Source organism: Chroicocephalus ridibundus, chromosome 6, assembly GCF_963924245.1.
Source record: "Chroicocephalus ridibundus chromosome 6, bChrRid1.1, whole genome shotgun sequence".
Lineage (NCBI taxonomy): Eukaryota > Metazoa > Chordata > Aves > Charadriiformes > Laridae > Chroicocephalus > Chroicocephalus ridibundus.
In genome coordinates, this window is record NC_086289.1 from 25,722,942 (window position 1) to 26,876,374 (window position 1,153,433).

Genomic DNA, 1,153,433 nt, shown 5'->3' on the forward strand with positions numbered 1-1,153,433 from the left:
GAAAAATAAGTTGCCTAATGGACTGCTACCATTTTGGATGCACAAATATAGGCCTTTGAACATACAGGGAATAGGATCTTATTTTTGATTTTGTACATCTTGGTTTCTAAATAGCTGAACCCTCTATTGAGGAAAAGAAAATGGCATGTGCGCAGAAAGTACTATTGCATTTGAATCTTGTTCACAATTCTTCGTATTGCTTATGGTTAAAATCATTTGGCCACTCCATTTTGAGCTGCGTTTCTCTGAGGATTTAGGCTACTTAGCAGGATAGGATGCTTACGTGACCTTGGCTGCTGTCCTGGGGTTAGTGTTACTGAGCTGAATGAAGAGGACATGGGTGTCATCAGAAACGAAGTACTAATTCCCACATAGTGAATACATGTAGGAGCCTTCTTTAAAATGTGGGAGGGAGAGAAATTTCCTGTGCAGTCAGGAGGGCAGCCATCTGCATAACAGCAATGAGACTATTTTATCCCCTTGTGTGTTGGTTCTTTATAGCGCGCACATCTTGCTGTAACATGTACGTTTCTTCCAAACTACGAACAGCCAAAAAGATGCAGTGTATTTTGCATTTCTTTGTTCAGTGTGTGTGTGCTGTGCTGGGAGTGGGTGAAGGTTCCTTTCTTTAATTTTGCCTTCAGGAAGGAAAGGGGTATCTTTGTACAATTGCATTGTGTGTTCTTATGCAAGAAGAGAAAGCTGTCAACAATTTATAGGATATGAATATCTATATTCATGATCTAATGATATGTTTGCTGATCAAAGTTCCTTTCAGAGCTCTGCAAGCAAATGTTAAGTAGGTTGACAACTTCCCTTTTTTTCCTGTTTTGTGGTATTTTTGTGGTCTGTTAGTAGCCTCGGTACTAGAAAAGTAAATGATAGGAAGTACCATGACATCCTTCATTAGCTTTGTATGCCCTTAGGCAGAGGGATCATACCTGGGGAGAAGAAGGGGAGGAGATGGAGAGGTAACCAATAAGTATAAACAAGTGAAATTGGTTTGTGTCCCTTACCAAACAGAGAATGGTTGATCCTTTCTTTGTTGATATTCATTGTGTTGTCTTTTACAGTCTGAGAGATTTTGAAAGTTATTTCTATTTACTCAGAATTAAATTCTTTTACTGCATGATTGACAACGTTGGTATGTTTTGTAAGACCCTCTTAAGAAAGCTTGTCTATGACTCTAAAGTGCCTAGTAAACCTAGGCAACCACCTGAAAGACCCCCCACCTGTGGCTGCATAAAACTGAAATAAAGAATGGAAAATAACCCATTGAGTATGCACTTTCCCACCTACTGAGAGCAAAATGCAATGCCGTGCAATTTTAGTACTTGTGTGCCACTGGGGAAAATAGACTCCTAAAATCACATAGTGAAGCACTGGAAAAATTCAGCGAATTTGTACTAAGCGCTATGTTATAAAACCTAAGGAACCGTAAGCTTTGCTTCTCAAGTGAAACAGATTTGTATTGCAGTTCTGTTAGAATGCCTACCAAATGTAATGATGATATTTAGCACAGTAGGCTGAAAAAATGTAAGGCTGGCGAGTAAGAATCCTTTCATAGAGATGCAACACAGAGGGGGATGCAAGCAAACCTTGCGATGTCTACTTAAAGACCAAGCAAGACTGCAATCCCTGAATTTGTTTTCTTTTACTTTTGCTCAGTGTCAGGTCACGTACAAAGAGGTGGAAAGTGCATGTGGTCCAAGTTAGCTTTTTCAAAATCACTTGTAGTAATAGACATGGCTTCTTACGATTAATAGAGAACTAAATTAGTGTTCGTGTCTTGTCTGAGTGGAACTAGAGTATGTTTGTACCAAAATTACAGAGCTACCATACCAATGCGCTGGATTTCCCCACATTAGCTTAGCTTCCTCACTGCCAACTGCTGCAGTAGCAGCAGCTGTAGTAGCTTTAGCACTGGATTTAGTCAGAGATGTGCGTAGAAAAACTGCATCTATCCCATTTCTACCCCTTCCTCATAGGAGGGAGGCAACTCCCAGATGGTATTTTTTGCTGAACTGTGAGTGGGAGCAGCTTGTCTTAACAGTCATTTTTGTTTCTATGAAATAAAAGGAGCAGGCTCGGTGGAAATAATAATCCCTTGGGCCCTGATGGAAGAGCTGGAATCTATCTAAAAGCAAAAAGGTTGGCAAACTTTCCCCCCCACCAAATCAACAAAATGCACCCAGCTGCCCCTCCCAAACCCACCCAGTTAATTGAGTTGGCAGATTGTCTCCTTCCTCTTAAAGGCAGTGAATGATAAATTCCATGAGGGGAAAAAAGAGACCAATTTTGTAATAAATAGATTAAATATAAGCTGTTAGATCATTCAGAAGCAATTTGGTGCTGTCTAATGCCAACCATTACTGATGTAAAGTACATGACGTGTCAAAAAAAAGAAATACCAGGTGATATTAAAGTAAGGTAAAAAGGAGATACGTAGACATCCCCTCAGTTACTAACTGTGGATCTAAAGTTTGCCTCTGCCCTGTAATCTGATGCTAGATAACAATGACAGTAGAAATGTGGAGGATAGCTGAAGGAGTCCCTCTACTAACTGTTAATCATCACGCTGCTTTCTTTTCACTTTTGTTCCACTCTGTCATTATAAAAATTAATCCTTTTACCAAGGTGAGTTTAATAACAAAGTGAAAAAGAAGCTGTCAGCTAAATTATTTTTTTTTGCATTGAAAAATCTGTTTGCAATGAAGGAGTATAATGGTTTTATTCAGTGGTCCCATGAATGAACAGAATTAGAGCATCAGGAGATGCTGCAAAGGACCGAGTGCTTGAAATATTGTTAATGTCTGTAAATTCTCTTATTCTGCCAAGCCTTGTGTGCTTTTTTCTGCTGTCTGCATGTTTAGGGAAGATAGCTGTTCAGATCTGGAAAAGTGAACTAGTTAAAATAGATCGGAAGACTTGTAAATGGCATTCATTTGGGAGATACAGGAAACAATTCAGGCAGAAAAAGTTACCATGAGAAGCTAAAACACGAAGTGCAGTTTGGTGAATTAATAAAGAAAAAAACGTGAAATGCAGGTATGTCCTGCAGAGTACAAAGAAAATTTGAAAGACTTCTACTGGCGACTTGGTCAGTGAGAACAGATGCCAGCTTGCCGTGGCTGATACGGTAGCTAGAAACGCAGAGTGGGAGATCCAAGTAAAAAAGTCACAAGCAGGAAGGCACTTGCAACCTTAAATCGTCCATCCTGCATAGAGACAGTGTTTTCCTGGCAGGTTAATATTTAGGATCTAAAATCATTCCTTGCCAGCACACCCCCTAAAGAAGTTACAGTGTTTCACCAGGGAGTCGGATCTTGCTCTGTAATTTTTTTTCCCCACTATCACAGGCAGGAAAGGTGAAGCATTAATACCGCTACGGTAAAGTTCTGGAGATTTGGGGTTCTTGTGTATGTGTGAGACCAAAGATAGAGCTATTCTGCAGAAATTTTAGAAGGTGCCGGTTTCTAAGTTAGCTTAAAAAGCTGTGTACTACTTCAATGCTATGCAGACAGTATCAGGCAAACGGCATCTGATCCACAACATGAGGTCTTGACAGTAAGAAACCCAGTTTTAGAATCTATATAACTATTTTGGTTGATGTTATAGGAGTTATTTAAAATTCAGATGGAATTATTCTGATAACACTTACTTTTAACCAGTTCCTTCTTCAGAAAATACTTTTAAATAAATAAAGGCACAACAGCAAATTCTAATCATTTTGATCTGTGAAGTTCAAAATTGCTTTACCTTTCATCGTAAGTATTTTTAAATATGGTAATGGGACAAAGAGTGAAATGCAAAGCAAAAACCAAAATATGGATGGTTGCGGTAACACACTTTTTAAGTAAAAGAATGAGTGCATTCCTTATCTTAAGTTTCTACTTGTTTTGCTATTGTTTTATTCTTCAGGGCTTTGCAATATTTTTCTTGAGTTCCAAAGCAAACTCTTTAATACCAGTTTGTAGGTATTTTGAACTGCCCAAATTTATGGATTTTGAGATAAATCTTTTAGGTTTTTTTCCCAAATAGTATTCTATTATTTCCTAATAAAAAAAAGACATGATTTTTGTTTCTTGTTGACTCCCAGATTTTATAAGCTTAATACAAAAGATTTTTTCAATCAGTCTAGGGAATGGTTTCTCTGATCTGTAGGTTAGAAGCACTGTGTTGGAAGCAAATATGTTAGTACAAGAGGGGAATCTCTAGGCGGTTTCTCCCCCTGGCTGTAGTTAAACCTGCACAGATTACGGGGAGGAAATCCGTACATATGCTAGGCATCTCTATGCTTTAAAACAACTACCTGCAGGTGTTTTAGCCGTGCACATATGGCTGGATATATGATGAGACTTTTCAGATTTTCAGCCAAGTCTTTGCTTGCAGGGTAATGAAATGTTGAAGGAGGGGGGAAACAAGATACATATACATGTCAAGGGTGTGATGTCATATCTAGTGAGTTATTGCTGCATTGATACTTCTCATAAATTCATTCCAAATCAGTTGCTGAGCAACGCTTTTGTACTATTAATTTAAAAACTTTGAGGATGAGAGGCGCTATGTATGCATACATGCGATATGCTGTATCAGTCTGTCTGTATCAGTCAGCTATTGTCTGCTGAGCTTCTGAGGAAAGCAGCTTCATCTCTACAGAGCTTCCCTGCCTAGTCACTAAGCTCAGCTATATTCCTTACTACTAAGCTCAGGCATCTTGGGAGCAAATTGAGGTCAGTGTGGAAGCATCTAAATATTCCTTTCCCTATAGGTAAACTGTAGTCAGCTGGCCACAGATTTTTAACCATCACATCTAGACAGTATGTCAGTTTTGTATCACAGCCTAAAGTGTAACTCCATATAGCTTAAAAGCTTGTTGACAGCATATTAGGAGAGTAACTCAGAAGGAGAATCACTTCTTCGTAAGTGTGAATGTTTCCTGGAGTGCCTAGATAGATACTAGGAAGCCTTCATCCAAATATCGATCTTGGGTGTTTTGATCTTGTTTTCCAAGCTCTACATGACAACAGAATAAATGGAAGCTTATGGGTGAATTCTATCCAAGTCGTCTGCAAACTTTCTGCTCCTCTTTTAAAGTAGTTTAAATGTTTTGATTGATCATCATCAGTACTAATATTTTGGTGATTCTTGATTTGGAAATAGACTTGGAGACGCCTAAGAACAGCTTGACGAGATTTAACCTCTCTAATGAGAGCTTGATAGATAACATGTTTAAATTAGACGGGGGAGGGGGCCAGTGTGAAATAGATCATATTGTAATTTCAGTAATCAAATGCACTGAAATATGTCATTGAAAAGATACTTATGAATCTTAAATCTTAGGATGGCTGTCAGATTTCTTTTAGTGTATGAACAATGACAATCATAATTTGAAGATGAAATACGGTCAGAGCTTCTGTCTCCTTGACAATCACTTCAATATTTAGACAAAAAAGCGCTCTCTCACAGTTTCATTAGTCAACTCATGCTTTTTACCTTTTCCCTCATGTAACTCTAATACCCTGTGAGAAGCCTAGACAAGCAGAATTGAGTGTTATCTCATACAAACATAAAAGAAATTATATACGAGTATGTAAAGCCAGAGGAACTTTAAGGACAATCCCACAGACTGCTTGTATGACCCAGGAAGTAACAGGGTTGCATTTGATGTGTTTGGGTGTGCTTTTGAGCAATTACAGAACCTTCTCTAACTGATTTAAAGCCTCCTCCTACGTTGTCCTGTGCTTCTTGCATAGCTGAATTAAGTTTTTTAAGTTCATTTTTTTTCATATGTTGTTGCCTTGATGCTTAATAATGAAAAAAAAATTTAAAAAAACCCAAAACCTAGCAGCACTGGGAAAGGCTTGAAGGGCTGCTTTGGCTAACAAGCCAAAGAGAGCGAAGAGATTCTGATTAACAAAACAACCTGCATTTATGAAGTATCTTTTATGTGGAGTGTCTCCGTGCGCTTAAAATGCAATGATCTCTGGAGCTTGGCTAAGCAAGTCAAAAAGCTTGAAAGAATGGGAATTTTGAAAGCAGGGAAAGAAGGGAGCTTGATCTAGTGTCACAAGGCAGGGAGCTTTGGAGCCTTGGGGCACAATTAACAAAGGGTCTGGCACCTGCCGTCTCCAGTCTTCGTATTTGTTTAGAGAAAGATTTAGTAATTCTGCTCATGGGACGTGTTTCCTTTTCTTGACTTCAGCCCACAGTGGCTCAGAATCCATCTGAATACCTGTGTGGTAATAACACATCATATGCATCCTCGACTCCGTAAGAGTAATAGGGAAGGGTTACTTTCTGAAGCTCATGAGACAATTGCCTTCTTTTTTGTCCGCCCCACCCCCTGCCCCCTCCTTTTTTTTTTTTTAACATCAGAAAGGTGGTTCTAAGAGAAAACAAACAAAGGAATTTATGCTGCTTTTCACAGCAGAGTAATTGTGGAACTTACCAAGTTTAATTTTATTTATTTATTTTTATCTGCTACTGACATAAATGGCATGTCTAATGAAAGGTCAATGCTGGCCACTACTGTTTTTCACCGAAATACAGGAAGAATGTTAATGACGTATGTGCTGCTTTGGAGAAAAGTTGAAAGGTTTGGGTACTCCTATTTTCCTTTACTGTTCTTGAGGATATTATGCTTTCTCCTTTTGAATGTTTAAGTAAGAGCGATTTTCTCTCACAGGTATATTGTCACCTTATTTGAGTATCATGAAATTTTTTATGGATCCATTCTCAAGCATGTGTGTAGCAAGAAGTTATTCATGGCCAAGTGCATTTACTTAGTTAATGGACAAGATAGGCAGTGAATAAAGAAAGGAAGTACTGTTTTCCTTGCATTTACATTTGAGAAGGTGAAGCAGAAAGCACTGTGTACAGTGGTTAAGCCAAAATGTGGCACTGTATGAACTTAAGTATCCTAATTCTTGGTCCGTGGATTCAATAACTAGAACACCCCATCCAATACGAATGTTTACATCAAAGGCGTACATGCTTCTTAGCTAATATTAATGATATGTCCTTTATCACCACTGTCTACAAAGTGCTTGTTTTCATGATATCAAGAGTTAGTTCTTCTGTCTGGATCATTCTGACTTTCCCATGTCACTTCTATTTTTGCAATCTGGCAACATATTTGTACATCTTTTAAAACTTCCCACAGGATAAAATGAGCATATTAAACATGGTCCAAAGTACTGTATAGTCATTGCAGCCTGTGTGGTTCAATACATAGTTAATCCTGATGAATAAATCTCATCAAGTATAAAAATAAATAAGAGAAAAAGGTGAGAGGGGATGTAGACAGGCAGGTGAGAATTAACAATGCTGGGCATCTGACATCATTATCCTCCTGAACATGTCAAGGAGCCTTCAATGCAGGGAGGCTACAATTTTTGAAGTAGCCTATAGAGGTTATTTTCTTCTAAATCGTATAGATATTTCTAGGAGAATCTTATCTGTAGTGGGTTAGGTTTTGTCTTGGTTTTTTTGTTTGTTTGGTTGTTTTTTTTTTTTAAATGATGTATTTTACATTTTAGTAATGTGTGTACATTTAGTAATGTATTTATGTTAATGATGTATTTGCATTTTAGTAAATGGTTTTCATTTGCATATGTGATATAGTGCCCTTAAAACCTTAAAAAGATTTTTTTACTTTACTAAAGGAGCCTTCTTTTCCTAACAGCCTTTCTTTTCAGCAATTACAAAACACAGTTTCAGGAAAGGAGCAATACTGTATCATTTAGTCTTCTCTAAAGGTATTGTGAAGAGAGTGACAGCAGCCTAGCTCAGCTTTAATGGGGAGATGATGAGCAAGCCAAGGGCTTTTTCATCAAAGCACAAGTTTTTTCCTGTCCAGTAAACCCCAAAATCAAAATGATCCTCGCTAGACTTTTCTGAGTTGTTCACAAAAATAATTAAGTGTTATGTGATCGCTTCTGATGCTGTGTCGTTTCTTTGCTGAAGCTGATACTATTATGGCTATAAACTACTATAGCGTAACAGCTGTTTATCAAAATATTCATGAAAATTTTCTGTGACAGGAGAAATGGGCATACTTGTAATACTGTTTCCATGGAAAAAGATGCATGTGCTTAGATTTAGTCAAAATTATGGCATGCTGTTCTAAACTTGACAGAACTAGTTCAGCACATAATCCATAATAAAATAGGAACTGGGGTATTTAAACACTAATTCAGTGCATATCAGTTTGTATGCAAAGACTCTGTTTAAGATATTGCAAAACAGGTTTTCTTAGGAAATGCTACCCAAGCTATGGCATATATCCCAGTCCTGGAATATGAGTAAGGTCTTTATCTGGGGTCCAAGCTGTGGTTCCATGGTTTGCTGTCTCTGCCCAGTATAACAACTAGTGGATGTTACATTCGTTTTTGATTGATGAGGTATTGAGGAGGATTTGGAAATCTGAAAAACCATATTATTATAAAGATTACAGAACAGTGGGAAATGGAGCCAGGAATGTACCTATAATTTAGGGTAAAGAGTAATAATGAGTGCCCATAAAAATAAATAACCATGATGTTAAATAGACTGCAGATCATTTGCACCTAGAGGTTTTTCTCAGATTTTGTGCCAGTAAAGAAATGTGGTAATAAGCCCTCATTTTTTTTAGCCAAAAGAGTTTCTTATGCACAAATATTATTTGTTTTAAGTCATTTGAATAGTCCCAGAAATATTTAGGAGCATGAAGGAAAGGAGGAAGATGAAGTCAGAAGTCAGAAACAGCCTGCATTACTTTGAAGAACTTTATGTTCAGATTGTCCTTGATCATTTTTTATTTTTTATATTGCTTCTGACTCTTTCAGAGCTGATAATTCCATTCTGACCAGTTGTAATTATTTCAGTTCTATTCAATAAGAAGTCATTTTTGATTACTGTAGACAAGCAAAATTAATCTGTGTGATTGCTGGCCAATTCTTATAACAGTTCTGAAAGTTCTCTCTTACCTTGTCCTTTCAATGTGTCAGTCAATAAAAATGCTTTGTCTTTATTCCCTTAAAGACATGGTATTGCGTGTAGGTACTTTGGGCTGCAGAGTGAAGGTTGGCTTTTCTATGCTCGCAAGTGTAGGAGACAGTGTAAGATCAGTTTTCATAGTTGAGAAATTAAAAGCTTCTGTCCCACTGTGTGTCCTTCCTCGTTGTTTCTGCTTTATGACAGAATTTGTGCCACACTGCTGATTTTTAAATAACATTCGACCATGTCAATGTTTATTTACAACCCATGTTATAATCAGATTTGTTTATAATGTAGTACAGTCTATATGTGCTAGTCAACATTGTAACCACATATTACAGCTTCCCTTCTTTTCATTCGTGAAGTTTCATAGAATTTGTACATTAGCTACGTGTTTAACGTTGCTGATCAGTGATTTCCGTCTTCTGTACAGAATTCGGGCAGTTTACAAATCACTTGGTTGTCATACTGTTTTGTAGGAATTTCTGTGGACATCTTTCTCTCTGACTGAATTTATTGAGCCACACTGAAAGGAAATTTGGAAAGCAACATGTTTTTAGTTCAGGGAGAGGTGGAATGGTCAACAGCTTTCTCCATACTTCAAGTTCTCAAAGCAAAAAGGAAATTTATCCTCTCCATTGAGATGTAAACTAGTTTATTTTCAGTCATTTATCTGAAAAGTTGATGCTCACCATAATAATTCATCAAACATTTTTTCTGAAGTGTATCTGGCAGGGCTTCTTGGCATCAGCCTTTGAGATTCTAAGAGTTCTTGCATCCTCTGGGAACAGAGTGACTCTCTCTTCTTATTGCACATCTGGAAGGAATGTTGCTGCCTTTTTGTTTCAACAGGGAGAGATGGTTAGGATAATGATTTCACCTCTAAACTGTGTGTGCTGGTATCTTCAAATTTTTGAAGACAAAAAGGGAAAAATGCTATTATTTATAAAGTAGATTTGTATTGCCGTTTCAAATTGAAAACAATAAAATAATTATTGCGTAAGAATAACAATGGGAGATAAAAAATAGCAGGAAAAATTTATTGAGTGTTATTAAATTAAAGATTTCAATAACTATATTAGTACTTTACTGGGTCATTCATAAAGAATGAGAGTCTAAGTTCTATGGGTATATTTATTTTATGTAATGTGTGTTAACCCTATTGTGTTATTTAGCCTCATCAGGCACTCCAATTAAACAAAACAGAGATGCTTACTTTTGTTAAATTTAGTTGTCCTTCTTAATGATCTGGGAATCTTAGTAGCACTTCAGATGAAAAAAAAAAAATTCTTCATTGTAAATTTAAGATTTTTTTTTAACAGTGAATTTAGCTATTAGGAAAAGTTCCCACCTAGTAGTCGATTCTACAGCCTTGTCTGAATGTGAAGAAGTGTCTTAATTATATAATTGTTGAAAAAAAATCAGTTGTGAATGTTTATGCTCAATTATTTATTCCAATTAAAAAAAATCTGAATTCGCTTTACTAATGTAAACAAAATAATCTAAAAGCTGATCCTCTTTATTGTGAAGTGCCTTTTTTTTGTTTAATAGGATCAATTACATTACTTACTCTAATCCAACAATCTGAACAGTCACTTAAATTCCATTATGTGCTTTTGTCTTTTGCTGAATATGGATGGTTTTAAGCATATGCCTAAAAGACTTATTGAATGAGAGACTATTGGAACAGGGGTTAATGCTGTTTGCAAGCTTTATGTTACTAAAAATCTAGAAAAGATTGAATTTGGTTTAATATTTCAATGAAAAATGGTATAGGGCGGAATGCCAACAGGAGATGCATTAATAATCCATAAACCTGTGGTAGCCAACTAATTTGGGACATTATAGGAAATCTTGGCTTTATGCTGGCCAATATTTCTGACATGAGTTTCCATCAATAAGTGCAGGATATACTAAACTGGGTTATTAATCTGCAAGGAAGAAACTAAAATTCAGAGAGATCTGATTTCTCTTCAGGAAGAACTTTTATTTTAGGCATTAAATTTTAATCCAGTATATTAAAAAAAAAAAGTTCTATAATGTTATTGTAGACTCCAGCAGAATGTTTTCACATTACTAATTAGTGGCAAAATGTCAGTAATCTTTCATGAGAGAGTGTCTTTTTCCTTCCACTTCTGATTGTCTCCCACATCTCTCCGTTCCTGACTGGAAGCCTTTGCTTAATGATCTAATACTTATTTACTATTTCCACTAATAGTAAGTATCATAATATATGGACACACTGTATTATCAGTCCTTCTTGCCTCTGCACTACCATAATTAAGTGATCTATGGTACAAAGAATTGTGCAATCGAAAGTTTCAACAACATACTGAGAAGCAGAATCCAAATATAAATCAATTAGAAAAGATGGTGGACATTTACGATCTCACAATGTTCGCTGTCCTTGGCAGATACGTTTGTTTCCTTGTGGCTTGCCAACAGGGTTTCCTATATTGGCTGCTAAAATTTGAAGTATCTCATGTGGCTGGTATTTGGTGTTTGTTTTTAAATTAACACAATGAGGTTTTAGGCTGAATAATGGGTTAGAGTTGATTTCAAAATTCCATGTTTGTTTTTTTTTTAATTTACTCCAAAAAGTTTTTAATTTCACCTTTTTATTTGATGGGAAAGTCATATGTTCACCTTTTTCAGAAAATTTCCACAATATGAATCTGAATTGTCAAATGAACAACTTTTCCCATGTTCTATATCCATTCTGGAATATTCATATTCAGATAATTCATGTTACCCCACCTGTAGTCTTGCATGCTATTATTGTTTCCATAGTATGGAATTATCTTGGTTAAGGTATCTAGCTGCATGAAGATGCTGCTGCCTTACTAATATGAACCTTTAAAACGTAGCCCTTAGACTGTAGGAGATGAATATACCCACCTTCAATAAACACGCTTGAAAGGATAAATTTTATCTATGGTTTCACATTCCTTCTCCTTGAAATTGTATGAAACAGAATGAAGGTTTCCTCCCATTGTTCCACTTAATAAAGTGAATTAGTGCATTCCAACGGATCTGGGTTTTTTTTTTCTTCCGTCTTTGTTAGACCAAAGCTTAATGTTTGTGTGTCATCCCGTTGGGCTCCAACACTATCCTGGACTTTCCCTTCCATTTCAAATGACAGTGTTTTTCATCTAGGAAGATTTGGGAACAGCAACAGTGTGATATGCAACGTGGTCTGACAGTGTTCAGAAACTGTCCCTGTGGAATTGTATCCATTAGGCCATCCCTCTGAGACTTACATTCCCAGGCTCTTAGTCTCTCTCTGAACATTTTGCCTGAGCTGACTCATCTGAACTAACTTCTGAAGAACTTAATAAATCTGTCCTCAATATTAGTTTACTGTCAATGTGTCGATATGAAGAATATGGCCAATGTATTGACTGCTTTGAGAAGAATGTGGAAGTCAATAGAATCACAGAACAGTAGGGGTTGGAAGGGACCTCTGGAGGTCATCTGGTCGAAACCCCCTCCTTTTAGACTGTAAATTCTTATCCAGCAGCTTGGTCGCTATGGATTCCATGACTGCTGTTCTCTTACAAGAGACTAATAAGCCAGTACGGTTTCACGAAAGGCAAATCCTGCCTGGCTAACCTAGAAGCCTTCTGTGATGGAATGACTACATCAGTGGACAAGGAAAGAGCTACAGATGTTGTCTGTCTGGATTCTGTAAGGCCTTTGACATGGTCCCTGATAACATCCTTTTCTCTAAATTGGAGAGATATGGATTTGATGGATGGACTGTTTGATGGATGAGGAATTGGTTGGATGGGTGCATCCAGAGGGTAGTGGTCACCGGCTCCATGTCCAGATGGAGATCAGTGACAAGTGGTGTCCCTCAGGGGTCTGTACTGCAACCAGTACCATTTAACATCTTCATCAACGACATAGACAGTGGCATTGAGTCACCCTTAGCAAGTTTGCAGATGACACTGAGTGGTGCGGCTGATGCACCTGAGGGATGGGATTCCATCCAGAAGAACCTGGACAACCTTGAGAAACGGGCCCATGTGAACCTCATGAGGTTCAAGAAGGCTAAGTGCAAGGTCCTGCACCTGGGTCAGGGTAAGCCCCAGTATCAGTATAGGCTGGGGGATGAAGGGATTGAGGGCAGCCCTGCCAAGAAGGACTCGCGGGTACTGGTGGCTGAAAAGCTGGACGTGAGCTGACAATGTACGCTCGCAACACAGAAGGTCAACCGTATCATGGGCTGCATCAAAAGAAGGGTGGCCAGCAGGTCGAGGAAGGTGATTCTGCCCCTCTGCTCTGCTCTGGTGAGACCCCACCTGGAGTACTGCATCCAGCTCTGAAGCCTTCAGCACAGAAAAGACGTGAACCTGTTGGAGTGAGTTCAGAGGGAGGCCACAAAAATGATCAGAGGGCTGGAGCACCTCTCCTATGAAAACAGGCTGAGGGAGTTGGGGTTGTTAAGCCTGGAGAAGAGAAGGCTCCAGGGAGATCTTATTGTGGGAAAGATGGGGGCAGACTTTTTAGCAGGACAAGGGGTAATGGTTTTAAACTAAAAGAGAGTATATTTAGACTAGATAGAAGGAAGTTTTTTACAATGAGGGTGGTGAAACACAAACAGGTTGCCCAGAGAGGTGTAAGATGTGCTATCCCAAGCCTTCAGCACAGAAAAGACATGAACCTGTTGTACCGCGTGCAGAGGAGGGCAATGAAGCTGGTGAAGGGCCTGGAGAATAAATCTTATGAGGAGCGATTGAAGGAGCTGGGACTGTTTAGTTTGAGGAAGAGGAGGCTGAGGGAAGACCTTATCACTCTCTACAACTACTTGAAAGGACATTGTAGAGAGGTTGGTGCTGGTCTCTCCTCACAGGTAGTTAACGATAGAACAAGAGGGAATGGGTTCAAGCTGCAGCAGGGTAGGTTTAGGCTGGACATTAGGAAAAAATTCTTCACAGAAAGAGTGGTAAGACACTGGAATAGGCTGCCCAGGGAGGTGGTGGAGTCACCATCCCTTGATGTGTTTAAGACTTGTTTAGATGTGGTGTTAAGGGATATGGTTTAAGGGAGAACTTTGTAGAGTGGAGATGATGGTTGGACGCGATGATCCCAAGGGTCTTTTCCAACCTAAATGATTCTATGATCCCTGGAAACATTCAAGGTCAGGTTGGACAGGGCTCTCAGCAACCTGATCTAATTGAAGACATCCCTGCTAATTGCAGGGGGGTTGGACTAGATGACCTTTAAAAGGTTCCTTCCAATCTAAACTATTCTATGATTCTATGAATGTTTTTGCTCTATTCTGCATTACTGCAAATAACAGATTTTCGGAAAACGCTGCATCATTTGGTAGAAATTTTCCTTTTAGAAGCTTGCTGATAGGAAACATGTATTGGAGTAAAAATTTATGATTTAACAACATATTCCTATATGGTTTTATTAATTTTGTATTTGGGCTTTCCTCTTGCCATAGCAAAGTTTTTTAGTGGATTCTACAGTGCTAATCTCCTTGGAATTTAGTGATTATCACACCCAAAGTAGATATTAAGTGTGACATTCCAGAAAGGATTATTACCTTCTATCATCTAGCTAAGCAGGAGCTATGACTAGCACTTTTCTTTTTAAAGAGAGAATGTACAAATGAGGCATTTCTAGTTTCAAATCATACGGCAGCCACCAGCACTAGAAAGCAAAGGAGGAACTTACTGCAAACATCTGCAGGCAGCAGAACAAAGATACCTCCAGAGATGGATTGTGCTCTTTCCAGCATTCATACTTACAAGAAACAAATGGAAAAACAGTGTGATGAAGGATGATGTTTATTACTAGTTGTTTATGTTCTTGATCTGTATATAACTTATCAAAGAAATTATATATCTTTCCCTGCTTGATCTGAAATAGATAGCACCATCTAGGGCAAAGATAGTGTGATACATTCCCCTGGGAATGTAATAGTACTTATTCCATGAAGCTTACAGAGTTTATGGTTTCCAGCAGGGGTGCCCAAGTGATGCCTCCAGCCATATGTGGCCTGCTAGACCAATTTGTCCATCCTCTGTTCTCTTTCTGGCTGCTCCCTTTCTCAGGAGCCCCTCCAACACTGACATGGAGTGTGCTGTAGCCCTGATGAATTGTTCTGGCAGTGACAGCCCGTTCCTGGCTAGTCTTTTTCCCATGAGCCCTTCAGGAACGGGCAATGACTTAGCTGTGTAAATGTGCTATAAAGTTAACACTTATATTCTGGACCTGCTGCTCATGCACAGATCAACTTACCGTGCTGTGTTTGTGCTGTAGGTCTGGTCACTCAACAGAGAACATGATCAAGCTAGGGCTAACTGCTGCCACAGAAAAGCTGGATGAGTATGCCTGGTTTAAGGAGTGAATGAAAGCTGAACTTTCCAGGAATGCATTTGTCATCTTTTCCATCTTAAAATGAAAATTCTGATGTAATGTTTGAAATTCTAAAAACTATTTAAGATTTAATTATAGTAAGTCCTTAAAACATTAAATACAATTAAAATCAAGTTCAGTAGCATTAAAAATGTAAATAATGAAGATTTAAAACAATGACATTAATAAATGGTAAAAACTTAATTTGTTTTGGGAATTTTTTTTATGTTTTGAAAATTCTGATTTTTTGATTTTTCTATTTTTTGAAAATGTTTTAAAATTTATATGGGACTTCTTGAGATGTCACTTGCTAATGCTTTCTTGCAAAAATTCTAAGTTTATAATTCAAACTTTTGAAGACATCTTTCTCAACTTTGAATATACCCTAGGTATGTAAAGAGCTTCATCATACCCAGGCATCGTTTGAATCAAGAGAAAAGTTTTTGACTTTTTTCTGGCAGTCTTACAGTATTATCACAGTAAAAAAAACCAACAAAAAACCACAACAAATCCAACATCTTTTTAACCACCTTTTGGGGGTCACTCGGCTTTATGTTTTTGGTGTAAGGGCAATCTTAAAGTTATTTTTGACTTACAGTACCAGTGTTTACAATTTGCTTTGGCTTTTACCCCCTTAAGACTAAGGGTATTAAGCTAAGGACAATTTCAAATGTATTCTTCCTGTAGTAGTATAACGACTAGTTGGCTCTCCATCTTTTACAGTAGTCAGTACGCTCTGAAAAGAAATTATATTCATATGGGATTTTATAATAGATAATAAATATAAATAAATTTAGGTTTAAAACACTCAAGAAATTAGTAGTGCTGATGGTGTGTTTTGTAAAACAGAGAAGTGATGAAGTTTTACCTCTTATAGCTTCTCCAGCCACTGTGCGCAGTTCTAGTCCAGCAAAGACTTTGGTAAAGATCTTTTAGGTTGTGGTCAAACAAAAAGTGAAATTTAACCTTCATCTCTAGATGCTGAGCTGTTTGGTTTTTGTTTTGCTTTGGGGGTTTGTTGGTGAGGGTGGGTTTGAGTTTGTTTTTTGTTTTTTTTTTTTTGTTTGTTTGTTTTTTTCCCCCTAGGGATTTTTTTTAATCTCATTTTTGTGGTCTAACTATTATCATTGTTCTGTTGAGGAGTTAATTCTGTCATTCATTTTTCCTGGTTTTTAGAGAGCTGCTAGGGGGATTGATTGAACATGAAATGATCAAATATTTGTGAAAGTCTTACAGTGGCTATTTCAGTAAATGGAACTTGTTAGCTGCAAGTAGGAAAAAAAAATGTTCTATATTTCACTAATAATTTTTCCCACTTTCAAGTAATGATGCCTCTAAAAGATGCAATGTATTGAGCATTTCATAAGATATTTAGAAGCCTATCTGTAAAGTATAACATAGTTTGGATACTAAAAGTTTGATTGGATTCTGAAGCAAATGAAAAAGCACAGGTCTTTACAATAAGATAAAAATGTAAATTTTACAAAAGAGCATCAATACAAACATTGATCTCCTGTCTCTTTATAGTCTATTAATTGCTGAGGAAAAAGTGTCTTCCCATTTGGATAACAGCTTTCACGGGCATGCTGTAATCACTGGAACAGGGTAATGACTTAATCTCCCGAAGGAGTTATCCCACTGTAGTTTTCTGAGAGATGTTAGGTATTTACCCACGTGGCATACACCACGAAATTCAAATTGAGCAACGAATGAGATGTGATTCAATTCTCTACTACCTTCTGCTGGACACAATTCCCAAAATGACAGTAGATGTAAAGAAAGAAGTAAGATAATATCACAGTTTGACTGAAGTTATGTGTTTCCTGCTGGAATGCTTGGATATCATTCTGATGAACGTGAATTGAGTGTGAATTGCATGTTGATTTCTTCACTTGGATCCAAAGAAAAAGTAGAAATACATGATGGGAATGTGAATGGATCATCTTGTGAAATCCCAGATGCTGCCTAAATTTTCTGCGCGCTTGTCCTTTCCTGTATGCCTATTTCGGTATTTCTGTCTGCCATAGCAGTGCAGACTACCCTTTTCTAGTTATGGGCCATTTGGATTTGCCCCACAACCTTACATCTTGATGACATTTGCTTAGTCCAGTCCTGTAGCTCTGCTTCTCTGTTTGTCTCTGCCAGGCCCTTTACTACTTCCATCTCTTTTTATCCCTTAGCATCCTAATCCTTAGTGCAAGATTGGAGTGATGCTAGGAGCCTTTTATGATTTTTTTGTTGATGATGGGGAAAATTTTGAGGAAATAGGGGAACTAAACAGGCTAAAAGTAGAATTACTCCTGAAAACAACACAAGCTAAAATTTTAGGAGAAAGTGAATGGTTTAGATTCACAGAGACAAACCTAGAAAGTATATGTATGTGTCATGACAACCACTGATATATGTGAGTGAATAGGAAAATTAGAAGTTTATGATATGATAGGACTGGAAAATAAAGGCAGATGAATTGGGGACTGGACATGTGTAACCCCTATATTACCCTCCATAAGCGTCTCTGAGAGATCCAAATTTAGTAACTCGAGTAACTTGTTTGAAAGATATCTGTAGACTGTTAGGAGTTCAACATATGGTAATGAAAATGGTTAGATGTCTAGAAAAATTGCCTTTGCACAAAAAGAAGACTTAAATACAAGCTACTTGAAATGTTTTTGCTAAGCAAAAGGAAGAGCATGGGTTTGGTAGGAGACAATGCATTTGTGTGTCATTAAGTACTATTTCTATAAGCAAGGATATAAAAGAATCATCCATGTCTTTTGGTACTGATGAATAGCTGAACAGTAGAATGGAATGAGAAAAATCAAATTAATATCCAGAAACAGATGGGGAATAAGCAAAAAAGAAAATAATGCAGGGCCTACCAGAGAGAACTCTTGAAGGAAGGTGAAAATAATGTGTATCACTGGCCAAAAGAGAGTCTGTAACTGCCCAGTGAAAGGAGACAGAATTATCACTGGGGTGATTGGCTGTGGTATGTACAATGAGGAAATGGAAAGAAATCAAGTGAAGTAAAAGCAGAAGCTAAGTACTGGGGAAAACTGCAATGTTATTACCTGGAGAAAAGCCTTCTAAATTCAGTTACAGAACCTTTACATTGAAAGGACTTTATCCAGCAAAGGTCAATATGTAAGGGAGAGGGAATTCAGGGCTGACCACTTAACTGCCTGAGACATTAGAGAGAGTAGTTTTGAGAAGTTATTTATAGTTCCTATCTTGTTTGGCTACACAGTGAAAAGGAACAGGAATACCCTTTGAAATCCACCAGAATGCAATAAATGTTGTTGAAAATGTTCAAAGATTAAAAGATTTTATTCACCTTTGCTGCAGTTTAACAAACTTTGGATTATGTCCCCAGAAGATTTTTCTTTCAATTTTTTTCCTTTTTAAAGAAGTTAGCTAAAAGAACCCTCTGCTTGTTTGAGGTGCACTTGGCATTTTTAGGTGTCATTAATTGGAGTGACTACGAGGTTCATTATTAGAAACATAGGCATGAGAAAATTAATACAAATTTTATACAAAAACTTGATTTTGTACCTTTGGGTAAGTGTGGAAGTTTTATGCTCTGATACAGTGAAATTTATGTGACTTTTTATCTGCATAAAATTAGAGCTGTTTTTAGTATTGTTTTTGCCATTACCCCTCAGATTTTCCAGTCTAATTTAATCTATCCTTAATAATCATGACACACTGACAAAATATGAATTGAGTTATCAAAGGATGTCATAGTTTCTGTCATGCACATTTCAAGCTTTCTGCTTTGTCTGGATGAAGATGGAATTGCAGAGATAAAAACAAACCAACAAAAACATCAAACCCAAAAACAAACAACAAAAAAAATGGAAAATTCAAGACCTCTAGTTGCACTTGAACAAAATGATCTGAAGCTGTGTATCTGGTAAAATACAGTAAAGAAAGTTGTTATTATTTTTTTTTAAATGTCTCTTTCTCTGGAGAGAAATTCTGATGAGTCCAAACTTTTTTTTTCTTTCTTTCTTTTTTTTCCTTTTTTTTGGGGGGGTGGCGGTGGTTTTTTGTTTGTTTGGTTTTGTTGCAATCAGGTTTTCTCTGCAGGTTTTCTCTGCAATCAGGTTTTGGCCCTGCAGGTCAAAATGATTTACTTCTATATTTTGGACATCTGAGTTCTATTCTACTGTTGCCAGTGTGTTTTCAGCTGTGCCAAAACTGAGCAGGTTTGTGGTTCCTTTGTAACATCAAAACGAAGACATTTATCATTGAGATTTATCATGGGACAGCCAGCCAGATGGTTTGGTATTTTAAAGGTGAACTGTTTGGGTCTTGATTAGCTCATGTGATCTTTTAGCTAAAGACAACTATATCAGCTGCGCATTGGAAAGGTTTGGTTTTTTTTTCTTTTGTCTTTTTTTCTCCTTTTTAGTAATGCGGAAAACATTAACGTGATGGCAGATGTGGCATAGATTGTCATTTTAGAAAGGAAACCAAGTCATAACCAATTCTGCTGATTGCATTCCAATTATAACGTGATCTCCTGTTGCTTTGCATTGAAGCAGCATTCATTTCAGACACGTGCTGATAAACAACATGCACAATAAATGACCCTTTAGAGGGGCAATTGCAAGACTCAGGTTTGGAATTTTTGCTCATACCAAAGGCATTTCTTTTGCCAAGTCTGTAGTATTAGGCCAGAAAGAATGCATTTCATTATATAGAGACCAGACTTATTGGGAACAGAGCTCTGTGAGCTTTGAAATGCTTTCATTAAAACTATATTCAGATTTTAAGTCATTATCGATTAAGATATAGACTAGCCATCGTAAGGCACTGAGTAGAAAAATGAAAGATTAGAGTCCTGTCTATTTCCTTACTAAAGCTAGAAGATTCTTCAGCTGTTTGTGTGGTTTGGTACTTATTGCTTAAAAAAAAGAGAATGATTATTTGACCCTGAGTTGTAAATCAGTTTGGAAATCTCAAGAGAAGACTATTTCCCATGATGCTTCCTGGTGCTTGTCGAAGTGGAATTATCATGACAGGATCTTTTCCTGTAACGTTTTGGTACTTTGGATTCTGGTCTTTGCATGACTAAACAATGCAGAGACAAGAGGATAAGCAGGTATTTCTTCCCTTGCATCTGAATTACTTGACGGAATTTTGAGAGTTTGTGCAGGATGTGAAAAGGAACTGAGGCAAGGTTTACAACGATAGGTAGATACCTTTCATTAGAGCAACTGATGTAGAAGAAAGAAATGGTTAAATTTTTTGGACACATACCCTTCTTCAGGTCTGTTGTCAGGACACAAAACTTATCTGTTTGATCAACTGACAAAAATGAATGAAATGGACAAGGTCTGAGAGGAAGAGCAAGCCTGAAGAAGGGCATTTGTGCCCAAAAGTTTGTTTCTCTCTTTCCTCTACATCAGTTGCTCTAATAAAAGGGGCTACAAACGACGTCTTGCCTAAACCCTTACAGTCATATCTGCAACAACACTACTGTTACAACAGGCAATGGTGACATTGCAGTGAAAGACCAAATCTGGTTGTTTCTCCATGCTCCTCCCCCTGCCCTTAATTTCACCTGATTCGTTATTTCCTAATTTTCTATTCTAATTCTGGTGTTCTCAATACTCTGATGTATGCTATCTCTTAGCAGCCTTGCAATATCTCTCAGACACACTTCACAGTGGAAGTCGGACTGTTGGCTTGAGTGGCTTGTTGTATAGTGTGATCCCAGACTAGAAATCAAGGAAAGGAAGTATGAAGTCCCAACAAATGTCAAAGATGAGCTGTATGTGGCCTTCAGGGTATTGTTCTGTCTTTTTTTGTATCCAACCATTGGATTTACAGAATCTTGATAAATGGCGTCAGACAGATAGTGAAAATAATCTGTCCGCAAACAAACTTTTAGTGTCTTTATGGGTGATACTGCATATTTATTTTTATTTTTATTTTTTGCATTATTTGTCTTTAGAGTTGAGACTGTGTATTTCAATGAAAAACAATATTATTTCTGTAAAAAATAGAACAAAAGGGGCATGGTAGAGATATTAGAGTAATGGATATATTGTGACCTGGAAGTATGAAAGGGGAGTATCAAACTCCTTTTCCTTGCCACCTCCTCCACTTGGAAAGTAAAAGCAACAGCAGATTGATACAATCTGCAGTTGTTACCCTTTACTCAAAATTTCCAATCTTGGGTACCATGGGTGATATATAAATGCACAGATGTATTTTAGGCCTAAGACACCTGAGAAGTAGCCTTTCCACTTACTGTCTCATGCTTTGTTTGTCAAGTAGCTGAAGTCTGTGGGATTTGTCCTGCTCACTTTTGCATTTTTTCATTTCTTTCTTAGTTGGAAGCTTTTGCCATGCACAGTTGGACTGCATTCAAGTCAGAGTTTATGTTTATTCTAGGCATAGCACTCTTGGTCTCTTTTAAGGTTAGTTTAAGTAAATAGAAAAAATCTTGTTATTTTCACCTGTTATTAGAATCTTGAGTTTTAAATGATTAAATGTGTCTCTTTATTTCACCATCTCTTTTTGATAATATTTGTGCAGTTGCAGCCATACAGTCTTCAAAATCATTTGTTCCCCCAAACCCCGCTATTTTTTTTTCCTGATTTCACAAGAAATTTGTCACATGAACTGAGTCTCAACTAGTCTATGAGATTGCAAAATTGCACGCAGTCGTAGTCTGTATTGAACACAGTTGGCTGAAATTAAATCTGTTCTTAATCAAAATTACTTCATAGCTCTGCAAACTGCTTAGGCTTTCTTATAAAGTCTGCGGTCTTGAGCAGTAAAGTTAGACTGTATGTAAAATCTGTTGCTGGATCAGAACCAGTATTAGATTGATTATTCAGAAAATGCATGTTCCTTTTGTTGGAACGAATATGGAAGAAATGATAATACATTCCTATAGGTTGACTATGTATCTTTAAGTCGAAGCTTCCTTCAAACCTTAACATTCAAGGACCGATTTATTTATTTATTTTTACTCAGAATTTGACTCAGATTTGAGGACTTTTTATTTATCCCCCCCCCAAAGGCAGGTGTTGTTCTATGTGTCTATCAGTGGTATATAGTTAAATCTGTTTTGGGAATTGGAGAATGGAAAAATCAAATTATTTTCTGCTTAATAGCAAAAAATCCTTATTCAAAGAAAATAAGAAATGTGTTGATAAATTTCTGATACAGGGTTGGTTTTTCTTAAGTTATAACTTTCTGTCAGACTCCAAAACAAGAGACAGAAAGGAATGCTTTATTGGAGTAGTTTCTGCTGTTGATAAGTCAGAAGTAGAAAAGTTATTTTATTGACAGTTCCATACTGTTAACGTGTGTTAAGTCTCACAGGCTACCTCTTGGCTATCAATCCTGGTTAGTAGCAGATATTTCTTTTAGATGATGTTCAAATCATTTTATGCTTAAGACTAGGCTCTTTGTTCCACGTTACCAAAAAAAAGGGGGGGGGGGCAGAAATTTCTCAGATTTTTACATGTCCACTTCCTGTCAAGCATAATTGGAAAACTCTGCATTGTTGAGTCAAGATGGAGTACTATGGAGCACAGTACTGAAAAGTCTTTAAAGTGTATACTCCACCCTCTTTACTCATTTAAACCTTCTGTTTCCTTTCTCACATTAGTTCTTTAACGGGAGGAGTGGTGTCGTGTTTTTATGGAAAAGTCTTTCATTTAGAAAAGAATGACAGCCTCTTACTCCTAATTTCAGTAATTTAAGGCCCTGTTCTGTGCAATGTCGCAGCTCTCTATGTAGTTTGTAAAACTTGCGATGTTTGCTGATGTCAATAACTGATATAGGTATTCCTGTTATTTAGAAGTTATACAAGAATGTATTACGCACAACTTTGTCTTGTGATGATAGTGTGGCAGAGCAGGGATGCAGCAATGCCTCCTGCAATATATATTAGAGGTGAATTTAGCATGCAAATAGTAATCAGGAATATCACATTAGATAATCATGTCAGGTGTATATACACTTAATACATTTTAAGAAAGTATCAAGTAATATTTTATTTCCAGGGGTCTCTCAATTATTCCTTTGTGGCACTTTGTATCAGTATGTGTGTGTATAAATAACAGAAAAAGAGAAAATAAGTTAGAAGAGATGGAAAACTAATGATTCAAGAAATCACATAGCATCAGATAATTCTATTTTGAAATCACAGCAGTAGCACCCAGAGGCATAAACTCCCCAAATTGTTAGTAAAAACCCCCTTTGATAGATCCAGTGCTACAGAAGCCTGAAGGCACTCTTTTTTATTAGTGCCTAATGTTTCCTGAAAGAAACATTTAGCAGACATTAAAAAATATATATATACCTGTTTAATTTTATAATCCAGTTTCTTTGACACTTATTTACCGATGCTTCATCTTGCTACTTGGTTTTAATATTTGGTATTATCTTTACAGCTTTGCGTATTTCAGGATTCCCGAACAGATTAGTACGTCTAGCAGCCAATTTTTATCCTGTCTTTAAGACTGTCTTTTACCTTCACCTTTCGGTGCACCTTTTTAAGTGCCCCTTCCCTACCTACTGGGCTGTATGGCTCTCAGTAGAGCAAAGTGAAAGCCTGGGAAGTCCATAACCACATTTCTCAGCCAGTTCTCTAATATTTGCCGTGGGATTTCTCTTCAGCTGTAGCTGGTTATACTAAACTCCCTTCCCCCTCTCTCTTCCAGTCCCATGGCACAAAGATGGGTTAGTTTGTATTTCAACAAAACATTCCTCATATGCCTTTTCAGCCTTTTCTCTGCCATTGCATTTATGCAGAAATATGTAGTCTAGGATTGTTGTTTAGAAATGGAATAGGTCTTAAGAGTCTTAGACTCAAAACATTCTGGTCATCACAAAGTGAAAAGGTGGAGAAACAAATTAAATGGACAGACATTACTTAACGGCTCCTTTTGAAGAATTAGCTGCTGTTCCTAATGAATTGGGCCCTCCTCTAGCTTTGTCCGAAATAAGATTCATAAGTGGTAAGCTCTCCATACAGGAAAATATCTCTTCAGAAGCGATACATGAGCATATGCTTTCATCCTACTGAAGTGAGACTTCAGCACAGTTTTCTGGCAGACTGGATGGAGGGTTGGGATCTCACTTTTCAGAAAAGTTTTGTTTGGGCTGGGCTAACTGTCCTGAAGAAATGTTGCTGGGAATGGACCAGCATGCGGGTCTGTCATTCTGCTTACAGTAAAATCTCCATCAAAGAGAGAGTTTTGTAGCACTCTTCCTTAAAAAGGAAAGAATTTATTGCCTTGAAGTTGAATATGTGAGCATGACTGGGAACAAGGGAAGAAAGGAGGAGCTGCAGGGAGAGTGATTCCTGAGGTTTCAGAAATTGGCACGAGTTCCTCTTTGTTTCCCATCTGGTTTAAAAGGAAGACATCTTAGAACACAATAGAAATATTTTCACCTACTTTGTCGTTCACTCAAATTGTGTCAATTTGTCAAAGGGAATTTTGATTACATGCCCCCTTGCCCTTTGGAAGATTAAGGGATAAATACTTGGATTGTGATAAAGTTCCTGAAAATGAATTTGGTCCTGACAGAAAAGCACAATGCAACTTTTGTATGGAAAAATCGGGGTAAAGTATCATTTTAATTTGAGAGGACAACTCACTTCAGTTTAAGAATTTGATTGGCTGATGAGTTTTGACAAGCAATGTCACTTCAAGAAGATTCAGATGAATGAATTCCAGAGGTCAGACCTAACAGCTGACTCCAAAATACTGTAACTTTCCCTAGTAATGGGTTGATTTGAACCGGGGGGGGGGGGGGGAGGGGGGGAGGCGGGGGGAAGAAATAGTATGTAATTATGTGGTTAACCCTAGCACTTAGGGTTTTTTTTCCTGTCTTTGCAGCGCCAGTAATTTAAGAAGGTGATCAGAACAGCCAAAAGCCTCAGATTTTCCTTTTTTCATCCTTATAAAAACCCATCTGATTAATGATGGAACTCAGTAAATTACAACATAAAAAATCGAGCTGATGGACTTGGTTTACAGTCTCATGTGTTATTTATTTAAAAATTGGATTGGACTGGAAAACTCTTGACTCTGTGGGCAAAGAAAATATTGGTGGATGGTTCAGAAAAGGGGGAGATGCACATCCGTATACTTGTTTCTATTAATCTGATATATTGAAACAGAGAAAGTATCATTACGTTTTTGCAACTGGAGGCTGGAAAGGTAGGGAAGAAGCAGCTTGATTCCTAGCACACTTCCCGTAAACTGCTGCAGTAATTCTGTGTGTCAGTCTTTGGGCTTGCATATGTGAATTATGCATACTTTTGTGTTCATTCAAGCTTTAAATTTGTATAGAAAAGTTGTTTTACATGGATGTGGAACAGCATGATAAATGCTTCCCTTAGCATCTACTCCTGTTTAGATTTGACTTCGGATCTGTTTTGGTCAATCTGTGGCAGGGTAGATAGGTGTATTTTACACCAACCTGAGGAACAATCCACAAGCATTCTACATCTCCAGATTTTGGCAACAGGGAGTATAATCAGTTTCATTTTCAATATTTTCTTTTATACTGTTTGGTTATTTGTTTTTAAGATCACTTTCTTTTTCTGCCATATCTTTATTTGAATTTTGTTACACTTCCCTGCTAGTTTGCGTAAGGCAAACTCATGAAATAGGCACATGGCCCCCTGAAGCCATGACAAAAGGGATCATTAGAGTCCAAATCCTAAAAGGTTGACAATATTTGCTGGACAAACTTTTAATAGACTGTAGGTCACTAAAACAATGTTTCTATTTGTTATTTATTTCTTATGGCTTTTGGTTTCCCTACCCTTTTCCCAAAACATTATATCCTGGTTTAACATTCTCTCTAACAAGCTGTGACTTGGGAAATTGTTTAAAGGGAGGAGTTATTGCCAGAAGGGCTCCAAAAATACAAACTGGTGAAACTATTTGAAGTAATCATCATAGCTTGAAGCTTAGATTTTTCCCTTTAAAGTGCTTTCGAGATAGAATCAGCTGTCTTTGAAGTCAATGAAGAGTTTCGCTGTTGACCTCATTGATTAGTGATTTGGTCTGTGTTTCCACAGAATGGGGATAGCAAAAATGCATTTGTTACTGTTTTTAGTGTATTACAAAAATTAATAAAATTTTCAGTTTGATTTACTTGCAGCATTTCCTTGATAAGCTACAATTGGTGTTACTGCTTAACATACCAATTTTTCTTCTTTCTAGTAAAAGAACTTAATTCAGACAGCAACTTCGTGCCATTGTTGGGCCTTCAACATGTGACATGTCAAATACCCTTAGTTCCTCCTCCCTCCCCATGATATATTAGTAATTTTTCTCTTTGGAAGTCTGTATTTCCAGAGATCTGTCCAGCTGGCATGCAAGTTTTGGGTAAGATTTGGCTGAAAACTATTTTCAACAAATAATAACTCTTATTGGAAACTGTGTGTTTTCCACAGTGATGGTTTTAATATCTGTGTGTGTGAGGTGGGGTAGTTAAGGAGAGTTGGGTAGACGAAGATATACATTAAGGTGTGTTGGAAGAGTGCCACATGGAAATTGTAATTTGGTTCCCTCATGTCCTCATTTTCTTTGATGCTCTATGAGTCTCAGCTGGACTAGAAATCTATTTTATAGACACATTTCTCTCCTTTGCAAGTCAGTAATGTGTCAATAAAGTAACATGGTACATTTTCAGTTCATTGGCAATTAAAAATAATTGAACAACCTGTGAAACTTCAAAACTTCTTTAAACCAATATTGCAAATAGTTAAAATATAGTGATACAAAAAATGGGGGTTTTTTTTCAAGATTTGTTTCAGTGTGTTTCCTTCTTTTTACCAAGTTTAAATCAAACCAATGCATTCACAAAACCCTTTAGTGTCACTAAGTCTCCATTTTGTTGCCCAAGGAGTTTTGTGTCAAAAGTTTTGCTTGGCATTGAGCACTCTATCCCGGTGATAGTGACAACAATTAATTTTATAGAAAAGAAACATTAGGAAATGTATTGAAAAAAATAAGCTCTGCCTTACTTATCAATTATTTCAATACTAAAAGTTTCCTTTTAGTATTGAAAAGGAGAGAAAAAGGCCAACTTTTTTTTCTTTTCCACAGTACCCGTAAATTCTTTGTTCAGTACTTATGGTTTGTTGACCATCACTTGGTAGCCAATGTTACAGAAAAGTTTCATATCAAATGCTGAATTTTGCTATGGCCAAATTTTACATCCTGCATAGGAGTAGCTGATAATTTCTTTAGATCTAAAAGCTGAAAGATTATTTTTTTTTCCCCCACTGATCTTCTCCTTAAGGAGTTTAGAGAGTATCCACTATTCTCTAACTATATTTTGAAAATGCTTTTGTATTTTGCACAGTATCTCTGTATGTTCAGCTACACAAGGCATTATTTATTTACTTCTCTCCCCCCACTGTAGAGTAAACTTTAAGTTTTTTTGTAAGTGGGATAGGCTTATCCATTCTGTACCTAAGCAGTATGTCAAGTTTGTTTCTCATTGACGTGTTCTTCCCAACTTCCAAAACTTTCTTCTAAAGGTTATTTGTGTTACCAGAAGAACGTGATGAAGAGCTTTTGCTGCATGTTTATTCAGTATTCAATACTGAATATTTCATTCACTAATAGTATTTTATATTATCTAATGTTAGTGCTAAAAAATCCATGGAAGCAATTGTACCTTTTCTTGCCTTGTGTTCTTTATTTTACTGTAACAGTTCCCTGTCCATTTACTTGTCTTTCAGGTCATCCCCTTGTTATTCTTTGTCTTCGAGATTGGATGCGCAGTATGGGGATCCCATTTCCCCTTTTGGCTACTACTCTTAATTGTCACTCACTTTTTTTTTCTGGGCAGTGTCCCACTTCCATCTCTTCTGTGGTTGATATTGTCAATGTCATGTTGTCCACATTAATTACCACTAGGTGGAAAACACCTATCCTTGTGTACCTCATGTTTTGTTACTTGAATTAGGTGCCTTGCAATCCATAGCTCTGAAGTATATTGAGCTGATATCATGTGCCTGGCCCTGTTAGTTTCAAAGCAATTTTGGCAATAAAAATGTTTTGTGGTTTTGGGCATGACATTAACATTTGTTTTCCCTTAGTTCTTGTTCCATTTCCTTGATAAAAAGTCTTTGATGCCCAAGGGGGTGACCTTTTCCTTCATATTTCCATAAATTGAGTATTCGCATAGTTGCTTAAGAAATTGCACGTGTAGCCCGCCTGTTCACAATCTGTGTTTTGGTCTCTGTGCTTTGGCTGAGTTCCGGTGGCCCCGTTTTCCCTGTGTGCGTGTTAGGGGCTCTCCATGTCAGTCATATCTCAGTTACCAGAAGCTTGCAGGACAGTGGGAAGTTTTAAATTAACAACTCGCTTTAAGAGGCAGAATTTTACAGCTGTCGCACAAGACACTTTGCTTCTCTTTCATAGTTTAATGTCTCACTACCTGACTGGTTTCTCATCAGCTGAATAACTGCCAGTCTGCTAGTTATTGCTATACTATTCTGGGTTTGGTTTTTTTCTAGTGTATTTTTTTTTCCTCCTCTGGGTCTTGATTACTTCACTATCTCCTTTGTGCTGCTGGAATCTAACCTCAGAAAAAAATGCTTTTAACCAGGAATGTTACTCCTGGAGAAAGGCAGGGCCTAACATCTTCCTATTTGTATGCACAGTCACCTTCCAAGAACTTTTTTATACCCCTTTGCTGATACAGAGGTATCAAATTCTTTTGAAATATCACACTGTGGGAGGTCTTAAATATGAAATCATCTAAGCTTTCTACATGCTATCCAACTTCAGATGGGATTCTTTTAGAAGCAAAACACGGTAGACATAGTTAGCAAGATGTAAACTTATAAAAAGAATGGGCAGATTAAACTACTGTTAAAAGGATGGCATAATATCTGACACGTCATAGTTTGTAAAATTTACTACATTTTGAAAAAAGAAATTTTTAGGAGTGCACTTCACTTTTTTCTTTTTTTCTTTTTTTTTTCTTTTTTTTTACCAGAAAAGGTAGCCTGTAAAAATGTTATGAATAACATTTTTTTTTTTTTTTGACTGGAGAACAATTTCAGCAAATTAGATAACTGAAACCACTTAGATGTGAGGTCTCAGTCTGGCAATATCACTGAAGTTATATGTCTATGCACATGTGGAATCTCCCTGTAGTCAAACAATGGTACAAAGACTTGCTGAGAGCTAAGATGTTATTTGGAGTCAGGATAGCTTCTGCACCCTGCCTTCAAACAAGGAAAATGCAGATCCTTGTACAACATAATTTGCCACAGAATCATTATGTCATACTGATTAGTGTTTTTCTAATGTAAGAGATGCCCCCCATGACAAGTTTACAATATACAATTTTCTCTAGGGCACTAGTATCATATATTGCAATTATGAACCATTATAAGAGAGAAGTTTGTGTTTCCCACGTGAAAGGTAGACATGAATAAAACTTAACAAAGAGTTAAAAAGAAATTTAAAATAAATTTATAAGCTAGTTTAAAAAAAAAACAACAAAACACAAAGAACAACAACAACAAAACAACAAGAAGCCTGCTACTGATTCAGTGTAGTACTTCAGTAATTTATATTGATTGTTTCAAGACGCAACAGATGCATTGGTTTTTTGCTGTTTTCCCTTTTAATGTAAAGGACTGGCCAGCAAAGGATTAGGAGTTGCATTTGTACCAGTCATCCTAGAGCAGAAATGGACTATGTCTAATACCAGGTGGTGGAGGATTAGTAGACGGTACATAACGTAGGGAGGTATATTGGGAAAAGGAAGTTGCTACAGAGAAAAGTAAGATGAAAAAATGAGAGGCTTAGAACACTGTTCTAATGTACTTTGCTCCACGTTTCACTGGAGGCTTACATGGTTTTGGGTATCTAGAAAATACTGTGACAGTATGTATTAGGTGTATTCAAATTTTGGACATGTTTCGGTTTGCTGTGTATGTATATGTATAGATACACCTTTGGCGGGGGTGGGGGGCGGTGATGGAAGGGCAGGGAAAGTGTGAATTAAGTATCACAAGTTAAAAAAAAAGACTGCATTACTACAGATTAGCCTCTTGTTTCTTCAAGAGTTAAGTACTTCCAAATGGAAACTGAGTTGAGTTCAGAAATTCTCACTGCTTGCTTGTTTATGAGGAGTGTATGAATATAATATGTAGAAAACATTAAACAATAAAAGTAATAGCCTCTAAGGGAAAGGGAATTATTTTCTTTTGAAACCATGATGTCATGGTCTTACCTCACCTTTAGTTTCAGCCAAGCAAATAATGTGTACTGAGCTCTCTATCATGTACCATTATAATTAGCTCTGTCAGGTCTTAGCCCTGCAACCCTCATGCAGATAATATGATAATATGTCTTCATAACCAAGTGACCTTACATGCACAATATTTCTCCCCTTATGAAGATTGCATGTCAATAAAGTAATTGAGTCTCAGAGGCTGCAGCGAGCGAAGATTTAGATGATTGGACTTTCAGGGCAGTGATGTATGACCGTTATTATTCTACTTGTCAGAGAGCTGCGTACAAGCGAGGATGGTCAGAAGATGACAGGGATGAAAGGTTGTGTTTCATTAAAAAAAATATTGCTGTTAATCACCACTCTATTCTTTTCAAAGTCACGGAGGAAAGAAACTCCTTTTTCATTTTAGCTCTGGTTAAGAATTTAAACATGAACACGTAGCAGGCTTTCAGAGCCCAGTTATCCAGCTTCGTTATTGCTTAATTAGGGAAATAAATTATTATTTCAGTTAATAAAATACAACAAAATGCTAGACACTGAGACCACCTGTATACTTGTATTGCATTGTTTTAAATTAACATTAAATGCATCATGCTAAGCTTTAAATCACATTTTGCCTACAGCTTTAAGTAATTATAACAAGTGCTATGAAGCTGGTACAAAATCAAACCATACTGAATTCAACTATTTTTGCTTGTACTAATTTGTTTGGACAGTTGCAGTGCTTGAAACATTTATATTTCCATGCTTTGTAAAAGCAAATATTTTTTTTCTCACCAAGCTGTTTTGTAGCTGTAAATTTATCTTATGATATCATAACAGCTGGAAACTTGTTGCTTGACAAGGTTTTGTTTCATATTTAAACAGCTCAGAAATTATGTTTGAAACATAGTATATTTCTTTCTCTCTGTGAGACTTTTCTCATTTTGTTGCACATTATCTTGGAAGTATCTGCAATATATTTTAAAACAGATTATTTATGCAATCGTTTAGTTAATAATTCCTAATGATTTATATATGTAGCAGACCTTTCTTATATACATTAAAAAAAAAAAAGACCAAAACTAGCCCAAAATAGTATTTACTGGCGAGTGCTATATAATGAAATACGAATGTAGATTCTGGAAGGCTGATGAGCAAAGAAGCTTGACAGCGCTTTTTGTGAGTGGAAAATCCTAATAGAAGCACATCTTTTCTGAAGAACTAGTTTCAGAAGTCTTTAAATCTTCACAGTTAGGAAATTGACTGAGACATAGGAGCTCTGACAGAGAAAGAGCTTATCAGATGATTTTTGGCTATACGTAGTAAAGCAATAATTCGTTAACTAAAATTAGCTGCTGCATCTTTTCGGGATCGACTCTCATAAGCACAAACAACAGAAAAAGAGAATGAAATCCTCACGTGAAAAGTGAAAAAAATCAATCTCTTCTGTGCTTTGTCCTGAACACATTCTTAACCCAGCATGTAATTGTAAAGATGCAGACTCAAGTTTGTTTGCAAACTCTTCTTCCCTATTTTTAATGATTTGTCAACAGTAATGGTCCACGTGATATAGGCCCTGATGTTCTATGCACTGTGAGAAAAGCGATATTCTCTGTTCCAGGGTAAAATGGATATTTGAGTAAGAAAATAGAATCCAAAAAATTTACAAGTATTTAGTATCTGTATTATCATATTGGTTAGCGGCAGCCAGGAGCGCAAGCCTCAATCTCTTGAGTTCTCTGTTAGATAAACCGACCGCTGCCTCTCCTCGTCTTCCTGCATATATACATAGCATTAGGAATACAACTGTTGGTAAACCAAGCAAAATTCATGCTTAAAGTTGGTGTCTCTTGAGTCAAATCACTATACGGTAGTCAGCCACAGCATTAACAAGAACGTTAGTTGCTTTCACGGATGTGGCTGCAGAACAGTCTTTAAAGCACTGAAAGTCCTGAAGTGTTCAAAATACACAGAGACCACGAAGGAACTGGAGGTGAATGAAGAACGTGCCAAAACTAACTTAAATAGCAATGCAAAAGAAGAGTTAATAGCCTATTATATTTTTATATGTCCTTTTAGATAAGGGAAGAAGACTGATACCTTCCAGTCAAATGGAAGACTGACATGAGTGATCTGACTCCTCTATCAATGTGACATCTGACTCGCTGTTAACAGTTATTGGTGTTGATAGGCACAGCCCACACAGAGAGCCAAATGCAGTTGTTTTGATCCCTTGTTCTTTTATTTCTATCCCTTCTCCCTGTTTTCTGTCACAATGTCATGTTGAATCATTGTTTGGTGGCACATGCAGGACCTCTCAAGTACTGAGGTATCAGACTTCAGGAACCACATTGAAATGAATATAATAATGAGAACCAGAAGGCAGCGTGAACCCACTTCTCAGGGAAGGAGGAAGCTAATAAGTGTTGTTAGTGGATTCTGGGGAGAAGAACCAGAGGTACATCCTGTGGACAAGCAGGTGTAGACTGGCTTGTCTCAGGGTCCAGTTACGGGCACGCTGAGAAGATCAGTGCTGATGTCTGTCACTTTGTACACATCAAGATGCTTATTTGAGAAAACAGAATAGTCAGTGGTTATCTTGTAATCAACCCTGGTATAAAGAACAGCACTACATTAAAAAAAATAATAAAAAGACCATGCTTTTTAGATTTCAATATATGTCTTGCTAGCTCAGCTTTCTGTACTCTTTTTGAAGGGAATGGATCTATATTTTCCTCCTCTGTTGCTTTACTAGGCTTATTACCTTACGATGCCCAACTGTCTAGATCTGGGCACGTGTATTCAACATACATGCATAATGTGTGCTCTTTTCTCACACTGTTCAGGCATTTAGTTGGGACTCAGTTTTCAGATCAATTAATGGTGCTTTCTGTGTATGCCTGTTTGGGGGGTAGATTACAAATTTGCTTTCTGATTTTGTAAACTTGTAGCTGGAACTTTAGATACTTGTTCCATTTTATCTGAGTCAGAAAGTTTGACAATGATGAAGAGTTTGAATAATATTCCAGCTATAGCCTATTTTTGTATGTGTTGATGTGCATATATACATGCTCGCATGACAATAATTCTATTTACAGCAATAGCAACAGCAATGATTGATGTGGCCTAAGTGTTTCCATTTGCTTATAATTATATGTCATTTTTAGCTCTGTGAGATAATTTAGTGTCTCATTTCTGTCCAGAGGAGAAGGTTCTTTCAGCATTTTTTTTCCTTTTCTAATATTTAATCAGATAATCCCATTGTTTTGCACATGTTTATAGATTTATGCAGTCCAAAGCTATTCAGACTGGCTTGATGTTCTTGTACCTCACAGGCCTTGCATTTCTCATAGTTATCCCTTAACTGCATTCAGTAAGTTGTATTTGCTAATGCTTGTCTTACACAAAAGCACTGGCTTGATTAAAAAATGTAGACTCCACCGATTTACCTGATGGTCCGTTCAAATTGTTAATCACCATATGGGAAAAAAATGTGTCTAATTTTGTCTGGTTTCCACTTTCAGTCATGGGAACTACTTTTGTAACATTAATACTGAATATTAGCCCTTCAATATTTAGTATTTTGTCCTTGTGTAGCGTAGTTGTGCACTGTAATGAAATAGCCATTGTGCTGTTGAAACCCCTCACTCAGGTATTTTCTCCAACCCTTAAGTATGGATTGTGGCTCTTCACCTTTTCTAATTTTTCAACATGCTTTAAAAAATGCAGACATCAGAACGGTTTGTACTAATCTAGTCTCATGAATGAACAGAAGTATAATAATTTTCCACACCTACTGTGTTCCTCCATTCATTTCCTCCCTATATCTCTTTAACCCTCAAAGTCAAAGCAATTACTTTTACCCATCTTGTTTTAACATCATGTTAAGACTTTCTATTGAATTGCTTGCCCACCACGTTCCCTAAATTATTTTCAGAGGCTGTGCTTTGTGTTATACAGTCTCATATTTTATAGGTATGGCCAGTCCTTCCTCAATCCTGGATAAACACCCTTAGATGATGATGACACATTGATGACTGACATTTCAGCCAATTTCTAATGTATTTAACTTTTATTTTATTACTACTGTCTGGTATTAATTTAGTATCGGTTATTTATATATTTTATTTTTATATATATATATATAGTTATATATAAGCGCAAGGTCCTGCACATGGGTCAGGGCAATCCCAAGCACGAATACAGGCTGGGTGGAGGATGGATTGTGAGCACCCTGAGGAGAAGGACTTGGGGATGTTGGTTGATGAGATGACCTGGCAATGTGCACTTGCAGACAGAAAACCAACTGTATCCTGGGCTTCATCAAAAGAAGTGTGGCCAGCAGGTCAAGAGAGGTGATTCTGCCCTTCTACTCCACTGGAATACTGCATCCAGCTCTGGGACCCCCAACAGAACGAGGACATGGACCTGTTAGGAGCACTACAGAGGAGGGCCACAAAGATGATCAGAGGGCTGGAGCACCCCTCTTATGAGGACAGGCTGAGAGAGCTGGGGTTCTTCAGCATGGAGAAGAGAAGGCTCTGGGGAGACCTTGTAGCAGCCTTCCAGTTCTTAAAGTGGGGCTTACAGGAAAGATGGGGAGGCACTCTTTATCTCAGTGCATGTAGTGATAGGATGAGGGGTAACAGTTTTAAACTAAAAGGAGGTAAATTCAGATTAGGTATTGGGAGGAAATTCTTTACGGTGAGGGTGGTGAGGCATTGGAACAGGTTGCCCAGAGAAGTTGTGGGTGCCCCATCCCTGGAGGTGTTCAAGGCCTGGTCTAGAGGGAGGTGTCCCTGCCCATGGCAGGGGGTTGGAACTAGATGATCTTTAAGGTCCCTTCCAACCCAAACTGTTCCATGATTTGTTACAAAGTGAATTTGTATCTCCTTTTTGCATTTTCACCAAAACTGAAACCATCTTTTACTAATGAATTGGACAAGGATCCCTTTTGGTTGTAAATCAGTCTCTACCAGGTGCTTCCAAGACCATCAAAACCCGGGTGATTTTCTGTGCCTGGGCAGAAGTAGGAAAAAGTGAGAAGCTGGTGTAATGCCATCACAGTGCTCATTCACCCACCTTCCAGAAGTGCCAGGAGGCTAAATAGGTTATACTGGGGCAGAAAGTGAGAATGCTCTTAAAGCGATTTTTTTCTTCCTGCCTTCTCTTCATTTTGAGGTAGTGTACAATGAGAATTTGCCTTGCTTTGTCTCTAGCAGCGTGTATCTTTACATATAAGTATATATTGTACCATATTTAGTTAAATTATGAGTATATTTATGTTTTTTCCTTAATGAAACAGCTCGCTCTTCCAATCATTTCTTCTTCTTTTACCTTGAACTTGCAGCCTGCCTTGGGTTTAGTCTTTAATATAATTAGTTTGTAACAGAAATAAAAGTGATTGGTGGCTTACAAATGTTTTCTTCACACCCATCTGTTTTGTTTTCTGCCTTTTAGTACTGGGGAAAGAATACACTCTTTCATTAAATCTAGCACAACTCAAAGGTCACTTTTAATTTGCATTTTGAAAGAGAAACTGTATAAAAATTAATCAAACACTCTTGGCCTAGTTGCAAAGTCTAGGGACAAAATGTTTTAACTTTCTCGTATGTCTTTTCAAGATACAATCAATTTACTGATAAATGACTGCCTTGTAATCCCAATCTCAACACCACTGCCTTTCACATTTCAGGAGTTGTAATTACATGCAGAAATACCTGTAGTTTTCAAGATGGTGACAGGAAGTCTGCTTTATAGTTACTTAATATTAAAGAGAAATTATCTATGTGGTCCAAAAGTGTTCCACCTAGAGCTATCTTGTACACGCCCCTGCTAGAAGACAGCGGAGACCTTGCAAAACTGAACGACTTCTACATGATGATGATGATGACAATCTTGAATGGAAAAAAGACTAGCTGGGGAAGTTATTTACATTTCCATATTTATTTATTCCTCTAAGTTCTGCTAATTGTACTTTAAAATCTCTTCACAGCTATGATGGAGGTTACCAAGAGGATGATTTCCAAAACCAATGAAAGTGACATTTTACAAATCAGTAGTAGTTAAGCTATCTGAACTACAGAATGACATCCACAGGACAGGACAAGGCACTGAACAATTCTTTCTTCAGCAGGAGGATATTGGCTGCTGAGCATGAATCTGAATTCTTATTGTTGAGTATGTCTTTCATTTAAATATCCTCTTCTGTCCAGTTCTTAATATATGTGAAAAACAGCTGCTGAGAAGGTCATGCTGTACTCAAAGTACCTGCAGGAAAATTGTATATTTTATCAAAGAAAACTTGCAGATTTTTTCAGCTGGGTCAGCTTCACATAGGGCCAGTCACAATCTTTTTGTGTGACTCAGCATTAGAATTCAACCATTGACCAGGAGCATTGTTTTGGTGGCTATGACATATTTTGTCAATCCAAGCTATGCCCGTATAGTAACAGTTGTTGACCGGAATTCAGTACTATTTTCTTTATCAGGCTAAGTGCTATTTTTGAAGTATTTAACTGTGTTAAAATCTAGATAACATTTTAAAAAACTTAACAGTGGAGATACAATTCAGTTTCTTTAAGAAGTTATTTTTATTGGTGTTTTGTGTCCCTCCATGTGTTCTTTGTTCCTCACTTCCCAAGTACTTCTGTGGTTTAGAAAGAAATAAAACGCAAATGTTCCTACTCTGTTGGTTCCTTTTAAAATCTTAGTTTTTAACCAGTTTTTCACAGGTAGTCTTTGATATCTGCCGGAGTAGTTAGTCATCAGAAAATGGATTGTGTGAATATCTGGTTTAATGAAAACATATGCTAGAACCGTAAGCATCTGTGGCCTTCCAAGCATAACATTATCCAGATCTTGCTCATGTGTTTGCATTATTTGTCACATTCTTTGGTAATAGTCTTCCTTCACTCAAAAAGATATGCAGAGCCCCCAAAACTGCTTTAAGTGATAGCCAGCCGAAACCAGACCTTGAGCTGATGAATATTTTAAAACCTGAAAAGTACCAAGCCTGCGACTGGCCACAAAAATATGCTCCAAGTTTTTTCTCTTTGCCTGCTGTCCTGGGAGGAGGTGCTGGGGAGGATGTCCTCTGAAGATTCATATAAGAAAAGACATTCTGTCTATCTGCATCATAGTCAGAACAATATGTCTGTTCGTAGCAACTCCAGCCTTTAAGAGCTTCTGCTTTTCAAGGTGAGTTGGAGAAGCTCATGAGAATAAGTGTTACAATAGAAATACATGATTGTTTGGGGTGTGTTTGGCCTGATCAGTGAGGTGAATCAGTCCTGCTGATGTTTACAAATAAATAATTAGAAAAATATTTATCTGTAATATAGGAATATTTTAATGTAACATTTTTTCTTGGGTATGCACATCTGACAAATCTGGGGGGCTTCTTATTACACATTTTTAACATGTAGAACAGACTACTCACAACTTTTTTCAGTGTTTTCAAGGGCCTGTGTTAGGGCCCTTACATGGGCAAATAATGCTTTTCACTTGTAAGGCTGCTTTTATTTAGGGTTCTCAAAATACTTTACAATCTAGAAATAATCCCTCTCTATTTGATGTTAACTGGTGCTGCTTCTGGTAATTTTGTTTTAAAGCATATAGCATGGCAGCTCTGAGTCGATGCAAACTAAGAATTGTAGCATGAGTCCTGTACTGTGGACCTTTTGCAGAAGGTTACTTAACGTTATAGGAATAATGTATCTTATATTTTATGGAATAGAACCAACTAGTGTATCATCACGGTACCATAATATGTATGCACAGAAGTAGAAAATCCCTGCATTTTATGGGATATAATTGTTTTCTCTTTTCAGTGGAGTTCTGTTGCAACTATGACTATCAGGAAGAATGTTTGCAAAAGTGACTTGTGAAAGTGCTCTGCTTAAGCTTCGAAACTTGAGCTGAAACTTTTCCAATTGTTGTTTCATCAGCCTGTGCCCTGTGTTATACTCACTGTGGATATTCTAAACCATTCCATCTGAATTATTTTCTGTCTAGCAGCAAGTGCCCCTAAGAGGAGAGTGATTCTGTACTCTGTCACATGAAGATTAAAAAGCTTGCTCCAGCTAGAATCTTAGGCTTTCTGACCCAACCTCCAGCACAGCAGAACAAAGCACAAGTACAAAGACATTTTGACGTCTGAGTGCATGTAGCTTCTATATTAAATCAAAGGCAGGCAGTAGAGTATTCTGATAGCCAAAGCAAAAGTAGCCGGGTTGGGAGGGTGGGGGGAGAGTGTTTCTTCGCGAAGTTGATGTTATTTGCAAAAATAGCAGCTTAGATCCAGCCTGTTTCCTCCTTAAATCTAGAGATTTGAACAAAATTGCTGCTAATCAAATACAGTCAAACAGCGGGGTTGTCTTAGTTTATGAGGATTGTGGGTTTTGTTTCATTTATCAATACCTGAGCCTAGTGCAAATAAGCATAACAAGAGGATAAATATGACATTAAGTTGCATGTTTTAGGCAGATTAATTGCAAGTGGGAATCAGAAGAAAGACATCTTATTTTATGTGGTAATATCTTACAATACAGGGCTCTTTCAGACAAGAACAATAAAGCGCAAGATTTTGGAACGATAATTCAGAAATATGTGTCAGCAATCACCGTTTCCTCATTGGATTTATGTTACTTTTTGTTGTTCTTTACACCAATGAAAGTACCAATTTATTCAATAAAACACTAGTACATATTCAGTTAATTGTATGTGTAAAAAAAAAAAAAAAAAAACCAAACAAAAAAACCCAAGACGTGATAAAATTCAATGCTGCTTTACAATAAAGTAAAAAATGCAGTTCCTGAAAGTAGCCGAATTTCAGAATGTGGCTGGAATCTTAAACAGATTATCTTACAAATGTATAATATTTAATTAATTGTTTAAATGGGATTTGTGAAACAGGCTTCAAAGAAAGCGTAAATAAATAAACTCTGCTAAGGAAATCTGAAGGGATTAGTTTATAAGTGGAAATGGAGAGAAGGCCTCCTTTCAGGGTTGGAAAAAGGGGTCAGTCTCTAGACCAGAGCAGAATTTGACCAAGAAATTCAAATATAGTTTTGGTTGTGTTGGTATGTGTATAGAAACAGCACACCAAATAACTTTTTATTTAATCTTCTGGTGCTAAATTCAAACTAGTAAATACTTATTCCTTTAAAGTCAGTGATGTGAGTTGGATAAGATGATGACATTTTTCATTTTTTGGGTCGAGGCCAATGGTATGAGATTCAACAAGGCCAAGTGCCGGGTCCTGCACTTGGGTCACGACACCCCATGCAGCGCTCCAGGCTTGGGGAAGAGTGGCTGGAGAGCTGCCTGGTGGAAAAGGACCTGGGGGTGTTGGTTGGCTGCCGGCTGAATGTGAGCCAGCAGTGTGCCCAGGTGGCCAAGAAGGCCCACAGCATCCCGGCCTGTATCAGGAACAGTGTGGTGAGTAGGACTGGGGAAGTGATTGTGCGTCTGTACTCGGCACTGGTGAGGCCCCACCTCGAGTACCGTGTCCAGTTTTGGGCCCCTCGCTACAGGAAAGACAGTGAGGTGCTGGAGTGAGTCCAGAGAAGGGCAACGAAGCTGGTGTGAGGGGTCTGGAGAACAAGTCCTGTGAGGAGCAGCTGAGGGAACTGGGATTGTTTAGTCTGGAGAAAAGGAGGTTGAGGGGTGGTTGTAGCGAGGTGGGGGTTGGTCTCTTCTCCCAAGTAATAAGCAATAGGACATGAGGAAATGGCCTCAAGTTATGCCAGGGGAGGTTTAGATTGGATATTAGGAAAAATTTCTTCACTGAAAGGGTTATCAAGCGTTGGAACAGGCTGCCCAGGGAAGTGGTGGAATCGCCATCCCTGGAGGTATTTAAAAGACAGGTAGACGTAGTGCTTAGGGACACGGGTTTGTGGTGGTTTTGGCAGTGTTAGGCTGATGGTTGGACTTGATGATATTAAAGGCCCCTTCCAACCTAGACAGTTCTACGATTCATGATTTCTCTTTCTAGCTAGCGAGTCTCTTATAAGCTAATTTAAAGGATATCAATGTTTTTTCTTTGATGTGTATTTTGGATGTCCAAAAATGTAACATTTTATGGTCCTTTGTTCTACCTCCTTGCCCTATACTTTTTTTCCTTTCCATAATATTTCATTTGAAAAGTCATTAGTGGGAATGATTCGCAGCCAGGATAGGTGTGGCAAAGAGTTTTCTCAGACAGTATTCAGTCTCATAATATTGATTGTGGTATACTGTATAGGGATATTGCAGTTGATCCTCCTTACTATAGGATAAGCATATTAAGGTTTCTAGTAAAGATGAGAGCTCTTTCTGTATCTGTCGTTGTGTAAACAGAAGGAGAACATAACGTGGCAATGCATGTAACAGGTCTTGTAATTTATCTCGGGGATAATGCAGTATTTTTTCTGACGGTGACTTTACTTGCTATGGCAAATGTGTTGAAAACTGCAATTCTGAGCAAATGTAGTGTCTGGGAAACTAAATTTGGAAATTTGAATTTTGAAATGAAATGTGATGAATTCCATGTTTTTACTTATAAATATAAAAATATATTAATATTTAAGCAGAAGAGATAAAAACAAAAGCATGCTATCCCAACAAAACAATCCCTTGCAAAGGTGACTGCTTCCTTAGGTGTTTTCACTTCTTCATAAAGTGAAGTCTTGGACAAGAAGATTTAACTTTATAGCCCTTTCTTTCTGTCATAAATTGTAAATAGTGTTGCATTATTATTCATCTCTACTATGTAAAGAAGTACTAAAACCTGAGAAGCGAAAGATTTTCCATAAGGTAGAAAGAAACCTGACACCGCTTATTGTTCTCTAGCTACTGACAGGCTACTACCTTGTCAAAGAATTATATTAATAGATGTCTTCAACTAGGAAACTCGATCTGAGACAGCACGCTGAAAGGACCTGTAGGAAGGGCGGATATGAGCCAGGATTATCATCCAGAATTCAGAAAAGGAAAGAGAGGCCTAAAATGACCTGACATACCTCTCAAAGGGAAGCTGTATCACTCGAGGGCTGATGCTCCAGCCTCGGTGCCCCACACTCTTCTGCGCTCCACCTGCCTGGGATACAGACAGGGCTTTTCACAGAACCAGTCAGAGCATGACAAATGCTCGTTAGGTTTAGGTAGCTAATGGCTCTGATGCCTCATGGACTATTTCTATTCTTGTGTTTCAGCTAAGTCGTTCTGCATTCAGATGAACATCTGTGTAGACTGCTGTCATTCAGGATTTTAAAGGACACTACCTTTTTTTGATGGTTTGTTTCGGTGGCTGTGGAGCACTTTTTTTTTTGGGACCTATTTTCAGCAGCCTAAGGCTAGGAAGCTCAATTTTTCAACAAGATTGTTTACTGGAAATAAAAGCCTACATGATCTTGGTGACAACTTGAAGACCGTTGTCTCAATAACTAGTGATAGGACTCTGTTACAGACAGGGCAATGCTAGCAAGGAGCAGTTCTTTTTTTTTTTTTTTCTTTTTTTTTTTGAAATGTGATGCTGTGATAGCAAGCTTGTAAAACCAGGATTGCACTAGAGAAGAATAAAATGTATTAAAAAAATTATAAAGTCCAATCTTGTGTGCTACACCCTCTCTCATGTTATAAACTCTTTTTGAGAGTGCAAGAAATGTGATCTGTGCTTCACACTAAATGATTTTTAATGAGTTCTAGTCCTACTTTTGCCATCAAGATGTATGACTTAATCTCTCTGAGCCTTTGTTTACTCTTTTAAGTGAAGTTAAAACCTTCATATGGGAGGACTGAAATGGACATCTGTTTAGTAAACAGGTATGAAATACCTGAGAGGTGGTTCTAGAAAATGATAGGTCATTTTATTACTGTTGCTGGAGCTGTAAAACAAACAATAGTTTCAGGTGTAGTGAAAAGTTAAAAGGTATTTAGAGATTTCTATTATCTAATTCAGGTTCATCAAAATACTGACAAAAAATGCATGTTAATATCAACTTTCGTTAGTTTTTACCTAAATAAAATCCTAGCACCTAATAAAAATTTGGACATTTGGGTGTCTGTTTTATTATTCCTAATTGATCTTGGCTGATTAGAAGCATAGCATCCTTAGCCAAAGACGACAGCCTTCTATAAACTGCTTTTTATAACAGTGGAGTCAGGAGTTAATGCTATCATTTTATCTATTTCAGAGCACTGATTACTTCAGCAACTTGTGGAGAGATTTGCCTGACCTAGGACTTCCCTGTGTTTGATTAGCTGTTGTTACTTTCGCTGGCTTTCAATGTTTCTTTGCTTAAGAAAAATGTTGATTCGGTGACTGTTGTCTTGTGTATGCTTTCTGGGAAGCTGCAGCCAAAAAGATTAGTAGTACTGGCCTTCGTATAGGAAGAATAAGACAGTCATCATAATTATTGATATTTTTCTTTGGTTACATGAATCTTTCTAATTCTCGTGCTGTTGTTGCTTTTCTCAACTCCTTCCTTCTTCACATTCTGTCTTGAAGTCACTTTGATCTGATGACCGTACTGCCTGCCATTACTTCAACACTTTTTTCTTTTCTTTTTTTTTTTTTTTAATTTATTTCTCTCTTCTGAAACATTGCTCATGGTGCCACCCAAGACTGTCTTTAATCTTTCATGACCAGTGGCCATCCGGCTTCAGAGGTGAGCAAAACAGTGATGTCAAACGAGTGAAAGCACTGTGTTTGTCCAGTTCTTTGATTAGAAAAACCTCCAACACCTGAGTTCCCTATCAGAGAAAAAAATAACAATGTGTGTAGGTGGTATATATCACCCACGTATAGCACGAAGAAGCGTTTTCTAAAATTCTGTTGGAATTGCTAAATTGCTGTGTGCATCGTGTGGAGCACAAGTGGTTTTAAAAACCACCCCTGTACAACCCATGGTAAACCCCATCTTCTTTCAGCATAGTATTGCTGTCACTTTAGTCTGGCCTAAATGATTTTATTCATCATTTACCTTTAGCAGTAGGTTGCTACTTGTGCCTAATACTGCTGCTTGTGCATACTACTATAGTATTACAAAGACTCATGAATTAGTTTGTCCACTACATCAGTATCGTAATATCTACTAAGGATGTGTAAGTTCAAGGTCTATAGCAGCATTAACAACACTACAGGTAATGGAAGGTGATATCAAACTGAATATAGACCACAGCATAATAGGGGGTTGGCAAATTAGAATAACTACCTGAAATCTGATTCTGACACTATTACAAAATTGATGAAGAGATCTTTAACCCTGAGATCCTGAAATTACCCCTGAGACATTTAAAGCAAAATGATACCCTCTCCCACACACCCAAAAATCCTCTTATGTAGGTTTCTTTCTGAAATTGTGATACAAATTCTGGTGAATTTTCAGATTTTTTTAAAAGCAGGAAGGGTAAAATTTTGCACAGATACCTTACAAAAATCATGTCTTGATTCCAGCAGCTGGAGGTTAAAGACAAACACAGATTTGGAAAAAAGTAAGATTTACAGTGCTACCGTCTCAGATACACAGCCATATTACTGACTTAGAAACATTAATGCACGTGTTCATTGACACATTTTATAGAATTTTCTTATTCAAATATCAGGTTAAAAAAAAAAAAAAGCATCCATACCTACTTTGGGTAAATAAGGAAGTGGTTCATTTGGTTTTTTCCCCAGTAATGTGAGCTTAAATTAGTGGATATAAATAAAATAAAGCTTTTGAAAATCATAGCAATATAGCTGAGTTAAAAATAGTGGTATTGCAGTAATTAATTTTGTGTTTACCATATCTTGAAATAATCATCTTTGCCTTTTGTCTTTAGCTGAAATTTCTTAAGCATCCTATTTTTGCAGGAAACTAAAATCCCATCAGCTTCCAATAAGACTTAGGATGTACAGTGCATTGGAAAATGGGACGAGCGAAAAAATGCGTTGATAGTTTTAAATATTTTTTTCCTCACGCCCTCTGGAGGTTGGATGAAGTTTGATTTAATTTGTACATATATAATCAAAACCATTTTAGAATACAATAAATAGAAGAGTAAAGTAGGCGTACTGGAGATGATTACTGGTCTTGTGTTACTGACCTTCAGTATAACATTGGAGCTGCTTTTTTTTTAACCCTGAAAATAAGCTTGTCGAGATCAGGACTTCTACACTGCAGCTGCTTTTTGCTTTTTTTTTCTCCTAGGTAAGCAAGCAGCTGCAGAATTGAAATGTTGCAAAGAAATTTACTTGTGCAAATATTTTAGGAGATACTGACATTCTTACCAGCCACTGAGGCTCAGATAGACAAGCTCTTCTTACGCTGTCGAATACCAGAAGATTACCTGGCTGCTGACGATCATTTTAGGTTATGGCAGGAGGAGATTAGCTCAAATTTATAACAGCTCACATTTTCCATTTTTTCTCGGTTTTCAGAGTGGCATGGAAATTATATTTGTGAATCCCTGGGGACTCTCACATTGGTGTCAGTTTTCAGATTTTGCCAGATACATCTAAATGTGGACATAAAACGTAATGGAAAGAAATTGAAAAAAATATCTGTTTCTTGATTCTTTATTACTGAAGAGTTAAGAAAGCGATTCCTCAGGCTATTACACAAATCTGAAACTGGGAATAAATGTTAGGATGAAATCAGATTGCTTAACGTTCTTTTTCCTGTTCATCTCTCTAAAAAAAACCATATCTGAAATATAACAGGCACGTGTGCTTTGACCATTTTTGGAAAGGTTTTACCCCAATAAGATTTTGGATAAAATGTTTATTTTAAGATCAATTTTATAACAAAAGCTAAGTGTATTATGTGCTTATGGTGCCAAAGAATCTTTCATCACCTCCCTTACACTTTCAGCAACTCTTTTTCTACCTCAGTTGTAACAGCTGGTGGGCAGAATATATTGAAAAAACAGAAAAATGAGGAATTATAAAATAGTCATTTTAAATTGGCAGTATACAGGAATATGCTGAATTAAGCAAATAAATTACATAAAGTTTTTTCTGTGCTACATTATATATAAGAACTGTGCATTAAAATGGAGCTGGTTACCCTCCTTGGAAAGTACTGTGTAAGTAGTACATACTACAAAGCACACTAGGTACTTTCTCTAGCATTCTCGTCGTCTGTCTCTGTTGATGCTTACATTGTAAAGAACCTAGATAATGCTGCTGCCTATGAATTGACGCGATAAAAAGCATTACAAATGTTCAAAGTGAAGATTGATTCAAACTTCATTTTTCCAGTATTTGGAATCACTCGCAATGGAGAACTGGGTTTTTCCAAATCCTCCTGGTCTTTATGTTGAGCTACGTATGATCATGGCTGCTCCTGAACTTTGGAAAGTTTATCTTCAAATACTGATGTCACGGCTTCAATTCTTTCTTAGAAATTTTAATTCTTAGGACTTTTAATATCTGAAACTGTAAAAGGAGAGAGCTTTTGTCAGTCTTAAAATTGTCATTGGAATTTATATTGAACTCAATTTAAGATATGTTGGAGAAGCCCAGAGGGAAGGAAAAGGTTTTTTATAATTTCAGTGGTATTTCATTAGATTCCAGCTGGCCAAAATGTTGGAGAAGTGTTGGGAATTCTCCAGTACATATGGAAACTCAGAACAGATAAAGAAAATTTATTACCGTACAGCAATCTCTTAAAAAACACCAGAAACTTGCTGAAATGGAGACAAAAGGTGCCAACAAGGTAACATTATTATTTATGTATCTTTTCAGTGTCACTTGACAAAGAGAAATCTCTCCTATACAATTTAAATAGTTCCCAAGAAAAGTGTTTTGAGGAATGGCCAAGTTATTCTTTTACGAAGATAAGGCTGTTGGTGTATAGGTGAGGTCAAGCGGGGAGGATCCTGGGTGACCAGTCTAGTGCAGGTTAGAACCTTTCTCCTATCCTTTCTTTTCCTTGCTCTGCCTTTCAGTCAAAATTTGCTTTTATCCCTCTTGGAAGAGAAGGATATTCTTGTGATCAACTTCCTTCCCTCAATCTCTGCAATTTAGTCTTGCAATAGTGATCATAATTTAGTCCGTGTGTATACGCATGTATCTTTCATTTTTTATTTGGTAGTATCTTGTGCAATAAGCTGTGCAGTAAGTGATTGATTGTTCCTGGTACACTGTTACTGGGAAGTCTCGGCTAGTATTTGACAGCTGTAGCTTGGAAACGTGTCTGAACTTGCTGGCTTGTGCTATAGCTTAAAGATGATTTATTGCATTTGATTTTTGAAAGGTGCTACAAGAAATGGTTTGATAAATAGTTGCTCATAGCAGGGTAATTAAAAGAAGGTATTTTAAAATTCTACTAAATAGTGCTGTTACTATTCCAATTTAAAGATGCTGACTTTGTTTCTAAACTGTGTGAATGCCCTTCGGTGCCTATTTTAGTAGGATATATCAAATATTAAATCTCCATCGGTAGACAGGTGTGCGTTATTTACCTTTCTAGCTGTAAGAAACATAATTAACCAGTTCAATCCTTACAATATTTTCAAATGTGAAATGTGCCTGTTCTTCTAAAATTTAGATGTTACTTTATATACTAAATAAAAAAAAAATACTGATAAAGTTGTTGTTATTACTTAAATTCCGTGCTTTACAGTTACGCCACCATGATTAGTCTGTTGTGCCAGTGGAGACTTGAATCTGTGGAGACTTGTTTCGATACTTGCATAGCACAAAGTGGTGACACTAACTATAGTCCAGATTCCATTATATGTGGATTTTCAGTTGCTCATAACTAAAATATTTACAGGCCTGGGTGATTTTATTTCACTTATGTTTTCTCCAAAGGTGAGCGTTTTTTTAAATAAAAAAGTTCAATGTCATGGAGATGTAAAGAATTTGAGGTATAAAAAGAGAAGGAATGCAGGGTACAGAATGAAAGTCCATTTTCTGAAGGGGAACAACTTTGGAAGTTCTAAAGTTGGTTTGGATTTGATTTACTACAGACCGAAAATTATCATTTAAGTCTCGGAGCTTTGTGCTTGATTTCAAAAAGCATTTGTATGAAATCTTATGTCACAGAGGACTTAACCTGAGTTTACCTGCCTATGCCATTTCATGAGCTTGCTAGAAATTTGTGCTCAATCATCTACTGTATGTCACTTTGCACCTCTCTTTGGGTGTGGGGTAGGCCAGCTGTCTCTCCAAAGAGAAGAATTCTGGTAAGAGGAATTGGCTTGAATTTGAACCTTATCTTGATGGGGGTCAGGATGGAACATGGTTGACTTAAATCACATGGAACCGCACGCGCAAGCCCAGGCGTGGGTTCAATAAAAGGAGCGGATATGGATTAGTCTTTAGGACTATTTACATTTCTAAAAATGAACTTGCAGTTAAAACTATATTCAGGAGAAGACTGGAATTATTATTGTTATTTTAAAATTGCATTTGTGTGAAAACTTCCCTTTGGATTCCCAAACTCAGTAGTCATCTGTGCAAACAGACAGTAACCACTCAACAACGGACAGGTTTTGTAGCAGTCAGCTATGGATGTTTCAATTGCATTTTTCAGAAATCCTGTAAGTCTGTAACCCTTACAATAAGGATGTTAGCTGCATGTGCATACTTAACTACCTGGTAAAAATTATCCAAGAGATATTATAAGATGAGACAAGAGGCTTCTTCCTGTGATCCTCGCTCTTTGCCACACAGTTAACGTCTGCATTCTATCTAATCTAATGTGTTGGGCCAGGCACTCCTTTGACTTTTAGCCAAATATTTCAAAAGTGAGGTGTTGCAAAGTGAGCTTTTCTTATGAACCTGAAAAGCTTCAAGGTCTTGGAGAATGAAATTTATGTTTTGTTTTTTGAAAATAAACAGAATAAGAGGTTCCCTATCAAAAATATTTTAAAGACTGTGTTAATGTTCCACTTTTTATCTAAAAAAAAAAGGCTCTATAATTTAATTATGCAAGTAGGAAGAGCTATGTTAAAAAGAATATTTATTCTTAATTTTCTGCTTTTGCATATGCTCAATTATAGTATTTCAAACGTAACTTTTTCCCTGTAACTTCTCATTCAGACATGAAAGATCTTAGATTGTTCTACAATAGTTAGAGTCAAGGTAAAGTTATTTACTAAATAATTTGGAAAGCATTGTAAAAAGTACAGAGAAGTCCTTTCACTTAAAGGACTTAGTGACTTAAAGGTCTAAGGCCTAAGTCTTCTCACCTTGAAGGCCAGACTTATGTGATCTCCTGCACAGAGATTCTTTTCTGACATGTGCTAATAATTTTTATGACTTTTTTTCATAAATAATAAACAAAACAGATTATTGCTTTTGTAGCGTGAGTAGTAATGAGCTTTTATCGTATTTGTTACTTTAATGAATTCTTGATTTGTTCTTAAGATAGTGATCTACGTGGACTCTAGTAACAAAACTTAGTAGTTACTCACTTTCTTCTCTACGCAGTGTGTAAAGACATCACTGTTACCTGCCAGTAAGAAAAAATATTAAATAGTAGCAAATGCAAGTAGCAATTATTTACTTAGTATACTATTATTGTTAAATATTAATAAAACACATAATATTTATTTAAATACTAATAGTAAATAGTATTTAAGGTGTTAATAAAATAAAGAAAAAGTTTCCGTGAAATAGCTGGAAAAGTAACTTAGTATTCAGATGATGTACAGTGTTATTGGAGAAATAGTGCAATATCTTTTGACCAAGGTGTACGAAATCAATTGGCCTGAGCATACAAATTGGTATTAAAATTTCAGTCAGAGAGCATTAATTTGGATGTATACCTTTTAATATCTTCAGTGTATTCACTGTTTATGCAAACTGTCTACACACTGAACAAAGTGTAGAACTCCAGAAGTCCTCATTTGGAACTGACTCCAGTTTTCTTTGCCTTCCAACAGCTTTGTACTTCTTAGCCAGAAATAAAGAAAATGATAATATCTGCATGTAACTCTCAATTCTATGGTTTCTTGATATTTTTAAGACTTTAAGATGTGCACTTGCCAGTTATAAATCTGCAACTTGGATTAAGTCACTATTAATATGAAGGGACACATCTTGATGGACTGAACTAATTTAAGCATCTTGAAGTATTGATATCTGAAAGTAATTTTAAGTATCTGAAAATTCAAACAATGATCAAGTCTCTGGTGTATATCGTGTAATTTACTAGTGCGTATACTAAATATATGTACCGCTGTCTCAAGCTTTATGCTTGTTTTCCCATATCAATAATAGATGAGGCATGAAAAAACTTGGATCAAATTAACATTTTTGTCTGTTTAAGTGATTTTTTTCATATAGCTTCACTATCAGGATTCTGCTTGTTTCATTTCCATAGTAAACTGCCTTTCTCATCACAGCTAGTTTATTTAGGCTTTTTTTCAATCAATCCTTCTACTTATTTTATAAATGCTTCTTGTTTTAAATAATGAGATTTCTCCTCATTTTTTATATAACGTTGCCATGACTGTGGTGTAACTTTGTATAGTACTCTTATACAGAGTTTTGAATACCTGCTTTGATTACTTCCAAAACTGGTGATTTTGATGTTCTGTTTTCTAGTATCCACTGGAGATGCTTTCATCTAGGGCTATTCCCTTTAGGATCTTGCTGTCTGAACTATTCAGAAAAGCTAAAAATACTGAACACTGTACATCACCTTTAATATCAATTCTCTGCTTATCAGTTCATTTTAGAACTGAGTCAAAAGTGTTATTATTGCTACTTATTTCAGTAAATCCTTTGCATCATCTTATTTAGCTGAGTTGGTGGCTCCACCTTCCCCTCCAGCTCTACAGTTTTTGCTCCTTGTTCTCCTCTGGGTATCCGAACCTGCTCGAAGTCTCATAGCACCAAGAAGCTGATTTTTAAAATCTGAGTGAACATTACTATTTTGATATTTTTATGTATATTTTAGCTGTCTCTTTTATGCCATGTTGATTTGGTGTTTAAAGAGTGCATGTCGGCTTGGATCTTGAAAACAAACAGCAACTTATATAGGTGATTATAACTGTATGAATAATACTGTGCAATTCATATACTTCTAGTAAGCATAGATGCAAGGGCTCATAAGATTCATTTTAATGTGCTCACTAATAACTAAAAGCTGTATTCATGCAGCTGAAAGCTGATATGGACCCTGATAATTAATCTGCTACATATTCTTACTGCAGTGTCCATACCTTATTGCTAATACTACCTTTTATGGTGCATTTTCAGTCAACTAGCACACTTCTGGCTGATGGAGGTGGTTTTTGTACTGTGGGAATAAGAACTAACATATGCGTTGTCACCTCAGCATCAGCTGTACTGTAGTCGTTAGTACCCTGAACAACTGCCACAATAGTTTTTGCCGTTGGAGTTGGGGGGATGAAAAGAGCAGAGACAGTTTTGGGTGGGGAGGTGTTTTAATATAAAGGTCTCGTAGGTAACTTTCTATGACTCTGTTTCGTTTGTACCCATCTATATTTCAGCTCAAGACTCCTCCTTTCCCGTGAGGAATTCAAACAAACCTCGCACTTCAGTATTTACCATTTCTGTCAGTATTGGTAAATATATAAGCCCCCATGATTTGGAAAGTGCAATATCAAGTCTGCTTTATAGCTGTGTTAGAAACAACAGAAATAATTCTGTATAATTAGCTTTATATATAATGTGCACGAGGAGAAGAAAAGAGTTGCCTTAGCTAGATACTAATCTTTCATGCCTGGTCCTTAAAGCTTACTAGAGTGCTATTGCTACGATAGCACTTGGTTCTTTCCCCTTTCTTGCTGTTAGAGTTATGGGATGCTGTATCATGGAAGTGCTTTTTCCCCTTTCTCTGTCAGGTCATCTTCATCTACTGTGGTCATGTTAGAAAGCCTTTGCTGTCTCAAAGGACAATTACTTCTTTTCTCTTTATTTCAAGGCCTTTATCCAGCTCAGAGTGGTAAATTAGTACAAAGTGCTTGCTCAGAACAAAACTGGAATGATGTGATTTTATTAAATGGGGTTTGCAAAGGCTACCGTAAAAGTGAGGAATGATTTTCAGTCACTTCTTCTGGACCGTGTTCAAGTTCATGTTCCTGAGAGAGCTTGAAGGAGCTGCAAGCACTAATTGTTTGTTTAATGATTTGGCCACCTTTATAAAAACTGCAGAACTAAGTTTTCTCATTACTGCTTTGGGTCATTGCTCTAAAACTTCTGTGTTAAACAGTTAATCATAAATCTCAAGTCTTTATTTTTGATGGTATTTTTTGATACTTCCTAGTACTTTAACAGCCAGCCACAATTGCCATTAAAACAATGATTATACTGGTGGAGATGCAAGCCAAGAATAAAACATGACTGATGGGTGATTGCAAAGATTAATTTTATAGTCTTGTTTTTGATTAAAAGCATAGTATTTCGTATAATGCTAGTAAATATTCAAACTATTACCTACTGTATATTGCAATTTTTTAAACCTGTATCCGCAGGATTTCAAAAGTGGAACATCTGTTTTATTTTGAGAAAAATATGATAAGCATCTGTTTGCATGGAAGATGTGAATGAAACCAGACCACATTTGTTTGCAGCGTTATGGATTATCTGGTCTTACACTGTTTATGAATAAATCATGCAGGATGGATAGCGTTGGTAACCACCACAGTATGTTTTATACTTGGTTTAAAACATAAATTTATGTATTTGTGATTTTTCCTGTAGACACTCAAAAAATTTATGTTTTAAATAAAGAAGAAGCCTGTTGCATTTCTAGGCCAGTATTTAAGCTCATGGATGCCAGAAATTCTTTTAAGCCAAGCCATGCCTGCTGCTGTTAGTATGTATGAGAAAATAGGGTGAGACTTAAAAACAGAGCAAAAAAAAATTACTGTGATTCGAGGGAAAATGCTAGAATATATTTTATTATTTGAGAAATAGCATGCTCTCATGTAACTGGATTGTGACATAATGTACATGTGGATAGAGTTAAGTTTGCATGTGTAGCCTGGAAGATGCGTCTTGCAAACCCCAACTCCTAGTTCTGGTACTTACTGTCACGAATCCTTTGTATGGATTCCAATATTATTCCTATTCAAGGGAGTGGGTGGATGTACAAACATTTCTGTGTCCAAAACAGCGGGGAGATGCTCGGGTTTGAACAGGCCAGTAGTTTGTGCGAGTGTTTGCGAGTTGTGTCCACTTTGTCCAGCAGTGTCTGCGTTTGGTCATAGCTGTCAAACAAACAGGGTTTGTTGGTTCTGCAATAAGAAAAGATGTTCTACAGGACAGCTTATGGGCTGATTTCATGCTTAGTAGCCTGCCAATGTCATATGGCTACTTCTGATATTCCTTGCAGCCAGCACTGCTGGGATCAGTGCTTTCAGGACACCTTTACAAAGGCAACCCAGTGATGCCTTAAAATACCTTGTAAGAATATGTAAACCTTTTGGTGCATGTGTAGGCTGAAATCCAGCATGCATGAAGGATTCCAGTGGAGAAAGTAGATCAGGACTCTAGACTTAATACTAACCGCTGGCTTTGGGAAATGTGGGCATCAAGTTCAATGCTTAACTGTTAGCTTCACCCATCCAGCTACGAGGCGATTAAAGTCAACCACTGCCTCTCCGCAGTTAGATACTGTCTCTGCTTTGATGTGTTGCATGTGACTTTGTGTGGATGACATGGTACATATTAAGATGTCAAATGTTAGCACAAATTTGGTATGTTAATGTGAATGCTGGAATGCATTTGGGATTGAGTGAACTCTCCTAACCATGTATGCACACCCTTGATCTTAGCCACTGATTTATCTCTTTAGCTGCTTGGCTAGAACTGGAGATGGAACACATATTTCAATTAGGCGAGTGTGTCTATATTATGTATTAGTTAATTGAGTTTCTCTATCCAGCAGGAGTAATTTTTTTGGCAAGTTGAATCTTTAATCTTTCATCTTGTTTTGGGGTACTTTGGGTATCTTTCTTGTTATGATTCTGGCTTTGGGTTTGTGTTTTTTTTTTTTTGTTTTGTTTTTTTTTCCCCACTTCTTGTAGTTTATCTCCTCAGTCAATTCACCTTCCAAACAGACTGGGCAAAACCTAGTGCAGTATTCCTCTAACACAAATAGTAAGTTGGGTGCCAATTTCGTTATCCTGTCTTCCAGTGACATGAAAATACATTGCTCAGTCGTAGTCTGTTCCAGGTAGGCTAAATTTAAAAAGCCAAGTGAAATAATTTCTATGCACATACAGGAGATGGGAAAAGAGGTTTTGGACAGAAAATTGGTGAGGGGAGATACTGGATAACTTCGTATCATGTTCCCTGTTAGCTTTTTTAATCAGTTAAAACAAAGAGGACCTTCCTTCCCCCATAACTCCAGCTGTTAAAAGAAGCTGAATCCTTGCTGTAAAGGGCCAGTGGAGAATTCCTTTTATGGGAACACTTGTTGATGTAAAGTGGCTGGGGTCAATGTTCAGGGCAGCGGGATCTTTCCCTCTTCTGCCACGGCTTTCTAATAGCAGGAGGAAGGGGGGTAAGGTAGAATTTTACTGTGCTCTGTCAGTTCACAATTGATTTAAGGCTCCTAGAGGAACATGTGCTAGAGAAACAACATAGAAAATACTTATGTTCTGACAGCTTCTGCAGAAGCAGAATAAAAGCTCTCCATGCTGCATCTTTCCTGTGCAGCAGCCCAGCTCCGTTGCTCAGAGGATCGAGCCAGCTATTTTGAGCTTCTTTCTTAAAAGCTGCTGCTCAGATATAAACAAGTGCTTAAATTATATCAATTTAGGTAATACACAATAAATACTATATCGTGTAAGTCTTTATAAAGGTATCAAATATCTGTGATTTAAACTATATTTTTTGAAACGTTCCTGCATATGGGCTGTTTGGGAATAGAGATAGGAGCAAAGAAAGTAACGTAAGAAAACATTCCAGACTTTTTTGTTTACTCGTGTGTACCACTTCATTTAGCTGGATATTTTAAAATTTAGTATGATTTTATTACTGCTCTGTACTTACTATTTGACGATGCTGTTGCTTTTTGGCTAAGATAACTATAGACTATATGGGGGGATAGGTTATATCGGAGTTGATGGAGGAGTTCGCTATGAGTGATCTTCAAATCATTTTAGTCAAACTCTTGAAAATCATGGCTTTTAATTCCTGAGAGTTAAAACCAGTGCACTTGGAGTTACTTTTATTTGGTTACTGGGTTTTGATCTTTTGGGTTAACAGTCCTAAAACGTTTAGTCCTAAAGTATTTCTAGTGAAAGTAATTAATTCCTTGTTACCACATGACTCGAGAAGTTGAGGTTTAATGAGGAGCACTAAACTGAACAGGAATTGACAATATCAGAACTGCTTACTTCCCAAAGGAACTTTGGCAGCATGAAGTACAGAGGCTGTGTTACAGCAGACAGGAAGGATTATTGCCCATGGTTGAATACTGAACGGGACAGACTAATCATCCGCAAATCCCACTTTGCTAGAAAGGTCACATCTCTTTTCTCTGCCATGTTTTTTCATGGGTATTCCAAGTACTTTTTTTTTTTTTCCTAATGTGTGGGATAATTACATTTCCAGTACTTTAATTTAGGCCAAAAATAAAGTCCTGGAACAGGAAACTTCCCAAAACATACATCTACTCTTGGAAAAGTTATTTCATGAAAATCAAAGCTTTCAGTCAGCAGATCAAGTTTTTGCCTCATGATGCTTTGAAGTAGCAGAGGTGATGCCTTAAGCTCTTTAAGTGTGACTGCTAAAGCTATTATAGAGCAGCGTTAAAATGATGAGAAAAAAGATCCACTCTTAGTCAGGCCAATTTGGATGAATTGATAAGAATAAGGAAAATTCCATTAACAGTTTAATAATAAAAATTGTTGTTGAAGTAGTGATCAGTATTTGTGGTTTAGCCATCTATAGGTTTTATATTATGAATTTTATAAATGTTTAAAATATATTAGAATGTTTTAAAATATATTGTCATACATATTAACAATACATAAAAGGAAAATAAACCCATCTTAAAAAGTTCTTTTGTTAATGGAATGACTTCTTAATGAGGTTCACGTTACAGGTGCAAATGCATGGTGGAATACGATTTGAGACTGGGTAAAAGAAACACACACAGATGAGCTACTCTTTTCTGTTCCTGTAATGGTTCTTGTCAGTAATGATGGTTTGTGTTTTCAAGACCTTCTTTTGTTGTTGTGATCAATGACATTCTTCTCTCCTCTTGGATCTGTGGTTGTAACTGAGATGTTCAGCTGAAGGTGTTTGCTCAGTGCCCTGTGGAATGATGGAATTTTGACACTGTGAGAAGTGTACTTTTTACTCTTTTCAGAGTGAGTCTGTCTTCATTCTTGCCATTTCTATGGTTATTTTGTGATGGGACCAGTTTGCTTTTCCCTCTTATGTAGGCATAACTCTCCTAGCTGGTATGCACATAGAGAGGGAATGGAGTGATGACAAGGAGTTGTGTGTTATTCCAGTGCTGCTTGGCCTAATTTCTTGTTCTAATTCTTCCTTCCAGGAGTCTCTGGCAAATGTGCTGGAATAGAACAGTCCAGGCAGAAAATCTCTAGACTGAGGCTGTGAGTGCTTGAAAGTGTTTATTCACATGTTGGACAGAGTCTGACAGCTCATGATTATGTCTGTGATGCCTTAATTGCAGGCATAGAAGCCTTTATCCATAAAGTCAGTTAGCACCATATTAATCATAGACTTGCAAGTGTGGAGGTGCTTAGTCCAGACAGAGATAGTTATGGTTGGGTTGGTAATATCACCTGTGGTGGCACTCATCAGCACCATGAGGGAGGCACCGATGAGGCCTTTTACCTCAGAGAGGACGCAGAGCCCACTTACTGCTTCCACCTCTCCAGCCTGTTGTGCTGTGCCCCAGTGCGTCTGGAATAGGAGCCCAGAGGGTGCCAGGGTCCCTGCTTCTCGCTCAGGGCAGAGCACAGGGGGCCAAGGAGGTGCTGAGAGCTACATGCTGTAGGCAACCAGGGGGATCCATGGCCCAGTTTGGGGATTTATTGTAGGAAAAAGTGTAGGGGTAAGCTAGTGGAGTTATGTGATACAGTTTTCATAGTGGGAATGTACCTGTGCTGCGTGAAAAGAGGCCAAGCGGTTTTGGCAGAAGATAAACCCCCTTGCATTCTAACACTCCTCACTGAGATGGGAGGCTAGGTGCGGCTAGGTTTAAGTTCTGAGTGATGCCCAATTCAGGACTATCAGTCCAATCGCATTTAATATGTATTAAACTGTTATGATTTGGATACACTAATAGTGGACCACACCTTCAGTCTAGTCGTGCTCATGAACTAGCACGGCCACTCTCGAGTCTTTGGTTGCGTTCAGTGAGAAACCGAAACGACTAGCTACTTAAACAGAGCAGTTTATTTTAACAACAGATATATAGGTTCTTAGGATTGCCGGTGATAAATACACTGTCTGCAAAGCACGTGCAAATAAAGATATTGTTAAGTATACAAAACACGTGACAAAATTATAAATGATACAGCCTGGCTATAAATGTAGGGTAGAGATTCTATAGAGAAATTTCTAAGTCCCTGAGAAAGCACTCGGTATAATCGAAGTCTTACCAAAGGTGTCCCTATGTGGGGGAAGAAAGGCTCAGCCCGTCGACTGATCCTGGAAATCAGCAATGGAATTCTTTGCGATGGTGTCTTCCCTGGCATCCCCTCTCTCTTGGGCTATTTTTATACTATTTTTTATCTTCAAAGTGGAGTTTGAGTGACTTTAGTCATACGTACTTTTATTATGATTAATGTACTCAAGGAGGAGTGTTCGCACCTCAGGGGCAGATAGTCTCCGGGATGGAGGTGTGTTTTGGTACATTGTAGTGAGCAAAGTTCGCACAAAGGACAGCATTTCATCAACGTTTGACGAAATGTTGGCTCAGGTAGCGTGTAGGCCGCTTATCAGTTCGTAGTACCATCTCGTCCCCATATCTGCTATTTGTCACAAGGGAAGGCCACGGAACAAGCGCGTTCCATTCCATCCCTCGTGTAGTTTTGCAAACAGCCTTGTACAGGGAATCACAGATGTCACATTGTTTGCGTGCCAGCTGCGGCTGTATTCTACCTCAGAAGCCTCTTGATTTTATGACTTTCCTTAATGTGTGAACAATGCTGTATTTTTGTATTCTTGGCCAATTTAGTAATTATTCCACAACCTGGAAAGAGAAATGCAGGACTGCAGGAATGGGCGTGATTTTGGTGGCAATCAAAGCACCGAAGAGGGGAGAATATGATCTGTTTAGGATGTTCCAGCAGAGCACAGGTGGTTTGGGGTCCTGTTTTGAGTGGTACAGTGAGATGCTGGGAAATGAAGGTGGAAGCCTGTAACTCACAGTAAATGCCTGGCCAAGAACCAGAAGTTGTCATTGCTCCAGCTTGTTACCTGTGCTGCTAGTGGTGACAAGGTGAGTCTTGTGGGCTGTCCTCACTACAATTTCACTTCCTTTCTAAGCCAGTCTTACATATCTTTTTCTTAACCCAATGTTCTTGTCTCATTATGGACAGTTACATGTTTCTCAGCCAGGCTTTGGCTGTTTTTAGCAAGTAATGTGTGGGTTCAGCCTTTTCCCGCTCTTCTGCAGGCAAGCTAGTGCAATACAGTTGAAACAAGGTGAGTCAGCTTCTGTAGGCCTTGGCAGCCCCTTGCAAAACAGGGGAAAATGGGCACTCATACGAAAATACATATCAGAACAGGGGAGATTTTTACATGATCAACCTTCCTACCCCTTTTCTTAGCTTAGTGTGTTGCTTCCAAAACGCATTATTGTTCACGTCCAACACCCAGACCATGTTCAGGACAGATCTGAAACCTGAATGCCAGGAAAGGGTTATAAGAAGATAATATGGATTTTATTGAGGTCTAGGTTAAGGATTGGACTGCTGAAATAAATCTTAGGAGTCAAAGCCATTCAGTACTGTTTGCGTTTCCAGTACTATCAGTCTCGAGTCTCCACTGTGTTTTTTACTTACATGTAAACATTTAGATGAACATTAAGGAGCTTATTGATTTTCTATGCACAGAATGATTTATTGATACTTTTCTCAGATTTCATAATATTAATTTGCTAATAGCTCTATTGATTTTTGTTTTCAGCAAAGAGCCCCAACCAACAAAAAACCAAATCAAATAATCCAAAAACTGAGGAAACTGAAGATATTCTTTTTCCGTGTAATATAGCTGTGTGCTGAAACATGAGCTTAGAGATAATGGAAACATAGATGGTTGTAAACGGATGTAGTTGCTTCCGAATATGAACCCACAATCTCTGCGAGGTACATTCCTGCAAAGAGTCACCAGGAACATGTGCTGCTGTTGGTAACATTACCATAGGCTGCACTGATGCCTTTGCAATTTAATTGTTCATATTTGAAGGAACATTTAATCTCCTTTGGGACTGAATGCTTAAAGGAGACTGGTTTTAGTTTGGGGTTTGTTTTTTTTTTTTTTTTATTTGGGTTTTTTTTTGTGTGTAGGCAGGCTCACCTGCCTGTGCATAACTCTGTTATTGTCTGTGAGATTTTGGGCAAGTTCTGCCACCTCCCTTTCTGTAACAGTTTGCAGCAGCTTGTAGTATGTGTTCTCCCACTTCAAGGCAGCTGCCTCAACTTCAGGAAGTATGTGAAAGTTGTAACTTCCTAACCTTGTTTCATCTTTACTTAAAGACTCCCTTTTAAAACATTTTCATCCTGCATTTAATCTTTAGCATATTGAATAAAGAACACAACTCGTTTGTTACCTAAATCAGCATAGCAATGGCCTGTTGTTTGTTAGAGTGTCTTAGGAATATTTATTTAACATATGTTAAATTTCTGAACTTCCCTTTTTGTATTTACTTGGCAGATAAAACAATATAAGCATTTAAACATTCTCAAAACTTCATGAACGAGACAGTGGAGCTGCAGGCTCCAAAATGTTATGAAAGGTTTTAACCTCAAGTGCATGAGTTAACTCATCTGCGCTCACAGAATGCAATGAGTTCAAGGAGACGTAAAATTGAGCACGTACTTCACAGTTTTCAGAATTAAGGCTAAATTGTGTGCTGAAACAGCGTTTGTCCTTTAAAGGTAACACACTGGAGAAGAGAGATTCCACTGAGTGTTAAGTTCCTGCAAGTCAATATTTTGTTCCTAATATTAAAAAGAGTGTATGTGTTTTAATATTGGGACCAAAATAGTAGTAAAAAGCTCATTACTGTCTCTCGCAGAATGTAGTGACTTCTCTTATATTGTGTTGTGTGAGCAGGAGTAGCGTGGAACTTAACTAAGTGGAGCATTTTGCCCTTAGTACTGTATCACTCTGTCCCACAATACAAAACCTAATTAGTGCGTCCAAAGAAGCGTTAAATAGATTTCATGCTGTTTAATAAAGGCATTACGTGGTTTTGTCTATTGCAAAACATTAGAGGGAACGTTCATAGTGCATGTTTCTGCTGCCTCTTTCACAATTAAGGTGCAGTTTTACATTGTATCTGCCTCAGGAAGGCTCCGTAACATTTTTGCTCATCAAATCTTTCCTCTCATTGTTATGCTCTATTTGTTTTGGTGTTATTGCATAACGGTATTGAAATAGACTCTTAATGAACATCTTTGCTAGTCATTTCAAACTGGGGGGAACAGCTCTTGGCACCAGAATATCTCAGGCTGTCGTGACTTGAGGTTCAGTAATTCTTTTTTGGTGCTGATCTTTAACTAGTAACTGAGAAGGAAGAGTTTACTTTGTGACATCTGTAGCCTGAACCTTTTCATTCTTGTAAGTTCTCATTAAAAAGTGAGATTTCTTCCCGAGGGTCACCATTACTGTCAAGTTTACACAGCCCTAATGGTGACGTTTTGTTTCTGATTTCATCCCTTAGCTGGCCTTGTCTGGCCTAAAGTGTCTGAAGTGCAGACCTTCTAGACTATATATGCTGAAGTTCAAAAGGAGAAAAATACCACCTTAGGGAAAGGTAGAAAGGCTTCTTGAATTCTGCCAAATCTTGCCTTGTTGTACGTGAACCTGTAAAACTATCTAAGCAACTCATTAAGGTATATCTCATTGGGTCTAGCTAATCTATTGCCTGCCTCTTGGCACAGTCTCCATTTAATTTTTTTTTTTCTTTTTTTTTGGTTTTGTGGGTTTCTCTGGCTTTAGCTCAGTTTCTTCAGGTGTGTTTAAGTGATCTGGTTTGGGGTTTTTCTTAGAAGGTTTATGTGAAATGTTATACATTATTCATCTAATGTGCTTTGCAAAACATTTCTAAGACTTTTCAAATTGTACTGAATTAATCTTCATAACGTGTATTTTATCTAGCTTCATGGCAACGTGAATTGATGTGTAGCGCATCAGTGGTAGAGCTGTGAACTGACTCTAGAGCTTTGGTTTGCCCAAGCCCACTGTAGGCATTTGATCAGGATTTGGTGATACATGAACATAACTATTACAGCGTAACTTCTGCTTATTTTGAGAATGGGTACTTGCCAGCTCAACACTCACCTGGAAAGCAGCTAAAGCTGTACTATAGCACTTCAAGACCAAACACTGTGGGAACTGTTCCATCATTATGCTCTCAGCTGTTAATGTAACATATAAATTTATTCAGGCAGCATTTTTCTGCACTAATCAGCATAAAATAGGTCTGAATTTTGTAGCAGTCTTTGTTCCTAGCTAGCACAACTTCCCACCTTGGAGTCACCAGCTCTTTAAATGTATGTTGTTGCAGGAATACTAAAACAGCTAGCCGCTCCCGGAAACACTGAAAACATAATAAAGGGCAACATAAGAAAACACTTAATCAAGTCCAGAGACAACCTGTGTCCTTATGTTGTTACTTTGCGTGAGCCTACAAAACCACACAAGTAGGAGTGTGATCTGAAGGTCACTGAGTGCAGTGAATTTTCCAAATGTTATATAATTAAAGAAACACCTGTGTCCCAGCCAAATAACTTCATGCTGATCTGCTGTGAAAATGTTATGCTTAATAACCCTAAAAATGTCTAATTTCTTATGCCCGGTGGAGGTTGCAAACAGAGCAGCAGTATATAAAACATAAGAGACATTAGTTCAAGATGTCTTAAAGGGTCTCTTAAGATTGATTTACTAGTGTCCCAGTGTGTGTTTCTCAGTTTCTGCAATTACGTTTAGCACACTTCAGATGGGACAAAATGGGATTTAAGACTGCCAATGATTTATGAAGACTTAAATTCTACTCCTGAACTCCTGATGTTCTTAAGCCAACAGAGGTTTTAAAGGAGATCACAGGTCACATATCCTTTCCCAAGGAGAAAGCAAAAAAATCCATCTTGCTTGATGTTGGTCATGATATCAGTGTCCTCATTTTGCACCAGAGAGAGTGTTGTTGGTATGACATCTGAATGTTACAGGTTTGTATCAGGAAGGAAAAAAAATTGCTGCCAAACTTCAGAGTTTCTTGAGGGCATGTAAACTGTTCTATACAGAAGGAAGGGAAGAAGAGGAGGGAGGGATGACATTGTAAACATTTTAGGACTGTGAAGTCCTGTCTCTAAATTTTACATACACATTTCTTTGAAATCTATCCCACTGAGTGCCAAACTACTGACTCCTAGGATGTGCCACCAAGCATATGAGGGCATAACAGTGAACGGTGTGAGTGTTCTTTATTCGTAGTCATTTCATCACATATTTGTGCTTGTTATAGGTGTAGAGACTTATTTTGCTTTATGAACCACGTTCCAAATTTTAAAGCAGATTTGTATGGATACTTCTGATTTCACAACTGAGTTTTGCGCATGACTGATAACAGCACTGGTTGGAAGAGAAAAGCAGATCTACCTGCCTCCCTCCCCCAAATCTGGAGCATGTCCTTTCTGTTATTAAGTTCAGAACACACTGTTAACTATCTGCACAATTGTAAATGGCTAAATTATATTGAGTAGGCACTTCGTGGGAAGATTGATCTGGGCTAATTAAATGTTTTCATTTTGTTTCTAGTTGCTCTTGACAGTAACTGAAAGCCACAGTCATTTAATGCTTGCTAACTGGAATTTGTTAAATGAGTAAAAGCCAAAAGCCAGTGAGTAGTAGTGACATCCAGGTATTCTTATCTCTCAACCTGCACATCACCTTGTTAAGGAAAAAAAAAAAAAATCATCTTACGTTTGAGTAGTCAGAGGTTCAAATAGCTGCAAAGACAGTTTTGCAGTCATTTCTACTTCCTAAAATGTCTGGTATGTAATAAAAACCCATTGGAAGGTAAGTGGTGGTTGTATTGAATTGGGTATACAGAAACAAACAAAACAAAAGGCAGGTGGGTCCCAGATCCCTAGCAGTGAAGGTGCCTTTAAGATTCGCTGGTATTCTTTGTAGTAATTGTCACCTGTCTGCATAGATCACAAGTAGAACGAGGACCTGTAGGACAATCATTTGCCAAAATTGTGTTGAACTGCGGAGATGAAGGCAGCATCTTTGTTTGGACTGTAAAACATGTACCTGTACACGCTGTACTCTGCAAAGTGCAGTGATTCATTTGTGAAATTATTTATGAAATCAGTAATTACACAGGTAGCCTGCAGTCTGAAGTTTCTAGTGGGTCCTCTTGAGTAGCTCGTCAGAGGAGCGTGCTGAGGTATACACCTCTGAAGTTACAAAGGTAGAAATAACAGTGGTAAGTTCTGAGGACGCTGTCTGTGAGCAAAACAAAGATGAAGGCAGAACAAGGTTTTTGGATATCTAACAGAAAGCAAAAAAGCTGCAGGAATCCAATGCTGCATGTGCCATTAGTCACATTATAATAGCCCTTTAGGATAGGGAAATTCAGTACGTCCCCTACCCTCTCCAGACAATTTGCTAAATCGCCGGTGTGCTGCTCTTCCAATGATCTGCTTTTCTGTAAGTAAAGAAGACACAGAATCACAGTCTGAGTAACTGGCCCCTTTTAGCAGTTTTAAGTTTTTCTCTCACTATCATTTAGTTTTTATGCACTGTAGGAATTTGATATCAGAGTGTGTGTTCCTGCATTAAATTCGTAATGGTGCAGATTGTGTTTATGGTTTATCTGTTGATTTACAATTCTTCCTTTTATAATGCTGAAACTCTTTGGCATGGTTGGTTTGACAGTCTTCCTTATTTGAGTATGGAAACGTATGACCCTTCAATCCCCTACTGCTGTCGTCATGCTCTTACTTTTCTTTTTTCTTTCTTTTTTTTTTTAACTTTTTTTTTTCTTTTTCTGGCAACATGCTTCAATGTACATACCAAACGTGTGAGGTCATCAGGGATATCCATAATATGGATGTGTTACACACCTCATATGGCTTCCTTGTGTGGCCTCATCCTGAAATGAGGCCTCTTCTAGCCTGCTCTTGCAAATCAAGACATGAGATTTTTGTCCAAACCAGAGGATAGTTTAAATCAGTTTGATAGTTTCTTTTTATATTGCTCTCCTCTGACAGTTGATAGGCCACCACGTCTTGCCTGCATCTGGGTGATGCCACATCTGCTTCCTTCGATTTCGTTGTAATTTGTACCTACAAAAACTCGGCGTCTGATTGTGCAAGATGCTCTGTGACCATTGTGAAAGACTGCCACTTTTTCAGAGAAGTTGGAACCTAAACTGGCAAGAAATAGGAAGGATACAGTAAAGAAAGTGATTATATTGTTGCTCTGCTGAAGTGGTATAAAAGGGGATATTTTAAAAACCCAAACTGAGTTTGGATATTCAGACACCATTGTATCAATCCTTGGTCCATCGGAAAACTCTTCTACAAGTGATTTCTTAAGTGATAGAGGAAAAAATGACTCACTGGGATTCTGCTCTCAATTTTATTTGAAAGGTAGCTATTTTTTGCTCTCCAAGAAGTTTTTTTTCCTACCTTATCCCTCATGCTTATCAGTGTCTATATACAGATTGATCAGGGACAAACGATTTCCTTCCACACAGACGTGAATAACACAGCCACACTGATCTGAGTTCTTTTCAGTGCTGCACAATGAAATCTGACAAATTAATTGCTGGGTCATATGTGTACAGGCATGATTGTCTTCAAGCTGTATAACCGGATCTATATGTGCCATAGGTTGAAATTAGCTCATTAAAAACAAGCCCATACTTTGCCTTAGATTTTCACTGAATCAGGCCCTAGCAGATGAAACATGAGCGTTTATTTATAAAGTAGGTGATTACAGTTTATGCTCATTTTTAAGGAGTGTTGCATATTTAAGAAATCTTCATAAGTGATTTTACTTCAGAGAATTAAATTATTCCAAAGTTATGGTGCTTCGGAAGTTGGTTGTTTTACCTAGATTTATTTGCGGAGCAAACTGTTGAAGTTTCCTATTTTGGCATACTTTAAAAGCTAACTTTTTTTTTTTTTTTAAAGTGAAGCTTTGACTTTGACTTCTGTAATTAAAATCTTCTTTACAATGCTTATTATAGAAAGACGAAATTTAAAGAAGACCCAAATGGACCCAATGGATTTATTTTGGCATCTTCTCTCATGGAAGGTATCAATATTATAAGTCTTGTTCTCAGGTGGATCGAATACAGATCTTGGGATATTTAAATCCTTTCTACGACAGAGTTTTTGTCCTATACAGCCATAGTAAGTTTTTAATAGAGAAAGAGCCAACAAATGGTGTTCAGGAACAGGGGATATATTTCTGGGTTTTGTAGGGTGAATAAAATGGTTTCTGTATGCTAAATGCCTTCCTCCAGCAACAATATATGTCAGTTATTAACAGCTCCCAAATTCACCTGCCCCTTCTTTTGTTTTTTCCCCTTGTAGACACCTAAACAAGCAGGCTTATCTGCAAATATGAGATACCCAGCATCTCCTGGTCAGTTTGACTACGTCATTGAAAGTTGCTGGACACCAAAACAAGGATTTAATAGCTCAGTTTTAAGCACTCAGTTTTGCAACGTTGCCTAACAGAGAATAAATAAAATATTTGTAAATGAATAGTTATTCAAAAACCAAACAGCCTTCAAGAACATCAGGAATAATGGGAAACTGGACGCTCAGCAAAACTAATATGGTGACTAGTTTTAGTGTTTGAGAGCTCTTGGGTCCAAGCAGTGTCTGCAAAAACATCGTTTCTGCTGTGGTTGGAATAGGAAGTGATTTTGTGATGTTATACACCTTCATGTGATAACTCTGTGCATTTTTGCTTTTTAATGGAGGTGGCTGTAATCTACTTGACTAGTCCTTTTTAATAAAAAACAGTATAACCCTGGTTCTTCTGTATCCATTGAAGGAGTAGTTCTGGTTTTTGCATAGTGAATTCATGCATTTGACTTGTGTTCTGCAATATTCTGAAATGGACCTTGGATCCTGAGGTCTTGAAAGTTTTATTCAGCATGTATTTCTTAGATGATGTACTTGCTGGTTGGAGGACAGATATGATTTATGGCACCCAGAGATTTTGGTCTATTGTAACATTCATGTAGGAAGTAAAGGGCACTGGTAATAGTAACCGAAGTAAAAAAGTATTGGGGAGGGAAATATGAGAAAAAGGCATGATTTTCTAGTTCTGAGGCTGGGCTTTATTATTTCCAGTATCAGATATTAGCAAGTATGTTTTCAAAATTATGCCAAATTGTCTATTTAAGAAAGTGGTTATTAAAGAACAACGACTAATCAAACATCGGTGTTGCTTTATGCTTTTGGCTGAGATCCTGTGTGCTGATGCACAAAAGCAAATCTAAGACGCTACCGTGTTTTTGAATCAAGCAAGAATATGTGGTTTTCCTTGCAAAAAAACTTGATTTTTCCAACCTACAGAGTTATAGGCAGGACTGGTGCATGCACATGTACATCACTGTTATAGAAACCAGAATGTTGAAGCCATAAGGAAAACCATTTTTAATACCCTATAAATATGGAAAGATTGCTGTGTTTTCAATTCTATTATTAGCTTCTAAACTTAGGATAGATGATTAAAAATCCATATAATAAAATAATACACCGTACTCTTTTCTTTTTTTTTTCTCTAGGCATAGCATGTATTTTTGACACACATTCAGTAGCTTCTGTTTTAAGAATAACATGTTTATAAAAATTTGCTTTTCACCTACTGTAATTGAGGTTAGTAGTTAAAAATTCTGATAGATGCTAATATGGTCTACATTTTCTCTAATGGAGATTTTCTTACTGTTTCTTTGCTTTTATTTATTCATTTGAAAAAGAATATTGCCGTAATCTTGCACATTTTGCATTCTGTTTCAGACGATAGTGATAAGCTAGGGGTTTTTTTTTATCCAACCAAATAAATTGATAAATACAGCTGATTCAGAGCGTTTACATAATCTTTCCAATGTCAACAGCCATTTAAATTATCCTAACTTTATACTGAATCTCCAAAATCCAATTACCAGCTAATAATAATTGTCAGTTTTACTCTAAACCTTTAATGATAGGTCACAAGGGATGTTGTACCAAAAGGATTAAATCGTTATAGACTGTAGCTATGCCCAGCCTTAAATTACTAACCTCTTATCTCATGGTAACAGAGCTACTATATGTTTTGTCGCCATTTTTGCTAAATAGAATAAATGTCACCAAAATTAATTTCATCTTTCTTAAATTAGCTTCTTAGTGTGATTTCTCACTTCAGTCAAAATTTATTTCTTGAAGAATTTAATTTCCTTCTTAATCTATTTTATTTGAGAAAGAGGAGGAAGAACATTCAGGAACAAATGCCTTTTAAATCATTCTGTGGTTAATTTTGAAATTTACCCTTCATTAATAATTGCTGACCCCTGCAGGATTGAGTTTTTTAAGTCACTGTATACTTAAAATCAAACTGGTTCTGCCTAGTTCATCCTCGCTGTATTTGAGGCACTACAAGATAAAAAGGGGTAAATCCTGCTTGTAAGGAAAGGTAGCGCTTAATCATGTGAATACAACATTTCCCATGTGATGGATGATCCAAGGGAAAGTTGTAATTGGATGGCTTAGTTTAGTTGCATTTATTAGTTTTTAATCATATTAAGGACAGAAGTGAAGGAGAATATTGTAAGGAGTAGTATAGCTGGAAGAAATGCTGCCTTGAAAAGAAGGCATTGAGAGTTGGCATAGTTGTACAATACAGTGACAGCAATTTCTTTTTAAATTCTGGCATCCTTAAAAATATTTCCAATGACATGTGTACTTTAAAATAATTAAAAAAATGCAGCTATTGGCTTTCTATTACATTTCCTGCTCTTTCGGTTTTGATGAGCTCAGTCAAAAACTTTCTATAAAGTTACAATGTAATAGTTCTGTTAAAGAAAAGAAATTGAAAAGGTGGAGCAATTGAAAAGGGGAAGATTCAAAAGATAAAACTCAAGTGACAGGCTCTGTCTGAAATTATCACTCAGCTGTGTTAAGTAAAGAACACAGTAGAAGGCAAAACGGGGGTGGGGGAAGGAGTTTAAATGCTCGTAAGTAAAATCTATTTGAAAATATTGAAATCAGAGGGAGGATATTGACTGGAATAGTAAAATCTATTAAATGCCTATGTTTTCCTTTTGAAAACCTATTCCTGTTTAAGAATCTATAGCATAAAGAATAGGGATGACTAGAAAAAAAGAAGTAATTTCTTCTGTCAGCTGCACATGGTTATCAAGGTTTTGTAAACTCAATTAGTAGGGAAGAATATAACCAAAATTTGATTAAATATTAGTGCCAGCAGGGCAGAAAATTAAACAGAGCATACACATTAATAATCTATTAAATATTCTATCAACTTTGAACAGCTGTAGCAGTTGTAATCAGGCTTTTTTTTTTTTGTGGTGTTCTACAGATTTATATAGGACTAGGAAGCTACTATTAGATTATTGCAGAGGGTGGAAAGTCAGAAGCGTCTGTCACTCTTCTGACTGTGGCGAGGATCTGCGTATAGGGAAATATTGCTTTTGTGTTTAGCAGAGCTGTCATCTCCACTTTTAGTTGAGGTATTGATATTTATCTGTGTCATGGCACTGTATCTGTATCATGATACTTGTCTGTAACATGGCTGAAATATGACCTCAGACAAGGGCATTGGAAAAAAAGTAGAACCCTATGTAGAAGTGTGTCTACTGTTACTACCTTGCCACTTCTAAAAAACGAAAGCATACCAGTCAGGTTGGTAAAATGGTAGGTTGCTTTGCAAAGAGGAGGAAAAATATTCTGAGGAATTGTTTAATTCTTTAGTAGAAGATGTATGATACCCCCATAGCCAAAATAAGCGAAAACAGAAATGTGTATAGTCTCCAAAAGAATAGAATTAATCGTAACTTCTTGAGTTAAAGTGAGAGACCAAATGATTGGTAATCTCAATGCTTTTGAGAAAGCATTATGGGGACCGTAGTGGTGTGTTCATATCTGTAGTCAATCCTGTGCATGACAAAGACCTGCACCGAGAAAAAAGAAGTCAGCTGGCGAGGAGTAAGGGACCTTGATGATCACGTGCCTTCCCAAAGCATAACATAAGAACATGCAGAATGCCCTCCCTGATTCAGGGCAGCTGCCCAATTGGCCCAATATTCTCTCTTCAAGTGTGGTCAGAAGCAGATGTCTGGAGAGGAACTGAGCAAGTGCACATGATACTTCCACTTAGTACTCTTCCAGCATTTGACTTCGTTTCAGCTAAGTTTGTTTACTAACCTGTAATGGATCTCCAGGCTCACCTATATAAACTGGTATGCCCAGCAGCCTCAGGCAAGGAGTTTCACAGGTCGTCTATTTGTTGTGTAAAGAGCCTTTTGTTTTGAACCTGTTTTCCACTGCTTGCTCTTGATGAGCCCCAGTTCTTGAACTGGAAAGGACAGTTGAAACTTAATCTCTCCTAACCTTTTTAAAATCATCTGCAATTCTGTAGGCAGTAATGCTAAACCTAAATCTGGTATGGCAAGATTTCTGCATCTTAATGATTAAGCAAAACTGAACATGTGTATGCCTAGACTTCTGGCAAATTAAATATATGTGTCCTTGAACAATTTTTATATGAAATAACCGTATATGTACACTTCAGAAAAAAAAATAATAATTTTTTTTCATCTTTTATTTGTTTGTTGCTTGTTCTATTCCAGACTGGATTTACATAAAGAGGGCTGCGGTCCTAGAGTACCGTCTCCAGAATAAGTAATTGATCTGAATCAATCTCTGCAATGGCAGATACTGCACGTGATAGAAAGGAGGGCTCTTTCATTAGTCAGTCACTACTGGCTATCAAGTCCTTCTTCCCCTGCCTTTATATAAAAATAAAAATGTAAAAACTACCCCCAACGGATTCTGAAAATAGAAAGAGCTTTCTCCCTTTGTGAATGTCCTCTTTTATTTATTTTTGTTTTGTTTTTCTCTTGAGGGCATTGCTTTAGTGTTCTCTTGGAGTTTGTTTTTTGTTTGTTGAGTTTTTTTAATTTAAGATTTGTTTGCTTTGTTTCCACTTAATACAAGTGGAAGGAGACAGTATAACTTCAAAAAAATCAAAGTCTTTACCATTTATGAAACCACAGAAGTTGGTGTTAGAGTGAGAACCTAGGAAGGCTACACAAGTAAAGTTTGGGAGTGGAACAGCAGGTTGAAATTCTGACTTTAATTTACACCGGAGAACCAAGGTATGGCAAAGTTTTGCTAACAGTTTATGATAACTGACAATATGTTTCTTACATGTTCTAAAAAATACTCAAAAGAGCAATTTTCCGAAAAATATTTCTGTTCTAGCTTAGCGTGGCACATTTTGCTTTGTTAGAAAGTGTTTACTGTGCTCTCATGGTTGTAAATAATCATACTAATTTGGGCAATGCTAAATGTGTTCTTCCAAATTCTAATTGTAACTGGGTTTAGTTATAGTCACATCCAGTTAAAAAACATTTTTGTAAGATTTAAGTGCATATTTCTAACCTAGGAAATGTTCTGGATTGAGTTATGTGGCATCATTTCTAAAAATAGTTTTTACAGTGACCGTAAGTAATCCTTAGTACATTAGTCATCCGTCCTTTGTTCCTTTTTAGTCTTTTCGTCGAGTTGTTTTTCCGTTCATCCTCATACAGGCTAGATTATAAAGGAAAAAGATTGTTCTGTTTTGGCCTTAAAAATCCAAGGGTAAGTATTTCTTTCTCTCATATTTTCACTTAGCAGGAGTACAATTTACTGCACAATGGCACAATCCCAAATGTCTGCGCTGTGCAATGAACTCAAATTAGGATTAAAGATTGTCAATTTTATTCTGAAAAGCAATGCTACGATAATATTGGCCATCTACCAAAACTGTACAGGCTTGAAAAGTTTTGCTGAATGTGCACAGAACTCCATTCAAGCATGGGCAGTTCACACTGGCAAAGGTCAGCTCTCTTTCTTATTCTGTAAGGCCTCTAATTTTTCATCATTAGTGTCTTTAAAGATTGCTATGGGGGTTTCACAGGAGATAAGGGGTGAACACTGGTTTGTAGTATGATGGCACAAGTGCTGTTAAATATTTAGAGCTAGGTGTCAGCAAATACCTGGAGACTGAGGAGGGTGTGGCGAATGCTAAAAAATTGGAACGTTACTTTCTTGCCTATAGAAAACCAGGCTATTTCACAGAATAACATGTGTAAAGTCCATGCTGATATGATCATATAAGGACATTTTCTCTTTGTTTTGCTGTGTGAATATATGCAACAAACATAGGAGTTATTCAGTTTGGGGATGGGAAAGAAGGGAGATTAATTGTGCTGTAATGAGGCAATAAAATACGTGGTGGAACTTGAGCAAACAGGACCAAACCCAAGCACTCAAGAGTGAATGTTGCATCGCATGATGTTATGTAATACGCGTGTTGTAGCAAATAGCAATAACTGACTTGTTACTGCAAGTTTGCTGTTTTTCCTTCCCCCCAGCTGAAGTAGTGTTCCACCGTGTTGAGATGCTTTCTTGCTTTCAGGTGGGAGTTATTTCATATCACGCTGTGTTACGTTCTATTTGAGTTGACCTTTTCGTGGCAAGGCTGTAATGGAAACCTTTCCTGCATTATCTTTTATAGTGATATGGCTATGCAAACATGTATATATCTCTGTAGCGAACAGACAGCCTATGACAACACACAGGATTTTTCTAAATCGAGGCACAGCGTCTCCTTGAACAATATAAGCTTAAATCTGTGGTGTGACGGTCACCACAGAAACATCTGCACTGGTTTGCAATGTTACAAATTATGGGCAAAGTCAGAAGGTTAAAGTGGGTCACAGCTAAACTGGAAGAGGTTAGCTTAGCTCACCGTTGAAGATTTTGCAAATTCAGTCAGCTGACTTTGTAGTGGAGCAGATGATGGGTCTTGCACAGGCTATTCCACTAGCTCAGATGTAATGGTAGTGACCCTCAGCAAAGGATGTCAAAAGCAGTTAGAAACTGAAATGGGGATTAGCATCCTGAATAGGCACAGGCTTTTCTCTAGTGACCATTTGTCATGGCTTGCAGGATTGATAGATTCAGCCATGCCACTACATTGTAAAATTCAATATTGTCCTGAATGTGGAACATCATCAAATGGTCTGCTTCTGCGTGGATTCTTATCTGTGCCATGCATGCAGGGATAGCTATGAGCGTTTGTTTTTAACAATAGGCAAAATCTGAACTATTAGAGGAAAGGGCTTGTAGGGGATGTCTCAGTTGAGCCACTCACCAAACTTCACTAACAGCAGCTGGCTCAAATCTTAACATTCCAAGCCCATTGCCGTTATACATGGTGCTATTCAAGTGTGTCAAAATCTGCTCAACTTCTGAAAGCAGTTTAGCTGCATTCAAATGGAACTGCACCAAAGCTAAAAGCTTTTCTTCACTGGCAGATGGACTACTTTAGGTGTATGTCAAAACTGCTGCTGTTTCTGTAACAGCATAATGACCTCGATCTCCCTTGTAGTCTGTTGCAAGATGTAGCTATGCTTTCCCTTATTCCATTCGGTATCGTGTTATTGTTGTTTCCCGTTATATGGTGCTTATGGCTTCTCCAGGAAAAGGAAATGTGAAGAGATACAGTCACATTTTTTGAGTCTGCATTTGTGCCATTAATCAGAATATATTTCCTTCTGACCTGAGAACATTCAGGGTTATCCTGGGGCTTGGTGACTGCAGGTGATTCCTCACTCTCAAACTGCCTCCACAGATCTTATTTCCAGACATAACGAAGGAAACATGATATTCGTGGTGTATTCCCTTTCCTCCTTTGAATGTAGGTGAGTAGTCTATGGACAAGTCTTTGCTTCCTTCTCTGCTTGCTATTTCCAGCAGCAAAGAAATCTGCTAACCTGAAAGGCAGAAGGACATGATGCTTCCCCACCCTAGCAAGCAATAAACGGAACACTCCTCTCTGCGCCAGCCGTTCCCTGCGTGTGCTAATAAAATAGTTTCTACTGCTGTTAAATCATCCCACGAGGAATCAGGGGAGTAGAACTGTGCGCTTACCCTTTGTAAGGCCCCATACCTCATGTAAATGGTTCCCCGGCCTTAAGCCACTTCCAGTGTGGTTTCAGTCCACTTGTAGTTCTGTCCAGAGCCAGATCAATTATGCTCAGTGGAGATGTGATGTGTATTGCGTGAAAAATGAGAAACTGTGTGACAATAGACATCTCTTTCTTGCAGTGCTGAAAGTTTTTATTTGGTTTACAGAATTTTTCATACAAGTTTAACAGGCTTGGGTTGGGTAGGGTGTGTGTGTATCTTCACTGGATACAGTAATTAAACACAATACTGGCTGGCTGCTGAATTTGAAGAGGTTTAGCTAGTATGACAATGTCTTTTCAGTTCTTACATAGAAGAGATTTACTATGCGTGTATTATAAACCTGTGATTTATAAACCTCATTGACTTCATTAGTCCCCAGGGGCTTCATTCTTGTTAGCCTGGAAATGCCTGTTAAATTTTATTTTTTTTTATTTTTTTAAATTATGACCTCATTAGAGTGAAAACATGGCTCCAGATCCTTGCCTTGTGTAAATCAGACAAGTCTTGTGACTAACCCCAGCTGAAGATCCAGGCTGTAAATTGAAAGCCTTTCCTTTCCAGTTACCTCTTCTAATCCCAAAGGCTGTCCCTAGTGTTAGGAACATCCTCATACTAACATAAAAGGGCATTTCACTAACTTGTTTTGTGTGGCCTCTTACGGTTAATGCAGCAGCCCCTCAACGTGCCTAAGACCTAGGCAGACACATGTATGAGATGTGAGGTAGTAAATTTATTCAAATGAGGAATTAGAGATAGGATGTTTAAAAATAATATGCAAAGTGCTGAAGGCTGCGATTGCAGAATCTGTGAATGCCAAGTGAGATTAGGTTTCAGGCTCTCCCATTTTTTTGAACAGTAAGAGGAGCTTCATTTTCGTAGTTTTCTAAAGTACTGCAGTTAATCTGAAGAGCATCTCATAAAAGGTGCTCAAGGTAAAACAGAAAAATGGCTTCACTAAAGTTGTCAAATTCCACTTAACGAGTGTCTTTTTTTTTTAATGTTCCATTATTCAAATTCAAAACCATTTTGAGATTATTGTTGGATTGTGGCAGTTGCACAAGTTGTTGGGGGATTGCTCTTCATAATAGGTTTCTTTTTCTTTCTCTATTTTAAGATATTGAAAAACCCTTCTACCCTTCTACCTAATCTTTTACACTAAATCCCAAACAGTTTTATTTATAGTTGCCAGAAGTAAGTTCCTAATGTCATCTTAATTAGAAACATGTGGTGAAAAAAGAGGCAACTTTTAAGCTGACACTATTTTTGAGTTAAAATCTGGCATCCCCTTTCTACTGACAAGCCTGACAACTGCAGCAGCAATCACCTCATCAAATCTCTCCGTTGTGTCTCTCCTGGTTTTTGGCATCCTTCCTGTCTAAATTTTTATCAGATGAGTGCTTTTTTCTTGGCAAGTATTTTAAATACCTTCTTGTTGCTTTATCTCTGCACCGTCACCCTTTGCCCTTAATGTCATTTCTCACATGTAAGACTGTGGCAGAGTTCGAAACAAATTAGTTAGGAACGTAGATTCAAAGACCAGTTTTTCCTCTTGGCTCACCAGTATCTTCTCCCCCCACTTTTTAAACACCATCATGTTACAGATACCACAGGAACAGTCAGTCTTTAAGATGCATTTTTGGTGCTTTAAATCCTCAACGCTGCATCTACCTTCTTTCTGCTATGGTGTGTCTGGTATTGCTTTTCTTTGTCTTGCTTCTTCAAGCTATTGAAAGATTTTCAGCTGGTGATACCCAGATCTTTAATGCTGAGTTTTGGAAATACTCAGTAGGCTACGTCAGAATAAGAACGTTTAGGTATGGATGCTTTAGACCACAGCCAAACTAGATATCCTTTCCGCAGCTCTTCTCAAAGCTGGGCTGGAAGAGACTTTCTTGCAAGAATTCTGGTATTTCCTCTTCTAGTTGCTGTTGATTGCAAAGTTGATTCTGAACCTTGAAATTCAGATGAAACCAAGAATTTTTTTTTTGGGGGGGGGGGGGGGGGGAAGTTATCCAAATTGTTTCTTCAAACAAATACATAAATATTGGATGACATTTGCAAGCTGAATTCATAGGAATAAGGATAATTGTAGCATGTGTCCAAAGAAAATTCTTGTTTATCCTACAAGACTTCAGTTATGTCTTTGCTAAAGCTTAAAAAAGTGCTGAATCTCAGCTGACATTTGTAAGTAAGTAAGTAAAGGAATAGAAAAGTAGAATTCTGTCTTCCCCTTTATATATTGTTAAAAAATGAAAAATAAGTTTCATCGAAGCCGAATCCTATCGACCTTTTATTTCTTAGTTGAGGTGTATGGTTTGTCAGACTCTTAGAATTTTATGGCTCAACACTCAGCCTAAGTTGAGACTGCTTTTTGTAGCTTAGATGGAAAAAATGAAAGGGGGGAAAAAAAAGAAAGGCAAGAAAAAAAATTAACAGTTTTTGAGCCTAAAAGAATCTGTGGTTCCTGAAATAGTGTTACAGAGGCAGCCTTATTTTGTGTCAGCCTGACTTAAGAATTTTTACAGAGTTAACCTATCAGCAAAATAGACTTTGACTACAAGGAAATTGATAAGTAATGTGGGTTTTTGTGGTCTGAGCCTTAGATTCAAATATGCAGTCTGCAATGTAGATAAAACATCCTGTGTGAAAAACGCAATGCATGGACACAACTAGCAATCATTGCCCGCATATACTATGGACAGGACTCTAGAATAAAAAGCATTGTCGCTAAGACTTTTCTCTATATAGTACTAGAGAGATATTAAAAAACGTTTTGATACCTCTTTACCGTTTAACTTTTGTGACCAAAGGGCTATTAAGTGCTTGTTAAACAATCTGACTGTGCAAGTCTTAATTAAGTTCCAGTTGCTGCTCCACCATTTTTTTTTTTGTGACACTGTTTTATTAGTATAAAAAGCAAGATATCACTGCCTCAAAATGAGTTTTAACCCTGAATAGGTACAACAAAATTAGTGACAGTATAGACAGCTCCAGTTGCTGATGCCGAGGACAGCCTCTGTGGGCAAGGGTCCGTGTCCAGTAATTTCGGCCCAATAAGGAGAGTTGGTACCAATGGTTGTTGATGTGTCTGCAGAACTGAATCCCTTTCTCATAGAAACCATACCAACATTGCAAAAGCCTATTTAGAAGCTGCTGGATTGTCATTAGGTTTTAACGTAGTTATTTTTACATTACTAAACAGGCTGTATTTAAGCAATTGAATTCAGTGATGAAAGGTGCTGGCTCCAATTCCCAACTATTTCTGTATTGTTAAATTAGTCCTTCTTATGCACAGTTGTTTAGGAAAAAAATATTTCTCCTGTTTCAAAGGTAGCATTGAAATTAACATTTTGATTGAAAAGAGGAAATTTATTTATCAGATTCCATTGTGTTTGATTCTGGCATCTTCATTCTGTAGAAATACAGGAAATAATAATTGTTTGTTGTCTGGGGTGGGGTTTATTTTGGGTTGTACTCTGCTTTGAAATTAAATAAAGACGCTGTGTTACAATAGAGATTAGGCTTCTTTGCTTGTAAAAAGTAAAATGAAGTGTTCAAGTTGAAAAAAAAGGTATTCAAATTACTCAGCCACTATTCAAAAGGACTTTTAAAGCAAAAAGCTGTAAAATATAAGTTGTGCTGTTCTAAATCTACTTTCAGAGGGCACAGTACATCTGAACACCTCTTTGTAATTTGTGAATCTGTACTGCGGTGCTGTCATTTTATGGATGTTATTGAAGTGTGCAAAATGCTGCCTAAGAATGTGTCTTTTGTAGACCCCAGGCTGTCAGTTTGTCCCCTCCACTGCATGGGAAAGGAGTGCAGGAGAGGCTAACTGTGCTTTAAGATATAATCCATTCTATTGAAGCAAAGTATTCCCTCAGTGTACTTCGTTTCTGACCTGTGTCATACTTGAAGGTTAAAGTTTTTGAAATGTGAGCCTAAAATGAATTTTGCACAATTGTATTTTCAAAAATAAATTAATATAGTAGCTCTGACTGAGAACACTGTAAGCTGCCGAATGCTCAGCAAATGAAAACCCTCTTCAGGGTGCCATGAACAGGCAATAAACTTCAAATGGTTTTGAATTTGAGTAATGGAGCATTAAGGAAACATCCTAATTAAGGTAAATTTGGCATTTTTATTGGGGACAGTTTTCTGATTTCTTTAGTCAATGAAGAGCAGTGTAAGCTGCTGGACACAGAGCGTTTTGAGATGCTGGCTGCTTCTTTTCATTGCCTAATGGGAGTTAAGCTCTTCTGAATGTCCAACCACAGTTGTAGTGCTAAATTGTTTTGAAAACTCCAGCGGTAAATCCCAACTTAGGCAACTAATGAAGTGGGCTTATTTTCCAATGCTAGCACCACCCCCCTGTGAAGGCAGCAGAAGCAGCTAAGTACGCAGGCTTCATTTCTATAGACAGACATCTAAACTCTAGGGGCAGGTGTTTTTAAAGTGGCTAAGTGCTAGGCTCTAAGGGCAAGATCGGTGTGGTTCAAGCTTTTCAGAGCAAGAGAATGATGCATAAAATGTTGATCAGGTGCACAAGTGATTGAAAGTCTCTAACTGTCTACGATTTCGCTAGTAGAGTTGCCTATGCATTTTTTGTTATTTTTTGTTATTTGTATTGTTTGTGCAGCAAAGGCCGCACATGTCAGCAGAGGCTGCCATTTTGGATGTTCTGAGGCTTTGATGGTCGAGTCCTTCCTTGGCCTCTTGTGGCTTGCAAATTCCAAGTTCCTTGAGAGTAATAGTGCATGTCTGAGCGGGCGGCACGCAATTCAGTGCAGGTCATGGCATTCACAGACACATTCACTCCAAAACACCAGGCAGAAGGGTAACAGCACACTAGTCACGGGGTTGGAATGTATTCTGAATGTCTGGGAGAGAAACAGGATTTTTCCTCTACTTCTCCAGTGCTATCTGACAATTTATTTTCATCCTCCTCTCTCACACTACGGCCTCCGTTGAGAATCCTCTCGGTTAGTTCTCCCTTATGCTGTGGGTCACAGTGCTCAGTGATGTGCCCGGGTGCCCTGATTTCAGGGAGTGCCCACAGGCCATCCCCCAGGTGAGGCAACATGTTCCCTGTGGAGCACCATGGAGCTCAAGCTTGTCCCACCAGAGGCTGTGCAGCATCTTCTTGACCAGATGGTCAGGGAAATGGAGCAGAGACTTGTTTCTTCCCAGTGTAGAGATGAGTATGGGGGCCAGCATTGCGGTATATTGCAGAACACAGGTTCAGCCTCAGGTTATCTGTTTTTCTGTGCAGTCGCATTATAGGGATCTTAAGTGCTAGCTGTTAACTCAAAAAGGTGTAACGGTTCTCTTTGTTGCCAGTTTAATATCTTTGCAGATTTGGGCCTATGTGTGATTTTTTTCCTTAAGTACCTAAGTTAGTTAAAAACAGGATTTAGAGACTCTTGTAAATTTAATCATAAAATACTTTAAATTCATTTGAAAATATCATCATATGAACATTCATAAGATTTTCTTTGATACTCATAGTGTAATGTGCAATTCTTTTAGTAAATCGTGTTGCAGAAGAGTAATTGAAATGCATACAATCCTGCTTCGTAGTGTAGAGACTTCCTATGACTGCATCCCCAAAGGGTGGTTCAGTCACCACTTTGCATCACAGTGCCGTGTTGCTACTTAACAAACGAAAGTATTTTTGGATGCTTTGTATACGACAGCCAAGGCTTTAACTGACCTGTCCCATGGAAATGAAGATGAATGGTAACTCTCCAGTCTGCTACCAAATGTTATTCGTAGTTATTTTCCAGTCTTACATAGAACATGTGCTGCAAGGCAAAGGCCATGGCACAAACAGACAATCAGCCTTCCTTTGAATTTCTAACTCTGTCATTTCAAGGCCCAATTTTGACGTTGTTTAAAACAGCATGTAACTATGTGGAGAAGAGAAAGTTACAGTCTTATGTGTTAATAGAAGAAAGTATTAGGAATTGAGATGCTGATTTATTAAAAGATCTTGTGGAGTAGCAAACCAAAGCTCTTAAAGCCTTTGTTCAAAGGGGGTGCTTAATACGAGGATTTAAGACCAAGTACGCTTCTTTTTTAGTATAATGTAATGCTGATTTGTAGAATCAGTGCACAGAAAAAAATATTATAACAATAATGTTGTTGGAAGAAGGTTAAGCACATCTTTATGAAAAACCAACATCGTACGAGCAGTCTTATTGCCGGTATTGTTCTCTTATTGCAGTGTAGCATGTGCAACATCCAGGTCACTGCCAGTGCAAACCAGACAAGCTTAAGCTGCGATGAGTGATACTGAAGGGGGGCAGGGTAAGGGGGACTGTGCGTGTGGATCTGGATTGTCTCAAACTCAGACCCCAAGCAGAGATCCAGCGCTGGCAAATACAGCGAGAGTCTGTGGGGAAACTCTGCAACTGAAGTCTGCAGGGAATGGGAAAGAGTAGTTCCAGATAGGCCACCTTGACAAAGGTATTAGGTGTAGCAGGACATGCTGGTGTTCTGAACACATTGACAGTTATGAGCTTTTTAAGCAAATGTTTCTCATTTCTTTTTTCTCTTTGTTAGTTAAGTTGGATTGGGTGGCTGGTGCTGAAACAATTTAATCCTTGTCTACAAAGCAATTTATTGCAAGTTATTGCATCCTATTGCAATTGATTGCTTTATTGTTGTTGGCGTGTTCTGTGCTTTTTCTCTTAGAAATTTCATTTTGCAAATGTAGTAATAATATTTTACATGTGTAGAGTGCCTTTCATCACAAAATACTTCACAAACTAGATTGAGTTTTTGCAGTCAGTTGTTTGAAAGAGACTTACGCTGGTATCGGGACACATAGCCACCTTTGCCCATGTAGTCTGGCCAGGCCGAAGCTTTATCATGCTATGTACGTTCTTGTAACCTATATTGTCACCTGCGTAATAAATAGCCAACTTCCATTCCTGGCTCAGAAGCATTTACTGCTGTGACTCAAAAACTAAAGTACTCGCTGGGTAGGAAAAGAGTTTCAATTACACTGGCTGCCACCCTGTTTGCCTGATTGTCCACAAAACTAAGAAAAAAAAATTGTAAGGAAGGAACTTGAGACTTAAACAAATGTATTTTTAAGTCTTGTTATTTTCTTTTTGTGCATGGTTTTAGGCAGGTATGACTTTAAAAAGTGTTACTGATTCGGATCCTGTGTTTATTTGACCAACTTCTGTTGGTTTTAAAATTTGCATTTGTCTTACATTTATTTTATTGTGTGCTATAGCCTAAAGCTAAGACGCTGTTTAATAAAGTTGACCAGCTAGAGGTAAGGGCACAAGATTCTGTGCTCTGCGGTAAGCTGGCCTTAAATTGAGCAAATCCTTGGAAATTCTATGGCATTCAGTGAAAGAACTGAATTAATTTAAACTGAACTGCACACAACCTCTTAAAAATTAAATCCGCTACATATATGGATAATGCTACTCTTAAATATTCAGCCTCTGTTACTTACTTTAATTCAGTGGATTTTTCGCTGTCTCCACATAACTTCCGTATAAAAGGAAAGGCTAATCTACTGGTTCAGACAAAAGTCTTAAGCTCAGCTGATCTGCGTTCTGTTTCCTTTTTATCGTGTTCTTGCATTTTTTTTCTCCATCTGTAACAAGGAGATGACAGCACTTCACTGCCTCGTGATTGTGTAAGGATAAATACATTGATTGTGAGATGTTCAAAATGATTGAGCCAAGTATGTAACTAGGCCAATTTATATAGACAGATGCTTTCAAATTAGAAGTTGGGATGTTTTGTCTTGGAAAAGTGTGGAGGAACAGGTTACCTATCTTGCTCAAAGTATTTTGTAGTGAAATGGTTAACAAAATATATATACAGGCAATGTTTAGGTTTCAGAGTTAACACCCTATTGAGATGATTGAAAATAGTTCACATCTTGCTGAACTGTCATTTTGAGCTGTCTGCCAATTTAAGAACATATTGCTGCCTCAGTTAACATATGGTTCGAGTTGATACAGTTTTCTGTGCAACCATGAGAGCTAGACACATCATTATATGAAAATGAAAACAAATGGCTGAGTCCTGAGCTCGCTGCTTTAGGCCCCCCTGGTGTAAGCACGAGTTCAAAGCCACCTACTCTTCCCATTTGGAGATTCCTGCAGCATGAGAGCGTCCAGGCACGATGGTGAGCCACAATAGCCGGCTCCTGTGCCACAGAGCCGTGGCATGCAGCCTGTAAGGGACAGTCCCAGGAAAGGAGTTTTACAGCCTGGGCACGATGGCAAACGATCCCCTGGGCTGCTGTACCTAATTTGTCAAGATTTAATTAGATCCTGGGATTGGTGAGCCTGCCTTTGTGATTTCTACTCCTTTACTGTATCACTGGTGTTGCAGATATGTTATAATCAGCCCACTAAAGAACTGAACCCCAAGCTCTTGCTGCGCCTCAGCTTTGTGGTACTGTAAGTTGATGCTAGAAAATAGAAAAAATAAAGGTGAAAGTTTCTAAGGAAACACTCTCTTTTGAGAGCACTATGAGGTAGCTTTGGATATCTGCAGAAATGTTTTCCACAGAATTTATAATGGCTCCTTCTAGGACACCTGCAATTGTTTTGTGTATTATCTAAGATTTTTTTTTTTTCTGATGCAATAGAAACTCCATGATTGTGCTACAATTTGCTTTGTTTTTCTTAATTGAAGTTACAATTTTTGCACTGCATCTTTTTGTTACTTAGTCTAGGTAAATTTTGCAATATTTCCAACTCTCTTGTTATACGGGTATTGTCATTGCTGAAGTTCTTTGTATGTCTCCTGTCATAGTAGGGTATTAATTCACTACAAACAAATCATATTTAAACTATTCTGAAGGTCTAACTAGAGCTGACAAAACCAAAACCAAACAAAAAGTTTAAGGTGAGATTTCATCTTTTCCTTGTGCAGTGGGGCAAGATGCAGACTAGAGTGACTTAGGTTATGTGTACAGCATAAAACCATCCAGATTTGGATAAATGGACTTTTTTCCTTGTACATATGGCTTTTTAACTGGCTCATTTCCCAACATTCTTTTTGACTCGACTTTCAGATTCAAAGGAGTCCAAATATCTGACCAAAACTCATTTAATTTTCTCCTGCCTATTAGAAGTAAGTATTTGGGAAAAATGAAACCACAAATCAACTCGGGTTTGCTTGTGAGATTGATGAACCATAATGAATCTTTCGATGAACTCATTCTAAACTTCAAGCATGTAATAAAACACAAAAGCATTTTGAGTATATCCTTGTGTATCTAGTAATTCATTTTTAGGTCAATTATTTTGGGGCGTTTACAAGCCAGTCAACTGACAGAGAAATGCCGCTTAGCAATGCCACCTGCAGATGGCCTATATAGGCACTGGTATTGCAGAGGCATGCACCAAATGGCAGATTTTTGGCTGATAAGATAATGGCAGGGCAGCATTTATTTCTTTGGAGTTACACTGCTGGAGGACATAGGCCAAAATCTCTTGCTGCTTCACAGATCAGGTTACTCAGATACACCATCGCCTCCTGTGCGTTCCTTGGGCTTGATTAGAGCCTGCTGCTCCCCGCTGTGCCTTAGCAGAGAACGTTCTGCAGCGGGGTCACACCTCGCTGGGGGTGTCGGGAGCCCCGGCTAGGCTGCACAGGCAGGTGGACGTGGCATCAGCCTGACAGTTGTGAGGTTTGTAATAAACAGGACAACACGTTCACAACAGAAGCTTTGTCATTCACATACGTCATGTTTGCCTTTTCTAAATCTTTGTAGAAAATCTTTGTTTGGCCAAGTTGGCAAATCATCTCCCAGAGTTCCAGGGCCGTGTTTTTCATTGTCATCTTCAGTCCCACAAACTTGCTGAAGCAACGTCCTTCTGTAGCTTACTGTACTCGTTCTTTGCACCCATGCTATGGCTGGGATTCTGCCGGATTCAGGTGCTCTCTCCAGGGTTCTCTTCACCCAGGTTGATATTTAACACTGAGCTGATCACTGATAGTAGGAGCAATTCATTCTTCCTTGTTTTCAAATGTATGCATAAATCCGCGTTTTAAAATGGCAGCACAGTGACTGTTGCTGTAGGTAGAGATCATTACATCCTAAATGATGTATTAGGCCTATGTGGAGATTTCTCTGTTCGTTACAGGGTGCTGTTATGCTTATGTTCCTCTCTGCAACAGGGAACCTGTCGGTTTTGTCTTATGAGATCTTCATTTTTGGAATCTAGATTACTGCCATTACGCTCAATGAGTCTAATGCTCTACGACTATGCGTTTACCTAGCACAGTGACACTACTTTATTTATAGGTAGTGAAGAGGAAAGAAACCAGGATGCATTTCATTGATCTTTCCATGTTGTAAATGTAAAATTCATGTGCATTTTTGTTTGCTTTATAGCTGTTCTCTTTCCTTTTCCTTATTTAATATGCACTTCATACTGTGCCAAGGGGTCAGCAGGGCAAAGCAAGGAGCCAGATGGCTTACCTCTACCCTAAGGAAACATACCAATATTTAGCTGGGCATTTTACCAAATAAAGGCAGGACTGGAATCCACAATAAATGTGAGAGTTGGTTAAAACTGCATCCTTTTCTTAGATTCACAGCTACAACCTCCTTGAGGCATGAGCTTTTTATACTTCACTGCCGCTTTCTAGCTTTCTCCAAGTAACTGCATCTTAGAAGATATTAGAGGGGGGTGCAACTCATTTTATTTATGGCCTTTGCACAGAAACAAGTTTCAGTTATTTTAATCTGACTGAAATAAGAAACCATAATCCATGGATGAAAAGACAGTGGACAAACTCAGTTAAATCCCTAGTACCCCGAGGACGTATATTTTGTCCATTTCTGGTTTTTTATGTTCCCTTTTTTCAGCTGTTATTCCCAACTTTAACTTTTGAAAAGCCAAGCAGTTTAAGTGGCCGGGCCTGGGGAGCTTATTTGTATGCAGCACAAATTTCAGGATCTGTTCCCAAGCCTGTGCAGAGTGAAAAATGGCCTGCATTTTCTTGATAGCCCATGTGGTTGTAAAGAATAAATGGCTAATGAATTACAGATGAACATTGACGCAAATTAATCTTCCTGATGTCCCTGGGTTATATGGCAGCCATTTAAAAGTTTAATCAATACACTAAAGTTGAAAACATGCAGGCACTGCAGTTGTTTGGATGTAATAAACATCAGAGGGAAACGGGAGGCTTGTACCCAGTCCATGTATCATAATGACAGGTATTTATGTTTAATGGACTAAATATTTTTTATTGGAAGAGAGCAAATGTCAGCTTAACTTTGTAAGCCCTGCATTCAACTTTCCTTTGAGGTTGGTGAGAGACGGCTGACATGTCATTGAAAATGAAATGTAAAAAAACCAATTGAGACAAAGCGAGGATAAGGAGCTGTTTTGCCGACGAGATGTTGCTTTAATGCTCTGCAACTATTCATTAAATAAAATGTAAACTCTACCATTTCAAACGTTGCAGTAAAATGGTTTACTAGGGCAGACTTTTAATGGTTATTAGGGAAAACAAGAGCCAACCGCTGCCAAATATTCTTTTCTGGGAAACATTTTATTTGAAAAGTCTTTTCCTGAGTTACAATTTCAGAAGATTTATAATTATGGAGCAGTCGTGTCCCCCTCCCCCTTTCCTTTTTGAGACAAAGACAAACAGAAAAATAACTTTCAGAATAACCATTTGATGGCCCTTTTTTCCCCTTTGAACAGAGCAATAGCTTTGTATAAGCTTCCCAGAGGCTTGGATATTAATTGCACTTGAAGTCAATAAATTTTAGAGTCATGTGTGTCCAGGACTTACCCATCATTGCTATAAATGGGGAAGGAGGCTATACAAGACTGCCAGATTCACCAGGCCTGCACAGTGGCTTGGCTGTGTGAAAGACCACATGAATTTATTTTCTTTAGATAAAGAAAAATGTTGTTGTCGTATCATTTGGTCTTATAAGAAGACGAACTTCTTCCATGTTAAACCAAAAACTCTAATAAATGGAAGAAAAAGGGAAGATCGTGTTTTACCATCTTTCTGTAATCTGTTTTAGTGCTCCGTTTGTTGGCTGATCTTGCCTGAATGGACTCTTGATGGTCTAGAGTGGTCTCATAAGCTTCTGGTGATGTATACTGTGGAACTACTTCAGGGAGGGAGGGTGGAGGATGGTCTCAATCCTTCTTTGGTGATTGGTTGAACTGGTCCTTTCTTGACTTCATCATCTCTCTGGAATATTCCATTCAGTTAAATAATTGTTCTTAATAACAGTGCAGGGAGTCACCTGGTAGAGGTTTCATGCCTGACCTCCAACTTCATGATCTCTAAGCATATTATGGTGGCTTTACCAAAGACTGTTTAAAGCAGACAAGTGCACTGGGGGAGTGGGGAGTGGCAAAAATCTCATACCACTACAGAGGCACCCAACATGTCTGACTCCTGTTTGGCAGGCAGGCAATTTTATTTTAACCGCAATATCTACCTCAACATCTCCATGTTATGTGGCATCAGGGTCTACTTCAGATAAGGTTGCTACTAATATTGTGAATAAAGTCAGATTTTGCTAAATAATGTTGTAGATTGATAGTGTCATATTTATAAACATGTTGATAACAAAATAATTGTTGAAGAAGGATCTGAAAATGTTAATCTTGTCTACTCCCTGGATGATGAACTATGTACATTTTTGAGCAAACCCATAAATAAATATGTGTTTACATGATGAAAAGTAAAAGAATGAAATGAGTACATTGGCCAGGCAGTCTGTGAAGGCTGAGGAACTCAAAGTGCAGCACAAGATTGAAATAATACAAAAATGGTTCTTTTTTTTGCCTTCTTCTGCTGACCCTTGGTCACTTATCCCAAATAGAATGGCTTCTTAGTCTCAAGGACCCAGTATGGCCTAATCTGATGATGCTTCCAGACACGTTTCTTTCCCCTGATCTTACATCCTGCAGTGCGGAGTGGGTTGCTCCTTCCATTGACCACACCACGTAAATCCTATGGCTTTGCCTGGAACACAGTGCAAGGCAACTGAGCCATGACATACTGTTTTGTGGCCATTAGAAATGGTCTATTGACTAGTTCTGAGCTGGCTTCAATGGGACTGGTGAAGGGGAAGGTTGGAGCCTTATTATTGTCATAATGAAGCATCAAAGACTTAGAAGCAGGGTTGTGGTGTCCTGCTGAATTAAGTTACAGTTTGGTTCAGTTTCAAAAATTGTCTTCTGTTTCATAAAGATCAAAAGCAGTTTTCTAAAACTGCTCAAAAGCAGTAAGCTTTAGTGGCATGTGAAGTAAAACAGCAGGATTCTACAGCAAAACATTAACAAGATTGCACCAGACAGAGGTGGTGCTAGTAGAAAATTGGAGGTAAAGAGTGGGTGACGTTAGATTGATTCTCTCTGTCAGATGGAAAACTCTCTTTTCAGTAACTATTCACAGCAAAATATGAAGTCCTCTGTAAAATGGTACGTTGGGGAGTGCAAGCTGCCACTATCCAGCACACTACTCCCACAGCAGAAGACATAATAAGTTATTTTCTTGGTCAACCCATTATACCATTTGACTAAATTACTCCAAGTTAGATTTTTACAAGAAGCTTGAATTTCAGCCAAGGAATCCCTCTTACCGTGGTTTCTGAATATTTAAATTCTGTAGAGAAGCCGCTGCTATGTACTATAGGCTTATTGGATGAAATATAGAAGTAGTAATGATAAAAAAACTTCTGTAAAATATTTATTTTAAAGTAAAAAAGCAGAAAATGTGAGAACTTCAAGACCTTACATTTGAAGTGAGGTTCAACTTCATTGAGAGAAAGTATCTAAAGATGTATGGAAAAATATTGTCAAATGACAGAATTATTAGTGATTAAACATGGCTTTTTGAAAGCACGCTTCTTTGAGTTCAAAGTTACGTAGGTGTATATCTGTACTTAAGTACAGCAGCCTCATACAGCTGTCTTGAAGATTTACCAGCCCAGACACACAAATCTGCGTGCTCACCCTTTGCCTTAATAAGTGACGATGAAAAAATTTAATAGTGTTTTATCTGTCCATCAAAAAAATTGCCTCTGACTACTGGCTGGATAACGTTTGCAAGGCTGATATGTACCGTGCATTTAAGTACATATTTGTGTTTCAGTTTTTTTTCCTACATAGTACCAGAGCAACAAAGATACACAGTATGCCTGTCATATAGTCAAAATCTTTAAATAGTGGTACAAAACTATTAATCTAAAATAAATTTTAATCTAAGGGAAAAAGAAGATAGGGAACAGTGATTTGGCAAAGTACGTTTTTCTTTACCATGTTCATTTTGAATTCCTCAGGAATACGAATGTGATGTTAAAGGGTGAAAGCAGTTTGAGAATTATGCCAGTCGTAGCCTTCTTGAACTGGGACCCACAGCCCTGACAGCTGTTAAAACGTGAAGTTACTTTTGGTTCTGATTTTGTATAATGAGCGCATGACAAAAAAAGGGTTTACTTCTACATTATCTTGCAGGTGTAACTTGGCTGTCTGTCACTTTATCCCATATTTTATTTTGATGAAGAGAGAACATTAGGGAGAAAAAAAAAATCTCTTCATCAAAAAGCTGAACAGGAAAGAAAAAAAGTCTCGAGACAATGTCATGTATTGCTGGTTATTTGTGATGGTTAAAAGAATTATCTGAAAACAAAGAAGTCTTTCACAATGAATCTAAAACACAAAAGCTTTAATAACATTTACATCTGTGTATCATCCATGTCTCCAAATGCAAGTCATGAATAACACATAAACTAGAGTATATAGGGAACAGAAGTGCTAGCACATCATTTAAAATCCAACACACCCCATCGTCAGTGGAATCAAATACACAGCAGGAATGGTTCCAGTTGATAGACACACAATGAAGTCATTGAAAATGAAAACATATTAATTATGTTCCTAAAGGTTAAGATAGTAATGGCTGAATTCTCTAATTCTGCAGTAAGACTAATGCCTCAAATCCATGCAGGAAAAGTGTGTAACATCTCAAAAATTGTGGAAAATGTAGTTTGGAATCCACTTATTTGTGTCTCACCCATGACTGACTCCGCAGCATGGGGGGTAGCAGGAGGAAGAGCAGGAAGTGCAAGACAAAGAGAAAACCAGGGAGACTTATCAACAAAAAAAGATGTTCTTGGTCTAAACAAGCCACTTGCACTACGTGAGCTAATTGTAAGAATAGACCATTTCTAAACTGCAGCTGTTATGTGCTTAAGCAAACCCTGCTGGGAGAAATGCTTTGTAGGACACCTCTGCTAACACAGACACACAGAGTGCCCTTTAATAGAGGAATTCAAAGCGCGGTGTTTAAGGGAAACCTTTTCCGCTTCCAAATTTTCCTGAGCTTATTACAGGATGTGATCCTAGCTTGTCACTCTGACATAGGTTTTCCCTTAAATGTTTTCTGTTTTCATTATCTTTTTGCCCATGTTAAATGAAAACAACGGAGGCTGAAGGCTACGTGTGTGTGTGTGTGTTGGGAAATGAGTGAGGGGGGCTGAGGGGGAATGCTCAGGTTGTGTGATAGAAAATGATAGGTGTCAAAAAAACCCACTAAACACCTAGCTTGGTCGCGGTCATTTTCTTTGTATAACAACATTTTTTTCTGTTTGTCCCTGGGGACTAGTAAGATCAGTCATGTGGTAGTTAATTTTAGATGTATTCTTTCTCTACTCTTTTCTTCTCCCTCCCCCAAATCCTCATCCATGCATCTCTGACACAAGGCTATTGCACCTGGGTTCCTAACTATATTAACTCCATTGTGTTGGTGTGCTGAGTGCCCCTGATCCTTAACGTCTTTATGCTAAAACCCAAATCCTCCCAACAGCAAGGGGTTAATTGTCTGCTTTCAATGCACTTTAAAACTCTCAGCTCTTGGGAATGATGTTTCCGTGAGGGTTGAATGTAATTACAAAATAATATAGGCACTCTGTCTTATTTTCAGTGAGCGATACTTAGGTCCTTGCTGTTGTTGCTGCATGTATTTATATTGGGGCTCTTCCTTCAGTGTACTTGATGCAAGGTATTTGCAAATTTGAGCCTTTGGGCTTTAAGTGTTGTGCTGCTTCTTCTGTTCCTTATTCACTACAGATTATGTATAATTGATGACCTGCATTTACAGACATGGGTGGTATACAGATGTAAATGTTATTATAGCTTTTATATTTTATGTTCTCTCTGAAAGATCATTTTGTCTTTGAATAATACTCCTGTTCAGATTTTGGGGGGTTTATCTCTAAAAGAGAATATGAAATGGATATTGCACATCGTATATTTCTTAAAAGTAATTTGGAATTTTAGGGTATGGGATTGGTGGTGACTGATACACTGCCTGGATGAGATATATCCCTTTGAAAATAACAGCGCCAGTACATGCCTGCATCTGTCTAACCTCATAATTCACTTTCACATTGGGTTATGGATGTCTGCATTCAGTGAGTCTATCTTCCCTTTAGGTATTATTTCAGCCCTTTGAGATAATAAGGAAAGTTTAATTGCGTTGTTAATTGATTTTTTGCACAACATTATTACCTTGATTGATTGCAGAGTTGATGAAAATGTTAGACACAGGCAGTGTAAAGTATCAGCCCAGTAAGGAGTGGGAGCCTTGTGGAGAATAGATAACCTTGATGTTAAGAGCTATATCCTTCAGATATGTCTTCCCTTGACATATTGATGGCCCTTGAAAAGGGAAAAGCTGATTGTATGCAGAATGCAATCATTAAACCCACTTCAGCTGGCTGTTGATTAATTTGTTTTTTCCTGAAGGATCTAGTTAAAGAGAAGGCCTCACTAGTATCAACAGCAGCCATTTTCCAAGCTTCAGATTATTCTTAACCCTCTCCTAGAAGAAAGAAAAATGATACTGTCTTGGTTTAGACAGGCAAATTGTCTGAAAACATTCAGTCCAACTGCAATTTGGGGATTATAACACTCACTTTACCCCGTTAACTACTGCCTCCTCTGTGACCTCTCCTCCCTCTGCCTTCAGTATTCAGCTTCGCCACAGCTAGCAGAAAGTCACATTTGATGTTTTCTGAGTAAGGCCAGTGTCTCTTCTCAGCAGAGATGCCAACAGGGATGTCAAGCTTGTTTTGCCCAAAGACCGAAATAACTTCAGTAGCATGTAGCTGCTTCCCAGGAGCCTCTCTGAAAGGACCAGAGGGTTCACTGCACACACGTAAGTGGTCAAGCTTTACTTATCCCCGAAAAGATCTTTCGTGTATAATTTTTTTTGTTACTGCTTTTGAGATCTTTGAGGTCTTCAGTAGGACGGTTGTGCTGTGCGTTGCTTCTGTCGGAAAGCACAAAGGATGCTGTGGAAGTCAGTGTGCCCAGCACTTACTCCTTCAGGACAGAGACTGTTCAGTGCTGCCCCAGGCTTAACAGCAGCCACCACGTACCCCACTGTTGGGTATGTTTAAACAAATGGGGACTGTATGTGATGAGCTTTCCCACAGTGAATTCATGTGACGGTCTAATCCTGGACTACCTGCTACCTTCAGAGCACTTTCTGTTTTAATGGCACCTACTCTGAGAGCAAAGGTGAAGCGTATTACCTGTAAGAGCCATTGCCTAAATGGCATTCCTGTGGCAGATGGGGCTTCCTTGGCCAAAAAACATTCTCTGGATTGAGGGACAGCTTCTGTCTTAAGTGTTTCTTCCATTTGTCATTGCAAATGACCCAAGACATCTGAGATATTTATGCAGCTTTAACCAAGCAATTGAATGTCCCAGAAACAGAATGTGGTGGAGGTTTTATCGTTCAGTTAACCATTTAAAGGATATTTGGTAAAGTAGTAGGTAGCAGGTTATTGCTTCCTGCTTCGCTTGGTAGTCTCAAAGACAGTCGCTGTTAATTTGTGCTTGTGAGTGATACAGTGATCAGTGTTGCTTGATTGTTTGGCCAGATGTGTTTTATTAGGTCCAATGTGCACATTTGCCAGTTGGCTCTTTTTTAATATGGGGACATGTTAACTTACGACATAGTCAAGTCTGACAAATTTGAACCAGCCAAATAAGTGAGTAATATTTCAAGCTGTCAAAGCGGGTGAATACTGATTAACTGACACACTCCAAAAGCTCTCACCAATATCCGTGCTCCAGTGGAAAACGTTTGCTAAGCATAATACTTGTTAGAAAGTCTTTGGTGCTTTGACTAAACTTTAATGACTCTGACCCTAATGGAGGGGTTGTCATGTGCCTCTCTCGAGCTATTTCTTAGCCCCCTATCTTTTATCTTTAGCAAAAGCTTCCACGGAGGCTCAAAGTGCACTTGTAAACTATGTTCTGCTGTCCACTGTGATTTAACCTTCAGCCTCCCTCTCATTAGCATGTTTTTAATAGGAGGCAGAGGAAGGGGGAAAGGAGTTGAGGATAGGAAACAATGACAATGTTTTGGCATTCAGTACTGGAGGCAGTCGGGGTTTGGGAACTAGACTATGGCCAGCAAGTATTTAGCAATAGCAGATGGTGTTATATGCGATATAGCATAGAACAAAATTCTGCTAAAAGGCAAGCCCAGACTTAGTTCAGAGAACTAGAGATTTGCCGAACACTTTGGGTGTTTGGTTCCAGATGCATTTCTGATTTCATTTGGTGCATGCATAGCAACGGCTATAGAAATGAGAAAGGAGCTCACCAGTTCTGTGGGGTCCGGATGTGTCTTACAAAGTGCCAAATGCCTTCAGCTTCCACTGGAAATCAAGGGAGTCCAGGGCCTTGCAGTATCAGATTCTTAAAAGCGCTTGCTTTTGTATTAGGAAGAATCATAGCAATCCTATCATTAGCAATTAGTTAAATGTTTCGTTTGTTTCTGCGGAAGGGCGTGTGGAAAGGAGCGAGTAACGGCATGCAAAGAAGGTTCCCTTAACTGTATCATAATGTGACAGCAACACTATTTCATTATGCTCTTTAATTTTATTTGAGAGACTTTCTTTCCCAGCTTTAAAAATAAAAAGCAACTTGTCTTTATTTCAGATGACTCTCTTGAGAAATTTCAAACCAGTTGAGCCAGACTGAATTTTGTATGGCTTTTTTTTTTTCCTAATGTGAACTCCTCCAGCAGGAACACATTTGAGATCCAAAAGCAAGTTTTACTCATGAGATGAGCCAAATTTATGTCTAAACTCTCCAGAAGGGCCCTGCTGCTCAAATTTTTTTCACATAAGAATTTGTAATTTTATTGGAATGCTTGCAGACTTTCCGAACAATTATTCCAAAAGTTTGCTTTCTGCCCCATAAATCATGGTACGTTTGTTTAATTCTATCGTAGTTACTAAAAGAGCTTACTTCCCTCTTTTTTCCCCCGTCACATTTTACTGCTAATGCAATCTGTGCATGGTTAAAGTTTGGGAAGTACAATATAATTATACTCACTTTCTGTTTTTTTAATGACCCTGTCATTCTTTATGGTTTAACTCCATTGCTGATTAATGTAAGTATTATTAGTGGAGTGTGGCCCAAAATATAGAGCAGCCTACAGAAATGCCATTTTTGCATATGTTAGCCAAATTAACTGAAAATCATCTAAGTTAATGTGGTGAGTGTATACTGAACAGCTGAACTTTAATATATGGTAGGGATGGGATTTTACAACCTCCTTTTCCTCCACCATCCTGAATATATTAAAAGTGTCACTTCAGTGATCAGACTCTTGCATTACCAAAAGTAATAGAAACATCGTTTGAAACAGCGCTACAATTTAAGTTGTGAATGTGAGAGAATAACAAGTGCCACCCCAGCTGCAGTGGAAGCCGCTGGTGTAGACGGACGGTCACCTCCCCCCATACAACATTTTGAGCCTTTTGTTCAGACGACTACCCAGTGACATCCTTTTGTAGCCATCTGTATACACAAACTGATGCTCACTGAGATCGGTCCACCAGAAGTCAGGCTCCTGGGCAAAAGGCTGAAAGCAGGGGTTGTATAAATATAGGCTTTGATCATGACAGAACAAGAAATTGGCTGCAAAACTAACAAACAGTATTGCTTTAATTGTCATATCGGAATATTTAGTTTGCTGGTGTGGTCCGTTTTTTAGACAAATGCATGCTGCCCTCTAGTGCTGATGCTCCCGGCCTGACGCTGCCTGACAGAGGGAAGCGGGGAGACGGGGCTGTCCTGGCGGGGAATGGCTTTTTGCTGGTTACTGCAATTGCTAGTCCAGTTTGGGGTATTTGGTCATTAATAGAAGAAAAGTAAGCTCTTGTGACATTGGTTTAGAGATGAAGGGTATTTTAACAGATGAAATCTGACTTGCATTGGATATTTACAGTAATTCGTTCTGCCTTTACTACTGTTATTTAGACCACATATGAGAGAATGAGATACATGAAGTGTTTTAAAAGACTAAAAGAACTGTGAACCCATACTCCCTTTCCTCCATCCCCTTCAAGGGTATTCAATATATCCAAAGTTAAGCATCAGTTCACCCATAATATCTGGCATGCTGATGCTTTCTGTGCGCCTAAGTTTCTTTGACTGCACTACCCAGCTGATGATAAAATTTATGTGTCTGAGTAATTAAAAAAAAAAAAAACAACCTGTTTGAAAATTTCAACATATTCAACAAGAAATATTTCATCATGAGGTTGGCATTAATTCCATCCATGACATTATTTGAGAGTGCAAAAATGGTAAAGATGCACTGAAGAAACAAAAGCATTTAGGTTTTTTGTTTGGTGCTTTTTGCTTCATTTTCGCTAGAGCGAGACGTCTTCCCCCCACTAACATATTTCTCTGATGATGGTTACAATAAGCATGGAAAGATTCCAAAGAAATCCCAAGTGTAGGACCTTAAATTGTAACAATGATACCCGGAGGAGTACGGAACTGGTTAATGATTTAAAGTATTATGCCCTAAATGCTCCTATTTTAGCCAACAGTAGAGAATCTGTAGACAGCACATGCCCAGATCAAAGCTGATCGTGTCAATGTCATTCAAGGAGGGAGAGATACCCTCCTTTCCCCTTACTCTCCCCCCTACCCTTTTTTTAAACAAAGTATGACATCTGAGGAACAGTGTGTTGATTGTTCCACTGCCAGGATACGCATAATGGAAACATTAGCTCCAAGATAACTTTTAATCTGTCAGCCTAATGGCTCCTTAATGTGTGGAGGGCTTTAAATGTATGTCAGCCAGGGCTGTATAAAGTAATATAGTTTGTGGCCTGAATGGATCTAGATGACTCCGCACCATGACACAATATGGTTTATTATTAAGTATCAGCTCATCAGCTTATTCCCACGGACTTGGACAAGCTTCTCAATTTTCCAGTAACAGATTATGTGAGAAAAAGCTTGCAGTGCATTTTTTTCTTTCCTCTTTTTTCTTTTACGTTTTCTTTTTTCTTCCTTCACCCCCCCCCCGCCCCCTTCCAAATTACAAGTTTCATCCCCAGCTGCACTGGGAGCCCTGAAGTGTATTTACAGCAGGCTGCACTTTATCACACATCAGCTTGACTGCTAGTTTACACTGAACATTTATGCAGCTCCCTTGGCCCGGGACGCAAACTTCACATCTTTGTATTCCTATCACCTTCATTGCAAATTTTTCCAACATCCTCTCCCTGTTGACTGCTTCCCCTCCCCTCCTCTCGCTTCCCCACGTACTCCCCCTTTTCTTCCCCCCTTCCTACAAACAGGCCAGTGAGACTTGACATGTCGCAGTACTTGTCTGTGCAGGATACTTGCAATAATTCAGTGTCTTAGTTTGCCTGCTCTGATTCCTCTCAGCTGTAACTCTAGGTGTATAATTCCAACACCACTGCTGTAGACTGGGCTTGATTTTGTGCTTTTTGGTAATTCTTTCAGTCTGAAAGACTGCTTTGTGCCCCACGCTGTAGGGTGTCCAGAGGAAAATATTATCACTTTTTGGCATCCCTGTGCCGGGAGCAAACCAAGGAGGTAATTCATCTCCCCTGAATGTGAAGGTTACCTTCCTTCAGTGTGGCCCACAGAGACAGGGAGAATCAGGATCAGCAGTTTGCTACTGGAGGAACGTCCTTTTCCAGGACACGTACAATGGACCACATTCCCTAATCCCTGGGGACCTCTTTGGGAGTACTGGGGGACCACTCTGTGAGTATTGTGGCCATGGTGTGGGAATTCTGCTCTGTCCTCAGCCTTCTCGAGCACAACCCAATCCCTTTATGCACAGGCAGTTTTAGAGGCACTATGTGTTATTTTTGCTTACATTTAGTGTTTCTATCCTCTTAAAAATAAACTAATTACTTTATAACATAAGGGAATTTCGTATTTGTGCATTTGTTATTTGAGCACATGTAGGTGTATTATGATGCTATGTTAGAGAATTTTTGTTTGGTTTTGGTTTATTGTTATGATATTTCAGGTCTTTATAAGACCCTTCTACAGCATTCAGCTGTAGCACAACCAAAGGCATTCCCATCCTTATCTGTTGTATCCTCCTCTTTCTGTTGTTCCCTCAGCTCTGATTTAAGGAGTCTAGATCCTGAGTCTTGACTGCAGCTTGTAATCTGGCATTCTGGAAACTGTGGTTGCAACAAACAGATTTAATTGTAGTAGTCAGAGATCCCTTCACATTAGCGATGACAGCTGCAACTCTTCTGTTCTTTTCCTGTGTCACATTGCAATTACTGAGCTTCAGCTTCCTCATACTGACAGTGGTTTGTTTGCTGGGGCAGGGTGAAGAGTGGACCTCTCTGATTTACATACTTGGCTGCTTTTGGGAGTGACCCAAGTGATCCTTTACACCTTTTCTTATCTTCCAAGTGATCTTCTCAGATTCCTGTGTCAGAGAGGTCATAGGCTGGAGCATATTCAATAGAAACAATCTTTTTGTTCCACCAGTAGACAAGATGGAAGTACAAAAAGTCTGTCTATAATTTCCTCCCTTCTTGTCCTATAAGCTTAGAGCTTTAAATTTTTGATTAAATTTGGTCCATTTTACAGAACGTGGACCACCACCAACAAGCTGTTCTTTTATGTTATTGGCTCTAACAGATCCCCAAAAGCAAAGGATTTTTTGTTTCTAATTGCTCAAACTATTGTTCTTGTTTATAAAAATGTATTTCTACAACTATGAAGGCCCAACTATAAATAAATGAATGTCAGCAAGTTAAAGCAGATGAATGAACATAAGAAGACTCAGTGACTTGGACAAACACTCAATGTTTTTGGGGAAAAAAAAGTCCCCTTTTTTTTTTTTTTTTTTTTTTTTAACATTTGTGAATTATCTCCCTGATGTTACAGCCACAAGTCACAGCAGAACTAAAAGAGCTCTACTCCGGTCCAAGTCAACTTTCTGTTTATTCTTTCTTTTCTATCGCTGTTAGTTATTTAGCATCTCTTCTCTCCTCCCCTCCCAGGCCCCCACCGTAGTGTGCTGTGAAGCTTTACCTGTATCTGTGCTCCCCAGATTTCAAGCTGATTTTGGTAAATGTCAGGCTAATGTTTTTATAGTTTGGGGTTTCTTTTGTTGGTTTTTGTTTTGTTGTTAGAATTTCCATGAAGATAAATATAAACTGAAAAATTACTAAACTCCTGTACAAAGGGTTTGGGTTTTTTTTGTTGTTTCAAACCAGCTTTACTTATCCTTTAGATGAAAGGTTTTTAAGAGTTTTAAATTAATTCAACGGATAGAAGTGTTTTGCCTAAATCAGTAGCATTGTAGACTTGAAACTGTTTGTAGATGGGTATTTATTCTCCTCTAAATGTTGTAGGTAGGGAATTATTTTCATTTAAAGGAAGTTTATATTAATATTTAAGGGAATTTTGCAACTTCTGTTCATTAATTGTAGAAAATGCCCAAGTGCCTATGAAAAAAATGATAATGGTGTTGATATTTCATCCTGAAGGGTCTCAAAACAATTTACAGATTGGTAGTATAACCACACTGAAACGCACCCAGCTTCTTGGTGGAACATGGCAGCTGTTTAATAGCCCATAGCAAAACTATACAACAGCAGGTTGTGGAAAAAGACATGAATATGGATCAAATACAAATTGGCAGTGGAGGATTTAGTTGCTGTACTCAAATTAAAGTTAGGCAAAGTGGAATTCTGCTAGAATATTGAGTCTGCGTGTGAAGTGCTACACTTTATCTGACCACAGTTCCTAGCGTGAAGACCTGTGGTCAGACCATCTGAAAGACAGGCAGGGACTGTCGGATGAAATGTAATCCCTGATGTATGCTGTAGACCAATGTGTTTGGCAAACAAATTTAATTGTGAATACTTTGCTGTTTGCACTTGCAGAAGGGTTTATTAAAAACATTTGATGTTAAAATGGGTGCCTGAGGGGGGGATCTTGGGCAGATGTGGCAATAGATTTTGAAGGGGGTGGCAAAAGTTTTGGCTTGACTACTTAGTTTTAGTAATTACTTTTTGCAGAAAATGGAATGCTAGTGGAGAAGGCTGTGTTGCTAACAGCTGCCCCAGCTGTGATGGCTGAGAGGTGTTTGGGTTTTTGTAGATGAGCATTTCTTTGCTAGGAAAAAAAGCGAACCAAGAAAGGCAACAAGATGCTACCAGACAATAATTCCCTCGGGTCACCGTTGGCCTGAGCTGAATTTTGACCTGTGACCGAAGCTGTGGGATCTGTAAGTCTAGCACATCCCGTTTCAACTTCTTTTTACCATTTTCCATATAATACATGAAGATCTGCAAACTTTTTTTTGCTCTGGGAGAGTGTATGGAAGTCTGACTGCACCATAGCTCTCTGCAACACGTGCCCGATTTAAAAGGAGCAAACATGACTTGAACAATTTTTCATGTGCTTTAGTATGCATGTATGTATTTATTTATTTATTTGGATAATTGAGTTTTCCCTCAGCTAAGGAAAAGCTGGTGTTGCTGACATTACAATGTGTTTGTGAAGAAAGACTGATACCACAACACATGCAAGCAACTGCAAGGTCATTACTTACCCAGCATAATTAGAACATCCATTCCGAAGGGGGAAAACATTTAAAAGATAAAGAGTGAATTTAAAAATGATTCTTCCCAATGCATTTTTTTCATAATTATAGTTTTAACAGCTTGTGCTGATGGTAGGAGCAGCTACTTAAGAAAAATTAGAATCCTCATTCGGGGAAGATGATCCCTCAAGAGACCTTGTGTTGTCATTTCTCAAGAACCACGAGCAGAAACCTCATTCAGGATGCTGTGTGTTGTTTTGATGTATAGGGGGTATACTTAGCTTATTATGGCCAGTGCTGGGTATTTTAATTAAAAACCACCACAACAGCCACAGATGTATTGTTTCCCCCTTATTCCTCCCCTTGTCTGTGTGCAAAACCACAAGTGTACTCCTGCCCTGAACTGCAAGGAATGAATACCATAGCAGATAGGCAGGAGAGCGGCTGTAGGTTTCCTGAATTCATGTGTGACATACCTTAGCATCAAAATTCTCATTGCAGCACACAAGCCTTTTGTACTTCTCTGAGTTTTCTGCGGTTGCCAAAGGGAGGTGGGAAATGGAGAGGGAAAACAAAACCAAACAAAAAAACAACCAGTCACCGCATTTAATTTATGAGCAAGATTATTGTTTTACAAATAACCTTCATGATAAATAAAGTCTCATGGCAATGTTTTCAGCCGTGCTTTTATCAAGACTCTCTGAGCGGTGTGTGTAATATGCCTGGCAATCGAATCACAGCTGTGTGCCTGGGTAGGGAATCTCTGCGGAGACAACACTTCCTTAATTTAAACAATTGTAGGCTGCAGGAGTTCAAAAATTTCAGCTGACTTTAACTGTCACTAGCCCAAGCACCTTTATCCCCAGGCGAGCAGCAGCAGCTGGATTTCATTTCCTGCTGCCAGACTGTCCGACATCTTTGCTGAACATCCCGGGAACTGAGCGTCTTTACTTTAAGGATTTTATTCAAGGTGACAGCTCCTCACACTTTAGCGTTCAGATCACCTCAAGTAGCTGAGATATCAGTGAAAATGAGAGCACTTCTCCAGCAAACTCCAAATTTAGATTGACTGAGGTTATCCTTAGGCCTCTAGACCCAGCCTCCTCGACAGCACAGGCCTGCCAGTAACTTTAAAACTACAGCGGAGTTTGTAATGATGTCTGGGGAGAAATATTCTGCCGGAGCAGTGGAGGATACTATAAGCGATAGGAAATGATGTCAGATTTAGTTAGGGCTGGAGACAGTGTTAGAATATACTTGGCATAATATGGCACCGGTATCTCTGTCAGCATCTCTGTTTTCTGTCACCGCACACAATCCCAGGCCTGTCTGTAGCCCTGACAGTGTCTTTTCAGATCAGGTTATTGCCAACTCGGAGAGTGGCTCAGCGCAGCGCCATACAGCCCCCTTTGTTTGAAGTCTGCCCTTTTGTCATTAATGCACTTGATGTCTATTTAAATCTGACGGTGAATGCAGTATCTGTTTTCCTGTCAAGAGATCATTGACAATATTAATACCTCATGTCCTTGCCTCATTTTCTAAGCGCTGACACCTAGCTACAGTCTCCAGCATTCATCAAACAGCACTCTCTCACCAGCATCTCTATAAACAGTCTTGCTTCCAGTCCTTAAGAAATGCGGCAGACCTCAAACAAGACTTTTATCAATGCCAGTGAAAAAGGAGTCTGAAGAATGCCATTAATAAACTGTTCGTATCCTTTACATTTGGAGCTCTAAATGGCCTTGTTACCAACCTAATGCTGGCTTCAGTTTGACTCGGAATATCATCTCTTTAGGGGGAAAAAAACCCTTGCTTCTCATTAGGCGCTTCTTTAGGAATGAGGGTATCATCCCTTGAATGTGGAAATTGCTCCACTAGTGAAATTATTGAAATTGAAATTATTGAAGAAAGCTCCGTGGAGGAGGGGAAAGGGATCAGGCACTGCACCATATAGTCTCCATTTGCGTTATCCTGAAGAGAAATGTGTTTTTCACAACAAGTGACAGGCCTATCAATTTATTTTTTTTTTCAATAGGAATACGTTACTATCCCGATGTCTTGGAAAGAAGAGCATGGGTTAACATTAATCTTGTACAGCCCGTGCCTTCCAAGGCTTTAGTTGCTTATCTGATGCACGTTATACTGGGAAAATAGATGCAGAATATAAAAGCTTGCATACTTAATTCATACTGCAGGTGCGCACAGTATTTGCTGCGTGAGTCCTGGAAAGCCAAAACAGCGATGAATTGAGGATCTGCTCCTCTCCCATCTTTACCCTTTATGTAAGGTGGTGTTTGTCTCCTTTGGGCGAGGTTATGTTTGCCCTTACGGCGGTGAGTGAGCCAGGTTCTTCAGTGATTGCTGTGTTAAGACACTCCCGAGGTAGAGGAGACTCTTTCACCTTCCTTCCGTGCGTGGGAGATGACTTTAATTTGACTATACGTGCCTGGGGGCACAAAGAACAACTCTGCTAGTAAAATTTAACATCTTTGAGGATGTTCACAGGTGGGATGTGACTGTGAACTTACGCTTTCACATACCACTTAGTACCACCAGAGGGGATGCTTTTGAACAAGGTAGTGGGATCTACAGGTATGTGTGTCTCTCTCGCAGCACTTAAGGCTTCCTCAGGCATCTTGCTGCCTGTACCCGCTGAGGATAATGTGCCTCGTCTCCCAAAAGCAGCGTTCTGGCTAATTGTTGAAAGCATCCTCTACATACTGATATTTAGCATTATTTATAATTGCATCTTGCTCATGCGATGTTGTTTGGAGAGCTACTTTGGAAATGTTTTTGCTAAATGACTATTCGTATGGCTGGGAAAGGCGCTGGAGTCTGGAGGGCTAGCCATTAGGAAGGCCCTAGGTCTAGCTCACGTCTGTTGGTGACTTCCCCTCTGGATTTCAGCCAGTCACTTCAGTTCTCTGCAAAGCAGGGATGGCTTTAGGTGCTTGTAGGATGGCTCTGTGAAGGTTTGAAAAGTTTTTCCTGGATTCACATTAAACTGTAACTATTTGCCGTTTTTTTCTTTTTGGTTTTAATCATCGTGAACATGTAGCAGGGAGATTACAGAGAGTACAAAACATAACTTTGACCCTGACTTTCTGGTCTTCAAAAGCAGGAGAGAGACACTGTGATTTAAAATATAGTGTATGATGTTTCAGTGTTATGTTATTCCATTTTTTGAAGACACTCGTGGATGTATGTTTAGCGGGATAGGTCGTGCAGGTATTTGAACACATTTTCCCAGTGGATTCAAAACTGCCGATTGAAATGGTAATACTGAATATTTCAAATGCACAAACATTTTTAGCAGGACAAGAGAAAACTATTCCCTTCCCGCCTTCAAATTTCCCTAGTTATGTGCTTTATTTGCATATCATGCCACCGTTGTCCTAATGGTAATTCATTTCCTTTTTATTCTAGGCATTTTGGGAAAATGCCGCTACATTTACTATGGAAAACATTCCGAGGGCAACAGATTCATCCGAGACGACCAGCTATAAAACACAGCGTTGTTTCATGCGTCTTCAATGCCTCCACATACGAAGCACAAATTGCATCTAAATTTTAAGCGTGTAACTAAAGTCCTCCAGTGCCTTCTGCTGACTTTGCCAAACCTGTCAAGATCATCCTTCTATCTTAGTCTGAGTAGTCACACAGAGATTGACATGATTGCCTTTAAGCAGGTCCCATCCACCAGTGTGACAGACAGCTGCAGCCGAGCACCCGGCCTGACAGGAGGAGCACCGTGATGGATTGCCTGGTCCAATTGCCGCTCGCGGAAGAGCAGGGGTCACACCTGGGGCTTCAGTGAGCATGCTCCGTCGGCCGGCGCCTTAGCAAAAGCAGCGCGTTTATCTCTAGCTGGCCTGTTGAGCAAAAGTGGCTGGCGATATCAAAAGTGTTTATAAAAGAGAGAGGCTATAATTTCAGATGAAAAAGCCCTTATCTGTTCTTCTTTTTTGCCCTGTGAATTAAGTGCTTGTGTTTCTATCATCTCATACATGCTTACACAAATCCTTTCACAGTGGTATTTTTTTCTATTTGGTGTCCAGCCCCCCCACCCACAAATGAGCCTAGATGAATTATTTTTTGTCTTTCAACCGGGAAAAAAAATGTATCCTGAAAATATTTTGGCCATGCAAAGTATTTTCAATCTCTATAGCTGTTTATATGCAAAGGAAAAGGATTTAAGCAATTTTGCAGGCAAACAAAATTTGTGAATTCTCAAATTACCTCTCAACATTTACTAACTCTGACCTTCAGAAAAGTGATCATTTTTTTAATGCTGTAGAATAGTGGCACAGCTTAACTGTATGTATGTGGAAGAAGCCTTCAATTGTGATATTGACAGTGTGTATTATTCCTGGTTTATTGCACAAGATATTTTTAACTTGCACGGAGATTACATTTAGAATTAAATGCTTAAATTTGGAAAGAATAAAAGTGCTTAAAAGGAGTGATATAAAATAAAATTACCACCAGATGGGTTTGATTATTCAGAGGGGAGAAAAAGTCCATAAAAGTAACTGGTGGAATTAACAGCTTTACTAATATGTTATAGACACAAGTTCTGATTAATCCCTTTTGAGGTCTATGTAAGAAGGGCTACTGTCAAATTTTCAGTGGAAAAAATAAAATTGCATGGCATATTTCCTGCTTTTCTGATAAACAGGTTAGACATATTTAGAATCATGAACTTGTTACTGTGAAAAAAATTTCCAGTATGTCATGCATATACTAGATACAACGGGATTGGCCAAGGAATACGCAAAACCTCTGACCTCTGGGCTGTTCCAGGCCCGTGCATATTGGTCCCAGTTAAAAGCCATCACTCTCTGGCTGTTCTTGGCTTGTTTGAAGTTACTTGGTGGTCTTTATGCACTTTCCCGGTTGAAAAAGATGTCAGTTTTTAGAAGCTGCCTGCTTTTGGGGTCCATTATCAGCTACCGTTGCAGGTGGAAGTGAACTGGATATTGAAGGCAATCGTGAAATCAGGTTTGACCGATGAAAATGAATAAGACATTGGCAGAACGACAAAGGAAAACTGCTGCTGAACGTTTTAGGCCTTACTCGGTAAATGGAAGTCTTCACTCATTCTGGAAGTCTATAATAAATCCTTAACAGATACTTAGAATCAGTGATCAACGTAGAACTACCGTGTTCACACCACCTGTGGTTCAAATTGAGCTCTGAGCTGTTTGCCATACAAATTGTTGTCTGGAAAGCACGTTTTGGCCAGTTGTAACTCCTCTGCTAATGTCATAGATGGCTACAAATGAAATGCCAATTCACATTAGAAGTCCTAGGAGATATTAGATAAAGGAAAACTACGTGCCACCTTTTTTTTTTTTGTTTAAAAAAAAAAAAAATCATTAGAAATATTTAGGGCACTTGTCGTCTCTTGGTTACCAAAATAACAGCAATCCTAGTTTGTTCATATCATATCGTCTGTTTTGAATCCTCCACACATTTTGGCCATGGCATATTACAGGCAGCAGGGTTCCGAATCAGGGTGTTTAGGATAACCTAATGTCACTTTCAGTCTGGTTGCATATATGTTCTTGTCTTTATAAAAGGCTTTAACCCTGCCTCAAACAATAAACAGCACTTGCAAACTGACCGCATGATTTCTCCATCTTTATTTTGCTTGTTTACTTTTCCTAATGTCAAAACCATTTGTATCATTTTCAGGAGTGTTTTCTTCCCCGCAAAGCTTTGGAGGCAAAAATATTTTTGGAATGAGATGTGATCAAAGTCTCTTCCATTTTGGTTTTTGTTTTCACTTGGGGGATTATATACCTATAGTTAAATATGGTAAAGGCTTAATTAAAATTTGCTCAAAGGGAATTCACACTAAATGTCACTGAATCTGGAAAATCTAAAGGATAATCTATGAATACTTATTTTATATTACTAACATGTATTAGGATATTATTTAAAAACAAGCATGGATGTTTATTACTGTTTATGCTAACATAATTCTTTTTTTATATGCAGAGCACTTTATTTTCAGATGTCTTCTGCTGAAGTTCTGTTTTAAGAGATGGCAAGCTTTCCAAACCTGGGGCTGCTATCTACACTTCGTTCTTTCCTCAGTGGGAACTACGCCTGAATTTCTTAACTGAACTGAGTATCATTTAGGGTGAAAGTTGCAGTAAAGTAATCTAAGAGATTCCACTCTCTCTCCTTTACTCCCCCGTCTGCATACATGGCACATCTTTCCCTCTCAAGATTAACTAGGCTATTAAAAATAAAAGACTCGCCAACAAAGCTATAAGGATTTTAAAATGTGTATCTTTCCAAGGAACCACTGCATTCTTAATTCTTTGTGTTGTCACAAAAAAAGTTTTGGCCAGCCGTGTTTCTTGATGGTTAACCATGAGATCCGAGGTGTGCTTGAATAAGTAATATTAAAATACTACAATTTTTTTAAAAAAAAAATCCACACTCCAGTTTTATGTTCAGTTTTGTGATGACCAGTACTTTGGCTTTTGGCAGACATCACGTGCCTTCACAAATGAAGACTAGGAGGCGAATGGTTTTACTAGGAGCTGCCTGTAGTAGCTGTGCTTTGTTAGTGCGTTCCTAACTTTATGTATTGCAAATGTTAATTCCTAACCTTTTAATTAAAAATAAGAAAAAAATCCAAACGGCAATATTTAAGTGAAATTTTAAAGATAAATGACCTTCGGTGAAAATCCTACTGTTATGGATACACAGACCTAACTTGAGAGCAAACTGGCTCTAATTGCACGTGTTGCATGCGTAAGTGATTTATGGGATTGCTGAAACCATGTTACTATTGAAACCACTTTTTTTCTCCTTTGTTAGGGCTGAGTCTCACAATACTTATTCTAGTATTTTCTTCGCTCAAACCCCGAGTCCTTTTGAAGCTGATGTTATTATCCATGAGAGTCAGCGTTACTAGTATTGGAAGGCTGGTATTGCAGCTTCCTTTTTAATATATTTCGTTCTTTGAGCAGGGCATTACATGATTGCTAAACGTTCAATTCTCACATCTTCTTTGCAGATGAAAAATCACTGTATGTTGGTCTTCTGTTACTCCCATTTAAGTCGGAAGAAAGAAACAAACCTGTCTGTGCTTTTGAAAATTCTTTCTGTAAATTACAGGGTTCACTTGCTGCCAGTGGATGTATTAATATTTTTTATTCCTGCCAACAATATGAGTATGTTGGGAAATGTTTACCCCCCGCAGAACATTGCTAGATGCTGCCTTTGTGGTGAGGTTCTGAACCAGCCCATTTTATACTGACTCAGACCGAGTCTTACCACATATTTCTTCTTTATGTGGTGTGATAGTTGGCACATGAGTCTCTGCTTGCCCAGTTTGGGAAAGTTTATTCTCTTTACTCTGTGTGCAACTCTCTGTCTTTGTGCTTTGTTAAATGGTTGGCATATGTGAAAGAAAGAGATGAAATTCAGCTTTCCGGAGGTGTAACCGCATAGCCAAGATTGAGGCTGTGCAGGTTTCCAAGGATCCGTTTGCAGGTTCAGGCTGGGGAATGTGACAGTGAGTCAGGTGATATGAAGTCAGGGGTCTTGCACGGCTTGCGAGCTGCTGTCCTCTCTTCCCAAAGATCCCTAGCTGTGTCCTTGTCTGCTTCAATTGCCGTGTCATCGCTCTGCAAGCAAGTGATGGCACGAAATAAGTAAGCGCTCCCCTTTTGTTTTTAAAGTGAAAGTTCTGCTTCACTGCTTGTAGTATAACAATTGAAATGCGTAGTTTGCTTTTTAGTGTTTTTATGTATACATCTGGTAACCGTTACATCTCACTGGCTAGTCTTTTTCTGCGACTTAGTTAAAATCTGTTTTCTGCATTCCTTTCTACTCCTAGTAATGGGAATAAAACAAACGAGATATGATGGCGAGAAAACAACCATCTAAAGATGCTACTGTGGGACTGTGCCAATGCTGACAACCCTGAGTGACAGGTGAGCATTGTTGTACACAAACGCGTCTCAATGGCTTGAAGGAAAGAGATGTCTTATGCCTTCTGGTTTGGAGCCTTCTTGGAGTTAGTCTGTGGGTGTGAACAACTGATAGAGCCTTTGATTTCCTTATACCACTCCAGCAGTACTAGGTGGTTAAAGAATGTTGTCTTACCTACATTTAATGCTCATTTGACTTCTAATATTATCCAAATAACTTACCAAGGTCTTGGATTATATGAGCAGTAGGCCCAAGAAAAATGGCTTCTTCCAATCATTTTTAACTTAACGTTCTTAAGAAGTCTTAAGAGTATTTTTGTTGGCGTTTGTTATGTGAGAATGTGCAGGATATACCCAGCACTCCTACTTCGTCAAAACTGGTTGCATTAACGTATTTTCTGTATGCGGTAGTAAAGCAGCTGAATCTTTCTAAAAGTTACCTTTTAGGTTAGGTCTCTGATGGACTTGCCTCTGGTGGTGTTGTCAACCTGAAGGTGACCCTTTCTTAGAGTTGCTGACAATTAGATTAAGGTTTCAGATCAGGATTTTCACAAGCCTTCAAGGAGCAGATATTTTTAAGGACAAGCTAAGTCGTGGTCATGGCACGTTCACAAAATATCATCATCATCTCAGCATCCTCAGCGTATTAAGGAAACAGAATCTTGGAAAATATGTTTAGTTCTAGGTTAGTTGTGTTCATAGGTTTTAATGTAAAATATATTCTATGTTATCACATTACATGCAATGTTTGGGCTGTGACAGCAAGTTCTTAAATGTGTTCAAAGCAACCTACCAGCACAAGTTCAAAAATTTCTTGCAAATATTTTGCATTCTGCTTGAAAGTTTTGCTGCCAAATCAAAAACAAAACTGTAAAGTCAAGGGGTTTTTAAACCTAGCTTTATCTTATTCTAGAAGTTTTTAAACAGATCACCTCACCTCTCATCCATAATTCCATACATCCTATATATCATTATAGTATTGTAGTTTTATAATGAAATATATAGAAAGAAATCTTTTTGGATGCGTCAGTATTAAATGTAAGTTTTAATTCGGTATTATATTTGGAAGTAAAGAGGAGTTTCACAGGATCTCTTCAGATCATATTCTGGAGAAAACCAGTGGCAGAAGAGTGCAGCTTAAGAAATTCTCCATTACTTCTACATTTGAATGGGGAAAATCAAATAAAGAATACCAAGGTAACGGAAATTGATATTGCTAGCGTAATTTTTATCTGTAATTGCCCTTCTAGTTTTAAAGTAACACTATTTTTGTAATTAAATATTTAAGATTTAGTGTAGGGAAACAAAGAAAGGAGATTTCTGAAGACAACCTGCTTATTCATTTTGTAGGCTTCTCTGATTTTATAAGACCTTTGAAACAATGTGTGCACTCAATTATCTAGCATTCAGTCTATCTACTGAGTAAGCAGACAGTTGTGGACTTCAGGGAATTTTCAAACACACGTGCTGTTCAACCTTAGCAATTTTCTTTTACCTAGGAATTGTTTTCAGAAATTCCCATATAATGAAATTTCTGTTTAAGTTGATAGCTGTAAATGAGGGCATAGTTGCTTCATTTCCTTTTGACAATAAGCCAAATTCATCCCTGGTGGAACTCCATTGATTTAACTCCACTTGAGCTAAGCTACGCTGGGGATGAATTTGGACCAGCTTGAGATTTTTTTATTCATCTTTTCTTTAATTTCCTTTAGCTTAGTAGTCGATTTAGGGCTGGTCAGAGGATTACAATGCAAGAGAGGGGAAAAGCAAAACTTCTCTGCTCAAGAGTCATTTCCTTTTTAATACCCTACTGATTTAACCATGACTTGTAATGTGTTTCAGGTAGCCAAATTTCAACATCAATTTTGGAAGAAAGTTCACTATACTTTGAGTCTCCTTCCTTGGCTACTTCCCAAACCACCAAATCACCACCTACTATACAATGCACATATTATAGAAGGCAATGGAAATGTCAGTGCGCTGGGAAATTATGTGGATAAACTGCAGTTATCAACTGGTGCCTGATATGGTTAGCTGGAGCTCCACTGATTGCACACCTCTTTGGCCATTACTTCAGGTGATGGCGGAACTGCAAGATCTCGGCATCTGTAATGCCTAACGTACCTTCCCCCCAGCTACTGCTTGCTGTACTTGGGTTTCTGAGAGTCTTGGGTGGTTTCTGTCCATGAGGTGCTCTGCCAGTCTTTTTCCCTTTTTTTTTTTTTTTCTTTTTTGTAAGTTTTGGTTATTGTGGGTTCGCACCCAATAAGTTTTAAGTTTGAGCAAAAGCTGAAAGCATCATTCAGCCAAAACCACTACTGAGCTATATGTGGTTTTTATCTGAAACTGTAAATCAGCTGCGTTCACTGAGGGGTTAGCAAACCTGGCCTGAATGTCAAACCTCTAGCGACTCCCTCAAAACGGGTTAGTTCTGGGTTTCATTACGAAAGGTTTGCACGGCTCTAGCTAAGCCCTCATTTTCCACTTTCAGATAAATGCTTTTTCAGCTGTATTTATGAGGCTTAAGAGTAAAAAAACCCTACCAGCTGTTAATGTTAATCACAAGTTTATATCATAAGCACATTCTGAGTCTTATCCTCTTTCCGTTCATGTCAGTGGCAAAGCTTTCAACATCAATAGCAGTAGGAGCAAATATCACAAAACACAGGAATGCACACCCAGTTTAAAAGGAGAAAACAGAGCTCTGCCTTAAACTAACAGAGCCAGGAATAGGATGCTGTACTTACAAATGTTTTGCTGTTTTCACATTCACTTTTGCACCAAGAAGCACTTAGTGGCAATATAGAAGCAAGCACAAGTTTCAGCTTCATGCCGGAATGGTTTGCACTTTCTTATGGGGCATCAAAATACACGTTAGAACAGCATCTTTGATGTAAGGAATCGAAACATTATAAAAAAAATGAGCCTCTATCACCCGTGCTAAGAAAGAAGCCCAGATTTATTAGTTCTGAAGCAGCTGCTGGCTGATAAATTTCTGGAGCTTTACACAGTGGCAACATTCTGTTATCTATCAAAATGCAAATTAATATTTATTTTACAAAATTTTAATTATTCTGAAAGTAATTCTATTTATGAATTTAGTAAGGTCTGATGCATTTGGGTTGTGTTTTTTCTCAAATCAAAACGCGAGGGATTTAGTCTGTATGGCTTTCTGCTACGTTAGCTATTTGGGTTTTGAGGCTTAGCAGTTCTCATTGTACCTAACCGGAAGGCCAGCTTCACTGAAATTTTTGAAATCTGAACAAATGTCCTGGACCTGCAGATTGTGCTAATGAATGTTTTACAGGAAGGTAGAAGTGTAGATTTCAGGACTACGAGACAGGGTAGGTGGTTTCAGTTTGTGCCTATTTCAGTGGCTTGCTTTTAAGCGTCACTAAAATAAAAATACTTTTCCTAGTTTCTCTATTGAAATAATATAGCTTACCTGAGAGGATGCTGAGACTTAGTTAACTAAAAATATTCCCAGGTCTGTTGCAGTAACATACCAAAAGAATTGTGTTCTCACTCTGTTTATATTTCATACAAAATGCTATATTTAAAACCTTTTTTTTTTTTTTCTCTATTTTTAGTAAACCTAAGTCCTAAGTAAATGTCACTGTTAATGCCACTGGTAAAATTCATCCTTGAGGGCATTCCAACATAAATAGCAACGATAACAGTTGTATCGTTTTGGAGCAGTTTGAATTTGAGGCCACACTATGCCGTATTTCCTGAAAGTTATTTTCATGCATCCCTCCTGTGCATGTGTTTGAAAACACACCTGTAAGTGCAACAGAAGGCTGTGGCTATGCTTTGTTGTTTAACCCTGGCTCTGTCATACTGGCATAAATTGTAGTAGTTCTTGGCTAGAATGCAGAATGTTACCTTGTATGAGAAGTCTCATCCCCTGCTGGTAGGCTGCCTCTCCTCCTCCCCACAGAGAGCAAAGGTGGCATCATGAAAGGTTTGAGTCTTGTTTATCCTTAACTAACCATAGCTGCGTAACTGAGGGTAATAAATGTATTCTGGCCCTTCCCACCTTTCTCTGCTACTCACTCACTGATTACCTAATCGTATGGAATGCTAACGTAAATTCTTGACTGTGTGTAGCGATAGTTCTGGTTATATCATTCTATGTTTTGTTTTGTATTAACTTTTTCATTTAGCCTTCAGTGCAGCAAAGAAAAAGGAGACTGCAGAAGCATTTGCTTTTCTGGTAACTTACCTGGAGTTTAATAGACCTGGAGTTTAATAGAAGTTAATGAATTTTTGTTTGGAATTATGGTCTTTCACCTAGTAATGAAATAAACGGTGAAGCAGTGCCTCAGAGAAAAACCAAAACAAAAAAAACCGGGGCCCCTGAACATCAGGATTGAATGCACGGTGTGTTGGGTGCCCAGCAAAGGCTGGGCGCAGCACTGGGGACTGGAACGCTCATCCATCCAGAGGGAGAGTGGCTCTATTTTACTTGAAGATTTGGCAGTGCCCTCTGCAATGTCCCAGGTTACCCTCTGCTGAATGAGCATCTTCCGTCTGAGCCCAGCTTTCTCCACAGTCAGACGTAAATAGGCAGCATGCTTCCCCCAAAAAGCAATCAATCCCTCTAGGATCCCTCTAGGACAGTAGGGAAACGGGCATATATAGTAATTTTCAAAAAACAAGACTAAACTGCATGTTTGCATGTATGTGCAAGCTCATGTGCCATCGTTGTATTTCTCTTCTTATGTTTTTAAAAATAAGTTTAATCGGGAGCCCAAATAATTATTTTAAGAAGATAATATTTTTTTAAGTCCAACTGATGGTCAAATCTGAAAGCTGAAACATGGCCAGTTGAAATGGGCAAAGAGAGCCCCACAGTGAAATTACACAGTGTTTAACTGTGTGAAACATGTCTGGCTGCCCATACACAGTCACAAATAACTCTAGGAGAATCTGAAGGACTCAGGCTGCCCAGGGAAAAGGAAAAAAAAATGACTATTTATTATATCAATTAAGCCCAAGGGGAAAATGTCATAATGAAGGAGTCCAGAGTTTTAGGCTCTTATTTATTTTTTTTTCTAAATTTTGAAAGACAAAGAAATCCCGATCCGATCTTAAAAATGACATGTATTTATTTTAAATGAATGATAATGATACAAGACTGCTCTCTTCTTCTTCTGAATTGTGTTTTCAACTCCTGGAGTCCCGCCCTGAGACCCCTTAGCGTCCATTAGCAGATCCATTTTCTACCCTTAAACTATGTATTCTTATCAAAATGTTAATTCTTCCAAGCCTTGAAAAAAACACCCTGATACGCTGCGTATTTTATATGCCAAATTATTCCACTTTAATGGAAAAAGAACAGAAATGTTAAGGAATTCATGTGTATCTGAGTTGTGCACATCAATCTTCTAAGGCGGCACATAACAAAGGTCAGAAATAGCCTAGCGCTGTGTTTTGTGTAGCGCATCATTCTATGAGGAAAATGTGCCCAAGTTCCTCCTAAAACATTGTTTTCAAGCATGGTTACTACTGAATATATTTCTAAATGACAAGGTTTATTTGTCTGTATTTTGATATGTTTAGAGGAAACTCAGGCTGACAGTTAGAGGAGGCAGGAAGAGGGAACCACAACAAGTTCCACCCAAACACAAAATGTCATCTCTTCCCTAGCTAGGATCCAGAAGCATCCTGATGAAAAAAAGAGCAGACATTTAAAAGTTTCTGACATGTGTCACAGATGCAGCCATTGAGCCACTGTTGCTGATGTAGCTCGAAATGACAGCATCCAAGCCATTGGAACTGGCTGCGGGACATTCAAAGTTTGGTGTGTGTCGCATTTAATCCTTGTCATGGCACATCTAGAGAATAAAAAAGACAAATGGACACAGGGAGTAGTGATAGTTCAAAAAACTTAAAATAAAGCTTCCCAGTCTAATTGATATTATCAAGCTGTGCTAACATTTACCAGCCACCAAGCAGACAGACAGGAGGTCAGCACCCTTTTTTTCTGCAATTTTCCCCCAAGTCAGAAGGATAAGTCTTTCAAGCTTCCTCTAAGGGTGACCCAAATACATGAACTGTTTACTCAGAAATAGCACTGACTTGCCAAAGATACTCCTTAATAATCAAAACATATAAAGACAAAAGGGCTTCAACCACTGATGAAGCAACTTGTCGTGCATGGCCCATGTTATTTATTTACACTAGTTTAGGATCCAGCCAATAATGATGATTATTGCACCAAAGAGTTGACAGTTTATTGATTGTACTACCTCTGGATATTTTCATAACCTTCATTTCTGATTATATCGTTGTAAAGTTGAGGTGCAGGCAGCATAAAATAACATCCTTTTTGAGTTACCATGTTGGCATCTTCTTTCCAGTAGTGTGTGTTTTAATGCTGGCCCAAAATGTTTGTGTAAATAAAACTGATTTTCTGCAATGGCTCAAGGACTGCAGCACAGATCACTTGATTCAAGAGCTTCACATCTAGGTTTCCAGCGAATTTATAGTCAGCAGCCCATTAGCTTGTCATTGATTGTGGGGGATGAGTGCCTGCTCCTCATCTAACTTCCAGTTTAACGTAGGGGATACTTTTCCATTTAGCAGCCTGGGAGGTGAATACAGAGGATTCAATTTTCGCATTTTCCAAATACAATCAGCCTCTGATAATGCGAATCCCCTGGCAAGTTGAAGTTGAAAAAAAAAAAAATCTTTTGTATTAAAAAGTCAGTGGTACCTACAGGCTATTGGACTGGTTTCTACTTAAATCTTTTGGCTACCTAGGCATAGTGATAAATGAGGCATGGGTTTAACAGTGCTTCCTTCTCTATGTTAAAACAGACTCTTAAGACGTTCACAACATTATAGAGGTTATGGTGGTGGAAGGGAAGGTTCAACGAAGGAATGTGTTTAATATACACATTTTTTTATACAGTTTTATTAGAGGATTGAACAAACGTATTTGCTACTACCCATCTATCCACCACATGGTTGGGAAGGAATGTTTGTGTAGTTCTGTTGTCTGAAGTTCAAAAATATTTCTGAAACGGGCTTTTTGCTCTTTATCTTTGCATCCAACAGCAGAGCCAAAAGCTTGAAAATATTGTAAAAAACATATATGGGTATATTTCTACCCTAGACCGGAAATATGAAAACAATATATTGCAAAAGACCCCCTTTTTTTTTCCTCTCTTGTAAAACATAGCTTTAGGAGAAGTCAGGTTAGTGTGCTAACTGAGACTGGAACTCTGAATGTTTTGAGGTTCTCCCTCTGACAACCTCAATACTAACTAGTGTGATGTTCAGACTTGGTTGACTTGGTTGCCCCCTGGAAGAAAAGGATGCTGAGAACTGGACTTCTCCATTTCACATGATTTCTTATGTCTTAGAGGGTTAGGTTATGAGGTATTCGCCTGGTGAACCTCTTCCTGTGTCTAAATTAGAGGATGGTGAGGCTCATAGTTCAGCGGGGAGGTTGCAGCAGGCACCACTGCTGCTGAGGGACGGAGCAGGTAGCTGCTGGCTTGCCCACAGAGACTCTCTATGTGTAGGGCAGATGTTTCCCCACAGTACCAGTGCAGTGGATAACAGGTTGGCTTGAAGGTCTGTCCTTTTTGCATGTGACAGGTAAGATGAAGCTACCATGGAACATTGGGCTCGCCTCCAAAATTCTCCTCCTGGAAGATCTGCAGTCGAGGCCTGCAGGGATACCAGGGCAACACCCAGGTAACACATCTTTCTTAATGGCACCTCACAGAGGAAATAAGCCTCGGTCATGTTTCAGCTGGGCCTGACTAGCGGCATAACTGTAAATCAGTGCTGTTCCATGACAAGTCAAGTTGCACCTCAAGAGCAAACCACTCCCCTTTGTCCCTATTTACGGTGGCACAAGGTGGTTCCATTGCTGTCAGAGAATGACGTTTGAAATTGCTTTTGCCCAGGTGGTGGACCACTTCTGTGTCATGCGGATTGACGCACAAAAGACTTGGAATGGAAGAGTGTGGTGTAAGCTGGGATGGTGGATGCTTTGCTCTTTTTGGTGACACCGTAAAGGCCTCCTGTTAAGCTGCTTGGGTTTGTGGAAATGTTGTGGCTGTACATCCACCTCCTCCAGCAAAGGCTTTTGTATGTATTATGTTCCTACACACAGCGAAAGTAACAAATTTGAATGTAACAACAGGAATTTAAACTAGTAAGAAGAAAGGTGTAGAGGGCAAAAGGCATGGGCAATGCCTCATTCTTTTACAGTAATGACAATGGTGAATGGTATAAAAGGGATTAGTGGGTGGGAAAATATTTTTTAAAACAGTTTTTATAATAGTGGTGGCCATAGTTGACAATCTTCATACATCAGGTAGAAGTGTTTAATGCTCTTTGGTAATAACTGTGTTCCACGGGGCAGAGTTAAGATTGTGTCAGAAATCCCATTCCTAAATTTGTTTCTTCATTGTGCATCATCTTCCTGTCGAAGACAGGACGTGGTTATTCTTCCCTTCTATCAAAAATGAGCTGTCATCTCAAAGAAACTAGACTAAAGTGCAAAGAAACTAGACTCTTCATTCAAATTATCATGTTGGATTCCATCCACTCATTTTTGTGTCATTGCAGAACATGTTTGCATACCCAACAGCAACATAAGTTCATTATTTCTTTCTGCAACGGAAACTCAGTTTTCTTTTCTGCCAGATAATTCCAGAGGATTTATGTAAGCTAGGGATTTTCCATTTGCCTTAATGGGAGTTACCCCGCACTGCACAATAGATCGGTGGCACAGCAAAGGCAGATAAGTCAAAAGACCCCTAGAGAGCAATGTTGGTTTTAAATACTTCTCTTTTGCTATAATAACCTCCGTAGCATCCTATGCATTATGAAATGTCTGATTGAGTTAATTTGCTGCATTGTAAAATAAAGCCATAATTATCATTAAGTGTAATTAACTGTACATCTGATCACTGCGAAGAATAGAAAAAGACAAATATAGCATGAAAACACTTTACTATCATAATTGCTTGTCCGTTTGTATTGTCCTTGTTAAATATGCATACGCTAAATTCTTTGATTTAATGCATTGAGCTATGTTGCACTTTGCTTATCCTATGCTGATTACAAAGATCCAGTCTTTTCTAGGAACCTTTTTTTGGCTCATTTTTTTAATGGCAACCTGCGTGAAGGAATGAAAACAAGCAACCCTGTAAAGTTTTTTAGGGCTGCTCCATAATGTCCACCATTTCCTAGATGTGTACTTTCTAGTAAAAATTTTTTAAGTTACTTTATGTATTTAATCTTGTAGAGTCAAGACTTCCAATGGTAAATCTAGTTCGACAGAGATTCAGTTGGAAAACAGTCTTTGCTAGGGAAGAGGAAGGAAAATAAACCTGTGGTTTGCAGCAGTAAGTCACAACATTGTTGACCAGATTCTGTAGGTTAATGGAGCAGCCTTAACTGCGTGTCCAGAGTGGAGTTACTGGCGTTACTGGTGTGTTGAGGACCCTTGATACCAGCACTGGTTGTCTGGCTAGTGAAAGCAAGTAGAGTTCCAAAGTTTTTGTGGACTTCAAAATGTCAGCACTAGAAAAAGCTTTCCCCTTTAAGCCTCATAGATTAAGATGGGACAAAGCTTGAAAGACTTCCTAAAACTAGATAAAATGCCCTGGATCTTTTCTTCTTTTGGGAATTAAGCATTTTTGTCTTCATTGATTAAAGAGTCTACGTTCAATAAGATTGTTTGGGAAATGAGGTAATTAATGAGAAAAGATTTCAGGATTTGGCACTTTTGTAGGAATGTCACAGACTTAATGGGATTATTGACCAGAAGAAGAGGTTGCAGGACCTCACCATAGGCAGTTTATGTAAAAGAATACATTTAACTTGCCTCTGAAATGAAACCACTGTAATGATTTCTGAGATCTGCCTCTTGTTCTGGTCAGGCGCCATCTCTTTTTCTGCAGCACTGTTACAGCAGCATGATTTGTAGCATTTTCTGCTTGACTCAGAGTATCACTGATTCCCAGAAGCATCAAATTTCCAGTTTCCCTTGAGACCCAGTAGCGATGTAGCTGAGGTTTGGGGGTTGTTTTGGTTTATTTCTATAACACTCACTCCAGTAAGGGAAAGTCGCAGCTACAAACAGGTTTCAGAAGCGAGCATCTGGAGGGGCACTAGTGGGAAATTTGCCCGCAAATGGGTAAGCGACTTACTGTGGTGCTGGGCTTTTTCCTGTACTCTCTCACAGAGGTTGGTTACCTTTTTTAATATAATAAAGGATGAAATGGTTAAATACATCACAGTTTTGCCAATAGTAGGTGTTGGTGTATAAGTCTAACTGGCAGTCAGACTGCCCAGGTTATTGATTTTACTGTCTAATGGCTGAAAGAGATGTTATCTTGATTAATTAGAAGTCAAAAACAAATGCATCTTGCTTCTATTAGATCTCCTGGCATTTGCTTTCTTTTTTTCCTCCCTCACCAGTGTTGTTCTACATGTACCTTTAAAATGTTTTAAACTAAAAAGCTATCAAGGTCAGCAGTAGACAAGCCCTAGTGACTTTATTTCAGCTGTCAATGAGTCCTTAAAGCATACACTGATTTTGGTGGTGGAAGGTACACTTTTAAAGCATCAGGCTATTCATTTAACCTCAACAAATGAAAATCCAGTAGGCTATTATTCTTAGTGCTCTTGAAGTAACTTATCAACTCATTATGCTATCAGGCAGAAATGCTGACATGGTATCTGAGTATTACTTTTTATATATATATATTTATATACACACACACACACACTGATGTTTTTACAGGAAAATGTATTTTTCTCTTTTAGAGTAGTTACTGTTCTGCAAAGGTGTTTAGTGCTTAATGTGAATAAGCTTTATAAATACCACTGGAACAACAAAACATAAAAAAGTAGACAATTTTCTATCAGCTACTCTGAACTACAATCAGTAAGATGATAGATAAAATGATAGATGATACAGGAAAAAAAGTTTAGGGTTAGCCAGCAATAACAAAAATTGTGGAGTTATAATATATCATATTACTAATCACTTCCTGGTGGTTTACATGCTTTCAGAATGCCAAGCACTAAGGAAAAAAAAAGGAATCTCACTGCATTTATAAACAATTTACATCTCACAGAGTTTACTTCAAGCACATGAGTACTCGTTTGTTTTTACTGTAGTTTTATTTGTGTTTAATATGAGCATGAGCTAGAACTAAAATTACCTTACAAAGTATACAGACATATAATATATTGCACATGCTGTTGTGAATCAAAGTGAAATTGCCATGTTTGCATTTCAGAACTTTAGGAGCAATCCTTGTTGTCACAACTGGCCTGATTCTGAAAATTGTATAAAAATACCAGGGACACAGTTCTTATCTTTTAAAAATCTTGGGAATCCCATAGATGCAGTAGCTTTCTGCTCACCATAGTGTGTAATGTATAATAGAAAAACACAAAGCACTGACACAAACTTTGCTGCATCATCTACTAAGCAGACGGTTTCCATGACTTCTTGTCGTCTTACTTGCTCCACAGTATTTTAGCATACAGTTAATCTGTTTATCAGATTATCAATTCTCTCCTCTAGGTCTTGTCATGAAAGATAGCGTCTAAAGAAAGATGGCCTACAGCACTGCACAATTTATAGGCATAGCCTGGTTTAAGTAGCCAATTTGTAAAGTTTCAGACTCAATTTATGTTCTGTTTTTCCTGTGGACTTCACCTAGGCAAAGTGTAAAATGCACAAGGCTTCTACTCTACTACAGCCCCCCCTTGGCTTGGCAACTTGGTGTTCACAAAAAAAACCCGACCCAGGTAAGGAACTGCAAGTGCTTTCTGAAATAAGGATCTAGAAGGACAGGGTGTAAATCAAGGCAGCCCTGTGGTCACTTTAATCGGCATTCTTACCGTTTATGTAGGTCCACGCAACTTCTTACTGTGCTTTTGAATAAAATGAGAAGTTACCACAGCAACTGTAACATCCATGGCCGTTTCTGACTCTAGGCCTGCTGATAATAGTGACCTCAATTTTATTTATTTGAAATTCACAGTACAATTTCAGTAAATTTAGTGCTGCTGATAGCTGTCAGATTGAGTGCATTGGATAGCAGGTTTAGGTAGTGGTAAGATTAGCTATCTTTTGTTGTACTGCCACCAGCATCCCTTGTCTCTGATCTGAAAGAGCTTCAACTAGGCAGGGGTATAATTCTGTATCTGTTTTTTATTTGGAGACTACCTGTGAGGGGGTGCCTGCTAGTACCAATTGTAATGCTGAACCCTGTTCTGTAAAAACTGGACAGAAATTCACTCTATATCAGCTGTACATAGTATATATGGTATGTATATGGTTGTTTCCATCCAGAAAAGACGTTGACCCCCTGCCCTGTTACCAGCCATCACATCCATTTCGAATTCTTTGACACACAAGAGCTGAACTAACTGGAGAGCAAATTAATAGATACTGAGGAGTGCATACCTAGGTCAGTGTTGTGATCGTCATCATTTTTATTACTCTGGCCTCTATGTGAATGGGACCCAAACCTGTTAAGAATTGACAGGTTCTGTTGCAGTGTAGGTGTTCCAGGGTGTAATCTTAAAAAAAAAAAAAAAAAAAATGAGGAACCCCCCCCCCAAAATAACCCCCTGAGATGCTTAAACCCCTTATGGTTGTAAATAAAATATAAAATAAATATAACATATATATTTTTTATTATATATATTTTTTTTCTATATAGTTATTAAATATTGAAAAATGGTAAAGAGCAACTGGCTTTGCGTTAGGTGGTCCATAAGAGCTTGCACCAGCCCACATTATGGCACAACAAGACTGGGGCCTTGAACAGGTATGTATCCAGATCACCAGGCTGCTGTGACGTGATCCTGAGCTCCGATGGAGTTGAGTGTCATGTTGACCAGCTCCTTTCTTTTCCTCTGGCATTTCCCCTCACTTCCAGGATGACTCCGCTCTCACAGCAGTACTCCTGATTTCCTTGTTCCTAAGGAACATTTTTTTCTGAGCAATGTCGCCCTCCATTTGTGGAATAAAGGGAAATAAAAGCTGTAAAATATTGATTCTGGAAGTTTACATGAGGGAAATACAAAGTCTTTCTTCTGAGCCCTGGAATGGCTGTCAGAGGCCTGCCTCAGCTGTTGTGAGGGGCCCAGCTAATGCAGTCAGGTTTGCTCTGCCTGCCGCGGCTTTGAGTGACAGCTATGGCCCAGTGCACATCCACTGAAAACTAGCATCAGGGAATGACATACAGTTTGATAACATAAGATGCTTAGGTTTTTTGGCTCAAGTGAGATGTTCAGAGCTAATAGCCCTGTGAGCAGAGTTTCAGCTGTGATCTGTACCTTGAGATATCGGTTGTGTCTGGCTCAGGAAAAAGGGGAAAGAATGAAAGCTTATTTCTAGAAAGGTTTCCGATGAGCAGCATTTGTCATTGAAGGGGAAGATGGGTATAATTAGCTTGTCAGTCTAGTTTGGGCTGAGCTGGCTTTCTGTGGTAAGAAAGATGGACTAACTGCCAGAAGAGCTGACAGGCAGTCGATAATGCAGCAATTAATGTCATAAATAATTCTGGAACCAATTATATCAAAATGGACTCCAAGCTTTAAAAAGGAACAGAATTCCCTTATTCTTCCTGCTAACAGCAAGAAGCAGCTTTCATTTTTCTCTGTAATTACTTTTCATTGTATATAGCAATAAAGTAGGGCTTTTCTGTCCATATTTAAAACTTGTCTTCCTTGCCTTCCCCCACCTCCTAAACCCTCTTTACCCCGTAGGACAAGGTTGCTACAGCAGATCTTCACCGAGGTGAATGTATAATCTTTTCACGTGGCTGTTACATGATAATTTCTGCTGCACCTAAATGACTAAGAGCCAAGTTTTCTCAAATGTCATGGGCAATGACAGCAGAAAGCACCAAACAATGGCATTTGGAAATAAAGACATTTGTTAAATAAATTGATTTGTCTTATTTTTTTAAAGGTTGCTCTGACTTGCTTACACTGAACTTATTGATTTTTTTCCTCCCCCCTCCCTGTACAGTTACAGCTGTGGAATTTGAGCCAAGCTATTCCCTTTATGCTGCAAACACAATTCAGAACAGCCCTGCGAGTTAATGGGCATTCCCTTACAAAAGACACCGAGTTACAAACACTCTCTAGAGTGATATTCTCCTTAGCTGTTTCTCCATGTGCTGTAATACATATGTAGATAACACAAAGCCTGTACTGGCAAACCCCCTACAGTACTGCTTTTGCTAATGGCCTTTTCTGTAGTCTCATCCGCTGCTTTTTAAAAAAATGGACTGTAGAAGTAGTGAATTACTGTAGCATTCGTTCACAGCTTTGTTCAGAGCCTGACAAACGTTTCCAACTTTTCAACTATGGTGGCATTTACTCCTGGGAGGTTGGGGAAAACAGTTCATGAAGTTCCCACTGTTTTAAAACCAGAAACATCTGTTGGTGTCACATGCAGTTTGTTGGCTGGGTCCAGGAGTAAAGAAATCCTGCAGCTGATCCGCTCTCTCCTTAGCAGTAGGTGTCAGTATGGTGAGTGGTAATTACAACAGAGAGTTTTAGAGGACACACGATAATTAGGCTGGCTAACAAAAACATAAACACTGACTTTACCATACTTCAAACCAGAAACATGTCTGCTATGTCTGTACGTTGTTTCAGACCATAACAATAGAGCCATAACTAGTTTAATCAAGCTTTCAAGGAACAAAGGCTTTCAGAATTTGGATATACAGCTCACTGTTTTAGCAGGAAGAGTGCAAGAAAGAGTGAGAGCGATCTGTGGTGTGCAAAGCCCAGGCGTGCAGCCGTGCAGAGCTGGGAGAGCTGGGTTCCCTTCCAAGCCCTGCTGCAGGGATGCTGCTGAGTGACTGCCGGGAAATCGGCGTGTCTGTCATCGTGGCTCCCCCGCACCAGAGGGACAGGGAGCACTCACCTCGCAAAGGCGGTGTGCATATTAATGCATTTAAGGTCTTTTTAAGCACTTGGAGATCATCTGTAGGAAAGGGTGATGGAAATTCAGTATTATTGAGGGGAAAGACCATCTGTTTCACATCTCATTAAGAACTATATCCTGTTTCTACTCTGCAGCCCAGCAAGGCCTGAAAACAAGGAGCTGTGTTTAAACAATACTACCTTAGTTAAACTACAGCGTATATAAATTAAACTCAGTTTTGGTCGAAATGACCCACCTTTTACAGCTCACAGGAATTGTTACAAAAGGTAGCAGTAAGATTTTGGCAGAATCTTTGCGGGTCAGCTCTGTAGTCCTTCAGTGGTCTCGCTGTCATCGTTTTCATTGCTATGCTTCTGCATTTTTAGCAAAAGTACTTCACTGTCTTCACATCTCAGATGATTCAGTGCACTCTTTCACCTCAACAGAAAAGAGGTTTCAATGCGTTCCTTGTATTCATAAGAATGATTTCAAGCATAAAGGTAAAATCAATTTGATCTAGTCTGGAAAGAGTGGTCTAGCAGGTAGCGTCGCTATTTTGTCTGCAGAACTCCTATTGACCCCCATTCTGGGGAAATTCAGTTCCACGGTAAAGTGGACTTTATAAACAAGCCAAGTGATTTAGCATGAAATGGCAAATTAAATGAGCTTCATTTACACACCATCATCTGTGATGCTACCCTGATAATTCAGCTTTTCTAATCTAACTGCCAATATTATTGATGCTACTGTAGGAAACTTATGGCTAAGTGAGCAACTACTATGCTTGAAACAAGTAACAGATTTCCAGTACGTCGGGAAGGTGAGTTGTCAAAAATCAATTAATATTACCTAAGACTTCTAGTATCACCACTTGTACTTCTAACAAAAATACAGAAGGACGTTTTATTTTGTTCTTAAATAGTTTCAAATAATCATTTTTATTAGCTATATTTCAATGATTCCTAAAGGAAGAAGTGAAAATCCTATGAGATATTTAATAGTCCTGCAAGGCAAATACAGGATAAACTAATGGCACTACTTACTTAGATATTGCTGCTTCTTTATCCTCTAAATGCCTGAAAATAGCTCTTTGTAGAGGTGAAGTGCAGAATCCAATGACTTTAGCACCTTGGTTTAGCTCAAGATGGGAGATATTATCTAGCTTTATTCTGTGTGTGTCAGGGTGTTATGTGTTTTTATCTATTGCTTGAAGTTACACACTAAAATTCCAAGCTCTTATGGCTATTTACTACTGAGACCATTGAAATCATACATACTTGTTATAACTTAGTGAATTTGGGCTGATACAATAATGACCGGGTTTTCATCACGAACTCACAAAAGCATTCTTTTGGATTAACCTTGGGGTATTCAAAAAATACAGTGCCCTGTGTCTGAAGCACAAATGCAGCAGCAGTGGTGTTAGTGGAGTAACACAACACAAAGTGGGGAAGGGGCAAGAATTCAGCTTCAGTAGGTAGATGAAAGAGGCTCACAGACATCAATATAATTGATGTGATTTTCGGTTACTTTTTTTTTTTAATGGCTGACTGATTTACATAATCCCGTAAATTTTTAAACATACTCCTCCTCTTTCCTTTAGGTCTAATTAGCTGCCATTCACATCAGAGTTGGGTTTCCTCTGCCTTTTACCTCAGACCCTCTTTTGCTGCATCACTGTTTGCATTTCTTAGATCTAACTTGTCAGAAGGGCCCAACATGTCCAAACAACGACAGATTTTTCTGTATCTCAGTTCTCTATCATGCAGCTAATTAAGAAGACAAGCTGATGGTGAGCAGAGGATGGAAGGGAAGGGGGGGGCGGGGGAAGGATAGATGAAAAAAAGTCTTGCTAGTTCAGCATATCTAGATCCTTGAAATGTGGTTGTGCATATCACAGACATTGATTCTGGGGGTTTGAAAACCTGGCCTTCGTTAGGTACTTCGGTTGGAACTGAGATGCTAATATTGCTCTCTTTGGAGCATGAGCTCGGAGGGCACTGACTTTTCACGAGAGTTCGCACAGCACTATTTCTGAAGGGATTTTTCTGAATGACTTTAATAGAAACAGTAAATAATACAGCAGGAGTGCACAGGATATGAGCTTCTCCCTAGCATTTTTGTTGAGAGGAGTGTTTTATTTTCTATGGTGTCTCCAGCAGGCAGACTAACATACATTTAGTTTTAAAGCATCTATCGTACTTTATGGCTTTGGTAGATAGGCGTGCTTAAAAATGTTTTGGTTCTTGGTATATATTTTCTTTACTTTTCTAAATCTTTCTAGATCAGTTCTTGAAATTGCAGGAAACAGATCAAAGAAAAAAGGGAACGCAGAACAGGTTAGTTGAGAGCGCGCTTGTTACTCATAATAGCAAAACCTAGTATGTACCATAATGTAAGCAGGTTGATGAACCTATCTTTCTAAAAAGAGGAGGAAAATAAGTCTTGCTGAAGAAAAAGGAGGAGGAAATTGAGGCAGGTGTGTAGAGTCCTGTCTAACACAGCATATAGGGACTGTTGTCTACCAAAGTACCAGACCGTAACAGCTAAGTTCTGGGGGATGATGCTAGCACTTCTGTTGATCTGATGGTGTAGGCTCTGTAAAGAGCTAAAGGATTCATATTATTAAATGCTGCAATTTATTTTATTTTATACAATTCTTGACTAAAGAGGATGGACATCTAAATTGCTTTTATTACGGGATTACACATCCTCACCAAAACTCTGTTCTTGGAATTATTTTTAGCTCTGTAATAGCTTTGACTTTCTTGGTTGTTGAAGGAGAGTTTAAAAATTAATCAATTCTGTGCCCCTCCGCAAGATCCCTTCTACAGAAGCTGCTACAGAAGTTATAGATATTTAATGTTTTGATTTTTGAAGAGGAGTAACTCACCACAACTTGAATTCTTGGAATCAGCAGTCCTGCGTTTCTCTGGATGAGAAACAACGTCAGCTTGTATGAAAAAGATGTGGTCTTAGGGAAGTCTTCAGTCTCCTTATGGCAGAGGAATCTGCTACTCTGAGGTAAGACCCAAGTGTGAAGCTACACTGAGACAGAGAACTGAAAAAAAAAAAAAGCACAGTTAAAAGGTATACAAAGAAGTGCAAGAGAGTGATGGTGAGACTGTCTTATCTCATTAAAAGTAGAATCTGTTGATAATATATTGCTAGCTACCTTTCTCTCAGGAGATGTAACGCTTGCATGCTGTTCTTCTAAATGGAAGAATAGTAAAGTCACTAAAAGAATTAGGGCACCCTGAGAACATAATGATGTTATCTCATACAGTTCCTCTCCGGAGTGGAGGGTAGAAGGGTGTTAAGTTACTACCCAGAGTATTTTAACATTTTCCTTTCAGGGACTTTTACAGGATTAATGCAGATATCCAGTAATAAATTTGAAATTCACCCATGTTTTCTCCTGAGGTGCCTTTTTTTTCTTGGCAGACTCCAGGTGAGGTTAATTGCTCTTGATTCAACATTAGCAGGATTAAGTTTTCTCTCCTCCTGCTGATGGGGTTCAGTTTCTTTCCTTTGGTTTGTGCGTCAAACATCGATCCGCTTCCCTCTCCCCTTACCCTCCCCAGGAACTAACTGTTGAAATGCGTAAGACAATAAGAGAATACACTGTATAATCAAGAATGAAAAATAATATCATCTACCACAGTAAATCATAGCCAAACAACACAGTTATAATAGAAATACCTTTCCTATGTCTGATCCACTAACACATACTTAGTCAGATAACAAATAACTTATTCTTGGAGAGAGTGCCCTGGATTTGATTTATCTCTGAGTGTAAGTAAATATGAAAAGGCTGCCAAATCTGCCTATATAAATCTCAGCTATCTCAAAATGTCATGTATGGGGGAAGTGAAAAATTAAGAAGGTGTTTCTGTCCTAATAGGGTATGAAGGCAAAAGGTTCTGCTTTTAATTCTTCTTAGGGATGCTATTTCTCTGGTTGATACCTGAGAAGAATTAAAGCAGAGCTGGAAAATATACATATAGATATATATATATATCTTGTGCCAAATTCTGATCTTATTTTTGCTGATGTAAATCTGGAGTAGGTCCACTAAAGACTCTGGAATTAGTCTGGCTTTGTCCCAGCGTAGCTGACAGCAAACTGAGAGGCTTTCAAATTAAATAATGGTTAAATCTCAGCGTTGTTAAGATTTTTCATTTTGGTTATAGTGGCCATTGTTTGTTTGAACAAATGGAACAAAAAGAAATCATCTGAAGATACTTATATGCTGCTGCACAAGTGAGAATAGAAAGAAGACTGAGCCAATGTGAAAATCAAGGATAAGGAAATAGTTTCCGTAACCATTGTTTGCATATGTGTATTCTCGTCTGGCAACACACCACCGCACTTAAGGGTCCATTTAGACAGGAAAGAAAGAGGAGGCACGCAGGGCTGGATTATGCCACTTTAACTCAAATGCTAAGTAGTATCATAATCCAGGCATAAATCCTGCCAGTTTGTGAATTCTCACCCATGGGCTTTATATTTCTCTCACTTAATTCAGTGGACATCATTGGAGTTACTCCTGACTTGTACCAGGGTGGTGAATGTCAGAATTGGGCCCTCTGTCTCCTGTGTGGGTTGGTGAACCGGATGCTCTGTGTGACAAAGCGCGCCAATTAGCTTGAGGTACTTGCTGAGTCTCAGTCCATCTGGGATTCCAAGGTAGTTTGTTACCTCCGAGGTAGGGGGTTTTAGTTGAACGTGTCGTCCTACTCAAATTCATTAGATGAAAAGTGAGTATCATCTTACATTACATAAGTTCAGCTGGAATGTATACAATGTCAGCAGTATGGGAGAAGAAAACATGTGTTGAATACATCTAGTGTGTCTTGGGTCTCTGAAGGTCACTCCACTAAAGTAATATATAGTGCTAGTGCTAGTGGCTCAAGGTCAAGTCAGCTTGCTTTTCATAATGCATAAACCTGAAGCTTGCTCAGACACCAATCATCTGACCTAAACCTTGGAACAAATATTTTACTAAGTAAATCAGTGAGCATGCTGGCATTTCTATTAACCTTCAATGCACTGGTGACAGAAAATGAATAATGATAAATAATAACTCAGGCCTGTAAATCATGCTTAGCGTCAGAGGGAAAAAAAAAAAAAAGGGAAAAAGAAAGAAAAAAGAGGTCTGGTGTACTACCATCTGCAAAACTGGATGAGCCTGTAGGGAGAAACCCACAACAAAGGGAAATGTGCTCTCTCCCTCCCACAGCAGTTCCCTGGGCTTCAAAGTTGGGGGTGGGATGGAGGGGGCTTTGCAGAGACCAGTGAAGGAAACACATGAAAGTGAAAAGCTGAACGTACACAAACTGCAGGGAGTCAGAGTAAGAAGTGCTCAGTTACACAAGGTGGTAGGATTGTTTGGCAAGCCTTGATGTGGATGAACTCTTTTCTTGTCCTCCTCTCCCACTGTCTGACCGTCAGCGGCTCTCTGGTGGTAAATGGAAGATAACAGATGTACAGCAATTTACCAGGGCTGAGAAGCTGCTTGTTTTTCTTCCACAGAGCTCTTTCATTTCCTTTTCTTCTATTTTTCCTTTCAGTTATTCTGCTATTGGTTAGGGTCACTATTGCCACACAATGGCCTTAAAAAAATTAAGCCCATAAAATAGGAAGAACTGAAACACATTTAGCTACCTCTCCTACCCTGCGATACCTTCGAATGTTTCAGCTTCATTCAGAAGTACTCTGTTTCTCATATCCTTTGGATTTTTAGTCGGTCTAATTTTAGACAATACAAATCTGAACATTAATTTATTATAGAGTTTGTTACAAGGATAGTTTTTCCTATCCATGTTGTTTAAATCATTTGCACTTCACAGATTTGTTCAGAATCTACTTTTTTTTCCTTCTGAACTATTTTTGATGAAAATATGAGAAGTGCTGATGAATCAGTGGTTCAAACGACATGTTGTGTTGAGCTCACCTTTCTAGCTGGGAGTGCATTTGTAATGGATGGTCAGGTTGGAGACCCTGAGCACACTTTGTGCCCCAGCTACAAAGAAGGGAATGCAGCATGCATCACATCAGGTTGCCGCTGCCAAAAAACACACGGCTCTCATTGAGCAGTCTTGTCCTTTCACAAAAGGGTGTGCTCTGACCCTGGGATGGGAACAAATATGGGAGCAGAAGCATGGACTGATGTTTGCTTTCTGCAGGATCCCAGTAGGAGGTATACTCAGCACCTGTTAAGAGTTGGTAGGAAGAATTTAACAAATAGTCGCGGCCAGGCACAATGTGTTACTATGCTTTAGTCTGTTGTGGAATCACAAGAAAACAAACCAACCAAATCTAACCCAGATACGTGAGGAAAAGTGGAGTCTAACTCCTGAGAGGAGAGGATAAGCAGAGTTAGGGGACTGAGTTCATATCTGGAATTCATTTTTTGTCAGAAACGGGTGTAGAGCAGAGTTTGAACTTTTCAAAGACTAAAGGGCTTCAGTCTGAAATGCAGGCAAGAGCCAGCCATGACATTCAGATTCATATCTGAGTTCAGACTCCCTACTGGTCTTTGTCAGAAAAATCCCAGGTGCTTGAATCTAGCGTTCTTTTTGACCACTTCTCTCTTTTGACCAAAATAAAAATAAGTGTATTGTTCACCAGCTGGACTTGTGTTACTTCCAATGACTGTGCTTAAATGATATTCCCAATTGGATTACAGTAACATGATAACACCACTTACAATACAGTCACCATCTGGCATTATAAACAAAAAAATGAGCGAGTCTACACTGCTCTAAAAGTGTTTTGTATGTCTATGTAAAATCCTATCTTGGATGCAGCTCCTAGTAATTTGGGTTCTTTTCCCTTCACATGAATCTCCTTCCTGCATCTGACCTCCAGAAGGCTCCCTACACAAAAACTAATAATATATTAATAACATTTGTTGCAATACTGATGCAGGAATTCCAAATTAACTCTGTTGTACCTGTTGTATTCTTCAAACTTAAATGTACTTCTTGATTCACTGCTCTTTGAGTAAACTAAAGGTACATGCAACTACACACACTTTTAAATGATTCTTGACAAATTGAGCATATTAGTTTTAGTTCTCTGCACTTTGAAGCCTCTTCTCTCTCTTTGGTTACCAGCCAATTCTCATTCGAGGTCTGATGTTTAACGAAATGTGTGAATTATTGACTTAATGTACAAAATTATTAATAAGTGTACAAAAGAAGGAAAAATGACCTGCTCTACCAATATCTAGGACTAAATATAATCAAAGCCAAAATTTATAGAAGATACATGATATTTTACTAGTGTAATTAGACTGAATAATAGTCTTGAGATATTAGACCGCTAAGGGGAATCCAGCATTTTTACCATGTCAGATGATCACAAATAGAAGCTTTTTTAACTGAGTCATTAGAACTTCTCATCTGTTTTTCCTGTTATGGTTTAGGTATTGGGGAAAGCCAATGTCACTCCAGTCTTCAAAAAGGGCAAGAAGGAGGACCCAGGAAACTACAAGCCAGTCAGCCTCACCTCATTCTGAGAAAAAGTGATGGAACAGCTCATTCTGGATGTCATCTCTAAGCATGTAGAGGAAAAGAAGGGAGTGGTCAACATGGATTCACCAAGGGTAAATCATGCTCAACCAATCTGGTAGCCTTCGATGATGGCATGACTGTCTGGGTAGATGAGGGGAGAGCCGTGGGCGTTGTCTACCTTGACTTCAGCAAGGCTTTTGACACTGTCTCCCATAACACCCTCATAGGTAAGCTTAGGAAGTGTGGGTTAGATGAGTGGACAGTGAGGTGGATGGAGAGCTGGGTGAATGGCAGACCTCAGAGAGTTGTGATCAGCGGTGCAGAGTCTAGTTGGAGGCCTGTAACTGGTGGTGTTCTCCAGGGGCTGTACTGGGTCCAGTCTTAGTCAACATATTCATCAATGATCTGAACGAGGGGACAGAGTGTACAGATGATACAAAGCTGGGAGGAGTGGCTGACACACCAGAAGGCTGTGCCACCATTCAGGGAGACCTGGACAAGCTAGAGAGTTGGGTGGAGAGGAACTTAATGAAAATCAACAAGGGCAAGTGTAGGGTCACCCACCTAGGGAAGAATAACTCCATGCACCAGTACAGGTTAGGGGTTGACCTGCTGGAACACAGCTCTGCAGAGAGGGACGTGGGAGTTCTGGTGGCCAATAAGTTGACCATGAGTCAGCACTGTGCCCTTGAGGCCAAGAAGGCCAATGGTCTCCTGGGGTGCATTAAAAAGAGCATGGCCAGCAGGTCGAGGGAGACTACCCTCCCTCTCTACTCTGCCCTGGTGAGGCCACATCTAGAGTATTGTGTCCAGTTCTGGACTCCCCAGATCAAGAAGGACAGGGAACTACTGGAGAGAGTCCAGCGGAGGGCTACAAAGATGACCGAGGGACTGGAGCATCTCTCTTATGAGGAAAGGCTGAGAGGCCTCTGGGTCTGCTGAGCCTGGAGAAGAGAAGACTGAGAGGAGATCTCATCAATGCTTATAAATATCTAAAGGGTGGGTGTCAAGAGTATGGCGCCAGACTCTTTTCAGTGGAGTCCGGCAACAGGACAAGAGGCAACAGGCACAAACTGGAACATGGGAAATTCCATCTTAACAGATGTCCTGGTTTGAGGTAAAACAGAACCCATTTTCTGTGTAGTGATTTTACTTTTCAGCTAAGCCTCTTCTTACTCTGAAATTAACAGCATATTGTGCAAAACCCGTTCATTCTCAGAGTGATAAGACCTATGTGTATAGTTAATGCCGAGGAATGGTATGCAACAGAAGGAAAAATTTCTTTACTTTGAAGGTGACAGAGCACTGGAAATGGCTGCCCAGAGAGGTTGTGGAGTCTTCTCTGGAGATATTCAAAATCCACTTGGATGCGTTCCTGCCCAACCTGCTCTAGGTGAACCTGCTTTGGCAGTGGGGTTGGACGAGAAGGTCCCTTCGAACCTCTACCATTCTGTGATTCTGTGTAGTGCAATTCTGTCTTTTCTCTTTGGCCAATAATGCTGTAAAATATTCTACATGTTGAGTGGTGAACTGCAATATCAGGCCCCTAAAATATGTACATGATTTGCTAAATGCTCTATCTGTATTGAAAGAAATGCAAAACTACTTAAGCCTAATCTGGATAATTGGTGAACCATTTTATTCTCCTACTCAAGGATAACATGGACTGTCTACCTTGCTTCTGCACACCAGCTTTCGTTTCAGATTGGCTGCCCCTTGATCTCCATTAGCAGCAGGTATCTGCTGCTTCCCATCACTGTCTTTCCGAGCCTCCTAATATATTTCCTTATAACTTTGCCTATACTTTCTTGTTTGTGCTTCCTATGATAGTTACCTTCATAACAGCATATCACTTTCCAGACTGAAGTCTAAAACGATACATACACCATGATGTGAGTAAATCTGCTTTATTGAGAATGTATTAAGTAGCTCTATTATCTCTTTCTATAAACCTACTTTCCTGCCAAATATTGCTAATCATATAGATATCAGTTGCCAGAAGTAACTCTTGCTATCAGCATTTAAAATGTTTTATCTCTACCGCTTCTCTTGCATAACTGAGCTGCTGCTGAGTGAATTGCAAAAGTTGCTATTTACAATATTTGTTACATCATCTGTTTGTTCCTGAGAGAAATCCTATTTACTTACACAGATGAGATAATAATGTAGCCTAATTTCACATATGAATGAAAAAATTATTCAGTCATTGCCAGATTTGTTTGCTAGAAGTATTTTTAGATGTCTCATTTTAATTTTTTTCACCTGCATAGGTGATAATGCATGGAGGAAACAATGAATGTGGTTTTGTCGGTTTGCTTTTGTTTCTAACTATTTTGCTATCACAACATACTGTAGGCCACCTATGTTTTATTTTTTTTTTTGTAGATCAGTTTCTGCAAATCTGGAAATTTTGCATTGTAGCATTGAGACATGCTAAAAGACACCACTACCACTTCAGGTTAGGGATGGAAGCCAGGAAAGGTTGCAACAAAGGAAAGCAGTCACACACTAAATGAAGGTATATTCACCAACGATGATGGACATCAGTAGCAGTGACTAGAAGATGACTCCTGGCACGATGGAAAAGATAAAACGCTTTGTAGGTAAGACTGTATGCTCTACAGCTCCAGCTACATAGAGAAGGAAAGTGCCAGGTCCTGAGCATGCCATGTGTGAAAAGATACAACTTTAAGAACAATCTTTGTGTAACTGAAGCAAAACTGGTTCTGAAGCAGGTGCTGTAGGGGTCATATTGGCTATTTATAACATAGTCAGTTTATCTCCGTTGGCATACCTAAACCCTTACTTGATTCTCATGACTCATACGCTATGGAATACAAGAGAAAGTATGGAAAGCCTAGTGTTTCTGTCATTGCCAAACACCGGGTGTTTAAAACCAATTTGGAAAGAGGCCTTAACATAGGAAAATTACATGAAAAAGAATGCCATAAACCAACCTCCTCATGCCAAACTCCAAGCAAGTGAAATGAACAGTAGTCGATTTCTAAACTTTGGCTAAAGTCTTTGTTTTATTAAAGGTCTGTGTTGTGAAAAATGTTACAACCTCAGAAAAAGACATCAGCAAATTATTCCACTAAAATGGATGCATGGACACTACTTCCAGGATAAAACTTATTATCCTGAGAAATTACATAGAGTTAGCTGCTGCATTAATATACATGCATTTCGCGGATCTCTTCAGGAAAAATTAGCCTTATCCCAAAGGGATCATCACTAAACATAATTTATTCTGTCCTTTGCTACGTCATGACTTGCCCTTGAGAAGGCATGGCCCATTAAGCAACAGTAAGTTTAGTTTGTATGTGTTAGGTGTTTGATATTGACCATTCCCAGTAAAAGACTGACAAATTAATTTTCAAGCCTCAACGTTCTGTAACAGGATTGGTAATTAGCATCTCTAACTTCATATTTTTCTGAACAGAATAGAAATAATTTAACCAAGACTGAATAAGCTCTGAAAAAGGGTTATAAAGCAGGTTGTGAATAATAGTTTATATGATTTTGTTCATATTTAATTCAGCTATGTTATGCTTCTTTCCTGAGGTTGTTCACTACTTCGGGGATTTTTGTTTCAATTTTATTTTGTGCCTGAAATGAACTATGGCTGAAAATAATAATTCAGTTAATATACCATCAACAGTAAGTATCTTTATATTTGTCTTAATAGAAATACCTAAAATCCACAGAGATTTTTTGCCTATTAGTTCATTTCAAGTGGGGAAAAGAAATTAATGGAAATTATCTGCTTTTTACAAATTAAAAACTAAAATACCAAGAGTTCAAGTGGTTTGCCTAAGGTTTCACAGCAAATCCATACCAGAACCATAAATTATTCTTTGTATTAGCTGCAAACTATAATGAAGACATTGTAAAAGGGGAATCCCAGTTTGTTTAGCTGGGAAGTTCTTGGCCTGATATGCGTGGTATTTTTTTCTTTCTGACCCAGTTGTTGTCAGTCCTATGCATTTACACACACCCCCCTCAAAGAGAAAAGCCTCACATCAGTCAAAGTTGAAATAATCATGCACAAATGAGCACTCTGACCTTTGTTTTAAACTTTTGAGGAAATTGCCCCTAACCAGCTGTAACCAGAGATGGGGGAAAAAAAAAATTAGTAATTAGTATTTACTAACTACTTTACAATGGAGACTCTATCAATTTAAAAACGACGATCTGTAGTTAAGATCAGGTATGTACATTTAGCCATTTGCATTTCTATTGAAAGGAAGGACAGTGTGCTAAGTAGAGTTTTTTGGGGACATGGCGATTACTTACCCACCTTTACTGAAATCTTAACACAAAGCTTTAAAGTATATTTAACTGTAATCATGCATATAGCAGGGCTAGGGTGAGAGGCTGGAGCGTATATGGGAAAGCTTGCCTACATAAATATGACAGTCATAGAGGTAGTTGTGATTTGGTAGTGGACCCGTGCACAGTTATGTGCTCCTCATCACATAATTGGGGACCTAAATTTTATTGAGCATTGCTAATGGGAGAGACAAAACTGGTCCTTTAAATCTAGCCACTCCTTTTCCCAGTAAATTTGCCCTAGTGTGTGTACATGTGTGTAATGAAAGTTCTAATTATAATAGGGCACAGCATCTTTTGTCGTCTCATAAAAATCATGTTATATATGGAAAATCTTCTAATAACTAACCATTTTCATCTCTATAAGCAGACCTGCTTGCCAGTTCTGCTGAGTTCATAGAATGAGCCCAAAGATTTTGCTGGAAATACATTTTGAGTTGGAAGAGGAGTGAAAAAACCCTGGAGTTTCCAGGAGTTAAACTCCTAATTATAAAGGACCAGAGGACCAGCAGATTTTTTTCCTCTATTGTCACCTTTTCAAAAAATTATTTTCTGAAAAGAATGTATGTGTGAAGATGGTGCTACATAGAACTTTTTTTTTTCCCACATTGCCCCCTGTATCCAAATTTGGGTTTATAATTATAGCTGCTATTATGTTTTTTAACATGGATGTTCAAGCCCCCATTATAAGTTTCTTTGTGCATCAAACTGTTCAAAATACAATACACTTACAAGGAAGACAAATATTTGTTTCATAACTGAGACACGTTACAACTGGTTGGGAGTACATCTACCTCATGATTTAGATATTGACAAAAAGCATTCTTTTGTACATGGTATCTGTGCCTATCTCTCTTTAAAGAATTCAATAGTTTTGATGTTTGAATAATAATTGTTGTGCATAGTATCTGTCTCTGCACCCCAAAAAATGGATTTTTCCAAACATGAGAATCATAGACTGGGATTAATATTAGGATAGAAAAGAAAATAAGTCTCTTGTGATGTTGTGTCTAGTTAGCTTACATGTTTGAAAATTCCCAGGGTAATAATATACATTTCATCTTCTAGAACATTGAAGTGCTCCCTGAACTCTCAAAATAATACATCAAGTACCCAAGCCTCAATAGGCCCTGATCCACATGAATGTTAGCTGAAATTTTCTAAAAGTACTTTCATTAAAATTAAACAATTTAAAATTAGAATCTTTTGCATTGATGGGTCTGTAACTGATAGCTGCGAAATTCGCATCACAAATAAATGATTGGCCCTTCAACTATTTCACACGTCCTTAAAGACAGGCAAATGTGATGTATGGTATACATAGACATCTCAATGAACATAATCATGATATCACAATATATCATGTTACACTAGTATATGTTCAGATCACATAATTTACCGTCAGCGGTGTGAGGATTAACAGGGCTAAATTATATGGATGCTGCATAGAACAGTTTGGGTGCATTATGCTGGTGCTTTGGACTTTAAAATGTTAATATTGCAAATGAAAGGTACACTTTGCGTATCATAAATCTAAGTGTCTATTCTTCCTGTGTGCTCAATAAATACACTTCTCATCAACTTTTAATTATGCTGTTTGCATTATTCTGTCCTGAAGAGGATAACACTCTGTAAATCATCCACTTCTAATGTACACTACAGCATAAGTTTAGTTAATTAAACCATATATTTTATTAGTACTTGCACTTCCATCTTGTAAAACTGTGGGGAAAAAATAATATAGTGAGGTTTTTATTTATTGTAGCTGAATTTAAGGTGGCATTAGAAAAGTTTAACAGGGTTACATGTGCCTATTGCTGTTGCCTGGTTGCTTACTTAACAAATATCCAGTCTCAAAAACTTATTGTCTACCTATTGCTACAAAAGTGGGAAACTTCTTGAACAAGTTGACTTTCCCACAGAAACACTTGAGGTCAATATTCTCAGAACTGAATCAGGTATATGTTCATCCATTTACATAATTTGTTATGTTAATTCACCAAAGAAAGATTTCTCTTGTAATGAAATTCACGGTTAGTGGGATTAGGAAATCCTTTCTCTTCTTCTTACTTTTGAGTTTCCGCTTTTTTAGTAGACCCAGTGCCACCTCCTGTTTTTAAAAGTACAGTTTTCAGAGCAGACCCATTTTATGGTCCAATGTAGGTGCCAGTGCAGTGGGGAGTCATTCTCGTTTAAGGATCCCAGGAGATGCCATGATACATATGGAAAACAGTAATAAAATATTGTGTGACTATCATAATTTCATGAGAAGTGTAAACACTAGCCATAGCAGCTATAACTCTCTGAGGATTGAAGCTTTGGGTAAAGTCCCTAGTATTTTCTGTTCAGATGTAATAAATAAATAAATAATCTTTTGAACTTCTAGGTACAAGTGCCCAGAGAGAAGATTTGCCTTCAAGAGGCTGTTTCTGGTTGACATAAAGACACTATCATACTGCCAAAGACGATTCTGAACTAAATCCCCTGAATGACTTGGCACTTACCACCCCAGCGTAAATGTCTAAACAATTTTTTTTTTCAGAGAGATTTTTATCTGCAGAATAGTTTGAAATTAAATGTATATTCAGGATTCTTTTCCTTGAAGCCAAGTAAATTTTCTCCATCTACAGAGTCTACAGTTACATAGTGTGCTCAGTTGGAAGTACTGCCTGAATAAGAGGGAGGATGTTACATTTTGCTCTCTAGATGTTCTTTTCCTTATCTTGGAAGGGTATTAGAAAAAAAGTCTCAATAAAATGACAACTTCCTGACATCAAATTACAATAGTTTTAATTGCAAGAAAAAAAAAATTAAGAAGACCTTCCAAAGAACAGCAAACCCAAGAGTATGGTGTTCAAGAAACTAGTAAATGTGGTATGGAAATCACATGATTAAGATCAAGCTTATGGACTATTTTCTCGCTCTTTCTTTCAGGCTGTCCTTTCACATGATTTCAGGATCATTGATTGAATACAAAATAAGAGATAGAAGCTAAAATGTTATCCTTTTCTTACAAGTAGGAAGGAAAGGATGGGGCAATTTTCAGCCCTGTGTAATGAAGACTAAGGGATCAAGAGTGAGCAATTGCTTAAAATATGTTCATTTTGAGTGCTCCTGTCCTGCAGATTGAGGCAGTAGAGATGTTTCTCTTGTATAAACATAAGGCCACAGTCTTGTTAATAGAGTCCTTTTACCACTGGCTGGAATCACTAGGTCTTGGCTTACACGTGATATAATTACAACTCCTAGGTTACTTGCACTTGAATTTGAAAAGGATTTTGGTATTAAGCTGTTTGTCTATGTTTCTTGACTATTGTCTGTGTTGTTGTGTAGGATGGTTCAAATTAAGAATTAAGCCAAATGAGAGGCTCTTTTTCCACTCATAATTCTACAGCATCATTCCCTAAGGGTTAAAAAAAAAAAAAAAAGCTTATTCCTTGATATTATTTTGTAGTTGATATTGTATTGTTAGGTCAGCCTTTGTTTTTTTCTGTGTGTTTGACTTCCATATGTAGAAAAGAGGCAAGGTATTTGTGTAAGGTATACTAGAACAGGGAGCCATTTCTAAGCAATTTTTTCTCTTTTGACACAACTGCCTCAACATGCTTTGTTACATGGTAAGTCACAGCCTGGCACTCTTGGTTAAAACACAGTGACATTAGCTAGTTTCTTCCGTGTTTATTTGATTTTTGCACAAAAAATACGCATTTTTCATTCATATGGTGGCATGAAAGCACAAGGACATAAAAGGAAAAGCAAAAGTACGGTTGTTAGCCAGCAACAGCGCTTAGAAAACTGGTGAGTTTTAGGGGGGCTTTTAAATGCTCATAAGGAACCGCAGCTCCCTAGGAATACTGGCAGGATATATATTTGGTTCAGTCTAAAACAGCATAGGAAGGTTCTTTAGTTAAGAACAATAAAAGCTTCTTTTTCTCTTAACTACTGCTGAGGCAGTTAAGAACTCCGTATACTTCTTACACCCCTCAGGGTGCGTGTGTTTTATTGATGGAGTGGACTCTTCTCTAACCCCAGCATACACTGTGCTGTGGCTAACATCAGGCTGGCCTGGAGCTCTGAATCAGCATGCCTGACTTTAAACACAAACAGCAATGCTGCGGCTTGCTGCAGACTATGACATTTACTCACATTATTATCACCAGCCGGAGAGGGTCACAGGAGGGAGAAGCTGCTCTTTCTTTTGACTGCAGGGAGAGGGGGAACTGTGCCCCCTGAGGCAGACGTTGCCTCTGTAATGGATGCCAGCTGACTGGGGCTGCTCGGTGATATTCTCCAGTCACAGAGCACCTACAGCTTTGATTTTGTGCGTGTAGGGCCGGTGTGTTGGGGTCTGTGATCCTGAAGCGGCGGTTGCAGGCTGAAGGAAGCTGAGTGTGCTGGTGTTCGGAAACGAGCCGCTGCAAAGCCACTCCACTTCTCTCTCATCAATTTTTACAAGCCTCCATTCCATCTTCAGGGGTGTTTCAAATGTGTTTTCCTTCTACAGACTGCAATTAATTGAAATGCTTCAAGAGGAGTGATTTCTTTTCATAAAGTGACTGGGATGTCTCAAAATGTCAAGAGTTTCGCTCTGAGCGAGGACAGTCGGCAGCGTCTGACAGGGCCGTGCTCGCGCCATGTGGAGGGCTCGGTAGGCCCCACAGATCACCACATACAGGGAGCGCTGGGCTTCGCTCTGAATGCAAGTGCTCAGGGATACGTCTTAAACAGTGAGATTTTCTCTCTATCTGTCCTACACACACGTATGAGCACATTCATTATTCCTATCAGCAGAGCTGGGATTTGGGGAGCTGGGGAAAGTGAGACTGAGGAGTTAAATCCTAACGGGGATTGCAGGGCCTCAGCTGGAGAATCTCCACAAGCTTGGAGCAATCAAATGCAGCTGAGGCCAATTTAAAACAAAACAACAACAACAACAAAAAAATCTGCCTGTTCTCATGGCAGGGGGAAACGGGGATTTGCAGAGCTGTTCTCAGAACAATAGCCCTAATGGTATAAAAAGCGTGCTCGGAAGTTACCCCATTTTAAGCACACTAAGGTATGTGGTGAGTAGGATGTCTGCATGTGCAAGTGTGTGTGAGTAAAAGCTGGGTATTTGTTTGAATAAGAAACCCAGAAATAAACATGTAACATCAGAGGACTTTTTTTATTGTTTAATCAGAGTACCATCTGATATTTCTTACAGTGGTTATTTTCTGGCCCTGCCATAAAACCTGAAGGATGGGGGAAAAAGAACATTTGTCCTTTTCTTTTTCACAAAATATGTAGTTTCTCTGACCAGCGAAAGCCCTTTTGTTTTATATTATGTTTGTTCAAAATGTTGCAATTCAGATTTTATTTTTTTTAATTTGCCGATTAAATTTCCTACAAAATTTCACCAGTAATACAGAATTGCATTTACTAGCTTTCTTATGAACAGTTACTGTATTTAGGATTTGAGCTTTGGTAGGTTGAAATCAGTCATGCAAACCAATGGATATGAACTTTTTTTTTTCTATTAAGTATATCTACCAGAACTAGTGTACTGATATCAATATTTATAGCTAAGTGCTTTTTAATTCTCGGTGCTGTAGTTATTTAAAGTTTGCCATTTCTGCTTGCAATAATGTCAATAGACTGTTTTGTTAGTTTTATGTAAAGTGTGTAGTAAATCTTAACACTAAATTTTAACTTGTCCTTTCAGCAGTTTGAAAAAAGTTTCAACCTTTCTTTTTTGTGGGGGAGGGATTTAGGTTTTTTACATTTGATTCAGTTTTTCTCTGCTTCCAGGTAGGATAAGATAAGTCTAAAGTGATTAGATTACCAATCATATCACACCATCTTACGCTATCTTAAAATGCCCTGCATGTATCTGGTGTCATTGTAGAAGAGAATTTAAATTTGAATATCATGGTAATTGCACTCAACTGAAATCTACGTTCCTGATAAAATTATCCTGTATTCTATCTTTTTCTTTTCTTTTTCTTTTTTTTTTTTTTTTTTTTTGGTGTAAGGAAAACCTCAGCTATATTCATTCAAAGCTTTCTGAAGCTTTGTTTTTCCTTAGAAGATGCCCTAGATTTTATTCTTTAATGTTGTTCCTGATTTATTGAATGTCCATGTTTCCCTGGATAGTACCATCTTTTGAGTTATACATCATCGGAGTGACTCATTCCGATGATGTATTGCATTAATACATCATCAAAGCGCCTTGCTCTGCTGTTGCACTAATGATATGTTAGTATAATACATCATCAGAGTGAACTGCACTGATGATGTATTACTTAGATGGTGATGGCATTCTGTGAAGAAAAGGTTGAGGAGCAGGTTCAATACAGTCACAGGAGAAAAATTAGTCAATACACAGTATAACTGTTTCCCTGGTAGTGATGCTGATGCTAAATTAGCACCATAGCCCCTGATCTGTACCCTTGCAGAAACACTGAGACATGCATTATCCCCGAAAGAGGAATGAATTCAGAACACTCAGCTAAAGGATTTTACAGAAGAGAGGAGAGGTGTAACTATACATATCACTGGAAAGCTAAAGGTTATACATATAGCTATAATTACTGGCTACTGAGAGATCGAATGAATCAAACAGGGCCAAGATACGACCAAAGTCTACATATGTTCAGAAGCTACCTCTCTGTTGGAGAATGTGACGCACAAGAAGACAGAGATATGAGGGCTATAAATATGCTGTCTGAATTAAAATAGCTGCCATTTAGAAATCTCTAATGCCAATATTGAAATATTCTGAGGCATCTAGGAAGGCTACACCATAGTATTTTTTTGTAACTTTTAATTATGTACTTGTTTTGGTCTTGCCATGCCAGAATAACAGGCAGAACATGTCACTGCATCAGTGCTGTGTACCCTCTCATGAGCTCCATGTGCACTCAGCAATAGAAAAAATTTCCAAGTAGGTGTACATAGAAATTAAAAGGCATTAAAAATTTTGGTCTTTAAGTTGCTTAAAATTGTCCTTGTCATAGACTAGAAGGAGAAAATTTTGTATGTGTATGTATGGCTGGAAATCCTCCTGCAAAGTCAGACTGTATTATGTCAGTATATTTCTAAAAGTGACATTTTGTAGAAATCACACATATATATTTTTTTTTTTTTAATGTGTACGTATCTATCTCTTCAGGGTTTTGTTTTGGGTTTTTTTTGTGTGTTTTGTTTTTGGTTGATTTTTTTTTTTTAATACAAAATTGCATGCTCTCCTTATTCTTTCTGTTTAATTAGGAATAATGAGTTACTTGTGTTCTCACCGCTGGGGTTGTCTGACTTCAGAGAGGGCAGCTCCTTTTTTCCTAATCCTGGTAGTGTTAGATGGTTCCCAAAATGATCTCTGGAAAAAGATGCTGGAGCAGCTACTGTCTGAGTTCACTTTCCAGTGAGGTGGCAGTGAAAATAGTGTTAAAATGAAAGCTGTCAGGGTTGTAGACAACAGAGAGAAGATATACCTGCATTTATTTATTTAATAGGAGGGACAGGCTGTGGCATACTTTTCTTTTATAAATGAGAACAAAATATAATACAGGTACAAAAAGGGTTGTGGCATTGTGTTCACATCCCTGCAGACCTTGCTTTCCAATCTTCTCCCTCATTCTGCTAAGTCTGAATTCCCTCCTCTGTTTTTTTTTTTTTTTCACCTGCTTTGCCCCACTAGGGCTTTGTGCCCCACCATTCCCTGTGACCCGTTTCCCACCCTGAGCAGAGCCTGGGTGGGCCTTTCTCTGTGATGTGAGAGAGCATGCAGGGCCTGTAGGTAAGAGCAGCCTTCACAGGAGGGTCTGTGCACAGCGTAATGCTGCTCTTCTTGCCCCAGAACCATACTTTGGCTGGGCTGGCAACACATTCAGCTCCCAGGCTGGGTAACTTTCAGCTATGAAGCTGTGGAAGAAATTTTCTTTGTAATCATGGTTTCCTCTCTGTCATCATACAAGTGATTCCCACGCTTGCCATTGCCCTTATAGTCTCCTTCTTAATGCCAGACCAAACAGAAAGAAAATGGGCTAGCACTGCCTTTGCCTATCTAGGCAGCTTTGAAGAGTAGTAACGCAGTGCAGGTGGACAAGCATGCCATTGAGGTGCACAGCAGCGTGCAGCCATGCCTCCTGATAGCGCGAAGGGGAACACTCTTGCCTGTCTCAGCAGTTTCCTTACAAAACTGTTTGAGGGCTCCTTTTCTTGGCTGGTTCATACTGTGTAATATAAGCCTCCACACTAGCCCTTCTTTCTTCCATTTCCCTCCTGATCATCTATCTTGTACAAGTTGAAGAAAGACAGGGTAAGAGTAGCTTAAGATACTCTTTGTTCTCTCCCTCTCTCTTTTTTCCTTTTATTCTCCCCTTCCTTTCCTTCTATGTCATTTGTTTCCCACTTCTCCTCCAGCTCTTTCTTTGTATAGGTGATTGCTTTAAACTTGAATTATATGGTCAAGATACACTTTAGATATGAGTTAACTTTTAAAGTAAACCATATTGTACGAGTTCTTAAAAAGCCACAATACTTTGTGGCAATATTCCCAAGATATTTATCAATGCAGAAAGTCATTGTTTCTCATTACTTTCAAATATTGCTAGACTGCTCTCAGGGATTGAAATCACTATTTTAAGCTTTTATTTGGAAATGAATGCTTCAGAGCTACTCAATATTTCTATCACTACTGCAGGTATTTTCAGAACAGCTCTCTCTTCTGTTCCTTTACAGTCTCTTCATAAGAAACAGAACAATAGAAAGATTTTTAAAAAAAAAAATCAGGAAATTAATGAACTTATTTTGTGTCCACAGATTTCTGCTGTTACTGTTAGAAAAAATAAATGTGTTGGTGTTCCATAAAATGCAGCAGAAACAACTGAAATATTTTTAAAATTATGTTTTCAGTAATGTTTTCGTCATTCGGATTTAGTATCTGATTTCTCATGTTCCATTTGTGGAGTTGTACTAAAGTCAGATGGTGTTGCAAACACCGAGACTTATTTAGGAAAACTGCAAATGCCATGAAAAGTAATGGGGTTCCCACCAGATATGTATAAAATATTCTGAAACTTTTTCCTGAACCTGTTTGCTTCACTTCTGTATCCTAATTAGTGGTAATGACTTTTAATAATATAAGAACTAGAACATACCCTTTGGGTTTGGACAAATTAGGCCTTAGTTTTTAATGTGGCTCATACATATGTGTTTTGTATCATCTAAGACAATCTGCCATAACACAGGACAAAACAAGATGTTGTAATTTTTTATAAATAAAGCTTGCTTTCTTTAAGATAGAAACTGCCAATTGCAGAAATACACACATTGTTCATAATTTATAAACAATAAACACTCCTTTTGGCAGGCTGCCATGCAGTTCCTTTTCTGCTCAAGGTCTAAACTGTGAATGAGAAATGATGTGAAAGTTACAAATGGTATGGCTAAGGGATCTGGCAGGTTTTGAAGTGATATTGGTGCCAATCCAAATCCATGTTAGACTCAGTTAGGATAGGCCAGTTCAAAGATGTAATACAACTTACTGGAAGTGACTATATCAATGAAATGTAAAGTGAAATATATAGTAGTCTTATTGCCATGTGGTAATGACAGAACATCATCTATGGCTTTTCTCATTCCTGCCTTGAATGTTGTTGTGGAGATGCAGATAAGCAGTTATTTGTGCGTCTGGATTTCAAATGGTTCAAACTTCAGTTAGCTTTATGTTTTCAAGAGCAATGTTGCATAAAATGAAACTTGGGGGGAAAATTGTGGGCAGGTTTAGGCATCAGACACGCCCTATCTGGCAAACTGTCGGACACTCATTGCTTTGAACCTGCAACTGTCCCTTCTGAAGCAATTTCCTTCAAAGGGCCTCCTCTGCCCTGGTTTACTTGTGGCTGTAGCTTGGGATCACCTCTGGTGTTGTTTCCTTCCTCTCCTGCTTGCCCCGCCAGCATGAAGGGGATACCCTGTCTGAAATGGATACCCCAATCTGCCTTATGTCACATGAACATCACACTCAGGCTTTTTGTGTGAGTAGTGGGCTGGTTTTCCTGTGCCAGGAATCCCAACACTTATTTCCTCCCACTCCTTGGGGTGTGAGGAGGTGCTAACCATTCAGGCTTTTCTATTTGGCTTTTTCCATGTAGAAAGTAGTCAGATTTGGGGGGGGAGAAAACCTTCTTTTAAAAATGTTTTTGCTTCTTTCAAGTGGTCAGCATGTCATACTGCTCTCATAGCCTTCCTGCACCTGAATACTTGCAAGGCTACACTGTTAGAGGTCTGCTATAACAAGAACTAATGCTCTCAATTTTTACTGAGATGGTTGCTTTTAAGTAGGCTCTAGAATTTTCTTGCCTACTCTGAGAGTTTTCCTATAGCCTATCAAATATACCACTGGTATATTTGTTTGACCTGGCTTTCTGACACTGTACAAAATACGTTCGTCTCCTTAGAGAGAGTACTTACAGTTTAATGAAGTTCATTAATTTAGTGAATTATTTTTAAGTGTTGACTTTAAGTGAATTAAGAATCTGAACATTATTTTTATTCATTTGCAATTTACCATCTCTGTTCAGAATCAGTACATCTTTCAGATGCAGTGTTTGCTACTCTCCCACTTCTGTAACCTAATCTCCTCTTCCTGTATAATTTGTATACTGGAATTGTAATTCTCCATTGATTCAAAATCAAAAAGCCCATTGATTTTTGTCATTCCACTGTTTCAGGAATGGTTTGTTACATTGACTAAAGGCCTAAGCTGAAGCTCACTGAAGTCAATGGAAGTCTTTCAGCTGAGTCTTAACAAGCACTGGATCAAATTCTGAAAGGCAACTCTTTATACTAAAAAAACAACAGCAAAATTTTTTCAGATCATCAGTAGAGGAGTGCTGTAGGGAGAAGACTGAATTTGTGTGTACACACACATTTTCCCTCAGGAATGTTCCCCTAGAATTACAGACAGCAGTATAATAAATCAATTATCTGATTAAAACCAAAATAATTAATATGCAATTATGACAGATGTCAGGCCCATTAATATGTAAATATTCATAAAATACCTGATAAATTGCACATATGCAAGAAGAAATCTTTAAATATGAACATCCCACTCTGTTTGCTGAACATAAGGGCAGGAAGTTTCTAATTCAGTTGGGGAAAATAGCAACATGTATTTCAAAATGATTTTGTTTTCGTTTATCAAATACACATTCCCAAGAGTGAACAATGAGCTGTGATATGTATAAATAAATAAAGTCTTTACGTATCTCGGCACTCCAAAACTTAAAATGTTTACTTAAAATTGGCAGAACTAATATAAATCTAAGAGTCATTCAAGCTATGATAATGTGAAAAAAATTGCATATACTTGTTCAGTTAAGAAGCTGCAGTTCTTCACCAAGCTAACTAGTTTCACTAATTGATTACTCATTATTAGCTACTTGGGTTAATTGGTATTCCCCCATCAATTATTATTTTTTTCATTCATTGATTACTTTGCTAATTGTTAATACATTGCATGTTAACCACTCATAACCAGATTTATGCATTAACTACTTTTAAGGTAACCTACACAAATTAACTTATTTTCTGAGTTAATTATTAGTTAATTCCCTTGGTAATGATTCACTAGCTTAGTTATTATTCACTACCTTACAATCATTATCTAGTCTTCAGTTAATAATTGTATAAACTCATTTGTCTGTAAATTTTTAACTAGATATCTCTTATTAACCATTAAACAACCCCATCGCTAGCGTATCGGTTCCAAAACTCAGTTTACCTATGTCTGGGCTAGTCTCATTGCCATGTAACAGTAAATTAACCCTGCATTTGACAACTTTGTTAAATGTAACAGGCCAGTGTCTGAACTGGACTAAATTATGTCTCCTTTACTAATGAGTATCCTGCTGTCAAAATGAAAGTGCTGCTCAGGAATGAGTGATACTCTGTTTTCGGACGAAATGTGGATAGATATTGTGATTTCTGTGACACTTCTTGTCTGTTTTTCAAGAGGTTCAAGACTGAAATTTTCCCCTAGCTTTGCTATGGTTGCAGAGGAGATTTCAGATTTGTGGCTATTAAGTCCAAAAGGAGGAATTTTTTTCAGTCAGAGATAACTTGTTTAAACAAGTGTGTCAAGACAGATGACTAGGAGGAGCGTTGTGAAATCTCCCAGGAAAAAGAGTTTAATGACAACTCTTCTGTGGACATTTTTTTCAACATAGCAGAGAAGGGTAACTCTCATGAGTAATTAAATCCCTTTTTCTCCTGATTTGACAAATTTCATGATTGTATGACTGGAGATACAATGCTGCTTTGAGACATACTGGTGACAATTTCTTCATTTGCACACTATGGATCTCACATAAACAGATATAACTAGAACTGGATAGAGTTTCTCTATTAAAAAATTTCTCTAAGAATACAGAATCTTTTCCAAGAAAGTAGCTATAAAAATGTAGCTTTTACTTTATAGAAGATGTAGGCCATAGCAAAAGTAGTGCAAGTGCCCATAGAGAGAAAATAAATGCTAGGTACCTGTGAGGTACCTAATCTTGTGAAGCAATCAGTTGGATTGGTGCAATATAAAATGCATTGCTATTTTTAAATGGCTGTATTTTTCTTTAATAATTTTCCTCTCCACAAACACTTTCCTCGTGGAAAAGAATGTTGCAATTACATTTTCTCTAAAGAGATAGATGTTTTGAAGAGTCTAATGTTTTTCATCAAAGTCCAAGCACAGATTCAGACTGTTACTGGGAATATAGCTTAAATGTTTCCAGATATTAATATGATATTTTGAAATCCACTATTTAACATTTTATTTGAGACCTTTTAATCAAGCCTTTGAAAACTGTAAGTTACTCCATGGAGTATAAAAAAAGGTTTATCTGAGAAGAAAGCAAGTGGAACATAAGTCTGAGATCTTCCCATACCACAGACGGGTTGCACAATCTGTCTACCTGAAAAAAATGATGCATTTTAAATTTTCTTTTGGTGAGGTGAGCATTTGAAAATAGAAGTTAAGAAGCTGAGTTCTTCACAGTGACATTGCAGAGTCAGTGTAGTTTCAAAACACTGGTATTTATATTAAAGTTGGGGTTTTTTTCTAACTTTTTGGACAAGAGAATATGCTTCGAATGGACTAAATATAGAATGGTTTGAGTTGGAAGGGGCCTTAAAAATTACCCAGTTCCAACCCCCCTGCCATGGCCAGGGACAGCTCCCACTAGACGAGGCTGCTCAAAGCCCCATCCAGCCTGGGCTTGAACACCTCCAGGGATGGGGCATCCACCACCTCTCTGGGCAACCTGTTCCAGTGTCTAACCACCCTCACCGTAAAGAATTTCTTCCCAATATCTAATCTAAATCTATACTTTTTCAGTTTAAAATTGTTACCCCTTGTCCTACCACTTCTCTCCCTGATAAAGAGTGTCCGTCCCCGCCTCCAGTCTTTCCTGTAAGGCCCCCTTTAAAAACTGGAAGGCTGCTACGAGGTCTCCCTGGAGCCTTCTCTTCTCCAGGCTGAACAACCCCAGCTCTCTCAGCCTGTCTTCATAGGAGAGGTGCTTCAGACCTTGGATCATCTTTGTGGCCTTCCTCTGTACTCACTCCAACGGGTCCATGTCCTTCTTATGTTGGGGGTCTCAGAACTGGATGCAGTACTCCAGGTGGGGTCTCACCAGAGCAGAGCAGAGGGACAGAATCATCTCCCTTGACCTGCTGGTTGTGCTGCTTTTGATGCAGCCCAGGATACAGTTGGCTTTCTGTGCTGTGAGGGTATGTTGCTGGCTAATGTTGAGCTTCTCATCCACCAACATCCCCAAGTCCTTCTCCTCAGGGCTGTTCTCAGTCTGTTCTCTGCCCAGCCCATGTTTGTGCTTGGGATTGCCCCGTCTCATGTGCAGGACCTAGCACTTGTCTTTGTTGAACTTCATGAGGTTTGCACTGGCCCACCCCTCAAGCCTGTCCAGGTTCCTCTAGATGGCATCCCTTCCCTCCAGCGTGTTGGCTGCACTACACAGCCTGGTGTTGGTAAACTTGCTAGAGGGTGAACTCGCTGTCCATGTTGCCAACAAAGATGTTGAACAGCACTGGTCCCAGTACCAACATCTGAGGAGCGCTGCTTGTCACTGGTCGCCCCTTGGACATCAAGCCGTTGACTGCAATCCTTTGAGTGTAGCCATCCAGACAAATCCTTATCCACCGAGTGGTCCATCCATCAAATTAATGTCTCTCCAATTTAGGTACCAGGATGCCATGCGGGACAGTGTCAAATAAACGCTTTGCACAAGTCCAGATAGATAACATCAGTTGCTCTTTCCTTATCCACCAGTGCTTTAACACCATTGTAGAAGGCCACCAAATTTGTCAGGCACAATTTGCCCTTAGTGAAGCCATGTTGGCTGTCACCAATCACCTTCTTATTTTCCATGTGCCTTAGCAGAGTTTCTAGGAGGATCTGCTCCATGATCTTGTTGGGCACAGAGGTGAGCCTGACTGACGTGTAGTTTCCCAGGTCTTCCTTTTTTCCCTTTTTAAAAATGGGGGTTATGTTTCCCCTTTTCCAGTCAGCAGGAACTTTACCGGACTGCCACAACTTCTCAAATGTGATGGATAGTGGCTTAACAACTTCATGCACCAGTTCCCTCAGGACCTGCAGATGAATCTCATCAAGTCCCATGGACTTGTACGCCTTCAGGTTCCTTAGATGGTCTCAAACCTGGTCTTCTCCTACAGTGGGCAGTACCTCATTCTCCCAGTCCCTGCCTTTGCCTTTTGCTACTTGGGTGGTGTGGCTAGAGCAGTTGCTGGTGAAGACCGAGGCAAAAAAGTCATTAAGTACTTCAGCTGTCTCCGTATCCTGGGTGACCAGGTGTCCTGTTTCCTTCCGGAGAGGGCCTGCATTTTCCCTACTCTTCTTTTTATCGCTGACGTACCTATAGAGGTTTTCTTGTTGCCCTTGATTTCCCTGGCCAGATTTAAATCTATCAGGGCGTTAGCTTTCCTAACCTGATACCTGGCTGCTCGGACAATTTGTCTGTATTCCTCTCAGGCTACCTGTCCTTGCTTCCATCCTCTGTAGGCTTCCTTTTTGAGTTTGAGTTTCTCCAGGAGCAAGAAATTACTTCCATGGCCTTAAAGAAACTTCTTTTTGAAGGTAGAACAAACTATGAAATTAGATGATAAGAAGGTTGAGATTTATACATTTAATACCTTCCTGGCAAAGCTCTGGATGAATAACAGTCAGAAGAAACCTGTCTTAAGATAGCCAATATAGCTATCAGAATATATATTATTAAAAAAAAAAAAACAAAAAAACAAACCAAACAAAAAACCAAAACCCCACCAAAAAACCTAAACAAGTCAGAAGCTAATGAAACTACTTTATGAAAAATAAACCCATAAACACCCCTATGGGCAAAAAAGATTTTTGTAAAGGGAAATATAAACCGGGGAAGTGAATAAACAGATGAAAATTTGAAGAGGGAGGTGAATTCCATCTGTTGCCAAATACATCAAAAGGCAAACTAAAACCAATTTGTTAATATTAAAACCAGTTTGGTAGGGATGTAGCCAATAGTTTGTTGCATTTGTTTTTTGTTGTTTGCAAGTTGTCTGCAAGCAGCTCCTCAATATTTCACCATGCAATTTTTTATTTTCTAGTGAACCCAGTTTTCTTTCAAAAAAACTCTTGTTTCAGATTTTTTGTGACGCGTTTTTGATATTGTCAAGTTACCCGACTCCATGGAAAAAGCTTAGCACTTGGACAAGAAGATTGTACTCACGTGTCATAGAAGAAAATGCTATGAAACTTCATTCAAGGGGAACAGGAGCTACTCATTGTTAAGATAAGCATTTCTTGTTACTAGCTTAGCCTAGCTGATATTTCAGGACCTACTTGCTGTACCTACTGCTTTTTTACAACTCAAACTTATCTGCCACTATTTCAGTATCTTTCCTCTGGTAATGAATCTCCCCATGCCATCCTAAAATGTCATGCTTTGTACCAAGCTATGGCATTTCCAAGCAAACAAATCTCATCACAGCTTTGATGCCATAGATTGAGTGCCCATACCGTATTATTCTTTATGGATTCTTTTCCCTTACATGATGTAAGGCATTAAACAGTTTCCCCAATGTGTACTGGAAAATGTAGCCTTAATGTGTTGGTCTTGCTCTCTAAGTTCAAGGAGATGGACAAAGTGGCATTTCAGTATTGTCACAGGCAAGGACTGTACCTAAATGAGGAATTAGGCCTATCTAAGTTTTGTTATTCATACCTTTCTAAATGATGTTTGTTTCTGCAAACAGGTTTCTCTAGTATGCTATTGCACTAGATTATGTAATGTATATAACAATCTGCAGTTAAAATATCTAGCAATATTTTCAGCTCTTCATTTTAGTGTTATCTGCTAGGCTTTATACATAGCTTAGGAACCAATGATTTGTTTATCTCACTATTTATTGCTTTATTTAATGGTTGAAAAAAGAACTATATCAATCAAATCCAAGTGAAATGATTTTTGAGGCTACAATATCATGAGAGTTTAGTACTGAGTGTTGTTTTTACTGGTAATACAGAACTACCATTATTGATATCATTACTGACTGCAGAATGCTTTTTGTGAAAATTAAGACATTCGTATTATGACTTTTGAGTCCTTGGTTTCATATCTGATCTAACTGAAAAGTGTAACTTGCATGATGCATGCCTGTAAAAATAATAAGATGATAAAAACAATTCTGGACTATAATGTTTCTCCTATTCCTTTCATTTCAAGGAACAATAAGAGAAATATTATTTACTTTGTTACATAGGACGTTTATAGGAATAAAAACAAGATGAGGAATTATTATTTATATTATTTATGTGTATTACATGTAGATTTCTGTTGGCTGTACATTGAAGCAGGCTCAGAATTATACTTTTTTCATATTTGGTTTGTCTAAACTATTACAGCTACAATGGAAGAAAGAGCACTAAACTGAGTGGTATAACTGATGACATTTCCTTGTTAATTAGCTGCATCTGGAATGGTGGACTTTTATGAAACTGAGTGCATACAGCTGTTGTTAGCAAGTCTGAAAGTATTCAGCTTCTAAAAATGTATCACTTCAGTAAAAGTAAGAGAGGTTCGGGTCAATTAAGCTAGAAAGCTTTTGTATATCTAGTCGTAGTCAATTAGGTAAAACAAAGTGCCTGGCAGCAGTGGCTAGACATGAAAGTCAGAAAGAAAAGCCATTGTATATGACTATTCTGATTGAACTTTGTTGCAAACCAAACTGTAGAGAAATATATTTTTGTACTAAGTGGAATTATTTTGATAATTAGTCCATTATTCACTTTACTTTTTGGACATGTCTGCGAACTGATTAGACAAATATTGGTGATGATTGTTTAAAGATACTAAACGTAGAGATTGGTCTAATATATATGGCTGTAAGCTGCATTTATTGAAGACTGCTAAGACTACATTTTGTTATTATGAGATATGGAAGTAGAAGAGATAATATGTTCCATTTTGGATTGCAAGTCTGAGAGCCAGACTTGAACTAAAAGATGCTGTTAGTTAATCCAGTTGTAAATAGGTATCTGATATTTTGGGCTTAAGAGTTCAGCAAATATTTTTTTTTAATAAGATCCAAGCAATACTGAAATGGTTGGGTAGCATGAAATTATATAAATTTCCCAAATATTTCCCAAAAATATTTTCTTGGGGGGCGGGGCAAACATGTTCAATTAAATTGAGGTATGTTTTCATTTTATTCTTTGTAAGGTAGAACTCTTATTTACTACTTCAAATAAGTGGTAGTTTTCTAGATGCAACTCTTAAAAAATAACCAAACTAAAATTTTCCTTCATTTTTTATTTCTTATAATATAGAAAATTACGAATAATTTTATTAAAATTAAAGGATTTAAAAAATATAAACTGGAGTTCTACTTTTCAATATTCTTCTCACATACTTTATTACAACCTTTTCTTTTTTTCTTTTTTAGGGGGAAAAAAAAGTCTTTCTAACCTGAAACGGATCGTTTTGTCTGTATGGGATCTTGTGTAGATTTGATTAACACTACAGTGTCAAGTCTTTAGGGTCAGGGCAGATTGTATTAGAAGCATGACAAGTAGTTAATGAATTTGCATTGACTAATCCATACAAAGCTAAAGATTTTTCTGTCAGGATTAATGTCCAAAAAGAGTAGGACACACTATTTGATACATTATCTTACACTGAATCATACTGTTATTGGACACAAGATTAAGGAACTATGTTATTTTGTCTCCTTCCATAGATATACAACTGTTTTTTGGTATGACACTGATGTATAGTCATTGCATTAAAAATTCATTTAATCATCGGTAATGTCCCGTTGTAATTCCAGTGTATATGGTATGTGTACTTGCAATAACTGGGTAAGTACCGAGTCTTGCAAATGTTCACCTTACAATATTTCCTGCTGTGTGGCCATTCAGAATGCAGCATGGAGTCAGAGATGCATGTTCCAAATTTTGATGTATGCCTTCAGTTTGAACCGAACTGTCAGAAGACCTGGTGATGAAAAATATTTTAAGCTTTCAGATGCTGTCTAGATATATTGTGATCAAAAGAGTTGCTGTTTCTTAAAAATTTAGTGGCCTAAGTGAAATGAATACTCAGTGACCCTGTGATATTTCAGGAGGTGGAATTTGGTGAAAAGAGTTGCTGGAATGATTTTCCAGGGAAATTAGGCATGAGAGTCTTGTCAAAACGGTATGAAGAGATAGCGTAAACCTGTGTTCTGAAGGAGAGAAAGGGATTGAGAAAGATGTCTTATCAATTTTTGAATAAAATTCTGGAGAGTATGCAAAATAAGGGAGTGAAGAAGTGTAGCATCCTTCTCATAAGGGGTGTCCATGTAATGCTGGTAAAAAATTACAGTCCACAACAACAGCACAGGAAGGGAGAAATAGAGCAAGGTATTCCCTTTGAGCAGTTTTTTCTTTATTTTTAAAATGTGATTGTTTTGTTTAGGACTAAACCAGGTAAATGACAAACTGAGGCATTTGTGCTAGTTATGCTTCTGAGAGAACAGTGAAAAAAATTGTATCATGAATTTGCATTGAATAAGATTATTTTTAAAAAATGTCATGCAAATTCTTAGTTGACGTCTTCAGTAGATGCAGTTGTCTGTTTTACATATAGGAATGGCTACATAAACAAAGCAAAATTCCTCAAAAATGAAACAGTGAGTACTCTGTTCAAAATATGTTAAAATTAAATAGCAAGGGAAACTATCCATGGGGAAAAAAATAGCAAAACACATTTCTTAGCAAGGAAACGGGTGATTTGGTTATTTTTTTTGTTAAATTTAGAAGCTATTAGCTTGATCATTTAAAAAAAAGAAAGTCCTAAAGAGAAACATGAATTATATAGATTATGAAATAACTTAATATTCAGAATCAAGGCTTTAGGTTTATGATAGTTAAATGAAAAAGGTAGTTCAGAGAAGACTATGAAAAAAGCTTGTCAAATTATTCCAGACGTAGAAAGATGAGCAGTTATTCTTTCTTTCTTCAAATACGAAACCAAAGTTGCATCAAGTGGAAGTAGTGGGTATAAACAAAAATATTTTCTATTCACAAAGCAAACTTAAGTTGTGGAATTTCTTTCCCAGAAGCTGTTGTGACTGCTCAAACTACATACGGCTTTTAAAAACTACCTGCTAGCATGAAAGAAAAGTCCTTCAAATGCTGTGAGGTCCAAAGATGATACCTCTAGCTCAGGGATTTGTTGGAGGCTGGATGAATGTGATGGAAAGTTGTTTATGTGCTTTGCATTATTTCATGAGAACTGGTAGTAGACAGAAATTATTCAATTATGATTCCGGTTCTCTCTCCCTCTGACATCTAAAAGAGCAGGTTCAGATCCTATGAAAGAATATCTGTAATCAAGTCCTCTTGTTTTGTCTTGTTTTCCCCTTTTAGGAAATAGCTACATCTTTTAGCTCAACTATTTAAGTTGCTCTTTGGGAGATGTTTTGTTGTCTGAGGCCCAGGTCTAGTTTACTGCATATATGAAGTTGTCACACAGGAAACGTCTGGCAACACCTAAAAAGCTTGAGTAGACTCAGTGCTGCTTAAAAGTATCCAGAAGAATAATATGACAATATAAAGGCTAAAAATTAGTTCATGAATAATATTGGCCTATAAGATAAGAGCAACGGAAGGTTGTAAATTAATATTTAGGGCACATCCTTCAAAAGTGGAGAATACTAAATGTGATTTACCTTGCTAGTAAAGCTGTTGGCTGTGTGGATTACATTCATCATTAGCACTTATTATAGCCATCTCAAGATGAATGTCACAGGCTGACACCAACCATTCAGTTCCTGAGGTGAATATGATCATACACTTCTTGTAAATAGTACTCATTCATGTCTCCAGCCGCCTTATTTTTGATCAAGTCCCTGCTGTAAATACCAGTTGCCTGCTTCTGTACCACATGGTACATCACAGTGCATTTAAGTGTTGTATTTAAGTGCTTTCATAGCTGCTGCAGATTTTTTTTTATCTGCTTATCTCTGTAACATAGATAAATCAAATGGTAACTATCTCTTCAGAGAGAACTTCACCACTCCCACCGCTCAAGAGCCTCCTTAGGCTCCATTATATCTGTGTGCTCCTCAGTTTCCTATTTGAGACCTTGCAATTCATCCATGTCAAATGTTGTCTGTCTTTATATTATCTTAGGGAGCTGGGTTTTTTTTTTTAACTGTGTTTCTCCAGTATACATATACATTTTTTGTTTAAAACATGTTTACTCTGTCTCAGTCAATGTCTATTATGTGGCGCAGACTGTTTAACTATCATTTTGTATTAATAAACACATGAAAAGACTCTGGCTTTCCCACATGGAAGGCCATTATCACATGCTTTAAAGACAAATATGCATTCATACGGCTTACACTATTGTGGTTTTTGATGTGTTTTTGTATTTTTGTTTTCCCCTCTAGTTAATCAAGCAGTAAGAAAACAGGGAAGTCTGGCTTAGATATCATGATACTGCAAAAATGCAACTGAAAAACTCCTTTGTCACGTTACTTCCCACCACCAGGTATGGTGCAGCGGAAGGGAAGAGTCCAGCTTGCTTCACAGCTCTTGTCTGCAGCTGCTTTACTTCTCAAGGTAATCAGTATCTGTTTAGTCCCACAGATCAATGGTTATAACACAGTTGTAAACACAGGGACAGATGGCTACAGATATTTTAAGTTCTTCTTAGGACTAATTTAAATAGGGCAAGACAACGCAATTCTACCCCAAACTGCATTTGTTCTCTACTTTCAGCCGTTTGCAAACACTTGTTAGCTGGCCTATCAGTATGAGCCACGTTAAAAATGTAGCAATGCAGAATTCAATCAGCTGGGGTTCAATAAATAAAAAGCCCCACATTATCACATCTTGCGGCTTTGCAGGTTGCTTTTTCATTTGGAAAAAAATCTTTACTAGGAGCTTGGAGAATCTGCTTGGAGGCTTTTATCAATTGCCTAGACAAAGCTATAGCTGATGGAATCTACTGTTTGCCATAGTCTGCTTTGCAAAGAAGCACGGGCAGTTCTTATCATGGAAGCAGTGGTGTTCATCAACATAAAAATACTAGAAACCTTCCTAAAAAATGTTTCTTTGCTGTTCTAACTTACTAGTTGCACACTGTGCCAGATGAGCACTATAGAGGTTTAGGTCTGTTGTACATAGGAGGAAACTACAACTTGTTAGAACATGTAATGAGTTACAAAATGATTCATTACTGCAGCGTTACTCTGTTGCAAAGTTCTCATGAGGTCGTATGCGTGCATAGCAGCTCTCTGCGAGTTTTTGCAGAAGTATGCATTTGGCATTCGTGTGAAGATACGCATGCAAGAAAAAGTTTCAAGGTCCTTTAAAAGGTAATAGATGGGTTTTTTTCTGTTTTCAAACATATACCAAAATAATTTTCTCATCTTGTTAAAGAATAACTGATACTGCCTTGGTCAGTACAATACTGATCTCTTAAAACTTTTGCATTATAAGTGTCTGTGCACTTGTGGAAGTGCAAGCACACACACACTGCATGTGGTAAATGTACTGCAATATTTTCTGTCAAGATTCCCACCAGAAGAAAAGCGTTAGAGCTGGCATTGAATGGGAGGCTGGTCTGGATAACTTCCAGAGATTTCTTCCAGCCAGCATGTCTAAAATCAGTCTCTGGGTCACTCTTCAGGAAGCGCTAAATACTGTCAGACTAGAATTGATTTAAGACTGTCTTAAGGTCAGAGGCAGAGAATTCTGTGGGCATTTTAAACCATTCAAGCACATTAACAAGCAACAGTTTACACACTAAGAATTCTTGTCTTTCCTAGGTATTTATTTAGCTAATGGGTCTCCACAATGGCATCCAAGTGGCACTGCTCAATCAAGTGCGTGGCTGTCTACATTTCTGAGACTTGCTTTAAAGTTATGTAAGGACTTTGGGCTAGGCCCTACTGCTTAGGTTTTCATGGTCCACGATTAGTGTCTCACAGCACTGTTATTTTGCAAATGAAAGAATCCTGCATTTGCACAAATACAGAATCTTTGGAAAGCAAACTTTGTAATGCTGTGACTAAGGATCGAGGCAAAGGAGGGTGAAGGAGAGAGAATTATATCTTCATTGTGTGACAATAAAGCTACTGAGGATAAAATTCAAGAAATTTGCTTGATTCAAATGGGAATAGTGAAGGACTAATTCATATATTTATTTTTTTTTAATTATGGGTTGTGAGGCTGTTTTCATAGTTCAGTGAAGCTCTTATTTTGCAATTAAATAGCATCATTGTCAGTATAGTAATTCATTAATATCATCAAAGAGTGGGCTAAATTCTGTTGGCTCAAAACCTCTTAGAAGGATTTTAAGAGAACTAGTCTTGATTTCCTTTTTTTTGGTTTCACTTTGCTTCTAAGGAGTTTTATTTCTGGTTTTTATATAATGACTTGCTGAGGACGTTTGAATATAGCATACATTCACTAGCAGTGGTGTATGGTGTAGCATGGCAGACAGAATGCATGCAAAGATACTGGTAGAAAATAACTACATGGATTTCATCACTTGACATCAAACTATAATGAATCTAGCAAAAACTCCATTGTAGGTCTTAGTAGATTTTAGATACATCATAGCTTACGTTCACAAGAATAGAAGAGGATTGCATAATAATGCTGTATGAGGAGGCTGTTTTATTAGAAGAATGAGAAATTTTAAAGTGAATATTTATTTGTGGGGGCTTGCAGTATTATTTTACTGTATAAAACTAGGGGATTTTTTTTTCAGAGCTAACTGACCGTGCTTATTTATACATTTTAATTGTGTGCCCTTTCCTCTCCTTGCACATTGTGAAAATATAGTATTGCTAATTTAGGCTGAGAATATTTTGCTGTATATAACTTGCCATACTTAATGTGGATGAACCAATGCAAAAGAAAGCTGTTGTAATTGCGTGTTCCTTTCCTGTTGAGATTTCAGTTTCAGAATTGTATGAAAGTCATAATCCCAAATGCTTAAAATCACTGCCTCTCACTTTGTGTACTGTTCCATCATGTAACTATAGAATGAAGATTCCATTTTCTTTTGATTAGACTCAGGTTTTTAAACTCTAATTGACTTTGGGGGACGTTTGTAGAGATAGTACATAATGCAAACCAAAAAAAAAGTGAAAAGATTTATTTTCTAATGGAAGTCTATATTACTGATATGTATGTGAATTTATACTTTTATATACAAACATGTAACTCAGATTGGTTGTTCTGGTACTGTCTGAATAGTGATTCAAAAGGGGAATGCATTTCTCTTGGTCCATCGAGGGAGTTTGCTGCTGCTCTTCATCAGTTCACACAAACTGCCAAAGCCAATGTCTGCCTTGCCCTCCATACATCTAATGCACTTTCTCTCTAAACTCTGGGGATTACACCAAGCTTTTATAACTGGCAGCATGGCATAGCAAAGGAGGAAGGCAAGGGGAGAAAAAAAGATATTAAAGCTTACTAGGACACTGGAACCATCACTCATCATCAGAGCTGTCCTTGGGAAATGGTGATCCTTCTAACAGCCCTTGGAAAGTCATACTTTGCCACTAAATGGAAAACAACAATTATGCTCTGACGGATGTTCAAGATTACGGTATTTCTTATTCTCAATTTTTACAGTTTCAAATAAATGTCTCCCTTGTTTCCTGCTGTCTTACTGCTCCCAAAGATTACATTGACACGAGTGAAGTCCTTATGAATGCTCACAGATTTGCTAGACTAACTATCTGTGTTATGTCTTTTTCTACTACCATGAGAAGTCAATATTTCATTTACATCTCTTTACTCTGAAACCACAATCTCCTTCATTCTCTCCATTTTCTGAATTTTGGAATCAGGGTGGAGTTTTCCAGCGTGCTTATTTACCTGTGAACAAACTCCTTTGTCTTATCATAATGGTTTTTCTTTTTAAAGTTTCAGTCATGCTTATAAGCCACAATTGATGCTTCTGCTCTTGTTTCATGACTTAAGTCCTTCTTGGAAAAAGTAACATATCTCGACGATACTTTCCTCATAGAGACCAATTACTAAAGCTCCTTCTACACACCCACAGTTTCCTATTCTCTAGCCCATCCTATTCCTTTGACATTTCCCTGCCTAGAGTTTACTGACTGCTCAAGGGAAAAATTGTCAAGGTGTAGACATATGAATACTGTACGTTTAGTTTTCAGGTCCTGTATATATTTTTGAGGGACTAGACTAAAGTCATAGATGGGTATAGGCTGTGTGCTACAGTTATTTATTAATCCTTAGGTGCTTCCTTCTTAGACTGGTTTTAAGAGCCTTAATGAGATCTCTAAATTCTGTATTGAATGCATGGGAAATGTTAGGAATCTCATCATGGCACCTGTAGCAGATACCCTACAGAATGGGAACGTAAGGGTGTAGGAAATTTAGAAGACAGGAGTGCCTGATTTACATGGAGATATGCATCTCCATAAGGAGTATGCGTATCTTCATAAAGATACACATATCTCCATAATGAATGCAGAGTCTTAAATCCGTTCTGGGTTGTAGAGGAAGAGCATGCTTTTAAAATTATATGTATCCCAAGCAGAGGAGTTATAGGTTCAAACCTACTCTTTCCACCTCCACAGAGTTTACTGGTTCCTTACCAGAATGTCCCAGTCCTTGGTCCTGCATAGGATTTTCTAGCCTGTAGGTACCCTCCTGGCCTTAAGGATACACCATACATTTTGCATAAAAGAATTACAGATTCATTGGTGGACTAAGAGAACGTGATCCTTTGGCCCTGAGGCTTAATGGTCACTTGTGTCAGAAGGTGTTCCTGCCTCTCTTCAGGGACTATCCTGTACAGTGTGCAGGCAAAGAAGTTTTTCTTTGCTGATTGTTATGAAAAGTATTCAGTTGTGAAAAACTAAAACAACGCCATGGATGGAAGCCTTGGTGGTTCTCTTTTAATTAATTTGTTAAACTATGTAATTCCACAAACCAAAGAAACTGTGATACAACCAATGACTGTAAAAATGCATTTTTTTTTTCCCCTCAAGGAGATCCCCTTTGTAGGTGTGATCTACAGAGCAATCCAGCTATCAGATTTTGCATCTTAAATATTCCATGGGTTCAGATGAATTGGCTGTAGCTGCAATGGTGGTAGCTTGCAATTACTCTGTTTGCATTTATAAAATCATAGTGTACTGAAAAACAATATACTTACACCATATTTGAAGCTTTTTCTTGTTTTTTTGTTTTTTTTTTTAATTAGTATTTTTTAAAGGCCTCAGTTAACATCTCATTATAAACATTTAAACGAGGATCAAAAAAATATGTAATGACATAGAATTAGGGTCTCTGTGTGAGCAGGGTATGACTTTAAAATGTCAATGCTTATTCAGAACGAGTTTTGAGCACCATGCAGAACTGATTGCAGGACAGGAAAGACTGGTGGGACTTGCAGATCTGAAGTGTTGCAGTAATATGACAGGAAATAAGCACAAGTTAATATGAACTCTACCGATTTCTGTCAGGCAGGTGGTAATTTTTCTCTTTCAGTATTGTAACAACCTTTTGCAAGTCTAGATTTGATGGTGGTGATTTTCTTTTTATTCACTAGTTTTACATCAGTAAAACCAGGTTGGTTTCAATGGAATATCTCCCAATTTACATTAATGAAAGACAGAAGACTAATTTCTTACGTAAAATAAATTTCACACACTACTTTTCACTTTCCTGTTTTTGCTGTGTATTCCATGTGATATATTGTCTTTTTCAGTAATGTTTAAAACTTCTTGTTTTATCCTTACACGTGTATTTATCAATAGATGTCTCACTTGTTCAGAAGCACTGGGAAAATAGCTAGAAGATTTCTATTCCTAAAAGACCTTTCAGTTTCCCTTTCCCACAAATGATTAAAAACATAAGCAAGAATGAGTAAGAATAAAATGTTAAAAAAGATATGGTCTCTCAATATTTCCAACATGGAGCTGTTAGATCCACATCAGATCACGCTTCTTTATGAATAGCCAGTATAGTCTGTCTGCTGCCATGAGATCATGTATAGAGAATTTTTTAATACAGATTCTTTAAAAGTCTGTGTTGCTACACAGATTTCTATTTCTTCTTGCCTAGTAAACAGCATCCATTTTCTCCTTGTATTGCAGATCACTTTTGGTTACTTTATTGACTTCGTGCCTTTATCAGAATCAGCACAGCTTTTAATGTAACTAGTAAGCCTGTCATTAGGGACTTGATGGAAGCCTGCCTCAAATTGTAAATAAATTATACTTTATGTACGGCCATTATTGTCTTTCTCTAGGGGTTTCAATGGCTCCAAGCTTTTGTGGTATAGACCATATCCCTTTAGGCAAGATATCCCTTCAGGATATTTCCCTTCAGGCATGATATGCTGGTTGTAGTCATTACAATATTACTTTGATTATTCTCTAAATTACCCCTCATTACTGTACATTTTCTTTGCTTTTCTCATTACAGATGTAAATATTGTGTGTCTTGTGTTTTCAGTCATCCTTCCATTCAAGTCTTTAATATACAGCTTCTCTCAGTGTTTTTGCCTGGATTAAAAAAAAAAAAAAAAGCCATGTTTCTAGCTATGTATGTTAAGTTTAAAAATACAGGGAAATGGGAATATGGTTTGTTATTTAATTTAGTGTGCCTAAATAACTAATTAGCCAAAATAGCTTATTAAAAGGCATCTTTATGGCTCTGTTGGGAAGTATTATGAATGAGGCCTTGCTCTATATCTTGATTGTCAACTGACCTGGGCCCTGTCAAAGCTATAATAAGAGGAATGAATTCCAGAGGTGAAGGGCTTTTGCTGAGAATTTCCTGTCAACATCCCCTGACATTTTTGTTTAGAGACTCAAGTGTTCCAGCTGACCTCAGCTGTCGTGGTGGAACATAAGGGGAGAAGTAGGTTACTTAATTGCAGTCATTCAAAACCTTGCCGATGCTTAACAAGTTCTCTGTTATGATTCCCATTGGGTTATGTGATTTCATGGACATGAATGCTATTGTCTGTTACATCACGTCCTATGGGACCATATGAGGATTTATTATGGAGAGTAAAATTTGTACGACAGCATCTTAAGCTGACATATTCATAAAGTTCTTACGACCTTAATGACTTCATTTTTAGTTCTATTTAATGTAAGAGTTATGCCCCTAGTATACACATGTAACAGATACAATACATTTCTGTCAGTACCAGCCTGTAATTTCTCCACTGTTTTTAACAGAATTGAAGATTCACAGAAATTTGAGTCTCCATTTAAAAAGCTCTTCTTTCTTCAGTGCCTATAACAGTCCAAAGACCATTTATGACTGTCAAGTGTTGTTCTTGTCATCACTTTTCATAAGCCCATAGGTTAATCTTCATTTCCAGCAATCTTTTCACTCACTGTCCGCATATAGCTTATATTCGGTTTCCACAGAAGACATTACCCTTGCATTTGAATCCAAAGAACACATGAAAACAGGTTCTCTGGTAAATTTCCTCTTCCTTTGGAGTACTTCAGGTTTTATAAAATTCACTGGAACTACCATTTTTCTGTGAAACAAATTAATAAAATAGTTGCTCCAGTACATTTATTCCCCCCTGCAAAGCTTGATAGTGTTGAAATTTCTCAGGAGCATTAGCCATACTTTAAGAAAGAAACCTGGCACCGTTTGGAATTTCAACATTATCGTTGTAATGATGACTGACTCCCACCTTGGATGTCAGACCACGCAGCTCATAACATTTTAATAATAACAGCTATTTATTGAGATATATCTTTCCTTATCGTTGCACGGACAGTAAGTAAGCAGCAGTGGTGGTCCTGAAAACTGAGTCCCAGTTAATCCATGAGATAGTACCACAATTCTCCTTGAACCATTTCAGTAGCTGGTAGAGTTTCTGCTCTAAGCAAAGCTAGAAGCTGTGAAGGATGATGATATACTTTGATCATCAACAGAGATTTCTATATGTCATCCCTTTATTTTTTGTTTATTAGTTTATATTACCTTTATGTGGCTACATCCAGGATGTTGACAGGCTAAATTATGTCATCCTAAGAATGTCGGAATTGATCAGGTATGACTTTTCCACCCTCTTTCAGTGAAGCAACAAATCTTTCCTTTTGAACCTTAAGGTATATTCTGCCAGGACAAAGGAGATGCTTGCTTTAGTCCTCATGATTCTTAAAGAACAATTTTTTGAGGTGTTTGAAGTGGCTACATGTAGCATCTTACTACCTTTTATTAGACACTGTCTAGTTAGTATATCATTTAGGTCGAATATCAAGTTGAAGAGAGCCTTCAGTCTCTGTTTGCCTGGTGCTGTCACTACCAACTTGAGGAAATTTTATTTGCCACATGGACACACACTTGACAAGAAAATAAGGTCACTTACCATAAAGTGGTTCTTTGAGATGTTGCAGTACCTACAGCTCTTCAGTTCTGCCCACACTGTGCAGAAGCAAGGAGCTCTGAATTGAGACAGAACTGTGAAAAAGTAAAGAATAATAAAGTAAAGGCTCTTGATGCCTTCCTGTGGAACCTAATATCTTTAAGCAAATGTATAGTTCTGAAGAACACTATTAGTTTTAAAAACAGCATTTCTCCCAGTCAGGTCTTTTGTTCTCTTTGAGTCACAATTTTTGTGGAATTTGCAAGTACATTTGTGAGGTTTGTCAAATTTAATTTATGGGGCCAAAAAATTCAAATGTTACACTTGGGGGATTTTTTGCTAAGACTATTTAAACGTCCAAAGTTAGTTCAGGCTTTTAAAGAAAGCATATGCTAATATCCTCAAATCCTGCCTTCAAAATTAAGCACTTTTGCTTTACGCTGAACAACTAATTCTAGATTTAGACAACAGAGGTCTGCAGTTTTAGTATCCATGAGCTTTGTTTTTTGTAAAAGAGGATGTCACCCTTAAAGTGTCGGTTGTGGCTTTGGAGGAATTATGTACTACAGATTTTTTTATTATTATTTTTAAATAGCAGCACTGCTTGAAAAATAACTTTTAAATAGGCATATGTAAAGCATCATGCCAAAAGACATGTTCACAAGATTCTTCTCCAATAGGCATTCTTGAAAACTTCCTTTGTTTTTTAGTTTCTGTTAGATCTACAATGGGATAGTTCAGTAGTAATTGCAACCTTTATTTATACACAAATGTCAGGAAAGGTATATTTCTTTTCTCAATATTCTTCTAGTTGGTGAGGGCACCGTCTGAATTAAAATTAAAATATTGTCTCCTGATAGAGACAGTAATTGTCATCACTGATGATTATGAACTACCCAGAAAAGTTCCTGCTTAACAGTCAGGAAATGACTCAATTTTGATGTTATCTGTGCTTGTTAGAAACCTGAAAGAAATACCTCTTCTTTTTTGTCTTTCAAGATCTGTGTTGTATCACGAATACAAGTTTCTGTCTTCTTGGAGCTAATGGTTAATGGGAAAATATCACTTAATCACAAATCAGCTTTTTTTTTCACAGTTGTTGGAATTTTAGTTTGTTTGCCTTTTTATCCCCCCCCCCCCCCCCGTCCTTAGAATGGTCTGCCATCATGTCAGCTTTAATTTGCATGCAGAAATAGATCATTTTACCTCATTATTTTTTTGGCTAACTTGAAGTGGAGTTTCAATCATCATATAAAATGAGAGCGCTCTTAGTCACGTTTCGGAATTAATATATAAAATCCTGTCTTTCCCCAATGTTCTTTCTCATGCGTGCATGTACTGTCAGATTAGAAAGTAATTCAAGATTAGTGAAACATGGTCAGGTTGATTAACAACCAACAATTAAATCATTCCCCAGTGAAAGACCTTAATACTTTTTAATTCTTGCTATTGGGTTGTATAGATCTAGTACCTATTACACAGGCTGCCACCAGGGACAAAGGCAATACTGTTAGATGTACTTTGTCAAACTCCAGCAGAGCATGCTGGAACACCATGGACAGTATATCTGTAAATGTCTGTGATTCTATCCACAGAATTTACATTTATGTAAAATATATCAAAATAATAATAATTACGATTATTTATATCAATAGAAATTTCGTGCTACAATGGTAAATTTGTACTCAAATAGCAAATTTTTACTTTGCCTGTGATCAAATGGCATGGGTTTACTGATGTATGTGCTTTAGCCAATTATGTAAAATAATGAGCACCGATGTGAACCTTTTGTGTAACACAAACTAATCACGGTAAAGTGCAATTCTGAACTGATGTAGAGAAAGACACATGATAAAACCTAATGCTGAAAGAATTAAAGTAAGCACTGCACATATGACTACATATGATGCACCACTAATAAATTGCTTAGAGCACAGCATGAGAACTTCATGAGGAAGTCTAAGATTCTGTATATTTCCTCTCTAAGGCTTGCTCTCACTGCAAATGTTACTGGGAATTCACTCTTAAAATGTTGTCTTTTCCTATTTGAGGTTGTGTGAGTGAGCAACCATTTAAGATTTTCACTGCTTGTTGAATAAAACCTGAATCAAGTGCTGAAAAATTTAAATGTATTCTGTATTTTCTAACTTTTGCAGTTGCAGTTCAAAGCCTGCTAGATTTGAGACATAGCAATAAAAGTCTTCTGTCACACGCAGCATGGCCAGCATTGTGGCAGCACTGCAAACTTTCCTGTCTGATCTGTCAACCTCTGGAGGGCATGATGCTCAGCAGCTGATAAAGTGTTCTATGCTGAAACCAAAATTATGGGTTCTAATGAACCTCAGAAATGCTGCTGTCTTTGAAATGTGACTCCCTGTACAGCGAGAAGTGGGCTGTTTTCACAATATTGAACAGCCACTGGATGATAATGACCTTCAATAGCTACAGCTTGGGGCTAGATTTGAGTTTGATACTAAGAGGTGAAAAGCTTTCAAACTCAGTACCAGTCCCTTGAGCTATTTAGTCCTTCCAATGACTTATTTCTTGGTAAACATAAATCCCCTTTGTCCTCATCATGCTTGTTACTCTGCAGCAGGTTTTGTGCAGGCTTTGTATCATATCTTTATGGTAGATTTTCTGTAGATTTGAACCCTATTCTATTCACATTCACATAATCTGAAAAAGAAAAAATAGTGCTCTTGGAATGAGTATTTGTTTCAAAGCCCACCAATGTCAATTAACTCTGGCTTTGCTGGGCTTTGAGGCTTCAGTGAAAACACTTTGGGCAGCTACATATTTCTTCGTCCTTTTCCTCAGTGCAATCCACAGCTCAAGCTCAGTGCTGTGGTGCATATTTCTCAGAAATCTAACTGGTTAAAGTCAGTTCAACTCTGTTGCTAATGTTGTGGGTAAAATTATATCTTTGAAGCATTATGTTCGTGAGTGGAATAAAGAAGGATAATCTCTTAGTTTTACTAGCAGCTCAGATTTTCTCTTTAACATAGATAAAACATTCTGCTTGGGATTCTTCTCTTTTCCTCGTAACTTCTGTCTTCCTCTTGATTGAGTAGGTCAGTAATGTAAACTGATAAACTGCTGGGAAACATGATGCGAACATGAAGACTTTCATCAAGCTCATCAGTTTAGAATGGCCTCAGGTGAAAAGCATGTATACCTACATGCTTATACATTTGCTTTATATTGATTATTTGTTAGAGATTTTCATTATAGCTATAAAGTAATAAGGTACATACTGTGCCCATGTATTTTGGGGAACATACCATGACACTATGTATTCACACTAAAAGCTGCAGTCCTAAAGCATCTTTAAAGTAATGTTCATATTGAATATATCCTTTCCTTACCTGGAGCAGCACCCACACATGTAGGCTGGCAAGTATAGAATAGTTTTTTCCTTTGAACATTTCCTTCACTTTTTTTTTTTTTTTTTAAACCGTTGGCTGATTGTTACTGTATTTAGACCATACTTTGCCTCTGCGCATTTACTCACTTAAAATAGTGTCCTCTTACAAATAGATTAATTCAGATCCATTCAAACATAGCTTGGCTTGTTATACATATTTACATTGTATTTGGTTGTAAAGACCCTAGTAGATTGCAAGCATTATCAAACTAAGAATATAAGCCATAAAACCTTGAGTGCCTTTGCTGTTGTACTTTAATTCTGTTAATCGCCCTAGGTAAAGATTAGCTGCTGTTGTCAATTTAATTCAGCTTCAAACAAAGCAACAAGGTCACTTTTTTTTTTTTTTTTTTTTAAGCAAACAGGATTGAGTTGTCATGTAGTTCTAATAGGCAGCACAGGGAATCATTAGTCCACCTCAGCTCCCTGACTGATGGGCATTTCACTTCAGTCATCTGACTGAGCACTAGTGGCCCGGTACTATTGACACCGTGTCAGAGCTGAGAGAAGATGCCTTAATCGGCTCAGACACTCTCTGCATTGATTTGACAAGTTGCTGTAATGACCTTCTTGTTTTTCTGAAGGATTACTGTTTACCCAGGGAGGTGCTGCTGAGCGCATGTGCTGCATTGTCATGGAAACTATTATTGTTGCATCTTGATCCCATTAATGCTGTGGTGTGTGACACTGATATGAGACACTGAATATTTCAATGAAATACATTCCATCTCAATAATGCTAATCACTGACCATTCATTAGGCTCACAAAATTTGCAGCTAGTTCTGCATAGCTTTGCCAACAGGAATTTGCTGCTTACGGCACTTTCCTGCCTTGTTTGGGTATTTTGTGAGGCAGGGGTAGCTTCTTTGAAGAAAGAAAGTGCCACTGTTTACTTTGTTTATTTTCTTTTCTAGTTTTTGTTCTTTGACTTCGGTAGCTTGCCAGTAATTTAGGGTGCTTCTGGTTGAGGAAAGAAATAAGAAAATCAAGATGGGAAGAAAAAAACCCTCATACTTGAGACATGTAGATCCATCAAGGAAAAACAGTATTTTGGGGAGGAGAGGGTTAGGTGTTGTATGGAAGTTTTTCTGGATCATGCTGAAAGTGTAGCAGCCTATAACTAATATTTTTTCTCTATTTCTTTGTAGCTTTAAGATAATGGCAAGTGGAAGACTTATCTCACACCTTACAACTATAAATTCTCCCTTGTTCAGTACAAGCATATTTTTCTCAGCGGTTTCCTTCGTGCATTTGGTATGTGGATACATGATCTTTACTGTCTCTAGAAATTAGCTTCTTAGTACACCACATTTGGGAACAGACTGAAACAAGCACGGCTCCACCCATGATTTAGGTAAAAAAGCTTGAAAAAAAGCCACGGATATGAAGCAAATAATTCTAACAGGTTACTCTGTAAGACATGATAGCTGATTTCTTGGAAAAGGTAGTATGGCAGGCTGTCTTGCAGGCTAGATCTAATGATTAAGTTGGAACAGAAGTGGTTGTTCTGACAAATTTGAGCAATTTCCTGTACATCGATTTTTGATGAGAAGAAAAGAAAATCCCCAAAGTTTTTTTATGTGAAGAATCATCTTTCATACATGGCTTAGTAATTGGGAAATATTGTTTGAAAACATGTCGATAGAAGATGAGCTCTTAGCTAGTGGCCATGAGTTGCGAATGAAAGAATGATGCTATAGGAGTAGCACTTTAGGAAAAGGGTTTTTATTTGAAAATTAAGAATTATTTCAGTTTTATTCTTCACTCTTCATCTTACAACTTGCAAGGTTACCCAGGCTTGGGACCTGTTATATCTTAAGACATCTGACCGAATGAGATGTTGAAATCAGTGTCTAGCTGCAGTAACACCTACCATTTCTCTCCACTCAATCCAATAAACAATCACCCACTCATCAGCTAATAGTTTAGGTTATTGACAGATGTTTCTTATTGACTTCCTTGTTTAACCTAATGAATAATAAAATGCCTTTCACAATATTTGAGAAAGTACTGAGTAGTATTTCCCCCACCGTGCAATCAGTTTTCATCTCATCACACAATCATTACTATTTCTCCTTTGATTCTAAGTTTTCTCGGAAAGATATTGTCACAGTTTTTTACCAGTTTATTGCACGGTACAGTGTACTGAATGTTCTTCATGGCATTCTCCTTTGAGAAAGATGTGCAAAAATCATAGTTTTGGAAGGATTTATTTCTCTGAACACAAGCTAGGAAGGTTTTCCAGTAACATCATTTGGAACCAAAATTACAAACATCTAAGGTTTTTCCCATTGATTAATTATTTCAAATCATGTACTAAGGTCAAAGATGGTTATGCTTATATTTCCCTTTCTACGGAGAGGAATAAATCCTTCATAAGTATAGAATGTCCCAAAATCTTTTGAGAAGAGCTATTCTTGATAGACAGAAAATGTGTTCCTGTATTCACATTCATAGATATTTCTTGGTGGCCTCTGGGATCCTTCTTAATGTGCAAAATGTTCTCTTCACATTAAGAAAATTCTTTGGTTTAGGGTCTGCTCTTTACTTAAGCCAATCTAAGTTTATAAAATGAGTTCTGGCTTAGAAATAATTTGTCAGGTTCAGAGTCTGAGCTTTTGTTTGCTTGGAACTTCCTAGTCCTCCATTGCGACAATGAACATTTTGGATAGCAGTAGTTTAGAGTTACTTAGCAAATGCATCTTGCAGTCAGTAAGCTCTGGAACTAGTCAGGTCTGAGACTGTAAGGAAGTACTGTCTTCATTGCTTGGCTATCAAAGGTGCAGAAGTGTGCTTGGTTCCATTGCACAGAAGAAATTATCTGACTGGGATATAAAAATGGTTCCGTTATTTTCTGCATTCAGCCCAATACACAGCCAGTTGCTTGTTACATAAAACAGAAAATAGAATCCAGGAATTCTTTCTTCCCTAATCCAAAAAAACTTGCTATTCTCTTATGCCACACATGCTTACATTCTTAGAAAAAATACAGCCTTATGTTGTCAACATTAAATAATCAGGCATAAATAAATATAATTAGTAGTAGTCCATATTTTAAAATTCTTTAGGGGTTAAATGAATATAGTTAGTAGTATTCAGTATTTTAAAATTCTTTAGGGGTTACTCATGCATTTATGTATGCATTTATGTGTGAGATATATACATATTTCATGTACTAAATAAAAAGTGTTTCTATACAGTGAAGCCAGACAGAAAAACACAAGAATATGTACTATGCTGAAGCAGATTATGTGGAGTTCAATTAAATTAATATTGAAATTACAGACTCCAGAAAAGATTCACTGTAAAACTGCTAGTAGACAGTATGTTGCTCTCTGTATCCATATTGTGTTACCTGCAATTCAAATTAAAACCTCAGTGAATGTGGGATTATTATATCACTCTAAATTGAAACATATTTCAAAGCGATAGCTCACCAAATTTGAAGAATACCTATATGGCATCAGAATGTTGATTTAGCCAAGAAAGATACTGCATGCAGCTATAATAGCACTTAATGACATTGAAATAAGCAGTGTCATCAGCTGCTTTTTTTTTTTTTTTTCCCCCAAGACATAATCTTTTAGCCCTTTTGGCTAAAGCAGAATATTTAGGCTTAAATTTTTTTGCTTGCTTATCTAGTAAAATTTGCCTTGGTCTTGTTCAAGACCTGAAGTGGATGTTTTTACATTTGGAAGAAGCTTTTACTGAATGCTAATTTTGTGAGACTTCAAAAGTAAAGGCATTTTTGAGGCCTTTTCTATCTGTCAAGATTAAGCAGCCTGCCCCTAACACTAACTTGTTGTTTAACCACTCAATGTGTTTGTGTTTAATTTTAATAAAGATGCAAGATCTAGCGGACATTTCTCAATCTTTTTGATGCAGTCTTTTCAGAATTACTATTCACCTGCTAAGCATTTGATATCCTCTTAAAAGACTCCTCCCTAATCAAATCAAGTTCTTGGGTTTTACATGCCAAAAGTGAAAGCTGCTGGTGACTTATGCAAAATAGTTATATTTGGAGATTAATTTAAAAATCCAGATTGAAAATCAATAAAACTGTGTTCTATATCTTTAAACCATGCCTCAACCTTTTCCTGCTGGGCTTAAATGGTGATTCTTGTTAGAGCTTGATATGCAGAGGGGCAAGGAAAGGGGGTATCTTTCCCATTTAAAGCAGCCAGTAGAGTTGTATAACAGGCTGGCCCGGGGACTACTTTGAGGTGGCATGGTTCTGCTCTAGTATATTAAAGGACTTCGTCATAATCTAAACCGAGTTTAACCAACTAATGAGTAAGTTCTCTTGCTTTACTCATTGAGCTGCTTCTTCGAGAGTTGGTTCCTACATTTGACTAGAATACGTGGATTTGGAAGCACCAGATTTCTGCTGCAATTTTAAACCCAGTAGTTATATGACTAGTGTTGGGTGGAAAGACTAGGTTGTGACAGATAAGCGCTAATCTTTTAGAACTCCATACCTCATAAATTATCTCCAAAAGCTAACAACTGAAACTTCAGAATGGATCTGCTGAGAGGCAAGGTCTGGGAAAAGAGCAAGACAAAGTTGTCCATTAAGCTTTCTTATTCTATTGTGGTAATTCTGCCCTTCATACAATCTTGCTGTTATTACAGCTTTAAATACTACAGTTTAAAATAATATAAAAAAAGCACTAGTGAAGTATTTGATATTAGGTACAAAGCATGAACTTTAAGGCTAGGCTGACAAAAAAGATAACTTGACACTACACACAAAGTAAGACAAACTGCAAGTAGACCAGCTGCTGCCTTGCATCTGAATGAGTCTGGAAGATCAGAAGATGATTCTTCCTACAACCAAGCTGTGAACTTGTCTCCACTGAGCATGAATTGCAAATCTTTTTTTTTTTTTTTTCCTCCCCCAAAAAAGAGTTTGTGTGTTATAAAAAAAGTGAGATTTTTTTGAGGCATGAGTCAGTTCTATTGATTGTGTGTTTCACTTGCCATGTCTCAGCTGTTGTAAAGGTCTGCTCTACCTTAGAATAATGTTAGAAGACTGTTGTTATGCCATGTATTCATGGGGCTGTTCCATCTCCCCGGTGCCTTTTTAAAGCATGATCAGCCATAAGAATGCCATTTTTTGTGCCACTATAAAACTGGTGATAATGGAAACCAGACCACTAGATACTAAGATGTTTCTGTTTGTGATGAGATATCTTAGACTATATCTGCAGTCAGACTGTTAGAGTCTAGGTTTATACAATTAAAATCAGACTGACAAAGAACTTGTAAATGTACAATGATGAATATATTTTTACTGGTATGGCAGTGGGCTACTTACTGTCATTTCAGTGGCCATCTGAGATGATTATTTTTGTAACTTCACAGGGACAGAATATTCAACATGAAGCCAGAGAAGAGGCAATAGTGATTTTCCAAAATAAATCCTTCTTGCAGTATTTGCATTAACTGCAATGACGACTCCCAATTTTAACAACTGCTTGTTGCTGGCCAACCACTGTAGCAATTTTTTTCAGGTGAGAATTTAAAGCCACTAGATTTCCCCTTTCTCATGATGAGAATAAACTTGCTTGCTGAAACCAGTACCTCCACATTTTCAATTAGAAGTTTCAATTGCCAGTCTGGTAGCACTAAAGGATTGCTTATACCAAGATTAAAATTTTTAGCAATATTTCACAATATATGAGATATAAAGATCATTCCAGCTTCTGTTGCGCACAAAGTATCTAATTTAATTGGTTATGAATTTTCTTTTATGATGTTTCCTCTTGTTTCTCATAGCAGGATACCGGATAGTCTCAAATAGAAATTTGATCAGTTTTCATTTTGCTGTTTGCAATCAAGTATCCTGTAGCTATCCAACTTTTCCAAGTTGAATAACTACGAATTTTGCCAGTTTTCAATAGATGTATGTTCCATCATGCTTCTCAAAAGCTCTATTTCCCTTTTGTGCATCTTTTCAATTCCACTCTATTGTACTTCTGATGAGGCAAAACCATACAATACTTCATATGAGGGCATCCTATTGTGCAGCACAAAGAAGCCTCAGCTCTTCCAAATAATTTGTTTAGGCTTTTATTATTATTATTCTATATTAATTGCACTTCATTTAGTAGTCACAGAAAATAAAAATTTCCCAAAGACATTTCAGTTGAAGGCAATTCGGAAAGTATAAATCTGTTAGCAGTTAGGTGGAGCTCCTGGAGAGTAAGAATACAAGCAATTATTCCTCTGAATATTTCATTGAAAATATAACTTTTCTGGCACACTTAAAACATTTGTTTAACTAAGGGGAGTTGGACAGTGAATTTAGGTTTTTTTGTTTAGTTGATTGTTTTTTTTTAAGGAGAGGATATACATAAATTATTGTTTGTGGCTCTAGCAGATCTGCCATAATTAACATTGCAGTGGGAAATCACTTTAGGCAGCCAAAGGGAGCAGACCTAAGTCTCCCTGCGTCTTTTGGCAGCATACACTATCATTGCATAGCAATCCATAGCAATAAAAGAATTTTTACTTTACAGAGCATTATTTTTGCCTCTTTGTTTAAAATGATGCTCTTTTTTGTCCCCCAAGTATTTTTGATTCCTTTGTACACTTGATATATTCCCTTAATTGTGTTTTCCCCTTATGGAAAGGGACAGCACAAGCTGTATTTAATTGCAAAAGCTTACCCAAAACTTTGCATCCAGCATCTGGACTGTAGTTCAGCTCATACCTTTATGATAACTGCTCCTCAAAGTACTTTTCATATATCATTAGGGTGAATACACTCTTGTTCCTTTTTCATCAGGACACATCATGCACTCTTAAGTCTTTTCCTGCATTCGGTTATTTAAACCTAAGTTATGACCATGCCAACAGGTGTCCAGAACGTAAACACGAGCGCACTCATGAAACAGCAGTTGTGCTGTGGTAGTTACCAGCATACACGGTAGGTGTGGCATAGCCAGGGCCCTGGGTGTGATGGGGGCATGTGACAATGCATTTGAGGGTTAGCAGAATGTACGCAGCTGTGGATGTGGCTACACAGTAGGGAAGCACATGTGCTTCCTCACCTTAAGGTAACTCTTTTATATATGCTACCTTTGCTTCTTCATGCAGGAAGCCTGAAAGTATTCTTGGCAAATTAACCTTTCAGGTTGCCAAGGGTCTGCTGTTGCTCCTTTTGAAACCAAAAAGTTGGTATAATTATTGTGGCAGCATTTCTGGCTTGTGAACAACTAATAAGCACATCAAACTCAAGATCAAGTTTGGATTGTTTCAATCCACAGTTTTGTTACTATCTTTGCTTGCATGCTTTTGAGAAATTGCAAAATTTTTCATGTTTTGTTATTCCATTCTTTTGCAAGATTCCTTCTAAGGTTTTTAAGTGATGTTCTATATGCAGTGAGGATTTTGGGTGGGTTTCTTCCTTTAGTAATATGTCTAAATAATACTATTTTATTTATTAATTTAAATGTCTCATTACTACTTTGATCTGTTTCCCTTGCAACTTTTCCTTTTTTTTTTTCTTGTTGCTGTGTTTGCTATTGAATTGCCTCTTCTTTATAAGTTAGTAGAGCTTTGAGCAGAGTATGGTGTTTTCTGCTCTTTCTTTCAAAGTCTCATTTTGAGAATATTTTCAATGCCTTTTAATCTTCTAAATGTCTTAAGATAAAACTTCCTTAGATTAACTACTTGTAGTTTTACTAACACATTTTGGCAACACTTTGAATTTTTTTGTGGTGAGAGAATATATTTGGTGGCTTTTCTTTGGCTATGTCTATGTACCACACAATCTAGAGAACAGTCATTTTCTAATCATTTTGTGGTGGGCCTTTCACATTTGCTGTTGGGATGTGGCAGCCTTTAAAATTTTTCTGTGTATTCTACCACAGAGCAGAGTACACCTATCAGCAAGGAAAGGAAAAGAGCCTTTGCTGATACTGCGGCTTGCAGTTCGTCACATTGTGTCACGGAAAATGTTATTTATTGATTGTGCTGACAGTGGCAGTAAATAGAGCTAAGTCTGTTTTACATCACTGATGAGCGTGTGTATCTCATAGCTCTTGATGCACACTCTGACTTCAAATCACTTCTCCTTATCCCCTCCCCCCATTTAAACTGAACACAGGTTTTTCTATTTCATTATATGAACATGAATTAACACAGAGAGGAAATACAAGAAGTCATTTTTATTGCATATTTTTTCGACATGCAAGTCTTCTTTGACTTCTTAGTAAAAATTAACAACTACAAATTCCATTTCATCTGTGAACCCTGTTATAGGTTGCATTATTCACTCAATTGACTGTAACAGTTAAGACGATTACCATCTGTGATCTAAATATATGTTTATATTGGAATGCAGAAAGTATTTCATTATTAATGCCTCCTTATAAATCCAGCACTCATTTAGATGACAATCAGTTCACTTTATGACAACCAGAGTGTGTTCCAGTTCTTGCTTGTGTTTGATCATTGTGTGCAAGTTGCAGACTCATTTAAAATGTCTTTGACTAAGGCATACAGGTTTGCATTAATCTTGCATTTTCCTAGGTAAATCCCGTGTCTGCAATAGATGTAAAATCATACACTAACATATTCATGGCAAGTTTGTGGAAAGGACCATGAAATATTGTATTTTAATCAAGAGGAAAAAAATAATTTACTTTGCAGTAGTTGGAGTAACAGTTCATGAATGTCATTTCTCAAAGCTGTGGAGAACCCATTGTCATTTATTTAAACAAATATTCAGTTAAGCAGAATTCTTGGAGGTTTTTTGATATGTAAGGACCATCAAGTGGCCTCTAGTCTCAATCTCGTTTCATCTTTCTTTTCAATCAATTTACAAATGCATATTTGTAAATGCTAGATGGATTTTATACCACTATGTTTTCAGTTTCTGGGTGTCTGCCACGCTAATACATTGATTTGTTTAAAAAAAGTTAAGTAGAGTTAGTATGATTTACAGGACATTTCCTGGTCCCTTTTTCTGATGCCTTTGCATTATTGTAGAAAACTAAAGAAACTGGGAAACCACATATTTCTCATAGTGGTTGGAAGTCTCTCCAACTGGCAAGAGGTTGAGCCAGTGGTGTTATGATGCATTACCAACATCTCTGAAGCTCCCAGTGGTCAAAAGTGACGCAGGAAGAAAGAAGGTGCACTGATGGGATCATCATGCTCATGACTGAGTATCCCTTTTGGCGCGCAAACATCTAATAAATGTGAGTCCTCGGTGGTCCTAGGCTGTACTGGAGCTTGATATTGCACTTTCATTACTTTCAGAAGTTTGTTTCTGCTGTAAGTAATGAATCCATTCTTCATCATTCATCCCAAAAAGATTTGCCAGTTCTTTCTTTATTACAACTCCTGTAATCTCTCATGTTTAGAAAGATGCTGTAACTTGTGTGTTCTGTAGTGAGAAAACCCGCTGCCCTTTCCCCTCTAATGAATGCCAGAATTATCACAAAGCTACGCCCCATGAATAATTTATATAGACCAATTAAATGAAGCTGCTGTATTAGTTCTCATGGGACATATCTGGTGAAAACATAAATCTTGTAGGCAATGGCACTATGTTTTGACACCTGAAGCTAACCTCATGTAGCTACTTGTAACATTCTGAATTCTATGAATTTATACCTTTTGTTTTCATGCAAACATAATTATTGTAATTCTAAATTATGAGTGCCTGAATTTATTTCTTTGCATTCTCTGAGGCTGTAAAATAACTTACACTGCCAAATTTCAATGAAGTGTAGTGGGCCTGACTAATGTTGGATTTACTTAGGAGGTAGAAGTAAAAGTGTCCAACTGAAAGTTTCTGACTGTGAAAACACATAGTGATTTGATATCTCCATTTTAATAAAAGTAATGTATTGAAAACAATAGGCTCTTAAAAGTTTTCCTAAAGTTGCTGCAATCATGGTGGGTGGGGAAATCTATTCCTGTGTGAACGTGACTCCATTGCTGGTTGCAAAACACTGGAGATGTGTAAAGCTGCATCAGCTATATAACTGAAAGAGCAAAGTGAGCAGAAGTGCTGAGACACCCAGTTCACTGCAGCCTTGCCAGCTCTGCTCCAAAAACGGTACAGAAAGAAATCCCTGCTGGCATGGGTCTTCCAGTCCTGAGCAGGTAAGTCTGTTCAGCATAGCCTTACTTAACTGTTCAGATCTCTAAGCTGCTAGGAACCTATAACTATGCTCTTCATGAGTTTAAAACTGATAATCCACAAAATCAATTTGTTCTCTCAAAAAGACATCTTGAGATGAAAAGCTGAAATTCAGCTTGCTTAGAGTTATTAAACCACATATGGTGTTTTTTAGAACATCCAATGGACAGAATAGTCCAGGATGGGATTTTCAAAAATGCTTAAGGCATTTAGGAGCATAACTGACACTACAAGTCTATGGGATTTACGCTCCTACATGCCTCTGGCACTTGATTAAAAAAATACAATTTCAGCAGATAGTACTCTGGACTGTTACTGGGACTTAAATTCTGTTGATTCAGCTATGACCTGCTGTTCCGGACCTGCTGTTTCAGTGCTGTCTGCATCTCTCATCCGATATTGGCCTATTTAGGCAGGCATTTTCAATGATCTCTGGAGGTAAATAATGCAATGGAATGCCAGTATCTCCCTGGGTCTTTCTTTTGAAGAGATCGGCTTTGGGTTGCATGGTTTCATAAACTGAAGACTATGTCTTAGTCTTTTATTAAAATGGAGATATCAAATCACTATGTGTTTTCACAGTCAGAAACTTTCAGTTTCTGATGGTTTATGATGGATGTGACTTGGACCTCGGTTTTGTTTGTGGAATCTGAATAAAGCTACAATTCAAACAACAATATTGCCTTTCTTCATGAGATTAAGGTGCTTTGATTTCTCTGTGAATGTGAAGACTTTTATTTTCCTTTATGGAATAATTTTAATTGCAGCTAACAATGTTTTTTATCCTATCATTTTTTGTACTTTGTGTGCCATTACCATACTAATAGTCACACAGAGGAATAAATCTCATTTGAGCATTAATGCAATAGTAAACATATAATGGCATATAGAGTATTTCACCTATAGGTCACTACCTTGAATTTGGCTCCGAGATTATTGACAGAACCTAATTATGATCTAACAGTCCTGTGTTGGCCTATGTGAAAACTGGTGATTCCAGCTTACGTTGGCTTGTTGCAAAAAACCACCACCTCCTGTGCTGCTCTGAGAATACACTTAATCTTGAAGTAGAGATATATTAAGACACTTCTTTACATGTTTCCTTCACCGGCATTCACTTGTCTTTGCCTGTGCATTTTAAATGCCAAAGCCTTGAGTGGAAAGGTTCTCTCCCTCTGCCATGTTTGCACAGCATCTAGTGCAATAGCCGTTATTCCTATCTAATTTCTTCAATAATCTGAGAAGATGAAAATGGGTCTTTGATTTGCAGGCGTATTGTTCAAACTAACAAATAAATACGTTGAGGCATTGTTTCTGTCACTGCATAGCAATTTTAGCAGTCAGCAGATGATCAACATGCGTGTGACGTAATATACCTGTCATGTTAATTTTAGAAGAACTATCCAGGGACTACAGCTTGTCACCTGTTTTAGAACATTAACTGAGAACTCCTTTGTGGAATAATTAACTGAATGTAACCCAAATATTGGCTGAGAAACTAAAAAATGGAGGGAAAAAGAAAAAAACAAAAAACCCAACACACCAAAAGCAAACTTTGTCGATTTGTATACTTCCCTAATGGAAGTCTGTCATAGGAAACTGTTCAATCCAGCTGTGACCCACATATGTTACATGCCTTTATCCAGGTCTTCCATGAAACAGGGAAAATATTTGTGCATAATTTCAGCATATTAAAACAATAAGTAGGTTTTCTTTCTTCTCACAATAGCAAGAGATGTCATTACTTCACACAAATCTTAAGCATCCAGAAATCATCTGAAGCCCTGCTACACCTGATGTTTGGGGCTTAGCTATGTCTTGCACTTAAAAGCAGAAGAGCTGCATATGCAAAGGTTTTGCAAGTGGCTCAGGACTCTAGCTTATTTTTCTTCTTCACAGCACTCAGCTTTAAATTAAAAGCAGTTCTGTAAACACTAGCATTAAGAGAAGATTAAATATTTGAGCCTACTTGTTAATTGCAACTTTTGATTAAGCTTTTCCTTGAGGTTGGCACCTACATGATCAATTTTGTTTACATCTGGAGAAATTTAAAAGGGATATGAGCCAGTAACATCAATGACATTATTAGGAGAAGCTTGCTGGAACTGAGCATCAGGAAAGGGGAATTCTGGAATGTCTCTTTTTGTAGATACTTTCTTAAACAAAAGAGGCAAAGCAAACTAATCTCTCAACATTTAGATGAGTCACAGTGACACTGTCATCCTTTCAAGAAAAGAGAAATCGAAGGAATTCAGGTGAAGAACTACGTTTATTGATTCCTTCTTCAAAAAAACCACAAAGACTATATTATTCAAGGACTTAGAAGTTAACTTTATTTTTAAGTCGAGTTGCTATCAAATCATCAAGCACTCTGTTGTTTATTATCTTCTGTTTATGGCTTTTGTGTGGTTGAGCATAAGTCAATTTTTTCCCCCAATTTTCTTTACTGGCAAGGACAATAGAAGGGTGTTTATGTTTGTTTGTTTACTTTCAAATTATATACCGTATCATGAAGGATATACAGCCAAGTGCAAAGCACACGCTTTAGTGTATAAACTGTACCATTGCACTGTATATGCCTTGAACATCACACACTGACATTACTTTCCATTTTTTAAAGAAATGTATACTTTTATTCTATGTTGACAGTTCCTTTCACAGTCCATTTTGTCAAAGAGTTCTAATATGGCTTCAGTTCTGCCTATAGATTATTGTTAGTGATGTTACAGCTTTGCTAATCAGAAACAGTGAGTTATTTTTTTCCCACCAATTAACTTTTTTCAAAACTCAGAAAAGATAAATACAGTAATTACATGTAATAATTAGAAAGCCTATAATGAAGCAAGAATTTTAAGATTAATAAATAGCTGAACATGAGCCTGATAGCCTGCTTAATTAATCACTGAACTGTGGAACCACTGCAACTCATATGTCAATCCAGACTCTTTTATGGAAGTGATTTGAATCAATTGCTAATGAAATTGAGAAATTTAGAAGCAGCTTTCTGTCTTTCAAGTGACAGGGCTCATATTTAACTCAAGAAATGTGACAGTTAGTGACAACATAAAAGTACAGTGAATTATTTGCCAGATCATGTGAGAATTACAGCGTCAACCTATTGAAATAGCTCATAGCTGATCAGTGTGGAAATAAACAGTCATAATGACATATTTAGAAATCTATGATGCTGCTTAAAATATGAGAGAGTCTGCCTGAAATGAATGAAGGACATAATCCTACAAGTATAACAATAATATTTCAAGAATTCTCCTACTTTGCCACATAGACAAATTTACTCTTACTTCTGTTAAAACTGTAATCCATTAGAAATTATCATTATCTTTATTAAATCAATTACTTTAAACTGCCAAAATAGTTTCATGGCTAATTCTTCTTTTTTAATGTAATTAACATGCTTACTCTTACTCAGTTACTTGAATTTAAACGATTCTGCTGTTGAATTTGTTTCTTTAACTTTGCACTTCCAGCCGCACTTTAATTAATTAAAACTTCATCCAGATATAATGAGACAGTTATTGTGTGTTAATGAAATATCAACGGAAAATGCACTAATCAATAATTAATTTAATTAAGGTGTATATGAGACAATATTGCTATATAATTAACTGAAAATCACATAAGTAACACATGCATATTTAAATTTTCATTAATAAGTTTGTTAGGAATTTTAGATCATGCTGTTTTATGGATTCCCATGAGATATATAAAATTAAAGTGTTTGTCAAAGAGATTCTGAAATACGCATTAAATGCAGTCCTGAATCATTTTGACAGTCATGTAGCAAATAAAGGCATTTGAAGCCACACTAAGAATGAGAGTGCGCCTTCTTGGAAATGAGATAAAAATCTGCAGGAGATTTCTTTTAACCTTTGAGAGTCAGATATGTAAAAAACCCTATGAGATGAAGTTACATGTGAGAAAACATATTCTATACTTGAAAAACGTGCCTTAGAAAAGATTATGAATAATGGAAGTATTTTTTCAATTCAACAGCTAAAGCTGGATCATCCCACTAACATGCTGTTCAGGCACCCTCCTTATTAGGGACTATATTCTATTAAAATTGATGAAGCTATCTCATTTGCTCATTGTGAATGATTTTTTATGAGAATTTACCAACGAATCTGCTATTTAAAGGTGCTGCTTATATGATACATTTGCTAAACTTTTAAATTCCAAATGAATAATACTCTTCATGTTTCCTGTATGTTCAAAATTCATTACAGTTTGTGTTATTAATGATTGTTTGACCTTCTAGTAGCTATTATTAGCAAGGTATTTCAGATCCATAAAGTTTTATAATTAAAAAGACAATCTCTTCCTTGTATATCCTAATTATATTCCATCTACCACATGTTCAGCAGAAGAGTTTGACTTTATGGAGGATTTTTAAAATTGAGGTAAAAATCTGACTTTCAGACTGAGAGTCTCTAAGTTAAAACCTCATTAATGTATATTAACAATTTCTAATGAAGAGTTTTACAAGGTTAAGTAATTGTCATGAAGAATAGTGGTGTTTTTCATAACAGTCTGACCATAGTTAGCAGATGGAAGATTGAGAGATTCATGGTGATGAATGTCTTCTACAAAGTACAGTCCCTATTTTAGATCTAAGTCAAATTTTTAAGTTGAGTTAGTATGCATGTTTTTCCTCTCTTTAGGTGAAGCACATTGATAGCTGTTCTGTTTTTGTTTAGCAGGAGACCTTCAGCAATCTTGGGAGCATGCAGTCCTCCTTAGGCATAAACAAGAATACTATTTTATTTTATTTTATTTTATTTTATTTTATTTTATTTTATTTTATTTTATTTTATTTTATTTTATTTTATTTTTTCGGACTTCTATGCAAAAGAGTGTAGTAGGAAGGAATCTATTCAGTTCAAGTTGGTGGTGGCAGGTTCAGGCTATATGTCCTTTAAAAAAATGTGGATGTGGAAGGCCAGTGTTTCCTGCTGGAACAGATTACAGATGTCAGTGCATTCTATCTGTTGTTTCAAGGAGAGAGAGCATTTCTGAGTGGGAGTAGGCAGTATGTACTGATGTACTGTAAGACGTCTCATATTTTTATTTCATTGCTGTTACAATTTGTGCAGTGTGTTAGCTGGCAAGGCTACTGCACAAACAAAGGTCTTGACACTTCTTTTTCTACTTCAATTCAAATATCTCCAAATTTGTTTATTAGTTGCTTTGGGTTTTTTTTCTTTTTCTGTGTTAGAAGTTAAAAACTGTAGCCCAGTAAATACTGCGTTGGCATTGCTTGTTATAGGCCACAGGCTTTGTGTTAAGCTCACAACGGAGTTCTTGGGACTTGTCGGGACCTCTCTGGATTACTTTTTGACCTGCCTGGAAAATGTTTTTGCTTGTAACAGCTTATCTAAAAATTGGGTGATTATTTTTCTGATTTGTTTTAAAATTGGCCTTGCACAATACAGTTGATTTTTAGTTCTTATAATTGCATGTATTTTTGTAACTGATAGACAGCAATAGCAAGTAATTATTCTATGTAGGATGAACAATTTATGACCCTAGAATAAAATGCAGCATGCAAGAACCTTCACTCAGAAGGTGCATCTTGACCAGGAGACTGAGCATAGCAGGAGAGCACAGGTACCAGCCTGGAATGGTGCCAGGGCTGTAACTAACTCACCAGTTAGTTGTTGTCAAAAGAATGTACTTTTGGGAGAATGCAACCAATTTTAGGACTAATAAAGGGAACAAAGAACTACATAATCCAGATTCTCTCTATGTATAGTAAATTCAGATATAACGTGAAGTTTCTAGCCAACAAAGAAGAAGGTGTGAAAATATTTGGGGAAAAAAAACCACCTCCAAGTCAATCTTAGAATGAAGAGAAAAAAATTGTCAATATCAACATTGTGCCCCTCACAGCAAAGAGGAAAAAGAAACACCTACCATCAACATCTTAATTCTATTGAAGAGGCTGTTAACATCACAATCATGCTATAATACACCCTGCTTACATAAATCCTTGACTTTAGGATCTGGAAGAGTAAGTATGATAGCAGACAAAGGGGTACATACAGGGAACGCGTATAATAATTTTAACTCTATTATTATTATTAAGATTTATTCTGTAATACTAATGTTTATTTTCTTTCTTTTCCCCTGTCCTTTTCTGTAGTAGTTAGACTTGAGCTAACAGTAATTCTTTAATTAGACTGTTATTATTTTTAGTTACACTAACTATTAATTTCTGGCTTTATATGCAAAGTGAATTGCCTTCTTGCCGATAACAAGATTTTTCAGTGTAACAACTGGAAAAAAAAGGGCTATATCCAACACTGATAAAATAAAAATTCTCCTGAATGTCACTGATGTTTCCAACAAAATGGAATCTGTAGGAGATTTCATCCAGACTCTCCAAACTTCCATGAGGCTTCATGGCAACAGAAGTGGAAATAGGTTTATATTTGCACTGACCTGAGGCTAAATATTTTGTCTCAGTTCCATGAGCTGCAACACTTCAGCTTAGACCCATTTGATCCAAATTTAATGATTCTATTATAAATGTCAAGGTTTTGGTTTTAGGGTTTTTTTTGTTTGTTTGAGGGTGTTTTTTTGTTGGTTTGTTTTTTTTTTCATTTTGGATCATAAATACTTGCAGGGCTTTCAATTAAAAAGTTCATGTTTCAATGGAAAATTACATTTCAGTAAAATCTTTATTTTGCTTATTAAAAAAAATTCTGGTAGAAAATACTCCAGTCAGTTCTACTAACAGTATAACATACTTACATAAAACAAAACCATAATACAACATACAGAACACATACAAGTCCACATCAGCAAACAAGTGAACTGAAGTAGTTTTTAAAGAGGTATTTGGAGGTAACTTAAGTAGTTGTCCCAAGAATTAACTCAATCCTGCTTTGTAAGGAAAGCATGCCACAGCACGTTAAATTTACAGTATCAAACTAGAGTAAAATGATTTTTTAAAATAATTTCTATCAATGCAGAACAAAGGTGATGTTTATTTTCCTGCCTTATGGATCATATCTTTTGTCTCAGGAAGAGCTGCAAGCATATGGTAAGAAATAAAAAATTTTGACATATAGGCAGTTTAAAATGAAATTTTAATGATACCTGTTCGGTATTATGAAATAAGTGTATGCCACCCTTGTGCCATTTATTGTACAGGTGAGGTGCTTTTTTTAGCTGAGTTCAGGTTTCACCTGTAAGAAGGGAGAGTTTTTAAAAGTTAATTTATTTACCTCTTCCTGAAAGAGGAGTTTAAGATGTAGGGAGAATTAATTGTCCTCAGTAGCTCTCTCTATATCTCAGTTTTGGAAGGAGACTTGACAACTCGGTTATAGTTGCTGGCTGATTTTAAATGGCTTATATTAGGTAAGATGAATTTTCAGCTATATTGCTTGCATATTCAGTATATGGTTGGACGTGATTTAAGTTAATAACAGCTGGGATTATTTTTTTTAAAAAGTTATTTCATGTTGATACAATAGCTTGAACAATAGCTTTAAAAACTACTCACATTATTTCTCTGACTAACTGCTGTGAATCAGTATACCCTTTAATTATATGATTAATACTTTTACATGTTTAGAGATGCAGTTTTTTGGATTGGAGTCATAAGCCAATATTCAACATAAGCATTGATTAATAAGTGTTATAATATTTCAAATGGATGCAATTTACATAGAGATGTCATATAGCCACATGCTTATACGGTGAAAAAATGTACAGGCCCTCTTTTTTACACTTAGAAAGAGGAAAGATTGCAAGCTTTCTATTTCAAAATGGTGTATATTAATGATACATTATTTATACAGTATAGCTTATTTTAAAAAATAGTTGTGCAATTTCTCCCTCAACTTCTCTCCACTTTGGTAAATCACAGTTTTCAAACACTGATCAGTAAGTTTCCATGAAGCTGTTAGTCACGGTAGTACATAAGACTGATTTCTAAATTCATTTTCAGAATGTCAGATTCCTGTTCAGCTTTTAAGTTAGAACATACTAGTCCTCCCTTGGCATCTGAACCTGTTATTTAAAGTGGGAAGTAATACTGGAAACCGCAGCATTGCAAGATTTTAACTTCACAGCTGAAATTGAAGAACTGACCCAGAGAGCTGTGCCTGGCTAGTTTTCTGACCTCTGTTAGAGTTCACGTCATCTCCTGTAAAGCCAGAGTGGGATCTCACAGCATGGGACCATGAAGACTCCATCCAAAACTGAAAGCTTTCTCCTGCCGACAGGTCTGCTGAGCGACTGAGCCCCCAGCCACAGCCATCTCCTGGCATATGCAGAGACTCTGGTAAGCTCCCACCTCGGGGGGGAACTCTTCCCAGGGAGTTGCACTCCAAACTTAAAGAATCCCAATAGCCTAGATCCAGGGTTGTCCTTGATATCAAATACTTGATGCATTTTAAGAATGTAGTGCAGCTCTGTTAAACTCCAACTTGGCTATTTTCAGGTCTGCATTCAGTTATAATTGCATCTGCTTTACATATAGGTTGATTTTCCACCTGAAATACAGAGAGTTTCCCCTGCAATGTGTCTCAACATGCTACAAATACTGCCTTGGTACAAAAAAAAAGGTCTTCCTATCACTACAGAGACAGCAAGCTTTGAGCACTCATGGCTCTACAATGTCCCTCAGTGAGAGGGGGAACTCAGATGTCACCTGAAATTCATCTAATAGGGATTTCAGGGCTCTACCTGAGATGAATACTTAACGTGCCTGTCACTTTCTCAAAATCACATTTAGCACAGGGAAAAGGGATGTATACATGTGACTTCATTACTCCAGGAAGACTAACACATCCAGAGAGAACTGGGCAGTTCCTTTCGGAAGCAGGAATGTGGCAGACAGAGGCAAGCTACGTCCTCGCAGAATCCCTAAATGCATGGTATGGTTCAGTCCATTTCAGTGCCCATGAGTTAGCATTCTTTAACCACTGAGCATAGAGGCTTCCTCCATTCTGTTCTTGTGACTTCTTCCACCAGCACAGTTCAGACTCCCTTTTCTGGAGCCCTTAGCTGTTACGGCCTGTCAGTTATAAAAAAACTGCAGAGGTTTCATTTCCTCTGTCAGAAGCTTAACAGAACCCCAAAACCCATTATTTTGTGCAAAACCCAAGTTTATCCATAGTTGAAACCTCACTAATAGCAGTATCTCAAGAACCACATTAAAGAAAATAATTCTTATTCTTTTGCTAGGGAAATTACCTTTATAAGTTGTGATAGTAAAGTGCTTGAAGTAGATATGAGGGAATTGTGTTGGCCTCAGTTGAATGTGAAATAATAATACAGTACCTGCCACACAGAACAACTTATTTTATAATTGTAGTAATAAAACCAAGGACAACTCCTCTCCGCCTGCTCTCCCAGTATGTAAAATATGTAATATATCATGCATTTTTTTCCCTATGTGTTTTGCTGTAAATCTCAGGGGTTTATGCAGATTCTTTAACTTGGGATCTAGTATTGGGATAATATCTGTGGAGACGCAAACTTTTTTCCATTCTTTCATTGCTGATGAAAACCTAACGCTAGCATAATTTTTCTTCCATACCAAAGTAAACTAAATTTATTCTCTGAGAAGAAACAAGGCGGCAAATCTAGGGCAGCTTATTCTCGTGCCTTGTAGCAACTGGAGTGACATACTGCTTTTGTTGACCCATGTCAGAAAAGATGGGCTTTTGCCCATTCTTAAGCTCTGTGTTTACTTGTTTCCCATGAAGCTCATATTGTATAACTCAAATGCTATAAAAATAGTGACTGGTAGATCGTGTTTCTTGTTCTTGCTGCCAAAACAGCATCCCTGTTCATTTTCCTTTTTCAGGGCTTGATGGTCCACTTACTTAGGCTCTGTTTTTAAACCTGTCCTCTTCCATCCCAGGAAGAGACTCCTCCTCTTTAAAGTATCATGCATAAATATGAAAAAAAATGTTTAAAGGGGATAAAAACATTGCAAATGGTTCTCATAATGTCACAGATTCTTTTATATTTATCTCTTTATATGATAAATATTTTCGGGTAGAGAACTGTAACATACTTTGTCATACATAGAGCCTCATTAGACCCTGGTAAGGATAACTTTTTTAATGTTCATTGACAAAACACAAAAGGGCCTTCTCAATCAGGCCAGCCCATTTGGATAATACAAATAAATAAATGCCTTTTTGTAGCTCTAGCACATGAGAGCATGATGTGGCTTGCTCTGTCCAGGCTCCCCATTTAAAGTCCTAGTTCATACTACATCCTAGGCAGTTCTGAGGAGACAGGCATATTTCCCTTCCAGGTGACAAAGCAATATATCTTAACTGCTCTGTTGTGATGCTGTTTATAGTAAAGGTAGTATGAAACATAAATTACTACCCAGAAACAATTTAATTATAAGGGCTATAGGGAAAACAAGAAAAAAAAAAAAGAATTTTTTTTATTTTTCAAGCCTAAGGATGGTGGCATAATATTGGTCCAATTTACTGGGTGTAAAACTAAATTAAATCAATGCTTGAAGCTTTCCTTGAACATGCCTCAAATTCAGTTCATCTACCATTATTGAAAAGTATCACATTTAAGTCTTAATAATTCTTTACACTAGAGTGCTATTAATGTCATCATTATTATTATACTTCCCTATCTTCAATACGTTATAGCTGTTAGAATTCAAGTACAAAAATCAATGGGAGATTTGCATTTGATATAAAATATTCTAATCTATCACAATTAATTTCCTTCCCTGAATTATGTTAATTATCCTCTTCCCCACCTGGGAAGAAACCCCTGTTGCATTCTTGACTAGATTTAGATCTAAAGCTGGTTCCCTGGAGTGTAAATCTTTGATAAAAATTCTGTACTTACTCTCTCTTTTCTTCTGTCTTTTGTACACACAGCACTGTGAGAAATACTAAATGAAAGGTTTGGTCTGACCAACAGTTTTTGAACACAGAGGACATCTGGTCTTCCTTTAAATAACCAAAAAAACCCCCCTCACCCTCCCTCAGTTCTTGCCCATGGGCAATTAAGCTGTACATATGCAATTTCAAGATTAAAAGCAGCATTGAAAACCTACTCATGATTGACTGCTAGAACAGTTTATACACATCTAAAAAATACCTTTGACATGCAGTTTTCTTTCAGTTATTTCAAAAATTAACTTACCTCCTTCCTTCCTAGCTTGAGGAGAACTCTCCCCGAAAGTCCTAGAAACTATTCTTTATTGAGAAATTATTTTAGATAAATGATCAGTTTTTGCTTGAGGACCTACACTCCTTTCAGTGAAAAATTGGATGTTTGGTTTATCATAAGGACAATTCCTTTAATCTTTTCACAATCAACATCATGCTAATCATTGCTGACTTTTCCAGGCCTTTCGCCCAAAAGTAACAGAGTTTACATCAGTCACCACCAGTCACGCTGTTTTAGTTATCTCTGTTTTTTACTTTCCCCTGTGAATTTTGCTTTAGGAATCCCTCTTTCCATGCTGTTCCTCACATCTGACTGATGCCATGGTCATTTCGGTTTAAAACACACTTCCAAATTCACTGAAATCTTTATGGCCAACACTTTTTCTCTTGTCCAGTTTTGCTTGCACAGATGAATCTCATAGTGCCTGGTCATGAACCCTAGCCAGTCTGAGACCTTGAAAGAGGTGTATGTACCAAAGCAAAGTGATCCACCGAAAACAACAGTTCAGTGCCAGATCTGTAAGAATGGGGCTTTTGGCCTTCTGCCTCTTTGCCCGTTTTTAACAGCTTATTGACTTGACTATAATGTTACTCCCAACAACAGAAAAGAATTATTAATACCAACATCTTCTCAAATGCTAAGTTTCTCCTGAATTGACAGCTAGGAAATTTACATTATTTAATATTTTTTCCCACTGACTTGCAGTTAGTATATGAAAACTTTCTGGTGTAATTTGTTAGTTCTCCTTTGTACACTGGATCTGGGGAAATTTTATAAAAGACTGGTGAAATGTCACCACATCTCTCACTTTAGAATTTGATTTGCAGTTTGACTGAGGTTATGAAGACAAAATGCAGGACAAAGTGGCTCTTTTAATTGCAGCCATATGAAGAAAATCTAGTTCTTTAAACATATAGTTTTACTGGAATGTGTTATCTTGATATTTTTGCTTTGTAAAACTATCATTTGCACAGAGTCACCGGTTCAGAGGCTAGTTAACACAGGAACTCTTTTGGCAATGAAGATTCTGCTAGGTTCAAAGTGGCCCAGTGATATAGTATATAAATAGTTAGGTCATTGATTACAGTGATTATGTAGTTTTGTTCACTCCTCTGACCTCATTTAGTATTTTTTTTCCTTAGCAAATAGCAGATAACTACAGAATAATTAATATTCCTCTGGAATTCCTAGCAATTGCATTTTTGAACAAGGGAAATGATGGCTAGTAACCTACAGGGAATAGTTAGAAAATCCTGTGTACTTAACCTATACTTATGTACTTAAAAGGCAATCTATTAGACAAATAACAAAAATACATGGCTTTCCGTGAGTGGTTTTCCATGAGTATCCTTGCAGGTATCTGAAGTTCATTAAAATAAAAGATTATTCTGGTGGCAGCTTGATACAGTTCAAACAAACACTGCTGGGTTGGGTAAATGATATAAGGACTGGAGATTTCATCCTTGTTTGAGTAAGTTTGCATAGAATGAAAAGAGGTTTTGGGACTCTGCTCTTTCTTGAGCAAAACAGCCGCAGCCACAATTACACGCAGCGCACTGGTGTTTGCCCAGAGCTCCACGTGCTTGTGTTTGCAGCATGCTTAGCATGCTCAGAGTCATCCTTTGGGTTATCCTTTGGGTGTTCAAATGGCAATAGACTCTATTCAAACAGTACTCAGGAAAGAGCATGAGAAATGTGTAAGGTAAGCTGTGAAATATGAAAGTGATGGTGTGTTTTCAACCGTTTTGATAATGAGATTCAACTTCATTAAATACATTAAAATACAAAATACATTAAAGGGCTGTGAACAAGGGAAAACGAACTCCAAGCCACAGCACACTATCAGCACTAGGACTGCCTTGTTCTTGTGCAATTCTGAACTATTTTTAAAAAGATCTTACTGGCTGAAACAGAGTTTTCATAGACATGAAACTGGTTTGATAGTGAGGTTTAGTAGTATAGAGCTAGATTTGTTGTGTTTAGTCATATGGTTGTGGTAGATCAGAACAGTCTTCACAATCATGGTAGCATATCTGGTGAGTAACATGTTCATTAGAGTTGGATTTCAGTTGACTACTTTGCTTTGAAAGATATTCACTAGATGCATGACTGGAAAATTGCAGCAGTTGAAGCTTTTGCATTAAAGAATTTGAGACTTCAACTATATTTGCAATTCATGTTTTAAAGCATACAACTGCTGCTAACAAATGAGATGTGGCTTATTTTTACATATTCATGCTTTCAATCATCTTTTTACTTTTGGGTGGAAATGAAAGATACCTGTGATTTCTTTATTCCCGGGGGCATCAGAGTGGTTGTGAGAAGATGTGGTAACACTGGGGGAGGTGACCGAAGAAATATTTTAATCCAGAAATAGGAGCATGAATCTGGAAAGATTTCATTTGTGTTGGAAAAGTACCTCTGGAGATATCACACTCTGTCCCTGTTTCTTCTGTTGGTACCTAGCACACGTGGCAAAGGGCAATGAAATTGCATTGCTGCTTTGCTGTTAGTATATTCTTAAGCAGGTGGAACGCAAATATTAATCACCAAGATGATGAGGAACACACCTTATTCTGGTCTAAAGTCAGTGTTAATGGTCCCTTTTTCATGGCAGTAAGTTGATTTACAATCGGTTTCTATATGTGCATAATGTATGTATCACAAAAGATGTGGAAAATTTCTGTCTGCTGCCCAGTTTTTTAAAAAGAGCTAGCTAAGACCTCTGCACAATAAAGGTTGATTTTCAATAGGTTTTGAAACTGCGGAAGTTCCAGAGAGGTAGAAGAATGCTCGTCAGAAGAACGCGTGAGATCACCAGTATCCAGAAGTGTAAAAGTGTAAGGAAACTGAAACTGGCAGTATGCACTGGCTCACTTTAGAATTGCTTTTGCTCTCATCTAAACCCAAAATGAAACTGTTTGTGTTTTGGGATTATTCTTCCGTTCTCATGACCTCATCATCCCACGTTACCTGGATGGTTGGTAAGTTGTTTCTTGAGTTTTCCACTAGATTTTGTTATGTACAATGCATCCATGTATTAATTGTCTCAGATACTCAGGCAGCAAAAGTTTGAAGTGTGTGTCTGTTTCTGTACTACATACATGTGAACCAAATTCTGTGTGATATAGATCATGATCAATGCCTGTGCTTGGCTGTCCAAGCAGCAGCTGTTTTTGAATTGCCAATCTTATCTTGAAGAAACATGTCTTGTTCAGTTCAGAACCAGGTAGCTTATCTCACCTCTGAGACTGCACATCAACCTGAGGTCTGAAGTGAAATGGCTTCAGTGCTATCAGATCAATTTGCTGTGAGCAGCCCACATCACAATACCAGCACACATAATTCAGCTGGCTTTGGCAGTTTGCTCAGGAGAGAGCTAGGCCTACATTTGCAGGAGCACTGAATTATTTCTTTTCTCTGGAGATGGAGAGTCAGAAAAGATCCCTTCAGGTCAGGGTTGAGGACTCAAAAGGAAGCCAGCAATGAGGCAGCTAAATTTTACTTCAGTATGCTGGGCATTCAACACTTTTCAGAGCTAAAACAGTGAAGGTCAAGGGGCTAATCTTCTCAAAAACAGGTGATCATAGAAATTAATGTGACACATCCAAAGGTTGCAAGTGGCTTCCTGATTATACTACTTAATAATTGTTTTCTCTTAAATTAGAGTCCTTTTGTTTCTTAGCAAATACTAACATTTATTCTGTGATTATCCAGACATGTTGTTGATCAACTCACAAGTTTTGTTTTGTTTTTCCTTTTTAGACACAAATGTATTGCCCTTCACAAACTTATTTAATGATAGAGACATGCTTGACTATTTTTGACATTTAGCATGCATATAGCAATACAGGTAGTATGTTGTTTTCCTTTATTACTGACAATCAAGTTTTACTTTCCTTTCTGTAGCAATAAAAAGTAGCTTTAGCAGTACATCTGTCAAAATATTTACCTCCTATGCCACCAAATTTAGTGTCAGTATCTTCTTAGTATTTTAATTTCCATGTTATCAATACCAGAGGAAAGCAGATGACAGTAAGACAGTATATTAGGCATCTCAAAAGTTACAATAAAATAACAGTTTTGATTTGGGGCACATCTTGGGGTCTCTCATTAATGTGCATAAGTAATAAGTCATAGTGACAGTGATCTTAATGCTTACAGGACTAATGTATCTGAGTGCTATGTTTCTTTAAGGTAAACATTGGTGTTAGTGCAGCAATTTTCAATGACTGCTTTTAATTTTAATCAGTTTGGTAGGTATTGACAGTTGTCAGGTGGATTAATTTTGTTTGGTTTTTAACTCCAGGTACCATGAGTTGCTCTCAGACCATAAATAGGCACATAAAATAGCCCTCAAAATTGCTAGCGATTATCACTCTGTTATTCAAGCTCTACAGAGAGACTAAGGACTGAAAAAGTCCAGAGAAGTTAAACTTTTTTCTGTATCCCTCCTTTTTTTTAAGGTAAGCCTGAAAAGCTGGTGAAGGGGAATTTGTTTTATAGGTTTGTAAATTAATTTGTTAGCATCATCGTCTCTGCCCCCTACCGTGAACAAGAAGAGAACTGTCCTTTTGCACTGGAGTATATCTGGTATTTTTCTGGTGCTTTAAATGTAATTAAAATATGGGGTATGTCTATGTGGGATGGAGGAGGAAGGATGAAAAAGAAATCACAGTTTTTTCAATGCCAGAGATGTTGTATGAAGAAAACATTATGGATTAGAGATGGTAAGAATTATTTTGCTAAGCCCCCACCCTCCTCGTGCCCCTGCTCTTGTTATCAGCTCTAAGGCAGGTAATATCTATTCTCCTTTCACTTACCCACATTCTCTCTGACACCTTTCACTTACCCACATACATTGTGTTCCCCATGGAGTTTTTCATCTTGTTGTAAAAATGACACTTTCAGGGATATGACTGTAGAGGCTGAAATGTTGATTACCTATCATTAATCATTTCTGGAAATACCATTCTCTAAAGATGCTAGTCCTCCGGTGTGCATACAATATGCATGAGAAGGACAGACTGATAGGGTGTGTGGGACAGCAGAGAAAAAACAGTACAGATTTACTCTTGGCAATTTTGGCATTGATTTATCCTTTTTTGGTCACATTTGAAAAAATATTGTTGACTTCCCACTACTGTTAATTAATTAAAGGAGTCCTCCTCATTTGGTGGTGCTCTCCACTGGTTTCATTAATATGTAGTGAAATTTCCCCTTGTGCCTTTATTGTCAATGTTTGAAAGGGAAGGCTTTATACCATCAGTCTGGAATCCCACTTCCCTCTCAGCTGCTTCTCTCCATATTGATGGCATACAGGATAAACAGAACAAGTTAATTTGTAATCTTAGATAGAAAATGATAGCTGCACTGTTTCTGTCATTGAGCACTCTGCCAGTTTAAACAGCTGATTAGTCAGCTTCTGTGGAATCGATCTGAATCAGTTCCACCTGCGTGCACCCACCAGGAGCCACTTTATTGTAAATCAATCATTCTGAAAACATCTCACAAAGGGGCCAGTCCTCACTAACAAGCCATCAATTTAAACTGACTGTCTGGAGCACTCTAGAAATTAGAAGTGCAACAAACATTTATTCTAAAATTATGGAGAAGTTGTTATTTTTTAAAAATCACAGCCTGTAAGTATTTGGTGCTGATGGTGATTGTCTTACTTTTTTTTTATTTTATTCATATGCATCAGGTCACTTTTCAGACATCCCAAAAGTGTGGGTGCTTCCTCATAGGAAAAAAACAATAGGTTGGGAATTTTAACAACAATGGATGGAATGGATGGCCTTTATTACTAGAAGGCAACATTAACAGTAACTCAGAGACTTTATATCCTGCCCTTGTGCCCCTTGGGTGTTAAGATCGATCCCCAGAGTCAGAGAAGTTCTCCTTATTCTCTGACATGATGAATTGCTAAATTTTGCCTGTGCAGAGAGTGGGTCTTCCAGTTGGCAGTGGTTGGAGAAGCTGCCCCAGGGGGGAGATACAGATATACAGCTTGGTCTCCAAACTCTTCCTTTAAGACGCTTCATACTACCCTAAATAAAAGAGAGCAGAGAAGGTATATTCTACCTCCTTTTTTTTTTTTTTTTTTTTATTGGCCTGTCTGGGCATTTCACTTATGTCAACAAAAAAGCTGTGAGAATCATGTTTTCAGGTTGAGTGCATTGTTTAGAATCTCTGGAGTCTTATTCAGCTTGAGAAAAAAATATGGCAGCACTTAGATTTGCAACATGTAGTGCAAAATACTGCGTATGATGTTATGCTGTGTAATTACACGTTGCCACATGATTGCATTGTCAACACTGTGTCTGATTACAAGGTAATTGCTTAGTTACTAGTTTTGATGCAAAGCCTCTTAGAGACTTGCATATTAAACAAGTGTCCCACTATTGGAAATACAGTCAAAACAAAAGTTCAGTGAGACCTCATGTGATTTTATGGAAACTATTTTTATGCTTAGATTATGCTAGGTTGGATCTATCTCTGAACGACCTTAGCTGAAATCCTTTCATTTATTGTAGGATACTTTGGTGAGATACCTCTTATCAAATAGCATAGAGTATTCACAGCAAGTTTGGAGCTTTAGCTTCTCCCTCTTGCAGGGTTTGAATGTGAGAGGGTTTTGTGCATTTAGTATGGTGGTTGCCTGTCTCCTTATCTTCCAGCCCACAGGTGTGACTTCTGGAATTAGTCTCTTTAACCAGCTTTACTTATTTTTTAAAATAAGCTGGTAATCCATAATGTCTTTTGGCTCTTTGACTATTTCCCCCCAAAATGTACCTCATTACTATTAAAAAGTGGGGTGTCAGGAATTTGGGTGATGTCTCTCTTACATGTTCTTTGCTAATACCCATTTCTGTGTCAATCAGATGTCACTGAGGGGACAGGCTGTGCCTCTAGATTAAAGCTGCAGAACATGGCAATTCTGCCTTCCCCTTCCTGAGCGCAAATCCTGCCTTTCCTTGCCCACTGGTCTCATGGAGCTGGGGAAGCATCTTCCTTTTCTGTTGCAGAAATTCCCTTCAGCAATCTGTTAGAAGGGAGAAGAGTGAAAAGCTATGCATCTGCCTTCCCAGAGCCTTGTATCCCTCTGGTTTTTCGGCCACAAAGGGTAAAGCATAAGAAAATGCAGTAATCAAGTCTTTAGGTGTTGCACTCAAGATGCTCTTAAGATGCAGCAGGATTGGTATTCCTTAAATTTGGAAGCTATGCCAGAGCTCATTGGTTTCTAATCTAAGGTATCAAACAAGAGAAACTACTTTGGCAGGTAAGCGAGCTGTTTCTGGGCTGATGGAGGACAAGGTGCAGGGGGGATTCTCTTTCTTGTATAGAAAGTTTCCACATGACTTTTGTGTTGTTAAGGCTTTCTCACCTTTCTTCAAAGGAATTTAATCTCTCTTTCTGGGCTGGCTTCTTTTAAATGAGACTTATGCTCCTCAGCTGACTTCCAATGCTATTTTCAGGTAGAGCTGGTCCGGTTGTTTGCTGAGTCTGTAAAGGTGGTCTGTTTAAATGACTTCCTCTAGTATGAAAGGCTTCTGCTACACAAGCAAGATGACCACTGTTTGGTCTTATCAGTCAACTCAAATTTTCACACAAGTAATATTTTTTTCCCTGTTGTCCATGGTTTTGATTTAATTCATTTTGTACTATCTGAACATCAACAAAATCCCTGAGCTCATTTGTCATCATGGTATTTATAATGACAGGTTTTGAGCTGAGCACAAGTACCAGATATAAGCTGTGCAAGAATGGTTATGGTTTCCTGGAAGGGGAGCAATTTCAATCCAGACATGGAAAAAAATAATTCTCTTATACTTAGTTAGGAAAAATTATTTCTCTATGTGTATTATTTATTGTCTGCCCAGTCCCTTCACAGAATTATGCTATATATCCTCACCCCTGGCTCCTGAGATGATATCATGCTACAGACACCTGGTCTGTGACTAGGGCTCCTAGGATCTACGACAACAGAAATAATAACATGCTATTACCTGTGACTAAGTGTGGGGTTTTTTTTACCTCACAAAAGTAATGCTGCCAATAATCTTCCCAAATTCTGTGTTATCTCTCTATGATAATTGCCTACTGCCTGGCACTGAGTTCTGTGTCCTGTCTGGGCAGGACGATATGTCTTTAATTACCAATTTGGTTTATTGCTGTTATTTTAATATGACAATACTGATGATATTACAAGTGTGTAGTCACTTGATCCTGCATGTGGAATGCCTCACCATAGACAATAATAATCATGAAAGCTGTATCTTGGAGACATAGAGAAGAAGGGAATGTTACAAAGCAAGGACTTGTCTGCTTGTAGTAATCCCAGGGTAAAGGAAATAGGAAAAGTGTAGTCTGGGACAGTTATGCAGCTCAAATTCAGTACAGCAGAAACACATGCAAAGCAATTTTAAGCAGTGTAATTCTGATTCTGAAAGTGCAGTACAGGTTAAAGAAGGCTAAGCTATGTACACAAGCACAGGCTTAATAAGGGAATGGCATAAGCTAGTGGAAACAGTGATGTATTAATGAAACCCTGACACAGACTAGTCGGTCCAGCTCTGGTATTTTACTGGTCGTCTTATGAGATGACAATGTATTAATGGGCTGTTATTGGTAGTTCTGCAAATTATCTTTGGCATGTTGCATGAGTTATATAGTGAGTGCTGTGTGCTTACAAGGATCTTGTTTCTCTTTGTGCCCTTTACAATAAGGCAAATGCTTAAATAAACAATGCATTTCAGTATCTCTTTCCTGAGTTATTTTTGGCTAATTAAGACTTTTTTCCTCTGTGTCCTTTATTTGTTGGTGTTGAGTGCTTTGTACTACTTCGTAACTGTTAGTGTATTTTTTACTACTGTCTTGCTGCTAGTAAGCAAGAATATTATGCATTGATATTATTGGACTGAATGCTCAGGGGGTACAACAAGAGGGTACAAATATTTTATTTTTTTAATGAGAGCAATTTCTGGAATGTTTAAACTGGAAAATGAAGATGAGGAAAAGTGCAAACATGGTTACTTTCAGATTATTTCATTTCTTTATCACAGGACAGTGAGTTATAAACTACAGTTGTAATGCCTGCATTAGACTGATACTGAATTGTAAATGTAACAGTAAAAAATACAATGAAAATTACAACTATGATGAGGTGAAAAAATATTTTAATAGAAATAGATGTCATTAGGTTATTGAGGGAGATTGTTGATCTCTGTAGGCATCTAGCTCATCGTAGCTATTTCTGAAAATCTGATTTGCAAAATCTCTGGAGACTCTAGCCTGACCCTAGTGGATGTCTTACTGCCTGTTTTTCAGTGTATTTCAGGATGGAATGGGAAAAATGAACAGAGTGTAATATGCAGAGCCATCTATCTTCCCTTCACCATCAAATAGTTGATGCATTATGGATTTTTTTTTCATGCTTTTGATCAGGAAAAAAGTAAAGAGGTGACTAGCAAAGACAGAATAATGTGTGTGATGGGGCAGTGTGGTTTTATTGAGCATAATAAGTTGCATTTTCTTTGGGACCCTGGTATGCAAGACCCCACCACGGGATGTGTGTGTTGGCAGTCTGCAAGACTGTGGATCTCTCCTGAGATGTCAGAGTTCCCTGGCATGAGACGTTGACTTCTCTAATATAAAGCAAAGCCCTGGGCACATCTGCCATTCCAACAGCTGCCAGAATCTGGAAGAGCTGCATTAACCAAAGTAAAAAGCTCAGAAGTGCAAGGAGTTGCATTGCAGGTACAGTGAAAGTTATTAGCATGATGATAGCTTGTGCACAGAGGATCAAAAGGCTGAAAAATGAAAACAGCTCCATCTGTTCTTGCCAAAAGGAACCAAAGTAGAAAATTAAAAAATTCTTACTGTATTTAGTACGCAAAGTGTATATTCCCTTGGTTGGCTTGCTTAGATTTCCAATATAAAAAAAGACACGTTAGTAAAACAATGCAAAACTGCCATAATTTTAATCTATCCATATTTTTTCCCACTCCATCAGTGGTTAGAGCGCTTTCTGTTGTGGCTCACCCACACTCTAACTGCATATGTAGTATAGCATTGAAAGTGGCTCCATTATATGCCATTTGGGGCTTCATATTTATTATTTTGCAGCATCAATTGTGCTCAGTTTGCTAGTGAAATAAACTATATTTACTTTAAATGCCAGTTCTGCAAATTCAACTTGGGAACTGGGAATAACAGTTTCTTTTTGGAACTGCATTTTGACCCTGGCAATAAAAGTTGAGAACTGACAGAAATTTCCATAGCTCAGTTGAAGCAATTTTCTGGTCCAAAGTCTAAATAGAGAACATATTTCAAAATAGTATGGATTATGTGTGAACTAAAAAGGATTGTGCTCCAGTCACTATGGTATTTCAGAGCCAGTTGAGCAACAATAATAAAAAGTGCTAAAATGTATTTGTATCACTCAAGCGAGCAGATCTAATTTAGTATATGTGTACAAGAAGAGATAAGCAAATTCTGTTCTGTTAATTTGGTTTGTCTTTCATTATTCCATTGATTTAAACCGAATTTCTGTGGATTTAGCCAGTGTAACTGTGATCACATTCAAGTCTGTGAAGTAAAACTCAGCGTCAACATGAATTATGATTTAGATTACACTACTTGATCATTTATAATGTCTTTCTGATCAACCAACACTTGATGAACTTCTTATCAATGCCATTCACATCCTGACACATTTTTGACCCAGACTACTGTTTAGCATATGTAGCAATTTATTCTAGGCTGTATTTTAACAAATTTGACTTCAAGTGGGCCACTTCAACCTCCTTTTTGCACTGCACTCTAACAGTGTTGTGTGGTTTAACAGAATTTGGACTGAAGGCTGAAGGGCAGCGAGAATTAAAAAACATAGGATAAAGATGATAGGATAGGGCATAAGATAAAAAGACTCTGAAATCTGTTTAATTTTAAAAAGACACCTAATGGTGTCTTTAGAAGCTCTTCGGTCAAATCCTTTGTTTATATTAGAAATCTGAATGTAATATTTATCTCTGGTGGAGACTCTCATTGAAGCACATTGATTTGCTTATTTGAAAAGAGTTTGATTTTTTCTCAGGTCTCAGCCAGTATTTTTTTGGATGAGATTGACTGGTCTCTGAATTAAAAAGCAAAGAAACAGGACTGCTCTTGGGAAGCTTTGTATTTCTGTTATTTACTGATGTGATATTATTATTGGATTAAATGCAGAGCTGTGTGTAAAGAGGAATAGCTCTCTGCTTAGGCATCCAACATAGCACTCCACAAAAGACTACTCTATTAATTACAAAATATATTGGTCTCACTAGCAAGAGTAACAAGACTGATCAATCCTCCTCAGCAATGAAAAATCAGACAGTCTAAAACGCTAGTATGACAACAATGTATAGTTTGGGACCTAAGAAGTGCAATGACAATAACAATAAAAATCCCCATTTATGGGGCACTTTATCAAACAAACATCTCAAGGCACCACACAATAAAAACATAAGAAAATGAAATCAAACAGAGCTGTGGGCTTGATTGAGGGGAAATCATTGATCCTTATTCCTAAAAGCATAATGAAAAAAACCCTTCATCTCTTAAGGTCTAGCATAAAAATTAGAAATATTCTTTGGAGGCCTAGTACTAGTATCCTGGAGACAATTTCTTTTCTTACTGATTCTAGATTTGTTCTGGCATGGCACAGAATAGGGTTTCTGAAACAGTAGATTGAAACTGATTTAGAGAGTATGGTTACCACCTTCTAGTCCAAAAGGTTAATCATGATCATAGAAATAATGCTGTAAATTTGAGGAATAGTGCAAGAGTTTGGCTCAGATAATTTCTGATACTTTATCCATTTTCTCTCCTTTTTATGATGTGCCACCTTCTGTCTTTGCTTCAGATTCAGGCAGGTAGCTCTACTGTATGACTGCACCAAGTCACAAAACAGTTCTGTCCTTTTTGTGCTTTCACGGTCCCAAGTTCCTTTCTGTTGATACTGGGATTGCTGACCTGCATCCAGCTGCATGATGCAGTTATGTCTGTAAACCCAAGTACAAAAAAATGTAGTTTTCCCCTTCAGATATAAATTCCTATAATTTGATAGAGACATATCTTCAAAAATTAATTACTATAATATTGTGGGCCAAGCTGTGGAATAAAAGTCTACCAGTGATGATTCTAATTTGAATAGTTCTTCCTGCCCAGAAGAGTTGAAAGATTCTTTACAGAACACTTAAAGATGCATTTTGGAAAGGAAAAGGTGTTATCAGCGGGCTTTTTTGCTTGGGTATCTTTGGTTGGGTGTTCGGAGTTTTGGGGGGATTTGGGAGCTTTTTGGGGGAGAGGGGGATGTTTCGGTTTTCGGGCTTTGTTGTTCTTCCTTAAAAGCCTTTAAGGACTCTCTTAATCAAGGGGGTTTTGCCTGACAAAATGTCGAATTTTGAAGCCACAGCTACTCACGTATGCTAGCTGTTTATGGATACCCCTCATAAACCCAATGGGATAACAATAATAAGGATAATGAAATAATAAGGGTCATATTGTGACATAATAAGGATGACTGCATTTTTTATTTTTAATTTTTGGTTAGTTGTGATTTTAAAGTTGAAAGCTTATGCAAGTAAGCTAACAGATAGCAACCTACCACCAGTAGTGCTACAAGATATTATTGCTATTGGAGGAATCCTATGGGTTCCCTGCTGTAACTGCTAGAAAGTATACGCCAATGTCTGTTGTGAGAAAGAACCCTCCATGGAGTTCATTTTAATTATTTTATTATTTGGAATGTGAAGTCATGATTAATAAGTCTTCACTGAAAACAGAATGTGTTTGTGGTTTGTTTTTTTTTCCACATTTCTAAACGTGTAATACTTTGCACTGGTTTTACTTGTTCCATTGATAAGGAAATACTTGAACCATAAGGTCCTGAAAACTGTGTCAGATACCTCTTCTGAGTGTAAGTTAATATTTATTTTATTGCCTCTGATGTCTAGAATGAGCGGTTCTGTATTTAGACAGAAACTAATACAATTTCTGGACATCTAAATCTATCCCACTCATGCGTTTTGACAGCATGGACACAGTCTCACCTGGAGCTGATGCAGTGGGAACTCCAACCATATTCTCTATCCACGGCTCAGAACTCTGAAATAGAGATGCTGTAAGGAAAAGAGCTAGAATGAAGTTCTGATAAGTAGTATCTCCAGAATGGCAGAAGGAACAGTTATAGGACTTCCTGTGATAGCAAATTGAGACTAGTGAGAATACTGGTCTCTGTACTAGACACTGTAGGCAGACGAATTCAGTCAAGTTTTTAAACTTTACAAGAAAAGTATATGGAGTCCCTTGGCAATGACCCTGAAGAACTTCCATCTTCCCTTCAAGCAACTCAAAGCAAGTTTCCTTGACAGGTAGCAACTGCTGAAATAGCAATCAAAGCTTTCTTGGCTCAAAGCCTCTGCTTCATGAACTTCAGTACCATGAAACACAAAGAATAGGCCAGACAAAATTGGCAGGACACTGAGTCCAGAGACCACTACAGACTTTGTGCTAGATTTTATGGGTCCTGGTCACACAAAATCAAACAAACCAGAACCGAATTAAGTGCTTCCTGAAGTTGAAGGTCAGAAGATGTGGCTTTACATGTCATCTGTTATACCAGTGTAGCTGGATGTAGAAGCCTGTATGCTAATCAACTGCTATGTGCTTCCGCTGTGACATTCCCTCACATGTAGCATGAATTGGCAACCTAAGACCACCAACCTTTCAAATGGTTCAGGTGGCTGTCTCAGCCCTGAATTGATGAAGAAGTTGTGGAGTCTGCCAGTTCCCTAACAAAGTAACAAAGGCAATCCTCACTTCCATGCTCAGTGGGATGTCTATGTCAAATATCACGTGCAATGAATAAGCAATAAGCCCAATAGAGCTTTCCATCAATATCCTTTTCCTTGGTTCAGCACTCATTGACATTTCTCCCATGTTTACTTGAATAATCTGTTACCTTTGGTCATCTTTATTGGTATGAACCCAGACACCGTGCAGAGAAGATGCCAGGTGAAAAAAGACATCTGTAAAGACAACACCATTGACAAGTTTCATCAAACTGATCAGTCCAAACTGCATTAACTCTGTTGTGTGAATTCTGACTGAGCAGCACAGTTCAATCCTAGAAACCGTTCACTAGAAACAGAAGACAGATGACTATCCAGGCAAACAGTGCTTATGCCAGGTGGCAAACTAGAAGAAGAAGCTGGTGATCTGTGCAAGGAGTGCATTCTTTTGTTCAACAACAAACATTCATACAGAAAAGCCTATAAATAGGTTTGACCTTTCCAAATTTGAAAATAAATTTCAATTCTGTAGACATTAAATAGAGGCATTTGCATAGGAGCAAATCTGTTTTACTAAAGGTAATGAATAAACATGCTTTTTTTCATCATCAAGAGTATTTAATCTCTAAGATATTAATTTTTGAAAACAATTCTTTTTTTTTTACTCAAATCGTATTGTAGAATACCAATGCTTGTGGCTTTGGACAAGTTTATTATAAACTTCTGTAAAAAAGAACAAGAAAGAAACAGATTCCTGAATGTATTTTGCAGCAATTGCAAACATTTATTGTATTCATTAAACATTTATTAACATTCATTAAATACCCTTGCTGGAATATTAGTCACCATCAAGAAGTACTATGCTGACTGTGTGTACTGATAGTTGGAAATTTTACCTCTAGATAGATTATAGAGATTACAGTAGGTTTGCCTTATTTTTCTCATCAAAATACACTGATATGAATAAATTTTTATAACTCTGGTAACCTGTGAAAGGAAACTGCATTTCAGATCTCTGGGACCATTCTCTAGTTCTGCATCACTGCGAAAGTTTCATGGAGGATTTTTTAGGCTGATTGACAGGGCATACATAAGAACAGTAGCAAGTGTAATAAGAAGGGGTGCTCTCAGGTTCTTGCTGAGGCAGAATGATCATGAAGGAACAGATCTTGGTCCACCTGGATGTCTTCTTTGGCTTAGCAATGGTGGAGCCAAAATACTGACAAGCAACAGCCAGCCTGCATAGGCATAAAATGTCAGCTGTTTTAGATGATAATTCGCTTTTTCTAATTTGCACTGGAAAAAAAGCAATGCTTCACTGAGGGAAAATATATAATAAAATTCAGTTTGACAAGGGTCATCCTGGGGCAGAACCCCTACTCTAAACTTTCAGTCCTACTTTACATTCATTTCTTATATATCTACAATTAATACACCTTCTTGTGGCTCCCAGGTTACCACCTTGTAGGACTATCAAGAAAAAAGACTATTTTTGCCCCATTGGGTTTGATGTAACTGTGCAAATGTACAGTGTTTCTTTTTGCAGTCATTCATCTCCTGCCATAGCAGTCATATTGATCTGATCGGTTGGAGAAATCATCAAAAATTTTCTCTCCCTCCAGGAAACAAAAAATTTAACAGATCTAACATTGTTCCTATTTAGTGATGACATTGTCAGAGACCTTTTTGTTTTGGACTTGAAACAGAGCATATGCTACACAGTACATACAATGGCCTAATGACGAGTCTTTTCTATTAATGACAGCTTAAATATGAAAGAGTTGAAGGACTCTGGAGGGCTGGAGTATCTCTCCTGTGAAGATAGGCTGAGAGAGTTGGGGTTTTTCAGCCTGGAGAAGAGAGGCTCCAGGGAGACCTTGTAGCAGCCTTCCAGTTCTTAAAGAGGGGCTTACAGGAAAGATGGGGAGGCACTCTTTATCAGGGCATGTAGTGATAGGATAAGGGGTAACAGTTTTAAACTGAAAGGAGGTAAATTCAGATTAGATATTGGGAAGAAATTCTTTACTGTGACAGTGGTGAGGCATTGGAACAGGCTGCCCAGAGAAGCTGTGGATGCCCCATCCCTGGAAGTGTTCAAGGCCAGGCTGGGTGGGGCTTTGAGCAACCTGGTCTAGAGGGAGGTGTCCCTGCCCATGGCAGGGGGGTTGGAACTACATCATCTTTAAGGTCACTTTGAACTCTAACCGTTCTGTGGTTCTATGACTTTCTGACCCAAAAGAGGGCAGAAATTTTACAGTTTGAGAAATCTACATTTTAATAATCCTCTACTTTGAAAGGCAGAGGTCCTTTAATGGCTGATTTTAATTAAAAAAAGACTTCTACTTATAACTTTATTAATTTTCCCTTTTAACACACCTCCTTTTGCAGTATAAGATCTTTTTAATGACAATAAAACATATGCAATGTTTATGATCTGATTTAATGCCATTTTAAAATGAGAAAGTTATTAAAACATGAATCATGTTGCAGCTAATAAAAAAAGAGAGGAATCACAGGAGTAAAGGCCCAGTCAGAAAGTTGTGGATTTTTAATGAATTATTACTTTCTAATGAAGAAATATTTATTGTGTGATGCTATTAAAGGAACCATAGGAACTAATCTTTTAGTTCTTTACCATGGCCTATATGCAAGGAAAGAAATTCAGACTAGATGCATACAGTACATTGGACTCTGCATTTGAGTCTTACATAAAAACTGTATCTCAAAATGTTTCAAGGAACTGAATACAATTCAACTAATTGACTGCAATGCAATGAGTTGCCAATTAATAAATTGCCATTTGTGCATACAGTTGATAGAACATTTAATGAGGTGATATCTAAGCAGTAGGTGCAGTGATACACAGCACACCTGTGAGAGTAGCCACCCCTAGTCTGAGGTTTGAAAGCCATGGGGAGAGACTCTGGGGCATGTGGGTGGAGCAAGGAGGAGAGAAATATGGGAAGCTGAAGTAGCTAAGAATCCTTTGAACTAACTCTCATCATTTTTGTAGCTTTAGTTGATATCAGGAGGTGTCAGCATTGGCACCAGTACAGAAAAACTAATAAGGGGAAAGAAGGAAGGGTGTGTAACAAGAGGGAAAGAAGGAAATGGTTGTGGGTTTGTTGTTGGTTGGGTTTTTTTTGTTTGTTTATGTATAGGTCCATCAAAACCTGGCAGCCTGCAGTGATGGGAAAGATACATAATATGATAAAGCTTTGTAACCAACATGTGTGATTGAACAAACCAATGAAGAGATAACATTTGAAAGCTTTACAGCTTGGAAAGCTGTTAGCAAGCTGGTGTCCCCTTCATCATTTTTAATTTTACTTTTACTGCCCTTCATTTGCTTTGACGGGTTGATGTTGCCATGGTGCAGTTGAAATTCTCATAAAAGTGCTGTTACCCTTTCAAGATGGCTATTTTTTCCTAGGGTTTATACCACATTTTATAGTTATGTCAGAAGGTTTACTTGGTTTATGAATTCTCCAAGCTCTGAGACTGCTCTAAAAACTCTGGGTTGCAGTTCAGTTTTTGCCTTTTAATTTGTGAGATTTAACAACCACTACATCAGTGTGTTATATCCCTACATAATTATAAAACTCATTTTAAATGTATGCTTTTGTTAATAAGGGTAAATAAAATTTCAGCTTGTCCCTCACCTCTTTGATCTGTAGTTTCTTTAACGAAAAAAAGAAAGCAGCACATTTTTTCCAACTAAAGCTATGTGGTTCCTCTTTATACTAATCCCCCAACTTTTAAATGATTTATCTCATGTAGCAAAATAATTTTTAAAAGTCTTTCTACTCCCTATGAAATACCATACCCAGTGTTCATAGAGATACTCTCATGCTTGCAGTGGAAGTTGATTCATGTCAGATGTGAATTGGTCCCATGGCGCTTTTGCAATCACAATTAATTTCCCCTTTGCTTGCTCTGTAGCAATTCAGGTTGAGGATCTATGGAGTGAAGCTCTTGTCAATGGTGTTATGAGTTAAACTTTTTGCAAGCTGCTTTTTAAAATGAATGTACACGTTTTGATAAACCTGAAAGCCTGTTAGTCATTAAGAACAGTGCTACGTGACCCCTACTCAGTGTGAACGGCAGACAAACTTCACCACTTGAGTGGAATTTTGGGGTGGGAGAGGATGGAAAGGGCAAGAAGAGACTTTTCTAGACTTTACACTAAAGTCTAGAAAAGTTGTTCAGGAAAGATATGCCCTGTAAGGACAGCTGGTGAGATTAATTCATTAATTACCATCACTGTTATTGTTTTGGAGGAAAAATTTCATTTAATAAATGCACTGTAACTGGCTTTCATAACTGGTGCTAAAGGAAGGAAGGAAAGTTTCAAACACAACTCTGTTGAATTGGTATTTGTCACCTTCAACAGAATTAGAAGAAAAATCAGAAGCTCCCATTTTGCTGTCTCTTCCAAAAAGCCCTCCTGTAAGGCTCTGGGAAAGATATTAAGGATTGTCGTTAAAGGCAGCACAAACTAATCCAGAAATGAATGCAAGTTGCACCTGGACATAACTTTTGAATAATCAAAATTTTCAACCTGCTCAGACCTGGTTTAGTCCCATTTGTGGCACTACCATAAACTTAAATGAGCAAACAATGTTTAAGTGTCAAATAAGGGGCAACAAGCAAACAGAGTAAGACGCAGAACTGGCGTCTTACTACTACAGGTAGTATCAGATACATCAATTCTTACAAGTAAGTACCTTGCTGGAACAATGTGGTGAAAAGCAAAAATTAGGCATAATTTCACGATGCTGTGAAGAAAAACTAAATAAAATCTCAGATATTTACACGTCAGGAGACTTACACTCTCTAACGTGTAGTCCCGCTCTAATAGGAACAGCTATTATTAGTGCCTTTCACAGCTTTGCTTTTATTTCCTTCCATTTACTTGTTTTACGCTGTAGTGTGGTGACCGGTACTTTCATATATATACTGTATTTGTGCATAGCACAAGGAGTGTTTCCTGACATATGACTGAGTTATATCCTCTAAGCAATAGAAGAACTCAGCTAGTTTTTCTGGATTTATTATGCACTGAAGTAGCTTCCCCCAAATTTGAATGAACATTTAAAACTCTGGAATTTAGAAGAAAGCTTGTCTTTGAAAAACAGATTAGAAAAGTTGCATCTAGGTATATGAGTTCTCCAGCTATAAATTTGATCAGGTCATCTGAATAAGGAACTTTTATTTGCTCCTGTTTGCAGTTGTAATTTATGGATGACTGAAAGCGAAGTGAAAAACAAATGTTCTTGATTCAAAGGTATTGTTACAGCATGAAGTGGATTTTTTTTCTCCTAAGTTAATGGGTTTGTTTCCATCACCCTTGCCAAAGTCCCGTGCAGCTCTATATTGTTATTTTATTTTAGCTGAATGACAGTTTAAATGTCAATGTAATCATGATCTGTCCTTAAAACTGTATCATTTTGTTTTGGTCTCTTGTTAAATACTTTCCTCTTTAATTGCCTTTTCATTCAACCAGAAGACTTATAACGGCATCCACAGCACAGCTGAAAAACAATTCATTGTATCAGTCACAGACTCTCATAATGGAGTACCTTAATAAGAGCAAGTTCTGTACTTCTTGAAGGCACAAGATAAATTAGGTTCATAGTCCATTATTTGAACAAGGGTATCTGACTTATGGCAAATCTATCTGAAAGAGTATTGTAGAATTGTATTTTATCTTTAAGAAATGTGTTTTCTAAAAGTAAGATATTTACTTCTGTTGCAGTAAAGGCTTTAAACAGAAGAATTTCTCTCTAATGTTTGTTGAATCATACTAGAATGATGAGGTAGAACAGAGCCATACATCAAACAACCAATGTGAAAAACTTAGTGTTGTATTTTATTTCAGGAGGGAAGGCTGAGCACAGAATGCCCAATGGTTTTGCCAAGAGCACACTTTCTCTTCCTTATTTACCAAGCTATATATACAATGAAGAAGGTGTCAGCACTCTTAAACTTCTTCTACTGCTGAAATTTACGGATGAGTACATTTACTTTTTCTTTTGCAAAGAACATCACAACGCCAGTGCTGGAGACTGCATTTTTCTAGGTCTGTAGAACAGCTATAATGCAAAGAGAAACAAGGCCGTTGTTTGGTGGTTTTTGTTGTCTTTTTTTCTGTAGATGCCCTATCAGTTTGTCTTCTTCGTCAAGTAGACAGCTGAGAATGGGTGAAAAGAGAACTCTGGCTTCTTCCCAAACCTGTTTTTGGGGGCTTTATCTTGCTGTGTAGTAACAAGTACGACAGGTAGTATTTACTCCAGTGGCCATTTTCTAATGAAGAGTCTTCTACCTTATGCATTGACCTGACACTTCTTAGTGTGTCTGTCAGGCATCATCAGACAACCACTGGGTTTTATTATGACCTGGACAGGATTCAGACTTACAGTTTCACATCTGAGAAATGCTATAATGCACTGAAATTTCCTGTACAAGTTACTTTGGTTTTGGCTCAAATAACAGTCAGATTCAATCTCCTCATGTAAACACTTGCTCCTAATCTTTACCAGAAGTGTCAAGAAGTCAGCCAGTCCTTTCTTGATATATCTTGGTCCACAACTAGGATACAAATAAGATTTGAGGCAATCAGGTACTCATATACAAAGTTTTTTAAGGTACAAATGAAAGAGACTTGCTGTGTTTTTTGATCCTGTCCTACCAACCCCTTCATTCAACTGCCTCAATGTCCTTCATTGGCGTTTTGAACTCCTGTGTACATTTCACTTAGAATAAATAGATGAGATGTCAGGTAAAAAAATGTGTTTATTGTAAGCATGTAGCTCTCTATTCTTGCTATGTTATGTACCACTGTAATTCTGTGTACAATTTTACTATCTAAATACTGAGCCAATGAACTGTGCTCAGTCACTCATCATCTCCTTGGTCCTAGTGAGAAGGCATTCTGCAGACTGACTGCCAAGTCAGTGAGGTAAAGTGGAGATTTAGGAACAAAAGCAAGGTGAGTCAGTAAACCCTGGCTGCAAATGGGTCTGCTAGCAGTAGGATTTCATAACCATCACACTGTTAGCAGGAGTTAAGTTCGGTGGTGCAGTTTCTCCCTGTCATGGATACAGAGTGCCTACCTAACCAGGTGGAGATAATGGACCGTATGAGTCCTTCTGGTAAAGCAGCTTTGGTTCAGAGTAGCAGATATGTGATGTTGTAGGCATTTACAGTGATTATTGGAAAATCTGCAATAGAAATGGTATATGTGGAAGCAGGGAGTGGGAAGACTGAGAAAAACCTTACAGTTATTGGGTGCCTTTCTCCTCATTCTCTCTGGAATAAGGAAACAGAGTTCACCTCTTTCCTAAATACTGGTCCAGATGCTACGCTGCTATCACACCTGCAACTTTGTGCTCTGTTTCCTTTGAGTTGCAGATACAGACTTCTGGCTAAAGGATCTGTAAGTGAAATTAGGAGGGCTTTGAATCCATGTATAATTATTGCTGTTATTGCAAGACATCTGACATTTAAAACTTAAGTTTATGAAGCCACTTTGGGAACAGGCTTCCTGAGTTGTGAGAATAATTAACTCCTTCCTGTCTTGAGACTTTTGATTTGCATGTGGCACTCCTCCCTCTAGTATTCCTCTATGCTTTGAGTGCCTCCTGGGTCAATCTGTCTGTCTTATATGTGCTTTCCACTGGTTTAGGATGGCAATAACCAGCTAACACATCTCCTGGGTGTTGGTGCTTCAACGTGTGGGACTCTCCTGTAATGGAGGCTTTCAGTAAGTTCAGCTTTCTGGCTTCTAAAAATATATTTCTATCAACCAAGATTTCGAGTGAAGTTCTGGACTGTCCCATTTCCTGGGGAGAGAGATGCATCTTAGTCTGTACAAACTAAAATAAACATGGTATGTGCGGTGGAAAATGGCTTTCTGAAGAGATTTTGATGCCTGATGCATTGCAGCATGAGGAACAAACAGGTCTAGAACATAACTATTAGATACATCACGGTCTGTAGTTACAATAATGAGTTTGTCTGTAAGGTACATGGGAAATTTCATGGACAACCCTCTTGAATATGCCAGTAAAAACAGTTTCTAAGATGCGAGAGAGATCTCCATAAAGATTACCGCCTAATGTCTAGCACTTTGAGACATTCCAGTAGGAGTACTACTTTTATTAGACTTTCATTAAGTTTACTCATGGTGATAGAGACTCTTTCCATAATGTGGAAATTTTACCAGAACCTCTTACAATTTTGAGTGTTTATTGTTATTTTTTGAGTAACCCCTTTCTCAGAAGGGACTGAGAGGCCTGTTTTTTTAGCACATTTATATACTGACAAGTTTAGTGGATCTGTGATGTCTTTGACATGACATTACTTCTGCAACTGAATATTTTACAATACTAAAACTTCTACTGGCATCCAATATCAATCATGTGATTCAACATAGAAGAAAATATGTGGTATCATGATGGGAACAGAGGCAATATTATTGCTGGAAAAAATATTCTCTGGGAAAAAAAAATCACTAGTGTTGATTTTCCTTCAAAAACTTAACAAATAAAGCATTGTATTTGCCATATTGATGATATAGACCTCATCTTATGCTTTAATAGCATCCTGTTGACCTCAGTCATATTAATTGAATGCCTCTGTATCATAAATGGCAAGATTAGGATGACAGAACAGTTGAACATAGGGTCAGCTCTGCTGGATCTAGCCTTCTATTTCATGTGCACGTGGATGCTAATGTAGTGGGCCTGTGATCTGGAGGTTTATAAGCTGGAAATAACAATACTAGATAGTGTTTGCTTGTTTGCCTAAAATATATGCTTCACGGGGTTGGGGCAGTGATAGAGATTTTTGGGATGATCAGTGTTCAGAGTATGAATGTTTGTTTTGCACAATTTTGCTAGGCTGCTCTAAATGAAGGATAGGTTAGTCCAAACAGTAAATACAAGGAAATTGGCTTGTTTCATTTCTGAATCCAAAGTTATTACATTTCTGAATCCTGGGATAGTAATTTTGTTCTCAGCTTTTCCTCTCCAGCCTCTATTGTATTTTGAAGTGTCCATGCCTGGCTTTATATCCAGGGCTTCCTAAGATTGGAGTTTGGGGATCCTGGGAATGTGTTTCTGGTGAAGATTTTTTTCTTGAAGGAAATTTATCATGAATAGCTGGGTGGATTCTGGTGCAGCTGAAGTGTCTGATACCAAGGCAAATGACACTGCTTGAAAATGATGGCCATGAAATGCAAGTACATTGCAAATCACTCAGCTGCACAGTCCTGGAATAAGAGCACTGCAGAGCTGATGTATGGACTGATGTTGCCATTTAATGTGGTTTCCCAGCAAACCTTTCATAAAATTCATGACTGTAGCTGACCTCTGTTACTGTGTTCCTCTTAGGGGAAAAAAAAAAAGGCTATAACCCAGCTCTCTACGGCAGTGCACTGAAAAGTGATGTGTGATGTGAAGCAAGGTGAGGGGAATCATGTTCACTTCACCACAGACGCTAGAGGTGAGCCGGTAGTCAAACAGTTGATTAAATGTCACAGCATATTCGACAGTATTCCAGACTGACAAGGTCCTATTCTGACCAGCTTCAAACTAGGAGACTGATTCAAATCACATTTTCTACCAGCTTTACCCCACTGCCAATGCTGCTTTACACCTATGAAAGTAAAAGCAGAATCAGCCGTCAGCTGCCAGCAGGAAACACACGGCTTCTTTATGTTATTATTACCACAAAATACAAGACAAGACACTGCTTACAGTATTTTGCTCTTGTATTAGATATAGTTATTCAGCTTCTGATTTATGCATGGCTGTGAGTGCTGATGTTTCCTGAAATTAGCAATTCTGGTCTGTCCTAGAAAGTCTTGGCTTCTTGCGTAAAGGCTGGTGTACTGTTTATCAGTTCCACTATAGCTTACAGTCAAGGGACAGCTGCCGATCTTGTATGTTAAGTTAATGAATGACAAAGCAAGCTGAATCTGAGGCAAAAGGACTGGCTGACGTGGTATCGTGGTTTTACCCTAGCCAGCAGCTAGGACCACACAGCCACTTGCTCCCCTCACCGCCCCGCCCCCCCCCCCCAGGAAAGGTAGGGAGAAAAGCAGGGGGAAAAAAACCCTGATGGGTTGAGGTAAAGACAGTTTATGTAACAGTAACGGAGAAGAAGAAGAAGAATAGTAAAAGAATATGCAAAATAAAGTGATACAACACAAGTTGCTCTCACCACCCAATGATCAGTTGCCCAACCCGTCCCGAGCAGCAATCACAGATTCCTGTCCCCTAGCCAACCCTCATTTATATACTGACCATAACTTCTATGGTATGGAATATTCCTTTGGCTGGCTGGTCCTGTCTGTGCTCCGTCTCAGACTCTATGGTAAACTGAAAAAGTCCTTGACTAATGTAAACATTACTTAGCAACAACTAAAACGCTATGTGTTATCAACATTATTCTCGTACTAAATCCAAATGTAGCAGCTACTAGAAAGAAAATGAACTCAATCCAAGCTGAAACCAGGACGCTTAGTCATGTCTGATCCACCTCCAGAGAGCATGTAAAGCAGTGCAGATGGGGGAAAATGTAATAGCTAGAGGTGCTCAGGTTCCATGAAAATGCAAAAAGACGCAAAGAGTATCTAGTTAGACAGATGGCATATAGAAAGGGGAGGGGAGACAGATGCTGAAGAAGCACTTGTTTTCTTCCTTCCTCTGTGCAAAATGGTAAAGCAAAATCCACCTCTCATTCCTACTTTCCTGTCTCTCAACTTCCCACCCTCCTCAGTGTACATCTTTAAATTCTGAAAGCTGGGAAGGCATAGTCTTTCATATGTAAGGTGTTTCCCATATTTTGGGAAATGTAAAATTAACAGCTACCAGTGCACAACATTGTCACTATCATTGAATAAAAATAACTTAGCCATTCCATTCCCTCAGATCTAATTAATAAACAAATGTGAGCATAATGCTTTTGTCCGCATGTGAATCTCTACCCTCCTGATGAAAATGATTTGTGAATACAAATTGAAGATACTGTGCATCTCCTAATCACCTGTGTGATCTTGAGACCCACACTATCTATCAGCAGAGCATGCCATGTTGTATTTGCTTCTCTAGGAGGGTGATGTATTAGTCCTTAAAGGTCTGTGGCACAGTTGAGAGCAATTGCTTTCTTCTCCCTAACTCCACCTTGTCTCTTCCAGTGCGTGTGTGTGTGCATGATGAGGGAGGTAAGGTAGGAAGAAGATGTAGAAAAGAGAATGTTTCCTTAGAGGAAAGGAATATCTCCTGTTCTAGTTCAGTCATGAGGAGTTAATGATGTAGGGTTTGCTTATTGAACAATATGCACAAAGTTTTTTCAGAATAGTTACCAAAACTGTTCTCCCCAGTTGTGATTTGGTAATATGAGGTGGCAACTGCAAGTCAGAGCTTCCATTGCATTTCTGGCCCAAACAAGCTGTATGTATAGTAATACAGTGCAATAGTGTAAAAAAATTTACAATATAATTAATTTTTTTTATTCTACTTCTGTCTGGGCTATATAGTCCCTGTCTGTTGTTTTATTTACTCCATAGCTATTCTCGTTTTGTAGCTATTTCCTTTAGCTTGTAGCTCTAAGGTCAGTCTAAGGACAAGATGTTCCTTCCAGAGATGAGTTGTGAACAGTAACAAGTAGGCTGTGTAAATGCTTCTTTTTTTCTGTGTCATTCTGAAAACCTAGCTGGGGGGAAAAAAAAAAAATCCTTCAACTCAGGATTTAGGTCCTAAATTCAGATTTTGAGGTTCACATCATTCCTTTGATGCCTCTGAGTAAATGACAACAGAATAATTACAAGGTCATCCAAAGCCATGGCCACGTAAGTTATAATTCTCCAGGTTGAGACTGGGTTTTGTTGCCACTAAAATGTATGGGACAGAATTAATCATTTTTTTTTCTATTTTGCTAGATTTCTTTTTTTTTCAATTATTTCAGTCATTGTTTCTATTTTTAAAATAATGTCTTGATTCATAAACAATGCTACAGACATTGCATCATGCTGGAATCATCTGTACTCTTCTAGAACATTAATACAAGTGTAGTAGTTATGATTACCATTCTAAATATTTCCTCTGTGCGGGCAGAGGATTATAACATCCATCCAGAACAATTGATTAATAGAAATGGAAACAGTAGTGGCACCACACTCAGCTCCTCTTTCTATTTCTTCTTCCGGACAATATAAATGGGTTGGTAGTGCTAAATGCCTTCATTCATAAGTGAGTACAATAAAGATTAGTCTTTAATTATTTCTGGCATATGTCCTTTAAATTCAAAGCCTGTAAATCGCAATGGGCAAAGGGTAATACGTCTTAACAGGTTACACCTCCCAAAGGATTTGTTGATTGACATCAAAATTGTTTCCCCTCCCTCTCTTCTGACTGACAGAATGGCAGGTGTGAAGTGATGGCAGTGTGCTGTAATAATGTGTCAAAAGACCTTAAATCAAGACTAATGTGGCTTCAATGATAAGCTCCCAAACGTTTATATGGCAGAAAATGGAACTGTAGGGCAGATTCATCTTGGGACTATTATATCTTTGCACTTTCTAAAAGCGCTTTTTAGTTAGGGTCCTTGGATGATTACGGGGCAGAGGTTTTAGAAGTATTTCTTCTTACAAAGTCATAGTGAGGAGAAAAACGTTTCTATGCTTACTACTGTGAAGTGAAGGACTTGCATCTAGTGGGGTTTTTGCACAGTGATCTTTTAATATAAACGTAGTCCAGAACCTGAAATAGATAAAAATATACTTGTTTCAGCAGCTACTAATGGTCACTTCTTTGAACAAAACTCAACATTTAATGCTTGAAGAAACAGTAGAAAGGCAGTGACCATAAATAAGGGTGAATACACAGACAGACAGTTTAACGTAAGCCACTTCTTAACGTGCAGTTTGTACAGAAGCTCCTGATCTACAGGAAAACAGAACTCACAGTCAGAAGGATGGTTGGTCATTAAATCTCCATTTTATTCCACAAGAGTGAGTCTTCGCGTGCATAAATATAAAAATTGAACAAAATTGCACAGAAGCTGCTGAAGTCCAGTGAAAAGGTGATAGAAAAAACCCCAAAGACTCTGTGTACGGAGTCCAGCAATGGTCTGAATTCTGCCCTAAAGGGCAGACAGATGTTCTCTGACCTTCCCACAGTTTCAGATCAGGGCCTTTTTCTTCAATTTCTGTATTAAAAGCTACTTGAGTGGAGTACTTCAGAGTACCAAATTCGAATTTTTGTGTGCAAAAATGAAAATGCTTTTATGTGTTGTTACAATGTCTCTCAAGGCAAAAGATTTTGAAATTTTTTACACAAGTTTAGCCAGAATGTTATGAGTTTTAATGAGGAGAAAATGGCAGTCATGTTGATTATTTCTCTTCTTTGGAAAGCAATTTTTGTACATTAAAACTGTAGGGCATTTTAAGATAATCGTTATCCAGAGAACTTAATGCTGAAAATTTATACAAAAACTGCAATTGAATTTTTGGCATTGTCTATAGAAGTAAAAGCTTTTCTGTATTAAAAAAAGCAAAGGTATATATTATTTATATATATAAACAAACAGGAAAATTGTTTTATGATAGGTAAAAGGCATGGCCGTGGGAAGACAGAAATTTTTCCCTTTAAGTTTACTTCTCAGCATTTACACAGGATTCTAACGATGGATGGAAAACCACCACTGTTTAACAAATGGTGTGAGAGCTGATATTGAAATGTGCTGGCCAGCACAATCCAGTTTGAACTGAATGAGTAATACTGTACCAATGTGGGGAGTGTATGAAGGTTAGATTAGAAACTGAGTACGAACACCAAACAGAGGCAAATTATTGCTTTGCCTTAGATAATGTTCACTACGGGTAAGAGATGAACCATGTTGGCAGGGCGGGTGGGAGAAACTTCCAATAATTCCTCGTGTGCCATTCCTTACCTGTGAGAAAACAGAGGTTTTAGGTTATATCAAGGCTTTCTAAAGAAATTAACCTGAAGATAAAAAAATTTAAGATCTTTACTTAATGCCTTTATGTGTGGCCTCTTGTTTCAAGCTCAATCTGCTCGGTGACCATTAGCTAGGACGAGAGGTGCAGGAGGGCAAATCTTCATGGAGAATTCCAAGGAATTTTGTACTTCCTTGGAGACAGGATTGTTCAAGGGTGTTTCCCAGCAGGTCTGTATGTAAATCTTTTAATTAGTTCTCAGCATTATGATGACAGATACTGGAAAGAAAGAAGGCCTTGTATAATAACACTGCATTCTGTGTCAGAAAAAACCCTTGCCACTCTGTGTTTTCTGGAAATGCCCCGAAAAGACCTCTGTTGCAACTCCAACTGCCTGCTTTGGTACTTATTCCTGATGAAACAGGTATAAAAAAATCAGGATAGAAGGCAAGCCAACTTAGGGAAAAATGAAATAAATAAAATAAAGTAAAATAAAGTAATGAAACAAAAGGAAATACAAGACACTCTATTTACATTACAATTGCAGGTCAGTTTAAGGAAAAATATTACTCCCAAAAATTCTTGCTGACTGACTGCAAAGTAATGGTCATGACAACTTTGGGGAAACATGCTCTGTCCACCTTTCAGAGCACAACTGGGAGCTATTTCTGACAGAGGGGAGTCTATGCATAGGACGAGAAAAGAGCTGATTCCAACTTTTATGTGGTAACATGAATGCAATTGGACTTCTGGGAGGGGGAGGAGAGGGTCTGTGGTCATGGACATAAACTATCACAAAAGGTGTGAATTAAGCACAAGCAGAATGCAAAATTAAGACTTCATAAAAATTGTTGCATAAATAGGCTGGCTTGAAAACAGAAGTATTAAAAAAAAACCACCCCAAAGCATAATATGTCCTAGTGCTTCCTCAGTACAGCTGACGACTGGTCTAAAAAGTGAAGAAAGTGTTATGTTAACAAAGAACTAAATTTTTTCACTACTGCTGAAGAAGATACATGGAAGCATCTATTTATTTGAAGAAATAAATTGCTTACAAAGACTGAGAATGAAACAGGTGTTCATGTAGCACTAAGCCGTATCTGGCAAGATACAATAGAATACGCAAAAGTACTGCCAGATTGACCGCTCCATTTGCATCATCCATCCACAGTTTATCTCCAGTTTTCTTTTCATATTAAAGAAAGATTTAAAGATGACCTCACCCTAAGCTCACAGTGACTCTTCAAATCCCCAGGTTCCCAGCCACAGACTCCACATGTATTTAATTCTTATTTCTTAAAAAGACCAACCCAAAATTCCCTCCGCCTTATCCCAAAGCAAGGCGTAACAAGTGAGCTGCCATTGTTCCCTTCCTCCCTCCCTCCTCTACAATCACCCTTTACTAAACCCGCACCCTGAGCTTCATAACTTAAGCTGCTTGCATACCATCGTCCCTAACTTAGGTAACTACTACCGAAAGTGACTCTAACAGTCACAGATTTTAAAAGAATCCCAGTCCCTGCTCCAGGGGCCTGCAACTAACTTTTCACTCTATGTTGCTAGTTTCTGTTTTATCTCTTCTATATCAAGCAACTGAATTTCCTCACTTTTTGATAGCCTGTGTGAAATGACATACTAATTTCATTTCATATATCCATATACACACAGCTATATGTATATTTCCCACTGAACATATATATGGTCCACCTTGTTCTGGTTTACCCAGCAGTCAGGAAACAAGTACTGAATGCTGCTTGAAATTTGTTTCCATCGCTGATGAGGGTAAACAGGAACTGGAGGGGTGTCAATCATTCTGCTGTCTCCTACCTATGACAATTTTAAGATAAATAGTTTAAAAGAACCCAACAAATAAAAAGAACAATAGATAATCACTGCAGTTTGCAGTGCACTGTATTTAAATGTACACAGCCTCTTTGTTCCGCCATAAAATTCTTCACCCCAAGGCCCAGTTTCATGGAAGAATTACAGTCCCCTGGCCCATAATCGTGCTCTAGCAAAATCTGATTCACAGTACTGATTTTCAAGTTAGACTGCTCAAATATACCTACAATCAATGAATGACAAGGCCACCAGCACACAAAACAAAGCACACTAACATACGGTCAGCAATTTACATTATATACACTATTCACATGGCCGTACACTGTTATGTGTGTGGACCAGTGTGCTTGGCTGTGGAAGAACATTTCCTTTTCACCATCCAAACACTTAAACTGAAAAATGGGGTTTGAAAACTTTTTCTTGTTTTCAATTCCTTTCCTTTTCTTTATTGTTCTTTATAACTAAGTCCTCCTTACCATGTTTGTGGAATAGCAATAATAATGGGGGAAAAAAAAATCTGTTTAAAATAATTGGCCTTTCTTTTTCCCCAAAGAAGCTTTTTTTTTTCTTTTTTTTTTGCGCGTGTGTGTATGTGTTGTTATTGTCATTTTTTTTTTATATAAAACACTGCAAAAACATGCACTATGGTGAAGTCTCAACCTTCCACCCAAGCAGCCATTACAGGAAATGTTTCCATTGGAAACATTGGTAAAATACGACAATATTCCTAAGCCTCATTTTTCCTCTGAAGCATTACTTAACCCTCAGGCAATAAATTTAATCACTGAGGTGAGAAATGGACCCTTTTAATAAGGCTTTTAACTACACATCTTAATGAAACCTAAACAAATGATGTCCCCACCACTATGTTGGTTGCATATGTGTTTATGTATACTATGAAAGCAAAAGAAATATATTTCATACTTGCAGATTTATTGTTCTATGGTAATTTCAAAACAGCACTGGGATATAAACAGACAATTCTTTCTTTTTAAGAACTGCAGTTTGCCGGCTTTCTTCTTTATGTGACTAATGACCACCAGGAAGGGCTTCACAGCAGCTTGGTTTGTTACTAGATCCAGAAAATATGTGGGTTTGCCTACAAGGACAATGTGGGCATTTTAAGGTACGCTTATCTTTATTTGACTTGTTTATTTGTTTGTTTGTTTGTTTCTTTAAAGACAACTCACATCTCTGACCTCTGACGCTGTCTAACCCATGCTGTAGGCTGTGCAAACGGAAATGTCTTACATCCAGGCATTCACTTTGCATTAGTGAAATCCCTGCATGCTACTCTTGTCCACCCTCCTTTCTAATTCTAGTGAATTTTGTGCTTTATAAAATCAGTCTGTTTCAAATATGAATAAATCTGTATGTCAAACCCACCCTCTTCCCCACAAATGCAAATCTGAATATGAAAGTCAGGACCCGTGCACATGCCTAGTTTCTGTATGAGAGCATTCTGCCTATCTGGAGAAGTGATTTGACTTCTCTGTATTGTATTAGACCACTGTCATTAACGACAGAGGTGTCATTTTGATGTGATCTGTGAGGCAGTAGAAGCTTTGAAGTTGAAAGATAGAATAGACATGGATAAATTGTGCTCTGAGTATGCTGCTATTGCACCATTATTGCTGGCAATTATTTCACCAAGTGACATATCTGATAAAAAGTCATCCGCCTTGCTATGGAAAGAAACCACAATTCGCTGAAGGACATGGTAGATCTGTCGATTTTAGAGCCTGACAAAAAGCTCATTAGTTTTGGCCTGATCATTCTGCACCAATCTTGAACTCTTTTGCATCCCCCCCCCCCCCCCCCCCCCCCCCTTGTGTTTTCATTTGGTTTCCTTCCCTGAGATAGCACTTTTGCTTTTCTGTTTTAATGTTTGGCCATTTGCTTTCTCTTCTCCACACCACTTTGCCCACCACACCCCTTCTTAATGAAGTTCTTTATATGCCTCCGCCTTGCCTCACCCTTTCCTTAACTGTCTTGAACAAAGTTTATTTCTTTGTTGGTGTCATGAAATGGGGTTTTAACAAGATGGTTTTTTTTAATCTGCAGAGCATGTGAAATATAACTTCTCCAAATAAATAGCAACAGATTCCAGGTAATTAAATTTCAGGTTAGTTTTAAGTTAAACATGGAATACAATTTTGTTCCTTCAGCTACGCTCCGTGGGCTGAGTTCTCAAGTGGATTCATATTGTGGGGCTCCACCTAAGCAAAACAGGGGAAGCACGTAGAGCTACTGCCAAAATTCCCATTCAAATTTATATATATTGATTCCTTGGATGATGATATGTCTGTGATGAAGAAAAGGGAACAGGAGCGTGAAATCCTTTAAACAAACTGTGTGATCAAGAAAAAGGTAAATGAAAATACATTTTTAAGTGTGTAGCGTAACAGGGAGAGATAAAAGGACATAATTTATCATTAGATGTTTTTATCTGACTGGCAAAATAAAAAGCAAGGCAGTGGATGTATAGCAAGAGAACAATTACATGTTAGAGGATGAACCCTATGTACATTAGAAACAAGTTGCTTGTCACATTAAAGAATTCTGGGCAAATCACTCTAAAGCACAAGTTTTGAGGCACAGAGGCATGGAAAGTATAGCAGTATCATAGGTTTTAGAGGTTCTTCCTATTTCTAAGCTGAAGAACAATTTTGTTAGAACACAAGCTCACGTTCTGTGCTTCAATTATTATATTTTCCTGCATAGATGAGCTGTAAAAGAAGGTGGCCTCAAGCCATCCACCTTATGAAAAGGTCTTTAATCACAGTACATCAGAACTGGTCTTCCCTAAAGGGGTCACAGAGTATGTGGGATAGGTTCATCCACCTAAGTCAAGTGTCTCAGTTATCCAGTTACATTAGGCTCCCTTCATAGACAATCAAGACTGATAATCATCTTCAAAAGGCAGTTTATGTTAAATAACTGCAGTTTGCTGGGATGAGCATGGTGCCTATGCTTACTAAACATACTAAAGGTATTATGAAATGAGACAATGGTAGAGTCCATGGAAAGTAACCACAGCATGGTCTGTGAGACTTCGACAAGGCAATAGGTTACTGGCTGATAACATAAGCTTTGCCGAGATTGTGCTACTCAGTCTGAAGGATTTAAATTTTCAGAGTCTTACAGACAGTATTATTTTTGCTCTGAATGAATGGTCTCAGTCTAATCCCTGCCATTATGTCTTCACAGCATTTATAGCCAAGGAACAGGTGATTTAACTGGCTGGAGAGTCTCAGTTCCACTAGGAATAGACCTCTAGGTCAGAGGTGTATTAATGAGAGGACTGCTGGGGTGTGATGCTGATCCTGCAGCCTCCAACAGCACTGAATTGATTACAATGGACTCTATAGAAAAAAACTTCCAGATAATAACTGTGCAAATCATACTGCGGATGCAACTATTATCACGACTGCAAGCACTTTTGTTTCTTTTGGAGAGGGCTGGGGCAGTTGTATCAGAGCCCAGGCCACGTATAAGCTCTCCAGTGGTAACTGTAGAATATCACAATGTTTGAAAGGGACAATAGGAATAAAATTTATATCCATTTCTTCCAGGACTCATATACTGTGCCAGCTGAGGTGGCAAAGATCCTGTTTTGTAGAGGGCTTTTCTGACCAGTATTCCACAGATATATCATAGTGGTAGGAAGTAGTAATACAAGTATTAAAACTACCACATACAACTAAGCTACATGTTATTGGGGATAAAACTAGGCATGTTCTGCTGCTACTACTCGGTATTATTTGCATTAGAAAAGCATGTTGTAGTTAAGCATGTCATACCCCGACCCTTTTCGTTCCAAAAGGGATCTGCAGGCATATCTTGGATATTTGTAACAAAGGTGGATGAAAAGCACGGTTTATAACAAGTATAGATTTTCTTACTGTTTATGGAGACAGTTTTGATTTGTTAGTTGCAAGCAAAGGGTGTGAGGCTGATAATTGACTTGAACAAAGAATGTAAACTACAAAGGACAGCAATCCATTACTTAGAGCTTCTACTGCACCCTGCAAGCAGTTGGTTTCATCCTGGCAGAACAATGCTTTTCAGTGTGATTCGAGATGTCAAAGAAGCATTACAAAGCCCAGCCTGCTGATTTCCCTACAAAACACCCTGCAGGCATTCAAGCACACATTAACAGAACTGTTTCTTGAAAGTCCAGCTACAACAAATTGAATCAAATGGCTGTAAGGAGTTTCATTGCTTGGTGCTATGATCTTCCCTGCACAGTCTTTGGACTGAGTCCAAGTACAAGAAAGCATCTGCAGAACCTAAAGTGATGAAGTAATGCATCCTTGCAGAAACTGATCCAACACTGCAGGGGAGGATGACTGCTGAAGCAGTCAGTGAATTTAAAAGGGTTTCTTTGTCACACTTGCCATCCGTGCAAACAACTGAGTTACCCAGCTACCCAAACCTCTACCCAGCTCCAAATCCCCTCTCCAGCTCCACTGTCAGATGTAATTGTCTACATACCTAAACATTTCTTCTTCTTCTCCTTCCTGGTTTCCCAGTCAGTCCATGAGGTTTGAAATAATTTGATTAATTTAATAATATGCTTAGATTTGATTCTGTAAAATGCTGTTTCTCAAGAAGTAATTCATCAGCGTGGGAGACTATATGGTATCCTAACCTGATGACTTTATGGGTTTCCTTAAATTTCACTGTCTTGCACATTTCTATTATTTCTTCATTGCAGCTATGTCTATATACAGGATGATGAAAGGATGGGAGTTCGCATTATCTGACTAGAATATTGCAGAAGAAGCAATGAGGTTTGTGCATTATGAAAAGACAGAAGAGAGATGTCTGATCATGTGCAATTGGGGGATAGGAAATTAATTTTACAGCACACTTCAGAAAGTCTATGAAAAGGAGAAGTTATCTTTGAAGCGATCTCTTCCTCAGTGGGAAAGTATTATATATGTGCAAATCATGGCCTTTCTTGGCTTTAACTGGTATCACCAAAGCAGTGTTTTAAGTAAACCAGTCCTGTTTCCATCACTTCCAAGCATTAAACCACGATGGTATTGGCGTCCATTCAAGCTGTAAGCCTGGCGTGGAAGGCTACCTAATTCAACCTGCACACATGGATTATGCACCCTACATGTAAAGTCTTTGATCCGTGATAAAACCAATATTTGCTGATTTGTTCTGCACTGTCCATTGAAACAAATGCATTTCAAAATACATATTGTATTTTATCTGACATCTAACTAGAAGAGTTTGCTGGACAACACTTGAATGAGGGAAATGAAATAGATATGTTTACAGTTTCTCAATAATCAGAAGTTTCAAATACAATATACTATTTTACAAGTCTTTAATGTGGTTCGATTTGCAAGCCTCTGTGGAGAGTCTAAGAAGACAAAGATGTTGGAAATAAGAGTTTCTTCTTCCAAGCAGGAAAAAAAAGAAGCGGAACTGAGTAAGGTCACACAAAAAAAGGGCTCTGGGGTGTTTATCTCTCTCTAACACATCCACTGGGACACTTTGAACTCACTCTCCCACTGACTGCAAGGTCTTTTTGACAGAGACTGGAGGTGTCTGCTTACTGGACACTAGTCTCTGGTTGCTGGAAATAAATGAGAAAGTAAAAACCGGCAAACTGCACCCAGAGGTTGATGAATATTTTTGCATAACGGTTGTTCTGCAAATAAGTTATAATAATGTATATGCGTTTTCAGGCCTGGGGAGAGGGGAGGGAGAGTGTTTTTGAAGAGGTCAGTCAAGCACAAATAGCCAGAAATCATGCTTAGGACCTTAGCTGCAGAGACACTACATACTTCAAGTCCTCATAGATAAATAATTAAGGTTTTTTTCTGACTTAACCAAGACTGCACAAAATCTTTGCCGATGAAATCTGTTATGTTATTTCCCATTTTGTTAGGTTTGGACTTTGTTAAGTTATTTGCCCCTGCACTTATTTCCCTGTTTTCTTTCACAGCTAGAGTTTATTAGATACATAATGCCTATTTGGAAGGCTTAGGTCTTCGTGGTAGCTTATGAAGCAGCCAGGCACAGTGAACTCACTTTCTGTATAAAAGAGTAAAGATCACATAGAACCATTACAGAAGACAAAGAAAGTCTGAATATTAATTCAGAGTAATAAAGGCCGGTGTATGGCAGCACAGTTGTACTTTAAGAATAAGCACTGGCTTCAGAAATGGAGTTCCTTCTTAGAAGGAAGCTATGAGACAGATAAGCGACAGAGGGTAGACATGAGGCTATCACTTTCTATATTTTCTCCTTTTGATGGGGATAGTTGATAGATTTCAGTCCCTCGTCACCATTCTTGAAGAGGATGAGGAGGAAGGGAAGATCCAGGATCAAAACGTGCATAGTTTTATCAAATACCCACCATGAATGCACAACTTCTTTTCTTCTGATGATACACTGTAAAGATTTTCTCACTTGATTTCACTCACGCACATTTCTAATTAGCTAGCTCCTTAGGATGCAATTGCATGATAAAGTCCCTACAGTAGCAAATCCAGGCTAAGAAGGAGCAGGTCCCAGCCATGAAGCCTTTCCCCAGACTCTCCAGGTGTGGTTTTACACGAGAGTGCCAGCAAAGAGTGAGCCAGGTATCAGGCAAGCCCAGCAGAGGGCTCTGGAGGAGAAATCAAGCTGTTGATATGGGCCCCATGTCCACCCACCCTGTGCATGTAGGAAGCATACGGGTAAGTGCCTCACATCCCGCCTTGCTGGGGATAATTCTGGGGCAGCGTGGGTTTTTCCTTCTGTCCACGAGTAACTGTCTCTTGCACTGGAGGACAACAGAGTTCCCACTGGTTTCACTCGTGTCCTTTGTCTCCCTGGCACACAGCTTTTGAGGCAATAACATGTCAAGCTTTCTGAGGCTATTCAGATCCTTTATTGCAAGTTTTATCACAGCTCTTGTATACATCTACAAAAGAATAAGGTAGCAGGAGCTGCTGAAATGTCTTCCATTAGAATAGCTACATTGCTTCCATCTTCCTCCTTATTCCCTCCCCCCCGGCTTTTTTCTTTTTTTTTTTTTTTTAACCTCTTCAGGTCATAGAGTGACTTCATGTTCCTCTTTGGAATAGGATCTCCTTGCAGCCGAATACTGTGCCACTGGCAGTCAGTCCCAAGATACTGGAGTCCCTCACGCTCATCAGTTACCCTGCTTTTGCCTTCTGTTATGAATGTAGGACTTGCTGGCCTGGCTGTGCGTGACAGGGTACCTGTCACCACTAAAGGCCTCGCGGTTGCCTCACTGAGAGCAATGCTTCCTCACGGTGCCCTTCCCCAGCCCCAGCTACCTTCCCAAAGGGGAAAAATCCTTTAGTCAAGTTACAGATGTGGTAAACAGCCGTTTAGTTGAAAGATACACATAGTTCTTTTATGTATATTTATGTACATATAGATAGGCATGTATATGTATGTCTGTAAAAAAAAATACAATACTGCTCTTTAGTACAGAACAACTAAATAACCAAAATGCCCTTCAGTCATGTTTACAAAAAAGCGGAGTACAGGTTCTAATGCCCTCTACCAAAACCTTTTGCTACAAAAAGCTTAGTGCTGAGAGCCGTATAATGTATTGCAGAGGAAGAATGATCAAAAGTGTCGTTATGACAAGGCTTAACTTCATGATTAAGAAGGACTGTGTTAGCTCTCGGAGACTCTAGGAGGCAGTCAGCAGCCTAGAGTGCAGGTGGTGGGCTATCTGTCACTTACTATAATGCCCAATAATATCTTTTACATTATTATTGTTATATTCTTTGTATTTAAAGACATTTTTAGTGATATTCTCTATACTTAAGAGCTCAAGTCTGCAGGATTAAATTGATTTATGACTTTTTCAAAGAAGTTATGAAGCACAAACCTGTAGCTACTCCATGCAAGTCAATATTGATTAGAAGCAGGGGGTTTACATCTGTACTACTAACCCTCTGACGCATCCCTGTTTGTCTAACAGAGTTGCATATATCAATGATACAGCCCACTGTTGGCTTCTGCTGCTCAACAAACACGCCACCACCAAACAAAACAAAACAAAACGAAACAAAACAAATCCACAACCCTAAAAACTGCTCAGAAAGCTGAATTTTGGCTACTGGAGTGTGTATATATACACATTTCTCTTCTCACTTCAAGATGCCTTTTTGTTCTTTCTTCATTTATTTATTTATTTAAAATGCTATGTGTCAGTCCCATGTATTCAGGGAATGGGAAAATGAACTGATTTATATAAATCTGGTTTTCCAGTTTACGTTGTTCTCTCAGTGTGTAACATACAGGCCACCTGGTGTGACTGCACTATGATATGCTCTGGTTTAGTGCTGTTTTGTAATATGATGTGCCATCAACTACTCCCTGCAGCTGCATGGGCATGCACAACTCAAGTGGAGGTTAAAGGCCATAAACCCGGCACATACACTGCCCACACCTCTTCCGTTGTCATGTTTAGCAGATACGGTACAACCACAGTCTGGTGACAAGATTCACATTTTTCCTTTTTTGGATGTTAGCCCTGTCTAAAGTTCGTTAAGGTTCAGGGAGAGAGAGATTGCCAAACGTTAGCCTGCGGTTTTTTGCCTTTAAACTGTAAGCTCTAGGAAGGAAGCAGAGTTCTTCCATTGTCTAGGAAAAAAAATAATGTCGGTAAATTGTTTTTGAAAGCGGTGCATCATGTCTCTGGATTTTTATCCCTACTACTGTCATTAACTGGGTACTCTTTCACTGTGGCTGGCAAAACTTGTGAGCTTGCAAAGATGGAAGCTGGGATGGCTGTAATGCCCAATAACTGTTAATTGTTTAAGGACTCCCTTAATAAGCTCTTTGATGGCCCCTTCCGTAATACTTAGAAATAGGCCTGAACATCCTCTACCTTTGAAGTGAAAGATTAACAGTCTTTCTTAAATCAGTACTTTTTTTCTAGGGGCTGCAGGTGGAGCAAAGGGTGGGGTTGTGGTAAATGAGGGGGACTGGAAAGAGGCTCATTCTTTGTGTGTGTCTTTTTTATTTTTCTTGCTACAGAAGATTATGGCAAATGTTTGACCTTGCCTTTGGGCTGTGAGGCAAAGGTTTGTTTCACAGTTTCCCTGCCCTACAACAGTACTCCTTCAATGCCCAAAACCATGCTTACAAATCACATCATAACAAAATTCATATGTGTCATCATATACAGCAAGAGGCAATTGCATGCTAATGAAAGTGTTCTGAAAGAGTGTGAGGACTACCTCATAGCCCAGAAAAGGTGTGAGCAGTCATTCGCTGCAACCACTTGCTGACGAGAACTACACTACTGTTTCAGGGGAACTGCATAGGGTGCTGATGAGTAACAGGGCTTCTTACCTTAGCTATTCTATTGCCAGGTTTGATTTAAGTGTTTTTGACAGCAAGCTGTGCCATCTCAGAGTCAATACCCTAAAAAAAATAAGCAGGTAGTGACATATATGCATAGATATAAATATACACATCCAACCACACTTATATTCATGGATAACTACATATAGATAAAAACCTATTTTGCGGTATGGATTCTTGTGCAGGTAGCGGACACCTGATTAAACCTGTGATGAAGAATTATCTTCCCATCTTAAAATGGGTACCTGTTCGTAGGGACTTATATTGCTGTCCCTCGCTTCCTTGTTATCATTCCCCTTCAGTAATTAGAAACCAAACTTACTAGTCAGTGCTTGACACCATGAAGGGATCGGATCAGGTCGAGGAGTAACATTTAAAGGAGATCTAGTATATAACTCCGTGCAGATCTACGAACACAGAGTAGTCCTTTCGTTGAACTGTCCTAGATAGACATCACGGGCTTTATGGTGCATTAACTCCCTTTCCCAGTCAGAGTCTCTAAGGATGGTTTTGACAGGGGTACTCGGTGAGGTCTGGACCAGTTTGCTTCACTGATGTTGGTGCTGGGCCAGTTGTTACACAGTTCTCCATAGTCCTGCACAAATACTGTCATGCATTGATTATTTTTTGTCCCTGAAACACTCTATTTGCTTAGAAAACACCAGTGTAGCCATGTTATACCAGGTTCTTTACATTATTTACCTCCAAGTTAGGGCCAAATTAACTATTTGTACTTTTTTGGGGTTTTCTTGACCTTTAACTGCATCTTTTGCAGCGTTCTTCCCTTTCCTATCCATGATTCAGAATCAAACAAGGCTTATTATACTGTGCTGCATTACAAATCACTGTGGTGATGCTGCTGCACAGATTAATGATGTCAACTTTAATGACAAGGTTATTTTAAATAGCAGAATGCCAGCCACATGCACACAATCTTACAGATTCCAAAAGGCGTTAAATTTAAAAACACACAGTTGCATGTAGGATTGTACCTAGTTCCTGCCGCTGCAATAGAAGCAGCATAGTTCAAACCTTGCAAATAACTTTTAAATGCACTTGTCATGAGAGATGAGAAATTCTTTGGACTGCTTAGCAAAATTATCACTCCATCATAAACCTGACCTAACAAAGCTAAAAGAGCCATGAGCTGCCCTGTTCAACCACGTAAAGTAGTTAAATTATACCAGATTATAATTGTATTTAAGTACATAACTGGTGTTAGGGTGATGTTTGTTCTTACTGTAGAATTATTCACTTACAGCCCTCACAGCATCTTCCACGGCAGCTGATATTAATCATTATTAGGAAGGGGCTGACTCTGGAGGGCGAGGAAGAGAGAAAGGCAGCTGGGTTAGTCTTAGTTCAAAGTACTAATAGCATTGGTTTTGTGAATAAAGTATTACTCATGACTTGATGATGCATGTTGCATAACTTTATGGGCCACAGCCTGTCTCAAAGAGAAAAAGAAAACACAGCAATCTCTCCTTCTTTTAGAACACAAATACATAAATTTTAATCTGAGAAAAATACAAAATGAAACCATGTACAAGTTATGTACAAACCCTTTTTACAGGACAATATATTTATCACTGGATATTACATATGACAAAGTCAGGTAGATCATTTCTGAGCACCAGCATTTGTTCTCTCTCACCAACCCATAATGGTAAAAAGTAAAATGATGAAGTCATACTCCTTTTTCTTGATGAACTTCTAAGTTAAGATGATAGCTGGTTCTCAGTGTACCCCTCCATCCCCACTCCCAGATTATAACTGAATAGACACGTGTAGCCATCAAAATATATTGTATATATGTGTTTGCGTGTGTGTCTTTTTTCTGAAGGAAGAAAAAAACCATCAGCCTTGAATGCTACAGAAATGCGAAAATTAAAGTTATGTCAACTTTTCTTTTTTTTTTTTTGACAGAGGTTAGATTATTTGCATTGGCTAAGCGTGTGTGTTCCAACTTATGCCATCGCAGAAGCGGCATTTTTTTAACTGCTACTTAAGGAAAACTTGAGATAACTGACCTGCTGACCTTTTTATGTGGTTCCCGTTGACTATCATCCAGTCAACGAAGTGCTCATATGCCAAATGTTTGGTTTCTGAAAAAAGTCTATGATGTTTTCTATTACATGTATTCAACTGCCTATATGTTGTGTTGTGGGGTGGTCTGTTTTTTTGAAGTTATAAAGATCTCCTCTAAAATGTATTGACTGAAGCAGTAAGAAGCTTTCTCTCAACTTCACTAAGGTTCTAATTTGATGCAGCGTTACTGTGTTTAGCTTCTTAAGTTAGATAGTGTTCTAAATTAGACCCAAAAGTGATAAAAAAGTATTTTATAATTATATTCTCTTCTTTCCCCCTACCCCTTCTCATTTTAACAGTTTACAGTAGTACACCATTAGATAAAACAGATACGTTAGACCAGCAGTCCTATTTATTAACTTCCGTGGAATTTAATTGGTTATATAGACTACTGCACATTAAAGACTATACAGTTTCAATGTGGCTGAATGTTCTATAGCAGAGACTATCTGTGCAGAATAGATATATTACGTGTATAAATATAGCTCTGATAAATGCTGGGGCAGAATTGTCAATACTATAGGCCTGTGTACCATCCGAGGCAGTGGCCACAGCTGAACAGCTACTCCATTCCTTTCGCTATTTCAGATGGGGGCTGTACCCACACCTACTAGTATTGCTCAGTATAAAGTATACAAATATTACGCCTGCTAACTAAATATTAGTATACCTATCATATATAACGAATTTAAAAATATATATATATCCGCTAAGCCTGGGATTGTTCAAACACCCTTAGAATTAAGAAATAAAAATAAAAATCATAAAAGTCCTTGTTCATATATTGGGGATATTGGTAGTTCAGATGGCAAGGAGAGGAAAATAAAAGAAGGAATATAAAGAGCTCTCTTTTCCCCTGAATTTCGCTATGCCTCTGCCATTGACTTTGACAGATATTCCCAGGCCAATCCACTGTAAGACAGGGAAAGGATTTCTGTTTTCACTTTGTCCTGTTCATCACCTTTCACACACTTAGTTATTTTGTTTAAGCAGCTTTAGAACTAGATATGAAAAGTGAGACACACACTTCTTTTGGTGCTAAAGAAATTCACAATGAGAACAACAGCTTTAAAAAAAAAAACCAAAAACGAAAAAAAACCAACAAAACCAACACACACGCACACAGCCTGACCTCGCTATGTGTTCATTTCAAATACATTGGGAGCCACAAGCCCTTAGGAACCTGCTCCTTGATAAAACCATTTAAGCACCTGCTCTGTGTTAACTTTGAGCCCATGTGGGGCAGGTAGAACAGAGCAGTTGAGACCTTGTTTATGGATTTGCCCGTGAGTGACCAAGCAGTGAAAACATGCACCGTTACCCATGTTTAAATTATTGCTTTTTTTTGGTCATGCATTAGTTTATGCATCCAATTATTGCGGTAGTTGGTAGATGTAGTTTACACACACACAGACACACACCCCCCAACAAGAACAGTCCTCTCTGAATGAGAATGTGCTATTATACTTTCTCCTTCTTCTCCTACACTACGAAGAGTTTAAGAAATGCAAATTTTCCTTATACTGGCCAAAAAAATACAACCAGCTCACCCACCACCACGGAACAACTTATAATAAAAGGCTACAGATAATACTTTTGTCGTGTCTTTTGTACATTACATGCAAACTACTTTTTCCCTTTTCCACATTCAGCTGAGACCAATTAAGTCTTTTCACATCCATGCTGCGTGAGTCATTGGGTGGCCTTTAAAATTCAAAAATGGGGAAAAAGAAAAAAAGAAATCTTTAGCGTAGCTAAACCTGGCTTCTCGTACAGCCCCAGCTGCTACAACAGTCTGTAAGCTGCTGAAGACTCATCAACTCTTTCAAGACATCTGTGTGGCTTAATAAGGCTACACGGGCTCCTCATTATCCTGAAGCTCATGGCCTTCACCTTGTATAAGCAGCACTGACTTTCCCATCAACGATGAATTGGAAACAGCCACCTGCTTGAGGACCTGGATGTGTCGTGTCCCTCACGCCCCGCTTTCTCTGTCCCTACGGTTCTGGCTTTTGGACTTGCAGGGTCCCTTGGTGTTACAGGTGGAAAACAACATTGCCCGAGAGCCTTTAGCACTCTATAACTGATCATAACCCAGAGCAAGGGCGTTTGTACTTTCTGCCACATGTGCTTCCTACTGTTTGGCCATCGATGCTGATTTGAAAGAAGAAGAGCTGTTAAAATGGAGGCGGCAGTTTTAGAAAGTTTTTGAAAAGTACAAGGAAACATTTGCATTTTTTTTCCCCTATTAAGAAATACATCACATACCTATCGTCTTACAAGCAGTCACATTGAGGCCTTAAAAAAAAAGTCTCATTTAGATGCTGAATATCTTGCACTTGTCACCCAAACAACACCCCATCAGAGGACAGGTTGAGCCTTTCCTCTTAGTGCTCGTGGCCTTCAGGGGACAAATTAAAATAATAGCCACAAGACAGAGAGCGAGCAAGCGTTGCGGCCGTGTGGGAGCACGTGTGTGCACGGGTGAGAGGAGGCCCCAGGAGCACACGTGGCTTCAGCAGTGAGAGAGGTTTCTGCGGTCTCCTGTCTGCACAGTGAATATAACTAACAGGAACAGCTGCTTTTTGGGCAAACCAGGAGGAAACAGTAGATAGAATGCCTCCGTGCGCTAGCCTGTAAGCTAAAAAAAATTATGACCACCTTCTTGTGATGATTTTGTAGCAAATAAATATACACAACCCCTTTTTATACTCTCTATATACACCCACATGTATGTGTGGACATGCATATGTGCAAACACGCTCACGCACACAGACGCGCTTTCCAGCCAAAACATAAGTTACCAAAAAACCCAAAAATCGTTTAGCCTGGATTAATTGTGCATGCAGTTAATGAAAAAGCTGAAATTCCTTCTTTTTTTCCCCCTTTTGTTGTCTTCTGAGAAAGGAGTAAGAATTATTAATAAAGATCAAAAACTTATTTCTGCATCAGTCGCCATGGGGTCTGTCAGCTGTCACTTAGGCCACTTGCCTTGATGTAACTACATATAACCGAATAGTGGTGCTGGCCTTATGGTAGTCTTTAATGGCTGAATGTCAAAGATCTCCCACAGGTTTTCTACATATTCCTCCATCTAATTGCCAGAAGTCAGTCCTGCGTCTTTGATCATCAAAAAGAGGTGTAAGAAAAGATTAATGATGGCTGTTGGCTTTTCTATAAATGGGAAATGCAAAACAGTAACTATCCCTGTTTCTCTCCGTCTCGCTTGCTCTCCACAGGTGGTGTTCTGTCTATCTGTAGTTACATACGGAACTATCTGTGCTGGGAGACAGAATGAGTGTATATTCAGATCTTGTTCTTCATTTATGTACAGTTGGCAGCATGGGGTTTTTTTGGGTGTGACAGTTAAACTGGACAGAGAGACACATACAAACCTCAGCTACGTAGGAGTGTTGTATTTGAGTCATTACTATGTTTTAATCCAGTGAATGCTCACTTCTGAAGGAAGGACACTCAGAAATGGCACTGTATATGGTAAAGTGTAAGACATAATGTACAGTAAACAACAGTCTTCTAAGAAAAAAAAAATCACATGTACTTGGTGAAGTTGAACACGAATTTCAAACATTCTCTTGTACTCAGGACCAGCTTTTTTGACCCTGGTTATAATATGAACGCAGTTCATAAGTGAAAAAGGAGCAATGACTTCAAAGTAAAGGCTTAACGTGACCCAACGCAGAAACCAGATGCAGGTTATGACGTGTCACTAGCTGAAGCAGCATAGACCAGAAGAACTCACCAGAATCATCTTCTGTTTTGGGGACTGTGAGATGGGTTAAACATGGTTTAAATAATAATGGAAAAAACCGCTTAAATTGTTGTTTTACTTTGCAGGAGAGTGAAATATTTTAAACCATCCAATTTTACAGATACTGTATTAACAATTCTTGTTATTGTTTTTTAAATAGCTATTCTACAAAATGTAACATCAAAGTAGTCACAGTCCAAGAAGTCACTCCAGAATAAAGCCTATTAGGTGTTAGTATGGTTATAGTTGTACTGCAGCCAGTGGACAAACATTAAAGCTGAGATAGTTTAGCTTAAATGTTGGATTATATGGTGGACATCATTGTTTTCACAATAAATTCATCTGCTTTGTATTTGTTTGATTCACTGATATTTCTCTAATGATAGAAGTACCACAGTATGTTTTGTTGTGGTGTTTAACAATTCTGCAAAATTACAAAGCCTAAAGTTAACTTGCACAATGAAACCTGCCTTTCCTGATGACTGGGTCCTATAATTTTGTTTTAATCCTTATTAGCACAGCCTTTTGTGGTTGTTTTTCTTCACACAATTGTGTCAGATGTTGCTAATTTGAGATCGAGAGAGTTACTAAATCATTTAGAACATCAAATGCTTGGGTGGATAGATACTGCAGCACAGATATCAAACATCACATTTTTGTCTGATGGCGATAAAGCTTGTTGGTAACTTTGTGAAACTGCTGGCACAAAAGGCACCCATCAAAGGCCTTTTGTAAATTATCATAATAAATACATTCATTACTTTTATTTTGATTTGGTTATTACTGTACTTTTATGTGTGGAGTCCCAGCAAAGTGAAAATAAATTAAAGAAAAACAAAAAAAAGCAACTGCTAAAATAAGATGTTGCTTGGTGCAGGAATCAATTGAGAACTTCATGTTGTGAGATTATAGACCTGTGGCTAAACCAGTTTTTATCCTAATCTGAACTCACCGAAAGGAGATTCAGCGTGCCTTTTACCAAGGTATGAGCTATCACCAAAGTGCAAAGATCTGGAGCTAAACCTCTATCCATATCAGGAAGAATTTGAACCAAAGAAACAAGCCTGATGCGAGGCCATCAGCACTTCTGAAGTAAGGAACCAAGAAAATATGGTAGATGAGAAGGTTTATAACTCATGATTTCATGCAATATTTATGCACTCTGGATTAAAGCACTGTAATGCATGGCAAAAGAAGAGGAATTGCCAAGCTTGCCTTCCTGAAATTAGCAACTGCTGATGGCTAATGGGAAGCAAAGTGGAATTGCCAGATTTGCCATTTGTAGCAAGTGCCGCCTAGGAGCACCTTATCTGCTTGGCCCTCGGTTTAGGGTACTGATGTTCACCACGCCAGTGGTGCAGAAAGTTATCCAGGATGCCGGGCTCTTGTGTGTGTGTGTTTGTGTGTTCGTCTGTGTGTGTTCGTCTGTGTGCGTGTGCACGTGCGTGTCTTTGTCTATGTGTGTACACACGCATGTAGGGGGCGGGGGGGGACAACACAGCGTGTTTGCGTGTGTGGGAGTTATTGGACCTTAACATAACTGGCGACTAAGATGAGCTGTATATGGTAATAAAGCAAAGAATACTTCGGAAGAATGTTAAATGTAGAAAAATATGACTTTCAACTTTGAAAATAAATAAGTTCAGTTTATTAAGAGCTGGTGTCAATGCTGAACAAAATACACATCCTCCAGTAAAGAAACATTTTGGTGAACTGTTCTTTTTTTTTTTTTCTTCTGCTTTTTTTGATTTACTAAAATACAAGTTGGACCTTTTTTTTTTCTTTTTTGTAAATATATCATTTGCCTCCCTTAATTACATGTCCTTATAACTGTGACCATCATTCTCCTTGAAGCCAAAGACTGAGGTTTGTTTTTTTTTTAAAATTCAGAGGAGTCTGGCCACATATGCATGTTTGTCTTTTTTTAAGGGAAAATACTTGACAATGAAAAAAAAAGAAAAATATATTTTTTTTCTAATAAATAAAAATAATTTAAAATGCTAGAGGCTATACATGACTAGTTTTGATTATGTTCATTTATAAATGAAATATTTTCCAAAATACGTGGAAGCAATATTAAAGGCAGACAAACAAAGATCTGTCTATTTTATTTTCCCATTAGCTTGCCCTTCTTAACGTCTCCATCAGTGGTTCAGCATGTAAGAGGAATAAATGTCACATCACCATTCATGAAGTTTGTCAGGCTTTAAAAAAATAGTTCTGGCCTCGAAGGAGTCAACATTCATCTTCAACTTCTCTGATTGGTGGTATCAAGCTGCTTGTCGATTTATATTGATTGATCTGATTGGCCATGTGAGTGCTCATGGGCTTGATTTGAATGTTTCTGGGATAGGCATTATCCGGCTCATCTGTAAACCATTTCTTTTCTGCTAAGGAGCAAAACGGGTAGAGACAGAATAAGGAGGGGAAAATGAGAGTTTTAATTAGTGAAGCACATATACACAGAAACACACAAAAAAAATAAAAAGGAGCGGGGGGAGCAGTCAGTAAAGTTTATAGAGAAAAAGCAATCGATAGAAGGTGACTTTGACTAATTACAAGCAGTACAGTGCATTAGATTAATACCTCTGAAAATACTTTTCATGAAAGGAGGATGACATGTTTGCAGATTTGATAGTAGAAGCTAAAGAAAACTGTCAATATGCTAGTTTGTGTGTTGAATGCAAGACAGCTCTTTTTTTTATTTTTTTTTATGTTCAGGTGAACACCCTCTGAATCATTTATTGAAAAAATGATACAAGGGTGATGCAGAAAAGAGCATGTGAGTCCGTATACAGAGGAGCACCTAAAGAGTCGGAGGCTTCTCTGAACCACTTCAGCCCCAGGGCGGTCGCTGCCGCTGGCTCAGAAATCATGCAGGAGAATGTAAAGAAGAACTTTCCACAGTTGGTGCTAGAAGAAATATAGGGCTTGCAGTCATGCTGCCAGATGGCTGCATTCCTGCACGGGATGGCCACTATATTGCTACTTAGCAACCTGGCTGCTTGGGTGCTGCTGAACTCTCCTGTTTGGGAAGGGGTATAGAACGTACCCGATGCTCAGAGGACTGTGGTAGGGGCTCAAGTTAATCCTGAATGGGTTGGTAGCGATACGTGACAGCAAGGCAAAGGAAGCAAGGACTTAAAGGAAGACTGGGGGGGAGCTCTTCCTTTTGTACCTTTGGGCAGTGTCTGTTTCCATGATCATAGGAAGAACTTCATGGTACCGATATAAGGTGGGCTGGGAGCAATGTGGGAGGGAGTGAGGATGCTGAGCGGCTGCAGCATTGCAGCCGTTCCCCAGCTGCTTGTGGTTGTAACCACTGTATCGCATTGTTCATACGCAGATACGGACAAAAACTTCTTCAAATTCACAAAAGAAAAAAATAATCAAAAGAATTCTCTCTTTAGAGAGCAACAACTACTGTCATTTCTTAATTACAGGCGTGCCACTTTACAAGATAGCTCTATACAAAGACTTATAAACTCCTGGTCTTAGAGTGCCTTATGGCCATAAGGTGCTTCTGCTTTGACAGCATTTGTGAATGGGGTGTGGGGGGGGTGTCTCCATTTTCACCCTCTTTCCCCAAATTCCAGAAGTGGGTGTGCAGAGCAGTGGACACAAATGGTTCCGGGGATGGGATTCTGCAACTCGGGCATTTCCATTATTACATGCAAGGTTTAGTGTGTGGCACGTCAGAGCTGCTGCCCTTACATGTTTGTGCTACTTCTCACTCCAACGGGGAACCCAAAATGCTTCATAAGCTTTAGCGTCTCACTTGCACAATACAAACTGCCACTTTTGCTTACCACTGAAACGCTGCTGTATCTGGGCTGGAATCAGGGCAGGAGTGGAAGGAGTACTCATTTTAAATAAATAAATAATTTTTTTTTAAAAAAAGCAAAGCAAAATCCACCTTGGAAACCCAAGGATTGAGAACAAAAGCTCAGGAGGTGAAGCAGAGAATACAAACTGGAAGACCAGGAAGAATAAAGGACAAATACCTGGTCACAAACACGTAAGAATAAGCAACTAGCTTCGAAGTTAGGGCCTCTAAAGAAGTGGATCAATTTCCAGAATTACTAGACTTCTCAGTCTCTTTTGTGAGGACGAAATTTAAACACTTGATATGGATTTTAAGCATCTACATGCAACACCCCCACTCACCAACAACAAACCCCAAACTTAAGAGGGTTTAATCCATCTTTTTTTAGATACATATGTTACCCGTGCTTACGCTTTTAAAAAAAATTAAATTGAAAAAAAGAACCATATTAGTCATTAGTGGCCTATTACTGAAGGTAAACAGAACTACTGTATTGTTTTTCATGTCATTTTCTAAAATGTATTTTACTTCTTTTTAAAATATCCTACTCATTTGCGACCAGGGTAAATAGTTCCCTGCCCCCTTAAAGTTGCCTGAGTCTGAACAATGTTCAATCTCCCATCTCTCTCTCTCTCTCTCTCTTACCTATTATAATTAAGTTCCCTTTGATTTGAACAGATTGGACGTTAGGAATTCATAATGTTACATCCTGCACACTGAAGCTAACTGATTAAGTGCTTTAAATTATTCTTCCTGACAGAATGATAAAGTTACAATCTGTTCAGAGATGATCTACAGCTTGCCAGACTCCTACCGCTTCTTTCTACATTCATTTATCTTTTTGTCAAGCAGTTAAAAAAAAAAAAAAAAAGCCTCAATTCCATAGATCTTTTAAAGTCATCAGAACGTCTGAATTATTAATGAGACTTTAAGGGAATGGTTCCTGATGGGGGCTGGTTTAAGAAAGGTTGTAGGGAAAAAAAAAATCTGGGAATGCGTACACATCAAAATAATTTCAGCTCCATTTAAAAAACCATTTAGTTCAAGTGTGACACATGAACCATTATGCATTTGTGGAAACCAATTTTATGTGATCTACGATTAAACTAACCTTTCAGAGAGGTGTAAAGTGTGATGGTTATCATCTTTTAAAAGCCTTGCAAGATCACATAAACAATTTCAAACTAACAGTTTTCTAATGGTTTGTGTTTAAAATGATTTTGAGGCAAGTTAAGCACTGCGAACTTTTATCTCTACCTTCTTTTTTAACATATGGTGCACAAACTTTCCTTACAAACAGAACTTGGTGCCAGTTAATTCAACCTCGTAGCAAGAAAGGGGGAACAGCGTGATTGCTAAGGATCAGGGACGAGCTGCACTGTATTTCTCAGCAGCCAGTGTAAAGCTCTCCCATCTCCCCTGCCTTCCCTGGAATTTTCAAAACAAGGCAATTATTTCTATGTTAATCCTTACAATACCACTCATATCCAGGGAGCTGATCTTTAAAAAGACACCATCAAGTCTCTTTTTGCCTTTACCTGGCAAGTAATAAATACAGAAAATAAACAATAAATGCAGAAACTGGTAGACTCTAATTTCTTTTGCTGTTTAAATTTCTTGTTGCCAATGCGGAAACCTTGGTCTGGTTATTACCACCTCCAGCAGCAAATGCCTGGACCCAGCTTTATACCTTTCCTGTTCCTTCTCTGCACTTAAAATTGTCTTTGACCACATAGCGACGACTCTCCTGTGAAAATCCATCAACCTCTACACTTACCTTTGAAATGTGAGCTTGACACTCCTCATCTTTACTCTTGGCCACTAAGATATTCTGCTGCCAGTTACTAAATGTCCTTCTTGAATCCTTTATGCACTTTTCAGTCTTTTTTGTTATGACTTTGATATGTCTTCCATAGTCTTAGCACAGATTTATACATATCTTAAACAAACTACTTACTCTTCCCTTTAAATCTATCCAGAAAACCTTTTTTTAAAAAGTCTTTAGGTATTATATTCGCCAACTTTTTTTAAATCCTCTGTCATGTTCAGTCTGTTTCTCTCCCTTTTGGCATATGCATATTGATCCTTACCATATGTGTTTCTACGTTACCGTGAGAACAGGCACAGTTTTCTGCTGGTTTTGGTTTTTTTTTTAAGAGCTGTTCGAGAGTGTCCCTGATCTTCCTACAGTATTTGACGGGTTTGTTTTTGACAGCATCAGCTGAGAGATGTTGGAACAGCTAAGTAACTTCATGTATCAAAAAGCAGAAAACATTTACTTTCCTCTCGAGCACCTGTGTTTGCAGTGGGCTATTAGCAGCCCACTGCATCCATGGAGGTTCTAAAGGCTCCATGCTCTTATTGCAAATAAATAAAAATTAACATCTTGTGTAAGACTGTTCCCTGCCGCATAAAAAGATAGAAATAATTAAAGTAAAATGATCAAAATACAGATTTCTTCAGCTTGTGTAAGACTGCAGCAATTCTCTCCAACAGATTTATTGTTCTGGTGCTTTAAAATTTCTGTCATTAATTTTGGGCTGAGTAATCAAGGTTGAATAAATGTCACTGTGAAACACCCTTTTTTCTGAGCAGAGTCAAAGAAAGTACTAGCTAAACATGACACCAAGATTTACTAAATCTGTATTCTCACCAGAATCCCAGGTTACCTTACAATTGTTTCAAACGTGATTTTTTTTTTCTTTTGTGACACTTGCAGTTTCAAACGAGTCTGTATGTATGTGCTTGTGTGCCTCCCCCCCTCCACACAGGCAGCTTGTTTATAGCTAAGTTGAAAACTCTCCCGTGCAATTTCTTCCTGTATGAGAAAAAAGTAATGAAAGTTTCTCCTCCCACCTCCTGAGCAATTCTTTCCTTGGCAGATGAATATTTTACATGTGGCAGGCACTAAGTAATTTGCAGGAAGGGAGAGAAGAAACTCTTCTTACTTTCTGTGAAGTTCGTTATTTTGCTTCAAGGAAACCAAAGTTTTGGGACAAGAATGCTCTTTGGGACTGGCTCTTGTTGATTTTTTTATTTTTTAAACTAGCAAAAGTCTTACTTTTGACAATGGGCATTTCGCTGGAAAATGCATGACTCTGCCAGTTTAGGCTAGTGGGAACCCATGGTAAGAACATGCAGGTTTGCTAGATGTGATTTTGTGTCGACACTCAGGTCAATGAAGTTACTAATAACCAATAACCTGGTTTCCATTGTTGAAACCATGCTGGGACTGATATAAGTGGCAGGACCTCCATTTAAAGCTCTAAAATGTCATCTCTTGACATTAGTGTTGCTTTTCCACTTTCAAAAACTAACCAGGGTAGCTACTAAGAAAGTTTGACTTGAGATAGGTTTCTGAACAAACGGGAGATTTTCTGTTATTTTTCAAGATAAAAAATGTTGACAACATAACATAGTTGATTTAAACATTCCTCTACTTGTAAGGACAAACTTCCCAATTTCATTAGTATATCCGTATCAGAAAATCTTCATCACTGTAATAAACTATTTGATCAATTTGACTATAGTTAACAGTGAAAATGGCACATGGTAGAACTGAAAGTCAAAACTTTAAGCTTCTGACTTTAGGACAGAAGAAGGAGGAGAATTAGAATTCAATATGATTTGAAGAATTCAGATTTACATCCATATTAGTTATTTCTCTTCTGTTGCTCACAAAATAGACCAGTTGCTTCTCTAATGTACACTGTCTGTATTTTTTCTATTTGAGCTGCACAGTTATACAAATACTATTTTTTTGGATAAAATCATTATGTAGTATGTGACAAGTGGCTTCATATTAACACCCTGCCTTCCTCTGCTAAATGGAAAACAGATAAAACATTAATGGAAAAGCATTTTGGTGTCAAAGCCATTAACATTCTTCCAAAATGCATAACTGCTCTCGACTATCTTCAGTCAATATTGCCAACATAAAAAGATGCTCATGAACATACACAGGGGACAGGGGAATAGGGAGGGGAAGGGAGGAAAGGAACTGGAATGAGGAATGGGAAATTAAAGTAATGTCTGCACCAGGGTAGGCATCTTCATTGAGCAGGAACCTGGGTGTTTCCAAAAGGACACGTGCAATTAGAAAGGCAAGCAGATGAGAGGATAAAAAATAAAACAGGGTTGAGCAACAGCAGCAGCAGCAGCAGCAGCCAGTTTTACTTCTGGTTTGGAGGGAAAAAAAAAGGCAAAAGAAAACCAAAAAACAACCAACCAAACAAACAAACCAATAACTGAATAAAGTTTGTAACTAATTTTTTTTTAATTTCACAAGTTTTCACAAGGACAAAGTTATAGAAGGAAACCCACAGCAGTTGCTAGGTCATGCAGAACCATTAATTGTCATACCTTGGCCCATTCTATTCATCCTTGTTGCACTTTAGAAAAAGAAGTAAGCTATGTAAGTTTTACAATGCTTTTAAACTGTCATATTTCCTGTTGAGCACTTTAACTGGCACATCCTTGTAGTAATAAATATTCTTGGGGCAAAACACGATAACTTTCTTTCCAAAAAGAAACACATGAATTTGTCTTTATGGTGACGAGCAACTGTAAATAGACTCATTTGTAGGGGAGCATCCATAATTTGCAACGTATTTCACTGATAGGACTTACAGCTGCATTTGAATGCACACACACATATATACTGTATTCCAATCATTATGCTTAACACTGCACAGTGGTACTTTCTGTAGCCCACTTATATGGTTCCAGGTTTTGTCAGTAAAAGTGCTTGGCTTCATTGTCAATTCACACAGCAAGCAAATCTTCAAAATTATCATGCTCGGGGAAGGGAAAGGTAGAAAACAACACTAACCATAAAAGCACCTTGTCTGGGTTGGCAGTTACAATGCTAATCACTCCCACATCCAAATACTTATTTTCTGTCTGCATGCTTTCTTGCTGGGTAGCCAGGGAAGGTGGTATGTGTTTCTGGCCTCCCTACCCTGGAAAACTCTTCATATCACCTATAACTAGTACTATATTTCAAAAGGCTGGCATTTGAAATAAAAAAAAAAAAAAAGAACCAAAAAACCACAAGCTTGAAGTATCATTCCTATGGCTGTCTAGGATAGGCTCCTTTTCACTACTTTATTTAATTCCCTGCGACAATTTTTGTTTGGCAAGGCGTGCCATTGGTGAGAATCTGCAAGAACCGGACTCTGGCAAGCGCCTAGAAGATGATGCCTCAGCACAGTGAGTATTCCCACCCCAGCCTTCTTCTTCTGCTCATTAGCTGTCTAGGGCACGGCACCTTTTCTTCCCGAATGGGAGAGACCGTAAAGACACGCAGTTGTCTTCCCCTGTATTCCTGCGTACTGGCATGCACCTGTTGAAAAGAACCAGCTAGAACATGGAGCAGGATTTCTGGAGGATCTTTGCATATTAGGACTCTTGTTGGAAGATTTATACCACCACTCTAACTTGGAAAAGTTAAACTACCATCTGGGGAAAGGAACAAAGTCCCTCGAGATCTGATACTTAAGCATAGAAAAATGCTTGCTCTTTTCTGAACATTATTTATTCTGTACATAAGGTGACTAATTCACCTTTTAAAGACGTAAAAGTCCCAGGAAGGCAGTTTTTAATGACTTACATCCAATATTTATGATACATATGGCTTTTTATCCCAAATGTCAAAAGTGAAAGAAAATATAGCTATTCATGTGGCAGTATAAATAGACAGAATAATAATTTAATATGCAATTAGACTCTTTCTAAACTTAAATTAAACCATTGGAGTTTTACAACTCCATGCCCAGACAATTTCAGTGTTAAAGGGGAAAGACATTATCTCCAAAAGGCTAGTATTTTAGATAAAGTCCTTAAACAAGCAGAAAAGTCCCTGATGTTGCTTTGGTATAAAGCAGGTGCGCAGCAATAATCTATACAAAGAGTGTAAGCCCTATACAATATAAGCTTTGAGAGTGAAAAATCAGTAGGGATGTGTTGGTTTTTTTTTTTTTTTTTTTTTTTTGTTTTGTTTTGTTTTTAAATGGGTTAGTTTTATAAGCTTCAAATAAATGTAACAACTCTTGTAAATATGAATATAAAAAAACCTACCGCAACATACATCAACAATTCTGCACTAAATGACTTTCATTGTGTAAGTCTGACATCAAGAGCAAGTGTTCATGTTAAATATACTCTGTTTTCTGATATGTAGAGTAACTGCAGTGAGTTATTTATGTTTTCAGTGTGCCTATGGGTTTAGAATTTTTTTTCTCCCCTAGCATCATAAATAACTTTTGGTCCGTCTGCTTTGTTGCTGTTGTGCTTAAGGGTTTTATGGTGGTGAAATAAAAATGACAATCACATGCACACTGTCATACATATGCAAAATATGTGTACAAAAAGGGAGAACTCCATGGGAAAACAGGGAACATTACTGCTGGAAACATTAACTGGGGAGAATGGGTGGTGAATGCAAGTTTCACACACAGTGGGAGCAGGTACACATATCAAAGTCTATCTTCCTGCACGTACTTCTGTTTTTCCCGGGAATCCCTGGTCTTGGTGCGGTTCGGTCGGTTTGCTGTTGATGGGATGGAGTGAACTGATGAGCTCTTCTTACTGGAAGAATAGGAGGAATGGGAGGAATGAGAAAGACTGGCCCGGGACTGGCCAGCGTTGTGGTCAAACTGCATCAAACAGAAGATCAAGTCTGTCGGCACAAGCTCAAATTCATACGGTGGGTTTGTGATAACATAACTGGAAAGAAAGGAAGAAAGAAAGAGAAAGCAGGTTTAGACTTTTGCTTAAAAAAATCTTCTGCAGTTGTTATCTCCTAAACATTTGCCCAGATTTTTGCATTTATGTTTCCTTCAGTGTGTACCTAACTTTAGCTCACGTAATGCCCATTATAATTTAGGACCTTCTTACGTCAGATATCACTTTTTGTATCTTTTCTGTTGCACAGACATGCTGAGTGCGAGGTTCTTCAAGTGAATCACATCATGATTTTTCAGAGAAGACACCATACAAATCACCCTCCTTTCTCTAGCTGCACGGTAATGCAATGACTCTAGCAAACAGGTTTACGTATTGACAAAAAACAGTAACATACCCACCAGCAACGGTATTTAAACAATGGCTGAAAAGCAGGGAGAGGAGGATTTTAGGTGCAGTTATACTTAACTACATATTTACTCTATATTTATTAGATCTTTAAATACTGAAACCCCACCTTCAACTAACCCCCTTTCAGGGCAGGAAGGGCTTATGGACCCTGCTGCTAAATTTTTTCCTGCATGTGAAAAACATATGTGAGCAAGGCAATAGGGATTTTGTGTCCAAGCAAGAAATGAGTAAAAATTGATCACGAAGCTCACAACTTCTTTTCAAATTAATTCAGTGCTCATAACCAATCTGGCTTAGTTGCCTCAGGGACAGAGATCACTTATTTATCCAACAAATAATCTCAAGTATAGCAAGTACAGTGTAAATCTAAATGGAAAATAATTTTTTCTACCCAATTTGTCCAAATCCTTACAGAAGAAACCACTTTGGTGGGCTGCAGGGTTGTTTATTGCCATGTTCAACACAATAATGATGCTTTTTGTAGAGAATGAAACAGTAACAGATGGTAGATTTGTGATAGTTCTGGTATGGGTCTGTGTGTGTATTTCTAGTAGGCACTTAATTAAGACGCATTTCAAGTAAGCTGCTAAATGGCCTTCAGTTTGCAAAGATGGAACAGTGTCTGCTCTATTTAAAGCACTGAGGTCAGCCTTGGTGCTACTGGAGTAAAAATGCAGCCTACCAAGAGAACGGTTTCCATTAGCTGGAAGAAATGATTATTAGATACAGATAGTACCAGTGGGAGGCAGGAGTATTTTCTGAGCATTCAGAAAAAAGTCTAACTACTATAATCTAAATTGTTATCCAGTAACTTACAGCTGATTGATATAAGCAAACTGAAGTCCTTTCCTTGTATGCAAGCAGTGGATCATCATAAATCAAACAAGATAAAGATATGTTCTGAAAACTAACTTTAAAAATTTGTTATTAAAATTAGCTGAAAAATTATGCTATGATATCCAGCCTATGATTTAAACTCAGCGAAAGTCACCACGAAGTTTTCAAAGAATTAGTTTTTGTGGCAGTTATGTAAACAATAGAGCAAGCTCTCTCTTTTAGATTTATTACAGGCACCAGGATCTTCCTCACCGAGAAGACTGAAGAAGAGTGAAGCAGAGATGTTCTAAAAGGCTGGACTTACCGTTTAGTGCATTGGCTGGGAGTACTTAGATGTGCATCCCTTAATCGATAAATTCCAAAGCAAAGCATATTGTATGTTTTCAGTGCTTTACAAAATAGATCTCCATAACAACCTCCGTCCTAGGAGAAAGGAGAGGGGACAAAAAAAAAAAAAAGAAAAGAGAGATAACAGCACATTTTTTTTCCTTTCTTTTCTCTGTTAACACAATGTCAGGGAACGGGATTTTCAGTATGAGCCTGTACAAAAAAGGCGATGTAAAGACAGTCTGTTGTTTGTCACACATGAGGATCTTTTACCCAAGGAAATGAATAATCTAAATGTTTTATTTCAAATAAGTAATTATGTAAAGTGATCATTATTTTGGAGAGCCTTGGTCCATGAAATGATGGTAAATTGGAAAGAGTGAGTGATTTGCTTTAAGCTGGAAGTATAAATTTTGGTACCAAACAATGCATATTCTACAAATTACATTAACTGTGGTATTAAAATTGTTAGTATTTTTGACCCTTTTTTGGCAGTAGCCATACTGTTGTGTAGACACATAAATTCACTGGGGAGAACAACCACAATTAGAGTTATGATGGGTTAAAGGATAATAAAAGATCTCCCACTTTAAAATAATGACGAAATTATTTTTCATAAATAATATAAAATGTTTTGATTAGCAAAAAAAGTTTAGATTTTATAATTTGTATATCTAAAATATTGATTCTTAAGTAATGATGAGTGTTAATGCATTCTACCACCACTGATGTAGTGCAATCGAGGCTCTGGGGAAATAGCATTTGAAGGATTGGTATTGCTTGTTTTATTTGTGAAAATGTTACGCACATGCCCGAGTGTTTTGATGAGCTGGTAGTCTCAGCTATGAATGGACTTCTACGTGAACTGAAAGGCTGTTTACTTCTACCCATGTACTCTCATCACCCTTAACCTGGGATTCCCTGTCATTTCTGTGAAGAAGGTGGCTCCATTCGTTTTGAACAGAGCTGGTGAACACAAGGTTAATTTAAGACACATCAAATCCTACATCATCATCATCAAAGCGAGGTGGGTGCTTTGGGACTTGCCTCAAGATTACAAGATTTGGTCCAGAGAACATTGCTAGATACTTCTTTATTCAAATGCACCATTTTTTAAAGATGGCTTGTTTATTTGGTTTTGTTGTTGTTTTTTGGTTTTTTTTTACTTCACTCTTTGGCTAGTGGAGTCAAAATGTGAAAAAACTTAGGATTTCACAAGAATTTTAGTTCATCCAGAAACAGCATGAAACAAACCTTACAGCTTTGTTTTCAAGCTAATAAGCATATTTTAAGCAAGAACTGGAAACTCCACAGAAAGACTAAATAGGCTTATCAAAACCCAACAAAGGGTTGACCTAAAAATAGATATTGCTAATGTTTGCAATGGATTATTATTAGAATGGTTACATCATCCAAGTCAGCTCATCAATTTCTTTAGCTGACAACTAAGAAGGGCCACAGGATTTTCTGTATGGAATATGCAGGCAAGGAGCCTGGGAAGTCATATAGCTTCTTAAAAAGGGTAAGAGCAAACCTGGCACCCTGTGCTGTAAATTGTCAAATGATCCAAAAGGTCTATTAAATTAAACAATAGAAGTTATACGCTAATGAAGATAGATTTTTTAATTTGATCTGAGAGAAACCAAATAGATTACAGCCCAGCCCTGGTCCTACGTTTCCCTCATGATCTTACCCCTAGGTCTGCAAACGGCCCATCATACAAAGCCAACTGAGCAACTCGACACCTGTCCCTGTTTGCAAGTGTCTGGGGCGTGCTGTAACCTCCTCTCAATGCATTTTCCTCAGCAATCAGTGCTTCCAGCTCTGGTGTGGCTCCTCCTGTTACCAATGTCCGTATCAGTGTGAGGATATTGTCATTGAAGTATGTCTGCAGAGATAAAAGAAAGCTCTTTAAGCAAACACCATTAAAGTCACAACTGAAGACATCCAAATTACAACTTTTCTGGGTTTCTGCTGTTTAAAGTTCTTGGCTGTCTCTTCAAATAATTTTATATAGAAAGTGAAAAGACAGCAGCCTCCAATTACTCTATTTTCTTCTATCCCATTAGGCCCCTATACTAGATCCTTCCTTTTAAACACCAATTCAGGCTGATTTTTATTAAAGTACAAAAATTTGAATGATTTATGTTTCCTATAATTGGTGTTAGTAGTGATGCGATGACTGCTTTCCTTCTCATTGCCTTCATGTCTAATAATGGGCTTTAGGACATGTAATTGTAAAATTCAGACCACATTTAAAGCTTACACGGGCTAGATTGCCTTTTTACTCTTGTCACCAATTCGTTGGGGAGCTGCCTTTGTGCTGCAAATGTCATTACTTATTACTGTGGCTGGACTCTAGCAGTCTAACCGATGTATTGTACTAAACATCTTATTACGAGACTTGACAGTGTTCAGACATAAGCATGTATCAATTAAACATCTTGAGTTCATTCCAGATAAATGTATGATGAGTTTGGGATCCTGGTGGTCCTTTTAAAAAACTCTAGGGTATAGGGTAAGTGTGGTTTATTAGGGAAGATTTACTCCACACTGACATTTTGCCAGCATCTGTAGCATTGCTGGTCTGTCAGGCAAACAATGGGTATTTTAAATATTAATTTAATGCCAGATGAATGACTTTCAAGTTCACTTAAAAGTATACTGGTGTAGTTCAGAGATACTCAGTTAAATATCAGCCATGTAAAGTACTGGGCAAAAAATAATGCTGAACGAAAAAGGAGACACCATCACTTACAATGTCACTAACGTCTGTGTTTTCAGAAGCTTTGCAAGTGGGGGGGGCATACGAGAAGGAAATGAGCTCACTGTAGAGTGCACAGGACTGACATTATTGGATTTGTGGATTCCATTACTAGATTCACGACTTTTGTTGAATTTAGGATTTGGAACAAATGTCTGTAATCCAACCAAGTAAAAACGACAACTGAATTCTCAAACAGCGCTTGTTGTCCAAAGATAATACTTTTTAAATAATACTTTTCAATGAAATGCATTGCTCTAGCCATATAATGTAATTGTATTTAATACATGGGTAAACTGAGGTACAGGTTGAAATATTTTATCCTGACATCAAAAAGCAGAACTGGCTTCCCATCCATGTTACTTTGATATTCTATCTCTGTATAATGAAATTTCAGTTTTATTGTTCGCTTGAGATGACAGATAAAACAGGAGAAAATGAATTCTGCGCAGCAACGTTTTTCACCATTACATTGAAGTTTCGTAACTTCAAGCTTCTCTGCTTATTTACATAGGCATATACGCCATTCACCTGTTAACTAAATTAAAATGAGAGGAACATATTGTTATTGTTATACATGCCCTAAAGCAAATATTTGCATCTCATCAACTCCAATTATTTTAAATTAGCAGGGTAAGGCACTATGTATTTTAAATACAAAGTGTACTGTACAGAGTTGTCTGACATGAGCAGGGATTCAGGACAATTCAGTTAGTCTAAAACACCAGCTAATCTGAAATCGGCTCTTACATATGTGTAACAATTCAAGTGTAATACTCAAACCTTTCTTAACATATAGAAAGATCAATGTGATCCCTTGCAGGATTATAAATCTGGAGTGACGACATGACGTTTAATGGGAATTGCTGTGGTGAGAGAGAGAAGACATTCGGGCATGATTGTTTATCCTTCAATTACTTCTTTCTTGATGTCCCTGAGATGAGAATCAGAGTTGCCCTCTAACAACTCTTCCCACTGTGCTATACTTTTCCAACATGGAAGTACTCAGAATAAAAAAAAAAAACAAACAGCATTAAGTTTAACCTCTTTCCTTAGCCTTTGTCAGTGTATATTGTATACCCACTCAACTAAAATAATTAGCACAATTCCTTTGCGCCTGCAGTTAGGCAGCAATGTTACTGGAAACCAGTTTCATGGACATAAAGTCAAATTCTGACAGATCTAGAGGTTGGAGGCATTGCAATTGTAGAAGCTGGGAAAGCCCTTTCAGTAAAAATGTGCTCCAACAGATTCTATAGGGCACCTGAAGCGCACGTCTTCACAAAAGCATACTATTTTCTGCAACAGTATCTTTTCTCAAGCCTTTTATTCAGTATTTTTGATCCCTTTTTCTTCTCTAAGTAGTGATATTTAGTATTATTCAAAGAAGCTATTGTCCGTTTCACGTCTATAAATCAATATAAAAGAACATGAAACAAAAGTAAAGCATATCGTTACTGGTAGATGTTTCAAGTCTGGTTTACAATAAGGCCAACTATGGTAAGAAATGTTCACCTGCCCTAAGACCGATGGATGCTGGTTCGTGTAAAATAGCCTGGTTTTACAGACCGCTGGCTTGCAGTGATTGGTAAAATATGCAAAAGTCTAAGATTGTACTAATAATTTTATTACTCTTTAGGAGGTATCATTAGGCCAGCCTTCAATGGTTTCTAACTCTCTCTCTCTTTATTCTGTAATTCAAATTATAGCAACTGTAGCCAGAATCCAAGATTTAAACACATATACTCTTAGCTCATCTGAATTTTGTACTGTGCAAGTACACAATTATCCCTTATCGTAAATTCAGTTGTAGCTCACCAGAGCATGATCTACTAAGAAATTATACTGTGGCCATATCACTCATTTTACTGCAGATCTCATATTAGGCCAAGAAATGAAAGCAGCAGTAAAATAATGTATCAAGTCAGGCACCTGTCACAAATTCATTAATAGAAATAAAATAATATAGAATTAAATTAAATTAAATACCTCCCCCCCAAACCCCAGTACAATTAAGACATAATGGGCCCAATTCTGACTTATGTCATGTGTCAACCAGGAGTAACTCTGGGAGCTGCACACTACTATGAAACCGATGCAAATGAGAAAAGAATCAGATCTATTGTTGATGGAACAGAATGCTGTCACCGGAGAAAGGCATCCCACTGCTAGACAAATGTTAAGGCAAAGCTAAGACACTTATTAGCAAAGGAGGCAACATTTATCTTGGAACAATGGCTTAATTTGGGGTTCACACCATGACTGATGTGGATGTCACCATTTAACCAGATGGATGAGTGCAGCCAAATGATGGGGTTTGGTTTTTTGCCATCAATGAGTGAAAAAATTCCAGCTTTCAGCACGTTGCAACTGATCAGAAAATGCCCAACCATAAGCAAGAAAGGACGGGTGAATAGGAAGCTGTAACTTGTCACCTTCTGCTACATATGGTTGCTTCCTCCTGTACTAATATATTTAACACTCCTCAGGAAAATCCCTTCTGTCCATGCTTTCGATTGTCACAAAACCCAGACTCCTCTCATTACCTCTTGCCAGTCTGGAACTGGGGGACACCGAAAAGCTGAAGTAGCTGATATCCATTTCCTTTGGAATAATAATACACTGAAATTAATTTGAGAGTGATCTTCTACTTGCTCTGTGGGAGGGTACGTGGCCTGGATATGCCAGTACTTATAAGAACCCGATCTACAGAATGCCTTTGGAAAGGTGCTGCTGTACTTAAAGTAACAAGACACTTTCCAGTGATGGTAGTGAATCCCTTTCGTTGACTGTAAAATCGTAACTGAAGAAACACTTTTTTGCTACTGCCATTAACTGAACCCCACACTGGACATCTGTATGGCATCGCTATAATCGGCATCCGGAGTGAGAATATGAAATAGGTGTAGTCTAAGCAGAGAAAAAAGGAAATGCATCATAGACACCCAAACTGGGTAAATAGCAAGGAAATCCTGACACAGATATCTGAGCTAGCAGTGCCACCTAGCCTGTGCTCCGGAATCGTAGTGCAGCTCTCTCAAACGTTTTGGGGATGCTTTCCTGTTTGTTCAATCATTTTTTAAAGTATAATTACCAGAGTGCTTATGTTTTGCAGTTAACGCTGTCAAGCCTTTTAAACTAATTGGTCTTTCACAGAAAATTTTACTGAAAATTAGCACATCTTTTAATAACATTGCTTTAACTTTAATAGCACTTCGCCTTTCATTTATAATTACTCTAAAATTGTCATTTTCCAAGTCATATCTGCCATTTTTTTGTGTTTGGTAGTGGTTTTTTATGGATTTCTTTTAAGAAGACTCCTCCTCCACTGCATGCAGTTTTTAACATCACTTTCAAACAAATATTTTAACTTGTTTTTCTTTTTCAGTTGGAGGAATTCTGTTGAGTGAATAACATATATGCAAACCTGAGGAATGGCTGAGCTAACGTCAGTAACTTATACCAATAGTAAAAGGGCTTTTGAGACAGAATCAATAGCAGAAAATAAACAGCAGCATTTCACAGTTTGAAAATCTATTGATTCTCAAAATATTGTCCAAACTTAAAGAAGTTTGGGACACTTTAGGTTACAAGCTGCTGCTTGCTAATCCCCTGAACGGACTTGCACAAAAAATATTTTCAAAATGTATATATCATAGATTTGAACAGTTTCTTTTCTGTATAAATAAGACTGTGAAGATCCCTGAGGGAGAACTCTTGACTAAGGGATATAATGAAAAGTTATTTTTAACTATCGTCTTCTTTCTGCTCTTTCGGTTATACGAAGAAAAAGTAGGATTTAGTATTATAGAACAAAAATCAAGACCTAAAGTCCTAGCACAAGGAAATAAATTCTAGGATATCGAATGTTTAACAGTATAATCTGGCTCTGGAGATCCTTGCCTCTAACAGCACCGCTCCGACAGTATATCAAGTCTATTGTCAGCGTTATGTATGGGAGGGATGCCAACCTGCCAGAACTTCTGTGGTTCTCGTAGCTTCAGCGACAAATGGAATAACAAAGAAGCTTTGGCTCTCAGGTCAACTGTTCAAACCTTTGAAGGTACTGTGTGTTGATAAAACTGGTTTCCTTGCACGCACAGGATTTTCTGGAATAACTATCTCAACAAGACACAGAAAAGGAAAAAGTACGTCTCCTCCAAAATTTGCTTCTCTTAAGCTATTCAATATGATGTAACTTTTTTATAGCTGAAGATAACCTTTTTACAAAACATCCACATTATCTAAAAGACGCTTCCAATCCCATGGTTTTTCAGTCACATTCAATTTGGTGATGAGAACGTGCTTTGCTATTCGGGAGCAGCGCCACCTTGAGACTGACAGACTACGTGTATTCTTTCCCTGGGATTGCATACGCTATGACAAAACAAATATTAATATATCATTCAAGTCTCTGATGGCAGTAGATGTCTCTTCAAAGACATAATAATGATTAGCTGGCACGATTTAACAATAGCCACTGCCACACTTAAAACATGAACCGTGCCTACAGTCTTCACGCAGAGTACAATAATACACTTCACCCGAAGCCTGGAGAGACCACTGTTACCAGCTCATCAAAAAGACAATGCAGTTTTTGAGCTCGTTATTGTCTTCTGAGCAATGATCTTCGAACTACTACACTGTGAATCACGGGCTTGTGGAACATATTGCCCTTGCTGCAGAAGACAAACTGTGTGTAGATAGCCTGTAGATAGCATTTGGAAAAGTAAATTTCATTAAGCCTTTTATCTTTGAAATAAGAAAATAACAGACAATTTAAAATTTAAAATATCTAATACTGTCATCTGACAGGAAATAACACTAAACTAGCAGAACGCGATGATCTTCAGCATTCAGATTTGAATCAGAAAGTGATAACGCGTTTTTCTCATCTGTGATTCATGAGTAGGGTTTAGTCCACTACTTCTATATTAATAAAATTATATAAAAGAAAATAATGACTTAACACGGATTAATATTGTTGAATTATTATTATTCAATAAATAAATACTTTAGCAAATCATTTTAAAGATATTTTGTACCTCTTTTTCTATATACATACATTTCTGTGTATATGTTTCAAATTACCTGCAGATCAGAAAGAATACTGTATGTGTGGGTATTATTCCACTTTCTAACCTTTCTTACAGCTGTTTTATTACAAAACCCCACTACTGGGAGAAGAGATTCATTCTTAATGTAGCAGTTGATCCATTGTACGTTTGTATTGTAGCCCATATGAAGAATTTGCTTTCCAGAGATATCAACAGAGATCATAAACTGGAATTTTTCTATGAAAATTAAGCAATAAAACCCCCTGAATTACTAAGTGGATCGAACAATGAACTATAACCTTTTCTCAAAGTGAGCTGGCACAGGCCAGCACAGTGTAATTATTTCCTTCTTACAGAATTCCTGTGCAATTAATAGGATAAAAGCATGACTGCAGATCTCACAATGGAGTTAGGATTTTGGGTTCAGTTTGTGATCTTTTCCTTGGAAAAGAAGTGAAAGGAGCATGCATCCTTACTATGAGAATAGGGATAGTAAGGGAAAACATCTCCCACATCTTATACTTTCTGAAAGGTCAGGAAGAATTGTGCTTTTCCAAATCTTTACTAGGTCTTTGAGGAATAAAAGACGAAATAATGCTGCCACAGAACAGCAAAGTGGTGAAAGAAAAGACAGGATGGTGAACAATTCTAACTGACTGAATCCTTGGCTTGTCTTCTTGATTAGTATTTTTTCTAAGTTAGAATTTTCTACTCTTGTTATCACATTCACTTCTCTGGCTTCAGGCTGCACTGTCCCTGACATATAATATGACCACTTAGATGTGAAAATGTTTGAAAAAAAGGCTCTGTTGAAGAAAGAAATTGCAGAAATAGAGGGGCATGTTGTCAAAAAACTGAAAGTTAATAAAAGCTAGCAATGACTGAAAATATTGTGAGGCTTATATGATGAATTCCAAGTAAAACTTTCTGAACAGTCATGTTCCACATACTTCTTATTGCCTCACTATTAGCTACGTGATATACCTTTGCACAAGAAAGCAGTGGTGCCCACAACATTTCGCTCTTTTTTGTGGTGATGCCAGTGGCCATCAGAAGAATTGACCCTAGTTTTTCCAAGATTCTGGAAGTGCCCTACATTGGTACCTACAGGTACATTGATTTAGATAATAATGTGAGTACGTAAACAGGTCTCAGTATAACAATTTGTAACCATATTAAATTACTCCCATTTATAATGTGGAAATGCTAAATATTTTATACATAGAGATTTTAATTAGAGAAGGTACAGAGTTTAAGTGTGCTTGCTTAGGCTTTCTGAATTTGTCACGTCTGCAAAATATGGACAAGAACTATCCAAAAAAGTATTTTCTGAGTTTATTGCAAAGTCCTAGACTGCATTAGAATAAAATTTTATCAGTGTAGACTGATATTATTCATCTGTTGATGGAAAACATGAGGAATATAGCAGGGAATAAAAATATGAAATACAGATACATAAATATGAAATACGAATAAAATATCAAATAATAGAGCACTGTGATTTTTTCCTAAAAGCAAAAAGCTTCATTCTGAGTTTAGGTGAAGGTCAGACTTGGTTCCTTTAAGGAAATCTGTTTGCTCATTTCTAATATTACGTGTGGTTTACAACAGATGATTCCCAGTACTATGGAACTTTATTCCCTGGGGAGCTCAGAAAGCCTATACTCAGATTTTAAAAAGACTACGTCCCTGCTACATCTAGCAGAGCTTAAGGTCCCTCTGAAAAAGTGTATCTCTCACAGAGAAAGACTGGTCTGAAAACCTAACCGATATGAAGCAAGGGAGGATGAAAAGGAGTATGACCAAGGCGTTTGCTTCAAAAGTGTACTATGGCTGCAAACCAAAAACCCTGATGTGGACATAACTGAAGGCCACCATCTGTAGTTTCTGGCGTGCACTTATGTTTTGATTCACAAGACAACTCATGTGAAAAAGAGATGATGACCTCTCTTCACACAAGTAGAGTTCACGTGATGAGTACAATGGCTTTCGTACAGTTCTATCAGTGTCCCCCAGCACTCATACTCAGAGCATTGCTCGTGGCTACAGGAAATTAAAAGCTTAAAATACGGTTGATGCTGTCTAACATGAATGGTGAGCATAGGGACTGACACAATGAATTTGGGTCTGGGTTTCAGGAGGGAGGTAAAACATTTTTTGGAAAATATTACCCTTAAAGCCTGACATGAGACTGTTTGCTCTTAAAATTGTGGACTAATGGTAGTCCTAGATATCTCAGTTGTTTTAAGGTCTCTGTGTCCAACCAAAAAGTAACCTAGTTTAGGCTCTGAAATTCTTTTGACATCTAAGAGAAAAGCATCTTCTCCTGATTACCTGTGGAAAAGGGACTATACTTTCATATTCTTTCACAGTAAGTCTGATGGAAGGGAAAGAAAAAGGTTTTGTTTGCTTACTGCGCTCATGAGAGAGTCCAGCACACTGACAGCAAATGCAGTTCCACATGCAAAGGGCTGCGTGAGATACAGTTCTGTGTCTGGATCATCATCGTCATCTTGGTCCAAGAACTGAACATTTGAATCATTTACTGAAAATAATAATAATAATAATAATAATACAATCATAAGGTGCTTCTGGGCCACCAGCATGAGAACTTACACATTACACAGTCAGAAAGAAAAAGAAACAGCATATGTCTGGAAACACAGACTTGTGTCTTTGACGTCACTGAAAATGAAATCAAGATGGATGTGAAAATGTGCATTTAAAAAATCTGTCGATGATTTTCTTGCTCGTAAGAGGTGACTCTCTTGCTCTTGAGAGGTGACTATCCCTTTGCTGTAAAAGTAGCTTTGTGGAACGAAATGCCTGCACTCAAAATGAGGTGATGTTCTTTTATGTATTGAGACAACCTTGGCATTGGTCAGGTACAGTGGCTAAGGCTGTATGCGTGTACAGTGAAATGTTATCCCAAGATACCAAGACAGAACCCCGTTGTAAAATAAAGGCTGTCCATAAAACTCTGATATAGCCCACAGGCATCTGTTAGATGTGCTGCTGTGATTCTTACTGGAGTGGTGTTAATGCACTTATGGCTCAAAAGAGGATAAACTGTCCCTTTAACATGCATCTATCTGAATGAATGAGCAATACTCCAGCTATTCTCTTGCAGCACTGCCTTTTGTTCAAATATTTGTCTCCATAACTTCACTTCCTAAGCCACAAATCCTACATTAGCCAGTGTGAAAAAGAATCTACATCAGGCTGTTTTAAAGAAAAAGCCCAAATAAAGTAATTGTCATTTAGACTTTCTCTGGCATTTCATTGTCACAGTTTAGCTCTCTGCCTCCACCTCATTCCACTAAAAATAGTTGTTTCCTTGAGATCAGTGTATCAAGTGGATCATATTTCGTGCAATATTTCATTTCCATATTAGTCCTCCTCAGGCATGAAAGCACAGACTGCTTAGCTATGCCACCGAAATACCCTTTAACTTACTAAATGACAAATTAATTTCAGTTCCCATGCAAGGAAGGGAAATTAAAAACTTCTTCAGCATTTGAAACAGCACACATTGACTACGTGTCTATTCCCTATGCGAACACATCTCCCGAGACAACCCAGCGAGCTTTGAAAGCAACACGAGAGCTGCTGTTAACTTGATCCAGTTTCAGCTCTGGACTTCTTAGGTTGGAAATTCTTGTGCCTGCTATTTGGATCTTTTCCACCCACTCCTTTCCCAACCTGTATATGCTACTGGGCTTGCCATGCTTAGCTTACAAAACATGAATAACTGTAGATGAAGCCTCACAATTGCTGTCCTCCACTTAGAGCCCTGTTGAGCCAGTACTTGGCCATGATGATTCAGTCAGGACCTGAGCTGAAGTAGGATTTAAAATTCCTGCCTTCCCTGACATAACCATGAAAACATAACACCTCAGTGTTTTAAAAGGAGAAGTGTTCTGCCCTGGGAGTCAGAAGAATTTCATCTTAGCAAACAACAATATCCACAACACTCCTTTCTTTGTACAATGGCTATCAATTTATTCTCCAGATTCCTGAGCAAAATAGTATTTGAAAGGCTGACATATCGTTTCAAAATGTACTTTTTGAAGAGCTTGTGCCTTAGTTTAATTTGCTAGTTGAGAGTAGGCACTATTGAGAGTGGCATTCTTTTTCCACTTACATCTGGCAGACTAATACCTGACTTTGACACCAGCTTGCTAGCCGTGCGTGGTGTCAGTTTCCAAGGTACTACAAATCTAACGTGAATTCTGCAAGTGCGGTTTTATCCTCAATATTTTTATCTTCCCGGTGTGCTTAAATCCTTAGCACACTAGGATTTCTGCGAAAGGTCTCCAGGCTAGGGGAGGTAGGATCGAATGTGCGGTGCTACGCCATAGGAAACGCTCATCAAACGCTGCTCACAAAAGCTGGTGAGAGCTCTTTATATGGAGAGGAAGCAATGCAGGAGCTTGGCTGCTTTCTTACAGCTCCAGAACCTGAGCTTCTGAGAAAAGGCCTACCGCCCCAAAATAAACAAACAAATAGCTTAAGGGAAAGTATGATGCTGGGGTTTCTTTTCTGATATCTTTCACTTCTTCTTGGACTTCCTGTGAGGGCTGCTAAGGCATGTCCACCAAATTGACAATAGGCTGAAATAACAAAAAGGGAAAGAGAGAGAGAAAAGGAGAGAAAAATTGGTGGGGGGGAGGAAGGGCCCGGGAGGTGGGGACCCAGGCCAAAGAAAATGAATTGGTGAGAAGGTGCTATGAAAACAGCCGGCAGGTCAGACGAGTGTGATCAAAGGTTTACTGATGCTGCGTGAAAAAAAAAATCATTAAGAAAGGCCAGAACAAGACAGTCAATTTCAACCAGAACCACAAATAAAACACATTCAAAGCAGTGCCATGAGGGTAGCCCCTCTGATACAGCCAGATAAATAAAGAAAAAGCTGATGACAGTAAGAACAACAACAACAGAAAATAAGACAGTGATGTGAAGGAAAAAGGCACTTCTTACCCAGTTCAGTTATCATTAGAATGTGGGTTCCACTGTTTTTTTCCTGACTGATTGAAACCAAAGGCAGAAGTTTGCCAGGCTTAGCTAATAAGTAAAGTATTTAGGGGGAAAAGAAAGTACAGAAAGAGAATAAAGTAAGGGAAAAAGACAGGTAAGGCTCTAAAAAATAAAACTGAAAAGGAAAATAAAAGGACAAAGGACCACAAATCAAGTTTGTATTTGCCATGAAAAAAACAGAACAGCTTCTGCACTTCACATCACACCACTTGACAACATAAATACCCACAGCTAGAGTGGAAATCAGAGCCTGGTTACCTACCATCATCGCATTCTCAGGAGTAAAATGTCTCATACTATTATACAGAGTTTGGTTACACATGATTAAACAGTTCTGGACCATGAAGAAATAAACAAATGGCCTCTTACTATTGATTAAATGCACAGGAAATGTCTGCTCATACTTAGAGTGGTTTTTTGATTTTCTAACCTTAGCCCAAAGACCCCTGCTTATTTGTTACACTATGTAGAAAACATCTTGTCTGATAGAGTGTTTATTTAAGAAAATGGAGAAAACCCAAAGGGAAGAGAGAAATAAATTTCAGTTATTCAAATAAAGTGAAACAACTGTTACTAATCTTTCTTTAGAGGGAGTAATTCAAAACAGTTATCAGAAGAGAAAAGATAGCAGCAGATACAGTACAAATAATTTTCCTGAGACTGCATAACAAGGGGAGTTGCAAAAAGATATGGGAATGCACATGAAAGGATAAATGGAAGCCTTTCTTACCTAGCTCTGTTATAATAGGGATGTTGGCTCCTGTTGTAATGGATGGTTGACGTAACAAGCCGTGGACTGGACTGTTGTCTGGAGATGACCTATCCATCCCAGGGGGTGTAAAGCCTAAACCAAAACAAAACAAGAGAAAGTTTACACAGGACAAGCTATATTAAAAAAAAATCCCTACCAACAGGAAATTCCCTATCTATAATTATTTTTTTTCCAGAAAAATATGTTAAGAAAAATTATCATTTAAAAAAAAAAAAGACTTATTTTCAACAATTATTTCTTAAAAGCATAATCCTTCACAAATATACAGGTCATTTCTACTATAAGATATTTGGTAGCTAATGGAGAAACTGAAATTTATTTTGTTATCCTTGGTAGCCTTTGCATCAAAACATGCAAAATGGAAAGAGTAATGTTTACTTAAATATAAACTAAAAAATAAAGACTTCAGTGTTAGAGAGGCTTAATTTTGTCCTATTAGTATTTCAAATAATCCTGAAACAAACACTTTGCCTTAAACCCCAATTAACATTTTAAAGAGTATTGTTTGTAAACAGTAATACCATCACAAGGAACAAATTGCTTCCATTAGCAGGTTTTAGGTTTGATCAACATGCAGGATTTAAAATTTTCTAAATGTTTTCCAGGAGCAATACAACATACACAAAGTGCTTTTTTTTTTTTTTTTCTTTTTAGGTGTACCTTTCATAATATGTACTTTTACGAGTATTACAATTATACTGTGGTGGAAGGGCCCATTCTAACAAAAAAAAAAAGATAGGATGGAAGGAAAAAGAAACAGTTTTTCAAATGGTATGTAAGAGGAATGCTTGAAAAGAAACTAGAAAGAATTTTATACCTTTGGGGATGTAAAGGAAACAAAGGTGGGAAAGGAAACATATTGGCAGGCACTCAAATAAAAAGAAAGATCTAGAGAGCAGCAAGATTCACCTCTAAAAAAGATTGTGTTTTCAGCCTGATTCTCTACACAGTATGAAATGGAGTTCTTGACACTGAGCATTTTATAATCTTTTTTTTTTTTTTTTAAATAAAAAAATACCCAGGCAAAGCCTTTTGGAGTTTGATTGTAAGTACTGAAAAATAGACAGTTACACAAAAGTCCATGCAACAGCTGGACTGGAAATTCACTGTTGAAACAATGCATTCCATCTCCCCTGTCCACCAAAGCTGTGGAAAGCACGGGAATGTTCCTTTGGTGTCATTATTGCAGAAGTGACGGTGAAGCCAAAGTTTGAGTTTAGGATTTCATGTAGACCAATGTCAAGGCCGCATTTTTAAGCAAGTGTTTGTTTGCTAGGAATAGGATTGAGCCAAGCTCACTTTAAAGCACACACTTCTGAGAAAACATTCATATTTTTTGGCACATTATGGCTGAGTTCTTTGATTTCACACCTGACATCCAGGGACAGACTTTTGACCTTCTGTCATTACTGGTCTGAATTAGTTTTGAATTCCCCATATACTGATTCTAAATTCATCACAGCCAAATTAATTCATAAAGTAATTTCATTATCTTGCAGTGTGTAAACTTTCAGTGCCTTAAATTCATTGATACGTTCATCTGCTACTGAATTCAGAAGATGATATGATATTATCTACTATACCTTTCTTCAGTTTGGGGACTAATTTACAAACCAGAAAATCTGTAAACTAAACTGTAGTTGTTAACATGTGGTACTGGTTTTATATTGTCTTTCTGAGGGATTTATGGTTCTTTTCCAGTGATAATTACCATCACTCTTAAACTGTCCCTAAACCAGACAAACTATAAGGACCACTGGATCTGGACTTCTTGATTTAATGGGATTCAGGTTTTGATATTAAGTTCATTTCTCCCTGTTTTTTTTTTCTATATCTCATATAGAATATATAGGTAATAACACTAGAATCACTGAGAAAATAGTGATTCTTTTATCACTTATTCAGCTTATTCAGCTCTCCAGGAGGTACCAGTATGAATTTCCTTATGACTATGACATGAAAGTTAGACACAACATAAGGATTGTAAGGACAGGATAAGTAAAAAGGGAGTGAAAAGTCTGTGAAGAAATTCCTTATGAGAAAAGAAGTAGATGTAGTATCTTCAACAGGCTGGCAAGACAAAATCCTTGCCATAGGCAAGCCTAAGACAGCAAAGCAATCCTATTTCATATTACCAGCGCATACAAAATCTTTAGAAAGCAGATTTTTTAGAGACAATTGGAAATGCTGGCAACGTTAACAGTCGGTCATTTAATACTACTCATTGTGCTGAAACTAATTCAGTAAGACCGGCATGGTGACAGTGAGTTGTGTTCCCAACTGGTATTGGTTTGCAGATGTTTCCTCGTGTCTGGCACTGTGACTGATAGCCGTATTGGCTCTTTGAATGCTTACTGCTGCATGGCAGAGCCTGGGACTTCTCAGACTCACAAAGTGAGTCTAATGGAGTTCCTTCAGGCACCACCTCATGAGTTAGAGGTAACCCTGACACTCTCACAACAGCAGGGAAATCAAAGTGGGACTCCAAAGGGAGGGAATGCTATCTGAGGACAGGTGAGTATTAGTGTGACACCTCCTTCTGCAGCAGGCTCCAGTGTTTAAGTTTCACATTCTGTTACGCTACAGGAAAGGCAAGACATGGCTTTTGTCACACTACATTAAAAAAAGCTCAAGTAGCTGTAGACTCCTTGAGCTGATAAAGTGGCAGGCCCAGTTGGGTCCTCTGCAGAATTACAAGTCAAAATGGCAACAGCAAGACCCTCGCTTACCTGAGAGCAGAGAAAACTAATCTTCTTCCCATGTACCCTAGGGGTTCTACTGCTGGGAGCATCCCTAGAGGCCCTCGTTCTCCCTTTTTCCTGAAGCCTTTTCTCTCCCCTTCTCAGGATGCACTCCCTAAAACATCTTTCAGTGAATCAGGCTCTTCAGAAGGTAAGAGCACACCAGTATTTCCCTACCAGCTAAAAGCAAATTAAAGAAAGTTGGCATAACTGCATCTAAATGTGTGAGTCCTTCTTGCCCTCTCTCTACTGCAAAGTGCACACACACAGAGGCACGCACACACCCCTGTGCGCATCGAAGGCCATTTGTAGTCACCTCTTTAACCCTTCAAATATTTGTCTTCCTCGGATGGTGTTAGGAGATTGAAGCAAATGTGTCATTTCTGTTAGACGCAGACTGGCAGGAGCTCTGTAATTGCACACTGCACACACAGTGCATTCAGTCTGAAATGCAGGAAGCATGTAAAAGGGATTTTGTTTTCTCCTTGAATGAAAAATAGACTCCTGCCTTAATATTTTTTATCCTAGGGTCTTGGAAGATGTGACAAATATCTGCTACCTTAATTTAATTTCCCCGTCTGTCCTTAATTCAAACACTTCTAAAAAACCACTTTCCAAAAATATAACAATCTTGGAATATTTTCAGGAAAGGAAAATTGGAGTACTTGGGTTTTTTGTGTGCCTATGTTTGGAGTCACAAGGCATCATACACCTTCAGGCCACATTCCTGCTCCCAAGTAACAACGTAAATTCTATAGATAGGCTCTATCTTTTTAACTCCAGAAGAGAGAAAAAAAAAAAAGTGCAGGAAAACTAACCTGCTTTATCATAACTTTCATTTAAAGGCATGAAAAACTACAAGTGACAGCTGTGCAGATTCAGTGAATGTGACATTTCTGAATTTCTTCAACTTGACAAGTAAACACCTTAAATCGGTAATGCTATATGCATAATACATGACCTGTATTTTGACATCCATCATCAAATGCTGACTTGAGAAAATACAGGTTTGTACGTCAACGAATAGCACCCATAAAGAAGGGAGAAATTCAGGTCACAGGGTATTAGGAAAACTCTATTTCATTACAGAAGCTGAAACAAGCTAAGGCATCAGATTTAAGATCCATTTTCAGCCTTGAAAAGATTCAATTCCTCTGCACAGAGCATTCATTTAGAAATGACATGCTTTCCTCACAGCCCCTTTTCATTTTCCTTTTCATATTCCATTTTCTCCTTCAGTCCCCAAACCTTGTTCCATTAACGCTCATAAAAATCGTAAAACAGGGCTGATAGTTGTGATCTTCTTATAACCACAGTGTCTCCTTGTTCAACAAACAACCGAGGGAGCTGTGGCTACAATTGCTTAACAGCATCAACCTCTAGAAGTAAAATTCACATGTCCTGCGCAAGCCTGAGCACAGTCCCTGCGTAAGGAAATACAGCCACAGCGGGGGCTTCTGGAGAAGGGAATTCTCTTTGCCAACAGTTAGGAGGTAAGGTGCAGCACAATCATATCGGTTCCTGCATCCATTGCATCCGATGCTGAATTGCTGTACTGGGTGAGTGACTGCCTTTGCCTCACTTGATTTTTGGGGGTTTTTTTTGTGTTTTGTTTGGGTGGGGTTTTTTATTGTTTGGTTTTGTTTGTGTTTTTTTTTTTCCTTCACTCATTAAACTCTCTTTACATCAACCCATGAGGGTTTTTTCTCACTTTTGTCCTTCTGCTTCTCTCCCCCATCCCACTGGGGGGAAGTGAGCCAGAGACTGGGTAGGGGCTTAGTTGCCAGAGAGGTCAACCCACCACCTTTGGCTATCGTGATAACCACCACAACATCAAACTGAGGAAGTGGCTTGGACTTCAACAGGACATAGCAAGACTCTGTCCCTCTGTGAAACAAGGTGCTACCAGACGGTGGATTAAATATATCATACTTCAGAGGAACACAGGCCCTTGGCTCCTCATGTGCTTCAAATCAGTGAGGACTGGAAGTTGGGAGTTAGTCCTTCCCTCCCTCTTTGAGAGGCACAGAATCCTGTACCCTAACTCAGTTACCTGCCCTGAAGGAGTTTGAGCATCCTGCAGTTCTCTGCAGAAGGCAGCGGGTTCAACATCTTAATTCTGTGCAAAGAAATATTTTCCATCTCCCTCTGGGACACTACTGCTCACAAAAGTAGGTGAAACAACCGAACAATTGCATTAGAGGCAAGATCCTACCTCTTTAAGATGTTCTTATCTTTGTGGAAGGAGAACCTCAAGGGAACCTCCTCCCCACAAGGAGGCAAGCTCTTTTTCCCAAGACTTACTGGGGATTACCAAGAGTTACTGAGCCGTCCTGCTCAGAGCTCAGCAGGGCCAGTTGGCTACAAGCCCTCCTTGTCTCTTACAAAATCCCACCTACAAACTGATGAGCAATACTGGGCTTCCGTGAGACCTGTGACTCCTGAGCCAGACTGAGACATGGTCCTCTCAGGAACTCAGGGGGACACTAACTGTGGCTCAGCAGTAACATACAGGTATTCTGGGAGCCACAGTGGCACTCTGGTGAAGTTCAAAATTAAGGAATGCTAGCATGGCTTAACAGTGACTTCTGCCTACTGAAAGCACCAGCAATAATTATAGTTTGTCCTGCTTACGTGTTGTTTGGAGCAACCGGCCTGATGGCCAAGTGATCTGCCGGTTGTGCTGGCCATAAATCACTGGCTTTTGCTCCTGTGCAGTTCACTGGACTGAGTAATTTCCCCATGAAATGCAGGAAGGTTTGCTCTACATAGCAGTAAATATATCCTTTTGGTTTGCTGAGGGGCTGGGTATAGGTTTACTGGGGTTTTAATGGAGAAACAAATTTGTCTCCTGGATGTGCACTGCTTCTGTTCCACTGACTTCACTGAGACCCAGATGGGCATATTCTCAAACCAGAATTTTCTGTAACATTTATAAAGTGCCTTCTGTTCTAAAGGATTATAATGGATCCTTTATGATCCTCTTCCCCTTTCCTGCTGCGCCTTTCCTCCTCGCCTCCCTTCCCTTTCAGTATGTTTAGTATGTTTCACTAAACTGGAACTCCATGCAGGCAGAACGCAGTTTCCCAAACTGAAAATCCACTTGGCAGACCCAAAGGTTGTGGCCTTGTCATTAAAGTGCCATGTAAATTGATAGTGTCCTTTAAATAATGCCATTCTAGGGAAAGGTGCTGCGGGATTCACTGGGTAATGCATGTACTAAAGTCCTCAAAAATATAATTTTAAAAGCATACATACTATTAACTAGCTCTGGCTCATCTAAGAAGCATGAAACAGCAATCATATTTTGAGTGTATATGAATAACACACAGGTGGTGAACTGCCAAACACGCCCCCGACAAGTTATCATGCAGAATTATGGGATAAGGGTTTTCATTAAGCAGAGCCAGACAAAAAGAAATAATTCTCTTACAAAAGGACCTCACAGCTATATCCCTTTGCTACTGTTTGCTGACAATGTCCATTAATATTCCAGTGAATTCAATCGAATGATAGACTATACCTGTTATTCTCCAAAGTACAGCCACTTGGGTATACCTGGAAAGTTCAGCAGCAGTCATGCAGCTAAAGAGCTGCTGACATTCATGGGAATCTGTTACAGCCGTTCAATTTAGAAACAATTCTAGCTTCAATGTCCCATGTGGTCTGAGACAGAGAGTAGTAGTTTGGCCTCAGAACCTGGAAATCCTAAATTCCGGTTTCAGTTCTGACTTTTAATGTAATTTGTGCCTGAAAATCTAATAAATTTTTGGAGATTATCTTTAAAGCTCTGTAAAAGGAGAGCAATGTGACTGCATAAGCTCCCAGCTCTCTCAGAGACTGCAGCATCCTCAGAGATGACCTGGGCCCAGACATAGGCCAAGTTAAATCTACAGAGTGTGGAGGGTGAAGAAGGATAGCTTTCTCAATTGTAACAACTCTCCAATGCTTTGGGACTGGAACAACCCCTGGAGCACCAAACGCTGAGAGACACTTAAAGAGAACAAGCTGCCATTTTCCTCCCAAGGAAGTGCTCTTCTCTACCGCCTGCTCATTCCCATGCTGTTGAATTACAGAAACCTACAGTGAAAACATCCAAATGAAAGCTCTAATGAAAGCACAGTGTGATCAATGCTAGTTTCTGCTCCCCAAAGTGTGAGAACTGTTCCTGGGGGGGGAGGTTAGTGGTCCCATGTGCTGAAAGCGTAAAGGATTTATAGGTCTACTGTTCTTGTGCTGCTCTAGCAAGGCAAGATTAATCTGTAAAAAACAAAGATCAAGGTTTGGTGTTTCATGATCTTGAGGTCTACCTTTGAATGATACCACATTGTTTTCATTTTCATTGTTAACAGCACAATATGTTAGAAATCGCATTATATTTTAAGGATAGTGCAGAATCATGTATAACTTAGAGGGGTTTATTCACAGGTACTCGTACGAGTCTTTCCCCAGTTTAAGCGTGTCCTGGTTTGAGGTACCATGACAAAGTGTCATTTTGAGTTTCACTATCAAACACGTACAAAAAAAATCAAGTCCATCTGAAACTGCCTGTTGGTTTTTTTTTCCCAAAATCTCATGTGGTAGTTACCCAAACCATAGCTCTGCTGAGGTTCACCACAAGCTTACACAACCCAAAGCTACCAAAACAAACACGCTTTATTTACTGCTGCTTTGCAGAGCGCAGCCTTGATGTTCTCTCCTTGCCGTTTTGCTCACTTTAAGTGAGATAATACATAGTTGCTAGCCATAGCACTTCCATCATGTCTGCTAGAATAGAACCTTTATTTCTCTATACAGTAAATATTTCTGGCCAGTATTAGTCTGACGAGAACTTCTCACTCTCAGTGGAATCAAGAACAATTTTACTGAATTTATTTTTATATTGGGTAAAGGGTAAACAAAATTAAATTTCCTTTTTGGAGTCTTCTTCCTTTTTTTTTTTTTTCAGTGCTATATAGCAATTTTGTAAAGCTCTAGAGCAAGTTTTTGTCTAGGCTACTGATTTCTTTTGCCTGACATATCCTATTTGGGGTGGTTTTCTTCAGCCAATAAAGCCAAGGTTGAACTAGAACTCCTGTTATGCAATGCAGCCATCTTGTTTTATACTCGTCTGTCTCGGGAACGCAAAATGTGCTCTAGGAGTACATCACTGACTACTTCTTCAGTCTCTAGTGCATAAGCAAGCAATGCCAAAAGTATAAAACTTAGGAAAATAATTTCTTATTTTTAAAGCACTGCGTAGCACAGAGAAGACTAAATCACAGAACTCTATGAGGACCATGACGACAGGCATAATGGTCACAGCCAAGCAAACCAGGATAATTGCTTCGAGCTTTTAGGCTATCAAGAAGGGAAATTAAATATTAAACTGAGACACTCTGCAGGTTCTCCATTTTGCAAGAAGAAGGGACAGGCCATCAGGAATTTATTGCCTGATAGTTAGCACCATCTTGTAGCTGTCTTTAAGCATCTATTTTCTAAGCCATCTCCAGAAACAGAGGAATGATTGGGTAATTCTCTAATTGAAAACACCTAGGACAACACACAGCACAATACAAAGGACTTCTAGAATGCAGAGGACAACAGTTTCCAAACTACTTCACACCCTATTGCCGGGATGCGTTCACATTAATTTTATGCTATGTTTTTAGAAAATGGTCAGAGAATATTTTAACTCTTTCCAATATACCATGTGCTTTGGATTTTTTAAATCCTTGTTTTGTAATTGTAATGTCATCGTTGGTTTTCCATCTACTTTTCCCCGCTTCCTCTGTTGTCACGAACCCGCTTTTTCAAAGCCCACTCCTGTTGGGAAATTTAGTTGTCTCACATTGTTCTAGTGGAAATTTATCTCTCGGTGGCAAGTGACCATTCATTCTGGTGGATTGCACCTCTAGGTATAACACTTACTCCTAATACTACTGTCCAGATGCTAGAGAGTAGTTTGGCTACTTCTCACAGACTTTTTTTTTCCTTTGCTTTTTCTTATTTTGTTCAGAAAGAACCACTAGAATTATGCAAATATTTGGAAAGAGAGAGAAGAAATAGTAACATGTGTTCATTCACCAATTATTATGGAATACACTTTAGTTCATGATAACATAATAAATTAGAGTTCCTGTGTTTTTTAGCCACTTTCATTGAAAACTTAATCTTTGAATTGTCCCTACTCTCCATTTACCATTTAATAGCTTTCTACACTAGGTAATTCTAGGGCACAAAGTTGGCAGCATCTAAGTGTACCACAGCTTTGCAGTTAAAAGAATTCAGTATAAAATGATGCTAGATTCTTTTCAGTTTAATCATTAATCAGCTTTGCATATTTAGACCTCAGGCAAAAATAAATAAATATGCTGAATAAAACTTATCAAATAAATTAAGCTATATTACCTAGTTCAGAGAGACAGGTATTCAATAACTACAAATAAAATGGAAAGCTCCCTGTTAAAAATGATATATTGGCATGTTAAGCGAGACACTACATTATGTCATTATATCCTACATTCTATCAAATAAAGTAAATTTTTCCTTAGTGAAAAAGGAAGAGCAAAGCCAGATGTTATCGCAAGCAATCAATAAAAATATTTTGATAAATAAAATTAACAATGCTGTCCAACATATGATTGGCAACTGCTGAAACATAAATTAAAGAAATTTCCCATTGCTGCTTATGGGAAAATTATGCAGATTAGAATTTGATTAGGTTTATATCATGAGACTCAATTTGGACTTTTAATCTATTAAGCTCCAATAAATGAGGCATCTGAATAGCTCCCCTGAGCAGCAACAGTAATAACCACAGCAGTCATTTTTTGCAATATGTATTCCAACAATTTCTTTAGCAGATGATTCCACATCTTTAAGTACAATTACTTTGTAACTTCTACAAAAATTTCAGGTGTATGCAGTGAGGAAATGGATCCATACAAAACACTTAAACAGACATTTAGTGATAATCAACATCTGTCACTCTGTTCTAGCAATATTGTTTTTCCATCAACTTGGACTTACGGTCGACTTCATGGTCTGTGTGGGCTAAATAGTGCCAGCAGACTTGTAAATTACTCAAGCTGGAACTGAGCTGGAAACCTATGGTAAAATGTCATTAAGTTCTCTATAGGCTGGGTCAAAACCAAAATCCCACATTCAAGGCTGTCTTGGGGATCAAAGATTTAACTGTGAGGGCTAAAGCCTCATTTTATCAAAGAAATCTGAACTGGATTCCCAGAGCTGAGCTCTGAGACAGGTTGGATTCAGAACAAGACCACCTCTAATTTATCTGGCAGGTATGCTCCGTAGGCCTCCTGCACATTTCCTGCAGTCTAATCTTTTTACAAGTATCCAAAAGCTCTTCCTCCTGCCTTACTCCATATTGTAAAAAAGCAACTCCTGGCAAAGTCTGCCAACTAGAGAGCATATTGTGCCCATGTCTGATCCTGCCAGATTTCACCAAATCCAGTCACAACTTTTTAGTGGACAGGTTGTCATAAAAGCACACAGTCAAGTGACAGTATGCAGGTGATTCTCAAAGATTAAATTTGGAATTTATAAACGTCAGGGCTTGATTAGATGCTCAGAGTAAAGGAACGTGGATTTTGTGTTCATGTGTTGATATATTTTTTAAAGAGAGGCTTAAGACAATTTCCTTCTGGCATTCATGCTTTTAGCATACACTACAAAGATTCTCCGCAAGCCAAAATTTTTTACCAGAACTCCAAACTGAATATCATAAGTAGGGGGAAAAAAATCAGTGTCACGCTCTTTGTCACTCGAATACTGCCTTCTGTAACACACACAAATTCAGAGTAGCATGTCTGTTAAAGACGTCTTAGTAGGTATCATGTATAAAAATGAATATCAGGTTGTTTTGCGCTATGCCAGTCTGCGTAACACTAACTCAACCAACTTTTCCACAGAAAGCCCAACAAATCACTCGCATCCAGGTGCAGGTATCACTGTGGGGAATGATAATCACCTGGTAATTTGTGTACTTCTTTAAAGAAAACCCTCCTGATCCAAACAGGTAGCTTACTACATCCCTGCTGCAGTTTAATCTGAACCTTGCAAATAACGAATGGTGCCCATTTGAAATAGGAATAAGGAAACACCATCCAAGGGTTTGGAGTATATTTTCAAAACACGCACATCGTCCCATCAGCACAATTATTTGCACTTCAGAATTATCGGTATTATTGGCCAGTATGAAAACCATCCCTGTCATGCATGATAAAGTAATAGGAAGGTAAGTAGCTCCAGAAAGTAGTTCCATTAAAAGAAATGTCCACCCTCTGATACTGAAGTTCACAGGAATGGCTAACACATCAAATGAGCCTTATACTCTGTTCAGCTCATAATATTACCCATTTTATGTGTCACATGTACATCATGCCACATTCTGTTCCAGTTTTAATATAGGTCTACCAAATACTAAAACTGGCTAATTTATTGAAACTACTCGAGTGACTGGAAATATACAGACAATGAAGATTTCCTTTTCTTTCTACTCCTCTTTTTTCACATAAACAAATAAGACAAGTAGAAATTGCAGATAGGGAATCAGGATGAATCTGAAGTAGCTCTCTAATTGCATATTCTTGAATGATGTACCAGTAGCAATATAATAGCTACAAATAATACCTAAGGATGCGTAGACACAACTGCCTGAAGAACAGCAGTGATACTATTGGTAGTACCCAATCTGTAAAGTTTGGGAACCTCTGCTTCAATCGGTACAGGATCCAGAATCAAGAAGACAGAAAGCAACTCATGCCTCTGATGGCCATTCGGGGGCGGAAGAATACCCAAAGTATACAGTCACCAGTGTAAATAAAAAGATTAGTTGCTCAAATGTATCAAGGAAAAAGGAAAAGTATACACAAAACCAATGCGGTATAAGGCCTGCTCTTAAGAAAAAATAAACTTTCCATTGCTCAGTTTGCACTATTTTGGATCACAGTTTCTCCCCTCTTCAGTCAACATTAATCTTAGAAAGAAAAGTAATAGTATTATTTTACTATAGTTTTTCTTAAAATCTTCAAGGTTTTGCCTGCCTTGCTTAGTTCAAATGTTTTTATATTTAAAGAAGTACCAGCAGAAGTTTCTCTACACCAACTCCATGTTTATTTTATTTATATGGGATCCAAAACCCAATACACCAGCAACCGAGCTGGTAAAGACCATGATAACAGTAAAATGTTATGTGTTATTCTTTAAGTAGGGAAAATTAAGTGGCAACCATAAAATATATGCCGTGGTATCCAGTGCACAGTACAGTCATACTGAAAACTTCCAGCAAGCAGGTTTTTTTTCTAGGTTTCAGCATTATATTGAATATTTACTGTCATTCACACATCTGAATACTACTGCTGGTTTTTAAAATGGTATAACCTCTATAAACACTTAAACAACACATTAACTTTCCTATCCATTATTATTTACTGGAGAGTTAAGTGGGTTGATAAAAAATAAAATATTTACTTCCTTGTTTGAATTTCATTAGTACCAATATCAGTGGAAATAGCTGTCCTTCCAACTAGGGGTTTTGAATATTTATGAGAGTCTTTAGTCTATTTCTTGTTATTTGATAGGATTCTAAGAATAAATATTCAAGTTGCAATGTGGATTTCTGTAGGCAGTGAGGTAGTTTAAGAAGTTTGAATCTGTGGGTTTGGGCAGGGCCAATCTGAAATATAAATCTGCAGATAAATTTTAAGGCCTATTTACATTTGACACTGCAAAGCACATTGCCAAAAAGTACAAAAAAATCAAGATATATTCCAAATTTTAAGAAGCACCCTCTTTGTCTATCTAATTCAGTCTACAGCTGCCTCACTCAAATGGAAGATATGTCCAGACAGAGTTCATATTGCCACTCAAGAACTGAATTGAGGATTTAATTAAAGAGTTAATAATAATCAAATTCTCAAATGTTGAGAAACCTGGGAGACACAAAGGCAAGGTTGCACTTCTTGAGTAGGTAAGTGGAATCACTTCCCTCTCTTGCAAGGAGAGTATTTTGGAATGTGCATCACAAGATACTTTGCATAAGCACTTCCCCACCTGACAAACTTTCCATTGCTTATCAAAGGATTGCTCCTGCTTTGACTCACGTGAGGGAAGTCCTACGAAGAAATGAGTCAAGAGAGTACTAGCCTTGGAGGAAAAGCTTAGGAAGGCACTGCTGTCCCCTGCCTCCCTTCACTGATCAGCAAAGGAGAGCAGAGAGATCTTCAATCCCCAGCCCATCCTCTCATGAACACCTGGAAGGAAACACTCTAGGTCCTTTCCACATTCCTAGCTATCAACTTGGTCTCTACTGTTAGACAAGAAAAAAGATGAGGACATTTCTTCCCTTTCATGAATTTTAGGTCTCACAGTAGGCTCATCTACACCTAATAATGAAATTAAAAACCAAAAAGCCTGCAATTTTCATTAGTTTTTAGTAAAATTACTGGAGGTGCTAGACACTAAAAATAAACAAGAGGAGTTGAGAATGGAAATGTTACTTTACATGCCACACCTGGCTAAGAAAATGTTGTAAATAAGACTTCAAATCTGTGTTTAAAAGCACCGTGAATTTCATATTTCAAGGATCCTGTTCCAAGATTTTGTGGCAAAATTCCTTTTTTAATAACTCTAAAGAAGATCTGGTAGCAAGGGGCAGGCAATGAAATCAACTGGGATATAATAGAGTGTCTGAGATTTATCTGTTTGCTTAGCCACATTTATTAAACTGGAAACAGCAAGGTTGCTAAATTGGAGTTGGATGGAAAAATCTCTTTGATATTTGTCCTCTAAGAAAGAGCTCACTGAAATGTTATTTTAAGCAGCTTGTCAAACACTGATTTCAACCCAGGGTAGATTAGATAAATCAATTCAATAGGGACTTTTTTATATAGCTGAACTTATTTCTGAAAAGTTTGAAGTTACTCTTCTAGGAAGACATCTTCTTCATACATGAAAAGTTAGAAAGGGGACAATTCACAAATTATTGAGGATTTATAACAGATATAGTTTCTAAAATACACAGCTTAATATGCTAAATAAAATGGTTCAAGTACCTTTTCTGAATTTAATTTTGGTTACATCCTAAACTGTTTTTAAGCAAGCTCACACTTGTGACTAATGGAACATTTGTTCTTAAGAATATCTCCTATAACTGTAGCATTATTAATCCAATCCATCTGTCCTCAAACAAACAAGTCACAATTCCACCAATGTTTTCTCAGTCCCCACATGACATTGTCTGATTTCAGTGAAATCTATCTACTTCTTTTTTAGAGAAGGAGTCATTTCAAAATTGTCTAGCTATCTTTGCCCTCACTTGGAGAGTCATTCTAAGTAACAGAAAAAAAAGACTGACATGAACTTGGCAGAAATACGAAATCCCATGAGGACATCCAATCACATTTTCATCCTGCCTATGCATTTAAGCAAAAACTCTGTGAAGTCAAATTTACAGAAAATATATATGCTGTTACATTGTAGAGATACTTTGCCTCACACTACTAACTAGTAATCATGGTCTTGTATTACTATTAAGAGTATGTGGCATTTAAAGTTGAATACAAAATTTAAATGAGCAACCAAACCTCAAATCAACATGAAAGGTCCAATCTCAACTATACTTTCATAGGATCTACTTTAAAGCTCTAAGGAAAGTTTGTGAAAGACCAGGTATTCCTATGACATTACAGAAATTTTATATAATCTTAATCTTGTATCCAAATAAATCAGTACAAAAATTCTGCATAACCATAATATTACTGGTGTGTGTTGAATAACATTAAATCACAATAATTAGTCAAGAACAAAGTTTATACTTCTTCCTTCAATAAAAATTCCTACCATACCATCTGCAAAATTCATAGATTTATTTTTTCAGGTTTGGTTTGTTCAGATGTTAAAAAGAAAAGCGGCGAAAATACATTATTAGGAGCACAGCAGTATTGACTCTTAAATGGAGGCAGTGCCCCAGTTCACCCTGCGTATCCAACTCTGCAGATGGTAAAGGTTTGGAAGGTTCTTGATAACCCGAAGCTACCAAGTTTTTAGAGACTGCCTATTATGGGAAGTCTGTGCTACCTCAAATTTAATCATGTCAAATTTAAAAATTAAGAGGTCTGTCTTGATAAAAGAATGCCAAGTATTTTGTAAGTTTTACCCTAAAGTTGTCGAAGTTCTGCAGCTCACTAGCAGATGTTAGATTTTGCTTTTCTACAATGGATATCACAGACCAGGATTTAACTGGAAAGGACAAAACCCCAAATTCTAGCTTTCTCCTGTAGCGTTATTAGACTGGGGGAATCTGCTGGATATCGATGCTTTGTATCTCTTTCACACTAAAGCAAAACCAATGACATTGATCTCTGAATTCATGTATGTCCTTTAAAAAACCCGCAACCTTTGTGCATATAAATAACCATTTATTAAACAAACAATACGTACTGAAGCAAAGAAAGATACCAGAATTACGCTCATGAGGCTGCTTGCTATGGTATATAACTTTCAAACTATCTTGTAATCCTGTAATATATTATCTATATGTTCCATTTTCGTGAAGTTATCTTCATAATCAAGATGCTATCACAAGTATCGTGGGCATTGAAACTATTTTTAATTTTCATTTAAAGAGCAATTAAAGAAAGACAATGGATACACAAGATAATAAAGTAAGTGATTAGCAGCATGCAAATGACATAGGCTTAATGATAATACCCTGTTCTATTCTCCAAAGGGCCTGTCGGGAGAAACCCTTCCTACATGTGGTTGTGCAGCTAATGCGCCGCAGCCTACAATTACAACATTGCTGACACCATTAACCACTGAAACAACATCACTTCATGAAATCCTTGTTGTCTCATTAAAATGCAAAGGGTCAGGTAATTTACCAGCATTGTGTGTCTACTTTTGTTGTGGGTAATTAGCAAGCATTACCCAGCATGGACTCCTACTGGGAAACCAAGAAACTGTGAAATATTAAAAAGATTTTTTTTTAATTTCATGGGAATTTGAAAGATTCACAATTGTAACCCAAGCACACCTTTGTACTCAAGGAGCCACAAAATACAGACCTTTCATACATTTAATGTCAAATTATTTCATGGTTGGTTATTTTAGAAACTAAACATCAAATTTTAAGAAAATTTCTCTTGTATAATTGGATCTAGATATGTATCTCCTTCTGCAATCAAGAACTTTTAAAAAATACAGAGACAGAGAAACAAAACACCTTACAGTTTCTTAAAGACTTAAAAAACATATAGTTTCTTCAAAAATACTTTTTTAAAAAGTCAAAACACAGACACTGGTGTAGTACATTCTAATACCCATGTTCCCTTTCTTCTTGCTAATTGAAGTCCCATGTCATCATTTAAAGCAACCTTGGTAACATTCACTATTGGCTCACATCTTGTCAGGGAGCAGAATGGTCCCTTATTCTTTAAATGGAAGTTTTGGAACATAAAACACATTCCAATAAAAGTGAACAGAAAATTATGAATTCATTAAACTACTTTGGTATCTTGTGCTATATATAATATTTATATTCCAACTACTGTAAAATATGCTTTAATATCTTTAGGCAACTATAAGGACTTAAATATTTATAAAATGGCTAAAGATAAAGTATAGCTCTCTTATTCCTACATACAGATGATGTAAGGCATGCAATCAAAGACAATAACACTTTCAACCCATTTGTCATCTTAAAGGAGCCTTTCAACTTCAGATCCCTGGTGTGCAATCTACATAAGAGTTGTTGCCTACATAGGCAACTCCAGAGGAGTTTGCTCCTTAAAAACTACCAAGAGTGCTATACTTCACATAAAACAGGGTTTTCTGAAAATGGAGACAAAACTATAAATTTGCAGGCAAAACAGCTCCAAGTGGGGCTTCAAAATACTGCTGTATTTATCTCTGGGACATCTGGGAACAGGAAGCATTTTGATTTAATATTTCATAACATAGAGGCAATTGCTTCCTTGCCTGGTGTATAATTAATGCTCATAAAAAGAGCAGGGTTTTTTTATTCCTCAGCATCAGAAATGCACAAAATAGTACACCTTCATAATAGGGGGTTGCTTTCAAGATGTTGAACAGCAAATAATAATAAAATAGAGTCACCATGAATTTATAACAGTCTTGTCATGATTAAATATATTTATAGTTTAAGTGTGAAATCACGTGCTTGATGTACTGTACTATCTACCTCCTTTGCCCGGTTTTATCTTTCTCTTGCTGAGGCAGAAGTTGTCTTGAAAGCAGAGGAGAAAGAGGCAATTGTGAAAGCTTGAAGGTGTTTGGGCTAGGACCTTGCAGCGTTTCTCAAATACAGGGAAATTGTGTCAAAGACACGTGTCCCTCCAGCCGTTCCCCAAAACATTTTTAGTTTATAAGCAACAGAATTGAAAACCTCTTTTCTTAATATTTTTTCTCTCTTCCTGGGAAGACTTTGAGAGAGACAGGAAACTGCTCTCCGTGTGTGTAAGTTCTGGCAGCAAATGTTAGCATCCAGCTGCAAGGAAAACACAAGAACTGTGAACCGTGCTGGGGGGGAACTTGTCTCTGAAGGGTTTCTTGGGCAGGCTGGAAGGTTAGCAAGGTCCTATTTGACGGAAGGGAAGGACTCCTGACATAGACGGCTTCTATAGCACAGGAAACAAAGTTAAGTGAACAGCCTCTTTCCCACTCAGCCTCTTTATTTAAGTCCAAATCTTGCAAAGACTCGCACATAATCTAACTTTACACAGGTGGATAGTTTCATTGAAGTCAGAGAGATTTATTAACCTGTATAACATTGAGTACATAACTTAAGTTTTGGAACAAGCAAGGCATCAGATTGTAAACTTGCCAGGGCAAAGGCCGTATTTTATTCTTGTATATATCAGGACTATGACAACAAGCTCTTAATCCCATCTAGAGCTCCAGTGTGCTACCATAAAATAAATAACAGCCATCAGCTGATCCATCTGGTTCAGCAGGATAAGAAATTATGTGCATGTTGCAAAAAGGTAGTACTGAGTTATTTATCACAGTGACCTAATCTTCAAAAATTGGAGGGTTTTGTGAGCAAATGGTGATGTGGGACATGTGCTGGGAAGTTAGGATACCCTTATGTCATTTTTCAGTTAATAACTTCATTACCTAGGATGGTCAGCCTTTGTTTTGAAAAATAATAATGAACCTGAACTATAACAAACATTCCAAAATTCAGTTATTTAAACAATAACCAACTGAGTACAAAGTTTTGTTAACTGGATTATTATTTTTGTCATTTACAACAACTGATGCTAGCAAAAATACAAGGAGCATTCAGAAACACACAGCATAAAAACATCCTTAATCAGGTGTGACCCCCACACTAAACTATCAACCCTGACAAACCAATAACCCTGATGCCAATGCAAAGTGCTTGCCGTTTTCACAAATGTGACTGGTAGGAGTGATAGTGTCTAGGAGAAAATTTCTCAAAACATCTATGTGATTTAGGAAATTATGAGCTATCTTTAAGTATAACAAGCATTTTGCAGCCTAAATTACATTGATTTGCAAAGACACACAGGAATCTAAGTGCTTAAAAGATTAAAGTTAGTGTCATAGCTTACTTAGACACTTAAAAAAAATTAGCCCAAATCTTTCACTTTTAGCCAGCACTATTCATTTATTTATTTTTAACATTACATCTACATTTAATATTCCACATTTACTTATATGCTTTCCTAAGGAGGTCAAGTAACTCCTTAAACTCTGAAATTATTTAGCTGGCTTTAGTAGAGTTTGATTTTCTGTATTTGAAAGTAAGGCTCTTTATTCCTACATTTTCATGTAATATAACAATTTAAACATAGGGAACAGTGCTGGGGTTCCCACAGAATACTGAAACCATAACATCCTAAAAAGTAACCATGTCTATGACTATCAAACCCTATATTCTGAAATCTTCACTTAAAAACTTTATCTTATGACTATAAAATAAGAGAAATAAGATTCAACATTCACCACAAAACCCTCCTTCAGGAATAAAATTATTGTTTTGAATTTATAACAAACATCTCTAACAGCACTACGAATCACTTATCTCCGAAAGTGATACAAAACCTTTGCTAATCAAGCTTTTCAGACAGTTTTTATCCTTTCCCGTTGTTTAAGAATTTTCTCTCATTTCCAATCCTGATAATACTATTGTCGTTCTCTCTCTTTTGCTAACATTTCAGAGATAAAATAATCAAGAATTATTGATTGGTAGAGGTGAAAAAGAACGTATTACCTGCAAATATATTACCTTGCAGCAGATTGTGAGACTAAGTCCATGAAAAATTGCAATAATTTAAGAATTAATCTACAGTGGCTAACTGGTTTTGTCCTTTCCATAAAAGTTTAAGCCACCTTCAACAAAAAAATGATGCTGAAGCCACAAGTGATTTTTAAAGGAACTGGATCAAATGAAACTAAACTTGTACAAGGTTACTTTAGCTTGTGTAATCTGTTACACTGGAAAGTCAGTGTGTAAAATTCTGAGTATGTTTACTTGATTTTATAGGATTTTCCCCAGAAGAATCCTGCCATGATGTATGAGATGTATTACCCAGGAGTTCATCCCCTCTTTATTTTTTTCTCTTTATTCTTTCTTGTTGGAGGATCTATTACAAGAACTGTAAATGGAGGCCTTAAAAAGATCTCCCATGTGTTGAAATAGTGTTCCTAGGGAAAATTGTCATAAGTTGAAGTCATTCAGAAAACAGCTGCAATTGTTACTATGCTGAAATACATCTGCCCTGCTGTACTGTGATCTGTCTTGTAATGTCCATAGAAAGAATGTTACTATACAGCTTCCCCTTTCTGTACTTTAGACCTGCTTGGAGCCATGAGATCACTTTTCTTTATTGTTTAGTAAGTGTTTTTTAATGAAATGTACTGCTCTTATTATATAGGGCTCAAAATAAGATCTAAATCACTGTCCAATAAAAGAAAATTATTGAGTTGGATATCTAAAGTTACTGCCCAGAGGCTACTCTGGTACAGTATTTATAAATCTCTAAACAGTTAAGTATAATTGTCTGTCTGGTCTTTGGGAAGAAAGCCAAATAGCAGTCTTAGCTACAACTGAAGCAAAATATTTTGTGTTGGGCCCCGTTCATCTAGTGGGTAAAACAACAAGTAAAATTCCCACAACGTTAAGACTCTGTAAGAAAATACAAGAACATGAAAAACTAAATGGGAACAGTCACTAGATGCTACTTGAAGAAGAAAGGATGGAAAGGTCACCAGAATGAGGGAAAGGAGAATTACTGGAGCTGTCCCATCATAACTGCCAAGGCAGAGCCCATCTCAGAGTCAATCTTCCTGGGAGCTTTGGAAAAATCTTACGGCTAGGGAGCACAAATGCTTAAAATGTATCTGATATCCTTTGGTCTTCGCTCCAAAATACTTCTTGATAAAATAGTCTCATCTTATATTTGAGGAGGCAGAGTGAGAATCAGGAAGGGTCAAGGCACAATAAAAACAAATATCCAGTACACAAGGATGACTTTTTCTCCATCACAAACACACCTCTTTACAAACCTTTCTAGGAAGACAACCAGTCAACATCTATAAGAGGAACAGCAAGACAAAAACAGGGCTTCCCTTGTCACAAATACACATCTGACTGAGTTTATGAGTCATTTTGTGAAGAGGTGAGTCAAGCTCTGACGTTACAGCGTTTTGTATCTCAGAAGATGAGATATCTCAATGAAAGCAATAGTTTGATGCAGCTTCAGTGGGACACACTTTGGCCTTTCTATGCTTGGAATCTAGGTCTCCCAAAGGGCAAAAACTGCCCTGATGATTTCCAAAAGCTCATTTTCAGGACATCAGAGTCTGCACCCCTAACCTCCAGGAAGCCTAAGGAGTTGGCCAGTCAGGTTTGAAACATTCAATGCAGACAGCCATCAGAACGCTTTCAACATGAGATCTTTCAACAACACAGGTCCAATTTGAAAGAGTTTCTTGTTCTTTTCAAATAGAATTACACGTTTTATTGAAAGGAGACTAGCAAATCCTTCCAGAACAGTTAGAAAGCTTTTCCTTCTACGGAAGACACCTTGTTTCTATTCGCAGCTCTGTTTAGTCATGTGTTTGGTCATATGTTGCTAGACAGCTGATAATGAACATAGATTTGACAACTTAAGATAGTTTACTGTCATTCGCTACACGGTCCTCTGTAGCTCTGGTCCAGAATTTATATTTTTTTTTCTGTGCTTTGGAACTCTGAGCTATTTTTTCTTTCTTCAGGAGGTCAAGGCAGAGCACTCTGGTTGGTTAAGATGCAATTCTGGCAGGATGAGTTAGGACTCAAGGCAGGCAGACCAGAGGACAAAAGTGTTGTCACACTACTTATAAAAGGTCCAGATAATTAATGCTGCCTAGTCAAAAAGCCTGGGAATATTTTAACACTATAAGGAGACACTAGTAAATCTTTGATCCTGCATGAGAACTGCTGTGTGTGTATTAAGTTCATCTTGAACTAGTAATAAGAAAATCCTTTCTTGATGTAAACCAAATTCAGTAGACTTTCTTTCAGCAGTTAATTTAATCCATTGGGAATTGGTAGCCCTATTGTTACAGAACTTTCCCTATCAGGAAGCCTTGCTGTCATATGTCCACTCTCCTGTTCCTACTACAAGGCCTTTCCTCTCAGATTGCATCTGGGTTCAGTTGTTGGTGCAATGGTATGCCCCTGGTTGGAAAGGGCATGTTTGGATGGATACAGAAGGTTGGATAGTGATGGATGTTTATATGCCTAGGACTGGAAGTGACTTTGCTGTAAAAGTAGGTGACGAGGGTGAGGCTCTGGGGAAAAGGAAATGAAATCTCCAAATTTGTGGGTTCTTTTTCTGCTACCAATTTAGAACAAAGAAGTTATAGATATGGCCGTGTACTTCAGCACTGGACAATGATTATGGCTCATCTGATGATTAAATAATTTTGCATCCTGCTTTTTATAGTGCACTCCTTGTACTGGTGTCATCTTTTGTCTGACACTGGAGTGAAATAATCACAGATAAAAACCGGAAAGATGTTTGTGCATTCAATAACCTATCAATTAAATGGCTGTATTTTTTTTTTCCATTTCAGAGGCATAAAGATAAATTATAAATAAGGTTTCCATATGACTTTCCACTGCTTAGTGACTACAAAATTATACTAGCTTATTAGTTAAAACAGCAACGGTAAGATTACACTGTTAATTCCTCACCAAAAATCTTGCTGTTTAGTTCATACGTTTCTCAGGCTGTTCACATACTTTGTTCTCTTTTCAACACCCTGCCACAGGTCAACTAACATTATTCCACACACCCAGATTTTCTAATGTCAACATTTTCTATGATCAGTAATAGGAGTCACATAAAAGAACAGCATAGAACGCTCTTTCAAGGGGTGGTGTTGGTGAGAAACATCTTAATTCAAAATCATACATTCAGATCTAGAAAAATTCAGATTGGCAATACTTAAGGTTTGTACCAGCTAACGTGTTAAGGATAAGTAAATATGTCAAATAACGCACAAATATTTAACGAAAAGTAAAATGACAACTCGCCCTGTAAATAAAGGTACTTAATTGCCAGCAAGGAGCTGAGAGGTGGTTCTAGTGTGCTGCTTGTTGACCAGCAAAAGTTGAATCACTTGATTTATACAATTGTCACGGTAGTCGTGGCTACCATACGTTAGAGCTGCATTTCACAGACAAAAACGTCACATTGGATACAACTTCCAGTAAAGTTTGTGCTATCTATTGATCTAATTGCTTCTGACGGTCTAACCATTGTATTCAAGGTCTTTCAAGAAAATTTACTGTACTGAAAGCAATGCAAATCAAATCAGGAGTTGTGGATACCATAAGCAGAGAATTTACTGGGAAGATAATTATTTTTGGAAGCAATAGGTTTTGGAAGAACCCCTCAGTAGTCACTGCTTCCAACTAAAATAGGCTATTGGTTACCTGTCTTACACTATGCCCTGTTTCCCCAGAAAAATTACAGAAAGATTAACGTTTTTTTTTTTTAATGCACAGACTGATATTTATCTGAAGAAACGTCCAAATTCTAAGTATGTGCTAAACTATTATGCCTCTGCTATTCTGCATCAGCAGCATTGAATAGGGCTGAAGGGATTTGGACTATGGCCCCGGTCTACGCTTTCTGACCTATAGGGGCTACGCTGTAGCAGCAATCTGGATATTATAGAATTATAGAACAATTCAGGCTAGGAGGGACACCAGAGGGTCTCTAGTCTGACTTCCAGCTCAAAGCAGGGCCAGCTATGAGGTCAGATCAGGTTCTTCAGGGCTTTATGCGGTCAGATCTTGAACACCACCAAGGACGGAGAGTGAAAAATGAGAGGTGGTCATGTGGTGCACAAGACTGTTATATCGCTAGGTTTTTCCATCCTCATTCAGGGGTGGTCTAAGATCCAGTGTACTCCCAGGGGTAAAATAGGAAAGCCAAGCATGGGAAATATCACTAACCTCTGAGCAAAGGCAGAAGAAGGAAATTCTCTCAGACACTCCATGCTCAAGAACAGGAAGGGAGGAAAGGGGTGAGACAAAGAGATTCTATTTCTTGATGATTATGATTAGGTGTGTGACAGGAGACTGAGAGAGACCCACCAAAGAACAGCCAATAGCCTGGTAGTGAAAGTACATGTTTGGTTTTCAGACACCAAATTTCAAATCCCAGGTCTAAATCAGCAAAACAAGGAACATCCATGCCTGTCTTCCACTTCTGCAAGGAGTTTCCTCATCTTGACTATAAGTTATTGTAGTGGGAGTGTCCTGGTTTGAGTGAGCAAGTCAGTCTCACAAAATTTTAAGGGAAGAACTCTAAAATACTTGGGGGCCTATTGCTTCCAGGCCACAGATTTGAAACTTCAAACACCTGTGGTGAAAAAACACTTCCTTCCTCTTCTTCTCTAGATCTACTTGTTATCCAGAGAACTATCCAACCTGACTTTGAAAATTTCTAACTTTTAGTTTCCTGGTACACTTTAATTCCAGTATTAAATTCCACAGTTTTATTACTGACTATAGGAAAGAATTTTCCACATTCAAGAAGTTTCCATATTCAAAAGTTACCTCGCTGCCTCTGATTTTTGGCTCATAATTTCTCTTTCCTGATTAGAGTGTAAAGAGGTAAAACTGAACTTAATCTTAGTTCTCACAGTCCTTGAGGGAAAACTATCTCTAGGTCAGGCTCATGGGGAAATTGCAGACCAAAGCACTATCCTTTCTACACCTACATTTATAGCAGGGCTAGATCCAGAGGGAATATTTGCTGCAGCGCTTAATAGGTTTATCAAAGGTAGGACTTCAGCTGCATAAGCTGCAAGACCCTTCAGGGATAAGAAGATAAGATTGTTTTTACACTGATGGTCTTTGCCAGGGTGCTTATGACTGCTTTGCAGCTGCTTTGCACAGGCACAGTTGGTGTAAAATAGCCTTTGGCTACCTATGAATCAGTCCCCTACTCTCAGTAAGGTCTGAAGGATTCTGTTCAATGTCCTTAAATGGGATGAGTACATGTCAAACCATGGGAAGAAATCAGCTTTGAGTTCATTCTAAGTGGCTTTTTGAGCAAGAAGGCACAGGAACTCTAAAGACAATTTAAAATTCCTGTTCTTTTTATTTTACTTTTTAGCTTGTATTACTCAGTTCTTTTTCTCTGTGGTTGCAGTGTGCTTTACATAAAAAAGAAATCTTGTTAGACAGAGGCTTCAGGTATTCTGAAGTGAGTATGAGTTAGCTTTGGCTTTATAACAGCAACCGCCCTGGTAAGAAAGCCACAAAGCAGGGCAGGGCGAGAAAACAAGGATTTTATCTATATTTTTAGGAAAATTCAAAACTGTGGAAAAAATGCCAGTTTCACATTCATTCACTTTTCCTCTGCAAGATGTGCTTTGTGATGTAGCAGAGAAACTGCGTGACTGTCCCTTTAAAAGCCATCATACCAATCAGCAGGTTTAACTGTCAAGCAAGTTGATGTAGGGCTCTTTGAATTACTGAGTGAGGGATATTCTTCCTGCCAGGTCCTGTCCCCTGTAGGCACTGCAGAGAAGTATTATAGGGCAGTCCTTACCTTGGGAATTAGCCTGCAAGACCCCAATGCTGTCATCAAACTGCATAGATTTGATGTTGAGTGACGCCAAGATGCATTCCTTGTCCTGCAGCGAAGCATCATCAATATTATTCTGATTGGCTGACAGGATAACGCACATGTCGCAGAGGTTGATGTTGACAGCCCTTAAATCAGCCCGACTTAATGGCGTACCCTTCGGCACAGAGAAAAGGAGGGGGGGGGGGCAGGAGAGGAAAAAAAGAAAAACAAATTAAAGATTGAGAAGGAGCTTTGGGAAATTATTTAACAAGTATCTTTTTTATGCTCTGACATTAAGCTGGTCTAACTATGTGCCAGGGAATAGGAGATGTGTGCTAATCTAAAGGGTAGTTGGTGCTGATGGCAGCATTTTAGGCTCAGACTCAATACTCAGTCAAGCTATTACTAACAAACAAGAAACAGGAATAATGCCAGCATTCTACATCTCATCGGTGACTTCAAATTGTCTTGATTTAAGTTGCTATCATGTGGCAACCTCTGGCTCTCTGAATATAACAAGGGGTGTGTTTTAAATGTCTATTTATCTACTACCGAGTCACAATGGTCTTGGGCAAAAGAATAGCAATTTAGACAGGAAAGCATTATGTGTCCTACACATTTGAGATGCAATCAGGACAAAGCTATTTTTTTTCTACCTGAAGCAATGCAGAAAAAAGGTTAATCCTTTTCAATGCATGTTTTTGGTGCTTCTAGAAGGAAAGCACACTGATCTTCAAAGTTGTGAGATTAAACCCTTTGAAACAGAAACAAGGTTTTATCTTAATAGGCACAACTCGTGCAACATTCCCTGCTTTCACAATTCCCAATCAGAGACTGCAACAATTAAAATGAAATGTTGTGGTAGTCCGGGGGTTTTTTTTTCATAGTTAACACAAATGAGGCATGACGCTTAACCCATTCTGTTTTGTTTAGAGAGAACACTTGCTTTTCACATTCCAACAGTCCACATCTCTAGTTACAGAATATTAAATTTATGTCACAGGGTCTGAAAAGTCCAGGAAAAAAAAAAGATTTTTTTTTATGGAAACTAGATTCTGCTCTGCTGCCTCACATGGTTTGGTACCCAAAGACCCTAATGATGATGAGGAGACTAAGCTGTCCCCTTGTCACACAGCGACTTTCATAAAACCGAGTCAAGACCCTACTCTTCCATCTCCTGATCACTCATGGTGAACTCCTGAACTCCACTGAGAATATTCAATGCAAAAGTGAATTTAAAATGCACAAAGTGAAGGCAGAGCTCAATTCTTATTCAGTGATTGCCACCTAGTTTCAGATACCAGCCTCACTACTCCAGGTTACTTTCAATAATTTGAGGCATGAAACCTTGTGGAAATCAGTATATATCGAGCAGATATGATTTACTTATAAAGCACTCAAAAGTTAGGATATGATTATTCCTGTCACCTTAATTCTGCCCTTTGTATCTGTACTGTGCACCAAGTGAAGCAGGATTCCTGTGGGGAAAAATAATATGCAATCGTGTAATTAATTAAAGGCTTACTCCTAATGATTTTATGCAAAAGGACAGAATTAAGGCTGCCTGAGGATATTTAAAATTGGCATTTACCTACTTTTTAAGAGTTTACTCAGAAGCTTAAATGCCTCTTTTAATACAGACTTTAAATGAAATTTCCGTGGGGTTTTTTTAAACCAGAATAAATGTTTTTATATTCAGCTGTAACCACATCCCCATCAGGTATCAGCAGCAAGTTTTACCTCGTGAACCGAAGCACAGAGAAGTAGGAAATGAGTCTGAGTGGCCTCCCTTTAACACATGACTCCTATCAGTACGATCTCATAACCGTTAGCAGGCTTTTAAATTAGTACAATTAGATCAGAATAATGCTGATATTTTAAACTTTATATAATAATTTTGAAACAGATAGGCTGGAAAAAAAATAAGAGAAAAGGCAGTAATGAAGTCTGTGTGGTTTTCAGCACCCTTGATTGTAAGATACAATTCCCTTACATATTCTGTATTTTTAAAGGTGCCTTAACTATTTAAGTTTTTAACTTGAAATTAATCCAAAACTACTCTAAATTTGTGTGCAAACTGATTGGGGAATGTAAAGGTGGTGTACATTTCCTTAATGCCTCTTCAGAATTCTTAATCAGAACTTTACAAATACTCATTATAACAAAGGAAATACATTACATACTGGGCAGTTCAGAAGCAGTAGCTGGATTCTATTCTGCTCCACTGTTCAACAGGATTATTAATTTAATTCTGATTCCTTAGATTTTAGCCTTCACAGTGACTGGAATTAAAAGGGATTGGCAGGAAGAGGAGGATATTAACTGACCAAATTTGATACTGACACCATTTTTGTGACAGCAGAGAATCTTGTGACACCATCTGTTGGATCAGTTTATAGAAAAAAGCCAAGGGCTAACACTAAAGCTGCACTTACAGTAACAAAGACCTACAGCTTGAATTAATCAGAAAGTGAAGGCAGTCTTTCCATTCAATAGCTAAATATCCCAATTACTCAGTTTAGGTTACATCCATCATTCATTTATGTATTTTTAACTGCTGAAATGTAATTATTAAGAACTGGTAAATTCAGAACTTTTCATTCTGCTAAAAACATACAAACTTTACTCTGTAGCGTACAGAGCATTCTCTTTCGTACTTATCCCATGGGCTCGTTTCCCTCCTGCCTACATCTTTGTGGGTCATTTACAAGTATGATCACCTAAAATCACTAGCTTAGAGGGCTTCATTTGCTTGTCCTGGGGCTCACATTTCTAGATTTTGGGCACATGAGTGAATGATAGTGCTATATAGGAGAAAAAGGAGCTCTGAACTATGGTTTTAGTGGTTGTCCTTACTAAAATCAATAGGAGTTTTTCATTGATTTCAAAAGGGTCAGGGTTTTGCCATACTTCCATACGTGAGTATGTCAGGACTCTGAAATGCTATGGCAATGTTCCTTATAAAGTAGGCCAGCTTACAGAAAGTTTTTATGAATACAGGTAGATATTATGTAGACAGAGTACCAATAATTTTTTTCAAAGGATTTTTGGGTATAAATACATAAATAATGTCATAAATAACTACTGTCATTCTGTCAGGGAAATCACAACATCAGAACAGGCTACATGCAGTGCACTACAGTGAATGTTCAATATATAACACAGCTAATACATTTGATAGCAGCTGAAATTCATCCGATGAGGATGACGAGGAACCGAACACTGCGGCAAATATCTTCTAATAAGGTCTCACAGGGCTCTGTTTTCATAGACACAGTAAAGGGAAAATCTAAGTCCTCAGGCCTATAAGTAGACAAAAGTAAAAAAGCCTAAGATCAAAGTCAATATGAATCTGTCCAGTTGGTGTCCTAAATAACAAAGTATCAATAATATGGCTTTGGACTTACAGGCAAGATTGAAACCTTGGGGAAGTTATGCAGTGTCTCCCATTCCCTTCTCAGGTATTCAAGTGAACCCACAAACACAATGTGCTTGAGTTCATGGTAGTGAAAGTTGCTGGCTCGTAATGGCATCACTAAATTTCTTAATCCAATCAAAGCAGATTTAACATCCCCAAATATGCAAACGACTACATGCCCACTTAAAACTGTCATCGCTGCTTCACTTCGAGTCTAAAAACAAAAAACAAAACAAAACAAAACAAAAAGACAAGGGAGAAATGAAACAAAGGGAAGCTTAAATCATATATTGAGTTTTAAACTAGGAAAAACACAACTGTCAATATTGTTCATGCACAAAGAAGCGGTTTGATAATAGTTGTTCATTTTACCCTTATTTATCCTTCATTAAATGTGCTCAGCAGAAGAAAATTTTGTTCTTGTTTGCAAATTCTTCAGTGTTCAGGAAGACATTGTACTGGAACGAATTCTGGTCCTGTATATGTTTCTACACATGTGGATTAAAGCTCTGGTTACAATCAAAGTACTATGGGTTTAATTAAAAACAGAATTTGACCTACTATGCATTTAGCCATTTGAGGATTTTAGAAAAGAGATGCAAAACCATGCCTTAGCTGATGAATCACTAGTGGTTTTGTTTCAGGACCAAATTGAAAAGGAAAATGTGAGTGCCCGATGGTCTTAGTAGGGCTTTATGGTATCACACATCTTCTGAACTGAGGACCGTATTCTCTTTGAGTCAAAATTCTTACTTTAGGACAAGTGGCTACTACCCTGAGAAGCAATCAAAGAACACTCTACACTGCTCTTCTTTGCAATACATGCCCACCATACTCCACAGAGCTTCTCTCAGTAAGAAAAAACTAGTGTGCAAGACAGTCGCTAACTTTTCAGGCCCACTGAACTTCCAGAGTTCTTGAATAGATATAAGGAAAAAAGTCTCATGGAGAACATTTTAATGGTATTGAGAATTATCTTTTTGTCTCAGTGACAAGAATAAATTTTTGCACTAATTTCATCAGTGGTACTGTCAGTTGAGCAGGCAACTCAAACACCAAGATGATTAAATAAAGTCATTAGGAAAAAATGATCTTCATTTCTAGAGCCAGTCTTAGCATTATTGCACTCCATCAAGTAGCTGCAGATCCACTGATATCATATTGCCAAAAAGTTGTACACTCAGTATCATTACATAGAAGTTCTGCCAATGAATAAAACTATGACAATAGTGAACTGCAAAATTTTCCCCTCACTTACCCAGAGTATATGTCCTTTTTTACACTGATTACACTGATTTTCATACAACTCTATCAAGAGAGTGGTCTTGGCCCTTCAAAGAGCAGAAGACATGAGCAAATGCTCAAGTGAAGCATGTAAGTTTTCCCATGCCTCTGCCTATGGGTCTCAAACACTCAGACTTTACAAGACAGAGACCAAGTCTTGAAAGAAATTATGTCTAAAATGTCACTCTATAGTCATCGATCGGTATGTAGCCATGTACATTTGACTGTATATCAAAAAAAGTTCTTACTACCTGATACTGCTGGAATCTCACAGAGCCAAAACAGACCTTGGGCAGAAAAATGAGTTCTTTTCTGATTGAGGCATCATCACGTATCAATTAGAAGACAGCCTGGGAGACCCCATCATCTTCAAATTATGTACTAATTTGTACTTGCTTGGTCTCTAAGGACAGCGTTAAATTTGCATGGATATGAATGTAGACATCAGTTGTGGACTATGAGTTTGAAAAGGTGTAGGGAAGCATTGTGCTGGTAGTGTCTTTATTGGTGATGATGCATGAAGCAGAACGAACCTGGCTAGACTTACAGATTCATGGGCTGGTTGGGGAAAAGCTGATACGGCATCACCAAGAGACGATAAAAGAGGCACTTCACAGCACCATTTTTAGAGAAACATTTTTCAAAGTGGGACAACATGTAAAGGTTGTCTGCTAAAATGTGTTTAGAGCATGAAGGCAGAGCTGCCCCTCTTTGCCTGCTGAATACGTACAAATGCATACTATTTAAAGCTGTTCAGTCAAACTCCGTCTCACAGCTCAGTCCCCAGAATTTGGAATTTACTTGCTTGACTGTTTAAACACTGATATTGCAATTCCAGGCAACATCGCAGTTATTACAGAAACCCCTGAGGAGAAGTGGAGACAAGCTTTTAACCCCTGATTACTAGAATAAACCGGGGCTGTCACCATCGTCGGCTACACCACACCACAGTGCAGGAAAATCTGAGAGAGCAGACTCAGGAAAAGCTTTATGAAGTGCGACAAAGTGAAGATCCACCAGGGAGTTCATTTCAAATATGATCAGTTTTGCGTATGAGATCTGGAGTTAGTTACTTGTTACTCTTAGGTATGAGTACATGAACACAAGTGGCACAAACTTTCACCAAGCAAAATAGACTGTGATAGGCCTTCTAATTATTTTTAATGACTTGAGTCAGTTTGATGGTTTACCCAGTTAAACAAACGAAACAAACATAGACTAGGCTCACTGCAACATGCTGGAAAGGCAGAGTAGTAGTACTACTTACTCTGGCCTATTTGGGCATCTTGATATGTTGGAAATTGAGAGAGAAGTTCTAAGAGAGCAAAATTCACATAAATAAATAAGAGATAATGCAAAGCAACGGTTGCCTGTATTAGAATCATTACTGCCTTGTGTAAAGAGATAAATGGGGTGTGTAAACATTTAAATATTTCCAATCTTAATTCTCTATAGATTTAAACTCAATATGCAAATTTCAGCTTATGAAAAAGAAATTTTGGACTAGCTTTTGTTGTTGCACTTGGCATACAGATTTACATAATCATAAGCCTTTAACCAACATACTAGCTTTGATTTCAACACACCATGTTTCTGATTTCAATATGCTGGAGTTAATGACAGTAGAGATTAATTTATTAATCCATTAGATATCAGTTCTATGGTTCAAATAACCTCTTTTCAAACAACTTATCGCCGATACCTACCAAAATGACCTTTTCAATGTCCTTGGCTGGACACCAATGAAACATCCCTGTAGAGTCGTATTTTTTCACATTGGCATCCATATTGTCAATCTGCTCGTTGCCAGGAATTAACAAGGGGTCATGCCTGGGGAAATACAAGTTGAGGACAACATAAATGGAAAATATTATGAATTATGGATGGAAAGATATCCCAAGAGCTGTGTACAAAGAGGGATAAAAGTAAAAAAAATGAAATGTATTTACACTTTAACATGCTTTCAATGAGGGCACTTCTAAACAAAAGCTGAAAAGAAAACAAAATCAATTTTAAAATTTTGGGTGCAGTTTTCAAGATTTTCTATACTCTTTCTACATCAATGGCCATTTAATTTTAAACAAGGTTTTCTGACACCATCACATCCATAAAAGTTTTTCTCCTTTCCAGTCCCACCCTTCCAAAATAAATATCGGAGTTGCCATTAGCATCTGCAATGAAGTAGAAGGGACAGGAACAGAGCCCCATGCTGACTGACTGGCATAAGTATGGAAAGCCAATTACTTGCTTTTACCACATACAACTTCTGACGTGATGCTCTTCGCAGTAAAAGCTTTAACAGGCTGCACTTTAAATATTTTAGCAATTTGCCCAATCATATTTTGCTTTCCCAAACTGAAGCCCTTTAAAGATTCAACAGTATGTCATTTTAGAGCAGACTGACTAACAAATGCCCACATCTGGAATACTTGATTTTAATACCAAACAACAATGTCCACTTTCGTGGACAACTCTACCTGTGATAACCTTCTAAGTGTTTTTCCAGCAAGATCTTAAAGCACAAGGTTTCTCGAAGGAGAAGCAAATAAAAGACATTTTTATAAACCTGCCCTCCACCAAAATAGTTACATCTAGGCACAGACACATACAGTTCTTTAATTTATATGCTAAAATCAAACATTACGCTAAGTACTAAGTGACTCCAACACTCTCAGATGCTAGTGGGGACCCTGAAGTGATTGCATTATGCAATAGCATTAGAAGGAGAATCGTGTTTACAAGGCACAGGGTAAACCGGCCCTAAAATCTTAAATTTGAGGAGGGAACAGTGCTTTGTCTGGCAAAACTACAGTCTTTACTTAAGGTTTTTGTCATCAATGCTTGAAATATCCTGATACAGAATTGTAACATTTCAGCGGAGAAAACATTTGCAATGTAGGAATATGCTAAGTGCTCTGAGACAGGTAGCCAAATTTTAAAGCCTTTTGAAGCCTGTTAAAGAAATGCCCGTTTTGGCTGAACTCTCAAAACTGGAAAGTTTACTGCTTTTAAAGCATATGAGCCAGCAGACTGTGATAAGAGACGCTCTTCTGCATTGTCTACTAAAGCAGGCTTTGAACACTGCGTATGATACAGGTTAATTTACCCTGAATACAGTATGATAAGTTACCATCCTTAAAACAGTTATGCTTGCATACCTAAGAAAGGCGTAACCTCTAATTCCTTCAGGGTGATTAATTTGTGTAATTTTATAGCCACTGATTATATCTCCATTGAAATCGGTGGAAAATTCTCATTCCTTTCACTCAAACAGGGTCAACTCCATAGAAAGTGGCTTAAAAGAACTTGAGACACCATTAATGCAGTGTTCCTTTTAAACCAGAATCTTTTGACGCTTTAAGAAAAAGCAATGCGCTACATGGCAAAGGCGTAAGTCAGACTCCTCTGGAAAAAGAAACACTGTGTTTGCAAAGTTTTTTACATTCACTCAACAGAGGTACAGCTCAGCGCATTTCACCATCAACCCACTGGCAGCCGAGGAGTCTCTAGGGGACTACCTGGGCTCTCTGACCGTACTCCAGGTTTAGTAATGAAAGGCCTTGCATGAGCGTGCTCCTGCTTTTATGGGAAGCAGAGGTGGCTTCTTGGTGCAAAAGCTGTACCAAAGGGTTTTGTTGGGGGGTTGCTGTGTTTTATTGTTGGGGTTTTTTTAAGTTCTAGAAAAATATCTAGACCCTGCAGTCTCTTACTCTGTTCGTCAGCGAGCTGCAGCCATGGTAGTTTTGGCTGAGAGTTAACTGCGAGGCTGCTCATGGGGCGTTCCTTGCTGCGCAGAGTTCCACCTGGTACAGTAAGTTCTGCAAGCATGGATACAATTCCATTTGGAGGTTGTACTGACATTCAGACAACATCTAGTGGTACTCTGTCCTAGCTATTTTTTCTGATGGAGTGCGTTAGCTATGCATTTCAAAATAAGAAATTTTGCCAAAAGGTTAGGAATCGTCAGGAGCTTCCTCTGAACAGAAGTTTTTCTTTCCGTTTCATTTTTTTTCCCCCCTGAACTTACACAAGACATTTCTCCGCCAATCCTTTGTAGCACAGCACTGAAACAAAAGCAAAGTTCACTGATCAAATCACCTCCTTTTTCTTTCAGAAATCAGATGCATCTAGGAATGAATTTTCCTTTTCCCTTTCCCTTCCTCAGAGAAACTATAATAAATCAATTTGTAAAAAATTTCATATTCTAATTTTCTTATCAGTGTTTCTTTTCTGCTCTGAGATTTAAAACTAAATAGATCATTTGAAGCTTTCACACAAATTAGTATTTAGCAATACTCTAATCCCAGTCACAGGAATGATACAAATTGAAAGGAATTTTATAACAAAGCAGGTGATAACAGATACCTGACATCAAATTATGGTCAACTGCCTTGAAGTCTGAGGCAATTTTTAGTGTGTGTGTGTGTGCTTAAAGCCTAGCGTAGTTCTTTTTTAGGTATGAGCCTTGCATCCTAAAAGGGAACTTTCAAAGTAGCTTGTGCCAAAGATTTATTAGACTTTTACCTCAATACTATATTTTCTAGCTGTCTTAGGTTTAAATAGAAGTTTGCTATGGAAGGGGCAAAGAACGTGAATCATCAGATATAATTCCCTACTGAAGTTTGAGGTAACAAATTGTGATTTTAAAAAATAATATATATATATTTTTTTAAATCAATACATGCACTTATTTGCAATATGATAAACTGTTTGGATCTTCTGCTTCACTGCTTGGAGTACGGCAAGTGGGAGCCTTAAAAGAAGCAAACAGGATGGGTCACACAACAAGAAAATATGCTAATAGATACTCTTGTACTGCTTTTACTCTAGGAGAATGGATTATTGCCTGAGAAGGAAACCGTGGTAAGACTAGCCATGCTTTGTGTTTCAGAATCTGTGGGTTTTTACATATAAGTGTGCTTATTAAATTTAAATCTTCTGGGCTAAGCTATTATTTTAATCTCTCTTTAATCAATGATTTTTTCATTCTCAGTAAAGCGATCCCTGAAGATGTCCATGGATATTGAAAACTGTTTACTACTAAGGTCCAACTTTGTCCTCGGATGTTTGGACTAGATGATCTGAAAAGTCCCTTCCAATCTAGGCAATTCTATGGTTCTTTGTTAGAAGATATGCTGGTTTATGCACTTAAAAAATGAATTGATCTTTGGACTTTTTTTTTTTTTTAATCACCGTGGTCATTTTATGAAGTAATACAGTAAAAAAATAGTATTACTACTTTGGACATATACACTCTTGTTAATCTGATGATCTAAACCTGTTTTGCAAATACTAAAAATTAATTAAGACAGACGCACAGAGGCCAAGGCTGTCAAATCTGCCTAAGGGGTTTGGACACCCTCTTCCCATTAAAATTCATATTACACAAAGCATTACAGTTGTTGCCCTTAAAGCCAAATCACGGACTGAATGTTTCTAGAGCCTCCCTGCCCCCCTCACCCAGGAAGATGGCCCTGTCAAGCCATGCTTGAGTCACATTGGCAGGTTACTGTGGAAATGCTAGTATTAGTGCTGCAGCTATTGTGTTCTTCAGGGCCATACAGTCATCTGCTTGAAAAATTCAAATTATAGAAGAAAACCACCTTCTACCAATTAAAATCCACAGTGGTTGTTTTAATTGAGATGCTGGTTTTTATGGCTTGCAATGACCAAATCATTTGGTCATTCCAGCTAGGAAAAGACAGGCATGTATATCATGCATGGGAGAAAAGGAGCAAAAGTTAATTTTCCCTCATCCGTAACTCCGGTTTAAAAATAGCTTCTCTGGTTCTTATGGCAGATATTACATACGCATGACTTAAAATGAAGAGCAAAATACCATCTTTTCAAGGTTTTGAAAAGCATATAATGCCACTTATGATCAATTAAACTTGAAAATGACGCTAAATGCCATGCTACAGCTGCAACCCCAAAAAGCATGCCTGGGAGACAACAGCCTAAAGCAAAACCATAAATCCCACTTCCAGCAAACCTACTGCAAGGAAGGGAACATTACATTTTAAAGAGCACTGCTTTCGTAGCACACTTTCATAACTACTGCAAACTTATTTCCTTGGAGTTTTTGAGTCTGGAATTTCTGAGTAATGATTGGGGACGGACAGAACTGAAAAGACCACAGGGGCCAAAATGGCTGCCCAAATGGCTGCCTCATTAAATGACTGTTGTTTATCTTGTCTTTGGATTCTGTCACCTTTGTTTTAACCCTTTTGCTATCATTCATATCCAATTTTGACCATTAAAGCAACATACCCATATCGATCTGCAGTGGAACTGTACATATGTTGAGCACTGGGAAGGAGAATACTACATCACCAGTAAGGACCCTGGTATTGTTTGAAAATAAACAAGTCTTTGCACATCAGTAAATGTTGGGCTACTTTTTATTCGGCCCTACAATAAAATTTTCCTTATATAAAATCAATGGCAAAACACCTTTGGGAACAACACAACTCCTCTTTAACCTGTGTTTGTTAAAGTCTGCAATTATGCCTTTCTCAGTAGATATACTATATCTGGGTTTTGCCCGCAAATAGATGTCAGGGTCTTGAAACTCACCTTGTGTGCAGGCCAGGAATTTTGAGTTTTCCTACCTGACTTTGGACGTGGATGTGTGTTACCAGCGTATGCACACTCATACTTAATTTTCGGAGGAAGGAGTGGGTTTGCTGAAGGTAAGATAGGAGGTGAAGACACACTAGAGAATGTCTCATGCCTTTGAAATTTCTCCTCCAACTACCCTAACAAATTGTGGCAATTAACATGCTGTTAGTGTTAGATGTATGCAGCCAGTGCAGGTGCTAATAATTGAAAAAGCATTTAGAGCTTTTACACCCTGGTTGAATATTTCATGATGTGCTGCATGTTTCACTATTTACTCAGTGGGCCTCTGTCACTTCAATCTTCTCTGACTGCTTTGACTGGTGCTATAAAGCTCAACCAAGATAGAGTGACGGCTTGTCACAGGCAAACTCCACCGACTCCGGCAGCTCGCTGGGACTAGCTGCGAAGGTTGTCACGACATTCTGATGGAATTCAGCAAATGTTTTGTGACTAATACACCCAACATTTGTCGGCTACCATTAGCCATTCCCTGTGACCCTCTGCAGTCTGTGTGGATGGCATTAAGTTGTAATGAGAATTTGTTGCCTATGTGTGTTACACTAATGACACTCTCTTACTGATCTTTCCTTGCACAGGTTAATCAGCAATGGAATTCATAAGGATGCAGTGCCCAGATGCATGGAGCTTTAGAGAAGAAAACCTAGTGCGACAAGAGAAAGAAAACCTTCAGTTTACTGTTAAATGCTTTCGTTGTCATATTCAGAAGCTGTCCTAATATTGGCTGCAATCTCACACTGCGGGACTTTTTCCCTAAATCTACAAAGAAGTATATATTTAATAGAGTAGTTGGTACCTCCTGCACTGTGCAAGCTTTTGGGCTGAATTACAGTGCTAAGAACACTAACTAATTCTTCTTCCTTCCCTCTCACTCTGCCCAGGGTTTTTTTTATCCTGAGAAGCCTTTCTGAAGAGTTCATGTTAATTTATCAAGACTACTAAGGACACTGATATAGAGCTGTTTACTGTAAGAATCTTGCTCATTAAAGTATCTTGATACCTCAGGACTTGCTCAGAATATGTTTCAGAAGTATGAATCCTCTCACATAGAAAATTAACAAAATAGTTAACTTTTAGACTTTTATATGAGCAATTTAATAAGGGAGAGACAAGGCACACAGCTAATGTATCTTCTGGTTTTGATATTTCCCATTTAGATCTACTCAAGCTGCAGAACTAGCAATCTTTGAGGAGTAGGAGAACGTACCTGAAAAAATAATTTTTCATTTGTAAAAAAATAAACCCACAGTTAAGTGCCATAATAAAATATAGGAGTGTTTTTTGCCACTTAAATGAAGTGTATAGCCTTTATACCTTATGATAAAAGCTACCACTTTCTCAACTCAAAGTTTATAAGAATACGTTATTTCCTTTAAACCCAGTTTAAAGCTAAAGAGTTTTTTCTTTCCATTGCCTTGATCTGAGTGGATCTTCTGCTACCCTGAACTTGATAAAAAAAGCCTGTTGATTTTTTTCTGCTGGAAAATTCTCCTTTTCTTTCCTGTCACTGCGCTCTCATCTTAAAAACACTTGTGCAAGATTTCACAGTACTCAAAAAAAAAAAAATCTGATACTGTTCTTACTCCAATGGTTTATAGCACAACTACCAATGGTAGCAACAGTCAGAGGGCTAACGTATACCACCTCCTATCATTCAAACCTTTTCATTCTATAACCTTGTTAAAAACAGGTCTAAGATAACACAGTGATTACCGAGATACTCCTGTTGCTCACGTTGGTTTAGTGAACTTGTAAGACAGAATCAGGAAGTGAAATGTGCTATTAAATACCTGCAGTGTTGCTGCTTAGTTATCATTGAGTATTAGCACCTCATAAAGTTAGCCTTATAAATCCTTAAAAAAGGACATAAATTTTAGAGTACATGATGGAAATCTCCAAGGCTGAGGGACATAAATATAAACCATTATTATGGTTAATCAGTGAGCTTTCACCTCTTCAAACCTTGCCTTCGTGTCTGATTTAGAGGTGTCATGGAAAATGATCAGATTGAACTTTTTTTTTTCCAAGGTTTTGCTTGACAAATCTTCCCCTCTAGACCTCCCATCGCTTTTTTGGGGTCCCATGAGAAAGCTCACAGTTTCAGCTTGTGGAAGGGCAGCATTACAATGGCAGGGAACTACAAATTCATCCCAAGTGGCACTAGCAGAAATGTGTGCGTACATTTGAGTGTATGTAGCTGGGTGAGCAGATGAGGAGATAAATATGCATGGCCATTGTTCATAAACTCAGAATATTATACCCAACTTCAGGAAAAAAAGACAGGAGGTTTCCCCCCTCAACTTCAGATAAATAATCTCATTAGGTTCCCGGAAATGTATGCCAAAAAGCTCACTTTTTTCCATGTCACTTAGCTGGGTCTTGACAGTCTCTGAGCAAGTTTTATGGTTTGGTTGGGAATTATTTTAGATCCTCGATCAAGAAAAATCCTCAGGCTTATGAAATTCTCCGTGGCAACACACTGAAAACCCAGCGTCCTCTGATGCCTCCTTTGATTCTTATGTGATCAGGGACACTAATGATAATGACCCTTTGCTGAGTATGCTACTTGTCTAGAGGCCTATGTCAGCTACACCACTACGTTCAGAGTGGACAGGGACAAACTATTTGTTTGCTCTTCAGGCCCCTTGGGCCCTGTCATATGCTATTTGTTCTTGCATTAAGAGGTACTTTGACTCAGCTGGGCTGACATTTCCTTCAAGTCAGTGTATTCCACTCATGCAATAGCAGCTACCAAAGCATTAAGTGCGGACTTGAGCCCCAGCAACAATCCTTTTAAGTGGCTTTTTTGATTCATATCCAGGGCTTTTCACATTTTTACTGGTCATTCTGGAATCCAAAATGACACATTTTTTTTAAAACTAGCTTTGCTATTTGATGTTCGGGCAACATAGCCTCATATTTAACACGGCTGTTCATCAATAACTTGCAACAAAACTTGCGACTGTGAGATGATGAACAGGTGACTTGATATCACTGCATGACACCAGAGGCACCAAATGGTTCTACTTTTCTTCTCCGTTTCATGAAGGAGGAGACCCAATATGCGATTACCCTGCTACTCACAGCTTTCCTTCCTTTTCCTTCCACTTCCTATTTTAATTTTATTTTTTATTGCAATAGGATGTCCTTGTGTTCACATCTCCACAGAAGCGTCCATTTTTTCCTGTTTGTTGGAGTTTAAGTTATTTTTAAATAATACCCATGTTCTTGTGGGTTTAATGGGACAGACTTCTGTTGATGTAAACCAGACAGAAATAACCATGACAATACAGAGTATTTTTCTAGTTAATTTGCATTTGTAGCTATAGTCGGAATTTGAAGGATTTGTATCTGATTGATTAGATTCTTCCAGTATTGCATCAGTGTGATTCTGCTCATGTCATTTGATGTGATGCAGGACTCAGTTAGAACAGTGACTTTCTAAACGAGAATCTAGACCATTTGTGATCTGTACAAAGAACATTTGTATGCCTACTATCCATTTATTTCAGTTAGTAATTTATTGGCATTTAAAGAAAATTACATCAAAAAGATGACACTGAAAAGATGCCTTCCATCTATCTATCTGGATCATATTTGGTAATACAGCTTTCTACTTACGTGTGAGTAAACCTCAAAAAATCCCGCTTTCTGACCAGGTCTAAATAAGCACCTGTCAGACCTCTTGTCATGATGTCCCAGGGAATCCCTATGATATAGTTTCTGTCCTCTGTTCTGCTCCAGCGATAGTCATAGAGTTTTATCTCATGGCATAATACCTTCTTCCCTGATTTTCCCCAGCCACTGTGGAAATCTGAAATCTACTCAGCATTTTCAACATCATCTTAACCCCGGGGCTGCTCAGAAAGTCATTCTAAAGTCAGAACTCTGATTACAATTTATAAACGAACTTTTCTCATATTCCTCCTGCACATGCTCCAGACTTCTTGTCTTCCAGGCCCCCGCCAGATCCAGAACCCTAGCTGAGGCAAGGTCTGCCAAGCAGCCAGCTATTTCTGTGGGAGGGACAGGGGTGAAGCTGGCTTTAAAGGAGCTTTTAAAGTAAATTTAAAAACCAAAGATAAATATCAGCTACAGACATGACAGTGCTTTAGCTGATTTACCTCTTGTGTACTTTTAGCTGACATACACTAAAGATTTCTGGGCCAGAAAGCAAGTACCTGCCACTGTAGGTAATTTACGAGGATACAAAATAGCAGATAATACAGCCCACCTTTGTTTATCAGAAAGGAGAAAAGCGTTTGGCCATTACACACAAAGCTTAACAGAGTTCTCTTCTGATTCAATCCACTTTCTCTTATTTAGCACCTTGAACCCAAGTTAAGTCAGCGTAGATAAAGAGTAAGACAAAGAGACGGTTGGATCTGGGGAGAAGCTGAGGGTGCCGACGCAGGGCTGGTGCATAAATTTAGCAGCAAGGGCAAAGAGGAAGAAAACAATGTCTGGATTTGGAAGCCTGGCAAGTTCTCCACTCGCTGCTCGACCTGTGTTTAGCAATTCTGATGTGCTACTGAGCAGACAGCTCAGGCTCAGGATGACTACTCTCCCTCAGTCCCTCTTCAGCAGGCAATGAAAGCAGGCTCCACTTTGAAAATCTTCCCCCATCATGCAAACTGACACAGGCATGCTTTTCAAAAACCCACAGCCAATCTGTTGATCATTACTTATTTACAAAGGCCTTCGGGCAGAAAGTCCTGTAAAAACCATACTTGATACGGTATACACTAGCTTTTTCTGCTTGTGGAAAAAAGTACCCCTAAGGCTACCTCAAACCATCACTTTCTATTGCACATAAAATGTACCATGTAACACTAAAGTATTTAATATATATGGTATAATATATCTACAGGAAAGGCATTTGTGTAGAAGTATGTTACCCTGTATTTGGTAATTTGATGTTTTGCTGAAGGCTATGACTTGAAAAAGCCTGCACCTAGTACAGAGGACCTGTCATCTCAGTACCCAAGAGCCAATAGAATAAAGAAGTACCCTTAAGCAGCAAAACTTTGACACAGCTTTGAAGCATATGAAAACAGTATAACTCCCCAGAATTATTATTACTCAAGATCAAAGAAATGAGGCATACTTTACATAGCAAACAGGGACAGTGTGCTCAGCTCCAAATGTTTCAGCTCTTTCTCTCTCTCTCCCTCTCCTTCTTTTTATTTCTACTTCCCCAAAATTAGGATCTGGGGGGGGCCGAATCTCCCACATGTTTAAAACTTAAAGTGGTTAAAACTATTAGCACCAGATAAGAAGACTGTCCAAAGGTGAGTAAATTGAAAACGATGCTAGCATGACAACTGGCACTATAAAAATGAGAAGCTCGCCAGTATGTTCATTTTATTCTTCCTCATAAACTGTAAACAAGCATGTAAATCAGTGTCATGTGGGCAAGGCTGAGCTAACGGGAAGGCAGAGAACTTTTAATGATACATTTAACAGAAATAGATGGTCAATAGGAAAAAAAAGCCACAGCTGGGTGCATTTTCTTCTGTGAATCAATCTCACTTTTGGTTCTGTAGTCTAAACAGAGATGAAGAAGTTACGTCCTTGAATATGCCCTTTATTGCAGCAACAATAAACAAATATGGATGCTTCTGTAACTGGCCAAAGAAAATTCCAGTCTACTGACTGAAATACAAAGAGGAATATTACCTAGCTGTATCCAGAATTGTTAAAGGAACAAAATAATCGTCAACAATAAAAGACAAGTCATGAGTTATTTTATATACGGAAGGAAGTATATATTCATGTTAATCTTCTTCACTTAACCTCTGTGACTGCAGAGCAGTTACAGTTATACGTACATCCAAACCCCAAACTGCACCAATGTGCCTGTTTATATATGTAAATAAGTTTACATTTTTCTGTGTGTGTGTGTGTGTGTATATATGCAGTGGAAAATCTCTGCCATGATACTTAGTTCTGCATACAACTGTGGACTGAGGTTCCAGCCTGGCTACTTTAGATATACAAAATCAGAGCAGGAACAGCCTCCTTGTAGAAAACTCCGTGTCCACTATCTGATCCTGTTCCGACTGACTTGAGCAGGCAAAAGGCGAAGCACAGTGAGACAGAACGCAAATGCCATATTATTTTAATAGATCCCAATTTCTTGTTGCAGTTCTAGTTTTAACAAATCTCTTAGAGGTAATATGTCCTATGGAAGGAAAGTACATAGTTATACAAAGGCATACTGGTGTAAAATAACGTACACATAGCAACAGGGGAAAAATATCGCTAACAAGATGATGTTTTCATCACCCACTTTTAGAGTATATACTACCCTCTTAAAAATCCCTGTGTTTCATAATTAATGTGCTTTTAGCCTGAGTAAAACTGCATTAGTTTTGAACTTTGCTTTGGCAAGTACATAGATTATTAGACTTTTTTATCAGTCTAAATCAATTAACAGAAATTTGATTTCAATCGACAGGATAAAAGGAAGGTAATATTCAGGTTCATTTTTGATTGTGATGATACATCTCACATATGGCCTTAAGTACAGAAAACAGTACTCAGAGGGAATCCAACAAAAAGAGAATTGCCTGAGGCAAACTAACCACATGAGTTCCCCTGATTGGTTAGTGCTATCATTAGTGCCACTGCTGTTTAAGAACTACACACGGACAGGACAGGGTGACAGCTAAGACTTTAAAGCCTATGTATTTTTCAAACAGCTTTTCAAACTGTTTTTCATGACAGAATTTTTTTCAGCTCTATCATTAACTGCTGACAAGCTGACAGAATAAATACTTCAGCCTTTCAGAAACCATCTAACAATCTTTTTTTTCCACCTCCTCCCCTTATTTTTGAAGTGGGGGGAGGAGCAGAGGAAGGAAAGAAGAAAGAAGATGAAGATATGAGTTTCTTGCAGTCTTACCTCATCAGTTTGGGTGAGGAGTTGGGTGAATTTCGCATGCCTCCGTTTCGCTGCTTTTTTTTGGGTGATAGTGTCGACGGCTGCTCATCTTCAACTGGAAATATAAGGAACTCATGAGATTAAGTACTGCTCTAAGTGCAATACGAAATACAAGTGAAGTAGCAAAGAACACACACTCTATGTCCATTCACGCACTGATACTTCATTGCTAACATAGGCCCAACAGTAATAAAAATCAAATACATGTTAGTCGAAGAGATTGGTTTGAAGGAGAAGCAGGGAAGAATACCAGGGCTTTGAACACAGGCGTTCAAATTGGTTTCATACTTCAAAAACAAAGGGGGGGAACCACATTCGTGTTATTCTTAGAGTTATTTTCAGTTAATCTGTGCTACAGAAAAGTAGGATTAGTGCTCTGCTATATTCTCAGAAAGGTAAAGTACTATTTGCAATACCAACATAACAGCTGCCAGCCCGCTTTTGCTAATGAACTAGACACCAGTTGGTTCTTGCTCCTCACATGCCAAACAACAGAGTCTTCATGAAGAGATGTAAAATATTCAATGCCTTGATGTTCAATGATTCAGTTAGTCAGGAATGCGAACGCAGCCTGCCATTGTGCACAGATCTCCAGCACAAGTCAGACCTCATCGCTCTACCCTTCTCACAAAAGGGAGTTTTAACAGGAGTGAACAGAATGAGGTTGAATGGAAGTGGGGAGACAATACCTGTATAACAGAGGATGCATGTGTTATGCAATCTTTTAATGAGGATGAGCTGGATTTTCAATGACAGATCAATTTCCAGAGGTAAAATCACTTATGGTTTTGCCAATCATAAACTACTCTTGGATAAGCTATGTCACAGTATATATTGCTTAAACGTAGGAAGTTATCAGGAAGTGCAGTTTCCTAATAACTTCTCTCTAAGAATTAACCATCATCTTTACTGTTTCAAGATTGTTACTGCACTTGATAATCTGTGCATAAGGTTTACATGTGCTATCAAAGGGAATTATTTTATGCCTGCTTTCTCAAATTCACACTAATGATGAAGTATTCTAATATACAGAAGGAAAAATACACTTTCTTTTTTTCCCCATCCTATTGTTAACTAAAAAATTAACTAGAAGATAATATAACTGATGCCTAGGAAGCTGTTACTTTTAGCTTTAAAGAAAGGAGATTAGTAGCAGTAGTAGTAGCTATATTAAAGGAGCTTAATACACATTAGCAGTGCACAAGCAGAGGCTGGAAAAAAAAATCTATTTGCAACCAGCTACATAGGAACAACAACAAAACCTGGATATATGTCACCTGCCCTAGACTTCTCTGGGAAGAAATTAAGCGATATCCTCCTGCTATAACCCTCTTCTGATACTGTTTTATTAGAGATTCCATTCTGGCCTGTCACATCTGTCTGTTTGCCCAAGTCTGCTACGGAACTTCATTTCGCCTTGGTCAAGACCAAAGGACTGGGCCCAGAAAAGACAGATGTGCCGTCTTTAAATGACCTGGCATCAGACCTGTGACTAACACGTCAGGGGAATCAAAACAAGAGAAAGCATTGCAAAATAAAAATAAAAATTAAAAAAAGCTAACCCCAAAATAAATGCCCCAAAGAGTGCTGTAAAAGGTAATACTTAGATCAGAGCAATGACTGTCTAATAATCATTTATTTCACTAACATATCTTTCTTTTCTTCTCGGGCAGCATCCCCAACAACAAAGCCATTTCCTTCTCATTTGACTTTTCTGTTTTTCCAAGTCAGAGTCCTATAGTGGAAACGCCTACTGATGATTCGTCAAGTATCATTCTTTGTTTGGCTGGGAGATAAATAAGCCCACAGAAAATTCTCAAAAATATACAAATTGAAATTTTCTTTCTGTGACAGCTTGTTCAGATTAAACCAGATCACTTCAGTATTTAGCTATGTGTAACATGAAGTGAATATGCACAGGATTATTTTGTTAGTAATATCTTTCTTTTTCTGCTTATAACAAAGTGCAAGTATTTGTACATTTCGGAACACCCTCTGGAAATGGCCTAGTCTTGTTTTAAACTTGTCTATCAAAAAATTATTTGCATGCTATTCTACACAGACAATAGGTTGCTTTCAAGATATGCGCTGTGCTCTCTTGTTCTTTATAGGATATAAATATCCAGTTCCAGTCTGATTAATCCACCACTAAAAAAATCAAAGGAACAAGAATCATGCAAAACGTTCCTTCCAGAAATCAGCTACAACTGATATGCTTTGCTCTCTTGGTAGTAAAAATTGTAAATTTCACTTAATTTAATCTGCCACCATGGGGTTACAGAATGTTTGTCAAGAGATTCAGTATTTCACCATAATTACAGTATATTGTTATACTATTTTAACAGTTTAAGGAAGATATATAGCCATCAGGACCACGTGCAAAATCTTGTATTAACGCAAGTCAACTGTAGATCATATTATAGCCAGAAATATTTTTATGAACAGTAGAAAACACTACTAAAAAAGAGTACTTTTCAGATAGCTAACAAGACTCCTGGCTGATCCTTTCAAATACTGAAAGTTAGTACAATAAGGATCTATTGTACTATATGGTCCAATATTTGTGTTCTCCAGTGCTGCCAGGTGATGCTACCCATCCATCCAATTAAAAAACAAAGTCTTACTAGTAATCATCCCAAATAACTATTTCTAGAGCTAGACTTCTAGCAGTCTGCAGTTATTTCGGGTACTGCATCTACTATAAATAAGCTCCCTCTTTTGATATCTGCTTGTCATATTCAAACTATGTTACTGTCACCAATTGCCTGGAAAGTCCAAGGTTAACGTGGCTCACTAGTTAATACCTGTTAGCAAAGCCTTCTGAGGGATCTCAATGTGTTGCTAAAACAAAGCCTTGCTCAAGCAAGGAAGCCATTTATTCTCATTGCAGCAATGAAAGGTGATCTATCTTAATCATATCACATTCAAACAAGATTTTGTTTTTCAATAAAATCTGTGCGGAGAGTTCACAGGGCATCTGCAGTTTAGAAACGCAGCGCGATTAGAATGGGGAAGAGAATCCACGAAGCTGAAATATGTGAATGGTAAATAATGGACACCATTACCTATGGCTTGGTTCCCAAAAGTGATGCAATGATAACCCACAAGTGGCTTCTTAGTAGTAAGTAGGATATAAAACATACTTAATTATTATCCTTCAGATACTCTTATCAATTTCCTGCATATTTAAAGAAATAGATCTAGCAAAAGTTTTAGTAAAGCTATAAAATATCATTTTAGTTTCATAGTTCCTGTGTCTGCATTAATTTAAAAGGGAGTCTTAAATTTGCTTGTTCTTATGAAAGACAACCAGATTTGAATAATGGGCTATGATATATGACAACTCAACCCTGATGTTGTGTGTTTGACCTAGTGCTTTTGTTAATGAGAATGTGTCCCCATTTTTAGTATTTTTGATGTCTTTATGCTGCAGGATTTGTATTAAAATATAGTCATGTTATATTATGCAGACTTCCTTTACCAGCTTTCATGACAACTGCAAACAAGTTCAAGAACTGGACACAGAATTTTATAGAATTGGAACTCAATCCAGCCTCTGAGTTCTAATAAAATTCAAGAGCTTGTTTGCACGTCCCTAAGTATAACACTTAATGTAGTGTTGTAACAAGCCAGTGCTCACTTGTCTAATAGACAGAGAATCTAACAGTTTTGCAGTTCAGGAAGACTCAGTGCTAGAAAAATGTCAGGCAAGTCTAATGAGGCTTCAGATGCTCCGGTTTATGCTGGAGTTTAATTTAAAGTTACACTGATGTTTTAACATGTTTGCTTATTCTTGAGTAAAGAGGATTCATTATTTCAATGACATAACCTCCAGACAATGTTCACTGAATTGATTTAAGATGTGCTGGTAATTTTAACAGCCTTAATGTGGAGCTGAACATCTGTAACAACATATTACTTGACTTTTATCCTCATTTCATTTTTTAAGCAAAATAAAGGGAATGTCTTTCAGAAACAGTGGACAAGTTCGTAACTTTTTTCTTTGTTTTTTTTTTTTTTGTTACTATTTTTTAAATAAATCTGTCTCCTTCACTGCCTTTCCCAGGTCGCTAGCAGAACAGTTTACAGACACTTTTTTTAGACCCCAAAAGAGGTGGAATTTGAAATAACATCTTTGTTACTGAACATCACACGAACTGTAATACCTGGTAAACTCATTCTGCCTAGCATGTAAATGCTTCAGAGCAATAAACCATAGGAAAGGTAAAGCACAAACCACCCAGAAACATTAGTCGACTCGCTATCTTGATTAACTTATTAATCACCACATCTGGAGAAACCCACATCTGTAAGCACTTAACAGAGCATTAGTAATGTCATAGTCACATCGAAAACAGACTGCAAAACCATGCACAAACCAATCTGTATTGCCTTATACATCCAACTACGGGGCTACCTACGGAGATCTTGGTTCAACCCAGGCTTTTGGGAGTGGTAGCGGTATTTTACAGGCAAGCTGAGTGCCCTTTGCAATCTACAGTACGTAGATTTTCCTTGTTCAACAGAACTCAATAAGTTAAGGTGCAGCAGCGAGGGGTTGTTGGGTAGGAAGAGGCTCCCTTTACGGTTATTAACAAGTGGAACAGGTTCCGGGATTCCTTCAGTGGACTTGGCACCAACCAATGCATTAGTAGTTGCATTCTTGAATTGATATGAACATTTTGAGTAACTTGATCTAGCTGCCTTCTTTACTTCTAAATAATAAGAAAAAATTTAAATTAATGTCTTTTTATTGAAAATTATTTCAAACCACAGGCATGAATCAATTTTGATATTATGTGGAATTACAGACTTTAAAGCTTAAAGTATCAGTTTCTACAGCTGAAATAAAGGTTGATACCTGCAGCTTTCTTAGTTTTTTTCTAAAAATGGTTTTTTATAAAAGAATACTTATAAAAGGATTATTCCACAATATTATCATCTTTAAGCAATAATCCCGTCCTAGGGTAAATGTGTCTTTGGCAACACTTATTTCCCACATGTTGATAAAGGCTTTGAGATTTACTAGCTGTGGAAGATGTTTATTCCTTTGAATCTACCGAAAATAACAGGGGAGGTAGAGCACTCTGCTGCTATTAAAATAAATAAGGAATAATAGAAAAACGTAAGGTGAACACTTCAAAATTGTGCAAGCATACTTATGGAATTAAACTGATGTTGAAGAACCTACATAAAAGCTGTTGGGTATTCAGAAGTGCTGAATACCGTAAATTTCATGAGGTCATACACCGCACCTCTGAAAAGAAAGCTAATAAATTGAATTTCCTAAATATAGATCTAGCTTGAAACTGTGAGTCTTCTATTTCTAATACATCAAACCCCTATATTAATAGCTCTAACAAACGCCATCCTCTTTAAAAAACAATAAAAACATGTTTTTCTGGTAAAAACATGCAGAAATTATCTTCTCCAATGCTTGTTCCATTCTAAATGAGTATATTATAGAGAAGAAGGTACATTACTGAGCCACTAAAATCTTATATTCTGTTATGTGTTATGAGGCGAGGAGGTTAGGTAGGGAGTAGTTTACGGACTGGTAATCTTGCAGCTTTATTTCCATATGTTTCAATTGCCTTAAAGTTTCCATGGAGAACTTCGACTAGACAGTAGCTCCAAATTATTTGAGGAGGCCGGCATGTTTTTTGGCATCTTTGTCTAGTTTACTACCAGCTAGAAACACTATCTAGTAATGGGAAAGATACATAAATAGCATCCACATGCTTGCCACTTGTGTTCAAGCACAAAATCTGCCTCTCTCACAAACAAGGTGATTATATGCGAATTTGAACATAGGTTCGACTATTAACTAGGTTAAACTATTTCATGACAAAGTGGCCCTTCCCATTCAATGATGTCTGAATTGGTGGCTTGCTACTACTCTGACTAAGGTGAACAGAAAAATCAGTGAGAACAGAACTAGAGTCTAAGTCACAATGTTATTCTGCTCTTTGCTAACAGTAGTACCACTTAAAGTATAATGATAATAATGCATACTCATGAGAGTTCACATAGATTTTAGTCATTGGAGAATAGCATATATCTTTTATTATCAAAACTTCCACAAAAAAATGCCATGTATCATATTGGACACACTACTTGAAAATCATCAATCTTACCTCAGTTACTGGGTTTTTGTCAAATCTTGTACTTCTATCTCTGATATTTCTCCAGTGAAACAATTTTCAGATAGATGCTAAAATATACCTGCAGAGACCTATCTCCCTACACAAGTCACTGGTCAAGCATGCATTTTAACAGTTTGAAATGCATCAATTTGGTTCTATTTTTAAACTACAGACAGTAATATTGGAAATAATCTTTATAAATCTACACGCCTGCATCAAAGTATCTTCACATACAATAGAAGACAATCAAAATCTATTAATAATACTTATCCACCCTCCAATCAAGTTTAAGAAACATCATAATCATTTTACAGTCTCTTCTGGAGTTCAGTAAGTGACGGTTTCAGATAGCAGACCTGACTATTAAGTATTAAACTTCCATAACAGTGTATGTCTTATGGCATATTCCATGCAGACATAAGCAAGTTTTCCCAAGATTTTGTGCTTGCAGTGGCACAGCATGAGCCAGAACTAAAATACCTTGTCTTTTGGTATGGCTTAATAGTTTGAGCTTGGCCTCATGTTTAATAGCATCACATGATCTTGGTTCAGCATGAAGGCAGACTGAGCTGCTTAAAACATATCCTACTTTCCCTTATTTCCAACAGAGTGAATATGGAACTACCACTGAAAAGCAAAACATTAAACAATGGGGATAACAGAGTTGCCTTTTTTTTTTTTTTGTCAAATTATTCCAGATTTAAAAGTTCTAACTACCAGTTTCATCCCATGACCTCTAACCTCCTGCCTCTGACAAGAGCTCAGCTGCTTCAGATGAAAATGGAAGGAGCCCCACAGTGGATGACTATGAAATACCTTGTTCATAGTATAAGTTTCTTTCCCACTACAGCAGCCTATGGCTTATGTCTTTTTACTCCATCTTGAAAAGCAAAGATTACAGTATAATATCTGAATAACCTATTTTGGTAGAGATAATTATATCTTTCTCCATGCCTCTAATACAATTATATATTTTTTACCCTAGCAGAGGAAAACTGGTTATTTTTAGTCTAAATAGCTTGTCAAGTTGTATATGCACACTGTGCCACAAACACAAGCACGTCAAGAACTATATGTGCAAGTACAGAGGTGCAATTTTGAACACAAGATATTACTGTGCTTTCAGATTAGGCAGTATTGTACAACTAGGTGAGAAATACAGGCCAACGCTGTCACTTCTGCAGATACATACTATAATGTGCAGAACCTAAAACACTTAGGTTTTTATAGCACCCTGTTGTTCAGAAAAGGCAGTTTCTTATTATTAATAATTTCTTTAAAATCTGGTTGGGTGCTTGCACCACTACGTGGGCTGATTTCCATAGAAAACATATTTGGGAAACACAAATTGCTGTTAATCATACAGAACTAAATACATCCTTACATACTATCACTGCCTCACTAGGTTTGGCAACCAAACTGTCTGGATTGGGGTAATTTGTTGTACCACTGTGCAACGTTAAACCACAACCTCCAAATCCACAAGGGTTCCCCTTCCAAGGATGTGATGAGTTTAGCACCAGTGAGTCTACTAAAAGAGGACTATTTTCTAGTCACATTTAGATTAGTTTCTCTTTATCTAATATGACGTATGCCTTTATTTTCAATGCAAATAGTCACAGGACAAGTTTTCTGCTTGCATTCTGCCAAAATTCATTAGAACTATTCAGGACACTTGTCACGTATCCATAAGGCATTATTACTGTTAACTAAGAATAGAGCCACTGGTCATTTTGAGAGCAAATTCTGAATAGCTTTTTGAGAATGGCAAACAATAAAGAAGTGGATAAGAGTACAGTAAGAGTAAGAAATTCCATGTTTTCTGTAGTATTTCCTAATTGCACCCTGGGCGAACGCTACCTACTTTTGGTAAATGCTGTACAGAACTTGCCCAAGAAACCTGTCAACATTATGCGGATTAATAATAATGTCTATAAAACGTGAGATATTAATGTGATTTATGTAAAGGTATTTTGAAGCTGCATACATTCCTATTCCTTCCCCCCACCCTCAAGAACTCCCCTTCAAGCTCAATGAATATACACTTGCCTACAGACCACATTAGGGAATCATGCCCGTTTCTATTTCTATACATTTTATTTATTATAATGAAGATAATTTGAAATGCAATCTGCAACTCCCTGAACATTTTTAAAACAACCAATGTAGTTAATCTAATGCCTATGGCAATCTCTGTTTATTTTTTGTGAGCATACACTTGCCATAACTTAAAACCGGGCTGAGCTTTAATTTAAATGTAACAAGGCAGAATACCAGTACAGAGCTTTCAACAAAATGGCTGAAACTGGCTTCAGCATGATTTGCCTGGAAGGGAAGATGAAAATGTGTTTTAAAGGAGAAAAAAATATCCTGACCAAAACCAGACATTCTAAACAACCACCACTGATACCCACTGCTCCTTTCCTCCCCCGTCTCTATCAGCTGCTAGGCTTTCAGCGCCGTTTTTCACCAGACACTAGCACAGTGTTTTCCTTCATAGTCAGCCATCAGCCAGAGCTGTCACTTGCAGATACTTCATTTTTGTTTCAGTCTAATTCATACTGCACCCCCTTAATCTCTGTAGTGAGTAATGCCATGTCACTGCGCAGATATGCCAGATCCATCCCTAGAAGTACAGAGAGTGTTTTTAACAGTTAAACTATCGTGGTTTGAAAAAATATTTTATTTCTCCGCCCAGCTCAACTGCTCTCTTTCTCCTAAGCATCTTCCCAGCTGACCTCCAAAGGAGCAATCACCGTTCTGCAATCTGGCACGTCTTCCGTAAAGCTCAGCTTTCACATGGGGGATGGAAGACACGCTGCAGCTCTGTATTACTAAATGCAAATAATCAATATGTTGATTGAGCTTTTGGCTACCAGAGTTCTTTTGATGGGAGTGACAGCGAGCATGACTTCCCTCTTTCAATGACAAGCCTGTTTAGGCTTTGCTACCTACCACTTTGTGAATCAGGCAACTGAAAATACCCACAGCAATTCCTCCAAACTGTCAGCTATTGCTGTGATTCCACCCAGCACCCCCTGTACAAGACAACAGATTAACCATTAGGCTAGATACGTTGAAAATATACAGCTTCAACCTTTCCCCAGCTAGCTCAGAGCGATGTATAGATGATTATTTCAACCGTCAGCTGCCGCATAGACTTAAACCCCTGCACAATAACTCCTGGATTCATCTGCCCCTTGTCAAACTTGCACAGCTTTAGTTTGAGCATACGCAGTGTGGCAGTTTCACTGCGGATCTAGAATAATCCAGACGGCTGCTGTCTCTTTGTTAACAGGAAGCTAAACTGATGAGTTTGTAATGCATTTCTTATCAAAGGTAGTTTCAGGAAAGAAAATGTGCCCAATCAGTTGGGGTTGGAATTTAGCATAGTATCAAAATATGGGTTAATCATAACATTTGTTATTTCTTGGGAAAAAAATATTGTTCATCCCCTTTAAAAATCACTTATGCCAATGAACTATTTATTTTATAAATTTATAATTATTACTTGGTTTTTTGGTGGTAACAGATGTAATGAAATCATTGACTAGAAAACTACAATGCAATGGTGCTTGATGAGATACAAGAATGTTAATTTTAGAAACTGCAGAGCAGTGTTTGCTTGGTGTCTGAATGGTAACTCAAATGAAACAGGATTGCTGTTTTGGTTTCTACGTGCATTACAAACTCAGGGAAATGCATTTCATTGTTTTTTGTTTTTTTTTATACAAGGAGAAACAGATACGCTGCGTATCTCTACATACTAGTACCATTAGAAAAGCAGGTGAGGCTCACTGGCTTTTAGTTGCAGTGTGTGCCATCTGAAGCAGATAAGAAAACATCAAGATCCGAGAATGTCAAGAATGCATCATCTCAGAACATTTTACAAATACTGAATGGTGTTTATATGAGACATTCTCTTTGAAACACTGCAGCCCAAGAAACATCTTTTTCTTTTCTTTTTTATCTTTTTGTCCCAGGCTTGCACTTTTTGGCTAAAGGCACGTAAAATTGAATGACAAATGCATTGCTCAACTTTTTTTTTTTCTACTGGCATCCAATGCTGAAATTTTATATTAATAAGTCTTTCAGTTTTAATTCTCCTTACATATAAAGGACTGGAACTCAGGTATAGATATATTCCTCACCTTTGCTTTTCCCCGAATATTGTAAAAAGACAGTTAATAGAAAGTGTGGAAACTTGCTAGTCTGCATCCTGTTACGTATTCTAGATGGTTGCTCTGATGTTCTCTGAAACCATGATAAACTTTAAGTTCCAGCTTTTAGGGTTACAGGTGTACATAGGATGAAAGAGACTGCAAAGGTGTTTGGAAACCCAGCAAGCTTTTAACTGGAAATTTTTGGTAAAAAAGTCCAGGGTATGGTACTACACCAATTTTTTTTAGGGGTAGAGCAACCCCCTAAGGTTACAGTAGAACTTTGATCTTTTTTTCTTTGCTTCTACTGTTTAATTCAAGAGCATAATTATTACACATGCTTTCCAGAGATACCAGTTGTTATCACTTCTCTAGTACTACAACTCGAGCAAGCAAAGAAGTGGTTTAAGGCTGTTCAAATTGTGGCTGATCTAAAGTCCATTGAAGTCAGAGAAAACACTTACACTGACTCCAGCGGACTTTAGATCAGGAGCTGTTCACATCTCATGCTTCAGGGTGCAAGCTGATAAAATGAGGCAGGAAGAAAGCCTTTCTCATTTATACAGCACTTCACAATTGGCTTGCCCAATTCAGAGAAGCAAGGCTTCAGATGTCATGGACCTGGTTGCTTGTTCCAGAAAGTACAGAAGTATATACACAATGTGACACTACCTGTACGTAACAACTATCGGCCCTTTTCCGTGGGAAATGCGCACAGTAGAAAAAAAGCTACTTTATTCAATTTGCAATCAAATCCTAATTTATATTTAGACTAAGTCACAGGTCCATTGAACGTTGAACATCTTTTCTGATTCAGGTTTTAGTATTCCCTCACGCATTTTTCTTGATTTTTAGTCTCCATTCTCCGTTGCCTTCTCAATTTATGATTCACTCTGTAATTGTTTATTCAAGTCATTATATTGTTATTGGAAAACTGTCAAATGAAAAGTTCAAGAAAAAGCATCAGCGGACTTCTTTTCCCCTGTCCATTTAATTATCCAATTGACTTCTCCACATGTTGCACACATACAAAATACTATTTGGGTAAAGTAAAGTTTATTTTGGGAAAGAGTGGAGAAAGGGAGATGTGTCTAAATTGTAGAACTTAAAACAGAACATGGTCTGCGTTCATGGGGGTCTGTTCTCCAGACAAGCATCAAAGTGAAGGGAATTGACTTTGTCTTTTGAGAGTGTGTTCTGGAGAATAAGGAAACTCAAAGTCTTTCATCAGGTATGGCGAGTGAAAATATTCTCTGAGCTGAATTTTAAATTCTGTTATTTCATTATGACAAGCTGTTTTTCTGCCTGAACGCTGTGGAAGAGCAACAGCAAAATGTTGCCCCTGTGTGTCAGAAAAGAGCTGTTCAGTCCCTGTGTGTCCTACTGTGTCACAAGCAGCTATGAACTCCAATTTTAGAGCTCCAGCTGCTGCGTCTGGCAGAAGCAAAGTACAAAAGGATTGCTAAAAGCCACATGTTAACTTTTTAATAGACTACCTGATGATCCCTTGGCTACAAACAGAGGACTGGGAATCTCTCTTGACTGGGAATTTAGTCCCACCACTGATCTGTTAGGCAGCCTTGGGTTGCTCACTTCCAGTCAATTCCCTTTTCACAGAGTTCCTTACTTATAGCTTTTGCTAAGACTCTAGTGACCAAATTATCTAAAAATGTGTCTGCTAATCACTAATTTTCTGCGATCTACCAGCTGTAAGATGGTGAGGTTGTTACTGCTGTTTGGAAAGTACATTGGGAATACATTCCATAGAAACATATCACATGCATATGTAACAAGAATAAATTGCTATTACAGCATTTTGCTTTTTTAATTAGACATGAAAGTACCTCTTTAACATCATATAACTGTAACATCTTTTTTTATTTCTATGTTTCTTTTTTCTTTCCTTAAAAAAAATACAGTGTCAGTTAAAGGACACTGATTTCCTTATGAACAGTCCTTTGACAGTTCCCCAAGGCATGACACATCTTTGGGGGATTCTTTGAGAGTAGCGTCACACAGCAAATTGTAATATTTCCACACCCATAGTTCTAAATTCAGTGCATTGTCATAGACTACCCTTGTCTCAATACACAGCAATCCAAAGTGTATTTTCCTTTGTCCTATTGCCTCAGAGAGGATTTTGACACCAACTGTAAGGGACATGGAAGAGAAGCTGCAGCACTAGTGAGGGAAGACTGTAGTTGGGTAGCTCTGCCAAGCTGTAGGAGGAATCTGTCCTACTTTTACAAAGTAAAGGAAGTTTTCCCTTTGTGACTGAATACACTCACAATCTGATCAGTCACTGCTAAAAGCAGTAAAGTTCTCTATGTGGACAAAAGCTAAGCTCCTATTAAAAAAAAAAATTAAAATAAAAATTTGAAAAGCCACTCACTATTGTGCCTATGAACGGTTGCCGTTTACACTCCCTGAGCTCCACTAAATTCAGTGGGAAAATATACAATGTCTAGAAGCAACTAAGGGAAAAAGCAAGCACAAGAGTCCTTGGTGATTGCTCTGCTCCTCAGGATTAGAAATCTTGTATTTACTGCAGAGATTGTGCTCCTCACAGAGAGTATTTTAGTGCATAGGAAGGGGGCAGTTATATGCCAACTTCTTTGGAGCAGGACTCCACAATTTCAGATAGGTCTTCCTGCAACTGTTTCCTTCCTGAGAACATTGGGAAGTGAAGATTTCATCCTGCAGAAATCTAATTAGAATTATTACTTTGTTTTCCAGTTCAAAGTGCCGATTTATTCAACATAAAAATACGCATTTCCAGTGTAATTCCAACCTGCATACCCTGAAATTTTAAACTGAAATAACCTTTTCTCTATCCTGCTCATGACTAGTTTAAAAACAAATTTGTGATGAAGGTGTTTTCATTAACACATTTCCCATAGAAGACATACTACGTCCCCGTGCACATTTCCCTGCCAGTACAGCAGTGTTGAGTAAAGAAGAGGTTTACATAAAATTCTTATAAATTCTAAGACTTTTTTAATTATCCCTCTGCTTCCCAGTGAGTTCTCCTACGTCTGAAACACGCAATTTAGAGGACATTGCTCAATTGTTTTTTTTTACTAGGCGGTTAATACGCCACCAATAAATGGGATGGTTTTTTTACTTTTTAAATTTCACTACCATTGCATTTCTTTTTCCTTTTGGCTCTTGTTTTCCTTGTACAAAAGGGTGTAGCAGTGTCTGTGTCTCTGAACAAGAAGAATTGAAATCTTGACATTTAACTCTGGCGTTCTTATCGTCAGACTTCTCTGGCTTTCATCCACATCAGTGGAAAAACTTCCATTTATTAAATGTTAATAGGATCAGGCTCAGTGACCCCCAATATTCTTTCAGGTTCAGCTGTAATGTTCCTCTGAGATGGAGGTCTTCACACAACCATTACCTGTGAGGTCATAATATCATTTTCATATGTAAACTAAGTATAAAATGCTGTACATGTTTACATACATGCTGGTTTTATATACAAGTGCTTACACTGTATATACCTATTCGAGAACACTTCTATATAATTAAAACGAGCTATCTGAAATATTAATTATTATTTTTTTAAAATAAAATTGTTTCCTAACAAAAGCAATACATAATAAAAAAGTTCTTGGAGGCTTTTCAGTTGCTACTTATTTCTAAGCCAGCACTACCACCTGCTGGTTACATGGAGTTTCAAGCCCCAGTGCTGTTTTCTGTCTTCAAATCTATGCATACGTATAGAACAGTATTTCTCAGCTGCTCTTTGCTCTTATATATAGAAACATTATTGCCAGAAGACAGATTTTTAGCACATTGGTTGCAGTTTAACAATACTCTCTTACCTGAAGTACGGCTTTCATAAAAACAGGGGATGTTAATTGTTGACAAACCAATTCTCTTACGCAAAGTACTGTAAGTCACAGGCTAAATATCCAAATTAATCAAATAGATTGAACCTGCTGTATTAAAAAGCCTATTGTAACATATGCTGGTTTTTTCACTTACAGATATACGGTTAAATACACTTCATGACACTAAGAAATCAGTATTTTTTTCCTAAGTGCTCCCTACTTTAGTGAGTTCTACAATGCACTACATTCTTATAAAGCTCTGTTTTTCTCTGAACAAATGTATCCAAAAAACCAATATCACCTGGTAAATATATTAATATAGAAAACAACCAAGATATAAATAGCTAAGATTAAATCTATAAAATAATAGCAGAAATAGCAATAGCAAAAATAGAGACGGAACATTATTCATTTCTATTGAAAATTAGGTAAGTACAGTACATAATTTCTAGGTAAACAATGACAAAACAAAGGAAGTAACACAATAATCATCATCATAATAATATTTTTTAAAAAATAAATGGAAATGTGATGTCTACCTCTGAGTCTATCTGTAAAAGAACCCGCAAAAGAATTAATACTTACATCTCTGCCAAAGCATACAGGAGCTCGGCTGAAATCAATTGCTATGGGGAAGCAAGGGCTGGCAATTTCATAAGGGTGGAAAATAAAGCATAAGCTAAGAAATCCAGTGGCAATAATTAAAAATAATGTTACTTACAGCAGAGTTTTGATGTCTTACAGAAAGTGTACTCAAAAGGATGGATGTATATAGCAAGGATCATATTTTTCAAATAAAACCCAAATAGGATCCAAATACCTCCATACAAAATAAAAAAAAATAGACCATTATAAATTCTCCCTGATTATTTCTCTAATACTCAAAAATACTGCACTGATAACACTGAAATACATGCATAAGTTAGGGTTGAACTATTCAGAATTATTGTAAGAGGAAAGGCATGCCATCTCACATTCAGTTCATGTAAGAGAAACTGTAATGGTACAAAAGTGTGCAGACTAACAACTGAGAAAGAAAGAAAGTAATACTGAATCTACAAAACTAAGTTGATAGCCAGCTTTAAAAAAAAAAACACAAAGCAACATTAAATATGTTCGCCTTTTATTTTTCACTTTGTTACTGAAGCTACACAGAGCCATCAAGCTTGCTTAGTTCACGACAAGGATCAGGCAGATCACGCAAAGAGATCACAAGCCATGATGAGGAACAGCTTTAGAAAGAGAACTTCATCAAAGGTAAATGCATTGTGCTATGTACTTCTGGTTTCGTTAACCAAACCCTGATGAGAATACGGACATTAGTAGAGAAAGCGAAGGTAGCCTAACAGCAGCACCCTCACTGTTAGTACACAACGCGCTGAAACAAGAGGAACGGAAAGAAGGCGATAGAGAATTGTTGAGAGAGCGTTGTCAAAGTGTTGAATTAGCCGCTCAGGTTGCTCAGCTCTGTCCACCACAATGCTTGGTGGGCTAAGTGTTATACCAGGGAAATCACTTACACCCGGTGAGTATAAAATTAAATACAGATTATGTTCATTTTCAAAGCAGATAGCATGATAAGGAGGAAAGATGACTGATCAAAAAAAAAGAAAGAAAATTCTGCAAGAAACCACTAAACTGACAGTATTTCTGTTATAATTATCACACCAATTTCCCAACAAAGTCCACAATCACCTGGAGGAGGAGGAACTCTCTCCAACAAAGAGAGAATTGATATATAAGATTTCATAAGATTTACGAGTCAGTTACTACCCTGAAAGTAACTATATCAACCACAAATGCCACAGGATGTCAATATATTTGGAAATAGCGTTGCTGCCAGATGTTTTGAGAGTCAGATAGTGAAAGCATCCAGAAATCCAGCGCTCAGGGGACGCTGACAGCTGTCAAGAAAGTCATCTTCCAAAAGCGAATTGCTTGGAGCTCTACCTCTGAGGATTTTATTTTGTCCTGCTTGAGGAGAAAGAAGAGGGCAGACAAAAGACTCATATGCTAAAGGCAGATTAAAAACAAATGCATATTTTGACATATTTTCTCTTCCTCATGGGCAGAACTCAAAGATACTGAGGGATCCAAGGGACAACCTCAGGATAGTTCTTGAGGAGTATTTGAGGCTTGAGTATTGAGTCTAAATATATGAGCCTAAAGATACAATTCTTTCATTCATTCCCTCAAGCTACAATTTGAGATGTAAAACAAGAGCTTATCTATCTATTTAGCAGGAGAAAGCCCAGTAAAACTGTGGATGAATGAGCTGCAATCTTGATCTAGTAGCTTAATCAGCTACTAGGCATGATAACACTAGAAATTCTGAATCCAAAACCAGAGTATGCCTTTTCATTCAAGTAGGAGATAGTATTTTCAGGAATTATTCAGAATAGAAATAAAGAAAAAAAGAGTTCCACAGACCATGCTATAATAAAAAAGAACATGTAGCGGTGATCACAGGGGAGATCTGAAACAAAAATTAAAATAATTCCATGCTTGAGAAGAGGCAAATTTAGGTGTAGGGAGTTCTAAGCATGGCAGAATTATACAAGAATAGCATATTGAAATGCACAGATTGGCACAAAATTCATACTACATAAATCCACGCAGAAGGATCTGGTGTCAATGGGTTAAAAGAATATCAGCTCCTGCCCTTGCAGAATTTGACTGATGTAATATCAGACAAACCTAGACGACGCAATCACAGATCCTTCGCTTGAGTCTTCCCTGTCACTGCAAATTGCATGTTCATTTACTTCGCTTCCAAACGTAACAAAAGGCTTTTGCTGAGTCATATAACTCTCCAAAGTGTAAGATGCCTGTAAGTTGGACTCTTTGTATAAAAGGATCCTCTCAAATAGCCAGGATTACATTAATGATTCCAGTCTCTGCAGATCCTTGCATTACAACTATCACCGCAGAGTCTGTGCTGGGACTGACATCTGTCCCGAGTCTACTGTTCTCTCATCTTTTCTCCTCTGTCTGAATGAAGAAATCAATAAGGTGTATCTTGTTACCCAGGGCAGCGAGACTCTCGACAAGAAACAATCCGAATATACAGAAAGAAATGCTCTTAATGCATGTATATATATATACATGCGCATATATTCAGTTTTCCTTGGATAATTCTTCTATGGAAAACAAGCTCTTGGTGCAAAAAAATCCAGCTTTTAAGAACTACGGACAAATTTAGATCTTTACCAAATGAAAACTGATTTAATTTTCAGCATTTTTTTTAATGTAAAATGAAACAAAACCTACATTTTCATGTCTCAATTTACTCAAAATATAATTTAGCAATAATTAAAATTTAATTTGAATAGTACTCTGAAAACATGCAATCTCACTACAATAGGATAAATATTTTTCTGTGGAATATCAAAAGCAGTTCTCAGCATCTGAGGGTTACTAAACTGTATTTTGCTATTTTGTTGCTTACCCTGACATTGGAAAGCTTCTTGGCTTTGTTCAGAACCAAGTAAAAAAGCGGTATTTCATGTCAAAAACACGACAAGATGCAAGAATGACTGTAAGTCCAATTCCATTATTAGTGAGAAATATTAGCATGTCATCTGAAAATTTGGGAAATGTTTCCCATATGTTGTAAAGAACACTATGCAGTGGAAGCCAGAAAAGTACATCCTGTTCTGTTCAGCTGTGCATCTCACTTCTTTTCACCTTTCTGCTGCCTCATCATGTGAATTATATTCATTTTCACACCCCGCAATTCCAAATAAATACTGTATCTCTTCTTTGCTGCCACCCACCTCGCCACCCACTGATAACAGAGAACCTGACAATCCTTGCATGTTTTGGTAGATCAGGAATTAATTCTAATAGAGATAAAGAATGAACAAAAAAATCACTGGACAAATGCCTGTTAATGAAACACACTACCAGTTTGTGACTGTGGATTTTACCTCATGTTACTCAGAATCATAGAATAATTTGAATTGGAAGGGACCTTTAAAGGTCATCTAGTTCATCCCCCCTGCAATGGGCAGGGACATCTTCCACCATAACAGGTTGCTCAGAGCCCTGTCCAACCTGACCTTGAATGTTTCCAGGGATGGGGCATCTACCACCTCTCCGTGCAACTTGTTCCAGTGTTTCACCACCCTCGTAAAAAATTCCTTCCTTATATTTATTCTAAATCAATCCTCTTTCAGTTTAAAGCCATCACCCCTTGCCCTATCACAACTGGCCGTGCTAAAAAGTTGGTCTCCATCTTTCCTGTAGGCCACCTTTAAATACTGGAAGGCTGCAATAATGTCTCCCCGGAGTCCTCTCTTCTCCAGGCTGAACAGCCCCAACTCTCTCAGCCTGTCCTCATAGGAAAAGCGTTTCATCTCTCTGATCATTTTTGTGGCCCTCCTCATGGAACAAGAATAAGCATCATGTCTACATCAGGCTCAAAACTTTTAATTGTTTTTATTCTTTCCTAGAAGAATCTTAGTTCTATTAGCCGATGAAACTTTATCAGGTAGGCAATGTTTATCTTGACTTCTAAGTTGTTGTCCATATGTCACAACTTCAATTTTTACTAAAGGTCCAAGAAATATGTTCCATATGGAATCATGTAAGTACTATAGTAGAGGGGCTAGTTGTAGAATAAACCATCTCCATTGCTAGATGGTACACCTGCTAGATCATTCTGGCAAGAGTTTGCTCAAGAACAGAACCATTTCTTGTTGCCAGTCTTTCTCCACAGCATAGCTACGGTGATGTAAAATCTCTCTCCATATTGTAGTGCCGTGTCAGAAAACACATAACACCACTGAGTTAGAGAGTGAAGATAATAATGTCAGGAACATAGGAACGGAGAAAGCAACATGCTTAGTGCAAGCAAAATCTTTTATGCAAGAAGGAACAAAGGAAATTGCATGACAAAGATCAAAGACACTATAATGATTTTTTGGATTTCCTTCAGCAGTTCACAGTAAACAAAGTCTGCATTCCAATTAAAGTTCAGAAGCAGCTAAAAACTGCAGATGATTTTTAAAATATTTTTTCCCAGAAATCTAAGAAGAGATTCTTCCCTGCTGATGCAGATAAACAGAAGGTGTTCACACCCTCTTAGTATCCCCTTTCAAAACCTCCCCAAATTATGACAGCTGCAAGGCAGTTCTGGTAATTTCCCCATTCTTTCTTTCTGTCATGTACCCCATTTCACTTCCCTCTTCTCCTTGCTGTGTATCTATGACCTCCTTCAGCAAAGATCAGAAGACGTGAAAATTGGCCTCTGCAAGGGAATAGCTATGTCAAAAGGACACCCAGGCTTATATATATTCAAAATATAAGGATCTCAAAGCGCTTCTTAGCACAAAATGTGATATAATATACTGAGAATACAATATTCTGAGTCCCTGGGTGGAAAACAAACTATAGTCATGTAGTAAGTCAGTGGCACAGTCAAGATTGGGATCTTTGCCTTGTGCCACTTGCATAGGTAGAATTTCCAGTCAAACTAAAATGTCCATATGAATTTTTAACCAGATGACACTGGCCACTTCTTACACAGTAATAATGCTTTTTCTAACCTTCAGAATAATTGTACTGTGCTAACAAGATCTGATCAGTATCAGTGAAGCATGTGTCTGTGAGTTAGCACACAGTATATTTCCAGAAGTCATTGATAAAAATTGAATTACAGCATTACAGCATTCAGTAATATATAAAATATCACAAGAAAAGCCACATCATTACATTGTAAAGAAGTTTGCTAGCAGAAGCTGGTAAATAGTCTCAAACAGTAAAAGTACAACAACTGAACTTTAACCTATTTTAAAGTATACCATCAACATACTTAAGAAATTACACACTAGAAAAAATATAGCTATGATTTCTTAAAAATAAATTAAAAATTTTCCTCTTCTGATCGGCTCCCTCCTGTCTACTATAATCTCAATCAAAGCAACGATACAGGATGGGTGCTTGTCTTGTGGCACTTGAATAACCACATACACAGTTACATGACAAAAATCTCCTCTTTTCATGCAGCACATAAAAAAATCATGAGGTTATATATCCTGGCCTATTCAAATACCTGGAAAGGTTCTAGGTACTCAGTAGGAAATACGCTGACCCAAAAGAAATTGTCTTGCAAGCTGCTTCTGGCTTCCAGGCTGAGGGCTGGACCACTCTGCTGGACCTACACTGAACTCGACAAAAGCTGAAGATCTCTGGTTCGAATTCAATGGACTCTCCTAGCTTAGGTAACCACTAGGTTGGCTGCCTCTGGGTCCAATTCTAGAAATATGAATCATGTAGTATGCGCATTAGTGGTCATTCTACAGCTAATGCGACTACTTAGATTAAAGGCATGCATATGTAAAACATGCTAAGGGTCTTAATGGAATAACCAGATGGTAGAAACACCATACTTGATTTTTTCCTTCTTTCTTTACATCAAAAAGCATCAAAAGCAATAACATTGCCATACACGATGCAAGCCAAGCACATTTTAACTTGGTTTGGAGGGCTTTTATTCTAGGATTTTCTTATAATAAACTGCATACCACTTTCCACGTTGATACTATATCGTGATCTGTTGTGTGTTTCAATAAGCACCTCCTTCTATACATTACAATAACTTTAAATCACATGAAATGTAGAAGATCTAGGCTAGAGGACTTCTTTTTCTATGAATCTGAGGGACAATATTCCAAGTCAGTGAACATATTTTTCCCTGAATTATAAAAAGAGCCAACCAATAAGGATATCAAACAAAAGAAGTATTATAATACAAGACTATGAGAAGGACAGGCTTTATGAATCAACCGTTCATTTTAGTTTGGAAGCAATTTGAAAAGAACACAAATTACTCATCAAAGCATATCTGTGATTAGCGTGAGCTGAGAGCTTTCTGCTGCTATTGGTTCAATATTAATTTGAGACTTGCCCAATAACATCAACACAAATTAGCTAAGACTCAACATGGCAATCAACTTGGGGGACCTATCCTGAAAAGTGGTACTAACAACTTCCCAGCATCAATGAGCTTCTCAATCCTGCAGCTGTTTTTAAAAGCTTCCTCCCAAAGGCGCATTTAGAACTAAATTAAATGCAACTTTGACTTAATTAACGTTTTAAATGATAATGAATACAATGTAGATTCATAGAAGGCATTTACATTGTGTTATAAAACTGATAAAAATTTAATAACTCTTTGTTAATAAGTTATGTCTCTCCAGACCCATAAAGCCTAAGGCAGTCGGTGCTGTAGTCTAGGGTCTAATCTAGGCTCCTAATGCAGGTGGAATAAGGAAGCAGGAGACTGACTTGACACTTGACATTTGCTCTAAGCCTGCTCTGGATCAAGCCACTGCTTCTTCATAACTACTTTATTTCACATAGTAAAGGTCAGAATTTGGGCTCAAGGCAGGGCTATGACAGAAATGCTCAAGCTGAAACCGAGCCAGCTCTGGCATCTGTCGCTTGAAATAGCTTGGAAACAGTAGAGAAGGAGAGCTAACCGGCTAGCATCTGTCCCACACCAAGGAGGTAACAGGAAGAATCTGCTGCCTGGTGGTAAGAAACTGTCACGGTGAGTTTCATGACAACCAGCCACACTCAGAAACTAAAAATGCAAACATAATTTCCGTGTCACCTTGCATAAGACCCTCTGCTAAATTCACTCCACAGGATGCAGACAGCATCTTTTCTAGCTTGTCCCCATCAAAGCAAGCCACTCACTAGTCTCTTCCTTGTGACCCTGGTAAGAATAACTACTCAACATAGAGGCCTAAAGGAATTAAATGCAGACTTCTTGATCTCTTCCTCCCCTACCTTCCCAATTCTACAAAAGATTTGCTGCTAAACTTAGCAGTGCCTTCATCCCATGGTGATGTGAGAGTTCATCTCCTTGTTACAGATATCACAAACTGGGCAGAGCATCCTCTTATCAGCCTAGTGGTCTGTACTGCATCACAAAACTCATCTGAAAAGGCATGTGCTTCATTATTTATATTTTCTTGTCATGAGTAAAAAATTAGATTGCCTCACTTCTACCATTCTACCATTTGAAAAGGAACAGCTTGGTTTGAAGGGAGTGTTTTGTTTTTTCTACTCTTGCATTTCTACATCTACGTGTTCACCTATGTTCTCATATTACATCCAAAAGAAAGTTAAATAGTTTAGCATCACTCAGGTTTTATTAAGATATAGAACAATAAAAGGGATTAATTTTTTGATTGAGTCAAACCACATGAAGTCACCTATTGTAAAATACCTATCATTTCATGTTACTCCCTGCCCGCCTCCCCTCCCCCCCCCCCTTAATGTTGTCTATTCAGTATTTGAAAAGGAAATATAAAAGTTCCAGTGTATTCATCCACATGAAAAAATGATGGAATAGATGCTTGGAATCTCAGGAGGGCATATAGCAGCCCATTCTGATCACTGCTTCTATGTTAGCAATGCAGAAAAACAAACAGTTGCATCAAGGAGAGTATCACCTGAAGGTCTGCACGTCAAGAGTGAGAGAAAGGCAGACAAGTCAAAGGGTTGGTTCAGTGAAAGCACCGTTCCAGCAAGCAGTTCTGGAATGCTGGTTAAGATTGTGATTGCATATATTAAGTCAATTCATCCTAACTTCTTTAGTGGAAACACCTGCATGAACCTTTGTACAATTGTCACAAGAAGATGATGGAAAGAAAGTACATTAGGCAAAACTGCAAATAAAAAATACGCTTGAAAGTAGAAGAGTAATTTGTAGATTTTCATTCTCTGAAAAGCAGGTCTCACGGTGTCTGGCTTCTGATTTGCCAGTACCACAGGCTATTGAGCTGGCTGCAAATATGGCAAATCTATGGCAAGTACGAGCACTGACTTCATGTCAGTGGGTACACCATAAGAACCTCTATAGAACAGCACAGGAATCTCCCACATTGGTATTTTCTTTTTCAATTGTTCCACTGTCTGGTTTTATATGCTTCAAAACCGCACTGGCCAGTTTTAGGAACAGCAGCTTTCTTGACAGTAGTTCATTCTGAGAAGGCCACTAAGGAAGGTAAGCTGGTTTTCTTCATTACCTAGTAGCAATGCAGACACATTAAGATGTACATGCCTGACTTTTTTCCAGTTGTATTAGACTTGTATCTTAACTGAGTTATCTAAAATAATATTTCTCAGCAAAGTTGAACACTCTAAAATATACACAGGTGCCCATTTTTGCATTATTTTCAGTATTTTGAAAGGGGGCACATGCAGTCTTGTAGAGGTATTTAGAGCAAACGTCATAGCTGTGTCAGTTCTCAGGAACGCAACCCTGAATACACGGGAACTGATGTAACTGTAGTAAAATCTGTCACCCTAAAAGAAAGAACAATATTTGGAACTAGGTTTACGTAAATCAATCTATAACCCACAGATTGGTTCACAGGCTCATGATTTATATTCTCTGTAGCTTTGAATTAACGGGAATTTATTTGGCACTATGTCTCGTTCTAATGTCCCATTTTCATTAATCTCATTTTTAAAAAAACAAGCTACGCAAGATAATGCTATATCATTCTCTGGTATACAGAAGTGGGGTCATTCCATAAAAGTGAGGTGGAAAACCATAACAATCTGATTATAATCACTTTCTTACGGTGTTATGATGCCATCCCTGAGCAGCAACATCTGCCTTTGCTTTCCAAGCAGACCCAATCGCTTATTTACTCCTTCAGTTTCTTCCTCAAAACATTAAAGGTGTGCTATTGGCTTTTTGTGCAGGACAAAGGTGAGACAGTGTGGCCACACAGGGATCAGTGGGTTATATTACAGAGAAAGGTGTTTATGCAGCATATGTAAAAGTAAGAATTTCAGACCAAATGAGTCTCCATCCCTCCTGTGGCCACAACAGAATTCTCACAGCTCAGAAAAGGTGTGCAGTGGAAGAGCGCAGTAGTAGTACCCAACCTCCTCCTCTTCAGAGTCCTATAAATATAATGTAAACGGGATAATATTTATAGCTGGTTTGAGAATCTCAAAGTCTTTAGCCACCACAAGGTGCTATATGTATCCTGTAAAAAGGAAACCATTGCTGCTAAAGGGTGAAAAGATAATTCAAGCGCTGAAAGTTGTCCTTTGACAGGGCACACGGGTCCTTCCTGCACCTTAGCTCATCCACAAAAGCAAGTATTTCTTGTCTTGGCTACTTCTGCAGGACTAGGAGAAATAAAGACTATGCTGGTTTTTTTCAGACAGTAATTTAGGAATCCAGGACTCAATAGCCAACTCATTTAGAAAAGCCCAAGCACAGTTATACAACTGATGAGTTTCATATACACTGACCAATGTGTGTGTTATGCATTCTTCTCTCTGGCTAAATCAGTAAGTGACATGTCATTCCAACTCTCACTATAGAATTTGGACTTTTAAGTTTTATAGACACACAGGCAGGGTCTACACTGCCCTAAGAAGCACAGGTCACTGAAGCAGCTAGAGTGTTCCTTGATCTAACTTGCTAAACCACATTGCCAGACAACTTCAGCCCAGCGTACTAACCTTAGTTCAACAGCCATCCATATTCAAGCGACCCAACATGTTTCACCTAATCTTGCAGAATTAAATTTTAGGTTCTCTGAGAAAGACTCAGCAGATAACTTTTCTATTCAGCGTAAACCACGTGATGGCAGTAGAAGACCAGACAAGATATATGGCTCTAACCTGGGCTTGGCATACAGGTAGGTACATGCTTTGACTACTTTCAAAAGTTAGGCTTTCTCCAGCTTGTCTTATCACGGTCTTTCTCTCCAAAAAGGATAGCTGGCAGTTTGGGCTGAACCCTGAATTCAAAATATAGTGATAATTAGTCTTGTCTTCTGTCTCCAGAGATCCCTGATATTCACCGAAGTCAAAGTCTTCACATAAAGCTTCTCAGAACTATCAGAGCATGCCAAAGCATGTTTTCTCACAAGCTGAATTAGATATGCCTGGGCCTAGTATCAAGAATGTCCTTGGAAGTTTAGATTCCCATGGCAGTGGGCACAGTGACAAGTTTAGAAAAGGTTTCCTTTTGGAACGTGAACTTTTGATGTTCCTGAGAAGCACAGCCATATGGGTGATACAGAAACACAGAAATTAAATGGTTCAGGTTAAGATTCTGTCTGTATCAATTAATCATTTGAATGGCACTCCCCAAGATTTGGCACAGACCTAAGCAGAAACATCACACTTATTAGTAACATAATTTCATTGTATAAACCAGCCCAGGTTTTTCAGTGGCTAAGTGTCTCTCTTCATTGTAATTCACTTGAGTCTCCAGTACAAAAAATGCTTGGACCATTTGACTGCTGTTCATGTAGTAATCTATGAAAAGCAGATAAACCTGAAAAACTGTAAACACACAAAAAAATTTTAAAATTCTATTTCCTTACATTTAGAAATACCATATCCATTTTTTTTTCCACACAGCTGCCTATAAACTCAAAAGCTATTTTAATGTAATTATATTTAATCAAATTATGATTTTCATTTGCTGGAAGCACAGGAAATAATATAGTAACAAGAGAAACTGATTCTCAGTGGAAAACACACTACAAGTGTCACTTTCTCTACATATTACACAATTAGTACACTAAATTCTGTGTACATCATTGAATATGTAAATTGATATCTTCTACTTGACATCAAATTCTTACAAAAGCTACTCATTGTTTCAAGAGGTTTCATACAATGGCCTCTGATTTTATTTACCTTGAAAAAAAAAAAAGCCTGCTTTTAAAACCAAAAGGCAAAAAAAAAAAAAAAAAGGAAAGAAAGAAATGCATTAAGCAATTGTAGAAGCAAACCAACCCAACTGGGGCACCGCGACCAAAGCAAGCCTTGTAATAGTATAATGACCTTTAATGAGTGTCTGGGGAAACAATACAGTCCTAGCATAAAAGACAAAGGGCAAAACCCATCATGGCTCCACTGACACTAATTCAAAATGATTTTCAGAACAACTAAAGAATGTAAGAGAGGTAATCTGATCCACCAATCTGACCTCACTTTGATTCTGGGGCCCTGCTGCTGCCATTTCTAATTGTCAAACACTCTACATTTCACATCTGCTCATATTTAATGAAAAGCTGACTCTCACCGCCATTCTTTGAGTTAACTAGCTCTGTCAAGATGGGCATCATACGACCCCTGTGCACTGCAAAGAAAACACACTGATTTCTATTGAAGCCTTGCCAGCGAAACATTGCATGTGTGTGTATATATATATATTTTAATTGGAAAAGAAAGGCTTATGCTGCTTTGCAAAGAGTGTGAATTGGTATTGATTTTCATACTTATTATTAACAGTCAAAGGTGACTAGTCTCACAAGGGGAAGACTGAGATCTCTTTTGATTTGATGAAGTGATGAAGGGGGGAAAAGGCCCTTGGAAAGATAGGATGCTAAAAATCCTCAAAGCTGTCAATATCACTTATCCTTCAAAATGTAACATAGATCTAACATGTTTCCTAACAGTATTGGGGTTTTTTGCGGCAATAATACCATTATTGTGGAGGTTTTTGGCTCAGCAGGCAACACAATCAAAAATGTTTACTTTATCTGCCTCTGTAGAGTCTTAAGTGAACTTGAAAGCTATGGTAAACCTACAAATTATGGGTTTTCTTTTCCTTGCCAAGGAGTACTAATAGCAGAAATTTTACCCATTTGTAGGGGACATATTCATTGAGCCTGGTCTGGTTGCTGTTAACACCAGTGCTGGGACCCAACCATATACTCTCTGTACTAGCCTGTATTAATGCAACCTATACCAGGCACTGTGTTACTGAGTTGCAATCAAGTAAAAAAAAAGGACATTCGGAGCGCTTATACACAGAGAGAATATTTCTGGTAAAATCTCTAAGAAATCCTATTAGAATCAGTCTTCAGACCAAAAAAAACCACTAACAAAAATCACAGTATAGTTATATACTCCACATTGTGTCTGGAAAAATAGTACAAATGTCAAAAAAGTTTAAGCAAAGTCATTCAACCAATTGGACTATATACTGCAATACACATAAGGTATCAAAAGGCAACCAGATGCATAATCTAAGTACTTTATACTCTTAGTAGTGAAAGACATTTTTATCTGTGATGACTTATAATGTAAAGCGGACATGCTTCCTGATCAAAACTCCTAATACCCCTTATAGACATATCTGGATAATTTTATAGGCTTTCTTTGCCATTTGGGTAGGGAAAGGAAAACTGTTCCTGTCCCAAGACACAGTTTTGCTTTTATGGGTATCTAAAGAGGATAAGAAAATGAAAAAAAAAAAAAAAAATCACCATTTTATTTGACAATCTTCCTCAATTGTTGACATCACACTGATAAAGGAATCTTTGAAATCCCTACCACTTGCCCGAAGAACTAATGGCTACGCAGACTTCTTGTAACTTCTCTGTCTTCTCCTTCTCAACTCTGATCTTTCAAAAGAGCTTTTGGGGCATATTCCAGAATAATACTGTCCCACGGGACAGATTCTACAAGTTAATATCAAAAAGTTTGCATCAGGGAAAGTTTTCACCAGTCTAGCCCTTCTAAAAAAGCACTACAAAAAGTGCAACCATTTCTACTAAGATTTCTGCAGTTTCTGCATTAGATGGAAGGTCCTGCCTTATTGAGAATGGAGGTTTACAAACAAAAGTTATGGTAGTTTTAGTAGCAGTATAGAATACAATTCCAGCTACTAAGTTGTATCCTGTACATTTATTCACTGCCTATTTTATGCTGCTCTAGTGCCAGCACTATTAAAGCTGTCCGCTTAGCATCAGTCATAGATTTAGACACAGGCCTGTTCCTCCACTGAAGCACTTATTGTTTAATTAATGACAATTTATATTGTATGAATTAAATAAAAAAGATGTCACCAAATTGCACTACTAAGGTCCTGCATGCTATTGCAAGAGCATGCTTCATAAAGAGCACACAAAGCAAAATAATGAATTACGTTTTTTTGTATTAAAAATAAATTAAAACAGAAATATAAATACAGAGCTGTATTAAAACTTGGGTTTGACGTTTTTAAGAAGCATCAGCCCAGTAAAACTCACAGAACTACAATGTACGACACAAGACGGGGATGATACCACAGACACCACAGACATGGAACAGCATGTGTTGGTGTTAAAACTTACAGGCACGTAAACTGGTGGAGCAATCATTAACAGAGACAGAAGAAAGTGGGAAGGCTCTCTCAAGGGTGTCCATGTTACTATGTACACTGCCTGACATGCAAGAGCAGTCACGCTCAGAGCGTCCGCAATCAAAACAACATGCCAGTTTCATTCTCTTGTAGATGGACATCTTGGCTATAACCATGTGTTGGATGGGAGGAGAGGAAGAGCAGCAGGTTAATGGCAAGGTTATATATATAACAAGGCAGCTGGAAGGTAATTTAAGGGATTTAATACAGGCCTTAGTTTATGTTAACAGTCTTGACCCAGGAAAAAAAATGCAATGAGATTATTGATAACACTTTGGCTGTAGATTAAAAGCAGGGCAAAAGATAAATTGCTCTTTATTTCTGTTCAGTCTTATAGGGTGACCGCAGACATGGGGAAGAATTACTGTTTACAGTCAAGTGTTCGGATCAAAAAAGAACACAGTAAAAGCAGAGAATCCTAAGAATATATTTTTCCCTTGGCACAATTAATACTAGTGGGCTAAAATGAAAAGAAAAATCTGAAGTTGCTAATCCGTTAGACTTTTTTGGCCTACCCTGCTTCCTGCTAAATGAGACTTTTATATATCTCTATATATATGTATGTATACACACACAAAAACACACATACACGTGTATTCTTACATACACACACTCACACATACATATACATTATACACATACATGCATATATATACATATATATAAATATACTTATTCTTAAACATATGCTAATAATTTCTCTGTATTAAACTGTGCCAGGGAACTCCTTTATTGCTATAAATTACACATTACTAAAGAGTTACAAGATGTTCATAAAATTTTCTGAAAAAATTTACTTTGTTTACATTATATTTTCAGGAATTCAAATTAACTCTTGACAGAATACCAAAATTTGCCCATATAAGAGACACAACTAATAATGGTAAATATGCTTGACATTAAAATCAGTTCACAAATAAGGCATCACCAAAAGCACACAGAGCATTGGTCCATTGAAACATGCTGAACCAATCATTGGCATGTTTTCTGCTCTGCATTCAAAGGTAGATCGAGAACCAAATAACCGAACGCAGGATTAGGTGCTAATTCCAAAAGGAGTGCCAGGTTAGAACAGAACATTTATATCCTTCAGTCATGGGAATGTGTAAGTACCTTCGTGTAATTTTGTACGTTGCCCGAATCACAGGTACGTTTAAGTCTGAAGAAACGCAAAGGCCACTTCGATTGTTTCACATGTTGCACTGAACCAACACTTTTGGTAATGGTTTAGATTGAACTGACTCAATTATACTAAAAACAAAACAGAACACTGACAGGCAAAAACAAAACCTTAAAAGCATACGCAGAAAAAAGGTAATGTTTCTCAGGCCTGTACCTTCAGTTTAGGATGTCTTTTTTTTGCATTATGGTAAAGACATTAAATTTAAAATAATTCCTCTTATTTTTTTTCCAGTTTCTTAATGCCACAGTCACCAGGGAAGAGGGATTGAAATCGCTCAAATGGGTCAAGTCCTGTTCTAAGGCCTTGATGACTTGCCATACAGTATACTTGTCAAGCAAGGGTAACATTATGATTGTGAAAAACAGGCATTGAGGGAGATGAATGAGTGATCTCTTCAGCAGCGACTCCATTCCTCTAAAACTTTGCTCACATGACTAATGCCATGTTCTTTTAGCATCCTAGTAGAGTAATCTTACAGCTGTTCAGAAAGTCATCATGCAGCATCAGGCTTGTTCATTGCATGGTACATCATTCCTCAGAGCTTGGCTTTTAGTAAGAAGGTTTCCACTGCAGCTTTTGATGCATACACATTCAAACTACACAGAAAATTCAAAACAGCATTTTTTTTCCCCACGGTTTCCCTCCGTCTAACTCTTCCCAACGCATTCTTTAAAATTGAAAAGTTGGGCAGAAAAAGAAAAGTGAAATATGTTACCAAAAATGTGGAAGTCTTTCCATTATGCCTATTTTATTATTTGCACTTTAAGGAAATGAAAGAAAAATAAAGGGCATTTGTGAGACACACTAACAGTAGCTGAAGTAACAGGCAGGCCCATTTTCTTTTAATTGTAGCTGTTTTGAAGGACTTTTTCTAATCAAATGCTGTAGCAAAACACACTGCTCAGAAATTCTCAACTGCTGTGTCATTGGTTAGTAACAGTCCCTGGTTTTCATTTACTTGTAGCCGTATCTTGTCAACAGTCAATAACAGGATAGGACACATTTATGAAAATTAAAAGAAATCATCCTTAAGGGCAAAGAGGGTTGTGAAGGAAAACTTGTTGTACCATTTTCATCAGATTTAAACCAATGAAGTGGGAAATTTAAGCCCTTCTGTTCAATAGGAGAAGGACTCCATGGCGTTTCTCAAAAGCAATGCCCTTTCAGGGACTGTTTTTAACTATTATTATCAGTTGTTCTGGAGATCATGCATCATTTTAATATTTAACATCATTAACATGCAGGAAACAGGCTTGGACCTGGAAATATAAGTAGCAGAAAGGACTTGCTATAAGGGTTTCAACCAGTATATAAGCAACTGCATATCAGAGCAATACATTTCGGAAAGAAAACATGCTGTTACTCTTCATTCCTTTTATACAGTCATTGTTACATTCATACCAAATACAATACTTATTTTCTTTTAAATAAAACAAAACATGGATTATTAGTAGGGATGATTAGTGACAAGATCAAAGACAAGACAGAAATGATTTTAAATGGTTCAGCCACACACATACCATTTCCTATAAAACTTCCATAAACATTAACAAAAAATGGGAATTATCAGAGAGACAGGGGGACCTTAAGAACAGCCTCTGGGTGGGTGTTAAATTCATTTGACACCTGTAGCACCTGCATAAGAATCAACTCATTTCTATTCATAGAAATGTTATGGATGTTGAATAGAACTGTTATTTGCAACTACTGAAAATGTAAGTTGGGACATTTTCATTAAAGGAAATTACTTCCCTATTTTCAATTGAATAATCAATGGATGAAAAGGAAGAACAGATCCTTCTACTTAGTATGATGACAATCCCACAGCATTTGTAAAACGAATTAGTAAAAATTTCAGGGGAAGTTATCATGGACACGGAAATCAGACTACTTAAATAATTTACTGACAAAACAAGGCATATATGAACTAGTCATCTTATGATTTGTTAAGAGTAAAATGAAAGCAAAATTTCTGTCAATTATTTATAGAGTAAATAAATACTTTTAGAAACTTTTTTTGTTGCAATTTTTTGCAGAAGGCAATAGCCTTCCATTCTAACAAGGAAGGAATGTGCCTTAGACGTCTAAGCTTCTAGCAATACCTTGCTTTCTGACCTAAAAAACTCAAAAAGCCCAGTCAAAATTTCTAGATTGTCTGGATCTGAGGTGTTACTTAGAGTTCACAAACAGTAATGGGAAATATTTCCAGCTGCAAAAATAAGCAAAGGAAACTGCAGATTATTCTCTACCTAAGATGTCAAGGAACAGCTCCTTTTTTAAAAAAGCAAGCAGAACAAAGTATCTCTTCATCCTTGCTGATTTTTTATTATTTTTTTTAAACCATATAGTCTACCCAATCCTCTTATGCCACCCATCACTATAGCAGTTCTCCCTGTGACCTCAATGGTAACAAAAAGTAGATCTAGGAGGACATCTAGTGGATCTCTATGAGATAACAGCTGGTTAAGAAGATGAACTGGAGGTTTCTTGACCAGCAAATGGTAAGGTCCCACTACGCTTAAGAATTGAAATGCATACAACGTCATTTCAATTCATCGACTTCTCATGATCCACACTATGAGTAAAATAACAGCAGCATTAAAGGACGACCAGACTGGTTTGATCGCCTTTTAGCAATGCTGGTTAGCACCACCAGACTGAAATATTGAAAGGACTTTCCCCAGTCCTTTTCAGTTTCCTGAAACAATTTCAGTTTCCTGAAAAATACAGCAGCATATCTTAAACTGTTTGTGAGAATTTATTTTCCATTAACACAACAGGCAAAGCTATCTCTCCATCACTTAATTTTTACAGAACAACTTCAAGGCCCCCAAGTCAGCTTGTTCACTACCTTGCAATTGGTTAGTAGTTTGCCATAAGTCATACGGTGCTGTTCTTTGTCAAAACTGTAGAAACAGCTGGTGACCTGAGTGGACGTTTCGCCCTATTTTAGTAGCTATAAGAATGACTCGCAGGTTTTGAAGTAATGGCACATTTATAGACCAATTCATTTCACTTTTCAAATCTGATCATGACCTTTCATTACCTTAACGAAGACTCTCAGCCAGTGTACTCTCAAAGCTAACTGCACTGCTGAACAAACTGAAGCTATTGGGGAAATGGAAAAAAAACAAGTCAAAGCTACACGACCTTTTCTTTTTTAATACTCTCTCAGCATGAAGAACTCTTTTATTTGTTTATTTATTAATATTTGAACTAATTTATCTGGTTGCAAAAGGCCTCAACATAGAAACATATTTAAAATGAATACATTGCTTCAAATAAATCCAAATTACTTCCAGTATTTTGCCTCAAAGTCAATAGGATTCATCATTTTATCCATAGAAATGAGTTTCTTTCTGGTTTATTATGAAGTATTGATTCTTACCATGCTGACCTGTTTCACAATCTGCTTTTTTGTGCTGACCCATCTTTCTGCTGTGTAATTCTATCGTTTGAAAATAGATCTTTGGAGAAATTTCTGTTCTCTGCTTGAATGCTTTCTACCTGTCCTGGTTTCAGCTGGGAAAGAGTTAACTTACTTTCTGGTGATGCTGTGAAAGGAATGTCAATAATACCTTTTGTTTTTAGTTGTTGCTAAGTGATATTTACACTATTCAAGGACTTTTTTCAGCTTCCCATAGAAGTATAGATAAAATAATGGAATGGCCAATGAAATATTCCATACCATAGACATCATGTTCAGTATATAAACAGGCTTTAACTGGGGGGTGGGAATCCACAATCACTACTCCGGATGGTTCCAATTCACCAGGCGGTGAGATTGACCCCTGTCATCATCATTATTGTTCTTATTACTAATGTTATTTTTCCTTTTCTGTTACTGTTTCTATTAAACTGTCTTTATCTCAACCCATGAGTTTTTTTTCCCCTCCCTTTCCCCTCCTTTTTTTCCTTTTTTCCCCTGCCCCCATCCTTCCTGGGGGGGGAGAAAGGGAGAAGTGAGCGAGTGGCTGCGTGGTTCCAGTTGCCAGCTAGGGTTAAACCACGACACTACCACAGCAGGATCTCAATCCTTTAGTGTAGTTTTCAGGCACCACAATAAGATAAATAGTAAATAATGATAATCATAATGAGGGCTATCACAATTCCAAGATAGCTAGCATTTTATCATGCAGCTCCAAGAGTGTCAACTTTTCCTTGATTCTTTGCATGATCCTATGGTGGGTACAGCTGAGAGGGGAAAAATACCTCAAATCCTGATTAAGACCTGAAGCATTATCAAACAGTAAATTCAGAGTATCTGGTGAAATGTTCAAAAAGTCTCAAAGTCTCACTTATTTAGGATAGCTGCAGTTACACGGTATGGTTAGCAGCCTCAAGCTGGTACAGCAATGCCTCACTGCAGCTATTAAATATTTGATCCCTCTTGCTGTTTGAAAGAACAAGCCCAACACTGCCCTATAACCGGTACATTTCTTTCCAGTGCTTGTATTTCTAAGCAGCAAGTTCTTTCCATGTCCCAAATGCTGTGCTTATTTAAATTATCACAACTGTACACACTAAAAGTGGCTGATAAGAGCCTTCATGGATTCTGTACACTTTAAAGTGGTATGACTTATATTGACATGAAGTGGTCTATAAAGTTCGTATTCTATATATAATAATAATAATAATGTAAAACTTTACAGCTTAGGTTCTGCAAAGTCAGCGTGGCTCTACTCATGTAATTAATTTAAAAACAAGGAAGCTGGGGAAAATAATCACTGTAGCTTGTTTCCTGTTGAAAATACCTGTAGGTTTATACATTAAAAGTTAGCCACACATTTAATTCCTTGTCTGGCTTTACCCCCATCTCCTTTTTTTTTTTTTTGCTGATGGGGAGAAAGGAGTTGGGTAAGGACAGTAAAAGACTGCTGTGTTACTCTGTGTCAGCTATGCAATGGAAAAGACAAAGTACAAAAAAATTGAATGCCGGTTTGACAATGAATCGCACTTAACCAGGCAAACAGTGCTATAGGGGTAATTACCCCAGCCTGACCGATATCCCTAAAAATTCATGAGATATCTCTAGAATCATTTCAAGGAAATGCCACTGCCAAGATCTCATTTTCAATTAGGGATAAAAAATAAGGTTGTGGAAAAAAGGGGCAAAAAGGTGGAAGAGGGGCAAACTGCTGTATTTTCTTCAACGTCACCCTAATCTCCGTGGGTGTAAACGATGAGAAACTTGTGGGTATGACGTCACTGCTACATGCAACATAAATAAAGAAAAGAACCAAAATACTGAACAAAAATACTCTCTGCTAGAGAAAGACAGGTTGGACCGCACTCTGGGCTACAGGGAACCCATTTTTACTCACAATAGATCACTATCAGTGTGCAGTTAAATTATAGTAGGGGTCGTGTTCCAAGGCAGCAAGAGGAAAAATAAATCAAAAGTTTGTCAATTGTCATAGATTACAAGAAATTCCTTCAAACACATCAATGTACACATGATATGTCCCCTCGGGGGTTCAACCCCCACCGTTCACAGCAAGCACTGTCACTGGAAAAAATATATAGAGAATTAGACCATAGCTGTTGCACAAAATGAGAGAAACAGGAGGAGCAGGTCATCCAGTTTAGAGATTTAATCCCAACGTGGCTGCATTTTATATAAATATATACATGTATTTGGCCCCTTGCTGCAAAAACTACAGTTAAGTGGAATAGGAGAGAGATTGAAAACATTAAAAAAAAAATATTAACAATCTGTGAATAAAATATCCACACAAGCATTTCTCTGGATAATGTGACATCAGTATTCATATGTTAATCAGGGAGTGGGATGGGTAAGAAGAAAGGGATGGCAAAGAAACTGCAAAAGGAAAGCGAGGTTACTTTAATTATCCCTGGCCTTGTGGAAACGTGCTGATCTGCCCTGAATTATTAATATTAGGCCTAACAGGTTTGGACAAATGGCTATGTAGGTCAGACTCACGTTTAGACCCCAACAATACCACAAGCTAGTGTTCAGACAGCATCTAAATCGATGTGCAACTTCAGATGCATTATTAAAGAATGTGGTTTTCAAGTGTCACTGGAAGCTGCATTAATTAATGCCACCATAATTAAGTTTTCCATGTAAAGATATTCTTTCACATTTAATTCACCTGAATGTGTCAATATTTTTACACACAACCTTCCATTTCATCTTACACATTTTCCGCATTCGGCTGCCTCTAATTGCTATGTTACTTGCTAATTAAAATATATATTTATCATATAGCACTACATATACGCATGTGTGACTATTTGCAGTGTCTTTGAAAATCAAACTGACATATTAGCTGTTGACAGATGAGTTGACAGTTTCCTAATTCAATAGGAAAAGTGTTTTCTTAATTTATGCTTTGTTTTGGGTAGACTGCATTTTTAAGACCAATGATTTGTGTAGCTTACAGATGGATAACATACATAGTTAAGATTTTTCAAAAGTGATTAGTGATTTGAAAGCTAAAGCTAAGACATTTTATGTAAATAACAGACTGCACTAAAGACTTACCTTTAAGAAAAAAATCAGGTCCCATTAAAAGGGATCTCAAGATTGTCATCAAAATTTGAGAAACCAAAAATCACTAATTACTGTTGAAATTTTTCATTTATTTTTTTTGCTGATTGACAGAATTTTAAAAGCAAAGCCATTGCACTACTCCTAATAGTTGTGAGCGTGCTCCTAAGTGGAAGCTGTTCTCAGCTGTACTGGGAGCTGCCAGCTATCATGGTATCTGTCACCATACGTGTGTGTATGTAGGAAAGGAAAAGGGAAAGGGCAGATGAGGGGAGAGGGAGAGGTGAGACAACGAAAGGGAAATTTAAGATTTTACTCTCACTGACTATTTTGTTTTCTTTTTCACCTGACTCAGAGGATTCCCTCCTTAGTGTTCACTGCAGCAGCTCTGACAGCCGCCCCCTTCAGCGTCACTAACCCTATCATTTTGTTTCTTCATCTGTCCAACATCCTTTCATTTATTGGATGGATACGTGTGACCATGGCATTTGGAACACTTCCTAGTGCGATACACAGAAGTTGTCACTCTCACCTCTACATAGCCCTGCTGCTGGTGATATATCCATTTTGTTGGCTGCGTCACAGGATACTGTTTTCTCCCTGGTTTCCTAGTGCTGAGGAGGTTACATTGATTTTCACTAATGTATGATAAAGGGCTCTTGCCCTTTATGCTACTAGTTTCTGATTCCTGTCTTCTAACAGATTTCAATGAAAAGTGTAGATCTCACATTAAAATGACAGATCTTTGGGATTTTTATTTTTTTTGTAATCAGCATACGTGTGAAAAGCATACACTATGTGAAGGAGGAGCAGAGAAGAAAATACAAATAAAATATTGTCAGAATCAGATAAAATTAAACAGTTACCATATTTCTCTTTAACTGCTGGGTAATTTGGAAAAAAGATTGTGTTTGAGAGTTACAGACACCCCAAGGCATCTGTAAGTGGCTTTACCAGACTTACTCAGCAGCCTCATTGGCTTTGGCAGCAGTTCAAAGGTCACATTCTCACATGGATAAACTGTTCTTGAACAATTTTTTTCCAATATGTTAGGCAATGCATACATTCCTTCCACATCAGACATGCTTTTCCATGTGCTTTGCTCTCCTTGTGGCTACTGGGAGGATAAATACCATTTTCTGTCAGTGTTTCAGCTGCCTTCTCTCAATTATACTGCTTTGTTCCACACTGCTGTTTTTTTGCAGGGAGAGGAGTTTCTGTAAAAACTCCAGTAACATATTTTTTCTTTTTAAAATCATCTTCAAGAATTTATTCATTTCAGGCACCCCTTAAAGGCAGAGAAGGTCCAGTTTAGGCTTTCTTCCATCCTCTAAGGCAGTGCAGTGACAGCATTATGACTGGATCTATAAATAAGAGAGTTTTTCCCTTTGAAAAGTAATGGTAGAATAGACATGATCAAACTCTTCTGAGATCTTTCAATTTACCTAATTGGTACTTTTGAACTGAATGATCTTTTTCATGGCAGAATACTATGGAATGCACATAAATTTTCAGATACCCATTGAGAAATGGATCCCTAAATCCTTTTGATATCAGTATTAGAAATATGCATGGGTCAAACACATCTTTGGTCAAAATGCAGTTGTGACAGCTCCTGCAAAAAGTCCTTCCAAAGTATATATAGATAAAATGCTAACTTCTATATATTTATAAAAGTACAGATGCAAAGCCTGATCTCAATCCCAAAATTCAATTATTTCTTCATGCAAAATTTTCCAAATAATTTAAAGACCAGAACTAAGAATTTAACTAAACCAGATATTAGCATTACAGCTATGGAATCTTCTAAAAGGATATATGTAAGAGGCACTAATATTTAATTTCTTCCAGAAAATCCCTTCCTCCAGTAAAAACAATTGTTTATTTCAATAGTGATTTGTTTCAGTAGTTACATGATGGAATACTATTCCCTAGTTTCTTCTTTTACAGAATCATATTCAGAAAGATAGACGGCAGTTCTTCACTTTAGAGAAAACTATTGATATTACCAGATTTCTGCATGATACGAATGAGAGCAGAACTTCACTGTTAGCTCATTCTTAACTCAGAAACTTACACAATTAGATCTAACTTGATTTAATTCTTCAGGTTTTGTTAGCTTTAGATGCTAATGGACTTTTTAATGAAGAAACAGGTGAGCGGTGTGAAATGTAATAAAAACATATGCACTTCAGAAATGCAAATGGCACTTACTATGTTGCTGTGCATTTATTTCTTAACTTTTCTGTACCACTGTGTAAAACATGTAAATGCATGTACAGATATTCTTCGAGGCTGAACAGTTCATGAAAAGGAGAGGAAGGGAGTGATAGAAATATTACTTACGCCGTTTGCAGCCACATTTTTTTATTCTTTTGGGATCCGTGATGTCATCATGACAGGCCTTGCAGTAAAAAAATGCCCTAGAGAGAAAGAATGGAAAAACTGACACATTTCTTAATCCATACAAATGAAATTAGTCCCACATTTCCTCTTGTTGCAGTGCCAAATTAATGAAACATGCCAGCACTAATTTCCTTTAATCTTTGAAGAGGGTTAGACATTTAAAGTAGGAAATATTTGCTGCAAGAGCATTAATTTCAAACATAAGACTCCAAATTAGTGTTTCTTTCAATATACTTTTACTTGGAAAGAAACTGGGAGAAGGGATGATAATTATGACACCGTGTATCAGTTCATTTGTCTTTCATCTTAGAAAAAAGAGCATCTAATGAATTTTGTCATGAAAAAAAATATATAATGAATTCTGTGTTCTTATTGGATATACCAAATTTTTTATTTTTTTTTTTTAGTAGACTGTCTAGCACCCTTGGCCAATTTTTCAGACTGGTCACAAGTAGGACTTCATTTTGGACACAATGAGCGATTGCAATGAGATCAATGGGACAATAACATCACATATGCTATTTGAAAAAAAAAAAAAACAAACAACCTAAACCAGAAAGGGAAAATCCAGTTAAAATAAGTTCCTAAAGGAACATATAAATAAAAAAAAAACTGAAATAATTTTGATTCATACTGGTTTTTTGTCTTTTATATACAAATAGAGCAGAACCATTTTGGTTTTAAACAGACAAAAGCCAAAATTTCAAACAAAAATATGCAATTAACAAGGTGAACCATCTAGGTTCCCATGTATGGTTTTGGTTATGAACTTCTACTCTTGTGTCAAATGGCTCACCACTAGGTGAAGCACAAGGAGATCTAAGGAAGGGAGAAAGGGTAAACATTTGACTTTATGTAAGATTAAAACAAAATTTGAATTTAATAAATATGCATCAGACTGCCCACAGGAGAGTTTAATCATGCCTGTCAAGTCAACATGTCATGTAAGGCTGCTCTGACACGTTCACGAGGATCACGCAGTTGGCCTCTCGCTGAGCACTTACAGTTTACCAGGATTCTTGCTGGCATAAAAAATTAAACATACTTTTTAACCTGATGAAATTTCCCTGTAATTGTCCATACTCAGGATGTGTCAGCTCCATGCCTATCTTCCCAACCCTCTCTCACTGCATACTTCTCAATACAAAGGGCAGTAAAAAACAAAGGTGCCACATTGCAATCACCCATGGATTTTGCCGACAGTACTGTTCATAGATTTAGGATGTCTGGATTGTTACAACAGTATAGAGGACACTGGAACTGAACAATCTACAGTCCAAAATACAAAAAGAAAAATAAACAATATTAATACACAGCCTCTGAATAAACACAGCCTTTGGCAGTTCAACTAGGATGATTGCTACGAATTCTTTTTAGATTAATTAGACAGTGTCCACCATAGGTGGAACTATATTAAAGGAAATGTTCAGAAATACGAACTAGGTAACTAATTCAAATAGTTATTAATTTATCTAAGTTATTTTACACCTCTGAATAATGGCCCAGGTAAAGCGGCCCATCAGGAGAAAGGAAGCAGGTCTAGCTTATAAAATGCAGAACAAAGAATAGAAATTTAAATTTGCACTGAATGTTATTAACATTTCTAATATCAAGATAGCTACTGATGGAAGATATAAGTCCTAAATGTAACAGACTTAATTTCTCCAAGAAACTTCCAGGAAGATTACTCTAAGATTACTCTTTCAGACTATGAAATTGTCTGACTATTTCTAAGACAGTTTGCATTACTAAATGTAAAGTGAAAAAGCCTTCTCTGAGCATTTGTATACTTTGCTGCAGAAAGTTTCTGGTCTTCAAAATATTCACCTTCCAATGAAAAGAAAACAAACCATCTACAAGGAAATGAGAATAAAATATTTTTCAAACCCTAAATCGATGTCAGGGCAAGGAGGAGAAAACTGCCTCCAATTTTTACAGTTTCTCCCCCAATCCATCTGTAAGCCCTGTATTGAACAAGAATCCACTCTCACAAATACTCCCTCACAAAACTTCATGACAGCAATTGGACATTGGTCATTTCTACAGACTATGTTTCTGAAGACCACTGCAGTACAAATGTCCAAAAGAGTACCTTCAATCCTATGTGCAAAAGTCAAGAGCAAACACCTGAAGTGATTGCTGTAATAAAATTATCCTTCTATATAATTGGGTTGAATTAAGTGGATTTGAAGCATGTGGACTTCTGATTTTAGTACTAACATGTAAACGGATAAAGAATAATAAAGATGCAATTCATAAAGTTTCTATTATATTTAAACACAACATTTTACTTGAAGCTAATTACCTAGGTATAATTGTTTCTAATGTGAAACTATTGTTCTAAAAATGCAAAAGTAATTCTAGCAAGAAGAGTAATTTAACATTGCATGTAATATTTCATTATGAATATATATTTGATAAATATGAATAGCTTTAGCTTAAAGGAGCTGAAATTTCTCCATTAGCACGTAACACAAAACCAGAATAATTTAATCTGAATTTCAGGTAAACAACATCTTTAATTTTGCTTTATTAAAAAAATCCTTCTTCCTCTCCAAAACATCTTGAGTTTAGAAGATTTTTCTGACTCTGATTCATAGCTGAAAAGGGTGAAAACAATGTTTTACATAATTGGTTTTGATAGTTGAAACACATCTGATAATCATTTGCTTTGCACTGAACAGCTAAGAAATGTGGTAAGGGAGGCAGCATGTTTCTAAACAAAGCCGTCTGCAAAAAGCAAGGCAGAATTGGGACTTTTGTTTCAGCTTGCTATTAGCACATTAATAACAGTCAAGTTCTCCCTGTTAAAAATGCTATGCCAGGTAATTTTTACCTACAGTTTGAAATAATTTCATAGGAGAGTGTAAAATGTCTTATAAGTGGAAAAAAAAGCTAGCATCTCAGTAAAGGAGTCGAAGACAGTTCTGTATAGTCAAACGGAGAAAAGCACCAGAGAGGAAAAGAACTACATTCTGAAAGGCAGCACACCTGAGGCAGTGCTGGATGCAAATACTCCAAAGATGGTGCTAGAAATATGAGAGGACAGGAGCACTGCTGTGCTGTTCTGTATGCTTCACCCAGCCAAAAACTACCTTAGCTCTTTCAACGAAAATAAAATTCAAGTTCTCAGTTATTTCACTGTTTTCATGTTTTGACCTTCTTTAAATATTCGTGGCAAACATGCATTGCTTAAATATCATTTTCACTGGAATTTAATCATAACAACTTTAGAACTTAGTAAAGCTTATAATTTGAATATTTTATCATTCTAAGTATAGGATTTAGCTAAAATATCTAACTCAAGGAGATCACCAAGTAAAAATCAGATTCTTGATAGCATGACTTACAACAAGGACACAAATTAGGAGGAAGCACTCAGTTGCAAATACTAATTTTTTAATGTTTTTTTCTTAAATCTAACAGACATTGAATGAATATTTATTTTAAAAATTATTGTCTCACATTGCTCTCTTATTCCTTCCAAACATATTATACTCCTACCAAACAAGAGTACACGTTTGGTCCTAAACACAATACCATAAAATCTCTTCATTCAACCCAAATCTAATACAGCCAAGTACAACAAACCAGCAAGTTGTCTACGATTCTTGGAATATACTGCACTGTTGTAATTTGATTTATTATTATGAGGCCATACAGTATGTAGTTCCAGCAAAGAAAAATGACAAGAACATAAATATTATTCTGCTAATGCAATTACTGAATGAATACAGTAGCTTGCTCACATCAAATATTTGCTAGAGTCTATGTAAATAAGGACTACTCTAAGCCTGAAACAGACAAAACTCTAATCCCTGTTCTCTCAAAGTAATTCCACCGAGACAAATTAATTATAGAGAAATCAGATCAAAATATTTTAGATTTTCTAGTAAGACTCAGAAAAAAAAGCGTCTTCATTTCTTTTCACATCTGCTGTAAAATTATTTCATTTCCTTGATATTTAGGACTGTAGTTAAGAAAATGGCATGCACACACGGTTGATTCACTAGAGCACCACCTCAGTTCCCCCTGAGAATCTTTAAACAGATAATAATGAAAATTAGGCATGGTGTTTACATGTAAAGAAAAAACAGAAATACCGTATGTTTAAATTTAAAGAAAAAAAAATGAATTACCTTTTTACTTCTTTGGCATCACTTGCAATGAAGAATCCTAAAGTACCTTCTTGAATCTTGACATGGTTTCCAGGATTGATTAATATACTGCTCAGTGAAACAAGAACAAAAACAACAAAAGCATAAGTTTAAATTACTTCTAACTGTATGCTCCAGAATAGCTTTATTTGGTTCTGTTATAGGGGACCCACTAGTTAGGAAAGGCTGCAAGGAAATTTTAAGCCATTCTTCCTTGAAATTTCCAATCAAATAACAGTTTTGCATGCTTTTTACAAAGACTTAAGTTTGAGACAGTCACATGCCTCCGCCTATAATCACATCATTTAAGTGTTTACATCTGTTTTCTTATGTTTTTGCATTAAATACAGACTATACAAAATAACAAAGCCTCTCAGAAACATGATGTGTGAAGCTGAGCATTTCAGCTTTCTTGCTCTGTCATGCAAAGTGGTAAGAAACTCACAATATGGTGAAAAGGGAAGAACCAGCAACCACTACTCAGTAACAATAAAAAAATATCATTTACAAAGCTAAACCCTTTGATGCAAATTTTTGCCAATTTCTAGTGAAACAGAATGTTAATGGGACCCCTATCTGAACGTATAATGTTATTGTTTAAAATAATAAATACACACATACACTCAAGGGGAATGGTACAAGACAACCAGTCACGATAGCTGAAAAAACATAAAATGAATAGAAAATTTTTAAAAACACTGCTATGCAGCCATGAAAGAACAAAAGTAACTCAACCACACTGACAGAATAGCCTCAGCTAAATTTGATGAAGGAAATTATTAACTGCTATCAAGAAGTGAGATACTCCACGTCTCTCTACAAAATATGTTTTTTATTTTCACAAAAATTTAACACTAGATTTTAGGTAAGGCAATTTGCAAAGTACCAAGCTAAACATGAATATACAGACAGATATAGATGTAAATATAGTCTCCAGTAAGTTTTATTAACGTGTAATACAAATAAGCAGTTGACTTACTAAAACTTAAGCTTGTCACAATTCTCTCTTTTTTGTCTTTCACTAAAGCTTAGCCTTTGGAGGTCGAAATGTAGTAATGGCACACATGTGCAGTTTACAGTAAATAAAGACTACCAGAAATTTAAACACGTGGATTTAGCAAAAATCGATTTTGAGGAAGTGTATATATATATAAAAATAAATAAAGTATATTTCCGAACAGACAGACATTACTAAAATTTGAAGGCCAAAAATCTTTCATGTTATTGTCAGGAGTGAAAATGGATCTCAGCAGGTTTCTTATTCAAGATATTATTTATTATCTGTACATTAGTAATAAATTAGTGTGACAAACATATACCTGAAAGCTTTATAATGAGTGCATTATTTTGTGTGATTACACGTGCCCACGAGGCCCTATGAAAAGAATATGCAGGCTGCAAAATAAAGCACTCGTGAGTTAAGAATTAAAAGGTTGGTCATGCAGCCATAATTTAGCCCCTGTTACATAGCTGTTACGATACAATTCTTAATTTAATAGTCACAAACTACTTTTTTCTCACAATCTGGAACTTCATTCAGTGGTGTTTTACTGCCATTACTGCAGGCATGGATTCATGTAGTTTATCTTTCTTTAAAATCGGCATCATAAACATTTTTCTTATGTGTTTTTCTGCAGTGTTCATAGCTATAGCATTCAAAAGATTCACAAATACAAAATTTATTTCACAAGAAGAATGAAGATATAGTATTATCCCATTTTACAGGTGAGAGATCGAGTCACTGTGAGATATAGAAGCTATTAATTTGGGATGCCTACAGGCCATTTCTTGTAAGTATTTAGCATTGCATAGCTCCATGTACACCTTCTAGGGACTTTTGCTGTAAGAATGCTCGGCATTTTCAAAAGCCCAGCCTCTGGCTCCCAAAATAATAAATGATCAGAAGTAATCTGTAAAAGGTTTGGTTTAAGATATTCTGTGGCAGAGGCTGTAACAGGAATTAAATCCCAAAGAAAGCATTTACCCAGATATCTTTCCTTTTCCTTCATTCACAGTTTCAAGCTTTGCAACAAAAAGGAGAGGAGAACTACAGAAAATGGGAGTCATCACCACAGAAAGCAGCTTCATCTCCACAGCACACTTCGGCAGTATTGCAAAAAATGAAATGTGATGGTGTAAGTAACACCTACGTTATGCACGTAGATAAATGGGATGAATTAAAGTTGCACAGCTAAACTCCACAAGTGGTATGTCTTTTGTTAGCATATTGGGCTTATGGTTGTGCTTGCAACCAAAACATTTACCTAGTACAGTTTTAAAATGCAATTTCACAGGTTTTAAAATAGAATAAAACTGACAGGAAAAAAACCCAAACCACCACACAAGAATTCTTCATATACAACCAGTTGCTCAAGTCACATACAGGTTGTAAAATTTAGATTCCCTGCACAAACTTTTGTCACTTGAGCCAACAAAGCACTTAGTAGCTGTTACGGGGATACCTTAACAGGCCATTGCTAAGGGAGGTGAGACATATGCTCCACCAGTACACCCACAGAAAAAAATCAAGAATCAAGCCTGCGAGCGTATGTGAGCCTAGATAAGTCACTTCTCGAGAACAAGGAGTCTTTCTGCCACTAACTCTCCAAAGTCTTTCTGCCAAAACTTTCTGTCATGTCTGCTACTGTACCCATGTTTCAGTTTCCACCTTTCCTCCTCCCTGTCTGCTAACCCTTAATCTGCCATTGAGCTGAGAATTTAGCTGATAGAACTCAAAAATCTTCTACGGATGCTAGTCTCATTTATTTCTACTATACTGTTCCTTCTAAAATATGCAAAGACTCGTACTATGGTTAGGGTTGGCTATTTTTCTTAGGTACTGCTCTGTCAGAAAAATACTTTCTTTGCCCTTAATCATGGAAGTATTACAGCTTTTCAGTGAAAGCAGATGAACACATTTCTTTATGTAGAACCGGCTTTTTTTTTCCTCATCCCATTCTTAGAGATAGATGAACCCAAACAGTAAAAAATCCTACCAAAAGCACAACAATCCGAACTCCACAACCTGAAGTAACCACTAGATATGTAAATGTTCACTCACCCTCACAGAACTTAAAATTTGACAAAGTAATAAGCAAATGAAGCAGTTCTTTTAAGAGGTAGCAAACATAACCTTAAATCAGAAAGTGGCTTCATTTAGGAAGTAATATATTGTGAGCATGATTTTGTATCTCAAGGTTTTCTGAGACACATGAAATCAATTCAAATGGGTCAGTGTATAGACTTTATTTTTGTCAGATCTTATACTTTATTCACACATACTTATTTTCACTAATACAATGTATTTATAGCCACAAAATATAGATGTGATCACAGTCAATGCATTATGACCCCAACAGCAAAATCTTCTATTGGGAATAAAAATTAATTTGCCCCATCTCTGCTATTGGCAAAGAGTGACAGCAAAGGCTTATAAAGCTTTGGGTTTATATACACACTGATATTTAACGAGAACAAAATCATGAGCAGATTCTACTGAGTCTATATGGATTTATTAAATAAGCTGCTTATTAAAGCAACTGAATATATCTTATGCGACCTGTAGTGTCATTAGCTAAAGTTATGCTTTGATAAGCACTCACTACCTTATGTACAGCAATGGAAATGTTTTGAATGAATAGAATAGAGTATAGGGAACAAAGAGGACAGAGAAAAATAAAACAGGCTTATGAGCATTCCAAGAAGAATGCATCCATCAGTTATGTAGAGGTGCATATATCTGTTTAAGCAGCCCATGAAAATATGCATATATATTCCCCCACAGTTGAGAAGGTAAGTACGTGGCAACGTAAATTGGAGATTTAAGAGAGAAAGCTTCAGCTAATGTCTCATTTTTATGTATGTCCAAGGCTGGGGAGTTTTACAGGTACAGGAAGATGTGGAAAAAGGGACAAAAGGACAAAAACTCATTACATTCAATATCAATATGTATAGCTAATCCATATGCATTCTGTGCCATGCATTGGAAAAAAATGCTGTTGAAAATGACATCCCTGATTTTTCCAAATATACGTTCTTATCATAAAATATGATTTTATTTTTTATCTCCTAAATCAGTTCATGAAATCAAGGAAGGAATGCCAAATTCTTCAAAAGCTTCTTGATCTTGATCAAATTTTATAATTTTATAACCTTTCTAGTTTAGGTTACATCAGAAACTAATCAAGTAATAGCAAGCTCAAAAAACTTTAAGTCGTAATTTCCTTAACAATTCAAGTTCCAGAAATACATTCCTCAGGAAAAAGCTTTTCATGAGGGGGTCACATGTCACTGCAAAAACAAAGATTATCTTTTGACTTGCTTGCTCCTTCACACATGAACATTTAGAACACATGTCAATTTGAGTCATATAAATAGAATATGTGTAAATTAAATATGATTTAATGTGTTTAAGGGGAATTTAATGTACTTCACCAGCATGAACTTAGGAGAAGCCATTTCCATTACTCTATGATAATACAACAATTTGTAAGCCACTTGTGGAACAAAATATGATGTTAGGAAATCTTTGCTTTACAGTTATCTGATGTCTAGCAAAAGTTAGTCCATTTGCTAAACAAGAGTCACTTGGTGACTTGTTGCAAGATCGCGCATCTAAGAGCAATTACAATGTCACACATTTTAATCGCCCTTGAATCCAGGTGTATTCTCAGTAATCATAGAATGAATCATAAAATGGTTTGGGTGGGAAGGGACATTTAAAGATCATCTGGTTCCAACCACCCTGTCATGGTAAGGGATATTTTTCACTAAAACAGATTGCTGTAAGCCCCATCCAACCTGACATTGAACTCAAAGTTCAGGAAAGAATCAGGAATGATAGTAATTATACAGTCAAAACTGAGTTCCCGGAATAAGCAGGTGAAGCACAAATGGGAATAAGTGCACATTTGAGATGCACAGTTTAAAAAAAATGAAAAATTCAATGTGGTCAGAAAATTTCTAGACATATGCCTAGGGATGGACCACTTTACTTAAATTATTCAATTAAAAGTTAAGATAGATAGGACATGATGACTTTTTTATATGTCACAGGAGAATAGCTATCTGTTAGTAACTCGTGACAGTGTGTTAATTTTGATCAATTTACCCACTTGTTGGATTATATCTCTCTGATGTTTTAAGTATACACGCTATCTTCAGTAAAATACCTATTCATCCATTCTTATTTACCTGAAACTACTCCAGAACATGAGTATTGCTCAATACCTTTTTGGTAGTGCAGAGATGATTGGCTGCACAAGACATTATTTTGATCTAGATAAAGAATACTATATTATGTCTTCCCTTAAATCATTAAAATTGAGCTAAAGTTTCGATTACTAATTGCAAGTCTTCCATGTTTTGCTGAAAAAGATTTTTGACGAAGAACGTGATAGTTGGAGGTTTGAATTGCAGGACAGTCTGTGAACTGACACTTTGGGGCAGAACTAATTCCCTCCAACTATATATTTTTCACTCATTTCTGCTGTTGGGTGATTTTTATTTGTCTCCTGCTTTCAAATATCATACATGTTGGACTCAAATGATGTTTCTTGGGTTGAAACAGCATTAGGAAGTTTGATGGCTGATATCTTTTCATGGTACTAGAATATATAAAACATTATTTCTAATAAATTTGCAGTATACAAAAATTTGAGTAGAAGATGAAAAATATTTCCTGTAGCTTTCAATAATATTCAGCTATCTTCTGTGTGAACCACATGGAAAAAACAACCAACCAGCTTTAGATTCTGAACCATTGTTACACTGTATGTATTTATTGGTAGGCCACTTGCTAAGTGGCACGGCTCCACAATTTGCTTTGCACAGCTTGAAACTGGTCAGGCTTTCATTACTGCTGAAGTTGTAAATGGACATAACTTTGAACTCTTAATCTAGACTCTCGGATGACTCTCAGATTTGTTTAACTGTCTCTGAGAAAAAATCAGGGATCTTATTAAGATGGAAGAGGTGCAGTAAAGGTCTTAAAACTGAGCTGACAAAGGCATGTGAAGATGCTCAGCAAGAACAGCACAGAAAATAGGCAAGGGTAACAACATTTTAAGCGGCACTATATGAAAACTAAAAACTGGAAGACATAGATAAAGTCAGTCAGTAGAGACGTACACTGTAAGAGTTCTTTTAAGAAGTTTCCTAGTCAGCAGCCTCAGTTGTGTACTATTCTTGTTTGGTTTTGCTTTCAAGGTTACATTTTAGACAGCACTAAAGGTGAGATTCATCTCATCTGTCTTAGAACGGAAGCTGCTTTCAAGAATTGTCTCTCTCTTCCCTTGCAATCATGGGCTACAGCTGGATAACTAAAAGAAGATTACATATCTAACGTTTAGATAGATAGTTAGGTGAGATGAATCCCATTATCAGTGACCAATTGAACAGTTCATTCCCGCATCAAGGAGACTTGTCTAATTCAGTAAGGCGCCCTTTTTTTTTTCAGATGTATGGCTACCCTTGTAACTGCCATCATCCTTGTCTAAAAAAAGAAAAGATCAATTGTTGAATTAAATGAAACACAAACAGCAAAATTTTGACTAAACAAATGACAAGAGCTGTAACAACTCTGTTTTAAACCTTGTGGTAGATGTACTGTACCATTCCCCATGTGACTGAACAGTAGCAATATCATCTAGTAATCAGGAAGATATAATATTGTTTAAGTACTATTAACACAGTATCTAAAACAAGACTATGTGGTATTACTGGCTACAGCTACCACATTTTAAAATAAAATCAACTACTATTCTTGATTGTTTCATGCCATGCCCAGATGAAATGCACCACTATTACCATAATGGCCTTTTAAAATGTGCCATGTCATTCACACAACTATAGAATTAGAATTACAAAATTAGTTTGAGACAATATTTTTTTGTTTCAGGGTATGTTTTGAAGTGGAGTGTGAGGGTAGGTGCACAAATCCCACAGTGGGAGTTGCGTGCATACCAGCTTCACACTGCTTGTAACTCATAAGCATTGCTTCTTTCTTCTGGGCTCTATCATTGATGTTAATTCAGATCCATATTGCTCTACACAGAAAAATCCAGTAAGACACTAAAAAGAATACAAGGCAAAAGACACAGTGCACATTACATGCTACCGTATATTAAAGCTTAATTACTACAAGCATATAAAAGGTTGCTCCCAGGAGTTAAGTTCTTTACAATAGCAACTACTAAGTCATGGTCTACAGGATGTGCGTAAGGTATTTTATTGGGGCATAGTCCAAACTAGTTAAACAGTGCTGGTGAATTCAATACACTTTGAAACAATTAAATTATTCCTTCTGGTTCCAGAAGTGATTGATTATCAGTACAATGAAACAGCACAATATACTTTATTCTGGGAGCAAGCAACTTCACTTGGTACAACACTTCTTCATATTGCTCATCATGCCAGCGTTAACATGCCTTCACCACAAGATAATATATACTTAAAAGCAAGAAGCGAAGTAGAGGTGCAACAACTGCAGATCCTGGAAGATGCTAAGTGTTGCAGTAACTTCTCTGCAGTTGGATCATATCAATAATGCCAAACTGACAGGAAGCCACCTCTCTTTTCACACATCTACTCAGAAACCACAGGAGAATAAGACTAAAAATTAAATAAACATAACACATACAACACACGCAACAGAACAGACATGGAAAATAAAGTCTGGAGAGTATGATGAAGGAAACTAAAATGTCTGGACAATGAGAATAGGTCTCCAAAGAGCACCACTGACAGTCAGAGAGGCTGCTATAAGCCATTAGAAAAACAAAGATGGGAGGGGGAAGAGAGATGGGGAGAGGAGAAGATATGGAAGAGCGTGCCTTATTTACTTCATCCAAACCAACAGCAGCAAGATAGAATGTAGGCTAGACAGGGGCTCACAGCATGGTATACCAAAAGAAAATGCAAAACATGCCATCCCAAAGAAAAAACAAAACTGAGAAACAAATACATTCAGTAACATTTTCATAAATGAGCTTAATAAGTGTCATTAAAATGAATGTGACATATAGTACAAACTATCCATGAGACTTTCACTGGAACAGTACAATAGCTTTAATGAGTACTGTATTATGAATAACTGGACTCAAAACAGGACCAGCAATGCAAAGAATCAGGTGTTTGGTTGTTGTTAATGGAAGGTGAGACTACAAGAGAACACGAACTACTGTATTGTAAGACATGTTTTGAAGGAAGACTCTGGGGAAAGAAGGACATCAATGACGGTGTGAATATGGAGACAATATGGCAGCACAAGGGCTGGTAAAGACGAAATATACATCGTCACGATACAGTACAAATGAAAAAAGAGGAGGGGAGATGTTAACAATAAAGTCTGCTTTTCCAATGCAACAATCTGATACGCCGATGACTCCACAAGGGGGGAAAAAAAAAGCCTAAAAAACTTATATGGTTTTATTGTGTACTTCCTGCAAAGAAGTTAGTGCGTGAGTCACAAGAACCAATGGAGAGACAAAATGCTATTCTCTCTCCTCTTGGAGACTGGGGGCTTATATATAAATATACACACAGATATATATATATATATATATATACACACGCAGACAGATGAATATATATATATATACGTATATATGTGTGTGTATATACAGAGAAAGATAGACAAAGATGTTATCTTCCTGTGTTCTTGGCAAGGAATTAGTCCTGAAGTTAGAAGGAGTGGAGGTAGGATTGAGGTTGGAAGGAAAGGTAACGAAGAGGGCATACCGCTTTCGGCTTCTGCAAACGACAAGAAAAAAATTGCAAATCAAACACTTTGATAAGAAACCAATTGACACCAAAGCAAAAGCAAAAAAAACCTTTATTTAAAAGTCTTCAAGGCTCAAAGGTTTTTCTGCTGAGAATGAGAACAAACATATGGATAGACATAGAGAAAATTTAACAAGAGGAGTAAACACAGGGTGCAGGAGGGAAGAATCCTGGTTAGGCTTTCCTTCTTGCTTACTCATGTGGAAAAAAGAAAAAAATTAAGGGGAAAAAGGAAGGCAAAAGTGTCTCTAAAAGGGATTTCAGATGAGGAGTTTGAACGTCTGCATTTTGAACTGATATTTTTTGCTATCTATTCAGCAAGCTCTGCTGGGACATTTTCAGATTGATGTTCATGTTCCTTTAGCATTTTTTTCTACAGAAGAAACAAAACCTCTCTACAAATGAACTAAGAAAGACCAATTTTTAAGCTAAAGTATTTGGCTTGCAACAGGGACATGAAAACTTATTTGAGTGCTTCCTGCTCTTAATAACTAATTATAATATTTTCAGATACTAATTAGAGATGAAGGAATGGCTAACTCATTGTGACCTGGAACTACTAAAATGCAGACCTCAGTAGCCGGCCAGAAACCCAATAAATTCAGTCACGTTTTGTAAACTCCAAGGTTTCTTTGATAACTGAGCAGTAATTTAAACTTATTAAATATATAAATATAAATGTAAAAAAAAAAATCTAATCATAGTTATTTTAATTAATGTTTAAGAAATCCTAGGGAGAAACAGTTGCATAAAATGATAAACATAATATAGATACTTTACCCGTTATTTGAAAACAAGTTTGTATTTATCATATCTATGAATATATTACCTATATTTAGGCTTGAAAACTTTAAAATTCTGCCTTTAAGCAATCTTGTAAAATCATAAATTGTTTATAATTAACAGTCTAATACTGTCAAAACTTGTTATCAAGGTGTGCTTAGTGTTTTGTGTAGCTTTATTACGAGTGAGGAAAAAAGGAGAAAAAACCCCACTGCAAGCTGAAAACTCAGCTCCTGCTAATATGTACATTAATATTAGCTTGCATAGAGTTCTGATGATTTATGATCTCAAATCCCCTATGGTAGAGTTAACAGAATCCAAAAGCTTTAGAAAACCAACATTTAGGAGACTGCCTGGGGAAAAAAAAAAGTGCATAGGTAAATGAGTATTTCTGCCTTTCTACGTGTAATGAAGACATTAAAGTCAATGAAAATTCTGCCCACCTTCTTGAGGTGAAAATTTAGAGAGAGGATTAGGAAATCTAGAATGCCGTCACATCACCACTTTTGAGAGCTGCACACACTTCTGAATTCACTTTGCGTTGCCTTAGCTCTGAGTGCAAAGTAACAACGGCAGATGAAACTAATCTTAAAAGGAGACTCCCTGGGTAAGTAAAAAATCAGATATATAATTTACTTGTATAGATATTCTATTATGACTAGTAACAAAAATTGAACTGTTGGGAGTAAGATCTTCTCATCCCTTAGGCAGAGAGAATGCTTTGAAAATTTCCTCTGCTCCTGAAAATACTGGTCCTGGACCTCTCCCAGCTATAGCTGAAAATATTAGCTCTTAATAAAAGGGTGACACCTAGATAATATGGTAAATTTTTATTTACATTTATCATTGTTGCTCTAAATTGTAAACTATGTAAAGCTTCTCAATAGTTTTACAAAATATGAAGCTAAACTATTATCATAAAATAAATCAGCACATATCTACTGTTGGTCACTCTCATAAAGAGTGAAAGCTAAAAGGGTCCCATAATCAGTTCCCCCTTCACCTTTATGAATAGTTACCAATGAAGAACTTAAGATATGAAGTAGAACAAAAAAAACAACATCCCAAACATAATTGGCAAATGACAAATTTATCTCGTTCAAAGACAGCTTGCACTTGTAAACCATGTTATTCTAATTTTTATCTTAATTCCACACCTTTTCATTTAATAAGATGCAAGGAAATGCAAGTGAGAAATTGAAGTTTTGTTCCATTACCTTTCATGTTAGACTAAAAGGCTTCAGCTCAGAAAACCACAAATATGTACTCTAAAATAATTGGGTTGAAGAGCACAGGACCAAGTAGAACAATAAAAATATGCTACAGGTAGCTCTGTGATTCAACCAGCAGTGACAAAAAAATTATCACCAGTTAATAAAGTCAGCAGATATTACTGTGGATCAGGTTTATAAGAAAACGTGAATATCTAGCTTACGTGTCCTCCTCTTGTTACATACATATTCACAAAATCCAGCTGTTAGCATCCCTTTGTTAGTATTGTTTCCTGCAATTTTCAGGCTCTTTTTTACCAAATTAGTTGTGAACTGTTACCTGCATAGCTTTAAGTAAGAAGGAATATATGATTGTATCACATTGTGTTACTTTTTGTGGGATCCTCTGCATCACCTTGTGATTAAGAACTCAATCCAACTCCCACTGAAGTTAGTGCAAAGAATGATATGGAAGCCATGAATTATCTGTTATTACTGAAAAAGACTATAATATTAGCACTTATGTAAGTAAATGACAACTGAAGTAATGACATCCGAAAGTTGGCCAACAATTCTTAGGAGAACCAACAGAAAACAAATATTTTCTAATATTGGAAATTCAAAATCTGGTAAGTGGTTCTACTGCTACTACTACCATATTTTTTCTTTTTCCCAGGGAAAGATTAACTGTTCAGAGACAAAAGAATAATAAATCATATGCTTTATATTAGCTAATGCGGAATGAGATCATTCAATGGAAAAATACTTCAAGAGCCCATAGGAGCTGGAAACATTAAAAAAAATCCGATATTTCAAAAGAAAAAAGGATTTCTTAATCAGCATAGTGTGGAGAAAAATAATATCCAATAGCACATACACCACTTCACATATCACTTTATAACATAGGAAAGAATCAAGCAAAACCAACTATAAGGCACGAAAATAAAGAAAAATGACAACATAAAATAATAAACATTGAAATAAACTTTTAAACCCTCCAAAATTGTGCCATGAGTTCAAATGACATAATTGGTTCTCCTGTTAGGAGAACTCAAAAGTTTTTGTAATTAGAGGCCAAAAATAAGATTAACTAATTTGTGTCATTCCAGATTTACTATAGGAGTACATAATATAATTTTTGAGAGAGGAAAACAAAATTCAGCTCAGTCAGTATTGTCATATTTTTATTATATGCCCCTCCACATATTGCAGAGTACCTTTACAACATTTTTATTATACAAAAATAAATGTTGTGTAAAGCACTGATGGACAAGTTGATTGACTCCAACGTTCAGTTGGATTTTTATGAATTTTTGTACAAAAAAACCCACAGGAAACACTTCTTTTCCTGTCTGTGAATCTGTACTAAGAATAATGATTATTTTTTTCTTTTTGGTAAAGGACAGGGGTCAGCCAGTTGGTAATTTCAAGGCTAAATTAATCTTTTCCAGTTTCATGATGTTATTCATATATGCGAATTTTGTCAGAACAGATACCATATAAATACTATGTTCATCCTATATTTCTATTTATTCTGTATCCTATCTAAATAGGTCCTTCCAAACTCATTTAAATGCAATTATTATTTTGAGAATACACATAGCCATAATGAGTTTTGATATCACTTCTGTTTTCCACTTCTCCATTTTCAGTAAAATAATTTAAACTGAGAGACAATAAACATTGTAAGGGTTTTTTTTGAGTGAAAATGAATTGCACTTCTGGAGATGGGACATATGTATCACTGCCTCCCCAGCTTCTACTAAATGTTCTCACTTAAATTAATTTTAGAAAAGAAGAATAGGGCAGAAATAAAAGCCTTTCAGCGCTATGTGAAATGGTGTAATGTGATGGCATGTTAATTATCCTCTGAAATGTTTCAAAACTATAATAGCTATGTTCATTCTGGAAAAAAAAAAAACAGGCAGAATTCTTGACAGTGCATTCCAGAACTTCAACATTTGTAGGCATTGGACTTACCTGCTTTCTCGTTTTTCCGACTTGTATTCTATGGCTATCATTAAGAGCTTTAGTTTCGCAAACACCAGTCTGCAGGAAGCGAAGAAGCCAAGAGTTAGTCCTTTTTCACAACCAACATCACATAAGTAGAGACGGCTGCAAGGCATGTATTTTCTTACACTAAGAGAACTTACACTTAGATCTTTTCCCATTATTTCAGTTAGGTATACACAGAGCATATATTAAGGTCTATTTTGAAGAGAAAGAACACATTTTCCTAAAAATATAAACTGACAAATTGAGAACTGTAGTATAAGCACCAACATTATGTTACTAAGTCTACTTAATCAATAACAACAAAGGTCATGATACACAACATAAAATTGCATTTGGCTATAGTTGTGGATGTCTTAAGGAAATTTTTCAAATCTTTGCTGGAATTCAGCCATATGTTGATTGTAGTGTGCATTGCTTAGAAAATACGTATGTACTGAACTAAAATGAGAGTACATGATTAATAAGCCAGTATTTGCCAACTACTGACACAGAGGAACAGCATGACTGGAAGCAATTTCTGACCAATAGATGGGAAGTACATTCTGATACTGTAATACACATTTTTTTTTCAGTTGTATAAGTCTGTATAAATGGCTATTTATTAAAACAAGTCAAGGGTGATATTCATAGACTTGCAGAACTGTGAGCGTAACACCATTTGCTTCAAGCTAATAGGCTCTCTGAGAATAAACAAAGAAACCAACCATTTTTGTCTAATAACTAGAAACCATTTTCCAATTCTGTCATTGAAGCGTATGCAAATTCAATGCTACTTGCTTCCTGTTCTATGAATTTGTCACAAACTATTCTAGGGATCACTTTTCAATTAGATGAATGCCATCTTCTGTATCATATACTAACTTTTCCAGTGCTCAGTGCTTCTCTTCAAACTTCCTTCCTTCAGCGTTATTAATATTTTTGCATGTATTTTGAGAATATTTTTTTACGCAAATCTAAACAATATTCTGCATAGTTTTCATCAGTCACATTCTTAGCAGAAAACAAGGAAATGGCTGCTGAACTGACCATAACGTTTCTAGAATAAGTTTCAGAAATCACTGTGAGCAGTTAATTTCTGCTATTCGGGATAAGAGAATATTTACAGATTACCATGGATGTAGAGATTCTGACAATGCTGAGGCAATGTCCTGCATATCACATAAGGATATACGCAACAGAATTTACTTTGCATTGCTTCAGTTTTGCAATGCAAAAGTATTTTTTTTTTCTTCAAAAATTTTCCTTTTAAAAGAATCGTAACAGCACCTTTGTATTCTCCTTGTCTCGAGAGGCAGGTGATATTTCAGTATTGGGAATTAACCCAGAAAGACAGATAGGGCCAAGATTCATTTAAACTTTTGTCAAAATCAATTAAAACTCTTATTCTACCCACAGAATTCCAGCCAATGTCAGAAACGGGCAGGCAAAATCCTGATAGTTACCGAATTCTTGATTAGCTCATCACCTCCCACAATATTAACAGGTTAATGAAGCCTGACTATCAGCTTCCAAAAAAGAAAAATAAAATTAAAAATCCATTTTCAAACATATTAACGCTAAAGTACCCTATATGTTGTATTAAGGCTATTATGTATCTGTTTTAAAAAAGGTGATACAATAAAATACAACTTCATGAGCCATGAAAGTAAAGAGTTCTAAATCTATTTTTTTTTATTTTGACCATCTATATTCCTTTAGGAAACACACTTAACTTCTCTTCCTTGGTTTCCTAATATTTGACAAACTATCCATGTATGTATCTTCCTAAAAACAAAAACAAACAAACCAAACAACGCAACAAAAAGAGATAAGCACAATGCTACCCTAATACTTGGCATCAGTATCTCATTCTTATCTGTAGATTTACTAAAAACATTTAAGTGGTAAAATAAATAGGTTTACATGGGCTTGACCATGCAATTAAATGTCAGGATTAATAAGTCTCACCATTTAACTGTATTATGCAAATGTAGTTTGATATGACTAAAATGAGAAAGATCTTACACCTGCTTTTTTTCCTTAGATACAAAAAGAACCTTGTAATAAGAAGTTAGAACACTTTTTATCTAAAATTATTATGTAGACGTCCACAAAAATTGTCAATGACAGTACATGAGGCATTAATTTCTATTTTATTTTCAACTGTCAGCATCATCTGCTAACTACTGATGAACACACGGTCATGAACAAAGGCTCTTAAGAATTTGAATCTGACTGTTTTTATCTACCCAGAGAGAAATAAATTGCTTTTGACATTAAATCTTCCTTCTTTACTGGTAAGACTATCATTGGCATAAATTAACCATAGATACCTGCTGTATTATTTGCTTGTGAAAGTAGTGGGATATTTAGAATTTGAAGAAATTATCATTCTCCTTTCTGAGCAGCAAAACATGAAGATATAACCTTGATTAGTTCTTAATTATTTAACTTTGTACCAAACATTTAAAAAAGGATTTTAATTAGAAAATCTACCGGAAGGAAGATTTTCTTTTCAAAGAAATTTTTGATTGAAATCTTGTACACCATACTTTTTTTCTCGGGTTCAGTTATAATATTTTTAGCCGAATTACTTTTGACAAATGAACAGGCACTCTCCTCAGGAGAGAAAACGTCCTTTCAATCTACTTCCATACCTTGGCTCAGCTGCAGTTAGCAAAAGTATTTTCATAAAAAATTAGTATCTTCTGTAGCATCTTAAAATGAGCAAATTACTTACAATATCAGAATTCTTTCATAAATACATTATTTTTGTCTTCTTTTAAACTATTTTTTAAGCACATTGGCAACTGCTCCTTTATTTGGTACTTGCTAGTATGCTGCGTTCCTTAGAAGTTGGAAGTATGAGAATATCAGGTATTTCAATTTTATGGAGCAGCAGTGTCTACAACCAGTGCAGTCAATGAGGTTTGTATGTTAGAAGAGAGATTATCATAATATATATTTAATAACTCAAATATCCCTTGTAAAGTTTGTTAATTTCAGGCTCAGCTAAGTTCCAATCACATGAAACCGACAAAAGCACGGGCACCTTCTACTTTCAACCTACAGCTGGATACTCATATATTGCTTAGGCAAGGAAAAAAATTTAAGCTAATATTCCAATAGTAGAATTTCACAGAACTATTCAAAAATTTAAAAGTAAGCACTGATGTAAGCAGTTATGTGATCAAGTGTAAAATGATGTTTGTTGGCAAGATTTTTTGGTGGTCTTGGTAAAATATTTGAAGTATATTTTACAAGTGTCTTACTAGATCATTACATGCGCTTCTACTATTGCATTAGAATTGCTGGACCTTTTTAAGTATGCTATAGAAGAGTCCATGACAAGAGAAACTGGAGAAGAAATCAGAAATTAGAGATGCTAAGAAATGGAAAGCCACCGATTGACATCTATCACTTAGGAAATACAGAAGGCACTGGTGGTGTTCCAGTATTAGTTGCAACTCCCGTAGTTTTATATAAATTAGGAAGAATTAATTGACTATGAGTACTGCAAAATTTGCTCAAAAAGTAAGAGTAATTACCTACTATTACAATTATTACCACTTACAGTACTGTTTATCTTACATGACTGCTGACTTATTATTTACACCTCAGAAAGACAGCAAAATCTGTGAGCATTTTGCTAAAGGATAAGAAACCCTAACTGGCCAGTTCAGAAATACAGAAGAATGAAAAAAATAGAGCTGTGCCGTGTGTATGTGTAATCATATAGATGTTTCTGGATCTGTGACTGCTGTGTATCTTACATGTGGAGCAGAAGTAACTCCACTGAAATAATGGAATCATTAGCTTAATGAAAAGTGAACAATGCCAGTGAGGAGTTTAAGTTCATGAGACAGGCGTTAGTTAACCAGGCAGTTCCATGTCAGATTAGAATTTTAACCATAATCTCAGGTGTGAAGAGACACAAAAGACACTACATATTCAAGGTACGCTTTACAGTCTAATCCCATCTGACCAATAAAATGAAACACAATTAAATTTTATATTTTGCAAGTTATGAATCACTGGCTACAAAGTAATACTCATAGCCACGTTCAAAGCACGAAAAACATTGTTCGTGCTTACTGCCAAAGCAGCGAGGAATGCGCTTTTTAATTTCTTTAGTCACAGTCAGGAACCAATACATGTATCAGAGAGAGATTTGAAACGGATGAAACTGTATTACATACAAACAATGCCTAATGCACCTGCATGGCAATATTTTAATGTACTTTAGTACTTTGGTAAACATTTCCCTGATGTATCTGAATACAATATAAGAGTTTCAAACTCTTTTCTTTTGCTTTGTTAAATCACAATATGATGCACTTTTCTTTAGGAGATCAAGATCTTATGGGATCTTCCAAGACCAAACAGAAAACCCTTCTCTAGCCACGAAGATGACCAGAGGGCTGGAGTACCTCTCCTATAAGGACAGGCTGAGAGAGCTGGGGTTGTTCAGCCTGGAGAAGAGAAGGCTCCAGGAAGACCTTATTGCAGCCTTCCAGTACTCAAAGGAGGCCAACAGGAAGGATGGGGAGGGACTCTTTATCAGGAAGTGGAGTGGTAGGACAAGGGGAAATGGTTTCAAACTGAAAGAGGGTAGATTTAGATTAGATATTAGGAAGAAATTCTTTACTGTGAGGGTGGTGAGGCACTAGAACAGGTTACCCAGAGAAGCTGGCGATGTCCCATCCCTGGAGATGTCCAAGGCCAGGCTGGATGGGGCTTTGAGCAACCTGGTCTAGTGGGGGGTGTCCTCCTCTAAGAATGGAGCCTGCAGAAGTTTTTCTATATTATCTAGTTAGACATCAAATTCTTCAGAGTAGGGTCGACTTCTTTTTCAGCATATGAATAGTGCCTAGGAAAAGCTGTAGGCAATCTTTGTTGTGACCTTCTGGTACAGCTATAATGAAGAACAATGCCAACAGAAGAGGAAATATGACTATGCTGTACTACCCTGACTATGTTTATGGCCACAGTATTTATCACAGAAACCTTGTGCATACAAATCTCTCATTCACAGAATCATTCTTGGAAAATTATAAAGATTTTCAGACTGTAGAAATAAAGTTGTAGCATGGCTTATACTATGGTTATGTACTGCATGCTTCAAATACTCCTTTCTCATTACACAATAGACATATTTTTTTTTCTGACATATTTCACTTGTTAAAAGTGGTTTGCAACCACAGTTCCACAGAGCTTTGGATGGCACACTGCTTATATGAGTCCACTACATCTGTTTCAATTAATTAATAGTTTCCTTGGAATGGGACATAAGCCAAGAGGGTGATGCCGACAACCACTATTCAAAGAATGCGAATCATTAGAAGAAACAACAGGACAGCGCTTACAAATAAATAACTCTATTTAAGTGGATTGCTGATTAATTTGTTCATCACTGAAAACATTTATGCTTTCATTTACAATCACTTAATTCCAAATCTTTTCTGAAAAAAGACATTACAATGTTTGGAATATTCTATACAGTGATTGCTTTAATGTTTATTTTATTGGATTCCATCTGATGTAGCAACATTAGGACTGTAGCAGAGGGAAAAGGTCTCCTGCAGAAACCTTAGATTTCACTTGAGAGATGGCAAATAACTTATGTATATTAATATGTCTTTGTACTTACTCACAAACTGCAGGGAAGGACAAACCCACAAAGGCACTAGACAGATACTCTGTATACATTTCATTTGCAACTCCTTCCAGGTAGTACTTCTGCCACGTATCCTCCTCAATCTAAAACAAAGAAACACAGATGCAGAGTTCTGAGTAAAACCAAAAGCTTTCTTTAAAATTTACAAACAACTGCTTAAACATGAATCAGATTTTAACAAAAAAATTAGTAGACTTATTATTGCTTGTTTTTACAGGATTTCCTGAAATGCCAAAAAAAAAAAAAAAAAAAGGAGTCCACGTAGTCAGTAAATCGAATATTCTATGTAAAAATAATACACTTAATTCTTGGCAAACACTTTCAGTACTAGGTCAAATAAGGTTGTAGAGCTTGAGGAAAAAAGTTACTCAATTTCTCTTTCTGAAAATTCTCTAGTGAAATTGTTGCATTGTATTGTTATTTCAGTCTCTCTAACATTTCAATTATTTTCACCTTGTTTAGATGTTGATCAGCACTCAAAACTCATCATTTAAAACTACAATTTTTTTTTTTCTTCTCTGAATCTATGACTGACATGGAAATATGAGAAACATATATTGAAACAATTTCCTCAATGGTCGTCATTGCTTTAGGACAACAACTAAAGAAAACCTTTACTGTTAAATTCAGAGATCTTTTACTGTTGAAGGCATAAAGGAAAACAAGTCAGAGGTGCTACAGGACTACCATCAAAAGCTCAATATATTTGCCTGAACAGAAGTTTCTAGGGACATTTCATGCAATGCCACCTAGCTTCCAGCTGCTGCCCTGGGGTCTACGCATGCCATGTCATGTCTATAAATCTTATGTCTCAGACACTCTATAAGGTCTTTCAACTAGTGTCAAACACCCATATTAAGGTAACTAGATTGAGACACTTAGTATCTTTCAACAGGAATAGCACTGTAATTCAAGAGAGCAAGTACAAAGCTAGCTGATATTACTGGAAATATGGCATATGCAGAAGCTGTTCACTGATGAAATCCCAGTTCTCTATACTGTAGTTTGTGCCCTCATCCAAAGTTTGAGATTTGTCTGTCGTTCTCCATGAGACCTTCCTATGTAAACTAGGGAAACCACCACAAACATGCAGCCTGAAATACCTATGGCTTCACATCAAACAGTTGTTTCCCTATTTCTTACATTACATTAAAATACAGCAAAAATTTCAACCACAATGGGATATTCCTGCATGTAATTATCTCTTTGGCTTTATTCACTAATTGTGCTATATAAATTGTGTGAATAGAGAAATTCATATATGCAAGAATTATACACAGCACCAAAAATGTATGTATGATAATACAGTACATACAAAATTAGCAAGAAACATAAATTAAATCAGACTAGAAAAAATAATGTGATATATTTCTTTTTTTACATTTTACATTACCACGTTTTCATTAACCAGAGTCTATCTGACTAGCTAGTAAATAGGATACAAGTAAAAAGACAGAGATTGAGAGATCAGAGATTTTAATTTTCTTAAATAAGGCACATGACTTTACAGATCATGGAAATCATTATCTTGTAATTTCGTTCATGTCTAAAAAGCTATATTTTATTCTTTGCAAAAAAATAAAGAAGCTCTTAATTCCACTGTTTAGGTAACCCCACTATGGTCTTCATCTTACAGAGCAGAAAGCGAGACAGTATTGAGTTTAGATGCAAAGGACGAAAAATTGACATAATAAGAAAGTATTTTTTTAAAAAAACTATTGGTAGACATTTGCAAAGCTACCTGAAAGGATGAGGTACCAAATACCAACTGATTTGAGAAGGACTTGGATAACTCTATATCTCTTGAACATTTCACAATTTGTCTTTTTCTGTTATCCCCAGCTTTTCACGAAGATCAGTCTACATTGCATAAAGAGATGACGATACTAATCTTCCAGGAAACAGAGCTGTAACCAGGCCCAATGAAGTGGCAAAAAGAATGCTTCAGGAACACCAATCCTCAAAACTCACTGGAGGTAAGGCTCAAGTGCTTTAAGCTACACTGCTGATCTTGCTTGTCCCACAGCCAGTGTAATGGCAACCAGCTGAGTATGAGCTGTATCTTTTTTTTTATCCATTACATAGAGAACTCTCAGCATTTCAGAAATTCTTATCAAAGAATTCAGTCCAATAAGATAACTTATTACCGCTTTAAAATTTTGTGCAGCTACATTACTGTCCACTATGTTAAATGCCTTGGATCATATCCAGTCAGCTATTTTAATGGTATGAAAATACTTAGAGCAGCAAAACATAGGCCTATATATTCTTTATAGTAAAAGCATTATGGTATGTTAGGAGGAGTGCAGGGTTTGTTGTAAACATATACTTCAAACAGCAATATAAATGTACATCTCTGTCAGTATTTGAGAAAAGAAATTAATACATGAGATGTACGTGACTTGGGTAAAGGTGTCCAAATTAATTTTTCAGCTATTCATCAATAAATCAAATTGAGAAAAGCATCCTTAAGCAAGAATTTATCTTTGTCTGTTGTGTCAAACTACAGCTGTTTTAAAACAGCATTAAAGCAAGATGTTCTTGCATAACATACAGGGATTAAAGGAAATCTCACCATGTAAATTTAAAAAAGGACAAAAATTTAAGATGGGAAAAATTAAAGCACATGCTCTAACCACCGGACAAGTTCAGGTCTGTGACCAACAACATACTCTATGCATTTATAATGTATTCAGCAACTGGCTTTCTGCCTCTTAAATTTAACAATGAACTCATTCCTAAGTAGATATCATTCAAGACATTTACTGGATATTAATTCAGTTTTTCTTTTAAGTGGCTTGCTTATATTGCTGTTTCATTAGTTGTACTTTTTATTATTCTACTCTAAAAGGTATAGTCAGATGAAAACAGTAAGCGTTTAACAGAACTTTTAAGCTAAATAATTGATATTTTTAAATTTTAAATTAAATCTTTAGGAACTTTTAAAATCCTATATGCTTTAGGAAATAAAATTATATGAGCATAAGCTGTAAAAATAAACTACATGTTAAAAACAAAAGCTATAATGGTCACGGAGTCCTATTCATTCCCCAAGAGTCTAGAACACATTTCTCTTGTTTCTTCTTATACATTTCTATTAAACATTTAATATTTTCTAGAAGTTTTAAGTTTTATTTCTGGATTCCATATTCTTACTCCAGTTCCAAATCATGAAGCTCACAAAATCCCATAAAATAAGAATTCTATAGACATGCCGTGATGTTCCTCTTCCTACTCTTCCCCGCCCCTCTTTTGGAGACCTGTCTTCATCCCTGCTTCCCCTCTTTGCAGTTCCATAAATCTCTGCCCTTGACTCTGCCTCTTTGTTTCTCTACCATATCACCCACAATACCAATAGAACTGTTTCTCTAGGCTAATGTCCCGGATATCTTGTTTTCTATTTCCACCTTAACACCTTTATCCGAATGGAAATCTCAGACTCCTTAACTGGTGCGTACTAGAGGATATATAGCCACCAACCGACAGTGCTTTCACTGATAGAGTTATCTTACTTCCCCCTCAGCGGTGTTTCCATCTCCTCTTTTAGGCTCATAATTTGGTTATCTTCTTTGCCTGCTTCAACCCAGTCACTTATTCTATGCTAAAATCATACAGACCTCTTGCCTTCCCACTAGTCAGGATAATCTGTGAAAAAATGTCTAAATCACGTTAAGATACAGTAAAACCAATTCCACGTCAAACTAGCATTTTATGGATAGCAGTACCAAAAAAGTGAGGGATGCAGTACTGTGTCATACATACTAAGTTCAGTGAGCAAAACCAGGATTATATTATTTATTACCACGAAATAAAACAACAGCCACATTTAAAGGCTTCAGAAAGGGAATTACAGCTGAACATCTATGGTTGCAGAAGCACATGTTATTAGTGCAATGTCCTGGCAGCATATGCAGGAGCTACAGCTCTGCTCACTGTCTAACTTAAATAAGCATTTTCATACCACATCCACACATGGCTTGTATTGAAACGCTATAAGAATGCTGAGCTTTTCAAACTCTTTTACAACTTGAAAGGACCTCTTCCCTGTAATAGCCTGATCCACAGCTCGTTGAAACCACTCAAACCTTCTCTATCGATTCTGACGTGCTTAGGATCACTGTCTGAACAGCACAAAGCAGGAACAAGTGTGTTTTGATATAATGGTTTTACTTAGAAAAAATAAATCAAAATATTTCTCAGATTATATCGTTATCATGTTATAATATTATATCATCACATAAATTTATTATATTGTTATATTAAATTCTTAAATCTTACTGTTGCTTTTACATTGTATTATTATATATTATTTTATAGTATAATATAACTTTCATTGGAATTTGGTGTGACACTAATCTCTCTTGGATAAATAATTTTCCAATATTAAAAAAAAATCTGAATTCCACAGCTACTTTGATAGGACTTGTATAGTATTTTATATAAGAAGTTTGTATTTTTATCCTACAGGCTGAGCACTAGTGCACCCATGTTAAACTAGTCAAAAGGCACTCATTCAAAAGAATGTTTTAAAGAACAGAAGGATTGGAAACTTTTTAAGAAACCAGTGAAATATAAATTACAATGAATTTATTTCTTTTTAATTTTCTTCTCCTGTTGACAGGTTTCCAGGTAACCGGCTACTTTAGTTCTGGAGAAGTAAACAACTGCAAGAATAAATCACAACATGGAGATGTTCCAAACGATATACTCCCTGATACGTGGGCTGCCAGCAATCAAGAGAAATTTCTTCCGTAGAAATTGTTTCAGCATTCAGACATCACATGGGATGCTAAAAGGGATTTGCACTGTGTTATTCTCCACCACACACAGAGAAGTCACATCGCATTTTTTTATAACCCTTTGATTTATGTGAAGTTTGCAAATGTTGCTGATCAGCAACTCTGTATATACAGAAAACAGATAAAGTGCAGGCTTGGTAAAAAATAGGAGTAATGATAGCAAGGACATGTTTGCATCATGGTCTATTTTGTGGCTTTTTCTTAGATTGACACCATCTGGGGTTGGACAAAAATATACAAATACATTATGTGTTTCTCCTTTCTATTTTGTCCTATTGCTTTCTTTTCTTTAGGCAGATGGTTTTGATTTGGAGAAAGGAACTGCAGATCAGACCTATAGTTAAGTCCCCACCCTTAGTCAAGGAGCAAGAAAAGACTAAAAAAACCAAACTCATTTACAAAGCAGTGATAAAGCTTCAGATACTGGTTAGTGTTAAATTAACCTTCATGAAGTCGTTGGAATGTTTAAGACATATTCTGTTAGGAGAAATGGTCACCTGCTGGTCTGCTAGAAATTAAAAAATCTCCAGTATTAAGAACCTCCAGTGTTCAATACTTCTTTCCTAATTCCTTAAGTCTTGCAGTTACCCTGAATTTTAATAGAGTAAGGTTCCACTAATAAACATAGTCAGTTTCTCCCATAATCCATGTCTGTAAGATACTAATTTCAAAATCCTTAAAGCGAGAAAAAATACTTTAGGACTCATTATGTTCTTGACTAATTTAAGCCTTTGTGACGATATTTTAAAGCCTGCTACTGCAGTTAAACTCAAAAACTGAATCTCTAAACAAATCTAATTCTTCATAATATGTGTTTATTTTCCTTTTAAATACTTAACCAAAACTCGAGCGATCGTCATCCAGTCCATCTCTGGACTTACTGATGCTTATCTACTACTTACCCACACTTATCTATACATTAAAAGTTGCCAAAACTTAACTGTTAATGTAGAGATGAAAAAATCTGTCCCATATGCACTTAACAAAATGGATGTTTGACATGTCAGTTGCCTGAAAACAATAGGGAATTGTTAAAAGTTATGTAAACTTTTTAGAAGCAAAAAGAGCTGAATTTGGGGTGACTCTGGTTCAAGACGCTGCTAATCAAGGTTACCACAAATGTAATTCAGTAAAACTATGAAAGTTATTTATCTGGTTAGTGAAATTTATACCTTGATTTTAGCCTACCTGAAAATATTGCTGTGCTTACAAAGACAAAAACAATCATGATTTTAACTTGAAAAACAAAGAAAAACCTACAATAGTTTCAATTTTACAGTTATAAAGATAATTTTGTTAGAGCAAATAATTACTGGTGTATACTAATTCAGCTCCTGACAGCAGAATCTGGATACTTGTATTTTCTACCTTTGTACAGTACAGTCTAATAACAGTTGAGACAAAGAGAATAATTTTCATTTCAGTGAAAAGTTTTCCATGGTAAAGCTTTGGGTTTTGGCCAAACAAACACATTCCAGGAGAAATCTAATAAATCTAATAAAGCATAAATTAAGTATTGTGGATTCCAGGAAGCCAAATGTGCTAGTTTCATCCTGATATCACAGAGTGACAGCAGGCTTTATATCCTGTTCATTGTTACCTTTGTGGATAACTGCCAGTTTGAGAAGTTAGATCACAGAATCACAGAATGGTTTGGGTTGGAAGGGACCTTTGAAGGTCATCTAGTCCAACCTCCCTGCAATGGGCAGGGACATCTTTCACTGGATCAGGTTGTTCAAAGCTCCATCCAACCTGACCTTGAACGCTTCCAGGGACGGGGCATACCATCCCCAGATAAAACCTTTATTATTTATTGGAAACTACTGTCTCAGTAACAAAAATTGTGAATAATTAAGCAGTCAAATACCGCTTTGGAATGAGGGGATATGTCTTTGCTAGTAGAGTAATTAAAGCAGAAGTTAATGCCACCCAATATTTAGAATAGAATAAAATGTACAAAAGCTGCAATGAAGAACAACACGAGAACACCAAAAGGCATGAAGTACACAAACGCAATAGCAGTGAACTACTGCAGTGCAAGAAAAATAACCAACAAAACCCCTTGATATTACTGGGTCCTGCTATCATTTATTCTTTTCCCTTTTACCTCTTCCCATTTCTTGCATGTTATTTCTGTTTTCATTTAGTCTCATACATAGGCCTCTACAGATCTTACATAACTGTTGAATGAAGACACAGGAATTGATCAAGGACAATTCTATTCCTCCCTTTTTTTTTTCTTTTTTTTTAATTTGGACCTCCTCCTTTACTCATCAAATATTACACAACTCAAACATATCACCAAGCAACGACAAAAGGTACTTCTACATGCCTTTCCTTACAGAAAATGAGCATCTGTCTTTACGAAAGACCTTCCCGTGCATGATCCTAAGGAGGGGGCTTTGCAGGTCATTCTGTTACTTTTATCGCTGAAGTTAAATAACTAAGATACTTTAAGCTGATTACTACAGCAACATGAGTAAATGTAACATTCTAAAAAGACAGTACAATTAGTGGTTGATGCAGCTACAAGGTGACCACACCATAAATTATTTAGAATAAATACATATAACATTTTCTTTTGACTTTGATGTTAAATCATAGCAAAATGTTACCACAGGATGCTGTGTTGGTACAAACAGTAAGAAGAAGGTTTTCTTCTCACAAACTCAAGAGGGAATATTAACAAATAGCAACAAACATTTAATTTATTCCCATCACAGCTAGGAAGAAAGGTACAGAGAGTTTGAGTAACTGTTGGACCTCACACAGAATGTGCCATACCACCCCAGTAACTTGAATCTATACCTCCCAAGTTCCTCTATAGTACTGTAAGCACGTGATTATCTTCCCCTGACTACGTTACACTGCAGTTCTGTCTTCTGGATAGTCATAAAACAAATTACCCATTGTTTCAATAGCCTATATGAAGAATAGCTGGAAAATGACATAGTGTATCCTAAGAGAAGAAATCTAATTTTCATCTAATTTTTTAAGTCGCAGTGCTCCTCTGCTCTCCTCTATCTGTATATAGATACAATGTTGTTATCAGCAAATATATTTACATAATACAATCATTTCCTAGTGAGACATGGTGACAGAGAGATGAAAAAACGATGTACATCTTGCAAGCACAACCATTAGTATTGTCAGGAAAAAACCTAAACCCTTAATACACCCAGTCCTACCCCCGGCAGTGTAATTATCAGGAGCTCTGTAGCCCCAGCTGATCTATCTTGTTCACAGCATTTGCTTCTCCATGCAATGATGTAAATAGTTACATGAAAGAGATTGAGTATATCTGATAACGCTATATAATCTCCTCTGTCAAGACCTAAGTCTCGCTATCAAGACAGAGAACTAATGTCAGAATTGTTGTGTGACCTAGGATCTTTTATTGCATTTTGCAAGGAAAAACAGGGAGAGGATGGTGGGGTGTCTCTATAAATATTAAGGAAGTGACAAAATGAAAATTACTTTATAGCACAATGAAAGCAGCTGTAAAGTCTGCTCCCTAGCACTGAATAGGCTCAGCTCATCACCACCAAGGAAAGAGCACAACAGTACAAAGTCTTTGAGAATAATTTCAGATGTTTGGAAGAAGATCATCCATTTGATATTTTAAGACATATATTTACTTTTATAAACTACCCTATCTAAATGAATAATAATAAAAAAAAAACACAAAGTACAGTAAATTAATGAGTTAATTCTATTCATTATCTCTCTAGGATAGCACTTGAATATTTTAGTTCTGTTACAAAAGTGATATTGCCTTATTCTAATGGCCTAACTTTTTTGTTTGTCATACATGTCTCAGTATGCAGTACTTTGGCTAAGGGCATGCAATTCAGAAATTGTGAATTCCCAAAATTATAAGGTTTATATCAAAAAATTAAATAAAGTGTTGTGTAAGCAACACTTAAGTTGTTACTATTTCCTTTCTGAAATACATATAAGACTTTCTCTTCAAAGATGCCCAGAAGGCCATGTAAAGAAATGTTTTACAAAAAATGCCTAGAAAATAGCATCTTCACTGGGGCAAGTTTCTTGAGCCCTTGCCAAGCTGTTTTCATCTACATCCATTTAACACAGGGACCCCTTCCTCCCGCTAGGCTCAGAACACTTTCAGGACTTCCTGATGTTTAATTTTACAGTTCTCCTCTCCACAGCATTGTGGGGTTTGTCTAGCAACATAGATGAGAATAAAAAAAGTACACACAGAATATTCTTGATTCGCAGTTTAAAAGAAGCTGTACATTGAAAGCAGTGTATTTTAGACATTTCCTCACGATCACCTGTAATGCCCTTTCAATCCACTCACATTGCTTATGTAAATGTCTGGTTTTATTATGCCATTAGATAAGGACATCAAAATCTGACAGTTAAGTACTTGGCTGAAATCAGTTCACACATTCCTAGCAGAAAATGAAGCTTCTTTTATTTACAGTCTTATAATTGAATTTCTTTAAGTGTTATAAATTATCAAGTACCTCTTTACTCAATTCCATTGTCTGCTTAAATCAAAGCTAACAAGTATCCTCAGTGGTATAAAAATTTTACAACCTCAGCCAACTATTCACACAGTTCTTTCTATATGCAAGAATGTTTTTTAAAACTGGCATGAAAAGAGTATGTTTTATAAAATGTCAAATATGCTAATTAAGATTATCTCTAATTTCAAATGAGAAATATATGCACTTTTTCATCATTCATACTAACGTAAATTCTTGTAGTAGGTCAAAGCAGAGAGTATTCTTGAAATATTATGATACCTAATTCTTCTTTAGATGCTGGCCTTGAACTTGAAGGCATACAGGCTCTACTTTTAATACTTTCAAATTTACAAAACAGGGCAGTATTTCTATCCAATCATAATGCAAAGATAGATTGGTGTTGATGTATTCATATCATCGACTGAAAAATGCACTCCATGGTAGACCTCAGTTTAAGACAAATACATCACTTATCACAAGGACTGATAGTATTTGTAAATAGAAATGGTTTCAATCACAACAGTTTTTAATTTCTAGATCAATGATTAAAATATTTTATTCAGGCAGACCTTTAGAGAATAAATGTCTTTTGGAACAGGCTACAATAATATTTGTTCTAACACCTGTGAGGGAAGATCAGGTAATCAGTTCATTATGTGGCCTCCTGATGAACTTCACAGTAAGTTGAGAAGTTGCATTCTCTCACCATCTCCCTTTTAAAGTTATCCTTCATTTGAAGAAATTCACTCTGCATACCCTAGTCTCACACTTTAATACAATCCAAGGCTGCCTAGGTGTCCAAAAATAATAGCAAACCAGTTGATGTGTTTCATCAGTGTAGGTAAGCACCTGACTGATGTAAATCTGGGTGGTTTTATTACGTCTCTCTCTCAGCCTGGACTAGAAAGGAATGTAGTGGGAGAAGTGGGCATCGCATACATGTGGGTGTGAGCAACAGCTGCCAAAAGAGCCCAGAGAACATTCCTGCTCTCAAAATAGCTTAGAAGAGAATCGAGACTGCTCTAGATCATTTTTTCAGATCTGGAATGAGGTGTACTGTCTTACCAACAGAGCAACAAAAAAACTAATTTGTTTGTGGAGTTGTGTTACACTCAAGAACTACATTCCACATTTTATTATTTTACACAACAATACTAACTCATATTGGTTTGCATGATTGTCTAAAGGGACAAAATTTGACCACCTCTGCCTTTTATTCTATGCGCTTACTCTTTGCAATGTTTTTCACATGGGTAGACTTCTGGTATACATTTGCTAATCCAAACAATACAGAAATTGCAGTACATTAGAGTATTTCCATCTTTTTCTGAGACTATGCAAGTAATAAAGAGTGCCAATTCCTTTATTAATACAACAATGATAACATTGTGTGCTATAAAAAGAATGGACTATTGAAATACAGTTTACAGGTGTAAAGTTGGGGTTTGTTTTTTGTTTTTTTTTTTTTTTTTTTTTGCTTAACATATCATTTCTTGTGCAATCTATCTTTCTTCCTTTAAGTGTTTACAGAACCTTAATCTTTTTGAGCTGATTTTCTTTTTTTCAGTTTGGTGCCAAAGAGAACATAAAAGATTCCATATGAGATTGCATTGCTAAAACCAAAAGGAAAATATTAGGAACAAATATAATATTTTGAGGTTTCTTAGTTTGTTTTACCTCTAATACTGGGCAGACTGTTTACACAAATCATTTGCTGTAAAGTAACACATAATGAGTTAAATGTGTGCAATGTCACCATCAATTGTGTTCATTTGTGTTTGACTGACCAAACATTTATGGCACATTAAATCACTTTCTAATCACGTTATGAAGGAGGAGGAACAAACACACATTTCAAGCTTTCTTTTAAAAATACATAAGCTACAGTACATTTTCTTGGCAATCTCCTAACTTATGGGAGACTCCACTAATAACATTTGCCCAAGGAGTTTATGAAGGTCTCACAGTACTTAGATACAGTGCTCCAAATGAAAAGGGGTGGAAGTTTTTTTAGGGAATGGATGTCTTTCTTTTCAATAGAGTCCTCTAACAATTCTAATCAATGTAGCTGCTCTCCTACAATACACTGTTGATTCACAGCTACCATTTAAATAATAGTTTTCTCTTTCAAACACAGTTTTAGGAGTGAGACAGCTTGGAGAAAGAACATCCTTTCAGCTAAATAAACTCAAAAAACCTTTTGCTGTTGGCAATTGAGTTGGATTCCCATGAAGAAATATGTCACAGTTTTTGTACATTTATTTTGCTTTATATTTCTACATACTCAGAGATCTTTGGAAATTACCATATTCATTTTACTTGTCTAGACAGTTAATTCTTAGTTAAGTAGCAGGCATCTTTTTAACTAGTACTAAGAGTCTTACATTCTCCCAACGCGCTATTTGATGTCATTTTTCCTCTCAGTGCCATCCGAAGATGACATCTGAAGTAATACAAGTTAAGGCATGTCTGCATCCTATTCTATTTATAACAGTACATAATCACAGATACAAGAGCAAAACTGACATTGATAGCCTCCTCCAAATCAAAATCATTGCTATTTTTATGCTCATTTTGTGTATAGAGAAATACTCAGATGTAATCTGAAAAGTGCCATGCAAAGCTGAGACTTCAGCTTAAAACTGTTCATCAGTGAGATGGTACAATCTGTCACAGTACCGAAATTATTATAAGGATATCTTATAAAATAAGAAAATACAGGATTGAAGGTGGGTAAAATAACGGCATAAGCGGTTAGATATATTTTCTGGAGAAATGATACCTTTACATTTGCAGTTTGTGACTTGCCTAAACATTTTAACTACAAATCCAGGTCATAAATGTGTCTGTCTCTAGTGCAGTTCCCCCATATTCATATAGTTGTATAAATTACCACTTCTGAACTGAGAGGTTTCTCACTGCAAGTTTAAATTCAGTATTAAAATAAATTGCATTCCGACTGGGGCTTCTCAGGATACCTGTATATTTGGATGTCCTTGAGAGAAAATCAATCCCTTCTGAATTTGGAAAGACAGAAGTTGAGCAAAAGTTTCAGGCCTACTTTTGATTTCAAGAGCCAGTTCACAGAATGAGTTACCTCAGTAATTTGGATACATTTGGGTGACTGTTACAAATGTTTGAGACTCCTGAGAGTCTTGGGTTATACCACACCAGACAAGAGTGAGGCAGACCAAAATGACCAGCAAGAAGTTGTTCATAAGAGATATAGTTTTCTTTTGGGATGTAAGTAGAAAGGATTAATACCAAAGTGACCATATGCTGATGAGTCATAGACAGTTCCCAAGTTTGGCTTCACCGAAGTAAAACTGCCTTTTTTTTTTCAGAACATGAATAAAGATGGAAACATCGTAACTGCAGACCGTGAAGCGCAGAGCCCAGTCTTGTTTCCATACTGAAAACTGGCGGTTTTTTGACTATATATAATAGTCTGAAATATTTTTGACACACAATAGTCTGCTGTCTCCAGTTTTTGGAGGTCTCCAAAGGATACCTTAATAAGGATTTCAGGACTTCATAAGAGCTAAATAATGACTCACTGCCCTGCACTGATATGTGCACCTCCATGAGAACAGTCCTGTCTTTCTCATCTGAAGACATTAGGCTTTTTTTTTCTTTTTTGCCTACTTGCACAATGGACTTGCAGTGGACCATGGCCCGCCTTATACTCCAGTGTTTCCCATACCATTAATAACACTCATGGGATTGGAAACTGACCATCCTTTATGTTTGGAATCAGCGTCCCAGAAAGGCACGAAGAAGGAAACACCGATTGCTGCAATCAAGACCTTTGTCCAGTGACTTAGTACTGCTGCCATAGAAGTCCAGGAATAACTGGATTAAAATTTTACCACGTAAGCCCAAAAGAGCATTTTGCCTGAGGAGAAACATATACACAAATGATGTTGTAGGAAGATCAGGCTTCAGTTCCAACACATGCTCCTTATTTACTCTCACAGTCAGAGGTCCACTAGACATTTGAAGTAAAAGACCAAAATGATCAGTCCTTTTTTCTGGGTATTTTGTTGCTATATGGGATGTGTAAATCATATTTTTGTTTTAGCAGCAGGGGCTTTTCACATAGATAAACATGTGTTTTGTCTAAAAGAAAGCAAAACACAAAACACCAGAACTATCTCTCTAGAAATGGATGGTGCTTTGAGCAATGATTTAAAGGCCAAACACTTGCTGAATAAAAATAAAAACATAACTTGACAGAACCTGGCTCATCGCCAAATTTGCAGCAGAGAACTTTTGTATGTAAGTATGCGCTATTTTTTTTTTTTTTTTGTCTTACAGAATCTGTTAATGTGTTCCTATCTGTTTCGTATTTGAGCCATGTTCTCTACTTAGCTCTCTGACAAACTGAATTGTGGACTAATACATTCTAATGAGACAAGACATTACCTTTATGAATGACCTCATAGAAAAGAGGTTGGCTAACATTGTTGAAAGGCCCGGTGCCAGGCAGCTCTGGGCTATGAAACCCAGCTTGAGCTCAGCAAGACAGATTGCATCATCCCCTTCTTTCCAGTTCCAGCTTGGGATATTTAGCAGATGAGCCTGGAAAACAAACAAGCAAAAAAAAAACCCCACTGGTGAAGAACCAGAAGTACTTCCTCAAATACAGTACAGTATTGAAGAAGACAGCAGTGAATGATTTTCTTTGTTACTGACCTGACTTCTTTTGAGTACACAGAAGCACTCCAGGTATTTTAGAGTTTAAGTCTATGCTAAGAAATGTTCCAATCTTACCTATTCTAGACAAAATCTTACATTTCTCAAGCCACATTCTGGCTGTGACACTCTGCCAGGCTTATCCCCACACCTTAATGAACCACAAAATGTAAAGTTTTCCTTCCCTTCTGTGTACTCCTTTTACAGCACTTTGAACTACTCTCTGACTAATAAAGGACATAAATAAAATACAAGAATCTAATATAAATTAGATTGCAACTTGTGTGAAGCTTCAAACTTCTAAAGACATTGTCATTTAATAAGATATATGACATCATCTGTCTTTTCCCTGAAGAATTCGGTGAAAATCAAGACTTTTTCCTAAGACTACTATTTGTAAAGATAGACTAAAGAAAATAGCTGACCAAGACAGACCTGCAGTATTGACACTGGTCAGTTAGATAGGTATTAATATTGTTCAGCTATTGGCATAACTCTATCAGATTGTCTCTTCCATCTACTTTATACAAATGCATAAGGAATCACAGAGGCCTTCACACTTCTTTCCCTTCATAAGTTAGCATCACAGTTCAGTGCCTTGATAAAAACTGTTCTTGCAGACACCTTCATGGGAAATACAATAGAAAAATGCAGCATTTAAAAGATCCTCTGCACCTGTTTAAAGCAGAGAAACACTTTACTTTTATTCTACAAAAAGACAGACTCCTTCCATTCACGTAGAGAAAGAGGACATCACAAGCAACTGTAATTGCTCTTGTTCTAGGCAAAGATTACAGGTATAAGGAGCTGTTAGCAGTCAAACCTTCTGAGTACCAGGATTACTGTATTTCACTGAATGAAGGTCTACCCAGCCAACCTTTTTTGCCAACACTGGGCTCTAGTTGATACTTTTAGAAATAATAAAAGAAGCAGGTCACAGTCCGCCCTCTGATATATTCTTCCTAGCCCTGTTAATCAGCAGTTTATGGAACTTCTCATTTTAGGATTGAATGAATTGACTTCACTGCATTTAAAGGTCACAGATTTACCATCAAAAATTTGCCTAATTGCTTTCCAAAGCCGATTTATAATTTTGATCTCCACAATACTTTTAGGAACAAATTTCACAGCCGAACTCTGTTTTATATGAAAAACCACTTAATTTTATTTATTTTCTACCTGCTACTTGGCAAATTCAGGTCTACATTGTCATGCAAGAAACACAAAATCATGCTAAATCTCCAATAAGACAATAATTCTATACTTTTTTTTTAAAGTATCCACAAAGAACTGACTTCAGATGATCTGCCTAGAGGCCACCAATTCATCTTGGGTAGCTCCGGTGTAATAAAATGAGCAAAACTTACAGAAGCTGAGTGGTTAAAAACTCATCTGGAATCAACAGGAACTATGAACTGTAGCTTTGCAAATTAGACCCTAGGCAGTTAACAAATGTCAGAGGATTTTGATAAGGTCCCTTGCATATATAAATAAAACTGAATTACCTTGTAACTGGATTACATGACAAAGCTTATTAGGAGATTTTTGTTTGGAAAGAAAAATGCTTACTGTTAGTGGGGATAGAAAAATTGTTTATGAGTGAAGGCAATGTAGCAAAACAACTCTGGGGAGAGACACTGTTCGTTGCCACGTTACCTTATTGTGATACTGCAACATCTGAGTGATAATTCTTATCTTCGGATGATAATTCTTTATTGAAATAACTCTAGAAAATACAAGAAAAAACAAAATAACTTTTAGCTGAGGGATATTTGGATAATGTATCCCAATACCTTTACTGTGTTGTCAAGTCCCACAATTAAAACCTCTCACTCATTTGGCTGTAAAGCATACCGATTGAAGTCAGACCGATGCAATATTTACATCTAGTCAAATTCTGTTAATAACCATCAGCTAATTCTACAGAACATCAAACTTCAGGAATTATTCAGTTGAATGTTTTACTCTTATGGAATTTGCAGAAGAAGAGTCTTATTTTAGCAGCTCTGTTCAGATACCGTACTCATTCTGTTAAGCAAATAATACACTTGCAATTATTATGTCATCTTTGGTGATTATCTTCATGTCTTTGAATCAACATAGTTGATCAAGTGTTCCAATGATGTCTGAAAAGAATCCCTTTCTTTCTGCCCCATCACACATTATTTATTTATAGTTGCTAGACATTCATCATATTTAAACACCTAAAATGATGATTTTGTTTGACATAAATCCACATGCAAATTCATCTTAATTTTTATGGATTATTCCAAAACTCAATATTGAAACTGATATCTGAACTCTGAATTTATAAAATAGGGGGCCTACTTCCATAATCTGCAGCTTGACTGCATCCTTAATTATTTAATGAGCCTAATATATACTCAACTGTGTACAGATTTAAGGTGGCTGGAAAAAAAGATGTTTGAGAAATGAGTGGACTGATAACATTTTATGAAGAGATGAACAGACAGTTCAATAATTAAAAAAGCACTGAGCAAAACTAAAGAAAGAAACAGGCCAAAAAATCGGTTCTGTATATACAAACTAAAGGTAGAAAAAGAAGATAAAACAATCAAAACAAAAAATACTTTGAATTATTATGGAATCACCAGTTTCATAAAACTCTGAATGCTATAACTGTTTACATTGGTGTTTTGTAGGAAGTATCTTGGAAACTGCTGGTCTGCTTGAGCTTGATCAAAGTTAAATCATGAAACATATAAAAAAAGCTGTATGCACGATTTTAATTTGTGTTATCTTTTGAAAAGAGAAAACAAGCCTTCCTTCTAATTTTCCATTTCTTAATTAATTATTTAATTTAACATTTCATTTTGTTGAATTAAATTCATTTAAATGTGAGAAAACACAAGAGAATTCCACTATCAAAATAACACTTTTGCATTTTATTACATTAAATGTATTAAATCTATTAAGAATGCACTAATCTGCAACTGGAATATTTTTAATGTATTTATGCAAACAATGTCAAAATAAAGTTTCTTGCATTGAAACGCAAAAGCATGTTTGGAAAATGAAATTAGGCATATTTATGTCCTGCATCATCCACAGACAGCCAGTTCTCTTGCACTCCGTGAACTTCTTCCAGAGAAGAAATTTTATTAATTATTTTTTTTATTTCTCCCCTTCCTTCCATTCACAACATGCGAACATTTGACAGGCCAGTAAAATCGGTCTCTAACACTGGCCAATCTATGTTCCAGATCTTTTAACAAATCATTGACATTTTAACTTTACAAAGGAGGGACTGGTCTCATTAAAACTAGGGTTGTGTGAACAAAACACAAAAAATGGAATAGCTTAGCTTTGTTGTAACTGTAGCTGTCATCTACTGACTGACTCTTTCATCTTCTTCCTTCAGGGAATACAAGGAGGAAAGTAGGACAAGAACTGGTGGTCCCTAATGTGTTAAGTGCCTTGTAAATCAAAATAAGCAATGTTTGGTCTTCAGTGTAAAAAAGGAGGATGGAGCTAAGAGAACACTGTATTGACACCATCATGTAGTGTATACCTTGCTTTCCCCCAAGCAGCGTAATTACTTGTAGAAGCAGATATACCAAGGAGCAATGAGGTATGAAGTTATTAAGGGTCCTTCTGTCCCATCATTAACACCAGCTGACACAGTACATGCACCCACGTAATATTGTTGCAACAACATAACTGCATTCCCTTTCCTCTCATTTCTATTGGGACTGTGTTCAGCTATGAATACTTTACTTAAACCCTAGGTTCTGCAAAATGATGAAGAGTACCAAAGCTTGTGTGCCAAGCGTCTCTTCTCACACGGTCTTTCTAAAGCTGCTAAATTAAAACAGTTCAGGCAGAATTTCGGGTATGCTCATCTCTGAACGTCTGAGAAAATCTTGTAATTTGTCCCCTAAAAATAATCCCTCAATATTCTTCAAGTGCAACAGCTCAGCAATAAAGCTGTGTGTGGCTATAGCATAGCTGGACACCAGAAGTTAGCTAATCAGAGGTAAGAACCAAAAACCTATTAAAAACTAATGAGTTTACCTCATAATATTGGAGGCATCTTCAGCATCTGGGTCAGCGCAGTATTTATTGGCAAGGATTAGGCATGCATCTGCTGACTCTATCTGAGACACCAAAGAAAAAGCAAACATAAATAGCAACCTCTCTTTCCAGCTCTTCTTTCATCATAAAGTATTATAGAATCCAACACTGCCATCACGAGTGTGAATGTCAGTCCTTAATACTGCTAATCAAAAACGGTACAAGACTAACGTGAGTTAATGTGATGATAACAGCTCTCATATACACATAGCAATTTCATGAAACTTGCTTACGATACTCAGACCAGGTCAGTAATTCAATTATTGGCTCTTGCATTATATCAGCTGAGGCATGAAGGTGTTAATGGAATACCTTTTGTAAACAGATACTGCAATTTAGAATCCTAAATACATCGGAAGTTTCTGTTATCAGTACAATGCTCCCACAAGTCCTGCAGCTTTGTTTGGGAATTTAAGTACCTTCCTATTAGGGACAGGACAAGGTGGCTGAACTGACAATTTAGAATCTCAGCACCATTTTTAGAAAGCACGAGGAGAACTGATCAGTTCACAGGACTTCCACGTTCACACAAATCTCAGCTCTATTTAACTCAAAGCAGATGACAAAAGTATTTTTCAGTGTATACAACCAAATACCAACACAAAGAAGGGTGGAATACAGAACACAAAATACCAACACACAATTTTATGGTCACAATTAGAACACTTTGTTCTGATAAACTGAAACAGTGTGTGTTGGGCTACAAAAGGTTAAGCAATTTCTACAGCCAAAATGGACCAAAGACATGATTAATACTCCAGAAGGTGTTAACCTTGCACTAAAATATTCTTGGCTTAAGTAGCCAGTTTACATCCCATTAAAAAAAAAAAAAAAACAAAACACAACATAAAAGAGTTAATGCTGTACCTGACAGCTTGCCATCTTTTTTTTTTTTCATTTAAGCTTTGTACTTTGCTTTAAGAGTACAAAATAATTTACCATAAAGAATTCTAGACAATAAAACAATCTCATTTTAGGTACCAAAAATCTTAATTTTTTTTTTTTTTTTTTGGGGGGGGGGGGGGGGTTTGTTTGGTTTTTTTTAGGATTCTAGACAATAGAAAAAGGGTTTGACAGGTGAAACCTTACTTTCCAATCGTTCTGATGAAGGTAAGACAATAGCATTTTAAGCAATTACTGTAAGACAATGTTCTATTATATCAAACATTAATGTAAAATAGACTCTTGAACTAAACCCCAATGAAAAATTCATAAAGAGTTCAATGGAACGGCAGACAATGTCTCTTAAGTCACAGCATTACTGAAACTTTGAAGATCTAAAGATATAGGGAAAACAAGGTTTATAAGGATAGATATTATAATTTATTAGGCAAGCTAATAGAGATGGAAAAACAATCTTTTGGGGTTACACAAAGAGCTTTACTGTTTCTTTTCCAAATAATGCAATGAGTACTTCAAAAAACGTCAAACAGCAGAACAGAACAACAGAGCTGTTACCTTCACTCTCGCCAGGTCATGGGGATTAAGGACTGAACCCTGATAAAATTCCACCTGAGTGAAGTGTCGTTTAAAAAGAGCTTCCAGCTCAAGGTTAGGGGAGATACTGCATTGGGAAGAGAAAGAAAACACAAGAGCAAATGATAAGTCAGCTTCCATAACTGCCCCATGTCCTTCAATTATAAACAAACCCATTTATTTATTTTAGGTATTCAGACTTCTGCTGATGCTTTTCCTGTGGTGTGGAAACAGTGTGCAGTACTTAAAAGTCAAATACTATACTGCTCTCCTTCCTTACTTCTGTCTGTGGAACTTCTGGCCCATTTCATTGTGCTACTCATAATTTTTCAGTTTCTCAGAGACATGAATCCAGAAGAATTGGTGCAAATAGTTGAAAACATCCTCATACAGTAATTGCCTAGTAAGACAATAATCCTCAGCCTGTCCCCACTGTTCTCAAAACAGCCGATTGCATCAGAGCGTGCGATGCAAAATCACTAAAAGCCAGAAAAGAAACCCTACAGGGACCTTGTGGCCTGTATGAAATATGATTAAAAGATACATAATTATGCTGTGACTTTCTGTCTCATTTCATTTTGCCACAAACAAAGAAAATTAAACGTATCACAATCTATTACATAATGTGGCACCAACCTTGTAAATAGCTTTTCTGATGCCACTCATTAAAATAGAAGGGATTTAATAGCTACATAGTAAGTACATGAGATCTTTGTCATGTCAGATGCTAAATTTAATAAGAAAATAAAACAGATACATGCAAAAATTTGTCTGTGAAGGTACAGAAAAAAGCAGGCACAAACAAGTAGCCAGGTGCAAAACTCCCTCCATGTGCATATGCAGTTTCCTGATTCCTATCACCATGTATTTTCACCATGGAAATCTGGATCTCTGCTTACCTCTCACAGTCAATTCTTATTACTTAGAGACGGGAAACAAGCAAACAAACAATGTAGTTGCTTGAGGTTGTCATCTTTAGTTCAAATTGGAAAGACTAGATATAAAAATTGTGCAAGTGCTGCGGATTCATAGTTTTTCAGCTTCCTTTGTTGAATGATCACAAATGATTCTTTATATTTTTAATCGTTTTCCTTGACAAGGAGAAAAATGCAGAACTTTCTGCTAAATGTGAAAATATTACTCATTCATAGCTTGCAACACTTCTAAAGAGATGCCATTCCAGAGCAGAAAAGACCTTTCACACTGTCTCTCTGCGTAGCACATGGCTACTTCTAGCAGCTTCTCCCATAAGCACACCTCTTGGATGTTGTATTACATGTAATGCAGAGCCTGCAAACCGCAATCACCTTAAGACACCTTTCCAAATCCCACATCAGAAATGCGCAAGCAACTGTATGTAGGTAGCCATATAAGGGTAAAAGAGCAGTACTAATTATCACCATGGCTAGAATTTCTTTTCTATCTTAGCTATCTCTGTAAAGAAATATATCTCATTTATGTTAAAACTACATCTGCACCTACGTTTTTCTTTTTATAAATAGTTTGCAGTATGAAATAAGCATTTTTTCCCTAGTGAAATCAAAGGTGAAAATATGTTTTCAGATAGCATAAGTTCATACTACATACAGTAATTTTCACTAATTTTACTGATTTTAGCAATTTTGGCAGTTTCACTAGAAATATTTGCCACTAAAGAAAATTCTCATATCTATTTATCAGCATTTCAATATCTTTACTTTCATAGTTCCATTTCCACTTCAACTATGTGTTTAGCTATCTACCTCACAATCGACAGGACTGGGTCTGAAGTCTTTCTGCTTGAAACACCCATACTTAGCAATGGGTTATAAAAAATTGCAGAAAACAATTCTATTTTCAAAATACATTGTTAACAAAAGTAATTGCAAACATTGCTTTTATGGCTGTTTGGAGCCTGAAAGATCCTCTGTCTTCCCCCCAAAAATACAGCTTAATTTAATGAATTTTAATAACAGATGATAAAACTAATCTGGAAAATTACTCACTTATGCAGAAAGACGATTTCTACGTTGACATCATCCCTATCCTTGTGCAGGAAGTCCTTCAGGAAGTTGGACACGCTTTCAAGTGTTATGTGACCACAGACAACTATGTGCCTGTTACAGAAAAATCAGAGTTAATCTTACAAAGAAGGTAAAACAAGCAAGCACGAGAGCAAAGAAGGAAATGATAATTTATTGGCCAAACAAAAAGAGTATTAGTCTCTTCTTGATGTTTCTCTAGATCCTATTCCATGAAGTCAGAGAACAAAAACATGATTTCCAAAAGGTGCCCTGCAATTGCAAATACATATACACTTTCATTTGCAAAGACTACTACTAACAAGCCATTTAGCCAAGTTGTATTACACATTTAACAATAAGTGGCATCACTTATATGTATGTTTACACGCTGTATTAACCAGTCCCTTTCAAAGTCATATTTCTTTATTTTACACATCATTCTCCACATCTCTACCTCCTATACTGAGATTTACTGTTTAAATTTTTGGTTTACGACGTAATGAGACAGCAGATCTCCCTAAAATGATTCGATATTTATCCATGGCTGAAACCAGACACTTATGCCAATGTAGGCAGAGCAAAGCTTGCCAATTATAGGCCATAAGCAGTAAAAAAGAAATCTTTTTCATACCATAACTCCTACAGGTAGAGTACTTCATAATAAGAAATAATTATTTATTGCAGCATTTCAAGATCACTTAGAAAATCAAAGTTTGTACAGATTGGGATGTCACAAACGTTCTACCTGCTCCACATTTCCTTAACATTTGTATCTGACCATGTAAGATGGAAGCATAATATATACCTACATACACATTCTTGAAAGCTACACATCTTAAATTAGGAGAGGCTGAAGAAAAGGCCTAGGAAATTGCACTTTTCCTGACTTAAGGGGTCTTTGCTGCTTTATTATTGTAAAGCAAAGTCCCAAAATTTGTGATTAGAATATCGTACATTGTCTCACAATTTCCTTCATAGAATAAACTCAACCCCAGCTCATTACTGTCGTGGGCTTAAGACAGACAGTGACTTTAGTATATAGTGACTTTAATATGCCTATTTCTAACACTTCCAATTGGCACCACATTATTCACAGAAGTCAGGAAGATGGACAAGGTAGCATAGATACAATTCCTGAACTAACAGTCAACTTCATTACAGTCAGATCGTCTATGCACAAATGCTACAAATGCACAATTTCGCAAACTTATTTGGCAGTTGAGCTGCCAAATGTGAAGCAAAGTAATTCCATGGGTAAGAAGCAGACCATCCAAATCTCACCTACTTCATAACTGGTTTGTGGAAAACTCAGTAAAGCAGAAGCCTCATTGGCTGGGAACAACAAATAATAGGTGGCAGCAATTATTACTTATGTAATGGGCTAATAGGAGTCTGGTCTTGCTTCATAATTTGATGCTTGATGAAACGTGCGTGAAAAACACATAGAACTCATTGGAAAAAGGATAATTATGCATAACAAAGAATAAATCAATTCATGATGCAGTGAATAATTCCATCATCATGTACTGTTACTTTTGCAGTAGTTCATATGGTCACTAGAAAAGCAAAACATAGCAAAGTATCATACCAGTCCAGCACACCTTATGATATTGATCTACTATTACCACTTTTACAAATAGCCTAGCACAGAATTTTCAAGCTTTATTTAGAAATATGATAAACACTCCTTTTGCATGAGTTCTTAGTGACATCACCAGGACTCAGATGTAATTTTAGAAATAGCAGTGGTCAAAAACTTAAACGGTTTCATCCTTTTTAACAGGTAAGGAATATGTTTATATGAGACTGATCGTGCTCTTTTGTATTTAACATAGGACTCAATACTACGAACTTCTGTTGCTAAACTAGCTATTCAGAGTGTCTGCTTTCGCTTCAGTTAAGATTTTGCTCAATTTCAACCAAAGTTTTTGGTGCAGTATATGGATAGAGCACTGAGTTCTTGGACTGTAAACACTTAAAAACACAAAAATCCCTGAGTTAAAGCTTTCCTGTTTTATGAGGTGGTAAGCACAATATCAGAAAACAAGACATAAAATATATTAGCTCATCCTTTTTTGGTGCAAGGGGTCCTTAAGAGGTTTCCTCTGGGATCCCTGCAGCTTGACAAAGTTTGCAGCAGCCTCTGTACTGGATAAAACCATGCCTATATTTTCCCCTACAGGAGCACACTTCCTCAGTTTCCCCAGTGATCAATTGCCTGAGCTGCCAGCACTGTGTGTGCATGTGTTATGGCACACACAGTTAGGTCAGGATAATAACTTTCATCACAGAAGGACAAAATATGATTTCAAACATTAGGATTCACTCTCCATCAAATAGATGAATCTCTATCCAATATACCAATGTAAATGGAAAACCTCAAGAAAGTTCAGATTATGAAGAGCTGTTTAAAATCTGAGTAGTTTACTAGATCTAAATTCTGAACAGACTGTGTTTGACACACAACGTTACACCCACATATTGGGAAGTTCTAACTGTCTAGTGGTACTCAGCACTTCTCCTGAGCGTAAACCCATCTAGCATCAAAAATTGCAAGGGCCCAAGAAAATTACAAAAAGCAGCAAAAAATATTCATTTGTATTCCTTATACTCTCTGTGCACATTTTCTAAGATGACTAATTTTAGACTATGGGTATTATTTTCTTCAAGTGTTTCCATCTATTACTAATTAAGAAATTGAACTTTCTATTTGCACAGTTGATGCATTATTTTTAATAATAGAAATAATTTCTTCTTGTAGGCAACTGCTTTGTACAGATCCTGTGCTGCTAGCTTCAGCAGAGCCTCTTCCTGGATGCTCTTGTCCTACGCTGCATTCCTGTGCGGAAAATTTACTTCTGTCCTGGGAGATTTCACTTCATATGGGTCTTTAATTAGAGTCCACATTTTAAAAATATGGGTAAACTGAAGTGAAAAAACTGCAAGCCAGATAGACTGTGCAACACAAATTACCCTATTATAGAAGAAATTTTCATAGGATTGTAAGATTACAAGACAATTGAGGTTGGAAAAGTCCTCCAGAGGTTATCTCCTCCAAAAACTTCCCGCTAAAAGCAGATGCATTTGGTACAATAATTCAATCCTGTTATGATTCTCTTTCAGTAGGGTTCCATTGCAATCTGCTTCAGTGAAAATAAAACATTTGCCTGTCAAATCTGGCCATAATCTTGCATTTGAGTTCAGGACTGATTCTTTTGGAAGTGTCACAAAGCATCTGTGCCATGGTTTCATTTTAGCACTCTGATCTGGGGCCAGGCATTATCTATTCTTCTCTTCTTTGCTGTTTGTATATAATGCAAGGCAGTGTCCTGAGCAGTGATTGCAACAAAATCTCCTCGTTTTCAAACAAGATTTTCTGATGACATACTTGCATTAATTTTTGGTTGAAAAATCCCACAAAAATATCTCCTTTTTAACGTAAATAATATTTTTGCTAAAAAGGAGAAGAAATTGAAAACAGATTTCCTGCTTGCCAAGAGAGAGTTATTAGGTACATTATTTAAGAAAACGTGGAGACTTTATATTGTTCCAGTCTGGCTTGTATATGATTTGAAGATTTATAACTTCCTCTGTTTGTTCCAATAACCATTCCCTTTCCATGCGCCACTCATTTTCATCCACGCACTGAGAGTTTAAGTAACGCCAACATACTGGGTACCTTTCGCTTCCAGATAGAGTTGGTTGGTAGGAAAATCCTGTATTAATAATTTTGGGTCAACAGAAATGTCTAACCTCTGTGTTAAGCTTTTGTTTATGAAAAATCTCAAAAGTAATACAGTATTCAGTTAAATTATTATGATTTGCCTTTTTTTTTTTCTTTCTTTAAAAATGAAATTTAGAAATTCCTTTAAAGTAGTGAAAATCACAATTCAGGAATTTAGACACTTTTATTGCTGATACGTATTCAGGAGGACTAAGGTTTCTGTTAAGTAATAGTTATCACTGGTATCATGTATCAGAGATGAAACTGGCATAATATACCAATGGGAATCCACATTATGTGACAGTGATGCTGCAAAAAGAATCTTTTTAGAGAGAATCAAAAGCCTACCAGGAGCCATATTCTATCAACCAATAAAGCCAGACTAATCCATTCTCTCCCTTATGTACTTACCATTCTCAAAATTAATTGCAGTGATGAAATATGAAAAATTATTACAGTTCTACACAGTTGATTTCAATTGTGATTCCAGAGTTGAAATGGATTCCAGAGTTGAAAATTACACTACGTAATTTTTTTCCACTCAAGTACTGAGATAATGATACACTTACTAAAAATACACTAGCTTCTTATAAACTAAACAAAAATGGTGATAAAAGGTCCAAAGCTACCACAGATACAAACGGTTTGAGGAAGAAAAAAAAAAAGTGAAACAAGCAAGAGCTAAAACATCTAGAATTCTGAGATGAGATAATTGAGAACATATACTTAATCCATGTAAATAGTACTGTAAATGAAAACAGATCCACTGTGAATAGGATTCTTCAAAAAATATCTTTGCGTGGTTCTTCCTTCAGAGGACACAATAGAAAAGGCAAATCTTTTGCCTGTTTATTTTGAAAGAAATTATATCCACTTTATTGGAACAAGTATAAAGAATTTGAAAAAACTCACTCTAACTAGTCTGTCATAATAAATCAAAGACAATAAATACAAAATTCTGTTCAGCATTCAGCTGAATACATGGTGTTTACTTGTGAAGTAACTAAATGAAGTGTGGCACATATTGATCTAGATGTCTCTATAAAACTATAATATTTATATGAAATACATATTCTCAAATCTCTTTATGGTCTTTCTACTTAGTGTTCTGATCATGCCTTCATCTATCAACCATCTAAATTCTTTCTTTGTATACCAGTAGCAGGCTGCTGTGGTTGAAGTAAACAGGTTCTTGTAAAGTCTAACTGGTTTTCCCCAAGAAAGGATGGGTCTCAGTCACTTTTTCTTATTAGGAAAAGCAAATAAACGTCAACAGAGACTGTACATATGATCTTCTTGTTTATCTATTAGTGGTATGCAGTCTTTAAATATACCAGTTTACGAAACATTTCTAGCTGCTTGTGCTTTTTATGATGTACCTAACATTATTCAAGATTCTATTAATTCAGGTCAATTAAGTGAAAACTTCATGCATCTGCTTATACGTGTGTCTCTTATTTTGTTAAAAACATGCTTTATTTTAATATAAACTCTGGTCTCTAATACAGATAGAGTAATAGGTGCTGTACATTCATGATTTCATGTTTTTCTTTTTTCACAGAAGACTTGAACCCAAAGATGGTCCTCTAAGGACCACTTATTTAGCCAATATGCATAGTGAACCAGAACAATATGTTATAATATTTTAAGCATTAAAAAAAAACTCGCTTATGTGTTGCATATATGACAAAACCAAAAACTGAGAACACTCATCTAGAGCAGACACTTGTGGACCAAACAAAGACACAGCAGGTTGGTCTTTAAAAAATACCTCCAACAAGTAACTAAAAAGTGTTAGTCCCAAACTTGCCTTTTTGCATTCGTCATTCATATCTGTGAACACAGCGCTCTGAAATCAAGACATGATATCTTTTTTAAAAATTCAACTGTAAGCTCTCTATTTTCTCACTCTGATTCTCACATCAGGCTCTAGAATTCTTCTAGCACAAAGGAGAGAAGTCAAAAATATTCAAAGATATACTAAATTGTCTGTCAAGTGTGCAACAACTTGGCAACTTTATTTTAATATTTGTCTGTTAAAAAGTAGATTTTCATTATTTTCTTTACTCCTGGAGGATTAAAAATTTCAAAAGGGTTGAAGTCACTGAGAAGCCAAAAGCACTGACTTTAAAGTATGTATCAACATTAAACGTATAAAAGAATACGACTACACTGTGACTGGAGAGGTGATTGCAGTATGTGAGAACATGTCTGAGGTACCTTTAATTTCTGTAAATTGGACCTGATAGCTTCAGCTGCCAACTATTTAGGAAGCAGAGTGAACTCATGCAGCCCATACTGAAGCTGCTGTGATTAATTCTGACAGAAACTATCTGTTCTTTCCAATATCTTCCATGCTCTTTGGAATCTCTCTAATATTGTGAGTAAAGAAAAAGGAATTAGTTAATACCAGAAAGCACTCAAAGAGCTACATTCAGTATACGCTATACAGTACACATCAGTCAAGCAGCACTGGATCATACATCGGATTAACATAAATGGGAAATCATTAATGTCAGATGTTTGAGTTACCTCTGATGCAGATATTACTTTACTTTGTGACCAATATAAGTATGTAAAATTAAGAATCAAGAAGGAATAATTTCAAATTCTCTTAAACATAAAATTGGTAATGTGTGACAAACATACAGTCACACACAAGACCCTAATTAGTTGTGAATTATTACAGCTATGAAGCTATATCAAGTGCATTTATACAAGCCCAGGTTTCAGTCTTGCTTAGTGAGTATTGGTGGTGTGTCACTGGCATCCTTTAAATATTAGAAATTTTTTCTGAAGCACACAGAAATAGTACAGAAGAATTCACTTACACAAGTCCTCAAATATTTTATGCCCACCTAAGTGAGATTTCTACTAGAGAACAGGCCAAGAGAGTGCATTTCAGATACTTTAATCCTGGATAAATAGCACACTCCTTTGTTTAAACTGCTTATCAGTGCTTGTATCTAGAGTCTGTTTGCAATAGCATGCTATCATAAGTGATTCATTGTGAGCTGCTTTGCTCTATTTCAACTTTCTTGCTCAGTTACAGCTAAATGAGTTTATCTTACATTTTTATGATGTAAGGAATTGCGCAATGCTTGTCCATAAAGCAAGTTAAGAAATAAAATTTAATATTCTTTGCTTGATGCACACCTCTGAAACTGCAATAATAAGAAGAAAGCACAGTGATTTGTTTCTCCCACAGTCTGGATAAGTTAAGAGGCTTCCACTGTAGCTTAAAGTAAAAGACGAATATTCATCCTTTCATTCAATCTTGATGGTAATATTATCCAGAGTATTTCTGCTTTCACATAAAATACCACAACATTTAGACACAACACAGCTCTATCACCACAAGAAATGTGACTTGATCTAGTGTCTCTGCCCATGGCAAGGGGCTTGGAACTACATGATCTTTAAGGTCCCTTCCAACCCAAACCATTCTATGATTCTCTGACTAATTTAATAGTATAAATAGAAGTAAAAACTGTTAAATGCTATGGCATGCACAAGGTGTCCATACCAGAAAGTTTAATGCAGGAATAAACCACATCTCTAGCTTTAGCATCTCAGTTGCAAACAGACCTTAATCTATTGCTCTAATCCCTCCAAACCCTGGGTTCCCTTCCTCCTACTATTTTGTGCAGCAGGTATCACACACAGAAGACACTCTCTTACTACTTTTGAAATAAATTGAAAATAATTTCCCTTAAATAAGTTGCTTTCTATCTTCCCTCCATTACTCGTTTTCAAATTGCCTTATACATTTTTTAAATGCTCAATGAGTCAAAAAAACCCTAAAGCCTTTGTAAGCAGTGCAGGAGTTAGCAAAGTCTTTAAGATTTTTGAGCATTTCATTCATGACCTGAGCCGATGCATTTCTTTCCATAGAAATCACTCCAAAACATCATGACTAATTTTCTGTAACAGAATCTGAGTGAAAACAAAAAGTCATAATTCACCAAAATTTGCCAATTAATTCACCACTTCTGCCATCTAACATTGCACTCCTTGGAATGTCCACACTTACATTCATGGCCTGTATGTTTTGTAGAATATAGTAGATCAGCAGATTTATAACCCACATTCAGTCCTTCTTGGGTCAAAATTTGGACAGCAACAACTGCTATTTTGATGCCAAACCCAAAAGTTTTTTTAAATTTTAGGCAGAGAGAAGGAAAAGTTGAATTTTTTATAATTTTAACTAGAAATATAAAATTAGTGCTACTATTGTAGGAATGGAACATGATTTGAGACCTAGAATACACATTTAAGTCATAATGTTATATGTCACTTCCCACATTTCCTTTCTTGCTTTCATAGGAATGGATATAGTTTAATAAGCATGCAAAACTGAAAAAAAAAAAGTTTGTCCTATTAGTTCTATCTGTCAGACTATTTAACACTCATCATATTTTCTTTATCACTAAGTGAGACTTCATTTGAAACAGTGGGATTAGAAGAATGGCTAGCAGATGGGAAATAGAGACACCCCTGGGGATCGTAATGCAATCCATGTCACATTCTCTTATTACATTCTCATCCCACTGGAAAATAATATCTTACATATTGTATCAAATTATTTAATATAATAATCTAATGTCACTTTCTTTGGAGCTATGCCTCTCATTACTGCAGCAAATGGACCTTTGCCAAAGTATCTGGGTAAGCCCTAAAAATTTTTTTCTAATTTTTAATCAAATTCAAATGTCTAATGAGTGCAAGATGGCCTGTCAACTTCAATTATCTGTTTGTCTTTCTGTTTACCATATCTATCTGTCTACAGTTTTTATTTTTCTCTGTGAAGTTTAGTTATTGAATCCCATGTTTCCTTCTGGAAGGAATCTCTAACAGATGATTCTTCCTGTTGATATGTTGATGATTTGCTAATTTATGGCTTGTAAATTTAAGAAATCTGAAGAAATCTCTGGGAAGCAAAGTAGATCACAAGAGAAGAGAAACAAGAGGTTTTACTGGGTTATACAGTAAAGAATTGTGATTTCATTAAAATACAATTTTAATCTTATATATTAACTACAGTAATGCCTCTGGATCTTTTTTTTTAAACTTTTAAATATTTAACAAAGTTTAGCATAATTATTTCCTATTGGGACAAGATAAGCAGTTTATATATACACATACATGTATATAAAATAATAATAATCCCTCTCCTTCCCAATATCTATTCATGTGAACCCACGTTCTGCTTGCTGCCCTCATAAAGAGTTTCCATTGGATTTGATAATGGTTTCGAAAAAGGCAAAAAGAATTTAGCTCATGAAATTAAAAATTAATTCAATGTAGAGGAAAGACTAAAAAAAAATAATTAAAAAAAAATCATTAAGTTATGCAGTCTCTCTTTCAGTCCATAAGTTTACAAATGGCCTTTCCATATGCTTTCTAGAGCTTTGTGCAAGCTGATTTACAGTATCCTAATGTCTTCAACTGGAAAATATTTCACAGAATTAAAATACAGTCTGATCATATGAACATACAGAAATGAAATAACTGAATAAAACCAATCTTGATTCTCAAGTAAATGAGTAAATGTAGAATAAAAGATTAATTATAAATTAGTAGAGGTAAAACAAATGCGGATCTTTAGCCAAATCTCAGACCAGACCTGAGTAATATGAATGTTATAAATAAACAGACCTTGCTTTTTTTTTTGGCGGTGGGAGGGCTTAAAAGAAACAACACAGATGATCTTTTAAGTCCTATTTTGGCTAGGACTGAATGTGTAAGTTCCAAATATCACAAAAAGAGTGTAACAGCAGAACTCTACTTATCTAAACCAAATAATTTCTTGAAGAAAACCTTTGTTTCATAAGATTTAAAGTGTACGCTTTATAGTTCAGAGGTTAGTTGCAGCGCTTCAGAAAGTCATCCAAAGACAACGTGATCACTGCCTGTTCCAGACTTCCAGAGGTAGGCATGCATGAACTTACCTGTAGGTTTATTGGTACATTCTAAAACAATAAATCAGTCTTATCAGCTATGGCGATAGAGTGGCAGATACCTTTTAATCCTTCTACAGTACTTCACTTTAAAAAATACCACTTTAAAATGATCCCTTGAATACTAATTCCTGAGTTCTACAGATAAGTTACAGGAACAGCCTAAACACAGCAAGTCAAATCAAAAGCCTTAAAAAGAAAGGACCTAAATGTAGATAGGGTGTAGGGAACCATCCGCTGGTCTCAAAATTATTAAGAAAAATGGCTAAGAGGAAATATCTTTAATACTCAAGCTATATATCACTTCAGTTTGTAACTGATGAAAAAAAATGTCAAACAAACAAAAAAAGAATGAAACTTCCCCTGCTTATGTATATAAAATTAGATGCTATTTTCTAAGCTAAAACCTAATCTATAGACTTTTTATAATACTGTAATAAAAGGTCAGATTTTTTTACTTGTCCACCCAATCACGTTACATCTAGCTTTTATGTCCAGTATTTTTATCCAGTATTTTGTCATTACAAACTACGTTATCTGTTCATAATGATACTAGTTCGTCACTAATTTAACTTTATAAAATTATGTGCAAATAACTTCTTGCAAGTGTATGTTTTCATTAGTTATTTCCTAGTGATCTAGTAAGTTTCACAATGTTTAGTGAGATACGTCCTATACAATATTGCTGATATTTTCTAGTGTGACAATATAATTCTTGGCAATGAAACAATTAATGAGTCAATCTTCATTATAAATTTGTCTACTTTGCATTTTAAAAGCATTTTTCATCTTCAGAAAGCATAAACTTGATTCTGTTAAATCTCACCAAAACTCTCTCAGGTAATTACTAGTTTATTAATAATAAAAATACGCCAACTGTTCTACAGAGAAAGTAAGTCACACTGTTACCTCCTTCTACAGGTCTCAGCAGAGCATTGGCTAATACGTAAAGAATGTTAGGTGCAATACCTGCTTTGCAAAAATTATTTCCCAAAACATAAAACCGTGTACTACAGAATTCATCCAGGGAAACACACAGGAAGGAGAAACAGTAGTAACTGAATTGTGCATGTGAAAGAACAGAAAAACTGTGTAGGACTCTATATCGAAAATACTGGAAACCATATCACTGTTATCCTAAGATACCTCTTAGCAGTATTAGAAAATAATATTTTTTACAGTTCTGATTGCTTCTCATGCTTGAATTTTATTTCCCAGTTACATCTTACGTGTGTGTATACATATATTTAATACCAACTATCTTCTGCCTTTGTAACTACAGTCTGGTTTTCTCTGTGACATTTGTATTTAGTGGTGATTATAACAAAAAACAATTATTTGTTTATTCTAACTAAACTAAGGAAGCCAGTTTTTTCTTGTCTACTGACCATCTGATTCTGGTGTATTGGGACACAGTATAAAAATTAGTTTTCTGATGAACTGGTCTGTAAACAGTAGCAGAACAGTTGTTTAGCATTAATCTCATCATCTAATAGAGCAGATCTCATTGCTTTCACATCTGAAATTCAAGACAAGGATTGTTACCTTTTTTGGTAACTTACTTTTTTTTTTGTTTTGCACTAGGTTGTAATTATGTCATTACCCTTCTTGTCTTTAAATGCGTATGTTTGGTTTCAGTCACATTTTGTATAGATATGTTGGTATGCATTTTGGTAGATATGCAACAGTGAGAACTCTTATTTATTTAACAGGTGAAATTCCAGTCAAAGACTATAATAACATTCCTGCTTTTTATTCTATGAGACTATAGACTTCTTATTACAGGAGTATATTACAAAGCAGAGATTATAATTTAAATTTAAATTTAACAATCCCAATGGACTTTTGTAACAAAACTACCTAGTATCTAGTAAATTTAACCAGTGATAATTGCATACTGCCTACAAACTACTTCTGGTTCTGAACTCTGTATGCGTGTGTCTCATCTAAGAGGGAAGTAAGCTTATTTATTGTGCAAAATGATTCCTATGTAGTTTATGAGTCCTTTGGGGACTTTATTGGCTGAAAAGGAAAATGAAATGTGAGATCAAACTCACTGGTGTGTTGGTTGTTTTTCTTCTTTAGTAAGTGGAGTTTTTAAGCGTACATTCTGGCTGCTTCAATAGTTACAGTTCTATAGCAAGGCTCTCCTCAGGCTAAAGCCACGTAGTGCAATCCTCAAAATATACATAATCTTATGTTACTTTTAACTTCCCAGCTAAACGTCTAATAGTCATATAGAAGCATGTTATTCCACAGACATAGTTCGTAAAGCAACATGTATAAACATATACATAAATGCTACAAAGCAGATTCTGTGTATTTATCTATTTAGGTGAAAGTTTAAAAGTATACACATTTGTTATTTTAAGAGTTGAAACTACATCTTGCAACAAAATTTAGCTGCTCTCGTTTTGTATGTACATGCATTTAATTTTATCTGGAAACTTTCTGACGTTAGGAATAGAACAACTGTAGTTTCTCATTATGTTTGCTGCCAGAATCTATGTTTGGTTGCTCAACCAAAGTTCTTATATTGCTAATTACTACCACATGCCCATATCTCAAGCAAAGGAAAACTTATTGGTTCTGACAACCCATTCTCTCAACACTGAATTCCAAATGAAAACTTAAATTTTGGCCAAACATAACATTTCATCAATCTTGTTCTACTGACTGCAAAAGCAACATCAAACAACGGGTGCTAATGGCTTTTTACTGTGCAGTTCCCAAGCTTAGATTCTCTGATGAAAGACCCAGATGAGCAAAGGACATCTTTAAACTACTTAGTAATTAATAATTGAACCAGAAAACAATGCATAAAGTAAATCGAACAGTTTTTATGCTGATGATAGAGTTGAGTTTGAAACGACAAGTTATACGGGCAGTAGAGAACAGTAGAGAAAGCACTGACAACATAGTGAGCTAAAACCAAACAGATAGTGCATATAAGCAAAGACAAAAAAGAAAAGGTGAAAAAAATAAAATTAAGCACGCCCCAAAGCTAGCAGAAGCCTGTAATCTGGAGTTGAGTTTTTCAGGATGCGGGGTTCTGTCTGAAGATCAGGTCCAAGTTTAGAGACATCTGAGCAATGCTGGGTACTAGTGACAATGTAGAAGGGGAGAGACTAAAACTCTGTATGTAAAATAGTTTTTAACCATATTTCCCTCTGCTATAACTCCTTTGGAGCCTCAAAAACAGAGGTGTAATTTCTGTGTTTGAAAAGCTTCTCTCTTTGAGAAACTAAGTATAAATACAAGTATGAAACTGAGTAGGACTCTGTCACAAATAAACATTTTGGAAAAGCAATCACACTAGTCCATCTCAGAAATAAATTAAGGCATTTTGTTAATATGGATAAGTGATTTACAATGCAAGTTTCCAACCTTAGTGTTTATACTAAAAAATAACTTTAGACATTTGACGGTATCTCAAAAAAATGCAAGTATTGAAGTTGTCAATTGTGTCATCTAATTGCTTGAGCATTATTGAACATACAATAGTATAAGCTATAACTAAAGAAAAAACTTGGATTTATCTACCCAGTGATGTAAAAAGTACTCTAGAATAAGCTCTGTTGGACATTTACAGTCTTTCTGCTCCACAGAGAGGAGAAACAACTTGATAAAACTATAATCCACATTTATAAAATGATGCATGGGTGATGAATTGAAGGAATAAAGTAAAAAAAACCACATCTTCTTAAAGTAAGGAGAGGAACGCTTAATTAGATGTGTTGTTTGTACTTGCGGTACCTTCTCTATGTTATATGGAAAGGATTCTACATGACTAGTCTTTTAGGGCAAACGTATCTCTACCAGTGAATGTCACAATGATTTGTGATGAAACAAAAGATGACAACACTAATGGTGATATAGAGGAGAAACTACTATATCACCAAGTACGTCTAGTTCATTAAAGGCTATATCCCAGCAGGTCTAGATGCTGGGAATGCCAGAAAGAGCTGGTTTTAACTTGGTCAAGAAAACAAGGAGGCTTTCAATAGAAATGTAATGAGCTAATGTGGTCCAATAAAATTTAACTTTTGCTAACAGGTAAAAATAATATTTTTTATACAGGTTTGGGGTTTTTTTTCCCAAACTATATTGATACTAAGGCTGCTACTTGCTTTTCTTAGGATAGGTTTTAGACCACTTGTGGAAGAGAATCACTTTAAAATTCCTGGTCATAGATCCTAAAATCACAAGTGTTTGCAATATTCATATGAAATCAATAGGAGCTGTATGAGATATGAATCTGCTGTTTGGACAATGAGAACCAGCACTATCAGACTTCTGACATAGTCAGCCTAATGGAATAACTGAATTGACATAAATCTCGTATTTTGCACTCCAGTAAACCCAAGTTTTCTAAAGAACTCAGTTGTTTGACAATCATGTGAATTATCATTGTCACTTAGTTAAGAGATGACCACACGGTAATTTGATGCCCAAAACTGTGAAGTGACAAGTGAACCTTGTTCCAGAAGCTAACTGTATGTAGAACTGCAGCAATTTTTACAAGGTATGTCAGTGTAGTCCTAGGGGTATCCAGGATCTCTTGAAGTAGAGACTAAATGTTGTGACTTGTACCATAGCATAGCCCAGGTCTCTAATTATAGTGTGACAACTCTCCAGTGGTAACATCTGATGTCAAGGAATACAGCCTTATAAGCTGTGAGTCAGCTATTACCACCTTCAGGGGCTCTTTAAAGTCACACAACCACACCTGGTCTTTTTTGACTTACTTTCTGCCTCTGGTTGAGTTAAAAGTCCCGCCGTATTTCTTCCGATTAAGGATGAGAGCAGCAATTTCTGGCACGTAGCGAGCAAACATTGCCTACATGCATGAAACAAAAACACAAAAAAAAGAAAATGGCATGCAGAGAGTGTTCTACTGCAGCAGAGGCAGCAGAGCCTCTTGGGATACTTACTTTCTTCCACTAACCGCACTATAGGAACCACCATATTTCTTGCGGTTTCCTATTAACTCTATGATTTCAGGGACGTAGCTGGCAAACATGGCCTAAGAAGAAGATAGGAGACAGAAGAAAAGACTAAAAAGAGAGGCCAAAGAAAGGGGGATGATGAATATTTTCAGAAGATATATATCTTTAAGATCTGAAAATGCAAAAGAATTAGATCTATGAAGTTGTTTAAAAAGAAAATTTTAAAAATGTAAAAGTTCTTATCAAACAAAACAAGAGGGCTAAATGTAAAAGTTGGTCTTGGAGAAGATGCATACCTTATAAATTAAGAAAATGGTCAAAAGAAGAAAAATAGGCACACAAAACAAAACAAGAACAAAATTAATTCAAACTGGTATCTAATCATAAAATACAGTTATATCTAATTCTTCCTGAAGTGGGGAGGGGAAAAAACCTATGCAAGGTCCACTGCAAAAACCAAAACCAAGTATTATCATTACCGTTACATTTCTATTTTAAAAGACAGACTTTTTTCCCCCATGATTAGGATTCAAAAGAAGACAAAAACAAGATGGAATCAGGGGTTATTCCCCCTGTCAAGAACAAAAAGATCACCCTCCCCACCCCGAAAAAAAAGTTTTCCAAAAGTTCATGTTTTTAAAAGGATTGGAATGACATGTGATAGATAAAAGGTTTTGAGGAGAAAATAAAAACTATTCTGCCATGTTTTGTCCAACAAACATCTTCCTTGTGGCTGGATACTTCAAAGAGCTACTGCCAGTTGACATGGTTTTTGTCTTTGTATGTCAATAAACGTAGATGGGAATGCATATATTTATGTTCATATATACTCATATATATGTATCTGTGTATCTCTTATATGCCATTCATAACATTAGTTATATACATATCATCTCTAAGATGAATGTATATGTGAAATCGATATATGAGAGTAAAGTAACAATATACACACATATGTATGTGCACAATATAGACTGTGAGTCATCCATAAAGTACTTACCTTGCACCGTGTAAATATTAAAATAAACCTTGCTGTTTTAGAGAATAACATTGCATCAGGTCCTATAATATCACTAACACTGATAAATAACAGAAAAGTTGACATAAGAATTAGTAACTTTGGTGCTATGCACATTCAGGACAAAACACGAGAATTTGCTGATACAAAGGCATACTGGTAATGGCCACGTGATAAATTGTGAGTTAAAGTTGTGCTACATGACATGAAAGGATGTTTGAAATTAAAGAGAATGTGGTTTGCCATCATCTGGATCAGGCAAGCTGCTCTTTAAGGCAGTCCAAAGCCACAGTGTTTGTTGGAATTCTGGGAAGGAACACAGAAGGGTGGGTAGGACGTCTGAAACCGCAAAGTGCCTTTAAGTATCAATAGCAGCCTCAAAAAAACTCACTACAATCAGTCACTAAAACGTAAAGGACTACAAATAACATTAATAAGTTGAAATATTAAGGCACGTCATGTATTCACATGCATTACTCATTTAAATGGATTAGAAAAGTTCTGACTCTACCAAATTGGACTAATTTGACAAGCTCTGCCAAAATATTTATCAATAATAAAAAAAAAAAGGTGTATTAAACATATATTAAAGTTTTATAATTAATTTTAATTCACAAAACCAGATATATTATTTCTCTAATTACAGCACTGAGATATACAGGATCAACTATTAAGGTAGCTGGAATAATAATAATAATAATAACAATAATAATAATAAATAATAATAAAAAGAGGTTTTACCAATCCCCCAAGGATGAAGAAGACCATGAAAAGGCGACCAAGGGTTGTTTTTGCATAAACATCTCCATAGCCAACAGTGGACATTGTAACCATCAGTAAATAAACACATTCCCAATATGTTAGCGGTTGATTATTTTGGAAATTTTCCCATGGATCCCCTGAGTTCTCCACCTAAAATGTACAAGAAAACATATAGTGAATTCACAGAACTGTACCACAAATTACTCTACTGATATATGCGTATGTGCACGTGTGTGTGTGTGTGTATATATATATATACGTAATTTGGCATATAATATAAACTCTGGATCCTTTCCTGTGATTAATGTTGAACAAATACAGAACCTAACCCTGTCCCACTTATAGCATTACAGTTCTTTTGCCAATATACATAGCCTTGCCACTCATACTTTTAATGGAAATTATGTTTTCCATTCACCACTAAATAATATAACTTACTAATGCACCTCGGTAAATTCATTTTATACCAATTTGTTCTGAACTTTTTCAGAGTGAATTTTATTTGCAATGCAATTATACTTCTTAAAGTTTTACTTTTGAAGTCTTATGTAGCGACATGTTAGGTTTCGTGATACACCATTACTTGTCCAAAAAGTCATCTACTGTATGTGACAAAGCTATAAATGTATCAGTGGGAAGGAGCATGTCTTCTAAAATTTGTTCCACAATAAGAAGTTTGAGGATTTCTACAGTACAATAGAGAAACTTATGCTGAAAAGCAAAAAAAAAAAAAAAAAAAAAAACAAACCAAAAAACCAAAACCCACCAAAATCCAAGTCCTAGAAAATAGCATTCCCCTCCTCTCCTGGTATAATAAAAAAAAAAAATTAAAAAAATGTTTTTAGTTCAAAACCAGGAAAAGCTAATGTTTCTATGATAAAAATGATACATTTGCCCAAAAGAGTGTAAAAAAATATGCTCATCTATGAATGCAAAGTATATCATAAATGAAAACATCCAAAATTTTGGTGCATCTTGGTAAGAGTGAAAATTAAATTACTATCTGGTGTAATGAGAAGATAAATATTCTGAATTTAATCTGAATTTAATCTTACATAGCTGGATGCAGCTCAAGGTAATTCAAGTGAAATCAATTAAATTGCTCTGGACTAACATTAATATCATTAAATTATAATATTAGTCCAAAAACCATCCCTAAATAATTTATTGCTATTAGCACCTTGAAAATTTCCTAAATTGATCATAAAATGTACTTAAAGGACAAACACTAAACCATATTTAATTATAGTTACCTAACTAAACAGTAAAAGCTATTGATTTAAAATGTTTAAAATAAATAATTGACATGACCTACCAAATATATGCATATTCACATTTATGAACTCATATGTACTTCTATACTAACTATCTTACACTTTTCAGGTGCTGTTAAGTGTGGAATTACAAAACTCCTATGTTATCAGTGTCTGAAAGCTATGCCAAGAAAATTGAAATTCAAAAATATAAGAGAAGGAAATAATCTCTAAAAATTGCTACCCGGAATGTTAGCAATCCCATTAATTCTCGTGGAAATACAGAGCTGCTCTTTTCTGGCACAACCATTGATTTCCCAGGACCTCAGTACCATTTCAGCTCTGCCAACCCCTTCCAGGAAGCGCTCGGCCTAGTTATTTAGGAAACATTGCCACCTACTGGTAAACTGTAATCATTCAAGAAGTTGCACCAGTTCAAGTCTCATATTTTTTTGCTGAGGTTGATGGTGTATTACTTACTACTCAGAATTAGTTTTGTGTAGAAGCCTAAAATTCAGGAAGCTGCGATGTCTTTTTTTTTTTTTTTATTGTACTCTATAGATATGTTAAGGGACTACTCAGAGCAAGGCAATTTCAGGTAATGAAGTAGCCCAGAGAGCAGATGATCCATGAGAAAAAGTCAATGAAGTATTTTCAAATATACTTACCAAATGTATGAACCCAGCTGCTGTCAGCCACGTGCTGATAAATATAGAGCACAGATTCACTAGCTTGATGGAGTTACTGAAAATAAACAAAACCCAACAACAAATAGGAACTTAGACTTGAATTTATCACATATTTTTAATATGTACCTGTATACAACTGCATACTTTAGACTGAAAGAGCTGAGTGATTATTTCTGAAGAGATGCAGGCTCCCTAAAAAAAAATTAATCAAAAGCCTATGCAAAATATGTATTATTTTGTCTTTGCAGAGTTCACATTTGAACAATTTAGATAAGTTGAAAGAAAAATTCCAATGCATTTAAGAGCAGAAAGAAAAATGGAAACCTTAGCTACATCTGTACTCATAATCAAACTAATAGAAAGAAATAATGATTTTTCACAAATAATTTGGTTGCCTCTCAGTACACTCACCTTCTCGTTTTTCATTGCTATACACCTCAGCAATTATTTACATGTAAATATTCTACTACCCTGGAATACCATCCAGGCAGTTCAAATAAGGATGTTTTTGTTGCATGCTCACCGAACGTTAACACTTGCATAGATGACCACAGGGCAAGACTACGTCCCTACAGTTATAGCAAACAATTAATTAACTATTGCAGCCAATCTGTAAATGTTACGCTGCTTTTGTGAAAAAAATTATAATTTGCAAATTAAATAACTTAGGTACACACTTTCTGTGTAAAGTCCTAAATAATTTTCATATTATTCTGCTTGCATGAACTCTTATGGACTTTGTGGAAATTCATACAGAGCTAGCGTATTTCATACTTCACATCCACATGTGAATCCATCAAACTCTGCAAACTCTTTTTATTCCCACTATGTTCCCTATTGTAGCCAGAGGTTATTTTGAAGCAAGGACCTCACTCAGTTCAGTGGGAAAATACCATACTTAAAAGTTTATGGAAAAAATGCTCAATCTCTTCTTACAAAAATCACTATGATTTCAAAAGCTAAGAAGGATATTCAACAAATACACAAGGAACTGAACTCTATGTTTTACTGCGTCTAAATAATCTCACCCATTCATGGAACTGCATTGGAAATAGCTCCCCCTTGTTTTTGAAAACATTTCTAAAAAAGAACAATGCCTTAGAAAAATCACTATTATTCCTAAAGCAATACATTCCAAAAGAATAAAAATTGGGAAAAATTCACTATCAGTGTTGGTAGTAGTAGTTTGCCGTAGAATTTCTTAATATTTCTGTTTATAACTACTTTAAGGACAATAAAAATGCGTTATTTTATAAACAAAGTTGAGAAATCAACCTGGAAAATTAATCTAGCCAGCTCCATTAAAAATATTTTTAAGAGTTACAGGTAGTGAAATGGGCAACTGTGGCTATTAGCAAAGAAATACAATTGTGTAATACGACAGATGCTGTAATGGATACTGCACTCAAAAATAAGATAATACACCAGCAGTTCTGCAATTAATTAGCTTTCACCTAATCAAGACACATTCCCTATTTCTCTCTTAAGGTATGATCACTTAAGGTTTATATTTTGGTGGTGATAACATTCAGTCACAGCACAGGACCCTAAACAACAGGTTCCTAGATTAAACAAGATGATAGAAATCATACTGTTGCCAAGTTCCATTATGGAAGACTAAATATCATCCTTCACCTGAACTTAGAACAGAAGGGGGTCCTGATACAATAATGCAGCAGTTGGTCTCCACATATTACTATGATACAAGTAAATGACAGCAGTCACTAAAAAATAACTACTACATGACTTGTTTGGTACATTTTATTTTTGCAGATTTATTAAACGTTGTGCCTTATCTCTCCTCTATGAAATACTCCTGTATTTCTGACAGAGTCTAAATATAGATGACGGATTAGTCACAAACATTTTCCTGCTCTTTAAGCTCTTTTCCAACATCTGTGCAAAATCCCTTACTGTGAGCCCTGCCTAAGCCTCTGGAGTTTTGTTGAAAACTATTAGAAAACAGTGAAGTGAAGGAGAGAAATTTTCATCTGAATGCCACACAACTCATTGTATTTCATAAAACACAGGAACAAAAAATATCGAGTAAAATACATTTAATTTCAAATTAGGGAAACAAACAGATCCTTGGCAGAGTACAGTCTTTTAATACGGAGCAGTAAAATTTTGCCTCGCCTTACTGGTTCTTTTAAAATATAATTAATAATTTTTAAGACATTCTAATAATTATCTAGCACCCCCACACTACTTTGCTAGTCTTCTCACTGCCTCTATTTTTGCATCGTTAGCTTCTTCCTTTGGATTCCAGTGTTTGGAATGGCCCTTCTGCACATTGTGTAAATAATCTATGTTCCTTTAATCCTCATATCTCAGTCACTAATTCCAGGAGTAATTTTAATTTACAAGTTAGAGTAAATCGTTTTCTTTACTTTACTAAGAGGAAAAGGAGGACAGAATTTCTTCTCTAATTGCACCAAATATTAAAAACACAGCCGTGCCATTTATACCCTATCAGTTTCTCATCTTGTCAGTAGTTACTTGCTATTAATGCCAAGCACACTAAAATGCCTCTAGTCAAAAACAATCATACAAGGAAGCTCTGCTTTACAGGCTTTCTAATAATCAACATTTGGCTTTCACAGTTATTTGGACATTCATATAAATAATCACAGAGATGATGATATCTAATCTAAGAGTAAATTTGCACCAGAGAAATGCTTTTTAAATGAACAGGTCAGTCTTGAATAAGCCAGCTCTAAATACACTGAATGTGATTAATGCAGTATCCCTTCATTTGTGGATCTGGAAGTTTACAAATCCACCTGCTCCTGAAGGGGCTTTTAGCCTTTATCCAAAAATCCTTTGAGTTTATGGGGCTTTTCCATTGACTGTCATTTCTTTTAGTGAGGTTGTTCTGTGTGTTAAATGCAAACTCATTGGATATTCCGAGCTCCTGTACAAATGATTCTCCTTTACCATACTGGCAGCATTCTAAGCTACTGGACTACGTTTTCAGTGCAGGTTCTTTGATTTCTTCATTTAAAAAAAAAATTGATTCCTTACAGTCACACAGTTAAAGACAGATAGCGTGAGAGATTTACAGCAAAGAGAATAGTTTTAAGGTTAAGTGTTGACGAAAACAGCTGTTTACCATGAGTGTGTACAAATCTCAAGGATCTATTTCCCCATCACTACTAATTAACATAGCAAATAAATGGAGTTACTCACATACAAAGCCTTCACACAGGCATCATCAACCAGTGGAGAGAACATAGGATTTCAGAATGAAACTGAGTTTACAGTAATTACTGGAAGCTGGGTTCAATACTTCAGCTGGGGCATTTTAGGGAATGATGAAAGGCAATGCATTTTCAACTGTGAGGCATGGGAAGGTTCCTTTTTTTTTTTTTTCCCCCTTCAAAGTGATCTTTTGTTTAAAGTTGTGCTTCTTCTGCACAACTTTCATGTATTAATAGCCTGAAGAATCAGTGCAAGCCAGAAGGTTACTTGGAATATTTTAAATATTCTTTGAAAGAAATGCTAATTACAATGAACATAATATAAAGATAGCTGAGTGTAAAATTAATTTTTAATATGTTTTTGATGTGAAAAGGGATGCTCAGTTAAAAAAAAAATAAAGTAGAGCCACAATGATTATTTCTTAAAATACATTTTATCTGTATTCTGTTCAGTGAATTGTGATTTCTGTTTTTCCAATGCAGCATAATATGGACTGATTTTGTGGAAAGAAGCAATATTTAATCAGTGCAGATCTCTGTAATTCACTCTGCTTTTAATTTATGAGCACTCAGTCTTGCTCAGATATTTCAAATGTAACAACACATCAAGTAAAATCTTCTGCTGATTATGTCAAAAGAGGCTGACACTGATAAATCATTCATCATCAGAAAAAGGTTTAAAAAACAGATAACAAGTGGGGCTTTTTTTCCAGAAAATAAAAAAATATATTACTAGGACCACAAACCTAAGACATTTATGTTCTATCACTAATGCAACTAACTCAGTATGTAAGGAAAGGTCTTACCTTGTTTTAAGGATATTCAGAAACTGCAAAATTTCTGAAAACTGTATCAGTCTAAGAGCTCTTAAAAATCTTAAACCTGCAGTAAAGAAAAAAAAAAAAAGCTCTAGTAAAGAATAATTCAAATTATAACAACATTTCACTTACAATGACAGTGATCAATGAAATCAGCATAGGTAGCGTACAAAATGTCAAATACCTTTGAAATGTTCTTCCATATTTAATGGTTCCAAGATCCTTACCACGTCTTTTTCAAATTTTTTTGAACTTATTTCCTTAATAGTTGAAGTATCCTCCCAGGAAACCTTAGTTTATGTAGGGAGCCATGGGAGGAGACACACAGGCTGAAAGCTCAGGGGGAGAAAAACCTCCCTGAGGTTCTCTTGGTCGCTCTAGTGCACATGTCCTTCTCTTACAGGCTGTCAAAGACACACACAGATCTAAAACTCCTCAGTCCCCCAAGCTCCCACATTGCTTAGTGAAAAATAAAAGATTATGGGCAAGAGATCTGATAACCTTGATAAAGTAGATTGTGTATATGCCTGATTAAATTGATAAACCTTAATGACGTAAAATCTTTTATGGTAATAATGCTCCTTATCTCCACCCTAATTTCCAAAAACTCAAGCAGGACAACAGAGGAACAACACATTCTCTCTTAAAAATGACAAATCTACTGCTATTCTTTCCACCAGACTATAGGAATAGATTACCCTTTGACTATTAAAGAAGTAACTATTTCTGTAAAGAAATAGCATTTTTGTGTTGAAATCATGTTGCATGAAAAGCAATTCCCAGGCAACTGCAAAGCCAGCGAGACATACACACAGAGTGTGTGCAAGAGAAAATACTATAGAAGATTAAGGGCTTAAATTATTAAAGGAGACTGATGCTGATAGTAAATAATTTGGCTGCAGATCTTTGGCATATGAATAAAAGTACATTGTGTATTATACACATGCACAGCTTATAAAATTAAAATAAGGCTTTGAGGATAATTTTTATTAGACAGTACAGCCAAGAGTTACATAAAAGTTGTGTAACATGGTATTGTGACTGTTACAATTAGGTCCAGGGCACCTTCTTTTCATACTTTCTCGTTATTGATATTTATTGTAGCCACTTCCAGTGCTATAAACCACTTTTTATTTCTAGAAACTTAAGGAAAGACTGGTCCTGGTAAACATATAAAGATTGTCACAACACTCATCATCTCAGTGGAGTTGAGAGTTTCCCCTCAAGAGCAAAGATGCGTATGGTGAGATGTGTCTAAATCAAGGCTCTACTCGCAGTATTCTTGGGAAGTTGTTAAATAAAATTTTTACTCTTGTTAAGTCTCATAAATAGCCCTATTAAGTAGCCTTATTTAGGCTCATAAGTAGCCTTAAAGTAGAAAATCACTCCTGTCTGTGTATTACATGGATGCAAAGTTTCTTTTTAATTACTGACGGTGGGGAATTCTGAAGATTAATTACAACTTGAAAGCTAGATTTGATGATCTAGATGAAAAGCAATAAAATGATGCTTAAAAATTCTAAACTTCATATCCATTTGCAATTACAGGATGATGATTTTGGATCATAGTGTTGAAACTGAGAGACATGTCCTTCTGCTCCCCTTGCAGTAACTCCAACAGTTGCTACTTCTATCCAAAGAGACGTGGCTGGCATGGAGAGGACCTTCACTAGCAGCCCTAAACTTCCTCACCTCTTTTCCATCCAGCAATCTCCCTCACTCAACTCCCTAGGCACTTTTTGAAAAATGGCTAGTGGGAGAAAAATCCTTCCTTTCAAATGCTTTGCTTTGCATCTGAAGCAAACAAGATGGCCAATTTACCCATTGCAATGTTTCAAAAAGAAGCCTGAGAAACGTCAATGTTAGCAATAAAACCTCTATCTCCAGACTCTTACAATGCTTCAAGATATATTTTAGTTGCTGAGACATCAAATGATAGAACACAAAGATTATGGCTTTGATGTAGTTTTTGCAGAAGAAGAAAATCATTATGGATTATGTTCTGCATTTGCTACAGCCTACACTATTTTAAAGAATTCCTTTCAGAGAATAGAATTTAAAAAAAAAAAAAAAAAAAAAAGAAATGGAGAGTTTGCTTGGACAGTTTACCTGAACTACAAATTAAAAGGTTCCAAGGACCTTGTAACCTCTGTATCTTGTGAAGGCCTTTACTTGTGGGGCTGTATTTTATAGCTAAAGGAATTATTACACAGAAAGGATCAAATTTTGATCTTCAGAAACCTCAGTGTATTACCAGCTTTGTGTGGTTCAAATATGAAGGACAAAAATGAAATGTAAATAATAGCTTTCCTTATCATTATGGCAAATGAATTCTTTTCAGTATTCTACTCTTTTCAAGACCCAAACAGTTCTGTTATTAGGTTCCTATACACATCATTTTATTTGATTTTCTGTACTTCCCGTCTTGCAAATAAATCTGAGTTTCATCATCCTAGCAAAAAAGCAAAAAAGGAAAACCCTTCATGACAATACACCTTTGAAGCCTATAAAAATTATGTATTTCAAATGTTTTCAATGCCCATTGAAATTATATTCTCAGTTTTGCTTCAAAGGACCTCTAAAGGTCTTTTTTTATAAAAACCTATTTGGAATATAATATTCTTTCCAGCTATATGAAGAGGCATCACCTCATATAAATTTCATCAGCAGAATGAATATTGCAGGAAAATGCTTTTGTTTGCCCTGACAGTCACTGTTCCTGAACAGGCGCTGAACAAGGAGTCCAGTCTGCCTCAGTGGGACAGAATGTTAGGGTACTGGATTTAGTAATGAATCTACTGGTTCACTTCTGAGCTTTATAGTCCCCTTCAGTAGAAAATTTAGCCAACTGAGGGCTTTAAAATCCATTTGACATTGGCTGATATCAGAGTCAAGGAGAACCTGGCTCGGGAGGAAACAAGCAGAGACTGGGAGTAGCGTTCTTAGCATAAACCACGGTGCAGACAGTTTGCAAATAGGGCTGAAAGGCTTATAGTTGAGCAAGGAGGAAGCCTATTTAAAGTAGGAAAATAAGGAATATTTGTAAGAGATGGCTATTCCAGAAAAGTGTAAAAGAGAACTCTGAAAAGTGATCTGAAGAAAACACATAAAAGGACCGGACAATGGTAGGGCTGCAGCTGGTAGGGTTGATTAACCTTGTTTCCAGGTACTCACAGTATCTTGCTCTCGGGGTCTTAGCGTACAAGTATGCTAAGTATGAGGTTAGTTCAGTGTTTGCAGGTGAAACCCACTATGCCTGTGGTGTTTACTCCACATAACATTGTTATCACAAAAAGTTGGCCAGCCAAAATGACTCTACACAGTAGGGACAAATTACACTGTACAATGCACCGGTGTGCACACCTCCCCAGTAGGTTACACCATGTGAAGACTTTGCGTGATCTATTAAAAACATCCACTAATACCAGCTGAAGTGAAGCAAGGGAGAAAGGGGGACCTCCCATTCTTGAGCAGTTATATCTACAGCTTGACTGTGAAAGAGATAAGAGGTGCTGTTTTTTAATTAATGTGTTTGGCACTCTAAAACATTTAATAGCATCGACTGCTTGACCTTGTAGTAAATTATGTGCATTTTCAAAGACTGCAGCTAATTCAGAAGTTTCAGCCTTATTCTTCAAATAGACTACAAAAAGCTGCTGCTAAGAATAAACTGTAAGCATAAAACTCAGATGAAATGAGCTTGCCCCCAAATGTATGATTACTTATATCACCTTGAACTTAGCAAGGGGACAATGAATCAACTGAATAATTCTCAGAGGGAAAGTCCACACAGCATTCTGGTGCTGGTATTAATGACATGAGAAAGTGTGATTGCAATCACATGTGCATCTTTAAACTGATGATACAGTAATCCTCACAGCAATAACCATGTTGCAACGAGACTGTTGTCAAACTAAAAATGGCCTAAATTATTCAGTAGGTAGCTTACTATGCATCCACACAAGATTAAAATTAAAACAAGTTAAATAGAAAAGATTTTGATGGGTCTAGCTCAAGAACAATTATTGACAAAGTGACTGTAAAAAACAGCCTGTCTGAAAACTAATCACATGTAATCAGTAACACAATGTCCCATGCTATGCTCTCTCACCTTCTTCAAATCAAACTTGACTCACAACTAAGATGTTATCTCGTTCAGGCCCACCAACTTGCCAAGAATATAAATTTTTCATGTTTGTTTATGCATCAAGAAAAGTAAGCAAAATTCTATAATAGGAGCACTAACAAAAATTCCCATTTCCCCAAAGCTGTCTCAGCTACTTAGACAAATGTGTACATCTCTCTTTCCTTAGCAATCTTTGGGAACGTACTTCGTACATGTGGGGAAGAATAATTTCTTTTAATATGAAAAAACTACAAAACTGTTTTACATTTAAATGATATAATCAATAGTTTGATAGGGTAAGTTTCTTGTGTATTACGGTAAAGTCTACTCTAATTTTGCACATTTAACAGGATCTCGACCGCTAAAGTTAATTAAGCAAACTGCTGAATGGAATGCTTAGGAAGTACTTGCTGTGTTGTCTCAATCATGTCACTCACGTTTTTCTTGGGAAGAGGAAATATATTGGAATTTTCTTATGGGATCTGACTGGAATAGGATATAATCTTCTATATTAAAAGTTATAAAAAAAGTAAGTATCAGAAGATTTAATTTACCTAGAAAATCTGTCTGACCACAGAAAAATATACATATAAAATGAAAGGCCTCTTCAGTTTGTCATTTGCTGCTAAATGGATGACTGAAGTGTGCTTCTGAGCTGGAGTTTCTCTGAGCTGCAATGCCCAGGATAAAGCTAAGAGGTTCATAGATTTCCAGACCAGAAAAAAAATTTATGATTATCAGACCAGATTCCTTTAGTAATATGAGACAAAGAATTTCAGTCAATAGTTTCTGCCTCTAGTACAATAATTTGAATTGTAGGTATGATGATCCAAATAAACCTCCAAGTAAACCACAGGATTATTTTCTTACTATGAAAATATTTGTTTAGCCACATGCTGCCTATACAGCTGACGGACCATTTCCAAAGTACAGTGAAAAGGTAAAATACATGTGTATTATGTTCTATTATTTCTACTGCGTAATTTCCTGGATAACATGTGTGGTGTGATTTTATTTCAGATTCTGAGTGTTCAAACTGGAATCTGAGGGGGAAAAAAAAAAAGACAACAACAAAAAACAACAACAACCCCTCCTGGATCTCAGAGATCAAATGCCTACCTCCTGAAATTATATACACTGAATTTAGATATGAAAAATTGACACATCCACAACTTTCAGGCCAATTTTGAAGGATCACCAAGACAGGCCAAATACAAATTGAAATCAGTCTTAAATATTACAGCAATCAATGATCTGTGCACCAGGAATCAATATGCTATGTTGAAATACTGGGCTAGATCTAGAGTACAACAGGAGTATTTGTATTCATTTCACTACATACTCTTTCAGTTCGGTGAGGTGCAAATACTCCCCGGCTATCGCTTTCTGAGTCTTTACTAAGGACACAGTAAAATGGATGCTTTAGACCAGAATAGTGATATAAACATGACCAATAAACTATGTGCCAGTAGCAATGTAATTACAGTAGAAAATTATTTTCTCTATAAAGTTTACAGCAAAACAAACTACATTATTTCCAGCTTTATTTGACTTTACAGTCTTAAAGGTGCTGAAATATGTAATTTTCCTGTCAGACAGTTTTACAGTCTGTTGGCTGAACTGATGCTTTCCACTGGATTAATATACAGCAGCAATCAGGATTACCCATAGGTTACAAACCGCAAAAAAAGGAAATTTACAATATTAAATCTGTAAAGGGGAACAGGAGGAAATCACAACACCTAAACCTATTTGTCTTTAAGGAGATTCTGAAAAATAGAAACAGGAATTGGGAAACTTGTTCATTCAACATGAGAGGTCAATCTACCAGACCACCATCAAGCATCACATTATTTCTCATCAATAAGACACATAATTCCCTTTCTTATTGCCATATGTTGCTTTTTCAGTCAATAGCACACCCAAAATCTTGGTATAAGGATTCAATCCACAGAGATTCCTTATACCATTTCTACACCTGACAAACCATCCACCCATTCATCAGAATATCTTCATCAAACCTATGAATAGCTACTTCTACCCTATATTTAATTAAAGCCATATGGTTTACTGAATACTGAAAAAAACCAGGATCCATATTTAGGAAATCAGAACCTTTTCTGAGATGCATATAATGGATGGGTAATTCTTAGGATGCAAAATAATCCTATCCTGAATGCCTTCACAAAACACAACAGAGCAACCTGAGATTCCACTCCCTGTAGATAGGTTTGAAAATGAAAGCACAAAGAACAAGACAAGAAGAAATAGCATAGGAGGAAAAGAATCTGTCATTTGTTGGAAGCAATACAGCCAAAATATTTTAATATGCTTCCCTGCATCTGTTATGCAAGTGTACAAGCAGGGAAGACAGCCCACAGCGTGAAAAAATCAATACCCTATGAACCAGGACAGCAAAACTGCATCAAGTTCAGAATCTACATAGCTTGTATACTTATTGCTTTCAAACAATGCTGTATCAAAGACATGTTAATAAATCTCTCTGCTGCACATTTCTTTAACTTTTACACCTGTTAAAATAATGACAGCAGTTTTAAAAATAATTTCTTAATAACTTCACCAGTGCAGGTTATTACTTTTCATCCTTCAATAAAGAGTGGATTAATTGATTCTAGGAGACCGCTGAACCCCTTGGATGAGGTATTGGAGATATGGGCACATTACGGCATGTGACTTTGGGAAGGAATTTTTCCTATAAAGCAACGGAAATCCTGTAGCATTATTTTGAAATTGAAAAATTAAATATAGTATCTTTTCAGAAAATAATAATGCTTGCACCACAGACAGAATCACAAACTACAGTTCTGAACAAAAAGTTTAGAGTTGGACCTTACCCCAGTATGAGCCGACCCTATAACAAGACACCAAGGAGTTTCGAAAAGTATGTTGTTCTTCCTTTTCAGGGATACTATGTCCAGCTTTGACACGATATCCGTTTTGGAACAATTCTCCAAGAGATTTTTTACGCCTTCTAGTACTTTTATAAGTTTCTGTACGCGTGCCCCCGGAAGGGTTGTGGTAGACTAAAATCTTGCTGGGAATCATGACTACGTATCTTCAGCTTCAGGAGCACTGCTCATAAGTATTGTGGTCCAATCTTCAGTCACAGCATCCACTAACAGCGAAGATAGTCAGATATTTACCCTTCTTTTTTCTAATTCAGTATCATCACGTAGAGACAGATCAGGGTTCTTTCTTTAACAGAACTTCTCTTTGGAAGCAGATTTACTTAACCAGACACAGGATAATGCAACATTCACCTTCACATGTTGTTACCAAAAGATAATTCAGTATAATCTAGTTCATTTTTGTTAGCATGAAACAAACAGAATTAATTCAAACACAAAACTCAGCCTCACAAAACAGACTAAGAGTATCACAAACTGGATGGACAAAACAAATCACAGAAGCAGGCAGGCAGTGCAGATGCTCCTCTGATCCATGATGTATTAGAGCTTAAAAGCCATCTTCCATCCGGATATTACCACATAAGCTCCTTTCAGATACACCAAAGAACCACACCCATCGATCCAAAACCCACAAACGTGATGCTGTTCACTTGGAATGAACAGGTACTCTAGTAAAGAATATAGTTGTAGTTCATGTACAGCAAGGGAATTGTTTACTGTGTATTATTTCCTTTGGCAACTTAAAATAGCTGTCTTCTGATTAAATCTAGTATGCAGAAGGCAGAGGTCACATAATCAGCCAACTCTTAAAGGATTTATCCCAGATGAAATAAAAAAAACCAAACACACACAACAACCCTGCATCTAATCCCAGTTAATGACTGCTATATTACTGAAGGAAAAAAAAAATCCAACAATTTAGACATCAAGCAAGAGCACAACAAATAGAGTGTGTTAGTTCTTTCAAGCAGGCTTGCTCTGTGAATATTCACAAAACTGGATTTTTGTTCAGTCAGCTACCATCTCATTCAATCAGAAAAAACTCTTTAAAATAAAATGTAAATGTAAGATACTACCTTCCATGATATATGAGATGCTTTCTTAGTCAAGTTTCCTGCTTTGAGGAAAACATACAAACTTCATCTTGAAAAGCTATCTTTATTTCGAGGAATATGCTTGTTTTTCCTATTTTTTGTCCCCGGAGGAACCACAAAGATATATATGCCAAAAATATATCAACGCCATCTGGAGTACAATGCAAAGCACACACAAAAATAGAATATACCATGTGCTTATAGGAAATATACAGGATCTCAAAGCACTTTGGAGATGTTGTGACAATGCCAAATATGGAAACAGGGAGAACAGTATATGCAAATTTCAAATTTCAAGCAATATGCAGTGAGTGAATCAGAGGTAAACAACTTATATGACTCCTTTTCATTGCAACCTTTACACTATGTTCTTACAAACAACCTGGTCATGTTCCCACCGGTCACAATAGTTGCACTGAGTCTAGTGGGAAGAGGTTTTGAATCTATACATATGTATGCAGACATAAATATAATATACCTGTGAGCATTTGAATCATTACTCTCAAATCAGAACAATTTGAACAAGGTAGTACTTATCTGTGTTACTAATAAAATCTTGTACAGCTCAAATGAAAGTAATGTCCTACTTACTTTTTACCATGTAAGGCATACTATTTTTCTTTTTCTTTTTTTTTCTTTTTTTGTATTTTGTCTTGAATAATATTATAATCTTGTTATTACCCAATTTCAATTTCAAACCTATCGTTAGTGTACTTTGTACTTAGTATAGCAAGTGTTTGGGTGTAGAATCCATTTACCTTGTGAGCCTGGAACATCTCTGAAGGAGAACAGAACCCTAGTAATAAATAGCAAGAGCCAAGCTGTTTAGTTTACATAACCTACATTTAACTCTCTCAACTACCTGGCATAGCCAGATTTTTATCAATTTCCTCCCTTTTTCTGTCAGTGCACTGCTAAATCTGTTGCATACATCAAAATCTGAAAACATGAATTAAATGACAAAAGCTGGAAATTAATCTAAAATAAACCTGTTGCACAAGTTAAAAATATGAATCTAAATTTCAGCAGCAGCATGATGATGACATATTGTGCTGAGAAGCACTATTCAGCATCACAGAGTCACACAAAGATGTTTGTATTACTTTCCTGTGCAAAAGTTTCTGCTTTCCAGTTGAATGGTTTTTAGCATTTTGTTCTACAATCTGGTTGTGCAAAACAACTTACTGTTATCAGCAAGAGTACAGTTCTCTACCATCTATATTTTCCACTTATTACTTGGCCAAATTTTTCATATTAGATATAAAATTAGATTACAAAACATTGTTCTCTGTAGGCTAAATCATTTTTTTTCAATTGTCAAGAAATCTACCTTTTAGATATCCTATCATCTAGCACAGATGAGCATTTGAGTGAAAGTCTAAAGTCCAAATAAGCAGATGAAGACATTAGGAAAATGTCACCATTTCCAGTGTTTCTGTACTTTTTCCTACCCCTGTGAAGGACATAATTGATAGTTCTTAAAAATCCTAAAACTCTGCATTATCATAAACACTGGAGATGCGTGCAGTCTGCTTTGAAGTATTTACTCCAAAATAATCAACATTCATTCTGTTCTAAAGAGCTCAAGGATGATTAAAACCTATTGTACCTTCAATCTATTTAAAAGTATGTTATGACTGAAATTTTCCATATTTTCAAAATAAGCATATCCTTGGACCATATCACTCCATGACCCTTTCTGAATTTACATAAAAATGGATTGAGATACTTACAGAGGCATTGCTACCATTAAATGACAACTTGCTTTCAAAGTCCATCCAAACGTGAAAACATTAATCTCAAATATGCAGAAGAAAGCAAGACTTCTCAGCAGCTCAGCTCTGCTTTACTTTTGTCTATGCAGGAACTAGGTGCTTGCTATACCATCTTGAAGGAGGGCAAGAGAAGGGCAGCTCTTTGGCATAAATAGTCAATGTACTGGGTAGAAGTATGTATGAAATTATTGTCCTCTAAAGCACAGGTTAGACAGGAATGACTGATTTGCTGTGCTTTTGTAGGATACTATCTGCTTACAGTTGTGCCCAAAAGCACATTCTAGAGAAAACATGAAACAAAGACACGTGCCAAGGAGAAACCTGCTGTAGAGAAAAAAAGCTTTGTTATATCCAGGGACCCTTCTCTTCTTGAAAATTACTTTTTAATTTATTTTACAGTAAGGCAACACAGAATGTTCCACATGTTATCTTACCTCTCTTTCAGGTTGCTAGTTCTGAAACTACAGTGTAAAAGCCATTGTTCTACATGAAATGGCCCTTAAAATTTTCATTGGTCCTACTTCAAAAAGGGTAAAAGTATTATTCATAGAAAAAAAAAATAACCTGGTGTGTTTGAGTATAGAAACTATACAGGTTGGCCAACAACTACTTTTTGGTACAGCTTTGTAGCATTGTCTATGGGTTATGACAAAACCAGAATAATCTAATGTCCATTCTGCCAAGCACCAAGCACTTACCACTCATTAATCTCACTAAATGATTTAAAAGGTAAATTTACAATCCAAACTTGAGTTCCTGAAGAAATGCATGTAGTTGCATTATGGGTTTTTTTTTTATGTCCAAGTCTCAAAGTCTTAAGATATTAAACCATTTTCAGAAAGCTTGGCGCTGGCAATACCAGAACCAGAGTCACTAGATAAGTAAACATTAGCTTTGCTGCTTTATACCACTTCAGGCAATGACTATGTCATATTCCATAAAACAAGTGGAGAAATACCCAGTAGTGTATGAATAGCAGATCTTTACATAAAATCAGAGCATATTATCTTGTAAGCATCATATTTTATAAAGGAAGTATTATGCCACCAAACTGATGGTGCCATTTTTAAAGAAAGGCTGAAAGCATGAAGGGAAAGACAAACAACATTCATACTTACACCTCACAGAGAAAAAGAGATAGGGAGAAAAAGAATTTATTCATTTCTCATTTTTCTAATTTTTTATATCTTACAGTTGTGTAATCCTTTCTAGATACTGAAGTTCATAGTCAAAAAGGATGCAAAATATGCTTTTTTTAATTCTTTGACTTTTGGAGAATAAGTTAATCGGACATTTCACTGATGATGCTACTGAAATCAAGATGACCCTTGAAATAAGGTTACACTTGAGCAAGCTAACCTTGCAAAGAGGTGGCACTGAAGTTTGGACATTTGGGGTTTGTTTTTTAAAGTGCCCATTACAATTCAATACAAAATAGTTTCACTTCCTGAAGAATGACAAGTTAGCATCTTGTATAATTTTCCCTGGCATTCAGCAGGAACAAATCGCACTAAACCCAGGAATATGCTATTCTCAGAGGCTGTAACTGTGGGTAGGACAAATGATAAGAGCAAAGGCAAAGGAAGGACAAAGGCCAGATCTAAAGCCTGACTCATGCTGCAGGACGTTGGTTTAAAAAAAGACTTGCAATTCTGCCTTTGCTCCTGTGAGTCACAAGGCACGGGCCATAACTGCCAAAGAAACAACGAGCATACTATGGAAGATGACTTGAAAAGGAGTCAGATATTTCAGTTCTAATCAACTGGTATGATATAATGCATCCTAGCCACTGAACCTTCTTTAGTCTTTGAATTGCACAAAGAAAATATGTAAAGAATAGATACAAGTAGATACAGATATATTAATTATGAAACATGGGTATGAAAATGATACACCACAAAATTTTATATGTGATTATGATACAAGTGCAATTTAAAAAAAATAAAATAAAAAATCAGGTTTTTGACCAAATGGGTGCCAAACTTCATAAAATACTCATGCCTGTCCAAGAGAAGTGATGCCCTTTTAACTCAGTGTAGACAATGATTCCTTGCACATGGTTTAAAATTTGTATTGTAATAACAACAAACAATATCGCATACCAGCTGAAGGATTAAGAATTTAGGCATGAAATTTCATAGAAATCAAAGATTATTGTGTTTCAACTGCTTTTTGGAAATGTAGCTGTCATGTAGGTCCATACACCACATATTGGTATCCCTTATTTCACCCCATGCCAGTACTAAAAAGTAGTATTGTATCATGTTTAAACATGAAGTCTGAGAACTGCAAGTGTCAATTCAGCACTAAGGCTGAATCAATAATAAATGCAGTAAAAGGAGTAGCATGTAAAACTCCTCTCTGACAAAAAAAAAAAAAAAAAGCAAATTCTCAGGGAGTTTCATATAATTAAAAAGTTAATTTCTAAATAATATCATACCTACTACCTACAGCAGCCTTTACATAACAGATCATTGGTAGAAAGAGGAAATGGCCTCAAGTTGTGCCAGGAGAGGTTTAGATTGGATATTAGGAAAAATTTCTTCACCAAAAGTGTTGTCAAGCATTGGAACAGGCTGCCCAGGGCAGTGGTTGACTCAAAATGCCTGAAGGTGTTTAAAAGACATGTAGATACAGTGCTGAGGGACATGGCTTAGTGGTGGACTTGGCAGTGTTAGGTTAACAGTTGGATTCTATGATCTTAAAGGTCTTTTCCCGTTTAAATGATTCTATGACTCTATGATGTTGGATGCTGAATAGAAAAGGGTTGCAAAGGTTGGATTTTGAAAAAAGAATTCATTCAAATGTTGTGAAAGGTATTCAAATCATATTAGGATTTCATATTTATCCCACTGGGACTATTTCTTCTTCTGTCACAAGGCTGAAGAGGTATAACATCCTTGAACGACCAAGGGGCTGCAGTGTGGATGCACGACATTGGTATTAACTGCTGGATGCACAATGATTGGAAATGACCCAGAATATCTCTGTCGCACAGCATGAGCACACCTGTACACAAAAACTCATAGAGTTCTGAAGGAAAATGTCCCACACAGTGAGGGGTTGATCAAAGAAAAACATAACCAGCAATTAGGAAGACAATAATGATTGATAATTTATACTGAGGAGCAGAGTAAGGAGGTGAGAATGGAGAAATAACCACTGGAGAGTTTTGAGTGCCTCAGAAATCTCATAATGCAGTAGACTAAACCATTTTGGTCTCAGTCATCTTTGCTTAGGAGGCACTACAGCACTCGCCTTTTGATTAGGCAGATTATCATCTCCAGATATCCTGACTTGAATGCAAAACCTCTTGAAATTGAAGGTGACTTTAATTGAATTTAAGATACTAAATGGTCGATCCTTTTCAGCTAAAATTCCACAGTGACCCTACAATATTATTTTTAATAAAAAAAGCACTCCTTACAGGATAATGACGAACAAAATGCAGTGTACTACACCTGCCCCTGTACGACACACTTCCATCTGCCTTATTTTATAAAAGCTGATTTAAAATGAAGGAAAAATAATTTCCCTTCATAAATCCCTTATAACTGAAATAAGAAAATGGCTTTAGAAAAAAAAAATTATTTTTATATTAGAAGTTTTACTTATATAGAAAAACTCATTTTTCTACGTTTAAATACTATTTTTTAAATTAAAAGATGCATTATTTTATTTTTGATCTTTATCTGCCATCTTTATCTTGATCTAGCTATACTTTTACCAGCAATAAACAAAAGAGCTGATAAAGTCAAATAGGCTGCTTTTCTAATATTTCAGCTTTTGACCTGAAGTAGCAACTAGGGAGATTTCATAAGGAAGCCTACTTATAAAATTGCCTGTACAATTTTGAAGACAAGATAAGCTTAGAGAGTTGGAACCTGAAATACCAAGAAAATTCTAATTCTTTGGCTTCATATCCCTTTATACCTATCAAATCAGAGAAGTAAGATCAGTAGATAGAGCAGAATGTTTTGTAACTAACATAAACCTATACAAAATTTGTGAACACAAAGTACTGATTTTTACAAAAAGAATCGGAAACTAAACGCCTGAATGAAAAAAGTGCACTCCAAAGTTTAGAAGCAGATAACACTGTTCCATATTAAAAAGTTCCCTGAGCAGAAGAACCTGGAAAAAGCAGCAGAAAGATCCAAAACCATGAACTTAATAAAGAGCAAGCAAATCCTGCCCTCAGAGCGTCATTAGCTTTATTGGCAAAGACTTTCTGGCAATCTATCAGGTATATCACTGCAGTGCAAGTAGTTATAGAGGAGTCAATAACTTCAGAAACGCTTCTGTGATGCAGAGAAATCTTCCATTTATGGACTGGATTTTCTCTGTTGTGTATCTATTTTTATTTTATTATTTAGAATTTGAGACAGTACGATACTAAACACTGCTAAAGGTGATAACAAGGTTAATGAACGCTAAATGTCTGGGGGTCAGCAGTGAATCAAGAATAAGCCCTGTGTAATGTAAGCATAGATACTATAAATACAGAAGTACTAGAGAACCTTAGGCGTTCCAAAACATTGATATGAAACAAGTAGCAAAAAGTGTCTTCTTGACTTAAGTCAATATTGCATGAAACTCTGCCAGATGGTATAAATATCCTGCAGTCTAAAACCTCAGAAAAAGCCTTAAATACTTTAGCTGGAAGAACACTTATCTCTATATAAGAAATTTTCCTTTTCTAGATGTCACCTGACTTTGTATGGCAAATTACTGCAACTGTAAAAATTGAATAGTGGATCAAGGAACAGACTGAGGAGGAATCTAGCATTGTTACAAACTATTATCCATCCAACTGTTACTTCTGAAATGTCACATAAGGTGAGAATTTTATTTGTATTGATATCTGAAGCACAGAAGCACAAGAAGTAGTTTCACCTAATCCCAAGGTTTTGGCCTATCAGGTGATGGTCAAGCAGTGCATCTAAATAAATGTATTAATGAAGTTTCCCCTTTTGAGTTTGTAATTATAAGGAGAGTGAAAAATTTTAATCAAATCCCCTCTCGACTTTTTTTTTTTTTTTTTTGAGTCATATATATAAAGTTGAGTGAAGGATTTGCCAAAAGATTATTGAAAGGAAGGAATGATCTGGTTTATATAAACCTCCAATCTCAGTTGAGTACACAAGTTCATTCAGAGCTCTCTGATATTCAGTAAGAATAGCCACTATATGAACTTTCTAAAGTCTCATGCGGAATTCCTAGCTGCTAATCTTTCTAGGAAGATCCCAACTATCTTTACATCAGTTTATATCTCAACAGGATTTGCTTATGACTAATTCAGTCTTGCAAAAAGGTCAGAAGGAACACGGCTATTTCCATTTATTTTTTTTTCAAATTAGTTAAACTCTATAATACATCTCTTAATTCCACATAAACCAAGCCTCACACACTACAGAGCACACTAGACAATCGGTGCTGAATTAACAAGAGCTACACAGACATCTCAGTACATTTAGTGCTTAGAAGATAAAAGAGATCCTTTAAGCTGTGTTACAGAAGTTAGACGCCTAGAAATACAAAATGAGTTAAAGCTCAAAAACAGTCACAAGAAATCATAAAACTTTATGTTAAAATTACCAGAATATAAACTCTCATGTTCTAGGTATAAGGACTTCTGGTTTGGGGCTTATGCAAATATTAATTATATTACTTAAAGTATAAAATAGTGTAAATAATAAGCATTGAAAATTCAAAGTTGAGAAGTGATCACGCTCTGCAACAGCATTACTCAGATTCAACAAATTAAAAAAAACCCAAGACCGAACAGTTACCAAGAAATCAGTGAAAGAAGATACCAGGGAAAAAACTACTGGGTAATGTGTAAAGAATAGACTGAATGCCTACAAGGTACTGTACAAGTTAACATACTATCTTGGAGCCAAAACGTGAAATTGTATTTTCAACTGGTCTTTCAGCCGACTTTTTAAAACTAAGAAACAATTAGTTAAATAAATAATATTAATTTTATCTCTCATATTACCATTCAGGAAAGTGTGCAGGTTGGTTACATGCTGTAGATAGCTCAGAAAAATTTGGAAAGTATCTGACTAATGATACGTAATGATCTTCTTGGACACCACAAGTAGCATTTTTAAACACCCTCATGCAAAGGAACACAAATGCCAGAAGATAAAGTGAATTATGGATTCCCTAATCAGTTTGAGGGAAAGCGTTTTCTTCTTCTAGAGAACTAGTCTACGTTCTATTAAAGACAAAACTGCACACTTTGGGTAGCCTTCATTTGAGCAGAAGGGACTTAATCACAGAGCCTAAAAGACCACTGAAACCACCAGGAGCAGTTGAAAGTAATTAAATTGATAATAAAAAGCAGAGTAAAAAGAAAAGACAGCGGTGGGCTTTTTTCACATAATATCCATTTTAAGAATACATTTTGATTAGACAAGAAGGCAAACGGAGAGAAGAAAACTATGTAACATCCTACCAAAAAAATGCAAAATGTTTGGCTATTAAGAAGAATTGCAGTGATTTATTTTTCAGCGTAAGTCCCATATACTTGATATTACCACATGACTGATTAGCATATGATATTACAGTTACACTGAATGAAATATGACTATAAAAGTTTAAATCAGTTATTATAAACTACTCGAATTTAGCAGTCCATCTATACCAAATTGACATTCTGATTTCCTGAATCGCAAAATTTGGTAGACTATGATCATGAATGTTTATAGATCAATGTCCAGAAAAAAACATGAAATAGAACATTAACTGATGATGACAATAAACAATTTGGGTGTATCAGATGATATAAATTCTAGCTGCTTAGATTCCTTTGTGTAATGCATGTGGACAAAAAAAAAGTTTGGTTTACACCATGGAAATGTCTATCTGAAAAACATGCTGAAGAATATTAACATACCTTTAGAAGTTCTAAATATTATAATCACAAAAGAATACTAAGAGTGTTTAACTGAAGTGAGGGTTGTCTATATGACTTCATCTTGGCAGATAAGGAAAAAATGATTATGGAATTCAAATTTTGGCTCTTTAAATGAAAATACTGATTACATTTACTGTTCATGAAAAAAGCCAAGAAAACAGAAATACAAAATAGTAATACGTATATTGTATTTTAAAACATCAAGTTTCAAAACGAAGAAAGTGTTTATAAACTATGTTAACCAACCACGGACTTACTGAATGGAAACTAAAAGCCACTTTAATTGTAGCATTCTAATACTAACAGCATGGCGGACATTTCTGTAATAATGGAGAAAAGGCAGAAGTGCCCCATATATATTTTATTTTATAACTGATAAAAAGCCAGTCGTGTAATGATGGCATACTTGCCTTCCTGACATGACTAACGAGAATGCTAATAAACACATCCATTAAGCCAGACGTTTTTAAGTCATCGTGTCTGGGTAACTCATGTCCAAAAGTTTTAAAAACTCACTCTGTGCACCACTTAATGTTGGTTTTCAGTGAGTCTGGCACATATAAGTTTACAGACATTCCCAGATATATTTAAGAAAGTTAATGTTATATAATGTTATTTTAAGTGGTCAAGATGAAGAATTATATTTATGTATACATTTTAGAAAAACATCCTATCCCATTAGCTTGTCCGTTAAATTTAATGTTTGAGTGATAAAGCTGTAAATACTGATGTAATTTACTCAGCATTGCCATGGCACTCATTAAACAGATCAAGAACCATTAAGTCTTGAAATGAATCTGGCATGTCTTCCTATGAGTCTTGTCAGTGATGCATTCTTGAACTTAAGTTATTTAATACTTCTATCAATATTCTGGAGGAAAAGTAATATCCACACTAATAAAATTAAACAATGATACAAGAGGATGTAATGCTTGGTAATGAAGAGAACAAGGTAGTGAGAAGCAGGGTTTGGGATTATGTGTAAAGCAGGATGGCAACAAACTATATGCATTTGTTTATAGATAACTATAAACTTAAGACTGGATTTTTTTTTCCACTAAAGATACATTCCTGTTCAATCAAGTTTTTCCTCTCAGAAGGGGACAGGATGAGAAAAGATGCAACAGGTCAAAGTAGTCCATCCATCCAGACAGATAAACTAGGAAGCACTTTTATCTAAAGCAATATAACTGGTATTAGCTATGATATTAACTTGCAATAGCTCCTCAGCATTCAGAGAGTATGACTACTTTTGGGCTAAGCCTGACACTCATTCACACGGCCAGGGGGGTGAGCGTGGGAATCTAGCCGTGTACCTATGGCCCCTCCCAATCAGAGTAGAATAGAAAAGAGAATTAATTTAGGGTCGATTTTTTATGCAGTGTTAAGTACCACTCACAGACAGCGATACACTGGGAACAGAAGATGACTTAAATTACCCGGTTTACTTTCAATTCAGAGTTGTAGGGTAGCAAGCACATAGTTTCTATGAATGTCAGCTAGATGGCAGGAACTAATGACACTTAAGGCTAGTACTGTCCTTGTGTTTCTCCTCTGCTCCAGTGTCTTTTGGCTAACTTGTTTGACTTCTCATCAGTGGAGAAGTGAGGAGAAGCACATTTTCACACTTGCGTGCAACAATATTCATACCAATTGGTTGTGGATGTTATGACAAATACATTTGTCACAAGGCTACCTTTTGCTACTAATATTGAACCAACTCAAAAGCCTGTTAAGAAGTACCACTTTAACTAGTACCCTCTCAAAACATACATGCTCTGTGAAGGCTGAACTGATTGAGGTATCTTGAGGAAAGCAAAAAATTGTTGTCTTCAGCATAGTATAAATATGATACAGTCCATTCATTGACATATTATTGACAAATCACCAAGCAGATTGAGCATTCAGAACTGTTTTCATTAAATTCATTCTAATACCTGTTTGAAGGCATTTGAAGCATATGAAGAAATGTTACTGCACAGAAAAGTAGCACATAAGCGCATATATATAAAATACAATATTCATAGGAAATTTTACAGAATTTAGCTTCTATTATATATAAAATAACTTGTAAGTAAAATGACACAAAATGCTTTAAAGCTGTATAAAATACACTAGCTTTGTAAGAAATACTGTAGAATTTGGACGTGTATTCAAAGTTTTTGCCAATAGATGGCAGAAATGCACAATACTTAACCAACAAAATCATTGCAAATGATAACAAATTTAAGGTGCTAAGAAAGGGATAGTTTTGAGACCTCTGGATGCGTCAAAAGACTGTAAATGATTATGAAGTTTTTGAGGTCGTAATTCCTCTCTTAGAATGATACCCTTACAATTCAGTTACAGAGCACTTCTTTGTGCCAGCATAACTAAGGTAATGCTCTAAGTTCCATTAAAATATATATGTTTTCCAAACGGAATAAAGTGTTCGGAAGATTCAAATGTGGTTTCAGGCTGCACTTTTCTGTAGAGGTTATGTCAAAAAAACTTTTCAGGGTATTGAAACAAATACTGTTTTCATGTCACAGATTTTTAACTAAAACTTGAAGCACACTTGATGGATGGCCAGGAGGCATTCACATCATCAGCTTAACTATCTTAACAAGACACAATATTTTTTTCCAAAGCCATCTATCTCTTTCCACAGAGGGAAACCAATTTAATTCTCCAATTCACAAAAATAGCTGAATGTCTAGCAGAGATGTTGGAACAGTCTTCTCACACCAGGAATTGATACTGAGACCACAAGCCTCATCCAAAATTACTTGAGATGAATTTGAGCAAGGACTGGAAAAAAAGATCTCCTCTTTTCTGTAACTATGCTAAACGCCACACAAGGAGATTCATTCTCTATGCTGTACATGTGTCTACCTTTGCATCTGCTGTCTGTCGTCTTTTCCCTGCTGTAAATCTTGAATTATTTTCTGAAAAAATAGCATGGCTTGAACAACAGCCTAGACTAAAGAGGATGTCAGAGAAGAAGGATGATGAAAAAAATCTTTCTATTAATAGAATCTATTAGAAATCAAATAGTTTCCATCAGTTGAAATTTTGTACAGTAGAATAGATGAAGCACTGAAAGCACATGGTGAGGAAAAGGAAATGGATTGTTTAATAGATCTTTTTCTACCTTTAATTTCTTTCATTTAATAATATGGAACACTACCAAGTCCATATATTAGGCCTTATTTAAATCACTGTAGTTCTAAGGCTGATTGTTCCTCATTCGCATGTCCTTGTAAATGTGAAGCCAAGATCATATTTTACATGTTTAATCTTCCTCTAACAATACCATCCTGTCAAAGCAATTTATTCCCATACAGTCTGCTCATAAAATCAATATTTCCTTTTTCATGAGCATACAAGTACATGATAAAAGGCATTTCAGGTTTTTGAAGTGCCTTTGCTATCATAGAAGATAGAATAACAGTTTTAAGTGGTGCGTAGAGTGTTTGTAAATCATTACTGAATACAATTGGAAGATGTTCATTTGTTGCATGGCTCTCCAACTTGGCAGACTGTGAGCTATCCAAAGAAACAAAGATCTGAATCTGAAACTTAGCTATGATGCTCAGATCATGGTGACCTTGTGTTTAAAGAAAATGAGTTTTACCATGGCATTATTTCTCCCGTTGCAAATTTTTTGTTTTCATCCAAAAATCTTTTTAGCCTACCTTCACTTAGACTGTAAAGACAGTATCCAGACTCAGGAACGCACTGAAATCATTTGGTTGAAATTGTCGAAATGACCTGTAAAATCTCAAGAGACAGAAACTCCACCCTTTCTTTTATCATTCTTCCGTTGAGAAGATTCTTTCCACTCCACAGAAGCCTGCACTTGAAGTGGAGAACTGTCCTTCTATCACTATCAGAAAGTTTCTTGTACAGTGTTATGCAAGAAATATTTATGATTTTACAAAGCATAGCTTTAATTTATATGTAAGTATCTACACAAATGCTACTGTTTGCAAACCAGTGTTAGAAAAATCTCAAGGGGATCTAGTTGCAAACGAACATCAGAAAACATACTGATGTTTGTATCTGTACAGTTTTAAGTAAAAGCCTAAGAAATTTTTATACCAACTGTCGAAGCAATGTATATCACTGAATTACAGATTCATTAAAATTTTCTTCCCTTTTTCTACTCCCCCCCAATCTTTCAATAGTATGTAGATCATTCCATGTGCCAGTTGTATTCTGCTCATATACTTCCTTTTCTTATGCTACCTTAAGCTAGCAAAAATGATATCCTAGAAATCCTTTCCTTTATCAAATCTAAAAATTTGATATTTTGCAGGTTTAAAGTGCTGTTGTGCCTTCATCTGCACATTAGACAGTGAATGCCCTACTGTGTCAAGAAATCTTTTGATGGAAAAGCGTAATCTGATCCATCTTGCATATTGAAATTTGTTGGCATACTGGAATCTAGGTGGAAGATTCATATATGAATTTCATTCATATACAGCATTTTGAGATACAAACCCAACATTTTACAAACAACTGAGCGCAAAAGAGCACAGGGAAAGTGGAAGGCTTCACGTACTATGAGTTACCTAATACCTGAATGGTGGCATTTCTGAACTAGCGTAAAAAAAGGGAAAAACCCACTGGCTTTCCACTCTAGTACATTAAAATATGATACATTCAGACGATGTGTCCTCTGCTATACTTCACATCTTTCTATGAGCATTTAGAGCTCTGAAGGCCGAGTTTATTTTTGATTTAGGATGGTTTGTGTTTTTTAAATACTGTTTAAACTGTGTGTTCGTACTTACTTTATTGTCAGATAGCTAAACCAGGATACTTCTTGTGAAATCGGGAATTCAGGGAGCCACATTCTGCTGACTTTCATTCTGTCTAGTACTTAAATGAATTCATCACAGATGACTGACTCGAATCAATAGTGAAATAAACTGGAAAGACCCTGATGCACAATACAATCCATACCACGTATTGTATTTGGTCTCCTAAATGATCTTGAAATTTAAGGTATATAAAGGAATCCTGTTTAATCAGCTAGATATTCTTAAAATATGCAAAGAATTACTGGAATACACTGAATTCTGAACCTGTTAAATGATTTTCGCATTGACTAAAATCAAGACCTCCCTATTTACTTGCCTCGCTAGAAGGCTAACGTCCCCGCAATTCCTAGTTCCACAGGGACACTTGGTGCAGAAACCAGAATTTATGTGTTCTAAATCACCCTCTGCGTAAGGATATATCTCTCAATTACAAAAATTATATAAAAGGAAAAGGAAAAGCAGGTATCTAACCTGAAATTGTAAATAATATGGTCCAAACACCCTCCTTTCCCCTCCACTCACAGTCCTGCCACTGCATTACCTACAAGTATCTCCGAAGTATTTAAGCTCCACAGAGTAAATTTTGCCATCTCTTTAAAAGGTGTAAAGGAATAAATAATCTTAATTAACACACATCAGTGCATTTGCTCAAAATCTTTCATCACAGCATCTCAAAATAATAATTTGCCGATCTAAATCACAGATATGTCAGGGACCCCAGCAATTCACATTTTTGAATTAGTGGATTATTTCACTAAGGATTATTTTCCTTAAAGTGAAAACACTGTTGGAATAAACACAGTGGAAGCAGGTGCAAAGCTCAAACATTATAAATAGGTCAGTCCTAAGATGACTACATAAAAAAAAAATAAAAATCTGTGCCTCAGCAGGTGATAAATGTCTCAGGAGGATTCCATGAGAAAACAGGTAAAGTGGGACTATAAACAAGGAATAAAGGAAAAGAGACACTGATGTAATTACGAATGATGGAAATCCTTTCAGCCCAATGAATAACTATAAGTACAATGCTTAACTCTGCTTACAAAACAACATAAATCTTGTAAAAACTACCCAGCAGAAACTGCTAAATGGGCAAAATCTCTCTCTCATTATTCCTGTTGGACTGCTAGTTAGATTGCTGTGTCACCATGAGTCAGTCAATTATGCAGTCACTTTCACAATGGCTATTCATCTCAAATAATTATCTCTCTGCCTCATTTTCCAAATTTTGCAGGTTTGCTATTTTCTTATTTCATATTCCTTTTCTATGGAGCCTGTGATTCCAGTTTTTGCTCTTAGATAGCCTTCATCTCCAATGATTTCAATCTCAAAGTCCTCGGAAATTCTCATATGTCGCAGTCAAGTGTGAAAATACATCCCTTTAATTCACATAATGCAAAGATTCTGGAACTGAGTTGCAGCTAGAGAAATCACCAATTTCCATTTAAGCATAAGTTTGTTTTTTATTTACTTACTTTCTTTTTTTTTTATTTGATTTCCTATCATAATATGGAACTGTATGACATTTTCTTCTTCAGAAAGCATTACTTTGTTTTACATACATGACAGAAGTATGTGAAGAAGACAGTAATCATATGAGGATCTGTAGTGATCTTTTCTGTCTGTTTTACTTTTTTTTTTCTTTGGTGTACTAATAACCACTGATATATGTAACATGAACTCTAACATGGTTATACATTTATTAATCTCTTTTCATACAACAGTAATTCATCAATAGTTTTTTCATCTTTGCACTTCTGTTTCAAGTTGAAAAATAAAATAATACTAAAAAGATCTGCTGTTTTATTTTCCTTTCCATGTGAAACATTTAAGATGATCACTCTTTTTAGTTTTCAGGGATAATGAGTGCCTGTATTTCTGGAGAAATGGATTGTCAAATTGTGAAGTTTCATATGTTGTCTAAAGACATGGCATTCACAAACCATGACGTTTTTCCCTGAATAAAAACTCCCAAATTTTGACTTCCATTTTACTTAACTAGAGACAATATGCAATTTGTACAAGAAACTTCATATGTCACATTATGGGTGTTCTTGAATTGATGCATTTTGTCTGCTTTGCTTCATTTTGTATTCCCTTTTACATGTGGCATATTCTTTTCTAATGCATTCCTAGCAGTTCTACACAAATGTTAAGCCCAGTAAGTGTCTAAACAAATCTTCCAAATCTCTTGCTTCAGTGGATTTAAAATTTAGCTATATTGGCTCAAAATGTGAAGAAAATTTGTTGATTTCATTGTTGACAATGATCCACTTCAGTGAATGAATGGTCTGGACGACCTGTTCAGGCTGTAAGCTGTGACAATTAAATCAAACTGATCTTTTTATTAAAAATGGCCTCATATTACACAGTACTTCCAAGCTGGAGTTCATGACCACTTATTGTAGATTATATCAATGAATCAAGAACAAAATGGACTTAGTAAGTGCTTTTTCTAACATAACCCACCGGTCTGCTGAAATGGCAAATTCACTGCAAAAACAACTTTGGTACCATTCTGCTGCTTACGAAGAAATTCTCCATCAAAATGTGCAAAGTTGAATTATTATTATAACAGCTATTAAAAGGAAAAAACTATTTTACTTACCAAGCCAACTTCTGTTTAAATATACTGACACAAACACTGGAGGGACCGTGAAGAAATCTACTACTGAGTTAACTTCTAGCCAAAACCATAGCTTGTCATTGGCTGCTATGAACTGAAAAAAAAAAAAAAAGATGGGGAGGGATGAAAGAATCAGATTATGCTGATGTTAGTTGCAAGTATGTGCAATATTTTCCATTCTACAATGTTAAACTCCAAAGTTAGTGGAGAAGTAACTGATGGTTTTGGTCAGGCTAGAGAAAACTACATGTCTCACTGGAAAGAAATCTGTATTGTGTATTGCTGGATAACCACATTGAGATTAAAATGAAAGGTCTAACTAAAGAGACAGATAATTTATATGATAAGTTGTAATGTCTGTGCTAAAAACATTTACTCCACATTTATTAACAATGTATCAGTAATATTAGAAAAATGTAGGTAGGTATAAAATATTTCAAAGTATATCACCTTTGCTATAGCACACCAAGTATGTTGGCTGTAGTCTCATCCGGTATTTTCTGTTCACAGGTTTCTAAATACATGATAGTTTCCAAAGAGTCCCATTATCATCCTATCCAGAGTTAATCACCAGGATGACTCGTATAAGGCATAACTCAGGACTGCGGTAGGACTTCAGTCCTTCCAATTGTGCCAGGGATGAGGTCATTTTTCTCTCCTGACTACGATATCAGTGCAGGGAAACTGGCAAACTTAGATGCCAAGGACATCATAGTTTAAACTTGCCTATTCATCTGTGTGCTTAAATAAGGTCAAACCACTATTCGCATTCAACTAAAAATTAAAACATATGCTTTATACAAATAAGAAATATAAATACACAAATATTAAATTTTAGTGCATCATGAAGATATTTAATGGAGTGGTTTTACTCATGTAAGTCTTAAAACCTGGACTAATATATTTCAAAACAGCGCTTGTATTTTTTGAATTACAGACAACATTCTTTCTCTTTCTTCCAAAGCAAATACTGATATTCTCTATTTCATTCACTTTACCTCCTTGCTTTAGAATTACTTTAAAACTTTAGCACAAAACATTTATGGTGCATACCAACTTTGCTGGAATCCCAGATAAAATACTGGAAAGGGGACTCTGCTGATGTTAAGAATGTTGAAATCATACTTAAAAAGAAGATGGACAACATGAGCTGCATTTGCCTCAGAGAATATTCAAAACCAAAAATAAATTGACATTTTGTTAGTCTGTATTACTCAATATCAATGCTCCAGCATGAAAACTGAACAAAAAAACCCAGTTTCCGCAAAAGCTTTCAATTGCCTTCTGTTGAATTTAGAAGTAGCCAGAATATTTGGAACTTAAAGCTCTTTAAGGTGTCAGATCAATATTTTCATAACCTGCAATATATGTTCTAATCAGCATTTTATCTTTCCACAGGGCACAACCTTTAGGCTTTCAAAAAGGTTAAAGTATGTTATTCAACTATGAAAACAAAGTCTGTTGACTGTAAAGGCCACTCATACTTTCCTATGGAAGTATTTAAACATTATTCATTTAGGTAATTAGCGATTAATAAAAGCCCATTTCATTACAGAAGCAATGCTACTATGCTTGAAGAGATAACGTGTTCTTCTAGAAGAACTAGCCTAATTCTGTCTCCTCCAACGAAGGATTACTTCCATACTTGCCATATCTCTGCCAGACCCTATTGCTTGATTACGTGCTAACTCATGTAATTTGGGCTTAGTCTTCATCAGCAGTTTCCAGACTTCACTTCTGAGTTCTCATAGTTGGATACTAGCCAACAAAGGTTTTAAAATGGATGTATGTGTGTTTGAACACAAATATCTTCTAGAACTGAAGATATGCTATTATTTATATGATTTTGAGTTGCAACATCATACTGGGGAGAACAGATGTAGAAGGATGAGATTTTAAAATACTTCTTCAAATACTTTAATTTGCCAGTGAGTGCCTCACAGGACATATTTATCAGAAAAAAAAACCAACCTGGACTAAAATAGCTAAAGTTTTGAGATGCTTATTACATAACTAGCAAATTCATTATTGATCAAATTCTTACATCCACACATCCAGCTATCACTTTGTCCTCAGGAACTCCTGTTTAGTTCAGCAGGACTTCTTGGACAACTGAAGTTACACCTGTACTAGCATTTTAACATAGATAAGGAGTATTAATCTGAAGAGAATCCTTATCATCCCCACTTACCATACTTCAGTTTGCATCACAAAGGAGTTTTGGATAACACAAAGACTTGTTTCGGTTGAAACTAAAACTGAAAGAGGTATTCTAGCAGTGCATCTCACATACTGTAACTGTTAAAGCATATTCACTCAACAGGACCAGAGTGGACTTTACAGTACTCTCTCTCCCTTCCAGAAAACACAGTGTGGATATGAAAGTATTAGCATCAACTCTCAGTGTGTTCTCTCTTACTGTGCTTTGCTTCTTGATAATGTAGCCTAAGTTACTGCTTTAAGTAAGTAGGAATGGCCCACAAGTAATTTTATTTCTTTTGGTAAGAACGTACAACATTATCACTACCACAAAATTTACAATGCATTTGGATACTTCTAAAAAAACGGTTCTTGGAACTTTGCGATTACTGTGCACTGAATCTGTTACGTCAAAAAGTTAACCTGTATTGCAGGCCTGGTGGATATCTACAAAAGCTTGTAAACTATTGGTCTCCTTAGTGATCTTAACTGCTTATTATTATTACGTAAATGTTGTCAATTGAATGCATTTTAGAAATGAGTTTAATTTTGTCCAGCCATTGTAAAGTCAGGCTGTCTTCAAAGACCCTCCTTATCTAATAGCTACATTGCCTCCCTGACTCATTCTATCAAAGACACATTACTTACACGCAAGCCGAAGTAGAGTAGGAAGAACACATTGAAAGCCATGTCGATCTGTAATGTGAAATCTTTGTAGAAATTCTGGCAGGATTCTATTGGGCTATTTGAAAGAAAAAAAAAAAAATCGGAATAAATTATCAGTATATGAGTTTCTACTCTGGTGAGATTTTTATGCATTTCATTAAGGACCTTGATTCAGAAATCATATATCTGTTCTCCAGTCATTTACAAGATACAAGCAAGCATTTCAAATTAATTATTTCATTCATTCAGTTAGTCATTCGTACAGTCTTTATCTTCACCTGGTTCAGGTAATATCTGAGAATTAACATGCAGATACCTCTAAGAAAGGACAAGCAGGAGAGTATCTCAGGATTCCTTAACCCCACATTAACCCTTAAAGAACTGACTTCTTTCTATAAGAGACATACCTGTGAAACTTTAGGAACAAACCTAACAAGCACACAGCTACAGTGAAATATTACACAGTATTAATTCATGTCAAAATATAAAACCTTAAAAAAAAAAAAAAAAGTAGTTGCTTCGGAATACATTACCCATTAGCAACCTGGGGTACTTAGTCTTGTAGAATGCCTTGTTTGTAAGAAGTCGGTTTTGGTTTGTTTTGGTTTTTTTTTTTTCCTTTTTCTCACTTCTTTTTTGTGTATGGCTATTTAATGTACTTTATGTACAGTACTATGAGCTGAGTAGAAAAGCAGCATAGCCCACTGGTAAAATTAAATAACAAAATAAATTGAGGAATTTGAAGCAGTACTCTAAGGGTTAATTTCTGCATGCAGGTTAATTAAAATACCTTTGTCTGTGTCAAGCAGCCATTGCAAATTCTAGCTTATTATGCTTTATTTAACGGTGGGACAGGTCCAAAGCATACTCTATACAAACTGGTACTTTATAGATATACTTTTTTCTAAGAAAGGAGATAACTTCCACGAATATGACTAGTGATTTATTTGTGAGATTTCCAAAATAGGTTGGTGAAGCCATAGAACAATGTTGAAGTCACAGAACAAAATGAAAGTCATGTCCCAATATATGCTGATGTATATACTATATATACATAATGTCCCACCATATATACATGTATATACACACATATATTGCAAATGATCATGTATTCATTGCAACTGTAATAAAGTGAAAAACTAGAACATAGATTGTTTGATCATTTGGAACCCTAGAAAACATCATTTTAGGAAAAAAAGAAATTCTTTGGCTTCCCGTGTCAAATAAATCACTGTACGTGAATGTAATACCAGTTAGTATAGCAGTCGCTCTGCAAATATAATGCTAGACTGCTCAACAAGCAAGATTCTATGCATTATGAATGTCAGTTACCTAATTTAAGGCATAAAGGAAATTACCTGGGCTACCAGGTCATTACACATGCAGCCAAATTTTCCATTCCTTGTATACATTACAGGTCAAACAAGTTAAGTACAGCATGCCCTATCCTGTCTGTAGATGCATGAATGTATACAGTAAAATTCTCCTTGATGTACAATAGCTTTATATTTTAAGAAGCTTCAGTGCTACAGGAAATGATATTAAAAGTTTTTTAAAATGCTATTTGCAAAGACATTGAAGTTACGAAACAGTTCTGTTGTATTTCAAATAAAATTGATTTACAAAAGCAGGCAGAAGGAAAGAGAAGCCAAATGCATATAGGACGGAAGACAGCCCCTCATACTTTACAAATATGGCTTTAGCGACAAGAAGAGTGGATGTAATATGAAAACCCAACAGGATCATTTTATGTATGGCATTATTGAGACCAAAGGATTTTGTCAAAATAATGTAGGCTGCACACCGGGTCACTATGCACCCTATCAACAGAAATCAAGGAATTACAGCAGAAGCAGAATGAATAATCCTGCACCAACACAGAGGCCTGGACCCTTAATTCCAGGTTAGGTTTCTGTAAAGCTGCAGAAATTCACTGAAGCTAATGGAATTGCACAGATTTATAAGTAGGATAGAGAGCTTCATTATCTTCCTTTCCACAGATACTTGGTACTTGTCATGATTGTTAGATAAGGTCAGCTAAGGTTGCAGCTAACGGCCGTACATTTGCACCACTGTCCTTTACAAGACCTACAAGATCTGGCAAATTAGCTAATGCATAATACATCTTCATCTTGTTCGCAAAACACTTAGCAGAGCAGCGACCACAATCCTGATTTGGGACTTTTGTTTACCTAATATCAGAGCTACTTTTTTCTGCCAGTCCTATCCCTAAAGCATCCTTCATTTCAAAGATCATCTTTCTCTTTCAATTTCTAAGTTATACATTTCAAAGACAACCAAAACGTCCTTTCCTTTTTGTTTTAAATGATGATTTTGTCAGAAAGGCCTGTCACTAAGGCTAAAGAAATCATTATTTATACTCACAGGACGGATTATACAAGATTTTAAATTTTCCAAATTAAATTTTTGTGATATCCTTCAGTTTGGATTTCTTCTTTCCATCTGCAGCTCACATTTGAGCTGAGAGAAGAATATGGCCACTAATCTTTATCATTGCACCACTAGCCTGCTGCAGAAAGGAAGCCAATTTGAAACTCCTCTTTATATCAAGTCTCCCCAAAACAGAAGTGTTGTAGCTCTTAAGAGTTCCAGACAGTTGTGTGCTGGAGTGTCCAGGACGAATAATGTATTCCCTGTTTTAAACTAAAATCAGATGGCTTGTCCTATGGGATTTCATGCCTTTAGATCAGCGAAGGTTTCGCTTTTGCAGGAGGCAACAGACTGGTAGAAATGCTTTTATTACTCTGCTGTGTAAGCATGCTTCACTGTGAGTGTGATCTCAGGCATTTATACTGATAAAAACCAGGAGAAACTACACTAAAATCAATAGAATAACATTATACTAACAATGATAGGAAACATTTAACATAACTGGATAAAAATTACAGTAATTACATAACTCTAAACTCAATATTTATGAGCACTTTGAAAGAGCATCTTTAATTTGCTACACAAAAACTGAAAAAAAAACCACTGTAGCCATGACTTCTTGTGTTTTGAAAAGAAAAACTCATAGCACCAATTTTATTTTACTTAACTGTAGGGATATCCTGCTGAGAATCTATCAAGAACTATAATTCCCCTTTGCCCTGACATCTATTTATGTAATAAACTAAATGCTACCAGCAACGCCTGGGCTACACAAGAAAGATTGGAGCGACTGATGGTTTTCTTCAGGTCAACATTTATATCAAGTTATTATTTGCTGCAAGTATGTGCTTTGTGCTACAATTTAATATAAAAATCACATCTAGAGCAACAACAGTGGGCTTAGTTTGCCTAATCTGCAGTAAAGACAGAACCTTATTTGATTTTTTAGGCATGGACTACATTGTTAATTCTCTTCCTTCCTCTCCTGCTCTTTAAACACTGCTATTCGTTTCAGTTTCACATTACCTCTATTTACTTGTTCTGTTTATTATTACAGCATTTTTATAGTAATACTAGCAGCTATAAAGCCCAGTTATAGAGGTATCATAGGCATAAACTAGTCTAGTGAGCAGAAGCGACTAGAAGAGAAGTAACAAAATTACTTTAGTTTAACTTTACACATGATAGGGCAAACTTTCAACAAGGTGTTCCCGGCGTCCTTAAAGCTTTTCCACAATCGACACCGAAGCAAACATTTTATATGACACTTTTACCACAGCTGAACACTTGTCACTTCAATTCAAAAGTGTTTAAATAACTACTTTTGTCACCAGAGTCCTGGTTTCAGCTGGGAAAGAGCTAATTTTCTTTCTAGTGATTGCTGTGAAAGGAATGTCAATGACCCATATTGTTTTAGTTGTTGCTAGGCGATATTTATACTTCCCATAGAAGCTGAGAAGGAGCATAGATAGAACAACAGAATGGCTAATGGAATATTCCATACCATAAATGGGGCTTGGCCGGGGCAGAAATCTGAGGCAATACCTGAGGAAGATACCAATTCACTAGGTAGTGAGAGTGACTTCGGTCATTGTTATTATTATTCCTTTTCTGTTACTGTTCTATGAAGCTGTCTTTATCTCAACTCACATTTTTCTTTTCCTTTCTCTTTCCCCTCTTCTCCCTATCTTCTGGGGGAAGAGAGGGAACTGTGTGAGCCACTGTGTGGTCCTAGCTGCCAGCTGGGGTTAAACCACAACAATAAATTTATTTCATGTATGTATTTATTATTGTCACTTATTTCTGGTTCATTTGAAATGCTTCTAATGCATTTGAAATCGTTCTACTGGGATAATTCTTTGAATAGTCATAAAATGAGTGGGAGAGAGCAAAATATAATATATATTTTAATGTTTTCTGAAATTCTTTGTTTCTGCAAGTATATTAATATCAAACTTCCCACAGAAGAAGCCTTCATAGAATATTTCTAGCATTATGCAGTTGCAACACAGTTGCAAATATCTTGAGTGTTTTTTTCCTGTATCATTTTACCTCTTGATAGGAGCTGCAAAGCCCATTTCCAACTTCAGATCAAAGCCTTGGCATGACATCGCAGTCTATGCCACAGTGCAATCACTGCCATTATGACCACACAGAAGTAAGGGGAAGAAATTCTGCATTCATTAAGACCATAGGCCAGCTTTGCAATCATAGTGACATCTATCTAGGTGATTTTACCTAAAATGTTCTCCAAAATAATGGGAAAGGTTGTGCATACCCAATTTGGCACTTGAAATAACTGTCCATCCTGCAACTTACAGTTCTCTATTCTTTCTGTACAAGGAAGTGGACTCTTGTATTTTTGGCACGTCACGTCAGTCTGCTCCTAATGATTTTTGGCCTTTTTTTTTTTATTCTTCTTTTTAATGACAAGGCCTGCACAGGCTAAGATGGATGACAATTTTTATCTATGTATAATTATATATGAAAATGCGGAAGGGTAGTTTTAAGATATATTAATCTAGTGACATTTTGCCAAGTGTTTTGAAGATAAATTCTATGTAAAACATTCATAAACCACCACAAAAGAAAAAAACTTCTCCTGCAACTTCAGGAAAGTACTGATGTTAATATTGTATCACAGCTGCTACATCTTTGGAACTTTAAGAAGTTACTGAAACTTTTAGAAATTCAGAGAATTATCCTAATTTACAATTTTAATTTTTGGAAGTAAAGTTGTCTTCTGAATGGTGGAGGAAAAGCATTGACATTATATGAAATATATTTTAATTCTTAATAATAATTAAATAAAATGTAAATTCAAAAAAGTTGGAACTAAAAAAAAAATGTTAAAAACTTAACGTGCCCAAGAAAGAAATACATCTAACTGATACTACAAAAAATTAGGAAGTTTTTAATTTTCTCTACTCATGACAGTTTTTAGACTGCACAATAGTACATTATCTGAATAGAAACTGCACATTTTCAATGGACATTCAGAAGGAATGTCCACTGATGACAAAGAATTTTAAAATCAAATTATATTTATGTACAGAAATACTGGTAGAGGCTGCTAAAATATAATCAACATGCATAAATAATTGAGAGAAACCACTTAATATTTAGAAGCTCTTTAGTATCTCATTATTTAAAGACATTCCATTCACTTCTCACTTTCAAATTGTATTTGAATGCAATTAATATGTATTAATTTAGGCACATAAGTCTTCTTTGTTCATAGAACTGTCTATAGTGGTCTTTTTTTTTCTAGTCTATCTTGTTTTACTGGAAGCTCCTCTGTAATACTGAATTCCCTCAAATTTATTTATAAAACAAATCCAATTTTATGAAGCATAGAGTAAAAAATAAGTTTGGCACAAATTTGACATAACAGTGTCCATCTATACTCCTTTAATACATATTTTTAACAGTACAGAAAAAAAAGGGAGGTTATGGTTAGGCTTTCCAACTGTGTTTCAGTGATGTAGTGCGAAAGTAAAACTAAGGGAAAAGCCATATGTATCATTTATAAAAGCAACATACATTCAATGAGAATACTTTCTGTTACTTTAACTATGGTTTAGTTGTACAGATCGGAAGGAAATTAGCAGTTAAGACCTTCGTTACTGAAACAGGCATGAACATGTAGCAAAATTATAAACACAGATGCCTATCTGCTGTCAACTTAGTGAAACAAATACCATAATTAAAATAAATCAGCAAGACTAAATAAGAATCAAAGGTGTCAAACATCTCACAGAGTGACAGAGAGCGTAACAAATTTTTTCTTACTTCAAATGGCTTTCATTTATTAACCTTTAGTCACACAGTAAGAAAAAAAATGTATTTTTTTGCAGTATGTGTACTGATCTTCTACATGCAAAATGCCTTGGTAAATGACTCTATTTAGAAGGCCTTTCTTTGAGTCATAACATCAATAAGCTCATTAATTTTTTGATGGCAAATGTCTTCTAAATTACTTCACTCTCACTTGACATGTTGTGGTCCGCCACTGGGGAAGTTCTGCTACTAGCATTTTCAGTTAGCACTGCAGGATATGCAGGAAGAGCTAAATTGGTTTCCTTCCAAAAAAGGAAGGGCAGCCAGCTGCATCAGAACAATGCCTCTGAGAAGGCGAGGGGAAGACCCACTTGGCTCACAGCAGAAGTGCAGTGTAATCTGCTGCCACAGCCTGAAGTCTTAGGATCCATGAAACTGCACGGGATCACTATGTCCCTAGTTACAGCTATTTTCTAAGAGGTTTTGTGTACCTGGAGCTAGTGAGTGAAGGAGGAACAATCCCTTTCACACTGAATTTTGCAGGTAGTTATGACCTGATAGCCAAGGATGATGCTGTGATCATTTCCTGTATCTTCTCGTCTTGTCATTGACAATGATACACTTAAATCCCTTTTGACCCCTCAACCTCCTACTCTAAATCCCTAGCTAAAAGTTTCTCCTGTGCACACACATATACACACACAGGGAACTTTCTGCTTACAACACGTTACAGTGTCAAATCCTGAAGCTTCTTTTTTGTACTCATAGCTAAGATGCTGAGCATGCTTGGTTATGTCTCTCTCACCTTTTTTTATTTTACCTTCCTCCTGTCTAGACTCCCTATTGCCTATTACTTTATCATTCTTTTCCTTCAAAAAGCTTCAGATAAATATTCCTGCATAACTACTTGGGACTTTGCCAAGTACCTTTTTTTAATTTTCTATTCTGACTCCTCTTTGTTTAATGAATTAAAACGGATTTGTCTTTCCAGTTGCAAAAACTTTTCAACTTCAGCATGCAATGTGATGCGGTTTTGGGTTACTCTATCTTACTGTCTTTATTTCCATCTCCATTCTGGCCTTGTCTACATGTGGAGTGGCCTCTCTTCCTCACTTAGATATGCATCTTTCTCTTTCACATTCCTTTTGGAAATGCATTGCTGACCTTAGGCTCATACACACTAAGCCCTTTGAATTACATCAACAATCAGTATCCTCTTTGTTCAATTTTAAAGTACATACCAAAACATAAATCTGATCAAAATAAAAGATGAACTTCCAAATAATGTGAAATAAAGCTGTCTTCCAGGATTTCTTAGACTACTGCCTAACCTACACCTTATAAATTGTAAGCACTTCAATGGAACTGCTTTTCAGAAAAAAGCAGAAACAATGCAAGTGCCTGTCCTTATTTCCCTTTTCTACTTTCTACCACGACATCTTCTGTTATTCTTTAAAGTCTGACAGATCAAAAGCTGGCATTAGAATATTACCTTTCTATTTCTAACCTAATTAAAAAATGCATCATGACTCATCTGTTCTGCAGACGCTTTCTACAACTAAGTACTTTTATATTATCTCCCCAGCACACTTGGGAACCTTGACAGGTTTTTAGACTAATTTCAGGTAAAATTAAAGGTTTTCTCATCCTGCTTCAGAAAAAATCCAATGTCAGAAGAAATAAGCAACAACAAAACCAGATCAGTCAGTAATAAATTAGTACAGCAGCATCATTTAGTAAAGATTTTTCTAAGAATCAGAGCCAGAGACAATGTTTTTCTTTCTGATTCTTTTTACTTTTCTGAATCATGTGATACAGACGGGGGCATAAAAGGTTTGGTGGTGGGTTTTTTTCTTTGAATGTTAACATGTTTTAAATGTAAAGATGTATTAACAAGCTGTGACTTGACAGTTTTTAATGCCAAATAATTCAGTTTAGAAACTGAGACAGAAAAGGGCTTCCTGTGAGAAAGAGAGAAGCTCTTACTTTTAATTTTTGTCACATCCATGTATGAAATTAAGAGCCAAATTAAGTTGTTACAACTGCAGAATAAGGGTATACTTTCCTGATGCCCATCTCGGATGCACAAGATTTTGCCTGGCATAACTCTACTGACTTTTACAGAGGTATTTACAATTGTCAATATACCAAGTGACAGAGTCAAGTAACATTGCTAGTACTTATTTTACCTAAATGAACTAATACAACTTGGTAAAATTCAGTGTAATGTTGTCAGTTTCTTTTTCAAGCCCTAGTAAAACCATAAGCCAACCTATCACAGAACTCAAGCAAAATTAAATTCTTACCTTCTTCAGCTCAAACACAAAAATGTATACAAGTATGATAACAAGAAACTTTTATTTACATTTTTATGTTGAATTGCCAGCATATACAGAAAATGCATTAGGAATGCCTACTCTGAAAACAGCGTATTTCTTAATTTCATCAGCGTGTATGTACATTCACTACTGCCTACAGCATGTATCTTCTCTAATTACTGACTTTCACAAACAAAAGCTGAAGGAAGATTCCAGCAGGACAGCTAAACAACCAGGAACTAAGAAACGCATAAATAAATGGCCCAGAGTCAACCTCCATAACTTTTCTTAGTTCTTTCAGTATTGTACAGAAGACAGAGCATGCACTTTCCTGCAAAACACACCATTAAGATCTTTGTCCTACCTAAGATAAATGCATTTGAAAAGGTTTGTTAAGAACCTTGTAGGTAAGTAGGAAGAGTATATTATTCTATTTTGCATTAGATTTTTTAATTGCTTACCATAAGCTGAGAACAGTGGCAGCTGCAAATAGTATTACATTACCTTGACAAACAATCTCCCTGATGACAAGCCAATTCTAAGAGAACGACAAAGCAACAATGCCAGGGATCACGTTTTTAATCAAAGGTTTTTATGTGAGACTACTAATATATTAAAGAGAAAAACAACAATATACTGTTTAAACTAACATTATATTATTACCTTTTTTTGACAACATTTAATAAGCCACTTCAGTTATATCTAGTATGCTGACTGCATTATGGAAAGGACCGTTAAACTGCATAACTCTATTTACTAAAGTTGACAATCTTGCATGTTTCTACTTCATAATAAAACCCCTTTCTATTAGTTCTCATCTGTTATTAATATAATTGTCCTTTAATATTCTTTATCAGAGTGTATCAAGGAGTAATAAGTTGTTGTAGCTGTTTACTCCAGAAAACAGAAAATAACTGTTGACATCAGAATGCAAACATGTCATATGATGCTGCAGAAAGAATACTAATCCTTTTTCCATGTTACATTGAATTGAACAAATAGAAATGGATCAAGTTAGTGACAACTATATCAGAAGCATGAAACCTTTCAGCCTGGGATATATGGATCACTTACAGTCCTTGCATTTGCGTATGTCAATAGAATGACCTACATGTGGTATTTCTAAAACTTCCACCTTCTGTAGTAGAGGGCCTAAAAATCATTGATCTCTTAGATAAGTGTCTGTTTGACTAAATTTATGTATAGCCACTCTTACATTGCAGCAGAAGGAAGACTGATTCCATTTTATGTGATTCTATTTTGCGGCTGCTGTCTTTTAAAATTACCCAAAGGTCTTTTTCACATTTGTTATCCACTTTCCTCAAAGTTCTCAACAGCCCATAATTACCATCATCAGTTTCCAGCTCCAAATACCCCTCCATCTCAGTGCCTTTTATTATCCTTCTATGCTGCTGATATTGCTGTCCAACTTTTTTTTTTTTGTCTCCCTCATCTGACCACATTCTTTGAAAAAAATGCATGCAATCTTCAAAAATGAGAATATCCCCGACCTATCCTATTTGACTACAAATTAAGATCATTAAGAAATTTTCTTTTGAATATCATAATAAAATTTAGCTCTGATTTTCTGCTTGATATGCATAACAAATAGATTCATCCAGATGATTTTGATTATTTTTTCCATACGTTTCTTGCTTGATTACATTCTGCAATTAAAAAACCAAATCTTGTCCTATGAAGTTTAGTCTAAATTCAACTATCCTAACCAAAAATGACAAGAGTACCAGATAAATTGGAGTATGAAAATACTTCCAGTTCATTCATCTGACTGTCTTTTCTGGAACTCCCTCCTGAGATACTTTAATGAAAATATCTAACTACTATCTAGTTTTCACTGAGTAGTAATAAACTTAAACCTAAGTAATATTATTACACTTTAATGTCAGTAAATAATGTAATAGAGCAATGAAAGCCAGAAGTACTGCAAAGCGGTAGAAACTTGACGTTACGTTACTGGATCAGCTTTTTTGTCATGCTTTGTAGTGCAGACACCCAAATGTATTATTATGCATAAAAAGCTATCTATATTGTATTAATGGCTATTCTACAGCAGTCCTAAGACACAGTTACACCAGGCAGGATATCTTGTTTTATATTTCAAACAAAGGCAAAACTGTAAACATGAACCACGTACACACCTTCAAAAAAATCTGCGTATAACTAGAAAATAAATTATCCCCAAACAAATTTTCCTAATTTCAGATTCTCTCTCTCATTCCTCATAAGAACATTTTAGCCTTACCTATCCCATCAGCATAAGGATCCTACTGAACACCTTAGTCTTTTAATACCTAAAATACATTTAGGATGCCATAGGTCACGCAACTCAACTACTCCCAATTTAAACTATTACACATCTAGTATCCTTGTAAATTGTCACCGGAAAGTCTGTGTTTTTATACTTGTTCCACTTTACTAGGAATAACGGACAGGTGAGTTGAAGTAAAAAAACCCCTTTCTACTACCAAGAGCAATTATCTGAAATCTCTGAATATATCCTGAGCATCACAGTATAGCTATCTAAATTCCTCTGCCTTAAACCAACTGCAGGCATAATCCAGGTAACATTCACTCCCAGCAATACATAAAAACTTATGACAGTCCTTTCTATCAGTTTCCCTTTTTCTTCCTCTGGACTCCTGGAGAGTCTTTATTGCACATACCTTTTTAAAGTAAAACACATGTAACACAGCTTCTCTACCCATACGCTCCTCTGCTGTGGCTTACTTTCCACATGCATATAACTACAATCACATAGATTTTCCTACTTAGAAATGTTCATGTCACAGCTGTTCCAGCTATGGGATCTGATTATTTACCAGGACTGTCTTAAGAGAAAATTACCATATTCTTAAGGCAAAATGCTGATTCTACAAAAGGCTCACTGAATAGCCACATTTTCTTTGCAAAAGAATAGAAACAGTTTAAAAACAAACACAGAATAAATAAATAAATAAATAAAACTTCAACTCCTTTCTAGTTCAACTTATCAGACACAAAAACTAGCCTGGAACCTGAGCGACAGTCTCAGTCACAGTGGCTTTTCTAAATGGGAAAGGCAAAGCCGTTTTTAGGCAGATTAATGATACTATGTCTATCTTTTAAAAAAGTCACTTTATCTCCATTAACAAATGGAATAAGGTATCACCAACACCTGTAGCAGTTGTTCAAATCAATTATCACAAGCCTGATATAAAACTACTTTACATCAATATAAAAAGAGTTTTATAACGATGTTAAAAATGAATATATAGTGGCCTTTTTTTTCTACCACCATCTCAACATGGGCTGCAAACATGCACTGTATCATACAACACCTTTTTATCCTGGCTGCTGTGCATGGGAAAACAGAAGTGTAGTTAGGCTTACACACTGGGCTACTGCAAAGTCAAGAGGACTGGTGTAATAATACATTTTGCACCGATTCCAGGAGGATGAACTTCATGTTGCTTTATAGATACATGTCTGATCAGTTTTACAGTCCTAAAAGAATTTTCTTTCATTATAAAAACAAAAAAAAACAACTAACTGTCATTATGTGGAATATAGGAATAGCATAAAAGAAACAAAAATCCTAAGTAAACCTAAATAACAAACATTCTCAGGGCAGTGCAATATCAGTAGACGGGTGGCATGACAACAGTTCTGGAAATTACTTCCCTTTTTTATTGTTTTGAATATATTGCATGTCGTCAGTTACCTGCTTAAAAGTACACACTAAGAGCGTATTTTGGCTTTATATATATCTGCTCACAATTATAATTTTTCAAACATCATAACATTTTATATAATAGGCCCTCAAAGTTAAATGTATAGGATAAATAATGCTTATTCACCAAGTTGATTATTAATTTGCAATCTGTAAATCTATTTTGACCCCAAAAAAGCGCACAAAATGTAACCTCTGAAGACACACCCAACACTTGCACTGATTGACAGCAGTACAAAATTGTGTTCAGACACAATGTTTCATCAAGTCACATTCCAAAGTGCTGTTTCATCATTTTATCAGGAAACAATACGATTAGCATCAAATTGTATCTTCTACTGTGCTGATGAAAGATTTATTTGATTACATTTAAGAACATATGAAAAACAGGTTTAGGATGGTCACAATGTCATTTGTAAAAGAAACTTAGAGCAGCGTTACAATTCTTCATACAAAATTTCATTTTAGTGGTGTTTTGTAAATCAATACATTTTAAATTATTTTGCAGGCATTTAATACTACAAAGAAAAAAACAATCCAAAACCCAAAAAACTGTTGCACTTCAACATTCTTCCCAAATTCTGACTTTTAATAAATTATTATCTATAATCTTACCTCTTTTCATTGTCACCTGCCGCTAAAATTGACAGCAGGAAAAGGTTTATCTTTCTGAACAGTACTGGCATCATTCAGCCATTGTGGCAACAGAATAGTTAGTGCACTCTTTCTTTCCCACATCTTGACCACCTTGCAACTGTCTATCTAGTCAATCAACTACTGTAATATGCTGGAAATTTTAAATATATAGACCTGATATATATCAAGTCCTATTCATTCTATAAAAGCTTAACTAAAGATATTGATAAACAGAATTTACATTTGCTCAAACTTTCTGATTTTATGGGTTCTTTTAATTCCAGTTCATGCACTTAATGCTTAGACTGCATTCAATGTATACACCATTATGGTAAGCACATTGGCATGCACAGGCAATACAAGAATAGATTATAATTAATCCCATAGACAACCAAAATAGGTGAAGTTGCATCATGCAATGAAACCACAGCTTGGCCTGGGCTGCCATGCAGAAAAAAACCTACATCAATGAGTCTGCTGTACGGCTCCTAGGTAAGAGTTGATATGAAAGAGGTGAGTTATTTCAGCAATGAAGTCACAGGCTGAAAATGTTTATACTACTGTAAACAAAATACTGTACAAAGCACCAGTATTACTCTGGGGGGAAAAAGATGCTTGTAGAGGAGGACAAAAAGGATGAGAAAGAGAAGGGGGAGGAGGAATTACAAATTACAGTAACAAGTCTGAAATCCAATCAGTCCTTTTTAATAAGCATTTTGTTATTTCATTCAAAATAATCTCATTTGAGCTTTCAAAGCAAACCTGAATTTTCAATGTATTTTGAAAAAAAAACCCATGGATGAAAATAATGAGATACAGGGTAATTTCAAAATGTGCATAGTGTTCAGTAACTGAGAAATAGCAAGATAATAAACACACAGATATGTAGAGGTGAATTTTTCAATGCAGTGCACAGGATGTAAACCACACAGCTTCCACTGATTGAATGCATAATGTATTGGACTGAATGAATACGGGTAACACAGGATGCAATGATATGAGTGATTTCTTCAGCCACCTTCTGCTGCTTTTCTAGTAAAAGACACCTTTCTGCTGAATAAAGCAGGGTTGGTTTTTTTGCAGAAATAGTGTTAATTCTTAATTGCCTTTACCTTACTCACCTTCAGTTGTTCTGAATGTAAAAATGTGACCTGAATAACCATCTACACTGTTCTAGGGCATGTACATTAGCCTCAGTACTTCATAGCCTGGTTCCAGTAAACTCAGAAAGAAACGGCTGACCAGGTAATTTATTTCAATGCAACACTCACATAAGAGATCCTATCCTGTGATGAAAAAAGTATGATTCTGTAACACGATAACATATTATGTATGTGTTCCATTACAAAAAGATTTGTTCCATTTTTTCAATAGGTATGTTTTTGAGCAATTTTTCTTAATTATACTTAATTGTAGGTGATCACTCTATTTTTATCACAGTTCCCAAATATATCAACTAATTATGCAGGGCAGCAATTCAGGGACCACCAAAAATAGTTTTATCAAAATTAAAATTTTGCTTACTGTATAATGTTTTTAATATAATCTATTGTTGTTCCAGCTGCAGAACAATTGCTTTTGGTATCTCTGGTTTTATTTGGTGATAACTTTTTGAAATATTAATCTTTTTATTTAGCAAATTGCCACAGAAATTTAAGTCAAAATAAAATCAGTTTAATTGACAGTAGAAATTATTTTCTGGCCTCTTGAAATTGCTCAGAAGATTTGCAGGAAAAAAAAAAATCTGTCAGCACCTTTTGAATTTGACAGGTTAAAAAAAATTACATATTCCACTTATAACACATCCAATTGCACTATTCTTAAATAGCAAAATACATATTATTTTTCCAGCCAAATGCTTCCATCCTTTTCACAGGGACAGAACAAACTTACAGTCATGACTTGTACCACTTTTGGCCACTATGTGCTTTTTAACAAGGCTAGTGGGGTGTTTCATTAATTGTATATTTAAAGATATGAACATGTGTATGTGCATGTACAGGTATGCACTTACAGACTGTTGCACTGTGCATGCAAATGTTGTCAAACAGGGAAAAGGTTACTGAGAGATTTAAGCACTGCTGACAAAGCCAGCAACCTAGTAAATTGCTTAAGGCAAGCAGATGTGAAGCCCAAAAAATTTAGAAACGGAACTTGCAGACTTCCGAAGTGTACCATCCAAATAGGTACTGTACAGTCAGTAATAGGAATTATGGCATACACAGTATCTACTGTAACATAGATGTATGTATCACAAGATAAATTATACATATTATGTATGTATGTATACTTTACCATTGTTGTGCTAAAATCTTTTCTTACTTGACAAACATTGAGATTTAGCAAAAGATTAAAAACAGTCCTCATATTTATTCTTAATAAAAACAATACACAGATAGTTTTTCATCTAGCCATGATAGAAAAGTCCTCAAGACACAGACAGAATGCAGAGCTGGCCTTAGTTCTACAATCTCATCACTCTGAATATGAGCATAATGTAAAAACAAAATGAGAAGACCCACCATATCCTTGGTATCTGCTACTAACACAGCAGAGGATGATAGAAGCTACAAATGTAAGGATCTCTGAATATCAGATTTAATTACAGTTTACCATACATTTCCACAGCAGTTTATTATCCTGTCAACAGTGATTTTTGCTATAAAAGCAGCTAGTCTTGAGAGATCAAATTATTAGGTTCAAGAAAAGATTGTCTTCTGTTTTTCAGACGGTTGCTACAAACCAATCTCACATTAGAAAAGTTTCTCTGCTTCAGCTAATCAAACTCATTAATTTCCTAACAAGCTAAAATGACAGAAGTTTCTTGCTTTTGGTATAGACAAAAGCCATAGCAAACTTTATGTAATTCATACAAGTCTGTTGCAAATTGCAAATTCTAATCACTGAGGGATGCCGTACTGTTGAAATTAAATGACCAGAGCTATCAAATTTAACTAAATTGCTGGAATATTTTTCCCAGGGGTTCAATTCTTTCCAATCCCTGAATATGAAATTCCTTTTAATAAATCAACTTTTGGCAAAGTTTAGTCTGGCAAAACAGGGCATCTGATTCTAGGTCTTTGTTTTCTCCTAAGCGTACTATGATGCACAGCAAAGTCATCAGATGGGTCAAACTACGGTCTCAACACTGTAAATACTTCTGCTTATACACACCATGGATTTCAGCTAGATTATTCACATATAGAGTTAAGTGCATTGGATGGAGCCCTTGTGTAAATAGTGACCAAAAATACCATAAAAATCTTCAGCTGGTAATAATATCATAAAATTAACTGATCCAACACACTCACTAAAGAAAGCTCAGTTGCATTCAGAGTCTTTTTGTCTAACCTGTCCAGAATACCTGCGCGAACACGATTTCAAATCTCTAGATAGATTGTTTCTATGCTTCATAACTCTTACAAATAAGGAAAAGCTTAATCACTATTAGTATCAATAATTAATAACAAGCTTTAATCTTTATTATTGTTATTGCTCTTGTCTGTATTGAGGAAAATGTTTATGGCAACAAGAATTTTTCCCTCTGACTTCAGAGGGAACTTTATAACATGTTGATGTCCTGGCCTTCACTTAATTTCATTACATCTAAGCTCCCAGAATCTAAAAAGAACACTGCATTAGTAAGCTGTTGTCGTTTTTTTGCTCAAGTTTGATAAAACTGAAGGTTGATATTTTTAAGAATTCTAATGATTGAAGCTCCTGAGTGCTTTTGAAAAATTCAATTCATTGCATACTCCATACTCTAGGAACCGTACATGAATGTATCAATATTTTTCTATACATTGCCCTTTTCTATGCACATTGTATTGACATTTTACTAATTCAGTTCCTTGTTCTTAGTCAGATATGCTGTTACAGTGAAACCACAATTCCACAAAGGTATAATAAAGACATAATTAAACATTCATCTCTACTTTCCTAAACCTAACAAAGAACAAAGACAAAACATTAAATGTCACTGCATTTAAAATTAAAGATTCCTATCAATGACAGTGATATATAGTCACTATGTAAGGTGGTACCTATTGCTTCAAGAAGGAATTTGACAAAACACACCTATACTTTTAATAAAAAGTATAAATTGCTAGGAAAAATAGTCAACTGACAATTTCATTCATATATCACTAGTATTCGCTGAAAATTATCTTATAAAATGATGTTAGAAAAAATAGCAGACTATGGATAATTGGATTTCCTTATGGTGGAAGAACTTACACCTGACAATTAAAATGAAGATTTGCAACAATGGTGCAATAAGCAACTTGTACTCTTAACATAAAAAACCATCCATGAACACCTATTATTGCATTTACATTATACCACTTGGTATAATAAAAATAAAATGACTGTAAAACATCACCGTCACAAGATTTTTTGCTTTGGAAAATAAGTAGCCAGCAAAGGAAGTCACTATCTGTTACCTCTATATTCCGTAATACAGAATAGATCTTTACTCTTCAATTAGAATGTATCAAATTACATCGAACTGTTTTAACTGCTTAATGGAAAGCTAAAAAGATTAAAGAATTATGAACATAATTTAAAATGACAGAGACTTAGTCCACAGTTTCTTTTCCAAATTACCAAGATTTAATTTTTATTCTGATATTCTACTATATCAGAATAAAATTCTGTATTATACAATTCTATTTCTATATATGTTATCTAATTCTATATCTATATATTCGGTATCTATAATCCAGTTCTCAGGCTGTGGAAATCATAATATGAAATTAAGAAAATAATTTATCCTTCAACAATATAGGAACTAATATTTAACACTAAAGTCAGAGGAATTAGTTACAATTATACACACTAGACTGAAGCTGGGAAAGAAGGAAAATGAAAAAAGAGAAAATATGAACTTACAGATATAGAAATCTCACATCACAGATCATGCACTAAAAAGATTACTGAGAACAATCTAGTCTCTGCCTCTCCAGATACAAAAATGATGGCAAACACAACAAAATAAAAAGAAAACAAGTGTAAAAACAGTCAAAGAGGCTGATTCAAGTGGAAACGCATAATTAGTTACCTAACTCTGATGCACAATGTACACTGAAGAAAACAATTGCAAAAAATCAGAATTAGGCACCTAGGAAGCCTTGATGACATGTGTTTAACGTACTGTTGCATTACAAAAACGTGAAGTCAGTAAAAAATCAGTAAATAAAATTGATATGAGAATTATTCTGCAAAGTTCTGTGCTAACGTAACTGTTACTGTCTGTATAACCCCTTTAAGTCTTTTGACTTGGTTTCACTTAACCAGGTAGCTGAGTTAATAAGTTTGAGTAACCATTCTGAATTACTTGACTGAAGATGGCCATAAGCAAGTCACTGGAACTACAGGGTGACTGGATTCATATCCATTAAACCACGGTGATTTGAACAATTAAATTGCCACTGCATTTTAGCTACAAAATCAAATGCACTGGAGTTTCCAATTTTCCCCAGGCAGCCGAGCTTATTCAATTCACATCAGGCATTCATGTTTATGACAGAGAACTGGTCTCGAGAAAAAGCTTTCTTTCCCATGAACTAACAGTGCCTTGAGAAAGGCCTTGAGATATCGTGCTAAAACAGTTCTCGGTAAGTGTACTTAGTAGTCATCTTTTCACGTACAAGGGTAGACTAACACCAGCCTGCCCTGATTGCTGTAGCTCTTTATCTAACCTCTTTCCCCCACCTCCATCAAGACCATTATGTTGCTCTTCCAGAACTCACCCTCCTCCCACCCAGTCTCTCTCACACAAAGGAAAAAAAAAAAATCAAAAAATATCTCCCTAATTCTCTAATTCTTCATATAAACACCATTTAAGGACCATACCACAGTTTGTCCCTGTCTGCCCAGGGTTTTCTCTGTAATGTGCTTCTATACCCTTTTGTAATTATTTCTGACAGGGCTTCTTTTTCCTCAGATCTGTAGAAGGTGAAAGGATTGATGTGCAAGTTAATTAAAGACAGATAGAAACACGAGACCTAGCTGCCTTCTGACCAGGAAACTGCCATTGCCTCTGATTAACTGAAATGAGTTACACCTGGTCAAGAGCACTGGGCTCTGAGATGAAAGGGCAGACTGTTCATCTTTGCTTCCTACAGGACAACTCTGTCTTTCTTCCCTGCATCCAATACTGGGCCTCACTCCTGCTCCAGTTGCCAAGTTGGACAGGAAAATACACGGATATATTAGTGTACTAAAAATTGGAAAAAAAACCCTAACTCCCAATTTGTAACACTTGCATCAGTGTTTCCGTGTAAGTGAAGTAGCACAACAAATATTACCAGTTGTTAAGTTAAAGAGCAGAAATCTCTGGTTCTGCAGAACGTATGTTTGGGATAAGATGCACAACCACTGCACAGGTGTTCAATTTTTAATTTATGAAAGACAGTACAGAAAAAAATAGATGATGAATAGTTTTCTCTAAGTCAACATTGCAAAAGAGAATTTAAAAAAAATAAGTAAAATAATTGTACATCCAATTGATGGAGTACATCTGCATAAACACACTTGGCGAGGTAGAGCACTGATATAACCTGGAAGCTTAGAGATACCAGAGGGAAAGGAAGGACGCAGCAAGTGACATCAGAACCCAATGTCTGAGCTTCCAAATTTTTTCTAGTCAATGGCTTAGGGAACCTTAGGAAAAAGAACAGATGAGAGCTGTAAGCTACAACTTATTCATGAAATAACATGAGTTTGTATTAGAACATGATTTAGTAGGGTTCTACATCGCTGACTGTGAATACTATAAAGACTATTACTTCAATATTCAAAACACCTTTAATCTCAAAGGCCTTGTCTAGACAGAAACAGGAAGAAACTAAGTCAAATCTATTGTAAAATTAGTAAGAGCAGTGTCCAGGACTTCTGTGAAACACAACTGTAGCATAGTAGTAGATAATGCAGTAAGTACCAAAATATACACTTACTAACCTATCTCTGATGATGGTTGTAAAGAACATGTTTCTATTCAATACCTGCTTATTTAAAAAAGCATACTGCAATGATCATTCCATGATTCTATGATTAGCCATTAAATGGACTAGTATGATGGAAGATTTATCAGGGTTCTGCTTTTTGGAAGAGTTGGATCCTCAATAATGCTTTCTAACGTAAAGCATTTATCACAGACTTTAAGTTACAAGCCATATATGACAAACTTTTGCACAGTATTATTGATTAGCATGTTAGCACACCCACCATCCCATCACTACTGGAAAATCCCAGACCTACTGGTCTACATGTAAAGCAGTTTTATGAAAATATGTGTGGGTAGAACTACTTTCATGATGACACTGCCAAAGGGTATTTTTTAACAAAGGTGTCAGATTGACAGACCTAAAATTCTGAGTTGAATAAGAGCTGGGGAGGAGCTGCAGTTAACTGAAAAACCTATTCACAATAGTTTTATTAAGAAACAAATATGCCAACAAAACCCCAAACAAAATTTCACTATTTAAAAGTATTTACAATTATTTTTACTAGAACTGCTGAAAACTAAAATTCTCATACTTATGTGAAGTCTAGACATTTGACTCCAAAGCAATATGATCTGTGGGCCTTCATATCCCACCATGTTCAGCACCAGTTCTGAGTGCTCAGTACTTCCGTAAATTAGAACACTAAAGCATTGGACTCAAATGTTTCTTTTTGGATACCAAACTTCAAAAATTTAGCATTGAAAATTACAATAGGTAACAATTATTTGTGCATTATATTTTGAGGGGCTTTTTACTTCTACGGCTGTAGAAAATTATGCAAGCATTTGAATCATTTCATCATATTGTCACAAGCAATAAAAAAAACATCACCTGGGAGAAAATATGCAAAGCCTGCTTTTTGTATGCAATACTAAAAGTCCTTTCTATTTGTGTAGCAAGAGAATCCATGCACCTACATTTAGTTCATGGTAATTCTTCCATTTATGACTCTATTAGTAATTCTCTGTTCTTTATTATCTCTTTGGCACATGCCACAGAAGACACTGTGGAAAGCTAGAAGAATTAGCATTTTGAATACTAAGGAAAATCAACTCCAAACTTTATTAACCACAAAATCATCAACCCATCAATACTGTAAATCTTGGCATTAGCTGAATAAAAGTAATTAGACTGGCCTTATAAATCCACAGGGGGCTTTCCTCCCTTCTTACTGCTTGTTTAGGTGCAACACGGACTACCAGAACTAATATTCTGTAATTCATCCAACCTCTTCTAGTAGTTCACATGCATCCCCGAGGCCCTACGATGGGTTATATTTATCATACACAATAGCAGTAACATATTGGAGGTTATAAATTATTGCAACTTCACTGACAGACATGCTTTTACACTCACACTAAGTCTGCTGGTGAAATCATGGCCTTAGGAAAAACAAGGAGTTGAAAGACATGTTCCTGACTGATTGTGACACTACTTCAGTTCCATACCACTAAATAAACATATGGAACAACCTCTGTGCTTCTGTAAGTATCAAAGTTTGCCGTCTCCTTTGAAAGTACTCCTTTGCAGTATACCTTTGAAAAGGTATACTAACTCTATTCAAGCAATATTTTTGTTTTGCATACATTTCTTTCATTTCCTAAAAGTTGTTAGTATTACTAATGTAGTTCTGGACCAAAAAAAAAGGTAAAATAAAGTATCTTAAACTCCCTCTGATTAATTTTTGAGAAAAACTGAGCAAAGTTTTCATGCCAGCATTACTACTCTGTACGTGCATCAAGGAACACTGCAGTTAAAAATGTCTAAGATTTAATACTATGGAAATACATAACTGAAGAGTGATAGATATTCAAATACATGCACAGCTAAAATAATCTGTGCACCTGCAAATTATGAAAACTTTTCCATTTACTAGAGTGGCATAATGATTTTGCTTTGATATAGACTGGCCATATGACATAATTGTTTATGCCTTTATTACTGATAACATGAGCAGTTATAATAAGCAGCGTAACAATTTTGTTATGTTAAAGTTTATATCGTGCAGCAATTAAGAATCAAAATATTTTTTGATTTTCATACAAATGTGTTACGCTACTTTCATTTTGGATGAATAGCAAAGACTAAACACTCCATAAGAAAGAAATTACTGTATTTTTTCACTGTAAAAAGGTCTCTGCCTTTAAGCTCATGCCTATTTAAAAATCTAATCCTTTTCTGCCTCGTCATTTTTCACTGCATATTGTGAGCATATAGGGACAGATGTAAACTTCATTTTAAGAGAAACAAATTAAAGACTTCAAATCATAGAATTCTAGAATAATGATTAAAGCCAACGTAGTTGGCAGGAGAATAAAAAGGCATAGGAGGTACTTAAAATTACTTAAAATATGTTTCAACTATTTTTTATATTAACTGCTTTTCAGGTTCATGATATTATAAATTACACTATAGAAATATGTATCACCCATGTTCTGAGTCCTGTGTTGCCTTTGAACTTACAGTAAGAAACTATACAAAATGTTTATGACATGTATTAACAGACTACCTTTTTTGATATCATGTTAATATAACATTATGAGATTATTAATCAAGATGATTGACAATTTTCACAGTATTTTCTGTGAGGGATTTATCTTTTTAATTTCTTCAATCCACTTGACAAAGTTCAAATCTGGAGCTGAAGGTACACACTGCAACTCAGTTTTCCTCATTTCTAGTTCTTTCACTTTGTGAGGAGGCAAATTGAAGTGTATATAGTCCTGCCTACATGCGCTCCCCTTGCATGATATTTACATGCCATAGAGTGGACACTTGAGAATCTAAACAAGAGGAAGAGCATTTTAGAAGCTAAATCAGAACAAGAAACAAAACATTATTTTGATCCTAGCTCTACACTTACTAGGCTACCCTACATATGCAAATAAGCAGGGCAGGTTGGGAGATAAAGTGTTCCCACTTTAATTTTTACTAGTGGAGTGTTAAAGAAAAACAACAAACCCACATTTTAGAAGGCACAGGCTCCACCTCTGTCCAGTTCCTGCCTTTTAATATTCTATATCCTGAGAAGGGAAGGGATCTTAGGTATCTAAGTTCCATGGAGATGTTTCCATGACATACAGATTGTCATTATTCTTTACATAGGTATAGCAAGAAAAGATAGTAGGATCCCAAGATAAATGTTCATAAGACTTAAGACTGGAAACTCTTAATGAATTTAGCTGGACGTCTTGTACACCCCAAGTCATTGAGCTTCACCTCAATGTTTACTTCTGAAGGGTGTAAAGTATTAGCATTTTAACTGAAGTGTAATTTATATTTTGATAAAGTGCATCTTTCAGGAAAAAACAATCATTCCCAACATGAAAAAAAAAAACACAGAGATGAAAACTCATTTTCTCCTGGTATTTCAGTGGGCAGTCACTCACACTATTAGCATTTTATGCCTTATATTCCATTTGAGTTTGTCCAGCATCAGTTTCAAGATATTGATTCTTGTGAAGCCTTTATTATATTGAACAACATTTTACTTTCTTCCACTAAGATACTTACTACAGTATAATAAAATCACACATCATAGAATCATAGAACCGTAGGGTTGGAAGGGACCTCTGGAGATCATCTAGTCTAACCCCCCTGCCAGACCAGGGTCACCTAGACCAGGTTGCACAGGAACGCGTCCAGGCGGGTTTTGAATGTCTCCAGAGACGGAGACTCCACCACTTCTCTGGGCAGCCTCTTCCAGTGCTCTGCCACCCTCAAAGTAAAGAAGTTCCTCCTCATGTTTAGGTGGAACTTCCTATGCTCAAGCTTGTGCCCATTACCTCTTGTCCCGTCCCCAGACACCACTGACAAGAGCCTGGCCCCATCCTCCTGACACCCACCCTTTAAGTATTTATAAGTGTTGATAAGGTCCCCCCTCAGCCGTCTTTTTTCCAGACTGAAGAGACCCAAATCCCTCAGCCTTTCCTCATAAGAGAGGTGTTCAATTTTCGATTCCCCTAATCATCTTGGTAGCTCTCTGCTGCACCCTCTCCAGCAGTTCCCTGTCCCTCTTGAACCGGGGAGACCAGAACTGGACACAGTACTCCAGGTGCGGCCTCGCCAAGGCAGAGTAGAGGGGGAGGATGACCTCCCTCGACCTGCTGGCCACACTCTTCTTGAGGCACCCCAGGATGCCATTGGCCTTCTTGGCCACAAGGGCACATTGCTGGCTCATGGTCATCCTGTTGTCCACCAGGACTCCCAGGTCTCTCTTTACAGAGCTGCTCTCCAGCAGGTCAGCCCCCAACCTGTACTGGTGCGTGGGGTTATTCCTCCCCAGGTGCAGCACCCTACACTTGCCCTTATTGAATTTCATAAGGTTCCTCTTTGCCCAGCTCTCCAACCTGTCCAGGTCTCTCTGGATGGCGGCACAGCCTTCCGGTGTGTCAGCCACCGCCCCAGCTGATCCTCTTCTCAATAAACCAAACTCTCAATCCTCTTCTCAATAAACCAAACTCATTTAAATCTGCTACTCTGACAAATTTTCTCCAGCCACCAAGTCTCCTGTGCTCCCCACCATTTGCTTTTTGTGTTCCCTACAGAGTGAGTATCTGCAGTCTCCAATATATATTTCCACAGAATAAAGCTAATTACCAAAGCTCTGCGATTCTTGGTTTATTTAGAACTATAAAGCACTAAACCCACTCTTCAGTGGCAGTTACTTTTTCAGTGGAAGATACTGCTGTCAACACTGATATCAATGGCATGCTTTAGACAGTGTGCATCTCAGCTTCTCATATGATTCAGGAAGCTGCAAACATTAGAAAATACTGTTGCAGATCCTCAGACATACATTTCAAATCACATGCTCCCAAGCCTTTCAAAAAAGCTTCCAGATACCTATGTAAGTTTAAACATTGCAGATTTCACACCATGAACCATTTTCCTAAAAAGTGAAGATAGGTTTAAAAAAAAGAACTCAGATATTCAATTATCTAGTATCAATGTACTCAGGGCCATGATAACCTCATACTTGATAGAATACTGCACACAATCAATCTCTTGTACAATTAGATCTCTTACCTGGCAGACCTACCTCAACCCCTGGAGCACAAATTAGATCGAAGCTGTTCTCTGCATTTTCTCTTTTCATGTCAGCAATGTCAACTTTTCATGTCAACTAACTACAAATATCCTCATTTGTTCTAGGAAAAAGCGTTATCTTTTCCCCTTTCATTACCTGGAGTTCAGACCAACTGTTCTTTTCTGTAGTGAAGTATAGGTGAAAAGCTGTGTGTAGCGTTATATTCAGGTGGCACTTCCTTTTCCCTTTAGAAGCGTATGAAAGTTCTCCTACGGAGTATGACTAGCACTTCAACAGCAGAACAGAGCTCATTCTATTTTAGTCCTTGATTCCATAAGCCTGACGGTAGTATTTTCATTTAGAATTAAATCTAAGCTTACCGGCAAATAATATCCATATGATATCAAGGCTTAAAACATAGGAAGGCACTTAATCACTTGCATAGCAATAAGAAATTTGTCTGACATTGTACTTTCTGAAGTTTGAAAGTAGTAATAAAGTATTTCCTCCTTCCTCCATAGAGCTAAAAATCTTTATCATTGCAACAAATTTTTAGTTTTCAATAAATAAAGGAACACTGGCTGTGTTTTATATTTGGTAGCTGATTTGACAACAATTCTGGCAAAATGTAGTCAATACAATTTCAGAAAGGAAAAAAAAAGTTGAGAAGAGAGTCAGTGAAGCAGGTCAGGATTCTGCAGCAGTTTGCTGCCATCGTCATGCTCTTTTAACCTAGAACGTTTTGTGTAAAGGCTGATCCCCAGTATGAACCGGGCACCTAAAAACTCACCCCAGCTTTTACCTGGTTGTCATTTTCTCAGAAACCCAATATGCATAAGAAAATCTGACCGCAATTTGCCATGTTTCATTTGTGAATAAGACACTGGTATAGAAACTAGTATGGAAATTCCATCACCCACATTTGCTTTTTTTGCTTTCTTTGAGCCATCTAAATGATGCGAAGGAACATCTCAATTTGTTACGGTCGCAACAACTTTAGATGAAGATGAGGTTGTTTCTAAGCTGTCTCTCTTCACATTGATTTCCTTCTTTAAAGAGTTCAGGGACACATTTTTGTGAGTCTTTCATGTGTTTCAAATCACTATTAGATTTATTTCATTCTAAACTAGATTATGTGACTCCTTGGAGGGGAAATGAGTGGCAGGAAGTTGGAGGGAAAATTAGGCTGTACAAAAACATCCTGATAGCTTTAAGGCCCCTACAGAAGTGCTTATTAAAGATAATAAAAACCTAGAGACTGTTGAAACCAATATTAAATCTTGTAATATCTGAACATTTTGATGCCTTTTTTTTTTTTTTAATTTGCCTTTGGAGATAGCATGAGGAAACGTGCTTGAATCATCTTTCTAAACGGTTTAAACATTTCCTGTGAATCTTAAATTCTTTTCTCTGATTTTTGCTCTGCTGGTTACAAATAGATAAGGCTGGCCGATAGTCACAGCAAGTCTTATAGAGGCCCAAATATAAAGCAGACTTTAGTCTTAGATGACTTTTCAATTAACGTGGCCCTCATTTCCAAGAACAGACACGGAAGTGAATAAGAAGCTTTAGAAAGACTTATAGCAAAGGTGCTAAGGATACCCCCAAATTCTATACACTTTTATTGCCACTTTCCCCACACCCCTTGCTTACTTCCCTTCACACGTGCGTGTTTCCACCAGAAAGCAGTTTGACAAATTCCCAGCTGGAACACAAGCTTCTTTGTGTCCATTGGGTATTAAAACCTAGCTGTATATGAACTTCGTTGAACTACTAGTTGTATTCAGATGGCAATGCACACAGTGAGAAACATGAAAGTGAGTTCTGTGTTCTCTTCAGCAGAATGGTGCTTTCCCCATCACTCAAACCAAATTGCTGGGGAGTGCATAAGCTATCTAGGGTCACAAGAGGGAGTAGATGAACATAGGTAAATGAGAGAAGTACCACAGACACCTTCCTACTCACAACAATATTTTCAAGGAATGATGAGAGTAAGGGCTGCATAGTTCTCTTCCTTTCCCCATTTTGTCAGACAAGATCCTACTCCAAAAGCCAGTGCCATGCTCTCCACAGTGACAGCTACTCCAAGAGTAATACTTCCCTTATTCCCTTCAGCAGAGCAACAACTCTTTAGAAAGTGGGGAGGTGCAGAGAGGGGAAGTCTGTCTATTAATAGTTCTGCTTGAGCTAGGATACCACTGAGTTTTCAAAACTCATCTTGTTAAACTGATATCCTGATCAATGTATCAGGATGGTGGTGCCAGTAATTAGTATTTCCCAACTCCAGGTTCCCACCTGCTGTTTTGCATTTGTTTATGAGCTTCAGTTTTTCACACCCTCACAGATAAATGCTCTTTTCATTACAACAAAAAGCTGAAAGCAGATTAATTTATTTACCTCTTCTCTATAGAACTGTCCTTTGCCATTGGATGTAAGTTGTTTCAAGGTACTAAAATCACAGTAGGGCAATAGCTTTGGCATCTAAATGTCTATTTATTGTAAGGAAGTAAACAGACTTTTATAAATCATGCATTTCTTCCTTCTAGTCAATTTGCTGTCGTCTTTTTCTCTTATCTCTCCCTGTTTTAGATCACTCATGAAAGGGTTGTATGAGACAAGACACATCCAGTAGGACACCATACAGAAGGATACTATGAATTCCACACCTGGAATAAAATACATTTGTGATGTCAGCAGCCCCAGAACGATCAATTCAAATTGCAACAAGTTACATAGTGAGCTACCAAAGTGACTGAGAAACAAGAAGGCCATTGAATGAGAGACATTTGAAAGCTTAGGTCACTTAACCTGGCAAAGTAAAGAGATTAGGTATGATTCCTCTCTATGTGCACACTGAAGACTAAGCACCGTGTAGGGACATAGAGTTTTAATCCAAATTATATAGTCAGAGGAAAATGGGTATTCACTGCCCAGGAATAAATTTTGCTTGGAAAGAAAAAGATTTCTAACTACTACAGTTGGATCGTTAGGAACAGCCTGTAAACAGGAAGGGTGGGGCAAAAGAACCCCTAAATCAGTAGCTTGGAAAAGGAATAAAGTTTATTTTATTTATTTTAAGAAACCACCAATCAACTCCTCTCCTCCTCTACTAAAATATCTTTTCAAGAATTCACTATTATCATGACAAAGATTTATATAAATAGATATGCACCTGCATGGAATTTTACTAGCCACCTGCTGCGAAGTTAATGCTCAGAATTTTAATTTGCTTAGCGGTTCTGCTGTCATGCTAAGGTCTGTTTTCATCGTGTGTTACCACATTTTGTTGCATGGAAATGTTTCCTGGGATAATTTTGTTTCTATGCAAGTAACTGTTCCTTCAGGAAAAGCTTTTTTTTTCACATGCATTTATAGGTACTTCACAGACTTTTCTTCATACTGTATCACCAACTTGCTACCTACCCTCTGTGAATACCAAAATGAATATAACTCCAAAGACTGCTTTTCAAAATGTTGAGAAAAAGCAACCTTCAGTATAATGTCTACAAACTTTAAGATCTAAAATTCAGAGAATGAAAAATCTGTCCTTAAATAAATGTTGTCAGCCTGCCAAATATAATATTTTTTTTCATTTTTGTGATATCTCTTTACTGTTAACCTGTAGCTGTCTTCTTGTTTACTAAAATTTTAGACTTAATTTTCTGTCCTCCCTGTCCCCTCTCTGTCCTGGAGGCATTCAACCTCGGGGTCTTTTTTGTTTGTTTTCATACAGAAAAGAGGAAAGCTTCAAATGTTCATCAGGTACTAGCCTTTGAGTGAGACACTTATAATATTAGATGAGTCTCAACAGACTTTGTTCTTGTGCAGGCAAGTCATTTATTTTCATTTATCTCCTGCCTGAGAGGTTATTCCACTGATTAATCTACACAGGCAGGTTCATTCCCATCTCTCCAAACCTGATAAAATTGGTAGTGACACTCCTAATCAATACAAAAGAATTCTGATATACTTTTCACTGTTAGTCACTTACATGCAAAAACCCTATTTCTCCATAAACCCAAGTTTTATGTATGTAGCAACCAGAGACAGAAAACTTCTTTCTGGAGTATTACTCAAACTCACCCACATATCAACCGTTATTGAGCTTTGGTGCAAAACTTCCAGAACGCTGTCAGTATCCTGTTCACTCTTGTACCATTGGGTGGCATCATCCCACCCCAACACTTCTTTTCCATTTATCAATAGATTGTTTGGTTGACAAGCACAGACTTTGTCTAAAATTCAAAAACATTTTGTACTTGACACCTGTATTAATTATGATGAATAAGGACAAATATTAAGAACAATCATCTCAACAATTATTTTAATACAGCTTGTCCCTGTCAATACTGACCATCAACGAGACAAACAAATTCCTAGCAATTGGTACAAGATTTTGCTTTCTGTTTTGGAAACTTTTTCCTGACTTTTCAACAAATATTTGAGGAAGACAATATTTAGAAGGGTAGACACTACTGGTCTTCACCCAACTTTATAAAATAATTAATACTTAAAAGGGAATTTTGCCTGACATCCGAGACAACAGCAGGAATTCACCCTCAACAACTTAATCCCACCAAAACTAATGCAGTTTGCAAAATTGCACGGGCAAGGCCATGGGGGTTTGGGGAAGGGGTGTGTGTCTTCTTCTGAACAAGAAAGTTATATGAAGAAACTCTTGTGACTGGAAGCAAAAAAATAAACCTATACAGTACTATGTATCAGTGATTAAAACCAGTCCATTAAACATATAAAGTCTCAAAGGAGAAAGATAATGGTTTTAATAATTTCTCAGCCTTCCTCAGGGTTTCTGAGAGAATTTTTCAAGACCAAGTAGAATAAAGGAAGATACAAAAAAAGCACCCTTGTTAATATATTAAGTCCAGCTGCCATGCTCTCAACTTTACATATACGTAGAATTACTGATTCTTTAAAAGTTCTTTTGAAACTCGGCTTCATAAACTGGGAGAGGGAGGGAGTAAGTATTTCCAATGCTCTGTGTGACCAGAATACCTTAGGCTGACATTCAATATAAGCACAACAAACAATATTTTTATAGTTCAAGCAATCTTCTTTAACAACTCATTGGCTCCATAATAGTTACAGGGTAGGTCTAATATTTAAGAGTTAGCAGGGCTCAGCCAAGTTAAACATTACAATTTTCTTTAAATATACTATAAACGTGTTTAAATGCCATTTATGGCACTAATTACAAATTTTGTGAGGGAACAGTCTATGTGGTGAAAGAACCTGTTGACCAGTCTGCTGCCAAATTTGTTCATATTTCCATCCCACAACATGATCCTTCCCCTCTCCTAAAATATTGGAAGATTATTATTTTAACTGAGTACCAAACAGCCATGACAGTGCTCTGTTGGCAGAGAAAATCATGGTTCTTGTGCCAGCTCCCAGAACATCATGCCTATTAGTCATGGCTTTGTAAATTCTCTCACATACAATATCTGAACATCTTGAGAAGAAATTCCCAGATTTCTCATCGCAGGCATGTACTACAAGCTGTACCTTAAAGTAACAACACTTAATACACAGATAAAAAAAAAAAGCACTGTCTCCTAATGGTAGATAAAAAAGCTACAGATTCTTGCAAAAGCTATACTCCTAATGTCATTCTGTAAACTCACTGGGATTCAGTTCTGCCTACATTTCCGCTTACCAAGATCCAGAATCTTGGAGAAAGCTGGTGTGCTGGTGTTGAGTACACAGAAAACAGACTCTAAGAATATTTAATCTTCATACTTTTACACTTACATGAACTGGAAACTGGGGTGCAATAACTTCCTACAGAGAAATGCACACCAAGTTAGCGGACACCTCAACTACCCTGTCTTTTCAGATATAACACCCGTTGTATTTACCATTTCCCTATCATACCTGCATCATGGGAATTTTTCACCTGTAGTTGCCAAAAGGGGATCTTTTGGAAGTTATCAGTCACATGGCCCAATTGGCACTGTTTCTTCATAGTCAAATTGCCTATGACGTCTACTTGCAAACGAACTACTCAAGCAAATACTAAAACAAAAATATTTAAATATTCAGGAAACTAAAGGTTACAGTCCGGGTTAGAAGATTCTGCAGTCCCAATGGCTCAGCAAGAGACAGTAGTCTGACCGTTGGTCAGGACTCACAGATCATAGCTTGCTGTCTTTAATGGGATTACCTTCTGAGCCAGACTTAAGCTCATATGGAACAATGAGCTACACGTGTGGGTTTTTTCTTGCACATCCAAAATATTACTATGAACGTCAAGGAATTTGTTTCCATTATCATCTAAAGTAATTAATATATCACTATTTCTTTATGTTGATTTTCAGTTAGGTATGAAGAGGGTCAGTTTTGCCAACTCAAGGAAAAGCAAAAACAGAGCAAAAGCAGGACTAGGGGATTCCCTTAAAAATCAAGGGATGATCTTCCTTAGCCTGTTTTCAAAATTTTGATTCCAAAACTGGCACCCACACCTTTGTCAATTTAAATCATGCATACTATCTTCTCACCTGTTTATCTGTCCTTCCCAACTCTGCTGTTGGCAGAAGCAGATGAAAAGAGCAAAGAGACAGATGAGCCAAGTCTACTAGCAAACACTAGTTAAATTTTGGGAGAAGATGGCTAGTGATATCGCTCCATTGTTCAATGGTCACTTCTGCCTTTGCTGGTGATAACTAATTGTTGTCTTGGCAAACTCCAATTTGCTTTTCCCTTCTGCACAAAAGAGGGGAAACTGAGTGAGTTGCTCTCAGGAAATACACAGAGAACAGAAGCTTCTGTTGGTGGCAGGTGAGGCCTGCAACCCACAATTACCAGCTGGAGCTGCAACTGCAATCTCACAAGAAAATCAGCCAGAAATTCCTGAGCTAACAACAGCTGTTCAAGAGATTGTGAGCAGCTGCCAAAAAGTGACATAAAATCATGGGAGTCCCAAATATTTTGAGAGATTTGGCAAGTAAGACAATAATCATTACATGTTAAGCCACTGCTCTTGATCCAAAAAGAAGATGTGGCACATTGCCTAAAATGAATAAGCTTAGTGATCTTAATTTATTTTGCATGGGTCAAATGATCACATCATTTAGGGAAGTGAAGAGACACATTTTATTTATTTCTTTTAATTTTTTTTCCTTCCCCTTTCTGTTTGTCTTTCTGTCTGTTCTGAACACCCATACACTTTTTTACTCTGCTTGTGGGTTTGGTAGAGAACAGATTACTTCCTCATTTTTTTATATAGCACATAGTACAGAGAGGTTCTAAAGGTTAAGATGCATAGGCCTTAGGCTTACCACTAACAATAACAACAAAAATCTTAAAATCCATTAAATACATTTTGTAATCACACCAACCATTGCTGGAATAATAACATGCTGCATGGACGCTGAAAATTTACTCTCTTTTCTACCAGAGATTGTTTTTACAAACACCATTAGGAAAAATTAGCTTGCAGTACTGCTGTTGTTTCACTATTCTTACAAAAGATTACATTTCCTATGTTTGTCATTCAAAAACCTCTCTCACACACATGTAATTAGAATTTGAACTATGAAGAATTATCTGAGCTACAATATTCAACCAAAACTGTAGTTTTGCTGTGGGACAGGATAAGACACCAGGGATAATGCACTTGAGTTTGCCTAGTACTAAAAATAAATACTGAGGATATGAAACCCTAAAATGGAGCACTGATCCTGTAGGTAAGGCAAATGACTAAAAATCAAATTAATACATTGGGTTCTCCTCTCCTCAAATCATTCTGCCTGCGCCTCTTTTCCTTTAGCTGTAAAATTTGGTTTATAGGTTTGAGGTTGTTTGTTTTTAGTTGTTTGGGTTTTTTTTCCGTCCATTTGTTATTCATATTACCTTATGCTGATATCATAATCTGTATTTTACCTTGCATTTGCTCAAAAGGCAAACAATTAGAACCTTGATTTTGCAGACTTACAGTGCCTATAGTAACATAAATACAGTACAGCAGGAAAACTATCAGTCTTCTCCCTGGATGCGCTAGAAAACTTTGAGGTTACATGAAAACCCTACTATGTTTTGATGTACAAGCCCACAATTTCCTGAGTTCACAATCTCAGCTTTTCCAATATAAATGCTGTCTTCGTGTTGAAGCAAGTTGTAGCTGACTACGGTTTATTCATACAGTTAATGTCACTGCACTACCTCTTAGTGAAAGTCTGAATTATTATATATTAGCAGGTATTCTGTTTGCATGAAATCACATTATTACGACATAGAATAGTACAACTATGTAATAATGTGGTAAAAAATGACTAGGGAGATTTGTGAGGATAAAAAAAAAAAAAACAAAAACATTATTCTTTGCCTGGTTAGTAGCCCACATAAAGAAAATGCCCAGGAAACTTAACATTTTTACCTACAACTTAAAGGTATGCTTATGCAAACTAGAGAAGAAGAAAGACCATAAAATTTAATACAAAGTTTGGATTAACTATTTCAAGGGAAGCACTTAATTATTTTAATTGAAGATCTCCTTGACTTGTGAATACTCCCAAAATTCATTTTTAACTGCTTTCAGCAATCAAGGCTCCACAGATTCTCTCGCAAATTTCAGGCAGAGTGCTCTGGTGCCTCTACACATGTTCAGCTTTAAACTGATCACCAGATTTTGAAACAGAAGGCTTTCCCCCCCGCTCCCTCAGCTAAGATGACTTGGAATTGTTGCCAAGCACTCTGGTTATTTCCTGGGATTGGGTGGGAATTTAATCTAATTTTCATTTATTTTTATTGAAAAGTGTCTAAACATTCAAAAATGCATGTTTGTGTCACTACCGCACTGCACAGAAGTGGAGGAATGCCTTACCTTAACACTGTTCTGTGAAACGCCAGGGTCCCGAGGGCACCAGTAGGCCTTCATGGCTTGGGCCAGCCTCGCAGGATGCCGTGGCCGGGTATCCCAGGAGCCCCATCCTGTGCTGACTATGGGGGAATGGCAAGGGCAACTGCTCCCTAGGGGTAACCAGTAGCCCAGGGTGGCTGTGACATAGGCCTGGCCGGGCCCTCACCCACAGCAGGTCGCTCCCGCAGTGCTACCTGTCCAGGCCAGCACAGCAAGGCGCTGCCAGAAATGGGTCCTGATCCCCAAGGGAAGGGGCCAAGGCAGGGAGGAGGGTCTGGGTGGCCCCGGGAGATCCCAGCTAAAGCCGGGGAAGCGGGGGGCTGGAGCAGCACCACTACAGCCTGGCTGCGGATGAGCGTCAGCCACCTCCCAGGCCATGTGCAGGGGGTGGGGGCCCACACAGCCTGTTGGGGCCTTTAAGGCCTGTTGATGCCAGAATGAAATTTCTTCTAGGCCAAAACCTAGCAAAGTGAATATTTAACCCTGTGGAAAAATTTTAATGGCTGAGATGCAAAGGAATTTTTTTGATGGAAATATTATCCCAGGCTTATATATGGGAGGTTGGCCAGGAGCCGCAAGATTATAAATTGCTGCTTTTACTGTTAAATAAAAGCTGCAAAGTATTATTTGTGAAATTGCTTTCTTAATCTGTCTTCCCCAGTAACTGCTCTCAAAATTGACTTCCGCACTAAAAATTAATTTACAGAGCTTTAAGCAGCGAAAAAAGGACAAAAAAATACAATCTTATGGCTGTTACGCTAAGGGCATAAATGAGATGGAGCAAACTCAAAATGAGCATTTATCTGCATTATTCTATTTTGTAATCACTACCTAGTGTTATTTTCTGTTAAAGGAAAAAAGTAATTACAAAAATGTGTATCATTAAGAAAATGCCATTCCTACAATATATCCTATGCATTCTGAAGGCACTGGCAAACATACAGCTCTACTTTGATCGCACATAAAAATGAACAGAAAAAAGGGGTTGCATTTTCCTGATCCATCTCGTAATGTAAAGCTCTGTTTCAGAGAGAGTCCGCAAATACAGGAATGCCATTCCCCTGTGGTTTAGATATGAGTGCATTTTTGCAAAACATATTTGTACAAATATTAGCAAAAGTTATTCTAACATTGAAAGGCAACAATAATATGAAAGAAAGGAAAGTCAAGGTAAGGTACTTTGATAACAGAGAAAAGCAACATGAATACATGTAGGAATGAAATATTCTGAACTCAGTTTACAAAAGTCCTGGAATGACTACCAGGCTACAGAAATTACGTCATGGCTTTCTTGGGAAAACACTGACAAAAGGTCTTAGTTCCACTGCTTGCTATACAGAAAAGAATGATATTTCGTAATTACATTGGCTCTACAGATTTAAATACTAGACTTAAACTTAAGAAAATGAAAATTTAACACCAATATTAACACAGGTGCAGAACGATGTACAGATTTTTAGCTTTTTTTTTTTTTGAAACATCTTAATTTGCAAATCTTGATAGAATCCTATCTAGGTTTAACTTCTAAATGGCAAATGCTGAAATGAAACCTACACCAATCAACTCCTCGGCTGTGTGTTTCCCAATGTGCTTACAGCTTTTTGCTCTCCAAACAGTCTGACCTTTAACTACCAAATTTTAGTAGCGCACTCCTACTTTTAGGGTCAAACACATGATTCTCAACACGTATTAATAGAAATCAATTACAAAGATTAACCAATGGTTGGGGCATCTTTCCTTTTCCATCAACTTTTTCTCTTTTTAACATTTTACGTACTAAGATTGCCTAAAAGCTCAGAAAGTGATGTAGCATCACAGTGACAGCTTACTGAAGTTGTGCTGAGTTCTGAATAACTGAGTTCTCTTAATAAAAAAGTTCTCGGTGTCAGTCAGGGAGCTACTGGAAGCCTGAAAGGTTCCCTGAGAATGAAAGGATGCACATCATATTATTACAGTAGACAGCTTTGCTATAAGTCCATAGCTTTGAAGTTCTCACTGCAAAACATCTCCCCTTAATTCAGCAGTCAAAAATCCTTCATCTCTCTACCCACAAACTCCTCAGTCAGCCTTGTCAAGTTACCTATATTTTGACACCCTACAGAGTCTAATAGAGATTTCCAAGCCTGCCATGTAATACAATCGGAGTTGCTGGCAGCCACAACTGCCTTCACATACCATGTCTTTCTGATCTCTGCTGTTAACGATACTTTAAGTGTCAACAGATGTCATGATGTGTAACATGTCAAAAAGAGCCAGCGCATGTGTGCTACAGTTGACAAGATTCCTTCTAAAGATATATGGCGCATACATTATGCAGACAGGTCGATTATAGCCATTCTGACACTGTAAGTGCCCTAGCTGCTTGGGAAGTTTGACTGAGTGTTCACTTTTAAAGTGAACTGATTCCCCTTGCTTTTGTTGGGATTTGATTAGAAAAAAAAGAAAAAAAAGCCCCTACACCAGACCACTGACAGTTCCTTCCTGCTTGCCCATGAATATATCACAGTTCTTTGGCAGCTGGAGATGGTGACCTCTTATGTCTCTGGCTAGACTCTTTGGTGGTTTAACCATAGTGTTAACGTTAAACCACCAAAGCTCATGGCAAACTGTGAAATCCACCATGTGCTACACCATAGCACTTGCACACATATAAGAAAATGTTCCATTATGATTTCCAGACCACAGACGTTGAACTTTGAGACACAGTGGGTGTTTGTAGATTAGAAACATCTGTGTGCCCTACCCAAATGCATGGAAATTCTGTTTCATTTAAACAAATGTGTTCATCTAATCCTGTTATGAATGGAACCAATAACTTCCAATTTATTTAATAATTTTCCAAATATACTTAGTACTAAATTTACATATATGCCAGACCACAAGTGATCAACAAAACAGTAATGTAAGAGATCAGTCCGAGGCACTTAAGCCAGGAAGCTAATACATTGAACCTGTAAAAAATTATAAGATGCCTTAGCCAGTATTCTTTTGAAATCTACACAGCTATTTGGTCAGTTGCATTCAGATCACTTAATATGGTCACCTCTTTTTTCTTTTCTTTTGAGAAAGCAGCAGTTCTCTGAAAACATTCTATTCACATAAAAGAAAGATATTCCCACCAGAGCAGAATTTTTCACTGTTCCCCTAAATTTAGAATGACTCTACTCTCCAATACAATGAAAAGATTAAATTTTTAGAGGCTACATCAGCCAAAGGAAAAGTTCACAAATAAACTCTAATCTATAGTGTGATACCCAATCAATTACTTGCCAGTTCTCTGATGTAAATTGTCAAAGGTTGTCTAACAAACAGTTTTGAGAAAATGAAGAATGGTGCTTAGTTTAAAATGGTAACCTTTTGACAAGTGCTTACATGACTAAAGGGTTTTCAGTCTTGACATTACTGGTCGATATTATTATGAATTATTTAACAATAGATGTTGATCTTATTTTAAATGATATACGCTTTACACACAAAGAATGCCATTGCACTACACTCAAATAAGAGGACTTAAGGAAATGATTACCACATTAAAAAATGATCCATTAATGTGCGCTTTAAGGAATTCAAGTTTCTACCAGCATTGCTTAAAACAGTGAAGCAAGAAAAAAAAACTCTAAGAAAATAGATATTTTTTACATATCAGATGACATTATAGAAATTAACCTGCATGGTACTTCAAGGGATAAAACATCATTTAAATGATGATATAAATCATCAGCATTTGGCCAAATATGGTTAACATTCGGAGGCCATTTGGTGGTGTCTTTGAAGCTAACCAAGAAGCTTTTATTTTCCTTTTTCGAAGGAAAATAAACTCAGCGAGTTCAGCAGCACCTTTGGCAGCATTGTAAATAAAATAAACGACTGGCTAGGTCATTATGATGCTTCTTTCTTACACTAGGGAGAGTCCATTAAGGTACGCATATGAACAGGTGGATCCACCTATATGTGCTGGAATGCATAATGTGCTTCTGTTATAGACATTCTGGCACTTTTCGTAAGTAGCAGACAGACCCAAGCATTTTCAACAACTAAAATTATTACACAATAACTGGACAGATAAATACATAGATATAATTCAACCTCTCTTTCAAGGATTAAATAGAGAAAATTGGAACATTTAGACAAAGTCCTGTAAAAATGGGAGTTACTTGCTGAATGTGTATGCGAATTCTTATTTCATGCATCTGTAAAATTAAAGTCATTCAAGTACTTTTGAAAAAAGGGACGTTTATCTCAGAGTCAGACAGCTACCACCTTAGTAAAAACAAGAAAGAGGCATTATAAGTAGAAAACCACTTGAAACTACACAACCTGTAAAATAATATTAAAAAATAAAAAGAACTCGCAAAACAGTTTAGCCAGCAAACAGATCTGCAGTACCATGTTTCTCCGTATGAATCTGTTCATTAAATACATATACAATTCCCTATGCCGTAAAAAACACTTTCGCATAGCAGATTTGACTGCCAACTATATTGTCACACTGCTTATATTAGGAAGGGAGAGATAAAAATTATTGCCATGAACTTTAAGGTTCTTACAGCTCTGAAGAATTTAGTTTCTATTCTTGCTATACATGTATTCACTTAAATTGTAACTGCCAAAGTGATTCCATCTTTTTACTGAATTGCTTTCAAGCAGCAATCATTAAAAAAAAAAAATCTCACACGTGTCAGAGTCCACTTAAGGTTCCCATCCTTTTTGCAAGTGACCACATCAAAGTTTTTGTCTATAACCAGGTCTTGATAGCCTGAAATGGTAAATATTCTTCACTATTAAAATGAGCTTTACAGAACTAACTGGATTACTAATACGTGTATATATTCTAGTCACCAATTAAATATCTTTCTACTGCTTCATACACTTCTTTGAAAAGCTTTAGACACCTTCAAATTAAACTTGACTGGGAGAAATAGATCACTTTCCTTCAGGTGGGAAGCCATTGGGAACAGTAGGAAATGCTGGGAAAACCAAAGAAATGTCAGAGTATAAGATCAGGGAAGTGGTCTGGGAAAGGCAGTTTGGGAATGGGAACTCTGTATTGGAAAACACTGGGAGGTACTGGACATTTTTGGCCATTTGAGATCCAACCTTGGCCACTACAGCCAGCTTCTCTTATAACATACTCTGATTTGGGGGCAAGGGAAGGGTTTTACCTCACTTCTTCACTCTTTTTTTTACTTTTTCTTTCCTTTTTCTTGTTAGAAGAGATGTAGACCTAGATAATAGGACACAACTGAAAGATGAAAAATCCAAAAGAAAAATGGTGCATTTCTGTTAAAGCCCTTTTCTCCTCACTCACCTCCTGATAGTACATCTTTCATAGTTCTAATGAAGGAAGTGAACACTATGTATTACTTAGTATAGTTTTTTGGAGGTGACAAGGCCTACCACATTAAGAAGAGAGACAGAGGAAAAAAGGGGATCTTCTTTAAGTAAAAAACAGGTCACATTTATTGAAATGTGAGAGCACAACTTTATAATTTGAATTGGCAGAAACCTGCAAATTCTTGTAACAGTCTAACGGCTTCGGAAAAAAATACAACACAAACTTCAATTGTTTGATATAAAGCCTCAAAGGAAATTGAAGGTTAAGTACTGTCAATCTCATGTAAGACTGGAACAAAATCAGTTTTTTTAATAACTTGCCATTCTCTTCACAAACTGTCAGTTAATTCTTTTTCTAAATCATGTTATAGAAGGTCTAACCATACATTTAATGCAGACTACCAACTAAGGAAGCTATCTATCAAGCACTTCTGCAAATTTTGTGCAAAGATCTTGTGGAAAAACAAAGTAATCAATTAATGAAATCATTCAGCAAAACAGTTTATAACTGTTTTATCAACAGCTTTAGAAATTCTAGTCTATATTATACCTACACAGGTTAAATTTCTCAATAAGAGAAATCTCTGCATTTTGGGAGGTTTTAAACTGTATTACTTATCAACTGGAAAAAAAAATCACAGTCCTTTTCAAACATGGAACAAAACTTTCCTCTAAAATACCTACAGATCCTTAGGGTCTGAACACTCTTAGCTCATAAAGACTGTAGATCAGACTTCCCCGCTCCTTCTGATGTCCCAGCACAATCTCTTTCCTTTGGGTTGCCACTAAGCCCATCCTGCCTGATGTCAGGTTCCATCAGTTTGGCTAGTGCACTCCAATAACTAAAGATGAGCCATAATCACAATTCTGGATCTGGATACTCCAAATCCATCAAGTGTATGCATTAAGATCAATAAAGGTGAACAATTAATTATTATTACACTTTTATAAATACGTATTTAGCATTTATATATCACAGCAGCACACTGTGGTGCACTAAGTAGCCCCATGGGACATGGTAACAACTCTGGGTAGTAAAAGAAAATTCCCATAGCTCACTTATCAGAGCTTACATAGATGCTGAAGGTCTGGCTACATTTTTTTTGTCTTCTGATGCTACTACTAACATAGGCGAGTTTTGTGTCATTTTGCTATACTGTAAATTCATCTTAATAAACATAAGGATAACACTGAAGAGAATAACACAAAATTGTTTACATTTAAAATTTACATTTTTAGCTCTGTTTAAAGGCACTTAGGACAGGAAAATAAGCAGCATGGATGTTGGCTTTGTAAAGAGGTCAACTGACTAGGAAAGAGCTGAAAATGCTGGTTTACATCCTTAATCAGTATAACTTTAAGAAAATACTTTAAAAAAGGTTTCTAAACCTCTGCTGAGGTAAATCATACCTATAACTTCTTGAAAAGCTCTTTTCTCTGTTCATAAAGTTTATGAAAAGTACTTGGTGGTTAGATTGAGCCGTGTCCTCTAATGTTTTAATGTGTAGAACAGGTACAGCATGACTGTAACATCAACAGGGTCTGTGAGGTCTAAAGTCAAAGGACCCTCTAGACTCTCTAGAGAACTGTGATAACTAACGAATACTAAAAATGTACCACAGAAAATATTATTTAGGGAAAAGCATACAGAAATGTATCTAATAAATTAACTTTATATATTAACATGCCAAATAACACAGACTTCCTCCCTGATCATAATAAAGAGTTTCAAGTTGTAGGTTGCCCCCTTTGTTTATATATAAAATTCAGTGGAATTTTACATATATATATATATATATGTAAACATATACCCAGTGGAAAGTCTAAGAGCTGCTGGGTAGGGGTTGCTACTCTTTCCTAGGCTAATGCAAAGAAGTAAAAGGATCCCCTTCTCCCACTACTGGCAATACACAAATTAACAGGCAATATGCAATCAACAACAGATCATCACTTATTCTTCTTAAACTGTGGCATTAATATTATATATATGCATCCCCATTTGAAACACATTTTCTTCTCTGACATTCTGGTTAAATTGTGGATCTATGCATTTGTCTGAATACAGTGGCCTGGATTTCTCCTTTTCCCCTCTCTGTTTCTGTTGGCTTCTGATAGCTTTGTATATCTTGTACAGAACGTGTCAGGGATTACCTTGTTTCTGTCGCATCTACCATACAATCTCTCCGTCCAACCTTCACCTCTCCTTGCAATGCCTTCTCACACACACACAGATTTTAAGCATTTATTTCTGTCTCTAATGTGTTTCTACATTAGTTACTTTGAACTGATTCTGAACTTATGTTAGAGAATCCCCTGTGAGTTACATCATGATCACGTCATGATTCCTTCCTCATGTTGGATGGGATCTATTTCAGACTCCACAATTTCAGGTGGTCTCCCTTTGTGTTAAAAAATGTAGGTCTCCTGAATCAGATTAAGGTCCACATAGAGTATATTCCATTCTATCAGCGTTTGATGTAAAAACCTACATCAGATGCCGAGTGGGGGCTGGAAAAGATCTGGCAGCTGGCATGAGTGGGAGTAAGCAGCCTAAGGACAGTGTGCAAAATGTAGCGATGAATGGCACTTCCATTTTTATCAGAAACTGAGCCTGGGCTTGCTAAAGAATCTGATCTGCTGCTTAAAATTATATTTCTAACCTGCAATTCTTTCTTATTGCTACTTCCAGCACTGATGTGAACTGAAATTCAGTACAAATGGGGCTCAGTAATATCTGGAAAAGGAAGGCAAGTTATCACCCTAAAGAGTTTTATTGTTCCTCCTCTTTTTGATTGAGACCTGAATCTGATTTGGACCTGCGAATCTTTTTTGCTTTACTTGTGTTCAGTGGCTATCTAGGGAATGCATAAGATTTTAAATATATACACATGTATGCGCACACACACATCTAGAGAAAAGAAAATATGACAGAATATCTCAATGTATCACATGCTGGAAAGCTTGGTTTAATATAACTCCCCAATGGAAAAAAATAATAGAAACATTAATATATATATTGTATTTCAGATGGTGAAACTTTAGGTAGTGTAACATATATATTGATATTAAAGACCTATTAAATGAACTTGCTGTAGGAGAAAAATTTGCTGGTAAGAAAGATCTGTTTATGCAGTATATAGCATCTGAGCCCCTAAGGTGCCAATAATCTTCAGTTCCTATTGATCTGAATAAAATCAGAACCATAAGATACTCCTTTTGTATTATTTGAGGGAGTGTTTGCAGAGAATGGTTCCGTGCCTGTGATTAATACAGATAACTAATTAAGGGAATAATAGTTTATAATTCAAAACATTAACACTGCATTATGGTAAGCAGACAACAAAATTATTTGCCTATTACTACAAGTGCTATTTCATTTTTCTTTAAAAAGATCTTTAGTTAATCTCTCTTAAAAACACGAAGAAACAAATACATTTGTAAAACACCTAAATGTAATTGAGTACAGATCTTTTTGTACACATGGATCTTATCCGAACAGTTTCCAGATATATTCATTGTCTTCTCATTATCTTCTATATGTAGCAGCCTCCTTAGCTGTTAAAATACACATTTCAGGACAGACCTGTGGCAATTTCATATTGAAAGTCATTTCCTAGTATGAAAATAATTTATCAAGAGTGCCCCATCTAAAATAATTCCACTTCTATCACTGTTAGGAGGAAAAGTGGTAACTGACAGCAGGTAATCTACAACATGACCACTGGGGGTCATTCATTTTACACAAAATGTTCCAGTGCAGTAAAGTATTTACTGTTTTTATTGAGTAGGAATAATATTTTTAATTGAATTAATTATTTCTAAAGAGGTATTAACCATCTGTGTTCTCTAATTTTAAATTGTAAGTGGGAAAAATGAATACTACATTGTTCAAAGAGCTAGCCAGAATAATATCAAGAAACTGAAAAAACAGGCACATCATTTAATATCTATCTAGAAACCTCCCACACACCTTTTCTAGACTTTTAATTATGTTTTTAAGGGGACACACAGGAAATTGTAACTGCTCTGACGCAGAGTATGAAAAATGAAACACTGTGAACTCTGATTTACCTTGTATGATTACTTGTGCTTTTATCAAACTGTCTGCAGTCATTCTAAGCACTATATAGAAGACTCAATGAAAACAGATCAGAACGCTAACATTCAGAGAAAAACAAGCATTTGATTCATGAACTTGTATATGTTAAATAAAAAACAATATAGTCCTTAGAAGCATAAATCCTATATACTTGTTTGCCAGTCAACTGTAGACATGACTTAAAAATCAATCTGCACTTTTAAAATAAAACAAATGTAATACACTCACCAAAGGTTCAAAAAATTTAAAGTAAGGAAAGAAACAGTAGGTATCTGCACCTAACATCTCACATCTAAACTTTTTGGAACTTCAGGAAGCAGCTCATCTTATGTATAATCTTTATTTATATACATATTTATATGTGCTCATAGTTAGGAAAATGAAGGATACAAAAACTCTGAGATTTTTTCAGTAAGAAAATACTAATCATACATTGACAACGAATGACTGATGTCACTTTTCCAGAGAAACACTAAGCTTAGTTTACCTACTTGTCTAAACAGTATCTGTACATGCAAACAGATCACTAGCCATACGTATTCAAATTTTAATTTTAAAACTTAAAAATTCTTTCCAGCATAATATTGACACTGGATATTTTGACTTCTAATTTCTGAGCAAGAAATCGTATGCTTACAAAGAAAGACCAGGCTTTCACTTTGGTTTATATTCTGACTCATTACTGGCTCCAATTCATTACTCCTCATTCTCTCCCAGGCATACCTACTCTCTTTTCTATAGGTACGCTCTTATTTCTATTAATAGGACATAAACAAATTCACATAATAATATGTTCAGAAAAGTTTCACATCTATAATATGATAGGGCTTATAAACTATTCTAACAGATTTATTACCACTTAAGCACAATAAACCTAATAAATAGTGACCCAAACCCCAGCCCAATCACCTATATAAATTCCACAGCTTTAAGACTACTTTTCTCTGCCATCTTCAGCATTCCAAAATGCCTTTTGCTACAGATTTTTAGTGTTTGAGTCATCTGCAGGCCCTGAAGTGTCATCAGGCATTTTAGACTTGGCAAAATAACTTTTTCCTTTGCCAAAAGATCATACAGCAATACACCCAGTAATCAAACATGAATATTGTATAGCAGGAAGAATCGCTCCCTGTCTTTCTTTACATTGTCTGGTGTGTTCATTGTCATTGTTTTAGTCAACTGAGTTGCTCATTTCAGAAGCAAAGATATCTTATTCGCTTTGGGAGCAAATAATTTCCCCTGGGGGGACACCAAACCTCTATACCTGTATAAGGTGTCCTCAAAAACAGAAATCATCCCAACAACCTGAATGCCTATGTTATGCTTTTTATTTAGTGACAACAATGAATACCTCAGCAACATTAACTCTTTCAATATTTTTATGTGAATGCACTAGAATCCCATAATGAAACATGATTTACATCCTTTTGTCCACCAAGTTATCACTGAGCCTTCTAAATAATTTGAATTCTTGTCCTAAAACTGTAGATCTGCCAATTTATTTAATTTTTGAAAAATCAAGGTTGTGAGGAACACGAATATTAACTGTGCTGAGAACGAGTGAAAAAGCAGCAATCTCCATAAAAAGAAATTGCACCTGCTAGGATATTCTTAATAAAGTGGAAACTACCTGAAGCGAAGTTTGATAAAGATATTAGAAAGGAAGAGCACCAGGTTGTTTACTCTCAGTGTTTAAATTAAATTAAATTAAATTAATTACACATTAAATAAACTTGCCCCCAAATTTATCATAGTGCAAATCTGGTTACATTTACAATGCTTCAGAAAGAACTGGAGCAACCTCAGAGTTCAGACAACTTCAAAATATTTTCCTCTGTGTAGTGCCAGTTTGCCACAGCTTAGAATTAAATTGAGTGTAAAAATATTTCATGCAATAAGGATCTAACTTAATGCTGTTGAGTAGCCAGTTAAATGAGGCCTACTATTGTGGGACCCGCTCAGTACACTGAACTGGCCTAGCCAATTCAATTTGTCAGCTATCTTAGGAATATCACCTTCAGTAAATGGCATCTTCTTTCCTCTTTTGCATAGGCCAACATATCAATCAGCAACAACAGAAGAAATTTCATTGCAAAAGTTTTGAGTTTTACAGTTACAAGAAAAAAAAAAGCTGAGTTTATTACTTAAGCATAGAGTTTAGATCAACAACTAATCTAATAATCCAACTCTCACAAGCACCAACTTTAAGGTGATCATAATCACCATCACAGATCACAGCATGAGACAACTCATCCGAGTGTTAGTACCATCATGGGCCACCTTTGTGGTACCTTGTTGCCAGTTCAAACAAGAATTTCTATTGCAGAGAAAAAGGACAAGCAGGAAAACATCACACCAAGCCAATAAAAGAAATTAAATTGCTATGAACTTTTTGATTTCTGTATCTAAAATATGGAATTTCTTACAAAACAGCAGTCTAGAGTGGCTAGATTCTGCTGTGATCAGCAACAGTTTCTACAAACCTAATACCAAGATGGGAATCCTGTCCAATGAACAGTAACCACAAGGTGTCTAATACTGCAGCTTGGACCAGCTGAAATTCCACAGAGGGATTCATATTACTGGAACTCAAAGCTCATCTTCAGCCATTTGAAAGAGACTTCCTACAACTAGGACTTTGAAATTTAGTATTGCTTGGCTTACTAAAAGCAAAGCACAAGGGAAAAGGAATGATTGTTCAGGTATTCTACAGGAATTCACCTGTTCCTAACCCACAGAAGATCCTGCCACTTCCCCTAAAATCACTAGTTTTGGCAAACTGAAGTAAGTACATTGCATTTTGATATTGAGTTACTCAAACAAGTTTGTAGACAGGCAAAGCTCATATGATACCTGATGTGGCAGGAAACCTGGATCCCGGACTGTCAGAGCCACAAAGGAGCACCACCACGAGCAGAGGCAGAGGCTAGCTAAGTTGCTAACGAGTTGCTGTATGCCTCTCCAGCACTGCCAACACGGTGGGGTCCCTATGCCATCCTTACTAAAAGTTAAATATGACTTTCCACAGGAAAACCTCCTGGGAAACACAGATGTGTAAACAACATCTGTCCCACCTTTTGAGTGAATCCAAGCTACTGCACACTCTCTTGGTGCCATGAATCTGGCAGCTAGCACCATAGGGATGTGAAGACTAAATCAAACCAATTTTTATTTAAGCATTTGGATGATTATGTATCTCAGTTCAAATGCAACGTACTGCTGAGCACAACATTTTTTCTTAACCAAACATTATAAATTCATTATTTTTCCCCATTCTTTTCAACCTGAACAATCTAGTGTCTGTGTATAAGAGATTGTACACTATACTTCAGGCACACAACAGAAAAACAGCACAATATAATATAAAAATAAACCACACAGAGACGAAGTTTCAAGTCTCTGCAAAATCAGCCATGAAGAATTCAGTGCGGTAAAGTCTCCCCATAAGATGATCTAGGAGATGTGGTTAATTTCTTAATTTCTGATAAAGAATTAATCATGAATATAAGATGTTAGAGATAACTTGTAAATACTTCATTTTCATGTCTTCACTGAGAAACTAATGCTGACATGAATACTTATCAGCATACTACATATGTCTGTAAATAAGATGTAAAAGCTGTATGTATATACCTAAATATTAGCCATATTTGGGATAGATAAGATTTTGATGAATTCTTATTCACTCTGCTCATCAATGTGCCTCATGTAAATTATATCTGTATGGAGAGTCAGTCTGTTATAGATTACTTACTTGAATTTTATTTTACCTAAATGAATTCTGCAGGTAACATACGCCTGACATTGCTGGACCCTGGAAAACTTAAGTCCCTTGCTACTTTATAGAAAAAAAGAGTAGCCATTACTCATTTTCCAAAAACCAAGCAGCTTTGGATAATCAAGGTCACATACTTATGTGATTATTCCAGGTATGGCAAGCAGTAGAGGATGATTAAGAAGATATCGTAAGGGGAAAAAAAATCCTATAAAAATTATGTCCAAACTCCTACTTTTAACAAGGAAATACAAAATGCAACAATATGGTTGAATAAGGGGGAAGAAGGGGGACACAGAGCAACATCTGGCAGAAACGAATAGACACCTCCATCCTTGAAGAGACGTATATGTTTGTCACAGAGATTTCTCTCAAGTCAGTCTTCAAGAGATCAGAAATATCTTTTTTATGTTCCCCTTCCTACCATATTATTATTCTTTTGTAATGCAATATCTCAGGTGGCAATGTAGCACTAGCGATAACTGCTGCCAACTGGTGCTATGTTATTACATGGTATTTGCAAGAAGATCTTAAATACTTTTACGCTTCTTTTCTGTATTAACTGTCTCAGAGACTGAAATCAAGGGGAGTTTCATATTACTACAAAAACAGAAAAGGAAGCAACCACGGATATGAATGCAGAGTCATGATGAGGAATATAAAATAAATTCCCTGTAGTTCTTTGGGAAGTCCCAGCGTGATTAGTGCCTGAGTAACCAGAGGAAAGGGAAACTTTGGCTTCACTGACTCATGTCAAGACTTTCCAGCAATTTTTTTTTTCTTTCGGTCTCATTTTTAATCTGAACATTATAAGATAACCCAAACACAATTATTTCTGTATTGATATCAATTTATTTCCTGACAATTTGTTTTCCTAAAAATTTCCTGTTTCCTACAATTACCTAATTGTTGCATACCTTTTTCCACATTGTGTCTTTCATTCAGCTACATCGACCTACAGGAATGAATAAATCTCATCTTAAGCTCCCACTCCATTTCAGGAACTAAGACACAGAAATTAGGTTTTCTTCAACTCTCAGATCACATATCAGGACTGAGCTAAAGAATTTAGATGTCCCACACTGAAGTCTCACAGTCTTATCCTATTTACCTTATCACCCAATTACAACATGAATAATATATATCATAAAAAATCCAGTAAAAAAAAAAAAGATAATCAGAACAAATAAAATAAAATAAAATAAAATAAAATAAAATAAAATAAAATAAAATAAAATAAAATAAAATAAAACAAAACCAACAAAAAAACACACACCAGGGCCGGAAGCTAGATTTTTCTAGCTTTTTTTCTAGCTTGTTTTTTTTTTTTCTAGATATTTTCTTTTCCAATAAAGTCAATAGAAGCTACAGATATTTGGCTCCTCTGAAAAACAGGCTGTAAGCAGCTTGCACATGGTAATAACAAGAGGTTGTGACAGAGCTAAAATATAGTCCAGATCTCAATGTTTTCTGTGACTAGGCTGGAAATAGTAAAATAGGATTGACAACACAAGTAATTCTACAACATCTCACTAAGCATATTCAACTAAGAGGTAAAAATAATTTTGGCAAAGGTGGCCTTAATTTCAAGTAATACAGTGTCGATTTCTGGGTCTGTGTTGAAACTATGTCATATGGTCTTAAAGTAAAAAAAAAAAAAAAGATGCTGAGAATTTGGATTCTTAAAAAATATAAACAAAAAAGTAATTCTATGAATCTTTCTTAAGATAAATTGTAGCTTTTTACAAGTGATTAATAGCTGTTCATCCTTCTGTCAAAGGTACAATTGTGAGAGTCAACAAGATTGTGTGGAAATTCTGAGTTCTGTGATGTTTAAGGGGAAAATGCTGGCAACAAAGTGCGCTCATTTTCACCATGCTAACAAGATATTAGAAATTATTCCTGCCAATATTTGTCTATTATGCAGTAGTTTCTGCTCACCTTACAACAGAAGGGCTCTGGAGGCTCTTAGAGCTCACATTTTACTTCAGATTGAAACCATGTTTTTGAAGTTAATCTCCTGACCGTGCCTGCCTACTGAATTTTAGTTTCTGTTGCAGAACAGTGTCAGGGCACACAAAGCAGATTCCTTTATGATGAAACTAGGTAGGAGGATATGCTCCGGGGACACACCTAATAGTCCTCAATTGCTAAGGAATCTTCACTCCCCGGGCGTCGACTAGAAGTAAACTCCCTTCAAGGTACAATGTGGATATAGGCTCCCTAGCACCAACTGTTTTTGTCAAAGAACAAGTACTACTTTTGGACGACTACTTGCTAACATAGATACAGCTTTTTTTTTCATGTTTGCAGTTTTCTTTTTTTTATTTATAGACAAGTGATTTCTTATTCTGACAAGCGTCACTTAAAAGGTCAAGCATTAGAATCTGATTCATTTGCCATTTATTCCAGATGTACACTCTGCAACTTTTTTGGCTTCAGTAAAGTTGCTCCAGACTTGCATAGGTACGAGAGAAGAATTAAACAGACTTTCTTCTAAATTCGCTGCTACCTTTAAAATCCTACTAATCCCTATGATGCTTATCCAGTACCATTGTTGTTCTCTGTGCTGATGAATCTGCCATACGCTTTTGTCTCTGAAGTGGATGATGTAAAGATTCTTTGAAGAAAGGGGATTTGCATTTGATACAGTTCTGGCTATCCTTACACAGATGCTACCAAATCCACTGACACAGAATATAGACCTGCTATGATGAGCCAGGAAAAAAAAAAAAAAAAAGAAAAGAAAAAAGCTTCAAAAAGTTCTCGTGTTAAGAATTTGCAAAAGTTCATTCCCAAATCATTTGAAACCGAAAAGAAATAACTGACTAGAGAAAATCAGAAAATCCATTTCATCCCTTGTTCATTTTTACCGACTTCTATAAATTAAACCAAAAAAAGAACCTGTTTTGTGAACAACCCATGTGCAATGTGATAAGGAAAAAAATGCACTAATAAATTAACTAACAGAAAAGCTGTTATGCAAAGACAGAACCTCTTCTACCTCAGTGTGTCTTCCAATACATGGTCTCACTAAATAGCACGTATTTCATAGAGAACATCATCAACACATATATAGGAGAATAAGTTTTTTTATTCTACAGTTCTGGCAGCATACCTCATCAAAATATCATTTAGAATTCATCTGTAAAAGCTTTAGTGTTAATGACGACTGCAAGAAAGACAGAATCCAGACTGATTTGCAAATCTTAGTTTCTAGATGGTCAGACAGTGAATGTACACTTTGTCTTTGAAAAAAAAAAAAAAGAAAAAAACAAACCCAAATTTAGGGGTTAAAGTCCATTACAGAAATGTATATGACATCAAATTGTCTTAATAATTACACTTACTAATCTGTTTTGAGAAACATTTATGCCATCTGCGTTTTATTAGTGTGTTTCAGTGCTGCCATACCTACCTAATAACAGCATCACTGCATTAAAAAAACCCCTTCAACTTTGTTTCAAAGCCAGCTAATCCCACGCATCTTTGTTTAAAATATTAGGTTGACAGAAAGCAGATACAAGTGCCTCCCCTCCTGCTTAAGGAATTCAGTAGTTTAAGTGGAATATAGACTCATTTCCATTTATGTCCTGGAAAATATATCCTGTCAGTGTTCACAACCCTGTGACTTAGCAACAGTGTTTGGAGGGGGGGCGGGGGGGAAGCCAACCCAACCCAACCAAAAAAGAAAAAAAAAAAAAAAAGACCCAAAACCAACAAATAACACAGACACCACCAGCACCCCCCCCGCCCCCCCCCCCCAAAAAAAGAGGAAAAAGCCATCCCCCACACCACACATATTCCAAACAATACTGTTTATATTCGCTGGTTTACATCCCATATTATATTCAGTGATTACTTGTATGATTGTATATTTATCTTTCTGAAGTTTAATAAAAAGACGATTTATTTACAGATTATACAGTCAAGCAGTATAAAATATCCGGAATACACCGATCATTTCTTATGATTACATGACTATGAACTTATTTTAAAAAAGGAAAATCCATACCCAAGAAGAATAAGGCCTCTTTCTAATGGTTTATAGAGTGTGTACTGCTATTCTGCTCCTTTCTCTTTTACAGGCTTTTACAAGCAGTCACAGATTAATGCTACTGTAGTGAAACTGTCCAGGAAGAACAGAAATAGAGTTTTTTTTATTCTTTTCATTAAAGTCTTTGTATGTTTTTAGCCATGTTTTGTACATCACAGGAGTTGTGAGGTGTCCTGGTTTGAGGTAAAACAGAACCAATTTTTTGTTTTGTAATTTTACTTTTTAGCTGGGCCTCTTCTAACTGACTGAACTCTGAAATTAACAGCATATTGTTCAGAAACTGTTCACTCTCAGAGTGATAAGACCTGGTTATACCAAGGAATGGGAGAACAAAGAGAATATATAAGCAGCTATGGCAAAGCATTGTGCTGAACTATGTGCACAGACTATTCAGATCAACTCAAGTTTTAGGAGCACATTGTCAGAAATGGGATTTCCATACTTACACACTGAAATAAAGTATTACGTAATATGTGATGGTTTTTGTCAGAGTTAGGCTGATGGTTGGACTAGATGATCTGAAAGGTCCCTTCCAACCTAGGCAATTCTATGATTCTATGTACTAACCTACACATATAATACATGAGCATGCATTTAGCTATCAATGAAGACAGGTTTCATCAGTTTGAAAGAAATTGAATCCAAGGCTTCCGTTCAAATAATTAACAGCTTCTACAATCCAAACTAAAGGAAAAGTTTTCTTCACAACTAAGAGCATGATATTGGTTTTGGTTTGGCTAAATGGGCAGAAGTAAAAACAGAAAGCACTACATTAACTTTGCCTTTCATAAGCTGCTATCCTGCCTTTCATAAGTAACCAGAGGAAAATAAGAAAACACAGAGTTTTCATTGAAATGAAGTACTCAAAAATCACTGAAATATTAATGTCCAGTAACATCCCATTTCGACTGTAAAATGCTTGAACCGAAATGTTAGAAATAAAATTGAAATGCCAAAGAGTTCAGAAAAAAAACTCTGCAACAATGATTCAGTCTAAAGACTTGTACTATTTTAAGAAACTGAAAATGAGCTTAGTAAATTCCAGTTAACAAAAAAAAAAAAAAGAGGGGATTAAAGTGTGATTTGCACATGCCTAGAGATATCGCTACAAATATTAGAGTGGAAAGATCACTAACAGCAAAAAGGAGGTAAGTGGGAGATGACTCCAAATGTTTAGATTGCAAGTTAACATACATTTTTAACAACAAGGTCAGTTAACCACTGCAATTAGTTCTCGAGGTAAATGGAAGACTCTGTATCACATCTCATCTTTAAAATGATGTCTGAGTATCCTTCTGATCAGAAGACAGTTGTTTAAAGCAAAATACTGTAGGAACTGCTATATTAAGAAATGTAACAAAAGGATCACAATAGGCCCTTTGGCTTAAATTCCAAACCCAATGGTATTTCACAATCTCATTTAGCCTTTTTCCCAGTCTACAACCCATAGCAATTTAAAAAAGCAAACCACTCTAAGAAATTCTTAACCTAAGATATCCCAATATCTTCATATGCATTTGAACAGGAAATGAAAAATGTGAAATATGCCATAATTTTATAATAGATAAGCAATCACCAATAGTTGTCGGGAAAAATTTAATTCTTAGCCTTATTTCTTCTTTGTAAAATTTTCAAAATCAGTAAACAATAAAATCCATTTCAACTGATGTTTCCTCCAGTTAAAGTTCACAGTTCGATGAATTTTCCTGGCACCCTGTTACAAATTAATTGTAATTAAGGCAAGCCAAGATAACCCTGAAGTTACTTTCACTCTTTTTTTTTTTATTTCCACTTTTATTCTACTCTCTTAATTTTATACAAAAGGTTTGCAACACTTTAGATCTACAGTAAAAGTGTAATACTGTAAAAGTGTTATAGGGCTTTAACAGAGTGACTGATAATCTGGATGATACCCAGAATAGGCAATTTTAAAATTTATTTTCTTTTTCACTCTGATACAAGTTTATGGATCCTAATTATTTCTCACTTGGATTTTATAATGGTAACATAATGCATGTCACTGAACACCGATTTCAAATATGAGGTGAGAAAAATTAAGGTTAAAATGAAGCTATCAAAGATTTTTTTTAAGCTTTAGTATCATTCAGAAAGTTTATGTGCAGTGAAGAATGGTTTTTCCGTAAGTAACAGTATACCAACTGTTGACTTCAGTACTGCCTTCAATTTTTTAAAATCTAAGTCACCTAAGAGTGTTTTGACGAATATGGCTGTGAATAGCAGAACTAGTTATCTGAGTTCAGTTAAATTAAGTGGACTTTTACTCAGAATGAATACTGTTTAATAGTATAAATAACATCAAACCATACTTCATACATTGAATATAATTTTATTCTTATTATTCCATTTTCTCATAGGGACAGAAACTGAGCCATCTTTGTTGAAAAATTATAATCTTTCTCAGTAGAGATGGAGTATCACTAATAGAAGTACAAATAATTAGATGTGAATAGAAAATTACTAGGTTTTGAGAAAACATTAAATTCAAAAGGGTAACAAGGACACCACATATGGCCAATGCAATATCTTTTAGGGCTATTAGCATCAGACTACTAAACTCACATTGTTTAATGAATCTTACAGGTACCACACTGTCTCTAGCAAACCTGGAGTTGTCTGAATTATAAAAATTAATTATTTTATGGATGTTGCAAAGAAACCACTGTTTCTAGTGCTTATCAAGGTGCAGATCCTGTGAGGAAAACAAGTCTGCAAATCTCCAGAAAAAACTTTGCACTGATATGATTTTATGCGCCATCAAACTGTTCCACATAAGTGGCTGGCCCTCATTTTTGAGGCCAAATAATTGCCATCAGTACCAGACAAATAAATATGCCACAAGCTAACAATTTCACTGAAGAACAGGCTGCTCCACTCCCTCTCTTGCGCTAGGTCTGGTAAGAGTAATAAAAACTTTATGAGTGCGTTGAAGTGAGCAAGATCTACTACAATGCAACAAATTGCCATTTTTAATATTAATCACATTTGTATTTTATGGTCTCTATCTTATTGAGGCTTGTACCCTATCACATGTACCTTGTGCCGAATACAGCTGATCACTTGATCCCTGTTCTCTTGCAGCACTCTTCCTGGGCGTATTTTAAGTGCCTCACAAATAAAAGGATAACAACATTGTTATGCTCCATTACAGCTTTTCTTCTGTACGCACTAATCAGATCTTAGAATTTCCTTTGTGAAGCTGGTGTCAGGTCTTTGAGGGTTTGAAAAAAGAAGGAAAGAAAAAAGAAAAGAAAAAAAAAAAGAGAAAGGTGGGATAGTGATGTTCACTAAATTGCACCAGCCATCTACGAAAGGCTCAAAATATCAGCAAAGTATGGGGAAGGGGCTGAAGCATGCAGGTATATGGGATTTCCTTTTTCTTTGATGTTGGATTCCAGCTCTGGTATTTACCGAAGAGAGAGCTCCCCACCACCACCCCCACCTCCGTGGCATAGTTGGCCCCGTGACTCTGTCAGAAACGACATATGCGTCAAAAGTGGAATGGGTGTCCTTGCTGCAAGGAATTCTATTTTTAAGCAGAAATGACTCAACAGCTACTAGGGTGTCCCAAAAGCTACAATTTGTCAAGCTGTCAGGAGAAAAGAGAGAGGAAAAAAGGAAAAGAGGTCACGTCTTTATTTGTATCTGTAGCTTGAAAAGCAGAGGGCGAGGCGCTGATTGTATGTTCAACTCAGCTCTGAAAGGCAATCTTCTATGCAAGCCATGTTTTGGGAACAGCTATATGGTATCTGGTATTTTTAAAACCCCATCTGAGTTATCTCCTCTTTTATATTAGATAGATTTGTAAATTTGTCCAGCGGTAAGGAAGAAGGCTGTTAATTCAGCGTGCATTACTAATCTGTCTACAGGGAAAGAAAGCACGGGATAAAATATTTGCAGATGCATTGTCAGATGCTCAGGGATGAAACAAAAAACGCAGAGATTCATTTAAAAAGAGAAAAGGATGAAAACTAAAGAAAGATTCCAACCTGTATATCAATTATAGAATGGTGTGGTTTTTAGAAGAATTTAAAATGTAATTTATGTTTGCACAGCATTACTGGAAACACACCAAGCAGCACAATATGAGTTTGTAAAAACAGAGAAGTAAAACCGAGCATGCCATAAATGTGATCTATACAGTTTCATTACACCAACTGACCTCCAAATTATTGCATACAGTAGGTGGTGAAAATAAACACAGGACAGATTTCCTGAGAACTTGTTCCCAGTGAAAGCTACTGGAATCTAAGATGCAATTAAATGCTAGTCTACCTTTTTTTTTAATGCGTATTTCTGAAGTTCAGATCGAAGTCATTATCAAAAGAATGTGTAAGTATAATGATGTCAAACTTATTATTTTATTGCTGCTGTATAGACAGTAAATTATTATTCAGAGAAACAACCATGATTAGTAAATTGTAACTTAAGCCACCAAGTAACAGTTTGTTCTTCAGATGCAGCATAACGTGGAGTGCTGTAACACAAATATTAAATAAAATTTTCAAAATAAACATAAATTTACAAGAGCAGCAAACAACAGGAATGAGAAACTGAGATCTATTGCAATCATTTTTTCATTCCTTAAAAACACCATACGATTATTCCCTGAAGCACATTGTTCAGACTAATTTCAAGTAGACAGGGGAGGAACATTTCATATTACTATCTATGGAAGACATGGAAAATACAAGCAGTAGCATCAGTCCCTGCCTCGGATCGGAAAAGAAATTATTAGACGTGGATAGAAATTTAAAAAGGACATTGGTTCTGGGGTTTTGAAATAACAGAGATACTGTTATCACTCTGGTTGCTCTGGCCTCACAGACCTATGAGTTCATGCAGAGATATGAATCAAGTATGGTATGAAAACTAATGCAAGATTTATGCAAGCAGGGCAGCAGAGGATCAACCGCAGAGCTTAAAACATATTTTAGAAGTATGGTTTTTCTAGACATGTCTGATTATGCCTGACATCTGCTCTGAACCTTCAAGTGAATGAAAGACTTTTCTTCTCGTACAAATCAAACTTTGAGATCCTGCCCTGCAAAAACTAATGGAATTTAGAGCAGATGGGGACAATCTTCCCAAAACAGAGCTAGAAAGCAACAAAGACTGCCAGGAATCAACTAGAAGCAGCTGTCAATTTGCAGTCCTTTTTCACCCTGATGTTTAACCTGATGCCTTTTGATTTCTCACTACACAAAAGCAGAAGCAATTCATTGGGAAAGAAAGATGCAGTTTGGTACACAGGAGTGTTGAATACCAGCCAGTGGCATTCAAATGCCCTCTATCAATGGTCACTTGCTTGGAGAAAAATTGCCAGGTGGGGCAACAATGTGCCAGGTCTTTGTCAAGCCACTGCCTCCCCCCCAGCCCTTTAAGGAGCCCAGGTATCCCACATAAAGCATGATCAAACCAAACCAAAAAACAACAAACAAAAAAAACACTATTTTTTTCACTTAAATACAGAAGAGATAAAAGCAGATTATATCATAGATGTGCAAATCTATGCTTTTAAATCTGCTTCTTACAAACAGATCCAGAACCACCAATATAAAGTTTCTTGCCATGAATGCCATTTGCCGTGAGATGACAGCACTGACTTGCAACCTGTAGTACCTGTTGGTACTACATACTTGTTGGATTTGTTATTCATTTTCAGACAAGCTATAAAATGCTAACATCTAACATTAAATCCTCAGAAGCATTCTTGTATGCCTATGCACAGCCTCTGGATTAAAAAAAAAAAAAAAGAATCAGTATTTCTCACTGATCAGCTACACTAAAAGACCAAACTCCTATCTGAGTAACTGTGACCTTGAAGAGAATCTGCCCTGGGCCAGAAAGGATGACCCATCTTCCTTGCACTTGTATCCATTTCAGTCCTTTAAGTGCCTCTGAGTTTGTCATCATAAATAATGAACTGTTTTATGAAAGGTGAGGGTGTTAAATGTTAACTTTTTCTCAAGAGTATTTTCTAGGCAAAAAATATTTTTGTAAGATTGAAATCCTATAGATACCCTCACTGCTCTGCAGGCTTAGATCCTCAGAACAACAAAGTGGTCTTCATTTCCTTTCAGTGTCCCAGGCCATACAGTCATCTTTACATTACAGAAGACGTAACAATGAGATAGTCCGACATCCTACCAACTGGAGTATCACCAATTATATGTACAATTGAGATACCAAGTATTTTACTTTCTTCAAAGCTCCTTTTGCAGGAAATTCCACAACCATTCTAGGTTATCTTTTCCAGTATTTCAGCACTGCCAGAGCTGTCAAACTTTCCCTAAGAACCAAACTAATTCGGCAAAGTTGTAAATTATACAGATTTTATAGTTTCTCCAGACACCATGGAGATGACCTTTGGTTACCTTTGCACTTACGTATTGGAATGGTGCCACGTCTGCCCTCCCTGTGTCACAAGGTGGAGGGGTTTTTCTTCCCCAGGCTGAACAAATCCTTTTCCAACAACCACTCCTCATTCCTTTAACTTATCTGTCACAAGAAGTTTCCTCAACTTTTCATCATTCCTGTTTTTCTCCAGACTCTCTCATTAGTTTGTCTACATATTTCTGATATGATGGTGCAGAAAAAGAAGCATGCTTTGAGGTCTTACTGAGGCTTAAGATATTCTACTGGTGTTAGTCTAGAAATTTCACTGCTGTGAAATTTTTCCTTTCCTCTCCACAAAAAATATGAAGCCAGGTTTTAGGTGTAAAATCTCACTCCTTTGAAAAAACCTTAGTATGTAAATATAGCTAACAGGCTATTCAGATTAGACAACCCTTAATTCAGAGTTGAATTTCCTCCATTCATCCTTAAAAGATATAAACCTGAGAGAGCAACATGTTGTGCCCTCCTGCAAACATGCCAGTGATAAAGATTTTTGTCCGTATCAACCCCAAATTTCTGGCTATTCATCACAAATCGGAGAAGGAAAAACTAATGGCAAAATGCTTCAAAAAAACATGAGCAAATTCCATCTAGCACTCAAAAAGAGATCTGATTCTTGAAATACGATACTCTCATTTGTTCAGCTAATATTCTAAGAGATGCTGAAATTTAAACCATCTAAGAATTGACTCATGAAAAATGAGAACTTAGCTTCTTGAAGATTAAACTCTTGAGCCTGCTATGTTCAGTATAAACACTATTAATTCAAGTGACAGATATTTACATAGAGTCCTATGTGGCAACATTTTCATACAAATAAAGTCACTAAATATCACTGCACGTATAAAGTTTTGTTATTTAAAATTACTGACTTATTTTTGTAGTAACAAAACAATACAAGCTTGAACTTCAGTGATTCCTTAGCGTGCAACTGGCTACAGCTGGAAAGCAGCTTTGCAGAAAAGGACCCGAGGGGCCTGGTGTACGTGTTAAATATAAGCCAGCAACGTGCCCTTGTAGTAAAGATGATCAGCAGCATCCTGGGCTGCATTAAGAAACATGTCTCGAGCATGGAGACATAGACATACAGGAGTGAGACCAGTGATGGGCCACAAAGATGATTAAGGGAGTAGAGCACTGTCATAAGGGCTGAGAGAATTGGGACTGTTTTGTCTGGAAAACAGAAGGCTCAGCAGGGTCTTACTAACGTGGATAAATACCTGATGGAGCCTCCTTTAGAAGTAAAGAAAACAGAGCCAGACTCTTCTCGGTGATACCCAATGACAGGACAAGAGGAAATTACACTAGCTGAAACACATGGAATTCCAGTTAAACATAAGGGGGGAAAAAAAAAAAAACGACCACATTTGACTGTGAGGGTGATGAAACACCAGAACAGGTTGCCAAGAGAGACTGTGAAATCTCCATCCTTGGAGATATTCAAAACCCCACTGGACACAGTCCTGAGCAATCTGCTCTAGGTAACCCTGCTTGAAGCAGAAGGGTTGGACTAAACAACCTCTTGAGGTCCCCTCCAATCTCAACAATTCAGAGATTCTGCATCAAGACAGCTCAAATGAAGTTACACGTTGAAATATAAGCTGGTTAGCAAAATACTGAAAACAAACCAAATAGAAGATAATAATCGTTTATTTCCAGAACTGCATATACAAAACAGACGTGATTTATGCCACAAAATTATTTATTAATTTCTCATTTTTAGTAGTTCAACAGAAATTTTGACCTTACTGAAATGTTTTACAAGGCCTAACACTTCAGAAAATTTATGCCATTGCAATTTATCATATCATCAAGGTTGTGTATCATGATTAATAAGAATTTCTGTATAATACCAAGGAGTAAAAACAGAATCAAAAACTTCCCCAGAGCTTGATTTGCCAATTATTATAAAAGGAAACTTTTTTTTCCTTTTTATCTGAAACTCATTCACAGTATTTCTCATTCAATTCATTTGAAACAATCAATTTTTACCATTGAGCAAACACATTCTTCTGACATTGATTAATAGGAACTTCATTGCATTGTTTTGTCTGGAGAAAACAGGATATTTCCATATTGCCTACCCAGTGATTATGTATAACTAGTGATAATCATTGTAATCTAATGTTGATTCATCAATACGACAAACATTATTTGTGATTATGATCTAGCTGAAGAATACTAGAAAGTTTTATGAAGGAGTTTTACAACTTTCCTCCTTTTCCTAAATAGACTGGAAGGGTTATTCAAGTAGTGTTTTACAAATTTTATCTGCATATAATTTACCAAACTTGAGCTCTCTGAGCACGTCAGGGAACAAATGCAAACACTGAGCTAAGAGATGGATAGCACATAAAAAAATGCATCTAATTGCTATAGGTATGCCTCACTATATCCAACTTTTTCAATAATTCAAGAAAGATAACACCTAGAATAACTGGTTTCTCCATCTCAGAAAACATACAATCATACCTAACTCCTGTGTCCTAGACAGCTAGGTGTATAGTAACACATAGAGGATAGTTACCTATTTTTTTTTCTCCCATTGCGGCTCATTTTTTTTTTTGCTTTTTGCTTTATAATAATATTATTGCTGGATTTCACTCATAAATAAGACCATCTGCACCTAAGAAAGGCCTTCTATCTTTCTGGTATTCAACTGTATGCAGAAGCCATACATTGTATTGCATACCCACCTGGCTTCAACTGTAGCACACCATTATGAAAGCAATGAATCTGAGCTATGGGCATTTTCCGTGAAACTTTGCAAAGCAATGAAGAAAAATTAATGTTCATTGCCACAAATTCTTCTGCAAATCACTTTTCAATTAAACCAACAATGGTTTACACTCCGTTATCTATTACAAACACAGTAAAGATAAAATTAGCCCTTACTTATGACTGAAAATGTTATTTAATGCTGTATCAGTTTAAAGGGTGCTGACAGAGTCTTTATAAACCATATATTTTATCATTTGCTGAGAACCAGCAGTAGGAACAGCTGAAGTTATATATAATAGTAAAAACAAAGTGACTTGAAAGTAATGACTCAAGAGAAATTCATTTACATATTTAACCTAAACTTTCTTTACATCAAAAAAATTACACTTATCATTCCCATTTGACTGTTGAGCAATTAGTAAAATTAAGTTTTTTTTAGGAACTCTTTCCCTCTTTTTGTAAAGGAGAGGTGGGGAGAACAAAACCAACTGGATTTACTTCATCACGGGACAAAATTTATCATCCCACAGGAAGAGTCAGAAATTGCCGCAGTATTAACAAAATTTAAATGAACAAAAAAATCAAAATTGACAAGGAGACTGGCTGCAGGTATTTGGATAGTCTATATTATTTCCCAAGAATTCTCATTATGGGGAGAATAATAATGTTTTAATCTACTTGCCAAGATACAGACCATTGTAACTTTAGCAATTTAAGCAATGGCAAATATCATCTAACGATATTCCTTTGAACCAGATCCCAGAATTTAAAGTCAGCTTCTTCATGCCTATTCATGCATCATGAACAAAATGTATATATATTAAGTCTAATGTGTACTTAAAGTAAGAAGGAATGCTCCAGTGATCACTTAGTGTGGTGATGTAGTAATGAGTGTAGTAAGACAAAGAAGAGTTTTACAAATATAATCAAAATATTTTTGCATGAGTAAATTTCACGATAAGTAGGAAGGGTTGACACAAAGCTTAGTGTTATTTAAGCCCTACTTACTTAATTTCTCAAATAGGAAGGCTGAAATGATATGTAGAATCTGTGCGCACGCGAAATACTGGTAAATGCAATACTTAAGCGCACAGGAGCCTGGACTGCAAGGGGTGTCCTCAGCAAAATGATATAGCATAGCTCTAAAACTGTTTACCAGAGCAGAAAAAAACCATTCTTTTAAAACTGACAGACACACAAATGTAAACGAAAAATACATTCACAACACTTAAAAAAAAAAAAAAAAGTAACCTGAAACTTATAATAAAATTTATTAGCAAATTCTGTGAACTAACAAAATCAAAGCTCAAAACACTGACCTTTTTTTAAGAAATGTATTTCTGATCATACTAGATACATCTTAATTTATTCATACATCAGGCCACTGGGATTCACTCGAGATTCAGATGTAGCAGCATTGAATTGTTTGATTTACAATTGAAATTTCAATTGCTTTTTTCCCTAAGGGCATGAAACCAAGAGTCATCAAAATGTTCTGCAGATTACTCCAGGTGATGTGGAAAAGCTAATTGATTTGTAACGATAATAAGAGATTGATATCTAAAAAGACTTGATTTTTGGCATTTACACGGACTTACTGAACTACTCAGTTAAACGTCATACCTCAGGCATATCTGTAAAAGGGGTAATACAGCCTAAACAAGTGAGAAAGATGTAAATTCTCTTGGGCAGTGATAGTCTGTATCTGTAATAGATTTAAGTAAATAAGCCTCATCGAGCTTGTAGTATTCCTACAGAACATTTTGCTGCACTAAATCAAATATCTTTCATAAGACAAAACGGTAGCAGGAGCAAACAAGCAGCAAAGCCAAACATGGTACACAATCACAATTTATCCTCAAATATTCCCACAGAATAGAAGAGTTCATAAGGACTTAAAATAAAACACCACTTAGGAAAAAAATATTTTGCCAGTAAAACATTCCAAGAGAACTTGCTAATGACACTTTTCTCCTTGTGCTGTCACACAGGAAATTCCTCAAATAGAATATTTATTTCCAATGCATCCTTCCTAATTTATTCCCGTACAATGGCAAAAAACAGTGTGACCCCTCCAAAACAATAAAGCAGACTTTTTATTTTGCATTTTTTTGTTAAGCAATTTCTAGTATAGCATCTCTGATTCTCCAGCTAATATGGCCACTAAGCAAGTAGGTAACAAAGACTTGCTTCACTCTAAATAGTAAAGACAAGCCCAAAAATCTGAACTGAAAGGCACCACAGGAGATAGATAAAGCTCAAGAAAACTGTATTCCAGAAAGGAATGACAGTCCTTTCTAAAAGTCATCCACATAAAGAACAGAACACATGAGTACAGTTAACGTGTCATTAGGTGAGAGCTTATTTTCATATGGTCAATATTTTTATATATGTTTTTAATAAAAGCTGGACAAAAGAATGAATAATGATGCACTAGTCAGAATGTCAGCAGTTAAGCAGCTTAACAATTAAAGATGTTTTCTTTTTCTTATAAAATTATTTGATTTTAATGTTTGGAATTAACTTTGTGGTTCACTGTCAAAGAACACTACCCCAATAAACTATATCCTAGAACAGAGCTGTAAAGGCAATTAATCTGATCAATTAAACCTGTGTTTTAAATTGCATTATCCCATACTCTTCAGGGATTAAGTTACAATTAATGCAATCCCAAATGGGCCAAGATCTCACACTCCCACAGAGTAGAGGAGGATCAGTATCAATCAAACCTTTGTTTGCGGTGGCTAAAAGTACATTTGTGTGCTCTCTCTCCTGTCATAGCATTGATGAAAGGGGCATGGAGACAAGGAGGGTATGTAGTGTATTTTCTGATAGTTTTAGAAACTTGGAAAGCTTTAAGGGAAGTCTAGAATAGACACATTTGCAAAAAGCACACGGCTCATTTAAAAAATGAGTTTAGAAATCAAGCTAAGAATCAGAATAAGGGCATTTTCCTTATGGTATACTTAAGACAAACTTGTTAGTTTTACATCTAGGCAGTATTCAGGTTGCCTGGATATCACATCTAGACAAATGGGATTTTATACAATCAGTATGCAAAAGGGGCAAGTACTTCTGAAATCTTCTCATATATATAGAACATAAAGAAATAGAGTTGTCTGTAAGTTTAACTTTTTTATTTTCCACATATAAAAAGAAATAAAGCTGTCTGATTAAGAAGGCAACAGTTGAGAACAAGCTCAGGGCCCAGCATGAACCTATATGCCCATGTGTATAGTTGTATAAATCTTCCCATTCACAATGCCACTGTTATTCTTGGATCCAGCTGTTTTACACTCATTGCCAGATGGCACTTTTATGTACAATTCTAATCAAGTACAATATGTATCACAGTATTGGGAAAAAAAAAGTAGCTCTTTAAGAATAACTACACTGGTGCGTCTGAAAATACAAACTCCAAAAACTGAAAAACACAGGTGAGTAAACATATAAAGCAAGTTGTTTTAATGTTTTCACCTTGGTAATGATGGGCTCTGTTAGTTCGACATTGATGTCAGGTTTTAGTGAAGGGACTGCAGTAAATGAGGTAAACTTCAAGAGACAAGACAACAATAACCGATCATTAGAAAGCAAGCTCTTTGGGAAAGAAAAAAAATTAAATTTCTGTGTGTCAAAAGCACAGCTTATATCCGTGGTTCCATATTACATTGTATTGCACCCCAGGAGGTAAAACAGAACTAAAGTAGAAAAGGATATTAACATCCTAAACAGTTTCCATGCTACTGCCATAACAAGAAATAGAAAATGGAAGCCCTGAGTTACCAGTTTAGAGGGAAATTGAGTTCTCTGCTAATGCTTTTACTGACCACACCTAAAGATGATCATGGCAAGCAAACGTTATTCTGAGTCACTAATTCAGTACAATATGCAGAGGTCAGGATGACAAATGGAAATGAAAATAGACAATAAATCTTTAATGCTGATGTAAATAAAACTCAGAGAATTGCTTCTACATGTATTTGTTAAAACACCTTTTACACGCAGAAAAATAATCAGAAGGGGACACAGGAAGGAGGAAGGCTGTGAAAACTACTTATAAAAAAGCATGGAAAATTAAAAAGTATTGGCAGGCATTAAGCTCTCTGTTCTACTGCAGCACGTTCAGCAGACTCTAGAGAACCATCTAAAGAGTGCACACCAGGTCAGATTTCCCTCTGAAGAATGAAGGATAATTCCATATTTCCTTACCTTGAAGAATTAAACGATGAAAAATTTTAAAGGAAATGTGAATTGGAAGAGAATGATCATTAGGATATATGATGCTATTCTGTACTAAAGTAGATCACTTTCTTAATCAAAACTCTTCTAACTAACTGCTTATGACTTCTTTGAATGTTCTGCTTTTATTGAAACTAAAAATAGAAGACAGGCATTAAAGTGAAGGAATCTCTAAAAAAAATATAATTATTTGGTTATTTGTTACCTAGAGATTAAAATAATTATGTGGGTGATATTTATAGTATCTCTTTGGCAAATGTTTCACGTTTAACTGCTATTTCCAGTATTGAAAAACACCATTGTCCAAGAAAACAGTATTTCACGAATGAGATTCCACAAATAAAGGAAGGAAGGAGTCTAGTCCTTAGTAATAAGTGAAACAGGATGTCTACCAGGATGTGACCAGATTTAATTGACAGGGATGCCAAGATAGTAATTTCTCTGCTAAAAAATCCCCCGTTTAAGGACTGAAATCTTCCAGTAGTTGCTACCATGCATCACTGGAAGTGTACATACTCACTTTAAAGACAAATATTCTATCTATATCTTGTGGTACTAGGAGACAGCGATTCAAGTTGGTGGCTTGTAAAAAGTAGAAGCGTTGAATAAGCAACAGAATAATCTTAATGAAATGTATTGGAATAATCCGTATAGTTTTCAAAATTAATAACCTTCATACTTTCCACCAAGAATGATTATTTTTGTGATTTTGTTTAGAACCTTTCTTAAAAGGTGAGTTAAGTACTGCTTTTTCCTAAGAAAAGTCAATACAGATTAAAGTAGACCTATTGGATCACAACTGTCCCTATATCTTATGGAGTATGGTGCAGAGCTCCCTAAGTTTGTGCCAGAATCAGAATTAACACAGACATATTGTATAGCAACACAAAGCTGCTTAATTGGCTTTGCTGAGATGTAGGACTAACTGGTATGGAGGGTACTATGTTGATGAAGCTGCACTATTTTCTGACCTCAGATCTCTCCAAATAGCATTGCACTGGACATACCATTTCATGTAGTACTAGTCTGAGACAGTGTCTGTTACAGTGATAACTGGGTAGAATAGAAATGCTTTTAGTTTACCCTCCCCTCACAGCTGTGATGGCATCCATTTTACCTCCAGTCACCTTCCCTATACCATGAACACAGCAGAGGGAGCAATGGGTAGTATCTTCACTATGAGCCGTATTGAATTCCTCAGTGTCTTCCACTAGAACTAATCATGACACACATCCTTGCCTGACAAAACTCAGTGGTCTTTCCGCTCTTTCCCCTTCCTTTATCATTCAAGAAAGTGGAGGTGTTATTCCCATCTTTCTTGATGTCTGTTATGTATGAAGTCATGCAGGATTCCTTTGTGGACATAGCTGCCGTTGCGTCTGCAAAACTACTGACAGATTAAGAGTCGTGGATGAATAGATCACCAGCATTTTGCTTTAGACAAATGCTTACATTAGTAATCTTCAGCTTCCGATTGAAAACACGACTTTTGTCACTCTACGCACAAAATCAAATGACAGCTAAGTGTCCGTGACACATGCGGAATACAACAGCCATAGAACACGTTGTCTAGGGGAAGCACACAATGTTATGTGTCACACTCTGTCTGGTGTGTGCACAAGATCCTGTTTGTCTTCACTGCTCCCAGCCAAGCTGTACTCTGTGTTGTTCCAGTTGTTTTGTTGAGGAGATCACAAGCCTCCCTCTCACCTTACCTAAATTATTTCCTGTTTGACCAAATTCTAATAGGAATTAGTTTTCCTAATCATGCACTGGGGGATCTTAAATAGATTGATATTTCACTACATTTGATTCTACATTGCTGAAATGTGTGTCAGGTCAGCTGCTAACAGAGAATAAAGCAAAATTTTTCACTTCAGGCATACATCTGGGGAGTTTCTAACCACAATTAAACTAATAATGAGTATTTACCCCAAAAAAACAGCCAAACCCAAAAACAAACAAACAAAAATCTCATATATGTGTGGGAAGGAAGTAAGGAAGGAGAGAAGGAGGAGAAAACAAAGGAGAAGTGTGCAAGTAGAGTATAGTAGCTTGGGGTTACTGAATTTAAACTGCAGCTGGGAGTTAAACGTTGGCTGAAAACCCAGAGAAACCTACAGTTAAAACACTTTTCTGTCTCCATTGACAGAGCAGCCAATAAGCTGGGTAGCAGTACATGGACGAGGTGGCCCACAGAAAGGTTAAGCACCCCAGAGAAATCTCCCATGTTGTCAGTTTTGCTCCCCTTGAGAAAAACAATCGAACAAAGGCATCTACAATGCAGCACCTAAAAATCATTATACAATCTATTAGTTTCACAAAAGACAATTAGCCCGACAAATAGCTGTATTTTGTTAGTCTGAAATTGAAACATAAGTGGAAACAGGTTTTATTCTATTTGACAGTTTTGACCAGGATATGTTGGGCACCCAGAAGCTTTGCCATTGTGCTTTAAAAAGTTTTAAATACGATCTTCAGAAAAATACCACCTCATGTTCTTCAGTGGTGACATATAAAAGAAAAATTTGCTAAAATTAATGAGAACACTCACCACAACGTTAAGAAGGAAAAACCATTGTCCTCGCTTCAAGGGAGGTGAAAACAGAACTTGAGTTTTCCCACCACTTGGCTACTCTCCACAAAGAAAATCTCTACCTTAGTTATTTGTGTATGCTTGACACATCTAGGCCACAAAGGTATGGTTTGAAACTCACGCAATATAGTGCTGATATCTCTGTATTCAAGAATGACTTTTGCTAGTGCTATCATCTACCTAAATATCAGTATGTACAGATGTCAACAGTGAAATGTCTGATATTCTGAGCCATTGGTTTAGAACATAACCACTGCCATTACAGACAGTTAGGCTGGCTCACATGGAGTGACTCCAGCATACTATCTTAATCTTGCAGTAATGGCAAGCCTAAAACTAGTTTGGAGAAAAGCAGCAAATAACGTCATCCTAGAGCTTTAAGATGCTTTTGATACTTCAGAATATCATCCTCCCAAAATAACTGGATTCAACAGCATAATATTATATTAAGTCTCTTTGTATTGGTTTCTTCAATGTTAGGCTACCAATTTGCCTGTTAACAACTGACAGCGTCCAAGTTGATATGAAACCAAGGGTGGAGTATGAATGATACCAAAGAGAGGGTATTTCTAGTTACACTGGTTTGTATCAAACTATCACATATCTCAAAAGGTCAGGATCAAACTTTCTGTTGCCTGGCCAAAACTATAACACTATATGATAATGTTGGTGTAAATCTAAAAAAAAGTACTGAGATGCTTTGCAGATTTTTACTGGCTCTCCTTATCTTGGGAGAAATCTATCAAACCCAGGAGCTGTAAATCTGAACAGATACGCAAGATATAACGGTCATACTAATTCATTCACAGTTTTTCACAAGTGTTCCTGTCAGTCTCCTAAAACACTTTTTTTCTCCTGCAAACTGTAATGTTTGGCAAATATACTTCCCCTGTATCTCTTATCCTACTCTCGAATTTGAAAGATTCTACATATGCCCAAAAAACATTAAAAACCAGTATCTATAATCTTAACACACAAAAGTAGTTTTCTTCTCTATTCATTCTACAGCTCCAACGTGACTGTGTTCAATCTAGTTTATATAAGATCTTTTTCCCATTCTTGAGTTATTTTGGTAGACCATGCACTATTATAAAGTTCTTCGCAATCAGGCAATGAGACCAAGCACTGATTTGAAGGAGATGAATGGAGCAATTTAAAGATGCATAATTGCTGCAGGAAAGGAGAATGTACCAGAATACTCACTTTGATGAATCTATGAAGTATATTACAAGAGCACCAATACTAAGAGCGAAGACTAAGACAACCTACAAGAGAAAAGAAAAGAGATTTAACAGTGTTAAAGTGAAACATTGACATGGAAAATTAATCATAAACAAGTATTTTTTTATTTCAGCTGCCATTTACTTTAGAAAGCTACTCTTACTTGAATTTCAAACACTATATATTATCATAGAATGCTTTCTTGCATTGAAAGAGAGACAAACAAGTTGAATCCTAGCTCAGGGAAGCCCAGTATACAACTAGGTCCTAGATCCGAACCTCTGCTAAACTATATTCTTCAATTTCAAATGGCAAGCAATCCAACTGCATGGCATTCAAATGACACTATAGCTTTATCAGGCCTGTCCTTCGAACTGCAGTAGGTTTCTGCTCATTGGTAGGCAAACAAAGAGCGATGACAGATTAGACTGAATTTCCATTTACCTAGTTGTGAAATCCACAGGATAAGCGTAAGGCTATGTAAAAATATGTATTTACTCTGCACTCCTGTCCACTGAGACTACAGTTAACTTTCAAACAGGTTAAAACATAGCTTAATGCAGCATGTCCTGACACAATGAATACTAATTTGTAGTCCCAACTTTTTCCCGCCTTTAAATCCGTTGAAGTTTTGAAACCAAATCATTTTGTTAGGTCTAGCATCCAGCCCTTATTAACAAGGTAGGACTTGCTTTCCTGGCTACTGCAGCAGTCACATCTCTATCTGTCTCTAATTTCTTTTTTCTGAACATAAAGCCAATACACTTGTCTGTTTTACTGGCTCCCAAAGAGTCTCCAACATTGTGGGAAGAATTTAGTTTCCCATCCTGTATGTATGCAAAACTACACCATTCCCCTACTGTAATATATATCTGATTTTAAATCTAGGCTTATTTTTTCGTCTATTGCCCCAAAACACATACCTAACATTACAATTCATAATGTCCCCAAATATCACAGGAAGAGCCTCAGAAGAGAACAGAATCTTAAACTCCACGTTTTATCCTGCTAGCAGAGAAACACATTTTTCCTTTGCTAACTGACAGAGGTATTGAGCTGAATGCACCAAGTGTGTGGAAAAAGCAGGGCCTAAACTAATCAGGTCAGAGTTATATTAAAATATAAAATAACAAAACTAAAACCCTTCCGTGTTATATAAACACATTTGATAGAGACTCAGATGCAGGTTTTTTCCTGTATTCCCATCTTAAAAAAAGCTGAATGCAACCTTGTTATTCAGACCCAGGAAGACAATTATTGAGTTTAGGTCTAGATTCAGATTAGAGTCTTTGCTAGATTGTCATGGGAGATAACACCTATTTTGGGAAACTTACAATGCTTGAAGACGGGTAAGAACACCGACAGACTGATACCCCAAAACTTACAGCAACTAGAATCTAAGGGAGGAATTACTGCCTTTTTTGTTAACCAGGCCATGGGGAGAGAAGCTTGCTTGCTGTGTTTATTATTCCAGTGCATTTGGCACAATATTGCAATTGCTACACATCTATTATAACTTCTCTCTGTCTGGAAGGAAAGAATGTTTTAATTTATAATAACTTACTGTTTGTTTAAGATTGAGAAATGTGAAGTCATATGCTAGCAGCTACACTGACTAAGCACTTAGTATCAAGTTAAAAATAAACAGTAATCTGATTAAAGGAAAGAGGGGGGGAAACATGGAATAGTTGCTGCATATCCTTAAATCTTTCCTAAAAAAAAATAATATTCAGACACAGAGTTCAACAAAAGTGTACAATGCCTTTTTGAGGCAGGAGTCTGAGAAACTGCAGATAAAATCCACTTAAAGAAAACTAAAAAAACCATTTTGCTTTCCACTGCTAGCAAGATGCTCCAGAAGAGCTTTGACTGCTCCGTTGCAGTCAAACTTTATGCATCCACATTAAGGACAGAAAAGAAAAAAAAAAAAAGAAAAAAATTAATAAGGGTGTAGCAACATAAGAAAAGTGCAGGGAATATACAGACATTGAGAAAATACTACCAGAATTAAGCCATGATAACCATAAAGGGCATCAGCACACCTATGTAACAAACAGGATGATACTGATAATCCAACGGGTGGCACTGTTTCCCTTACAACTGCATTGAACTAACGTCCTGGCGTTACTGAAGAAACATGGAAAACCGGAAAGGCTGTTCACATTAGGTAGGAGGGCTACGGTTAATACATCCACAACGATGAGTAACATAAGGACTGTAGTGCAGGAACTTCAATCTCCCGTTACCCTGTAACATCTGAACATTCTGTGGACCATGATACAGAACTCATCGAAGTTTCAAAGGCAAACTCTTGCTTATACAATATTGAACTATCCAAACATAATTACATTAATACAAAATAGCCTAGAACTCAAGAGGTAAAGCAAAAAATAAAAGCAGAATAGTTGTCTATTTTTATATTCCTCTCAACATCAAGTATTAAAATAAGAAGTTTGCAGCAAGAAGAAAAAACTTTCAGGAATCCTGTAACCCCTAACACTTCAGGGCACCAGAATGTCCTTATTTTGTTATCTGATGACAATCTGTTGTGTATTGTTCTTCAGAAATGTCTGCCTGAAACTCTTATTATTCTAATAATTTTAGTGAAAATTTACATAATTTAAATATAAAACCCACACTTCCTTTAACCATAAAAATGGAAATCAATTGCATTTCTTTTATAGACAAACAGAATTTACTTGTCTGGGTTTGTTAGGAACAAAATCCTGCATTTCTAAGGACACACCAGCTGCAAGTTACATTTCAGAAGTAGGAATTACTTAATCCTTGCATGGCACTCCCAGCATTAATTTGAAGACTCTAGGATATGCACCAGCACCTGTGCAATTATTGCAGTTTAACAAAAGTAAGACTTGAGCAAATCTAGACCACAGAAGAGCCAAAATGGCTTACTTAAATTGGCGTTTCATTAACTGATACCCTATATGCAAACAACAAAATTCAGAAAGCATTCCACGTAGGCAAAGCCATAAGTGGTAAGAAATTATGCACTGCAGCTGATATAAACAGCTGAGCAATTAATATCTCTTAGGTTACTATAAATACAAATTAAGTAAGTGCTATTTACTATAATGAAATATAGATTTTTGCTCTAAAAATCAGCGTTCTCCACGTTGGTTTTTTTTTGGTAGCACTTACTTCATTAAGATGTTTTTATTAATATTACCTTTGGACATATCACAGTGAACTAAAGCAGCTGCATCATGTGAAATTATACAATTCATATTAGCTCGTCCAACAAAACGGTCTTCAGAATTTCATTTGTCAAGATAAATAAAATGTTATATATAATTTTATAGCAATCAATAGTAAATTTCCATTTAGAGGCTTTTCTTTCACTATACCCTGATACCTAGGAGTAAAGCAGGAGTGAGGATGTCTAAAATCCATCAGACCTAGTACCATGCTCTGGATGGAGCCATACACTGACTTCTCTCTAGGCTTAAACACATTGCTCTGCCTCCAGTCTTTATGCCTCTGCTTCTTTATCTGGTCCCTCCCAGGACAATGTATAACTAACTATGAAAGTAAAAGTACAAAATAGCTACCATCTACTCTATGAGGTCATGAGTTTACAGAGGCCCTTAGAAGGTCATTCTACCTCATTCAGGTTTGCAAGATCATATTTCTTGTTGATGAAATGTGCTCTTAATATCTTCCAGAACAACTGTATACAATGCCAGCTTCTCTTTCAAGAAAACTATCTAACCATGCACCGGTAGTTGTGAGCCACCTTAAAAGAGTGAACTGGGAAATGCGAGCAAATGACGGCTGAAATGGGTGAATAGGAGGAGAAAGATAAAGTGATAAAATAATGAAAAGACAAAATAAGAATCTTTCTTGTTCCTACCAGCAAAAAATAATATATGAAAAGTTCAAACAAGGATTCTAAGAAACTGGGAAATTTCCTTTTGTTTACCTTTTATTTACAAATATAGGGACACAGATTTTGCAGTTAATATACTCCCTGCACAAGGGCCACGCTTGATGGAACATAACGCTATGAAGAAGCAGCAGTGCTATCTGCATTGGTTCTCACGTGAGTACAGCCAAAGTGCAAATTCTACAGGCAGCACCTGCTGTTGACAACAGGATACATGCTAACCGCTCTGAAGCTCAAGGGATGTATCTGCTGAGTAGTGTGCTAGCTAGTAAATCTATCTTGGTGACTTATTGATCCTGTCATTTTGCATGCAGAAGAGGCAGGTGGTGCAGGGGAGGGGGGGGAAAACAAACAACACCCCCCCCCCCCCCCCCCCCAAAACCAAAAAAAACACATTTCTGCTATTTCTTCTGCACTTTGAACGTCAGATAGAATTTAGCATCCAATTCTAGAAGGAACTAAGCACCTCCAAGCTAGACAGTGAGCAACCCCATCTTTCATGGAAGTCAGAAAAGGTTCAAGAGAATACAACTCTGAAGAATCTTTACTTCCTCTTAGTTTTGAGCCTTAAGCAATTAAAGTACTAAATCCAAACCCTGCAACTTTGATAGCCACATTAAAAATTTCTCAGAAACCCAAACACTTGAAAATGTTTGCATGTAAGTTATTTCCTTTCAATTACTTTTTCTGCTTTTTAATGTTGTTTACCTTTGTTGCACAACATGGATTTAACTAAAAAGTTAATTAGCTATTAAATTCTACTGTAAATAAATTAGTCACCAGCATGCATTAAAAAAAGTACTGAAAACTTTGGCAGCTTTTCGAGATTCTTTGCTATATAAATTTTCCCCTTCGGCAAAGCTCACATAGACTTACCATTTACCAAGAAAAGTCAAAATTTATCCAAAAGAAGAGGTGAAGGGGAGTGAGAAATAGCTATTAGATAAAGCAGTAGGCAGTAAGATCTCAGTGAACTTCTCCCGGAAAATTCACAGCAAGGATTTGATTTTAGAAATAAGAGGCAGCAGTAAGGTAGGTCAGCATGAGCTCTGGATGATGATCACAAGCAATCAGAAGACTTGGTTATTATCCCTAGTTCTGCCACTCATGTGGTGTGTGACCCAAAGCATGTAACTTGACCTATCCAGGCTTCCTATTCTTCCTCTTGCTTTCATCTGGCAAGGACAGTGCCTGTCAACTCGTTAGGGCAAGCACTGTCTTTCACCACGGGTGTTTGCAATGGATCTAGCACAGCTGAGACCTCTACTGCTGCCACAATAATAACAACAAGTCTGAGTAAGACACTATGTAACGTCGCCACTATCTAGGAGAGCAAAGGGACTTTATTTATTTATTAAAGGGTTTTATTTAAATAGGAAGTTGTCAATATCTCTAAGACAAACTTCTGGTTTATCTAGCTGGAATTAAATTTTTGGTTCTATTAAGCCACTACCCATCATAGCAGGGTTTTATTTTATTACTGAAAGGAAAATTTTGTATTTATTGTAAATATATCTTAAAAAATACAGTTCATATTTAATGCATCTCTTTTTACAGACTTTCGTCAGCATTAAGAAATATAGAAAGAAAATTGCTGGGAGAGGAAACAGATACAGCAGATACAGAAGAGTTACACCCCTCCCCCACCCCCCACCCCCCCCCCCAAAAAAAAATTACCTAAATATTCAACTTATATATTGAACTTATGCATCAGAACAGTAATTTGAGTATTATCTGAAAGGTACAGATAAAATGCACGGTAAAGGCCCAAATCACTGTGAGCTTGCTTAACTATTCGTAACTGTAGTAAGTAATTAAGATAACAGGTCACTCGGAGTAGGATACATCACAGCTCTGAATAAAACCACACAATACAGAATTAGCAAACTCAGCCTGTCTGCCATCAGCTGCATTTTATTCTCTCCCCAATAAAAGATTCAGCTTTCTTACATACAGTTTAACAGACTACCTCTCATTTGAGCAGACTGCTTGAAATTAAAGAGACTCTTCATTATTAAAGGGATACTATGGGATCAAAATTCAGGAACCACCCAGGAATATGAAAAATCAAAGGAGGAAATAAACCAAAGAAAATTAGTATCTTAACACACTTTTGTTTTCCTTACACATTCCCAATCTCATTTGAGGAAGAATTTTAAAAAAAGGAAATATCTTTGCTATGCTTTGTTCTGTACATGCTTCTAACACGTGTTAATATTTCAACTTTATTTTCCTTTCTTCCACAAAGTGATTTTTTTCTCAACGTTTCACTGACATATTGACAATAAAATGAAAATTTCTGTTCAATCCATAAATTTGAAAAGACTGAGATTTTCTAATTAGCGAAAAAATACAAGACAAAAAGTCCCATCTGTTAATGGTGCTCTGTAGCTTGAAGTTAATTAGGTTTGCTGGGAGAGTGCCTGGCAATATGACCAATTAAAGTGCATGCAACTTTTCCAATTCCGTATTTAATTTTGTTAGTCAAAAAATAGCAGTACTTTCTATCACAATGTGCCATTTTCTAGAGCTAAATGCATAGCGCTATATGTATATAAATATATGTGTGTGCATATATATGGGGTTTTTTTAACTCCAAACTAAAAGGTCCTTCCTTCTGATTACCTAGCAGTCATCCAAATCGCCTCCCTTTAAGGTCAACAAAAATAATTTTTTTTTTTTGGTATATTGGTAAAAGCGTAACTCACATTCAGTTCCAGTGGATGCATGACTGTCTCTACAGTCACACCAAGCAAAAGAGATATGTTGGTAACAGTTACATACAAACTATCCTCCAAGTTGTCGATGTTCTCATTTTCAAGTTCTTCACAGTTTGACTGTAGATAAGGGCCGTCACTGAGCCTACTGAAATATCATTTTAGAGAAATGATAGACCTGTCAAACAACCAAATTGTGCTAACTGAAAAGCAAACAAGTTCAACTGTAAAACTGCTCAAAGGCGAAAGAATCCAGCCCTAGAGGATGGTTGCCCAACCATACAACACAGCAGTAGGGTAGCACTCAATGGTGGTTGATTATTCACAGTCCCAACCCCAGTGCTAGGCCTGGCGAAAGCCTCTGCTTATTGTGTCACACCTTGAAATGTGGTACATGGTAATTAATTTTTTTATTTGCTTCTACGTTCCTAGGTTTCAATTGTGACAGAAGGCTTTTTATTTCCAGATGAAGAATTGGAACGAAATTACTTCAGCTGGAACTCTTTGTTCTAATAACAAACACCTCAAGCAATCGAGGTAAGTAAGATGAAGAAGGAAGCAAAGACTCTTGCACTTTCTGGTATGGTGCCTACACAAAAAGATCTCCACTCATGTATGGAACATCTTGAAAAACACAGAAGTGCACAAACTTATGGAAAGAATAGAAGAGACAAGAGATTGCCCCAAAATCATAACCAGAATCTGTATAATTAATTTAGAAAATAATCTAAGTACAATGGTTCAATATCAGGGAAATTAATCACCTGAAACAAAGAGGAAATCAAACAAGGTCTATATCAGTAAAAGTAGTAATTTGCCAACAGTTAACCTACACCTGTATCTGGAATACTACAATACAGAACTGAAAAGTAATAAACAAACATACAAAAATACATATATCTACTCACAAATGCTGTCTCTTTAAATTAAGCGATTTTCTATTTCTTAATTGGTATTTGTTTAAAACAAACAAAAACACAGCAAAACCCAAGCAAACAAATTTCACCGCTCTTCTCTTTACTTCAATATACTGTACTCCCCAGCAGTTCCCATCAGCAATTTGTTAACTGAACAGCCAGATAAGAGAACATCCAAGACACTGACAAGGAAAAAACACAATGGAAACCAAACAATGGTGGTAAAAACGACAGAAGATAATAGTATAATAGGGTAAGGAAAATGCCGTGTCTTTTAAATGTTGAAATCAGAAACATATTTCTAGAGATAAGGGTTTGGGGTAAAAAAAACCACGAGCAAGTGCTCTCAGGAATGAATAAAGTTGCAAATGTGGACCTTCTGAGAAGGTTGTTACAATATTATACATATTAATACTGCTGCTAAAGGAACTTCAACCTTTATTGTCATGTCATAAGAAATGACTAAAAGGAACTACATTTCTTTATGAATGGATCACTTCAAGGATTACATTTAATGGAATTATCTACCTTACACATTCAAATTAATGTCAGATTGTATCACAGACAAAAGGAATCCTCACATTCTTCAGTCATTTCAACATTAGAGTTTGACATGCAACCTACATGGCAGACGGTCGTGTCAATAAACGATGAAAGAGGAAGTACAGAAGCACTAACTAAAAGAGGTTACTTCCTCTTGCTAAGATTTTATGATTGAACGGGCTGGGTGAGTTCATTTTCTCAGATTTGCTGTTACTATTCCTAAATTTTCAAATAGCAGAACTCCACAAACGCAGAAACTATTACCTCCCTTTTTCAATTGTTTAGGTTCTTAGTCACATGAACTCACACATACAGCAAAAGGGGGTGCAGCTGTGGAAGTATTCTCTGAAAAAAAGGAAAGCTCGTGGCTTCAGTAAAGCCTAGGGAAGTTTCATTCAACGAAAAGACTGAATGAAGAAGAAATGGTCAAATCATTCAGCATACAAAAAAGCATCTGAATGCTTGTCAAGGAATGTGCTTTAAAAACACTATGAAAACAAGACAGTCTTCAAAAGAAAAAAGAATCACCGCTAAATGCATCTGGTTAACTGCAGAAACAGTTTTCTGCTGCAATACTCAACATTGCAGGTCTCATCTTCCATTTAACATTACCTAATGAGGTGGGTTTTTTCTTAAATCTTTTGTAATATAAAGATCATTTACAGAATTGTAATATTTCCATTTCCTTCCATTTCCAGAACAAACACAGAGTATAATGATTGCTGATAGCCGGAAACAAATGAAGCCTTGTATTCATTGGTCAAGTTCTATTATAAGTCTAAGAAAATCCATAGCTGTTTCATAGACTCCTAAAGACGGTTAGCCATCAACAATATGCCTTTTAATAAGGACCACTATACCTTCAGAGATTTGCGTGAGGATCTGCAAGAGCTCACCGTATCACAATTCACATTGTCTATTCAGTGATTAGGCAGTTTACTGTCAACTATATCAGAAGCTTTCTTGTGGCAATTAAATGAAATATCAAACACTGGACTTCAATGAAGAAAATCAACGCAAGGAAACCATGCTAAATAGGAGGGAGGAAAGCTATTGTTGATGGAGTTAACAACATAGTGCTTTTGAAAGTCACCCTTGTAAGCATGTTTTTTCTTCTTTTTCTCTGGCATTGTTTGTCCTTCAGTCATTTTGCCAAAATTGATAGCTTTGACTGATAGCCACAGGAAAACGTCTCTCATACCAATCTGCTTTGAAGACTGAAAAATTGACTTTTTTTGATCATTAGGAATAAATCTAAACCTACTTAATCACCCAGCTTTATAGGAGAATTTGTGAATAAAAAAGCTGCCTTTAATTAGCATACAAAAGAAAACTATAGGAAGAGCAAGCCTGAGCAGTGACTGTAAAATGTAGCACTGACTAAAATTTAGTCACTGCACAGACTTAATATGTATGATGATTCTATACAAGAGCATATACCTCAACTTATCTGAAAACAGAAAATAAAACCAGCATAATAGTTTTCCAGGGGCTATGTCAAAATATGATTCTCATCAGAACTCTCAATTTACCATGACAACATAAATATAAACAATGTGAGCTCTTTTGGTTTTAGACTAATTTGAAGTGAAAAGCCAGCCAATTAATTCTTTGACACAGTCATTAATCATGAGATATGAGATCTCTACGTAATTAGATAATAAAATCTAACAATTTCACTGGAGCAGCTAAATGTAAAGTAGACAAACATTCAGGGTTGTGGTGATCTTGGTTTATGAGGAAGCATTCACTCATGGTAAGAAAGACGTTTTTGATGGGCTTTGAAAGTAAACCGAGCAACTGTTCATATAGCGGTTCCTGCTCCTTTAAAAAACCATGAGCATAAACTTTCCTTTTATATTATGTAAAATCGGCAGAAATACAGTTATATGCTACTACAGGTGAAATCTTGATTCACAATTTGGTGCAAGGCTGCACTGCTATATGGAGGTTTCTTCACACTTTGTTATTTCAGAGAAAGGCATGGAAGCTTTTGATATCATCAATTACAGGCATTGATGATTTCCATACTGTGATCATTAAGGAAATGCTGATGGTATGTTGTAAGCATTGTTAATCTGGAATTATGATTCAACATTATGTACCAAATGATGAGAAATTCACATAAGGTATGAAATGGAATCGATGATTTGCAAGTGTCACTAAAGACCAATGCAAAAAAACAAACGATGTAGCAAGCAATGATGTAGACAATGATGTAGCTAACAAAGGTAAAAAGTTATTTTTACACAACAAACCTTTACTTGCAGTGAATATTTTTTCTATTTCTTGAGGGGTAGGATGAAAAGAGCAGTTTCTCTGTACGGATGCAAAGACTGATTTATTCAGCAAACTTGTTTTCTGCAGATGAGTTTTCCTGTGTTGCTATGTGATTGTAAATCGAAACCTGAAAGCTTTTTTATGAGCCTTTTTAATGCGGTCTAAAGATAAAACCATATAATCATATGATTAAAGGCTTGCAGAACCAACGTCCAGTGTAACTTTCTCTAATAGTCTTGTTTACTACCCTTGCTTTTAAAAAACATACAGCAGTGACCACTAAATCTGGCCTTAAAACCAACTGTTACCTCAGCTGACCTTTACTCTTGCTAGTGACAACACTACGCCAGGTCCTTCAACTTTCACCCTCTGGTGTCATGGATTTTGTTCTTTTTACATAACATGAAGAGTTTAATTGAAAGATAACTTTTCAAACTCACCCCTTCCTCTGGGTCCATAGTCTTTGCATCTTTACCTGGCTTTGCTAGCCTGTGGTATCTCCCACCAACTTCCTTATTCTTCTTACAGACGCCCTCTTGAGGATGGAGACCTAGAAAATTGCCTGTCTTCCTGCATGCTTTATATAGACCCTTGTGAAAGTCCAAGGCCCTCTAAGACTACCGAGTTTCATTCTGGAGTAGTCTTATTCGCAGACATAAAAAACAGAGGGTGGAGAATAAGGAACATACAACTTCATCTTATGTTCTGCCTCATAACTGTCACTTGGTACATAATTTTTCCCCTTTTCTGCATGCTTGCTTCAGCCTGCCTACATTCTCTTTCTGAGGAGCTACAAGAGCATTTATTCTGAAAACCACCAAAACCCAAAATTGGACAAACCACCACGTAACCTCATCCCTAGCCTAGACAAAGAGATTTATAAGAGGTATTGCTGTGACCCCATGTCTCTATGTTAGTATGCAGGTTTAGTTCACATTTTAAAATATTACCGAATGAGCAGAAATTGAAAGTACACACTGGGGTTTAAGGAATTTTTGGTTTTTTAGGTGTTGAAAGAAAAAAGTGTATCTTGCATAACTATACAAAATATAGCATCAAACTTTGTGACAGACAAATGTATTTTCCCTGAATGAGTAGTGCAGAATCTGGCTGAGATTCCGGCCAGGCAAATTATGCCACTGAAATAGAAATCCTCCTCCTTTCTTTTTTTTTTTTTTATGTGCCTTTTTTCCCTGCCTCATGAAACTCTACTTACTGTTGATCTCCTATACAGATTCAGTCCTATGTTGCTTTATTCAAAAAACGTTTTATTTTAAAATAGGTCACCATTCTAGAATCTACTCTAGAGCAGAAAATTTGAAAGTCAGATGTGGGGAAATTACCTTTTTAACACACGCTTTTCAGATGTAACAGCAGTTTAAGCCTTTAGTCTGGAATGAGAAGTTTCTTCCTCCCAGGTGTAGGCTCAGCCTCTTTCCTTCATTGCACCAAATCATCAGTGTCTCCCCTGAAGACACTGCTGTTCTCTTTAAGTGAAGGGTGAAGGAAATTGTAGCAGGTGAAAGAAAAGGAGCATCAGCAGTGGGTGGTCTACTTATTTTTGTATCAAACGAAAATCCTATCAGCCCCTGGGCTCTGCCAATGACCTTCGCTCTCCACTGAACCAGCTCACTGTACATACGCCCCCCCACACAACACCAAAAAGTGGAAAAAACAAGAATACAGTCCAACGACACTTAAAAAGTGCTCATACCAAATCTGCGGTTGAGAAATGTTTATACTATGGTGATGAGACTGCACAAGAACAAACACTATCAAGTCGTAATACTAACAAATAATTTGTTTTCTCAACAGCTTGGCTGATATGCTTCCTCTCTCACTCCCAGAGCTGGAAGACAGAGCTTTCAGCATTCATAATTTCAAACATTAAATTAAAATTCCTATTGCTGATTGCCTAAAACTTCAGAACCCCTCTTTGATCAAAGCAATCTTACAACAAAGACCTATGTAAAAGCGTGCCAAGGCAACTGAACACTGCTGACTCAGAAAGGAAGTCCACCTACTGATTCATTAACATGACTGCCAGCAGCACTGATGTATTCTTTGGAGATCTCTTGTTTAAGCAGTTTCTCAGTTCCTAGTTTGGTTTCTTACATGGTTCCAGGAAGACCAAACACACACCCAAATCTGCTTACATACCCAACTTTAAAGCTGCAGCTTTTTCATAACTACAAGAGCCCTAGCAGGATGTCACTAATAACAAGAACATGCTGCAGAGCTATTACACGATGTAAAACATGGCCAGGAGGACAGGCTTCTGTGAACGAGCAAAGCCTTTGCTAGAAGGGGTGACACACAGGGTTTGCAGTGACAAGGCAACCCTGAGACAGGTGCTCTGCCACTGACAGCGGAGTTATAAGCTGCACGTTCAGAGAGCAAGCTGTCTTATTTTTGTTCCAGTTCCTTGGTGGATTAGAAACAAATGACCACTGTACGGAATATATAGAGCACCTGCTTAGATTGTGTTAACTATGACTGTTTTACATATTTTCCCAGAACAAAGCCCTCTGTGTGATTCACACAAAGCTCAGCCCCTTTATTTGCAAAAACCAGTAGTCAATAATTCACCTTCCCAAATCTGCCAACCAAATCTGAAAAAAGGCAAGTCTGCGCAGCAAAGATTTTTGGATGATACTTGCACAGGCATGTTTGAACTATATGGAGTAAATTAATTATAGGAAAAAAAAAATTTAAACTAAACTAGTTGAATAATACCTTATTGATAATTTTAATTTCTGAAATATTTTAATGAAAAATGTAGAATACTAATTAAACAGATGCATAAAGATAACATAAACCCCTTCTTCCTCTCCCCTACATCCAAAAAAATGAAGGCTGAAAAAAAAAAAAAATCAAGTCCTCCAAGTCCTCAAGACGCTACCACTTGATGGTATTTTATCGTGAGTCTTCACAAATTGTATCGGTTTGCTCTGTCATTTCAGCTTATGTCCCGGATTCCAGAGACATGATAATATGAACTTCTCAGATTTCATTAAAAATACAGAATAAAAAAAGAAAAAAAAAAAACACCCAACCACAACCACATTTTTTTTCAGCTCATCTACGTCTAACCTAGAAGGTAATAAAATTTGACACAGTCAAATGCTTAAAATACCTGACTTTAACATGAAGAAACCCCACTGTTTTAAAAATTTATTATTTTGAAGATAACTTAAATGTAGACTAGGGTCTGGTAAATGCTTTGGAATCTGTGTTATTGACAATATTGTTTATTACATGTTACAAAGCTGGTGATCTTGAACATCACCACCTACTTTTACAAGATTGTTTAGTTTCACAGTGCAGCCTATGCAATAATTTAAAAACAAAAAAGAAATTTTGAAACTATAAAATCCTCTGGAAAAGTTACCACATTCAAAATTTACCACCAGGTGTACTGTGTGCTAAATTTATGGCAACAGCTTAAATCCTCCCATCACAGTAAATTATGGGCAAATGGCTGTAATTTTTTTGCAACTCTTGAATGAAGAATAACAATATATATACCACGGTGTAAGGTACAATGGAATTTAGAATACCTAAAAACTTACAATAATGTCAAACTCTTCAGGAGAAAAACAATTGTCAAAATATATTGCTTCACTTGATCCACGTCTTTCTAAAGCAGTAGATGACCCAAAAAAATGGAAAACAATGAGCACAAAGATATGTCAGGTTGCAATGATAAAATTGTACTTTTTCTTCTCATAAATACCAAGAAACGAAGAATGGTTTAATACCTATGATTTTATATGATGACTGAACCAACTTCTCCTGGAAATTTTCAGACAAAACAGGTTTATGTTTAACAGCATTATATTTTAAGAAATAAAAAAAATCAATTAAAAAACTCTTTAGTGGAAGTGTACATATAGGAATAAGAATTTGCTCAGAGATGGGAAGTCCATCCATTTCAGAACAGCCAATGATCAGTGGGAAGGGTATTCATCCAAGATGCATGAGATTATTCATTTTTATTTTTTTTTTAAATAAGGGTGTTAAATCTCAGTGTTTGAACAGGAGAACCTCCACTGCATCTCTCTCAATTCCTCTAGTCTGAGATGCTCCATTCTGTGTAAATAATTAAATATCCTGTGGAGGAGGAAGAACCCATATCTCCCACAAACAAGTTAAGTGCTATAATTAGTCTCCTCCTGAGAGTTCTTCTTACAGTCTCCTTTCTCTGCTCCTTTTAATTTTGAATGATTATTTTTTCAAGTAATATGGTTTATCCCAAAGCATATTGAAAATTTTAAAGAACTGGTCAACTTTTTACTACTGAGATTCAAGCTTCTTACATTTTAGTTTTGAGGTTGGTTTGTTTGTTGGGGTTTTTTTTGTTTTTTTGTTTTTTTTTTTTCCTCAGGACTATATAGACGACATTTAGATTAGAACATTTTTTACTTTACTACTGTTTAGAGTTACTATGAAACTGACTGTGGAAAGCTATATCGCTAGGGACAGTGCAGAGGTACCTTATTACAATTAGTCTCTATTATTAGATAGGGGGAGTTGCGTAATTCAGGTATAAAAGTAGGAACTCCTGTGAATTTTATATGTTGCAGCCTTGTGCAATACATGAGATTTATCAAGTCGTTTATATCTTTGGCCAAAAATATCTGCACATATTTGAGCATACCTGCTTCAAGGACTCAAGCTGCATTACAGGACAATTTTGTGTTAGGGAAGCTAATGCCGAGCCTTCAGTGTCCTGACTTTCAGGCCGAATCATGCATCTTAAAATGCCTCTGTGCACATACATGAAAGGAAAGATTATGTTTTGTTTCTCTGATAAATCTCTGAACTAACGTTACCAGTTTGTTCAAATTCAATTTCAAAATATATGTGTGTATTCATATATATTTCACATATGAGTATATGTGATCTACAATGTAGATCTTTACGCAAACACTTGTTTTGATGAAGTTAGATAATAACTAGCACCGAGTAACTTACGGGCACTATGTAAAAGGTTACAGAAAGAAACAGTTTTTGGGGTTTTTTTGTAGTTGCCCATTCTGCTCATTTTGGCAGTGAACCATATTAATTTTTACCAAAGAAAATACAAGCACTGACATTGTGCTGAGGCTAGCAAATTATGTAGGACTTCATTTCATCAAAGCAAATTGCAACAAAACTGCCAAAAAACCAACAGTGATCCATTACACATCAAAAGACAGGCAGCTTAAGCCCAGCTCCATTACTGTGCAACAAATTGAAGAGTCTAATGCCTTCAGCATAAAGCTTTGATAAGTCGTTGTCCATTTTAATCAGATTTGTGCAAACTGTATTATTTGGCTGGTTACAGGGTTTGAATTTTTGTGTTTCCTTTACACAGTCAAATTTATTGTATGATGTATCTCTCCCATCAAAAAAGATTTATTAAGCAAATCCAACCACTCCAGACAAGATTCTGGGAGTTTATAATTTAAAAAGTAGCATTAAGTTTTATAATTCATAGAATAGCATAGTTCCTTTACCACTAAATAACCTCCTTTTCTGACAGTCCAAAAGAGTTTCTACAAGGAAGGAAAATAAAATAAAATAATAAAAAAAAAAAGCAGAGGAGGAGGAGGGGGGGAGGAGAAAGGCAGTTTCACACCCAGAAAATCAAAATTAAACGGGAAAAAAGGAGGCTGTAGAGGTAGGACAAGGCATAATGATTTTAAACTGAAAGAGAGTAGGTTTAGGTTAGATATAAAGAAGAAATTCTTTACTATGATGGTTGTGAGACACTGACACAGGTTGCCCGAAGAAGTTGTGGATGCCCCATCCCTGGAAATGTTCAAGGTTAGGTTGGATGGGGCTTTGAGCTACCTGGTCTAATGAAAGAAGCCCCTGCCCACGGCAGGGGGGAGTTGAAACTAGATGATCTTTAAAGGTTCCTTCCAATCCAAACCATTCTGTGATTCTATGATTCTAAATGTTCATTTTTTTCAGCTAGTTACAAAGCCACAGTAATAAAAAAATGCTTTACTATTCCAGTGAACGACAGAATTTACTCCTCTCTCCGTTTTCTTTATCTGTATCCACCCAAGTGCTGAACACCCTGAGCTTCTGTCAGCCTCAGTGCAATCTAAATTTCTCAGTTTTCACTATACTACATTACAAGATTTTTCCAGACTGCAATAAGTCACATTAATAACTAATGCTTACATTCTAAACAAATGAAGTAAGTAATGTGGTATAAATATAAGCAAAGAAAAACAGAAGCTGACTATCAGCTAAACAATGAGTTCTATTGATTTGCACACAGAACCTAAAGGGAAGCAATGCTCCTGCCATCAAAAGTAACTTCAGTTTGAAACAAACTACTTTTGGCATATGTAAACTAGATACTTGCAGTCTAAATACTTTAGAGAAGTGGTATCAGTCAAAGAATCTGTATGTGTGGCAGTAGCGACATGATTAGCAAAAGCATGACTGACACCTGGCAAATAAAAGTTTTCCTTAATGGCCAAACGAATTAAAGGTACACCGAACTATTGCTCATTAATTCACGTGTCCTCCAGTAGTACGCTATTTTACATAGAACTTATGCTTTCTATTCTATTTGGTTTTCTTTTCATTTAACTCATAAAAATATTATAGATATTTTTATCTAGGAAATATATTTAATAAAGTATAAGCTTTATTTTAAAATACATATATGCAATTAAAATTGTCTCAACAAAGTACCTTAAAATAATATGCTACAGCTAAAGGTCCTGCAGTAATACAAAGGTAGACTAGAACAACCGAACTCTCTCTCTGGTGCTATAAGGCCAAATATTTGAAGTTAGTAACAAATTCAATTTAGGCTTTTTAAAAAGGGGGCAAGATTTTCATATGAATCATCTCCCATTTCATTAATCTTGACACTAAAAAATGCTTGGCAAAGTTAGTATCTGAGCACTTTTTAAAATCCAATCTTTAACAGCAATGATTCAGTTATAGGATTTTCTCATTTTGTCCAGAAGCTTTTAAACCCTGTGGCCAGATCAATGTCCATATATTTGATGCTCATTCTGTAGTCTCCTGATGCACGCACAAACTAAAGAAGAATGTACATTACACAAGTGCATTGCTATCCCTTTGTCACAGGAAAAAAATAATGAGAAATTGTTATTACTCTGTGACGCCAAAGTAGTGTTTTCAGTATACGAATAGCATTTTCTCATGTTGACATAGACAGAAAGTCTAAGGATTTTATAATCTTAGTTTTGTTTATTCTGTATTTGTTCATGTCCTCAAAATACTGCCTCTAGCAGACTGATGAAAAGCCCAGGCTTTCATCTTTTTTTACAATGATAGAAAACATTTTAATGGACAAAAGCTCCTGCCTTCAACTAAAGCAACTAAAGCTGCCTGACTGTGATGCAAAATTCAAAGGAGAATCTGAAATACTACTTTCAAGAACGCTCTGATACAGTATCGGAAAACAAGAACTCAGGGAGTTTTGCCGATGTCCAAGCTCAGACTGTACATGGCAGTTTAGGATCTAGATTGCTATAAAACTACACTGGGTTTGCGTGGCAAGGTTTTGGTACTGGGGGGGCTACAAGGGTGGCTTCTGTGAGAAGCTGCTAGAAGCTTCGCCTGCGTCCGATAGAGCTGCTGGCCAAGGCCAAGGCCAAGGCCAAGCACATCGGCAACGGTGGTAGCACCTCTGTGACAACACATTTAAGAAGGGGGAAAACTGCTGCATAACAGCATCCAGGAGAGAAAAGTGAGACTATGTGAGAGCAACAACACTGCAGACACCAAGGCCAGTGAAGGAGGAGGGGAGGAGGTGCTCCAGGTGCCAGAGCAGAGATTCTCCTGCAGCAGTGGTGAGGCAGGCTGTCCCCCTACAGCCTATAGAGGTTAATGGTGGAGCAGATAATCCACCTGCAACCTGTGTAGGACCCCACGCTGGAGCAGGTGGATGCCCAAAGGAGGCTGCGATCGCATGGAGAGCCTGCACTAGAGCAGGCTCCTGGCAGGACCTCTGGACCCTTGGAGAGAGGAGCCCACACTGGAACAGGTTTGCTGGTAGGACTTATGACCCTGCGGAGGACCCATGGTGGAGCAGTGTGTTCCTGAAGGACTGCAGCCCACAGGAAGGACCCACACTGGAGGAGTTCATGAAGAACTGCAGCCCATGGGAAGGACTCACATTGGAGAAGTTCGTGGAGGACTGTCTCATGGCTAAGGGACCCCATGCTGGAGCATGGGAAGAGTATGAGGAGTCCTCCCCCCTCTGAGGAGGAAGGAGCAGCAGAAATAACATTTGTTGAATTGACTACAACCCCCATTCCCCATCCCCCTGCACCACTGGAGGGGAGGAGGTAGAGAGGTTGGGAATAAAGGTAAGCCCATGAAAAAGGGAGGGGTGTGGGGAAGGTGTTTTAAGATTTTTTTATTTGTCATTACCTTATTCTGATTTGATTGGCAATAAACTAATTTAATTTCCCCAAGTTGAGCCTGTTTTGCCCATGACAGTAATTGCTGAGTGATGTCCCTGTCCTTATCTTGACCCGCGAGCCTTTTTTTATGTTTTTTCTCCCCTGTCCAGTTGAGGAGGCGGAATGATAGAGCAGCTTGGTGCGTACCTGGCATCCAGCCAGGGTCAACCCACTACAAAAACATGGAACAACTCCATTGTCTTGCATTTACCTCCATTTCTGTGAGATGGTGATCTTCCCCAGTATCTAGACCTCAGAATTCTCTAAGATGCTTCCTTGTATTTTAATTCTAGACATCTTTCTGTAGCACAAGGCAGAACATGCTCCCTAACGTATTATTCAGTTCTCCCTAAATAACAACCCTGATTAAATATTATATGTACTAGAGGTTCAGTATCACAAATAATTCCACAGTTTTGAGGCTAAATTTCTAACTGTGTAGTTAGGTGGCCCTATTAGAAGGAGATTGATTACTCTGTATTTTAGATCCACTGTCTTCTTTGTGGCACAGAAGGAGGAAGGCTGTGTCTGGAGAAAGGCAGGAAGCAAAGCACAGACAGAGCTAAACAAGAAGTAACGGAATATGCCCAATGTATACATTAACTTCTATTCAGCTTTAAAATCCCACACCTCTAAAATTTTTCTGTTTATAGCATGCACATTTTCTTCACACTATTTCTTTCACACCATGTGGGCTGACATAGTTGAAAAGTAGGCCATACAAGTTTTGCATGAATAGTGCGCTTCAAAAATTGTTCTGGCACTTTGTTTAAAGAGCCAGGTTGTTCTCTGCTGGTTCTGGTGCAGCAAGATGTGTTATGAATCTGTGACCTATTACATTTGAACTTCCTGTTGGAAGACCACAATTAACTTTGATTGTGTGAAAACTGAACTCATTTTAAAAATGTGCAAATATTTTCAAGAAAGATTAGCTTTATGCTTATTGTGAGTTTCTTCTGCCCATTGTATGTTCGTCTAAAATTCACATCCATTTCAATTTCCACTTCAAGTAATGAACTTGAGAGAATCTGGATTATCTTTCTCCCTATACCAAATCAAACTCCACTCGGAACCAACAACTCGCACTCATCCAGCTTCATTATCCTATTTTCCAGTGTATGAAAACTTCAAGCTCTTTAGTTTTAATGATCAACAGTGTAGCAGCATGCATTAGTCAGCTTTTTAATGTCACTGCAATAAAGTTGCATTAGCTGTGAGTTTGAGAGCTCCTTTAGTTGCAATTTCATGGACTCTAGTTCGTAACACATCCATGTGTATTTTTCTACACCATATGGAAGCAACTTGCCACTCATTAGCAATCAACCAAAAGTGAACTTCTTAATCAAATCCCTTCTTTTTCTCAGCTAAATTATATTGCATGCTGTCATTGATAGTTTTGTGTGATTTCTTAGAGGTATAATTTGGAGAGAGCTGTAAAGCTCAGTGATATGACAACAATAAAGGTAAAACAGATATAGACAAAAAGTTTCAAGTTTGGATACTGAAGATGATGGAAATTGTGCATGTTCAGCAGTGTCAAAACGAGACACTTGCTCAGATATCTTAATGGATTAAGCTCCCAAATATCTAAAAATCTGGTGCACACAGCAGAAAATAACATTCAACAACACTTAAAACACTTGAAAAATTAATTTTAAAATATTAATATTTATATGCTATTTTTTTCCACTTAGGAATAGACAGACAGGCTTATTGGCATCATTCAGTTCAGAAAGCTTATTTAAACCATGGTTAAAGGTAAACCTTACAGCCTGAATTATTGTCATTTGCATTCATCAACTGGATAAACTGTTTCTGTCCAATATTTTTTCTTCCAAAAAATACACATTTTGTGCAACCAAAGTTACGAAGACATGCATTTTTCTGTATTATTTGGAGTAGAAAAGAAAGTCACAGTTATTTCAACCACTTCAAAAATATATTCGTATTGGTTTTTTTATTTCAGAAATTATTCTATTCTAATAGATAAATGTTATTTGTAAGTTAGAAAATTATTTATTGTTTTGTGCAAAATCTAAAATAGTATCATATGCAAATTTAATTGCATCAACTCGTCAGATGTCACAAAAATAACCTGGCCTGTTATCTGTTTCCATCAGTCCAATTATTCTTTTACAGCCTCCACTTTGTTTCAAAGTGCAGCTGCTTATTACTGTTAAAGTACTATCCATCTGGAGATACATCTTCCTCTCCAGGGCCTTGCTGATTTACTAACTAGCAACAACAAACCTCCTCAGTGAGTTTCCAGTTTGGAAAGACACTCATTAAAATTCACGTTTTTAAGCATTTACTGCTTTGTTCCCAAAGCAAACACTGGAAAGTGCTGTTGGGGGAAGGAAAATAAATAAACCTTCCAAAGAATCTTATGAATAAGTAACAAAACAGAAAGTCCATTATCAGGTTTGGCTGATTGTTCTTAGCTCCAATATGGTGTCACAGCATAACAAGGCAATTAATGTATAATGCATTAGTAGTAAAAGGATCAGTTTCCATTATGTGAATGAAACCATATCTACACTCTGTCTCAGTGTATGCCTTTTTATGAGCTCTGCATAGCTGGCATGGGAGCAAAGAGAAACTAATTTTACTTGATTTTGTGAAGTTTGGAGTGATATTAAAGTTTCAATTCCTCCAAGAGATCCAACTTGAACTTAGGCTGAATAACCAACTGTATCTTTATTCTAATGTAATGCCCCTGTCAAGTAGTATCTAATCTAAGCATACACTAGCAAATATCTTCTAAACGTTTATGAAACTTTAAAAAGCAAAAATTTTACAGAATTTTACCCCATACAAACATAATTCACTTTTAGCAGCTTTCTTGTCATCCTAAATCACATTCCAGAAGCTAGAAAGAAGGGGCAGCCTATTCTCTATTGTCTCTTTCACTGATTTTTTTTCTATCAGATTCTATTCTTTCTTTTATGCTTTACATTCCTCCCCCAGTTTTTCCACAGGCATGTTTTCTTCATGAAAGATGTTCTTCAGACTTTTAGCTAAGAACGTTTTGTGCTGCATGTATATAGATCACTCTAAACAGGTATGCCTGGGCTATTCCGCATGCCCAGGACAGCATCTGACTCTGCCAGTGTGGAGATCCTTACTCAGCTGATTGCACACAAATAGATACTAGCCCTGAACTAAGAGGTGGCAAATTTCTGGAGCACGTGCATGGCCACCCCAAGTCTGCCTTTCTGATTTATTCTGCCTTCAGAATGACATCTGTGCTCTGCTAATGGACACATAACATAGATGTACAAGAAACATTCTATTGGTGTTATCCAAACAGAATAATGGCAATGTGTCTCAGTGAGTTTACAGGGTAAATGAAAAGCAGCAAAGACCATTACTGAAACACCTGCTGAAGACTGTCACCCTTCTTATTAAATACTACTTTTACATACCAAATTTGTCATTGAAACACAAAGAACTATTTGGAAGATATCACATAATAGTTGAATGGGGGTAGGTGTGTATGTGGTTTATTTCAACACACATGCATGAAGTTCACACAAAAAGCTACTCAACCTACATATATATCCTACATGGATGTTCACTGCAAAGTTGTACAGTTTTGTCACCCAAAACACATTAAAATAAGAATAATTTTATAGATGTGATAGCGAGAAATAAGATTGTTTTAGAAAAATGAAGATGTTACGGTGTTTTAAACTTTGTATTAGTGTGCCTTGATATATATCCATACCTCTAAGCACTGTAATGTGAATATGTCTTCCAATACCTCACTTCTAATCACACACTTGCCTCCAGCATTTCTGTCCTCTTGAAGAAGGGAATTTTTTCATCTATTAGTGGAAAAGGTGTTGGCCAGAACATAAATAAACTCACTAACACATTTGAAGGGCTTCTTGATTTGCATTACTTTGACTCCAGTTTTGGTAATCCATTTTACTGCTTTATGGGGAGCTGTGGATGTTCTGATTCAATGTGGTCTAATGACTTCCAGAGCAGAAAGAAAACAATTTTGATTCCAGAGATGACAATACAATTGATGACATACAGCTTTGAGTCATTCATGGTTTCCTATATATGTTGTTTCTCTCATTTTCAAATCTCATCTGTTTAAAAAAAATACCTCTTTATTGAGCTATTCATGTCACTGGAATGACATGAAAATTCATCATATGATTTTTATATTGAGTTTAGGAAAAAATTTTTAAAATCAAGTTTTTTAAAAATATATTGTACAATATTCCATAGCACAAAGGACATACTCAGAATCAGACCACATCGTGCGTAACTAAGAGATTAGCTAGCTAATGGGATTAACAAGGAGATTTACATTCTTTCTCTAGAAGACAAGAGACAATTTGACAATAAACAAAGTTATCACATAAGAGTTACTCAAGGAAGTATGACATTTCTTAATGAATATACATTCCTCATTTTATCTACTTGTAGCACAAGTATTGCCTTCCCTTTTGCTAAAATTTCTAAGCTGAATACGAGGACTGGAATGCTCTTGAAAAGCATTTCTCCTGTATATCTGGAGAAGCAGTAATCACATATCTTAAGTTACCTCCTCCGTTTCCAGGTGCTTCAATCTATTTCAATTTTTCAGCCTTAGAAGAAAAATTGATTTAAAAAAAATCTAATATACTTACAAGTATTATGGTTTAAATCTATTCTAAACAAAACTGTAGAATTTATTTTTGCATGAATTTCAAGAAAGAAGTGCTCTTCCAGACTGCTACAGATTGGTGAAACCAATTTGAGTTTTTAAGCCTTTGCTTCTCATCTTTATTGCTTTATTTTTGTTGAGATTCACAGCCAATTAAAAAAGTGCTTTCTTAATTGAGGTGAAGCTTGTGGTTTTATTCCTTTTTAGAGGGGTAGAAGAATCCTTGAAGAAGTCGTCTAAAAAGTATGTCCCTATGAACAATATGATGATGTTGATTCTGTGTTCACTTTAATTGGTATTTCTTTCCTTCTGTGTTCTTTCTTCAAAATCTCCTGTGGCTTTTTTCCATTCACCCTACTATGTTTTTCACTGATTTTTTTTTCCTCTGCCTCCAACCCACACTTCAACTTCAACTTCTGCCAAGAGAATTTTAAGCCATTAATTGCTGAATCAGATTTTCATACTGACAACATTTAACTGAATTCAACAACTCATTCATCCATATTACAGTAAAATAAACGAAGAAAAAATAGAACAACTACTTCAGAATAATGGAGTGCCTTAGCTTTCTAGAGATTGATAATTTCATTTGGTACATAAACATACTGAGAGGATAAAAGTGCATTAATCAGGATTGGAATTCCCATCTAATCGTGATTTTTTTTTGTCATGCTTTTTTAGACATTTACATTAAGAGGATCAAAATATATACAAGAAGAATGACACAACACTGGTAAAGCACTTATTGCATTGTGCTTACTTTTCAAACACTGAAATATTGTTTGAAATGAAAAATTTCACCAGGAAGTTGAATATCATCCTAACATGCCCACTGCCAGTCATTAAGAAAAAATTTTCCATAAGAGGTCAGTGCAACACTGAAAGAATTTTCCCAGAAAGATTATGGAATCTCTGTCCTTGGAGGCTTTCAAGACTCAGTTAAATAAAACCAGAGCTGACCTAATCTCTTTGGTAGTTTACCACTGCAAAAACTTTTACAAAGTTCTCTAATTTATATGGTAAAATAATCTGTTGGGGAGTCCCTAACTAAAGGGGTATGAACATTTCACAGTGGCCAAATTAATCTGTAGAGTAAACTAAAGTTCATTTTATTATGGAGTTGCAGTCTGCGTCTCTTTTATATCAGAACTATGACATTATTATATTTTACCAAAACTGCAAAATAAAAAGACATGAGAACCAAATTGCACAGTCAGTTAACTGCAGAATATAATACCCTTATTTTAGATATGATGAGAAAAAAGGTTAAAAACCATAAAAATTAATTAATTACTTATATGAAATAGTAAACAAATTCAGCATATATTTTACAACATTATTTTGAAACTTGAGACCAAGAGAATTATTGGTAAGGTACAAATAGAAACTGAAATGACTAGAAAACAAAGTAGAGCGAGTTCAATACACTACCCTATAGATGAACTACAAAATGAAACAAAAATATAACAGCTGAAAATTAAGATTATTTTTTTTTAATTGAAGTATTTTATTATATCCCCTTCAAGGTAATGATAGTAATATGGGTGGTTTGATATTTTCAAATTGTATGATGCTGCTTCTCCTAGTAATCTTCCCTTAAAATCAACGGTTTGGGTAGTTACAACGATCACAAATGTAAATCTATTTTTATTTTAAATAGTCTTTTCAGCTGGAGGCCCTAAGGTCTTTGTTGCAGTTCTTATAAATAGACCTTGACCTAAATACCCTGAGATTAGACAAGCCCTTAAAGAGTTACAGTTAAAAGCATTACCTGCAGAGGATTAGAGTAGACAAGTAGTCACGTTTTTTACCAAATGATAACCTTAATCTAACACAAATGTCACATTCACTTAGGGAAGGTATTGGTACAAAGAAAGCAGCACTCCTCTCAACCAGTTTTCTCTAAACCATGTGGCTCAGCATATTTGATTTCATTCAGTAAGTGCCATACATAACAGGGACCTGTATTATGAAACTTTGCAATCCTCCATTCCACTGAATGGAAAGCTAGACAAACACTCAGAACCGTATTCTCCCCTTAATGCATATGTAACTTGATTCATTGCTAATGAATCCCAATTACACTCATTAGTCCTATCCAACACTTTCTAGTCAAACTTATTGATTGCAATAGTACTTGTCCTTTAGTGTGCAGCACCAACTAAAGCCCACACAAAAGAAAACAATTGCCTTATCTCCATATTATTAGATTTTTGTTCATCTTCCAAACGTTGCTTTTTATTTAGAGGTTGGAGGATGGCAAATGTAATCTGATCTTAAAAAAAAATAATCAGAAAACGGATTTAAACTTAATAATATTTATTTAAATTCAATAATTCTGCCTCCTCTTTGTTGCCTATTGTATCCTGGTAAATGGAGTCGGGAAAATGCCACATGTATTTTTCCATGAATTAACTGCCTCATTTTAGAGCATCACTCTTCTGCTGGAAATGCACACAGAAGAGAAGCAGCATAATCACCTTGCTTCAAACCAAGTTAATTTATTGTGAAAAGGTGCAGAAAACAAAGAAATCCTTTGATGGATAGTAAGTTAAATAGGGCACAGGGACAAATAAATTATATTGCAAAGCACTGGTGAGATACGGAGGAAGAGGAGAACATAGCTTATGATGAGAAATGACTAAGCTTTAGCGAGGCTACAGGTTCCCTGATTGCATCACAGAAAAAATAAAAGCTACTACCATTATGAAATCACTTTAAAACTAAATTATTTTTTAAAATAAGCCTGTTTAAGGCTTGGCAATTTAAATATAGACTAAGTTAAACCTATTTTTTACTTGTAGGCTGTTCTACTTTATATTAATGAGGCCATAGCATTGAAAATACTTGCAAATTTATCAGCTATAACTAGGGTCTTAGCATTCCATGGCTTCCTAGCATCATCATTTGTTGCTGCACTGGCATCCAAACTCTGAGCTTTGTGTGTTTAACTATCACTGCGATTTCCTCTGGAAAGGTGAATTAATACAGCATTATCTGCCTTACACTGCAGAAAACATGAAATGATAGCCCGGAGAAATAAAAGCTGTCAAAACTATCTCAGCACTTTTAAACACTTTTATTCCACAAATATAGGGTTATGTATGTGGTTTTTTTATTAGAAGACAATAATTCACATCATGCTGAAGCCAAGTCCATCAACATTTTGTTTTCTGTTTCTTCTCTCTATTTCATCCAACTCTAACTTCCCAATAGTTACACACCAGTTCATACTTCTGGCATTAGCCCTTAGAGGTCAGCAGGAGGTTATCAAGGAGACAAAGCAAGAGTCATGGAAGCCAAAAGAATAATCTATCAAAAATAATAAATTTAGGAAATAATGTAGTCACTTAAGCACAGAGAGACAGAAAGTGGAGTAATAGAATGGAACCGTAAATTCCCTCCCCTTCTCCCTTTGTTCCAAGCGGAAATCAAGGATACCACTGCAAGAACTGAGGAATGACAGAATGATGAGCCGAGCTGAGATTCTTTGAAACTATTTTCCTGGGTAAATTTTTATTATACTTATAATGTGAACCACAGAGAAGGACACTGTATCACAATAAAATAAGGTAAAATAAATAGTCAGAGAAATTAGGGGTAACTGAGCAAATTCACCTTGTTAAATATCAGAGTTGCTATCTGTACATTATAAGATCATAGAAAATACTTGAGATGTCAACATTTTCATAAATTTAAAAACAAAATGTATAATCATTTAACAGCTTTTTCTGACTCAACTTCTGTCCAACTTTATAAACACCTCTATACACTTAAGAAGTACTTTCTGGGCTTGTTAAAACATTTACCACAGTCCCAAGGTCATGGTAAATCATCTAACTAAATAGGAATATATATGCCAAACCCAGAATTGGCATAAGCAGAAGAACCTCCATTAACACCAGTTATACTGTACCTACTTTCACTACAGTGCTTTGGGTCTTGGAACTGCAAAGCTTTAGGTATCTCCTATAATGAAAAACTCTTACAACACTTTGATAAATTACCAGCATTTTCTAACATTTAAAGAGCAAGCAGTGCTACAACTAACTATTTATCTTCTCCTCAGAACTCCAGGGACACTACAGTATAGGTGTTTTGAGCAAGAATGGGCTTTGTGTAGCACACATATACATCAGCACCGTCAGCGCGGTTGTTTCTTTCTGGCTTCGTCAGGCTTTCTGGCTTCCTGCCAAGATTTCTATAAATTGCCTGAATTTAGAATATTACTAGGAAAAAAGTATTTTTTTTCCTAGTAATACAGATTTCTATATTCATTTTTTAATGAATATGTATTTTTGGTATAATACATATTTTTTGTAATACTATATGGATGATATAGAAGTATTATTTTGCTTAGTTTTGTAATTGGTTAAAGGTAAAATATCACATACAGACTTGCAAAATTTTTGAAAAATAGCTTGGTGTGAGAGCTTTCTCAACCAGTTATCACAAACAGCAGGTGATTCTCAGTCCTGCTTCAGGAATGGGACTTAAAGCAACATGGCAGCACTGCCTGACCAGCTGAATATTACATACACCTCCTTCATCTTTGCTTTTTTTTTTTTGCAGTCTCAGACAATCTTAGTCTTGAATGAAACAGAGAAAACTCGTATCATTAATCTCAGAATGATGGTTGTTTTGAATGTACTCATTAAGTAAAAAGCACCAATTATTATAATTGACCAGAGGAAAAAGATAAATTTAAAGTAATGCCTAATTCTATAATCTGATTCCATTAAAATAACAAAATTAATTTGGGGGAGGTTGGATTATTTGCCATTCCCCACCTCCTTTTTTTTTAAAAAAGTACCACCAAGAGTACCACCATTTTTTTCTAGAGCAGCAAATTTTAATTATTTTCTCAAAAAATCAGGCTCATTTTGATTGTGGCCTCCAGAAACTCTACTCATGGGTTAGACTCCTAGGCTGTTAAAGCTGGTATTATTAGCCTACCAGGTTAAGGACAGCAAGACGTTAGTTAAGGGTGTACTGCATTGTCCACAATTCCTTTCATCTCGAATGCACATGCCCTGCTGTGGTCTTTGCCTGAGCTCGCTGTAGCTGAGCCTGTGCCTGACTATGCACCTCATGGACCCAGACCCTGATCCTGACCTGCAGACCTGACTTTTCCCAGCTTCACCTAAGACCCACTTCATAGCTGGTCTGGGAATCTGAACTCTTGGCTGAACATAGAGTTGCCCAACCTAATCTGTTGCTCTTGACGGGATACTGCAGGATGATGCCCTGATCGGTGAGGGCATGGCCCTGCACAACTGCCACCCTCAGCTTACTTTCCCTGCGGGGTGGCCAGCCCTGTTGCTCCCTGACACAAGCTATTGAGGTGTAACAGGCAGAATGGAAGGTAAAAGTTCTCCACCTAATGTTCACGTACAGGGGGGAAAAATAAGTGAGATATGCCTCTAATAATTCACAGCCCAACTCTGATTCAGACAACAAAAGATCTAATTCAACAGGATACTTAAAACACTCTAGAAGGTCATAACTACGATTTCCAACTACCTTGATCAGGTAAATTGTGAGTATGAAAGTATTTGTTCCTTCCTATCTATAAGATAAGGCATATCACTGAAGACTTTTTCTTGATTAATAATAGATTTTTCTTGATTAATAGGTATGATTCTAACCTGCAGAAAGAGTTACAAGGCATAGGCCTTCAAATTCTTTTTTTAAGCAGAGTTTTTTGAAACAAACTTTGCATATTCCCAGCCCCAAGAATAGGCTTGACAATGCAACTCAGCAGGAAAAATGCCAGAAGAAAATCAAAAGAAACAGCCTACAGACTCTGCCTAAGACACTGAGAAACTTGCCTGATTTCAGCTGGACTTCTAGGAACTTGGGAAGCCAAGTGAAACTTGTGCATACACAAAACACCACTTAGGGAGCCTTTCTATAAGTGAAGCCTTACTGGTTCTTGTACAGGTAAGCACTCTGTCATTTAAACAGAGCACAGTGAAGATTTTGGGTTGCCTCCTCGAACTATTTTGCTCTCTTTTATGTGAGTAAAAATAGAAACAACAACACTTTGCAGCCATAAACTGAGAATTTGTTAAGCAAGATTGACCATAGTAAGTACTTGAGAGAAACAAATATGCTTTAAAAATTTTAACAAAAAATACCCAAATTTTACACAGTACAAAGCTATTATTAATTTTCTTCAGACCATATCCCTTAGGGCACAGAAGAAAAAAACACTAATATTCTTAGACATACAATAAAATTGTCATATTTGTAACAGTTGTGGATGGCCTTTCCACAAATATGTATTTAAGTAAAGCTGCCTTCAGTAAAGCATTCTGAGATTAAAACAATCCATCATTCATATATCCTAAAAGATCAGGTCTTGAAAGGTGAATACAATTCTTTACTCTCATCAAAGACAATTTAAGGCTGACACGTAAAGCTCTAAAATGTAGGGAGACTATTAGAAGCCAATAAAGATGGATGAACTGACACACTCAATTTTTGGAGGCAACAGAAGAGCCAGAAACAGCCAAGCTATTTTAATATTAGTTAATAACAAAAATTGAGTAATCTTTAGTTTTGTTACCAGCAGCCAGCAAAACACTTAGGATATCGTTTTTTGAATTTATTCCGCAGTAAACTACTTAAAAGATATATGATGTGTCCTTCATTTTTAAAGGGTATGTTTTATAAAATCATTTTATTTCAAGACAAATTCATTAGCCCAGCTTCACTGAGTAACTTACCTTATTTCACTAATATCCGTTCACAGCCACATAGAGGTCAAGCACATGGATTATAAAAGAAATCATATCAAAACAAAATGCAACCAGCTAGCCAAAGTGTCATGCTCCCAATACTGCAAATTACAAGACTGGACATAAATATTTCAAGGGAAACATAGTTAACAGATAATTTGTTTTGTCTGTAGAAAAACAAATTACTATGGAGTGTGGACAAAACCAGATTTTTTTTTTCAGTGGATCATTCTATTCAGTTATTTCACAAGTATCCATAGGACTTTTTCAAATCTCAATATCTAGACTGAAAAAAAAGGATTCTTGTGATGGTATTTGTTCACTCATCTAATCTTTTTAGACAGCTGCAATAGAGAGCATGAGCTCTGCAGATAAAGGACCAATTTTTTCTATGGTATGTTTATACATTTTCTTTTGCAAAACGTGCAAAGCATAAAATATTCCTGTATTTTACTTGACAAAAAAATAGTGCCAGTTAGACTTGACAGTGGTGTGTCCATTTTCTCCCTATAACATTTCTGCCTTATAAGGTGCTTGGCTTCTGGCAAGGTATCTTCCACTGCACTGCATATTTGCGATGAAATGCTACCTTACTTTTTTCCATTGCTAACGCTTCCTTTCTGCCAATGAATCTAGGCTCATTATAATCTATTCAGCACTTTTGCTTTAACATTCATAAGGTAATTTGTCAACATGGTGACATGACTATATAAAAGAAACAGATGCAAGGTCCCAGACACCAGCCTGATTAATAAGGAGAATGAAGTGTAATGTGAATTTCTAGTGGCTAATGTAGTAGCAAGAAAGAATCAAAAATAAAGACTCTTCTCATACAGACTACTACATATTAGAACTGTGCAAAATATAAAAATACTTATCTAAATCTGTGAACCTGTCTAAACCAGTAACACTGAAATAGTTCTAAATAATATCAAAGTTATGTGATTAAAAACCAAACAAATAAACTTAAATACATACTTTGAATTGTGCTAACACAGTGCCAAACATTTGCGACTGTCCACCCAGAGTTTACACAGATGCTTGGGGTTTTTTATTGGCTTTTCCTTCTCAGTAGAATTAAATTGGGACTAGAAAAATCATTAAGCAGTGGACATCACTGAATAAGTGAAGCTCATTGTCTCTGAAGAATAGCCATGAGCAGGTTGAAAGCTTGTGGGTAAGAATTAGAGACCAAGGCAACAAAGGGAGCCTTGTGGTTGAGTGTCTACTACAGGCTGCTTGATCAAGGGGAGCCTATTGACTAAGCCTTCTTACTTCAGCTACTGGAGGCATCGTGCTCTCGTCCTGCTGGGGGACTTCATCCACCCTGACATCTACTGGAAAAATAGCATGGTAAACTGTAGATAATCCAGGAGACTCCTGGAGTGCACTGAGGATATCTTCTTAAGCCAGGTAATAGACAGCCCTACCAGAAGGGATGCAATACTGGACCTGTTAGTCACCAGTGCAAGTGAGTTAATCAGTGAGGTCAAGATTGGAGGCAGCCTGGGCTGCAGTGATCACACACTGGTGGAGTTCACAGTCCTGTGGAATGTGGGTCAGGCAAAGAGTAAAGTCAGAACCCTGAATTTTCAGAAAGCAAACTTCCAGGTCTTCAAGGAGTTTCTCAATAGGACCCCCTGGAAAACAGCCCCCAGGGACAAGAGAGCAGAACAGAGCTAGCAGATCTTTAAGGATGCTTTCCATAGAGCACAAGAACTCTTGATCCCCAGGTGTAAGAAATAGCAAAGGAAGTCAAGAGACAAGTATGGCTGAGTCGAGACCTGATGGTCAACATAAAGGACAAGAAAGAAATGCGCAGGCAGTGGAAGCAGGGACATGTACACTGGGAAGAGCACAGGGATGCTGCCCAGTTTTGTAGGGATGGGATCAGTAAGGCCAAGGTGCAGCTGGAGCTTGGCAAATATGACAGGACAGATGAGCACTGCAAAAAAGGAAAGGGTCACAAAAATTATCAGAGGGTGTGAGTGTCTCTCCTATGAAGACAGGCTGAGAGAGTTGGGGTGGTTCAGCGTGGAGAAGAGAAGGCTCCAGGGGCAAACCTTATTGCAGCCTTCCAGTACTTAAAGGGGGCCTACAGGAAAGATGGGGGAAAAACTTTAGCAGGGCCTATTGTGAGAGGACAAGGGGCAATGGCTTTAAACTAAAAGTGGGAAGATTTAGACTAGATAGAGGAAGAAATTTTTTTACAATGAGGACAGTGAGACACTGGAAAAGGTTGCCCAGAGAAGTGGTAGATGCCCCATCCCTGGAAACATTCAAGGTCAGGCTGGACGGGGCTCTGAGCAACCTGATCTAGTGGAAAATGTCCCTGGTCCTGGTCATTGCAGGGAGGTTGGACTAGATGACCTTTACAGGTCCCTTCCAACCCAAACCATTCTGTGATTAACCTTCCTTCCTGCATCTACTGGAGTTAACTAAGAACTGAAAACTGAGGATTAACTATTTGGGAAAATTTGCACACTGCATATGTCACAGAAGGTTGAATGCAGAAGTACAGAAGAAATTAGAGTAAAAAGGCAAGTCGTTCAATAGTAAAACTAATTAAGTGTATTTTAATACTCAATAGAGGTGACTCATAATCAGATGGGAGTAACCTATACTGAGTGACCTATTGGACTGTCAAGAGATTCTGACCTTTAGATTGCTTCTTACAGAAAAGGCTATATTGTTCCTGAAAAGCATAGCGTCTGGCTAGCTCATTATTTTGAAGAAAAAAGGTAATGATCTGCAACATACATTGATTTTGCTAAAGTAATTTTTTTCTTTTATCACCTGACTTACTGCCTAAGTTCAATGTTCAAGTTACTGGCCTAGTTCAATGTTCCGAACTGGGAAAAAAAGCATTACAAAATCATATATAGATCAAAGATACACATTTTTGTCTTTTACTAAGATGGTATATCCCCCTGATCAGGGCCAAAAGGTAAGCATTTGATGCCATTCTCACTTTGAACTAAAATTTCCAAACCTTTGACCTTAGGAACCTCTGTTGCTAAAGTTAATAATATATTTGTGGTTTTCAAATACTTTTATTTATTTAAGGCTCATATTTTTAAGATGTCTCATGTGACAAATTATAACGTCTAAACCAGGCTCTTGCTCTTAAATTACCGCTGGAGTGAGAAACTTAGTCTTGCTTTTTTCCTGTTTTTCTTACCCTCTCCCCACTGTGATGGTATTAGAAGGAGCAGTTTACCTATCCACGGAAGATTTCTCTTAGAATTAAATGAGCTAGGCATTGCCTTACCTATCTCCTTTTAAAATTCTTTCCAAACATATTATGTATCCATTAGGACTGCAGTCTTATTCATTGTTTTGGAAATTCTGGCTAATAAGCATAATCCAAGCTTTCATTCCTTCCCAATCTTAGTTTTAGTCCTGTTAGGAGTGGAATAAGACATTATGCTGACTATTGTATGGCCAGCTTATATTCTTCCAAAACTTTCTTCTTCTAAGTTCAACCAAATTTGACAAAGCAATTAAGATCTCAAAATTATTCATAGCTTGTATTTTTGATAATCAGCATCTAGAGAGAGTGTAGCAATCCTATTAGTGCTCCCTCTGAGGAAACAGCAGAGAGCTGACCCTTTAGCCGCTTTTATCCATCGGGCAATAGGCAGTGGCTAACTAGGCTATTAGCACATACCTAATTCCAGACCACCACAGTATGTCATCTATGGTGTTCCTGATAGGCCACACAACTGAATTAAACAAATTTAAGAGTGATTTTAGGGCGTGGGGGAAAGAGGGATAGGATGAGATAGCACCGAGACTAGTATATGGAATAGATAATATATGGAAGAAATAACTGCTGGGAAAGTTTCACTGACATGGAAAAAAATAAGTGTAAGTTTTGGGTCAAAAGGGGAGCAGGGAGGTCTTGAGGATATTGCAGTGAGAGGGGTATTACAGATGCACCACCGGAACTGTGTTTCACTAGATCCATTAGTTGCACAATGGATAATAATGAAATATTACTTTGAATGAATAACAGCAAACCTTACATAAGCACACAAACTGTACATTAGCCATAAAAACTCTGAGAAGCTGACCATTCACTCACACACTGAGGTGTCACAGGTGTTGGTTAATTAGGTGGATGAAAGGAGCTGAGAGTTCTTTCTAGAGCAAAATCAGTGCTAATAACTAAATTTTTCTGAGAGAAATCAAAGAGTAAGAAAACTTTAGCTTTGCCATTCACAAACTGTAAATATAGAGAGATATATGAAAGGTATTTCAGACTACATCTCCTTCAAGACTGAGAAAGCAAACACAAAATTAGATGAGGTAATCACGTCAGTGTCAGAGAAAACAAACAGCTGATCTTGAGAGGCACTGGTAACCTGGAAATTAAGCCTGTGCTTTTAAACTAGGATGGAAATCTCCACACCGGGTATGCCATCGGTCATCTGTATTAAAAAATACAGATTACTGAATAGCACAGATGTGGACATTTTGGCTTATCATCCTACTTAAAAAATAAAGTAGGGGATAGCTGCAGAAATCTTTATTGATACCTTGCCTAACATCATATTTCACAGAGATTCCCCAAGGCAAACAAGAACAGGTTGCCCTACTATGGCTCAGGCATCTTTTGAATCATACCTGTTACTATAAACTGGCCTGGAGAGCATCTTTATGTGTTGGGGGTTTTTTGTGGTTTTGGAATTAATATACATTTCTGCTTTCAAATTCCAGCACTCTGTCTCAAAAACTAAATCAAAATATGTTAAACAGTTACACTGTTCCACACATATGGAGATATGTGCTCTCTATGCATATAGGTACATATTTTCACATTTCAGAAAAATCAACTGAAGAAAACCCAAATTTCAGGAGAAAAATAAAACAGAATGTGGAGCAGTTCAACAGTTGCCTCACAAGGTAATCCTTATAAACAAAACAGAAGGAAATTCAAATGCCTATCTCTTGCAATAAACTGAACATCCATGTATTAGATATAAGCTCTAGTAAACAGATGCATATGTGTACATTTATTAAAAATGCGACACTGTTGGGTTGTAGCTTCTTCAGTTATTTAATTGCTCATTACAGAGCAACCTCATATATACACCACTCATAAAGAATCACTTAAAACTAACAGCATAGTCTTCATCCAAAATACATATTAATAGAGGTCCCTTAATGATAAACCTTATTTTAACATACTATTTTAAATACATTGTTTGAAGTCTTTTGATTTTTCTCTCTTTTAGTGGTCTAGAAGCAATTATCAATCATTTTCACAACCAAACCAGTAGATGTGTATGCATCTGCAAGAGGGAAGAGCAAGGTAAAATCCTTACTGACATACAGTCCTTCTCTGTTCATATTTCTTTGCTATACAACCAGAATTTGCACTATTGAAAGTGATGTGGTTGCCAGCAACATACTTTCCTTTTTTGCAGTGCTCATCTGTCTTATCATGCTTTGTTCTGAAATAACCTTAGTTCCATGAAAATTTTGCTTCCTCTCAAAATTCTTTCATTGATGCAGGCTGTGTACCACCCTCTTTTCTGTTTTCCTGATCTGCCCTGGAAGTTCCAAGGTACAGTCAGACAATGTGTTCAAAAGACAGCAAAAACTTTTAAAAGCCTGAAATTACAGCATAAAGTACGCTCCTCCCTCCCCACCATGCAACACCTGAGTTGGCTAACACACTGTTTACATATAAGAATTAAAGATCTGACTTAGAGCCCAATGAGCTCAACAGAAGTCTTTCCACTGATGTCATTTGGCTTTGGATCAGGTCCTAAACCAACAGAGGTCACTAACTTGTTCACTTGTTCCTTGTTTTTTCTCTGCCAGTCACTTCAATTCTGCTATGATGCCATACAAGCCATCATAGAAAATGGACTGACTTTTTACATAGTCACATTAACAAACCCTGACAGCCAACAGAAATATTCAAGTGTATAGCCAATAGAAATATTCAAGTGTATAGATATTCATTTTTCAGTACATTCCAGTTAGTGCCACATCTTGGTTTAGTTAGCTAGCAACAATGAGATCATTTTTTGGCTCTCCAGTTGCAGTTTAGTGTTTGGAAATTAACAGTTTTGAACTCCATTAAGAATTTCAAGACTGGAACAAGCCAGTTTTGCAACATCTCTTACCCATTCCAAAGATCTCTCAAGTCCTAGCTTATAAATGTCAAGTTTTATAATGTATAGTTCTATTTATATGCAAATTATGGCATAGAAAAGGGTGAATTCTTGAATTTTATTGACTTTCCTCTAAAGGATTTCCTTCTTTTATGCTTTTGTTCTTATCTTTCTGTGGTGGTTTTCTTTTTGCCTATCACACCCCGTTTATCTGGGTGCTAAAGGACAAAGCAATAGCAACAAAGTACTTCAGAGAATTTGGGAACAGTGAACGCAAACTGCACTCTCACTGACCCTCAGGGAAAAAGGTACCTTTAAAATGTATTTTATGTGGGAACAGAAATTATATAATGCCTTTAAATGACAGTAGTGATAACGTTTAAGAAGTTTCTAAAATCTATTCCACAAAAAAAGCACCCCAGTCATCCTGGAGGTTTGAATAAAATCACAAGCAATTAAAACTGGGGGTGAGGCAGATTGTAGATCTGTCTTCATTTCAAACCCCTGTAAGCTCAGCATTGGTCCTTCTAAGACTCTTTACATGATCCAGAAATAAATCCTCGTATATAGGTTAGAATGAAACATGAGAGCGACACTGGAAAAGAAACCACTTTCTGGGAAAGCAATGCCCAGAAGAGCTTCAGGCTTTAAAGAACTAATAAATCTGGCCTCCTGCAGATGCTATTCTACTAATTTACCATTTCTTCCCTTAGTGCATCTGTCTGGTTCACTATATACCAGGAAATATTTTAGGAAGTTCATTACATCTGGTTAGCTAAGCTAGTGCTGAATGGGAAATATTAGCAGCTAAAAAAAGAATAAGAGAGGGGGTGGAAAAAGCTCCCTGATTCTTTTGAAAGCATCCTATAATTCTGCTCTTTTTGTATTTTGTTTCTATTTCCCTTAGAGGTGACAAGAACTGAAGATAGTTATTGATTATCAGGATACTTTCAACATTGCAAAGAATTAAGCATGTGATTAAAGTCTAGTACAACAACAGTTCTTGATTTCTCCACGCACTAGAGAAAACAGCAACAACCTGTCTGATACTTCTTTTGAGTGACTGTGTGGTCGTTACACTGGATATTCAATTTGCTAAGAAAGAAGTGAAGCTACTTTAAAACAAAAAGAAAAAAAAAATATTTAAGCCCTTCAGGAAGACTTGTGGGGCATCACTGCAAAGTAAATCACTCAACAAACAATTTAGTCACAAAACAATGTGCCTGCACATGACACTGGCCTCAGGCTTATCTTGTAAGTACAGTAATAAGGTGTCTTATTTTGGGGAAGCTATTATACTAAAGAATGTGCATCTTTAGAAAGCACATATATATTTACTTTACTAAGAATATTGATCACAGACCAATGAGCTCCTTAAACTTAAGTAAATAAATACATATTTTGGTGTAGATTTCTTTTTACATTTAGCACAAAAAAGTTCAAGGCTGATTCTCCTTCCGGTCAGTTGGGCCTTCCAGGCTCCATGGAGTAGGACAACGCTGCTATAATGACCAATGCAGGAAAACTAAAGTGACTTTTAAAGCTAATCTTTCTGTTACTAATTACTATATTGTATTTTTAGGAAATTAATGAATGTGCATTTTAGTAAATTCAGCCCAAATGATTAAAAATAAAAAAGGATCCAATGCTATCCTTCTTACTGTGACAACTTGCCAGTAGTTCCTATAAAAACCCTCCTCTTTATGGTAATGAAAATGTAGTACCTTGACCGATACATGCTGTCTTCCTCAGTGCTAGTGTTATGTTCCACTTTGACAAGTTATTTTAGTCATTTGTGGCTTTTACTACTAAAAATCATCTCCACTGTACTCCTGAAGCATTTGATTTTTCAGATAAGTTTAATTATTCAATAAGTTTAATTATTAACTGATAACCAAACATTTATACACACACAAAAGCCTACACACATATATATGTACATATGCAATCGGACTTCAGTAGGAAAAGGACTAGGTTTTTCAGAAGCATTTAGCCTAACCCTGATAGAAATAAATAGATCTCAAATGCCTAAATACTTGTAAAAAAACAAACGAAAGACATTTTACCTTTCCATCTACAAGCTCATAAAGGACTTTTACCACGAATAAATATATAAATATTAAACAACAATCTATTTTACCAAAATAATGGCACCAAAAATTTCATAGAAGGATCTAATTCACTGTGCTGGTAGACTTATTCAAAGTCCAAGCAGGATGGCTTTTCTAATTAGATTATCCCCACCACGTATTGAGGAAAAACAAGGAAAAAGGCCGAGTCCCAAAGTACTAAGCTCTACACAAAGTGCTTGACAGCTGTCTTCATTGACAACAGCATTAGCAGAATATGAACTGAGGGAGAGCTGCAAATGCTAATCACATATGTACTTGGATACGAAAGAATTTCAGTATTTCAACAAGATGACCATAAACAAAGGTAGAAATAAAACCTCACAAATTAGTATTTTCACATTTAAAGACTTTAAAAATGTCTTCATTGTTTTTTCTAATACTTATGAGGAGGCTGGCCTTGCCAAGGGTGGTAACTCTACTGTTGCCAGCTCAAGGATTTTTAAAGCTCAAGGCAAGCTGCAATCTATGTCTAGCTGAAATCTAAAAATCATTCACACAATAAAAAGCCCAATAAACGCTTCTTTGCCTCTAGCAACCACCTGCTCTGCCCATATGTGGTCACTGAAAATCTAGTATAAAACCTACCTTCTTCACTAGTCATGATTCATAGATGAAAGACACGTGCTCTGTTGGGATGCACCTCCACGATTCAGGAAGTACAGACTGCAGCAATCTTTGATTGTTAAATTGCATGGCCAGTATATGGAGAAATCAAATTACATTAACTCTCATTCACTAAACCTGAGGCCTTCACCTGAGGCAGTGCTTTACCCTTCAGAGCACATTGTACAAATATTAGTATTGCATTGGACATATTTTTATTCTATAATCTGGATTCAAAAATCACTCAAACCTATTGTCAGTTTCTAGCAAACTGGAATAAAGGAGGGAGAAGAATGGAGCAATAACAAAGAGAAATGTTTCTCCATTGTCAATATATTACAACATCAAGGAGAATTTACTTTATAGTGCCAGCTCAGGCACCTCATGATTCCATGCACAGCAAGCTCCGACATGCAAATAATGACTTAGTGGGGGCTTTAAGAGCTGTCCATGGATAATTCAAATTACTTACATTCAGTGGATGCCTAATCCCTTAAATATCTCCTTACAATTCTATTTTGATATTAGTCCACAGAACATATCCAATTACAAAGTTTATTTTCACCAAGTTTCTGCCTCTTCATACTAGGCAGTATAATTCATTTTATGGCTTGTTACATTCATCTACCTACCACTATGCCATACAGTTCATTCAATATTTTAGGTTTTCCATTATATTAAGATGTTTTTTCAAGCATCAACAACTTGGATGTAATTAAAAGTCTGATAGAACATAACAGATGGATTCAATCCTTAAATGTAACAAAATCCAAGAAACAAGGAGAAGACAGAGTAAGTGGGGAGAGAAAGAAGTAAGCCTAACCCCTAGCAATAAATGTTCATGGTTTTGGAATTTGCGATCAATGGAAAAAGTGAATTGATCCAGTAAAGCCATGTTTAAAGACACTGGTCATTCCAAATGACCAGTTAGAAAAGTTAAAAGACATATAAAACAAAGTTATATGGAGAATTTTATTAATCTGATATTGTAAAAGGAATTTTGCCTCTACCACCAATTCAACAGCTCTGCAAAAAAAATAACATTGGGAAATTCCCACCTAGTAATTCCACCTTCAAAATTCAGTTCTGAAGAATGAAGGAAATGAATGATAGCTAATGAAGCTTTGCTGTTAGAACACAGTGCTCATCTGCATCTAATCTTTAATTAAGTATTAGTGTTCAATCTTTTTCTAGCATCCTCAGATCTCACAAATAATGACAATTAGCCAGAGCTGGTCAGATGCAGTTACTGAGCAGCATACACTGACAGCGTCCTTATCACATTTGTATTCTGATATGAGGCCTTCAGTCTTCTCAGCTGTCAATCTCATGCCCTTCTCTAGAATTACATTCATTTAACGAGGAAGAAAAAGGATGCGAAATAGTATGATGTCTGCATCTAGCTTCCTGACATCAAATATGTACATAATTATATACATCACTAAAGATCTTTGTCAATACAACACTATGAGTCAAAGTAAATATCTGTGAAGATTTCCTTTTTGTCACAAATTGAAATAAAATGCCCATGCTGTCCATGTGCAGAACAGAACAAGGAGCCCAGACTTATTCATGAGTTTTGAATGCCAAGTGTCTCTCTGCACATCATGCAAAGAACATCAGACCTATATAATGAAATGCATGATGTCAGCTGCTGTGTCTGGATGCTGTAAAAAGGATGCAAAACATCCTGATGCTGTATTTAAATTGACAGGGCTTACTATATTGGGAGTTTTTGCTGTCTCAGTGGGAGCCCGGGGACATTGCTGTCAAACCAAGAAGCAAAAATTGGCCTGTGAAGGGGGCCCTGTCAAGTTCTTTTGCATCTTCCACAGTAAATTTTTCTCCATTGTTCATACTTGGAGACTCCATGTGCCTACTTCAGTTTCAGATCCACATCTTTAAGTTGTCAGTCATTTGAAAAAAATCCCCCCTACCATTCCTTTCCATCAAATCAAAATGAAACTAAATAGTAATGGAATCACCTCAGTGCTACGTTTTCTCGTTAGAATCAGCGCCATCAGACCAACTAATTCCTATTTAATAAAAAACAAACAAAAGGAGTAGCTTCTGCCTTCTCAACATCAGGGAAACTACTGACCAATCCTCCTTACATGTAGCTGCACATTTATACTTAGTACATACTTTCTGCTTATCAAAAGCTCACTGACCTCACGCAATACAAACTAAAATACATTGTACAAGAAACACTAATACATTCAATATAGCAAACACACTCATTCTGACCCAGAAAAAAAATAATGCTTCTTGTGGCATATCACTAGACTTTGTAAAATCCACTTGCCAGCTTACTTTGGCTCAAGTAGATTGGGAAGGAAGGGAAATCAACATTGAAATCAAGATTTCTGCTAAGCTTGCATTCAGACATGATTTTACAACCATTCATTAAACTATCTTACCTGAATCCAACAGAAACGGAAGGACAGGCAGGCTGCCCTCCAGATTCACAAGAATCAAATACAAAAAATGTCACAAAAAAAATTACTAACGTCAATTGTATTCTTAGTCTCTTTGACTATTCACAAAAAAGAATGACATACAAATTTTTAGTAGTTTGCTATCCTAGCAAGTGTTTTGAGATTTTTGGATAAACGGGTAGAGTCATACATATTTTGTGAATTAATTTGTGAGCTAATTAAATCGAATTAAGAGGGTTTTTTTTTTTTCTGAATTTCATGCCTAGATCCATTAGGAATGACGATTAATATTCTTTATACATATCACTACCATTGGTCTCTAATAGATCCCTATTTTCTGTTTTTATTATTCTTAGATATCGGTTATACTACAGTATAAACATGAAAGTGGGTGGATATTTTATCTTGTAAACATAACACAATCAGAATACTCATAAGTGGATTTAGAAATCGACATTCAATTTACTTATTTTTGTATAAAGAAAACAGGTTTGTCAATTGGCTGCTGTTGGTGCTCTGCTTCACTAACTTCTAACAAGTAAAAATTGTAACTTATTATTACTATTGTCAATCAGAACAAAAACAGCTGAAGTTGTTGTTTGGGAGTTCTGGGTCCTTGGAAAATTAAGCTCCTGAGATTAAGATGAGTAAAGAAAAACTGGGGTACTACGCATTACCAGATGCTTTTAGTCTTTCTCACAAATTATATACCAGAAAAATACAGCTACAGCTAACTGTGTTACATTTAATTCACATTGTTGAGTTTCCAGATAGGTACTAAAAGCTCTTCCCAAGCAGTAAAAGTTAAGGTCTTTGGGGAAATTTTCTGCCAGTCTCCTGGCAGCTTGTCTTTGGAATGCTTAAATGCTTGTGAACCGCTTTGGATGTAGCTGTCTATCATTATTTACCAAACAGGTGGGAGTTCATTTCCTTTTTAAAAATATCAAAAAGCATAATTTTCCATTTCACGTCCACTTTTTAAGTTAAAAAATAAGGTGTTAAATCGAGCTTCATTAATGACGATATATATCCCGGGAATATATACATATTCCAGGAAATATCAAATTCACAGCTAGCCAGCTTTCAAAGTATAGATGAAACTCAGGACATCTCTGTTTAATTGACTTCTAACACAAATTTGTCTGACTGATCGACAGGTGACACTAATGTTGCCTTCCCTTGCAGTACTTCGACAAGATGAAAACAATTTAGACTTATTGTGACAGGTGCTGATGACAAACATTCAAGCTGAAAAATAAAGACAGGCATCTTAATCCTGCAGCTCAAGTCCTACAGAGGTGTTCATTTGGAATCCCTAGAAAACCCCATTACAGCGAGTTTAGTTATGCTTAATTTCTTAAGCAACATTTGTTCAAAGATTAGACTTCACATTAATCACCTGCAGACAGAACTTGCTTGTGCACCCAAGTATATTTCCGGGCACAATTATATGATTTGTGATTAACAAAAGGAGTAGGGTGACACTAGTTTTCAGTAGAGCAGAAGCTTCATTAAAGAAGAGCTAAAAGGTCTGGGGAAAGAAAAGTGACCAAAAGTATCTGAAGTCCCAAATCATCCTAAGTACTGGAAAAGGACCTGATAGCATATTGCAGAAAAGAAAGATGCTGTATTTGCCTGGAAAGGATATGAGAGTATTATTCTCATGCCAAAACCACATATTGATGACAAAAAATACAGCTTGATTTTGACAGTGAGGTTTAGTAAATGGAAACTGTCGGAATAGGCTATTTGGAAAACTCTTTATATGCTTAATATGGGAATACACTAAATATGGAATTGCCAGGACACCATAGAATACCTCAAGTTGGAAGGGACCCATAAGGATCATTGAGTCCAAGTCCCTGCTTCTCACAGGACTACCAAAAACTAAATGATGTGACTAAGAGCATCACCCAGAAGCTCCTTGAGCTCCGACAGGCTTGGTGCCATGACCACTTCCCCGGGGACCCTGTTCCAGTGACTGACCAACCTCTCGGTGAAGAAACTTTTCCTAGCGTGCAGTCTGAACTTCCCCTGATGCAGCTTCATTCCATTTCCTCGTGTCCTGTTGCTGGTCACCAGAGAGAGGAGATCAGCACCTTCCTTTCCGCTGCCTCCCTTGAGGAAGTTGTAGACTGTCATGAGGTCACCCCTCAGCCTTCTCTTCTCCAAGCTGAACAAACCAAGTCACCTCAACTGCTCCTCGTAAAGTGTAACACACAAGACTTTTTACCATCTTGGTTGCCCTTTTCTGAACACACTCTACTAGTTTGTTGCCCGTCTTGTACTGAGGTGCTCAAAACTGCACACAGTACTTGAGGCGGGGCTGCACCAGTGCAGTGTAGAGTGGGATGACCACCTCCCTCGACTGGCTGGCTATGCTGCACTCCAGAACGTGGTTGGCCCTTCTGACTGCCAGGGCATACTGTTGAGTCATATTCAACCTGACATCAACCCAAACTCCCAGATCTCTTTTCCACAGGACTGCTCTCCATCCTCTTGTTCCCCAGTTTGTATGTCTAACCAGGAGTGCCCCATCCCAGATGGAGAATCCTGCATTTGCTCTTTTTAAATTTCATACTGTTGGTGATTGCCTAGCTCTCTAGCCTATCCAGATCTCTCTGTAAGGCCTCCCCACCCTCGAGGGTCCAGAAGTTTAGATTCATTGGTAAACTCGATGAATGTGCATTCAATTCCTGCGCCCAGATAATTTATAAAGACATTAAAGAGCACTGGCCCTAAAATTGAGTCCTAGGGAACCCCACTGGTGACTGGCCACCACCCTGATGTAACCCCATTTACTATAACTCTTTGAGCCTGACCCGTCAAGCCAATCCTTCACGCAACGTATTATGGACTTGCCTAGTTGTATGCTACATATCTTGTCTAGAAGGATACTGTGAGGATACTGTATCAAAAGCTTTTCTAAAATTAAAAAAAAATTAAAAATTAACTTTAAAAATCAACATCCACTTTAGTAAGCCACTCAAAATCACCTCCACACCACTTCTTCCACATTTCAAGCTAAGATATTATTCTCTAAACAGGATAACATGAACAGGATGAAGAATACCAAGGAATCTTGCGAGTTTTATCTAAGTGCCTTCTTCATAGTATATGGAAAGTAAATCGCGAACCACAAGTTATGACAGCTCTGAGTAAGAAATGAGTTTGAAACCACTGCTCTACTTACAGAACCAGTGAAACACACTGGCAAAATCCATCTGCAAGGAGATTCAAGAAGAAGATACTGTCAAAGTAATTTAATGCATTAAACATTTAAAGCACTTCTCATATAATATTCAATAAACAGAAAGGTGAAATGTTTTCTTTTTATGCAGTCCTTTTGTTTCTCAGTAGATTAACTCTTCTTCTCAATGCAAACAAAACAAGAAAAACACCCTCTGTTACTCTGTGTGAATCATTACAATCAAAAACCTGGTAAAGAAGAATGAAAGAAAATGCATAAAAGACATTGTCACAATTCAAAGGCCATACTGTGTAACACTTACAAAACAATTGTTGATGACAAATAGATTTTAATTTCTAAAAGCTGCACATACTATTATGAAAAAGTTTTGAAATGGAGATAAAAAAAAAAAAGCCCCTGAGGAATTTTAACGATTCTGAAATATACCTCAGACTAAATTATGACTTTAAGAAAATGATAAGAATAAAAATACTTTAGGAGTACTTTTCGATGTATTTAAATGCCACTTCTGAAAACCTAAACTGAAAGAGAAGCATACATTTAAAGAAGGTTTTTATTTAATTCTGTTACTTATCAAAACCAGTACAATTTTAAGCTTCTTTACTTATATGAAGAGATAGTATTTTTTAAAAATTACAGAACACAAGAACAACAGCAGAACTACCCATATCTTGTAGGGTCTACACAATGAAAGAAATAAAATTGAAGAAAGGTAAATTGTGACTAATTAGCTATCTGAAATTATTTCCTAATATTGAGTTATAATAAGGCTGCAGAAACCTTGCAAATTCCTGATCTCTTACAGAGAAGTACTAAAAGATGTAGGGTGATGAACTGTTCGTAGCACTTACAAGGCTGCGTCTCTTCCAGTTGTAGACACAAAATTTATGAGAATAATCAGGGAACTTAATTTATTAATTTATGATACACAACAGTTATAAAAAATTATCTTGTTCCCCAAAACTCCATGAAGTAAGAAGTCATTAAAAATCACTTTTGCCATATCAATATGGCATTGGCAGCCCATTAGGACATGATCTGAACGCTTTCTACACACAGAACTGGAAAACTAACCCCTACTAAAACTAGTGTATGTTGATATGGATAAACAGAAGATTATCTGGAAAAGTCATTTAACACTTCAATAACATACATCATATTGACACGTAGGTGCCAGAAGGAAAATGTTATCAAGCAGAGTACCTCACCAACTTGCAAAACTTGAGGTTGCAGATTATCCATGTTACTACTCCTAGGGAACAAAATTTCTTTCTCAGAATTGTCTGGGTTATTACGTTTCACCCACGGCTAATTAAACCATCCTGTAAAAAGTGAAGGCATTCTTAAAAGCTTCCCAGCTTAGCAGATATATTTGTATACAGCCACTCCATCACGACTAGCAGGGGTTTTTCAAATTTTTCAATAATTCAATGCAAAACTACCTTTTTCGTAAATATTACTCTCTTTTTTCCCCCCTGTATTTTATAGGCAGAAAGATTCACTCCTTGGAAAGTTAAGGGAGCAAGAATAAAGTTTATTATAGATTATTTTTATAATTGTTTCTAGATTTCTTCACTGGATTTGCCTCTTAAGTACAAATAGCTCTTCTGCAGTTGAAAGAGAATTCCTTCCTTCTAAACTTTTAAGGTAGGTCCCTTCTTTCTAGAAAATTTTGTATGAAATACTTAATTTTCTTACAAAATTACTCAAAAACTATACACTAACTGGAGCACAAAACATAATCCAAGAAACAGTGAACCTGATATTTGTGTCTGTGATGAAGGGCACCTGCTTGCAAATCTAAACCACACAATCGGTCCTCCACAGCACAGGGAGTATTACTATATTGAAATCCCTATTGAAGAGCTTTTTGTTTTGAATTTAGCATGAATCCTGAGACTGCTTGTTGCCATGAAAGAGCTAATGCTATTTTCCATGTATATCAAGGTGTTGACAGGAATGTCCTGACAAATTTCCAGTGTGAATAACTGTATTCTTTCTTTTCCCATCCTTCACAGATACTTAGTATTGCCTAATGGACCTAGCAGCTGACAGAGACGGCTGCAAATCATTGACAACCTGAACATTAAGGGGAAGCTGCTTTTACATGCAAATGTTGTAATATTCACAAAACTGAAACACCAAGATACTTTTTCAGTGTAAAATGTTTATTCATGATCACACATAAATTGAAACACTACAAATTACATTTTTATAATAGCTTCCTAATTAACTTTGTGTTAATATATTCTTTTGGAAGCTCTTCTTTACTTCACTTTTTGTGAATAATTTTTCCTTTGAGAAAATCAAAGTAGAAGAAAAGTGTTTTTTAGGAATGTAGGACTTCGTATTGAACTCTTAGCTTCAAAACTATTTTATTTACAGAGGAGCAGCTTCCTCCCTTACCCCCAACAGAGAAAAACATACTCTACAAACATGGCTGTCAACTTCTGAGTGTCATTTAAGCCTGCTAGGTTAATTATTGTTTAGAAGTCACTCAGTCATGTAAAATTCCAAGCCAACTGAAGCATCAAATAAGCAATAGGACTGCCATTATATGACTCTTCAGACTGGAGTGAAACAACAGTGTAAGTGTAGGAAGTGAGCTAATACCTTTCAGACTACTGAATTCACTTAACTGTTTTACAGGGACTGCATCAATATTTCGGATACTGAGTACAATCTTACGTTATCTTGACTTTATTGCATTCCTGCTTGCAGAACAGACTTGAATTTAACTAGCACATGCCACTGAAACGATGAGAAGATTTAAGTGAATGCCAGTTAAAAAAGAAAGATAAATGATGAACTTTCTGAATTTATCACATAAAACTTGTTTAAACTTGATATCCTCCTTTCCCAAGGCAAAACTTGATACCGTAGTTTAGCATATTCAAAGATATTTAAATTTAATATTAATAAAAAACTAGAATAGTAAGATATAGGGATGAAACTGGTATCTAGATTAGATTAAAAGTAATTGTGTATTTTAGATTGCAAATATTGCAATTTGCAGACAACATCAAAAGGGTATTGTTTTCAACACTAAAATTGAGTGAGATTGAGGACAGATATGAGTGAAACCGTATAAAGTCATTCCAGCTAGGCTTATCATACAACCAAATATTCCTAAGTGTGTGTAGGTTTTTCACCCAACACTTATATGTGGGCGGATTTTCTTACATTTGATCATTTGTCTGGTATTTTAGATGTGCAGATAAAACAGAAAGAACCTACTCTGTCCACTCCTACTACATGATCAGATCAATGCTTTGCCTTGGGCTTTGAGCATGAGCAGGAACAAAAAGTGAGTCACACAAAAAGGTGTGGGCTTGGAGCACAGCAGGCTGCCAGCCTGCAGTGAGCTCTGCCTCCACCAGCTGCATTAGTTCCTTGAAGTTGCAGCACATTTGTCCAGATTGCCATCACTAAAAAAGGTTTTTTTCATGAACCAAGTTACTAGAGTGAATGTTCAGTTTTTATTCAATCCCAAAATAGCGCATCCATCTGCTGAAACAAGTGTATAATTAAAAGATTTATTGTTACATAAGCTATATATTCCTTACTGTTCTCTTGTCAATTTTGGAAGGTGTTCAGCCAAGTTCTCTTCTAGGGCTTCCCTTCAGTATAATTTAGATCAACTCATGATTCCGCCCATTATTTGGCTATTAACAAGCATAAGATACAGAGGGGACGCGACTAAATTATCATGGAGAAACAATTCAGCTGGAAAAGGGCCCAGTGATCACTATTTCCTGAACCATCCAATTTCAGTCATCCTTGTACGACTCCAAGCTAACACTCCAGCTTCTGTCTTTGCATTTTCAACAAGGATCTGAGGTTGAAGACAAGGCTGGTTCAAAAGGCTACAACCCTCAGTCCAGATGCCAAACTCCCTTCTGTATCAGGCTTCCTTGCTTCCTCCCCACTATTTTTAGTTTCCCAGTTCTTGAGCTTTTCTTCCATATTTTTTTTTCTTTGTCAGAAATATGGTAGTCCTAACTGCAGTGATAGAAGAACTGAGACAATATGGTTTTACACAGTCCTTGTTAGAACCTTTAAACTCACTTGATTGTTTATACTTAAATTTCAAGTTCATTATATGATTTTTTTCACAATACAGCTGGAGGTCAGCACCCCGGTATCATTATGCCTCCTAGCCCCAGTTCAAAACACAGATTCATCGAGTGCTGCTTACCCTCTTTCCAGTTTTTAACAGCATGCTGAAGTAATCACACTATTCATGCTCTACAGGCTCCAAATCAGATGTTAATGCAATATGAAATTACCAGTAACTGCTGAGAGAAGCCATCTCAGACCCGAGGAACAAATTTAAAATGAGTAGATGCTTATACTTTTATGGAATTCTAGACACATATAATGATGTTGTCTTCATATATGATCTTGTACTGCTGCACAGCTAAAGTAAACATTAACAAGAAAAAAAAAAAGCTACTTGGTTTAAAATGGTAACAGAAACTGTAATCCAGGACCCGGAAAAAGTTCAATTTATACACTTGTCCATTACAGGATTCTGAAAAAAGACTTATTGCAAAGGTTGTCATAATCTAGACGTGCAGACTACAAAAAAGGGAGATAATAGTATGCATTTTTTTGTGACATTGTATATTTTTAACTACCAAACACTCATTACATCAATGACATTAATTGATTTCATCTGTAATTTTTAATACAGTGTACTTCAAGCAAGGATATTGTTCAGAAAAAGAAGCTTTGTAGAAGCTTGCAGGGTACATAGCAAAACTTCAATATCTGAGGAGGCAACCAAGAGTTTGTTCTGATGACACAAAGCTATTAACTTGGACTTTCTTGGGATTACAGGGTTGAGGCTTAACAGCCTGGAGGACAGGCTGTTTCTATTTTTCTAAGCCATCTCAGAACTCTGGCTTACTCCTCTTTGAAACACAACAGAATTTATAAACTAAAAAAACCCCACCCTTAATCCAGATTAAAATGAATAATAAGGAAATATAGTGTAATGCTTATATTTTTGCCAACAACACGCTATAACAATGCATCCATTAATTTTCCCTGTTATCACCGATCATTAGAACAACCTGTATTCAAAACAGTCTTTTTGTAGTTTTAATATTTTATGCTTATGTTGGCCACAAGATAAAAGCTACTATGTTTGAACTAAAATTGATTTTAGAGAATAAGAGTTATGCTATTACTTAATAAAATTTATGGGTGTTTACATTCCCGGGATGGCTACACTTTTAGAGAAGGAGCTATGAACGTAACATAGAAGACTATACGGACTCAAATCTGCTAAACAGTGGAACAGTCCACATGCTGTTTCTTCAAGAATATGTATTTGCCTGAGGGTTTTCAATAACAGCAATCACTGAAGTACCTAATGAAGCAAAATTGTAAAAACAAGAACAGAAGCCTATCATTCTTCCTTCCTTCCAAAACAAATGCGTTACCATTTGACATCTATAAAGAATTCCACTATGCTTTACAAGCTAAGGGAAGCTTAGCCTTGCATCCAAATTTTCCAAGGGCAAAAGTAGAAATCCAGCAAGTATGTTCCTTCCTCCAGGTAACACAAGTGTTCCTATGACATTTGACAGAATTGACATTTATTATATAGCTCATAAAACTATACATTATTAATCAGCTTTTCACAGCCAAAATGCTGTGCCTTACATAAGAGTGATGCATAACATCTCTCCCTAAAGCCGCCACTGTTCTCAATAAATAAAGAATCCAGGGAATTCTGTAGCATTTTATAGATGTACAATATTACTATAAAAAAATATGTAAATATATTTTGATATTTTGAGTCATCAGATTAGGGTGGTTTTATTGACACAACTAAATTTATTTGAAACTATTCTGTAGGTCATCCACTTAGTAATTTTTTCTTTATTATTTAATGAGAAATGGTTGGCAATTTCTTGGTGCTAATTCCTTGACTGGCATAATGGCTGATGTAGTATTTTCGTGTATCACCCACTTACTAGCATATCAAGGGTTATCAATCAATATGTTAGTATAGCATAACTGGCGGGGGGCAGGGGAGAAATGAAAAATGTTGTCTTAACTATATTTTCTCCCAAATAAATTGATCCAACAGTAGATGCTAGGGATTTAAATTCTATGGATTTTATCTGTTTAACTCAACTCTCCCATTCTGAAATGAGGAGATGCAACTATTTTTCTTCTTTTACTCTCACACGGTGGGTATTACGTCAAATTCTCTTGGGAATTGAGGCATGCATTGCACATACATTTCCTAGGATTGGAACCAATGTCTAGCTCTTGCCCATTTTGCAACCATTGCAAAAAACATATCTCCTTCCAAATCATAATACACTCTTCTTATTAATATCACTTTTTACCCTTACCTATACTTTTCCACCGGAACCGTGTTTAAAAAGGGTTAAAACACAGTTCCTGTATCTAATTCAAAAGCTTTTATGCAAGTACGTATGCTTTAAATCCAAAAGTATCAGGATAATCAATGCAAGCTTCATCCTTAATACATTCCCATATACAACTTGCAGTTGCATTATAGAGTGTGACTGTGGACTCTTCTGTAACTAGGCAAGGTATTGGGTTTCACAAAAGCTACAGGAGCAGATGCTGGATCAGACAGAAACACAAAATAATTTGCTTGCTCTAGTCAATAGGCAGATGTTGCCATTGTAGTTAACTGCTATGTCTTAACAGCTTGAAATGGTGTGAATGAGAAGCAAATTGAAATAAATATAGAAATAAGTAAACCATTCATAAAGTTAGTTAAGTAAGGATCCTGTGGCAGGAATAACAATAGCACTGGTAAGGCTTGAATAAAAATTTGTTGTGTTTGGATACAGATATCCCAATGACAGTAGATCTGGTAGAAGAGCCTCTTGGCTCCCAGCTGATATTTTTTAAGTGCTTCCCTACCGGGAGAAATATTGCCATCATATCCCTGATCCTCATGATAGAGAACAGACAGATAAAAGACTAATCAAACTTACAAGCCAAGCTGAGAAACCCAATGATGCAGATCACACTTACATTACAATAAATATAAAGAGCATCCACATAAAATATCCATAGAAAGTCCTACTGTAAACCTTAAGAATTTAGCAAGCCAATAAAACATTAATCCTTGTCAAACTTAAATATGTTCTATTTTTAAGAGTTCATTTCGCTGCAAATGGCTGTCATCCCTAATCCAAGTACAGTGCTTGTAACAGATGTTGCTTTAATAAAGTGATCTGTGCTGGAGATGCTTATTTAAACTGCACACAACAGCACAGGATTTACTGCTCCAATGCTCATCCTCTTTGATTTCAGCTTCTGCTCCTCTCAATGGAAACTTTCTATTAGGCTGGCAAAAGCAGATTTCAAAACACATTGCAACAGGCTTTGGCAGACCATGAGGGAGTAGTTTAAAGGATAAAGCAGTGCAAGGCATGGACATCATAATGGGTAGGATCCCCAAAGCAGCTAGAATATACTGCTTTGAACACCTACTTCGTGACAGTTGTTCAGCTATCATGTCAATTAACAAGGACTAGCGACCTATTTTGGAACACTTCTTATAAATATATCCAAATTAACTGAAATTAATGAATACTTTCAGTGACACAGCAGACAGGAGGACATCTTTATTCTTTTCTTCAACCACCAGTTGCAATTGTTATTTGACAACTAGCAGAGGGGGTGGAAAAGCACATTTTGTAGCCCCAGTAGACCTAAGAACACAGCAGGGTTAAGCAATGAGACTGTACACACGGAAAACCCCGTATCTGTTCCTGGACAACTCAACCTCTGTTCTGGTCCTCTGAAAAGGCTTTATTTTTAATGGAATTTTAAAGCAAAGTAACTTACTACCCTTACAAAAAGAGCGGAGTACTTATTATTAGATCACGAGACAATTCACAGAAACTCCTGATCACACTGCTATCTCCTAACACAACCCTGTAAATACTTAGTTTGGTGAATTACTCTTTGAATATTCTCCCTTTTTTATTTAGGTGGCTTCAATATTCTGTGCAGATATAAGTTCTGAAATGGAAGCTCATTCTAGTGCTTTTTGGCAAAATGCTGTAAAACACATGCTCAGAGACCTGCACAACTAAAAGCTCAAAAAAAAAATATAAATAAATATCAGAAAACCCATTGGATTTACATCCGCTTCCCATCTAAAGTAGTTTACATTTTGATCTGATGCGTAGAAATTCTAACAATACCGAAGAAACAACAAATAACTACTGACATTCAAAAGAAATTAACCGACTTTCTGCCAAGATACCTTTTAATAGTTGAAGTTTTGGTTTAGGTTTGGTCTCCTTTAATTACTATCACTGCATAAAGCATCAGGAAGCTGAGGTAGTTTTCCTTTAGTATATAAACATAATACGCACACACCAAAACATATATGACTACAGAATCTTTAAGTTAATAATTTAGAGATGTTAAAATTATTATTTATTTGGAATTCCTGCATACTGTCTTTGCTTTCCAAATGTTATAGCTGTCCAGTTCACAAAACTGAGGTACAAATGAAGACTTCTTTTTCTCTTAAAAACACGCCTAGGTAAAAAAACAGGACATTTTGGTAACTGGAAGTGGCTCGACTGTGTGTTACCAAACATCAATGGTATTGAATTTAGAACCGTGTAAATTCAATAGCTTCAAACAGCTAACGTGGAAACAAAATTAATCAACTGAATCCCAGTTGAGACAGGAGTTGGACTTTTTGCATATTCAGATACAATTCTACAGATGACAACTATTCCTGTGCTGTTGTCAGTAACAGCTTCATGTGAGCCACTAGAAACATCAAACCTTGCAGGCCTCATCCAATTCATGCAACTACAGCAAAGCTTTAAAAAAAAAAAAATGTCAACTCGCAGCACACCTAGAATTTACCTTACATGTTTAATAATTGCTAACTTAGAAGAAAATGCGCGTACTTACTACAATACAGCAGCAATATTTGTTATTTACGGCACCACTACTTTCAAGTCTCTGGAGAAGCACTTTCATTGTTACTCCTAAATCAGGAACTTCTTTCTCTTTTTCTTTGACCTGCCAGTTACAATTAACACCACTCAAAGCACTTTTGCAAATATTTATGCAAACAGTTGCTAAACTGAAACCCCAACCGTAGGACTAGGATACAGGGGGTCAATACAGACTGTAAATAGGATTTAACAGTCCAGGTGCGGTGCTCTGCAGGGACCATTTAGAAACAAGGCATATTGTTTTTCCAAAAGGAAAGTGAAATGAGTTAGGACCATATTATTAAAAAACATAAGCACTACCACCTTCTTTCAATTGAACCAATTTGTAAAGGTGAAAGACAGACACTGTTAAGATACTTTGCTGGGTTTTTTGGACAGATTTCAGAACATGAGCACTGAAATAAGTGCTCTGTGTTTAGCTAACTGTTTTGTTAACTGCATTGTTCCTCAATTCTAGCTGCTAAATTGCAATGTAAAATAGACTAATATTAAAATATAATCTTTCCTTCTAATACTTTTAAGAGTTATCATGGATGACTAATGGAAGAAGTTCCACAGGTCCACAGTTGCTGAGGGATTTACAGGACAATGTTTGAAAATTGAGCCATACTAGGAAGTTTGAAAAAAACCAATCTATATAAATTTCGGTTTCCAAACAGCAAGCTTCAGCATCTGCATGAACTGTATTCCCTTTTATAGCATCAATGACAGCTTGCAATTCCCATTAAGCATTGTCTTCCACATCCTAAACCAATGCTCCAACCACCATGCTGTAAAAACAATACAAGCTGTCTCTCTCTTGTTAGACAAATCTTTTCCCAAAGTAAATTTATGTTCAGAAACGCGTATGGATCACACAAAACGTTGTGACCAGCTCTAACTCACATACCAATACCACGTAATTTTTTGTGCCTCTGATTTCCACCCTTAGGTTAAAGAAATCTTACAAGAACGTTAGAGAATTTTGCTCCTTACACTAGGAATGACACATTTCTTGAAGAGTTCCCAAACTGATTTATCATTTCTATGAACCAACATTTGCATTTTTTTTAGTTAGTCCCAGTACCACATTTTTTTGGTTTTACCTTTGGTGTGGGTTTTTTTTTAATCTGAACAATTTTTAAAAGTTACAATCAATGTATAACCAAGTTATAAAATAATTAACGAACAGGAAAATTTTAAATTACCAGAATTTCAAATAAGGAAAAATGGAAATAGACCTAACATTTTTTTCCTTGTTAATTATTTCCAGCTAATCATCCTATACCCTGTTTTTCACGTTTAGTTCCATTGCTATTTGGAAAATTTATTTTAAAAAAAGGAACTACAAAAAATAGAAAAAAACCCACATTTTTGCTTTCAGTTTAGTCATGATTATTGACACACACTGGTGAAACATTGTCTCAGCCTTCTCACAGTCAGAAGTCAGAAAACTCTCCTTCATTTTAGGTATAAACTTGCACAGAGTACTGTTACATCCCTATAGAAAATACAGCATCTAACCCAGTTTTATAGTTTGCGTATCAATTATCACAGAGGTAAAATGCTTTTTGTAGATAGACTGGCTTGCATTCTAGCTATAGGTATAACTGGAGAATCCAAAGACATTAAAGTTTAAACAGATCTTTTTCTACTTCTAGTGGGCCATTCAGCACAATACACACATGGCAAATGCCTGTTTGATAGGTTGCTTTTTTTTTTAAGCAACCTATTGCTTAATAGCAGTGATAACCTGCTGAGTTATCACTTCAGACTTCAATTTCACCCCCCCAATAAATTTCAGCACGCAACTTTTTTTTTTGTTTTGGTTTTTACTTTTTTAAAGCAATTATAGTGTTTGCATACATTTTTAACTGGAAAAGATTTAACAAAAGGGTAGATTATCACCAATACCACTTGTCACAAAACCTGGGCAGGCAACCTCATAGCCTTCTGCTCCTTCCCAGTTAGACCAAAGATGTTCACATTTGAAAGACATTTCAGTAACAGAACATGTAAACTCTGAAAGGTTTTCTTAATCTGGATATTGCTAGGAGGAATGAAACAATAGTCAAGGCTTCATGTTTTCAAACACTGGCTGTTGTAATGAGGCGAATGATTTCTGCAATTTTTAATGGCAGTTTGACTTCATATTTGAAAACAAAATTAAAACTACTAGATTTATTCTATTCGGACTTGAGAACTATCAGGACAGAGGACATAAACTGAGTGGGTGACTCAGGAGAAAAGTGAAAAGCAGGATGCGAAGAACTATGACTGCAAGTTTCCTAGGTTATGCAGTCTGACTGTCCAAACATGATCCAAATCAATCCAAAGCGATTTTACCTGCTTGAAAAACCTACCACTTGTATTTCCTAAATCTACCATATATTCTGGAAATGTACGTCATGCACTTAGCAAAGATGGGATTAGGTAACATTTCTACCTGTTGAGAAGCCTAAACTATCTATTCAGAGAACATTCTGGAAGTGCTCTGAAATTTGGATGCTTACATACAAACTAAAATAAACTAATAATTTCTGCAACATTGCATCTTTACATCCCAACAAAAATATAAACTGCATAAACAGCCAAGTTTGGCTAAATATCCAAATTTGGCTCAACTTTCTACAGAATATTGGAAAAAATTAAAGAACTGAAGAGTATTCTGCTTCACAACTAGTTAGGAAGAATGCTTGCAATCACCTGACATTTAAATTGAATTTCTGTTAGCACAACCCCCAATTCACAGTGAAAACTGAAGCTATTGAAAAGTCTATGCACAATATTAATTTAGAATACTATTTTATAAAATTTTAAAATAATCTAAGTTTCAGAGGTCTGTCATTTTTTAAACTTAACCAATTTTAAAGCATTTAACAGATCATACAGAATTCACAGAAAGTGCAGCTATAATTTCCTTTCAATACTGTATTGCTACAAGACAGAAACAAGGAAGCAAGGATATGAATTGGCAGTCAGGAGACAAATTAACTCTCAAAACACAAAGATGTCACCCTTGTAAATACTACTTACTTCCTAGGAATATAATAATTTGATGCAACAGCTTAGGTTGTTTGCCTTAGAATTTACATAATAAAATCCTTTATTTTCCACATCTATTTGAAGGGCTCAGTACTGTGTTGTGAACCCACTATTGAATTAGAGGGAAAATAAAATCTGAAAATGTTAAAAACTTTTGAATCTCCACCACGGAATCACGGAATCTTCAGAGTTGGAAGGGACCTCTAAAGATCATCTAGTCCAACTCCCCTGCGAGAGCAGGATTACCTAAAGCACATCCCTCAGGGCTGCATCCAGGCAGGTCTTGAAAATCTCCAGAGAAGGGGACTCCACAACCTCCCTGGGCAGCCTGTTCCAGTGCTCTGTCACCCTCACCGTAAAGAAGTTTTTCCGTGTATTTGAACGGAACTTCCTATGTTCTAGCTTGTGCCCATTGCCCCTTGTCCTGTCACTGGGAACCATTGAAAAGAGCCTGGCTCCGTTCTCCTTAAAGCCACCCTCCTTAAACCCACCACCAGAAGCATATGCTTATATTTGCTCTCAAAACTGCAGCACCCTTTGTTTTGCTAGCCCCTTCTCTGTATACTAAGCACTTTTAACATGACAAGCTAGGTGCATAAAATCATGTCTGTTTTGGCTTTATTTGGAGCTTTGCCTTGGTTTTAAGTTAAAAGTTACCTAGATAGCACTTACCTTGAGAAAGCTGATAAAAAAAACATAAACAGTTAAATTTCTGAATTATTATCTATAACAAAAAGATACTTAAGACCTTCTTAAAAAGGCTCTTCTCTACACTTGTGACACAGAATTGAAGGAAAAACAGGATAAGGGTAAAACAACTGGGATCCTTTTTTTCTAGACTTCACAAAATGTTTCATACATAACACCATCTGGAGGGATCTATTTCTTTCTTACCACAAGATTTTTCCAGTTTTCCCATCCTGTTGTGTGACGAATTGCAGTTATTCAGTAACCAGTAATATAAAAACTGATACAACAGGACTTCTGAGATGCTCTGCAAAAATTGAATAGAACTTGTCAAAAATGCCTGTTGTAACTAATGGTTCTTCTTCCATGCGAGTAATATCTTTCAGAGAGCAGTAACTCTACCTTTCGTCAACAACTTCTAGAGAATTTCAGATTTATTTCATAAGAATATATTGTAAGTGTAGAATTAGAGATTAAAAGGTAGAGGTAAAACTGCTACTAAAGATCTTCTCTGTTTACGTAATGTATGTTATGGTTAACAAAGTTACTCTTGCATTCATATGTTTTTGAAACTAAATGCATACAAGTGGTACAATCTCCCTTGCCAATTAGTCTGTTATTCTGAGTATATCTCTCTCCAAGACAGACACGGTTCTCAGGTGATTTTCCTCCCCCTCCTGTCAAGACTTGAGGCTTTTATCCTTTCACTATTGTTCGCTACCTTAACTTCTGAGATCATCCTCGGCTTTTCCCTTTACATCCCCAGGTGCTCAACCGCATTAGGGTTCAACAACGCTTTCCACCTCTCAAAACAATAAGCCATCACATATATTCACTTAATTAAGAGTCAGCAATGTCCACTCAGGATATTCAGGAAGAACTGCAATCAGAGTCCAGACATATGTATACTAAAACTAAATTGGGACTAAGAACACCCATGCTTGTATTCGAATATGTTAAAAAAATTATTAAAAAAAGAACCTTATCATGTTGTACTTATGAAGCTGTATCTAGTTTATGGTAGGATAAGGGGGGAAAGGAGATTGATTTCAAGGGTCAAATATGTTTCCAGTTTAAGAACTAAGTCTCCAGGTAATTAATTATCAATAGGAATTCATTACAGTTTGTAAGTGAATTCATCTATTCACTATGTTTTCAGTGACAAAGGTTCTTGATACACAGATTAAACTCTCAATTTAACCTCAGTTCCATCACCTTGTACTCTCACCTCTCCTCAAATTGAAAATAAGAGTCATTCATTTGGAAAACCTATTAGCTCCCTATTAATAGAACAATGACCACCTAGTCAAAATGACTGTCTTGCTACTCAGTAAAATTTTTTGTTCACTTGAATTCACAATAGAGAATTGTCACAGTTAACTCTTTGCTGACACTTTAAATATTATTAAACTACAATAACTTTACAGTTGCTTCACACAATTCACATACGCTGTTACGTTGGTTTAACTAACAGGTAAAATCAGAGATACATTAAATAAGAACAAGACCATGCCACTAATTAGATTATGTTAGTGGTCAGTTTCACATCTTCCCATTTATTATTTTATGTCTGACAACATCAAAGCCTTCAGGATAAATTTTAAAAACAAGAGAGGAATACCTAACCTTTAAAAATATTTCTATTTTATCCTCAGGCAGCTGGCAGTTGTTTTCTATGGCTGTTTTCTGTTTCTACATGCTTTACATCTCTGCTACATCTTTTTTCTTTCTTTCTTTTTTTTTTTTTTTTTTTGGTGACGTGATCAGAACTAATCATAGTACACTGAGACCACACCACTGATATGTATAGTATGCAGTCTGGCACAGTTTAACCAAGCTTTGGAAAAAGCTCTCACTTATGTTATACACAGAAAAGTTTTTTTGAAGGCTTCTTGATTGAATTGCTCTATTTTAAACTTGCTTCCTGCTTTCTACATTGAAATCAGTGCAGAAGAGGTCGCATGCGTCAAAACAGGTTTAATGACTCCATGGGCTCTAATCTTCATATGATCAGAGATAGGAGTTCAAAACCCACCCCAGTTTCTGAAAACTTTTATACACAAAAGCCTTCTTATCAAGGGTGGTTCTAAATTGTATACGTCACTATTCATTTTATTTTTTTGACATTTTTGTATGCTTCATAAGGGGTATTATCTAAAATTGCCAGCTCTTAACAGGACGTTGCCCTGATTGACTGTAATATTAATATCAAGGGTAAGGAAATGCTGCCCTGCAGCTATGTAATAATTCTTTACCATGTTACGTAATGCTAAGATGCTTGTTAGCATGTAGCTTAACAAAGATATTTGGCTTATCTGGCTGTCGGCAAGGAACACCACTCTTGCCTTAAATTAATGATGAAGATAGGAGTGCAAGACTGAATATTTGAGGAAACCTGCTTTAGTATCACAGAGGTTTTGATAAATCTTTTCTTACCAGTATGTTCAATGCTTTCCAGCATTCACTCCTAACACGACCTTTCAGCAATTAAATTTTTCTGCCCCTGCCCGAGATCTCCAGAAAGAATAGCAATATTAGCATTACCTAACCTTCCCCAAGTTTATGACATAAACTAAGGCTCTGCAAAATGGTGCTAGTTAAACTCTTTCTCTTTTTTCCTTTAATTGACAATTCATAAAATAAAATTCACTTACTTTCCAAGACACTTTATTTGCTTCTAATTTTTTTGTGTTCCAAGTTTATACACATACATAATATGAATATAAACGCATACCTAGCAATTGAGAAAAAAAAGAACCGTGAGGCTATTCTGTAGACATAAGAGAGTGAGTGTATCTTTGGGTAGTGCCAAAAGCATGATGTGATTAAATTCTCCCTGTGATGCTGACCTATTGGAACCAATGCTCCTTTCAGTAGCAAAACAATACTGTTGTAGAGAATGGAATTAATTTTCTTTGTCAAGATTAGTTATACAGTTTTTCTCCCCTTACTGTGTCTTCAAAGTTATATTACCGTCTTGCAAAGATTACATAGGTAAATCAGGCATTTTCAAGCTTAGAGATTTACTAAGTACTGGCACTATTTCTCAGATGTATAAATCACAAAATATTGTGAGGGTTAGAAAATGGTGGTAGAAGCACACAGCTCAAAAGTTTAATGCTTTTAGGTCTCAATCATGTCATTTATTTCTGTTTTGTTAAGCACAATGCTATGTGTCTGCATTAGTAATCTGGCATTCTCTCTAATGAAAGATTGCTTTGAGGCTGTATTTACAGAAACAAGGGATTTTACACCTCCAAAGTAACCTACCAAATAAGCTCTTGAAGCTTCTGCAAATAAATTTAAATGTTTAACTATAGAGATTTAGTTATTGTTCTTAAAAGGACTGAAATTCTAGCATTTCATTTCGTTAAAATTATGTGAGAATAAAAAAAATCAACGATGCCAACTAAATTATGACTGGTTATTAGAAGGTGACAGTTAAAATTTTCAGATTTTTGGGTGACACACACATTTTTGTAGTCTTAGATAATACCCAGACCATGCATTTTCCTCATTATACTAATGCAGGACTCAAAAAGCTAGTAAGAATAAAAGTGTAGGTACCGTACATATCCTATCTAGTTACCCTTCCCAGTATCAACTGTTGTTCTTAAGATAATTGAGAGCTAAAGTGACGAAAAAAGGTATAATGTTCATAACTTTAAAACTTCTACCTTCTTTCCACGCTAGGAATGTGAACTAGAACTTACAACAAATTATAGTTGCTGGATCTTCTAGTGAATATCAACTTATTGCTTTTAACTGAACAAATGCTAACCCTCAGCAGCAGTGGGGAAATTCAGGATTTCTGTATCAGTCTAACAAGAAACAGCATTTACTGGGATGATGCTTTATGCCAATGATAAAGTTTATTTGGAAAGACTGAGAAGAGCTCTTATCGAAAATCATTTTTGCAGGCTGACATAGGAAGTGAAGCAGGGTACAGTGATGTGTGAGAAAGCAATAAAACATTATTCAAGGGTGTTGAAAACAAGTGAAGAACTATGAACTCTTTTTAATTTCCTGACCTCCCAGCTGCCAAAAACAGACAGGATATAGTGTTTTTAAGGAACATAAAAAGGCCACAAAGCTGCATCCTGTGACCATCATGCTCACATGTATCCATCTCGAATGTAGTCTATATGTACATTTTAGAACATGAAAGAAATCAGGAAAGATGTAGGATTTCTTGTCTTTTGAAACATTGCACACTTTAATGCTCAATGCTTATGTAAAATGACAAGAAAGTTGTTTGTGTATTGTTTTGGGTGTGTTGGGTTGTTTTGGGCTTTTTTTTTTTTTGGAGGTGGAGGGAAGAGTGTTGTATTAAATGGAACTTCATATTTTGGAAACACGTATAAAAAGACATGTTCTGTTTCCCTACAAAGATCACAGCAAGCCATAGCAGAACAAATGCATCCTTAATTTTACAGGTTAAAAAACAAAAACAAACAAAAAAACCCCCAAAACAAACACACACATCTAAAACCTCACCAAAAGTCTCTGGGAGCCGATATTAATTTTCTATCACAGTCCACAATCACATCCTGATTGCTAGAAAGGTTGGTCTCACCTCTTGCACTAATCTGCATTGTTTATATTTTTTGTAGTTTTCTCTTCCACCACCTATTCCCTCATTTACTGGGCAAGTGTAATTAGGGTTACATATCTTTGGATAACAAAAGCGATCGCTGATACAATGATATCTATACATGACTATCTGTAACAGAAGTTCCAACAATCAGCATTAAATTCCAAACTGTTCTCTAGCTGCACCATTGCATTTCTTATTCAATTACAAAAAGTATTCAATAAAAACACAACACTAGCAATTCTGTGCAAACATTCAGTCTTAGCTTCCCCAAATTAATGTTATCATCTGCCAAATTTCTTGGCCTCTAAATCACATTTTCATATAAGTTGCCTACTGTAGATCAACCCTGGTTCAATATATCCAAGAAAGGGCTAAAGCAAATGAGCCACAGGTGATGTTCTGGTCAGCAAAGTAAGAAGATTCAGTTCCTCCGGAGCAAACTGATAAATATGTTTGGTTTCCTAAATTTCATATCTGAATTCAAGCCACAAGCCCTTTGTTCCGATGTGCTGCAGATATTGAACTTTTCTATATATATGGATCTTTTTATTTCATTATTTCAGTCATATTCTAATACTGACCTAGTTTTACACAGCTGGAACTCCACTGAAATCAATTATACTAATTTAGATTTACAGTGTCACAAGACATGAGGAAGAGCAGATCCTCATCTCTTGAAAGGATCATGAAATTAAAAATATCCATCCTAATACAGTAAATATATTCTGTATGATATAGATGGGTGTTTAGCAAATGCTGAGGTTTGAGTGCCTCTGATTGTTCTATAATGATGTGGTACTATTCACTTGAAAAACAGAGGATTCTTTAACAACCCATGTCACTTACATCATGAAAGACTGATGTGAATTTTAGCTGCAATAACTGGAAACCCAAATGTTTCTCTGTTTAATTAGTTTATGAGTCACCTTGGAATACCAGGCAACCATCTCCCAATCGTTGAAATTTTTTGTTCTGTGTTGCAACCCAACAGAAAATACAGGAATGACAGCAGTTACAGTAGGCCAACAGCAACTTACAGAGGTACACATGCACAGATTACTCATATGGGGACTAACGCAACTTTAGTTTTTTCATCAGCGACAGCTTTCTGTTCCCATGTCATGCCACTCACACATGGAAGTTGAACAGTGCTGTAGCTTCCTCATGGAACTCTAAAGCACTATGGTTTAGTGACTTGCAAAAAAAGATCAAATGCTGTTTTATACATAGTACATGAAAATACCAACTTCCAGGATGGTATTTCTAAAAATCCTTATTTCGTAAGAATTTAAGGTGCGATTTCCAAATCAACTTCACACCAATATATTCCTGCTATGCTGAAGTCATACTATAAAGTAGCTCAATTTCACTGGCTTTTATTAGCATTGAAAATAGGAAAAAACTAAGATTTTTCTTGCTTCTAGAAAAATGATTGCAGAATTATTTAATACAGTTTTCCCCGAGGGCCATGAGCAAACAAGCATCAAGAGAATGAGCAAATAGAAATAAAACAACAGCTACATACTATCACAGCAAGATAATGAGGCAACGATGTACACTCTCTGATAGTTACCAAGAGAGACTTCCCATAATTAAATTAAACTAAATGTCAAGTAAGTTAACTCAACATCAATTCCTTACATCCAGGGATATTAATTAAGATTTATTTCTATTTCATATCATTCATAACATTTTGAGGAAAGGAAAGGGGTGAACATGGCATTAGAGATACAAACAAAACTAATCAGACTACAGTCAAAATGAATTTAATAGGACTCCTGGATAAATCCCAGTATGAGTTGTACGGCTGGCTATACTTTCCCAGGCATCTTTGTTTTGTCTCACAAGGGTGATATTTTTTCATAAAAACTGGACAAAACCAGGATGTTTTTTGTACAGGAAAACTTCTCAGGATTTTTCCTCTTTCTTTGTTTGCCAGCTACCTCCAAAATGGTTAAATGAACTGAGCTAAACTACAGCTTAGTTGGAGTCACTCTGGCTTGATAAATGATACTTAACATGAACATAATGTATTGAAGACTAAAGATGAGGGATATTACCAGGTACCTCACAGACTAAGTCTGTCCCCTTTATATCATCACACCTTACACTTTGCTTGGAGTGAAATTAGATATATGTTGGTGTTCTTTCTGATGTACAGGAAAAAAAATCTAAAATAGTTTATATCACTTTGACAAGCTGAGATTCTTCTGAATATTTGGGCATGTTCAGACATGACTACAAAGTAAGGTGCGAATGAGTTTTGTCATGAGTCTATACTTCAAGGCACAAAGTCTCTTCAAAGATTTCAGACATTTTAGGCACATGATAACAGTAATAAATTCTTCTCAGTTTAACTTATTTAAAAGGGAATGGGAAAATGTCCAGTTCCCACGTAGCACCATGTGCAAACAGTGAACTTTGAAGTAAAACAGACTTTCAGCCATTAAATATACTCTTTCATACGGGAGATGCTTAGTTTTTATTCCTATCCAAGTAAGTTCTGCTAGCTAATGAAGAGACTAGGATGAAATATCCACGTCAGCCTACCCTTCTATACATTAGTCCATAATTTTTTAGGATAGAAGTTTCTTAGCATAGGTTGCATTATTTAGCCATCTGGAAGCCATACTTTTCTAGGTCCTACATTACATTAACCTTCCCCGCCCTAAACATTTTACAGCCTAGACAAGCAAGAAAACAAAGCTGAAGGTGGAAGTCAGCAATTCTTTGCACTTACAAACAGGAAACTATGGCCAAGGAAGATCAGTGTATGAAGTTGCACAGTACATCAGCAGCAGAGTTGGCCCCAATTTGCAGCCTTAAGCCACAGATATATTCCTTATGTATGTAATATATATATATATACACACACAGATATTCTTCTAATATATTTATATATACACACACATACATATTCTCTCAGTGAGTCACTAACACATCCTGTCTTGATGTTGTCATTTCCTACTCCCGAATATCAGTAGAGTACCTATTACTTGCATTTGCATCTTAAAGCAGTTACCTCAGCTTTGATAATCGAAAGAATCAAGCCCAATTTAGTTTCACCACAGCAAGCAGCAAGATCTAGATGAACTCAGCATAACAGGAAAACTTTCTGCCAACTCAGAAACATAATAAATTTTTAATGCTAATCAGGAATTGAAAACACAATGTGACAGTATAAGCTTTTAATTTTAAGAATCTTTTTAAGGGCTTACTTCTAATTCTGCCTTCCTCCTCTAATATTAAGAGTGCCAAGTAAACAGGATGAAAATATTTATACATTTGTCAAACTAGAAAAAAGGTGGAATACAGGAGCTGGAACTGTTATGATGTTCCAGCTGTTAACAAACTGGAAAATACATACACTGTAACATTTAAATGAATTCCATTGAAGATGTGAAATCAGACTGGAAAGGAAATAAAGCAGCATGTATATAAAACTTGAGCATGTTAGGGAGTGTTTTGATTGTCAAGAGCTTAATGATGGTGATGATAGGCTTGAGCATTCATTGGCAAGATTCGGGGGGGAAGGCCAACAAGGCAGATATCATGGTGGGAGTCTGTTACAGACCACCCAACCAGGATGAAGAGGCAGATGAAATCTACTATAGGCAGCTGGGAGAAGTCTCACAATCGCTAGCCCTTGTTCTCATGAGGGACTTCAACTTACCAGATGTCTGCTGGAAATACCATACAGCAGAAAGAAAACACTCTAGGAGGTTCCTGGAATGTGTGGAAGAACTTCCTGACACAGCTGGTGAGTGGACCTGTTGTTTGTGAACAGAGAAGGACTGGTGATGTGATGGTTGGAGGCTGTGTCTTGGGCACAGTGAACACAAAATGACACAGTTTTTGATTCTTGGAGAAATAAGGAGGGGGCTCAGCAGTACTGCTACCTTGAACTTCTGGAGGGGACTTTAGCCTGTTTAGGAGCCTGGTTGACAGAGTCCCTTGGGAGGCTGTCCTGAAGGGCAAAGGAGTCCAGGAAGGCTGGATGTTCTTCAAGAAAGAAATCATAAAGGCACAGGAGCAGGCTGTCCCCATGTGCCACAAAATGAGCCTGCAGAAAAGATGACCAGCCTGGCTGAACAGAGAGCTTTGGATGGAAGTCAGGGGAAAAAAGAGAGTTTATGATCTTTGGAAGAAGGGGCAGGCCACTCAGGAGGACTAAGAGGAGGTCATGAGGTTATACAGAGAGCAAATCAGAAGGGCCAAAGCCCAACTAGAACTTAATCTGGCTATTGCCATAAAAGGCAATTAAAAAAAAAATCTACTATAAGCAGCTGGGAGAAGTCTCACAATCGCTAGCCCTTGTTCTCATGAGGGACTTCAACTTACCAGATGTCTGCTGGAAATACAATACAGCAGAAAGATATGAACAACAAAAGGAGGGCTCGACATTTGATATTTTTGAGCCCAGTCACAACAACCCCATGCAACGCTACAGGCTTGGGGAAGAGTAGCTGGAAAGCTGCCCAGCAGAAAAAGACCTGAGGGTGTTGGTCAACTGCCAGCTGAATATGAGCCAGCAGTGTTCCCAGGTGGCCAAGAAGGCCCACAGCATCCTGGCCTGTATCAGAGACAGTGTAGCCAGCAGGACTAGCGAAGTGATTGTCCTCCTGTACTCAGCACTGCTGCAGCCCCACCTCAAATACTGTGTTCAGTTTTGGGACCCTCACTACAAGAAAGACATTGAGGTGCTGGAGTGCGTTCAGACAAGGGCAAAGCAGCTGGTGAGGGGTCTGGAGAACAAGTCTTATGAGGAACCTCTGAGGGAACTGGGGTTGTTTAGTCTGGAGAAAAGGAGGCCGAGGGGAGACCTTATCACTCTCTACAACTGCCTGAAAGGTGGTCGTAGCGAGGTGAGGGATTGGTATCTTCTCCCAAGTAACAAAATATAGGACAAGAGGAAACAGCCTCAAGTTGCACCAGGGAAGGTTTAGATTGGGTATTAGGAAAAATATCTTAATTGAAAGGGTTATCAAGCATTGGAACAGGCTGACCAGGGAAGTGGTTGAGTCACCATTCCTGGAGGTGTTTAAAAGACGTGGAGATGTGGTATTTAGGGACATAGTTTAGCGGCAACTTGGCAGTACTAGATTAATGGTTGGATTTGATGATCTTAAAGGTCTCTTCTAACCTATATGTTCTATGCTTCTAGCATATACTAGAAATTGCACAGGATTCTCTATATTAGTCCAAACAGGAAGAAATGCATGTGTGTTTCACATGCTTCCAGTATCACCTGCATGCAGTTAAAGAAAATAATCACAGAATTAGAACAGAGATTACATTTGTATGTTTTAATGAATTCCTTTCAGTTGTAAGGATCATTTTCCTTTTCCTTACCCCTGAGAAGTGGATGGGATCAAAAAGCAATAGGGGCCAAATGTGACAAGTGTTATTGTGCAATTGGCCACGCGCCTTGCAAAGGTCTCAGGATCTACAGGGCTCAGTGATGTGGGTGCAGCTCTGTCAGCAGAGCAAAATGAATGAGCACATGAACAACCCCAGAGGAATAAGCTTAGGCTTTTCCTCCTATAGGCATTACTTATTAGTCTTTACTAAGCCATCAAGAAGTTTGACTCTAGCAAGTCCAAACAGCCACCTTGCCTTCATGACATCTTCCCTTCTCATGACATTGACCCCATGTCCATATCCACTTAAGACAAGGAACAGTATTTCAAATGTTTACAAATGTTCAAACTTCTTTAAGCCTTCATGTGCAGTCTAGAACATGGACGAGAACTTTTAAAGTCATCCAGCTTCACAGCTGGCACTTTTTAGTGCATTTCAATACATATGCAATTTGAAAAAAAATAAGTTAAATGAAATTTTTTAAAGAGAAAAAGACATGAATGATAGAAGACAAACAACATAAAAATTGTGTTATGCAGCTTAAAAAAACATGACACTGAAGAAGATAAAATGTGACAAATATGGGGACTCACTTGACAGTAAAAAAATCATATGAAAAGTATGAATGGATAGAAACAAAAAAATGAAATGTTAGAACTACACTTCTTGCAGCCAAGTAAATGAGATGTTGGAAAACTTGGAAAGTATGACCAGGGAAGTATTGTCATTAGATATTTGATGGGAACTTAGATTAGTAGAGAGAGGATAACTTTGTGCTAACACAAGGCAGCAGAACTCGATGACTCAAGAATTTTTTTTGAGCATAAATCTGCAATACTTCTGGCAATGCAATATTTCTGTCAAAATTCTGATCATTTTGCTTTTAGAGCTTCTAACATAACTCTCTGAATACAGTGAAGTATTTGAATATGAGGTTAAAGCAAATAGTAGTGTCATAGTACTCATAGTACCAAGTACCATCATTAATTTCCCAATGCATAGGATTTACAATAGAGGGATTCTTCCAATTTCAATCGTCTGAATGGACTACCAACTAAATCAAACGTTGAGAAAAAGATCTAAGGACATAAAGAGTTATTAAATATCTAAGTTTTGTTCTAAAAATAACTTCAAATTTTTCAAGCCCCATCAATCAAAATTTATTCCGTACAATTGAAAATAACAGAACTCAAATAAAATAAATCACAGTGTAGGCAGACATGTTTTTCTAATTAGGGGTTGTCTTAAATATACTGATAAATTATTTAATAATTTTAATAATCCAAATACTACAGTTAAAATCGATTCTTTCTATTTCCTTGTTATTAAAGACTACATGACATTTAGTATTTGCACGTATATTACAAGTTTGACATATTTTGTTGTAATTTTTAGTCACTGAAATTTGGTAGAGATTTTTTTTATTCTTAACATTATCAGAATATATTAGGCACCCTTATTCAATTTCAGAGCAATAATCACTTTGCCTCACCACTCTAAGCTGAGTGCTACATGGAAGCAAACAAAGGTACTGATATTAAAAGAGCTCCTTGACCTAGCCCCTCCTCATAAAACCAGCGTATTCCTCCTAGTTGTTTTGTCAGTGTTTCAGACTAAGCACAGTGGATATCCTTTAGAGACAATATTAGACTGCTGAAAAACTAAGTGGCAAGTTGCCAAGATTTTTGGAAATTTCTATCACTTGTTTAGAGTAGACACCTTGTCAAAGATTTCTGCAAACTGCACAAATTATCATCCTGCCACACACAATGATAACAGCACTATTGTTGAACAATAGTTTAACATTAAACACAGTGAAAACTAGAAAAATAACACATAAATCTAGTGTTCCATAACATTTACTATTATATTATTGCTTTTACATCCGTAATTTGTCTTTTTGCACTTATGCATTAAAATATTCCACTTCATTAGAAAAATCACAGATTACCTTTTCCAAATTCTCTCCGAGTTCAGGAGATAAATAGTACACTGCTACTGCACCAAGACTATGTAATGAAAGCCATTTTAAAGACTCCATTCATGCTTCATCTGTTATTACAAATTTAAAGGTGGGTGGTAAACACAGCAGATGTTCCGCACAGAAAAACTCAGTTCAAACTGTCAGTGTCCCCCAGTTTTAAACAAATTGAAACTGACTTTTGTTTCAAAAAGTGATTTTAGAAGTTGCAACAATCTAAAGACTTTTAGTACATTTTTCCACACGTACTATTTGTGATGTAATCAATGCTTTAGCTTCATGATACAGTTAAACATAATAGAAAAAAATGTACAGATAAGCAGATGTAAAACCCCTAAATCTACCTTGTAACAAGGTATAAGTAATATATACATTTCTTAGCCAGCAGACAAAATTCAAAGTCTGAGGATTACAAGCCCATCCCTCTGCTGCAACCTATTAAATTAGAGAATTATCTCCCCTAAAGAAGTGCAGATGTTTGGTCGGCTGGGTGACGAACTCGACTAGACAAGCCAATGTGTAATCTGTATCGAGTATATATACAGGTAGGACAGCACCAAGCGATGCTATTATTGATATCTGTATATCAATATTGAAGAAGCAGATGAATGATTTAAGTGCCCTAAACAATCTCTGTCTTGTGGGGTTTTTTTGTGTTTTTCTTTACACATGGTAGCATTTTAACTGTGTCCAGAATTAAATCTGGTGTAATCTGTGTATCATTCCAACACAGGATGTCAAAAAACATTAAAAATGCCTTTTTATGATGAGAAAAGCCACTTAACATAGATTTTAACATACGAAGAGAAAAACCACACAATCCTCCTGCAATAAATGCCAACAAACTGGAAACCTGAATGAGGTCAAAACCCTGACAAGGGGCTAATGAGGAATTATACATCTGAATAACAGAGTTTTGCTACAATGCTAACCACTAGACTGCAGAAATAAATAGCTTTGTTTAATGATGAGATCAGTACAAAGACTTCTGCTGTAGAAAAAAAGAGACTAATTGAAGAAATCTACTTCACAAATTATTTAATTATCATGAAACTTTTCCAAGAAGGCCAGGATTTCTTCCAAAGGAACGATTACGTTATATCTACAGTTTTCAGGTACTACCCATTATTGCACTAAATAATTAGAGATAACTAAACAAATTCACATGCAACTTTATATATTAAAAGACATAAAAAGCTACTTAGTAATGATGTTCAGATGTAGAGTTCACAGAAAATACGTACTTTCAGAGAACAATTACAAGTCCTTATTGAAGTTGGTAAGTGGTTCCAACAGACAGAAGAGACCATTAATATTTCTGTCATTGTCTTCAATCACAGTATGTCAGCTAAACAATAACAGAAACACCAAGCATTAAGTCTCAGAATCTCCTTCTTTACCAGGTCAGGAGAAGTATCATCCTTAAATCATCCTTGATTCAGTTTTCCTTTTAAATACAGTCAGCAAAAGTCAAATGACATTGTTCTCACCCTTCTTCAAAACACACCTTGCAAGTCTTTCTAGGGCACCGTAATTGAATAAAATATTTTGTAGCTATTGAAGAGTGCTGATTTATCAAAAGAACATCTCTCTTCACGTTAAAACTAGATTGCAAGATAAAGTCCAGAAGCTGAAGTTTCCTGTTCTGGAATTCTAGGCAAGCGCACAGCCTCCACATTTGCATACATACATACAGGAGGCAAAAGCCATTTCTCTCCACTTCCACTATGTTTAATTCAGCATTAAAATATAATCTGCTAAAAAGTAAAATACAATAAGACAAATACAGGACTGTTACCATAACAAAAAACAGGGCAACACAAACAAGCTGACAAGTATTGCAAAGCAAACATTACAAAAATCCCGTTCTCCCATCATCACACTCAAACTCATTGTACAGCATCCCTGTCCATCCTATCATCGGCTTTTTTCAACACAGCACCACGATTAGTTCTGTGATGGTAAGTTTGAAAACCTGACAGATAATCTTGGAATTTCTACACTTCATGGTTATAATGACTACTGCTTACAAACCTTACCAAACAGCTACATTATTTACAAGCAGCACAAAGTTCACTTCAAGTTGTCAAAGACATAAGCATAGAAGGAGAGTAAAATTCTCAAAGCACTCAGCAGGATGATGTAAAGAAAGTCAGCTGTGAAAGTACATTCATATGGATTTGCTTTAATGGCTCAAATTACAAGGTTTTTTTGGAGTTTTCTGGTTTGGCATTGGGGTTTTGGGGGTTGCTTTGTTCTGGTTTTGGGTTGGGCTTTTTTGGGTGGGGGAGGTTTTACAACTTTTTATGTTACAATTCATTTTTATGTTTCAAAGTTTAAGAAATGACTAAGCAGCTAGAATAATAATATTTTTTCCTTATTCTAACCTTATCATTTTTTTCACACACACAAAAAAGGAAACACGTCTACTGTTATGCAATAATATCACTCTTCTCTTCCAAAAAAAGGTTAAACAAGAGTTTCTTGATACGATCTGACAGAACTGGCCAGGCATACTATTTAGAGGTAACGCTATTTGAAGGCAGGCTACCTTTTCTGGAAAGGCTAGGAAAAAAACCAAAAACTTTATGATAATGTGTCTGGGCTATAGATACCGAGATATTTCCTGTCGTCCAAGGCAGAGTCATGCCAAGTCAATCATACAGTAGCCACCTGGGATGCAAACTGAGCCAATATTAATTATTCCCAAGTTATCCTGCTGCCACGCAAAGCTGGAAAGGGCGTATAACAGCTTTTAAGTACTAGGTAGGTCTCCTTCAAAATGAAAAGAACTCGTAAGTCCTTTTTCCTTAGTACTGCAAGAACAACTAGGAGAATTTGAGATTTCTTCCAGTTAGCAAAATCGGCTAAGTAGTTTTACCAACTGACTTTGACCCTTATTATGGGCTAAATGACTAAATGCAGAGTCATGAGCTTCTCAAACTGGTGTAGTACAAGATCATAAAAAGGGGGATTTTAACTTTCTTTAATGATCAGGTAGAGTATTAAACTAATATTCACTTCTGAATTTTGGTACTGACTTCCTGGGTAAACTTTTAGTATAGAATCTGAGCTTGGGTCTCATAACCTATTTCCATATTAATCAAACTGAAAGCTCTCTAGGAAAGTATCTGTTCATGTGCTCGTGTCTTTGCAGTGCTTAGCAAAGCATAGCTCTGATTTATGAGACACTGAAAATCTTTTTTTACATATATGTTTCCTAAACCTAGACAAGGTTTCTTTTACTGACCTTTTTTGCCAACAGGGCATTAGTAAAACACTAAGAGCTTAAAACATTCTGTTGTATTTGAACCTCAACCCCATTCAACATTTGTTAAGACTGATATGACAAAAGAGCAGCTACATAAGTAATTTTTAAAATTATAGAAAAACATGAACAATACATAAAGCTTTTACATTCTGAGCACATATGAAAAGATATATTGGGGAAGAATTGACTTTATTGAGAACCTTTAGTCTTGGGTTTTTTTCATTTTCTTTCTTCTGCTGGTAAATATTTCTGCCTATTACATGAACTTTCAGACTGTGTATCATGATTTTGACACTATCTCTGTCTTTCAGGAAAAAGAAAAAGGGTTGGTGGTTTGGGTTTTTTTTTTTGCTGTTGTTGAACATCCTATGCTCCTTCAAACTAAAATCTAACCTGTTCATATGGCATGATTGGATGGATAGATGAGGGGAGGGCAGTAGATGTGGTCTACCTTGACTTAAGCAAGGCATTTGTCACGGTCTCCCACAGCATCCTCACAGGGAAGCTTAAGAAGAGTGGGCTTGATGAATGGATAGGAAGGTGGATAGATAACTGTTTGAAAAACAGAGCTCAGAGGGTAGTGATTAGGGGCACAGAGTCTAGTTGGAGGTCAGTGACGAGTGGTGTTCCCCAGGGGTCAGTACCGGCTCCAGTCCTCTTCAGTATATTCATCAATGACCTGGATGAGGGGACAGAGTGCTCCCTCAGCAAGTTTGCTGATGACACAAAGCTGGGGTGGTGGGGGGGTGGCTGACACCCCAGAAGGCTGTGCTGCCATCCAGAGAGACCTGGACAGGTTAGAGATCTGGGCAAAGAGGAACCTTATGAAATTCAATAAGGGCAAGTGTAGGGTGCTGCACCTGGGGAGGAATAACCCCATGCACCAGTACGGGTTGGGGGCTGACCTGCTGGAGAGCAGCTCTGTAGAGAGAGACCTGGGAGTCCTGGTGGACAACAGGATGACCATGAGCCAGCAATGTGCCCTTGTGGCCAAAAAGGCCAATGGCATCCTGGGGTGCCTCAAGAAGAGTGTGGCCAGCAGGTCGAGGGAGGTCATCCTCCCCCTCTACTCTGCCTTGGCGAGGCCGCACCTGGAGTACTGTGTCCAGTTCTGGGCTCCCCGGTTCAAGAGGGACAGGGAACTGCTGGAGAGGGTGCAGCAGAGAGCTACCAAGATGATTAGGGGAATCAAACACCTCTCTTATGAAGAAAGACTGAGGGATTTGGGTCTCTTCAGTCTGGAAAAAAGACGGCTGAGGGGGGACCTTATCAACACTTATAAATACTCAAAGGGTGGGTGTCAGGAGGATGGGGCCAGGATCTTTTCAGTGGTGCCCAGTGACAAGACAAGAGGTAATGGGCACAAACTTGAGCATAGGAAGTTCCACCTAAACATGAGGAGGAACTTCTTTACTTTGAGGGTGGCAGAGCCCTGGCACAGGCTGCCCAGAGAAGTGGTGGAGTCTCCGTCTCTGGAGACATTCAAAACCTGCCTGGACGCGTTCCTGTGCAACCTGCTCTAGGTGACCCTGCTCTGGCAGGGAGGTTGGACTAGATGATCTCCGGAGGTCCCTTCCAACCCCATAATTCTACGCTATTAAAACCGAAGAATGCAACAGAACTTTATCACTTGTTCCATGTTAATATCCAGAAGTTATGTAATGAATTATTCTTATTATAATGAACGAGTCATATTAGCATATCTTGCTAGTCAAAAAAAAAAGGGGGGAGGGATTTGCACTAGGTAACTGGTTTTGCTGTTTGAAATAGACTCTCCTGGGAAGACAACTTTGATGAAAGTAACTGCACTTGTAGCAGGACATCTGTAAGCACAGACATTTTAGCTATCATACTCTTGACTACTGTACTGAGGGACGGAAGGAAATGATAACAAAGTCAGTGATTCCAAAGTGACAGCTCAGTGCTCTGTGGTCATCATGCAACAGAACAATCTACAGTGGATAACTGTGTTCCATAAATGGTGGCATATAACTATAAAAACGTGGCTTTGAAAAGTCAAATGTTGCTGACTCCATCTAGAAGCAATATTCCAGGTTGTGTCTTACGTACATGTAAATCAGATGAAGCAGTGTTACATACCTGTCAAAATGTTAAGTTATGCCACTTCTGTAGCATTTTACATCAGTGCAAGTTAAATTTCCAATCACAGTTAATTGAAATCATTATGTTGTCAAGATATTTCATAATATTAACAATGGATTGATAGTCTTTTCATGTTGCTATTTCAAAATACTTCTCAAAAGAAATGTTTTGCAATTTACTAAGTTAATTAATGCATTACCAGATCTATTGATTTTAAAAGAAAATGTTGACACTAATATAATGTTTTCTTTATGAAATGTATTACCTTTCCCAGAAGACTTGTTCAACCTGGTTAAATACAAGGGACTCTAGCACAGTAGGACAAGAAACAAAACATAATTTTCATTTTGCTTTTCCAACTGCCATTAGTAATGCTGAAATATGCCTCCCACGCAAGAAACACTTTCTACTTCTAACTGATGTTTCTGTTCAGTGAAATACTATTAGACTTCATTGCTGCAATGGTCACATTAAAAACATTTTTTTGTATAACTACAAAAAAAAAATATTTTGAGGAAAGGGAAAAAACCCAAGCAATAAGCTTTGCATTACAACCTTCCTTGACCTTGTTTTATTAGACTAAAGTCTCTACATGGCTGTGCTAAAAAGTTTTCTGGAAAAAAATTATCTATAGGCCAATAGATAATACGCCATGCAGTAGTAGGAAAGGAGGCAATATTTCATACAAAACTTGCATTCTTTTAACAGTTCTCACAGAACACTGAATCTGTCAATAGACCTAACAATTTTTTGTCATTTAAATTGCAAGATTAAAATACATCTTTGTTTATTTATTATCTAATAAAATTGATTTATCTATGCCATTTTAAGGGTAAACAGTATGGCAATAAAGAGAAAAATCCTTAATGTCCTATGTCAACTCCTATAGGATATGCAACAAAAATTATGTGGAAGATGTCAATCATTAAAGTCATTCCAAAAGCACTTCCTTCCTGTGATTTCATGTCAATACTTCTAACAGTTTTAAATGAAAAGCAACACCCTGCTTTCAACTCATAATTCATAAATATAGAAGGAATTACTTTAAAATTCATTTGCTACAAAGTTTTCTAAAATGGAGAAACTTCAAAGTAATGTTTATTCATCCAAGTAAATTTGCCGTTGAGCATTTTATTATCAAATTATTAAGTGCACTACAGAAAGGCAGAAATATCATAATCTCTGCTTTATACATATATGATTAGGAAATGAAGAAATCTAGCAATTTCTGTAACATTTAGTAAGAGAAAGTCAAAAAAGAAATGAAATTATATTCTGCATTAAAAGCAGAGATCTTTGTCCCACTGTAGTGCAAATAAGGAAGTACTACTTCAGAACACTAAGCAAATCTAATCCTTATACTTTAAAACCTACACGTACAATTTTAATTGCTTAATATTACGGCTAAACCCTGCTCCCACTAAAATCAACAAAACACATAGAGAATCGTGAGGTTGCTTTTCCTTTGCTGTCTTTTGATAATATACTTACTGAAGTACTACATGCATATATACTTGTGTCCTCAGGAATAAAATAACTATGACACTGATCTATTTCCATATAAGCATATTTGTCCATTTCATGGACCTTCAGTTCAGCAGTCTATAGGCAGAAAGCACACTATTAGATAACTGTATGAATAATACTGTTTTTCTGAAACTTACTGGTTCGCCTTACCTTCCTACAAAAACAGGAAAGGAACAGTTCACTATTTATTTCATGTCATTTACTAAGAAAAAAAATATGGTAGGGCTTCCATAATGAGATACAATTAAAGCTTGGGAATGAAAGTATAATTCTGTAGTGACACACATGAGAAAACACCTCACTGATAAGTTTGGAAATGTTAAGTTTTCAGCATCAATTTCCCATCTTGAAACTCATACAAACTCAATCTACAAATAAGAGCACGGCATTCCAAAACTGAAAAGATGTCTAGAAACCTGGAATTGCTACAGAGAACCATATAAAAACCAGAATGTCTCTAAACCCATAAGAAGCTGCTTCAGCCAAATTTTTTGCTTACCATTAAATATGAATTGTATGTGCATGTCTGGTCCTGCCAAGGAGAAGGCTTGATGGGGGGAGTTTTGACAGAATTTCATTTCTATTCAATAGCATCTGACCTTGAGCCCAGAAAATTACCAAGAGGACTGTGGCAGGCAAGTTTTTTTGCTTTGTTTAGTTTTAATTCTAAAGCCTATTCATCTTCCTTCAAAAAACATCCCACAATTAGTTTTACATTAACGATATGCCTGCACATATATTAGTCTTTACATTTCTTGTAAGAAGGCAGGTGTCTCTAGTTCTGAGAAAGTTTCATTTGGCTCTCTGACAGGAACAGGCTCTTCCAAAGAAGTTATTTTCATCCTTGAAAACAGCGGACTACAGCTGCCCTCAATTAAACTAGTGTAAATGTGGATTGACTGCACAAACTTCAATTAAATGACACCGATACAGACGAGACCAAAATTTGACCCAGAAGCTAAAACAAATTTAACTTTTTCTTTTAAAATGCTTTAAATCTTACAATTTCTTAGACTATTTTTTTATCTTCTGACCTCTTTTTTGTCATTTTCATGATGAACCACACTACGCATTATTTAACCCAAAGCAGTAAGCAGGGAAAGGTAATTCAAACAACACATTTGTCACTAATTCTGTTAGCTAAATTATGCTTTTTAGACTTTTTTCTTTTTGCTAGCAAATAAAGACATGTATTTCATTTTTACAATACTTGACTGTGTTTCAACGGTATTTTGAACTGCTTATCATAACAGACATACTCCCGTCACCTTTTTCTACATGGACAGTTTAGAATTAAAATGGATTACTTCAAAATAAAAAAAAGAACCGTGAAACACTTCTAAGTTTTTTTAGTTACACTGAGCAAAATAGCTTTTATCCTACTTTCAGAATACTTGTCCTCTAGTGTAAAAAGTAGAAAACATTCGCAAATGGAGAAAATAAACAGCCAATCATACTCTGCTCCTGGTACAAGATGAAAGATAAAGCAGTAGAACTACTAATTATACACATTCATGTTTAATCAAGGTTTCACAAGCAAAACTCATGTTTTAGCTGAATTCTTTCTAGTCAGCTAGACTAGAACTATAGTCTAGCTAGCTAGATTATTCTTTCTAGCCATTTTTATGCAGTGTTAAATCACCTTTTTAACATGTCTTGAACTGAAACCGATCCAGCATCCAAAACCCGTAAAAGAGGGTCAGGAGGCACTTACTGTCTTCCTCTGTTATCGCTTGATTTAATGTCTAAACCAGAATTCTTGGACATAACTTCATACTTTGTTGGAGAAACTGAAGGACTTTATATCATCGACAAGAATAAAACTGTAGAAAATTCACTATATTAGGAAATAAAAGACACACACATAGCTTTCTGAAGGTGTAAGAGAAGCAAAGGTTCACTGCTTTCTTTTTAACCCAAGAGATGAGAGCAAGTCACAGTTCCTCAAAGTACACTTTTTATTCTTTTTTTCTACTTATGGGTATAGCACAAGAGATTCCAGCACATTTCAGACTAAGAAATCTCATAAATGCACTGCACCTTTAAGGCTAATAGTGCCTTTTGTTGTCCTTATATAGAGTCTGCCAGCACATAAAACAGCAGGTTTACTCCTTTGCCAGGCTCCCCCTGCTCCTACGGAGGACTTGGAAACAGTAACATAGGCACTATCCAGTTCCTGTATTTTACTGCCTTTCAGTTGAAGGCAACTCTGATTATCTTTAGTGGATTAGGAACCCCTACAAAAAGCTTCCTTGACAAACAGATCCCCTTCTCCTCTCTCAAATCAACTCTCCTAGAGTGGAGATAGCCTAGCATTTCTAGAAATCATGCTTTTGTGGAGTAGTGTTTAAAACACCAATCTCTGCCACTAATTTACCCCTCTTAACCAATTTAAATTTAAGATAAGAAAAAGCACGAAGTTAGAAGGCTAATTTTACAATAAAAGTGAAGTATTTGACACAAACACAGTTCTTCATCTGAAACAGAATCCTTGAACTGACTGTTGAAAGCTCCCAGTCTGGTACCATCTGACACATTCAATACAAAAAAGAAAACATGGCCAAGATCAGAGAACAAGAAGGACCAAACGTTTTGAAAGATGAAGAATAGAGGTGCTGAACCAGTAACAAAAAAACATTAAGTCCCTCATTTGCAATAAATGATATGACTAACCAGCAGAGAACTGGTCAGTTCATCTTACTGTATTTAAATTTGTATCAGGTGCTAACTATCCCATCAGAAGGACCAGAAGAGCATGTCTTACTTTAGTATCAAGAGCACTGGCTGAAATACTTATTAAGATAAGAACAATGCAAAAATGTAGACCAATATGGTATTACCAGAAGCAACCTCCAGAGTTCCCATAAAGTAAACACATGGCTTTGCAAATGCCTGTCAAAATTCTCTCTGTGGAGTGTTTTAATGGCAACTACATATTAAATCTTCATACAGTTCAGGCTGCCATTATTTGCTGAAGCAAGCTTAGGAATCCTAAAATCTGAATCCAACAACATGAAATGGTGATGCCTAATCAACTGCAAAGAGATCGTTGAATTAAAAAGAAACAAAATCACACAAAAACCCCATCTCCTCCGTCCTCCCCCCAGCCCCCAAAAATAAAAACCCCACACCACTTGAAAGTGATTACAGTATACATTTTTAAAATACTTCCCCTCAATTTCTCTTATGGGCAAGCAAGGCAGCATGAATGCATTCCACTATAATACATTACAGTAAGGAAAGTATTGAAAATTGCCAGTTTAACCTCACAATTGTCTCAAAATTCTATTGGTCAAAAAAATCTGCATTTCAGCAACGTCTTACACTGTTTCTTCTGTGCTTTCTGTGTAACTGATGGAATCACTGGAACCTCCCAACAATAATGGCATTACACTGAAGTCACAAAGGAACAAATGAGGTTCCTGAATTGTGTAACAAGTTGAGGCGGGGTTAAAAAAGTTCCTTCACACCAATAAACAAAAATGCAAACATTATTTAAACCTTCTAGTGGTTAGACACAGTTCATTTATTTACTCCATTGGTTTTTAGAATCATTTTCATACCTAACAGGTTGCTAGCAGGTCCTTCTTTTTTTTTTTTTTTCCAAGTCACAAGGGTTTACCCCAATGGGAATCTAAACACATTATCAGTAAAATAAAAACATTAACTATCTGATCTTTTTATACATAGGTCTATTTAATGAACTGTAATTTTATATCACACAGATATTGCTTGTTTAAAAAAAGCTTGCTATTCTTGATATCTTAACCTTGTAAACCATATCAAATTGTAATGCCTAAGTTGTTGTGAAGACACTTTATTCTAATTATATTTTCAATGTATTTGTATTCTATATATAAAGGTAAATGTATATAAACACCTAAATAACACTTAAACACCAATATTCATGCCAAGTCAGATGTTGTTGTAATATTAAAACTTATTTAAAACAAAATGGGAAAGAGGATTCCTACATACTCATCATTGTACCTGAAAATAAAACCTAATAGCAGGTAATAAAGCTGTTTGCAATTAGCATGCTAATTCTGAAAGTGCAACAAAAATAAAGAGTATTTTCCAAGCTTTTTCATACGTTCCTATTCCCCAAATAATCAGAACAATAAAGCAGGTAATTCCTTTGGAAGTGCAAGCATCTCATATCAGTATTCTTAACTATACTAGGTAAGAGAAAGCTGAAGTCTCTCTCAATCCGTTGCTTACTTTGTGGCAAAGCAAAGTTTTCAAACTTCAGCTTCTGCTTATTCCTGTAATTCCATATAAATGAATTAACTCATGCGACTAATTCTCAACTAGCAATATAACTTTAAGTGTTACAAAACCAGATTTAACATCTTTTTAACACAAGATACATTCTCTGAAGGGAAATAAGAAGAGATCTCCCATAGGCAAGCTTTTCATTTGTAGAAGTAAAACAGTGGTTTTGGATATGGAACAGAACTGCATCATTAAAAAATAGGTCTTTCATATCAAGAGCCATCAGCTATAAAGAGACCATAAGCAACTAGTGTTGATGCCCAAGGCTCTTTCCAAAAGAGAATACATAATGAGTCTAATGGGCTGAATAGCAAGGAAAAATTCAGATTATTTATCTGTCTGCACCTATCAGGCCCAGAAGAGATAAAAAAGCAGAAGTGCAGAACAAAACCACTAAGAAAAAGAGCCTATGTAGTAAAAAAACGTTTTGATACATTAATATGCCATCTTCAATTGCAAAATAGGGAAATAAAAATAATTCATATGTCGATCTAGAAATATAATATGTCTGCATATAGATATACATATTTATATAAAGACAACATAATATATATTTCATAGTACTAGAAGGATTTAACTGTACAGGACAGAAGTGTACTTTGGACCTGAAAATGTGCAGTGGAAAAGTGGTGAAAAAATTAACTAAAACTTCCTCGTTTCAGTACTTTTTAAAAGCTGACTTCAATACTTTTTACAAGCACAGGTATTTATTTTTAACCTTAGCTTGCATACAAACAAAGGGAGAATAGCAAGTTTAGTTACACGTTCAAAATCACCCAAGTTACTGTTACAGCTGTAAACAGAAACCCTGACAAACTTCAAGTCCTGTGCTGCATTTACTGAATCACGCTGCTGACATTATTTTCCTAGGTTGACAGAAAATACCTAGGAAATTAAGAGTTACCGTTATGGACTGTACCATCTATTGTACATCCTCCAGCTGATACTTCAAACAGAGTACAGTTTTCTGTCCAACTAACTCCTCCAACAAACTTAACCCAGTAGCTGACAATATTTTCCAGTCTGGAGACCCCTAAGAACTTTCAATTGTACTTACAAACACCAAACAGCAACTGTAAACCTATAAACTGTTGGCTTTGTTTTCTTAGTAACTTTTCACAGCCTTCTACAACAGCAAATTGAAAACTATCAAACAACTCACACAAAACAACTTTGCAATATTTACCACAAGAGAAAACAAAGCAAATCTGAAAAAGTAATCTATAGAGAACCTTCACTATAACAATTCCTAGAGTTCGATAGAAAAACTTCCACAGATTTCTCAAACATATTTCTGTGTGACATGCAGGCCTTTTATGTTCAATACACTGATTTATGTTGCTGTTTTGTAATATGGAAGAACTCTAATTTGCATGCACTTCATTATTTTTGATACTATTTTACAATTCTTTCAGTATAGCAAAAGACGACTTGAAAATCTAGTCTCACACAGTGCAGCTTGATCACATTCATTGAAACAAATCCTTAGGCATAAGCATCAATGACAAAATTTGCTCAGGCCTTCATTGAGAATAAAAAAAATTGCAGCCTTGAGAAAACATGAGTGAACTGATATCACAGTCAAGAAAGATGCTGCTGAATTCATCTTTTCATACCTGTGCTAGGTTTCTATACATAACATTATGCCAGACTTTGATGTGTAGGAGAATGTGACAGTTCAGCTTTGTTTACATTGCTTAGAGTAGAACATAGAATTCTCTGATTTAGCTAAAACAACAGAACTGACTGTGCCAGGTTCTGTTTACATATGCATGGCTGCTAAACTGTACCATGGAGTAAAAAAGGTAGCACGCAACACTGTCCAGGCAGTCTAATGGCACCCAAAACACATACAGATCAATTGCCCTAATGGCACACTCTGTTGATTCTTCTAGTTCAAAATTCTCCATGTAAGGTTTAACCTTACAGTATTTGGGTTGGATAGATTTTTAAAAAAAACAAAAACAAGGCACAGGCCAGAGTTGCCTCATTTTCCTGAGAAACAGATTAAAAAAGGACAAATAATAAAATTAAACGGCTCAAAGATGTTGCAAATATCTTGCATTGACACTAAAACATAGATGATACACTCTTGCTTGTTACCAAGATATACAGCTATACTTTCCAAGGTACATTCAGTATCTTCAGAACGCATTTTATGGGATTAAATATAGTGGTTGACAATAACAAAACAGTGCATTTCCATGCAAAAGCTTAGCATTCTGCTATCTTTTGCAGCAGGCTCATGACAGTATCACATTTTGTATATCACAACAATCAGATGTCTCACGAAATCTACTCATTTCTACAGAAGTAATTTTTGTAAGATTTTACCCTGACAGGCATACATTGTTTTTTTAACAGTATGTAGGAGTTACATGTTTTTCAATGAGAGGACTGTGGGCATCTGACAGAACTGGATGTCTTAGTTTGCATGCAGTAAAGAGTATCTGTCTACGCAAGGTAGGATCAGGTTCCACATTTCACCTTAGTTCCTAATGTGGTATCCCCAGTTCTAAGCAGTAACAATTACATTGTATTTGAAATCAATTTTTTTGAAATTTGAACTAGATTATGTTTTCTTTTCCATTCTATACCTACCCTGCCTCAATTACGTTAGTTTTGTGAGCCCCTCTCCGTGACCCCAGTAAGTTGCTCATTAGAACGCATGGAATTACATTGCAGAAATTGCCTTTTCACCTATCTACCCTAGCTAGCTATGCTGAATAGAAGCCAATGCTCACAAGATGGAAGAAGCAGCAGGAGCCCCCTTCAAACTTCTGAGAAATCCTGTCCCTTCCCCTTTTGAGAAAATATTAATAGTTCTCTCCTTTTCTCCCACCTTCCCTACTCAAAACATTTCTCCTATCCTCATCCTGAGATGAAGGGAAGTGTCTGCAGGACGAAGACTCTTTTACTAGGAAGGAGGGAGCAGGATCAGTCAAGAGCAGACATGGAAGCTTCCTCCTTAAACTTATGGCATTTTGCTGTAGACTTCTAGAAAATCCTGAGAACTTTCAGCTTCTAGGTGAAACACACGGAACAGGCAGTTAATATTCCCTGATTTTTGCTTTAAATTCACAACTTCTTCATCCTAGTTTCTACCATTAGATTTCTTGCTCTGTTTTCAGAAAGACAAGTAGGTTGTGTACTATTCCCTCAGATTGAATTAACCTTTCTGAACCTTACCAATGAGGAGAATCATTAAAAAATATATATAATTATGTAATCTAGGGAATATGCCAAATTATGCTTGTGAGTCCTGTATGTCAGTAGCTGGCATTTTAACTATTCTGGCTGAGTGGCATACTATTCTTCCAGCAGCAGGACAGACGTTAGACTTCAAAGGAAAAGTGGGACTTTCAGCAGCTTTAGTGGTAAACTGTGAAGTTGTCTGTGCTGGAGCATTTGAAGATGAAATAAAGCATTAATTACAACAAAGAGGAACCTCTTGTGCCAAAGCAATGGACATTTAAGGAGCCACATAAAACTACTGAAGCCAAGCAGAATATGCCGAGAATATTTCTCAGGAAACTTGTACATATTCAAATAACTATCAAACAACAGTTTAAAACAAAAAGCACTAAATATTCAAGAAGCAAAAGGAAACTGATTTTGATAGACAACATTTTGTATAGAAATTAACTGTTGGTTTTCACAAAACATAAAAATGGAGATTTTTAAAATTTTTTTTCAGCCACAAGCTTAGGGGTTTGTTCCATTTACCCCACACCTCAGAACAAACCGTTGACAGCAGAGTTACACAAAAGCGTATGCAGAATTATCTTTAAAAATATGCATTATCACATAATGTTTTGATTACAAGCACAATGTTATCAAATATACTAAATGCAAAGAGAAAAAATATTAAGTAAAGAATATTATCAACTGCATCATCAGAGCAGCCCTTTGCATGGGAATGGCGTAAATGCCTTAAGGGGAAGCCATCTGCCTCCTCTGGTGAGCTTTGCAAATATGCTTCATTTGCAACAGTTGTGTCCATACCTTTTGTTCACTGTCTGACTACTGTCAGTGGCCCATAGGTGGAAGGTAAATTTCCTCTGCACCACACTCTTATCATGAGGAAGCAATACAGCGTTATCAGAAGGAACACTTCTGTATTTATGTACTTTCCTTCTAGCTGTATCTAAGAAAGACATAGCATGGACTTTTCCTAAGTAATGTTTGACGTTAATATGGTGATACAGTCTTACAGATATTTTTCAACAATAAAGACTTGTATAACAGAAGTCACCCTCTACAATAGTGGTTTCCCTAAGCCAGTTTTGCTATAGCTATCTGACTACTAATCATGTTCTTGACTTTCCCCAAATAATCATACCATTCAAAACTTGACATGACATGATTTTCAAATGTGTTTGTTCCTCTTCATGTTAATGATAGAATACCACAGATCCTTTTTTTTCCTAAATTAAGGTAAGTGGTAGATGTCAGAGATGTTAGCAGAGTATATTTATTCCCACGGTAGGAAGTCACATGCTTTATGATAGTATCAGAATAGATTCTGCAAGAGTGACCATCTATCTAGAGGCCATGGAAGTCACCACGGCACAGCAGCGTTTCTGAAGATAACTTTACAGTAGGTAACTCCCATAGTAGCAGCTATAAGCTGGCAAACATCACGGAAATAGGTTAGACTACACTATTGGTAAGAGGTTTGGCTTACAAAAAGGCGGCTTCTAAAAATTAGCAATTTTAATTAAGATAAACATTTATGAATTGTATGTCTGATGCATACACTTAATTTTCTATTTCTCCACTTTCTGAGATGAAAATTCAAATGCAAGGTTTTAAGTCAAATTAAGTCCAGTTCTCATGTCATTCTTTTATGAAACATACTGTTTATCCTTTTCTTGATACAATTTTAGCATTAACATCTACTTTATGCTCACCTAAATTATATCCACATAGTAGTATTTAAAACTGGTAAAATTGAGGAGGAAAAAAATACTATTTATGTTTGATTAGCCACACACTTCTCAGGAGACTTAACAGAAGTTTAAGATTGGCATATATTAACACCAAAAACAAGCTGATGGAGAAAGAACTAAAGTCAGCAAAACTTTATTCCCATATTACAATGCCATAGCTGATAATAAAGTAACTTGATGATATCGTCTCATACTGAGGAATCAGCATGTTTGTTCTTGATTTTTTTAGTTTAACCACTTTTTTTATTATTATTATTTTTTTACCAGACAAGATCCACTGAAGTTACAGCAACTTCACAAAACACAAGGTGGCTATCTTAAAGATGTAGTGACAACCAGAAATGCTACAGCTACATTGCAGAATTGAATAGTCCAATGCTAAAGAAAGACGTACGGTAAAAGAACTTTCTCTCCCACAGGACTGTGGGCAGAAGCCCACCCTTTGATCCAAAGCAAAAACCCTGCAAAACATTCCTTGGTATTGTCAATAATAAATAAATATCCAGAAGAAAACGCATAAACGGAACTTAAACTAGCTGCAGTTTCCATAGAAACCAGCAAGACTACTCAACACTTCCTACTCCATTCCATTATCATTCAGTATCTCATGAACTCAAATGGAGAAGTATTGTTCTTATTCCTATGGAAACCCTGGAAATAGCCCACATCATTCTTAAAGCAATCTAGAACACGTCTCTTGGATTCATTTGTGTGCCACCAAGGCCTATCAAAGATTAAAAATAACTAAACAGAAAAAGTCCCTTTCTCAATATAGAGGAGCAGAAACAAAACTATTCCCTATGAACAGTGGGTAAGTAACAAACATTGGCAAGCAGTTTATAATCTGTGAACACTGTGAAGAACAGATCTGTACAGTTACACTAACACACTGAAAGGTACGTCCCTAAGCAGCTTTGTGTACCATCTTCATACAAATGCCCTAACTTGAGAAGACTACACCCTTTAGTCCTTATGACATTTCTCTTATTTGTTGAGCAGGGTGAAGGAAGAGGAACTTTTATGCTCTAAAAAGCATACATAACACATCTCAGAAGACCTACAAAAATCTGCTACACAGATTCAGAAAGACACATAATATTAAATAAACAAGATTCATGAATATTTGAATGACTATGTATTAAAGGTAAGATTCTTCCCCATCACTCCCTTCTGACTAGATAATGTTCTTTTTTCTCTGCTCTATTAATCTAAAAATGTAGAGTGAGTAAACTTTTGATCTAGTTATTAGAAGGTATGACTGCAAGCTGTAAAAAATGTCCCCCCAGAGCCAATTCAGTTGCCTATCGAGCACAGAGACAAATATCTGACCACGTTAATATGAAATGTTTTATAGGAAGAACAGGAAAGAATAATAATTTTCTGTAGACCATTCCACTCCGACATTTTTTGGAAGAGGTACATTAGAAGATCACCCCTTCCCATACTCCGTAATAGATGTTTGGTATCTGTTGCCCATTTGTCCAATCCATTTTTTTAATATGTTGACACTGTCTACACAGTCTCCCTTTACAAAAAAAAAAAAACCAAAAAACCATAATCCAGAAGTTCACTGATCCTCATATGAGAAAACCACTTTTTAAAAATTTCTCTTAAGTTGATCTCTAACAGCTTTCATAAATCACTCTTGGTTTAGCAACTGTTTAACAACACAGTTTGGCATAGGTTGTCTGCCAGCTTTCTTTGTGAAAGCTGACCATATCCCATACCAGACTTTTCTCCAAACTGAAAACTCCCAGCAATTTTTACCTAGTAAGGCAGCTGTTTTGCATCCTTATTGCTTTTGTTGCCTTTCTCTGTCCTTTATTCCATCACTCTTAAGATATAAAAATAAGGACTTCACACAGTACTCAAGATGTGAGTATAAAAATTTTTTAAGTAGCAAAATTATGTCATCTGTCTTGTTCTTGACGGTGCTGAGAGCCAGTCAATTAGTTCAGAGAACTATCTGTAACAACACCAAAAAACTTTCCTCTACCAAAAATCTACCAGTTCTGGCCTCAGAATCATGTAATTGTGGTTTAGATTTCTTTCCCCTTGATACATTGCCCTACTTTTACACACAAAGAAGTTGATCTGCCACATACTTGCTGCCATGGGTATGAGTGTGCTACACTTTGAGGTCATCATCAGCTCCTTTGTATTTTACTTTCTTCATCCATAAAATAAAAATAGTTATCTGCCTTAAGAGACAGTTGTATCCTTTATTTATTAAGAGCTACTTATTGTTCTGTCATCCTCAGGGACATGTAGAAAGGCAAATTAATGGTTAATGTGATTAGATAACTGATAATCATTATAATGTTCCTGAGATGTTTAGCAGTCCCAAATGGTCACGTAAAATCTCATTTTTATGCTAGGAATTGGAAAGCAGATTCAGTAAAGCAGAAAAAAAAAAGTATGCTCTCTCTCCTGAAACAGTATGACAGTAAACCTTGTACTGAAACTTTAGCGTATCTTTTGAAATCTTTCAAATCTTTCACATCCTGAGAAACCCCAATTTTTCTTTAGCTTTTATGAACTATTTTACTTGCTTATGAAAAGCACAAAGTCTTGGTATGGGTCTTGATTCAATGAACATACTAAAAAAACCCACTACAAAACAAAAACCCCAGACCATTGAGGACTTGGCACATCCTGTGGTTCCTGCCTGTGCAGTCAGACCTGGAGGCTGAGAAAGACCTCTTCCCACTCCTCTAGTTCAGAAACCTAGAGGACAATACAAGGGAAAATAGGGCACTAGTTATTTTTGCCTAACTAGGGGAATTTATAGGCCATACCAAATTTTCCTTAACCATCTAAGAAAAATTGTATCATCCTAACCAACAGACTGCAAAACAAATCCTGTTCTCTAAGAATGGATGTGTTTCACTACTGAAAAAATCATGTCATGTTTGGATTTGTTAAAGGTTTGGGATATTATGAGTATGAAAGACTAAATCACTGAAGAATACGTTCAATTTCTATTGTCAAGTCAATTAATACATTTTATTCTAAAATAAGTCTTACTCAGATTAACTGCATCCTAAGAACATTACAGGTGCTCAGAATAAAAATTCCACAAGAAGACCGGTTGCAAGACATCTCCAGGATGACAGGGTCCCACAATGGAAACAAAAAGAAAGACCAAAACTTATGAGAGCTTTGTTTATCCTTGAGAAAGCTCATTAAGCTCCATATTTAAATTCTGAGATGTTGCATATTCAAGGTTGCTCAAGGTTTCTCTTCGTGCTTTGCAAATCTAGTAAAATAGCTGATATTGTCAAGAACACTGTCAAAAATCTCTATGTATACCAAATGCACCTGCCCTCTCCAAATTCATTTCTGTCAGGGATACCAAATTATCCTTTGAGCATCTATTCTCATTACAGTCATGAGAGAACTGTTACTGCCTTTGGAAGCAGGAGAAACCCCACATAATTTCTGTGCTGCTAAATTTCACTTTGGCTGCTAGGCAACTGTAACTTATTGCAAGAGGTGGTGGGTTGTTTTTTTACCCCTTCAATGTTAAAAGAATTTGAGTTCCCTCTGGCAGGAAAAAAAAAAAAAAGGCAGCAAGAACAAATCAAGCTGAGAAAATATCCTATAAAAAAAAGCAGTATATAGTATATTTACACTTTTTCCCACAAAATCTACTATAACTACTTCATATTTAAAAATCCACCAGTTTTCCTTAGTTGTATTTTTTCAAAACACTCTACCAGCTCTCAAGCAACTCCTCTGAATACAAACTTTAAAAAAAAAAAAAAAAAAATCAACGAACGGTACTTTTAATTACGTTGCTTCACGTATGGTTTTTTGCCCTCTAGGGTACTCATATTTGATATCATTTTTAATGAGTCTCCTCTTTATGACATATTTATGGACAAAACCTATGTCTTCTCTAAGTAAAAATAACTGATTTACGCTTAAGAATGTTTGCTTGAGCAAGAGTTTTGCCAACTAGTTTCATATCAGTACCACAGGTATTTATAATCAAACTGCAATCATTATAAACAAATTAGAAAACCTGAAGGCTAACATTTTTATAGAGTGACAGACAGATGCCACTCTTCTCTTTCCCTGAATGAGCAGTGAGGCCTTCTAGCATTTTTAAGAATACTTCTGAAGTTCAGTCAAAGGTCTAAATCCTTCCATAGTAAACATTTAGTGCACTCTCTATTCACTGGATGGTCTTTGATTCAGACTTTTAACCACATTCGATGTGGTTTTGACACCAATTTCTCAGAAACTAATGTGCAGACTTTGCAAAATGAGACCCTCTGCCAAGCAGAGTCCCAAGTTTTACTAACCTCAAAACTCTGTTTGTAAAGACTTGCATTTTTCAACCTTTGGACATACAGGACAGTTAGAGCTAGGGAAAAAAAGAATTACTGCTGGATTTTCTGGAGAGATGAGGAGAATGTAGCAACAATTATACATTCCAAACTATGTTACAGAAAATTTCTATTTTATTTTAATCTATACTGGGGAACATAGAGTCACTTTTTAATTTAAGAAAATACCTTCATATACCACTTCCTCATCTTTAGGTTTTTAAATGTGGTTAGTAAGTATTAAGAAAGCAACCTAACTAATCTAATTAAATAGCTTAGTACTAAGCAACTTAAATAATTAATATACTACTGCCATTAATTGACATCTCCTCTCCCCCCCCCCAGCTTTTCTTCTCCTCTTTCTTTCAATGCTGCCCATCTAAAAGACATGTTCATCAAACAGTGATTAAAAAGCAAAGCCTTCTACACTCCATTTTAACACAAATTTGCCTGTTTGTGACTGTCTCTTTTAGGTACTGTGAGAGTCAAGGCAGTAGGTAAAACCACCACATAGTGCTTAGCACAAGCAAAGCTCTTATCTCTGCTATGCGTTTACAGGTCACGTGTTAAAAATGAAACAAAACAACAGTTTGCTCCACCATTTTATCTTTCGGATTTGCAATTGAAATAATGATTTTTCTTTCTTTGGCAATTTAAAGGAGAGTCCACATTCAACTGTGTCCTAGATTGAACTCAGGTAACTTCAACAATATACACATGACTTTCTCTTGTACATCAAGCATTTTACCTAATTAAGGAAGCCTTTTTCTTCTTACTCAAATGATTAAAAAAAAATTAATTTCAGGAAGCAAAATCAGTTCATAAACACCTTTAATTTCCTGCTGCTTCAGATTAATTATGAACGTGTCTGATTCTTCTTTGAGAAACCCACCTCAGGAATTTTTATCTGATACTTCCATCATCTACAGCATTATATAGCACTTCAAAGTAAATCAGTATTTCCCTGAACAGATTTTAAGTAAACTGTTGCCTTTTATTGTTATTTATGTTTATGCCACTCAACATCAACTGCAAACAGAACTGCATGGGTTCAGTTAGCATGTTCTTAAATCATGTGCATACGCAATTTAATATCGACACATACGCATGTCAAATTATTTGAGACCACAAGTCACATTTTCAAAGGCTGCATCACCAACAGCATTAAGTTCCAGTCACGCTTTTAAAACCTAAAGAATGAGGAGAAAAGGATATTCTGACCACACAACTGTAGGCACCATGCCTAGCCAGCTCAGTTTTCTGCACTACTTCAGAAAAGAAAAAGGAGTTCTATCTAAGGGATGTTCTGAAACACCCTTTACAATTGTCTTCTTCCAAAGCCTGCCCTTCAGGTGGAACTTGGTAGTGTGAATATTCCTTTGAGCATAAACCACTTCTGAAATGTCAAGTGTAGAATTTAGCTCCTAAAGAGGTAAGAATGCCTAGTTCTATTTCAGTAGTTTCTCTCTACAATATTCACATAAACTACAGAATCAACTGCAATATTAGCCACATCCCATGTACATGTCACTTTTTACATCTGTTCTGTCTAATCTTCCTGTCACTAACAGACAAGAAATACATGCTATGAGACACTAAATCGACAAAATGATAAAACAAGTGATGGTCAAATGTTTTGAAAATTTGCTGGTTTAATTATTTAACAAGTAAATTTCTCATTCTTGAAATGAAAAATGAAAAGCTACTCCTAGAGGATGGAAGAAAAGAAATCTGTTTCCTAATAGTTCTCTGTCAGAATTGATACAAAAACAATCTGAGGAGCAGGGAACAGAAGCAACTCCTACTTCATGTAACCAAGAGCTAAGGACACAAGTGGAGCTATTAACAGGATATATTTGAGACACCACCTTTTTCAATAAACCTGCTCTTAGATACTCACATGATACAGGAGTAGCATACTAAGAAATGACACAAGGCAAGAATTTTGTATTGAAGAACCAGCTGTGGAGCAACACATGAAACTGGCAGCACCAATTCTTCTGTTCTCCAAAAAAGTAATAAAGAGTAGGTACAAACAATAGTGAGTTTTACAGAGGAGCACCAGTATGACAAGCTTTTGTGCCAGGGAGACAGTTAATTCTGCCAGTCTTCAGAATCACTTCCACAGAGAACGTGTGAAAGTTTTTCTGTATATGGAGATTAATCTGCCCAATACCCAGATCTTTGGCTCCACCTAGTTAGCTCTAACACATACATGTAAAAAATACTGCCACAACTTAAATGACAAGCCTGTTTTTTTCCACAATGCAAAACAAACACTGCTGACAGGCCCATCACAAATAGGTTTTACAGAAAGTTTCAGATGCTTAAAGAGATTGATTTATTTTTATTTGAAACAGAACATTTAATTGAAGTCAAAAGCAAAATATTTCAAGGTTTGAGAAGGTTTTAATTTTTCTTTTCTTTAGTCTTTAAATTTAATTCTTCCTCTTTTACCAACAGAATTGGAGGGGAAGAGACTAAGAACATGTTTGGGCTTGATTGGGTTTTTTTGGCTTTTATTTCAGTTACAGAACTCTTCCCTCCCCCACAAACACCAAAATGAATTAAACGTTTTTAAGAAAAGCAGTGTGGAGGGGAATCATCTCTTTCAAAGACTTCAGAGCCAATGTGTTTGTCAGGAATGGATTAAATCATTTCACTGCCTGCAATGACTCAGATCATGAAAAACAAGCAACATCCCTTACTTTCCAGTAGATGTACTGAAAGGCACGATTTGGAAAATCTTTTTTCCAAAAAAAATTTCAAACCAAAAAAAAAATTCTTAAGTTTTTGAGTACTTCTAAAGCTACAAAGAAGGCCTTCTAGTCTGTATTTTAAAGGTTGACTACTAATTTGCATCTATTGTCTAAACAGAAATGTTTTATTTCACAACAGAATTGGGCAAATGATCCTGTGTTGATGTAAATGTCCAATTTTCTACTACAACTGCATGGATGTGAAGCTGTGACCTTTAAAAATAAATTTTGTCATGTATTTTCCACACTGTTGGCCTTTATTTTCTTCACCTGTGGGTAGCCATGAAGTTTAAATATTAAAGAGGTAATTACAGGAGCCGCCTATACAAATATTTGTTCCAACACTCACAAAGCACCTGGAGAAGCTGATTTGATAAAAAATTAGGAAGTTGTTTTGTAAGGTTACTGGGGAAGAAATAAAAGCTACACCAAACATGTCAAAGATATGGTGACAGACTCCGGTTTTGGTTCCACAAACAGCACAGAAAACTCTTGGAAATTAAGTATAATTTGACAAGGATATAAAATAATTATATTCAAATAAAATGAAAACTATAAAGTTTTCTCAATGGAACTTTAAACCACATATTATCAGTATCTGACTTGGGGCTCTATTTGATAAGTAACTGTTAATACCTTTGAAGAACTTCTTAAATTAATAAAGATCAAGAGAACATAAAATCATTACTAGTCTATTGAAAGTATCACAAATCCCATTGCATGGCCAATTCAAACTTGTCTTTGCTTCACAGTTCTGACTGCTATCTACATTTGTAACACTCTGCTTATTTTGCAAGTTGGCTTCCATTTTTGCTAGCACAACTTTACTTCCAGACAAAATAGGCCTATAGCTTTACCACATAATATGAAATTACTAAACTCAGTGTTTGTGGCACGGTTCAAAATCATGGTGCCAGAATACTGAAATAAGCTAGAAGTCCGTTTTTCTTACTTGCTGTCTCTGCTTCTTTCTTGCAGTAGGAATTAGTCTGCTATTTAAGCTCCGAAAGAGAAAATTGAGATTGTCTCAGTGCTGGTGCCTCCACTAATGCTAGGACACAGTGTTTGTTAAAAAAAATGTTCTTTAAAAGAAGAATATAGAAAATCATGGAAAACTTACAAGTACTCTGCCAGTTAATGTCTGGGCAGATATCATGACTCCTGCCCAGTCCTTCACAGAGGTCATCCATCCCACTTCTGCTGCCACATTCTCCTCTTTTTCATCTGTTGGCTTGCAGGCCCCATCTGCCTGTGTATCTCCACCACCATTGATCTTCTGGGCTTCCTGAAAAATAAGTATTTGGGTTAGCTAATGCTTAGCAATTTGACAGTGACAGTCAATGTATAGTTGTGGCTAAGAAATGCTATGAAAAGAAGAAAATCTGTCTTCCTGGATTCCTGCTGGGTGATATTAAGCATCTACTTGATCATATCTCTTTAGAAATATTCTTTGAGTTACCAGACTAGCAACTAAATAATAATACTTTCACTAATATTAAATCTTAAAAACACATATTTGACATCAAATATGCTATATGTTCTTTCCCTATAAGCAGCATAATTGCCAAGAGCTACGTATGCAATTATAGAGCTACATGCAAATGAGTTTGTCAGACATACACTGAAGGACCTTTTGATGTATTAGTTCAAAACAATGTGTACTAGGTGTGAATGTAATTTATCTATGATTTTAATTTACTATCACTAGAATTAATTATCCGAGTAAACCTTCACTGAGAAGCATGATGCAACAAGACAATAATTATCAAGCGTGAGGGGAACAAAATACACCATAGAGAATCTGCAGGGAGCTGCCATGCTATCAGTGAACCTGGTGTTCCAATAAAAGTGTTTAATATATTACAGGAATTCTTCCATTGGTAAGTGGCTCTTGTAGAACAGAGAGCTAGAATTTAAAGTGAAGCCTCAGCTGTACTAAGCTGACTGATGAGTCACATGCACTGGAATTCATATCAGTCTCTCACGGCTGCTGCAGCAAGGATGTTGTGCTCTGTAACTGCCTGCTATGTGCTACAGTCACGGACGCTGCACAAAAAATCAAGGGAAATGATAGGAAAAGCCAGCCTAGATTGTACAGTGTTTAAAACATATAATATGCAAAGTATCAGACTGTGCCATGAGCATGCCTTTGGTGACAGCATAATACTAATAACTTCCTGAATACTTGACAAGTTAAGCTAAAAAGGCATAAGGGAGGCAGCAAAATTCAGCGCTGAAGCAAGTACTGAGCACTTGAACTGCTCACACAGATCTACATTAGTGCTTCAAGTGCTCTACACAGACCAACAGTTTGAAAGATCTTGTTTATAGATGACTTGCCTATAGGCCACTAAGCAGGAAATCAATTGTCATTAATCCCCTTTGGGATATCTGTTATACAAGCAAAGATGTTTGACGCTGGTTCAGTGATAGTTACTACAGTAGGAATACTACACTATCATGGTGAAAACACATAGCTGTGAGATGGCCTTGAGGACACAGCTGGACATAAAGGTAAGGGCACTTCCTGAGAGAGTACTGAACTAATAAAACAGTTGCACTGAATCTGTCAGCAAACAACAGTACAGCAATACTAAAAATGTAATATGGAGACCAACAGTTGTTTTTAGGAAATCTCAGTTTTGCAACCTAATTAGCTAATCAGATTCTTCTCTGTCAGTCTCCCTCCTGCAACAAGGGCTCTATCTTCTCACTAGCAATTACAGCACAGTGCATGATATGGCTATATTGATAATAACAAATTATTCAGTTACAACAGTAATTCAAGTACTTCCTAAGCAAATAACCAGAAAGGAGATAAAAGCTACTTTGTATTTGCATAACCTCATTACTGGACAAATTTGTATACAGTGAATCAGATGTTTTCACTCAGCGTTGAGAGACATACAGGGCATCGCACGTGTGCAGAGCGCAACCCAGAGGAGCGAGCTCACTGCTCGGGACGGCGACGTAGGGCATGGCCCAGGCCCTTTCCAGGAGACTAACGCTTGGCTGGGGACAATGTGTGACCCATACCATCACCAAGCCACACAGATCAGTCCCAAAGATACGCTTTGACCACCACTTGCTATTTTGATTATAAACCAGGAAAGAGAAACCTAGCTTCATATTTATTTTTTATTATTATTTTGTTATGGCGTGGCTGTATATACCAGACATTGTAATAAAACTGAGAATTGAGGTTTAAGCAACGTAGACACACCTCCAAGGCCCTGGGGGCACTCACAGGCCTTGCTGGCCCTAACCGCTCTCCCCCCATCCTGCCTGTGGCCCAGGAGGCCATCCCAGGGCCACCAGCTCCCCACAGCCCTGTCCTACCCAGCCGTGGGCCCTGCTGAGCTGGGCCACGCCAGCCCAGCCAACCCACAGCTGTTCTTGACCCCAGTTCCCCTCCCCAGGCCTGATCCTTACCCTCACCCACAGGCTGACGCCCCAGGCCAGCCCCAGCCTGGCCCGGCCCCAAGGAGGTTCCTGGGGCTGCCCCCGGCCGACCCCACTCCCTGGCTGGGGCAGTGGGACAAGGCCCTGGCTGCCAGGCCTGGGCATCCACCACCCCCCCTGACAGCTACTGGCTTATTAAAAATTACATGTGCTATTTTCTCTGCCTTTTGTAACTGTTAGAGATTGTCTTTTGATTGCAAACTCTACACAACAGATTTTACCGCATGGTCCTCCTCTGGGATTTTACACTTTGTAGAAGTTTATACTGAACAAAAGTATTAATGTAGTTTTCAGAGTAAAGGAGCTGTTATTATCTCTTCCTCTCAGATAAGAAACTGAGGCAGCGATTAATTGCCTAACTCAACCACCAAAGAAGTCACCAGCAGAGCCAGGATGAAACCACAGACTTTCTTGATTTTTCCACCCAGCACCTCTATTTAAAATCTCAGGGATGCAAATCTTGCTAAAAACATTCATAATTATGGATTTTGGTATAGCTAGTTCCAGAACTACAGACCATTAAACAAAAAGACCTGAATGTAAAAGTCGATTTTATGGTAGTGAACTTGAAAATATTAAGGTTGGAACATTCTGTTACTGTTTACACACTCCTTCCTTACCCCCAACCTTTTTGTCACTATATCAAACTGAATTTTAAAGACGTGATTATTCATAAGATTATAAAAATAAAATTTCCTAACACTCAATAAAATAGTAGACAATTTACTTCATTGAAGGAGAAAGGTAGTTTTTATATTTTTCAAGAGGTCCTAATACCCTACAGTCCTTTTTGTTGTATTGACTTTTGGTTGCCAACAGAATAGAGCAGCAAGATGTGACAGACTATTCAGTATTTGATTCTCCAAAGGTACTAAAATCTGTAATACACTTGAATGGCTGCATTTCTGCAGTTACACCACTCATTTCACCTCTATTAAAAACTCCCACCCATATTATTTCTTAATTAAAACATAAGTAAAACAATCATGCCCTGCCAAGTACCATTTGGAGCGCAGTCTTGTGATCAGCTACATACCAAACTTAACTCTTGCCATTACTGTAGCTACAATTAATATGCAGATTAGATGCTGTTATGTAATATTTTTATTCAGTTGGGATATTTCATATTTTTCATTTACATGGCTAGCTTCTTAGCTTACTTAATCGGCAGTTAAGTATTAAGAAAAGTTTATTCCCAAGTCATTACGCGATTGTGGAGAGATCACTAAGGGAGATTTAAAGGCTGCTTTCATTTACACTGTGTACCAATCAGTCCTGTTGTTAACTGTATTAACTGTTCCATTGCTATTTCTTCACTTCGAAGCACTGAGTAAACAACACCACAACCTGAAAAAGGTGCTTAAAAAATAATCTGACAGTGATGATAATTGTTTAATTATTTACAGGCTCAGTAGCTACAAGTAAGATAATACCCTGTTTATCCACTCTGTTTACCTGTTGTTTCACAAAGTGTTTGTTATTTTAATTACTTGATGACTGCAACATTCAGGTAGGTTAAGTGAGAAGCAGCATATTTTGTGGAATATGTATTTCCTAAACTCGATGAAAATGGAAGAGAACGCATGATGAGAAGGGGTATACAGGAATTAGGACTCACTGCTCTATCAATGGTTTTACACAGACCTGGACCAGAAACTTCAAATGCTTTGTCTTATATTTTCAACAATAAATACTGATTTAGTGCTGGGATGCTTAAACGTAGCACTTAAGCAATCAGATTTCAAAAAGGGAAAAAAGACACTCAAAACCAGTTTTCATTTTTGGAAATGTAGTCCTGCCTGCTTCACTTTACCTCTCTGAAATATCTGTACAAACACAGAACTAATGCACAGACACTCCAATTCAACACAGGGCTGCACAAAATAAAATCAGAAAATGATTAACAACTTAAAACCATCATCTGATAATAATCTGCATTTTTAGAAGCCCTAAAGAACCTGGGCACTATAAAGACAACCTGTTAGGAACTCTCTGAATTACTGGTACTGAAAAAAACTTGGTCTCTCATTAAGGTTATGTTAGAAAACATGGGAAACAGGTAGGTAATGTGAGGAAAACAAACCGGGTTAAAGTCTGGTGAAACAAAGAAAAGGAATTCTGATATGCCTTCTGGTCTAACATTTAAGTAGTATGAATAGCACACAAAAATCATGAATTATCAACTGTAATGAGAATACAGGGCATTGAGTCATGCCCACATCACTCAAGAGGAAGCAGTATGCTCCATTTAGCAGATGTTTAAAAACAGTAACACCAATGGAGGAAGCCCATTGGTGTTACTGGCCTGGGAATTCCATCCTAGAGAACATGAGATGAGAAAGGGCCTGCCAGAGGGGCAGTTGCACCTGGTTTGAAGTACGCAGTAGTAAAATATAGTTTGGAGAAATTAGGGAAGGGCTGCTTTAGATAATGATGCCAGCAACTTGCAATTTTTTCTCTATTAACTGCCCCTCAATTAACAGCATTGCATTCCTAGAGCCTGCATTTTAAGAAGTATTTTATATCAGATCAACAACACTGTCATACTGGCCACTCTTATACTTTGGAAATCTGTTTTTAAGTTCCTTTCCTATTCATTCATCTGTTTCCCCAAAGTCACCAACAGATGCTATATGAAGAGGAATAACTTTGCATATAAAGCTATTTCTCCTTGCTGTTAGGCAGACCTCTAAAACACTGAATTTAAAATTATTAGACTTCTATCAGTAATTCATTTACATGCCCTTAGATATATACTCACACCATTTTGATAACTCTGAACAAGGGTGTTAAATTTATATAAAACCATAATATTATGCTGCATTCTCAGCAGCTGGGTAATGTACTGTGTATGTCAAGACATCAGGTTCCTACTGAATACATTGCGATGGCAGATGTTCTCCATCAGATATTGTTACCACCTGTAGCCTTCATCTTAATAGTACTAAGTACCGGTTCATCAAGTGCTAACAACAAGCAAACCAAAAAACCTGAAGCAGTTCACCTGTTCCACTGCAGTTTAGCAAACACAGGATTTCACTGGAACATTAATAAACAAAGCAGATGGGAATGTAAGAAATAAATAGCTGTATGGAGACCTACAAATCTCTTTGAATAGAGTCAATCTTGTAAGAAACAGAAAGCAAAGCTGAAGTAGCTAAATGTGAACTAAGAGATACTCCCTATAAATTGGACTATCCACAGCATTTCTTTGAATATTAAGTTGTTAGTCAATATTAGGTTACATTGACGTCAGTTATCATACTGTAGCTATGGTTTGGCTAGTTTCAAAGGATTAATTATTGATACCTAGAAAAACATTATTCCTTTCACTGAATAAAAGGAAACAGAATGATCTGTGGAAAACATGGCTGATGAGACAGCCAAGCATTTTTCTCTCATAAAATATTCACAAGCTATGTAATTTGGTGTTTGCAAATTTGGCAGGTTAAGAAAAATTAAGTCCAAAATAGATTCCAAAACTTTTCTTAGCATTTTAAGACTGAGATGACTGAGATGGTAAACTCCTGTGAGACAACTATTCATTTTGTTTTCTGCATTCCTGCAGAAATTCTGAGAAGCTCCTTGCCAGTCCTTACTTACAACCAGAACCTTACTTCTCTGTGCTGACAAAAAAAAACCCAAAGAAAACCAACCTTCAGTCTGAAAAGTCTAGGTTGCAAGACCAAATACATTTTTTCTTTTTCAAGTGACCAGCTTCTCTGTTGCATTTGTGCATACCTCCAGTAATCCTCACAGATTTCTTTTCTGTGCCCTTCATATTTCCAGGATGGGTTTCTTGTATAAAATCCCACTTTCATGTCATTGTTCTGACTGGCAAAAATTATTGCAGTAGAGGAATTAATTCTACAACCTTGGCCTGAGAGGCAAGGGAAACTTGATTAGTAAAACAGTGTCCCAGCCATGGTCCCACAAACAGCATAACAGTCTGTCAAATGAAGGGTTCCTCGGTATGGTTCTCAATTAAGAATACGAAACAGTAGACACCTACGTTATCACAAATCTGGAGAAAATACAAAAAAGATTCAGTTCAAAGTTTAAAAATTTCTACACGTTAATGGGGGTGTTATGATGTAACACCTCCACTGATGCACAACAGTATTTCTGAATAGCTGGGAAGCTGGCTGAGTGATTTCCTTAGCCTATGAATTGGGACACATGCTGAAGTCCCTGTTCTCCACCAAATTTTTTAAGTCCTCAGCCACTTTATCTAGTCTCTTCATGTCTTCACCCCACAGCTATAGACCAAGAGTAATGGCAGTTTCTGTTGCATGGGGATCTTATCAAGATAAATATATTCATGATTTTAAGTGTTTTGGTATTACACAAATGGCAAATGATGCAGGACAGTGTAGGGAATCATACAGTAAGAGACACTAAAAACATACTACTAAAGATTGTTAGACTAGTTATAGAAGGCAGTTAAACATAAGACGGAAGTGTAAAAGGGAAGCAATGAAGAACTCCAGGCACTATAGTGGAATGAAAAGGCGTAGTCTTAATAATGATACCAGGAAAGTAAAACTAGATGATAAAACCACTGCCCACTTATGTGGAACTTAGTGTGCCCACTAAGTTATGGAAGAGTAAACAGAGGAGGAATACATAAGGATTGCACAATATGACCATCTAATAACAATTTAAAAAAAAAAAAAAAAATCACACAATGAGATTGACAGGAGAGTATGATTCTCACAACTAAAAGTCTGTGGTGAAAACAAAGTCATTACAAACTTTCATGCATTCAAATGGACAAACAGGGTGTTTTTAAAAAGCTTGTAATTCTTGGTTCAAGCTAGCGATGGTTTATGGCAATGTTCCATAAGCTTTGACTATAATTTCAGAAGTTTGTGTGAATATTTTCATTCATATTTATTCGTAAAAATAAAACCAGAAGTTTTCCTTTTTTACTTCTGATTGTATAACAGAGCACGCTTGTAGAAATAAATAACTAGTGAACTTGTCATAAAGCTGCATAACAAGTTAAATTACTACCTGCAATACACAAATAAATAAATAAAAGCAGCAAAGTCAGTGATGTACAGGTTAGGAGTATTCACTAAAAATATTTCACAAATTTTCAAACTAACATCTAACACATATCCATGAATTTATTTTCCTTTTCTATAGCTAACAGAGTATTTCTTATTCATTTCCTTTATGAAGATCAAATTATTGTTGCATTAAAATATTTCCTAAACCCCCTCTTCAATTATAAAGTAGCGTACAAAAGGCAAAACAAGCACTTCACTTTGTTGGTGGGGACACTAAGTTTAAAACAAAGGAGACAGATCATTATTCTTTGGTCCCTACATACTGTAGAAATAGGTACCTTAGGCAGATTAGACAATTACTATGCAAGACAGAATATTAGTCTTTAACTGTCTGTTCTGTGTTCATAACATCAAGCACTATTCTGACTATACTGAGACCATTCTTTCAAAATGTATTTTAAAAAGAACTTTAGAGTAGCCACACCAGATCTCTAACCTTAAATACGATGGAAACTAAACTTGTAAAAATATATGAAGCAGTATCAAAACCACAGAAAGGGAGGAGATCCTTAACGGAAAAGCATAGAGAAGGGTAGAAAGGTACATGCATTTTTCTACCATTTTGTTTCCTCCCACCTAATAGCAGGCAAACCAAAGAAGGTATACAACTGAAAAGAAAATTGGTACAGATATTACCATGAAATGAACACTGTCAAATTACCTACACCCTATTGACTGATTAATCCAGGAGAAATTTCTTTGCCATAGATAAAACATTTTAAATATCAACAACTTAAAAAACCACCTTACTATAAGCAATGAAAACCACATTTCACTTACTGTCTTCAGACTTTACTCATGTTTGTGACACTATATGATTCATTGCAATCCAAAAGTCTCAAAGTACTTCATGAATGTGAGAAAAGGGTTGTAAAAATGAGGAAAAAAAAGTAATAAACAGTGGGGAAATTACCTAACTTGTTTATCTTGATTACAGGAAGTACTTTAGCTGATTGCTTATAATTTTGTTGTTGTTGTTCACGTTAAGCAATAACCAACTCCAAGTTCTTCAATCACCATTTCTTGGCACTTTTTTTACTACTGTGAAAGGATGAAAAATACATTGAAAAATAACACATTTGATTTTGCCCTCCTTTAAGACAAGAATTACTAGTAAATCTTTTACTATTTATATGATCTAAATTACGAGAGTATCTTTTACAAAATAATGTGGTAAAAGCTGAAATAAGAAAATTGCTGAAAAAACTATTCTCTGCCAGGAAAATTCAATATTAAGGTAGGTCATTAAAAGGTTCCAATAGTAGAAGGTTTATTTCACTAAAAGATATACAACTACTTGCTTCCTTGAACAACAGAACTCCCTAGAAAATTGGTGATAGGAATTTTAGGTCTTCATTTGATTCAAATCAAACAGTTTCACATGGAAGAAATGGATCTGTGGTTTCTATTTTACGTGAAATAGCAAATTATTTGTATTGTCTGGGATTATAGCAACCTTCCTCAGTGCTGAGCCTGTCAAACAGAATTTATTTATGTTTACATTTTTACAAAGAGATTGATGATTTTTCAAAGGGTTTTAGAGGTAACAGGATGAAAGTTGAATGAGGGAGGCAGTAGGACAAAAATAACTGACTCACAAATATAAATACTTGGTAATATCATAAAACACATGGATCAATGATGATTTGAAGAATGCCAGAGAACCATTCTATTATCTGCCAAACTGGACAAACCAGTCATCTCTCAGTCCTTTTTTTGATTCAGGGGTAGTATATAATATTTATGCTTATTGGATTAAAATTGTAAAGGAAAGCCCAATGAATTAAAGGCAGCTTTCTGTAGGATATAAAGCCATATTAAAGCCTTTTCTGACATAGGAAATTAAGTTCCAGTGGGCAGCACAAATATTGGAAGAGCAGAAGGTCAGCCAATAAGTAAATAAAAATATTTAATGGCCCACAACACTTCTCATCTCAGAGACTACAGGGTGTAATGCAGCTTTCAGACTGGAAGAACGTTATAGGAGTGAGAGAGCACACAAAAGTGCAGGAATCTGAAGGAAAGATACACAGCTAGAATCTTCAAAAATATTGAAAATGCAGATTTAGTTCTAAAGTGACAATTTTAATGATTACTTTGAAATAATTCTATTAAACTAAACGTTTTCCCCAAAGGACCAGTTATTTCACATCGCAAGGAATGTACAAGTGCTATTATTTAATCAAGTAGTTGTGACCTGATACATTACCCACTGCTATGGAAACAATTTCTTTTAATCTGAATCTCATGACTGCCTCGCATAAATGATTAAGTTGACAAAAGCTTTTAAACCTAAAAGAACAAAAAATCTTTATAGATAAATTTATTTTAGGTAACATACATTACTTCCGTTAACTTCCCAGACATGAAATATCATCATCCAAATTATCCAAAGTCAGTACTTGTAGACTACAAATACAGCAGCTGGTACATTTATGATGCAAAGAAACATACACAGTTCCTGCAAATTCATAGATACTGTCTGAAATTTAAGGCAGAGAAGGGAGGAAAGCTAAATTTTTGTTTGACTTGCATACCATTAATTTTTATTTATGCCATGTAGAATGAGAACAAGCCCAGGGAATTTTATTTGACTTTCTTAACCTCATCACTTTAAACAATGAATAATGTTAACTGGCATGGAGATCATCTTCTCCTTTGTGAGTGTACCGGTGATGCACTGCTAGGAATTGATGCATGACCATGACATTGAACAGAGCCTTTGTAAGCAGTCAGAAGTTGGACCACTGGAAAATAAAGATATATGGTGTCCATTCTTGGCTCTCATAACATAAAGAATTACAGCTAAGTCTTCTTGCTCATGGCAGGACTGAATCTGTCTGTACCAAAACTTGTAGATGAAGCTCCTACTCTGACAGGTCATTTTCTAAATGAGAACAACTCTTTGAAGTTGCTCAGAGGCCTGAATTATTAGAAGTAGCCCTGGCAGAGCTGCATTAGTAGCAGAGGGCAGGTGAGGTGCTTAAAGGCAGACATTGTTCTGTCTCATGAGTCTGCAGTTTTTGTCTTCAAGATTTATCAAACCAGCAAACATTGCATATGTCACAAAAACATGTTACCTCTGAACACTCACTCTGTCTATAAATTATGCATGAAACTGCAAGCAGTTATTGTCCACTGATCAGGAAAGATAATGAACAGAGGTGAGAGGACAGGTCAATTTACGCTTTTAGCTCTTTTTCCAAAATTAAATAATAGTAAGAAAGAAACTAAAGGACACCAATTTTAAAAGCATCAGAGTATTGAGTTTTAATTTGCTTAACCTTCAAGGGAGCAGAAGTTGACAATGATGAGTAATAAAGTTAATGCTACTACAGAAAATTTCAGTCTTGAAAAGAGGTGGAAATCAATCCTGCCCTTTGTTTACATCTTGCAATTTTGTGATACTCTGATAACTTTATTACAGAGCCTAGGAGTCCAGTTTTTTCTGTTAAATTGTATATAAATTATTCTGGTAAAAGAGTTTGCAGCAGCATAAAGATAAAACAGCTCATCAAAGCAGGCTGTCACTATCCTATTCACAAGCTGTGTTTTACAGAACCTACTCATCAGCTTGAAGCTTTAGTCTTTCTCCATTTACAGTGCTGCATGATTAACTCACACAGCTGCCCAAGATGCAGGTGCCCCCTGTAATTTATCTGTGAATGAGATTCATTGACAATCCCATCCAAATATCACATGAAGTTAAAAAAAATGTACCTTTACAACTTCCTAAAAGAAAAAGTGCTTAATTAAGCCCTGGTAAAGAAAAAAAAAACAAAAACAAACAAGTAACGATTCATACATCAGTTATTCACATGTTTCAAATATCCAACTCTAGTTTATTCGGTAACAAGACACTGAAGCGATACATATAACTAAATGACGCATTTAAGAAATAAATATATGTTTGTGTTTCAGATTCAGCTCATGGAAATCAGAAAAAAAAGAGGCATGAACTCTAAGACCAGCTTCATTTTTTAGCTTAAAAGCATGACTTTTATCCTCACAAACTAGTTTAGCAAGGGAAATGGGATCTACAGTTTACAAAGGCAGAAGTCATATGTAACATGATTCCATTTTGTCTGCAGATACACAGCTCTAAGAGTAGTATTCAAAGATATTTATTTTTCTGGTCACTCTCTAAATCCTCACTGTCACTATCAGTAATTCAAGTGCTTGATTTTACTAATGCTTGTAAAGTGCTCAATATATTAAAAGTGATATATATAATACTTAAGTAGTTTTACTTTCAATTACTGATGATGCCCCTACTGACAACCATTACTGCCTTGTTTTACTAAAGAGATCTAGTGGTCCTGACCGTAGGTTGCAAAAGATTTCTACTGAATAAAATTAACTTCCTGTGAAGATGGAAGCTTCTTCCTTAAGACTAAGTCATATATCAGATTTTTGTACTGTGTTGTTTTAGTAAAACTTGACTTCAAATCTATTTTAAAGGGCACTCTATGGAAATAAAGTCTCCTTGTTATTGACTGGATCAACAGAAAGAGCTGTAAAAATTCAAATGAAAATATATGTTACCTTAATTCAGTTTTCTTTTTTTTCCCACGATTAAAAAAATATAAAACAATTTTATTTCCTCTAAAAACCAACCACTATTGCCACATGAATTTAAGTTGGAATCACTCAGTTCCACAGAAATCTTTTCCTGTACTGATTTCTGCTCATGCAGATAACCACACAAGTAATAGAAAGCTATAAAACTAAACTTTCCAAACTCTACTTCCATTTTTATAAAGCAAAGAGTGTTTTGCGCAAAGTTCCAAGCAATTCTCCAAAACAGAGGCTAGTGAGAAAAAAAAAAACAAATCCCAAAACCCCAAAAAAACGACCCAGCAAATCAGTAATTGAACTATTTTCCTTTCTATCAACTTTTTTCTAAAGCAATTAGCTTTGTCCATCACATACACCAACAAACCTACAAATCTTTAATGCTTCTCCAGGTCAGAAAGTCATCTTTGTGAGCTGCTATTTAAGTACACACTACCTCATTAATTCTCCTGCTCTATGATCTCCAGCAACATCTTTGCAGGTATGGTGCTAAATGCAGTTTCCCTCTTGTCTCTCAACACATTTATGAAAACAGATACAATTCAAATAGAAAGGGGGAAAGAACCACTGGGACCTCACTCTCCCGCTGCTCAGAACTCTACTCTCACTAGAAAGGTCCTGAGCACATCTCCCATTATCACCTATAGCAGCTGTTAGCATATGAAAGCAAAACCTGTGAAAGTCTGTACTTTCTTTTTTTAAACATAATACCAGTCAGAAAAGAAAAAAAAAAAAAAAAAAAAGGAGCCTGAATTTTGCTAATAGCCATGTCTCTGGATACTACCATCTCTGTAGGGATCATAACCTAGAAAAAGAGATTGTCAAAGTTGTGAAGCAGCACGTGAAACTAAGTTCACAATGATACCATTTTGTCCAGAACTACAGAAATAAAGCTAGTAATTCCTCTGACTGGGTTTGGGTTGATGGCAACTTGAACATGAGTCAACAGCGTGCCCTGACAGCCAAAAGGGCCAACTATGTCCCAGGGTGCATCAAGCGCAGCATAGCCAGCCGGTTGAGGGAGGTGATTGTCCCACTCTACACTGCACTGGTGCAGCCCCGCCTCAAGTACTGTGTGCAATTTTGAGCACCTCAATACAAGACGGGCAACAAACTAGTAGAGTGTGTTCAGAAAAGGGCAACCAAGATGGTAAAAAGTCTTGTGTGTTACACTTTACGAGGAGCAGTTGAGGTGACTTGGTTTGTTCAGCTTGGAGAAGAGAAGGCTGAGGGGTGACCTCATGACAGTCTACAACTTCCTCAAGGGAGGCAGCGGAAAGGAAGGTGCTGATCTCCTCTCTCTGGTGACCAGCAACAGGACACGAGGAAATGGAATGAAGCTGCATCAGGGGAAGTTCAGACTGCACACTAGGAAAAGTTTCTTCACCGAGAGGTTGGTCAGTCACTGGAACAGGGTCCCCGGGGAAGTGGTCATGGCACCAAGCCTGTCGGAGCTCAAGGAGCTTCTGGGTGATGCTCTTAGTCACATCATTTAGTTTTTGGTAGTCCTGTGAGAAGCAGGGACTTGGACTCAATGATCCTTATGGGTCCCTTCCAACTTGAGGTATTCTACGATTCTATGACTAATCTAACCTTCAGTCTAAACCTGCCTTTTTCTAAACCTAACCTTTCTTAAACCTTTCTAATCCTGCTCTCCTTATACACCCATGACCCATGCTAAGAGACAAGATTTATCATCTAAGCCATTTATTCAGGAGATAGGGAGGTATCATCCTTCTTAATTTTGTACTATTTGCTTGATTTGGGGGTAGGATTTTTTTGAGGTTCTCTCCCTCCCGCCCCCCTCCCCCTGCACTTCAATACATAACAGTTTGTCATTTGGTGTCTGCAAGTTTGTTTCAGAGCCTCCACTCTCTTTCTGAGCATTTTCTGCTATTACCACTGGCTGTTGTGGCACTGAGTACTGAAAAGATGACCAACAGCAGCACACATCCTTCTGGATGAAACTTGGCCAGTCTCCTGGGGTGACAGCAGATGTTTTAGTTACTCCTCATGTCTTGTAGGAGCCAGTACTAACACAGGGAAGGAGCCAAAAACTGAAAGCAAGACTGACAGCAGGAATAATAATATGGTCCAACAAGCACTGAGGTCACCATTTAACTAAATAAGGCATTCATGGGAGGATACATGCCAAATTACCAAAATGGTTATACAGCCTTCACCTTGCTGGAAAGATTATTATTTTTTTTTTGCTAGAACAGAATAAAAATATAAGTGTAATAAAAAAATACCATTAGACAGGGTCTAAACCCAGTAGTGTGTTTGGCAAGGCTACTGCAACTGGGACACTGGAATAATAAAAGCTACCAGATACAGTAATAAGACTCTGGAGCAGGATGAAAACTGCACTGTTTTGACTGTTTAATTGTAAAAGCAAGCATATGGGAATTGCTGAAATGAACATGCAGGTACAGTTTACTGATGTACAGTTTATAAGAATTAGGGAGAAAACTGAATTTCTGAAAATGATATAAATTAAAATTTAGATTTTTATCAGTATGGAATTTGCTTGGAGTCTGCTTCATTATTACTTCTGAAAAAAATTATTTTTCTTACTAAATTTAGACATAAAATTTAAGAATTTCATAGTAAACTTGGACCTCATATTAACAGGCAAGATATCCCCTTGGTTAGTGAGGACAGAATTCAAATTCTGTCACACAAAAGGAAACTTGAACAGTAACAGGGATTCTCACAGGTTAATAGTCACATCTTTTTAGTTTATGTGGTGAAGTGATCTTTTTCTGAAGATATACTTACTATCATCACTGAACTTTTTTTTTTTTAATATTTTTTGAAATAATGACAGTTTCAGGAAGAAATAAAGCTTAAAATTAAAATCTTTTATGTACGCTTAATATAGTGACTATTTCCAGTTATACAGGAAATAAATTATACATCATTTTCTTAGTGGTTCTAAGGGATAAGTTGCAGAAAGTCTCACTCACTGTGACATTTTTTTAAAGCCACAAAAACTTCTGTGCAATAAGTTTCTAACAGGTAATCAAGCAATTTTATTCTTAAAGCAAACTGAAGCACGTCTACTGTTTGCATGGTTAGTGGTTTGTTGTTTGTTTTTTTTTTAAAAAAAAGGCCACGTACAGCTTTCATTTTCATACAGTGCTTTCCAAATATTCTATTCAGTTCAGCTCAACCTTCATTTTCAAAGGTACTTAAAAAAAAAAAAAAAAAAAATCTTTGAGAGGCTCAAATACGTCTAGAAAAATGGAGGGAAATAGAATTAATCAATCCCCACAAATTTACGTTAGGAGTCGGAAAGCTTCCCATCACAAGGGAGATTCCTAACTACATTACGTGACTCACTTCACCTTACAGGAAGAGTATCAGAGGTGTGAATGAAAATCTTGTTCCTGGCTACCGAATTAGCACAAAGGCCACATTAACAAGTAACTCATGTGAAGAAAAGGACCGATTTCTTGCAAAGAGTTTACAGACCTTTTAACAATTAATTCTAGGCTATTTGAATACAGCTTTGAGTCTGCTTCCTGACATCTTAGACACCCAGCATCCCAGTGATGGCGGCATCACTGGCTTGCTGTGCTCCAGACCCTGGAGCTCAGACGAAAGCTTTCATTACTCAGAGACCTAGCAACAGTGATATTTAGTAAAATGATCATCAGTCAGAAAAAAAAAATACATTTTTAAAAATGTATGATTTTCTGCTGTGCTCTTCACTCCCTGTAACCAGCAAGTTCTGCTGGAATCCAAGTGGGGGAAATTTTTCATCAACATAGGCATATCAATTATGAGAATGTCAGCCCTGCTGGAAGCCAGACTCAAACTGTTGTTAGGTAGGCTGTTTATGAAATGGCTAGAGCAAAACAGTAGAAAAGTATAAAAATAAATGGAATACTTAACAGAACAAGTAAGGTTAGAACTACATCCAACTTGCACGCAAGTCCCAGGTCACTGTAACAAAATTGTTCCCTCCCTCATTCCTTCAGTGAAGAGTTTGGGGTTGTGTCTCTGTTTTTACAATTAACTCGCTCACTCTCATACACACACTCTCTCCAGGTACTTTTTAAAATCCTGGTACATGTACAATGTTTGATAACCCTCTCAGCCACTGAAATGCAATCACCTTTGCTGCTAACCACAGATATAGCGCACAAAACTGACAAAAGAGAATCTAGTTGATGCTGTTACCAGTTGTATGGATCATGACAGACAATTACATCAACAGAAGTAAAACACTTGTACGAAAATCGCCTTGTGACTTATATTGAGTTTGAATTTAGTAAAACACCAGTTCTGCATTTGGTAACTGATGACTAAACAAATGTGAAGTGACTGATTTTGAGAAGGTACTCCTACTGAATCAACAAGTGCTTATACTAAAGTACTGGCTCCTCAAAATACCATGATACTCTCTCTGGGATGAAGAGAGGTTCTAGCATAGCCTTACTTAGACACTAGATACTAGAACCGAGTTCCTTGAGAGACCACATAAAGCTGTTTGAGGGTCTCTCCAATTACTGGCATACATTAATATCCATGTTGTGACAAAACTATCTCAGAAAACAGATTTGTTCATGTTATCAGTATTTTTGTCCAAATATATTCAGACATACAATGTTACCTCTGATAATTCTGAATCTTTCACAAACTCCTCTGAATCCATAAAATCTGCAGAGATCCCTGAAGAACTGAATACAGCTTTCATAAAAATGCTTAGCTTCTGTGCAAGCATGTGTACGTATCAATAGAGCATAGTGTCAATACTTCCTCCTCCTCCTAAGTCAAACGTAGCTTGTTAAAATACTGGCTTTCTTTACAATCTGATGATATAAGCATTGCCATCAGATGAGTTCCAGGTGGTCTAATCAAAGCTAAAACCCAGATTATTAGACTATACAGAGTAGCAACCTAGCTATTAGCACATGAAAAACAGGAGGCGTTTGGTTGGTTGGCTTGATTTTGCTTTGTTTTTCTTTTTTTTTAAACTAAAGATATTCCAAGTCAGTGACTTAGACAATAAAGGTACACCAATTCATAAGAACTGAGGATCTGGGTCAGCAAGTACAAAGACACATTCCCTGCAGTACAGGACAAAGCATATGGCTCTATAAATGACTCCATATGACTTCCAAACAGCTTTATAAATTATCTTTCCCTTACCTATGTTGTATTTTGATCCAACATCTGCTACCTTTCTTTTTACTATCCATATTTTATTATAGTGCAAAACCACTCATGACTAATATTTAATGGTACTATACGAGCATAACCTGAAGAGGATTTTCCTATGGGCTGCGTATAAAATTAGTAAAATTGTAGTCAGTCTTCAATAGCAGAAAGATATATGGGTACAATCTTACATGACTCATCCCAAGAGGTTCACTAGATTTAGAGATATACTAAGGGGAAAATATACACCTGAGCTCTACCACAGGAAAACCGGTAGGGGTCTGATTTACTTTGCACAGAAACCATTATACACATACGGTTGAATTTTGACTTCTTCCCCTGTGCTGTGAAGAGCAACCCAGAACTATTTACTCTGCTGACTGCTTGGCCCTTTTCACTGAATGCAAGGAACTGTCATCAAACCATATACGGTTTGCAATGCAAAGCTGCATTTAGTTTGTTCAGCTTTAATATTTCACAAAGGAACTGGCATATTCTTTCTCTAATGTTTTCAGAACAGAATTATTCAAATTAGTAAGTACCAACTGGTTTATGGCCGCAGATCAGTCATTAAGCTCACTTAGTTCTACAGATTCAGTCTGGGAACACAAATGTATCTACTAATTATAAAAGTAATCCCTGTAGTTCTGGCAATTAGTGCTATGCAATGACCACTAGCCTATGTTACTTCTGTAGGATGAATGCAAATGAAGTGTCTTTGGTTTTGTATACATGTATTTAAGATTTCTGTGACTCAATCCAGATCCAGAGAGAATTATTTTCCAAAGGATGAAAAAGAAAAAGATCACTGAAGACAGAGTTGTTGTTGTTCCACCTACCACCTATTTAAAATATTTAAATAACAATTTTATTACAAACTAGGTAAGACTTTCACAGAATGACAGGGATTGGAAGGGACCTCTGGAGATCATCTAGTCCAACCCCCCTGCCAGAGCAGGGTCACCCAGAGCAGGTTGCACAGGAACACATCCAGGCGGGTTTTGAATGTCTCCAGAGTTGGAGACTCCACCACCTCTCTGGGCAGCCTGTGCCAGTGCTCTGCCATCCTCAAAGTAAAGAAGTTCCTCCTCACGTTTAGGTGGAACTTCCTATGCTCAAGTTTGTGCCCATTAGCTCTTGTCCTGTCACTGGGCACCACTGAAAAGGGCCTGGCCCCATCCTCCTGACACCCACCCTTTAAGTATAAGAATTGATAAGATCCCCCCTCAGCTGTCTTTTTTACAGACTGAAAAGGCCCAAGTCCCTCAGCCTTTCTTCATGAGAGAGATGCTCCAGTCCCCTAATCATCTTTGTTGCCCTTTGCTGCACCCTCTCCAGCAGTGCCCTGTCCTTCTTGAACCAGGGAGCTTAACCCAGAGACTTTCACAAGTCTCACAACCAATTTTCATTAAACATAATTTGGCAGCTTTGTCGTTTCTCAATTCACGGGCTGACAGATTGCTATTACTGCAAATAAGAAAAAATAACTTGAGTTAACTCTTAGAGGGAAGACGTGCTGGGCCTTCCTAGGGCATTGGGGATTTTACTTTAAATAAAAGCCTTTACATACGTCACAAATGAAGCTGTAACAGTTCAACATGAATTACCACCTGTAACTAATAAAACAAAACTTAAATAAAGTTTAAAATATTTAAATTTATGTATCATAGCAAGATACTCCCACTTTGATAAAATGCAAACAACTTGGAGAATGTAGCCTCTATAACACACTACTTTGTATAAATATCCTTATTGCCTAATATGAACATTCTAAAATTTACAAACAGGATAAGCTGTTGACTACAGTATTTGCTTGGTCTTTCAAAACAAAGAAACTTTGAAAATTCAAATTCATAATTTAAGCCTGACTTTCAAATTGATTCTGCTGCTAATAGTCAAAACAGTCTTAGCAACCAACTGAAAACTTTATGGAAGGGTAAGGGCTAAAAATTGTTGCACTCAATTTCTCAGTGGAAGTACCAGTTTAGTTGCATGACTTCATTTTTGCCTGTGTATTCACCTTTACTCTCCCTTTACCCATCATGCACCAAGTTAGCCTCAGGAGAGAAACAATGGAATAAATGGAAAGAAAATTATCCATTTTTCTGCCCTTGAATTTTGCTGCCTACATCAGAGTCTTCAACATGTTAACAGGGAAGACCAAGAAAGATAACTTATTCAGTGTGGTAGTGCTTGTTCTGGGAATAAACCAACAACTTTATTCCACAAGGATGTTAATTCAACATTTGTTATAAGTACTAAAAGGCAAGTAATAGGAAATCTTTATAAACAATAACTTACTTGGTGCTCTCAGAATTCCTTGAGACATGGATTAATAGTGAAAATTACTTTTGTATGCTATGTTCAAGTATACCAAGAAATAATTTTGAAAAGTCAGTATCATTCTTCTACACAGCAACCTTAGATTGCAAGGAAACTATTAAACAGCTTCAGCAAATACCAAGATCTCTCCTGCAGCAAGGGAGGTTTTGGGTTTGGATCAGTTTAAATACAGGTTAATGCATGTGGAAGCCACCACTCATTTAAGGAGGTAGCGCTACCCTTTTAAAGTGCTATTGAAGTTTGAAACATTTATCTCAGTGTCTTCTAACAGAACTCTAAGATGGCATATAGCAAGACACCTGAGGAACCTGAATATACACAAGTCTATGGGACCTGATGAGATGCACCCTTGAGTCCTGAGGGAATTGTCTGATGTAGTTGCCAAGCCACTTCACTCCCTTCACTTCAGGGAGGTGATTCGAGACAGCCAGCGTGGCTTCACCAGGGGCAAGTCCTGCCCGACCAACCTAGTGGCTTTCTACAATGGAGTGACTGCATCAGTGGACAAGGGGAGAGCTACGGATATCATCTATCTGGATTTCTGTAAGGCCTTTGACACAGTCCCCCACAACATCCTTCTCTCTAAGTTGGAGAGATATGGATTTGATGGGTGGACTGTTCGGTGGATAAGGAACTGGCTGGATGGTCGCATCCAGAGGGTGATGGTCAATGGCTCGATGTCCAGATGGAGAGGGGTCACAAGTGGTGTCCCTCAGGGATCCATACTGGGACCAGCGTTGTTCAACATCTTCATCAATGACATAGACAGTGGGATCAAGTGCACCCTCAGCAAGTTTGCCAACGACACTAAGCTGAGTGGTGTGGTCGATGTGCCAGAGGGACGGGATGTCATCCAGAGGGACCTGGACGAGCTAGAGAGGTGGGCCCAAGAAGTTCAACAAGGCCAAGTGCAAGGTCCTACACTTGGGTCAGAACAACCCTCGTTATCAATACAGACTGGGGGATGATGCGATAGAGAGCAGCCTTGCGGAAAAGGTACTCGTGGATGAAAAGCTGGATATAAGCCAACAATGTGCGCTTGCAGCCCAGAAGGCCAATTGCATCCCAGGCTGCATTAAAAGAACCGTGGCCGGCAGATCCAGACAGGTGATTCTCCCCCTCTACTCTGCTCTCATGAGACCCCACCTGGAGTACTGTGTCCAGCTCTGGAGTCCCCAGCACAAGAAGGACATGGACCTGTTGGAGCGGGTCCAGAGGAGGGCCACGAAGATGATCAGAGGGCTGGAGCACCTCTCCTATGAAGACAGGCTGAGAGAGTTGGGGTTGTTCAGCCTGGAGAAGAGAAGGCTCTGGGAGACCTTACAGCAGCCTTCCAGTACTCAAAGGGGGCCTATAAAAAAGCTGGGGAGAGGCTGTTTGCAAGGGCATGTAGCGATAGGACGAGGGGCAATGGTTTTAAACTAGAGCAGGGTAGGTTTGGATTAGACATTAGGAAGAATGTCTACCTTCCTAAGGTAGGTCTACCATCTTCCTAAACGGAAGAACCCTTTACAATGAGGGTGGTGAAACACTGGCACAGGTTGCCCAGAGAGGTGGTGGAGGCCCCATTCCTGGAGACATTCAAGGCCAGGCTTGATGAGGCTCCGAGCAACCTGATCTAGTTGAAGATGTCCCTGCTTACTGCATGGGGGTTGGACTAGGTGACCTTTAAAGGTCCCTTCCAACCTAACAGATTCTATGATTCTAAAATTCAGCTACTTATAATTATTGAAAAAAACCCTATGGTTTTGCAATTGCAAGGAGTTAAGCATGCCACCGTTGTCAAATTCAAATGCAGAAATTTTTATTTTGCCTATTAAAATCCACTCAGCAATAAAGTGAACTGTTTATTCCCCAGAGCTATTTTGTCTTAAAAGTATAAATGCAGTGGTGCCTTCTGTAGGCTTCAAGTCACTGTGATTATTCTTAAGTTGTCTTCCTCTAGTAGAATTTACAGATTATTGCAAGTCCAAATATACTTAACAGAGAAACATCTACTGCTCTGGGGAGAGCAGAAGTCAGTGCACTGCAACAATACAATAAATTAGAGGTTAATTTCTGATTCAAAATACTACAAGTGTTTTCACACATTTTAACCAGAACCATTCACCTTATGTTATCTCTGACACACTCATTTTGACTGCGAGTTCTAGGGATGACATCAATAATTTTCACTTTTATCAGTATGCTGCATTTGCTGCTGCGTAAAAGTTAAAAACATTACAGTACATATGCAAATAATGTTTGATTACTATCTGGACTTCCCAGTGTGACTTTGTTTTTTGGATTTTGGTGTGGGTTTTTTTGTCGGTTTTTTTTTATTTGTTTGGTTGGGTGGGTTGTTTGTGTTTTGTTTTGTTGGTTTGTTGTTTTTTTAAGTCGGCAAAGTACAGTGAAAGGATAAGATCTATTTTATAGCATGCTTTCTGGGTACAAATGAACTTACAAAAGAATATCAGCATCATTAGGGGTTAAAGGAAAGATGAGTTAAGGATGGATACCTCTTCCTCTTTCTCTAGCAGAAGTAAAAGGAAACTTCTTTTTCATGGTTTAGGTTGATCAGTTCACCTCTCAACTCCAGTGCCCATGACTCCCCTTATATCTTGACTATTATGCTGTGACTTCTCCTTCCATTTTCCAGTAATCTAAAAATACAAGCTATGGTTCATTTATTGTATCAACTGAATTGCTAATTCACGCTTCAGAACCTTATAGACATTTTTTAACATGTAATATTAATGTCAAGTGATCAATTATGTAAGCATAATTTTTACACATCAGACCCTTTATGATTATTTCAGACAAAGATTTAAATGTTTTTACCATAAATATATATATTAAATTTAAAATGAAAAAAGAATAAAAAAACATATTCCCAAACCTCCCATCAGCTTCTAATTAGTAATGATCTATTATTAACAAGATTTACTTGTTTCACCGAAAAGTTCCTATTCGGTATAGCAGGACTGCAAATAGTGTAACTAGTTTTACCACTACAGGTTTTTTTGACAACACTGAGAAAATTACAATAGGTTTGCCTACTTATATTTGTTTCTAACATGAAAATACAGCTGGTTTGTGTTTAAAGAAGTGATGAACAAAATATTTCAGAAGAGAAATGATGGTGCAGTCAAAACATGTAACAATTTAATACTTAAGTTTCATTCAACAAGTCAGGAGCAGAGCAAACAAATCAGCCGGCACTAGCCAAAAAAATTAAATCCAAAGAAAAAGTTACTTGGAGCCAGTAGCAAAATTTACTTACAATAATGAATTAAAAATATCAAATCAAGTCTCTCTGGGCTTGGACAACTGTAAAACTTCTGCTATCGATATGCAGATATTTAAAAAATGAATTATCACATTCTCAGACACTTTCAGGTCTGAGTTAACAGGAGTGAATAAAGTTAACCAGCTAGTAGAAGTTCATCATATTGTAAGCAGAAGCCTTATTCATTACCTAGTTGCTGAGTATTCTCTTAAGATTGATAACATACACCATACCAGTAGACACATACCAATTCATAAGCACAAAAAACACCAAAAAAATACGTAGCCAATTAACGTGCAAAAATACTCAAATATAGATCAGGAGCATTTTTTTTTTCAAATCGGTCATGCTTTAGTTCTTTTTTAATTGAAGGAAAAAAATTTTTAAAAAATGACAGTGATAGCTAATTGTGACCTAAAACACGCACGGAATCTGTTATGTGACTTTGGTTTGGTTGGTTGAGTGGGGTTTAGGTTGTTCAAAGTGAAGTGGAAGAGGCTTAAAAAAATTGTATCAAAACAAAGAAGTCTTTAGCACAACAGATGCAACAAGTAAAAATTTTCTTTCATAACAGATAACAATTTTACTACCTACTATCGTCTAATTGTTTTTAAAGAAAGGTCAGATGCTAAAGCCTATTTAAGAATAAGGGACGACTTTTTACAGTTTTCAACAGTCTTCCAATTAGCCCTCTACTATGTATAAATCCCTTCCCTAGCCAGGAACAGGTAACCAGAAAAACTGAGCACTTTGCAGTGATAGATCTGACCTTTTGTTTGATTTTGGAATACTGGAAAGGAAAGCACTCATTCTTTCAGAACACAATTCTACGGCTACAGAAGAGTGCGTTCTCCTGGTAACATCAATGGACACTCGAAAGTGCTAACTAAATATCAGTGCCATACATTGTTACAGTACCACTCACCTCACCACTATTGCTTGCCATCAGCTAATGTATGATCAATTTTGGAAGAAGGATTTTATGTCCAGGGTAAGCAGCTGCCAAGAAGCTGACACTTTTGAAGCAGTTAGAACAAGCTAAAATCTGCCTAAGCAAGTAATGTGATCTTTTCTGCAAGATGGATGACAAAAACCAGGATTCTGAGGATTCTGTAATTTTATTAACAGAAATGGGAACAGTAGCCTTGGGATCCAGAAAACATACGTATTAACCAGTGTGCAGACTACTTTCTCCGACCTCTTAGGACAGTTCATTCTGTTCTGAGCTGCCTAATTTTGTACGTGCTCAATTCGTTTAACTTTTCTAAAAATAGATGACAGTACATCTGGACACAAAACAAGCTTAAAGACATACCATTGTGTTTCAACTAAACATTAGTTTTGGGTATGTGGGAAGATGTATTCGGTCTCTGTCAAGAGACCAAATAAAAGTCGTGAAGTTTGATAATTCACCGTAGGTCACATACCCCTACAATAGAAATAACATTACAATTTAATTTTTTCTTTCCTATAAAGGAAAAACAAAAAAAAGTTAACATAAGAAATACTTCTGAGCCTGACTTTATTTCCTAGGTAAATAAGTATGTACATATAACAAGCTTACCCTTACCTAGGAATAAAAACGTATTACAAATATTTCCTTGACACACACAAAAATCCAAATCATAATATCATATTATAAAACAGAAGAAAACACTACTGAAAATACCACAGAAATAGAAATAAAACTGACAACTTCCTTGTACATGCTGAACAAAGGCAATGCAAAGATATAGTACTATATAAGAAAAAAACAGATTTTTAAAAATAGTGTTTTACTTTTGCTACTATGTATTTGTCAAACTATTTTAAGTAGAGACGTTCTTTAATACCTAACTACCACACTCGAAACTAATGAGAGTTCACTTACAGAATCAGCTTTGGATGCTGTCAGACAAGTAATAAATATAAAAGTAGCAACACGTTATAGTATTCCCCCTCCAAAAGAAATCACTACACTAATCCTGTGAGTAAAGACGAACTACAATAACATCATTGATATCAACCAAATACCCCAAATCATTCCTTTTCACACAGTTGCTTCTCACAAAGCACTGGCTCTGTAAAATTGGAAATGCTTTTTGCACACAGCAATTTACTAGCACAATCTGGGAGTTTCACTCTAACCTACCACCAAGAGGCACTTGGAGAACAGAGCGCTAAACAGCTAAGGGACAGGATGGGGACTTTGGGGTCTGGCAAACTGCCTTCATTAGCAGTGAAGCAGAATTTTGGGGCGAACTTAAGATGGTAGTTGCCAGCCTCGGTTACACCGTTTGCGCACTTGAGATTGATTAGTTATATTGTCTGGAAGTGAAGAGTTTTCATACTATGATCACCATCAACATTTATAAAATATTTCAAGCAGGTAGGACTGAAAATAATATAAACACCTAGGTTTTACTTATATATGCCCCTACTATTACAATAGCATCAACACATCTCACAGACTTCAGGATTTACTCAGAATACAGATGGCGTGATTGCCTTCAGATTATTTAGACAAAGCAGGAAAGTGTTATTTGGCCCATTTTTCCAATTAAAAAAAAAAAAGCAGGTACAGAGAAACTGAAAGGCTTGAAGGAAGCCTTTAAGGAAATACAGATCTGAAATCAAGCGGTATGTCCTTGAGGTCATCTTTTCGAAATAACCTCATGTTACTCTGTGTATACATAAAATGCATTCCTTATAGTCTGGGTCCTTTGACAATTTCCTATTCTAATTAGTTTCCATTGGGCTAGAAAGCACAGTACTTCTCAGGACTGTAAATTTAGTCCATGTCCTCTTTTTCCGCCCCTGGCCCTCTCCTTACAGAGAAAGGGTCATCATAAAACGCAAGCTGGTTGCTAACCAAGTTTTGGCAGTGTTTTTGTAAGGCACTGTCTCATCATAAGAATCCCTGCAGCAAAGTTGCCATTGAGAAAACAGATTACCACTTTAATTCTTTGATTAATTCCTTGTGTCTGCTACCAGCAACTCAATCTTTGAATGTGATAAAGTAAGAGCAGATGGGCAGCTCCCAGACACAACAAAACTGCACAAAGCCAGGATGGTAGCTTCATCCACACACCAATCCTAGACTTCTAAACCCAAGAAAAAGGGAGGAGATTCATTTTCAGCTGAATAGCATTCTTCAGGGTAAGTGTATCTAAAAGTGTCCTCAGTCAGAAAAAAAAAGGAACTGCTACTTCAGTTCATGTTTAAGAAACTCCTGCGTACAGTGGTTAAAATCAATCTGGATTCCTGCCTGCCATGCCAAGGACTACACTTTATTCTTTTTCTATCCACAGAACTGTTACTACAGTCTGTGAAGAAAATAAATTCAGTCTTACAGATGAGAGAATAGAAACTTCTGCATTCCAAGCATGAATTTATTTTTCTATGCAGAGTTTAGAAAGCAGGAACTATTAATTTAGAATTAAATACTGCACACTTTTCTTCAGACTTGTGGTGTCTACAAAAGCAACATCCTCTCTTAGTTTAAAGAGATCAACTTACTGGCTGAGAACTGCACAAAAGCAGTTTGTGTTTTACTCTTTTTGACAGCCTAAAGAGTAGGAGGGGAACGCTTTAGACTGAAGATCATTAGGAGCAATAACTGTTTCCATCTGCTATGATTTCTTAATATTAAGGTCCCACCTAATACCTCAGCTTAGCTATTGTCCAGCATTCAATAAGCCGAACTACCACTGTATTAACCACTACTGCAATCAGTTAATCATGTTTAACCACTGAATTGCAAGCAGAAAGGTGATACGGCCAATCCTTAGTACCTGCCAAGGAATGCAATATTTAACCACGGAAAACATAAAGGTCTCCTTGAGCATTTCTGAAGCATTACTGTAGAGTTCAAATGGTACCAAGAAGTTCTTTAACAGCTACTAAGTTAACAGCAACAAATAAAAGGCTACAGGCTACACAGAAATTTCCAAACAGTCCTTTAATAGCAACTCATTTAATATTTAGCAGCAACACTTTTGAAAGGTATGTTTGTAAAACAGAGAAGGCTGTTCATGGAAGCTCTACTACTGAGTACTTTTACATTTCTTAAATCAACGTACCTTGGAGAACAGCCCTGTGAACATCAGATTACATATATCTTTAAATTCCTTTTGTGTTGATTAGTATTCAACTTCTTTTATTATATTCAAATATTCTTTATATTTCTTGCAGGGCTTTTTTGCTGCTAGATTGAATCACAATATTAAATTGGATTAAATACAACGCATCTACATCAGATTGAATTACAGATGCTGAGATTTGGTTCAATGAACTTAAATAGCACTCATGCAATATTTAGAAAGTTAATGAACAAAAGGATTTTATTTGGGGAATTTTGTTGGTTTTTTGTTTGTTTGTGGTTTGTTTTTTTTTTTTTTTGCAGCTAGCATAGCTGTTTCACTTAATGACAGCTCAAAAAAAAAAACCCCTATGGTCTGTAAAGGAGCAATAAAGAATGTCTTCATATGGAAAAACACCAAGGAGCCATTTCAATACATTTTTTAGACTACAACAACTTGTTTGAATTTCATTCTCTAAACTGACACTACAGGTTTCCACAGTGTAGAGAATTCTCTCCCAGATCAGTGTTATATTCTTGTAGCATTTTCAAAACACACTTCTGAGTTAAACTTCATCTCTCTTCTGTTGCCATTAAGGCAACAACGTGTAGCCCAGATCATAAAAATCAAGGAATATTAACCCTTCAGCCTTTTTCTTTTTTTTCTTTTCTTTTTTTTTTTAATGGAAAAAGAAATTATATAATTTGGAACCTATAAAATAGATAGAACAGTGACAGTGCTTCTACTTCATTTTCTCTCTGATGACTAAATCAGTGACTATTATGAAACAAACAAAAAAAACCCACCCAAGTGCATCTGTTCTTGAAAGTTCCCTCTTCTATAATGTGCTGTATCTTGACTTCTTTATGAATATATTTTCATATAGCTTACTATATAGTAAAATGCTGTAATAGTTGTCAACCTATCACTTAACTAAGTGCTTAAAAATTTACCAGAGCAATTCTAATCTCCATTAACAAAGTATGTTCAAAATTCAAATCAAAAGGAACAGAAGTTAAAGATCATAAGAAGCTTCACCTGAAAAATAGGAAACTGAAGTGAAAGTATACTACAGTGATGTGATAAATGCATTCATACATACTTACCTACCAGAAGAAAAATACTTAATTCTTATTTTTACAGAAAGAAAGTTTGAAACAGTCCTTGATAGAGTACGAGCAAAAACCCAAATACGAGAGCAGTTGTACTTCATCGATCAAGCAATAGCGTGTTTTCTGTCCAGTTTTCATTTGCTTAGATAACAGATGTTCTGTGATAACTGAATACTCATACGTGTGTAGAAAAGGGCAGGAAGGAAGTAATTTCCTACTCAGTCTGATTGCACCCTTGGGGATTTGGTTTGTGGAGTAAAGAAAATATTGATCTGAAAGTCTTAAGCAGTTGTGTATAAAGCTTCTGCATCTCCACAGCCTGAACAAGAGAAAAAGCAAGTATTTCTCCTCTCACCCATGAAAATGCAAGTGTCTATTAATCACCTATAAAATAGAAGTTTTTGAAAACAACCTTCAATTCACAGTTTTTAAATTTTGCTTTTAGAAATGTTAATACCAGTTATCTTTGTCCTGAACTTTATATTGCATAATTTTTGGATTTGTTATAAAAACTAAATGCTTTTGGTCACAGCACTCCATTCAGTTGAAAAACCTGAAGCTTGATGCTGTGTAGATGCTATGAATTTGTTTATGTTTAATAAGAAACTGGACAAACTTACGGAAATCAACCATGAGTTGTTTAATGCACACCAACTATATTAGGCTGAAAAAAAATCACTAAAGTTTCAAACAACAGAAGGTTTGGAGAAGAATAAGAGGGATGATTGATTATATATCCCAGCCTTACTTAGGTATTCTTCTATAGGCATCCATTTTGGGGTACTATTCGCAAAAGAATATTTGGCTATATGGATTTTTGATACAAACCGCTTCATTATGTTCTTAATCAATAAAAGGGAATTATTTACTATGATTATTGAAAATAACCTTTTGCTTTGGTTTAGCTAAATTCAAAAGGAAGAAATCAGGACAAACAAACCCTCATAAAGAAGCTAAAAGCTTAGAATCAGTAAAGTTAAAAGTGATCACAGTCACACGCCACAACACACACATACAAGGTTTGTGCCAAAAATTGCAAGTTATACACACGGCTGTACCAAGGAACATGCTCCTTGTATTTGCTAGCTTACAGGTAGAAACAAAAAGAGCTAAGAAAAGAGAGACGGACAAAGCATCCAAGAAACCTACTGACTTAAAGCCTACGAACAAAATCTAGCGTGTACACATTTGTGTTTTTGTTGTCTTAACATTTGCTTTGTTGTTAGGTCTTGGGAAAAAAGGTACAGAAAGGAAATTCCTACGCTTGATTACTTTAAAAAGACGTGTGAAGCATGTGCGTTGAACCTGATGCTTTTGGTTTTTTTCATTTGCCATTCTTCACATGCTCCTTTTTAAAATTGTCCTTAGACCAACATTAGCGGAAACGTTCTAATTAACTTTGGTTTAGAAATAGTGTTATTCAGTAATTGAGAACACAGCTGGCTGTTACTGTGATAATGATATGTCAAACGAAGATCTTTTCCACTGGAATACGTTGCTACCCCTGATTATAGGTTAAATTCCCAGAATTAAAACCCCATTCATAAGGATTTGAAAGCCTGAGCTTAAGGCTTGTCTTCCATATGTGCCTGTTCTCACAGAACAGTGGATGCTACTCCATAAATGCCCACATGAGCAAACAAACAGAACAAAACATGGCTACAGGGAACATCTTTAAACCATAAATGGTTATTAACTGAGTTACAGTGCATGCTGTGCACCTTATTACAGTCTAGCAAAATGACTGTGACTGGGAAAATGACAAAAGCCTTAAGATTTCCTTCCTTAATATATAACATTTGAGCAATACAATAATTTCTTAGGTGATTTTTATGCCACTGACCGTCATTTCTTTAAGTGTTACTGTGTAACAGCGTTTCTGCAATCAAAAATAAACATTGTTTTTACCCATCATTGTAATTTTCTCCTGATCTAATTTTAATAGGAGGCACAGACAGGAGAATGGACTCAAACTGGGTTTTTTTAACATAATTTGATACTTTATAAAACCCAATAGTGCATAAGAAGAATATATTTGTGCTTCACCATGTAAATGATCATTAACAATACTTTTCCTATGTCTAGAAGGCAGCAAGCTCCCATCCTGACCTAAATGCAGTTCACACCGAGTAACTGAACACCACAAGACAGCGCTGATGAGCTTTGGTCTCAAATACAGAACCAAATTTCTGAATGGTTTTCTCTAACACATACACAAATGAAGATCCATGTTGGAGTACAAGTTCCAACTGATTTTAACAGGATTTAATGTGTTTTAGTCTGCAGTACACAAACACCACATGTTTACCATTCACTACAGATGCCGCATGCATCATACTGCCCACTAAAGTTACAAGGCTGAGTCGCTGCTGCAGGCTAGAATAATACTTCTTTTTCAACAAATTAATTTTGTTTACTGCCTTTGCTGCTCAGTGAGTGAAAAACCATCAAGTTTGGAGCTGAAAACGCAATAGAATCAGTAGATAAAACTCTGTGGATCCGTGCAGCTAATTGTTTTGCTTTTGGCTATGGCATATGTATTACTTGACTGCTAATTTCACGCTCTGATACTGCTTCTTTATAGCAGCAGATGAAACTGAAGCTCTAGTGCCCCGTTCAAATAGGCTGATAAATATGTATTCCACCCCTTTGCAATATGTTTGACACACTCCTTACCCATTGTTATGCCTCCCTTTTATGAAACCTAAAACAGTCCCCTGTTTTAGCTCTTATCCTTGACATTGTCAAACCACAATTATGTATGCTACTGGCTTATTCAGTACGCAAAAAGGAATTCTAAATTTTCCTGTTTACAGAAATCCTCCTACAAATTTGTTGTGTCTGTAGAGTATTTAGGTTTGAGGTGGGGGGTACACACTGCTGCAACACTTCTAAAAAACCTCAAGAAAATAACAGCAGCATATTTCTCTGCAGATGGACAAATAAACACTGAAGAAATACTGTTCCACAGGCACAACTGAACTCAGCAACTCAAACTGAGCTTCAGATTCCTTCTAGGAATAGCAAGAATTGCTACTGTAGTTAATTCAGACCTACCTGGCTCTAAGGACCGTCTGAGATGAAGATACAGCAGTGTAGGACAGCCTAAGAGGGTGGCTGAAAAAACTAAAGCTTTGGCAGGTCCCCGCATTATTTGGACACCATGAAGTGAAAGCAATGTTTCTAACGTTACCTTTAAAAGAAGTAAAAGGAGACCAAGAATATTGAAATCTATTAAATCCATGATAATTACGTAATAGTGGATCGTACAAAAACGATAATAAAAACCGAATGGTTGTGAAACCAAAAGTAAATGGGATGAAACTGAAAAGCAAGTCTAAGGACACAAATCCTGCTGGTCTAATTCAAATACATATTTATTTTCACTGAAACACTACAGTAACATTATGTGTTCTTACACCACTGATATACTAGGACCTATCTATAATATTTCAGCTGTGAAAGAAGCCATAATTGTTGCAGTCCCATAATTATTAAGTGAAATACCTCCCCTTTTTTTTTTTTTTCCCTCGGGAGTTTTTTTTTGATTGATTGTTTTTTAAGTAGAAAGGATTTTTGCATAATTAAGGACAGAATCTAAAAGCCAGATAGTAAACTGGAGATGGAAAAAGAGAAACAAAAATTAGGAGAACCGAGGTGCCCCAGACTTGTCAAGAATGAGAGGACTTGGAATGAGTAAATCTTTGGTATACTCACATATGAGATCTAAGAAATGCAAAAAAAAAAAAACCCAAAGCCTAGTGTATGCAAACTTTCAAGTTCGTACTTATTTGTGAATTTAGCATATATATACACATGCATCTATCTATATAAAAATAAACATGCACGCACAACAGGCATACAATTTTAGATCCTGGGCAACACAAGTCTGGTTTCCTATAGAACAAATCTTCATCATTGCCTAGCAACCAGAGCTATTTTTAAGTCACACTGTAATAATTTAACATTTCAGCTGTCTTCACTGAGATTTGGGAGTGAGGGAGATCACTTAAATTCTGTCTCTTCCCATTTGCCCCTCCAACACTCTGACATTTGAACTTCTCAAAACCAAAAATCACTCCTTCACAGAAGCCAAGTTAGGACAATTTCAGCATATAAAGTGCAAGTCTGAGGAAAATTCTGAGTGACAGAAGAGAACACTATTCAGCAAACACTACTTTCATTCCATGTATGGGTATGGTTTACTGTAATTTATATTTCCTATTTTCAGAACCCTCTGTAGGTTCTGATGCAATAATGAAAGGTCTGTGCAGCTAATGCCATGTAATGATGCGTAGCACAACTGGTTCTTGCTTTAAGGGCTAAGTAAGTCGTAACAGTACAGTCTTGGACATAAAAGGCATTTTACTGAATAGTATAAACTGTTGTATTGCATTTTGATTACAAAATTCACTAGAAGAAATGCATATTTATTATCCAGGGATTTTGTACAAACAAGTTAACTGAAATTGAAATTCCTTTACAAGAATTATAACACAAATGTGATGGAGGAGAGGGGGGGAGTTTAAAGCCAAAAAACTGGTATAATGCTTTCCCAAATCCAAAGCCTGTTACTTTCAACCAAAAAAGACTAGATATGGTATGTGAGAATAACATCCCTCATGTATAAGGAAGATACGATATATGAAATATTAAAACACTTGGTCCTGCATATTCAAACTGCTTTGGCTATCTTGAAGACTATCTTCCATATATACCCGCGCACCTCAACTCAGAAATTCCTTTTTTTTTTTTTTTTTAACATGTTCTGTGGTTTACTTTTTGAAAAATCAGAATAAAAAAGACTAGAAACACACTTTTTATTTATAATGAAAGATTAAATTCTGATGCATTTGCATAGCACCAGAAGGTAAAAAGATGTGTCTGGCAAAATTCTAAGAGCTGTTAACATTACATAACCTGAAAATGCACAAGACTGAAAACCCTGAAGGAAGGACGAACCAAAATACAGCCTTTACCTACAATTTTCTACAAATAATACATATAGGCAAGAAACCTACAGAAACTCAGAAACTTACACAAAAGCATTCTCCTGGCAAGGTTAACACTTACAACCAAATAATATGCTTTGGCCGCAGCATACAACTGTCTTCTACACTATCTTCAGGTAAAAATATGAAAACTAGCACAACAAAAACTCAGATAAACTCCATTACTGTTTTGGAAACAAGGAAACTGGAACACAAGGAAGTTCAGACACTTCCCAATGACACTGATTTTAGCGTAACTGCGTTTTAGCGCTGGTTCCAAGAGTGGAAAGTACCCAACTGCTTTAAGATGTGCTACATTTCAAAAATTAGACTGGTTAGAAGATTGCACAGAACAGAATCAGGAGAACTTGGCTAATATTCATTTACCAATTAATGTAATTATTTTTTCCTTTTTTGGTAATTCCCATACATTTGGAGATAAATCAAATGGCAATTGCAATTGTTTCTTAACTATGAGACACACAAAATATTCACTATGTAAACACTGACCAACTCCAGATCTTTTCTTTTTTACCTACTATTGAGGTCTGTAAAGCTGTTTACTCTGTAGGGGTTTTTCCAGAAATAGGTTTAGGCAAGGCACCTTTTCTCCGCCGTTCCTTTTGGAATTTTAGTTCTTTCTATGGCACTTCCAGGAAAGCAGTTTTTGACGGAAAACACTGTTTAAACTTAAGAACCACATTCGGTCACGTTTCAGGAAATAAATTATAACTCCTTAGAAAAAAGTCTATGGATCTACATAAAACAAAACATGAGAGTATAATTTGAGTCTTTAAGTGTTGATTTTTCTCCTCAAGTATGCTGGGTCAGCGCTAGCCTCAATGCTTTTACTAAATATTAACACAGCATTCTCTAAAATAAGTAAAGGGTATTAAGACAGCATATTCCTGATGCTTATATAAAAATCACCCGTAAAAAACAGCATAGAAATACAATTCAGAGAGTAGGACAAGGAGCCAAAGAAGACACAGACAAATAAGCTCTAATTAGAATTTCAGTTGACATTGGCAAGACAAATTTCCTACGCTACACAGCAGGCAGTATTTGATTTTCTTCCCTAAATTGAAAACATATCAAACATTAGGTGTACCAACTGTGTTTTGGATCTCCAAGCGCAGTCAGGGCTTCTGAAAATGGAGGCACTGCAAAAGCCTATTACTACATCTAATACTTGCCTCTTCAGAACTTAGAACTTCAAAAACACAAAACAGACAAACAAGTGGGAGCCTCGGAAAATGTAAACCCCCTCAGAGAAGATAACTATCACAGCCAACAAATAATTCATATCTAAACATTCTCCATTCACTAGCCTAATGTTATTTCTTCCAGTTTTTGCTTTTCTATGCTGCTTATTAGAAAATTATGGTGGAAAGCTGGAACAACTTTTTTTTTAATTGAGCTATTATTACACCACTTGCTCTTTTTTTAAAGATACAACATAAAAGTCATGTCAAAAAGTTCAGATCTCTAAAATGTACCGTCCACGCAGGTGCATATATACGTGTATTGAAAACACTTAAAATATCATTTCCCACAACAAACAGGGGCAAAGAAGTCTAATGATACAACAAAGTTTGTTCCTGGCTCAGATACTCAGTAGTTATGTTTTAAGCTGCAAAAATTACTTTGAATACCTCCTAATGTAAAAGCTTCACTTTAGGAGCTTTGGGTATTATTATAGTTGCAAATTATTATCTCTTATGTTGGCTGTTCTTCCAACAGTCATTAGAAAAGATAAAATGTCCTCAAACTACCTAATTACTTGCCAAAGATATGTCCTAGTTTTCAGTTTATTCAAGTCTAGATTTCTATCATTACATACATTTTCTAGAACACTATTGTGTGTATGGTAATGGTAGCGTAAATGAGGAGTAACGCCAATAAAATTTTAGAAGAAATAAAGAATAAGCACATGCAGCAGCAGCCTGGTGTCTTTACAAGCCAAGTGCGTAAAATAAGTTCCAGCAGGTCTGTAAACCTCAGTAATCTTTATTTTAAAAAAATTATCTCATATCATCAGTAACAATTAATAACTGCATTAATGGTTTGGGGTTGGGGGTGTTGTGGTTTTGTTTTTTTTCTTTTACTCCTGTTTTCCACTTCGCAATACTGTCCATTCCAAGCCTCTCTAGGCAGTGAAATGATAATTTCATTCTTCACGGGTAATATCAAGGACTGTAAAGTCCTTGGGTACAGTATTGACCAACGGCTATAGTTATATATCATTCTTAAATGTGACTATAAAAAGAACACATAGATGTTCTTCAATGAAGCAACAGAGGACTATTTGATAAACAGGATATTAAAAATTAATAGCTTCAACATATAGTAAATAAACTGAACAAGATTATTTGATTATTGTATTTGATATCTTAAAAATAAAAAAAATAAATTTAAAAAAAATAGCATCCACACGTTTTAAACAAAATTTTTTAAAATGCTGTTACCTCAGTCATTCAGGTCTGTAGAGTCTATGAAAACTAGGTCAGGCCATGTAATTTCATTCATATAATTCTGTTTTTCTCTTTCCATTCAGTTTTTGTTTCAAGAAATAAAACAGAACTGTGCAGTTTGATGTTTGAAATTTTAACTCTGTACGATAATGGATTAAGAACAAATAAACTTAAGCCAAACAGAAGCAAGATGAGGTTTAGAGTAAACAGGGGGTTCTGAAGGAGAATAAGAATAAAACTATCAGGTTCTACTTACTAGCATTCTCTCCATATAAAAAAAAAGAAAGGATGCTAAGAAAGATTAGAGTACTTATCTCAACTGTGCAGTTAATGTTACAGCAGCAAGGGAAAAATCCCACATCTTCATAGTCAGAACTCTCCATCAGGAGGACTTTGCAATAAATAAGACCTGTCAATAAGAGTTTTAGGATTTGCTTCTTAAGTATTTGAAGGAAACTTAAAAAAAAAAACAACAACACAACACACACACCCCCCACACCAAAACCAACTTTCCTATGATGGACAGTTACAGCATGGCATCATCTTTTACAGATAGCTTTGCCCATGTTCTTGCTATTACCTTTTGAGTTTTTAACCTGTAAGGCCTTAAATGACCCAGTTTTCCAGAAACAGAAATAGCTAAGCCTATACCTTTCTGCGGAAAAAAAGTGTTCAAGCACCTTAGAAAATTGCTAATCATTTATTGGCTGGTTTTTATTTTCTTTAAGTTGCAGACGTTTCACCTCTCATGGGTGTTTCCTACACAGGGGCAAAAAAAGAAAGGACCTTCAGAGAAAAACATTCAACCATCAACTGGTTGAAAGTATTACTTAAGAAGCAAGATTAAGAGACCGCCAAGCTGTATTTGTAGTTGATTACTAAAGAAAGATCAAGGTATTTGTGTGACTTATTTAAAGATTGCTACTTACATAAATAGAAGTAAAAAGGGTGACAGAACAGTTGTGTAGCCATCGTGGCAGACCTTCTGACAATGTGATACAGGGTCTGAGATGAAACTGTCATCTTAGAGTTGATGAACAGAAAATTAAAAATCAAAATACAGAAAGAAACTTTCCAACATTTTTGCACCATGATAGAGACGGAAAAGTTTATTCTTGGCTACACCACAAAGAAAACACCTTCTTTTCTACAGTACTTACGCAGAATAAATGCGCACCGTAGCTGTTAAATAGCTAGAAATGTAATTGAGCTTTTAAAATCTTCTACTACTGTTCAAGCTTATAAAGTGATAAATGAAATGCACAGCTGAATTTCTAAGCATTGGCATTAACCTAGAATGGTAGGTTAAGTTCACATATTAAAAGTCACAGAAGAAATTGCTTTTAGCAGCAGTGAGAATGTGTTCGGGTTGAACAATGCAATCACAAATTGTATGGAAGTTAATTTCTGGTCACCTTACTCTGATACTTCTAATGACAGAATAATTCACATATGTTCCACAATAAATAAAATAACAGTGCTTATTCACCAAGCAGCATGTGTATCTGCATTGTCCACATAAACAAGGGCAAATGGCAAACAGGAAAGCTAGTCAGGAGAGATTTAATTGGCATCCCACTGAGATCTTGGCTTCTGTGATTCAGAAGCTCTAAAAACCATTTTTTCTTCCATATAAATATTTCAAGGGAGACAGGATCAAAGCCCTTTCCATTTTGCAGGTATCTCATAGCTTTCATTCTAACTAAATATAAAAATAGTTAGAAATGATCCTCTGAAATGGCAGCCAGAATAACTCTTCCTCAGAAAAGGGCTAAGAGGTGGAACTGTCTAATCCAATTAGAGGCACCTGGTGATACGACTGGCAAGCTCTGGAGAACAAAATCCAAAGTGGCAAACGTCCAGCAGAGACAAATTAGGGTGCAAGACAGGGCAATGTGAACTTTAGAGACTCAGATGTTGAAGACCTCAAATGGAAAATACTCACAACCTCAGTGTTCTCTCCCTGCCCCCTCAGCCTAAACACCTAATGTAGGAATTCTACGAAAACAGGTTCTCGCATAACTCTTGTCCTTCTTGCACAGGAACAAGAAAGGATGTGGAATATTGCCTTTCCACTGAGCGTACCACGTAGACATATCCATGGAGGATATCCATTTTTTGTGTTCCTTAGTTCATCAACAACTCATGTGTTCTATTTGTAGGTAATTCTTAGTCACAGAGTGCTTCTGTGATATACTGCCTGCCTGCTTAGCAAGTAGCTTCACTTGCTCATCAGAACTCTAGTACAAGATCTTTTTCAGAAAGTTAATTGAGAATCAATAATACAATCGGATGAATACAGACTTCCTGATTTAACGTGCATGCATTTAATTCAACTTCAGTTGAAACAGTAAGCTCCCTGCAGAAGTGCTAGAACAAGTTGTTTTTTGTTGAACCAAACATGATAGAAAATTATCATATTAGAAGCAATTTTTTTTTATTAAAAAGAGAAAAAAGAATTTCCCTTCTGTCACAGAAAAACAGATTGTCAAACTGGTTAGGAGGATCAAACTTTTCTGTGCCTTAGAACGGTGGTCAGGATCACACATATCCAAGCTTTTCCCTGCATTTCTTCTGTTGCCAGCATACGTAGATCAATACAGAATGCTGTGAAGCACTCCTTACTTTGTGATGAGGGGAATCACGCTATGGGTATTTCAAAACTACTTTTGTCTATGCCACCGCTACCTGTGGAATCATAAAAACCTTTTCTCTTGTCTGTTATATTTTTGTTTGTTTGCTTGCTTACATTGGAATAATTGCATTGATTACGTACAAGGAAAGAGTTGTTTTGATTTCTTCATCTCACAGTAAAATTCACATGGAACTGAGAAAAACTCAGTAAATCTGAACAAAATTAATAGTAGGGATAATTTACTACTACAGAAAGGCATAAACTCAGGCATTAAATGCTCAGTAATGGTAGGATTAACAGGTTTTCATGTCATGTTAGCGTGATATGCATCATTTACACAGATTAGCTGTATCTAATTAAAAAAATAATAATTATACATTGATTTGGAAATTACCTTTCAAATCAGTGAGCACAGAGGTAGTATACAACAGTATAGATTTTATGAGGGTTGAAGGAAGCAATGAAAGTTATAAACTAGAATGACAAAATAAAGCATCTAGAAGAACAGGATGAGCTCCCTGATGAGTCTCTCTAAATGGAACAATATTTGAAATTAATTCTGCTGTAAATAAGTAGTTAACATCCATAATTGTCATTTACATTGCCACAGAACTGTCACTTTGCATATAAAAACAGATTTATTTTATGGCATCTCCATGCAGGAATTGAAATGCTATATAACTTCGTAATAGCTCATGTTTCTAAAACAATTTCCTACAGAGATTAAGAATCCCTCTATTTATGTATATGTTTAGATCTTTTCTTATTGCTGAGCCATGTATGGACAGCAGAAGGGTAAAGTGTTCTCCAACAAAAGTCAATATTTTCAGGCAATAGCACTTAAAGATTGCTGATGCTTAATAATAAACTCCAGTAGTAATTTTGACTTGCAGGAGGACAATCATACAAAATAGACAGAACGATGGTTACCCTTAGTGTTTAGAAGTCACTTTCATTACCAAACTGAAAAGCATATGATAACAATCTTGTTCAAAAAGTTTAGTCATATCAAAGATGTCAAGGTGTTGAAGGATAAGTACTGAGAATCCCTTACACAGTGGCAACCTTAAACCACCAAGTTCAGCTTATTTTACCTACTGGCCCATGTCCCACTAGACACTCCCTTCTATATGAATGTCTGGAGACTGAGAGAGATCAAAGACAAATCTGACTTGTAATTTGCAATTGAGCAGATAGAAAAAGAAGAGATAACCTATTCTTTTTTGCCTGACAAGAGCCCAACCATTGCTATACTAAAGGAAGGCTTTTAACCAGCCTTGAAAAGAACAAAAACTGCATGTCTCAAGGGATGACAGTCTTTTAAGATACTTAATTCTCAAACCTTTTGAAAGTAAAGTGTCCACAGATAAGATCTTTTTTGTCTCTAGATTTCTTCTCATGCTGCCCATAAAGTGACCAGATTAAAAACCAAGTTCTAAGAGACTATGCAGACGAAGCATGTTCATGCTAGGTCTGCCACGAAACAGCGATGCTATTAGTAAGTTTAGTTTGACTGATATTAAGAGCAAGGTATTTTCCTCCCTAGAAATCAGATCTATTTTCCCAGCTTTCCTTTCTTCTCATTACCCTTTCTGTTCTCTTATTATCACTACAAATGACAATGACCTCAGTTTAGTACATCAACTCTTTAGGGACTGTAATTCTTTCCAGTTACTCATTAGCTGTTTTTTAGTAAAACTGCTTTAGACTTCTTTTCCTTAAGTTCCTTTAACTTTCCAGTAAGGAAAAAAAAAAAAAAAAAAAAAAAAAGCATTTCATTGTGGCTTGCTTTAACTTCACTTGGAATATTTAAAAATGTAGAAGTGACAAAATCATTGCTTCCACTTAGTAAAAAATGAGTTGCTATTCTTTTGATTTAACACGGTATTTCATGAGACAAAGTTGTAACATATATCCTGAAAACGTGTGATTAACATTGCATGCTGTGAGCATCCTGATCCAAAAAGGGAGTCAGAGTATGGAAATGAAACTGACTTGAAATAATAATTTGGAGGTCATAACATATCTTATTTTTCACATGTGAAAGTTTCACATTCTTTTAAGGAAAAGGGAAGGTTTTACCAAGTACTTTTTAATGTTACCAATCACTAAGGAAAGCAATTGCTTTAATATTGACTCAGGGGTATTATCACAGACTTGCTGAACAAGAAAATACTGATTCTTTGTCCCCACTTCACTTTGGAGATCTGGCACAGCATGAATGGCCACCAACTTGCTCCTGCGCTGATCTTCCTAAAATTATCCTTCACAAAACTTATCACGCTGTCATCATTACGGTACAGAGGCAGAAGAAAGAAAAAAAAAAAAAAAAAAGAGAGCGTTGGGAAATGAAATGAGACAAGGAAAAAGAGCAGGGCAATCAAAATATATTGGCAGCGCACCCCAGAAGGGCTGGCAGAGCGCGGTTGTACGCTGATAGCACCTGGAAATACCTGAACAGGAACGGCCACTGGCAGGCTGCCCCGCTACTGGCAGCCATCATCACCCCCTGTCACAAATGCAGTTCCTTCCTACAGTAACATCACATAAAGCGTCTCAGCGTTTTCTGAAACCGCACGGTGGAGGTGCAGAAAATGGTTTCCCTCCGAGGTTAAGAAACCGTTCGGGTATTGGGCCACTTTAACATGGGACTTGCCCTGTTGTGGAGCACTTAGTTAAAACCCGCATGCTAACGAAATAGAAACCACCACTACCGGTGCCTATACATTTTAATAAAGACAAGATGTGTTTACCGGTAATAAAATAAGAATGTAGTTTTCGATTCTTAGGCCAAGCCTAAGAATTAGGGTTTTTTCCTTTTCTGTAGTATATGAAATTCAAGTAGCCACAAAATAACGTATATTGACTGATCAATATTTTTACTCTCCTGGCAAGGACCTAGCTTTCAGAAACTTCTCTGCATTTGAGGATTTCGGAAACACTCATCATACTAGTTCTTGATTATAGCAGAGGAATTAAAAAATGCAAGGAAAATAAACTAACCTTAATCTACACGTTATTTACAATGTTTCCTTTTTTTTTTTTATGCTTGTTAGGAACCAATTCCACCACCACTCTTTTTTTTTTTTTTTTTTTTTTTTAAATGGATTTAGCTATGTCCAGATTTGGCAACAGCGAATCAGTGAGTGAACTGGGTTTCTTCCTCAGTTCTGGCTTCTGACAACCACAGCAATCACAACGTTCTTACTGCCAGACAGTCACTATCTCTCTCATCAATCTTATCTTTAGCTGCCTGTCAAGGAGAGAAAGGGAACATAAAGCATCACTTTGTAGAAACCCAGATAAAGCTTATCAGTGACTTAAATTAAAAAAAAAAAAAAAACCACCCAGGGAGATCTATCTCAAGAGGTCTATTGGTGGCAATTAACATCTTATTTTAAGCTTAGTAAAATCATTCTATAAGGATTTCCAAAGGACAGTCTACTGCTGCAAGCAGATGAAGAGTTTTATTCAAGTTTACCTTTTATGTCAGGGAGATAAAAATTCTCCTGCACGCATGCCATTCATGCAGTCTTAACTACAGTATATGCAAATTAACTTGTTCTAAGGAGTTGTTATCAGATAACTATTTGCAGGAGCAAATCGGAAGCAATGTTTCCACTATCAATTACTCGCCCAAATATCTGATAAATGCTATTTATTTTGGGCATTAGGAATTTGGTATGGTGTCCATTATGGTATGACACTACAGTTCTTCATAAACGTTTCTTCACAAACCTGCAGCAAGATCACAGTGTCACTCAATTGCAAATGAGCCACTGATCCACAGAGGCTTCCCCAGTGTCCACCAAGAAGCCTGTGACATGACAGAGGTTTGAACTGAGGTCTCCCGTGTCGATTCCTGTACTGCAACTACTAGACTTTCTCTTCTTTCATGTTTTGCTTTCGACAAGAACAAATAAAATTAAATACTACCAAATGTAGAATAACCACTTAAGTAGTGTAAGGAATAGGATATATGATTAGGGAAAAAGAATACTTTCTCGCTCCAGAGATATTAATCAACAGGGACTATTTCAAACACAATTCCCTCTCAAATGGCAGAGAGTTTTAAAATGTGCCCACTCTGCAAGCTCTAGCAAGTAGGAAAATCAAACAAGCAGGAAATACTGTAACCATGTTTCAGTCAAACACTATGCAGGTTGCACAGTTAAAGACACTAGCATTTTTCCAGGGAAAATGCTACTCAGTCTGAGCCAGCTTCCTCATTCTGGAGTTCCATTTATTTTTACCTCTTTACTCAATAGCCTCAAAGGTTTTTAAGTAATCCATGATGAGTTCTCTAGAACTACTACAAATTAGTTTAACTCAGTAAATACAGAATTTAATGTCCGCTTCATTGCTGACACCATTTTAAGTCAAACCAGCAATAAGCCGTTCTGAAATTTGTTTCATGCAGGTAAAAAAGGTAAACCTGCCACCCTTCCACCCTATCCTTTAAGATTCCCCCATGCAGTTCTTTAGCAGATGGTTTGTTTTCTAATAACAGAACAAGAAAATAAGCTTTCATCCTCTTGTACTAATTTTGCTCTATGTTCCACTGCGAGGGAAAAGCTCCGGAGCAGAGAGTTCAGTCAATGAGCTCTTTTAGTGCTTCCCTGCGGAGATGCCAGACCACCAGGGCTTTGATGACAACAACCTTTTCCAAATACACACCAGAACCCAATTGCTTCTATCCTTCATCCTTCTGTGTATGCTCATATTTATATATACACACACACCAAAGATCTCCACAGCTTTTCATGTGTTGAAGTTTCTTTTTCACGGGCACTAAACAAAATACAGAGCAAGCATATCGCCCTTATACAAGATGCAAACAGAGCTCCAAAATCTGAACTGTAAGTACCCTGTGGGAAACATTGCTGGAGCACAAACATTCATTCATTATAAAAACTGATTAAACTTTTCCTTCTTAGCCTTAAGGTTATCTTTGGATTCTTCCCTCCCAGAATTGTGTCACCTTTGCTTTTCATCCCCTGCCCCGAATACATCACTTACCAGCATTAATTACCTCTATTTAAAATAAATTCAAATAAGCAAAGCATGAGGAGAAGGATTCCAGCAATACAAGGACTGCCTCCAGAAACACCAAGAGGATCAGAATCAAGCAGGAGACTGAAACTAAGCTCCTCTTTCTTCTTAAATACCAAACAGAAACCTATATGGACTTTCAGGACAGAAAATACAGGCTGATTCTTATCTATACTTGCTACTTGCTTTATTAATAATCTCTGGCAAAAACAGTCTACAACATCAACTGTCCTGGAGCTTCCAGGAGGGAATCTTCTTTTGGTCCATTCCACACCCCAGTCTCCCAGCATAAACGTGACATTTCACATACACAATTCAGGATAACGTATCTGTGCATATGCATATTTTGATGCAGTCCTTGTCCTGAAGTCGGTTTATTCTAACAAGGGTGAACACTGGCAGCGTAGCTGTTCAGCACAGAAAGACACAGCCCCATCACTGATATCGCTCCTCAGTCTGTAACAACTATGCTGCTGCCACTTCTAACACACCGACAGAAGTTCCAGGCAGCACGCCACCCATTTAGATGAGATACATTTTGTTTTGACATAGTTTGACAGTACACAAGACGACAGTACACTGTGAACAAAAGATATTGTAAAAAGAAGCTGTTATGGTTTTAGACACAGCTCTTGAAGCAGGGGGTGAACAGCAGCCCATCCCATGCCCTCTCCCAGGATGACCAAGAATTACAAAGAGAAGGCACATGAGGCAGCCCCACCTGCAGAGAAGTAACACACAGGTTTGGGGCAAGGGGGGAAAGTTTATTTTGCCTGTTCACTTTGTAACCAAAATTGGGAACACAGGAGAGAATGAAGAAGTTGGTAAGAAAGAAAACAACTGCTGTGAGTTGAGGTCTTCCCCCCTCCTGCCAAAAAAAAAATAAATTATGCAGCCAACACAGCTAGAAGTTTCCTCACTTCCATTTGCCTGTAACTTCTGAGAAGGCAGCTGATGTAGATAGAGGAAAGAGAAAAGCAGAAAAGTGATAGTATTAAGGACTATGGAAAAATGGGAGTCAGTTCTACCAGTGATGAGCAATTAATAGAACAAGGGAGTGCAATCATACTAAAACTATTTCCTAATTAAAATAATTATATTAGCTGGCCTTTAAGGAGATATATTTATAGCAAGTGTGACAAGCTATTAAGGATTCAATTTAGATCAGAAGTCTCAAATTATGTCTTTAGGTATGGGGGGAAAGTAAGCTGCTGGCAAGCACAATAACTCATCTCACATTAGAGTAATTCATCTCTGGCAAGGCGCGTAACTGGAATTATTCTGCTAAAATCAGAATTCAAATAACTTCTGTGTATGTGGACACATGCAGGTTGAAAAGTGTGATACATTCAACAACCACTGAAGTAGTTGTCAAATGGTACTTGATTTGTAGTATTTAAGTCATAAGTTTTCTTCTACAAATACCAACTTTTAAAATTCTTCGTTTTTTATTTATTTGTTCATTTTTTAATAAGTTTCTATCCAGTATGTACTAAACCCTACAAAGTTCTCATGGTTGTGTTTTTCCCATATTTAAATATTGCTAAAGACATCTGGAGTCTCCATTATGGTTTCAGCTGGGATGAAGTTGACTTGCTAGCAGCTGGTATAGTGCTATGTTTTGGATTTGGGATGAGAATGGTGTTGATAGCACCCTGGTGGTTTTGGTTGCTGCTGAGCACTCAAGGCCTTTGCTGCTCCTCACACCTCCCTGCCAGCGAGCAGGCTGGGAGAGCACAAAAGCTGGGAGGAGACACAGCCGGGACAGCTGTCCCCAACCGACCAAAGGGATATTCCGTACCATATGATGTCATGCTCAGCATATAAAGCTGGGGGAAGAAAGAGGAAGGGTGGGGACACACTCGGAGTGATGACGTTTGTCTCCCCAAGTAGCCATTACACATGACAGCCCTGCTTTCCTGGAGATGGCTGAACACCTGCCTGCCAACGTGAATTCCTTGTTTTGCTTTGCTTGCATGACCAACTTTCGCTCTACCTATGAAGCCGTCTATCTTAACCCAGGAGTTTTTCCTCACTTCTGCTCTTCTAGTTCTCTCCCCCCATCTCAATTGGGGAGAGTGAGTGAGCGGCTGTGTGGTTCTAGCTGCCCAGCTGGGGGTAAACCACGACAGTCTCACCTCTGAGAAACTTAAACAAATCCTATGGGTTGTCAAAACGTCCAGAACCAGCATATTAAGAGTGAAACCTCGACAGTGATGTCTCTAAAAGGCATGGAGTCTTAGAGGTGAGTAAGGAACACAGGCAGGAACAAAAAATCATAAGAATATTACCTAAAATATTTCAAGTTCTTTATTTTCATTGCCAAATGTAGCAAAACTGTTGTTTTGAGCGAAAGGTCAAGATTAAGCAATAGGCATCCCAAGTCAGACTGTGAAACCAGTACTTTGGACTTGCTTCTCTCTAAACGCAAATATTCTATTAGTACAAAATCCTTCTCCTGCCATGCAGATTGCCCATCAGGTTAGTCTTAAAGGATAAATACACTTTGTGTTGTACAGAAATGTCTCTTGGAACTAGATCAAAGGTATTGAAGGTACACCAAGAGCTTATTGCCAGCAATGTTCAGCAGAAAAGCCAGTTTATGTCACTCAAACCTGGTAGACTATACATGTATATCGTAATTACCATAATCCATAGAAGACATCATTAATTTTTTTTTATTATTAATTTAATTACATGTCAAGAGGTACAGCAATAGGTAGAAAAATAATGTATATTATGAATTTGAGGAAAAATGACTTGACTGGTATTTTTAAACTCAGCTGTTGTCATCAGCATTTCTCATCCAGCAAAGGCTTTTTCTCATTAGGTTTCCAATGCTTGTCTGCTCCATAATCCTAAACCCTTGCCTGCAGACTACTGGAAGCAGTGGCAATTCACCTTTTTGATCCCATTTCATTCCCCAGACATCGCTGTTTCCCAGGAGTGAGCTTTTCCTCTGTAAGGCCTGATTATTATCCCTCTCCAAGTGCTGATGTACATTTTTCTTCTGCCCCAGCGCTACTGTTATCTACAGTGATTTATTGATTAAATTAATTTCATCCCCTGAGCACAGTAGCATATTAATAATCCAGAGATTACTTTAGGATGTCAGGGCTCCCTGTAGCAACGTGGGAAACTCATTTGCTACCATGGACAACAAAAGAGTTCTGCTGATAGCAGGACTAAATGGGATAATCTAGAATACTGAACTTGTTGCTATCAACTGGAGTGCAACACAGTGCTTAGTAAATTGGCAATTAATAGACATCATCCTCCTAAGGAGCCCAGCACCCAAGGCCACTAAAATTCAAGAGTCTGCTTTGCAGTTCAGCATGGAAAGGCCAGGTAGTGCTACAAGAATGTTTTTCTTCCTTTTACTTCCATTAGAAGCAATGAACATTCAGAAATCCTGATTTTTATTACAGAATAATAGAATGGACAGAGATGCCAATACCCCTAGGACTGCAAAAATTTCATTCTATGTTTCTTTGTGATCTTCATGAAAAAAATTAAAAACCCCAAAACACAATTTCAGTTAACTACTAAGTGGATGGAATTGATAACTTGACATATCTGACAAATTCACCACTGGATCCGGCAGTAGGAAAAAGTGCAGCAGTGCTGCTTCGAACAGCCCAAAGTTTCCTCTTCTTTCAATGGCCTGCACCACCTGTTCTTAAAACAGTACCAGCTTAATATCATCTGCTATCTTCTTTTAAAGCAATTGTGCATGTTACCTTAGCTTGATCTCTTAGGCGTTTGCTTCTTATCCCTTCTATGATGTAAGTAATTTCATAGTGATTAAAAATGCCAGTGTCACAGTCTTGTTCCCGCTAACATCTATACCAAAAAGCCAGCTCTACTTTCTTCACATTAGCTGCAGAACAGTTATCTAATAAGCCTATGGGTAACTTAGGTTTAGCTCTGAGCAGTTTTCAAATGCACCTTAGCCTATGAAAAACATGTATAGAAGGACTGAGAGAGAAAACCGTTTCTACTTCATCCCATTTTAGTGATGGCTTGTGGAGAACACAAACACAGACAGTTGTGGTTCTACTGGCTTTAATGTGGAAGTTCGTATATGAAGAACTCAATGAACAGCATCAAATCATTCCATACAAGTCATATCAAAAACATACAATAGGTTATATATATTCTTTGAACACCTATCTGCTAGGTTGAAATTAATGACGAAACCATTTAACACAACGCTTTAAAAATATCTATACTTAACTGTTTAAATTCATTATAAAGAAATTATCCTTTTAAAGTGTATGTATAATCAGCTTTATCTTTTCATGGCGCTGTTACACTTTAAAGATTTCACTATGCATTTGATACAACTATTAGTGCACCACAATCATGAAATTAACTCCACTTAAATGAGCTGTCTGCTAACGTAATAGTAAATACACATGCAGCAGTATAAGAAACAACTGCATCAGGAGTCCTTGAATTTTAAAGTATTGACTAATTCAATACCACATATTCTAAAACATTTTTAAATTGCATGTAATACCCCCTCCCCAATTAATGTCATTTAAACATTTTCCATATAGCTTTTCAAATACTATGCTGGAAACAAGAATAGTAACAATGACCTCTACTGACAGTATTTCAGCTCTACTTTAGATGGATCTGATCTAAGAAAGAGAGGAAGAACATGCATGTCCTCCATACGCTTGTATCAGAAAGACTGAGCGCTCTGAGGTTATTATGACAATCCAAAACCACTTTATTCTACAGTACTGGAATGAATTTTTAAGTCCCTCCATTTTATTTAATCAAAGCAAAGAATTCATTTTAGATTTGCACAATTCATTCATCAGACTGAATTAAATTTTTGATAAGCCATATTTAAATTTTTCATAACAATGATCTGCAGTATAATAGCCCTTTCACTTCTCCTACGCCTTCCCCATTTCCTTGCCATCAGCCAGACTGAAGGGCCTTGGCACTGGAGAAAAAGAAATACCAGCTACTTAAAAATACTCAATTAACAGAATATTCACAAAGCTTCAGGTTTAGCATGAATATTCACAAAGCAGTAAGTCAGCAAATACTCTATTCTTATTAGAATCAAAACAGTAGAATCCAGGAATCAAACTTTCTTGAAGGTATATCCAGATTTAATTTTGAAGGTCTATTCCAGATGCAAAAAATTATTCTTTTACCTAGAATCCTAACAAAAATAGTCCCAGAAGATCAAAAGAATGCCTTTTTACAGACATTTTTGGTCTCACATTTTTTGCATGAAATGCTTACTCCTAAATGTTTAGGAAAGCTATCTTGGTTTTTCTGAACTTTCTCCACAAAACAAGCTTCTAACTTGTCTTCCACAAGCTACTAACTTCACCTTCTACTGTTTCAGCTGTTTATCCTCTGAGAAGTTCTGCAGCCTTTATTCCTGACACACTCCATGGTCACACAGACTGCATTGGAACTAAGGGTTCCTGATACAGGGAACGTGAGAGTCTTGGTAGCCCTATCAACCAAACCTCTACTACAAAGCCAACTCTGCTTTAATTTATTACAAATAAGTTAATATGGTATGCAAAAATGCAAGTCTACTTGATGGAATGTATATGAATAAAAACAAATAAAAAGCAAATAGTCCTTCCAACTCAAACAGATTTCTTTTCTTGAATATGGTATTTGTTGCAGCTACTCCCAAAACAGACTTCTTATTTGGCACCAAGAAGAGGAAAGAGAGGTAAGTGTGTCTGATTTTTTCTGATGAGCTTCCAGTTTCACTAGTCTCCATTCAGCACTTACCTAATTAATTTGCCCAAGTGTTCAAAAGCACTTTTTTTTTTTTTTAAATTCAGGTAGCCAGCAGAAATTTACATTTTATTTTCTTTTAAATTGAATGCTGTGTTAATGATGCATCAGAAACAACTTTTAAATCCCAACTCCCCCAAAATCCTTCATAGATTCATTCAGGCTGGCAGGGACCTCAGAAGGTCACCTCGTCCAAACTCCTGCTCAAAACAGGGACAATACTGAATTCAAAACAGGTTGCTTTGGATTTTGTCCAATCAGGTCTTCAAACATCGCTCCCTGCCCTGGATGGGCCCCCCCTTCTCTATTTCTCCAGAAACTCTTGTCAGAATATACAGTAGAATACACAGTAGCTGCTAAGTGCTTTATGAAGTAGGCAAGTTAGCACAATCATTTTTTCATTCTGTCTCAATTTATCATGAAGCTAATGAAAAGACCCACTTATGTCTCAAGTTCATACACTTCTGGATTCATTTTAGTAATTAATAGGAAGAAAAATAGTATTTCATTGGCTTGTGCTGTTAATGGCATTTAAAATGTAGTCTCCTCAGTCTTCTCACTAAGCTAGCAACTGGTTTTTTTATTTTCTTAGTCAATAATAAAGCTAAAGGAAAAGAATCAAACAACTTTATGTGTCTGAATCTATGAACAATTAGGAGAATGTGCCAAGCTTCCCAATACAATAAAGATATACCATGCTAGTCTCCAATATGCAAGGCCTGCCATACTGGAGCAATATTTATATCTGAATATAGATATACTATGTTCTAGAGAAATAAAATGGAACCATTATTACAAGCAACTAGGAAGCAACTTTGGCACTGCTACTTCCTCAGCATTACCAGCAAAATACTACACATAAAACCAGAACTCTCAAAAAAGACTGTCTATCTGGTATTATGCAAATAAATATTTCATAGAGGAACATTTTTGCACCCCCTTTCAAAAAGGCAGTATTTACGTATAGCAGAATTACCATTGGCTGTAATTTTCTAATAAATCACACAGTTACACATTCTACCTTCAAAAATAGATGAGCATGCCTGTCGTTATCCAATCCAGCACTTTAAAAAAATACAACAGCGAATGACATTTGAAAAGTATAGTATGCCATATTATAGAAGTCACCACAGAGTTGTACGAGCAAACTTCACTCAAAACATGCAAATCCAGATCTGAAATCCATCTTTCCTTAAATTTGAAGTGTTTGGTTATAACTTTCTGATAACCGACACCTTTTGGAATTTGACCAAAGTTTAAGAGATATTTTCATGGATTCCAAGCTGGACAGATTTTTGAACTGATATATCCTGTGCTTCGGCCAGTTAGGAACAATTAGGTTGCCGACCTACTTAAAAGACAAACAGAAGATGCCTTTTAAAATACTGAGGAAAAAACATTTTAAATAAAACAAAACACTATGTTCAGATACAAGCACAATACTATGTGGGTTTTTCCCCCCACATGGGTAAGTCTGTATCAAAAAAGTGATGTGATTTTAGAGCTCTTCTGCATAAACCTGTGAATTCCAGCACAGGTATTGGGATAGAGTTCCAACAGAAATTTGATAAAAAATGTCATCCAGAATGAAGGAAAGACTGCTTGAGACAACAGCAACTAGAACTGCTCAGGGACGGTCTCAGAACTGTTAGATCTGGTTGGTTTTGAACAGAGATCAACTAAATCTATACACCTTATTTGGGCTAAGACAGAAAGCGAACAGGAGAAACATACAGAAAGAATTAAAGAGTGCCATTTCTTAGGACTCAAAAGGGAGAAACGCTTTCCTTGTGGTAATCACTGAACTCAAGCATCCACTGGAAACGTGCGCATCTATGAAGGAAACAAGTCTCTGTGATGGTCATCAGAAAGTATTAAGACATCAGATAAGATAAATGCACATTCCTTTAAAAATAATTAATCCTTAATGGATTTGTTTCTAGTAATGAGAATACTTGAGGAACATCTTATCACTAAGTATCAGTAAACATACACCTAGATGAAATAATTCCAGATGCTCAAATTCACCCAGGTCAGCAAGGCAAGGTGACCTGTCCACAGAGGAAAAACTGCAAGAAGTATACCCCAGACTAAAGCACAACATGCACCAAGACATTGTCCTTATATTTCAAATACAGGATGATGGTATTTTTCCTTCATTGACATAGCAACAACAAAAAACCCAAGGCCCCTAAAAAAAAAACCAAAACACCAAACAAAAGACAACATCCCCCCAACAAAAGAAAAAATCCAGATGCAACAACAACAGAAAACCAAAAAAACAGAACAGACCACCCATGGTTCAGCTATTCCTGCAAACTTCTTGCACCTTATAACAAAGTATTAAGGAAGACCTGTCTTATATTTATTTGAGGCTCAAGAAGAGAATCACAGAGTAAGGTAAAATAGATTTTGGTTTTTTTTTTGTTTTTTTTTTTTTCAAAAGACCCTGTAAAGGCATCTTACAATTTGCTATACACAGATTATTTCTACATATAATATTTCAACAGCCAGGCACATCTAAACCATGTCCTTCCTAACACTGCCTGCATCCATTGAAAGTGTCCCAGCAAATCTTTCTCCACACTCTCGAAGTGGGAAGTAGCAAAACATCCTCAGGTGCTGATGGAGCAGTTAAGCCTTGCAACGGTGGTTGAAATGACACTGTAAGACCCAGCAGCATTTTCAATGAGGCGGTACAGTCTGTGGTTTGCCTATCAGTGTCAGATAAGGCTGACACCGGTACATCCAGAGAAAACAGAAGAGCATTGCAATGGCTCAGATTTACACAGTTTTAATCCCATATAATTCCACAATAGGCCCCATGCCTGTTGGTTTTTATTGGTTGGCTCTGGGCTTCCAAAGGCATGTAGCCAGTAGGAAACATTAGACAAAAGGACTTAGGTGGAATTAGGTGGCATTTAGGCTGGGCGAATCTGGGCCATACTATGCTATCCCATTTCTGAAAGCCCTGAACAGTGCCAGTATATTTTGATCAACAAATAAGTAATGGATTACGGGAAAATAACTGCATCTGAGTAAGGCTTCATACCAAGATCTTAGGACATACAATCAATGCCTAGTTTTGGTATACATAGAAAGATAGATATCTTCAATTCAATTTCTGCAACAGCACTGGGTTTATAGAGCTTCAAGACCTGTAGTCCAGTGGAATATGGGGGAAACATCCAGTTCATGAACTGATTTTTTTTTCCCTCCTCACTGACTTTGCCTATGCGTAACAACACTAAAAAGGGCTGATCTGTGACATGCTCTGCTCGAGTTTCTGCCCTCTCCTTTTGCTTAACTAAAGGATTCAATCTATCTGAACTGTCATTGTTCAATTACTATAATAATAAAAAAAAAGCATCAAGTAGATAAAGAGTGAAGGAACATTAACGATGTATCTCCAAGAGCGCTAAGAGCAAAAACTATGTGCAATCCCATGTCACTATAATCAAGCGTTTATCTTGCCCCTATTTAAACCACTTAATATAAATCATTTTTAATATATATGTCCAAATATATTAGAAGATATGTGAGCTGTTAAAAGGAATTTGATTGAGTTTCATTATAATCCTTATATTACGCTCCCTTCTAGTTTTGCTTCTCTGCTTCCTAGCCAGGTTATGATCTGCAGTGATACACAGAGATACCAATTCTTTTTCAAATATGTCTAGGCATAAACCCAACTCCCAGTCACGAAATTGATTTTTCCATAATATTAATCAGAGCTGAAAAATGAGTCACAAAACCCTTCCAAAACTAACTCAAAACCACATGTGAAGTGCGATAAAGCCGTCTTTTAGGAATTTGCATGAGGAAAGGTTGGACATCTAACAGTAATGCCGTACCTCAGTGGCCTCCAAAGTGGGGTGTGCAAGACAACGCACTGGAGCGCAGGAAGAAAGTGCTAGAATTTCAGTAGTACCTGGACATACTTTATAAATAGGCACATATTGGGGACATATGCTCAGAAACTCTTTTACTGATAGGGGCACAGAAAGAAGTTTGGGGACTGCTACCCCTAGCTGATTCTCCAAGTGGTTTGCGGACTTGTTATTCAGATGCTCTTCCCCAAGTGACCCAGTGGCAAACTGAGCAGTAAATACGGATCTGCCTTGACACTCAGCATGGGCAGACCTTCTAAGGTGTCTGGGCAAAACACTTCACTAAAAAAAAAAAGGAGGCAAGTCTTCTTAATCCCCTAACTTGATGTTAACATGATAAAGTTCTACTGGAGACAGGCAGTTTTTCGAGCTGACACACAAGCTATGAGGACAGTTTAGATACAGGCTTCTCGGCTCTTTTCTGCTGCCAATACAACTGCTGGAGCCCGCCCCCAGGTAAGGCGGGGGTTGCTGGCCTGGTTTTTGGGTGGAACAGGACAGCTTCGCACCAAGGGCCTGCGCCGGGGTCGAGGCCCGGCCGGCCCCAGAGAACCCCGCGGTGGTTTTGGTTCAAAAGCCCCCAGCGGCGGGACGGGGCGGAGCCGGGAGAAAAAGGCAAAACTGGTGGGTTGAGACAAAAGCCGTTTAACCGGACGGCGAAGGAAGGAGGGACACAGGGACCCTAACGCTGGCAGAGGAGCGTACAACGCACGCCCGGGAAGCCCCCGGCCCGCTCTGAGCGGAGACTCCGGCCCCCTCCCCGGCTCTGCGGTGGCCACGGCGGCGCACGCTGGCCCATACCAGCTTGGCTAGTTTGGGTCAGACCAGCCTTCCCCCGCCTCGCTGTGTCCCAAAATTAACCCCGTCGCCGCCGGAACCGGGGCGGAGCCGGTGGGAGTCGCCCGAGTGACCCCAGGAGGAGTTTGTCCACCGCGGCCTCCAGCCAAAGGAGGCGGGTCGGTGCTGGCCCCAGCCTCCGCCATCCGTCAGCCTCCTCCGGCCGAGCGCTCCGAAGGAGTGAGGCAACCTGGCCTGAGCTGACAGGTCTGCTTCCAGCTCTCGGTCTGGGTATAAACCTAGTTTGTAGGCTTACACGCAAAATCTACATCCTGCCCGGTTTACTTGAGCTAATTGAAGTTAAAAGAATAGTTCTGCTGGGACGATGGGGATGCAGGATCAGACAGACAACACCTGGTTCTGATTAAAGCCTGGTTTATGTTTTAAAAGTCACGCTTAGCGGAGATGAAAGGAGAATGCACCTATATCGTCTCCTAGATAGTCAGCAGTTCACAGTGACCAAGGTTTCTCGCACAACTGCAGGGAGAAGAGAATCCTTACACTCATTTTGAATAGTTTCTGCTATCAGTTATAAGTGCTAGAAATAAAGGTGTGAAACCCCTCCTCTCTCCACCAACTTTACCTGTATCATTCTCACAGGAATTCATTAAAGCTCAATATGTGAACAGCATATGTGATTCTATGAGCTACATATATAAAAACTGATTGAGATTACAAGCGATTTCCCATTAAAATGCTTTCTATTATTACTAAGTAGGTAATAATTCAAGCATCCACACTACCTTTTTTTTCTTCTTCTTTTAAGGCAACACTTCCATTTGTTTTTGCCAAATTTGAAACCCATACAGGTTTACCACATTCAATAATAAATGTATTTTGACCTTGTATTTTGGTGAATTTCTTCCTAAGTCAAATCAGGTCCTTGAGAAAAATACAACAAATCTCAAAATTTTCTTAAGTATACTCAATAAAGTCTCTATAAAACTGTACATGATTATCATTCTTTGAATGAAGTTGGATGCTTCCAACTTAATTTATTAATGTTTCTAATATTTTAAGGCAATTCACTTAAGTACAATTAAGTATGTACCTACTTTAATTAACAAATGACCAAATCTGAATATGTGTACAAGGAGTGACTTTAGAATTTAATTCTATGCATTAAGACAGACGATCACTGACAGTAATGAGACCTTGAAAGACTTAGCAGAGAAACCATTGAAAAATGTAAATTCTTATTTTTGGGAAACCTCTGCCAGCACTCCATAGGAAAGACGCTGTTGTTCTGTATAGCGTTTTATACCAACTGAACTACAGGAAAGGATTTAGAATGGTAAGACTGAGAAGCCACATCACAGATAGCTGAAATATTTCTGTGACAATTTTATTGTGTTGCTTGCAGAGAAAGCATCAGCAGCCTTTGTTAATCTACTGCAACTCTGTTCGGGATTAGAACTATTTAAATCATAGCATCTATTAATGGGCACTGTTACCATTATGTCTGTACCATTTTGTACTTTTGCAGAGATTTATTTCCAAGTCAGAGAGAAGTTATCTGTTATTTTCCTCTATGCAGACTGTCCAATTTAAAAGTCAGGAACAGAAACAGCTTAAATTCCTTTAAGGGACATTAAAACAACCCTAAAAACAAAGTATATGTCTCTGAATAGACAGCACCATTATAAGAATTTTTCCGTAACTTACCCGTCTTTGATCCCCTGACAGAAACATCAAAGCAGCATTAGGGATATTGAATAATCCTTAACTACTCCGTAAGTGTCAATATCACACTTAAACCTTTAAATTATACAGCTACAAAAAAGAATAATTTCACTCCTTGAGATAAAATAAATTCAGAAAAAGGAAATCTTACCGTATGACAAAACTCCATAACCTCAACACTAATCTTCCAGCCTTAAAACCAACGCATGCTGAAATACAGTGCATTAAAAACCAGGAAATAAGATTAAAGTAAATATACGTTTCGAAGATATCTCAGCTGATCTCCCTACTACTTATTTCTTCAAAATAATTCTAGTTTTACAAGTTAAGAATTATATTCTCTCCTTTCCCCAAATTCCCTGTGTAGTGGAAAAGCAGATGAAGTTTCCAAAACCAATAGGTGACTTGAAAGGTTAGCAAATGAAAGAACACGGGCCATATGACAGAAACCTCATAAAAAACCTAGGGATTCGGGGAACAGTTAGAATTGTAAGTGAAGGGAAAGGGAATAGAGAAACTTCTGTATTTGACTGGTTTTAAGTTTAGATACCTGGTTTCTCTGCATCTTCCACAATAGACTGAACACAAGAGTCATTTGAAAGACACACTAGAAACTGGTCGAGACTGTAACCTTTCAGTCATCAGTGTGGCTCAAGTTAGCATCATCTGTTACCTATTTAGTAACTTGAGATATTTAATAAATCTCCATAGCTAATCAGTCTAGGCCATGGAGAACAATACGCACTTTTGCTGTAAACCTCAGTGGAAAGGCCAAGAACCAGAGGAATGCAGAAGCATAATGATTGTTGTAGAGCTTAAGGAGGTTTCTGCAGTACGGCTTGGCATGCATGGCCACATCTTCTCACAAAGGACAGGTTATGTTGCATTCCTCTTTGCAATATACATTTTTGCAGTCCAACAGAAGCTATTCCTTTTAGTGCTAAGTTGGACACCTTTCACAACAAATCGTGACAAGTCATTTAAACAAGAACAGGACATTTGAAGACAGAAGTCTTCACGGGGCAAGGAGCGTGACTCTGACTTCCCATTGACTAAGGAGGCTTGTTGGTCTCACCTTGCCCCATTCTGCCAGCTAATTATGCCTTGTGACAGCAGCAAGCAATTTCCTAAGTCTAAGTCACATTCACATTCCATTAGTCTCCATAGCAAGCAGCCGGTAGACAACATTCTAAATAACTGCACTAAATCTTACTCTCAAATACTTTCAAACAAAAGTGGAATCATTTGGAACACTATTTAACAAGTATTTCTTTGAATGTGTTAACAAGCAGACAGTAACCCAATAAGTGGCCTTTGATGACACTGCTTAATTTTCTAGGGATGAGGTAGGACACAGAGCGCGACAGGCTGTGCGCTTTGAGCTTACCAAGTAATGGATACCATCAATCAATACTGGATAAGTCTTTTACTTTTTTAATCAGTCCAACTCAGACATGACACAAAGTGAGTTACGGGTGGGAGAAGGATCACATTATCACTCACACTGTTGAAAACTTCTGCCTTTTTTTTTTTTTTTTTTTTTTTAGATCAAAACACTTGGTGTCTTCAACCCTCTTAACAGATAGTGCAAAAGAATCTGTTGCAAGCGTTCCCAGTGCATGCAATAGTGACTACCACAATCAAGACTTTTCTTGATTTTTCATTACTGGCAACGGAAGCAGTCAGACTGCACTTTCATTCTTCTGCCTTTGTCTCATTAGTTTAACAGTCTCCTTAATGAAGGGCTTAAAAATGTGCATCTCAGTGCATGATCCATACAACTGTTCAATGACACAAGAAATCAAAAAAGAACCAGTTAAACTTAAGATTCCAGTCAAGTATTTAACCATGACCATGACCTGAATTTTAGCACTCTGACAATCCTTCAGCTACAAGCAGAAGTACAGGAAGAGAGTATTGTACAGTTAGCACCTTAGCACATTCATCATCTGTGACTGAGGCATGGTGTGTTCTCACGCACACCAGCAGCAGCATTTCCAGTAAGACTATCTAAATAAAAAAAAAACAAACAACAAAACCAAACAAAACACAAAACATGCAGGTGAGAAATATATTTTCTACCTCTCCTTATCACTGAAATTCATATAACGTGTTTTTTCAAGGTGTTTCAAGTTTATATAGAGACCAAGACAAAACAAATGCAAAGATGAGAACCTTCTCAACCCTAGAGAATTAGCTACAGACTGAACAAACAGGTCATTGCATTTTAATTCTGGTTAGACTTGCTGTATTGTCTCAAACTACAGTTTAACATCTCTTACCCTGGGCATAGGAAACACTGCAGAAAAGCACAGCTGCAAATACAGCCATGGCTACAGCGCTGTTAGTTGCACCAGGAACTGCAGCTTGTGTCGGTCCTGCAACAAATTGATGCTGAGCCTTGTGAAGTTTGTTTTCTAATGGAAGGCTCATGGAAGGTTGTTCAAGTGTGGCTAAATTGCCTTAATTATTTGTAAATTGTATTTTTTCTATTGGTATTTTCAAGCAAAAATGCATTCTGAAGAAAAGCATGCTATAACTAAACTCTGGAAACTGGATTTTCAACCCGATTTCTGTTTTATGGTTCTTTTATGACACAGAACAGTGTTGGCTCACAGTAACTACTCAAGTTTACCCTGATTTGTGGAAATACAATAATCACAAAAAAAGATGACAGTAGTATATCAGAAACATTCTGTAATGGCATTTAAAAACATAGTATATACTGAAAAATTGTGCCTCATGGCACACTAGAACATGATCAACATTTTGCAGGGCTATGGTTCTCTGCAGACAGCTAGATGCAACTCGGACAAAGGTACTCAGTGTTAGACGTACTGCCTCTGCCTAAAACAGATATAGGTTAATACACAGCAAATTTAAGCAGCCAAGCAGAAATCATCCCAGAAGTTAAAATAAATCAGTAATTAAGTGACCCTTTTCAGAAATACAATTTTAGTTCTCATTTCCTTCTTTCTAAATACTTTGCTTGCTGTTATTTTGAGATGGCTATTAACCGCTAGGTTATTTTTAATGTCCTGCATGTGACAGATGTCTCCGAAATAAAAGGCAGCTGAAGGACAACAAACTCATTCTCCAGTATGGTTTTTATGTCCAGCATTACTGTGAGGATCAGCCCCAAATATCCTCTAATAAACTCAGAAATCACACTGACAACCTTCATACAAATAGCTGTTTAAGACCACTGCTCACTCTCTTACCAAAGCAAGCCTGTATTTGCAGGACGCTTAACCTTAGAGAAAGAAACATGGTGAACTAGGCTGGAAATGCACTAGAAGTGGGATCTCTGTTGAAATTGAGACAGGGGATAAGGAAACTGGAGTTAAAGGGTATCCTACAGACAGGAATCTGTAATTGCTTTTGCTGCTAGTGCCATTAAAACGACAAGAGGGACCACCATACAGGCTCTCAAGTCAGCAGTTCCTGAGCAAATTGCCAGATACCAAGTAATTGCTATGGAAAAAGTGAGAAAAAGGGCAGAGAGAGAAAAGCAGATACAGAAAAGACTCTGTAGTCGAAGATATCCTTAAAATAGTAGTAAATGCGTTACTCGTTACAGTCTGGGTCATTGTAAGAATTAAAAATTCTTCCATAATACAGTATCAAACCAGCTCTGCAAGATGTACACATTTCTGAAGACACCAGATAAATTTAGCACTGAAATAATGTGCTCAGACAGGAACAACGCAGCCCCTGTCTCTTCGATCCAGGGAAAATAAAAAAAACTTCAGACCACTACGGATTAAATAGTGGATTCTTTACTGAAATGCTTAAAAGAGAAGTAATAACCAGCCTCGTGGGGCTGAGACAGAAGATCCCTTTCTCTGAGTCAACATTTGGGCCTGGTATTAACTGAAGTTGAAATCTTCCATTACATACTAAGAAGTATGTTTGCACAACCGTGCAGAAGTTCATCCTTCTCTGAAAGGCTCTTCCCTGCATTGGCACTGTTACACTGGTACCACAGCCTTAGTCACATTTGGGTCGCAATGAAAGGATAGCTAAGATGTGATGAAAAACACAGTCCATCATTACTTTTTTTTCCAAGTAGGTTACATCAGTCCTTTCGGATGTGGCCGAGGCAGAATGTATAACAACAGGTGCCAGAGAAATCCATCTGTACTCCTTGGGAGTGCCAAAACACACAGAACTGGAAAATGTTGCTGCAGACACTCTCAGGTCAAAAATGACTGCAGAAGACAAAGTAAACCACCAGCCAAGGAATCTAGTAATTTATGGCAGCAGTTCTGTTCTTCTCCCAATTTGAAATAAAAGGCAAAGTTTCATAATATCAGTACTTAGTTGCCTGGTATTTGTTATTATACCAATATTTAAGAGATAAAAGTTACATATTAGTACAGTAGTTTCGCCCATGGATCTAGCACACAAAATCACAGTAGAGAAGAGACAGACAAGTCAGGCAAAAGTTCCAAATTTCCCTTGGATCCAGATACATTAAAGAGATCAGAGACTTACTATCAACATAAACATGAATGTGCAAATGCTACCTTAGAAACTGCTGCTGCTGCTTTCAATTCCAATCAGACAAAACTAACACCGGTTTTCTGTGGATCGCTTTCATTTATTTGGCTGTGACATACCATGGATTTCAAAAATCAGAGTATTTCTATATGTGAAACCCAAAGGGTCAGAAACCTTCCCACTGCACACATTGTGGATAATGGAAGGAGGACGGGAGGAGCCATCTACTGAGCCCTCAAGCTAGAGTTGCCATTAGTCTGCTAAACGGACTAGCGACTATTGGAAATTTAAGCCACTTAAGAGTTTAGCGACTAATTTCACCACTGACTTATTGGCCCTGATTCTTGTGGGCTTTGCACAGTAATCTTCCTTAATGAATTTTTTGAAGCAATTATCTTTAACTCACTATCTTTTATTCATTCATTCGTAATAAAAATCCAAACAAGAGTTGCTCAACTGCAGCAAATCGGCTCACATTCCAACGGGAGTACGGCTGCTGTACTTTACAATGCCTTCAACTTACAGAAAACAGTAAAAACAGAAACGTGTTAACACAGAGGCATTCCTAATACCACAAAATGACATTAAAGACTTCCTGTTATTCAATAAGAAAATCACTTTTGTTTACTCAATGGGTTATAAAACATGGCAAATATAAAACTGGAACTACAAGTCTTCTCAGTCTGAGATTAAGAACACTCAGTTTTTGCAGCTGTGTAGAGTATCCTAGAAAAGTATTTTTGTCTGTATTAATATGAAAACTTGAAGGTGGCAGCCATGTACATATTTCATCACACTACATAAACAATCTTACATGAATCCTAAGCTATAACAAGGCAGTCAGACCAAAGGCTGAGAAGTGTTGAAGAGCATTCTGGACAAAACTAGAGTTATATTTTTGCCTCAAGCAGACTACCTTATTTTTTCAGCACTTAAGTACTTCTATTGCTTTCTACTGATGATTAAAGTATAAATATTCTATGTGCAATTCACCTTAGTTTTGGAACCTCTAATTAGAATGTCAGTCACAGATGGAAGAACATGATTTAAATCCTAATGATTTAAATCCCAAAGTCAGTTCAGACTTTGGTTAGAACAATACTGCAGATGTATAAGAAGGTCCGGAAACCCTTTTATTCATGGAAAATAAAATATAAATATTGTTTTTCTACATCATTTTCTTTTTGAATGGAAGAGACAAATGAACATGCAACCACACATCAAGAATTTCTGAATTCCACTCCAGTCTGACATGATGTCCTTTAGTAAACTTAGTAGTCAAGACGCTATCTGCTTACTTGCAAATGTTTTATTTTTATAAAGCAGATTGACCTGGTTGAACTAAAAGAGAGTAAATCCTTGGTGAGCAAGCATAAATTCTCCATTTATACAACACTTTGAAGACAGAAATGGCTGAGGCAACGTGCCCTCAGATGAAAGTTTTAACGCAACAGGGAAAATAGCTTTCTTTGTAAGGATGTTCACGTGATGTAAAACTGCATAAGAGTCACAATGACTTACATTCCACCTTTTTAATTTTGGGAGAGCCTCAGGGATATGGCAAGAGAATTAAACAATTAACTGTTTCTGCTCTGCTCCCTGACGTACCTGTACTTTCTTCCTCTTGGTGTGAGAATATGAAGTTAATTGCTGCCACAGTTTTGATCTAGTAGGATTTGTATCTTTAGTTCAGCAGGACCTAAATATTATCTCCAGATCTCATAACGCTATAAATAGTTCTTGCTATTTTTTAAGTGCCATGCAAAACTACAGAGGACTCTGGGAATGTTTGTAGAGCCCTGGCTGCAGAGTCACTTCTCACTCTTTGCTGAAGTTCAGGCCCACAGGAACGGCTGTTCATACAGCAAAGCTTAGGACGGTATGAAGTTTTACATTTCCTTCTCTAGCTTTTCTTCTCTAGCAAAGCTTCCCCTTGCCTCTGCCCCCCTTCTCCCCCCCCCCTCCCCCCCCCCCAAAAAAAAATCACAAGTGATTTCTGCTTTTTCTGTCATTTCAGTAGCACATTGGGCCCTTCCTTCTTTAATTCTGCCTTTTCCACTTAATTTCGTTCTGTTAGGTCGATCTACACAGAAGTTTTCCGCTATTGACAAAAATTCAAAAGAGTCCATGATTATTCCCCAAGTCTTGAAGCTGAAATTTCCCTTAAGTTCGTTTTTATAGCTTTATAAACAAGACAGAGATTACGTTTAATAATATATCAAGCGAGTACAAAATATTTTGTATATACTTCCTTTACATTATGTAAATGTAATTCACATAATTACTAATTATGTACATACTTCCTTTACATAATTTCCTTCATATAACTGCCGCTACAATAATTGTTTTATTTTTAAAACCGACTTTGTGCAAGAGAAGGCTGCTTTATAATGCCTTAAACTTTTTTTTAAAAAAAACCCATTAAATAAATTACTTATTTGCTAATATGAGGGAACTCTATTATTTTTCCAACTCTTAAGATCCCAATAAAATATAGACCAATTAAATATAGTACCAAAGTGCATGCTCTTCAGGAAAAGGATAATACACTGAAAAAGCCCTGAAAGGGTTTTGTCTTAGTATTTCTGTTCATTAACACACGCCTTTGTTTTTCACTTCCAAACTGTGCTCTTGGTTTTGGGGTCAGGCGAATGTTTTATTTTATGGGACAAGGGAAGTAAGAGAAATGTAAAATTATCTAAGGCGTTAAAGCAGCTAAAGCAGCTTAAAAGCATCTAACGCCATAAGCTGCTTTCAATGCCTTCGATCTGTTTAAAGGAGGATGGGGGAAGGAAAAAAAAAATCACAAGAAAATAAAACATTGTGAAGGAAAACAAGAAGCCTTGGTGATACAGTGAATCAGGAGACATATTTGATATAAGTCTCCAAAGGGCACATTTGTAACACTTGGGGGCAAAGCTATGGAAACTCAAGATTAGCTTTCAGGAAGATACACACACTGGTGATCAGGAGTTGAAGTTATCAAGTGCATAATTTGCTCTTGGTGATGGATGGCTACAGCCCTGGACTAGCTCTGGGCAGCTGTTTCTAATAGCGTAGCTGAAAAGGGAGAGGCGAGGGGAAGTAGAACAGGCAACCAAATACAAGAACAGAATGGCTGCAAGCACAAGCATGTACAGCAAGGCACCTCAAAGCACAAATACAAAAATAAGGCTGCCCCATGGACCTTCCAGTGCAAGACCTTTCCACGTTGACATAAGTTGATCTTTTACCATAATGCTACTGAGCCTCCAAATGTAGTATTAAGCATAGACAAAGCTGCCCTTGGAAAGGCATTTGCTCGAGTTATCACATTTTATATTAAACTGTCTTCACTAACATTCTCAGTTGTACTGTTCTAGTTATTTTTCTCATATCTAGATATAACTGGTTAACCTTGGCAAAAATATCAAACAATATTAATACCTGTAAGTGGCGATTTAAGATTAGGAATAATGTATCTTGTGGTTATTTTCTAAACAATAAAGAGACTCCAGCCTTAGGAATCTGTTGGAGAGGAGCTACAATTGCACGTTGTAATAGAACTGCATTGACAGCCTCTATTTTATTTCCCCCCTTTTAGTGAAACACTGGCAGATTAAAACATTGAACAAATACTGTTAAGGTTTTGTAGAACAGGTTTTTCTTCAGTCATTGGGGAAAAAAACCCACACTCTTTTTTAATACCATTTAAAATTATATTTATTTCAAAGGGACATTCTCTTGTGTTGGTAGACCTGAGCAGAACTTCACTACTAAACAAGGATGCTACTCTCTGATCCAGTCTAACACAATATCCCACACTGGTGATCTTTCAAAAGCTACCACATACCAAAGATGAATGCTGGGAATTTCCTACTAGGAATCTAGATTGAAAGGCCTTGGACAGCTTTTGAAGTTGGGCCTTTAACTGCTCTCAAATATCCGTTCACTACTCATCACCTGTCTTGCATTACTGACAAGATTCTGGAGCTGAAGCATCCTCTGTACTGCCTACAGATCTATCAAATAAACCACATCATGTGTCAGGAATGGAGTTTGAAGCAACTAGTATTTCTAGTGCTTGTAACTGAATAACTAATGGACATTAGTTTGCGTAGACACTTACAAGAACAAATTGCCGAGCGAGGGGACAAAACAGAAGCTTGAAACATCAGAGGGGAAAAAAGGAACTGTTCAGATCATGTTATGTCCTTAAATGGCTTGAAACTGGTATCAAGCCAGAATGTTTAGTTTTGGCTGGGATGGAGTTAGTTTTCTTCATAGTAGCTAGTATGGGGCTATGTTTTGGATTTGAAAAATTTGAAAAGTTTCTTTCTGATACCTAATCTAAATCTACCCTCTTCCAGTTTGAAGTCGTTATGCCTCGTCCTATCACTACATGTCCTTGTAAAAAGTCTCTCTCCAGCTTTCTTGTAGGCCCTCTTTAAGTACTGGAAGACTGCTATAAGGCCTTGTATATATATAAGGACTGCAGCCTTCTCTTCTCCAGTCTGAGAAGGTATTCCATACCATATGACGTCATGCTCAACAATAAAAATCTGGGGGAAGAAGAAAAGGGGGGATGTGCAGAGTGATGGCATTCTGTCTTCCCAAGTAAGCGTTAGTTGTGATGGAACGCTGCTTTCCTGGAGATGGCCGATCACTTGCCTGCCAATAGGAAGCAGTGGATGAATTCCTTGTTTTACTTTGCTGGTGTGCATGGCTTTGACTTTACCTATTAAATTGTCTTTATCACAAGCCATGAGTTTTCGCACTTTTACTCTTCTGATTCTCTCCCCCATCCCACCCCACAAGTGAGTGGCTACATGGTGCTTAGTTGCCAGCTGGGGTTAAAATTACAACAGACATTTTGAAGACACTGCACAAGATTAGAATCCATACCATTGAGTGAAGTAGAGGAAATGCTCCCTCGTTCTCAGTGTACTTTAAGTGAACACATCCTGGTAATTTCCACGGGATTGCAGGACTGAAATCCATGCTTCCCCTGTTCCAACTCTGCTCACAAGGATTTGTGTACTTCTTGTTAAGTAACTATGTAAGAGCCAAATGACTTATATACCACCCTAGGTACAAGACTACAGCAGTTGTATATTGTCCAACACGCAGTGCAGCTGCAGATGACAGCCATCCTTCAGAATAAAATTTAAACTGATGTTTAAGTCTGAGTTCAGTGGAAACAATAATAGCTCTTCAGATGTTTTCCTGTGTCACTGTTAAGAGTTAGTCTAAACAAAGTCAAAGTGTTATTGGACAATTCCCATCAGTAAGCAGCATCAAAGCAACGCAGGACTGATGGGTCTACTCTCCACTTGGCAGGCAAGAACTCACCCTACTCTAACAGAATTTCACAAGAAAATAAGACAATTTCATTACATCTTTTTGGAATTTCAGCACAGTTAGCCCAGAAAGAACTAGTTTAATTTTCTTTTTTAAACACACTGCTTAACTTTTAAATTATACTGGAATGTTTTCCTACCTAAGTAAATCACCTTTTCCCTGTTATTGCATATTGTTCATTGACTATCTCCTCAGCGACCTTTTTTACTTATAACATTTCCAGAGTCAAAGTACTTCAGGATTATTTCAAAGTCAAACCAGTGAAATGTAAAGTTATTTTTATGCTTGTATTGAATTGTTCATTATCTATCTGACATTCTGAGAATAATTAAGGACACACAGCCAAGGTAATTTTTCCTAATTAGAACAATATCTGTACAGTTTGTGATGGCTTCTTACAAGCTTGAAACGAAAACTGCTTCATCAATGAAAAAGTTGTTTTCTCTACCTGAAACTAACAGACAAAATATAGTACTTCGGTAGACTGCTGAAATTGAATGCATTTATATTGATAAAACCAGCATGAAAGCATTTTGAAGTGAAAAGGAGAAGTGAAAGGTATTTTGATGACTCAGAAAAAAATGCTAGAAAAAGGGTATGCATACATTAGACAAGGTCAATGTTGGGCAACCTTCTTTTAAGTCTCTGGACACCTATATTTATATACCTCAACTATCAGAAGTGAAATCATTATTCATTATGATAAAGTAATTACTATGAAGAATTATCATTGTTACCACAAATATTTTTTTTCCCAGAAGGGTAGCTCCAATTCAAATAAGCCATTTCAACTCATCTTTGAATTGAGGAACATGTAAAAATGTTATCTGTTTACAGAGATATAGAAATGTTGAAGTTCATGTCAGCAGCATGACATTCACTGCATAGGTCTCAAGTTAGAAGAGTAAACAAATTTTACCCTTTTAAAACACCATCATAGCTTTATCTTTCTCTTTTTTCCCCCCAGGTGAAAAACATGGAAAGCAGGATAGCACCATCTTATTTATCCCCTTCCCATTGCAAACACCATTAAAATGACACAGTTTCTAAGCTGTTATTTTTCTTTTCCAGTAATTCTGAATTTTTCTCTGGTTAGACACTACTACCGTCCAATGCTACCCACTGATAAGAGACATCGTAACGTGGAAATCAATAGACAACGCTGGCTGAAGTAGTGGGGGTTCAGATGGATTTTACCATCGATAAACATTGTGCCCTAGAAAAGGGAAACCCTACCTTTACCCTGCCCTCACTGCAACTGTTCAACAGTTTCTACCAAAACATGTCAGTATTAACCAATCCTGGAACTACTCTTTGTGGTGAGGTCCCAGTTCACACCAGTGCTGAAGGCTCACAGCACCAGCCGTTCTGTTTGCCATCCTCTCATACAGTAATGATTTCTGGTTTGTGTGGTGTCACCTCACCCATTGTTTGGAAAGCTCTGCTTCTGAATATCAAAGAAACATTTGAGAAAATGGCTGCAATTACAACACAAAATTATTATAAAAATCTATTTTAAGAACCCCAGAGCTTTTAGCTTCATGTTTTTTCCTCACTCTGTACTGCTCAATCATTAGCATATTCATATTTTCTGGATCGTGCTATCAAAATCTACATAACAGAGATGAACTCCCTCACATAGCAAATACGTGTGAACATCTCTTAGCAACAACCGGTCATGAGCCAGCAAGGAAACTTAACAGTGATCCCACTTAAAACATCCCACTTATGCATACCAAATGATAATGCCATCAGTAAAAATCCAAACTGTTCACTAAAGCAGCATACTCTTGAATGCTTGAAATTAAATCTTCCCCACAGAAGCCAGACACCAGAAGGAGCTGTGCTTTGTCCTTGACAGCTATTCCAAGAACACTTGCAAGGGAACAGTAACGTGTGCTCCTGTCCCCAACTGTTTCAGTTCCAAAATCTTTCACGTTCAGGCACTGCTTAAAATTCACTATGCACATAATGTGCCTACATTACCATCGCCAGAGAAATAAAGGAAGAGAAAGAGGGAGACCATTAACAGTTTTCTGTGTTACTCAACCACATGGAAAGTAATTTTGCAAGACTAATATAGGTACCAACTACTGCAGCATTAAAAATCAGACTTCCCAACCGGCCTCCGTAAAGGCGCCTGAAAAATAAGAGCGAGCTTGATGTCAGCGGCATCCTAATTGCATGCGTAATAGCAATGGATAACTGTCACAATGATTTTAAGGTTTTTAAGTCAGGCCAACTTCATGCATTCCTCCAACTGAACAGGGGGCTCCAGAAAAAAAAGGAAATCTGATCTCCCTTTAAGAATGGTCTTCTCTCACACTTTTCTGCCCTTTAAGGGTAATCTTTCTGGCCTCTATGGGTAATCAGAGAAATACTCATAGGTGTAACTCCTCTCCTTTGCGTCATGAGGAGTTCATCACTATGATGGACACTCATGCTTCAAGGAAGGTGACCGTCTCAAAAGTCAGGTCACATTTATATACCTACAGTTGGATTTAGTGAATTATTTTATGCACACACTTTGTTTTCTGGTATTTAGCTTGGCCAGAAGGCTCAGCTGCTCATGGCACTGAATTTCACTTGCTTACATTGAATTTAAAAAAACCCCAAACCCTGAAACTTCTTTCATTTTACTGTAGGCTATAGAACCTTTAGCTTTATGTAGCGTACTTCTCAAAGGGCTGCTATATATTAGGTCAAAGGCAATTAAGTATTCACAAATCTATTTGCGGTAGGTGGGAAGATGAGTGAACTAGTTCAGAAAGCTGGATAAAAATAAAGCCTGACCTGACTCTGTGCAATATGCAGACCACACAAGAGAGGAGAGGGACCACAACTAACTTTCCAACAACTAACAACAGGAGTGAACTCTCCTCAAACAAGGTAATACATAAGACAATTGCCACCGATGCTGTGTTGAGAAAGGGAGACATGCAAATGTAACGGGGAAAACAGCAAAAACATAATGCCGTCATTAAATTCAGTCCAATTTCTTGAAATAATTCTTTAACACAGGTATCGTGTTTCAGGTGACTGGAATCAGAGTCATGAAAGAGGAATACAAACTGCTTGTCAATAAAAAAGAAAAACTAAGAAAGCTACTGAAAAATATTTTCAAAGTACTTTTGAGTAGAACTTTCAACTCAAAGAAATGTAGCTACACAATCTCAGGAAGAGAGAGAAACATCTTTACTCCAAATAGTGTTACAATATTTAGGAAAATGCACTACATAATTCCTTTAACATAGCAGTTAGTGCTTACATTAAGTGGAAAAACTAAAACCATCTCAGCTCATTACATGTTCTATAATATCTAACATCTTCTGAAGTATTCCTCTCTCCTTGTGTTTTTGTCAGCTTTTATTTGACCTTGTGTCAAAAACAGATATGCATTTTTCATCTTGAATTCTTCAATACACAAAGACTTGTTTGAATTACAATAGTTTCACTGAAAATTATGTCGCCATTCAGCTAGCTGTGACAGAAGTAACCGTCTGAATTACTATCTAGGGGAAGCAGCCCCCCACTAAAGTAAAAGCCATTATCACTGCCAGATACTTTATTCAAAATCATCCGGCTTCAGTGTGGGTTGTATAGCTTCATCACTTTTTTTGTACCAGCATATCTCATATTGAGTAAAAAGGAAGTTATTCTTAAATATTCAGCACAGAATGATCAAAATGTTTAGTAGCTCATCAGTTCAATCCTTTCATATTCATTCACCCACCTGGTCTAGTGGGAGGTGTCCCTGCCCATGGCAGGGGGGTTGGAACAAGATGATCTTTTAAGGTCCCTTCCAATCCAAACCATTCTATGATTGTATGATTTTAAGCATATACCATAAAAAGTCTCCAAAATTGTAAATACTAGTTTTAAAACTATTAGTTGGTAGGTTTTGATACCTGTTATCAGGCATTGAGCTGTTCAACAGAGAAGTTATAAACTGTTCTCCTCCATATAATGAAAGACCACTTGCACATTCCTCATACCTCAGGAACTCAGAAGTCCTTAGCTGATCTCTCATTGATAACTTAAGCAAAATTATTTGTTTGCTGGCTAGTTGAACAGGACAGTTATTGTCCAGATGTGATTCTGAAGCTATACATCAATATATATATTATACAGGAATCGTTTCGATGAAGTGGTGTAAGTAATAAAACTATGGGTATTAATGAGCTATGTGCAGTCTCTGTGAATAACTCAAGATAAAGCAATAACTGTATGTTGAATAGCAAGAAAGTACAATGTACAGCTACATATAAGATACATAAATTACTTCAACGACCTTAATCATCTTTTAAAAGAATTTATAAAGAAAAAGGAATTGAAACATGCTTCTTTCTGATCTGATTTTAAGATTTAGTTCTCAGAAGCAGCATTTTGCTGTCAGTTTCCAAGAGTCCTAACAAACAATTACAAAAACATTTTGAGATTAAGTATAGCATGAGGCTGAATTTTACTGCAATCCCAATTTCAACTTCATACACCTTGCCTGAAACTTTGCAAATTAAGTCTTTTGCCGTATTAAAGCAAGAGTATATTTTTACCTTTAAGCATGTCCCAGACTGAGAGTGACTTAAGTGAAGGCAGCATTCAAAGCACGCTACCAGTGTTTCCCAGTGATAATGAAGCCAGCTGAAGCATGGTGTCAGGCAATACCTTGGGGCACCAACGACCCAAATCAGGTTTTAAGAATTCAGGAAGCCTCCTGCCTAGGAGGCAAGAGCAAGTTAGAGGCTTGGTGTCACTAGGTGCTGGCTTCTGGGATGAGAGTGCCCCTGGCTGGGACTCAGCAGTGAAGAGAGTTCATAGTTCCAAACATCTCCCGGATCATCCCACAGTCAAAGTGGGACATTTGTTGTGAGAGAGGTCACCACTGAACAAACAAGGGGAATGAGTATCCTTACAAGTAAGTAAATAAAATAATAAACACTGACAGAATGGCATTGGGAATTTTCCATCTATATTGCATCTGGTGATTCATTTCATGTCCACACAAAATAGGGGAAATAGGCGTGTTGTTTTTCTGAATTATGGTGGCCCATTTTTGTGACATGAAGCTGCATTATTAGCAAACCTGTAAAGAGAGAAATTTGCATATAAGGCTGAGAGGGGACTTTCTATCCGTGAATCACCTGTCTGCTCATCAGATATTTTGGGGAGCACTGGAAACAAAAGATAGTGAACACCACCACAGGCTCAGGTTGGTCACCACCAGTACAGATTTCAAGACTTCAAAGAGCTTCTCACCTTAAGTCTGTCATAATGCCAAGAGCACTAAATGTTCACAAAGTGGATGAGAAAATATACAGAAGCAAATTGGGTTAAATCCCGAGGGATACTTTCAGATAAAAATCCCTTACCAATATTCTAAACTAATAAGTTTTTGCAATTAATTTATTCTGTCATAGACAATTAAAAACATTCAAGATGCATAATCTAATATAATGTAGTCAGAGAACAAGGCAGAAGCCACTCTCTTCTGATACAACTAGTAATTATGTATGCCATTTGTTGTTATGCAGCCAAACTGACTCAAAAGTTCTGCATTAGCCCTCATATTGCAGGCCCTTTCACACAGAAAATTGCCAGCTTGAGTATACTCCCACATTGCAACAAGCATGCCATGAAATGGCTGTGAATCACAGATGGTGCCAGCAGAGATCTATCCATTCTCATCTTTAGTCATTCTGCAGGCAGGGAAATGCATTGGCTGTGGAGCACCCACCTCCGGCAGCTTCAGCAGCAGCTCTGCTCTGCCACAGAATCCGCTCACCTGCCCGTGCCTGCCGCTTCCGTCTGAGGATGCATTCCACATTCGCTGCACACACAGTCCCTCCTGCATTGCTGACACTGCAGCGCTTTTTAAAACCTGCGTATTAAGCCACTTATCCCCTGCCTTGGTCTGCTAGCCAGTTCTCGCTCACAGGCGAGCTCTATGCAGACATCAAGGGCACGGTATGACCCTAACATTGCTCCAAACCTGGTAAAGCTTCAGGTTTTCTACCACGTAACTATTTCTGTAGGTGTTATCTTTGTGGAACACAGAAACCACTATATACCAAACAGAATCAGAAGTTTCATTTTCTAGAACTGGCAGAATGAAATATTTCAGCATATCTAACATTCAACATTTTTAAAGTAGCCATCCAACAATATGGAAGCAGAAGCTAATAACCACACTTGATACCATTAGCATATGGTTCCATCTCTATTTAAAAACTTTAGTATCCCCCAAAAGTTTGAAGTTAGTTCTATATCATGCTGGAGAAACAAAATTTATCAGTCTCTTGGCTGGCACCATTATAGCAAATGTCGATTCCTTCCTTCTCATGATTAGCTCCCTACATTTCCAAAGAAAATCAGAGGCTTTAGCCTAGACAACTAGAAATACCAGGCATCTCGCACAGAAATCAGGACAAATACTCCCATGGCACTGAGTAGCTGGAAAGCACTGGGTTAACGTAGTGGCTAAACCAGGGAGAAACAGAGAAAAAACTCCAAAGTACTTAACTAGTTCAGTGTAAGAGAGGCCTGGGACACATCGCCGAGACAACAGCAAGGTCTATATTACAGACCTCTGGCCACTGAAGTCAACATTGATATGAAGAAGTAGAGTTCCTAACGTGCTGCGCCAGGGAAGCCTCCGCTTGGAAGCCCAGCAGTACAGCAGCTTTGGCAGCGCAGCCGGTGGCCAGCACAGAGCGCAGCTGCGCAGCACAACTGCGCCTGCTCTACTGCTGTTTTGCCAGTAAAGCATACCCACATCCTAGAAGGCTAATGCGTTTCTGTTATACGTGTGGCCTAACATACAGAAATTGTGTCTTGCAGATCTTGTCAAAATACCAATATACATTAGCAGCAGCAGCACAGTCAAGTTTCCTAGTGTTCTCACAAAATTTGGGATGAACTGAGCAGCGGCTCTGTGCTTCCTCTCTTCACGTGTCCAAAATCACTGCTTACCCACATTAAAAGCTATCAAGGGTCTGGTACACGTCCACATAGAATAAACTAAATTTAGTTCAGACATGAAGCCAGTTCTGCTACACTTACCATTTAACAGTAGAAAAATAACACTGGTTCTGCCGAGGAGAAAACAACACGCTCATAAATTCTGCTTGCCTTCCTTGAAACTGGAAGAAAAGCCCCTCCACCATTACCTGTTTCCGCCCCTTAACTGCCAATGCCAAGGCTACAGTCCTCAGCAGTGGCGGGCAATGGTCTGCTGAACTGCGTATCTGAACTCACTATGAGTTTTGTCTAAGTCGAAACTCTGAATTTTGAATTTCACTTCATATATAGAACGTAGATATACATGCATACATACACAATATAGCATGTATATGCACACACAGATACGGTACAGAAAAAACACTGATTTGCTTTGAACAGTTGCTTGATGACTGGAAACAGTATTCCAAGGTTATTTGGAATGTATCATCCCTGTTAGAAACCGCAGAGTTTAAAATAAATATGAAGAACTTACTCCACCTTTACCTTCTGCCCTCCTCATCATGAAATATTTTAAGCTTCAGAGACAAAAATCACAGCAGATTAGAGGCTACAGTTCTAACGTCTTGTGCCGGCCACTTAACTGTTCACCATCATGAAACATGCTGACACTTCTGCATTTATAAGAATTTAACAGCCTAAGGACCATCTCCAAACAGAAATATGAAGGAGGAAGTATTTTTTACTGTCTTGTCAACATCAGAAAAAGTGGGAAAAACCCAACTATATGACACTAACAGTTACTATCTATTGAAAGTTTGTCTGGTAGCCATTACCACTGCTCCTAACCATTTTTCATCTTTTCAGTAATTCTCACAGACATAGTTTTTAATGTTTATGATCAGAGAACCATACAATTCATAAAACTGAAAATATACTGCATAAATTAAAGACAAACAAATAGTCATGAATCAGCTAAAAAAAATGCATAACGATTCTCTTCCGTTTGCACTTTTCTGAAGTTTGACTCTCTGAAGAAGTCTAGGGAGATCCTGTTTTTCCTTATTACTTATTTTCAACCTCAATAGCTTTTTATTTCTGTATAAACTGAAATAGCAGCCATCGTTACTGAGCAGTATTTTGTTAGCTGAAAGCCTAAAAGGTGTGTGAAAATAACTACAGAAAACTCTAGAGAGCTACATTTGGAAAGGAGTGCACGCAAAAGGCTGTTTGACAAGAGGCTGTCATTAGGGGCACTCACATTTATCACTTGGAAAGCAGATACACACTGGATAGTATCAAAGTGAGAATTGGCAATATTACAGTATTTTCAATATTCAAATTATAAATTAATGACCTGAATCCAATTCAGATCTAATTAGATCTAATTCAGATTCACCTGAGCACCACAGGTGACTGCAGTCTTGTGAGAGAATACATTGCCTTCTGCGATCCAACAGAAGGTTTGCACACCAACTGTTGTATTACGGCAAAAGGATATATTTTAAAAGAATATTTAAGTTCAAACACTATTTTTCCTCCAAGATACACTTCAACTAATTCACAGTGGTTCAGATTTAATGTGATACAGACGTGAATGTATGTCAACACAATTTTTCTTGAATAGGATACATTTCCCGTGGCAATTATCTGCAAAAACATAATTTTTTTCTACTAAAGGACTGGGGGTACATCTAGGAGCCATCCTTCTGCAAGTCTTGTTTGCAGTACAATGATATCATAGTTTCATTTATAAACAAAGTAAATGACTAACTCTAAACAGGAAGCAAAACAACCACGAACCCCAAGTTCAGGTTTCATGTATGAAGGCCTTGTGCAATATGCACTATCAGTACAGGAAAGCATCATGTCCATGACTATCTTCCCAAAGCCAAGTCGTAAATTGTAATTAACTTGTAAATTCTATGTGGATGTAACATGGTGCAATAATAGTGGTTGGGTTTTTTTTTTCTTGAAAGCCAGCAACCACAAATAAAATAAACTTGAAAACAAAGTCAGAACATAAGTAAATATTTTCTGTCTGGTTTCCCTTGTCCGAGAGAGAAACTGTGGGACAATTTCCCTACATACACAATTCTGGGATCAAAATTGGAGCAGCTCCACTTTTATCTAACTAGTGTGTGTATTGCACAATACTGCACACGTGGATCATGAAGCCTAAAATTTAATGAGCTAAAAATGACCTCTTGCTTTGCTTTCCAGTCTCTTTAACAACAGCCTACACTGGATAAGGTGAAGTCATCAGCATACAGTATCTCACCTTCAGCATCCCCTGACAAGCTGCTTCTGCAGTTTGCAAACCAACACAGAGGAAGAAAGATGAGAGAAAGGAAAGAGAATAGGTAGGCAGCAACTCGACATCAAGAGAGCTGTACTACGGTGCCATAAAACCAAGACAATGATATTTACTGCTGGAGCAGGCTCATGACGGCATCTACTGTCCATGACCACCGTCCACACAGCTTGTGGCCAGCTCATAATTGGCATCTATTCTCGGCCGCAGAGCAAATACCAAGTTATTTTGAGATAGTTGAAGCAAAAAGGCAGCAACTAAAAAAGTTTCACCATTTAACATTTTCCTATGTACCTTGGGATAATAAAACTGTTTACAATTTTTCTCTCCCTTTACTAAATATTTTCACAAATCTTCAGGCGAGGTCTATGCCTATCAAAATAGCACGCATGCTATTCCTTGTACTCTTTCCTGCTCTGCGGCCTAGAGCAAAGAAACGCCTTTTGTGCTGCTCTGCCTAGAGCCAGCAAAAGCGCGGCTGGAGGCAGAAATGCAGTCAGCTGCGGGAGCCAGTGTGTGGCCCAGCTCTAGGCATGATCTTCCCTGAGCAGCTAGAAGGCTTGGAAAAGCCACTACCAAATGGTTTTGGGAGGAATTTAGTGTTTACTAGTGACCTAATAAATCTAAATATTTTTCGCTTTTTTGTTGTTGTTGTTGTTTTTTATTTATTTTAAATTGAAGAGAAAGGATGAAAAGTGAAATATTATCTCATTCGCTACTGTTTGATCATAGGGTAAGCCAGGGCAAAATCCCTCCTTCAACAGAGCTGAGAAATAACTTTTCACTCTCCTTAAATCACGATTAGGCCTTTTATCCCGGATCTTTCACATTCTAAACCAGCACCTTAACAGAGTTTTGTTATAAACACAATATAGAAAAAACAGAAGATGCCAAAAAATCTGTCAGCCTCTGTCCATTCAATTTGTAACTGACAGGGTGTTAAAAAAAAAAAAAAGGTTCATACAGGTTTCAGTCTTCAAGCTACTAGTGAAGAATAACTGAGATCAAGCAAATAAGGAAAAATTCAAGAGTAGAATTTATATCGCTGAGCAGCGTGAAAGTTATGCAGCCCAACAGTCCACATCATTCATTTGGACGTTTGAAATACCCTGTGGAGAGGTTTGAATCTTAAAGTAGTTCTCTCAAAGTAAAGGATGAAATAGTGCATGATAAACCAACTTGTCAGGAATCCTTTTACAGCTATTCCAACTGGAAATAAGCAGCATTCTCAAGGAACAGCACAAGAAAAATAGTTGTGTCTGATATGCTTTGTCTCTAAGCCAAAAGAAAACTAGTCTGAAAAGCCTATTTACAGTCTTTAAGAGATGTATTAATACAAGGGGACAGGGAAAGATCCCTTGCAACTGCTGGGAACTAAATACACACAAGAGAAAAACAGATTATTATTTACAGGAGAAAAAGAAAGGCCAACAGTAAGAACTGATATAATTGACATTTTTAATCCCCTAAAGGGGGAAAAGATGTAATCTTTTCCTGAAGGGATTCAGAGCATGCTACATGATAAAACAGAAATAAAAATTCTGACACCTACACTTAATGGAACAAAATACATTCTAAAATTAACATGAACGTGAGAAAGATTTATTTTTTTTTTTATAGACCATAGCCTGTCTTTTCTATTATGTGAATAATCCACTGTTCAGCGTCGTATACATAATTAGCCTTTGCTGTAAGATACAACATTCTGGTATAGGTTTCCTGTTTCAGTTAAATTCAGTGGAATTACCCAGGTGAGGAATGATGGCTTAGTCTATGACTAAGGTTTTGACAAATCGTTTCTGTTGATAACAATAAGAAAAGAATAAACACTAGCAAGGAACTGAACATTTCAGCAAATTACTATACTTGCTAAACGCATGAGCTGGCAAAAAGCCAGCTTCTGGCCTTGAGTGTCTATAGCTCTCCCTCCGAAATCAGTATCAGCCACTTTTATGGATTTAAGGTGAAATCTGGCGTTGGCAGAAAACCACCCTTTAAGCTATCATCCATTTCTGTGAATTCTGTGCCTAGGAAAACTCTAGCTTAGAGCAGTTTTATAAATTAGGATAGAGCTTGTAACCAACGCTGAAGACTCCTCTTTTCTTAGTACCACAGTAATTGTATTTGATGAGGAGATTAACTCCACTCTGCCCTCCCAAAGTTCATTTAATTGGAGGAGCTGGGAAGAGAAGAGAATGAAGAGAAGAAACCGAGCACCAAGCCCCGGCGCTGGTTCTCACTCAGTCCCCCCCAGCTGCAAGCCCGTTGCTTGCGCAGGGTACAAGCCACAAACGCCACCATACCCCTGCACAGAATGCACGGGCAATTTTGTTAGGCCATTCTTGGTTTTACTCTCACTTCTGAAATCTATAACTGTCCTTTCTGCATCTTTCTGTGGACACTCAGCAGAGGTTTTAATCTGGAGAGGAAGATTTATGGCTTTTTCCCCTTTTTTTATTTTGAGCTGATCTCCACCTGCCTGCTTACAATGACTGGTTATACTGAACCGCGCTGGCATTCCAACTGCCAACACGTTGCATCTTCCCATGCTGAGGGCTGTCCCGCAGACAACCTGTATTATCTATAAACATTTCTTAAATCCTTTAGTTTAGCAGAGTACTTTTATTACACATTAAACATGCATCACATCTTATCAGCAGTACCTTCTGTAGCCATCTCTTGTTACCAGAGGAAGAGGAGCAGGAGAAAATATACCAAACCGTCAGCTAAAGCTGTGCAGACACAATACAAAGCTAAGTTAGATTTTTCTTCTTACCAACTAAAAGTGATTAAATAACAGTTGCTTACATTAAGAAACCTTTTCTTCCTTCAAGATGTTGACAAGTGAGATACATAATTCTTGTAAAAGCTAAGCAAAAGGCGTCCTCAGAAAAAGTAGTAGTTAATAAATAGTTGATGGAGCTGCTGACTGTAGACAGGACAGTCTGTAGAGACTATATGGTATGATAATGATACATATTAAAAGTGTTTATCATGGTTAAAAGCTGAGATACATATACTCTTCAAGGGTGAAAACTATTGAGGATTTCATCCTTATTCTTAGAACTTTTATTTTCAGTAGTAGTTCATTACAAATCTGGAAATCCTCATAGCTGTGAATTAAAATCTGACCTTACGTGGATACACACCATATAAAGGAAGAAATCTTGTGATGTAATTATTATATTATGAATATATTAATTTATGAAGTCAAACTTCCTCTCAGCCAACAATCCTGAAGTTCTGTAAACACGAAGAATTTTTTAAGCTTTAATACTAACAGGTTTCTCTTTATTGTGCTCTTCACAACTCAGAAGAGCAGCAAATTCTCCAAATGGTCGTACAGTGCAGGGTGAGGAAAAGACATCTGAAGTAACCAGGGCTCACGTTACTATATTCCACTGGAACAGTTCTCCCCAGTTTTGAATCCTGTCTTTTATCCGCGTGTGGGAAGCCAAAGAACTCTAGATTTGCTGGGTTTATTCCATCAATTGAAAAAAAGACCTTTCTGTACAAATCCCCCTACTTCTTCCTATTCTGGCCTCTCTGCTGAGAATTTTCTTCCATCCCATTTGTTACCCCATTCTATTTTTCTTCCCTGTTCTGCATCATGCCCTTTCTGTTCCAGTAATTTCCCTTCTGGAGGGCCACTGAGCAGCTGTATTTTTTCAGTCTCTTCGCTTCCTCCCCCCTCATCTTCCTGACAGCGACCCTACATTTTACTATTATAATTTAATGTCTGGACTGTTACGGCATGATTTATTGAAGCACAACTATAATTTTACTGTAATTCAGGGCTAAGGTGTACTTAAGCCTCTAACTTAGAATCCGTGCTTCTGGAGCTGTATCTCTTGCCACTCAAACCTGGTCTACGAGCTGTATGGCTAAAGAAAAAGAGACTGTACGAGAGAGCGCACAAAATAATATTTCACATAGACATTTGCGAGGTATCTTAAAGTACCCAACAGATAATAATAAAACCTGTTGCAGAAGACTTACAGAAACCAAAATTATTCTGCAGAAACGTCTACAGTAACCTACACACCCAAAAATAAATAAGATGCTGTATTCAACAGAAAATTAATTTAAAATCAGTTATTTGACTGGAGATTTCATGACTTCACAGGCACAAAGTTGCATGGAAGACATTAGAATGACCTCTGATGTGAAGCAATTATTTTTTTCAGTTTGATTATAGTGTTCATCCAGCCTATAAAAATAGGTCAGCCTCTGCCACCTGGATATGTCAACCAACAAGCCAGAAAAAAAGTGCAAGTCAGTCCAATCTGGTAGTCTTTACAGTTTTGTGTGTCACGTAAGATAGCTACAGCAGGAGGTAAATTCAGGGCTCTTTGCGGCACCTCCTCTCTTGGGCACTTTCCGTGACGCTTACTGAGATACTAACAATTCCTTTTTTACCTTTTTTTTTTTAAAAAAAAAATCTTTTCTCTATCTCTCAACACTTATTCTGATGTAGTCCATTACCATACAGAGACTTCTGGCAGGAGAGACAACCTGGCATAAAGTTTATTTCTCCATGCCAAACCTGCAATTGACTAAAGGGGCATGCTAAGTCTCCAGGAGGTTTGAAAGGACTAAGCCTTTTTTATTCCCCAGAGAGCATTACTAGGCAGCTGTGTTCTCTCCATTTGCCTCATATCTTATATTGCAAGGCCTACAAAATCTTTCTTAGTAATTTGCTAGTTAGCTAGGAATAACTAGCAAGTTTTAGCAATGGCGGAAAGAACACAAATGAAAACTAGATCAAAGATGAAAACCGATGTGCCATAGCATAGCAACTGATATGCAGAAAACAAAATATCAAACAAAAATAACTGATATGCTGACTACTAAGGAGTGAAGCCATCTCAGGGGTGTAGAAGCAGTTCAGAGTCTGCTCCCTGAAATCGGTCAGTACAAATCCAGACCAGATAACAAGAGTAATTCAAAGTTAGCTTTTTTCTGAATATGTCAGTGAAATAGTGCTGAAGTTGCAGTCACAGCTGGAAACTTTTATTAATGGCATCTTCAGAGAAACCCAGGTTTGAATAACCATGGAAATGGTTCAAAATCTTAAAATGTGCACTTTGAAGAGCATAAAGACACGTATGGGTGGGAGAGAAGATTACTACTGAATAGACCTGGAGAGTCAGGTCTCCAAGATGGCCAAAAGCGGTCCACTGCCAAACGAATAAACCGACTTAAGAAGGGATAAAATAAACTCAGTCTATCAGCATTTAATATAACTTGCAGCACCAAAACCGTGTAATACATCAAAGATTAAATAGCTCAATAAAAGCCTGTGGAGAAACATCACCCGCTATTGCTCAGCAAATGTTTGTACAGTGGGAAGGGCTTCTTTCATTTACGAGAAAAATGCGTTAATGGGGATAAATTTAAACACAATTTTTTCCTGTAGCAAGAGCAACAGGGGGCTTCAAAATAATTGCTTACTTATTAGTTAGAAGCTAACTAAAGATACACCCATCAAAACTAAACATACCTAATAAGAAACTAGAGAGAGGAAGGAAGCAGAATAAAATCCGCATGAGTCTGCATTAACATATTAGCACACTGACATTTACAACAAGCGTTTTCCTCACGTAGCAATAAAAATGCAAATGAAAAACAGGTTTCCCAGGAAGGCTCTGAATAGTAGCAAGTGAAAAGGAAGTATATTAAGTCTAAAAATAAATACACCAACTTTTCATGCAGTTTTTCATACAGAAAACAAAATTCTCTGAAAGATCTGGGTTTAGGCTAAAGAAAATTTGATTATTTTTTTAATAAGAAAACTTCTAGCAAGCATTTTTCTAAAATTAATTCTTTTGGGAATAAACAGATACATTAATATGATTTAAATAAAAATCAAAGTAGTTTTAATTTTTTAAATTTTGAGGATCTTCTCTTCAGAAAAAAAGCCTATTTTTTGGACTGAATTCCAATAACACACAATTAACATTTTGTGTCTGCTAAATAGTATGTTATTTGTGTCTCTCATTGGTTAAGAGCATAGTTCTTGACACAATCATAGCATTCCATTACAATTACTAATTTCATTTTATGACAAATCATTCCTACTACTTTAATTGAAACTTCAAAGTCAGATCAACATTTATGGAACAAGCTCTTGAGTTTGACTGGGTCTTTGACAATGTTGATGAATGGTGCCGTTTAATTACTGCAAGATTCCTTTCCACAAAGCGATTTTGTGGTTTTGCTAATGCTGGTTACATATTATATAGGCTTCCATTGTCAAGGCACTAAAAATGTGTAACTGCTGATATGGTTGTAAGAGAAGAATTCTAAATTACTAATGTTTATATTTGTAATTCTCTTCTAACAGACACATGCAATAAATGCTTATTGTGCTAGATTACTTTGAAGGTTTTTTTTCCTCTTTTTTTTTTTTTCTTGAAACTCTTTCACTTCTAAAAAATTACGTATCTACAAGACATTGGAAAGTTCCACACCTTTCCGTACCTGGAGATAACTGTTTGTGAAACAGGTCGGCCTTATCTCCATTTTGCAAACAGACACATGGAAACACAAAGAGATCAAAGCACTTATCTCAGAAATTCTTTGGAATGCAAATAAGGAAGCATAAGTCATCATAAGTATCTGTTTCAAAACCTCATACAAAAAGTTCATTATTAATTGCTTCCAGGGAAAAGTGTTGACGATTCCCAGGATTCTTAAGATGTGTCATTCAAATAGAGGAGCCTAGAGAGGTATTTTAACTCCTCTCTTCCCATATATCCCCATACTAATAATTAATTTAAAAAATAATCTTATATTTGTCTTACAGATGTTCAACATATTTTGCCAATCTACCCCAAACAGTTACTATTTTATTTTACACTTCTCTCTTTGTGGAACTCAAACTAGCATCCCGTTCACTCTAGTAAATCATCTCTTTGCATAATAAATGCTTTTATTTTCATACGTTTATAATGCTAATCAGAAGATGCATTGTATTTGTTTTCAGAAGGAAATACTTATGCAGTTTCAAAGTATTTCTGGAAGAAGGTTTGTTTGGGGGGGGGGTGTCGTTGGGGTTAGTTGGGGTTTTTTTGTTTGTTTTTTTGTTTGTTTTTTTTTTTTTAATTTCAATCACACTGTTTATAAAATAACAGTACAAAGGCAGAAAGGCCAAGCTTGAAAGTACATTGCTTAGATGTGCAGGCCTCAAAGTCAATTCTCTTCTGTTATCCAGGCCACGTATGGTTTGTTTACATATGTGTGCATACATAGGAGTACATAAATACAGTTGATGTATGCTGGCCAAAATACAAATTTGACATCTAACAGGTCTGAATAACAGCTGTTGTCACTATGAACTTTGTAAACTTAGTACACATCTCTTATCTTCTCTAATTTTTTATTTTTTTTTCATACATCCTAGGACCCTTTCTCAAGTCCTTAAATGGCATTTAAACCACCAGTCCAATATGTTGAGGACAAGTGTATATGTAATGCTTTTGCTAAAGTAAAAACATCATCCACACAAACTCCCGGAAACAACAAGGCCACTTAACTATAGGAATTTATTTTCTTTGTACAGAAAAGTAAAGTATCTGGTTTACTTACTATTGTTATCATAGCTGTAAAAAAAAAAAAAAAACAAAAAAAAAAACCACCACACAACAAAACCACAAACAGAGTGATCACTCTATAATGCTGAAATAGTATATATTTATTGCCAGCATCCTATTAGCTTCAAGAAAATAAAAGTTGTATCTGAGGAAAAAGTCATCTTTACCTATGGCGTTCGTACGTAGTAGTTCCGTGATTGTACCATACAAACCTTGGCAATGTCTCAGAGCTTTTTAATAATAAGGAAAACACATTATAAAACCTATGAAACCTTATCATGTAGCATGGAGGTAGAGAAAAAGCTGTGTTTACTGTCACTTCAGGAATGGATCTACCAGATGGATTAGGGAGGCTTCTGCCCTCTATGGCTAATCCCCAAACTCCCTCTTCTCTCCTACAGCAGGAGAGCAAGAGGGAGGACTGTAAGAGGGACAAATCTATTATGTCATATTTTTTCTTTTGTCTTTAAGACTGGCACATTTGGGGTCCTAGCAACACCGAGACAGTGCCTTCTGATAAACAGGGACTATAAAAATCAGGATTGGACACAGAAATGGAAAAGAGTAATTAGAAAATACTTGAAATTTCTGCAGAAGTAGGACTCTTGAAGTACTCAGCTTTGGCCCAATTCTGTTTTCTCATTGACATGAGAAAAATCCAAGTTGGGTCAATGCTGTAGAATTGGAAACATCACCACATATTTCTTTTAGTAAACATATCTCCATCTTTTACTAACTACTGTTATTTCTGTATTTTAAAAGTCTTCTCTATTCTCCTGACATATTGCTGCTGCTTCCTCCTTTGAGTGGATTACTGCAATTCTAGTGCTGACAGAGCAAGTTATCTGGGAGTTGCAACACACGTTCTCAACATTGATCAAATATTAACACAGGCCAGACCCTTTCCACGAGAAGTATTGACACACAGTTACCAAACCACTTGGTTTTGTTCTGGCAGCACACCCCGAAGGGCAGTACCTTTCAAGTCTCCTCTATTATACTTTATTTTTCAATTCCTGGCATACCAAGCATCTCAGAAGTGAAAACAAAAGAATACACGATACACTCTCATCATTTAGCAGTGGGTTATGCTAAAGCCACCATGAACGGAGGCTGAACTCCCTACAGCTACCAGGAACGCTCCTGGAGACTGGCCAAGGACACTCACTGCAGGGTTTGGTCTCTTATGGCAGCAGCAGTGAGAACTACGTTTCATTAACATCAGGGCACCTCTGTGGTATCATCATCATTCTTTAGTCCCAGTACGTATGTGTGTTTTCTATTCTAATGCGTTATTTATAACAGAATGAGAAATTTTTTCTTCCGTTGACATTATTTGCCTCTTGCAAGTTTTTCTTGATGACATTTACTCATTTTTAATTAGATACTTAAATGTTTGGCTGTGGTCTGTCTGGCACAACCACTGATAGGCAGTGGAAAAAAAAAAAAAGGAATGAGAGTAGTAAAGACAGCCCTTGTTTTTTCTTAACCTCATTTCAATTTTTTTCCATAACACTTTTCAATTAAAGAGTCAAACAGGAGCTCTAACCCTGAGCTAAGTCACTGTACGAGTCTGAGCGTTGCTCCTCACGGTGACATTTAGAATTGTGAAGGGAATGCTGTCTTTTAAAAAGGATCTTCTACTAGACTAACACAAATTTTTTTTTTAATTTACTTGTTTTTAAAACCAACTTGGTCAGACGAAAATAAATGGCTATTCCTCCAGCCTCACAGGCATCTTCCAGAAATCACTAACCACTGCTGCTATTAAGGAGCTAACAGAGAAAGCATTATCCAAGGTCAGGAGATTGCTCTAGCAGATTTAAAAACCTGAACGTACGTAAGCCCGGCAGTCAAATAAAGAATCGCTGCCTGCCCTAGATGTGTATTTGTGCAACTTTATTTCTCCAAGACAGATGTTTTTCTTATTATGATATATATGTGTCATTGTACACTTCTTACACAGATTGCTTTTCTCAAAATGCTTAAAACAGCACAGGAAGAATAAAGTTAATTCCAAGCCCATCGTGCTTTTATGCACCTGAAGTAATGTTTTATGCACCTAAAGTAATGTTTTATCACTGTAGATGACAGTTAACCATCTATTTGGATATCTTTTCATAACTTCCCTCTTAACTTTATTGATTCTGCCGAGACTCCAGCATTTCTGGTAACCTTTCAGCTAACACCTTCAGAGGGTAAGAGGTATCGCTTAAGGCTAAAATTTTGGTTTCTTGAAAGACATTCAAGACAGCTAGAGTCTCCATGTAGAATTTCTCACTCCAAGGTGGAGGAGACTCCATTCATAGTTTCTAGACCTTTCCCTGGAATATAGATTTTGCAAAACCTGTCTCAAAATTATTTCAGTGGTGATCACTAGAACTGCATTCCTGACATTACTTCAATAAATAAATTCACTGTTGTCATTATTCTTCCCCTCTCTCTTCACATGTGTATTACTCTCCTTTCAGATGTTTGCAAGATCCTTATTTCCAATAGTCCATTCGACAGCTGGAACGAAAGAAAACTCAACTCAAATTTAAGTTTTTCAGAAACACTGAAGTAAACATAAAATGCACCATAATATCAGCATCCAACTACATAATAGAAGGGAAAATGTTTTCCATCAGGACCTCCAAAAACAAAAGGCACAGGCTGGAATTATCTTTATCAACCTATCTACAATAGACACGAATCCCTAAAAGGTGACCTTGGTCAGACAGATGGGGCTTGACTTTTGTATTTCAAGATGGCAGGGCCCTACTTCACTGGACAAGAAAATCTCGTCTTACCACTGTATCAGTTGGCCCACTTTTCTCAGGTTTGTAAGTTAAATAAGTTAATTAAATATGGGTCTTTACATCACTTCATACAAACCTACACCTCAGTTTGCATTCATGAATGAAAGCGTTCCATGAAAATTAAATGGGAACATGCTGCATACGGAGGTATTGCTCTTCACCTGTTTTAAGTAACAGATCTTAAGCTTTTAACAGCAGGTTCCTTATTCACATTTAAACTTAAAGAATCTCTAACCTTGAACAAAATAGAGAGATTTTACAGTAGACAAGAGTTAGTTTTGGTATGATTCTTGAAAACATACAACAGACAGGATATTACAGAGATTATGAAAGAAAGATTATAAATATTGGATAAATATCAGGTATATACTTTAAGGTTACAAACAGTAAGAGGGGTAACAGCAATTCCAAATCACACTGATGTCTGTCAGAAATACACTGTTAGGATCTAATAAGTGAAAGCGTGGATGAACAACATGCACAAAATGCATCTTATGCACACTGTGTTGTCACTGAATTAGTCACCAGCAATTCCTCCTGCAACGCTTCTGAAGTTGCCCACACTGTGGAATATTTTCAGAGCTTTCTGAGTCATTGGGCCAGGAAGGAGACACTCCTGGGTACATTATCTCCCTGAAAAAATGTCAAGTCACACTAAACAGTATTTACCGTGATGAAGTACATGCTTCCCACTGGAACCCAAATACAGTTTCAGAGGGAGAAGTCAAGGAGGGGGGGTGGGGAGAGGGAAGGGAAAAAGCAGTCCCTCAACTCCAACCATAGCAAATTTAAATATGACTGCACAGATATTTGCATTACTATTTTGAAAACAGTTCAATCCATCCCTCTGTAGTGTATTTTCAGCAAATCCCAAAAGTACCAATTAAGCTATTTCATTTTTATTATTGTTCAGCTGATACAAACTGGAAACTGGCACTTGGACTAGATTATACCACCTTTGGCCATGCTAAGTAATATCTCATCCCCGAACAGTTTCATTTAATATAATTTGACTTAACGAGGGCTTAACAAGCATTAAAGTATCATTCAGTGAAACCAAGAGTATGAAATGAAACTTCTAATTCTTATTCATGCTTTTTTTGTGTGGCATTTGTAGATCTGCTCCAAGTCACATGAAAGTAGCCTCATTCTTCTGGAGGAAATCAAGTGCTCTGGTGAGACAGCTTATTAGATAGAGGTGCAACTTCCAGAGGAAAGAAGCGATGACCACTATAAGAGTGAAGTGGAAGGTGCACAAGGAACTTCCACCACTCAATATTATTCCCTACACACCTGACAAGTTCTTTGCTGGTATTCTGCAAACAGGTAAGAAAAACTGAAGAAGTAAGGTGGAGTTAATCACACATGCTGCAGAACCCAACCATGAATTCACACCGGCACAGTCAGAGAAAGCAGTCCCCGCATCCACACCTGGACATTTTACAGGTGTATACAAAATATACACAAGGTGAAAAGAGGCACAACTGCAAAGCTGTCCATTCAAAACCTTGAAGTATTTCTCATCGATCCCTAACCAAATAAAATTCTGTAAGTTCAGTTGCAATTTTACTTTTTATTAGTTTGATTTATTTTTTTGTTTCAGCTTGTTTATAGACACCGTTTTTGTTATTTACCACATTTAAAGACACCATTCTTTTGCTCTCAGGAAGAAATTGTGAGCTGGTTCTTTATAGAAGTGTGATATGTTAGTGCCTGAGACAAAGGTGATTCACTGCTCTTGCTTTCCCAAATATTAACTTTGTATACTATCAGAAAAAAAACATAATTCAGGTAACAGTCAAGATCACAGTTAAGTTTTAGTATTCTCATATAAGACAACAGATCTTCTCCTGAAAGATCAGCATTAATTTTTCTTGCAGCACCTCCATTCCCACCAGTTTACCACTCAAATACCAATTAAGTCTAAAACCAAAGACTTTTAAAGAAGAACCAAGTATCACTACAAACATATCTCTGAAGCACATCGTTTAATCTAACGGAGAATCTCTCCACTCACTGCTTTTCAGAGAGCAGCAGTCATTGCAGTGATGAGTCATGCTGCTTTATCAAACATGTTCCAGATCAGGCCATCTCATTTTTGGTAGGGCTTAAAGGATTTTGAGTAGGCATTGGAATGCTTCATAGCAAATATATGAACCTAAACTAGCTTAAACTAACATAAGTAAAGCTAAGCTGTCATGCTACTGGAAAACAGAACAGGAGAGAGTGATAAACAATGTGAAGGACTTTTCTATCAGTAGGCCAGCAAGACTGAATATAAATACATAAAATACATGCGTGTGTGTGTGTGTGTGTGTGTGTGTGTGTGTGTGTATTAGCAGCATCTATACTTCATAATAATAAAAACTTTCTGGGCTTTTGAACTTAGCTATAAGAGTCAGAAGAATTATACTGTATAGCTGTGTTTTGTTTATACATTATTTATATTCAATTAATTTTCTTACATAGGTTTTCATTAACAAGAGTTTACACTTAATTAATGGGGGAGAGGGGGCGGGGGAGGGAAAGGATGAGTTTCCTAAATTTTTCCTTTGTGTTTGAAGATCAAAACTGGAAATAAAAATAAGATTTTCCTCATGACATAAGGACAAAGTAAAACAAAAAAACCTTAAGAAGTTGCCAAGGTTAAAGAAACAAACAAAAGCCCAATCAGCAAGTCCAGCTCAGTGAGCGTTAGGATGACTCCAGGTCCCTTTCCACGACTAATTTCCTTTGACTGTGATTCCTATTTTTCTTTCCTGCTTATGACTCATTTACCTGGATGAGTCTGTGCACTATATAAGGCTTTGCTACTCTATGAATGCGTTCACCTCCTCCTTTCTAGAATTCTGCAGATATTGGTACAGTTTCTGCTCTATGTCCCGTCATTATTGAAGTCACACATGTTTCTAGCACTCAGAGGGATTTTTTTTTTTTAAGGTAATGCCATATAAAGCCTCAGTAGCATTCTGGACTGAGACAGAAGTCTTCATGGCACGTGCTAAAGAAGTAGGCTACCCAAAGCTTTATGTTAAATGACTCCAGTAAAATAACAGCTATTTTCTCTGCTGTACGCTACAACTTGTTCATTAAAATAAACAGCCCAAACCACATGAAGAAGAGGAAGCCCAGCTTTGCACATTATTGTGTAGTCAGGGGGAGCGTGGCAATAGCAACCTGGAAATGGGAGCACGCATGGATGACAGCCTCCCACCTCAAGAAAACCAGCACTGACCTTCAAGATGCTTTGAGTTATTGGTTTTACCTTTTGTAGTACTGTAACCTCTGAAAGGCTCCATGAATTTTATAATTATAAACTACTTGAAAAAGGAGTAAATTCATATTCATACTGTTGGAAGGGCAGACACACGTGCGTCTGGGATGCTTCCCAGCAAAGTGCTGCGAGCTGGTCTGTACATGCATCAACCAAATGATTTAGACTTGGACAATTATCCTGTTTATCAGTAGCAGTTACTGATGTCTGCCTGCAACACGTATAACGCTGAGAAAAAAAAAAAAGTCTGCTGATGACATGATGAGTAACAGCTGGCACACAAATCACACCACATCTTTTCAAACCATGTTCCATGGGCCATATCTACATAGGGAAAACACTGCAAACAGGTAACAAGGTCCTGATTATTTTTAAGGATTTGCCTTTCTACCTTACAACCATGATTTCTTGCACAAGCTGTGTATTTTTATATTAATCTAAAGTACACAAACCAATGTTGTTCTGATAAGGAAAGGAACAGAGTTGTAGATCACAAGGGGAGCAGCAGAGGTAAACGCTTCCACAGGTAAATGAGGAAAATAGGCTTCAGTGATAAATTTGCACAGACAGTGGGAGTAAAACCCTCATTATTGTATTCTCAGCAGCTGTCAATCCTTGTCAGTGATACAGTTTAACCTTACAAAAGAGATTTCAAAACAACGTATTCTGCTGACTATCACAGCATTAATCAAGCAGTGACAGTACGGCTCTAGACATATGTATTGTGATTATAGAAGGATAAAAGGCAGTAAAAAAACCAAAATAAAACAGTGCAAAACTGACCCCAGAAGCTAGAATTAAATCGTTCCAGATCACACGTTTTCTATAAAGGTTATTAGACTAATTAACAATTCAATACTTATGTATTCTTTAGCCCTATCTTTAAAAGCGCTCTTCTCCAGTCTAATTTGGACAGCATTATCTGCATTACCGATCTCTTTATATCTATTTTTATTACGAACTGCTATCCTAAGGTATCTTAGTCTATGCATTTTTTTTTAATGCACAGGTGCACTAAATATAAACAACAACCACCACACACTGTGTGAAAAATAGCATATTTTTTCTTCCATAGCAGTATGGCAGGACCTCTTATCCTGAGCTGCATCCTGGAGTTTCATTTCAATACCACTAAACCACAACATGTTCACAGAAGAATCTGTGTTTTCTTCATGCTTGCATAAAGTACCGCCTATATAATCAGTGTAATACAGAACATCAAAAGGTTGCTTTGGAAAATATAGCCTCTGCTAATACACATATCAAGTACAAAAAGATGGCAACAGAGTAAATACTCTTCCATATAGCATTCTAATAAAAAGTCTCTGCCCTGAACCAGAGGGAACAACTGCCCTGATACCATATTAGCATTTTATTTGCTTTCCTTCCCACGTCTACATACTGCTTTTGTAGCAACTAAGTCACATTAGGCCACCATTTGTTTAAATTGTTCCCAAAAGCAAAATATTCAAACTAGAATACCAACTCTTCAACACAGGCCTAAACACACTCTCTTCAAAACACGCAGCGTCTTGGTGCACTGTAATTCCCTGAAGCACTATATATTCTGCACTGCCCAAAGACTTACTAGATCGGGGTATCTGAAACTCAGAATTTCTATTCTATGTAAAGTTCTACATACTTTTTTAAAAACAAACAAACAAACAAAAAAAACCAAAACCACACACCAAGATTTTGTTTCATATCAAGAAGCTGGAAAGTAGACCTTAGAGCCCAGCAGGTTCTGGGTCTCCCAGCGCTGCGACAGGGACACGGGCAGGACTGGAGCGCTCAGCCCAGAGTAGCAGGTGCTGGAAACTTAAAATACTTCCGAGCCCTGAGGGGTTGACAAGTAAGAAGGTATGTGTTCCCAAAAGTCATCCCGTCTTCCAGGGAACGCTTATCAAGACAGACACATTTCATTTTTGACAAAATAGTGTTTTGTGACAAAAAGAAGAAATTCCATGGAGCACTTCTGGTGAGCTGGATTAAAAGATCCATCAGAAGTAGCTTAAAAAAAAACCCCAAACCAACAAGTACCATATTAATTGCACAGAGCCAGGCTAACACCTTGCTCATTCAGGTCCAGAAATACCAGTCATGTCAGTTTACTCTTAACAAGCAGTACAAGAAGGTCAGAAAAACCCTGTGCATGCCAATCGCTTGACAGAAGCCTTGCGTATGGCATGAGGAATACGATTACTCCCTCTGGAGTCACCATCATGCTTTCATGAAATGACTGGGTGCTTCACTGGCCCACTGAACAGCCGACTGTGCAAGGGGCCCCACGGCCTTCCATCAGCTACATTTGCTAGGCTTCACCCAGACACCACGGCGTCAGTCAGTCGCTGGGGGGTGTCCACCTCTGCCACGGTGGCTGGACAGCTCGGGCTGTCAGGCAGAGGACTTGCAAGGACAAAAATTAATATTTCTTTTTGTTGTGGGTTCATTGGGATTTTTTTTTTTTTTTTTGAGGGGAGGCGCTAACGTAACGTACATAAGGTATGACTTACCGACCTACAGGAATGTAGAAGTGTGGTAAACTGCAGCAGATTATTCCTGACTTTACACTAAAATTAGGTTTATACCAGAACCCAGTATCTGCCCTTGTCAAGTCTGCCAGACACCAAGTAAACCTCCCTGACAGATTTTTCCACAAATTTTTCCACAGCGGTGGCCTGCAGACATCAACCCACTTTAAGTTATTATTAATGGATTTAAAAACATGACATTGCAAAATAAAGCAACTATCTTTTCTAATGATTTCCATAAATTCAAGATGACCCCCTGACCTTTTCTTACTTTTCAAGCCAATGACTTTTTGTTTCATTGTCCGCCGGGATTTTATCCTGTGACAAGCAGCAATAAACATTATAAGTAAACTTATTTCTTATTATAAAGCATATTTGTATATGCTTTAATATTTCCCATTCTGATTACATTGTAAGACTGATGTTGTCTGCATTCTTCCCCTCTTGTTGCAGCTTTATGAAAAAAAGAAATTTTTCATATTGAATTTGCCTTTTTTTTTTTTGGTACACATCCTCACTAAGCAAGCCCTCACCTATTTCTCACCTGAAATTTAAGGTGTTATGTTCTATCTCCTTGTTTTGCCACCTAGCACTTTAGCCAGCAATCTATTTACATTATTTCTCATGCTTAAGAATTTTACTTACAGCAACACAAGTAATTAAACTTTTCTCTAATTTATAGGAGCTGATACCTACTGGGTTCTGAAATCTTAATGATAGTAAATAAACCTAAGGCCTTTTAGCACGCTAAAGCACATCAAAAGCATTAAACTGCGTGTGCCTTGCACAAAACAACAGGAGAACACAGGAGTTGCCTGGCGGGGCGACCCCACGATGCTGGCATTAGGAGAGCAGGGCACGCCTGCTTCTTCAGAGCGTCAGTCTTGCATCCACCCGCCCCTGCTGTACAGCAGGCATAGGCAGAAGCCAGCAGAGCCCCCTAACTTCATTTCTGCCTGAATTCTTTGCCAAGTAGATACGAAAATTGAATTTAACTGATTTCAAATCCCATAGACGGCTATGGAAAAAATAAATCCATGCAGAGTATTACATATTCAAGCCATAACTACAGCCAGGCATTTGCTTGAGTAGGAAGACTAAGAAGTTTGGAGGGGTTGAGGGGATGTCAAACTACTTCCCTTTATTAGAGAGAACTATTTAGTTCATACAGTGTCTGAATGGTTATGATTTCAAAATGTTGCCCAAGATGTCATATTCATTATTTATTTTCCGTAAGATTCAAATGCATCATTTTTAGACCTTGGTTGCTTATTGGGGTTTTTTGTTGTTGTGTTGTTTGGTGGGGAGGGTTCTGGGGGGACAGTTTTTTTGTTGGTTTTTTTTTTTTTAAAATCAGAACCAGCTGTTTAGAATATTTCAGTGCTTTAAATTTCTCTGTTGAAGTGAATTTAGACTACTGTGATAAACCCCTCTACTTTTTAAACCTGGCAAGGTACTAAACTGAGATATATATGCACACACACAGACAGAGTATCTATACATACGCAGTTCATGAAATTAAGTTTTTACAAGAGGAAAAAAAAATCTGGGTTCGTTTTCATGACTGTGCCTTCATTGAGACAGGCAATACAAAGGCTAACCTAACTTCTTCTGACCTGTTAATGAGAACTTTTTTTCCACGCACATTATGTATTCCACGCTAATTAAGAAAGAAAGTTAAGCTGCACTCTGTGTAAGGCAGTCTGCTTGGCTTGAGAACAGGAGCTGCACTTCATCTCCTCTCCAATCAATAATCCATAAACTGGGGTTGAATGTGCAGGCTGTTTGCCAGACAGCTGTAGCTGAGATCGCATCTTTTCTAAGCCTTGCCTTTTCTTTCATGGTTCAATCAGCTCTGCCCAAAGGAAACATTTCAAATGAATAAAACAAAAACCCATGGCTTTTAGTACTCTAGTTTGTCATTTATTCCCCTGCAGACCAACATTTTTCACATGTAGCAAATCCAGATTTTAATGAAACCCGGAAGAAACCTGCGTCAAGATGTTTGTTGTCCAGCCTTCCACTAGACAGGAAGAGGTCCGCTGTGAAATGTGGCGATATACATAGCACCTTGTGTGAACTTTTAGGTTTTAGTTTCAAAACTATTAAAGCTACGGAGGTTTACGTATTTGCAAACTTCCAACTTTACAAGTATTTGGTATGCAATGCACACACAAAAGATTGTCGTATACAAATTTCTGTGTCTTCAACTTTCCATTAAAATTTATTTTTACTTACTATAACTAGTTTACCACTGTACAGGTAAACTTTGACAGTTTCCTTTTAAAGCATCGCTTCAGCATGCTTGACTTTTAAACCCTGGTATCCCTGAAGCTGTTACAGTTGGCTTATAATTAACCACTCAGGCCAGTGAAACCTTTTCCAATGACCTCAGAATTTAAAGACAGGCATGCAGAAGCGATATTTCATTTTTTAGTAGTCAGTACAAAAAAACAGAAAAAGCAGAACAGTGTCATAAGGATGATGCCTACAGCCAAGAACAGAAGAGTGCAAGCTATTGGTCTGGCAGGTTATCAAATATCAAGCATGTAATTTTTTTCACATAAATTAGTTAATTCTCTAGTGTGCTTATTCTGTTGTTGCATTGTAATCGTTCAATTGTCTAATTTATGTATTTCACTTATGGGCACATGCTGCCATGTACTTATTTTAAATTTTTCAAGAATTCTTTCTAATTTTTCTCCCCTAAGAAGGTGAAAAATCACAATCTTGAATAGAAAAACACCTGTAACAGATTATTTTTTTCTCTCCTTACTATTTGGTATGGATATAACTGGAAACAAACCAGAAAACTACCATTAAAAGTGTAAGAAAAGTGTAAGGACACTGTAAAGTCAACACGTATATCCATACCTCCTATATAAGCAAATCTCTTCAATACAAGATTCCTTCGGGAGATGGAAGTGCTGTGTGTGTACACACAATGCATTAGCTAGTGATAGCCTGAATTGTAATTGATACTTGATCTTTTCAATTTACGCCAAGATAAGAAAAGGAGAGACGGGGGCAGGGAGCAGTCTTACAAGTCCTAGTTTTAAATTTTTAATTTTAAAAAGCGTTATATCAGCTGCAGTGACAAAACTAAAGCTACCTTTGAATTTAAATTACTTGTCAGTTCCTGTGCTATGATAAACATTACAGCTGAACAAGAAAATAATCGTTTCAGGGTTATAAATTCCCTCAGCATTTCAGTGAATAGTATTTCCATTGAAAAGCTGGGTTTTAGAAGGCTTGTTGCTTTCAGGTTTAGCCATGCACCCCAGTTAAGTAAAATATACACCCAGAAAGGCGGCTTCCGATTTGTGATCCACTGTAATAAGATCTGCACTTCAAGCAGAGTGGCAACGTGGCATAACTTAAAAATTTTAAATGTACCGTAGTACTAAGATCAAATTAACTTTTAAAAGAAAATACAATAAGGATATAAAAGGGGAGAGCCTAAGTATTCCTGTGCAGTACCAACTGGATTTATGAAACTTACCTTTTGCATGTAACTAGTTTGCCTACTGGTCTAGCATTCCTGCCTCTTAACAATAATTTTAGCTTAACTGTCATTACTCAAATTGTAACTTTGAAAATAAACTGTTGTTTAGTAAACACGTGTACATTATCATGCCTGTTTCTGTAAAAGTCCTGCTGTGGGTGGTTGGTTGTTTTCTTTGGTGGGGTTTTTATTTTCCTCTCCCTGCAGCCATGGCCTGAAACACAGTACTCTGAAGGAAGACAGAAGACATGCATCATTTCCATAACCTTGCACTGTTTCTCAAAAACTGCCACTTTCTACAAAGGTTTGGACTCGGCCATTAAGCTAATGAGGGACACAGAGGATGTCATACATTTGGAGGGCAACATTATTGCCTCACCATCCATATAGAGACAGATGACCCCCAAAATGGCATTAAAAGTATATGTATGTATATTTTATATTTTTTTTAATTGAGGCCAATTCCTGTTGTAATGGTGAAAAAAATTTTTAAAAATAATCAGTGTTTATCATATAAGGAAAATGGTAAAAGAAAATTTTCAATTAAAATAAATTTCATACAAGAAGAAATCTATACAAAAATATTTTTTTTCCTTTTTTTTTTTTTTGACAAAGAAAAAATATTTTAGGAGAAAGCCACACCTTCAGCCTGTCACAAGCTCAAGCTGTGACAGAATGTTCCCATTTTCAATGGAAACATTGGTGGGGTCAGAGGAACAGGGGATCTCCCCGTTTTCTCAGATCTCAGGACCCCCTTCTGATATTTAAAGCTGCACTGAGGATAGCATCCAGGAGGGATGTTTTGGATTGTAACACAAATGCATAGCGGGATGCACATCTCCATGGGGCAAACAGCTCAGTCTGTCAACATCTGCTGCAGAGAACCCGACTGTGGGTAAGAAGCTCCACAGATGCACTTGCCACAGGATGTAAATTGAAACTATTAAAATTCATAGGGCACAATACCAGAATGAAAATAAAGGAAGAGGGACAGTATTCAAGCTAGGAGAAGAGATCTGGTTTTACATTTTTCCAACTGAGTTCATGCTCACATAATTCTAAAACACTTGCCACCAAACAAGTCATACATATTGCTGGCAGACAGACATTGCCTTTGGGAGACTACTTCTATTTTTAATTTCTAGGGCATTGTTCTTTCCAGTGTGCAGGCAAGGAGGGGGAAATTCCTTAAATGAAAACTTGCTGAAGACTAAAGCCATTCAGCATTAAAGTGATTTCTGGTTGTAGCAAGAAGCAGACAATGCATTTTGTTGAGAAATAACTCAATCGCTTGCATTAGAGCTGGCAGTCGTCATCTGTTTTTACAAATCTACCCATCACACAAAACACAACTTGCTATATTTTACGTAGTGACATCAGGATGTAATTTTACTGCAGTGGCTGCATGGAGTGTAATGATATCCTGATTGTAATTATACACGATGCAGCACCTATTTGGATAACGTGGCCACAGTACTGGATGACGAAATATTGTACTACCTCCTCAAGATTACTTAAAACATGCCTGGCACAAGCATAGCTGGCAGGAGGGAGATCAATTCCCCTTTAAATTGATCCAAGGAGAATAACAGTATGGAAGACTTCTTTCAGTGATCAACAACTTATTTCAAAAGTAATCATTAAAGGGACCCCGTGCTGGGACAGCAAAACACTTGCTCTTTATTCCCCGCTCCCCAGCTCAGCCCTTACAGCTCTCCCTGTTACCATTTGTACTTTAGAAGAGATGCTGAAATCCAGTGCAAAGAGGAGGGGGGTGAAAAATCCCCAAACTTCCTAAGTAACACAGTTTTGTTGAAAAATAGATATCTAGCCTCTCACAAAAGGATGCCTCATGCACACAGAGAACATTCCCTTCTCCCGCGGGGGTGGGCACAGCCCCCTGCCTGGGTGACGGGCAGTGGCAGGCAAACAGGGAGCAGGTAACATCAGCAGCGTTCGGAAACAGCTCGCTCCGTGCAAGCTGGGTGCTGCTTCCGAGATCAGCAAGGGCGGCTTCACCTTACAGGAAGGCTCCTGCCATTCCCTTCAGCCCAATGATCCAAAAACTTCACGTGGTGAGAAGCACTTCTCGCCACAAGAAAGCTGTGAAATATTTTTGAAAGTTTCCCGTTCCAAGTGGCATTTCTGGAGCAGCCAGCTGCTGGGAGCAGCTATTTTGCTAGAGGAAAGCAACTGCACCTGTGACACAGATACAGCCAGAGTCCAGCGCAACTCCAAGGAAATCTGAAGTCCAAGCAGGCATTCTGTCATCCTGTTTTCACAGTTAAAACACCTCTAAAAGAAAAAAGCAATCTTAATTCATTTACCAAGTACAAAGAGTTTCTTTTAGCTTTATTTATTTTTTATTTATTGGAAGAGTATTTTATTTATATTGGGAGAGTATTTTTTCCTCTACCAACTTAAAGCCTTTATGTAACGAAGCTGCAAGTAATGTCATTATCTGCTGTAAATAACAAGTGATCTACTACCTCAGAGCCTTCACTGAACACTGGTCTACTAAAATCTCAGGCAGAGCGCCAAATTCTGGATTTGTGAATATGCATGTACCTCTCACCAACTTCAGTGTGAGCCACGTGAATGAATCTGAAAGCTGAAGTTGGCTCTAATTCATGTTTTAAGCCTAATGAACTGGTAATAATCAAATGATTTGCTCCATTTTTGTCTTGTATTTTTAATAAGATATATTAACAGCAAGATTAGGTAAAAGAAATAGAGCACAAACAGAATTTCCCAACACAGATGCTCACTGATCTTAAGTATCTCTGGTAAAGTCAAAGGACTAAACAAATTTTGGACAAAAAAAAGGTCAGAATTTAGGTTACTGACTTTTTCTTTTATATTGTCTGTTCTGTGACGGATGTAATTTAAAAATGTATATTTATTGTACATAAGAATAAGGTAAGCATAAGCAATACAAACCAATTCACTTGGCTTCAGCTGAGTTCAGTTTCACTTGCTGCATAGAAACGTCTATTAGTGGCCCATCAGCCAAAGGGATGGGGGCAGAACAGTGAGAGTGACTGACAGACAGAAAAATAGTCGGGAGAGGAGAAAAAAGCACATGAGGGTCAGATGGAACGAGAGCAATCCGGCCAGCGCAAGGGAGAGGCAGAATAGCAGGTACCAGACGCAACTCGGTTCTCTCAGCCAAGGACATGATCATATGGTTGCTACATCACAGTCTGACTCCCTTAACTGTGCTCCAGGTCTTTTATATACGTACACACACACACGCTCCCCTAACAAGACAACTACACTGCTAGAAACTGCCACAGAAACTAGTTATACGCATGGGATTGGGATTCCTGTGATACAAACTGTGGTCTGAATTAGGACTGCATGCTCTGTGTCCTGCAAGGACAAAAACCACACCTATATTCTTGTTAATGCAAATATCGCATCTGTATTTCATTAAACAGTTTCAGCAAAAGTCAATATTGTGCCTTATCAAACCTGTCCTGCCTGTTATTTGCTTGTTGTTTGTTAAACTAAATTCATAACATTTCTTTGATTTATTGCAACTTTTGTAATAAGTCTGACAAAGTGCTGCACTACTGTCATCCACATTCATCACTACGGGTAGCTTGAAATCACTGCCATTGATTTCTAAATAAATATATTTTAAATCACTCACCATTTATTGTTCCCTTGAGGAGGTTTTGGCGCGTATAAGCACAATTATTCCTGATTAATTTATAGAAACTAATTTAATTGAATAAGTAATGGGGGTTTCTTTTCCCAGTTGGGTAGGAAAAGTAAAACAAAATATGCATGTGTCCCTTGAGAAGATGCAATAAAATGAAAATATTTACAAGCTAGGGACTCCCCATTTTGGTGCATACAATGGAAAGGAATATTTCAAGAACAACTGCAAGTTTGCGTTTCTTGTGTAAAACTAGGACAACTCTGCAGATTGCACTACTATTACAAAAAATATTTAAATAAAGACCAGTAGGACAAGATCCAGACTCAGTCCAACCTTTGAGACAGAATGGCATCACCTTTACCTTGAAAGCGAAACAACAGCGTAAGATTGACCAAATGGCGTATTGCTTCCTTGCAGCACCAAAGGCAGCTGGGTTTCTTATCACCGGCCCAAAGCTCCCAAGACATTACAAATGTCTTTTCACAATTTTGTTCATAAGCAGTCTCTTCCTTGCTTTTAACAGTACTTCACAGCTGAGCCAAATATAACTGAACTGAGATTTGCCCGCTTCCATGGATTCTGCTTCATGACTATATTTACAAAAGTCAACTTGCTGGAAGTTGTTTAAAAAGATTAAAACCAGTAAAGCAATGTTTCAATATAACTAAAATGAAACTGGAAAAAGGTAGCCCTTTAAAATTATAGCTGGACATCTGGTGCACCAGATGGGAAAAAGGAAAGGACACGACCCATTTGTCAACCTTGTTTTCTAATTGATCCGTTCCTGGTTGTTTCTCAAGTTGAAACAAGCCTCCACATTCCCATTATGTGTCTTATAATTGGCTCCGAGGCTGCTTCTTTACAGGAAGGCAAGGTCCCTCTTTACCACAGTTTTTCCTGACTGGCCTTCCTGCTGTCAGCATCCCCAATTCCTGCCTCTCCAGCCGCCTCCCTGCCCCGCCTCGTACTCCTGAAGCTTCTACCTGAACAAGCTCATCGCTCCCAAGCTCAACAGTCTCCCCTTCCCTCCAGGGGGCTGTTTGATCTGACCCAGACTACCACAGGTTGGACTGGGCAAAGCAGCTGGCTGTCTTATTAGTTTGGTTGTCTATATTGGTTATAGACATAGCCAATATTTCTACCATCTATTACCAAAGACATTTACGTTTCTACAGTCAACTATCCTAATTTAACTCAGAATGACCTACTTAGATCCAACTGTTTTTAACTCTTCATGCGCTCTTCATGCGGGGAGAAACTACTCCCCATTCCCAATGAGAACTTTTTTTTTTTCCTTTGAATTTAACAGTTTTATAGAAAATACTAAGTTTTCCAATAACTAAGGCCAAATATTTTAGTCTGTAAAATAAAATATTCATTTTGGAGGAAATATCTAAGAAATATATCCAGAAATAACTATTTGCACTGTTTCCCCCCACCCACCTTTTCCCTCCTCCAACCTGGGGAGGGTTTTAATGGCAGTAGATCCTACGTGTTTTTACCAGCTTTACTAAACAATTCCAACATTTTTTTGCCCCTCCTCTTATCTCTTACTAAAACTCTTGACCTTCCTAACTGAATGATGACCCATCACCCGCCTCCTATCACCAGCCAGGGCTCCTGTCACCTCCAGTGATGCCCCCCTGCATCCTCCTTCCTGCCCCAACGTTGTAAGGCTGGTTCCTGCCCCAAGGGCTTGTCCGAAGGCACCAGCATCACACAGCTCTCCCTGAGCAAGTCTGACCACTCCCAAATGGTGGAGAAGACCTACATCCCCCCTCCACCACCACCCCCCTTAGGTGGATATGCATCTAGTTAGCTCAAAGTTATGTCTGCCAAGTACTGATGGGAGCACAACTATGACAGCCTGGAGTTCAACACTTGCCTAAAAGCAGTGGCTAGTCCAAGCAGAGCTGTGTGTTGCCATAGCTACACTGTTGTTATTCCTCAAACTATCTAGTTTAAAGTTAGCAACACTGTCCCCACCAGCTCCAGTCCCACCTATGGCTGCTGTGGAGACACGCAGTCTGATTATTTAGAACCCACAGGTCTCCCACAAGGAGGAAATTTTCACAGGGTCTACAGAAATACATAGCTCAGTTCCTCCTTTCCTCCCCACCCAACTGCCACAGCAGCAGACATTTCCTTAAAAACACCCTGCTGAGTTTCTGAAGATGGTGTGCGTGTATAAATAGAAGTACTTGGCATGATGAGATCCCAGGGAGTAAATTGGCTCACTTCAACGTGCAACACAGAAGAACAATAGTCAAACTGAAAAGCAGGACAGAGATCTATATTCAAAGTTACTTCCAAACTATGGAGGGGAGATATTCAAGAATGACAAACTTACAAAATAATTAGAAATCGTGAGACCTTTTTGCAAAAGCAGAGTGAGGCTATTCATTCCCAAGGGTCAAAAGAAGTTAGCTGCCTATCTTCCATAATGGAAAATTACCTGATCAGACTCAGGGCTATTTTTGTAACCTGTAACCTCCATTTAAAGTAATTATCTGGTCCATAGGTCTAGCTCCTTTTTCCTCTTATTGATTAATTCTACCCACCTTCAAAAATTCTATTTAAATTCTTAATTAAGAAAAAAGAGAAAGTGCTCCTCTGCAGGTGTTAATGATATCAGAGGACTTTCCTTGTTTTGAAGCATCCTATACTTGCACAGCATCTTCAGAATAAAAATTACTAACACCCGCTTTACAATTAAGTAGTGGCACAAACAGAATCTATTAGATCCATGTTTCCAAAGGCATCACTGTCTGTACCATTACGGTGCGTGAACCGCAGAAGCCCAGACAGCGACTAGTGCTGCTCAGAAACACTATCCCCAACATTGCAAAATCTATTAGGAAAACCAAATAAGGGGCTAAGGACAATGCTGAAACATTAACTTCCCAGTTCACTGATTTAGTAAGTTTATCTTTGATCCAATAGCTCAAAGTCCTCCCTGCAAGCTGCATTACAGCAAACAATCACACTCTCTAAAGAATACTATTGGGGGGTGTTTATATTTTAAGAAATTAAGAAGTGAGGAGGGACCCCTTCCCAGCGACAGGACAAGGGGCAATGGGCACAAGCTAGAACATAGGAAGTTCCGTTCAAATACACGGAAAAACTTCTTTACGGTGAGGGTGACAGAGCACTGGAGCAGGCTGCCCAGGGAGGTTGTGGGGTCCCCTTCTCTGGAGATTTTCAAGACCCGCCTGGATGCAGCCCTGAGGGATGTGCTTTAGGCAATCCTGCTCTAGCAGGGGAGTTGGACTAGATGATCTCTAGAGGTCCCTTCCAACTCTGAAGATTCCGTGATTCCGTGACTTATTTCTGAAAACAGAGCTAGACCTGGTGATCATTAGAAAGCTCAGAAGCTATATAAAAACCTGTACAGCACGAGCCGCGCAGGCTGAAGGGTGGGTGCCATGTCGCACTAGTAGGGATGGGAGCACCTCCCGGCTGGTACCTCTTAGAGCTGTGTCTCTCCCCTCAACCCTTTTGTGTTAAAACGTACCATCCCCTATTCGTTTTCCTTGTACGCATTTGTATGACACATTTTGTAATACAGGATGATGAAACACAGCCAATGTTTACAAGGTTTTTATTTCTGCCTCTGCAGAACACTAGCTGATAAGTTAGTTTTTGTTTCAGGATTTGTTACTTTTAATTTCACACAGTGCAGATAAAACTAATCTATATGCCGTGCAAGGAGCTAGGTCAGATAACAAGAAAAAACCCTTAGCTATTATAATGGCAGCATTATGTAAGTATCCAATGATGCATTTTATTGCCTCAGCTGGTCTCCTGCCAGGGTGATAATATTCCTGTTTCAGGTGATCTGCATAAAGGCACCAAAGATTTAGGGATGGATGTGCACGAGAAAGCATCAACTAATCACTGCTGTGGGTTTGCTGTACAAGGTGCACACTCACCTTGCTAGTCAAGGACATTTCTTCCTCAACAGGTAACTGTGATGCAACTGAGAAACTAGGAGCAGAAAAGGCAATACAATCTCTTATCCAGACTCTTCTACAAATTCAAGCGAAAGAAGGTACAGTCACCACGTTCTCAGCTCAGGTTCACTGTACCACAGTCAGTAACGCAGGGCAGGTCTTCAGATGGTAGAGAATAAATTTCTCCTTTTCTCTCACCGAGCCTGGATGTTCTAGCTTTGCCTCAAGAGAATTTTCTAGCTTGTCATAAAAGCCTGGAAGTAGAACACTATCGGAGGGAGTCTGATATCTAAGCAATCCCATTTCTGCCTCTTAAAAACCTTCCTACTTTGACTTCAAGACATCTGCACTTACAAGTCATATTCTTAACCTTTTTTAATACTTTTTAAATATTCATGTCTTTTTAGTCACACTACCGTCAGAACTCTGTGCTCAATTTCCAGCAGCAGCAACCACAGATTAGCCACACTACACACTCCCACCATTTTTTGCAAACAGAAGATTTCCCATTTTTATTGTCTTACAGCTTCTAGCAAAGGAGGGTCTCAAAACAGATCTCAATCTTTTATTATCAGTGGGGCTCCGGTAGTGTCTAAGGTAATTGGGACGGCATCCTCCTCCACCAGGGAGCCAATTCTAGACACAAAAAAATGCAGACAAACGGCTCTGGACAGCAAACACACGGTAGCAGGGAAACGGTGCTGCCTGCCTGCCCCTGCAGAGCCAGGCTGCTACGGCCGTCCATTGCTGTGGCAAAGAGGTTCAAGTACAGAGGGCCGCAGCTATTGCTGAGAAGGGCCATGAAGCAGGAGGCACTGCTTAATCCTGCTCTTTTGCCAGCACCAGCCTTTCCACCTCTCTTCTCTCCTCATCCCCAGCACAAACCACCGAGCACTGGCCCATCTCTGGGCTTTCATCCCAGGGAAAGCAAGCAAGAGTCCTGAACCAGAGCATCATGATGGCAGGATTCAGGTACTGTCTCTCTTCCCCAACCCAGTCTCTCAGACCTTTTATTTTCATCCTCTTTCTTTTTTCTTGCCTCTTCGCTTATTCTCTTCTAAACAACTTGCCCACTGTCCATCCTGCTGATGTGTTACATCTTTTTCTTTACACCCTGTCTGCCTATTCCAATTGGTCTGTGAGCCACTCGGGGCAGACTGACACGTTATATTAAGTTTTAGTGTGCTGCTTAGACTATCACTTCGTAACTCCCATAAAAACGCTGCTGCCATTAGATTTCATATAAGTATTTATTTATGTGTATATATATTTATTTTACCTTAAATAGAAAGAGACAATATAAGTAGAGATGTTTTTAAACCTATTTTCTTAATAGCAGCAGTTTTCGTTTTCCAAATTACCATCTTTCCTTTTTCTATTCAGACCAGCCTTTCCCACTTCCCCATAAATACGATCTTACCTTTGAGTTCAAGTGGCAATGATTCATAAGATGTACAGAGAATAGGCCCCTGGAAGTGATCTTCTCAAGAATGGTATTTCTGACTTCATTAATAGTCTCCTGATATTCAGGCATTAGCATTTATTTAAGTGTTCTTGTGCTAGAGGTTGCCGGTGGTTGTCAGCTCTTGAGAAGGCTGGCACTGCTGCTATGATAGGGTTATGCTAAAGCCGGCTGCATTTTTTGACAAGTTTTTGCTATTTCAAGCACTCTCATTACAATACATTAGCTAAAACCAAGCCCAGAGCAGTACTCTAACACTTACTAAATATTCCTTGATGAGGTACATTTCTGTAACGGTGTCATTTCAGATTATCTGTGTGTTTCTGTCCTGCCATACGTTATTATACGGGACTGATAATGCCAGCTGAATTCCTCAGCGGTGCCTGATGAGGAAAGGGCAGAGGCTGCCAAGGCAGTCTTTGACTGGCAGACAGCTACGTGAGGGAACCGAGCTCAGAACAAGCCCCAATTACTGCGATGGAGGCTTTCACTCTCAGAACACAATGAAACAGGACGAGCTTGACAGACAATTAAGAATCCCACTCTTCTAATCAATGCAAGAGCTGGGCCAAATCCGTCGACAAAATATGCCTGCTATCAACAGTTATATAGAAGAGACCAGCTTCGGACAGATAATCTGTCCCATTCTTAATAAAATGAAATGCTGTACAAATAACCCACAAGGACAATACAGAAGATCGCCGTACGCCTCTCCTGTTGGCTGCTCAGGCATGGTCTTTCAGAAATTACCTAGAGTTAGCCTTTTGCTGATCAGAGATAATCCACTTTCAGAGCAATCACACATGTAAAGAAATGCTATTTTCTTAAGAAAAAACTGAAGACAACCAGGACAGCACAAAGATTCTTCTAGGGCCACTATACTAGAGAGTAACTTCACAGCCACTCCATCAGTGATACTGGGCCTCTTACTCCTTTGCAGTAACTACAGAAAGTCAGAAGTTGCGAGGCAGTCACTCTAATTGTTTTTTATACTTGCATGTTATAATCTAGAGGAGCTTAATGATCTAGAGCATCCAGTCTGGCCATCTCACCTTGCTGCATTGGTGACATCTGGGTAATTTGCTTCAGTTCCCTTAAAGTCATGATTATACGAGTCTCTGGTTTCACTTAAATAAATAAATTTAAAAAAAACCAAGAAAAAAAATCAAGCCACTTCTACATCTTTATGACTTCAGGGGAAAAAAACCTAAAAGGCTTAAACACATGAAATAAACTATAATGTATTTTGGATCTTTGTATTTTAGAGAAGGAACTGTCAGCATTTCTGCACTCTGCTTCTCGAGGTAACCAGCAGACAGTCAGCCAAGTAACATTAACTGAACCTGATCCAACGTTTTAAACATATTAACCCGCACAATTTTCTCAAAGGCTGACAGTGACCAGTGCTGCAAGCATACAGCATTACCCTCATCCGTGACCAGTTCGTTGACAGCACAGCCATCAAACGAACAGCACTTCGCCTTCCCTAAAGCTGCAACCTGCTTTTCTCTGATTGATATTTACATAATTCATTTTGAGGTGATGAAATCCTGATCAAGTCTTCGTTTTACAAAGCATGCCTTCCCTTTTCTCACATTTCACATGAGACTCACATCCACACCTGGTTTTTCATAAGTATTCCACAAGTACAAGTTGTTTGTGTATTTTGTACTTCACAATGTTAGGAGTCTACAATAAAGGCTGCTCTTGACAACAGGGACTGTGTCGCATCACACTGTTTATATTGCTTTAAGTGCATTTGATCTGGACAGCTTCTTCGATCTATTGATTCTCGAATTCTTATATGCATGAGGCAGTTATACTGTGTAATTTCCTCCTCCTTAAACAGAGCCACATGCCAGTGTGGCCACAGGTTTCATTTCATGTTTTCTTTGTTGGGTTGGTGCGGGGTTTACTCATTCTGAATCATTATTTCATTCTTTTTTCACTGTCTTCATTACATCCCATGCTGAAATACTAGCTGGATGAATGCCAATGACCTGCATATACCCAAATATCTCCAAATGCATTCTTACGGTAGCTTTAATAAGTATTGTTACATCACATCTAAGGATGAAGAGAAGACATTTCATGGCAGCACCGGTAACTGAACTTACGATTCCTGACTTGCACTCCAGCACCAAGACGTGCTGAGAAAAAGCATCTCAAGTGGAAGGGAAGGGCCCTGCTGCACACAGACTTCTGTAGCATCAAAGCAGTATCCAAAGGACAGCCAGTTTGATCTGATACATGGACTCAAAGTGACTTAAAACACAATGAAATTAAAGCAGCTCATCTGCTAATTCAGCTCTGCCAGTGAGGGCATGCTGAACTACTTACGGAGTTTCTTTTTAAAAAGGCATTTTTTAGATGTATTTTTACTCAGAGTTCTGGCCGGTCACTGGCAGGAAACAAAAAATAACGGGGACTGTGGAGCAGCTCCTGTGTCCCAACTTACACTGTACCCTCAAGAAGTAAGTAAGTGGCATGAAAAGATGGCAATGGCATTTGCACTGGGGGCAAACATCTATTTATAGCATCCTAAATTATGATATTGGGGATAATGAGTTAAGATGTACTTTGAATAAAACTAAATTAAGCAAAACTGAACACTGCTGATTGAGATAAAATTCAAATCAACATTATACTATAAATTTTACCTGAAACTTCACCAAATTTGCTCATTCTTCTTTTAAATTGATAAAATCCTTCCAGTCTCTTGCACCATTCACTTTTTCAGGTCTGCAACACTAATGAAAAAGCACTCAAACTCCAGAAAAATATGATTTGTCATTTTGTAAATACGATCTGGACTAAATTATCTGTTCAAATCTAGCAGCAACAAATGTGAATCATTATCTGGCATCTGCCACTTTGTAGCCAGTGATATATGCCAGTAGTTTTACTGGGGTCCTAGATGGGAACGTGCCCACAAAGAAAATGCATCACATAAGTGGTGATACTTCTTGTTTTCAAATACTCTGGTCTTGCACCTGCACTGAAGCCCACAGAAGAACATGAAATTGCAAAATCCCTTTCCTGAAACAGACAACTCCCATCACTTCTCTTAAAGATAAATAAATGGTAATTTGAGTGAAGAGTTTGCAAGTGTCACTGAAAATGACCACCTGCCAGAGTTGTTAAAAAGCACATCAGTATTTTCCCCTTTCCCCTCTTTAAGAGCTTTTCATTTGACCTTCATTTATATGTGTGGTGCATGTATATAAAAATACATGTCATGGGTTTGGTTTTGGTTTTTTGGGGGGTTTTTTTGGTTTGTTTTTTTTTTTTTTTTTTACTAGAGTTTATGCAACAAGAATATAAATGTGAACTCACCAGTTGCTCATGATGAGTTTCAGCCTGCACTAACACTTTTAAAAAACACTTCCTATCAGCTTACCTGGGCAAAGAAACAAAGCTGGAAGTTTGTATGCTGCAATCCCAATTCACTGCAAAGTAGTGGGAAAAAAATAAAAGTCACTTAATAAAAATTAATGCCCTATGCTATTGAAAGCGTAAAGAAGTTACCTCCATTCTTCCATTCTCTATCTTGTCTCTTTTCAAATAAAGTTTTATTAGAAATATTACTTCCTTTTCAACTATACATACATATATATGTGAGAGAGATACATATAGTGATATCACTCGCCCATACCCCTCCTGTGATTTTTCCTTCCATTTCCAGAACAAAAATTAATTTTCTTCTGATATATAGAGCTGGAGATGTATTATGCTAGCCAGTCAAAAAGGCAGCAGGGATTTTAAACAAGTTCTTTAAAATTCAAAAAAAGTTGAGCTGTGATCACTGAAAAGTAGGATCAAAGAAAAAAGAGGCATTTGTGACTTTTCTCATTTGTTAGAGTTTGTTGTGTTGGTTTTTTTTTAAAGAAAAGACACAAATTGTCTTTATGCTGTACAACTATGCTTAAAAAAGCAAATAGAAATAATCTTTGGGGTTTTTTTCCAGCTTTCTCTTCCCAAAAGCATCTAAAAGATGTTATAGCATGGTGTCACAAAACCCCACTTCACAAGAAACCAAGCAAGCTTGATAGGATTAGCTCTTGCGTTTATGAAAAGGAATACCACATACATTACATTTTTATGTAAATAAAGTATATGAATACAGAGTAGTTCACATACATTTTATATATAAAGTCAGCACATACACATGAACATAAAGGGAGCGTATATGTTTGTGTGCTATGATACATGCTATGTTCATGTCGCCACCCTCATAGAAGCACTTAAGGGTCACTACTCCATTATTAAGAGCAGCAGAAACAAGAGTTCCCGGTGTGCAGAATCACCATAAGGAAGTGCACAGAGTAAAGGATCTCTGCCCATCGCCCATTCCCTCATTTTGTGACAGTTTCTGCCCCAGGGAGAGCTGGTCGACTTGTTCTAAAGCGTAACCCACTTGCCAGACACGAAAAAGAGCCAGAAACTCTCTACTAATTATTTTGGCTAAGTGTTTCAAACCGGAATCAGCTTACCCGAGCTCACAGGTGCTGAAAGAGCTGGAAGCATTACCTGGCTGCCTCTGAAACAGGTTACTTTCAAGATGAAAGGGGCTTCCATCCAAGTGATGCAAAGCAGTATTTGGCACGCTGCACACATACGAGAGAACCACCACGACTGTCCTCTAGAAATTGAGCTCGCTTTTATTAGAACATATGCCATATGTCTGGCTACGTTCTCAGTTCCCCACAGCTAAAAACCCAACAGCCTGCACACTCACGACAGCCCAAAGGTCACCACACCGAACTTCCCTTTGAACAGGGCAGGACATAGACACTAATTGTCCAAATGTCACACTACAAATCCCCTAAGAGTATCAGAAACCCTTCTGTGTAACAAGACGGACTCCTCGCTACCAGAGTCACTTGACTTAAAATGTCTGTTGGAGACTATTCTCCTCCATAATCCCTTCTTCCCCGTTTTTTCCTAAAGTCCTTGCATCCTCCACTGTGCTCTGACACTACCCAGGATCAATCAGAAAAACTCATCTTTCATAATGAGCACGTTTCTCTTGAAAGGCAATTTGGTCTGCCCATGCTGCAGCTGTTCCCTTTCTTGTTTGCTTGGTTTTGTTTTTAATTAAAAAACAGTATATAGACAGGTAAGCACAGCTTTATTAGAATTCATTTATTGCTGGAAAAGGTCTGTTAAAAAAAAAATCCCTATTTTAAGGACAATTCCAATTTCTTCTCATGAAGCAAATATTATATAGCATGCACAGGTTTTCTAGTAATTTCTAATCCTATAATTATTTCATTTAATAAGGCCTATTCAATTTTCAAAATAATTAATATATATATTTGATGTTTCACACATCCCAGTCCATAAGAGAAACCCCAAAACTCTATTAGTTTATTTACCTAAAGATGGTAACTTCCATCAGCATCCCATTTAACAAACTATAGGAAAGCTCCCTTGGAAACTGGAAAAAGTATCAGAGTTGCCACTCATTAAGCAGAAAGTCCAGCATATTCTTCAGATGACTCTCCTAGAAGTGTATCAAGGGAATGTCAATACAGATTTTTAGATATGCCTGAAAATTAAGAATTTTGAAACCACCATGAGGAAAGATTGCAGAAACAGGAAAAACGCTCTGGAAGAGTCCCACTGAATAGGACAGGGGAGAAGGGAAGCAACACTGCTGCCCTGTGAAGGAGAAAGGACAGATGAGCAAGTTGGGGGCATATATTTATCTGTCCCATCCTATCTTTACCTAAGGAATTCTTGTACCCAAGTCTGTTATTGATTTTTTGATACAGATTTATGTGAACATTATATCATCCTTTATATTTATCATCATTTTTATCAATCTTGTGCTAAAATTTCTTAGAGGAAAAAATTAGAATATCATCTTTGATTTACTCCACTAAATAAACAGATAAAACATAGAACTTGGCTTTTTCCTCCCCCCACCCTTCAAAAGGTCAGTAAGCCAGTCTCTTATATTTCAACAGCACCTTACACACCGAAATCTCAAACTACTTTACAAGCTTCAAGTGCCATCCATCTTGCAGCAAAGACCTCTACAGGCAGGAACCTGGCCAGATAGGTACTACATTTCTGTAGTAAGAGGAAAAAAAAAGAGAAAGTTTTAAGAATTAAAGATCAAAACTCGGTGCCTCTCCTAAGTACTTTTTTTTTTTTTGCAGCTGGACAGAAAAACATTGTCAGGTTTAAAACACTGGCCCAGAACCTTACAGTGTATTCTATAGAGGTGTTGATTTTTACTAGCTGAGGTTTTCATTACCAATACTCATCATTCCACAAACATTAAGACAGGCACACACAGACTTTTGGTGGAGTTCTTGGTGATTCACCACCACATACATACTTTCCACTCAGAAATGTTTGTTGGTGGGGCTCTTGTGACTCACCTCAAACGCGCTTTCTCCCCCATCATCATGGTCCCTTGGTGGAGTGTTGGTGATTCACTACTGCACGGCCAGTCATCTTAACTCAAGCACTTTGCCAGATGACTACATTGTGACTTCTGCTTCCCAAGTGAATTAGAAGTAGGTGAGCTCTGAAGACAGAACTGTTACACTGCTATTCCCATAAGACCGGCCCTTTCTAGGTTTGCCTTGTCCTACTATTTCTGGGGTCCAATGGAACACCTTTCCTTGGTATTTAATCCCTCATTTTCTATATGGTCAGGTAACTACCCAAAGGAACACTTCAGTAGAGTAACAGCACTATGAAACCACTTCCAGACAGCCCACTAGGCTGAATCCCAGCACCAGGAACCAAATATCTTAGCTGTATCATTACAAAGTTAACGATGCTAACCAGAAGCCCAGCAGTACACATTTTGTGCTTACCTCTAGCACAAATTATTCTTATCTGTCTACTAGGTAATAACGCTATTCTTAAAGAATAGGAAGGCATCTTAAGACACTGCCCAGGATCCTTTTTTTTTTTTTTTTTTTTCTTTTTAGAGAAAACAAAACAACGAACCCCCACACAGCAACTCCCTGGACAGTTCTGCAAAAACCTGGCCTGAAGGAAAATTAGGAATAACTCTGAAGAGGCAGAAGCACAGGGCATACATACAGAGTACTTGACAATGTTCAAATCCAGAAAGTGCTGCTCATACATTACCCCATACATATTTGCATATAATAAGATTTATGCTGTTTGTAACTAATATTTCTGTTATTATGGAAGGTGTTCCTCCCCACTCCTAAGATCCAAGACTTGTGATTGTACGTACTTTAAGCAACCAATTGAAAATATAGAAGGTGCCAAGAACTCCAGAATAGAAAAGGCCTGTAAACACAGTTACCAACATGTGTAGGGAAGATTTTGAGGACTCCAAATTATAAGTAGAGATCACTTCCGCCCCCCCGCCAGTGTCCTGTCACAACAAACTTTCCCATTGCCCTGTGTTTCCAAACAGCCTTCATATGGAATAAATAATTTAAACACATAGATATTAGCAATTTAAGTCCTTTCAAAAAAAATGCTTTTAGTTATGTTTATCTATGACATACTGTTTATTTTTATGTCAGTTGTCCAAGTGAGACTATAGATCTAATGTCCAACACCCCCACTCTACATTCAGCTGTACTTGAGGTTACCACCAGCCATCAGCACTCTTCTTGTTCCTTGCCCATCTATGCAATGAAAAGATCTCTAAACTTGTAGCACATTCTGCGCTGCTGTCAGGGGTGAAGACTTACAGCCCAGGTGTGTATTTAATAAAAGTCCCAAAAAAATAAATAGTTCTGTCATATGACTTTGGTTGTTGTCCTCCTTATGTACTTTAATGAGAAAGTGATGCTATTTAAGTAACTTAAAAATACTGTTTCTTTTCCATCATCTGCCAATCACTCACAGCTTAGATTAGCAATTACTTCTACACACATAAACAGATCTCTATGGGTCCAAAACACTACAACTCTTTCTCTTAAAAACCTTCCAGTTTGTTGCCAAAAAGTAGGCCAGCCTACAAAAGCAGATAGGAATGCACGCTGTCCACGAAAACTCCCATATCTGTTACTTCCATGACTTTTAGAAAGCTAATTTATTTAGTAGTTCACATTTTTCCTATTACTGTTAATTTATTTTGTCATTAAGTCTGCACCTATATATTCAAAATTACTGATCTACAAAGAAAGAAAAGAGGCACAGCAATAGCAAAGTGATTATTCTGTGTGCTGCAAATGACACTATCACTTTGAAACAAGACAATGCATAGATATATATGAAGGGAGGGCTTTTGTGTATGTTTTTGTATGCTTTACGTGTTGTGATTGTGGTGGTTTCTAGAGCGTAAAGCCTTATATGTCCATTAGTATCCCTGTAACCAAATTGCTCTTCCAAATCTCTGGAACCAACCATTACACCTTGGAGGGTGAATGTATCAGTGACTGCAGGCAGTAGAAGAGATGTCAGTGGCATCACCAGAAAGATGTATGACCACAGCTAAAAGAGCCCACCTCACACCCCCCTCTAACTACAATGGGCTGCAAATGGAAAAACATGCAAAAATAAATAGTCCATAAGAAATACAGAGCAAGAACCTGTACAGCCCACTGTCTCCAAATAAAACAAAATCATAGCTAGCATTTCTGTGCACACCCTCTGACTCAAACTGGGATCTAATGGAAAAGGATGAATACAAGTAGCCACCTCAAGCGTAATAAGGAAGCAAGCTACGAATTCTTGATCGATTACTCAAACCTCAGCAGGATGTGAGCCCATAGCTTCCCCAAACCATGCCAGAGTGGATGTGGTTTTCCAGTTGCGTAGAAGAGTAAAACCTTCAAATGCTGTTAGTCTGTCCCATACAAATACATTTTGTTGACATTGAGATCCAAGGGATAAGACTCAAGAGGCTGCATTCATACAGAAAACATTTGGGATAATTTAATCCCGACAGAGTTGGAGGCAGCATGGCTTTACCTTCAAGCCTGTCGAGAGGACTCCCTTCCACCCTCCTGCAACTATCTGGCACACTAACAGTCCACAGCAAGACAACATGAGTGGCGCCTTCTAACTCAACAGTGAGTACTCACAAACCAGTGGTAACACCGACAGAGTACCTGAACCCTGGCTGCTTGTGCCACTTCGGATGCTACAGCTTGCTCTTTCCAGCACACAACCGCTGCCTGATCAGCAAAAGAATTTACAGAGCGCCCTAGATGTGCGCAACACTGCACACAAGCAAATGCAAAAGCACGACAGAAAAACAAGAACACCCTCAGAACGCCACGTTTGTCCCTAGATGGTACTAAGCAAGTTGTGCTTCATCTGCATATATTCTAGTGCCAGATATGTACAGAAAAAGACAAAAAACTGTCTGTAATACCTGTATACTTACAGAAAAGACAGACATGACTATATACTGTAGCACACACGTATCCCACAAAGCAAGTCCAAGATCATTCAGCATCTGTTTTTCCTTCTTTCCCCTGCTATCCAGTTACTCAACTTCCACAGTCATACCTCACATGTGAAACCTGGTAAATTCTAACTGACATTTAAAAATAAAGCTTCTAATTATTGCTTTTGCAACTTTTATGAGATTACATTCTGACAGCAAAAATGAGACACAAATAAGAACACATTCAAGGAAAGATAAACTGTTTTCATGTGTTAATAATCAAACGCAGCTAAGTAGTCTTACTGGTGATTTATTGCACAGAAATTGAAGTGCTACAGAATTCTGACTTTCCTGAACACACAGTTACAAAAGCTTGAACAACTGCAGTATAAAATGCATTTATATACTTTTTAAGTGCTCCCCTTTGAATAAAACATTAGATTTTTTTTTAAATAAGTTTTATTCCATTTCTATTGAGTTATTTCTTCATGTTTTGTACTTAAGGAAACATCTTAGGCCTGAATTACACAAGAGCCTCCATGAAGCATATGAGAATTTACCTTTTAGTACACATAGAACCAAGCTATACAGGCACTACAAAAAAACCCCAGCCTTGCATTACCCGTTACTTTGTTTTCATAGCTTTACCCAGCATATCTTTTGTTATGACAGCTGCAAAATCACCCCATTACTCAGTCCTCTCCTCCCTGCTCAGCATTACATCCCCCTTTGGCTTTTGCACACATCCATTCACACATGCCCTGCTACACTGGCAAATTCCGAAGATCCGTATTAGCCATGGTGCTGGTATTTGTTTTTTCCTCCCCTCCCTCAGAATCAGGCTCACATCAGTCTGTCACTTCCCTCCTCAGCATTACCAGTACCAGCCTGCATCCTCCGTACCACCCTTGTTTCATCTACAGCACTTTCCTCTCAACTGCCTTCCATCGTCACATCCAGCCCATGTCAGTAAAACCTGCCTTCTCTTGCACTAGCAGAAGTCAGTGGTTGATCACACTCCCCTTATTTTACATCCATATATCGTCTTCGTACAGGTCTTTCCTCTTGCAATTGCCTTCAGCTGTTGGTTATTTTAAGGCATTAAAAGAACTGGCAACAGCACCTGCTATACGCTCTCACGACAGTATTATCTTTTCTCAATTTGGGGTTTAGCAGTAGGAGATGCTAAATTATTTCAAAATATGAAAGGATAAAAAGATTTTAGAGTACAAAACACAGAGTAACTGAAAAAGGGGACAGGGTGAAGAGATGAACCTTCGCATAAATAGCAGTTACTCACTCCCCTAATGCAACTGGGAAATGCAACTTCCAGTATTGTTTAACCTGCTTTGTAGGCAGAGACATTTATTTCCTCGCAACTGCATAAGCTAAATAGCTAATTTCAGAGCCACATTTTAAAATAACTCAACATGTTTTAGAATATTCATTAGGCAGCTGTGTAAATCCTGTGTCCTGCCATTCTTCTGATCACTCCAACAGGAAATGCCACTCCATTAGCTGACACTTCTGCAAAGCCAATGGGAAATCATATCAACAGCAGACTAGGCACTGCAAAACCTCTGACTCAGTGCTCTTTCCCAGTTTCAACAGCTCTCTCAGGAGTAAGGCAGTGAGGAATCAAACCAAAGGTAAAAAAAAAAAAAAATAAAAAATCATTCCTTCCTTTCCCTGCTCCAAGAAAACCAGGACTTAATCCTAAGAGTTTTCAAAGGTGGTCTGATATCCTTTGGTGCCTACAAAATTAAGATCTTCACGTGGATGCATGTATATCCAACACCATCATGAATGCAAGAACAAAGGAAGAATTCTCTTCCAAAACACAAACATCTACACATAATTATTTTTTTTGCCTGCCAGAATTTCATGATCATCGAGAAAAATGTACGGTATTATGTATACCTGAAGGTTTCTCTAAAATTTGATGCTTTACTTTCTTCTTTCCATGTCATTAGGTTTATCTTTTTTATTCTTTATGTCTGAGTTACTCCTCATTTGTCATATTACACTTTTTTTGCCTCTAACATAACTAAATAAATGTTTGAACCTCAAGATGCCAGAGAAAACTTAGTTTAGTATTTGCTTCTATATTGCACTGATTAAGTTCAGTCCCTATTGGGCAACATAAATGTTTACTGAACCTGCCCCGTAGATTGAGTCTCTATGGCCATAAGCATTTTTCTTGAATATAAGAAGTAGTGAGACATAGTGATCCCTAAACTTGCCCATCTGTTGTACTTCACTTGGTGTAGGTTTAATTTCTCTAGGACTCACTTTCAGTTTACTTAAGTAATAGTAAATAATACATAAAACATTTAAGTGAAAGGATAAAACTTAAATGAAAAGAAACTTAAGGAGGATCGTTATACACCACAGTTAATTATGCAGTCAACATGTACTGTAGCAGCTTTGCCAATGTTCAAAAAACAAACTATCTCTACATAGTGGCACTGCGCAAGTGCATGACATTTAGATAAATGGAAAGAAAGGGTATTTTACTTATTTAAAGTAAGACTTTTCAAGAAAACCCAGGAAGTAGTCATTTTGTGAGCCATCTCCCAGCGCTGGGTAGACCTTCCAAATACAGCTAATTCACTACATGCTAACAGAGGCAGCTTTAAGACTTGGAAAATACAGACAACAAAAAAAATCTGTAAAGCAGAGCTGGAAAGTTTTCACTTCCCTCTAAACAATTCATACTTAAGAAACAAATCTTAGTAGACGAGTTAAGCATTCACATAGCCCTTAAACATCTAGAAGATCTGGAAGCAGAGAGACTCATGTGAGCCTGCAGGCTGCAAGCGTTTCACATTGGAATTGACATGAACTTAAAATACAGTGCAAGTCAGTACATCCAAGTGGCAATCGCAAATAAGCCAGCTTTTCACGTCCCCTCTCTTGATGTTCACCGATTGCACTTCATCCCTGTTGTTAGTTACGATGAGTCCAGAATGTGCACATGGTTGGGAGCCAAGGAACATCCTTCTAAGTTCATGCAGGGAAGTCGTAAGCCTGGGTGTCCAAGATCATAAAAAGGTAAGTAACAGGAATAACACCTGTTCATTTATTGGACATTTTCTGTCATAAATCTTTATCTTCCTTAATAAAGCTGGCAAAAAGCCCAATTGAGATGCTATTAAAAGTATAGAAAGGAACATTGAACAATGCCAATAAAAGGTCAAACTCCACAGACCTTGGTTTTTTAAGTCTTGCTTGTGAAGCATTACGCTTCTATGCCTCTTGAAAGCCAGAAAAAGCTATCCTTCATAGCCAGGTTTACCAGAGTAAAATGACATTATTTAACATATTTTGTAGAACTTTGTTAGAAATTTTAAAGACACCTCCCCCTCAGAAAGTAGAAACTCTGAGGAAGTTAGAAAAATAGTTGAAAGAAAAATGTAAGAGGAGACAAAATAAACACAACGGCAATGACAGTGTCAGAATTGTTTGGATTCTATTTCAAAACCAGAAAGATTTCAAAATATGATCAGTAACATATACAATCCATGCTTATCTTGGATCACCAAGCATGGTCCCCAAATAGATGAAGTATTTTTGCTAGAGTTTAGATTACCAAACATCCTAGCGCACAATAACCCATGTACTGGATGACCTTCTCCATTACAGCCACACCTACATCCTGAAAGTCTTTAACGCTGAGACAGCACTTTCCCAGCTAGGGGGGTCCAGGCGGTTTTCCTTTCATCCATGCTTGACCACATGGGACCATTACAGTCGACAACACGCTTCATTTAGGCAGCACCGGTTGTCACACGGGTAGCATGTGACAGAGGACAACCCCACAAGCTGAACACAGCTACAGCAGAATCTGCTGCTCAACACACCACATTCACAGAGGGTAAAAAACAACAATAACACCCTACCCGTACCTTTAGGCTTTTTATTGTTAAGATATTCTTGCAGGAGTAGGAATTTCCTGCAACGATGAATGCTGGTCACCAGTAGACTGTGGTCAAAACACGCTTACCATCTTGAACCAGATTCATATTTGAGGTAGTTGCGTTTTGAACAAACTAAACACCCGTCCAGGCACTCAGACCTCTCATTTTCTCAATATAACTGTGTGTGGTCTCAGCTTCACTCATTTAAATGAGCCTCTTGTCCTCTCATTCCGTCAGCAGAAGAAGGAAAAAAGCAATGGCCAAATGTCTCAAGATAAGTTCTCAACTTGATCATATTCAGCTACTTAGTATTATCACCTCCTCTAATTAAGAGTGCATTTGCCCCCAAACTTAAGCAACATCAGTTTCCCATTGCACGACCATCTCAGCCTAACTGAATGCAGAAAAACCCATTCAAAGTTTCCCAGTAGAGATGGTTCGAGTTACATGGAGTGACACAACTTAACTCTGCCTCAGACTTGGTATGGTTTTTGCATGACCCAATAAATGAATTATTAGTTAAAGATAACAACTGTAGATTTAAAAGCTGATAATATCTCACACATTAATGACACAATAATATACCATTTTACTGACCCACTAAAACCAGTGCTAAAAGCTGTAACTGTTCATCCGTGAAGGCACACCGTGCTGTGAAAGATCTCAATGGAAGCATACATTTTCACGTCCTTTCATATATGCGAAGACTTTGTTATGTGGGGCTACAGATGTTACAACCACCAATATTTTATCTTTTGGTCTCCACAGACCAGCAGATGCCACCACATGAGAAGTATTACTATGGGAAATGAGGGGGGAATTATGTTAGTCAGCTATTTTGGGTGCGTAAGTATGCTGAATAGCCCAATTTCTGGAGGCTCAGAACACTTGAAGATCTACAGTTAAAGCTTTAGTTTCCATGCTTAGAGCCTTAAATGGACTTGAAGTGCTTCTGCCATCTGTGATTCACTTGGAGAAAGAGCTCAAGACTATTAAGGTGTAAATCTCATCTGTGTATTTTACGTCCTTCTACAGCTGCAGCATCTACCTCCACATTGTGACCCAAGAATTTCCATACAGTAGGACTCTACAAGGCAGGTTTTGTAACTGCCATTTCTGTACTGAATATTTTTCCAGGGCACCAGAATTCTTTCTTTCCCCCTCCCCTCTTTTTTTTTTTTTTCCTTTTTTTTTTTTTAAATATATCATCTACCTTTCATCTCTTAGACCATAATGATTTAAAGACTGTGCCTAAGTAAGGGTCAGGGCTTGATTTTCATTCACTCCGTGTTTATTTTGTTTAAGTGGTACTGGTGGTAGATTCACAGAAATAGATGGAAATCTCACATGGAAAAGTCTTTAAGTTATGTAGCTCTCCAACTTGGCAGTTGCCAGAAAATGTGATATTTGAATCAAAAGGCATACCAGACTTCCCAATTACCTTACTTTGAAGTAAAAGCAAGTAAGGCACTGACATTTATGATTAATAGAGGAAAAAAAGATACCGTGATGCTTGTATTTCAGTGTGGGATCACAGCTGTGCCAAGCTTATCTGCTTCTATTAAAACTCCAATCATCTAGAAAAGCTGAGATAGCTGCAAGCAGGAGCATCAATGTACTCTGGCATCCTACAGGTTTCTCTTCTTTCCACGATATACTATATTCTTACTTCCTTCCTAAAGCTTGAATAAAACCAAGCATTTTTCTTCACGCTTTTGTCTTGGAATTTACATAGGTCATTTGTATTTAGGAAGCCCTTTCATCAAAGGCAAACTAGAAAAATATCCTCCTTATACTGCTGCCCTTTCAAAGGTTATAAAAGTGTCATTTAAAAAGCCACATTTCCAAGAGACATACAATAATTACATAATTTCAGGTTCCATTTTTACAAAGTAAACCTCTGGTTCCCATGGCGGACTTGAATTATCCTCATTTACTACATATATTTGTTCCCTTTAGTATCCCAGGACTGTCTTAAGAAGTGGAGCTTTCACAGCAGTCCACTGGCCTTCAAACGCTCTAAAGAAACATAAATGGCAATCTATTTAAGGAACTGTTTTTCTAACACCAGAGAGAAGTATTTTGACTTTGGATAGGATGCAAAATTCCCACTAAAGTCAGTGAAAGAAGTGTTTGGATGATAAACTGAGACCAATAGTGACGTACCACAATCTTTTCCTATTTACACTGGATAAAGAGAGGGCACTGGACACTGACCAAGCAAATGTAAAAAGAGCTCTTTTTTTCTAGCGACAAGCTTCCTACAGTCTATCCAAGTCTCCCACCCTCTTTACTGCAATTAATCATCCTCAATTATGTGGTACCTGCTGGGTTTTTTTCCCCCTTCCTGCTCCTCATCTTTTAGAACAAACTCCTTTAATGAAAACACTCCGCCCCGTGAAGGTTCATAGCTGCTACTCTTCACTCTTTTTCTTCTGAAGTTTCAATCTCTTCCTTGCACGGGCAGCAAGAACAAAAGCTGCTGAATTTCTCTGTATATTGCAGTTTATCTTTTTATAAATCAGGCCCGTGACTTATTTTTGATATTGTTGGGTTTACTGAAACACAAAGAATATTTTCAGGCCATTCCTTGTGCCCATTAAGTACTCTGCTTTCCCTTTCCAAAGCTATGGCATTCTCCACCCTCCCACACAACTGCTGTATCCCTCTGTTTTCTGGGATGTGGGATATGCACATTCTTTTCCTGGGTGACTTTCGTACCCTGCTGCTACGGCGTAACCCCCAGGATCTCACTTTTCTGTAGGCAGGTTTTTGTTGTCCTCTCGACTCTTGAGCAAAATTGCGCAATACACATGTTCGCAGGAGCAGACCACAGGAAGGGTAACGAAGAAATGTGACCTTACTTGTGCAATATAGACATAGGAGACCTTCACAGAAGCTGAAGGGGCAGAATTTACGGGATACAAAGAGGATGTGAAATAGATACGGGGGTGGAAAAGCAAAGAATGTTTTGTGGGCTTTTATGTAGTCTGACATTTCTCATCTTTTTTTACTCTCCAAAATACAAAACTGGCCTGTTTTCTAGGTTCATTCACAACTCTCAGTAATTATGTATGTGCATTTACACTTGAGATTATTTTAATTTTGAGCTTCTTGCCAAATTTCATTTTGGGTAAACACCTTTGAGTACCTGAAGCCAAATTTGCATTAAGTATAATATTCCTTACTCCTCTTTCTTTCCTGGAGTGCTTCCATGTGCTCTTACACAGCTGCTACGCTCCACTTAACTGATGACTGATGTTTTTCACACCCAAACACATTTTTCCTGAGATGTATTGTTGCCCAGCTCTAACTTCCTATTCCTATGTAACACACCGGAATTTTAGCAACTGCTGTTGGGATATCTTATATCTATATTTTATAGTTATCCCAGAACAACTAATTAAACATGTACTGTTTGACATTTCTCAGCAGGAACTCTCCCAAACTAAAAAAAAAAAAAAAAAAAAAAGAGAGAGAGAGAATGAAAATATAGCTACTCAAAATTTTGTACATCTCTCCTAAACTTACAGAACACATTTTCTTGTTTCAGTAAGAATGTTCTTTAAAGTGAAATAAAAAAAAACCAGGAGATTATCAGAGCTCAATATGAAATCTCAAAAAAAAAAAGTTTCCTGCATCATATAATCCTCCATTACCCTCCAGGATCTGTATTGTAGCTAAAAACAAAATAGTGAGTTACAGTATTTCTGATACTATAGAATGCCAGACCCTGTAAGGCATATTTAGTACTTTTGTTTGTGGTTTGGGTGGTGGGGGGGGGGGGTGTTGTTTTTTTTTTTTTTCCCTCTTTCTTTAATTATTCATCTCAGTGGAAAATTTCAGTTAGTCCAAGATTCTCTTTAAAATAAGGAGACAATTTCATCTCTGGAAACAGACTACTCAGGGGATCGCAAAATCCCTGGCATTCTTGGGCTTTTAAACTCGTTAACCTCCTTACAACTGTTATCAGGGGACTTTTAATACGTAAAGAACTAAAGAGCCAACACTTTCAAATGCTGGAATGTCACTGATGACAATGAATGGCTTTGGACCTGAAGTGCTGGAAAGCTGCCAGCTCTGGCCAAAGATTTGCTGAGTTTACCTTGAATTCTTAGACAGGATTCTATATCCCTGTATTTGGATTTCAGGCTTTGGCACTGGCCCATTTGTATCCCTAACAGAAATAAATTATGCAGTTAAGAATTTCATCCTGATTTAAGAATCTGAACTGACAGTGGCTTAATATGAACCGAGAGCTCTCAGAACATCATGGAACAAGTGCTTCAGTCCTAAGCAGAAGACAGAAATTACTTAAGTATGAGTTCTGATTTGATTTCACTACTTGCTAGATGCATTTAAAAAAAATTAATTACCACAATAACACTTCTCAACCTACAGAACATTATTTCTCTTCAGGAATGAGGAAGATACCACTATTAACCTCTACCACCTCCAGCTCCCAGGAAAGACCTTCAGCCAGGCTGCCCAATGCAGAGGGCCTCTGCAGGACGCTCCTACTGAAACCTGCACAGAGCCAAACTTCAACTTCAGAACTGTTGGGGAAATTATTGTTATAGTAAGTGGACTTATTTTAAGTCTGCATTATAATAAGACTTCATACCAAAGTGTCAGGAGAACCCCTACTGAGTAATGAATGAAGAACTAAAAAAAATTAGAAACCCTACAACTCTTTAGACAAAGTAATATCCGGGCTGCCAAGGAAGATGCAGCCAAGGCTAGATGGATCTCCATAACCATACACTACAGTCCTGCAGGCAGATATCACTTTATCCCAATTCCTATACAACGCGTGCATTATCTGGAACTTCTTAGTTACCCCCACAAATAGTGGGGACTTTAAGCCTATGATCATAAAATCATAGAATAATTTGGGTTGGAAGGGACTTTTTAAAAGTCATCTAGTTTAACCCCTTGCAACAGGCAAGGACATCTTCCACTAGATCAGGTTGCGCAGAGCCCCATCAAACCTGACCTTGAATGTTTCCAGGGATGGGGCATCTACCACCTCTCTGGGCAACCTGTGACAGGTTTCACCACCCTCATTGTAAAAAATTTCTTCCTTCTGTCTAGTCTAAATCTTCCCTCTTTTAGTTTAAAGCCATTACCCCTCAATCAGGAGTACCCCTCAACAGACCCTGCTAAAAATTTGTCCCCATCTTTCCTGTAGGCCCCCTTTAAGTACTGAAAGGCCATTATAAGGTCTGCCCAGACCCTCCTCCTCTCCAGGCTGAAGAACCCCAACTCTCTCAGCGTGTCCTCATAGGAGAGGTGTTCCCTCCCTCTGATCATTTTTGTGGCCCTCCTCTGGACCCTCTCCAACAGATCCATGTCTTTCCTAATGCCACACGCAAAGATCCTAACTACGAGAGCACTAGGCTCTGCAGATAAAAATCTGAAAGAGTATCGAACAGTAAGAGTCACTCCAAGTAATACTACCAAAAGTTATGTTTTTCAGTGGCCTCTGACTATGTGGGCATTTTGTACAATTTTACTCTGGACGGATAGAAATAGCAGTTTCTAAGAAGCACGTACACAGCACATACTTAAGAACTATCATTAGCGGGCTGTGATAATATGTGATAAAATAGTACACTACTTTTTCTTCCATGCAACCACATGTAGGAGTTTTAAGAAATTAAATTGCTGTTTTATTAGAAATAAACAAAAACCTATTTGTTGATGCCTTCCAAAATCAATTTCTATCAGTAACCGCATTGAGAGAGAAAGCATTAGCTTTTTTCTCTTTGCTGCTACTACCAGTGTGTAAAATCATTATAAGAATTTGTTTCACCTCAATTTTTTACCAAGAAAGGACAAAGTAGAAAACTTCTGTTTTAACCATTATCCAGTTACCAAGCTATATTTTAAGTACCTACACAATGAATGTTTATTTCTTAAATTCTATAGTAACAGAATTTCTTCCAAACAGGATAAAAGGATCACCAAGGTAATCAGAAAGCCATCTGGATAAATTAAAAAACAGTTGAGCTGTAATTTCTCACTAAAACTGAGCACTCGCAGCTCCATCTGAAGTCAGACTGCAGACATCTCAGCACTGCTGGAAGCCTGAGACTTCAGAGCTCCTTCAGCCTGCAGGGCACTGGCTACTTCTAACACGCTGATCAACCGGTTCCAACCCGGAAGCTTCCTTCCCGGCCTAAATCTATTTCTGGTCTAGCTCAGCTCAGACCAAGAGGCTCTGTGAAGTACTCATAAGGCTTATAAAGAGGAAGAAACAGGGATATTTAATTTTCTTGTGGACAAAATACCTGAAGGCACATATCCTAGAAGACTGTCCTAGAAGACATTTCCAACTTGATTGACCAAACACCACGGAGTAGCAAAGTTTTGAGTATCATTAAGCATTAGCCTGTCACCTATATTGCAAATAACTATTTCGGACCTCTCTTTGCAACGTAGAATCTATCAATCTATTTCTTATGTAAACATACATAAACAGCATCAAACCTTCTCTGACTTCTGGTAATCAGTCTTGCAAAAAATTCTGCCACTCACCAGAAACCATGAATTACACTCAATATAGCAACAGACTCCCACATTCTCATGTTCACCTCTGGTGGGGGAGGGAAGGGGGAAACAAAACACCACAACAGTTTCCAAACATGGAATGAGAGTCTGTATGTAATATATTGCCATGAATACCCCATTCTGTGTTGAGAGCTTAAACTTCAGATGAGATGAAAGAAAACAGCGTTAAAAAGCTGAGTCCCCAAACATCGCACCGAAGGAATAAGTGAACTCTATAATACCCCAACAGGCCCACTGATAAAGAACAGCACAGGAATGGCCTAGAAAGGCACAAACGCACCAAGCACTTAAAAAAAATTATGCAATATTCAACATTTTCTTTTCACTGTCTTCTCATAGACCAACTACTTCTGTGATGTATATTTCTCTCATCTTGCCACTTTCTTTTTTCCATTCCAGTCTTGAAAAGCTGTGTTAAATTTCCCAAGGGCTCATCCTTCAGTAAGCACGTCTGTTACTACGTACTCACATGTCTCTGCTGTAATAGCTATCTTGAGGAATAAAACGCATAAAATTCCTAACAAAGCTAGAATTACACGAAAACAGAAGAATTATTAAAAGCCAATGCAACATACTAAATCACTGACCACAGCTTTTATAGTTATTTAGTTGCTAAACCCTTCCTTATTGAGATCTAATCAATTGATTTGAAGGGGGTTGTAGAATTTATCATATCTCCACAAGTGAGAAACATATTTAATTGCCTATTCCTGTATGCTTTCCACAACCTAGTATAGACATCAAACTGAACATAACACTTCCTCTAACAGAGCAGCATATTGTAAAAACAGCTAACTTTGGTGTAATTGTTCATAAAAGATTTGGTCACATTTATATACAGAAAAAAATACGTATTTCACACATAGATATTTATATAGCCATACCCTAGGAATGGAAACATTCAGAGAATACAGCTGGGCAGAGAGCTGAATTGATATATTGCATAAAATTTTAAGATAAATTTACTTCTAAAATGGAAAGAACTCCTGAAAACTATAAAGACTTGTCAAAATAAGAGCCCTGAAAGAATGTGAATCAAGGTATTAAATGGCTTTGTTTTTGACTTTACAATATGAAATAAAATATAAGACTAAAAAGTCAAATATTTATTTTCTGTCAAAAAAAAAAGGAAAGAAAGTTTCAGTATCATCTTTTCCCCTTTCCCCAGTCAATAAAGCCTAGTTAAACTGACAGTTTTGTAAGCATTCCAATTTTGGCAGAACTATATTTTTCTGAAAATTTATTTATTAAAAATAGAATTCAATCCTTTCCACTGTGAAAAGACAACCAACATTTATGCAATCTTACAAACCACCTAGAATCTTTCACTTGCCAGTCCGAAATTCGAGAGACACAAATGAGACAAGCTGCTTTCAGTCTCCATGTGAAATATTCTTGTTGAGGTTTGTCCAGTTTGCGGGTTTTTTTGTTTTTTTTTTTAAATTACAAAACAAAAAAAAAGTGAAATGTAAGCAGCAAGAAATAAAAGCACAGAGGATGCTGAAAAATTTGATAGACAAGGGTGGTATTTGACTTACAGGTAGGTAATGAGATTGATTTTTTTATTTTTTGATATACGGATAAAGATGTGGCTACCAAGCTCCTAAGTTCACAAATAGCTCTATGGCCGACTTTCTCCATTTGTTTTTAAGTCATGCCAAAAGGCCCAGACACCCACCCCGCCCTCCTGAAATACATTTCCCCAAAGATCGTGCATTAGAAGTCTTCTATCAGCAACATGCTCCATAACGAAGGCAATGACACAGAAATCGTGTCTAACTGGTGCCACAATAAAAACGGAATGCGTGCTAAGGAGCCTGCCAAACTACAAACCCTGGGCTGCAAACAGACACCATCCTTTCATTTCTTCATCGACGTTTCTTTTCTAATCTAATTCACTTCTTCCCAGCATTTATACTGTTTACGTTTTGCATGCCTCCCAAATCAGGTAATACAATTCAATTTTTACAGTCATTTTTACATTCCTATTCCCAGCGATGCAATGACTACATTGAAAGTATTGCAGAGAACTTAAAGAACAAGGTAATTTTGGCAACAGAAACGTCTGCATAGAGATTTTTGTATTCTTCTTACACAAATGTAAATTTGGGAGCAAGATTGGGTTGGCAGCTACCTTTCACATTTTTAGTGTGGATAATGTCTTTCCAAATTTTAAACAGGTATACTATTTTTCTGAAATAGCGACTTTGTTTCATTTTGTTTCAAACAATGTCAAGCCGTTTATTTTCAAGCAGACCCATATAGGGAACTGTATCTTGTTTATAGGGTGTACTAAATATATTTGTCTTATTAATAATGAAAAATATATAATGCAAGAGAATCAAAAAATAATGCAAGAGAAACAAGCATTCCAATCTATCACATTAAACCTTTGACTTAAAAACAACGCTACACAAAAAGTAAATAGTCTAACACCAAGATTAGTCTTCTGCTTGTGACGCGTCACCAATTACATTACGGGTTATATAATGCGTTATATGTTTATTCTGGCTCAGATTCTTTCACCTGTTCTCCCCTGGCATTGCTACCACTACCAGATGGGGCCATTTTAGATTTAATTAATTTACCCCATCTACTAGGATTTCGAAGAAGTAACACACGGACAAGAACCCCGGTTCTTTCCTTTCTTGGATGCAGAAAAAGAATCTAGACACAGAGAGATTTTCCTTTTAAGAGCAGAATACAGCATTCACAAATAAATATCTGGGGAGAACACGTGTTGTTCAAAGAAGCTAAAAATAGTACAATCAACAAGCGTATGTTTAACTAGAAACCTTCCTAGATTGTAAAAGTAACATTATTCTTGAAACCCAGTGTGGACACGAGTACATAAAAACTGCTTGGGTTTTTTTAATGGCAAGGGAGCAAGCATATTCAAAATGTCTGCATAGAGGTGAAGTGAATACCTTACACTGCTTACTGAACTACACAGATTCCCTTCTTCTTTGTCTTGTCTTCATTCCCTCCACCATGGTATTTTTCCTATTCTTACAAACTCCTAAACATTCTACAGCTAAAATTTCATTTCTTCCAACATAAAGATTTTATTGTTATTATTTATTATTATTATTATTATTCCTTTCATTCTCTGCTTATGTAAAAAATAAATCTTCAAGAAGGGAACATAGTATGGCACAGCAAGTTTTAACCACCTGTAGTTCTTTAAAAATAGCAACTGCTCTAATGTACTCGCAAAGCATGTTCCCTTCGTAAATCTAACAAACGGGGTGAGTGGATGTACATAAACGAAATCATCTGCTTATCCTCATCAGTAGGTCAGTTTGTATGGACTGAGGCAAACCAGTTCTTTCACAATCCTCCTCCTCCTCTCCTGGCTTTCTCCTTATTATCTGCTTCCAGATCATAAGATGCATGAGGCAGAGATCGTCCCTTTGTCAAAGCTGGTAATAGGATCTGGCATAACTAAGCCTGCAAAACCGTGTGGCCTCTGAATACTACCATAATAAAAATAGTTCAGATAGACCTTTTAAGTTGCTAAGTCCAATTTTGAATACGCAACGCTCCTTGTATAGAGTGGAACATTTTAAAACAATATCCTATAGCCCTAGAAATGAATTTTCCCACTTGCAGAAGATACTACGAAAACCACAAGCCCAGATTCAGCCCTCTTAATGGAAATTAAATGGTGCAGAAGCATTGACAAACAGTACAGGAATGAGTTTTATTTCAAATGTATCAATGTAAAACACAAATCAGCTTACAATGAGTGCTGCCACCTCTCCAAAGCCTGTTTCCATCATGGATACACTGTATCTCTCCCAATATTAAAACATTTTCATAAAGCTTTAGCTCCGAGTGTCACACAGCTACACAAGAATCTCAGGTTTTCACTGGCAGAAGTCTGCTGACACGCTTAAAGAGCATCAACTCAAGACTACGTAACTTAATCAGAAGCTTGAGGCCAGAGACAAATAGAAATAACTTATAATTAAATCCTGAAGAATGTAATGAATGTTTTTTTTACAAATACTTTACATCAATGTAGCATTTTCTAGAGGACCTGTACTGAATTAAACTAATATTTTAATTTAAAATCATTGAATTTTTTTAATAAAGGAATGATCTAACACTTTAATTTAACGTGATGTTCTTTTAAATTATTAGAATTATTATTAGCCCAAATAAGCTGATCATGTAAAAGCAGACATCCAGGAACCAACATCAATTTCATTACCGTGGTGAAGAACCTACTACTTGCACTGGCCATAACACTGCTGTGGTCTTAAGACACAGAATTTAGAGTATTTTACAAAGCAGTCTTACATTCACTACTGAAAACAATCCATTCCCCGGACCAAAACTATTTGTCCCAAGGAAGAGACAACTCAATCTGAGAAACACAGTTATGAAAAAAGCCCACATTTAAAATGGTTCCTCTACTTCTTGTCCATAAAGTTTTTTTACTGAGCTGAGAGAATATAAATAGATGAGACAATCTTTAGAAGTCTGTTTATATTGCCAGAAGCTTTTCTAGAAGGTCTACCTTTAACTTGAAGCTATCATTACCTTTCTTTCCACTTCTAATAAACATTTTGAAAACAAATGCTCCGGACCTCAAGTTCTCAGTGATAGGAAAAGCACCCTGAAAACAGTCTGGACACAAAGCTCTATCACCTGTTGTCTCAGACTAGACCAAATAGGCAACAATGGCTTTAAACAACCCATCCCAAATTCATTTTCTTCACTCTTAGTCATGACCAATAATAATATCTTTATCCACACAGACTTCATACTCTCACCAAAATTCTCAGAAGATCAATAACAATAATAAAAAAGTAACTTTGGCATAGTTACACTGAAATCAATCAATAGTTCTATCACACCTATCACATTTTAAGCCAGTAAAATATCATCCAAAATCACTCTTACCTTCATCTTTGCCAACCTGCTGGTTCACCCTCCCATCCCGAGCAGACATCCAGCCCAGGGCAACCTGCCAGGGCCAGCACAGCCCAGGCACACACAGCCACGAGCACAAGCTGAGTTACGGCATAATAAAAGAAAGAGCTCTCTGGAAGAACAGTTATAGGAATCTGTATATGCACTAGTTTAAAAAATTGTATGCTAGTTTAAAAAATAAATAAAAGGAAAATAAAGACAGAAGCTTATCAAAAAGCTCATCTGGGATTTACCCTAAAAACGTGCCTAACTTCACCTTTACAGGAGCAAGAGACAGTAAGAGAACATAAAAGCTCCATGTGCTTTGTAGTTCAGCATTTATACCCTCGAGGCTAACGTAGCCCAGCTGTGGGGACTACAGCCCATTAAGAGGTGCAGTAGATCAGGTGTGTGCTCCCAGAGCTCATCTTCCTACATCGTTTCACCTGAAGGGAATCCACTTCACCATGCTGGAAAAGTTAAGAGTTTACTTTCAAAAGTGCACTCCTCATACAGCTAAAACGTTGACGTGAACAAAACCATATTCACCAAAGGACATAATGGAATTAATATTTAGCATGCTAATAATCACAAAGTCATAGAATTGCCTAGGTTGGAAGGGACCTTTCAGATCATCTAGTCCAACTATCAACCTAGCTCTGACAAAAACCATCACTAAACCACTACGTCTACCTGCATTTAAATACCTCCAGGGATGGTGCCTCAACCACTCCCCTGGGCAGCTTGTTCCAATGCTTAATAACCCTTTCAGTGCAAAAATTTTTCCTAATATCCAGTCTAAACCTCACTTTTAAAACTTCAGTATTCAACTTCTACCTATGAAATCCTTTCTGCTCAGTAAAAATGCCTAAAAACACTTATGCCGGTTTAGGATCTGGAGCTCCACAGCTGCACCAGTCACAGCCTGTCCTCAGCGCAGCTCAGGTACCTCGCAGCAAGTCTCCTCTCAGGCTTTAAAGTTTGGATTTATTAGCGCTGTCAAACCATCACCTCAGGATGGTAACTCCAGTCTTAGAAGACTAAGTCACAAATACTGCTGCAAACAAATTGCTCTGATGGATTAAATTTGTTTTTTAGAAAGTGGTAAGCGCTGTAACTTAGCTTCAACAGGCATTAGGCCGGATCAGGTAGGGTTTACATCACCTTCACTTCATACCAAGTCATAAAGTACAGGTAAACCCTGCATAACATGGCTCAGACACCTTCACAGAAATAATCACGGGATCAGGCATGCTCTAAACCACAGCGGCGTTCCCCAGCCATCTCAGGCACCCACGGGTGCAGCACAGTCCAATGCTGAGGGACAGCCCTCAGCTCTCTCCACCACCACCCCATCCCGGCCCCTCACCCTCCAACACACACCCCCGCGCCCCGTAAATCAACTCCCTGTGTGATGAGCCTAGGGAAGGATTTCAACAATTAGTAACTCAGCAGGTTTATTCTCTTACTGCACCCTGTGCAAGGCTGGAGTCTCTTCTGTTGTACCCTGGAGCTGATGCAGGCAGAAATGTTAGTTATTTCAAAACTGAATGTTCCATTTCTCTGTGTGTAAAAACCAAACTGGCAAGCCTAAGAAATTCTGGATTCAGAATTTCATTTTCAGAAGTTCAGTTTATAAACTTTGTCATTTATAAAAGTAAGTAGACATTTCACCCCGGAGGTTGAATTATTTTCCTCCTCTACAAATTATGAATATACATTCTTTCATACGACCACTCTTTAATAGGAAAGAAAGGTCTCTAAATACAATTGTAAGCATACATTTTACTTCAGTACGCCACTGGCACAAGAGCAAGATTAAGATCTATTCACTTCAAGCCATTAGCATTTCTCACTTTAAAGAACACAAACTCAAAGACAAATAATCGCATGGACAGTCAATAAGGGCAAAAGTTTATATACAGCTTTATTAATGCAACTGTAGCCATAGGAATGATAAGATGTTCTGATTACCCCCTCCATTTCAATATGGGAGTATGAAAAATTTATTTTTTTAACTTATTTTTAATTAAAGTTATTTCTACGAGCAATCAACTTGAAATAAATATTTTTTATTAGGGGGTGTGTATTAACCTCTTAGGTAAAAGAAAATTTAAATTAGAGTATTTAATGTTAAAGCAAGAGACACTGCTGCTTTTAAAGAGCTTTAAAACGGTGTGTAACTTTACAAACACTGAGGTACCTTCTCCTATGTTTATATATACAGAGCAAAGAAGCCAGGGCGTTAGTTAAACCCCACTCAAGTCCACAATATGTGTTAACTCAACATAAAAAAAAAAAAGGTACCTGGGTTTTAGCTGTTATGTTTATTGACAAACACCTAAATAAAGAAACAAGTTTTCAAGAACAATACCTCTTTCTGAAACCATCTGAAATTATCCCCGACTCTGAAATCAAACTCCTTATTTAATACAAATATAATATTTATATATAACATATAATTTATATATATAAAATATAATATGTTTTATGTAATAAATAAATATATGTACATAAAATACATAAAAATACATAAAAATATGTAATATAATTTATATATAATATTTAATATAAATTTTGGTGTCTAAACAGCTGTTTTGTGCAAGTGTTGACTTAAATTCCACATGTAACCTAAACAACTGCCGTGTGAGTTTTCTTTAAAAATTATACATAACTTAATAACAAACATAACACTATCAATTGGAAAGCAGAAAAATCAAATGTTTTTTTCTTCTGCTCCTGGAATCACATCTTATCATTTAGCTGGCAACTCAAAGATACCAAGGTTTTCCTATAGTACATATCATTATAAGTTAATATTAAAATTTAATCACTTAAATCATACAGGCAGAGTCAAAGCTCCATAATTTGGGCAGCATATTCTACTTTTAGTAAATTAAAGCTTCATTATATCCTAGGGACACATTCCAGCAAAGCAACTAAAATTATTTTTGCAAATATCAAAACTGTGAAGTTTTTACCGTTGTTTTCTTTTAGGAACAACAGATCTATAATATGAATTCAGCTCTTCTGACTCACGAAAAGACAACACCATAACTTACACACATAAGGCAGAGTCAGGGGAGGAAAATCAGCATTTAGTCAGGTAAAATTTTGTATGGTCTTAAATCAAAAACCAGACCCTCTCTCAATCGAAGAAATCATTCCTTAAGCATATAATCCCTGTCTCTCTAAAGAAAGCTGAACATAACAAATGGTGACTATAACCTTAGCCTGCAAACGGCAGGAAAATAATATGACAGTAAAGGACGCAAGGAAACAAGTAGGCATTATTGCTGAGAGCCTTCAACGGTATAAGAACGTGAACTGAAAACCAGCAGTCCACCATTTCTGATGCTGAAGGCATCAGAAGCCTTTGGATATAAATGTATTGGCAATGGAAGAAAACTAACACAAAAAAAGCTGTTAAAAACTTCCCACATAAAATCAATTTATCAGAAGTGTATACTCAAAGCATTAAAAAAATCCCCTCGTGGGGAAAAATGTTTGCACCACTATAGACAGACCCTGCAATATTTTCTCCTAACTAGGCTGTTCTTGTGATTAAAAGGAAAAGGAAAAAGGAGTTGTTTTGTTTTTTTTTTAATTCAGCCCTTAAAACACAGGTAGAGTTTATCAGCTTCCTTATGAAACAATATTTATAGTACAACAACCTAGCAAATGTAAAAACGTCACACAACAGCTGCCTGTTGATCAGCAAAATCGCTTTCAAGAAAGTGATGTCAAATCACTTGTAACCAAAGGATTCTCCATGATATCTGACAGCATCTGAAGTGCCTGCGCCAACGATGACCATTACAGGTCAAAAAAGCTAGTAACCTGTTTCAAATAGTTTCTGTCCAGCAGAATACCTGTACATAATAATAACTAAAATGAGTTTAAGAGTTCGTATTAGAAAAAATTACAAGATGCTTAAGCAAAGAATCATAATCCAATATATTTCACTTTATTTTTGTAACATTAAGGTCACCATTTGCAAATAGTTTTTTAAAAAAGACATATCTATAATAATGTTTCCCCTATACTTAAAATAGAAGTATATCCAACACTAGTAGTGCTAATCTCATTAATAGTAGCAAATTTAGAGTGAGTCACCTTTTTAGTTTAACAAATAAGGGATAAACCATTACATAAAAATGTAAAAGATATAATGAAAAATGAATGAAATATTACAAGAAACGAAATGTCAAATATTTAGTCAGCATTTGCTTGGACAAAGGGGAACAAAACTGTATTGCAAATTTATTCCTGGGTATATAAAGAGCAATAAAAATGCAACACAGTAGACCCGTATCTAACAGTTACAGTGACAAGCCACTTAAATTCTACCCCAGCTGTTGTGTTATGCCGCAATTGTTGATGATGTTACAGTACTTCTCAACACTCCTCTGGCCTGCTGATAAGATTTGCATTTTTCCCTCCCCTGTATGTTGGCAGTTCTGGTATTTAAATGAGGTAGTGAAGCTAAGGACATGCAAAGGGATTTCCGGGACTCAGGGCTGCAGCCGCCCGCGCATCTCCATCCCGCAGACGATCCCTGGGGCAAGGGACCTGCGCCACGTCCACTAAATGTGCACTTACCGCGGCTCTAAAAAAAGAGCCAATATTTGCCATTCCCCATCAGCTTGCAGGAGAGATGCCATGACAGGACATCCTCAGTAGTTCAAGCACCCAAATTTTGATTTCCAAGGGGGCGCCCAGCTGAAGGTGTAAGCCTTAACTGGAATGGAAACATACCTTGTGTGATTTTTAAATATTATGTTTCTAACGTTGAAATCCCAGACATAACGGCCAGAAGCCAAATAAATACACCTCTCTACAATAAAAGAAAAAAAGCTTTTAAAAGCTTAAAATGTTAACATAAGAATCATTTGACAAAAATATCTGATTCATCTAGAACACTATGAACATCTAGGCCTGAGTCCAAAACCATTGAAGTTATTAGGATGGCCTCCCTCTATTTCAACAGGCTTTGGATAACACTCTCCGTTTCTCTAACTCTCAAACAGACAAATACATGCAATATATCATCTCAAGGCAAACTGAGCTCAACACATTTCAGTGGCAGCACATTCATTTAAACAGAGTTGTGCATACTATATATGGGAATAAAGTGTTCCTCTCAAAGATGCAAACCCGATGTATTCTCAGGCTATAAATACCCCCAGGATTCAAAACGGGCCCTTCCTGACCAGTACATCTCTGACAGGCATGGAAGATAGGTATCTTGTTTTCTTAGTTATTCATCCAGCTGTATCATTGGCAAAAGCGCTAAGGGACTTCTACTGGATGTCCACTTTCCCTTGTCACCCAAGATGACCTATGTGCCATACAGAGTACTCGCACTTACAGACCATGAAGTCTAATCCGCAACTTGTGTATTTAGCCCTGTGCAAAAATGGTATAAATGCCAGCCGAGTCTCATGGCCTAATGGCATTTTGCATTCACTTCACAGGGTGGGTGGAAGAGTCAGGCATTAAGCCTTGACCGTGTAGTAGCACATGAACTCATTACAGAAACACAGCATTTTTGGATAGCTTTTTTAAGTCTAGTCCCTTTCATTTTGTCACTGAAATGATATGTGGGGGAGAAAAATATTTTTTCACCATTAACACCCACACATAATATTTCAGCAACCTTTCCCTTAGAAAAACCCCACGAGTTGTATTCACTGTGTCCTTCTCAGAATCCCGGTAATTTGGTAATTTTCACACATGTAAAATATATAACGTGACAAGGTATGTTTAATAGAACCAAAAGGATACCCCATCCCCTAGTTGCATCCAGAGTTATTTTATGTTTACATCAGACTAGGTCCTCTGGAACTTCTGTCCTACAATCCCACACTACAGAATGCATCACTGCTGCTGAATTACAGCCAGATCTTGCCGAGGAATGATTACCAGCCAGCCCTGAAATTCACATAAACTTTTGTCAATTTGAGTTGGATTCCACAGGACAGCAGAGCCAGTCTCTCAAGGACCACTTACTATTGCTCTGTATTTTTTGCGCTGACTAGAGATTACTGCTTCTTTTTAAGATTTGTCCCAGTAAGGACATCAATGACTAAGATTCACAGTCCACTTCCTTGCAATAGTATCGGACAGACGTGGAACATCACTGCTTTTTAATCATAATCATTAGATCCTGTCCCTACCGATATCATACTTAGGGCTAGCACTCTAAATTTTCATTGTTTCTATCTCTGGGGCTGTAAACTGCCCTCATTCTGCATTCAGAAATCTCACCGCATCAAAACTCCGTATACAGATCATTGTTATTTAAAAGCTCGTCCTTCCCCATTACAGGCATTTCTGCTAAACTGGAAAAAATTGTGAAATCTAATGGTTTCCAACCGGCATTTACGGATTTGCAAATGTGTGAGAGTTGCAAATTCCTTCTGAGCACAGATTTTCTCCTTAAATGTATGCGTTGCAAAGCCTTGAAAATAAGTATGATACTGCATCAAAATAACATTTTGGTCGAGATTGTTTCATTTACAGCTCAAATCCTTGTCCATACATTTTCCTTTCTGCATGCATAACCCATTTTAGCATGTGTTTATAAAATGTGAAATCCATTACGAGCTCCAGAGAGCCGAAAGTGTTGTCCTTTTCACAGCGCAGAAAAGAGCAGCACGCGCCTCTCCGTATCAGTGCCTTTTTCGCTCGTAGAAACACCATCTGCAAAGAGCTGCGAGTACCTCTGCTTTCAGTCCTTGACCTCTCCACCATGTCCATCTCTCAACAGGCAACCTGTCCGGCAGGACGCTCGTGGAGTAATTACGCGCAGACCACCTGATAGCCATGAGACGGGAACGATTCAGTGCCTTGAGCCAGGCTGCGCATGTGACTAACAAGCGAAATGCATTCATTACAGTCCACTGCTAATCCCTTGAGCCTTCCAGTTGTTCATAGGCTTCTGCTCGGTACATCTTCGAGAGAGTCAAGGTGAGGTTTCCACACATGGATTTAAGTGAAGGGATCTCCTGCATTATGTGTCCATATGCGCCTTCCAATTTACTCTCATACTTTACTCAATGCATAGTGCCTTGCTTTGAGTTTCTTTCTTTAATTTTATTTGGAGAGGAGGTTTATGCAGGTATTGCCAGGAAATCAACAAGCCTAGCTGTATGAGAGCCAGTTTGGTAGAAACACTTCTTTTACGGAAACTGAATTTTTTCCACTTACAGATTTTCTCAGGCCTCAGAGATCTGGGTGAAAACTCTGAACTTGCCAAAGAAGACTTCTGCAAACGTACTTCCAGTAAAATTTTGATTTTTCTATTAAAAACAAATGGGTATGTTAGAATCATAGAATAGTCTGGGTTGGAAGGGACCTTTGAAGGTCATCTAGCTCAACCCCCTGCAATAAGCAGGGACATCTTCAACTAGATCAGGTTGCTCAGAGCCCCGTCCAGCCTGACCTTGAATGTTTCCAGGGATGGGGCATCTACCACCTCTCTGGGCAACGTGCCAGTGTCTCACCACTCTCATTGTAAAAAATTTCTTCCTTCTATCTAGTCTAAATCTTCCCTCTTTTAGTTTAAAGCCATTACCCCTCATCCTATCACAACAGGTCCTGCTGAAATGTTTGTCCCCCACTTTCCTGTAGGCCCCCTTTAGGCTGCCATAAGGTCTGCACAGACCCTCCTCCTCTCCGGGCTGAAGAACCCCAACTCTTTCAGCGTGTCCTCATAGGAGAGGCGTTCCATCCCTCTGATCATTTTTGCAGCCCTCCTCTGGACACTTTCCAACAGGTCCATGTCTTTTCAGTGCTGGGGACTCCAGAGCTGGACACAGTACTCCAAGTGGGGTCTCACCAGAGTGGAGTAGGGAGGCAGAATGCCAAATCTACCACTATAGACTTCATCAAGCTTCCAAAATATGTATACCAATATTAAAGAAGACTATTATGACTTGTCATTTCAGGTTAACAACTTTCATCTATAATCATAACGTAATTTCATTTTATATGTATATGAGTCCAGGGTTTTCGGGGAGGAAGCTCTCTATAACACTGAAATCATTCCAACAGGACCACAGCAATAACGATACATTCTACCTGCAGGTGCCCTGAAGGCACAAGGTACCACTCTTTGGGGAGACGAGGAGCAGTGAGTATCACACTCTTCAAAAAGGTACAAATTTCACTTCATTCTGCACTGGCCAGCTTCAAGTGTTGGCTGCGCCCCAAACCTGCTCTCCCTTTCCACTACTGCTCCTTATTCTTGCTTAAGTGTTTGTTCAAATCCAAAACATAGATAATGTCAGTAGAAAATGCAGTAGCAGGTCCATATAATCAAAACAACTGCATATTGTATAACGCATATTTAACCACTATGTGTACTGTGTACTTCACCATGCATATTTATTTTATTTTCCTGTTGTTTTCAGAAACGAGAGCAACTAATGGTGTCAGAGTCCAGCCCACCGAATTTCAATCTCCCGTTCTGCTTTTCGTATACAAACAGGAACGAGTTGGTCAAGGGACAGAGAAGGAGCAAAGAGAAGGCAACTTCTTTAACAAAAGCTAAGCACTCCTTTAAATGTAGATGTAAACAGTGAGGAGAAAAACAGCATTTGTTAAGTCTCTATAATATGACTGGAGCTAATTTTGGAAGAATTACATCTAAAATTATATACTGTATTAAATAAAGGAATAGAAGGGCTTCAATTGTAATGACTCACATTACATGAAACACTGGCAACACAGATCAAGACTTACATTTTTCTTTTGGCGGATTTTAAAAAAATGTCATCTCACAAAGAAAGCATGGAGCATAAAAATCCTAAAACTTCAGCAATCTTTTTAAATACGTGATATTAATGTTCTATTCGTATACAATGTCATAAATTGGATATGGAATTTTAAGGGGCAACATTTATCATTCTGTTACCAGAGGCTGTCATATTCTTGACTTATAGTATCTTGACTTTCTTATCTCCAAGGGGAAAAAAACAAAACAAAACAAAACAACTGCAGTGAAATTTCGTACCACAAAGTGTTAAACTTGTATCATGGTTTTAAATTCCAACCTTAAATTCAATGAGTTGGGGGTGGGGGGGAACAACAAAGACCAAACCACATTCTAAATCATTCTATGCAGCCATTAAAAAGTGTTACACCCCAAAATAAAGTTCTGAGTCCCTGACAAATCTGAGGAATACAATGTTGCACTTAGAATATAGCAGGAAAAAAAAATGAAACTTTTTGCAGTTCCTGGACACGGGTGTTAGCAGAGTAACTCTGAATTGTTCACATACATGTATAATTCACAGATATCTGTGAATTATTCAATAAGAAGGCACAGAAAGCAGACATAAGAAAGATTTCTTCTAGCTCACTCGCTGGAACCGCTCTTTATGTAGATGGCGAGACGATGTTGGATAACCCAACTCCGCTACAACCTGCGGGGCAGCAGGAGAGGCAGCACAGGGAAGGGAGGGTCCCAACATGCAGAAAACTTCTTCAGTCCCGCAGTAGGAGGAGCTACTTCTCCTAAAATTGCTTTTGCTAGCAGGTCCAATACAGTCAACGTAGCATATATATGCATTTACATTTTTCACCTGCCGCCTCTGCAGCCTTTCCCAAGTTACTATGCAGCACAAAGCACGCGTTTGATAACAGCAAAGTTTAAGACATTTCCAGTTGTTACTTCAGTTAGCCTTTATACCCTAAACGCTAGAAAAGTGTTTTGCAATAACTAGTTACTCCTTACACACACAGAACTCCCTCCAATTCCCCATTTTAGCATGTAAGGAATGCAGCCGAATCAGCCCTTGAAAGTTCTTCTTCACCAGAGACTTGAAACCCCTTACAAGTGGAACAAATACAATCTAAAAAGAGATGTATATCTCCCCCTACCTGCACAGTCCTTCATCCTCCCGCCCCAGGGAATGATATTCATGGGCATGTAGCTACTTCAGGTCTCAAACATGAAATAAATTCAAATCTTACAACCTGGCATAGCCGCAGCACGTCCAGTCGTTCAGACTGAAGTGTTGGAACCCCTCAATGATACCTGTTAATTATCCAACTGATACATTTAGCCTAAGAGATTTTAAAGACAATTTGGATATGCCTTTCTGTACTGGTTATGAAATGAATGATCTGCTTTAACTGACTATGTCCCAACAACAGGCTATGAAACCAACAATACCCACCAAGACACTATGCGTAAGTCTGTGTACAAGTCTCTAGCTTTTCATTCTCTCAAGGAAAGAAGCATGAGGTGATAACCTGTAGGATATCCTTTTTCATCAAGATCCCAAATAGCCCTCACAGATTTGTCTCATCATGTGGACAGGAAAATAGTAAATACACATAGAAGAAACCGATGGTAAGTCTTAGCTACCCACCCATTCTTGAAAATCACCTTTTACTTTTGTAGGAAATGGTATTTTACAAGACACATTTATTATCACAAATTCATTTGAGCTTTGTCATCATACCTGTCTAAGACCTCTCTAAGAAAGTTCAGGTTTGGTTCTGAACGAAATAAAAAATGCCTATAGAAAAGTGATATTGCCTGGTAGGTTTCCTAAAGCTTAAGGCTGAGTTAAAAGCTTTTATTTATTCCTCATCTCTAGCAATCCCTTCTTTCGTAGATAGGCCAAGTTCACTTTAACTGTTCTACTTCCAACTGGAATGTAGAGGTTCATTTCGGCAGTCCGAACTGGATGCCCACCTCGCTCAACCCAAACAAACAAGTCCCGTAACTTCTCACACTCTGACTTTGTTTCTGGTTTCCCCCAAGTGTTAGATCCTTTGTACAGCTGGGTTATGCGCTGTATCAAGTGTGTTTAGGGGGGAGGGGATGGGAGAAGGGGGAAGACAGCTCACTGTACGTCAAAGCAAGCCAGCAACCTAGCAACCATATATTAAAAGGTGTGTGTGTTTTTGTGGGTGTCTGTGTGCCAGGAATAACTGAAGCAGATATTATTCCATTTGTAATCCAAAAAATGTGAAAAGGGAAGGGGAGAAACTCCAGCTGCTGCTCTATTTTGGGGTCTGTCAAAATCCACTTTCACAAATACAGAGTCTTAACACTTACTATCCCATTTGTCTTAAACAAAAATGAGAGTCTGGACCTGAGGAAGTTCTTGGCTTTGGTTTGAAAGAGACTCTCCAAACCAGGAGCGGACCTTACTTCACGTATTACGCTTTCTTCCAACCGGTAATATGCAAAAATCAAAGGGGCAGAGAGGTCGCATCAAAGATTTCGTACCTAGATTAAAAGAATATTGATCTAGTGTATTACTTATGAATGCACCAAATACTTTTTGATATCTACATTTGATTTATCAAATAGAAGCGTCCAAGATTCTCGGGGAGTGAAACTAGCTTTAAAAAGATTTATTTGAGTGAGAAGTTTACCTTTTTAATTTTGCCAAAGTTTCTCATTCCACAAGAGAACTAAGAGTTCAGATTGGTAAATAAACACTCCCACCCTGCCATCATATGTGGTCCTGGGGGTGCATATCAACTTCAGAACCACACCATCCCACCATGCCAGCGTGTGCCTTGCTGAAAGGGCAAGCCGACACCAGGTGTAACTTTTATGCCACCAGATGAAAGTGTGGGTGGGATGGAGAGAGGGGGGACAGCGGGGCACATCTCAGGGCAGCACCCAACACCTCAGCCCTCTGGACACGCTCCCCACTTTGCGGCTCCCGACAGCCCGTGGCAACCCTACCGCAACAGCAGACAGCTCACTGCCATCCAACAACAGCCCTACGGCGTCTCCTCCAGTGCCACCTCGCCCAGGTGTCCTGGTCTATGAGGCTGGGCTCCTACTACTCCTCCTCACCACCACCACCACCACCGCACCAAACCATCACCGGCACCAGGAGGGGAAGGGGAGGGGGGGTTACCTTGTTTTTGACCCCGCAGTGGCAGCAGACAGTCCACAGGTACTTGAGGGTCCTCCACAGCAGGATGATAAACAGTCCCCCAAAGAAAGTGACCATGGATGAGGCGAGGAAAGCCCACCACATGCGCTGTCCGCGGTTATCGCAGGGCACCTCCATGGTCACCGGGATGATGAGCGCATCCATCTTGGGCACATTGACGGGGGAGGAGGACGAGTCTGTGTTGAGATTGTTGGCGTTGATATTGTTACTCATTCTAATGCCGCCGCCGCTGCCGCCCGGGTAGGAGCCGCCGCCGCCGCTGCCGCCCGGGTAGGAGCCGCCGCCGCTGCCATTTGCCATAGCTAACAGCGAGCCGGGCGCGCAGGGGCTTCCGAGAGCTCCTCCCGCCGCCAGCGCCCCCCAAAAAACCCATCACCAGCCATATTGCTGCCGCCGCCGCCGCTGCTCAGCGGAAAAAAAAAATAACAATAAAAATTTAGGAAGAAAAAAAAAAAAACAAATCAAAAAACCCAAACCAACCAACCAAACAAACAGAAAAAAAAAAAAATGAAGAAAAGCGACCGCACAATCCCCGGGTCCCTCTCGGGAGCCGACAGGCCGGTGAATTCCGAGCGTCCTCCTCGTACGGCGAAAATAATGTATTAAAAAAAAAAAAATTAAAATGATAATAAAAAGGTAGTCTCCTCCTCAGATTCCCACCCCTTCCTTCTCCCGCATACACAGCCCCCACCCCGCCCACCCCCAAAAAAAATCATCCACCACCACCACCACAAACTGATGCCTCGGAGCGTCTCTCCAAGATACCCAGCGCTGCAACCCCGCTGGCCGCCGCGGGGATCCCTCAGCCTCCGCCGCGGATCTTTCCCGGAGGTGGTCTGTTATTATTGTTATTAGTCTTTTAACTTGTTATTAGCGATATTCAGTCCCCCCCGCGCACCCTCCTCCTCCTCCTCCTCCTCTTCCAAGTCCAGCCCCTTCCTCTCCTCTTCCCCCCTCGGTGCCGGCAGCAGCCTCCTGTGGCTCCTAATTCATCCTCCGCTGGCCCGGCTGGGCGTGCGCTGCCGCCGCCTCCTCGCCCATCCTTCAGGAGCTCCCTCCAGGGCCGGGGCTGTCGCTCAGGCTGTTGCTCCCACACGCGTAGCGCCGCCGCCGCCTGCCCGCCCCTCCCTATCTGCCGCCGGGGGACGCCACGGCCCCGCAGCTGCGGCCCTCAGCGGGCCGCATGAAGGGCCCCGCGGGGAGGGAGGGAAGAGGGTCCCGGGCCGGCCCGGGACGCCGCGCTGCCGCCGGGGGTGGGGGGCGCCGACTCAGGCGGGCTCCCGGCCCCCCATGGGCAGCCGCGCTCCCGGCCCCGCCGCCGCTGGGTCCCGCTCAGCGGGGCCGCCCGAGCACCGAGCGACCGCTCCGGGGAGGGGGGGGGGCGGCGAGGTGGGAGGAAGCGGTGGAGCGGGGGTGGTGGTGGTGGTGGTGGGGAAGAGCGGGGGGGTGCCGAGGCGCTTCACAGGTGTCGGCGAGGCGGTGCCGGGCCGCGTCGGGGAGCTGCCGGTCCAACAAGTCCCGCCGGCCCGGGCGGGTCCATCGCCGCCGCCGCGCAGGGCTCTCCGCAGCCGCGGTGGGGCGGGGGCGGGCGGCAGCGGCCCCCCCTCCCTGCGCGGGGCCGGTGTGGCGGATGTCATGACGCAGCGGCTAACGCACGGCGCTGTCACGGCCCCGGCCCCCGCAGCCCCGCCGGTCCCCGTCCCCCCCGCACCTTCCCTCCCTCCCCGGTCCCCATCTTCCCCATCCCTCCCCCGCCGCCGAGCGCGGACCCCCCGCCGTGGGGCTGGGGCTTGGAGATGGGGGGCAGAGAGAGCGGGGTTGGGGGGGCGCTCGGGGCTCGCCGGAGGCAGTTGAGTTGCAGCAGCAGGTGCCCGGGGATGCGGGGGGGCCGGAGGGGGGGATGGATGCTGGGTTGGAAAGGCGGTGAGGGAGCGTGGAATAAATAAAGGGGGAACCGTGTGTGTGCGTGGGGGGGGGTGTCTTGGGGCTGAAGGCGGTCTTGGTTTGGCGTTAATCGACACGGGGAAATGCTGCAAACGCGCCGTGAATTGCTGCGCATCCCAAGAACATTCCTGAAATTAACCCTTGGAAATAGAAATGGCAATTTAATGCAACACACTACGGGGCGGGGGGGAGGAAATCCAGCCAGAAAATCTGGACAGTTGTCTCCTGCTTCTTTTTTTTTTTTTTTTTCAGGTTCCCACGGAAAAGCAGAGGAATTTTTATATATATGTATTTATATATTTATTTATATATATATAACTGAAAATCTCCATTTGGCACATGATCTGCTTACCCCGTTGTCTGCACAAAGTATTATGCAGATCCTCTTGTCGTCTTTCCAAGGGTGAAATACAACAGCCTATGTGTGCGTGACATTTCCCCATCTGATCTAGTCACTACACATGCACAGAGCCACCATTATGAAATAGTAATCCCTTAACCTCTACTAGTAGTAGTTCCTGTTTCTGCGTCTGCCATGGGTTTGTTTATTTTTGTTTACTTAAGTGACAGTAACAAGATTTTATGAGTTCTCAAAGCTTTTTATGGGGCTCTCTAACCCTCTCACCTCCACTTTTTTGCGCAATAACACCAACATTTGTCTAACTTGGTGAGTTTTTCATGGTGTCTCTTCCCAGTCTGTTCCTCCAGTCTGTTCCTTCAGGAGAGGGCTTCCTTTTTCAAGAAGGGATTAATAGAGGCCTCTGAATAGAGAAAGCATTAGACAATAATACACAGGTATAGACAAGTGAGAAAATACTGCTTTACTGTATCCCGGAGGAAAACTGATCGTCAGTTACATAGTGCACCTGAAGCAGCCCATTCCCAGGAGGCTGTTGTAAGAGGGAATAAAGCAGAGGATTTCTAGATGCAGAAAAAAAGTCAGGTTGAAAAGATACTGCATGCCACAGCTGCCGCATGCAACCCCAGAGCGCACTGCCATGGCGGCTACCCCCTCCCACATCTTTCATTACCACCCATGGCTAGAAAGCCACCTGGGCCACAAAGTGTTGTGGTGACAGGATCACACACCTTGGGACCTGGGCTCAGAACCTGGTCCTGATGATCATTTGCTCTGCGTGTCTGGGTCGGTGCTCAAGGAGCACCCTTTTCACAGCCACACACATACCTACGTGTCCTGTCATCCATCAGCAAACACCAGGAGCGGAACAAGGGCAGGAGCATCATAAAACAGCCACTTCATGTCTGATCTCCAGAACCGCCAGGTACTTCCAGATGCTCTTACAGCTAATGGAAACCAGTGCACCTTGAAAGACCTGGGCAATGAAGAGGAGTAGCACAGCGTACCCCAGGGAAGGCTTTTGCATGGTGGAGTTTCTGTTGTATTGGTAGATAGCAAGGGCTGCATCTCTGAAACCACCGATACGGCACATGTCTTCTCTTGCTGGTCTTTGAGAGGGCCCAGAAGATTTGACAGGGAGGCCGCAGTGTGAAAGTCAGTTTTCTCACTTTATACATTCCGAAGGTAGGAGTCAAAGAGTGTTTCTTGGCCCTGGGTACTGTTGCAGCAGAGAGCTGCAGGCATTGGTTTCACGAGCACTCCATGTGCAAACAGGACCATCAGGCACTTCTAATATAGAATCCCCACAACGCTGTACCTACAAGTATAAAGGAGGGTCATAAAGCAAAATTCAGACTAAAGCAAACCAAGTGCACTAAAGGATATAGACTGTACTTGAAAATAGTTTGCTTTGAACATATTTACACAACATTTGCACACAGATTTGGACAGGGGTAGGAGATTGATTGTGGTCGCTTGTAAAAAGCTGATTTAAAGTTCTGCTACTCAAAACCTATTCATAAGCCAATCAACACATACATTACAAGTTCTAGATTATAAAATTCACACTATATACCCCGGGGGAGGGAAAATTCTGTTATCTGTATAAACAGAACTCCTCCTATTTATACAAATAGGTGTCTGTTCTACAAATATTTGTGATGAAACTCACATACAAAGGTACATTCATTGATACCAACTGGTGGGATTAACATTACCAGTGAAAAGTTTGCTTAAGGGGAATTCTCTGCTAAAGACAAAGCACGTATAAAGTAGGTAATTTTGTCATTTTGTTCACCGATTTGCAGATCAGAGATAGAAATGATACTTGAATGAGTATCACTCAAGTTAAGGACCATTTGATTTTGCTTATTTCTGAAAGAAGGCAAGACCTCTTTCTAGTACAGGTTTTATAAAGTGGAGTTTGAAAAAGCACACAGGCGCTGCCTGCTTCATTTACTGCGCCAACAACTGCCTTTCACGTTGCCTTCAGACCAAATGAGGTTTTCCAGCTCTCTTTCCTGGAGAGATCTATTGCAAGCAAACACAAAAATTATGCAGATTACTTTTCAGAATAGTTTTCTATTTAATGTTTCAACACAGGAGCACAAAATTTACTTATTTAACTGAATAATATTTACAGAACATAACGAACTGCGTTTACTTGTGTTTTTCCTGTTGCTACCATATAGCATAGGCTGGGACACAATCATTCCAGCTTGACATAAATCCGGAAGGTTTGGTTCCAGAAAGCAGCATTTTAGCGGCAAGGGAATGACTCCTCTTTATGTAAAACAGTTCCCTCTTGTGGATATTCTGTGTACAGTATCACAGGCAAAGTATTTAAAATATTCATTGAACCTGGATCTTTGTAATTAAAAAACCCCTCCATTCAGCAATGATCTCAACACACAGGACAATCTTGGTTTTAGCAATTAAATACACAAGTAAGGAAGAATGAGCTATTGCATTTAATCAGATGTAATTTACCTGCAAAATTGCTCATTATCAATAAGAAATTATTTAAGTGCAGTAAACACAACAAAGCTAAATAAAAGTTGCATAACTGTACCTGTATGAGTCAAGTATAAATCACAGTGGCTTTTTTATTTTGCTTATAAAAGAAAACCTTCTGCACATTCCTATAAAGAAAACCACGATTAAAAGAAGAAGGAAAACATACACTACATAAAGAAAGGAGACAACAGCAGCAAACCAGTTAGGATTTCCAAGGGTCCTTGTACTAAGTACTGAAGACAGAGAAACCCTTGGGCATGACAAATCTTTCAATTAAAACTGAAGAGTCGGAGGAAGTAAGTGGCACAGCTTCACTGGTGACACAATGTTGCACCAGGGATTAATTTGGCATGACAGTTTAAAAACACGTATAAATGGAGTAACAGTGTAAGATTTATACATTCTCTAAATGATGACTACATTATACAAAGAATTTTTTTTTTCCCTTGAGAAATTAAATGTGAGCGAATAAATATGTACTTCCTGGTTTTGCCTGGGCTGACTGAGTCTGGGGAAATGACAGAAAACATTCGCATGTTATTATCTTGAGGGAAATTACATTTTTAAAAGGCTAAAAGCCCTTATAGACCAATGTACCTTAAACCTGTTTGCCACAACTTGTTTGTTTAATGGTTATATATAAAACCTTCCCATTTGAGTAAAGGTACAGAGTAAATGTTGAACAAGCAGCTTCAGGTTCTCTAAAGGTAAATACTCTCCCAAGGTAAAAAAGTCAAAGTGCCAACAATTAGGTATGTATTTATTCCCTGCAACACCAGGCTGCAGGTTGCTACGTGGACAATCCCTTACAGGATGCAAGGCTGTTACCTTACGTGATAGTTCAGCCAGCATAAATAATTACTAGTTGTGACCAACAGCCTCCTCCTCGACATTTTTGTTGTCACCATAGAAGGTGCTGTTAGCTTTTACGTAACTTCAGTAGCTGTGGCAGAGCAACAACTTACATGCAGAAGAACAATAAAAGTAGTAATAAAAATTGCTTACTAGTCAAAGGGGTAGATCTGTATTCCTGAGGCCGGTGGGTCTTGGCTTCAAGTGATGGAGATACAATACCAAGCAGACTTTACATATAATCACAGATGTCTTGCATAATTAACTCTGAGACTTGCTTTAATACTGCTCCTTACTAATCCTGCTTCGCCCTGGGAGAAAGGTGAAAAATAATACGTTTGTAGTTGTTAGACAGGTACAGGAAACAAAAGCTTATCATGAAATAATTCTGAGAGATTTTTGGTTTCATGCAAAGTGTTTGCTCCCTGAGACACTGGGGAAGATCCTGTGCTGATGTAAAACACACGTAAGCATGGATCCGCTGTCCTTGTCTTAAAGACTCTAAAGAGGAAATATTTGCAGGAGGTGATACTAATACACGTATAAGAGTAGCATGGCTGCCTATAACTATATATTTGCATATGACAAATGATTATTTTTAGTGCTTTTTTCTTTTCATAGACTTTAGTCAAACTATTTCAGTGCGTATTAATTGAAAATCCTGTTAAGCTTATTTTGCATCTACTCAATCCCTGATCAAAGACCAAAGTCCGTATTTAGCATGATAATATATCGCACTCTATAGCACCTTCTTATCGAAGCACTTTGCAAATACGAATACATTCGGCTTCATCACATCTCCCTGTAACAGTATACGTGAACACTATTCTTGGCAGCGAGGTTACGTAACGATTTCCTTGAATTAGTTAAAACTTTCGTATTGAGATCTATTTTGGCACTTAACCCTGGCAAAATCCTCCAGCTGGCAGGACAAAGACATACCTCAGCAGAATGCTTTAATGGGTCACCCAGTCATTCAGAGTGATCGTCTCCAGAGTACTGGAACCCTTGCGCTCAATCCAGCCAAATAAAATATTAAAGAAAATCCCTTGTTCATTTTAATCCATACAGTATGAATAGAATTTTAATACAAATTAGTATTGCAAACATAGAGTATTTTCCTTGGCCTTTTTTTTTTTTTTTATATAAGGCAACTCTTGGGTACCCTTGCATTTTATTGAATAGTTAGACCTAAGCGTACTTCCTTGTTCTCATTTTCCTCTTACCGAATGTCCTAAATCACACAGTATTTGGTTGGATGGGATATTTCTTGCCAGTAGGACCACTTCTTATTGGGAAATGAGTACGGTTTATGCATTAATGGAATGTTAAGAAGAGATGGCTAGCATCTGAAAAGAGGTGACAGCAGAAATGATGACTTCAGGAGCGATATTAATTAAGCCATATTATATCCTCTGAGGTCTGCAAGTGCATTTAATAAGTATCAATCCACACATTTAAAAGCACTCTTGACTCCTGCGAATCAGAGCCTGTTTATTACTGTTTGCACTAATGATTTTTCCTTCCAGTCAGGGATTTTGCCACGAGAGAGGAGAAAGTAGGAAGGTATCAGGGGATATTGTGAAGACAATATAGTAGCAACGACTTAAAATGCAGGTAGGCTAACAAAGGAGATACAGAAATGGCAGTTAAACAATGTATCAAAACAATACTCAAAAAAAATCAAATACAGAAAAAGACCTTTAAAATGTTGCTCTTAAACCATTAGTTTCCCTTTTTCTAAATGGGCCTTGATGTCCACCCAAGCCGTAGAGAGAAGCAGCAAACTCTTCAGCCTCTGCTGAATGAAAGAACAGCAGAGAAATACGCTATGTGAAATGGTGCACAAAGAGCCACCCCAGAAGCGGGGTAAAAGTCCTCTAACTGTGCTTTGTGTTGATTTTGCTGGGTAGTATCAAATCAGGAGGGCACTATCACCCTGCAAACATACCGGTGCAACGCCAGGACTTCCTTCTGCACCACCTTGCAACTTGGTTTGGTGGAAGCAGGTCTCCAGTTCTTTCTATAAATATTGTCATACTTTGGTCCTTCCAGATAGGCTCAGGAACTTCTAATGGAATAACACAGCAAATATTATAGTAGTACAGCAAATATTTAAGCAAATACTTAAGTCGTCTATGTGCCACCGTCATGAAAACACAAAGCAGTGTGAGTGTGTCTCCCACACCTTTGTGCAGTTTCCGACAGCGGCATTCCCACTGTGGCTACGACTACTAGCTACAAACAAAGCATTCCAGAACTAGTGATTTTTTTAAAGTGTAATTAATTTGGAAGACTAAATGGTTATTGTCTCATCTTTTAATATTTTCCCATTAATTTCACTTGATATCCTGCATACTGGAAGTGCCTAGCCCAGGTGGCTTTATTTAGTTGCTTCGAGCTTTGACGGCAGACCCTTCTAAGACATGACCAAAAGGGCAAGGAGGGAAAAGAAGTTTCGTTGTAAAATACAATAGGTCTACAGGTGCCTGTTTGCATTGGGCAATTCTCTTTTAAGCCCAGCAGCCAACTTTGCCACGTGGCACTCGCACGGAGAGGCTGCTGTGGGAGCCGGAGCCCCTGCAACAGCAGCACTGCCAGTCGCTCCTGAAACCAGCACCAGCCTTAGCGTACCGCAGGGCTCCAAAGCCTGTGGCGTACGACTTAAAAAAAAATTACTTGGGGGGCAAAGTAATAGTGGCAGGACTCTACTGCTGCTCTACTCCAATTAGGCCAGTGGAAATTTTCATAAAAGTCAGCTAATTGTGAAGATGAGAGAAAAATATGAAGACGTATGCGTACTGAAACCAGCCACTGAGAAAGCCAGCGCTGAAGACTAGCTAATTTAATGTCCACCAGGTGTAAATCTGCTTAACGCTGAAAAATCAGACATCACGCGTACTAAAACCAGGAAGGGGAGACATATGTTTACAAGCAGCCAGTCCATTTATTTGCAGCTTATTGTGACACTTACGCTTTGTTCTCCCCAGGATATATTCACATTCAGGAGCTTGGTGTTTATTTTTGACAGTAAACTCAATATAATTTCAGGAAGGCAGTATTTGCAGCGATCTGCTTTGCTTTCTTGTCTGTCACGCCTGTCTGTAACCGAAGAGGTGAGAACTGGAAATTTGCAACTGTAAATAAATTAGAACAGAAATAAATCAAGACCATTTTCATTACCAAACACCAGCCCGTACAGCACGGTTTGAAAAGCTGAATCTCACCAGAATCAGAAGACGCTCTGTCTCACCCCGCTACGTAAGTGTATATGCACCAAGGAGTTTTTCCAATAGGAGGAAGAGATAACGTCCAGTTAACGCGCAATCCTGCAAAATGCTGAGCATTCCTGCTTTGATCCAGCAAAGCATTTAAACAGGTGTCTAATGTTATGCACAAGCAATCTCACAGAATCCTGTAACCGAGTCACATGTTTAAAATTAAGCATGTGTTTTAGGTCCAGGGTGACAAGGCTCAGCACCTTGTATGATTAAGTGACTAGTAAGCTGAAGAGGTTGTGTAGGAGTCATGTCCTTAATTGCTTGCTGACTTCATCAGCACTTATATCCTACCGAGGCTGCATTTGCTAGCGTGCAATATAAAGGTGACCTTTAGTTCCAGAATGAATATAGCTTCAGGATTCCCTTTCCTCTTTGGAACTATATGTTCTTCAATTAACAAAATAATGAAAAAATAACACCCAACTTACTTAGTCACAATTTTGGAAGGATCAGTGATTAACTGATATTTTTTGTATTCCTGATAGAAGATGAAGCTCTGGAATACTATTCTAAAGATGTAGTATTCTGTTTTCTCGTTGATAAATCCAAATATGTCCTCTCACAAGTCAATGGTGCTGCTAAGGATCAAATATATACCAGTAGCCCCAGATACATGTCGAATGTCGGAGCTCTGCTAATGCAGCAGTCCTATATGCGGTACTCAGCCTGCAGCAGGCTGTAAAACAAAATACCTTCTGGCTGAAGTCAAACTAATTGAAGTCAAGGCCACGATGAATGGTTGCCTTAAAAAGGCAGTATTTTCCGCCAAAGCTTGTAACTTTTTTTCCTATGCTAAATTCAGTGGAATGTTGGGATATTTAATGGCAACCAACAAAATGAAAAGCCAGTTGTGACCTTCAGCTGCAGCCTCTGGGTGATATAATGATGGTGGAATGAAGCTTTATTAACTGAATAGTCTTATATGCTGCATCTACGCATATTCATGGCTTTAATTTAATCTGATCTGCGGGCACATGTTAATTTCTGTTTCCTGACATACGCTAATTGTAATTCAGCCTATGGTCAGGACTTAGCTAAGTTATTTGGGAAGAGGCATGGATTGTTTGTGTCTTATGCAGTGTGTGTCTTATGCAGTGGGTGCAGTTTTGCCTTTGAATACAGCTCTGTAGCCGCATCAATGAAAGATACATGTGGATATCTAATAATAATTTACATGTGCATATCTAATAATAGTTAGACACAGGCTAATTTGTAATCAGTGTAGCAATATCTTTGGGGAAAAGCATAATAAAGCATCTATTTTCATAAATGTTCACAGGTGGATATCCTGCAGATAATTTTTAATTATTAATTAACATCCAGTTTTAGGCAATGGAATGCTAAATTGTATTTAAGTTTGAGACATATTAATCACAAACCTTCCACCTAGTCACCATTTCAGTCAAGTCTCGTTCAAAGCCTCTGACAATAAACTCTTGTGTATTACATTACCTTATCTCACGTAACAGGTTTTCCCAGCGTCTCCAAACCATGACAGTCTCTTAGGATCAAGACAGGTGAAATGCAAAGATGTGTAAGGTGTTTATCACACACAATTAAAAAGACAACATTTTAAATGCTAGAGAACCCTCTGATTCTATAATATAATCAGTACTTCACTTGTCTGAGCGTGGTCCTGGAGGAGCTCTAGCAGTGTGATATTCATTCTAATTTAAAACAAGAAAAATTAAAATAGAATTTCAGGGATGCTTATACGCACTCCTATAGACAAAACAGGCGCACTACTAATGTGCTTTCCTAGAAGGAAGCTCACCTTCCTTATCTTAAAAAAAAAGTTCATAAAACACTTTCTCTTTTGTTTGCAGAAAGATTCAGCTGTTTAGAGAGAGGTAGTCATGAGCAAATTATTTACTAACTGCAACAGCGCAATAGGACAATGAATGTTTGTCAAGGGCAGGTCAACATTAATATAAATAAATACTGGTTTAATAGACAGTATTTAGACAATACATTTTGCTTATTGTGCATCAGCTTAGTGCCCTTTCAGTGGCAGGCACTGTCAACTAATTAGGACGAGTTTAAATCCTGATTGATGTGTCAACTCAACACATTTCTGTGTGCATTGCAAGAATCATAAAGCGATAGATTTAACCAGTTTTTTATCACTATCAATAAAGTGAAAGACATAACCTAGATTATGTTAAACTTTTTAAAAAGAGAGTTTTCACTGCCTTTTTCCCCCGGGATGGTACCGTAACTGCTCTCTAACATCAACTAAAACATGAGGCAACCTTCTGCGGTGGTTTACCTTCCCTTTTGTGAAAGAATTCCTGCCTTCCAGACTCTAACAAATTCTGTATTAGCCATTTTGAAACCTGGAATATCATCTCACCAGTTTTCTCTGAATTAATATCAGGCGCTAGGAAATACAAAAGACAGAGTTATTTCTTCTTCAGACAACCAGATCGGATTTGCTTTACCTTCTTCAGCTTGGTCCAATTTCTTCAAAACTCCCGTGTTACCTGGTTCTCGCCTTAGGCCGATACTTCTGGAGTACAGAAACATCTTTTCTTATCATCTAAGTCCAAGTATAATAAAAATATCCCAGTTCTCTACTTTGTTAGACCCTCCTAGATGAAGGATGAGATCCTTATGAACTCAAGATATTGAGGATAAAATGTCCCATACTGGGGCTAAGCTGTATGGTAGGAAACAGAGCTTTACCACGTTGCTGCAATGCGAGAGGAGACAGTTCTAGACGTGGCCCTACTGAGTGGGAGTACACCAGGCAACATCCAGACTGGGGCTCCACGATGGAAACAGAGACTGAAGGCAAAAAGTTGTTCAAGTCTGAGGTAAGTTTTTCGAGGAGCTGGTTACAAAGGAAATGCATGGTGCAGATTCAGTTATATCCAGATATTTTTTTTTCCAGTTAATGGTTTGAATATTCAGACTGGCTTCCTATTAAACTTAGATCTGTTGGATGTGGGTCAATGCACACACATTTCCTGTTATATTTTCCTCACGATGCCCAATATCTCTTGTATAATGTGTACGTGTTCTTGAAAACTAGACAGAGGCGTTTAAATCTCTTCTAAACAAGGCAATGTAACTATTACTAGAAAGTACTACAGATGGCTGACTAATTGAACCATGGAAAACATTATCACACCATTTCTCAATTTAGAGCTCATTATTCGAGTTCAGTCTCATTTCATTACTGTTATAATTCCATACAAAATTAAAGTGAGTTTCAAATTGACACACCTGCATGAGGTTATTTTGCAGTCTTCTGAACTACACCTCATTTCCAGCCAGTCCTACCAGACCATTGAAAAAGATTATTTATTTATTTGCTCATTTTCTGAGAGTTTGGGATTGCAGCATAGTTATTAGACCAGAAGCCCTAAAGCCAAGACGCGTGTGCAGCCTTGGGTGTGTGACCTTGAGCAAGTCACATGTACTCCATGGGTTTCATATTTACTTCTGTGCAAAGGGTATTGTGGGGGTTAATATTTCTACAGCACATTTAGAGCTTTAGATGAAAGGCCCTGTAAAAGCACGACATTAATTATAAATACACATATTTTCCGGTTTCCGTCTCAGGTAACCAGCATGGGGATTTGTATTTGTACAAAACTGTGGGTCTTTCTCCACTAAACAGACTATAGCAGCTACTTATTTAAAGTTCTTTTGCACCAGATTAACTGAATGCCTGAGAGAATGATACTAGGTCACCTTCTTAAAATGGCCTGAATACCAGCAGAAGATTAAGAAACGGTGGGAGCAACTATATTTTGTTACACTGAAAGCATTACAAGCAAAGTGTATATGAGCAAAGTGACATTCAGTGACAGATTGAATTGCATTATGATAAACTAAAAATGGCAGAGAGACTCAGTCCTTTGGAATAATAACTCTTGAAGATTTTCCATTTTGATAATCAGTTGATTGACAGAGGGGGGTTACAATAAGAAAATGGCTATGACTTAGTTTGGAAAAAAGCCGCCTTGTGATCTAACATAGCTTCACCCTTACGACAGTGGCGTTACGACCTGCAGCTCTGCTGGGTTTCATGAATCCTGGATCATTCTTTTAAAAATTATCTAATCTTTAGCTTTCCCAGCAGCGGCACAACAGCAGCTGTAACCAAATACTCATCATACCGGATCATACATGATATAGGAAAACGAGCTACCTTTCCTCTGGCCAGGATACTTACAGTGCCACCCTATAATTAACTGTTGCTGTGACTTTATTTAAGATCATGTGTGTTAAAATATAGTTGGAGTTCTGAGGTTCTCGAGGCCTCAATACCGTCCATTTATGCAGCTTGTCTTTCCTCCTGGAGTATTGTAATGTGGAACCTGAGTGCGTGGATTGCTTTAATAGCATTTATAGAAACGTGCATCAGAGAGCAGGCTTTTGTGCCGTACTAATACAGGTGAAACAAGGGGAGGAACAGAAAATACCCAGGAGCAGACAAAGCTGCTAGTGGCAGCTGTACAAGTAGAGAAACAAACAAGAGACAATTTAGTCCAAAGAGAGACAGGCGGAAAAGGCAAAAACTTCACCGAGTTTTTATGTTTGTACAGCAGGTTACTTTTCCATATTTTTTGGCTGGTTTCCTACAAGAACAAAAATGTTTGCGAAGTATAATCTCAAGGGTTTCTCTAGGCAAGGTTAAGCAAGTACCAGTTTGTTGATAATGTATCATTTTATTTGCGTGATGTGTCTAACTGATATAGCATAAATGGTATTACTGAACTATTAAGCATGAGAATTTGCACTCTATATTAAATTTCTAATATGCCTCTGTGTGTATTTTATGGGGGTTTTTTGATGAGAGACATGAATGCAATTAAATCTTCACTTAATGTGGTGTAGTTTTAATACATTATAGGATCAATTTCCAGCATTATATTTCACATCGAATGGCAGCTTTTTCTTTTTCTTTTTTTTTTTTTTTCAAATTTGGCTTTTGTGAAAGAAAGATGAGGGGCGAGAATAAAATTCCTGACTGGCCAATATCGACGTAGAAAGGGACATATTTTTCCTCCAGGCCTAGTAACATCCAGCTGAGAATGAAATCTACTTTGTCGGTACACCATGAGGTAAGTCAGTCAGTCACTTGCAGCTACAACCCCCGCACAGTGGTCTACAGCCATCCTGCTGCTGGATCGTACTCTCCACCGGAGAACGTACACAGACAAAGGTACCAAATTGCATCAGCAGCAACAGCTGGGTGAAAGAAGATTTAACTGCTTATTGGAACCAGATGGTGGGCTATTAGAAATAGTCTAAGTTGCCCTGGAGGAGCAGGAACAGGCTTGAGAGATGCTGCACCAGGCAGGAACTGAAAGCATTAGTGTAAAGACTTCGTAGGATGAGCATGTTGAGGCACTCATTCCTAATGCCTCCCTACCTCTATTATAAATTTTAAGGGCCGTGAGCAGAGGAGAAAGATACAAATTATAGAAACAGATGGTGAGTCAGTGAGGCATAGAAATACAGGTGCTATACGAACAGATGGAGTGAGGGGGAAAAAAGGAAAGGAAGAGTGCTAAGTCAGAGGCAGCGGACTCTGCCTATCTCTGGATGCACAAAATTCTGCAGGTGTATAACAGTTCAGTCTTGGAGGGGGATTCAGAAATCAATTAAATCACTTTTTTTGAGATAGCTCTCTCCTTCCCACTAGGGATGCTGGTTTCTTCCCTCCCGCATGTGCATTAAAACAAGTTGACTCGTCCTTGAAGACACCTGACTGTCAGAAGTTTTTAAAAAAGTTATCATCTTGTCACAAGGCAGAACTAAATCAATATAACTAACTAAGAGCCCTTATCTCCTTAATATTATGGCAGTGCCTTTTTTCCAACTCTAGACCACATTAGTTTATAGATCGATGTTAAACACAATGGCAAAGCTGGAACGCTCTTGCTTTCAATCCCAAGGCTGATAGTATCACTGTCCTAAAAGAGGGTGCCAGTAGAGGTATTCAATTTGGTTAACCATCTGATAAACATAGTCTGCATTCACTAAATGCCAAATTTAACATCACCTTCCCATTACACAGCAAAGCACAATCTCGTTGTCTGGCGTTAATTACATCAATTTCCCTTTTGTAGTAAAAGGACAAAAGACAGCTATTATTTATCCCCAAAAGAGTTGCTCGATAAGTTCGAAAACTGTGAGGTAACTCTTAAATTCAAAATTAGAATACATTTCCTCTCTACCTTTGCTGAATCAGCACAGGGAAATGAATGACAACATTCTGTAGCAGAACTGGCTCTGTGAGACCTGCAAAGTTTAGCCTCACAGGAGTCCTCGCTGGTAGGGGTCTGGGGTTGTGAACTAGGTTGGCTGGAAATCCTCTGATTGACAGATTCAGAAGTTATACCCACCACGGCCAAGCTTAGCTAGGGAGGCAGCCTCCCAGCAGCAGCTGGACGCAGGGTTGAGGCCTTTAAACGTCTGAGAACCAGCTCTGTGATTAACCATTCGACTCTGATTAAAATGCCCACATGCCTGCTATCCTGAGGGCTCACTTTTGAAATACCGTGTTTGGAGGAATTTACATCTGTAAGCGACGCATCACGTTTCCTTCCATTTATCATTGTGCTTTCTTCCATTACCTTTTGGAAAACAAGGACTTAGTATTCCAGGCATTACTTGCTGGATATCATTGATCACAAAGCTCTCAGCTTCTCTATATTTGAAGTGAGTCTCTGGTTCTTTCCTGCAGCAGCGTGTCTATTTGAAAAATAGGATTGCTAGGAAAGATTATTTATCATTTTCTCATTAAATCCAGAAGTTAGAAGGGAAAATATCAGTTAGGTCAACTAGTCTATCCTCTTTCAAGAACAAGACTTCTCCCTTTCACATATTTTACAATGCAAGCTTTGCAGGACATGCGTACTTTGGCTTGGTTGAGAGCACTCTCTGTGGGAGGAATGGCTCCATTTTCAAAGATTACTTCTAGTGATCCAACAGAGACACTGGAGTCTGGGTTCATAATTCCAACTTCCATGTCTTGTCCACAGCGACAGTTTCACGCAAACCCCATCTGCCACCCTAAACACTGACATTAAATAATGTCAATGCTCAAGGCTTTTCTGACACGTGATGGGAATGAATGGGCATGTACACAAATGCAGCAGAACAGACTGGGATCCCAAAGCGGCACCCCTCATGGGTGCCGTCACTCGTTTCCTGTGTGTTTTTTGTGTCACTCTGAATAACCTTTTGCTTGGCCTTCGATTCTGTGATTCAGTTTTGTTATCTCAGCTTAGTTAGCTTTAGTTATCACTGATTTACATCAGTGTTTCGTCATAAAATCAGAATGATATCACAAAGGTCTGCCAGCTGGCTGAGCAACAAAGTTGAATGTTTATTAGATTTTGGAGGCAATACGCAATAGACTACCGTTTTAGTAGATTTATGCAAGTCATGTAGCCCTACTACAACAAGATGTCTCATAAACTATTAGCTTTGGGAACGCTGCAGGATAAGGCATACATTAAGCAGATTAAAAACAAATAGGAGGTGGCAAAAGACAATAGCAGCCATTAAAGGAAGGATCACAAAATCTGTTGGACAGAGTCAACACTCTTAATGTGGAATCACTCTTGCACAAAATTGAGCAATTGAGCCTGCTGCAGTGATGCTCAGTGCAGTAGCGAGAAGAAAACTCTCACTGAGTACCTTGAGAACCAGTGAACAGTTCAATGCAAGCAACCAGCAGTACCTCAGAGCGCTCCTGTCCTGAAGAAGCCTGTCTAGCAAAGTACCTGAAAGTCATCTGTATACTGAGATAGTAAAACAACAGGTCCTGACAACCTGTACAATTACTGTTTTTACAGTTGCAAAATCTTTTTTTGCTTGGCTAATATATTTAAATGAATTTATTCTTTGACTTATCCAATACATGCAAGAGCTGCAATCTGTCACACAAAAAATTGTCTTTCAATATTAACTCAATTATCAGAAAAGGTTCCTGCAGATAGGAGGAAAGAGACTTTACCATTTAACCTGTTTTTAAAAGGTGTTTTGGCCTGATTCCAGATGCTTGTTCTTATAAGATCCAAGAAGCAAAGGGAGCAAACTCACAGAAACAAAATTATTCAGAAATTTTTTGCAGTCTCGCACAAATACACACAAGAAAATGTATCAAGGCTACAGTCACTAGCAAGACAGATGCACCCAAGGTCTTGCTGACATTGGCAGCCCTACAGGGGCAATCTGTATATAAGGACAACATGTTCTTCAGCAATTCCTCCTAATGAGGCAGGCGTGCAGATTAGTTCCTTTAATATCTCTGGCATGAAGTCTTGTCTAAGTCAGTTTATTTTGCTTATGAACTGAGCACTGCAGAATCATTGGAGGACAATACTGAATAATAATAATAATAATACAATTTGGTAGCAGGTTGATGACGGGCTCTGAAATAGATCCCTGGAATCTTCCTATCCATGTAATATAAAATTATTTTTTTCCCCAACTGTAGACAAAGCAGCTTAATAAAAGGCTTAAAAAAGCAGGTATCATAAGCATTTTACCATTTTCAATGAGCACGAAATTGGAAAGGGGAAACCATAGTATGGTTTTCTATTAGACTATGAAAAGTAGTCTAAAAAACTATTTTAATTTTAGCATGCCATATAAAACATTGAAACCTGCATCTATTACTTTTAGGAAGGGATGTTCACTAGAAAAACTGGTTTGATTCTTTACATATATAATCCAAGGAAATGTTGGGTTTCTTTCAGTAGGTAAAATTAATAATATATTGTAATACATGAAAACAAGGACACACCGAACATCCTTCATTCACTTAGGAACTGGTTGAATGCATCAAAGCTGATACATCATCAGAAACAATGCAATCCTGTGTTAAAGAATATGGGGCAAACAGCCTCTTTTATGATGCTATGACAGCAGTGGGAACTGTAAGTCTGTTGAATAACCCCAACAGGAAGAGCCATGCAATACGAAAGAAGTGGGTTTTGAATATCTCCCGTCCTGCTTACAGTAGTAGAACGAAGCAGGCTCATGTGAACCCCTGACTACAAATTCAAGGAAAGCTAGGGCAATGTTTTCCCCTGTAAAAAAAGGACTTAAAATACTCTCTGGGTCACAACTAACCCATCCTTCATCCCTAGGGTTCTTACACGTGTTTCTTATCTCTGGTTTTGTGAATGGAACAACTACCCAAGAAAATGACACCTACCTCTCTCTTCCCTTCCCTTCCCTTCCCTTCCCTTCCCTTCCCTTCCCTTCCCCTCAAAAGCTCCTATTAACCTTCACAATTCCTTATCCTATCAATACATAGCTGAAACCTTTCCAGATTGAGCACTGCATTCTTCCAGCACTACAGTTTTTTGGCCAAGTAAACTCATGAAGTGTGAATTGCTGGCATGGAAGGTGCTGTTTCATGCTTAATTGTACTAATTTCCTTTAAAACAAAAAGTGTTTTGCCTTTTGGGTTTTTTTTAAAGTCATTTAATACTTCTTTTATGTCCTCTGAGCGTGTACATCCCTGATACGCAAGGATATAGATGAGGATTTCTTCCTAGAATATTGATTGAAAAGATGCATTAAACATACCTATCTAAATAGTATAACTAGGTATGTTATCTATTTGTGTTATTATGGGACTTGGATGTCCTAATCGGAATCAGTCTCGATGAACTGGGTGCTCTATTTTGCATGTTGTCTTCTTTTTATGAGGTTACTTAATAAAGTGGATACCTTGAAAATAACACTTGATGGACCTGATGAAGTAGAGAAAAGTCACTTAGGTTTGTAACTGTATGTAAATTTTTCTGTGATGTTTGTTATTGTGGTATCTGAGTCTTTCATAAACATTCAGGTTTATGAAAGGTACAGGCTCCAATTCGTCTGCAGTGTTTGTAGTCATTTGTATACCGACAATGAGTTTAAAATGAACCTGATATGGTAGCATTATTTTCACTATTGGCAATAAAAGTGACACCTGAAAAGGTAGTTCTGCTTCATCTAGCCTTCTAAATAATTAATTGAATAAGGAAGAATAACCTTTCCCATTGTACAGACCAAGAATTCTGCCAGAGAGATGACGTTACATGTCCGAAGCCTCCCTGTAAAGGCAAAATTAAAACCAGAAACAGAACAAAGAGCTTACGTACAACTGCAATGCCTGTGCGATTCTATTCAAGCAGACTCTAGAGTCTGGAGATCAGCCGCAGAAGGAGAAGACTGGCAGGAGTATGTTGCCCAAAACCCTTATGGAACTTGCTTCCCCCTACCAAACACGTACTGTAGTAATGCAGTGGATCTTCTGTGTCTTGGCGCCAAAACAGGATGTGGGGACCGCAGGTCAGCGTTTTCATTTTCAAGCATCCTGTTTAGACCTGGGAAAGTGCAGCTCAATTATGAGTGAATTGATGGACAATTTTTTAGTTTTTGTTATTTTAGTAATTTTACTTGCTAATAACAGCAAAGAAAATGGTTATGTTTCAGCAGTATAGAGTAAAACTTGGCATTTCTTTTCATAATGTGCAGCAGAACCAGCTCAGCTGTACTAAGGTTATTCGTTCTACAACTCATGAATCGGCCATTCATGTTTTCATAACGTCATCAGGGCTGGAGCACCTCTGCTGTGAGGACAGGTTGAGAGAGTTGGGGCTGTTCAGCCTGGAGGAGAGAAGGCCCTGGGGAGACCTTATAGCAGCCTTCCAGTACCTAAAGGGGGCTACAGGAAGCATGGGGAGGGGCTTTTTACAAGGGCATGCAGTGATAGAATGAGGGGTAACGGCTTCAAACTGGAAGATGGTAGATATCAGGAAGAAATTTTTCACTGTGAGGGTGCTGAGGTACAGGAACAGTTTGCCCAGAGAAGTTTTGGAGGCCCCGTCCCTGGAAGTGTTCAAGGCCAGGCTGGATGGGGCTTTGAGCAACCTGGTCTAGTGGGAGGTGTCCCTGCCCAGGGCAGGGGGGTTGGAACTACATGACCTTTAAAGGTCCCTTCCAACCCAAACCATTCTATGATGCTATGATATGAATTAAGAGATCGTAATTTCAGTCATTATTTTTAGCAGTTATTTCCTTTTCAATACCCATTGCATCCATCTCAAAACTTCACTATGTTACAGATTATTTGAAGGCAGTTCTTCCGTGCATGTCTCCTTCCACTTAATAATAATCATTGGTTTAGTTCCATCCTTCAACCACTTTTCTGAATGAATGGGAGAAGCCCCACTGGGATGATCCATGTTAACACTACCATGATTTAAACTGTGCTATTCATATGCTTCTTGGCATTAAAAGAGGCATTACTATGTGCTTGGGGCAGTCATATGGGTAACAAGATCAACTAGGTACTTCAATCTATGTGACATGAATAGGCTTCACCAAAATGAGAGAAATGCCAGAGTTATAAAAGGCAGAGCATAGATGTCATGTTTATTTTGTGCTTCAGGCTCGTTAGCTTTAATTAGCTGTCAAGCCAATTAGCCTGAACAGACGTACCAAAATTCTCCCTGTAAGACTAGCTCAAGTACTTGAGCCAGGGACTGGAGAAGTCCATGTCTGTGCGGTGCTGCCAGTCCCTTTCACCCCCTCAGTGCAGCAGCAACAACAGGAACCTGAACACCCGTTTTTGCAAACCGATGTGGAAAGGATACAGTATATAGCAGCGACAACTTGAACTTCATGGAATACAGAGAGAGCCCTTGCCAAGTCAGCCTCAATGATCTGCAAATTGCTATATATTGCATTTCCTTTCATTACTTCCTATTTATTGCAAGACATCCCAGTAGCCAGAGGGAAGGGACAGAATTTGCCCTGCATTTATTCTTCAGTTGAGAATCAGCACAGGGTTTGTGTTTCCCTTAAACCCTCAAAACAAGGATTAAGTGTGACTTGACTGCTGTTGGCCCAGCCAGTTCTTTTACAGTGAGGTGTGAAATTCATCTAGTCTGATCATAGCAAAAATATTTCAGTCTCCTTTTCCAACTGGTACTAAAACTAACTTTTGCAGAATGAACCTTTTGCAGGAACAGCTGCAGTAGCAGTAGGTGGGGAGACAGGAGGAGAACCCTTGAATTTTACAAGCTGTTTTAAGCTCTCACGAGGCTTAGAACTGTTTTAGGGTGATTGTGTTTGTCCCATTTTTAAAGCTGCTCCAGTTTTTGGCCTTGATTAGATTTTTGTATTGTGCATTTTGTTACATTTATTTGTATTATGACTATATTTCAATTATATTCCCCTTCCTGAAAAACTGAAGTTCTAAAATTAAAATTATTATCTCTATACTATTAAGTATAACATCTTTCTAAATAAGGATGTTGTACTCAGTTATTTATCACATAATTGTAGAAGCAGCTAGTCATATCTTTTGCAGGGCACAAGCGTACAAATATGCTTTTTTAGATGAGGTTTGTTTATTCCCTAAAGCTAAGAAAACGTAGTTGGAGGCTAGGTGTTGAAGTCCTCATTTAGTATTTCAGGTAAAATCGGAAGAGTAACATGGATAGTCCTGAAGATGAAAAGTAACCACCTAAAGACAACTCAAGGGGAAGTTGCTATAACATGGCTTCTGAACAAAGTAAAAAAAAAATCAACCAACCAACCAAAAAAACAACAAACAAACCCCACTCACTTATCAGAAGGCAAGTATGGCACAGGACTTGAAGTCATTCTGAAATTATACTCCCTATATCAAAGTTTTCCATCAGACCTCCTGCACTAGAGGTTTCAGTAAAGCTCTAACAGAGCTTTTGTGAATCCAAGCCTCACTGGGACCCCCAACATCTGTAGGAAAGTATGAGAAATATTTTCTCGCTCACAGTTGGAAAACAACGAGGCAGCTGGGTAACCTACACAAAACGACAGAATGAAGCGCAAGCGAAGCAGTTAAGAACACCAATTCTCAATTCCATTCATAGATACTCAATTTGAACATCGCTCTATGTGCTGCATTGGCATCTTTTACTACGCAGAAGAGGTACACACGTGCTGTTCTACACCCTTTTCTGAAGCACGTCAACTTTCCATGTCAGGACTCCTCTAACATCTCATCAGCGTGACACGCCTGGTATGCACCACTTCGAGCATGTGAGCTGTTAATTGCCACAGCGCAAGATTTCCCTTGGAGGAGAATTCCCATGGTGAGATTTGTCCGCAGAGCCTGTTCTGTGCTACTTAAGAGACAGCTGTTACAGCAGATGACAAAATCTGAAAACGAATTGAGACAAGCAGGGCTTTGATATGTGGAACTGCTGTTTTAGAAATGCCAAGAGGTTTACATTACAGCATGGCTGTAGAGGTGGAGCTCCTCTGAGACTTCAGGGTCTGCATTTGGCACACACAATGTATACCGATTCAAGGAGATGCAGCTGGGAGGAAGTGGTTGTTTGGATGAACAACGTATGCAACATTTATATTTTTAATGAAGGTAAAGTTGTGTCACCAAAGATATCAGTGTATGAAGGTAAACAACATGCACCATCTGATGGGCACCATCTGAAACGGGGACAGAGACTCTACAGATTTAACATCAAAGATTACCACAAGGTTTCCCAGAGTGACTTTGGATGCCAAATCTGAGACACTGCTAGAGACGACTGTTCCTCCAGTAAATTCCTCTGAAATCGATTCAAGGGGTCTCATACTAAATGCCCAAAATAAGAAGCAGACCAACTGATTGGTCATTTGTAGATTTCTTGACTTTTATTATTACTGATTTGTGCATTTTCTTTTTGGGGTAAAAACAGTCAACACATCTCTACTGGAAAGAATATCCAGTTGAGGCACTGGGCCATCAACGTGTTCCCTACAGGCAGGATCTTCTGTCTGCTTCAGCCATACAGAATTCAATTTTGAAATAATAAGCATAAAGATGGCAATATATCTTAGCTGATTGAGTTTAAAAAAAAAAAAAAAAAGATTCTGAAATGACAACATGTTATTCCAAGAAAGCGAGAGTATCAAATTACAGCCTGTCTGCTGAAAAATATAAACTCATGTAGTGAAAGATAATATATTCTACCACATGAAAGCCATTTATAACTATTAAGTTATGATGTAGCATTTTTTCAATAAGAGTTATGCTTATGCTTAGTTTGTTATCAGTTCTTTGTTGCAACTTATCTTTAATGTTTTACAGAAGCTCAAATTAAGCCTAATGCAAAATTAAGATAAATATTCATATATTTTTAATATGTCATGAGATAACTAAAAATTATATTCAGCTACTGAAAGGTTCACTCTATCAACACTGTTTTTACCACCTTTTCGAGAAATTTAAAATGCCACGTGGTGAATATTGACCTCTGCACCGGTACCTTCTAACAACTGGAGAGTTTTTTAGACTTTTCTTTAGTGAGAAATTATAACATTTTTCTATTGTCATTTCTATAGAACAATTGATTTTTACATTTTTACAATTTTCCTTATTTTAGACAGTTTTCAGATCTTGATCCACGGATTTAATTTCCTTTAAACATTGATTAGTTTCATTATTTAATAGGAATGGAAATCACATCCTGGATTCTTCTGGCTTTCAAATTTTGCTATCCTAATGCTCCAGATCGTTGCTAAAAGATGGGTTTTGCTGTTGACTCAGCCTGTCCAGTTTCACAGTCAAGACAAAAAAAGCTTTTGATGAATTATACCTGGTGTATAACTTAAATTTAATCTGTGCAGGTTTAGGGATCGCGTTTCCCTGTTAGTCCTTGTGTGTTAAGTAGTGGGTGACAGATGGGCTGTTAACACACGGCGTAAGCGGTGGTGACAGGTCTGTTCGTAACACAGAACTGGGATGTCCCTCAACCTTTTTGATCCATTGCTCTCCACTTGTGCATCACTCTGCCCCGTGAGGGGAGCTGTGAGTGGGAACAGCAGGCCTCCTCGCCTGCTGCCATCATTTATTCTCCCTTCAGCTGCCGCACTTGGGGAAAAAAAAAAAATGTGGCTGTAGCATCGGCGCGTGGTACAATTGTGCGGGACAAAAGCAAAGGCAGCCCCAGCCCGGCCGTGGCTGGCCACAGTCACCGTGAGCCTTCAGGTGAAGATCTTGCCCCTGGCTACTTTATCCCTGACTCTTTGCAGCCTGCTCCCTGCGTGCCTCTAACCAAAGGAGAGACAGTATTTCTTCGCCAGGCAAGGCAATTACTGCTTTCCAGCTGCATGGCTTTCTCCCAGCTATCGACTGCATTATCTTCAAAACAAGATAGTGTCAGAAAATTTATGTCCCAAGTTTAGGCTCAGTCTTCCGTTCGCAACATAAGCCATAACAACCGGAGAGTGTGTCTCAGGTTAATGACAAAGAGCTCCACTTAGAGCAATTACTCAAAGTACTCTCCCAAGGACTTTATTTGATAGCCTATATCACAAAATTAGAGTATTTATCTCAATCACTGCCTAGAAAGAACGGTTCCCCATTGTAAATGTAAAGCATTTCCCTATTTGTTCAAGAGAATTTGTGAATTAATCCTCCCTTACCTCCTTTCCATCTGTAATCAATATTAGAAATAGTCTCGGAAGCAGACAAATTATATTTCTTGTGTTAATTTGCTCAAGTGATTGTCAAGAAAAGTTGTTCTCAGCTGGTAATGTAAATAAAATACTACTGTATCTATGCGACAGAAAACATGACCAGATAGCAGACAGAAGGTATTGCTTTTTAAAGGCGCCTGCTCCTCAAAAGACATTTGAATAGTTTAACGCTTTAAAAATCTCAGTAATGCAGTGACGTCTGACCTATGTGGTTCCCATTACTTGACACACCACAGCATAAAATATAACAGCATATGATGAAGTATAGTGCTGAGTAGAAAAGACAACCCATGTGCTGTAGGAAGAGTCTGGAGTATTTTGGCTCACTCAGTTAATTCCATTGCATTACGAGGTTTTTAATCAGGGATCAGGTGTTACAAAGGCAAAATACACACAGAATCTGATGGCCACTTTCTACTACCTGACCAAAACCCCAAACTTACAAACTTGAAGTGATTTCACATATAATAAATTCTCATACTGATCTCAATAGCGGTAACACTGCCCATCTACACAGATATTTTTTTTAAGAAAAACTTGGAAGCTGTTAGCATTGTTGGTATGAATGTTTTAATTTCTGCCTTCCTTATTATTTTAAATATTACTGCAATATAGGAAAAACTTCTGAAATACAGTTTTCAAGCAAATTTCTTTCTAAAGTGACTTGCAACAAATGCAAACATGCTGTTTGATATCTGTAGTAAATGCACTCTTTCACTTAACTATTGAAAAGATGCAGCACTGGTCGCCCTGGAGGGATATTCCTCACAAAAGGGACACTCCTCTAAGACCCTTTCACTCAAGGTCTTCTTTTGAGATAGGTGAAAAAGATATTTTCATTTTTTTTCTTTCATAGAATCATAGAATGGTTTAGGTTGGAAGGGACCTGAAAGAACATCTTGTTCCAACGCCTCTGCCCTGGGCAGGGACAACTCCCACTAGACCAGGTTGCTCAAAGCCCCATCCAGCCTGGCCTTGAACACTTCCAGGGATGCAGCCTCCCCAGCTTCTCTGGGCAACCTGTTCCACTGCCTCACCCACCCTCATAGGAAATAAACTTTCATTAGGAAATAAATTTTAACCACAAGATCATCTCACAAGCACCTCAGACTTTAAACTGCTGAGTCAGTGATGTCAAATCTTCAGAAACAACGGTTAGATCAGTGTTGATGCAATGATTGAGGGTGACAGTTTCTACATCCCATCACCAAATCCCCTCAGGTCAGCGATGTGAGCTTATGTCCTGAACCATCTGCTGTAGGAGAAAAGCCTACTCACTGTAGGCCTCACTTATTCTCCCGCTCCAAAGGGAGGGGACACCTGAAGATGGGTCTCGGCAGCCAGCACTGCTACTCCTATGGAAAAGCCACAAAAAACTCCATGTTCGTGTAAAAGGTGATGAGAGTGTAAAGCTGCCTGTTCAACTGCAGCAGTAGGAACCGTGTGCCATGGTCATACCCAGTCTTGAATTTTTACCGCATACTTGCAGAGGACAGTTCAGCTCTGGTGCACTGCTTGCTCTTCCAGAAGGGAAGGCTTTAATCCTATTATTCTGTGGAGCTGACTACTTTCTGGCAAGAGTCATTACAGTGTTATCTGTGATTAGCAATCTCCTCCTCCACTGAGCCTGCATGTCCTCCCTAAGGCAAAACAAAGACTTTCTCTCTCGGGGTTTCTTGTGTCATAAAAAATAGAGCTGAAAACACCCTACTCAGTCATTTTGTACATTTGGGTAGTGTTCTGTGCAGCATGTTTGAGCTCTTTGCACAATGCAACTTCAAACTCTAAGGCATCTGTTCCTCAAGTAATGGATCTAATTGAAAAAAAAGTTTCTCCTTTAATCTTTACAAGGACATATGAGTGCATTCCTCCCCTAGAAAATAAAAGTTAATAGTTTTCCCTTTTCAGAGGTACATTTGATTATTCCTTTTATATGTTTGAAAAGGGTTGTGTGCATAGTCTGGGATGTAATATTTGATTTCTAGGCCCCTGTCAGAAATAGCAGTTAAGATCATTAGACGTTTTCATTTAATAAAGAAGGCTAAAAAGGGATAGCCCTAATGGACACCCTGTCATATCTTATCCATCTTAAAAAAATAAGCCTCTCATAGCAAATGCAGAGCTTCTAAAATACAACAAGATGCCTCACTGCCCTTAGCTTTCCTTTCAGCTGAGCAAACCGAAGTCATTCAGATTCCACAGACACTATTCATGGTACCTTAAAAAGTGAAATCTCAGCCTTGGAACACCTGCCAAGAGACGAGAACAAAATAATACGCGGAAATACTGTGTAAAGGGATTCAAAAGCCTCAAATCCCTGAGAGAGCTATTATTAGCTGATAGATTTAGATTTCATTTCTGCTAGAAAAATTTCAGACATTAGGGACATCTCATCATTAGCAACAGAGCAGAAAATAAAATATAATGACTTTTACCATATATCCTATTTGAAACAAAATGGATACTTTAACCAAAAACTGTTCTGAAATTAGAAGTACAAATCAATATAGTCAAGACAGATTACTGGAGGGTTTGCCAATTTACGTCCCAGAGGAAAAGTAAAAATTTTAACCTTTCCTAATAATAGTCATTTCTCATGAAGAAGCTAGGTTGGGCCAGCAGGTCTCCCAGAGTTAAATGGTTGAACCATGAGAGGAGACAGACCACGGGATGACTAAAAGTTCTATAAATAACTGGAACATTTTGGGGGGAATACTTCAGTGAAAGCGGCAGAAAGTAAAAAATTAACTCTGGTGTTTTTTCTATTTCTTTTTATGTTTGGTTCCTGCTTCCCACCCCCTCACCCCACCCCCTTCAAAACAAGCACAGAGAAAAAGAAGTAAAACAGCTTTAAAAACCAAAGTGCCGAAAATATTTAAGTTCTAAATAGCTGGGGGGGGGGGGGGGGAAGGAGTGTGAAATAGGGTTTGAGAGAAATTGTGTCCCCTTTGTAGCTCTACTTATATGGAATCCAGCAATGTTTTCTAACAATTGCAGTGCTCCTGTGAAAACACCTACACCATGGGCTTCCTTTCTTGCTATTAAGCCATCTGAAGGGCGTTCACAGGCATAACAGGAGGAGGGTGAGGGTAGGGGAGTAGTTCCACGGGTAGCAGGACTAACACAGCTTTATCCTGCAGTCTCTCCTTCAGTCAGAGCACTAACAAGGTCTCCCCTCTCTTCCTAGGCCTGTATTTTCACTTGATCTGTACTAATTAAATTTTCTTAAAGATTTTTTTACTTCTGTCAAATGAGGATGAAATCAGGCAACTGTTTTAAAAATGCTTTGAGAGAGCAATTGCAGGAAACAGACACAGACAGAATAGTAAGTCTTCTTTCTTTAGGAGACCAGACTACAAAAAACCCTAGGTGGACAGTGAACGACAGCACATTTTCTGCAAACCAGAAGGCTGTGAGCCACCAATAACTGCTTGCGTGTGGAGCTTTGAAATGAAAATGCACACGGAAAAGTTTGCAGGCTAATGAAACATTTTCCAAAATATATCCAAAGAATTTTATGAGAGTTGACATTATTCTGATGCTCCATCTTGCTGACAGCAGCTTTAAATTGCATAGATGGGAAGAAGCAATTCCATTGTTTAACACCAACTATTCAGCAGGCAGAAGCAAGGAGGGCACACATGCAAGGGACTGAGCTACAAGGGTCATAGGCTCAAGCCTGTGTTCCCTTCCTGGCCTTGCCGTTGTCCTGTAGCAAAATCTTCAAAGGGCACTTTTCATGCCTCTTTCTCTGTCCCTTTAACCTTCTTGGCCATTTAGACTATGAAGTACCACGATGCTAAAGTTACAGGCACACTTCAGGATTTGTGCCCTATTTGCTGCCTCTCATACTTCCTTCTAACTGGGCAAGGCTTTTAACAGACAGTTACATCCCTGTCCTTAGATTTCCAAGTTTTAGTGGAAAAAAAAATATTAAAAGGCTTAAAGACTTTACAAATAGTTATTTTACTTGAAAGTAAAAGTGATGAATAATTCAAATGCAGAATTCAAGCAGTGGTCATATTCTGCTTGCGCTTAGTAAGCGCTAGGAATAACAGTAATCAGCAAGGGTCTTTGCAAATGCCTGTAGGGTTATTTTCCTTCAATCCTGTAAAACTTACATTCATATTTCATTTTCTGTTCTCTGCATTCTACTTCTTTGTTTTTCACATGCATCATTATACAACAAAGACATGTAAGAGATTTTTTATTTCTTCTTTTTCCTCTTCCACTAAAAATATGACAAAAGAGGGAGAAGGAAGGTTTTTTTATTTAGTTTGGTATTAGGCCAGAACACGATTCTCTGGCCTCCTGCTCAGGAGGTGCATCTTAAGGAAGTAACGAGATTGTCTGGTTCTTTTTCTTCATGTTTTAATTTCATTCCTCAAGCTTTACCTGCTATTCTCTTTTTCTGTCTAGTGCTTCCTTCCCTTCTCTGCCCTTCTCACAAAAAGAATGAAAGACACTGATTTATTCCGGAACAGTTATCAAACAGCTCCAAACCTAGGCATCAGTATGGTGAAGCTGAATAAAAAAAGCTACAGTGTGCTTTAAAAGGGAGACATTAGCTGAAAGGTAATGAAGGATACTTCATTGGTAATAAGACACCCACTCCTGGGACCTCATACATATAACAAAAGAACAGCTAAAGGATAGAGTGCCCTATAATGGATGGATATATAGGACAGGACTACAGCATAGCTCAGTCTCTGATGTGTCACTTTAATCAAACCTGACCTAAAGAAATAAAGTGCTTAAATGCCTGCACAAATGTTGCTGGCATCATGGAATAAAGAAAAGAGAGGATCTGAAAACGGAGGCCATAGAAGGAGCTGGTTGAGTGAAATAGCCAGGCCACAGGAATTCAAGGCAGGATGCCAAGATGGGTTGAGACCCTCCCCTATGAAGCTTTATAACAGTACAGTCATATCATCAGCTGTTAATAAAAAAAAAATAAAATTAAAAAAAAAAGAGAAAGGGGCAGTTTCTACAGCACAGGCCACTTCTGTGGCTAAGATCTTCTATAACATAATGCATTTCCTCTCCCTTTCAGCCTGATTTGCTACATAAATGAATAATTGGACTGTGAAACGTGGCAGAAGGATATCAAAGGCTATTAGCATGTGAAATGAGCTGTCTGCTCGTGTAGTTCTAACCCTGTGTAGTGAAAATCTATGTAATTCATGTGGGACTGATGGATAATTAGTCCTCAGTGCTGCCAGAAGTCTCTGGTGTGTGAAAAATTAGGCAAACTTTCAATAAGCTTTCTTCTGCCACTTCCTTCCCAGCCACATCAATATGTTCCAGTTATACACGTATAGATATATGTTGCAAAGTTAAAAGCTAGTCCGAAGGCAGACATAAGTACGGAGCAACCAAAACAGCTTCCTGTTATTAGCCTGGCTCTGGCCTGAGCTCCGCTTTCCACATTCTGCTGGGAAAAAGTCTGGAGACGCGCAGAGAGGTTGTGCTGCACACGGCTTATCCAGATCAAACGGAGAAAAGATACAGTTCTCACAAAGCCACCAAACGTGAATGAACTTTGTCTTTGAGGGCTGTCTGCTGCTTGGCAAAAGTCTCGCAAAGCTTACCCTTTCACACTGCCGCTGCAGCCCGGTTTAGTTTTGAGACCAAGCTGAGACTCACGCAATGAAGTAGGAGAAGAAACGTAATGGTAGGGCTCTGTGCTTCCACTTTGACAGCTCTGAATGCGGTGAGGCATGGGAGCCGTGCCTGGACTCAAGGGTGTCCAGACATGAAATCTCCTACCTGACTTGGTTCCTGGATACCAGGTTCCCCTTTTCCTCCTGTCATTCCAATGCCAAGGCAGGCAGGAAGCCAGCAGTGCTCCGCAAAATCTGGATAGCGCTTTGCACTTTTTTGTAACAACTGTTTTAGTGCTCCATAAGCTTCTCTACAGATTAAAAATAAAATGCAAAATGAGATTAGTGAATAAAATGGCTTTTTTTCTGTAGAATTATTTTCTTCCTAGCTTCTTTAGCCTGGGAATTGCTCTTTGCCAGACCTCACTCTTCAGCTCCAGTTCTGTATACTGTGAGGATAATACTCATTCAGACTAAACCAAAAGTTTACATTTTCTAGACTGTGGCAAAAGCTGTGTGAGAAGTGTTCCTGCTGATGGATTCTGTTGCTATGCCAGCAAAGGAGACCATGCTACAGCTCTTCACGTTCTACCATCTACCAACAATAGGCTCTTGGGTCTCTACAGAGTCAAGTCGATAAGAAGCCATCCAGATGTACGTGCTGTTCCAAAACTTTCCATTTGCCCTGCAATCCAAATATATAACCTAGCGCTCCCTGAAGCCCCTTGGAATCCATAAACCACTCGTGTATAGGCAGCGCTGTTCTACCTTTTTCTGGGTAGTACTTTGCATCCTACTTAAGTCTTTGAGAATTCACTGCATAAAAGCATCAAAACATAAACTGCTTACAGGGAAAACAGGGTGATAAATTCAAACAGAATACAAGTACAGATTTATGTGACCCAAAAGCACTTTACAAACTATTAATTGAGCAAGAAGGAGACCATGGTGAATTACAAAGGTTCTAGAAAAACTGAAAATCAAAGAGGAAGGCAGTTTACTCTGTGAAGTAAGCTAAAGAACTAGCAATACAGCTTGTTTTGCGCTAACCTCTCTGGTTTCCATTTCAAATTCTTTTTGTTTATATATACATACACACACATTGGTGAAGCAGCTGAGATTTTCCAGATTCAGCTGGACAATGTTTATTTATTTTATCATTCTAATCCCTTGCACTATGTAAACATTTGCTATTGGAATATCTGGAAGGAAAATTTCCAAAAAGACAGCAATATGTCAGTGACACCTGTCAACAAAACTTTGTAACGACTAACATTGATATACATTGTGTGGTATATCTAAGGAACAACAGGCATCAGAAAGGGTCCTTTCTCATCCTGCATGAACTTTTCACTTACCTGAATTTGAAGAAAATGAGAAGAAATAAGAGCACAACTGAGGAAAGAGGAAGATTTCAACTGAATTTACAGCCTGTTGGAGATTATAATTGCCCTAAGGGCTGCTTTAGCCCTTCCTCGTGGCATCAGTAAGCAAAAGGCTGCATGGGTCAGGTCTTGCATTCTATAATTTGTAGTAACATGGTGTATTAAATAGCTACCCATCACTGTGCTGCTACCATGCTGTAAGATTTATGGAGTCTATCACCATCTACAAGTTGCCCATTCATACATCTCTCTTGCTTATCCCTTTCCTTTTTATTAGGATGCACCGGGCTTTTTTTCCATTAGAGATGATATATTTTAACACTTGTGATAGCAGTAGGTAATTAAATATTTCTTTCTTCCTCTCTCCTGGAATACAGCTGCTTTGGGAGTTAGCTCCTTTGCCTGAAGTTGCAAGATTTAGTATAATTAACATTCTCAACATTTTGTTGGGGATAGAAGCTGTAAATCTTACCCTGTACATGACAGAAATACAGATGTGCTGACCTATAGAATCATCAGAGTAAATCAAAAGTTGCACCATTCCACCAACCTATCATATTGCTTTAGTCCATTTACTTTGGTCGAAAGTTACTCCTTCTAACTTTTTAACTCATAAGGCTAGTGTATGCAGTAATATATTGGAGAACACCTTATGGGAGGGATTATCCAAGAGCACCCAACACTCTTGTGCTCATGCCAGTCATCTCTGTTCTATATTCCCTGCAGCTGATTTGCAAGTATTAAGCTTGTACTGCAGGTTAATGCAAGCATTCACCCAGCTAAGTTCAGCTTCTGCTAGCCACGTAGCCACTGCAGACCGATTCAGCTAGAAAACTTGCCCAGGAAGATAAATAAATATTCGGGCAGCGAGCCCACATTGAGCTCCAGTCTGCCACAGCTATGTTGATAGCAGCATTTTATTTTTCTAGTTTAAAGCTTAGCTTCTTCATCTGTGTGTTAGATGCAGTCACGGTGGTGTTGATAATGTCCTCAGGTACATATGGAGCATAGAAGTACAGGATGGTAGGTCAGCGTGTGCGTGACCCAAGCCAGGACTCCCAGTTTCAGGCAACCATGAAATAGGTGTCTGTCTAGTTCAGAGACTCACACAACATCTATTCCACACCTAATGCACAGGTCACAGAACAGCGTTGTAAAGGCACCACAGTCAAAGAGGAAGCCTCCATCATAACGTGCCCCATGAAGGGAACAGGAGGGGTCAAGGGAAACCACAATCAGAGCTTAATAAATAAAACTCATAAATGACATTAGGTAGTGATTGTGCAGAGACAGAGGTGGAAACCTACAATTAAACTGATCAGCCAGATCTGGGCCCTCCCCACCTTGATTGAAGAAAATTACTTGAAGTAAAGCATGGATTCTTACCTACAAATGAAAGTGCAGGTTACTATGAAAGAAATTTGAGTTTGATGTCTAGCTTCTTAGCTCCTGGGGATGAAAGCGTTTGAGAATTCTCTGGGAAATTGCATCCACATCTCTCTGCCAAGATGATCTGGGATGGAACAGAACCTTGACGAGATTCAGGACTCCCCTTTATTTCAGTTTTGAATGTGGTTATATTTAGCATAGATACTCTATCTTAAAAATAAAAATAATTAAAAAAAAAATCTCTGAACTACTTATCAAAGACATTTTGTGCCCATTTATGTGATCCTGTGTCATAACAGCTCAGGCTCTGCTCTGAGTCTTAATGAAGCTCATGTGATACCAGTTATAAATGGGAACTGTGTAGAGCAAGTGACATAGTGTATCTGAGAGGAGATATAAAAAAATATGCTAATTCTGAAAATAAGATTCTTGGAAGGAAATATGAATATGTTGATGGAACTCTACAGAAAAGCAAGATATTCCTCCACAAAGACCTCGCTGTTGCCAAGAACCTCTTTTTACCCATCTTCAGTGATTACTTTATCTAAATGCAGAACCGGTATGTGTTTTTACAGAAGAAAGAAGATTCTTTCTTAGCAGTGTTCACATGCTCTTGGAGTTGCAGAATCTTTAATCAGCCTTTATGTTATACAGCTTTTCAGATGTCTCTATCTCCCAAATTCTGATGACTAAAACATGTTTAGAACAAGAACAGCTATAATTGTAAAGACTTGTGCCTTTTTGAAAAGTCATTGCTAATGATAGTTTTTTAAAATGAGCTTCTCAGTACTCTGTATCCTCTAGAGGGCTGGTGGGAGGAAGGGTTACATGCGTTCCTGGTTGCTCCCTTTAGTTCCTCATTGTACTGCTGAAATATTTTCTATACCTTGCTGAACTAGCTGTTGTGAAAAAAAAAAAAAAAAAAAAAAAAAAAGAGAGAGAACTGAAGCCCTTTGTGCATTTATCAGTTGCATCTTAACCCATTCGCAAAAATAGTATATTTTGGAAACCAGTCATCCAAATCGTTCCTGTGAACACAAATTCTGTCTATTTTTTTACTTCCTTTTTTCTCGGGTCTCTTTTCCCTGCCTTGGTTGAAAATAGAGGAATGGCTGAAATTTTTCAATTCAAACAGTTTTGTGCAGGAAATTTTAGCTAATCAGTTAAACAGAATTTTTTCAAGAATGCTGATTTTACATAGGTTGGTTTGGGTTTATATGAAAATGGAATACCTTTTATTATTAATTTGAATATCTTTCTAAGCATTGGTCCAGTGTTTCAAAATACCTACGGTTTGTGTTCTTCAACTTCTTTACTCCCCCTTGAGCTAGGATTCCTCACCAAACTATGTGTCTATGCTATGGCCAAGACTCTGTATGTAGAGGAGAGTATTGTGTGCAACCACAGATTTAATTTATCCCATACCAGCTGTACAAAAAACATATCCAATCAAGATGGAAACAGAGCTGTTTTTATTCAAAATATTACATGATTTATTTCCTGTGGTCTTCATTAACACTCACAATCTAAATTTTCTCATTGTTCATATGCCAAGTAAGACACAGTGTGGTAAATTCAGTATGGATGCTGTGATTTATAACCTTATTCAAGTGATATGATTTTGTTTCTTTGATAAACAAGTACAAACCTTTAAACACACTAAAGACCAATGACTAATCACTGTTAATGAATTAAAGCACAGGTCAAATTGATGTAGTAGTTAAAATTATGGTAGCATCTTATATCTCCTATATATTCTAGGGCTTCCAAATTTGCAGAACTGAATCAGGGTCAGTACTGTTGCCCTAGAGACCTTACATTATACAATGCTGAGAAAGTGGACTGTAAAATAATGAAAAAAAATCCAGAAATCGATTTAAAAAAAAAAAAACCTACAACCATCTTGTTAATTTCTTTAGTTGCTTTAGCAGCTAACATATTTCTGCCAGAAATGAAGCCTCCCCCGCTTTTTCCCCACGAAGATACTGATAATTAATGTCAGAGCAACACAGAGAATGTGCGTTTCTACTACCTAAAATATTTGACCAGAAATACTTCCTGCTCCTTTTTAACTCAATAAACATCAGAAAAAAAAAAATCTATTGGATTTCTTTCCTTCATACCATTCAAGTGAAAATGAAGAATAATATCACCTGCAAACACAGAGTGGGGAATAATCCCACCATGTCAATTAAATTGATAGCATATGGAAAAATGCTACTGAATTCACTATGTATTTCTTTTTACAACCATTTCAGCTTGAATAGTATATCTGAGAAAGCTTCTTAGGACTACAAGAGGTTTTTCCAGAAGAGAACATTTATTATAGTTGTCTTGGCAACATGAGCTCTGTGGAAATATAAATCAGGGCTTAAGAAGGTTTTGTTTTTAAACAGAGGAAAAATAAGACAACTAGGTGAGCAGAACTTTATGATCTGGTCTCTCTTAAATGCATGAAATGACCAGATCGGTTCCACATTAAAGTATGCCACCTTGCTTCGTGCTGATGATGCTTTGAGTGGAGTCTGGTCTTAAACAGGAGCCAGGACCAACGCACTGAGAAAGATGTAAGCAAACTGCATGGAGCCCACATTAAAACACCAAACGGGATAATAAAGGAACAGGACCCTTGACAAAGTTAGAAGGAATTCGGAGTAGAAAATAGAAGACTGAAGGGACTTATGATTGTGATTTTTCAAAACCTTAAATGTTGTTATGAAAAGAACAGTTATTAGCTGTTCCACACGGCCATCAGGATCCCAGCCTTGAGAATCAATGCAGGGAAAGACTAAAAAATTCAGCTTAAATGAAGCAAAAATTTAAGCTGTTAGTTAATCAATGTCTTTAAACAATGTAACAAGTTACCTAAAAAAACCTCTCTATATCAGTAATTTCTAAGCATAGAGTAAACAAGAGATATTTCGATTATTTGTTTTTATTCAGTTGTAAAGAAATTTCTTCAAAGGTTTGCAAAAATGTAAAACAGTCTATCCCACCACATTTGTTTACTGGAAAAACCATCAATCCCTTCCTCTCATACACTGACAGCCTAGCAGAAAGCTGGGTATTTACTGAGCTGCCACCCGTGTGACAGACGGGCTGGTACACAGCTCCACCTGAGCAGGCACACAGCCTGTCCTAGAGAAGTTGCTGCTGCCATCGTTGCCTTCACATTTAACATTTATTGAGAATCATGAACTTCAAATTGTGAACCAAGGTCTAATAACCTTTCTTCTCCTGCTGTTTCAACAAAAAGGCTTGTCTAGCGGCGATTGCAAAGGGAGAGCAGAGATGATGTGTGACCCTGAGAGCTGCGCCTGCTCCCATCATTAGTTTTGGTCCAACACCACAGCGGAAATACGTTGTGAAATGCAAAGAGGGAGCTGAAACATTTCTGGCTAAACAGCATGTAAACCTAATTTCAACAGGAGACAGAGAAGAAAGTACTGAGCTAGCTGAAAGACAAATTTACTAACCACTGATTTCAGCCTGGATCCAGATTTCAAGTAAATTTTGTCTGCATTTTCCCAAGAGCCCAGCCATGGCCTGTCATGTAAAGATCTTATTTTCTGCTCACCTTTCTGAATGGTAGCTGTAGTACATTTCTAGCTTGGCACCAGCCCAGCAAGGCCAAATACTTTTCTTTCTTCAGTCAGCAATCACTAGTAAAATGACATAGGAAATAATCAATTAAAACTAACCCGACACCAACCAGAAATCAACCGGATTGGGCAAGACAAATGCCATTTTTCGGATCTTATTGATGGTGTTACATTTAAAAATGTAACTTAAAAGGAACCAAGAGGGGCAGCCAGAGACTGAAGTTACTCTAGCTCTGTGTAAATTTCAAAAGTTTCACTAGCACTTTTTTCATAACTTTTGTCCTTTCTTAATCTCAGAAACTAATCTCATTATAGATAATGTTCTCAAAACACTCCCAAGGACATTCATAGATGAAACTTAACACAGAAGCAGTGTGCCTGGATAGAAACCACTCAATGTCTCGGTGAGACATTTCTGTTCTATATCAAAGGCTTAAAACCTTCTGATCTTCAGAAACTCTTACCTTTTTTCTGTAAAGGTAAAAAAAAAAATAAAAATCAGTGTCTCCCTACAATTTTCTTCACTGTTCTTTCTCTTTTACCATATGTTAACCTGGGATGTAATAAATGGCCTCTATGCAGTAGGGCAGACAGGCAATGCACACCCGTGATCTTGAGACTTCCTCCTGTCTTCATTTCAGATGTAGTGAGGGACGGTAACACCAGCTACAGGAAACGTTTTGAGTTTTCACTTGAGCTCCATATCACACGGTACCGCTGCATAAGGCAAAAACTGCTCCCGAGTGCAACCCACTCAGCAGAACAAAGTCAAAGTATAAAGGCACAAGTGACATAAGGGCACTTACTGAAGAGCTGTAAGTCAAGAAAAGGTTCTCCTACCTGAAAATATTTTTTCAGGAAGCTGGCATACTTTAAGGTCATCCACTGATGGAAGTCTGACTGTTGTCTGCTCACTGGTTAAGAATTTGCCTTGGCTAAACTTGTGAAATTTCGTCTTTCTTGAGGTAACTGTTATCTTGGATTCTTCTGTACTGCCCAGTACTAAAGTATCTGTGGAACTTAAAATCTGCAATGCACTTATCTTCAACGCAACCCAGTCAAACAAAAAAAGTACCATTTTCCCATTTTATTGATGGGTAAACAAAGACAAAAGGCACTTAAGTTTGCACCTAGAACCTCAGAAGAACTGGCAGAGTGAAGAAAAGAGCTCCACTCTTGCAAATTTCAATCTGCCATGTGAAACATCACTGCATAAAAAGCTTTTTCTCTCTTTTTTTCCCCCTATTTACTATGCCAATTTACAGTCCATGAGTAACTCTTGACAGCAACAGTAAAAGAGCAGGGGAAATGAAACCTAAGATGTGTTTATAGCTTCTTGATATATGAGAACCTTCCTCCTTATTTGTATGGGGATGGTTTGCAGTGGCAGCAGTTTCATTACGTTGAATCAAATTGGACTGCGTTCGAAGCAGGTGTTTTGACGAGCTTCAGTACCTTACCCAGGGTGCACCACTGGAATGATCCTACTTGACTCCCAACTAAGAAGGGCAAATTGGCTACTTGTGCCGGGAACATGCAGATATTCTCAAACAGGCTGCAAGGCTTTGTTTTGTTTCTCATTTCAAAGGTGGAAGAGAGTACACTTACATGATAGAAGCAAGAAGGAAAATGATGTTTAACTTTTAGTTGGAGAAGGCAGATGCTGAGTCTTCACAATTGCCTGAGATAATGTGCTTTCAGAAGATTCTAGTCTAAAAGCTGCTCTTTCACTGCCATATTGTCCTCAGACAGGTTTTGCTCATGTCAAGGTTGAGTGATCTCAATATATGAAACGGCAGCACAACGACAGGCACAGAAGAGAATGAGAAATAAAAGTACTTGCTCTCTATTTTCATTTGATGCTTGCTGCTGATGCCACTGTGGCTGAAAGCACTATATTTCTGGTGCAGAACCTCTGTCTAAAGACTCAGAACTCGTAGATTTAAGGAAAAAAAATAAAAGTGATGTTCACTATTCTTCTGATTGTCAAGAGACACTTTGGCTTTACTAATGGAATATGGCAACTATCAAAGGAACCTTAACTTTCTTTACTCCAAAATTGGTTTCCTGGCCTTTAGCTAATAAAAATGTGTATGTGTTATGGGGGATCAAAACAGTTGCAGGGGTATGAGACCAGATCCTATATTGATATTAAGGTTGTGAAGTAAGCATCAGCTAGCTATGAGAACATCTAAGATGAGGAAGAAGAAGATACCATGTGTTGTAACAAGATTGTTACAAACACTCTCTTCTTTGGCTGGCTGGGGTCTCTCCAATAATTATACCTCAGTTAATATTTTTTTCCTTTCAAAACCCATTTAAACACCACACTATAACAGACAATATAAAAACTCAGGTCTCTCAGCTAGAAAATGTCATTGAAAGTGCTGTTTTCATAATGCTCATTCCTATCATCAGGAGCAGAATAAAGGCTGTATTAGTTACTACGTGGAGTCAGTGCAGACACATTAGTTTGGAATCAAAGCAGTGTTTTCTAAAGGTTTTGTACTTTTACCAAGTGGCAACTCATTCTTGAAGGCATTAGCAAAGTATAGTGTGGCGTGACAGTTATAACCTGCTGGAATTAGAACGTAAAAGTGCGATGCTATACTCCAGCTGGGCAACCAGGTGTTTAAGTGATTTCTTCATTCTTTCTTTTTCTGATCGTTCTCTACAAAATTCTTGCCTTAGGTCTTAGAGATTCTATAAACCTCACTGATAGCATTTCAGAGTGTAGGCGTATTAAGAGATGTTTTTTAATTCTTTACATCTGCTGATTGACCTCCTCTCCAAGTGACTGCTCTAAAAGAAGGGGATATTTTAATCTAGAATTTAACGTATTGTGGTCTGAAGTTCAGATTTGATTTGTCTGCTATGTCAGCCTAGGAACTGCTACATAACATTAAGTGCACTGAAAAAAACCAACTCTCTTCCTGTATGTATAAAATGGATTGTCAGAACTAGAGAACAGCTGTATTTCTCAGGTCTTCACCTGTACATTATGAGCAATAGCATTCATTTTATCTCATAGTGACAGTAGTAAGAAAAATTAATATTAACACTTCATTGATATATTTTATGGATGAGTCCATAGAAAAGACCACGGATATGTCACTACTCGCCATCAGAATAAGGTCATGTCAAACTAAGTTCTTCAAACCTGTTGAAGGTACTTCTCAGAAATTATTTTTAATAGATGCCGCTCTCCCCCTTCCCCCCAAACACTATCAGAATTAGTCTTGCTCCACGTAGCTTATGGACTTCATGATCATACAGACTATAGTTCTGGCAAACAGCACTATAGTTTAATGCCCGAACCAGTTATTATGAAAAGTTGAAAAACCTTAACCGGATCTGGATCCTTCAGTAGTGGCATCTTATTACGCCACAACAAGACTTTCTCTTGATTTCTAAACACAGAATCCCACCTACTGGGACCAATACTGTCCCATGCATTATACTATGGTTTACATAGCATGATATGATGAATTAGAGGGCTTGTTAATGCTCTGTAAAACAACGGCATCTTTGAATGTGAAATGAACTCAAAATTAAAAATAAAATATTAATATCTTAACAGCATTCCGAAACTTCTAATATGTTCTAAATATACTGTAAACTACATAATATTTACACCACACACATTCTAATACATACTATATTCTGACACATTCTAAATACAATTAAGACATATCTATAGCTCATAAGGGGAAATTTTGCTCACCAGATATGATTCTGTCTTGATAAAAACACATATGCTACTATGCATAGAAACCTCCTGTTAAAATACTGTTGGAATAATAACGTACACAAAACCCCATTAACATTAGTGCTTTTCTCATTATAGCTGATGGCAAAACCTCATTGATTTCAACAGGAGCTCTTTTCAGTGAGCATTTCTGCTTACTTTTACCGCAGGCCAAATTATACCTCTGCAATCTCTGGAACCCTCAGTATTTTCCATTGCCACATCAACAGCTGCTCGCAAGTGCTCAGCCTTTTTTCAAGTGCACAAGTCTCTGACGATGTCCCCAGCCGGCTCGCTCCACGAGGTCACATCTGAAATACACATATTCCGCTGTTTGAAATGTCGTTTCCCTCCCATCTAATAACTGATCTCAGTACAGATGGATACCAACTCAAATGAAAGATGCACGTAACACGGCTATTTAGGTGTAAATCTCTCTGCATATACTCATTTTGGGGTAGTAGATCAATTTAATAAAGATCAGTGACAAGGCTATTTTAGCTAAATCGAGAATAATTACTGAAATACAAAATAATAATATAGTCACCACTTTAAACTAGACAACGTTTGTTTTAAACCGTGCTTTCTGTTCATTTGATGCATATCTGTTCTGATTAGGTATCATATAAGGGCATGGAAGGACAGCAGATGACTCTTTTCTACTTGTAGATAAACAATGCACGTTGTTTGCCATTTGTCATATTTTTTAAGTAAAGATGCTTAAATTATTGTCTTTTTTTTTTGGCTTTCTATGAGTATGAAGAATGGGATTTGGGGTTGATTCATGAGTAGATATTGAACTCCAAAACCTCCTATCTGTCAGCATCAGTTCCTTTCCAAAAGTGCAAATTTTCCCTTTTCACAGTCACTGACTCAGGGAAGATACCCACAACTTTATAGTTCATGTAAACAAACACAGCCATACATAAAATAGCATATATTTTTAAAACTGTAACAGATCCTGGATTAAAAAAAAAGTAAAAGGATTTTAAAAAAATTCCCCCCCTTAAGGTGTTCTTGAATCGAAAAGCTCCTCAGCTTCTAAATAAAAACATGCATCAAAGATTTACATAAGTTTACAGGGGAACTGCCATTTGGGATTTCATCCAAGCTGCCATCCGATGGATATAGATGCACCCAGACATCCTGTTTCAGATTGTGGCCTGGGTTAACTGCTTTAAAGGAAGATGCAAGGAGCTATCTACATACATGGGAAGCTGTGAAATAAAAAAAAAAAAAAAAAAAAAAAAAAAAAGCCTATAATGCTAATTACTTTCCAGGCTCTGACAAATTCTTGGTCATGAAGAGCAGCATTTTTCATTTAGTTAGTCCTGTCCCAGGAAGGCACTGATTGTGGCAAATTCCTCCCGCCCTCAAGTAAGTTATTTTCTCCATTTCTGGGCTAAAATTTCTGTACTCTTTTCAGAGTGAAAAGTGAGTGAAATAGCCAGAATTTTTCCTTTCACTGGCACTTTAGCTTCTTCCGTTTTTCTGTTGATGAAGACGACGTTGAGTTTGTTATTACAATGAAATGATAAAGTGTATGGTCCTTTTTCAGCCTGTGCCATCTGCAGACATGGATCAACATTCAGAATGATGCCAGCTACCAACGCCGAAGGTACCGTTAACCAAAGAGGGGAAAAACTCAATAAAGCTGTAAAACACAACCATAAAGATATGTTTATTATTATTATTCAGTCTCTCTTAATAAGGTATGTGTTCAGTGTGCCAAGCCAGAACAAGTAATATCAACAAACTTTGGCTACCTTGGAAAGAATCTACTGTCGTTAACAAAGACATTCAGAGCTTTACCAATGAAGTCTGCAATGACAATGTACATCATACAAAGATTTTTTTTACATTGTAACGGGATAAAGAGTTGAAGCTACTATCAAATCGACAAGGCTGCTGACATAAAGTATGCAGGCAATTATGTTAGTACATTGATGGCTATATTTTCTCACGCATAGTATTTAAACGCGATAGCTGCTCTTTTCTTTTTGATGCCCATGTGTAATTCTCATTATCATTAACTATGCAGAGCAGCATATAAACTTGTTGGATTCACTTTGCAAATGGCTGGGCTCACAGTGTTTTGTTATTACTAAGGGATATACTTTGTACAAACTCGCATTTACCTGCCTTGTTTTCTTCCCGTTCCATTAGGTGTTTCTGCCGAACCTAGAAAACTGTGGTCAAGTTATCTGCTGTCTCATTGAAATAAGAGCAAGAAGCCTTGAGGATACATGATACAGGAAGCCCACTTGTGAAGTTTACTAGTGCCACAGGGATGGCAGTAATCTTAGCACATACTGACGTGTATGTGTATGAAATTGGTAGAAGAATCCTGTGACCAGAACCAAAGTGGGATGAAAGTTTATCACAGAAGCAGTTTTCCTGTCAGAAATGTTGCTTTGAGAAGTGGTTAATGAGGTAAATCCACCTCAGTTTCTGACACAAAAAAACTTAAAAGAATTAAGTTACTCCAGGAAACAATGGTTAATGTCTTGTTTCACCGTGGAATGTGCATTTTAATTTCTAATATGTTCTAGTATTTTGTTATTTCATTATATTTGTTGCAGGCACATTAACCTGAGAATGGCTATACCGGATGAGGGCAGTAGCCAGACGGTATCCTCCCTCCCACAGGGGCAACTAGTGGGTGCTCGTGAAAGAACGCTGCCCAGAAAGGGGCCTCCTTCCACATAAATATCTTGCCAAGGATCAACAGCATAAGATCTGCTTAATTTGGAGGTGCACGCAGTTCACATTCAATAATCGCTGACGGACTCCTGCTCCAAAGAACCATTTGCAAAACCAAGCATGCTGTTCACCCCCACAAATCCTGTTGCAACGAATACATAAGTGTAACTTTTTGTTATATTAAAAAAATATTTTATTTTGTTTGCTTGAAACATAAAAATCTCTTAGGATGGCTCTTATCTCTTTTATCTTGAGAGACGGGATAATTTATTTCTATTCACCTTCTCTACATCATTCATGAACTGAGGAGCTCAGTATTCCCCTACAGATTTCTTTTGGCCATTTTGTGACTGAGTAGTTACGCGCCTCTGATCATCCTTATTAGAACTACAAAACTTTTATATATCCTTCCATGAGGCCGAGGGACTCTGACAAGGAACACAGTACTGAAGAATGTGTTGCATGGGCTTGTACAGTAAATGTTTTCTATTTTATTTCCTATTTATTTTCCAAGAATTCCCAACACCTTATTTACTTTTTTAGCTACAATAAACGTTACAGTGACTGTTCAAAAAAGTATTCAGAAAGGTGGTGATAGCTAATAAAGAGTCTACACACACAGTTAAACTGTTAGCTATTAATCACATTAGCTACACACACATACATTCCTTTTCCCTTTGTGTATTGCTTTGCATTTGTCTTTTATGGCTTCTTCAGATTAAGATTTCTGTGATTAACCCCTGGGTTAAAAAAAAAAAAAAAAAAAAAAAAAAAAGGTACTGGTGGAAGAACTTCTTTGGTCCCCTTCTCCCTGAATGCAATACATTTAGCTTCTCAGCAATGGCTTTTATCTTCCCTGACTGCTCCTTTCATACCTGGATCAACAGTCTACTCCAAACAGCTCTCTCAAAATCTTCCTGTGTTCTGATGTGATAAAATCACATTTTGTTACTAGTTTTCATATCTCTAACAGGACGCTCCACTTTTATCTTTAACTAGCAAAAGGTTAGGCTTATTCATGGTTGCTTGTTCAGAAAGAATATCTACTTTGGAAGCTTTTTTTTTTTTAATAATTACTTCCTTTACTGTACTTTGCTGTGCAATCATGTTGGCTTTTGAAGGTCATTAAAATAAAATAAAATGTTATTGCAGTGGATTTGTTTCAACATTTCTCCTTAAAAGAAATGCTGCTCTTTATAGAGTATCTCTGCTGCGGTGAGATCTTGAACTAGTACATCTCACTTCGAAATGGCAAGTCACAGCATAGCATGGAATGCCATATCCTGCATTATGGGCATCATGCCCTTTATGTATAACATGGCATGAAATAGTGCAATGTTTTGTTTTTAATATGTTAAACATTTTATTTTCTTAAAGAGGCTAAGACTAGCCATTATGTGATACAGGTTGACATCTCTTATCTGATTTATTGGATGGCTTGTGATACAAATGAATACCAAATACAAAGAAACCATTTAATACTAGGAAGAAGAAAAACAGATAAGCATTCAGCGTGCTAATTAGAGAAGCAGCTATTTTCTGGATATGTCTTTTAGCCTGGAATAATTTTTCTAGGATATTGAAAACAGATGCTCTTTTAATTAGAAGCAGAAAATCTGAGTTTCAGCTAGCAACACCCAAGAGTACGCTTGACTGTACTGGAGATAAAACACAAACTTTACATGAGTTCTAGCACCTTCTGTTATGTAAGTGTCTGCTTATGGATACATCTGCTAGATGGCATCAGATCGGTTAAAGCATGTGCATCTCCGTGTGGCTGTGACAGTCTCCCCTTCACGCAAGAGGGACTACTAGTCAATACTACTAGTCAATAAAATAGCATGAGCTGTTCTTCTTTAATATCAGTGGTCAAGACCTGTAGCTTTTTAAACAGAGGATCCTGGATTCTATCCTCAGTGCTGTCTATATGCAATTTAGTTGGCCGTTGCCGTCTATGACTATATATAGAGCCAGATTTATTATTACGGGTGTGTTACCAAGAGAGCAGATCCAGCCTGATAGAAGGAAAAATATTAATTCCCTTGAGTTCAAAAACATCTCCTGTAGTCTGCTTATCCTTCTCTCTCTTTTGTAGCCATGACAGCAGTGATAGATGCCTAAAAAATACCTAAGCCAGAATAAATCTCAGCAGAGAACAGAAAATGAAGAGTGACCTCTCAAAAATTTAAATTTTACAGCAACAAAAATACAATAGCACTGCATTGCAAATGACAACTTAATAGACACAAAGAAACCAAACCCGAGTGTTCACAACCGGCCATTCCATGTCTAAACGTGGACAGCAAGAATGACAAGGGAAAAGCACAGCCTTATTTACAATACCGTCTCCTGAGGTTCAGGCAGCCATCCCAAAAATAATAGCCAGCAAGTCACAACAAAAAGCGTGACCTGGACCTTAACTCCTCTTGGCTCTTCATAAGCTAAAACGTAACTATAGCATTTTTATTCCTTCACAGTACAGGGTTGTCCATGACAACACAGTTAAGACAGTTCTTATCTTCTACATTGTTTTGACTGCCCAAAGTTGCATCCTGTTTGCTAAGCATTTCTAAAGGTACAAATATCCTAACATTTTAACTTTTCCCTGGTTAAAGTCTCATCTGGAGGCTGAGAGAGAAGTGCGCAAGAGGTACCCTGTTGTCTTAAGATGACGCAATTAATCATGAGACTTGCCTAAGCTGAGACAAGGAGCTCGAATCTTAAATACTCTGAAAGCCCTAGAATCACTGATGTCTGTCAAAGACCGGTTAGCTCTTTGACAGCTTAGAAGGGAAAGACAACTCCTTCTTAAGCTCTTTTAGCTACTTTAAAGAATGAGAAGAGGAAAAAGAACCAATGGAATGGAGCTTTAATTGGCTCACCAGTGCTAAGGACACCTGCAGTAATTAGCTTACTCAATACACTTTCATTGGAGGTAAATAAAAAAGTGAGGGTGTTTAGATTACACTGCCATGTTGAACATAAGTACAGTACCCAGACCAGCTTGCAGACCTTGGCCCTAAGCAGACCACAGGACATCTGAATGCAGACTGTAGCTGCTTGTTACTATAGAGAGGACAGCGTGGGAGGCGAGCAGTAGAGTTTTAAATAGGCTTTAAGACCTAGAAAAAAAGCCTGAGTCAACTGCAGAGAATAGGGAGACTGAAGGGAAGGAAAACTGATATACTGAGATGCAAAAGCAGACTGGCAAGACTTCTGACAGTTGGTGTTTTCCTTAGAGCCTCAGCTTTTAGAATTAAGGGACTAAGGAGAGAGACTGATTTAATTTAATATTAAAATATTTCTGGCTCTTGATTAGGTCATTTCAACATTACATTTGTAACTGCCCCTCCTACTTTACACATCAATTCAATAAAAATAGTGAATTCTTTAAAGGGAGGAAAAACAGTTCGGGAAACGTGCAGTTTATGCAATTTAGCTATTGAAAGCTAAAACTTTCTCACTGTAAATATAGCTTTGTTTTGACAGTCAATACTACTTTGATGGAGTCATATGGAAGTATAAAGCAAACCAGCAAGGCTGTGGAGAGTAGAAGGTTAAAAGGGAAGAAGGGAAGAAAATACTGTGTTTTCCTTCCTTCAAAACTGATTGCTCCTGTTATAGTTCCCTTGATACACAGTATTTAAAAGCTAGCTTCAAATTACATAGCATCATCCAAAGCCAATCTAGAAATCAAGGTAACTAGGACTAGAGACTGGAGGGTGCACTGTAGCAGCTTCTTGACCTTGTATGCCAAGACAAGGTGTTCTTCTCAAGGAACGATTTGAACGTCTCCATTGTAAAACATCTTTTTCATTTAGAGTTCAGAAAAATGAGTATCGAATATATCTGTGGTCTCCTACTCATCGCTGCTACAGCCCTAAGGATCTTCAAGCACTCTGCAAATACCAATTCTTTCTTTCACACCCAGGAGCTGCAAATCCAGCCTTATACCTACATTACAGAAGAATAGATGGTGGTTTGGGCATACCATGCGACAAGCTCAAGGTCATACAGCAAAGGAGGAGCAGATCTTGGAATAAACCAGGACAAGCCTATAATTCCTCATCTCTCTTGGCTGGCATTCTTTCCTATTCCTATGCTCGCATCTGATGACTGTACAGCACTGTAAATACCAGCCAGTCCTTCAGCACAGAAGGACAGGGTTTGCTTTAATGCTATTTTTAGTTAAGTAGATCCCACTTTTAAATCTGCAACGCCTTCATTTTCAATATCGTGATTATGTTTAATGTTCCATAGGAAGATGAGGGGATTAGTATGAATCAGAAAGCACAATGCAGCGTAGGCAGTACCACGCTGCCTCCTGAAACACCAGCACAGAGCAAGCAGGAGCTTCAGTGGGGGCTTTACACGGGGAGGAGGCATTAGGCAGCTGGACGTGTCAGCTGGGTGCCTCATCAGGCAGCTGGTGCGAGTGGAAGGTCAAGAGCACATTTACTGTTTACTGAATTTGTAAATTACTAATTATTCAGCTCACTAAGCAAGGCAGGCTCATTGCCTGCGCGTGATACACCCCCCCCCCCCGTTAAGTCTAAGCGCATATGGAAGAGTAGAAATTCTCAGCTATATTTTGATAGATGGAAGTCATTAAAGTGCCATAATAAAGGACATAAAAAGCTATAATGAGTAGGTCACTAGGTAAGTCTAAGCACACTTCCATGTTTGTCAGAGAACAGGTGTAGAAAATAAAGTCTGCTGTGCGGTGAAAAAAGCAGCACTCTGTCCCTGCAGAGAGCCTGGGGGCAGCCTGGCTAACTGGGAGATGGTAAGATGCGGTACCTGTGTCCAGGGGAAGCGGTGGCCCAGGAGGAGTTATAGAAGAGCCTTCATTCACACGCACATCTTTCAGCTGGGGGTGTCAGAGACAGCAGCTGGAGAGGCCGTCGCTGAGCTGGGGAGATTTCAGAGGTACTAATCAACAGAGGCTGTGGCAGCTACAATGCCAGAAGAGACTGCCGAGAAAGGAGGCAAAGAAACAGTCCGCAATGTGAGGGTCAGGAAAAAAAATTATACACTGGGCTTTGAACAAAGCCCAAATGAAAGAAAAACCTGGGGAAAATATACCCAGCTCTTAGCTTGCAATCACTTACAGTAGCTAAGTGGCATCACCTCCAAAAGTGTGTCCTTTTATAAGGAAATCTCCACCACAAGAAGAATCAAAATGTAATACTTCTGGAATGAATAGGGTTAAAGGATGCAGTTACACCCTTCCCGAAGTCTTTGGTTGCTGCAATATCTACAAAGACCCTTTAGGATTGTCCTAGACTGAAGAAGAGATTAACCCCTCCCTGGACTTGACTGCTCAGACAACATTTGGGAATGAAGATTAACAAATTAGCAGATCTTCCCAGAATAAAGACAAGGAGGGCAGTATAGAAACATCAAGAAAAGAGGAATTATAGGTAAAGTCAATGTATGGCATAGAGGGATAGAAATAAGGGTCAACTGTAGCAGATGAATGAGACAGGGCATTTTCCAGAACACTGGAAAACTGGAAGCAAGCAATCCAGGTGGGAGGAATGGACTTAAAAACAAACACAGAAAACCTACTAAAATGCTTCAGTGGAAGAAATAACACAGTTATGAAAAGGAGCCATTAAATCCAACTGAGAGACTCTGAATAAACTCTGTTGTTTATATAGTTCTACCAAGGTGCGAAGACACCTCCAAGCAAGTCACTCAATCTATATGTATCACTAGAAGCCAGGCTTTATAGAGTGTTCAGACACCGGGAGCAGGGAAAGTGAAGCAATGCATTAGTGAGAGAGAGAGATAAAGAGCATTCTGCTAGATATGGCAAAAAGAGTTGTGTTTTGTGATGGCAACTTTCATTTTTTATTCTGGCTGCGCATCAGAAAGGGGATATATACCTGAGATGAGGTGGCTTTGAAATTACAACACTACGTAGCATTTTCCTTTTTTTTTTTCCTCACCTCCCTTATTTTTAGAGTTGGACTACTTTAATACAGGCTTCCATGGAAAGAGGCTTTCCATGGAAGGTCCATTCAAGACTTTTTCAATCACAGTTTGATTTGCAGTCCCTGCATCACCCTAAAATGCATGAAATTGCACCTGACACTTTGAAAGATGTGTTTCAAAAGTAAGAGGCACTCTCAGCTTTTCAAAGCATTTTATGCAGCTCAAGACCCAGTGGATAGATCCTTATGCCAAAGCTCTGCAAAAGAGTACTTCAGTCTTGCTGCTTATACATAATGCATATACATACATTGGTTTAGAGTATATGTGAAGCTGTTCCTCTAAGCCTTCTCAATGTAATTGATGACATTAATGTGCATCTTGGATTTTTTTGTAGGTGCTGTTGCAAGTTATGATCCCATGTCAATAGCTGGTTTCCTACCATGGCTCTATGGTAGGTAAGCCCAGAGAGGTTTGAACAGCTCTGGAGGACTGGAGCGTTTAAGAACACTTGAAAAACTCCCATCAGTCATGATGACGTGCTGAGTAGTGCATACACAGTACTTTGAAACTGTTGTTCATACTAAATGATAGCATACTCCAGGGGCAGCTGCACACAGGTCAGTGGGGCATTAACTCAGTAGGGGAGCTGGCTTTTAAGTGACTTGAAGAAAAAGAAGGGAGGGCAGTGGCTCACATTCTGTCTCATTATAGAAAAGTTTTCTTTTAACTGTTACTTTAAAAGCTGTCAGGTTATAAAAGAAATAGCATTCTCATGAATTGCCTAAGGAGACCTATGGGACAAATTTAACTGGCAGATCTACTGCGGAGAACTCTGCAAACAGCAGAGGCAGAAAGGCGGACAACTATATTCTATATGCAAATATGGCTAGAAACTGCTTCTCCTTTGTTTTCATCTTCTCTCAACCAGAAAAGGGCCATACAGAGATCCAGGGAAAATCTAGACAGAGATAAACACCACACTTACCATGTGGTTTCCATATAAACCCTGAGTTTGAGCAGTACCTTGACTCCCTTGTGCATTTCACCTTTGTTCCTTTCTGAAATAAATTTCATCTCAGTTTGCCTTTTGAGCTTAATAGAATAATCAAGAAGCAACACTTAAAAGTGAAAAGCAGATTAAGAGATCTTCAGGCTGTTGAATAACATGATTATGGATCTTCAGTTGTTGGAAGGAGCAGCAAAATGCGATGGGTTAAGTTGCAATGATTTTAGCACATCTTTTCAGCAAAATATAGATACGTGCTATAGTTTTGCTGTTTTCTACAGAGGAGCGTCAGGCACTTTCATCACCGACTGGAAGCTTCTTTTGGGAAAGAAGGACAACAGTGAGATTCAGAGTTTGCGTGTACTGCTAGTGACCCCCTTTGCCGTTTTGTCAGTGGTTCTACTGCGCTGCCTCTGAGCCTCACCCATTCCCAAGCCCGGCTTTCAAAGGTCTATTAGAAACCAACTGCAAAATAATCACTGCAGTGCTTGGCTCCAGATCTAACTTGGGAAGTGCTAAGTCATCAGCTCTACAAGCCATAAATTATCAGTTCTGGTCAGTCTCAGTGAAAAAATATGAAAGCCACAGCTTCTTGAATTCACATCTAGACATAGCTTAAATCCAGTCCAATTAAAATAAAAACACATGATAAAAACGCGTAATGCTCTCTCCAGCAGTCTGTGGTGCCCTTAGCACGAAAGGAGCAGCAGATAAGGGTGGCTCTGGGACTGAGCAGTGCTCATGCCACCCTGGGTATGTTGGTTATGGTCTAAACCTCGTCTGAAAAGCAGGGAAGACATTTTTAGTGGAACTTTTCCATATTCTTAAAGATAATCTTGAGCGCTTTCTTTTTCGGAGTTTCATTCCCTCTGTCTTTGTGCCTGAATACAAGGAAAAAGTAACATTTAGACATAGGACTAACGATCCAGGAGATAAACGTACTAGAAAAAATATTTTGTTTATGAATTGCCATTAAGCATTTTCTGATTCTCATATTTATTAATATTCTCTAAGTAAATCCTGCAATAAGTTTTTGGCCTAAAGACTCTGAGCAATTTAAACTTTTTTGAAACCCTTGCCTTGCAGGGCACTTGATAAATAGCTCATGTGAGCTGTTTCCATTACTTTGAGTGAAACCAGGCTCCTTTCGCAAATAGTTATGTCTTAGAGTTCAACATTTGCCTTCTTTAAATACTTTACTTTTATTTGTCTAAGATTAGCTGTTTCACAAACATTCTTTGCCACAGATTTCTTCAAACCTCTTTGCTAAAATGCCCTGTTAAGATGAGAATACTGCTCAGAGACAAAAATCTCCATTTTCTTAAAATAGAGACAAAATGTACTTTCAGTTATTTGCCCAGCTGTGGTAATAGGTTATTAATCAAAGAACTAACAAACATCTATCCCGTTACTGTGCAGACTCTGGTGCTGTTGCATTTAAGTACCTTGCAATCTTATCCAGAAAATTGAGGAAAGGATGGTCCTATTTCATAGCCTAAGAGCAAGGCCTGGAGAGGCCATACAGCCTTCTAGGGACCGCCCAGAGCTCTTGACACAAAGGAAGACACAATCATGGCCTCCTCTGGAATATCTCTTCTTTCCTGAGAAAAAAGGAAAACTGTTCTACTGATTGATCCTCTCTAAACAGCACCACTCAACTATTTCTTTTTTTTCTTGTGTTAAAAAATAACCATATAAATAGAGTGCAAATGGTAAACTATCAGTAGTGAGGCTGGTGTGGTACTTCAAAATTCACAGACTAAGAGGATACATACAATTCAAGTACTAAACAGGGAACCAGCCAGACCAAAATCTCAGGTCAAAATCGTCAGAATGGAAGTGACTAAAGAACCAGATTACGATGTCATACTCCGTATTTTAAAGTTGGGTCAAAACTGTTAAACACAGACTATAGTCTCCTGCATTCAATATATACAAATACTTGAACAGACTAATGGGAGTAGACAGGAACATCCTCCTGACACTTTGGAAGTCTGATGGCCAGATATAATCAGGCAGGGATGCTGTGGGCCTCTGGGTGACAATTGCCCAGAGTGGAAAACAAAACCTGGAGAGGCCACAGTGCTTTAGGAAAGGTGAGTGCTTCAAAGGGGGTGTTCAAACATGATGAAGGGAGCTGTTTAAAGCTAGTCAGTAAAAAAGAAAAAATGCTAAACGTCTGGGTGACTCCTTGCACTAAAATCCGTGTTGGAGTTAAGTCCCGTTCTGCAGGGTCCTGCTTACCCAGCCTCCGAGCAAGCCTGGAGTATCATGGTGTTGTTCCCCCAGGGGGGTGCTTTGAAAGAACTGAGCAGGCCTGGCTGTTTCCCCATTAAAACAAGGCTGCTAAGGTAGAAGAGGAAGTCGTGTTTCCTGTGCCACAGCAATTAAGGATTCTCATCCTGAAAACAGGAAAACTAGGTCCTGTAAGGATCCAACGGGGGAGTGTGTGGGGGTCTAAGCTGTGTCTCCCATTCCCTGGAAGGTTACAGGAAAGTAGCTGAGAAGGGTCTGCAGGAAGGAAGGGACAAGCAATAGCATTTTGAACGGCCCTCAGAGAGCACTGATGCTGTCAGAGTCTTTTAGGAATATTCCAGGCACGAGTCTTTGTTTTTAGTCTCTCTGACACTTTGTCTAGTTTCTGAATCCCAGTGGAACTGAGGTAGGATGTATTTTGGAGCACCACAAAAAGTCCCAAATTATTGTGAAAGATTTACTTAGATAACTTTCTGTTAAAAATGCTACAGTCTTTACAAGTACCCCATTTACTGCTAACTTTGAAGTTAACAAATCACAAATGCTTTAACTAGCTAAATATTTATAATAGCTTGCCTCATGCATGCAATGCATAACGCCTTCCAAGTACTTTAACAAGCTAGAAATAGAGAAACATTCAAAGCTGAAAGAGCCATATTTGGGGTGAAAAATGGAAATTGTTTAAAAACACCACCATCAGTTAGAAGAGAAATGACATATTTTAATGTATGGGCTATTTTAAATCAAGCAGGCTGTAAGGATTATAGTTAGAATTTGGCCAGAATATCATACATGCAGAAGAGAACAGCTGTCAGTAATACAAGTAAATAAGCCATAGGAGCCCTCCAAAGAAAGAGACATCTGCACCTATGGCCAGCCCAGAGCCAGAGCTCAGGAGCAACCTGTCTACAGCACTTTGCAGGAAGGAGCACCAAAAGTCCTGGGTTTCCTGGTGAGGAAGCACCCCCTGAAATAAATACCTACTGTCCAAAATTACATGCAAGATGCCCAAGGCATGCAGTGTAACTGCATTAATTTGTCATACCAAGTTCTTGTAACATGGATGGTCTTCCTTTACTGTAGGTTTTTCCTCACGCCAGCAGCAATGCTCACTTTTCTACTACCTGGATTTCTTCCCTGAACACCACAGCCCTTCGATAGCCAGACTTCTGCAGGCGAAGTGCCAGCACGATAGCGATGTCAACAGGTGAAAGCCCTGGGCTCTTTCCAGTGCATGCCTACATCTTCTGCAGATATAACACATCTTTGTGAGAAGTTCATGCTGCTGGCAGAAACAGCCAAAAGATGCGTATTCCAGGGATGCTACAGCTGTCAATACTGTCACTTGACAGCGGCTGGCAGGAAAGCTTACCACTGCAGACCTGACCTCAGCCTTTGCTGCTATGGGAACTCTTTGAAAATCAACTGCCACTTTCTCCCATGTCACAAAATGCTATTTTCTTTACTGAGGAAGACTGAAGGGGCACATATTTGCTCTGCATTCAATAAATTTCTCCTTAGAGGCAAAACCTGAGATAGACAGACACACAGCTAATTGCCGTAAGCGCTTGAAAATTTACACTAAATACCTATGTATATATATTCCATTAGCCAATTTTCTGCATCTTAACTATTTGAAATTGCTATGTGTGTCTGCAAAATGCAAAGTTTTATTCCATATAAATCAGAAATTGCATGGTGGCACTTGCACCCTTTGTTTTTCCCTGCTTTTAAAGTCTTTTTGCCAAAGGCAGTATTTTTATTCCTTGAAATTTCATGACAGATGGTGGGCGCAGACTCATAGTAAGGCATTTTCACAAGCGATGAAAATGCATTTGACCACTCTTACAGGCTCCCAAAGAACTCCCAAAGAACCAGCCAGGCAGGGCAGGGAGGAGAGCAGGGGAATGGCTGCTTCTCTCACGTCACTTTGCCCTTGAGACTCAGCTGGGTGCTGCAAAGCACCAAACATTCTGTGACCAACAAGTAACGCTCTCCATTTTGTGTCTCAATTGCTGTTTCAGCAGCTCCAGACCACCCCCTTTCACCACATAGAAATGCTATCTAAAAGCTGTTACACTGACATTTTCTTCCATGTACAGCAGTTCTATAAGTTTTCACATTTGGACTGCACAGGGGCCACAAATGAGATCACAGCCTCTTTCTACAAGGTGTTATACAAAATTAGAGATCAAAAGCCACAGGCCAAAGTCAACAAGACTGGCAAGGAAAAATAAGTGGTATTATTCTTCACCCAAGCGACACGGAGAATGATAACTCCTCTGGGGTGAGTCTACATAGTCTACATGGCCCATGAAGAAAATGCATGAAGAAGATAAAGATGTATACACCTTGGGGTTTCTCAAGTTGGGCTAGATTTATGCCAGTTCAACAATATTATGACTGTAATATTTTCCTCTTTTCCCTTCAAGTCTGTTGAGATTTTCATGCTATATCTAATGTTAAACCAGACTGACTTGCCTAGGATTATAAAAGAAAGTCATCATTTTCCAGAAACGGGAGACAGATTTCTGAGACCCCACCTAGTACCTTTCATCGTCACTTCCTTCCTTATTTCTACATCTTCCAACACCACGGCAGATTAAGCACAGCTTTGGCTTTGAATAGAAATATATCAGTTATATACAGAGGGAACAGTAGTCCATAAGCTACTATCCTTCCCCCTTCTAATCATGACACACATCAAGAACTTCGAAAAGGATGGAAGAAAAGTAACTATTTCAAAACCATATGACTGATAGGAGAATCTCCTATTATATAAATATGCTATATACGTACAGCTATAGGTGAGCGTTTCTTTGGAAGCATACACCTGACATCCCTTGCGATCTTCATCCTAAGCTAGGGTAGCTTCAGATGTACTTGTCCATGGAAGTCTCAGTACATTCACAGAATCTCACTTCGCTAAAATAGAAAGGCAGCTACTATGCCAAAAGGAGATGTTCTGAACTGCTCTCAGCTGGGAGTCTCATTTTATGCAGCTTACAGAAAGGCTTCTGAAAAGCAGCACATTAACAGAAAACACAAATGGTAACTGAACGGGATACAATGAGACTGTTCTCACAAATGTCTCATCAATAAACATCATAAAAAACTTGCGTCAAGAAATAGTACTCCATCCACCAGTACACGCAAACCATAGTAAATAATGAAAACATAAATAGGAGAGCAATAAGGAAGGCAGGCAGGGAGTACAAATGATATAACTGAAACACAAATAAAGCAGCAAGGTTACTGGTGAAAACAGAGGGTATTTTCTATAAGGGAAATTGTGCATATCTTTCTGCTAGAAGAGAGATTAGTACTGGGGCGAAGAGTAAAGTGCATGGATTCATTCTTTCATCAAGATGCTGGAGTTAAGAGAACCAAATCCTTCGTGTTTCCAAAGAGTCACTTGGGAAAAATAATTTCAATTTATTTTTAGTGGAAGTACTTGCACATCTCCCATTGCAATGTGAATGCCCTCATCAGAATTCAAGGAGCTTTTGTTTCTGCAGTGTAACTCACTTCAAAATGCCTCTGTTCCTGAACGAGCGTATCCATACTGTCCATTGTGGTTTGAGTAATCAACGTTAAATTCACCTGACTAGATTAACTTTCTGAAGCACATCCATACAGACAGGCAGTAAATGAGAAAAGGAAGAGAGATGCACCAAAGATGAAGAAAAAAAAGACAAGACTACAAGGCTCATTTTGTCTTGTGCTGCAGGCAAGGCTTGCCTCTAAAGGTATCAGGTAAGTACAAATGCAGCCTTAAATTCATCCAACAAATGCACAAACCACATTTGCACAGAAAATAAATAAGCGAGCATTCACATGAAAAAGGTATTAAGAAATTAAGTTAAAGATAAAAATGGGAATCTATTTATTCTTGAGTTCTCAAAGCACACGCGTTTTCTTTAATTAGAAGCAAGCATCCATATAAGAAATGCAACCTTGTAACTTTTAATAGCTGAAGCATAAGCATAATCAGTTGTGATGGAAACTCCAGATTACATGTTCTCATCTCTTGACCTTGGAGTCACCATGTTTCTCTCTAGCTGTAATTAATATCCTTGTATTAGGGGGGCAATGACTTCGTAGGGAATGTCACTAAGTACAGGCACTCTAACATCCTTCGTACTGTCACAAGAGCCACAGGTCAAGTCACAATGCACACCAGCATCTGGGCAGCTGGCACGTCTCTTTTCTAGACACAAGGATTGACCACAGAAGTTCAATGGGGTGCACATCCCATTTTCAATCACAGTGAGGACAGAACTGGACAGTTGACCCTACAGTGACCTGCACAGGGTGGTGCAGCTCCTAGTCATGGACTCCCTTCCATCATTAATGAAAGGGGTGGGATATTGCTGCTTAGTACTTGTTGCATATAAGGGCTCTAATTTCATGGCATTTCAGCTTTCCTCTTGCAAAACTAGAGCTACCAAGAGGCTGCGTAACAAAGACGAATCTTCTAATACCAAACTGTGGTAGATCAGAACAAACTCCGCTAACAAGCTAAGCACTCACATGGTCCAAGACCTTTCTCCTTCAAATTGCTCCATATGTTCTACAAGTTTCACAAAAGGAAAAAGCAAGCAGTCGAAAAGAAAAATGTTTACATCTTGCTGGAGAGGGGGATTCATGTCCATCTCTGCCCTTCTGTGACTGACAACACAAACTCTGGCTGGAGGCCATAGCGATATCCATGATGTGGACTGCCCAGCTTTATACTTGTATAAGCCCAGCTTTACCCCAAAATCAAAGAAAGCAAAAAAATAAAAACCACCACAAATGCAAAAGCACCAAAATTTATCACTGTCTCTACATTTAAAAAAAAAAAAATTATAAAAAGTTCATGTTTGTCCCCTACTTCCCCATTCCTCAAAGGGAAGAATTGTTGGACTGCTAAATAAGGACAAAAGGCAGCAACCAGTTTTGCCTCTGAGCTGCAGGAGAAACTCCATTGCCTTCAGTGGCACTAGAGCAAGAGCTCAAAGTCTGTTCTGGAAGACCAGAAGAAACAGGAACAGAATGACGTGAGGAATAAACTCAGCGAAATGTTGATTGTGTGATACTGCAAAGTTATTTCCTGGAGTAATTATGTGCCTCACTGAGTGCACTGAAACCAGCAACACTAAGGCAGTTTGACACTTTACACAGCATCCTGTAGCACGGTTCTCCCGTTAAGCTACATACTTAGAGAAAGATGCCTCTCCTCTTTGTGGCATCATTTAAAGTATTACATCAGTCGTTTGTTTAAAATCCCTTACAATTTCTTAAAAATTGGTCTCTCTCTATTTGCCTCTCAGCCCCCTATCTGTAAAAGAGGATACAGTTTCCTATCTGTAAGACATCTGCAAAAAGACATTAAGCTGCATAAAAAAGGCCTCTATAAACTTCTAGGATAAAACACAGGCTCTTCCAAGACCCAAAGTCACTCAGAAGAAAATTGCCCCTACAATCACATCTGGCACCGTGGTGCTCTGCCTCTCATAGATCACTTCCCTGTTGAAGGGTTTGTTTTAATTCTATTCCTGTTTGAAGTAACAGCTAACCATTCACTGATCTCCCCACCCCGTTCCCTCCCGATATTATACATAGATTTTGTACAAATACAAACAGGTAAAACACCTGTAAAATCGAGGTAATTAAAAGTTTTTACAGGTCTCAGAGCAAAATCAAAAAAATAAAACAGCAAAGAGGGCGTCTGGGCCTGCAGCAGGGTGAGGAGTGAAGGAAGAAACACAACCAGTGCCTCCGTCCCTTAAAAAACAGCAACCCGAACCGTAGAGAGTGAGCAGACGGCAGGCAGGGCTGGACCGCAGCCACGCTCCTACCCCTGCCAGCGCCAGACTCCTTCTTGTGCCCTTTGATGGTAGAGGTTAGCACTGGCGAGAGGGCACAGATCACATCAGAACCTGTACGCAGAGGTGTCTGTAACTTGAATAAAGAACTTTAGAAGCGAAAGGTCACGGCCCAAGGCATGGAATCGCAAAAGGAAAGACTTGTAGCAACTTCTCCTGAGGCACTGGGACAATTTGCATATGCTGCATACAAGACAGCAACACATGGCAGAGGAATTTGTTGACAAGTTAATGACTGTATTACTTACATTGGTGCCTAAACAAAAGAAAGATGCAAATCTCTATTATTTGGGTTTTTTTCAAGTATGAGAAAGTTTTGTATGTCTAACTTTGGAAGCCAGTACCTAAAAATGTGCATCCGTCAGTGGGAAAAAATGCTGGTCTAACAGAATTCTGGACCTTTAAAATTTAAAGCTCAAAGTCAACATAGCTAGACACTGGTATTTCAAATACTTGAAAGCATTAGAGGTCTTCCTCCACAAATTTGTAAGGATATGCCTTAAAGGACTGTAGAGAGCTCTGAATACGTCATAAAAGGAAAACGCTACTCAAGCTGTACATATGTTTCCATAATGAGAAAGGTGTTGTGTCTGTGATGGCTTATACAACAGTGACTTCTGCTGTGACAGCCTTGTCAAACCAGCATATCGGTTATTAAGGTTAAAACTTCCCGGTATTGCTCCAATTACTCAAAATACTTAATATGCTTTAAATAGAACTTAACAATACGCTTCTGGCAGAAGCTTTTATAGTATGAGAGGCCTCAATTCCTGTCCTTGTTCCTACAGCAAGGGCTAAAGTCTCTATTTTAGTGGGACAAGGATGGAGACTTAAAAATCAAACTCTTTATTCACTATTCCCAAAACAAGAAACTTTTTCATTGTTAGGAAATTCTGAACACTTAATTTTGGTGGATTCAAAAGAGTTTTCAGGACTTACGTCTGACGTCTTGATCTGATGCCACTGCATCTTACCTGAGTTAAAAGCAGAGGCGGTTTTAGTGAACTTCTATTATGCCTGCATCCTATAAACACTTCAGGATTTTTCTTCCAGACAAGAGTGCAACAACATGTTTAATAGCCTTTGTCTCTAAGAGAAAACAGAATATAATAAAGTAATAGGCTTTGGAGGTTTGAGGAAGTTGCTTCAGTTCTACTTTTTAATATAATCAAGTGGTTTCAGGAAAGAGCTTTACCTAGGATAAAAGAGACAATGAATCCTCACGAATTTTAATACAGTTATCTTCTGGAAAAACAATTGCTAATGAAGAAAAACCACCTGCTGCCCATAAATTAGAGCTAGTTAAAGGTCCACCAGAAAATATTTATTTGACTAAACAAAAGAACTGTCTGCACCCCTCTGTGTTTAAAACCAATTTCCTTGCTTGTGTATTCACAAATAGGTGGAAAATAACCCTCTGCGCAGGCTATACACATGGAGTTAGTCAGCGTAAACTGTCACAAAGGCTTTCCATTTTAAGTCATACCTTTTATAAGTATGACTTGACACTGAGCCAGTCAGCCTGATGCTCGCTCATGCTTTTTGCATACTTTAGAGACTAGATTATTATTGTCTGGACTCAACTAAAGGTCTGTGGCCATACAAGGCTTAGTATGCCTTCATCAATTTAGAGTGATTGTTACAAAATAGCCCATAGTGTTTGGATTTAACACACTAGAAATGTTGGATCTACGGATAACATATATGTAATGCTTTTCAATCTCTTTAGAACCACCATTATTTGAACCCCCATTGCATGTGCATTATAGACTGCAGCATACATTATTTTAAGATTCAGTCACTTTGGTTTTCATGCCACGCGTGGCAGCCATTGATCTACAGTCATTGCTAAGGCTGCAAGTTCTCATCATTGATTTTGCTAATACTTTCTGTCTTACGGAAGAAATTGTCATAGAATACATCTTCTTTTGCTTTCTTAAACCTAAGCATGACTGTCTGGTTTGGTTTTTTGGTTATTGAAGTACTTTATGGTTGACAAAAAAAACAAGAGAAGAATTTTCCAGCAGGCTTGTGACCTTGAGGATGACAGTTTAAAACTCTGCTCTTAATCTTGCAAGAAAAACAATCAGTGCTATATACAGCATAAAATGACTGTAAACGAGATGTTGTAGCTATAAAAATAAATAGAGTGTCAGAGATAATGTTTGATGTGTCAGTTTGCATCAAGGGATAGTTTCTCAAATTCTAAAAAAACAATTTGATAAATGCAATTCATCTTCCATGTATTATTGTTTCTGCTGAAGAAATAATTTTTAACATCTTTTTTTCATCTGTTGTAGATTTTGTACTAGCCATATTAACATACTGGGAAACGAAAGATTTAGTCTCTTGCACGTACCAGAAATATTTTTTTCTCTCTGGTCATTACATTCTGTACTACACACAGTAAAAATCCCCAAACAAAACTTTTAATAATGAGTAATTATATAGTATAACTCCTGTTTTGAGTAGGTGGCTTGAGGCACTTTTTAAAGGGTCCTTCCTTTTTCAGAAATTACTGAACAATTTCCTGAAAATAGTGAATACCAAGAAATCGGTTTAAACATAACAACAGCCTTCCTTTTGCTGAAACTTAATGCCTCATTTCAGTGTTTATCAAATGAAATATTCCAATTCATTTACATTTGCCAAATATAAATTTCAGACTCAAAATGCCTTTTTAAGGTAGGTATATTAAAAATCAAACACAAGGCTAAATAATTGAAAAGCAGGGTTGATTTTTTTTAGTGTTACCTGCCAGCTTCATTCTAAACAATTTTGCCATTTTTCTATTTCACATTGAATAACAAACCATATATTGGTCATTTACTTATCTGTAGTACCATTAATTTTCAGAAAGTGTTTTTGGTATGTGTGGTATTTGCGGAACTAGATTTAAAAAAAAACCAACACAACAACAACAAAAAAAATTAAAAAACAAACAAACAAAACACCAAAAAAAGAAAACAAAACCACACTCAAAGTGCAGGAATACATACTCAAAGGGGAAGCCCACGTTGGATAGGTTAGCTGACCTAACTTTTCCCCCCCACTGAGGAATAGGGCTCTTCTGCTTGGAGTGCCTATAGAACCATGAATTCACACCATCCAGCAGGACGACTCAATGGGTTATGATGGAACAAACTCTTATTTAAACAAAAAAAACATATCCGATAAGTAACAGGGGATAACAAAAAGCCATAAAACCCAAACCATTGAAATAGATCAGGTTTACATCTGGCATACCTCAAAATTGTCTCTGGATTAAAGACCTCCTTTAAGAATTCCATGGAAAAATAACAAACCATCTCTGTTTCAAAGGGCAAGATAAGACAGTGGCAGAGCTAGGAACTCTCTCTAAATAGACTCTTCCTTGCTCCAATAAATTTTATTGTTCTGTGCTAGGAGAAAGAAGCTCTGTTCCTTTACCAATGCTATTTTTAATGCTTGGAAAGCAACATTTCCTTTTGTTCATGTGATACAAAACTTTGGCTATTCAAAATAGCTTCACTCAATCTAGAAAAGGTGCAGGGAAGAGGCAGCAGGAAAGAAGAACCTACCATTTAAGAGTCTAAGAGGTAAGTTTGCTTAGCTTAGTAAAACAGAAGCTGAAAGTGCTTTGCACCATGAAGTACACATACTGAGGCAAAGAAGTTAAAATAATATTTTCACAAGAACAAGTATTAAGGTGCCTCACGTGCATTTGGTCTGGATATCAGATGATTTCTAAAAATAAGGAAGTTAGATTTTGAAAATGTCATTATTAGAGCACTGAGAGCAAGAAAGAAAATTACTTTCAAACTCTGGCTTAATTATTTCACTAAAGGATTTCTGTTTCTGAGTAGCTTTTGCTGCAGGTAAGAGAATTGAAAAGGATTTTAAGGGCCTGTGATTTCCAGCATCCAACAGTGGTTCGTTGCTGTTCTTGTTATTGCTGTCATATTGTGCGTTACAGACTGCCTACATCTTCAAAAGTAGAGAGGGTGTAAAATAAAAATTGGGCTTCAGTGCAAGAGTAGGGTGGGAAAAAAATAAGAGAAATATGGCTACTTCTGGTGAGTTCCAGCATTTCAGAACTCTTTTTATAAGATGCCCTCTTGTAACTTCAGTAACATCCTAAGTTATAGCAAAAAAGGTTAAAATTAGAAATCGTGATAGTTTATTTCTAGTGAAGGCCAAGCACCATTTGTTGGTCTCAGTAACTTGTAGGGAGTCAGTTCAGCTATACTTCTGCCTACCTTACCAGTGCTGTGTTATCACACAGTCAGAACAGTGCAGAGGGAAATACAAATTAATTCAAAGACAGCAGCCTCTGTAAACCAGCAGAGGTCACAAAATCCTAAGGCAGGCGTGTGGACTTTCTCAAGTCGTCTTCTGTTCCTTACCAAGTAGGTTCTTTTACAAATGTACTGCTGACACTGCTGGAAACATAGTAAGGCATCACTTTCAGAAACTGCAGACGTGGAATCCTTGCTAAAAGATTATCCGAAATTGCTGAAAGGCTGCTGAATGCTGGAGTGGATTGGCCGCCGCATTCACAAGATCATCAACAGCGAGTATAACAAGTATCTAGAACCAAATCAGTAATTGATACACAACCACATAGTATGCTTTATGAAACAAACAGACTTTATGTAATGTCCCAAAATACTTTACTATTAGATAACAGGGCGAGGAAGAGAGAGATTAGGTTGCATCAGCCATAGAAAAAAATATCTTTGAGAGTTTAGATGTGCAAGGAGTTGAGGAGCAATGATACAAGTGAAGCATGAAGCAAGGAAATGGGGCAAACAGGAAGGCTGCGCTCGATGGGAGACACACCTTGAAAGAAGATTTATCTACTAATGGTGGCAAGAGTATAAAGCAAAGGGAAACTAAAGCTGAATATAACAGTAAAAGAAGGGGAAGGCCTATGATGTATCCATAATATAGTTCTCACAAACTAGACGCTCACTCCTATTGTGAGAAAAATTTCATGGTGCACTTGCCAAAATTATACATCTGTGTATTGTTACATAGCAGAAAAGGGACAGCTGGAACGGAAAACGTGTCAGCAACCGCTGATCAGAAACCCCATTTCAGCTCTGGAAGGCACAGAACTGCCACTGTGGAGCCAGGACTGGAAGCACCTCACGAGGGTTAACTCATAGGAAGACTGAAGCGTTAATGAAGTATCCCATGGAGAAGCACAGCTGTGAAGGAAGCCACTGCAGCCCCAACGCTTCCCGACTCCACGCTGTCAGCAGACAGCTCTGATCACATCCTGCGCAGGACAACACAGTAGTGTCAGCATCAGATAGGAATTCAAGTGTCTCTTGGAGTTCAAGGTTTGCAGCTCTGAGGGAAACTCTGCCACGTTAAGGCCAGGAGGAAGGGAAGTACATGCAATTGATTTTTACAGCTTCATTTGAATTATTTTGCAGCTGTAAAATAGTCACTCTGGCAAAAATATGTGGTACCACCCTGAAAAATGAATTCTAAATCATTGAACCGCAAATCAGTCAGAGCAGGTCTGAACAGATCACGCTATAATTGCAGCTATTAAACACACATTTTTCACTCCAGCACAAGTCAGGGTTTGCAAGTATGAGTACTCATTTGAATGTTAGCAACACATTTGCAGCCAGCAGCTCTGCAAGGCCACACAGTACAGCCAACCCAGATATAAGTGATACACATTTGCCACCATGGGACCAACATAAAGGGTTGCTGAGGACAGGCAGCTTGTGTCACCGTCCTGGAATTCAGCTCCGTGTGTTTGGTTTACTTCAGTAATTGCACTTACTCATCTTTGCATCACAAACCTACTCGTTACTATAACGATACAAGCAATTGCTAGCAATCTCAAATCGTATCTTCACAGCAGAGAACAAGTTTCTACCTCTTACCTTGGGATCTTTTGGCTGACTCCACTGGAATTATCCTCTCAAAATGCTATAACTAACTTATTTTCATCACAGAACTGTAAGACTTAGATTTCTTACTTGCATTTAGACCCCTTGCACGTATTTAGATGAAGCAATGCATTTTCAGCCTTTTATTGCTTTCACTAGCCAAACACCAGACAAGCTCCTAACCTAAAACCTTAGGTTTGTTACAGGTGGGCCACAAATATTTGTCTTAATTAGGTTAAACAATTAGATTATTTGAGCATCTAAATGCTAAGCTCAAATGCTTTTGTGGAGCAGGCAGATGGAATGAAGGCATTATGATGATTCTAATTGATCGGCATTATTGCTAATGAGATAAGATGAATTTGCAGCAAAACCAGGTGCAAAAGTTGTGGGAAAAGGGTCACTTCCTCTGAAGATCAAAGTCACCATCTTCAGAAAGCCAATCATCCCCTGCCTTTGGAGGAAGGGCATAGGGAAGATCACGTAAGAAATGTCATTCACATTCGCACTGAAACATCCTGAAAAGAAAAAAGCCATTGCAAATATAAGTGAAATTTTATTGAGAAACAGGTGTTTTTTTCAAGCTGTTTAAAGTGCTTTATGTTTTGGCAGATTTGTTTCCAATTTTGGAAACATCAGTGTATTGTTAAACATGCAGTATGTACGTGGATTAAGTCAAGAGTAAACTGCTATCTCCATTTTCTGAACTTTTAATAGATCTTTAGGAAGATGGGAAGGACCCAAAATCATAAGAAAAGCCAAACAGGACACGTGGGAAGTGGGGTTTGGGGTGGAGGGGGTTGTTTTGTGTGTAGGGTTTGGGGGGGTGGTGGCTTTTCGGTTTTGGGTTGTTTGGGTTTTTATAGCGAGCAGAAACAGCATTCTAGCTCTTGGACATTCTCTTTATACTGTGAACAAGAAAAGGAAAGGGTCATAAATCAAGATACCGTTATCTCTGAAAGTTTCCTCCGCCACTGGTGTTATTTCCTTCAATATGACAGATGCAGAAAATAACCCAGTGAACACACACGTTTAGCATATAATGTACTGTTAGTAAAACATAGCAATGACAGATAATTCACCATACTATGAAGTGACTATGTTACATGGTACAAAGATTTTGGTGACTGACTTCTTAAAACAATGATTAGATCTCTGCCATTTTCCCTTCTACGTTTTCAGAAAAAAGACTAATATTTTTAAAAACTTGTGTGCGTTAAAAAAAAAAAAGTCATCTGGAATTTCATACTTTACACGTGGCAGAAAAACTCACTGCACCTTTAACAGGTGCATTTTGTAAAGGAAAATTAAGTACAAACACTTAGTTGTATGAGATCTACTGAAATCAGAATACCTTTAATATGCTGCTTCTGTTTTTAAACTAAGTTACAAGATGAAACAAATATAAAACATTAAAAAAAATTGAAAACATTTACCATACTGGAAGTCTACAAGATAACTTCCAGTACTGAATATGTTTTGACTTTTTTCAGTCACAGTATGCTTTTTGTGCACATTTTACTTCAAGAAAAGGATCCATCTAGAAAACTTCTAAATACAAACAATGTTCATCTAAAATTATTTATATTGTAATAAACAACTCCTCTTTATACTTAAGTAATAGGATCCCCTATTCACCTGGTTTTTGGATTCACACTCGCGTCATTTGGGTTGTGCTAGCAAAAGCATCTCTTTGAACACTAAGAGAGAAAGAAGTCAAATTGAATAGTTAAAAAGTTTGCTACCAAATGTTCATCAAAAACATACTTTTTCAGTGAAGAACACAGAGACATTTTCTAAGCAAAATTATAGAGAATTAAGGCTGAAAAAAAAAAAATCTCTTTAAAAGCAACCAAATTAATAAGAAACCCTTGCACCCACTGACACACCACTGTTAGAAAACGTAGAGGAAGAGGCCAAGCACCTTTTTCATACTGTTCAGTTTCTACTGCAGGTCTGGGACCTTTACTAGTTGTTGCGCACGACCAAAGTCAGCCTTGCTTGGGATCTGTATTTTTCACAGCAGTCTCTTTACCTTCGAAGCCAGTGCACATTTTTCCAATGTCAGCGTGTTTTAAAAGAAACTGCCCATTGTTAAACGGAGGCATAGAATCTTAGAAATTACATGGAGCCTTAAACATAAGTCTAGAAAAGATTACAAGACCGTACTTCAACCATGAATATACATTCATCTGAGATGCATCTAGGAAAGCCGTTCAAGACTGCTTAAGGCAACGTTTGCATTCGCTGAAAGGGATTACGATATGGCCTCCAAATTTATCAGACACTGAAAAAGGACCCATGTCTGAGGTGAAGAGGTTGGCAGCTGTCGGAGTGTAATTCTGGATCCGACAAACACTTGCCCTGCAATTCCAGGTCAATGTGAACAGGGTGTTTTTTAAAAACAAAGGTTTGAAAGTGAGTAGATGCTTGTCAACTTATTAACAACAGATCATACTTATGGGCTGCAGTATCTTCAGCCATTTTATCTCAGTTTAGCTATGGACAAATAAAGTTAAAAAAGATGGTGATTTCTAGCTAACTCCTTACCTGCAGCAATACATTCTACATAGTGGCTTATAAGCATGAGGGTGAAATTTTCAGACTTTTGTTGTCTAGCTATTAGTATTAATAGTATTAAACTATTTTTAAAACACCCACAGAACTACATTCTTTATTCAAACACCTGGACAAAGTTACTCTTTTTGGAAGGACGGCCAAATCTAGCTCCAGTATGTAGCATCATAAAATAAAATGGTGAATCAGGAAACTCTTGATCTGAACTAAAGGAATCTTTTCTAGTGTTTAACTGAGATGTCAATTCTACTTCCTCGTGATCAGAAGATATGCAAGGCATGGCTGTTACTGACCTGCCAGAACCTGCCTATTCTCATTTTCTTCGTCCTCTATTAGAAGATGGTACTGTGGTGTTTTTTTTCCAAGAGAAGCAGATAAGGTGCAAGTCCCATCTTATGACTGGAGGCTATTACTAGGTATGTAGATTAGAAGACGACTGACCACCCACCAGTCTGGTTCACGCTGAAGTTGACTGGCTGGCATCTGAGAACAAAGCAACTGACAAAGCAGAAAAGTTAATACATAATAATTACCTTCCCTAAGCTTTCAGGTAACTTAATGAACAGGAAAGGCTGGTCTGTCTAAAGTGTAAAAACCGAGGCACAGAATTCTACAATGTGCCTTTAAGATAATGTTTCATGTTTTTGCCTATTAGGTTTTCCCCGATTTCCGGTGACGCTCTCTTGAAAATAACAGTGATAGACTCGTTCTCCCGTTAACGCCTCCATCCAATCAAGTGCATTTCTGCTTGAAATCCGTAACACCACTGGGCCAGAATGTTAAAAATATGTTAATACAAAACAACATTTCACTTCCCGTATCCTGCAGTTGTTGAATGTCTTTGGTATTTACGTATCTAAGACTGGGAAACTTGTTCCTCTCAGGGTGGGCATTTGAACCTACATACGCCAATCTTAGAAAATAAAACCTTATATGAGGACTCAACTAGAGTCACAGAGAACATTAGCTATACGCACCTTTTACACACAAGTCAAGTTACAGAAATTGACCTTTATTTAGTAATCAGTTTCTTTAACTTTTTTTTTTGATACAAAGTGACATTTTCATTTTAGTACAGAAAATCCATGTCAGAACAGTACCTGTCTGTTTCAATTGTACCACTGGAGTCTACTCTGACCTCAAACTTTAAAAACAAACAAACAAAAAAAAGAGATAAACAAAAAACAACTGCTGTCCCTCACCATGAGAAGTACTTTGACTAGTAATTCACCCATATCATTTCCTATTTTTTAATTTATATATATACAGTATTATAATAGTACAGTATAATACTATATAAAATACTATATATATATTTTAAATGTATTCTAGTTCAAAATACTCTATATAGTATATAACTATATAAATACTATACTGAGTTTTTTGAACTATAAATAGTATCTGTAAAACAGAATTTAAATTTAGGACCAGATCTTTCTTTGAAGAACTGTGCAAGAAGAATCCCTTTTTTTTTTTTTTTTTTTTAATTAAAAAAGCTACAAACAGAAGCAAAACTACAGCCCGCAGTGTAAAACTAGAAACCCTAATGAAATGTTAGGAACAGTGACCGAGAAGCAGTTCTACTCAAATGACATTTTAAAAACAATTAAAATACAGTACCCAAGAAACATGGCACAAGAGAAGAAGAGACAGGTACAAAACCTGTGTTAGGAACACAGAGTCAGAAGTGCAAAAAAACAAAAAGGGAACTGATACAATGGAGTTTGGTACAATAGGTAAATAAGTATTGCAACCAAAACTAAACGATCACTTATTTTTGACAAGGAAAACACTAACAATTTAGTACCTTTCTAAAGGCTTTTAATCAAAGCCCTAAAACTGTGGCTGCTCTTAAATAAAAACAACCTATGTGAATGCTACACACTGAAGTACAAAGCTTAAGAATTACCCTGCAAAATTGCACCGACATAAGCTTTCCATATTTACAGTATCTAAAAGTGACAGAACACAGCATGCTAGGCCTAGCTTATGACTCTTCCCCACCAGTACTTAATCCAGGCCCAACAATTAAAAATTATTATTTCTCAACACACATTAAGCTTGGATTGTTCAGATATATTATGACGTTTAAATATTAGATTCATGCATAAAACAAGAAACGATATCTTTGACAGACAAGTGTTGACAGGATACAAACAGTGGTCTGCCCTGTAGAGGAGTGTACTTCCTTCTGAGCTTACTCCCAAGACGTACCGATTCGATCCCACGATATTACCTGGTTGTCAAGTCAACAATGTGCTTCACAATGGTCAAAATTGCAACTAGGAGTCACACTGCGCATAAACCATTTGCTCATATTCAGAAATTTCACTCCGTTTTGGAGAGTCACCTCATTAAGTGAAAGGACACAGAGTTAAAAAAACAAAATAAAAACAAAACGAAACAAGACATTCAAGTAAACAGCGACAACCAAATACTTTGAAAAAGTGTTTGTAAACTTGTCATTCTACAGGGTTTTGCAGCATTGTTAAGTTCATTATTCATGGACAAGTACACGCAGGTCGCAGCCCCTCATGCCAACCTGTCACGTGTACACGTACAACGTAAGAGACAAGATCGCTGAAGTGATCTACCCCTTCCCATGTGCCTCGTCAGGTCCTTGCGTGTTCAGTGTTATCATTCCCCTTTGCGAAACAGAAATCACTTACAGATATCTTTATAAAGACAGAAATGGACAGAGTCTGTTGGATAGAAAGTTAGTTGGTTATTTCCATCTGCAAAGGAGTTTCACAGCGAAATAAATCTACAGCGGGCCAGCGGGGATCCACAGGACTTTGTTTTGTTCTTGATCGACAGTTGTCATAATCTGAGTGCAAATGCTTGAAAGGGCTCCTCCCTGGACAATGCCTGGAGAAAAAGACACAAACCCCCACGAATGAGACTGGAACAAAGAGTCATGACTAATTACAAAGAGGAAACTTCTACATTTTTCTGCAAAGTGTTTAATCAACAGATCAGAATTAATCTACCCCATTCAATATTTGCCAGATGCATGACTCTATTAAAACAAGAAAAAGAACAGAGCAAAGAGGTCAAGTGTTCAATATACAGTTTCTTCTGCTAGCTCTTCAAACAGCCCAGGGAAGTTGCAGAACTGATGGCTATAATCAACTAAGACAACTGTTTTGTTAGAGGCCTCCATGTACTATTTTCAGAAGCATCAGGTGGCAAAGTTTAAGTCTAAAGATGGTCAGAACCTGCTATAATAAACCTCTGTTCAGCACGTGGTGTTAAGAGTTTTATATTTACGTAGTAATATACATAGAGACTACAGCTGTAGCAACTAGACACTATTTACAAATATTAGAAGTAAATTATGAGGCAGCTCGCAGATCACTGAGCTAAATAAAACAGCGGTGGTTGCCACTCCGATTCTTACTGTTAACTACATCCAATGAAAAAAAGGCCAACAGCAAGCAACTGCCTGAAAATCAATTCAAAAGATAAATGAACACCTTGCATTCTACCCTCGCTAAACACAACAGTCATAAAAAGTAAAATGCCAACACTGACACAGGAGAGGAGAACGTATTCGCTTTAAGACTTAAAAAGTGAGGAACTTCATGACTTGAGAAATATGTCAGCAAAGCCTCCGGCCTCAGCTACCACTAACACTGGAAAAACATGGAAAGTCTTATAAGGGTTAAGGTATAATTTCCATTTTTGAAAAGAGAGAATTTGATCTCACGTAAAATATCACTTGACTCTGCAGTATATACAATTCATGATCTCGGGTGAGTTTGAATACAGAACACAGTAACCAACAAGGTCCATGAAAGGTGACAAATGGCAGTGAGGGAGTGATTCAGATTATACACTGTGTTCACAACATGGTACAAGAAACAAAGCCAACTGAAAGAGTCACTAGCCAAAAAACCTATTTCATGAAATAGTCACAGAGCTCAGGTCTGCCATATAGCTTCATGAGGAACCTATCACGTCCAACACGCCTATCTACAGGCTTATTTTACACATAGCGTTATAATTTCAAGAAGTTTAAATGTCAATGAAGTTTGAACAGCAATCCTCTCTGACTACCAGCATCTGGCAATGTTGATGACAGCTGGAGTCCGCTGTATTTGGCACTAACAGAGGGAGGCCCGTCTCACACAGCATGTGAGAAGATACACATAGTGCTCTCTTGGACTGAGTGCTGCTTTCACTACCAGGGTGAAATTAAAATGCAACAAATAACTTAAGGAGCAGAAGATAACACACGGTGATGCAACCTGGCCACGTGCATGTCAAGTTCTGTGAAGGTTTAGTATGTACCATTTCAATTAACCATGTATGGCTATTACACGCCAGGTAACTGATTTTGTTGAGACTGTGCAGCTTCTTCTCAGGGTGCTCTAAGACAGCTCTATACTAAATACATCCCCCTTCCCTCCCCTGCACTTGGCAGGTATGCCTCAAAATATTTCTGCAAGAATCCCATTGTTCTGGGGATGAAAAGTTGGGGTTTGGATGGTTTAGTGGTATCTTGGGGGGGTTTGTTTTGTTTTTTTCTTTTTAAGTTTTGTTGCCATTCATATCCAGTTGGCTAAAATTTTGTCCCCTCAAGAATGTATGTGGAATCACAGAAATATACTTGGAAATACGCAGAGACAGTCTTGAAACTAATGTAAAAATACAGTATTAACTACAATCCAAGATTCATATAATATACTTTATGATGTTAAAAAGGCCTCTAAAGTTGAATTTCATGATTCCAAATTACAAAGCATGCTTAAGAAACCTTTGACAATTTTGTTCCTTTGTGAAAGATTTAAAGTATGTCTCACAAATCATTCATTAATTTACACTACAGGTTTTTGATGTTGTTTGGGTTTGGTTTGTTTTATTTTTACAATTACAAAACAACTTATATTCCTTACAGGGTACAAAAATGACAACACTGTGTCAAATTATCTTGACCATACTTCCAATACTACTGGCTTATAATTAAACGTTTTCAGAATTTATTTAGGTCATAAGACTCACCACATGCTGAAAACAAAAACATGTAAAAGCAAGGGACAGATAGTACTTATTATCTTGAGATTTCCTCACCCAGTAAAATAAACCACCAGAGCATGAGTCTGCCAAAAGGGAAGGCAGAATGAAAAAAACAGTGCTTTTTGAAGGAACATACATTACAATGTAAATGGATTAAATCATCACTGTGTTCCTACTGAAATGTTTATTAAATACTAACCTGTAAAGTACTTGCTATACTCTTGTTCTATTTTTTGAGCTGTCTCAAACTGTTCTTTGGAATGTTTTTGTGTAACTTTGTCCCTCAGGAAGATTGGGTCTTTTTGCTCTCTGAAAAAAAAAGAAAAAAAATTATATAAGAGTAATTTTTTTTTTAATGGCCTTGAAATTATTACCTCGAGTTGGGTGCAAGTGAAAGGCTAATTAATTTGCAAGCATAACTCTGTGCATTGAGTGCCATCTACTGTGTTTCAGCAGTACCAGCTTAGTCATCAGGATTATTTCAGTGCTAACAAATTTATTTGCTATTAGACCAAGCCAGTATTCCTTTAAAGTCTCAGAGACTGGGAGGGGGTTGAGGGAGAAAGAATATAATTTTTTCCAGTTCATATGAATTGGATCGTCATCTCATATACACTCCAGTACTCCCTACACAAAACTGGGCTCTAGTAGTGGTCATTTAAGACCTTGAAGTATCAAGCATTGAGTAAAACTTGAGTATTATAGAGACATAATATAATAGAGATGCATTTTTGAGATTACTGTTTTTCTATTATCCAAGCTGTTGGAAATAAAATAAGAAAAAAATAGAGAGAAATACAAGCGGTGAAAAATAAATTTTAATTCTTATCAAGGCTTGTAACACTCTCCTCCAAATCTGACTTGGGGTCCCAAGCAAGGGATTCTGTTTAAAAGGAAGCAGAATTTATAATCAACTAATAAGGTCATATAGATAGACACTAAACCAAAATAAGCATAGTTTCTTATAGCATTGAGAAAAGCAGCACAATTTTATTTTATAAATAAAAAGGTTCACTTCTGAATTAACCTATCACTGCTGCATAGCAGTTCAGAGAATGGCAACAGAACCTGTGCTATATCAAAAAGGCTGTTTGGAAAAACCTTTGATGCTCATAACAGGTAGAGACAATGCACTACTGCATCTTATTTTGATGACTGATAGAAATCCTTGCTTGTCTAGTTCAATCGCTGTCACTTTCCAAAAAAAGGAAACAGCTGTAATGGTCACCATTCCATTTCCAAAGGGGATCAAGACAAGACAGTTCCATTTATCATCCAAGTGCATGATCCTACAGTGGTAATGAAATACAGCACATTGCGTTACGTCTTGCTTCTACTTGAAAGGGGTAGTACTTATACTTTTTCTTAAATAGACAGTCATCAAACTTACCTACAGATCAAGAACATAAGAAGTCTTCAACTTTTAAAATGAAGATAGCACAAGCGTAAGATCTCTCAACAAAACTGTTTCTTAATACCTTTGTTGGGAGATTATGTCACTTCTTGCCAAATCGATTTATCAAAATGCGTAAATTTGAGCTATATTTGAGCAGGAAATTCCCAATTACTGAAAGCGCAAGGCCCGACAAGACCAGAGTATATACACTCCATGGCAAAAAAGGACTTCCCTTGCTGTTTTCACTGGAGAATGAACCTCACTGGGAAAGCAGAGGTTACGAATCAATTGGCACTGCATCCACACACTTGCCCCCACGGAGAAGATGAATAGCTCTTTGTCACAGTCACCACTTAATCCTCAGTGGATCTCACCCATACCTGTCTTAAGGTTTAATACAAAGGTGAGCAGGGAAGATCCGAGTGCGTCCTGGAGTACATACAGTTTAATCTACACTGTTTGATTTCTTTGAAAGATTCACTTAATTGTCATGCAACCAAAATGAAGTTAAGACCATTTACCTCACAGCGGTTTTTATGACGATTAATTTCCCCATTTTAAAGAGATTTAAGATGACTAGGATGAAAGAAACAATAACGGTAACGTGCTTTTTTTTTAAGCTAAAATCAACATCCCTGAACTATACCCCTCACAGACTTACTTGATTTGTTTAGCATTTTTGTAGCGAATAAAAATTACAATAGGGTAGATATGAACACTGTGGAGCCGTTCGATGGCATGAGGAGCGATGTCAAGCAGACAATGACAATCCTAAGATCAAATGTAAATGCAAAACACTCATTCAGTTAAAGAGCACAAGCACACGTGCAAATCCCACATTTCTTCCCCTACTTAAATCATAGCAACCCAACAGAATTTTGTACACACTTAGCATTTTGGGGCTACTGAGTGATTTGTAGCCACAGGTTTTATAACAAAAGACAGAAGATGAAAGACTGCAAGAAATTCCATTCATAGTACCAAAAGTATGAATTGATAGAAATAGAAGTATTTGAATAGCAACTGAAATGAAGACTCAAATTGAAATATTTGCAATATATTTTTCCCAAATTTAAATATTCATATTCATTTTCTCTTTCATAAGTCATAAGCAAACACAAGTGTTAAATTAACGAGACTTTCCGTGGGGTTTGACAGAAAACTGTAAGCAATGTACAGATTTCAATTAGCATCTGTCTCCAGGATTATTATGATGTTTATATTCTTTACCACTGCATTAAAGGGAATCGTTAAAAAACCTAAATCCTCGTTGGGCGGGATAGGGGGTGGAATCTATGGAGTCTAAGAAAATAATTTCTAACTTTATTTAATAATACTGTAAAAGAATATGGACATGCCTAGTTTCTACAAAGATGTGTTTGCATAAAATAATCTTTTAAAAGTTACATGCCAAAGTGAGGCAACTTATTTTACTCTGTAGCCTGGGGAACAATTCTCTGAATCCCTTAAAGGAGGACAATGCTAACATAATTTCCACCCCACACCCCCCCCAACATAGTATGACCATATATTGCAAATGGTACAAAGAACTACAGCATTAAAAGTGACTCACCTTTTCTGTTATCTCTTTTATTGAAGCTACGGTTGTCACATCAAAATGTCCACTCCTCCGTTTATAATCGATAAACAGACAATCCTTCACGCCCCGTTCAATGGCTTGTTGGGAAGCTTTCATAACCTCTGTTTCATAGAGCCAGAAGAGATCCCTTTTCATTACTATTCCTTAGGGATAGCACACGGCTAACAAAACAATGTCTGCAAATTCAGATTCTTGTGGTTTTTTCCATGTTTGTGCTACCATTTAGTTCACTTATATAGATGTTACTCTCACATATTCTAAGCAAGAAGAAATAGGTTATATTTGCATACTTACCAAGAGGACACCTGCAAAATTTTCCAGGGGATTCTTTCACCAACATGTCTTTCACAGCATCAAGTAAAGGTCCTAGAATAAGGACAGGCCTAGGAGAGGTACAGTCCACTTTCTGTACACGCTGATATGCCAGACTTGCAGAATCTATACACATGGAAGATATATTTATAAAAGTATAAATTATTTTCCTGGCATTCCTCAGATAAGCAGAAGCACCCTAACAGAAATCATGAAAAAAAACTCCCTTGCAAGAGGTAAGGCCCTTGACAAGAACAAAAAATGCTCACTAGCCATTATTACAACTTTCTCCACTTGACAGCTTAAAATAGACATTTTTTCTAATTAAACCTGGTGCTTCTCCCTCCCACCCTCACCTAAATTTTAAACCAAATCATTCCTATTTTTGTAAACAAGACACAATATTTGGTTTCTCCAACTTGGTTTGTTGAGCTCTTCCAAGGAAGTAATCATTGTAACCAACGAGATTTTTGTAGTGGAATGAAGAAATAGAAGTGTAGATTTTCGAGTGGTGCCCAGGATGCCTGTCTAGACTAAGCGAGCTGGACAGAAATTAAATAGTTGAAAGGAAGATCAAAACCATGCCTCAAAAAAGCAATCTCCCTCTGCAAATGAAATATTAATACTAATAGGTCTAGGAATAAGCTACCAAAAAAAAAATTAATTTCAAACACTCTGGCTTGTTATTTAATACCAAAAAAATTGCTATTAAAAGTAACGTATGTGATGGGACACATGATCACCATTTGTATTCAGACCAACCAGAAAGCAACATTACTCATCGTGTCATGCTGCAGCTGTTTAAAAATGAAAGAGAAGGAAAGGCAACCCCCTCCCAGGTATAACAAAGGTACTTGCCATCCAAGAAAGGAATTGAGTCTGTACTGATTGTATCCAGAGCCAGTAAATCCTTTCCATCTTTGGAACCACTTCGCTTGTGTTTATGCTTTCTTCTGAAGAATGACCTCCGTGCTGCTGCTGATAATGTCTTAGATGAACTGTTTTCATCTTTAGCCTCAGACATGCTGTGTCTCCTATAGAATTCCTGATCCATCCTATAATGAAACAGACAAAATGGCTGGTATTTAAACCTATCTTTTTAAATTTGTTCAACAAACAGTATCACCGCTGCTTCAGGAATGCACTGGAAACGCTCATCTCAAGCCTTAGCCTGCGTATCTTCACCACCAATAATTAATCAGAAACAAATGTTAATATAAATGAAATAATAAGCATCTGAAAACCTCACACTACCATAATTTCCTCAAGATTCTTATAATATTGTCATGGTTTTCACTGGGATAGAGTTGACTTTCTTACTAACAGCTGGTATAGTGTTATGTTTTGGATTTGGGATGAGAATGGTGTTGATAGCACCCTGGTGGTTTTGGTTGCTGCTGAGCACTCAAGGCCTTTGCTACTCCTCACACCTCCCTGCCAGCGAGCAGGTTGGGAGAGCACAAAAGCTGGGAGGAGACACAGCTGAGACAGCTGTCCCCAACCGACCAAAAGGATATTCCATACCATATGATGTCATGCTCAGTATATATAAAGCTGGGGCAAGAAGGAGTAAAGGGGTGATGGCGTTTTGTCTTCCCAAGTAACCATTACATGTGACGGAGCCCTCCTTTTCTGGAGATGGCTGAACACCTGCTGGCCAATGGGAAGCATTGAATGAATTCCTTGTTTTGCTTTACTTATTAAACTGTCGCTATCCCAACCTATGACTTTTCTCACTTTTACTCTCCTGATTCTCTCCTCCATCCCACCAGGCTGAGAGTGAGTGGGTGGCTGCGTGGTGCTTAGCTGCCAGCTAGGGTTAAACCACAGTAGTCCTTTTTGGCACCCAGTGTGGGGCACGACGGGTTGAGATAACGACAAACCTGATCAGAGCACGTTAGAACAAAATTGTCACGTCACGTCATGTGCATTCATTGTATTGGGTTGACAGTCATAATATTGTTTCTCTCGGGGTTGTGTTTTGTAATACCTTACCTGCTGCACGTGCTCCCTGTTGTGCTGCTTATCACCCCTGGGCAATGGGTCAAGATTACCCTTTTGCTGTGCTTTGTAGTGGGGGTTTATGATATGATGAAATCGTGTGTGCTGTGGCTGTATTTGTTCATGATTAAGAGCGATGAACACGGTGAAACGGCAGTGGAGGTTTCATCTCCTTTCTTCGGGAGCCGTCTAGCGGCAACTTTCAGTAATTACACTTTTTACCTTTTCTCCTCGAAGACCTAATCTGCGGAGGAGACACCTTCTTTCACCTCCCTCTCCTCCTTCCAGGCTAATTACAATGGCGTTCGAGAATTCTGAATACCCTTGGGATGCTCGAACCAGCGTGCTTTTATTGCCAGGTGCTTTGTTGCTTCTGAATACGTTTCAGGTCTTGCTTAGGGTTAAACCACAACAAATATAAATGGCAGCAAGGCACCGAGGGGGACCACGCTGGCAGGCAGGGCAAAATTCTCCAAGGCAGAAGCAGCAGCACGCACCTACTTGCCAGTAAAGTCAACCTCGCACAGAGTGAAGATCCCATTCTTTCTATGAAGCTGCATGTTACATTCATCCTTACAATTAACTTATCAGCAATCCAAAACAACAGTTTTATTTTATATGAGCACAAATATTTTGGCCACATGTAAAATGTAGGTGGTTTTACTATCCATCTCCCAGTAACAACACTCAATGACGTGTACGGGTCTGTACGTGTATATTGTACTTCTATACATTCCATGTAGTACCATTGTCCCACTGTCACGATGAATTTTGAGTTATGACATGGAGAGAAAACTATTAGAAGAAAAGGAAACCAGAAAACCAGGAATCTTAAAATGAAAAAAATATTTTAATCACTGAGTGATAACTAATGTGATTTCAGTAACAATGTAAAAATTTTAGTTCCTGCATACTCCTCTTAACTGCTCTATCAACATTGTGAGACTGTGGCGGATACACAGTCTTATAACATTGCTGTTCACAGATAACTAAAACCACTGATGCTTCCCAAGAACCACTGTGATAACCTTGGATTCAAGGATATTTTTGCTGTGGTTATTCTCACTTTGTTATTGAATTATCTATCACAAACTGGTCTATGTATTATTTCCATTTCTAGTTTACTACTTAGAGGCATTAAAAACAACTTGATAGAGTAACATATTTAATTCAATGTTATTAAAATATGCCACCCCTAAAATGACACGTCTAAGAATTAGAATCTCCTGGAAAGAATAGAAGCAAACCACATCTCACTTGTCAGACTTCTAAAGACTGAAAGATAAATACTGTAACTGAGGTCACTCACATATATTTGCTTGGAATCTGTCCTCTTTCCAGCTTCTGAGCATTCTCGTCTAGCTGCCAAGCCATCCAGCAACCAAAGTTTCCCTGTGGCAGAGTGTCATCAACATACAAAATGTCATCCTTCTTAAAGCTTAAATCCTGTTCCACCTCTGCCAGACGGTCATAAAGTGCTCTGGAAAGGAAGACATAAATAGGCTCTGCAACTGATCTCCATCAACTCAAGGGAAAGACACGCATACTTATTTTGAAAAAAGTTAATAAATTAGAGGAACACACTACATTTCAAGAGCGCACACAGTTTTACAGCAAAGCATGAAGACTTACTATGCTACAGATTGTGTACTCACTGTCAGAGAACAGCTGGGATGAATTTGTAAACTTTGAACTTAAAATAGTGGTAAGACTGATGTACTATCTCTCCCATGATGGTCAGCATATTATCCTAATGGCCTTATGCTGTCATTACCGGTCACGCTCTAATACCTGATATAGAATCCATCTCCAGGAAGCTCTTTTATCTTATTAAACTCTTCTATTCTGTATTGAGTCTTTATTTTGATGTTTTCTCCTGGCTTCAGCATTTCAAGATAAGCTTCCTCAGCTGTTTTATTTCGCATATCAATGGACCCATACTGCAAAACATAACAAAACAGAGAAACCCTTATGTGTGAAATTGTATCTTAATAGGCAATAGACTTAGGTGAGTTTGAAAAACATGCAAAATGTGTTTGTTTTTCCCACTGTCAGGCTCTATATACAAGTAAGTCTTGCCACTTAACTCTAATACAGCTTGTACTTTAAGATGTCTAGCAGGAGACCGAGACATGGGGGTAGAAAACAAAATACAAAAATGAACACAGCAGACATACACCATGAGAGAAACTCTGCACTTCTTTAAATAGTTTTTAAAGTGTAAGCTGAGAATCATAAAATTCAACTGGAAATAATTTAATATTTTTAGGAAAAGCAAGTGGTCTGACAGAAGTCAGAAACACAATTACAAAGCAAAAATCTCCATCTGGATACTAGAGGTGCAATGGGAGAATCTCAATGCTCAGCTGTATCTGAAAAGCTCATAAACACGTACGTGTTTATCACCTTAACAGTCCTGCCAAGTAGATAAATAGTCTCATTTCAGATATAGAAAGCAGAGTCAGAGACATATTGCATGGCTTTCCCTAAAGTCTCAGTAGAATTTCACAGTGATAAGATCAATATTGTTCCCTGTTTTGCAATATCTTTCATATCTTTGCCTTTCTCCTATGTCCAGCAATTGGATTCAAGGGTTCCTATTCAGATGAAGAGACCAGGTGTTTGTAATTCCAAGTGGGACATACATGAGTCCTTCAAACTTGGGGGCAACTTGTGCCCTCAACAGTGGTAGTCCTCCAGGTTCATCTCTTCACGCGCTGCAGTCAGAATGAAGGTTATGCATTCTCACCATTCTTACTTGGCTTTTGTGGCAGGAACTCAAGATTCACAGAACATCTCCCATTGTGAGACAGCATGATTCTTTGTACAGCTCCCTCTTTATACCATCCTAGACATTTTGTCAGTACGCTGCAGACTTTTCTTAATAGCTTACCTCAAGTATCATGTCACCCAAGACTAGTCCATCAGGTCCTTTTGCTGGGCTATCATCATCTACGTCTGAGACAAATATTCCATACAGGTTTCCACCACATATCTGAATCCCAAGATCCACTTGGGATTTTTTAACAACAACAGTTCTAGGTTCAGGGGTCCTTTTGTTTGTGTCCACAGGGCCCCTTTTGAGAGGGAGAAATAATACATGTACTTCAATTCAAAAACTTGCATTACATACAATCAACTAGACATCTGAAGAATATATATTTACATAATTATTATTCAAAATAGGTCACCTACAGATACAGTCTTCTAAGACAAACATCATGTTTCTTGCAGACCTTCTTAACTAAACCAATCTTGTAGTAAACTTTCTTCACTCCTTGCAGACCCCGTCTTTCAAAAACATTCTGCAAACATGTACTTTTATCCTGGGGTCCATTTAACTTGGCTGCTCATTTATTTCAACCAGACACAGCATTCACAGTAGTACACTTGTTTTCTAATACCCTTCGCATCCATCCTGACCATTTTTTTTTCCTTAAGCCAAAAATTTTACTCTCTACCTTAAGGAATTCCGGGGACTTGTAGTTGGTGTAGTTTGTTTGGACGGGGGTGTCATTGTTCCTTCATCCTGTTCACTCACAGTATCGATTACGGAATGATTGTCAGGCGTTGCAGCTCCACTGCCTTGAGGGGTGGAATGATTACTCACAGGTTCTAGGCGAGAACTAAGAGGGAAAAAAAAAAAGAATAAAAGACTGGTGAGACAGTGTTTCACCAATGCCAAGTATTTTCCACGCAGACAAAGTTTTTACTTTGGCCATAAATCAAGTATAAAGTAAGGAAACAGCATGCCAAATAACATATGTTCACCATAAGTCTAAGAGAAAGATAAAGCTCAGTTTCGAAGTGTGATCATTCATCAAAATGGGATGGACAGTTTCATGAAGTCATATGCCTTCTCTAATTAGTTTTGGAAACTCCAACTGTAAAAAAAAATTTAAAAACATTTTGAACTACCAGAATCTCATAATCCTAGGAAGAGGTCATCTTAGGTTTTAGTTTAATGTATCTAAGGATTATGCCCCAATAAGAAAGAAAATATAGTAGGTGCATCAGGCATTTTACTTTGCTTTTTGACAAGCGTGTATTCACACATTACTTTTCTAAGCAATCACACTTCTTATCAGCACAAACGTGCTGCTGTTTGCAAACACATTACCTGTACAGAAGTTATCTACTAGCTAAATAACTGCATGGACCACAGAGTAGTTTTTTCAAAGTCTAGCCAGCCTTACCTTGACCGTGAATGATTGCCAAGCTGATACATATGTGGGTTATACTGAGCCAGAATAGTAATGGTGTCACACTGCTGTCCAATAATTAGTCGAGCCTGTTGCTCTGTAGCATTTCTCAAATTTATTCCATTAAACTACGGAAAAAAATGCACAAACCAGATGTCAAATTTTCAAATGGAAACTAGCAAAATCATTCTTTCAGTTTCCTAATTAGTTTAATATCTAAGCACTGACTTATTTCCACTGGGGTAAATAGCAGGATGGAAATGCTGCTATACAAAGATTCCTAGGGTTTACTTCTTGGAAGGAATCACTGTAATTTTAAAATATTTGGTAACCTGACCATGAGTTTAAAAGTCTTTTTACTACTGAAAGACATATGTATTCTGAGCTGTGTTATGATTTGATATCACTGATTAAATACAAGTTGGTTCAGATCACCGATCTGAATAAATGCGGAATTTAAAGATAAATTCAGATCCATGATCCGTTCAAGGTCATAGAATCATAGCATCGTCTAGGCCCATTGTAGTATCATCCACACACTGTGCAGAGGATGCCTTAGCATATAGAAGCAGCTAACATTTACGAAGCAGTTCTGTACTTTACAAAACGCTCCTCCACATGTTTATCTAATACTGTAGGCAAAAATGTGACTGTAAGCTAATGTAAACCTACCCGAGTATTTTTTAAACCAGGTGTCTCAGGTTATGATATGGCACAGCAACAGCAGCATGAAACTCAGTAGAAGCCAGCTGCTTGAATATTTACTCAGCTTATCAGGCAGAGTATGGTGTTGGGACTATATTGTTTTAAGTACCAAAACTAGCTAGCTTAAAATTTAATTATATCGATATAAGATGCAATGCAAATCTACCATCAAAAGACATTATTTTATAATAAAGCCTGACAAAAAGTCACAACAATCCCAATTACTGGAATACTGCAACACAGAGTAACCTTTGCTACATCTCACAGCACACAAGCTTTCACAAGATACTCTTTTGGGGAAGGCAGTTATGGCTGGATTCATATGAACTGATTCATTAAGCCATAGGAATAGTAAGCAAACAATTACCTCTAGTAACTGATCACCATACTCAAGGCCAGCTTGATGGGCAATGCTCCCACCTGTTACTTTAGAGACAAATATTCCACCATTTTCTCCGCTCACAATGGAAATCCCTAGTGGCTCAGAACCCTTCTGCACTTTAACATGACGTGGCTCTTCCATGTAGGGCCTTTTAGAGGAGATAGTTAAAACTGATTTGGACAAAATTGCACTTGAACCATCACAATGTCAAAGTTACATGCAATACTTTATGTCTGTCTGAACTGTAATAATAATATAGGTTTAAACAGTTACTTTAAAAAAAATTACTCTCAACTGTCTTAAAAGCATTCCTTTAACACCATGCAATGTACAGTGGCAGAAGTAAATGTATACCAGGTACATGACTGCTCTAAAACATTATGGTAAATATGAATTATAAATAGTATGATGGTGAAGTTGGTAGGAAAGAAGCTTCCGGATGCATATTATATAAAAGTAATTGAACCACTGTATATAATATGTCATTTACAAACCATATTTCAGAAAGGTATGTTACAAGTATAAATGCTGGGAGTCTTTATTGCCAGTGAAAATAAACATCATAAATAATAAGGTGGTAAACCAAAGGACAGCAATGCACAAATATCAGATTTCATATTTGTATGCAGGGAAACATAAATTAGTAATGAAAATTAAGCAGTTGCAAACTCAAGCCATTAAGACAGCAGTTTGCATGGTAGCATTACAATTACCATGCAAATTCTCTTCAGGGCAATTATCCAAACATGTAAAATAGCACAAAGTGCGCAATACTGCTTGAGAAGGACAACCTTATATCAGGCCAACCTCAAACTCCTTAGTGATGAGAACCTAGGCCTAGGAGCCACAGGGATTCTCAGAAAAGACCTATTACGGAACAGATATCTGAAAGATGTAGAAGATTTGAGAAGAAGAGAACACTTAGAAAAAGACACACAGCAGTAAGACACTAGTAAGTACAACAGGAGAATGGCTTATACAAAAGCAAACCCTGATACGTTCCCTTTTCCTCCCCCCATAGTTAGGATGTCTCCACCTGTACAAACTGGGCTGGTCTATTCATGGTGTGTATAAACAAACAGAAGCCTCCGAAAAAGTGCTGCTTCATATTACTCTGAACTTAATAATGTCTACACAGCAAAAGGCATCACTAGATATTAACAGTTGAGCTCGTTGTGAATGCATCAGCTTGGGTACCAGGGATGGTGTGTTTTTTATTTTAATTGCATTTTACTACATTTGACATGCATTAATTTCAATGATTTCTTTTCTAACTTAATTATTATATAGCCATTCACTAAATTGTGCCAACTGCTTAAACGATTTTAATTGTGCTGTTCAGAGAGCAGATGAGTTAACTGGACTTCCCTTGCTACTACTCATGTAGGCCAGGCTGAGGAAAGGTATTTTTGGAAAGGGTAGTACTTGGGGCTGGGGGCAGAGGGAAGAGGACATCATTTCATAAATTATGCTTATTGCCACAGTCTTTGAAGGTAACTATTTGGTAGCCTTCTGCAGCAGGGGCATAATAAGTTTGCCAGCTTATTAGCACATAAATCATAAAAAACTGGCCGCTGATATGAATGCAACTCTGGAACGCAGTGCTCTTATAATATCAACATTCTGCAAACTCCCAGAAAACTGCCATTTATTAACTTTTTTTTTTCCCACAACTCATTATGAGCATGTAAACCAGGATGTTACATGAAGCTTCTTAAAATCATAAAATTTATCAAGGCATACTACCTCATTAAAACCTAAAAGTTCTTTCTGAACTTCATTTATTGTGCCTTTCTGCTTTACATCTACCACACGCATTTTAAAAGTTGTTTTATTTGTTTGTTTCTTACTGGAATAAGAAAGAATCAAACCCATACAAGTTGCACAGGATCATGTATTAGAATTTAGTAAATATAAAATGAAAGATAACTAGTAATGCATGTAGTAGAGAATCAATAATAAAGTAAACCAGAATGATAACATTAAAAAGGTGTCTTACTTGATAAGCAGAGTTATTAAAATCAAGTGAAGCGCACTCTTCTATAACATTCAGACTGCCTGCCAGAATCACTAAACACTGATTGGAAAAAAGTCTTAATTGATCGGATCTTTAAATTTTCATTTAAATTAAAATCAACAGAACAAACAGAAACATTGGTGGTTTTTTTTCATCTGTATTATTATTATTTTTGTTTGTGGAAAGGCCAAGTGATTTACTTGTATTTCATGGAGAACCATAAGAATTATACAACCAAATAACCATTTAAAAGGCTATCTAGGCATCTCCAAACATCTTCTCAGGCTAGACTGAAATGAGCTGCTTTCCTAAATTAAGAACTGTTTGCGTTTGTTAGTTTTTTGTTTTGCTTTCAAAAAACAAAACAACAAACCTTAGAATTATATTCTTTTTAGAAAGTCAGTTCAGACTCCAGTTTATATGTATGCACAGCAAGAGTGAAGGGGCTGGAACCTGGCTGAGCTTCAGTCGTCTGATCAGCAATAACAGAAATTGTTATTTCCCAGAGATCAGAACGTGTATCTTGTGCTCAGAGATACCAAGTTATAGGGGTGTCAAAAACCCAGCTTTATCAGCTGAACGTTATACGCAATTAGTCATGTGAAAGGGAAAAGAAATTCTGACTTTGAATTTGCAAGTGACAATTAGAAGAACATTTATATGAGAACACAAATTGAGTACACATAGTACAAAAGTCACACTGAAGTAAGAAAGAATGAAAATTCACAAAAAACTCTTTACATTCCCTTTCAAAGCACACAATATACACTCGAGAGTTACTACAATAACTTAGTTACCAATTTTTTAAACGAGAAAAAAGTTTCATATAACATTTTATGAGTAACTTTTTATTACTACCAGAAAACTTAGAATACAGAATATACTTATTACTTTATCATTCACATTTTTTATGGTCAGTTCTTTTACATAAATCAAGCAATACAAAGGGGGCTTGAAGTCCACATAAATATAATCTATTCCAACACATTATAGCTCCTTTACACTGCCAGAATGGCATTCAGCTGCCTTACTATAAGTAAAAGCCTGATTCAGATTTGCATCTTACTGTTCAATGCTTGGAATTCATGCAAACTTTTCCATATAGTCAGTCTAGCCAGATCATGATAAAATGAAATCAGATGTCCGAGACTGATACCATAAGCAACGTATCTTGAAAAATTCATCATGACATATAGGAAGTTGTTAAAACACAAAGCTCATGTTTTTAAGAAAGCTATCACATCAGGTTGAAATTCTGCAAGCAGCTACATGTATACTTAATGCTATTGCTAGTAGCGGTCCACGTACAGCCAAAGGGATCAGTCACAGTAGTAAAATTGCATCTGTACATATGGATAGGTTCTGGGCACAAGTTATGCCCTCAATTTTTCATGTTATCTGGCTAAATTGAATCAAGGCACAGTGGTTAGAGCACATATTCTACACAACTAAGGCACCTCATATTTAGCTATCAGATGTTACTGGGTCTTCATTTTGTATTTAGTTTTCCAGAGTACAGAACAAGCACTTGAGGTAGTTCAGCTGAAAAGGTGTATTCCAATTTAGACCACTCTTACTTGGTGTGGCCATTACTCTAACACAGAAGAAATAAAACCCTTATGAAATACCTTGATTTTCTAAACTGAAGAATCTGCTCTTCAGTTTTTAAGAAAAAAAGCACAAAGATCTCTTACATACTTTGTGAAGAAAATAAGAACAGATGAGATGCACCTCAGCGCCTACATAGTTGTCAATTAAATTAAATGTTCACATTCCTTCAGTCCGATAACAAACGTACAAAATTTGCTCAGACACGCTTGTATTAAAAGCAATAACGTGGGGACCTTACCTATCTTTTCTACGTTCTCCAATAGACACTGGGCTAATAGAAATCCTAGGTAATGTAGAAAGGGAGTTCTGAGACTGGCTGCTGGCGAAGGAAGATGTTTCCAAGTTAAGAGGTGACTGTGGAGGAGTTATCAAGCTGGGACTGCTACATTCAGAGTGTGACAAGGAGCCTGTGGAAAACGAGCAGTTGAGTTTTAGTATCCTGCATCTGTCAATAGTCTGGACATCTACACAGACATAGGGAAGGATACCGTACACATCTGAGACAAGAAAGAGGACCAACTGTTCCCTAGCACTCTATTAACCATGTAAGGAGCTCAGGAAGACCAGGGAACTACTTTCAGACAGTGCAAACTTAGAATCATAGAATCATAGAATTGTTGAGGTTGGAAGGGACCTTTAAGATCATCGAGTCCAACCTTTAGCCTACCCTGACAAGAGCCACTTCTAAACCATGTCCCTCAGCGCCCCACCTCCAGGGATGGTGAATCCACCACCTCCCTGGGCAGCCTATTCCAATGTTTAATAACCCTTTCAGTGAAAAAATGTCTCCTAATATCTAATCTAAACCTCCCCTGACGTAACTTGAACCCGTTTCCCCTCGTCCTATCACTTGTCACCAGGGAGAAGAGGTCAGCCCCCATCTCTCTACAACCTCCTTTCAGGTAGTTGTAGAGGGTGATAAGGTCTCCCCTCAGCCTCCTCTTCTCCAGGCTAAACAACCCCAGCTCCCTCAGTCGTTCTTCATAAGGTTTGTCCTCCAGGCCCCTCACCAGCTTTGTAGCCCTTCTCTGGACACGCTCCAACACCTCAATGTCCCTCTTGTAGCGAGGGGCCCAAAACTGAACGCAGTACTCGAGGTGGGGCCTCACCAGTGCCGAGTACAGGGGGACTTACTGTCCTTAATGACTGTATGCCAAATCTGTCCTCTGTAAGTGTGCATACAACTCCTGCCATTCTCAACAAGGAGAGAAGTTTACAGACAAGCTACACCATATGCATGTCTCCAAACACTTAGCAATGCAAAGTTAAAGAAAAATAATAAAAATCAGGGAAGGAGAAGTAAAATAAAAATCTAGTATGTGGGTTTATTTTCAAATTAAATATTTCTGTATAGCCCTTTCCTTTGGGCAGGAAATAGACTATGAAACACCTGAAAACACCAAAAAAACCCCAGCATGAATCGCATAGAGACAGGAAAGCTGTGCAATTTCAAACAAGCTTAACATGACGGAGTTTATGTCTCTTCCCTGGCTGTACCCTCCCTGAGCAATTTACTGAGCCAGTGCCCTGACAGAAACATTCAGTTTGCTGCCTCTGAAAAAACTACAGAAAATAAATCTCAAATTACTAATCACAAATGAAAGCTGTCTGTAAGAATTGCATTTGCCCACTTAGGAAAACCACTGCATACAATCCATTAAGGCTACAGAACGTTTAAGCAATGATGGCAGTGAAGAGTTGCTTTTTACTGCCATCAAACTCTGAATTCTACAGCTCTCCAGCACTCCAACTGGTATGTGTATCACGTCTTTAAATATCCTCCACCAAGCAATTCTGAGTGAAGTACTAAAATATTTTCACTGCATTTTCAAAATACAATTTACAATCAGTAATACTGTAATATGCAAAATAATGTACTTAAAGAATCATCTGTTAAAACTTCTAAGACATAATTCTATAAGAAAACTACAACTGTAAAACATACAGCAATGCTTATTCTTACTTTCTTTGTGCACTTTTTCTTAGTGTGTCACGTCCTAGAGTCAAGTAACAGAAAAATCAACTTTCATTAGAAAGTTTCTTTTTTTTTTTTTTACCTTTCCGCAGCAAAATGCAAATTTTGTAACCTTAATGAAACTGTCATATCTAGATTTTGGCGCATCCTGATTAACAACTGCAAAGGGTTTGGATTGGTAATACCGAAAATAGTACGATTAAAATTACTTATGAAATAATTCACCTCTGTCAGAGCCCATCATGGACCTTGGATATCTTGGAGTTAAAGGGATCTTAATTCGTTCTGTTCTGTATTGCAAGTTACTCGAAGAACCTATTTTTACAACAAGAAAACATTAAAATGACAAAAGTAAAAGCAACTACATTGAACAAAAAAGTACATTTAGATTCTGCTTCTTCAATGAGCATTAAAATGGCCTCTGAATTTATGCACAAGCCTTGACGATTACCGTCATAATATTGTGTAGATCATATTTCTAGTAAATTGTCTTGATTACACAGTCAGTATAAACAGAGCACAATGCAGCTATACAGTATATATGCACTGTTCATTCTTGTACGAAAACCATTTTGGATATTTTTCAATGAAACTTAACTTGAAGTCCAAGCGAGAATCTAACACCTCTGTTTACTAAGAATCCATGGGACTTTCCAAAAGGCATTTAAAATATTCTGATTACATTCTGCTTGGATGAATAGATATTTTTTTGACACCAAATGCAACTATCATGCATTTTTTGCTGTGTTTACAAAGCTACCATGCTCTATTCTGATGCAACTGCCAGTCATTGATGGAACACAGGAACACAAACATGCACAAAAAAGTTATTACATTATTTAAAATTTCAAAAATTCTAAAATGTCAAAATGTCATTACTACAAACCATGGATTTGCTTGGGTATTACTAGAATAAGCATAAACAATCTTACATGTCGATCAAGTAAACATTAAGTGTAACTTATCTTCCGACAATACAATTTACATCAGGCCATTAGTCATCCTTGAGTTTTTGTTCTGGGGGCTCTCTCCTTTTCTCTTCTCTCCACCTCACTGAACCTCAAAAATACTTTGGCTGGGCCTCCCATCTTTATAAGGGTACTTTCAAACAGTAACAGGCACGGAAAGGAGAATCATCACTCACACAGACACACACAGCATTTTAAAGAGACCGTAAAGAATGAATTAAACACAGCTACTTCCACAGAACACCTTTAGTCATAAAACCACAAAAAATGAAGCAAAGGAACACAGGGAGCCTTTAGGTTTTGCTAGCTATGACAATCCCACAACCCATGTACTTAAGGAATTTTCCATTTATCCTTTGTCTCCAATATACAGGAGTCCCACAGGAAATAAATCAGGGAAGCTAGTTACCAAGTCTTGCACTGGATGGTAACGAATTTGAGCCATGAGATGCTCTTGTACGTGAATTTTCAGAGTAGTCATTGGAGTGTTTATGACTTAGGTCCAAACTCAGGCGACCTTGGTGCTGGGAACTACATCAAAAGAAAAGGAGAATAGGGCAACTGTTAGAACTGGGTAAAGCACCTCAGCAAACAGAAAATTGGGCAACAAAACATTTTGGTTATCCCTGAGTTACTCGATAAAATGAATGCTCCTCTCCTTCCCACTTCCCACTTGTCCCATCATTTTATTAATCAAGATAAGTTAGAGGAAAAACAGCCAAAAGTGCTATAAAAAAAGGGGGAAGGCTTTATTTGTTTTGGCAAGGACAAGAAAAAAACATCAGAAATTAGTTCATTAAAAAAATTAATTTCCTTGTCAATATCAGCCAGTGGAGCAGAGGGAAATCTAATCCATCAGTTACTGAAAGACACGAAAGCAACTGGCACATCACTTCTATGCAATAATGGTTTTGAGAACCCTGGGTCAAAATAACACACAATAGCGGTGTGTTTCACTCTGCACTGTATAAACAACTACCAGAAGCAATTTCATCCTAATGAAAACAAAAATATAGAGAGATATAAATTTCAAAACACCTGGGATGCAGATGCTGATGGCATATTTGGCTGGCGACTGATGGGCAATTGCTGGTGTGAACTCTATGGCTCCAGGCAGTATAAATTGGATTTCTCATGACAGCAGTTACTGCAGGGCACGGTGCTAAGCTTCTTGGTACAGTACCTGCTTAAGATGATAAAACCACATTCTTACCAACATTATTAGCATATAAACTGCAGGTTTTAAATACTGATATAATTACGTATTATAACATTTGCATGTGTGAATGTGTATCTATAAATAAAAAATATTAGCATACAGATAAATACATTATTAAGCACCACGTGATACCTTTTAAGTAGTACATGCATGTTTAAAGTCTGGATTATAATTTTGTAATGATTCAGTAATAAAGTGCATTTAGATTACCAAAAAATGAATCCATTCATGGCACGTCACTTTAATATGTACTGGTAACTAAAGGATTTTCTGTTTTCAAGTATCAAACCTTTTTATACAGCAACAAAAATTCTGCATTTCTCTCTGAATAGTCATCCAACAGGAACACAAGCTTTTATTTGGTACTTGAACTGACTGCAGTTAAAATGATTCTTCTTCCTCTTCTGTTGCCTCAAAGACTCCCACTTCTAGCATGTCCTGTGGCTTTAAATTATAGTATTTCAATATTTATTTATTTATGAAACTCATTACTAAAGCTATTCTTTTAAGTATCCTCATCATCCAGTACTCAACCAATTGAGAGCAGCCCTGTGGAGAAGGACTTGGGGGTACTGCTGGATGAAAAGCTGGATGTGAGCCAGCAATGTGCACTTGCAGCCCAGAAAGGCAACCGTATGCTGGGCTGCATCAAAAGAAGGGTGGCCAGCAGGTCGAGAAGGATGATTCTGCCCCTCTACTCTGGTGAAATCCCACCTGGAGTACTGTGTCCAGCTCTGGAGTCCCCAGCACTGGAAAGACATGGACCTGTTGGAGCAAGTCCAGAGGAGGGCCACAAAAATTAACAGAGGGCTGGAGCACCTCTCCTATGAGGACACGCTGAGAGAGTTGGGGTTGCTCAGGCTGGAGAAGAAAAGGGCCCGGGGAGACCTTACAGCAGCCTTCCAGTACCTAAAGGGGGCCTACAGGAAAGATGGGGACAAAATTTTCAGTGGGGCTTACTGCAATAGGACAAGGGGTAATGGCTTTAACTAAAAGAAGGAAGATTTAGACTAGATACGAAGAAAACATTTTTTACAATGAGTGTGATGAAACCCTGGCACAGGTTGCCCAGAAAGGTGGTAGATGCCCCATCCCTGGAAATATTCAAGGTCACGTTGGACGGGGCTCTGAGCAACCTGATCTAGTTGAAAATGTCCCTGCTCATTGTAGGGGGGTTGGACTAGATGACCTTCAAAGGTCCCTTCCAACCCAAACCTATTCTACGATTCGACCAAAGTCTATTTGACCAATTTCCTCTTAAATGAGTTGGTAGCACAGAACACAATAGCAAAAACTTGTTCACATTTCAAGAGATAAAATCATATTGTTGAATGTAGGTTTGACTTGACTGGGTTATTATGCAAAGGTGTCATGATAGGATAAAGCTTTCAGTTAGGAATAATACCTTTCTCTCTCTTTTAATGATAGTAGAAGAAGTATTAAAAGAGGGAGAAAAGAGTAAAAGAAGTCAAAGAAGAGCAAAAGCTTCTTTGATCTGAGCTACTCTTGAGCACGTCTTTACATTTTGAAAATTGATTGGGACAACAGGGTTGCAAGCTGTTTGTTGTTTCAGATACACAAGTCATTACATCTTTCAGGGTCTCCAGTAAGAAGAAAATGTTCCGTAATTTCTAGAACATGCAGGAGTTTGGGGCTTTCCAAAGAATTGAGGGTAAACTCATAAAAGCCAACACTGTCTTAATTTGAAAATCAAGTTTCGTATGCAGCTGCTACACTAAAGACTGAACAATCCATCTGGGAACAAGTTTACCAGGTCTAAGTAAATGCTTCTTGACCAGTTAAAAGCAACTAGCGTACAGTAACCTAATTAGCTCCTGAAGCATCCCATTTAGTGTGTGCTGATTTAAAAGCCACTAACATGAACCTCAATACCAACACCTGTTTGATCAACTGAGACAACACACCAACCCTTTTCTGTTTTACCTGATTATACTGATTTCTGTGTGAGCTGCTTGTGAGTCCCCTCTTCAGCAGCTTAGTATCTCAAACACACTGGCATCTAATCTTTAATTTAGATTAAGATCACAACTAGCTTGGGCACTCAACTTGAGATACTCCAAGTATTTGATTTCCAACAGGCAAAACTTTCTGAAGATCAGATGTTTTTCCTTGGAATTATTTCTGAAGTTAAGCATCAAAAGCTTGGGACACCTCCATTTACTGTTTGCTATCAAAAATACTGGAAATCTTCCTTGTCTCCCTAATGTATAGGCTACATCTTGTTCACCACTTATGTATTCAAAACTCCTCTGCACAGAAACTGGTGAAACACAAATCCTTCATCCAGGAGTTGCTCAGTTTCCTTAATGGTTCTTAAACAGGTTTCACTTCTTCACAGCCCAAAAGCTGAGCAGCCCATGTTCAGATTCCAACAGACCATGGAAATGTGTTTTGTGAGTCATGTTTGTTCTGCACTTATCACAATCAATCCCAATACTGTCCAATATGGACAAATTCCTTGGGGCATTCCTACAAAGTAGGAGTTCTGTCACTCACCTGCTGACATGCTGCCAGCGTATAAGGCGGCAGGCACAAAGCCATCGCTGTGCCTAGCAGACCGTTTTGGTGAATACGGTGCCCATTCCTGTAGCTCTGCAGACAGATGCTCCTCACTAGCTGGAGCATACTTCTGCACCTACAAAAACACAGAAATTTAATTACAGGAAGTTGGAGACCCAGAAGAAAAAAAAATGAGAGAGAAATTTTGTAGGCAGTAAGCAACTTCAAACTTTCTAGTATCTATTCCAGAACGTGCTCGCCACCACAGTGCTTGTTACACCTTTATCTTTCAATGATGGTATTCACTTCTACCCTTTCCTTCCTCCATCTTGCTCCGTTATTTCTTTTTATCATTTTGTAATCTTTTTAGGCCAATGTTTGCAACTTAACTGGTATGTTTTCCTTCACAATAAAACACCCAGCATTTAGTTATGTTTCTCCTTTTAAATACTGCTTTCCCAGGACATTTCAACTGTTATGTCAGCCACTACTGCAAGCGTTTCCTAAAGAAGACCTGACTAACAAGACAGAAAACGTTTTATGCCTGTATTTTCAGATATGTGTGGAGCAACCTCTCTTCAACAGAGCAATTCAGATTTTGGAACCATCACAACTTCTGTTCTGTACATACTGAGTAGACACCCGTGGGTTAAGAAACACAAGAATAGCTCAGTTACCGACAGTGATTCTAGAGAGCTACAAGTTCAGGGCTCAGCATGCGGAGTTTACACACCTGAAATGTACCACACAAAACGTGACACTGAAGTATGTAATAAGTGAAAAAAAGTTACTGGAAAGGTTGAAAAGGTACTTACAGTTTTTATGACAGCAGTATTTTAATTAAACGAGCTGTTACTGCGAGCACAAAGACTATAAAATGCAGAGGTTCCTTCTTAGAACCAACACTTGATCACGACCACAGGTGTATTAGTAATTGCACCACCTACTCAGGGATGAAAGTTCTCTTAAATTTATCAACTTATCAAAGTACACAAACTTAACTGTGTAAATACACAATTAAGGAAATCGATACCACCCAATATGGCTATGAATTCAACTACACTGCATATTGTATATACATATTTTTGATATTATAAACACTGCTTCAGCAATGAATACATGCAGACTGGACACTACGGTTACACAACCTGATGTAGTTGTAGTGCACAAAGAGTTCCACCACAGAGAAATTTTCAGAGTGAATGGTGTCCGCTCTTTGAAGCAGAACATCACTTCTGCTCTCTAGTCAACAACAACTTTAGAGTTACCAGTTTCTGTGAGGGTGGGGGAGAAATTAAGGAAGATAAAAAAAAAATAATATAATAGTCACAGAACTTTGTCCTAATTTCAGCCTAGGAACGTAAATTAACTACTACATCAAATAACCTTAAAACCAATAAATTATGACTTTATAGTTCTTTTATACAGTTTTCTTCTTCGCTTCAAACCAATACCGATATGATATCTGCCATAATCACTTGCGCAATATGTAGAAACAACTGTAATATGCCTTTATCAATCCTTTCTGGTCTTTTAAACAGTGAATGCCAAAACCACGCCCTCTGTTCCAGCTAACAAATTTCTTATGTGTAAATCCCCACCTACATGTGTCCTTGTCACAGTTGGAAACTCTTCACTTACTATAGGAATATTACTACAGTCATAACCAGGACAACATAATCTGCTCGTGACGATGCACTATAATGTAGCATGGGAGTATCAGTGCTAATGGACCAACTTGATATTCTGTGTAAAGCAAACACCCCGTATCCAAATGTGTTCAATAGATTGATTTTGTTTTGTTGTTATATACATGCCAAAAACTGACATTAGAATATGCCTGCCTTTGCTTCTTGTGGTGCAATTTTTGATGAAAAACCATAACCTTTCTCCTAGCCATACTGCTCTTCAGACCTGTTCAGAATAAATCGTCTGATTTCAGATACAAAATTAAACCCTTATGCTTTTCTGTTATTGATAAGGCAGAATTTGATGGACACTTTTATAAAAAAGGCTTAAAGCTCTCTGTAACTACTTTTTCCCAATACAATGGAAGAAGCCAAAAAAAGACAAACAAAATTGCCAGTTGTTCTCTTATACCAGCATTTTTGCAGAACATGGCTTCAAACCTTCCACTACTTCCAATTCAGCTCTGCTATCTCTATTGCTTCTAAAGCTCCATGAAAAGTGTGGGATTATCCAGGCATAAACAAGTACAGGCAAAGAATATGATATTCTAAGTCATTATGATGTGATTATATACAAGCAAAAATAACACTTTTTGAAACTCCAGATTTTAGTTGGGGAAAAAAAATAAACCTGTATCTGCCACCGGAGGCAGTGGACCTGAAACTACACGATTGCTTATGCCACTTTATATAACGTACTCATCTAAGTAGGTTCGTCTTCCTAGACCACATAAAATGTTTTTTCCACCTACTCTGTTAAAACATGACCCACAATCTCCACAGAGGGTTTGTTTATTCTAACAAATTATATCCTCAGTTTGAACTGTATTATTAAACCACATTCTCATAAACAGTCCGTCTTTACAGTGTAATGTCCCTAACAGCCTACGAATTTCAGATTAGATTTACAAAATTATTTAGACACATAGAAAGACTTAGAAAAAACAACACTGCGAATGGTATACCTTTTTCCATTAAGTTGTGCAGTAAGCTGGGCAACCAATCTGATTTCTGGAAAACTTAGGAGGCCCTATTTTCAGCTTTTCTAAAACTGTTTCTTTGCATTTTTGTTTATTTATTTTTAATTTTTCTTCAGGTTGCCAAAAACATACAGGAAAGAGCCCTGATCTTCCATCAAGCAGCATTAAAACCCAAGATATGCCTACTAAGCCAAAGCCTATCATTCCGTTTGGTGGCCCCCACTGCCTGTTAAAAACTGCAACTCCAAGAATTGGTTTTGAATTTTGTTATACCGCAAAGTGACAACCGAGTCTGGGGTAGTTTGTCAGGGGACCTGGATTTTGAGAACAGGCTATGCTTCTCCTGTTACTGTATGTAACTGGGGACCCAAAACCACACTGAAAATAGACTTCAAGGTTTCTAGTTTTGTGCTTCAATATATGAAGTTTCTACCTGAAGCGCAGGATTAGGAATGGGCATAGGGGTCATTTTATGCCTCAGTGCAGGAGCCGATTTTGGCCTTGGTCTTTTAATTTCTGGCTCTTCAACTCTTTGAAAGCCAATGTCATCTTCACAGGATTTCCTTGAAGAGAGATGAGTGCAGTCAATACCCTCCTCCCGATAATAATGCCCAGTGTTCCTGCTGCGCCCCTTGAGAGTAGCAGAGTCCTGTTTAAGTGCCAAGGAAACTGGAGCTTGGGCAGTGGCTGGGCTGGTGGGTGGTGATCCAGTTGTTACCGTAGACTCTGATGCAGAGCTTGCCTGCTGTTTATGTTTAAACTTGATAGAGTCACTTCTCTTAGGAGGAGTTGGAGGAGTTGAAGCCACTTCAGCTTTTGATGGCTGAGGTGAATGGCCTGTCACCTGATTAGGGGAAAGGTACTCCAGCTTGGGAGGGGTTGGTGGTCTTTTGAAAGTATCAGGATCAAAAATAGATTTCCTTTGTTTTGGCTTTTTGTACACAGAGAACTTTTCTGTTTCTGTTGCTGAGATATTAACCATGACTTTTGGCCAGGTACCACCGCTATGCTTAGTTCCATGTCCTTTGTCGAACGCAGTCTCAACCATCATGCAGTCAGCTCCTGCAGGCTCATAAGGCAGCCTCCGGTTGTCCAAGTCAACAGCTCCAAAGCCTCGGTCCCCATATGTCTCTGGGCTGAATGAGCTGAGACTGTGTTCCGAATTACTGTGGCAACTGTGCACGGTGTTCCTATGAGAGTCTACTCGTAATGTGTTATTCGGGAAAGGTTTATGATCACAAAATGAACCGCTACCCTGATCACTCTGGTCCTTCTTGCCATCCATGATGTCTGGATTGAAAATGTCAGTCTGTGTTGAGCTGTTGAGTTTCAGATTTCTTTTATTTTGGGTTTGTATCTCTGATGCATGAACCCTACAGTTTGAAATTTTTTCTGAGTCCTTCAGATTTTCAAATATATTTTGACCGCTCCAGGATGAACTCTGAGGAAAAATCTAAAACAAAACAAAAAAAACCCAAACAAGTTATGGCCTTATTATTATGGCTGACTTCTGTTTAGTATGAGGCATATTCTAGCCTCCTTGTTTACCTATACCTGAATATACACTGACACATGCATAGATATGGTTGGGAAAGGTTTAATAAAGTCTTGCAGATGCAAAGCACAGAACATCATATAAAATGAAGTCAGAAAATTTTCTGAAACATTTTCAGAGCAATTCCACATCGTGGCAGAAGCACCATACTGACATTGAAGGGACCTGCATTCTACTTTTACCTCTGTTAAGTGATGCTATTAAGTCATCTTTCATTGCCCATTTTCCCTTGAACATTTTATCTTTTTACTTTCTTAAAACCTCAAGCTCTCTGGAGCTGAAATTATCACTCTCAAAGCCCGTGTGACAAGCCCACGATAACGGGATTCTAACCTCAATAAGCAAAACAGAATAATATTTTTATGGCAATACGCCTGAAAAAGAAAGCCTTGTACTTAATTCTCATGATAGCCAGAGTTCAGTTTTCTGCACAACTCCCTCCTGACTAAAAGCAAACCTTTCTGTAGTCAGGCGGGAGTTTATCTTTCATGTGCAGAACTGCTGAAGCTCTGAAGCAGAAACCAAGAAGAAAGAAGCAATTGTGCTGGAAGTCATTTCATGTGACCAGCAAACAAATGGGAAAGAAGTAAGAACAATAAATAAGTTTCATTTCCTACCAGATGCCACAATAGCCTTACTTTAGAAATAACTGTTGAGTGTACAACAGTGAAATGCATCCAGATAGTCTTATTTTTAACAGAGACTTTCCCATGATGATATATTCATTTTTTCATATACTCTTCCCTGAACAACTGAAATAATTCTGTAACAGTTCAAGAAAATTCTGCAAATTTAGTTTCTCCTACTCACCTTCATCAGTGACAGGGTAAGGGAATCCCTACAGTTTCGTAGCAAAGCTTCACATTCAGTAAGCGACTTATTATCTAGTGCAATGCCATTGATCTAAACACAAAAAAAAAAACAAAACAGACATCTGTAAATCAAAGGTAGCACGTGGGGAGCATCCTAAGGTAGCACCTCTGGCATCTCTGACAGGGAAAACACTAGTTTTTTATGTATCCATGACTGAAGTCTGGTTGACCTTGTCCTGTGTCTTTTTCCATTCTCCACTAAAAACACAAGCTGCTTAACTACAATTTTGCTATTCCTACTGGAAACACAGTGTAACAACACTTGTTTCACTACATTAGCCTCTCTCTATGCATTTGTACACGGACAGTAATGACCTTCCGCTTCGCAGGGGCTCATAAATCAGACAGGTTGTTTAAGGCTGCAAATGCACACAGGGAAAAACTTCCCCTCCAAAAGGATGACATCTGTGATATCATAATTTAAAAGACAAGAAACCTTTCATCCAGCCAAGGGATGTCTTTTTGGAACTGACCTTTCCTATTCAGTATAAAAAAAAAAATCACAAGTATCATTATCAAAAAGCCAAGTGTGAAGAGTAAGTCGGTGCCTGTGTCAAAAATTCTCATATGAACTAAGCGTAGCAAACAACCTGCACATTATATAAATCACTCAGCCTACAAACACATTAATTTATAATAAATATACAAAAAGGGTATAATATATCAAAAGTAAAAAAAATAATTGGAAAGTTTGGGATCTTAAAGAGTAACATTCAATGATAACACTTTAAAATAAATAAAAAATTAAAAGAGGAGAATGCATTCTTAAGACTTACAGCAATTATTCTATCTCCCACAGTAAGGGAACCCTCTTTGGCAGCTGGGCTTCCGGGCACAACAGCAGCAACAAATACTCCATTTTCTAGACTGACCCCACTATCTGAAATACACAAAATAAACACGAATTTACTCCTGTAATTCAGATACCTTGCTCAAACAGCATGTCTTAACTGCCTGCACAAAAAACCAATTGAATTTCAATTTCTGAAAACCCTTTTATAGAAATAAGAACACAATGGGGGATAATAGGGATATATCCCAAAATTTAATACAATCATACAAATAATCATACAAACGTGGGGTGACTGAAGGATTTAAGAGTCTTGTTTAGACTGTCAGTAACACTCCAGACAGGCAGCTAACCAGAACTAAGTATGAAAAAAGCTAAAACCAAAACCCACCCAAGAACAAAAAAGAAAACCTGTACTTACAGAATAAAGCCATCATCAACATGAGCATTCTTAGTTTGTTAGAAACAATTAATGCAAATCCCTATCTAAGAGGCAGTAACAGTTTTAGTGGGACTTAAGCAGAGGATCAGAACAGGTAACTTTATGCCAAGCCATTTTCGGCTGAACAAACGCGTACCATTTATATATGCAGCCTTTATAGCTGTTACCTTTATGTCCGGAAACATTGATGTGAAGAGGTGTTATCACTCGCCCACCTAAGGACTTCCTTCTTCGAACCACCATGTTAATTACACCTCCTCCATTTAAAACAGCTTTTATAACTTGCTTTTTATCCTTATTAGTAAGATCTACATCATTGATCTTCAGTAACCAATCATTCACTCTGGCAGATAAACAGAAATAATCAGATCAGTGTTACAAGCAAACTTAGCTGGACGCAGCACACGAATAACATTCATGAAAAGGGATGCAACAGAGCTGATCTCAATATGCTAATCCTTAATTATCTGGAGTTCTCCTTTCCTGAAAAAGTATTAAATAAAAATGCATTAAATGAAAAGCTAAATGAAAACCAGGACTTCTGGTTTGCACTTCCCTAGCAAAAGTACATCCTCAAATCAGTCATGACTGCTCCTTATTCAAAAGCAACTCTTTGGACAGAAGAGAGTGGTTAAAAACCTCCTATCAACACTAAGAACAGGAGCAGGTTTCAAATTATCCCTTGCTCTATTCCTTTCCCCCTGCCCTTCCACAAAATAACTCACCCTCAGGTCTTTCCCGAAATTTAAATAAATAGATCAAAGTTTGAGGAAATTAAATAAGTCGAGTGAGACACAGAGAAACAGAAGAACATTTCAAATCCTGGTGAGTTTTAAGAGATGAGTCAAATAGCATTTAATTTTTGTAATGCTTTTAGGCATTGGTCTTCTCAGTGTGTTTTTTCAACCAACATTAATAATATACGTGTGACCAATGATAAAAAAGAACTTTAAAAAAATGGGAAAAACTGAAGACTATTTACAATATGCTCATATTAGTTTATTATGATCAACAGAAGACAAGCATTTTGCAAATTCAAACCCTACCTTAATCGACCATCAGCGATACTTCCTTTGTCTACTTTGGTAACGAAGATCCCACAGTCTCCAGGGAGGTACGGTTCATTTACGCCTTCTGCCACATCAAAGCCGAGCGCTTTCAAGTCCATATCATCCTAATAAATGTTATTAACAAGTGACTCAACTGCCCTGGCAGCCCTTGTGCCGCTGTCTGTTAGCAAGAGGCATTACTGCATGTTTGTACTATGCACTTAATATTTACAGAGTACGTGTTTTAGACAAGTTTTTAAAATATTGTACTTCAATATATAAGCTCCCAATTCCATTAGTTACTAGGCATCCTCTAGCATTAGAACGATCCTTCTCTCTCTCACATTAAGGCTGAAATGATGCAGAAGGGGAATTTCACCAAAAAGGAATAGGAAAGCAGAAGATCATGCAGGAAAGCATGTTCAGACATGTATAACCTGGCTTAAGGAAGATGCTGGATGTGTAATGAGAGAACAAGGACACGTTCCCCAGGAACGGGCACTACCTAGGGAAAAAAACATTGTAAAAGTAAGGAAACATTACTCTGTCTTAGTGATGAACTCTGAAAGATGTCCGCTTTGATGTGGCTAAGACCAGAAAAAAAGACATTTCTAAATACAGATTAGAGGCGATATTCTACCAGCCCTGGTCCAAAACAGATCATCCTCTACGTGAAAAGTCATAAGCTTCTTGAATAAATCAGTCATTGAATCAAACAGGGAAATTTTAATTACTGTTTGCTTTGGTAAATGGCAAGGTCACTGTAAAAAAAAAAAAAAAGTTAAAGAAAAAACTGGGACCAACTGCTCAAACGCTGATTTATTATTACTACTTTCAGTGTTAAATAGTACACTTACAAAAATTAGAGAATTTGAAATTAACTGGACCAACCATCTCAGTATACTAAAGGGAGATGACACTTGAAATTTAAAATCTAACATACAAAAATTAAACAGAGCTTAAATCAGACATAAGGCACGGTTCTAGACATGGTTCAATGACTAATCCCCTTAAAATCAGAAGAGCAGAAAGTCTTCAGGGAAACTGAATACAATACATGTAAAAATATTAATATTTACCAGAAATAAAATTAAGCTAAGCCTGCCAAAAATATGCAAAAATCTTCCAAATGTTCCATGTAAGAAGAAAGTTCATACGGAAGAGCACAGGGCTGCCATAAACAAATATTGAGTAGATATTACAGTATCAATGCACAGCCTCAGAGCTGAAAAGCGAATATTATTGCTCTCAGTTTTGAGCTGAGTTTTTATGTAAAACACCAGCTTAAGCAGATAGGTGAAGCTGAAGCAAAAATAAAAGGATTTAAGTTTATTCAACTCTATAATCTCCACCCCGGAATTCAAATACTGGTAGGTCAGCAAGGATTTTCCCATACATCTAATCAAGGTTGGCAGAATATTATTACTATATTTTGATAGCAGCAATTGTAATCCCAGTTAAAGTGGAGAGGATGGCAACGCACAAAATTCGATGAGAAAGGAGCTGGTCAAAAGAGATGAAAAAGCATGGTGAAAGAGAAATTGTTATTCCAGGAAGAATTTACAGATGGTGGTCCTGACGGATTAGCATTGGTAGTCAGTTCATATAGTCTTTTCAATCTCTATATTTCAACATATAATAATACTAAATGATATTTTTAGTATCAGAAAAGGAATGTCTGAGTGGCTCTATTGGGATGCACTGTCAGAACACAGACAGATTGGCAGAGCATAAAAAAGATGACCCCGAATATTGCAGTAAAATAAAAGGGATTTAATTTGACAGCATTAAACCACAAACTTTGTCATTCAGGAATGACAAAGAAATTCTGGTATATGCAAAAGCTGTCATAAATGAAACACAATCTGGAAGACCACCTGTGTGTTCTATGTGGTTAAAAAAATTACTATTATCAAACAACGTGCTGTGCCAGACAAAAATTTCAAATAGAACTGCATTCAAGACTTGAATACAAAGCAGTGAAATGAAAATTCTAGACTACAATGAAGAAAAATAAAATTAAATGGAGAAAAGTACTGCTAGGATAATGAAAGGATGTAGAGGTTATCTGGTAAGCTAAACATAAGAACTTTATTTAATATTCCAAAATGGAAAAGGGATTTAACTCCCTCTACAGACAAGCAAGGGAGATCAGCATCTCCTTTCATCCCAGATTTTAAGCTGACGGCAATGTTGTCCTAAAATATAAGTTCATAATGAATAAATGTTTTTCATATTTTAAAATTTTGAACCACCAAATCTGAGCAAAAGTAGGAGAAATAACTTCATGTAAAAGCTTAACTGTTTTATGCATGGATTATAAGTGATGTTTCCCCTAAAAGTAGAGGGCTGGGCTCTCTAATGTTGTTGTTTCCATCACATCTTAAGTTTTGGCTCTCATAGAACTGCCATTTCTGCAATGAATCACTAACCTTAAGAACATTAAATGTTTAACTTAAAACATTTTTTATAGTACATGGACCCGGATACCCTGCAAGATCAGATGGAGGAACTATTTTTATTTATAATTCATATGAAGAAAAATACAAAGCTTGTGTAAGACAGCTTGGTTTTGTCAACTACTTTCATCCAGACGTTACCACACTTGCTGCATATGTGTGTGTGGTTCCTACCACAACAACAATAAAGAACTTAAAAAAAAAAAGTACAGATTAGAGTTATCTTTAATCATGCCTATTATCAAGATACTATAATTGACCTCAAAGCTATCCAATATATAAGACAGTGCAGTTCTTGTTTTTTACTTACTCTGTCTTTTTCAAATTCTACCACTTCTGTTTCCCATTCCAGAGAATCTGTGTCTATGGCTGAGTCATGGGAACTGTGGGCCATCAATTGGCGGAATCTGGCCTCCTTTTCCAACTGATTCTCCATCTTCTCCCTAGGTAAAGAAAAAAAAAATTATTTACAGACACAGACAACACTTAAATAAACTGATACATAATGTTATCATCATGAGATACCTTATAATTTGTTTCCTAAATCAAAACTCCAAGCTATGACAGAAATTTGTCTCGTGCTTCCATTTTTGCAATATTCTTGGGCAACTATTGAATTGACTTTCCTTTTCTATATACAGCCTATATAGTCTTACATTTTCTTTGCCTTTTTTTTTTTTTTTTACCACAATTGAAGTGCACAACTAGGTTTCTAACATCTCCTAAAATACATTTAATTTACTCTCAGATGAGCTGCATTAGTTATGCTCACAACAAGTGGGGCATGATAAATACCGACAGCAAAACCTCTTCCACAGCCCATCAAGATGATGTATGATGCGCATCTTCCTTGCATTCATAAACCAGAGAAAATACAATTGGGAGGAACTACATTGCAGTTAATCCAACTACAGTGAAAGAATTCTATATTGCTTAAGTATATCTCCACGAAGTCTGGAATATCTGTCTCATTAATAATAAAAAGATTAAGATAGTAAGACTTAGGATCAGGTCCATCACAATAATTTCCACGATAACTAAAAATACAGGCAGTGTTTCCACATACATTATCATGAACACCTGCTGCCCCACCACTATAACAGCACGATTCACTTGTGAACACTGCTAACAAACCAAAGTTTTTATCACGAACTTCCATGCAGTTTGATCATTTCTCTAACATACTTCAGTTCCTTCAGTTCACGCACGGCGTCATTTTTCTGCTTTCTCATGTCATCCAGATTGCGAAGAGCTTCAGCCAAGTCACTCACAGCCCGGTCTCTCTCCCTCCTTAAGTTGTCACACAAAGTCCTTCAAAAGCAAAGTAGCTTCCATTTAGTTACTTAAAACCCTATTTAAGTTTTAGACTAGTTCTACAACATTGCATAGCTAATGCAAAATTTTAAAAAAGCAGTTTCAAAAGATCTCCCTCAAAAAAAAAAGTATAAGGAAGAAAAAGATTACATATGCTAGGTCAAAAGTTTATTTCTACTTATCTTCTTTAGACTAGCAGAAAAAAATCCCGATTGAAGTATTCTCCCTTAGTTCCTTTGGGAAATGTCCATTGGGAAACGTGTTGGGTACTTTTTGTGAAATGTCCCCAAAGGTAAAGGATTATTTGCAGGACTATAGCTATAGCAGGATTAGGTATATCACGACAAAAAGAATGCATACTTTGTTGTTCTTACGTAGCAGTGCTGTTAGGCTCGCTGGCATTTACTAGAGACATATTATGGGTATGAATGTACAGACACAGCAAAGTATCTTTAAGGTTCCCTCTATTTTATAAAATTTCAATAAAAAAAAAATTAAAAAAAAATCACCCCGTGACAGCTAATGCAGAAGTTCCAACAAGTTGAAGAAAGTGCTAGCACAACCCAGCAAGTCCTAGAATTGCATCAACTGCACACAAGGTGTTACAAAGATCACTCATGTACCATCTAGCATGCGTTTACCGTATACTTTCCCTTTCTGCAACAATCTTATCCCGCTCTTGAAAGGCCCAGTCTCTCCTACACTTGGCTACTTCTGCTTCCTGGACAGCTTCCTTCAATTCTTGTGACATTGCCTCATACTGTTTCCGAAGCATTTCAATTTCTTTGTTTGCTCTTTCTATGTCTAGGGTAGCAGAATCTTGTATCTAGGAATTAAGAAATATAGATAAGTATTTTAAGCACAATTTTTAGATAAGGATGTACAAACAGCTTCCACTATATGCGTGTTACCTGATATATTCAATTCTCATGTTTTCATAAAAAACGTTCATTTGTCTTAATGGCAACTTTGGGGGAAAAAAAAAAAGAGATAAAAAACTGTTGTAATATATTTCATTCAGTGGCACACAAATTTGTGTGAATACAATCCACATGAATAAGAATCCTCCCTTCAAAATAACACCAGTGAACATTTTGTATTTCAGAGATGGCATTCCATGCTTCTATCTTGTTCTGCTCAGCAGACAGAAGAAAAATTCAAGGATATTTAGAAATCAGATACACTCCTATAAGCGGTTACAACACAGATTTCCTGCATTAATGTCTGTTATTTACCCTGGGACAACTAGATGTACACGTTCACAACACAGCCTTGTGATTCACACAGGTCCCTTAATCCCAAAGCAGAGCAACAGAATTCCAAAAAAGTTTTATTTGAATGTTTCTTGTTTTAAATAAGAATTACTTTCTTTAAAATTAACCTGTTACTCTAGCATTCTCTATTTCGAATGAGATGGTGACATTAGTATGAGAGATCCGTGGAGAATACTCCAAGCTTGCAGCACAAGCCAACTACAAGGCTACAGCCAACCACAAACACTGAAGGCCATGGGCTTGCAAACAACTGTGTGTGCTTAATTTCAAGAATATAAATAAGTGTAATGAATCTGACTAGACTTTTAATTTGATTAAAGATTACACTGCGGAGGAATATTTTTAAGACATGAGTGCATGTATATCAAAGAGAGACTACTAAGTCACGATTAATATTCTTTAAAGGCTCTTTTTTTTTTTCTAAACAAGTTATAATTATATTAAAAAAAAAAAGAGAGAGAGCACTGAACCTTAACCCCAGGTTTATTTTCTCACCTCAACATTAAAAAATAAAAATTGCAAGAAATAAGACCAAACAGAGGCTAAGAAGAGTCACGTCTGGCCTTTTGATTGTCTCTCTCATTTCCAAGAATCACTTTATTCTCTTCTAGTCCAATGGCAGGAAAAAGACAATCAAAAAACCCACTCAGATCAACAAATGGACATTTATGTTTGAAATATCAATTCTGATTTGGAATCTGTCAAAGGTGAGCATCTGAGCAGGTCCATGGCTAAGTCACAGCAAAGTTCAGCCAAGCTTAGCCGGCTTCCTTGAGAAAGGCACAAGTTTCCAAAATCCCACTAGTTTTGCCACGAAGAACCAATACACCTGAAAACGTAGTTTACCTGCTTCCCCCCACACTGTTAAAGGGTTGGTATTCAATGAGAAGAGAATACAGGTTTCATGAAAACAATCCCAAGTATCTAGTTTAATATTAAATAATCTCATATTTCTTAGTTATTTCATGAATATAAAAGTTATGATGCTATGCATTTTTATAGCACATTCTATGTAAGCATTTACAGTTGCACGTGGATTGATGTTTAGTATCGCACGCAAGACAAGAGCATCAGTAAGTGTGCAGAATTACAAGACTGTTACTACCCACACAGAGACATAAATTGTCAGAACTGCATATTTATACTAAGAACATGCCCAGATTAGAAAATTTACAATCACGCTTCAGTTAACTTCCTTTATGAAGTATTAGAAATAGTTAACATCCTGAGGTCACAGACACGAACAACACACATTATAGATGGTGGCAACAAGCCTACCAGCAGGTAATAAACTGCCTAGCCACCTGCGGGATCACAATATTTTATTTGCCATTTATTTTTACAAACAGAAAATTAGTATGAAGCATGACTATTTCTTTCAAATGAGTTCCGTCACTATGTCTCGAAGAACATATATGCGTTTATATACATGTATTTTAGAATGACTCAGGGAAAAGGGGGAAGACGCCCGGTGTGCCCAGACCTTTAACTAATCTCTTGAAAATTACTGTGAAGAAGTGCAGTACCTGACGGGCTTGATAATATTCCCTTAGTAGATGGTCTCTCTGGATGATAGCTTCTGTTCTCTCTTTTCTGGCAACATCTCTTTCTTCCTTCACCGTCTCTATATCCTTGCAAGCTTGGTCAAGTTCCTTCTGGGCCTCAGCTTTGTCCTTCACTTCATGACAGTATTTTTCCAGCAACTCATTTCTCTCACAAATTGCTCGATCTCTTTCCACTAGAGCTGAGTTTAGCTCCTAAAACAAGATTCATTGTTTGCAGTAGGTTAAGTACAGAAGGAAACAGTTCATCTTTACAACTGGATACACACTGACACCTTAAAAGCCTAAAGAGTTTACCTCTAATGTTCTGAAAAACAGGAGCAGAACAGACTGTGCCCACATTACATACAAGTACTGGCAAAGAATATTAAATGTGGTATTAAAGATATTACACCATCACATTGGCACAGTGCTGTCAGAAGTAAGCAAGAATCTGGGAGCACTTACAGTTTCGAGGAACCAGTCAGACTTGGTCTTTAAAAAAAAAGGTTTCAAATATGGCAAAGGATAAGACTAGATAGCAAGTAGCTTTAAGCAACTGCCTCAATTTTACAGGACTGAAATAATTTAGACAACACAGCTACGTAAGTATCTTATAGCTTCCTCATAAGTTAAAGTCACATGTCCTTCTACATACAGGCACTCCTGGCTGGAAACTATTGATGTTGTGATCTCAAAAACATTACCAGATACAACTGACATCTGAAAAGAAATGAAGGAAAGGATCCAAATACCTAAGGACAGAAAGACACTATGTCATAAACAGACTTCCATTTTATTTCCCTCTACAATTAACAAAGAGTAAGATCGAGTATTTAAAGCATGGCTGGCAATTGCATTTTGCTGTACTAACATGATTGTTTTTGAGATACGGCATCTAATTAAGGCTAGTCAGGCTGTTAAAACAGTTCTGTGATGGTATTAAAACAGATGTGTTTGCTGTAGAGTAACAGACAGCACTAGAATTAATGACTCACTCTGTGAACTTAAAACATATCAGTGGATCGCACTCAAGTATTTTCAACATCAGTAAGAGCTTCTGTTGCTCAGTACCTCAAACTCAAACTGTGAGCCACTACCAAAGGGGAAAAGGGCTTCACCTCTGAAGACAGAAATCCTTGACCCATCTCGTGGTGCAGACAAGTTTTAGTACTGGAAGCAACATTTTGTAGAGCGTAACTAAAGTCTGTATAAAATGTGCATTCAAATGTGCGTATAAAACTTACACAAAAGTATTAAGTCTTTTCCAGCATGCAGCACAGATGAAAGTCATCAAGTATCGAGGCAGAGGGAAAGTTCCCAGAAAGCCCTTCATTAAACAGGAATTTACAGTACTTTAAGGTGATTGGAAAAACTACACATTGCCACAGTTTATTCCAGCATGCTCAATATAAATGATCTGAATAAGAGCAGCCATTGCCTCTGGTGGTCAGTAGTAAAATTTCACCTCTGTTTTTTTCCTGTGACATTTGCAAAAAATTACAACATGACGACACAGGGCAATGTGCCATTTGGCGCCGATTAGAACAGCTTCTGTTTGGAAACATTAGAGTGGTTTGGTTTGAAGAACAATTCTGAATTTGTGAAGAATTCTTACGCTTGGAGGAAGTTCTCACATCTGAATATAGCGCAATAACCTTATACAGGATAAGCAGAGGGGAAAGCTGACTACCACTGAGATGAAACATGACATTCTAAGTATTTGCTGAAGCAAAAGATTATGCCAAACAAAAACACCACTGGGCAAGTAGAGGGGGAAATCTATAATATCTAATCCCTTGCTTTGAGTGGCCAAACGCATGAGAACTTAATCCAAAACAGTCCACAGTGCAAAACCCTGAGATTTCTTCTATCATCTATAAATGCCAGGCACCAGCAAACACAGAAGAAGTTTCTGCGTATAAGTTTCACAGAAGAAACAACACTTAAAACAACCTAAGTGGATCCAGCGCTGTTTCAATGGACGCTATGTAACAGGGCACCCAAGGCTGCTATACATCACCAGGAGCGCACAGAACATTAAGTTACGTTTTGGCAAGCACCACACCAACTATTCACTGGCAGGATAATCCCACTTAAGTAGGGGCATTTTTCAGGATACTACTTCAAGTGAATGTATCCCTTGATCAATAATTTTTTCAACCTTTCAAATATTTGCCTTGTCAGAAGTAGAAAATCCCTTATGAAAATACGCAGAACGCAGATGCAGCAAGAGCCAGCACTATGTGACACAGGAACATACCTGCCCACAAGCAGATGAGTTCACAGCTACAGGAAAGGAAAACAGGAACACAAAGAAAATTCACGGTACTGCTATTTTACACCTTTTAGTACATTACAGAAGCAGTTACTTCTGCTTTCTGATGGGCCAGTTCCGGGGGTGAAGAAAAATCACGTCTGTGCCCTGCCAGCCTCTCACTCCCCAGTCCCAGCCTCTTTCATTCAAACACCCCTTCAAGTCATCTAGGTAGGGGGGAACACCCACGTATTTTAAAATTTTAATTCCCTGCCCCTTAAAGCACTTTGGCAGATTACTCATAGTGCCACAACGACAGATAGAACAAACTGGAGCAGAACGACTAATCGTGGCTATTGCCATTAGCATTCCTTACCAACTACCCCGATTCCACTGACATCAACAACCGACATTTGCTATGGACATAATGGCTTTGATGAAAGTAGAACAGGTATGAAACATGTATTAAAATCTCACTCACTCTAGAAGCTAAATTACTTAGCAGGCAAATACGCAGGGTTGAAAACTATTCTTAAATTCTTAAAACCAGAAGTTAGTTATTTATTAAAGCTCTGATGCCGTATGTCACAATCCACATTATGTTCCTCAACAATGGTGTGGTTTAAAAAAAGCTCCACACCTTAATTTTTCATAAAGGACATTTTGTTCAGATGTAATGCTGTGAAGAAAGTAAAATGAGATTTATAGGCAATGGAATACATTTGCTTGTATCTACTTCGTGCTAAATTAAGTATTTGTAAACCAAAGGGTCAAGTCAATGCACGTCAGCTGAAATGAAACTGAGCAGTAAATTGTGTGTTGGAAATCTTAACAGCATCATTATAACATGGCTGTGATATAAGCATTTCAAGAATGTATCGCTTAAAAATACAAAGTTCTGGTTTCACACGCTTGAAGGCATGCCTGAGTTCTAGTGAAAAAAATCTTCAAAATGTCCTCTTTAGCTTAAAGGCAGAAGGAGGGCAAATGAGTAAGACCATGCATGTCAGCCCAGGCTTTGCATAAATATTTGAGACTACTTTATCGTGTACCGTTTTAAGTCATAGCAGATAGTATCCAGTGGTTCCTGTAGAGGTTAGAAGTCAAAAATAATGACTATTTAGAGCTATATTGTTACAGAGAGCATTACTTGAAAAGGCATAGAAGACTAACGCAGTAAAGGAAGGATTTATTATCAGCAGAATGAACGGAACTAAGTCAAGTGATCAGAAAATTTCAACTGACAGGTACTCTATTCAAACATGCAGTCTTAATTAATTGACAGTAAAAAGGACTGCTACAGGAAAACATCAGCACAGAATTTCCTCTTTGCAGTGCATTACTATTTCCCATTAATCAGTCACACACTTCTGATTCTAGCATCAACGATGTATACTCATTTCCCTTCCCCATCGAAACAACAGGCTAGTACCTGTCTTAAAGCTTCCATCTCTTCACTAGCCACTCGCTTCTCAGAAGAAGTGTTCTTCAGTTTGGACTCTGCAAGCTCCAGCTCCGTTTGAAGCTTATCAACCTCTTTAATGACTTGATCTCTCTCACTCATTATGAGGCGGTATTCATTGAAAACTGAATCCCTTTCTTCCTTGTATTTTTCTGCATCCTTTGCTGCTTTCAGCTGCATTGTTTTGAACCTTGTCACCTCCGACTGTAATCGCTCCATCTCTCTCTGCAACTCTTTGTTTTGTGCTGTGGCGTTGCTTAGTTCCTGCTGTACTGATTCAAATCTAAAAAGAAGCAGAAATGCCAATAAGATACTTGTTCCTCATTTTCCTTTTTCATACATTAAAAGATTTGGCTGGATAACCAAACGCATACATTGGTAAAGCACAACCGCAGAGGACATCTTAGACAATGTATTCTCAGTACTGCAAAAGAGAAGTATCCTTGCTTTAAGAATATTAGTAAACCTTTAGGAATATCAGAGAACCTCTTCAAGGAACTGAAACATAAAAATTGTTAGAAATAATTTAGAATTAGTTTAATTATTAAAAGTAAATTTTTAACAAATTATTCTAAGAGGAATGCAAAGCATTGCCATTATTTAATAGCACAAGTTTAACCTTATTTATTGTGTTGAGCTCTGTTCATCTTAGAATTTAATTCCCTCTGCCAACATACCCTCCCAGGCATGTGGGAAGAAGGAAAACAAATGCAGAAATTGGAAAAAAACAGAACAACTTCCAGATGCCCAAATATGCCACAAAGTTGGCAATGGATAATTTAAAGGAGAAAAGAGCGGGCTTACAGTAAAAATGCAGACAATGGAACTAAAAACAGGTAATTCAAACATTACTGTTTGCTTTCATCAACAGATCATCCAGGAAAACTGAAATGCAAAATATCTTAAATTGTCAAAAGTAATTTTTTAATATTTAACGCAGATGAAAACATACACATTTTAGCACTACAACCTACTGAAGTATGGCACAATCAAAAAAAGTTTAATTGAAAAGTAGTAACTTTTTTTTGTGTTGATTTTGACAAAGCATTCTTAAAAGTGGGACTATAATTCCACAGACAACCCACAATTAGGTTTGAAAAGGAACTTCCCCCAAGAGCAGTGTTTTACCACAACTGGACACTAAGATTTCCTTAAATGTTTTTTCCAAAACTCCCAGGTAAACGTCATTGGTGGAAACATTGTGCCTAACCTGACACTTTTAGGGTTATCCAAATTTCAGGTGCCCACAAACCTCTGGCAGACTTTGTTTTCCGTCTCTCACACACACATACATGCCTCACACCGTTTAAAAGTGCATTTTCTTGTCTAATCCAGCATGTTGCCTGACCTTTCCCAAGAGAGAGCTGTAAACCCAGTTTCAAATATTTCCTTGAAAGCCTCAGTGTATTCAAAGCATTGCCATAGCATTACTGAGGCATCTGCCAGTAATTTCAAAACCATCACCCTGCTCCTCTCAGGAAATTCTTCAGTTTAAGAGATCATTGGGCGGGCAGTACAGAAGACCTAACATATTAAAATCTGGATTTCTTTTGCCTTTTCAGAGCTGCGAGCATGAAGATAAGAAGAATATACTATAGGAAAAGTACAAGGCTGTATCAGAACGCTAAGACAGGCAGTACGCCAAACAACCTCACTGCCATGCAAGAGCCCACAGCACATTTAAAAACTATTTGGGTGTCAAATCAAGGACAGCACTGGGAAGATACAGGAGAGAGGGGAGGAGAAAAGATTTAAGGCAATGTTTGCCAAAAAAAAAAAAAAGAAAAGAAATCATTAAGGAAAGAAAAAGAAAACAAGAAAAAAAATCCCCCAAAACCCAACCAAGCCACAACAAGCATACTAGCACAAGGAATTGACCAAAAAGGAAAGTCCCTGACATAGAGGGACACTCATTAAATAGTGATAAAAACCTGCATAAAACCCTGAAAGCAAAGCTCCAGCTGAAACACCTTGGTCCTGCTTGACCTTGCATTGCCTCCTCAGGAGGAAATATAGGCAGCTGGATCCCATTTTCACAGATGCCTTCTGTAGAGAAAAGCCCATTTCTAACAACTGTTGTGAATGGCTTGCAAGTAGCAGGGTTAGATGGGTCAGTAGCAGTATGCACGGGTTTATAAGGAGCAACCAATACTGAAAAGAACCCTCACACGGTCTGCCTGCTTATCTTCAATGCAATTGCAAACTACGGGCAGTTTTATCCAAGTGCCACAGCCCACATTCAAAACGCAGACACACACGTAGGGTAAGCTTTAGCACATAGGAATTAGACAGCCATCGTAGTTAATTTGAAATCTGCAAACTATTTACTAACCAAATCATCTTGGTCGCATTCATATACTGTGTCTCATTGTGATAATGTTATAGATAAAAGAAAAAAGGCTGAACATTTCTCTGGTATTTTTTAAGGCCAAAGGTTCATTCAAAATGAGACCAGGGCCACCACTGGACTTCTGCTCTTTCTGCTCTCTTTAAAACCTATTTTGACTGTGGTTGCATTTCATAATAATTAGTGTTGCAATACAAAAAAAAAAAAAACAAAACCACAAAAAAAACCAATCAGTGCTGCAACTTATGACCCACTCATCCTCAAACTACAAGTTTGTTAAGTCTTATATTCTGAAAGCTATACCCACCTGAAATGCATTTTAAAAATTTTTGGTCAGTCACCCAGAGAAATATGGTTTTGGTTATGAAGAAAGGGTATAAACATAAGACAAATAAAGGCTTCTATAAATAGAAACAAGTAAAAAAAACGTCCAGACCCAAAGCCAACTGAATGAAAGGCAAAAATTCCTGAAGTTCAGTTATATTAATATAACTGGATCACTGGTTCACAGGAACATGAATATCTTTCATTAAATTCTTAAAACAAACCTCTGCTCAGTATAAAACCATACCTTCCTCTCAAGGAGACCTAAATCACAAGGCCCTAATACAAATATGTTGAGATTCTGCATGTATCAACGTGGTTGGAATGTTTTTTGTAGTATATATTAAGCTTTCCCTCACTTTCAGGATTCCATGGCAGTCTACATTACATAACTTATTCTCTTATTAGTCATGTTCTCCTATAACTTAATTAGATGTATCACTTAATTAGATGTACCTGCTATTCATGTGTACATTGTTATCTATGCTCAATCTCACCTTTTTGAAATGCTAAAAGTCTATGAATGTGGAAAACAACATTTTTGGGCATTAGTCTGTGGGAGTTGTGTATTATCCCTAACCTATGTCAGTGAAAACATTCTCAACACACCCACAGATGCTCTTTAGAGTCCTTTTGTATATTAGCATTTTTCCTACCCCACACGGCTATTTGTGTAGGCTTAGTATCAAGGAGGAGCAGAGAGAGGTTAAGCGTGGTGTGATATACTGACGGGGCCCTTCTGCTTCAGCACCTTCCCAGGGAAGCGAGACTCCCAGACATCTGCATCCAGTGAACTCTGTTGCCAGCCTGAAGCTCTGTCTCAGAGTCCCACATGGTCTGCAGTTCTAATGTCATGGAAAGTTAACTTATGCTTGAGAATACCTTCATTTGCTAAAAACCTTTTAGAAATTATATCCTCCTACTGACTTGGGGTTTTTTTCTATTTAAAAACAGATACATATGTTGCTAGACTCACCACCCATTGAGGAGTTTGTTTGGAACGCTAAATCTGAGGTTTAACATAACTTTGTTGTATTTGACTCCTCTGCCTACAACAGAACAAACACAGCCTGAAAGGCAGACTATCCCTTTCTCACACGAGCTAAACAATGGTTAAAATTCCTCATACAATCCCAAAACCCTAACTGGGAAATCTTTTTTCTCGAGAAAAGGCACCATTTCTCCAAATAAACATCACCCTCACACCTTCTAGGACTTTCCAGAAAATCTCATATAAAAACACACGCTTACTCATCACACCAAGATAACATACACTAGAGAGAAATTTTAGAAAAAAAAATAGAAAAATAATTGTGATTCAACCACAGAGAAAATAAGATGCTACATTAGAATTGTTACTGCTTTCACAGCGCATCTGAAGTGATCAAAACCTGATTATACCTTCTAAGAGAGGTCGAATATTGCTGCTGAAAATGTATTGCTGTGTCCCTTTGCTTCATTAACATGTCAATCTGTTTCTGAAGACGTCTGTTCTCCTCCTCAGCCTGTTCTAGGCGGCTCAGGTCTGTATTGTGACTTGCGATCTTCTCATTGTACCGTTTCCTTAGGGCATCATAATCTTTCTTCACACCCTCTAGCTTGTCCATTGCTGTATCGTAAAGTTTATTTAATATTTCTGATGACCCGTTTTGCTTCATAACCTAAAAAAAAAGGCAGAAACTGTATTAATAAACCCAGTTTTTAATCAGTCCAATACATTTGATTTAAAATATATATAAGAAACCATATTAGAACAAAAACGTATTAACTAATTTTAACAATTATTCTTTTTAATGACTAAGGAAACACTGAGCCTCTTCTAAGCATTGCTGTTATTCTAAGCATTACTGTATCTGCTTAATGTTAACTGGGGGGGGAAATATCTGTTTTATCACAAATTAGAGTACACAAGACTACGAAAAATCTCTCTCTATCGGTAACTGCTACCAACAGTTATTATACTCACGTTGTTTTCGAAGTCCTTTGTAGTTTTAGCAAGAGGTAATGGTTAGTTGGTAAGAGATGATAGCTGTAATTTAGGAAATGACCACGAGGTGGCATTCATGACAGGTTGCCTGTATCCTCCATGAACAAATTAAATAATTTAAAACTTAGAATGAAATCTACCCTAAATATGTTATACACATAGGCATATATTTTAATATTCATACAATATTTCATCTGAGAAATACCCACAGAGGTTTGTGCTTCAAAAGCTATCCATAAAATATGAACAGGAAAAGAAAAATCCATTTAAACATTAATAAAGTCTGACCTGGATCTTACTTTCAAATTAATTTCCACTGACATAAGAATCTTGTTGTAAATATGAATGTTGATGATAAATGACCAGCAACAACAACAGAAATGCCCTAATGAGCTTCAGCAAATCCAGTCCTTCTTCCTTCCCAAAAGGCAAAAAAAACGTGCCTGAAATGAGGCCTCACCTCCACACCCACACATTTATTATTTTTTTTTTTTAACAAAAAAACCCACCACACCATTATGCTCATTTTTTCTCTTTTTGTCTTTTAAACTGAAATTTGGCCTTGATAGAGTGGTGGGAAGAAAGAGAAATGCTCTATATAGAGAGGTGCTAGGATTTATATAATAGCATTAGTCTACAAAGGTATGTCCCTAACTACCTGAAAATAAGTATTAAAAAATTAGAAGGAAAAAAGAGACAGAAAACATGAGCCCTATAAAAAGCTGAAACCAAACACACAGCAACCACCCAATATGCACAAATTGGCTCCTTGTTTTCTTTTGAGTCTTATATCCAGAGTAAGGACCAGTTCCTGAACGTGGAAGAACCTGGATGCCTGCTGACCAAAGGAAGATCAAAAGGAACTGTCTGCTTTTCGCCTGATACTCACTGCCCAAGGCAGCGGATGACAACCATCACCGTCAGGAAACCACTTTTCTACACGAGCACGACAAAAGACACAAAGTTCTTCAGCTTGACACTGGTCTCTCCTTTAATTAACCAAGATACGTAAAATCAGCAAGTTACTGTTCATAAAGCAGTCCTGGAACAAGGCTGCAATTTGGCAAGAGTTTCATTGGCATGGCTATTGCCATATACATCCCTATCAGTGGACTCAGTACCATAACTCCCGGAGTTGGACCCATGATTAGCTAGCATGCTTCAGTGAACTATTTCACATATGCTAAACGTGATAAACTGTAGGCATATGTAAATACATGTTGATTTAAACCTGCTCAAGAGCGCCATTTTCCTGAAGACTACTTCCCAAAGCATTCTGAGAACAGGCTTGGGAACCAAGTATTTGAAAATCCAAACAGACACAAACCACTTCTCGCTGTCTAAAGCATATACGGTAAGTATTTTTGCTGAAAACACACTAAATAATCAAAGAAAAGAAGGATGAACAGAGTTGAAATTGCATGGAATTCAGCATAAACTTGCTAACAGAGATTTGATGGAGGAAGGCAGAAATGCCGTAAACAGGAAGGAGTGTAATAAGCAAGGTCTCCCATTCAAAATCCCAGTCTGAGAAAAAGTAAATAGTCCCAGCTGGACCGAGGAAAACAGCCATGGCACCAAGAAACTTCATATGGGAGCAGCAGAAACTTAAGCTGGTCAGCTGCTACACAGCAAATCCATGACAATCCCACGCGACGAATAACCCCATCAAAAGGTTTTGCTCTCTGAGGGCACCGAGATGATGTGTTTTGCTACGGCCTGACGACGAAACAACACGTCAGGGGGATCAACATAAACAGTGGTAGACTAATTCAGATGAGAAATGACACAGACAAGATAAGACTCTTGGCACCCCTTCAAGACACCATGATTCACTCTGACATGCTGAGAAACAGAGTTACACAACTTTCTCACTGAGAGCCACATACACAGTTTTCCTTTAAAGGTTTAATCATGATGCTGACATGAGACTGAATTTCTTTAAATAAATACTGACAACGATACTTTAGCCTCCTTCTGTGCTGCCAGATAATTTTAAACTTCAGGACAGAACCTGAAAACACAATAGCCTTCTCTTGGAGGTTTTGCATCCCTGCTTTGCAGCCTGGGAAACTGAGGCACAGAGCAATTAATCTATTTGCCCAGGTTTACACAGCAAACCGTTTCTGCTTCACAGAACATCAGCCATCTTCTGAACCAAGCCACTAAACCATTTCACAGCAGAACTCCCAGGATAACGTTAGAGGAAGGGAACAAAAGGAAATACAAATCTTCACTCCTCTTGGCACCAGCCCTCAAGCACCTCCTAAAGCGCCATTGAGCACATCCAGCTTGCTTTGACCTTTGCCCCTCCTACCCTAGCAAATAATTATTTTTGTTTGCATAGGTTTTGCTTCTGAAGCCTAATGTTTGACTTGCGAGTTTGCCCTGTGAATCAGCCTACACACAGTTAACCGAGATATTCTGTTTAACCATTCCACATGCTACTGTAGCTATTCCAACTAAAGGATCAGACTTTTCCACAGGTGAACCATGGACCTGATACGGCCAGTTGCTCCTCACTATCACTCTTCCTTTTCTTTCTTCAGAATATATTAAACATGTTATCCTAAGGACAGCCTGTTACATACAGCTCCGAAATGTCCGCTTCTTCCTGAGAAGCTTATCTTTTTCAAGTTCAAAAACACTAATCAGCCTGTAGCTTTGTTCTAACTGAATACTATCTGCAAACCTAAATAACCAAACTTAGCTCGATCACTCCCTCAAATCATTAAAGTGTCACTGGAATAACTAAAACAAAACAAAAAAAGCGCCCCAACCCATCACTCGTTTTTTTATTGTTATACTTTCCAAAAAACAAATATAACATGCATAGCATGTTTAAAGCTAGCCCTGTCCCATAAAATATCCTAGGAAAATAGTCATCTTTGTAATCACTTTGCAACTTCCAGCTACGATTTTGATGCATCTCCGCCTACTTAAAAAAATATCATGCATGTACAATCTTCTTCACGTACATTTTTCTTCACCTCTGCATCAAATTTTCTTAAAACCATCTAAAATTCTATACCCCTCATTCTTTTTCCCAGCTAAACACAGAAAACCAATTAGTATCCAAGATCTCATTTTCCACCCTAGTGCTGTAAAATGTAAAGCGGATGTTTTAGAATGAGTAAGATATATTCAGTTTTATTGCCTTTATTTATCAAAGGAGCAATTAATGATCTTTTCTAGCACTTAGGCTACGAGCTGTAGCTCACCTGCTGCTGCTGGCTGCGCAGGTCCGTTATCTCTTTCTGATCCTCATCGTGAAGTCTCTTCATTTCCTCACATGACTGCTGGAGATGATTATGTTCTCGCACCAACTGCGTGTTTTTCCTCTTCAAGGTATCCATGTCCTCCTTCAGCTGTGACTGGTCACTCAGCAGCCGACTGTGCAACGTGCTGGCATGGCACACAAAAAACCCTCTTAGAAGCCAACTTGCCAGGACAGAGTCCCGGACTAATTAATTTCAAGCAAGATTTTCCTACCAAGAAAGCAGGTCAAACTAACTCAATTCTGCATATTTGAGTGCTCCAAGCACCGGGGGGAGGGGGGGGGGGAGGGGGTGCAGTATCAGAAACCAACAGGGACATAAATACAAAAATACATGAAAGTACACAGTACTTTTTAAACAGCCTCAGAAGAGATGATGGATTTATGCCACCCAACACTGCCATTTCATAGCCATTTTAACAACAAGCAGGTAGACAAACAGAAATTGTGTAATGCGAGCATAACATGATCCTGGAGGTAACAGGAATTATCCCACGAATCACTTCACTTTCTCTTGGGCCCCTCAGCTGAGCTAACCAAAATACAGGTGAAAACTACAAAAATCTCCTTGTATGCTGTTGTTTTAAAAATAAACAAACAAAAAAACCCAGCCAAAAAAAACCCACAACGAACAATAATACACTATGTATGTTTCAACTACATTCAAGCAGGTAAAAAAAAGCTATCAGAGTTACACCAAACTTCATTATGCAAGCCATAATTATTGAAAGAAATACATCCTCACTTAGAAATTAAACAACTGAGAGCCACATGATGAGGCTATCATTCAGATTATAATTCAAGGTAAGAGTCCAAAATTAGACCAGACCCCTGCTGAAAAAGAGCAAAAAAAAAAAAAAAAATCAATTGAATGTATTTTACTACCACAGATCAAATAAAGAGTGACATTTGGATACTGACAAGCATTTTTGTTGTTGAAACAGAATGATTCGAACTGAACTCTCACACCTGCTGATAAAGTGTTTAAAGTCCATATTTATTAAAAAACCCACACATATAACACACAGCAATTTAAATTTTAAAACACTTTGTATTTGTACTTCCTTATGAAGTGAAATACCAACATCTCCTGCATGAAATGATCTAAAGCTTTTTTTTAAAAAAAAAGTCTTCCTTAAAATTAGGAAAACCTGATAAAAAAAGCCACACAATTAAATACACATAATCTTTACACGTAGGTTATTAATCTGTTATTCATATTTTTGTTGGAAATTATAAATTCTTTGGAATGGTAACTTACTTTCTTTTAAAAAAAAAAGTATGGGATTCTAAGTATTACTGCAGGAGAAAATAGCATTTGAATAGCATATTCTACTCAATCCCTTTCTTCACCCTGAGAATTACTCATAGACTCATCAGGAATTACATGCGTGGATTTCAACGTGTGTTGTCATGTTTTGGACACCTAAACTCCAACAGTGAGTTTCAGCCTCGCTAAAGTTTTAAGTAGGAAACTGAACTATTCAAATCCAAGTAAAAAAGTTCTTACAATAAAAAGAATTATCACTGAATCAATTAAAATATACTATACTTTCTTCTGACCGGATAATCTTGGTCTGTAGCAAGTGTAAATGTGAAAGCTTGTACTTGTATATATGCATCATTTTCCAGAAGCCAAAACTGTGGGTCTCTGTGGAATATGGCTATATTCTTGCTACACTTGAGTATTTCAATCACTTTTAAAACTCAGAGTTTTTCTTCTCATATAAGAGGGTAAATCCTTTTCTACTATCACGAAAATACTGAATAAACAAGAGTGCAACACAGTATGGTTTCAGGGACTACAGAACTCCAAAACAAGATAAGCAAACCACTCATTTTTTAGGATGAAGAATACAAGTGTTTCATGTCAGCATTGGAAAGACATAGGTAATTCAGCTTCAAAAAAAAAATAAATAAAAATCCATCTACAATGTACACTAACGCTTTGCACAGAATTCACCAGCAAATTAAAGTACTTGAAAATCCTCAAATGACTAGGAATGAAGTTCTTTGTGAAGAAGCCACACAACTTGCTAGATCTGTTGACAATCTTTAACACTATTTTCAGGTTTTTGAAAAAGAAAGAAACGAAGCCTGTCTTTAAAGGCTTAGAGAGTTGTGGGTAAAAGCACTAGGTAAGAACTAGCAGCTCCCAATGAAAACAAATGCTGTCATTAACTACTAGTCATATTTTATAGTGTAGATTTAAGTCAAATAAACTTAAACCAAGAATTTATCTGCATTTCTATTTCTGAGCTGTCTTCCCTTCCAGTGAAAAAAACATGTTCTTACTTGCATACATGACTGTTTTTTAAACAGAAATACAAGGTAGAAATATATGCCAGTTTCTCCCTATTTAATTGCATTTTCATAAATGCTTGCAATTGGTCTAAGCCTGTGTTAAAACTTACAGAAGTCAGCATGAGAGCTGACTAATAAAAAAAAAAAAAACAAAACAGTAACAAATAACATTCTCTCAAATTATATTCTGCTCTCCAGCCTGACAGTAAGACTATTGAATTGTAATTCAATTGCAAGTCAGTAAGTAGGCTTTCCTTGTCAGTGTCCCATCAAGACATCAGGGATTTCTATCTCTGATTCTTCAAAATAAAACAAGCAATCCATACTTCATCATTTCAAATAGGCCAGAAATGCTTTATCTGATGCATACAAACATTAATCTTGCGATTAAAGTGGAAAAACAGAATTAAAAAAAATATATTTGATTATCATGTTCTAATACTTTATGATCCAGCACAGACTGGTAAACTCTTACCTTACATAGCTTTACTAATACTTACTGATAAAAGTCTGCCTCTTTTGCTGCTTCTTCACACCTTTTTAGCGTCTTGGTGTGTTGATTCTGCAGAGACTGTAAGTCTGACATGGCCTTCATGCACTGAATCTTCAGTCTTTCATAGTCATGATTTGGTTTTGGACTAGGCCTAGCGTGGAAAAAGAATATGAAGTTGAACATCAGCTACTGAAGAGAATAAAAAAGCTGGGAAATTACTATCCAATAAATAAACAGTATCACACAACTGTTGATACTTATATTATGCTTTAATTTAAATGGACCACTTCACATTAAGATGCAACCACAAATAAAAATTCACTGACTTTAACCTGTATTAGTTTTGTACAGAGATGTAACAACTACTAATGAGATAATTCTGTCTAACACTAACACAGCCAAAAATAGTCCTGAGTGAGCAGGAACCTCCCTTCCCAGCAGCCGTATTATCACACAGCAGAACTGTCACTTGATACAAGAACAAGTCACTGACAGTACGCTTGGCTTTCCTGTGCTACTGTGTCCAAAGAAAAAGCCCAGAGCTGCAGGGAGAGCGGGGCCGAAAAGAAGATGCCAAAGCCAAGCGGGGGCTGCACGGAGACCTGGGCCAGGGAAAACTTCTCATCTAGGCAGCGGCTGGAGGACCTTGTCTACAGCTCCGTAGGAAAACCAGCACTGAGGCTGAGAGAAAGAATTTCAACAGGACACCAAAGGCATGCATCTGTGTCAGCAGAATTTGACCACTTTGACTAATCGAGCATTGAACTTAACTAATTTGACCAAGTCATTCTGCTGAATTACATATCTGATTGAGTGTTACCATGTTCTTTTAAACTACTATAAATGAATGAGAAAACACGTCAGGATCTATCTCACATTTCCATAAGACAACCCAAATTCTGTTCAAATAATTATTAAGAATATCCAAGACAATATAGTCTCCAAAAAGCAATTTTCAGTAAGCTGAATAAAGTGAAAGCCAAAGTCAATCAAAAGAAAATTTCAGGCTGAATTTTGTTTTTTGGTATATCTGGATCACTAGGAGGAGAAATTTTCTAGAATAATCTACCTTGTCAAACAATTGACCAACACAGATTATGTCTGGAATGTGTGGTCACTGCACGTGATACCTTTATTTATTAGAAAAATCAACAAATCATGCTAGAAGCTAAATTAGCAGGATTATGCCTTCTTGTTCTGAAGCACTAAGCTTCTAAAAGAGTCTCTACATTGAGCCGTTCCTCCTCTACACAGTCACAAAATTTTTGCACCACTGAGTTTTCTAGCTTCAAAATGAAGTTTCTGACAGCTGTCCCTGTGTCATCTCCTGGGTCTCTTATAACTCCACAGGCAATGAAAAAAAAAACCCAGAGACAAAAAGAAAACAATTGCTTTCTATTTAGACTCCATTTATTCTCATATCAGATTTGCCCCATTGCTGCACAGAACAGCCACCCTCCCTCCCTCCCACCTCACTCTCTCCCAAACAGCTTCGCTGGAAGCGCAGCCTGAAAAGCCATCAGAATCCTCTTTGCTCCATACAAAAACAGCAACGCAGATTCTGGAACTGAAGCGCAGCTGGCAATTGAATCGAAATGAAAATGGTTTCACACTGCTGCAGTGGTGAGAGTTTTAAAAAAAAAAAAAAAGAAAAGGCAGCCACATCTGACTCACAGACTTTTAGGGAACGTGTGTATGACACGAAGGTGCTTTTTAGTAACCCAGTTGCATCTGGGTTGCTGAGTAGGAAAGCCTTCAATTGTAATTCCTCTTTTTCTCCTTTCTCCAGAGAAGTGCTCCTGGGGAAAACAAAACCATAAACCCCTTCCTTGACTGGCAGACTTTAGTAACAATTAAAAGCCAAATTCATATAAGTAACAAAATATTCAAGTCACATCTACAGGGATGTTTTTTAGGTTTGTTTTTTAAATTCACTGTTTAGGGGTGCCAAAAGCAGTAGTAAGTATGTTATTCATACAATGCTAGAGACATATTATTGCAACTACTGCAGCGTTATTCTTTTAAAATACAACTCTAGTTAGCGTAAGTACAACTCAAATTGAAATGTTCACACCCTTGACAGAATCACTAAAAACCCAAGTATTGATTTAAATTAGACTTTAGGGTGAAATTATTGAAAGTAGACACCATCTGTCCACCACAGTTATTAAAATGACAACGTTAATTGAAGCACAGTTTAACTCTCAGTTGAAGCATTACACTTACTGAGACCCATTAACACATGTTCATATTAAGCTTGTAAACATAAATTCGTATTTCTGCAAAATATTTCAGTGTATGAATTTTTACTAAAGGATAACTATTAGATCAGTCTCAAAGCTATGGTGAGAATTTGTTCTGTAAGTCTAACATCAATCACATGTATTTCATATATTGCTGAAGTAACACTAGCATTATTCAAGAAAAAAAACCAACCAACCTATTAACAAATGGATATCATGTAGGTTAACTACAGAAGTTAGCCTTCCTACACTATGAGGAAGGAACAACAATGCCACCAGTATCATCCCGCATTCTAGCTCATCCACATGAAATAAAAACCACCAGGACAGCCAAGGCCATATGTTCCGCAGTGCTGTTCCAAGGGTTTGTGTCTCAGCAAGAAAAACAGGGATATGCACAGGAGGAATATTGGTCAGAAGTCAAAAATCAAAACGCAGTCCATTCAAATGCGTGTAGTGGCTGGCTCTTGTTTAAGTAAGACCACCACAGTTTTATGCTAAAATGCCTCACAAAATACAGAAAAGTCGATTTCAGTAAAGGAGAGGTGTCAGTTACTCTTTTGGAAGCATTGGTTCAAACGTTAACAAAATTTAAAATGCTAGCGTCAGAGGTCCAACTGTTTTTCTGATATTCATATAACAACTCTAAAACTCCTTTGTATTCCCGTGGAATTACCCTGAGCATAAATCAAGGCACAGTGAGACTGACATTTACGTGTATCTGATGCTGACATAAAAGCTAATGCCAACGGCAGATCCAATTTTGCGGGCAAAGCCTACCCAACAACTTGAAAATGTTTTCATTTCTATTGCAGAGTTCCAGCACTACCAACATCAATTACAGATTACACATCAAACCGTCTCTTCTCAAAGGTGGTTTTCAGGGGGTTTATTGTATTGCAGTTCTCTCCTACTTATACGTGAGCAGTAAGAATAGCAAGTGTGAGTCTACAAAGTGCACCTTGAGCACACTAAATTATTTGGTCAAATCTCAATCACCACAACACGTGCCCACATACAGTCACTGTCAAGTGACACAAGCGCAGCATGAGCAATCCTACTCCTGTCCAGCAGGATGACACATGTTTATCTGATTCAGCACATCGCAATCCACTCCTGTGCCTCCTCTTCCACTGCTCTCCACTTAGTCAACGCTTGCTTTGGAAACCAGCTCTGGGTTTTGCAGCTGCCAGCCTTCCCGGCCAGCGCAGCCCAGCCTACACCAGTGTGTTGTGAGCTGCAACTGTTTTGAAGCACGCCAGCGTGACCTGTCAAGATTTGCCTCTGCACCACCTGCGTTAGGTACAGCCATGGTTAAAGTGGCATACGCAGCCAGGAAAGCAAATGCCCTTGTTGGCTCGTAGAAGTCACCATCTAAATAATGATCTTTCAGCTTTCACCATTCAGCATAACAGTTTGCAGTCTCTGTGCTTTGACTCCTGGAAGTCTGAAGATTAGTTTTATATGAGGAAAGAATGCAAAACAAAGTAAAGAAAAAAAAAAAAAGGCACAACAAACCACCAGCAAGCTTTCAGAAACCATAGATATGGATGAGAGGAGGAGTAGTTGCTTTTATACCGAAGGAAAAAAATGTCAACTAATGATCTTTATTCGTTTCCCACTCTTCAAATATTTAATTGTTTGGAAGGCAGCATCCTCCATCTAAAATACACTGTCCAAGCACTGCCCAGATGCAATGTTTATTTTGATAAGTTGTTCTTTAAGCTGTAAACTTTTATATTTTCCACAATAGACAAACCCTACACTGCCAGCAGCAGATTGATTTAACAATTAAAGAGCAGAAACTAGGGCAGTCTATAGGACAGCTCATCAGAACTTTATTAATAGCATCCTGGATTATGGAGGGCATAAAAACTATAAAATCCTCAATGCCTAAGCTCTAGTGACTTCAAATAAGAAATCCCTCTGTATAAATAAGTAACTGGAAGCTGTGCAAAAGATACTGACATTTGACAACCTCTTTGTCTCCTGTCCCCACATCACTTGGAGGCCCTTAGATAGAACACAATTCTCTTAAAGTAGCCCTCAGAACTCATGATGGGAGGAAGGGGGCATTAAGATCGGCAGCTAAGAAGTAAACAAAATGCCCAGATTCTCTCAATTCCAGTTCACCATTTCAAATCTTGACCTTATCTCATAAGGACAAAAAGTTTAAAAAAAAACACCTGACCATGTACAGGTAGAGCTGACGAAATAACACATACAAGCAACAAATAAAACATTAAAGTTCGTAAAAGCTATGCATCATGACAACACCTCCCAGAAAATCCGTTCTTTGCTCTTATTTCAGATTCAGTGACAGACTATTTTTTTCAAGGTTCAAAAAATTTCTCTTCCCCGTGCTTACTGCAGGCAAAAAGTACCAGCTCAGTGTGCCCAAAGTCACATTTACAAACATTAGCAGATCTGTAACCCTCTAAAATAAACCAGTTCTGTTTCCTACCCAATAAAACCCTTATCTACAACTAACTCATATGCTCCCTGAGTACTATCTTCCTCATAACTTATCAACCCTCATATTAGAATGAGCTGCATAAGGCTGCTGGCCATTAACTGACTTTGAACACATGTTGTTTTAATTTGGCAGCACCCACAACTTCTCGGCAGAGGAAAGTTCCTTACTCTCAACATGTTAATGCTACACAGTCCCTCAATATATTTATACCAGAAAATGTATCTCCTAAAAAACACTTACTCCCCTCAACAGAAGTCCAAATGTCTCCCCCCTTGCAGAAGCACAGGAATAGCTATTTTTTTTCCCTCTCCTCATTTCTGTCCTCCAGCCAAGTACTCAGAGCTATTTCCCTTTTTTCTCTCTTGCTTTCAAAACAGCAAATGTTTCAGCCACTGTTCTTTCCCTGCTCGCAACATAACCCAGGAAACCTCAACAACTTGTTTGCTTTCTTCTCTCAACATAGAGATGAGCCTTACTCCCCTCATTCCCACAGCAAAATTGCTGGAGAAAGCAGGAATAGGCATTCAACAGGCAGCTCCAAAACCCGGATGCTACACATACACCACCACCAGGGTGCAGGTAGGTTACAAGCAACATATATATACACCATTGCAATATCCTTGCTGCTTTACGGGCAAGTGGGAATCAACACACTTGAAAACACTACTGAGGACTAAACTAAAATGTTACATTTCCTTTATTTTCACCTGCAGTCATCAAAAGTCGATCCAGGAGATGAAAGTGCAAGTCGCTTGCGCAGCTCATCCCTCTCACGAGTTACTTGACGGAGCTGATATAATATCGTCTCCAGCTTCTCACTCATCTGTCTCGTATCTATCACAGGTGGTGGAGATGATGCTTTACCAGTCGTACCTGACCAAGGAATAAATAATCGGCAGTCAGAGAACTCCTCAAAAGAACAACACAACTTCACTACAAAAGTTAACACTAGTTCAAAAAATCCTATATTTTTGGTTGCAGAATCCTGTTCAAAAATGAAACTAGTCATGGAAGTTTTCATCAGTGAGTTGACCCAAGAATAACTCCAATTCAGTCAGACCCCACGCTAGCCGAAAGGCCCTATCTGTGTTGCAAGTTAAGTTTGCATGAGTAGGTCCCTTGTTTTCTCACAAACTTACAAGTTGCCAAAAGGCAAGGCGAGTTTGCAGTCACAATTGTAAAGACCTCAGAAACTACCATAGTGACAGAGGCCATAGGTACAGAGTTATCTCCAATGAAGAACCATGTTCTTGCTTCCAAAAGAAAGTAAATTCCACCCACATCTACTCACCCCAGCGACAGCAGAGAAACTGTTACAGCACAGGGGCTCCTTTCCTGTTCCTTTATCTAGCAGTACAGACATATTATTCTACTATATTCTGCCAACATTTATTTTTAATGCAATTCTATGCTTTCACATGTCGTAGTTTATCAGTCCAGTATGCAAAGTTAAAGATTTGACTTGCCAACAAATCATGAGAAACGAGCTTCATTTTTAACAACTTTGGCTAAAACGAGCACATTACAATCACTGCAACTGGACTAACACATCAAATTTCCTCTAAGGGGCAGTCACACATTAAAGAGTTTCGTGGGATCTTTTAATTCTTACCTTTCTTAATATCAGAGATGAACAATGATGCCTACTGTCTTCTCAGAGAGCTACACCAACACAAAGAGGTCTTCTTCCACATGAGAGATGAGAGTGTGGTGTGTTATGTTTCACAATATGCTGACAATTAAGTCAACTGTAATTATAGTTCTGCCCATTTTAATCCCAGGCACATAAGAGCAAACTCAAAGATACAGGTCACAGACGAGAAAGTTAAAGGCCTAAATGTAGACAGGAGATTACTATTTTCTACCCAAACTAGAAATTCTAGAAATAGTTTACATAATTATACACTTGAAACAAGTTGCTAACATAAGTAGCAACTTGTTAGGATGTACCTTTATTATGCCTCTTTTTAAAATGAAGAAACAAAAGACACAACAGTAAAATAATCAAGTAAAGTAATTTCACCTGATCAAATGCTAACGAGTTGCAAGGATTGGCTTATCTCTAAACCCAGTTCAGGAAAGGTACTGCAGAATGCAAAAACTCCCTTCAACTTTTAAGTAGAATTACCTGTGCCTTAAAGTTCCCACACAAAAGTAACGGCAGGGTCGGGGCTATCATACATACAGCATCTAGAATAATAGGATCCTTGTTCTCATTCCTTTCAGCTGTTACTGTAATTCTATAATGAGAATTTATGAGCACAGACTGTTCTTTTAATCTAACTATTGCATAATAATGTATGTAAATGCTCTCATAGCAAACTGAAGAAATAAAAAAATGCAGGAACTGCCTGCATTCTGTGGAAAGACACAAACTCACATCATTCAAAAGAATTCCCAATGGAGGCTGCATCTGGGCCTTCTCCTACTACTTTGTTTCACTCCTCCATCCAGATGGAGTCCCTTCATCCATAAGGACTAAGGATCTCGCCCTTTTAAAGTGCGGCCATCCTTTCTTTTTCTAAAAATAGAACCATTCTACATAATTTTTAATGAAGATTATACAGAAATTAATAATAAAACAAATGCACTACCCTAGGCTCACTATACAGGGAATAAACAGGGGAAAAAAAAAAAAACCAAGTGGACAGATAAAAAAAAGTCAGAATATGTATTCATTTGGAATAGTTTGGACACATCAGTGAGCATGGAATTTCACAAACAAATTAAAAGGTAAGGACAGACAAACCTAATTCAGGCACTGACAGGCTGCATGGTCTTGGGTAAATTCCGTGGCAGCCCTCTCACTTCAGCTGACACATCAGAATATGCGTAACGCTGAAAAAGTCCCCTTTCTCACCCTTACATGGGAGTTCAAACCTTATCTGTCATCCCAGGGCCGCTTGCGAGCAAAACTGATGAACAGGATGCAAGGGGCAGAATAGGAAGGAGGAGATAAATCAGGAAGGCTGGTGTGCTTTACAGGGAGGAAAGGGCATTGGCTTAACAATAGTCCATCACTAGTATCAGTGTTAACCCCAGCAGCAGTCCCATGGACAAAGTCCACTACACAAGTCCTACACAAGCCTGCAACGGCTGCTCTGGGAATCTAAAACATAGTAAAAGGAGGTAAAGAGTTATACCTAGTCTCCTCCACCTCTTCCTCCCCTAGCTTTGACAACATCCCAGTGACAATCCTCTTCAGGCGAGAACACTTGCGCACACAGTCCCAAAACTGTGCCAAGCAAGACAAGACTGCTTTAAATAAAGACAGGCAAATTAGCCTTAGGAAAGAAGCTTTCTCGACTAACGTGAAGCCATTCATCTTAGTACCAGACAAGGTTATTTTTCATTAACTTGTCACTTTTTACAAGTACATCAACAAATACTTTCATCTCAAATGCAATGATATTGTTGTCAACGCATAATGCCAGCCAAGAGATGTACACCTTTTAAGTGCTGTAACAACACAGATCACTAGAATCCAGATATTCCCCCTCTTACCCTTAAAAGAAATCCAAAGAGCTTATCTTTGCTTGATTTACTAACAACCTTACATTTTCAATAGTTGTACAAAAGGTCTCATAAATGTTAAATCAGATTTGCAGATGCTCAAAAAAAAAAAAAACCAAAAACAAACCAACTAAAAACTTCAGTAAACTCTGCTTTCATCAGAAAAATTCAATACTCTATTTCCTTTAAAGGGGCTTTTATAGCTGAATGCTAAAAGCATTTTATTGCATTTGACATTCTGATGCAGTAGAAGGAAAGTGACCTGTGCTTCCAGCTTTGTATTCTTTTTCCATCTGATTGCGTATTTTACGCAACAGTACTTCCTTTCTGTACTTTAACCAGTCAAACAGGTCTTAAAACGTACAAGCCTAAAGGCTGAATCTCCATTATCCAAATTATGCCACCTTTCAGTAACTCACCTGCTTTCTCAGACAACCCGGATTTGTGAAAATGTATTTAGTGCAAGATCTGCCAAGTGCAACTCACCTGTGTGCTTCGGGAAAGCCTCACGACTCATTTTTCACGTGAGCTGCACTTGGGCTGTGAGAACCCAAGCGTATGGAAGTCACTTCCCCGGCCAGCCCCCACCTAAGCGCCATCCGCCAAGGCCTGAAACAGTCTGGCAGCAGCGACTCGTCCTGTGAGCAAAACGTATTTTGCCCATAACACAGCACATGCATTAAGTAGCGGATGTGCATTGACTAAAGCAAGACATTGCAGGATTTCCATCATACGTTGTATAAAAGAAAAGCCTTAAAAACCAGAAGCTGGAGCTATTGTATCTTCCCTAATTATACTCCAAATGTTGCACTTCACGGAAAGATCTTTTATTATTGTACATACCAAATACCCTTGGTATTGTAGTACATACCAAATACAATTCTTGATGATTAATCATCACTGATTGAAGAGATAATACAGCCACACAGAAACCACTGCTCAGCTTCATATTTGGGGATGGGGTAGCACACTTTTTGGGGGGGAAAAAAAAAAAAAAAAAAAAAGAAAAAAAAGAGAGAGAGAGAACATTTTAAGAGAAATGGGGCTGGGAAACTTGTTAAACTGACCAAGATGTACCATAATGCCGAATCAATATAATGTTGAGGTGGGAAAATGAACCAAAGCATAAACAGCTACTTTTAAGAAATACCATTAACGTATTTTGAATTATAATAAACTCACTACTCTGAGAAATACACTTGTATGACAGGTTGAACTAAACACAATCTGTCACAAGCTAACAGAATGCCTGAATTCTACAACAATTTTTTAAAACTCGTCTTATAGATTTGTGCCAATTCTTGCTTGCAAACAAATAGCAGACTATTCATTGTTCAGTCAAGCCTTTTTCATTGCCTGCTTTCATAAAAAAAAATAAAATCAACAGGGCATTCAGAATATTATTTCTTTATGGCCTTGCAAATCATGACACAAAACGTTAAAAAAGACTTGCAAGATATATTGCAAAGCAAGATCAACAGGGTTTCTCCCCAAGCTCAGGAAGGGGTGGGGAGTAAAGACTTACGCCTGCTGTAGGAAAATGCATGCTAAAATATTTACTTTCTTTCAGTAATTTACGAGGACTAGAACAGGATTACATAGCAAAAGTTACCATTTAGATACATTTCTTCAGATATATCTTTTGAAGTGGTCTTGAAATAGCGGTGAGCACAGAACAGAATTGTACGTAGGTGAAATAAAGTGTTAGTAAAAACAAGCATCAGTACATTGAGGAAAGGAAACTAAAAGGTACAATAATGAACTGTGGACACAGTTCCATCTGACAGACAGAAAACCTAATAGGTTATGAAAGCAGTGAGGATCATGTAACATGCAAAGACAAAAGAATGGGTATTTGTTTTAATGCAGAACATAACAAGCTAAACAAAACCACCAGCATATAAAACAAACTTTCAAATTCAGTAAGTTTAAGACTTTAGAAAGAACTGAACAGTGGTTCTAGGAAGACCAATATTAAAGAAAATCTACAACCTAATACTCAAAAATAGCAAGGAGGTGGAAAAAGAGGCAGATGTGTCAATTCAAGGAGTCCTTGCAGAACTTTGCTGAGCTAAAACACAATAGAGAGTAAAATCTGTTACCATGACCAAGGAAAATACAACTGAAGCTTCTGGGTTTGAACGTTGAGGAGCTGCCTGAAGGGAAAGCTCAAACCCTACATGTGTCAGGCTAATAACCGCACACTGAAAGCGTAACCTACACAAAAGTGTCTGAGCCAAACCCAAGGGGGACAACGACTAGGGTCAACCACTGCACACCGACCAAGGGGATGAGACTCCACCAGCCTTCATTCCTTCCTTCACATCTCCTGCAGAGGAGTTGTGAGCATCATCTCACCATACTGATCTCCTGAACGTATAGACTGATACAGGGCCTCAGGGAGTAGTGAAAGACACTGTGCGTGGAGTCACGCTGTCTGCAGTGCAGGAGACGGGTACTCACACACACTATATTTCCACTGAAATCATTACAGACCAACCAAATCCTCAGAAATTCCTCCAGGGAGCTGCTAAATGTTAGGAAGATATTATAGCAAACAAAATACCATGAAGTGGTCAGCTATTCACCAGTGGTTCTCAAATCCTGTCTACACAGGACCCTTAACAGACTAAGAATTACCTCAAACTGAGTTGTTACAGGAAATGTTAAAAAAAAAAAAAAAAACAACAACAAAAAACACCCCAAAGCCAAACACAACCACAACCAATCAAACAAAAAACCCCAAACAAAAACCAAAAAACCCCAACCCTCCTCCTCCAAGACTGCATCAGTATACACCAGCAAAGTTGACTTTTTTTGTTGTTACTATTGCTTTTTTCAAAACAGGACGTCACATCCACTGACTAATTCTTGGGTACGTCTGAAATGACAGAAGTTGAGAGAACACTGTGCATGACTACATGTCAAACCATACCTGCCTGGAAATGGACACCATAGAAGTCAATGATAATACAATAACACTATTTAAAGTGCTTATTACTTAAGAGAAGATGGTTATTAACAAACATACTGAAAATTATGTAAAGATATTAAGGATCAATCCTAGAGACATCTAGATGATTCACGAACAGAGTAAAATAGAAGGAGAGTGAAGTTACTTTAAGTTTGTGGAAGAGGGTGTTTATTTCCTAAGTTAAAAGTCTTGTTTGCAGTAAACTAAACAAGTACTCTTCAGAGCAAAGGACAAGTAAATTACATAGGAAATAGACCTATAAGAGGTTGAATTCTATCATTGAGGCCAAATTTTACAGGAAAATGACTTCCTAATAGAGAGACTGATTGGCGAGGAGGTGGAACAAAGGCAATCACTGCAGTCCAGAAAAGGATTCTGATGTGGTGTACCGGTAGTGATTCCAGCACCTTTCCTCATTCATTTGTGGCCATTAAGCAGGTGTAAGACTATGACTTGTTCCTTTGTCAGTATGTGTTAACTCTTGAGGTACCTTTACCAAATATAAATTTTGTATTTGTGTCAGTAAAAAAAAAACTAAGAAAAGCAATGAGAGATCCCTATAGGCTGTTGGGAGGGGAAACATATAAATCACTTTTTCAGACAAAGAACAAGTGTTTATCTTTGACTGAAAGAGTATCATAAACCACACCTGCAACTGAACACTTCCTATGAATAGTAAAAACAATTACTTTGTTATATACGGCTGTAGAAAGCGTGAAGCCATAAACTGAAATCACAACAACATAAAGGGACAGTTGTCAAAACAGCCAACATAGAAACTGGGAATGAATACACATTGTTAGGAAGAAATTATCATCTGACGGGGGTGGGGGGGTGGGGAGGGTAATGTTTGCTTTGGAGTAAGAAGGCTTTCAGATTAAGTAATTTGAAATGCAATTAGTGAAAAACTATCTGTAAATAGCCTGTCAGGCTGATAAGCTAACAAAGCGTTAAGCAAGGAAATACTGTCAGTTGGACAAGCTTGGTGGCGTCAGACATATGACCACCTGATGGCTGGCAAGAAAAAGTCATACAGTTGTAGTGCCAACGGCGGTGGTTTTTACAGACTGATACGTAAATTCCCATAGGAAAAGGTAGTACAGTGATACGAACAGTGAAGAACAAGAAAAAACACTTATGACTAAAAAAGCAAAACCATTTGCATAGAACTGAACAGCTGGAACAATAATAGTCTGTTGAAAGTTAAAAGATAAAGGTGATAATATGCAATGTGGAATGAAGAGGGCACAAGATTGACAGCTGTAATCACAACAATGCAAAAAGATCTGTCTGTGGAAAAAAGGAAATCATACATGTGGAAAGAGGAAAGGCCTTTTCCATTCCCAAAATGCTCTCATTAAGATCTCAGTATATTTTCAAAGAATGGAAGAATACGTAATGCCTTTCCGTTAAAAAACTCATCGTGAAAAAGCATAACACAGGCTATCCTCATAGCTATAGCCTGACTGCTGCATGTGAGCTGCTGGTTTCTTTGAAACAATATTTCTTAAAAAAGAAAAAAAAAAAAATCTGTTCATTGAGGAGGGGAAGAAGTATCATATTTTTAAAGCACTAAAGGAGCAAAACCCCCATATTTTTAAAGCACTTTGAAGTTTTATTATGATACTAGGTTAAGTAAAAAAACAGCTCAATTCCAGAAACTATAATGCTGTCATAGCATCATATTGCTCAGGTCAGTAATGTGTTACTGGAGGCTGTAAAAGTAGTGTTGGATATCAAAAGTCTTGAAACATACCCTTTAAAGTCAATTCACAGAGGCTTTTTTAGGTGACATGGGCCAGAACAAGAACTTACCTGGCTATTTTAAAAATAAAGAAAGGAGCCTGATTTGGGAAGAAAAGAGCAAGGAAAGTAAAAAATAAAAAAGATGGAAACTGGAAGTAGAGTAGATAATCAAGAGATGCACAGAAACTTAGGACACTGTGTAACTATCTCCCATAGCAAACAAACCTGGTGGTTTCAGGCTGGAGTATTGTATAAGTAGGGTGATATTTGGCTGATAGTTTATCATCTACAGATAATCTTTCAGAACACTGGCCTTCCATCTTTCCTTACAGGTCCAGAAAATTATCTGCTGGGATACATAAAGAACATTTGGTACAGCCCCTCCCTGTTCAAGCAGGACCACTTAGAGCCAGTTGTCCAGGACTAGGTCATTGAAGTTCAATTCAGTGCTTGGTGAGCATTTGTCTTCAAAATTATAAATGTCAAAAGACTGAGTGCACTACACAAACTGGTGCTCGTTTTTTCATGAAGGTCTTTATTCTGTGTTCTTTTCCTCTCCGTTATCATGACCAGTCAAGTGGGAGACCAGCCAGTGACTGTCACGTATAGCTCTGTTACTGGTTTCTATCCAATTCCTAAGTGACACTGTTGTTCCGTGCTTGGCACACCAGGCACTGGATCTCCATAAATAATTATTCTGATGTCAGAAATGCAGGATTGTAGCTTCATTCAGAGAGTCTGCTGGGCACGGGGAGTGGGCAGATGAAGGATGCTTCTATTTACACACAAAAATCTTTGTGATTAGCCAAGAGCAAAGAGAAAGGAAATACAGAGAGACCATGACAATTTGATGAGGATTTGTTCCTTTGGGGGGAAGAAGGCAGGACTGAAGCACAATAGTGTGATGCAGGGATTACAAGAGTTTATATCATACCTCTTTTGGAAAATAACAGTGAATATTTGCCCTCAGTTACATCAAAACTACCTATTTGACATGCACAGCACGAACTTTATTAATACACAGGAAAGAAAAGGAGGGAAGCATAGGAGAAAAAAAGAAAATATTGCCAACTAAACCAATTTTAAATGGCGAGGAAAATACACAAGAAAAACCCGTAAAGAGCAATGATCTGTCACTCTGTACTTTTACTTACATACCCATACAAAAGAAAAAAGGCAGATACACCTATGGTCAAGGCAGATAAACCTATGAAGAGAAGCTTCTTCCCCAAAGCTGCTACCTTGCTGCTACACGGGTGGGAAAACTGGCTTCCACTCAACTGCTTATTCTACCACACGCACATGAGGATGGCAGTTCATTCTTGCTGCATCCCTCAAACACCCCTCAAGCCCATCTAGGCAGGGAAAATGAAATAAAGCTTGGATGACAACACAGTATTCGGGATAGACTAGCCCTAAACTCTTCTCTGAGTCACATACAAGTTACATCACTCCTTGCTCTCTTCTTATATTATGACTGTGACATTACTGAAGACCAAGAGAACCCCATTGTATCCATTTGTTCCCCATACAGAAGCTGTTCCGTAACTGTTCATCCATGCTGCTGCTCTCCGTGCTTGCTGCCCTCTTCTATTTCAAGGGAGAATCAGAACTGCAAATTTATCCAAGACTCAGGTACACCATGGGTTTATACAGCGATAAAATTACGTTCTCTTATCTTTCCCTCTTCCTTTCCAAACCCTAAACACCATGTTCAATTTATTTGACCAAGAATAAGTCCATGTTTTCTTAGAACTACCTTTTAAGAACAGTCATCTAAGTGCTATTTAAGCTTAGTTCTTAGATCAGGGTCTCTTTCTGGAAAATAAGCCATATATAAAAAAGATTATATAAGATTATATAAGACAAAGAATTATCTCAATTTCACAACATCCTGGCTTATGTGGAAGTGTCTCAGAAAAAAAAAAAAAGATCATCTAATTAAGAATGCTGTCAGCAGAAACCACCTCTAACAATAGCTAGGTGATTAAGGTTGGGAAGAAAAGATGAAGCACATGGACATACTGTTCTCTAGTTACTTTTATGAACTATGGAGTCCAAGGACTACAAATGAAAGATTGTATTATCTCTCCTAATTAGAGGATGCTAAGATTCACTCTCTGCTTCTTTACCTGGGCTTCCTAGTGGCCCAAATACCTTTCTCATTTGTTCTGAAAGGTCAAATGTGTAAACGTGTTTCTGAGCTGCTTGACAAAAAAAAGCAAGGCAGACCAGAAATAAAAATTTGTTAAATAATAATGAAAACCAGCGTTTTGAACTCAGGAATAATAAAATAGATTCCTTTTCTGCCCCATGAGGAAGGCACATGTGAGTGGGGAAATTAAAACACTGCTTTACATGCATGTGTGTATACATATAACTATCAAACTGAACATATTCCAAAGTTTATATTGTCTCCAAACCATGAGCTGTTTACCTTTTTTCACCGATGCATTCATTTCACAGACAAAACTTGTAATTTCCACCACACAGAACTACCCGTGTAAAAACGTATTCCAGGGAGATGAGGGGCAGGGGGGGAAGATGTATGTAAAATTCCTGAAACACTATAGCAACTCAGTATTTGTTGGGATTCCATTCAAAGAAGTCATATGAAGCCTTTGGGGAGCTGGCATGCAAACAGTTTCAGTTATGATGGTTTGTCATTCAACAAATCAGTCAGTATTAAAATAATCTGACTGCAGCTTTGAAGTGGCTTGCAAACATGTCTATTAGAATATGTTGGTTATTAAGCAAAGAAATTTTGCTATTGATATTACATCACATTAAAAATATTATCCTTTGCATAACAAGATGTGAGGATTGGCAAAAAAATGATACTCATGAATAACAAGTCTATGACCAGACTATAAAACAACCATGACAGCTTAAAACAAAGAATTCCCCTAGCTGTTAATGTACTAAATATTAAACACCTAACTCACTTGAATCATTTGAATAATACAAAACTATGGAGAATACCAGAACACAACTTCTGTTTAATAGTGGGTCACTTAATTTTTAGGTTATTAATAACTTTGATCACTGCATACACCAAAGGCATAAAACACTCCTAAGGACAGCCCTTTAGGTAAAATACACAAATCAGGATTCAGCATTAATTTCAATGTTTTGAAACGTGAACAAAAGACAGTACAGAAAGAATTCAGTTCTGACTCACATATAGGAATAATGGATGTCTCAGAAGTAACATGCCAAATTCTAAATAAGTGCTCAGGAACAGGAATCACATAAGGTACTATGCCACAGAAAATTAATAAAATGGAAAATAGAGGCAAAACATCTGTATCTGGCAATTGGTCACTGTTAAAGCAGAAGTTCTCTTTGTGATGGCAAACACTAGCTGTTCATCTACCTACCCTTACTTCCAAAATTATAAAAGGTCAGGTACAAAGAACCGAGGATGTGCATTCACAAAGTTACAAAAATTAAAAAAAAAAAAAAAAGCTTTAAGTGTACCTTTCCTTTTTAAAATCAGGAAGACAAGACTAGAAAGGATCAGCTATATCTTCTATTTCAGGCACCAGTTCATCCAATTATTCCACAAACTTACTGAATTTCACCTTAGAATAAATTACTTTTTTTTTTTTTTTTTTTTTTTTTTTTTTTTGAGTCTGGTTGTTCGAAAAATTTATAAGCTTTTTTCTTCCTATTCCCGGCCCTAATTTACTCATAGCAAATCAAATCATACCCTTCCTTCAGGTAATAGAATACAAGTGTGATCTTGATAAAAATCAACCTAACGTGTCACAGCTTCCCGTATTTTCAGCAAATAGATAAGTCAACCCTAAAATCTTGTTCATGCATGCTGGAGTTAAAAGTTCAACTCAATGACGGCAACAGATGTCTACCCACATCCTTAAACAGACAACTGCCTTGCCTGCTGGTGTCAGGGAAGTCTACAGATGCCTGACACAACACTGGAACTTTAAATATGCAAGAGCCTGCATTCCCTACCCAAGGCAAGTGACTTTTACATAGATTTCACAATAAAAAGTATTTGTGTAATTAAAGAAGAGGCAAACTAACAGCTAATACAGCTATTCCAAGATCATCTTCTTGTTAGGGGTCTTTTGTCCACATTTCTTTCTCCTCTAGTTAGGCTGGTATTTAATATTTTGTCTTTCACAATGACATTTAAAACCAAGAAAATGAAGCAATTCATTGCATGCAGGGGAAAAAAGGGTTAAAGCTTGCAGCCACTTCCAAAAGTTTAAAAGGCTATGACCTTGGCTAATAATATTTTTAATTTCTATCATGCTTTTAACTCTGATTACAATTTTCACATCTACATAAATATACACATACATGCATGCCTATATATATTTTTACAGGCACAGACTTCTAAAAGCCTAACTTTGCCATTTTTACATCATTTTACTAAGTAACTCAAAGCGCAGATACATCATTTAATGTATCCAAACATAACATTTTTACTGGCAACACCTGCATACAGCCATGAAAAGGCTTAACTTGCACTACACAAAATGGATATACTTTTTCCTGGTGAAGACGCGTGGTTACATCTTATAGCTCAGCTTCTTTGATTTTATGACCGGAATCCCTCTACCATTCCCAAAGGCAACCTTAAAAACTTTTCTCCCAGCTCCCAAAGAGACGCCCATCAAGTTTTTAGATTAATACTTTACTCACCAACGCTACTCAGAGAACTGCTGCTTTCAGAATCTGAAGGCATTATGGACAGCACGCTGTAAGTAGACCCTAAAATTAGAAAAATAAAGACAGTATTACTTTTTTTTTTTCTTTTCCTCTCCCCAAACCAAGTTAACCATTCATTTTCTTCATACTGTAGATGCCAAATATACTAAATTAGAGAGAAGGCACATCACTAATGCATAAAAATCTAATAGGAAAAGTATAATTTGTAAAGGAACATTGCGCTGTGCGCATAGTAGGGAATCAGTTTGGATGAAATGTTAAAAATGAGTTCAGCAAAATATCAAATTAACACAATGGTTATTCCAGATGCAGTGAAAATAGAGAGTTCCATCTCTACATTATGAAGACTATGAGCAATACCGTGACAACACTCAAAATCTATTTTGGTTTCTTATCATTTTACATATACCGGTTCCTATTTCATTGTGTAACTGATTTGTATTCTTATCCTCAAACTTTACTTCAGACTTAGAAATTTCATTTCATTGGGAAATACATTTTGCTTGCATCCATCTGCAACTTTCAGTATCTAACGTTAAAAGCAAGGACCTACAAAGCTATCTGCTGTTACTGATGACAGCAACAGCAAGTTCTTTCACTTATTAATAGATCAATAGACAGAGGTGCCTTTTATTTTAGTTATTTTTTGAAGTATGCTAGATTTTACTTAACAGAATAACTAGTAAAACAGGTCCTTCTTCAACACCTTACAAACTAAACAGCTCCACCATCCCTCAAAAACAGGATAAACACGCTGCAGTAAAGACAGGGAGCAATTATGTGCAAAACCGACTTGAAATCTGGTCCATTTTGAGCACTAGCCAGAATGCGAGACCTGTCTTCACAACAGCCAAGCTCAAAGACTGTTTCAATACTTTCAGGAGCTGCCTTTCCTATAGTCCTCCCTCTCATGTTGCAATATTTGTTTCTTCCAATCTCTTTGAAATTAAGAAATAAAAACTGAGAAGCAGCATGAGATTAAACGCATGGATCTACCTTTAAAATAGATTAAAGGACAGGCTGGAAACTAAAAAAGAAATCCTAGTTTTTGCTCCTCTGCTTCTTACTAGGGGAAAGACATGACATCTGTAACTACCACGGTGCTAGATGAAGGAAAGACAAGATGTGATAAAATAAGTTTACTAACAACAGAAGCAACAACAGCAAAGTGAATTTTAAAAAAGCAAAGACACTTAGGGCCTGATCTTCAGCTAGCAAAAGGGACATGGACCCCAGCTTTCACAGGGTGTGTTTATTTATCTTTACAGAGAATGAGGCTCCTATATCTGATAAAAGAAGTGATGTCTAGGCAAAAGCAAACTTAAACAAGTATTTGAATGTAAGAAAAACTCCCTCCAAGCAAACCCTCTGGTTTTATTAGCAGACACTGCAGAAACTAACTACCAGAAAAAGAACTGAATCTTGAAGTAGACCCTTTAACCTGAAAAATCCCTGTGAAAAATTATTCAAAATATATTGGTTACAGATAGTTCTAGTTGATTGTACGGGATGCAAGTTTTTTTGTTTTGTTCTGATTTTTGAATAAAACACGTGACAAGCACGACACCGACACACTGGCTTCAGAAAAAAAAATAATCTGATGCATATTTTTGCTTCCATCTCAAATATTTTCACCTAACAATTAAAGCTGTCTTCCTATTTCATTAAAGCTTATTAAAAGCAAAGTAATTTCTGCATTAATTAAAATCAACCTCTCTGCGTATTCTATACTAGTATGACTTGCAGTATTTCTTGTAGTCTGAACTAGAAGGATTAGAATCGTAAGGGAAGCTAAAAAAAGCAGATCAATATATTAAACAAAGTAGTACATCTTTATGACAGACAACATGTACCGAGACTGTATCAAAGCTGCGTGGGACTCAAGCACAATAAAATCTCTTGTGCCAGAAAGTGACACTTCATTGTACTCAGCAATTTAAGGCAAAATTGCCCAGTTCCTCTAAAAGATTATATAGGGGTCCCATACCTAAACAAACTTTTACTGATTGTTAGCTGCTTTTGCTTCCTTTTAGGAGTGCAGAAAAAGAAAAAAGACTCAAAATCTCATCATCTGAGCTGATCTTGCTTTTATTTATCTTCAAGAAGCACTGTTACTCTCTGTCTTCTTTTCTCATGTTAAAAGCCAGAGCCAGGACTTAAAACGAGTTAAGTTCTGCTTTCTGGAACAGACAGAAAAGTTTTGTGAAGCTGACTTCATCAATGGAGACATATGACTCTCCCTAGCGATGTTCTTAAAACATTGGCTCAGATTTGTAAATGCAAGATCCGGTATGCATGGCATGTTATCACAAGAAAGTGTACAATTGTGAAGAGGGGAGGAATCGTCTGACCCATTCATAATTCCTCACTTCTAACAAAAAAAAAAAAAGAAAAAAAAAAAAAACCCAACCACAAAAAACTAGTGGCATTTGTTTGGCTTCCCAGGCTGTTCGTGGGTATGTTTGGGTTTGGTTTGGTTTTTAAACTACACAGGATACTAATCCATTATCTGCAGCATGTGTTACCTGTCACGAGAAGCAGTATTAGTAAGCATCAGAAACAACAATCAGAGGACCCTACATAGCTTTCACAATACTAACATTCATCTGTATCCAATCTATCCAATTCAGGCTAGAGTAGCATCGTACTTGACGTATTCTGCTCGATCAAACTAGTCATACCTCAGTAGTACCTGAAAACGCTCCAAGACAGCATTTCCCCTCTCTATAGGACGCCTCCTCACATAAATGAAAACACTCAAAATCACCCCAGCAAGAACTCAGATACAAGCAAAAAAGGCAAGGAAAAAGGCACAAGCTACTTTCTATAATGAAAGGCACTAGAACACTCTGTTTATTCATGAGCTACACAAACATGATATTTTAAGAAATTTGTTGCAAAACCACCACCGCCCTTGCTAAGCAATTTTCCACTTTATTGCAAATTCTTAAGTCTTTCTGACTGTCCATCTTGTCAAATTACACAAAAAAATAACATCAGAACACAAAACCGAATAAGAAGCCACGACTACTTTTTCAGGTTAATGTTGAAAGTGCTTCACACCTAGGGGTTCACATGCATTTCGCCCTACTTTTCCAAATATTTCTTTCATATTTTACCGCTCGTATTCACCTTACATGCCAAAGTTCCCCAGTACAAAAAATTCCTAGATCTGATTTCAATTCACTGACTCATAACAATCGCTGACACATTCTTTAAGTTCAAACCTACAACTTGAAATGACAGTGTTCTGAGAAACACCGTAGATACTACTCACACTTAATTTAAAAAAAATAAAGAAGTGACCTGTCTTTTGCAGATACACATTTGTACAGAGAAGAACAAGAGCATAAGCATCCTGTCTTTGCATGGCAGACTTGCTTTTCGGGTATTTTGCTTTTGCTCGTCCAGATTAAGCTTTGGATCAGCTCCTGGCTGTATTAAATAGCTTTGGCAGAGCAGGGGGATTTAAAACTGCTACGGTATATACTTGAGAATCTTAAGAATCCCATTTCCTTCTAGTTTCAACAATTAGAGCAAGTCAAATTTCCTTAAGTTATTACTGTCATTATTAGTCAGATGACAAGAAGGCCACTTAAAAACTGCAAATTCAGGAAAGGAACTGGTTGCTTAACTGTGGAAGCCACCTCTGGGGACAGCAGAGGAACTGTGTTCTAGTTTGCCTCCATCTTTCACACAATGTCCACAAAGAAACAGTGACATAAGTTTTCCTTGTTAAGAAAGACAATGACAGTGGAGGAAAAAAAAAAAAAAAACAAACAACACCCCCCAAAAAAAAAAAAGTTATATGTCCTAACAAGACATGACCTGTCTAACCAAGCGATTTCCTCATCACCAATGCCAAATCTAGACTGATGGAATTAATAGCACAAAATTAAAACAGAACATTTCCCTCTTCTGTCTTTCCAACCTTTGAATTATGAGACACCACATAACACTGGGCATCCCCTGTACTTCAAGGAACGACTAAGACAGACAAGCTAATCTAAAAGGGAAGCCTCCAAAACAAGCTTCCACTTGGTACCTTCTGTGAGAAAGGAGAACAAATGATCAAGTAAAACTTCTTCCAGAACTAAATGCTAAATTATTGAATGACTTATAAGAAAAACACACTCTGTTCAGAGTTCATTACGTGGAGATACGCTGAATGTCAGGATTGCCATGGCTGTGTAGAACCTTCTCATTCTCCTCCATAGGCACACGTACACAGGCTCTGTTCATGGCTCTAAAGCACAGCGATGCAAAGGGACTGTAGTGGCAAAATAAGATACAGGGGCTCGGCTCTCCAAAATTCATTACACATATGCTTTCAATTCATTAATTTATTTTTCCCAAAATATGTATTTTACTCTCGGATATTTATAAAATTATAATTCAACTGAAAGAAAGCTATTTCATCTTGCAAAATTTGCTATCTTAACTAAATGACTGTGTAGGAATAAGAATAATTATTCCCTCAGATACACACCTGCAGCAGAGGGCCAAAGAGGCAGGTACAACGAACGTGTTTCGGTGTGTGAAGCACCAGGATTGATTTCAAGGAGCTTTAGGTGTTTCATCTCACAAGATGGAGAATGCTCTGGTCTTAGCTGCGCAGCTCTTGGCACATCACCCATCTTTAAGGATCGCATTAAGATCTGCAGTATGGCTGACTCCTAAATTAAGCTTGTTTCCTGACTAGGAACACTTAGGTCATTGTAGGACTGAGCCTAGAAGGAGTGCTTTGCCAGCACAAATTTCTTTTGCGACACCTCTGCTTTTAAGGATGACATTAAACAACTCTCCACGGTCCCCTGCTGTGAATTTCCGTTGTTAATTAAACTCTGCTCTTCCTCCCCGCTCCCTTCCCGGCACCACGACTGCCAGCTGATTCAACTTCTCGTCAGCAAATGATTTTTCTGATGGAGGTCCCTCGCATCGGACGGGAGGGCAGTGTGACAAACATTTGTTTATCCACATCTCCGCGCACCAAACCAAACGGACTTTGGCAGGACTCCTACTTGCTCGGGGGGAGCGAAAAAGTTTGATTAAAACTGGGAACGACCCAGATTACAACGATCCCATTGCGTTTACATGAAACAAAACTGCCCAAGGAGCTTCAGCTCACATGGATCTGCCATGCTCTCTCTCTGAGGCTATTCTTTTCTAGGCAGCCTGTGCAGCCAGGTTTGTCAGAAACCATAAGACACAGTCATTTCTTGCAAGTTGTGTGATGTACAGACGCTAAAGCCTGACCTCATGCAAAACCTTCAATTGGATATTTGCTTCCATCCATGCCATCTTCCTTTCAAATGCTTCAGTCATTTACTTTTAAGGATGAGTAACTCCAAGTAAAAAGGTACAAACTCAGCAGTAAAGGTAAAACAGTGGTAGAGGTCATATCAGCAAAAGCTTGCTGTCTCTTCCCCCATCTGCTTTTAAACATGGCTTTACTACTTATTCTGCACACCTACAGTCCCATAATACTGTGCTCTGCAGCATAAAATTCTCTTATTTTTAGAACACTGTGAAAACTAAATGAACATTAAATGGCTTTTTAAATAATCAAGCCACTAAAAATTTACAATTTTTATTTCCCACATGCCTCGGTCTACAACAGTTTCACAGAGACAGTGAGGGTCAAAAAGTTTATTTTCCTTTTAGAATGCAGAAAACATTTTACGACAACACATTTATGAAATATTGAGATATTAATATTAAAAGTGTGGGTTTGGAAAAGATAGATCCTCTAGTGTCTAAGCCATCTTTCAGTTCTAAGCAATTAAGAATAAACTCTTGTTAAGGACAGGACACTTCACACATGAACAAGGACTTTGGCACCTTTCTCTGAAATATTTGGGAAAAAAACGGCACTGGTGACAGAGTAACAGGTCAGGCGGATTCTGATTTAATATGACAATTTCTGTGTAGGTTTTGATTCCGAAATGTTAAGTAACCTGCCGGAGGCCAGACACATCAGTAAAGAAACCCTGAGTTCAGATGCTGAAGTTTCTATTTGTCAGTCATACAGTCAAGTACAGCATTTGTTCTTCAGCTGTTAAAAACACTAGACATAAATATCTATAAAATTCCTATTTTCTTAGTAACACCTGTTCAAAACACTACATAGTAGAATAAACTCACAGACAGATACTTCTAAACATGTGTTCCCAACTGTACCCTCTCTAGCAACATCTACGCTCCTTGCTATAGATATTTTTTTTCTTTAGCCAGGAAGCAACAAAGTGAGTTATACTGAAAAGAATTTACAACATATACTTAAGAGAAGTCTAAGTCACCGGACTATTGTTGTGCGTCTTACTACAACGTGAATTATGAACGGAAGCAGATGTTGGTGCCTTCAATAAAAAAAAAAAGCGGAAAAGTGGCAGTGAGAAAGATAAGAGAAAAGGACAAGAGACAAGAAACTGAGGTAGTTCATTTTTCTACATTGTCACTTTATCATTAGGATACACTTGCAGCTGTTTACATACTTTATTAGTGTTATTTGTTCTTGTTTACTGCATTCTGAGCAGAGTCAAATCATCCTCTTCACACAAAAAAGTACAGAAAAGATTAAAAATCTTTACAGATCTGAATTGATTCACAAAACGCACATGATGCCAGTGCTTCAGTTGACAGCATTCAAGCTGTTTTGCCACGGGCATGATACTCTAATAATGCCTTACAGAAGTGGGATGGAAGCAATTTTTATGAGCCAAATTACCATGCAGCTTTATTAGCAGGATAGCAGCTATTACCAACTGGTAATTGGAAGCAAAGAGGTAAAAAAAAAAATTTACGACTGCTTAAAAAATTAACAAAACCACACCCAAGTATATCAGGTCAGCTAGAAATAACGTCCCTCACTACTTTCCAGTCCTTCATTTCTTTCTTCGCCATTTATAAAATGACTAATTTAATCTCTTGCACTCTGTGAAACGCCATCAGAAGTGATTAAGTATATCTGCTGGACGAGCAGGACCAAAGATGCAATCATAATTGCTACTGCTATTACTTATTCAAAAAGTCCTGCAGCTATTCAGGTTCTGAACCAGAAACAACTGCTTTAACCTTTGTCTTCTTGCTTTTTGACTGGGATGGCTTTTAACTCTGCTTTAGTGAGTGCATTTTGTCCTGACAAGTCATTTGTCTCCAACACTCCATTTCAGCTGAGAACTGCAGCAGCAAATGACCGTGCCTTCCTCTTACAGCCCTGAATTTCCATTAGGTAGTGCAGTGAGACGGGCGATGATTTTTCAACAGTTATTTTAAGGCTAACAGCAACATACCTAGCTACCGTGAAAATATCAGCATGCAAACTTGTATTACTCAGATTTTGGCAGAAGAACAACTTTCAGTTTGTAAAGCCGCACACACTGCCTTCACTGCTAACTTTCTTACAAGAGAAATGCATGTTTTTGTAGGCTGACACCCAAAAGGTGGAGAAAAGAATAACTGGCTCCAAATTCTTTAACCCTCAGCATTTAGTACACATATGAAAAAGCTGCATTTAAAGTCAAGTCAGTAAAATTGCAATATGGGCAGGTAAAACAAATTGTCACATATTTCAGCTCATGTGGATTATACAGGTGGTCCTTCCACTATTATCAATGCAGCAGTGCTGTCTTCTTTCTACAAACATGATGTGGTATTACAGCTGACTACCTTAGAAAACAAATACAGGAATCATTTTTATGACATATTTTTAATATAGCTGCTTTAACAATGCCAGTTAACCTATTCTGGGAAAACTCATCTCCATTCCAATGGTAAAAAGCCCAGTGTATCCATTAATTTTTTTCTTGCTCCTAGCCACCAGGAACATTACATTTGTTTGCTGGATTATGTATGATATGCCAAAACGAAAAAAAAAATAAAAAAAGGAGAGAAAACATAATAGCATTTTACATTTTTAACAAGCTTCTTGCAATCTCAAACTCTGTTTCTCTTAAAGTTATCTTCTTAATCTAGATTACTCCCTAAATTATACATAAGAGGATATAATTAATTTTGTTTATGAAGGTAGAGAGACGTAAATTTTCATTAAACCTCCCAGATGACTAAGATGCAGTAGAGGACGTTCACTGATTCCTTTCCCTCTAGGAAAGGAAATCGGATAACCTAAGGCCTATATCCACTTGGCAAGCATGAGCTCTGTCAGTACTCCACCTGCACAGTGTCCAGCAAAATGACATATCGCTGCATATTCCAGGTATTACTGAAGGGCCCAAGGCTTCTTCAGCTGGGCAGTGCTGTGACGGCAGTCACCGGAAAGCAGCGGGCCCTCATGGACGCACACAATCTTAAGCACAGTGCTGTTTGTACCTACAGCCATCGATGAGATGCCATCTCCGGCAGGGAGCAGCACGAGGGCATTAATCAGCATACCACCCACCTACCCAGCCAGGGAGCATCTGCAAACCTCACTGCTTTGTTCTCTCTCTCAGTGCGCAAAGCGCGTCCCAGTTCTGCACACCCTTACACCTAGCCCGGTCCCATTTCATCCCAGCTGCCTACTCCTCAACACTGTCCAAATAGATTGTGGTAACTCAGACCCGTCTATTTCTAAAAATTTCTCATCTGCCCTGTATCTAGATAATGATTGGTTTTCTTCTGTCAGACATTTAGAAAATGTCATTTTCAAGGGCACTACTTGGTTCTTCTGGTCCATTTTCTGAGTTTTATTGCAAAGTATTGGGCAGATGAGAAGTTAAGGCATCTCGGCAAATAAGTTAAGGAATTGTCCAAGTACACTGCTCTTGCTATGAATGGTCTCCATCCACAGGAACTCACATTTCAACCTGCTGAACGTGATACTGACTACTAGAGCTCTTCTGGGCCGTAAAGGCATGGTATGTGAAGAGCTAACTGGGCAGCTCCAGACACCAACACTGAAGAAGCAGAGGCACAATCTGGACTCCTCCTAGGAAATGTCTGAAGGGTGGTATTGCTAAATACAGCTGGAGAAAAAAAGGTGAACTGGGAAATATGACAAGTCATCCAGAAAAGTCCATCCCAAACTCCTGTAATTCTGGGGTACAAAAGTTTTAAGAACATCACCAAGTTGAGAGTTGAGTGACAATTCATAAAGGTAAGGAAACAGTGTACATCTGTTTCTATTCTGGAGGAAGAAAGGATAGACAGATGATGCATCAAGTCACATGTCATTATTTGGGCTGGGAATAGACACATCTTTAGAATATCCTTCCCTTTCATTAAGCTTTGACAGAAATAGTATTCCTGAATACCTTCAAATCTCCTTGATAGCTTCTTTTAACCCCAGATAATAATACATTCGCATCTATTTTTCCTAGCACCTAGTTCTTAACGTTTGAAGAAAGACTTGTTGGTTGTCCATTTTGTTGAGCAGCACTCCCCCCAGGGAAAGCTCATTTTGCAAAGTTATTTCCATATCTGGAGGCAATTCTTTACATCAAGTTATAGTCCAGAAACTTTGCAAGTAATCTGACTGAGAGTTCTGGAGGATCACACCATCTGCCATTTGCAACTGACTCCAGAAGGTTTAAGTGAAAGGAAATTATGTTCAGAAAGTACCCACAAGCTATGCAGTTAAAAGCAAGAAACTGTTGTGCTATGAAGGTGGTAAATACTAGATCCCTAAAAATGCATTCTCAATCAGCAACAGTTGCCTTACTAGATTTGCAATAGTGACAATTAGGAAATTCAAACTTCATTTAGTTTGCACAGATATACACAGAGCTTTGTAGCATATTATTTCATCAAATAATTGTACAGTCAGGTAATATGAATGGCAAAATAAAACTTAAGAAAACAGCATTAACAACTCTACAGCTAAATGCTATATTTAAAATTTAATTTAAATTTTGGAATTAAATCAAAGTAACCACCTGATTATGTTTGTAAAGAGACCATGCCATAAAAAAAACCTACCTGGAAGAACAAAGGAAAAAGCAACTAGAGATACGTAAAACTCCAGACACTGATATTCAAAAGACTAGAAAATCTACCAGGTAACAAGGAAAGCAAGCATTAATTCCTCAAGATTAGCCTCTTAACGCATCCAGTCCTTTCATTACCTTACTGTATCTCGCAACTGGGTATTTCCGCTGCAGAAGCAGCTGGGGGCACGCCTGGAACTGCGGGTGGCCAGAGCATCCATCACCTGCCGAACCTGAGATTTTTTTTCTAGCAATTCAAACTTTGCCCATAACAAACAAGTATTATGGTTCAAACTGTTTTTTTAGGACAAGTCATCAAGAACACACATGTACCTACACCCCTCCATAAACGTAGTCTAAATATGAGAGTTGATCTGCCTCAATGATAATGGTACAGTTAAAGCCACACAGCGTTCCTACTCTGCAGAGACTTTTAAACAAGGACAAAGGGGCTAAACATAGCTCTAGCTTACTCCTGTACAGCACAAGGAAGAACACACCTCAACACAACCACAATCACACCAAGGGGTTGTGCTAGTTACAGCTCAGAGAAAAAAAAAACAAACAAAAAACACAAAAGAAAACAAAAAAAGGCTGCATTAAGGCCAGTCCTTTGTGATTCCAAGCAGAGGAGTAACATATCAAAGTCCAAAGGCTTTTTTCCCCCTCCCCCCATACTATCTACCTTATCTAAACTCACCCATGTAAAATTTAATCTCATAAAGCTGTCTTCTCTGAATGTCCTTCTGAGTTCTACAGCCCTAGCATATTGACAGGGACCAAACTTCTCTTTGTAACAAAAAAATAGAGCAAAGTAGTTGGAACACTCTTCTCAAAAAGCAGCCTGTCACTATTCAAGAACTAAACCAGCAACTGATTGAAGAAGTTATGGTTTCACAGCAAGTCCTCATATGCTGTTCGCCATATTAAATGCTATAAATAATAACTAATTAGGAAAACTTATGAGCCTGTTTCTAGCCTGAATTCCCCAGTTTCCTACAACTTACAAACCAGCTCACATCTACTGCTCATAAGGATTGCAAGAGAGCTATCAATACCACCATCCAAACTCAGACCATGTGGGAGTCAATACTCAACACACCTCCTTTGAAATTCAGGTGGCATTATGAGATTAGACTTTTTCAAACCATGCACCTCTAGAAAAAGTGATTCATGATACTTGGTATGAAACCTGGCATAATGCTCAAGTAATCTCCTTTCAACCTTGAAAGGAGATGCATACTCCCCAGCTTAAGCCCTAAAAAATGAATTCTCCTTATATTGCTTTTTGTAGCGTGCTTCAATATTCAGCCCCTAAGTATCCCTCCTTCAGGAAAAACATCAGGAAAAAACATCCCAAGATGGTTTCATTAGGGTATGTCAGAGAAGGGCTTTAAATTCAAATTTGTCGTGTTGCTACAATGGAAAAAAAACTACACACACTCTCATACAGAAGAGGGCACTATCCAAGCTTCTTCTATCTTTCTGTTTACAGCGATCGTTACTTGAAATGGTAATAGAAAAGATATATCTAAGCTAAATCACCTAAGATTTCTTGTCTCCTTGGCAAGTTTATTTTTCCCTCAACACTCTACTTCATTTAAGAAAACAAAAGGAAGAATAAAACACACAGCTTTTTTCCGCCTCTTAGTGCTGTAGAGCAGGGAATCCTGGTGCCAGCAATAATTCCATATTAAATACTTATTTATTTATATACAATATTTATTCTGTAGGCACAGAGTCCAAGGCTCTGCTCAATAAAACAAATGTAAGTCCCTTTTACCTACAGACCTCAGGCCTAAGTCCTCTTCAGGACATCTGCAGTTTCAGGAAGGTCTTCAGAACTGCTTGAATGCTACTCGCACACAGCATGTGCTGCACACAAAAGAAATGTTGAATCCATGGCAAAGTGACCGAGACCCCTCTCTGAAACTGGACAAATTGGAGCAAATATTCTGTGTGAGTCTTTACAGGAAATTTGCAGAAATATACAAGTTTTCACAAAGGTAACAGCTTAACCAGACAACTTTTGAAAGTGCCGAGCATTGACATGACCTCAGAAGAGGGGGCGGAGAAGGTAATATCAATTAAGAATATATTTGAAACATAGATCGTACTTTTTCAGAAGACAAACATACAGATATACAAAAGAAACCGCACCTACGCCCTCATTTAAACAATGCAATTAAGTATGTCCTCAAGTGCTCTGCTGTACTGAGTGATTATTACAGAAGTCTATTACCTATGAGCTATTTACAAAAACAATTTGTTGCAGAAATCCCCAGGGGTAGACTTCATGCCTCTTCTGGTTACAGCTGCACCACCCACAGGAACTGCTCATCCCTCCCCAGAGGTAAACCTTCGGCTGTGATGAAGGCAGCAACAGGCCGACAACCTCCTCCGCTGGCACCGCCAGAGTGTGTGTGAGCAGACCTCTCCCTGACACGCAGAGGGAACAAATAACACAAGAAAAGGTTGCTTAAGCTTCCTAATGGCAAAAGGAACACGTGTAACTAAATATGACAAAAAGCCATCTTCCCCCATGTACCAGGGCGCTCACACATACAAATGCTCACTCTACCTGGGAGCTAAGAGCAGAGAATGCTGCAAAAAAAGGAACTCATCTGGAAGCAATTATGGCACGCATTCCTCTCTCCCCCGTTTTGCCTCTTCTCTGCAGGACACGAGTGCTGCTACTTTTCCTTCTCTCACAGTCACGGCAGGGCAAGGAGGAGAGCGTGTCCTCCGCATTTGCTGTGGCCTGACAGAGCAGCGAGGCAGCCTGGCATGGCCACATGGTGCCCTGCAGCACTGAAGGAGTTTGCTTGCTTAGACATAGATATTCCTAGGGGCTCCTTCTTCCAGCTTCATCTTTTACATAATTCCTTGGTGACAGACCCTGTTTGGAGACTAAATCAATTTTAGAGTCTAGAAAGAATTTTTCCTACATAGCAAGGGTATCAACATGCTTCATGGGCCTTTTAGCCTTTAGCTTATTATTTTGGCAGAAAGTAACTGCAACTGCTGCAACTCTAGCAAGTCACAGAGTGGCTAATGACTTTAAAATGGCTTAGCTATGACCTTTTAAGCCAATAGGTCTGGGTTACCAAGCAAGCAAATGCAGCGAACATACAAAGAATAACTGGGAACTGGAGGTACTAGCAACAGCCAGGCAGATCTTAGTAATGAGAGGATTTTTTATAAGCCAAGTATTCACCATAAGATCAATTGTAAGGAAGAAAACAAATGCCGGCAATACAGGCAGACAAATGTTATCAGCTCCATCAATTCTGGAAAAAGTTTTAAAGCTTCCTGCACTGACAATGTACCTACAGGAGACTGAAATCACACCCTTACGAAGAAGCGGTAGCATCAGCATTACACGACAGCGCACACTGATCCCAATGGAGTGCAGCAGACTGCCGTGCAGTCTGTGGGAGAGGCGCAGGCTAAAGATTCAGCAAATGCACTCAATGCCCAGCATGCTACTCCAAATGCAAATAAAATGCCCCAGTCCCCTAAAACAGTGACAGGAGAGAAGGCAACACAAAATAGGGCTACGACGCTGAAGAAGCAGAACATGGCATTTTGGACAGCACAAGTCAGAGCTGCTGAGGGGAGAACGAGTGGCTTCTCACCCAAGAAGGGTGACTGAGCCAATAAACAAGCCAAGACTTGTCCTGCTTGGAAAGTCACCTGCCAGTCACAGAGCTTTGGTTTCCCCTCGACCTTCACAATGCTCTAGTGGCAGAGGTTGTAGGGGTTTGGGGTTTTTTGTGTGTGTATGGTTGGACTCAATCTCAAAGGTCCTTTCCAACCATGAAGATTCTGTGATTCTCCATCTCTTGGAGCAGAGGACCAGATGAGGATGCTGCCTCCCCATCAGCACCACTTGTCAGGCATGAAGGTTGAGTGAGGACAGCTTTAACATTCAGGTTCAGCTACTGGTGCCAGCACAGACATGCCTTAAGTAAGTGTGCCAGGTAGTCTACAGTAGCAGATAGACTGTGTAACGCTTTGCAACCTCTTAATTTAACCATATAAACATCCACATTTTACTGTTCCCATATCAGCAACAGAAGAGGCAGTAAAAATTGTGCCTCAATAGGTAGCCTCAAAACAGGCTTTGTTTTGTAGGCTTAACGGCAGGCTTTGACACCTCTTCTCCACTAAGCCCACAGTGAACCAGCCTGCTTTACATCTTCCTCCTTGAACAGGTTCTGAAGATACTGGTGATGCTCCTAAAGGAGATGGTGTCACTGGGAGCAGCTGCCATCAGGATCAAGTATTTCACTTTGTTTCCCATTTCGGCAGGAGCCATGATAGCAGCAGCAAGGTTGAGGGCATGCAGGGGACAGAAACAGCAAGAGAAGAATGCCAGTGGGTTAAAAAAAAAAAGACAAAAAAACCATACACATTCATTGCATCCATTGTTTTTCTCGCATACACACTGCTTTCAGTCCGAAACACTGGCACACAGTTAAACACTGACTAAATAATAATCAAAACCATGCAATTTCTGTACAGCAAGAAATGGCTTCCCCCCCAGAAAAACCGAAAGACCCAAAATGAGATGAATTAGCATGCTACTGTACCCATAACAACCAAATGTTTGAAACACATTACAAGGAAGACCAAATTCAACTAGTCTGTAAAATGAAAAAGTGCTTAGGAAATGACTATATAAACACAGGTCAACACAGATCACTGTTTAGAAGCACAGAATTAAAATCTACCTTGTCATGATTTACAGCAATCTTTGATACTGCAACTCTTTTCTACAAGACACTTTCACCTTTTTTTTTTTATTTATTCTCACATAGTACCGCATCATCTCCTGTTGTTACAGAAGTATTTTTATTCTGTATTTCCATTAGACAAATCAAGAATATTCACGATATTTAAATTACAAACAACAGCGTTATATTCAACTACAATTTTTCCACATCCATCTGTTCTTATGTTGCTGTGGGATTTTACCATTAAGAATATGTGGTTGAAAAAAAAAAAAAAAAAAAAACACATTTAAGCACGTAAACTGAAATATATAAAAGTAAATAGACGATCAGAGCTCAAGTCAACAGTTCTGACTTTTCTAATTGTGCTGTAAACCACAAGTTCCTCAACGGAAACACCGTATCTTCTTTCTGCTTGGGTAATGCCTTCCAAAAAATTGGCATTTTGAGTACATTAGAAGTTTTGTCAGAAACAAGTGTGAACATTAGTTTTGACCCATTAGAAAGTGATTTACACTTAAAATCCACAATGCAACAAATCTCAAAAGGGTTTTAATTTGTATGAAAGCATATAACCATTTCCCCCCCCATAAACATCATCAGTGGAAAACCTCAGAGAAAGTTTTGCAGTAACTTAAACTCCTGGACTGAAAAGAAATTTGATAGCATGTAGCTCTTTAAATCATTGCTTTCCCTTCCTGCGCTACACTTTATCCTGCTGGGAAAACAAATTCTGCAAGTTTTCACTTGAAGGGCTGAATTTGATGTATAATTAGTGATGCTTATGGTGATTCTGTTTTACTTAATGCAGAGAACCTTCCAGAAATACTTAATAAATCTGTACTTTAAAAAAATGTAAATGCACAGAATGGAGATAATTTGGGAAAAAAATAGGGAAAAGAAATCCAAGCTACCGTAGAAATCCCTGAAAGCAAAAAATGGAAACTTGTTTCTAACTGGAGGAAATACTTAAAACTTTATAGACTTTTAGATAGGTCCAGTCTTTTTTGATGAAGTGCAAAATCAGATAACCTATGTGCTACTATCCTCAGTATGAAGACAATGGGATAAAATATTGAGATTTAACCCAGAGAGCACTTATTTTTCCAGCATTTTCTCTGTATGTATCCAGTAACATATCCTGACAGATGTGAGTTTGGAGGTTGGTCACATTCGTTTATTTTTCAGTTTCATAAAGCATGCTTTTCTCCATTCCCTTCACAAATTATCAGAGGGAAAGGATTCAATACACAAATGTAAATTAACCATTGGGAAAACAAACAAGCAAAACCCCACACAAACACTCTCCACCCACCTAACTAGAGTTGCCTATCACAATCTCTTTCACTATAAACAAGTACAAGCATCAGAGTCCTACAATATAATCAATAACACATTAAAGTTGCTATCTTCAGGTAGACTATTAGGAGAGGGAAGACTGTAAACTGAGGGCGAGTTGCTAATGTCTCTGCCCTGCCCAGGCAAACTCATTGTGCTACCCAACCCCTTCACCAGAAAACAAAGCTGGTGACTGGCCATCAGCTCCACACATGAAACACAGGAGCTGATTGTTCAGGCTTTGTAGCTATCCAAGATAAATTGAGCAGAAGCATCCTCCCAGGCACACAGAAGAGGCTTTACAATTCAACACTGAGCTCAAGTTGCATCCAAGATGATCTGGAACCTGTTTCATTTCAAAACATCAAAAGTTTCCCTATCAAACAGCACAGCCTCAAGTGCTTTTTGATGATGTCATCCGGAAGCAATTACCACATGGAAAGAGGAGCCATCAGGAAAGTTTTGAAAAATGAAACCTAGAATGTCTGAGCTACCACGGCCCTTTGGATAGGCAAGCAACATCCCTGTACCAGAAATCTGTATGAGGCAAGTAGGTTTTATTAAACAAGACAAAGAAAGTGTCCTGCCTGGTTACAGAACTTACCTCCCTCCTGCTACTTTTAGGCTGAACCCCTGTAAACATTCCTAATAGTAGTGGTTAGTATTTGCACTTTTAAGCACTTCATGTTTGGACATAGTAGATCAGCATCATCTTGTTTTCAAGATGGGAGGATTCCAGTCCCAACTTACATGCTTTTGAAATGTAATCTCCCTGGTTCCTCAGTTCACCATAAGAAGGCAGAATATTTACACTGATTAAATGATCGCCCACTGATTCGTGCCTGCGTGAACATTATGTGCCCTCTGGCCAGCGAGGTTCACAATTCATCAGAAACAACATGTTGGCAGATTGGGATTTGGGATGATTTCTCCCACAGACACGTAATTGCACGTTTATCACCTACACAAATTAACAGCAGATACAAATAAAAGCAACATCCAGCAAATAAGCAGCTGTGATAATGGGCAGCTAAACAGAACAGAAGACCCAATATTTCAAAGCAATGCTGAAGATACACTTTCAAACAGAAAGACTACAGATCAAACAGCTGGGCCATCGTGTTTTACTGACACGTGTAGAGAGGCACTGGAATTTGCGTTGTGTTTTCAAAAGTGCAGTGGATCTTACGAATCATTCCCCTCCCATCAGATAGGGAAGAAAAATAACTAGCAGAACTAGTAGAAACAGGATGAGGAAATCCACGCTGGCATCAGCAAAGTTATTCTTGGTCCATTAGGACATTGGAATACAACGGAAAGAGGCAACAACGGTCCTTCATGTTCCTCCACCAGTAGAAACCAGAGCCCTAAGGAACCTGCTGGCCCTGTACTGTTCTCATCCCTCCTAAGTGGTGGTGGCTTCTATGTCCTCCTTATATCTCACTGTAGAAACAGGTCTAAGTCCTAGTTCTTAATCATTATCTTTCATATGCTTCCCGAGACACTGACTATCTTCTTACTGAAGGCAACCTCTTTAATTTTCCTACTTTTTAATTTTTGCCTGTCTTAGCAAGAAAAAGGTAAGAATTTTCATCACTGTAGGGAGGGGTATCCCATGATAATCCTTCAAAATATCCATTATTTCATGAATATTCCTAACTGTTTCCTATCCAGAAATCTAGTATTCTGTTTCCAAAACTGGAGACCATGCCTATATCTTCTACTTCCCAAAAAATGAGGGAAGGAAAACACTTGCACACTTTTATTTTCTTTATAAATATAACACTATATATGGAGAATGTATGTTCATAAAGTTGAAAAATCTTTTTAAAAAGTCTTAAATGATAACAAGTGGCAACACATAAGTAGTAAGACAGGCAGATTGCTTATTTGATTCAATTTACCAAGGTGCTTATTGTGTTATGAGTTAAACAGATGTCATTTGGAACAAATGACATGATTCTTCTGTTGCAAGTCTTACCACAGGACAATAAGAGTGCCTGTATTAATTTCCTTTAAAAGTGAAATAAATTTTAAAAATAGTGTCACTACTGATCCACAGACGTAAGATTAGGTTTAGGCTTACCTTCACAAAACTATAAACTGACAAAAACCTGTAATTTCCCTATTCCAAATCTCTATAGTTGCAAGATCAACGGTACCTTAAGCCAAGCGCAGTAGCCTACGTTTAGAAGAACATGAACATGTGCCTAGTGATGACTGAAAGCATTATTACTGTTTTTAGAATTTCAGATGAGAAATTCTGTTAGAACACAGTATGTCTATTCATTGTACACTATACATCTATTGTTCTTCCCACAAACAATGAAAATAAAGATGATAGATAACTGATAGTTTTGGACAGCCAGAAGTTTTAACCAGCAGTATTCAACATGAAAAAAATAGAAATCAACCTTAAGAACTGTTAAATTACTGGGCATTTTACCCAAAATTAATGGGAAGCAGCAAGCTTTCTGAGAAACTGCCAGCACAGTAATTTCACTCAGAGCGGCTTGGAGTCTGTTCTCCAAGTAAACCTTTCAAAGACCAGAAATATCCATAAAACATTGCATTGTGAGCGATGCAGGCATGGAAGAAGAGGATAAAAAAAGATCAGGGAATAGACTATTTGCAATGCAGTATGCTAATTAACAGCAGGAACAGGTCTGGAGAAAATCCTGTGGTACGGTAGGAAATGCTCACCTATCGAGGAGCAATATCAATGCTAATGCATTCGTCAGCATTGTGTTCCTTGTGCCAAACTTCCATGGCACTTGAAGGAACCTCTTGTGTCCTTGTGACTAGAAGGTATAAGCACAGATAGCCTCAAGTGTCATGAAACTAGCGCAAAGAACAGGGCAGGAGGGAAAAGTGGTGAAGTTTTCTCGACTGTGCATTCTGAACCATGTTATGGCACAAGAGCTCTCCTGCCACTGTGACCACTGATCTCATCGTGGCAGCTCGGCCTGAAACACAGCTCTCTTAACTTCACGTATCCACAACAAGAAGCAGGTAGAGTACAAGAAAAATCCATAAAATAAATCACAGCCATGTAAGGCACAATACATCTCTAAATGGGGGACATCTTTTCTGTGCATTTTGGTATTATGCTAACACATACTAAGTTAAAACCTAGACAGTAAAACACCAATTTGAAAACCAAAAATTAATGTTAGCACGTGGACTTTTTCCACTAAAAAGACTTTCAGCAACCTCAAAGCAAAAAAAAAAAAAAAAAAAAAAAAATGCTGGATAGTACAGCCTACAATTGTAATTTAGCATGCACATGCTTACCACAGGTGTAGTCAAGCAACATTAAAGCTGTAAAAGCATGTTTTAAGAGGAATAAGATGCATGAACCAGAAGCCCTAAAGAATAAATAACAACTTCCATTTTTAAAAGTCCTGTTACCTCTGTGTTTAGCTGTGAATGCAGGAAAGCTGTCGGCATGGCTTGTATACACACATAGAAAAGAAAAATGGAATGATAAAACCCACTCTGCTACCAAGGCAGAAGCTCCAACACAGCACTGTTGTAGTTGTTAAAAAGGCAGGCCTAGAAAATCATGCTTATTCTCTGAATAAAAATACTGCAGAGGAATGGATATAGCAATAATTTTGTAAGAACGAGCTTTACGAGTGCTTTTAGATTGCTAGAGAAAAGGATGAAATTGAGAACTTGTAGAAACCTGAGCTACAGCTGGAGCCAATGTTAGTTTGTCTCGATATTCCTATGTCTACTCAGACAGCAAATGGTGCCACTGAAGGGGGTGCCAATTGCCATTTACTAGACTACAAGATAAATATATATTCTTAACATTTCATCTTTTACCAAATCCATGAACATGGTAATCTAAAACATAGCAAAAGCAAAGTTTATTTCCCCCCTAAGATGCATTTCTCACATAATCGAAGTCCAGTATCGGTGAAGCAAACAGCAAAGCCAAGCGTTCTTCACACTGTCCCAGGACTCTGTCCCTACGTTTGCCTACAGACTGAGCAAGAAGCTACTGGCCATTCAAATCTTAGTCTTCACACAAAGATGACTGTGGTTTTTCATTCTGCTTATTTTTCCTCAAAATAGCCAGATCTCTTTATGACCTGCAGGAAGCATACCACCATCTCAGCACAGCCCCAGCACAAGACAACTGCTGTGCACCACCTAACTCCTATTTTCATCCTTAGTGACTTCTCTTTTGTTTGTGTGGAGTAAGAAGCTGATACATAGGATGAAATGCTATTCATGTTTTCAAAACTTAGAACCATGTTAATTTATTCTAGTTTGCTCATTCTAAAATGCGTTCTCACTAATGAAATGTTACACTAATTATTGCACTAGTAAAAGGACTGTGAACGGGTATTATTTAGATTTCATACCTTCAGTAAATAATGCTTAGAAATAATCTCCTTCACCTGAATGTCTCGCAGTGGTATACATTACAGATGTGCCGTGGTATACATTACAGATGTGCCTAACAACCTGTGCATGTGTAAACACAAAAACGCTCTGGAAAGTGTTTCAGTATCAGCTACACATCTCACATTTCTCTTCAAAAGTATTTTTTTAAAATAAACAGTTATTAACGAGAGTTTCATAAAAAACAACAGCTCCAAACTACAGCCCTGCTTATGCCTTCAATCAACCAGGTCTTCTAGAACAGCCTGGCAAGCTTCAGAATTGATGTTTTCAGCTGTGGCCCATTCGACACACTGTAGAACCAACATTGTGACAATAAATTAACTTCTACAGGAAAAGCTATGCATTAACGCCCTCACTCCACCCGAAATATAGGCTGTGCCTTGTCCAAAACACAGCAATTTCCATTTGATTCTGCAGCTGCAGACACAAGACTTTCACCAATACAAACCCTCCCATGGGATTTCCAGGAAAAGTTCTGCAAGTTAAAAGAAAGAATGAAAGAAAAATGTTGTGGGATACAGAAATGAAAACACTATGTCTGAGGACAGTGACTAGCAAGACCTCCCTTTACATAGCAGTCACTTGTAGAAAGCCCTACTTGTCAAAAACCAGGTTTGTAATGCCTTGGTTTTTCAGGCTCAACAGCTAGTAAGGCTATATCCTCTATACGTGATTATAAACGGAAGAAGGTATAAATCGATACATCACACTTGCACATCCATAACTTCAACATCACACTTAGAAGGACCTTTCTTTTCTATTAAACTATGATTTCGGTATGAGATACATGCAGACTGATGACGTTCTTGAAAATTTTTCAAGGAGACGCTTTAGCTATTGGCAACCTGTCACCAGAAATCATTTAATAGTTTGTTTTCAGAAAAGCTGACTGTGTAGGTACCAATGTAAGATCTGAAAAGACATGTAACAGCATTGCCTGTTACAGGTTCTGTACAAAGCTAAAAAGGTAATATGGCTCAAGAAGAAATGACTCCACAGCACATATATGGCCATAACACATATATCCTACGTGTGGGTGAAATAAAAAAATACTTTTCTTTGAAGGAAAAAATAATTATTTTCACCCACGTGTGGCTTTTAATCAGTCTCCAAACCACCACAGGAAGCCCTGGTGGCTGGGACTTCAGCTGAAGAGCTTCCCATGCTACTGAACACTGAAAGAGGGAAGTGGGTTATGACACTGCCACAATCAAACCACCAGAAAAGCCTGCTTTTGGTCTCAGAATGTTTCACTTCTCCACACTGCACAATTCTTACCAGGAACTGTATAAGGTAATGGCTGGATTGGACACCACACTGTTTGATTTGTCAGTAAAAATGTTTTTCCTCCTTTAAAGGAATTTTGACAATTTATTTCAATTAGTTTTTTCTTGTAAACAGCAAACAGCCAAGTATTTTGTTTTTGGGTTTTTCTTACTGCCAAACTACTGCAAAGAATGGCTGAAATACATCAATCTGCTGTTCAAGATGCCGATCAATGCTATAATCAAATCCTTCAGAAAGACAGAAGAGTAGCATAAAGGAATTATAAAAGGGAAAAAGAAACCTTACTCCAAATTTCTCACATCCTTTTTCCATTTCCTTTCCAAAACGAAGCAGAAAGCCAAAAGAAGAGCCAACAAAGAGCCCAGAAAGCTACTCAGCACCGATGCAACCACTCAACTTTACAATACCTTTCAGTGCAGCTTTACAGTAATGCATTTCTGCTTCTGCTCTCTTCCAACTCATCTTCCACCTCAGCTCCAAAGATTACAGGTTGATTGTACAGACAGTATCTCATATATGCTGCTCCCAAGTCCTCCCAACCCACCAAAGCTTTGTCATTATCACGTTGCTATTGTCTTCCTCATCAAGTCTGTGTTCCACAAACAGGTCCCTGATTAAAGCCAGACAAGTTTGCTTAATAACCATAGTCATTATCACCTGGTTTCAGGTGCTGCCTGCATAACACTTGATTTTCATTATATTTACTATGTTATAGCAGTAATGCTGCACTCTTCAGCATTGCTTCTGGGATGAGTGAGACCAGCAGGCAAGTGCTTGTAAAATGTAATAAGCCTTAAGCTTGAGTTAATGCTAGCTTGAAAAGAAATCAGAATAACAAACTATCAAAAAAAAAAAAAAGCACAAGGGAAGTGTTATTAGAAGCAGCCATACTACTTTTCCAAGCACCGTACGTGGACCAACATATACTCTACGCATATGTATCAAACAAACTATTTAACTCAGTCCCTGTGATTTAAAAATACACGTTAATGCTGTAGGGAGAAAGGGGGAGGGAGCTAAAGAAATTATAGTTATGTACACCGAACAACCAAGTATTACTGGTACTCTATTAGACAAGCTGCAGAATGTATTTGTATTAAAGTGGCAAGAAGATATAAAATTAGCACTAACAATCCTAGGAGCAATGTCTGAATAAATGCAACACCAGTTCGTGTCTTGCATGCAAATCAGTTTAGATACAGTAGTTTCAAAATACTTCATATGCTTTCTGGCATGGCAATACTCTTATAAAGCAACACAGAATCATAGAATTGTCAGGGTTGGAAGGGAGCTTAAAGATCATCTAGTTCCAACCCCCCTGCCATGGGCAGGGACATCTCCCACTAGATCAGGTTGCTCAGAGCCTCATCCAGCCTGGCCTTAAAAAATTCCAGGGATGGGGCTTCCACCACCTCTCTGGGCAACCTGTGCCAGTGTCTCACCACACTCATGGTGAAGAACTTCTTCCTAACGTCCAGTCTGAATCGTCCCATCTCTAGTTTTAATCCATTCCCTCTAGTCCTACCATTACCTGACATGCTAAGAAGTCACTCACCAGCTTCTCCGTAACAAGTCAAATTATTGGTTTTCCAAAGGCTTGGAATTGTAAGACATTGTGCATGTATTCAACAGTTTTCTGTTTAAAATTTTATTCATGATACCAGGACATTTATCCACTCAGGTCTGGAGAAGGCATCCTAAAACTAGTTTTAACTATAAAACAGTATAAGTGTTTGTCCAAGAATTGCTGAAGAGAAGCAGTTTAAAAAAAAAATTAAAAAATCTCCATGAAACGCAAAACAAACCTCCTGGGAAGTATTTACAAGAAACATAACTAGTATAAGCTAAAACCTAAGCAGAATATCTGCGAGACTAGAGACTGACAAATCTGCCTGCTACCCCAGCCAGGAAGCACCGCCACACCTCAGGCACAAGAAACTGGGCACACAGCACAGGGCAGACACCTTCACAGCCAAAACCAAACAGAACACGCCGCAGATATCCCCTGAACTTTGTGCTACAAGTGGAAGCGCAACCCAGCCAGCAGGCTTTACTGGGGCACAAGCGAGGACGTGGCCGGCCGGCAGTGCCCTGGTCCTTATGCAGCCCAGCCAGCCCAGCCGGCAACAAAGGGCTCTTGTTCCAAGCCAGCAGCAGGGTGGCAGCTGAACCAGTTGGCCCAGTACCCTACCTTGGTCTGTGGGACAACAAAGGCGAGCTGTGACCTGAGCAGACAATTAGGATGTGTTGGTGTAGAGTTACAGAGTTCTAAGAGGTCACTCACGGATGAATTTTAGTACTGCAGCATAACCCCTTTATAGAGCAGTATTATTGGCTTCTTGGCAAAAATAACTTTCAGATTCCCCACAAATCTAGGGAAATAACTACCATACTGGGTTTTTTTCTGTATAAAGCTTACTGCAAAATTAAAGTGCAACTCCTGAGATGAGCTAAGTAGCTTTAACATACACATAATTTTAGTTTGCAAAGGATAGATACCAGGTAACCATGTTAACTGAGACACTGATAAGGAAGGTGGTGAGAAGCTATGGAGTAATTAGCAAAGACAAAAAAACAAAAAAAAAAACCAACACACCCTATTGCCAAAGACACTCAAGCTGCAGTAATAAAGTACAACATTCACTTCAGAAAGTACAATCAGCACAAAGTAAAGCTCTCAGTTTTGTACATATGCTATAAACAACAATTCAAGACATACCTCCTTACAAAGAAACCCATTTGTGCTCTCTTCTCTGTTAAAGACAGAGTATCTGCCAGTGTCACCACCACCTATCCCACCACACGGCACTGCCCTCCTCAGCAGCTCAAATCCCATGGTGCTGCCCCAGAAGGACAACGCTGCTCTCCAAGGCACAGCTTCCCCTTTTAACCACCAGTTCCAAACGTGCACGCAAAACTATTCAAGACAGACCTGAAGCAAGCAAAACTAGGGCCAAGTTGTCAAGACACTTCTATACCACACAAGTCTTTTAATTAAATAAAGAGAAAAATGTTCTTAGATGATCCAGTAGTAAGAAAATCAGATTTCTTACTTCTTCACTAACTCTTAGCGTGGCTCCAGTAAGGCTAAAGATCAGTCGCTAATCAGAGATTAGCCTGAGTCAGCTACTCTGAATAGTCACATAATAAAGTCACAGAGTCTCACGGCAGATCTTCACCTCACCCTGTACTGGGGGGTTCTCAGCGACCACCTCTGGCCAGCTGTAAAACACCCTGAACATCACAGTTACTTGGCTTTATTTTCCTTCTGTGCCAAAACATGGACCTGTGTAGACTGCTACCAAATGGAAAAATGCAGGAGAACTTGGTATTACGAATGGCATTAAAAAAAAAAAAAAAAAAAATAGGAAAACAGTTGTTAATTCTTACAATCAGTACACAAATCTGCATATTTTCAAAATCTACATTATGCCTTGGGTAAAAAGCAACTTCGTTTTCACAATTTTTAAGAGAATTTTAACAGAAAGTTTCAAATAAAAACACAGAAACCCTGAGGTGTGAAAAATATTTTTGTGCTTTTCCTTCAGTCCAGCATCTTCTTTCACATGTAAGATCATCCCCCTGCAGGATCTCCAACAGGAGCAAGGAAGCACCAAGCCAAGGCATTTAACTTCCAAATACTGCCAAACAAACTGGAATGCAACTCACACTATGAGAAAGCAAATTTTGTTTGCAAATTATCACATCAGGAACTCGGGCACTGGTTTAACAACATTAGGGTCATACTTAATCATCGTAACTCATGCAAGCAGCAAACCCAAACAGAGGAAGTGTTCTTTTGCTTAAAAGGAGCATGTGCTTATGCACCTTCTTAAACTGACCTGAACCTTTTAAGTGAGGCTGTTTATGGAAGGTCTTTAGGACTTCCCCCCTTATTTTTTCTTCCTTTTTTTTTTTTTTTTTTTTTAAACGAAGACATAAGAGGTTATCTTATTGAAACTCACTTCATCTGAAGAGAATCTCTTGGGCCCAAAACATTGTTTTGACGGAGTTAAAAAAAAAACAAACAAAAACCAAAAAACAAGCAAAACCACCCCAAAAAACAACAAACCCACACAGTTCTAAAGTCACATTGTAGCACTTGAGACTAAATTAACCCAAATAAAAGATAAGTGTATTTTTTCCTTCTTTTTCTCCTGTTATCCAGACTATTAGAACAGACAGAATTTCTCAATCAGTCTTCACAGGATTGCACTCTGAGAGTTCCCAGAATACGGTAAATGTTAACTCCTGCACATTTAATTAAATACTCCCAAATCACAGCTTTTAGAAACAGAGCCATTTCAGCCAGGACACCACCAGAACATAAGAATTAAATGCAACAATGCTACCATCATAGTTCAGCCTTATTATTGCAGTTCAAGAACAGAACTACTTATTTCTGAAAAAAAGCGATGTTTTCCAGAAAAAGTGTGATTTATTACACGAAGTAAAATATTATACACCCAACTCAGAGATTTGGTATATTCATATCAATATCAATATCAGAGCTACGTTCAACAGAAGTAAATCTCAAAACACAGAAAAGCACTACGTTTCGTAGCATTCAGTAATCTTTGAAATGTTACTGTGATCACAGGAAGTCATTTCTACTTGCTTTTTCCTGCTAATTAAAAAGGCAAAGAGCAATAAGCAAGATGACAGAAGCCAAGAGTAAGATGAAGAGAGAAATAAACCAGATGGCATAGGAATATATATTTATATATACTTAAGTTCTTCCCAAATTATGAAAAAAGAAAGATCAAAATGTTTTCATTTGCCCTATAATCAGTGTTCTTTTAGAAAAGAGTTTTCAGATATTTTTATGTAAAGTGGATTGTGAATTCTAATTAAGATAGAGCTGTAAGCCAGGATCCTCGTCATACAATTAATCTTAAATCCAACCTCTAGCCGAGCAGGGTACAGATGGAGTTAGACAGATGTAATTACAAAGTCCATCAGCAGTAAGCCACTGGGAGAGGCTGCAGGCTTTCCTGTATTTCTTCTTTGTACTGGGTAGTAGGCTATTTTTGTCAAAACATACCAGGAAGACACAGCTAATGCGATCCAGTCACAGCACTTTAATATTAGGTTTAGCTTGCATCGTGCATTTTAAGGCACCAATTTTGAAAATAACAACAATTGCACTCCTATTTCTGTGGGCTGCACTGCCTAACAGTGCTGGAGTAGGTACTGCACTCCCAGCTTCGTTCCTGTCCTTTGGGATGAACTCCTCCCTTCTCTGCGTCAAACCTCTTGAATTATAAAACTGCATTTTGCCATCGTTCTGAACCTGTAAAGTGAGATTAATTGTTGAAAAACCATAATTTTGAACATAAATTCTGAGAAAAATAAGATGCTTTCATAATGCATGATCTGCTCTCCCATAGCGTTCACGCTCACATGTTAGTTTCCTCTGAATGACAGAAATGCTTTCGAAAGAGTCTTCAATTCGTTACTGTCACTATAAGCCATGCATTCATGGAAATTAGCAATTGCTGCCAATTTTGAGAAGCGAGACAAAAATACCCTGTTCCACCCAAGAATCAACTTTTCACATGAAAGTGAACTGACATCTTTACACTTAAGAGGACAAATTTTGCAATCCCATGTCTAAACATGGTATAGCAACTAGTAACTCAACTATACTTCTACTATTCCCCATTTTCTTACAGCATCAGCATTGGAGAGGAATATCCAATAGCAAGGCATATCACACCTAGTTTGACATTTTCCACTAACTGCAAACCCACGAACACGCTTTCTGCTTAGTAGCTGAAAACAGGATTAAGATTGCACATTTTAAATGTTAATACGTTTCCATTTTAGACCTGCAAGTAGCATTTGAGCACAGAAAAAAAGAATATTATCTCCTTGTACAATGTAGTCAACTCACATCCCATCATCATATGTGAACCATTTGCATATCTGAAAGTAGCAGCAAAGATTATCAGTAAATGTGCATTGATTTGCACATTTGGTGCAAAAAAACCATTTTACCACAGTTATCCCACCCAAGCTGGGGAAATCGACCATATCTCCCATGAAAAGGGCTTTTTGTACAAGTTTTACATAGTAGTTACAGAAGTAATCACAAAATAGACTTGCGTAATGGAAGTCAAATGTGGTAAAACATTCAGAGGCAAGTTCTTAACTTTAGGGTCACAAACTGACAAATTTAAGAACACACTACAGTTAAGGGTATTCATACACATTTTCAATTATGGATCCCTGCATATCTGGCCATACCCAAGCCCCGGACTTCGGCTCAACAAACATCCTGACCTTTCATTTTGGTGTTCAAACTGGCATGCCAAAACCAGCCGTATTTTACTAGAGTGGCAACAACTATAACAGTATTGGTAAAAAAAAAAAGTTTTAAACATTTGTTATACATGGCAGGGAATTCTTCATGCAAACTCTAACCAGTAGTGAGGATAATCTCAACTAACTTAATTGACTTTGTGTCAAAGCAAACGGAGCGCTCACAATCGCCATTGCAGAGGAAGTTCAAGAAGTTTGCTCTTGCTTCTCTCAGCCACCCACTCCACCTCTCAGCCCTAAATCTCTTGTGAAGCTCATCATCCCTGTGGAGTGCTACGAAGCAGAGAGACCCCAAGCCCAGGCTGGCTGGCGCGCTCTCCTCTCACCCAGAGCTCCTGGAACACCCGAGTTGCAAGGCAGGTTGAAAACAGTGTTAAATCCTACCCCCAAGCCTATGAAAGATCACTAGCTCTGCAAACAAGCTCAGGGGTTAAGCAAGCACACATAATTGCCCGTGATCTATTTTTTCCCCTTACAGAACTCAACATGATTTTAGCCACGGAGTCCTCACGATAAGTTGCCTCATACTTTATTAACAATACATTATTCACATCCTTCTCTGAATACACAGCATTTTCCCCTCTTCTCCATGGCACAAGTCCTTGGGTCCTTTGGAGGTGGTCATTCCATTAACAGCATTCTCACACTTACCTCTGCAATGTTTATTCCAAATTTTTGCACTAGGAAAATAAGGCAGAGCAATTAACATCAGTAATGCTGGAGGTTCAGCTTAGACATACACAAAATGGCTGAAATTAAATTATACAGAAGGGGGTTTGCAAAGAAAGCTTCTCTCTAAAGGGCCATTTTTTAGGAGGATTACTTAAAGCTGAAATCGTTTTTTATACTAGCATGAAATGAGCGTTCTTAGCTTAAGCATTAGCAAGTTCACTCTTAATGAAGCTCTTAGCAAACACAGAGCTGTCTAGAAGATTCAGAATAACAGCTTTTCCCTTACATGCCACTTCCAGCTGAAAATGCAGATAGACACTGTATCTGATAGAGACAGCAGAATTAAACTTTCAAGGACTCAGAGTTACTTTATTTTAACTCTATTCTTGATCTGAGAAAGTTTATAGGGAATATTACTTATGTAAGTATTTCATTATGCTAATAAATCCATAAAAAACCCACAAAGCACCTGCTTTGAAGTAAGTTTTTTTTTTAAAAAAAAAAACCACATAATTTCAGTAAGACTTGTGATATGAATAAGCATTTTGACAAACCCGAATTTTATGTTCAGAAGGCTGCAGATGTACTTATTTATAATGCACTTATTTAAAAAAAAAAAAATCAAATCAACAACAACCACCAAAAAAACCCCATGAACTGTTGCAGCAGAAAGACTAACTTCCCTGAGTTACTTTTTTCCAACATAACAGAACTCAAGAACAAGTTCATTTCTTCAAGAATTTTCAAAAGTCTTTTCTGGAAAAGCCTAGCCTTGCAATCCAACAGCCAAAGACACAGATGCTTTGTTACAACTTTCCAACATGCCACACCTGTTTAGTACCTTTATTTACAAACGCTCAGAACAACTTTGCTATCCAGAATATCTTCAGGACATAAACATCAGACATCTGCATTTTATGTAATTTCTTCAAATCGGAATTTATTTAATTTTGAAAAAAGTATAACCGATCTTTATTATTTTTGAGTCTCACTGAAAAGGTCATTAACATAAGGATATCTCTTAAGGGAATGCAGAGTTATTTGTCCTACTAGCACTTTCTTACATGTTTATCTTCTACAAAGCAAAAGCTAAAGAACCCAGAAGCAGCTCCTGGGTTCTTTAGTTTACAACGTTATACAGTACCTTACCATAATTATAAACTGGATTTAATTCACACTGCTGAGAGGGGCGGGGAGAACAACACAAAAAAATACATTTAGATTAAAATTCTGTAGTATTAATAAGATTAAAGGAATCACTTAAAACAGCTTATTCCATCTCATTGCCTTTTAAGATGTGCAAGTTTGTGTGCGTGTGTGCAGTAGTGCATATACGTAAGAGGTCCCCTAACAGCATCATCATGAAAGGCACCAAGTGCTCAGTCGGGGAAGCCGAAAAGCCTGTCTTCACAGCACACCCCACGCAAACAGAAACACTCATGAGGACAGCAGAAAATAGAGAACAGAGATTAACCAGGCAAATGAGACTCCTCTCCACAAGCTAACAAAGCCTGGTTGAAAGCGTTAAGAAAATCAAGGACACTCTTAGTAATTTTCTAAAACAGATCTAGAAAAGAAAGTGGTTTTAATACTAAGAATACCCATAAAACGTGGATACTGTCCAATGTCTGATATTAGCTGGAATCAAATCAAAGGCCAAGGTCTCATGATCAGAAGGTCATGACCTACAAGATCAGAAATCCGAAAGCCCCAATGATCCCAGGTCACCTCCTCTCACTGTCATGAAGCCCAGGGAAGCTCTAGTCATGGCAATTTTATTATCTCTCACAGGCTATTATTTCACCACAATGTGCTATAAAATGGTTTTAATAATTACTGTGGGTTCATGTCTTACACAATAATGATAATATATGCAACCATACTTCAGCAAAACTTTAATTTTGGTCAGGGTTGGTTTTTTTTTCCTTTATTGTTCTCTTAAACACATTGTAGGAATAAGCTAAATCATTTTGATAAGAGAGGACAGGTCTTTAAGTCTTATCTACTTCCAATACAAAATTTTCTCTACCCAAAGTGTTTTTCATTACTACAGCAGCATGTATTAAAAATTTCCATGCCTAAGCATACACATATAAATGCATCTGATCAGATGAATCCACAGAACATTTCATGTGGATTCCCTACATCAGCTGCTACAACCCTCAGATACGATCTGGCTCACGTCTGTGAGAAAGCTAAACAGATCCAGAGCAAAACCAATAAACTCGACGCTGCATTGTTGCAATGCAGAGATGCAGAAGAATTAAAAAAGGACTTAACTTTCCAGAGATGCTGAGCAACAGGCAGTGTAGCACCCTGAAATCCCCTACACGGGAGCACATCATATAGCACAGTACGTGCAGTAAACTGCTCGTCACTGTAGCCAGGTAACAGCCACGCTGCAATCCTTACAGTTTCACCAGTCTGCACCCACCTTCTGGTTATCACTTGGAAAGGAGGAAATCAGGGCCCCCAAAGTGTTAAATTTCAATACCGAAACCATACTGGCTTTTTTGTTGCACGAAATGAATTTGCTATAATTAGTTCTAAAATTAGAGTGAGATTTGACATTCTAGACAATATAATGGGATGCTCCCTGACAAATGAAATTTTATGCAAGTCATGTATGCACAGCGTACCACTGAAGATCAACTCAGCCAAAGATAGAAAAACAGCTTAATATTTACACATTGTGTTTTCTTCCAGTCCAGCACACATTACACACAGGTTTCAGCCAAACAACATTGTACAGAACAGGACTGTCACCAGTCATGCCAGATGAAGATTTTTTTCACGTATTTACTGATTTTCGCATTAATACCAATACTCTTGATACCCTACCAAGTCCAAAAAGCCCGAGGCAGAAAGTATCTCTGACCTCAGTATCTGAAACTGCTTCTCAGTGTTATCAAGGAACATTCCCCTGCAGAGTCAAAACATTGCTCTGCCACTTGCAGCAATGCAGCTCATTAAATACTCCTGACCACTGCAAAGATACCAGGAAAAAAAAGAGAAAGGTTCACGAACCAGGGTAACAGATATTTAAGTAATGAGCTAGTGTAGTGTACTTTAAAGTGCTGGCCTACACACTTTCAAGGCCAGCAATTTGGAAAAATAACTCACTCAATATCTCAAAGTTCATGTCTGCAGTCTATACCTAAGTCAGACTCATGTTACTCAACGGGGTTTGGGGTTTTTTTAACCGATTAAGCCAGACTAATCGAACCCTTAACCTAAAGAAGTAGTCAACACACCTTACAGAAAGTGTCCTCTCCTAATAAGCCCTAATGGCAACTAGAAGCCTTGGAAACTGAAGTTTCTCCAGGAAAAAAAAAAAGCAAAGGCTGCCTGCACGCTGGCAGAGCATCAAAGGAAAGCTGTTGCAGCATATCTAACTAAGAAGGAAACTATCAGGCACTCTGAGCATCCTAAGGACCACTGCCACAGAGAGCAGGAAAAAGGCTGAACAAGGAAGTTATATTTTTAATACTCCTTTCTGTTAAAAGGCGGGGGGGGACACAAATACCAACACTTTCATGTGAAAACAATAAAAGTGAAAGTGGATTCTCTCTTGAGAATACCTATTTTTGAGGTGTTTTGAGTGGGTTTAGTATTGCTTTTTGTGATTTTATTATTTCTAAAATTCAGGTTGTACCTACATAGGTCATTCTGAGTCTAGCTCAACTCAAGAACTACATGATGGAGCAGCTGATGACAAGAAGCAGCCAGCTGATCAACTGCAAGGGAAAGCCCACTGTTGTTTAAGGCTTGTTTAGGTTTTCTTGTTTGATTTTGGTTTTGTTTAAGACTTAAGCTTTTTATATCCTTTTTAACCACACCTACTTAAGACAAATGGCCTTTAACAAACTGAAAGAGCAAATCTGTTAAAAATACAACACACCCCATCTTCAATTAAAGGTTAAGCGAGCTCTCAAATAACATCCCTCTTTCTCATAAAAGCATTCAGAAGGGAAAAAACAGACTGGACATTCATGATTATTTTAAAGATTAAGAAGTGAAGTTATACCTGAGTATTTTTATTGTGGTGATGCATACAGCCTCAAAGAAAACCTTTAGATAACCTGATTTCACCACCATTAACCACACACTCATTTGCACACCACCTAAAAATCAGGACATCATCATGACCTAAATGCAAAGTAGACCTTCTTAAAAGCCGTGGAAAATGTTCACAAGATCATGCACGAAGTGTTTAAGAGAACTTTAAAACTGCATAACAAGAAGCTTTCCTGAAAGAAAGACGTCACTAAAACCACATCTGTCAATCTCCTGTCGACTTCTAGTTGAAGAGCTCCCGACAACTCAATCAATCCCTCCTTCTACAAAAGCAGCATAAGCAATGAAGGCGACCCGAAATTACTAAAGTGCTCGAAAAGAGCAAGATCACGTGGTTACTCGAGTCTCAAAACTGTCTCTTCCTAGAGTAATTTTTCCACAAAAGCATGCAACAGGAGACAGCTATCCACAAGAAACACAAATACAAACAAGAAACAAACAAACAAAAAAAGAGATAAATATAATTTTACACTTGTTTAAAATAACACATGAACATCTACGTAGCAATTTAGAAGCTGCATTTGGTAATTTTGATATGGATATTTACCACACCAGCTTTATTTCCCCAATCCCAAAGTTTTGATGCTTTTAAAGAAAACCATACATACACACACCTGCCAACCTGTCTGTCTCAGAAAGAAAGAATACACTTGAAAAGCTAGGATTTTGGTGCACCAACATCAAGAGGACATAGCTCACTTGCACCAAGTCCAGAATTCCAACTACATTTTACATCAGTCCTCAAGGAAAAGACATCAACCTATGCTACAGCTACATTTTCCTACACAAACTCCATTTTGAGGACTACTGAGAATGAAACAGCCATCAGCCTCACTTTCTGAAGCCCAAGCCTCAGAAAAGGCTACTTTACTGAAGAGGTTGTCTAATCCAAAAAAGCTCAGTATGGAAGGTCTGGATCCTGCCAACACTTGCACATGCCTAACCTGATGCATATAAACGGGGATTACTCACATGCTGGAAGGTAAGTACATGAATAATGAGTGTGTTCATGAATCAGCAATTACATTCAGGTAGAACAAAAAGCCAAGGTGAAAGGAGAGGGGACACATGAGGCAAGAAAGTTGTCACAAGGCATATTAATAATTATAAGACTGAATGCTCCCTACTGGATTTTTAGGAAAGCTAACTTCAAAATATGTTTAAAGAACGTTGGCTTTTAGGGTTTGGGGGTAGGGAGGAAGATAATTTCTTGGTTTATCATTGTGAATACACAATAAATTGTAAATTATGTAAAAAGTCTGCCAAAAAAAAAAATCCTTAGATTGCTCATCTTTACACAATCCCCCCAGCTCCCCAGCTAAAACACTGGTTTTACATTCTCACTGGCTTGCTTTCTCCAGCTACAGGCCAGTTGTATGCCTGGAAAGCTTCTGAATTAGGCCTATTTAAAATTCAGTTCCTTTAGCAGCCAACTTGGAAAAAAAAAACTTTAAGATTTTTCTAAAATACAAACAGCAGGTCTCCAGAACAAACAAATTAATGCTGCGAACACGCAAACTGATGAGCAACTCAACCCAGGAACTGTGGGGCCTCCCAGATATTGGAGGCTTTAGGAGTTGTGAGGAAGAAGAGGGTGGGGGTTATATATGTAAAACGGCCTGCTCTCAACTTCCTCTGACACCAGTTTGGGTAAGAAGGGCCTTCCAGTTCTAGTAAGTTATTCTGTATTGCCCAGTAATCATACATTGTCGAGAAAAATATCCTTAAGTGATCACCCCAAGTGGCCTTCTATCAGCTTCTTCAAGATCCATCAATTCTAGGTACCCTGTCTGCTATTCACCAGCTTCTCAAGCCTGCAAAGGGTGCCCTGTGGAGAACAGACTCCTTTTGCACAATAGCTTACAACAGGAGTTCCCAAATTTAACCTTATGTGATAGCTACAACAGCAAGGGATGCTGGTATTACCATCTGTCACCATCAACACACCTGCCAGTGCACCACAACCTATGGAAGTATACCAGTTATACAGCAAACATTGTACGCTAGGTATTTTGAACTGGTTTCTAAGCTATAGTACTCTGGGCCTCCTTCAACATTTTAGTAATTGTATCTTGCATTGACAAGAATTAATATACCAGAGTAACACTGATGGCTCCAAAATACGTCCTTTTGGAAAAACCAGGCTCCAACATTCAAGATGCACTGACAGCACTCGTCTGTTCAGGCGCAAGCACTCTTCTTTCATGCTTTCTTTAGAGAAGTATTGGTTATCCTCAAGCCAAAGCTCAGTCGGTGTGACATTTCCATCTCCTACATCAGAATGATTCAGTTCTAAATTACCACCGTTCAAAAGCAGCCAACAACTTGCACCTTGAAGGTCACAAACGATGTTTCAGCATTGACTACTCAATATAATTTGGAGAGTCACAGAGGCCTAGATGTCTCAACTTCATTACTACAGCTCTTTTCGCACAATGTTATATGCATTAACAAGTTTTGCCATCTCGATCAATACTATGAAGACTTTACATAAGGAAATGTTTTCACTTTATTATACATACAGCATTTTAAGAATGTTTATATTAAAAAAACAACAACAAAAACCAACAGGAACTAATTGCCTCACACTGTAACACCCAAAACGTGTTGGGGACTGAACCGCTCTGAAAGATGGAACCTCTGTCCTTGAGATTGTAGAGCATAAGAATTGTTAGAAAAAAGTGAAAAGTAAAAGGAATTTACCAAGACTTACCGGTATCTTTCTAATGACCAGGGCTTTGAATAAGGAATTGTAATGCTATAAAATAATAACTGAAATAACAATTAGGACTAAAGGGAGAAGGATAAAGAGAGTTAACAGGAGCAAGGGAAGCTAGGAAGCAAATTAGAAACAAAGGGGGAAAGAAACAGAAAGTGGTAAAAGGAAACAGCAAAGAAGAAAAAAAAAAAAGAATACTTAGCTCAAATTGCAAGCTGCTAACAGAACTGGAGAACCCAAAGTCACTACCCATGTGGTGGCTGTGATCTTCACTAGCTAGACCAAAGGTCCAAAAAACTCACGGCAACCAACATTGGTTAAAGCTACAAGACAACAATGAGACTGAGAATGGTAGTTAAATCAACCTAAAGATCTGAAACCTCTGAGAAAGGCAACCTTCAGCTTTAACAAATGAATAAGGAGCTAGTTACAGAACGTTGTTGGGTTTTCTTACTGATCATGTCAGACAGTGAAATTTCTGCTTCTATTTCAGGATACTCATAGAAGTACTAAAAGAACCCTTCAAAAATGTATGTCTCTCCTCTTTTCCATAATTTTGTAAGAGCCCAAGTCCTGTGTGTGTCCAAAGCAGCTCGATAGCTGTATGCACTGATATCATAAAAATTATTATTATTCATTTTACACTGATGAAAACCGTGTCCCCATGAGTTTACTGCGGCCAGCTTTCTTTCCACCCCCTCCCTGAGCACAGCAAAAATTTAATTGAGACCTACCACCCTTGGGATTTGTGAACTACTAAAACACGCGTTTCCTTCTTTGGGATTGAGAGCCTGCTTCCATTCACTTGCTATTAGACATTTCATTTGGAATACCCCTCTGGACACTTGCCAGAAGCTTTCTGCATTTTTTTTAGCCTGGCAATTCCAAGAGATACCACAAATCTGAGATCATAAGATGACACAGGTACTACCAAACTAGCACTGGGTATTTTATCAAGTTTAATTACTGCTCAGCACTGCTGAAGACCTATACTTCTCCTAGTGTGACTTCTGGATGCTGCCTGCTTTTTCATCTTTCATCATCACCATTCATCTGCACAATTTAAGAAATCCTGTAACAAGGCTTGCGAAGCTACCCTGGGAACTAATAACAGGTCTGGAAAAACCCAGACATACTGCTCTACTTCTCCCACTCTTCAATTTTCAGCGACGGAAGGGAGTGTAAATTGTACTTAATTGCAAAATTGTCAGTTCAGTCCTTGAGTCAGTAAATTACGCTTTTACAATTTCTCTTCATTCTCCCCTCTCCTTTCCCAGAGAATGCACACTTACAGCATTATTTCTAATCGCCAAGCACTTCTACTGTCTTCTTCCCCTACCTCGCCCCTCAGCATCCCGAGCCCCCATTTCTTCTCACTCGCTCCTACAGGACACCACATGCCACCTCCACATCTCACACTCTTCCTCCGTGCAGTCTCTCAGCTCCTCGCTAGCTCACATTCTCACTCCTGCTCACGAGCTCCTCTCGCCAGTCACCAGTCAACATTTTGCGGGGACCGGTCAACACTTTGTGGGGGACCAACAAAGAGGGGGCACAAGGCAGCGGCCCCAGTGCCATCCCTGAGCAGCCACACTGCGTTTCTTATGGGTCTCCTTGGTGCTGCCAGCAAGAGAAGTGGGTGCCAGCTCTCCGTCTCCTAAACTCATACAGACAGAGCTTGCCTTTTGTCTTTGTTTTTAAATACGCTGGAAGACTTTTCCATATTTAAAAGTAAACTTTGTGACTTCAAATCAGATATTGCCTGAAACAACTTGCTCCTTTTTTATAAAGCAGAGGGAGGAAGTTGATATAATCCCTCTGAAAAGCTATAAAAGTTTGAATTCTAACTTTTTCCTACTCCTATAAATGCCCACATTTACTTTTTGGACTGGAAATTAACGCTTGATCTCGGACCAAACACAGTTGAAAAAATAAGTCTTATTAAATAATAGAAGGAAAACTTTCAAAGTCTATCTACAACCATCTTCCTTCTTTCCCCCTTAAAGATCTTTTTAAAAAGGCAATCAATTTGGAATTTTAAATTTTGAAGTTTTAAAATTTAAATTCTGATTTTAAAACTGTTAAATAAAACACCTGAAGCCTAACATGCTCTGCTTTTAAAATCCAAAATGGTGCTGAATCCTTACAGTGAAGAAGCCATTATGCTATGGTTAAGCTTACAGACACACATTCACTGACTGCAGCTGTGTGGCTACAGAAAAGCAGGAGACCAACTGCTAATATAAAAGGAAACTGCGAACCTTTTTAAGTTTAACAATCTACACGAGTTCATCTCAAAAACAAATTCCAAGTTTGACAACTAAACCTCACCTTTTCCCCACTTTTTTAAGATCAAAAAAAAAAAAATATAAGTACAAAGCTCTACATTACCTGACGCAGTCTAAAGCCTACATAGTCTCATTAGATTTCTATTTTAGCCCTTTAATTGCATTTAAAAGAAAACACATCTTTAATAGTACTTGTCACAATGAAGTATCTTCCACCATATTCTTGTCTTGGGCACATTTTATGCCACAAGATTCACATTGTATCAACTATAAAAATGAAATATCTGCACAGCAAGATATCTAAGAGATAACTGAATGCTGAGAAGTCATTTATTTCCACATTAGAAGGGACACATTATTCTCTCAGGATACAGGATTTGTCACATGCACAATGGAGGTAATTTGCTAAATCAAGTATCTAATAATAATAATCCATCAGTTCACCCCAAAATAAATAAATAAAAGCACTTGGCACACTACTTAAAGAATTAGTCCCTGTGCAAAGTACTGGGAGATTTTAAATCAGCCAAACAGTCACTTGCACGTGGGCAGAGCCAATTTCTCACAGAAACATTTACACAAAAGTGTAATGTAGTAATCAAAGGTTTTCCTCAAGGAAGGACTGGTGCCTCTAAGCATGAGTAAGTGAAACAGAGCAAATTGCACTTCGCTTAGCTTCTGCTTTGACAGAAGGTAGTTTCTTGTTAGAGTTTGTTTACTAACACTGTTAGACAGACTATTCTCAAATTAGAAACAAAACAAGCTTAAAAATATAGATTTTACTGGAGAAACTGTGATCCACAAACCACTATACAGGTTTAGGTTTAAAACAAGCAATTAGAAGCTACTATAGAAGAGAAATGTATTTAAACAGGAACTAAAATGGGGGAAATTCTACAAAGGAAAGAAACCTTCTAACATAAAGACAGAGTTATCTATACTGGAAGACTTTTGGCAGTTACTGGGACTCCAGTTCTTTCCCTGTAGGTGTCAGACCAGCTGTTTACTTCCCTCCGTGTTGTGCAGATAAATACTTATAGAAGTGTCAGCTCTACATTGTCCAGCCAGCCACAAGAACTGGTGGTATAAATACCAGCCTGAGCTTCCATCCCAGTTTACATATCACCTTTGAAGTCCAGTAAGAGGTGATATTTAAAATGAGAAGGAAGAAAACACAAAGTAAACCACAAAGTAATGGTACCTGTCATGTATGTTAAAATGGAAGGAGAATCACTCGTGCTAGTGTTGTGAGCAGACGGTATGCTGAATTCTGCAACTTTGAACAAAATTATGTTGCTGATTGCCTTCCCATTTCCCTCATGACAACAGCACACTGGAAAAAGGAATTAGCAAACAATACTACAAAAAGTTATTGGTTATAAATAATTTTCATCTCCAACAAGCATTTGGGGGATTATATTAGCCTCCTCTTCCAAACAATACTATAATTAAGTGTACCACTGTAAACTGTCATTTTTTCTTATACTAATTGTAATTTTTAAAATTATTACAGCTGGATACGTTCAAGTACAGGGATATTTAAGATATACATTTTTTGCCTTTAAGAATAGAGGCATTTTATGTAATATACGCTGAGGACCGCTTCCCTTAAGTATTTTAAATACAGAATACAACAGTTCTCCTTGCTACTGTGTTTACAGTTTGCTACTACACCCAAAGAACAAAAAACAACTTGACTCATCAGCCTTCAACACCCCCAGTGAAAAGGGGTAAAACTCCTAAATGGCAGAAGAGCAGATGGGTGGTCAGACTTCCTACAGGGAAATATTACAGTAAGTAAAACCCAACTACATCTGCATACAGGTTCAAACAAGAACCCTTCTACTGCAGTTACCCTCAAACATTAACTCTTTGCAGAACACATCCAGGACAGACTTGTGCACAGACCAGGATTTTCTGGAAGCGCTCAGTGGGCACAGAAGTGGCCTCATGACTAGTTACCATGAGACCTCCTCGGGGGGGTAAATTTGGAATATATACAAGAGGATTTGAAAGCTCAGATCCTTTACCTTCCCGTGTGCGTGATGGTTTATTCTTAAACTCACTGTTAGCAATCTCCTGTGTACTAACTTGTAAACATGTTTATCACAAGGGAAACAAAACCGTAACTCTCAAAGTTAGCTCTTTATTACCACTGATAACTGAAAGCAATAAAATTTTAAAACCCAACATGTCAGGGGAACATCCTTCCCCACACAGATGTTAATTTAACTTGGATTAGCCTCACGAATGCATTCAATCAAGGAGGATATAGTTCATTTTGCCAATCAAACTCCTTTTCCCTTGAGAGCTCAGTATTGCAAGACATTTTGCAATTCCAACTTGTATTTTAAAAATAAAGAGTATCACTATATCTTTGTCTACTTCTTTTTTTCCTGCCATCCGTGTTTTACGCCTTTGTTTTTAATGGTACTGGGAATGTTAGCAGCCCAGTACCATTAATGCGTCTTCTAAACAAGCCAAGACTGAGCATTAACCTAATCATACAAAAACATCATGGGTCCCATTCTGAAAGGCAGCGAGTGCCCTCATCTCCCATTGATGTCAGACCACATAATGTTAGAAGTGTTGAGGTCTATTGTTCAGTCCATTTTTCCCCATCCTGTGAGGTCCTGACATATATTCATTACAAAAGGCCATACACTATAAAACACTGATATAAAACAACACATAAGACCCCCCCACATTTTTCTTGTGTGTTTACAAAACTCCTAGCATCAACAGCATAATTCAAACAAGGACAGAGTACACAGTGCAACTGCACATGCAAGCACTATTTTCCAGACAGAAGCAGCTCTTAAAGGGTTTTTATTTTCTTAAAGAAATGGTATAGTTTATAAGAGCCAGGAAGCCCTCCCAATGCAGTTCCTTACGTAAACAGGTAGTCACCCTGCAATTCCCAAATCTGGTAACAAAACCAAAAAGAGACCCCACATTTCTGAATCAGTCAACTTAGACACACAGTGGAAGGGAATACCTACACATCACTTGGACAACTGCATATTCTTTAGCTGTAACCTATGATACAGAATAACCGTTTACTTCAATTGAAGTATTTCTCATCCAGAAACACAGCTGCACTTGCAAGGCCTTGTGTATCATCACCAAATTTTTGTTTTTTACTAATGCAAAGCCTGGTATTGTCCACACAAAACTAGACTGTGGATGGTGTTGGCGGGGGGAGAACAGGGGGAAGACCTGTGGGTCAAAGCTCAACTTAGTTAAGAGGGAGGTTTACGCCGAAGTTCTCCTCGCCTGGATTTGCAGTTAAATCAGTTGTTTTCCTGTTCTAACCACCGAGAAGAGTTACAATAACACAGCCTGAAACAAACATACGTTTGTCCGGGGGAAAATAGTTACAATATTTATTCAAACGCACATCTGCTGGCGCCCTGCCAGCTCCAGCAGACTGGCTCCGGGCGGGGGCAGAAGGGTGGCGGGGGGGGGGCTGAGTTTCACAGTTTTACCCGGTCTAGAAGCGACTGTTTAACACCACCGGCGGCCCCAGAGGAGCCGGTTGGATTGTCCCTACCCTTCCTACCCCACCCCCACCGGCACCCGGCTTCGGGGGGGTGGGAGCGGCAGCAAGAACCCGGTTGGGGCGACTGCCCCTGCGGGCACCGCGCAGCATCCGCGGCACCTCCTGGGGAGCAGAAGGGCAAGGAAAAGGGTCGGGAGCTCAAAACAAGAACTCAACCACAAACACGGGAGAGTTCCCCCCGCCCGCCCGGAAAAGAAGGACCCCCGCCCGCAGCCGCTCCGCTCTCTCCCCACCGCCGGGAGGGGGATCCCCGAGGGGCCCGCGCTGCCCCGCCGCTCCCCTACCCCGGCGGGGGTGGGCGGGAGCAGCCGCTGCCCTTCCTCCTCCTCCTCCGCCCCCGCACCCTCCCCGGGACCCGCAACCCCCAGCCCCCCACTCACCGGCCGTCTCGGCCGCCGCCGGCGCCCCCGCCACGCCGTTCAGGTAGAGGATGGAGAGCAGGTGGGGCTGCGTCTTCTCCAGGGCCACCCGCAGGTCCTGGAAGTGGTCCCGCTCCTTGGCCAGCAGCAGGGCGATGAGCAGCTCGGCCTTCCCGCCGCCCGCCGCCTCCAGGTCGCGCAGGTCGCGGGGGCCGAGGGCGCCGGCGGCCTCCAGCAGCTCCACCACCTTGTCCACCTCGGTCATGGCCTGCGCCAGGCTCTGGCGGCACTGGGCGAGCAGCTCCTTATGCTTCGGCTCCATGGCCGCGGCAGGCCGCCGCCGGCCAAACTTCGCCCGCCGGGGCCGCGCACCGCCGCCGCCCCCCGGCCCCGCCGCTCCGCCACCGCCGCCCTCGGGGAGGCGCGGGCCGAGGCGGGGCGCCGCCGGCCGCCCTCCTCCGGCAGCCGGCGCCCCCGCAGAGGCCCCCGGCGAAACTTCGTGCCGGGGAAGAGGCGCGGAGCTCCTGGGCCGAGGGCGGCTTTGCCTCCTCCTCCTCCGGGCCGGGAGCCGCCGCCGCGCTCCCCCTCAGGCAGGCGGGGGGCGAGCCGCCGTTAGGGGCTGCTGCTCCTCTTCCTCCTCCAGCTGGCGGCCCCCCTCGCCGCCTTCCCGCCCCCCCGGGCGGCGAAACAACTTCTTCTCCTCCTCCTCCTCCCCCCGGGAGGCGGACAGCCGGCGGCAGGAGCGGCGGGAAGGGCACCCCCCGCCCCCCCCGCGGGGCAGCCCGCAGAACTTCTCTCCCGCGCGGGCCGCGGGGCGAGCAGGGGGTGGGGGTGGTGGGTGGGGGGAGAGACGGCTTCAGCTCTAAGCGCCTCCTTTCATTCGCGGGCGCTCGCAGCCATATTGGTTGCACAAGGCTGCCGCCTGCGCCCAGACGGAGCTGCGGCAGCGCCTCTGCCCGTCCGCCCGCCCCGCTCCTCGCCTCCCGCCGGCGCCGCAGCCTCTCGCCCGGCCCGGCCGCCGCCCGCCTCCCGGCCGTCAGTCAGGGGCTCCCCGCCGGCCCCTGTGGGGCGCGGAGGCGGGGCGCCGGCAGCCGGCCGGGGCGGGGCGGTGGGGAAGAGACCCCCCCCGCCATGCCGTGTCCCCCCCACAGCGATGCGGGGCGGTCTGCGGGAGCTTCCCCTCCGGGGAAGCGGGGCTTCGGCGGGGCGGGAGGGGGCGAGCAGCCGCGGGTGTCTGGGCGGGCAGACAAAGGCTCGGCGGCGGCGGGGCGGCGCTCCGGGCCGGCGGCGGGGCCGGGGGCTGCCGGCCTCTCCCGCCCGGGGCGCCCGGGGGCGGCGGCGGGACCAGCCGGGGCCGGGGGCGGGGGCGGGAGCGGGCGGCGGCGGGTCCCGGGGTCTTCAGCGGGAGAGGCTTCGAGCGTCAAGATTTGTTTCGTCCTGAGCCGGTAAAAGGCAAAACATCCGAGTAACAGCAGGCCGTCCGCGGCTTTGTCCATTCGAGTTTGCAAAAATGAAAGTTTTCAAGCAAAAGACCTAAACATGAGCGTTACCTGCTGGCTCGTCTGCCCGCCAAATGGAGTTTCATCAGCATTTCGGGAATAGCCAGAGAGCAGGTAAATTACCAACAGGCACATCTATGCTCAGCAGCAGGAGCCTGTAATTGTTTTGCAAATAAAAAGAATAACAACTTTTCTGTCTGCAAGCAAACAGTCTGCCAGCCTCGCTTGCACCAAATGGTACCTTAATTTGCAAAGGGACTGCAGAATGACCACAAGCGATCACACGCTTCAATTTGCATCTCATGTGAGACTTGTAGGTATGTTCCTGAGATCCTGCAAAAATAATGGTGGCTGTAATGACACGGAAAGAGCATTACCAGTATTTCTGTTAACCCTGTTACATCTGGTAGCAACTGAAATTATCCAAAAGCCTCCTGTGCAAACATTTGTAGTCTTTAGTTAGTGTCCAGAGAGCTGGACTCACTGAGGTACAAGGGGAAGCAATTGCTCCCTAAAATTTTCTGTTAACACACCCATTTAGAGAATTCAGGTGCTGAAGCCGAGTTTCAAGTCACATTATGTAGTTGAACAGATGATGATGACGATGATGACGTCTCTCGTATGTGAAAACAGCCTTGGGTTATGTGCATAATCATGCTATGCATTCTACTGCTGTTAGTGGAGGCAGATACAGAATAAAGGGATTTAGGGATTTTTCTCAACATTACAAGTCATTATTTAAAACAGTACTTGAAAGCATGGCATGATTTTGAAAACAAGTTTTTTCATGTTCGGTCCATTGTTACTTACGTTCTTGTAGATTCATTTCTTCTAATTTTGCATCCATAGTTTTCCTAGCAACTTTATTCACTAGACAAAATACACAGAGATTAGCTTTGTTGGTTAATGCCTAACATTGTAAATCCCTGCAAACTGTGCTCTTTCTAATCTATTCAAATTTATCAGAAAATTTGCCTATTTCTCTCCAATAAGTTGGGCAAAGCTTAGCCAGTAAAGTGATCATACGTTCCAGAAATACTAGGTAACACCGGTACGCATTAATTGTTGTCTTCAACTCAGCAAAATGAAGTTGAGACAGAACAGAGTGAAAAACCACCGGTAAGAAGCAGAACCTGCCTCGTGTCACCTAGTGCACAGCCAAAGTGGACACCGCTCCCAGCCGGTGCCAGTCCCCTTCTCTGCCTGCCACAGAACGTAGGGCAAGAAATCGAGCAATTGAAAGCTTTCGTAAGGCAAATGCACAAGAAGACTGAACAAAGATTGCACAAGTTATTCAAGTATTTCCTAGTTTTTTAAGACTTTCTCATCTCAGCAGTCCTTTAACAATATTGCTTTTGTGGGTGCGTGTGTGTGCTTAGATAGTTTCCTGTAAAGAACGGGAAACAAACCAACAAATTTCATTACGGGGAATTATGGTAAGAGCTGTACTTTAGATCTATGCAGCAGTCCTCCGCTACTTGAAATATTAAAGGATGATCTTGGTTTTCATCCTCTGCCTGACTCAGCACTTGGATCCGCGCTCTGCGCCAGAGGCTGCAGGAACAACACGGATGGCATCGTTCGGGCAGGGCAAGGTCTAGAAGGAGGTGTGCCTCCGCAAGGGTTTGCTCTGGACTCAGTTTACTCCTGTCTTTCCCAAACGTGCATCCTAGTCCTTTGCCTTCTCTTCCAAATAAAACATCAGACTGACTTACCCTGCAGTGCCTGCCTCGCCTTTTGCTTGCAGCCCCACATCTCCCATTGCCATGGCTCAGATAGTGCCAGGGAGCAGGTAAATCCCTGTCGGATCAGGTTTCTTTCTCTCTGGCAAGGCAGTTTCTATCTTTTTGTGATACCTGAGTCTCTTACACTGCATTTTTTCTTGAAAACAGCAAGTCTTTGCTCTTATTCAGATACATTTCTCATTGCAGGGATAAATTCCTCCCTTTCGTGGGTCCAGCCGGCAGGCAGTTGCCTGTATAAGAGAGGGACCTTGCTCTTACCTCAGTTGCTTGACTTGGTGTAGACCCTCCCCAGGAAGTGCCAGGGAAGCCTTCATAAGGCTTAGCCATACATGCCATCTTTGAACACTCCAACTATGAAACACATGCAAATTTATTATGACAAAAGTTTATGAATTGACCAAAATTCAGATTGTCACGGTACCCCAGAATCTACAATCCTATTGCCAAAAGAAGAAGCAAAACCAATTGTCAACAAATTCCTTCCTCCCCCTGCTCCAAGAGAAAAAATAAGCAAAACTGTTTGGTTCCCCTGCCAACTTTTCAGAATAAGAATATATCCATGGAATAAATTTTCAGAACTAAAATCTAAGTTAATCAAAGACAGATCCCTGAAATGAATTAAAGCCTACAACTTGCACAGACTAAGCAAGAATCAACCAGGTGTTTATCAGAGTACCAAAGGGAAGGCAGTTTGTTTGTTTAGACCAAATAAAAGGAAGGATTTAAAAACATGTAATTAAATATGGAGCTCTCACACAGGCTGTCATGGGTGCTTGTGTAAAATTGGATTCTAACCACAACTTGACAAATTAACAGAAAAAGATCAGTAGATTATTCTAAGCTTTAGAAAGCTTTCCAATTTTTTTTTTTTTTTTTTTTTTTTCCAGATTTAGAAACTAGACTACTGTATGCTTTGGGCATTAGAAAAAAAAAAACATTGGGAATGATTTTCAAAAGCAGAAATTGGAATTCAAAAAATCAAGTTGGGTATCTGCTTGGTATATCAGCCTCTGAAAAACCTCCCTCCGTAGACCTAAGATGGGGGCAGAGAAGTGCTTTTAAGTCCTTGGTCTTTCAGAACTTTCTGTTGGGAGGACAGGATCACTCCCAGCACAAGCATTAGCTTTCAGCAAGACACAGTCTCGCAGCTGAAGACTATTTTTGTTCTAAGTCCATATAACTTTGTGCAGTATAGGAAATCCCAGCAAATTTCACAATAGTAACTACAGTATAAAAAAAATAAAAAGCAACCATGCAAGCCTTTGAAAATACTAAGATCAGAATCAAGAGCAGCAAGAGCAGGATTGTACAAGAAGATTTTGTTCCCGTAATTGCCAATACATCTTTTTTAGTATGCAATAATCATCATGCTTGTGTTTGCAGACTCAGCATGTTTCCTGAAATATAATGTTGTGTCATACATTTACATTAGAAGCTAAAAAGAGATTCAAATTCACGTAATCCAGCACATAGTTCTCCCTGTAAAAGTCTATCTTCCATGCAGATCGGAGAACTTGAGGCTGAAACCAAGATGATCCTGAACATCTGACAGTCAAGCGGGAAAGGGAAAGAGGAGAGCAGAGAAAGAAGAAGAAATAAAGTAGAGAAAAAGAAACAGAAAAGAAAATCCTACCTGCTTTCAAGATGGATTTCAGTAAGATAGTATAAAACTAAGCCCCCACAATGGCAGGGGCTGCCCCGAGTGACCATTCTTCTGTCTTGCAAAATCTTTGCTTCCAAAAGCCGTTAGGTGGTGAGCTTATATCCTCCACCCGTCACCCACATACCGACTGACACTATTGTATTATTTTAGCTTGGCATTTTCTGATAAGGCACCCTTTAGAAACATCCAGGCTTTAAAAAGGATTTCTTACACTCGCTGTGATAGGACTTTTAATAATACAATAGTCTTCTGTGCAAAAAATACCTGTCACTCCTTCTCAGATCCTTCCTCCTCCTCGGCACCTACCCGCTTACTGCTGCCCCACTCACAGCAGCAGCTCTGCGGCGGGAGCTTTACTGGTAAATCCCCCCCTCAATATCATCAATCCAGCCCAGTCAAAAATTCTAATGGCCAAAAGTAGATTTTCTTTAGGATGAGGAGGGTTTTTTTCTATTATTTTTAAATACACGGGAGACGTTTTCTTTGCTTTTTGGTTTTGGAGCCCTAAGGATACAGGTCTTCAAGCTTCATTGGCAGCCACGTGTGCTAGAAAGAGTTTTGTAACGAAAGCTAAGCTTCTCACGTAATCATATGATTCAAGCACCTAAGGGTTTAGAGAAAAATATTGAGAGATTTACAGGAAGTTACTGGAAGCTGACAACACGGTGTGGATCCTGGGAAGGAAGATTATACAATCTCCAAGACAGGTATACGAAAAATAGAAATGATCATCAAGTGCAGATATGAAGTAAACACCATCGAGATTTTGTAATAGGTGTTAGATGAAACACTAGCAGCTAAACAGTTCTCAACAGAAGCTTATTTTTTCAGATTGACATAACTGATAGACAATTAATTAGCATTTTCAGGATAGGAAGGTGCTGCTTTAGCGGGCCAGCAGATCAAAACATCTCATTTACCCATAAAAAAGGAAAAAAAAAAACAACCCAAACATAATGTGAGCAATCTCGGCACTGTCCAGGCAAAATCTTTCACCTGGCAGTATCGCTGCCAGCAATGGGCTGTGTCCGTAAGTCCAGAGGTCCTCAGCGCTCCTGCTGAAGCTGCGGCCGAGGGAGCTGCTGTCGGATTCTCACAGAAGCACAAGGATCATTTATCTTCCTAAAAACGTGTAACCATGACCTCCAGGACATGGTTTAGCTCTTTCTTAAGTGAGCTCCTGTGACATACAGTATGAAGGAAAGCAGACCAGAGGATTATATTGCTTTTTTTTTTTTCTTTTTTTCCTGTAGCCTCAAAACCTTCAGTCATTTCGTCTTGCACTGCATGAGGCAGTTTTCAGATAGTAAGTATTAATCTGGGCAGGGGCTGAACTGGTAATTCAAATTAAAATGAAAAAGATCAGACAGTTATTTCTGTCAGCTTCAATAGAAAGAAAACACCCTGTCTGCTGAAGGTTTTTAATTTCCCAGGGCTGTTGAAAAAGCAAATTAAAAAAAGAAATGTTTTACTTAAGCAACTAAAGATTTGCCTGTTGAAAGAGGAAGAAAAGGCCTTCCTCTGGGGCAGAGTACCTGGCAGAAAGGGGGTTGGTTTGTTTGGGGCGAGTAAGAAAAGGGTAAGCAAACTGGTTCCTCCTGGAGCTGTGAATACACACAATCACTTCTGTTTCTCACACAACTGCTTCCAAAAACAGGCAGCAAATGAAACCCAGCGATACTAGAGAGGCACATCAGTGGTGTCTAAGAACTAAAAATTAAGGGCTGTAAGAATTTCAGCTTTCGTAAGGAAGGCACCCTGCGAGCGCAGCCCGGGTACCCGTCTGCTTAGAACAGAACTGGGGGGTGATTTAATTTTCTTTGGGAGACTGGGCTGGCTTGTGATGTGGTTAACTTCTATAAGCGAGCAGATGTTAAACAGCCCCTTTTAAAGCTGTTGCTTGCAGTTTGTTATTGGTTTAGTTTCTAGGTCAGTTTTCAAGTCAAGCCAAGAGAGGCTGTTTATACCAATTGTTTGCGTTTAGCGCTAATGGGGAGATAAAAGCAAATGGGTGCCCTGAGCATCCCTGGGTAACTCCTACGAACAAGCCATGCGCAAAAGCTGGGAATTTGTAAGAAGAAAACCCAAGGTGCAGTTGAAGGCGGTAAACAAATATAATAGCAAGGACTCCAGAGTAACTCTCAGCACAGTTTCACCATCTTCATTTTTTTCTGTCAGCAATGAGCATTTTCAAACTGGATTTGAATCTAAAGGCTCTTGGAGAAGGAAAGGTATTTTCTTATGTTCCATTTCATATTTGAAGCCTCAGACCTGCTAAGAATTACATATGTACTTTTAATAGCGAGTAGCTCCCTCGCTCACTGACATGCAAGGGTTTAAGAGTTGAATACATTTCAGTTACAAGCTAAGTTTTTGAGGGTCTCCAAGTCAATGAAAGGACCTAGGGATAAATCCAAGACTCCTTGAAGATAATGGTGATCCTCCCATAGATTTTAAAGGGCTTTGGTTTGGATGGCTTGCTCACTACCTACCAAAATATACACATTTTATTCTACCATTAGAAAATACAGTATGTTAAAAAAAAAAAATGCAGCCAGAGAGAATGGGAATTTGTTTTGATAGAATATCATTCCTGTCAGACATTAGCCTGATGCGTGTAAAAAGAGAAAAAAAAATCATCTCATCCTGCCTAGCAGGCAGAAATGACAAAGCAGAGCTTTAGAAAGACTCGGGGGCAGAAAGCTTGCAGAGCCACAGGAGAGACTGCCTGAGACACACAAAACTGCACACTTTTACAGATGGTGAGCAAGGGGCAGTGCTTTAATCGTGGGACAGCTGGACTTGAAGAAAAGTGTTCCTGATACTAAATAGAAGCCAATAATCCTTGAAAGCTCCAGGGCAGTCCAGATATCTCTAGTCCAAGCCCAAAGAGCTCCCTGAGGAGACAGAGACAGGTACACATGCAACTGCGGTTCTCCGTGTTTCTCTAGATACTGTGTTTTTCACTTGTTTTTTTCATGCACACCTGCAGAGCTAGTCCCACAGCTTGTCTGTTTTGCAATACTTAAACTAAGGGGGGAACAGAAGCGGCAGCCCAGCTCCTGAAAAAATACAGTACCAAGCAGATCTGCGTACGAGAACAGAGCAATACTCAGATTTGGTTGGGCTTCAAAAGCTTATCATGCATGGAAGCAGATGAGCAGGATTGTGGGGAGCATCCAGCTGGAGGGGATTATTATTGCTTCATAATGAAATGCTGCTCTAGCATTCTGAATTCATTTGTTTTATGATAGAGGAGAAGCATTTCTAGTGTACTTTCATTAATTCTGTACCGTTTTACAAGCCTTTGTGAAAACCAGACAAATGTAGATGGCCAGGAGGTTGAAAAATATGCTGGTCTTTAAGCAGATCCCATGTGTCATGCCCGTAGCTAAGACTTTAACTGCTATTAGACAGCAATACATTGATTCCTGTTTACATAAATACTCCATAAATTCCATATGCTTCTCATTTGAGAAAGCATTTTTATTTTTAACATCGCAGGATGTTCCTTGGGTGGGAGGGGGAAATGATTTCTGTAGGAGGTAAACACAAGACTGGGATTACAGAGAGAATAAAGCCAAAGAGAAAGCCTTGTACAACTTGCTATAGTCAATTTGCGTAAGCAAAGCAGACTATGCGCCAAGACGAAACCAAAGACTGAGGAGTGTTTAACGTGACAAAAATACTGGACTTAACTGAAGTCAGTTCTGAAAACAGTAACCAACATGAAAAGAAGTAACTCCTAAGTTACACTCTAATTTAGAAGGCAAAAGGAATACAGTCTCGGTGCCAGTCTACATGTCTTGGCAGGGACGGGAAAGCCATCAGAGACTTCCAGAATGAAATCATGTCTCGGCTTGGCACAGTGGCAGCTGCATTACCAGCTTCCACAAGGTTTGGTCATCCAGTTTAAACTGAGCTACAAATCTTCAGCACATCTGTATTTTTTCCCCCTTGTAACACAAATGTAAAACTTAAACATTCAAGATGACTAGTATTTAAAAAAAAAAAACAAACAAAAAAAACATTTAGAACTTAAATTATTAGATGTGCCAAGATTGGTCAGAATTGAACAACAAATGAAAACACACCACCCAAAGCAAACAGAAAATCCCCACCTCCATAATAATCGGAAAAGAACATACTCAGCGCGGCCCGGAATGAGCAGAGACATCTGAGACAAAGTCCTGAGCAGCATGGAAGCCTTAAAAAGGACTTAGGTTAAAATGGCTCTTTCTGGATCAAGTCTGCAGCAATGATATTTATAGAAGTGTTGTGCAACTGTTTGAAACTTATAAAGATGCATTAACTGGTGGGAGTTTGATGGATAGAAATATTTAATATAATGCATATATCAAAGCTCATCCAGTTCTGCCGAGTTAAGAGTTCTCTAATTGGTTTCCAGGGGACTTGGATTAAGGCCCATTTTGCTAATAAAAATACTGTGCGAAAGAATAACTAAAATAAAAATTCTCCAAGACTGCTAGCGATATTCCAAGAAGGATAAACACGCTTCATCAGCAAGGCAAGCCAAATATTATCTTTTTGCCATGGTCTATTTGTACTGTTAGAATTTTTTTCCCTGAACTCATCTTCAGAGCTACCACCCTCCCCCTAAGAGAGTGTTAATGGCAGAGAAGAGCTTCCCTGCTTTGCCCTCTCCTTTTCCTGCTGAAGTCAGTCTCTGTTTTGCAGCTGACTTCAAGAGCAGCAGCTTCTAGCCATTTCCCACTTTCTTTGGCAGATGGAAGAATAAAAAGAACTATACACGGCAGATGCTAATCACATTGTTTAATCCACACATCCTGGCAATAAAAACCTAGGAAGACAAGTCCATGCCACTTTGATGATTCTATCGTCTACTCTCACAACCATGTTGCTAAGGAGAGACTATTATCATTTAATGGTCTTTAACAGACTGAATCTAAAGTACAGAGAGCCTAAAGATTTCCCCGGGGTATAAAAGTGTGCGGCAGCAACAGTTAACTGATTCTACATGTGCCAGCTACCGACCAAGCTGCTGTGCTGATCCTGGCTCCTCCTCGGTTTTGTTCTCAACAGAGCACACAGAAACACCAGGAAGGGAAATAGCAGCGGTGTCAGGTAAGGGTGAAGGACCAGAAGCAGGCGAAAGAGAAAGGCAAGGGGAGAATTAAAGAGCTGAATACAGTTTTCAGTGCTGACAAAGAGCCACACGAAGCAGGGATGCCTTTCATTTTGGTTTAGAGTACAAATCCATTCCCTTACATAAGAAGGTCATTTTTTCAAAAGCTGTTTGACCATAAGTGTAATTCTGATGGCAGTAAATTTCCACATCCAGATGTGCTGAGATATTTTTCCTTGAGTGGTTTAATTATCCTCCGGGCAAACCTTGCATGGCTGAGCTGAAGCCAGCCAGTGGCAGAGTGTGGGTGACACAGCGCTGCTGCGGGGAAGCGGTGTCACCACCAGTGACAGTCACTACGGGCCCAGAAGGGAGGAATCTGTGTGAGAAACAAGGACAAGGAGAAAGAAATAAACGTAAAGGGGAACTGGAAAACGCACGGCAGCGGCGTAAGTCAGAAGAGCTAAATATCTTCTTAAAAATGGAAGTTTAAAGGAAGCCACGGTGTAACTGGAAAATATCTGCATATCATCACTGTGTCCAGTTGTGGGCTCCCCGGTTCAAGGAGGACAGGGAACTGCTGCAGAGGGTGCAGCAAAGGGCTACCAAGATGATTAGGGGACTCGAACACCTCTCTCATGAAGGCAGACTGAGGGATTTGGGTCTCTTCAGTCTGGAAAAAAGACGGCTGAGGGGGGACCTTATCAACACTTATAAATACTCAAAGGGTGGGTGTCAGGAGGATGGGGCCAGGCTCTTGTCAGTGGTGCCTGGGGACAAGACAAGAGGTAATGGGCACAAACTTGAGCATAGGAAGTTCCACCTAAACATGAGGAGGAACTTCTTTACTTTGAGGGTGGCAGAGCACTGGAAGAGGCTGCCCAGAGAGGTGGTGGAGTCTCCAACTCTGGAGACATTCAAAACCTGCCTGGACACGTTCCTGTGCAACCTGCTCTAGGTGACCCTGCCTTGGCAGCAGGGTTGGACTAGATGATCTCCAGAGGTCCCTTCCAATCCCTGTCGTTCTGTGATTCTGTGATCTGCATGAGCTGAAAATCTGGAAGAATGGCATATGAGAAAGGGAATGAGTTGCTGTGTGGGCTTGCCAAGGTACCTACTCATACAGGAATCTTATTAGCATCATTGCTTTGGAAAAGTGCAGGGGTCAGGGTACGGTGTCTTTCCTTCCTTACAGCATGTGCATGAAAGAGTTCCCCTACCCACTGTGCCTTCAGCAATGGGTCACACAACATCACTGCTGGTGCGTCCAGCCTGCACCATGCTATGGCCGAGGCCATCCTCGTCACACCCCAGACAATCAGCAGTTTGCAATCGGGATGCTGTGAATCAGCCCGAGCTAAAGAGTCCCCTGTGTGTGACTGTGTATCGCCCGGGCTGAGGGACTTCACTCTGTAGAAAAGGGGACTTTAAGAAGCAACTCCTATATGAAGTAACAGAAGAGAAAATATCATCACAGGATTACAAACAGGGCTGAATCACACCACGCTGCTAACCAATTCTTCTCACAAACAAATCCCTGAATAATAAATCAAGTGAAATAATTTTTAAGTCTCACTTACACCTAATTCTGGCATTTTCTGGGACACCTAAAGTTTCCTGGCACAATCTCACTATTGCTTTTGCATTTCTTGGCAACTAGTTTTCTTTATTTTGCCTTTAAAAATCGGCACAGTTTAACACTTAAAAGGGATTCATGCAGATAAAATTGCCACACATATTGAAAGATTAGCTGACAAACACCCACTTTTACAAAAAGGAGAATAAAGTGCCCGTGGTTAATAATCCAAATACATGCTGCTTTCATAACAGCTTCATTTCTGGTCAACAGTGTCTCCAACTGACAAAACATAGCTATCCCAGAGGAGAAAGGCGCTTGGTAGGAAACCCTGTGTGGTACCCCAGCCTTCTGCGGGCCAAGAAAGCCACAGTCACAGAGGCACCCACACGTCCCCTTTTATCCAGGGACTAAAACTCCTCAGCACCATCCAGCTTTGAAATCAACAAGGCCATAGCACTGTGGTGGCAGACATTCATTGCAAATAGCCGTCTTTTTCTTTAATAACATAAAATAAACCCCAAAAACCTAAATAGAATAGCTACCTTTTTCAAACTTTAGTGAATTATCCATCTGACCTTCATGTATGTTGTAGCCTCTCTTGTAGTGGGAGACACAACACTAGGAATTTAATTGATGTAATTTCCGTACCTTGGCTGAGTAGCAGCATTTAGATATTATTAAAAACTCCTCAAATAAGGATTTTCCAGGAATGCTTTTGATCTAACTGCGGGCATCAACACTAAAAGACAGATTCCTGTTTGCCCCCCAATGATAGATACGCTCTTCCACGTGGACTGTACCAGAACCCAACACACAGAGCAGTTTTTACATGTAACTGTAGCACATCGCTGTAGTTGAGGAGCTGTAATTGTGTACAGCTCATTGAAAGAGTATTATATTCAAACAGATACAATAACTGAAGGAAATAACTCTGAGTTATTACTTGTTATTAATAGTCGTCTGATGAACAAAGGATGATTTAACTATCAGTTGTCACCGCCAGTGACAGTAATCTCCAGTACAATGATGAAATCTTAGTTCTCAGGAATACACATCTTTTTTTCCAGCTGTTTCCATCACTTGACTGGGACTCCTTGTAGCTACTATGAATATCTGTGTGTCACTTACCCAGCTGGCACCTTTCTGTTCCCCCCAACCAGATATGAACTTCCAACTCTGCTTCCCTACCTCCTTTCTTATCTTTGCATTCCCTGTCTTTTCAGCTGTCTCCCCTCTGCCCTCAACACCTGCAGAAACCACTGTATCCCAGTACAACGTCACTCACACCTACCATCATTGCTTCCACAAGGAACATGCAATTATGCCTGATCTTGCAGGTTTGGACTCACAAGACAGACTCTTCGGATTAAGAAACACCTTTTACCACGTGATACACACAGGGGCTCTACATGTAAGTAACAGAGACTGTTGTGGGGAAGACCAAACTGTATTCAAAGCGGCTCATGGCCAACAGAACCCCTAAGCACAGCCAGTCAGTACCGAGCTCTCGGCTCAAAAGACCACTGCCAATTGATTTACACAGATGATAGGAGCTAACAAAGCTACAGGCAACCCTGTAGCTGTCAGACATTAAAGTGGAAGTCATCTTTCATAAATCTTGCTGTTTTCGGCTGTCTGAACACAGAGAAGACCACCTGTTTCATATTATTGTCAGTCCTAAACAGTGGCCTCTTGCATCTCCCAGCATCACCTTCAAGTGTTTTTAATACAGCCTTGCTTTGGGGTTCTGCAGCAGCTGAAGAATGCGAGATGCTCCCCAGCGAGCTGCCAGAACTTCACGCTTCAGAGGAGCGGTGGGAGCTGTATTTCAGCCCTCGCTACAGAGAACGCACGCAGATTGCAACAATCACTGCTGCATGGAAAACGCTGCGACAAAAGACACGTCTCCTTTCACAGGACAGATACGCTGCTCTCCCAATTGCCAGGAGCAACTCCCTAGGCTCCCTTGGAAATGACTACAGCCTTCTACTTAAGTTACTTTTTTTTGTCTGGTTGGGTTTTTTTTAAGCCAGATAAGGCAAAGGATAAGCACGTCCTTACTAATTCACAAAAAAGCATGCCCGGAGTCTGTTTTCTCTTTCTTAAGAAAATTAGTGCCCTTAATCTCCTTCCTCATGTATATGATTTTAACAGGTAGCCTTCCTACTCATAGTTGTATTTCAGTCCTGATCTTGCAAAAACCATTTTTAATAGGAAAAAAATAAATAAAGAATTGCTACCCAAACGCCTCTTTTCCCAAAACAAAATGCTGCTCTCTAGTGGAAGATGGTGATATGATCTAATTTTAATAGTAGAAGTGTTTTACAATTGTCATTTTATCAGTTGCAGGAAACCTAGATTCATTTTCACAAGCACTGACATACAAGAGTAGTAGGGCTGGTTTGTTTTATCTCAGTCTTTCAGATTGCCCTGTGAGATTTTGGTGTTTATTCCTCAGGAAAAATTTGCTGTGCATTTATATCGATACTATAATCGCATCCAAATAACCTGCCAAGTATTTGTGAATTGAAATGTTAGTACATTTTCTAATTTGGTCCCTTTTAGTTTTTCTGTTCTTAGACAAACTAAAAAACACGGGCCAATTTTTCTTATTTCCTTATGTTTTTTCCATATATTTAATTACTGGCAGACTTTTCTAGGTCTGAATACATGGCTTTAGCTAACTGTTTTGAAGATACAACATTCATCAGTTACATTCACAGAGTTTAGGCAAATATGCAAATACTGTCAAAATCTTTAATCTTTTTGTTATGGTTTCTAAAGACATTCCTGGCTACTTCCTTCAGCTTATACCGAAACAGTGACAAACAGTCAGACATCAAGGAGTATTTGTCCTGAAGGAAGCAAATTCTATCGTACTTACGGCTAATTTATAAAACACAACATTCATTCGCTTTTTTTTTTTAAAAAAAAAAAAACAACCAAAAAAGCATAGATAAAGCAAAAAAAGGACTAGCCCTCCATACTAAATTTCTTCAAGTTATGGACCAAAGCAGCACAGTTCTAGATTAATTCCCAGCTTCCCACATTCACAGCAGGAAACCTTTATAGCACTGGCTTCTGTTTTCTTATCTCTCTGCAGATAAGAGACATGTGTAAAGTAGTTTCCTGATAAACATACTAAGAAAGTACTTTTTTTTTTTTTTATGATGTGCCTTTAGAAAAAAAAATGCTCTCTGCTTATTGGTTTACTAATTCGTTTTAACTACAATTTTTGCCTGCGTACTTCTTGCACCTGAAGCACTCTTCCCATCAAACAGAAATACTACGGGGAGGGAACATCTCATGTTGAGATGGAACTTCCTACGTTCAAGCTTGTGCCTGTTACCCCTTGTCCTGTCGCTGGACACCACCGAAAAGTCACACCGTAAAGCAGTATTTTCAGTGGACCTCACTGAGGGAAAAAAAAACCAAACCAAACCAAACCAAACCAAAAAAATCAAGCATCAGTTTGTAAATAATGACTTACCAAGGAGTTTCTAAGCCTGACAATTTTGGAAAACTTTACATCTGTTTTAGAACAGATGAAAAATATGGAGAAAAATCAGAAGTCAGGATACTCATAATTAACTTAATAAATTTTGGTAGCCAATTCTTTCTTTCTTAAGAATATGGCATCAGCAGTGCCGATAGGAATCGGGGTTCCCATCTCAGGCCTCCCACTTGCAGCTGGTTTTGCTGCCCGACTGCTGCACCATGGACCACGCAGCTCTTCCGTGAGATTCTTCAGCAGCCCCACTATTCTATCTTCAGTGCCCGTGTTCGACAGGAGCTGGAAGAAGGACGTTTAAAATTTTAGGGGCACCTGGTGATTAAATTTCAATGGTAGTACCTAATTGTTCCCATAACCTAATGGCCAGAGATTTTAGCATTACCTTCACAAGTGTTTTTACTTGTATAAGTACACAAACAACTCTGAGACATCATAAGTGAATCAGTGATACTTTTCCATGCAAAGACACGTTGGCCGTCTAGGATGTTCTGTTGTAGGGCTTCTGATGTTATCTAGTAGTTTTTCAGAAACTAAATTATTTCTTGAAAAATTACATTTAACATAGTAAATAATTTCAATTAGCACATTAATTAGAAAATAGAGGGAAATGTGCAAAATAGTATTTATTTTTAAAAGCAAAACCTGAACTAAAGATAAGAAGGTTAACAAAAATGTAACTTTTAAGAAATGTTCCAAAGTTTAATTTCTTTGACCATTAAAATTGATCCCTAAAAAAGCTGCTTATGAGTAAAATCATAGAATCATGGTTTGGGTTGGAACCACGCACATCCATGCACATAGAGGCTGACACCCCCTCCTCATCTCCCCTGCCGGTCCTTCCTAAATCCAACAGCTAATTTGTTTACTGACTGTACAGAAAGCCCAAGCAATAATTACTAATTCAGAATGCTCTTGTAAACAATCTATTTTGGGCTGAAATACCTATGAAGCACGTAGCCTGCTTGGAGGGCAAGATGTGTTTAGATTTACTTTAAGCTAGATAGGTTTTATATTACACATCCATTTAGGTTGTAAATACCTGAGATTTAAGCTCAATAATTCTCAACTGTCTTAATAACTAAGCGAATGAGGGATATGGAGGTTAGGCCATCCATAAATTATTTACACACAAACATAATGCACCAATAAACAAACACAAGGTTTACATTTTCTTTATCTCTGCCTCTTTTTATTGTCATATTAAAGACAAGATAATGGATGTAATTCACTGAATACTTTTAACATACAAGAGAGCAAAACCACCATTTAAATAGCTGCATTTCACTATATTTACAAAAAAAAAAAAAAAAAAGAAGTGGTTACTCATTCCAATACAAACTCCATCTGTTTACAGCTTTTGTTTATTCGCAAAAAATACCAAGCACTTTCAGTAGTATTTCCCATGATAAAGTGAAGTACTTTTGCACAGGAAAGTTTTATGGACTTCTCTACCTGTCTTATACTCACATCTTTAAAAAGAAGTAAAGCTAGACTTCTATACAGACAAATCAGTATGTGGCAGCTTCACTGAGATCACAAGGAAAATTTAAAATTATTCTGAAATTTCTATTGTTAAAAGGGAGATAGCAAAATATATATGGCTTTTAAAGCAGATACTAAATGCACTACATTCTCAATATTTACTCTGCCAAAATCTAGGCAGAAGTAGATCTTAGTGTCACATTGAAAATACAAAATAATTGGAGAATAGTTATAATTTCACATCAGGTCTTCTCTGCATGGAGGATGATTTAAAAATAAACACAGTGGCACCTTAGACTTAAAACAAGAGATTTACATTCTCTGAACGTAGCCTTACACTTTTCTTTCCATTGCTACATGAAGACAAACTGTAGCACAAACTCATTTGTTTTCAAATGCAAGAGTATTCAGCAACCTCCTTTTACTTCATTAGTGCATAACTTGAGCTTTTTTCTCTATTTTGTTTCTCTCCAACCTCAACTGATGTGAGCACACCGCATATCCAAACACTGCTGACAAGAGAACACTGAGATACTTTCCCTCCATAGCACCAGAGTGAATTTAAACATACTACACTGAAATAATTTAAAAACTTTTCTTCATTCTGAAAATGCTCTAGCAGGCTAAAGATTAAAATAGTTTCAAATTATTTCATGTCCATGCAGAGAAACGAGCTTCCTTTCTATTTCTACTTTATATGTTAAAATAAAGCTAGGTTGTTCAGATGACCTTACTCAATTATGAAACTTTCCCAGAACTAAGACTGCTGTAAATTACAGATTGGAGCAGTAAAACAGCTGCTATACATGAAAAACTATTTGTAATTTGTAATGTTCTAGTAACAGTCTCCTCAGAATTTAGTAACAGCTTTACAGTCTGCAGCTTTCTGTAGGTACAACCCAAAGCAAAATCCTGGAGAGAAAACCCATTTAATGGATAATACCTTGGGATAAATGAAAAGACAATAAAATTTCAAGCAAACATTTCAAACGATTTTAACAGCGCTCCTGGAGTTTAATCCAGTATGAATGAATCAGAGATTCAGTTAAAGCATTTTGAAGTCTCTGTTCTTAAGAGTAGACTGACCTCTGCAGCTCCTGGTGAAAAGCCATTTCCAGATGTACTCTGTGCAAGCCCACAGAACTCTTACGTGTTTCTGTGTTGCTTTTTTTTTTTTTTAAATCAAATCCAAATAGACACATCTAATACCGAGTTAATAACAACTTCCATATGTTAACACAAATATTTAATTCTAACACATGAAAAAGAAAATTTTGTCCGACGAAATCCACTTTAAATTTATTTCCACTCTCTGGTGCAGAGAAGCTGCTCTTTTTAGGGTCTGTACAAACAGCTGGTAAATAACTGGGCAATTCTTTCGATGGTATTTCACTTACCAATTCACAGTTATTGAGACAGACAGAACTGATAATGCATGTTTCTTAACTAAAATGATGTTTTCTTGCTATTTCTTGTTTTGCTATCGTGTATTATATCCAAGTGCTATGTAACAATGGGAATATGAAATTCATTATTATCAAATATCAGAGGCCTCCTAGGAGGGCTTGATTCTTTGTCCGCTTTGTGCAACAGTTTAAAGAGTCCTGTTCCAATATTCATCGGAATTCCCATGATGATGCACTCAGAAACACCTAGGAAAAAAAAAAATCAAAACATGTTGAACATCTACAGAGTACGGATTTACATAACTATTTTCATTTGCCCATTCTGTATGCATTGCCAATCAAATTTTAAACCTCACATGTAAACACCCAGGTCTCTTCACTAGATAAAATTAAGTGTTATGGTCATCACATCAGTGTGTTATTTAATCAGTGTTACTAAAACTCTAGACAGTTAGGAAAAATTCAACCTAACCTAAACACCTTCTTTAGCAATGAAAGAGCTTCAGAGGGTTTATTTTCGGAGAAGACATGTTCCACTCAGTGCCAACAGCAGACGATGTAAGGCAAACTTACTTCATGTTCAGTCTCTGACTCAGTGCTCAGACTTCAGTCAAATCTGGCCAGGTTTCCCGGAAACCCCCACAGCTTCCCAGCGAAAGAGGCACATTAGCTATACTACTTCTTGCATTTTCATAATTCAGAAAGTGCTTGTTCTGAATTTAAAGATTTAGTCTGTCCGAATTATTTTTTGATAGCTACAACATTTTCACAGCAATGTGTTGACACATTTATATTCCAGATCTACTGATGTATACTTTTCCAAAGAACATTCCACATTAAAAGCAAGCTATCAGATACCAGTGGTTTTATTCTTGGCATACTGTTATGATACAAATGATGCTTTTGCACATTCTCAGGAGTATAAGAATATTGTCCTTCACATAAATGTTTAAGAAAACAACAATAAATAGCTGTGTCTTTGAATGCACAAAGGATAAAAATCAATTTGCTTAAAATTCTGGCAAGATTTGATTGATAATTTGAATGTATACAAATGAAGATTCAGTATTTTTGCTCTCAGACCATTGCTACATTTCTACTACATATAGTAGAACATAGGGATGTCAAGTTCAACAGGAAGGGCTTCTACAACTATATTGGAAGCAAAAGGAAGACCAGAGAAGTTGTAGGCCCACTGTTGAATGAAACAGGAGCCATGGTGACGGAGGATGCGGAGAAGGCGGAGTTACTGAACACCTTCTTTGCTTAGGTCTTTACTGCTCGGCCCAACCCTCAGGAGTCCCAGGCATTGGGGGAAATAACAGGGAAAGATGACGACTCCCCTTGGGTTGAGAAGGATCGAGTGAGGGATCAATTAGACATTCACAAGTCCATGGGCCCCGATGGGATGCACCCGAGAGTGCTGAGGGAGCTGGCAGAAGTCATGGCTGGGCTGCTCTCCATCATCTTCGAAAGGTCCTGGAGAACAGGCGAGGTGCCTGAGGACTGGAGGAAAGCCAACGTCACTCCAGTCTTCAAAAAGGGCAAGAAGGAGGAGCCGGGGAACTACAGGCCTGTCAACCTCACCTCCATCCCTGGAAAGATGATGGAACAGCTCGTTCTGGGCATCATCTCAAGGCATGTGGAGGAAAAGAAAGCTATCAGAAGTACTCAACATGGATTGACCAAGGGGAAATCGTGTCTGACTAATCTGATAGCCTTCAATGATGGCATGACTGGATGGATAGATGAGGGGAGGGCAGTAGATGTGGTCTACCTTGACTTAAGCAAGGCGTTTGACACTGTCTCCCACAGCATCCTCACAGGGAAGCTTAGGAAAAGTGGGCTTGATGAATGGACAGGAAGGTGGATAGATAACTGTTTGAAAAACAGAGCTCAGAGGGTAGTGATTAGGGGCACAGAGTCTAGTTGGAAGTCAGTGACGAGTGGTGTTCCCCAGGGGTCAGTACCGGGTCCAGTCCTCTTCAGTATATTCATCAGTGACCTGGATGAGGGGACAGAGTGCACCCTCAGCAAGTTTGCTGATGACACAAAGCTGGGAGGGGTGGCTGACACCCCAGAAGGCTGTGCTGCCATCCAGAGAGACCTGGACAGGTTGGAGATCTGGGCAAAGAGGAACCTTATGAAATTCAATAAGGGCAAGTGTAGGGTGCTGCACCTGGGGAGGAATAACCCCATGCACCAGTACAGGTTGGCGGCTGACCTGCTGGAGAGCAGCTCTGTAGAGAGAGACCTGGGAGTCCTGGTGGACAACAGGATGACCATGAGCCAGCAATGTGCCCTTGTGGCCAAGAAGGCCAATGGCATCCTGGGGTGCATCAAGAAGAGTGTGGCCAGCAGGTCAAGGGAGGTCATCCTCCCCCTCTACTCTGCCTTGGCGAGGCCACACCTGGAGTACTGTGTCCAGTTCTGGGCTCCCCGGTTCAAGAGGGACGGGGAACTGCTGGAAAGGGTGCAGCAGAGAGCTACCAAGATGATTAGGGGAATCAAACACCTCTCTCATGAAGACAGACTGAGGGATTTGGGTCTCTTCAGTCTGGAAAAAAGACGGCTGAGGGGGGACCTTATCAACACTTATAAATACTCAAAGGGTGGGTGTCAGGAGGATGGGGCCAGGCTCTTATCAGTGGTGCCTGGGGACAGGACAAGAGGTAATGGGCACAAGCTTGAGCATAGGAAGTTCCACCTAAACATGAGGAGGAACTTCTTTACTTTGAGGGTGGCAGAGCACTGGAAGAGGCTGCCCAGAGAGGTGGTGGAGTCTCCAACTCTGGAGACATTCAAAACCCGCCTGGATGCGTTCCTGTGCAACCTGCTCTAGGTAACCCTGCTCTGGCAAGGGGGTTGGACTAGATGATCTCCAGAGGTCCCTTCCAACCCTATGATTCTATGATATATATAATGCAATATCATGCACTTAATCTCATGCAAAATAAAATTCTTAGGCGCTAGTTACTGTATATTTAGGCCCACTATCTTGTACAGCCCCTACAGCACACAGGTTACAATCGATAAAGGAAACACCTTTCTAACACCTAAGAAAATAAAACTTACCTGGTTTTGCACAATAACCTTTCAAGTTGAGACAACCTCTGAACCATGGAAACTGCATTTTGATTTTGGGAATCCTTCTTCCCTTGCAACACTTCCATGTGTACAACCAGGAGCCCTTCCTCCCCACCTCCCCTTCACCTCATGGACAAAGTAATAGTTTGCAGCATGTGAGAGCAATCATGTATAGCAGAAAACGTTTGGACGGAACATGCCACTGTTAAAAACCAAGTGTATGTCCTGTATCTGCTCAGATTAACGTATACTAGGTGCCAATGACAGTCATTGCGGATGGGTGAAGATAATGATGTTGATGGCAGAACAACTGGCTGGACAGCACACTCCACTCTAATGACCATCCAAGTCTCCTCCATTGCAATGTCTTGTAACACTACCAGTTAGAATCTATTGCAGATCTAATCATCCACTTGACAACTATGAATCGCTGCTCTCACTTTCAGCTGGAAGAAGCTTGGCAGATATGAAGCCAGTCGGACCACTCTTATTGCGGAGTATGTTCTTGACACTTCGCTTCCAGACCACCCCCTCATAAATGAATTTCACAGCAGTGATCTGTAGCTGTCAGTTCCCACTCTTATGTTAGAAATGAGAGTGCAGTTGGCTACTCCTTGGGAAGGGGATGGAAAGGTAAATTGACTACATCTCTAAGCAGTGGCTTGCAGATAGAAGGCAGATCAACAGATGGTGCTACTACAGTGGATGCTGCTGGAACGGGATGTACTCCTTCTGCTCTAGTTTCAACCCGCCCTCTGCCCACTGAAAGGTGGCATCGGCAATTCTCAGAAAAAAATGCTTGTCTTTGTGTAAAGCAGGAATCAGCTGCTCCGCATTTTGCCACAGGGAAAAAAGCATCTTACAAGACAAAAGGGAATCAAATGCCACATAGTCTAGAACTACACCCACACATTCAGGAGAAGCACTGATTTGAGATGCCATTCAGTTCAGCACCTATAGTTGATTTTGGGTACATACTCATTTTTCTTGGCAACGTTTATAATTTTTTTCCTGCTCTGGAGATGCAAATCCATAAGTGTGTAAGAGTCTTTTCATAGCAATTCAAAGAGATAACTAGTGATGGCCAGGTCTGGCAGTTGCACAGCACTTTTTCATACAAGCAAGCCAGTATCATCTCTTCAGTTTTGGAAGAGAGACAACAATTTTCTGTTTTGTCCATTCCATTTCCTTATTTGAACTAAAACATTTATACAGAAGGCAACATGAAAAGATAGTTGGTTTCCACATTATTCAAAACAAGATTTTACCAGCTCAGAGGGGACTTTGAGAAAACATTTTCTTTTCCTTACTGTCTAGGATGGAATCAGTCTCACATAGGATCTTTGCTTTAGTCATGGGCAAATAATTTAAAAAAAAAAAAAAAGAAAGAAAAAAGAAAATCCCACTCATGTGGAGTGCTGGACAGCCAGAAAGTGGCAGAGTTCTTAGAATACAAACTAGTAATACAAAGGTTTCTAACAGATTCCAGTCATTCAGGAAATACACTGTCCACAAAGCACTGTTTGAAATTGACTATGCTTTCTAAGACCACCTAGAAATACAGACAAACTAGTAAACCTTAACATAATACACTCATATTTTTATACTTCATTAGCACCCAGAAATTCCAAATGAGTGGTTAACAGCTTCAGGATGGTAGACCTTGCATAAACAGATGATGAAGAGGGTGAAAACAGCTTGACTTCTCCTTTTCTCTATTTAACCTACTAGATACAGACTTGTTAACAGATCATTCCAAAAAGTATGTAGCATAAAGGAGAATGAAATCTGGGAGAAATGGAGGCAAAGGAGTTTAAAAAAAGAAAAATAATCTCAATTCCAAATATTAGAGTACATGTCAGAAATGCAAAATTAAGAGAAAAATGGAATGCCAAAATTCCTCTATTTGAATTTTCTGTTTAGCTGTGTGTATGTGTGCATGAATGCACTTGTGTGCATGTATACTTATATTTTTAAACGCTTATCAGATTCTTTCATGAATTCAGTGAGAAGATGATTCAGTGGGTGTTATTGAACTTAACTTTAAAACTGAAGAACAGATATATTTAAAGAGAAATTCCTCAGGACAGGGATATTCTCTGTTCGGTTAATGAATGGAATACTGATAGACAAGGCTTCTAATTTAAAAAAAGAAAAAACAAACATACAATTTTTACCTAATTAGATCAGAAATAACTGAAGAAGACAAGAACTTTGCCTCTCCGTTTATTTCTAGGCACAACTGACAAATCACATAAGCAATCATTATGCACGATATGATATTCAACTACCCTATCTGAGATGTACGTCTTCCTACTTCTTAGTAGGAATGAAAACAAAACTTAAATACTGAATGGGGTACTAGGTTCCTTAATGAGCTCTACATGTTGAAGATACACAAACTTTCACAGTTGGAAAAAACAGAACTACTGATGGTAGAACAAATTTACTGGTATTTTACTGAGCTATGTGATGAAAAATAAAACCAAATTACTAAAAGTCTACTTTAAGAAACATACAACGAATTTCCAACTGACTTCAAGATCTCGGATTGAGATGAGAAACAGAGAAACACCCACCAAACTTCTAGGATCAAGAAGTATGGATCAGCCTCAGACTTGAGGTTTTGGACACGTAAGCTGAACAGAAAGCTTAACAAGGGTAAAAATCCAATGCTTTGAAGAGGTTTACAGATGCTGGGCAAGGACCACAAACTGCAAGAGAATTTGCAATACCTACCACAAACAGAATCCTTCTGTCCAAAGTAGGCAGCATCAAAGAGATGGTCTGCAGTCTTTTCAAAAGAAGCCAGCATCAACACACTTTCCTTCATTTTTGCTAGTCCAAACCTAGTAATGCCCAGCACTTCACCCTTGATTGATGGAAAAACCCAAGGAAAGATTATCACAAGAGTGGCCGGAGGCCAGTTACGTTTGCTAAAGAAGCCAATCAAGCGAACAAAAGAAATGTAGATTTTATTCTAACACACACATGAAACAAGTAGCAAGTAAAAAGGTTATAACCACAATAAAACATCGTCATCATATGCTGCTTCACAGTTAAACATCCTGAAGGTTAATAGTTTGGTAGTAATCAATATTTAAATAATACAGAAGTGATTATTCATACACAACAGAAGTTGTTATAAGTGGTTAGTAGATTTATGTTTTTAAAGCAAGAATATTGGAAAGATTGAAATAAACATGGCCGTGTTGCTGAGTTACAAACTTTAGTGCGGTCTGAAACTACTGCCTATTGTATAGTGATAAATCTGACTTTAGCTGCCCGGAGATTACAGATGATGTTAAACCTTCATTTTTTCACTCTCCAGAAAAAAAGTAATTAGCTTTTTAGACTAACTTGGTTTATTTCTGCCTCTGTTTCTAACAAACGTCCTGATTATAACAGACTGTACACAGAAGCACAAGTCAGAACTACAGACAAAAGAATGCATGGTAGGAGCCCAACAAGTGTAAAACACTGCACTCTGATGCCCTTTTCCACTATTGTGTTGCAGCTCCACACGGGCAGCCCTGGGGACTGCTGCAGCTCAGTACAACAAAGCCCTACAGTGTTGGAAGAAGTTAGAAATCCTTCAACCATTTCACCCAAATTAAACCCTTGCAGGCTGGCAGGCAAAGTGGAAACTCTCACTTCACTCAGTGTACTCAAATCTAAAAAAGATATCGAATGTGAAGGAGAGAAAGGCAATCAATAAGGAAAAAATAGGATTTTCTACTAACAAGTTCTGGAAGACTGTTCATACTTTATGTGTAATCTGATTCTATTTGTAACGGCTGTATCCTTTGACTCTCATATACAGTGCAGCTGCTATGAACCACACCCCATGTGGTTTTCTGCACAGCAAGCCTTAAATTGCATGCATGGTTACCCAAACAGTTGATTTTCATTCCACAATTTTTAGGATTCCTATTTCCAATATGAAATTATGATTCCCTACTCATTATATCAACTTGCTTTCAGTCAAAATAGACCTTCTCCCTGCCCCTGCCCTGCCCCCCAAGAATGAGATTAATTAAGCATTTCGTTTGATATACAAACAACAGTATTTTGTCAGTGCAACTTACAAGTCTTTACATCTATAACCGATTTTCATCTCCCTAGCTCATCTGTCCTTCTCAAACATGGTAAAATTAATTTGTATAAAGAGGCCAGTGAAACATTTAGGAAAAGCATGGTTACAAACCTTATAAGTCATTAGGTCAGACAGCAACATAACATGTCTCCTGTCAATGCTCATACCATGGTTCACCATTGTATACTGAATCTCATTGATAATGGTTGTCCGAGCAGCTTCAATTCCTAGTGTCTTCTCTACCTACACAAGAGATTCAGTTAGATGAATGCAGAACCAAATGCTTGGAGCAAGTATACTCCTGGAACAAATACCATCTGATATCAGATAATACTCCATTTCCATTACTACCCTTTTGCATTTCTCTGTTTTGAAAGTATTTATAGAAAAAGCTTCTTTGAAGAGAATAGTGCTGCCGGTTGAATTATTCTCTTGTGTTAATGCATTCTGACAACTATTAGTGAAATCAGGCTTGACTAGATATCAACTGCTGCATTTGAGTACAAACAAGCACTTGTAATAAAGATGCTACGGGGAAAAACCCCACGGTAACCATTTGAAAATTACCTCATAAGTGTTGTTAGAGGACGTTTTTGTTCCTTTCACTCCGTGAGTAGCCATAACAGCTCGCAGATTATCACCTTCAACTAGAAGTTTATATTTTTCCTTTCCACTTTGTTCATCAATATGAATGACAGCTCGGGAAACCTCTGGTATACCTTGCACTACAACCTTCACAAACAAAAAAACCCTAGTAACTTTGATGTGTACAGTAATTCAGTAAAAACCTGTAACCCTTATCAGCATTCAAACCGATTTAGAAGCTCCAGTCTTTGGAGTAAATGCTCAATTAAAATACATACAAAATAAGATTTCCTGCTCTTAAATACACTAGTGCAAATGTGACATTCACACTGTACTATAAACCTTACTCACTACCTGCTTTTTATATTTTATGCCAGATATCCTCCCAGCCAGACCTGAGTCTCTGAATGGTGGTAGATCCACACAACTGAAAGGACATCCTGCCAATAATAAGGTACACTTATCAACATTTTTAAAATCCAAAGTAGACAGGCTTCTCACAGAAAGCTGCAAAAATGCCAGATACTGTCACATGGTTCAATTCTAGATACAGCTGAAAGAAGATGTAACTATTTCATACAACTGCTGCACTCAGAACGCTTCAGTAAATGTTGTAAGCAATGTATGGAGGCTTCAGTTTTACTTATAAAGATTAGTAACAGAGGCTTTTTTTCAGCTGTAAAGCAGTAGCATTACAATCTAAGAATTATTTACTCAGGCTCTTTTCATTGTCGATACTGACAAAAATCATTTTCTCTTCCTGCCATAGAAGCCCAAATTATTATTACCAACTACTTCCCATAAAAGCATGAGACAGCCTTTGTTTTTACCTTTGGTAGCTCTTCCTTCAGGGACTGCAATACATAATACATTGAACTCTTGCTATTTTCCCGAGGGGTCACACATACAACTGCTTCTCCATGGACAGCAACATCCCCAGGCTTTACTCTGAGTTTAGATATGCAAATAGAGTAGCGCACAGTCTCTGCATTCACCTGTGGCAAAAGTCAGCCAGCAAACATCAGGGTATCTCTTTTAACATATATAAGTCTGCTCAAATAGATGCAGCAGTCTTTTAACAGAATATAAAAAATGTGTAATGTAGAAAAAGAAACAAAAATGGTTACTCTTATAAATTGCATTAAATACTACCCTATGCTGAGGGTACAGGCCTATATATTAACTAACAGACAGAAATGGCATCTCACTTCCAAATAAAGGAAAAATTATTCACTTCACAAGGGAAAAAAAATAATCACATGTATTGCAGCCGCAGGACATCCTTCATTCACTTTCTTTTTTTAACTTCCTCTGGTCTGACTTCTGTTTCTAAGACAGGATTAAGAGACCCTTCAGAACTTACCCAAGGCATATTCTGCATAAGAACTGAACAACTCACCTCTAATCTCAGTAGTCTAATGCGCTCTAAAGACAGCTTCACTAGGATGAAACAATCGTCTGGAAGAAACACTTCCTCAATATATTCTGAAATCTTTAAGAGATAAGGACAAAACAGTTAGCATGTGAAAATGGTTAAAATGCCCCATAGGAATTGGCTAATGTTTACATTTAAAGCATTAGCAATAATACAATTTTTCCTACCTCTCCTAATAAAGTTTTCTCAATTCTTCCTTTAACCAGGCGGGCAAAATCAGGATCATCGTCTTTGTCCAACTGTGCTGTTATAATAGGGGTACTACAAAGAATAAACATACAAAAAAAAAGTTAGGAAATTGCTCAGCTAAATTACAGATGGCAATTTGAATTACAGCTTGCCTTATGGAAACTATCCCATCATCTAGAGAAGTATTTAATAACATAAAGGAGACCTTCAGCTTCCTCAGGTATATTTAAGAAAATTATTGTTCATGTACTTCAGGCTGGTAAAAACAAGCCAACACAAGATAGATAACAACACAACAACTAGTGACTATTTTTATGGCGCACACTATTCTAGTATTATTTAAGTATGGCTTTATGGATACCTAGGTATAGTTCTGCTTCAACTACAACTAAGCACCAGAAAGTTTAACAACATATGAGAGACACCTAATGGAGTATTGAACTTGATAAGTAACCACCTTACCCCATTTGATTTTCAGAAAAATAAAATTTGTCTCTTCTCTGGCCCTAAGTATCACTTAGTTGGAAAGACATTAGATTTTTCTTGTTTGGGTATTCCATGGATTCAATGTTGTCTAGTGTATTACTGAAAACAGGGAAATGCTACTGCACATTGCAAATTTATCCATCAGATTTCACTTACACAAACGGAAAAAACAAAACAACGTTAGTACCTAATAGCCTTTGAAGCATTAATGATTTCTTTGATTCTTGGCACACCCAAAGTAATGTTCATTGAAGCAACGCCAGCAAAATGGAAAGTCTTCAGAGTCATCTGCGTGCCAGGCTCACCAATACTCTGTGCACAAAGAGCTCCTACTGCAGAACCAGGCTCCATCTGTGCCCTGATAAAGAAATTATCTCATAAAAAAAATACAGAAAAAGACATAGAATTCAAAAAGGCATAAAATCCTAAGCAAACTAAGACAGAAACTATTCTGGTAGATATATGAGAAATTTGTTAATTTATTTTTTTAATAAACTAGCAGGAGAGAGGTTAAAAGGTCACCAATACTGAAGACACTGATCTCACGCAAGGCAAGAAAATGTCTTGTCACACAGGGCATACAGATCCAGGATAACATCCATAACAGGAAACAAAATGTTCGTCCTCTTCCTCCTAAGCATCAAGCAGTAGATTCAGGATTCCCCATTCAGGGCAACTCCCCTTTACGTGTTTAAGCATGAGAGACCTTTATTAAGTCTTCTTAAAGAAAATTGTTATGCAGATTACTTTTTAATGAGAACAAAATCCAGATATTAATGCTTTCCTTTCAAGTTATGCATGTAATGGCCTCATTCCCACATCTGCCCCTTTCTAAAATTTACGTACTTTGAGAACTGGTTGTCCTTACAGGACAAAAAAAAAAAAAAAAAAAGAACACTACACTACACCATATGTTCTCAAAAAGAGACATGAAGGGTGGTTTACATTCTCCCCTACAATTTTATTGATCCTACAGTTAGCATTCTTCAGTGTGCACAAGAGTGCAATGCGACCTGCTTTTCTAGAGCAAATACAACCTCCAAACTTAAGGCACAATACTGCTTCTTAAATCAATCTAACTTGTAGCTGCTTCTTGCGTTTTCCTTGCTGAGCTCTTACCGAGTAAAAACCCTCTCTAATTGTGACTTAGCTTGTAACATCTAAAGGAATTACTTCTGGATGACTGTAAAACAAAATTATTTAAGGAGTGGTTATTGTCTTTGCTGTTATTTGCAGATCTCTCTACATTCATGTCATATCTACCCCAAAATTGCTGAAATCCCAGCTGAGAGATTTCTCCTGGCAAAATGACAATAGTCTATAAAACAAACAAAAAAATCATCATAGCAATTAGATCCTTTCCAAGGGTACCATCCTTCAGTTGTCAGATCAGCATAATATACTATGCTAAAACAACCTACTACAGTAAAAGAGGCAATTCAGGTTTAAGAACACTTAAGACAAATGTAAGCAAGCGATCCTAATAACTGAAAGCAGAAAACTGGTAATTGCTTTAAATAGTTATGTTAAGAATTTAACATATACATGAATATTCTAGAAAAAGAAATAATACTAGTGAAAAAGTGATGCAGGTGAGCATGGGGCCACAAAGCAGATGTCACCAATGGCTGCGTGCCAATGATGTAATCCAAGGAGTCTACGTAAATGAAACAACTCTCAATGGATAATAAAATGTGAAAACATCCACACGATCACTGTCTTGTTAGAGACCAAGAATAACAAACAAAAGTCTCCTACAAATGTTAACAGATTCAAGAACATGTTAGCACGAAGTGTGACATAGCTCTTCACAGACTGCATAGATCAAGAATAACCATCAAGATTCATATGAATTTGAAACTGATCTATTCAAATATTATTTTGCACAGACTCTTTAGAGGTTTGGAACAATCTCCTGCAAGAGGGGATGGACGGGAACATGTCTGCCTTAACAAACCCACTTGTAGATGGCAATGCTTTTTTTTTTTTTGGCATTCTACCTTTGTCTTGCAATGTTTATGTCATTTGGGCCAAGTGTTTCTTGTTCTTTAGTTGTATTGCATTCACAACAGAACTACCATTCATCCAGTAAAAATAGCAAAATACATTCCTAGATAGCAAACAAAGCAATAAATACTGAATTGGGGTTGAAAGTACCAGGCTAAACTCTTACCTCATGTATTTGTCCCTACAAGTCTCTAGAAACTTCTCTAGTTGTGTTGGAGTAATCCTATCCAACTGATACAAAACTCGTGGCTGAAAAGACAATAGAGCAGTTGGAAAAGCAATAGCTTGCAAAGATTTAAAATAACTACATAATTACCCACTCGAAACTATTTACCTCTGTTGTGCCATTGTCATTAATGCCATACTTGTCCCTAGTTTTTTTAATCTTCTCAGAAACACCCTTGATGAATTTTTTAATTTCCTGAAATTACATTAAAACAACAGTGAGCAAAGACATGGTCTTCATATTACAGTCTTCATCAGTAAGTTATCTGCTTAGAGCTCCAAACAGAATGTTTACAATAATAAATTAACAATGCACAATATGAAGAGAGGAACATCAAAACTTAGACACACACATACACTAGAATCTAGCAAACCAGATTCACTCTTGTGTGACTACAAATTAGTAGCGATACATGAGGAATATGGTCCACGCTAAGTAAAAGCATCCTTCCTGAGCACACACTGAAAATTTAAGAGATTTGACCTTGGCTAATCCTTCCTTCCTACCCACCACTTACTCAAAGTGATTCTACCAGCAAAAAAATTATAATTAAAAAAAATAATCTCAAAGTTCTCATCTTCTGTGTATGCTGACACAAACATATTCTCACTCATTTCTCAGTATTCAAAATAAGTCCAAGTGGAAAGTCTGTGTCAAGAGAAGAAGTATGTAAAGGACACCTGCTGGATAGATTTCAGAGATTCAAGACATACTTTACTTTTGGGGAAAAACCCCTCAAAATTGATACATACACGTCAGTCTCTACCTGACATAGTTCAAATAACTTCTCTATGCTGTGTCTATCTGTCTTGCAGATAACCGCATTTAACATGTCCTTAATACCTAAGCCTTTCACTCTCTTAGCAGGCTTACCCAAAAGTAGTTCTAGTAGTCTTTACTGGAACATAAATTGAAACAATACCGTTGGAAAAATACCCAACATTTCTATGAAATGTTATTCAGGCATTACACTTTGGATATAGATATTTACACTAGAATTCATGAAATAAGAGGTCCATGATTAAACTCTTCATAAACGTGGACTCAGTGTGAGGGCTATCAAAACCAAAATATAAACAAAAACCAAGAGGAAATTCTTCCCATCTACTTCAACAATGATTTAAGAGGAGTGAATATTTTGATTATTTTAGAGTTCTTTTAAACACTTTCCACCCCATTAGTCCTGCCTGACAACCAGGATGATAATTGTATAACATCACCTCTTCTTCACTCAGTACTGAACTCCCTGCAACCACCACAGCAGCCAGGCCCTGAAAATTACTTGTAAAATTGATTAAGTATACGAGTGACTGCCTTTTTATATTTTTTTTTTTAAACTGAATTCATAGATCATTATCAAAACACTTCTATTACTTCCTAACAGAATCCTCAGATTCTCAAAATAAAAACATTTTTACTGGTATTGAAGCTATTTTCAGACACTACGTTATTTTCTGTGACTACTAGAACAAATTTCAAATGCAAGAACCGAAAACAGAAGTGTGCTGCTAGAACGGATGCTTCAAGTTGTTTCCCCACTTGGATGACAACAGGATGTGTTCATACCTTTCTGCCCTTTTTGCCCTGCAGTAAGTCATATTAATTCACAAATAAAATATTTTGCCATTTTAAAGATTTTTGACCCTGAAATTTTTGCATAAAAATGATAATTTGATTTATTTCCTACATAAGTGTTAAGTAATAATGAGGTATTAGAAAAAATAATGTTTTTACTACAAATTAATAATGAAATTAAAAGAAATAATATTGCAGGATATTTCAAAAAAAAAAAAAAAAAGGACTTGCAGAAGATCACCTAAAACATTTGATTTAGAGGTAGAAAAAACATTAAGGAGAGACTTTAAAAATAACTCCATCTTGAAAGGTGTTTCTGTTGTGGAGGGGCAGAAAGGGAGGAGTGGAAGGGGAAGAAGGCAGAAGGTGTAAGACTAACTTCTCCCACCAGAATGCCGAAGAAACCCAAGGACAATAATAATAACCACACCACCACCAACTCCTCAAAAGAAGTTGTCATACTGGCTGAAGATTTAGTCATGTGGTCATATGGAGAAAGGCCACAACAGGGCAGACCTAAGACCAAAACGGCATCAGACTGCAAATAGCATTATGGCAAACTATTTATTGTCAGCTTTTCCTCTTTAACAGTCCCTAAATACCAGAGTACTTTTTTTAAAAAAATAAAAATCTCCAACACATTAAATCAATTGTTATGTATCATTCTGAATTGTGAAAACAAAGTACTCGAATGATATATTATTTCCATGTACTAAAGCCAAAAAAGAAAAGTGAGAAAGAAATCTCTGAAGAGATTTATTTTTCTTGGTCAAAAGTTTTATTCACGCACAAGAACTAGAAGAGGAAATTACCTATTCCTCTCAACTTTCAATTCTCTGTTGGCAGTTAATCCAAACTATGGATTCATTTATGCTACAAATAGAAAGAAACTGTACCTCACTGCCAAGCCTGTCTGTCTTTATGGAGTTATCATCTTCAGTGCGACACTGTTTCTAAAGATTTTTCCTAGTTTCACTAAGAAGAAAATGAAGATTTCCCTTCAACTGTATCTTAATATACTCAAATACATTAAAAATATTAACACAATTGAAGCTGTGCCAGCCAACAATCTGCTTTTCCATCAGTTGAACTCCCTCCAGCGAGGGCAGAATGAATGCTAGTCTGTTTGAAAAAGGCTATTTAGACATACTGTTTTCTAGACAAGAGCGGATAAGCTCATTATAGGAACCTCCTAGTAAAATAACAGCCGGAAGAAATGTCTCTGTTCTGGATGGGAAAGTGGAGGAAGGGATGGGAAAACATTAGAAAAAACATACTAATATCCCTAAAGGTTGAAAGAATGAGTTTTAGAAAGGAAAGTCATGTACTAAAAGAAAGCTTCTTCAAAACCTCAAATTTAACTATGGGTATTAATTCATGTGTCGTGGTTTGCACCATTAAAAAGGAATTGGGTAAATTATCGTGATGAACATCTACATTATAATTTAACAAGCAGTAATGTATATATGCTAATCAATTACTTCAGCACTATACACACACCTTTAGCTAAAAAGCACTAACATTAATGCTCACACAGTGCACACACATGCTACAATTACCTCATTATATTTTTCATAACCTGTCTCAGTTAATGCCTTCAAGGATGAACAGAAAAAAAAAAGAAAAGGAAAGAAGAAAATGTAACAGTATCTAAAACTTAAAAATCTTAATTTAAGCTAATTATCATTAAGGTGATGTAGCCACATCTGTGCTTCTGAAATTAATAGCAATTATTTAGATTTTCCTGATACGATTAGAGAGATGTACACCTCAAATAACAGCTTCATCTCCAAACTTTGATATTAGTGTATTGCATATTTTTTTCCTTCAGAGATGAAGTTAAGATTTACAGCATATTTTAAGTATGGATACACTTATTTTTTCAACTCTGCGTTAGCAACGGAATTGCAAATCAGGTTTATAAACAACTGCTTACTAGTTTTGTCACCTTCTGCTCTGAAGCACTCTGATCTATTAAACAGAAACCCTTCAAAAGCAGGCCATTAAATTCATGATGTTCTCATCACTGCCAGTAATCAGGAGGTTCATCAAGGTAACAGCTTCATGTGTCCACAGGCAGCTTAATTCTACAGTTTTTATCACTGTCTCCCAAAGTAGTCTTAAGCATGGCTGCTCTCATAAATATTAAAATTGCTTAATGCTCTTTCAAACAAATTGACTTTTACAATTCAAAGTGCAAGCAGTCACGTGAATATTCACTCATCCTTAAAAGATACGTAAGTACTCCCCAGAAGATAAGCCCAGTCCAGCAAAGCACTTTGTATGACAGAAGTTTTTTGCTGGGTTAGTATCATAGGAAAGCAAGGTAAAGAAGCATAAGCGTATAGCTGGCATTTCTATTACAGGAAAACAAGAAAATGAGTAAAAACAGTTATTCAGAAAGTTGATAATATGAAAACATACGTGTAACGGAGTATGGCACTCAGTCCTAGTGGTTTCTTACATAGAGTCAATAAACATTATTTCATTTATGATGTCCCAGAGGAAGCACATAACTACTATGCCATCTTGCTATGAAGAGAAATTCCAGCAAGGTATCTCAGATCAGTGGCACCTTCTGCTCGAAAATGACTAGATTTTTCTCTCATTTCTAAAGTTGCTGTGGTGAACATGAACAACTACCGTAGTAAGAATTATAATTACTAGTCCTACCTCCTCACCTTCTAGGTGCACAGAAATATATTACTGAACAAACTCCTGCTACTAATGCATAAAATTCAGCCATTGCTCCTACACAGCCTTTACTTAATTTCCTTGATTTATAAGGAAAAGTTAATCACAGTGCAATAAGGAAGTGAGATAATTACCTGCAGAAAACTGTCTCGGCAGCAAAGAAATTCATTCTTCTTCATGATGGACTCAGATGTTAACACCAATTCATTTTTACTAAGGGCTGGTTCACTTCGGCATGGATATACAGCCTTAAGAGAAAAAGAAATTACTTCTTCACGTAAAACATAGGCACAAAAACTGTATAGACACAAAATATAGACACATACCATTGCTTAACAGCTTTCTTTAGTTTGTGGTTTGTTTTTTGTTTGTTTTTTTGTTTGTTTGTGTTTTTTTTTTTACTATATAATACCAGACTATTGTGAAAAGAAACAAAGTCCATATATACTTCTATTTACTTATGTAAATCTGAAGGTATACACACTCACACATTTCTAATTCTATCAATTTATTACACTCACATTACAGAAATCTGAACAGTCATTTCAGTATTATGTCATGGGTGGGGGGGTTGGGGAAAACAACTAACCAACCAACAAACAAACCACAAAACCAAAGCCTAACAATACCATTCTCCAGACATCACAGTATGTCCAGAGTTATTCAACAACACATCAGGCCTCTGACCTAAGAAACAGTCCAACAGAAAGAATACGCGTGTCTTGATAGATTCTATGATTCTGTGATTTAATAAGGAATTACTTTGTGTGATAAGTTCAGTCCGGTACCCAACTAAGCCAGTAGTAATTTGTCTACTGAGCTGGGTATTAGGCCCTAGAACTATGTCTACGCACAGAAGAAAATTCTATTTTTCACAACTTATACACAGTTTGGTCCTAGCTGCTCTGTTCTAATGTAAAAAATATCTATAACTCCTAGCATACACATGCTGAAAGACTGATCAGGACCATTCAAAAAGGTAACTTAAAAATAAGTTCTTCAACTGAAACAATTCTCCCCATAATTTATTACTTCCTCCTACGTGCTTAATAGTCTTCACACTTCCAACAAAGATTTCAGCATTTCTTACTCTGATGTTGTCTAGAACTCGCTTGAATTCCAGTGGTTCATCCTTCCCTTCCATGGCTGCAGGATCCAAGCCATCACCTCCATAAATAAACTGTATAATATCACCAGTAGAACTTCTGACTGTCAAATCATACTGTGAGCAAAGATCTTCAAGGGACTTTACCAGCCGCCTCTGAAGGGAAAAAAAAACAAAAGTGCAAGGAAAGAAAATAGGATCCTTTTAAAAATAGCTATTGATTGGAATTACAAAAAGTATAAAAACCGGACTCAGGAAAAATATGACACAGTGATAAGCAGGCATGAAAACCTATTTTAAGTCATACATTATCCCTAGGGCTTTACTGTACATTCCCTAGAACATGAAAACCAACAATAATAAAATTTAAAGCAACACCACAATTCTCCATATTTAGAAATTCCATCATATAGGAAACTTAACGCTAAGCCACAAGAATCTATTATAGTCTGAGGAATTTGTTGTGGGTTTTTTTGTGTGTGGTGTTGGGTTTTTTTTTTTTTTTTTTTTTTTTTTTGACAGAATATTCATGTTCTTCCAATCAGGTTTATTTCTCAAGCAATACAACACTTTTCGCATATGGAAGCAAAATCAGTCAACGATTATCTTCATTGATAAAAACGAAAGAACTTATCCATTAAAACCAGTAGGTACTGGTGTTAGCTACTCGTCTTACGTTAATAAATTACATTGGGAAATTCCCTTACTACCATTTTCCTTCCTCTGCCTAAAAAAAAAAAAAAAAAAAAAAAAGCACATTATGAAGCATTGAAGCATTAGTGGTTGAAAACGTTTTAACTTGAAAGATGTTATTCTATGAAACTAAATTAGCTCACTAAAGAATATAAATTGGTAATTTTTTTTTCACTGAGGATGAAAATGATAGTGAAATATGTGTTAAGATTTTTTTCTTTTTTTTTTAAATTCCACAGTCCAAGTGCTATAATTTATTCATGTAGACTGAAAGTTGATAAGGAAAAATATTTTGCAGGTTGCTTATTATATTTACATATATTTGTATATACTTAACACATATGGAAACATTATTCTGTTAGTTTGGGAGACAAATGGTCTAATTAGTCACCCATTCCAACAAGAATTGATTTCTGTTTTTGTAGAGTAACTTGTATTATCTCTCAAAATGTCCCCAGCCCCAAATTAACTTCTCTACTGTTAAAATGCTACGTAAGTATTTTCACTGAAGCCTTAAGACTGCTTATAATAGCAAGAAGCTTTGTTGGAGGAAGCTTTGTTTTCACAGGAAATACAGACAAAGACACTAACACCTTACAGAAACTGAAGTCCAAGTTTATACGGCCAAGGGGTTTGCTACCTAAAGAGTACAGATACTGAAAGGGAGCTTTAGCCATATTTCTGTCATCCAGAAAAATCTATTTTTTAAGTAGCCCAAACTAGGGATTTGTGTTTTCTGTTTCTCATTCTTGAAACACCATATCTGAAAAAGCACTTACAACTCAACTCTATGTTATAATGTATGCACACAATTTCCATCATTTAGGTGGGTTTTTGGAACACACACTACATAGAAAGTAGTCCTCAATAATTCCATGTAACAAGGGCTTTTACCACCCATATTAAAGAGGAAAAAGCTTAATACAAGCATGTTATCGTACCACTGCCTGAGGTCTGTTTTATAAACCTCCTGTCTACTGGAGGGAAGTAATTTATTTCACGGTATAAATTACCCTGTTACATTAAAAACACACACACACACACATAACGTACACACTTCTCCCCCACCCCTCACCTTAACAAATATGTAAGAAATATCCTCCTTTTGCAAGGCTGATAAAACCCCCACTCCACTGACAGTTACCTGCATATATCCAGTTTCGGCTGTCTTTACAGCTGTGTCAACCAGACCTTCTCGACCAGCCATTGTATGAAAAAAAAATTCAGTGGGAGTCAAACCAGAATAGAAGCTATTAGCAACAAAGCCTTTTGCTGCTGGGAGCTACAGAGAAGAGTGGAGCAAAAAAGGTTAAAATGCATATGTATGCTCTGTAGTCACATTACAGAAAAACACATTGTATGTCATCTAAATCCTTTCAGACAGTTAGCCAATACATACACAAAGAGCAACCATCTCAGCTGCTTTTAGCTTTGAAGTTCAACGTTTGTATTTTAGATTTGAATAAAGGCTTGCCTAGTTCTCCCAAACTAAAACAACAGACTGACTTTCCTACAAGCCTTGTCATGCTTCTAGCCGTTCCTTGCAAACACTACACGCCTTATCATGCTTCTAGCTATTCCTTGCAAACGCTACACAACTTCTAACTCTTTGGCCTCCCTCAAAGTCACAAAAATTGAAAGGGCAATAAAAACGTTCACTTTGCAATAGTATAGCAAAAGGTATTTGCAGTGCTGAAGACTAAGGAATTCAGAAAAAGTATGACTGGAGGTATGGATGTAACATTCTTTTGAATGGTTTGCTCTCACCTCTGAAAGGAGTTCTTGCCAATGAACTTTATGCAGGTGTCCGTTTCAGTCAAGTAACACCAAACTGCCTCCATGATCACATAGAACAATGTATGGGCTACAAAGAGGTTCATCTTAGAAGACCCCTTTTTGCTGTTATTTAAGGGGCAGTGCTTTCTAAATCAGTAAGAAAGCTAGAGTTAAAATTCAACTTTTTCCTTCTTATCTAATCCATGAAGTATTTTTTCTTTAATTTATTCAGGAAAGAAATGATTTTATGTTACAGAACTCAGAAGTTGAAATTTGGACATTCAATGTCAAATGCAAATGGCATGACTACCATCTGACACTTGAATTATCTAACACACTAACAAGATTAATAGCTGGTACCTAGAAATTTCTCTACTGATCATTAGATTTCAGACAGCAGTTTAAAAAAATGAATCTCACTGACTTGTATTAACAACTTGTCCTGGTTTGAGCGACACAGGACTAATTTCTCTTCTAACGCTTGGGAAAACTGCACTTTTAGAAGACTCTGGCATCTGAATTTGTGAAAATATTTACTTTATAGCCAGCTGCGGTACGTGGGTTTCAAGGTCTTAGTGTTTTTGAGCCTAGCCAGGTGCAGGGATGAGGAGGAGTGAGACCTGGGGACTTGACCCAAGCTGGCCAACAGGATTATTTCATGCCACGTGAATTATTTCACATTCAATATAAATTAGCAAGTTTGCTGCGAAGCTCTCTCTCTCCCCCTTGATGGCAGTGATCCAGAAAACTTTTTGCCCCGGTGCCAGACCCCTGAGCCCTTCCCTTCCTCCTGAAGCTGCCGCGCTCGCAGTGTCTGACATTTGCTGTCCACTACCGGGAGCGCACAGCTTCATGCTGATACAATTGGCTGAGTATAACGCTCATATGTTTTATATTGGTACTGGGATCAATATCGGTTCTTTAGTGTTATTAATGTTAATTATCTAGTCTTATTCTATTAAATCTGTTTATATTTCAACCCTCAGGTTTCCTTGTTTTTTCCCCCGATTCCCCTTCTTAGGTGAGGGAGGGGTCAACAGATGATAAAATAATTCTCTAAGCAACAACAAATTGTGGGTTTCTCAAACCGTAACAGAAGACGACTCCTTACTGCTTCATGTTGAACAGAACTCAAACACAGAATGTTAAGAGTAGCCCATGATATCTGTCTGTCTTAGCAGAAAAAGAAAAATACCAACAGACTCCAGAACGGTTTATCTGGCATGTTTCACCTGTCTAAAGACACCAACACACTCCCAGCAGTTTTTCTGAAAAGTCTTAGTGCAGTGAAACAGAATGCAAGAGAGAAATTTAAAAAGTTATTTTTAGGACTCTGAAGAGAATCAAAAATGTATCATCAGACTTACTTTTATTTTACTAAATTAGAAAGGTCTAAGCAAGGCTTAGCCACAAAAATTCAAGCTAACTAGGCCATTCACAACACTACCGTTAACTCCCAAATCACATTCAAAACTTCTTACATTCACCATATGCAATTTTTTTCCTTCACCATGTCATGACAACACATCCTATCACGCATCCTTCTTAAAATGGTTTAAGGCAACTTGTTTCACTTTTCATTACAGTGTATTGTAATCATACAGAATTACCTTAGAATGTTTCTCAAAGTGAGGCAAAGATCTGTTCTCAAATCCATCAGGAACTCGGGACCCACTGATAGCCTGCTGACCTACACAAGCAATCATCTGGGATATATTAATAAAGGAGCCTGAAAAGAAAGAAAAAAGTAATCATCTCACTCATAAATGAGAAATATCAGTGCTCCTCTGATGAGCTATCTTCATTTCTACGAAGATGTATTATTTAGCTTCGTAATTTGCAAAAAACGCACTTAGAATTGCAACAGTTAAAGAAGCTTTTCTGTTACTTGGCCTGTAAATTTATGTTCAGCACTTAGGCTGACTTAGTTGTCAGTCCGCATATGATATAGAGCTAACAACTCCATTTAAAATTTTTTCTTTGGGTCATAGACATTCATGCCACCACTATTTGACTACAGTCCATATATTATCCTGTTTTGTATTATGGATTGCGTTTTATACAACCCATTATCCTAAACTACAGATTTTGCTTCACAATTTCTTCAATAAACTTTTTAACAATATTTTTTTTTTATGAAGGGTTCAGTGCCTACCAAGATTCCTAGAACAAATTAAATCCCACAGAATTAAGTCACTAACTCAGAAGTTGTATTTGCTGAACATGTTTGCAAACAATGCCTCCCCCCACTGCAAATTATACACTTAATATATCCTCCTTCTTCGATTTCAGTATTTCTTTAGGAATACAAAATGCCACTATGAGGCTTTCCACAATTTATTGGAGATGGATAAGTAAAGTTAAGGATTAAAGCGATTTCTTCAAATTCTCACAGAAAACAAAGGAAAGCTCAGATAAGAATTTAAGCATAAAACAAATATTTACTACACAGGTGGTCCTTCAGAAACAAAGCAGTGAAGATGGCTGAAATGTTAGTTCCAATTCTTAATATATTATTTCCAGTTGATTTTTGCATGTGATACAGATACTTGAGGTCAGAAATGCAACCAAAAACTTTTTGCTGATTAATTAATTCAGGTCTTAAGAACATCTAAAGTTCCTAGAGGATGTTTTTTCAACTTGTACTCAAAATTTAAAGACAGAAAAACTAGCACATCAGCTTGATTTTAATTAACTGTGCCCAACCTGTACTTACTGAGAGGAGGCACTTCAAATCTATCTGACATGAACTTAGTACTTGCACAACTGACTGTCTAAAATAAGCTGTAAAGACAGAACAAGTAATTTTGACAACAGTCATGGAGCAAACAATCTACTTCCAAAGCTGAGCTATGTCCCTACCTTTAGAACCACAGAGAGCCATGATAAGGGGACTGTTGCTCTTGTCCAGTTCTCTGAGACAAGCACTGCCAGCGTGGTCTCTGATAACAGACAGTTCTTTAAGGATTAAGGCCTGAAATCCAAGATTTCAAAGATTCAGCATTCATTAAAAATACCATGCACAAACAGTACTCTACCACTTGCCAGCAATACATTATTCAGTAGTCAAAGGGAATTCAAAGAGAAAGAAACCTAGACCTTGCTTTGGGTAAAAGAAGTTTAACTTTTAACTTACACAACTTTCCAGTTTGCTGTATAAAAGTCTTTATTGGGATAAGACAGAGGTAACCAGGGACAAGACAAACTCTTTTGTCAGCAGCACCAACTTAAGCTAAACCGAGCACTGAACTGAGGTCTAAGACTCCCTGTGCTACATAAAAAAAAAAAAGTAAGTATTTTTGGACTGCTTTCAGAGAGTACAATGCTAATACCTCCAATTGTTAAGAACATAACTGCATCAAAAAACCCAAAACATTCTAGGACATACACACGTGTCTGAAAAGAGGAAGAGTAGAAAAGACTGCAAGATACTTCTTTCATCCAGAGTGACACTTCAAACTGGACAACTGTGGCAGTACCTTATCACAGGGTGGGCTTTTCTGATTGTTTTTTGTTGCTATTGTGTTGGGTTTTTTCTCTTTGTTCTTTCTACTTTTTTTTTTTTAAAGGTAAAAACTAGACATTGACTAGCCAAAACAACGAATGTGTAAAACCATTAAAGACAATGAAGAGAGTGTTCTTCATAAAGTCCCTGTCCGTAAGATTTTGGGCAACATTTGCTGCTCTTCATCAAAATTTCTACAGAAAAAAGAAAAAACCCAGCATAACCAAAGTCCACTTAACTTCTGCCCCAGGAAGGGGCAAGAAAACACTTGCATATAAACAGATCTGTAACTAAAGGAATGTTTTGCTTCTTGGATTAAGTTTTCTGTTAACTGTTCTTTATTAACTTACAAATATTGATAAACGCAATTAATCCCATTTCAGTTACCTATGTAATTTTATTCTCTTATATGTCACCCCAACACATTGAGTCAGGAGGGAAGAAGGATCTCAGTTATTTAGTACTTAGCTAACATTTTTAAATGCATACAAGCATCTACATGTTAAGCCTAGACAGACTCAGCTAAAGCTGCGTACCTAGGGACCCTATTTGCTCATATTTTTAGGTTTCAGAAGACAACTTTGAACTTCAAAATTTACATGAATGTATTCATTAAGTCTCCATTCTAAATACATAATCATTTAAACTAAAAAATTTACCTCTAGTGTCTCTTCTGCAGTACAACCAGGCTGCTGCTGTAGCTTGCCAGTGTTCAGAGCTTCAATATACTCATCACACTTCTTATAGCCAGCATTCAGGAGCTCATACTTAGCTTTCAGCAGGCCCTGCCCAGGGGTTACATCACCAATTCCAATTGAAAAGCCACGATTAGCTATTATTGGGAAAAAAAACCCAAACAAAACCAGAAAAGATTATATTGATAGCTCAAACTCATATAGAGAAAACAAATTACAAATTAAACCGAAGAAATATTATCATCAGCAACTTTTATTTTTTCCTCCCATCATGTGACCATCATATGCACTTCATAAGCACAATCAGTTGTTTCACCGTTTCTATCAGCTTCACAGCTAGCTTACTTTTTTAAAACATAGTACATGATATTTGAAGCAAAAAATCTAGCTTGACTGGTCTGTATTTCTGCTTTAAGATGCTATTTTACACAGAAACATACTTCCCCTGTTACTTACAAAGATAGACAGGAGCAAGTCTGGCTAGTCGTGACATGGCATCTGCAGCTTCCACCTGTCCCCAGTCTCTCAGTAAGATGTAGAAGATATTGTTCTTGGATCCTGAACCTAAGGTTCCTTTGTCCATACTGCCACTCATCAACTCACTGTTTTGAATTGTGACATCTAGAAATAAAAAAGCAAAATGAATTAATTGATTAATTTCTAAAAAATTACTTAAACTCTAGTAATCAGTTATGGAGTAGGTTTTTAAATAAAAGATCTATTCATGAAAAGAACAAAACCAAAAGACATATAATATATCTGTAGAAGCGCATGAATAAGTCTGTAAGGGGAACAGGCTACAACCTGACCTTACCAACTTAAGTTAAAATGTGTTTCCCTTCCTCCTTAAAAAGGCAACTGTATCCAATTTAACACTTGTCTGAAACATTGTGAATAATCCTGTTTGTTGAAAATCTAAAAATAAACTTAATTAATCAGAATAAAGTCTTCAATCAATCTTATCTTGCCAGAAATAAAGTCCTCAATCATGCATGATAAACCAAAGTTATTTATTTGTTTATAAAGTAGAGCAACAAAATTTCAGAAGTGAAGTTACAGTTCTCTTAATCAAAGATTCTGCTATTCAATTCAACTCAATCACCTCTGGAGGCAGAGCTTAAATTCAGAAGACACACTGGACTCAGATGTCTCTTTAATTACAAGCACATGATAAAGACATCCATCTTGCCTGTAGGGCTGTACACACTGCCTCTTTTGGATGACTTCCTTTTGCTTCATTAGGAACCTTCCATTTAAGGCACTGAATCTTCAAGCAATTAAAAAGTATCTTCTGTACATGAACTTCAGACATATTTGCTATGACAGCAGTACAATATATGTTCACCCTCAACTTCATTATACATCTTTCAAAGAATAACTGGCATATTAGATGGATCCAACTTAAATCATTTTATGCAGAATGTTGTAGATGCTTGTACACTGTACTCTATGCTCAATATTTTCAATGTGAATTTAGGTAATCATCTACTTGAACCAGAATTCATTGCTCTATCACTTATTAAATACAAACAAAATATGACACCAGGATTTCTTGAGACTTTGGAGAATTTGCAGAGAAATTTCTGAAGAGAATTAGTGCTGCTTCAGAAATTAAGTTTTTTCAGAGACCTGAACAGAGCCACTAATGAAATCCAAGTTTTCTGTATCACTTGCTATTGTCGAACTCAGAAAATGGAAATTCTTCCCATACTTCCTAAAATGAAAAGACTGTGGAGCAAAGATGGCCTGTGTTCACATGGGTGTGAACAGGATTGCTTTGTTGCAATGTTCACCCCACATTCCTCAGAGGCTGAAAAAACTTGTGCCACCGTATTTATAACCAACTTCACAACCACTGAGTGGTCCCACCTTCTAAAGAAATCATTCAGTCTAGCGTAGAGTGGATTGTCCTAATTGGCAAATTCTTTCTCACACCAACATTACACGACAGAATTACTGTAAATCAATGGTTCTTCCCTTGGTTCCTTAACTCACACTTCTGAGCAGCAAGAGCCAAGCTAATCCTGCCTGCTCAAGTTCTCTCCCAGCTGTTACCACATGAATGTTAAATTAATAATAAGCAAAGCCTTGCTCATCTCCTACAGCCTCTTTAACCCTGATGCTTTGTATTCCATCTGCCACTCTGACTTCCCTAACTGGAAGGATACAGAAAGTTTGATATCCTAGGGATTCCTGTCTTCCCTACATATCCTAACTCCTTTCGCTGTTTGACTTTCAATCCCTGTATCACTATGCCCACTTAAGATACTAAATTTTTCCATTTGCCCTCTACACAACCACTTCCTAAGCTTCTTTGCTTTTATCGCTTTCTCGCCTTCAAGTACTACCTTAGTATCATGACAAGTCTAGCAACATACAAAAGAAACTTTATTACAAGAAAACACCCAAGTCTCTTCTTTGGTGTTCAGCATGACTTCAACTTTTGAGAAAAACTGCATAATTTTATTTTTCATTTCAGGAATACTTATGTGAAGTACTGCTTTACCTCCTACAGTGAGCTCAACAGCAACAAAATCAACAAAACAATAGCTACGATTTCTTTGAAGGCTTCTGAAACACATCTTCAGAAGCATCACTCACAAGAGTCATTGTAACACAGGTCTTCCCCTTTGCCACAATACTGTTTGCCCTTGGTTCGTAGATTGGCTTTTACGGGACAATCATCACTGGGTTTGAGAATCAGGCTGAAAACCTGTTTTCCTGTCCAGAGTGTTACAGGCTTAGAGAAAAAAAAAGGACAAGAATTAGGATTACAGAGTTTGTGCTACAACTACAGTAAAATAGCAAGCAAGAATTTAATTGTAAAATTGTTTTCTACACAGAACCTTTCTATGCTGAAGTATACTTGTAGAAGTGCATAGTAGCATTCCTTTGAATAGGGAACTACTATGCACTTTTATAGATATAACCATTCAGCCACCAGCCTTTTTATCTTTTACATAAGGGTATGTGCATGCATTTAGAGAAACATGCTCTATTGCTCCCTCTTACTGTCATGTTTCCCTTTCTGATTTAAAAAAAAAAAAAGGTCATTTCATTTCCCAAAGTGGTTGCAACATTTATAATTCCTTCTTTATATAGTGTCTTTGGTTTAAATTTTTAGGAGGTTAAAGATTCATGTAATTATGTACTTCCCTCAGCTGTAGTTAAATGTAAGTAACTGTTGCAGCTAGCACTAAAATTATTCACTTGGAGTGACAGAAGCAGTCAAAGAATCACTGCTCTTAGCTATTAGCAAAAGTTTCTATCTATTTACAAAATTCGCATTAGATATTGACTATAAATGCTCTGACCTTGCTTTAAATAAGTATTATTCATTGCCATTTCAATTTCACTTTTGGAATTTCCCTAATATTACAGTTATTGTTTTGAAATTAAATAAAGTGTATATATAAAAAAGAAAAGATGTATACATTTAGTGAGTATTTAACAAATTCGAAAATATACCAAACTCTCTTCAAACAATACTGTTTGCCTCAAATACAAAATTAATCACATACAGACACCCTTAAATGTATGTGAATTAATAACAGACCCTAATCTAATAAATGATTCTATAGCTCTCTTCAAAGTTTGTGACAAATACACAAATATTCTGCCCTTCATAATAAATATTTTGTGTACGTGATGTAACAGCAACAAAAAAAAAAACAACCCCCAAACAAAAACAAACAGACCAAATCACATAGCACTCATCCTCTTTAACACATTGCCAAGGTTAACAACTGAAGCATATTATTTCCCAGGTTTAATGTCTCTTTGATTTGGGATACTGAAACCTAGAACTGCTGAGACATTACTTGAGGGCACCCCAGGAATAAGTTTCTCCACTAGCCCCGTATTAGTCTGCACAGGCCATAACAGTGAGGTTACTAAGAACTTCTTATTTAAGTATCTTCTACTGACCACCAATAGCCAAGTGGCCTGTCTCACAGTAGCAGGATAGTAAGTAGCTGGATAGCTAAGTTTGAACCCTGAAGGAACCCTGCATATGGACTACACCATGCAAGGTTGACTGTTCAGCATCAGGAACCATCAAACAACTTCCACATAGCTTTGACCTGGAAATCTGATCCTTGCACTTTACAAATACAAAATTTCATACAAAACTAACATCAGAGAAAAAAAGAACTGTCTCTGCTGTGCATCACCGTGGGTCAAGAACACACAACAGAGAAAGTCTTAGTAACATTAAAAAAAAAAAAAATAGTTTGACACACCTTCAGAATTGCTGGAGGTGGAAGACGAACTTTAATCTTCTCATCCTTGCCAACCAGGATAGAAGCAATAATTTGACAGGCTTTGGCTCGATCAAAAAAGGTATCTTTTAATGTAAGAAGATAGGCACCTAGAGTGTAAAAAATTATTAATGTGACAGTCTAAAATGAGATAAACTTTACAAGCTATTGCATATTCAGTGTCAATTACTTCATTCTAATACTACTAGTTACCTACTTACTATGCAAAATTCCAACAGTTTAGACCACTTCAGTTGCAAATCCTTCCCAGATTATTTTTTTTAATTGCTCCAGACTCAAATTTCTGAAAATTAAAACCAGTGCATTTCTATAATCTATTCTTCCCATCAGACTCCATTCCATAGGTAAAAAGGCAGCCTCAGCATTAATTTTTGTACACTTTCTTCCTTATGTCCATCGGACATTTCCCAAAGAATTAAGGAAACTTGAAGGTACTTACTGTAGTTTAAAACTCATTTTTGAGTAATAAATTCAACTCCTCTACCGTAGTCATAAGCAGTTTACATTGTTTACCTAATGTATACAAAGATCCCAAACATTCATTTTCTCTGAGAGAGAAATACTACAATACATACACAAAGGTAATAATGATTGCACCTACAAAGGTAGACAGTATCAGAAGAGATTCTAAGGACATAATTATACTTCAGACTAACAATGGCCTTACTTTCCTAATGTCACTTTGACTTGTGAAAGGAGAAATTTTTTAATTAATATAGAAAAATTCTCAAAAATAGGGGAGGAAAAACTGTTAAATCACACAGCTCTAAAATAAGCTTATATACACACCTGTGAGGAAATCCTGAATAGCAGCAATGAGAGGTTCTCCATTTCTTGGTGTTACCAAGTTAGCTTTAGTCTGTATGATAACAAGAAACAAGAAAAATACACATTTGAAGACATTGCTATGTCAGTTGTTATTCAGAAAGAAACTTACAACTTAAGACAGTTATTTTAGCAAAAAAGGTTAAAGCTTATTCTAAATCAAAGTACAGCTGTCTTCAAGAAGATAGACAAAAGGAACTAGAAGTTTCAGTTTACCACAGTCCATGCAAATCTATTGACGGTTAAGGAATAATTTGAGAGTAGTTACTGGAAATTGGATATTCTATTTCCAAAGCAGAGGTTGCAATCAACTTGATGTGTTTGGTAAGTTACTGTTCAAACAGGGCAGGGAAAGGAAGACAAGCTAGCTTTTAGAATCTAAGAAGGTACAAAAGAGGTTGTGCTCACTACAGGGAGCTAGTGAAATATTGCAAGTTGTGTGGTCCCTACTGACATGTAATAATCAAGCTAGCCACTTCCACTAGCCCCACCTTCTTATGCCCTACTCAGACTACTGCTCTAGTAAATCATCCCCACCTGTGCAGCACAATTTTGCCTGAACTGTTCACAGGCCCACACATGGAGGGAGAAGTTTTCTTTTTAAGCTCCCAAACCATTTCAGCAAGCCAACACATGCTGCACCCAACAGTTGTGTTGGTACATCTGAAGTAGCACCGGCATTCAGTCACACAGAAGCAGCAATGTACTGGAAAATCCTCAGATTGTTGCTACTGACTCTACTTCCACACCACAGATGGATGCCTGCAACCATCAGATCCCTCTTTATCTACCCTCCCTTCTCCCTTTTTCCCCTGCCCTAAGAGCCTACTGTCTCCTGCCTTCTCCGGTAAACTGCCTTCTCCAGTACAAGCACGCTATTGCTGCCTCATTTCCAGTTGGCCTGACCGCCTGCAGTTGCTTGGCTGTCAGACCAGAAAGCAAAGCACAGATCTCTTTAGTAACAGAGCCACCCTATTTTGGCAGCAATCACTAAGGACAGTCAGGCAGAAGTGTTACTTATGACACCCACTTACTTAAAACCACTGAATTTTCCACGCATGTGAAATATAAGTTTATTAGACTACCATTGCGTAACAGTCCTAATTTATTCTAAATTCCCTTTTGCAGAGTTTTCAGGCAGCTTCACAGTTGCACATAATCCATACCCAACAATCTTGCTAATATTTCATATTTCAAGTTACTTCAAGTTCAAGTTTCTTAACGCAAGTTAAGAAATACAGGACTCAGCCTACCTGTCAAATCAACCCCAAAGTTATCTACATACCCCCATTAAAACAAGCGCTTCTGCTTTTGCTTCTTCTGTCTGAGGAAGGTGAAGGTTCATCTCATCTCCATCAAAGTCTGCATTGTATGGTGTACAGACACATTCATTAAATCTGAATGTCCTATGAGGTTTCACTCTAGCCTGCAAGAAAAAAAAAAAAAAAAAGAGAAAAGAAGTGATGCACATGCACTCAAGCACGCTAAAAGATGAAACGTCATGCCCGAGTGCTTCCTTGTAGGCTTTATCCTTTCTTTTTATTACAGGCATAAGTCAAAATTTCTGATTATAGGATTTAACACAACCAGGAACTGATAAAAATTGTACTCTGTTATATTACACAAGTGTAGCTAGTAACTTAAATTATTAAGAACTTACACAAAGCACAGAAAACAGCATGCTTTGTAGAGATCACATCAACTCTACAAAAATGAAATGCTTACACAAGAATAGATGCCGAGGTCAATTATGGCTATTAACAGAATTGTCCAGACAGCATACTGTCTAGTCACACATCAATTCCCATGCAAAGGCACAACTGCGCTGTATTCATGCTCATGCCCGTGCAGTGTTTCAGAAGCAGCTGTTTATTTTTGTGTGCGCAAGAGAAACATCAGCAAAGGTAAACCACCTAATATTCAGGGATGCGCTACCTGTATGTAAGGCTGTGTGCACACTTACAATGTGAGCCATGATGCTCAGCTTATGAAGAGAGGGCTGTCGATTGAACAGGACTATGTCACCATCTATAAGATGTCGCTCCACGATATCACCAAACTTCAGTTCCTGGGCCATTTTTTCTCGGTTTCCATATTTCAAAAACCTTATAGTAACATGTAACAATGGAGCCAGAAAAAACAAAGTCAGAGATGTAAAGACAACTGAAAATAAATTCTGTGTTTATACTGCAAGTACTTCCATTAAATCTTGGAGTATTCATATCACAATAACTATAAAACAAGAGTGGTGTGGATTACATCATTAAACATCATCCCTGCTGTTATTTTAAATAATGAAGTGACATTAGTTAAAGCTACAGCTATTAGTAAAACAAGTAAGAAAAAAGTATTTACAAAACCAAAGAATTTGCTTCAATTGTATCAGAGAGTATAGGAAATATATATATATACACCATATACCATCACTTCTTACTGCCCATAAACTGACTGCAGATTAGGTCTCCCATGAAAACAGTGAGTACAACATGCCCAAAAGTGTCTGTTTTCATTTATCTCTGTACTACACCCTCTATTCCAAATGAGAGATACTCAGTCATTAAAAAAATAAATACATATATCTCTAATTGCAGTTCACTATCATTCGTATGTACACTTAAGTTTAAATCCAACAGATTATCTAAAAAGAAATTGTACGCTAAACCTGAGGGGTTCATGACAATTTCTTTGTTGCTGCCCTTTATGAAAGATTCTAAAAATAAATTTTAATCCCTGTAAGGTGTAACTGTTTTTACACAGCAGTAAGAACAAGTTGATGGGGAGAGATAAGAAGTGAATGATTACAGATAAGCATGATACCTTTTCATCTGTGTGTGCCTTTGCTGTATGAAGTTGGCTCCAGGATGAACATCAGGACCGTTACGAACAAGTTTCCTCATAAAATCAATATTAGCTTTGTTCACCTGTTGCATAAAGACTTCAATCAGAAACAAATGGAACACATTTCAGGACCTCTTGTTTATGCTGGTGGCTTTTGTGTTTTCAAATTTTAGCCTCAACTGACAATCCCCCTCACAGCCTCCAGCTGCTAAAGGGAACAGGTAGGAAGGAACAGAGAAGGAAAATGCAAGCCACTCTTAGAGCACAACATCAGAGTGAAATTAAATTAAAAATCTGAGAAGTCAATTCAGAAATAAAAAGACCCAACCACTCCTTAGACAGATAGACCAACAAATAAAGCTATGTATGAATTAAAAAAAAAATAAAAAAAAAAAAAAAAAAAATCAAGCAAAACTCTCCTCTCTTGATATGTCAACTTCTTACACCATATGCCTTCCCAGTACTTGCATATGTCTGATAGTACACTGTTCATTTACCAGTAGCAACAGAACTGGCAAAGTATCACTGAATGACATTTTGAACATAAAAGCAATACATTCACTGTCTTTTACAGTAAGGCTATAAAGAAGGACAACACTGATATCTGGTAAAAAAAAAACAACAACCAAACACCAAACAACACAACATAGAAAAGGTTTTGGTTCTACACTACTTACCTTTTCAGGAAAAGTTAGTATTTTAGCAACATGAATAGGCACTGCTACTTCATCTATTCTTAAGTTAGGGTCAGGTGAAATGACTGTTCTGCCAGAGAAATCCACTCGTTTTCCAGACAGATTGCCTCTAAACCGACCTAGCGAAATAAGCAAGTGAAAACTCTGTTATATAAAAGTTGTTTTCAAAATGTTAAGACAGCACATTAGGAAATCTTTCCAGGTACATCACTGAAGCACAACACAACAGTAGCAGAGAGATGTTTTGGAACAGCAAATATCTGTGGCTTAATGAAAAAAAAATAATAATTAAAGACAGCTTTCTAGACAAACCTTGCTTTCCCTTAAGTCTCTGAACAAAACCTCTGGTCCATTTTTTAGGTGCCATGTTGAGAGGAATTCCTGAGAGCTCACTGTTAATGTACAGGGCACACTGCAGTTGAAGAAAGTCCCAGTCTTCCATAATCATCTGTGTTTTAGCTCCTGATATCCTATGCTAAACAAAATAGTCATCCAGTTCAGAAAATAAATATAACAACACATAATAAACTAGCAAAGAATTTTTCTGATACAAGTACTACTCTTTGAAAATAATATAAATAAAATAACTTTATAACAGGATGCATATTCCTATAGCATAAGACCATTCACAATAGAACCCAGAAAAAAAATTTCTTTTGACTAGCACTGGCTTTGGACAAATAGTCAGAACACTATGTATTTGTTTAAATTGTGTTTTTCCCAAGCCACTGAAGTGACGCTTCCTTCCTTGCAGCCAGGAAGACCATCAGTAGTTAACAATTTTTTAATCATGGGAGAGTCATCTCTCACTTGATTTTGTTTTCCTGACAAAAGACCAGTTTTGAAAAGCTTGAGAAGTATTAGTCTGGTAGAACTGTTCTTCTAAACAAATGATAAATTGTCAAATTTACTTCTAGTCTCCACTTGATAACCATGCTAGCCGAAGCCTGATTTCTTAAGAACAGATAGTGGAATAAAGAAAGGACAAAGATGTAGTAAAAAAAGAGGAACGTCTACATGAAAAGAAAATAAAAACAAACCCAAAAAACAATAGGTATAATGTTTTCGTTGTTAAGTGACCACTCAAAAAGTTTCATAGTCAGGGGTGGAGGGAGAAGAGTTTACAGACCAGAACAAACGAAAAATCATTTCCCATGATCCACCAGCAGAACTGCAGCAGATCCTATCCTGCAATCAGTCAGTCAGCCACCTCCACTTGAAGCAAGTTTCTCTATTTTTTTCAATAAAATTCCAAATGACGTAGCAGTACAGTACAGACCACTCGCTTGATTGTAAATAGTAAGACAAGTAAAACCATTTGCTATATTCAATCCTAACCAAATCTTTGTGAAGGCAACAGTCTCTGAGAGCTTAAAGGATAACTCACCTTTTTTATTACATCATTGAGGAAAATTATCTCTGTCAGTTTCATTGTTAAGTCATCTTCGTTGGTGCCAGACTTCAAGTCACTCACCACAGAGGGCCTGATACACAGTGGAGGCACTAAGAGTCGCCTGAGGATCAAATCTGAGGGTTTACCTGCTTCTGGGTTCATAAGCAGCAGAGGGATATCTTCTGCTGGGATTCTTTTGAAGAGGTTCAATACTACCAAAGGATTTAAGTTTTCCTACAAAAAACATTGGAGAAAGGCATAATGTAAAAGTTTCAGTGCTTCCCCTCTTCCCTCATTTACTGGTTGTTCAAAAATAAAGCATTTTAAAAAGACAAACAGATAAGAACTATGTATGCAAAACAAAACTACCCTATTTTATCCTGAACTAATACTTTCAGCATCTCAGGTACTAACTTGCTATTTTCCTCCCTTTCTTTTTTTTCCTTATACATTAGTGCATTAGTGTTTACTTCTCATCATGTTTTTTTTTTTTTTTTTTTTTTTTTTTTTTTAGAGTATTTCATAGTTACTTCTCAAAGCAACTCAATAAGCCTCTTACAACAAACTTATGGTACATTGCATTAATTTTCTTAGTAGGAATTAACATGAATTACAGTACTTTCTGAACTTTTTTTTAAAAATAATTTCTCTGTTCTTAGTACAGCTACTCCTGCAGTATAAGAAACTCCAGATATTTGTTACTTTTTCCATCTAAATGTGTACCCCAGGATCTCCCCAGCTTTCAAAGAGCAGAAGGAAACAAAACTGCACACAATGCAAAGCTGAATGACAAAAGATTTAAATAATTGTCTCCTCTTTCCTTCTCAACATTAAGTTCTTATGAAGAAAAAAAATTTCTGTGTATTGTAATAATTTCAGAGCTACAGTAAATCTACATGTACATGCAGAGCTTCTATGGGCTTGTCTATACAGACAGAGAGCTATGTATCAGAGCAGATCAATAAACAAAATTTCCCATTTTTGCAAACCTTTAAGGAGTTTTATTTCAAGCACAAAAACTAGCAGAAAAATTGAAGTCATAATAAAATTCACCTGAGCTCTTCCCAGCAAGGGTTCTACTTCTTTGTTGTGTTCTATGGCAGTTTCAAAGGACTGGAGAAAAGTAGATACTAATGGATCTACCACTTTCTTATTGGTCTTGTACTTTTCATGTATTATTTTCAACAAGCCACACTTCTTCACAGTTCCTGCAAGCAAATAAACATGGATTTTTTTTAAAACAACAAAACCACCAAACAACAACAAAAAAAACCCAATAAAAAACGAAGTTCAATCATAACTAAAGTCTACAAATACTTCTAAGTTAAGGTATTGATCACTGACCATAGCTCCCAATATTTTTAAAAACGTGTTAAATGGGGTTTTTTTGCCATTGTTCAAGTATCAAATATTGATTACTACCATGAATAGACACCACATGAAACAAAACAAGCAACTAAGACAATGTCTCTATCCACATAACTGAGATGTAAGCAAGCACATGCTTGGCATTAAGAATGCAATTGCCTGATTCTTAATAAAGGCCAGACAGAACACCCATTAGCTGTGGAACAAACAAGGATATTCAAGATTTTGATACCTATCACAGCCACCATATTAAAACCCATCACAGCAGATAACTACCGCTAACTGCCAACACTCACCATTAAAGGCACCACAGTAAGGACAAGTGTTTTTCTTTCGGCACTTTTCAGACACTTTCTTTTTTAGCCCTCTCTTCTGAAGATATGTAAGGCCAGGTCGCTTCAGGTAATCCAAGAACTGTTTTTTTTCTTCCACTGAGAGCATGATATGGCAACAGGTTTTACAGATCATCTAAAACATAAATGCATATAACCACAGTTGTTTAACAGACAGAGTTGTAACGTCTACTGTAACAGTTCTAACTACAGTTCTTCAAGAGAGGGCAGGTGTTTTGAATGAAATAAGATGGTATTGGTTGAAAGACCAATTCATATGCTGCAATACACAAAAGAAAGTATATGGAAAGAAAATTTACAGTTAGTGAAGCGAATCCTTATCAAAGGTCTGTAGAATCTTAAAATTCCAAATATAAAACAAATAGAGCTTTTGTTTACTGTGATGTCCTAAAAGGCAAGTCATACCACATACACTCAATTCAAACTATAACAGAAAAATAATGGATTACATTAATCAGTCAGAGATTACTTAAAATAAAACAGATGTATTTACATCACTAAGACTGGTATTTAAATACATTTATTTTACAAAACACACAAAGATAAAATTTATAATACAAGCTTATTTTGGTCTTCTCATTTACTCTTTCAAGCATAATCCTTTTGGATAATTTCCTTTTTACACACCAGAAAGTGACGACAAATCAAAAATGTGTTTACCTGTAAGATGCCTATCACAGCTTTAAAGTATCCAACATGAAAACAGGGCAGTTCTAAGTCAATATACCCATAATGTCCTAAACAATCAGCTAGGTTTTTTCCACAGGTTTCACAGGGGCGGTCTTTTTCACTGGTTCCCTTTAGGAGGAACAGAACACAGAAGGAAGTTTAGCTGTTACCAACTGAATACACAAAAAATACAACAGTTCTTAAGCTAGTCAGCTATCCTGACACACACCCACAGCACTTACTCCTTTTCCCCAGCATCAGAAGCATGTCAGTAGCACTACATTCATGCCAAAACTTAAGAAAAGTGTCTTTCACGCGCAGGCCTTGATGATACCAGTGACATTAACCCATATGGATTTTGCAGCTGATCTACGGCCCGCTAATCTACAACGTGGTATTTTGTAGATGGATGTCTCCGGGTCTCTCAACACCTAGGCAGAGAGAACTTATCTCCTGCCTCAAGAGAATACTTCCCTGAACCATCCAAAAGCACAAAGAAAGTAGTTGTCACTGCAAGTGACAGTCTATGCAATTCAACCAGAGATGCATTTGCATATATATTTTGTAAATTTCAGTCATCCCAACTTACCTTTAACTACTTCAAGTAATTCTACAAAGATAGTTTGGAAAGAAAAAAAATGGTTCTCACCATACGATGGTCAAGTACTCCATACTGCAGCGGAGAGTGATGATTGTCCTGACTGTACAAGTTTTTGCTAACCACTTGAATGTGAGCTTGCTGGCGCATCTCTTCTGGAGATTTCATGCCAAAACAGATGTGGCTTCTAGAACGGGAAATTTCACATGTATGTATGTGCACATATATATGCAGAAATGCTTATAAGGACAGGCATGCACACACATATGTATTTAAAAGCAACACAGAGGAGGCTAAGTTGATTCCCTACATAACTGGAGCAGGCTCTTTTGGGGTAACAATACAAAATAGAGTTGTTTTGTAGTAAGTTGGGGGCTGATATCTGGTAGATTTATCGATGTTCTCGGGCAGCCTTACAGGTGTTCACACGTCCAGCGGCCTGCCAGCAGCCTGGGCCTGGCGCTTCGAAAAGGGGAGAGCCGTAACGCTAGCCACCCTCATCCCCAGCGCACTAAGTTCCTTCCCGTTCGTTTCATAGCGCTTGTGCCACCCACTGGGATTTCTGTTGCTCGCCGCCACAGCCACCGGGCCCACCCCGCGACAACACCGGCTCCCTCGGCGGGGGACCGGCGCAGCAGCAGCCCAGGATCCAACCCCCCGCCGGGCAGGATGCCGCCCCAACCGCCACACTCACATCTTCTTGGCCACATCCGTCTCCCTGAACTGCTCCTTCACCATGGCGGCGGCGGGGGAGGAGGAGAGGGCCCAGGGGTAGCGGGGAGGAAAAGAGGGACCAAGCAGTAACCCCTCAGCGACCGGCCCTCAGTGACCAGCCAGGCTGCACGCGGCAGCGAATGGCCAACTATGCGCCTGCGCGCATAACCCACCCCTTCCGGCTCTGGGACAGACACCCCTCCACGCAACCCCGCCCCCTGCGCGAAGGACCCCTGCGCCGCCTTATGATTGGCTGCGGGGAGGTCCTCCTTCCTTTTCTCGCTCGCTGGCAGGGAGGCCGCCGCCAAGATGGTGAGTGACCAGGTTTGGCCGGCAGCAATCCGGGCCCTGCTGCCGCCATCCTGGCCCCCTGGGGCTCCTGAGCGGCTTGTCCCCTGCGGGCCGGCCTGCCCGTAGCGGGTTGTGGGGGTATGGTGGAAGCTGAGGGGGGAATGTTGTCCCGCTTGGGGCCGGGGCTCCCACGGCCTGGGCGCGGCGCGGCGGTGCCGGTTGGTAGAGGCGAGCTCCGGGGTGTGGGCCGGGGCCTGTGCTGGGCCTGCTGTGTGGCCTTGCTGCTGGCCAGTGAGAGCAGCACTGGGCTTTGACAGTAGTGCGGTATCGCGCTCCTTGGTTTAAGGTGCTAAAGGGCCGCTGTAGATGATGCTTGTTTGTTAGTGTTGTGGCTGTTATTGTCTGAAAGTGTTTAGGAAGTGATAACACGTGGGTTTGTTAATCACAGGATCATGGAACGGTTTGGTTAGAAGAGACCTTAAAAGATCATTTAGTTCCAGCCTGCTGCCCTGGGCAGGGACACCTCCCACTAGACCAGGTCGCTCAAAGCCCCATCCAGCGTGGCCTTGAACACTTCCAGGGATGGGGCATCCACAACTTCCTTGGGCAACCTGTGACAGTGTCTCACCACCTGCAGAGTAAAGAATTTCTTTTAGATATCTAATCTAAATTTTCCCTCTTTCAATTTAAAACTGCTATCCCTTATCCTAGTGCTACACTCACTGATAAAAGAGTTCCCCCCCATCTTTCCTGTAGGTCCCCTTTAAGTACTGGAAGGCTGCTATAAGGTCTCCCTGGAGCCTTCCCTTCTCCAGGCTGAACAATCCCAACTCTCTCAGCCTGTCCTTGTAGCATAGGTGCTCCAGCCTGCTGATTGTTTTCGTGGCCCTCCTGGCCCTACTTTATCTGTAGTCCAGGACTAGTCCACTTAAGTTATGAGTTCACTGTAAGCATCTGAGAGACTACTAACTGTTGCTGTACTGTGCGTTTATAAGTTTATTAAACTTGAATTGTATGTTTTGTTATTGTTTTGCTTTACTATTTTGTATCTTCTCTTACAGAATGACACAGTGACCATCAGAACCAGGAAGTTCATGACAAACAGGCTGCTTCAGCGGAAGCAGATGGTAAAAGAATACAGAAAATTGCCTTTAATTGCTTGTCGATTGGTTCTGGGCTGCAGGTGTTCTTTAGCCACTATAAGCAAGGGATCCTTAAAACCTCTTGCGTTCTTGTTGTAAGAGTTTGAAGATTTAAATGTGTTGATGCCTGCTGAAGGTAAATCTTGATGGTGAGGTAGTGAGTTGTTTTGCCTTTTGAAGCAGGAAACTTATGAACGCTTTTGTATCAAATTAATAATACTTTCTGCTCTTAATGTGGGTTAGCTTGAGTGTTAAGCTCATGGTGGGACTGTAGCACCTGGCTGTTGTACTGGATATTAACCTTCTCTTGCTTTTATGCAACTTGTAAAAATTCCTTCTTAGGTGATTGATGTTCTTCATCCTGGGAAGGCCACAGTCCCCAAAACAGAAATCAGGGAGAAGCTGGCAAAAATGTACAAGACGACCCCTGATGTAATTTTCGTCTTTGGCTTCAGAACTCACTTTGGTGGTGGCAAGACAACAGGTTTTGGCATGATCTATGATTCTCTGGACTATGCAAAGAAAAACGAACCAAAGCACAGGCTTGCCAGGGTAAGTTTTCTGGTAACTTGAAAACAATTAGGATGAAGTGTTTAGTGGTTCATGGTTTACATGTATAAAAGCTAAAGTTTTGTGAAAGTACCGTTGGTTTACTCAGAGTTATGTAAGAGGTATAGGCTAGCTTCTGTGTTTGCACAGTAGGGTTAAGGTTTTTTAATGTTTATTATAAGGGAATTGGGAGAGCAAAATTGATGGTACCAGTGATGTTTAGCAGTAATAGATAACTAACCACTATTAAAGGTCTTGAAGAAGCGTAAGAGATGAGACAGATACATACCCAACTTTGGTGCTTATATTCTGTGTTGAATCATTCATTAGCTAGTAACCTTATCTCACTCCTTAGCTAATATTTCAAATTTAAACAGTATTCGGAGAGTCCAGGAATAGTAAACTTCAATTCAGAGAAACAATATTAAATGCAACTTTGCTGGTTTTTTAATAGCATGGCTTGTATGAAAAGAAGAAGACTTCTAGGAAGCAGCGAAAGGAGCGCAAGAACAGAATGAAGAAAGTCAGGGGCACAGCCAAAGCAAATGTTGGTGCCGGCAAGAAGGTAGGATGAGAATATCTGTAAGCTAGAGTGGGCATGCTGCCTTTGAAATGTTGATAAAAAGTTGTTCAACAGAATAACATTGTTTTTCTTCCATTTCTTTTCACCTGTTCTACTGGATAACAGAAGGTAATCTGTGTGGTGTTGTATAGCTTCTTATCAGCTCAGTAGCTTAGTTTTGCTCCTCACTGCTGCAAGCTTAGCTGATACAATGTGAAATAATGCTTCTTAAAATGATTGTTTCCTACATGTCACTGGAATGAAAGTTAAAATTCCGTAAATCTAACAGTATTGCGCTAATCTCATAACTCAGCCTTGCAATGTACAAATTAGATTTTCTTAACACTTGTTACTCGGACTACCTAAATATCTAATACTTACTCCACCAAGTTACTGTTATTTATGGTGTTATTTGTAGAGGAGATTTTGTTAAGGATGTGTGGTGTTGTAGATAGTGAAGACAGTGTGTAAATAAGGTAGAATGCCTGCTTTATCCTGTCTTTGACTGATTCCCAAGACAGTGGGGGTTTTTCCCCTGGTGGGAGCTTCCTATGCTGTGGCTGAACTTGATGCAAGCTTTTCAGGTGAGCAGCTTGGAGAGAGACAGAGTTCTGTTATCATTAAATAAAAAAACCCCACCACAACTGAGGAGTAACCTGGGTGTGAAGATGGTTATATACCTTAGCAGTTTTTTATCCTCTGAAAAATACTGAGTAAGCTGTGCAGCTAAATGGGTTTTTCCAAGTGTTTTAACAAGGGAAGATAGGGCATTGAGATTTGACACTTAGCTCTCTAGCTGCTAAAGTGCTTTGACATCTTGAACTTTAGTAATCTTCACTTTTGCTTTTTTTCCTCCTTTCTTGGAATTCTCCATCAGAAATGAAGTATCTAGCAGGTACTGAAAATGGGTATGGATGTGATGACTGAATTAAAAAATCACTGAAACACGTGTTCATCTGTTTAATTGAAGCACTGTACTGCCTTGCATGCATGCTTGTTTGAAAATTACTTCTGTCCTGTAAGGATTCAGATAACTACATAATGAAATTTATTCTGTGCAACTTAGAAATAAAATTTGGCTAATAATGAACAAGATCTTTGAAACTAGTGAAACAACATTAAAACAAGGAATTCCAAATGAGAAGAAATCAAAGAAGCTCAATGCTATTCATCTGAGGCATTGGTTCAGAACACCCCAGGTTCTGATTCAAAGTAGTACAGTGCAATTGCATGTGTAAGTTGACCTTTGTGTGAAAGTAGTTGTGCATCTTTATGAAAACTAAGTCACATCACAGCTTTGTGCATTTGAGATGGTGGTTGGGAACGACACAGCTGTCAGCATTAAACTGCATTTAACTATTGGCCTACAGTATTCCAAGTTAAGACACAACCCACAGTGATTGCTATGTGAAATTAGATTCTTCACTTGCTGTATAAGTGAAGTTCTTGTTATCATTGGATGGAAATAAACCAATGTTGCTGTGAACTACTAGGTAAGATTTGGTGCCCTTGTCCTTTCTGCATTAATGCTGTTTTAATAATGAAGCCCTACAGTTGTTTACAGTATAACAGCACAACTGAGCATTTGGTGTAGTAGTAACACTAACATACACCCTCTCGTCAATGTCAAGGGAATCGTGTAGTGCTGCACTGATACCAGAAGTATGGAGGAACTTCTTGAATTTGGCACTTGAAGGTAGTTGAGTGTTAGTACAAAAAATGGTTAAGTGACTGTCACTTGAATTACTGAAGCTGTCCAGTTCATAGAAATTCTCTTAAAGCGTATAAACACTTCAGAAATCAAGACCAGGATCGTGTGCTGTGATAGTTATATAGCAGATGTGACTCTGCATCAAGTGCTTCTCAAATTAGCATGCAATCTCAGTAGTAGGTGAACTGCGTTTTGGATTAGAGGTTTTGTAATGTCTTTTAAAATTATATTTTAGTTGATAAGTATGCATGGGTTAGATCTTATTTGTTCATCAGTTTTGTTAATCTTTGTGTCCTCGCATTAGGCGTAAACTAAAGACAAATTAATTTACATGCTTTCTGGAAAACTTGGTTGAGAAGAGTTCTGTGCTGCATCACAGGAAAAAGCTTGCGGAATACGATCATATCTTAAAGATTTGGCTTGAAAAATGCATGTTTAAACATAATAGTGTGGCATGGTTCAACATTGTTACGGCTGTGTGGAGGAATTTTTAATAGGAGTCCTGTAATATGTTTTGGAGTCCACCTGCACAATCTGTGAAAACTGTTTATCTCAACGATGTGTAGGCATTTGATTCTGAGACATCTTCAGGCAAGTCTGTATTGTTCTAAGAGTTTTGTACCATGTAATCATGAAAAATACTGAAATGGGGAATCATTCTTGAATAGCTTTTCTTGATCTTTTAAGTCAGACATCAGCTGTACTGACATCTGACTGTTTTTCTTTGTTGTTTCCTTTCACTTCTCACTCCTTCAGAATTCCCAATCTGGTTTCCTTGCAGTTTCAAAAGTGTTTTAAAGTAGTTTGCTATTTATTACATTCTGTAGCTAGCTGAAATCACAAGAAAGTTTGCAACAAGCAGGTACAGACACCTCTCACCTAGTGTTTGCATTCAGATTCAGACTGTATGCAAAAAAGACTCTCGCTACCCCTTAATGTCACAACTATGTTGTTGTGACAGCCTTTGACACGTAAGCCTTCCAAACAGAAATGTGTTTGGTTTTTTTTAACAAACTTGATCGGAGGTGTGGGTGGATAGGCACTTCAAACCAGGGTAGCCTGCCTTAGGAATGCAACTGAACGTGCCGTTGCATTCTTAAGCTTTAAACAACTATTGTTGGGCCATTTTTGAGGGAATGCATGAAATTTAGGTCTTAAGCCTCTTCAGTAGTCAAAACTGAGGGCTTCCTATCACATTTCACGGTAGTAACTGAAAAAGCGTATTGTGTCAGTAAAAAGCCTCAAAGCTCCATCTTCTACGGTAATAGAACTTTCATAAAACTATTCTCTTATTAATTAATGCTTTTTCTTTTTCAGTAAATGAACATACTTCAGATGGAAAATGGATAACAGGTATGACTTTAGAATGCCTTGTAAGGCTAGACATTCAGTAGCCTGTAGTCATTACGACATAGGTGACATAGGATGTCACATAGGATGACATAGGTCTAACGCTGATTTATGCAAACACTGTGGTACTGCGCTCATATAGAACCCAGTGCAAGAGTTTAAGACTAAGACTGTTGTGCTTCCTGCTGAGTTGCTAATTGATGTGACATCCACTTACATGAAATACTTGATTAGTTTAAAGACTGAAATAATAAACGAGGCAGTTCAGATTTATTACTCGGTTGCTAAAACTGCTGTGAATTTAGTCTTACTGTAAACAAGACTTATATTTTTCCATTTGTAGGTATGATAAGGAACAAATATTTGTTGTTTTCTTATAGATACTTATTTCAAGTAAATTCCTTGTAAACAAACCTGATACTCTTTTAGACAAGTCCTAGACTATGTATCTTTGCTGCAGAAACATTAGTGAGTTGGATGTGTTGTGGACAGTAAGTGTTACAGACAAAACTCTGATTTTATTACTAATAGTCTGAATGACTCATTTTAAAGCAACTTAAACTGTCTTGGAAGCTGATGTAGCGAGTATAATGTCTTAAACAGAAAGCTGGTAAAGCAATTGTAGCTTTTCTACGGAAATGCTCTAATCTAGGCTCTCACTTATTCCCATGACAGCACTGTGAAATTTTGAACCTTAAGAAAAGCAGTGTGGTTCACCTGACTTGTTTGGGAACCAGTTTTTTAGGCTCTGTAAAGGTATGACTATAAAAATGGTTTTAATTGTGTGGCACTGATGTATCTTTTCCTTTACAGACTACATTATTCTATGGAGAAGCATAGAGAGAATTTCTCTGGAAAGAAGCTGCTCATCTGGCTTTAACATCAAATAAACTATGTCAATAAAATGCTGGCTTGCCCTTTAGTTTTGATTCAAAAGTTACCATTTTGTAAAGTTTGAGAAATTCAAAATTGGTGCACTGTTTGCACTGTATTAAAATCTTTTCATAATTAAACAACTCTTGTTTTGATTATCAATTTGAAGTGAATCAGAGCTTTGTATGGATATGACCTAATTCCAAGCAGGCAGCATTAGTTCATGGAGGTGGGCATGCTTTTGTCATCTGGTGTACAAACTGATTTGGAAAGTCTTTTTAAGATGTGCTTGTTGGACTGCCAGTATCATAAAGACCTATAGAATGTAGCTGAAGGGAGAATAAAACCTGTAGACAGAGATTCAGAGCTGCATACTTCGACAGTTAAAATTTCTGCTAATGGAGTGAGGCATGACTTCCCTGTGGTTCCTGAGTTGTCAGGACAGGCTCTGGGGTCTGTTTCTGGTCTGCAAACTGCAGTATATCCCTAATTTTTCATGTGGTGCTGTTAAAGGAGTCATTTAAGATTGGATCAGTGGCTGGATGAGGCATGCTCTGCACTAGAAGTGCAGGCATTCTGGTGCAGGTGTTTCGAGTAGCAAGCCAGGTAGAAGTTTTATACTTTAAATAGGACTGAAACAGACTGGGCAGCTCTAGCAGTTGTGCTGATGAAGGCTCTGACTTGATTCTTATCTAGTATTTTCAAATTGTACTGCCTTTGTACTGAGGCAGCATATTGTAACACAGGTAAGGCATTTTTAGTGTTTGGGGGGAAACCAACAACCCTAGAGTGGTTAAAATGTTTGGAAGGGGATACTATTGATCCTAATAACTTCCATACAACACCTGGTAAGTACAAATAAAGCACTTAATGCCTCTTCTAGTACCTTCAGTCTAAGTCTTGAACTAGTGGGGTTGCTGTTGTCTGCATTCAGCAGCATCATACTCTTGTGCAGTAGATTTTCTGTACCTTATGCTATACTGTTTGCCTTTTTTGAGGTTAGTAATGAGGATTAGTAGGCAATGGCCCTCGTGAAAGAATACATACTCCAGTTTCTTCTAAACATCGGTGAACTAGTGATGTTAGACTAAGGGGGTGATGAAAAGGAGTAATTGCTTCTAAAATAATAGTTTGGGTTCTGAAATCCTGTGGAAGTTAAAAGGCTTTTTTACTTGGCAGACAGACCTTCAAAGATAGGTACCTATTGGATGTTCTTTCCAAAGGCTGTGAGTATTGAATTCTGAAAAATTGCTAGAGGGGTATTAAAAGTGGGATTTGTGTGCTTAGATACAGTACAGAACTCTTGAGTCTGTAGATGTGTTTTGAGTACGTGACAGTAAATTTCTGACAACCATAAAGATTGTAAGGGATATGGAGCAAGCATTATGCGTGTGAGGCTTATAGAGTTAGAACCTAAACTTGTTTTAAAGGCAATACCTGCAGTAAACCCTTTCCATATATAATGTTTGACATCAAAGGCAAGAAGAGTCATGCTATTAAATATAATTGCTAGGGAGTGGTGTGAACACAGCAATACAAGTACAAGGAAGATTGATATAGCAATTTTTTTCATAAAATAGGCTGAAAGAAAGCCAAATTGTCCCCTGCCAAAGAGGTCAACTCCTTTGAAAATACGCATTAAAAATAGTTGTGTTTAGGATCTGAGGCTTTAAGTGATATTTTTGTTTCAGTGGTTCTTTTTTGAATTGAATGGAAACCATCTGTTTCAGTGAAGACGTACAACTGAAGAAGTGTTTTCCAAATGTTTACTACTTCAAAGCTCTAGAGTGCTGGCACAAATTCTAGTTGCTCTTTTCAGAAGCCTCCTTACCTTAGTTTTAAGCAATCAACAAAGGACCTATATATAAATGCTGGGATAAAGGCAGTATGTCTTGCACAGCCTTGATGTTTTAACTTCACATAGTGAACAGTACTGTTCTGGGGGCATGTACCTCTTGAAGCAGAACTTAGTTCTGGAATTGGAGTATGAATGGTTCCCTTCTTTAATTTTGCCATGCCTTACTTGCCTTTCATTACAAGCTCACTTATGAGGTACAGTAACTTTTTGAAGCAGATGGATTGAAATGGGCTATCTTATTGCTTGGTGCCATAATTTGGTGTTTGATGTCCCATTTTGATGATTTAAGATTGGCAGAAAAAAAATACCTAGTGAATCCATAGAACAGTTGACACTTTCCTTGTTGCACGGTTATAACCACATATCCAGAAGCTGTGCTCTTGCAACGTGAGGCATTAAGCACAAAAATTGGTGAAGGGGATAAAATGACGTTAAGTGATCTAGAACTAACTGATCAAGTCAGATCACCATTTCTGAGGTTTTTCAACTATTCTGCACTATCCTGTGTTGATGTGGCGATCCTTCTCTCCTGTCCTTCCACCTGGAAAACGGCAGGCAACTGAAGAGCTGTCATCTGAAATGTTGGTGCTCCCACAGCCTGCAGGCATAAGCAGCTCTTCCTGTGACTCCCTTCTGGCAACGTTTTTGCCTTCATACGCACCAGTGTAAGCCATGTGTAGCAGATGTTCTGTAATTCAGAAGTTTAACGCACGTGTCACGCTGTGAAGAGACTCTAGGTTAATCCCCTTTCCTGTGGGAGGTAAAACAATTAAGTGGAAAGCATTGATGAACAGGAATCTTCACTTCTTTCCCTACTGTGCCCTGGAGGTACCCTTTATTTCCTGCTGGTCTTGGCACACCCCGTCATCTATAGGTAGTAGTGTTTGTCACTGTTGCCTGCTCTTAGACTTTGGCCTGGCCCTTGTATTTTGTCACTTCAAGTGTTGTATCTATTTGATCAGTCTGGAGCCCAAAATAGGCTGTGAAGGATTTTTGGAGAAGGAACTTCTAAATTAAACTGATGAGTAATCTCAATTTGATATACATGGAAAGACTCACTGGTGCGTTACCATCTTTAATGGCCAGGACTTGAGTTGTGTGGTTTTTACAAGGGATATAGTTACCACGGGAATTGTTTGGGTTTGTGGGAAGGACTCAAAATTGTGTAGCTGGACTAGTAAGAGTAAGTGAAGTCATCTGTGAAATACTTGAAACGCTGTGCGGAAGCCTCAGGGCTTGGCTTAATCGAAACTGGATCAAGTAACCCAGCTTCTTGCTGAGGTTCCACCTCTGTGTTCGGTGAGATACGTATGTAAGCCAGGTAATGGTGACTCCTGTCTGAAGGAGATTGTGGTCTAGAAGGCAAAAGACAAACTACAGCAGATCAAAGACAGAACTACGAGGGAAGCAGAGTCTGTCTGGAGGAGCAGATTAGTGTCTTGGCATCATAGAAAAAGATAACAACTATGATACAGATGAAAGATGGTAAAAAATGGCATCACCTGGACAATGAGGTGGTTTTGTCTAGGGAGCAGCTTGTAACAGGCTTGAGAACAAATGGTGAGGGAAAGAAATGAAGTTATATTGTCAGTGGTTTGAAATAAATGAGGCATAATATGCTATGAGAGGACTGCAGTAGACGGATAAAAGGGTGGTGGGGGTTCTTGGTGTTTATAGAAAATGTGTAATTTAAGGCATAAATCATGCAGGTCACTAGCAAACCTATTTGCAACAGGCAGAAGAAATTAGCTTGTCCATATTATTCTGGTCAGTTCCTGTATAAAATTAATTAATTTGAATGTCATTAGTTTCCTACACAGAGGAAATAGAACGTCGTCTTGTAGTGGCTATTGATACTGCATTCGTACAGTAAGTTTGAAATTCTAGTTGTGAGCGCTCCCTGCTCACGTGCTTCTATTTGAGGGGAAACTACATATATTGAGGCTTTTTTTTTTTTGGATGGCTATTTTGGTGATGCTAAGAGACCAGATAAGAGTAGTTAATTTTTTTGCTCTGAATACTGGAAAAGTTTCATCTGAGCCAGAGAACTTTCCAATATGGGTGGAAAATGTTTCTTTTGTTCATTATATTCCTAACACAACAGCAATAAGACTATGTTATTTCTTTGAACACGTTTGTTACAGTGCCTCTGAGAGGCAAAAGGAAAAGTGTTAGTAAGCTTTGATAAGTCAATGTCGGGAGTAGGCACATCCTAGTACGTTAATGCTCTTGGACTCCTTTGCTCTAAAAGGATTAAATGGAAACTTAGTCTTACGTTTGTTGCTAACATTTGTGAACTCTACTTATGTCTTTAAAAAACAAAATCCCCTGTGGAATTTTATCCTCATCTGGAATTCAGTAAGCTTCCTCTTAATTTTAGTCTTTGCTCTGTGTAAGGGCCGCGGCTAATGAAACAGCTGCAGAAGTGGCTAAAAGGCATCCTGTGCGCTAGAAGAAAATTCTGGTTTTTTCCAAGAGCTGGCCATCGGCAACCAGTGCTACTAATAAAAAAACTCCATCTTCCTTTCCTGCTACTGTTGTTCGTACACAGAGATCCTACGTAAGGTCAAGTAGTGTGCTGAGGCAGAAGGATGTTTGGAGCATCTGTGCCTTCTCTTAACACCATGGATGTTTTACAACCTGCAAAAGACGGGAGAGCGCGGCGCTCCACTGGGGTGTGTGATAACTGTTTGTGCTTGTGTTCATTGGGTTAAAACGCACCTTGTTGTCTAATGAAGGTGGCCAGCCTGCAGGCTGACCCGCATTAGGGGAAACATGCTTCACCGCCTTCCGCGATGATCTGATTTGATTGTACCAGAGCTACTACCCTGCTATCATTTTCCGTCAATTTTTGCTAGCCCGTTTGTTAAGCCAGGCATCGTTTGTGTTGATTTGATAACAGGTTTCAATCACTGATGATAAAACTTTTCTGCAACAAATGACCTCAGATCCATATCTCCTGCACAGTGCTGGATGTAAGTAGAAAATTGAGACTGACAGTTTCCTTTTTCAATGTCTTCTGTCTGGTTTAACATCCAACGTAAAAATCACAATGGAAGTGGCTGAATATTTTTAAATTAAAAGGGTGGGAAAGGTTGATTTTGTTTCACTGTTTCCTTTATATTTTGATGGATCCTGCTACAAGCAGAAGTGGAATGAAGCCTCTTTTTTTAAGGCACATAGAGGGGTATCATAAAACTTAGGAGCTGCCAGAATTAATGTTTTAAGTATTTATTTTAATTGATCAGTTCTGGTTATTTAAGAAGGTCAGGTTGATCTAGGCACTGCTTCAGGGCTTTACAAAAGTAAAAACTAATGCAAGTTTGGGAGAAATTGCTAGGTTTGGGAGAAATTGCTTCATATTCACACACAAATATTAAACTTAATGGTTTTGAGGAGTTAATTAAAATGAGAGTATATTTTGCCTAGCATTGACCTCCATAGTGTTTAAACAAACACTGAAGCACTGTACTAATGCATAAACCACAGAAAACATGGCGAAATTGAATTGTCCAGAGTCAAACAAATGCTGAGAAGTAAAAAAAAAAAACTGGCATTAAACACAGAGTAAGTAAAACCTTGGCATCAAAATTTTTTTCTTATTTTTATTAAATGGGAAAATTTTCATGGGCATAAATGTCTGGTAGTTGCCTTTTGTGACTGACTTGAGCTTTTGGGAAAAAAAATAAAAAATCTTTGTGTGGTAAATGATTGCTTTAAAATACTTCCCTTTAGTTTAACGGTCTTCTTTTGGCTGCCGGCAGTACTTCATTGGTACGGCATCTCTGGCGGCCAGCAGGAAAGGCTCGGTGTCAAATACTTTTGCAGAAGCTCTGAGGGGGTGCTGCACAGACCAAACCTTGGAGCGTCTCCTTAGAAGAACCTACGAAGACAAGTGCAGGCACTCGTATGGTGCTGGCAGACACCCTTGCAATTCCCTGTGGGGCCAGATCCAGCTCCGCTCTGCCTCACAGGTTTTCTGCTCGGCAGTCTTTGGGTGCGTGGCTATGCAGCCCGTGCGCTTCAACCCAGCAACTAGTCCGTGTTCGGTGTCTTGGCCAGTACGGTCAGCCTGAGGCAATGCCCCTACCTAGGAACAGGTAATTCTTTCTGCTGGGCTCAGATAGCTCATGAGATAATTTTCTTTTCTTCCTATAAAAGCTCTCTTCAGAGTTGCTGAGCCTAGTTGGCAGTATTTTAACCAATTCTGCTACAGAAAAACTCCTGTGTATCAGACATCTTTAAAACAGATTCCCGTGACTTAGAAATGCATTTCCAGTGGCTCTTGTGGGCATTAATGTTTACTTTTGTCAGTGATGATAAATCAACGTAGTTTTCTACCCTTTCAGTCTTACAACTCAGCTGTTCCCATAACTGGCTGCTTAACTAGGGGCACTCTTCTGGGAATTACAACTCATTCAGAATGTATGTCCCTGTGGTCATTAGAGAAATTCATTAGTCTGTAGCATAAACAACTTATACTCTGTGCGATCACTACTGATCATAATGTTTGAAGAGGTAGAGGAAAGTAGTTCTTCAATCCACCATCTCTTGCTGTGCCCTTAAAGAAGCCTGAGGTTTGTTTAACCCAGAAGTCTCTGCTTAGCCAAGAGAGAGTATCTTGCATTCATTCCAGCTGCCTGTTGCATATGGACCATGCTTCTTTCGGAAACCTGTGTCAGTCCTTTCCACTGGCTTTTAGGAAATGCTCTGTGTGGCTCCACCGATACGTGTCTCAAGGCATATATTCTTAGTGATCTGTCTGTCCTTTTCTTGTGTTTTGATTTTGCATCCCTTCCCTTTCCCCATCCCAACGGTTCCTCTTTGTTTCTTAGGTTTGTTCTGCCGGCAGATGCTTTTTCTAGCTTTACTTTCCCATAGAGTGTGTAGGAATGAACAATAATCACATAGCTTATATAAGGCAATTTATCAATCTCTTTCCTAGTGTCTGATCAATGCTCTGCTGGCACCTTTGCGGGTACAAGCGCCAAAAAAACTGGAAGGCGCTGTCTCCAGAGTTGCGGGAAGATTGTAGAGCATTTTACATTGCTGCTGTCCTGTGGATGAAAGGAAATATTCTTCCAAGATAAATCAAGGTGCCATACTTCTTCAGTCCTATATTAACCCTCTTTTCTTAGCAAAGATACAAAATAATTTCTGGAGGCTTTCTCAACTAAAAAAACAAAAACCAAACAAACAACAAACCCAAACCAAAATTTAAAAAAACCCAACAAACAAAACAACAAAACAAATCTTTCAGTGCCCAACTTTAATTAGAATTAGTAAATGAAAATAGAAGAATGCTACAGCAGATACCGCATGCATAGCATTTACTTGATGGGTATTTCTGAGGTCTGTTTTTCAATAAATACTTCTCAATAACTTTAATGAGAGTTACAGCAACACTGCATAGAGAACAGATCCTCCGGTGTCAGATGTGGTGATGCTTCTTGTTTGCTTTTCAGCTTAGTTCTGCCAAGTACTTATCACTCCCAGTCTCTTTCTTATATTTTTTTTTTATTTGCTTTACCGCTTAAATAGCTGTCTTGGGATGTAAACTGCGGGACCGTGTGTAAAATACCCTTCATGGAGCTTGCTGAGTAATCAAAATGTTTTTATCTAGCCATTTTAAATCTACACAAACTTCAAGAGCAAATACCTTGCTTTTCATTGAAGGTGCATACAAGAAAACAGTTTAGATTCTCAAAGAGTTTGTGTAAGGTAACCCTTTGGCCAGCAGAGGACTGTAGAACCACATATCATGCAGTTAGTGATGCAAAAATGTTCAATCACAAAGAGTAAGGGGAAAACCCACATAGCAAACTATGTATTTCAGACGATCTCCTAAACATGGTAAAATACTGAGAAGGGAGGGCTCTCTTCTTTGTTTGTTTCTCATTAAAGAATTTAATTTGCCCCAGGTTCCCTTTGTTGATGAAGATCTATGGGAATTTTGTTTACATTTTGAAGCACGTTGCCAAGGAGAGTACTTCATATGGCAAGTATACGGAACCTTTTGGGGGAATGACAACACTACAGAAATGGTGGCGCATTCCCTAAAGGAAAACATACTTCATTTGTAATGAACGTTATGTCTGCAGAAACTAATGGCACAACCTCCTATTCAGTTTATGTAAAATAAAACAGGCCCATATGTTGCTGCTTTTAGAGTTTGGGTGTTTAAATTAAATGTTGTTTAATGAATATTCAAGTCCATTTGCTCAAAAGTTGTGCTCAGCGTAGGATCTTTTTCCTCTGTCTTTGGTCTTACCTAGAATATTAAGCCATTACAAGAGGGTGCTAAAGCTGAGGCATCTGTTTCTAACTAAAACTTGGATATTAAAATGCCAGAGCAGATGAGAGGGTAAATAAAGACATACAGTAAGAGGATCATATTATTTTTTGTTTTGTAATTAAGACTGAGAACGGTTCGATATGCATGACACCCTTTAAGAAACGGGAACACTCCCTGTGCTGTTACAGCAGCTGCAGTTTGGGTACGTGACAGTGGCATATTTGCTCCACTCGCCATTTCCTATAGGAATTAATTCAGCTTTTTCGGTACGCATGGGCCAGATGCCTGTGCTGGGATGCCTCCACAGGCTGCCTTCTTGAGACGCCTGCATCTGTGTGGGGCTACAGGCAGCCTCTCCATCTTCGTGGCTGGGTGCGGGCAGGTTGACCAAGAGGCACTCCGCAAAAGCTGGCATTCACATACTGCCGGTAACAAGGTTTTACCTTTTATCATCTCTCCCCAGCACAAAGTCAAGTAGAAATATTAGTAGGCTGGAAGAAGTTCTCTGGAAGCCAGATCTGGCCTATTGACCGCCCTATTGGATGGTCTACGCTGTTCAGACCTGAAATACGTTGGGCACTTGTCATCGAAGGTCAGTAACTTTGAGTTGGGAAGGAACCCACGGCTACAAATAGGTGGTTGAATTCAGTCTCATTGTGCATTTATTATTAAATCAATTTTTTAACTCATGAAGGCACTCTTGTCTATGTTTAAATCCATATTTTCTCAGGCAAATCTCCAAACAATAAGACAAAAGCTGAAATATGTACTTAAATGTTTTCACAAACTTTATCTCTGAGTCCAGAAATTGACAGCGCTATCGTCTTTTTTTTTTTTTTTAATGGCATGGAAAAAAAAAATCTCATTAGAAGACAGCTGGAATGTAAACACAAATCACAATAATTGGCTTTTACGTATTTTCATGAGGGTTCTTCAGATGCTTGTTTTTACTGCACAAGTGCAATATTGTAGATATACAGTGAAGCCCTCTTCAGAGAATAATTGATACATGGATAAAATACTTAAAAACATCCCCTGTATGCTGTAAATCTAAATGAAGGCCAAGACTATTACACGAGAAAAACAAATATACAAACCCTCAAATTCTTTGGAATTCTGTTATTTGCTAGAGCTTCCCTGGCCTAACTAACGCCCCTGTCTCTACTGAGCTAGGCTGTTAAGCATCTGTTAGTGCAAGAACAGAACAAGAAATTGCCTGCCCAACGAGGTGTCACGTTGAAGATAGTTAACCTGTTCTGGGCTTGTCTTAGACAAAAAAATTCACCATTTATCTGTCTCTTTTTAGAACATTTGTTAGGGATCTCCAATTTGAAAAAGAAATCTCTACATAGATAGAAAATTTAATGAAGTTAACAATACCATCGCTTGTCTGCAAAGTGAACTTCTGGGATGAACCACCCTTCAAATTCTTCTTGTACTTCAACAGGAAATTACACTGTTCTGGCTACTGTACAATAAGCACTGAGAGACGGTCCTACCCTGAAATACTGACTTTTGCATCTCAGTTCTGATCTCCTAAAACTTGCAATACATAGGAATATTATTTTTCCTTTTAAAAACTTGATATGATTGAGCGACTTAGTGGGATAATAATTTTATTTTTAAAACGTAGCTCTACGTTAAATTTATTTCCTTTGCAATCCTCTATGTATATTCCGTGAGTATATCCACTCTGTATAGTGAAACAATTCTTTCAGATCTTAGCATTTATTATTTCTGCGGCGCCAACCCACACGACAAAGGGAAATGAACTGTCCCTTGTTGTTTGTCATTAAGTGGGACTGTTCAGTGGTTGCCATCAGCTACTGTTGTCTAAACCCTCTGTGTGCACCGGGGCAACAAAAAACCCCTCAAAATGTTGGGATGATTTTGGATTCAAACTGCGCTGCAAGTGAGTATATACGTGCATGCTGAATTTGCAGATAATCTGCTCCTTTTAGCTATCGGATAAACACAATCTGAGCAATTTTACGTTATATTGGTAGGATGACTAAAGTATAGGTGGCTTGAAGTCACTGGCCAATGGCTTCCCAAGTTACCAGTGTACACTCGACTTCAAGTTCCTAGGGCTCTCTATCAGACAGCATCCTGGCCAGTTCAGCGTTCAGAATTTAACCCACAATTCCTATTTTGTTTCCCTACGTTTCCCTTCTACTGAAGGTCTCCCACCCTTCACCAGTTACAATCTGTTTAAATTGCAGAGCGCAAACTATTCTCCAAACACCAGGAAAATAGAAAAGACTATTTCCCCCCGCCCCTTTATGCTTTAAAACACACTAGCTCTTTCTTCCTCACCTTCTTCTTGTCAGCTATAACAAACACAAACTGTCCCTAAGGGGAAAACAAACGCTTTCTGTGGTATGCAAACACACTGTGGATTCATGACATCAGCGCTAGCCTGGCTTGTTTCAGCACCAATTTAAAACCCATTCTCCCGCACCTTATCTCATCTCTTCCTGGCTATCTATCTAGCTTCTTCCAGGTTCATCGTATTAATCTGGCATCCACCCTTTTGAATGCTAAAATGTGTTATCCCTGCTTTCTTCTGTAGCGGGCACGTTAAAACATCGAAATATTTTTGCATCCTCCTTAATGCTATATAGGAAAGACGAAAGAGGCCGTGGAGAACAATTGTACATCATGGATCTAGCCCTCAGGATAGGAATGATACTGATGACAACCTGTCGAAATGCTGAACTTGCGATGTTGTTTGGATGAAAGAGAGAATGCAAATGAGGGATAGGGAGAAAATAAAAGCTTCAGGATGGGCAAGGGGGATTTCCCAGCAACAGAATAGCAAACATTGTCAGAGCACTTGTGATTATAAGTCATATAGCCCGCCACTGTTGGGAGCCTGAAATGTCTCTACATCATTTACACTCCTTCCCAAAGACATTATAATGCCTGAAAGGAAATAAATCTAGACAGATTCCAAAAGATACAGAAGGAAGATTTGCTTTATTAAAGTCTTAGAAAGGACTCTTAGACTCTGCTTATGTATTATCTGCTAGGAGCTGTGTGAGTGTAGACCGTGAAAGTTAATGCATTTCCATGACGTTTTGGGTTTGTATATATGGCAAATTCACATCATTAAAAAACCTGATAAATTCGTTAAGAGGCATAACCCCTTCACGTAGATGTTCTCACCTGGTTTCGGTTCATCTTCTAACACGTTATCTCAGTTTGATTAGTTAAATCAGTGCTGTTTTCTGTTATAACTGAGACCTTTAGGACTGTATCTAACTGCTGATGTTAGTAGTAAGGCTGCAGTTGTCTACTTTGGGGGAATAAGAGAGATAACAATGCCTAAATTTGTGGGATGTATTTCCAAGCTTTACTGTAAACAAACAACCAATATGCTGTAAAGCCTGTATGTTTTTCTAGAAGGCAGCCAGTAATTATGCTATGTATGAAGAAACACATTCCCAGAGCTCACATGGGTGTTTTTAGGGAGGGAAGAATTCTGTTTTCCACCTAGCTTTTAGGCAATGCAGCGCAAATACAATCAAAAAAAGGGTCAGCAGCACTAGGTAGAATCACTACAAAGAGGAAAGCTGATTCTCTCCAGTCTTGTCTTTTTCTGTGCTCTCCCTCCCCCTCGCTTCCCCCCATTGCCTTGCAGGTAGGATGTTGAAAGAAGTTGTATACGAGGAACTGAGAGTAATCAGAGCACAGCAGTCTTTCTTGATTTATTACTTCATTCATTAATCCATATATAAAATGCAATTTAGGACAAGGCTCAGAAATCCTCACTCTGACATGTTCTCACATATTTGATAAATGATTCCACTGGAAGAGGCTTGAAGGGCATCTGCAGTAAATTCTGCCGAGATCTATTTCTCAAAACATTTTTACACTTTCATATCAAATTAGAGGATATCTCGTAGATAAGGGTAAGTGATGGGGTTTCTACCACTTGGATGCATGTCTCATAACTCACAAGGGTGGAGGAATACAAGCAACCAGCACCATAAGAAAGCCACAGCTTTAGGACAGTTCCTTGAAAATAATTCTCAAAATTGTTTCCTTTCAGCCCAAAGTTGTTAATAGTCATTGAGATGTTGGAAGACATTGATATAAGTGTTGTTTTCTCTAACTATCCAAAGGAAGAAGCACTGTGATATATGGATTACATTTGAGTTATTCCAGGCAGAACGTGGATTCTTAATATTAATTTGGGGGAGCTGAACAAAATCTTAATATGTCAGTCACACAATCTCCACGTACAGGACCAGGATACCAGCAAGACTCTGTGAACTTGGAAACTGCATTCCTTTGATTAGGCTTTGATTAGTGAAACAAAGAGTCTCAACCTTTCTTTGTCTCCAGATTGGCTCCAGAATACATACCCGCCACTGCACTGTCCTTAGGCTTTCCTCTACCCTTCCACTCTATTTTTGATACTCTTCTTTACTTTTTCTCATTTCTATATGTAATAGTCCCTTCTCCTAGCTTCTTCCATTCGTCTCTAAGGCTTTTGTCGGGCTATCTGTCCAGTTCATACCATGTAGGAAGTAGTGAAGAGAAGGAATGTCACTAGCAGGAATCTGTGGAAGCGACTAAGTGGGAAGGTGTTCGCTTCCCACATGCCTGTGTGTGAGAAGTACATGCACCCAGTCAAGGTAGCTACAGTCATCTTCCACCTGGCTTTATCAAACAAGGACGTAGTGTGGGAAATGAACCTTTGTGGACCTTTCTTCTTCTGCTACCTTGCTATGATTTGTGTGCTCATTGTATAGTAATATGCACATACACGTAGAGACACGTGTACAAGTGCACGCCCGTCCTCCTGCTGTTTGGATGGCAAGCAGGTCAGGCAATTCCCAAGCTCCCACTGATATATCAGAAAAAAGGGATATAAAGCGCGCATTCCCCTTCTGTTCTCTCCTGTGCTCTGATAAACTACTCCCACCAATTAGAGAACAGAATCGGAATAGAGGAAAAGACTATACTCAGAAACTGGTCATTTACAGCTACAGTAGAGACCTACTGTCGGTAATGGGATTTTGTGGCAGGGTGAATGAAGCTTTAATGCTTTATTTTTCAGAGAAAAAAAAGAATTCTAAATTAGCAAGATTTGGTCTTGAACAAACATTTTTAACTCAGAGCTAATGAGCTGAATTGATATCTATTTAAAATCTCAACATTAAAAAATAGAATTGCTTTGATCTTCTAGCTATATAAGACATAGAAGCTCGATTTTCTCCCCTTTCTTTGTGTTATATTTTGTTGAGACAGTAGTGAATAAGTTAGACTGTGAATCCTAATGACTGCTTCTTTCTCTCGTTCTTGCCAACCCTTTATTTCGAGCACCTTTTGTCCATTTCTCCAAAAATTTGGTACAAAATATTTTCCTGAAGACCAGACGTGAATTCAGGGATGCTGATTTCTAATAGAGACTTAGCTGTAACATTACCTCTACATCTGCAGCGAACATAATATGCTGCAGATCTCAATCATGTATTTAAATTCTCCGTGGATATATAGATTATTGCTGCTGTGTAAAGGAAATCTTTCTGCTACCCTTGAGTAATATCCTCTAGCCTTATTCAGCCTGAAAGTATTTATCAGAAAGTCATTACAGCTGTTTTGTTTGCATATAGCTTTCATTCCTCGTATTTTAATGTCTGGACAGCATTAGCTCAATTAGTCTAATGAATGAGTAGGTCTTCTAATATTTACTAGCTAATTAGTTTATTGGCCTAGATGTAATGTGCTAGGTCTAACTGTGCAATGTGTATAGCCAAGACTGTTCTGAAGAACTTTGTGCTCTATTTCTTTGATATTTTGGCCGAGTGCTTTTTGGAAGAGAAAGAATGAGCTAATTTCTGTATCTGCTTTCCTAAAGATTGTCAAAGCAATATGGCGTCCTAGAAAAGGTGATACTCTTGCTACGCTATACAATCGCGGCACCCAACCAGAGAACTCTGCATCCTTTCTATCTAGGGCAATCTGAATTGGATAGCATCTGAGAGAGAATCTAAAATAAAGGGCCATCTTTTGATTTCCAACTGACACCCAGTGTGCAACAACAGAAATGGAGGACAACGCAGTGGAACGTATATCAAGGATCATAAAATGGTCTATTATATGCTCTTCTCTCTCCCAAGGGAATAAAAGAATAAATGCGTAACAGGTGTTAGTTGTATTACTTACTAAGCTACTTGAAAGTGCTGAGATCTTACCAAGAGGAGCTCATATCAAAACATACAGACACACTATGGAGGGAAACAATTAGAACAAACAGCGTTATATATAACTAAAGTAGCTTAGACTGTGTCTTAAAAAGTAAACAACAAATTAAATTATACCTTTTTTTTCCTCCTTTATTCTCTGGAAAAAAGAGAGGTAATTTACCAAAGACTCCTGCTAGCAGGAGAACAGCCTTACAGGTTGATGGGCATTAGCCCTGACATGAAGGGCAGTATCTAAACCCAGCTGCAGGTACTGGTTCTGTAACAGGCCCAGCTGATGCTCATTTCTGAGGTGACGGTGGTGTAACACGGATGCTCTTCATCAGGGCTGAGTGAGACACGGGCTATTTCTACTGCCAGGCCAAGGGCCTGGGCTTACTGCCCTGGTGGGTCCTCAGAGTCTGAAAGCCCAGAGAGAGGAGGGTCAGGAGCGGATGGCTGAGCATTCGCAAGCTCGTTTCTTCTGGATAAGAAGGTGGGAGAGCAACTGCTTAACTGGGGTGTGTCTGGATGCTTTGGGGGGTCATCGGTTTAACCTGAAATTCAAGGAGAGCAGCTTTAAGAAATCTTGAACTCACATAAAGGTAAGAAAACTCTGAGATCTCTGTTTAAGACTGCTGGAGCTTTACTACTTTTATTCAGCAATTGGAAATGCTTAAAAGACAGAGCAAGAAGTTAAACGTGTGAGCGAAATAGTGCCTTTTTAAGTAAAGCTATCTTTTTATATGGAAAAAAACCCCAACAGTTTGACTTGTCTCTAAACTTCAAGTTGTTCTTTGCTGTCAAAAACAAACAAAAGAGAAGACAGGAAAATAAAAATAGCATGTGGTTAAATAGATAATGAAAATATATCATAAAGAAATACCTAGAAATAAGTGTTGTTTTAATATAATTACTTTCTCTTATTAGCCCCTTAGGTTTTAACCCAAAATGTGGCTTTATAAAAAGGTGTTCTCTAGTCCAATCGGTATTTCTAGCTAACCTAGAAACTGAAATTGGAGTATGCAAGCAAAATCTCTTCCTGTTTACTCAGTCTGTGTTTATTCTGTATGGAATATCCCACGATCTGGAGGCTGTGTAGCTTTGTTTCTTTTAAGTTGTGCTTTAACTTGGTGGCACCATGCACAGTTGTAGGGCATAAAATAAGGATGTGTAGGGCTATATAGCTCAGTGCATATGTGACTGTAAAGTTACTGGCTGCATCCCCTTTTCAGCTGTATTCTTCAGTGTTACAAGGAGGGTTGTGAATGCCGAGGTTTACTACAAGATATCTGTACTTCTGGTTGTAAGGAGTTTGCCTCAAAGGGAACTTATGCTGCTTTCTAGTCCCAGTTTATTCAAATGATAACAGATATCAAAGGCTTCTGAAGACTGGTATTAGATCGTCTCTTTAATGTAATATCATAGTCATAGGGGCTAAAGTTATGTTTAGGAGCTATAATGAATTCAGGAGTCTGTTCAGAGAGCTTGAAAGTGTGGTCTGAAAGGCAATCTGAGCATGGGATGCACCAGGCATTTTCCTTTTGGAGTACTTGCTGGGGCAATTCAGTGATCCACCCTTAAGAGGGAAAGGACACAATGGGCTATTCTAGCCTCAGGGCCTTTTTCTTCTGTACTGCAACATCACTGCTAATAACGCTGAATGGGACATCCCAAATAACTAACTACTGGAAGCTAAAGCAGTTTGTGAAGCATCTTAGAAAAGTTTGTTGGAAGCCTTGAGTAGATGTGGAAATAAATATGAAAATAGCTGCCTCTTACTATTTCATCTGTTATTTATGTTCATAATATATGAAACTGGCTAGTGTGGTGAAAGAATTACTTTTGCATGTCACATGTGTTAACTGAAAAAATGCAAGGGTGGCAGGTGGTCCTTGGGCAGCAGTTTTGCTTCCTGGCTCTTAGGAAGCTGTTTACATTTGGGCAGGAGAAAGGAGATAGACTTGGCCTTTCATATTACCAGGTTCGAGAAGTCTTGACATTAATTATTTTAGAGTAAGTCAGTTCTCTGATTCTCTAGTTTGCTAACTGCTGCTGTATTTCACAAAGATGAGTAGAACACATGCTGTTACTGACATTCACTGCTCTTTTTCAGGGTTAATAAACCATATTATGGTAAGTGGCTTAAAAAAGAAAAAACACTTTAGGCTGTCCTTGTAGGATTTCAGGGAACCAGTTCTGTCCTGATTTGATGTTGGAAGGTTCAACCAGTGAACTGAATCTTTGTAAACAGTTACGTATCAGAGGGAAGGTTTTGTCCTGATGACAAAACTTTCTGAATGTGTATGATTTCCTAAAGATGGTAGTCTGTATCATTAAGCACTTTTAATACCTTTAAAACTCTGGTGCCATATTTCATTGTTGTAGAAATATCCACTTGTATGGTGTAGCAGGGTGTCAGCATATCAGAAAGCTGTTCTGATGGCTGTACTGGTAGTATTGATTGACTGTGATCGATAACAGTACAATCAAAAATAGCACAAGCACTGCTTACCCTTCAGCTTTGGATGTGGCTTTTGGCAAAATGAGAATGTTTCCCTTTCTGAAACTGCCTTTTGGTCTCATCTGATGCTGCTGCTTTCCTTCTCAGTGGAGTTATATGTAAGTTATGATGATGCACCTCTAAAACAAGCTTGAATCCTGCTTTGCAAACACTTATATATGTTTATAAATCGGTCCCTACTTATCCTGTTATCTTATCTCTGAGCTCTGAGTGTTAATAGCATAATTTCTGATCCCTTCTACTTCATCAATATACATTCACATAAATTCATGTGGCAGTTTAGAGCCAATTAAAATTTATAAGCCACAAGCAGTGAGTGAAATTCTAAGGATTAATTTACTCACTGGAGTATTAATCTGTGTAATGTAGTAGGTTATCCTTCAGTAAACTTGGCTATATGGAGATAGGGAGATATATTTCCTTGCATGTTTTACTGTAAATGCAGTAATTGGTCCCACTGGGCTGTTGAGCTTGAACGGTTCCAGCCAGCAGTACCACCCCAGCCGTGGTATGAACCCTGGGAAAAAGAACCGAGTCAGCAATATGAAATCCAGTTGTGTTTATCTAGCAGGATCCATCTTGCTTTTCATTCCCTGCTCAGAGTTCGAGATCGGGAAAGAGAAAGTGAAATAAATAAAAATTAATCAAAATTGAAAACAAAAAGACAACCCTTGCTGTGAATATCAGAAAGTATAACCTATTCCTTCTACCTCCCTCAAACCTCTCCGTTTAAAGAAGCGATTGAGAAGGGATTGGAAAAGGGAGGCAGTGATCATAAATTACTTAATACATTCGGCGGAAGGAGCTTGCTCCATAAGGCTTGTGAGTTAGGATCTTTTTGCACTTGGAAAACCTAATTGATCAAGCCTAGTAAATCTGACTTTGCTTAATGGGTTTTTAACTATCATTTATTCAGCTAATGATCTTGCTGATATGGAGCAGGGACAGAAAGATATTGTGGCTCACGAAGGGCCACAGGAAAAGCTGGTGCCTGATCCAGTGTTTTAATTTAGGTCCTTTCCTCTCTGCTTCAAGATGTGCTTCCTTTCATTAACTTCTGCCTTTCTCTTAAGCTATTAACTGTGAGCTTGCTATGGTAAACCCACTAGAATTCACATGTGTTTAAAAAAAAAAATTAAGTAAATAAATCTGGTTAAAAAAAAAAAAAGAACCAAACAGGTGTCAAGGGAGACTGGGAAGATAAATTATTTTCAGGGCTTTCTCTGGAAAAACCCAGTCAGGACAAGTAAATAAATAAATATGCTGTAGAAAGTTGTATCTTGGGAGCACTGAGATTTCAGGATGAAGAGTTGCAGTAAGAATCCCCCTCCTAAAAGAGGCTAAGCCTGGTATTCAGCCCTAGTTTTTTCACTGTTGTTGCTGGCCATGGGTTGGAAAGCCAGCATCCTTGTTGTTATCTCACATTATTGGATTTATCTATCATATTCCCTCTGACAGGGATGATACTGAAAGGCCAAAACCTGCTGAATTGCCTTTATCTGGATGACATGTGAATTATCCGTGTCCAACCTCCTAGTTCTAACTCTTGTGTTTGTCAATCGATGTGGAGCAGAATTATGGGTGTAAGAAAAGTTAAAATGGCTTTCTGCAGGTAATTCCATGTCAGCTGGGAGAAGAACACAAGCTCTCTTCTGTGGTGAGCTCTGCCCTGTCTCCTAGGCTCTGCATCCTTCCCTGCCCCCAAACGCCAGGTCCTCAGGGAACTGTCTGTCCCTCGGACAGCTTTAATCCCAAAGCAGGCTGTGACCTTGCAGGCCGCTGCGTGGCAGTGGAAAGTAGGCAGGAATCATGGTATGGCTAGCAGGCTTACCAGCCGCTGATTGCCAGCTGCACGTTCTGCCAGGCCCTGGGTGAAGAAGCCATGTTAGTGATGTATTGCAAGAAAGGGGGGAAGAACTGGCTGGTTTCTGACCTCTTCATAGGACCAACGCTGGAACAGAGCCCAGAATAAAGGTGTAGGATTTAAATTTTTTTTTTCACTGGAAATCATGCCAGTGTGCACTCGCATACGCAATTAAGCTAAAAGGCCCTTATTAAGTCTGTCCAGCTCTAGAAACCTTTAAAAATTATTGAAATAGGGTCATATATAATACAGGTGCTGGGGAGGCGGGGGGAGGAAAAAAAAAACCAGCCTGAAAAGGTAAACCAAAGCTTCTGCTGTTAGGAGTAGAAATTACCTCTCGGGTTTCATGTACCTGGCAGAAAGAGCAACTTCTTTCTCAGTCAGATTCAAATGTGCATTATCTGGTTTTAAACGGTACGTTATTTCATACACAGGTATGTACTCTGAAGAAAACACAACAAAAACCTACGTGGTGCATTTTAAACTAATTCATGGGGGAACGCTACCTTGTTTCATACCGTATTATTTCTAAATTGCTATCACTAATTCTTTCTTCCACCTTGTCTCTCTCTCTCCAATTATTGAAGCTTGCATACATTCTATTTTTGTGTGCACTGTTTTCTAATTATCTTCTATGAGGTATTGCTACTATATCCCTACAGAGAATAACAGAAGTCGGTAAAGATTCGTGAAATGCATTTAAAACCCCTCTAATGGATATGTGAATGTGGGGGAAAACAGTGATTTTTCTTTTTGTTCTAGCTTTTTAGATGTCTGCCTCTACTGAAACAGTGGCACTCAGGAGAGACAGATTTGATTAATATAGTTTTTGTTCCATGGCATTATTTTCTGGGGAGGAGTCTGGTAAGAGTTGTCTTTCATAAAGGTCCCCATCATAAACACTAATGCTTGTCATTTGTTCTCACAATTCTTGATAATTTCTTCGTCCTTATTTTTTTGTTACTTAAACTCAGTCACTTTCATGGTGTTGTGTTTTGTTTTTTTTTTATATTGAGTATCCAAAGGAATCCTCACCTCCTGAAATAATGGAATGAAATTGCAAGTATCCAGTGTAATTGTGAATATTGTGGACTTTATAACACAACTTACTCTTGCAGTCACTATAGTCACTTTGTATTTGAATGAAGCATGGTTTTTTTTTTTTTCTCCGTGACCTGAACTGAAATGTTTTCTTGCCAAGGATTTACCAAGATTTTACTCTATATAAACAGAACTATAAAATAAACTGCCATGAAATGATGACTCTCGCACTTCTCACATGGGGCTTGAACAAGTGGCTGGGCCCTTCACTGGGGAAGCAGCTTGGTTTTTGTTGGGCTCAGACTTGAGAGGCTTTCACTTGGGTGTAGTAAGGCTGGGTTTGGGTAAGGGAGTGCTATTTTGAAAACCTTGGCTGGCCTTAAAGCCCTTTAAGAGGGCTGAACGGCACAGTCATGGCTGTAGCTGTATCCGGCCTGTCCCCGGCTGGCACCGGCCTGTCCCCATTCCCAGGAAGATGCCTGGGACTGGGCCTGCCCCGTTCCCTGGCTGGGGTGGTGGGACAGGCCATGCCCTGCCTGTGCTGGGGAGCCCTGGTGGTGCCTGGACCCAGTGTTCACTTGGGTTTGATGGTTGTAATAAAGGTGAATAAACCAATAAGCAACTTCTAGCTGAATGGGGAGAGCTCCACTGGCTTAATTGGGCTTTGGATCTGCACTTCAGGGAGTTGATTTTTTTTTTTTTTTTTTTGGCTATCACAAAAACTGAAGCCTTGACCCTGTTTGCCTAAATACTTAGTGGCGCAAACTGCTATAGCGTGGGGAGCTGATAGCATTGACTGTAAAACGCGTGCCAGCAGGCTCTGCTCCACTCCGATACAAAGAGTATCTAGAATGGTGCGTGTACTCAGCTGGGAGGGCAGATTTAAAACCTCTTCAAAGCACTGGGAGGATAGCTGGTTGGTTGGTTTGTTTGTTTTTGTTTTTTTCTTAGCCTCATGCTACGGTCCTTTTTGAGATTACATGTTGCGTTATGTGGTCTTTTTTGGTCCCTAAGTGACTTGTATACATTCATGTAAAACTGTTTGATTTAACTTCCTGTAATATACTTGAACTTCTCATAAATCACCACGGTGAGGCAGCACTCTTTCTTCCACCCCAATGTCACCCGTGTTTGCCTGCCTCTGCCACCATAACACCTCACATCCCACAATGCGCCCTGCTATTTCATGGAGAGAGTATCGAGTTCATTTATCTACAGATGCACCTTCCTGAACTTCTGCAGGGTCCCTCTGTCTTCTGTAGGTCTCTGGTTTGATCTTTCTCTCTGCCTGTTATAAGTTATTGCTGCAAGAGCTATTCTCTGCTGATTAAAACGCAGGATGAGCTGGCTGGCATTGCTCTTGGCAAACATTGCCCTAGTCACCAGGGTGGGGAACACCGTGGAATAATGAACTTTAATCCTTGTTAATAATACATACAAAACATGCAGGCCAGCCAGCGTCAGTTGTCAGGAGATCCTGATTTACCAAGCTTCACCTTTTTGGAAAGAAGCGATGAAGATTGATCACTGCTTTTTGTCCACTGATGTTTATTTCCCATTTATTTTGTTCTTGACCTTTGTTCCTTATGAGCTTCATCACATTTAGCAGACCCTTGTGTGGTCTCTTGCATGTCAAAGAACTGGCTTGTCAGGCAGTATTTTTCTTTCTTTTTGTGTGTGTGTGTCTTTTTTTTTAAGGTCGTAATTCCTGTTTGTGCACCAGCACTAAGTCTGTGCTTAAATTTGTGTAAGGAGACGTTTGGTGCAGGTGTCATTCTCTGGGTGTTTGTGAGTCAGTGCTTGGGGGGAAGTGACACAGCCAGTGCCCACAGCATGAGCCGTGTGCTCGCTCTGCACATGGGAAACCCCGAGATGCAGGGGCTTGCCTATAGCTGTTGGTCTGTGGAAGCTGTTATCCCAGCCTGAAAAGCCCCAGCTTGGAAGAAAGGGCATGGTTTACAAATTTCATATATGTTTTCTTCTTGACAAGAGGTAATGTGGGGGCCCTTTGCCTTGCCCCAGGCCCCATCCCAGCCAGCTCCTGCCTGCCAGATTCCAGCTGCAGGAATAGCGGAGCACACCCATGCCTCACACTGCGGCAGTAAATGATGCTCATGATGTTTTTGCTGCCACGTCTTCTGTTGGCCTGGGAGGGAGAAGATGCTGCGTGAACCAGCTGTTTGGGCTCCTCTGCTGTCCCCCTGGCTCTGTCTCGCTCAGCTGCCGCAGGATTGCTGTGGGGTGTGGGAGAGACTGTTGGGCTCTGCGTGGTTCTGTGTTCCTGCAATGGGGCTTTCTGCCATCCTGTGGTGGACGCGAATGTAGAGGTTCATACAGCCCTTTGCACTGTGATAACAAATGACTTCCAGTGTTTCATGTCTACCAAAGTGATTTAAGTGTGTATAACAGTATCCATATTGTTATCTTGACAAAAATATGCTTTTAAAGGCTTTTAAATTAGATTTTTCTAATAATTTCAAAGTAATCAAGCACAGTGGCCCTGGTCTCTTCCAAATGGACTGCACAAAACAATACACTTTAGTACCAAACTGGTAGTGAAGGGGAGGTCAGCTTAATTTTTAGTACTTTTCTCAAGCTAGAGCTGCTTCTATTTATATCCTCTGGAGGGTTTAAGGTGGTCTTATTTTACAGGCTGGGTCACAAACTCCTGTGCTAGGTAGACCCGTAGCTGCTACTATTAGTGACGTTCCCCAGGTCCTAGTTTCTTGTATCATAAAAAGATCTAGCCGCCTTCACACATTTCTTAATTGTCTAGTGATTTATATTATTAAAAAAAACCAACCAACAACAACCAACTAAACAAAATTAACCCAACAAAAAGCCCTAAAGGTGTTTTAGGAAAAAGAAAGAAGCATCAGAAAGAACGAACTCCTGAAGCTTCTCTTCTTGATAAATGACAATTGAATGGTATATTTAATGTGAATAAATGACTTGGATTTGCTGCTTTGAGTCTACATACAGTAAAGAAATGAATATATTGCTGTGGGACTACTTTAGAAGTTATGCTTCAAAAAACAAACAAACCAACCAAAAAAACTCTAAAAAAAAAAAAAACAACAGCAAAAAAAAAACCAAAAAACCAAAAAACCCTTGTATATACCAATGAGCGTACTATAACTTCTACCACAAGGCCCTATACATGGCTTTAAAAAAAATTAAAAAATAAATTGTTAACTTGTGTTAGATGCTGGCAGGATACACTGACTTTTTAAAAATTCTTGTACTGCATGTAAAGTCATAGTACAAATGATATGGCTATTATAGAATGGTAGAATTTGTCTTCTGGGGGGGCTCAGGTATATAGCCACTGTCAGCTTATATCCGTTGTTTAAGGAAACTGGTATGATGAGGGTCTAGCATCCAGATACATGCAGAATTCACAACTGCACATATAATAGCCTCAGGCTCAAATGTCTTGTAATTTTAACAGTTTATAAGTACATTTTATTTGGGGGGTGTGTGTCTGAGGGAGAAAGAAAAAAATTATTTACTTTTGACTCTTCTTAATGAGAAGATGTTGGAGGGGCAAAATGGCTAAGTGGTGAAAGCATTTTTCTGTGGCAAACCAGGCACAAATGTAGATCGTTTTCCAGGCTCCTTGTGAAGGCCAAACCCTGATGGCCACCAGCTAGCAACTCTAAATTGCCAGTGGGCTGCTGGCATGACATTTTCCTTTGTGTTGAAGGTTGCATGCTATGGCAAGCCTTAGCCATGCCAGCACTGTGATCTGGTTGGCTCAGGAGAAATCGCGTATTAGGTAAGATGAATACGTGTCGTGCTGTGGAGAGACCACAAACATGGACAGTGAAGTCTCTGGGACAGTTTAAGCTGGTGATTTTCAGCAGCTTTAAGCATCATTGGCCAGTAATGTCTATAATTGTCTGTCTATTTACATATATGAAGTGACATCATTGCACTTGATCAGGTCTTAGTCTTCATTTGTGTTATGAATACGCGTGAGCTATACTGGTGGGGGAAGCTATGAAGGATGTAGAGTTTCAAACAACTGTGAACCTTGTGCTCTTGACGTACTCTCCACAAATAGCAATGCATTTGGGTAATGTATGAAACTTTATATTGTTTATTGGTTACTACATGTGACCCTCAGAGTCACACGTGCAGCACGGGAGTGTGCAGCTTGCTCTGGGTGAACCTGCTCTGACAGGGGGGTTGGACTAGATGATCTCCAGAGGTCCCTTCCAACCCCTACCATTCTGTGAGTACTGTACCATTCTGAGTCCTTGCAGCTGAACTCTTGGTTGAGAAAAGGTCACAAAGATAATCTGGTGTTCAGCTCTCATTGTCTCCTTAAATGCCGAATGTTTAAGCCCTACACATCAAAATTGCTGTTCCCTGTGCATTGTAGTTATTGGCGAAGCTTGGGTGTGGTTTGAGCTTGAGAAGTGAGATACAGCCTTTCCTGTGCTGCCTGGTGTGTCTCCCAGTGCCAAACATGATTTCTTTGCTAGATCCTCTGTGGACAGAACCACAACCCCATCTGCTCTTCCAGCTGTTTCTTTATTTTTTAGGTTCATGCTGTACTTGGGCCCTTTCCCCTGCAGCAGCAACACACTTTGCCTCTCTGACAGAGGCTTAAAATATAAGAATGGTGATAGTGATTCAAACAAGGCAATGGTGACATCGCTCCTTTCCCTCACTACTCAGTATGTTCTGGTGGCCTGAAATGCTACCTTGCTCTGACAAAATAACTCTATGCTCACATAGATGAGAGTAAATGCTTTGTTTGGCCTTTATTCAGGGAAACCCAGATTCCCATCAGTCAGAAAGGTTTAGTTTTTGGTTTAACTTTTTTAAACCCTGTGTTGTTAGGAGACATCAGTGGGCAACTTGCAATCTATTAGAAAAATGAATTTGTATGGGTTTATTTTTGATACATTGACAAATTGCTGGACCACGTTTGTCTACCTGCTAAATTCACTTTTGTAAACAGTGAGCATAGTACACAGTTCTGATGCTCAGGCCATAGAGCATGTAACATAAAGAAATAAATAGGAATATTTTGAAGTATAAGGATTTGTAATCTTTAGGAGATAAGTGATTGTCCACTGTTTATCTCTGTGTGTATATATTGAAATATACGTAAAACTTCCATTGTCATAGTTCTTGGATTTATTACTATTGGCATTATTAAAGAGGGGCTAGCTCATTTTTTTTGGAACAACCTTAAGGAGTATGTGGTTTAAATGTTAATTGTTTTTAACTCCACATTACATGATTTGTTAACATTAATATTTAATTTAATGGAGTCAAAAGACTAATGCCAGTGTTTATTTCTAGAAAAGGCAAAGAAGCTGCAGGACAGCATTTAGCTTTGCTGTACTTTAGAAAATATTACCAAGGAAAATATTCATGCTGCAATAGTACAAATATTCCTTTCCCCTTGCCTCTCCTGAAATCTCTGCATTCTCTCATTCTTTATTCCTAAAAATAAGCCATGGGGTTCTAATGGGGACACTGATTAAATATTCTGCTCTGTAATTTATGCAAAAGCGAATCCCAACAGGAATCAGGGACTCTGAAAATCTGTTGTGAAATAATTATCCTGAATGACATTGTAGAAATGGTCCATGAGGATGTTGTCAATAATACATTACATAAAATCTGTTTGAAATAAACCTTGAAAATTACATGATATTCATGGGAACCTGAAAGAATTATCAGTAAACAAATTTAATCAGCTTGATGTTATGCATACCACTCAACCTCTTATTATCTGATCATCTAGGTTTTAGAATGCTATGGGGAATTGAATGACAATTAATACTAAGATAGAGCTGTAGGAGCTCATGTGGTGGCTGCAGGACTACCTGATTCTCTTAATTTTTGCTCGTCTCTCTTCATTTGCATTCATTTCTTGCTGCCACAGAGTCTTCAGTGACACCCACTGAGAGTGACCTGGCTGTTTGTTGTTGCAGCCATTTCCTTAACAAGAAAGCACTTGTTAACAAAGAATGAATCCGCTTGACAATGAAATCATTCTAATTCTTCCCACACACTGTGAAATGGTTATACCAATGTCTAGACGCTTCTGGTTGTGATATCCAAATGGAAGCCAAACTACAAAATCAAGTGCAGCACAAGCTGCATGCTAACTCTTATACTGATTTATTGATGCTTCTTGCGGTAAAAGGCAGGACTGTGATGAATTCCATTACAAGTAAGCTCAGAAGAGCTAGGACCTACTACTTCTTCACTGAAGCTGGTAGGAATTTGGCCATTGACCTCACAAGGAGCAATAAAGATTGGAATTTCATTCACCTGAAATCCATTTTTTCAGGCTATTAGTTACTAGGTATTCACTGAGAAAGTCTTATATAAGGCAAAAAATATGCAAGAAGACTTGATGGGATCTTTAAAACTTCCTTTTAGTAAATAGGAAAACAGTGCAGACTTCATTGATGTCTTTGTTATTGCTCACATGCATGTAAGTGTCTAGGACTTAACCTTGGTATACCCTTCCAGTTTTACACATGTATTGCTTACGGGGATATTCCGCTTTGCGAATGTATTTGGAGGAAATCATGTGATATTAGAACTGTGCAGTGATGTCCCTGTTCAAGAAAGTGCTTCACTTCATTCACTAGTTTTGAATATTCAAGTGAGAATGCTGCCAAGGAAAGCAGTGTCCTTTCACAGAGAAGCTGTAAGTTTCATTAAAAATTATTCCTTCAGGCTGGTTTATGTCAGGATGGCAGAAATGTAGCCAGATGCATTTTTAAAAAAGATCCTGGGTGGGGTGGGAAGGAAATCGGCTATAATGCAATAAGTTTATATCTTTGCCCAAAGACTCTGTCTAATCTCTAGGCAAGTCACAATATAAATGCAACTGTAAACGATGTATATATAATGATTTCTGAAATAAAGAGCAAATACTTAATTCTTGATATTAGCAAGTTGTGTTCTAATAACTTTTTTGGGCCTTGAAACACTTTTTTTTTTTTTTCTTGTCATTAAGATTGCCACAATGTACAGACTATCTTGTGCTTAGAAGAAGAGTGATGACAACCTTTTGAAAGAATATTTTTCTTGATGGTAGGGTTGTGTAGGAACTTAGAATGGAAAGATACATACCTTTTTCTGTCAGTTTAGTTGTGCTGAAGCAAGATTGTATTTGCCGAATGGGGCACCAGTCCATACTACATTTCAATGTGTACCAGTCCAGATGAATATTAATTGAAACAATATCTGCTTCACAAACTCTTTTCTTTCATATCTTTTATCCAGTTGTATTTTCTCATTTTCCAAGTTCAATGGTTTTACCTTTGCATCACCTTAGCTAAGCCATGGAATCTTAAATACTCAAGCAGAGTACCTATTTTCCTGTTATTATTATAAGAATGCTAAAAAAAAGTATGGCTTTTTATGAATTAAAAAAAATAAATTACTTCAGGCTGGAAATAAGAGTTATATTCTGCCTCACAACTTCACTTATTACCAAGGTAAAATGCTTTAACCCTTCTCTCTAAGGGAAGATGACAGAGGCCAACCAGCCGGTATCTGGAGGAGGTCTACTACCTGATTTAGGTCTACTATAGTTGTGTGTAGTTAAAGTGATGTCTTTGCTTAACTGAGTGAGATTCATATTAACAGAGACAGTATTTAGTGTAGCCCACTAAAGGTCTTGCTAATAAAACCTTCGTGTTGGTAAGCAGGAGTGGGGAGGGACAGGATGGAACTGCAAGAATTTAGGACTAGCCTATAATGAGCTATCATCAGAATAACTTGCTAGGTTTTAAGGGATTATTTTGGATTCTTTTAGTATGGAGAAGGGATTGAAAACACACTTAGAATCAAGAATGCTATATCTCACCTAAGCTTGGAAAACACAAATCGGAACATGACAAAAATCCTGGTTTTGATTATGAGGTTTTTACTTTACATAAACGTGTACTTAAACCAAGCAGCAAATTAATGCTTGACTGTTTTGATTCCAAGCTATGGGTGTTCTACACGCAAGGAGTTAACTAAATTTTCTGACAAAACCTAACAGCTATAAACATTTTGAATTGTTGCAGGTATGCTCACAGTAAGGAATTGCATGGAACTTGCCTTCAACTGATGCGTGAACTGCACCATCAAACGCTATACAGGAAGGGGAGTCTCCAACAACTCCTTTTTTTCAAGTCCTTTACTGAAACAATTGGTCAAGATCCTTTCTATGGTGACTGGGATTTAATTATAGGTCAGTACGTCTACAGATGATAAGGACAAAGTTTGTCCTTATCCATTTGTATGACTTGGAATATCTTTTTTTTTTTTTTTCCTGGCTGACCTAAAGTAGTGTGTACAGAAATAATGTGAAACAAGGTGCTCCTATCTTGCCACCATTCAGCTTTTGTTGTGTGCTGTTAAAATCCGAGCAGTTCCCTTGCCTAGGAAATAACTATGCTAAGACATCTAAATTAACTATGATGTCTCATGTATACTAAAATTAAAAAAACCCCAAACCTTATCTTGACAGAAAAAATAGATGAAGTTTCTTGCTTTGACACATGAATAGGAGAAGCTGTGATTTTAATTCCCAATAAGATCTGGGATGGACTGTTTAAATAAGACAAGCCATGTAAAGTGCTTGAAACTGAACCCCCACCTATTAGATACTGTTTAGACATGTCTTGTCCTGTGATTAACCTCTGTATTGTCTAGAATTGTTAGAACACACAAGTCTTAGACTAGGTATGTGGACTTCCTTCTCTCTGACATTACTTTACTTGTCAGAAATACTCTTTATTGCCTTATTAGCTTCATGAAGCTGACTAGACTTGGCAGCTCTGGCACAAGGGTGAATCAGTAGAACGTGCTTTGCAAGGTCACGGTTCACTACGACATGAAACCTGAGAACATGACGTCCTGTTGCGCTGCATGTTAAACGTACCTGGAACGTTGGGGTTTGGTATGGGAGAAATGTAGAATTACCATACTGTGCAGAAGAGTGTCATCTTCTAGTCTTTAAAATGAAACTTTTCTTTCCCAGTTATTCCTCCCTCCCTGCTTTTTTTTTCTTGTGTTAGGGATACCACCTTTCTCTTCCACTTTTATGCATGCTTCTTACATATGTGTTTCGTCATGCATTGAAAAGGGAACAGAAGAAATTCAGATACTCAGAAGTGTTCAGGTTAGTCTATTCTTCAGTTTTTCTGGACTTGACTAAGTCCTTTTGTCTCCCAGTCTTTGATGCCACTGTCAATTGGCCTTCCTGCTCTGTTACCTTCTATGTGACATCCTGAAGCTTCCTCTCCTTCAGACTGTCATTAGTCTTTCCTGTAATTTCTCTCTGACCTTCCCTTTGGGAAATAACTGAATCCAGCAATATGTCTTCTGAGCGAATGTCAGTTTTTCAAGGCATATCTGTCACTACCTCCAGTATCGTTCAAGTACAAGGCCTTTGGTCGTCCTGGATTTTTATTTCTCTCTTCTGTGACTTTTCTAATTACTGTTGTCAGGCTTGGACTCAGCTGAATAACTAGTAACCAGGTTTTGAGTGTCCTGGGTTGTGTTAGTCTCAGAAGGGCTGTTAGTTTGGTGTGCTCTGCCCACCAGTTACCAGCATGCCAACTCCTCACAGCCATGCTCATCTTTGGATCTGAGAGCTCACCAAAGTGAGCATCTAGTGATGCGGACTTGCTTGTTGTTTATCTAGTTCTACGTGTTTATCCATATGTTTGTTCTTGTTTTAATCTTATAAAATAATATATAAAATTGGAACTGCCTTCATGCTTTACGTCTTTATCACACCTATTTTATACGAGTTTTTAACTGATGAGCTGGAACCTATTGCTTTCACCATGACATAGCCAGGGAAAGCATTGTCCTTTTCACACAATTTACTTGAGAGTGCAAAATAAAAGTAATATTCAGGCAATAATAATTGGTCCATTCCAGGATAGCTGTGGCAATCAAGCTTATTGATGTAGGCCTAAACTATTAATCAAATCCTTTTTATTAGCAGACTTTTGAACAAAATGGCAAACCAAAATGTATGTAAACTTGTTGAAGAACTACCCACAATTACACAACCAGTTCTACAGCAGCCTGGAATGTTTCTCCAGCAATTGTCCATTGTTATTTCCTTTGTTCTCTAACACAAATGGTATTAAGTCATGGTATTGTCAGTCTGTCTTAAAATACCGATTGCAGTCCAGCTGTGAGATGACTATGTCTGAGCAAAGGGTAAAAAAAGAATTTTATGTATACATATCTGTGCATGCATACTGAATATGTGTGGTAAATTTGTATGTCTGAACATTAGTATACGTACACACATTTAGGAAATAAACATAAATATATGCACACTTGGACATAGTCATATGGAACATAGTCTTATAAGCACTTAGTAATGCTTCAGTTCATCGGGGAAATTAATGTAAGTAAAATCTCATGGTTGTAAAAAAACCAAGTTTTTTTTTTTATGAATGCTTCCAGCATCAGTCCATGAGTTTCCAGGAAATGCTCAATGGTTTTTAGGCATGACTGCTGAACAAGGGGAAGTCAATGCAGCCTGCAGTGGTAAGTGCAACAATTGGCCGTTGCCTCCATTATCTTTGAAACGAGGTTGTTTTTACCTTTCGAATATGTGTATCTGCAGTGAAAAGCAGACACAGATAGAGCAAGAATTAGCATCCCATTTCCTCCGCTTTAGTTTATGATGACTGTTGTCTGATAAATCAGAAGTAGATGCCTTGAGTGTTGAAGTCATCTGAATTTGTGGACCGCAGGAAGAATTAGTACAGCAAACCTGGCATATTTTACTCCACGTTCCCTTGGATCTTTTATAAAAACAATGCTTACTGTGTCAGCTGTACCATTTTGCATTTTAATAAGAGATGGCGAAAACACAGAAATGCTGCAACCAAATACACAAATCTCTAGCACTTTCATACTGGCACTGGCAGTAACTCTGTGAGAGCGCTTTGGGGATGAGAGGTAAGTTCTTGTTTGAAACTGAACTACTGTACATAGATTTATAGTCCTGTGTCAGAATGGAATGAAGAAAATGTTTTGCTCTGGGAGAACTGAATTTACTGGTCAATTCAAGTGTTACTTCAGCAAAATATGATAATATTGGATGTGGCAATATCATGATATTGTTTTATTGGCAATTAGATTCCAAACTGGCAGGGATGTATGAATATAAGCCTCAATTATAGGACTGTGGTGTTTTAATGCCATCTGTCAACAGTTTGCTCCTTATGCCGCAACATGTGTACCGTTGGAGAATAAATGATTGACTAGAAGAAGTGAAGAGGTAAAGCACATCAAACTGCACTCCCATTTTTAACAAATGCTGTCACTTACGGGGCTTGCAGTACAAACATTTACACTTGCAAAACCACACAAGCTGCAAGGTTTCCTGGTTCGTGCACTATGTTGTGAAGATAAGCAATACGTACTGCTTGAGATATTTTTGATCTAAGAACATTTATGAAATTGGATACAATACATGCATAAAAACATGTCCATGATTCCTCTGACTTATTGGCTGATGCAAATAATGTCTTGTAAATCATAGAATCATTTAGGCTGGAAGGTCCAACTGTAAACCTAACACTGCCAAGTCCACCACTAAACCATGTCCCAAAGTGTCGCATCTACTTTTTTTTAAATACCTCTAGGGATGGTGACTCAACCACTTCCCTGGGCAGCCTGTTCCAATGCTCGATAGCCCTTTCAGTGGAGAAATTTTCCCTAATATCCAATCTAAGCCTCCCCTGGCACAACTTGAGGCCATTTCCTTTTCTCCTATCGCTTGTTGAATGAATGGAATGAAGCAATCCTACCAGTATGGGGATTTTACAGATGGCTGTGGAACTCCTTGCAAGGGTTTGGCCAGTTGCCAGGTTAGATAATTATATTATGATTATTTATGATCCCTTTATTATATTCTTGACTATTATTTTAAGTACTTGAGAAATGTGCTGCCAACTGAACTTCCGGTAGTTGTTATTTTTCCTCTAATGTGTAGTACTTGGATTCCCAGCCAACTGTAGGACCCTCTTGGGCTACTGGCTATACAAAGACGATAGTGAATGTGCGAAGATGAGGTAAGTACAGGTGGAAACAGATACAACAGCTAAGAAGGTGAGGGCGGACACACAGGGTGTCTTGCCTCTAATTCCAGATCGCAGCACTGAGGTGAGGTCTCTACTGAGTTAAACATCAACTTCAATGCTTCTTGTAAATAGTGCTGATTTAAGATGTGTTTTAGCATGACACAATGAAAACGGAATTAATATTACCTAAAAATTAGGATACTCTGTGCTTAGGAGCAAAATAAATATGTTGGAAGAAGAACCTGTTGCAGGTTGGGTCAGGTTTTATACACAGTGAGGTAAAGCTAGCTTGTTAAAATAAGGTAATGGGATGGGGGGAGAGGAATCAACAACAACAAAAAGACAGCCCAACAGAGAGTATATAGGAAGTGCATGAAAATGGTATCAATGAAAGTATAAGAAAACCGGTGAGGCAGACAAATTGAGGAAAGTAAGTTATAAGTAAGGAAACCTATTGAGGAAGGGTGGGGGAGTATGAATAAAAAAAGGTTAATGATCAGATTAATTTTCTGTTTTCAAATTCAAAGCACAAATGTATTAATTGATGGGGGGAAGGGAGAATAAAAATGGCAAGTGCTGTCTTTGATTTCCAAAATAGCTTTGCACATTATTCTGTTTGCTTAACTTTGGTATTACATATTTTGAATATTTCTTAGAATACATCAGGCTCCTGACTAGGCAAGTAGGATGCTGATAAAAATATTTGAAGATTTCTTCTGTTTCCCACTGGGTATAAGAGCTTAGTATGTTTTTACCTTCATAATTGCTTAGAAACATTTGCTTTGTAAATAAAAATAATGTTCTCCACTTCTTGTGATTGGCTGTAGGGGAAAGCTGTTTATGAATGTAGCAGTCTTTTGAAAATCATGAGTGGGCCCCACCATAGCACATGCACATCTCCATGGACTTGAATGATATCACTGAAGTTGGCAAGATTATTCTGATGCTTAAAACTCTTTGGGTGTTTCAGTATCTTGTTCAGCATCTTGCTGACCTGGCATCCTGATATATTCCTACAGGTCATTCTGGTTCACTGAACAAAGAAAATTATAAGGTGAATAGTAGGGCAAAGTAGATAGTTGTCTCATATCTTGGAGTTGTTGTAAAGAACAGTGCTATGAGAAGAATAAATCCTTTATGAAAAGGATAGTAACATTGCTAAAGGGCCAGAAGTCTGTAATAATACTCGAGAAAATGAATTGGTTAAATAAGAAATGACAAAAGAGCTGGTAGTTGAAGTTAACTCTTGCCTCTGAAAGGTCAGGTTTGATGCTTACTACTACCAAGTGTTCTGGCTTTATTTTATGATCAAATCTATGCTTGGATATTTTTCTTCAGATTGGATTAAAAAAAGCTGAAAGTCTGAATTTTCCAGGTAAACATAAGCTCTCAGATTCTAATATTTCATAATAAAAGTGCAAAACCAGTGCATCTTAAAAGCTGAAATGTAAGCTGACAAATGAACCATAATGTTTTTAAAATCGGTCTTGCAAATTTTTTATTTTCATCTGGATTTATGGTTTTGAGCAGTGGGATCTTCCAATTAAACTGGCAGGGAAAACTTTTTATGCACCTGTGGCTTACTTACCAAATAAGAATCTTTTCAGTGAAAAGTGGTAGTTCTGATGCTTTGTTGGCAATGTTTCTCAGTAGAATCTTAATGAGAAAGTAACTGAGAATGACCGCTCTTGTCCCCCTCTCCATATACATGCATGCTTAGGGCAATTCTCTGGGTTGGAGCTTCAAGCCTTGCTGTCTTTGACTCAAATTATTGGCAGCCTGAGGAAGGATCTCTTTTGTCAACCCCAGTTGTGTTAAATAATTCAACAATCTTTGTGTAAAAAAAAAAAAAAAAAAAAAAAAAAAAAAAAAAAAAACAAACAAACAAAAAAAAAAAAAAAAAACAAAAAACCAAAACCAACAGACTGTAGTCTTGTGGCCAAGATCTTGCCTGGCGTATAGGAAGATCATGAATTCATCTCCAGAGTTGCTGTATGTATTACATCTTGATAGAAAACTCTTCAGTTGCTTGCCTACTCGTTAATCACAGATGGTTCTGTCTGTCCCTATTTCTGTTCTGCTTGCATCAACATGTCAAAAGGTCCTGGAGTTGACCTAAGACTGAAAAAATCAAATGGAAAAAGGCCCAGAATTTTTGGCAAAACACACCTTCTGTTTTCACAGCTAGCCTTTCTGGCAATACTGTATTTCCTGGTTTAGAACCATGCTGGACTTGCTGTCCCATCACTAATGATGAATACATTGTTCCTTAGGGCCAACAACTTGTGGTCTCTCATGATTATTACATTCCCCATAGAGTTTTCAGGGGTGATTTAGATATGGCATATGAATACTAGTAAGTCATTAATCTAAATATTTGCATTCCACTGTAAATTTCCTACACAAACTTTTACTGTGAAGGTAATATTGCTTGCCTATAAGCTATAAAACATCCCGCTGTCTCTGCTGCTAAGTTGCTGTGAGTGAAAAGTCAGATGATGTATAGATTTAAATAAAATGGGAAAAGGTGTTAAAATAGTGCAGAACAAGCTAACTTGATTTCCTCCATTTTGCAAATGTGCTACTGCGGAGGTTGGTTCTGTGCTACTGCCCAGCAGCCGTGTGGGACAGGGGGTAGCTGAGCTGCTGGCCCCATTGACGCCTTCGGGGCCGATCTCAGATTTGTTTGCTGTCTTGAAACTTGTACTCTAGCAGTGCTAAAAGAAGCTGCAAGTCTGTTGCTGACAAAGTGTCTCCTGCATCCAAGCCACACCTAATTGGAGCCTAATGTTGGCTTTCACCATAGTTCAATCTGTCCTGAAGTAACATTTTTTGGCCCTCAAGGGATCGAAGGCCAAGCGGTTTCTCTGTGAGCTCTAGAAGTTTTTGCCACTTGGTGTATAGCAAGTGAGATGGTAAAACCTGGGGGAGGGTATTAAGATAAAGAAAGAAAGAAAAAGCTCCAAGTAGCTCTTGACAGATGGTGCTCGAAAATGAGTATCTCTTTGGCATCATGAACGCTCCCTGAGGGGTTCTTCATTCTCCGACTCTTTCTCTTTCTTTTTTCCCTTCACTTGCTCCCTGACACTTCCCTTCATTTGCTGTAATTTAAATGAAAGAGCAGAAAAGGCATATTTGGTTTTAATATGTAAAGAGCTGCTCCTGGGTTCGAAGCAGCCATTTAACATGCAGGATGAGTGAAAAGAGAAATGGAGGCTGGGGCTGCTGGCTGTCAGTTCCTGCCACAGCAGTGGCTGCCATTGCTTGGCTGCTATCAAAGATTCATCAGGGGGGAAGTCGCTGCTTTGCAGACAAAAATAACAGATGGTCGTTCGTGTTTGCCTTACTCCGGGGGCCTTGCCACAATGCACGAGGTCCAAGAGAATTTGCATTACTGGGGCTGGTTGCTTTTTGTAAGTGTGTTCATGCATATTTGAACAGATTTTTTGGTTTTGGATTTTATAAACTTGCTAATGAATTTAATGATGAACGTATAGATTTCCTGAGATGCTTACAGGATGTGTTGGTTTTGAAGTGAGTTTTAATTAAATTTTCCAGTGCTCATCCACAATTTAGCACTGCTCTGTTGCAAAACAAGCTTCTTGCCACAGGTGGCAGGGCATGGATGTGACTCTGAAAAAAAGCTCTCCCTGCTGCCAACCCAAATAAACAGCGTTCGTTTTGGAAAAATACTGATCACGTTTTTTGTCTTCGACAAACTAAATACTGTGTAGGCAAAATAAATGCCTGTTTCAGTTGAAGATAAATAGAGCAGAATAAAATAATTAGTTTTTTGAAATATTTTATTTTTATATTTTTAAAGTTAAACTTACAACACTTATTTTTCTTGAAACTAATTGGCTTTATCTTTACAGAGAAGTTCTCTTACTTAAAACAGCATCAGACTCCCCAAAATCAGGTACCTCTCAAATACTGTGTAGGGCCAAGAAATGTGACCTTTAGCCATTTTGTCTTCATGTTTTTAATATTGTTTCTTGTTAACAATGTTTCATTTGGTGTTCAGACTTCTTATATAACTGCAAGTCATGGTCAGCTATCATTAAATGTGTCTCTGAAGAACTGGCATTGTGAAGAAGCAAAACTATTAATGTTTCTCAACCCCCCCCTTCTTTTCTCACTGTATTAACAGGTTTTTTTTTCTTTAGGTATTTTCAATTTCTTTTCATGTCATAGGAGAGTTACCACTTTAACAACTTGTGTTTCTTGCATAAAGAAAACTCCCGCTTACCAGGATGGTCTGTGGGTGCCTGTTAGAGCACACGGCCAGATCTTCCCCATGCTGGCAATGAAATCCTTTCCATAGGTTGATCCCAGGAGGTGGACAACAGCTCTGTAAAGCCATTCTGCTCCTTTGTCCCATTGGGCTCTTATTTTGTAAGCAGGTTTGGAGAAGATATGGGTTGATCTTTGCTTATGTTATGTTTGTGCTCTGTGAATGTTGCCTTTGTGGTTCGGAAAAGCACTGCTTCTTCTGTAATGTGCAATTTGGCTTCCAGTGCTTTTGCTCCAGCTCCTGAAGCCTGCAATTGGCCACAACTAGGGGGGCATGATACAAGCTCTCAAAAAAATCACCCAGGTCTGGGAATCGTCATGAGAAAGCTATATGGGTGACTGAGTCCAAAATACCATACCTTCTTATTGGAAGCGCTTAGTATGATGTGGCTTCCTTCTCTTCTCGAATGGTGAGTGTGGCCTCAACTGGCTGCCGCTTCTTTCTTACATGGCAGGAAAGAGATAAGATGTGCATTGATTACTGGGTGGTGGTCGGCTTGCTTGAATTTTGGAGTGAATTTCATGCTAATGCGGTGGCTAGTCAAGCATGACTGAAAATGCATGTAAATTGGGTTAAGTTCTTTAGTATGGCTGGCTGATTCTCAAGCGAATTTTGCTAGATGAACTGTGTAATCAAGTCATTGTATTGTAAAGCTACGAGACGTGTACTCTGTGTATAGATGTTTGGTAAATGAAAATTATTACTGTAATTTGAGATCAGTAGACCTTTTAATGTTAGAAGGAGAAAGAGGATGGCTCTCTGGTGGTCACTGGTGAAGGCAGAGATAATCTATCGGTAAAAGCCTTTGCGTTTCATTTGTAGATATGCAAAAGCATGGTCAACTGGTAAAATGTGTTTCTATTAACAGATTAATTAGTTGACAACACAAAATGATGTAGGTGGAGGCTTCTTTGCCCAGTGATCAAACTACTGAGAAAATTCTAAACATACCAGCATTAATGTTTCTCTAAACCTTGCTTCTGGCTCACACATAGCTATGACCAAATTTTAAAAACTATTATAAGTGTGACTAATAGTCAAACTGATAACTTGTAGCATCGGTGAGGGGCTACTGAGAGTTATATGTATTCGAGCAGAGATCTCAACTCCATTATCCTTTATTGCATGCAGTTGTTGTTGTTGTTACAAGTCAAGTATATATCCAAAACTTAAACATTTTAGAGTGTAAACAGCTAGACTCTGCAGTGCTTGGCTAAAAACATCAGAAGGAAAGAGTTTTTGAGAGAGCTATTTAAAGGCTTGATATTTCAGCAAGAATTTCCTGGAAAAATACTGTTTTCATTTTTGTTACTATTTAAAAACTTTCCAAAGTCTTATTCTGAGGAAAAGAATAATTACTGACAACCTGAATCCCAGGAAAATTCAAGTAATCTTTAGTGTCAGTGCTTGTTTGATACAAATATGAAGATTTAAAAAAAAAAAAAAGGCAAACAAAAACGTAGGAAAGCAGAGTTTCCAAACCACTTTTTTTCTTTTTAACAACTTGAGATCCCTTTGCTCCACAGCAGACAAGCACATGAGTATGGTTTAGAATGCAGACACCCAGTTCTCGCGCCTCTCCTTAAATAAGGGAAATTTTGCTCCCTTTTCTGGAAGCTTTCCAAAGAAATCGCTGTCTTCTAGAGGATTTTTTTGCCCCTAAAATACTGGGGTTGTAAAATTTCTTTTTCTTTCCATTCCAGTTGGAAAAGATAGTAAACCCATCTGCATGTAGATGATTCTTCATGCATTTTGTCTTCCTTATCAAAGTAGTGTTGGCTGTCTTAATGTTTGGAAGCTTGTAGAGTGTTTTGTGACTGAGATAAGAAGGATATTAAGTGTAGTTTGGTTTAATTTGGCTGTTTATAGTGTGGTCAAGAGGACAGTGCTTTGTGATATCCTGCAAGAGTCTACAGCCATTATTGGCTTACTTCCCCACCTCCCCCCCGCCCCCAGGTAGAAATCATTTTCTTAAAAATAAAAAACCTACCCAAACCCAAAAGAATCCCACCCAACCAACCAAAAACAAACAACCCCCCAAAATAAAGAAACACACACACACAGCTGTGAATACAGTTATCAAGCATGCAGATAACATTGTCTGAGTGATGTGTGTCCTCCCAAGTCTCCAGATACTAAAGGCCATGACCAGTGTTTGTAACCTTCCAGCAATGGTGTTGCTGTTGCAACATTTTTAGTTGCATTGTATTCTCTGTAGGAACCCATGTTTGACTAAACTTACTCACAGAGTATGAACCAAGACAGGTATGTGCTGTGGGAAGAGGTGGGAACAATCTAACAATGAGCTATAGAAAACAGATTTACTTGTGCTCAGGTCTGCCTGTAGCTGACCATACATCTATTTTAGTCAGTTTTTCATGAATGTTTGAATTGCTGCTGTGAGTTGGGTGAATGAGACTGCATTGTACCAAGATCACTTTGCCAGGCTTGTTAGTGACAAAGCAATACGAGCGCGCAGGAAAACAGACCCTGCTGCTTCTCCCTCATCCCAAGACTGCATCAGATCCTCAGGTGGTAGAAGCTGTGGTCTGGAAAGTTGGAGTCACAAATGAGTGGGTGGATGTTGAAGTCACAAGGTCTCACTACTGGGAAAGGCTGGTCAAACGGTAATAAGAGAGAAGGAAAATAAACAGTAACCACAATCATCTAGCAAACATTATAGGAGTAAACCTATTTACCACAGGAATAAAGTACCTCCTTTTTGGATAAGTGGTTGAAATTGCTTTGAACTAGATGTATGTTGCGTAGCGTGCTGTCACAAGGCTACGCAGAAGCTGCTGAAAATCACAAATTAGAAAATCAATGACAACAGGTAAATTCTAAAATCTCTACTAAATGCTAGAGCTCACTCCCACAAGTTCTGTGCGGTAAATCAAGACTGAAGCAACAAAGCATCAAATTCTTGTCAAACTGTCTTGATAAAATGGTTTTATCAAATCATTTTATGTTCACAGATGAACCTTGTAATAAAAGCTCCAGACAAGGGCTTGTCATCTTGTTTACTTCCTGACTGCACCATAAAGTTCCTGCGTGTCCTTGGGAGAGTTGCTCAGCATAACCTTCTTAGCTCTGTAGTAGGCGAAAATACGACTATACTTTTCCTTCTGTCCCCCATTTTGTCTGTTAAAGATTGCAGCTTTTTGAGTAGTCACTATTTCCATTCCTCCTGCAGCTTGTATGAAATGATGTAAAATAATTTTTTAAAAAATCATGTTATGAAATTACATTATTCACCTATCTGTTTTTATGAGGACTCTTTAAAAATATCTTGGTTTTCTATTTCCACCCCAGCTTTGTATATCATAGTTTAAAAAAAAAAATAATACAATGTGACAATGGATTTGTCACAATGGTGTTCTGTTGCAAGGAGCTAATTGTGTTCAGTCCAGCTCTTTAGGTAAACTGAAGAAATGTGTAATTAACTCGGTTTTCTCAAAGTGCTGCAGCTAGCAGGCCGCAGGGGTATGTGAATAGGTTGTAGAAAGCATGAACAAGTTGACCTGTTCACAGAACTCAAATTGGGGAAACCAAATGTTTGGCTGTAGGAAAAGCCTTTAGTCTCCCTGCATTTGCCTTCTCCAGCTCTGTCGTGCAATTATTTCTGAGGTGTTCAGGTGTTGCTTATAGACTTCTCCAGGTTCAGGTACCACTGAACGCTGTGTTTGCTCATGTAGATGGTTTTGAGATGATACTTGAGACAGTATATTCTGAGGAGTTCACTTCAATTTAGAATGTTTATAGTAGTGAATGGGTCTGGCAGGGCTAGAGTTAAAGGCTTTAACTTCTCTCTAGACCACCAGATGCTTTTCAATGTGCTAACAAGGATGGGTGGATTAGCAGGTGCTTCATGCAGGAAGGCTAATGAGGTTCATTGGCAACTGGGGATCTGAAACAGCAGGGGAGGAGCAGGAGAGATTGGGGTCTGGAAGAGAGTGATGGTGTGGTTTCTGGCTGAATAAGACTGCCTGATCTATGCTGCAGCTGCCTCTTCTTTTTTTGTGCTATGACTAATGTAAACTCCTTTTTTAAAAATATATATTTCATTTGTATTCCATTGGTGATGAATACTGTGGAGTTCTTTCTCCTTGCTTGTGAACACTGATGTCTGTGGATTAATTCTCTTATTGTCTCTGGATTGCAATTCTTGCAGCTTTGTGTAATTGTATTGCCTGTGTTCGTTCTGTGCACACACAGTATCTGAGGGTCCTGAGAGAAATTGTGCCCTAAACTGCCAGCTACTCACCTTAATGGGGTGGACCACAGATGGTGCAAGTTTCCCTTCCAAAGTTCCTCTGCTCCAGCTGGGCTGTCAGGGTGAGTTAACCAGATTAATTTTGCCAGTGCAGCTGAGTTGATTGTGATGGTACCAAAGTTAGTGGAAGGCACTAAACAGAATAGCTCTGCCGAATCGCTAACTGTTCAGAGTCTGCACATCCTCCCTCAAGAAAATAAAGTTTTAAAAACTCTTACTTTTCAGAGGCATGGGGGTTTTGAGTGTTTGGTTTTATTTTTTTCTGGAATCAAATGAAATTGCTTTCCCTCTCTTCCCCACCCATGTAAAAGCAGAAGTTCTTGCAAAGCATTGTGTATATGCAGGAGCTTTATGTGTAGGCAGTACAAAAAATTAAGTACATAAAATTTAAGTCATGATAGGATCCTAAGATATGCTGCTCTATCAAGCTGAAATGCAAACAGAAATATCTGACATCAAGAAAGACCCACTGTCCGCTTGATTTCTAGAATAAGCCTGGTATGGTTGCGTTTGTTAGATTACAAGAAATTCTGTCTGAAAAATCTTCTGATATGTAGGAGGAAGAACATGTTTTTAAACAGAAAATGGTAATAAAGATGCACAGTTTCTCTACTAACTCAGCCACACGTACTGGCCTTCTAATTAGGCTCAGCCTGCTGTACTAGGGACTAAATCAGTTACAGATTTCTACCTCCTCTAACCAATGTCAAAACTACTGTATCTGAATGGTTATATTTGGTTACAAATGAGCAGAACTTAGTGGAAATCTCAGGGCTTAGAAAATAGAAAGGATTAAATTGTCATTGCTAAAAGGCAAAGGAAAGTAGGTAAACCTAAAAGCAGAACTTGCCACAGCTTTGTCTGCAAATCACTAGCAGTGTGAACAACTAATGTGTGTATGTATATTCCCTTGTGGGGAGTGTGTGTGCATATATTCCCTTGATGGATAGAAACCTGCCTCGTGGTTCTGTGTTTCTCTGTTCAAAGTGTTGTGCCAATTGAGCAAATCTTGAGCAGCAATGGGCAATTAGCAAGTCTGTAGTATTCATAACTTTTTTTTCCAGTTTGGAATGTGTGAAATTTTTTCTTTTTGGTTCAGATAGACATTCAGGAAATCTTCTAGGAAAAATAATATATAGATCAAAGTTGGCTTTCAAATGGTTCCTCGGGCTCAGATCTAGGGGTGAGAAGCCTTATAGAGCTTCATGGTTATTGCTAAGATCCATAAGGTCCTCAGTTTAGCCTGAAGTCTCATTTCTTTCACTCTGGTCCAGTGATAGAGTTAGGGTGGGCAGTTATCTAGGCCAGGATTTGATTTAATATGGGTAGCTGCTTCTGGGCTAGAGTTTCCCAGGTTGTTCAGATTCCTGAGACGGCTCAAGAAGCTGGGAATTACCAACATGAGGGGAATAAAGATGACACATGTGACCCAGCTGGTTCATGTGACTTGCACCTCTGTGCTGCATGGCAAGAAATGCATGAATATAAAAACCATGTTGACAGACAAGGTTGATGATGCTAATGCAAAGCGGCAGTTCCACATCTCCAGTGCCAAGTGCATTACTGAATAATTCAGTCCCTTGTGCACTTCCATTCTTTTGGAAAGGGATTTATTAGTTGGCACAGTAATTCTATTACTGTCCTCCTCCCAGCTTGGCCACAAGAATGCAATAAGGTGTGCTTGGGAGCAGGAAAGACTTATAGGAGACAAAAGCTACCCTGTGCTCCATCTACTGTAGTTTCTATCATAGATCCTAGGAGCTATTCTAGTTTATAGCTGAAAAGGGAAAAAGTGAAATGCTTTTCCAAATCAACACCTCGCACAGAAGTACTTCTTAGTGCGTGTTACTCAGCATGTGCATTCTTATAAGGAGAAGGTTTTTTTTAGACTGTGACAATCCTCTATCCCCAAGAGTTTTTCTTGGCATTATGTATTGCCATGAGCTCAAAATTCTACCCAGCCAACTCATCCTGTAATCTTCAGATTTTACAGTAAATTTGGGCCAATTAACATGAGAACCCAGGTGTCTGAATACAAAAAAAAAACCCCAAACAAACAAAAAACCCCCAAACAACCCAAAACTGCTACTAATGCTTTTGGAGCACGGTTGACAGTTTACATTCAGTGGACTCCAGCTTTGGAAAAAGTACAGTAGCTCCCACAATGGAAAGCTTCCTCATGCAGGAACTCTTAAGACCTATCAAGTTGTCCTTCCAGATGCTAGGCATCTATTAGGTGTACACTGTGTGTGTGGTTGTTTTTTCCTCTCCTGTTCAAGGCAGCTTACTGAGATCCTTTGGTATCAAGGAAGAAAGCAGAGTTTGTGTCAAAGGTCTTGGCTTGGGTTCTTCCTCTGCTTCTGCCATGGACTCCTTAATATGCAGCAAATCATGGGACCATTTTTGTGCCATCTTGTATTTCACAGAGGGCTTTTGCAAGGAACGTGTTCACTTAACTGTATTACAAAAGTACAACCTGTTTCTTTTAGATGATGTTGGTATGTTGATGTTTTGCAAAGTAATCTCAAGCTATAGTCGAAATAGGTGGGAGGAGACTGGTCACAAAGCACCTTGAGCTGCTTCCCTGATCGTACTGAGATAATACAGTTTTACAGTATATCTGTAGACTTACCAAAAGTTATTCAGGTTATGGGTGTTTCTTTGTGCTTCAACACTTTGATAACATGGGAGCAGTGATCTCCACTCACCTGTGTGAAGGTCTGACTAATGCTTTCAAAGCACTTTGAGAGCCACAGAATGATGAGTAGATACTATGTTTACTTCCTGGTTTATCTCATTAAAAATAATACTCATGACCTCTCTTTTTTTTTTTTTCCCAGAAGTAATTTTTTTGTGTAGAATACTTTTGTTTTCTGTTAACACTTTAATTTTCTTCAGTACAAGAGGGGTGAGAGACTAAACTGTATGCAGTTGCCGTTTCCTTAAAAGAGAAAGGGGAGTGGGGGTGGGGGTGAACCTGAATTTACAATTATGAACCAGATTTGCAATGTTGATCTTGAAGTAAAGTGGTAGACTTGGTAAGGAAGGGGTTGGTTTTTCTCTTTAGGCTACATTGGAAAATATATACATTAAATCTTGCAGACTACTTGCAGAACGGAAGTAGTATTAGGTGGATTTGTACCCTGGGCAACAATATCATAGAATCTTCATGGTTGGAAAGGAACTTTGAGATCGAGTCCAACCAAACAACCTACAATCTCTGCCACTAGAGCATGCCCCGAAGTGCCACATCTAGATGTTTCTTAAATACCTCTAGGGATGGTGACTCAACCACCTCCCTGGGCAGGCTGTTCCAGTGCCTGACCACTCTTTCAGTAAAGTAATTCTTCCTAATATCTAATCTAAACCTCCCCTGCCCCAACTTCAGACCATTTCCTCTGGTCCTGTCATTATTCACCTGGGAGAAGAGGCCAACACCCACCTCTCTCCAACCTCCTTTCAGGTAGTTGTAGAGGGCAATGAGGTCTCCCCTCAGCCTCCTCTTCTCCAAGCTAAACATGCCCAGTTACCTCAGCCTCTCCTCATATGACCTGGTCTCCAGACCCCTCACCAGCCTGGTAGCTCTCCTCTGGACACGCTCCAGCGCCTCAATGTCCCTCTTGTACAGAGGGGCCCAGAACTGACCACAGTACTCGAGGTGAGGCCTCACCAGTGCCGAGTACAGAGGCACGATCACTTCCCTGCTCCTGCTGGCCACGCTATTCCTGATACAAGCCAGGATGCTGTTGGCCTTCTTGGCCACCTGGGCACACTGCTGGCTCCTGTTAAGCTGGCCGTCCACCAGCACCCCCAGGTCCTTTTCTGCCGGGCAGCTTTCCAGCCACTCTTCCCCAAGCCTGTAGCGTTGCTTGGGGTTGTTGTGACCGAAATGCAGGACCCGGCACTTGGCCTTATTAAACCTCATACAACTGGCCTTGGCCCATCGATCCAGCCTGTCCAGGCCCCTCTGTAGAGCCTTCCTACCCTCAAGCAGATCAACGATCCCACCCAGCTTGGCGTCCTCTGCAAACTTACTGAGGGTGCACTCAATCCCCTCATCCGGATCATCGATAAAGATATTAAACAAAACTGGCCCCAGAACTGAGCCCTGAGGGACACCACTGGTGACCGGCCACCAAGAGGATTTCACCCTATTAATCACAACTCTCTTGGCACGGCCATCCAGCCAGTTTTTAACCCAGCAAAGAGTATGCTTGTCTATGCCATGATTTGCCAGCTTCTCCAGGAGAATGCTGTGAGGGATGGTGTCAAAGGCCTTGCCAAAGTCCAGATAGACAATGTCCACAGCCTTCCCGGCATCCAGAAGGCGGGTCATGTTGTCATAGAAAGAGATCAGGTTGGTTAAGCAGGACCTCCCTTTCCTAAACCCATGCTGGCTGGCCCTGATCCCTTGGCTGCCCTGCACTTGCTGTGAGAGCTCACTCAAGATGATCCTCTCCATGATCTTTCCTGGTACCGAGGTCAGGCTGAGAGGCCTGTAGTTCCCCAGATCCTCCTTCAGACCCTTCTTGTAGAAGGGCGTCACATTAGCCACCCTCCAGTCATCTGGTACCTCCCCTGTTGACCAAGACTGTTGATAAATGATGGAGAGAGGCTTGGTGAGCTCTCCTGCCAGCTCCCTGAGTACTCTTGGGTGAATCCCATCTGGCTCCATAGACTTATGTGCGTCTAGGTGCAGAAACAGATCATTGTCTACTTCCTCCTGGATTATGGGTGGGTTGTTCAGCTCTCCATCCTTATCTTCCAGCTCAGGAAGCTGAACGCCCTGGGGATAGCTGGTCTGACAATCCTGTAGGCTTGTGTAGCCTGATGGGTAACTCAACAAGACCTCCTACTGCAATGCTATTCTAACTGGGTTAGTAGATCTACTGTTTTCTTTGTAAAATAGCGATAGACTATTACATGCAAGAGACAGCCTTGCGTTCTGCTACTGGCAGCATTTTATGTATCAGTATGTAAGTTCCTTCAGTTACTTTGATGGATTAATGACACCAGTGCCCAGATTTTCTCCAGCATTTTTTCCTATTCTTGCCTTTCTAGCTGGATCCATACATCCAAGTTTAAGGGTGTCATCCTCTGTTTGCTCAGTAAAGAAGTGAGGAGATTAAATTGAGTTACCCAGGGGTTGCATTCAGCCATCTGTTCAAGTGGATCCCTGGCTCACTGAGTTACTCTTGGATTATGAAAGATGTTGTGGATTTTTTTGCTTTGTGGTTTTTATTTACTTTTTTTTTCCACATAATGGGGCTTTTTACACCAGGCATTCTCATGTCTTTCCGTGTTATAGAACTCAGAGGGAAGTGTATTGTAACAGATAAAAGGGAGTTGAGGCAGCACATGAAATGCTGTAAGAACTTAAGAGATACAGAAGCATGGGGAAAAGTGAACAGGATTTCCCCCCAGGTAGATGGAAAATGACTGGGGAGAAGGGTTGTATTCCTCAGCTGGACTCCTTAAAACCAAGATTAAAGGAGTGCCCCTTATGCAGGAATGCACTTTAAGTCTCATTATATTCAATTGATGCTGGCTGCAGAGGAGAGCAGAGGTAACCTGCTAGCTTTGAATGAGAGCACTTGGGTATTAGAATCAATTGAGGCACAGAGCATCATCTGACCTGCTGAGAGCAACCTTGTTTCTGGTACTAAACTGGAACATAGCTTCTTAAATGCAAGCTTATGTGTTTCCCTAATCTAGGTCAGTCAGTAGTTTAGACTAATCCTCAGGTACATGCTTAAATACTTATCTACATGAAGGCCAAGCAGCACGACAAACAGTAAAGAAGAAAGGACAGCACTCTAGAGCAGTTGACATCATGTGGTGACCCACATCTGTTCAAATAACTGTGGGTTTTACACTGCTAGCAAGGTCAGATATCCAGGGTTAACTAATCCATGGCTACTGAACTGGGGGCTGTATCCTGTACAGCAGTGATTCTGCTGTCTCTGTAATGGATTAGTGACTTGGTATGAGCTCCAAGTGTGCTGCAATAGCAAAATGTCCAATGTGAACCTTGAACGGGTGAATAGAGGAGAACAGCAACGAGGGATGACATTATGTCTTTGTGCACAGTCTGGTACAAAATTCCAGGTCATACTGGAATGCTTTATGCTTGATCAGCATTTTCAATAGGATGCTGCAGGGGGGAAAGGTGTAGAAAAGAACCATGAGATGTATTTGAAGCCTGGTCTTTAGTGATGCATTTAAGGAGCATGATATGCTTGGGTGGTCAAGAGGATTAAGCAGTACCTTGGTAGCAATGTTGTGGTACCTTCACTTGGAAGAAATTCTAAAATAATACCTCTTTCATCTAACAGGAAAAACATAATAAGCACAGATGTCTGAAAGCTGAACTCAGGAAAATTCAAATTACACGTGAAACAAAAATTTTTGCTAGGTGAAGTTGATTAACTGTTGGATCAAAGTGTCAGGAGAATTGTGGAGTCTGTTTCCCTTAATTCCCTCAGGTTAAGACTAGAAAGTATAATTTGATCAAACAAGCTTCTGTCTTATACATATAGGTAATTGGTTAAAATTTTAAGTGCTATTTCAAGCAGGAAATTATATTACTCTGTAACGGCATTCTTTGGTTTTAATATGTCTGATCAGTTGCGTAAAAAAAAAAGAACATTTTTCTCTGTCACTAAAAAATTATATTTCATTAGAGTTTCATCTGGAGAATTAAAAACATTTTTGTTGGGTTTTATTTAGCTTTTTGTTGTTAAAGAAAAACTGAATTTATTTATGCAAAGATGTTCCTATTACATGAAAAGATAATGTCAAGAGAAAGTGTCTTGTGTGCGCATACATATTGTTTATTTTCTTTTGAAAATACATTTCAAGAAGCTATGTTATAGCAGTGGATTTTTGCATATCTGATAGCTCAAGATCAGGAAGAGAGGACTGAAGCTCCTTAGAGAAAGGTGTATGGTGTCTGTTTACCACCTACTGCTGTTCTTTTGAAACACATCTGTGAGCAGGATATTCTTGAGGGATGTTTATAAAATAAGCCAGGAGCCTGTCAGCCACTCAGCCTTTTCTCTGTATTCTAGTGAATAAGTTACAGTTCCTCTGTGTTTTCCTATCCCTCTTGTAAGATAAAAATAATCTTGAAATCCAAAGCAATGCAGACAATTATCTGGCAGCTGAGTACCTGGCAGCCCAAGTATCCTTTTATGAAGCGAATTGGCCCTGGCAAAAATCTTCACATGCTGGGGAACTCTGTTCATGCTGTCTTGCTTGGAATACTGGGAGTCTCTTACATGCTTTCATCAAGAAACTGCTAGATAACGTTTGCTTATTATTAGACACTCATTCCTTAAGTCCTCAGTTTTGTGCAGAGTTTTACAAAATGTTTTACTATGCTGGCCTGAAAGGATTTTGACTCTGACTTTAGGAAAGCTTGCAATGAGTAAACTACTTCTGCTTATGTATGATTCATTCTTCGCCAGTGCTTCATTCAGGAGCTTTTCCATTGCTGCTCCAAGAATAGTGCCTATTCTAATGGTATTTGTTCATCAGAAGTGAAAAAACACTCTCTAAAAAAAAAAAAAAAATCAGCCACCTGATACCAACAGTTAACTTTCATGGCACCTCCTGCCTGATTGAAATAACAACATTAAAACATGGCAGTGCATTTGAGCTTCAAAATATGAATTTGGAGATACTTTTTCAACACTGGGCTTAGATACACATAGGCTTTATACTGGATTCAATTTGAACTTCTTTTTGTTAGTAAACTTATAACTGAAAATTATAAATCGTTCAATAAAAAAGTTCTCTTGTAAAACTTGGCTCTGAACTTCTGAATGACTCAGATTCAAATATAGTTTTTCTGCCTTACTGTAACCCATATTATTGGAAGGTAACAGCAAAGGAAATGTTTCCTTCATGCTAAATAAAATGGAGTTAGGTACAATATTAACATTTAGTGCTCTCTTTAGGCAAATGGTAAGTTCCGTTTACTCATATTGCACCCCAGTGATATTTTGTAACTTGCTTCTGCGTGCTGCCATAGGCTTCAAAGGTGTGCATAAAAAAAAAAAAGCCCAAGCAATGCACCCCACTGCCCCCTCAGCAATGACAAAAAACAAACCAAAAATCCCTTGTTCTAAAGTAGAAACACTTAAATTTGCACGAAGTGGTGGTGGGGCAAAACAAAGGACCCAAACCAAGAGGAGCATAATTTCAGTTATTTGATGCCTAAGTCAGTAAATGGCCGATGTTTTAAAAACAAACAAAAAGAAAGAAACCTCAAAGCAAACAAAGAAAAACCCTACCACAACACAGCCACTGCCTGGTGACAGAGGCCAGCTGCGCTGCCCTGGAAGGGGCAGGAGGAGAGGGGACACTGCGGTCTCCCCACAGGCTGTGGGGGCAGCGGGTAGGCCAGGGGCCTGCCTGGGGCTGCTTCGCACCAGGCCGCGGCTCTGTAAGTTTGATCGTACTTCTGTTATGCTGTGTGTTAACGTGTTTTAAGTTTTGTGGAATAAGCATTTTGTTTTGGTTTAGGAAACAGACACAACGTGAGGAGGGTAGTTTGTCCAAATCCTCTGTTAGCATGTCCGGTGTCCCACTGCTGGGCAAATGAGGAGCATAAAGGCTGTAGGCCAAAGCCCTTCTTATGTATGTAATGAAAACCTGTGTCACTGTTTGCCTAACCTTGTTAGCACAGAAATGGTTCATGAAGCGTACACAAAGAATGAGGTCTCAAGCATTGCAGATGTAAAGCTAGTCTTTGCTGTCAGAAAATCAAGGAAAATGGGATCCTTAGAGTATTGCGGACAGTGTAGTGCTTCTAACTGATGTCTGAGCACTTCTGTGAGGGCATTTCTGCAAGGGTTTGGTGCGATACCACATGCATCGTGGCAGCTGTTGTGTGTAGCTTCATCCTGCACTTGCCCATGTGAATTTGTGTGTGATATTTAAGGCCACCCGTGCCAACTAGGTACCTATTGGACAATCAACAGTACCAGCCATTTACCAATGTAACCCTTCATGAAGCAGCTAATAACTGCATTCATATCATAGCTTTTCACTGTATTTGTCTTGTGATAACATATTAGCAGCAACAACTCAAATGGAGTAATTGAAATCTGCAAAAGTTCTGGGGCAAAAGCACAGTAACATGTCGTCTTTATCCTGTCACAAAAATCACACAGAATATTAAGCTCTTGCCCTGTTGCAGGACTGAATACAAGAGATCTGACTGAAGGGTCATGAAAAACAATTGATCAGAGGCTTTGTAATAAATGTTGGGTATAGTAACACACAAGGCTTTGGCTTTACTGCACCTCAGTTCTCTCATTTAGTCACCTGGGATCTTCATTTTGTGTAACTACATGAGAATTTCAGGGCTGTATTAAGATGGTGTATCTAAACTGTATGTGTTGAGCACAACGTTAAATTTTTTTGCAGGCTTACTAATTTTTACTAAGGGGAAGTATATAGTTTTCCCAAGGTTCAGTTGGAAGGAAGTAGTTCATCAGCCCCAGCTTTGCCAGATTAGCCAGGCTCTGATGCTTCTTTGCAGATAAGAACCCCATCAATACCTGTAGCTAGCCTGTGGTAGGGTGGATAGATGCATGACAGAGGTCTTCCGCTGGAGTGTGGGGAAACACTGTTTTTGGGACCTCAAAATGTTTGGGCAAAATGTACTTGTACTCCAGGCCTGTAACAATGAGACCCGTGATTTATGGTCTGTATGCGTAGTTGCTTGCAGGTCCTATTTGTATATGGAAGAACTCCAAACTGAGTAATTGCACAGGTGTGTACAGATGGTGATTTGTGAGAAAAATGAAGATCACAGACGTATTTTGCAGGAGAAAATTTGGTGCTTACATTGCGAAATTAAATATTAACTTAGCATTAGGAGCTTTCTCATGTGTAGGATTGAAAGAAAGATTTGGCATTCTGTGTAAGAAAAAGAGCATATGGTATTTTTTCCATTTGTAGATGCTACCTGAACTGATGAATCATGTAACAGTTGCATTTTCTGTTCATCATGCTTTGAACGTAAAGGTACTATGCAGTCTAAAAGTATCCTGGTGCCTCATTTTCTAGGGATCAGTCACTGTTTCAGTATGTAGTTTTAGCCTATTGTGTTGCTTTAGTTTAAGAATGCATTATATAATACCAAATATTTAAAGTTGCAGCTGGTTGTCAGTAACTTCTTCTCCTTTAGTTTGAAATGTCTGTAAAAATATTTTGATTTTATGTGGTTTTATTTCACTCATCGTGTAGGAACTTCTACTTTCTGTATAGGGAAAATTTATCAAAACAGCAAAAAAATTACAAGAAGGCAAGCTCTTTCAGGAGTTAATTTTGATGAGGAGTAATATTTTTTTTTTTGCTGGTACTTTGGCTGTAGTATGTCAAAATTGTGATCTTCATAAAGCTTAAGACTGGTCTTTCTGTTTCTGTAACTCATCTATCCACCTAAACCACGGTGGTATTGGAAAAGGCTACTATTCAACTTCAGTCCTTATCAAAAAAAGTGTGTCTCTTTTTGTAAGTTAGGTGCAACTACTATTGCTACTTGGGCAACAGTGTCTGTATCTAGTGACAGAATTAGCCTGGCATGAGAGATTCCACAGCCGCTAAAGCTCTCAGTACTTGATCTGCAAGTACAGTGGCAGTCTGGATCTGAAGGTATTAGAAGAAAGAAAACGTGGATCTGTCTGCCCTGCGTTGATGTCTGCCATCCTCCCCATGTTCACTACTGTCAAGAGCACCATATTTATCCCCACCCGCCAATCCCAGAAGAACCTCAATAGTACCATCCTCTCACGTTGTTCCTACTGTATTTAATCTGTGGTTTGCATCCATGTAATCTTTGCCTCTTTACATACAAGGCTGTTCAAGGTACATCCATGTAACTTTCAGTTTTGTTCCCAAAGAAATATTTTAATCCAAATACCTGATGATACATGATAACTTTTAGCTGCTGTCAGAGACATGGGAGGAGGTCTGCATTTGGGTGAAAGTGGTATGTGGTGATTAGTAATTCTTCCAAGGCTTCCTTTGGCGGGAGGGTGAATACTTTGACTTTGAACAGGCAGAATTTCATCTTGCCTATGGGCCCTGTATCTTTAACAGCGTTCCTGGCTACAGCACAGTCAGGCCACCAACTCTGAGGTTATCTGATTGTCCTGTTGGCTGGCAGAGAATAACATTCGAGCCCAGTGTCTGAAATGGCTTTGTAAATCAGAGCACAGACTTTCTTGCTTAGAATTGTTGCTCTTGCACTCAGTGGCAATCCCTAGGGTTCCCTGGAGCGGGTCCTCCTCCATATGTTCTCTCCGGCTGCAAAAGCCAGTGCTGCAGTGAGGGGGTTGTACTCATGCCTATAGACCCAGATGGAGGGCTGAGAGGTAGAAGCTATTGTTGCACTCAATGTCAGTTCAGATGGAAAGAACTTGGATCAATGGTTTTCCTGTTTTAAGACAATTCCAGCTGGTCATTTGTTGTAAATACAAGCTCTAAGAATCTTTGGAGTATAAAAATCTAGTGTTTTGGCATAAATGGTGATGGTGTGGAACAGAATGGACAGTGCTTATACTAGCCTGAGAACTTTCACACAAATGTTATGGTACCATGGAACTATTTTGATAGCTCATTTGAATTAAGGGAGTGAGAAACACTGCCTTTATAGCTCATTTGATTTAAAGGGGTGTGAATCACTGTCCGCTGTCTTTAATCGATCTCTGATTGGATAAGTGCTTCTGAGTACAGCGGAGATGGGAGCTGATTCTAGGAGGTGGAGCTAGGAAGCCAGGGTCATCTTCTGCATCACAGGTTCTGAGAATAAAGGCATGTTTCTGCATATCTGAATCAGGGTGACTTCTGAGCAACTTGGTACATAGAAAAGCTTTTATTCTTTTTTTTCCTGACTTGGCAGCATTCCTCAGTTGTCTGCATAGGTCAGTCTGTGTGAGTGAATTGAAAAAAGCAAACCAACAGCACTCCTCACCCATGTTACCACCTGTGTTTTAAAATATTGCTGCATAATCTATAATTACTTTATTAAATACCTCAAAACTTAACGTGGCGTCGGAATCTAAAATTGTACGTATTTTACAGTTAGGCAAGATGAGCCGGGGAGCATACCTGTTTCAAAAGTCTGATGCAACCTAGAGGTTTACCTCTCACTTTTAATTTGACTCCTGTTGACTTGTAAATGGATGAACTTCAACTTTGAAAGAAATTTGAATGAGAAATGTTATCTGTTTTTTCCCACTGTTCTATGGTCGTTCAGCAGTTCATGCTTCCCAAAGTAATCTGAAGTTCCTAAACTCGCCTCAAAGTCATGTTTGTAGTGGTCTTGCCTTGCTGAATCCTTCAGGAAGGAATCCCTGACTTCTGTCTCATTCCCATGCTCTAATCACTTGTTTGATAGATTGAGCTAAGGCATGTTGTTTGATAGTATCAGAACTTGAATAATATTGTAAGTAGTTATAGACTTATTGTTGTGTCCCTCATCTAGAATTTTTATATGCTTTGTATAGAGAAGAATGTGTCAATGTACAGTAGTGCCTTTGGCTGAGGGATGAGAAAGAATTACTGTACTGAGAAGAGATTTGTTACTACATCATTTAAATGCAATTTTGCTCATATTTTTTTCTTTGCAACTTTTTCACCATTGCTTTTATTTCCTGCTGATCCTTGAAAGCATCAAGTGAAACTGATGTTTGAATGCAGGCTGTGAACTGGCTTCTGACAGAAGAGACTTCATTAAGTAAATGACTTCTTAAGTGCCAGTAATGTGGTGTAACTGGGAAGATGTAAATGAAAGGTATTAGCCAACTCTTTTGTCCACCACTGCATGTAAAATGCAGGGAGCTTAGTCATTCTGTATATCTCAAGTTTCTTTCTGCTGTCCTTGGCATTGTGATTAGCCTATGTAGATTTATCATCTGCAACACCTTGAAATAAATGGTCCTTCTTACAGAAACATATAAAATAGATCTTGCATTACCCTTCAGTTTGCAGCTGTGTCTTGACTGAATGCACAAGGTATGAAGAACCAGCCCTGTCTGGCCCTTTATAAGCACATCCGCAGAATGGACTCCCAGATGCAAACCGGGAAACTGGACAGTGAATTTCAGTGGATGAAGTCTGTCATTACGTTAAAGAAAGTCCTCAAACCCGTAGGTTTGGAAAAGAAATCTCATCCTACTTTGTGTAAAGGCAGGCTTAAGTTTGAAAATAAGAGTTTGTTTTCGCTTTGTGCTGGTTTTGTGTGGATAAAATTCTAACTTTTGGACTGGAATGATCAGCAAGCCACTGTCAGCCTATTGTGTGTGCCTATTGATCCTGATGCTCTGCAATCTGTATGGCCTCTTTTCTTAGAAGTGAAAACTGGCGGAGCATCTTTCTAAGTTTGAGTGGTGGAAGATCTACTGTAAACTGGTCTCTAACATAAGTTTAAAAAAACCCCAAACTTATTCTCCCTGAGAAGAAAGCTTTTCCCTCTGAGGAGCAGCATTTTGCTCAGCGGGCTTCTACAGAATTACAAAAGGAAATAGATTTCAAACGTATTTTCCATAGAAGGGTGCTTATGGGAGATCATCTAATGTTGTCTGGGTTAACATGCTGGACTGAGAATGCCTCTGCCTTTGGAGTGAGAAGAACATCATCCCCTATACTCACCAATCCTGTCTATTGCATGGTGGTCCTAGGGCTAATCATTTGGCCAGAAGGATTGATATAACTGCCTTGTTGTTAGTGCCTGTCCTCCAGTGTCTGTGCTGGGTTCTCTGCCATGATTCAGGTATACGTGTTTGTTGAAGGTTTTGTAATTTCAATTAAAATAATTGTGATCAATATCTTGCTACTTAAAGCTTTAAGCGGAGGGAAAAAAATAATTGTTTATTCCTACAGAGGTCTGTTGTCCATCCTTACCTTATGAGATGTAAATATTTTGGTCCTGCACACCTGCCCTGCTGGGTGGTTCCTGTTAGAAGACTTGTGAATCAAATGTGTTAGATACCAGTAGTAGTGCCAGTGTTGCTGTGGCTGCTTTGGTGATGTGCTTTCTTCAAATTGACATGGTTATGTATGTATTTGTAGGGGCAAGTGAAGAAACTGCTGCATCTCACTAGCTGAGAAGGAAAAGAATGCATTACCTCTTGGTAAAGATGAACATTAAAATGTTAATGGTTTTAAATTATTTTAATGTTTTCCTCTATTTCTACCTCCTAATTTTTTCATGTTCAACTCAAACTTCATTTTTTTTTTTTTTTTTCTGGATGAAAAGAATGAAGATAAAAGCCAGAAAAGTTCTCTCTCAGGGGAAAAGAAATTAAAAGCTTACTTTTCTCTTTTATAAGAGAAATATATATACCAGTGCATATATTTCATCCCAAATTGTGTGAGAAACCTGGGCAAAACAAACTAAAGTGGTATAGGTGAAATTAAATAATTGTATTTTCCTGCTCAGTATTTGTAGTGAAGTGCAGTTTGACAATACCTTAAGTTGCTGCTGCTTCAATTTATTGTTTGTTCTGCTGAATGTATTGTTGGGGTGCCAGGACAACAAATAAAAATCACATGTAAACTTAGGAATGCATATTATTGTGGCTTACCTGTTTATTGCATTATTTGCAAGTTACACACACTTATACATAAAATCACGTAGTGAGACAACTGAACAGGAAAACCCCCCAGAAATGCCTGCTTAACATAATAGAAAGTTATTTATTTGATCAGTAATCAGTTTAAGCATGTCTGACTAACCTTTTCTTTATATTCAGTGCTTCAAGGCTATTAGACAAGTTTTCAGCCGGTGGCAAAGATAATGGGAAAACACATCACTTACAGTAAGAAATAGTGCCACAGCACTGAAAAGACGGTAGCAGCTTCGTGATTAAATTGTGTTTGTTTCCCCAGCCCCTGCTTCACAACACTCCCTTTTTTAAATGTCTTACACAGTGCCATTGCTCAGCCAGAGGCTAAGAGAGGGAATGTAGGTACACTGCATACTTGCAAGAGACTGGAATGTTCCATCTCGAAAACAGCATCTGTATTATAAAGACAAGATCCTATGTCTTCTGGCCCTGGTGTCCTTGTTATTTGCATCAAGGCACCAGCATGAATCAGTTCACTGCGGCAGCAGTCCAGCTGATGTGACTTGCATTATTATCAGGTACCTGATTGCAGTCTCTGGATGGATGGAGGGTTGGATGTGACTAGCATATCAATACGTGTGGCGCTGCTGCTGCTGTGTGATAGTAATCTGTGATGAGGACAGAAGCCTGCTCAGCCCTACAGAAAAGTTCTTTAAGGACACAATAAGAATTTCACTGTTTTGTGAAATCCTGATCATCACTATGATTATGCACTCTTTGACATAGTACCAGTTTGTCCAGAAGATGCTTTGACAAACATGTTTAGGCTGCGTAGAACCAAGAAGGTACAGAGCTTCAGTTCTGAAGCTGTAATGTTTTATTCTGACAGGGAATTAATTTGAAATTTGAGACAAATCTGTGTGGTTCCAAGACTAAACTAGTCAGTGTTGGATTCCAACATGGTATTTCACAATTTTTCTTTTCAAAACTTTTATTTCTTGTTAATGTAACTGTGTCGCTTAATAAAATTTTGGACAATGCATATGGCTTTTTATATGCTGTGATAAATGGTTCAAACAAAGGGCCTTGACTCTCTGTTTATTGATCCCAAATGTCCATGTTCTTACTGTCTCCCAGTGGAGCAATTCCTGACCTGTACTGGTTGCAGATTTTACAATGTGACGTTCAAAAATGCCTTTCCAAACTGAATCTGATTACCAAAACAAAAACTTTTCTTTTTAAATTACTGTGAGGGTTTAATAGAATAAAAATCCTGACGTATAAGGTCTTTCCCTTGATATTCCTTTCGGAAATGAAGACAACTTGATAACAAAAAGAAACTAAGAACATGCAAAAGAGAATGAAAAATATTCTGGTCTGAATATGAAGACAATAAAAAGCTTTTCAGATATGTACAGCAACAGATGGATGACTCAAACTCAGGAGCACAGAGACCCTCGCTGCAGTGGAGTACTGCACTTGCTCTATTGGCCCTGGGGAGCAGCCAGTGAAGGATATTCTGACTTCTAAGTCAGTCCCTCAATCACCTATTTAAATAAGAAATATCTCACTGAGCAAAGGCAGGGCAATAAAACAAAACAAAAAAACCCCAAAACAACAACCAACCACAAACAACTTGTGTTTACAAACCACTTGAAAACTTTGTGAGCTACTTGCTTAGCATTGAAAAAACCACTTGTATTTTTTTTTTGTATGAGCAGATCTGAGAAATATTAGATATTCAGTATGTGAAACAGTCATCTGATGGAAGGAAATACACCTTTTTCATTTTTACTGTCTTAGACTTCTGTGAATGCATCTTTCATAATTATGTGATCTAAGGCAGTTTGTACTGTTTTGAGTGCAACAAAAGATTGTTTGGTGGCAAGTTTTCATCCTCTTTGTAACTTGTGATTTAGGTTTTTTTTAAATATTGTGTTTAAGTGCTGTCTGGGCCAGCGTGCCCAAGAGTAGTGCCTCCTCTGCTCAGATAACAAGGAGAAACAGAATCGCTAATAAGGAGGATATGCAACCTATGGTGTGGATCACTTGTTTTGAGTGGTGGGTGGCAGACAGTTGTCTGACAGACAATAAGTGTTGCAAATACCAAATGGTAATAAACAAGATTCAGTCATGGCCCATATATTATATCAAGGTGAAAAGATTGGACTGGAACTGGGAAGTTAACATAGCAGTCATGTTACTAGTGTTCCTTGTTGGGCCAAAATCAAATTTCTTACTGTTGTTGTAATCAAGTTTTTTTTTCTCTGTTGACTCGGGTTTGCTCTCAAGTAATTTCAATTGTGTTATTTTTGTGAAGGCTTAGTAGTTGCCACTTGATGAACTTGACTGTGTTTGGCCTGCATTACAGCAGAAAGAAAACGATGATGTGAAGTTGTTTCTGGCATTGTTACTGAGGTCAGAGCAGTCTGCCACGATATCTAAATGACCATAGTTTGGTCTGCAATATAAAGTTTGCATATCCCTTTGAAGGTGTGTATTTAACTTCTTTTTTTCCCTCTGAAATAACTGGCTTTTTTACTTTGAGAGCTGAAGCAAAAGTGAGTACTTCTAAGGCTTTAGAGAAGAGGCTTTTCTCTAAGACCTGTAGTATGTTTTTGCAGAATTGCATCGGGTGTAGATTTGAGCCTGAATAAAACCCCACTAAATTTTGGAGGCATTAATTTTCAGACCTGTCTTCAAGTGGAAGTTCTGTAAGATCGTGGTGGCTATGTTTTTGAACTCTTGCAATTATTTGTACTATATTTCAAATAGTTTGGATAAAATCTAAAGTTGTGTTCTTTTGAACAGAAGCAGAACTATTGCACCTTTTCTACTGATAAATGTATGCTATGTTGCAATGAGCTCCCGCTATCATCCATTCTGTGAATTCTCCTTTGCTTAGCTGCTTTCTGATCCTTTCCCGAATTATCTATATCTTTATTTCAGCACATACCCCTTAGACGAGGCACTGGAAACTCCAGGATTTCTGCTATCACATGCACAGTAATAAAGTGCAAGATAAAACAAAGTGAAGCTTTCACAGTAAAATTCTAATTCAGAGTCCAGCAGGAAAAAGAGAAATGCATATCCATCAGGGATATGAAGGAAAAAATCACATTCAGGTGGAAGAAGTTGGTAGTTTCTATGTGTTGGACAGGACCTTATTGTATCTGTAAAAATCATCTAGCCTCTGAAGATGAGGAAGGTGTTTCAGCAGAACGTCTTATTCAGAAGTAGGCTTGCGCATTTAGATGTTCAAAACCTTACTAGTGCTTGCTCTTTACTTCCTCAGTTTTTACCTGATGAGTTATTTCTGATGACTCTCAACATCTCCCTCTAGGCTCATAAGGCAGTAGTTATTTGTTGTTGTTTTGTTTTTTGGTTTTTTTTCTTTGTTTTGTTTTTTTTTTTTTTTTTTTTTTTTTTTAAATAAATCTCTGCCTTCAAGGTGGATGAAAATACAACCAGGCCCAGTGAAGTTTCCAAAATAGGTGGTCCCAAGCTTAGGCGTGGACTTAACCTTGGATCTAACTTACACTGGTAATTGGGGGCTATGAAAGACAAAACAAGTCACCAATTCATCAGTAAAGAGGACGAAATTACATTAAAGCATCTGAGAGTGTCTATACTCTTATTCACCTATGACACTAACAAACCAGCCTCACAAAATTGCAAATTAATTGCTAGTTAAATTTAATGGCAATACAAACATTAATACTCATTTATCTAGAAACAGAATGCTGAAAAACCTAGGATGTTAGACGGAAAGTAAGAGAAATAACTTGAGGTATGGAAAACCTCTCCAACAGTGAGAAATGACTGGTCTTCTAAACAGCTTAGTAGAAGGAGGGTTTAGTAACAACTTGCTGACATTCTGTAGCTGTCTACACAGCAAGAAAAGATGGGATGCTGAACTTGCAGAAAAACATGTAACTAGTTTGTAGCAAGGCACTGGAAAACCATGAAGCCCAAACCATGAGCTAGACATAAATTTTTAACCATAGGTTATAAATAATGAGAGCAGGCTTTTGTGGGCATGGTAAATTTCATATTACTTTGGAGTAAGTACATAAATCAAAATAGCATTCCTTGGTAAAATAGGCATTTTTGACATATGTGTCCCTTTTGACATGCATTAGGCAGGAATGACTTCAGGAAATCATAGGAAGTGAAGGTTAATGTAAGAGACCGTAATTGTTTTTTATCACCTTTAATAGTTCAGCCATTTATGAATAAACTGGTTTTGACACACAAATTCATGCAAAAGGATATTCCCTCTCAAGTATCATAAGATATTTCTGGTAGGCCTCAAAATGTATTCACTATAAAGTATAAGGCCATGTTAGTTTTTCCTGGTTTCAGGAAGAGGAGAATCTTTCTAGAGTACCTTGGTATTGCTGGCATTCTGTAGATGAATTGTTATCAGTAAATACATCACGCTGACAGGTGATGAGAAATCAGAAGCAATTGATGGTTTTGACTTGCTGGTAGCACCCTCTGTACTTACATTGCATGTAAAGAAAAATTCTATCTATGGTTAGAAAAGTCTTATGTTTGGGCTACCTAAATATCGTGGTAATAGTAAAGCTTTGATCATTTGGGAATCCATACTGTGCTTGATCAGTGTTGGATAGACTTTTGAGCATGATAATCCTTATGTTGCACTGCAGTACTGTTATTTGCACAATTTTTAACTGTTATTTGTACATTACTTTCCTCTGTCTTTTTAAAAAAAATGATTACTGAAATTAATATGACTAGATAAATTTCTATTTATCTAGCTAACATGGTAAAAATACCTTCCTCTACCTCACTACTTTGGTTGACAGGCAAAGAGCAAGAATTCATGAAGTAACTGAAACATTTTCAGTTGGAAAATAATTTCCAATGACATACATTCCGTCTGCTAGGAAGAGGAGGAAGGAAAAATAGGAAGTGCAATATACAAAAACATCTTTGTGTTCCTATCATTAGCAGACACAAGAAGTTTGCAAAACAAAACTGAGTCTTGTCCAATGGAAGTGAAGCGCTTGTACAAAGAATACAACCAAGGATGAAATGGAAAGCAAAAGAAGTCAATCATGTAGTTAGGTTTATGCCTGCTAAAAATAAATACCTTCCCTTCAGAATTAGGAACAGGAGTAATCAAGCTGTAGGCTTAAAGGAATTAAGACTGAAATTATGTGGTCTGTTCGTATTGGGAAAACAAAGGGTGGAAAAGCGGCCTCCTCGGTACTCTTCGTAAAATCTCTGTGTTATTTGGGATGCCCTTTGATGCAGGGCAAGCAAAGTCACAGTGAAGCAAGCAATCGAAGACCAGTGGGGCTGGCTCGTTATAGAGATTCTGACAGATTTCTGTCTGCTGTCACACTGCAAGTACTCTTTAACAGCTGCAGCTTTGCTAAGGTGTAGATGTTTCTCCAGTGCCTTTGTGGTGTTCTTGACATAGCAGTGAACAAGGATTGTTCAGTGGTTTGGTGCATTACAGTTTCATTAGCTGGAAGTTTGAGATAAGAATGCATGTGCTTTGTTTGAAAAAACAGATTCAGATTTCTGCAAAAAAAGGGTCTCTTAAGTACTTGTTTTGTATCACTTACTTTTAGGCAATGTACTATAGATAGGCTACTCCTAAGTGTAGTCTTTTATTTTTCCCTTGGGTTGTGCAGGCCTTGTTTCTGCAGTAGTCAGTTAATTTGGGGGAGAGTATTCTGTCTTTCTATACGTGTGTAGCATTCATGCTTGGGCTTTTAGACGTTACTGGTCTCAATAGCAAATCTGTGTGACAGCATACACATTCTGTTTTATGAAGAGATAAGCCTATTAAATTTGCCTGTACCAGACTTAAATGTTTGCATTTCCTTTGGGCAGAAAAAAATGTTATTGGGTCAATTGAAATACCTACCTGTGGTTTAGACATTTATTTTTTTTTCCAAGTGCTTATTCTTTTCTTAATACAAGGTAAAGTTTTTGAAACAACTACAGTCATTGAGTCAAGCACTATCTGTGTAATCTGTTTTGGTATTTTCAGGTCTTCTGAGTCTCAGTTTTCTTGCGTAATATTTCTAGCAGTACTGACAAAGCTCAGAGAGTTCTTATTTTGGCACAACTGTATTTTCTTGGAATTTATTTTCTTAGCTCTAAATAGTAATAACATAGCAATTTGTATAGCATAAATAGATAGAGCCAGCACAGAACAATCTCTTCTGAATGCTATTTCCCTTTTCTTGTGTATTGTTGTTTTGCATGCTTTGTCTGCAGCTGCTAGCCTTTCCTTGAATCATGCATTTTAATTCCTCTTTGTGTTGCACAATGAACTATAATGCAGCCAGCCCTAGGTTCTTTAGCCAAGTCGCAAGAATGAGTAGGTTTTTTCAACAATTTTGTTCATATGCTTAACAGAAACCAAGTATGTCTTTTTTTGCCTTCTCTGTCTTTATTTCTCATTCTGCACTTGTGTTTCAGTGGTGCTGGATTTTTCTGGTGTGGGGGGTGGTTTGGTGGCTTGTTTTTTTTTTTTGTTTTTTTTTTTTTCTCATTCTAAAACTTATTCCATTGGGCAACGTCTGCAGTCCTGAGTGAGGACTAAACCTGGGTAGTCTCTCATATTGCTATATTTGTAAGTGATTAATTTTTACAAATGGCTTTGTTCAGAAAACAGCAGCAGGTTGCTGTGTCTCAGAACATTGGGGTCTGACTGCTGAGCTCAACTTCATCGAATTCAATACCAATATTAAAGCTTTCTGCAGCTGGGTTTGGACTGGGAGACAAACTCACGCGGATAAGCATTTAGTAGGAATCCCGGAGGGTAAGATTTGGCCACTAATGAATATTTGTGATGAATAAGAACAATCAAATAACAGATTGAAGTATTACCTTCTGTATCCCAGTATATTAAGCTAGGATATTCTATGATATGGATTACTAATCAAAACAAAAATTCTCTTTTATGCATCCACTTCCCTTACTGGCCTCTATGTCTAAACTGCTATTCACAGTATTGTTATGTGGCCTCTTAAGGCTTACTGGTGCTTGTGAACCAGGCTTTTAAATCCTGTGCCTTATGTTATAAATCGGGTTTCTTGAGGTTTGGATAGATGCTTAATAAACGAAGTTTTCTGTGTCACCTTAAAACAGGGTATCTAGATCTAGTTCCATCTTGTAGCTGGCCAATTAATGAAAAATTATTTTAGTACCCTCCTTTGAAAAGCCTTAGATCATTGGAGTTAGTTTTAGACAGTGAGCTAATATGGCAGTTGGATTCTTACCTTTTCAAGGGGTGTGAGAAAGTATCTCTAGATAATGCTTACAGCTTCTGGGTGGCGCAAAATAAAGTGCATACAGAACAGGAAAAATCCCTGAAGATTTTGGATTTTGCTGTAGATTAAAAACTTGATGTCCTCAACTGTGTCCATCTAATTCTACTCTATTGCGTTCCTTTTTTACGAACTGTAGAATGTTAGCTTAGACAGGAGCATTTTACAGCAAGTGAAGGTAAAGTCTCCAGGAGATAGGAGTGTGGAAGATGCAGGATTGTGAATGCATAAAAATGAACAGCCAACGCAGTGGATGAATATTTTAGAAAGTATTAAGGAAGTAATACAGAGTAGTATCTTAAAGCAGGAATAGTTTAAGGTTGTATTAAGAAGTATTGCCTAAACTGTGATATACTGAAAGAAAAGTGCCACCAAATATTTCCAGCAAACATCTTATTCAGGTTTTCCTTCTAACAGTCAGAGATGACTTTTAGCGTTCTTATTTTGAAGAGAAAAGGTTATCTTTTATGTCTTCATGCTGGATAGAAATTTTGTCTGAGATTTGGGCACCTTGCAGTAGGCGGTATGCATACCTTGAAGCAGAAGTAAATAACCGTCAATAGAATATAGAGGTGAGAGTAAATGATGCTGCTGTTGAGTGTCAGTCCAGTGCCTTTACCACAAGACCACAAAAATCCATCTTGCCTGGTGTAGATAGAACGGTTGAGCAATACGCTGGGCTCTTTGTGGACACACGCACAGCAGGCTGAACTGGAAAAAAAGAATACCTCAGAGCTGCTTTATTGTTTATCTTGGGGAACAAATAGTTCGCTGTAGAATAGAGTGAACTTCAGATAAGAGCTTTGACAGTGATCTAGTATGATATAGTGTATTGCCACTTTATTTTTATAGAATCTTTTGTAGAAATGATATCTTAAAGGCTTTACATGGTTAGATAATACAGATATAAAGTTAAATAGTAGCAAGGAGAGAGAGAAATTAAGACTTTTGAGGAAAGAGAGGACAATCTGTTTCTGGATGACATTTGGAAGATAGATGGTAAATCAGTATGGCAGAGACTCTTTAAAAAAGCTTTTTCTAGATGGCAGGAAGTGTGGAAAAGTATCTATTTAAAGAAAGGCAGGCAGAGAAGCGAATGTGTAAAATTACTGCTGAACTGAAGTTTCCTCTTGCTTTCCAGCATCTGCTTTGCAGTGCACAAGCTGACTTTGTGACAGTTGTTTTCATAAATACTTGCACTTAGTTGTAGATTCCATCGGGTTATATTTGTACTGCTTATAGTTAAATTATTCCTGACTTGTGCTGACTTAAGCGAAGTAAGAGTAAATTGTTAGAAGCTTCTATTAATGTGCATCACTGTTCATGGTGAGTTTTACCTTTTGCCTCCCTTTCTCAGCTTTTTGTTGGAATTCCCTACAAGACTGTCCGGGGCAAAATGGTCTTCACTTGCAGTTTTACTTGATTTGCTGCTGGTTAACACAAACTGCGGTTTAAACCTGATATACAGACTGTTCTATTCCTTACCTGTAGATTTTCCCCAGAAGCTTACGCTCAGAATGAAATTGCATGGAATTTGGAGAGTATCTTCAAAATTGAAGCTGGATTGAGTTGTGGGATCTGACTTGGAGAAAAGTGCGAACAGGTTAGAGAGAGGAATGAATTTACACTGCCATTTCTTGTCCATTTAAATTGATCCCAACTGAGTCAAGTACTCACAATTTCAAGGCTATGCTGAACAGGACAATGGCCTTTCAAGTTGTGCAAAGTAAATGCAATCTTTATATGTTTAGGATGTGTGGCATTCTGTGGTGTGGGCAACTGATGTGTGGCTGCAACTTTCCAGACACCTGTTGATAATTTTGCTACAGAGGTGAGGCTACGTGGAGGCTCTGTGTCATATGCCTGTACGAGAAATCCACTTCCCTTCTTGCACTGCGTAGGAGCTTCCCAAAGTGCCTCTGTTCATAAACTCTTATCTGGAAGATCACTGTAGGTTTCAAACAGCTTCTGAGCAAGAATACGGTGGTTTATGCATTCCTCCAGATGAAGAGGCTCTGACAGGCTGGTCAGTAGAGTATCTGTCTGAGTACCAGGCCTGAATCACTGACAAATTGCTGGCTAGCTGCAGGGAGTCCTGGTTGGAATGATTCTATGAGTCTCTGTAGTGATACTGTGAGCAAATATTGTGGATTCTTAACATTCAGAAATTAATGTTTGTTTCGTGTGTTCTTCACACTTGCAAAGTATATGTATGTGTAATTTATATATATACATGCACCTGACTCTTCCAATTCCTTGTGGGAAAAACCCCAAAACATAGCCTAGGAAAATATTTTAAATGCCTTACTTAATTCTGCTTCCTTACCTGTTCCTTGCAATTGCTGTGTCTCTTTTGACAGATACACCCTCAAAGATTTTCACCAAATATGTGTTTTGTTTATCATGTTACTGTGTTCTTTAGGTGACTAGGAATATAAACTGATTATGTTTTTCTCAGCATACATGCGGTGTAGACCAGTCACAAAATTCTGATTGGAAGGTTGTTTTTATGGCGGTATTTGCTGGTCACTTACAAATGATAATCATAAGTTTTAAAAAGAACTGATTTACTTGAAAAGGTTTTGTATGAAATTGGTTACATCAGAGGAACAGAACAAGTAATATATGCTACCAAAAGCTACAAGGAAGTGGTAAGGGACATAAATGAATACAAGGTAAAAGGATGGATAAAATTGAGAAACATTTACTCTGGAAATAGAAATTTAACTCAGATCTTTGACTCTTCTATGTTCTTAGCAATAACCATTATTTTCTCATGAAATTGGGGATACAAGTTTTGGGTCTCTTGATTGTTGCCTTTCCAGTTTTTCTTTGTTTATAGGAAAGTATTGTTCTTTTCAAAATATGCACTCCTTTCATTAAAATATTTGAAGAATATTTTTAGCAGTGTAATAAACACCCTCAGCTTATTGATTTCCAATATACTTTCTATCTTTGAAAAACACCATATCTGTGTTTACTTTTGAGTTTATATTTGTTTCATTGTTCACTTAGGAGTGCATTAAAACCTTCTGTCACTACCAGCTGGAGAATCACAGCTACCTTGTAAAATGCCTTTGTGTTTGAAAATAATTTTTGAAAAGATAGACTATTGAAGAATTAAAATATGCAAGGGATCTTGTTAAGGAAACTATTTCAGTGGGTTTTATTAATAGTTCTGTTGCTCAGTTCCCCCACCCCCTTGCCTCTGTATAGGAATGAGATTGAATTTTCTAGCTTTGGTTACTAAGCTTTCAGCTCCTGCAACTGCAGTTATTAATCAGCTGTCATGGCACACCATAAAGTGGTTTTAAAAACCATGTTTGCTTTTTAAGCTAATAGTACTAGGAGGTAACGCTGAGAGCGGTGCATAATGCATATATTTTACTGTGCCTGTGATAACGTTGCAGACTTTAGTTTGAGTGACTTGTATTAATTCTCAAAATAAATGTCCAAGAAAATTTGCCAACAAGGCTGATTCTCCCCTCCTCCATTTAGATGACTTAATTTGTGTGCCATAGCCTAATAGATTTGCCATGGCCTCATTTAAAGATTTATTTTATGCCTTTTGATCATTTGCTAATCAGTATTACGGAGTAACAGATAAGAACTCAAGGATTTGCTAGACATTAAAGAATAACTTTGATAAAAGTCCAAATAGAGGGGAAAAATCCATAGAAATTCCTCAAGTGTTGTCTGCCTGTGAATTTATGCTAGTACGATATTTCTAAGTGCATACAGGCAAAGTTGCTGCCCCTCATGCTTTGAATCAGTGGAGTTTCTCTCCTGCTTGAAGTTTGTGCTCTGCCCTAATGCCTGTTTATTCTAAGTAACATTAAAATACTAGTGGTTTTCCTTGACACTGAATTTATGACTTGTGTCAGGAGTCACAGGAAGCTAAGAAATGAAACAGAAAATTCTCTGTTCATCTACAGAGTAGTTTCTGGAAAAAGTGTAGCAGCCAAGCCCTGACATTGCGCCTCTATTGTCCTGCAATGAAAGCCAGTCCCCGACACTTGTGCCTCACATTTGTGCGATCAAAACAAGAGTGATCGTACTTTCTCACTGATTTGAGGTGTGTGGTTGTTTTTTTTTTCTGTTTGATGATGAGCTTTCTTAACTTTAGACTGCAAAAGAGACAAGTAAACATGTGTTGCTTACAACATACTAGGTCTTTGGAAGCTGCTTGCGTGAGTGCCAGTCTCTCTATTAACACACAATTTTTGGAATGAATGTTTAATTGAAAAAAAAAAAAGTCTCTTAAGAAAAGCTTTTCTACTCTGTACCTTACTGTCCCAGCTGCTCACTTCTTCAATGTGTTTTATGGGAATGAGGGCACTCTGTGTGCTTGAACACAGTGAGGCATTCTCATATGATTTAGTGGTAGGAAGAGTGAAGCACACTCAAAGCAAGGGTGTGTGAAAGACAATTGTCTCTGCTCTTTTGACTAGTTGAGCTATGATGCTGTGATATTTCAAAGCTGTAAATCACTGTTAAAAAGCCACGGACACACCTTTTTTAATGTGTAACTGTTTCTTGCTCATTGAAGGCTCATTTTGGGCAGTTAGGTGTCAAAAGATTCAGTGTATTGCTAATATAGAAATACAGCTCCTAAAAGAAGATTACTGTGTAACATTCTAATTTCTTTATTAGCTATATATCTTTCATTGCTTATGTTCATTTTCCTATACCTTCTCAATCCAATTCCTACTGAACACTCATGAAATTTCGTACTGTCAGTCTTGACGTTAAAACTTATTTAACAGGTTGTGTGTGTTCAAAAACGAATATCCCATTCACTCAAATTCAGATAATAGTGCTGTTGCTGCTTCAAAATGAATCCCAGGAGCCCAGCTGGCAAAAGATACCTAGGGGAGATTAAGTCAGGGTTAAGACTGGCTGATCTAACCACATCCATAGCCACTGAATGACATCCTAGCTCCCTAGCCCTTGGGAGATACTGACAAGTGGATGAGCATAGTACATGTTTTGTGCATGTGATTAAATCAAACCTTTTGATGAGGGTCTTAGCAAACGAATAATAGGAAGAAAAAAGGATCTCTTTCCTTTTACCTCTTGTGTTATTTTAAAATAAGAGTCTCTAGATCTGAAAAGTGTAGTGTAAAAATTAAATTATTATTAAAATGTTTTTTCTTTGGCAAGTTATTTCCAAGAATAAAAATTTAGGATAGAGGAGAGAATAATCTCTAATGACAAACGGATAAAAATGAGATCAAGGTCGTCTTATCATTTAAAAAAAAAAAAAAATCTATTTGGGGTCTAACTATTGATCTTCAGTGCTCCTAGGCTCTTTTTAGGAATTCAGCTGTTAATGCTACCTAAGCATCAGTGTTTCAGCAGTTCAGAAATGTAGAACCAGGCCTTAGAAATGAAGGTATCAAATGATTCTCAGCCAGGGAATGGGGGTTAAGAACCTGGTGACTGAGAAGCCATTAACAAACCATAACAATACCAGATTGCTGTGTATATTCTGTTGAATATTTTCTGATTTGATTAACACAAGAAATGGAGGTTTTGAGCGTTGTACCAAAATATGAGTGGACAGTTGAAGGGATATAACTTGCTTTGCTAGTGTCTGATTGGATCTACTTTGACTATATGGTTCCTTTTATACGTCTGCATATATTGGTAACATTCATACCTTGCAGTCTGGATCACCTTGAAAATTTTCAGATAATTTTCACCATTGTACTAGCTCCACTATAGCTTAACTGATGCTGGGATCACCATGAGAAGTGAACATATAAGCTGTTGACACTTTTTTAACTATCATGTTTCTTAGATCTATCTCCAAGTTTCAGTGTGGCACTAGAATTATCTTAACTAATGTACATTGCTTTATGAACTCTGCAGTTGCAGCAATAAAGTTAGTACAGCCTCAGGAGGTTTTTCTACAAAATGTCAGAGATTGAACATGTGTGGGTTTCATGTGTGCTACAGTAAGGGTTGCTTTTTTGTAAGTTCCACCCACAGGGGATTTTGCTATTGTTAATGCAGTTAATAATAATCTAATTAATATAGAAGAAACTCAGATGCTTCTTAGAGCAGAACATCTAGAGAAGATTAAAACATCTTTGTCGTTCATGCACCTTCAAACAATTTATTTGGGGATTTTCAAAAGCCTGTGTAAACTGAAGAATTCTTGATGTTTCGTTAGTTCTTTGCTCTAAATGCCTAGGTGTAATACTCTAAGTCTCAGAAAACATACTCCTATTAGCCACCTGTTTATCATCAGAGTGATGGAAGTTTACCTGAAATCATTGACTTCATATACAGAATGTTAAATAAGCCAATCCTGGCATAGTATATAAACACAAGCTACTTTAAATGTCCACCATACTAATAAGACCACGTTGAGGTTATTTCTGAAATGATTAACAGGTCGAATTCAGCAACTGTCTCTTTGAGGTGATGACACCTGTGCTCTGGAGAAAGTCACAATAATGAGTACGTAGATGGTGTCCTTGTGTTGGGATTATTCTTCTGTACAAAAACTCTATTCTTGGGGCTAATTGCAATGTGGCGATAAATTATTTCAGATGTCAAAGTAGGATCTAGATCAGAAAGTAATTACGGAATGTTCTCATTCCAGAGCCCTCTAAAGAGGGTGTCCGAAATGCTGGACTGTTTGCATTAGCAGAGTACAATGATTGGAAAACAGCTCAAAGTTGGTGTGTTGTAGCCCAGTGATGAAATATGTCATAGTGATAGAGGTTCATATTTATACCTAAATCTCTTTAGCACTTTTATTCCTACTCCTAAATGTTATTCAAATACTTATTCAAGTATTGCAATCAAAACTTTCCTCTGTAAATTCAGAGCGAAAAAAAAGGATACTCAAGGCAATAGTCAAAGGGCAGGCACTATTGATAAGGATAGGTAGCGAATGTTAAAATAGTTTTTGTGCATGTTACTGTGCATCGACTGGAAGGGTCTGTTCTGCTTCTCTTAAAATGGAAAGATTAGCACAATAATTATTTTTAAGGCTTACTAATTTGTCACTTAACTGTTACAATAGTTAAGTTACTGACTTAACTGTTGGTTCTCTGATATTCTTCATCAACTTATTGTTTAAAGAGTAAGTCAAGGATACTACAAAAAGTGTATTGTCCAGCTTGATGAACCATCATGCAGAGCTCCAGAAAAAGTATTTTTGTCAAGCTGACTTTATTGGTAACAAATCTTAGAATCAGATGCATGATCAGGAGGATGGGGCCAGGCTCTTTTCAGTGGTGCCCAGTGACAGGACAAGAGCTAATGGGCAAAAACTTGATCATAGGAAGTTCCACCTAAACGTGAGGAGGAACTTCTTTACCCTGAGGGTGGCAGAGCGCTGGAAGAGGCTGCCCAGAGAGGTGGTGGAGTGTCCAACTCTGGAGACATTCAAAACCCGCCTGGACGGATTCCTGTGTAACCTGCTCTAGGTGACCCTGCCTTGGCAGCAGGGTTGGACTTAGATGATCTCCAGAGGTCCCTTCCAACCCTATGGTTATATGATTCTATGATCTAGATAGAAAAAACAACTGTTGTTATAGTATGGTCCCCTTGTGTTGGGAAGGACACAAAATCTACTTCAAAGAAAGACGCACACTAGGGTCACATTGTTTCTCTTAAAGTTCTTAACTTTCTCCCAGATGTCATGCAAGCAAATGAATTGAACTTCTAAAGGCCGGAAAAGTACAAAATTCCAAGGAGGCACAGAAGAAAAGAAAACAAAGAGTTGGGGGGGTGACTCCTTGCAACAGAATGCAGAAGGAGATGTGCTAGGAGAAAAGAATGGCAAGTTTTGATCACAAGGAAGATAAGAAATAATAAAAGGACAACCCCACACCTGCATCTTAAGGGAGCCCAGAGGGAAAGAATAGCTTCCAGTAGAGAGGTACTGACTATAGAAAAGGTTTGCCTATAATAAGCAGATAGGGCATTGTCAGAGTAGCTTTGGCTATACGTTATTTCAATCATATTATTCACTGTTCCCCCTAATAAATTAAATTAATGATGGTTGGCTGACATAAGCCTTGCAGCCATAAAACTCAAGACCCCCCCTTAATAGTCAGATGAGGAACTTGCAAGCAGCATGCGGCTCATCTCCATTTTTGACCTTGTGCCTAAACAGAGACCTGCTAAAAGGAGGAGGGGAGTGGGCACTTTGGGACACTAATTCAACTTAATGCTGAGTATGATTGAAACTGTCTCTGTAGGCAGTAAAGTATACACTCCATAAGGTCTAGGAATAATGACATGTTGTAAATTCATTTAATTTTAAAAGCTTGCTCAAAGGTAGAATTACTAGAAGCACTTCAGCTTTAGTGTGGATCTTGGACCTGGATTTTTTTTGTTAAACCTACAGCCTTACCAGGCAGCAGTTACTTAATTACAGCTCTGGCTTTAAACATCCAATAACCTGGATACAGATTGTGTTACCATTGTGGGATCACTCAGAGCAAAAAGCCTGTGAATTGCTTTAGTGGTTTGTCAATTTCCTTTGTAATAAGCTTGGTTTAAGGGAAAAATACAAATTTTTAAAAAATGTACTGTCCTGTGTACTTGCGTCTCTATCGTGTGTAGTCTAAATTCTGCCCATACAAAGCGTGTGCAGGGCAGTAGCAGAAAAATGAAATGTGACCCCTTGTCATAGCGGGCATGTGCTTGCAGCCCTTGTAATTACCCATCTCTATCCAGGCTGAAAAAACCTGTAACCCCAGAGTGAACTCTAGCCCCAGACCTCTACACTAAGAGTAGAGAAATGGCATGCTCCAGGAGCCACTTCAAAGCAACACAGTATCAGAATATACTCTCATAGGCTGATTTCCTCCTTAAGGCATGGACATGGGTTCTTAGTTTGTATTGGAAATGTGATTTTCTACAGATTAATTGTCTTAAAGGGTTCCTCCAGGCTTTACATGGCATTATTATGCTATTTTTTAAAAAACATAACAGTATAATTTACTATTAAAGGCAATTATGTGATCTCTGTCTGAAAACAGTAATTCTTAGAGCCTTCTAGTGCCTTAGATATTGCTAATAATGCTGCATTTCCACTAACAGAACTCTTATCCCATTTCTGCTTTACTCCTGTCTTATGCAAGTCACTCTACACTGTTTTGATTCAGAAACATTAAAATATTTCCTAGTAACTTTGCTTGGGTTTTGGGGTCCGTTGTCTTTGTCCACCAGACTGAAGTGGTCATTAACTTTGACTAGTGATAAAAATCCGTTTTCCTCTATATGTGATTAAACCTGTCTGGTTTTTTGCACTTTTCCTAAGCTATTCTGTTCAGGAGTGAAGAGGTTAAGATGTAGCAGTACTGCAATCCTACTTTGGATTTTCTAGTACGATCAGATGTGTGAAATGACATGTTTGTTGCATGACACAGGGAGTGGCCTCACACTAAATATAAAAATCTGTGTAGCCTGGGCCAAAAGGGGCAGAGTTGCCCTCCTTCCACCAACGGCAGGTTTTTCACTTCCTTCCCTGTGACAGCGGTAACGCTGTTGAGGGTATGAATCTGCTTTTATCAGTACTTCTCTGCAATTCAATTAGGTATTTGCCCCAAGAGAGGTGATGGGACCCTGCAGTTTAAGATCATAGTGGTTTTGGATGGCTCCTTCTGGGGTCTGTTTGCACTTTGGCCTGATCCTTCAGTGAACCGCATTTGCTTGGACTCTTTTGTGATATCAGGGGGATGCAATTAACTGCTGAGTTTTCACGATTTTCTCTTTGTGATGATGTTATGAAGCAGCATTGTGTTAATTTCTTGCAAGCAATAATAGAATGACATGGGAAAGTATTTATTATTTACCTGATTTATTTCCGATGAGGCTTCTAATTGGTACTTGCAAAAGCTATTTTTGTTCTAAGAATGCAGAAAAACATAGCATGAATTTTCTTGCAGCCCTTCACAAGCAGGCTGTTTGCACTAAATCTGATGTACAGCTGTGATTACATTTCATTGTGAGCTCTTTTAAACAGTGAGCTATATAGTCCAAAGTTTTATGACTGATAAATACTGAAAGTAAAAATCATAGCAGAAAATTCATGGGCAAGCGATAGGTAACTGTACCTACTGTGGTGAGGCTGTGGAGATTAGATAACTCAGAATTATACTTATGTGCTTAACCTGTTTCCTGAACAGGGATTAATTTACTCATATACTTTTGCTTTCTAAACATTCGAAGGGAGTGGTATGTCACAATGAATGTAGTTTTAATGGTGGTGAATAAGCCTTTCTACTAAGGAAGGACAAGGAGGCAGCTGTCTTTTAAATGTAGGAGACTCTTCATTAAGGAAACATGGCTGAATGTAATCCAATAGTTCTTTTACTTCTAACACCAACCCCAGATATAAATGCACTGTAGGGAGGTAAGAGGGTACTTATATATTTTTTTTAAAAAAAATATTTATTTTTACAAAACAGATTAATTTGCTTTACACTAGGGTCTTGTTGTTATACTGATAAGTTTTCCTTAACATATTCTAAATGTAAGATAATTTTGCATGCATTAACAATCATAGAATTCTGAAAGCTGGTATAGAATAAATTCTGTTAGTCTCCTAAACAAAAACAGTGCCTTTCCAATAGCTCGGGAAGGTATTAAGTCCACTCTTGCATTTAAATGGGAGCTATGCTCCTATTCCGATTCATTCGTCTGTCCCTTGCCTGGAAAGAACAGTGTATTGGCTGCATCCTGGGGAAGGCAGTTCTCACCTGTGGAGATAGAGAAGCAATAAGAGATAGATAGGGAGGAGGGGAGCTGGTGTATGTGTCACTCTGTGTCTGCCAAGAAGTAGTTCTGCTTTTCATTAAAGGGTATTTGGAGATTTGCAAGTGTGTCTATTCTCAGCTTCAGAAAAAGAGGAAAAAAATCTTGTGCTCCTCTGTAGGACAAGGTTAACCTAGATTAACCAAGGTTAACCTCATTGCTAGATGAGCAATCTACCACACTCGCTTTGTCCTAAATGTCATAATTAATTGTGTGAATATGATTGCAAAGGTCTTCTAATATTTGGTTTGTTTCTTAAGCAGAATATCCTTGTTTATCTGTTAAAAATTGGTATCGGTCCCTGTTATTGAGGCCTAACAAGAGTCAATATTGAGCAAGTATTTTTTTGCTGCCTTACTCCTTTTTGGTTTTTTGGTAAGTACACCTACACCATTCCCACCGCATGTCTTTCATAGAAGTTACTCAGCAGGGATGTTCAATTCTCTGACCTCTGACAATCCCTTAAACTTGTGTAAAGGCAGAAAAATCTCCTAATATGAATGTTCTTGTGGTGGATTTTTATAGCTGCTACTCTACATGTTTCAAAATGTGGTAAGTTTGGCTCTTAATTCTAAGGAGAGGATAAAGTGACAAGAGAAGGGAACTCTGTACTTAACTCACAGCTACCTTCTGGAATAGTTTTTCCACAGCTTGACATTTCCCTTATTGTAAAGTATATCACTCCCCATGCATTAGGCTCTCTTAATTTTGGAAGCCTGCCGGGATTGACGTTTCGCAAATCCATCTACATGTGTAATCCTTTCCTATTACTGTGATAAATACTTTGACTCTCCTTCTCCAAACTAGAGAAAAATGGAACAATTCTTTTGTAGGGAAGGAAAAATTCTGTCCACAGTCAGAATCGGTCATCTCTTTCTAAACTTTTGAAACTGTGTGACTGAGTAATAGGCATTATATGCAGAACTGAGATAGAATGAGGACTTTTTTTCTTGGGGGGGAAAAAAGACCCAGCCTACAAAGTTACAACCCAGAGTATTTTGCTCCAGCTTAAAGGGATTTTAGATCAGGCCTCTAGCGCAACTCTAACATGCAGGCATTCTGGTCTGGGCATCCCATTGTTGCTACTGGATGTTACAAGTTTTCATCAAATAGTTGACAACATTTATATGTGCCTGGGCTTTTAAATTTGGACTTCAGAGTGGCTTTGATGTAGCTAAGCATGTACAAATTGCAAACTGGTGTACCACAGTTGTGTGGTAAACAAAGTCCTTACTGTCAGTGCTTACTAATTCATGTTCGTGTAAATATAAACCAAAACCAGTCCAATAGTGACTAGTTGTATATTTGTAAGACCATTTTGTTCAACTGTGCTTTATGCTTTGCATAATTAAAAAATAAAAATATTACAATAACAATTGTAATACTGTATGTTCTAAAACCTCTGTTTTTCTCAGTACTGCTTTCTATAGAGCACATGCTTACATGAACTCTGCCCTAGGCTAAAAATGGCAGAGACAAAGCAGACTACTCAATCACCTTTATAACATGATTGCACAGTTAGGATTTGTCCTTAAATAACTTTTCTTTTTGTAGTAAGACATAATAGAATAAAATCTTTAACTACTTAACATTATAAGCTTCTAATTCATGACTAGAGTTCCCAGTGGCTACGATGATATAAATAATAAAAAAAGTAAAGTGTCAAGATGTATGAGACTTGTTTCATTAGCCATGTTAGTTGTGATGTGGACATCAGAGGGACTAATTCCTAATTGAGGTTAGTGGGTTTTAAAAATACTTTTTGTTGGTGGGGTTTTTGTTTTAAGGCTTATATATCCATTTATGTCCAGATGGAGTTTATCTCAGGAACAATTATTTACTTTATTATTTGTGTAGTAGCAGGGGTGCAGCTGGCACCTCACTCTGCTAGGCTCTGGCCAAGCCTATGTTAGAAGAGGATTGGTACTGCAACTAGAGAAATTCACAATCAGAACTGTCAATCTAATTTTTTAAGTACAAGGTTCAGTTGGCCCCTTTCTCCTTGCTGTGTGGCACCAATACCTCATGTACTTGCAGTGTGACCTGTGGCATGCTAGTTGGGGAGAAGTAGATGGTTCCAGAAGGAAGGCCTTCCAAGCCAGCTAAGTTAGAGCTTTCTAGAGAACTCTAAAATGTAAAGGATCTCATTGCAGGACATGTTTGCTGGACGCAGTCTACCACCATGGTACCTCCACTGTCCTGGGACCTGGTTCAACCAGGTGTGTCTGTTTCCAGTTGCTTGCCCTTACATGGGAAGTCTTTTGTGTTGGAATTGATGTAGACGTGGAAGGCACCAGCACATGACAAGGAGTGATTCAGGTTTTGGGACACTAATCTAGCACGTATGACATTTAGATGCAATTCTTTGTGCTGTCACATATGTTATTAAGAATGTATTCAGGCTGTTAATGCCTCTGTTTCTCTGCTTACAATATTAGCAATGCCTTGCTTATATGGCTAGAGTGAAGTTAAGCAAATTAAATGGATCATATGTTTTGGATGTCCTTATGAGGACCATGTAAACAGCAAAAATGCAGATGATGTCCCAAATGTCTATGGAAAAAAGGGGCAATGTATTATTGCACAATTGCCAACATCTAGTGTCCTGTACACTTGAACAGTCTCCCTGTACTATAGAGTCTTCCCAGATTTTGCTTGTGTGCTGGTTTATATGAATGTGCAGCTGTAAAAATACAGATTACTTTTTTTTTTTAGATTTCTGTTTTTACCTGTATTAACATTTTATGAAACAAAATTTTAAATTTAGTAATTTGGGGGGGGGGATGCAAATTTTTGCTAGAAGATGAAACATTCCTTTTTTTTCTTAGGAGATGTTATAAACCAAAGAAAATATGAGATAAATGAAGATATAATTTTATACTTACAGTGTACAACGCTCTCACCAAAAGGTGACGCTTCTTTACTCAACCTCCTATGCCTCAAACTGACGGTAATTTGGATTACTGTAATAAAGGGGACCATGAAGAATATTAGAATGAAGCTTGTGCTAAAATATGCCTAAGCTTTATAGATCAGACCTAGCACTTTGAATACCCTTTTGGAATGAGAAGAGTCCTGTAATATATAAAACATCATCTTAAATGCCCTTTGGGGAGAGAATACGCTTGGATGTTTTGGTTTTGATTTTGATTTCTGTAAGGCAAAATACTATGGGCAAATACAGACTCTGAACTGGGAAATAAACTGGGAAACTGAACTCTGGGACATAAAACTGTACTACTTGGTCAAAAACTGGTTTTGCTTTTTGTATCCCCTTGCCCCCACATTACACTTTATCAGATTCTGGTGGGAATGTTCTCCTGAAACTTCTCTTGACTCATGAAGTGGGAAGTAAAGATTTCACAATCGAGATGTAGCTTTATCAAAAAATAATTATTCAACTCGAGGTTCCAGATGTTTTTCATGCAGGGGTTAAACTTTATAGTAAGTTTGGCTGTGAATTTGGGCACTGTAGACTAATGGGATTTCATTTCATGTGCACAGTGACATAGGCTGTAAGTGAGCCTGAAGCAGCCTAGCTGATGGATGACTTTTCTTCCTAAGGTGGCACATTGCCACTGGTGACAGATCTCCTTAGCGTGGTGGCAGGTGCGATGTTCTTACAAAAGGCCTTGTAATACCTTCTCTGTCTGGCTGAAAAGGGATGGGTATGTCCATGTTGTCAAGTCTTGCGATTTCTAGTATGAGTCCCATGACAGTTATGTTTTTTTAAACTATAATTTATACAATATAGAATTTTCTTTTTAACAGGCACTGGATTTCCTTCTAAAGTACAACTAATATCTGGAGCCATTTATTTCTCTGTATATTTTATTTGCTATTAGTGTTAGCCAATTGGCTGGCGCAGTCACAAAATAGGCAGGAAGACAGAGTAAAGCCAGGAAACAGTGGCCTAATTTTGCAATAGCCTGAATCCCTTGCCTCCATCCTTTTAGGACAACCCTGAACTTGCAGCATGGCGTCAAAAGGTATATTCATACTTTCTGAAAAATTATGCCCTTTTTAAAGGTGAAAAAATTAAATTTCTCTCTCCCTGGAGTTTGTTGGAAAGAGTGCTTCTAAAAGGACACTACTTAAAATGTCATGGCACTTTAAAAACAAAAACACACCCCTCTTCCCTGAAACCAAAACCAATCAGCCGAAAATCCCCCCAAACTTCTTGCCTTTTTGCTAATTTAGGCATGTTCACATTGGCCGTTTTCCCTGATAATAGCTATGGTTGCCAGTATTTTCTGGAATAAGGACGCTAAACTGTAAAAACTGCCACTAGCTTTACTACAGCAGGCAAATTCCAGCTTCCCATCTCTCTGTCTGTCTTTAATACTAGCTGCTGATAGCTGAATTTCCACTTGTGGTAGCTGGAGTAGTTTTGGCTTTTTATTAAAACACTGAGGCTCTAGATTTCATGGTGTGTCTGAGTAAACCTCTATCCAAACATAGAAAACGTAATCCTGGTTTTCACATTCTATTCTGTATTGAACACAAGGTAAACATAATTTTCCTTGTTGCTAACTATTGGGCGGAGAGAATACCAAACGTGATTAGTAATTTAAAGCTAATGTAGATGTATTAGTTGTAACTTCTAAGATGTGTAGCTGTACACATTCAGCTTGAAGATGCGCTAACACTTTTTCAAGGAGTGTTTTTTGCATGTCCTTAGATAATGTGATAGTGAGGGGTTCTACCCATTTGCTGATGTATTGGATTTGAGCCTTATGGATATCCCTGTGCATTTTCTGGGGCATTCTGCTGAGCAAAGGAGTGTGATCTGTATGTGGATTTCTATTTTTAGAGGCTACACAAACCTTGTTGCATGTAAAACATAAAGAAAATATGAAGAAAAAGTAGTTGGCATGGTTGAGAACAGAACAACTGGAGTAAAAGTTGAGATAAAGGTGTAATGTGAGAAAGCTTGGTATACGAAAAGGTAAAGGATGAGAAACTAAATTGAAATAGGAAGAGGAAGAGAAGAACTGAGATAAGAGTAGCAAAGGGACAACTAGGATATAGGAAAAAAGTTGTGGTAGAGAATGAACATCTAAAAGACCAAAATATCATGTTTGTGCCCAGCACTACTATTCATAGCCCTGAACAGAGAGCAGGCAGGACAGCAGCGTGGTGACATGAATTCAGTTGCAATATTTAAACAGTTGAGCCTTCTACTTCTCTGGTACAGGAACTGATCCACCCCATACACAATTTCTTAAAACTTGAATACTAGTGGTCCTAAAACTTATTAAGCAGAAAGAACAGGCTTTAGAATTCATACTTGGTGGGGTGCTATTGTTCCAGTTCATGCTCTTATAAAGTTGTTTTCTAAGTATAGTTTGGAGAAGCATAGAGCCATGCAAACTATATACAAATATTTGTATTTGTAAAAGATATATATAAATTTTTTTTTTTTTTTAGAAAACTGACTTCCTGCTTCACTCCTACTATTTTTCTCTTGCCTTTCTGATAAGCAGCTGTTTGAATATGTCTTCTCAAGCTGCTTTGTAAAGACTCAGGAATCAAACTAGTTACTTCTGTTATTTAAAATTAGTTCCTCTGACACACATAAGGCATTCGTCAGTGTTCGGTAAGTGTCGCTGTTGTAACAGAAAAGTAAAAATAAACAGTTCATTTGTAGTTTTAAGACCATACTCTGAGATACTGATCTGTAGTAACTGAATATGAGTTTGCAATTAAAATCAACTATTCTAACTCTGTATTTCTAGCTGGAAACAATCTGTCATGATTAAATTGATTTCTTTGAACTGCTATTTACAGTTAAGATGAAGATTTTTAACAATTACATTTACAGTGCAAATCATAAATGTGATTTATGGCTTAAATGGTTAATTTACTGCAGTTGATGGTGCGCCTTTACTGTCAATTACCCAACTGTAAATTTACAGGATTTCAAATTTGTTTTCATATTGCACCTCAGCACTGAGAGAAGGAAGCTCAGCCACAAACAAATCAAACAGGCAGATCTTGGGACAAAGACTGTGTTTCCTGCCATGAGAAATCTGGAGGCACTTTCCTAATTGAAGGCTTCAATTATTTCAGCCTGCTAGCCGCCTTTGATATTGCCTGCAAGGTGATTTCTCTACTAGACAGTGGACATCTTGTAGCAGTGTGCGCTCAAAAAGGAGCATGCTCCGTAACCACTCTTTTCTCATAAGCAGTCTACTGAATAAGAATATAGTATTGAGAAAGACTTTGATTGCCTCACCAACTAGACGCCTATTAATTTCAAGCAATTGTACAGTGGACAGTTAGTTGAGAGGAATCCATATAACTTGTGTACGTATATGTATATAAAATACACAGTTTCCATAAGACATGACATTACTGAATACTTTATAAAGATGTTAAATATGTATCTGTGTGTACAAGACATAGAAAGCCAACAGGATAGATCAGTGACCCTGTAGTGACAATGGATGTGTTAATGAACTTATTAGATGATTCTCTGGACTGTAGCACTAAAAAAGTAAGAATAAGCAAAAAAAAAAACCCCAACCAAACAAACAAAAAAACCCAACAAAACAAAAAAAAAAACCCACCCCCAAAACAAACAAAACATACCAATCCCCCAACCACCCCCCGCCCCAAACCAAACCCAAACAAAAAACCTCCAACACTGAAACCCAACTCACAAACCAGCTCTGCAGCAGTCTTTGCAAACCTAATCTGCACAAAGGATTTCAGCCAGAAACCTGGTGATAAGTTAAATTGTAGCCATAAGAGGAATATGCATCTGCAGCATGTTAGTGTCATTAAAAGCATTGGTACCCATATTGTTTCTCTTGAGCTGAATGCAATTTCCATTTGTTCACAGGAAGATGTTTTCTTCTGGTTTCTTTTACACAGAATCAAAATTATGTATTGACTGGGAAAAGCGTGTCCCCTCCAGGCTTCTGTAGGTAGCCAGTAATGTCCTGATGTACAGCATTCGTAAGTGCAATTCTCATGAAAAGAAACAGTGATCTAATTTCACTTTAGGCTCTCTCTATAGGAGGTCGCATCAGATACATGCAGATTCAAATATCAAGTTTCTGTCCGTGAAATTTTCCTGCACTTGTCACTTGGTCTCTCCTAAATTTATTGAGCTTCAACTTCAAAGTAATGTTAGATTTCTTGTACTAGTTACTCTGAAAGTGTCCTCTTGCAGGACTAGTTAGAATAAAATTCATGACTAAAGTATATCCATTTGTTCCTTAACCTGTCTTCAGCAGTTTTTATCCCTCCTTAATATTTATTTCTAAATAACTTCTGAAGTCAGATATTCTTTTTCAGCATTTATTTTGCTAGCAAAATAAAGGTGTCCTCTTCTAATATCTCTTTGCAGACATTCCATTTTTCTAATCGCTGTAATATATCCTGTTTGAATTTGTTCCCATTTAAATTCATTGTTCTTGCATATATATGATGAGAATTGTATATGGCATTTTAAGTAACATCTTACGGAAGATTTGTAAAATAGCTCTCATTTTATAGATCCTAAAGTTAGAGTATCAACCTGCACATCTCAGAGCCAACTTTATTCCCAGGTTGCAGCTAAATATATAACACAGGATCAATCCTAAAGTCTTAGGTAGCATCTAGTAATCTGTTGTGTTTAATTGTTGAATATGAATGGATATTCTTGGAAGTGGTGCAGAGATGGTGGCAATATAGATTACATGCAGCTGTATAGGCTTTAGGTCTCTGTTCTCTATGCTATGATGGATGGTGGCTTAGTGAAAATATTCAGAAATTTTAGCAGAGGTTTTTCTTGTTCTCAGTCTTGGATGTATCTGGCATACTTTTATAAAAAGGGGTCAGTCTGTCACTTTGTCTTTCAACTTTGGGGGCATGTAATAGTCAGGAGGGATCCCTGCTTATTTATTTTTGCCAATAGTATTTTTGTTTGAATATATGTTGCAAAATTTATTGTACTTGGGAACTGCTTCCCTGAAATCCAGTTGCCCAGCATAATAAGAATTCGTTTACCTTCAGTACAACCTGCAGACTTTGTCTACTTAGCTTTTCCATTTAAGTAACACTGTTTTCAAGACACCCATACAATGTCACTCCCTTCTACACACTGTAGAAAGCTGCCCTGTCTGTAAATATTTTCATTATTGTGGTACTATTGTTTTCTAGGTGGCTGGGTGGAGGTGACTTCTGTGTGAAAATGGAGGTACCAATAAACTTTTATCCCGGGGGTGAAACGCTGAGCAAGTTTTAAGAAGCAGATTTCTGTATTTGTTCTGTAAGGGTAAGGAATATCCACTTCAGCCCTATTGGCACACACAAGTATGTAGGTATACATAATCATATGTTATATACTCATGTACAACTGGTGGTCTATCTTCGGAATTTATAATAATTGCATTATATTACCCTTTCACACTCCTCAGAATGCGGTAGGCTGTGACAATTGTCAAGTGAGGGCTCTTTGGCTACCGCAGTGTCTGATTCATGGGTCACTGATACAGTCAAAAATAAAAACTAAAATTGATGTTTGCCTTTTTAAGATGACCTGAAAGCTAGAATTTTGGAACTCTGTTTTCTTTGGCTATTTCTTATGTTTTCTTTCATTTCATTGATGCTTCAGACAGAATGTTCGAATTGGGAATTCCTAACAGCACTGGGATTAGGAACTTCCATCAGTTCCTGAACTGTGAAGCCATATGCTCGGTCCCTTTTTAAAGGCAGCTGTTAAGTCAAATACATGAATTCTGGATTTGTTACCCCTTCCTATTACTCAAGCAAGGTTAAGAATGCTGCCATTAATGTTTTAGTGCCTCAGTTTATCCATCTGTAATAAGATACTAAAAGTTTCTGATTTAACAAGGATGTTGTCAGTTTTAATTCATTACTGTTTATAAAATATTTGTATCATCTTAAATGCAAGTAGCTAATCAGTGCTAAGTGTTAACAAGCATGAGCGCTCTGGAATGCTCTAGTACTGAACTCCAAGTATGAGCAATGCAGTCTTTTCATTACATGAATTTTGAAGGAAACAGTTTACCTGGAATTACAGCATGTTAAAATTTTTGAATGTTAGCGGAAAGACTAATTTCCTTGCAAACACAAAGTTTTGTTGTAACAGCATGAAGTTTTATACTCAGTCACAGGAGTAGAGCCTGAAAAGAATGCAAAGACATGGAAAGCCTGAAGGCTTAGATCTCACCTAGTGAAAAGATACAAGAGCTTAGAGCTTAGTTATTCAGAATATGAGTAACTGCGCAGGGGATAGTGTAGCAGCCTTCACTTCAGCATCTACCTGATTTGAAGTTCCTTTGCACAGTAAGGCAGCGTGAAGGGCTCCTTAGGGATATATGAGAATCTGGCCCTCCAGTACTTTCAGCAGATCTATCTTTTTGAGTGAAGTCATTTCATAACATAGAAAAGCAGTGTCTTTATTAAAAAAAAAAAAAGCTACATGATAAATGCACAAGTAATTAATATGGATACTTTTTCATTACTGTCATTGCTGCTGTGGCTTTTAACAGTTTTACCTGTGACAAGACACTTTTAAACTATAATTTCATCATGATTTAGAAAATGCAAATCAATCAGCACTTAATTAAACTATTTTTATAAATTAAAAGTCATGTAGAAATGTGATTCTATCCAGATGTGGAATGAACATGTAGTTTCAATGTATTTAGATAATTTCAGTTATGTCATGGTGAAATGGGCTGTATTGGCATGGATGTGAAGAAAACTAGCTTTGCCCTGGACTCGGTGTGTGTGACTTAAACTATACTGGTTCAATGGATTGTTATGCCTGTTGCTCAGGATCCTATGACAATAACAGGAAGACTTTTTTCAAAGCAATTGCTTTGAAAATTTCCTTCTGTCATCTGATCTGTGGCTCCTTTAAAAATGGATTGCATTGTCTTTTGGGCAGACCGTAGGTGTGTTCTGCAGATGCAATTTTTTAAAATGCTTCAGCTAATTATTTGTGTTGTTATCATCAGCACAGAATTGGAATGCACAAATTAAGGCTCCCTACCACCCTGACTATTTCAGAGTTTATGGTCGGGTTTATCTTAGTTGTTTTTAAGTCCTGTAGAAACATCTTGGGAGTTTTGCTATTGATTTCTGTGACACACAAGCTGTGGCTGTGCAATCTTTTTTCTATTTCTTCAACTGCAAAACCTTCAATCTGGAACCTGTAGGAGGTTCTTGTTAGAATCTCAGTAGTAACATATCACCCTTATTAACGAGCTGTTCATAAATTATATTCCTAAAGGCATTTACTTGTGAGCATATGTATCAATGTTCGGATAAGGATTTTCTTAGGCAGATTGCTGCCTATTCAGTGAATCAGGAGGCACTACAAAAGCAGATAGACGCTGGAACAATAGACTATTTATATCCCTCTGATTCCAGCAGAGCTCTGTTAAATGATGTTTGTTTGTTTCTTTGTTCCTTTCTTCTCTATATAGCTCTTTAGTCTCTTGTTTGAATGAAGGTGTTTGGCTGTGTAATATTTTATTCTGTGAATTTCAGGTGATGGAAAATAGGGACTGGGTGGCTGGCTGGCAGTATTAGACAGTTTACAGCAGGTGGCACTATTTGGTGACTTTTGCTTAAAGCAGTGTTTATTATTTCGATACATATGAATATGTTGATATATGATCACTTTTATATTGGCTTTTTATGGAAACATTAAATAAGGTATGTAATCTGAAGAAGTATATACATAAGTGTCCTTTCTTCTAATGAATAGTAACAACTCTAGTGTACTTTCCTAAACAGATTAAATGTGGCTGTTAAAGGCTGTTCTGTGGTGTTAATAATGAATGAGACTTATTTTACTAATTTTTGGAGTGATGCTTGGACTAGGTATGATCGACTAGTGTGAAAAATTCTGGAGGAGTAATATTTAACTCCTGTGTAGTGAGGATTAAGTATTTTTAAAGGGCTTTTTTAACATGCAGCTCTATTTTAACGTCCTCTTTACATTTCTCATCATGTCATAAGAGGTAAAGAAAAACCTGGTGTTGTTTATGTGATACCTCTGTTCATGGTGGAAGGGAGATTTGTTGTTGCTTTGCTCTTCCAGTGTAGTAACTTACACAATAAATGCATGTTCCATTAAACACACTGATTAAATAAATGTGTCTTAGGTGCATGCACATATGCACACGTTTTTAAAGTCACAGTCTACTCTTGCAGTAGTTTTGCAGTGGGGAGACTTCTTCAAGTCACCTGACTAACATGGGTGTCATTAAAACCAGAATTCAGCTGATTAGTTTTATGCAAGCAAAATATAAATACCCTTCTCAGCTTATTTCATATTTAGTGTGACTGTTTAACAGCTGTAGCTAGCCTAAACGTGTCTGAAATGCTACAGATAAATTGTTTCTCTCTTTTGGAAAAAAACGAAAACCACAACAAAACAACAACAAAAAAAACCCCAAAAAATCAAAATCACAAATGGGGGTGGGGGGAGAGGGACGGGCCGGGGGGGGGGGAGAAAGAAGTTTACCAGCAAGCACTGGTTTCTGCCACTGCTCCTTTCCCAATGTAACAGAGTTATTTTTAGCAGTGGAAAGTGCAAAACATGTTTAAGAGAAATAGGGTGGAAAATGCGACATGCATAACCCATCTTTGTGGGTGGATGAGGTTTCTCTATCAGGGTTGCTCTGTTCGGTCTCATTTGCATCCTCTTGCTGAGTGCCATGCTCTTTTGAATTACAGATGTGTTTTGTGGCTTAGAAACCTTATCCAAGCATATCTCCACATGACTGGAAAATATATTTAAATGATATAACATATAAGCTAGTGATGTTATTAAAATCAGTTCTGGGAAAAAATAGTTCTCGATGTTTTGACTCAATATTTGTACTTTCTGTTTATCAAACTTCAACTAATAGCAGAGTTAGAAGGATGCATTTAACATGGTCTTAAAATAACTTTGTATTTTGCAGGAGCAGGAAACAAGCAAGTACTTCATGCTTATTTCTAAGGATGAACAGTGTATTTCTGAACAGAACAGAGAAGGGGGGACTAGAGACTTGTATTTTCTTCCTGCCTCTCAGTTCTGCCACTGGCCTCTTGGGGCGTTTTCATTTCTGTGTGTATTGCTTGCCTTAACCTTTAAGATGAGGATAGCAATTATGAACTTTTTGTTTAAGCACTTATACATGTTTGGATGAAAAGCATTGTGTAATGCTGTATTAATTCTCATATGTTTTGCTTCTGCCATCTGCTTGTTTGCTGCTCTCCTTATTCAAACAGAAGGACCCATGCTACACCCTTAATTTTTTCCATCTTCTTTTCAGTGTGTTCAAAATTGAGAGCTTGGATAATGTCAATTAATTGGTGATTTGGTAAATTAACATTATGTGGAAGCAAATAGCTTCTCTGAGGACTACATATTTGCTAGTGGTCTGAAGACTGGAGAACACAGGGAAGGCCTCTACTTCTCCAGTCACATAGTAGAAAGTTGAGAGGAAAAATTCTTTCATGTATATGGGAATCTGCAGTTCTTATGGTCTTCTGGCCAGAAAGGGAGAATTTGCCTCTTGCAAATACAGATGTTTCCATCACCAAATTACTTATCCACACCCCAATCAGTTTGCCTGGGGGCCAGCTCGATGGGTATTCTTACCAGGTAGAAAATGGAGTCCTTGCTTAGGTGAGACAGTGGCAGTCTTTCTTTCTGTATCCAATCTTATGGTCACTATGATTCCTTTAGTTAATTTTTTTTTCTCCTCTAGGATTTCTTGAATTAAATATGCTTGAGCTCAGTAACCTTAATATAATTGAACACAATAGTAAACTATAACGTGTTTCCAGTCCTGTCACATCACTATCAGATGTCTTGTATAGAATATAATGCTGAAACAAAGATTTATTTTTTTCTATACTACTTTATTTGCATACAGCTTTCCTTTTTTTTAATCTTTTTTTGGGGGATGACAGAAAGGGTGGTAGTCTATTTGTCTACTGCAAAAGAGAATCAATACATATTTAGGGTATCTTCTCAAAAACAAAAATGGTATGGTGTCATCTTAATCTCAGGTAACTCTCAAGGGGATGGGAATTTTGTTGTGAAACTTATCAAACGCCAATTTTACTTTTCCTTGACAGAGTTCACAAATAGGAAGGTGACACTGAGCTTTGCTTTCCCTGATCAGCAATATAGATGGTTTACCATAATGGTATTTAAAAAACAACCAACAAAACTACATACATATATACACATGTATATGTGTGTGTATATACACAATATATATGTATATACAATATATACATAGTATATGTATGCAAAAAGCTTATCTGTTTGAAGTATTTGCTCAGGCTGTCTTTTTTCCCTGCTGGGTGAATGCAGGGATTCATAAAGATTTCTTTGATAGTTAAAATAAGCTCCAAAATTCACACCACACTCTACCAAGAAGCCTGTTGCTATTTTGCTCTTTAGATCTGATAGATGTCAAACTAGAATATAAACAGACATAGAAAATGTAAAGTATGTCACATTTCCGTAAACCATTGGTTCATATCCTATATCACCACACTAGTGTTAGCAGCTAAGACAAAAACATAACCTGGTGTCATGGTTTCAGCTGGGATAAAATTAACTTTCTTACTAGCAGCTGGTATAGTGCTATGTTTTGGATTTGGTCTAAAAGTGATGATAGCGCACTGATGTTTTTGTCTGTTGCTAAGCAGTCAAGGCATTTTTTGCTCCTTATACCACCTCACCAGCAAGTAGGCTGGGAGTGCACAAGAAGTTGGGAGTACACACAGCCAGGACAGCTGAACCCACTGACCAAAGGGCTATTCCATACCATGTGACATCATGCTCAGTACCTAAAGGAAGGGGGGGAAATTTGGAGTGATGGTGTCTTGTCTTCCCAAGTAACTGTAAAAGAGCCTTACTTTCCTGGAGATGGTTGAACACCTGCCTACTGGTAAGGAGCAGTGAATGAAATCCTTGGTTTGCTTTGCCTTGTGTGTGTGGCTTTTGTTTTACTTATTAAACTGTCTTTATCTCAACCCACAAGTTTTCTCATTTTTTTTGATTCTCTCCCCCATCCCAACTCAGGGGAGCAAGTGACTGGCTGCGTGGTCATAGCTACCGGCTGGGGTCAAACCACAACACCTGGTTTTGTGTGTGTTGGGTTCTTCATTGGTTGTACCACAAGATAAGCAGGCTGGTATTAGCGCTGAGGGTAGGCAACTTACCATATTAGAGAAGAAACGTGTAAGATTCTCCAGTAGATACAACATTGAATTAATAATAATAGTAGCCAACATTAGAAGCTTTTTTCTTTTCTTTTTTTCTTTTTTTTTTCTGGAAGTCTCATCTTTGGAACTAGGAATAAGAATGGAGTATAATTGTTTATTGGAAATGTTGGAAGCTACCACTCTCACTGGAGATGTTTCATAAATAGTTCTTGTCCTTAAAAAGGACTCAAGAAAAAACATCTATTTTATTGGCTTTTTAGTTTGTGTGACACCTTGGAGCCCAGTTTGCCTATTAACTAATGGAAGAACTGCATTGCACACGTACACTATTACATATAAAGTCTTACACAGCCATGTAAACTCAATCTGTTATATTTCTGTAAGTGCAACTTTTAGTACAGAACTGTTGAAAGCATTAGATTTTGATTCCAGGGTCTGTAGAGAAAGGAGAAATACTCTAAACTTCTTGGTTTTGTGTACAGAAGAATTACAATTACTTGAACCTTAATTATTTCAAACTTTGTTTACAAAACACCCGTTAACTGTGCTGTAACAATCCTTGAGTACCTGAAATCCTGATTATCTAAGCGTGTTCATTGGTCCCAATGGCTTTGAGATAATCAAGGTTGTAACCTTCATGCAAATTGGACACCTAATATTTGGGATAACTTCTTGTGATATCTCAAGGTCTGAGTCATAGAAAACGCGTTTAAGGTGTTGAAAGAGGTTATGACAATGAACATATATAGCACTGATTAGCAAGACTGTGGTTTTCAAATGTGGAAGTTGACAAAGCTATCTGAAAAGGTGAGGGTCTCTGGAGGAAGGGCCTCAGTGTGTTTTCCAGGCTGACTAGGTACCATTATCAGCTGTTGACATTCATGGAGAAGTGATGTTTTTGTTACCTTTCCATTAAGTAGTCTTGTCCAGACACTGCCTTGTATTTAGTGCAGTTAGATGAAAACCAGAAGAGAAATATCAGCAAGGAAGGGGGGGGGGGGAACATCAAACAAAACCCAAACCTTGGAGTTTATATGTATGTATTTAAATTCACACCATACCTCTTGTTCTAATATGCAGAATGTGTCTTTTTTAAAGTGTTTTGTTTTATCAGCTTTAGACGTCTTGATGTACATCCTTGCCTGTTTCTCAGGGACAGATGTTTAGATCTTACTGCCAAGTTAGTGTCTCCAGTTGGGTACTCAGAGATGCTCATAAAAGCATAGGCTATGTAACATTAACATAATACTGCATTGCTCACTGCCCCATATTCTGTTTCCTATTTTCACAGCTTTTATGAGAAAATATGAACGATTAATGTGCAAAAGGATATGCACAAGGCAAAAGACATGGCAGACGCTCATTATCTTAGAGCCATTTGTAAAGTGACTGCTTTGAGGTGGTTTACAGTTTACACAGTGTTGCGAATATTGGTATGAATTTCTCTTTGCTTCTCCAGGTGCTAGTTTCCAGAGACAAATATAACCTCCAATTCCCAGCACACTGATCTGTCTAAACACAATTTGACATGCGTTGCTATTAGCTTAGCACCTTATCAAATAATGTGCCCTGATAGAGATAAAAGGTTTTACAACCTTGCCGCCTTTGTTTCTGTGTGCGTTCACCCACAGAGACAGCTCTGCAGCAGCTAATAATTAACACAAAAGACAAAGACAAATCTATATGGCTCAGTGTTGGAGGCTCCAACGTGCATGTTAAGCAGTCAGGGAAGTGAAATCTACAGCAAGAGGGTCTAAAATGGGATCTTCAAACGAGGCTTTAAAATGAATTGAAGTTGGGCTTTGTAAAGTCTCGTTTTTACATGATGGAGCAGATGTCAAACCGTTGTCTGGAAATCAGCGCAGTTCTGTGTGTCAGAGCACTTACTCAAATCTTCAGAGAAGCTCTTGCTGCTTTGTTAGCAGTAACCCTGTGTCGCTTTGCATGCCAAGTGTAAGCAAAGTATCTGAGAAAGGAATTAACTGTGCTGAAAAAAATCAACCAGGGAGATGATATAAAATATTCACTGAACTGAAGCCTTCCTTTCTTCCTTCCTAACTTATTTAAATTTTGTGTCTTTATAGGTGTACACAGTTTTAAGTGGTAGCTTGGGGGACTAAGCCCAAGGCCATGCTGGCTTTCTCTGACTATTTTATTTCCATTACCACTTCAGAGGACAGTGAGGGCCGCTCTCATTACTTTCTTGATTCATCCAGCATCTTTAACCTACCTAGCATTGAAACGTGACTCCAGCCAGACTAAATACTCCAAAATGGGAGTTGTTCTGGCACATATGGCTAGGTGATCCAGCATTATACAGGACTGTGAAGCCATTTAGACCCCCCTCTCCTCCCTCCAAAAGCTAGTCAAGTTCTTCAAAAGTAAGAATCTTACTTTTAGACTGCTAAGGCACTATTTTATTGTCTGAATAAATCTACAGTCCCTGTTAATTGAGAACAGTGAGTTTTAAAAATTCGGTCAAAATTCTAGTTACATGTTTACATGTTCTATTTTTCATCTAAATCAATTAAAGCTGGACTTTTAGAGACTTTTGACAACCTAAGTACAAATAGATGCCTCGGGGGATTTTCAGAATTATGTCTTGGAGGTACTTTTAAAACTCACTGTCTATCTATGTTTTAAAGCCTATGAATGTCTCTCCACAGTCTGCATCTGGTTTCCTCTGAAAACTTTCTTGAGTATGAATTCAGTCATGTTATTCTTGTTCCAATTTTTAAATGTGGCCTCATATTAAAAAAAAGTGATCCTTAATAGAGTTCAAAGTTGTCCATAACACTGAAGTGAAAGTTTTAAGAGACATGAGAAACACTGAAAAATGTGACAGATTTCTAACAAAATGAATAGAATATACCTCAGTTCATTATCATTTGTATTGATACACTGACTTTTAATGTATCACCCTATTAAAATAATGAAATGAAGCTGGAAGATCTGAATGACTTAAAAGCTCCAAATACCCACTGAGACAGTAGGTAGAGTAAGCTAGAGAGCAAATGGTGATACTTTGAGGTCATCTATAGAATGGACGTTTCACTTTGAAACATTATGGTGTCACACTGATCCCAATATCCATGTCAGATTTGTATAATTATAATTTGGCTAAAATTTTTAAAAGGAGCCTAAGGAATTTTGATATCCAATTCCCACAGAGTTTCAGTAAGACTTTGTATTTGTTTGGAAGTCTTTCCTATTGGTTGGTATTTTTTCCTTGAAGTTTTTCTTCAATGCATCTCTCAATCTTGCTAAGATAAATTTGCATGCTGTCAGTCTTTTCCCTGACATAACTTTCCAAAGGGGTATTTTCTGCCTGACACTTAGTGTCTCATGTCTTGTGGACCTGATTAGAGACGTCTCATGTTATGGTCTGACTTCACTGGCAGTGGTGACAATTGGTTTTAATTCCACGAACCATCACACTTTCAAGCACATTCTGTGTGCTGTAGGAAGTGCAGGCCAAAAACCTAGTCTTCTCTGTGGGTCTGCCAAATGTGCAATGGGAGCAGATTGTGCTATTGCTTATGGCCTGATTAAATCTTTGATTTTTGTTGTGTGTGTTATGTGATAGCCTTAGTAGTAGTGCAAATCTGCCAAGCCTTATAAAATCACCATCCCACCAAGGGTAGTGGTCTGTGTTTATCAGCGGGACAAGAAAAAAAAGCTGAAAAAACGCTTCTTATCAAGTTCTTCATACCTTCTGAAATAAAATTGTGTGCCTCCTCAGTTTGCTTTCTAAACCACAGAATGAAATTCAAAAGATTACCCAGCTACCAGAACCTACAATTAGTCTTGCCTGAGTTGAAAAGAAAAATGGTAGAAGACCATATGGTCATGAGTAGCTGCTTTCCTTATGATGTCTGTGACTTGTGCATTCAGCAGCTGTTTCTTCTCAAGCACTAAACTGGTTGGAGTGGCCTTCTCTAGTTTTTGAAACAAATTTGAGTTTCATCCTTCCAGGATCTGTGTATTTTTCTCCTGGCTTTCATTGTTGGTCGCCCTTCCTCTTCTGCTTTTTTAGTCTCTGGAAGGGATGAATTCTTATCCAGTGCTTTGCTCTCATTCTGCTTCCTGGAAACATTTCTCCTCTGTTCTCTACTAGCTATACTTTCTTTCAGTTTCTTTGTCATGCTTTTTGTGATGCAATACTCTAATTATTCCTGTAGATTCATTAGTAAGTCTCTATCCAGTGAAGTCCAAAACCAAAGAGCAAATAATAGGAACTAAGGTGCAGCACAGAAAGCTGCCTTATGGTTCTATAATTGCAATGAAAAGCAACACTGAGAAGAAGCTGCAAAGGCTTCTTGGAGAAAATCTCGTAACAAATGCAGGATCCCCAGGGACAGATTTAGGCAAGGCAGTTACTTCACGATGTGGGGGTGAAGCTTGCACTAGGATTTTGTGACAGAAGATCTAGTTATAAAAGGCAAAATGATCTTAATAGGGAAAGCCCTAAGCAGAACATCCCAGATTTTACAACCTCTTTCCATAGGCTGATGATGTCTGTCTGTCTGGCAGCATCAAGGGAGCTTGTTTTACCGTCATGAAATTGTGCTGCTCGTTGTTGCCTTTAGGTAAAAATTGTAAAGACGACAGTGTAGGCACGAGTGAAAGCAGTACTGTGACTTTTGGAAGTGGAGATGAAGCTAAGTGGTCAAACAAAGGCGTATATCCCCTGAAATATTGCTATCAGTATTGATCTTCGTATCAATGACACTTCAAACAAGAAAATGTTGGCTTGGTGGTGGCTGGTATGTTATCAGTTAGTGAACTATCAAATCACATGGCATAAAGATAGAAGTTATTTCTATATTCCTGACCCTGTCAGTACACACCCAAGCAAATAACCACTTAAGCTGCTGTCAGTAAAGCAACTTGGTTTTCAGTATATGTAGGATAAAGGGGCAGAGTAAGTCTTTCCAGAGCTTGATTCTGCTCACTTTGAAGTCCGCTGGTAAAGTATTCTTATTAATGTTTTTGTTGAGAATTTGTGAAGGTCTGTTGGTGTATTATTTAACAAAAAAATAGTGTCATGGTCCAATGTAACAATGTGAGAGGGAAGGATGATCCTCTCATAAGACTGAGGTATAAAGCAGTCTGTACTCCTGTTGTTCAAGCATGTTGGTAAAACAGGGTAAGGGAAGAGGCTGGAAAACGGGAAGAGACCTGACAGGAAACTGGAGACAGTAAGAGCCACCCTGTGACGTGGTGAGACAATCTGCTTCCAGGACCAAGAGGGATTGATGAATCTGCCCCAGGAGCACACATGGGGAAGATAGTAATGTACTACTTTTACTCTGTACTGAACATAGACCTGTTACTTTTCTAGAGCATGTTCTGATATTGATGAATACAACATTTCTGAAATGATGGGGGAGATAAATCTGTACCTGTATGTCCTACTGACAAAAAGAGGTGGAAGAATTAGGTGGACGAGATCTCATTGGTCTGATCCTGAATGCTGTAAGAGAAGTGTCAGGCTGGGCTGATAACGGGCTACAGCCCTACACCTTCTCTATCTAATTTTCTTAGTGTTTTACTTCAACAACCACTAAAGTTTCCCAAATTTTACAAGAACTGAATAGAGACAAAGTGTCTGGAGCTTGAACTGCTATTATTTTCAGTCAGTTACTTTATTTGCAAGAAGAAAGCTTATAGACTAACATCTATTTTTTAATAATTTCATTAATATTCATTATAAAGAACATTAAACATCTAAAATAATTTTTTATTAATATGATATATTTGTGTGTTAATATTTTCTTTCCTATTAGCTGGTGACAAACTGTGAGATTTACCATTTGTGCCATGACCAACCTGAGAACCTCCTCATCTTTCTTCCTGATTTACAGCTCAGAAAAAGAGGACAGATTAGTCACTGAGTTATGATTTATCCTCTGACTGACCCTGCTCTAGCAACTTAGCTTTGTGTCAAGGCTTTTTATTTTGTATGTGAACCTTTTTGGGAAGGCTATTAGCAAGGTGTAGCATCACATTCTTATAACTCAAGCAGTTCATATAGTTGCACACTGCAGAGCAAGCTGTGCATTGGAGGCACTTGGTCCTGAGAAGAAGATTAATAAGATTAATTACAATTTTTTTTTTTTTTGCATTGTAACAACTTAGAACTTCTGTTCAAGTACCGGAACCCTGTTGTGCTAGGCACTGTACGTGTTGAGTAAAAGAATAACTCTGGCATCTGATTATACACTGAGGCCATAGATGAGTGCAAGAGCTAGAAGAAAAATGCAAGATAATACAGAATTGATAATGGCTAGTGTAATAGCAATGGTTAAAGAATGCACGTTGCCTGAAGAGTACTAAGAACAGAAATAGAGCTTCGTTACCTGGGAAGCTGCAAAAGGAAATCTGAAGCAACGGTAGAATCTTTCTATTGCTGTCTCTCATGGGAAGTAGAGGTGAGGACAGATACAGAGGAACATCGTGTACCTTTTGACATCAAGGCCATCTTGGCCAACAGCCAGAGCGAACACGTATGGGGCTGTGTCCTAAACTGGTCAGGTTCTTCAGGGACCTGAAAGCATATGCCTGGAGGATTATGTGGTTTTCTTACTCTGGAAAACCAAGGGAGGAAATCACATACACTATAGCTTTCTTCCTTGTTTAACACTCTTATTTGTTTTGGGTGTTTTCATGGTTTTTATCTAGTGAGCTTTATGGTGGATGCCCAGTGGTATTTTGAGCATCAAGCTTTTTGCCGTGTTAAAACTAACTGTATTCATCCAGTATGGAAGCAGAGGTGAAATAATAAGAACTAATGGTAACTCTAACCCGGATGTTCCTGTTAAGTTTTAAAAACTATAATGTTGAAAAAGAAAGCTTTTAATTAAATTATGAAAGGCATGATCTCAGTGCAATTTCAGATCAAGTTAACTCATTCCTATGAATGCCTCTCTCTTTAGTGTCTTGGAGTTTCACAGACATAGTGTTGTGACCATTTACATAATTATCTAAATGGGCAAGTCTTTGTCATCCATCCTACTTTTTCCCTCGGGACCTCTTGATTCTTTTTCTGCAATCTTTTGAAGTCCAGACCACGATTTCTGGGGTGTAGGTATCGGCTTGATTAACTTCAAAGAGACACACCACTGACTATCACATTAGCTTGTCAGTTGGCCTCCAGCAGACACTGTGATTGTGAATGGAATTGAGTAGCTTTACTGTAGGTATCTTTTTTTTTTCCCAGAGCAATGGAAAAATAATTAAAGATGAAGGTTAAACAATGTAATTCAAGTATATGTTTATTTGCTAGCTTATAGCTGTATCTGCTGTAGCTTTAAATGGAGAGAGGTATGGGATGCCAAAATATTTTTCATGTCTGTTATTCACTGTTTTGCTGCCCCAAGAAGAATCCAGAAGAATGTGGAGACGTGGCAGAATTCCAACCCAATCCTTTTCCCAGGACTTTGAAATAGCATAAGATGTAGAATGTTTTTTGGGGTACGTTTTTTTGTTAAATTAAAAATTGACTGCCATTTAAAACAACTCTTTGTGCTCCTGTTTTCCATACAGTACTAAAGATCCAAAGGTCAATGTAACATTTTTTTATGTTGATAAAACTATGAATCGTGTATCATGTATAATAGTTTGTATAAACTGCATCCTGTTAATGTCAGTTATGTGATACAATTATATTTCTTGCTGTACTAGTTTCCCTACCTTATTTTTCTAATAAGAGATCTAAAGATATCATCTGGCCATGGTAGTAGATTACCAGAACTATTTAATCATGAAGAGATATTTGTGGGATGTGAAAAAATGTCTTGACGTTTTGATAAAGATAGCTGAGGATTTTTAGGGAAGGAAGGAGGCATTTTCTTGATAGAGCCTGTCTCAGTATGTTGTTTGTGATGATATGGCTGCATCTTATTTTTCCTAATAACCTCCTTTTCTGCCTTTAATTTCTGTATGCAAATGACAGATAACCAAATATAAGCTCACTTAAACATGATGAGATTGAAAGTTAAGTATGTGCAGACCGTGAGAAAAGTTTGTTTTCCTGAGATACAAAGCAGAGTTATAGTGGGCACCACTGGAATTTAGATACTCTTCTTACTGTGATTTACATAAAGACAATATGAGAAAGCTTATCTAGAGCTCCAAGAAACTGCATATATACAGTGTATAGGAGATAGTGTGTTCATGTTGATGGTAAATACAGAAGCATTTAGACGAATTACCTATGTCAGATGAGAGACCATCCACAGGTCTTGTCAGAAGATTAGTTTCTTAACAATTAGAAATAAATGGAATATGAGTTATTTAGTTATAATAATAGGTTACAGATTATCTAATGATAACGAACAAATTAGTCTGAGTTTTTATAGGTGACTATTTTAGCTATTTTGGTGATACAGATATCCCATGACTGTATCTCTTGTCAGCCCTCTTACTCATTTGATATATCTCAGTTCTCTTAGAAACGCTGTCTCTTACAATGCAGTTCAATGCAGTGCAATCTCATATAGTCTTCTGTACAAATAAGACTGTACATATGCAATAAAACTCTGTAACTGACGTATGTAATGAAAGGAGAAATGAGGAATTAAGAATTCAGTTCAATGGAAGCACTTGCATGTCTCATTCCAGAAACCAGGGCTAACCATAAACTGCTCCAATTAATACTGAATACTAAATATTATTTGATTATAATTCAGAAAACTTTTTTGGTAGGCCACAGCAGGGTGACTTGATTTAAATCACCAATTTTAATCATGATTTAAGTCAGCAGGCAGGAAACTTGTATTTAAATAATTAATTTTAATTGGTATTTAATTATTTTCCTAAAGAAATTTTGTTCTATTGGTGGGTATAAACAATTAAAACACACTGATTTGCAAACAGATATAATCTTATGGTAATAATTGGTAGTATTTTCTGCTAACAAGGAAGGTATATTAAAAATATAGGTATGTAAGTAATTATTTCACTTAGCATACATTTATTCATATTATTAATTTTTGTATTTTATGATACTAGAGAATGATGAATGAATGATGTGTGTGTTGACTGCTTTGAGGATACTTTGTTACCTAGGATTTTTTCAAGAAGCATGCTTTGCTTCTTGAAATGAAAATTAAATGATTCAGTAAGTTACTTAAGGATAAAAACCTGTAATGAGAAGGATACGTAATTTTAAAAAGTACATTAAGAAGTGTGACTTGTATTTTTCAATAGAGTCACTGAACAAAAGAGGTATTAGCTGTAGTGAATTACCTAACCTCAGCACACACTGAATTTTCAAAAGTTTTCAGATACTTAAATGACACACAATTTCATTTTAGTTAAGCATTGTCTACCCAGTTTAAAATTGGATTTGGGCATTCAAATCCATCTTTAGATGTCCAAACCACTTTGAATGTCTTTCTCCATGTCTTTCAGAATTTTAGAGTTTGCAGATTTCGTAGTCTTCTGCACCTTTCTTATTCACAGATAGGAAGAGAACACTACCTCTCCATTTTCATCTTATAATTGGGCTTCTCAATAATGAATTTGTCCTAGTGAAGAAAATATTAATGCCATTTTTAGTAGATTCAGATGTTAAGAATAAATATTAGTTTAAGTAAAAATGGGGCTTACATATGTCGGGTAAGGAAGGTTAAAAATGATTTAACCTTCCTTATGAGAGAAAAATAAAAATCAGAGACACCAGGAAAACTTAGGTTTTCAGAAGGACAAAGCAAAGGAAACCAAAGGTTTCTTCAATACAGCTCTGTTTCTCATGGCAGTGGCTAAAAGGACATAATAAAAATGGTTCTAAGGAGCCATCACACCATATTATAGCAGTGACCTACGAAATAAAGACTCCTATTTGGAAGTGACAGAGTTGCATCTAGAAAGTCATCATGGACAGTTTGGTTAAAATAAATAAATACATGCTTTGCAGAAAATATTGTGATTGTGATTTAATGAGTGAAGAATACACTCTCTGTGAAGTCTGTAATTATGTATTTATCTCATCTGCAATTAAAGAAATTTCAAAATATGTATAATGTACTGTATAAAGCTTTAAAGAAAAAGGCCCTATGCTTATTTAATAGTGTTAGATTAGCAACCACTAGAGCAAGGAAATGAGTTAGATCTTAAAATCATTTTTTACTGTAGCTCAAACCTTTGAAGAAAAGCAATGGGAGAATCTGTGTTACAGGCAGATGTGCTGCTTTAGGTTGCATGTGGAACTGTGATGTCTGTGCTGAAATGCTTCCTTTTAAGCTTTCTAGATGGCATCGGAAGAAATAATTTCTTATTGAGTTTGCCTTGCTAACAGAACAATAATTGAATGCATTCTAGACATTGAGATGTGCTAGGTTCTAGAGAGGGTCCCACTGAAATGGCAGTAAGTTTACGGGAGTTGTGCGTTTCCTCTCCGGTGATTCACTCTGGGAGAAGTTCCCCCTGTGAGCACCCAGGAGGGAGGGTTTGCAGCAGGGCTTATTGCCATAAAATCATAGAATTGTCTAGGTTGGAAAGGACGTTTCAGATTGAGTCCAACCACCAACTTAACACTGACAAAAACTATCACTAAATCATATTGCTAAGCACCACACCTTTTAAATACCTCCAGGGATGATGATTCCACCACTGCCCTGGGCAGCCTGTTCCAATGCTTCATAACCTTTTCAGTGTAAAAATTTTCCCTAATATCTAATCTAAACCTCCCCTGGAGCAACTTGAGGCCGTTTCCTCTTGTCTTATCACTTCGTACTTGGGAGATGAGACCGACCCCCACCTGGTTACAACCTCCTTTCAGGTAGTTGTAGAGAGTGATAAGGTCTCCTCTCAGCTTCCTTTTCTCTAGGCTAAGAAACCCCAGCTCCCTAAGCTGCTCCTCATAAGACTTGTTCTCCAGAACCCTCACCAGCTTCTTTGCTCTTCTCTGGACTCGCTCTAGAATATCAATGTCTTTCTGGTAGCACGGGGCCCAAAACGGACATGGTACCCGAGATGGGACCTCACCAGGGCCAAGTACAGGGGGATGATCACTTCCCTAGTCCTGCCATCATCCATAATGTCTGTGTCTTCCATCTCATGATCACCTTGTTTCTCTGCAGTCTTTGCTGGCTGAAAGGAAGTGGATCCATGACACATCTAACCCTTAAAGTATCCTTCCTGCTACACAATTCAAATGACCTCTCCCTAACTCAGTTGTATACCTGTGTTAACCACAGAACAGGACTGCCTGGGGTTTTTGAGCAAAGCTGTGCAGCTTTACAATAAGGAATCTCTCTTCAGGTTGGTGGGATTTACCATTACAATAGGAAGAGTACCTTTTTCCTGTAGTAATGCACTTGAGGGGGGGAATGGGGGGAAATAAAATATTTTCTTCCTTCCCTGTAAAGACAGCTTCATGAGAAGCCTGTCCAGCTGGTGCTGATTTGAACAGCCCTGTGATACAGGGAGAAAGGCAGATCTGCATTCTCTGCAGTAAGACCCTGGGAATGATCTTGACTGTCGTGTCAGATGAAAATTCATGAGTCTATGCTGTCACCATGTGAGGCAGCATAATAGAATATGGTCTCACTCGTATAAATTTCTGTTTTCTTCCCCTGCCACTTGTCTTTTTAGCTATTAAACAGGGTTAAGGGCCCTCTTGTCACAGTTATTAATACATAGAATCTACATCAAGGAGGCTTTTGCCCTTCTATTCCATGGGAAGTTTCTCTCAATGCTAGAATTAGAAGTGAAGATGAAAGCTTGGGGGGAAAAAAAAGGAGACTGAGAAAAGGGTAGATATTCAGCAGATCTCTTTCAGGAAAGAAAACTGAAGGGAGATTATACATGTAATCGGATAGTTTAGAGACACTTCTCTTTCCTGCTGATTTAAAAGAGGGGAAACTAGATCTAAACAATAGATCTCTGCCCTCACCATGCAGCATGTTAGAACAGGCTACAGCCTAAATCTTTATCAAAAAATCTTGAATGTTAGGGGCTTGTTGTTGTTGATTTCAGCAGCTAAATGATTCCGGTTACTACAGGGATTTACTCTTTAGGTTTCTAGCTCGAGGAACTGAACTTTCCCTTCAGGAGGATTACCACTAGCTCCTATAGACCTAATCAACATAAACCTTCAGCCCAGCAGGCAGGTGTCACAGTAGTAGTTCGCTTACAAGGTAAGTATGTACAAGATGTGAGAAGTTCAGAATTAGTAATGCAAGTCTTCTGTCATTTTTATCATTGGACCCTGCAGGGAGGATCTGATTAAATGGATATTCAACTCTTTGCATTAATGTGCACCCAATTTTAATTTGCATATAATTAACAGCACAAAAAGTATAATTTTATTATTTGCTGTTGGAAAGCAGATCTCTGGTAGCAAGGAGCTACATGCAGTTGCTGAAGTGGGATATAAATGACGTTATCTCATACCTCTTCTTTCTTTCTTTTTCTGTTTCCTGCAGCATATTAATTTCAACATCTATTATGTTTGGTATAAAATGCAATATCCAGGTTGTTTCCTAAACTAAGTTGATTCATGTGCTGCTTTTTCTTGTAGGTCCTTTATGTAAAAATAATAACCTTGTAGACCTAGCAATCTCCAAATGCCCTGCATAGTTTCACTGAGACACATGTTAGGAGGTAAGACATGTGGTATAAATCTCAGCCTAGGGATCTGATTTGGATTTCAGAGGGTCTTAGTTCCATCTGCATCTTCTGATATCCACCTGGGAAGTAACGGAGAAAATCGGTTCACCTCTCTGCACCTCTGTTTCTCCTCTCAGTGTTGCCTACCTGGTCGATTAAGACTCTCTGGACTGGGATTAGAATAAGAAAGAATAACCCTGCTTGCATATTCACTTGGTGGGTCTATGGCTCTTGTTGAGCATAAATTGCCTCTGTAATAATTGAAAATAAAGTTCCATACAAAAAGGTTTTTTTAAATGTATTAATAAGTTATATTTGAATCTACATATTAAATATACAATTATTGGATTTTCTTTTTTACTCTAAACAAGAATTGCCGTCTCCTAGGATGAAATCTTGAACTTGTGTATTTCAGTAACATCCTGAACTACATCATTGGTATGGTGAGACTGCTGTTGGCAAACTACTAGTTTTCAGTGTTTACCCTTCTCAATCTCTTAACTGCTGCTTGCTGGAAGGTTAGTGGCTGTATCCAAAAGATTATCCTGTATTCTTTTTCTACAACATATGCTACTGTGGGTGTACTGGATAAAACAGATTTTTATTTCTATCTAGGATGGCAGTTCTCGTAATCTCATATTAACAGATGCAGGTCTGCTACCTGCTCACTCATGAGCATGACCTTTCTGCTCAAAAATCATGCCCCAGTAATACATACCATCAAGACTTCTTAAATGGACAGCTATAGTAGTGCTGTAGAGTATTGTATACTCTGCTCTTCCAGCAGTCTTAAATCTGTAACAGCACTAGAAATGCTGTATTTCATTAGATTGTACCATTTCATTACAGTAATGTAAAACCAGTTAGTAGAGGCTTATATGCTGATTACATGTGAAAAGCAGCACATCATGTACGTACCTCAAACCAACATATAAACCAATACATAACACTGGTTCATACAGTTAGAAGTGTTAGGAATCTGTTAACACATCTGACATATTATTGTGAAACTGTACTAGAAAATTAAGTTAATATGAATTACAAAACTCTTCCACCAAAGTTTATTGGAAATGATTTACACCAGAAGATAGAGTTAGTCAAAGGTTTACATGTTGAACGACATCTCTACCTGGATTGCATTGCAGTAGACCATCATTTGGAGAGTGCAATAATCACATGAATACATATAATAAATGCTAATTTCTAGACTACATAGCTTTCAGAAAAAGCTTACGTTTTTTTTTCTTAATCCATAGTTTGAACAGTGCTCATGGATGTGCATTTCCCTGGCATTCACTTTAAAGTTGTAGGTAAGGGAATAGATGTTAGTCCAGTAATTAGCAGTTATAAGAGCATTCAGAGTCTGGAATTGGGTCCTTTGATATCTTCTCTGTTGACTCTGTATCAGAATACAAGTACATAATGTTTCTTTACTTAGCTCCAATATTTTTTGACTATTTCCCTGATACAAACCATCAGCCATATGAATGCTGTACGATGAGATTTGGGTGCTTATAGCTGGCAAAACTTAAGTTTTGCAATGTATCGGAGGCTGAAAAGCCTTAACACACATCCAATTTGTAGTTAGAGTTAGACTAAAGAAGTTCTTTGAAGGGCTCAGAGGGTAGTTTAGCAGCTGTTGCTTTTATAATTGTAGCAGGAGGCTGAAGCAATTATGGCACTGTGGCGTGAAACTCTGTTCTAGTCTGGTTGCATTGATTATTTTCAGAAACATCTGTAACACTATGCAGAATTTTGTTTTAACCTATTGAGGCAATTGAAATCTTAATTTGAGCTGTCTCTTCCTGATTTGGATACCTAGCACATCTTTCATTCACTAGGATATAGTCTTTGTAACCTGTTTAGTGTATCTTTCCTTGGGCCTGTGTGTGCCAGGAGAAAAGTTTCTGCCTTTTGTGCATTCTATAAGCAGCAGCAGATCGCTGCTGGAAAGGAATTACGGTAATTGAGACTAGTGTGGTCACAAACGGTTAACTCTGTGGGAGAGGTGTTAGGGCTAAATGATGTTATAATGGCATTTCTCCTCAAATAAATGATACCAGCATAAGAAAATTTAGAAGTCGGTTTCCAAATGACCAAGAAATGGAAGTAAGCAAGTTATAAATTAACATGTTCATTCTCTTAGCAACAATCTGACTGTGTCATGTGCAGCCCATGGGGCTTCATCAGTGAGCAATAGGGATGAATTGACATAGGGGAAGCAAGTTTCAAGTTTATTGAGAAGTGACACAATGGGCATAAGCTGAATTTAGGATTTTCTTTTTCATTGGAAGAATGCCAAACACCAGTGTATGTTAGGGGCGGACATGCTGGGAAGCAGCTCTGAGGAGAAGGACCTGGGGGTCCTAGTAGACAGCAACTTATCCATAAGCCAGCGGTGTGCCCTTGTCGCCAAGAAGGCCAATGGCATCCTGGGCTGCATAGGGAAGACTGTGGCCAGTAGGTCGAGGGAGGTCATTCTCCCCCTCCACTCTGCACTGGTGAGGCCACAACTGGAGTACTGTGTCCAGTTTTGGGCTCCCCAGTTCAAGAGGGACAGGGAACTACTGGAGCGAGTCCAGCGTAGGGCAAACAAGATGATTATGGGACTGGAGCACTTCCCTTATGAGGAAAGGCTGAAAGAGCTGGGACTCTTTAGCCTGGAGAAGAGAAGGTTGAGGGGGGACCTGATTAATGTTTACAAGTATCTAAAGGGTGGGTTTAAGGAGGACGGAGCCAGGCTCTTTTCAATGGTTCCCAGCGACAGGACAAGGGGCAATGGGCACAAGCTAGAACATAGGAAGTTCCGTTCAAATACACGGAAAAACTTCTTTATGGTGAGGGTGACAGAGCACTGGAACAGGCTGCCCAGGGAGGTTGTGGAGTCCCCTTCTCTGGAGATTTTCAAGACCCGCCTGGATGCAGCCCTGAGGGATGTGCTTTAGGCAATCCTGCTCTAGCAGGGGAGTTGGACTAGATGATCTCTAGAGGTCCCTTCCAACTCTGAAGATTCCGTGATTCTTTAAACATGGAAGCTGAAAGCATTTATGGAAGACAGGATTCTTTCATGTGCTGTGTCCTTAAAATGGATTTGTCTTATCACAGGCAGGAGAGTTTTAGTGAGGCACTAAGGCCCAGATTATCTCAAGAATTTAGGCTCTTAGTTCTTATTTAAGTGTTTCTAATCTTACTGATGAGAAACCAGTAGGGGTGACACTGATTAGACTGACATCATACTGTTAGTACTGTTATTACTATGGCTTTTTCCAGAGGGAACATTCCTTACCTGGTCCCCAGCACTTTTTATCATTGGAATAACAAGGAATATTATAGACAGTGCTGGCTTTATATGTATCATAGTCTGATATATATGTGCCTTCTATCTACTGGTAGGAACCACAGGAAGTTTCTCCCACGTGGAAAGGAATGGAGTGTGACTCAAGCATGTTTCTTGCACAGTTATGGATGCTGTATTTTTTGGTCCAAACAATTGCCATGTATCTCTGTAAACTAAAGAAAGATTTCTAGTTCTGTCTATTGCTGCTCCTGTGTTGCAGCTGTGTATGGAACTTAAGGGTGGAATAGGCAGAGATTTTTATTTGCAGTTCCCAGTTGTCTTCACTAGCCTAATTCCTTGGTCTGATGTAACTCTAAGGGAAGCCATAACTGGACGTGGTAATCTTCTCTTTGTCTAGTTATGGTAGAACACCTGAAATTCACATACCTGAGGTGTGTCTGGTTCATGACTTCATAACCATCATTTTAATTGAAGTGATTAATAATTGGTAATAATTAGCATATTAGGACAGTATTTGGAAAGTATTTTTTTCCTGAGGCTCCTGGAAAGCTATAGGATGCAATGAACACAAATTATAATACAATAAACAAGGTAAAAATGTAAATTTGACAAAGTAAACTGCAGAACCCTCATATCCCTTTGTCCACCTGATAGTCAGGCTGGACATAATGTACCTCCTAATATACAGTTTTAAAGTATCTGAATGAGTGATAACTAAATAATGTGAGATTGTCATAGTGGCTGACCACACCTAATAAAAGCAAGATCATCATAAGTAATTTACGTCATTGAGACTGAAGCATTAATGCAAATTGATAGGTGTGCTTTGCATCTGAAAGATGAATTGTAAGCTCTGAATCTGCTCTAGGCAGTAGGAAACCTGCGTGGTCCTAGGAAGACGAGACTGGAAGAATAGGAATTTATTATCTTTGCTTATATGCATGGTGCAAAAATTGGGAGTGCTGTATTCTTCAGTGACGACTGGTCAAGTGTCAACTGTGTCCTTGAGGTTTCCTGCTCTCCTTCTGTCACATATTGAGCTGTGACTTTTGTTACACATCATAAATTAGTTAGCTTTTTTGGAAGTATTTTGTGTGGCTTGTAGCACATATAAAAAGAATGTTCTTTAGACTCCTCGAAGCAAAACAGGGGATGTTAGTTTGTGGCAAAGGGTGTCCTGGGGGAATGCTCCCAGGTATACATTCTGCAAAGCTATCTGTGATGCAGGATTTTCAGAAATAGCAAAGTGATTTGGGAACATGGAAATCCTTCGGTTGCAATTGTGTTCCTTGATTCATTAGGTGCTCTTTGAAAAGGCTATTCATGAGCGTTGCAAATACAGTTTTCTGAATATCAGGTTCTTACATGTACCTTTATGTTTGAAAGCTATGTGTTAAAATATTTTAAAATACGGTTTGTTTTACTTACCTTTGCAGTATATAGAATATCTGCAGTTGCAGACCATGATGGCAAACTCAGTCTATTCAAATATGTCTGCAGCTTTATTTGGGCAAGAAAAAAAAGTATTGAATTTGTAAATCAATAGAAATCAAACACTACAAAAGTGTTATGTATAAGAACTTGAAGGTACATGGAATTAAAGCAAGTGTAGTTTAACTGCAGAAACTCTAAGGTTCTGAAAATCTACAAATGAAACATAATAACTTATTTTCAGGATCTGACTGGAAAAAAACCCCATATTTTCTCCAATACTCACTATTCTAATTTAGTAGAAGGAAGCTTTTACACGGTGGTTGTTGCCAAGGTAACCACTTCCTTCATATCCATGTGTTCAGCATATGTGTATCACTTTATCTCTTAGCTCTCAGAGGCAATATCATGCATTGCATTTGGGAAATGATTTTTTTTTTTTTTAAAAGCGTATAAAACCTCTTAACATCTAGAAGATTCATTAAATGATCTCACTCAAGAGAGACTTAAATTATTCTTTTGTGGTTCTTTTATGCTAAAGTTCTGAATGTGACTGAGTCTTGTTATCTCTTCAAACTCAGTGCAGAAGTAAATTTAAAAAGTAAACAAGCCAGTGTCAGTATTTTATTTCAAATGAATGTGTACAATGATTTATGGTTTATACATACACACAGGCATATATAAAAATGGATTGTTTATATATGTACACAGCATGGATTGACAAAAGGAAACCTAAAGAGGTCTTGTGATCTTTATCTTCCTTGTGGTTGATATAGTTTGGCGCTAAATTCTATTAACTGCCCAGCTACCTGGACCCACTTGAGACTGGGTCACTTGAGCCATTGGTATCGAATAGAAATATTCACAACAGGAGTATTTGTGGTGCTGGTGACTTTAGATAAACTATTTCGGATTTATTCTTGTGAAGCTTGCATGGTGACTGGCAAAGATTGAGTGGTTTTGCCAATTTCAGTATTTGCTGATAATCACCAAAGTGCTTGACAACAGAGGTAATGTAGAGGTTAAAAAAAAAAAAAAAAAGGGTGGCGAATGGACAGACTTGCATGCCTCCTCTGAAGTACCAACAGTATCATTTTTAGTGAAGTTGAGCAACTCCAGTTTTTACGGATGTTAGTAGAACCAGGAGTATGCAGCTTTTGGAGTTTATCTTTCTAATCTCAAGTTAGTCTTGCAAAAAAACTTGATATATCTAAAACTAGCAAACAAATGGACGTTTTGTCTTGGGTAAAGTGTTTTGCACAAGATGGAAGAAAATCCTGAAGCAGCTGTGAGCTGTCTTCCTATTGGCATGTGTGCAAATTTTAAATAAATACATAAATTAAAAAGTGTGCTAATATATTTATGCAGATGTTTTAACTATATCTTGGATAAAATTCACCCTTTTTTTATAACACTAGATAGTTTTGATGTTTTTATTATTTTAAAGCTTCCATAAAGTACATTTTCCTTATTATTTGTGTTTTATTTTTAACATTAGTGCCTACAATAAATTTTGGCTTATCTGGTGTTCGTTAGAGAGGAAAAGATATTCTTTTAACAGACATTAGATAAGGTCCTTTGAATAAGGCATTGTTGTCGTTTAACCCAAGCTGACAACCAGGACTACACAGCCACTCGCTCGCCCACCCCATTTGAGATGGGGGAGAGAATCAGAGGAGTAAAAGTGAGAAACCATGACACTGTCCAATCCTGTAAAATCCCTTCGACTGGATGAACTTAATGGACATTTTGTGGACACTTATGGACATTTACAGACATTCCACAGGGGTGGTGTGTGGGCTAAGGGAATGATATTTGTGTATTATATCAAATGACGTGAAGGGTGAGGTGTTTAATAAGGTTATATTGGATAGTGTGGGACCTGAGCGCGATGTAAATAGTATCAGATAAGGGGTGGAGAATGTCGTGGTTTCAGTTGGGATACAGTTAACTCTCTTACTAGCAGCTGGTATAGTGCTATATTTTGGATTTGGGATGGGAATAGTGTGAGACCGCAGTGGTGGTTTTGGTTGTTGCTGAGCACTCGAGGCCTTTTCTGGTCCTCACAGTGCCCCACCAGTGAGTAGGCTTGGGGGGGGGGGGCAGGGCAGGGAGAACAAGAAGTTGCAGCAGACACAGCCAGGACAGCTGACCCCAACTGACCAAAGGGATATTCCATGCCATATGATGTCATGCTCAATACATAAAGGTGGGGGAAGAAGGAGGAGGAGTGGGGTGGACATGACACTCAGACTGATGGGTTTTGTCTTCCCAAGTAACCATTAGGCATGATGGAGCCTTGCTTTCCTGGAGATGGCTGAACACCTGCTTGCCCATGGGAAGCATTGAATGAATTCCTTGTTTTGCTTTGCTTGTGTGAACAGCTTTTGCTCGTGTGCACAGCTTTTGCTCAACCTGTCTTTAAAATGCCTGCTTAAACTGTCTTTATCTGAACCCATGAGTTTTTTTCCTCACTTTTGCTCTTCTGATTCTCTCCCCCATTGCAACTGCGGTGAGTGAGCAAGCGTCTGCATGTTCCTAGCTACCAGCTGGGGTTGAACCACGACAGGTATGAGTGAAAAACAGTTTAGTGTCCATAGTAGTTGAAATGCAAAACTTGGCATATTTCAAATCACACCTGTGCTCATTTTTAGCCCTCACTCTCAGCATGTGTCATTCTTATACTTAAAAATTTGGAGCTGAACCCAAAGAACATGGAAACAAATGGAAATGTTCTCGTTGGATCATACTTCTATATAATTTCATTGGTACCCTCTCAAGAAACTCTTTGTAAATACAAGTTTTATTAAATTCTGTGTGCAGGCTAACAGCTTGCTCAGTAGAGGCAGTGGAAATGACGTGCCTCTTGAATCTCTGTTTTCATAAGCCCACTAGATACGGTTCAGCTCTTGTGATTTACTGCTGCAGTGTCTTAAAACTGCAAAAACTTAAAATCACTTAAGACATTTTTCTTCCCACTTGCAGAATAAATGACCAGGTCAGTGGATGTTATACTTTCCAGAAGCCTCATTGAAAGATCATCCACTTATGCTGTGAAAGTGCAAGTGGCACTTGTAAGCCTATATAGATAAAGGAAAGTGTATTCATTCTCATCACTACTTCTTGTTAGCACTTGAATAAGTTGCCTAGTTTAGTTACACGAGTTTAAATGAAATAAAAATTGAACACACAATTTATACCAACATAACGTGGAAAAGGATTTAAACCTACATTTTTGCTATTCTTGTTTTTGCATATGAAGACACACTTTTTTCATAGTTTTAAGACTTGGATTATAGAATTTAGTACCTTTCATATAGTTTGACTTCTCTGTTTTCCCTTTTCTTACTCTGCATTAATATCTCCACACCTTTGTACACTTCAGACTTCCCCCTCTTAATTCCTTACCCACTCCCCTCTTTGTTTAATGTGCATGGGCTCATTAAACTCATCGTTCTGTACAGATAGATGCACCTTTCATTTAATCCGTATTTGATGTTTTTTACACTTCTTTTGACTGTTTTTATCTGTTTATATTGTGACACACAGTACCCATCTCAGTTTGACTGTCCTGTTCAGAGGGAGCTGAACTTCGCATGATGATCATCTATATCCCTGTTGGAGAGCAGATCATGCAGAAAATTATCTTACTAATAGTGTCTGAGGGTTCTCTTGCAGAAAAGACCTCTGAGGCAGATGCGCATTGTGGAGGGCCAGGGTGCCAAACTGTCCCCATAGGTACAGACTTGTAGGTACTTCACATGTTTCAGAACCTTATCATAAGAGTTACGTATCCCTTGGTGTGCTCTATTTTGTTAGGGTTATTTGAGTTGACCAAGTAATATGTAATAGTTTCACACTTAATTTTTGCTACTGGCTTCCATACTTGACTTTCTGGATCTAACAATTCAAGAGCTTGGGCAGAAAGGATTATAATTTTCTGACTATCACTCTGCTTTAAACCTATTAATTATCAACTTGTATGGCACTATAATTAAACCTAATCAAGATAATTGAATAAACAAAGGGCTTTTTTTATCCTTTTGCTACTGTGTAGTATACTGGCAAGACTAGGCCAGAAGTGGATGTAAATTTGTTCTTCTGTCATGTACCTCAACCTTATTTCTGATAGAAATGTCATTTACTTAGCATGACTTTTCTGTAAGACTGACTGTCTTGAGATCTACCACACATGCCAAAACCAAAATTGTGCATGTGTGGAAAGACCATGCAATGCTGTCTCCAGAGCATTTGATGCATTGATTCTTTTTTAATTTTCAATGTAATCTGCACTTCATCTTTTACATACTTGTAACTTGAAGATAATAATTTGTAATGAGCAAGTCCCCTTAAGCGAACCTGCAGTGTCAGTGCAGTGTCTGTAATGGAAATGCTTCCTTCTAGCTGTCAGTTTTGTTACCAAGTGCTACTGTGCACCAACATTAATTAGTAATGCGTGAGGGCTGGTTTAAAGACCAGGTGCTGAGCAAACTAAGAAGCATCAGTTCCCTGCAGTGAAGCCATAAGTCCCTAGAGTTTCTTTGTGTCCTTATGCCCATATTCCACTCAAGTTAAATATATACTTGTGTACTTGTTACTTAACAATGAAACTTGGATTGAACTATTTAATGCAACAGTGTGAAAAAGAACATGAAACTTTCCTTTGTGTCATTCCTGAGCACTTACAGGTTTTTATTTCTAAATTCCATTTAGTAGGGATTTTTTTCAGGTATGGCTTGCAGGTGTACTGTGTGGTTCGTTCCCTCCCTGCCCCCCTGCTTTCTCTAAAAGCATCAGGATCTCTCAAGCATTCCTACACTCCCCCCAGGTGTGTTAATTAGCAATGGCGGTGCTTCAGATCAGTTGCACATCATGCTATGGTAGGACAACAGAATCAAAGTCCAGATACTCATCCTGGTGGTCTACTTAATGGCTGACACTCTCTGTGGTTTTTGCTGTTCTCCAAGTGGATAACAGAAGTAAGGAAGCTGTGTGAATTTTTGCAGTACTAAAAACACTTGTGTAAAAGCTCAGAAAGGAACACTTATTATCTTTATACTAAATTTCCCATCCTCAACTAAGAATAGTCAGTTCTATCTGTGTTTCAGTAAAGAACCACCACATTATACTGTCTTTGAACTGAAGGTGGCCACTTGGCTTATGGTTGGCTGTATTACATGGGAAATCTCTCTGGGGTCACTAACCTCTTGCAGAGGGACAGGGAGGCAGTTGAGGGTGATAGCGTTAAACTGCTTCAGGTAGCTTTGCTGGAAGATGTCTGGCAGAGCCTCAAACTCTTATGATTTATCCTAAATGTAGAAGGATCTCAGGTCTTGCCACAATCTAAGAATGGACCCCATGTCAGTGAAATGTACTACCATCTACAATGAATTACTTCTGTTGAACAGAAAGCCAAGCTTTTGGCAAATTCCAATTTTGACTGTTTACAGGGAATTATTTGCTGGTTTTGGGTTACAGTTGGGTTTTGGGGGAGAAAAAATAAAATCCTTTTCTCATCAGAACTTCTTGCTGACCATCCACATATTGAAGGAAAATACTTTTCCATAAATGCTATCTGTGAATGTATTTCAACGATGTTTTTATATTTGGAATTTGTGCAATCGGAACTGTCTTTGAGCACTGAAAAGATCAACTGGAAGCAGATTTGCATGGAAATAGGGAAAGGTTAAAAATAAAGGGAAAACTTATTAAAAAACCCCATCTGGTTGCCCATCTTTTGTTTAAAGCAAACACTGGCGTTCACATTTATACCAAATTTAATGTAGAAGTTGGCTTGTACAGGTTTTGGCTTCAGAATTAGTGTAAATCTCTGGGCATGCATACACACTCAAAAAATGCAAAGACCAAACATAAAAAGCTTATTTCCAAAGAAAGATGAAAAAGGCCATCTGCTTGTTTTTTTTATTGTTTTTATTTTTATTTTTTATGAGATCTTTAGAGTTGCACATTTTTCCCAAAGCTGCCTCAGCATTATAAATTGTTACATATAGATGATTCTGTTCTTTTGTTTGTTTTTCTTCTATATTTCAAGATTTCTAGGCCATAATGTATGAGAGCAAAACCCCGTCTACTGGGAAATCCTAGACTTCTGTTCTAATACATTTACCTAAATAACTCAGTAATGATTTTGTACTTTTAATTACCTAAAATAGTAAGTGATTATTAACTTAAAACTTATACTATGTGGGATAAGGATTTTGAAAATGGGGATCCTTAAGGCCAATATGTAAATATATAACTCTTAGTCCCTAGCTATCTATCCCTACCTGCGACTTCATCACTGAGAAGTCCCAGAAGGCTCTCCAAGATCTCTAACTGGGTATCTGCACGGCTCTATCTACAGTACAAAAGATGATAATTAGGGTTAGGCAAACATTTTAGAAGTACCTTAGTGAATGCATTCCCCTTCTCTCGTTCTTTCCCGTTTTTTATGGCTTCTGTAATAACAGGCTGATTTCCATAACGTTTTATATTTAAGAACACTTTGCTCTGTGTTTCTGTGGATCAGTTTTATAATATAGTTAGAAGGCAAACTGTATTGAGTATTAATTTGAATATTTTTCTTTTAATTGGCAATTTAGCACTTTGGATGGAAAAATCTACTACTTCTGATGACATTAGTGGTAGTCTCTGATTTAATTTTTTTTACCGCTGGGAACCTGGGAACCAGGAGACTTGCAACAGTGCCTGACTAGTAGAAGAGTAGGAAGAATCATTTCATTTAAGCCTTAGGAAGGGTGTTTCAAGATAGCTATAGCTCTGCTTGTGCGGTGATTCTCTGTAAATAATAATGAAACTTTAGGTTTTCACCAACACTATAGAAAATTAAAACAGGTATGTTGATGACTAGTATTTGGAATACTGTCAGATCAGATTTGAGTGAAAAAAGAGCTCTTCAAATTTGCTGCTCCTTTAAGGAGTGATTATGAATTTCTGGTTTTTATTTTTTTGGCTGTGGACTTAAATTGTCAGCCAACATGTGAAAAATGTAGGGAGAAAGATTTACAACAGTGTTGAAGCAAATCAAAGTACAATTTAGCAGCAAAACAGCTGAGTAGAATGTGATGGAAATGAAGATCATGCTCTGATTTTTACTATGGTCTGCTGTTACACAGGATTTTTCCTCTTTCAAGTCAAGCTTTACAAACAACATGTGTTATAAACCGTAATTTTTTCCAAATACATAATTATACAGTAAATCAACTATTAACAGCGTTGTTCCAGATTTGGTTTATTGTATATGTAGTGTATCTTGCCTTGTTCATTTGTTAAGAAAGGATGCATTAGTTTTGTGAAAATAATGGCAGGCTTTCTGTTTGCATAAGCAGAACAAAAATTGTAAGGTTTTAGTACAAATATGCTCTACAATTGAGAGACTGGTATCTTCTGGGTTGGAAGAAATAATATGATTTTGGCAACAAAAATATTGATCTCTGGCTTTTTTCTGAATTTCTTTTTCTTAACAGCTTCCCTTTGAATATTATTTCAGTCTAAGAATCTTGTGCATTAATTGAAGAGGTTAGGTTAGTACCTGCTCACTTCATTAACAGCTGTTACTAATTAGTGGAGCTTAGTCATTAAGGAACCTGCTGGGGTTTGTGGAGAACAATTTGTATTTTTTCATGGCATTTAAGCACACAATACACTTGTGAGTGGAAAAGTTTCATTTGGTAGCACTTGGGTTTAGCAATATTAGCATATCTGTGGTGGGTTAAACTGGAGCTGCAGGCGAAATAGCCCCAGGACAGGAGGCTCAGGAGAGACCCAGACCTTGAGCAAGTGCTCCAGAAGGGGGATTCAGAGCAGCCTTTTGGGCTGTGCCTGCAGCCAGGAGAGCAGTGTGTGACCTTCTTCCTTTGTGCTTGGTGAAGTTGCACTGTTGCAAGCTCTAGCCTCAAACAGTCTTTGGGCAACTATTTCTATTAAGCCTCTGTATAGGGACAATGTGATGTCTCGGAAGAGTATGGGGGAAGAGAATTGTTTCTTCGTGGGTTGTTCAGGGCATGTCAGGCCGGGTACGTGCAGTGTAATCCATCTGAAGGGTGCGGGTTGGCTTCCTTAATTCATTATTTTTGTTCTGTGGAGCAGAACCATTTTCTCACCTTTTCTCATCTAGCCCCTGCTTCCCATAGGTAGTGGTATGCTTTGTGTTGGTTTCCAGATTAGATTTATTCTAATAAATCCCGTATTAATTCCAGAAGTTAGGAGGGGTTTTTTAGTGTGTGACTCTGTCGTGCTCTTTTGTACAAGCTCTGATGCAAGCTGCCCTGTGTAGTGTGAGGACAGCAGTTTTGATTAGTTTCTCTGCTGGGGAGAGAGGAAAGAGGAAGCCTTCCTGCTCCCTTTCCCTCTTGAGCAGCTGTGTAGAACAAGTCACACACTGTTGGGCTGACTTCAAGATTAATGTTAGCCTCTTACGAGGTTACTCTTTCTAATGGCATCTTCTTTTCATGTACTGGATTCGTTATTGGGTCATCCTTAGACTTTTTTGGCATATGGACTTCCAGATCTATCTGGTTACGTTAGATTTAAACTTTAAGCACAACCCTAATGTATGCTGTCACGTAGTTCTTCACTGATGTTATGGATGTAATAAGTTGGTTGAGTTCTTCCTCAGAACAGTTTTGTTACTTTAGAAGCCTCCTATACTTTAAGGTATGAAGTATTTAAACACCACAGAATAAGTGTGCCGCAGTTTGGCACACCTGCGGGAGAGAAAACTGACAGTCTTTCCAAGTAAAGGCAGTATTCATGTATCCAGTCCACATGGTTATACTTTATACACACAAATAAAAATCAAAATAACCAGAGGTGATCTAGTAATTGAATTCACCCAGTAACAAAAATAATTGAAAATGAGGAATTAATGCTTTGTGGATATGCCATTAATATCAACAACAGATGACGACAGATTCCTCTCTTGAGCTTCAAAACAACATGTTTGAAGGGATATGCCTACAGATGGGATGGGTGAAATAGAAGCATCTAGTAATTTATTTCAATGGTGAACTGAAGAGGATTTTCTATTCCATTAGTTCTTGCAATAAAACAATAGCAATCTGCAGACACTTCATGCAAAGGACAATCTCAAAGTGATTTATTTATACTTTGTTGTTGAGAACTATACTTAGTATATACTAACAGTACAGAATAGTTTTGAATTTATGTAATTACCAGTTGAAAGATGAGGAGGAGTCCCTCCCCTTGGGAAATATCTTAAGCACAACAAGCATTTGATGTAAGCAGTTTTTCTCCAAAAGCAACCCCCTATCTCCCTAAAATTGTTTCTTGGGTATAATTTATAAGCCTCAGAAGTAAGTGATCTTCAGGAGGGATGCTTCTTAGCACTATCAAGAAGGTGTCTAAGCTGCATCAGAAGCAGGGAAAACATTCCCGATACCTTGTCAGGACCTTGCTAATAATAATTAACAAATCTGCAATTCCCTTTTCTTTGGTGGCAGAATTTTAACAAATAAATCCTGGGAGTCCCTAAAAGGCCTGTCCAGCACATTGCTTCTGACAGCCTGGTGCTGTGTTGGGATAACTCATTCAAACGTACATTGGTGTGGTAAAACCTGGAAGAAACAGCAGCAGCAATGAAAACAAAAAATGGGAACTGGTGCTGGGTGGGGGATTTTCTTGCCTACAATGTGTCCAGTGTAGAAATAATCTTTCAAATTATCTGTTTCATTTTGGTTGACATTTGTTCCACAAATAGTTTGGGCACAACACACTTACATCGGTGCATATCAGGTGCACAGGTGTTTAACTGATTTTGGTTTTTCAAGGTACTTGAGCCAGAGTTACTTGTGGATCAAGCACAGATTATTTCATAGAGCAGTAATAAGACATGGGATCAGATTTTCTTCCTTATTCCAGTCCCTTTACAAGCCTGAAGGAGCTGAAAAGCTCCTGATTCTCCACTGATGGTGATTCCCCAGGCAGAAGCCCTCTCCATACAACTTGCAATCAGAGTAATCTCTTTCTAGATAAGTCTCTGTAGTTTGTAAGCATGTGTGAGTACTGTGGGAAGAAAGAGCTCGCTGCTGCTTCTTGGCTGGCATCGTGGCTGCTGGAGGCCACAACAAGCAGGTTTAGTCCAGTGTCATCCCATAAGCTGCAGAAGGACAGAGCTGAACAATGGAGAGCACTTACGTTTCAAGAAGCGTTGGAAGGCAAATTCTGTAACTGAAAACAGAAGGTTGTTGCTAACTGAAAAACTGACCTATTTTAATCTGGAAAATGTCAAAATATTTTGACAGTATGGGAAGATCCTCCCCCCTCCCAATGTGTTTAAAAAAAAAACCCCTTCTGGCTAAGGGGAATTGGCTTTGCCAATTACTTTAGTTCTTATGGGGAACCACAGAGGCTGTTTAAACTTCTGAAATCAGCTCTTCTGGGAAGTAAGTTGCAGCAGTGGAGCAAAAGCCTCAGGATAATAGGATTTACCAATGGTGAGGAGAAAATACGCGACTGTCCTCATTTTTTCATGTTTCTGAGTGTGCATCCTGTCATGTGAAACCCTAGCCCCTCGTCTCCAGCTACGCAGCCACTGCTTGGGCCGGGTACAGAAGCGATGGGCAACTTCTTTGCTGGGACCAGGACCTTACCTTCCATAACTACCCTCTCTTGCATCTCCTGATGAGGTACCTCATAGGTCTCATAGAGAACCTTCGTCTGTCAGGAGTTTCAGAATTTCTACGAACTGCAGGTTGGTGATTGTGATTGAGGGTTCCTTGGCATGAGTCTTTTCCTTGAGCATTAAACTCCTATGAGCATTAGAGTAAGAACTGAACTGGTTTCATGGGCTGTTAAACTTGGCTGTCAGATTGACTTTGAAATGAAATATGCAAAGGAACTATATTTATCTGTGGCATCGTTATGTTACTGAGTCCTTTTCACTCTTCTCTTGCTCCCATATCTTTAATCTTATTTAGGGGGAAAGTCAGATAAACTGACGTGCTTTCCGGAATATTATGGTCGTGGGTTTTTAGTATGTTTTTTTTTTATTATTTTTAAAAAAAAAGATGTATTTCAATACTAAAGAGCAAGAACAAACTGTTGACCTCATAGAAATCATTGGAAATATTGCCATTATGGGCAAACTTTCCCAGGAAGAATTTCTTCTCAAATAATCTGTTCAGTACTCAAAGATTTAGGCTCTGGAGGGTTATGCTAAGTTGCAAAGTACCCTTCCCACATGTTAAATACAACAACAACCAAACAAAAAACCTCAAAAAAAACTTTCATCGCAACTATCAACAACAATGCAAGCATGAATCCTTGACTGAAGTACTAGTACTTCCCCTGGTCTTTGTAGACTTGCTGCCGATATAGCAGCAGCTTGAGTTAACCTGGTGGATAAGAATGATGCACTCAGAGATGAGAGGTTCTTCACGTGCTGTATAGCACTTTAAAATGCTAAGTATTTCCTTATTTGGAAGTACTTATCTTTTCTTAATTTTTTAAAAAGCCTCAGAAATCATATTAGGTTCTTGTAAGTGTTTACTTTCATATTAATAAATCTTCAAGGAAAACACACAATTTTTCTGATTGATTTTATAATTTGACACCTGCTTCTTAAGAAGATATTTAAAATATTTAAAACCAGTGTTAAACAGTCTCATTCATTTCTGTTGGATGCTATCATGTGATAGTAACAAATACACCACTGCCTGCCAGTAATTTCATTAACGTTTCAAGTCAAAGCATACTACAGAATTAGGACACACACTTTATAACAGTACATTGTTTCTGGTATTCGTTTCTTCCCTTTCTTTGTAAGGCTACTGTAAAAATAATTCGTAAGTTATAATGATGCTGATCTTCCTGCTATGAGAGAGAGGGAACTTCCTTTTCAGGATTTTAGAAAGGAAATTAGCACTAATGAAATGTGTAAAAAAAAAAAAAAAAAAAAAAAAAAAAAAAAAAAAAAAAAACCACAGAAATGTGAATTAATCAAAGGCACTGGATGACAGAACAGACGAACCAGAGGAATGACAACTGCCGAGCTCCCCTTTAGCCTTGGCAAAGTTGCCTTGGTCTGAGCTGGTGGGGAAAAGAAGGCAGCTGAGCCTCCGCCCTGGTTCAGATTCCTGGCTGCTTGCTGAAGTCGAGAGTACAAAGATTACCTCTCAGCGATCTGTCAGTGGTTTGTATGCAGTGTGGCTCATGCTCACTTCAGTCACAGCCCTACACCCGCAGCCTACAGAGGCCTTCAGTCTTTGAGATCTAAAGTAGTCGCTCATAAATCTTACAGCTGTTCTTTGTGGCTAAGTAGTGTGGTACAGTAGTACATGTTACCCATTACAGATTATGAGTTTATTAAGGTTTAGGAACTACCAGATATGTGATACTGAACTTTGAGAAATCAGTTGAACACTTAAATAGAATGAGTGGGCATATTCAAATATCTGACCCGCACAATTCTGTCTGGAATCAATTGAGTTCTGCTGTTAACTTCAGTGCTCTGTAAGTTTGGGGGTTTTTTTGTGGTTTTTTTTTTTTTTTTTACATAGTGATATGGAATTAAAATATCTGAGTTTTACAGTTCTCCACAATCAGCATGTAGGACTGATGATGGATGGCAATGAAGGGCAGGTGATGAGGATGAGTGTGACGATGTTGTTTTTACAGTACCCAAGTACTATACAGGATGTCAGTCCTCCATAGTTACTTTTTCTACAAACAGAGGGGTATTCCTAAAGGTTAAATGTGGCTCTTGGTTTGAAATTATAAAAACAAATCAGGAAGCTTGTGAAATACGAAGTTTGACCATTTCTCAGTCTGTGTGGTGGACTTGGTAGACTTGCAAAACTGTTTGATCCGCAGCTATCCAAATTACAATTCAAATGAGGATTTTAACATTTGCAACCTAAATTCGTTTAATAAGCATGGCGATTCTTAGCGGAACAGTGCTGTTATATGGAAAGGCCAGATTGAGGCTACTTTTAAAGAGCCCCATGGTCAGAGCTACAAAGTTGCAACTTTATTGCAAAGGTTTGGTCTTATCTGACAAATATTTGATTTAGTCCCCTTCCCTGTGTCTACTGCCTGTGGCTTGTTTTACTATCACTTTGTCGTTATCTTATTATCATTATATACACTAGACTAGAAGGCTAGCCTACCTCATTGTTTTTTAAAGATGCAAGGGTTTTATTGCAAGGTTCACAAAGCAAAAGCATCTTTACTGAAGGAGTGACAGATTAGAGGACAGCACCAATACAGAGGTTTGCTATGAAAATGAAGTCTCTTCCGACAGGATCCTTGCATGTGTTTTCAGCTGCAACTACATTAAGAAGCAATATAATATGGTGGTGAGGTGGCTAAGGAAGGATATGATGAAAGCATGTAATGACAAAGATGGAGCAGAACCTGCTGTCGTCAGCAGTGATGTACAGTCCAATGGCAGAGAGCAGCAGTTCTGCCTCCTATCCTGAGTAAGAGACTGCAGACCTTCATTCTAGAATAACAATGCAAAAATATGTGCCTTATAAATACTCCATGTCTTGCCTTAAAGATAACGAATAATAAAAGAAATACTGCTTTTGTGGTGTGCTTGTCTTGTTTGTCTGTTGGGTCTTGTTTTGTTCGACTACGTTAAAGAATGCCTTAGCACCCAGTAGCAGGCAAGACCACAGAAATATACAGTACAGCAAGTGAAGAAGAAATATCCATTAGGATAGCATCATGATATTGTTCAAGAAACTTTGAATAATTTGTTGAGTTTTAAAGAGGTTTTTTGGAATTTTCCATGTGTGATGCTATTTGTTAATTGGACAATACTTTTCATAGTTGATTGCTACCCCCTGCTGTCTTGCTTCGTATTTTAATAAGATCCTTTTCGTAGTAAAATAAATGTTAGCTGAGTAGATGGGTGAGGGGGCAGTTGAAGAAGGTGATTAATTTCTTACTGTTTTTTACACTCTTCAAAAAAAAAAAAAAAAGGGCAGCAAGAGTCGACAGTCAGACTTATTGTTTGTTGAATGACTCTGGACATGCTAATATTTTGAACTTGAAACACGAGTACCTGGGGAGGTTGTAAAGATTGTACATTTGAGGAGGTACCTATCTCAGATTGTCACATGGAAATATTTTTCCCTTGGGGTGGTCTCATCTGTTCCAAAAGCACTGATTTTGGTAGCCGGCTTTTTATTTTTATACCTTTTACTTGGGAGCTGGTAAAAATCACTATAGTGTCTGAGGTCACAGGAGCTGTACTGGTTTGAATCAGCTGAGAGTTGACATGGTTGCTCTCTAGCTTTAAAATGAGCAAGGTTCTTCAAATCCAGAGTTTGAGCTCTCCTTTTCTTAGACTCTGCATTTCGTGCTGTCTTTACTCTAGGAAATTTGAGTAAAGACTTGCAAAATAAAAATCAGTGTATTCTAAACGTGGTTTTCTCAGACTTTATACATCAGACTTACAAATTACTTTGGCACGTTTAAAAAAAATAAAATCAAATCACCTTAAACATGCACTAAACATCACTGCTATGGAAAAGCACATCTGTTTTATTGACTGTGTTACTGCAAGCAGTATGTAGGAAAAGGGAAGCAAAAAAGAGCTAGGGTTAGTGCACTGCTGTTGTTCTATTAATTAATTGGACAAAGGCTTAGATTAAAAATAGACTCACTTTTTAAAAAAGAATGATGACTTTTAAAGTGTGTGGTATCATAAAGATCTTATTAACCAAATATAAATCACTCTTATGAACTCTTGAGCTGCGTGGGGCGGAAAAAAAAACCAAAACCAGATGTAGTCAAATTTCATGCCAAATGTTTGTCTTCAAAAAAAATTTTATCAAGCGTTTATTCTTTTTTGTTATGATAAAAGTATCCTTAACAACCATAGCCCAGTGAATACCCATTTATTCCAGCAGAACTGCAGATTTTTCTGACTTGCCTCTTGAAACACTTCGTCTAAGAGGACTTTTTTTTAATGGTACCTAGCTGCCCAGGTTTTCGTAATTTTGAGGATTACTTGTATATTTTCTGGTTTAAAAAAAAAAAAAAAGCAAGCTCTGGATTCAGATGAACAGTGACCAAATTCTTATTAATCCATTTAGAAGGAGTGAGATAATCCTGAGTTCAGACCACTGCTTTGATTGTAATTAACCTGGACCTAGTGTTTAACTAGAAAGCGAATGAAGTTTCTTACTTTTGTGCTAAACAAGGCCATGTTTACAGAATACTTTAAAATAAATAATTTTGATATAATTAAACACTTCTTTTTGTCATGAAGGCTCTTGATTTTATAAGGTTGCAAACTGAGATCTCTTAGCAATATGTAATGATATATTACATCAGTTTACCAAGTGACACCACTCAGGTCCCACTCTTTCTACCTTTAGCTTTAGTCCTGTCTAAATTCTTTAAATGTAAGTGATAGGCAGAAGTATGCCGGGAGCAGTCACTAATATCCTTGGAAAACACACTGTGATATCCCAGTAGTGCCAAGCATGAGGAGAAGCTATGTAATGTTTCCTCTGACACAAACAGATAAAGACTCCCAAGAGCTGGTTTCTCTGTGTTCTCTTTCTGGGTTTTCATTTCTGAGGCATTTACTGAAATAAACTAAGAATGAAATACCACCTGCTCTGACCAGATGGTAAGTTTGTGGGACTTTATCAGATGCTGAAGCTGCATGAGTGTTTTGTACAAACAGGGATGGAGATGATCACTTTTACTCCCAGTCTCATTCCTTCGGCATAAATATTGCAAAGTGGTTCAGGAGCTTATTAAGTACATACAAAGCTTATTAAGTTCTCTGGCTTCCATTCACTGAACCTAGACAATTGTACATCGGCACTGCTATTGGTCTATGTCGTCTGGTCTCTGTATGACATGTACTTTGTAAAATTCATGGAAAAGAGGATTTCATTCTACTTGGATACATTAACATTAAAACTTTAGAACCTCATACTGGTTTTGACTAATGGCATGTTTAGCCAGTCTATCTCATCTCTGACAGCAGCCAAAAGTGGATGCTCTGGGATGAGTCAGAACAAGACAGATAGATATGCTACTTCCCTATATTCTCTCTGATCATTCGACTGGTTCGGACACTACTGTTTGGATGTTCATGTTGTTTTGATAAATTTTGTTGGTTTTTTTTTTTTTTCTCTGAACTTGTGCCTGAGCTGGATCTCCCTGGCTCCTATTTGTCTAGGAGTCACAATTGCTACTGAGTAGTCTTCAGCTGTTATAATAGCTTTAAGCAAAATTGTTAGATGTTATTGTTAATAATTAAACCGTTTCCTCAATGAGTTCCTTTTGAATTCTTGTCTCAGTATAAGCTAGTCCTGGGAATTTGGTAGCTTGTCCAGTTTTCCCTTATGTTCCTCAGAATTGCTTTAATTTCAGAGAGATCCTTCAGGTTCTTCTAAAAATAAGGGCTAAGGTATGACAATCTCTCTAGTCTTTTCCAGTATCAACGCTGACGCAAATGATTTTGGTTTTCTGCTGCATCTTCGAGAACTTAATTTGTGTTCTGATCGTCAGCTGGCCTGCAGATCATCTGATAGTATTTGTCTTCCTACAGTTTATGCGAGAGCATTCATGTTCCTTATGTGTTTGAAGAAAGATTTATGAATAGTTCTGAGTCCTCCTGAGAATTTTTCCTTTAATTTTTTTTTTTTTGTATACCTTGGATTTAGTTGAGTTGCTTTTTTAATCCCGTGTGGTTCTTTTTTAATTAGTCGCTGCCCTAGCTTTCTGAGTGATTTCTTGCTTCGAAGAGGCTTCCTTACCGGTTCTGGTTAGCCAAGCTGGATTCATTCCACCATTCATGTTTGCTGATAGTGAGACTTCATCGGTAAGATTTTGAACCACATTCAGCATGTCAGTCTGTTGCAATGGAAGGTTGCAATTCTTTTTGTGGGACCTCTAACTAGCAGCCCCATGAAACATTTCTTGATAACACTTAAATTTTATCTCTGAATTCTGTCCTGATAAGTCATTTCCCTGACACAGTTTGCTGTTTTCCACAAAATGGATCAGTAGTATTCTAAGGGCAAAGAAATTTGATCCTATGCTATTCCCTTAGTGTGTACCAAATCACTGGAAAGATACCCAGGAGACAGTTAGCAATTAATTTTCTGCTGATTTATACCTCAGATTCTCAGCCATAAAGTTTCCCTTAGCTGTGCTTTCTATGAGAAAGGCATGATACATTTGGTGGGAGATGAACTCCACCATACAAACCACCTGCTAGTCATAGGATGCGTCTGCCTTTGGTCTTTAGTCTGTTTTTTCTTGAAGTGTCTTAGATGCAAAGGGTTGCTACAACCAGTCTTCTGATGTGCTCAGTTCCGCATTTCTAGTTATTTCTATACAGAGGAAGGAAAAGAAAATTACATGAGAAGACATGTAGCTGCAACACATAAAAGTACTCAGCATTTAGATAGGAATAATTTGCCTGTCAGTTATCCTAGTATTCTTATATAATTTTATAAACCAAGGATAATTTTAATAATTTTTTATTGGAATGCTCAATAGGGTATATAACTCATTTCTACCCTCTCAAGACATGACAGTCTCTCTACCTTCATCCTTAAGGAACTCCTTAAACCCTCAAAACTGGAAGTAAAATTACCTCATGGTGACCTCTTTTTTTCTTTTTTTTTTTTCCTAGGCATGAAGTTATGAAGTTGCTAATCCAGTCTTTTATCTTGTATTCACAATTATAATGTCAAGATTGAATAATCTGCCTTTATCTCCAGGGTTACAGCTATGTAGAAACTTCAAAAGGGACAGTTTTGCCAGCATCTAAAGACTCTTGTTAATTACTATATCTTGAAGTAAAGTGAAATAAAGCAGGATGAAAAATGATATTTCTCTTTGACAACCTTGTAAAAATATCAGTGATGAAGCAGTACATTTTAAGTACTTTAAGAATGCGTTTAACTGAGATCAAGACCATTCTGATTGTGGTGCAGGTTAATCTCTACAAGATACATTATAGAAAGACATGTGTGTGTGGCACTGATGGTTTAGAAAGCTCATTATTGGAAATTAAATATTTTGCTTCTATTTTCCTATTGAAATTGACTGAAATGAGTTAGTAATGGCATTGATTTACAGTGTGCAGAAGGGCTTTTATTATTATGTCTTCCAAATATAAATTAATTGTTTTCCTTCTGTTTTCATGAACTTCTTGTATTCCATATTCCAGTTCCATGCTGTTTTCATTACTGTTGGCCTTGCATGACCTAATTAGTGTAAAGCCAAGTTGTAGATATAAATATGACCTGTAGAAATCACTGTGTTAGCAGAGAATACTAATAGTGTGTTAACTATACATTTCTGCAGGATTGGGGTTTGAAGTCATATTTCTGCACTGAGCGTAGGTTTGTCTATGTGCTACTTCTGGAGAGTCAGAGGCCAAGTGAAGCTGTTCGGATCCATCAATGGAGTGATATTTGCTCCAGAGGTTATGGGTGCCATATAAAAGAAGTCCTTAAATCAAATCCATAGAACTTAGGCCAGTCAGCAAAAGCTGTGGATCCGTTCTTTCCTTTTAAAGGTCTGTTACGTTCGTTGTCTCTGAAAATCTGAGGAAGGTTAATGCAAGTAAGTAACCAATTAATCCCTTGTTAATACTAAGCTGAAAGTTAATACTTCGTATAGACTCATGATAAGTAAAATCAGACTCAGGTTTTCAGAAAAGATATAGTATTTTATATTTCTTTTTTGATTTGGTTTAATGTAATACATAACTACTTATATCATGAAATACATAGTATAAGCCACAGTGGGTAACTGAGTAAGCTGAACTGATGTTGGTGCTAGAATACCATTCATTTCATCACTTTTAACTACTTGTGGAATTGTAGCTTTGTGAATTTAATATTTCCTCAGTAATGGCTTTGAGTGGTACTTAGATAACAACTGCTGCACCAGAGTACTGGCCATTGCTCCCATATCCTTGCATTAGTAGTGGCCAAGAGATGATGTTCTGAAGGAAGGAGATCTTCATAATAGTACAAAGGGTTTAAGCGATTGTAGAGACTTCGGCTGGGTAAGGGGAAGAACCCCGGTCCTTGGTCACCCCAGTTCAGATTCCCAAAATAGTTTCCCTAACAGAGCTGTAATGTAACTGTACAGGAGGTGACAATTCTTACGATATGAGCCAGTCATTCCTGCTCGACACCCAATTTCAACAGTGCTGTTCACCACAAGTATTTGCCTATTTGTGCTGTATTTGTTTGTTGTGACATCTTAAAAACAAACAAACAAAAACTCTAAAAAATAAAAATAAGGAAAGCTGGAATATTCAAGTGAGATAATATTCCCATCTGGCAACACAAAATCAACAAATGGAACGTTCTTTTTTTTTTAGCACAATCTTGTAATGGTCTAATTTGTAAGAAAACTGCACTTATAAAATCTCTAGTCCAGGTTTTCAGTCTGATTTTCTCCCCATATAATAGAAGGGAGTGTGTCTCACTCCTCATTCCTTTTACTTGTGTAAGAGACTGACATCTGAAATGGAATTTCAGGAACTGGATAATTGTGGTTAGATGAGTGGCAAAATATACAAAGTTTCATTGCATGTTGTATACAATGTGATGTATGGGGTATGTTTCAGTTATATCTAAAACTGAGAATCTCATGCATTGCTTCAGGTTGAGATGACATTATTGTTTGGGTTTAAGGTGTTATTAGCAGGTTCTTTTTTAAAAATGCTGAGGAAGTTTAAACGTGGTACTAAAGCCCAGGGTTTTTAAGGTAGTTCTAGTGCCTGAATAGCTTTCAAAAGTACAACCTTGTACCTGCAGGACACCAGCTTTGTAGTGCAAATGCCCCATCTGAAAGTAGATGTGGAAAATTAAATCTGCAGTGGTGTCATTACACTGAGACTTTTGTAAAGCTACTCCTCAGACTAACTTGTATGAAATCAGTGCAAGTACGTCTGTGCCGACCTGCAGCCAAAACAGGGCCTGCAGTATTTCCAGGCATGTTTATGGGTGGAACCGTTTTAAGTGGAAGCATTTTAAGTTTTCTATTATGACAACGGTTGTTGTGATATGCATGGTAATATGTCAGTTACAAATCTAAAAAGACTGATCCATGAAATTTAGTGCATTCCAAACTGACTGAGGTGAAAGTTTTTGCTATTCCGTGGAGCTGGCAGGAAGACAGACCAGCATGCGATGAAGTGGGCACTACAGCTGGGACTCACAGTTCCATCCCAGGGGTGGAGGTGCAGTAGTGTTCTTGTATAGCTTTTTGTATTGCTGAACTAAAAACCCAAATAAAAATTGACTGCTGAATTCTTATAATAGTGGGCAGAAACTACAGCCCTGGCTTAATTGTTTTAAAACAACTAAGCTAAGTCATGTTCTTACTTGGCTGGTTCTGATAAGCAATGAAAACCACATTATATGCATTTGTGCTTTTAGAAATAATAGAGTATCACATAATTTGTTATTATGAGTATATCTAGGTTTGGATTTTCAGAATAACTGTAGTTTATGGTTAGAAACAAATGAAAATGGCTTCCAGTGGCAGTAAGTGAGGTTATGCTGTACAGTAATATTCTTGGTAGCAAAAGAAAAAAATTCCTTTTGCAGTGACTGAATTACACAGGCAAGGAGTATGGTGGTTATTATACAGACAGTTAATATTTCTCCGTGTGAATGTTTTCTTTTTTTATTTTTTAGTAGTAAAATGTACCATTAACATGTCTTCAATTAGTTTAACATTTTAAAATGTTTGGTATCCTTCAACTGCCTGAACCAGAACATAGCCCAGTTGTTGCTGAACGCTTCAGAGTATTACTGCTGCAAAACTTGCTGTAGTTACTTCACTAGATTTCTCTACACCCAACTTTTCTAGGATTTTTGAAACTGGTTTATCTTTTTTGAAACTACATTATCTAATTCTAGAGAGAAGGAAAACATATTCCAGTACCTTTTCTGGAATTTTATTCAGAACCTAAGTTAATGAGCAGAATATAACTAATTTCTGAGCATAAGTCTGAGAGGGATAGTGAGCGAAGCATGAGAAAAAAAAATCAAATAATAGGAATGGAAGTAATTCTTGGAGTACACATAAACAGTTGCAGTTAAGCTACGTTTCTAGAAAAAAATCTGTGGGTTTTCAGTTGCTGTGTGCTCAGGTCATCTGAAACAGGAGGCTGGTAACAGCACTGCACTGTCACTGTGCAGTGCTTCCGGGCCTGGGGCGGCTCAGCCGAAGTTTTTGGGGATGTATCTGCTTGTTGTGTGGTCCCGCGTAAAATTGTATCTGCTGTAAATATCCAGACACCTACTAAATCCAAAGAACAAGACTGCTTTTTTGTTCTCTTTTCTAGCCCTTCATCTGTGGGAATTGATTCATAGTTTTAATTAGCCTGCCTTCTTTCAAAAAAAAATAGTTTTCTAAGAAGCAAAAATTATAAATATTTTACAAGACGCTTTTTGCCAGGTGCTTCCTTTGGTTTCTAAATTTGTACTTGTAGTACTTTTGGAAATGTTAATTGTTAGCTCATTGAGAACTTTTAAATGTAAAATTAGTGAAAGTGCTTGTTTCTAGACTGTTGGGAGGGTGTGTATATACTCTGTCAGGGAAGCACAGATTCTTTCGTAACGGGCATCATTTCCTTTTTACTGTCTCAGGAAAAGGTCTGTGTAGAGGTCTCTGTATTTCAGACTCTAAATGCGTGGTAAACAGTTGTCAGCTTGTTTCTGCTCATCTACTATCAGAAAATCTGTTCCAGGATTATTGTCTGTCTTAAAACAGTTAAGCAAAAACTATCATACTGGCAAGTCTTAACCTGAATATTTAAATGCTGAAGTGTCTGTCATAGTAATTAACGCACAGTAATTAGATCAATTCAGCAATACTGGCTATATATTAATTTAGTCCATGAACACCCAAATCCAGCAGAACAGTTACAAGTAATCCCATTGAAGTCGATATAATTGAAGTTATATATATCCTTAAGTGCTTTTTTGGATTAAGGCCTAAATACTTTTTCTTTTCAAAGAAAATGCTGTTCAGTTCCTGGCTCTTAGACACTCTTGTTCATAAAAATAAATGTTGCAACCTGGATATGTAAATAATGAGGAGGTCCCTACTCCCAGCTATTTGTGAAGCTGTGTCTTTCCACCCTCCACTTGTCTAAGCACATATGACTGGGGTCAAGAAATACACGATGATAGAGAGCTGAGAGGCTGAGGAGAAGTTGGCTCCATGAGAGAGGTGCTGGTGGGAGAACAGACTGCATTACTTCAGAGGAAGAGAAGTACAGATGAACTGTGTGAGCACAAATTTTAGGTAAATACAAGTTATTGTAGAGTAACTCCTGTAATATAATTCCTTTCTTCAGATGCCTTGTTGCAGTTGAGTCAGCAAGTCTTTCTTTTAAATGCTTCCATTTCCTGAAAGAAAACACTTTCAATTTGCCCAGGAATAGCCATTCTAGAAACTATGCCCTGGAAACGTGAAATAAAAACATTTAAAAAAAACCCCCACAAACCTCTTTCTGGAAAGCTATACTGTAGGTGTGACGCTATCGGAGGTAGGGGTTAGTGTCCTACTCTGCAAAGGGGTTCCTGAATAAGGAAAGCGCTGAAAAGGGTGGATAGTAGCTGAGGACGCAATGTTGTTACGTGGATTATAGAGATTAGACAGCAACAAATTTGAGGGGGTTTTTTTGTGTTCTTACAGGTGTTGTTCTTGAGATTTTTTTCCTTTTCCTCCTCAACCTCTGCTTTTTTATGTTCATGACATAATTTAATGCGGATTCTAAAAAGAAAGTGCTTTGGAACTCTGGAAATTTCTTTTTAGAGCTTTATATTCTGTAACCTTTTGGTTGGTATGTACAAGGGCCTCTACCTAGATTGTTGTCACTGTAGATCATAGCACCTTGCAGGAGGATTAAAGTATAAGGACAACACATACAGTTGACTGTCCCAAGGTGTATCTCACCTCAAGCATGTTGCAAGTAATTCATTAAAAGTAGCTGCTTTACCTGCAAGACAGTGTATATAACACTCATCTCCTGTCCCCCTCCATCTTATTCAAGCTTATCGCTTTGGTTAAACTCAGAAATGTCTTCCACCTACATAGTATTCTATTAATCAGTTCTGTTTGTCTGCCAGCTCTGCTCCTGTCCTTGTCCTTTCTTTCATCTTTGCCTTATACATAAACAGCTTTATGATGAAGCTCTTCTGAATGGTTACTACTTTCCTCTTGGCTTGACATGTGACACAGTACCCTGCTCCAAGGGCAGGGATTTTGTCACCTGTAATGTTGTCTTTCTGAGTAGCACCCCTGAAAATTCCTAGATGTAGATGTAGAAACATTACGATTTTCTAATAAAATTTAGGATGAAGTGTATCTTGTCATTGAGGAAGTGCTAACTTGACTAAATCCAGATTTAAGAGCGTTCTGTAGCAGTGCTGGAATCAAAACAACTAATGGCTGGACTAAGCTTGGACTGGAGGCACAGCGCTGTCAGGATGTCGCTCCTGTGTTCATGATTCAGATGGCAACGCCTTGTCCTAAAGAGCTGGCACTACTGGATCTATGGCAGCTGTTGCAATGCATAATTAATGCGGCCCTGGGATACACTTTCAAACACTCTGTGTCAGTGCTTGCAGGGAGCCTGCAAAATGGGCAGTGTTTTCAATAGTCAAATATTTATGATTAACTAACTTTATAATGGCGAACACATTTCTGCAAAATTGGATGAAAAGAGGAAGGATTCCCAAATAGGTTGTAATTGAGAGATTCCAGTGGAAATTAATGTCACTTTCATTCTCTACAAACAGCAAGGAAAACAATGAATTAATGTTTGCTTAAGCAGTTTTGGGCAATGTACAGCACAAACAACAAAATGAGTAAAGAAAGAAACTTCTAGTTGGCTATTTCAGCTCTAAGTAGGTCAAAAAAAGATATAGGAGGAAGCAAAAGTTGTATCCATGTTTGAGCTATATGATTAGAGACATGGTTTTGAAGCAAACTGCTAGGTGAAGAAGGTTTCTCAGAAAAACCCTTTAGCCAGAACGGTACGCAATATTTATATTAAGATCTGCTTTCCTGACACATTGAGGAAAACAAAAATGGCTGTTTAGTATTACTTCCTTCTCTGTGTGCAGGTAGTCTCTGCCATGTAATAGGAAGAGGGTCTTGTCCTTTAGCTGTGGCTTGGCTCCCCCAAACTGAGACGTTACTGGAGTGTGCGCTTGGTGTCCAGTCATATCCAAACCCACATATTTTTGATCACTTGCAAGCAAGCTGCCATAATACAAAGTTGTCCAGGTGAAATTTTTGAAAAGAGTTACATAAAAGGAGAAAAGCCGATCTACAGAATTGTGCCGGTGGTGGTGTGTATTTGGCTTTCTGTAGCAGTGCTGTGCAGCAGTAGTAGAGGACCTCTGGGCAGGGTAGTAATTATGCTATGTAGATTTCTTTCTGGGTTTGTTTGGGTTTTTTTGTTGAAGTAGGAAAAATATAAAACACATCTGTGGGAAAGAAACAAATTTAAAAATCTACTCTCTCTGACCTTAAACTTCATTCCTGCAGTGCATGTGTTTTTACAAGACTATCCCTTGTCACATGTGAATTATGTAAATGACTTGAACTATATTCCCAATGCCCACAGTGGAAAACCTGCTTCATGTGTGAAATTTAACAGACGAGAAGTAGAAACTGATTTTGATATTTAGATCCTACTTTGCCAGTTTTAGCACTTGGATTAAATTAGTGAAGCTTTATGAATTTCAAGTAGCTGAAAACTTTAAGTAGTATCTATATTTATAAAGAGATCTAAATGTACTCTAAGTATAATGTAATTTCAGGACCTGTTTCTTGAAATGCTGTGGATTTAATTTGAAAATGAAAACAGATCATTACTAGGCTGAAAATAAAGAGGTTTTGACTGTGTCTAAAGTACATGCGATTTTTTAAAATTAGAGGCCTTTGAGAGATGTTAAGATCATTAAGCTTTATTTAATTTGTTTATGACTTAGAAGCCCATAGACTAGGGAGAGCAGCCCAAGCTTAAGTTAAATGACTTTCCCCAGAAGATGCTCTACTTGACAGTACTACCACAGGACATTTGGGTTTTCTTTTCAGTCATCTCTGTGCCACCCTACATTTAAAAAAACCCAAGCACACAGTGTTTCTGAAAACTTGAGTGAGTATCTGTAGGATGAAATCAGATAAGAAAACCATTGTGTGTTACAGTAAGCTTACATTCTTCCTGATGGCAACAATTCTTTCTACATTTTTGTAATTAGGTTGTTGGCGTCTTCAGAAGGTAGGCAGCCCAGTTCAGACAGAATCTTTTTTCTACAGGTATTTGTAACTTGTGGAATTAATAAGCAGACCTGTCAGCGAATCTTTAGTGCTACATTTAATTTCAACAAGCTCTGCAAGATCTGGAACAGTGAAGTATGAAGACTGGCTTTTCTAGTAGGTATCTTTTAAATAATCATTATGAAAAGCCTGCAGAAATGTTGTGAGGACTACAGAGGCTCTGGTAGACATCCTCCTCCCTCCCCCAGCCAGGGAATAATAGCTGTAATGGGCTTGCACTGAAATGTGGTATTCTGAATCTGGCTAATGCTTGCTGCTGTTTCACTCCCTCTGGATTGTGAAACAAAGAAATTATGCATCAAATCAAATAGCTGCAATTTTGCCACACAAAAAGACAAATATGTGTATTATATGTCTGCTGTAATTAATTTATGTATACATATCTAATTTGTTTATTAGTAGGTTGACATTTACACATTTAAACAAAACCTAATTTGATGTGGAAAGAATGAGAAGGGAGATGATGGACTGCATTTAAAGCACAACCCCTCCTCCCAAACAAGCCAAAACCAAAAAGAGGGGAGACCTGGATCAAAAGAAATTTTTTTCCTTTGCTTTACAAGGCAGTTTTGGGTAATTCTTTACTGTTTTCCATAACTCTTATTGACAAGTGTATAGTTCCTTTGCTTATGGAGTCTGTACACTGTTGAGCAGTATCTGCCTTATTTATAGGAGTAGACTTGTCTTAATTGATTACACTCGAGCTGGGTGTATAACAGATAACAGAGTGAAAAAAAAAAGTTGTTCTTCTGCAGAGAATAATTCCTAGTTAATAGATGGAATTTTATTAATAGTTATGAATGACTAATAATATGTATTTTTGGAGCTGCGGCGAAATATTACCTAGCCTAAGATTCACTTAAAATTTAAGTAAGGCACTCCCCACCAGAGGGGAAAAGTAAGGGCCTCTTGTCATGTTATATAGGCTTGGATGATGCTTAAATGAGCCAGAACAAAGGACTTATTTGGAAAGAAGTTACATTAGGATTTGGTCCAGTTACTTCATATGTGTCCCCTTTTGTTGTCTACCGTGGAAGGCTATCCCATAATGGGTGGCCTTGTCAAGGACCACTTAGGTATAACAGAGTCTCCTAGTAAAAATGCGAGTAAATTTTTCATCTACCTACAACAATGAGCTGAAATGCTTGCAGGGGGGAAAACCAGAGCAGTTTGTTTTATTTATATATTTTGTATAAAAGGCTTGGAACAATTCTGCAGTGTAGTTCTGACCTTTTCATATACAGAACTAAGTGGTAAGGGAAATTGGGTTTCCTGTCAGCTCTTACAATCCACTATTTCTCTCCTTTTTCTTGTGGTCAATACTTGGCTTTTCTCTAAAGCCTTGCTGGGGATATTGTTATTTCAGTTAGACCATAAAGACCCTCACCTGCCACTGCCAACATGTTTCCTAGCAGAAATAGATTAGCTGAAATGACAGCATCCAGGCAAAAGTTCAACTTTAATGTCTGGTGCCTTATAGAAAACTAGCAGCATGCAATACATGGCTTAGCTGCACTTCACCGTCAATGCATGTTTTATTCAAGGTTTGCTTTCTCCCTTTCTTAGAAACGGTTTTAAATGCAGAGATAGAATAGAATAGAACTTTTTTCTTGCAAAGAAAATATGTTTCTGGCTTGTTGTAGGATGAGATGACAGGAAAGGGCAGAAGAAAAGTATAGGATAATGACAGGGAAAATACTAGAAGTGAAAAAGATCATTTAAGCGCATCAGTCTGATTTGTGAAATTGATTAAATTAGGCAAATTTTTTAGTCAAAAGGGAATATTATTTATTGGGACTGGTTTGTGGGAACTGAGATAATGAGTAAGCTCATCTGTGCTGCCTTTTCCTAACTGGTAAAATTCTTAGAATTTGAAGTTTTAAAAGTCGAATTACTTTAAAATTCTGAAGAAAAGGGACTGTGTCATGTAAAATGCCCTACAGGTCTCATGGTCATTCCTTGGGGTGAAAACGAAGGCTTAGCTTCAAAACTGTTTAAAACTGTTTTCTAATGGGAAAAAAAAAAAAACCAAAACAAACCAAAACAAAAAGAAAAACTATATGCACAAAGAAGAATCCTTGAAAGTGTTGATTGTTTCTATGACTGTTGTGATCTGCAGCTCTCCTTCCCTGCATCTGTGACACTGTAATTAAGGAGAATTAATTACCATGGAGGCCTTGTTAAGACTAATGCTGGTAACAAAAGGGGCTAAATCGGATAGTCTTCCATATCCTGAGCTTATCCATGAATACCTTCTGGAAAATAAACAAGAGGAAAGATTTATGGGAGGCTGGAGTGTCAGGATATCAGAAGAGTTCATGTGAAGGAGAGGTTGAGAATTCTGGAATGATTTATGAAAAATGAAATCTGTAGGATGAAAAACTGATTATTTTTTTTGGTGTCTATAACTTAGGAAGAACATATTTTGTTATATGTGGGAAAGCTGCTTTACAGGAATCATGACTTGGGGGATGTGGACTTAGGAAAGGTTCTATGTAGACCAATTGTGAAGAAAATTTATTTTCTATAGAACATACTCAGACCGTAGATTTTGACAGGTAGAAGAGGATAAGAGATGGTGTTAAGATAAGGGATGGTGTGAAAACTGTCATAGTACGCTATTCTATGCAAAACTGCTATATTTAGCGCAAATCAAAAAAGCAGAGGTGAGAACGTAGAGGACAATGCATCTCTGTGGAAGCTGTGTTTTGGCAGAGCCTTGGTTCCAGGGGCAAATCTGAGAAACACTGCCAGTTTTAGTGAATAAAGTACAAGCCATGCAAGTTTAGTGGTTGAGGGAAGGGGTGTGAGAGCAGAAGAAAGAGCTGTGAGTGCAGTTGCATCAGGGACCTGCCTGAACTGTCTGTGTTGCTGAGGGAGGGAGGGGGGTGTTCATGTGACATTATTTCGTGATTATTGGTCAACATGACTTTGACTCCTCATTTTGGTTGATTTTGTTTGAGGCTTTTTTTCCTTAAAAACTGATTTAGATGAGAAAAATAAAAGGTTAAATAAAAAGACAGAACTGCAGATAAAAAGACATCTACTTGTGGTTAATAAAATATTTCTGATCAATCCAAAATAAATATCTGAAGACTTGAACTGACATAGCTTTCTTATACCCTACTAACTGATATGTATTTTTTCTTAATTTTACTGCAAAACTAGACACCCCTCTGTTCATCCAACTGTATAATTGACTTAAGGAGTGTCAATAGTCAATTTTTCTTTCCATTTGATTTTTCTACTTTATTTCTTGAATGAATGGTACAGATAGGTGGAAGCAAAAGCCTGATGTTTTGTAACACTTGCTTTTATGAATGGAGGCTCCATTTGCAGTTGACAACATCCCCTTTAATAAAACCCCTGTAATTCAGTTAGGCTTTTGCTATTATTTTTGACCAATTTCAACTGGAGAGTTGTAAGTTCAGTGAAGACAAGTAAGTCTAAAGCACCCCATGCCATCACAAGTGCTCCTGGTAAGCACACTGATGAGTTGGGATGGAGGAAATGTGGCTCTGAAGTTTATTCTGTGTGTGTGTTTATACATATATACGTATGTGTATATTTTTTTTCCTATATATGTAAAAAACAGCAGCCCCAGCAGAAGGTGTTGTAGTCTTTTAGGCTGTCAGTCAGGCACAGATCCTTAGCATTGTGTTCACAAAAGAAAAAAATCCACACACACACAATATGAGGGAAAAGTGGCTGGGAAGATTGAGAGCAACGGAAATTTTATGGCCCCTACTGCTGAATAGGTGCAGGTTTTTGGTAGGGAGAGGGATGAGAAGAGCTGCACCATTTCAAATGCTGCTCTCTTGTCTGGTGGAGGACTGACTGGTAGTTTCACAACATTTCCCGTCCCTGTCGTTTTCTTGTTGCACTGCTATAGTCATTAGTCACTGACAATATCCTGCAAGCTAGGAGGATCAGCGAGAGGCCAGGTCAAGGATACGACCAACAGACTACTCCACTGAGACAGGACAAAGAAGCTGAAAAGACCTGAGCACTTAGTGTGGAAAGATGTTGCAATGGAAAGTGATGCAGCAGCTAAGTACTCCGTAGTGAGTTTCGTTTAAAAGTAAAGACACAGCTTGTATTGTCCTGCACAAATTCCTCCAGGCCTTGCTGAATGGCTCGACTGCTTTTTCTAGAGTGAGCTGTCCTTGTGAAGAAAACTTCTTAAGAGAAGCAGCTCAGATCACGGTGTATTTGTTACACCAAAGGGCATGCAAAAGGCTGCAGTACTCAATGTTGCCTTTGCCTCAGTCTTTACTGGTGAGCTTAATGTTTAGGAATCCCAGGTCCATGAAACCAGTGGGGAAGTCTGGAGCAAGGTAGATTTTCCCTCGATGGAGGAGGATCATGTTATGGGACTCTAAAATATACTGGATTTACATAAATCCATGGGACTCGGTGGGATACAGCCACAATTGCTGAGGAAGCTGGCTGATGTCATTGCAAAGCCATTCTTGACTGTCTTCGAAAGGTCATGGCAGTCGGGGGAGGTTCCTGAGAACTGTGAGAAAGAAAACATCACTGCCTTGAGCAGGGGGTGCTTGGACTAGACAATATTCAAAGGTCCCCTTCAACTTCAACCGTTTTGTGATTCGATTATATTGAGCCTTTCCTCAAAGTGAATGAAACTGCTTCTACCACAGCAGTACCTGGGGCCTCTACTGCTGTAGGGATGCACGAAGTAAGATGTTACCGGAATGATAAGGCTCTTACTGACAAGGACATACAAGATCTTTGTTTGAAAACCTGTCTACAGGGCTTCTTTTTAGATTACGTAGAGATGAGATGCTCTGTGGCTGATCCTGTACTTCATAAAATCGGTGATTAAATTTCCACTGGGAATAGGATGTAACTGGTGAGCTCAGGGAGGGCTACAATATCATAAATATAGTTGTTGTCTTCTCAGGAATGCCTGAGGGAGCAGGGTACTTAAAGGAAAAATCTGGTTTCTGCTTGTCCTCTGTGTTGTAGCTCCACCTGAAAGCTGCTGGACTTTGTTGATCCTTGAGGGGCAGCTGATGAAATTGCAGTGGAAAGCCCACAGATGAGAGACTATTGTGGCAAAAAGAGAAGGTTGTTCCAAATTCCTGCATTCTTTTATTTTTTATTTTTTTTTGTACTGAGTCACTTGAATACGTAGGGATACCTTGTGCTGTCTGTCAGATATTTTGTTCATGTTGTTTTGTGTTCACATTGGCTAAATAGATGTTTCCTTCCAAATTTCACTTGTTCTGACACAGATATTAAAGAAATCTCTACACCCTTACTGTATCACTGAAGAAATTTATTTCTGACCCCCTGCTTGTCTAGCTCAGTTAAATTGTAAGATATCAAAGACACTAGCTTTCTTATGTATGCATGTGGGTTCCTAAAAACTAGTTGTGGCCTCTACAAGCTGTTGTAAGAAAATAAAGAAATGACATGAAGACTTCAATAGTACCTGTTAGTTGATGTATAGTTGATGACACTTCCATAACATGTGACTGAGGGAAGTGCTATGGAATGGCATCAGATCAGTCTCCTGTGTTGCGATTAGTTACTCTGTTAGTAGAGCTACACTTTGATGAGCCAACTGATGCATGCTTTTTCATCCTGGCTTATATTTTATCTCATATGCTAAATAGCCTATGCTGTCTCTGGCCAAAATTTACTGGGAGTGAAGGAAGGGTTTTTCAGGGACTTAAAAATCAGTGAGACTATGGGGTTGTGGTTTTTTTGGTTTTTTTTTTTGTTTTTTTTTTGTTTTTTTTGCTGATTATGACAAGATTCAGTAGAAGTTCACGTTCTATTTTTTACTTGTAAGGGAGATGTCTATAAATGTGTCCTTTGGTGAGTGTGTGTTTGGTTAGAACTGTTTGTTCAATTTGATTTTTCCCCTCATTTTCATGAGTTTAGTTGTGGTATAATGACAGGATCCTTTTGATATTTCAGTGACACAAAATTGATATTAGAAGGCTTTTTAACGAGACAGCACCCTGTGTATTAGCTGACTTCTGTATTTTGTCTGATACCACCATTACTATTAAAACAAAAATCGCCTAGTCTTCAATAGCTGTTAGAGAGAAGAGTGGACTTATTTCTAACTCCTGTAGACAGAAAGGGTTTTCATAGCAAAGACATCACATTCATGCTCAGACCTTACTTACTATTCTTAATGAGCATGAACGTTTGTATTCCTGTTCTTAGTCAGTTTGCTCATTCTAAATTTGTTTATGAAGTGGCAGGACTGAATGTTCTGCAGCATCTGTGAAATATTAACAATTACTTCCCAATTACCTCACTACTAAATAGCATGCAGGTTTTATTGTTGAGATATCTGTGAATCACTGATAAAAGGAAAAGTTTTTTCTTAGTATTTTTAACGTATCACCCTTTGCACACAGACAGTTTTAATACTCCTTTATTATAATGTTAAATAATTGCTTTATCTTCTTGAAATCTCTACAACTGCATATCCTTAATTTATGTAGCCGTTTCCTAGCCTCTCTGGGCGTACAGAAGTCTGGGTAAGCCAGAACTGCATAGTATCGGTGCAGAGAGGCACTGAGAAGTTTCGTTTGGCTGCGAATTTCAGAGCAGCCCACGAGATGAATTTTCTATTTGACATAAAGGGGTCAGGTTGTTACCGTGCAATCTCACGCCGGCCACAGCGGTGCTACCCAAGGAGTACAGGAAATCAATGGTGACTGACAGATTCTAGTTGTGGGTACAATTTGCTGCTTGTCTCATTCATTGCTTTCACATGAAAGGAACCTGCATCAGTTCTTCTGCTAGGATAAAATTGCTTCTCTCTGTGTGTCAGTTATGGTGCTTGGTTTAGCTTACAAAGGACACAGCAAACTGCTATTTCCCCCCCATAATGGCTCATGCCCCATATGTGTTCAGAGAGGAGGAGTGTGGCAATTTCGTGATGGTTTCTTTTCCCATTGTTAGTTTTCGTGATACACGTAGTCTGTGTACAGAAATTAAGCTTGAGTTTATTGCAGGTCACATAGCCAAGCTCAAGACTACAAATAATGACAAATATATCCCAAGGTGTTTGAGAAACACACACACTTTGGGAGGAGCACTGACAGTGGTGGGCTGCTTTGCTGGATAAAATGTCTGTGATGGTGCTGCTAACCTCGTCGCTGCATTTAGGCAAGTGGGTTACAGGAATGATGGAAATAGACATGGGTGAAACTTACTCGTTCTCTTTCAGAGCTGTAATGTTGCCAGAAACAAACTTTCAGAAAATTAAGTTCTCCTAATTAAGGACTCTGTTGTGTCATTGTAGGTGGTGAAATGGACAAGTCCTTTTGGCAAGTCCTTTCCATTACTTAGTTGATAGTTAAATACAAAAGGAAATGTTGTGGTTTACTGAATCAAGAGATAAGTTTGGTTGGTGGTGTTTGTTTTTTTTTCTGTCTGAGACACTGAAGCACGTAAGTTGGTTGGAAAATAAAACCTTCTAAGTCTTAGGCTTTTTGCATTCTAATACTGGAGATATGAATATATGGGTTCATTTACTATTACATATGTGTGGAAAAGTGAATCTTATGCAATGAACCCACCAAGAATTTGGCTATTAACATTACATTTGCTTTTGTTTTGTGTCTGTCTTGTTTTCTTTTTCTTTACTGTTACTGGTTTCTAAGAGAACACAGTGAAGGGCTAATAACAGAAGGAGATTCTATTCTCTCTGTTCATAGAAATTTATTTTCTGTTGCTGAGGCCATGAGCTGGAAATGGCAGAGGAAGAGAAAGACTTGCATGTTAGTCAATCGCTTCAGAATACAGCCAGCTGTGGGGGGGAGCGAGCACGCAGTCCTGGAGTTTGGCAAATGAAGTATTTCCACTTGACACGGAATAGTGTTAGTTCAGTAGTGTAACATAATGGTGAGACTTCATCTCAAACACAGGCTACAAGTTTGTTCACCCATGTTCAAGAAAGATGAACTCAAAATGAAACAGGTACACAGAATTGCTATGAGGTTAATGAAAATCCTGTTTTATGAGAAGAGACCGAAAAGAGATTGCTCATTTAACTTAGGAAAACGAGGCTAAGTGGGATCAGAGTGCTGTCTGTGAATACATCAAAGAACACGGAGGTAGGTAAAACAGGGAGGGAAAAGAGATGAGCTACTTAATCTAAAGGACAGGCACAAGAACAAATGGGTATAAACTGGTCATGAATAAATTTTAGGTTGGAAATTAGAAGAAGGTTCCTTGCCATTGAAGGAGTCAGACTTTGGAATAGCCTTTTAATTAGAGCAGCAGGGGCAAGAAATCACCAAGGAGATTATATGATATGGTGCTGCTGATAGTAGGGGACTGGAATTGGTGAATAAGGAGGCCCATTTCAGGCTCGCTTCCTACATGCTCTGTGTTCTTTTCTGGGAAGATAAGTATAAGCTCGTTTCCCTTTCAAAAGACAGAATTGAAAATCGTGGCATTACTCAAAGCCATCTCACAGTACTTTCATACTGCAAAAGGTATTCTGAGGAAACCGATCATGTATATCACTATTAAGCTGTTGGCATAGCGGTATAGCTAGATCCAATATATAGAAAGAAGAGCAAGAAAAGCAACAAAAAGTAGAGCAAAAAAATACCTTTGGACTAAACAGATTTTTCAGCAAAAAAAATGTAAAGATGAAACTAATATGTTTTATTGTGGCCAAAACATAAATGAGAATATTTAGTAGTAAACCTCACCAAACTGTAGGAATCAAAGGGTGGGGGGAAAAAGACATTATTTAAATTACTTAATAATATCTCAGGGGATATATTAAAAGGTGTAATGATACCTTGCCATTCTTTTTTCTTCAGCCTTTTCTAATACTACTTTTATAGAAGATGTAGCAAAATATAACAGGTTTGAGACATACCATTGAGAGAGCAGACTGGTCTTGAGGATGAGAGTAGCACTTAATTATCTCACTGCCTGCCTGTGTCCTTTTACATCTAAATGACTGCTACGCTATTGCAAATGGATAATTCGGTTATACTTTTTTTTTTTTATGAGAACTAACAAGAAAGCTGCAAAAAATAAACATTGTGTGTATTTATACGATGTCACGATGTCATTAAAACTAGTTCATGCTTCCATTTTAAATATTGATTCTGTTACTTTATCTGATACAAAGACTATGCCACTTAGTCTAGTAATGGAGGCTGCATAAGTGTTCAGGGTAGGATGAGTTTGTAAAGTAATAAATATTTATACTCTTCTTCAGGGCTTGCTGTTAGATTGGCCTGATGTGAGCTCAAGCTTTGACCTTATGTGACCCAGTGAGGCTACAGAGGCCCTCACTCTCTGTAGTCAGACCCTTCTGACACTAGCAGGAATCCAGGATAGCCAATGTCAGCAGAGTCAGGCAACACAGCTGAGGAATTCAGAAAACCTCTTTTGACCCCCACCTAGTTACTGCCTTTCAAATGAGACTGCAGCTCCAACCACACAAGTGGTCACCGCTGTTCTTGGGAGGTGGGAGCATAAGGTGCTCATTACAAGCTGGAACCACTGCCTGCCACCTCCTTGAAATAAAAGTTGAAGAAAGAAAACCTGTGTGCTGGGCTCCAGTCTCAGGTGGAAGGGGATTTAAGTGCTGCCTCTCTGCTGAGAATGGCCTTGAGGGAGTCTTTGCCAGCTCTGCTTCCTATGCGTGTTAGTAAAAACAAGTATTACAGACCGTAAGTGCACATTTTGTCTATATTTAGATATATCAGAACCCAATCCCTACAATTAGTTTGAATCACGACAAGGTAAGAAAATGTGGTGATACTCTGTGTGTGAGTTCTTTCAAGTTGTAGACAATATCCCTGGGACCCAGACAAGTGAAATCAAAGCATTTCTGCTGGAAAGCCTTTCATAAGGCACAAAAAAAATACAACTATATGATAAATATTTAGCTTTTAATAGCACTAATGACCTTGATGGAAGGTAGTCTTAGGAATTAATATGCACCTGAGGTTAATGGAATCAGCTCCACCCAACCAATCATTAATTCAGAGCTGCTGCCCTAGACTTTGATCATTAGTGCTTAAAAACAAAATCAATTTTAGATGCTTTGGGGCACCTTTTCACCAGTAACATCAACAATACAGATTCTTAATTTTGAAAATGACCTTCCTGCTACATTTTTCTTTTTCTTCCTTACATTGCCTACCATTCAATAACGTGTAAGCACAAAATGAAAATGCCAAACTTCAGCATGCTGTGTGTTGAAATGCCTGGTTTATTAAGTCCTGAGGTGTGTTGATAATAGAAACATAACAGCTCTTTATGTGGAGCACTTCCAGATTCCAAAGTCTTACAAATGGCAATTCTTAATGGTTTGAAAGCATTTTCTAAACACTTTGGACACTGGACACTGTGTTTGAGCTTCATAATGTTTGAGTTCAACATAGAATTAAATATGTTGGGTTTGTGCATGCCCCGCACCTTTAGGTAGATACTTGGTAGTTAAGGAGCTGTGTCCATAAACACTTGTGCTAATGTCTGTTTTTAGAAACGAACCTTGAATTTTGGGGGATTTTGGAAATACTAAGCTAAATTTCAGAAAGATTCCAGTAATTTCAGGTGTTTCAGCGAAGACCAGAGCAGCCTAATTTTTTGACATACTGCATATAGACACGTCTTTTTGAGCTGAATACTCAAACTGTAGTATACATTGTAATGAAGTATTAATATTACTGTTCATATTTTATAAAATACAGCCTGAGGTTGAGCAGACAAAAGTGATGCCACGGTGTTGTTCCGGCATGGGATACCATGCACGGGAAACAAATATCGATAACCTCCTGAACAGCATAGACTGAATAACCTCCCATCTGTGTTAGTGTCATGTATAAACTTAAATGCAGCACTCCATTTCTATAACAATGTGGATGCTAAGCTTCCCTGGGAAAAAAAGAGCTCTGTAATTAAGCTCCCTGCTACATGCAGATCCAATTATGAAGTATATGAGTTAAAGGAAATGATTCTGAACAGTGAAACTGTCTCAAGCCAGTCCCATTTTGAAAGTGGAGTGTCTGAATAGGGAACTCCCACCTATTGTGTTCCAGTGCCCACGAGGTATCTGAACTTACCTGCAGCTGTACAAGCGGCAGCAGCAGGAATCTCACAGGATGCCTAAATATAAAACCTGCTAAGTAGACCTTACTGTAAAATGTCACACAGATAAAGCATATTTATTTTTTATGTGTACATGTGTATATATATACAAAGACACATATAGTCACAATACAAGAAAGGCATTCTCAAGAATTCACATCTTGCAAAAATGGCATTACTAAAAGGCATTACTTATAATGGCTATTTGTCTATTTGTTTTAAAGTATTTGGTTCTCCTTTATTGAAGTAATAAATTTTTGCTTAAGTCCCTGTATTTTATTAACAGACTAGAAGTGGAGTCCTAGCCCATTGAATACAGTGCCAAAATATCCTTTATTTTCTGTAGGATCATAATTAAACATGAAAATTTATTAGATTAAAAAACTCAAACAACAACACAGGCCCAAAACCTAAAGAAAGGATACCAGAGGAAATTAACTTGCTGAAAATTCATTAAAAAAAATACATCTGGCTGTTTCAGTGTCAAGGCATACATACTAAGAAATTAAAAACGTTTCTTTTGGGTGTTTTTGAAAATAGGTTTTATGCAGTGTTATTTCAGTTATATGTAAAAACATGTGCTTAACTTACATTTTTGGTTTGCGTGAAAACTCTGTAATTCTCACATCTCTCCTCTAAATTTTATCTTAAGTCTCCTCTAATTTACACCTTAAGTATGAAGCTTAGTTGGTAACACAGCACTGTTTCTGCTTTTTTAGGAAACACTTAAATTTCAATTGAAGTCTGTTTTGTTTGTGTGGTTTTTTTTGTTGTTGGTTTCACCTTAGAAATACTTGAACAATTACTCAGGTATAGTGACACTACTATCTGTTGCACTGTGAGTAAATTTTTAAACAGTTTTTGATTGTAGAGTATAACGCTCATACAACCTCATGAAAACTCTCCCCCGTTTAACTCAGCAGAGCTTTATTAAAGCTATTTTTTATAGCGCTATTAGTTTTCACAGATGTTTGTCTATGGGATTTTCTTTACTGTTTAAAATACCACCGAAAATCTTATTCTAATAACTGCTGGGCCCTTCGTAGTGAAATGATGGGGGAGCGTGGCGAGGCTATAAAAGAAATCGTTAATGCGGAGAAGAACGTGCTGGCGGGCTGCGCAGCAGCCTCTACCCTGTGCTCTGCAGCCCCATAAACAACTTGCTAACGAGCACCGGATAATGGCTGTGGATGCTAAATAATTTCTCTCCCTGCAATTGAGCTGAAATGTTTAAAATATGGTAGTTTATTAAAAAAAAAAAGTCTTTCTAGGGGAAAACAAATAATTTTCTGTTTGATCTACACCACCTTTTTAATAACATTTTATGGTATCACACAGAGGAGAAAACAAAATAAATTCAGCAAATGTGGAAATCGATAGAGAAGCTGGTATTTCCTCCGGTGAATAAAATCAATTACATCTTCAGAAGAGAGGTGTTTCTTTAAAACAAAAAAAGAAAACAGGAGAGAGAAAAGCCTCCCCCCACCCGCCGGTAAGCCGAGCCGGGGCCGCCTGTGTCTGGCCTGCGTCTGCCGGCTGTAGGTGTCACTGTCAACATGGCTTTGGGGTCAGGTGCCGGGGATGTCATTGTAACCCACCGAGCCGTCCGCGTTATTGAATGAGTCGGCATTCAGATGTTCAGCATGCATGGGACATTGTCTGCTGGGCTGTTGGAAGCACTGGCAGCAGAAGGTGACATCTGGTGACTAATGGGCTCAGATGCGAAAGCCGTTCCCACCGTTCGGTGGGCTGCAGCTGCTCTGCCACCGCGAGGGAGGCAGGAAGCGAATATCGCCAGAAAAAAAATCAATACTTCTGATTTCAGAGGAAGTATAACATGGCCCTGGCTGCAGACATTTTCCCAGCCCAGGACTTCTGATAAATGAAAAGACGATGCAGCTAAGCACGGCGCTTTACTGTGTCTCCTCTTTTGCTTATCTAAACCCATCAACTTTTAACGAAATGGCTCCACCTTATGAAACAAAGATGGACCCTTTCCAGACACAGTCCAGACCCTGCTCTGCTTCTCTCATCAGACAGGGCTGTGTCAAACTGCTCTGGTTTCAGGGTAACCTCGGCTCTCGATCATTCCCCTGTAATGCTTTCAGAACTGAACCAGAGCTCTCGCTGTTTCCTCATGGGCAGGGACGTGTGAGGAGAAGCTCATCTGTCACTTAAACACTCCAAAACAAAGACTAAGCTGGAATGTAGTGCACCTATATTTCATGTTTGATCCACTGATCAAATGTGATTTATTTGTCAAATTCTTAGAAATGGCAGAGAGAAACCACAGGAACAGCTCAGTGCTGCAGATGGTGGTAAAAACTCTGTTATTAGCAGATGACAGTGCAAACAACAGAATGGCAAGCGCAGATAAATTCGTGGCTGGAAGTTAGTGTTTACAGCAGAAAAAGGATTTTAAGAAGGGCTTTCTGGTGTGTACAGAGGAGGGAAAGGGGAAGGGAGCTGGGAGGCGGGAAAAGAGCATTGCTTAGTTCTTGTGCCCCTCCAGGACAACTAAATCAGTGTTTGGTGTTAGCGAGTCACAGAAAAGAGCTGACGGGAGAAAGGAAAAGCAAGGACCTGAGAAGAGAGATGCATTTTGCTGTGCATGCACACATACGTGCACAGATAATCACATGATTTTCCATCGTGCAAGCCCCCATTGTTACAGAGGGAGGGAGGATAGTCACATGCATCAGCCTCATAAAATCTGCAAAAGCACTGTTCTTAATTCAGCCATCGGCTGCTCCCAGACCTCACGCAGAGAATTACAACGAAATTCTATTTGCAGACTGACATCCCTAATGCTGCTGTGTCCGTATGTTTACTTCGGTTAACTGTCAGCCCTTATAAAGTGCACTGTACCACAGCTGCTGCTGTGGAAAAGAAAACCCTCAGAGTAGCTGCTTTGGGGGAGATATTTGAGAGAAACATCAATAGAAGAGCCGGGGGGAAAAGGGGGGCAAGGAAAGGAAACCTACTTGTGTATCTGCACAATGTGAGACTCAAAACAGAGATCATTCAACCCTTGTTTTCAGCACATTTCTTGGTTTTAGTCTTGGCTGATAAAATATTTAACAGCCATCTTAACACTCAGCATAGCAATAACCAAAGAACATCCAAGCTCTCAGCCCCCACTGAGACAGAATTCCAGTGACGTGAAGTTTTCTTTTCCCCCTTCCCATATGATGTGCTGTCTAGCCTAGCTCCAGGTTTAATGTGAATTAAAAAAAAAAAAGAAAAGCCCCATTACAGCATGTCCTGTTACTGAAACATATATATGGCTTTCTGGAAATTACAAATTGAAGCATGCCGCTGGCAATGCTACGTTTATTGGTCAGGTTACTGTATTTGCCTGCTTTTAAAAACACAAATAAGACAAAGGTTATTTAATTTGGGTCCCCGTTTAGAATGGAAGTCCCTGATTAGGGTGCAACTACATATTTCCATGTGGACATAAACCAAAATGCAATCTCTGCTCCCAGGAGTGTGCTTTTGTTTGGCGAAATGAATCAACATTGGGAATTCTGGCAAACAGAATTAAGTACCACGTAGAAGATTCCCACTGTTATTTATTGGTCTCAAGTCAGGAACTGAATAAGGAATAGCTACAGTCCAGCCTGTGCGTTATTGCTACTAATTTTAAGATCACTGAAAATCGTTTTTCTAGGTAGGAAATTGGGAAAAAAATAATTAAAAAGAATTTCTATTTACATCAGCTTTCCTTGTGGCATTTCATACAGAAATACACTAGATCATGGTATAATGATGGGAGTTGGGTGGAGATTTTTAATTTTTCTTTTGGAATTGCTAAATACTGACAACTCCCATTCTGATTGAGCAGTGTCTTTTCAACATCTTTGGAAGGTTGGCCCTCACAGGCTTTTTGTAAGTGGGGGCAGTATCAGTTCTTGAGATTTTTATTAGAGCTGTCATGGGCTTTGGTGGTTTTCTCGATGTGCCAGCTGCCAGAATCAGGAAATTGCACCATCCATTCAGCTGCTGTTACTAAATAAGTAAATAAGCCTAACCCTTTCTGATGGGAAGCTTGTGATTTGGCGAGGCTCAGAAACTGCTGATCAAATATAAAGGCTCCAAAGCTTATAATTTAAAAATTATATGTCCTTATGAGTTTTGCACATGTAGGTTTCCATACTGAACAGATCCCTGCTTTGAATAAAGGTTAGAACTGAGTGTTATGCTTTTATTTAAGATTACCTAATTTTTTTTCTACATTGCGTTAGTGTCTACAGACTTCAGCTTTTCAGAGTACCAGTATTTCTCATGCCAGGTTATCTGTATTGAGACGATTACCTTTTTTCCTCTTCTTAATTCTAAATCTTAACTTTTACTCGGAGTGACGTCAGAACAGTCCTTGACTCTGATTCACTGAGAATCTTCAGCACTTGCATGCTCTGGAGCAGAGTCTTGAAATAGATGGCATAGGCTGTTGAAGAGCACTAGTTGAAAGAATAGATGAATATATAGGGAGAGGGGAAAAGAGGAACACTGAGGAAGAGCAATATGAGATGTAGGACAGACAGCGTGAAGTGGTAGCCATTAGAGAAAGCCTTTAGGAAAAGGAGCACAGAGATGGACTGGTGGGGTGGTACAAGTAAAACTTTATGAGGTACGATATTGCTAGGTAGTGAAGTTCACTGTCATGGAGGGAGTTTTGTGATAAAGCTGACATATTGAAGATTTTTAAATTATCTAAAAGTACCCTTTTCTTCTGAATTTAAAAGGCATTTGGTTATTGTTATTGCCTCGTATAAGTCTTTTTAGTAAATTCCTAACACTTGAATGGTGATGAAACTTCTTATTAAAACTAATAAACTATGTCCTAAAACTTTTTTCTATGTATATCGATTACTTGGGTTTTAATGATAAATGAAGTACTGTTACAACAGAGTTCCTTTCGGTACTCCTGATATATGAGGGGAACTTAAACTAGTTGCTCAGCTTCCCAGAGCCTCTGTTTTTCCATCTGTAACATGGTGATGAGTTTTCTCAGTTTTCATTCTCTGAATGAAATCACAAAGAACTCATTTTAACAGAATGTTTAAAATTATCTTCTTTCCAAAATAATTTGGGAAGGTACAGTGGGTATGCTGCTATTCTCCTTTCAGGAACTCTGTATTGCCTGGATAGTAGTCTTTCTAAAATCTTTTAAAAGGTTTGTTGCGATATATTATAATTCTCCTTAGAGCTTCTTGACAGTCTTGTTGCAGTCATTTGTGAAGTTGTTATTCCTAGCTGTAAGACTGGGAAATGGATCTGTCGGCGTCACACTGTGCCTTCAGGTACTGATGCTCGGGTTTTCTGCTACTTTCCCAAGTAATCAAGGGGGAAGGCAGAGTGGCTGTGGCCCTAGAACTCATTGGAGGCAGTGTTCGGGACACAGCCTGACCTTCGGTATCCATCTGTAACAGCTGGAGAGAAATGGAAGAGAACATATTCCTTCTGATGTGAAATGACTGCCCTTTCCATGCAAGGCTAAGAAACTTGTTAAAGGGTGCTAAGCTACCCTGAGTTGAGATTTTTTGTTGAGGGATCTGGTAGGATGATAAAATGGGCTGAAAGGATTAGGAATCAAGAAGCGTTTTGACTGTTCCCAGCATGAAGCTGGGTCTTAGTCTGTGCTTGGGCACATAAAAAGAACAGTTCTCAGTGCTCAGCATTTTCAGTCATATGCTGCAGCAGTATTTCCATGTCTATATTGCTAATAACCTGCACTACTAAACATGAAGGAAGGGTAAAAATCCAATTTCACTTTCTAGTAGCAGAGTGTTTGCTAAAGGCATTGCCGTTACCAGTACAACCGGTGTCTTTGCTAGCAGGGTGGGAGTAGCAAGGCTAGAGTGGAGGCAGCTACTCTTAACTCTCCAGCAAGCAACTCAGTTTGAGGCTCACCTCAAATTAGCGTCAGGAAAACTTTGTACCATTTTGAAAATTTGTTGTGGGAGTGGAAGCTTATATTTATGTTGGATGAACATACCTTTATTTATTAAGAAGACTTTCAGAAGTTCCCGTTGCTGCCTGGGTTGTGGTTGCTGAGATTATGTAGTCAGGTGATGCTTTGTGCTCTTCCCTGTGAAAGAAAACGTTTGCTAAACTAAAGGCAGCCTTGAATTGGGATGAAGGTAATTTTCTTTTAGCTGGTGTTATTTTCTTGCTTTCTGAAGAGTGTTACCCTCCTTTATACAGCCTCTCCACCACCTCTGCTACTGCTACAATTATAGATGTACGTACATAATACCCTCATGTTTATTGGGGGTGAGTTGTAATATGTATTTGCTCTGAGAGGCACCCTTCAGTTTCCTAACTGAAGTCTTGTCTTTAATTCATGTGTGAAGATAACTATAAGCTATTACAATGAACTATTTAACTTATTGTCAGAAATGTTTAGATTATTCTGCTGTTATGAATGCTACTCTGTGTTTTTCTAGACAAATGAACACAGTTAATAACATTACAACAGTAAGGCGTTTACTATTTACCAAAAAACATTTAGCTCTGCTGTCTCTGGGGATTTATTTAGAATATCTCTATTTTCACAGCTGCAAAATACAGGTGGTGTGGGCTGTTGTTGAATGAGTATGACATGTTTTTCAAAGGCAGAAAAATGAAGTCAACAGTCACACGACTAATTGACAATCATTAGTGAGTTGATCTTTTGCACCAATTGTTGGTTTAAGGCTTGAAAAATCTATCATTATCCCTGACAGCAAAAATTAGCCTGGTGAGATTCCAGCTCTCAGTTGACTAATTAACTTCTCTAATGCTGATAGACTTCCACCAGGTACACCTAGGAAATATAGCCATGGTAGGAATCCTTGGATACTGATTCATTTGAAAGTAGTCTCTCTCGGGAACTACAACATCAGGAGACAGGCGAGCAGTCTATCAGCACTGAAAGTGTTAAGAAAGCACTCTCTCAGTTGCCTTAGAGAAAGGTGGTCATGCCTAAGCTAAAATATCTTATCAGAATTTCAAAAACTGACTTCTAGATTAGGGAGCTAGCAAGCACTATCTTAAAAATTATGTGCAGCATTGTAGATGCTTCTGATTGGACGTTTCCTTGCAGGAGCTTCCAAGTTCATGGTACTGGGTATAGCAAAATCCTTTCTAAAAAAAAATGCCTCAAACCTGCAGTGTTTGTGTTTCTCCAATAGCTGAAAGTGGATTTGTAATCTTGTACTATTTGACTAATTTTGAAAAATGCATTTCTAACAGCAAAGTTATTAATGAAAAAATAACTATAATTAATAGAAGTGAATTGGGGCAGTAGAGGTAGAAATATAAAAATTAATTTTCAAGACAATGCGACTACTTCTGTGTTTCTTTAAATCAGAGTGACCAATTGACTGGTATTTCATAGCAAGAATGTAAAGGTCTTTCAGGCAAAACCTGACATTTACTGTCTTAACTGAGGATGATCCAGTACAAATGGCATGTTAATAATGGTAAATAGCAAAATGTTAAATGGAGGCACTACATGACACACAATATGAAGATATGAGGTGGGTCCATTTTATTTCTTTGGCTTTTTTTTTTTTGCTTCGTGCAGCTGTAGTTCACTAAGCTGAGACTGAAACAGTGATACATTTTTTAATATTATCAAGTTATACAGCTTATACTCTGCACCCTGATGTCTTTTATATCATTTGGGCACTGGCATGGCTTCGTATTCTTATCTATTACTATCACAGACTTCCTCTGACAACCTAATGAGTTACTGTCATTAGTTTTATCTTTAATTTGACCACATCTGGGTGTTCTGCGGGGATGTGAAATTAATAATGTGCAAGTTCTGGAACACTCTTTGACATAACTTATCACTCTCTCACACTGTATTTTTAAATACATTTTTCAGTGGGAATATTAGTATCTAGTGGTCTTCAAACATGTTGGTACCAGCTTTCAATGTTGGTTGACTGAAGATATTCAATTGACAAAGCAACTTAATAAATGCCTGCTTCCATTGATATATTAAGAGAAATTAGTGGCAGGATTAAGTGCTGGGATATTTTTCTGTTTTCTTGTGATCACCCCCCCATGCCAAAACCAAAAAGCCGCCCCAAAACCTACAGCACGAAAACCAGTGTGATGATTCAAGCTTCAGGAGTTACCTTTAACAGATTGGGAGTTGCTGTTAGTGCACACCAGACCCAGTATGATTAGTCAGTGCGTGAGTCAAATGTGCCCCACGTCCTCGATGGGTGAAGCACGTGTCCTACCTCAGAGCCTGAGGCAGGCTGCAGTGAATGAAAGGGATTTCTCTCAAAGGACGTTGGTGATGGACAACTGAGAATATTTGTTTGTACTTTCACCTAAAAAGCACATTAATAAAAGGACTATTCAGGCACAGTTTGGCAAGATTAAAGAAAAGGTGAGAGATGGGGAGGGTCTGGAGTCGATTGCACAGCCGCGCTGGTGCAGGGCAGGCCCTTCCCCTCTCAGCTGCGATGGACAGAGCAGAGCCAGACGGGTCACCCCGTTTGAATACCAAAGTATTTGAATCTATATCACCTTTAATTGTACATATAAGTTTTTCATGAATAAGAATTGGCGTGGGTTAACTTACGGTTAAGCACGTGTGTAAGTCCTTGTCTGAATTGGAGTTTAAAGAGTTGAAGGAATCTAGTCTTTGTGCAATCTGAATTGATCCTGCCTGCTCATGAGTATGTAAATGGCTGGTCTGTTACAAAGAAACAATTTTAGTCCTTTATCTCAGAATGGCATAAAACTGTTCTTTGTCTATTCCATTCTTTCAGCTCAGCAATTTGTCCATGTGCCTCATGTACTTGCAGAAATCCTTACTGCCTAAGTGTGTCTTGCTTACAATTGGCTCTCTCAATTTGTCCTGCTGCCTTCCATGTGTTTTTTCATTAGCCTGTGTTGGAGTAGCTGATTTATTTAATTTGGATGCATCTTTTGTAAGTCGTGGGTAATAACAAAGTCTTGTGTTGAATCCTACTTTAGTGCTTTAGGTGAAACCAGGATCAGACCCTCTGCAGTTACCTATACCCTTGATTTGCTACATGATAAGCACCACTAAGTCATATACTCCAAAAGTATAGGCTTTTTAGAGAAACAAAATGTGCCGCCTGAGAACCAGTCCCTTAGATAATTGCAGATGCTACATGGCATCTTGCTTCAGTACTAGGAGTTTCTGCATTCCAGCCTTGGATATATCACTGACTCACTACGTGATGGTTTATAAACATACCTGAAATGTCTCTGGGAAAATCTTACAATCTGTCCTTTTCCTCATTTTTAAAATAACATTTAAATGGTTTACTTCACAGGAAAGCTAGTTAATGCCTTGCAAAATTCTGAACGTTTAAAATTCTCTGTACTATACGTACTATTATTTAACTGAAATATATGAAGAAACACAATGTGCCTTTTAATAATTATTCATGCAGTACCAATCAGTTCCTCTCTAGTCTCTTCCCCCCCAATTAATTAATTTCTTTCTCTGTGTGCTGTTTTAAAATTACCTAATTACCTGTAAACAAAAGGAAACATGTTTCTGTTTTTTAAATGGCAGATTTTAATTTTTACTAATCTTATTAAATAATAATATTAATAAGACTTAACAGTTCTCATACAAAGGGAGAGCGCACACTATAGAAAACAGGAATACATTTAACCAGTGTAAAACCGCTTGAGCCATTTTCATTTCCATTGTGTATTATGTATTTTTTTTTTAAAGAAGAAAATTAGACACGGGAGAATTAATTTTAACTTCATCACTTATGAATTATTAATTCCTTATGGCTGGAGTTATTTAAATACTGAATAGTAGTTACGCAAAGAAACTGGAAAGGTGTAGCTTTCTCAAACTTTGAGATTCTAAAATAACAGGCTGTTGCCTGCGTTTGTTTGTTTGTTTTTTAAAGGCTTATTTGGTTTGACAGTCACACTTCCATCAGTTTTCCCATGTGGATATGTACACTCTTACATGTATTCTTGCAAAGGTAGTATTGTAACTTCGATATTCTCTGCTTTTATAGCTACCTCTTGACCTCTTAGTCACACTTCAGCTCTTTTGTGTTTTAACTATATATTGAATATTTCTTCTTGGGCCACCAATATCTCAAATTCAACATCTCAAATTCAATTGCTTTCCTGCAGCTCTGCTTCCCCTTTCTGTTCCTCAGAGTGACTTCTGTGCTGCTGTAACCATCTGCTCATTCTTTCAGCCCTCCATTGATTGCCTGTTTGGTTTTCCATAAGATTCAGCTCCATTTGTTACTTTTTAGATTCTCAAATATCTGACTCCTTATTACTTCTCTGCTGTGTGGTTTGTTTGGTTTGTTTGTTTGTTTGTTTTTCCTTATTCTAGTCTTAACTGTCCCCTTGAGACTGTTCCTACTATCCCTTTACCCACCTCCTTCCTATTCTTGGCCCTTGGCTGTGTCTGTCTGGGGAGGTTTGTCCTTCTCAGATTGTTTTCATAGATTGATCAGTCTTTAGGGGGAGCAGATGTGTATAGATACTTGATCTAAAAATCTTTTTTGTCATAATTGTTCATACTGCTAAAAGAAATTTCAGTTTTATTTAAAGAAATGTACCTTTTTAACGTATACCTCTGGTCACTGTTAGAGTTATGTTTGTCATAACTCGTGCCTTAAAATTACAACTTCCTACATGAGTCTGTCTTTCCCATTTTTCCTGATGTGAACTGTTGATTATTCCTGGCTTTTCTTTTCTCTAATTTTGCAAAAGTTTATGCTCACCATGGAATTTTGGCTCAGTTTCTAGAGCCAGCGAGAAGTAATGATATTACCAAGCGCTCATATATCAGAGGAAGGTACAAAAAAGCCAGCTCTTATCTGCTGGACTTTATGCCATAGTCTTCAAGTCAAGCTATAAAAGTTCTGAGACATTAGTGACACTGTAATATTATAGTATTTTATGTGATATGGAAGCATCTGGGGATCTCTGATAAAAAGATCTCAAAAGCTATTCAAGATTTGTACTAAATTGCAAAAGAAAGAATACAGGCATGCATATTATTCTTTCCTTAATGCCAGATGGATTAGTGTTATGATAATGAATATCCAAGGAATTAAACATGATTTGTCACTTGTTGCAAAATGTTGCCCAGAATAGTAATCCATCATTCCTTTTTCACAAAAGAAGCTTGATCTGTGAATGAGATCTCAGCGATATTACTATCTTCATAAAAATGCCTATTGCCACTATTAACATAAAAGCAGGCTAAGCCCTGGCAGTTAAACAGGAGTCGAGTCAGGACCTAACTCAGACTTTTAATGAGATTACACCAGTTTACAGTAATGGGTTAACTTTCCTCCTAGTTACCGTCATGCATGAGTATTCTATTCTTCCCTGCAGTGTGCAACAAGCAGATGGAATGGTCAGCAAGTCAAAATATGAAATGTTGGAAAGGTCACGATACTACAGGATGCTGCTGTCTTTCTCATCTGTCTTACAATTAGGGTATCTTGTTCTTGTAGCAAGAGTCATAACGAGGACTGTAATGAATACAGCTTAGATCTGTTCCTCTCACCCAGAAGCTGAAAACAAAGGGCAGGTGAATTTGTACTAATGAGGGACAAGGCAAGGCAGCTTTTATTTACATGAGCAAATGCTTCTCATTCATATACTCACACTTAGATTGGTAATTATTCAAGAAATAAAGGATTGCTAGGTGGACTCGTAAATAAGGGGGGTTACTCAAAGACTATTTTGAGTCTTAAACTTTTTAAGGTTGAAAAAACGTGGTTAATTTGCATTATTTAAAAAAAAATAAAATTGCTCAGGATTAGGATAATGGGCTTAGGTTCAGGAGACCCAGGTCCTGGCCGCAGAACTCACGTAAAATTTAATGAAGACTATTCCAAGACCATTGATGTTGGTGGAGGATTTGGGAAGGTATCTGTACAACTTCAGAGTTCTTCTAGAAATTACGAAGCAGTTGCTGAGGCAATTTCTCTATTACTGAACATCTGTGGCATGACAGGCTTGGATTATGTGTCTCTGCCAGCCTAGAACAATAGTAGGTTATTATAATTAAAAAAAGTAGCTATTCAATGAGAACTACCTCAACCTGTTACTCTTAAAGGAATATGAGATACAGGGGTAGAACAAACAAAAGAGATAGTGGTCATCATATCAGGACTAAAATATTTACAGGATTCAGCTGTAGTGAGAGATTAGATTAATTCACATGAATCATTTTTGCTGTAGCCACACAGTGCCCCTGGGCAATCTGAGATGGCTGGAGCAGCTGACAAACCTGTAGGGTAAGTCTCTGCTGAGTAGCTGCAGCTACAAATAAGGCTGTTAGAGCTAAGATTTCAAGGTGTTGTATCTGTAAAGCTGCAACATTATTCTGTTTTTCTGCCTCCTTGCAATGTATGGAAAAGTACCCGTGAAAGATGGATAAGTTTGTGTATTCAGCCTTTATGATAGTTGCAAGATAATAAAGCTCAATAAGTTCATTCAGCAACTCTGGCAGCACTACTGGAACCGTTTGTTTGTAAAATGGAGCAGCATTTCTTTCTGACATCCACTAACACCCAGAACCAACTGTGTTTGAAAGAAAAGGTGTCTTTTCCTTTGTGTGATCTCTGCTTTGTTTCAATATTCTGACTGTCTTTTAAACCATAGTTGCATAGTTTGGGTGACTCGTATCAGAGCTCCATTATTACAAATCCTGATGTCCGGTACATCTGTCAATCTGTGCAATATTCTCATAATTTACCAGGCAATGACTGATGGTCACAACTGCCATGCTAGTAAGCATCTTTCAATCACGTAAAGGAAAGTATAGAAATAATGTCATGAAACTTAGTTTAGTTTTGAAGGCCCTGTGTTACTGTTACCTGGATTTTGGTAGTGCCTACTAATCCCCAGAAAAATTAATAATCATTGCCTAATGCACCTAAGTAGTAACAAAGAGAAGCAGAAATGGAATTAGACAGCCATCATGATTTCCCCGTGCTTACATAGCAGGTGAGTGGCAGAACCAGAAATATAGCCCATGGCCCATGTTTTCCTGGTGTTTTCTGCTATCTATTCTAACTTTCACTAAAAGTATCTGGCTACACTAAATTATACTGAATATATATTATATATTGAAGATTTTGTTCGTGTTGTCTCTGTAATAATTTTTAACGATATAATGTATTTTCTTGCTTTCTTGTAATTTATGGTAAAAGTAGCACTAAAATTTTTTAAAGCATGAATTAAACTGTAACATGTGAACAACAGGAGATTGATACACCATGGGCATTTTGTATAAATAGATACAAGACAACAAACACAAAACTAAATATTAGAAAGTTAATACTTCTAAAGAAATACTTCTAAAGAAAATACCGGTGTTCAGATTGCAAACTTTTTACACATCGTTCAATGCTGACTGGTTTTTATACACATCGCTTTGGTAGATTACCTCATGCATCAGGGAATGCAGTGTACCTGGTGGAGGGCCTTAGAGACTGTAACCATGGAATGCTAAGGCCTTCTATAGCTAGATAAACATGGGCCATGTATATTTTATTCTGATTCATGGCAGGAGCTTTACACAGTGATAACATGAAAAGGTTCCAAGAGTGACTTTTCACTAGAGTTGCATAAGTTATTGGAGTTATGTCAATGGCAGAAATACATAGGAGTTTTGCAAATGTTTTTGTGAACGCTTTGTTTTTGGTGAAGAGGAAAAACATCAGGAGCTTACATAGATCAACTTTGTTGTGTTCAGGCACACAGTGTATATTTTTTGACTGTGCAGTTCATGGGAGGAAAAATGATGGATGATATACAAGAAAATTCTCTGCTGAGTTATGTTCTGCACTTTTTCTGAAAGCCATAGCATACCAGAATTCATTCTTGGTCTTTATCTCCCACAGCTCACAAGCTGAATCTCTGTGATTATATGTAAAGTCCTTTGCACTGCCATCAAAAATCTTGTAGCCAAATCAGGATGTATTTCCTACAGAACACCTGAAGATCAGTGGAGGGAATCTTTCCAATAACTTCAGTGGGATTTGAATCTCACTGTATCTCACTCTTTAAAGCATTACAAATAGAAGATCTGAAGGCAGGAGTGTATTTGCATATCTCCTTAACCCCCTGAAATGCTAGAGGTAGTTGAATTTTTATACCTTTTGACTTTCATGAGACTTTCATCCTTACCTCCTCCTTTCCTCTTATCTAGTCACTGTCCTCCCCAAGTTTGATTTCATCCCCCATTCATTTTCACTGTTTTATATATCCTTCTCGCTCTCTGAGGGGAGGAGGAAAAGGATCTGCTTAGCTTTACAGTGTTTCAAAAACAGCTATAGAGTGTGTAGAGCTAAATAACTTACATATTTTGCATGCTGCCAAGATGTCATCCTTTGAGTGTTCCCACTCAAAGTTAGAGATTTATTTTTTTTTTTGAGAGCGTCCTTTTTAATACTTTGACAATGGAAGCCCTCTAAAAATCAAGCTGAGAACCAAGCTGATAAACCTTATGTTGATAAAATTACCACTAAAATGTCCAAGATCTCCAGTTTTTCAGGGCTACTAAGTGGGAATGGACTCCACTGCAGGATTTGACCCTGAGTTTACATAATCCCTGAATGGCAAGGTCTATATTCTTACATATAAATCAGATCAGGTTAAATGAGATAAGCTAATTTTCTGCCATAATTAAACTAGTGAGAAACCCTTAGACTTGTATAGAGTCAGTTATTTACCTACTTGGTTGACTGACTGACTCTTTGCTGTTGCATTAAGTGAAGGGGAAATACCAACATGATCTTGTTGGTCTTAGGTCACAGATGAAACAGTCTCCATAAAGCTTTTTAAGGTAATAATACTTGTTCCTCACTATTGTAGGTACGAAAGTATTAGTGGGAAGGTATCCTGATATGAAAGGGTTGCTTTATTAGGTTACACTGTTGCTGTAAATGTTTCCTAATTATCTCTGTTATGGTAGAAATCTGAAAAAAATGTAAATTGAGTGCTTTGCATAATTTATAAAAGCTGAATGTTTCCTAATTAGTTCTGTTAGGTTAATGATACTGCAGCCTCATTTTTCCATGGCCCTGAGCAATGACCTTTACCCTCCCCATTTTTAACACTTTCTTTTAGTTCAAAAACATGTGGTGACCTTCCTCATCTCAAATGATCTTTGGGAGACATAATGCTTTGGAAAATGTTACAAATCCCTTCTCCCCTCTCCCTTTGAAAGTAAAGAAATGGGCTGCTTTATGCAGGCAGAGTAAAAGCCTGATTTATACAGATCCTCTGAAGAATGCTGGTGAAGTGCATTCCTTCAGTGTTTTCATAGAAACTGATGTGAGCTGCATTAGCAGAAGATGTGAAAATGGTGAGGGTGGGGGAGAGAAAAACCTCTCTCAAAAGGATTCTAAAATAACATTTTGCATCCTCGAGTAATTCCCAGCTCTCCCTGGCAACCATTCATTTCTTCCGAACAGCAGAAATTTGCAATATGAAAGTGGATTGGCTTGCTTTTCCCATGGGGCTCTGTATCTCTTCATCCACCGCCTAGGGTAAAAAGCAATGCATACGTTTACAATATAAATGTGATTTAATCGACCTCCCTGTCAGCGAGAAATGGCAAGCATATCAAACAAGCCCAAGATGTTAGGAAGAAAAAATCATAAATTATTCCAGTGATGAGTTTCTGAGCAGCATTTTGGACTACTAGATGATTCTATGTAAAGCTGTTCCTTGAAACAATAATTAAGATAATTCTGTGTGACAAGGAGAAAAATGTTCAGCTTTGTATGAAATGTGCTTTATGTTCAGAAAGCTGAATGTTCGCTATATTGATCAGAATTTCCTTTAGCTGCTGCAATGCAAAGCTAAAACTAATTGAATCATTCACCATCTGTATTTCTAAGTCCTTATTTATTTTATCCTATGCAAAATCAGTTGGCTTCTAAATCAGAAAGCTGATAGGTTCCTTTATGGGTGGGTCCCTGTGGGTGTGTCTCTATGCATGTATGTTGTAGGGTCTTCAATAACAGTATCTCTCCGAGCTGTGAATACACAGGTATGTGGAAAAAGGAGATTTTTTTTAAAAAAATTATATTTATTGTTATTTTGATTTCCGTCGCTTGAAAGACACTTGAGTTGTCCTGAGAAGATATGCAAACAGGTTCTTCAGTGAGGAAGCGCTCATAGAATCATTGTGCCACTTAATTTACCTAAAAGAACCCCTTCTGGAATTGCTTCCTATTCATAGACAGAAATGCATGTTTTCTTTATATGGTTTATTCCTTAAAAATATAGGAAAGGTAGAAAAAGGAGTTTTTGCAGATGGGACAGTTCCCTACATCAATGTGGTCATGGTTGGTTCCTCCTCTCTGCCTTCCTCCCCCAAAAATGAAATTCTTTTTTTGTTTTACCAGGCTCTGAAGTCTCCCTATACCTTTTATTTATTTATTTATTTGTTTGTTCTAATACAACACGGATCAAGCCACAGGGACCTTAGTTCATGACTCCATACTGGGTTTTTCTGTCCCCTCCAGATCTCTTTCTGCAAAATATCTAGTTGTGCCAATGTAGGATTACTGGAGTGACCGAACTGTATTAAACTTGTGTGTACCAGAAAGATACTATGACTAGATTTTCAGATCATTTCCCCTTGCTGACTTTCACTGGTTGTTACTTTAAATGTTACACCATTGCATGTATCCCTTTGCTACTAATGTAGCACAGCAGTAGTTGGTGGAAAGCTTTATTTTACCTAATATTCTTAAGACTGGAGATTTGGCCCTTTGTTATCTCCTTTTAGTCTACTTCATCCTTTCAGTAGTGAAAAATGCTTCCTGTTGACCTCTCTCCTCCATTGCAATGCTTAATTTGTGCATTGTTTATTTTGGATTTTTGTCTTTTTCCGCTGTTAGGAACTTAGAACTTTATTTACAGTCTCATTCCCACCATTACTTGCTTCACATCTGCCCGTTGCAACTAAGGTTTTGGTTAAGAACAATTATGATCTAGTGGATTTTCCAAGTAATTTCCTACATTTTAATGTTTTGACCTGGTGTAGTATGTTTCTTTCGAACTCCTTTGACAGAACGTGTCATTTTTGAACTTTACACTTGGATTCTTGGCTCCAGCACACTTTGAATTACTGCCTTTCTCCCCCTCTTGTGAATAAATTATAGTTCCTACCTCTTAGAGGACTGTCATACTGTCTCCTCCACTGACCTCGTGTTCTTAATTCACTTCAAAAATTCTTGTTATTTAGCTTAACCTTTTGTGTAGCTTTGCTTTCTTCATCTGCTGTGTATTTTCTTTTTGTGGTCTCAGAACTTCGATATATATAATCTTCCCAGTCTTCTTTTGTACCTGATGTTTTACCTCTTAAAGGTCTTTACCGCAAGGTTGATATCTCTAGTATCTTGGCAAGACTCCAGTTTAAGTAATTACATTCTGTCTTTCTAAATTCTTCTTACCCTTTCAATTGAATGCGATGCTTCCTCTCTTCCTGCCCTTCACTATTGTGTGCATTGCTAAGCAGTCCCTGTGCTTCAGCCTGCAGTTTCCCTGCTATATTGTCCTGTCTGATGTGTTTTGGGACAAGGGAAATTTAAGATATAATTTATCATTATTTTAACATGTAAGCCATACTTCCTTTATGCTTTACTTTTACTGATTTACAGGTTGTTCTTAGTGTTTCTCACTGTCTTTCCAACAGGTTTAGTGCCCTATTTGTCATACAGAACACTTGTGTAGTGCTTTGGGTCTTTTGTCCAATGCACGTTTCTCTCCCTTTCTCTCCCTTCTCCTGTCATGGGTATTGATCTCCTCCATCCCCTTCCCCCCAGTCTTTCTTCTGTGCTTTAAAATATTCTTTTTCTAGTGAAGTTCTCTCTGTTCGTACAGGGCTCAGTCTGCTCACAAACGAATGATGTGCACGTATATCATGTTCACTTCATGATTACATGTGCACAATACCTTTCCCTATGGTGTAGAACTCAACAGACTCTTAGGACTGTATGCAGACTTCAATAGGCATAAGGTCAGGTCCATCCGGTTTTTGGTCTGTGTGTACAACCCTGGGAGCTGTCACTGCAGATGGATGAGGAGATTGAAATGTCTTGGATGACCACAACACCTGCGTTGTGCAATAAAGAGTAGAGGGTGTATGTCACTTATGGTCCTGTTCTTTCCAATACTGCTCCGAATTACATGTCTTGGTGCAGGAATGGATGCTGTAATGAGCTGTATCTCTTGGTACCAACCAACAGTTGGTACTAACCACCTGCTCCCAAAACGCTTTGGAGGCTGGGGGTTAGAAGTACACCCATGAAGATCAGAAACAGAGTCCTCTGTTTTCTTAGTGCATTGGCCTCTCAGAAAGGAAGGTGACCGTGCCACGCTGCTGAGTGAGTGTTGTGGCAAATGAAATAGTGCGGGACTGTCTCTTTCCCTGAGCTTTTAATCTTTTTCTTAAAGGAAAGTTTTCTTGTAAAATGTACTGTTACAATGAACAGATGCTAATGACTCCTGGTGCAAAACAGTTGTTTTGTAATGACATGCAGAATGAATTGGATGCTGATGTGGTGCACTAGGATGAACATATTAAGAAATCTTAAGAGCCTGGCTATTGTGTAAGAGTTTGGCTGATTACTTGTTATAACCTGTATGAGTCATGCCAGAGCCAGCAATAAGATAATGAGGCTAGGTAGGTTTGGAGCAGCATAAGCCTCTGGGACATCAGAAGGAAGTTGTTTCTATCCTTCCAAACAGATATACGTTTTTGCTTAAGCAAGTACAGTTTGCATAAAATGCAAGGTGTCTAAGAGAAGGCGGCTTCTGCTCTGCCAGGTATATCATTTTATAAGTGATGTAAAAGGTAGCAAAATCAATGGAAAGATTCAGATGTTGATTAAGTGGCTTAAAAACAGAACCATACTCATCAGAACACTTTAATCTCACAAAAATCTTGCACACAGAGTAGTTTAGGGCTCGTATTATTCTGTTGTTCTTTAAATTGGTGTCTGTTAGCCATCTGTGGCCATTGACATTTATCTACAGTTTCTTTGAGCCTTCAATATTTCTTCCTCAGAAAACCGAAAGACTGTATTAGTTCTTCACATTAATGTCAGCAGACCCTGTTGCAAAGAGTCTAATCTTGGGACTGGATCACAAAGATGTTCAAGAGCAAGGTATATAATTAAGGAAAAGCAATAATATATCTGTCATAACCATAGAAACAGTCTAGTTGAACTATAGGCATGACAGTATTCGTGTGACTTTGATGCAGATCCATGTGACAGTCAGAGTGTACACTGTGTGACTGATTCAACGATAATAATTGAAGACTTATAGAGATGCAAAACAGCATGGGGGAGAGCATAGCAAGTGGAAATTAAATACGTGGTGGGGAGATATGTGTTTCTCTTGCTAACTGGATTATTTACATATTCAATTCTAGATGTAGAATCTTCTCTTACTCAGTGAATCAACTGTTGCTAACAATAATGGGCTTCCCCCTGCCCTCCCCCAGAACCGCAGTTCAGGGAAGGAAAGGCTATGCTGTTAGAGTCGTTTATTGTCTTTCCTTTCATTTTCATAAAAACAGCCCTAAAAAAAGACAGAGCTTACAAATCAGCATTAAGTAGTAGGAAAACAATCTACTTGAACAATAAACACTGCAGCATTGCTAAAGAATACAGTTAGAAACCTGGCGCATTGTTGATATTGCTGTGAGCAGATGGACTGTAAGCGCATTCACTGCCAAACCTCCCTAAACCCCACACACCAGACGTGGCTGCATGGCAGGACGTTTGAGTGAGTGGCAGCCTGCTAACTCCCCCCTAGCATTTGTTTTCTTAAATTCTGTGGATATGTAAATTTATTTTTTTTTAAAAATATATATATATCCCCAACATCGGATATTTTTAAGATTCAGCTGGACAGGGTGCTAGGCCACCTTGTCTAGACCGTGCTTTTCCCAAGAAAGTTTGGACCAAATGATCCTTGAGGTCTCTTCCAACCTGGTATTCTATCATATAATCCTTATGAAACACTAATAGTAAGAGTGACCTCGTACTTAAGTCGCATGGATAACCTGCCACTTTACCGATATTATTGATTGCTGATGCAAACTGTGGCCCAAATTCCGATTGTCACAGTAGTGACGGCAATCCCTGCCATGGGCGCTATCTCCTTCAGGGCAGGACTGAGAAGCAGACCTCAGCACCGCAGGGTGGATACAGAAGTCACTGTGTGTTCCTACCGTCTGGTGGCCAGCAATTGTTTCTAAAAGCAGAATAGTGTTTCTCAACTGGTGGACTGTGGCACTTGAAGAACGAGGTTTATTTACAGTGGCTGTCAGGAAAAGTGAAAAGGACATTACCACAAGTCTTTTTATGATATAAGGCAAAACTGTACTCCTTCACACACCACCACCCTCAAGACCAAGTAACTGTGAGCCTGTTGCTGCATGCAAATAGTATTTTGGGTTTTTCTCTACAGTATGTTTTTATTCCAACTTGTGTAAGTAATGTAAGACTGTTGTGGAAAAAATCCTTTGAATAAGGATACTTTGAAGCAGAAGCTTTGTTCTAGAATAATAATTCTCATTAGTGACTGTTAAGAACAGCAAGGCCTCCTATGACTTGTTTAAACGAGTGCTGAAAATATACCAGGTTTTGGCACTAAGTGCCAGGTCTGGCACAAAGAACCACAGGGCTTAAAAATAATCCCATTATAGCAGCAGTTCATGACCTTCATTTTGGATGGCATCAGGCTGCCTGAGCCATTTCTAAATACCCTGTTGTGTAGAGTCTTTAATCGGTCGAGTGATGCCAACATTTTCTGTTCAAGCCTATTATTTCTAGTCCTCAGTAATGTTATTTTCTGATAAAATGCAAGTACTGCGGTGTCTGCATTCTAGGAATATTTTTAGTTTTTAAACACTTTTGTTTTCAATTTGGCTAGCAGATACTGGGACACATTTTCCATATTTTCACCAGTTCACTTGGCAATGTGAAATTTTCTGTGAGATATGAAGGCAGGACAGAATGAAGTACACCAAACATGGAAAGACATGAGAGAGATTTCAAAAAATACGTAGGCAAGGAAGGGTGTAACAGCCACGAATATCAACAGCCTTATTCGACTGCCAGACGAAGGGGGTTTTGAACGTTGGCATCGGTGTGCCAATCTTGGAACACATAAAATTTTACTGAAAATCAGAGTTTTGGTGGTCTGAAGCAGCCTATTCATTTTTAACCTTGGTTAATATCTCTAAATTAAAAAAAAAAAAAAGAATAGTTTTAGCTAATATACGTACTTTGATTAAACCTTTAAAAAATATTTGATGCTGTTAAATGTTAAACTGTTAAATGTTAAAATGTTCTTATACATTTTAAAATCTTCTTGTAGCAGTTCTGTGTAGTAAGCAAAGTAGGCATCATTTACTAGTTTCTAACACAACAAAATGGAAGAAATAATATAAAAAAAAAATTAGTACTTGTACATTAAGATGTATAACTTGCTAATGTATTTATATTACATTTATATTACCTTTCTCTAATCTCCCTGTTACTCCAGAGCTAGGGGAAAGGCATTGCAAAACAAAATGTTTCAGGGGTTAGATTACTCATCAAGGGAGAGGCTTTAGAAAAATAGCTGCAGTACAAATTGAAAACAAATTTGGTGTCAGTTATTTACATTCATTCACAGCTAATCCCTCTTTTCAGTCATGATTCACTTCTGTGATGGTGTTAAATCAGTCCATCCTGGCTGACTCTGTTATACGCCTTCCTGCTTCCAGTTTAAGCACATACCTCTGGACAAAATGATACAGTTGTACTTGCACTGTTGTATCTGAAGTTTTAGCAGCAGTAGAAGTGCTTGTATCTAAGGAAAGTAGCATAAACTGCAAACATGAATCTAAAAAAAAACCTGTCAATAGTCCAGGTGGCCAAACAAATGAGACCGAGTAAATGCTAGACTGATTTCCTGGTGCATGCTCAATTAATTCAAGATCTCTTTCTTCTGTTAAATGTAATTATAGTACACAGAATTCAGCGTTCCTCAATAGATTAGTATATACATTTGCTCACTAGTGCATAGGTATCAAAGAAGCTAACCATACACACTGATGGCGATATATTTGCTCTTAGTTCAGAGTTGGTGTATCATATGGTTCCAGATTTATCTCTCTTCCTTTCCATCAGTATTGGCAGGTATTCTCTAGACACTTATCATTTTAAACTATCGCAGTCCAGTGCATTTCCCAGGGACCAAAATCAATACTGGTCTTGGTTTGAATATTTTTCCGGTGAGGTTCTTTTTGTAGGTTCGCAAGTAGAACTAATATGTGTTAAAGCTATTCGACTTGGCATTTCACAGCCTCATTGACACATTAAATACAGGCATTAACCATGACTATTAACCTTACAACTATTATGTAATAAAAATCCTGCATAAGTATTTACTACCTTAAGGTTATACTGTAACATGCAGTATTACAAAACAGAAAATAAAATACAGTATGGAAAAATACATCAAATCAGACAGATCTCCACCAACTTCCCCAAAGCACTCTACCAAAAATGCTTCACTTGTGATGAACTGCTTAGGTCAGAATCCATTTCTGTTCAGTTTTTGGGCACTTGGAAACTTCTTGGCAGTACATAACTATAGGACACAAGTTGGAAAAAATTCAGTTAGATATTAGGGGGGTGGTTTTCTTGTTTTCAAACCACAAGGGTGATTTGAAAATGACAATGTGTTTCACTGAACTTTCTTTCTAGAGATGGAGTAAAGTCTATTTGTCACTAGGCTGTTGTCAGTCATGAAAGATATTTACCTGCACCTCTGTTCATGGAAACAGGTTGCCTTCTGCAGCCTCCTGCAGGAAGGAGACCTCTACGGACAAAGAGAGGACCTCTCAATACCTTGATGTAATACCAAGGATCAATACCTTGATGTATTTTGGAACTTCTGCCTCTTTTTAAAATGATAACACAAGGACAGGGGTTTCTACATTTAAGCTACTTGGATCTTAATCACTATTTCATTCTGTTCCTTAGGTGGCTCTCGCTTCTTTTCTCCCTTCTTCATTATATTATCATCAAACTTCTCTTGAAGCTGTTTCTCTTTGGACTGCTTGCTTTCATGAAAATGGGTACAATCCTGAAAACAAGTCTTCTGATCCACCAGCACTTTAACTCACTTCTAGACTCCTCTGATTGTTAGAGACTCTATTCACAAAGGGGAAAAGTACAGCTGAAAGGAAAAATTCCCCTTAGCAACTTCTAGAGGAAATGGGCCATTGAAAGGGCAAAGCAGAGATACTGCCATCCCTCAGTAATCCAGCCAAGAGATTAACAGCCAAGATAAAAATAGAAAAATATAATTATTCTAACTTCATTTCCTCTCTTAGAAAATATAAGAGCAGGCAAGACCTTCACAACTCTGATTCCCAGGTTTATATCTTCCTATCAGATTTGTGTGACTTGAAGCACATGGAAGCGTTAGTAGTAAAACTAAGTGAATAATTCATGCCGAATAACTTATTTGATTAATTATTGAAGCTTCTTTTTCTGTTTGTGCAGGAAGTTTGTAGCAGATGACAATTTCTTTCAACTTAGGTATTATTCAAATTTACTCAACCATTTTCTTTGTTTTTTTTAACATGCTGATTTACTGCAAGCTGCTTTCCAGGTACTGAGCATCAGACCCTTGACACAGCAACTGATCCCCAAAGCCACGTGGGAGAGTTTGTGTCTCCCAGTTGGCTGAACATAACCTTTACACTGCAGAAAACTACTTGGAAAAGAGGCAATGCTCATACTTTGATTTTCATGTAGAGAGACAGCAATGGGTTTGAAATTCTCTATAGTTCTTTAATCTTTTTCCTTTCTTGGTCACAGAGGCATTGTATGAGGTGTCATTCTTATTAGGTAAAAGGCTAATGTAAGATTTATTGGTTGTGGGTAGAGTTCAGACTTAAATTTCTCCTGTCACATTCATACAAAGTAATTGTCTGCATGTTTACGGACCTACTAGGAAAGTGGGCAGTCAGACCTTTATCTACTGTGCTTAGTTACTTTCATATTGGGACTACATAAAAAGTGTATTTTGGTTTTTATTTCCCTGAAATTTATTTTGCTGCGTCAAACAATATGTCATCTCACCCCAAATCTTCATCTTTTGTGGTGCAAAGGCTTTATGTCCTTAAGTGATAGTGAGAAAGATTATTAGGATTTGTAAAACCAAAATTCTTTGCAGGAACTGTGACGGTAAGCTCCCCAGAGTCTACTCTTCAACTGAACGTATGCCATAAGGAGCAGATCTGCCCTGAGCTCTGCGATGACACCCACCTTAGTGAAGAAAAACTGGTTTTGGAAATGGAGAGTTGAAAAAATTGGTTGGCAAGCTGAATAAGGGAAGAATATTTGGTAGCCTGTAGACCAGGCTCAGGGAATAGTGCTGAAACAGAGGTTAAACATTATAGCTTTTTTTCGCAGTGAATTATTGGGGTGTCTTTGGAGAGACTTGGTGGACGTTGGAGACTTAGTTCTTAGAGAGGGGCAAGGTAAGAGTTGAGGGGTTATTAGCAGGTAACATCCTTTAACATTTGGGAAAGAGAGGAATTTGTAGCAGCAAATCTTAGCAATTCATTCTCTAAATCTTTCTCTTCTGTTTTCTTGAACATTCTTCCAGGCATCATAGTGAGTTGTCTGTCTGAATAGAATTATTTTTATTTTTGGAAAATAGACAAATTGCCTTATACTTGACATACTGTTTTATTTTGACCATTTTTCTTTCTTTGCTCAGCATGGAGCGTGGAAAGTTGTGCCCTCAGGAACCTGTGTTACCACCTCACCACTTCTTAGCTGACGAGGCAGATTCTTGTGTGAAGGCAGCATGTCTTTTAGCAGAGACATCCTCAGACCCCATCTTAGTTTGTTCTGCCTTTACTGCTGAGGTGAAGAAATTCATACTGCATATCCAGGATATATTACTTCAATTAATGCAGGGAAAAATTAGTACTGCTGGTTTCTGTGTGAAACATGTAGAGCTAGGAAAAAATGACAGAAATGGGATGCAATAAGTTAAGGGTGTAATTTAACAACATGTCCAACCTATGTCACAAGAAATTATTTGGGATTTTACTTGACTTATACCTTCTGATTTTTCTTAGAAAAGGAGTTGTTTCCATAGTAACAGCCACATTACATGGTTCTATACTTATGATACCTCTGAGATAGACCAGCATTGCAAAGAAATATACTTCTCAATATGTCATGTAAAAATCCTGTACTTGTTAGTAAGAAAAATCTTATTTTCAGCAAAGTGAGACACTTGTTTGAGGTTCCTAGGCTACGGTTAATTTGTTTATGTTCTCTTTTGCTGTCCCTCCCTCATTTATTATAGGTGGTGCTTATATTGCTGCCTATTAAGATGCCTGACACTTCCCATTATAGGCTTTTGTCTTCAGCTGCTTACAGCTTTACCAAATATTAACTGTTTAGACTCATAGTTTCTGTTCAAGGTTTCTGCCTTGTGCAGAGTCCTTTTGGAATACCTCAGAGCTCTGCAGCTATTTCTGAGAATTATTGTGTATGTTATCTTTTTTTTCCAAGGTTAATGGCTTGGTGGATCTTTTTTGAAGATTTCTGTATCCCTTTTGGGCAAAAACCTCGTGTAGGCTGTGCCTTTTGCTGTGTGTCCATTCCCTCCTCTCCCCCCTCCCATCCTGAAATTTCACTCAGTTATAAATATCTGTAATCTCTCAGTATCTGTGCTGTCAGTTCCTGACTTCTGAATGCTTCTGGGAGATCTTGGTAACACGCCACTAACACTTACATGTATTTATTAAGTGCGTACGTACATATAGATACAGTGCATGTATTTATGCATTCAAATAGTTTCCAATGGTTGTCTGGAGAATGGCAGGTATAACAATACTATTCCGTTCATGTCAGAGGAGTAAGAGATCAGGTACAGATATTAGGATAATTGGAATATGAAGACAGGACAATAACTCAAGCCCTCAACAATTCAACTAGTCAATGAAGAATCCAAAGTGGTAAGGAACTCGGTAGCCTGAGCATGTTAATTTGCAACCTGTTCAGAAGCTGCCATGGAGACTATGAATACCTCAGACATTTCTTAATGAATTTTAAAAACAATGTGCACTTGGTTACTGCAGTCGAATGCTGTATTGTGATTTGTTCCTGTTAGAAAATGTACTGAGGCGCTATTTCTGAGGCCAGTGCTGTTCAGTGCATGCAGAATTACTTCTCTGGTCCCTGGTATAACACACCAAGGAATTTTCTTATGATATCTTAGTATTTCAGTATTATACTTTTTGCGAATGTGCCTTTTTTTTTTTCCCCTGTACTATGAGCTCTATGAGTATATTGCTGTGCTACAAAATAACGTAGTACTGGAATACTAGTATGGCTTTTTTTGGTGCAGTACTCCATCACTGTTAGGTGCAGTTAATTTGGCTGAGCCACAGCACTGCACAAATACAGATCCCGACACCTGAACTCTCTCTTTTATCAGCAGCTTGGAATGTTGCATAGTATTGTATAGATCCAAGCTAAGCATCATTTACCATATTCCTTTTGGATGCACGTTTCTTCTGGCATCCAAAACTGGCAGAAATCTGCCCGCAGAGTCACTCATCTGTTTCACCTCTTTCTGTTTTCTGAAGAGAACACACGTGGGGTTGTAAAGGTCATGTTATTTAGTACAGAAGGGAGAAGTGAACCGTTACCTCCTGCAGCCTCCACCATGCTCCTTTCACGACTGCTGCTTTGATTTGTCACCGAGGGAGTCTCCTCCAGTTGCCTCCTTGCATGACTATCAGTAGGGCTTTGCTATTTCATTTCCTAGTGCAGATCGACAGGCCTTGGTTCATACCAGTGAACTGCCATTCCTAACCTGTCAGGCAGCAAACACATCAAACTCAGGAATGCAAGGAAGAGCCTAGTAATTCATGAATCTCTAAAGCACCAAGATAGCAAAAGACATATTTGTAGATGGGCATAGGCTACGTTATACTATCACTGTAACACTTTATTTTGACAAGCTAGCAGATTTGTGGTTGTTTTCTTCCTCAGAATTTCGATACCTCTTAACTGTAGCTCTGGCATTATTGATTGGGTGGTGTGTAACGGCAGGTTTGCTGCGGCAGATTTTCAGAGCACAGGAGTGGAGACACAGCTGGGCACATAAGTGTACTTGGTCTGAACGGGGGACATTGTTTGCTGTTCCTCAGGTAAAGATTTGAGAGGGAAATGAGTAAACGACAACAGCACACAGTAGCCAACCTACAGGACCAGGCATTGGTCTGTATTAGGTTGCTCCATTGGCCTTATTGAAATAATTTAGCTACTCTCCTCTTCCTTGCAATTCCTCTTTTAAGAGCTGGGAAGCAGTGTCTTGGACATAGAATAGAGTCATAGAATCGTTTAGGTTGGAAGGGACCTTTCAGATCATTGAGTCCAACCATCAACCTGACACTGACAAAACCACCATTAACCCATGTCTAAATGAGCAGAAATACAGTAGGAAAGAAAACATAGTTCCGTCAGTAGGTTTTGGGACTGAAACAGGAAACCTGTGTGGAGGGAGCTGAGTGTGGGTAGTGTTCTTTGCAATGGATGATAATTTGTAGAAACGCTTGGAAGTAAGAATGGGAAGTGAAGCAAATGGTATGCTTAGTTATTTGCTTTTCCTGCCAGGTCTCTTAGAATCTATGTATTGTTGTCTTCTCCTGTTATTTAATCCAGTACAAAAAGGCATACTAGTGGCTAGAAGTTGAAGCAAGACAAATTAAGTCTAAGAATAGTTGTAAGCTTTTAAAAGTGAGAGCAATTAATTGTTAGAATAGTGTACCTACAGCTGTGGTGAGTTGTCTGTCACTTGCAATCTTCCAATCAGTATTGCATGTGTTTCTAGTAGATGTACTTAGCGCAGAGCTTGATGCAGAGTTGACTAGATTAGAAACTATGGCCTGTGTATACGGAGTTATCCCATGAGAATGAACATCTGTGAGCCTTTTGGGAAAAGATTCTCCAACTCATATTTCTCTTGGCTTATTGCTTCAGGTTCCCCAATAGACAGTTATTTTAATTTTACCAAATGTCAGTACTCTCAAGTAAAACTATCTGAAAGTGTAGCTTCATTCTTTTATCTAGATGAAAATAGGTAAATGTATCACATGAATAATATCTAAGATTAAAGAACCAATATACGGTGTTATCAAAGAGGCAGTTTTTAATACTAGATCCCCAAATTTGATCAGCATAGGCTTTTCTTTGTTTCCATAAGGAGTTCATTGCCTTCAATTCTGTAGATCTGTTTGCATCATCGCCTTCATTTTCCTTTACAGTTCTGAGGAGTATTTTTTTGTACAAAATGGTGGAATTCTCACCTCAAATAATAGGGTGTATTAGGATGAAAATGTGTATGGGGCCAGATCTGAAAGATCATAATGCTGTGACTGAGCCATAAAATGAAGGATAAACTTCATTTCACTAAATACGAGTAAATGTGTTCGGGTGAAAAAATAACCTTCTGTGTGGGTATATATATGTATATAAAGCAATGCCTCTAAATCAGCTATTCACACCCTGGGAAGTGATAGTGGAGACCTGTTTTCATATTAATTATGAGATAGCTGAGCTCCCCATTGTGCCTAAGGCTCTGGTTCTTCAAGAGTGCAGAATAAAGGACTTACTGGAAGACATTTAATCTGCTTTCCTCCGTAAGCATGTATTTGTTTTAGTGGCAAAGGTGTGTACCTAGATCGTGTTTGTGTACATAGCTGAGATATGGTGAGGATTCTCACTGACACCTTGAAGGTAGGAAGTGCTTCTTTTGGTCCCCCAGTTTAGACTTGCCTCTTATGGATGGTTTTATGGAAGCATCAGCTCATTGCTGATTGCTCATTACATAGTTATCTAACTATTATTTTCCCCTAATGCTTTTATAGTGAAATTTGTACTCAATGTTTGTTTTTAATTACTAAGTTGAGTCTGTGCCTGAAGTAAGCTCTGTCACCTACTTTTGTCTTTAAGTTTCCATGTGAGATTTTTAAAGAGTTTACATAGGAAAGAAAAAGCACAAAATTACTTAAAATATATATGTAGTTTCTTTGAACTGACCACACATGACAATAAGTACAGCACTGTCAAAATGTCAAATTAAAAGATCAGTTCTGTGCCTGGTATAAACTAGCCTCCTATGTTGCCTTCAAGTAGCGTGATGCCATTTTTCAGGATCTATTATCAGAAAGGGAGTAATACTGAATCCCTGTGCCAATCAACCCTACAGGCTTGAATGGAAAAGAGGAAAGGAGGAGGAAAAAATTACATGGGTAAATACCTCTTTGATAATTTTTTTTTTTCCTAACCACATTAGAAAGTTCTTCCATTTATAGTCTCTGATCATCTGCATTATCATGCTTACAATCCTTTTAGCTTCCAACAGTGTTGCTGCAGTGATAACACATAATCACGCTTTGTCTCAAGGAACGTCAGGAAAGAAACAGAGGCCAAGCAAACAGAGATAATGAAGTAGAAGTTTTGTGTTCTGTCCTGCATCTCCCTGATCTCCATCTTCCTTCACCAAAGCAAAGCAGAGCTTGGTTGCAGTTTGAAGTGCTTAAAAGGCTTGCTTCCCTCTTTTCTTTTGGAGCAACATAAATCCCTACTGTACATTTGTTCATCTGTGGGGAAAAAACAGGTGCCATAATTTGTACGGTTCCAAATGTAAAATTCTGAAAACTTTGCAATGCAAATATTTTGAAAGAAACATAAGGCAGACATGAATGCTTATTTTCCTCTAATGAAAACAATGTGTAATTTTTTTTGTGAAATGGAAATAGGGTCTAAATTATATTCCAAGTGAAGATCTGCATTCCTTTGGTGACACATTATTCTTACTGCACACAGTAATTCTGAAGTTTCTGTGTTTCCAAAAAACTTTTGGCATACATTCTTAAGTGTCATCCCAACTGTATGTCTGCAACTTATGCTGAACTCCAGGATAATTTATAACCTGTTTCAAAGCCAATTGAAATCAATGTAAAGAAACCATTGACTTTCAGGAGTTTTGCACCTGGCCTTTAAAGACTTTTTTTTTGTTGATTTTGTGTGTCAGTGGCACTGTGTCCAACCCTTACAGGTTTGCTACACTACAAAGAAACAAACTTCCAGTATCTTCCCTTCGTAGTTAACGACACAGCAAGATGAAGCAGCACACCAGTGGTCACTAGCCAGTCAGCAGAAGGAACAAAGCTGCAAAGCTGGGTCTGGTGCCATAAGGACTAGGCCGTAGTGCCCCGCACAGAGACATTTAATGCAGTCTTATTTTCTAAAATACTCCTCTGCACAATGAATGTGTCCAATGCAATCAATGCTTGCTGGTCCCTGTCTGTATTTATGAACAGTTTCATATCTGAAACATTTTGGCACCTCGAGCGTGGGTGCTGCTGGGTGCCTTGTTCCAACGCACACCCGTTGGCCTGAGTTCACAGAACAACATTCAGTGAGGCAATGGAGCTAAAGTCACTAGCTTGTAATGGCAGCTGCAGGTAAATGAAGTGCTAGTAATCAGTGACGTGAAGCACAGCAACGATCAGTGTGTCTGCAATCTATAGTAGCGTGCGTGGTCTGTGCCTGTCTTTTCAATTTTTAGCATACGTAAAGACTTAGTGCATGAGCAGAAAAAAGTGTTATAATTCTCTATTTTGATAGCTCTCTTGTACCTTTAGCCTCACAAATAAAGTAGGGTATGTCTGAGATTTTTCTTACTCCTTAAAAAACCCCCGCATATACATGAAACAAAATCCCACCACATATTACGGTTTTAAAGAAGCCCTTGTGACTGGCAGCTGTTTACCGGTTGTGTTTCCTTCCCATAGTGATTCCTGTGTTCTGCAGAGCTATTGGAATTTCTTTAATACACAGTATAGAGAAGGAACTTGTATGGAGCTGGGGAAAGATGCAGAATCAAGGACTTCAGCCTGTAGTGATGGTTCCTGTGGTTAATTCTTGGAGACCTGTTTTTCCAGAGTGTAAAGTGTCTGTTTCTCCAAAACCTCCATCATCACTGTGCTGGCAGAACCAGCTCTAAGGATAAACAGTATTATGTCATGGGGTTGAACAATGAGCTGTTGTCTGCCCTTTTTATGGTCAGTAGGTTTTTTGAGAACTGAAACAAGGCCACCTGTGACCACTCTTCACCAGCTCTAGTCTATGATTCTTTGGTGCCTTGAGCTGCATGGTTCTTGGCTTACTGTGGACTCTTAATCCATATTTTGCTGCTTTTCCTCGTTATTTCCACAGGCTATATGAAAAATATTTCCTATCCATGAAAGCTATTCCTATAGCTGTATCAGGAATATTATTTATTCACCATTGGAAAGTGACCTATGCATCTGTGAACAGAAGGGGGCCAAGTGTTTCATAAGACCGTGTGTCTATTAAGTAGTGTTTGCTGTGCAAAAAAAAAAAAAATAAAAAAAATTGAGCCTCTGTCAAAAGATGCAACTAACTACTCAAACATAAATTGATGGTCCTATTTGCATGGACCAAGGAACTAGCCCTGCTGTGTTTATATAGGTATTTATAAAATACTTACCTAGGAAAATTTTTGTTTAATTTTTGAAAGTGACAGCTAGAGGATTTTAGCTACATAGGTCCTGTTAAAGTCAGTGGGACTGTTGCTGAAAATGTCCCAGGTAAAACACTGAACATATCAGAACTACAAAATATAATTATGTATCTCGGTATTGCACAGCCTACCTTTGAGTGTTCAACAATTGCTTTTAGTATGCAACTAGCTAAAAATAATGCACAATCATGAATGTAATGACGTGCTGCTGTCGGGAAAACAAGCTGATGTCAATTGTCCTGGTGTGTTTGAAGGTTTGTATACAGTAGTGGTGTTTGCTATAGAGAAGAGTCAGATCTATTTTAATTTAATATTATGCCCATAAAATTACTCGATCTGTGACAATCAGTTTTTATTATTTCTTTTGCAGTATTGATAGCACTGAAATTCTGTTCTGAATTATATTTTTATACTTAAAAAACTTCTGAAGTTGAAAATCAATGCAGGATTTGACCTTCTGTACAGTTATGAAGATTACAGCTCAGATGATTTAAATGAAATCTCCCCTTAGTTTGTAATTGTAGTTATGTCTAGATTGCTGTTAATGTCTCTTGCTTCTTGAAATCTTTGAGCATTCATAACAACTGAATGGTAAACAGTTGAAGTCCTTTAGGAGGTGATAGTTGGTGTAGTGTTCGTCAATTTGATATTACAATGTTTCAGTTACATGTCAGATAAAGTCTTTTCATTTACACTTGTTCACGCTGAATACTTTTCCTGTATTGAGAACTACTCTAAAATTAAGCCATTGTTCTTACCTTTCTCACTCCTGCTTAGCAAATAGTAAGGAGACTGAGACTACTTATTCTCTTATTGTAGAGGGAAAGAACCTGCTTACTTGCAGCAGCTTTGGTGAAAGCTTAGCATGAACTTCCTTATGCTCCAGGCTGCAATCGAAACTGCTGGTAAGAGAGAGGTGTGAAGAAAAGTTCCGTCAGGAGCAGGCACTGTGATAACTCCCTTAACATCAAGCATCTTTTTACAGCAAGTACAGCCATCGCAGCATACTGCTGGAGAAAAGGTGCTATAAAACTGAAAACCCAGAAAAACCCTGTGCTTTTGCCATCTCCCACTTCACAGCTGGCTGCGCGTTCGCCCTTTATATTCACTAAGCTAGTTTTCCTCCTTCAAAGTAAAATGAATTTGCCTTTGGGAAAATAAACTGTGAGGTCTGAACGGAGACCCATTGTCATCAAATGGAGAGCTGAGGAAGTTCCAAATTTAATGAACAAGCCTAAAATCCTTAGTAATTTCTGAAAATCTTTTAAATATGTATATATATGCACACACACATACATAAATATATATTTTTGAAAATTCACTTCCCTTCAATTATCCAAAGACCATACAGTCCAAACTGAGGCAAAGAGACAATAGATGGGTACAAAAACACAACAGAGCACAATGGAAAGTATTTTCTAGCCTATTTGGAATTGTCTTAGTCTACCTACAGCCTAATTTTTTCTTTTATATATGGGTAAATTTTTAAACAGGGGTTTGAAAGAGATGAGTTGAAAGCTGTAAACAGCTGTTCACAGCTTTGTATGGGAGGAAGCACAATGGTGACTGTAATAAAATGTTGTGAGCAGATACAGACTGCCGTTATTGCCTGGACAGAGGTTTTCAAGTCACATTTCCCTACTGAATGAAAAATTGTAATAGGGCGGAGGTAAATGATGAAGGGCCTTAAATTTGAAGACAAGTAGTTGTAATTGCCTTAGGCCAAGTAAAGGCAGACATGTATCCCAGTGAGTGCCATATTTCTATATGGTGTGTGTAGGCTGAAATGTATTGGAGCAACGTATAGTTCAGTTTTCTAAATGTGATTTTCTGTCACTTTTCAAGGGACTAGCCTAAAAAATACATTTCACGTTAATAGATTTGAGTATCTCAGTTCCTGTATGCTTTTCTGTTACCCATTTTGTACTAAAAATCTCCTTGTTTAGGGATATGAAAAATGACAGCAGCAGCTGATTGGATACTATTAAAAAAAAGGGGGCGGGGGGGGGCGGCGGGGGAGGGATCAATGTCTTTCCACTCTTCCATGCTACAAACTGATAGCTCTTCCTCCTTTCCATGCAGTTGGTTACAGTCAGACAGGCAACACCTGAGATCCCCAAACTGTGGCCTGTTAGTTTGGAGGCCTTAGTAAGTCGTGTGTGTCCGTTCCTGCTGTCCAGTGACATAACTGATATATTTGAACACCTGTGAGACCATTTGTGAAGTAAAGTGACACTGGAAAGGGGAACTTTTCCTATTAGCCAATGTAGTATGATGCTGAACGCTCTAAAATATGTAGCCTAAGCACATAGAGATAGGTATAGACCTAAAAACATCCTTGGATCACTCCAAAGGGCCATCAAGGTAGCCAGAAACCCCTTGCATAGATGTCTAGTTGTGAAAATTAATCACTGAATCAGCCAACTAGTGAATAAAGAATTAAAGTTCTCTAGTATAAGGTGTTTGCTACAAACCCCATACCATTTCTGTTAGCTGCTGGTATTTTTTGCCCTTTCTATAACTACAATTTTGGAAAGCGCCTGCTATTAGCCTAACTTTTCTCCTGCTAAAATTAAGTTAGACTTTCTGTCACATTAGCAGGGAGAGAGGGTAATGGTAACACTCAGCCTGTTTAATTGTCTTATCTGCCCCTGGTGAGATTCTGGTGTGACACAGGAACAGAGGAAGGACAACTGGCAGAGGGGTCGGGGAATGAGAGGGAAGACTTGTTAGGATCAATTCTCTTATTTCAGCGTGGTCTTTTCATTTTGCAGAAATGTAAAATAGGAAAGGGCCACCCTGCTGGTCCTGCAGCTATGCTGTTCTTACCAGGTTTTTGTCAGGCTTCTTGGAGGCTTCATGCTTCCCAGGCAATTGCTTTCAGTGCTTCACAGTCCTTACTGTCATGAAGATTTTTGCCCAGTGTACTACGTATTGGTTATTCCTTACCGCAATCCAGGCTTGTTCTTTCTTCTTCTGGCCACCATGATTACAGAAAATAGTTCATGACTCTTTTTGTGGTACAATTTTATTTAAGGACTGTGTTTATGCTTCCACTTAATGCTCTTTTTTTTTAATTTTTTTTTTTATTTGACTCTTTCCACTAGGCCATGTTTTCATCATTGCTTTCCCCAGCACTCGTACTAAATGGTCCACATATTTCTTAAGATAAGGTTCCCAACCTAAGACATACTTCTTCAGCTGAGAGGTGCCAGTGCTGCTTGTATTTGCTGTTACTGAACTATTATCTTTTTGAATGGTATACCTCATTTCCACCATCATTCTGAATTTTACTACTATTGTCCAGGATGTTTTACAACTACATATTACTTGCCTATGTAGTCTTATTCTCTATCCTATCACTTTTATCTTTTGTGATAATATTAAGTTATACCAGATCCAGGACCGACAACATGAACAACCACAGTTGATAAATTTTGATATAAATTACTTTCACTTGATGCAGAGGTCCAGCCATCTTGGCACATACCTTTTCATAATTTCTTTTTTAGTCTATGTTTCCCAAAGAAATGTTTCACTTATAAGAAGCAGCGCTGAAAGTATTGTATTCACCACATTGTTCCTGTCTTTTAGGACTCTTTCCCTATCAGAAAAGGAATTAAGATTGGCTTGTGTTGACAGTTGTTAATCTTTTTTTTTGGTGTTCGTATAACAGCTTATAAATGGTGTTTCATTAGTTGTTCCTGTACTTTTCCAGGAACAGAAGCTAAGCTGACTAGTCTTCCTGAACCTCACTGCAGCGGCTAATGGCTCTGTGATTGCTTCAGCCCATACCCAAATACAGATTACATCTGGACGAGATACCCTCAGCTCTTACTAATATAAATAATATTATATAAATATTATTCTCAATAAATTATTATATCTAGTTTTAGTTATTTTTAGCTTCAAACTGCTTGCCAAACAAATTTAACATAGTCCACTTACTGGGAGAACAGGGAAATACTCTCTCTTGGGTTGTTTGAGCAGTTAGTACAACTATCAATAATTATAGTTACTATAATTACTAATATATGGTATAATTTTTAATTATAGGATGGTAACTATCAAAACTGACAGCAGTTTAAAATAAATTTGTGCTTTCCATAATTTTACACGTCTTGCTTATTTGAACGTAGTTTATGTTTGCACT

At 37.8% G+C, this 1,153,433-nt stretch overlaps 5 protein-coding genes and 1 long non-coding RNA gene across 50 annotated transcripts in view; 3 read left to right on the plus strand and 3 right to left on the minus strand.

Annotated features, from left to right (window-relative positions):
• Window positions 1–103,488, plus strand: part of LRMDA (leucine rich melanocyte differentiation associated) — a 684,574-nt gene extending 581,086 nt beyond the window's left edge. Inside the window, exon 7 of the mRNA XM_063339570.1 lies at window positions 101,296–103,488. Coding sequence (XP_063195640.1) covers window positions 101,296–101,375 — 80 coding nt within the window. The 3' untranslated portion in view covers window positions 101,376–103,488. The remainder of the gene's footprint in view (window positions 1–101,295) is intronic.
• Window positions 103,489–183,120: 79,632 nt separating this feature from the next.
• Window positions 183,121–221,543, plus strand: LOC134517625 (uncharacterized). Its single transcript, XR_010071689.1, has 5 exons — window positions 183,121–183,446; window positions 189,079–189,309; window positions 216,965–217,094; window positions 218,033–218,078; window positions 220,689–221,543. It is a non-coding gene; the product is annotated as an uncharacterized LOC134517625 (long non-coding RNA).
• Window positions 221,544–226,589: 5,046 nt separating this feature from the next.
• Window positions 226,590–735,176, minus strand: KCNMA1 (potassium calcium-activated channel subfamily M alpha 1). 39 transcript variants are annotated; one of them, XM_063339500.1, is made up of 33 exons: window positions 734,900–735,176; window positions 733,963–734,177; window positions 594,114–594,278; window positions 500,389–500,450; window positions 432,164–432,257; window positions 429,299–429,410; window positions 405,021–405,096; window positions 400,994–401,069; window positions 399,052–399,222; window positions 397,278–397,369; window positions 382,642–382,752; window positions 380,639–380,744; window positions 379,121–379,203; window positions 376,742–376,811; window positions 374,816–374,971; window positions 361,069–361,178; window positions 355,404–355,472; window positions 351,388–351,399; window positions 342,631–342,717; window positions 338,432–338,508; window positions 328,321–328,494; window positions 300,020–300,113; window positions 288,180–288,303; window positions 285,179–285,403; window positions 281,754–281,946; window positions 256,859–256,972; window positions 256,072–256,155; window positions 253,506–253,636; window positions 244,964–245,158; window positions 243,248–243,366; window positions 241,513–241,737; window positions 239,374–239,402; window positions 226,590–233,575 (listed from the first exon to the last, which is right to left on the minus strand). In XM_063339500.1, exons 2-33 carry the CDS (start codon window positions 734,143–734,145, stop codon window positions 233,421–233,423), a joined length of 3,774 nt encoding a protein of 1,257 aa, XP_063195570.1. In that variant the 5' UTR covers window positions 734,146–734,177; window positions 734,900–735,176; the 3' UTR covers window positions 226,590–233,420. The 39 variants fall into 39 exon arrangements, 38 of the variants coding, with proteins under 38 accessions (XP_063195570.1, XP_063195569.1, XP_063195562.1 ...); XM_063339499.1 differs by lacking the exon at window positions 734,900–735,176 and adding an exon at window positions 734,731–734,884; XM_063339492.1 differs by lacking the exon at window positions 734,900–735,176 and adding an exon at window positions 734,731–734,872 and having other exon boundaries at window positions 733,963–734,403.
• Window positions 735,177–801,412: 66,236 nt separating this feature from the next.
• Window positions 801,413–914,564, minus strand: DLG5 (discs large MAGUK scaffold protein 5). Of its 4 annotated transcripts, none has more exons than XM_063338000.1 (34): window positions 914,142–914,564; window positions 872,390–872,458; window positions 860,190–860,355; window positions 854,771–854,914; window positions 851,911–852,094; window positions 848,104–848,363; window positions 844,002–844,314; window positions 840,298–840,528; window positions 838,139–838,323; window positions 837,369–837,494; window positions 836,494–836,626; window positions 833,722–833,849; window positions 832,843–833,018; window positions 832,220–832,323; window positions 831,382–831,474; window positions 829,450–830,469; window positions 826,346–826,484; window positions 823,648–823,792; window positions 823,019–823,140; window positions 821,867–821,956; window positions 819,905–820,073; window positions 816,846–816,923; window positions 816,024–816,186; window positions 814,946–815,079; window positions 814,211–814,375; window positions 813,643–813,826; window positions 812,541–812,689; window positions 812,059–812,229; window positions 809,607–809,803; window positions 808,731–808,874; window positions 808,410–808,537; window positions 807,498–807,607; window positions 805,640–805,749; window positions 801,413–803,289 (listed from the first exon to the last, which is right to left on the minus strand). In XM_063338000.1, exons 1-34 carry the CDS (start codon window positions 914,440–914,442, stop codon window positions 803,186–803,188), a joined length of 6,135 nt encoding a protein of 2,044 aa, XP_063194070.1. In that variant the 5' UTR covers window positions 914,443–914,564; the 3' UTR covers window positions 801,413–803,185. The 4 variants fall into 4 exon arrangements, with proteins under 4 accessions (XP_063194070.1, XP_063194069.1, XP_063194071.1 ...); XM_063337999.1 differs by having other exon boundaries at window positions 823,648–823,795; XM_063338001.1 differs by lacking the exon at window positions 816,846–816,923 and having other exon boundaries at window positions 823,648–823,795.
• Window positions 914,565–930,411: 15,847 nt separating this feature from the next.
• Window positions 930,412–970,171, minus strand: POLR3A (RNA polymerase III subunit A). 2 transcript variants are annotated; one of them, XM_063337794.1, is made up of 32 exons: window positions 969,983–970,171; window positions 969,340–969,475; window positions 968,682–968,819; window positions 967,965–968,136; window positions 967,354–967,508; window positions 966,295–966,534; window positions 965,220–965,382; window positions 964,890–965,026; window positions 964,192–964,295; window positions 963,338–963,479; window positions 962,660–962,800; window positions 961,339–961,408; window positions 960,511–960,638; window positions 958,871–959,009; window positions 956,726–956,890; window positions 956,234–956,406; window positions 954,932–955,043; window positions 953,680–953,798; window positions 951,438–951,575; window positions 949,586–949,756; window positions 948,630–948,743; window positions 947,361–947,396; window positions 944,335–944,421; window positions 944,167–944,249; window positions 942,181–942,351; window positions 941,486–941,579; window positions 941,283–941,375; window positions 940,714–940,878; window positions 939,866–940,030; window positions 939,410–939,541; window positions 937,942–938,074; window positions 930,412–932,361 (listed from the first exon to the last, which is right to left on the minus strand). In XM_063337794.1, the coding sequence occupies exons 1-32, from the start codon at window positions 970,024–970,026 to the stop codon at window positions 932,213–932,215; spliced, it is 4,209 nt and encodes a 1,402-aa protein (XP_063193864.1). In that variant the 5' UTR covers window positions 970,027–970,171; the 3' UTR covers window positions 930,412–932,212. The 2 variants fall into 2 exon arrangements, with proteins under 2 accessions (XP_063193864.1, XP_063193865.1); XM_063337795.1 differs by lacking the exon at window positions 947,361–947,396.
• Window positions 970,172–970,203: 32 nt separating this feature from the next.
• RPS24 (ribosomal protein S24) lies at window positions 970,204–976,529 on the plus strand. 3 transcript variants are annotated; one of them, XM_063337797.1, is made up of 7 exons: window positions 970,208–970,314; window positions 971,355–971,420; window positions 971,778–971,987; window positions 972,439–972,549; window positions 973,424–973,441; window positions 975,575–975,610; window positions 976,421–976,529. In XM_063337797.1, the coding sequence occupies exons 1-5, from the start codon at window positions 970,312–970,314 to the stop codon at window positions 973,427–973,429; spliced, it is 396 nt and encodes a 131-aa protein (XP_063193867.1). In that variant the 5' UTR covers window positions 970,208–970,311; the 3' UTR covers window positions 973,430–973,441; window positions 975,575–975,610; window positions 976,421–976,529. The 3 variants fall into 3 exon arrangements, with proteins under 3 accessions (XP_063193866.1, XP_063193867.1, XP_063193868.1); XM_063337798.1 differs by lacking the exon at window positions 973,424–973,441 and having other exon boundaries at window positions 970,210–970,314; XM_063337796.1 differs by lacking the exons at window positions 973,424–973,441; window positions 975,575–975,610; window positions 976,421–976,529 and adding an exon at window positions 972,673–973,345 and having other exon boundaries at window positions 970,204–970,314.
• Window positions 976,530–1,153,433: the final 176,904 nt, after the last annotated feature.

Excerpts from the sequence above, each read along its gene's own strand:
- KCNMA1 (XM_063339525.1), bottom strand. The coding sequence starts at position 734,301 with ATGGCAAATGGCAGCGGCGGCGGCTCCTACCCGGGCGGCAGCGGCGGC. Across the intron at positions 405,097-429,298 it reads TTTAAACAGAAGTTGGCTTG|GTTTAAGATTTTTAAGAGCT; the intron begins GTAAGTAAAATA and ends TCTTTACTGCAG. Across the intron at positions 300,114-304,479 it reads TGGGTTGAACCAAGATCTCC|TTGAAGATGAGCAGCCGTCG; the intron begins GTAGGTAGCCCC and ends TTATATTTCCAG.
- DLG5 (XM_063337999.1), bottom strand. The coding sequence starts at position 914,442 with ATGGAGCCGAAGCATAAGGAGCTGCTCGCCCAGTGCCGCCAGAGCCTG. Across the intron at positions 826,485-829,449 it reads TTCCTAATCCTGCGCTTCAG|GTGCAGAAGTATGCTCCAGC; the intron begins GTAGAAACTTCA and ends GTGTTTTTGTAG. Across the intron at positions 808,875-809,606 it reads CTCAATTCCTTTCTTGGATG|ATTCTGCAAGTCTGGCATAT; the intron begins GCAAGTACCTTT and ends CCATGTGTATAG.
- POLR3A (XM_063337794.1), bottom strand. The coding sequence starts at position 970,026 with ATGGTGAAGGAGCAGTTCAGGGAGACGGATGTGGCCAAGAAGAT. Across the intron at positions 953,799-954,931 it reads GGCTCTCTGTGGTTCTAAAG|GCTCCTTTATTAATATATCC; the intron begins GTAGGGACATAG and ends CTTTCTTTTCAG. Across the intron at positions 940,031-940,713 it reads TGAAGGAAGAGCTACCAAAG|GTTGTAGTGCAAGGTATACC; the intron begins GTAAAAACAAAG and ends TTGTTTGTGAAG.
- RPS24 (XM_063337796.1), top strand. Across the intron at positions 971,421-971,777 it reads TGCTTCAGCGGAAGCAGATG|GTGATTGATGTTCTTCATCC; the intron begins GTAAAAGAATAC and ends ATTCCTTCTTAG. Across the intron at positions 971,988-972,438 it reads CAAAGCACAGGCTTGCCAGG|CATGGCTTGTATGAAAAGAA; the intron begins GTAAGTTTTCTG and ends GTTTTTTAATAG.